Source organism: Peromyscus eremicus, chromosome 4, assembly GCF_949786415.1.
Source record: "Peromyscus eremicus chromosome 4, PerEre_H2_v1, whole genome shotgun sequence".
Lineage (NCBI taxonomy): Eukaryota > Metazoa > Chordata > Mammalia > Rodentia > Cricetidae > Peromyscus > Peromyscus eremicus.
The window spans coordinates 118,706,019-119,721,341 of record NC_081419.1 but is presented as its reverse complement, the minus strand read 5'-3'; the positions used below and the strand labels follow the sequence as shown (position 1 = coordinate 119,721,341).

The 1,015,323-nt window shown below is 43.0% G+C and overlaps 3 protein-coding genes, 2 long non-coding RNA genes and 1 pseudogene across 5 annotated transcripts; 3 read left to right on the top strand and 3 right to left on the bottom strand.

The window, feature by feature from the left end:
- Window positions 1-17,475: 17,475 nt before the first annotated feature.
- Rin2 (Ras and Rab interactor 2) lies at window positions 17,476-226,561 on the bottom strand. Its single transcript, XM_059261566.1, has 13 exons — window positions 226,429-226,561; window positions 185,603-185,731; window positions 116,495-116,587; window positions 79,767-79,867; window positions 60,752-60,944; window positions 56,776-56,887; window positions 54,311-54,383; window positions 46,972-47,063; window positions 44,212-45,363; window positions 30,199-30,504; window positions 27,866-27,997; window positions 22,625-22,788; window positions 17,476-19,466 (listed from the first exon to the last, which is right to left on the bottom strand). Exons 3-13 carry the CDS (start codon window positions 116,549-116,551, stop codon window positions 19,146-19,148), a joined length of 2,703 nt encoding a protein of 900 aa, XP_059117549.1. The 5' UTR covers window positions 116,552-116,587; window positions 185,603-185,731; window positions 226,429-226,561; the 3' UTR covers window positions 17,476-19,145.
- LOC131910149 (small nucleolar RNA SNORA70) lies at window positions 195,431-195,582 on the top strand (annotated as a pseudogene).
- Window positions 226,562-267,408: 40,847 nt separating the features above from the next.
- Window positions 267,409-752,889, bottom strand: Slc24a3 (solute carrier family 24 member 3). Its single transcript, XM_059261565.1, has 17 exons — window positions 752,758-752,889; window positions 683,116-683,244; window positions 464,800-464,876; window positions 402,434-402,508; window positions 396,811-396,895; window positions 396,339-396,442; window positions 332,240-332,314; window positions 320,389-320,414; window positions 313,267-313,320; window positions 308,137-308,270; window positions 305,885-306,045; window positions 304,700-304,970; window positions 296,631-296,797; window positions 293,647-293,761; window positions 292,446-292,558; window positions 273,295-273,360; window positions 267,409-269,344 (listed from the first exon to the last, which is right to left on the bottom strand). The coding sequence occupies exons 2-17, from the start codon at window positions 683,231-683,233 to the stop codon at window positions 269,198-269,200; spliced, it is 1,788 nt and encodes a 595-aa protein (XP_059117548.1). The 5' UTR covers window positions 683,234-683,244; window positions 752,758-752,889; the 3' UTR covers window positions 267,409-269,197.
- Window positions 752,890-795,264: 42,375 nt separating this feature from the next.
- On the top strand, window positions 795,265-798,140 carry LOC131908589 (uncharacterized). Its single transcript, XR_009378630.1, has 4 exons — window positions 795,265-795,414; window positions 796,055-796,314; window positions 796,588-797,209; window positions 798,014-798,140. It is a non-coding gene; the product is annotated as an uncharacterized LOC131908589 (long non-coding RNA).
- Window positions 798,141-904,639: 106,499 nt separating this feature from the next.
- LOC131909747 (prohibitin 1-like) lies at window positions 904,640-905,753 on the bottom strand. The gene has a single exon (XM_059261564.1). It carries the CDS (start codon window positions 905,612-905,614, stop codon window positions 904,712-904,714), a length of 903 nt encoding a protein of 300 aa, XP_059117547.1. The 5' UTR covers window positions 905,615-905,753; the 3' UTR covers window positions 904,640-904,711.
- Window positions 905,754-909,058: 3,305 nt separating this feature from the next.
- LOC131909748 (uncharacterized) lies at window positions 909,059-910,495 on the top strand. Its single transcript, XR_009378924.1, has 2 exons — window positions 909,059-909,293; window positions 910,315-910,495. It is a non-coding gene; the product is annotated as an uncharacterized LOC131909748 (long non-coding RNA).
- The last annotated feature ends 104,828 nt before the right edge of the window (window positions 910,496-1,015,323 follow it).

Sequence of the window (1,015,323 nt, the reverse complement as noted above, 5' to 3'; positions counted from 1 at the left end):
ATTATTTTCACGTCTAACTTTAAATTAGTTAATATTAAACATTAGGAATTACATTCTTTGATCTGGTTGACTGCATTTTTAAGCACCAAACATCCCAGTGGGTAGCGGCTACCATAGCAGACAGCATAGACCCAGTGACTGAGGAGCGTATACACTGTTAGATTGAGGGGCTGCGTTCCCCTCACCTCCTTACTAAACAGCTATTGGGGTGGTCTTGAGAAACACGATGCAGAACTCAAACCAGTTCCAGCAGACTCACATTCCTAACTCCTCTGGGGCCCAAATTGCTCCACAGGTGTCTTGGAAATTCTTTGGCCAAGCCTGCGGACCAGGTGTGGCAGGGAAGAAAGCAAATGTTTGAAAAAGCAGGTAGCCCCCAAAAGTCAGCTTCAAGCTTTGTTTCTAAACCTGATAAATAATTTCAATAAACAAGTGTAAACGAGGGTGTGACAGGTCCCCGCCCTCTCAAGTGTCTATCGAACACTAAAGTAGAGAGGTAGAATTTGACACCAGGAGTTAAGCTTGTGTCCTTCATTCACTTACCCAAGAAATCATTGAAACAATTTCTTATCAGCAAAATATGCCATGAAATGAATGATAAAAGATATTTTGGAGGAAAGTTGATGTTACAATGCTTATACAAATGGAAAAACAGATGAAATCAGAGAGAGTCTGAACTAATCAGTGAGACAAATATGATAGTCTACTCAAGGAGAAATTTAAATGTATATTTAATTGGGAGGGGAGCATTGGGGAGATATGGGAGAATTTGAAGGGAGGAGATGAATATATATATATATATATATATATATATATATATAATTGTATTTCACTGGATATGTATATAAAATTCTCAAGAATTAAAAAAGTTTTAAGTCTTTTTTAATGTAATGCTTTTTTCACAAATAGATAAATTATTATATAAAGAAAAAATACAAGTAAAATGCACAGGGCCTCCAGGCATGTTGGAACGTGATCCTAGGACTTAGGGGCTAAAAGAGAATCTTGACTCCTAGATTTGTTCTTATTAATAAGACCTTCTAACAATTTGTGCTGCATCTGGCGCCCAACGTTCGTGGTATGAATTCACGAAAAAGCTGCTTGCCTGTGGCCTTGCGGGCCCCAGCTCAGACCCGAGCTACCCTCAGCCAGTTGTGGTGAAGCACACCGGTTGGATTTACTGAAGGAGGCAGAGGCAAGAGGATCCCGAGTTTGAGGCCAGCCTAGGAGGCTTGCTAAGGAGAAGCTTTGGCCGGGACCGAGCCACAAACGGTGGTGGTGGGACCATGGTGGCAGCGGCTGCTGCTCCGAGTTGCTGGCTCCTTCTCATCATGTTGGTGACAGCGGTGATGCTGCTACCTGGGACAAATGGTTTACTACTGCTTGTTCAGAGAAGAATTGCCAAGAACATCGTGTTACAAGAAAGCATCGGCAAAGGTCAGTTTGGAAAAGTTTGGCAAGACAAATGGTGGGGAGAAATTGCTGTGAAGATATTGTCTTCTAGGGAAGAATGTTCATGGTTCAGAGAGACAGACAGACATCAGGCTGTGATTGTTTCAAACCACAGAGGAGGTTAAAAAAAAAATTCTGCAGGGAACCATGACCACGCCTAACAGTGACTTAGAAATCTTCAAAAAGATGACAGGACCCCACAATGATGATTCCACATGGACTATGGTAAAGCCATTAAGCTGATTAACACCACGGAAAGATTGACTTGGACTACAAACTGCTTAGGACAATTTTGAGATGGCTAGCGGAGATGATCTAGCCTGACAGACTACTTGAACAAGGACTTGAAATAAGCCCTGCACTTTCTCATTATGCAGCGACTGGACAAATGATACAGGACTTGACAATTAACCCAAAAAATTTCTTTTCAGGATTTCCTAAAGATGTCTTCACCCCTAGAAAGCAAGAAGTAATTTTAAGAAAACAATGCCCACATTCCCAAGAGGTGGGATGGGAGATTTTTGGTCATTTAATGAGTTATGGATATTGTCATTCTTCATGATGGTTGGTTACAAGTTGTTAATGGTCAGGAAAAAAGCTGAACAAGGAGATTAGATTCAGAGTTTTTGTTTGAAAAAAAAAGAAAGAAAAGGAAAAAAGAGAATATAGATAGGTAGATCATCGATGGAATCTACTCTGAGAAAAAAGATAAAGAAATAATAGGATAAATGGGTAGATCATTGAATCTATACTAAAAAGAAAAAAGGGGAAGATATAAAAATGACAAAAGGTAGGTTACTGAATCTATTATGAAAAGAAAAAATACTTTTAAAAAGGAACTACTTGTTTTAAATAGGATAAGTAATGAAATTTTTTGTCTGAGTTTATCAAATGTTGCTGGACTGGATATTGTTAATATATATAATGGAGTTTTTATCTGAATCTGTCAAATGTTAATGGACTAGACATCCTTAATGTAATCTTGACTGTGTATATTGTATATACTTATTGGATATAATTTTTCTTGTATTAGTTATAAGCTTTTTTAATTTTAGACAAAAAAGGGGAAATGTGGTGGTATTGTGTTCCCCAAAATATTGTGCACGCTAGTAAACTTATCTGGGGTCAGAGACAGAATAGCCACAATATTAAACATAGAGGATAGGCACTGGTAGCACACGCCTTTAATCCTAGCATTCCAGAGGCAGAAATCCATGTATTCAAGGATACAGCCAAGCATGGTGACTCATGCCTTTAATCCCAGAAAGCGAGCCTTTAATCCCAAGGAGTGGTGGTAGGAAGCAGAAAGGTATATAAGGCATGAGGACCAGAAACTAGAAGCATTTAGCTGGTTAAGTTTTCAGGCTTTTGAGTGGCAGTTCAGCTGAGATTCATTCTAGATGAGGACTCAGAGGCTTCCAGTCTGAGGAAACAGGATCAGCTGAGGAACTGGCGAGGCGAGGTAGCTGTGGCTTGTTCTGCTTCTCTGATCTTCCAGCATTCACCCCAATACCTGGCCCAAGGTTTGATTTTATTAATAAGACTCTCTAAGATTCATGCTACATCTGAACAAACATAGCAAGACCCTGTCTCAAACAACAACAAATAAAAAAGGAGTAAACAAATGGCCAAGGTGCTCAAAACTAATGAAATATATGTGTAGACAGGGATAAAGTGAGTCAGTGTCCACAGGGCAGTAATCTCTTCTCCACTGCGCAGGACATGGTACACTCATATTTTTAAGGTCAAGAATCATTTTCATTACTATCAATTATTTACATCTCACAGACTTGTAAAAACCAGTGGGAGATAATAAAAATTAAATCAGAAGAGTTTACTACTTAGGATGTCCAGTATTCTTTTTGTTTAAATTGGTCATTTCAGAATATTTTGTAACTGTTTTCTGACATAAACTAATGTTGATTTGAGTTTGATTGTAAAGTTTGGGTGGTATTCATAATTTTCTTCTAGTTCTGATTTATAAGCACTATAACCATCAGGTTTATAAGTATTTAAGTACAATAAAATTTTAGTTTAGTTTAGTTTAGTTTTTTTAAACATTGTGAGTTTAACACAGAGGCAGCATTTGACCCACGCAGGTAATAGTTACTATGGGCTACTAATTTGCAACCGATGAGAGTTGGCTCATGGTGGCTGATACATGTGACCCATCTCTTAGAAGACTGAGTGAGGCACGAGGATTGCAGGCTGGAGGGCAGCCTCATGGATATAGTGAGATTCTGTCTCAAAACAAAACCAAAACACAGAGACATTTTGAGTCACAAATAAGCACTACCCAGTAGCTACACAGCAGTAGTAGCAGATGACAAGGCACAGTAACACAGAGAAAAGCCTAGAAAAGACACAGACTTCCCTTCTCTCCCCAAGACCCTACTTACCTTAAAGCTGTTACCAATTTTGTGGCTGAACACCTTCAATCAGTTAGTATCTGAAAGGGGGCTAGTACAGGCCTGGCCAGTGCCAGTGGAACGGCTGAAAGAAGGGTGGTCTACAGGTTATGGGGGAAGATGCCACCATCTCATGCAACAGGGTATTTACATTCAGACAGTTATTTGTCTTCAAATAATCTCTGGGCCCACGGAAGGAACACGGTCATAATTTTCCCCCTCCTGCGGGTTATTTGGAGGACTCAAGCCTAGCATGCAGAATGGTACCTGCCACCTTTTCAAGCCATAGAAGTGCTGGTTAAGGACAACCAATGAAATGGAGTACTTTGCATTTAAGACTGTGAATGTAGACTGTAAGAGAGGAAAAGCCCTCAGCCACAGACACCATAGCAAACTGACTGCAGGGGCATTGGCATGCCTCTGTTCCCTTGTGAACAGCCTACAGCAGAAGGCAGTCTAAGCCTACACACCCACATGCTTGTTTTTATTTTTAGTTTTTTTGTTTGTGTTTGTTTTTTGTTTGTTTTTTGTTTTCAAGGTTTTTGTTCTGGTTGGCTTTTTTGAGCCAATATATCTAAGGTTTGTTTAAATTTTAAAGCCTGCCTTATTTTAATAAAAGGATTATGTGCACATTAACACATTGTAGACTTGTGGAAATATACAAACAAGAAAGAAACAATGACTCGAAATTCTACCACCCAAAAATAAGTTATAACTAGATAACTAGATACCTCTCTGCCTAGTTTAGAAGCAGTGAGAGAAGGATTTATTTAGAAGACAATTCATTATTACTTTAGATTATATATGTTAGTATCAAGTAAATTGTATTACTTTAATTGTCCTTAAATTTAACATAAGAAAAAAATGAACCAAATTAAAACTGAAGGAAAGTTGGGTGTGGTAGTGAATACCTACAGTTCCAGTACTTAGGAGGTGGAAGCAGGAGAACCAGTTCAAGGTCATCCCTCTGCCACTTAAAGAGCTTGAGGCTACCCTGGACTATGTGAGACCATATCTCAAAAAACAAATTCAACAGGCATGGTGGCCCACACCTTTAATCCCAGCACTCAGGAGGCAGAGGCAGGTGGATCTAGGTGAGTTCTAGGCCAGCTAGGGCTACACAGTCAGACCCCATCTCAAACAAACCAGCAAAAGCAAACAAAATAAAATAAAGCTGAAGAGATTCCCAAGCTCAAGGAAATCTGAGGGCCTAAAAGTTGCCTCAAGTTTAAGACATGTGCCGCCATTTGAAGGAATTTACTGAAACACATAAACTACATTTAACTCCCTGAGCACCCCAGAATTGTTTGCAGTTCCAGGCCATGCTTTATTGATTTTCAGTTCAGTGCATTTGATTTTATTTTTAACACCCAGGAAAACACAGTTTCTGTCACAGCTGCACATTTTCCTTGCCTTAGCAATGACTCAGAGGACTTTTGATTTATCATTTTACAGTGAGTAATTCCTTTTACTGCTTAGTTGGAAAAAACTACCAGCTTTTTTACCACATTTAATCACAAAACATTTTCCTGCTCATTGAAACAAAACACCATGTGCTCTCTGTAAACAGTGCTGACCTAGATTCCCATCCATCACTGCAGTCGTCCACATTTAAAACAAGCCAGTGTCTTGAGGATCCATCTGTTCCTGCTCTCTTTCTCGTTCTCCTGGTTATGAGGAAGCACAGAGGACACAAGTAAATAGACATATTGATGTGTCCTAGGCAACAGGCTTGACAAACAACCTGCCTGGGTAGGTATCTTTGCTTAAAAAAAATTTTTTTATCAAGCAATAACTGGACAGGATGGAAGCATTGGTCATGTCTGTTAATATAACTATCTCTCTTCAGTTTTGTTAACTAAAATGTATAAAGGCATTTGCCACTGAAACTAAACCTGACCATGGCTTCCGATTAATCAAAGAAGACTGGATATATCTGTTACCTACTATATCTCACAAAAATAAAAATAAAACAGATTTTTTTTCAGATTTTTAAAGTGCTAAAATTAAAATACTCAAGAACAAATTTTAGAAAAATTATGAAAATCACAGTGTGAAAAGTACAAGATATTGTTGAAAGATACTGAACAGGCTCTAAATAAATGGAAACCATTCCATGTTTGTGGATTAGACTTAGGAGTTAACAAGAAATAATTATCCTTTTTTATTACATAATTTTTTTATTGAGTCTTTGGGAATTTCACATTAAGCATCCCAATCCCACCCATCTCCCAGTCCCTCTGTTTCCACTTTTCTCCCTTGTAGTACTCCTCGAAAGGAAAACGTAAAAAGAAATAATAAAAATAAAATTAAAAATACAAATAAGAGTATTAATTAAAGAAAACAAACAAACAAAACACCCCAAAACAAGTTGGCCCTCCCCAACATCTACCCCATCTATGACCTGCTGTAGTGGTCTGAAGAAACATAGCAGCAGGATCTCCATGAATGGGGACAACAGCAGTGTATTCGAGAGGCGAGAAGCCAGAGGCCTTGAACCTAACCAACACCACACTACACTACACTACACTACACAACGAACATTTGCAAGTAAAGCTCTTTGGTCCAAAGAGCATACTGCATGATACACTGTAGCTCCCAATGCCACTAAGAGGAAGGAAGAGGTGATGCAGAGGCAAGAAAGATGGAGGAGTGTTGCTGCTTGTTTGTTTTCTTACTTGTTTTTGTTTAAAACATTTTTTAAAGGGCCTAAAACCACTGGGCAATGTAACTTAGTAGTAGTTACATTGTGGTAGTGTGCCTGCATGCACGAATTCCTAGGTTTAATCCCTCAATGGAGCAAAAAAATAAGTAAACCCTAAGTGGTTTATCTAGTCAAGGTGATGCCTCCAAGCCCGACTGCCTGAGTTTGATCCCTGGGATCCACATGGTAGAGAGAACCAACTCCTACAAATTGCCCTCTGATATCCACGCACTTTTTGTTTGTTTGTTTGAGACAGGGTCTCTCTGTGATGTAGTCCTGGCTGTCCTGGAACTTGCTATGTAGAGCAGGCTGGTCTCTAGCTCACAGAGATCCACCTGCCTCTGCCTACTGTGTGCTGGGGATCAAAGGCATGTGTCATCATGCCTGGCCTTATCCACACACTTTTACATGCACACACACACACACACACACACACACACACACACACACACACAGAGAGAGAGAGAGAGAGAGAGAGAAATGTAATGTAACAGAAAAATTTAAAAATAGAATGAAATTTAAAAGGTCCTAACCCCTTTGGACAAAGAGGTTGGATGAGAAGCCAAGAGCTAATGAGAATTGACAACAAAATTTTGGATTCCAGAAAACTTATTTATCAGGCAGGAGAAAGTGATGGTTAAATGCAGGAGAAAAAGCCAACAAGAAGAAAAGTGGCACATTTCCTGTGCAAATATGGAGGACCCAGGGAATAGACACAGCACATGTGACTCCCTAGGGAGACCAGGAGGCTGTGCCCGAGTACTCAGGAGGAAGAATGGAAGGACAAGAAGATAAAGGGAGAGTGGCTTGGAAAGAAGTTTCTCACTATCTTGGAGTTAAGAAGTCCAGCACAGTTGACAAAATGTGCTGTGAAGGTTGCTGAGGCAGATACTGCCTTTATACAGAGACACTTCAAATAAGAATGTTAAAATAGCAGTGAGTCATTCTTAAGACCTAAGCATATATGACCAAGTACGGCTTTTCTCTTTCCAACTGTAAAGGGGCAGTTTTCTAGTAATCTCACAAGCAAGATCATAAACTTCATTTACAGGGAAAGATGTCTTAACCCCCTTGTGTAACCTTTATGAGTCATGGTTTTATTGTATCAGATTGTAATCCTACCCAAGGCAATAAGGAACACCTATAATCTCATAAAAGGGGGGAGGGGAATGATGTTCCTTTTAAAAATGCTTTGATATGTAACTTCAGAGGCTGCCAAAATAGTGGACTCTTTTGGAGACCCACACCCACACCTATGCTTGGATGCTCACTGCTCTTTCCCTGAGCACTTGTCTTTTTATTAAACTCAGTGCTTAAATCTGTCACCTCATCTTTTATTTTATGCATATGGGTGTTTTACCTGCATGCATATCTATGGACCACACACATGCAGTGTTCTCAGGGGCCATAAAGGGTGCCAGATCCTCTGGGACTGAATTTACAGATGGTCATGAGCTACTATATGGGTGCTAGGAACTGAACCTGGGTTATCTAGAAGAGCAGCCAGAGCTTTTAACCATGGAGCCATCTCTCCAGCTTCTGCCCCTCCTTCAGGGAAAACTCTTACGTATTTATATGTATGTGTGCATGCCTGCATGAGTGTATGCGCCACATGCATGCAGGTGCCCGAGTTGGTTAAAAAGGGATTGGAGCTCCTAGAACTGGAGCAACAGGTCGTGAGCCACCATATGGGTTCTGAGAATAGAACTTGAGTCCTCTGCAAGAGCAGTAAGTGCTCTTAACTGTCAAGCTAGCTCTTCAGTCTGTAAAACCTGTCAATAAAGCCTCCTTCACAGCCGGGCGGTGGTGGCGCACGCCTTTAATCCCAGCACTCGGGAGGCAGAGCCAGGCGGATCTCTGTGAGTTCGAGGCCAGCCTGGGCTACCAAGTGAGTTCCAGGAAAGGCGCAAAGCTACATAGAGAAACCCTGTCTCGAAAAACCAAAAAAAAAAAAAAAAAAAAAAAAAAAGCCTCCTTCACACTGGCTGATCCTCAGGTTCTAGTCTATGGTGTAGAGGTTTCTGGAAATAACTTCTCAGGCTGCTATAGATGGAAATGTGGAGCTATATTCTGACCCTTTCTGACTGCTGCCACCACTCAGTACACAAACTATGAAGGACAAAGAGACAGTGACCTTCTCTTGGAAGTGAAATATCTGAAAGACAGAAGTCCCAGGATGCTGGCAGCTAGACTGATCCCTCTGTCCACTCCCAGCAGGATACAGGAAAATTTTGTTGGGGGTGGTAGTGGAACAGCTTGACCCAAGAGAAATGTCTCACAACTAGTCACATTCTATAGGCCTCCATAAAATGACAGGTTGCACATGGAGGGGGCACCATCAAAGAAGTGGTTACATCTTTACCATCCATAATGAAATAAAACCTAACGTCCAGCAAGAGCCTAACTCATGGGAGAGGCTTTTCTAGCATGTACACGCCCTGTGTTCTGTCCTCAGGGTCTTCCTCCCCAAAGTAACACTGGAAGTAATTCTAAATTACAATGTAAGCATGTTTTTAGAAACATGGAGGCGAATTATGGGGTCAGAGCTGGAGGTGTAGGGTCCGAGGAAATGCTGAATGAAGACCCCAGACTCAAATAGTATGTAAGAGCAAAGAGTGTTAATATTCCAGCATGCACGTGGGGTCGTTCACTTGTACAAAATGACAATGACCCTGAGAGGAGCGTGTAGGCTCCTTTTAAGTACAGCTAAGGGGAGGTGCAGGGACAGTGAGGTCACCTCAAATGATTGGTTGAACAAGCAGCAGTTATATTAGTAGATTTTAAAAGTGGCTGAGGTTTAGTCTTATCATTTTTGAACATACTTGCACAAGCTTGGGCAAGTCCAGAGGTGACTCAGAAGGGAGTGCTGGATTTGTCCTTGGGACACTGTGAGGCTGACTTAGATCTTGTGTTTGTCTTCTCCCTCGACTCTGAGAGTAAGGGCATTGTGGATAAATGGCCCTTGGTTGGGAGAAACACCTGTTTTGTCCTTCTCAGAGAACTGGAACCTAAATTCAGTTGTGAGGGTGGGAGAGTTTAACCCCTTCAGAGAGGTGTTTTGGAAAGGGACATTGGAAATAAGTTTGAGTGGCGAGCAAGGAACTGTCGCTCTCTGCTAAAGCCTTCCAATGTTTGAGTTATTAAATCATGCACAGTTATTTTTATCTTGAAATCCCTCCCTCCAAAGAGAGGGTAAACCTTATGAATGAAAAATATCATTGGCAAATAATGGCTCGGGGTTGTCCAGGCTGGTTCTCTGGAGAAGTGGAGGTTGAGATGGAGCACCTTTCACAATTTGCATTTCCAAAGATGTTCCCATTATTCACTCTTTGGCTAGCAAATATATTTGATTTTAATATATCTTCTTCATTCTTCAAAACTGATGAGTAAGACTGTCCTGTAATTGAGTTTTTAAAGGAACGCTGTCTCCTAAAAAAACCAAAAAGCTCATAAACTGCTCACATCAGATGCGGATGGTGTGACTAGTTAATTAGAAGGACTACACGATCATACTACACACACACACACACACACACACACACACACACACACACACACACAGGCCTGCAAACAGCCCCAGACACTGGCCCTCCTGACACACAGCCTCCAGCAAAGTCATTATGTCTGCTCCCACTGTCCCCTCCTCATTATTAGAATCTTTGATCCAGGTCCAGAGGACCCTTTAGCCTAAAAAAGCAAGAATATCATGGCTAACCATGAGATAAACAGTTGCTTTTGACATATGCACTTTTAACCTTTTGTAGGAAACATAGATGATTTTCTTTTCTTTTCTTTTTTTTTTTTTTTGGAGCTGAGGATCGAACCCAGAGCCTTGAGCTTGTTAGGCAAGTGCTCTACCACTGAGCTAAATCCCCAACCCCAACGTAGATGATTTTAAGCAAAACTGGGTGCCTTATTTCTAGTAGGCATTGCAAGCTGTGACTCCTCTCTGAGGGATAGCACGGCATCATGTTTGTTTATTTACATCAGCTGCCCTAATCCTGTCTCAAGCACACTTTGCAGTGCTTTGCAATCAAGCCATCATGTATTGAACACAAAGCCATGTGAGGAGTTGGGTTACATTGCAGATATACGCATTCTCCATGGCTTTGTTTAGGTTTTTCCTCTCCCTTTTTTATGCAGTGCTGAGAATTGGATCTAGGACCTTGCACATGGAAGGCAAATGCTACACCACTATTTCCAAAAGTCGATTCTAATTCATTAAGTCTGAGAGCAGCTTGAAAGCCTAACAGACTTCCAGTGAGTGGAAGGTTTGACCTCCTGTATTTCAGGGCTGTATTTCAGCTGCAAGGCCTTCTACTGTCTGTTAGGACAGAAAAGCCTCCTGTGTTGACCACGGTTAGCTTAAAAAGTACTTCGTGTTGGTTAAAGAGCTGTTAGCAGCTTAACTCCATGGCCTTTTTTTTTTTTTTTTTCAGTTTATACTGATGTGTTTGTTCTGCATGCCACCATGCATCAGTAAATGGCCAAGCAAGGAAGGTGAAAATAAAATTAACTGAAATGGCAGTCTGTCAAAGAAGCCTATTCTACCACAGCCATAGCAAATACAAAGTCTGGACAAAAGAAATAATAAAAACGAACCACGTCACACACTGTATTTCTTTTCTTCAAAGTAAGTCAAGAGCTGCACTGCTGGGCTGGAGAGATGGCTTAGTGGTTAAGAGTACTGACTGCTCTTCCAGAGGGCCTGGGTTCAATTCTCAGCACCCACATGGCAGCTCACAGCTGTCTGTAACTCCACATGCAGGCAAAACACCAATGCACATTTAAAAAAAGATAGCACGGTTGGATGATTTTAAATGTACATGTTAATATCTAAATAAGTAAATGAATATAATAAATAAATGATTAAAAGGGGGGACATTGTTGGGATAATCACTGATTATGGCTGCAATTTTAGCTCCTCAGTAACTCCTTTCCAGGAGTTCTAGTAAGACCGCTGTGGGGGCGGAGATGGCTCATCTCAGGATTTCATTTTGGCCATGAATGGGAAATCAGCAAGGCTTGTCTTTGCAGCCTCCTGTCTCCAGTTATTTTCCCTTTCCTGGAAAAAGCTCTAACTACAGCTCCTGATGGTGCTCCTAGCTAGTAGGAAATGCTGGGAACAATGGGCTACTCCCAATCTCTCTGTCTCTGTCTGTCTGTTGTCTGTCTGCCTCTCTCTTTCTCTCAAACACACACACACACACACACACACACACACACACACACACACACACTCACTACCACCACCAGCAAATACATCCCACTTCAGCACATTCTCTTTGACATTCCATACCCATCACTACCGTCATTCTGCTATTTGATGTGAAGTTCACTAGCTGGTGATAATGTGGATGGATAAACAGAAAAAGATCACAGAGGGAAAATGCCAAAGCAGTAGACCACCTAATAATGAGAAGAGCCACCATATAGCAGCCTAACAGTGGAGTGCTAGGTGCTATTCTAAACACTCGGCATGGGTTCATGTTGGCCTTTGCACCCTGGTGAGGTGTATTAACCAGCCTCTAGTCACTACTGCAAATACCAATGTATCAACTTATAAAGAAAACATGGTTGCTTTGTCTCACAGTTTTAGGGATTCCATTGCTGTTAGGGCTCTGCTAGGAGTGCCAGGTAGCAATGGTGAGGAGAACATAGCATAGCAAAACCGCTCACAATTGGGAAGCAAAAGAAGGGAGGGAGAAGGAGCCTGGTTCCACAATTTTTAAAGACACCCTCACCCCACGCACGCCACGACCTAAAGATCTTGAGCCTATTTGGCTCTAACTATTAAAGACCCCAACATTTCCCTACGGCACCACCCTGGGGATCAAGCCTTTGGAGGGATATTTAAGATCTAAACTATAGCATGAAACAAGATTCTGGTATTATCCTCAGCTGTTTAACTACATAAATATGCATTTTTCTTTGTAGATTTAATCTGTGGGTATAATTCTATTTGATATATGCAAAGTTATTTACTTATCTACACTTTTTGAGACCATGTCTTGCTATAAAGACCTGGCTGGTCTGGCACACATAGATCAGGCAGCTTTGAATTTTCAGCAACCCTGGTGAGGAGACCAGTTCAGGCAGCAGAAAGCGACTTGCAGTTGGTCCCCATCGGCCTTGAGAATGGAAGGAAGCTGGATCAGCAGCACATGTACCTTGCTTTGTATTAGTGAGTTTGTTTCTCCATCACACCCCTTAATAATTTTATATATATACCTCTGTGAGCTCTCGTATCTCCCTGGGGCCTCAGCCTTCCAGGTACTAAAATTGTAGGAATGACCTACCACACCCAACTAAACTTAAACTCAGAGACACAGACACAGACACAGACACATAGACACACTTAAAATCATTTCTGCTAATATATTAGAACTTCATTATCCAGATTGGTGAGCACTAGGCACAGGGGCTTACAGATTCTTTGAGATGAAGTCCATGTGAAATTAGATGTGCTGTTAAGTGTGAAATATAGCTAAGATTTTGAAGAATTAGCATTTAAAAAGAATGTAAAATGTCTCTTTAATGTTTCAGATTATTGAAATGTATTTGGAATCTCATGGGTTAAAAATATCTATAACTAAAGTTAATTTGAACTGCCAGGGTTTTTTATTTATTTATTTATTTTAAAAAGTGGCTTCTAGGGGCTGAGAGATGGCTCAGTAGTTAAGAGCACTGGCTGCTCTTCCAGAGGTCCTGAGTTCAATTCCCAGCAACCATATGGTGGCTCACAACATCTGTAATGAGATCTGGTTCCCTCTTCTGGCCTGCAGGCATACATGCAGGCAGAACACTGTATATATAATAAGTAAATGAATAAATCTTTTTTTGTTTTGTTTAAAAAAGTGGCTTCTAGAAAATTTATAATCAGCTTTATGTTTATATTAGACAAAGCCATACAAGAGGTTAAAATTCTTTATGGTCTTCTGCCAACCAAATAAGGAATCTGCCCTATTCAGGTGTTAGCAGACAAGCAGGAGGCTGGCTCCCAGGTGTATTGTCACTTTAAGAACTGTGTCTTGCTGATGGTGCAAAGGAGGCAGAGGCAGGTGGATCTCTGTGAGTTCAAGGCCAGCCTGGTCTATAAAGCTAGTTCCAAGACAGGCACCAGGGCTGTACAGAGGGACCGAGTCTCGAAAAACCAAAAACCAAAACCAAAACCCAAAACCAGCAGCAGTGGACACGAGTCTCAGTGACAACTGAGGGTGGGTGCGTGATGAGTGTCCTGGAGTCCATTCACATTCTAGTCTTCAGCTGGAGCAAAAAGAGGGCAAGGCGTGTCAGAGCCTGTGTTTTGACCAGGAGCATTGGAGTAGAAGTATTTTAAGACTTTCTGTGAGAGAGAGAGAGACGCCCTACCGATCCTGTGGGGGCATGAGAAGAAATAGAAGGATGGTCATCATAAAGGGAAGAGGAAAGAGCTAGTGAGGACACCTTCTACAGTGTGAGCAGCATGTGCCCTAGCAACCGAAGTGTTGCTTACAGAGGGGTAAGGGGTGTGCTGAATGCCCTCCCTGGCTATCTGTGGACATTATCCTCACATGGCAAAGCTGTGAAAGATTCAGCTACATTAATTCTAACACATTATATATTAATATATTAGATATAAGTGTATATATCTAATATCTCTGTCGAGGAAATACTGAGTCATTCACATAACACTTTTCTAAGTGCTTTTAATGTAGAGAATATGAATTTTAGAAAACTCTGCTTTTGTTTTGTTTCGTTTTAGATTTTTTTTGGGGGGGGGGTTGAGACAGGATTTCTCTGTGTAGCTTTGGGGCCTGTCCTGAAACTCACTTGGTAGCCCAGGCTGGCCTGGAACTCACAGAGATTCGCCTGGCTCTGCCTCCCAAGTGCTGGGATTAAAGGCGTGTGCCTGGCTGGATTTTGGTTTTTGAAGACAGTGTTTCTCTGTGTAACAGCCCTGGCTGTCCTGGAACTCACTCTGTAGACCAGACTGGCCTGAAATTTACAGAGATCTACCTGCCTCTGCCTCCTGAGTGCTGGGGTTAAAGGCGAATTCTAATTGGTCTTAATAACAAAAACCTGGAGTCAGATATTGGGGTAAATGCTGAGAGATCAGAGAAGTAAAGGAGCAGCCACTAGAGAGACTTCTTACCTCTACCGAATCCTCAGACTGAAAGGGGCTGAGCGCCTGTCTCCAGCTGGCCTTATCACTTCCTCTCTCTGCCCAGTCATATCACTTCCTGTTTCCTCCTCCCAAGTGCTGGGGTTAAATGTGTATGCCACCACCTGGCTGCTAGTGGATAGCTCTGCACTCTGGAGGCAAGCTTTGTTAGAACACAAACAAAATATCACCACAGATGTGCACCACCACCGCCTGGCTGCAAGTTCTTATTAGAATCAAGAAAAGAAGCTCTCCCAGCCCCCTAACCACTTCACCCCACTTGGAGATTTTCCTTGGAGAATCCTTAGAACAGACCTTGGTTATCCCTCTAATAAGAGTATTGGCTCACTGGCTGGGCTTGATGTCACATGCATGTAATCCCAGCACTCAGGATCAGGAGTTCAAGATCATACTTGGCTTTACAGGGAGCTTGAGACCAGCCTGGGCTACATAAGACTCTGTCTCACAGCAACAATAATGGAAGTATTGACCCAGGACTGGGGGTGTGGCTCAATAATAAAACACTTGTCTAGTCTGTGTTTTATCTCCTAATCTGGAAAAAAAAAATCTTTGAGTATTGACGCATTGACCCAGCAGTCAGAGACAGGAGGATCATGGCAAGTTTAAGGCCAGTTTTCAGCTACATAGTGAAATTTGTCTTAAAAATCAAGCAACAGCAACAAAAAATGTAGAAGGAAGAGTATTGATACCCTTCAGATCTCTGTGAATGTATCCGTCTTTCTGGAAGGGTGGGTATGGGTGGGGGTGAGAGGTGGAGGGGTAAGTGTGTGTGTGCGTGTGCACTGCATGCTGGGTATCAAACACAGGACCAAGAGGGTGCTAGGAAAGTACTATATTACAGAGCTATGCTCCTACCTCCAAATATGCTTCTCTCTCTCTCTCTCTCTCCCTCTCTCTCTCTCTCTCTCTCTCTCTCTCTCTCTCTCTTTTAAACTCCCATGGTTCCTTTTCCACCAAAGTCAATATTCATGTGGCAAGTTTGGCTCAGCTACCACTCACTCTTTGACACTAAAACATACTCTTAAAACAGAACCTGTTTTCTGAAACACACCAACTCTTTCCTCTCTCTCCTTCGCATCATCTGCTTGTGATTCTGTCCTGTAATATGATTTGGGGAGGAGGTCCTTTTTCCAGCTTGACTAAGGATCACCAAATGGCAAATAACATTTTGGGTCTCAAATTCACCCACAAGAAAATGGTCTGAAAAAAATCAAGGAGAGCTGGCATTTTGTTCTCAGAGTCTGCAGGCAATTACAACACACGTCCCGTGTACATAGAGCCCTTCCTGGGTTAGTTTTCACAGACATTTGGGGGTATAACTAGACTATTAAACACCACTGGCCTTGCTTATTTTATATTTCTTGCAGAAGATGAAGGTCAGAGCTGTTGGGGAGGAGAGACCACATTTGTGAATGGAAGCAGTCAGGCCCAGCTTCCTGTCTTTTGCATTTGCTTGTAGATCTAAAGTAACTTCCACATGATACAAACAACTTTACCAATTTCCATTTTTTTTCCTATGTCCCTAAGGGGGTCATATTTGGCAGGAGGTCCAACATCAAAAACAAAATCCCTTCCTCTGGCTAGTGTTCAAGATATTTTTAGGTCTGGAAGTGCATTCTCCTCTCCCTCCACCCGGCATGTATATTTTTACTCTGCTCTTTGTCTATCCAAACTCCACCAGGGTCTGTTTCCTGGCAAACTGAGAAGTGAGAAATGCCTGCGTGGGGGGAAAAAATGAAGACACATGTGTTGAAACTCTGCCAGGGAAGCATTGCCCAATGACAAACTAGGGAAAGTCTTGTGATGTTTTCCTCTGCTCACTCTAGTTTTACTGATTCTGCTCTCACGGGGCCTGCTCAAACTGCCTAATTCAGATGCTGTGACCTTCTTCCAATCTAAGAGGAGCACCAATTCCTCAGCATAAGGACAGCATAATGGTCTAAATTTGCAGGGAGCAGGTGGGGCAGCTGTAGAGATGCAGGGGGCAACTCTTCACTCCAAACATCAAAAGCAAGTTCATCCAGCTCTCCTTCTGGTCTCTAAGCAGCTATCCTATGGATGTCTCAGAAGCCCTCTTAACTCCTTCCCTTCTCTCTGTCATCAGGAATGCAATGCTCCCTTAGCAGTCAGGCATGGCTGCAATCACCAGAACACTCACTAGTCTGCAGAAGAGCAGGCCTGTACTGTTGATTTTGCAATAGTCCTGAACTCTCAGCCAGGACATAGCAGGGGTTGTCTAAGGACAGGGAGGAGTTGTCTGCAGGGCCCTGCCTGGCTCTGGGTTCAGATTAGCTGTGATTTGCCCTAGAGTCATCTGAGCCAAGTACTGTGCTGGCTAACCCTGCCAACACCTGCAGGTCACAGGCCATCTCTTTTCTCTTCCTGCTTCTTAATTTTTGTTCTATCAGTCCATAAACTTCTGAGCTATGTCTTTATGTCTGCTCTTTACAACTACCAGATCAATGTGAAGTTTATTGTCATGTACTTTGCATGCGTGTGTGTGTGTGTGTGTGTGTGTGTGTGTGTGTGTGTGTTATTTGAAACGGTCTCATTATGTAGCCCAGGTGAACCTGAAACTCACAGAGATCCACCTGCCTCTGCTTCTGCCTCCCAAGTGTCCCAAGTGCTATGATGAAAGGCACAGGCCACCAAGCCCAGCCACTGTCATGTACATATACCCAACATCTTTGGGTACCTGATTATATTCTGACTCTAAAACAAATCCCCCACAAAAAAAGGCAACTGAAGAATATTGAAAAAATTATTTTACACAGGATTATTGTACAGTATTACAATGTATTATGTGCAAAATTCCATTGAAAATCATTTACAAAAAAGAACAACACAGTATGTGCTGAGGGTTCTAGTATAACAAAAGCCAAGGATACAGGTACAAGGCCTCCCCAAACCAGATGCCTGTGCATCCTTACACAGTACAGTAACATGTTTCTGGTTTTTGTTTCTGCAATGACCTGTATTACACCGATACACGACCCTTCTAGCATGTGTGCCCAGAAATTCGTTTTATACAACATCTATCTAACTTCACCATATATCCGTGTTGTTTGTGTGTTTTCTGTTTGTTTTGTTTGTCATGCTGAGGATGGAACCCAGTATGGTAGTTGGTGCATGCCAGTTCTACCAGAGTCACATCCCAGCCACTGTCCATTATTACAATAAAGAGGAGTTTTTGGTTTGTTTTTGTCTTTTTGGTGCATTCTTTTCCCATCAGCATCTTACTGAACTCAACAAAAGCCATATTATACATTACTTGGTTTCTGCCTCCAAATAATTGGATGCCATCAGTTTTGGCTTACAAAATGGGCACAGGGAGCGTTATCCTTGATTTGCTTTCCCTTGTAGGGATTTTTTAAAAGTGTTTCCCAAAGCAGATAGCATATGGAACAGACCTTTGTCAAACCTCACCGCAGCAGTATTTACAGTACCGACTCCTTTTCCTATGTCCTCCAAAGCCTGAACCTGCAGACTACATTCCTCAGCCCCTCCTTAGAGTCTGTGTTTCTCTCTCTACCTCTCTCTACATTCACGTCTCTCCTAATCCTCAGCATCAATTGCTTAAAGATATAAGCAAACAACAAATAGTACGACACCACTAAAAGTGAGCAAGGTAACAAACAGTACATCAGATTCTTCCAAGGCGCTCTGTGGCCAGTGTCAAGGATTGCTTACGACAACCAGCAGTCTCTCCCCACAAAATTGCCGAAACATCCAGTTACAGAAGAGAGACCTCTAAAATGCAATACTCTCAAATCCAGCAAGAGATTTATCTTCAAATATTAAATGTTAAATCACATGCATACTTATAGAATATTTTAAAGTTACAAAAATATTTTAAAAACCAATCCTGACAGTTTACCTGCAACTGCTATAAATTTTTCTATGAAATATATAAAAAAAAACCCACAAAGGCTCTTTGTAAAAAAAACAAAAAGTATAGAATGAAGGAAGGAGGAAAGAGGGGAAAGAGGGAAGGATGGAGCCGTCCACAGAGCTGAGAGGTACCTGACGCACTGCATCGGACAGTCTTGTCAACACCTGCCATTGAACCCAAGAGAAGAGCTTGTACCTTAAGTGTTTCCTCAGCACATATACAAACATGTAAGGCAGCCCAGAAGCTGGCCAAGGCTAAGCAGCCAGTGATCTCTGGACACCTGAACCATCAAACGCAATTCTCCCTTTCTAGAGGAGAATCTTACTACTTTGTGAACCCCAGCTACCTCCTTTGGGCAATGTATCTAAAAGCTGCCCTTGGCTAAGTCAGTCTATGGATGGCTTAGTCACTGATCTGAGGGGTCCTTGAGGAGGTGACTGTCTTTCAAGCTCAAACATGTGGCAGCCAGAAGGCTAGACTCCTGGCTCCCTTTTGGATGCATCAGTGGGAAGTCCCATGTGTCCTCTATGAGGGAGTGAGGTCTTCCCCATTCTGGAAAATCACACCGTAAGGATCATTCTTGATTCGCTTGTAGACAAAGTGGAATATATGGGGTTGAGGCCGGCTATGCAGCTCAGCCTTGATCTTTTGAGGATAAGTGTCCTCTGCCAACTGCTGCCATGTTTCATCAACGAAGAGAAAGAGGCTATACTCCTCAGGGTCCTCCACCTTAAACTTCTCTGCGCAGAGCTGACACACATCCTCTGTGGTGATGTACGGTCTCACAAGGAGGGTCTTCCCTGTGCATCCGCTGTTGACCTCTTGAAAGGCAACTCGGAGGTAATTCTGCAAGTAGAAACAAAGATGTCAGGAGCAAGGGCAGACGAGGAAGCAAACATAGTTCAGAGGCTGAACCTGTGAGCCACTTCAAGGCTCAGGTTTGACCTGACGTCTAGCTAGGCCATGCAGCTCAGATTGCCAGGGAAGACTCTGACTGGAACTCGGTATGGACTGAGCTACCATGTTTTAGCTCATTGCAAAGAGAAGCAACAGGAAGTCCTGTGAGCTCTGGTTTTCCTCTTTCTTTATCCATTATAAAGCCAGCTGCTGAAGAAATCTGGAGTAAGAGTGTGAACCACATCCAAAGCTGGGGTTTTTCCCAGCTTGAAAAATAACCCTAAACAGCAGAAGGGTCTGGTCCAGGAGTTAGCAGGAATGGATTTAAAACACCGAGACACACCAGCACATATGATGCTCACTTTGTGCTGTTCTAGGAAGCCTAAGCAAAGACATTAATGCTTGGGCAGACCGCTGATGTCTGACCATTCTACCCAGATGGAGATCTCATGTGATGCAACCTTACAAAAGGCTCCCAGCAGCCCAGGGTGTGATGTGGGAAGAACCAGAGGGAGGAGATGTTGATTCTGCAAGAAAACTTTGGAGATGGAGCTGACTAAGCACAATGTGGTGCTGCGGGGAAGTCAAAGGAGATGGTTGTAGGCTTGGCACTGGGAGTCATGTAGGTGTTCACCACCCTGCGGTGAGGCAGTAAGCCTGTCGACTCCTACAACACAAGCCCAGGTAGTTGCTAAGATTTTGTTATTCAGGGTAGCTCCATTATTTCCAGGTCCTTACGAATGGTTATACACAGGCTGGAGAGATGGCTCAGCCACTAAAAGCTAGGCTCACAATCAAAACGATAAGAACAGTTACACACAAAGCAGAGTAGTCCTAGTCAAATTCCAGCTGCATCTAGAGAATGCACACATTCTTGCTTCTTAGTTCTGGCGATCCTGGTTGAGAGGGCCTAGCCTTATGTCTCCTATGGCTGCTATAAGGCTTAGCAGGAATACAGGAATTGGGGGGCAGGGCTCTTGTGTACTCTGGATGTTTCATGTCATGTGTAGGGAGGACATTGGCCAACCTGATGACTTTGCAGAGGATGGGCTAGGTCAAGTGGCACTCAGGTGGAGTGCCATGCTCTCAGATTTGAATGTCTGTCTTCAGAGCATGTGCCGTCAGACCATGCCTCTCCTATCCCTGCCGACACTTTTTGCTTATTATTTATTCAAGGACTCCTGAAGAGAGCAGCCTACATAGGAAACTGAGACACAGTCAGCATTTCACTGTGTTGGCTACTAAGGAGTCTTCTTCCAGTAAAAGGGAACGTTAGGGGTGTTTGTGTTGACAACCTTCAGTACTGGAGTTCCATTTCTGTATTTTTGTTTTCATCCATGATCTGAGTGCTCAAAATCTCTCTCTTGGGTGGTACTGTGGGAAGAAATGCCTCTTTAAAGTGAGTGAGGTCAGGGGGTAGGGCATGTGCCAAAGGAAGGGCTCTGTGGTGTGTGGGGATTGGGCACCATGGGTCTCTAGGTTAGGAACTTCTGGTAGTCAGTGGTGATAACATAAGTAGGCAGAGATGCCTACTGATGGAAGAATGTACTTTTCTCATTTCCTCTGATCTCAGAGGGTGCAGCCCCTCAGGACCTTCTCCATGCCTAGCCCATATGGCAGTAGTCCAGTGGTCTGCATGAGCTAAATAACTTACCACGTGGATGCTCTTGAACAACGCAAGCAGGGGTGTGTGGGGGTGGGGCGGGGACGGGGCACAGCATGTGTTCTTGCTTTGTAGTTTGTGCATCTGGATGGAATTCTGAGAAAATTGCAATCTTGGAGAAAAACATGCTGACCTTGCTTTTCAAGTATGGGCTGACTTTGAACCAAAGGTTATTTTCAAAGCAATAAGAAATGGGAGAGAAAAGGCAAGGGAGGTGAATCCAGACACAGAGGCAAATTCATCCTGCCTTTCCAGGCTCCTGCTAGGGAACTGCTGTGTGTCACTTAGAAATAAGGCACAGCCAGGTTTCAGAGTTCCACAGAAGCCTTCAGATGACTACCCAAAGATGGTTGCAGACTGGTTCATTATCACTACACGGGCAAAAGTAAATTGGGGGTTGCTGGGTCAGGAAAAGGCTTCTGTAGCCCTAGCTCTCCTCCAGGGAATAAACTCATCGGGAACCGCACATGCCCAGCAGCCCAGCCTGGAAACCTAAGTGGGTCCTAGTTGCAATGTTCACGCTCACACTCAGTCGCTGCCCAAAGTGCTGAGCTGAGACACCAGGGGATTCTGTTTGGCACGTGAGGGAGGAAAGGGGGAAGGAGAGATGGAAAGATACTGTGTTGTACCTCCCGCACTTCCCAAAGGGCAACAAGGTGGGCTGCGGGGTAAACGTCCACTGTTTCCTGAGGAAGCTGGATATCTGATGCCTTTGCCTGGGCTTCTCCTTCGCACATCCTGTCAGGTTAGGTCTTTAACAGCAGGCCGAATGTTTTAGGAGGAATCCTGCCTTAATTTGACTTGGTTGTCCTAACTGCAGCTAACTGTGGGCCACGCCTGTTTGTATATTTTATGCAGTGATACTTATATTTATACTTACGTTGGTGCTAAAGTGATTCACACTGAGTAGAAAGTGTACCTTGACTTGCAAAATTTTCTGTAAGTGCTAGGGATGGAACCCCAGGGCCTTGTACATTCAGTCTACCACCGAACTGTACTAACAGCCGGGTTTTGAATCTGTACTTTTCCTCAGGCTAGCTATATTTGATATCATCCTCCTTGTGATGTGGGCAGCAGTGATGAGCTGGCACAGCCAATCCGCCACAAGATCACAATCTTGACACAAAAAGTCCCCATCATCCTTTTGTTTTTCTAAGTCAGGGTATTTGATGGGTTAGACACAGTCAATGCATTTTTATTATTATTATTATTATTATTATTATTATAGTGTAGTCAGTGGGGACATGGCCTGTTGAAAGCTACGGTGCATCTCTGTACATGTTGAAAGAAACAGAAGTGATACAGCAAGGCCAGAGAATGGCTTCATTATTCTATTCCACCAGACGATTCATCTGAGCTGGGGCTCAGGCCCTGAGCCCATGTGCTGCCGAGATAGCCCCGCCTTCCTGGAAGAGGGAAACATGGAGGGGACTGGGGGACGTACCTGAAAGTCATCTACAGAGGGGATGGTCCGGTTGGTGGTTCTCCGCTTGTGCCACTGCCTCAGGGTGTCCCTGGCCTCTGAGCTGAGCAGCCTTGCAGCCTGTTCCTCTTGGAAATTCTTTATCAGAGACAGGGCTCCATAGGCGCTTGTCAAGTAATAGCCTCCTGGAAGGGCAGAGAAAGTGGGTCCTCAAGAGTGTCACGCTGGTGATGGCAGTGGAGGTGCACTAGTGTTAAGGGCACATTGTACACAGTTGTCCTTGGGTGTCCTTTGGGGGGGGGTGGAGTCTAAGATCTGATCCCTGTGTACTAAAATCTATGGATGCTTAAATACTCATATAAAATGGCACAGTATTTGCATACACTCTACACAATACTCCTATAAATCTTTTGTTTGTTTTTCGAGACAGGTTTCTCTGTGTAGTTTTGGTGCCTGTCCTGGATCTCGCTCTGTAGACCAGGTTGGCCTCGAACTCACAGAGATCTGCCTGGCTCTGCCTCCCGAGTGCTGAGATTAAAGGCGTGTGCCACCACCGCCCGGCTACTCTTGTAAATCTTAAATCATGGCTAGATGACTTATTATACCCCATACAATAGAAACACTACATCAAGAACTGAAGATGGGGTTGGGGATTTAGCTCAGTGGTAGAGCGCTTGCCTAGCAAGCGCAAGGCCCTGGGTTCAGTCCTCAGCTCCGGAAAGAAAAAAAAAAAAAAGAAAAAGTTGTATATGTTCATTTCATTTTTCCCCCCAAATATTTACCACCCATGGTTGGTTGAATCCATAGGCGCAGAACCTTTGCAAGTGGAAGGAGATTGTGATTTCCCCATCACTTCCACAGAGGCATACATCAAAGAGCATGTCCCTCACATCTTCATCCCTCTACTCAAGCCCTCATCTCAACCAGATTTATGGAGTTATCCAAGCCTGTGCCGGGGCCAGGGAGCATTGAAAAGCTGACCATTTCTGTTTCCACATTTAAGAAAAATGATTAACATGTTAAAGAGAGTGGTGTACCTCTAGGAGTACCCTTAAAATGATCTCTTGTGTTTGCGGGGAGTGCTAATAGGCATACTACATTGTAAGGCGCCTATGTATTTTTCTAGGTTTGTCTTAAAAATAATTAGTTGCTTGCAGCAGAATGTGTAAATGTGCTTGGACGACACTAGGGGGCACCTTAAATGTGTAGCAGGAATTCTCTGAACATGGCACATTTTATGATTAAAGGCATTCTTTTTCGAAATATCAATTGAAGTTCTATTATGTGCCCAAGACAGAGTTGGGGGGAGGGAGAGCATAAGAAAAAGAACCTGAATCCCTGCTCCCCAGAAGTGGACACACACACATATATATTGGTTTTTTGAGACAGGGCTTCTCTGTGTAGCTTTTGGAGCCTGTCCTGGAACTCGCTCTGTAGACCAAGCTGGGCTCAAACTCACAGAGATCCGCCTGCCTTTCCAAGTGCTTGGATTAAAGGCGTGCGCCCCCAGCGCCTGGCGTGGAGACACATATTAAAGAAAACAGGCACTGATGGTTCATTCATTCATACACCAGACATTCATTACAGTTAAGTGAGTTATTTTCAGAAGTGTCACTTTTGTGGCCAAAGCAATTAACTGCTCACACAGGACCTTGCAGAACCCTCTCTAATCGATGTGCAGGAATTACATGGTTTACCTCTCAAGGAGCATGGACAGCGGGCCTGTGAGCCTGCGCTGGGTTGAACTTGGCAAAGAGCCTTTGTTGTTTACAGTCACTAATGGAGATTCCGCTCTTTCTTTCTTAGCAGAGCTTTATGGTGAAGGGCCTCATGTATACCAGGTGAGCGCTCTATCATGTGAACACACCCCCAACCCAGGACAGCCCACATCAGGCTTTTTGTTTAGAGTTTTCCTGACCCTACCACCCATGATTTAAGAACTCCAGGGCAACCTCTGCTATGAATTATTGATCTTAGTATTTGCCCCATGAGCAAATCACACGTGACTCAGTGTAAAATGCTAGATAAAGTGTGAATCGCCACACAATGGAGTTCAGGGAATCTACAAGGACTTCGGGAATCTCAATAGACTCTGTCCTGCGTGTCAGCATTTAACCGTGGTTCTGGGAGCTACAATCCCTGTGGGATGGTGAAGGGTTCCCTGGACTTTAAATTTGATACCATGGCCCTGATGTGCTCAGGCCACTAAGGAGAAAACCTCAAATGCTGGAAACACAGACTTGACCATATTCTGAAACATGTGGATACAATTAGAGGAAGGTTTTACATTTCAGCAAAACTATATCCCACCATAAGCGAGAGCTCTGGGCTTGCAAGGGAATCTACAGTGCTGGGTCTGTAGATGAGAATACCTGCTTACACAGCAGAAAAGGCATGTGACTGCTGTAAAGCCAACCCAAGAGAGCTTTGGACAGGCCACAGAAAGCAAGGATCTGTGACACATGACCGCAGCTCCTCTAGATCTGGGTTGGAGGAGCTGAAGTTCAATGCCCTGCCGTTTACTCTAGAGCTACAGCCAGCTTGCCTGGGCCATGCCCTCCTGAGGAAGGAAGGTAAGCAGTGTCCGTCATAGTTCATGCAGAGGAGCACGCCGGCTGTTCTTATGTCAGTGTGCAGTGTGACCTTGTTTTTGTCCCCCCCCCCCCCCCCCCCCGGGATTCCTACAGGGGAAGACAATCCTGCCCATCTGTCACCCACAGTACTTATGACATTCTCCTTTAAGAAGACAAGCTTGAAACACGGGGCCAGAAAAAGGGGCAGGAAATGGTTGTCTCTGTCCTCAGACCGCAAGACGTAAGCATCTGTCTGTCCTAAGTACATACTGTCAGTAAGAGAAGGGTGATTTTCTAAGGGAGACTGGCACAATCTTTTCCCCAAAGCCTCAAGGGGTCTTCTTGCTACCAGAAACCACCAAAATAAACCCCAAACTACAATAATCACATGGTGGGGAAAGGGAAGGCTTGCCACTGGACCTTACAAATGTCTACCTCGGTGCCTGGACAAAGCCACATTCATTTTCTCTCTGGCCCAGTCCCAGGAAAGTGAAAAGACACAGTGGGTCTTATGGGCTCATAATGGATTCTATGAGTCCCTGGCTGAGAATTTCACTGAGGGGATATTAACCAGTGGGAGATAAAGACAGGAAGAGCTCATTCATATCTGCCTCTGGTTGGAGACAGGATGGAGGATACTTATCCCAAGTTGGTACTGATCAGAAAGGGACAGGGAGGGCATGCCTTGGAGACAAGGGGCAGTAGGTCTTTGATAGGAAACCCAAGCCTAGCAGATTCACATTGGAGGACTGAGGACAGTCAAGGACATTCTGGGGATGATAATGCATTTGATTTCCTCCATGGGAGATGCCTAGGTGATGAATGCCCTGGGGAATCCCAAGGGCAGGTGGACCTTTGTACTCAAGCCCAGACCGAAACTCAACAGGTACAAAGAAAACACAGCTGTATCCTCAGGGTCTGTCTGGGTGTCCTAGGAAGTTCTGAAAATGATTAACAGCTGGGCATACAGGCCCTGATTTGTCTCCTTGCAGAAGGACCAGCTCACAGGGGAGTCCCAGTTCTTGCCGCCTTTCAAGGTTGTGAGCTACACAGTCAAGCATCCAAAAGATTTTCATGATTCAACCTCTAACTGATGCAGGAGAAAGAATTTCCTCTGCTAAGACACAGGCAGGATAAGACTGAACCTGAACACCAAGGTCAATGTAAAGCAAACCAATGCTGTTTGTATGTTTAAAACAATTCTTTTTTTTAAAAGGGGCAGCTTTTCATTAATTTTAGTGATAACAATAGCAAGTTATTTTTTCTAGCAGTGTAAGTATTCTTTAGTAGAAAGTCAGTAGCTTCCTAAATAAAAGAAGCTATATGAAAAAAAAAGAAGCTATATCTTTTAAAAAATTGTACCATTCAAAGGGCAGAGGCTATAACTCAGTGGTCAGCTGCTTGCCTTGCATGTATGAGGCCCTAGGGTCAATTCCTAGTACTGAAAAAAAAAACAAACACATACCAAAAGAAAAAGATAGTCTATTAAATGTTTAATTCTACTAAATTAAATTTCTATTGTCAGGCTTGGTTGCATTTTCTCCTTTCTAAATTTTGATTTTTCTACAATGAAATACTATTACTACTGTGATTTTAAAAAGTCAGTATAGTATATTTTTGTTTGTTTCAGTGGATCTCATGTTGTCTCAAACTCACTATTTAATCAAGGATAACCTTAAATTTCTGATCCCCTTCCCACAAGTGCTAGGATCACAGGCATGCACTAAAATACCCAGACAAGTACATAGTTTTAAATTAAAAAAACGATTAGTCCAATGGTTAACCAGTAAGCTGTCAAGGACCATCTCCTCCTGCCCCCATAACTGGTTTTCCGGCCACAGGATTGTATTTGGGGTTATAAAGATGCTTTGGAGCTAGATAGAGGTGGTGGTTGTTCAACAGACTATATGTTTTGTTTTCTTGTTTTTGTTTTTCGAGACAGGGTTTCTCTGTGTAGTTTTGGTGCCTGTCCTGGATCTCACTCTGTAGATCAGGCTGGCCTCAAACTCACAGAGATCCACCAGGCTCAGCCTCCCCAGTGCTGGATTAAAGGTGTGTGCCACCACCGGCCGGCTTCAACAGCCTATATGTATTATCCATTGCTAGACTGTTCTCTGTGCACGTGGGCGTGCATGCGTGCGTGCGTGCGTGCGTGCGTGCGTGCGCATGAAGGTGGACACCAGAGGACAACCTTGGGTGGTATTCCTCAGATGCCATACACCTTGTTTTTTGAGAAAGGATCTCTCATTGGCCTGGAGCTCACTAATTTGTCAGGCTGCCTGGCCAGTCAGCCCTAGCACTCCACCCGTCTCCACTGCTACATCTGGGCTTCCCCACTGTCGGGATTGCTGATTTATACCTCCATGTCGAGCTTTTTCATGTGCATGCTAGGGGCTTGAACTCGGGTCCACACGCACTTCACTGGCTGAGCTATTTTCCCAGCTCTCACTGTGCTTTTTGAGACAGGCCTTTGCTATGTAGCTCAGGCCTGTCTGGGTCTCATAACCTTGCTGCTTCTACCTCCTAAATGCTGGTGACAGGTGTGGACCACCATACCCAGTTTCAAAATGGCTAATTTTACATTCCATGAATCTCATGTCAGTTTTAAAATGTGTAAACCCCTGCTAACTGGCCCCCACCCTCAGAAAACCTAGCTGCCTAGTTCCTCTGACACACCAGGGTACATTACCTTCTCCATGCAGCAGTGATGGGTCTAAGAGCTCCATCATGTACTCGATCTCAGTGTCCAATTCAAGCATGTCACACTGGGCTATGACATAGGTCAGCACAGGCAAGAAGTCATCCGCACCATACATCCTCCCTAGGATCAGGAAGAGAGGGCAAAGTAGGATATTTTTATCAATGTGTCTTTTTTTCACATCCTATTTGCTGCTATTATTAGCCACCAAGGAGTCATGCTGGGGAAATGTGCTACTTATAAACAGGCGTGGGAGTTTCTGGAATTCTACCTACGTGGCCCTAGACTCTTCCTCTACTGTTTACTGAGACCAGCCCTTGCTCACAGTCTCAGAATGAATGCTTATGGGACAGTCAACCCAGTTCAGATTTTCTTCCCCTTTTTAAGATTTATACACTAGAACAAAGTGCCTGTGTTTTAAACTGTTAGCAAGGCATGACATAAACCCTTAATAAAATCTTTCCTTGGGCTAACTCTTTCTAGCTCACTTACTGATCACAAATGTAATGACAGATCAAACTTAAACCAGGAAAAAATTTGCTCTCTGCTCAATGTTCATTTAATTTAATTTATTTGAATGTGTATTGATGCTAGTACCTGATTAATAGCAATATATAGTAAACAAACAAACAAACAAACAAAACAGTCCTTATTTCTCATGTTCTTTTCAATGGTGATTCTTTTTCGTTTGTTTTTTCAAGACAGGTTTCTCTGTGTAGTTTTGGTGCCTGTCCTGGATCTTGCTCTGTAGACCAGGCTGGCCTCGAACTCACAGAGATCCGCCTGGCTCTGCCACCTTAGGGCTGGGATTAAAGGCGTGCGCCACCACCGCCCAGCTGCAAAGGTGGTTCTTAACTGTGGTTACTTTGCTAACCAAGAGAACATGTACAGTGTCTGGGAACATTTTTCAGATCACAGCTGGAAGGTGAGAGTGTGAACAGTATCCAGGAGGCTGCTCGGCTTCCCCACAGGAAGCAGGACAGCCCCCACAATGAAGTTGATCATGACTGAACCATCACTAGTGTGCAGGTGGAGGCAGCGCTTCAGAATGATGCAATGCTGAGCAGGTATTATTCTGGAAAATTTTATAAATGATCTCATGAACTATAGAGATATGTGCTTCAAATTTCAGAGGCCCTGTCTAGCCACAGACTGGCAATAGTTTATGGGCTTTGGTGCGTGTGTGTGTGTGTGTGTGTGTGTGTGTGTGTGTGTGTGTGTGTGCATGTAGGGGCCAGAAGTTGACATTAGTTAGGTATCTTCCTCAATTGCTCTTTTCTGTATTTACTGAGGCAGAGTCTCTCCTGAACCCAGAGTTCACCTATTCGGCTATTCTAGCTATTCACATTACCACGGGGATCCTGTCTCTGTCTCCTGGTGTGGGACTGTGGGTAGGCTACCGTACATATCCACCCAGCATTTCTGTGGATGCTGGGAATCTGAACTCTGGTCCTTATGCTTGCCTGACAAAGGCTTTGCCTGGGGAACCATCTCCCTGGTCCCAAGAGCTCAGAGGTTAAGGTCCTCACTCAGCAGTCTGCAGTGCACACACATTCCTGTCTAACCCAGCAATAGGTAACAGAGTCCGTGGCTTCTCTACTAAGGCAATTTCTGTCAGGAAAAAGTTGATAATTGCCTGCTGTATTACAGGAAGCTCCCTGAAGGCCAGAACAGGGTGGATTCGGTCACTAACCATGAATCATGGGGTACTTCTGCATCTTTAGGAAAGAGCCTGGGGAAATCTGAGGACTTATTTCCTACTTTGTAATTCTTTGATGAGTTCCGATGGCAATGCTTCAGCCCATACTAAAGAACTGACTAACGTAGCCTCACTTTTACCTAACACTCCAGATTTCTCATACACGTGCTGTAGATTATCAGCATAAACCCTCATGGGCCCGCGTGTGGTAGAGGTTCTCACTAATATTCTCATTGCACTTGGGGTTCAGATTGAGCTGCCTCACATAATTCTCAGTTATGAAGGAGAGGGTCCATATGTAAAAACAGATGTGGAAACTGCAGGGCAGAAGATTAAGGCAGCCAAAGTCTCCCAGTAAAGAAACACCTTCACAGAGGGAGGGCAACACAGTCATAAGCACTACATCGCACTAACGCTGTTATTTACGTCAGCACTGTAGGCAACTCTTAGTTTGTCCTTACCGAGACCACTGACTGAGACGGCTCTGTTGCACCAGACTCATTTGACAAATTCCGCCAGCGGCACTTACAATTTCTATAGGCTGATAGAGGAAATTGAGAGACAGAAGGGAGGGGACACTGGGGCTCGATTGGAGGTCTGGACACAGAGTGACAGGCCACCTCACCTGAGTTGTTCTCCATGACAGTGTAGATGAGCTTGCAGACCCGAAGCAGAAGCATGACTTTCTTCTCTGGCGAATACATCTTCTGCATGGTCATGAATTTCACTTTGATTTTCTCCAGGTCCACAAAGTCAGGGGTCGGGGCAAAGACCCCCAGCTCCTGTGGGTTCCTCTGCCGCACGAGTTGCAGGTTTTCCTTGAGTTGTTTCCACGAGCCGTCAGCCGTGTGGAAGTCCTTCAGCATGGCCTCCACGTGGCCCTTGAGGGGCTTCAAGATGCATTTGTGCATGGCCTTCTCCAACACCACATCTGCCAGAGAAAACGCAGCTACTGTGACCATTGTCTGAAGAGAGAATTGCAACTGGCGCTCCCTCGGGATGCACATCTGTGACTCTCTACAGCCTTCAGAGGAGAAGGCAAGCATGTCATCAGGATATTTAACACGCAACAGACTACACACAGAACCACCAGGACTCACAGGCCAGGAAAAGTGACCTTTCCCTGATCATACCTTCCTTACCCACAATCAATAAAACAAGCAGGTTTATTTTAATCTCCCTACATACAAGTAAATATTTCAGAAGACCTTCTTCTGACCCAGGTGTTCTACTGTCCTTTTCTGTTAATATGTTAGCTTATAGGATTTCTTCCTTTTTAAAAAATGCGTGTGTGTGCATTCGTGTATGTGAGAGGGAGAGGGAGAGGGTGGATACATACTATGGCAAGAACATGGCAGTCAGAGGACTACTGTAGGCATCCAGTCTCATCTCATACCATATTTGAGGCAGGGTCTCCTCTTTGTCGTGGTCCACTGCTGTGTACATCAGGCTAGCTGGTTTACAAGCTAAAGGGTTTCTAAAACTGAAGGTGTGATCTTGGATTGGATTTGGAACCAAACACCTCATCTCATTTGCAACAGGGGACACCAGTGGGGCATTAGGTGAGATCTGAATACAGCCTGCAGCTTTGGTAACTGTGTAAACACAGCATCAATACTGTTTTTTCAAGTTTGATAACTATACCACAGTTTGCAATAGATAGCTTTGATTTTAGGAAACACAATGAAAATTGGGGCAAAGGGGACATAATGGTTCAGAAACAAGGAAGGGGTGTGTATGTGTGTGTGTGTGTGTGTGTGTGTGTGTGTGTGTGTGTGTGTACGTGTGCGAACAATGAGAAAGAAGAACAAAGGGACTGTGACAAAGGGCTAACACTAGGGAATCTGGGTGGATGCGGGACATTTCTCTGTATTATTTGTGCAATTTTCCTGTAAGTCTGATACTATTTCAAAATGAAAAGTTGAAACATTTAAATTTCTATGGAGTTATGAAAACCTTTACATGTGGGTGGAGTTACTTTTTCCTTCTTTGGAATAGTTTCCATTGCTGATACTAAAATGGATAGTAATATAAATCTGTGTTTCTAGGCTGAAGAGAATTTGCACAATGATAAATTCTCTGCTTTTTCAGTGCCAACTTTTTCATCTCACATGCTGCAGTTCTCATCAATTCCACCTGAGTCGTACTGTGACTAACTGATATATGACACTAATGTGGTTCCATTTTGCAAGTGCACGGATCCACTTATTTCTAAGACTGGAAGAGTTGGGTTCTTTCTCTGGCCTCTGGAATTCTTGATATTGGGTTAGGTCATATTGAATTCAGATTACTGTCTATTATTAGAAGTCTAGGGGGGTGGAGAATAATCTAAGTCAGATGTGCAAATCACGAACAACTTGACTGTACCCCGAAGTCAGAACTGAATCTAGAGATTAATGCTGATCCCACAGTGACCAGATTTCCTCAGCCTAGGTTTCCTTTGTTCCTCCACTTCCACAATATCTTTTTTTAAAGATCAAAATAGATGCACAAGGGGTTAATAGAAAGAAGAAAAGCAGAACAACACTCTCACTTCACATGAGACATTAAACAGGTCACTTGGTTTGCATTGGTTGTGTTAATAAGCTTGTGTGACTTCATAGCTTCTTTGACTATCCTCCATGATCATTAACATAAAAAAATCAATAACAGCAACTGAGTGCTTAGATGAGCTAAGCCCTATGCAAATACTTCACTTAATAATAATCTAATCCTTGCAACAGCTCCTTACTTTTGCATAACTATGCAAATTTTAATAATACTATGCATATTTACAGATGATGAAGCAGAAGTCCATAAATGGCTTGCTTGAGGAGACAGTGACTACTTGGAACAAGCACTTAGACAGCTTTTCAAGGTAAATCATCTCTATTTTTTTTCTCTCTCTCCTTTTTGGTGTGCTAGGGATCAAACTCAGGGCCTTGAGCATATTAAGCAAGTGTTCTACCACTGAGTGGTACTCTCCTCCAGCCCCTAAGTAAGTGATCTCTTATTTTAAATTTCAAGTCACTTTGTAAGCACTAATCAGTTTGTTTATCTCATTCAAGGGTTCTGAAAGCAGCATTCATGAATATCACTCACCTTGGTAGAACAGGTCTCCAAAGAAGTGGATGGGTCATGCCAATCATTAGTTAGGAATGCATATAAATGTTTGGAGCAGTGCTTTTCATTATTGCTCCAAACTGGAAAGAATCCAAAACCTAGTTCAACATAATGGCTGCATGGGATATATTCACACTGTAGTGTACTACAATGGGTCTCAGACAATGGGACACATTCATTCAGTGATGAAGCACACTGCTCCACATGCAGTATGGGTGAAACTCCAGACGCCACACTGGGTGTGAAAGAGGCATGATAAGCAAATCTCCCATAGCCTTTCATCTCTATAAAGTCCAACACATAGCCTGCCTATGGTGTCAGAACTCAGGTTGGCAGTTGTCCTTGGGAAGGAACCGAGGGTCACAGGGCCACTTTGGTGTATGTGAGGAGGATGAAGAAGTTCTGCTTCTAGATTTAGGGGGTCCTACTTGAGTGTCCATATATTAGACTCAATGCTTAAGACTAGTGCACTTTATGTATGCAAATACCCAAGTGCGGTGGAGTAATCCTTTGGTATACTGTGAAGATGTATTGCTTTCCTTGGTTTAATAAATAGCCAGCTGGCCAATAGGTAGGCAGGAAGAGGTTAGGTGGGAGAGTCAGACTGAGAGAACTCTGGGAAGAAGAAGAGTAGAGTCGCCAGCTAGATGCAGAGGGAACAGGAAGTGTGGAAAATGAGGTAACAAGCCATGAGCCATGTAACAACATGTAAATTAGTAGAAATGGGTTAATTTAAGTTATAAGAGCTAGTTTAAGCTATCAGCAGAGCATTTATAGTTAATAATAAGTCTCTGTGTTGTTATTTGGGAGCTGGCTGGTAGTACAGAAACTCCAACCAAAACACACATAGACAGAAGACAATTTAAGACCAGCATGGGGCTTTTACCTGGAATTCTCAGAACAATGTGTAACTTCAGAAGGAGCCCAGTCACTTCTGTACCCAAGAGTTACACAAACCATCTCCAAAATGTGCTGGGCTGTTCACAGAGGGTGAGGACAATGGAGGGTTTCATGCCCAGCCAATTGAGTAGGTTCCCTCTTCCATTCTTCTATCTACATGGCCAGGGACCAGTGCTGGCCTTGGTGTGGTGGGACCATGGGAATCTGTTAGGATAAGCCCATTTTCTTAAAACACAAAAGTAAAAAGAATTCCTGGTATTGAAATGGAGGGGAAACTTGAATCAACCCTCTGATTTCACTTGATTCTAGCTAGTAGCCCAGGCTGTTCTGGGAGTTACTATGTAGACCAAGATTGCTCCAAACTCACATCAATCTTCCTCCCTCAGCTTCTATGGTTGGCTGACTCTTTGTTCATTTTAGAAATCATTCAGGCCGGGCGGTGGTGGTGCACACCTTTAATCTCAGCACTCGGGAGGCAGAGCCAGGCGGATCTCTGTGAGTTCAAGGGCAGCTTGGTCTATAGAACAAGATCCAGGACAGGCACCAAAACTATACAGAGAAACCCTGTCTCAAAAAAACAAAAACAAACAAACAAAAAAAATTCACTTGGGTAGAAAGCTTGTAAGAGACCAGAGCATCTGCCTAGAGATAGTGTCTTCTTAAAAAAAAAAAAAAAAAAAAAAAGACACAGAATAGAGGTAAGTATGATGGAGGAAATGGTGGCTCTTAGAGGATTTGGAGAAAATTCTCTAACAATTAATAAAACGATTATATTAAAAAAGAAGTCACTCAGCTGTGTAGCAAAGAAACAGGCCTCTGCTAGCTTCACAATGGATAACATGACGCAGTGCGGTCACTTGGGTGCAACTTTTGACCTTGTTTTCAGGAATCTGAAATTTGTCTAGGAATTTGTCCAAATTGTGTCTAGCTCAACTCGGTTGAAACCAGTGACTCATTACCTGGGCATACCAGGTGTTTGATGGGTGACCGTTCGCTCTCAGCATAGATGCTGTTTTCTGTGTAGGTGACCATCTACTTCCTTTTCCTTGTCTGTAAACACCTCTCCCGACAGCTCAGAGCACCCTATTCATATGTACCCCAAGGCCTTTCTGGCCTCCCAAAGGTGGGTTTGAGACTTGGGACTTTCCATCTCCTCATAGTTGGCAATCCAGTGAGCAAACTCTTGTGCCAAGCACAGTGGCGTCAGACACACATGTGGTGTGCAGAGAAGGTGATGTTTGTCAACAGTGCTAGGTAGTTTTTCCAGGTTTTGTTTGTTTGTTTATTCTTTTTTAAAGACCACACTTTAAAACTAGGACTGGTCTCTTCGGTTTGTTTTCTGGACATGTACTCTTACTGACCACCCCTATTAAATCCTCAATAAAGAATGGGGGGAAGGTTTGAAATAAAAAGAAGGACCAGTGACCCCACTGAGTGAACCCCACTGCTTCTCTCCAACAAGAAACTCAAGCTTCTGCTCTTAAGCAAGAGAGAAAAATTATTTGAGGAACATAAGAAATGGGACCTTTGAGAATGAGGGCTAGCTCAGACCAAAACCAAAACCAAATGGCCGCAGCGCTCACACTTCTGAAGATTACCAGTTTTGCTCCTTTCTGCTGTTGCTTTAACTCTAACACAAGAAACCCAAATCTTTTCAACTAAGAATAGCAACACTATCCTAGCCATCTTGGGTCCACCAACTCTTCAAATCCTTAAACAAACTCCATACAAGGAGGACTATGATACAATCACTTCACACAGGAAGAAATCCATGCCATGCAGCAAGCAAGAGGGAAAGCCAGGATTCCAACCCCGAACACCTGCTTCAGGGCTTCTAGCTAGGAAGTCAGCTGCACTCCGTCAACAGAGAGCTCATGTCACAGAAGAATGCAAATACCTCTTCATGGACAAGGGATAGGTGACTGCTGCAGGATGTTCTGTATGTTAAATGTGTTGCTCTGATTGGTTAATAAATAAAACACTGATTGGCCAGGAGCCAGGCAGGAAGCATAGGCGGGACAAGGAGAAAGGAGAATTCTGGGAAGTGGAAGGCTGAGGCAGAGAGATGCTGCCAGCCACCGCCATGACAAGCGAGATGTAAGGTACCAGTAAGCCACGACCACGTGTCAACTTATAGACTAATAGAAATGGGTTAATTTAAGATATAAGAACAGTTAGCAAGAAGCCTGCCACGGCCATATAGTTTATAAGTAATATAAGTCTCTGTGTGTTTACTTGGTTGGGTCTGAGCAGCTGTGGGACTGGCAGGTGAGAGAGATTTGTCCTGACCGTGGGTCAGGCAGGAAAACTCTAGCTACAGGTGACTGCTCTTCCTGATGCTCATTAAATTTTCCTTCTATTTTTCCGATAACAAGAAAATACTAGAACAGCCAGGCTTGATGGCACACGCCTTTAATCCCAGCACTTGGGAGGCAAAGACTGGTGGATCTCTGTGACTCTGAGGCTAGTCTGGTCTACATAGAGAGTTCCAGAACAGTTGGGGCTAAAGAAATCCTGGGCCTTCCACTGTGTAAAAAGTTGACAGTGAGTTTACACTTCTTTTTTTTTTTTTATGCACTAACATACATGTGCATACATGTTATCAGCAGCCAAGCTGAGACCTCATATTCAGTGGTCCAGCCTCAGCTCTTCATGTGACACACCCCAGCAGAGATGTTTCTCTCAGCAGAGTGGGTAGCTGAGGGAGGCAGGATGCTGTTTACAGAGGGTATCAGAGTCAGACATAAAGAATAAATGACCACTTTTTAAATGTGGGGTGGCCTTCCCCTGCCTCAGTTCTCTCATCCGTTAGAGCTGCCTCCAGCTTCAGGATGAGACTGCGGAGAGGACTTGGTGAGGTCTCTTGCCATGAGTAGCCAGGGTGCACCTGACACCCACTAAGAACGCTGAAGTTACTGCTTCCCTCCTTGGAACCAACAATGGTGCCTCTGAAAAGAGACCCCAGGTTTAACGATTCAGGTCAGGGTTTTTGTTTTGCTTTTCAGTATGAATTGTGGGTAGATTAAGAGCCCGCTGGTTTCCAGAGTCACCTTTCCTGGCTTGGGTACTCACATCTGCTAACTCTTCCGCTTTGGTTCAAAGATTGAGGATCCAAGACTTTCTAGTCATGCTTCAGTTCCTCTAGAGATTCAACACAGCCTCATTCTATTCCTGTCTAACAGCCCCGGAAAGCACAGCGAGCTGGATATCTTCAGTGGTCCTGTAGCCATCACAGCAGGGCAACTACAAGAGGAAAAACGCCCCAGCCCTACTTCAGATGAGAAAACATGGCGTAGGCAGGGGCTAGGAGAATACCCAGGCCTCCTGCTAAGTGTCGCAGGAAGGGTGGGTTCGAGCCATCCTTAATGGAGGTTTTGATCTGGTGATTGGAGAAGACCAGATTACATTGCTGGGCCTACTTTATTCTGTCTACTCTAGGACCCGACAGGACCTCTCTCTCTGCTTCTGTGCCTTCTCACAAGCTCCTCCTGGGTCTGCTCTACTTTTTCTAACATGATTCCAATGACGCTTTCCATTGGCTCATCTCTCATTGCCTCCCTTGTAAGAACCTCGCACCTTGGTATTCTTTGTTGCCATTGCCAAGACATGGGGCACATTAGATATTTTTCCTTGACAGGAAGTCTTCTGAAAAATCTCACCTTGGGGAGATCACTGGAACTGACCCAGACTCCAGCAGAGCTCTTCCAGGTAGCACATATCCCAAGCATTAAACAGAAAATCCTTCCTTTGGGTACCAGCATGAAGATGATGTGTTTCCTTACCTGTGCAGATCACAGACACCTAACTAGTGATGACATCATTGCCAGGTGTGGGATTGTCTCCCCTGAAGCTCTGCTGGAATGGCTTGGAACATACATTTGCTGGGGGCATGTCACCCACACACACTTTGGCTCATCAACAATGATGCTTTATCATTTTAAGAAAGGTATTACCAGCCCCAATGTACCAGTATCAATATACAGATGGCAAGCACTGGCATTGTGAATCACTTACATTTCTTATTTTTAATTATGTATATGCATATATATCTAAGTATGGGTATATGCACATGAGTGCGGGTACCTGAGGAGCCCAGAAGATGGCATCAGATCCCTTGGACTGGAGTTACAGGAGGTTGTGAACAACCCAAGCTGGGTTCTGGGAACTGAACTTGGGTCCACTGAAGGAGTAATGCATGTTTTTAACCACTCTCTCCAGCCTCTCACTTTCAGTTTTGCTCATTTTGGTGAGTTTCAGGGAAGGCCATCATGAAAACATATGGGCTTTATTCATGTATTGTCTTACACAAGGAATCTCTACAGATGATTTCAGTGCCTTCCAGTAAAAAACCAGTTTAAAAAAAAAAAAAGGCAGGGAAGAAGAGGAAGTGAGCCTGGCCTTTGTTCAGACATTGAGCTTGTGATCCTGGGCTGAAGGTCCGACCTGCAGACTACTAAAGGCTCAGCCTGTATACTACCCACTTAGCCTAGATAGTCAACTGGAATTCCTTCTGGGAATAGTGCAGTAGGAAAGCAAACTAATTCTTCTGTGGTGGCCCACAGAGACTATCTAGTAAGCCTTTACTCAGGGTCAGAGAATCTGAGCTTGCTTTACCCAGCAGGGCTGTATAAGGATATGACTTGGCCATGGGCATGTTTATCAGGTGTTTGGAAGGGTCTACACTTGGCTGTATGGTGTGCTTTGATCTTGCAAGGGGGAAGTCTTTTGCCTCTTCCCTTGTCATGTTATAAAAAAGCTCTTTTGAATAAACATCTGGGTGGCTGGGTATTGACCCAGGGCCCTCCCGAAGCTATCCTGTCTCTCTGTCTTTCTCCTCATCATCCAGGTCTATCTTTCAACCTAATTTTCCTCATTCCTCTCTCCTCTGCCCAAGAACCCTTGGATAGGCAAAAGCAGGCTGGAGCTGGACTTCTGCAGACTCCCACATTCTTCTAGTCAATCAGTATGAACCTTGGGGCCCCATGAGTCGCTCTTCAGTTTGGGCATAAACTTCTCTTTCTCCTGGTATTTCCTGCCTGAGATGTGGAATTGTCTAGCACAGCAAAGAGCCTAGCACAGACACGCCTTGTTTGTAATGCCATCCCCATTTTCAACCTCTGAAGAGGGGCTTTGGGAATGGTAGGACTGGCAGCTCCTTGGGTGGAATATCATGGAGTCAGTGACTCAGAGGTTCTCAGCTACAGGGTGGTGAACCTTCTGTGGCTGATATAACACAACTGACCCAATTTTGATATTCTGAAGTAAGAATGAAGCCGGACTTGGTGGTGAATGCCTGTAATCCCAGCTACTTGGGAGGTTGAGACAAGAAGGTCATAAGTCAAGGTCAACCTGGACAACTCAGTAAGACCTTGTCTCTAAACAGAAAGAAAAATGAAGGCTAAGGGTATAGTTCATGCTTGCCTACTATGTGCCAGGCTCTAGGTTCAATCTTCAGTACCAAGAGGGGGAAAATAAAAATTATTTAGCATTTAAATTAATTTTCAACAATAATATAGGCATTCTTTTCACATTCTAGAAGCGACCACTCTTTCTCCCATGATCTGCTCTTTAACTCTGCTGGGAGACCCGGTCCTTTCGGGTGGCAGAGTCACATGACCTAGATTAGAAGTCAGAAGATGCAGGTTTCAATCTCAGTGTGGCACCAGCATCTCTCTGGCCACCTGCCTCAGAATGGCTTTTCAAAAAGCCAATAATTAAGGACTTAAATCACGTTGTGAATTTAGTACAGATGCTATCAGACACTGGAGCTTGAGCCCGACTTAGACGCTCATTAAAAACAACACTTAGTCTGCAGCACTTGAGAGGCAGAGGCCACAAGTTTGAGGCCAGCCTCCTCTACACAGTGAGCGCCAGCCTTGTCTACCTAATGAGCTCCAGCCTGGTCTACATAGCAAGTTCCGGGCCAATGGAGATCAGGCCCCCCTACCCCCACCCCCACCCCCAAAAAGCCCAAACAACAACAACAACAACAACAACAAAAAGAACCTCTATGTAAAACAAAACAAACACCCATTAAAAACAAAAGAAAACCCAACAAGTTCACTCAAAAACAAAAATAAAACAACCCCCAAACCCAAAAACCTTTACTGTAACCTGAACCAAAATAGCAGTGACTGTTTAACTTGGACAAATTACATGTGGCCTTACCTTGTTTTAAAGGTAGGGTTTCTCACTATGTTGCCTCAGACTCCTGGGCTCAAGTAATCCTCAACCTCTTGACTAGCTGGGCCTGTACTCACTCCCTGCTGCACCAGGCTCTCAATGTCCTCTTTTTTATAAGTGCTTTATTCTGTGGTATTCAACCACATTTTGTACCATTTTTTCCAGTAAAACAAATAAGAAACAACAAAGATTTAAAAAAAAAAGGTACATAAATTAATATTGCTCTTTGACAATTTAAGGATGATTCTTCAAAGAATTAAAATGCTCTTGGGAAGAAATCGGGTTTTGGTTTATAGCAATTACAGAAAAAAAATAACATTGTCTTATTTTTCACTACTAACTGTTAGGAATGTGGAATTGGGTGCTTTGCCACTATTAGTCATCTGTGGTGAACAGTTTATATGAAATAGAGACTCTGAGGGCTGCTACCATTTTCAGAGTTAGAGAGTTTTTGCTTTTCTCAAAGCAAGATTGAAGACAGGAGGATCTCCTAAGGCTGATATCAAGTCAAAGGGGAAAAAGAGTTCTACTAAAATTAAACATCCAATACTGCAACAAGTTTGGCAAAATGGAGATTTTTATTTTTTAAACAAGAAAATCTGGACTCTATCTCATTGGTTGTCAGAGACCAAAGCAAGGATTCGAAAAAGGAATGAATGTTGGGATTAAAGTATTGTCACACCCATCTGTCCTGGTACTTCATAGCATGGGATACAGTTAAGAGTCTAATTCACTCTGCCAGCCAGGAACTAAAAGCCTCCAAGTGTGTCCTGTTCTGTCCAAACACTGGCTTGTTCTTCACCTTGGAGAGGTGAAGGTGAGTGACAGTTGTCCAGCAAGGAAGCCCAATAGTGGGCCTGGAATGAAGGGGGAGAGGTTCACACAGAACCGGCCCGTGTGGCACCCTCATTGAGTTCATTGTTCAACAGACTGGCCAAGCTGATGCTAGGCAACTCCACGTATTCAAGAACCTCCAAATGGTAGGACTTTGGGATGAAAGTTCTCCAGAGGGACAGTCTCAATAGAACGAAAATGCCCCATGGCAAGACATGACCATCAACAGTGGCAGCTTTTTATTTTGAGACTGACCCACCACATACAGTTTACACTTGACTAGAAAGCACTAGAAAGAAGAGCAGAGTCAGCACATGAGCAGGAACTCTTCTCCCAACCCAACTCCTTTGCTCTGAGTAACTTAAGATCCTTGGAAGACAATGGCAGCACCATCTGCATGCAGTGAGGAGATAGATCCTTGTGTGCCTGTTCATGAGGTCACTTTTACCTGTGAATGACCTCTCTAATTCTACTGGGGTTAACTCATGGAATGTCTCCTCCCACTTCTGTGGCTTCAGAATGGATGTTCTGTAAGTATGGGATTTAATTCAAATTCCTGTCTCCTAAGTTCAGTCCTCCTGAGGGAAAGACTGGATGAAATTCTTTTCAAGCAGAGAAACCCAAATGGCATTCTTGAAAAGCCTTCCCAGCACTCACAGACACCTGTTCAGAACGAACTCGAGGCTTGGGATTCTGTAGATAGCATTACAGTATGAGTGCTTCAGAGCAGTGAAGATTCCAGTATTCCTTCCAGGAAGGGAGATGTGGGGATGAGCACACGTACAATAGAGGTCAGGAGCTCTGGGCTGCATGCCACTCCCCTACAGGCTCAGGCTCACCCTCTGCCCATAGCTCTACATAACTTGGCCTCTCTCTGAACTGGCAAATGATGGATAACATATGCAGAAATATACTAGTTCTGGAGTTATGAGTCTCAAAAGTGTCACTGTACTAACAAGTCCTTAGTAGGCCACCCAGCCATTCATATAGTGAAATGTAAAACACTGACAACTGGGTTAAATCAATGTTCTCACCAGAGTCGTAATTTAGTCACTTCCACATCGAAGGGGACTGGCTTTCTAATAACTCGGATCACTTCTTCCCCTTGACGCAGTTTCGCAGGCTGACCTCTGCTACAGTAGCCTTCCCCTTACTTTCAAAGTCTGGTGCTTTTCAATGTGCTTTCAAAACACTATGTTTTTCATTCATGAAGCAACAGGAAAAGCTGCCTGCCTTCAGGCAAATGCTAAAAAAAAAAAAAAAAATACAAGACACCCCACACCAGGCTGGGCATGGCAGCACACTCTTGTAGTCCCAGCTATTCCTGAAACTGAGTAGAAGGACTGCTGGAAGCCAGACTGTACAAACAGACTAAGCAGTCTAGCTAGACAGACTTCTGACTTAAATAAACAAAACCAACCAACCAACCAAACAAACAAACAAACAGCAAAACCAGTACAAAGCAAGACAATATCTCTATAGGTCTTGGCCACAGCAAACGGACAGTAAACTGTCACAACTCCTCTAACGACAAAACAGAAACACAAGCAGTAGCTGAGGGGTTAGGCTGGCACAACGGGGGCTTGCCACACATGGTGGCTCATGCCTACACCAATCCCAGCACTCAGAAGGCTGAGGCAGGAGGACTGAGAGGGTTTGAGGCTGCTCTGTGCCACATAGTACAGCTTCATACCAGTTCAAGCTCTGAACTTGCCAGCTACTAGGGGTGTGGGCTGACATATCACCTGCCTTCCTCCATCCCTCAAGGGATAGGATATATTTTGACTGGGGTGTATGTAGAGAGGGAGTGGGGAGCACCCACTGAAGGAGCTTGTTCAGGCTGCCCAGCTTGTCTGGGAGGCTCTAGAGATGTGGGCTTCCCTTCTCATTAGGAACTTCAATTTTAAAATAAGAATTGCAATTTTCAGGATGCTTTTGGAGGGGATGAGCTTTGAGCTCTAAACACACACACACACACACACATGCATGCGCGCGCGCGCGCGCGCACACACACACACACACACACACACACACACACACACACACACACACACACACGCACACACCTCTGACAGGTAACCTTCCCAAGACCTTCTTGTATTGGTGTTAAGACATCAGCAGGGAAGCCCAGGCTGAGGCCCTGTTCCCCAAGGAGCTCCTCCCCTGTGGGCTTGCTGGTGTTGTCTGCAAACGCAGCTGACTCCTGCCAACAGCCTCTGAGTTTCCCTTAGTCCAGGGAGGAAGTGTCTCATTCAGGTAGGGGTCTCTGTGACTATGAATTTGGAGCCGATCTTCAGGAGAGGGAAGACTCTAGGGGGAAAAGGCAACTTCTGTGGACATTTTGCATCCTGAGTAAGTCTCCCGAAGCACTTTCAATTCTGAGACACATCACAAAGACACATTCCTTTCAACTACTCTCTCCGGAGCACCCCAGCTCTTCTAACCACGCCCAAACAACCCTGGGCTAGGTCAGAGCACCACAAGAAAACAAACAGGGCTTTGAGTCTTTTGTGACCAAATCAAAGAGCTGCTCAAATTCAAAGTAGGAGAGAGAGAGAGAGAGAGAGAGAGAGAGAGAGAGAGAGAGAGAGAGAGAGAGAGAGAGAGAGAGAGAGAGGAGAGGAGAGGAGAGGAGAGGAGAGGAGAGAGAGAGAGAGAGAGAGAGAGAGAGAGAGAGAGAGAGAGAGAACACATGCTCTACCACACACTGTTTACTACTTTCAACAAACACACCCAATCAGAAAGAAGAAATCTGAGTTTAGCTAAACCATGGAAATGTTTGCAAACTCTTGGCTGTTGCTACCCACTGAATGAAGCTTCTGAAATTAACCTTTTAGAGTCAACCTTCTGAAATTAACACAAAACAAAACAATAATAAAAAAAAACTTGGATACTCTCGCCCTGAAAAAAAAAAAAGACTGCTTGCCAAATTCAACTTTGCCTTGGCAAGCTGCTTACCAAAGTAACTATTAACAATTCAGCCCTTCTGTGAGGTCACAGAGAAAGCATTTCCCCTTGACTCTGGACAGAATGCCTTTCATGTGATCTCCAAAGTATGTCCTTTATTAAGGTACACCTAATAAACTTGTCTTTCCCATTACTTGTTTATTCACACACTGTGCCCGATACGGACTCTGTAGGGTGAAAGCCAGCAGTGAGGTTACTCTTGAGGCAAGACAAGGTCCCAGGGTCCCAAGTATTGGTGTATACTCTGATTTCTGGCCTGGGGCTTGTACACAGGTGTGCTCTTCCCACCCAGTCTTCACGCTCCTAACATGCTACAAAACAAAACACCCACAGCCTCCCAAAAGACAGCAAAAAATACTGTCCACGAGCATGCGGCTTACAGAGAGATGCACACCCAGAAAATGCTCAACAGATGTGTCACACACACACAGAGGGCGAGAGCAGGCAGCGGCTGGGACCCTGCAAAGTGGTACAAACACTTGTAGCATGCTGTGTAGCATCTGTCTTAAAAGGGAGATCTTTCCATTCACATCAGGTGGGAGATGGTGTCATTTGTAACTCCAGAGTAAACTTTAAAACATCTAACAGGACGCGCCATCTGACAAGGGTTACAGCAGATCTTACATTTGAGGGTGGGGAGAACGGCACTTACCAATTTGGTCTTCTGGGATCAGCGACTCAATAGGGGGGTCCAGTTCGGAGCTCTGAGACAAATAGTTCTTGACCTGGGTCATAAACTGTCGGATGGTCTGCAGCATGTCAGTGCTGGACACATGGCATTCCTTGTTCTCCTTCAGGAAGCTCACGTAGTCCTGCACCAGGCACCCGAAATAGGTGCATTTGTCCCGGGACAGCTCAGCGATCCTGCGGACCATCCGCTTCTCAGGGGTCATGAAGGAGCTGAACACCCCGCTCATCTTTCGCAACTGGGACTTGACGAGCTTGGGCAGCACAAAAGAGCTGTTCCTCTTCTTTTTGGACTTGATGGGAGGTGCCATGGTCTCCTGGTCACTCTCCCCTTCGTAGTCCTCCAGACTGCTGGTGGTGTCAGCCTCGTAGCCATACAGGGGCATGCTCCGGTCGAACTCCAGCGAGTCGGAGGAGGAAGTGGAAAGGCTCATGTCGCTCAGCCTCTGCCTGCCTCCATGGCACGGTGGTGGCTGTGATTCAGAGCCGGGCGGCGGCGGCGCCCTTGTGCAATCCCCGGGGGCGTCCCTAGGCGGGGCTCCACCTGCGTGCCCAGCTGTGCCCAGCTCCGGCTCCGGCTCTGGCTCCGGGCTCTGGCTGGGCCGGCAGGCGGTCAAGGTCTTAGTTCTGCCTTCCGCTTCCAAAAAAGAAGCCTGCTTCTTCAGCCGGGGTGGAGGGATGGGAGTTGGTTTTGTTCCAAGCAGAGCTACGTTCCCATGTTTGCTATGGTTGACTGTTTCTGGCATGCTCGTCTGGGGTTCAGTCCTGGATAGCCCAGGGCTTGTGTGCAGACTATTAATAGCAGGCGGCGGGGGCCTGGGTGGGGGGGACCGAGGCCTCTCCGTGCCATTCGCGTTGGGAGTCCTTGTGCTCGGCCGCTTTGGGCCTGCGCTGAGGTCCTGGCTGTGCACTTTCAAGAAAAGAGGATTAATAAAACACAAGGCTCCGTTGGTCTGGCTGCACTCCAGCTCCGAAGGCGTCCTGGTTTTTATAGAATGCACTCCATTTATAAGGCAGAGCTGACGCAAGGAGGCAGGACAGATGCCGGCTGAGGAGACAGGCCTATGGGGAGGTGGGGAGTTTGGGGGTTTGTTGTCAGCTGAGGAGCTCCAAAAATCTGAAAGTCATTATCAGTGAAGACAAGAATGTAAATATAGAGTACTTGGGCCATTCTTTTACAAGTCACACACACACACACACACACACACACACACACACACACAGGGCAACAGAGGCTTAACTTGGGGTCTGCTTTTTTTCCTTTGACACTCCCCCGGCCCCAATCACCCCCTTTCACTATGTTCCCTTACTGGAAAGGGCAGAAAGGCAGCCAGGCCCAGGTATAGGCTCACAGGAAAACTCCAGGGCCTTCTCACCTTCAAAGCCTTTGAGAAAGGTTGGCCGAGCCAACAGACAGCTCCAGCCCAGCCCTTCACACAGGTAAGGACAAGGAGAACTGGAATGGATCCAGGATAAGCTCGTAAAGAGCACAGGGCTACTGAGCTTGCTTTTCAAAATCTCACTCAGCCCAGAGAGCACTACCACCCTTTCCAATCAACTCCTCCCGGGTGCCCTCCAAGGAGGCGGCTGCCAGCCAAGGAATTCATCTGGCCTCCAAGTTCCCCTTTATGAGGTAGGATCAGCAGCTGGGCCTGGGGGATGTTACACAATCTTCTTGAGGTTTTACACACTCAGCATTAAAACCCAACCCAGAGGAAAACTGCATTCAAGGGTCCCCTCCCTACAGGGGTGGGGGTGCGCTGTGTGTGTGTGTGTGTGTGTGTGTGTGTGTGTGTGTGTGTGTGAGAGAGAGAGAGAGAGAGAGAGAGAGAGAGAGAGAGAGAGAGAGAGAGAGAGAGTTTCTAGATAGGTTCTAGACACCTAGGTATGAAGTTTTAAAAATCTCAAACTTCCATTCAAAGAGTATGGTCTGATTGTCAATCTATCCAAAGACCGAATTCTTAAAATCTTAAAAGAAATTCCTTTTTCCATCTAGGAGGAAAATATTTAACTGAAGTTGAACCCATACTGATTCTGCCTGAGCACTGGGATAAAGTCAAAGCAGGTGAACTGTGTGTATTGTTCATTGTCAGCCACACTCTGGCAGGTTTGTGGGGCTTTGGGGGAAATCGGCAAACAGGCAGACTGTGGAAGTAAGTGCCAGCTGCCAGAGTGAGGCCCTTTGGTGGGATGAGGGACATGGCCCACAGCAGCAGGGTGGGAGCTGAGCAAGAGGGAAGAGAGACAGATGTCAGTGAGATGACATCATCACTCCTCACAGCACCAGAGTGTCACCGGTGTCTGTGTGCCACTCAAGATAAGAGCCATGGATGTGAATGCTGACCTCACTGGACCGCTCTTTCTGTTAGTGCCGTCTTTCCCCAGCAAGATGCCACAGAAAGACAAGACCCTGGCAGGTCTTGTGCTGGGCTGTCTACATCTGGAGAGCCTTAATAGTTTGAAGGGACAAGCTAGGAGATTTATGGGTTACCCAGGCACACTTAGCCCCAGTATTTGAGAGTGGGATGAACATTTGACTTGGGTAAAGAATCCCAGAAAGTGTGACTCAGGGATCTCAGGGTTCTGAGAGCTGCATTTTGCCATGGAAGTGGGATTCTTTTTAATTACAAGTGAGTTTGATGTAGCAATGGAGCCATGGGCAGCCCCACAGGGATACTACTTGGATTCACTTTAAGATGGACCCAGGCAGGGGTACCCCCCTTACTTAGTCCCAGCTGGGCTAGTTCTTCAAGCTGAGACTCCGTCTTGGCTGTTGAAATAGCATAAGGCAACTTCAAGGTGAATGGTAGAACATCCCTAATATAAAGAAAAAAGACAGAGAATGTTTGTAATTATATGGCTGGTGACTCTCTCGTGCATTCATTTTCATTCTAGAGATGTTTCATATTAAGCTGTCTACAACATCGCAAGTTGACACCATACCACATCCAACCAGAGCTTCTCTCTTCTGGCAACTCTCATCTGAATTATAACATTGGGGACGAGCCAAGACACAAGGCTGCCTGATTGAATCTGTGCCAAGGGTCAAGGTTCCCTGCTGAGTAGCATTGAGTGTGTGGAGTTCATATCAGGATGTCTGACTATGCTGGTAGGCCCACCACCCCTCTAAAGCAGCAATCCCACTTAGCTAGATGCCCATCTTAATGTTGGGCTCTCACTCTCTAGACAGGAATGTTCAGTCCTTAATCCCCACTATCTTACAGACAGCGGTGCTCAGCAAATATCTTCTGGTCTCAAATAGTTTCATTGTGCCATTTTCCAAGTGGAGATCACTCATGTGGCCCCTGTGTGCTAGAGATGAAAGTCTCTGTGTTTTGGGACTGGTGTACCTAACCTGGATGTACACAGGGATCCCTGGAGATCTCATATTACACACTGCATACTTAGATTCAGGAATCTGGATGGAACTCTTAGGCCATGAATGCCACTTGCCACTGGAACAATCTTTGAAGGCAAGTTTCAGGTGCCTCGTGCCAATAACTGCTAAAGAGGGTGGTACCATGTGCTGATAAGCCATTTACAGAGGGGCTCCAGAGAGCAACAAGCCTACTAGGAAAGCGCCAAGCTGACATCAGGATCCAGCACAATCAGGGCATAAAGTCTTCTGGGGCAAATGCATGGGCCATGGTGTGTTTCTTAGGAAAGGTAGAGGCAGATGGAATAAACAGTGGTTCATTTTCATATGCAAGGCTGAGAACCAAGCTCTAAAAACTCAGAACATTAGCCCAGGGCTCAGCATAAACCGCTGCCCAGGAGAAAGTCATATTCAATGACAATGGTGACCTGAACAAAAAGGTGTGGTCATTTTTTTTTTTTTTTTTTTTTTAGTATTGGTTTTGGCCTAACGGGGGGGGGGGGATAATTATCCACTCCTTCCCTCCACAAATGTTTACTATCATTTACAATAAACAGACATTGTTCTGGGCCAGGAACAAAACCTGAGTTCCTGCTAGAAAGGAGCATCAAGCCAATGAACATCAACAGGATATAAACAAGTAAGCCATGGATAGAATTTATGGGAAGGGTCACAAGCCATGGAGAAACATGCATGAGGAGGAAATAAAGACTCTTTGAAACCCGCAGGTGTGGCGGTCCACACCTGTAATCTTGGCACTGTCCCTGATAGGGAGGCTTAAGCAGGAGATTAGAAGTTCCAGGCCAGCTGGGGCTACACAGCAAATTCCAGAACAGCCGGCCTCAAAAATAAAATAATAAATAAAATACAAGAGGGCCAGCAGTGAGTCGGCTCGGTGAATAAAGGTGCTTGTCGTGCAAACCTGGCCACCGGAGCTTGATCCCTGGAACCCATGGAAAGGTGAAGAGGGAGCTGACTCCAAAGGTTGTCCTCTGGCATGCACATGCACACCATGGCACCAGCACGCCCCCTGTCACATAACACACACATCGCGCGTGCACACACACGCATGCACTCGCACTTGCACATACACACACTCATAAAAAACACTTAAGCCAAACCAAGAGTACTTGAAGGTGATTTTGGCCCAGGCCAGGATTCCTCAATAGTTATTCAGCTATAACTATGGTCTAAGGGCTTGGGAGACCGCTCAGTAGTTAAAGCACTTGCCTCACAAGCCTGAGGAACCTCAGAACCCGTGTACATGCCAGGTGGACGAGGTGACCCCTGTAATACCAGCCTCATAAGGAAGAGGTAAGGGACTGCTAGAGCAAGCTGACTAGAGAACAGTCATATTGCTGAGCTCTGGGTTTGACCGAGAGACCCTGCCTCAATGAATAGGTGGAAGTGCGATTGAGGGTGATTCCTGGCACCAACCTCAGGCCTCCATGTGCACACGCACACATGAAAATAGAAAAAGATGTATCCAGTGAGTAAATCACACAGGGAAGACAATTCCAAGGTGTGGGAGCGGTATGTGAAAAGGGCCTGGGATGGGGAGGGTCTGGCACATGTGGAGAACAGAAAGTGGGTCATTGTGGCTAGGGTAGAGTTGGTGAGAGACAGATGTGGAAGCTTCTGCCTGTATTTTGTCATCAAAAAATGTCTTGAAAATTTCTGTTGAAGAAAATCATATGCCAAATTATCCTGTTGTTTATGGTAAGATTGGACAACATTCTGGAATGAACTAGATCAAATCTGGATGACTGGAGAATCTTGGAACCCTTAAAGCTGTTGACAGTCAATGACAAAGCTGCAGAGTCAATGAAAATAACAAAGCATGGGTGTCCCAACACCTGATAGCGTCACTAAAGCTCTACCGTGCTCTCATGTGAAGTCAGGAGGCTGCTTCTCCTCAGGGTGTCCAGCCCTGGTCAACTCCTGCTTCCATGAGGCCTTCAGACCTGACCTAAGACTGTGAACACCTTCTGTGTCCTGGCAGGGACTGTGATCCTGACTCTAATCTGAAGTGGAGACTAATGGGAAGAGAATGTTATAACATCAAAGTGTATCACAAACCCACGTTTGTAAGATCGCACTCAGTCCATTCAAGCCTATTTTCTTTATGCAATGTGGAGAAAAGTAGCACATAACAAAACCAACCTATGCTTATTTTAAGTTTTTACCTAGCTCAGCATGCTACCCAGAGTTTAAACATCATCTGACTGGCTTGGGCGTTCTTAATGACATAGGAGAAGAAGCTATACCTGACATTCATTAATAGATGGTTGTAGGTTTTGACTTATTTAGACAATTAGATGTTGTATATGAGCCGCCTCACACTGTGCCAGCCAGGAGTACCCAGCATCTTCATACACACACATGCATACATACACACACACACACACACACACACACACACACACACACACACACACTTCCTTCATTATATATATATATATATATATATATATATATATATATATATAATTTAAAAAAGGAGCCTTGGTGTTAAAGTTTGTACATAACAAACAAAATAGAGCCAACACCTTAATACAGAACTTTCTCCCAAGAGTTTCAGTACATGCACGATCTAGATTTACTTGATCTTTGCTCTGTATGTTCTGTTTCTAAAGAGGGAGAGACTAACATTGTTCAGCAGCTACTGCTGCAATGCAGCAAGCATGTGAACCCCTGTGGGGCCTGCTGACCATGCTGGGGAGAAGCTCTCATGTCCCTCATTCCTCGACATCAGGATCACGCAACCACACTGACTGGTGCAGTCCCTGATGTACCCTGTAGAACTCATGGCAGCAAAGCAGGGATTGGAACCAGCTGTGCTGAAACTCAGGCGTGTGTAGTTGGCAGAATAGAGTGGGGAAATGTGGGCTTTGGCATCAAGGTAAGAATGGATTCAGATTCTCTGTGTGCCTGTCTCTCTCCCTCCCTCCTTCCCTCTCCCAACCTTTGTGTGTATGTGTGTGTGTGTGTGTGTGTGTGTGTGTGTGTGTGTGTGTGTAATTAGTTTCTCAAGACAGGGTTGTCTATGTGACCCAAGCTGGCCTGGAACTCTCAATCTTCCTTCTTTAGCTTCTTGAGTGCTGGGGCTACAGGTGTGTTCTATACTTGCTAGTTTTTTTTTTTTTTTTTTAGATTTCTTTCTTTTCCTTATACGTATGAGTGTTTTGCCTGCATGTATGTCTCATACCACATGTATGCCTGGTACCCCTCAGAGACCAGAAGAGTATATCAGATCACCTGGGACTGGAGTTACAGTTGTGAGCTGAGACTCGAACCCCAGTCCTCTAGAAGAACAGCCAGTGCTCTTCCCTACTGAGCAATTTCTCCAACCCCCTATAACTGCTGGTTTTTGATTATATGGTGGTAAGGTAAGCAAGCACCTCACTCCTGTATTTCTAATTCACAAGGCTGCCAGAAGGGCTAGGGATAATGTGCCTGTCACAAATATGGAAGACTCCAGTTACTGTTTCAATATTAAAAAATGTGGTCCAAGCCCAGGAGCACTATCGCCATCACCCGGGGGCTTGTTGAGCATGCAGGATGTGACACAGCCCAGATCCCCTAAACTCAGTTCTGCCTCTCAACAGGGTTACACGTGATTCTGGGGCACAATTGAGCTGGAAAGGCGGCTGGTTCTCTATACTGTCTTGACAACACCCAAGCAACAGGGAGCTCTGAGGTGCTGCTGACCAATGGCACTCATTACTTCTATTCCCAACTGTGCTTTTCATTGAGCTGATCCAACACGACAAATGAGGTGCCCGCTAACTATGGATTCTCTTGTCCATATATACTTGACCCGTTCTATGTGGGAACCCACCGTAGTCTCTATGATGAATTCTCTACTAGCCACCAGGTAGAGGATTTCAGAAATACTTTGGTAACATGGGCTCCTGTCACCCACTGATGACCACGAATGCCAATGAGGAGCGTTAGAGAAGAAATTAAACCGTCAAGTGCCTTGGCATTTTGAGAAAAAAAAAAAAGACTCTCAGGCCCCTTTACTTAAAAAATGATGATGCTGGGCTCTTCCTGTAAGCACCTCAAGCGAGTGCTGTGCTTAGTAATTTGCCAATGGCCTTCATCTACTTTATGACCTTTAATCACCAGCCTGGCCTGCGTGGAGTGTGGAGGACAGAGATGGAATCTTCTCTGTGTAGTTGCCAAGTATTTGTGGGGGGAAGGCTCTTTCCCCAGTAGCACAATTACCAGGAGGCAAAGTTGGAAGGTGAGCTGCCAGCCAGCTTCACCTCCAGGTGACATGTCAGCCCTGACATCATCTCTAACCTGGTTGGCTTTAGACTAGACCAGGTGTGGTGTCCTGGGTGGGTGGGGGTGAGGCTGAGGGAAGGGTGGGCGCTTCTGGGGATGTGTCCTGGGGGCTACAAAGGTTTTCTGTCTCTGGGCAACACATTTCCGTTAAACTTTTAAAGATGGGGATTGCGATTTGTCATATTTTCGGGGTGCTATTGGCATTTATTTTATCCGGACGCTACTGGAATTTAGTGATGTGGTGCTGAGGAATTTAGATAATCTCATTTCCCGAGATAGTGCCTCACTATCCCTAAAGTCTTTCTTTAGAGGTATTTTGTGCACAATTTTAATATAATCCTGAATAGTCAGGATATAATTACATGGGGAAAACAAAAAAGATTTGTACTTCGATCTAAACCTTAGCCCCAAAGCATCATATTTGCATGAAGTAGCTCCACTTGGTGGTTTGTGTGACTTTTGCCTGCATTTGGGTTATTATATGTGTGCACTAAATTGGAATATATTTAGCCAAATTTTAAAATGCCAAAGAAAGAGAAGTGACATCATAGTCAGCTAAGTAATGACTTCATTCTCTTAATCTAAAATGATATGTTATGGCCGGGCAGCGGTGGCACATACCTTTAACCCAGCATTCCTTTAGTCCCAGCACTCGGGAGGCAGAGCCAGGCAGATCTCTGTGAGTTCAAGGCCAGCCTGGTCTACAGATCGAGATCCAGAACAGGCACCAAAACTACACAGAGAAACCCTGTCTCGGGGGGAAAAAAAAAGTGATGTGTTATAACTATCTGTACTTCAGATGTTTAGAAGCGAAGCACACAGGCTTCAAGGACTGTGACCCTAACCTGGCAGGCAGGTGGCATCCCCTCGTTGGGGGGATTGGGTCACCAGGCAGGCACTGTCCATCCCGGGAGCTGCTCTCACTTTCTTCCTGCTGATGAACAGTGCTAGGGTCTCCTCTGGAGATGCCTCCTCTTCCTCAGGCCATTTACTGCACAGCGTCAGCTAGCCTGAGAGCTTAGTTGCCATGCCAGGCAAAGAAAGTCAACAGGTATGATGAATGCTAAACAATCTAATCCTTAAAATAAACTGAGCCAAACCCAAATGACTCCCCAGTCTCGGTGAGACAGCCGTGAGCTGTGATCACTGAAAAGATATTTCCTGTAGCTACTGCAGTGGGCAAACAGAGAAGCCAAGGAAGCCAGGCTGGGCTCTACCTGGTTAGAATAGGCAAGGCCCAAGCAGGAGAGCTGGCTCAACCATTGAGCACTTACTGCTCTTGCAGAGGACCTGGGTTCTATTCCTAGCATCCACATGGGGGTTCATAACCATCTGTAACTCTAGTTCCAGAGAAATCTGACTTCCTCTTCTGTTTCTGTGGGCACCAGGTGTGCAGGCAGCATAGAGGCATGCGTTCAGGCATATGCTCATATGCATAAAATAAAATGAAAAAAAAATCTAAAAACAGGAAAAAAAGGAGGGAAGAAAGAAGGAAGAAAGGAAGGAAGGGAGGGAGGGAGGGAGGAAGGAAGGAAGAAAAGAGAGCAGGCAAAGCCAACCTCTCCAGGCAGCAAGATTTCTTTGCTTAATTACTTCAAGAATGCTGGCTTCATTTGGCTGTTTTTGTTTTGTTTGTTGGCAATGCTAGGGATCAAACCCAGTGCCTCATGCTTTGTAAGCAAATGCTTTACCCCTCAGCTACAACCCCGTGCACAAGAACATTGACTTTGGAAAGCTGTTATTGCTGTAAAGAAAAGATTAACAATAGAAACCTACAACTCACATCCTTTCCACACTGGTTCACATTCTGATCCGGGGCTTAATTTCAACCATTAATTCAGTCCTAGAGAGGATGTGAGCCCCAGCTGGCCTGAAGAAGAAGAACTGTGCAGGGTTTAAGGTTGGCTTAAAGAATCCACATTTGAGAATGGACTCTGTCCTCTGGAGTTTTCAACAACATTGTCAGGGACCTTGAAAAGTTACAGGTTTAAGTATCAGTTTCTTCTGTCTGTCGGTCTGTCTGTCTGTCTGTCTGTCTCTGTATGTGTGTGCATGCTCATGCACATGTTTATACAGGTGGGTATATTGCTTTGTGGGTGTGTGTTTATGTATGCGTGTGAGGATGTTTTCTGTTCAATGGGTCTAGCCATCAAGAACCATGGGACCAGCTTGAAGAAATAACCATATTAATGAGAATTTGCATCTGGAGGGCCAGACATCTGTTTCCATCCTAAGCCTAACACTGAAATGGGGTTGAACATCTTATTTAAGTGGCAAACCCTTCCCTGATAACTCATGGGTGACCAGCCTTCCAGATCCCTTCTCCAGACTGAAGTCCAGATCATCTCACACACCAAGCAAGTCCTTCAAGTCATGAGACGTTCAGAATCCTTACCTGCTGATGCAGTAGAAAGCAATGAGCCGGAATAAATCTGCAAAGCTGATTCCTGAGCCTTCCAGGGAAAAGGCTAGAAAAAAAAAAACAAAAAAAAAAACAGTGAGAGAGAGAGGTTCCAGAAGGTGGCTGAGTCTTCCTGAGTGTCTGGGAAGGAATGGTATCTAACACAGAATATGTGGCCCCATCTCCACTCTCTCAGACTACTGTGCAGCTTATCCAAACCAGCTGTGAGGGGGCTGTCTGACAGCCAGACACAGCTAGAACCAGCCAGGCAAGGGCGGCTTCCCTGACTCACTCTCAGCACACGCTCCACACTTAGTAAACAGACACACACTTGCACAACAACCTCTCTGTTTGTTTTGAAGTTCAGAGCACAGAGTAGGGCAGGGCCAAGAGGGTTCATCTGACTGGAGCGAGAGGCCACTAGCCCTCGGCAGCAATGGGTCAAAGGTCCCATTGTCCCAGACCCTTCCTTCCTAGATCATGGACCGTCAGGGCCATACTCCCTTTTGATGAGTCAGAGCCCTCTCATATAGGCACAGGGCAGAGGGACATGAACCTAGAGGTGAGTTCAAGGGCTCTAGAAATCAGTTCTGGGTTACATTCCATATAAAGATTCTAAAATCCTGTCTTCTTGCCTGGCCCCATCATACAAGCTTCCAAATGAAAGACGCAGTCAGACAAGAAGCTGTTGCCCCATGTACAGCTCCCAAATGGTAGGGGTAGGAAGTGGCTTGGTTTCCAATCCTCACGGGCCAACCACCTTCATCTCACCCAGAAAATGGACAATAACAGTTTCTTGCCTGCCAGAAGGATTGGAGTAGAATATCATTTGTTTTTAATGAACTATTTTATGTGAAAGGAGTGTATACACATGTATGGTGATGTCTATTGCATCATCCAGAAATAATGCTAAAATATCTGCTATTGTAGTAAGCCCTCTCCCACCCATATCTGTATAGAAGACCAGCCTGCTGGGTGGATATCATTATGGTAGTACTCGGGCCTGCAGTAAGTCATTACAGATAGGATAAGGCTTTGCACAAACTAGCTCTTTCAATCACTTGGAAGTCCCTTGAGGTAGGACTAGGGGGAGTGGTTGAAATCCTAGAATCTCATGGAGGGGAAAAAAAATCCTTCTGGCTTCAGGGAACTCAATAAACAGGTGTGTGTGGTAGTGGTGGTTGGGGGGCGTGGGGGGGGTGGAGGGGTAGGGGTGGTGGGGGGAGGTTCTAGGCTCACTGATAGTGACTGTGCTCTGGAAGAAGGGAAGAGGTTCCCTTGCCATGGTGAACTTTGGGAACTGGGAGGGATTTAAAAGCCAGGAGAACTTGGTGCTGGTTGGTCCAGCAACCTTTCAAAAGCCACCTCAGAATAACGGAATCAAATTAACATAAATTCATTATTTATTAACTTATTAAACTTCACTATCTTTAAAATGGCAGTGGGTCTGAAAACCTGACTTCAGGTTCTCTCTCACTGTATTTACTTGTTCTCCAGGATCAGCCTGCTCAGGTGCATCTGCTTCCCAGGTACCCTTGATCATGTGAATTCCAGGTTTACACTTGAACCGGAAGCAGATCATAGATGCAGGCAAGGTTTTCCTGTGCCGGAAATATCACTTCCTTGTATTCTATGTAAGGTCATTGGCTCAAGGAGACTGGACACCAGGGTGAGAGACTCTCATGCCTGTCCTTCAGTTAACCTCAGTACCTTCAGATGCAGGGACGGAGTCATACTCCATCCTGCAGGCTTCCTAACTCAAATCTCCTGGCCTTCACCCCTCAGCTTGCTAACCTAGAATTTTCAGATCTCCCCACTTTGTTGTGCAGATCCATTTCCTGATCTTTTCTTGGAGACTGGCAGTACCTCAGAACTGTGTGTTCCCTCTTTTATTTAAAACTTGGCCTCCCGACTGACACTCCACATTTTCAATGACCAGAAAGTAGACAACAGAAAGGAAACCAACATGGCTGAGCATCAACTGCCTGAAAATCTGCAGCTCGTCATCTGCCCACAGGGCTAGATTCATCTCGGATTAACTGCCTTTCATGGAAGACTGAACAGTGACTACCTGGAGGGAACTCATGTGATTGAGGCTTATTTATTCAGGAAGATGTGTAGACACATGCTTTGGCATGAGATCTTGTAAAAGGGCTGTGTTGCTACAGCTTCTCTGCAGCTTAGTCATCAGCAAACCAGGGCCCCAAACCTACACTGGACCTAACTGGGGACAGGGCAAGAAAAGACAATCTATACTCAGCCCCTCTCATGTGCTAAACCCCAGGATGCACACAGTATGCACAAGTTGTTTAACTGGCCTCTGAATTACTCAGAGGCTAACACCACCTCACTGTACAGATGAGAAAGCCAAAGCCGGATGCCAGGACTAGATGTCTGTGGGCATCAAAGTCTAGGCTCCTTCCCATCAGGCCTGCCCTCACTCTCTGACAAATACTTACTGTATGTGCTTTCCTTTATAGCAAACTCCTTGAGCGGTGCTCCAAATTCACAGGGCAGGCGAAGGGAGAGGACTTTCTTCTGCATTTTGGAGGATTTACGAACCAAAAAGATCTAGTAGAAGGAAGGAAAACTCAAGTTAGAGATGAAAACCTGGGTACATAATTTTCCTTACATATGATACCCTGTGCATAGAACAGCCTTCCCAACAGGACTATACAGCTTGGTGAAGAACACTGTGTAGCTGAAGTTTTCCTGTGTCCTGGCCTGCCGGCAGTCAGGACAAATCTCTCCCACTTGCGTCCCCCAAGTAAACACATAGAGGCTTATATTAGTTATAACTGTATGGCCATGGCTCCAGCTTTTTGCTAGCTAGCTCTTATGTCTTATATCAGCCCATAACTATTAATCTATGTATCGCCACATGTTCCGTGGCTTTACCTGTGGTCCCATTACATATTGCTCCTTGGGCAGCTGACTGGCTTCTCTCTCAGCCTTCTTCCTGTCTCTCTCTTTGAATTTCCCACCTGCCTCTAATCTGCCTTGCTATAGGTCAAATGGCTTTATTTATCAACCAATCAGAGAAACACATATTCACAGCGTACAGAAAGACATTCCCCCATCAACACTCCACAGAGAAAGCTCAGAGCTTATTGCAGACCCCTTGCTTTCAAAAGGGGCTTAGAAGAACCCTACATCCCCCTTGACCCAACTATATCCACGAAGCTTAAAATGTCCCTTGTCTGCAGAGGCAATGGCAGGCTGGTGACTGTTTCACTGTGGTAGGTATCTGCTTTAGCCCCTGTCTCAAACAGGTGTCTTGGTGGGTGAACTTAAATTCCAAAGAAGTTCACATAATCAAACTGTAGATGGTAAACTGGGACTTCATTGGCTAAGTTGACTCATGGCATATTTACGAGAGGAACTTGCATTTGTTAAGAGTGAAAAAGCAGTTGTTTTGGAGTTTTAGTTTTTGCTTTTGAGTATGACTTTCTAACTTCTTTTGAAAAATGACTTAATAGGTCAGGTCAGACACATGGAAAAAACCCTCAGGAGAAAAAAAAAATGGCTGCTGCATTTGGGAGGCGGGTGGGTGTACTCTGAGGTTCACCCCAGCCAACACTGAGGCTGCTTCCTCCAGGTTTCACATCCATTTTTTTTTCACACCAAATACATACACTGTCTTCACATACATGTTCTTCACCCAACCAATTTCCAGGAATGATGTCAAGGCCGCTGGGCCTCTGTCGGTGCAGAGGCAGGCCTGCCATGTGCTGCTGTGTAGGTCAAGTGCTCACAGCTCTCTAGCATCACCCACCTGGCCTATAAATCAAACGGGGTGTGTAGTTTGTGGCCTTGGTTAAGTTCTGGTCCCCTACTATAGTGAATGGCCCTTCTTTAAGGAGCTACACTGTCCTGTTCTTTAATTCTCTGTCCTTTAGATTGGAACACCTTACACTCTCTGCTTCTCTCTCGCTACAGTATTTCACACCCCCACTTCAGCTGATCTTTGCTTTTCTCTTCCTACGGTACCCATGATGCTTTTCAGGAAAGGAGTGACTGGAAAGCCTTTTGAGCTTTATTTTCCCCATAGTTCACACGGGGCATCCATGGGACTCATCTGGTTCACACATCTGAGCACTCAGGCTCTGTGATAGATTAAAACTGAGACAAATGCTTTCCAAATAGCATCCTGGGTGCATGTGTTTGGGATAAAGGGCCCAAGCTCTGAGAGGCAGCTTCCTTAAGAAGTGGGGACCAATTAGGGATGAGTAGTGCACCCCCGGGGCCTTGATTCCTAAAACATTGTGGCCTTATTGGGGAGGCTGACAAAGTCAAGCCTATAGAGCACATCCACCTTGAGCCTGCTTCTGTGAGTAACTCTGTGTTGATGCCCAGCTGCACATTCCTTTACATGCTGTCTGTGGCTGCTTTTGCCTGACGGAGCCTGTGCCAAGTAGATGTGAAAAATAATGTATGACCAGAAAACCCAACAATATCTATATTCTGGTTCCTTCCAGAGTAGTCCACAGACCTCTGTCTTGGGCAGTTGCCTAACTGAGGATGCAATATCATCCTTAATACATTCATGCCACCAGGGCCAGGCTTCTAGGCACTTGCTTTTCCTCCATCCTCATTCTCGTCTCTGGTCCACATGGTGCCTGTCCTCTGCCTGCCCCATCTTGTCAGGATAGGCCCTGTCAAGAGTTCAGGTAGGTGGATAGAGAGACTATTCTTCTAGCTTATTCCTCATGCAGGTCTCAGCAGGAATGACTTATGCTCCACCCCAGGAGGGAAGCAGGGCAGGGTGGGAACTGTTGCCTGGAAATGTCCGGCTTCAGAATTTTTGGCAGAAATGCACAAGCACGTAATTCAACTGGTAGAAAGGAAAGCCTCACAGGAAGAAGTTTCTGACCATACAGACCAAGGCTAGAGGCAACAGTCTAGTATGCTAGCCAAGGAATTCTCTCCAAAGATGATCAAATACTGTGCCTCATAGCACCGAGCTTGTTCTAATGGAATTCTTAGTCCTGTCTGTGTCTGTTTTCAGGAAGGAAAAGAAGAAGCAAAGACAGACAGATTCACAGACAGACAGATAATGGCACAGGTAGGTCCTGGCTGTTGCAGGACTCCAATGCTGCTATGGCATTCCTCAGCTAGCTATTGATAGAATTTTCTCCTTGCTATACATGTATGGCTTAGTTACTTTGTATCTAGCATGCGCTTTAAGCCTTATTTTATCTGTGATTTACTGTGTTTGTCTTTTTCTTGGACATTGCACAAAGTGCTGTCCACTAGAACGGTCTACAGTGATGGAGAGAGTTGCTATTCTGGGCCACCCGCTATGGCAGTAACATGTAGGTCCTAAGTACAAAAAACGGAGTTAGTGAAACTCAATAACCAAGTTGCTAATTTCATTTACTCTAATGTAAGAGAATCTAAATAGCTATATGGGGGTGAGACCCTACCATAATGACAGCACCAGATATACCAGTCATGGAATAATGTTTTTTTTTTGTTTTATTTTGTTTTCAAGGAACTTCTATAAAGCAGTAGAATGGTATGTATGTATGTATGTATGTATGTATGTATGTATGTATGTATGTATGTATTTATATCCAAAGTTGACATCAGGTATCTTTGTCAATTACTCTATGCTTTATTTATTGAGGTCTCTCAGTTGAATTGAGAGCTCACAGATTGGTTGGGGGAGCTAAAGTTTAGTCCTCATACTTTGTATGACCAGTGCATTATCTACTCAGCCATTCTCCATCTTTCTTTTTTTAAAGAGAGTCTTTCTACATAGCCCAGGCTGGTCTTGAACCTAGATCCTCCTGCCTCAGCCATCCAGTGTTAGGATTGCAGACATGGGCTGCAGTGCCTATCGGTAGGGTAAGTGTGCTGAATAAAAGGAACCAATGGTCTTGGATAGGTAGTAGCTGCTGAAACAGAATCTGACTTAGATTCACATGGAAAGTGACTGAGAAAGACCAAAAACAAAACAAACAAACAAACAAAACAACAACAACAACAACAAAACCCAACACTGGTAGCCTGAGAAGACAAGTCTGTGCGTCACACAACTTCTTAAGGTTATGTCCCTGGATAAATGGTTGGGCCCCAAAGGGTCCCTAGACTCAGAATGAAGGGAGAGCATCAGGGCAGGCAGGGACCCAGAACCAGGCCCAGAAGGTCAGGCCCAGGACCTCTGGCCAGGGCTCTTCCTTCCTTTGATCCCTGGCCCCCTGCTGAGCCATACAGTCCCATCATCGAGCAGATGAAAACAGGAAGACAGACTTGGAAAAAGTCTGCTCTCAGAAACTGCCTTGTGGACCCCAGAATTCCCCTGCATTGTATTTGAGGTCTACACTGGAAGCCATCTAGAAGCCGGGAAGAACTTTCTGGAACTATTTCTAAGTGTTTCTTTGTCAGGCAGCAGCATGCCTGCCTCAACCTCTCCCAAGTCTTGGGTCTTACCCCTGGAGGCTGGTTCTGCAGAACCTCTGCTGCCTCCTCCTCACTCAGGCTCAGCTGCAGCCATATGGGATGGGTGTGGAGGAGCCGGTCCAGAATGCTGAGCCTATTGGAGAGGCTGTCGTAGCCAGAGTCTCGGGGACACGTCTTCCCATCCTTGTCTTCAGAATAGCCATCATCCTTGTGTCTCACCATGCTGGAAGAAAGAGAAGGACAGGGCTCAAAGGACTGATCCCCCACCTAGGAACTTACTGGGCAGACCTGTCATAGGATGTGTACCCTCCTAAGGTCATCACCCTTCTATCTAAAGATCTTGAGGACAGACATGTTTTATCCACTAGTATAAAAGGAAGCACTTTGTATGCAATGGCCCAGCCCTCTACCTCTACCCCTATTTTCAAAAGGTTCTAAATACTATAAAGACTATTATTATTTGACTTAGGTTTGTTTGTCTTTGGGTGTAAAGTATTTCTTACTTGGAGGACAGACCTTTAAACTGCTAAACTTCAGATACAGTAAACCTGAGGTCTCAATGCTTAAAGACATTTGTCACAAACACAAGTACTATTGCCCTTTATAGGCAAATCACCCTTGGGGATATTTGTTCTGTATATAAATGACGGGTTTTCTTTTCTTCTTACAAACCTAAGCATTCTTTATCCCCAACATTAGGAATAATAAAAATATCATAATTCAATGGTGCTGTGCTATTCATAAAAACCAACAAATGTATGCCCTAAAAGCTTTTTATAGTTGGGTGTGGTGTGGTGGCACACGCCTTTTATCTCAGCCGTCAGGAGGCAGATCTCTGTGAATTCAAGGCCAGTCAGGGCTACGTAGTGAGACCCTGTCTCAACAACAACAAACAAACAACCTCAAACCCACAAATAAACAATAAATGGGTGCATTATATTACTCAGCTACAATATGGAATGCTACCACAGGGTCAATCTGGAAAATATCATGCTAAATGAGAAGAGCCAGGTATGTAAGTCCATCCCATTTTGTGGTGGGGGATAAGGGGTCATTGAGCTAAGGTCATGGTACTAGGTATTGTACGACTCTATTACACAAGTTCTGAGTGGGAAGAGACCCAGGGAGAGAAAGTAGGTTAGTGGCTGGCTGAGAATAAAGGGGAGGGAGAAATGAGCAGGGACTACAAACAGGTACCAGGTAACTCTGGGAGTAGTAGGAAATGTGGTATACGATAAAGGCAAGGAATGCACAACATTATGAATACATTGAAAACCCCTGAATGACTCATGCCTTTCAAATGGGGAGGTTTTGTGGTCTGTGGATCATAGCAACAAACAAGCCATATTGACCTACTTTGGTGCCAATACCTAATTCTAGGTGAGAAATAAGAAAACAGGCTTGAGGACGCATGGAGCTGCTGGTCTCTTCACAAGCACTCCTTGAAGTACTACACTGTGAGTACTATGGTGCTGGTCTAGGTACACATGTGTATTACATGTATAATTCTAGCACTTGGAAATGGAGGTAGAAGGATCAAGATTTCAAGGTAGTCAGGTGTGGAGCCCAGGCCTTTGATCCCAGTAGAGACAGTTGGATCTCTTTGCGTTAGAGGTCTGCTTGATGTACATAGGGAGTTCCAGGCCAGCCAAGGCTACAGGTGAGATCCTGTTTCAAGAACAAAAGTAAACAAAAAGCAAAACAAATCACAAACAAAAGGATCAGGAAGTCAGATCTTGATCGAGGGCATGTCCTTGTTCAGAGGGAGAGTACTGAAATTCTAGTCCAAGATTGCTTGGTTCTGGGGACCCTCTTCCTCTCTCACACTCAGCAATGACACCTTCCCTGGCTCTGAGGGACCAGGTCCCCACCATGGTCCTGGAGTAGCCAGCAGGAACATCACACTTGATCCTTGTGTCCAAAGGCGCAGACTTAGTGTGGGGTACATCCAGTCATCAAGCACATGCCCAGTGTGTGTCCTGGATAAAGCCCTAGGACTGGGAAGGATGGAGAATGGAAGACTGCAGAAAGGAAACATGAGATTGTCCATCTCTGTCACTGTCATGGAGACAAAAGGGGAACACTAGGACTGCCAGGGAACCCATCTCACCCCTTTCCCTAGTGTCTTGGTTTTATACAGATCTAAACAGCCTCATGTTTCATTTATCATCTAGATGCATACCTCAAGCACCAGCTACACAAGAAGCTTAGGCAGAAGGATCACCTGAACCCTGGAGACCAAGGCCAGCTCTGATAAGCCAGTGAGGTCGTCCCAGCACACACACACACACACACACACACACACACACACACACACACACACACACACAATCAAAGAGAGGTCATGCTTTTTGTGTTGTTTTTGCTCAAATACATGAAACTTTTCTTTTAATTTGGCTGTCAGTTTTCAGAAAGAGGAGTCTGTGTCAGAATAAGGGAAGGTGCTGCCCCTTCTGCAAAAGCCACCACAGTCCCTCTGGGTGTTCTAAAGTGACTCCTCATGGGGGTCAAAGAGCAAACTCTTGAAGCAGGTGTGAAGACTCCGATCACACAAGTGAGCCAACTGAAGGCCACTGCCTCTCCACCCCACCCATCTACAAATGTCATCTGAGAAACTCAGGGTCAGAGGCGAGACTGCACACCAGATAAAGTCAATGAGACTTTGAGGTGGGATGTGGGTAAGGGGATTGATGTGGGCAAGGGGATCACAACAGGAGCCACACTTGAAGACTATAACTTGCCAAATTTGTGAGCCTGTGTAGGAATCCTCTGGGGACTGGTGAAGCTGCAGACTCCTGGTTTTGACCCCCAAGATTCTGATTTTGTGGGTCCTGGTGGGTCAGAGCCACCTGGTTCTCCCAAGCTCTGGGGAACACTGATCCAGTCCACTTGACGACGTCACTGTAAGGAATGCATGGCTGGCGAACTAAGTAGGGAATGTGAACTTTGGATTCTGATCAGTTAACTGTTTGGTTTTCTTAGAGGGCTGGAAGAGGGGAGTGGTAACACGCTACTAAAGGAATGCCGAAAATTCAAAATAAGTATCTCAGAGCCACAGATATACAGTAGTATAGTGCTTCCTAGTACCTTCAAGGCCCTAGGTTGGCTCCTCAGCACTTCAAACCAAACCAAACCAAAACAGAAAAACCACAGCGCCACATTTCCCCACCGTCTCCAACCTGCCATATATTATCAAGTCCAAATCTGACAGTGTCTGACAATGGTGCTCCTCCCAGGTGTTCTGAGCAAGTAAGAAAGTATTTCACTTCTTCTTAGAAGGTCACATCCCACAAATCCTCCCTGGCTTGAAGTTGTTGTTTTTAAAAATGCTCTTTGTTCTGATGATTGGCCTCAGCCTAAGCAGCCAGGGCCCAGACAGGAAGATGGTGAGTAAGATTCATGGAGCCTCATAAAGAAGAAACCATAAATTAGACCTTGCAATTAGTCTTTGGCACTGACTTGATCCAGCCAGCCACGTGAGGTTTATAGTGTATTATTAGAGGACCAAGTGGCTTTTATCAGAAATAATCTTCAGGAAAGAGCTGACAGATGACATATGGACTGTCAGGTGGATGCTCTCATCCCCTCCAGAGCCCCCTTTCCCGGACAGGAGTCCACACCCTGGTTATTAGGGGGACTGGCCACCAACAGCTTATAGCCTCTTCATTCTGGAAATGCCTGGGAAGTTATATCTGCTGTCCCCCTGGGAAACAACCACTGCCCACGACATACAGATGTGGCTGGAGAAGGGAGTGGCCTTCTCTCAAGGTGGGGCATTTTGGATTGGAATCTGGCAGAGCCCACATTTTTGCCTTGCTTCCCTTTCTGTCTATCCCCCTGCTCCCGAGTGCCTCCCTCTAGAAACTGTCTGCACAGGAATTCAGAAATTCGTGCATCAGGCTCTGCTTCTAGGGACCTCCACCTAAGACAGAGCCACCGAGAGGAACAGAAGCCATTGATTTCTAAGACAGACAGCTATCTCTATGTAAATGAGTGCTGGCAAAGGCTGAGTGGCTTAGAAAGGTAATAAGGCATCCCATGATACAATCCAGGCATTTATAATAATGACATGGTCCCAGTGAGGTGCCCTAGGGCCAGCCTCAAGGATGGAAGCATGGTATCCCTCTTCTAATTGGTCCAGGCATGTGAGACCTTGACCAGTTCTGAGCTTCATTTTTCTCATTTGTAAATGGTACCTCCAACACCAGCTGGTGATTATGCTTTAAGGATCACTTGCCTGAGAGCAAGCAAGGATTGTGACCTTGTGCTAAGTCCAGTTGATAAAAGACCATAAGGAAAGACCAAAGGACCATGATGGCAAAGAAGGGGCTTAAACACAGAAGGGAAAAAGAAAGAGGAACAGGGGAGAGTCAAAATATGCAGGCTCTACATTAATAGTGAACATATATGATATGAAAGCAAAAGGGAATATTTGAGGGGAGGAGAGGTTCATCAAAGAAGGACAGAGGAGAGGATGGAGGGAAGAAAATAAACACCCACTGGGAAACTCATAGCCTGCATCTGTTGTCATGGAAACAACAGCCCAGCATCATGGCTCTGAGTTAGGGCTCTCTAGCCCTGGATGCCTTGGATGCCCCTGGGTCACACGTGATTTAAGGCTCTTTGGAGCATAGGATGAAGGGGCCTTTCCACTTTCTTCATTTCTAGGCTCCAGACAGTAGCTGGAGGAGGTGGAAGGGTCAGTGAGGACATCAAGTGAACTCTCGGTGGAACAGCCAGGCTGACACTTGACTTAGTTTTACTAGAATCAGCAGGATTAGGGTTCAGTCCTGAGAAACAGCAGATTCCAAAGGACAGATGTCCTTTCACTTTCTGATCAGACCCTGGGAGTCAGAAGAGACCACAGTGCAGCCCCTGATGGCCAGTCCTAGTGTCCACAGTATATCCAGAGGTTTTCTTGAACATTCTACTACACTGCTCTCTCTACCATACACCAGCCAAAACAACATATCTAAAGTGTTTATTCTGACTTTATAATTTTGTCTTTTTCAATCAAACATGAGATAGTAAAGTAAAAATATACAAAAAATTAGAGGTTGGGGTGTATAACGTAGAGGTATAGTTGAGGATGGGCATAGTCTTGGGTTTGATTCCCAGCATTGCCCAAAATAGATACGTTAATTAATTAACTAATTAGTTAATTAAAATTGATGTGAGGTTGTTTCTATGGGAAAAATATTAGCACAGTAAATTCAGTCCATAATTTTCCAGATGTAGGAATCCTAGTTCAGGTGTTAATAACAAAAAAAAAGCAAAATGCCGAGTTCTTACTGTCAATCAAGAACATTCCGTGTCCACCTGGCTGTTATGTCTCAGCAGATGTGCAGTGCTCTGGACGGTTCAGCCTTCAGCCTTGGAGTGTAGGTACTGCCAAATAAAAATTATAGGACTCCATTGTTATAGACTAAATTCCTGCCCCAGGCCTCAATGGGGAGCCTGAAATAAAAATGGAGTCACTGCTGCTCATGGCCAAACCCAAGTCAAGTTGTTAACTGTCCTCCAAAGAATTCTAAGAATAGACAATTCCCAACATGGAATCAAGAGAGAGAGATAACAGCCAATTCCCAAACAAAAAGGTTTCAGTTGACTTAACAGCATTCCCTCTGCCTTAATAAGTAAAAAGGTTACCAGAAGCAGCCCTATGCTAACCAGTTACTGGTTAACTTTTGTTTTTGTTTTTTGTTTTGTTTTGTTTTTGAGACAGTGTCTTTCTATGTATCTCTGGCTGTCCTAGGACTTGATAATATAGACCAGGCTGACCTCAAATTCACAGAGATCTACCTGCCTCTGCCTCCCAAGTACTGGGATTAAAGTTGTGTGCCATCATCACACCCAAGCCCTCTCTCTTTTTTGTTTTTATTTTTGTTTCTTCAATACAGGGTTTCTCTGTATTACAGCTTTGACTGTCCTGGAACTCGCTCTATAGACCAATCTGGCCTCAAACTCACAGAGATCTGCCTGCCTCTGCCTCCTGAATGCTGAGATTAAAGGTGTGTGCCATCACCACTGTCTGGCCCTCTCTCCTTGTTTAAGACAAGGTTTCATTATGTAGCCCAGGCTGGCTCAATTTGTAATCCTCCTACCTCCATTCCTCACAGCCCACCTCCTGGATGCCAGGGTTAGGCACCCTTAGGAGACCTTCCCTTAGATCTCCTTCTATTACTCTCTTCCTCTTCCCACATTATAGAGAAAGCAACTTTGAAACAACCAAACCAGTTTTAGAAATCTTTCTGGTTTCTGGCTATACAACAACCTCTGTCCTTGGCTCCTTGCTACACTTATTCTGATTTACGGAATGATACATTGTTCCATCCTACATTTGATAAGATCTTTAAACTAAATTCTAATTTTGTCTTCCCTTTGTCTGAACAAAGCACAGTAAGCTTATATAAAAACAAATAAAACAAAAAGATCCCTAGACCTTCTCTTTGTGTGTAAGAAACATCTCTATTGAGTTAAATAACTCAATTAATTGAATTAATTGGGCACCTTTTGTCATTTAAAATAGTATGTATCTCATTTTTCTTTTAAGGCTAAAAGTTTGTTTGTTTTTAAATTAAACATTTCAGGCCAGGGAGATGTCTCAGCTAGTAAAAGCACTGGCCACACAAGGCTTACAACCTGCACTGAGTCCCTGCATCCCAGGTAAAAAGTACAGAGTAATCCTAGCATCCCTATAGTGAAATGAGAGGCCAAGACAGAAAGCTCTCCCAAAAGAAGAATTCCCCAAAAGGCCAAAGGCCAGCCAGCCCGGAGTACTCAGCACAGCAGCAAAAACAAGATAGAGGGCAAGACTTGGAAACGTTGACCTCCACATGTGTGCACCATGGCACATGTACTCCGTGCACGCATACACACACACACACACTCACAAAATAAACTTTTTAAAAAATGTAATGACAAGTCCTCAATGGAATAACTGGCCCCTTGCTTTCCCCGTGCTTATGTGTGAGAGCCTGTGTCCACTCAGCACAAATGCTCACATATCTGCCTTGGAATCTGGTGTGTTCAAGGTCCACCTTCATGGACAAAGACATCTTTATGTTTGATCAAGGTCTCTGTTTTGCTTCTACTTACAAATTTACTGATGAGCCATGGAAATCTAGTCACTTGGAGACATTGGAAAGGTCTAAGTAAATGCTCACTCAGGCTCCTCCAACTTGTCAAAACTGAGTTCAAATCCAACTCTCCTCCCCACTCTCCTTCAGCTACAAGGAACCCATGGCTTGGATCTCCTCACTGCTGTCTGCACATCTCCAAGGCATTAATCCCTTCACAGGCTGACCTCACATGAACCATACTCAGACTCAGTCCAGAGCAGGCATGACCAGGGGCCTGAGTAGGAGGCGGTATTTAGATAGTCCTTGCTCCTGAGGAAGAGGGGACACTCATGAGCATTTGGTCTGAGCTTCATTCTGAGGCCCCTATGTTCAATCTTAGACTCAGGCTTTCCCTCAGCCAGGCTCAGAGGAGTCTACTCTGGCTGCTTAGTTCTAGCCTCAGGAGACAAAGGGTTCTTGTCTGTGTGTTTATCAGGAAATGGGTGGCCAAAGTCACCACAGCCACCAAGCTTTTGGCCATTTTGGAGCCTTGGGCAAGGAAGTGGCTTCATCCCTTGCAGACTAACCAATCTGAGGTTTTAGCAGCTCTTTCCTCATTGCTCATGGATTCCTCTCACAGATAGGCTTTCTAGTCTTAGTGTACAAAGCCAATGATGACTTTTAGCCTAGATTTACAAGGACAAAGTAGGACACTGTCGACAAATATTCTAAGAGTACCAAATAGAGAGTTCTTATTTCAGGACTTAGAGCAGATTATTCCAACAGTGGGAGCTTGGTGCCCAAGGGAGAAACCAGAAAGTAGGTAGTATTGGTGGACCCACCCTTCAGTTAAGGTAGGTGCTTTGCAGGAGGCTTGTAGAAACACCGAGGGACATATACCAAAGGGGCTTTAACATTCATCCCATGAGTTCTTATTCATCTGTAATCTAACTACCTGTCCCTGGCACATATGCTTCTTGCTTCTGAGAGGTTAGCTCTTGGGCTGTCTTCAGAAGTAAGGACCAGACAGAGGGTGGAGTCTTATGTATATCATGATTTTGCTGTTGGAGTAGCAAATCCTCGAACCAGTAGCAAAATGCCTGGCAGTGGCCAATCAGACACCATGTTTTGTGGGAAATGAGTCCAGGGCTTCTTAGAGTTGGTGGTGGTGGTGACAGGTGGTAGGGCTGAGGATCAATAGTGTTTCAGAAAATGTAGGCTCCTTACAAAGACTAATAAATAAAGGTCCTATACAGAAAAAAAAATGCATCTAATAGAAATATTTCTGGCACAAATAACAATTCCTCACACATATGCCAAGCGAACAAAACTTCCCAGAAACCTTCCATTTCAAAAACACCTAGTGGCTGGTTGCTATTTGATGATTGCTTAATACCTTCGGGCACTGCAATAGTCCCAACTCTCGAGGCTAAATCAACCCCCTGTGGGTAACCAACCGTAAGGTCTGGAGATGAAAGGAGGCCCAGATCCATTCCAGATGACATAAGGCCCTAGAACACAAATTCTGCTTCCAGCATAAAAGTTGGCAGATGACCTGAGGAACCTTCTACTCACTGGTCAAGACAGGAAGGGTGATGGCTGAGGACTAAGGAACCACGTTCTTGTAAGATCGCTGCGTATTTAGCTGAGGTGGAAGGGATAGCTAAGCCATCCAACTTAACTCCTTATTCGATGTGAAAATGATGTAACAAAACAAAACCCAAACAGAATCCATACAAGTCCAGTTTCCTGAGTTGTGGCTGCCATTTTGTTGATTTTTGTGGTGCTGAGGTCAAAGCCAGAGCCTTGTACACTCTAGGCAAGTGCATTACAGGTCCTAGTTCCCCATTTCCAACTTCTGAAGTTTCCCAGCAGCCAAGAAGTTGATGCTTTATTTCCCCAGGGACCTCTTATCCTTTCAAACTCTAAAAGGAAAACGAAACTCTACTATATTTTGGGTTATGGATTTGATTTCCAAGTGGCTGAGGGCTATTGCTTCTTGCGGGAGGAAGCCACAACTTCCTGAAAGTGATTTCAAATGATATGTAGCAGGAGGAATTTTATGAGGGGGAAAAATACTTTTTTTTTTTTTTTTTAGGGCTTTCATTTGATTTTTTAAATTTCTATTTCCTGAGGCCCAGGAGGAAAGCATTTAGAAATGGCGACAAAACCTGATGGCTGTCACCCAAGGCGGCCATTTGCACACAAGAAAGACTGGGGGTGGGGGACAGTGGCGGCAGGGGGGTGATTTCACCCTGGAGCTTCCTCTCCAGCTCAAGATGAAAAGGCCAGATATGGAGTCAGTGCTGGCAGAGGCTTTCATTTGTTCCTGTAAAAGTAAGAAGTGGGAACAAAGAACCTGTTGTCCTGGTCGCCCTTGGAGCTGAGAACAGGGAGAAGAAGGAGCCAGGCGGGCTCAGTCTGCCGGTGGCCCTCCAACCCGTAGCTTCACGGGAAGGCATGCATTCTTTGCATTCATGGTTTCTACTACTTAAGTGCTTTTGGCTGTGAGATGCTATTGCCTAGCTGGACCAATTCACCAGCAGAATTCTAACTAAGCAGATACCTTGTGGCAGAGCCAAGCTAGCAGAAGGCAAAGCTGCCAGAGTAAAAAAAAAAAAAAAAAAAAAAAAGGGTGGGGGGGCTGGGGTACAGCTTAGTAGTCAGCACCTGCCTCTATAGCCCTGCGCTTGATCCCTAACATCAGACAAATAAAAAAATTAAACTGTAGGGTGACTCTAACCTTAGAGTATTGCCAATGTTATACCTATAGGGCCAAAGTTTACTGTTGACAGATGCCAACCAGGAAACAGAATGGCGCCACTGGTCAAAACAGGGATGCCAACTCAACAGTTGCCCTGGCACAGGCCTGGAGTCCTAGATGTTGGGGAAGCTGAAGTAAGAGGATGATTGCAGCATATGGATCCAGGAACAGTCCAGCAACACAGAGAGACATTGAAAACAAATGAAAAAGCAGTAACCAAACAAAGGAAGAAAATTACAAACCCCACTAACACCCAAAACAAACAACAACAACAACAAAAACCAAAATAGAACCAATTTCTAGGCCTCAGAACGTTAAAACAAACAAACAACAACAACAACAAAAACCTTGTCAGTTGGCAGATATTCATTCGTGACTTACCACTTATATATTTAGCAAAGTAAAACAAAAGCGGAGGGTTAGTCACTGAAGAGATAAAACAGCAAAGAGAGAACAGCCCCAGGTCCTACCTCAGTGGGTGAACTCGAGCTTGTTTCTTATTTGGTTGGGTTTATCCTATAGCCAAGGATAACCTTGAACTTGTGATAAACTTGAACTCCTGCCTCCATATCTAAGCGCTAGGATTATAGGCGTTTGTTTGTTTTGTTTTGTTTTTCGATAGGTCCTGCTCTACCCTGCTGTCTCAGCATCCCTAGTGATGGGAAGAACCTATGCACCACCATTCCCAAGTTCATCAAATTATTTTCATTTCCTGCTGTGTGTTTTCTTCACAATATACATACCAACTTTTAGTAATCAAGAAAAGAAAAGAAAAGTTAAATGCTCTTTGAAAACAAAATTTCTGGATACCAAAAATTGAGACAGACTAAATGGCTCTTTAGGGCATTTGTAATCACAAGCTGCTCTTACCTGTTTAATTCTTTAATGGAGTGATGTCAGGTCTTACTTTTTCTAAAACCACCAATGACCTGGAATTCCCCTCCTCTCCTCATTTGGAACCTGGCACATTCCTGTATCCATCTGTATTCCTCCCATTATATGATACTCATTCATTTACAATTCTCCCCTTCCTATGTCATGTAAATCTTCAGGCTCCACTGGGGGAACCATAACAAATTGTACCACTTAGTAAATACTACCCTTAGGCTGAACTTAATCATCATGCTGTCAACAGTATGAGCAGAGGGTTAGACAATCCTCACAGAATTCTTGGGAGCCATATTGAGAACACTCAGTGGCTTGAAATAAACTGCCATCTAAGGGAATGTCTGGAGAGAAATGGATTAGATTGGCATGTTTATACCCACTACAGGCACAACAGAAAATGTCATCGCCAAACTTTCAATTCCAAAAGACTTGTTCTGTTGAACAGAGCATGTGCCCACAGGAGTGAGCACTCCTCATAACCCAGCTCCACACTGTTCGTTTTCTGTTGCCTTTCAATCTTGACTCATTTGAAAAGCTTCTCTTTCTGATATCCTTGAGAAGAAATGTGAACACCTAAGACATGAGAGGAATATGTGTTTACTTCTTCAAATAGACAAGGTCTAAGAAGGAACTACAAACTCGTGAACATCAAACACTTTTTGCAAAGAGCCTAAGATACTACAAGAGAAGCAGTGTTCTGTAGCACATGGTTCTTACGAGCCTCCTACTTTCTGCAGAAACCAGAGAGGAAGTCATAATAAAGGAAGAAAACCACTTGCCTTTCCCCTGCTTTTTGCAATGTTGGTAATGGAACCCAGAGCTTTGCAAATGCTAGTCAAGGGTTCTACCACAGAGCTATATCTTCCAGCTTCCAAGCCAACCCTTCTTTTAAATATGAGCTTGGCTCAAGTTTTTCACTGACGCTCTAGCATGTGCCCCAAGTCTAGAGCAACAGTGACCTATGGTTTAAACAGGTTTCCAGATGTGATATGAGAGGAAACTGCTTACTGGCTAACACTGTACACGACACAGATGGTGTAAGAAGTCAAAATACTCAATGACTTTGCATCCAGTGGCCTGACTGCCTTTCCAGGGATATCATGAATGAATTCTCTAAAATCTTTAGAATAGCATCAGAGAATTCAGAGTCTCTTTGTTATCTGTCTCTTGAAGAAAAAAAATGGGAAGGAATGAACTGAGATGGCCTTGAATCCTGTATTTGAAGTTACTAATGTTGAGGACATAAGATTTTTAAATATGGGAAATTGTACTGGATGCAATAATCTTAAAGGCAGAACTGCAAAAATATCTGTATAATATTTACAGTTATGATGTTGTTAGTGGCCTGAACCAAATTAGTTCAGGAAATGCTGAACATGTCTTCAGACAAATGGACCTTGTGTTGAAGCATACCTGTAATCCCATTGGTCAGGAGGTAGTGGCTGCAAGATCAAGAGTTCAAGGTCGCTCAGCACAGAGGCCCAGGACTTTAATCCTAGCACTTGGGAGGCAGAGGCAGGCAGATCTCTGTGATTTAGAGGCCAGCCTGGTCTACATAGCAAGTTCTAGGCCAGCCAGAGATACTTAATGAGGTGCTCCCTCCCCTCCCAACCCCAAAAGAGTTCAAAATCATGTTCAGCTACACGGTGAGCTGGAGACCAGCCTGGGCTACATGAGACCCTATCTCAAAAAACAAAAATGTAAAACAACAAATCCAACTCTGAACTGGAACCAAGTCAAATATCTACCGATAGTAGAATGGATTTAATGTTTTGGTGTGTTTATAGGATGCAATATTATTTTTAAAAGTTGAATAAAGCCGGGCGGTGGTGGCGCACGCCTTTAATCCCAGCACTCGGGAGGCAGAGCCAGGCGGATCTCTGTGAGTTCGAGGCCAGCCTGGGCTACCAAGTGAGCTCCAGGAAAGGCGCAAAGCTACACAGAGAAACCCTGTCTCAAAAAACCAAAAAAATAAATAAATAAATAAATAAATAAATAAAAGTTGAATAAAAGAAGTCACTTTTAGAAGCATAAACTGTTATGATTTCAATTATATAAAGTTGGGAAATGGGCAAATCTAGGGTATTTAGAACTACAAACTGGGCTCAATTCCCAGCATCAAAACAAAGACAAACAAAAATCGATCAAAAACCTTTCAATCAGAACTGTCTAGCTCAATGCCAGTCAGGACACTGGCTCAGCATGAAGTGGATGTGACTAGGAAACCCTTGGGGCAGGTTGAGAAGCTGTTTTGGGATCTGAGTGAAGACTGCGTGGTCTCTCTGTGAAAACTCACCTTAATTATATACTTATATACTCGCTTTTGCTGAATTGTGTTTAACATAAGTGGTGGATTGTTTTAAAAGTGGTACCAGGCGGGGCGGAGTTCTTTGAGAAGGGCACAGAGCAGTAGGTATGGCCACAGCTGTCTCTTTAGTGACATGTTCTGATGGAATTCCCTTTCCCCTAGATCTGTCGTTCTCAACTTGTGGGTTGTGATCCCCAAAGACCAGCAAAAAATACAGAGATTTTCATTACAACTCATAACAATAGCAAAATTCCAGTTAAGGAGTAGCAGCCAAAAAAACTTCATGGTTGGGGGTCACCACAACATGAGGAACTATATTAAAGGGTCGTAGTGTTAGGAAGGTTGAGAACCACTGCCCTTGATGGAAGCCACACTTGTCTCTTGCATTCTGGAGCTTCAAGGGAAGAAAGCAGTGGTTTTGATGTCACTGCTACTGTGAAGCCCGGACTTCCAGGCCAGGCCAAGCGCAGAGGGCAACTGCTACATTCTAACAGTACTAACTAGAGCTGGCCAAGGAAGCTTTAAATTCCTGTCTGACCTTGGGGCAGGGTGAGAAGAAAGGAGCTGTTAGGACTACAGACATCACCCAGGCCTCCACCCGAGCCACAGGGCACCAGCAAGGTGGCAGCGGGAGCAATGTCCCTCAATGACCATGTCCAGCCAGGATCCTCAGGAGTCCTGAAAGTCCAGTCTGAGCCCAGAGAATATCTATGAAGCTATATTTTTGGATCCCTCTTCTCTGCCTGAGGACAGAGGAATATGTAGACTGTCAGCTCAAAATGATGGGCCCAGGAAAGATGAGGGTGGAGATGGGCCCATTTCAGTCCCGAAGGATGCTCTCCAACACAGACAACTTTCACCAGGAGGGATGTGGAGCAAAGGCTGTTATGTACCCACGCCCCTTAGCCTTCAGAAGGACAGAGAGAGAAGAAACTAGAAATACCACACAGAGAGGGATGACCAGACCACCAGGAATAACCCTGCCATCTTCTTCCTGGTTGTTCAGTTTCTTTATGGTAGAGGGCTGAAGTAGATTTAATCCGCTCTTAATCTACAAGCAAAGGATCCTAACAGCCCAGACCTCAGGACTGATGATGGAGGAAGCACAGACAGAGACAGAAGGGAAGGGACTCAGGCCCCCTTTTGTGGCCAGGGAGGAAGTCTAAGGTTGACCACACATTTTCAATTTTATCCCCTTCCTTCCTCCCTCCCTCCCTCCCTCCCTTCCTTCCTTCTTTCCTTCCTTCCTTCTTTCCTTCCTTCCTTCCTTTCCTCCTTTCAAGACAGGCTCTCACTAAGTTATCTAAGTCGGCTTTGAACTCACTACATAGCCCAGGCTGGCCTGGGACATGCAATACTCCTGCCTCAGCCTCCGCAGTGCTAGGATTACAGGTGTCCACTGCCATGCTCAGAGCAGCTTTCCTTTTTTGTGCACTAGTACGGGGAGCATCTTATGCTTGTGATTGGCTTCTGACAAACTAATGAGAATCTTCACAGGGCTGCTGTGGGCTGTTGGCCACCTATTCTCCCACAGTTAAGGATGATATGCCACATGCCAGACACCACTCTTGGCCCCAAATAAGGAGTAAAACCCCTGCTCTCATGGAGCTGGGCCTTCCAGTGTTTGGAGGTAGAAGATGATTAAGTAAGCAAATAGGTATACAAATCCCTCAGTACTGGTTCAAGGACCCTGGACAATACCCAAATCTGTGGATATGGAAATCTCTTATACAAAATGGAATCATACTTGCTAATAACCTACATATATCTCCTATAAGTGAGGCACAGCAGTGTATACTATAATCTAAACATTTGAGAGGCTGAGGCAGAGGGATCCTGGGTTTGGAGGTCAATTTAGGCTGCCTAGCAGAACTGGCTCAAACAAACAAACAGATAAAAATATCTCTGGATTATTTCTAAAACCTAACACAATGTAAATAGTTATTATTTTGAATTTTTTAGGGAATAATGACAAGAAAAATATATTCAATAAAGATGCAGTTTTTAAATAGTATTTTCTACCTGTGGTTGTGTGATTCCATGGATGCAGAACCCATCAATTTGGAAGGCTGCTTATGTCCATCCTTACAAGTTTTTTGAAAAAAAAATAAAGCAAGCCAAGGAAGGTGGCAGAAGGAAAGGAGGGTTTGGGGGCGACAGTGCTTTGGGAGAAGCACATTCCAGGCAAAGGAACAGCAAGGACAAGGCCCGGTTAGGAGCCCCCGGTGATGAAGTCAGTGCTGCTCGAACTGAGTGAGTGAGCGAGAGAAGATACAGTTGTGTAAGAGGCGCCAGGGAAGGCAGAGAGACCCCATAGGGTCTTGAAGGCTGTGGTCAGGATTTCGGTTTCTGATGAAAACCCTCTGAAGAGTTTTGAACACAACAGTGACGTGAGTTAGGATTAGACTGATTGCTGCTTAGATAACAGCCCCCCAAAATGGAAAGCATGGTAGCCAGGGTACCAGACAGGGGCCAGGACAATGGTGTTGGTGCAAAGTGGTCCCTTTATGAATCTGCTTTAATGGGTGAACCTGCTAGGATTTGAAGATGGATGGGAGTGGGTTTATGAGAGAGGCTGCAAGAATGGCAAAAAGGTTCTTATGTGAGTGGGGTAAGACAGGATTAGGCCAGAGTGGCTTTGCCCAGGGACCCCACAGGTTCAATCATGGTCTCTATAAATCTGATGCACACCTCTGAACTCCTAAAGAGGGTCAGCCAAGGGATCCAAGTTGTAAATCACCAACATAGAGATGGCATCAAAGCCACAAGGGCAGATGGGGTTGACTTCAGACTCTAGAGACTTCCTTTGTAAATATCATACATTGTATCTGCCCAGGTCAGGTACTGTGCTAAGTCCTTTATGGCCATTGGCCACATGGGAATGCTATGAAGTTGTTCTATTATTATTCCCTGATGAGTGCAGACATTTCCAGATATCTTCGATAAGGTCACCTGGATAAAGAGGAGCAAAGAAATGAAGAGAAGACGTCCAAAAGTTCTGGGTATTCCAAGGTGAAGGGGGTCAGGGAACAAGAAAGCACGGACTAGAGGCAAGAAGCAGCAGCAGGGGAGGGGAGGGGAGAGTCTCAGTAGGTGTGAGGTCCAGACACCAACTTCTGATGCTCTTGCCTCCACCTCCTGCTGTGGGATGGTCTGTATGTCAAATCTGTTGCTCTGATTGGTCAATAAATAAAACACTGATTGGTCAGTGGCCAGGCAGGAAGTATAGGTGGGACTAACAGAGAGGAAAACAGAGAAAACAGGAAGGTGGGGAGAGACACTGCCAGCCGCCGCCATGACTAGCAGCATGTGAAGATGCCGGTAAGCCACGAGCCACGTGGCAAGGTATAGATTTATAGAAATGGATTAATTTAAGATATAAGAACAGTTAGCAAGAAGCCTGCCATGGCCATACAGTTTGTAAGCACTATAAGTCTCTGTGTTTACTTGGTTGGGTCTGAGCGGCTGTGGGACTGGCGGGTGTCAGAGATTTGTCCTGACTGTGGGCCAGGCAGGAAAACTCTAGCTACAACCTCCCAATGCAACTGTTAGAGCATGTGCCCCCATATCCTGCTTAGAGATGATTTAGCGTATCCAGAAGGGTGTTTGCAGGTTATACGCAGTGGTAGGGGTGGAACACAGCTAAGACACGTCCCAGCCTTCTTTAATCTCACTTTGAAATGAAGATACTGGTGGAAGAGATGGCTCCGTGGGCAAAGTTCTTGCTGTGCAAATACAAGGACCCAAGTTTGGATGTCCAGAACCTATGTAAAAGCTGGACATGGTGGCTTGTACCTGACTCCCTGGTGCTGGGAGGTGGAGAGGAACTGAGAGCTCAGTGGCTGGCTAGTCTAGCTGAAACAATGAACTCCAGCTTCATCAGGCCTGCCCCCCGCAACCCCCTGCCCCCCCCCAAAAAAAAGGTGGAGAGCAATAGAGGAAGACCCCTAGAGTTGGCTTCTGGCCTCTACAGGTGTGCCTGTGCACCTGCTCACACACATACATGGGGGTGGGGGTGGGGTGGTGAGCACACGAACCTCCTTCTATCAGAATGGGGGTAACAGGACCACAAGAGCGTGCCCAGGGCCTGTGCCTTTGCTGCCAACAGAACCCAGAGATACTTCTTTTGCAGCAGCACCGGGGACAGAGCCCCCTTCTATTCCCCTCTCTTCAGATGACAGCGCTTGCTGGTCCCACTTGCGTTAGTAAAGAAATGTCTACGCCATGAAACCCGACATTTTAAACATTTTGCCATTGTGTTTCAACACAGTTGTTTTCCCCATGACATCCTATTGGCTTTATTTAATACATTTAAAATGTTATTCTGAAAAGGAGTCCAGGGCATAAGAAAACATTAAGACTGCAAGTACATTCCAGAATTAACCATGGAGTGAGCAAATGCTAACACAAGCCAGGGAGTAAAGCTGCCAGGAAACTAGCTTGGTATTTAACTACAGGTTCCACCAACTGAGGAAGTTCAGGCATTTTGCAATGGCAATGGCTGGGACAGGAGAGGCCCCATCAGACACAGGCTTGTGGAGAAGGATGTCACAGGAAGGTGACAGCGGTGCTGAGGTCAGAGAGCAAGATCCCCAAACCTATGCCTTACACTCAGCAAAGATGTCCCCTTCACTCTGTGTCTGTCACCTGCAGAGCTTGGGGGTTTGTCTCCCAGCACTGGATTTCCTGGACATGGAAGAAACCGATGTCACTAAATCCTACTCCTTATCAGCCTGGACTCCAGTTTTGCTTATGCATAACAGTGCAAAGAGTAATGGTCAACCCTGGGCTAAAGTTTCAAGAAGAGCCTTTGAACTACTCTGGATATGAGATGGGGAAAAAAAAATCTGTAACTGAAAACCACTATGCACTGTGCATGTGTGTCAAGTTTATGGGTGAAAACAATTTAACTAATCAAAGCCCTTCACATTAGGGTATAAAGAAAGCCCCCAAAGCCAAGAAGCACAGAGGAACACCCGGCCTAGCCCCATTACTTTGCAGAGAAGGCCGGGCGGGAAGTGGAGGGCACCTAGAACTTGCCCTATCAAGGCAAATGCAGCTCCTCCTGAGAAGCATGGCATGGCAGCCCTACTGTCTCTCTAACCTAGCACCTGCCTCTCTGGATGCTGTTTTCTCTCCCTCAGCTTAGGCAGAGAACAAGTCAGGCTGGTTCCAAACTGGCTTGGGCAACCAGCGGCACCTAGTTTGCCTGCGTGTCCTGTAACTTGTAAGCAGAACCCACACCACAAATCTTAAACTTTGTTCTACTCCAGGAAGCCTCAACCAGGGAAAAGTGGGGGGAAACCTGATGATGAATCTGTTTCCGAGGCAACAGTTGCTGCGTCATTTTGGGGCAACGATGTTCTGCTTTCTGTGTCAACAGCAAAGGCTATATCAAAGAGCTAAAAGACTTGACCTTCAACCTACAACCCCACCTCTGCTCCCTGCACCCCCATTTTCCAGATCAAAACCAGCCCCTCCTCCATATTCAAAGAGTATGCAGCATGTCAAACTGGCACAAGGTATTGCCTCCCGTTTCAAGCATTTATAGCCTCCTTCAGTTCCAAACCCCCGGATGGTTTTTCAGGTTAATAGCTATGTAGGTCTGGAGAATTTCTGACCTGAGAATGCAAAATGGGTCCATCCTCTTTAGCTGCTCCCCTTTAAACCTTCTGGAGACTGACAGGGCTATACTGAATTCTACTTCATGCACGGAGGATCCGCTGTGTTACTCTGTCCATCACTGTGACATGGCACCGGCAAGTCTAGGTTTCCCGGTTCTGGTGCCAGGAGGAATCGAGAGGGTATAAAGTTCAAGTGCCTTCAAAGCAATTAAAATAAACAAGCATACAAGGAGCTTCTAGGCCACTCCCACCTCCTACAGAGAATGTCACCTGGTATTGTCACTGCACTTCCAGTTCCCAAACTTTGAAGGAGTGACCATGTGTCAGCCCTCCTCATTCACCAGTTTCATTCATGGAGTCCCCCAACTCGCACCCAGCACCTAACTTCGCCTTTGATCACCTGTGGGTTTCAGAAGGTTCCAGGCCATTTCCCAGGCTGACATCTGTCTGCACCATCTCCCGTTTCAGTTCTCCGATCTCCGAGGCGATCGTGTCGATGAGCTATTCAAAGACAAAAATAGCATGACGTCAGGAAGTGAAGAGGCGGGCCATGTTCCTAAAGCCAGGGAGCTCCTGCCCTCAACAGATGACCCCCCCCCCCCCGCCCCATTTTAAATCTTGGCTCTGTGAATTTCCTCTAAACAGAGGAAAAAATAAAGGGGGAGGGAGCAACTCCCCTTTAAAAAGAGGAAGAACTTGGGTTTTGGTATTGGGAAAGAGCTTGAGTTTCAGTATTGTAATAAGGAAAAAATTCTGACACTCAGGTTTGGTTGCTCAACATGAATATAGAAGAATAAATAAGTGCTACTTGAACCAGGTCTCCAAATTCATTTTTGTCAAAAGAAATATTTCAAGGGATTCTCTGCATTAAATGTTAGCAATTAAAACCTTGGAGTGGTGGTACACATCTGTAATTCAGAAGGCAGAGGCAGAAGGACTGTTTTGGGTTTGAGGCCAGCCTAGGCTACTGGTGAGTTTCAGGCAAGCCAGGGCTACAGAGTGAGATCCTCTTTCAGAAAACAAAAACATATTACAAGTCCCAGCACTCAGGAGGCAGAGGCAGAGGCAGAGGCAGAGGCAGAGGCAGAGGCAGAGGCAGAGGCAGAGGCAGAGGCAGAGGCAGAGGCAGAGGCAGAGGCAGAGGCAAAGGCAGGAGGATCTCTGTGAGTTGGAGGCCAGCTTGGTCTACATAACAAGTTCTAGACCAGCCAGGGCTACAGAGTGAGATCCTCTTTCAGAAAACAAAAACATATTACAAGACATGGTGGTTCACAACTATAATCCTTATACTCAAGAAGCTGAAATGGATATTGTTGTAGAATATTTAACTATTTAAAGATGTGTTACATTTGTTTCTGTTGTGGAATATTACTTTAATTATGTAAAGATGTGTTACATTTGTTTATGCTGCATTTGTTTAACAATGTAAAGATGCGTTGCTTTGCCTGCCTAAGGCACCCGATTGGTCTAATAAAGAGCTGAATGGGCAATAGCTAGGCAGTAGGGGGACAGGTGGGGTTGGTGGGCACAGAGAATGAGTAGGAGGAAGAATCTAGGTTTGAGAGGAGAGTAGGAAATGAAGGAGAAAGAAAGAGAGATGCTTGGGACCAGCCAGCCAGGCAGCCACCAGCCGTACAGAATGAAAGGACACACAGAAGGAAAGAAAGGTAAAAAACCCCAAGGCAAAATGTAGATGAAGAGAAACAGGTTAAAATAAGTTATAAGAGCTAGTGGGACAAGCATAGGATAAGGCCAAGCGTTCATAATTGATAAGTCTCTGTAACTCGATTTGGGGGCTGGTAGTCCAAGAAAGCCTGCTACAGAGTATAAAGAATTTGAGCTACATAGTAAGACACTGGTTCAAAAAGAAACAATTAAGTAAATAATGTACTACTTACAGATTAAATTTCTGTGTGGTTCTAGGGATCAAACTCAGGCCTCACACACACTATGTAAATATTCTACCAGAGTGACATCTCCAGCATTGATTTATTGACTGATGGTTCATCGAGCCACTGAGTAGAGCCAGGCTCAGGCTGGCCTTGAACTTACTATGTATGACAATTTGGCCTTGAACTTGAGATCCTTCTGCTTCAGCTTCTCTCTCTCACTGGAGTTTTTGTTTTGGTATTTTGAGAAAGGATTTTGCTATGTAGTTCAGGCTGGCCTGGAACTCACTGTGTATACCATAGCTGGCCTAGAACTCAAGACAACCCTCCTGCCTCAGCCTCCTGAGCACTGGGATTATAGGCATGTGCTACTATGCCACGTAGCTTAGTTTTTTAAGACTGATAAATTCAGAACCAGTGGGTCATACTTGGACTCCTGGCTACATGGAAGGTAAGGGCGGGTGGGTCCTTTGAGCACAGAAGAATGAGACCACAGTGGACAACATGGGCAGAACTTATACCCGGATGAATAAATGAATGAATATAAAAATCTAAAAATTAAAAAATAAAAGCAAGAAGAGAGGGTAAGAGGAGAGAAAGGATTGACCAAGGCTGGGAATGGGTGAATGGTAGGTGGGTAAGCCCCAGAGATATCTAGGGGAAAAAAATGACCCCTTCTGGCCAAGGCTTTTGCTGTCTCGTCTCTCGCCTACTATGAAGAGGCTCCATCTCACTCCAAAGGCTGTAAATCCCCAGCTCATCCATTCACCTGGGTTTTCCTTTCTCCCCCTCTTTTTTTGACAGTGCTAGACTGAGCTCAGGGTCTGTGTATGCCAGGCCAGTGACAGACCTCTGAGCTACACCCCAGCTCCTCAACGCAAGCTTTACTGGTACTTAGTAGCCACTGTAAATGTACAGTACGTGCTTAGAGTTGCCACTGTGCTCCAGATGTTCAAAAGTGCAGTTATTTTTCATATACATGTGGCTTATGTTAACACTCAATGTGTCTACTGATAAGCTGTTTGAAAAGTTCGACTTCATTTATTCATCCATTCAGTTTTAAGCCTTTATAGGCACCCACATCATGCCGAGTATGAGGTAGAGAGGAAGGCTGGCAGGTCTCCGTTTTCACTGGGCTAGCATTCTAGTGGGACAGACAGACTCTAGCACTGAAGGCTGAGCTTTTCTGGAATGAAGGTAGATTGGGATGCTTAGGGGGCAGCTAGGGGGCCTTGCTACCTAGTGTGGCCTATCAGGACAGGTGTTTGCACAGGTAATAGAGCCCTGAATGACATAAAAAGACAAAAGGAACAGTCCATAATTCAGAAAGTTCTAGAACCTGGGGAAAGAAGCAGGCAGGTACTAGATCATGTTTGCCAAATACCACAGTCTTTATGAATTTGAGTTTCCCATAGTAAGAGCCATTGGAAGTGTTTTAAAAATTATTTTATGTGTATGGGTATTTTGCTTGCGAGTATGTCTGAATCCCCTGGAACTGGAGTTAGAGACAGTTGTGAGCTACCATGTAGGTGCTGGGAATCAAATCTGTGTCATCTGGAAGAGCAGTAAGTGCTCTTAAACACTGAGTCATCTCTCCAGTACCCCTCCTCACACTGGAAGTTTTGAATTGTGGAGATTACGAGGCTTATGTTTTGTGATCTACAGAGATTATCTAGTTGGGGATGCAGCTCAAGAGCTGTAACACTTGCCTAACCAACACAAGGTCCAGAGATTGATCTACAGCACTGTCGAGGGGAAAAAAAAAAACCAAGAACATCTTCTCTTTGGGCTATAGATGCTTGTAGATGCTGGAGGAGGAACAAGTTAACTAGTGAGGAGCAACTGCTTGGCCCGGACAAGAGGCCGTCTGGGCCCTCTTGGGAGCAGTGAGAACAGGAGGAGGAAGATCCGGGAACAACTTACCAAAAATGGCTATGAACTGATGGTTGTGTATGAAATTATAGAAAAGAAGAATTAAAAATTAAGCTGCTGGTGTGAGAGGGTGCATGCCTGTAACCCCGGTACTTGCAAAGAGGCAAGAGAATCAGTAATTCAAGATCATTGAACTACAGAGTGAGTTCAGGGGCCAGCCTGGAATAAGGAGATCACCTCAAACTCAAACGAACAAGGGACTGCAGGATGGCTCAGCAGTTACGAGCACTTACTACTGCTCTATCCGAGGACCAGGGTTCAGATCCTAGCACTCACACTGGGTGACTCTCGAAAGCCTCTAACTACAGCTCTAGGGATCTAACACCTCTTTCTGGACTCCATGGGTAGGCATGTGGCATGAGCACACATATGTGCACACACACACAAATTATGTACATATGTGTGTGTACAGAAAAGTAGACTGGTCATGGTGGCACACACTTTGAATCTCAGCCCTCAGGAGATTGAGGCAGGTGGATCTTTGTGAGTTCGAGGCCAGCCTGGTCTACAGAGTGAGTTCCTAGACAGCCAGAGGGCCTTAGTGAGACCCTGTCACAAAAAAGCTTTGTTTGCTGATATTCAAAATTAAACCCAGAGCCTCATGCATACTAGAGAAAGAAGGAGGGAGAACATGAAGGTAGAAGGGATACATTCCGGGGAGAGGGAAGGGGAGTTGGATTGGACATGCTCAAGATACATTATACACATGTATGTACAAAGTGCCGATGTGAATAGAAAGAGAAGGTGGGATTTAAATTTGAAGAACAGAGGGACAGGATGAATGCCTCTGCTGAAGCCCCACTATGCTGAGGTTATGGTCTAGACGGAAGAGCTGTACCACAGCCCCTTGGGAAGTAGAGGGCCCCATCCAAAGGACAACTTGTTAGAGCCTTAGGCAACTCTCACAGAGAAGATTCCCACCCTAGCAGACCACCATGTCTCCATTCACCTCTCCACTCACCACTCTGTTATCACCACACTGATTTGAACATAAAATTCCCCCAAGGCAGGCCTATGAGATGGCTGGAGACCTGAGTTCAATTCCTGGGTCCCCAACGGCCTTCTCCAGAAGAAGCAACTGACCCTTCCAGCTAAGCTCTCTCCTTCAGGCATTGCTCTTACCACTGCACTTCTGACCACACCCCTAGGCCTTGTCTCTGCTCCCTTCTCTAGACCTAGTCAAGCACAAGATCCTATCGTGGTACCAACCTGGCTAATCACTCAGCACATCATTTCTCCGCACAGTGACCTGAAGGTATGAAGGTGGATGAACGCAAACGTTGCTCCTGGCTGGATCCCTGCCAGAGAAGGGTATGTCCCTCCTCTTCCATCTAATCCCTCCTTAACTTACCCACTTGATAGCATAGAGCAATTTCCTCAAGAACTGGCCCTGAGTTGAATGTTCTGGGTCAGGCCTGCTCTAAGTGTTATGTTTTTATATACAACGGGCTCCTCTACCAGCAAATGTTTATGTTTTTATACACAATGGGCTCCTCCACCAGTAAATGCATCACCAAAAGTCATTCCTTCCTCTCTAAAGTCCTATGGATTAGGCGTTGGGATTGGGTGTTGGGATTGGGTGTTGGGATTGGGCGTTGGGAGTTACTCACATTGTTCTTTGATAAATTTGCATTTATTTGTTTATTTTTAATTCTTAAAAGCCTTTATTCTAACCTCTTACATTTGGTTCTTCCTAAATCCATCCTTTGAGGACAGATAACGCATGAACCGACTGCAGGGACCCATGTTAAAGCCACCAGGAGCTCCTGCATAAACCTGGTGCTATTAACTAGTTTCTACAACTTACACAACCCCAAACACAAGTGCCAGTCTAGGAGTCTGACCATCTCTGCTGAAGCTCCACCATGCTGAGGCCATGGCCCAGAGAGGACCGGATGCCAGAGCATCTGCAAAGCTTGTCCTGGAGTGTGGCTTCTGACCACTCTGGTCACACAGGAAGCCTGTAGACCCTAGGGAAGGGGGTGACAGTAGCTGTTATCCTGGTGCAGTCAGAGGGTCGTTGGGACATCAGGTTGTCATAGCATAAAGATGGGGAGACAATGATTCTTACCCCCCAAACCCCAGAACAGATGTCATCCCCAAAACAGCACACAGTAACTATGGTTTGAACCCAACAGACAGTCACCTCCAAGGTGCAGCACAGCAGAGCTCCACTGTCAAAGCTAGGACAATATTGGGTTATTTCCTTTTTCTCTCTTTCTTATGTTTTTGTTTGTTTGTTTATTTTTTGAGACAGGTTTCTCGGCATAGCCCTGGCTGTCCTAGAATTTGCTCTGTAGACCAGGCTGGCCTTGAACTCAGAGACTGGCCTGCCTCTGCCTCGCAAGTGCTGGGATTCAAGGCATGTGCCACCATGTCTAGCTTAGTTTTCTTTCCCCTGCAGGGCTATGCCACAAGGCTCAGTGCAAAGTGGGGATACACATCTAGGCAGAAGCAGGGAGCGTGGCTGGGACTGTGGCACCGTGCTGGAGCACTTGCCTAGCCACATTGGAGACCCTGGGCTTGCCCCTCAGCATGTGCAAACTTACACATTAAATACACTTGGAAAACAAGTGTTGCTGGCATGGCCGGGTACTTGGACCAGGAGGCCAGAGGGGCGGGCTAGGGTGATCACAGGAGGAGAGAGGAAGGCAGGCCAGGGCTTGGGTCTTTGGTCCCCACCCTCATTCTAGGACTCAGAAACCTAGCCCCCATGGGGTATTCACCTGGGTGACTTGGCACATACATGACATCCCTGTCCAGAGTGGGAGAATAACTGATGAGGACTCAGTTTTTCCCGTCCTTTGAGATCTCACCTGTGTGCTCAGGTGTGGTGCAGGAGTTCACACTAGTTCACACCACTCTAATCACTCATCACCCTGCAGCTTCCCTGCAGGCAGAACCTCATCCGCATCAGCTGGGGCAGTTCCAGCCTGAGGAGGTCTACAGCTTGGTAGTTTAGAGCAGTGGTAACTGGACCATCTGGGGACTCAGGAGGGCCAGTCTTCAAATCCCACCTCCTCTTTCTCTGTGGGTGGGGTCACCTTGGGCCAGTCACAAGTCAAAGTGTCTTGGCCTTATCCTTAAGGTTCCAGAGGATTGATGCTATGAGAATGATACTGGGGGACTAAATACTGCCGTGGGTGCCTATGTGTTCTCTGCCCTCTTCCTGTATATATTGCCTCTTATTTCTGGCAGTCAAGATTACAGAGAGCTAATGCCAGGCAACACTTAAGGGAAGCCTATTTACCACTCAGCCCTGATCACCAGCAGCACAGACCTGGGGCAGGGGCATCTCTGTCTCTCTGCCCAGAAGTCCGTCTTCTACCCGGCACCTAGTTTCCTCTAATGGGAAGGAAAGCCACTGTATGTAATCCTGTATACACAGGAGGGAGGAGGGAAAAGGGAGGGACCCCAAATCTTTTCTTTTTTTGGGGTTAGATAAAAGAATAATTCTCTTGAAGGTCAAGTAAAAATAAAACAAGAAAGTGCTTAGAGAGCAAGGCTGAACATGCCTGGTGTCACTTAGGAATGTTATCAGCGTCTGAGAAGGGATGTGCAGCTGATAGGGTGAAGGATGCAAACCCAGGGTGTGGGAAAAGTCAGGCACTTGGCTGCCAGCTTCAGAATCTCTTCTATACCCCAATTCATCAGCTTGGCCTTGGAGTCTGGTGGGCTTCTGCATTCTGGGAATCAACTGTGTGGGAAAAGACTTACTCCGGGACCTGAGAAATCATATGACCCAAACAATTCCCTCCCCTGTCTGATTCAGTTGACCTGGAGTTGCTTCCTGGGTCTGGTGGGTACATCCCACATTGGGGGTTTTTCAAAGCCAACTTTGAAAATGCTGGACCTCTTCCACATTTGCCAACAATCTTTGCTACTGAACTATCACCAGGGAGTAAAAGGTAGCCTGGTGCTGCCATCTTCATTTGTAGAGATGTATTTGTTGTTATTGTTGTTTTGAAACAACGTCTCCTATAGCCTATGCTGGCCTCAAACTCACTATGCAGCCAAGGCTGGCCTTGAACTTCTGATCTTCCCGCCTCTGAGTACTAGAATTATAAACATGTGCCACTATGATCAGCTGCTTTCTTCGTTTTTTGTTTTGTTTTGTTTGGGACAAGGTCTCACTTGTATCCCAACCTGGCCTGGAACTATGTAGCCCAGGCTGGCCTCAAACTTGAGGCAATCCTCCTGCCTCAGCCTCCTGAGTGGTGGGATTACAGAAGCTGGTGACAATGCCCAGCCGGATCATTCTTGAATGTTATTACTCTGTGTTTTCACCCAAAGGAATGAGTCATACTGATGTGCGTCATGGCTTACTAATGTTAACATTGTGAGATTAATCAAATAGAATTTGGCAGGAATCACCTAAGGAAATACCACCACCATAATTTCCTTTGCTTATTTCTCTATTTTTAGAAGGGACATGCTATAGCCCTAGTTGGCCTAATATTCGCAGTGTGGCTCAAGCTGGTGTGGAACTCGTGGCAATCCCCTTGCCTCAGCGTCTCCAGTGCTGGGTTACAGGCATGCACCATTACTCCCATTTCCACTTGACTTTGATAGATACTGGGGTCAACTTCAATGCTTTGCTATCACGAGCAGTGCTGGGCCGAACATCCCAGGTTCTTCCTGTGTAACATGTGAAAGCTCAGAGGAACACCAGCACCCATGTATTCAGGCTATCAGTGGCATCACAGTTATCCAGGTGGCTTTGCTGCACCCCCCTTTATTTACTGCCTCTGCCATATTTGAAAGTGTTGTGGGTAGTGGTGGCACACACCTTTAATCTCAGCACTTGGGAGGCAGAGGCAGTAAAAAACAGGGGCAAAGCCAGCCTGGTTTACAGGGGCTGTCTTCCAGGACAGCCAAGGCTACACAGGGAAACTCTGTCTTGGAAAACAAAACAACAAAAAAAAAAGAAAGTGTCCATGGCGCTTGTCTGAATTTGATATTCTATTTTTTTTTTAAATGTGTGTGTGGGGGCATGATGCTTGTATGTATGTCTGTGCAACACATGTGTGCTTTGACTCCCTCAGGGGCCAAAAGAAGGCATTGGAGCCCCTGGTACTGGAGTTACAGATGGTTGAGTTGCTGTATGGGCACTGGGAATTGAACCTGTGTCCTCTGGAAGAGCAGCTAGTGTTCTTAACCATTGAAGGACTTCTCCAACTTCATTGATGTATTACTTTTTTTTTTTCTTTTTTGAGACAGGGTTTCTTTGTGTAGCTTTGGAGCCTGTCCTGGAACTCACTCTGTAGACCAGGGTGGCCTCGAACTCACAGAGATCCGCTTGCCTCTGCCTCCCGAGTGTTGGGATTAAAGGCAGGCGTCACCACCGTCCGGCTTTGACGGCTTTGATGTACTACTTTTAAAAGTCTCTGTGTGTGCCTGCATGTGCACGTCACAAAACAATCTAGGGCATGGGTCTTTGCCTTCAACTTACTTAGCCAGGGCCTCTCATCATTCAGTGCTGGGTATGCCAGGCTAGCTGGGCCACAAACTTGTGGAAGTTCTCTTGTCTCTGCCTCGCATCTTATGGTAGGAACACTGGGAGTACAAGTGTGGGCAACTGCACCGGACTCTCCATGGGTCCTGGGGAATCTAAACACTAGTAACTCAAGCTTGCATAACGAGTGGTCTATCCACTGAACCATCTCCCTAGCCACTTACCTAATTTTAACTTAAAAACATGCTGGGGCTGGGTATCAAACGCATTGAGGGAAGCACTTTCCTATCCCAATATGGGTATCAAACACATTGAGGGAAGCACTTCCTTATCCCAATATCCAATTTTGATATTTATTTATTTAGACTGGGACTCAGTCATTTGACCTGGAACTAAATATGTAGGCTGGCCTGGGATTGGATCAGGATGTCCTCAAACTCACAGAGATCTGCCTGCCTCTTCCTCCTGAGGGCTGGGATTAAAGGTGTGCCACCACATATATATCCATAATTTTTAAATTTCATTCAATCTAATGAAGCGATTCTTTTTCCTTTTTTCCTGTGGTTTGCTGGCCCCAAGTATATTGTTATCTATTTGTATTTCTCTTTTCATTTCCTGTTCATGTATCTGCTGCTCAGTTGGGGGGGGTTTCTTTACTTTTCTTGTTAAGTTGTACAAAGATGTGGCCTTTGTCCCATATATTTCAAATACTTTCTTTCAGACTATTTTGAATTAATGTTTTTCTTAAACATTTGATGATGATAGATAGAATTAGTTCTGGTGCTTGAACCCAGGGCAATGTACATGGTAGCCAAACACTCTACCACTGAGCTCTATCCTATCCCTAATATTATCTGTCTGTCTGTCTGTCTGCCTGCCTCTATCTATCTATCTATCTATCTATCTATCTATCTATCTATCTATCTATCATCTATCTATCTATCTACTTATTTTAGATAGGATCTCACTATGTAGCCCCATCAGGCCTGGAATTTGATATGTATGCTGACTTTTAACTCATAGATATCTGCCTGCCTCTGGCTCCAAAGTGTTGGTATTAAAGGTGTGTGCCACCACACCCAGCCTTTTGTGGGTACTTTTTACTTGTAGAAGGAGGAAGAGGAAAAGGAAGAAGAGGAAAGAGGAAGAGGAAGAAGAAGAAGGGAGAGGAGGAAAGAAAGGAAAGAAGGAAAGAAAAAAAGCAAGCAAGAAAGAAAGCGAGAGAAGAAAGAAAGAAAGAAAGAAAGAAAGAAAGAAAGAAAGAAAGAAAGGAAGGAAGGAAGGAAGGAAGGAAAGAAAGAAAGAAAAGGAAAAAAGAGAAAGAACTTCAAGACAAGACCTTACTAAATGGCCTAGGTTGCCCTGTCACTCTGTTGCCCAGGCAAGCTTTGAACTATCAAGCGTCCTACCTCAGCCTTCCAAGTAATGAGGCACACAAGGATATATCACCAGGCCAGAAAGTAGAATAAAAACTATCCAACTTTTCATTATGGTTATGGCTTATCTTGAAGCCATAGAGTCCACATATTTTCTACTCAGACTTTTCTACAGGTCTATTTATTTACATACGTTGTTTGTAAGTCTTTAACTCCTCTGGAATTTAATTTTGTGTGTAACAAAATAAATAAAGTCAGGAATTTGTCTGGGCTATAGGGCAAGACTCTGTCTTAAGGAACTAAATAAAGCCACTCCAAAATTAACAAAGCAAATAAAATATTGTCAGACCTAGAACCCTAAGCCACAAAGCCCTGTATCCTGAGATGACTACATCTGTCCCCACAAAATTAAGCCCAGAAAATTAAGGAGACTGTGTCTCCTATATGTGATGGCATCACAAGCTATTGATGACATTCCTTTAGTATGCTAGATCTTCCTCAGACCTGAAAATCCCTGTGAAGACCAGACTGCTGGTAGCTCTGTTTAAGACCTGCCCTTCTATCATTGGAACCTCTCACACCTCGGGAGAATGCTCAGGAAAAGACCTTGCCCTCGAAGCCAGCCCATGTCTCTTGTCAGAGGAGACATGTTGCTGCTGGAACCTGTTTTGTCTGTTAAAACAAAGACCAAGAAGGACCCACAGGGTCAGTCTTCAACCAGCTACTGATGAAGTATAACTAGCCCACCCAGCTCCCTCATCCCCTACAGGACCACTCTGAAGCAACATCATGTCCTCATGCTTCTCTCAGATGGACCCAAAGCCATGCTTAAGGGACTGCTTGGTAGTGGAGACCAGTGTGAGGTCTCTCCTTCCCTCAACTCAACCCTGACTCTCTCTGTGGGAGTATTTCTAGGTAAGGTGCTTCCCTGAAACTCTGCAGCTCTGAACTTGTTTCTGAAGAACACAACCTAAGAAACCCTCTGGCCTTCCTGCTTGGACCCACACCTTGACCATTCTTGATGCTGGGTTTGCCTGGGGTAATTTCTTGCCTGGGGTAAGTGTCCTCCATTGAATGTAACTTCCCCAGGCAGGCCTGCCTTTTTGTATAGCGCTGTACTCTCCAAGCTCAGAGCTGTCCCCACGAGTGAACCGACTGCTCTTCCTTCTCCATCTTCCTCTTGGTAACTTCCCTGTTTGTTTGTCTTCCAGACAGAGGGTAAACCAGGACAGTGAGGAGCTAGAGCTCTGAACAGTCCTTTATCCTCAGCTGGACAGGATGGGGAAGTAGGAGAAATTGTGATGCCTACTGAAAAGGGTCTTACACTGAAGACTTAGAAGGATGACTACCTCATTTTTATATGTGGAATACAGATTTCAAAACAAATACACGTATGTGCGTGAATGTATACATCATACACACATATATGTGCTTGTGTGACATAAAAGTAAAAAAGGCAATGATGACAGTCAGGAAGAGGTCCAAAGAGAGTAGAGAATATGAGGGTAATGAAGGGCAGGAACACTACACATTACCTGGCTTCTCTCCTATGTAATCTAGATCTGTCTGTCTGTCTGTCTGTCTATCAATTTATCTATCTTCTATCTATCTATCTGTCTATCTATCTATCTATCTATCTATCTACCTACCTACCTACCTACCTACCTACCCCAAACCCCATGTACATATGGAACATGAAATCAGAAGGGGGACTATCTGGACTGAGGAAAGAGACTAGCAGGAGGGGGAGGGGAGGACCATGGAGGGTAACATGAACAAAATACAGCAATATATGCATATGCATTTAACGCCACAATCAACCCATTATTTTTTAAGCTAACTTAAGGAATTTTCTTAAAGCATTATGCTCACGTCTGTTCCCTTCTTCACCACCACAAAGTAGATGCGGTACCATTTGCTTTAAGACATGCTTCTCCCAATAACTTATATTATAAGCCATATGTGCCAACAGGTCAAAGAGACCCAAATTGGTTCCATGTTGCCAGATATGGCTCACCAAATATGGTGGAGGCCAGGGGAGGAGGGGAGTATGATTGGGGGTGTCACAAACTCAGTGTCACTGCTAGAGCCCCGGTCCTCCGAGGTCCCAGGTGGCTCCTCATTTTTGCCCGTGGCTATGTTTTCAGGTTTAGTGATATGCTGCAGAACAGAAGTACTTTGAAGAACAGAATTCTATGTGTTTTCGTCTTTCCTACAGCACTGATTTGCTTTAGCAATTGAGTTTTAAGCTTGATTTTGTATTTTTTGCTTTATATTTCCAGGTACAGTGATTCACGCCTGTAATGCCAGCAGCACTCTGGAGGCAGAGGTGGGAAGATCTTGACTTTGAGACTAGAGTAGACTAGACACATAGTGAGTTCCAGGCCAGCCTGGATTGTATATGTAGTGAGATCCATCTTAAAGAAGAGTAAAAAGGCCTAAGGTTCCAGGTTACAATGAGGAAGAACAATAAGTCATCATATATTCCATCAAATTATTTCCAATTATACGATGCACTCTTATGTTGCAGACCACTAGGAATTGCACATACCATGGAGTGCAAGCCACATAGGATTTCAGAGTGAGCAACTCTGAAATTCTGCAAATCTCAGACCTGAGACGCCTGACTTATGAAGCTTAGGATGAAGAGGCCTGTGGTTGAATGAGTTAAGTACCAGTGGCTTGTTTGGTTGCCTCGTTAGTAACAGATACACTGTTTGCAGGACTAGCATCCTGGGGTTACAAAACTGGCCCCGACTGACAGGGTGGCCACCCTGTTTCCCAATCCAGTGCTTTTGCTATTGCGGGCATGCAAGCCTTTGTGGAGGCATCCTGTTGTGGCTGAGCTGGAAGTCTGAGCAAGCAGATATTCGCATAGTGTACAAGGCCTTGGAGGAAACACAAAGCCTAGGAAATGAAAATGAAAACCTAGTGGGGGCTCTGCCAGCTCTCCAGCCTTCAGATGAACCCGGTCAGAAGGCAGCTTGAGAATTTTCAGAGTTAACATTGAGGTTTCCCATCCACACATCAGTTCAGCCCTCGGAGCCTATTTCTACAGCCAAGAGAACAACACAAAACTGGGGGAAAAAAAGTTTTCTTTCAAAGTTACCATTGAGGGGTGGGATGGGACTGGAGACACAGTTCAGTGGTTAAGAGCACTGGCTACTTCTTTAGAGGATACGAGTTTGATTCCCAGCACCCATATGACAACTCACAACAGTTCTAGGGGATGTGGTACCCTCTTCTGGGCTCTGTGGGCATTGGGCATGCAAGTGGTGTGCAGATATACATGCAGGCAAAACATCCATACACATAAAATAAATCAAAAATGTAATAGACAGACAAAGTTGCCATTGGGCGCCAACAAGTAAGTCAAGCTCATCCCATCTTGGATATCAATTTGTTTAACTCTTATTTAGACGAAGGCCCAGACTATAAAACCGGATGCTAACTTGGGAAAGATCCATAAACTACCAAATATTTATTTAGCAGAAAACAGAACATCAACAGTTTTAGTTTTTTCCTTTCTTATATCTTCAAGCAGTTTTGTATTAGGTTGAACTGTATGGAGTCGTGCTGTTTATAGGCCAAATAATTGTTAAATATTGATAATATCAAGGTTGGTACACACATACACACACACACACACACACACACACACACACACACACACACGCTGACTCACAGACGATGTTAAAGCTAGTTGAAGATGCTGTTCTTAGGAACAGTGCAGTGATGTACGCCTGTAATCCCAGCACTCTGGAGGTTGAGCCAGGGAGATTGATTACAAGACCAGCCTGGGATATAGTATCTCAAAGAGGAAAGGAAGAAGGAAAGAAAGGAAAGAAAAGAAGGGAGGGAGGGGGAAGTAGAGAGGAGAGGAAAAGGGTTCAGAAATAGGGAGGAGGCAAAGTGGGGGGGGCAGGGGTGAGGAAGAAAGGGGGAGGAAGGAGGGTCTTTTCATACACTGATCTGTTTGCCTTTTATATGTGTTGTGTGCTTGGTTTTGTTTGTTTGTTCATAATTTATTTTCATTTTATGTGCACTGGTGTTTTGCCTGCATGTATGTCTGTCTATGTGAAGGTGTCAGTCAGATCTTGGAGTCACAAACAGTTGTGAACTGCCACGTGGGTGCTGGGAATTGAACCCAGGTCCTCTGGAAGAATCTGGAAGAAGAGCCAGTGCTCTTAACCACAGAGCCATCTCTCCAGCCCCCTGTTTCTTTGTTCTGAGATAAGGTCTCAGTATGTAGCACAGGCTGGCCTCTAACTCAAGATCTTACTGCCTCAGTGTCCCAAGTGCTGGGACTACAGGTATGTACCATCATATTGGCCTTCCACTGACTCCTCATTTAATAATTTCTTTTATAAGCTGTTGATCTGGGGCTGGAGAGATGGCTCAGCACTTGCTGCTTTTGCAGAGGACCTGAGTTTAGCAGCCACACAATGGCTCACAACCATCCATAACTCCAGTTCCAAGGGATCCAACGCCCTCTTCTGACCTCCATAGGTACAAAGACATTCATGCAGGCAAAACACTCATAACACATAAAATAAATAATTCTTTCATTAACGGATTAAAACAATCTGCAAAATACTGATTTATATTATAACAGAATACCCATGGTTGGGTAATTTATAAAGAACAGAGATTTATTTCTTACAGTTCTGCAGTGCAGGAAGTCCAGAATCAGGAGTCGCACTGAGCAGAGGCATTACTGTGCCAGGCCATGGAAGAAGGTGGAAAGACAGGATATGCATATGTGTGTGAGAGAGGAAGGCAGTCACACTGATCCTTCCACCAGAGCCTACCCTTCAGATAACCAAGCCACTACCATGCTAACAGCCTGGATACATTCTCCAGGACAGGGTTCCAGAGACCTCAGTTCTTCTTCAAGGTTTCCACTTCAGTGCCATTGCAACGCAGATTACATCTCCAATGCATGAACCTCGGGGGACACAGTCCAACCATAGTGCCACTCCCCCCCCCAACTTAGCCGAAATTAGCCCTGAAGTTTGGGGTTATCTGTTCTGAGGCTTATCAGTTGTGCAGACTTGGTCTTGGGGCGTGATGTTGGGGTTGCTTAAACTCTGGAGACTTCAGTTTCCACAAAGAGTAAGGAGTTGGGCAGCATTCTGATGCTCTTTCTAACTCAAATCTGGTGTCCCCAGCTGCCCCACTGGGCCTTCCCTGAGTTCTTTGCTGTCACTCACTTCCTCTTTTTTTTTTTTTTTTTTTTTTTTGACTTCCTACTGAGCAGCTGTCTTGAGTGGGCTTTCTCCAAGCACCAGAGGAAAAGGAATGACTGACTCACTCTTTCTGGAAGGCAATCTGAATACATAGGTCATCATTTTAAATATGAAACCTATCGGATTTGACGTTTCCGACCCAAGGAACTGACCCAAAGAAAGACACATGAAACAATGTGCTCAGCAGCAGCATTTATAACAATGAACGATGGAAAAAGGGCTAGATGTCTAGCAACTGAGGACCTGGGTAAACAGTGTAGTACAGCAACATAATGGAATACTATGCAGCCAACAAAAGGTGAATCTGGTATGTGTTACTAAGATAATGACACTGCAGTACAGTAGGTGTCCTCTGAGCCCACTTGGCTAATATATATGTATGTATTTGTGTATGGAATGATGTCATAGAATTATAAATTAACAAAGCAAAAACCTGGACACTCACTGTTCTCTGGGCTCATTCTGTTGGAGCAACTGTAGGCACAACACAATACAGGTGATGGCCTTTTTCCTTCTTATACTTCAGTGGACGTTTCTAAATTGATTCACTTTTTTTTTCCTCAAACAATAAACAGATATCTTCACTAGCAAATGACTAATTCAGTGGGTGGGACACAGCAAGCCTTGTTTTCATGCCCCTGGTCTCTGCTATTTAGTACTTTGGTGGCAGGGGCTTAATTCTGCTTCATGCAAATGGAAACACCAGGTCCCTGTATTGGTGCAGGCCTTGAGGACTCTAGGATGGTCTGTCAGTGGCCATGGTGGAGCTAGTGAGTCATCTTCCTCCCTTCCCTGGGGCCAGGGAGTTAGCTGTTAGTCACTGGGGTACTCACCTATCTCTCCTCGACAAGGCTGCCCTGGAATGCAGGATGCCTACAGCCCAGCATCCTGAGTGCTGAGATCACAGGTCTACACCAACCACCACACCTAGCTTTAGGTTCTGTCTTTCCTCCCTTCTTTCTTCCTTTTTTCTTCTTCCTTCCTTCCTTCCTTCCTTCCTCCCTCCCTTCCTTCTTCCTCCCTTTCTTCCTTCATGAATCTCAGTTACATACCAGGTTTGACTTTAATATGGAGTCACATTCTTTAACCCAAGCACTAGTTATGTGGAACTTATTTTTTTTTCTCCCTAGTTAAAAAGTACAAGCAAACTCTATAATTTTCCTCGTGCCTCATTGGTTCTACCCAACCCACGCCAAATCCCTATAATTTCAAACTCACTAAGCATCATTATTTACGAGCAAAGTATCATTTCCTCAGATGTTTTTAACCCAGCCTGAGTAACATAGGACGTGATCCGGGGTAACTTCAATAAAGAGGTCACTGCTTCAATGACACTGGGAGCACCCATGATGACAACCTGTTCAACATGATTACATAAAACTGCCATAGACTCCACAGAACCTTGTACATGCACAGTGAACCCATGAGCAGTATGCGTCCAGGGAGGGAACAGAGTGTGCCGGGTCCACCAGACCTGCTGGCCATAGGCTCTCTGTTGACGATCGTCTCCTGGGAGTGGTCTGTCAGAACAGCATGGTGAGATGTGAACTTAGAGCAGTGCCCCTGGGGATGCTAACTGCAGTATTTGTGGTTCAGGTTTTAATAATAATTGTAATAAAAAGAATAGACCAAATGTTCAAAGAGGAAGAACTGGAGTGGAGGCATGAATCTGCAACTTGCAAAATCAGGATGAGAATTTTGCAACAGAGATGTTTTCTGTAAGTCCAGGATGATCATGTCTTCTGAGCACATATTCTCAGTTTAAGAGAAGGGTGAGGTGGGGAGATGTTTAAAAGGGAATTTGCACTGTGAGCAAATACGCAGCATGGTTATTCTCATTTTCAGGCAGACCATCAGCAGCCCCAGGGGATGAATCACTGATATGTGAAACTTAGTGCAACACACAGGCCTTGTTCCTCACCTGGAGGCTGCTTCAGACAGGACTTTCATAGCAGGTACTGTCAGTGCCTGCACAGGCCCCACAAGTCGTTGTCCCCTTACTGTGCAATTTTCTACAGCAAGCACCTGAAGTCTCTGTACAGAACAATCCTGAAACATTGGAGAGTCAATAGCCCAGGATAGCTCCCAGCTGGGACAGTTAGGAGTTGGTACAGGAAAAACTCAGCTTCCCCAGCAACTCACAGCCTCCCAGAACTTCTGAGACTGGCTGAGTCTGGTCCTGGCTGCCTCTCCTTGCCTTACTTCCTGGTCCCCTACTTGAGTTCCCTGTGCCCACCCTCTAGACAAGATGGGTGTTAGGACCCCCCCCCAGGTACTCAGATGCTCAGATCTGTTTTCATAAAATGGTGTAGAATTTTCATATTACCTATGCAATCCTCCTATGCATCTTAAGTCACCCTGGATCACTTAGAATTCCCCATACAGGGTAAGCACTGGGTAAGTCGTTCTTATGTCATTTCAAAAATAATGGCAAGAAAGTTGATAAAGTCGATATATGCTCAGCACAGATGTAATCATTCCCCTTGATAGTTTTCAATTATGTTTGGTTGAATTCATAGATGTGAAATGCACAGATACGAGGACTCACTGTAGACTGGCTTTTCTTTCTCTATCTTCCTATTGCCATTCAGTACAGTTTTGTTCTTAAGTCTATGGGCTATCATGGATAGTGGTGCAGCAAACAGGGAGAACACACATATCTTAGACATGCTGAGGTAATTTTTTTTTGGATATATACCCAAGAGTAGGAGAGATATTTACAGAGAAAACCATATAACAATGATGGAAGAAAAAAATACAAATAAATGAAAAGCTAACCTACACTTATGAATTGTAAAATTTATATCATTAAAATATCTACAATACCCAAAATAATCCACCAATTCAAGGCAATCTGCATTAAAATTCCAATGGCAATCTTCATAATAATAGAAAAAAATCCTAAAATTCATTTGAAAACAGAATGCACTGAATAACCAAAGCAATCTTGAACAAGAAGAACAAAGCAGGAATCATCAGACAAATAAACTTCAGAATATTCTACAAAGCTACAGAAATCAGAACAATATGGCACTGGCATAAAAACAGTCACATAGGCCAATAGAACCGAATAGAGGGAACAGAAATAAACCCTCAAGCTTACAGAAAACGGATTTGTGACCGGTTGCTGACAGACCTTCAGAGTGGCAAAGGGTGGTTTCTTTAAGGAGTAGTGCTGAGAAAACTGGATGTCTACATGCTCAAGAATGAAACGAGATCCCTAGCTCTAACCATATGTAAAAATGACCTCAAATGGATTAAAGACTTAAATGTAAGAAACAAAACTATGAAGCTACTAGATGATAGCATAGGAGACTTCTCCATCACATTTTTCAGGCCACTCATATTTTTGGACAAGATCTCAAAAACACAGACAACAAAGGCAAAAAAAAAATAGGAAATAGGATTACTTGAAACTAAAAGTCTCTGCACAGCAAAGGAAATGAGAAGAGAAAGCATTTGAATTTTGAATATGGCAAAGGGTTAATACACAGACTATATAAGAAACTCAAATAACTCAACAGCTAGAAAAACATTATTTTTTTAAATGAGCAAAGGGGACCCAAATAGATATACCTCTAAACTACAATATACAAGTGGTCAATGGGCATATAAGAACAATGTTTAACATCATTAATCCTCAGGAAATGAGAATCAAAATGAGTTCACCTTATCTAATCAGAATGGCCACTAGAAGGAAAACATCCCTTTCCCCCAAAACAACAAGGGTAGCTGTCCTGGACCTGGAGAATACACCAACTCTCATTGACCACCTGCAGGAATATGGCTTAGTATAGCCATCATGGAAAACAATATGGAAGTTTCTAGAATCTCAGACTAGATCCTGAATCAACGGCACACTTCCTAAGTAGTTCACCTCTCCTAGCCAGCAAACACTGGGATTTTCATTTCAAAATAGGGACTCAGATTCAACTTCAGTTGAATTCACCACAGACTCACTGCAACATACTGGTTCATGCTCCTTGTAAGTGAGTGGGTTTCCTTAATCAGAGTTTTACTCTTCCCATTCAGGGCAAGAGAACTGCATAGCATTCTTTAAAAAATTGGATGTAGACTGCAGAGTGAATAGTGGAAGTGTCTGTGGCCATCAGAAGATTTAAATGCCGCAATTATCTATGCATAGATGAATGGGTAAGTACAGTGTGATAATGGAGTATTATTACTCATCCTGAATAAGGAAGGACACTCTGATGCAGGCTACAACATTGGACAGATCCTGAGGATGTTATGCTAAGTGAAACAAGCCAGTCAGAGAAGGATAACTATCATGAACCCACTTACAGGAGGAGCCTAAAGTGGTCATATTCACAGAAGCAGAGAGAATGTTGGTGACCAAGATGAGGGGAAATGGAGGGCAGTTTGGTGAGAATAGTTCCAGTTTTGCAAGATGAAAAGAGTTTGGGAGCTGAAGGGTGGTAATGGTTGCACAATAATGTAAATGTACTTAATGCCATAGACGTGGACATTTTTTTTTTTTTTTTTTTTTTTTTTTGTAGACCAGGCTGGCCTCGAACTCACAGAGATCCGCCTGGCTCTGCCTCCCGAGTGCTGGGATTAAAGGCATGCACCACCACTGCCCAGCAACGTGGACATTTTAAAAGGGTTAAAGTTATATTTTATGTTACACATGCTTAGCTACAATTAAAAAAAACAACAAAAATAGATAACATAGTAGAAGACCATTTTTGTTGTGGGTTTGCTGTTGCTATTGAATAGATGTTTGCTTGTTTATAAACCCATGCTGTAGAGACTTACTTTTGTAGAAATAATCATAATAACACAAGTCCTGATGCCAAGTCCTAGAGGATCCCAAGTGTAAAGTAGCCTCCCCCACCCCCACACTTTCAATGGTTCTTTGCACACAGGATGAGGTCATCTCTGTGTGGGACACACTCAGATGCTGAGGACAAAATGCTTTCCCACACCTTGACCTCTTCTATTTCCTGGAGCATCAACTAGCCAGGACCGTGGAGCAAGGCCGGCTGTTCACAGTCAGCAGAGCGGTGAGGGATTACGCCCCCAGCTGACAATGCCAGGATCTTTCTAGTGTGACCTGTCTTCTGGGATCAAGCCGCTGGGCTGGGATATCCCAGGAGGGCTCATCTGATGTAACAGGGATGACAAACCTGACGAGCTTAAACCCCATACCTTTCTCCTTGTGGCTCTGGAGAAGGGTGGGAAGCCCCTGTTTTATTTTGACTAACAGCATTTTGCTTCAGCTGAGAAAATTTTCTGTGGCCAGATGACCTTCGTCTGAATCAAGTTGACACATACTTTAGAAAGATTCTTAGAGTTGAGGCTGAGCTTTGGAATCTGTTTTTAATTCTCAGCTTAATCTAAATTCACAACACTCAGAGTGGATAGTCAGAAACAGGTGCAAGCTGCTATAGGAATCCATCTCCTGTCCATAGCGTCACTATGCACAATAGCCAAGAGGTGGAAGCAAGTCCAGGGTCCACGGATGGAAGAACACACAAATAAAATGTGATATATGCATACAGTTGGAAAACAGTCAGCCTTAGAAGTAAGTTCTGACATGCTACCAGAGGGCTATCTATGTAGCCTTCTTCCATTGTGTGGTCCCAAGGCCGTGGCTGGCTGGCTGGCTGTACATCCACACAGCAGGCTCACTCACGGTTTTTGTTTGTTTGTTTAGTTTTTAGTTGTATTGGTTATTTTTATTATCACTGTGATCAAAATGCTGAAGAAACATCTTGTGGAAGGAAAGACCGATTTTGGCTCACAGTTTCAGAGGGGTCAGTCTGCTGTACTGGGAAAGGCGTGGCAGACACAACAGCTCACGTCAGGATAAACCAGGAAGCAGGCACGCAGTGGTGAGGGGGTGGGTGCCGGCCTTTGTCCCCTTTTCCCTTGTCCTCTTTTATTCTGCCTGTGCTTCCAGCCCATGAGATGGTGGAGTGGGTCTTTCCCTCTCAGTTAATCCTCTGGAAATGCCCTCAGAGATGGGTGTTCTCTAATGTCATAACAATTCTAAACCCAGCCACGTTGACACTCAAGAAGACCCATCATATGGGTGATGTTGGAGATAGAACCTTGGCCCTTACACATGCTGGGAAGCTTGCTAACATTGAACCATGCCAGCAGCTCTTGAATTACTCACAACAATCAGCTATTCTAAGAGTCACAGCATTTATTTCTTGTCTTCACACATAAACAGCATTTAAAATCAGTACCAAGTAGATGAACTTAGTGAAAATTCATTAGACTAGACATTGACAGGAGTACTTTCTATAACACGTGGCATTTTAGTGGGGAATTAAACAGTTAGTCAGCAAAACAAATGCAAAAGAATCATTTGGAGATAAAAGACTCATGACACCTGAATGTTGTGGGAGATCCTGACTGGATCTAGGAAGATGGAGAGAGAAGTTACTGAAGGACATGGCTGGAGCCATCAACAAACCCAGAGGATAGGCTACAGAAGATTCTTTGATCAATGTTTAATTTCTTAGTTTTCATCATGGACTAGGCTGAATAACAGAAAGTTTAAAGCCAGATGTGGTGGCACACACCTGCATTCCCAGAAATCTAGAAGCAGAGACAGGAGGATTTTGAGCTCAAGGTCAGCTTAGGTTCAAAGTAACACCTTGCCTCAAAATAATAAATAAATAAATAAATAAATGTATGTCATTGTTCCCAGGATTTGGAGCTACATAGTTGGGGTTTCTTCAGTATATTCTCTAGTGGCTCAGAAAATATGCTACTGTGTGTATATAACTCCTTATAGAAAGAGGAAATATCACACACACACACACACACACACACACACACACACACACACACCCTGATACCATTGCACTCTTGTGTGTTTATGAAGAGAGTCAGTGATAGAGCAAGTGGGAACAAGTGTAAGCAATTAGGGAGCTGGAACTAGGGTAATGAATGGGTTTACAGGAATTGTCATGCTAGGACGGCAACTTTTATGAAATTTAAAACTCTATCAGTAAAAACCACTCCCCTCTCAGGAAATGAAAACTGCTCCCAACAACGCACCCAGGAATGACAGTAGGCTGCTGGGAACCATTTCTTTGATTTTTAGTGTGTCTCCAAAACTTACTTTGCACATTCTTGTTGGGAGCTCTTTCTTCTGGAAAGTTCTGTCAGTTCTGTTCCTTTGCCCTCAAAATCTGTAATAATATACACTTGGAACAGTGGAAGTGAGGCCAGCTGCTCTGGGAGCCACACCCTTCCTGCTCAGACTGGCAGTTCTGGGGCATGGGGACCAGTGCCAGTGTCCACCAGGCTGGACTTCTTGTTCCAGGGAAGAGGTTAACCTTTAGCTTCCTGATGAGTCTGGGACCCACAGCTTTGGTTTGAAGTCTTCTCTGGTTCTTGCTCCTGTGGGACCCCTGGGGCAGAACTGTAACTGTCCTAGGCCTCAGTCTGCTTACCTGTAAAAGGGGTAATGGACAATAGTAGTTTATGGGAAAATGAAGGGAGCTAGCCTGAGGAATATATCCAGCACTCTGTAGACACAAGGCCTCAAAGTCAGCCAGTGCCACTGGTGGGACAGCCACTGAGTAAGTGAGGACATTAGCACACAGGAGTGTATGTGAGTGCACACCCACACACACTCTCATACATATACATTGACACAAACACATGTATACACATATATCACACATACACATTTATATAGATATACACTGGCATATTTACACACACACATATAAACACATACATACACACTCACACAGTGACACACACATATAAATGTATACACATGCATATAACATGCATACACACATGTACCATATATATTCATACACATATACATTCACATATATACACATACAGACACATATATACACACATATACAGTTGTTGTTTGGTTTTGTTTGTGACAGCTGGTCTCAAATTCACTGTGTAGCCAAAGAGGATGACCTTGAACTCCTGATATTCCCGCCTCCAAATGCTGAGATTACAGGTGTGCATTACCACAGCCAACATAAACATCTGTCTTTACTGAACTCACCCAGAGGATTTGGCTATCAGTGGTTCCAGAAAGGAGTGACTTTGTTAACTTTGGTGTCACTTGAGAAAACCAGAAATTTTATTTAGTGGGATTGGAGAGGTGGCTCCGTGGGTAAAATGTTTGCTGAGTGGGCACAAGCTGCCTGAGTTTAGATTCCCAACACCCATCTAAAAAGCCCGGTGTGAAGCTATGTATCTGGAGCTCAGTGATGGGGGACTGAGAGAAGAAGAGGGGACGGCTGAGGGAGGGGGCTCACTGGCCAGCCAGTCTAGATATTAGGTTCAATTAGATACCGTTCAAAACATAGGGAGAGCCAGGCATGGCGGTGTGCACCTTTAACCCCAGCACTCCAGGGGCAGAAGCAGGAGGATCTCTGGGAATCTGAGGCCAGCTTGGTCAACAAAGTAAGTTCTAGGACAGTCAAGACTACATGGTGAGACACTGTCCTTTTTTTTAAAAAAAAAAAGTTGAGCTGGGCGTAGTGGTGCACACCTTTAATCCTAGCACTTGGGAGGCAGAGGCAGTTGAATCTCTGTGAGTTTGAGGCCAGCCTGGTCTACAAAGTGAGTTCCAGGACAGCCAGGGCCGTTGCACAGAGAAACCTCTCTCTAAAAGAAAAACAAAACAAAACAAAACAAAAACCAAAAACAAAAGCAACAACAACAATAATAATAATGATGATGTTCAAAAACAATAGAGGAAGTCAGCACTGGATGCCAACTTCTGGCCTCCATACATACACGAACACAAACAAGGATAAAGAGTAAAAAATTAAAAATTCGTGACACATAAATAGTAATTGCAGGACTCCAGCTTTTCTGAGTTTGAGTTTGTAAGCTGGGAAACATGGCAGGGGGCATCCAAGCTAGGAGATTATTAAGCCACAAGCCAAGCTGCTCTGGTGACAGGTGCACTTGTTTTATCTCCTTCAGTAGACCAACACCGAATCCTAGAGGGCAGGCATGTTGCATCCTGCATGTAACTCCCATCACTGTCCCCTAAGTCAGCTCTTTTCAAATAGAAGAGTGGGTATGCAACACACACACAGCCACAATGTCTGAATGGGGGTGGGGAGTCCTCCAGCTCCCGCTGTCTGTAATTACCCCCTCTCCAGTCCGATTTTGAAGAGTTTTGAAAATACAAACTAGAAGGCTGAGTTAGTGAGCAGGTAAACGAAGCTGTCTCTGGGTTGCCTGACACTTTCTCAGCTCTCACGAAGCTTCCTGTTGGTGATGAGCCGTTCTTTCCAGCCGTCATTTATTTACCCAAGGATTAGTATTAGTCACCCCTCTTTGTTTGTCAAACCTTTCATAAAGATTGTACATATGGAGGAGAACATAATGTTTCTGGGACGGCTCTCACCAAGCCTTGAAGCCATAGCGCTGCAGATGTGACGGGTGGAGACAGGCTTACACTGTCCTGACTGTAGGGACCTCTCAGGAAGCCAATGCCACAGGCACAGGAAGGTTAAAAAGTACACTCTGAGCCGAACACGATGACGCTTGACTCTCATACCAATGAAGCTGCTAGCAGTTGGAGGCCATCCTGGGCTACATAGCGATTTCAAGACTAGTTTGGGCTATCTAGGTAGACCCTGTCTCAGAAAAAAAACAAAACAGTCAAAACAAAAAAAAAAAACCAAAAACCCAAGCAAGACTGCTTGAGGGTGGGGGATGTAGCTCAGTTGTAGAGTGCTTGCTCAACATGCACAAAGCGGTGAATTCATCCCCAGCACTACGCAGACCAGGTGTGGTGGCGCAGCTTTGTAATCTCAGCACTCAGGAGGTGGAGGCAGGAAGTCATAAACTCAATGTCATCCTCAATACACAGTGAGTTCAAAGCCAGCCTGCACCAACTGAGGTCCTGTCTCAACAACAACAATATCATCACTATCATTAACAACAGACCGCTTCTCGAAGCAACAGAGATAAAGTAATTTTAGGGTAGGCACATCCTAAAAACCCTGTTTATAAATAGTAAACCATTGCCAGACATGGTTGTTCACATCTGTGATCACAGCGTTGTGCTCGGGAGGCTGAGGCAGGAGGCTCTCTGGGAGTTTGAGGCTAGCTGGGCTTCACAATGAGACTTTGTCAAAATAAATAAGAAGGGAGGGAGAGAGAGAGAGAGAGAGAGAGAGAGAGAGAGAGAGAGAGAGAGAGAGAGAGAGGAAGAAGAAGAATAGGAGGAGAAGGAGACAGAGGAGAAGGGGGAGGAAGAGGAGGAGGGAGAGGAGGAGGAGGGAGAGGAGGAGGAGGAGGAGGAGGAGGAGGAGGAGGAGGAGGAGGAGGAGGAGGAGGAGACAGGAGGAAAGAAGGCAGGCAGGAAGGAAAGTCCCCAGTTAACTAGTCTCAACTGACAACAGCTGCCCCTTAGAGTGAGGCCATGTGTACAGCAGGCACTATCCACCATCCCACTCAATTCACATGTCTCCTTGAACACTGTGGAGCAGAGACTGCTGTTAACCCCACCTCGTGGATGAAGAAACTGAGGCTCTGAGTGTATGAGGAGCGGTGCAGCAGGGAATGACCAACTGACCAGGCTGGGGCCTTTCCATGAAGCAGGCCGCACACAGCTCTGAGGCTCTAAAGCAACAGTAGCCTCTGACTTTTGAAAAGCTGCTGTGGGACTGGAGGAGGTGGGAAAATCTCCTCAGGCCTCAGACCTGGAGGCTGTGCAAGCCCACACCACCCTCTTCCTCTCCAGCTCAGCCTCCCTGCCTCTGCACATCCTCCCTGGCTGGTGGGCATTTCCTTCCCTCTGGTGATAAGAGAGGGCCAGGAGCTCTGCCCAGGACTGAGGACTTGTCAGGGAGCCAGAAAAGCCAGGAAGTTTATTTTTCTGCTGAGAGCCTAGTGCAGTTCCTGGGAGCAGCCCTGAGCCTCCTTCCCCAGGAAGCTATCTGTCACAGCAGCTCCAGTGTCATATGCCAGAGATCATTTTCGGGTGGCCTGTGGGACCTTGTGCATCTTGACTCACATGGGCTTCTCCTGTTGTCCATGGTGAAGACCATTTTAACATTTAAGTACAAAGCTATTACATGCCAAAATCAATCAATCAATCAATCAATCAATCAATCAGGAAATGTACACACAAATCTAGACCTCCAGCTTCTTACAGGTCACAGCACTGAGTCATTATGTTGCTGTCTTCTTTATGTTTGGAGCAGTGTTTTTATATTTTAATTAATTTTTAAACACACCAGAGAATCATGCAATACTGCCTGCACCAGATGCAATTCTGGACCACAAGCCTGCATGCTGCTTTATAACCAGTTGGGTGATAGCAGAGCCTTGACCTCACCTTCATTGCTAACTGAAGCCCCTGTGTTATCGTTAAAGCAGTCATTTCTGCAGTATTATGTGCCCTGAATGACGAACACGGTAAGACATGATGTCGCTCCTGCAAGAAGCCAGGGCCCAGGGGAGAGTATGAGCTTGTCACGCAGCACACGTGACCACTCCCGACTGGATGTGTAACGCATGAACACCTCTCCGGTTAGCTTGAGGGAGCATGCATAGGATTGAGGATTTTTTTACTGGCTTGGCTTCTGATGACCTCGAAAACTACCAATTTCAGTAGAAATAACCCCCATTCCCATCCATTTCCCACTAAAAGACTCATAAATGTCCCCCGGGCAGGGCTGCACTGCAGCATTTCTCCGTTGGAATCCCTCCCACTCTCGCTGTTCATTCTCACCTTCCCTTAATAAATCTGTTTGCTTTGCTCACCCTTTGTTTTCTTATTCCTCTTGGGCAGGCATGAAACCACAAATATGGAAGCCAATGGCTCGGGGTGACTTGAATGTCCCTTGATCATCTAGCACACTAGCTCCTCAACTTAAACTCACCAAGAGCCAAAAAGGTAACATCCCTCTCAAACCCCCCCCCCCCCCCCCCCCCCCCGCTCCTGCGGACTGGACCCCTCCCCTCTCGTGTGGTTGGTGCCTCACTGTGGATTGAACTCCATAACTGAGTCCCCAGTTCTTTATTTTGGAGGGATGCAGTTTGCTGACTATCCTTAGTGACTCGGTCCTCTCTCCTGCCGCTTCTCTTCCACTCCACACACAGTGTTCCATGAATTTATTTTTTTTAACTTAATTTTTTTAATAAAATTGCCTGGGGGATGTAGCTGAGGTGGCAGAGTGCTTGCCTATCCTACAGGAAGCCCTGGGTTTGATCCTCAATACCATATAAAGTGGGTGAGGCAGACATGTCTGAAATCCCAGCACTCAGGAGGGAAGAGGCAGGATGTTTGGAAGTTCAATGCTATCTTCAGCTACAAAGAGTTGGAGGCTCGTCTTTTCAGGGGGAGGACTCAACGCATGCGAAACATATGGTCTGTGGATGAAATGCACCCCAGCCCTGGGACAATCTTAAAAAAAAAAAGACAGGAGTTTTCAATACTCATCCGTTGTTACCCTCCAAGTAGTGTGTAAAGACCAGCTGGTGGGAAACTGGGGCAAAGGGGGCATCTTTGGCAACATCTGCAAGGCACACAAAGAACCATGTGCAGAGGGCCATCACGCTGGTCTCAAATGGCTGCTGTCCTCTGAGGGAATTCGGGAAGATAGTTATACTTCGGCTTTTGGGGGTGACTTTTATAAAGGCGGCACTCTGTGTCTGTCCTCGGCTTCTCAAAGTCTTCCTCAATTCTCAACTGCATTAAGAATGGAATCTTAGGCTGGAGAGATGGCTCGGTGGTTAAGAGCACTGACTGCTCTTCCAGAGGACTCGGGTTCAATTCCCAGCAGCCACATGGCAGCTCACAACTGTCCAAGATCTGACACCCTCACACAGACACACATAGAGGCAAGGCACATTAAAAAAAAAAAAAAAAAAAAAAAAAAGGAATCCCAACATGCTCACCTAGTTGCAAAACTGGCCCACCTCCCTCCTCTCTTGATCGTCCGCTGCCCCGATTCCTGGTTCTATGCAGAGCCTCTGATGCTGCTCCAGGATCCAGCATTGCCGCTGCATTGTTTGGAAAGGCTCTTCTGTATCTTTACTCCCACGCAGTTCAACCTTCCTTTCAGCTCCCCAAGAGGGCTTCCCAGCACCCACACAGGGAGCTCTGCACCCCCTCCCATCCCTCAAGGTTTCTCTAACTGTTATGAACTTCCTAGGTACTGCACACTGCCATCATGGGTGCTGATTCCCTTCCAGGAGGATACCTGAATCCTGCATGTAAACATATGCCCATATGGTCTGCACATCCTTCACTCACCCAGCCAATTTACTGAAAACTTGAGGGTACAGACCACTGATTAGTCAAGCTATGCAACATCGAGTCGGCGAGAAAATCTCTGCCCTGGACAAGGTGCTAAACATATGAATACACTTTCTTTCTGTCATCTCCTTTGCTTCCAGAAGGACTGATGCAGACCCAGCTAGAGAAACCTCAGGCAAGGATTATCTCCTAATTTACAGTGTACATTAGAATCTCTCAACCCCAGCACTACTGAAGTTTAGGGTTGGTTTAATGGTCCTGTGTAGTGTAGGGAGTTTGGCAGTACTTCTGGCCTCTGACCACTAGAGGCCAGTAGCTCCTCCATGCAAGTGGTGGCTGCCAACTATCACTGGAGATCAAGTGGTCAAGACTGAACCAGCTACCAGCAGAGACCTGCACCTTCAAGACTTTGAGATAAGCCGTGACTTTGGAAATACAGAAAGCAAGAATGAGAATTTCCCCCACATAACTAACACAGAGAGAAAGCAATCACAGATTACCCAGGCCGCTAGAGCACAGGTCTGAAACGAGACAGAAACCAAGACATTCACACCACAAACACACTAAATGGCCCCTTCTCCCGACACAGGAGTGTGTTCATGGCAGAGGGTCAGACAGCAGCAGTAACACCATGACTTCCATAGCCATGGATTGATATCTTCAGAGTACACACTGGAACCGACTCATTTTACAGCCCAGGCAGGAAGGTGACATCACTCCCTTTTCCAAAGGGGAAGGTGAACCTCGGTCTTCTGTCTGCCTCTCTCTCACTCCCTTCCTTCTTTCCTGGTCCTGAATCTGGGGGCTCAAGCAGTCCCGTTGTTTCACCCTCACAAGTAACTTACATCTCACAGGTTCTACTGCCATACCTAGCTTAGCCTTGATGTTTAGATTTTTGAGACTGAGTCTATATTATCTAGGCTATTCTTGTACTCATGTGCTCAAGTGAGTGACCCTCTTGCTGGGATTAGGTATTTGTCAGCAGGCAGTTCAAGGTTTTTGTTTACGAAGTCCCTTGAGGCATCCGTGGAGATCAGCAGGCAACATTCAGCTTCAGACACCGCGGCCGTGGTGTGCTGGAAATGGTCCTTCAAACCACTCCACCAGTAAGTACACTCATTGCCTTTGGCAAACGCGGCACCTGATGTCTCCTAAGTTCTGGCATTGCTGGAGAGGCATATCCTGGGGGCTAACCTGGGACCTAAAGGCTTTGGAACCACTCGAGAGAGGCCTGTCTGCACACCTAAAAAGTGTCATCTCCAGAGAAGGCCACTGTCCCTGTGACTGCTCCCTATGGGATTTCTGGGGTGGGCAATCCAGAAAAACTGAAAATCCAATCAGATTGCCTGAGCCATGTGGGGTGGAAGTACCAGGGTCCCAGGGGCGTTGGGGTCAAAGCTTGAGTCCTGGAGACCCTACCAAGCTGGGCTTAGTCACTGGCCTCAACAGGATAACTAAAGAGAAAACAAAGCTACTCATTGTGGCCAAGAACACTAGGAAGAAGAAAAAATAAAGGAGTCCAGTGACCATGTATGACCTAACTCGAGGTTTATGCTTAAGCAGAAGGTAAGTGGTTTGTGAGACTACACCGTCATGGTCAAGGTGTGGTTGTCCCCATCCCTGAAACTTCACTGTCTCAGATCCGGTCAGAACTGTGTGAATTTTCCCCAGTTGCCTGGCATCAGGCTTCATCCTTGTCTTTCTCCCAGCACAAGACTCCTTGGGTAACACCAATTTCTTGGGATCCATTGTCTCAACAGTTTAATAGCTGAAGGGAAGGGCACACCTGTCTCCCTTAGGCTGCCTTTTCTCTTGCCAGGATGGTTATACACCTCGGGGCAGAGTCAGGCCAGGCTGATCCCCATGCTCTACAATTTCTAGCTCTAGGCTGTTTCTCCACCTGTAAAAGGAGATATTTAGGCCAGAAAGACATTAAGTCTTTGCTGCCCAGTGTGGCAGCCACTAGCCATGTATGGCTGCTGAGTACTCAAGATGTAGCTGATACAAACTGAGACATGCTTGCGTATAAAACACAAAGTGGATTCTTGGTTTTGTTTGTTTGTTTGGTTGGTTGGTTGGTTTTTTGAGACAAGGTTTCTCTGTGTAGCTTTGTACCTTTCCTGGAACTCACTCTGTAGACCAGGCTGGCCTCCAACTCACAGAGATCCGCCTGTCTCTGCCTCCTCAGTGCTGGGATTAAAGGCATGTGCCACCACCACCTGGCACAAAGTGAATTCTTCAAAATGTATTTTGGAGCATATTTCAGAATGATATGCTGTATCTGGTAAAATAAACTACTGCCAATTAAAAAATATAGTACGAAAATGAAAAAATTCTTAATTTTTATGAGATATTATAGATACACAGGGCCAAATAAAATTGCCTTTTGTGATTAACTTTACTTGTGTGTGTGTGTTTTTTTTAATTAAACAAAAACACAACAAAAAAACCATTTTTCATGTGGCTCCAGAAAATCTTAAATTACATCTGTAGCTTGCATATGTTTCCATGGGACAATGATATTCTATCAGCTGCTGTCTGTGAAAAAAAATGTATTTATGGAAAGCAAAAGCCAAATACCAAACCTTTGCAGTATCACAAATAAACTGTTGCTCTGACTAAATTTCTAATCACCATTGTTTCTACCACAAGGTTTTTGGTGTGTTTGGCAACAGACCATATGATGCCATCTATTCACATTCTAGGGTACATACAGGGAGGTCGAAGAGACAGTGACACTCTTCTCTATGGCTTTTAATAGTCCACATATCCACAAAAGGATCTGCTCAATCAAATTTTGGTTAAAATGGGGTTTGGGGTCCTATCTGTCATTTTAATTCCTCTGTCGTATCTTCCCACTATTATGCAACAGTGAATTGTCTTTGCTTGTGCATGTGGAGAAATGAACTGCTATACAAAGGCAATTCTGAGAACTCAAATGCAGGGAGAGCCACTGAGGTCCAAGCTGTAGTGAGGCTGGTCCAGTTCTGGATGACTAAGGGTTTGCTCTGTAGATGGGATTCCTGAAGACTGAATACCATCTCAGGTGTCCAGGAACGACTGCCAGTCAAGGGGACTCAGTTGAGATGAAGAGAATCAATCACCCACTTGGTAGAGGCAGACTTCAGCCAAAGCATTCCCATCCTTTACCATGCCGGAGTGCTCCCCTGAGGTTTCTCTGACATGTAACTGCAGGGTTTCCATAAATAACAGATAAGCACAGCTCGCCATCTTGTCTAACCTGTGCAAACCAAGTACACCGAAGAGCCTCTGAGATGGAGTCCCCGCAGTGATTAGGGCCCTTGAACAAAGCCAGCTGAGGATGAGGGTGGAACTCAGAGTCTTAAGCGTGCTAGGTAAGTCTACCAATGTGTCATACTTCCAGGGATTCTCAGCTGGTTTGTGATGGGTTCAGGGATGCCCGAAAGGCCAAAGCACTTGTGAGGCAAAGGTGAGCAGGGTCTCTGTGATCCAAACACATTTCCTTCCTGGTTAACTAAGATCAACTTTCACCTTGTCCCTTAGGCTCAGGCAGCTGAGAAAGTCCCACCTAGTATGGGGAAACTCTACACACAAGTCCAGGCAGGCGAGGGTGGGCCAGCCAAGGAAGCTCAAAGGCATTCCTATACACGTGGGTGGTGTGTGCTGGTCACCGGGCACCATCCTCCACTATGTGAGCGAAGAACTTCCTCTGAGGGGCTGAGTCACAATGACAAAAGAACAGGACAAACTTCTTCTGATGGAACTGAAGTTGTGGATTGAAGTTGAAATCTGGGAACAATATTGGGACCACAACTGTGCCTCTCTTCATACCATTTCTACATGTGCACATACAGGCTTGTGTGCACATGTGTGTCTGTCTGTCTGTGCATGTGTGTGTGAACCTGAAGGTCAGGGGACAGTCGGCCTTGGATGTTGTTCCTTAGGTACCTTGCCCTTTTTTGTCTCGAGGCAGGATCTTTCACTGGCCTGAAACTTTTTCAAATAGGATAAGTTATCTGGCCATGAACTCCAGGGCCCTACCTGTCATCTGAGCCTCCCATCTTGCCACCCCTGGAATTACAAGTGTGTGACACTGCACTCAGCTTTTCTTCTAGTTCTGGGGATTGAACACACACTTGTGAGGCAAGTGCTTTATCAACCAAGCCATCTACCAAGCTCCCCCGACCCAGGCCCTTCACACACTCACACACACACACACCATTTCTACTTCGATTTTATCTTCAGATAAAAGTGAAGGCAGAACCCTACTCACTCAGCCTGTGTGAGCTCTGCTACCGGTGGGTAAAGTGGTTCTACTCAGCCTGAAAGGATAGCTCAGAGGCAGAGGGTGAGGGACAGGTGGTACGAGGGCAAACCTTAGAGACTGGCAGTCAAAGGTTTGGCCTTAGACACAAGCTGCTGTGGCAGAACAGGTGATAGAGAGTTGAGGAAAAGGCAGATACAACCCAAGGGTATGAAGGTAAAACCTGCTGACTTGATCTGAAGCAGGTAACTTAGATCGACAAATTGTGTTTGGTGGTAGCGTAGCTGGATGGTGAGGATCATCCATGACATCTACTCATGAAAGAATGAGGTCCTAAGCAGATGGTAGATGTAGTGGAAGAAGGGTATGGACTTGGGAGACCTGTAAAATATCTGTCAGTACTGGGTCCCTGAATTGGGTAGGGGCAGCTGGGAAGAAAAGGTCCAGGAAAAGAAGGGGTCATGATGACTGAGCATCCATGGTCCTAAGTCAGGTCCAGCTGGAATGTCTCCAGCCTGGAAGACTTTCTTATATATCTCTTTCATCTTATATAAACTCGTTCATCCAATTACCCTTCAAATCTGTTGGTAGTCGGTGTACAGATAGATCTGTTACCTAACTACAGGTATCTGGTTACTCTGTCTAGGGCTCCATGTCTTTCCATCTCCCCATGTTTTCACAGTGACCTTATAGAGCAGGAAGACAGTATTTGTCACAGGTGGCTAAGGAAAATTAATCACGGTGCTGTGAACAACTGGAAAACATGTGTGTGGATTTATGTGGCTTCCAGGATGTGACCCTACAGGAACAATGACCTAGGACATCCACAGTTATTCCAGGATGGTCAGACCATCTGGGCCTTTTCCACGTGCCTCGTGTTCTCTAACCCAAGTTGCTTCCCAAGCCAGGACACACGAGAAACCACAAATCAAAGCTTGACACTGGTGGTCAGCAGCTCTGGTTGAGAGCGCATGCTGGGGAGGGAGAGTTGTGATGAAGAAGCGGTTGCTGAGTGTCTTTCAACAACTGAGCTGTGAAAAAACCACAGAGCACTAATAAGCGTGAAGGATGATAAGCCTAATGTGGAATTCAGCTAAGGACCAAGAATCGTCATCCTTTACGATGTCTATGGAGAGGTGCTTTAGCACTGTATAAGCCCCATTCTGAAATTTAGGTCCACTCCTACCTTCCAATCTCAGCTGTCAAGTGAATATTCACTTCCTTAATAGCGATTTCTCTGGAACCCCAGGGTAGGCTGCCTAGTCTCAGAGGCTCCATTTACTTCTCATCCCAGGGACTGCCTTCTTCATGACTGATAATACTCTGTCTGGCGATGTGCTGATTTTGGTAGTTATCTTTCTTTGCTACCAGACTAAAAGTTCTGTTAAGTCAGGAATGGCTTTTGGTTTTTCCCCAGCTGGCCTAGGTCAGAGCTCGGTGGAATCATATGTGCTTAAAAGACATGGATCCAAATAAAACATGAGGCATAACGGAAGAGCCCATGGGGGGCATATCATATGGGCCACTGGATTCCAGCTTGTTATTAATTAATGTTCAAAGGGCATTACTTTATCCATGCAGATAACTCCACAACTAAGGCTGGTGAAGAACACAGGCCAACAGTGTACATCAACGCGAGGAAAGGAAAAAAAAAAAAAAAACTACATCAAAGTGACTCAGGAGAGGCAAAGAACCAGGCCTTCCAGCGTGCTTAGCTAGCTCATCTCTTCCCTGACTGACCCTTCATATAACATCTGACAGTATTACCAGCCAACTGCTGTGGCTGCTTCTCCACTGTAAATTAAAAGTAAAAACCACCACTTTCCCAGGGATGAAAACAAACAAACAAACAAAACAACAGACTAAAGCCAACTTTAAGACGGACAGTTCATTGGGTCCAACAGGACATCTTCCTCAGAAATTTTCAAACGCAGTTTGGACCACACTCTATTTCCTTCTTTTGCCTTGACTTTGAAGTCTAACTACTATGTAAGCTATGATTCCGCAGGGCTCCCTGTCCATCCCAAGGTGGTAATTAAGGACTAGCCAATATTTAGGCTAATTTAGGCAATGCTTTGGGATAAAGCAGGGCTTGAGAGATGGTGCTTCTGCAAGCATATCTCAGTGTAAGATACAATCTAGGGTTCTGGGGTTCAGCTCCAGGTCCCCAAGAGACTACAAGACTCACCTCCTCCCATCTGTCTCATGTGGGTCTGATGAAAACTGAGGAAACCAGTTGAGGATTGAGATTACTCATGCGGACATAGCTTAACTACCTGGACTGAGAACGGAGGTCATTTGTGCCAATATAACTTAATTCTTCTAGGATCTTCTTGCCCATAGAGTCAAAGCAATAAACCAATAAATAGCTTTTCTATTTGCTGCAGGAAATCCAAACATTTTGCTCACTTGAGAGAACAGCTTGCTTTTCAATGATTTACTTAACAAGATTCCCCTCAAGAACCTCTGTCCACCAATTCTGGGATGCTGCCTACCAAGCTTTGCTAAAATCCGATCACATTCTGTCTTGAAAACGGTGACTTAAAGGACTCGGGACTTGACATTCAAACCCTATGAATACACTGTCCTGTGGTCCCTCTCCTAGACACCAATGCTATCGTCCTGGTGGTGCCCTCATTTCAGCAATAAACTCAGCTTTGCTCTAGCAACAAGACTTTCAGTGGGATTTTTCTACAGTCAACCTTTGACATGGTGTCAGTCACAATCTCTTTGGAAACAGGGAACACAGATAAGAGCAAATACCTCTTTATTGACACTTGAGGGCTTTAGAATTACTAAACATAAGCACTTTTTTCCCCCTCGGTAACAAAGCGATACAGTTTCTTTGGTGTTCCTCCTCTGGGGACAAGGGCCATTGTTTGGAACACCTGACTGTAATACATTTCAAGTGTGCACATTTAATCTTCTTTATTCTACGTTTTTCAGGGAGGGGACCATGATTCAGGATTTTGCAAAAGAAATTTGCATTTATTTGACGGTGTAAGTAAACAGTCAAAAAGCCACAAAAGGGAAACTAATTTGTAAGTAAACCTTAGAAATGATGATCTAATCTTAAATATATAAACTATCTATCTATCTATCTATCTATCTATCTATCTATCTATCTATCTATCTGTCTATCTATAGACACTCTTTTAAAATCTTCCCTCATTAAGCCAGAAAGTTACTTTAGCCTCAGCAATGTCCACATGAAACAGAAAAGTTGTATGCTTTGAATCTTGTCTTACCCTTTCCCCACCATAGGAAACCTTTCGGTGTTTGGAAAAACACACCAGGAACTAATATTTAATCAGCCTACGGTGAGGTCCAGGAATCGTTTGTGTTTTTGGTTTGGTTTTCTTTTTCTTCTACACTTTAATGACTCAGTCAGGCGAATACACTGGTCTCACACCATTAATTTTCTGGAAAGCAAAGTCCAGCTTTCATCCTAAAATTGCCCAGCTGAAAAAGCCAGGACAGCTCACCCGCTACAGAGTCCCTCCAGGGTCCTACTGTGGCATCTCTACCCCAGCCCCAGCTAGTGAGGAAGTGTTAAATCACAAAAGCCCCAGCCGGCAGTAAACACCAACCCTGCTCTCAGGCAAGCTCCCCTGGCCCCAGCTGGCTCAGCCAGCAGGCTTCCAAGCTCCAATCTGCAGTTTCGGGTGCCTGCAGCTCCCCAGGCAGCCACGCAGAGGAAGCAGAGATGAGATCCCAAATCCGGCTTCCTTTTACCTTAAAGAAACTTCCTCGCTTGTCCAGACTGCGGGCCCCCATGGTCCAAGCTGACATTTCCCCCAGCGAGGTTCTACTGCGCGCCCGGGACTCCTGAAGGTAGAGACATTTTCAATGGTTAGTCCAGCCTGTAGGAAATTCCTTTCTAAGCCACAGAACACTCACAACAACAGTCCTGCCAAGATCTTTTTCCGTCAACAACATTGTGCCATTTATTTCCCACCAAAGCCCTTACATCTCCTTTCAGCCCGATTTCCTGCCGCCGCCAGCACTCTTCCTAGACTGTGCCCCACCTCACTGCCCCACCCCCTCTGCCAGCAGCTGACGTAGAAGGTCCTTAGGACTCCAGGGAGCATAATGATGGCTTTGTGTGTTTGCTTGACCCCATGCTGAAGTCCAAAAGGAACCAATATTAGTTGTCCCCATAATCTGCTCTGAAAGTTTATAGATTTCATATGGCAGATCACAGAAGAATGGAGTTCTCTATGTCCCAGGAAATCCTGCTGTTAGGGGGTGAGGTCAGCATTCCCTCAGTGAGCTCTCCTCCCGGGCAAGCAAGGTCAGCAGAAGGGCACTAGGGAGAAATCCCTCTGTTTTCCCCCTTAGAAGCCAGTGAGGCTGGATACAGCCCAGAGAGTCACTGTTTACAGAGCTCATTTGTGTAAAAGGATGCATGTAAACAGCTCTGATCACCCAGGGGCTTGGGGGTTGGGCTCACTTTGGAACGCAGAGGAAAATTTAAAGGCAGGATAACAGCATGGTCCTGAATCATCACCAAGACTATCTTGCTTGGAATTTCCCCTCCTAGACCACAGCACAGAAACCAGTAATAGCCACACATAAACTACAAAGCCTTCCACCTTAGCTTCTAAGTTAAATGGGTACACACACCCAGTGCAATAGACCCGGCTGAGACAGGTGTGCATTGAGGTGGCAAAGGAAGTCGCCCAAAGCTTTACTTATCCAGTGAAACTGTACAGGTTTAAACAGAAAACAACGACGTGTTCTCTCCCTCCCCCTTCTCCCTGGCTTCCCTCTCCTTCTCAACCGTGCACCAGCATCCCTACTTGCTATAACATGCACAGGCCAGCGCACACTGCAGACATGAACAACACGGGAAGTAGGAAGTGAAACATCACTTGAATCATTAAGGAATATTAAAAGTGGTTGGGCTGCAGGCATGAGGTGGGGAGGTACCAAAGCCAGGGTGACAGAGCCAGCGTCAGACACTGAATGGTGAGGCCGGTGTTAGTGATGGTCTAGTAAGGGGAAAAGCCAAGTCTACCACGGAGCAATGCACAGGTGTAGAAGCGAGAATCTTCGCAGACTCCTTTGGCCCCAAACTGCCTCTCTACTCACACCCACAGTGAGCTGTTTGGTTGGACTCACGTGTAATCTCGTCTAGGAAAAACAGTCTCTCCCATACCCAGCCTTCCTTCCAAAACCTCCCCTAGTGGAGGTGTTGCTACATGTCTTGGTCACTTGAAGTCTCTCCCGAATTCTGTTTCATTTGTGACCCTGCTGGGATGAAGGCCAGTGTTCCAAAACCCTCCTGGAGAGGTGGCAAGCTTCATGGCAATCCGGCTGACTCCAGAGGTTCAGGTTCCCGGCTCAGCATCTAAGTGGGAGCCTAGCTCCAAGGTTTCTGAAGTCCCTCCTTATTAGCGACGTCCATAGACTGGCATCACTCCAGAGGAAAAACACAGCGCTGTGTTCAGAACTGGAGCGGGATGGGAACCTTGGGCAGCAGACGATTAACTGTTGAGACCCAGAGACACAGGCACTTTAACAAAGTGTACACTTTAAACAAACCTGAGGCCTGTCATTTTTTTTCTTCTGGACGTTTTCCTGGCAGGAGATTCCTCATAGCCTGGCAATTCAGAAATTGCTAAGAGAGAGCCAAGACTTCATTCCTCATCCAGAACAGTTTCTTTGTTCAGCTCCAGGGTTTTCCATATACAAACCTTTGCTGATGAGCTAAAGCACACAAGGAATTTTGCTTTTGGCAATGAAGTCGTCAGAACCCCTGAAGTCCACTGCTGGCTTAATTAGCTGCTGATACCCGAATACACCTGTACCTCAGGCAGTCCTGATTAAACATCCAGCTGGATTCTGTGGAGCTGGCAGACTGTTCTATTTCTTTAAAGGATGAAGGCGATGTTCTTTCTTATTTGTAATGCTTCTCCAAGGCAAAATATCTTGAAAAGTGCCACAGCAGGTACATGTCACATAACGGGAGATGGGGACGGTACCACAGTGGAACCAGACTGGGCTGTGCATATATGTGCATAGACGTGTATATGGCTTTTGGTGCCTGGAAGTTTTAGTTCATTCGATGCAATGGTTTTCTTCCCAACCCTTAATTTTTCCAATACCTTGTCTCAACATCCATAGCACAATATCGAGGTGACTAGAGTCACATTTCCCCGCTTTTCAGCTCCCATTCTTCCTGCAGATATCATCCAGCAGGGGGATCCCCAAACTACCCAGTTACAGCTGGACAACAAAACAAAACTGTACCGTAGCTTGAGACACAAAGTTCCTCCACATTTGGACCGCTGAAGAACTTGCCTGGTTTCTGTGAAGGGTAAGTCATCAGATTCTTGACAAATGAGACCCGTCTGTCTAGTGTTCTCTCTTTGCAGACACCACCAAAAACTAGCAAAAAGCCACTGCAGCAGTTTGGAGTAGCCAGGCCTTTCCATCAATCACCGAAAGGATGTAAATGGAGCGACAGTCGGAGACAGAGGACAAAGGCAGGAAGCAGGTGCTCCTCAGTCTCCCAGAGACCCCGGGCTGGCCCTCTACAGTTGGCCTCTGTGGTTTTCCAGGTGGTTCCATGAGTGACTTCCGAGGTACTGAAGGTCTGCTCTTGAAAGTGCAAATGACATCCATGTCCTCTGGCTGGGTGCCAGCTGTCCTGGCAGCCTGCTGAACAAGAGTGCTCCAAGTCCTAGGGGTCACCTGGGCAGGCATTGAGGCCACCACTTCTGCCTGGACATGGCCACAGGCCGGCTGCTGTGAAGTCAAATGCAGAGACAAAGGCAGAGAGAGGTTCTGGTGTATGGCTGGCTGATTAATGGAGCTCCTCAGTCCAGCATGCTTCCATCTTTTGGGCTACCTTGCTGGGGGGCAGATCTGGGAAAGGCTGAAGGCCTGGAGCCTGCAGTCATGTATTGTTTAAGGACAATACGGGCTATGTTCTGTGTGAACATCATACACGGTCCAAACACAAACTAAGATGACTACTGAATCACATGGTGACATAGCCCAGGGGACCACGGCCCTATGCTTGGTCTGTTGCTGACAGAAATGCTGCTATGTGGCATCTGAGCTATTGAGAGGCAGGCTTTTCCTTTCATGCCTCTCTTTTTCCCTTCCTCTTAACTTATCCAAACGGCATCCTCTCTATTTGAAAAAAATAAGAGGACATTTATGGTATACAATATAATGTTTTTTAAATCTGTAAACACTATGAATAGCTAACTCATGCCAACTGGCATGTCTGTGAGCTTGTGCTTGTTTATTTGGGACAACACTTAAAAGTCTCAGCAGAGTTCAATCTTTATTTCCCAAGACAGGATCTCACTATGTAGCCCTGTGATGTAGAACCTGCTATATAGATCAGGCTGGTCTTGAACTCACAAAGATCCATCTACTTCCACCTCCTGAGTGCTGGGATTAGAGGCACGTACCACCATTCCCAGCAAATATACATTACTATTACATACAGTCATCGTGTTGTACAATCGATCTCCCAGATTTGTCTTTCCCGTCTGACTGAAATTTTGTAGGCCTTGCTCAGCCTCACCCTAATTCTTTCTCCCTTGCTATTTACTTGCTTTCGGTCACGAGTGCAAACCCCACCACGGAACAGCAGATGCAACAGTCGGGAATCTATCACTCACGGTCAAGACGAAAACAAACAGTTCAGGGGCTAGAGAGGTGGTCCAGTGGTTAAGAACACTTGTTCTTGCAGAGGACCTGGCTTCGAGTCCCAACACGCACACAGCAGATTACGACCGTCTCTAACTCTAGTTCCAGGACACACATGATACAGACATCAGACACATATGTGAGCAAAACACTCTTACATATAAAATAAAATAAATAAATCTAAAAAAAGACAAAAAAGAAAGACAGAGAGAAAGGAAGGAAGGAAGGAAGGAAGGAAGGAAGGAAGGAAGGAAGGAAGGAAGGCATATAGAAAGGAAGGAAGAAAAAAAAGAAAAGAAAGAAAGGAAGAAAACACATGACTTTGCAAGCCCTGAGTTCCTACCCCCAGATCTAATCATGAACAAAAATTTCTACTCAATACTTTTCTTTTAGTAGCTGAGGGAAGCATAATAACTTGGTTTATCTTAGTAAATAAGATCTCATTATTATAATTATTTTAATGCCAAATGACTCAGCCCAGGGGACCAGTTAGGGTAAGTCCAAACCCCCCTCCCCCCCCCCCTCCCCCGCCCCCGGCCCTTTAAACAGCTCCTGCTGTGGTGGGCCTTTCTCCCCTGGCTTTTGTGTTCTTTGAGAGCATGGGAGCTCCTGTCTATGTCCTGGAAAGGTCTCTGAGCATTTCCATAACTGCCTTCATATTGCCAGGGATTTTTCAAGTTGGACAGGAAAATGTTATTCCAGATTCTGGCTCAACAATTCAAGTTATGTGGATTCAAAAACAGTTTTCAGTGTTTTATCTTTCACTCAGCAGTTAACTTCTTTTTCTTTTTTTCTTTCTTTTTTGGAGACAGGGTTTCCCTGTATAGCCCTGGCTGTCTTGGACCTCTATAGACCAGGCTGGCCTCCAATTCAGAGGTCCACCTGCCTCTGCCTCCCGAGTACTGGGATTAAAGGCATGTACTGCCACCGCCCAGCTTTCAAACTTTTTTTTTTTTTTTTTGAAGAAAAGCTGTATCTTTTGTTTTGTTTTAAGACAGGCTCTCCCACTATAGCCCTGGTTGGCACTGAACTCTCAATTTTCCTGCTCCAGCCTCTTAAGCAATGAGATTACAAGTGTTCATCATCATACCCAGCTCTTACATGGTTTTGAGAACATGAAGACTTTTCATTTACAAGAGAAACAGGGGCTGGAGAGGTGGCTCACTGGTTAAGAGGGCTTACAGTTCTTCTAGAGGACCTGGGTTTGATTCCGAGCAGCCACATGGTGGCTTACATCCACCTGTGACTCAGGTCCCTGGGGGGATCTGATGCCCTCTTCTGACCCCCATGGGCTCCTTCACAAACATGGTACACACACACATAGTAGTCACGGACACACAACCACCAGGAGTAAGCGCTTTCCTTTTACTGTGTGGATTTTAGGGATCCAGCTCGGGTCATCAGACTTGGCAACAGGCACCTTTACCCGCTGAGTCATCATACTGTCCCAGGAAATGATATATTTTTAAAGACACAGGCCTTGTGGGTGGGGAGACCTATGTATGTATACCGTAGTAGCAATCTTACACTGTGCCCCATTTTAGAAGTGTTGGTGGGGAACATCTCTGACACACTGTCCTCATTCCAGTATGGCCACAGCTCTGAGTGTTTTAGACAGCACACAAGTTCTTCAGTTCACCAGAGCTCATGCTGGCTTCTCTCACTTCTGTGCTATGTGTGAGACCACCCTGACACCAGGGCACACCCTGAGGAAGACCATAAACTGCATCTTGTATCTGATGTGCCACCTGAGTGAATCTGCCCACCACCTCCCCTCTGCTGAGTGTGCCCGGATGGACACTGACTCAGACCAGTAACCAACTAGTGGCTCTCAGATGAGTAGGCTCTTCTGCTGAGGAGCTGGAGAGGCACACAGTAGGCACTTACACTAGAAAGCTGGATTTGGCACATGTAACAGCTCAGCGCATGGGAAGCGGAGATCTGGAGCACGGGGAGAATGTAGCATGAATGGACATAAAAGTCTGGCAGAGATCCTGAGCTCAGGGAGAATGTAGAACAAATGGATATAAGAGTTCAGCAGAGATTCAGAGCATGGGGAGAATGTAGCATGAATGGATATAAGAGGCCAGCAGAGATCTGGAGCATGAGGAGAACGTAGCATGAATGGATATAAAAGTCTGGCAGAGATCCTGAGCACAGGGAGAATGTAGCATGAATGGATGTAAGAGTTCAGCCGAGATCTGGAGCACGGGGAGAACATAGCATGAATGGATATAAGAGGCCCCTGGACGATAGGGGCAGGATGTGCACCTGAGTCTTGAGCAGTCCGATAGATTCATATTCTTTGGCTAGAGAAGCCACGGGGGACTGAGGCAACTGGCTTCTCAGGAACAGGATGAAGTTGAGGACGTTATTCTCGAGACAGGTCTTTAGTGCAAAGATGTTAGAATAAACTAACAAAGGCTCTGGGGCAGAAAAAGGCCCCTTGACAAGAACAGCGTATGATAATGACAGCTTTGATGAAGATTTCATCAGAGCCTTGGTCAGTGCCTGCTCTTTTGTATGACTGCAAATGCAAGGAGACCTGTATGCATTCATCCTCATTTTCCTCCTCCCCCTCCCCCTCTCCCCTTTCTCTACCTCTCCTCCACCACCCTTCTCTCTCTTGGTTCAGAATTAGATCATAGGATGCAGTCACGGACACTGGAAGATGTTTTTGCCCTACTTTTTAAAATCTGGTCTTTGTGACCCTTGAGGAAGTTTCAACTCCATGTTTAATAAACACAAATATTTTCACTGGAATGATTCCAATACCAATCACTTCATACAGAAAATATTTTCTAGAGCAAACTCCATTAGGTCATCTTAATTACTTGGCTAATTTTCTTATACAGTACAGTTAACATGCTTAAAATCCCTGTTCAGTTCTATTTAGCTCTTGCATCATTTTCCTCTTTTTTTTTTTTTTTTTTTTTTTTTTGGGTTTTTCGAGACAGGGTTTCTCTGTGTAGCTTTGCGCCTTTCCTGGAACTCGCTTTGGAGACTAGGCTGGCCTCGAACTCACAGAGATCCGCCTGGCTCTGCCTCCCGAGTGCTGGGATTAAAGGCGTGCGCCACCACCGCCCGGCCATTTTTCTCTTTTTAATGTCAATTGTTAAACTATTGAAGAATATATTTTATTCTGTTTTTTTGTTGTTGTTGTTGCTGTTTTTTTTTTTTTTTTTTTTTTTTTTTTTTTTGTAGTGCTGGATATTGAATCCAGGGCCTAATGCCTGCTCGTTAAATGTTCAGTCACTCGCTGCACTTCCAGCTTTCTTATGTTCTACATGATTAGTAGTTTTTACTTCCATGCACAGGTCTATGATCCATATCAAACTGGCTCTTGTGCAGGATATGAAGTATAGAAAGTTGAGAGGATTTTTTCCACACAGAAATTCATTTAATTTAAAATTTAAAGAGAATAATTATAAGGACAAAGTACTCTTTATTCTTTAATGTTTTTATCTTATTTACTAGCAGCTTTGTTATTTATAAGAAGTAATGAACAGACTGAGTTTAATACATAAAAGTGTCCTGCATCACTGGGAATGGTGACACACATGTTTTCCCAGCATTTGGGAGACTGAAGCTAGAGGAACCAGAGTCCAAGTTCAGCCTAGCCTACTTAACTATATCCCTCCCCTCCCAAAAAAAAGTCCTGAGTCAAAACATAACTCCTACCACTCAGAAGTAAGGAAAGAAGAATATCATTGCCACATACTATACATAATTTAGTACCTGGGAGCAAAGAGGGTCTTGCATACCATGAACTGAGTTATGTTGGGTCTGAATATGAATATCTTCCCAGACAAAACGCTCATGGTTTGAAGGCTTGTTATTTAGCTGGTGGTGCTATTGAAAGGTGACTAGATCATGAAGACACTAATCTCATTAATGCAATTCACAGCTGAAGGGAATATCAAGAGGTGGGACGTAGTTGGAGGGTAGAGCTTATCTCTAGCTCACCCCCTCCTCTCTCTCTGCTTCCTGGCTGCCAGGAGGTGAGCAGCCAAGCTCTATGATGCTCTTCCACCATGATGTTCTGCAGTGCCGTGGGCCTAAAGAGACAGGGGCTTCTCTCTTTGAAAATCATTTAAATGTTGGCAGAGCAACGAAAAGTCACATGATTGCTGCCTCCTCCTCTGTCTCCTCCTCCTTGCTAACTGGATCCAAGGTCTGTGAAAATAAACTTTCACCAACCCACACACTCCACCCACTTTCTTCTTTTTATACTGTGTGTATTGAGGATTTAACAAAACTAGAAATTTATCATTAAGACATTTATTCTCCCCTTTAAATCAGTAAAGTGCTGAAAAATGTTCAGCAACTGCCTTGCTGGGGACTCAAAGCCCCAAGTTTTAACATTTGCTTGTTTTGTGGTAATAAATACTGCTACCATAGCTGACTCTAGCCTTCCAAAATGACTTCAACAGACTGGCAAAAGACACAGGAATTTAATAATCAGCTCTGGCGAGCAGGCAGAACCAGAGCCAGTGCACCATTGCACTTCACTCACCAAGTCTAGGCCACAAAGTCTCTGAAGAGGTTTCATAACTTGATTCTTCAGACACTGAAGTAGTAAACTATAGCAAATGTCGGAAATTAGATCCGAAGCCCGAGACCATGCTTTATCCACAAATCATGTATTTGTCACCAGTTGGACACAACTGCTTCTGGCTATTATCCTAACCAAGTTAAATGGTGCCATTAGGATGCCTTAAGGAATTCGTGTGTTTAGTCTGTTCTCTTAGGCTTTGTGAGTTCCCTTTTCTTAGAGGTTAGACCAGAAGACAATGGGAAGCCTATCTACTTATTAAAAGTATTACTGTAGGGGCTGGGGAGATGGCTCAGAGGTTAATGGATGCTCTTCCAGAGGATCTAGGTTTGATTCCCAGCACCCACATGGCATCTTACAACCACCTATAACTCCAGTTCCAGGGGATCTAATCTTCTATGGGAACTGCACACATGTGGTACAAAGGCGAAATATCCATATACATTTAAAAAAGAAAGCAATACCATAGAGGCTGGAGAGGTGAGTCCATGGGAAAAGTGCTTGCTGCCCAAGTGTGGGGACAAGAGCCTAGATCTCTGGCACCCACATAAATGCAAGGTGGGTGCGGTGGCCCATCTGCAATTCCAGGAGAATTGGGAGGTACATACAGGGGATACCAGGAACAAGCCAACTAGACTGGATGAATAGGTGAGCTCTGAGCTCAAGTGAGAGATCCTGCCTCTACACATAAAGTGGAGCATGACTGAGGGAGGAATTCGACATCAACCTTAAACTCCACATGCATGCACACTCATGTGCATCAATACATACAAACATGCATTTACACATGCATGTATACAACACACAAATTAACACACCAATAGGACTCTATTCCTCCCTCATCTATGTTTCAGTTACTCAAGGTCAACTCTGGTTTGAAATATTAAATAGAAAATTCCAGAAATAAACTGTTTACACATTTCACTTTGTGCACCATTCTGCACAGCATGATGGATGGATATCTTCCTACCTCGGACTTGCAGTATCCAGTGCCCCTGTGTTTACCACCTGCCCATCTGCCATTCTGTAGCTGCCTTGGTTTGGAGACCAGCAAGTGTATTCCAGTAATTCTTATTTTATTTAACAATAGTCTCAAAGCATAAGTGATCCTGGCAACTGGGATAGACCAAAGAGAAGCCATGATGTGTTGCTTTTAAGTGAAAAAGTGAAGATCTGCAGCTTATCAAATTAAACAAAAATCAACACATTTTCTAATTGGGAAGAAGGGGGAGATGTGGTAATTTTGCAGTCATATCTCAAAGTGCAAAATCAATGGCCATAGCGTGTGATGAGTGCTTGGTTAAGATGGGAGAACAGCTGGTGCATATATGGAAATACAGGGCACACACGGGTTCTCTGTATGTGTTTAGGCATCCTTTAAGGGCATTTACTTAGTTTTGTTCACGGTTGCTGTGATAAAATACCCTAACATAAGCAACCTAGGGGATAAGGGGTTTGTTTTAGCTCATGATTCCAAGTTAGAGTCCATCACTGCAGGGAAATCAAGGCAGCAGGACCTTGAAGTAGCCAATCACATCCACAGTCAAAAGCAGAGAGAAGGATGCATGCATGGCTACTGCTACGCTCCTTTCCACTGTTATACAACCCGGGACCCAAACGCAGAGAATGATGTCGCCCACCCACATGTAGGCTAGGTCTTCCCACATCAGTTAATGCAATCAGGGCAGTGTGGCCACCCTGTCCTACAGTCAGAGTCTGGAAATTAGCAAAGGAGATGCATAAAGAAGCAGGCCTACAAAATAGTCTGTGTCTACCAGAGTCATGGGAGCCCACATACGTTTTCAGTGCTGTCTGCTGCCATCACCAACCAAACAGGTGGTGTGACGTCAGTGATGGTGCCTCAGATTTTCAGCATGTTTCTTGGTTGGACAATGGCACTCATGTCCATCACTGAGAGAGGCAAGTATATAGTTTTAGAGTAATACATGAATCTCATTACATACTACTCAGTTTAGCACAGGTGGCAACTGCCAGGACATCTGTTGAGCTCTCTGACTCTCTTCGAAGTGTGGTGTTTTCCTTTTCATGGTCAGCCCCATTCCTATCCTCCTGTTCAGGTGTATGTCCCTCCCCCTCTTTTAAAGGGAGGTTAGACAGGGTAGGTGGAGCTAGTGTGGAGCCTAGGATGGAGGGAGGTAGCAGGTTTAGGTGCTATCATGAACTGTCTGAGCAAGAGGACACACCATGTCTGAGGAGGTTGCTTTATGTCAAGGAGTCAGACTTCTGGAAGAAGAAGAGAAAATGGCATAGGATCAGATGGGTCCATGCATGGGCAGTCTATGTAGATAACAGAGCTAGAGCCTGGGTTCTCCTGCTACTCAAGGGGCGGCTGGGGCAAGGGGGCAGGTGGATATCCATATATACTTTGAATGTCTAAATGTTTAACAGTCATGAAGCCAAGACTGTTGAGTAAGTTCCATTCCATTCTTCCATGACAGGTATACCTTTGCAAGGACCTTTAAGGCCCAGTTATGCGGAATTCCATACTCTGTGGTGCTTTATGCCTGAATGAGGGGACATGGGATAGTTCTGAAGCTGCCTTATGCGGCGTCATGCCTCTCTTCCCTCTGACAGCCCATCCTCTTTGCCTTGTCTGTCTTGTAGCCTGGAGATGCTACACCTTTGGGTGGAACAATCTGGAGACAGCTTGTGCAAACAGCAGGAGCAAGCTCAGATCTTGCAGGCAGAGATTCCCGAACACTGGGCTTATGGAACATGACCAAGATTTCGAGGGAATATGAGCTCAAGAGTGGCTCAACCCTTCTGTTCCATAGACTTGTCCCTCCACGGAGAGGAGAGTGGTTGGTGAAAGAGGAACAGTGTGCAGAGCCCAGGTCTCAGGGCACAGAGGGGTGGTGGGCAATGTTACCTCAGGGCTCACAGCAGAAAAGGCCCACCTTCCCCTACTGCTTCGTTCCTCCTCAGCCTTCGTCAATCTTGGCTTGCAGAAGTATAGAATTCAGACATGAGTGACCCAGTTTATTCTTCTGTGACATTTGGAGAAAGTAGGCAGCATGGATTCGAGAGCCAAGAGGGATCCAAGTTTCCTCCTGACAGGTCCTTGAAAGCATCCTGGCTGCTGGGCTCTTTTCTTTGTCTATGGCTCTTTCTATAGCCTCTCCACTGTGGGCCCACCATCTCAGGTTACTCCCCAGTACATCCCAAACCAGCTGCGATGTCCCTCCAAGCATCCTCATGTGGGAAGTCAAAACACATTAGCCTTAAAAACCCCTTCTACCTTGTGTCTGCAGCCAAATTGCCATATTCACTGTCTTGGCCCTAGGATAATGGTCTCAGTCTTTCCACAACTGGCTCCTCCTAGCTTCAAGTTACTGCAGATAATGAACTGTGGGTAACACTGTCTGATTATATTGATAAAACGAGGCCTTCTTTTTGGGTGGCTGTAATCTTCAGCGAAGGAAAAGAAGAGGTTGTAAGCTAATGCTTTGCCCAGCCTCTTACTCTTCTGGAGGAAGGACAGTTTCTATCAGCTTCAGTGATGGGCCAAACCAACCCTTTCATGGACTTCACGGAAATGATGTGGGGAGGGGTCTGGATAATTCAGAGTTAATGCCCTCTTGCTCTAGAGACAATAGTTATAGTGGCTAAGCTTGACTGCCAACTTGATGGGACTTAGAATCACATCATGGGCGTGTCTATGACAGTCCAGAGTGGTTTAACAGAGGAAAGAAGGTACACCCTGAATGTGGGTGGCACTATCCCATGGACTGGGGTCCCAGACTGAATAAAAGGAAAAGTGAGCTAAACGCCAGTGCTTACCTCTTTTTGCTTCCTGACTACAGATGGAAAGTGACTAGCTACCTCATGAGCCAGCCTTCATGCTTCCCCACAGGAGGGACTGGACCCTCAAAGTGTGAGCTAAGATAAGCCCTTCCGTTCTTAAGCTGCTTTTAGCAGGTATGTTGTCATGGCAACAAGCAAAGTCCTTAATACAGCCAACTGGTTGCTTTCTGGTATTCTGACTTACAAGGTGCTTTTATATATAAACCCCGGTATTACCTGTCTCCTTGGAGATCACACCTGCATGTTGTCTTTGTTTGGAACATGGCATTCCCCTACAGTGCAAGAAGCTTCTATTTTAACCAAAGCTTTCTCCCCAGACTGTCAGCTAGGCCTTATTCCATTACTTAGAAGTATTTCCCTACAAACACGTTTTCCTCCTGTTTCCTATTTCTAAAATTATTATCCTCCCCCTCCTTCAGTACTTCACCAAGTTAGACAAGGACAGCAGACAGAAGTCAACTCATCCTGAAGTCAGATTTACACATTATTTCTGGGTTGCAACTGTTTCTTTTTCCTGGTTCAAACAAAAATGAGACAAAACAACCCCCCACCCCCACCCCCCGGATTTGTGAGTTTTTCTTTCTGCTCTCCCACCTCCTTTTCCAGACTCAGGAATATCTGTCTACAAAAAGGAGCCAAAAGCCTTCTTTTCTGGTTTCTTCCTTTTAAATTTAGCTTCAGATGCCGATTTTCCACTTCACATTCCGTTCCCCTGAAGTCCTCACTCTCTCTTCTGTTAATGGCAACCCCAGGCTTGAAGGCTCAGGGCGGGAGCTGGCTCTTCCTCTCTCTGCCCAGCATGCCAATCTGTCTGCACCTCTGTTGAGTTTTCAAGCCCCCGTCTCTCTCATCTTCCTCCCAGTCTACACAGCCACTTGGCCTTGGATAAGGCTGCCTCAATGGCTTCGTCAGTGTCTGTCTGTGCAGTGCTACCATCTATTTCTGCCAGCCCGCCCCAAAGGGACGACCTTGCTATAGCTTGGATAGGTTGAGCGAACCCCCTCAAGGGTTCCCGTTATTGAAAATTAATTCCCACTTTGGGAAAGTACGTTAGGAAGATGTGAACTTTAGAGATGGGCTTTGGGAGGTGATAAAACTGGCTACGCTCATGAGATTGCTCGCCTGTGGTTGAATCCTGGTGGGCATACAATCAGAACAAAGACTGAGGGGGTTACTCAGTGGGAGAGCAGGTGTGAGGCCCTGGCTTCCAGCCACAACAACAAGAACAACACACACACACACACACGCACACGCACACGCACACGCACACGCACACGCACTCTCACACACATACACAGCCTCCCTGTCTGGCCATATACTGCCCTGCCTTTGCTACTTTGCTAGCCATGAAGGTCTTTACCAGATGTAGGCTATTTGACTCTGAACCAGGACTGTGTGCCAAAATAAACCACTTTTCTTTGTAATTTACTCAGACTGTAATGTTATGTTATTAGCAACAGAAAACAGACTAAGACTGGCTGTTTCCCAGCATTCCACTTCCCTGTTGGAAATGCAGGTTTTGGAATTTAATGACCTGTTCCTGTTCCCTCCTTGGGTATCCAGGGCTCCTTTTGTCCTGTATCAATGAAATGCAAGTTTCCAGACTTCCCAAGAAGTTATGCCCCTGCATCCCTCAAATCTCATGGGCCCCTCTGTCATTGTTACCATGTCCTTTCAGTCTCCCAGGTATCCTGAAACAAGTGCCTTATTTGGGAGGAAACACTATCAGGGAAAGAGACAGGTACCATAAGGGGAGGAGAAGGCATCCCAGCAATGTTCTCCAGGGTGACCAGTGTGCTGTCTCAAGCCGTCCTGGGTTATCTCTGCCTTTCTTTGTCTTTGAGCAACAAGTAATTCTTGTGCTCACGGCATTACATTCTCTGGTTAATACCTACTGGTTATGTTTCCACCAGTCTCTAGTCACAGTTGATCTAATTACTGACAGATCAATACCTGGCCTTGCCTTATACATATTTCAATTTAAAATCACCTGATTCAGCACATTGCTGGTTCATTAACATTGTGCTCAGAGTCAACGGTGCTCTAGCTTACGTCCAATAGATCCAGCACATAGACTTTCTCCACAGGGCCTATTTTAGCCCTCCTGTGTAGAGGAATGCTAGACAGCACTTCAGTGTCACACTCAGGGGCCACTTAAAACAGGAAAGTCACACACAGGCGCACAGCAGAGCACAAAAATGTGAAAAATGCAGCCCTCGAGATACCACAAAAATGACCCTCGTTTGCTGTAGGAGATGGACAAGATGCTGATGCTGTATCTCAACTAGCCCAGCTGAAGGGCATGTCAGGGGAACCAAAGTTTCTGGCTCCCTGTGCATGTGTCTCAGTGGCCAAAAGGGCTCTATCATGATTGGTTTAGATTTCGTGGAGGGAGACAAATCTGCTAAGGCAGAGACTGCCAATAAAAACATCGATGTGCATTTTCAACTCTGTAAATAGTAGAAAGCTAATAGGGAGGGTGCTTTTGTTCTGTGAGATGCAACTGTTACTGTCCTGTGGATATTGACATGCTCTGTAATCATTGCATTTTCAACATTGCTTTTTCATAGACTTGCATAATCTAGGCTGCCGTCAAACTCACTATGTAACTGAGGATAACCTGGCTAATTCTAGTATTATGAGTTTCCTTTATCAGCTGTCTGTAAAGTTGATCATGGGCCAAATGCACCTCCCACATGCATTTATATATAAAGTTTTATTGACATAAAACAATGAATCCTATAGTTGCTTCTGGGTACAGTAGTAATAAGACCACATGGCCTGCAAACCCTAAGTTATCTATTATCTGGTTATTTCCTGAAAAGTTTTGTTATATGATTGTATGTATGTGATTACATTTAAAAACTACTTGCGATATTTAAAAAATAATCTTATTTTTCCTTTTGAGATAGGCTTTCGTAGCCTGCACTGTTCTAGAACACATCGTGTATTAGCCCAGGCTAGTCCCGATTCACAATTCTCTTTCCTCTGCTTCCCATATGCTGAGATTACAGATGTGGGCTTTAAAAAGTCTGGATATAGTTCTTTTTGTTTGTTTGTTTTTGACTAGTTGTATAAATGCCTGGTTTGTATGTTTTTGTTTTGTTTCATTGGAAGTACTGGGGACTGAACCTAGAGTTCCAAACATGCTAAGCAAATGTTGAAACGCTGAAGCCTTCAAGTATCTCACTTTATCTTTTTGCATAACTTTCCCTTGTCAGTGCTGAGGCTTGAAGCCAGAACCTTGTGTAAGCACGGTTACTCCCTCAGCCAAAGATTTTCACCTTTAAAAAGACACTTCCTTGAGTCAGAAGCAGGAGGATGTGAATTCAAGGCCCATTTTGGCTATATAATGAGACTTTGTCTCAAAGACAAAAATAAACAAACAAGTCCATGAGAGCAGGCGTGGGGGGGGGGGTGGATGGGGCAGGACCACAAGCCACCCCACCGAGCCTTTCCCATCCACAGCCACCTTTGCATTCTGATCAGAGTGCCTTCCCTGCATCTTTGCTTAGCTTAGCTTAGCCAAATCTCATCCAATTTGCAGAGACTCTCTCAAGGCTACCGTCACCATGCATTGTCCCGACGCCACCCAACTCTCACACCATATACCAAGCAGTTAAACAGCAAACCAGGGGGTGGACTCTGAGATACACATTCAATACTGTTCAAAGGTTCTCCATGAGACTGAGGTCCAGCTGGGGACTGACCACATACAAAGCTTTCACTGGCTGCCTTTATGAACTGACGACTCAGAGCTCTCTTCCACAGAATGCTAACTGAGACAGTCAAGGACACACACACATACACACACATACACACACACACACACACACACACACACACACACACACACTTGCTTGATCTCTTCAATGGCAGCTCCATTCCCCTGCCTCCTGTCTCCTTTGTTGTTTGTTACCTCAGACCATCCCCTTATAAATTACTTGAACTTAAATCTTTTCACAGCCTGGTCCACACAGCCTGATTCACAGCTATTTTAAGGAATCATACAAAGGAAACTTGCTTAATTACTACCATATTTACAACAAATAGAAATAATATTGTCAATGAAAATCCAAAAACAAAGTTGCAGACATACAGTTTAAATATGCTCCCTGTTCCTAATGTAACAACCATCTCTATCCATTTGAAACTGATGAAAATAAGGAAATGAAACATTGCAAAGTACAGATCAATGAAAATGAAGCACCTTTGAGCAGAAGGTATAATTTTTATTAATACATGCTCTCCATCTCTCTCTCCTTTCCCTCTTCCACCCTCTTCTCCCTGTTCAGCCCATAAGAGATACATTCAAAGAACAGATATTCCCAAATGAATATCCTCTTAGGCCATCCATGAGCTATGGTCCAGCTCTGCTTTCTTCTGCAAGGGGCAAAATTTAAAATTCAAATATGTTTTCTCTTCTCTTCTTTTTTTTTTTTTTTTTTTTTTTTTTTTGGAGACAGGGTTTCTCTGTGTAGTTTTGGTGCCTGTCCTGGATCTCACTCTGTAGACCAGGCTGGCCTCAAACTCACAGAGATCCACCTGGCTCTGCCTCCTGAGTGCTGGGATTAAAGGCATGCAGCTCAAATATGTTTTCTACTGAGGGTGAATAATTCTGAACCAATGTAAAGTAAAACAAACAAACAAAACAGTCAAATTGTCCTAAGTTAGGAGCCACCATACCTAGGCTATTCTTGGGGAAACTGATTTCAAAAAACCAAAGCCAAAACAATAACCTGGTATTTATTGCAGGGCTTGGTATATAGCATGGTGGTAAAACACTTACTTAGAAGGTGCAAAGTTCTGAGTTCAAGTCCCAGCCTCTCACCCCTGCCCCACACATGGTATAGATTTAAACTCCAAGTTTAAGGTATAACAGTCTTAAGGTCACAAGACTATAGGAATGTAAGACAGCCCTTCAAGGGCTGGAGAGATGGCGCATGGTTAAGAGCATCTGTGGCTCTTGCAGAGGACCTGGGTTTGGTTCCCAGTACCCACATGGATGCTCACCATAGTCCATAATGCCAGTGCCAGTTCCAGGGAATCTGATGCTTCTGGTCTCCTTGGTCACTGGCACCCAAGTGGTACACACACACACACACACACACACACACACACACACACATATATATATATATATATATATATATACATACATGCAGGCAGAACACTCATACACATAAAAATAAGGAAAAGACTTTTTAAAAGGATAGCTCTCCAAAGTTTCACACAGATGTAGCAAGTGGCAAAGAATTTGATGTCTGCGATCTGCTTTCAACTCATGAGGTGAATGATGAAATAAAGGAGACAAAATGGTACAAGTCTGTGTGGCATGGGGAGTCCTCTGGAATAAGCTTGCAACTGTTCTAGAAGCTTGACATTACTTCCATATAGAAACTTTTTAAAAAAGTGGTTAGAGTGTTACAGGAGATCCTGAGGCCCCATGGTGGGGCTTCATGTTGGTGGTGTAGGTCATCTAATGGTTTCTTGACTCCTCATTCCCCGGCTTTGGTCTTTGTTTGCCTTTCCCAGCTCAGTGTCTGTCTGTCCTCGGTGTGTTTGGTGGTGAAGGGCCTGGAAGAATGCAGGCTTCACACCTCTATTCTTCAGCTTTGACCAAAGTCAGTGCCTGAAGTGTGAGCCGTGGTCTTCCTTCCTAAAAATCTTTCTCGAGTTTAGGAAAGCCCACATCTGATCAAACATCTCCGATACTTAGAACACAAGGTCTAGACTATTGACACAACACAAGCAGTCTTCCCTAACTTGAGTCAAATCTTTATTTTCATTCTGGGCCCTCATCCACTACACCCTGTAACCGTGCCAGCCTCATTCAGCCTCTAATTAAAATGTAGCCTTACCTGGACTGGCAAGACAGCTCAGCTTGTAAAGGTGCTTGCAGCACAGTCTGGGAATCTGAGTTCTATCCCTGGATCCCTTGTAAAGGTTGAAGGAGAGAACTGACTCCACAAAGTTACTCTCTGACCTCACATGCATGTAGTATATATGTCCCATCATGCACATACTAGTAATAAATAAAACCATAAAGTAAAATTCATCACCTCCACCCCCTTGGTGAATACCTTTTGAGGATCTGTCTTCATTATCATTTGATTGGATTGAGAAACATCTAGAAGGTCAGGGAAGTCCTCCTCTGGTTATGTCTGAGGGGGAGGCTCAGGAGACAACTAGATTACGATGACTCTTGTCTTAATCGATGGATGATGAATTCATACTATGATGACATTTGGGGGTGGTGGGAAGCAGGAGGTGAGGGCTAACTGGAGGAAACAGGTGACTGGGGGGCGTGTCCCTGGAGCTCTAGCTTACACTGGCCCTGTCCTGTATGTCCTTGATTCTCTGCTTCCAGCTTGTCAAGAACACAGCTCTCCTCTTACACAGGCTCCCACCACTGTAATGTTTTGCTCAAGTATATGGGGCCAAGGGGTCATGGATTGAACCCTCTAAAATCATGAGCCAAAACAAATCCATTCTCCATTAAGTTGTCTCTGTCAAGTATTTTGAACAGAGTAACAACAATCTAACTAATAATCTATATGTCCTTATCTCTCAAGACTCAGCTAAATGATAACCCTATCTGTGACACTTTGCCCAATCTCCAGCCCTGCCACTAAGAGTTTCTGGGTACCTACTGTCCCTTCTGACGGGATGCCATGGCACCATGACTACAGGGTTCTGTTTTAAACCCACAAGCCATAGAGTCCCCTGGGGCAGGGCTCCCGACATCACTCTAAAACATGGAGGACACCGTGCTACCTGTTCCACCCATCTACATGTTTCCTGGCCTGGGAAGTTTCTGGCAAGAATTAGTGAGACTCTGCAACAGGCCTTAAAATAGTGAAGAACACAAAATAATTTACTGAAATAAAATGTTATTCAACATAAGGCAGCTTAATTCATGTAGGTATTTTCCTACAAAGGAAAATTATCCTGTTATTCAGGACACATGGAAGTACTGAGAAATCTAAAGCAGAGCCAAATGTGGAAAGTGCATATGTTATTTCCTGTTTTTGCCTGAGAGCCTGTGCCCCAGCCTGGGTCAGGCAGTGGGTAGTTTGTGGCTCAGTACATCAGCAGTCCTGGGTGAGAAGAAAGATCATGTTCACTGCATATGGCAAGGTGGGGAATACCGAGAAAAGCCACACCAAACAAATATCACATCGCCAAACAGGGAAGTAAGAATTCTGACCAGGACCCAGACCTTGTCTGGTGCCAGCTCCTGATGGAGACTTGGTTGGGCTCTCCTTGCAGCTGGTACCACACCCCAGACATCCTGACACCGACAGCTTCAGCAGCCTGGAGTTGCTGATACTGCTCTTTTTTCAGACCACAAAAGTGCCCACAGCTTAGTGAGAGCCCTGGCTACATGATAGTCTGCGGAGAGGCTTCAGAGCAGCACCCAGAAAAGGCCAGAGGAACCCCCCTTTAGTTTCCCCCTCCCCTATCTCTTCCTCTCTTTTCTCCTTCTCCCTCAGTTTCCTTGTTTACTTATTTTGAGAAAGGGGCACAGGCATCCCAGGCTGTCCTTGAACTTACGTAGCTGAGGAAACTTCGAGTTTCTATTCCCCCCACCTCTCCCGAGTGACAGGATTGCAGGTAGTCTACCAGCCATGTATGGCTTGATTTTTCTCTTGTGTTTAAAACACTACGCTCAAAAAAGGGGGGGGGGTAGGAGAAGAAAGAAAAAAAAAACTCCCACTGCAGGAAACTGTGCAGGACACCTCCAGCAAGAAGCCATCAGAGTCAGCAAAACCCACCAAGCAGCAAAGACAGCCTCCTGATGCTGCCAGGGTTATAGGCACATACTACCATGCCCGGCTTTTTATACAGCCAGTTGTGTGCTGGGTATGGAACTCAAGGCCTCATGTTTATGTGGCACACACTTTACCAACTAAGCTGTCTTCCTAGCAGCCCCTTAGTAATGGCGTTTGTTTTGTTTTGTTTCTACATCCCTACCAAAGCTTCCCCTCCCCCCTCTCCGCCAAGTCCCTCCCCCCATCCCCATCCACTCCTCCTCCACTGTTTCTCTTCAGAAAAGGGCGGGCCTCCCATGGATATCAGCCAGCCTTGGTATATCAAGTTGTAGTTAGACTAGACACCTCTGTGGGTGTAGCCAAACAATGACTGGCTCAGCTTGAGACCCTTACTATATATATAGCTCACCCTTGACGGCCAGGACCAGAGGCAAGATAGCCTAGGGACCTAGGGTAGAACCAAACACAACTGGAAAAAAAAGTCAATGAAATGATTCCTAATTATTAATGTTTTCTAAAGGTATAAGATTTGTTAGAGAACTTATTTGTGAGTATATGTTTTGATAATTAGTATGTAGTATTTAGGAGGTGCTAGATGTGGCCAGGAGTATAGTTCAGTGAAAAGCATGTGCATAGCATGTATAAGACCTTAGACAAAGGATGTGTTTAGTGTATATAAGATCCTAACTCTTTAGCACCCCCAAGAAGCAAAGAAATAAAGAAAATGACAGACATAGTGATTTAAAGATCCATCCCATACATGTATCCCTTCCCATCCCTGTGGACAACCCCTTTTCACACGCTCTTCTCAAATGTTACAGGGATTTAAACATGCTTTAGTCCCATATACTTCCCGGGATGGCTATTCTTGGTTGTCAACTTGACTACATCTGAAATGAAGTACAATCCAGAAATGGAAGGCACACCTGTGAGAGATTTTTTTGCTTGGTTTGAAGTGGGTGAATCCACTTCTAGTCTGGACCCTGGAGGTAGGCAGATACACATCTTTAATCCAGATCTTGAGTTGGGGAAGACACAATCTAGGCTACCCCTTCTGCTGGAAGCCTGTATAAGGACATGGAGAAGGAAGCTTCTGCTCTTTGACTGCTTGCCCTGGCTGTGCTAGCAAGGTCATTCCTTCACTGGCATTAGAGCCGACTTTGGAACTCCAGAGTCTACTGAAGACCAGCTGAGACATCCAGCTGTGTGGGTTGAGCAACATGTGGATTCTTGAACTTTGTTCATAGCCCACCATTGTTGGAGTAGTTGGACCATAGCCTGTGACCCTAATAAATCCCATATATATATATATATGGAGAAAGGTGGAGCCTATTAATTCTATAGGATCTGCTATTCTAGAGAACCCTGATTAATACATTTCCTTACACATTTGCTGCATATGATATGGATAAGTGCATTTTTATCGCGTTTTTCAGAGGTAGAACTTCCTTGGGAAGCAACTGCACCCTATGACTGACATGCATAGAATATATGTCAGCACACATATACACACATACATTCACACACAATACTTACTACATACATCTACCCAACTCCACTTTCAACGGAATTACACTGGGCATTTGCAACTGACCATACATGGAACTGACAAATGCTACAAAGGAGGGTGTGGTAGATGTGTACAGCAAGTGTGGTGGTTTGAATGTCATTGGCCCCCATAAGCTCGTAGGGAGTGGCTTTACTAGGAGGTGTGGCTTCACTGGAGTGGGTATGGACTTATTGGAGGTAGTATGTCACTGTGGGGGTGGGCTTTGAGGTCTCTTTTGCTTAAGCGTCACTGAGTGTCATGGTCCACTTCCTGTTGCCTACAAGATGTAGTCAGCACCACATCTGCCTGCATGCCATCATGCTCCCCGCTCTGAGAGTAATGGACTGAACCTCTGAACTGTAAACCGCCACCTCCATTAAATATTTTCCTTTATAAGAGTTGTTGAGATCATGGTGTCTCTTCAAAGCAATAGAAACCCTAACTAAGACAGCAAGCTACTGGGCACACCTATCTTTGATCTGAAGGGAAAGGTTAATTTGAGTTTTTAATACAGTTTTTTAAACCCCAAAGTTTTAAAAGGAAGAAATAAAGCTTATTGAGAACTTATGGCCCAGAGAGACTACAAGAGAAAGTATGAAGGTGAAGCCAGATGCTCTGTTTGAAAAGTGCCCATCACTTTGTCTTTTGAAAACAGTATCCAAAATAACTATGCATAACCCCCCAAATACAACTTACAAACAGCGTTGTTTGGGCAGGCGCCACTCCAAAGGTTATGATCTGCTGGCCTAGTGAGGGTGGTAAGCTGTGATGTATCCCAATGGGCAAGGGGACTGTGTGGTTCAGCAGCCCCCTGAGGCTTAATATACACACACCATTCTTCTTTGTTTCTGTCTACCAAGGTTTCCTATACTCATCATGTCTACAGGATACCTCTTGTTTGTCTTTTTCTTTTCTCTCTCTCTGTGTAAATGTCAAGTGCACAAATGTATGTGGACATGAATGTGGAGGCCAAAGATCCACCTCAGGTGTCTTTCTATTTCAGATGCCAGCCACTTTGTTTGTACAAGGTCTCCCCTTGGCTTGGGGCTCACAGAATAGCTTAGATGGGCTGGCCAGGAGCCCTAGGGGTCCTCTTGACTCTGCCTGTGCAGTGCAGGGATTATAAGTGCATACCCCATGCTCGACTGTTTTATGTGGGTACTGAATGTCCTTGTGCTTGCCCAGCAAGCCCTTTGCTGAATGAGCTATCTCCAGTCTTTAATGCCTCTATTTCTAAACTCCTTAGTGATCAGACTTCAAGAGCTGAAGGATTTGATACTTTTCCCTTGTTGTCAAATTCAATGTCCTGAAGGAGAAGGCTTAGAAGAGTCAGAAAGGAAAGAATTAAAGGCCATCTTGTTTGGTGGCCTGTTTGCTTTTCTTGCCCAGAGAGCCAAGCCTCATGATTCTCCAAACATAACCAAGTCTGGCTGTAACAGAACCAGGAAAATCTTAACCACAAGCAGATGGTTGTTTTGCCAAAAATCCTGGCGACTCGCTGGGCAAACTTAACCAAGGAATTCTAATGAAAGTTCAACTATTAACTCCCCAACCCAGAAAAGAGGACATGAACCCTACAAACTAAACACAGCAACTCGAGGTGACCAAAAGCCAGAGCAACATCAGAGAGTTTTCATGCCTTTTGTGAACCGGTGTTTCCTAGCTTCTTCCTGCATTTTCTGTCTCTTTGTTTGGGTTTTCTTTGAGAAATGGTTTTGCTGTGTTGTCCTGGCTAGCCCTAAACTCACTACATGAACCACACTTTCCTCACACTTGATATCCTCCATCACTGGCCTCCTGAGCCCCATGATTACAGGTGCGAGCCACGGTGCTTGGCTCAGACATATTTTTCTACTTGAATGTCCTTTAGTGAGCTTAAATACCACAGATATTATTGTGTATTTGTTTATGTATCTCACACATACTTGCAACTCTACACTTTAAAACATTAAATTTTGTTATTTTCCTCAATTCTTCTCTGAAGGTAATCCAGCCACTGAGCATGGAGGCTCTAAACTGACTGTTATTGACCATGCTCTCAGAGCTTGGCACCGCCCACAATGAGATCTTCCTGTAGCACATGACAGATGAGAAGGTTCTCCTTTCTCTGAACACCTTGTTTCCTACTAACAGCAGAAGCAGTGACATCCTGAGGCTTGCTAGCCTGGAGCCAGTGCTTTACATCCTACCATAGATGGTTCTCTTGGGAGAAACTTTGGAGCTAGAACAAGAAGGCAGGTGATTTCTTGGGAGGTAATCCTAGGAAATAATGGTATGTGAGTGGGGGAAGAGCAGAATGGTATCCAAGCCAATTACCACCATAGTCAAGTGCAGTTCAATCTCACGAGTGTTGTGGAATAAGTGTTGAAGATGTGTTACATTTGTTTATGCTGTGGAACATCTGTTTAATGATGCAAAGATGTGCTGCATTCTTTTATGGTGCAATTCTTTAACTCTGCGAGCCTGTGTTACTTTGCCTGTCTAAAACACCTCATTGGTCTAATAAAGAGCAGAATGGCCAATAGCTAGGCAGGGAAAGGATAGGTGGGGCTGTCAGGCAGAGAGAATAAATAGAAGGAGAAAGAAAAGATCAAGGAGCGAAAGGAGAAGGAGAGGAGGACTCCAGGGGCCAGCCACCCAGCTACACAGCAAGCCACCGAGTAAGAAGTAAAGAAAGGTATATAAAAAGGTAAAAGCCCAGAGGAAAAAGATAGACGGAATTATTTAAGAAAAGTTGGCAAGAAATAAGCCAAGCTAAGGCTGAACATTCATAAGAAAGAATAAGCCTCTGTGTATTTATTTGGGAGCCAGGTGGCAGGTCCCCTAAACAGTAAAGAGTTAAAAAACAAAACAAAACAACTACACATGAGTACCTGGCAAACAGACACAAGCTTCAGAGACCGGAAAAGGGAGTGGGGCCTGAAATATCCCCATAGCAACCCTTACCAGTCATTGGTGGAAGGCTGCACCTGGGGATATGAATTCCCCAATACTCTAGGAGAGATCTACAGATTCCAGTAGCTGCAAGTCAAGCTGGCATGGAGTCTCATATAGTCCTGATAGCATCCATGAGAAGTTGGCCTCTGGTTAGCATGAATCTTACCGATACAGCAACAAGACACACAAGTTAAAACAATGTTTCCGAGGTCAGCAGTTGAGGTTAAAGAAATGGGGACTCCAGAGTTTGCATGCTCATGTCCCATCATGCTACATGCTTACACAGCTGGTCCTCTTGCACATCCATGCAATGAGGCTTCATTTTCCCTCGTCAAATGGAGCCAGCAAATTACTGACCTATGAGATATAGCCCACCTTATATCAACACCCAATTTGGGAAGATGAGGGAGGCTCAGAGAAGTGGTTGCTGGCTCCTCCACAGCTGAGAGCCTTGGCTTCCTAGAGGGAAGGTCTAGCAGTGAAAGCGGGTAGAAGTCAGTAAGCACACATTTGTCAAGAGCTCAACACTGCCACTGAGCTCCCATGCAGAGAGAAAACACAAGGGTGAGTGAGACCCGCCCTGGCTCTAACTGGAAGAACTCATAGTCCACATAGAGTCTGGAAGGAAAAGAAAAAATACATCATGAGCTGTGTTAAAGCACAGGGGCACAGGCTTTAGTCGAGACCACTGGAGTGCATACGGCGGCCATGGCAGTGGGGATTTTGCATTCAGGAAGAGAGATGGGACTAAACTCTCAATACAGCATGAGCAGATGGGGATTTACAGTAGAGAGCAGGATGGGGGTGGTGGATGGAAAATTACCAAAAGGAAACATCAAATGTGAGGGGGATTCTGGAAAGAACAACCTATCAGGAATCGTGCTGAAGACAGGCCACGTGAGCAGACATCACTGGAACAGTGGTGGAGGTTGAGGAACTGGAGGGTGGAGGTTCTGGCTGATTTGCTAAGGTTCTTTGTTAAAGCAGAATTGTGTGAAGAAGTACACAGAGGGACCCGGGAGAAGGTCCAGGAGTCTGACAAAAGTCCGGCCAAGCAAGAGTCTTTGTCAAGGGAAGGGCTACAACACAACAGCATGCTGGGTAAAGGCTAATGAGAGTAGAGTATATAGAGATACGGAGAATTTACTTTTCTCCAAGGTCCAGACAAAGATGACTAGTTGTTTTGGAGAGGAATAGCCCCATATCTGCTGGGAGATTCAGTGGGTTTAAAGCAGTGAATAGAGCAGCCTTGCCTGTTGTTTGGAGACAAAGTCTTACTATGTAACTCAGGCTGATCTTCACTTCTCTATGGATTCACTGGACTGGGAATTGAACTTGTCTCTCTGCCTCAGCTTCCAAAGTGCTGGGATGATACGTATGTGCTCCTACTGAACAAATTCTTCACTTACTGTGTTGACCATGCTTCACCCCAGAAGACAGATACAGCCATATGTGGAACTGTCATCCCTGCACTCAACAAGGAACAAGTGGCTGCTGATTTGGAAGTGATGGGATGCCATCTTAGGGTCTGTAGTCCTGAAAGAAAGGTGCTCATCTCTGGCCTCATGCTGCTGCATGCCTAGGTTACCCGAGCAAGCCCGAAGGAGTCTGCACACTGCACCACCGCCTCTGTGGTTCCTTCATTTGTTCCTTTGTTCACTCAACTACAGAGATACGAAGATGAGAGGAGGCTTGGTCTCTGTTCATCAGATGTTTGTACTTCAGCGAGGGCCACAATTAAAGACAAAATACAAAAGCATCAATGCTAATGGGGAGGGATGCATCCATACCCACTCTGAGAAAAGGGAGGTGGGTAATAGAGAACAAAGGCTTGTACAGAAGCAGGTAATCAGGCAGCATGAAGTTACCCAAATGTTGCACGAATCCTAAATGATCTTATAATAAAAACCTAGAGCCAGACATCAGGGTGACAGCTGAAAGATCAGAGAAACAGAGCAAACCAAAACTACCATCTCTTACCTCACCAACTCCTCAGCCTGACAGAGCCTCTGCAAGAGAGTGAATTCCTGTCTCCTCCCGCCTTATATTCCTTTCTCTGCCCAGCCATATCACTTCCTGTTTCAACCTTCCTAGTGCTGGGATTAAAGGTGTGTGATCCCAAGTGCTGGAATTAAAGGTGCGTGCCACTACTGCCTAGCTCTGTTTCTTTTTTAGCCCAGCATGGCCTTGAACTTATAGAGATCCAGACGGATCTCTGCCTTTGCCTTCCGAGTGCTAGGATTAAAAGTGTGTGACACCACTGCCTGACCTCTGTGGCTAACTCTGGGCTGGCTCTGTCCTCTGATCTTCAGGCAAGCTTTATTTCTTAGATTACAAATATAGCACCATACCCAAAACTAAAGAATTACCCAAGAAAAGGTACAGTCCACTTCACAAAGCGTATCTTCCTTTATGACTTGCAAATGTCAGCACTGAGATCATTTTGAATGTGGGCTATACCTGGCTCATCCCATAGGACCTAAGGCTACCATGTATAAGGCAAATAGGAAGTGCCAGGAGGAGGCAGCCTGTGATGGAGAAAGCCAGTGACCGACAGGGCTGATGAGACTCCCTAGCTCCTCTTTCTACTGGATGGCTGGTGACTGTCTGGGGGCATCCAGATGATTTGGTGATCATCTCCCAAATAAAGCACCTGCACTTGAATCTATGAGTCCCATATTTGGGACTCAGTGACTGGGTTCTCAGAATGGAGAGCGCAAGTGAGGGAGAAAAGGTTTGGGGAAAAGATAATGAGTTGAATTTGGGAGTTCTAAGCTTATGGGCTACACAACCACGTGGACAGTTCAGGAGACAGGCCATCCACAGATCCAACTCTTCAGAAAGACATACGTGCTGGAGAGACAGGAGTTACAAGCCCAAATTTGCAAGCTGTTACCATGGAACAGATGGTATCTGCATGCAAGTCCAGGGAAGGTTTAAGGCATTGTAGCTATTCAGTGGGGGAGGAGCCAGCACTGGAAAGTGGACTTGAAAGATAAGGACTAAAAGCTACTTGTTGACATAGCAACAGGAAGGAAGAGCCAAACGAATGGGAGGGAAATCAGAAGAGCATCATCCTACACCAGCATCCTGTTCCATCCCTTCATTGCTCTTAGGACGGTGCGGTCGCCCTGACTAATGTTACAGGGTCAACAGGAGTGGCGCTCAGATGGAGCCAGGTGTGTGTGATTCCTCCATTCTCCTACCGCACCATCAGCCTCACACTGTCTTCCTCCAGTTCCTCCCTCTCAGGAGATTCCACTCTGCCCTGTCGCTGCCCAATCCGAACACAAAGCTGGATGGCCCACCATGGAACCTTGCTTGCTGAGCCAATGGAGGCCTCCCAGTCATGGCCTCCAGACCTGTCTCTCAGTGACAAGTCCTGCCTTCTTGCTGTATGTCCTGTGCCTCCTGGTTCCTACCCACTTGGCTCTGGTCCTCATTGCCTGGGCAACTCCATCCTGGCCCTGTCAGGGTCTCATTATGAAATGCAGACCCAAACACTTGCCCAGGATGGTAGGAAAACAAATGAGATCATGGAATCACTGACATGGGTCTTTTTTAGGAAGGCTTATGGAAAGTTGGGGAACAGTCAGAGGATTAGGGATGAGTAAATGTTATTCCAGTAGAGGTTTGACTTCCTGGATATGGTTAGGAGAGGATTATTCAGATGATGGTCTTTGGACTCTTAAAAGTGATGGGCACCCGACACTAGCAATTGGCCTCTAAAACATGAACTTTACTAACTTTTTAATGTTTCTAGGCAATAAGTCAGAAGCTGTTGATATGCAGGAGAACAGTTTCCTAAGGGAGACAAGTCTTCCAAAGCACCCCTAAGGGAGAGCATGTATGTGAACAGTGTGTGTGAACACATGTAAGGGAGAACATAGATGTGAACAGTGCAGGACGAAGAGTTAGTCATCTGGTCCCCAGCCAAAGCCTCTGGAGCATAGCTTTCCCCCTCAGTCCCACGGATCAACAATCTGATAGCCCTTCCTGCTTCAATGTATGCCACGCACTTGCTGGCCTACCTCTGTAATTTAACTTTGTGCTTCCCCTAGATTTAGCCAGACTAGTGTGGTGGTCTGAATGAGAGCGGCTCTCATTGGCTCATATATTTAGATGCTTAGTCACTAGGGAGCAGAACACTGTGATAGGATTAGACAGGTTAGGAGGTGTGGCCTTGTTGGAGGAAGTGTGTCACTGGGGTGGGCTTTGGAGTTTCAAAAGCCCATTCCAGGCCCAGTCTGTCTGTCTCTGTGTCTGTCCTCTCTCTCTGCTGATGCTGCCTGTGGATCAGGATGTAGAAATTTCAGCTCCTTCTCCAGCACCATGCCTCCTTGTGTGCTGCCACACTCTCACTGTGATGACAATGGACTAAACCTCTGAATGTAAGCAAGACCACAATTAAATGCTTTCTTTTATGAGTTCCCTTGGTCATGGTGGCTCCTCATAGCAACAGAACAGGGACTAAGACACCCAGTGTCCTAATTTGCTGTGATAAACACTGTGACCAAGAGCCACTTTGGCAGAAAAGGCTTTATTTCATCTGACAGTTTTGAAGGGAGTCCGGGCAGAAACTTCAAGGAGGAACCTAAAGGCAGGAACTGAAGATGAGGCCAAGAAGGAATGCTGTTTACATTGCTCAGTTTGCTTTTTCTTTTCTTTTCTTTTTTTAACAACCCAGGACCACCTAAGGAGGGTAGCACCATCCATAATGGGCTGGGCCCTCGCACATCACTAGCCAAGAAAACGTCCCACAGACTTGCTACAGGTCAATTTGATGGAAGCATTTTTTCAATTGGGTTTCCCTCTGCCCTGATGGTTCTTGCCAATGTCAAGTTGATGAAAGATAACCAGCACACCTGGTTTCCATGCTTTTCAATCAAGAATTGCCAAGAGATATTGCTAGGATGCAAGGCAAAGAGGGAGGGGCACGGATGTCTTTCAATGGACGTAAACATACCCACCATCTCAATAAAATAAAACATAAAAGATCAAAGCATTTAGAAAGATTATCCAAAACTGGTGAGATAGCTCAAGGGGTAAAGACACTTGTCATCAGACCCAAGGACCTAAGTTTGGACTCCGGAATCCACATGGTGTAAGGAGAGAACTGACTTCTGTAAGTTGTCCTCTGACACACACACCAAAATAAATAGTAAATACATGTAATATGTTTTAAAAAAGATAAGCCCTTAAGATAATTCAGTAAAATTAAAAAGCAAAATTCATTCAAATGAAAAGGTTTTGTTTAACAAGAGATAGCATTTAAAAGCGATGAACGTAATGGCCCAGGCTGGCCTTGAACTTAAAATACACCTGCCTCAGCTTCCTGAGGGGCTGGGATTGTGTCTGTGCCACCAGGCCCAAGTCTTTGTTTTTGAGATATGCTCTTGTTATGTGTAACTTTGAACACTTGGGTTCAAACAACTGACCTGCCTCAAGCTTCCTATATCCTGGGACTACTACTACATCCGTGTGTGTGTGTGTGTGTGTGTGTGTGTGTGTGTGTGTGTGTGTGTCTGTCTGTCTGTCTGTCTGTGTCTGTCTAAGGACACATGGGCTAACAATATAAAGAACCTACTATAGAGATTCCCCATCCTAAGGTGTATGAAAAAGATCAACATCACTACTTATCAGAAAAATCCAACTGAAAACTCTAGTGAAATACCTCATGCATCCACTTCGGTGTGTGAAACTTAAGGCTGACCGTATCAAGCACTGGCAAGGATACAGAATGTTGGTGATCCTATGCTGCCGGTAGGTCAAACCTCTGTTAGCAGTCTGCTGGTGTTTCCTGTGGTGATATATTGTGGACTCCAGTAAAGCTTGCCTGGGGATCAGAGGAAAAAGCCAGCCACTATACTAAACATAGAGGTCATAAAGGCAGTGGTAGCACATGCCTTTAATCCTAGCATTCAGGAGGCAGAGATCCATTTGGATCTCTGTGAGTTCAAGGCCACACTGGAACAGAGCCGGGTATGGTGGCACACGCCTTTAATCCCAGTGCTAGGAAGGGAGGAAGATGGCAGGGCACAGAAGGTATATAAGGTGTGAGCAAACAGTAAGTCTCTCTCTTTCGGCGGAGGATTTTGTAGGAATAAGAACTAGTGGCTTGCTGTTCTGCCTCTTGGATCTTCCAATTTTTACCCCAATATCTGGCTCTTTTTTTTTTTTTTATTAATTAGACCGTTTAGCAATTCATGTCATAGTTTCCCACCCCATTTATGTGACTACTGTGAGTGGACAGCAAGATGGCAGTCAAAGCCAACTGGCCTGTGAGTCACACTTGCTGTGAACTGACTTGCTAGGTGTGTTCCATCCCAGAGTCCACACTAGTATCCAGCTGAAGCACTCTCATTACAGATCATCAACTTCTAGAGACACAGCTCTACTGAGCCTGGATAAACAGGGCTGGGTCAGCTAAACAAATCACCGCAAGGTCCCTGCATCCACGGGAGTGGAGCAGAAGATGAATGTGCAGGTTGAAAATACAGTCACATAGGAGGAATTCATTTCAATGTTCCCTAGGGCTGGGGGAAAACATTCCTTCCTTTCCTCTCTTCCCCCTTCCTCCTTTCTTTGCATTAGATGTTGAAACCAGAATTCTGTGCATGCTAAGCACATGTTCTATCACTGATTCCACTCCTAGCCCAGGATATTTCAAAGTACCTAGTGAGGAAGTAGAAATGCTAAGTACCCCAATTTATCATTGTACAATGTGTATATGTGTGTGTGTGTGTGTGTGTGTGTGTGTGTGTGTGTGTGTGTATGTGTGTGTTTTGGCTTCTCACATGGTACCTTATGAACACATAAAAACAAATGGTAAATCAAACCTGCAAGATGTGGCTCAGACAAAGCAGTGGGAAGTAGGTGTCTTAATGGGGACTTATGGGAACAGTAAGTCAGGATGCTAGATAAACCGGATGCTGTCGGCTTTGGTCCCCAAGATACATTGCAGAGCCTGCACCTGAAAACTCCTCAAGGTTTGAGGCCTTGGGTTAGGCACTGATATTTTCAGTGTATTTTGAAATTACTTTAATGAAAACAGTCACTTGTATAAAAGAAAAAAGAAGAGGAGAAGGAGGACCAGGAGAAAGATGCTTGCTCCTTCTGGGGGAATCACAAAGGACAAAGGGAAAATGAAACGGTCCTTCGAGCCTCCTGTATTGGACTTCACATTTTCTGGCCACTGTTTTGAGGCATTAAGAGACTTGTATTTTAATATAAAAACCACAGAATGCTGGCTTTTCTCTGTGCTGTGCCATTATCTGGCTTTTGGCAGACTTAAAATTCTTCCTTTTAAAACTATTTCCTTTTGGAGGTCAGCTGAAAGTCCAGTTCAAGTACCACATTGATAAAACTGAACACAGGACCACTCTTAAAAGCCAACAATTATGGGTCCCAGTAGAAAAACACTCCGTGGTGCCAGGCTTCCGAGGCATCGTGCCTCAAACGTGGCTTTGTGTCAACGCAGCTGTATCCACAGGCGAAAAGTTAAAAGACTTATTTGAAAATGTTTCCACTTTTGGAAGCTCCCTTCTGCAACTTCTCTGCTGATGGGGAGCAAGAGCTGGGGTGCTTTTGGAGGATGCTTTTCCAGCTACCAGGACTGGCTGAGTCTGAGGTCACATGTCCTGACCTCGGGAGTCTGGTTTCATGGGTGTCAGGTCCTCTAACCTCTAGCCAAGTTTTCTCCTTCAGTCTGCATAGCTCCAGCCAGCAGTATCTATATTCTGATGGCAAAATACTGAAACTCGTTTATTCACTGTGCAGACATGATGAGCTCATGGGGACCAAGGATTTTGTTTGATTAACTGGCAAATTCGGTGGCTTATACTCACATTCATCTTTAACACAGTTTACACTTCTGGTGTCTCATGAATGCCATTTCCTAAATAGCCTGCCATTCCCATTTTGCCCTGTACACTTTTCTCCAAAGTAATGGTCACTGGAAAGAAAGCAGGTGTTGGACAAAAGCCACAGAGACTTGGAGCAAAGACAAAGACTCTGGACAACTAAACTGTTCACCACTGATAGAGAATCGATAAAATGGCTGCACATCTGAGACAGGAAGACAGCTGATCCACACAAGCTCTTGTTAAGTCAACTATCCACTGAAGGGCAACGGAAGTACAGAAAGGTACACACATCATCTTGTAGGGCTAGCTCGACGAATTTCTAAAAGAAGTTAGCAACCCAATTAACCAGTGAAAGATCAAGGAACAAAGCATCATCAGCCTTCAGAATCCCCATCACCTTCTTCCTACTGTGTCTTAGCAAGCAATCTAGGCCCTGCCTGATTTTGTGAATAAAGTTTTATTACAATATGGCCACACTTGTCCCTTTTCATGCCTTCTGTGGCTGGTTTTGTACAAGACCAGCCCAGGGATTATTTGCAGTGGAGACTACCTGGCCCATGGAGCCTCAAGGGCTATCTGAACCTTTACAAAAATTTCCAGAACACTGCTCCAGAGCAACCCTGAACAGAAGAGAATATGAGCAGCAGATGCAATTTAAAATTTTCTAGTAACCACATTAAAACTAAACAAGTTAAGTGACTTCTACAATCACATTTTATTTAATCAACACATCTAAAATAGTTCAACTTGCAATCACCATTTCAAAAATGGGATATCTGATCTCTTTCCACAGTTTTCAAATATAGAGTTCATTTTGCCTTGACAAGCACATCTGGACTCACTCTAACTGTACTTCAGCAGCCCTTCTCAGATGTCTCTTGGGGCTAGAGATGACACTGAACAGCACAGGTCTGGAATCCACTCTAGGTCTCAGAGGCCAGCAGACAACAGAACAGAACACTACCTTGTTGCTGATCCTATTTCTAGCTCAGGTACTTAGCCTTCTAGTATATGGGCACAAAGTGAATTGCACATAGGCACAGACACTGACACACACACCCCGACACTCCGACACACACACACACACACACACACACACACACACACACACACACACACACACGAGAAGTGCGGCGGCGGGGGGGGGGGGGGGGATTGTCCAGGTCCTAGCTGCAATGAATTCCAAAACCTAGAGGATGCAAGAAGGGTGTACTCTCACAGCCTCACAGCTCTACCAGCCGGGCACACTGGCGGCTGAAGGCAGCAAGTGTACATGTGCTTTTGTGAAGGGCAAAACAGAGGCTGCACATGAATGTCGCACACTTGGATGAGGATGGGACAAAAGGCCCTGATAAGTGCCACATAAAGGTTATGTCTGGCAGCTCAGCCACCCCAAGATTGTATTTAGCAAAGCAAAACACTGCATTAATACAGGTCTACAAAAACAAACACAAGAAAAACTGGACAGCTGTTAATGTAGAAAAATGAAGCGATCACAACAATCTGGATTCCTGGCATCTTTTGGAAAGTCCAAGGAGCTAGGAACACAGCTGTCTGCCCCGTGACATCAGGTGGCTGCCTGGAGTAGCTCATGCTGCCCCCTGTATAGAAGAAGGTTATCTTTAGATGGCCCCAGCACCCACTGTTCCCAGCCATCACTCACGTGTTCACATAATTACCTGGGTTTTCACCCTCTGTCTCCTTCAGTAGACATACTTCTGGGACCCTGTGATGGCCTTTGTGATTTCTGATAGACTAATATGGATGGAATATAGTCATATGCTTTCCACATGCATAAGAACTTCAGTGGAAGTAAAGCTACAGTTTATCATATATGAGTTTCAGTGGTATCAGATGAACCTTTCCCATCTTTGATTGTTTAACTCACATCTTAGGGGCACACTTGGACCCAGAGTCAGAGGCAAGTGGTGTTTGTATGCTCCAAATGTCTCAGGCAATGAAGTGTATAACAAGCACCTTCTTGCTTGTGATCACCAACTGGGACCCCACCGGCCACATTGCTAGCCTTATTCTTGCTTAAATGATTGTGACATTGGAATTTGACACACTTGAAGATTTAACTACAACTGACAACCATGAAATTAATCGTTTCTTCTCTGACATTCCATTAAGGTGTCTCTGCACCCCAAGGCTTGTTATTTTGCCTAAATTCAATTGTCTTAAAGCTTACTAATAGTTCACGAGCCAGGGCACAGTGTGTTTTACAGAGCTAGAACATGCATGCGTCATAAGGCCAGCATCTTTCATTTGAAAACGTTTTGATGGCTGATGGTCTGTGGCTCATTCCCCAAAGGTTCATGGGCTGGAAGTTTGGTCCTTAGGGTGGCCATGTGAGAGGGGGTGGGACCTTTAAGGGTGAGACCTAGATGGAGTTAGTATTGGGGGTGCTGTCCTGGGAAGAGATTCTGGAGGTTCTAGGGGCAGCGGTGCTGAGCTAATTCTCTTGAGAATGAGCTATTATGAGGGCTTGGCTTTCCTTGGCTTTCCTTAGCTTATTGTCTTGCCATGGGAGTCTCCCTCACTCCCTTCTGTCACATGATGTCACCTGCCATCAGACCCTCAACAGAGGCTGAATCAATGGAGCTACCTGATCTTGGACTTTCAGTCCCCAAATAGCGAATTAAAACAAACCTCTTCACTTCATAACGCTGCCTGGTGCTCTATTTACTTTCTGTTGCTGTGCTAAAACATTCTGAGCAAAGGCAACTTGGGGAGGAAAGAGTTCATTTCAACTTGCACTTCCAGTCCATCAGTGATGGAAGCCCGGGCAAGAACTGAAGCGGGTGCTGAAATAGAAACCACAGGGGAACTCTGCTTACAGGCTTGCTCTCTCTGGTTCATACTCAGTTAGCTTTGTCTTATAACCCAAGACTACCTGCCCAGGGACCCCACTGCCTTGAGTGGGCTGGGCCCTCTTATATCAACTAACAATCAAGAGAATGCCCCATAGACATGCCCACAGGCTGGTGTGATAAGGGGCAATTCCCCATCGGAGACTCCCTTAGTTGACTCTGGACTGTGTCAGGTTGATAACTGACGCTAATACAAGGCCCAGCCTCCGGTATTTCATTATAGTCATGGAAAGCCTAAATTACACTTAGAATAATTTGCTACTTTCAACGAGATTGTCCCTTCTTACTATTTAATCTCCTAATGGAATAGAAATTCATTATCTTCCTTATCCCAATACCTATAAAAATTAGAGATGTGAATTATGTGGTGAAATAACCATAAGAGACAGTCAAAATTATGAATCCCTAATAGGAGAAATGAGGTAAGATTGAAAGAAATGGAGAGAAAAACCATGGTTTTCTAGTTGGTAAATTAGAAATACTAACAAGAAACTCAAAGTCTTTTTCAAAGTGACCTGGTGTTTGTCCTTTGAGCATACTGAAGGGACAGAATGTGTAACGATTAGCCTATCAGGATGGCATTGTACATAACTCTGTTCATTTTTCTGTTACTACAGAAGAATAGTTGAGATTGGGTAGATTCCGAAGAGCAAAGAGATTCATTTTGCATCATGGCTCTGGAGTCCAGGGGCATAGCAACAACAATGGCTGTCCAGAGCACCACCACATGGTGACAATCATATAACATATCCCTGTGCATTGTGGGGAAGGGCTCTGCACAGAAAGGAATGATTGTAACAGCATGTTAAAAACAAAAGAGTGTATCTGTGTTTCCTGCCACTGTCACAGTAGGAAACTACACAGTAGGAAACCCCACACTGCTGCCTACCAAAAGAGCAGCTTGCCCAGGGCTTGCTGTTTTCAGTGTTACATGATTAGCTCATTGTCATTGTATTATGAAATGATTACTATGGCATAAAGTTCATGAAAAACTAACAAATTTCTTTGAGGAAATAGTTATGCTCATCAAAATTAGCCAGTGTTATTTATAAACACAAAAAATCAGCTTTACTATTTAATCTCCTAATGGAATAGAAATTCATTATCTTCCTTATCCCAATACCTATAAAAATTAGAGATGTGAATTATGTGGTGAAATAACCATAAGAGACAGTCAAAATTATGAATCCCTAATAGGAGAAATGAGGTAAGATTGAAAGAAATGGAGAGAAAAACCATGGTTTTCTAGTTGGTAAATTAGAAATACTAACAAGAAAAATATTATTTAATATAATGATGCAATGTAATTCCAATTGAAGTAGATACATAATTATGAGAAATTAAATTAAATCTAGTTAGGTCAGTTTTTCTGAAGACTGGGATTCTAATGTGTAATGAAAACTGCCAATATCATCTGCTCATTTATAAGTCGTTGATGTGGGAACCAAGGATAAATCCTTTAGTTTTGGTGTAAAGCATAATTAGGAAATAGCATTTTACTCTAATTTTAGTGCAGTGAAACAAGAATTCATCTGGATGAACTGACGTCTATCCCGCTCAGTGTCTGACTGCTGGGTGCTTATAATATATTGATTCTATAGCCTTTCTGAGTGGTTGGCCCAATCAGCGTGGATGTGTGGAACCATGGTGACATCACAGACTGAGGCCAAGCTAGTGGTGTGACCTCTATCTAGTTCATGCAGAGTGAGGTACTCTTGTGGGTGTGCCTGATGGATGGACCTGTCTGGTTGTCCTGCACACCAGATAACCCAATCATACCAAAGGAACAAAGACAGAGCAGCAGGTGACGTCTTTCACCAATATGCCAAAATTTTATAATTTTAGTTCTCATGATTCGAGCAGGCTCCTGAGCAGAGGAGCTGCTATTGTCTGAATGGCTGTGCCACCCAAATTTCTTATTGAAAATTGAAATCCCAGTATAACAGCATTAAGAAGAGAAGCCAGACAGTCTCTGCCTTGTTGAAGGTTTTGAGGGAATGAGTCAGCTTCCCCATCCCTTCCACCATGGGAAGACACTGTTTCTGCCCCCTCTGAAGGACTCCCCAATAAGGTGCCATCTTGGAAGCAGGGGGTATCAAGAACAGCCCATGAAGCTTGACTTAAGGAGGCTTCTCTTGATCTCTAAGTCGGCTAACCACAGTCTCTTTCTCTATGTCCTCCCAACCCCACAAACACAAGGTTTTCTATAGTTGTGGAGAGCACACCTTCCCTGAAAATGACACGTAAACATCTTTCACTGAGTTTAAGCTCAGCTCCACACAAGTGACATTACTGAATCAAAGCCCAATAAATAGCTACTTGGAGCATCACTTTTCTTGGTGGCATGTGCTTTGAATGGGTGAGGTCCTTCAAACATAAGATCTTTTGTAGATGTGCCAGTGGCACAATTCACTTCAAAAGGAAGGCTTCAGAGTGGATGCATGGGGGGGGGGGCGACCCTGCTTGCTTTTAGCAGCTTTTAGTATGTATTATTGAGAAATTATGGGCCCTTTAAAGCCTCGAAAAAGGGAGATATGAGGGGCTAGGAGTGTAGCTCAGTGGTGGAACACTTGCCTACCATGTGCCTCCAAACCTGTAGCAAACTGCCAGATAACCATGAGCACTGGTTAAAAAAAAAAAAAAACAACAACAACAACAAAACAAAACAACAACAAAAAAACCCAGGAAAGGGAGCTGATAGTAATACTTATCCACAAGGTGGTTTTACAGATTATACTGCACAAGGTGTGTGAAGCCTTGCAGTGCCCACCTGCATGATCAATCTGGGATACCAATGCTCTGATTATTATTAACGAAGACCCTTAGATGCCATCATGCCAATCAAAAGCTGTCTTAGAGGTGTCAGCTTCTTAGGAAATGAGATAGAGCTGGAGACAGAGGTCAGAATTCCAGCTCAGCTCGGCAACCTTGTGCTGTTTCCTCATCTAGAAAATCGAAGACAGTAAAAGCATCACTCAGGACCGTAGCCCGTTCCTCTGGATCCTTGGTGACACTAAGGACAGTGGCACGTTCCTCTGAATCCTCCGCGAGGCATCAAGAAGGATTAAATGTGTGAAACTTTCATTTCAAGAAATGTCAGAGAGGTGGAATGGGGGGGCAGCTCAGGCAGCTGGGGAAGCCATTAGGCTGGGATGCAGATATTTGTCAGTTCATCCTATTTTTGGTGCATTTCAAAGAAAACGGCACATGTCTGTACTTCCCCCTAAGTACTTTACCATGTGCATCTTTAACTAGAGTTCAATTTTTTTCCCTCTGGGTTAAAAGAAAAAAAGTTTAATGTAAAAATTTATACCAAGTTTTTAGATGACTGAAACCATTTCCAAGCGCCAGACACCAGACATTACCTGGTTGGGAGCAATCGGCAGCTGCACATTCTTGGCGTGGAATGTGGCATGTGGGCATCTGCTTGTGGGCTCCCACAGATGCTGGGGACAGCAGGCCGGGGCTCCAGGAAGCAGACTAAGACTGAGGTTAGACTACAGGAGGCTTATTATGGGATGGCTGAAGAAACCAGCCGTCTCATGGACCCATATGAAGTCATGAAGGTTGGCCTTGACTAAAAAAAAAAAAAAGTGGTTTCATCAAAATGATACTTAAAAATACAAATTTCATCCTCTACCCCCCCTTTTTTTTCCTCAATAATATGTATTTTCTGAAGGTGGACTCCTGCCATTTGTCCATATCCCAAATCTTTTGAGCATAGCCCCACACTTTTTCAGGATCTTGAAGGGTAATTTCCAGACTTCCAATCCAGAATGTCAAAATCAGACAACAGAATCGTTGTTTCTTTGCTTCATTGCTGGGGTGTGGTCACGTGCTCTGGGCTCTGGCTAAACAGATGGGTCCATGCAAAGCTTTGTTGGAAACCGGGCCATATATTTGGGATGAGCACCAGCATCCATCCATGTGGTGGTCAGAGGCCATGGCAGAGCTGGTGTGGCTTTGCATAACAGCTAAGGAAGCGATCTTGACAGCAATCTCCTGCCCCTGGCCTCTGGGTGGGGCAGTTCTGCTTTGTTATTGTGGGAGTCACTTAGGATGCTCAGTCCATGGTCCATCCTCATCTTTGGTATCATTACTTATCTAAACCAACTAGAGGCAATTCATCGGCATGTACCTCAAACCCTGACCAATACACAGCCTTTCATTCACTTTTTAAAGTCCCAGCACCCTTTCATTACACTCAAAACAGACATTCCTCAGCTTACAATAGAGTTATAGTCCAATAAGTCCACTGCAAGCTGAAAATGTCACATTGAAAATGTATCAAACAGATCTAAACTACTTAACACAACACAGCAGTCCAGCCTACCTTCAGCATGCTGGGGATACTGACCACAAGCAGCCAACAGCCGGACTATTAACAGTCCTGGACTTGTATATATTGGTAGCCTAGGAAAAGATCAAACTTCAAAATCTAAAGTATTATTTCTACTGAAATTCTATCACTCTTATGGTATTACAAAGTGAAAAGATGAAAATCAAATCACTTGTGTGTCAGGGCTATCTGTACTCTCTGGAAGCCCAGTATACTAAGTAGATTATAGTCACTCTGATACGGGGTGATCGTCTCACTCTTCAGAATCTAGAACTCTAGGACTCCAGTGACTTCACTCTTAGCAGGAGGCACAATGTCCTTGATGAGGCTATTAAAGAGGGCCCATAATTACTGGACCCAGTCTTTTTCGTGTTTTTTGGTCCAGTGTTTGGGGAGGGGCTTTATCTCATCATGTCTCCTGTTGTATAGTCCTAACAAATCCCTCTTATTTGCAAGCCCACCCACTTAAGGTTTTCATAGCCATTTGCTTACTCTTTTCTTCCATGCATGTTCATCATAAGGGTCTGTCAGGAAAATGCCAATTCAAGAAGCAGCTCAATCATGACCTCTGTGGACTTCTTACTTACTGATAGATCTTCCCATCTCATGGGTGATCCTTTCAGAGGCCACTCAGCACACATGGTCACTCCCTTCCTAGATTAAGTATTCCCCCATTATGACCCTAGGTACTCTGTAATTTTGATGAGTACACATCTTGAATCATTAATACACCAAAGTGAGTTTCCCAGGCTTTACCCTTCCTTCCTTCTACCTACAAGATCTGCCAGGACGCCGGGTGGTGGTGGCAAACGCCTTTAATCCCAGCACTTGGAAGGCACAGCCAGGTGGATCTCTGTGAGTTCAAGGCCAGCCTGGGCTACAGAGTGAGTTCCAGGATAGGCTCCAAAGCTACACAGAGAAACCCTGCCTCAAAAAACCAAAAAAAAAAAAAAAAAAAAAAAAAGAAGATCTGTCAGGGCTTCACCTCAGCTAAACCTACCAAGAAGCTAGTTAGCAAAGAGAAACTGAGATAAGAAGACTGGTTAAGGCAGCCCAATGGCCACACAGTGTAGGTTTAAGCAAAGCAAGAATGTTTCTAGGGATGGAGGAGTAAACGACCAACTCAACAGGTCCTCTTAGAAGTCAGTGAGGTTGAAAGGGGCTGCAGAGTTAGTTGAAGGAGAGCCTAGGCAACTTAGTATGACCCTGTCGCAAAATAAAAAGTTGAAAAACAGGCTGGATCTGGAGTCCAGTGGTAGGCCCTAGGTTTAATTGCCAAAGAAAAAATGACATGGCGTCACTGTCACTGTAAATATAGGAAGTAAGTGATTCATCCTGTTGTGTAAGTCAGTCTCAAAGACAGAAGATACAAATGGAAGTGGGATCCAACTGTCCCTACATGTTCTCACGCCACTGATGTGATAAAAAAAAATACATATGACACACCCTTGACCTAACTCACTGACAGACCCAGTCCTCAAGGTTGAGGGGGGAATAAGAGAAGTGCTTTCCAGTGAACAAGGAGGAACCTCCTGCAGAAGCAGAAGCGATAGGCTTTGTGAGGGTGGATTCTTCCTTCATCTATCTGCTGCTGATAGCTGAGAGTGGGAAACCCAGTCAGGCTGGGGACGTTGTGTGTAGTATCAGAGACCTGAAGAACTTGAAGGGGCTGGAGCCCCTCAAAGTGTCCATTCCACCAGGCAGGATGGGGAGTTCTTGCTCATGGGTTTGGATGCCACACACACACAAAGAGGCAAATCCCTAAGGGAGGGGCACAGTACCCAGCTATTGTGTCCGCACAGACATCACAATGAACTCACAGGATGGATACAATGCAAGCCTACACCCACCTCATTAATCTTCGCCATATCATTAGAACACTAATGTAATCTACTGAGTAACAAATATACCCGATTCGTCCTAAGAAATGTTCATGGTAAAATCAGTCTGATATGCTGGGTACATATAAATTGGCACACCTTTATACTCATCTCATGTTCGGCCAATGGGGAATGTGCCTCCCTTTGATAAGGAGTCTCAGAAGCTCAAGGCTCTGCCTCAAGCTTAGTTTTCCAGGAAGGAAAGAGAGAGGTCACTGGGGATGGACCTAGTTAAGACCTCACTGGTCTGGCTTTCAAAGCACAATCACTAACTTAGCCAGCGCTCTACAGAAGCCCTCAGTGTGAGTGCAGAGGTGAGCAAATCAGGTCTCACCACCATGTACCCACTTTCACTCAGGCGAGGTCAAATCGCCACCCAGCGTGAAACACAAACTTGACTCAGTCTTCAGATGTCAGTGTTGCTGGAGAATTTCTCTCCAACTCCCACCACCAAGTCCCGCCAGTCTCAGAGCCCACTTATAAAATAAACACATAGACTCTTACATTATTTAAACTGCTTGGCCATTAGCTCAGGCCTGTTATTGTCTAGCTCTTACTCTTATATTTAGCCCATTTCTATTAATCTTTACTTTGCCACATGGCTCATGGCTTACTGGTACCTTACATCTTCCTTGTCCTGATGGCGGCTCCCTCTCCCTCCGCCTTCCACTCCCAGAATTCTTTTCCTTGTCCCGCCTATACTTCCTGCCTAGCCAATGGCCAATCAGTGATTTATTTACTGACCAATCAGCAACACACTTGACATACAGACCATCCCACAGCACTTCCCCTTTTCTTTTCTTAAAAAGGAAGGTTTTAACTTTAACATAGTAAAATTACATATAACAAAACAATTATCAAGCAAGAATTACAGTTACAATATTAAAGAAGAGATCCTATCTATCTTATATTTGTAAGTTTAAGGTTTTATATCTAACTTATCTTTTATTATAACTAAGGAAAATTGTAAGTATCTAGTCTTTAACCACATCAAAGACCTCAGAAGGATATACTACTACCTGAGAAATGGAGAAGGATATAAGCAACTTTTAGGAGTCTTGTAGGGTAGACAGAGACAGCTGGCAGCCTGGACAGTCATTCAAAGTTCTCTTGTAAAGTTGGGGCATCTGTCTTCAGCCCACAGGCCTAGAGTCTCTTATTTACTTTTCTCTGTGTCTTGTAGAATGTCTGGCAGTTTTCTCTGCAAAGCAGGAACCTGAAGGACCATTTTGTCAAGCAAAGTTCAGTGGTCACCTTCTTATGGGTCCTGCATGTCCAGTTGATCAAGCAGTCCAGGCAAGAACAGTTTCTTGCCCAAATGGCTATTTTTGTCAAGGTGAAGATAAACTCCATATGGAGTGTCTTCGATGCCCATACTCCTCTCTGAAGTAAATCGGTGATGTCAGGAGCAGACATGTCTCATTGTCCAGAAAGTCTAAATTTTTTTAAAAGATTTTAAATGCCATATTCTGTAGGTCTTTGAAGTGTTTGAAGACTACTTATCTATCTGAAATATATCTATGTATACCTAGAAGACTTAACTAACATGGCTACAAATATGATTATCATAGATGACTAACTATTAATCTATTTTTTAATTATCCATTACAATTTTAAATGAGTTACATAAACATAATACCTCAAACAAGAATAGAAATATATACAGTATAACAAAATTAAGTTTAAATTTGTATCAATAAACTAAAATCTATAGCAATGTAAAACATTTTAAACAAGTTGTTACTCTTTAAAAGTAGGTTCATTAATCTACCCTTTCATCCTATCATATCTAAACTATCCCCCTTTTTGTTTTAGAAAGAGATTGTATTTATAATCAACCTGATTTAAATAAAAATATTGGTTTTTCTCTGTCCCACACCAGAGGGCTCTTCTGATTTGGGACACAAGAATCTCTTAACCATTTTTTTTTTTTTTTGAGCAATATGTCTGGGTTTAGAGGGGGAGTGAGCCAATTCCATCTCTAAAGCCAGCTTGGTATATTTGGGAATTTGGGCGTAGCTTCTCTTACTACTTCCTGCTGGAGGGGGGCGCTGTATCTTATGGGGACATAAAGAAAATTTTAGGATCATGGAGTAGTCCGTGAGGCTGTATCGTCTGAGCCAGTTGCCTTGGAACCATTCTGGATGTTGAGTCATCTGGGCCATGGTGTCATTGGAGACCTTTCAGGGGGTCTTGGCTGGTCAAACCTGATGTATCTTAATCTGGAACAAATCCATAGTCTCTGGCTTTCTGTGGAAACAAAAGCAGAGACTCTTTTCCAAAGCAACATATCCTTATATCCAAATTTTGAAGTCAAGGTACCTTTAAAATATACATTTTGGCATAACTCAACAGCTTTTACAATCAAATGTTTTTCTGCAGTTACGAATATCAAAGAGAACATAATCCAGATTCTCTGTGTGGTAGCCATCTTTACGTGGCTTATTTTTTTATATTAGCTTGAGCCTATTGCTTTAAACTGTAGCCTTCTAAGCCTGAAACGGCACTGGCGCTGTGGCTGCTGGTTCCGCCCACTTCAGCTTCCCAACATGGCGGTAGTCCGTTTTCCGCCAGCTCTGGGAGCCATCAACTCTCAGAAACAGTGGGTCTATGCTTCTATCAAAGCAGCGTGTAGCGCAGAAACCTCTTTTTTTTTTTTTGTTTTGTTTTGTTTTGTTTTGTGCTAGCAAAGGCTAAATTCACCACATAGCTTAATGTGCCATTCGCAGAGGCCTCATTCCCGCCATACGGCAGGCAGGTCGAGCACGCACGCTAGGAACCCGCCAGTAGCTCAAACCGGCAGCTGCCGCTCATTTGAGAGAGACAATTAGGAAGCTGTTTTTAGCTCCGTTTTAGAATCTTTTTTCTAAGTTTTTAGGTGGAAACTCTTGCCACCACGTTGGACGCCATTTGTTGCTGGAGAATTTCTCTCCAACTCCCACCACCAAGTCCCGCCAGTCTCAGAGCCCACTTATAAAATAAACACATAGACTCTTACATTATTTAAACTGCTTGGCCATTAGCTCAGGCCTGTTATTGTCTAGCTCTTACTCTTATATTTAGCCCATTTCTATTAATCTTTACTTTGCCACATGGCTCATGGCTTACTGGTACCTTACATCTTCCTTGTCCTGATGGCGGCTCCCTCTCCCTCCGCCTTCCACTCCCAGAATTCTTTTCCTTGTCCCGCCTATACTTCCTGCCTAGCCAATGGCCAATCAGTGATTTATTTACTGACCAATCAGCAACACACTTGACATACAGACCATCCCACAGCACTCACCTTTATACTCATCTCATGTTCGGCCAATGGGGAATGTGCCTCCCTTTGATAAGGAGTCTCAGAAGCTCAAGGCTCTGCCTCAAGCTTAGTTTTCCAGGAAGGAAAGAGAGAGGTCACTGGGGATGGACCTAGTTAAGACCTCACTGGTCTGGCTTTCAAAGCACAATCACTAACTTAGCCAGCGCTCTACAGAAGCCCTCAGTGTGAGTGCAGAGGTGAGCAAATCAGGTCTCACCACCATGTACCCACTTTCACTCAGGCGAGGTCAAATCGCCACCCAGCGTGAAACACAAACTTGACTCAGTCTTCAGATGTCAGTGTGCAAGCAATTTCACTACTCACTGCTTTTCATCATGTTCTATCACCAGGGAGCTTCAACTTTGAGGTAAGGATCCCCAACGAGCGGCAGATTCTTACTGTTTCAGTTGGATGACTATGCAAACATCATCTGGTCCAGGGAATGATTGTGACTTGGAGCAGTCACTCTGTGCCTCAGTCTCCTCATTGAGAAAATGAATGTTCAGCCCACAGAGTTATTTTTAGAAATCTGATCTACTATATTGCTAGGCCAAGGTACAAGCGTTTATGTAGGGCTGGAGAGATGGCTCAGTGGTTAAGAGCAGAGGACTGGAGTTTGATTCCCTATATCTACTTCAGGTGGCTCACAACCACCTATAGCTCTAGTTCTAGGCCTGAGTCTCTGTGGGTACCTGCACTCACATGCACATACTTACACATGATTAAAAATAATTTTAAAAAAATCTAAAAAATGCATGCAATCACCGCTTTCTATTACAGAGTCCACAGTGAAAAAATAATGATAGCATATTAGATGCATACAGGTACCTCGCAGGCTAAATTATAGCTTAAAATGTGAATTCTGATGCACATGTTAACATGAGCAGGAAAGACTGGTCACAAGCAATTAAAACGTGGTTATGCTCATCAAAATCAATGTCTTGGTGCTTTAGCATCTGGATTTGTAGATGTGTAGGGGTTACCAGTGCAAGCCAGCCAGTACCAGCTGCACCCGGGAGAAGTACCATTAGCAGAGGCAATATGGGTGCTGTTCTACACTACCATAATTCCAATACCTGAGGGATTGAAGGCCCTTAGGGAGAGCCAGAGAGGCCGAGCCAGAACTTTGAGAATAAAGTCCAGCTGTGGTTGTATCTGCTCTGGCTTTTACATTCCTTAGTTCTGGGTCTCTTCATATGAATATGAGCTCTTCTATAATCCCAACGTCTAGTTCCTGGAGACTCACGTCAGTCCTGGGATTCACTTACCAAAAGATCTCATTCGTAGGCTTTGAGAAGCAGCCACCCACATTGGTCCAATCTATACGGGTCTCACTCTCAGTGTCAGGCAGCAGGTCAACCTGTGCCACACAAGCCCAACACCATTTCTAGTCTGCACAGTCTCCCAGGAAGCTTAGACCACTGAGCTGCCCAGAAGTAGTAAGTGCTTGGTCTGTCCTAAGGTGGAACACGTCCCAGAGAACAGATTTCATGGGCTCGCATATTCTGGAGACCATAACCCTACCTCACTCTATGGGAGAGAGATAAACCAGCTCTAATCACTGTGGAGTGAATCCTTACAATTTTACATTGTTGCTGCATCCATTTTGATCACAGGCTGGGGTTTTTTTCTGCCAGAAGCAGGGCTCTGTCACCTCCGACATAATCTCCAGCCTTTACCGCCTTCTAGTTCCTCAATGTGATTGATCCAGACATCTGCCTTCTACAAACCACCTTCTGGAGACCACTTCCCTATGGGACAGTAAGATACAACCCACTCGGTTCTTCTGAGCCCTATCCCCAAATGGGCTTTGCAGAGAGGCCATGGTGAAAGATTCTGAGTCTCAGTGTGACCTCTTGCAATTCCTGTCTTCTTGCTCTGAACACACTCATGAAAGCTGTCACAGAAATGTTTGGCTAACACCCTGAAGACACTAGTCAGTGCTCGCTCTCCTTCCCTCCCTCCCTCCCTCCCTCCCTCCCTCCCTGTCCTGTCTCTCTCTGTGTTTTCTCTGTGTGTTCTCTCTGTGTGTTCTCTCTCTCTCTCTCTCTCTCTCTCTCTCTCTCTCTCTCTCTCTCTCTCTCTCTCTCTCTCTCATATTCATTCTGGAGACCATAACCCTACCTCACCTGTAAACATCCTCTAAGACTGTGGGAGAGAGATAAACCAGCTCTAATCACTGTGGAGTGAATCCTTACAATTTTACATTGTTGCTGTATCTGTTTTGAATATTGGCTGGGTTTTCTTCAGTCTCGGTCTCTCTCTCTCTCTCTCTCTCTCTCTCTCTCTCTCTCTCTCTCTCTCTCTCTCTCTCTCTCTCTCATATTCATTCTGGAGACCATAACCCTACCTCACCTGTAAACATCCTCTAAGACTGTGGGAGAGAGATAAACCAGCTCTAATCACTGTGGAGTGAATCCTTACAATTTTACATTGTTGCTGTATCTGTTTTGAATATTGGCTGGGTTTTCTTCTGCCAGAAGCAGGGCTCTGTCACACATAAGCGCGTGATGCACACACACACACACACACACACACACACACACACACACACACACACGCACACACACAGCCTCAGGCATGGTATATACATGCCCCAGGCCCTGTTAGTAGGACAACCTTGATTTCTAAATTGTCTCTTTCCTAAGTGTTGATTGTCTGTTCTTCATAGTCATGACCCTAAATTTAAAAACTCACTTCTCTTGTTTTGGGTCTGACCTTCCTTGGTTTATGTACTATGTGGGTAATGCATACTCACAATTCACTTACATGATTTAGGATCTACAACACACTTAGTCGATGAGTAAAGACATACATAAATACCATTCTCTGTCCCCAGACACCTACAAGATCGTGACTAGAATTGAGAATGGTAACTTGGAACAGAGGGTGGAAAGTAGAAGTTATTCCAAGGGAGGCTTGGCAAAGAAGGTGACCTCTAAGGTAAGCCTGGGAGAATGGACAGACAGACTTCAGGCAGGAAGAAGAGCATGGGAAGTGGCCGTCAATGAGAAGCTAGCACAGGCTCTGGGGAAACCACAGATCCAATGTTGACACTATTACAGGAGCCCCAAGCACTCTGTGGAAGGGGATTAGAATCCGGTCAGGCAGACAGAACTGTCTTGTGGGCCAGGAAAACACATTTACTTTCCACACTACAGTGGACAATGAGGCCCAGCCCTAAAGCTGGCGGCTACCTGCTTACAAACCTGAAAATTAGTGACAAATATGTTCTCAGGTTCTGTCCTGACTTACTGAACCCAAAACTCAGAGCAGTTTTAACCACTAAGTACTTCTGAGCTGGAGTATCCAAATGGTGGAAGGTCAACCATATAGGGGATAGTATGCATATGAGATAAATATAAAGAATGGGGCATATATGTAAGATCTATTTAGGGTATAAAATTTGAGTGCATGTGGGAGGTGGGAAAAGGAAAAACCATCTAAGATGAAATTCAGGTTTCTCTCTTAAGAAATCAGGTAAATAGTAAATTCACAAAATGAATGGCATCTGGACAGACAGCAGTGATGGTGAGAGCAGTGGGCACCAGCCGAGCATGAGGAGCCGTGGGTCACCAGAGATGGTTGGCAGTGTGGAACCCAAGCCAACTATCATCAGACAGTGGTGGAAAAGTGCTGAGGTCCAGCGATGCATTCCCAGTCTGAAGACAACACCAGCTATCCAGCCCAGCAGTGTCAGGATCACCACCAGCAACACTCTGGACCCACTTCAGTTCACAAGAACTAATTGTTAAATACACAGGAGTCTTGCCAGCTTTTTGTTAAATCCTTGGTAGCTCTGTGCTACCACATAGAAATCAGCAAATGCTACAGCTTAGTTCTGTTTCTCCTGGAGCTCATGCCCAGTGCCAGCTACCTACACATACTCTTGACAACAACTAAGAATAAGTGTAAATTCACTAGCTCGGCCCCAGAATTATTGATCCAAAGATGTTGGGATAGTTTTCACAGTGCTGCCTTCACCCACGGACTTGGATTCAAGAGGGAAGGTGAAGAACCCAGTTGTAGACACACAGATTTACCACTGGCTCATGAGGGCTAGAATGGTCTATAAGGCAGTAGAAAGGTACACAAGGTTGGGTTGGCTTAGAGAGATCCCTGGTCTGCCCTTGCTGGACTCTAAACCAATGAACTTGGCCATGCTCATATATTTCCTAAAATGTATTATTATTGCTGTTGTTATTGTCACTGTTACTTTTTAGGTAGAAATATAACAGTTTAAGAGTCTGAGTCTTGCACTTCTTCACCTTTTGGTGCCAGGTTCCAAAAATATCCTTAGTTCTCTGTCCAGAAATGCCCGATGGAGTTCTGGCTCCTTAGCCCTTTCTCACTGAGCATCTGCTTGGAGGCTGCACATGAGAGTAGGCATTAAAGTCCAGCCCAGACATGAATATCCCTCTTGTGAACAGCTTTGGAAATGGATCTCTAGATTTTCATGGTGAAAATGGGTTCTATCTATTCTCCAACTTCAGTCTGCCTACTAAATGATTTTAGAGTTACTGCTTGGAGATGGGATGGGGTGTATGTGATATGACAGTATTAAAAGGTCATTAAGAAAATGGTCAAGAGGATTAAAATATCAGGCCTATGTAAAGACCTAAATTCTAGTTGGGCAATGTCAATGACCTGGACCACCATAATGTAGGCTGTCACCATAAGCCAGTCTAAAGAGATGGGTGGAATAATCATTCCTTTAATGAGGTAATGTTGTTTTCCTTCCCAGAATTCCCAGCCCTCGGGAAGGTAGCTTACAGGGTTAGTCATGCAGCTTCATAAGCTGGTGCACATTTCCTCAGAAAAGCCTATCTTCCCCTTTTCTTCTTTCTGTCTCTGTTTCCGGCATCTTCCCCCTAACACTTGGGGGTAAACAACAAGCAGTTCTTTCTCTAAAGCTCCTCTCCCTGTCAGAAGGCTACATGCCTGCCATGAGGTTAATCCTCATGCTGGCTTAATTCAAAATGACACGGCTACTCCCGCTTCTCTTTTCTGTTCTCCTCTGGACAGCGGTGGAGGTTTACAGTTTGCCTGCCTGGAGGTTTTTCTTTAGAACTAATACAATTGTACTAGAGCTCCCCCCTCCCATCTCTCTCTCTCTCACTGAGAAAGTCAGGGACAGACTAAAAGTAGCACCATTCCAAAAGCCTGTCTTAAAACCAGCCCAAGTCTTCTGGTCATACCTTACCAGCAACAATCTAACTCTGGCCGCCTGACTTTATTAGCCTTACTGACAACCTACAGAATCAGCAGTGACAAGCAGGGCTGATGTGCATGTGACGAATGGCCTGGTGGTGGTGACGGTGGGAGGGGGCTGCTGGGGACACGGTTCCCACAGTCTGTTTTGGACTTCAAATTTAATTAGAATTATATAGAATGCCCTTGTCTTACTTGAGTATGATTTATTTGCAACACGTTCTAGCAAAAAGAACACTGGACTAGAAACTGTGGGGTTTCCTATACATCTACACTCACGTGACTCTGCAAAGCCATTCAACTTCATTATCTACAGAAACTGAAGTTGGGCACTAGAGACAGAGCTCAATGGTAGATTGCTTATCTTATATACCTGAAGCCCTAGGACCAGTTCTCAGTACCACATACTCACATAAATAGCCCCCACCTCAAACAGTTACTAATGCATAAAAATAAAAACGGAAAAGTTTGAGTTAGATATAATTTCCAGTTACTTACAGTTCTCTGCTTTAGCTTACAAATGAAAACACAATGTTGATGATTAAATTAGAAATATTCGTTGGAAAAATTGAAAACAAACGTATGTAAACGGAGAGTTTTGTGTTGTGGACTGAGTGCTTCTGTTACATTCAGAGTCCCTCACGAAGGGGTTAGTGGCCTCAGTGCTGGCTCATACTCTCTACTACCTGAGGATGGAAGGAGAAGGAAGCCAGCTGCAAGCCAGGAAGCAGCCCTCAGCAGAACCCAACCATGTCGGCACTGTGAACTCCGACCTCCCTGGCTTTCAGAACTGTGAGTAGTGCATCTCTGCTGCAGGGGCTACTGAGTCTGCAGTATTTGTCATGGCAGCTCCAGCTGATCGAAACACATTCTAATCTTTTCTCACTAAGAAATAAATCTCCTTAAGTGCTGAGAACGTATTTCCAGAATGTATATGTATGTTCATGTATGTTCATATGTGTTCATATGTGAGGTACCTGCACACACTTTTTTTTTTTTTTTTTTTTTTTTTTTTTTTTTTTTTTTTTTTTTTTTTTTTTGGTTTTTCGAGACAGGGTTTCTCTGTGTGTAGCTTTGTGCCTTTCCTGGATCTCACTCTGTAGACCAGGCTGGCCTCGAACTCATAGAGATCCGCCTGGCTCTGCCTCCCGAGTGCTGGGATTAAAGGCGTGCACCACCACGCCCAGCCCACATTTTTTATGTAAAGAAATCATTGTACATATTGTCAACCTGTGTGTACTCTACATTACATCATAGAGCACGGACATCTTTTTGGATATATCTACCCCGTCTCTTTCACAGATGTATAAAATTCCTTCCAAGAAAGACATATCATAATACCTCAGCCAACTAAACAATTATGCTTTTAGTTTATCTTTAGTATTTTAAACCATGTCACAACCTTTTTTAAAATTTCTTTCATTTTTGAAATCTCTTGTGATCCATGTCCTGCTAGTTTGTCTTAAATAAAATTCCTTAACTAAAAACGCTAGGACAGGGAATGTGCAGTTTTTATTTTGTTTGTCGTTGTGTGTGTTTATATGGTGTGTGTGTGTGTGTGTGTGTGTGTGTGTGTTTATATGTATGAGTGCTTGTGTGCCACAACCAGAGGACAACCTCAGGTGTCAGATCTCACATTCTACCTTGTTTGAGACAGGATCTCTATTTGTGGCTTGAACACCAGGCTAGCAGGTTTGTGATCATCAGGGGAGTCACATGTCTCTGCTTCCGTCTGGAATTACAGGAGTTCTGGGGATCCGAACTCAGGTCTTCATGCTTGCATGGCAAATTCTTTACCCACTGAGCCATCTTCTATGTGCAGCTTTTGTGTCTTTGACCTCACATTCTTGACAACTATGAGCGTTAACAATCATTTAAATCTTTATTAGTCAGACAGGTAACACTTCAGTCGTACTTAAAGTCACATTAATCTGATTTTGATTGACAATGACTGCATTTAATTAATGACTGGAGCTCAGACTCTAAAGCCAAACCATGAGAACTTAATCCCCAGCCTTGTTTAACTATGCAAAGATGTTTTAAATTTGTTTATGTTGCAGAATGTTTAACTATGAAAAGATGTGTTGCTGTTTTACCTCGCCTGCCTAAGACACCTGACTGATCTAACAAAAAACTGAATGGCAAGGGAGGAGGTATAGGTGGAACTTCTGGGCAGGGGGAGTAATTTAGTAGGAGGAGAAATTTAGGCTCGGAGAAGTAAGAAAAGGAGATGCCAGCCAGACATGGAGGAAGGAGGAAAGAGGGACATACAGAATGAAAGGTAAAAAGCCCTGAGAAAATATAGATGAACAGGTTAAATTAAGTTAAAAGAGTCAGTGGGACAAGCCTAAGCTGAGGCCAAGCATCCATAATTAATAGTAAGTCTCCATGTCTTTATTTGGGAGCTGGTTGGTAGCTCAAAGAAAATTCCAACTACATTCAAGTTTTCCATGGACAGACAAGATTACATGGAGTGGAAGCCTCCTGAAAACAATTTGACTAAGGCAATTTTTTGACTAAGGCATGGCTTTCAGAACGACTTTGTAAGTCTTGTCTAAGGAACAACAACAACAACAACAACAAAAATCCCTTGGCTTGAAATGCCCTAAAATTAGATTCAAGTAGCTTAGGATGTGTGTGAGGTATATGAATATGTTCCAAGTTTATCAAAATTGCATCCACATAGCAAAATTCAACCCACATAAGCATGATGCATGCATCATGGGTGGGGATGATGGTGCTCGGTTCTTATGTCTGTACCTTGAGAGTAGAAGTGAGTCCCCAGATGAGACAAATTTGCCTTTTCTCAATATCAGATTTATCTCTATGTTACAAAATAAAGAGGAACTCACGCATTGCTACAAACCATACACACTCTCAAGGCCCTGAGGCGTTTGTTACTTCCCCAAAGCAGGATGTGGTGGCCACCTTCATCCCATTCCCTGAGGGCGGCTGCTCAGCTGAGGCTGGCCAATGGCACGCAAGGTGGCTTGCTCAGCCATGACAAATCAGCTTCCCAGAGGGCTGTGTGGGGCAGTTTGGTGATCCAGAGGAAGTGGAGGGCAATGAATCACGGTGCCGAGGGTAGAAAATAAAGTAACAACCGTGATTCACATTAACCAAAAGAAAAGGTTAAGGGGCGGGGGTCAACTCCAGATTAAAACCACATAAACGCACACACAGAGCAGCAAATGCCACACTGAGCATGCCAGTGTAACTTCTGCTTTTATGAAGTGCAAAGCAGCAGCAGAAAAGCAGCTTTCCAAAGCAAAGCCTCATACAGCTAATGATGGCAACATTGAACTGGTGTCGCCTCAAATGCAGCTACACCCAAGAACTGAATTCTTCTTAGTAACCCTAGTATTTGTTAGAAGAAAAAGTGACCCAAGGTAACGTAATATCTTTGGCTAATCTCCAATATTCCTTTATAGGCCTTCTTCTATTTCTTTGGAATACCACCAAACTTTTTAAACTTTAACTTTTTGCTTAAATTACTTTACCTTTACAAATAAGGGTTTTTTGCCTCATTAACAGTCTTTTCTCTAGCATAATTTAATTTCTCAAAAATAAATTACCTAATAACCTTCAATAAGAGGATAAAATTAAACTCATTCAAATCAAGTCAACAGAGAAGTGAAACAAACAAACAAACAAACAAAATTGAACTAGAAGCAAGCCTCAAAGTCATTGGAATGCATCACTTGGGAACCTTCTGGAAACAAATGCATAAAGCCATGAAGCTCAGACTTGACATATGAGCCTACTAATGCCATGTAGAAACAAACTTTGAGTCTCTTTGTGGGTAGAAAAATAAGACATAACCAATTTCATAAAACATATTACTGAGTTAATGTTTGGAGAGGATTTGGTTTATTTTGGCCCTATAGATGGCCAAGCAGACTTTAAAATCAGGGCTTGAGTGATTGTAACAGTGTGGGTGGGAAGGGGTAGCAGTCTTGGGCGGCATGTTATATGACTGCAGCAGGTGTTGTGAACAGTCACTGTAATCATTAGCAATGTTAGAAAACAAATGTGTCACTCTTGGAGAACTGTGAGACAGCCTCAGGCTGGGGGAGGCACGGAGGAAGGGAGAGAAAGAGGATGGAGCAGGTGTACAACATGATCACCCATTCACACACCACTCACATACCTAAAGGCTCAACAGAGCAGAGCTCACAGCAGATAGCCTGGGAATAGCTTCAGAGTGACTGACTTTTGTGCAAATTTCTTCCCCAAGGTTGGGAGTCTGCTGGGCTAATCGAATCTTAGAAACTGCTGCTTTATACTCTACTTGTGACTTCTCAAGCACACATTTACACTTCACTTGTCGAGAAACATTACAGAACAATATGAGAAACAACATCTGGGGCTAAAATATTTGCTTTCTGTGTTCAGCATTTAATAATTCCATTATTTTATTCTGACCTACATAGCACATTTCATCACTTAGTAAGACACAACGACATTATTGATCATTTCACATGAAACACTAGGGATCATTTTATCAACGTGTCTAGCTTTCTATGATTTATCTATGTTTCCAAATACCAAGCTCCCTTAAAATATGTTAAAACTGCACCCTAGACAATACAGATAATATTTTCTGGTTAAATTTGTCAATATTTTTGGTTATAGAATTATGATATAATAGCTCATTGTAGGTGAATTTAAATCTTTTTTATAGTGAAAGTAATATTTTTATCACAAAAGCAAAACAAAGTCATAGAAAACATAGAAGAGCAAATTTTAAAACCCTAGCCCTATTGGTTAATACTCTTCTGGAGTAATTGATTCTAGAATCTATATGCACTCACCAACCTCTCCCCCTTCACTGCATATTACTTCATCTTGCAGCTTATTATAACCAAAACTACACAGTGTACTTACTTAATTATCATCATGCATTTCTCCTGCCACCGTGGAAGGCTCTTGGGGAAATGTGTCTTAGGACTTCTGTTCATGATTAACTCCTCTTAGCCTCATGCAGCATTCTGTACACTGTGGGCTCCATAGGATTTCATGAATGAAAAGTCAGCTTTCACTGAGCATTTGGAAAACTGAAATGGATTGTACAAGATCTTTTTTTTCTGCCTCATTGGAAAAAAAAAAGCCATCAGATATTGGCTAATTCACCTATTGGCTGCTGTTTTAACTCAATCAGCTAGTTACAGGCATGGATTTGACTCATTTTTATTCTATGAGAAATAGTAGGAAGGAGTGGGTTTGGTGGTGAGTGAAAGAGAGGACAGATGGGCAAATGGGATGATTGATTGCAGAGGCCACTGTGGAGGGGGACGCGCTGAGAAGCCTGCCATGGAGCACACATGTCACTGCTCATGCTCAGTCCCTTCATGGTCTGATACCCCACTGTCAGGTGAACTTTGTATGGCAAGCAATTCTCCATCATACTTAAAGGGAAAGGATAGAGGAACCTGAACAACATCTGTAGGAGCTGGCGGGAGGAAGACAAGAAGAAGCCCCTCCACGTCTTTCTCATCACCAGCAGTTGTGGAGACTTTTCTCCATTTAAAAAGATCTACTGAGCTCCTGCCCAACAATCACTGTCTCTGGCCAACAACTTACAATCCACTCTTGACCTTCCTTTAGATGCTTGTGGTGAAGATGTCCATTTTATGAAATTAATGGTGTGCTATTATGACAGGCGAATGATGTGTGCTAGAACAGTGTTTACTTTTTTATGTGGAAGTAATTTTGAACTTGCAAAAAAAAACCAACCTGTAATGCTCAGTAACTATTGCCATTTGATGAAAAGAAAGCAATGAAACACAAAATAAACCAGATATACGAACTCATGTTAAACCAAGTAGGGAATGCAAATGACAGATGAGCACGTGGAGAGATGCTTGGCACCATGAACCATCAGGGAAGCGCTCACACCATCACTCACCATGGCAGAGCTCCCCAAGGGATAAGATAGGAGATCTGTGCTATGAGCTATGGGGGAGGACAGAGGACAACGGCAATGCTCAAACGCTACTGGGGGGGGGGGGGATACAAATGACTACATCCTCCTTGGAAAAACAATTTAGCTGTTTCATGAAGAAATAAGTACATACTTATATCATCTGGAAATCCCACTTAAAATGAAACAAAATGAACGTCCATAAAAATCTTGCATGAGAAGCCAGGCGGTGGTGGCGCACGCCTTTAATCCCAGCACTCGGGAGGCAGAGCCAGGCGGATCTCTGTGAGTTCGAGGCCGGCCTGGGCTACCAAGTGAGTTCCAGGAAAGGCGCAAAGCTACACAGAGAAACTCTGTCTCGGAAAAAAAAAAAATCTTGCATGAGGATGTTCATAACAGCCTGTGCATTCTAATAAAACCAAAAAACAATCATAATCTCTACCAATACAGGATACATACATAAAATATAAGACATTTATACAATGAAATCTAGTTAAGATATAAAAGGGAACGAACTGGTGACCTGTGGGTTACTTTAATAACTATATTTGAGAGAAAGTAGTTTAGCACAAAAGTCCATCTACTATATCAGTCCATTTTATGAAATATCTAGTAAGTTGTATAAAGAACCAAAACACTCATATGTATATACTTAAATTTATGGCATATACATTATACTTAAAACCATTTTTAATCTTAGAATCTTGGGCAGAGAGCAGTAGCATATGTCTTTAATCCCAGCACTTTCAGGATGGAGGCAGATGGATTTCTATGACACTAGTCTAGTCTATATAGTGAGACCCAGTCTTAAAAAAATGGAGTTTCCTTCAAACACGTTTTTCTGCTGAAAATTAAGTTGTGGAGTTTCATTTATGCTCCTTTAAAAAGTGGTTACATAATGATCAAAGACACTTAGTTTCTGTTGTGCCATATCTCCCTTTCCTCAGAATCTCTTGAATGTACTCCAGCAGATGCTAACAGCAGCTGTGGGAGTCACTTTTTTCATTGCTGTAATCACATGCTCCACAGACACAACCCAAGGAAGGAAGGATTTATTGGGACCATGATTTCAGAGGACTCTGTCCATAAGTGCCTCGCCCCATGCACTCAGGCAGGAAGCCATGGCAGCAGGTGTGTGCAGAAGATGCTCTTCACATGTTGGCAAATAGGAAGAAGAGAACGAAGGACAGAGGAAGAGGCCAGGGCAAGTTATAGCCCCCAAGGACATACCTCCGGTTAGCTACTTATGAAAATTAGGCCCTATGTCTACCTTTCGCCACCTCCCATAATGCAATCATATCATGTCCCTTTCAAATGGTTAACCCATTGATAAGGTTAGATCCTTCACCAACTAACTGTCTCTAGCAATGTCCTCACAGACACACCCAAAGGAATGCTTTATTCAAGTGCTCTTAGGTGTTTCCTAATCCAATCAAGATGCCCTAACCATCAGGGCACCACTTATGCAAATGTCCCATTTAGTGCCAACCATTCCCATTTTGGGTCCCTGTGACTTTTACTGAAAACTTACTCAGGACAGAAGTATACCTAAATCACTCATGGGTAGGTGAGAAGTACCAAAAGAGTCATTAGCCCTTGGAATATTCTTCTTCAACAGAGGACAGGAGTGTAGATTCACATCCCAGCTCCCTCTCCTCTTGGGTGAGGTCAACAACAGCTCCCACATAGCCCCAAAGGACTGAGTCCAAGTGTCCATAGTACGAATCTGCTCGTTTACATAATAACTGTCTCTCAGTTTACCAAATGGGGTTATGTCTTCATAAACCCACTGTGAATTAAAAATATTGTACTGCATACTCCTAGCCCACTAACACCCTTGCTTAGCATGAGGTCTGCTGTGCAAGATGGGTTGTTCTATCTTGTAATCACATGGCTGGTCAGGAGCTATGGCTCACAGCTGTTCCCTAGGAGCCTGAACATTGCCAGCCAGCCCTGCACACTGCTAGCCAAGGAAAGGTGCAAAACTCAAATTTCAATGGCTGGTTCCTACTAAATGTATTTCGCTTTCCCACCATCACAACTCAGGGATTGCCAACTACTTTTCTCTCTGTTCCATTTCCCTGTCCTCTCACTCCCGCCATCCTTCCTAGAGTCACCCACCCAAATGAGGACTGGCATCTAGATCCCAGGGACTGATTTTAGGGGGTTCCCAAATCAGACAGTCAAGAGGTGTATCTTAGGGTTTCTATTGCTGTGATGAAACCAAAAAGCAAGTTGGGGAGGAAAGGGTTTATTTGGCTTACACTTCCATATCACTGTTCATAATAGAAGGAAGTCAGGACAGGAACTCAAACAGGGAAGGAACCTGGAGGCAGGAGCAGGCCATGGAGGAATGCTGCTTACTGGCTTGTTTGCCATGGCTTGCTCAGCCTGCTTTCTTATAGAACCCAGGGCCACCAGCCCATGGGTGGCACCACCCACAATGGGCTGGACCCTCCCCCCTCAATCACTAGTTAAGAAAATGCCCTACAGGCTGGCCCACAGTTCGATCTTATGGAGGCATTTTCTCAATCAAGGCTTCCTCCTCTCAGATGACTGCAGTTTGTGTCCAGCTGACATAAATCTAGCCAGCACAAGGTGACACTTATTAATTAATGTACACATTTGTTTTCCTTTCCTTGGGTTATACTGCAGAAACATGCCACCAAGTATACAGACATTTAAAAAATATTTATTTTTGTTATTTTTAACTGTGTGTGTACATTTGTGTCTGTGGGTTTGTGCATGCGAGTGTGGGTGCCTTGGAGGCCAGAAGAGGGTGATGGATCTCCTGGAGCTGCAATTACAGGCAGCTGTGAACCCCTACCTCTATAACGATCCTGGGAACCCAATGGGTCCTCTGCAGTAATGCTCTTAACTGCCTTGGTATCCCTCCATCCCCCAGGACACAGACACTCTGACAGTATGAATGGGGAATATAGTTTCACTAATACCTTAACTGAATGCTCAGTCAGGACAAATAAAGGGATGTCACTGTGATACCAGCATGAGGTTCCTGTGTTTGTTTACTTGCTTGCCTGTCTGGCCTGCTTGGACAAAGCATGGATACAGTATACATAACATAGAGTTGGAAAGACACTCCATCATGCAAAGCTTAGATTTCTTCCGCAGACCTTCTATACACAGCCAGGAACTCAACAGTCATGCCAGCCCTAGCATATGCTTTATGACTTAGAACTCAGAAAAAGCATAAAACAGCGAGTCTTTTCCATGCTAGCTTGGAAAAAGTCCTGTAAATTTATAACCAGTGTGAAAGCTCTGCCTCTTCTCCTTCCAGCTAAACTGAATCCTCGCCAGCTGAGAGAGCCACGGTATCCGGAGCAGCAAAGAAATGGCATCTTTCACAGCGTTCAAAGGCTTCATCTGAAAGATGGGAAAACACACGCATCTATAAGACCGGAAATTTCTCCAGGGCCCTCACCGCTCTTATCGCCTGACAAGCAAGAGCCACTGGTACCTGTGGATTCCACATCAAACCACTTTATGCAGCTGCTGGGCTACAGCGACAGGTTGTCACTGTGAGTGGAGCACGCTGCATATTCTGAGGGCATCATGAGTCCAAGATGAACAAAACCATCATACAAAATAAGGCAAAAAGTCCCAGTCAATGTCAGAGGTACTGAAGGGGTTTCTGGAACATAAATGTATACAGCATCCCACTAATAGCAATTAGCAGATCACTAAGGATACCCACAGGAACTACTAAAATTGGCAATGGTAAAGTAAGGGCTTTCAAACACACTCTGGCTGCCCAATCTGGCAGACGGCAGAGGCAGGAGGGTAGCCTGCCCTATTAGTCTTAAGGTCAATATTAGAAACTCTCTTGACTCAGGATTGAGCACATGACATGCTTTTCAGCCAATTGAATGACAGGGAAGTGCCAAGCCTAGGTCGAAAGCGGCCCCTGTGTTTCTACTTGTACTCTCCCTGGACCATGATAGGAGAGAGGCTTCCTCTGGCAGCTCCTGCTCCCATTCTGCTCTTAGGGTGTGACCGGGAGCTGCCAGTCTGAACAGCCTCCAGCAAGGAGCCCAGCTGAGCCAGAGCTTAGAGAGCAGTCTGCCAGGTAAGCTCAGCCCACATCAGCCAACCCCCAGATGTATGAGTGATACAACCAGGTTCTGCCCAGCTCAGTCCAGCCTCACTCTGCCCAACTACAGTCAATCTATTCCATGAGCTACACAGATGTGTAAAATCTATTTTCTTGCCGAGTTTGGGGGTATATGTACATGTAAGTGCTGACCCAGGAGGCAATAGGGCCATATAAGAAGCCAAATAAATTGGATGTGGTAGGCTTTCCTTTGCTTCTTATCTGGAAAAATGGGAAGTAACAATGTACAGGATATAATTATGTTCACGATTGCTTTAAGAAGTTCTCCCCCCCTCCCCTTAAAAAAAAGAAGTTCTTTTTCCTAAGAATAGTCTAACTTCTGTGCCCCATAATGGAACAATGACAAAATATATGTTATGTAATCTGCCACAGATCCCCAGTGGAACTGAACCCCACATATCCTGTGCTGGATAGTTTTTTTGTCAACTTGACACAAGCCAGAGTTATTTGACAGGAGGGAACCTCAATTGAGAAAAAGCCTCTGGAAGATCAGGTTGTAGGCAAGCTTGTCAGACATTTTCTTAATTGGTGACTAGTAAGCCCCTTATAGACAGGGACATCCCTGGGCAACTGGTCCTGGGGTGTACTAAGAAGCAGGCTGAGCAAGCAAGCCAGTAAGCAGCTCTTCTCCACGGCCTCTGCTCTGGTTCCCATCTCCAGGTTCTTGTCCTGCTTGTGTTCCTGTCCTGACTTCCCTTAGTGATAGATTTACCTGCAAGTGTAAGATGGAAGAAACCCTCTCCTCCCTACGCTGCTTTTGCTCACGGTCTTTTATCACCATGGTGTTTAACAATAGAAACAAACTAAGACACATCCTCGTGGTACTACATGGCTCTTCTCCTTCCCTTTCTCACTTCCCACTTCCTGTGTGTGATGGACAATCCAGACAGTCAACTCGGAATACCTGGGAAGAGAGAGCCTCAACTGAGGAACTGCCTCCCTTAGACTGGCCTATGGGTGCGTCTGTGGGACTTTTTTTTCTTTGTAGAAATTTATTTTTATTTCATGTGTGTCTTAGTTAGGGTTTCTATTACTGTGAAGAGACATCATGACCGTGGCAACTCTTGTAAAGGAAAACATTTAGTTAGTGTGGGGCAGGCTTGTTTACAGTTCCAGAGGTTCAATCCATTATCCTGACAGGGAGCATGGCGGCAGTCAGGCAGATGTGGTACTGGAGGAGTAGCTGAGAGTCTTAGATCTTGCAGGCAACAGGAAGTCTACTGAGACACTGGGCAGTATCCTGAACATAGGAAACCTCAAAGCCTGCCCCCACAGTGACACACTGCTTCCAACAAAGCCATACCCACTCCAACAAAGCCACACCTCCTAATAGTACCTGTATGAGTGCTTTGCCTGTGTGTATGTTTGTGAAGCATTTGCATGCCTGGTACTCATGGAGGCCAGAAGAAGGTGTTGGCCTCCCGAGACTGGAGTTACAGATGGTGGTAAGCAGCCACATGGGTGCTGGGAATTGACCCTTGTTCTTCTGAAAGAGCAATCAGTGTGCTTAAGCTCTGAGCCATCTCTCCAGCCCTGGGATATTTTTTTGATCGGTAATTGATGTCAGAGGGCTTACCCCCACTATGGGGGGTTGCTATTCTAGGCAGGTGGGCCTGGGCTGTATAAGAAAGGTAGCTGAACATTTGCCTGGGACCAAGCCAGTAAGTGTGGTTCTGCTTCAAGCTCCTGCCTTGGCGTCCCTTAATGATAGACTAACCTGTAAGAAAATAAGCCCTTTCCATCCCAAGTTGGTTGGGGGCCAGTGTTCTATCATAACAGACACCAAATTAGTGCCCTGTGCTTCTGGTATCACTACTCCTACACATGCTTTCATTCCAAAATGTTTTAATTAATTATTTTATGCGGTGGTGTACACATGCCAGGGTGCACACAGGGAGGTCAGAGGACAACCTGCAGGGGTCAGTTCTCTCCTTCTACCACGTGGGCCCCAGGGACCAAACACAGGTTGCTCAGGTATCCAGACATGTGTCTTTGACCACTGAGCCATCTCACTGGCCCTATATCCCAATTCTTGGCATAAACTAAGATACAATGTCACTTTTAGAAACGATGACCAATACTCATTGAATACCAGACTGTGCCAGATGCCACAACTCACTTTCAACTCTGAAATGGATGCAAGAATAGCACCTACCTACCTCAAGTGGGGTAAAGAGATACAACCTGCTTGAAAGGACCCGACTCACCGCAACCTTTCCAATAATAATCTTTATTTCAAGCAAGGCTTATGTATTATTACCCTATTGAAGATTCTAAGCCACCATTGAAAAGAATGGGGACAGGGTTGGGGCAGGGGAAGAAAAAGGATGTAGAGAAAAGAAATGAATTGTCACTAAACCTCTTGAGACTTTTCAGCCAGCTGATGGCAGCACACGCCTTCATCTGCAGTGAGCTGAGAGCAAGAAGCACGGATTTATGAGATTCAACTGCACTGAGGAGAGAGGGGTGTCCACGGGGCAGGCTGCACTCCTGTGTGTACAGAGCTGCGGCTTGGGGAGATCCCCCCAGGGACAGTGTCCAGAGTGAGGAACTGTTTCAAATAGCCCAAGAGTGGCCCAGGGACTTTCCTCCAATGGGCAATTTAGCCCTGAACAGCACCAGAGCACCGTCTGAGGTATGCAAAAATACAGCACTTAAACTGTTGGAGGGACCTCCAGGCCTCAGCCAGGGGAGAAGAAGGAATGACAAGTTAGTATTAAAAATTACACATCCTAATTGCGCAGGTAGAGTGGGGGACCAACTCCAAATAGTACGTCTGAGCCTGACCCAGGGAAGGCTTTGCAGTTCCCATGGTCTGAGGCACTAGGGTCCTTGACATGGCCATGGTCATGTCAACAATACATATTCACTCAGGATTTTATCTGCTCCCCACATAGTTCCATAATTTTGCAATTTTGTTTTCCTTTACAGTGAAATAAAATGCCGTATGTACAAGGACCACTTCTGTTGATGCACATCTAGGCTGATTCAATTGCCTTGTCATTGTGAATAGAGCAGCAATAGACATATCCCAATTCCTCTTTGGTAAGATCGAGTCCTTTGAGTGCATGTTCAAGAGATCATGAGGATAGAGATGGCTCATGTGGTAGTTCTATTTTTAGTTTTCTAAGAAACCTCCTCACTGATTCCCACAGTGGCTGCACCACTGAACACTATTACAGCAGTGGGTATGGGCTCCTATTTCCCCACATTCTCCCCAGCATTGATTATCATTTTTTTCTTGGCGATAGACATTTTGATAGGAGCGAGATGAGAACAGTAACATACTTTTAATCGCATCTCACTGATGGCTAAAGATGTTGAACACTTTAAAAACATTAAGTGTTCAGTCATGTTTCTTCTTTTGAGAACTGTCTGTTCCATACAACTGTGGGCAGCTGTAAATATTTTTGAGAAGTGTTGCTGCTAGACTTCTTGAGAAGATGGTAGACCACATACCTTAACCAGCTCAGCAGTGAATCTGTCTGGCCCTGTGCTTTTCTCTGTGGGGAGTCTTTTAATTACTACCTCAATCTCATTGCTTACTATGATTCTATTTAAATTGTTTATATCTCCTGGCTTTAATTTTGTAGGTAAAATGTATTTAGAAATGTCTCCATTTCTTTCAGGTTCTTCAGGCTCTGGGGAATATAAGTTTTTGAAGTATTCCCTAGTGATCCTCTGGATTTCATTATAATCTTGTTATGACAATTTCCTTTTCATTTCTAATTTTAGGAATCCATGCCTTCCCTTTCTTTTTGGTTAGTTTAGCTATGGGTTCATCAATTTTACTAATCTTTTCAAACAACCAACTCTTTAATTATCTACATTGTTCTTTCAGTTTCTATCTCATTAATTTCTGCTCTAATCCTTATCATTTCTTTCCATCTAACGCACTTCGGTTTTATTTTCTGTGTTTTGAGAACCCTGAGGTGCATAGTTAAGTTACTTATCAAGATCTGATGTTTTAATGTGAGCACTTATAGCTGTAAGTCCTGCTGGGTAAAGCCACTAGGAAGCCTAGACGGGGTCCAACAGAATGTTTTCTGTAGATACCTGTTAAGTGCAGGTGGTCTATGGTATAATTTAACTTTGAAGTTTCTTTGCTGATTTTTAGTGGGGAAGCCCCATGTAGATACGAGAGCAGGGTATTAAAGTCCCTTGCTCTTATTGTATCATGACTTTCTAACCTTTGTAGCATCTACTTTGTGAAACTGGGAGGCCCACGACTCAGTGCATAAATATTTACAATAGTTACATCTTCTTGATGAATCGTTGCCTTTATTAGTAGGTAGTTGCCTCTTTATCTCTTTTGACTAGTTTTGGTTTCAAGTCTTCTTTATGTGATACAGAATCATTACACTACCATTTTCAGTTCCCATTTGCATGTTAGACTGATTTCCAACCTGTGACTCCCAGTTTAGGAATGTCTTTGCATATGAGTTTCTTGGACATAACAGATAGTTAGATCTTGTATTATTAACCAGTGGGTTAATCTGAGCATTTTTGTGTTTTCTATTTTCTAACCACTACTAGTTGAAACCATAGATACAGGTCCAGAGATGTGGAAGGTTGACTATAATCCCACCCTTCTAAGGCTGCTGTGACTACTGTGATAACAGATAGAGTGGGGATGTTAAGAGGTCCTCTGGAAGAACATCCAGTGCTCTTAATTGCTGAACCATCTCTCCAGAACTTGGGGTAGGTTTTTAAGCATCAAAGCTAACTAATTAATAGACTAGCTTATACAAAATACAATTAAAGAGCTACAGTTATCTAACATTTTTGACAAATTTTTCCATGTTGTGTAATATAAATAATTCCCATATTCTGGTTCTGCTGACACCTCCATTACTTCTGGGTTCTTACAGTTATAAGTACAGAGATAAGTACTGGCTATTCTGGACAATGTAAGGTCAACTGAAACAATATACTTGTTATTTGCACAACTCCCAGCACGCCTCTGATGCTACAACACAACACGTACAACTGAGCAGACTATACCATTGGCTTCTGCTAAGGGCCTCATGATAGAAAGGCAAAGAGAAGAGAAGCACACATCTGAGAGAGCAGGCATGTCAGGCTTGTAGCATAATACCCCACCCTTGGGGTAGCCAACCCAGTCCCATAGGAGTGAGAACTCAGTCCTGCAAGGAAAGCATCAATCCATTCAGGAAACCTCTGTCCCAACAATCTAGCACCTCTTAAAGGTCTCACTAATACCTAACCCTGCTACACTGTAGATCAAGCTCCCTGAGTTTTGGTGATGACTGACAGCAGGTGTTAATCTTGACTACTCCTTAAAAGGATTTGGAAATACCTAGGAAACTCACCTCTTGTGTCTATGAGGATGTTTTCAAAGAAGTTTAATTGAGGAGGAAAAATTCACACTGAATGTAGGTGGTGTCATAGCATGGGCTGGGGTCTTAGGTTGAATGAGAAGTGGGGGAGCACCAGCAATTACCTCTCTTGGCTTTCTGACTATGTACACAATGTGACCAGCTGCCTTTGCTCCCCAGTTGCCATGGTGAACTGTATCCTCAACCATGAGCCCACATAAACCCTTCCTTTCTTAAATCACTTCATCAGGTGTGTCATCCTAATAATAGGAAAAGTAATTAATACATGAGCCACTGTGCATCCCAGTGTCTTTTCCAGTGGTAGACATTTGCTCTTCCCCATTAAAAACGTTTTCACTATTTTAACAAGCTAATGAAACACAGGGTACCCTGTGGCAGTTCCTGTTATTGTTTACTTTACAGCTACACTTTATTGACGATGTTTATTTATACAAGTCCAAAAGGAAGATGTTTTATCTAAGAGAAAAGACCAAGGAAGCAAGAAAGACAGCTTCAGCTTTGTTGAAATTAATTAAAATGGAGGCGGGAATTGACATATCCCTGAGCAGACAAACCCAGTTGGGCCTTAGAAGTGACCTAAGCTATGTTTGATTTGCAAACGTCAGTTGTTTCTTGTATTTCCAGTGGGAGAAACTAAATACGGCCGCCTTACGCTCATAACCAAATATTTTCTTTGCTTTACTTCTGTGACTATAAAAACACCCCCCCACACACACACACACACACACACTCCGGGGACTCTTCTTGCCTCTGTCAGTGGAGCCCCAGAATCACTTCCACGGAACTACATGATTCAGTTGCCTGATGTCTAAGATGTTATTGTGGAGCCAGCAAGATGGCAAGGGCTCACCAGGTAAAGATGGCACTTGCCACTCAGTTGGAGAACCTGAGTTCCTGGAACCCACATGGTAGAAAAAAAGAACTGACTCTTATAAGGTGTTCTGACCCCCTACACACACACACACACACACACACACACACACACACACACACACACACACACGCTAAATGTAAAATTAAAAATGACTTTTTGTTGTTGCTGTTTACTTTTTTGTTTGTTTTGTTTGGGGGTGTTCTAGGGATTGAGCCTTGAGCCTTGTACATACTAGGGAGGCTCTCTACCACTGAGCAACACCCACAGACAAGGTCAGCCTTGAATTCTTGCTCCATCTGCCTTGGTTTTCTAAATGCTGGGGTTATAGGCATGCACTACCATGCCTGGTCTCAGGTGATTCTGAACAGCCTCAAAAGACAAGTTTCCACTGCCAGGAGAAGACGCGGAACCAGCAGCTAGAACCCTGTCGCCATCACTGCCACGAGAAGCCACATTACTATCCTTTGGTGTGGCTTTCACGTGCACTTTGCCCTTCTCTACTAGGTCCAGAGCTATAGTAGAAGAGAAGAGATAGGCATCTAGGTTGTTTTCAGGCTCTGGCTATTACGAATAGTGCTACTATGAACATAGTTGAGCATGTATCTTTGTGGTATGATTGAGCATTCCTTGGGTATATGCCCAAGAGTGGTATGACTGGGTCTTGAGGTAGATTGATTCCCAGTTTTCTGAGAAACTGCCATACTGATTTCCACAGTGGTTGTACAAGTTTGCATTCCCACCAACAGTGGAGGATCAACTGAAGAATGGATTAAGAAAATGTGGTACATATACACAATGGAGTACTACTCAGCAGAGAAAAACAATGACAGCATGAAATTTGCAGGCAACTAGAAAATATCATCCTGAGTAAGGTAACCCAAACCCAGAAGGACAAACATGGTATGTACTCACTCATACGTGGATGCTAGATATAAAGCAAAGAACAATCAGACTGCAACACACAGATCCAGAGATGCTACATAGCGGGGGAGTGGGAGGGTGGGGGGGTGGGGGTGGGGGGTGGGAGGGGTGGGGGGACTCTAGGATGACTGTGGCTTATAATAAGTTTTGGTTTTACTCAATCACTGGGCAAGCCTCAATGAAACATTTCACTATTAGGATAAGAATTTATACTGGGGGCTGGAGAGATGGCTCAGAGGTTAAGAGCACTGTTTGTTCTTCCAAAGGTTCTGAGTTCAATTCCCAGCAACCACATGGTGGCTCACAACCATCTGTAATGAGATCTGGCACCCTCTTCTGGCCTGCAGGGATATGTGCAGACAGAACACTGTATACATAATAAATAAATAAATCTTTAAAAAAAAAAAAGAATTTATACTGTATCAAGCTGATAATAAAATAAATAAATAAATAAATAAATAAATAAATAAATAAATAAATAGCAATGGAAACAGAAAAAAGAAAAGAGATAACACATCTGAGACAAACCCACCCTTGACTTTCACCAAGTCAGACATGGATAAAAACATCGACCAATGTGTCATACAACAGTTCTTCTGCATGAAAGACAAAACTCATATTGCATAACATGAACAGATACCAGAAGATCTAGCGCATGGAGAACTCTATGTTTAGGCCAGAACAGGGGGCATCTAACTAGGGTCCACCGTAAGAAATAGCAAGCTGAAAAAATAGAAACCCTTAGGTCAATCTAAGCTACTCATTAGCTAGCTGTGTGGTCTTGGGTGCATCACTTAATGTCATGTGATCTTGGCTTTCTTCGTTGTACATGAATGTTATGATAACTACCTTAAATGGTGTGACTATGAGTTGAAATGAATAGCCCCAAATGGCTGTGCTTGCTTTGCTCACAATCTGCCCCAAGGGTTCAGCAAGGATGGGTCATCAAGAACAGCTTGTCTCCATCTTACTAGACATCAGTGGAGGGGATCTGAAGGCTGGGTCAGCCTTCTAGAGTTTCACTCATATGTCGGTAGCCTTGGAACTGGGATCTGTTTTCCCTACAGCATGATGGCTGCCTCTCAAGACCATAAGTCCCAAGATAATTAGTAAGCCAAGCAAAAGCCATGTCTCTCTTTCTTTAAAGTTGCTTGGTGTCCATTCTTCCTTGTGTTGTGTGTCAATTCAGTCACTAAGTCCTGCCCAGAAGGAAAGTAGACCTTGTAATTAATGGAGGAGTAGCAAGACTCTGGAAGAGCAGTAATGACATTGTGACCACTTGCTAGACTGTGTCACAGTGATTTCAACTGATTCTCTTCTATGCTTATTTCCTGAAAGGTAGAAGGTAGAAGTTTACAATTTCTATGAAAAAAGAAAAAAGAAAGAAAGAAAGAAAGAAAGAAAGAAAGAAAGAAAGAAAGAAAGAAAGAGAAAGAAACATTGGGGCAGGGAAAAGGAAAAGTGACATAGTTTCTGTTGGGAAGGCCCTGGACTAACTCTATGTTCTTTATGCTCTGGATGGTACTGTCAATGCCAATGGCAAGGCCTGCCCCATTCAGCTCTTGTGAAAATTAAATCAGTTAACTTACTATTAAAGCTGTGCCTAGAGTATGGTCAATGCTCCCTACAATATGCATGGTTCTCTGTTACATTCTTGGGGTTCCTAAAATGTCCTGATTCTGGGGTAGCTCTGCTCCTGCTATATCATGGATGGAATCCCCCTGCAAACAGTTTCCATAGCGATTTTTCAAAGCTGGCACAGAATATCTCCCCAACCTCAATGACAGGCCTGGAAATGAACCAACTCCCAGGGCTGCTGAGCACTGGGCTTCATCATCTTATTTTTACATACCCCGTCAGGCCAGCATTTCTCTCTCTCTCCTCTCACTTCAGTTCAGGCCTGGCTGCTGTAGAATCCTGAAGGCTCACACATTTGATCTTGCCTGGTGGAAACTCAGAAGTCTCTATCTCAGGTCTCCATCTGCAACACACAGAATTCCCTGTTTAGGATTTGAATACAGTAAAAAGCACTACCGGTAACCACACAGGTGACTTGTTCCTTGCCTGCTCTGGAAGGACATCAGTAGACGGGAGTACAGGGATGGTTTTCCTGCCCATGCTGACCCCAGGCCCACCTCTGGACCAGGAAATGGGGAGGGCATCTCCTGATCCAGAAATGCCCTCCAAATTCCCAGCTGCTGCTCAGAATTTAAAGACTTCAAATAGTCTTCCTAATAAAACAAAGGACGGATCAACAGCCACCCTGTTGTCACTATTATGTGACACGTTTTCTTCCTTACTCTTTGCAGTACATCATCAGCTCCTCCTAAAGGAGCTTTGATCTTCCACTTTGGGATTCTGGGGTGGATTCCCACCCAGCCACTGCCAACTGTCCCTGTCAGTACCCTACCATTTCAAATTGCCTTAGTCTACACATACAGCCGTCACATTCATGAAGGAAAGCACAACACAGAGATCACAGCTGAGAGGCCTTTCACTGTTGCCACTAATACCTGTATTCCTGGCACAGGTGGACAGTTTTCACTCAGATTCTTTCTCAATTGTTCTATGCAGTCCAATGTTAACTGGTAAACACCCAAATAGTACTTTTCTAAATAAATGCTAATCATGTGCCCATTCCCCTTGCTCATCACCATCTTAGGATGACTCACCAAGGTTGTTTCATTCCTATGCCTTTACACTTTCATACTATCTCACTGTCCCACTTCTCCAACAGGCCCTCTATCTGACCTCAGACTTGCTCTTTACTCCAATGTAGGTATCACATCCATCCATCCTTCATACCTATACAGGGACACCCGTGCAGTCCTGCCTTCAAAGCCCTTCATACCATTCTGGCACACAGTGGAGGCTGAGAATCCATCACCTTGTGATTAATGAACTCCATACTCACCTGATTTCCACCCACAGTACATGTATCTTCCATCATGATCTCTACCAACGCCCACATGTATAAGACAGAAACAAATACTTCATGAAATACCACCAGTCACACACTTCCTCATACCTCCTTCACTTTTCTTTAAAACCATGCTAGATGTTCATCTTCACCTATGTGCCACACGTAATAACAGTGCTTCAGACAACCCAGAATATGATCGTGTGTGTGTGTGTGTGTGTGTGTGTGTGTGTGTGTGTGTGTGACGCACATGTGAGTATGCAGGTGTGTTTACCTTTAAGTGCATTTGTGGAGGCCAGAGGTTGACCTTGGGTATCCTCCTCTATGGCACTCTACCTTTTCGTTGAAACAGATCTTTTCACTGGACCTAAAGCCCGTCAGTTATACTGGCTAGTCTATGAGCCCTGGGGACCCGCCTGTCTCCTCCCTGCAGCACTGGGGTTACAAGGGTATGTACCATTATACCGAGCCATCTTCTCAGCCTCCAGAATATACTTCAATAAATTATTAAAGATTACCCTTGAAATCACAACTTACTTCAGGGGCTGGAATAGAGAGTGGTCAAGAGTACCTGCAGGGGGCCTGAGCTCAGATCCCAGCACCTTATCAGGCAGCTCACAACTGTCTATAGCTCCAGCAGATCCAACACCCTCTTCTGGACTCCTTGGGCACTGCATTCAAATGGCTCCGCTGTAGATCCTCACACCTAGAGCTCATCACTTTCCTTAGTGATGCCGCCGCCTCCCCGAGTGCTGTTCAGGGCTCAGTATCATCGGTTGTCTGAGGACCACCAAATGGATCATGAGACAGGTCTTTGCATCAAGACCTTTTGACCCAGTTTTAGAATTCTGGCACACGTTTGTCATTTGGATTTAATAAAACGGCACTCTAGGGGAGGTGACAGAAGGTGCACATGGCTCTCAGAGGAGGATGCTGGCTGTCACTGGGGTGTCTAATAGTTCACTACAGTCTAGCATGGAGCCCTTACAACACACACTCTGTAGTTCTAGGCTTCCAACATCTTTTCCCCATGGGCACCACAGGGAATTAAATATTGCTCCACGTGACCCAATTTACATGAATACCACGGTGGGATCATGCAGAAGGGTTTCAAACAGCCTTTTGAGGATCCAGGGCAGGGGGTGGGGAGGATTATCCATCAGGTCCCTGACATTGACAAACACCATGATTTAAGCAGCCAAAACCAAAGTATTGAAAGTAGAGACACCAAACTGAAGAGGTACAACATGCTGTAAAATTTTATACAGAAATACAAAGCACCAGTCACTTAAAATAGACCTTTGTAGAAAAAACCCAGACTGTCCACTGAAACGAGAAACAGGCTGCCTGTGGCTCCTACGAGGCAAGAGGAAGCAGCTGGAACAACTTGGGAAAGTGGCCTGGCCCTTCTGGGTAGTGTCCCAGCATTTTCTCAGCGAAGGGCAGCTGTTGGAATTTGTTACCGAACTTGAACAAAGCCGTGTTCTCAAAAGGAACAAAAACTTCTTCCCTACTTACATGGGTTCCTCAACACAAGTGAAATTGTCTAATGGCTGTCAATGACTTCAAGATTTTAAGTTCTTTTAACTTTTAGTTTAACTTCTGAATGTAGGAAAGCCCACTTTATAGGATTAGAGAGGATTTTCCTAATCACAACTACTTGTTAGATAAAGAAATGTTGATTGTCTATTAGGTAGTATGCACTGTGGGAAATTCTGTGTTATGATTCTCATGGGAAACCTTCACTTACTTCTAAAGAAATGTATAAATTAAAACTCTTAAGGTAGCCAGGTCTGGTGGCACAGCCCCATAATCCCAGCCACTTAGGATGCTGAAGCAAGAAGATCTCGAGTTCAAGACTAGCCTGGGCTACAAAACAAATGTAAAACCAGCGTGGGTAACTTAGTGATACCCTGTCTCAAAAGGGAACTGGGAATGTAGCTCAGTGGAATGACACTTGCCTAGCCTGTGCAAGGCCTTGGGCTCAATTCCCAGGACCCAAAACAACAACATCCTAAAGGTAAAAGCAAGTTGAAGAGGCCAAGATAACAACCAGGTTTTGTTTTTCAACGCAGTTGTAGTTAATCCAGAAATGGAGGCTGTTGCTTATTTCCCCATGTATTCTGACAAAGTCACCTAAAAGGTTATACCATGTTGTTCCCTGTCACTGAATGTGATTAACTGGTAGAATGCAGACAACAGGATCAGTGATTTTGAAAAACCTTCTTGGGGAAGTATCTAACGACTCTTTTATCACATCTCATACACACTGATTATGGATATACTGCCATCAACTGTAGTTTGGGGTGTATTTTGACGTGGTTTGAATGTGCCCCTAAAACTTCATATATTGCATATTTAGTTTCTAAAGCAAAAGTATTCAGAGGTGGGACCTTTGGGTTGTGATTTTGTACTGAGAGGCTCCATTCATGGATTATCAAGCAGACTGACTAGCTTTGTTCTAAAGAAGTTCTCTCTGCCACAATTGCTGACTCATCATGGATGCCCTCCACCAGGTTACAATGAAGTGAAAATGCTCCAACCAGACACCAGCCAGATGCTAGCACCAGACTCGTGGACTTTCCAGTCCCTAGAAGCATGAGTTCAATAAACCTCCTTTAAAACACACACACACACACACACACACACACACACACACACACACACACACACGCAGACACACTCAAACACGTGCATATAATGCTATTTCCTGACTACACACACACCATATCCCCCTCCCACTACAATGGTGTATTCCAAACACATACATTCTAGATGTATGGCACACATACAGAGGTGTGCTCTTCCACCCGGGACACCTTGCCCTCTGCCGCCACCTTCCGTTACCATCCTATTCATCCTTTATTAGAGATGAGCCCTTTTCTCTCAAAGGAATCCTGTAGCCGAGGAACTCAGTCTCCTGTCACTGTTCTGCAGCTGGAGAATGTGAGCCCTGAACAATCCCAGGAGTTGGTTGGCAGCAAAGCCCAGATGTTCTTTGCTAAATCGGTCACCTTGGTCCCACCTCTGTCTCCTATAGCGGCCCTAGGCACTGTTCCCAAGTCTGCTGTCCTTCCCTAGCCGCATCCATCTCTACTCCTTTGAGCCTTCATGGCCCTGTGTTCTCAGATCTTAGTCTTCGTGTTTTCCTCAGTGTGTATTACTTAGCATGATGCATTTTTACCACTGTAAAATGTGATGGGGTCTATTCTTATTTAAAGTCTCAGGGAGTCACACTCTTAAGGCTTCAGCCAATATTTGATTGATGTAAAATATGCTAAAACATGTTTCATAATTGAATGCTCTCCCTATCTTTTCTTTGTTGCTGTTGTTTTTTGTTGTTGTTGTTGTTGTTTTTTGCAGACAGGTTCTCACAATAAAGCCCTGACTGAACTTCCCAGGTCGCTCAAAATAGCATCAAACTTGTGATAGACGTGAACCACCATGCTTGGACTGCTCCATAATTTTACATTTTTATTTTTTAATGTTGGTTTGTTGGTTGGTTGCATGCACACACACAGGTAGAGGCGTGCATGTGGAGGTCTGAAGAAAACTCTCCTTCCACCAAGTAAGCCCACAGGATCAAACTCAGGCCTTCAGGCTTTGTAGTAAGTGACTTTACCCATTAAGCCATTTTGCTGGCCCTCTCCACACCTTTTAAAACTAGACTTGCGCTGTTAAACTTGGAGTTGAGTTAGCTGCCGACAGGTGGGACATAAAAAGCAAGCATGCCAAGCGGGCATGTTATAAAGAACATTCCTGCATGCTCCTCCTTCAAAGACCTTAACTGGGTGCTTCCTCTTCTAGCACAAACTGTCCACTTGACCTTGCAACTTGACCTTGTCCATATCTCTGGCCATAACTCTAGAAGAAAGCAGACAAGGAAGAACGGAAGGAAATGCATTTTCCTTTTCAATGTTACAGCAGGAACAAAGAGAACAGTTGGGGATAATTCTGAAAATGAACATTTCTGTCAACTTTAGAAGACTCTTTATCCCTTAGCTACTGTGTGAAATGGGTACAGTGTAACAGAGTAAAGAAACCTAGTTGTACTGGTGGCCCAAAGAGTCATTTACTGTTTACTTCTGTGTTTGACCTAACATTTTTCTGACTATCAGGGAGAATCTTTTTGAAATGTACAAGCAGATCCCTAGCTTCCACAAACCTAAAGGCTACAAATGTCATCAGATACCATCTGAGGCCTATAAACAGAGGTTCTCCCTTTTTTCTGTTGCTATAACCTAACTGTTCATACCAGTTTCTAAGTACATAGTCTCACTGTGTATTCTTGACTGGACTGGATCTCATTATGTAGACCAGGTTAGCCTTGAACTCACAGTCTGCCTGCCTGTCTCCTGAGTGGTGGGATTAAAGATATCCATCATCACATCTAGTTCTACCAACTTTTTAAAAAAAAATTATGTATTTTCGTTTTTTATTTTATATGATGAATGTTTTGTCTGCATGTATGTCTGTGTACCATGTACAGGCAATACACAAGGAGGCTAGAAGAGGGTGTCAGATCCTCTAGAGTTGGAGTTATAAATGGTTGTAAGCTGCCATGCAGGTGCTGGGAATCAAACCCAGATTCTCTGCAGTAAGTACTCTTACCCTCTGAGCCATCTCTCCAGCCCCTCTACCTACATATTTTTTAATGTATCTTGACTGATGACTTTTTTCTGTTACTATAGAAACTACATGAAAGTCTTCCCATGTTGGATCACAACATTTGGGCTAACTTAAATCTGTGTTTCTGGGACATGGCCATTCATGATGGCTCTTGAAAAAAACTATCTCTCATTTTTCTTTGATGTGAGGACTGTGTTTCGTGTTAACCTATTCAAGAATAATCAACACTTCTACAAATGCTTACATAGCATAGGTAGTTTTCTCTTTTTTCTTTCCATTTGTTTGTTTGTTTGTTTGTTTGTTTGTTTTTGAGACAGGGTCTCACTATGTAGCTTTGGCTGTCCTGGAACTCACTATGTAGACTCACAGAGATTAGCCTGCCCCTGCCTCCCAAGTCCTAGCATTAAAGGCATGTGCCACTATTCCTGGCTCTTAGAAATTTTTCAATAATCCCTAGTTCCATCTTTACAAATAAAGAAATGGAACAAGAAACTCCTTTGTTTACTCAATTTAGACAATACCTATTGGCTCTGTTCCGAGTCTAAGCTGGACAGTACAAGAACACAAAGGGAGTCCTGTTTTAGACATGGACCATCTTCCGGGGCTGCAAAAGGTGTGTGCTGTTTTAGCTGGGATGTGGTGGAGAAAGGCACTTTAGTGTAGACAGAACAGGTTGGCTACGAGAGGATGTAATAAAACAAAAGTACTGTAGAATTCTAGTCAGCCCCAGGAAACTGGGGATTATCAGGGAAAGGCAAGTCAGATAAGGACTGGGCAAATGATTGCTATTTATCAGGCAAACCCACAGTAGCCACCAACAATCTGATAAGGGTCGACAATCTGATAAGGGTCGGGTACAGAAGCAGAAGAGACACTTAGGCAGACAACAGGGGCCTAAACCAGGGAACTATGGACTCAAACTAGAGGAAGGAGCTATGCCCAACTATGTCAGACGTGAGGAAGGGAGTCAGATACGGTTATCAGGTGGAGCATGAAGAAATCAGGAGGGTGGGGCAGGGGGGTGATTGTTACATTTGGGGCAAGTTGAGTCTAACTTGGAAAGTCCAACGCTGGCTGAAAAATTAACAGAAATAAATGGGCAATTCTGTGCTGAATAAAATGTACTCTACCCTAAAACTCACATTCTCAAACAGATAATGAAGGAAGAAAAGGGAAACATCCAACCTTCCTAGTTCAGAATGTCTGGGATCTAGATATATGAGTTACAGGCGCTCTGACCTACTAGCCTCATTAAGGCTGGGGGCACTGGTGTCGGTGTGTGCAATCATTTCATTCATGAATGAGCTGACTGTGAGGTTCCACGGTAGATCTAGACTGAGGAACCCAGAAGATGGCTGGGGAATTACCAGAGACAAATAGATAATGCCATATCTGGAAAACAGAATGTGAACAATGAGGAAGCTAGAGGTCTAGAGAGGCCAGGCCACTCTTGGGCCTTCTGTTCAGAAATTCAGGGTACCACACTTAATAAGAACATGATAAAATTGGTACCTATCTAGAAGTGTACAGAAACAAAACATGTGGCCATATTTAGAGAAACGGGTCTGATGTCTACTCAAATGGTTTGCTTCAAAATCAAGAAAAATAAAACGCTTCCTTTGTCAGTGAAATGGAATTATACGTGAGCTGAAACATGAAGAGGTTGACCTGGAACCAAGAGACTGCAACTGGAGGTCGGGGACTTGATACTTCAAGGTGAGGAATCCTGGGTCAGCACTTTCTCATCAAAAATTAACAGACTGGGTCTCAGTCCCAGAGGATGTTACAGGTGGGATGGAAGTGTATGATGAGGACATGGAAACAGTCAAATGTCCTGTCACTCTTGTGACCCTACAGGAGAAAACAGATCGGAGCAATGGAGAGACCTTTTCAGAGAGCAGGCAGGTGAAACCTGGTAAGATGTCCCAAGATGCAGGGGGTCGTGTGAGGAAATAAGTGGACTGTGGACAGGATATTGAGTAAAACAAGAGGAAGGAGGAGTAGAGACGGACACTTCAGAAAGGACTAGGAAGCCAGGTGAAAGATTGAGACAGCAAAAACAACAGTAGGAAGCTTTACTGAAGTATATTAACATCAGATCTCAAGAGAAAATGTCACAGACATTCACGTGTATCTGATCATTTTAGTCTTAACAAGTCCAGGATCTGTCATGAGTTTTTTTCTTCCTATTAGACTGTCTGCTCAGTTAGCCTCAGCTGTGGGAAAGACTTTCCTTCCTCAATTACGCTGTGGTGTGGCCTCTGGAACAAACCAAGTGACTACATATCTTGTACATCTACTTCCGGACTCTGAATTCTGCTACATGTATCTATTTGTTTACCTTTGTTCTGATGAGACAGTCGTAATTATCTAGCTTTATAACAAGTGTTCATCATTGCTCACAGATGAGCAAGGACTCTATCAGGAACTCAGATCGGGGCCATTCATGTGATATTTTGGTCAAGAATCTCGTTTAATTATGCCTGTGTGTCCTTAAAACAAGAGCCAAGTTGAATTTAAAAGTAACAGACTAATTCGTTTAGCAGAGGTAAATTGAAGCCGCGAGAGCAGTCAGGCCGGTGCTGAGAGAGGGACTGAAACGGTTAAAGTGGTTAGTGTCACTGGCCTCCTGCAGGAGGGCAAAACTACCCAGTGGAGGCTCCATCCTCTGAAGATCCAAATCCACTTAAAGGAAAAAGCCCAAGTCGAAGGGGTTCTCTGATCCTCAAAGGCAAGTGTTTCCCCAGGATTAGCACACGGATGCTGATTCAGCTCATACCCAAGGGGGCCGAGTGGCATCTAAAGCTGGCAGCAAATCTTGGCAGCATTGCCCATGTGGTACTGGTTTTAGGCATAGGAAATGCAAGTTTAAGGGTGTCATGGAATTCTGCTCATGGATTCAGACAGAAACTGAGGCCAGACACTGTATGGCAGGGTTGGGATCCCAGAAGGAGCCTTTTGGAAGACACTGAATGAAGCCGAAGTCTAAGGTGCAGTGGAGACCACAGGATATTAGAGACGCCAGGACCATGGGATGCCCACTGAGTAAAGCTGCAGGCCTGGAGCGGAGCTGGCTTAAGAGGGAGACTGTGTGTGTTGCAGGTGGTGGGAGCGGAGCTGGCCAAACCTTTGAAGCCCAGTTTATTGCATTATGTACCCCAGATGCTGGATTCTGAGCTACAGGATTTGATGTTTTCCCTGCTGGATTTTGATCTGGCTTTGGTCTGGCCTTTCTTTGCTGTGCCCTGATTCCTCCCTTTTGGAATAGGAATTTTTACTCTGTACTGTCATGTATTGGAAGCATGCAACTTGCTTTTTATTTTATAGGAGCTCATGGGTAAGAGACGTTGGACTTTTAAAGTATTGGAATTGTTGAAGACTATGGGGACTTTTAAAGTTGCACTAAATACATTTTCTATTATAACACAATCATGCAACTATGGGGACAAGGGGTGGAAGAGTACAGCTTAAAAATGATGTGTTTGAGTATCAAGGTGGACAAAGTGTCGGGTTGTGATGGTTATCGTTATCTGTCAACTTGACGAAGTCTAGAATCTCCTGAGAGATGGGGTCTCTGTGTCTGTGGAGGAATATCTTGATTGCATTAATTGAGGTGAAAAGATCCACCCACCACGGGCGTCCCCCTTTCTTGGCTAGCATCCTGGGCTGCAATGGAGATGGTACCCAGGCAGTAGCATCCACTCTCTTCTCTCTGCTTTCTGATGGTGGATGTGCCCTGACAAACTCCTTCAAGCTCTCTGCCTTGACTCCCCGCCATGATAGACTACACCCTTGAACTGTGAGCCAGAGCAAACCCTTGCTCCCTGAAGTTGCTTTTGTTGGACATTTTATCCCAGCAACAGGAAGAGAAATGAAAACAGACTCTAACTCCATAGCATTAGATTACGTACTAGGAAGAGTGAAATCTTACACTAGTACTCCATGTGAAGTTACTTCTCTTTATTATACCCTAAGCTGTTAGATATGCTTGGTTTCTGGGAGCTACACAATGCTGGGCTTCATCAGAAACGTTTGAGAGGGGAGAGGATCTTAAGTCCTCTAACTCTGTTTTGTAAAATGGGTGATTATTTTGCATGAGATTTCATGAATCCCTTACAATTTTCTCTCTTGTTTCACACAACTAAGGTGAACTTTCACTTTCAGTTGTAACATTAATTTAAAAAATAAAACACTCCATGGAGACCTGGTGTGTAATGGTAGCAAACAGCGGCCTCCTTGGGCACATACACAGCCTGTTACCCTAAGGGACCTTCAAGACAATCTCCTGGCAGCTATTCATGTCCCTAATCTCAATGCTGTCCCAGTCTAGGCTCCAGACAGGAAGCACCAGTGCACAGTGGCCAGGGTTCACACCCACCTGGTCATCAGGTCCATCTGTACCAAGCTGCAGAATAAAGAACATGTGATTAAGGTCCCGCCTAGAACCAAGTTCAATTCCCCTGGCCACCAGAAGCTCCACATCTCAAAGAAGTGGGGCTTCACTAAGTTTAAGGCAGATGAAATTGAAGGCAAGGTAGCTAAAAAGTGGCTCATTCCTGATAGCTATGGAGTCAAAAGATGTTCTTAACTGTGGTCCCCTGGGCAAGTGGTGGGCCCTGCCTTCCACTTGCCCAGGGGACCACAGTTGTTCTCAACTGTGGCTTCCACTATACTCTCCTATACCCCACCAAATTATGTTCAGTAATAAATCTCACATCCAGTCTGAAAAAACAAACAACAGTTTCACACCTCTGTGCAACGTACTGTGAATCCCTGCATCTTCTCAGCTCTGTCCCATCCACGGACAAAGTAGATAGTTCTAACAGTCTGCCCCACAGCTTTTGCCAAAAGCCACGGAGAGTTACAGCTTCCGAGCTACAAAACAGAAAGACAAAAGGAAAAGGAAGGTGTCTAAAAATATCTCAATTCTTCTCCATGGGAAAGGTTAGTTTATGAGCTGACTCTAAGAGGGACATAATTCTTCTCAAAAAACACGTTCCCGACCATCAGCTTCTTCGAAAAGTGTCCAAAACAAAACCTAACATGAAAGGCAGTGAAGCAAGCTGCTGTTTTTCTCTGGAATTCATTGTTATTACTTAAGGATATATTCATCCTAATTATCCATTGTTGTGTAATAAGACCACAAGGCTCGGTGGCTTCAAACAATACTCATTTTCTCATTGCCATGGTTTCTGAGGGTCTGGAATTCCAGAAGAATTTGGCAGAGCTGTTCTGGCTGAGAGTATCTAATGAGGCTGCGGCCAGATGGTAGCTGGAGCCGGAATCTAAGGCTGGGGGATGGGAGGAGGTGTGGCCGGGCAGCTGGCCCTGGAGTAGTAGGTCATGTCTCCATGTGGTTCGGGGCTTTATCATTGGTCTCTCTGGCTAATTTAGCCTTCCTCATAGCATGGTAGCCTCAGAACAGCCTATCTGCTAGGATGCTGCAGCTCACAGACCCAGGAAGAATGAAGCAGAAAGCAAATAGGCATCACATGATCTTTTCCTTTCCAATTTATCCTCTGTGGTGATATATTGTGTACCCTAATAAACGTGCCTGAGGATCAGAGGACACAGCCAGCCACTAGATTAGACACAAAGGTCAGGCAGTGGTGGCACACACCCTTAATCCTATCACTCAGGAGGCAGAGATCCGTCTAGATCTCTGTGAGTTCAACACCACACTGAACACAGAGCCAGGCAGTGGTGGCACACACCTTTAATCCCAGCACTTGAGATCTCATGCCTTTGCTTGGGAAGCACACATGCCTTTAATCCCAGGAAGTGATGTCTGGGCAGAAAAAGGTATATAAGGCATGAGAAAACAGGAACTCACTCTCTTTAGGCTGAGGATTTTGTAGAGGTAAGAACTAGTGGCTGCTGTTCTGCTTCTCTGATCTTTCAGCTTTCCCCCTGATATCTGGGGTTCTGGGTTTTTTATTATAAGACCATCTTAGATTCGAGCAACAATCCTCAGAAGAGATGTGGCAAAATTTTTGTCCCATTCTAGTGGGTACAAGTGAGACACGAAGCCACACAAGGTTGAGGGGAATGGATACGCCTTTTCATCATGATGGGATGGTAGCCTGGGGAAACACATAGACTGAACGTGTGCTGCTGGTTTTTAACTTTGTTGGAAAAATACCATCTTCCTCACAGTCTAAAGTTTAAAAAGGTTGCAAAGTGCTGCATGCAAGGACACTCTCATTTTTCTTTTCTTTTTAAATCTATTATCAGCAGCAGCAGCAGCACCACCACCACCATCACCATCATTATGTGTATTAATGTTTTGCCTGCATGTATGTCATCAAAATCAGCACCATTGTTTATGTGTATGAGTGTTTTGCCTGCATATATGTCTGTGCACCATGTGCATGCCTGGTACCTGCAGAGGACAGAAGAGGACCTTGGATACCCTGAAACTGGAGCTACAGATAGTTGGGGACTGCTCCTTGGGTGCTGGGAATCAAACCTGGATCCTCTAGAAAAGCACTTAACCACTGAGTCATCTCTCCAGCCTCACTTTAAAAAAAAAAAAGACTGATTAACTGATTGATTGGTTGTGAGTGTGTGTGTGTGTGTGTGTGTGTGTATGCACACTCACGCATCTGAGGCAATGAGGACATTTATGATATTTATGATGGGAAATGCCTGGACTCTCAAGCTCCTTTTTCTTCAGGCTGTAGCTCTGCTTGCATGCTCTCTACTTTCTGGGTTTGCACTGTGCTTCCTTTTCTAGATCAGTAGATAGAGCGGGTGCAAGCAAGGGCAGGCAGTACTTGGGTGGCTAACTGGGTTTCCTGATTCAAATACGCCCTCTAGTGTTAAAATCGTGTCATTTCTTTAGGCTGGGTCTGCTCTCAGGGCTGTCCTCTGCTTTGATTCCCTTTGCTTTCTGTAAGATCCTCAATTTTATTTCTTTTGTTGACTTTCTCAACATCATTAAGTCTTCAGAGACAAGTGTCCCTAGCACCCTCCATCTCTCCTAGAGCCCCCTTCCTCAAGACCACTGTCTTCACCTCGTACAGCAAATCTGAAAATTGTAGAATTCTGTTTCTTAGCAAGTATGTAAGTGATTACTATATTTGCTCTCTTTCTAGATGAGGGTAATTTTTCTATACGTTTTGAGAAGAGATCTGGATCTAGGCAAAGACCATATTTCTATTCCAATTCAGAGTTTTAAATGCTAAAATAACAAAAATGCCATTTACTGCATTTAACAATACAATTTCCCGTTGCGTGGCAGTGGCGCACACCTTTAATCCCAGCACTCGGGAGGCAGAGCCAGGTGGATCTCTGTGAGTTCGAGGTCAGCCTGGTCTACAAAGCGAGATCCAGAACAGAAACTAAAACTACTCAGAGAAACCCCAAAACAAAACAAAACAAAACAAAACAAGAATACAATTTCTCCTAACCTATTTGCTTTCATATACAGTCATTTCTTAGTTCAGTAGCCTTAGGAGAGTAGGTTCCAGGACCTCACAAGTCACCCAAACTCACATTCGCAAGACTCTTACATAAATGGTGCCCTGTAGCTAATCTGTGCACATCCTCCTGTATAACTTATGTCACCTCTAGATGGCATAGCTGACACACTACAACAATAATAACCTGTTGCTAGACTGCGCTATTTATGGGGTCATAAGATATCTGTGCACATTCAATACAGACTTCTTTTCCTCAAACATTTTCTTTTTCAATGTATTTTTTATTATTTTACGTGTCTGCGTGTTTCACCTGCACGTATGTCTCTGCCAGCCCTGCAGAGGCCAAGGGAGGGTGTTGGATCCCCTGGAACTGGAGTTGCAGATTGTTGTGAACTGCCATGTGGGTGCCCGGAATCAAATCCCAGCCCACTTTGAGGGCAGCTCCTGCTCTTAACCACTGAGCCACGTCTCTCCCATCAAATATTTTCTATCCAGAGTTATTCAAATTTTTGGATCCAAGCAAAACCAGCCAGTATGGAGTGTCAACTGTACATGAATATATATAATGTTCTAAATAAGTAACTTTTTATAATAACACTCACTCTGTGTGTGTGTATACAACTATTTAAATTCCATTCTGACCACTAAAACATATTTAAAGCCAAAATTCGTTCATTTCATCAGCCATTGCCAAGACAGAGAACCCTCCTATCCCAAACATGGCATGCCCTTGAAGGCATCCTATTTCTGGAATGAAATAAAAGGTTACAGAAGTTATCAGGCCTCGCTGGGCGGTGGTGGTGCATGCCTTTAATCTCAGCACTCGGGAGGCAGAGCCAGCCAGATCTCTGTGTGTACGAGGCCAGCCTGGTCTCTAAAGAGAGTTCCAGGAAAGGTGCAAAGCTACACAGAGAAACCCTGTCTCGAAAAATCAAATCAAAACAAACAAACAAAAACAGAAGTTATCAGGAGCACCACATCTGGTTTTCAAGCTGTCTTTGGATAAGAGACATTTGCAGAGTTTGAGCATAGCTATCTAGGATCATATGGTTCAGACACAGGATAGTATGTCAGTCACTGTATTAACCTGGAGCCTCAGCCCTGGAGAAAAGGTTGGAGATGCACCTGGGCCCTATCTTTAGCACCAACCCACTGACTCTGCTTCACACTGCCAGAATCTGCATTGTTTGGCCCTCTTCCAGTGGGCCTGAAGTACTAGGCATCAATCCCTCCAGCCCCTGATAGCCTTCACCCTGTGAATGAGGGGAGATGACCTATGAAGACCATCTCCACACTCTCTCGTCCTTAAATGAGAAGGATGTGGTCCATGTGATACACAATATACTCCATGCCCGTTTCCCTCTCCTCTCACATCCGCATCCCCATGGGGTTCTGGAGGCCATCCCAAGTAAACTATGTCCAACTATCCTTGTTCTGGTTTACTTCTAGAGGGAACGCGAATGAAGACAGGGGACAGCTACCCATCTGGGCCCTTGTTTCTAGCCTCCTAGAACCTTACTTGGACTGGAATCCTTAAGGTCAGAGAAAGAAAGACAGACACCAAGCTGGGAGTCCATCCAAACAGGGCAAGAATAAGGTGAGGCTTTGGATGTGAAGTCCAAAGACGCAGGGGCTCAAGGAAGGCCCTGAGACAGTCGGGGTGGAGAACGTCTTACTACAATGGTCATGACTGAAAGGCACTCAGGTAGACGTGAGGAAAGGGACTCTGCAGTCTATGACAAAAACTTGAGTCCAAGCGGGGTGTCGGAGGCTGTTTGAGCCATGTCCTGAAGGTTTGAGCCATATCCTGAAGGTTTGAGCCATGTCCTGAAGCAGCACCCCTAGTGAGGTAGCAGGTAGCCGTTACATCCGCCTATGACCTTGAGGTACCTGCCCCTGGGGCATGGGCGCTGGGGAACCCTTAAGACCTGGGATGCACTACACTTCTCATGGTTTTGGATGCTAGTACAGACCAGGGCAGAGCCCGCCAGCAAACCATGTTGGACCGTGCCTCACCCTTCCAGGATCCTGCGACAAATTCCTTTATTCTGTCTTATGAGTTAACCCCCAAATAAATTCCTTTGCTCATTAAGCAGGCTCTATGGATTGCTAGCGATTTTATCCCAATAGTGGTGCATGCCGCCTTTAATCCCAGCACTCAAGAGGCTGAGGCAGGCGGATCTCTGAGTTTGAGGCCAGCCTGGTCTACAGAGTGAGTTCCAGGACAGTCATGGATACAAAGAGAAACCCTGTCTGGAAAACAAAATAAAACAAAAAAGCTTGAGTACAGTATCTTCTCTGGAAATGCATATTGAATGCATTGAAAGGTAACAGATTTAGTTTGAGAAAATCACATTATTGGGAACCCTGTTAAGTATGGACGATATTTGTCAGTTACAACTCAGAATGCCGTCTGTTGTGTTCTCATGTGACAGAATGAACAATGGCACCAGGATAGGTGGGGGCTGTATTCTACAGAAGTTCCTTTTGTTGTCACTTTAGTGGCTCAGGGAGCTGTGGACACTACCATCTTGAAAGGGACCTGTTGTTTAAAACTGATGTACACTAGGGGCCTAACAACAGGGAATAATAACAAGTTAGGGAGCCAGGAGACAACTTGTCACATCCCCAGGCAGTAGACACATGGTAGGTAGGCTATCATGGAGGGGAAGATGGCTGGATACAGACATCATGAGGAGGTAAAGCAGCAGGAGAGAGCGGCATCTCGGGGCGTGAGGGGTACAATAGGTAGTAGGCCTGTCTTCGGAGCCTAATGCTGAGCCCATCAACCCAAGATAACAGCAAAGTCTTGCGAGTCAAGAGTCTGAGGTCAACAGGTACCATCTTCTGGTGCCACCTATTGGACATGTAGTTTACTGCCATTGAGACTGAACTCCAAAGCTGTACTAGAGTACTTGACTTCTGAACCATCAGCCCTCCGGCTGGATCTTGGATGGATGCTGAGTGAGTTTTGAAAACAAGGGCATCTGTCCTTCTGTACAGATCTCAGCACTGTGGGTGCTTGTCTTACTCCAAATGCACCCAGAAGCCATCTCCTGACTGGAACATCGGCCACCCCAAAGTGTCTGTACTGGGAGGTGTGAGAACCTGCCCAATGCACAGACTATAAAGTTATCTGTGGCCAGTAAAGGCTCTCAGTATACAAAGGGAAGTTTCAAAAGGGAAGACAGCTCTGGGGACACCTGGCCCTTGATGGTCTGGCTCAGCACCAGCCCAGACGGTGTGAAAGACAAGAGTCTCTGACTTCAACAGACTCCAATTTCAGACAGCCCAGAAACATTCATTTCCTCATTGCGTTTCCCTTTTTGATTGCTTACTTTTAGAAGTATTTTGACTATTTCTGTGTGTGTGTATGTGTGTTATGTGCATGTACACATGCACACTTACGTGTGTGAGTGCAGACGTGCAAGTGCTGTAGCACACAGATGAAGGTCAGAGGACAATGTCAAGTGTCAGTTGTCACCTTGTACTTGTTTGAGATAGAGATTCTTGTTTCTCACTACTGCATGCTACAGGCTAGCTGGCAACTATGCCACAAGCCACAGAATGAAAGAAAAGACCCAGATTATAAAGTTGGAAATGAAAAAGAAGACATAGCAATACGTCATACCAACAAAACCCAGAGGCTCTGGGGACAGTTGGGAATTGTTCCAAATTCTTCCAAAAACTAGATGTGGGTCAACTCCCAGACACATAACCTAGCCAAATTAAACAGTAGAGAGATAAGGAAAACAGATCCATGATCAGGAGAATGAAGCAACAACAAAAGGAAGAGCAGGCCTGGGGGATTCACCATAAAATTCTATCAAACATTTGAAGAAGAACGAAAAACTTCCATCATCAGAAGGGAATATGACCAAATTCCTTCAATACCATAAAGCTAGTATTTTCCTTCTACCCAAACCAGAGAAGGACACAACAACAAAAAAGAAAACTATAGGCCAATTTAGCTAGTGAGCATAAATGCAAAAACTCTCGGTCAAATATTTGCAAACTGAATTCAATAAACCTTTAAAAGATTATTCTCCATGGTCACCTTTGGTTCAGTCCCAAGGTGCAAAGTTTGACTTACCCAAATTAACAAGTGAAAGATGTCACTTGAATAGACCCAGAGACAGAAAGCACACGATGGCCTCAAAGGATGCAGCAAAGTTCAGTATTCAATAAGACAAAGTTCAGTACTCCTTCATGCTAAAATCCCTAGGGAAAACTAGGAACAGAAATAATCTAGATTAACACAATGAAGCTCTAGCCAACATCGTTCTACATGGGGAAAGCACTTCCTCTAAAATCAAGAACGAGACAACTTTGTCCACTCTCCCTTCTCTTACTCAACATTGTGTTTCAGGGTTTTGGGTTGTTGGTTTGTTTGTGGGGTAGTTTCTGGCATTTTGTTTGTTTGTTTGACTGGTTTTTGTTTTTGTTTTTATTTTTTGGTTTTTGTTTTGTTTTCAAGACAGGGTTTCTCTGTGTAATAGTCCTGGCTATCTCGGAACTTGCTTTGTAGACCAGGATGGCCTCGAACTCATAGAGATCCACCTGCCTCTGTGCTGAGATTAAAGGCATGTAGCACCACCACCCATTGTGTTTCAGGTTTTAACAAGAGTGATAAGACAATAGAAAGCTATAAAAGCTGTAGAAACAGGAAAAGAAGAAGTCAAAGTATGCCTATTTGAAGACAACATGGTCCTATACTTAAAGGACCCTATCCATTTGATCAGAAAATTCTTAAACCTGATATATATTTCAGCAAAGCATCAGGATACAAAACCAACACATTAAATTCCCAGAACAGAAGCAGTCACCCAGTGGGTATAGCAGCCCTCCCGCAAGCCCAGAGCTCAGAAGGCAGAAACAAGCTGGCTAACTACACTAGTCTTTTCAGCTGAAAACCCCTATGCAATGAATATGATAGAGTGTGGTTAAGGAAGGCTTTTAATGTCAACCTAGGCCTCCATACACATACATGCGCACCTGCACACAACACTCACAAACACGCAAGCACACATATGTACATGCATGCATACCTTACATGGAAGACTTTTTTTCAAATCAGTAGCTTTTCTACATACCAATAATGAATTTACTGAGAACGAAGTCAGAGAAAAATTCCATTTATAAAACACAAAAATAAAATGACTAGGAATGAATTTAACCAAGGAAGTAAAAATACTTCCACAATGAATACCGTAAAATATGGAAGAAGAAAAATTAGGAGGCCATTGGAAGAAGAAAAGATCCCTTTTGTCATGAATCAGCATGATTAGTTTTGTGAAAATGGCTATTATCAAAAGCAATGCACACATCCAACGCATCCCCTTCAAAATCCCAATGTCATTGATCACAACACTAGACAGAGCAGTCAGTCCTAAAGTAGATACGAACACTCGAGAGCCCCCGAATAGAAACCCTGCCCAGAAATCAATTCAAAGTGGCTCAAAGAGCTTCATGTAAGATCTAAAATGCTGAGATTGTAGTGGAAAACACAGCCTAACACTGTAAGACAGAGACACAGGCAAGGGTTCCCTGAGCACTCTAACAGCTTAAAAAATAATAACGAGATTTGACCAATGGCATTACTTGAAATTAAAAGGCTTTTGTATAGTAAAGGCAATCATGGCCAGGTGTGGTGGCACATTGCCTTTAATCCCAGTACTCAGGAGGCAGAGACAGCAGTGAGTTTCAGGCCATCCTGATCTATATAGTGAATTCTAGGGCTGCATAGAGAGACCTTATCTCAAAAAAAATAAAAAATAAAAAAAAAATGCTGTTATACAGCAAAGGCAAGCAATCAGTAGAGAGTAAAGAGATCACCTAGGGGGACATCTTTGTCAACTACACATCAGATAGGGGATTAATATCTAGAACATATAGAGAACTTTCATAGCTGGGCATGATGCTACTGCATGCCTTTACTCTTAGCACTAGGGAGGCAGAGGCAGGTGGATATCTGTGAGTTCAATGCCAATCTGGTCTATATAGTGAGTTCCAGGACAGTCAGGGTTATGTAAAGAGACCCTGTCTTGAAAAAAAAACAGTCAAAACTCCAAAAATCAAAGCTCAAAAAACACAATCCAGTCAATAAATGGAAAAAAAAATCTATTGAACAGACAGTTTTCAAAAGAAGAACTACAAATGCCCAATATCCTTATCCATCAGAGAAATTCACATTTGATCTATACTGACATTCCATTCTATCTCAGTTAAAATGGCTACATCAAGAAAACAAATAACAAATGCGAGTGTGTAAGCAAAGAGAAACCTTGATGCAAGGCTGGTGGGAATGTAAACTTGTGCTGCCTCTGTGGAAATCAATATAGAAATTCTGAGGCTAGAGAATGAGGATCAGGAGAGCCTAGTGTAAGGGCCGCAAAACTAGCATATTGCAGAAACCACGTAGCCCTGGGGAAGATAGGAAACCACAGAGTGTTGGAAGGTGACCAACCTATGATTTGCCGTAATGATAAACTGTACACAGTTGGGTGGAGATGCAGGACATGATGCAGGATGCTGTATCTAGAACAACACATAACAGAGCGTATACAATAAAGCTTGTGCTATGAAAATGAGCCAGAAACATGCACCCTGGTGACATAAAAGCCCCATCTTTTGTGTAACCACATCAGCAGAGCCCTGCTCCACCCAGAGTCCTTCTTTGGTAATGACAATCTCTGGCTCGGCTACAACTGTATGTCTCTACTCACTTCTTTGTTTAGGGTCACAAGAACCTGGAATCCCTTCAGAGGTGCACTCTGGACCCCAGTGTGGCAGGGAAGAGTAGGAACTGTAGACTGACATGTTAAGATGAACATATGGAAGGTGGCAGAGAAAGTCTGGAAATCTCTTCCCCACCTGGGCTTCACAGGACAAATGGAGCATGCTCAGATCAGTTCAAGGCTAGAAGTTCTTCCCTCCCTGGGCCTCCCCTAAGGAACAGAAAATACACAAGGAAAGCCTGGGCTCAACAAACAGGAGAGGCTGGTGCCTTAGAAATGTCCCATAAAAGGCTATGCACCCTATGGCCCAACTCTTGGGGGCTGTCCCTTCAGCTCACCAGCATAATCATACTCTCTGGAGTACTGAGCTTCTTTTATCAAAACTGGGTCTCACTACATAATGACTGTCCTGGAACTCACTATATAGACCAGGGTGGCCTTGATCTCACAAACATCGACCTGCCTCTGCCTCCCTCCAGTGAGCTGGGATTCAAGGCGTGTGCCACCAAGCCCGGAAATGTTTTCCCTTTTTTTTTTTTTTTTTTTTTTTTTTAATAAACTCAATTTCTAACCATGTATTCCTTTCTCTGGGGACGCTAAGCAAGTTTTGCCTTCTCTTTATCTCTTCTTCAGATTCTGGGTAAAAGCCAAACATGCCTCCCCGGAGGCTGGTCTTCCTCACTGTCTTTCTGAAGCTCCTCTCCCGTCCTATGATAGAGTGTTTGCTGAGCTCCATTGCTGAACGTGCTGACTTACTTATACTCAAAAGGCAGGACTCTCTTCTTCTTCTCTCTTGTCAACCTCCCCCAAAGCTGCCAAGGTTCACAACTCTCCTGCCCTGTTGTTTTTCTTTTAAACACTGTCCTTAGCTTCTTGCCAAGTCCATTGTAAATTTCTTTCATCAATGAGTCTAAGAACTCAGAAAGGGACTTTGGATTCCCCGGTAACACTGATATCTGTTCCTCTCAAAATGAAAAATAAAGCTACCATTTGATACAGCTATCCCTCTTGGGTATGCACCTGAAGGACTCTTAAGTCAGCATTCCACAGAGATCAACAGAGATGCTTGTACATCCATGGCTATTGCAGCATAATTCACACCAGTCAAGACATGGAACCAGCCTTTAGTTGCTAATCAAAGGATAAGTGGATAAGGAAAATGTGGTATATACAGGCAGTGGAGTTTGTCCATCCTATAAAGAACAATGAAATTACGTCATTTGCAGATAGAACTGGAGATCATGTTAAGTGAACTAAACCATGCCCTCAGAAAGACAAGTAAGTTTTCTCTAACATGGAATTTGATACACACACACACACACACACACACACACACACACACACAAGCGCACGCGCACATGTGCGTGCGCGGGCACTTGGAAAACAGTTCAGTCAGTATAGTGCTTGTTGCATAATATGAGGATCCAAGTTTTATCACCAGCACCTATGGGGAAAAGCTGGGCATGGTGGTACATGCTGAGGAAGTGGTAAGATGAGGATTCCTGGGGCTTTGATGGCCAGCCAGCCAAGCCTAATTGGTGAACCCTGGATTTTAGTCAGAGAAATTGTCTCAAAAAACAACATGGACGGCTTCAGAGGAACAGCACCTGAGGTTAACCTCTGGCTTCCATGTGAGTGAGACATACACATCCCTGCATATGCACACAAATAAGTGAACGCGCACACACACACACACACATCCCTGCATATGCACACAAATAAGTGAATGCACACACACACACACACATACACACACACACACACATCTCTGCATATGCACACAAATAAGTGAATGCACACACACACAGGATATCAAAATAGAAGGGAGATTATGTTGGGTGGGGGAAAGAGGACTAAAGGGACAAAGGACAGGGCAATAAGAGAGGGTAACAGAGGGAAGACATACATATCATGTGTTTTCTCTTATGCAGAGTCTGAACTTTAAAATAGAATATGTACATATACACACATAGGTATGTATACATACGTGTAGTGTGTGTATGTGTGTAGATGGCTCAGCAGTTTAGAGTGCTTGCTTCTCTTTCAGAGGACTAGATTTCAGTTCCAAGCTACTCACTCACAGAGATCTGCTTCCCACGTGCTGGATGGACTAAGACTAAGGCCGTGTGCCACCAAACCTGGGAAAGTGTGTCTTCTTCATCTGAAGACTTTAGCTTTCCTGTCCAAGTGTTGCAGTAGCTTTGGCCAGGGCTCCATGGAGGCCCTTTAGGAAAACCTACTTTTCTGGCCTGAGTGGGGAACTAGCGTTCCCATCTATCCAAAACATAGAAATTAATCCAGCCAGCCGGTGGTGGCGCATACCTTTAATCCCAGCACTGGGGAGGGAGAGGCAGGCGGATCTCTGTGAGTTCGAGGCCAGCCTGGGCTACAGCGTGAGTTTCAGGAAAGGTCCAAAGCTACACAGAGAAACCCTATCTCGAAAAAAAAGAAAGAAAGAAAGAAAGAAAGAAGGAAAGGAAGGAAGGAAGGAAGGAAGGAAGGAAGGAAGGAAGGAAGGAAGAAAGAAAGAAAGAAAGAAAGAAAGAAAGAAAGAAAGAAAGAAAGAAAGAAAGAAAGAAAGAAAGAAAAGAAATTAATCCAGTGGGTTAGGCTAATAATATCCTAGCCAAAGAACTCCTCTTTCCCTCCAGGGTGAGTTCACCGTAAGCCATTCTAAATCGACAGGAACAATCAGCCCTTTAATAAGATGACTCACTTTTCCTTCTGAGATTCCTAACCTCTTGGGCAGTAGCCTACACAGACACAGTCTTGCAGCGCCTTGAGTCTGCTGCTGCCCTGAACTGCTCAGAAAAGCATCCTTTTGCTTTCTCTTTCTGTCTCTCCTCTAAGAACGCCTTCTCAACACTGTGGCTTCACTCTTTCTCTGAAGCGTCCCTCCTCACCCGGTGGCTGCTCGTCCACCATGTGGCTGACCACATGTCTAATTCATGCTTTTTCTCTTTTTCTCATCTAGCTCCTTTGGGGGCAGCTGCTGAGATTAACAGCTTACCTACTTCGGGGGTTTTTCTTTTAAACACTAATAAAATTGTCCTTAAATTTCCTTTTGAGTCTATTCTTAAATTCTTTAACAAGACTAAGAAGCAGAAAGGGAAACATCTATTTCCCCCAGTTAGAATGTGTTGACTCTGGTGACCGCCCCCACCCCCCACCTCAATTCCTATCCAGAAATACAAACAAATAAGATGCATTCAGGTAGCCCACAAACAAAGGCATGCTCTCTGCTCCCCCTGCAAATGCAGCTTCCGTAACAATATTTGCCTTTCTAGGATTTTCCATATTTCGGAGAGAAATCACACTCCAGTAAGACAGTGAGTAACTTCTCAAAATTCAGTTAAACTGCATTTGCTCCTCAGAGTGTAAAATGTGACGATAACTAATCCAAAAGTAAAGTTGGGAACGTCAAAAAGAAAGGCTTTGTTCCACTTGAGCATTCTGTTTGTTTAGTCACAGTAACCTTTGGATTTTAAATTTATATAGAATGAAAATACAAGAAAATTCAAGAGTTCATGTGAACAAGAAGTCTTCTATAAAGTAGATACAGTCTCAACCAGAAACTAATACAAAGTTTGAGAAAAAAAATTAACAGTGTCTATTCTGCTCTGAGGAAAAAGGGCCAGTTAACTTGAAGGTGTAGCTTTAAATACTATTTCACAGAACCTGAAGCTAGGTGAGCTCAGACCTAATCAATACATTCTCAAGGCCTGTTAAATCCCTTGATGAGGCTTTACAGTAACGGGAGTGCGGAGTTTTTAACCTGTGGTGCTGAGACGGTAGGAAATGTATGGAGAATACAGAGACCTCCCGCTTCTTCTAAAAGAGAGACTTAAGGCTAGCCTCCACCCCACCACCACCACCACCACCACCACCCCACCACCACCACCACCACCACCACCACCACCACCACCACACCACCACCACCACCACCACCACCACCACCACCACCACCCACCAGGCCTCCCTGAATCAGAATCCAGGCTCTCATTTTTCGGAGGCCAACAGGGCAAGTGACAGGAAGCAGAAGGCTGTGGGGCAAGGATAAAAGGGATTCCTCGGGATGCAATGGGATCTCCAGGATCCTACCCCTCCCCCACACCCTCCCTCTGAGCTTGGGGCCCTTTAACAATCCACCAGCCACTGAGAATGGAGACAAAGGTCAGGATAAAAAACTTCCCTTCCCTGATAGACAAACTCCCAAAGGACCCCCCACTTCTCACCCTTTCATCTATTGCAAGCATTCCTTCCTCATCAGAGGGGCTACATTCCTGGACTCCCGGTGAATTCCTGAAACCACAGGCAACCTCAAATCCTTATAGTCTGAAGTTTTCTACACACATGAAGGGGTTAAGTGGTGTCACCTCAAAATAGGTCAAATTGGTATTTGAAGCTAAAATGATTAAGGAACTGTGACTTCAGAAAGGGCCATCTGGACTGTCCTTTCCTATGTACAGCAAATCATGAAGAATCTTTGGGGAGGAATGTCCTTTCTTATGCCAAGGCAGGAACGCAGCCTTCACTTTGGACTTCACTCTCTCATGAGGGTCCCTGTATACATTTACAATTAAGAAAGGCCACGTGTTTTCTCTTGTAAATCAGCTCTTGAAGTAATTAGGTTCCCAGACCCAGTTCTGGAGTCCACATATGAACTAGGGGCAGCTAGGACAACCTTTACCTCCTCTTTACATAATAAAAGTAAATTTATCCATGAGGCCCAGCAAGAGCTTACCAACAATGACTAATGATAACACAGAACACTATGACTTACTGAGAAAGCTAAATGACTCTAATGACCAAGAAGGCTTCGAGGGGACTAATTGGTAGATACTGAACGCAGCATGGACACATTAGGCAAAAGGTTGATTTGTGTTCATGTAGGACAGAACAAGGCATATGACATTTCAGAAGTAAAAACTTATGGACTGTGTCTGGAATTGTCCACATAGCATTCTTAGATTGTAGGTAACTAAACATTGTACACAATGAAATCAGACCTAAGAGGAAACTCCTGTAGCTGTAGAGAAATGAGCAGTAGATAGTAGGACTGAGAATGTCTGGAAATGCCTCCAAGAAGCTGTAAACATTGCAAAAACTATTATTATTTCTACTTCCATGGGAAATCTTAGAGCTGACTTTCCTGAGTATTTCCCTAAAGTTGTACCTGGGGTAGAGCTGGAGGGTCAGGCAGCCCTTGGGGATGCGACTCCTGAATGAGGGGTCTCACATGGCGACGACCAAGGGATAGAGGTGTTCCTTACCCACTTCTACAAACACCATGGCTCAGCACTTAGGTAGTTAGGCTCTGCCAATGGATAGACCTGGGCCCGGGCCCTGTTCACCTCCGGGCTAATATGACAAGTTGCCACGTCTCCAGACTTCTGTTTTCACAGGGTGGAATGGTATAGAACACCCATCTTAAAAGGGAAGATTTAATAAGATAAATAAAAAAAACACAGACACAGACACACACACACAGACACACACACACACACACAAACACGAGCACACATGCTCAATGTGGTTCTTATGATGAGCACTTGTAATCTTGTTTCTGTATACTACCTATAGTCTTTCGCAAAAAAAAAAAAAAAAAAAATCAAGTGATGTCCTCAGTTACAGATTAGAAGGCAGGCTTACCTCTACCAGGTAAGAAACCCTCCCTGGTATAGACAACAGGATACTTATGTTAAAAAATCACAAATTTAAAGTGGATTTCATTTTGGGGGATGGAAAGACAGCTCAGTGGTTAGGAGCACATGCTGCTGTGGCAGAAGATCCAGATTCAATTCCCAGCACCCACATGGTAGCTCACACCCATCTGTAACTCCAGTTCCAAGGAATCCCATGCCCTCTTCCGACCCCCAAGAGCACTAGGAATGCAGGTGGTACACTCTTATGTACAAAATAAATAAAAATCTAAAGAAAATAATAAATCATGACATAGAAGATTTTTTTAATATAATTTATTTTTATTGTATTTGCATTGACTGTGTGAGGGTGTCAGATCTTGGAGTTGCAGACAGTTGTGATATGCCATGTGCGTGCTAACACTTGAACTCAGGTCCTCTGGAAGAACAGTCAGTGCTCTTAACCACTGAGCCATCTCTCCAGCCCCAAAGATTTTTTTTTTTAAAGTAAGCTCTGTTTTCAGGAAAACTAGGCAGTTAAAGAGAATGAACCAGCAGCCAACCTTTAAACTGCAATGTGTCCGAGGACTTTGGATGCCATGTTGAGAAAAATAAAATTCTGCATTCACTGCCACGCTGCTAGCCCTAGGACAGCATCAGCTTCCCCTGGCTTTCTATGGAAACTGCTAACCATGCAGGTGTAGCCCAAAGCTCCCATTTAAGCTCCAGATCTTTCTAGATAGCCTACTTGACAACTCCTCCTGGGCTCTTATATGGCCATCAAACCTAACACATACGAAATGGAAGTCTTCACTGACACACATTGTTCCTTCCCTGATTTGCCAACACAGCACCTCCATTGATACAGGAGGCCATGAGAAATCTCCCTCTTGCACACTCCTCACACCAAATTTATCACAGCTCTGATGAATTAGTTTCCAAATTTTACCTCTATTTCTCCCCTACAGTCCAGCCCCACAACAATCTCAGTCTTTCCCATCTGGTACTGAGGCTGCTCTCTTGCCACTGAAATCCTGTCTGTAATGAGCAAGCAGCGAGATCTTTGAAATACTATATCCTGCTATAGCGTCCCCCAAGGGCTTGTAGAGCAATAGCCGTGGAAACTCAGGAAACACTTCCCCATTCAACATAGTCGAACCAACCTTGTTGGCACTCCACAGCAATTTGATGGTTAAGCAACTGGATTTCACTTCCTTCTGTCTTCTTCTAGAATCGGAACTATTTTATAGGTGTCTTTGGTCCCTTCACGTGTCGCTGAGAAGGGAGAACCATGGCTTTTCCTGATGGGAAAAGTCCCCTGCACTTCTGCAATTGTTTGCTCTTGATCTCTCCCCCACTAGCTGCACAAAATTACACGTTTTATCATAGGCTTCTTGAAGAACAAGAAAATATGCCCAGTCAACAGTCTTAATCTGGCTGTTCTTGGAACAAGACATCAGGGTTGGAATGGATTAGGCACCTTATGCGATTCCAGGATCCTGGTCTCTCAAGCAATCCCAAGACTCTTTCCTGCTCTAAGAAACTAAGGCTTGGCTACCTGAGAGTGGGAACAAAGAAGAACTGATATTCAAGTCACTCTTTTTGTACCATATTCTGTACAATCTATCTTTGGATGCTGAAGCTCTTTTCTTAACAAGTCTCTATCTAGAGGTACAGGTCTCCAGACGCTGCCTTTGATAGCTGGGTGGCAGCCACCTAGGGAAGTTATTTCATGGGATGAACTTCAGGATTCGAATGAAGGAACCTCTGAGGTTATGAACCAGCTAAAACTACCCCCTTTGTGCTGATCACATTTTATAGTTTAATTTTATAAATCAACACTGAATTATTTCTTATTTTCATTATCACAGTCTATGGTATGATTTGATATGAATGATCATTATCAGAGTCTCTGTATTAGTAGGAATTTTGAAATTCTACTGATCTCCCAGACAGTCATTTGCCCTCTAGCATAGCTGAAGCCTTTAGCAAAGATAAGTGGTGACGTCTCGGGGGGACAGTAACCTGAGCCAGACAAGTGTCATTAAGAGGCAGATATGGAAACCAGCCACTAGTTGAATGAGCAGCCTGTCACAAGATCAAGAACCACCCACATTGTTTGTCCATTAAAGACAGGAGTGGTACAACAAAAGATGACCAACTGAACGTGAGAAATGTCTTGTCTCACAGTTCTAGAGCTGAGAAATTAGACGTCAGGATGCCAGCAAGGCCACACTTGTCTAAAGATGCCAGGGAAGAATGGGCTCCTGTCTTCTCTCCCAGATTCTGGTAGCCACAAATTTTATATATATATATATACAAAGAGATATTCTACAGATACGAAAGCCATTGCTAAGAGCAGAGAGACAGACAAGAGTTGAATTGTAGGCCTACTTTCTTAAACTTTTGCATTGTAAACAAGTTTCTCTACCTTTCCATGTCTGGATTTCTACAACTTGAGGAAAGGGGAAAATAGAACTATTTCACAAGTACCATAGGGATGACACATGAGGTAGCCACTTCGTGGGTTTGTTAGCGTGCTGAAATGAGGCCATCAGGTGAGAAGGCCCAAGGAGAGAGGCCAGTTTATGCAATCAGTAAGTATCCTCAACTGCTGCAACTACTACCTGGCACATCTATCTCATTCAAAATGTCATGTGAACCTGCATGGGGCTCCAAGCTCAGCTTCATGCCCTACAATCGTGGCCTTCACACAGGGCTCAGTGTTTAAAAAGGGCTCCCACTGGGGGGCGAGGGAGGGGATCCTCATTAGAAAACCTAATGAGGTGAGACTCAAAACAACTGAGGGCTAACAGCAAGGAAGGTATGGGTGGTCCTGACAGGTCAGTTCAGGCAGAGCATCCGGCCTGGAGCAGGGCTCCAAAGGATGGATAGAAAGGACTTGGAGGCAGCTGGGCACAGACCTTCCTTGAAGAGCTGTGGTGGCAACTGAAGCTAAGAAAAGAGGTGGTAGATGGATGCTGTGCCAAAAGAAGTTTCTATAAAGATGGATGATATTAAATGATAGTTCCTGACTAGAGAAAGTGAGGGAATTGTGATTCAGGAAATCGAATGACAATTGCTGCAGGAAAATCCTTGACCCTAGACAGGAATATCAACTTCCCATCCACTGAAAAAGGAGGGAGGCAGAGCATAAGTATGCATGCAAATCAGAGACAGTCCTATAATGGTGGGAGTGACTGATGGTCCTCTAAATCAGTGGTTCTCAACCTTCCTAATGCTGCAACCCTTTAATATACTTCCTCATGCTGTGGTGACCCCAATGATAATATTTGATTGCTACTTTATAACTGTGATTTTTTGCTACAGTTATGAATCCTAATGAAAATATCTGATATGCAGGATATCTGATATGGTACTCCAAAGGGGTCAAGACCCACAAGTTAAGAACCACTGCCCTAAGTGACTCATTGTTGCTCAACAAATTGTTCGAGCAAGAGGAGTCAGGGAAAAATAATGACAACCCTGAAGGTGAGTGGCGCCACTCCGGGTTGGGGTCCAGGACTGCATGTGAAAGAGAAAGGTGGCTGAATGTCAGCATTTGTCTCTTTCTGCTTCCTATCGATGGATGCAGTGTGACTGATCACTTCCAGACCCTTGTCATGATGCATCCCCTGGAACTATCCTTGTCATGATGTGTCCCCTGAAACTGTGAGCCAAATAACCCTTCTTTCCTTAAGCTCCTTTTGTAGGGTATTTGGTGGCACCAAGCATGTAACTAACACAGTATATGAAGATTCTGAAACAAAATTGTATCATAGTTTGGGCAATTTTCCCAGTACACACACATACCAGTTTCCTCAGACAAGCATGAAGGCACAACTTTAGTCCCAGCACTCACTCAGAACAGAGGCAGGTGTATGAGTTCCAGGCCAGTCTGGTCTGCATAATGACATTCTGCCTCAAAAAAAACAAATAAACAAAACGAGCAGTTTCCTCAAAGGCAGTTTTGTTAAATTATAGTAACATTTAACCATATACCTGATTACATACTTGTGCTATCTTCAGTTAGTAAACTTTAAAAACTTTCATTTCTGCTTCTGGAATGATTTTTTTATTAAGTAATCAAGGGCCTATGGTCTTAGCTCTCGGGGAGAGCACTTAATATATACGAAGTCCTAGATTCAATGCTCAGTGCAAAAAAGCACCTCAATAAATGAAAACATCATAGCCCAGTGTGATGGCACACACTGGTAATCCCAGCACTCAGGAAGCTGAGGCAGAAGGATTAGGAGTCCAAGGCCAGCCTGCATGCTACATAGCAAGACCCTATCTCAAATAACCATATCAAAAACAAACATAATAATCTTGAAGTTGTGAGTGCAGCTCAGTAACAGGATGTACACTGAGCAGACACAAAGCCCTGGGTTCTGTTCCCAGCACTTCCCCTAACATCATAATCCCTGAGAAATATGAAGCCTTAGGGTCTAGTCAGACTCTTTCTGGGAGACCTGAGTGCACTTTTCCTGGAAGCTTTTTTATACTTATACTGTACTGTCTTTCATGAAAAAAAATAAGTAATCCTCTAGGATGATTCCAATCAACTGTAGGCTGTGGGGAAACCGTAGCTAAAACATCATCCCATCCTCCTGTGCTCTCAACATTCTCTCCTTGTAGTTGCTAGTTTTCTTCTTTTTGCAATTCCTATTTGTATGGTTCTTGATTCTTAAACTAAGTAAAAACAAAAAAACCCACTGGTGGGGCATGAAGAAGGAATGGATTCCTACATTATATCAACGGCCCTAATTATACCTTATCATGGTGTTTCCCCTGCAAGACAGTATTTTAAATCTCATCTGACTGTGTGTTCTGCCACATTATTCTGCTCTCTGTGTCTCAAGAATTACTCCGGCTGATGCAGGCTCAGAATAGCAGATGCATGAAATTCTTACTAATACTTTATTATTGGTATACTCTTCATGTTTAATCAACATCCCTTGGTAACAATGCGCTTCATTTCTGAAGCCTCCTGTGATTGGTTACTTTAAAGCGATTTGCACATCTGGCTCCTATTACCAGAGCCTATCAGAGATGAAGAGGGTAACAGGTGAACAACACAGAGAGGACAGAGGCAGGAAAACAAATACAGACTCAGAGGATCATGTGAATGCATGGAGTAAAGACCTGGCAGGAACTGGTCTGGGGAGTGAAGGTGTGCACTGCTAAGCCCTGGCATGATTACAAAACTCTCCTTTTGATCTTTACGTTCTCTGGTATCCTGGATAGATCTATAGTTCTCAATGCCTCTGTTTTATACCTCATCGGTTAAGTTTCAGGGAAAATGGAGCCAATAGAAATAGAAATGGAGAGCTGGTGTATGGCTCAGTGGTGAAACACCTGCCTGGTTTGAGTAAGGACCTGCGTTTGATCTCCAGTATCAATCTTCATCATCATCATCATCACCACCCTCTTCTTCCTCCACCCCGTGTGGCAGCTCAGCAGGAAAAAGGCACTTGCCACCAGCCTAACAACCTGAGTTCAATCCCTAGAATCCATGGTGGAAGGACATAACCAACTTCGTTCTTTGACCTTCACATGACCACACATGCCTACATACATTCACACAAAATAATGAAATAAAAATCAAACTAAATTAGAAAACAAAACAGATGCTGTTTCCCAAAAAGGATATCTGCATACCCACAGTCATCTCATTTTATACATAGTGGGAATATATATATATATATATATATATATATATATATATATATATATATAGTACTAAAGGGATAAAAATCTGTATCAGATTTGTCAGAAACAAACATAGCCTAGAAAGATTAGTCTCTGGCTGCCTAGTGTAGCCATTCAGGCACCAGGAAGCCATCTATGTTGTCATGATTTGGATCTTCACTTTCCCCAAGACCTATGTACTAATGACTTAGTACTTTCCCCAAGACCTATGTACTAATAATGACTTAGTTCCTAGCCCCTAATGCTATTAGGAGGAATATAAGGTAGGAGGAGACAGGAGCTCAGTCTCTTTCAGTCTGAGGATTCCTAGATGTAAGAAGTCTCTAGTGGCTCCTGCTCTGCTTCTCTGATCTTTCAGCTTTCACCCTGATATCTGACTCTAGGTTTTTATTAAGACCAATTAGGATTCATGCTACAGTGGAAGCTTTAGGAGTGGAACTTAGTGACAGGCAGTTAAGTCACTAAGGTTATCTTCTTGAAGGGAGGAGTACTAGGTCCCCAGCTACTGTCTCAGTCTCAATCAACTCCCCTACTCCACTCCACACACACACACACCACACGCACACACACACTTGCATGCATGCCCGCATGCCCGCATGTCCTCATGCACACTTTCTGTCTTCTACAAAGTGAGCAGCTTTGCTTTACAATGTGAGTTGTCTTGCCCCAGACCTAAATGATGGGGCCAATCAATCATGGCCTGGAACCTCAGAAATCACAAGCCAAAATAAACTTTTTCTCCTAAGTTGACACAGCAACAGACAGCTGGTAGGAAGAAGGTCTTGTATCTTGTACCAGCAGGGGGTCAGTCAGAAGAGAGGAAGAAGGGGAACTATTGGTGACTACCCACCCTGAACCATTAAACAAGGCTAAATCCAGGCACCATAAACTCTGGCAGGATCTCAGCAGGAATAAAGACACTCAAAGAGAAGAGACACTTCCATCCCTGTTTAGCTATCCCATTATTGAAAACAATGTACCCCAAGAAACTGGAACTTCCCCAGGAGTCTCACACACCAGAAGAAGGAAAGAGTGCCAGCCCAGCTGGAGGAAGAAATTCCATACAGTTCTCACTTGTCAGACTACCCTTCCAGAGAGACTATATCTGTGACAACGATGGGTGGGACCACACCTTGACCAGGACTGCTTAAACATACCTCCTGTTATTTTATTACATCATGACTGAAGCCAGGTGCGTGAGTCATCGATGGACCTCTTTACTCTTCTCAAAGTGGCCACAATGGATAAATCTAGTTTCTCTTCTTTTCACCATTATTTGTCTCTTAAGGGTTGCCAGGGCCCCAATTCGGACTCTAAGAACTTCGTTACGGCAGGTGCTGCTGTGGTCAGCCCACACACCCTCAAGTCCCTCTGCCACGCTCACTCCTGCACATCTTCATGGTACGTCTCTACTGGGGAATGGCCCTCCCACTATGGGACTCCCTTTGCCAGTACAGAGAAGAGAGCTGAAGAGCTGGGCACAGCCCTCAGCGGAAGTCTGATGGAATACTCCAGGAAGCTCCCTCTGCTCTGGTTGTGCTCATGGGCCTATACTGTTTCCAGAACTTTCCTATGGCACAGAGCCAAGTTTCCCTCTGTGCAGTTGGCTAGGTGTGCATCCTTATCAGGCTTCTTTCCCACTTGGCTCCTTTTCTCTCCTCCCTATTTCTATTGTTCTATTCTGCCCATAGAACATTTCCTAGTCCATCTTCACCTTGGAGCCTACTTCTAGAGAACCTGGTCTAAGACAGAAAATTCTGCCAACTTGTTCTAGGTAAAGAAGGCTGATTCTTCATATATAATTTTAAAGACACACATCTGTATAGGACTCGGAGCATCTGTTTGTGGACTGGACTGTTCCTTCACAGACTTTCACCTCCTCCCCATGCAATAAAAATGTAATAATAATAATAATAAAAACAAAACAAAACCAGAAACCAGGAACTATTTCCCAGAAGGATAATGTGTATCTACTGTTCAAGGAATGATGTTGCCCAACACTGTCTTCTGTTTATCATGCACACATAAGTTATTGCCTCCCTTCCTGGCCTAAAAACCCTCAGAGGACCTGGCCCACATCCTCCTTATCTTTCTACATGCTTCACAGAGGCCAGCTGGAGTCCGGCGTTCTAAGCAGAACCCTGATAGGCTCTCTCTGTCCCGTCCCCCCGCCCTCCCTCCCCCCCCCGCCCTCCCCCCCCCCCCCCCGCCAGCCCCTCGCCCCAGGCACAATGCTTGCTGTTAAACTAAAACCAATGAATCCATCTTCTATCTTAGACATCTTCCACTGTGACCCTTCTCGAATGCTCAGGACAGGATTAAGTATCCCCCTTTTGTAAAAAGTCACATTACTCTTGAAATAAAAGCTATCTGAGTACCCACCCTGAACCCACCCTTTCTTAGCTTTCCCCTTAGAAATGACTCTGCCTCCAACCTCAGAGTCCTGTGGAAACAGATTAAGAAAAGGGGGTCATCGGTGCCATATTAAACTGCAGAGGGTTTCCTATCTTGTTTATGTCATTAGTGTAGTCTAAGGTCACTCCGTACACTGTTGAGGGAGAAATGCACTAGGCATAATTGAAGTATGAGATGTCCTGGAGGAAAACTGTGTATAATACTGGATACACACCATCTGTTAAGGCAGGAATCTCAGAATATAGGAAGAATGGGATGGGGTTCCCCGTGGACAGACGGCCACGAAAGGGACGCTACATGGAAGAGGGACAGCGGGAGAGCTGGCTGCACGTCATAGATCAGACCTCAGTTAACCTTAATGGGGAACCAACAAACTTTATGGAAGCCACTCTAAATGAAACATTGTCACAATTGGAGGGGTGCTCTCCTGTCCGCAGCCTCACCAATTGCCAATCCTTTCCTCCCCTTCCCTCCACAGAGCTGTCAGGCAGGTCTGGTGTCCACAGGGGTGGAGTGCTGTCCTTCCAACATCCGTCTAGCCAAGAGCAAGGGGCCTTCTACTGCTCCGCTCCCTACCCCAACCCTGTTGCTTGCCCACTAATGAAACCAGGACGTCTGTCATTGACTACTGAAATTTGGAATTTGGAACATCCCAGGAATCTCATGCTGGGAGAAGGGGAAGGCAAGAAGCTCTAGTGCCAACCGGAGGAGGAATTTGTCTCCTAGCAAGAGATCTTACAGTGTTTGACAACTTTCCAGGCCACCCTGCAAGAGAGAGTGGAGCTAAGACAGTGACAGCCACCAAGGGCAGGACCACGCCTCACCAAGGCTGCTTAGTTAAGCATACCTCTTTCTAGTCTATTTAAACTGAAACACGTCAGTAAAAACATGGCTTTGGGAGTCACACGACTTCTTTGTTTCTCTTCTCCAAGTGACCACGTAGAATAAATCTTTCTCTACTTTCCACTATGTCTCTTTAATTGGCTTGTAGCGAAGCCTAGGCTGTAAGGGCTCCCAGGGTCCAGACTTTAATCCGAACAACTTCAGGAATGCAAGCATGAAGACTTCATTCATTGAAAAGTATAACAACAAAAGTTTTCCAGTTGGAACTTAAAAATGACTCAAATTCTGAGAGTTCAGGCAGTTGGAAGATTACACACTAACACTATGCACTGTCACTCAGCCAGACCACCATCAGACCGAAGTTCATAGCAGAAATCAGAATAATTTTTGAGTTTGTTTCCCATTTGGAAACTAAAAGCTCATCAACATCATTTAAATCACTCTTACTGATGATTTAAACAAAACACAATATATCTTTATAACTGTTCCTACACAAAACCAAATCAGGGATTCCCAAGCAGAGTCCAGCAGCCTGGCCGGCATTCAGAGGTCCTTGAAACCATGAATTCTTGATGACAAGCAGGCTATCTTACCACAGGCTGGAATGTCTAGAGCCTCATTTTAAAACAAGATCTACCTTTATTTTCTTGGCCTCGTCCATAAAACAGCTATGTGTAAACTTTTACCAAACTACTAGGAAGTTGAAAACATTTCTGCTGTGAAATAAAAAGGTTGTTTAGCCAGGCAGTGGTGGTGCATGCCTTTGATCCTAGCACTTAGGAGGCAGAGACAGGCATATCTCTGTGAGTTCAAGGCCAGCCTGGTCCACAAAGCTAGTTCCAGGACAGCCAGGACTATTACATAAAGAAATTCTGTCTTGAAAAACAAAACAAAACAAAAAGTTGTTTAATCAACCATTCATTATAAATCAACCATTCATTAATAATCAATATTTATTATATCACCCTTTTGCGGATGGCTGTATCAATTTGTCCCTAGATTCTTGACACTTCTCTTGGTGGATATTAAAAATGCCTAGCCAGGGAGAGCCTGGGTCCTAAACAATCCCTACAGATGCTGATAAATAGCAGGTCGAATGCTCTGATCAGCACAGGCTCTTCCTGTCCTTTTCCACACACACCTTGGACATGAGCGTCCAGAACTCTGCTTTGACCTTCTTCCTGCCTGACCTGGAGTTTCACCCTGGAGAAGTTTCTCAACTCACTGTGCCCCAGTGACTCACTGTCCTGGTAACTCCTGTGCTTCCGATTGCTCACTGAGCGTTTCTGTATAGCTAGGTGATATACAGGCTCTTTAACTTAGCAGGTTAGGGCTTGAGGGATTGATCAGTCAGTAAGGTAACACCTTGCAAACACAAGCCTGAGTTTGATCTCCAGGATACATGTGAAAATGCTAATCCCAGTGCTGGGAAGAGAGACAGGAGGGTCCTTAGGGCTCCCTGGCCAACTGATCTAGTCTAACTGATGAACTTCAGGCAAATGAGAGATTCTGTCTCAAAGGAAATGGCCTACACACACACACACACACACACACACACACACACACACACACACACACTATTTTAAAAAGGGTGAAAGAGAACATAACAGTTTAAACATCATACCAAGAGCCACACATCCTGGTGGCACATGTCTATGATCCCAGCACTGACAGGCTAAGGCAGGATGACTCAATTCAAGGCAACTTAGTGAGACCCAACCTCAAAATAAAAATAAAGACAGGCTGCAGCTGCAACTCAGTGGTACACCACCGGCCTCATACTCAAGCCCCTGGGTTCAGCTGCTAGTGCTGGGGGAATAAAATCACATTCAGTATTTCTTCCCTACCATGCTCCCTTGTCAAACATCTAAGAGCATCTAAACACATGCCTGTGTGTACACGCACCCTACCCTAACACACACACACACACACACACACACACACACACACACACACACATGCCATGAACTTAGCTGATGATTCCTTATCCTTTGAGGCATTTTCTTCACCTCATCTGGGTACCCACCCCACCTGACAGAGAAGCTCATTCTTGCTCTTGACTTCAGGGATGTCACCCTGCTGAATGCATACAAATATCACTCTTAACAGACTTTGCAGACAAGTGACAACACTCAGTACTTATTGGAGATACAGAAATGTCACCATATCCATCTTTACCATGGTGTCAGTCCATAGTTCCCCTTTGAGTCTAAAATACTATCCTCTCTTTAGGTCTCTTAAGTTGCAATGGAGGCTGAATGGAAGGCTTATAAGGCTGTGAAAAGTTCCCCAAGAGTATAGTTCAGACTAACTTTGATTTAGAAACACCTGGCTTCCAACAATGGGTTCACAGGAACTGAGGGCTGCACCTCCCAGGTGAGGAATAGCAGCTGGAAACCCTTTGTTCCAAGTCTGAACTCCCCCGAAGAATGGCTGCTGCTACTTTTACATAAGTAAAGGCTAGCGCTGACATCCTAGAAAATCCACATGAGCAAGTGAGTGAACTGAAAACTCACTGAGTGGGTGCATCTTCCGACTCAGAGATTTGATAGACCTCAATGAAAGCACTTTCTGGCTGAATAGTGGCTCAATGTGTGTGTGTGTGTGTGTGTGTGTGTGTGTGTGTGTGTGTGTGTGTGGCCGGGTTCACCCCCAGCACTTCAAAAAACACGCCCAGTATAAGAACTCCGGGGTAGCCGGCTCATATGCACAAGTGGTGGTTTAAAGGGGGTGTCCCTTACAGTCTCAGGCATTTGAATGCTTGCCCTAGATGCTTGGGAGGGCTTAAGAGTTATGGCATTGTTGAAGGGAGTGTCACAGGAGGTCAACTTTGAGAGTTTAAAGACTTCTGCCAGAGTTGAGTTCACTCTTCTCTGATTCATGTTTAAGGTTTAAGATGTGAGCTCCCAGCTTCTGGCTCCTTCCACTACGCCTTCATCCACCATCATGGACTCTAAACCTTTCGAACACTTAGAGCTGGGCAGTCTAGCTGAGGTGAGAAGGCTTCCAGGCAGTCTCACAAGGCAGCTCCAGAGCCTCAGATCTAACTGAACCCTGGGGAATCGACTCCCATCAGTCAGAAGTACAGAGCAGGTAAAACAGCAGCTTCCAGAGTGAGTGGTTACTAGGCTTTCCTGAGATCCAGAATGTACATCCTTATCACCACTGTGAACACTGGATGGAGGCTACCCTTGGAAATTGACAAAGCTGGCAGCAGGTCTGGGGTTAAAAGTAAGGAGCATCTCTCCAGTTAGACTCCTTGGAACACAGTTGTTTCCAGAAGAAAGATCCTGTGTCACCACAGGGAGTTTGCAAACACGCCATATCATGGTATCATCCTAGAGTCCCTGTAAGCATTTCCCTAACAGGTTACCAAGCCATTGTCTCTCTAGTGAATCTCCTGCTCTAGGTTGTGATGTTGCAGTCTGGGCAAATCCTTTGGGGTGCAGCTGGACCTGTAGGCTGGCCTCCCTTGGTGTTCTGACCCTTTTGGGCCTCCATATCCTCATCTACAAAATGTGATTTGGATTGTGTGAGAAACAATTGAGTTACTATCTATAAAAATAAAGGTCTATGAAAACATTATCTGCTTCCTTCAGAGCCATTACCCTCCTAAGGTATACTTCCTGCTATGTACTCCTCAAAGTGCTTTAAAAAAAGGGATACTCTGGTTCATTCATTCATTCATTCATTCAACCCACACTCCTTTAGTGGCAAGTCACAAGGGTTAGGATTTGGCTTTGGGAAGCTCACTGGCAGTGAACAAGTAGAATTCACGGCATATGCATTGGGAATGATATCACACACACACACACACACACACACACACAATTCTAGTGGTGGTGGTGGGGCCTCACCAGGCAAAGAAGGAAGAAGGCAGGGCAAACTTCTTTACTGAAACCACTAAAATCCTTGAAGAATCATTAGACATCTTGGATAGACCAACAGGGGTTGGACATGTTATGTTATAGGATGTACATGAAGAATGGGCCTAATGATGGGGTCCTCTTAAAGGTCCCCTGATAAAGAAAAGCATGTAGCTCTGTCTCCAAGAAGAAGAGGAGAAGGGCTGAGTTAAGTAAGAAGGGAGCAAAACAACTCTTTTTTTGGCTTTTCGAGACAGGGTTTCTCTGTGTAGTTTTGGTGCCTGTCCTAGATCTCACTCTGTAGACCAAGCTGGCCTCGAACTCACAGAGATCCACCTGGCTCTGCCTCCTGAGTGCTGGGATTAAAGGCGTGCACCACCACCACCCAGCCAAAACAACTCTTTACAGTAGCTATGGGCCATGACTTTGGAGAGGTACTGGGGAGGGTCCCCTTGGAGGAGGACGAGAGCTGCTGGGGTAATATCTTGGTTGCTTTTCTAATGTTGTGATAACATGCCATGGCCAAGGCAAATTACAGAAGGAAGGGTTTATTTGGGGCTTACAATTCCAGAGGGATAGGAGTCCATCACCACAATTCAGGGAGCGTGGAGGCAGGCAGGCAGATATGGTGCTGGGGCAGCAGCTGAGGACTCACATCCTGACCCACAAACAGGAAGCAAAGAGCACCCTGGGAATGGCATGACCTTTGAAACCTCAAAGCCCATCCTTTTGACACACCTCCTCCAACAGGGCACATCTCTTCTGAATCCTTCCTAAACAGTTCCACCAACTAGGGACCAAGTATTCAAACATATGAGCCTGTGGGGTCCATTTGTATTCAAACCACCACGGGCATCATCTCTCAATAAGCACTTGCATCCCCCTAGAGGGAACTCATTACTCTGAGAACCTATTTGCACATGAGGGAATTCCTTGTTGCTGGCCGTTCCTCTCCATCATGTCCCCCAACCTCAATGACCTAGAACAAACCCCAACCCAAAAGCTCCTGTCAATACCCTTCTTCTCAAATCCTAAATATAAAGGCTCCTTGCTGCCCACCCCCCTCAAATCCCCTTGTCCCCTAAAGGAGGCAAAAGCATGAAGAATGTGAAAGTCCAGAGCATAGGGAGTCTGAGGCCAGGAGAAAAATGAGCTCCTTATCAAAACATCCTCCCTATCCTGAAGTAGGGGAAAGGTTAATAAAAGCTCTGCAGTCAATAAACAAGACTATGCCAAAAGTCCAAGTTGCCCCAAATGATGCATGCCATTGTCAACCCTCATAAACTACAGAACAGGGACAAATAGGGATACTGGTCCCACTGAACAATAATGCCAGGACATAACCAGCATCTGTATTTTAAATGTTGACATTTTGCTCATCAAGGATGTTTTAAAACAAGTTTCTTTTTAAAAGCATTGTGCTGAAGTTACTATTTATCTTAATTTCCGAGTGTTGCCAAGTGTTTACATTTCTTCAATATTTACAAGGTTCTGTTGGTGGACAGACCATGTTCCTATGAAACCACAACGCCTCTAAGCTCTGCAAGGAAGCGCGGCTGCACTGTGTGCAGATTGCTGGTTGCCTCTGCAGAACTAGGAAAACCCCAGGGACTCCAGGGCTCTGAGAAGAGAGGCGCCTCTCAAGGCCCAAAGGCCGACCTTGCCTTGTATTTCTTGGCAATACTTCATCCACTTTCCAGCTGAACTTCTGCGAACCTTGCAATCCCGGGGCCGTCGCCATAGCAGGAAGGTAGATGCCACGCTCCTGAGAGCCCTGGCTAAGAGTGGAGTACCAGCCCAAAGGGAGACACTCCCCCCGCTCCCCCCCTCCCCCCCCCCGCAAGCTTTCAAGTGGGAAAATGGCCCCGTCTCTTCCCAGCTGGAACCCAGAAATCCTGCACTGGAGACTGCAATGCCCTCAATCACTATGACAGTCCCAGTACCTCCTGCCAGGACTTGTTGACCCTTCTGCTCCACGGTAGGGGGTAAGCATCGGATCACAGCGTGAGCTCTGCACCGAAGCAGTATGACTGTTGAGGTTTGACTTGCCAGCACAGGCATATTTGACACCCGGCAGGTGGCGTCGCAGGTAGAGTTTAACAAAGGTCCCCACCTCCCAGCTCCGGTGTGCGCGGGCGTGACACGCACACACATACACACACCACACACGCACGCACCTGCACCACCAGTCATCTCGCCCACACCCTCGGTGGCTGCCCACTACCCAACCCCTGCAAAGGTCAGTCGAGGACACCCAGTGATCCTCCCTGGTTCCGACCCCGGAATGTCACCCTGCCTCAAGTTCTAGCGTCCTGACTCGCCTTTGCTACCCCCGCCCTCCACTAGTCCGGCAGGACCGCTGAGGACGCCAGTTGGTTGGTTCTCTCCTCCTAATCTCAAGAGACAGCAGAACATTGGGGCACTGCACCTCGCGGCTGGTACCCGGTTCTCCCCACTGGAGGTGGGGTCTCCAATGCCGCCGCCCCTTACCTCGCGCCCTTGGTGCAGATCCCGGAGGCGGGGGTGACCGGCAGGTCGGTGACTGAGCGGGGCTAGGATTCCCCGCCCTGGAGGAGGAAGAGAAGGCCAAGGGGCGGAGGGGCGTGGCTGGGGGGGTTAGGAGGAGGGGGGAGGGAAAGGCTTTGTGTCTGCCTCCGCCCTGCCCCTTCAAAGATCCCCTCCTCCCAGGTCTCCTCCCAGCTTCTCTGAGACCCAGTGGGGGCGAGCCGGTTGGAGGTGAAGAGCAAGGCGCCTGCGCGACCCCTGGTCCCGCCCACCCTCGGGCACTAATCGGGTTACCAGGAACTCTCAGGCTGGGACGTGTAGGACCGAATCGAAAAGTTTACCTAACCCGGAGCAAACTTGGCTGGACCCACCCCGACCGTCCTGGCTCCACCCGGTTCCCTCTGCGCTCCCCACCACTGCCTGAGTTTGTTTCTGGGAGGTTTCCCCTTTCTCCTTTCTTTCTCGGATGAGTGCTCACACCTCCCTTTATACCAATTTTGGATTGCGGGAAGGGGCCGCACGGACTGGAGAAGTTCAGCTGCCAGGGTCCCGGGGATGGGGTTGGGGGTAGGGGTTGTAGTGTGGGGCACGGTTTCCAGCCTGGGGTCAGCGCTGGCCACTGCCGCCCAGGTTTGAGTGTGTGCTGGTCACCCTGGGCACGCACCATGGGGAGGTGGGATGGAGTTGGCCCTGCAGTCCGAAGTCTAAACCCTGCTGATGACCAAGCAGAAAAGAAGGAAAGGAACGACGGTGATCCTGTGTGCCTAGCTGGCAATTACCTAAGTGCTAAGTAGCCGGTGTCACGTGTCACAAAGGGAACCGCTAGGGTGTTCAAAGAGACCCGTGTTTTGCTCAGAATTGGAAAAGGAATCTTTATGTTTGTTTCCTTCCTCCTACGGCAAAGGATGGGTGTTGGTGAAAGGAGGCATCTAAAAATTAAAAAAAAAAAAAGTACTTATCAATCACCAGGAATCTAGCACCAGCAAAACCTAAGCCACCGACTGCACTCCTCTTTGTGTGCCAAATCCCGTTTAATAATTTAGTAGCCGCGGTGCACCCGGCGTGTTCTAAGCTTGAGATGTGTGGGACAATAAATCATCTGCCCTGCTCTGGTGGCTATGATATGCAGAGGGCTAAGGGTGGGCTGGCAGGAGGAAAGCCGCGCACACCACCGGCACATCACTGGGATGTGACACTCAGAGACCAGCGCTGAAGAAAAAGACAAAGGACGTCATGGATACCTGCAGCCCTAGTGAATGGCCCAGGTTATAGAATGAAATAGGACCGACCCCGCCTGTAGGTGTTGCTTGGGGAAAAAAAGGGAGCTGAGCAAAGATTCTCTGTGAGGAGATGTGTGGAGCAGAGGCTCTGGGGGGAAAGATGGAAGTTGAAGCAAATTTGAGCAGTGGGTTCCATGATTGATGCAGCTGAAACCCTCGATGTAGAAACAGAGAAGGAAACAGGCTAGAGAGAGAGAGGCAGGTAGCACAGAGCATGCTCCCAGCCCGCAAGTGGGAGAGAGGCACTTGGAATCCCAAGGTTTTGAAGGGAACACTGAGAGGTCCTAGGACAGAGGTTCTCAACATGTGGGTCGCGACCCCATGGGGTTTTGCATATCAAATATTTACATTATAATTGATAACAGTAGCAAAATTACAGTTACAAAGTAGCGATGAAATAATTTTATGGTTAGGGGTTAGTTACCACAACATGAGGAACTGTATTAAAAGGTCACAGCATTAGGAAGGTTTGAGAACCACTGCCCTAAGAGGTTGGCTATGTGAGCAAAAGGAAGGTGTGAACAAAGTGACAGTGCCCCTGTCTCTCCCTTTCTCGGCCTCATTCAGCCTCAGAGGGTCTGCTTTAATAGACAGTGAGCCCCAGGTTAGTGCTGGCCTCCACCCCGCACTCATTCTTCCTGCTTACCCTCTTACGAAGTTCCCTGGACAATGTTTCCTGAAGAGACCGATAAGGGTCTTATCCCTTCAGGAAACTGGGGTCCATTTTGTCCTGCTCTTCCCTCAATCTGGAAAATGTATTTTAGTGTAGGGATCTGTCTACCTATGGAATCCCTACAGAGGGAATTCTAAATGGACCATTGCCAGCATAGACTTCTTTAGCGTATTTCAAGATGGCTGTTCATAGGGGCTGCAGACTCGGGGGGATAGCTCTGAAAAGCTGTACTGTGGGGGGGAACTTGCATCTATAATGTGGGTATAGAGTCGTTGCAAAGGAGCTTTTCACTGGAAGAAGAGAGTAGGGTGACACCTGGCCCAGAGTGGCTTTCTGATGACTGTCAGTTGGGGGAGCGTAACTAGCTAGAAGAACTTCCTTCACTGCATTTAGATCTCTTCTGCCTTCTTTCCAACCTTACTCCACTGGCTAAGAATGCTATTGTAGCTTCCACTGCCTACCTCTTTCTGCAAGTTTTGCACTTGGTACATGGGACATGTTTCTACACATTCGTAAATTCATATGCTTTTTTCTCATTAGCGTGTTTATCATCAGTTAATTTTGTGGGCCAAAATTGCTGAAGCTTCAGAGGGAAAAGAGAACACAAGACTTTCCTATAGTGCTACATTCTAAATACCGCTGTGAATACTTAGGCTTCAGTAACAAATCTGACTATACTGCGATCTGTCCAAATTCTGTGAGGGGGTGGGGAGAGAAGGAGAGAGAGAGAAGGGATGGAGCAGTGTGATGCCTGCCCTTAGTTCCTCTCATGCCTTTGCTTCCTGTTTGGCAGGTTTGGCTCACCACCCAGGGGCCCTTTCAATGCACACTCTCAGGTCACTGTTGTCAACAGAGAACCAGCTAGCCAAGATGATGTCATTTCTACTGAAGTTGTTTTACCCTTGACTTGATCAAGCAGCACTGGGTCTAGAACTGCCCTCCAGAACTGACACCACAATACTGTTTCTTTCCCCTGAGTAGCAGGGTAAGTAGAGATGAATGTCATGGGCTCATAAAATGCCCGGAAAAGAACAGTTTAAGCTGCAAAATAATAATTGATGATGATGTAGTTGTTTAATGATCTGTTCCGAGAAGGGGTGATATATGACCTTGCACATTCTTCATACTTTGCCCTGCACACCCCCAGGAGACAAACGGAGACTATTTGATGAAAGTAGCTATTTCAGTTGGAACTACCCAAGTTAGCTGTTTCAGTTCTTTAGAACTACCCAAGTTAGAGCCAGACATGGTGGCCCGTGTCTATCATGCCAGCACTCAGGAGGCAGAGGCAGGTTGATCTCTGTGAGTTCCAAGGAAGCCTTGTCTACTTAGCAAGTTCCAGGCTAGCCAAGGCTATAGAGAGAGTTCCAGGTCAGCCAGGCCTACATAGTGAGACTCTGTCTCAGAAAACAGGGCTGGGGAGATGGCTCAGTGGGTCAAGGGTTTGCCATTCAAGCGTGAGCACTCGAGTCCCAGTACTGGGGAGACAGAGACAGGAGGGATCCCTGGAACTCTGTCAATATGTTCTGACACTTTTCATCTTTGACTTTCAACTGTTTGCATCCTGGCATTTTTGTTATTTTGTCTTTTTTTTTTTTTTTTTTTTCTAGAGCTGAGGACCAAACCCAGGGCCTTGCACTTTCTAGGCAAGCGCTCTACCAGGGAGCTAAATCCCCAGCCCTGCATCCTGGCATTTCCATGTCTTGTTACACACTGCGGGCAGGATTTCTGTGTACCGTAACTTTACTATGGATTGTGGATTGTGTTAATCACCAAGACAATGTTTCCCCTTTGCCCCATTCACTGTTTGCCTCCAGTTACCCTTGGACAAAGTTCCTATCATGCCCCCTGCTTTCGTGTTTGCAGCCACCTGATAAAATCTGTCTGTCTGTTTTGAAGTTCTCTGAGTCACTTTATGCTCAATGAGTCCTGCAGAAGGAACATACTTTGTATTTTTTTTAAATTATTTTATGTGTATGGGTGTTTCAGAAATTGTTATTATTTTATGTGGACGGGTGTTTGGCCTACCTGTATGTCCCCATCCAATGTGGAGTTTAGCTGCTGACCAGTCCTCTGCTTATCCCCAGACACAACCTTCATATTCTGTCTCTCCACTCTTCCTTTATGTACACTAAACTTTGGACACATATTCCATTAGTGAATCATTATTTTTAGGCAATATGACTCATCTTTCAAGAACCGGTTTTCTGTCTTCACATACCAATTCTATTTATAACAATTTGATTTAATTCTGTTTAAACTTGTTTCAGTTTTCACTCACAGAGCATTCAAATCATACCTTTGCCATGCATGATGTTTTGCTATTTCCTTATATCATAACTTAAAATAATTTTCCCTAGCAGGACACAAAGGACTTGAATGTTCTCTATTTGTTTGTGTTTCTGAGAAAATCCTTCTCATCTCTTTAAGCACAAACTGTGTGGGATTCTTATTTTCTGTCGTAGACTGTGACAATGCCCTCAGAGGGCTCTCTCATCCCTGTGTGTGAGTGGTTGTCACTTTCCCATCAAGAGGCCAGTCATTCCACCCCACCCCCACCCCCGCTTAACTTTAGTCCAGTCTTCTGACCTGTTTGACCAAAAGAATTCGAAAAAAGTAATGTGTAACTGTTGTCTTAGGATTTTAAAAGTTTCTGTGGCCCCATTGTTTGCTTCATGGGCCCGATGCCACATAAAAAATCTTGAAAAAGTGTGATGGTTGGTCTCCACTGTCCACTTGATGGGATTTAGGATTATCTAGGAAACACCTGAGAGTGTCTGTGAGAGTGTTTTTGTTTAACAGGGTGATAGGACCCTCCATGATTGGGCGGCACCATTCTATGGGCTGGGGTCCCAGACTGAATAAAAAGGAAAATGATAGAAACGAGTTGAGCACCAGCATTCCCCTCTCTGCTTCCTGACGGTGGGTGCAGTGTGACCAGCTATTTCATGCATCTATCACCATGCCTTTCCTGCTGTGATGCATCCCTTCTAGAACCATTAGCCAAATTAACTCTTGCCTTCTTTTTTTTTTTTTTTAGTTTTTCGAGACAGGGTTTCTCTGTAGCTTTGGAGCCTGTCCTGGACTAGCTCTGTAGCCCAGGCTGGCCTCGAACTCACAGAGATCCACCCGCTTCTGCCTCCCGAGTGCTGGGATTACAGGCATGCGCCACCAGCGCCCGGCCAACTCTTGCCTTCTTACACTGTGTTTTCATGTATTCAGTCATAATGATGAGAAAAGTCACTAATAGAGACAGCCTACTGAATGATGGGACACTGTGTGGAAAGAGAGCCCTGGACAGTTTGTAGCTACTCAGCCAAGGGCTCGACCATCTTGGGTCCAGACCTAACTGAACTTCTGACTGAATTCAGCTACAGCGGAGACGTCAATGCTGCCGTCTTGTGTAGAACCACCATCTGAGCCCAGCAAGCCTACATCATAAAGATGAAACATGAGCAATGGTTGTTTTTGTAGAGGGGACCCAAAACAGCTTGACCACACAGCTGCCATGACAGGCTTAGAGGCCCAGGCCCAGCTTCTGTGACAGGCTTACTGGCAGGCCACACCCAGACCCAGGAAAAGCCATAAGCTGACCCCACCCAGGGAGGGCCTACATCTAAGGGGAAATACCTGACATCCCAAACATTTCAACCATTAGATAAGATGGCCAGATGTCCCTGAGTCTAGCACACACCTATGTTTGTTTTACAGCTACCCCTAGACAAATGTCAGTCAATCAGGGTCCTGAACCCTGGAAATCCCCTCATCCCAGCCACTGCTATGATAAAAACTCTACCTCGCCTGTGCTCAGAGCTTTCTGCTCTCACCGCTGCATCAGACAGAGAGACCAAGCCCTGGAGCCTGAAGGTAATAAAGGCTCTTTGCTTTTACATGTGGTATTCATTCTCCGTGGTGGTCTTTTGGGGGGTCCTTGTGATCCGGGCATAACAGTTTTAAGCCACTAAATTTCAGAGTCATTTGTTACACAGCAATATTATGGCCATAATTGCTTTTCAAAACTCTATAGACATTGCTTCATTATGGCTGTGTTTGGAAAGGATTTGAGTATATTCCCCAGGATTCATGTTTGGAGTCTTGGGCTTCCTAAGAGCAATGTGGGGCAGTGGGTTCTAGAACCTTCAGGAGATGGAGCATAGTGAGAGTTTTAGTCACTGTAAGCATGCACTCTAAGGGGAATATGAGAGTTGTTTTTTCTGAGCCCCGTGGGAATGAAGTGAGTGGTTTTGTTCTTACCCTGATATTCTACCTTGTTATAGGCCCAGAGAAAACACCACCCCCATCTTTGAAACCCCTAGAGGCATGAGCCAAATTAACCCTTTTATCTATATAATTATTTCAAGAATTTTGTTATACTGATGGTCTGACACACCCATCCTCTTGGGAAACAGACTGGTCTTTACGAGGGCAATCATGTCACTCAGTGGCTTTACCATGAATGAATAATTATACAGTGTACATTAAAAAACAGGAAGGGCTCAATATCATCATTTGGTTCTTTATAAAACCATTACTGACAAGATCTACACAAGATGACCTTTCACCCTTCCATCATGAAGACCAGAGGGACTTATGAGGCTCCATCCCTCCCTGAGGATCTGTAAGCACTGAATGGTTGCTGAGGGAGGGAGAAACATTTTTCTCAGTGGTGTGGCCAAGTTCCCCTTTGCCTGTAAGTAACTTTAATTAAACTCATTGGAGGACACACTCATATGATTGCTTGCACACACACACACACACACACACACACACACACACACACTTTGCTGACCCCTACATTAGGCTATATTCCTTTCTCTTTTCTTTCTTCTCCTCTTTCTCTTTTCAGGGCTTCAGAAATTCTTTGATGCTAGGTAAGTGTTTCAGCACTGAGCCACTCCCAGGACCCCACATATAATTCCTAGATTATATGACACTTAGCCTTCAGTAAGTGGCTTAGGTTCCTCACTGACTGCCAGCCTGCTCCAATCTGCCCCCAACTTTGCACTGTAAATGGCATCCCTGACAACACTATTGCCCAGGTTGTGGCCAATTCTTCTCCTCATTTTCTTCCCTACTTACTATTACTCCAACCTATTATGTCCCGTTTTCTCTTGGCTTCTAGGCCACCACCACCTTCTGTGGATCTGTTCCTACCTCCCATGGTTCTCTTTATCCTCCTTGGCAGGGTCTACCTCTGCCTCCAGACTGGAGTTACTTTGTCTCTTCCTCCCTATCGACCCTTGCTCTGCTACCCTCTGGACGCATCCTTTGTGGACAATTCTCTTCTCCACTTGACTTTAAATGCTACCTCTACAAACAGTTGCAAATCTGTCACCCTAGCCTTGACCTCACTGCTGGCCACCAAGCCTCTACATTTGACTATCATCTTTCAGCTTCACACTTGGACCCCTGATATCTGTTTTAATGTTTTCTTTCTCTCTGGACTGTTTCTCTTTCAGACTTCCTTACCATTAGTCTTAGTTTTCTGCCTTTCTTTGGTTCATAAACACAACAGTAGCATCTGTCTGTCCTCCCTACAGAATATATAATGAATCTTTCCTCCATATCCACGGCACCCGCCTAAGTCAAGCCATCAAGAACATTCATCATCTCCAAATCCCAGCCCCAATCTCACTTCCTCTCTCTACCCTCACCGCCTGCAACCACCACAGTGGGACTTTCTGATAGAATATTGCAGCTGCTCCTGTCCCCTGCTGGTCATTTTCCACACAGTTGGCAGATGATGTACTCAGAAGAGAAATCAGGTCGCTTGCTGCTCACAGATACCAGGGCTTTTCATCAGTTATTCTTAGAAGAAATCCACATGATCTAGATGGTCCCAATGCTGTAGCCCGTGCCTCCTCTTTAACTCCATTGCCGTCACCCTCTCCCTCACCACTCTGCTTCTGCCTTCTTTACCTGTTCCTTGAGCACGCCAAGGACGCCCAGCTTCAGAGCCTTCGCACCTGCTGTTTCTTCGGGGTAAAGCTCCCTCCTCCGAGATGATCTCCGAGCATCTTCTAGGGGTGTCGTTTCAATGACCTGATAGGCTTGAAGGTGTTTGCTTTCACGTCCTCTGTTCAGTGACACTTTGAGGAGTTAGAAGGCTCTAGTATCCGAGTTAGAGTTCTCTTGTACTTTGAAAATGCTGACCTTTTGCCACTACCCCCCAACCCCCGGAGCCAAATTGAGGAGAATGGAGTTAATTTGATCTGCTTTGGTAATCTGGAAGCTCTTGAGGACCAGCTTTTTCTTCAGTATCTTTAAATTCCACTCTGATACAATGCTTTTCCTAGTCTCGTAAAGGATATGCCTTGCACACCTCTCTCAGCTGTAGAACTTCATCCTTTTGGGTTCTAGGTAAACTTCATTATCTCTTGAAATATTTTCTCTTCTCCATTTCTCCTTTCTCTCCTATTCCTGGGAAGTGCACATTAGTTCTGCCTTTTATCCATGTCCTTTAACATCTCCATATTCTACCTCTTTCCGTCACCTTCTTGGAGAGGCTCTGGGTCACATCGTCCTACTCACTGTCTCTTTGGTTCTATTTACATACTTGTAGTTTAAATTGATAATAATTATGTATTCTGGTAATAATACACAGTTTATGATATATAATATTTAACATATATTTGGGGTAGGTGTTGGGGATTGAAACCTTGTGCATGTTAATTAAGTACACTCTATATTACTGAGCTTACACTGATGTAATTTCCATTTGCTTTTTTTCCCCATGCAATTTCAAGATGCTTAATATGCTAATTCCACCCACTACTTTACTCTTTTATTATGTTATTTAAGCTTTTTGACCTGGTGATTTTAATGATTCCGATTCAGGTTCTTACTCAGGTGGTAGAGGTTATTTCCTTGCTGCAGTGTTTTGTTTGTTTTGCAGTTGTACTCTGTGGATGTATGATTACAGTATACATGTTTTGCATAACCAATTTATACAGTGCAGTAAATTAAAAGAGGATCTGGATGGAGCTTAGCTGGGTCCTCTACCTGGTATCTTATAGGGGTACAGTTTAGGAACTGGTGGGGTTTCCATCTCAGTACCGCAGGGCCTCTGGACTCCTATCCAGGTTCACTTCTAAGCTCTTGTGGCTGTTGGAAGAACTCACTTTCTTGGGGCTGTGTGACTGAGGCTGTGGCTCTTTGAAAGTGAATGAAGCCAAGTCAAGTGAACTTAAGCAAAGGGTGTGAACCCAGAGCTTCCATACCAAGGGGTCTTTGTGCTTCCTCTGAAGCTCCAAGCAGGCAGTGGAGTTGAAAGGCTTTATAGTGGAAGAAAGAGACTGAAGGGCCCAGGAATATAGAAATATAAAATCATAAGCTTAAGAGGTAAAAACTGACAATCATCAGCTCTAAAGGTTAACTGCTAACAATGGCTGTCTGATTTACAGCCAGCTCCTCTGTCAACAGCCAGGGGTTAACGTTTAACCCCCTTACCCCTTATAGCCAACAACTGCCTGGACCAAAGTTAACTTTTAATAGTTGTTTCTACATGACTTCTAGCATGCATCCCATGCCTGATGTTTCTATGTGACTCCTAGCATGCACCCTGTGCTTGACACTATAAAAGGGGGCCAGTACCTGCCTCCGTTGCTACAGCCCCAGAATTCCAACATTGGCTGTGGTCTCAGCTAGCTGATAAACTTCTGTGCCCCACGGTGTTTTATTTTTATTTTTATTTTTATTTTTTTTTTATTTTTATTTTTTTTTTTTGGTTTTTCGAGACAGGGTTTCTCTGTGTAGCTTTGCGCCTCTCCTGGAACTCACTTGGTAGTCCAGGCTGGCCTCGAACTCACAGAGATCCGCCTGGCTCTGCCTCCCGAGTGCTGGGATTAAAGGCATGCGCCACCACCGCCCGGCCTTATTTTTATTTTTTATCTTTACATGTCTGGAATAAAGTTTGCTTCTGGTTTAATAGACTTTGGTGGTGTGTCCCCCATTATTGCGTGACCTCAGTCCCAACAAGATGACTTCAGATGAACTCATCTGAGTCTGATCTCCAGAACCTATATGCAAAAGCCAGCCATGGTGGAGCATGCTTAGTATCTCAGCACTGAGGAGGTGGAGTCAGCCAGATCCAGGAGCTCTACCAGCTTAGCTTACTAGGTGAGCCCTCAGCCAGTGAGAGGCATCATGGTGAGGTTAATCTCTGGTCTCCACATACATTTGTGCCTGCACGCATAAGCACACCCTCACCCCAAGCATTGGGTACTCATTATAAAATTAATGTTGTTATTAAAAGAATAATGGGGGCCAGAAACTTAGGACTTGTGTTGCTTTTACTCCGAACACCTCAAGAATATTCTTCATGGAAAGATCACTTTCCCTATTTTAGGAACATTTTTCCAAACAAGCATGACATTTCCCCCTTGTTACCACATTTTGCCTGTGTTTTGCTTTCATGAGCAGTATCAAGAAAGTGATATTCATAGCCTCTGCCTCATAGCAGTTTGAGTTTATAGCATAGTCCCCAAATGTGGCTTTGGTTTCAGCTGTGAGGTCACTGTCGATGGGGCTTGCCAAAGGCTTTCTGCATGGAGAACTTGATGCATGAGCTGGGGCATAAGGAGAAGGTGTCATCAGATTGTATGAAGAGGCTGAGGTACAGCAGAAGTCACAGCATGACCAAAGGTGTGGAGGGGATTTGTACATCAGTGTGTTGAACAGTAGACTGCTGTGGGATTTCTTTCTGTATGCTGTGAATATATGTTGCTCTCATTGGCTAATAAATAAGCTACTTTGGCCTATGGTAAGGCAGCTTAGAAGTAGGCAGGAAACCCAAGCAGAGATACAGAGAGAAGAAGGGTGGAGTCAGAGGAGATGCTGTGAGCCACTGACAGGAGAAGCAAGATGTGAGAGAACAGGTAACATCATGAAGCCACATGGCAAAACATAGATGAATAGAAATGGGTTGAATTAAATTATAAAAGCTAGTTAATACTGAGCCTGAGCCATAGGCCATACAGTTTGTAATTAATATAAGCCTCTGTGTGTTTACTTGGGACTGAGCAGCTGCGGGACCGGGCAGGACACAAGAAAATCCAGCTACAGTAGACAACACCTCTCAAAGGGTACAGGAAAGGAGAGGGCTCAAGGGAAACCAAGCATCTTCTAACTACCTCAGTGACAGAATTTTTTCTTCCTATTGTCTCCATCAGCTACATATTTACTTTTATGGATCATCCTGCTCTACAATCCAGATTCCCTTTTCTAGACCTTGTTTCTAGTTGACTCTGAGATAGAAGATCATTAAATTACATCACCACCAAGGCAGTGGCTGTTTACTAAAAAGCCTTGGAGAAGCCAGGGATTCCTTTTCCTTCTCTGTGAATTGAATGTCCTTATTCCCAGATTAGTATAAAATCAAAGACAAATGGATTATTTTCTTGCCTCATTTTTCCAAAATCACAACCTGTGGGTTTTTTTAAGCTTGCTCTATATATTTAAACTCTTTTTCTTAAAAGACAGCTGAAAGTGTCTAACTACATCTTTTTCCTCTCCCCTTCCTCCTCCCCTCTTCCTCCCCTCTCTCCCCATTTACTTTCTCCTCCTCTCCTTCTCATTCTTGCTTTCTCTCTTTCCTCTTTCTTTTTTTTCATTTTTATCTTCCCTCACTTCTTTTACTTCCTTTGATAGTACATATTTCTTCCTTCTTTAAAAATAATTTTTATTTTCATTAAAGATCTTCAGGAAAGTCCAGACTTCCCATTACATTATCTTTAGGGGTCCAATTTCTCCTTGAATAGACGCACTTCCAGAGACTTCTCCATGTCTCAGGATGACTTCATTCCAGAACTGCTAGGAACTAGATTTAGGGGCCCCCTTTCTTTTATGTATTTTTTTCTTCATCCATTTTCTCCTAGAAAGCTTCCAAGAAACAAGTCCTGCCCTCCTATTACATTGTAGGGTAACTCTAATTAACAAGAGTGCACCATCTATTTCAGAACATCAAGGAGAGGGGATTTTGACTGTTACACCACGAAGAGTGAGCATGGATGTGGTAATTACATTGATGTGGTTATTACCATGTACACGCATTGAAACATGTTGAATTATGTAACTGTACAGTTATACTGACTAAACTTTTTAAAATGATATAAAAAAATGTTCCTGAACAAAAAAACAGAAAGCACTCCAGACGGCTCACTTTCAGAGTCTCTGCATATCTGAAAACAATTTTATTTTGCCCTCATGCTTGGCGGATATTTCAGCTAACTGACATTTTGGTTCAAAACACTCTTCATTTTATTTATTTATTTATTTATTTATTGGTTTTTGAGACAGGGTTTCTCTGTTTGTAGCTTTGCGCCTCTCCTGGAACTCACTTGGTAGCCCAGGCTGGCCTCGAACTCACAGAGATCCGCCTGGCTCTGCCTCCCGAGTGCTGGGATTAAAGGCGTGCACTACCACCGCCCGGCCACACTCTTCATTTTAACTGGTAGGATGTCCCTCCCCCCTCCAACGAGTGTTGCATCTGGTGCTGTGGTGTGGGGAGAAGATGTAGTCCTGAGTAAATGTGTATCATTGACATGAGCACAGCCATGTCAAGGATGCTCATGCCTTAGACCCATTGGAATGGCAAGGCCTTCCCCAGGAACTGCAGGACCTACGGGAATGACAAGGCTTTCCCCTGGTCACAGTATGGATGTTGACAGTGTGTGCAGAAAGTATCAAGCATAGCTTCCTCCCTGCAGATGACTACAGCCTGAGTCTGCTCTCCTACACAGATCCCCTACTGAGATTATCCAACCTGCCTCCTCTTTCCATAGACAATAAACTTGCTGGGTTTCTGAGCTACTGGTGCCTCACTATCAGAATGCACAGCCCACCCAATCTCAGCTTTTTTCAGTACACAGCTTTTTCCAATACACATCTGTCATTTCCACATTTTCTGATCCCCAAGTCAGATCAATCCTAAAGCTGTGCAGGTCTCAGCACTGCGGAAAACAGCTAACCGACACTAACCGATCTCATTTCGCTGCCTGGCGAAGGTTTCCTCATTGTCCACGTTTGAGTAGTCATTGGAACGTGTCCGACCCGGCCTCTCTTTCACTGCCTTGTCCTGATTAATTCCTTCCCATTTGCTGGGTCTTCACTAGGTCTGCCTGAGGTTTAGACAACCCAAGAGGTCGTCACAGATCTTTGTCCTGTAACAGATTACTTCTCACAACCCCTTCATTCTAAGGGATTTGGGGAGGATAGAGAGCGCAAACTCACAGGATTAGCTTGCTGTTGAAGCTTTGTTCCCCTAGGCCCTTTACTTGGAGATCAAACAAAAAGGACCCCGGAAGACCAAGGACTGAGGGAGCTTTTATGGTGTGAACAGAGGCTCTCACAAGGGTTCCTGGTGGCTTAAACAAATAAAAGTGACATCAACGTGATTTCCATATGCTTTTCCCTTAAGCGAACAGAGACATTACCTTTCTAGTTGAATGAAAACGATTTGGAATACTCTGTTACCTTCTGGATCATATAGGTCAGAGCATGGCAGGCAGAGAAATAGAGAGGCGGCTCACTGTACAGCTCTAGACTCCCACTACTTCCAGATCATGCCTCCTGCTGCTGGATGAACATGATTTACTATTCTTATACTCCAGAGCAATTTGTAGTTGATGTGTGAACTGCATCCTTAACTAAATGATGGTATTAGTTATTCAAGCATGAAATACAGAAAAAAAATCACCTTATAATGATTTTGGCCAGGCAATGAGTACATTTATGTACCACATTTCCACTAGACAGTATCTCCAGCACTCCCAAATCTAAACTCCATTTTACCAAGCCTCTAGCAGAATTGTAGAGGGATCACATTCTAGTTAGCTGTAATTATTACCTTGACATCACCTAGAAACTTCTGAGAGGAACTCCTCAATTGATGAATAGCCTAGAGCATATTGGCCTGTGGGCATGGTGCCTTGGGGCACTGTCCTGAGGGCTGAGCCCCCTGTGAGTGGCACCATTCCCTCCACAGGTGTTGGTCTTGGGCTATATACAAGTTAGCTAAGTAAGCATCAGCCTGTGAGCATGTCAGCAAGCAGCATTCTTCCAGGGTTTCTGCTTGAGTTCCTGCCATGCCTTCCCTCAGCGATGGACTCTGTAGGCCAAAAATCAGTTTTTTCCTCCCCTGTATTACTTTTGTTCATGGTGTTTGTCACAGGAACAGAATGAAACCAGAACAGATCTAGTTATATATGTGTGTGTGTGTGTGTGTGTGTGTGTGTGTGTGTGTGTGTGTGTGTTCAGATACTAAGTAGTGTGGACTTGTGTCTGGGCAATTCCAGATGCCACGTGGAGTGGATCTGCCACAGAAACGCTTTCAGAAGTAGAAAATTAAAGACTGTTTGCCTCCTTATTGTGCTGTGACCCAACTGTGAGAAGGGACATGAAGGCTTACAGTGTTGTGGTATTTCCTCATACTGGCCCATGGTCATAACTCTTCTTGTAAATAGGTGAAATCAAAGTAAAGGGACCCAGTGTGCTGATAAACAATGTTGTTTCAGTGAAGGTCCATGCCTTACCTCAACAGATTTTTTTAAAAATTCTTTTTGCTTGTATTTATTTGTTTGTTTATTATTTGTGTGTGTGTGTGTGTGTGTGTGTGTGTGTGTGTGTGCTTGCACACATGCAGCAAATGTGTATGGGTGCCTACTGAAGCCAGGAGAAGCCATTCAGTCCCTACAATTAGAGTTACAGGTGGTTGTGAGCTGCCCAGCATGGGTGCTGGGAATCCAACCTGAGTCCTCTGGAAGAGCAGCAAGTGCTCTTAACCACTGAGCCATGCCTCCAGCCCCTTACAACAGATCATTATTCTCTCACAGTGCTGGAGGTCAGAAGTTTAGTCAAGGAGGACCTGTGGCTTTTTGGGCACTCAGAGTGTCCTACCCTTTTCCTTTCTGGCAGCCCTTAGGCTGTGGCAGCCTAATGCCAATCTACTGCCACAGCAGCATGTCCTTCTCTCTGTATGTGCATCTAGGGCCACGTTTCTCTTTCTCGTAAGTACTCCAGTCACTACATTAGGAAACACCCAAAGCCTGGATGATTTCATCTTCACTTGATCATGTCTGCAAGGCCCCAGTTTCCAAATAAGGCCACTTAGGAGAGAATCCTGAGATGTCCTAAGTCATATTACAGGGCAGAGGCTGGAGGGAGGAAATCACTCAGAGAATTGTGTTTTAACTTGCTAACTGGACAAAGAAAAAGCCTGCTCTACACTCCTCCCTCATGTTTTAAAGAGAACCTGTCAAGACCATATTGCAATCTATGCTTACAACCAGCCAACCAAAAAGCAGTGACATCTTCTCTTCATGAACTAACATCTGTCCCAGGACTTTGTGAATCTCTGATTCCCTATTCATTGGCTAGGAGGGATGAGACATCATGGCATTGCATGTTAAAAATTGTGGTGCCCCTGCCTCCTACCTTTCACCAGGGTAGTAGCTTCATTATAAGGGATTTGTGCTTCTCCTCTGAATTTTCTTCTAGAACACCTTGGCCCCCTTAGGTCCAGTGGACATTTTTTTTTTTTTTTTTTTTTTTTTTTTTTTTTTTTTTTTACCAGCTGACAGCCCAGGGCATTTGTCTCAGGGCTGGGTCTCACCCTTTTGTCCAGTGTCTGTGTAGCTCAACAAAACCCCTTGTTCCATAGCACTCTGGGCCTCAAAAGGCAATCCATTCCCATTCTCACACACACACACACACACACACACACACACACACACACACACACACACAATTTATTTATTTATTTATTTTTGTTTTGTTTTTTTGAGACAGGGTTTCTCTGTGTAGCTTTGCGCCTTTCCTGGATCTCGCTCTGTAGACCAGGCTGGCCTTGAAATCACAGAGATCTGCCTGCCTCTGCCTCCCAAGTGCTGGGATTAAAGGATTGTGCCACCACCGCCCGGCTTTTTTTTTAAGATTTATTTATTATGTATACAGTGTTCTGCCTGCCTGTATGCCTGCAGGCCAGAAAAGGGTACCAGATCTCATTGCAGATGGTTATGAGCCATCATGTGGTTGCTGGGAATTGAACTCAGGACCTCTGGAAGAGCATCCAGTGCTCTTAACCTCAGAGCCGTCTCTCAGGCCTTCAATTTGGTGCCCATACTGGAGCTTGCTCTGTAGACCAGGTTGGCCTCAAACTCACAGAGATCCACCTAGCTCTGCCTCCTGAGTGCTGGGATTAAAGGCGTGCGCCACCACCGCCTGACTCACATATATTCTTGATGGGATACTATTCAACCTCTAACAGTTACCCAAGTTAATCAAAAGCTAACTGGAACAGTAGAGCGTGATAAATCCTATTATTCTTTGAACAATGGTATTGTGAATTTTCTTAGGCTTATTAATAGCTATACCTTTATGAAATGCAGGAGTAGTGTGTAAATATTTAGATTACTGAAAAGTGGGAACAAAATTCTCTCACCTCCATTACACTCCTAAAGAAAACACCAGGAGAAAAAAGTAGTAAAGGCTCCCCAACAAGAGAAAACAAAGGTGGGGAAACCTACTACACAGGTATGAGAAAGTACAGCTATCTCTTTAAGAAAGGAGTCAGAGTTGGTGTTTTGTTGGTTTGTGTTTTTTGTTTTTCTTTTAGAGACAAGGTCTCCCTATGTAGACCAGGCTGGCCTCCAGCTCATGGAGCTCTGTCTGCCTCTGCCTCCCAAGTGAAGAGATTAAAATCATACATCACACCATGCCTGGCCTAATCTTGTTACTTTTTTTTTTTTTTTTTTGGTTTTTCAAAACGGGGATTCTCTGTGTAGCTTTGCACCTTTCCTGAAACTTGCTTTGGAGACCAGGCTGGCCTCGAACTCACAGAGATCCGCCTGCCTCTGCCTTCCGAGTGCTGGGATTAAAGGCATGCGCCACCACTGCCCAGCATCTTGTTACTTCTTTAAGATAAAAAAACAATCCTCATTAGGGGAAAACACTTTTTGAGAAAACATTTCTACCCTCCTTATTCTTTCCTTCCTTTTACTTTATTTTTTTTTTTAAATCTTAAGAGTTCCAAAGAACAGAAGTTTAAAAATATAGCATGTGTCTCTCCCCCACTTTTCAGTTTCATGTAAATGTTGCCCTTAAGGAAGCATCATGTGACTTTTAATTCTGGCAAATGAAGTGGAAATCTTTTATTTTAATCCCGTAAGATGTGACCTGTGAACACACTTAACTCAGGTTTTTCTGGAAACTTTGAATCAAATGTAGATACTATGGAGAAGAAATTAACGTCAGCAGATAAAAAGGATTTAGCTGCCTGCTTTGACTTCCCCGTGTATGTGGTCTTAGAGATTGAACCCAGGGCTTTGTGCATGCTTGGCAAGTGTTCTACCAGGGGCTATTTTCCCAACGCTTTTGATTCTTATTTTGAGACAGCGTCTCACTATGTTTCCCAGTCTGGTCTGAACCCCACAGCCCAGGCTGTGTACTCTCCATCCTTCTGCCTCAGCTTCTACAGTGCTAGAACTACAAGGGTGTGGACCACGTTGTCCAGCTTGAATTACTATCTTACAGTGTGCCTAGAGTGCTTCAAAAGAGGACATTTTAGCAAGGTGAAGGGCAGTTAATGAAACTTCTGGGAAGCTGTAGGGAGTTGGGGCTGTTGAGTACATGTGTGATGGATGATTTCCAAGTAAACTAACAAGAGGTCCACGTAGCCAGCTAAAAATCAGAAATAAGGCCAGGGAGTGTTAGGGTTAGCATTATGGAATGCAGCTCAGGAGACGCACCCAAGGGTTATCATGAGCTACAGGAGTGAACCTTTGATTCCCTGGTGTTGGTTAAGGGCCTAGACATCATGGCATCGCATGTTAACTTGTGGGCCTTGTCTGAGAAGAGCCTATCATTTTTGCACATGCTGAAGATTGCTGTAGGCTGGGCCTGTTTGCCTGGAGATCATCTACCACAGTATTTGACGCTAGCTTGTCAAATTGCTTCTGAAATGATGTGTAGTGCCTTACTGAGTCTCTCATCAATGAATTGATAAATCACACATGTAGGTCCATTCTATTTTTACAGTGTCATTTTAGAAAGATTTTGGATATTGTAGTTGGACACACTCTATCTGTGTTGACAGGTGCTTATATGAGGTGCTTATGAAAGTACCAAGTTGTGTTTTCCTGTCAGGCTATTGCTAGTACTGGAAGGAGAACACAGACCAAGACCCCTTTCTAATTCACTTCTTTAAAAAGGTGTTTTTGTTGTTATTTTTACACATGTGCATGTGTGCCTGAGTGTGTGAGTGTGTGTGTGTGTGTGTGTGTGTGTGTGTGTGTGTGTGTGTGTTCAGTTCAGTGCCCAGAGTCAAGAAGAGGGCATTGGCTCTCATAGGGCTGGAGTTATAGGTGTTTGTGAGCTGCCTGACATGGGTCCTGGGAATGTAACTTGGGTCCTCTGGAAGAGTTACATGCTCACTTAACCACTGAGCTATCTCTTCCACCCATCATTTCTAGCCTGTGTGAGCAGAATGAAAATTAAAATGCCAGAATAAGATACCTCATTTGTTTTAACCCTGTTCTTTCTGCAAAGGCAGTTCTGTAATGATGGCCCCAGCAGCTAGGAAAGTGTGGAAGAGCACTTCGCACCAACTAATTCCCAATTGTTCTGGTTTCTATTTGGCTTGGAGATGCAGAATAAGGAGGGAGAGTTCAAGATGGAGTCAAAAGTAGCAAAAATCCCCAGAAAAGAAAAAGAAAAATATAGGGTCTGCCTGAGTTTCATATGAAGCTCTTTGCCATGCCAAGAGCTGTGAGTACATTTGCTTTATAAGAAGCATAGACTTCCATCTTCGCTCACACATTGGACTTCATGATGTTAAACAACCAGTGATGGTGAAGACTGCCACTGCACAGGTTAGTAATTACCCACTCCTCCGCTCCTCGTGTCATGGCTGTGTTTTGACTCTTACTACTATCTAGATGCATCCCAATTGTCCTATAAAAATGAACAACCTATTTCTCACAAATACCTTCCCTGCTCCCTGTTCTGTTTTCTGCCTATTTTTGCTAAATGCAATGCCTTTCTTGAGTTTGCCATCCACCCACCCCTAGCTTAAAGTGTCTAGCCGCACCTCTGGTGTGTGTGCACATTTAAAGCAGGGCATGGGAGGAATTTGAAAATCAGGTGAGATCCTTTCAGCTGGATCCAGGTTGCAATTGTGTTAAATACTTTGTAAGGCTGATTGATAGATTAAAACTAGTAATTGTGAGGGTTGGAATGTTGCAGCTCTAGAACCAAGTTATTTTAAACTATTTTTAGCTATATATCAGGCTGAGGAGATGGCTCAGGGGTAAGAGGGCTTGTTACCGAAGTGAGAAAACCTGAGTTTAATACCCAGGAGGCAGGTAAAAACTTAGCTTTGGCCAAAGGTATGTGCTATAACACACACACACACACACACACACACACACACACACACACACACACACGGTTGGGGGTGGACATCGGAGGATCACTGGGGCTTGCTGGTGGCCAGGCTAACCAAAATGGCAAGTTCCAGGTTCAGAGAGAGTTCAGTGAGAAAAAGGCAAGAAAGTGATAGAGCAGGACATCCAGTGCCTTCCACATGCTGGCACACAAGTGCACACACCCACACACTGGAAAACATAGTCAGTATTGCTCACCTCCGTTTTAAGTGGATCATCCTTGTGACTACCAGATACAATCCTTTTGGAATGTGCAGACAGACTTCTAGGGCTGTGAGTGTCACCAGACAGTATCCGAGGTCCATAGCGGACAGAGCCTTCCCCACTTTGCTCTAGCCTGCTCATTCTGTTCCCACTAATGTATTGAAAGCACCTTTATTTATGAGTTTGTCCTGTAAAACCTCCATGACACTGTTACTGTATTGGAATATGACATCTGGGGCAACATAAATCTGTGTTCCTCTGACATGGTCACTCCTATGTGGCTCCAGAATAAACCGTCTCTTATTTCCTTTGAGATGAAAGCTATGTTTTTGTATTCACAATTCTCTATATTTCTCCCCTTTGATCCCATAGACATGAAAGCTTGTGGGGATGAAGCTGTGGCTCTTATTTCCTCTAATTCATTGATGGAGTCCCAGTTTTAAGAGGTTTATCTGTAGGTCTGATGCCTGCCCACATTTGGCAATTCCGGCAATGTACTTGGACACAAACGGCAGCATACAGGGACCTTGTGGAAAGGGCTGTGCAAATGGCTTCTTGTCTTCACAATGCATAGAGTGGAGAGCTCCTGGCAGCATGTCTCCGACCTGAGTGCTCATTATAAGTCATGTAGGGATCTTGTTAGGAATGTGGGCTCTGACTCAGTTGTGGGCTGGGTGGACCTGAGATTATGCATTTCTAACAAGGCCCCAAGATGCTGCTGCTGTTGCTGTCATGGAACCCTGTTTTGAGAATGGCTGTTCTGGGACATCCCCTGTATTCCAGAGCAGTCTCACAATCCAGCTCCAAGACAGAAGTGTTACCATAGTTTTTAATGGTCAGAGCCTGGGCCTCGGCAGCTCTAACAAGCTGGGCTCAGTGGCCTCTGTCTGCTTAAAGAGATGAGCCACCGCAAAAAGCAGAGAAAGATTTATTCATTGTGGCCACATTGGGAAGTGGAACAAACAAAAAAGACATCCTTACTCCCCAGTCTGTTGTCAGGTAACTGGCACGAGGTTTAGGTTTAAATAGAGAGCAGGAAGTATACATCACTAAGCAGTCCTGGGCAAGGTGTGGCTCCCCGACTGCTGACCCATCATTGCCTTAGCTGCAGTCTACAGTGTGATCTGGTAAGTTGTGAAATATCTTCTAGAACACAAGTTCCTCCTCTGAGTGGGACCAGGCCCTCAGCTATTCCCTTTTTCCGGCAGAAGATTTCCAGAGAAATTTCAATTCTTTGGGATGCCCTGTTTCAATAGTCTGATTGCCAGAGGGAGGGGTGAAGGATGTCTCTTGAGAGTATCTTATCTCCCACCAGGATGGCTAAAGAAGCATGGTCTTCTCTACACTTTGGAAGAGACTCTGGGGTCTCTGTTGGCTAAGTGGACCTCTCTACGTCTGCTCTCCACTGACCTTGTGTGGTATTGTAGCTATGAATCATATGCAGCTCTTTAAAGAAAAATATAAATTAATTAAAGATAGACAAGTTTAAATTTTTTTCATCAGTTGCATGAGCCATATTTCAAGTGCCCAATAATCATATGCATCCAGTTGTTGTCATATTGGATGGCATAGTCCTTCTGGAAAAAAAAAACTTTGCTATAGGAACCCCCAAAGTCAAAAAGCATCCCCCTTCCTCACACCTTTACAAGAGACCCCCCCCACAACATGAAAGGCTATTTGCTGTCTTTGGTTGCCTCCCAGAGGCAGAAGGTAAGTCCCTATTGCTGAAGACACCATACACTTCAGACACAGGACCCAGAGGATCCAAGCTGCATCTGACCCGAAAGCCTCTTTCCTGAGGACTAGCTTTCACGGTGCCTTGAAAGTTTCCAAGGGAGGGAAGCAACCAATAATCCTTCCCAGGTATGATGCAATGACCAGCATGACCCTGGTCCCTAAGGGTGCAGCAGTGGCACATACCTGGGTGATAATCAAACAGCTCTCTCGTTGGACTTAAGACCCACTCAAAGAGAGAAATTATGCCTGGTACTGGAAATGTAGCCAACAACTAGTAATATCATAAATCTTGGAGGAAAACTTGCAACTGCTACTTTACTAAACCAGCACAATTCTGAAATACATTCTAAGTATTTATCCTTATACCCAGAGATAAGTATAGATATCACCCCTCATCAAATAAATATCTCTTTATAACACTTGGAGACCACTCTGGAAAACACAACTAATCAAACTGTAAGGAATTAAGTGACCATGTAGTTCAGAGCCCTGGTTGATACATCTACAACACAACTCCTGGACCTAAGGCTCAGGGTTCATGGTGGAAGAAGTGGGTAGGGAGACTGTAGGAGTCAGAGGACAAGGAAGTTTGCTGTGAGATTGTGTCTTCTAGAAATTCAGAGACGCTACACCCCTGAAATCTCATCAACACAGCCACTCCAACAAGACCTGGACAATGATGGCCCAACAGCCATGCTAACACGGAAGGGGAAATGCTCATGAGGCCTCAACCCTAGAGAAAGAACCACAAGCCAAAAAGGAATGATGAGAGCGGGAGAAATAGTCTTCCCCAGGAAAGAACATGCTAATTGGTTCTCCAATACCCAATGATTAGCTTTGAAAACATACATATGAGTATCATCATGCAGACTCAGAAGTAGTTTATGTATTTTTACAAAATTTTGTTATATAATTTTATAAAAATATATAACAACAATTAAAGAAAGAGAGGCAATGGAATTGAGAGTGTAAGTAGTGGGGTTACATGGGAAGAAATGGAAGAAGGAAAGGGAAGGAGAAAAATGAAATAATTATATTTTAATTTCAAAAAGTTAAAAAAATTAAAGACTGAAGATTTAAAGTGTAGTATTTTAAAATTTGAATAGAGAGTAAGTAAAAGACATCTGCCCTGTGTATTTCTCAAGCAAAAAGAGATCTTTGGCAGCCTTTGGTGCTGTCTTAGTTTTATTTCTGTTGTTGTGATAAAATACTCTGACAAGAAAGAAACTTGAAGAGAAAGGGGTTTAATTCATCTTATAATTCCAGGTTAATCCATCATTGTGGGGAAGTCAAGGCAGGAACTTCAAAAAGCTACCTGGCCACATCATATCCATAGTTGAAAGCAGAGAAAAATGAATGCCTACAGGTTCACTTGCTTGCTTTCTTGTGCTTAGCTCTATATCACAATTCAAGACTCTATACCTAGGGAATAGTGCCACCCAAAGTAGATTGGGTTTTCCCCCATCAATTTACTTAATTAAGACAATCTCCCAGAGACATCCTCATAGGCCAAACAAATGTAAATATGTCCTCATTGAGACTATCTTCTCAGGTGATTCTGGGTTGTGTCAAGTTGACATTTAAAGCTAACTATCATTCAAGGTAAGCTGAACTTCCTTTTGACAGTTCATTTTTTAAGGACTGACTCCTGATCCATTTATAAGGCTCAAGCTGGAAAAGTAAAACATTTGTATGTTAATATGCTTCTTATACCCATCAATGTCCTCCAAAACACTACCATCAATGGAAAGTAACTAGTGTTCAAGCCTGGAATCATGAAACCAGTCAAGTAGGTAATTTGTGTCTTCCTCTGGTCTCTATTTGTATGTAGGTGGTATCCTGGGGCTGCTTGTGAAGTTTTGACTTCTCTATGCTTGATGCATAAGTTAAGAAAATATCTTCTGTGGTCTAGAGTTCCAGGTAAGATGACAGTCTAGAAGCTGTCTCCATGGAACCCAATGAAGCAGCCAGTCACAACATGGAAAAATAAACTCAATTCCAAAGTCAGAGAGGAGAGCTTTGAAAACTCATAAAGGCAAATGATAGTGTCACCAAGATCTTACTTTGGCTACTCTTCAGCAGCCTGGTCCTTGTGACCTCTGTTGGAAGAATCCAGAGGAGAAAGATTGTAGTGTGGAAGGTAGATAAGGTTTGTTACAGAGTAAAAGTGAGGCACAAGGGGGTGAGAGAAGACAATGGCCAAAGGAACCAGTGTGCTGACCTGTACTTTAGATAAGCTTTATTAGTAGTTCTCAAGTCTCTCCAACAGATTTCCTTGAAGTATGTTTTCCTACCCAGGTGGCTGACTGGGCCATTTGTATTGACTGCTATGGGAGGAAACTACAGTGTGTCTTTGTTCTGCGCCAGAATGCCTTTGTCTAGACGGTAATCTTATGATTAGCTGCATAGTTTAGAATGCCATGTCTAGACCCAGGGCCAAAAATATGACTCAGACTCCATTCTTTTGACCAGTCGAATTCTGTGATTTCAGTTCCTGGTTTTTATAAGGTGTTGACTATGAGGGAGGGGTCCATTCTCAATGATTTCCAAGGCTGCTGATCTCTAACTAGTTATTAATAGGTCACCTGAAGAGAGCTGGGAAAATATGGGTGATCCGGGGAAAGCGAGCAAAACCCAGCACAGCTCCAGCCGTGCAGCTCCAAGGTGTGGAGAGGGAAGCAGGCAACTCCTCCAAAAAGGCAAGGCAGGTGACCCTGGTGGAAGAGGACCGGGAGTCCTGTCTTCAGGACAAGTCCAAAGCATTTACTAGCCTCAAAATGAGCTGTATTTGGTGAGACAGTGAGTCCTCCAGCAGGAGAGTCAGTAATAGAGAGGAACCCTGTTCTCTCAATCCCTGTCACTCCAAAGATAGAGGCAGGGCACCATATTGAGAGGAAACCTGGTGTTTGAAATTGATCCACTTGGGCTGGAAAGACGACTCAGCAGTTAAGAGTACTCCACTCTTCCAGAGGTACTGAGTTCAATTCCCAGCAACCACACAGTATTTTCATGGTAGGGCAATATTTTAAAAATATCTTTTCTTTCTTCATTGCTCCTGTGCTTTCCCTTTTTTCTTTCTCATGTGCTTTGTATTTAAATACATGCTTTTGTTTTTAATTCTCTCCTATAATTTATCTAATTTTGTTTTCAAACCTTCTTAAAATTGAGAAACCATTTTTGTCCCTTTTCTGTCTTTCCTAATCTCTTGTTCGTCTCTTGTCCTCTCTATAACATCCTTTTCCACTACTCTTACTTTTTACGGTTTAGCCACGCTCCATATCCATTTTCCCCTGCACCTGCTTCCTTTGTCTTATTCATTTACTACTCCTACATTTATCCTGAATAATATTTTTTCTGAGACAGGTTCTTTCTACATGGCTCCGTCTGTCCTGGAGTTCTCTATGTAGACAGGCAGGCCTCAAACTCACACAGATCTCCGAGGGCTGGGATTAAAGATGTGCACCATTGCATTCCAGCCTGAATAATTGAAAGTTTCAAAGAACAGTCTACATTCATTTTCCTGTTTTCTGGTTTATGTTCATTGGTGTATTAGTTATTTTTCTTTTGCTGTGACAAAACTGATCAAGACAGCTTATAAACTAAAGCATTTAATTGGGCTTCTGGTTTCAGGCTGTCAGAGTCTATGATGGTGGAACAAAGTCATGGCAGCATCAGGAACAGCTGAGAACTCACATCTTGACACAAAAATAGGAGGGAGGGAGAAGAAGGGATGGATGGGGAGAGGGAGGGAGGGAGGGAGAGAACACAGAGGGAATGACTCAAGTCTTGAATTCTCAAAGCCCACCCCCATTGACAGAGCTCTTCTAACAAGGCCACACACCCTAATCCTTCCCAAACAGTTCCACCAACTGCGGACCAAGTATTCAAACACATGAGCCTATGAGGTCCATTCTTATTCAAACTACCACAATTGGTCATATGTGAGCATGCTTTAAAGGATTCTAAGTGCGTTTCTTTCTGTGTGTAAGTTTGATGTTGTTGCTGTTATGACAGTTCATTTTGTCCTCAGTGACACTGGGGACTGAGGCCTCAAAAACAGGCTGCTCAATGAGAAGCCCCCAAAATAAAGCCAGAAGAGATATTCAAACCAACAAGTGTACAAATTGCATCATGGAAACACAGGAAATATGAAATGCCAAGGCCCTGTGACATCTATAAAAGGCCATAATTCCTTAGCTATTAAGTTAAAAAATTCTGACTGAAGGAAAGAAGTTGTAAGAAAGGAAACTGGTACAGTCACTATATACTTCAGCTGGAGGTTCTTCCAGATATTAAAAATAGAATTACCATATCACTCAGCTACACCACTCCTTGGTTTCCACTTTAAGAACTCAAAGTCAATAAGCCACAGAGACCCTTGCACACCCAGGTGACTGCTGCACTGTTCTCAATGTAAAGAAACAGAAGCAGCCCGCATGTCCACTAACAAGTGAATTGATAGAGAAAATGAAGCATATAAGCACAATACATTTTATTTAGCCATAAAGAAAACTGAAATCATAACATTTGGAGATAAGTATGATAAGTAAAATAAACCAGACTCAGACAGGTAAATACAACACATTTTTCTCTGTTGTAGACTCCAGATTTAAGAGTGTGTGTGTGTGTGTGTGTGTGTGTGTGTGTGTGTGTGTGTGTGAGAGAGAGAGAGAGAGAGAGAGAGAGAGAGAGAGAGAGAGAGAGAGAGAGATGAAGGTAGAAAGGGGTCTGTGAGAGGTGAGGTAGAGTTCTTTTTTTTTTTTGGTTTTTCGAGACAGGGTTTCTGTGTGTAGTTTTGGAGCCTGTCCTGGAACTCACTCTGTACCCCAGGATGGCCTCGAACTCACAGAGATCTGCCTGGCTCTGACTCCTGAGTGCTGGGATTAAAGGCGTGTGCCACCACTGCCTGGGTAGAGATCTTAAGGGGAGGGGAGAAAAATGAGAAAGTATGGAATACATATGCCATGAATACAGAAGTGGGGAGGTATTTGGAAGGAAGGAAAGGACCCCTACAAGGGTGGTAGAGCGAATGGAGACAGGAGGTAATGGAGAAGGATGGATAAGAAAAAGTATAGTGATATATATGTATGAAAGTGTTACAACAAAACCATTTACTTTGTTTGTTTGTTTGTTTGTTTGTTTGTTTTTCCGAGACAGGGTTTCTCTGTGTAGCTTTGCGCCTTTCCTGGAACTCGCTTTGGAGACCTTGCTGGCCTCGAACTCACAGAGATTTGCCTGCCTCTGGCTCCCGAGTACTGGGATTAAAGGCGTGCGCCACCACTGCCCGGCAAACCATTTACTTTGTATACTACTTAAAACAAAATCTTTTAAATGGAGCCCTGGTGGCCCACACCTTTAATCCTAGTGCTTGGGATATGAGTTCCAGGATGTTTAGAGCTACATAACAAAGAGACCTTGTCTTGTACAACAAAAATCTTTTAAATTGAAATTATGTTTTATAAAGAAATAAAAGCAAATATTCCTGATTTCTGTTTTCTGCTTCTACAATTGCATTTAGAAAAATAGAGATGGAACAAAAGAACCCTTTTGGAACAGTAACTGTCCACCTAAGCTCATGCAGGGGTGTCGCTGAAGTTCCTTCCTTGGGAAAAGGCCTATCTCTCCTCCTAAGCTCCCGAGGATAAACTGAGATATGAGTCCACCAAAGTTCACTTTGGGGAACCGATGAATGTATTGGGCTTCCTTATAGAACTAGGGGAAGGATTGGTTACTTACAGGGGTGTGGTCATTCCTCTTCGAACCAGCTAGACCTGGAAAGCATCATCCCACTCAGGGCTTTTCAGTACCCACCTAGATGGAGCCTTTGCTCTAGTCTTCCCCAGCCTCTATAAACTCCGCCCCTGTCAAAGCCATGTGCAGTGGGTGCCAGGTGACAGGGGGCAGCTGGATCCTCAGGTGAGGGGCTTGTGCCTTACTCCGCCCTTCTATGTGTGTGTGGGGGGGGGCTCGGAGGGGAGGATGCAGGCCATGAGTGCACCCAGCTGGGATGGCCTTTTGCAAAGAAGGAGGCACAGCTACAGCTGAACTTCCCTAACTGTAGGATGCTTGACTCTGAAGGCAGTCATTTAAAGCAAGGTGTGTAACCTCTGAAGTCCTCTATCAATGATGTCCAGAGAGTGGAAACAACCTGGCAGTGGTATTCAGAGGTGGAGCTTCGAGAGGTTAGATTAGATAAAGCCATGCAGGTAGAGCTCCAATGGTTGGATCCTGACAGTGGTGGTGGTGGGGGGGGGGGAGAGAGAGAGAGAGAGAGAGAGAGAGAGAGAGAGAGAGAGAGAGAGAGAGAGAGAGGACACACTCATACAAACTTGTGCCAGGTGATAACCGACACCACCTTGAGAGATTTGGATAACAAGCCATTGCCTGATGCAAACTCAGTACCTCACACTCCCAAAATTATAACCTCTTCTCATAATATAGGAAGTCTGCCTCAAGTATTTCATTACAGTAATTAAAAATGCAGTAATACAAACACTGATTTTAAAAATGACGGCTTATGCTTTCAACAGAGCTGGCATTCGTGCTGCAAGGACCCCACTGTAATGATGGCTGATCTGGCCAGGGTGAGTATCTGAGCTGAGTCACAGGTCCACTTACACCCACCATGTCTCTTGGAGGTTTTTTCCTACTTCTCTATTTTAAGTCCCTTCCATGAGCAGTTGGCCAGCTGTTACTTGGGAGATTTTTCTTGGCAGTTTGTTGGAAATATACCAGTGACATGGTTTATTTAATATTGTACCTTGCTTATCAATCCAAAAGGAATGTCTAGTTTCCACTGGCTTGCGTGACTTTGTATGCTTTGTGTCTTAGTTACTTTTGTATTTCTGTGAAGAGACACTACGACCAAGTCAATTTAATAAAAAAAAAAAAAGCAGTTAACTGGGGACTTGCTTACAGTTTCAGAGGGTGAGCCCATGACTATCATGTTAATGTACCAGGCTCCCAGACCTTAGCACAACTGACTCCAGCATGGAAGTACCATTCATGCCATACAATTCAGCATGTAGACAGTACCACTTGCCCAAACTAAAGCAAAGACCTAATCCATCCAAGTCCATAGTTCAGGGAAAGTCTCTAAATGTACTAACCTTGCTTTTTTTGCTTCTGTAGTTCTACTTCTGGCTAACTATTCTTGCTAACTGAAGTATGTCAACCCATGATAGGGTTTTTGTGCTTTTTAAGCTCACCCTGAGAAAGGCTCAGTGCTACACTGGGATCCCAGACACCCAGTGTAGTTGCTGGCTGGCTAATAAAGACTTTCTACTGTCATAAACCCAAGTCTGAGCAGTCTTCTCTGGTGGATACCCCACAACATTAATGAGCACGGTGACAGGCAGACATGGCAGAAAAGGAGCTGAGAGCTCACATGTTGAGACAACAAGGACCACAGGAAGAAAGAGACTCACTAGGAGAGGCATGGGTTTTTAAACCTCAAATGAGCTCAAACCCCAATGTCCTCCTCCAACAAGGCCACACCTCCAAATCCTTCCCAAATAGTTTCATCAGCTTCAGAAAAAGTATTCAAATATATGAGCCTATGGGGCCATTCTCATTCAAACCATTACATGTGGCAAGTGTGGGTAGGTCTTCAAAATTGTCTTCCTCTCATTGCTGTTTACCCCCCTCAGGCCAGGCTGGTGTATAAGCATGTATACACTTAAAAAATGTACTAGGAACTCATTAGAAGTCCATTGACAACATATTTGGAAAATACTCTACAGATTTTTTTTTCTGATGAGTTGATTTTCTTTACAGGAAAAAACCTCCAAGTTTAGTGAGAATTGCTGCTTCCTGCAGGCCTGATCTTGCCTAGACAGAACATGAATACATAAGTGATAGGTGGATAGCTACTCCCTCAATCACAAGCCTTCCAGGTATTATGAAAAATAGTTACATTAACCATTTTTATCTTGGTACAGCTCCCAATTTAATCTTTGCACTATATCAAAACTAGTGAACTTTTGGTGTTATAAAAGAAGAAAAACCAATTCAGACATTTTGATGGCCATAAGACAGCTGAGAGGAACCTTAGGAAAACAAGAAATCTGAGCTAGGATGGTGGGTGGTACATACCTCTAATCCCAAGACTTTAGAGGCTGTCTTAGGGTTACTATTGCTGTGAGGAAACACCATGACCAAAAGCAACTCAGGGAGGAAAGGGTTTGTTTCCTCACACTCCCATATCACTGCTCATCACTGAAGGAAGTCAGGACAGGAACTCAAACAGGGCAAGGATCTGGAGGCAGGAGCTGATTCAGAGGCCACGGAGGGGAGTTACTCATTGGCTTGTTTCCCCTGGCTTTCTCAGCATTCTTTCTTACATAACCCAGGACCACCAGCCCAGGGATGGCACCACCCACAATGGGCTGCGCCTTCCTACATTGATCACTAATTGGGAAAATGTCTTACAGCTGGATCTCACAGAGGCATTGCCTCAACTGAAGTTCCTTTTTTGATGACTATAGCTTGTGTCAAGTTGACACAAAACCAGCCAGTACAGAGGCTGAGGCAGGAGAATCAGCCTAGGCTACAATGAGGCCCTGTATCACAAAAGCACCTATTTCCCCTAACAAAAAGAGGGGCAACCATCATCACACTACTATCACTACCATCACCACCACAACCACCACCTCCCCCGCAACCCACCCCAACCCCCCACCAACAGGACATCACACCACCACCACCATCACCACCACCACCACCACCACCACCACCACCACCACCACACCAACACCAAACAAGTAACCTCTAACTAAAATGGATTCATTATTTTCTTTGCTCTGTGTTTTATAACCATTCAAATACTCCTCTGTGCCAGTGTGGCTCATGGGATTCATTACAGGTGCTTGGCTTCCTCTGAAAGCCAGTAGATCTCCAGGAAACCTCAGCAGGTGGTTGGCTGAGAGCCACTTGTCATGGTGTGACCCCTGTGGACTCCTTTAGCTCTGGCAGTCTTTGCCTCCTGCTTATCTTCTCATCCATCCCCTAGAAGATAGGCTCCTTGGAGATTCTATTTTTCCTTTGTAGGCATATGTACATGATGTTAGAAAGGGTAAATCTGTCTGTAGCTATTGCCAGGCAACAAGCATATACCCACATCTCCTTTAAAATGAATATATTTAGGCCTAGGGAGTTTGCAGAGTGCTTCCCTAGATTATCTGAGGCCTGGGTTCAACTGCCAGCACCAGGGGAAAAAAAAAAAAACTTGAGTATTTTGTCCCTGGAACTCCAAAACTTCTTCCTGAGAATGACAAGGGAGTAAGACCACGCAAGCTCTTTTTCCTTATGGATTAATGTCTAAATCATATATGTAAGGGTTACAGCTTGGACAGAAAGGTATTCTGGCAGCTGGGAGTCAAAGAATACCACAAAGTCACATTGCACAACAAACCTCACACAAGAGATTTATTGGGAGGGAAAAAAAACCAGGAGGGTGGCTGCCTCTGCTCAAGTGAGAAACAGCAGCAAACTGAACAAGACACAAGGCTTATGTAGAGTTTCTTGGGAAGAAGGTGGAACTTTTCAGGGTGGAGCTTTCCAGGGTGGAGATTGGTGGGATCTCATGTCTAGAGATTGGGCTTTTTACTCTGTTGGGTGGGGGCAGGGTCCAGCAGTTAGGGCGGCTAGAGTATTCTGTGGGTGGAATCAGGCAGTTAGAGGTCCTGGGGGGTGGGGGGGCAGCTCGCCTGGACACTCCTGTGGCTAGAGGGGCTTACAGTATATGTTAGCAAACCCGACAACAATAAAGATGGATTCCAGGCATGGAGGAAGCAAAACAGAATAACTTAACGATTCTCTTACACAAAAACTCAGAAGCCCCACTGTCTTCACACATTCTTAATTTCTGAGTGGAAACCACCATCTTCTCTCCTCTCTACATAGAGCATCGGAACAGGCAGTGACCATATGATCTAAGACCTTCATTCGGAGGGAGAAGAGGTCAGATCAGGATTCCTCCCTTGAGTTGACAGTCTGCTGACACCTTTGAGTTGGGGCTGCAAATGAGGAGACTTATGGCCATCATGAGCTCATTTTGAGTTGAAAAGTGTAATGGAAATGGTCTTTGTTTTTATTTAGCACGTATCATAGAGTCTGGGTAAGCCACAAGCCCAGCCATCCCTCTTCTGAGGTATCATGAAGGGAGATCTCAATATGGGCAAGAAAAAACCTTGAAAAACTCACCAGTAGGGAGGTGGAGAGATGGCTCAGTAGTTAAGGGATTGTGAAGGACCAGAGTTTGGATCTCCAGAACCATGTAAATACTGGGTAGACAGAGGACCCTGTCTGTAATCCCAGCACTTAGAAAGCAACCATCAATGATCCCTGCATCAAGCTGTTTACCTATCCCAGCTCAATCAGTGAGCTCTGGGTTCAATGGAGAGACCCTGACTCAATGAATATGGCAGAGAACAATTGAAGATTCCCATTGTCAGAACCCTGGCTCTACATTCATATGCACACTTATGCACACCCACTTGCACATACGTGAGCCTTCCACAAACATGAATACAATCATGCATACACACTGTATACACATAAACATGCAAAAGGAAGAAATCCACCTGGGTTAGTTACTTCTGTCATTGTAACAAAGTCCCAGACAAAAGCAGCATAAGGAATCAGTTCACAGTTCAGGACTGTAATCTATCACAGAAGGGAAGTCAAGGTTGCAGAAGTTTGAAGCATCTGCTCACATTGCATCAATGAATGCTATTCTCAGCTAACTTCCCCCATGAGTCCAGGATCAACCCAAGCCTAGGAATGGGGCAATGTTTGGTCCTTTAGGGTGGGTTTTCCCACCTTAATTAACTTAATCAAGAAAATCCCTCACAGACGTGTCCAGAGGCTAACATAACCTAAATAACCCATCACAGGTATACCTGGAGACTTGCTCTCTAGTGCTGTGTAACAGTTTCCCCCGAGATGGATGCACTCTACTCTGAAGGGATGCTCTTTAAGACAGGACGTATAAAACTCAAAATACCCCCAGGAAGTCCCTAAAACTGACCAGATTCATGGGGACCATCCCTCTCCAAGAGTATAGAAGCAATAAAGACTGCTGAGAGTCACTCTCAAACAAGGCAAGCTGCAAAGAAGACACCCAGACAAGCCCAGCCACCTGGAAGAAGCAGAGAACAGAGAAGCAACCTGGAAGAAGCCAAGATTCCTAGAAGACTCTCAGGCAAGCTGAGCTGCCTGGAAGAGGCTCAGACCAACTGAACCACCAGAAAAGGATGCTCTCCAACCTGTTGAGCTGACTGTAGGTTGGTTGTCCAGCTTCATGTGCCCAGCTTTTGTGAGTTGTTATCTAAGCTGGGTGTGATACAGCTGCCTTTGAGTTATTTCTGCTCCTGTAAGTTAACTCTTCACCCATATTCACTTAACCTCAATAAAACTCACTGGTTTACCAAGCTGGACTTTGTTGGTATCCATGGTCACCTCACCTCTATGTGGGGTGAGTAGGTGTTTGTCCACACCTTTCTCAGAAAGAGGGTCACACAACACCTAGGTGAAAACAGATCCTGACAAGACGACAGTCAACACTATCACACCACCTCTGACCACTTCTAAGCCAATAAAAGGGAGAAGTCAAGTGACATTGTTTGTGTCATAGGAGAATCAGGACAGTGACTAAAATGCAACAAGGGAGAAACAGGAGAAACTCTGCAATATTTGAGACCTCATTTAATGAGTTTTTCTCTGTCCCACCAGCTCCCAAATAAAGACACAGAGACTTCTTATTAAGTATGGAAGCCCGGCCTATAGCTTGGGCTTGTTCCTAACTAGCTCTTATAACTTAAATTAACCCATTTATATTAATCTACATTCTGCCACATGGCTCGTTACCTCTCCTCCTGCACATCCTGCTTGCTCTGTGTCTCCCGGCATCTCCTACACACCTCGATCCTCTCTTCCTCATCCTTTCTCTCTGCTCAGAAGGCCTGCCTATCTCTCCTGCCTAGCTATTGGCCATTCACCTTTGTATTACACCAATCACAGCAACACATCTTCCCACAGTGTACAAGTATTCCACAACACCTCATTACTTCCTGGACTACTGTCCTGATTAATTTTAACTGTCAACTTGATACAGCCTTGAGTCATATGAGAAAAAAGGCCTCAACTGAGTAATTACCTCTATCAGACTGGTCTGTGGACATGTCTGTGGAACCTTTTCTTGATTGCTGATTGATGTGGGAGGGTCAAGTCCACTCTGGATGGTGTCATCCCTGGGCAGATGGGCCTGGGTTGTATAAGAAAGATAGATGAGGCTGGGCGGTGGTGGCGCACGCCTTTAATCTCAGCACTTGGGAGGCAGAGCCAGGTGAATCTCTGTGAGTTCAAGGCCAGCCTGGTCTGCAGAGTGAGATCCAGGACAGGCATCAAAACTGCACAAAGAAACCCTGTCAAAACAAAAACAAAAACAAACAAACAAAAAACAAAAAAGAAAGAAAGATAGATGAGCAAGCCAAGGCAAGCAATCCAGTAAGCATCATTTGTCCATGGTCCCTGTTTCACTTCCGGCCTCCAGGTTCTTGCCTTGAGTCCTTCTCTTGAGTTCCCTAGATGATGGACTATAAAGTATAAGATAAAATAAATCTTCTCCAAGTTGCTTTGGTCATGTTGTTTATCACAACAGCAGAAAGCTAACGAGGACAGTGTCTGTAGGAGCCCCAGTACTGTGGATGGCACCAGGCCTACACAAGTGGTTCTGAGCTACATCAGAAAGCTAGCTAAGTGTGAACCTGGGAGTGAGCCAGGAAGCAGCATGCCTCCAAGATGTCTACTGTACTTTGGCGGTGAGTGAGCTTCCTCACCAGAGGTTATGCTGTGTGGACCAACAGTCTTGCCTTCAGGCTTCTTGCCTTGACTTTCTACCTTGATTTCCCTCAGTGATGGCTTGTGACCTGGAAGAGTTAGGCCAGATACATCCTTTCCTTCTCTAAACCGCTTTTGGTCAGGCTTTTTAATCACAGCAAGAGAAAGCAAACTTGAACAACTGCTTGCGGACAGCCTGTAACCCTCAGGAGACACAGGCTGCATGGTTTGTCACCTTCCTGATGGAGAGCAGGGGAAATCTGACCACTCATTCTACAAGGCCAGTTTGGCCCAGTAACCACACACATAAACTGTGAAACTTTCCATGTAGCCAATCGATCCATGTTAAAACACCAAGCGGGCGTAAGACCGTTCCAGAAAAAATAATCGGAGTTGCAACTTTGGAACTGTGTTAAGTTTCCTTTGAGAGTAATGCAGCTAATTTGGGTGTCACGTTCATCGGAGGCACACTGACTTCCAGTGCCTCCGAGTCACTGATTTGCATATGTGTTAGAAATGAATAGATTTCCTGGCCTAGATCTCAAGTTTTTGTTTCTTCCATATCCTTGGTTTCCTCCTGAGAAGAGTTTTAGCATTTAGTTGGCTGATTAAATTCTGTCAGAAGTATAAAGAGTGTCTTAGAAATAGGAAGCGTGGTGACTCAGGCGGGTCTCACAGCTGACAATGCTACCACAGGAACACATTCCAGCCTAGAGACGCCACCTCCAGGGAGAGAGAGGGCTTCTTAGAGTGTGGAGGCTTTGCGGGTGATGGAGCGTCTATAGACTTGCCTGTGGGCTGGTGTGGACCACACATAGTGTTCTCCCTCTGAAGTGGAAAGTCTCATTCTTCCTCCTTGCCCAGCCCACCCTGGATTATGCTTGCTAACATTTAAAGCTACTTCCTGACTCAGAGGAGTATTTTCAGTGGGCTTGTAAAATGTGGTTTTTACCACATTATGTGGGAACACAGTGTGTCCTTTGAGCCCTTGTGGATTAGCCAAGAGCCCACGTCTGAAGGGAGTACTGTCTACAGGCACGAGCCCCGTGTCTGTGTGTCTATGTTTCTTTCTTGGGAACTTTGATCATTTAACACTTGGGAGTCACCATCTGAGCACAGAAAGCTATTTAGATGTATGGTTGGATGCATTTTGCTCTTGGGTCTCAGGCAAGAACACAATGGAGTATGTACTAGAATCCCATACACTCAATAGTCCATTCTGGAACAAGCTTTTTATTAATTTTTTTTTCTGAGATGTGACCTCTTTGCTAGATAAATTTAAATCAAAGTAACACATTCAGTGCCAGGCATGGAAGTGCCTGCCTATAACCTCAGAACTTAAGGGGTAGAGGCAGGAGAATTACAAGTTGGAGGCTATCTTAGGCTACATAGTCAGACTCTGTATCAAAAACCACAAGCTGGGGAGGTAGCTCAGGGCTAGAGTGCTTCCCTAGCATGTTCAAGGCCATGTGCGTGATCCCTGAGCATTGCAAGAAACACACAAAAACAAATAAAAAACACACAGAAAAGAATATAGCTATATTGGCATCCTAGCTATCCGTGATCCTAATGTACAAATACAGGTTCCTGTGAAGGAAAAATCCTCTTCCTGAATTCACTATTTCTTTCTCTTGTCATTTGTGACTAACATCTTTTCATCTTGAATGAACGTGATAGTCTCCATCCAGAGTGGTGGCTTTATCTTCATCTTTAGCCATTTTTTTTATCTAGATGGGTTTTAATTTAAAAATTGTTCTTTAGTTTTATAGAAGTAGAGCCTGCAGGGGGATTAGACAGTATAGTTAATGAAGAACTGGATGTGTGTGCTGTTGTGTACTTTCAGCCATTGATAGATCTCAATGGAAACAGAAAGAAAAGAGAGTATTGGAAGGATGAAAAAAAAATACATCTATCTTTGTCAAACTAATGATGGCAGTGGGGGCTGGTGTAGGACAAATGTGCCTTTAGGAGTCCATGTTATTTTAGGGCAGGAGTTTCCAAAGTGGGTTCCATTGCAGCAGCAATTAGTATCTGGGAGTTGTGAGAAAAGAGAGCTCTTGGGCATATCCACAGGCCTGCAGAAATATATATTTAGTAATTCTCCAGGCAATTTTGTAGTGGGTTAAAAGCTTGGAAACACTGATGTAGACAACAAGGTAGACGAATGCATACAAACAGAGCTCTCTCTCGCTCTCTCTCTCTCTCTCTCTCTCTCTCTCTCTCTCTCTCTCTAAATAGATGGATAATATTTAAGTAACTATAGAGTGACTGCAGTGGCTTGAAAGAAAATGACCCCCAAAGGGAGTGGCACTATTAGGAGGTATGGGGGCGGGCTTTGAGGTCTTTTTCTCAAGCTTCACTCAGTGTGACAGTCAGTGGATTTCCTGTTGCCTGCAAGATCGAGCACTCTCAGCTCAGCACCACATCTACCTGCATGCTGCCGTGCTCCCCTTCATGATCATAATGGACTGAACCTCTGAAACTGTAAGCAAGCCACCCTCAATGAAATGTTTTCTTTATAAGAGTTGCCGTGGTCATGGTGTCTCTTCACAGCAATAGTAAACCCTAATTAAGACAGTGATTAACTGTGATAACAACAGCGATGAGATGGTATGACTGATACATAAGAAACCTGTATCTAGGATTTAAAAAAACCACATTTTATGTCTGAAGCATGAGGCAATTTTGTCCACACCCACTGGTGGTGAGAACAGTTCAGACTGAGGAGTAGAGCTTTCCTAACTCACCTGTGAAAATTTCTCCCTCCTTCATTATGGCAGGGTAATGAAATGCCTATTGTATCTTAAAAAAAGAGAGACGTGGCACTGAATGGTGCTCCATTTTTTTCTAAAACAAGTAATACAAATTTTAGGCAAAAGCATTTTCATATACAAGTGCGTTTTCAGTATGACCAATAGGCACGGGCCAGAAGTAGACAAAAGTACCTGCAGAGATTCTGCAATTCCTCATTTCATTTTACTCCAAGATCTGTGTGCAGTTTCCCAGAATTCTTGGGCGGTTTATCCTAAGAAACTAGATGCCACAGCATCATCAAAACAGCTTTAGACAAGAGAATAATCTGTCAGTTATAATGAAAAAAGAAATCTCAAGTCTCTTAGGCTGGTGTCAAACTCACTTTGTAGCTGAGGATGACCATGAACTCTTAATCCTCTTGCCTCTTCTTCCAAAACTATAGAACTACAGGCTTGTATCATTATGCCTAATTTGAGAAAAATAAATTTAATGTATTTGTAGATGCATATGTTTATGTAGATTAAGTAGAAAAAACATTCAGTGGCATGTATGCCAAAATTGTAATTTTAAATCTTCCCCATTCTTTCTGTTACAGAAACACAAACCCAAAATAAAATAAAATGAGAACTATATATACTGTTTAAAATGTCTAGAACTTGGTAAGAACGTTTGCTATATCAAAGTTGAATAAAACTACATAAGTGAATGAGATGACTGAGTGTAGTTTATTAAGGATATCATGATCATATATTACCCTGATTACAACACTTCACCTGAAAAATGTTGGTTACATTTCTTGCCCTTCACTCTGTGTTCAAAAGCCAGTCAAAAAGTTCAGTGTAAAGTCAGTTCTGGCCACAGCATAATTTATCTTGTGCATGCTCTTGGCCTCTTTTCTTCACATCTCAGCCCCTGGCCTTTTAAATAGCAGGGCAGTGCCCCCCATCTCTCAGTGATGATTCAAAGAATACTTCTTTTTATTCATCAGAAACAAGTTTGCTTAATTTTCTTCATTCCTGTAATCTTATGAAAACAGACAGTTTGATATCTCAATAATGAAATCTATTGGACTGTTTTGTATTAGGTAGACTGTGTGTGTGTCTGTTTGTATGCATACATGTGTATTGTGTTAACATGACTCTCAAATCCAATATGGCAATGTGCTAACTCTTACAAAGTACTTGACTGAAATGGATCACAGCTGTTGTCGGAACATCCTATTAATCAGATAACCACACCATTTTGAAAAGGTGAAAATAAATTTTGATAAAAACAATCATCATCAGTTTCCCTCATCTATAATTTTTTTTACAACAATTGAATATTTGCATGAACAGTTTGGTAAACTTGAAAGCCATCCCATGTCTGACCAGTGATTAGAACTAGATTTTGTTTCTATTTCATACCACAACTTGAAAACGGACCAGACTTTACAATATTCTTAGCTACTATCTTTATTTAAATGTTTAGATTTTTCTTGGAAACTTGAGTGCTTAAAAATCAGCTCAGACTTCCTGTTTGGGTTACACAGAGTCTCAGACCCCTAGGATGCAAAATTATGACTGTGAATCATAAATGTCTGCAGCAAAATCCTTCAGGGAAATCCGACCACCACCTTCATTCCGCTCCCATGATCACCTCTCTCCCTGCTTTTGGGCATGTGCATGCGTACTGAGTGTCTTCCCTTACTGCTCTCCACCTTGTCCTTTGAGAAAGTCTCTCACTGAACCTGGAGCTTGTTGATCAGTTCGACTTGCTGTGAGCAACCCTGAGGATCCACCAATCTCCTCTCCCCTAGTGCTGGATTACAGGCACACACTGCCACACGTGGCTTTTTTTTTTTTTTTTTTCACGTATATGCTGGAGATTCAAACGCAGGTCCTCACATGTGTGCAGCAAGCACTTTACCCACTGAGCCACCTCCCCAGCCCATATCATTACATCTTTTTGAAGGAAGTAGCAAACATGCATGTACTGGAAAGTGCATATCCCCCCAGAGGTCCGGCTAGCACTCTCCTTATCAAAGGAGCAGCTACCCCATTTCCAGCATGACTTAGAACAGTCTCCTAGGTGGCTTCAGAGGCACTAAGGGTGCATAGAGGAGACTGTTCTAATGAAGGCATGTATGCTGGCAGGAATCACATGCAAGCTGGGCCAGACTGGGAAGGAAAGGCGGGCCTTCTTCAGGCACCTCCTAGCAGGGCCAGGCCGGATGTGTTCAGGAGGATACACAGGTTCTAGCATGCATCTTTCCTTGGTAAAGGCTGTGAGAATGGGAGATGGTTATCTGAGAAAGGACAGGTCATGTCAGAACACTGTGGTAAGGGTCTCTGTTGACAATGTGAAGTGTGAAATATCTCAAGGTTTTTTTTTTCTCCAATCCTTCCCTACCACCCCCTCCTTTTTCAAGCACCACCACATCAGGGGCATGGAATGGTTGACGTCACAATTTTACCTCACAGGACAGCTGGCTCATTGGAAACCAGACTCTCAATGGACAACCCAAGAAATAATTGTGCATGGCTGGAATCCAGGCACAAGTATGCTAAATTCTCATTTCAGAAAGGAAGCCCCCAGCGTGCCTGGCTGGCTGGCTGGCTAGGTGGGTTTTTTTCTCTCTCTCTCTCTTTCTTCCTCTCTTCTTTTATCTTGAGACAGGGTTTCACTATGTTGCTCAGGCTGGCCTGGAACTTGCTAAGTAGTCCAGCCTAGGCTTGATCTCTCAGTCTTCCCAATTGTCTCCTAAGGGCTGGGCTTACAGGTGTGAGCACCATGCCAGGGGTTCATCCTGGGATTTTTACTTTGAGGCATTGGGAGCTGAACTGCAGTTTCTAGAGACTTCACAGAAAATGCTGTTTTTAAATCAAGCTTCTGCAGGCTGGGAATGTAGCTGAGTGTTCTGGCCTACCTTGTACAGTGCCCTGGGTTCCATCCTCAGCACTGTAGAAGAGGCTACAATAAATAAATAAAATAAATAAAATAAAGCAAGGCTTCTGATCACATGTCATTTGTTGATGATTAGGACAACTAAGTAAGTAATAAGCTTTTCAATACCAATAGGTGTAACAGAATATTCTAACCTACATCCACAGGTTATTTGTGAGACACACAACTATGGTAGTCAGACATCTTAAGATATAAATACAGCCGGGCGGTGGTGACGCACGCCTTTAATCCCAGCACTCGGGAGGCAGAGCCAGGCAGATCTCTGTGAGTTCGAGGCCAGCCTGGGCTACTAAGTGAGTCCCAGGAAAGGCACAAAGCTACACAGAGAAACCCTGTCTCGAAAAACCAAAAAAAAAAAAAAAAAGATATAAATACAAAAAACAAAGCCAGGTACCTTCCACATTCCTACCCTGGGAATATATATTTTAAGCAGTTAAGTTGTTGCTATGACTCGGGACCCATTTTTTTTCTTCTGGTTCCTATATAAGTTGTGTTGACTTTCAGGCACAATAGTAGAGCTGGATAATTATTTCCAGAGAGTTCTTTGGATCAGAACATGGCTTACTGTAACTATATGTTATTGTCTCTTTTGAGGAATTGGCTTTGCAGGAGGCGCATAGTGCTTGCTTTTTTGAGGCAGAGCCTCTCTGTGTAGCCCTTGAATTCAGATCAGCCTGCCTCCCTCTCCTGAGGGCTGGGATTCCAGACATCACGGCCAACCCAGAAAGCTGTTAATTTTCCTGATTGAAACCTTCTAATGTCAGGATGGAGAACTTGACCCCTGCTAAACAACATCAGGACTCTGGTGATCTTCTTGTTGTGTCCGTCAGAAAGAATACACACAATGTCACATGTATTCTACCACAGGAAGAATTCTAGATAGAATTCCGTGACATGACACAGATCCACAATCCCTTCAACCTTTAGACAGGACCCATTATTTTCAGTTAGTACCTGTTACTTGCTAGCCATAGCCGTCTTCCAGGTGAGTCCAGCTAGAAGTAGAGGCTACACGTACCTGCTCCATAGCACGTCCTGCCATTCTCCCTGCTGTAAAACACCACCAGTCCAGCCAAGAAAGCAACACGCTGTGTTTCAGGGAGGATACAGAAGAGAGAAGTTTATTTTACACCATCCGTCTAAGAAAACAATCGCCATAAACCAGTGCAAAATGTGCAACCAAATCAATAAGTGTGTCTTAGCTCGGAGAGCCCAAATTGGTGATTTCCTCTCCCGGTCCTTGGTGGACGCTGCCCCTCAGCTTGAACCTCAGACAGAAACATTCAACCAATTTGTAGCAGGTTATTTTTACAATTCAAACCAGGATGTGTACAAGGGACTGGGAAAAACCATACCGAATGGATGATAAGTGATCAGTGCTTAAAGTAATACAAGGGACAGCACAGGCGGGCAAGAATCCACAGTTTCAATAAATACAAGTGTAACAAGCATGGGTGTGTCTCAACTTGGTGGAATTAGTCTGCATAATAATTCAGCATCATAGAAAAATCTAGCAGGGCGGCTGAGCAGTGATTGGCGAAATGTTCACAATAACTTGTGCCCTTGAGCCAGTCTGCAGTTAATGCATTCTGTGGGTTCCAAGGCATCAGTTCTCTGCTTTCTCCCTCCCTGGCCATCCCTCCGTGAGGGGAGGGGTGAAACTGGCCAGCTTGGTGGTGGCATCCCGTGAGGAAGGACGTTTGCTCAAGAGCCAGCCGTCAGGGTCCAGTGTACTCGATACCAAGTGGCAAATTGGGACTTCATTGACGACATCTGTGCAAAATGTGCTTCTCTCCATTTTCCAAGAAACCAGTGTCTGTAACTTCTGTCCAGAGAACAGTGATAGCCTCTTGGGTCATTCCCTGTCACCACAAATGCCAAGCAACAAGAGCACATTTCAAGGACTCACACGCTGGGCAAGTGTCTGTTGCTGACTGCCTGGTGCCTTTTAGATGGACAGTTAGCCAGGGCCTCCCTGTCAAAGGCCTCAGGCAGGCTAGAACTATTGCTTGAAAAACTAGAAAGAATCTAGTAAGAGAGAGAGAGAGAGAGATGGTCATAGTGAACATGTGTGAAGCGGGTTCCCTTTTCTAACACCGTACCCCTCCCACCCCCAGGTGACGCCTTCAGGACTTTAGTGAGGTGTCCTTGGGCAGAAAAATGTCATGTCATGCATTTATTCCTGGTGGTCTTGCTCAGTGGTTTCCCAACTAATTGTTACATTCCCAACATTCCCAGGGTTCACCCCCAGGAGACTCACTACAATCTGTGGATCACCTATTCATCCAGAGCCCAATGAGAGAAGACACAGGGGACCCCTCCATCTCTGAAAAGAAAAGAAAAGAAACAAAGAGCCCCCTCAAGTAAAACAATTCCCTAAACTCAGTAACCTAGGAGTCACCCCCAAACAAAATAACTCCAACATTTCCTGCCATCAGCAGACCCTCTCCTGTTTCCTCAAAGTCTCTGGTCATAAATTAGGGTATCTTCTGTGAAATAACTTAAAAAAGGAGGGAGGATTGGAGTAAGTTGTGCCTGGCTCGGGCCAGTTAGCAGCCAGTTTTGTCTAGAATCTCAGTCACTGTTCAAAAATGGAGCTCGAAAATTCATGTGGATGTTGGGTCTTCACACGGAAGAGGAAAGACAGGAAGGGGGTGGGCAGGTGAGGGGGGCTGGGTGGGAGGTAGGACCCAGGGAGCTGGGAGCAAAGGAGGTGGCAGGGAGAGCCTAGGCCACCAGGACAGGAGCGGAGGCCTGTGGACAGCATGGGAGAGACGGACGCCACGCGTGGCCCTCGGGAGGCCACATGACTCGGGTGTGGCCGGGTCTCGTATTGCACAGAAAAGGAGGATCTGAGCCTCGGCAGGTGGCCTGGCCAATCATTAGTCCCCACACATGGGCAAGTTCACAAAAGTGAACACGTTGAACTCTGTCATGATGGAGAAGCAGAGGAACACGCCGTACAGGAAGAGGCACCCACACCCCAGCTTCTTGTCCAGCTGCCACTTGTTCAGGTGAACTCCAAATACCTGTAACAGGAAGAATAGATCAGAGGGGGCTTGGAGGGGCACGTCGGGGGGGGGGGGTTGTGGATTGCGGTGGGGGGGTTGTGGAGGGGGGGGCTGCCAAATCCTTGGAAAGTAGGACATTAAAGTTAAAAAGAGAGGGAGCCAGGACCTGCAGGCAGTGGTCATCCTGATAACAAATAAAAATATCAGGTCCCCAAGCCCAGAGTGCTCTAGGTTCATCCCTGGGCTCCAGCCCCACAGTCCTCTGTGTTCAAAATAGGCTTCTTCCATCTTTTTCCACCCCTGGCTAGTGCCTGAGGACACCTTCTACATCCTTAAGGTGGTGGCTTCACCTAGCCAGTTCTCTACTACCCATGAATCTCTTCCCATTGCTGTGGATGAAGGTGAGGAAGTTGTCCACAATTTGCTGCTTCCAAATTATTATTTCTCTCCCCTTTAAAATCTAAGAGTGAAATCTCTTATTTCCCAACTGGCTTGGTTGCTGTCAATCATGCTAACCCAGCTACCTCCAATCTCTGTAGGTTTATGTCCTGGCTCATCCTCAGTCTACCACTGCACCCTCACTGTCCTTTTAGTGATTTTAACACTCTTAAGTTCTTGCATTCTGCATCAGTCACCCACTGGTGACTGAGTTCCCTGCTGTACCTGTTAGCTACATTAAAGTGAAATAAGGTACAAAATGCAAACTCTCAGCTGCCTTGCTTCACTTCAGGTGCTTAATACCACACATCTAGTTTTTATCACATGGTGTATATACAGCTCTTTCATTTGGGCAAGTTCTAGGGGCCAGTGTTGTAGCATTGACCTTGTTACTACCAGTAGCAGAAACACCTGATGCCAACATTTCTATATTCCTTCCTTTCCATCTCATTTCCTTGGGTACCACAACTCTCACAACTCTGCAAACCCCCAGGACCTAAAATTTTTGGACACCATCACTGTGGTGGTTTGAATGAAAATGGCCTCCAAAGGCTCATCTATTTGAATACTTGGTCCCCAGTTCGTGGTACTATTTAGGAAGGATTAGGAGGTGTGGCCTTGCTGGAAGAAGTGTGTCACCAGGGGGTGGGCTTTAAGGTTTTGAAAGCCTATGCCATTCCCAGTATTTGGCTCTCTCTCTGCTTCATGCTTGTGAAGCAGATGAAAGGAACCAGTTATTGCTCCAGCACCATGCCTGCTTGCCTGCCTGCTGCCATGCTCTCCACCCATGATGGTCATGAACTCTAACCCTCTGGAACAGTGAGTCCTCAATTAAAACCATTTCTTTTATAAGTTGCTTTGGTCCTGGTGTTTTGTCTTAGCAATAGAAAAGTAACTAAGACAACCAGAGGCCCATGGCTGTACCCATCTTGTCTCTTTCCTCCTTTCCTGACTCTCTTTTCATTTTGTCTGTTATTGCTTTTGCAAAAGTCTCTGGTTTCTCTTTCATTTGGTGTCCTTGCTTGGCTAATCCAGGAGCCTTCAGTTCAAGTCATGTCTCCATTTGCTCATGCTGGACACACACAACTCACCATCTTGGCTGGATAAACAATACCCACCCACACTGATCGGGCTCACTGACCTTAGGTTGGTTGTAAATGCTTTAAAATTATCACTCTGGCCTCCCTAGGACCCAGCTTACCCTGTCCTCAGATGGCTGTTTTATATCTCATATTCTACCTCAGTCCCATCTCTACCTTCACTCACTCCCATTTCTCTCCTATTTGGGAGGACTCTTCCCTATCCTCATTCACGGCCAACTCCATATGCATACTGGATCTCGTCTGTCATAGTGCTTAAATCTGTGTCCCTGGCAAGTTTCTTCTCTCTCCCTTTTTGTTTACATTCCCTTCTCCACCCCTGAATTATTTCGATTGGTTTGGGGAATGCCACTGCACCTTTACTGTAAAGGTGATATTTTTCAAATTTTTCCATTTCTCTTCATCCTACACAAATCATCTTACTGACAATCTGAAAGAGTTATGAATACAGGGTGTATCTCTGCCCTCTCATTGCATTTTTCCCTAGCTTGTTCCATTTAACTTGCCCCATTGCAAACTCCCCCCATCAACCACCAATGAGACAAGCACTATTTCTAACTTTAATGGCCAATATTTTGGCATAGCTGATCTCTTTTTCTATTTGAAACATCATGTCTACTTGGCTTCCAAGATGCTACATCCTACTGTTTTCTTTCATATTCAACTACTGTCCTTCCTCTGTTTATTTCCAGGTAGGGTCACGCTACGTAGCGCAGGCTGGCCTTAAACACTTGATCCCCTGCCTCAGTTTCCTGAATGCTTTATGTGCCAACCCTCCTGGCTCCCTCTCTGTTTCTTTAGGTATTTTATCCTCATAATTTTGGTCTCCAAGTGTTTGAGCCCCCCCACGACTCCAATCACGGGCCTCTTATGTTTTCTGACTACATTCACTGTCTTGGGGAGCTCATCAAACAGCAGAACTTCTATCTATAGTCACACCAAATGTCCCTATCTAGGACATTTCTGCTAAATGTAGACTCTTAGCTCCACTACCTTTCTTGCTGTTTCTTCTTGGAGGTCTAACAGACATTTCAAACTTAAGATGTTTGGAATTTTTTGTTCTTCCCTAAACTACTTCTCTTTAATTAATTCCATTTTGATAACTGAACATGTGGTTAGCTCAGCCTCCTATAGCCTTGCACAACCATAGAATGTCTTAAGGAGATATAGAAGACCTACAAGCATACACTGTTCTGTCATCTGGCTGGCCCTAGAGATTACTTGGTATCAATAAACATGAGTCACTTAATTTCTCTAGATATTATCCTTCCTCTATATAATTGGGTTGTAATAGTGACTCCAGAAAGAGCTCTATATGAGAAAATATGCAAAGAAGTGAGCACAGTGTGTGGCTATGAGAAGCATTATAACTCTGTTAGACCTAGTGGTGTAGGCTTTTAGTCCCAGTTACTTGGGAGGCTGAGGCAGGAGGACCCCAAGTTAGATCTGTACAACTTACTATGACCCCACTGTGAAATATTAAGTCAAATGAGAGCAGTGGATATGGTTCAGTGATAACCCTTGCCTAGCTCCATGCACGGCACTGACTGAATACTGAATATTGGTCAAAGACGAGGAATCATGGGGAAGTTTTTATAATCTGGAAGAATCAATGAAATGGAATCTGCCCTTTGGTGGCTAATCTAGTACAAAAGAGGGAACACCTTTGCTGTGTGTGTGTGTGTGTGTGTGTGTGTGTGTGTGTGTGTGTGCACGCATGTGCTCATGCAGTACACATGCTGGTTTGTGCTTATGTAGAAGTGGGAGGTTGATGTTGGGATGTTTTCCCTCATTAATTCTTCACCTTGGGTTTTTTTTTTTTTGTTTGTTTTGTTTTGTTTGTTTTTGTCTTGTTTTGTTTTTTGAGACAAGGTCTCTCACTGAACCTAGAGCTCACTGTTTCCTGGCTAAGCTGACTGGCCAGGGAGCCCTTTGGATCTGCCCGTCTCTGCCTACTCATTGTGCTAGGGTCACAGGCATATGTTACCATGTCCGGCTTTTATGTGAATTCTGGGGAACCTGAATTCAGGTTCAAATGCTTACACAAAGCACTCTACCCACTGAGCCACCTTCCCATCCCAACTCTTTGCTTTTTATTGTCTGACTGAGGACCCAACCCAAGGCATTCTAGGCAGGTGCTCTACTACTGAGCTATCGCCCCCAGCACTCTTCTCTAGCTTTTGAAAAAAATATTTTAGGTGTGAATTGAGACAGTACCAGCTTCTAAGAAGAGGCTAGCTCCTTTTAGAAAGGGAGGAGGACTTCCAGTGGGTCACTAGGATCCTTCTTTAGAAAAAACATCCAGGAGTCGGCACATCTGGATGTCTACTGTCACCATTTAATGGAGGCCACACCTGCCTGCTCTCCAAAGTAAGAGAGGGGAAGGGTTGAACATGAACACCCAAGAATGGAAGGAAGCTGCAGACTTACCGTGACAAAGACAGAGGCCAGGAGCAAGCCGACGGAGTAGATGAGCCCTCTGCTGTTCAGCCGAATCTGTAAGGAAGGAACGGACAACCTCAGACTTCCAAGCCAGACACCTGCTCAGTGTGGCCTTTCAAGCAAGTCGGAGGAGCAGTGATTCCAAGTTTCTCCTCTAGGATGGAGGCAGACAGTGTGCCCTGTTTGTGGGATATGTGCTTTCCCAGACACACACAGCTGTCTTTGGCAGCTCTCAGCCCAATCCTGTCCTTACTTCAAAGGCAGGGCCCCAGCCACACCAGTCCACAAACACTCAGATTCTCTATCATGTTAGGATTCTTGTCAACAAACATCCTGTTGACCTGACCTCTGGTGAGGTTTAACTTTCTCAGACTCATACTATTTTTAGGGTGAACTATATCACATAAGTGATGGGAAAAATTTGTATAAACTTTATTTATTTATTTATTTATTTTTTAACATAAAGTTCGTTTGAGAGAGATATTGAGCTACTTGATTTACAACTAGGTTGAGAGTTTAACTGAGTCTGGCTGTCACTGGCTGGACCTCCACATGAAAGAGAATGTTCCTCCTCAGCACCTGTCATGCATCTTCTACTTGACAGACTCAAAGCCAAAGCCAACTGAGATACATACCACCAAGTGTAGGACTCCAATGCCAGACTTTGCTATGAAATCATCTACTCCCTTGGAGTCTAAAGAGATCTTGGTGAATTCTGCATCTCAGTTGAAGAGAACTAAGGATGAAGAATCTGTAAACTGCCCTCAGCACCATCAGCACCAGCTTCAAAGGAGACTCCCCTCCAGTCCAATCACAGAAGAGGCCTCCAGAAGAGTAGACTAGTTCCAAAGGAGCCTGAGCCTAAGAACTATAGAAATGGAGCTCATATCCTTTCATGAGCCATCAGCACTGGTTCCCATGCCTGGGTTGAGATAGACCATCAGGCACTTAGTCCTTGGAGGCCCTGTAACCAATGCTGTTACCAAGTTCAGACCATTTAGAGAAATATAATTTCAAAGTCTGCTTCTTCTGTCCCATTGTGTCACCTACCAAACTGTTTGCAAAGTCAACACCCATATGTTTTTGTGCTTATTTGATGGGAAGAAGTAGACATGTGGATTCAAGTTTGAGGACTCCATTTCCACCTCTATCTAACCCCTATTCCACCCCCAGCCAATATAATACATGGTCCTGAAGGGGATGAAAAGTTAACCTGTGCTCATGGAAAGAGGGAATAAGACTGGTTGATTTCTCTATTGCTTTCCTTCTCTTTCTTTTGTTTTTCTTCTTGAGACAGTAATTTTGCTACATGGACCAAGTTGGCCTCAAATTCACAATCCTTTATGCCTCAGTCTGCTAAGTGCTGGGATTACAGGTCTGTAATCCCATCATGCCCCTGTTTGTCAACTATTTTCTAATAAGGCACACTGTACAGAGGAATGGCTTGGGGCCTCTTAACAAGGTCCAAGCTACACGTTTCCCTCTCGTCAATGTTTCCCACTGAGATATACATATGGGAACAGTATGGGTCTCTACAGATGAGTGTGTGAGTCCATCTTTTACCAGACACTCTAACTAGCCAATCCTTTCTGGAGAGACCTACAGCACAATAACCTCACTAAGCAAAGTCTGTCAGAGGACGAATTGGCTGGATTGTAGAGGGAGGGTTGTGATGAAGAGATCAGAAAGGGACCATTATAAACCTGGTCCAGGAAGTATCCACCAAAACCAAAAAATCCAACAACAGATGGCAAAGCCAATAAAAACCAGACACACTCGAACACAACAGAGATGTTTCATTTGCATGGTAAGAACTCCATGGCTAGAGAGGGGAACGGTATGCACAGTGATTCACTCTAACTACCCAGAATCAAACAGGCCAATCAGGACTACTCTCATTTGTATGACTGGAATTACATGCCAGGAAATCGCAGGCCAAGTGGCTTATTCTAATCAAATGAGGATTCTTCTGAAATGGAGTCTCTCCACAGCTCATGGCCATTTGCAGGCTGTTGTTCTGTAACTGACATGCAGTTTCTCTCTTTGCAGAATACCAAATTAATTTGTTTTATTTCTATCCTGGCTAAGTGCTGAATTCTTTCATCAGTCCATTAAACTTCCTACTACAGTGACCATCTTGAGTTCTCCATCTGCTGGTCCCTGGCTGGGAAATAGTTACCAACAACCAAATGGCTTCTTGACAACAAAGGGAAACCAGGTTGTAACTGTGACACAAGGGCTACAGGTTAATGTTACTAATTCAGAGCAGAAAGGTGGAAGATGGGCCCCATCTCAGGCTGGCTGGTAATCTGACTTGTACCCTCAACCTGGTATAGACAGATTTCCTCTCTCTCATCAACTGGTTGGTTTAGGGGTACATTGCAAATGTATCATAATGATGAGGACAGTCTTGCTGGGTGAGGTGGCACATGCCTGTAATTCCAGCACTCAGGAGGATTTCGAGTTTGAGGCCAGCCTGCAATACACAGTGAGACCATCTTAAGAAAGAAAAAAAAATTCTCTTTTCTAAATGTACCACCTACTAACTCTATGATGGTTCCCCCATTCTGTATAGTTCTGTGGAGCAGAGGGTTCTCCAGAATACCACAGTGGCCAGTAGGGGGAAGAACTGTCTTTGCTCATGTCTTTAGCTTCACAGTCCTGGAGTTGTGCATAAACATTAACAAACTGTGAATAAACATTCAAATAAATCCTTTGAGATCTTAATTTTCAACACCATATGCATTCTTCTTAAAATGCGAGCCACGTGTTCCCAGTCTTACTTACCCCTTCAGCTCTGGGGTCTAATCCCTAGTAAGAGTTGAGTGATTTCTTACCCTTAAGTAGCCAAGGACCAATGAGTATAAAGGTCTAAGCAGGAAGATTCTGTCTGGCTAATCACTTTCAAAATGAATCATGCTATACTCAAGTTTTTGAACTTCACCCTTGCATTCACACAGAGTCTCAAGGAATAAATAATACTGCCAAAATACTAATTCTGGCTTCAAAGATGAAAGATGATGGATTCTTCTATTGGGGTTTCTCCTTTCTCTATTTTTCTTTTCAATCTTTTTTTTTTTTTTTTTTTGGTGGAGCCCTGTGCACCCAGGGGACACTGTCATTTTTTCCTTGTTAGAGAACAAGGGGACACTGTCATTTTTTCCTTGTTAGAGAACTGAGCTCTAACAGCTTGTATTTGTTCCTGGCTGGCTGATTCCTGGCTCATCCATACAAACATGGTAGTCAGGAGTCAGGACCCCTTAGCTTGGTTCTTGGCTTAATGCCTCTGAAGGCTGTATGTGGGTGGGGCCATCCTTTGTGAACTGTGATTGTTGAGCCACATCTGGCCCTGTCACCTGTTTTTCTTTTTTTTCTTCTTTTTTTTTTTTCTAAAGATATATTTATTTATTAGGTATACAGCATGTATGACTGCAGGCCAGAAGAGGGCACCAGATCTCATTACAGATGGTTATGAGCCACCATGTGGTTGCTGGGAATTGAACTCAGGACCTCTGGAAGAGCAGTCAGTCCTCTTAACCTCTGAGCCATCTCTCCAGCCCCCGTCACCTGTTTTTGAAAACAGTTGAGTGGAAGTTGGCTCACACATCTCTGCATTGTTGTCTTGATGCATGCTTGGGAGGGTTGTGTTCACCTACATTAAAGCTTTAGAACGGAGCCTAGAATGCAATGCATTCTTAACTATGGTGGGTCATTTGCTCATAGCTAATACAAGCTGCCTCTCTGGCTTCTTCCAGAGACTAATCACCTAAACCAATATCCTACCATTGTACAGATATCAGGGGAGGAAGTTTGTGTTTTATTTTTACCATCCACAGACCCAGTGTTTGATATGGAACTGATGAACGAATAATGAATGGTCATGAGGTATCATGTCACATGCGGACTCTAAGAAGGCCCTTTTCAGTAGGGCAATGCGGACTGGCTAGAGAGAACTTGGCAGCAGGGAGACTGTGGTCTACCAAGCACGTATAAAATTGGAACCATCTTATCCCCATTTTGCATGTCAGAAAACTGAGGTTTAAGGAAGTCAAATGACTGGTCTGTCCAAAGCAAGTGAGCCACCAAGTAGGGATTTAAAACAGAGAAAGTGGCATCAGGAACCTGGGCCCTAAGCTAAGGACTGGCTGACCTTTCTGTGAAGGACCAAGGGCAGCCAGCATTTTAGGTTTTGTGCGTCAATCTCAGTCAAAACTTCTCAGTTAGAAGGAAATAGAAGACCAGTTTCTAGATAATTTTCTAGAAGCACTATGACCTCTGCCCAGTCTTCCCTGCCCCCACCTTCCTTTCCATTTTTATAAACAGATACAGCTTTTTATCAAATCCCAACACCATATGCAAAAGTTTTCAAGCATTCAGAAAAGTTCAACGAGTTATACTGATACTTTTAAAGACCCTCAGAACAAGCTGCAGACACCAGTAAGTTTTATCCCTGAACATTCCTGCTCACATCACACTAAGCATGCTCAGTGTTAGTTCATGATCTTTTCTATTTACATGCAATTTTCACGTAGCGAAATTCATCATCATTATTGCACATTAAATGAGCTCTGAGAAATATATCTATTTCTGTAATATAAACTTCCTCATGACCGAGAGCATGAGGAGCCACACAAGGCTTTCTTGTTGCCAGAGACAGCCAGTAATCTCATTGGTTTAGGCCATTCTAGAACTTCATATGAACAGAATCCTGTGGTGTGTTGTCTTTTTAAATGAACAATCTTTACATTAAAATGTGATTTATTTTCCATAGAGGTCAGAAGAAGGCATCAGATGTACTAGAACTGGAGTTATGGATGGTTGTAAGCCACCTCTGCAAGAGCAGCCACTGCTCCTGACTACCTCAGCCCCTACACAAACATTCTTTCATTTAGCATAATTTTTAGATTCCTTCATGGTTTTTATTGGTCAACACGGTCAACAGGTCATTTACTTTTATGCAACAATAGTGTAATATAGCATGATTTCATTATTGTCCCATCAGTGGACACCTAGACTGCTTCCAGTTTTGAACTATTAGTGTGTATTTACTTTGTAACTCTAAAACAATGTAAAAAGAGCTTCCTCACCATCCTATTTCCTAGCTTCACTTCCTGCAGCTGGGCACTTGGAATTTTTCCAAATTGGTACAATTCACCTCTTTCATTTTAGGAGAGTTCTGTGCCCTCATGGAACCTTCAGCTCAGGCAGGTGGTATATTCACCCCTTCCCACTCTGGACATCCTGCCTTAAATTTGTTTGTTTCTTCTGTCTGGTACTGATCTCCTCCTACCTGTGAGGGACCATCTCACCCCCTCAATCAGGACAAAGACTCTGGGGACAGATAGCTGGACTCTAGGTATTTCTTTATTCCAGAACTCACTCCAGTCCCCACCATCTGCCTGTGATGCCAAATGTGTCTATAGGGGTACATGTGTGTGCATGCTGAATAGTGGAAGGTGAGAGTTGACATTTCATTAGAGAGAAAGGCCAAGCAAGGAGAGGGCAGCTCTCAGCTTCTCTTTATAGAGGATGATGATATATTCAAAATATTTTATTTATGTGTATGAGTCTATATGAGTATTTTATATGCATATGCATGGGCGCATGGGTCTGTGTGTGTGTGTGTGTGTGTGTGTGTGTGTGTGTGTGTGTGTATGTGTGTGTAGGTCAGAAGAAGGCATTGGATTCATTAGAGCTGGAGTCACAGGCATCAGCAGACCACTGGCTTGTTCCATAGTTGCTGGGACCTGAACCCCAGTCCTCACAATTGCATAGCAGCGCTCTTAACTGCCAATCCATCTCCCCATCTCCCCAATTGTTTCAAGTTAAGGCATAACTTTCATATAGTCACTCACACAGATCTTAAGTGTATGTACTACCAGATGAGTTTTGACAAATGCATGTTTTCATGTAGCCTGTATGCTTTCTCTTACATGCAGCTCATGTATCAATTACATATGTAAGTACAAATTGTAAATTATATTTGTAAACATTTTATATAGGACATGAAAATAGAGGTGGGACTATCTGAGAAACATAAGAAGAGCAGCAGGAGTGGGGAGGTGGAAAAAGGAGAGGGTTTAGTAGGGGAAGTATGTTCACACTACATGATACACCTGAGTGAAACGTCCTTATGAAACTCACCACTACGTAAAATCAATTCATGTTCACTTACGTAAATAGAAACATCTACCCGTCTGTCTGCCTGCCTGCCTGCCTGTCTGTCCATCTACCTGTTATCTACATATCTGCCTATCTATCATCTATCTCACTTCTATCACCCAGGTAACCTTGGTGGATGTCTCTGAGGGCAGCAGAACCGGTCTCTGGGTCTGTAGCCAGACCTGAGCATCAAACTTTTGTCATTTGCACATTAGCTTTGAACAAAGCCTTTGGGCCTCAACTCTGCCCAGAGCTGAAGTTTAGTCATCCCCCAGGCCCTGCCTCACAGAAGCAAGGCACAGCAAGTTCAAATGCAGAGTGTTTTCATGGCAAGGATGAGCTGAGATCGTGTGAGGCCCATTTCAGATCATTCAGTCCTGAAGTTTAGTGCTGTTTTCATTGCTGGCCTTCAGAAACACCCATTTTCCTTTTCCAATTCCTTTTTTGGCAAGTTGTGAGGGAGGAAACAGAAGTCTGGCTGCTTCCAAAGTCAACAGGAGCGCAGCCCACAGCACATGCATATTTTTTAGTGTGGATGCACACAGAAACTCATTCACACTAAGTTTCATGTATTTATGTCACACAAGAAACAGTTCCTGGAGCCTCACTGCATTCAGTGATCCAAGAACGGGAGTCTAAACAGATTCTGTTCCCCATCCTCCCAACCCCCACCCATAGCAGCTAAGACATCCTGATGGTCTGACGTCAGCTCTACCTAATCCATGAATTCTCTTGGAAAAAAATCAAAGTCTTTATTTTTTTTCTTTCTGTTCATTAGCATTGGGAACACATGTTACACATTGTCATCCCCACCCCCACTCCTTCCTCGTTTTCTGAGACAGACTCTCACTATGCAGCTCAGGCTGGACTCGCAGTCCTGTATTCCTGCCTCAGCCTCCCCAGGGCTTTGGGTTTTCTTACTGGGCAGTTCTAACATTTGTTTGGATGTAGTTTCCAGGTGGATGTTACTATCCATGGTTTTATACTGAGTGATATCATTGGGGTTGGGGTGTCTTTCCTTGAATAGTTTACTGGGGTGAAAAAGTGAACAAGCCCCAGAAAAGAAATAAGTTAATGAGCACTAGCATCCTGACCTGCCCAAAGTGCACTCAGGGACAGTGCTCTTTACTCTAGGGATTGACCCGTGAGCTAAGTAGAGATTTGGATTCTTATCTGAAGATGAGACCACTTAGGTTGCAGCTTACAAACAAGGCAAAGGGTCAAGTCTGCACTTGTCCCTGGCTCTGTGTGTAGGTTATCAAATGGTGGGACAGAGCAATCATGCTGTTCAAGTCTCCCTTCCTTCCCTTTTCTTTAATTTTTTCATGTAGTATTTCATGTGTATGGGTGTTTTGCCTGAGTGTATGTCTGTGCACCATGTTATGCAGTACCCACTGAGGCCAGAAGGGGTTTCAGATCTCCTGGGATTGGAGTTACAGAAGGTTGTGAGCCACCTGTGGGTGCTGGGAATCAAACAAGGGTCCTCTGGAAGAGCAGCCAGTGCTCTTAACTGCTGAGCTATTTTTCCAGTTCCCTTCCTGTTCTTTTTTTTTTTTTTTTTTTGGTTTTTCGAGACAGGGTTTCTCTGTGTAGCTTTGCGCCTTTCCTGGAACTCACTTGGTAGCCCAGGCTGGGCTCGAACTCACAGAGATCCGCCTGCCTCTGCCTCCCGAGTGCTGGGATTAAAGGCATGTGCCACCACCGCCCGGCTATTTTTTTTGGGGGGGCCCTTCCTGTTCTTATAAAGGGACAAATGCCACCATCTTCTTGGCCTTATCTAGCCCCATTCATTGCCTTTGAAATGCCCCACTTCCAAACACCATTACACACGACTTAGAGGATTACATTTCTAATAATACGCATTTGGGGAACACATTCAAAGCCCTGCACTGATCACATATTCCACTCCGGATGTCTAGGTAGGTACCAGCTACCTCTCAATATCCAGTGCCTACTCTGAATCTGCAGTCATCTTCCTGAACTGCTCAACTGCCAGGCAGCTAATCTCCACAGTGACTCCCAGGAAAAGTGCAACCGCAACTTGCCTGCCCCTTGGATGGGCCATTCAGAGACAAGGCTGTTCAAGTTTCCCAGAGCTCCCTTGTTGTCCATCAATGATGAAACATCTCTCTTAGGGGGGGAGGACACTTATGAGATTCAGGAAGTAAACAAAACTTAGAAATCTGGGAGAGCTGAAACTTAGAAGGCTCACAAGGCCCCTTTCTCCAGTATTATATAAGCATAAGGATTGCCCTGGAAGGAAGACTCTTTGATCTGTCCAACTGCCTGCATATTTGGAGAGCTCCAGGCTATCATTTTTGTGGGTTAGCAGTGGGCTTCCAGTAATGAAACTGTCCTTGAATCATCCAGGTTCCTTTAAGTAGCCCCTCACCCACATTCCTATACGCAACCTGAGACTCAGTAGTTCAACACGTTGGACTCCGGTGTAACTGTTACTTTGGTCTGTCATTGCTGCCATATCTAGAGTAAGCAGACATTTGTTCATGTCTCCCCAGAGAGTCTCACACAATGTCCCTCTGTTGGGGATGTAGCTCTAGTTGTTTGTATGATAACTGGACTGTTAATACAGCTGCTGTTGGCTGCCTCCTCATTCTGTCTACGTCCCCACTCCCATAGTGGAGTTTCCTGGCCTGAATCAACTCATCCTGGCCTCAGGTTTGCATCATCTCCAAGACACTTCAACTAATGAATATTGAGACCCAACAGCTTTCCACGTCAGCCTTTCTACGGCAGGATCACCAGAGACCTTCCCTTTCCCACACATCACTGAAGCTTTCTAACACAAAGTTTGGAATCCAAGAACCAAATATATGGGGATTGGTGATGTTACTATAGCTCCCAGGGGCCCCCTTACAACTGTGGCATGTGTCATCCATTAAAATGCTACCCCACCACTTCCAAGTTGTCTGTTTAGGTCATGTGATAATGCAAACTGTCCCTACCATTGGCGTTGTCATTTTGCTGAGTTCTATGGTGGAAATACATTCATCTCAGCCAATTTCAAACTGCCAACAGGTGGGTTGAAGAGCTGTAAGTAGTTGCTTCTCTTAAGCTCATATGAACCAACTCCAGCACTGAGGTAACTATGGGGGTTGGGTTAGGGGTTATTAAGAAAGGGGAGGCTGGTTCAGGTAAACAGAGTCAGATTCCAGGTATTGGGAATTATATTTAGAATACTTGCTGAGGAAGGTAGGCAAGAATGGTGGGAAGACATCAGAACTGATTGGATTATTGACCCATCCCACAGAAGCTCTCTTCTGGGAGGGAGACATAGCTCCTGCCCTCGACTGGAGAGTAAAGGGAAGACACACCAGAGACACCAGCCCCATGCTCTTCTAGAAGACATGGAGAAGATGATGGTGAATGGCAGCTGGCCTGGGGGTAACCTGGGAGAGGCCGGAGGCATCCTTCTGGCTTCCCTGACTGGTTTTCTTGTGGTTTTCCTCCTGTCTGGATGACCTCACCCTCTTTGGATTTCTTTTTCTACATTACTGGGACACAGCTCTGGCTTTCTTCTCTATCTATATTTATTTCCTTTATTAGTTTTAGCCTCTAAAAGGCATTTTACTGCTGTTGACTTGCAAGTATTCCCAGCCACAGAGGCCTTTCTGTGCAACTTCTCACGTACTCCACACCAGTCCATGATCTGCTGGACATTTCCACCAGGACGACATTAAAACCCATCAAACTTGACCCATTTTAATGGGGATGCTGTCTTTCTCTTGAGTGAATCCCTCATCTCATCTTCCCTCTCCACGAACAGCACCACAATAAGCATCCTTTGATTGTTTTCCTCTTGTGTCACCATGCAGCTGTTAGAAAACTTAATTATCGCTTCTTCCTTAAAAACCCAATTTATCCCCATTTATACTCCAACCAGCTCAAGTCACTAGCATCTCGTCTTCAGCTTCCTGACTTGCCTTCCATCTTCCTCTCTTGACTTCTTCCAGTATATTTTCAAGCAGTATCAAATGTAAACCCCAAATTTAAAGTGAGATACCTTACTAAAATCCTCAATAGTACTTACGGTAAAACCCAAATTGTTCATAATGGGCAACACAGCACTGGATGACTATGCCCTTGTCTCTCCCAGCTCACCCTCACTAACACTCAAGGGCCGGTGTGCAGTGTTTCTGTGTCTTTTGCTTAGCATCTGCTGTTCTCTAGCTTAGGGCTATAACTGATAAAGAGGGAACTGATGGTCTCCCTCCCTTTCCCTTGCATTAGGGTTACAGGTCCCTACTCATACAGCCTCACAGTGGGCACAAGTATTTCCCTACCTTTCTGATTTGGGGTCTGGCTGGTGATAGGCTTTAGCCAACAGAACATGAGTAGACCTGACCTGATAGAACACATTTTTGAAATGTGTTTGCCGAGTTGGGCATGACTTCTTTTGTTTCTGTTTTTTTTTTTTTTTTTTAAAATCATAAGAATGTGTCTTATGAGGCCACTGGTCTGACAAGGGTCAGAGACACTTGGAGCAGAGTCCTGTGAAGCTTGGAGCCAAGGCCAGATCAGCCAAACACTTGTCAACACACAGGCGCATGGGTGAGGAACAGGTATTAACAGAACTATGCTACTAACTTCCAGGACCTTTTGTTACACAGACAGCATCCTGCTAGTTTGTCTCCAGTGCAAATGCTCCCCCTGGTCTTGCTGCCGCCAGTTTTGTCTGGTTCCAGCCCCTTCTCTGTAGTTCTCATAATCTTATTTCTTTTTCTTTGACAGAGTCTCACTGTGTAGGCCCGGCTGACCTGGAACTTACTCTGTAGACCAGGCTGGCTGAACTCACAGAGATCTGCCTGCTTCTGCCTCCTCCTAAATGCTGGGACTAATAAAGGCGTATGCCACCACGTCCAGCTCATAATCTTTCTGAAGGGAAACATGACCACATCTTTACCTCTCAAATACCCATCATTCTCTCTGTTACCATGGTTTACAATGTTCTTGGACATGTGGAGGCTCCATCTCCACTTTCATTCCGGCCTTTCACCTTCAGTTCTACTCCTTCCTCTGCCACAGCCATCGGAGCTACCCTGGGTGGTATGGGGTCCAGCAGTGTGGCAAGCCTTCTCACATCTTGGGTTTTTACAAGCTGTTTTTTTTTTTTTTCTTCCTTGTCTGCTTGGAAAAGTCTTCTCAAAATGCTTGCTCAGATAATCTCAGACTCAGAACAAACGCCATTTTCTTACCAGGGTTTCAGGTCCTCTGGCCCCAACCTCACACTGCCATGTATCCTGAACAATTACCCTCTGAAGGGCAAGTGCCACATGCTTTGTTTGGATTTATTGTATACTTGGCTCCTCCCACAGGCTGTCATTCCAGAAACCCAGGAGTGCCTGGCTTGCTTCCCATAGCACCTCAGTGTATAACAGGTGTTCAGCTGGTGTTTGTTGCAAGAAAGAATGGTCTAGCCTTAAGGTCTTTTTACCTCTGTGGATTCTGGAGTAAGCTCAACTCTTGCATGGAGAGAAGGACAGACCTTCTTCTTTCTGCTGCTGCTTGTAAGATTTATTGTACATTTCTAAACCCTAGCTCAGAAATGGAGTTCTGCCCTGATTTCCTGGAGGCCGACTATTGACTTCCTAGGTTCTGTTAATCTCACTTCATGGCTGTGCATCACCATAATAGTACAAGAAGCACTCATGTCCCCAACTTTGACTCTTAGGGTTATTTATTCTGGGCACTTAGGTAACTAAGTGCTTCCGAGCAAGCCGCAGAGTATAGACATGTCAAAATCTGTCAAAGGGCATTCGTTCCTCACTGTTGAGTGTGAGAACCTAATGTCAGGCACAGAGCAGATGCCTGGATGGTAATTATCCCAGAATTATGACTTGGAAATCCCATCTGGACAAGATGGAAAAATTGCTTCAGAATTGTCAGCAGGTCTCTCCAGAGGTTAGGGGAGGTCATTAAACCCACACAGGCTGCTCGCTTCTGATGTCAGAGACGTGGAAAGATGTCCTGGGGTTACTGTCATGCTAAATGAAAGGAGGCCCTTGAGTGTCCTTTCTGAAATGAAGCCTCTCGGGAAGAACTCAGGGTGGAGCTGAGGGCAGACTAAATGCTTGTAATAAGTAAGTCCTACATTTGCCTTTCCATGGATCCGTGCCATCTTCCCACTGAGCCTGTACCTCAGCACAAAGCCACATAGTGATGCCCCTGGAACAGATGGGCTTGGGGTACTGACCACTTAAGGAACCCCATGAAAGCTAGGAAAATACAGTGATTGAACAGGGATTTTCCTCATGAAAGGACCCAGGACATTCCAACCCTGAGACAAAAACCTACTATAGAGACACCACTCACTGTGCCAAGGGAGATGGTGAAGACTGTAGCCCCCATAGTGACTATGGAACATGGAGAGGTGGGCATAGAGTCAGGAGTGCTCGCCCCTTCTGTCTCCTTCTCTCCTGATATGATGTATATGAAGCCACCTTATCTTTAACAAGTAGATCCCACTCTGTCTTTCAGCAAAGATTCAAACACAGGCCTGAATCCAGCCTAGATTTCCACCCCTATCACCACACCTCTCTGCCCACTGCCACGGCACTATGTGCGTTTGCAAGGATGTCTTTCTGCTTGTGGGATATAACCTCCCTGGGTCTTGGCTCTCTGATCTGCAGAATGGGATCAGAACTGCATCTCACTTAGTGTGAAACGAGGGCCCTCCGTCCAGCTGAGATCACTGGCGGAGCTCCTATTTACCGCATCCTATACCCCCACAACCTGGATTTCCTTCTCTTCTTGAGCGTAACCTTTCTCAGCGTCTCTGCATCAGTGGTCTCTTTTTCCTAGTATGCTCCCTCTTTCCCTAGACACCCACCACTTGCACAGCTGGATGCTGAAGAGCACAGGAGTGATGCTTCATTCAGGCTCAGGAGATCACCCCTGACATCTAAGCTGATACCTGCAAGATGACCCTCAGAATGAAAGAACAGAAGCTGCTGGAGGGAAGAAAGAATAGAAGTCCCTGCTCTTTTGTGGATCCCAGGCTTCTAGGCAACACTAAAGATGCAGCTTAGTAGGCCCAAATGCTGCACCATTATTTTGGCCAAGCATCACTACTCAGAGTATCAGAACAAGCATGTTTCCTGTGTTTGCCACATAATTAAAGTCCACCCTTGTCAAGATGCTCATCTGCTGGTGACGAAGCTATTTCATCTGGGATAGAGCCTAGCCTTGAAGCTCATCCCAGGTCTAGGAATGGAGATCTAACTTTTCCTTAGAAACTCAGGATCAACTCCATGAACACAAACACTGTCACACAGCCAGAATGTAGCCAAGCTCTCAGGAGCTATCCCACACAAAGGGACTGTGTGCCAATTCAACCAAAAAGATAAAAGTGGTCGCTATTTCAACAAGGAGAACTTCCTGCCGTGTGTAAATAACAATCGATGCTGAGGTGGTGCATTAGCCACTAAACTCAGACCCCAGCAGCCATGGTTCATGGCTGGTGCTGTACAAAAAGGTGGGGACGAGATGATGTGCAGCGTGAAGCTGAGTGGGCAGTACATCTATGCTGATAGAGTGTTCTGCCTGTGGGGGTTCTTGGGTAAGACTTAGGCATTTTTTTTTCATGAGAATTCTTCTCTTATTAAAAGTCCTATTACACGGAAAGCAAATTATTTGAGGAAAATAGGTTTAAAAGCAGCACATTAAGCTTGGGCCTGTGATCCAAGGCCGGCTTGAGGATGGCTCCTTTACTGAGTCAGCTCACAGTTTTCCTGACCTCATTTCTGGCCCATTTACCTTTGCATTCTGATTCAGGATGAAGGCTTCCCCATCATGAATACTATCGCTGCAGTGGAAGAGAGATTCCAGAATACACACTTCAAAAACGGCAGCACCGCAGCTTCTAAGTAGTTCTTATGTTGTCAATAGTATTACAAAATTAGCCTATCACACTTCTTTTGAACTTTTAAAATTCAAAGTGAAGTCTCGTTTGCAACAAGAAGTGGTGACACACTTAGATAACCTACGTACAGAAGAGAATAAATTCAGACCTCAGCCTCCCTCTATACACAAAATGAAATCTTGGTTTTCCTGGGGCTTGTAAACAATGCTGAGTTTCTTTCCAAAGGGAGGTCTTGGGAAAGGCCCTTGGATGTCTGTACTTCTGAAATTAAATGGAGGTCTTTCTTGTACTGCTGTTGAGACTGCTGCATTTAGATACAAAGCAACCTAATGCACCTTCTTCTACAAACTTTCCCTTGTATGCCTGGCTGCTGTTCACAGAGAAGCCTGGCTGGGCTGTTTTCTCCTCTATTAAAGATGAAGGAGATTTACACCACAGGCCTAGTCATGGTTGTACAGTTCAGCAGGATGGCCAAAGCTACCCAAATTACCTCATCTTTAGATGAGTTTGGGTCTCAATTTTTGTTTTTAGGATGTGATCCTGTCATTAGGTATTGAGACTTGGAAAAGGTATGCTTCATAGCTGTGAGAATGTCTCATTTCCTATTCTCTACACCTTTGGGGGAATGTCAGAGGAGAGGGAAGGTGGGTGATGACTAGTGGTGATCTGTGGTAGAAGGCTTGCCTGACTGAGTTTCAATTTCAGGCCTGATGTCCGTGTTTGGTCAAGGAAGACTTCAAGGTTGGTAAAAGGACCTTGTTTATTTCACTCTTGGGATGAACTATACCTGTTTTAGAGATTTTATGATTTTATCTTCCATGAACACATCCTGTTATCCCAGTAAAAACAAAACAAAACAAAATAAATTTGGCTTTTTTGTTGTTTTATTGGGTATTTGTTTGTTTTGATTATTTGTTTTGAGAAAGACAGAGATAGAGATAGAGAGGATGGGAATATGAAGTTGGGTGGATATCTGGGAGGAGTTGAGAGAGGAAAACACAATCAACATATATGTATGAAAACAATTTTTAATTAAAAATTTAAAAATATAAACACAAACCCCCCAACAAACACAGGATGCTATGGTTTGAAAATAGGTAGAGCTCTCCAAAGGTTTGTGTGTTAAGAGGATAGTGCTGATGGGGGTAGTGTGGACCCTTAAGGGTGTGCCCCCGGGCGGTCCTTAGGTCACTGAAGGCATGCCCTTGAAGAGGATTGTGACCGAAAATGAATCTTCTCTCTCTATAAGTTAGTTGTCTCTGTTACTTCATTATAGTAACACAAAGCTGATGTATACAATGGATCTTACACCATAAGGGTTCTGTGTCCTGTTCCTGTCTGTCTCAGCAAGTGAGTTGATGGGGTAAAAATTCCGTAGTCAGGAATTGATTTTTAAGAGTTATTTAGAGCACAATTTCTGTTCCTTTTGTGGCTGCCTGGTTTTTAGCCACTGTCTTCTAGTTCTCAACAGAGGAGACCAGAAGCAGTTGGAATTCAGATAAAAGTCATTTTTTAAAAACTTCTTTATAACTTTGATAAGAGGGAAGAGAGAAAGTGTGAAAGAAACCAGAATAAAGGCTGAGAGTTGTAGATCTGGGTAGCTTAGCTGGCCTGAGGGGTCTTTATTGCTTTTCTTGCCAAGGAAAACCAATCACCAGCAGATACTAAATCTTTTCTAGGGATGTCAAGTCATGTCAACTGCAGCACTTATGTTTGGAGAATAGTAAGTTTCTTCAAGGTCAGAGATTTTTTTTTCTAGTGATGAGAAAAGACTGAATGAGAGGAGCCGAGATCTCATTTCCATGCATCATTCTTAAAAAAAAAAAAATGTTAGACAGGGAGCAGTGGCCTATGTCTTTAATCCCAGCACTCCAGAGGCAGAGACAAGTGGATTTCTATGACTTTGAGGCCAGCCTGGTCTACACATTGAGTTCTAGGTCAGCCAGGGCTACATAGTGAGACCTGGCCTTTAAAAAAAATTGGGTCATTGTTTATTTCTAGTGTCAGTTGGAAAGGATACTAAATGATGAACTGCCCAGGCCCAAACACAGCCTCACCTGGACCCGAGATGGCCCTCCTGTTGATGAAAGGGAAGTGTTTGGTGAACACCAATGAAAATGAATAAGTTCCAGGAGTAGGCTCTGCTATACTCAACACAGGTTTTGTTTTGTTTTGTTTCACTGGTCAAGTAAGTGTCTGTCCCCCATGCTGGGATTTGAGGAAACTGGATTTATGAGGGACAGTGTTTGCCCCCATGAGGCTCCTGTGGTCGGTATTTGCAGGTAGCATGAAGCTTTCTTCAAACCTCAGGCATAACATTTGACAAATTAAAATATGAAGGATAAGCTAGGGATTGTGTTGTAGGCTTATGATTCAGGAATTTAAGAGACCTAGGCAGGATGATTTTGGGTTCAAAGCCAGCTTGGGTTACATAGTGAGACACTGACTGAAAAAGTCAGGAATTGGAGATGCAGCCCAGTGTAGAGCTCACACCTAGTATGTACAGGGCCTTGGGTTCACTCTCCAGGACTGCAAAAATAAAGGCTAATTATCTAATTAATTAACATTAAAGAATAACTTAATTTAAAATGTCATTAAAACCATATCATTATTCTAAACCATCAGATTTCTGTGCAATGATTATAGATCTCTAAACGTCACAGACTGGTGTACAAAGATGTCCTAGGCTTCACTAATCATGACAGTGAGACTCAAAGCCATGTGAGTGTCCCTGAACAGCAGCATGGCCAAGTGCCTTCTGGGAAATCCAGATGCTACAATACCAGGCCACCTTTGAAAATGAAATTTCTAATGAGATTTTAAGCAAAATGTGTTTCATCTAATAAGAAGTAAAAAGGGCAACATATGAAATATTCGCATAGTGGATCTCCGCTGTCTAAAATGAACTAGAAGGAGAAAATAAGCCAAAATGCTAACAATGCTCTTCTCTGGGCTATACTGTGGGTAATTTAAATTTCATCTTCTGGAGCTAAGGTGTCCCATAGGCAGCCCTAAACCCCATGTAGCTGTATAAACTTAAAGTAATTAAAGTGGAATAAAAATGAAAAATTCCTTCTTCATTTGCACCAGCCCCACACCAAGTGCCTACATGTCATGTATGGCCAATGGCTAGTGCACCAGCCAGTGCTGCTGCCCAGATCTGCCAGCACTACAGAAAGGTCTGCTGTGATCTCCTCTAAATCACATGCATCACTTGTCCCAGGAAGAAAAAGTCTGTAAGAAAGTAAAGGCTCAGGTGTCAACAAACCCCAGGAGATGTCTTTGGCATTGGCAAGCCTTGCATTTTAAGGAAGTGACAAGCCAGCCTTAATGACTGAGCTTAAATAAACTTAATACTGTTGTCCCCACTGTAAGAACAAGAATGTTGCTAAGTGGGGAGCTGGGCCCTGGGTCATTCAAAAAACTGCTGGGGGAACCTGCTCCAGGTGGTGGCCATTAGCTTCTCCTCTCCTTCCTGGGCACACAGTTAAACAAATGAACAAGGCCCTTCCTGCAAGTTGGTGGGCAAATGAGATTTATCTGGACAAAGGGATGGGGACAGACCTGACATTAGTCACCTCTGTGCACTGTCTCCTGTACCCTTCCTTTCCCTACACTAGAGAAGGTCTCAGAGCTAGCAGAGCCACACGATGGAATTTGCCACACTCCCAGGGTTCCCTTTTGGAAGTACTCATAGGCACTGTCAAAGTGGGAACATCTGCTGCGGAATTTTAGTAGGAAATTAGCCGTTGCTGGGTTACCCCGGTGAAGTTTTTGAATTGTCTGCAGTATATTAATAGTACCTAGCAATACTACTCTAACAAATAAAAGAGTAACTTGACCTTCTGTGCAGCAAGTGTTAACACAGCAGGCCCCACAGGAAGCTTCTGCCAATCCTTGCTCTCAGGATGCTGCTGGTTGATGGTGTTTTGTTCATGAGCAATAAAGGGGCATGCTAGGCAAGCTTGATGATGTACACCTGGGTGCTAAGACTCGATTATCATAGCTGTTCTTAGAGTAGAAATGTGCCTGCCTGACCAGCCCTCCATAGATGTTTCAGATTCCAGGGGACTTCCTTGCATAAGACAACTCACCCATGTCCCTGGAGTTCACTGTCAGAAAGAGAGAAAGCAGGGCCTGTGCAGCCTAGTAGGGAAGGACCTGGAAACCTATACCAGACTCTCTGGACTGTGGATACACTTCATTTTCCCATTGCCTTTTTCTCCATATCCTTTGCTGTAATACATCTTAGCTGGGAGTATAATCTGCTACTAGTTCTTGTCAGCATTTCTGATGGATGGATCATCTAACTTAAAAGATGTTCATGGGACCCCCACTCCCATCCACCCCCAATATCTTCCACATAAGATTTTCCTCCAGGAATGCAGAGAAAAACGAACACTCAAAAATAAGTATGCCTTCGTATGATCCTTATGTATCCTACTGTCAACTGCCAATATTTTAGCTTATGCATCGAATGCTCGTGAATGTGGCTGATGCGGGCCAATCATAGGAGCTGACTGACAGCTATCTGACTCACTGAACTGCAGAATTTAGGAGGGTTATTTGGAATCTGAGACCACCCGATGGATGACACCTGTTTAAGATACTCCACCTAGATGTCCTCTTTCTACCATTGCTTTTTTACATGCAATCAGATCATTAGCTGGAGGTTGCAGCCCACTCTGGTCCACTGACTGGTTCTACATAACTCATGAAGTAAGATCATCTCTACACCTTCAGACGGTTGAAAAGAAATAAGCACAATGTATGAGAGCATGAAAGCCTCGAGCATTCCAATTTCAGTTTCTATCAAGCTCTGCGGCTGCTCTTCTGTTGCATCAGCAGAGTTAGCTGTGACAGAGACCATCTCTCCCTCCACACCAGCCTATACTTAGATCCTGTTTAAGACAGAAAGTTTGCCAACCTCTGTTCTACACATGTGTGACTTTGGAAGATCTGTACTAGAAGAATTTGCTTCCCTTGCAACATCAGTGTTTTCATACCCCCATTACTAGGAGACAACAGCTCAGTGGCCAAGGCTACTGAAAAAGTCTGTTTAGTCGGAATTTAAGAAGTTATGGAGGAAAGCACTCACGTAGGATCCATAGTCCACAGCCAGAGTCTGCAGAGCCCAGGGAAGACCAAGCCCAATCAAGATGTCAAACACATTGCTCCCAATGGAATTGGACACAGCCATATCCCCCATCCCTGCAAGGACAAGAGACCATTAATGAGGAAGGGGACCTCAGTAGGCAGCACCCACATGGGACTCTCCTGCGTCTTTGGTCTGGCAGCCTGGTAGTAGTAGTTTTGCTGGAACACATACTTGGTTCTCTCTTAGCCCATCAGTGGTATGAAAAATAACAGATTACCATACAGAGAACCCACATTCTGCTGACTCCTGACTTAACTTCAGATATGATGACAGTGTAAGTGATCAAAAAAATCCAGGCTTGGTTCCAAGAATACTGGAACTTCTGAGTCACCCTTCTAGAAGAAATAAACCCCACAGCATAAACATGGTCCCACCAGCTTGTCAACACATACATCATAGCACCGTTTTCCACCTGTCCCATCCTGAATTCACTGCTTCTTAGTAGCCCAGTAACATAAAGATAATGTCATCAGTAGAATTTCCCAAGGAATTGATAGGACACTGTGCTAAATTTTGTTGCTGTGGTTGCTTAAAATGAATGCCTTCCCACATCCATCAGGTACAGAAATGAGGGAGGTTGCTGGGAAGGATGTCACTGTCGATAGTGTCTACTTGGTTATGTAAGCTTTTAGTTTTGAAATGGGGAAGCCCCTGTCATGTGCTGAGAACTGACTGCTGACAACTTGGAGCTGAGTGAGCTTAATTGTGGTGGGTTGTCTGTCTTTTATGAGCCCTGGTTTCCTTATCTATGAAATGGAAGCACAATTGTCCCTCCTCTTGGAGTTGTTGATGAATAAGGTGCCTCACTCAGTCCAATGCCTCACTCACTCCAGGTTAGCTTTTTTTTTTTTTGGTTATATTCACTGTTATTTTATAATTAATGGATGATAATAATGACCAGAAGGGGCTGTGGCTGCCTGGGCAAGCATCTGTATCTTACACGGAGATGTCTTCTGCCTATATTCCTTACTCCTTTGATCTCAGGAAGCCATCTGGCCAACATGGCACTGAGGTTGATATCACCCATATCTCCTTCTAAGAAGGATCTGCTGCCCCCTTCCTTGCCACATGGGGCAGCCCCCACCAGGCAGAGAATCCTTCCTTCCTCCTTCCCTGTCTTCACTGTCCCTGGAGATCCCACCTTGTCTGGCCACGATAAGGCTGGCCATGCAGTCGGGCACACTGGTTCCGGCAGCCAGGAAGGTGATTCCCATGATGACATCAGGGATCCCCAAGGTGTAACCGATGATGGTGACCTTGGAGGAAGCAGGAAGAGGCAGTGAGCCAGGAGACATGGTGAGCTACCTGCACAGGTTCCCTCTGATCAAGAGTAGAAAAGTCTCCATTTTGGGCCATCTTGGGGGTGGGGGATGGGGCAGCATCTTTTCTGGATTTTAACCCAGGAGGGCGTGAAGATTGTGTGGATGAGACCTGGGCTGCTGGCCTTAGGATGATGCTTTGACAGAACCCAGACTTTTCCATGAAAGGTGAATCTATCATTTGCTCCTTTCTGTTGATACTTGCACATTGGGAAAAACTAGAATTTAAGAGAAAAGACAATATTGAAACAAAACACTCAAAATCAAGAGGGCCCTGAATAATCCAGGCTGCCAGGCTGTGCTAGGAATGTAAACAGCATGCTCGCAGATCTGTGATGGGATCGATAAGACCTGGAAAGGGTTGGCTTCACATCTGGTCTTGTCATGGAGGTCCTATCCAGCTTTTCTCATCCCTACTTCCTTGAAGCCAGTGTGGCAGCTGACCTTGCTTGTCACCTTGACACACTTGGGAAGATGAACCTCAGCCGAGAAAATTGCCTCCATCAGATTGGCATGTGGGGCCATTTTCCTGATGGATAATTGATGTAGGAGGGTCCTGTCCACGGTGGGCAGTACCATCCCTAGTGGTTGGCCCAGGGATGTATAAGTAGGTGAATGTGGGCTTGGGAGCAAGGTGCTAAGCAGCATTCTTCCAGGGGTCCTGCATCCAAGCTCCTGCTGTGAGTTTCCTCCTGACTTCCCCCAAAGATGAACTGGAAATGTAACCTGAAATAAGCCTCTCCTCCCCAAGTTGCTCTCGGTCATGATGTGTATCACAGCAACAGAAGAAACAAGAGAACACTGGGTAGCTCTCGTCGTCGTCAGCATGAACTTCTCCATCATGGCTTGCTTTCTTGTTAGTACTCAGGCACTGGGCTAAATGTTCAGTTTTAACTTTCCTCACTCTCACAACCAGCTGGTCCGAGCGCTCTGCTCTTCCCATTCCTCAGAGGAGGAAACTGAGAACAGAGAGGCATCTGCCCCAGTCCCACACGGCTGGTAAGGGGCAAAGAAGGCTCTGTGTTAGGTAGGTGGGCTCATCTGCAAGGTAGCTTCTTAGTTTACAGCGAGGTGGAATGCAGAGGGTGGGCTGCCCCCACCGGAGGCATTGCTCAGTGACACAGAGGAGTCCATGGCTGCCCCCAGATTTCAAGAGGGAAAAATGGAGTAGCAGGGAATCTGGCAAGATGGTGGCAGAGCCAGGATTCTTTGCCAAGTAGGTAGAAAAGGAGACCAATCCGTTGTATGTGGGCTTAAGGAATGGGGCTCGCAACACCTGTAACTCTTAGGCCATCTCAGGGTGCCACTGGGGCATTCACACTTTCTATAACATCTTGAAAAAATGTAAACCATGTGTCTCAGGGAGTCCAGTCACAAGCACTCCTAGGCCAGTGGTGAAAGGCTGGGGGATGTGAGTTCAATTCATTCAGATCCAAACCAGAAAAAGCTCTCATTTCCACTCAGTGCTGCATTTAACTCACGGTGGCCTCAGGCTTCTGACGCCTGTCTCCAGGGAGGAAAGGAGGATCCTGAAACACATCTTTCTGTGTTGCTGTTTTCAGCCTTTGTAAACCAAGCTGCAGCAGCCTGACCGGGCCTTGGGTCCTGCAGGACTGTGGCCTGGCTTGGCGGGGACTGCCCCACTGCTCTTTCATTGTTAGGATACTATGGTCCAGCCTGGGATTCTGGGGAACTGATGGGCTCTGGAAGCCCAGCCTAGGCCCCTGGCTCCTCCTGAAGTTATCACTCACTATCAGGAACTGAATCCAGATTAGTCAGTTCCATGAATAGTGAACTTCAGACCTTGACGTCAGGGACAGCGAGCCTGTCTCCCAAACCCGGACTGAAAAGAACATGCTGTGGGAGTCTGATTCACTGAGTAAGAAGCCCCTGGCCACAATTCTTCCCGTTTTAAAACTTCATTTGCCCGTGAGGTTGAGGCCAGGAGTAACTGTGACTTTCTCATGCCAGCTCTACAAGTTTGCTATCACCGCCAAAATAATCTTTCCAGAGTTTTTTTTTTTTTTTTTGAGCTTTAAGTTGAGTTCTCCTGAATTTATATTGCCCTTCTGTCAAACATCCAAGTGAGGTTAATTTGGATTTGCATAATTTGTCACGGCTTTTAATTTCTGCCCAACTCCAACTCTAATGGATTAGGTTTGCTCCCCAGTTAAGGAGTATATAAATGAGCTGTCTGCATTTCTAAAAATGACTCTGGGGCAGAGCTCCTTTGAGGCCCTACAACCTAGCCCAGTCAATGGATCATTATTTTAGCTTGGAAGAGACCCTTGAGCAGTCACCTAATGCAACATGTCCTTTGGCCGTGGTTCTGCTGCTGTTACCCCACTACTGCTGGGGAATTACTTCTCCCACTCATGGATGCTGGACTTGGTCACTGGAGTGTGGAGAAGGCGGCAGATCGGTCACCAGTGAGGACCCCGAGAGGCACCTACTGTTTCCACTTTACCCTTCCCAGGATAGCACCAGCCCCGAAGAAAGAGTCAACGAAAGAGTAGATGCGACCCCAGCCTGCTCCCGAATCAAAGGTAGCCATCCTGGAGCAGCAGCAGAGTTGCAGAGGCAGTCACAGCGTAATTAAACCAAGCCAGCCTACGGCTACGTGAGCAGAAGGAAGGCTTGTGATTTCAGCCCTCTGAGCAAAGGTGTGGGGCGTTACGTAACTTGCTGCAGCAATAACTGGCTGATAGCGTTACCAGGTGTAACTCCAGCTCTTCTTTGTCTCTGGTTCAGTATACATTTCGCTCTAAAGAGACCCAGCAATGTACGGGGTCCCTTACACACTCACCATCCACACCATCATGTAGGAGAAGGCTGCGATCCACAGTGTAGAGGAAGCAAACGTCACCATAAACCATTTCTCCCAGTGGGGTTTGTTGCAATTGGGGACAGTGAAGTACAGGACCAAACTCAGTGGCCAGGTGAACGCCCATTTCACGGTTTCCAGTTTGCCAGCTGCGGGGAGAAACAAACAAAAAAGAAGAAAAGAAAAGAAAAAAAAAAAAAGCTTTATTTTTTTGCTCTGGTAGCCTTCATGCTGCTTCCCCCAGAACTAAGTCTTAACATATATCTCTCTTCATAAAAGGCTTAAATGGTGGTCCACCACCTCCCAAGCCAGACACACAAAACCAAACAGAAAAAGAGAGGTCATGTACGGCCTACCTGCTGGTTAGCTCCTGTAAATACCTGAGTCATTCCAGATGACACTGGGGGAGGGGCTCTAAGAAATGGGCCAGGTGGGAAAAGATGAGGAAGGTACTCACAAAAGGGTGGTGTGTGTGTAGGTGTGTCAGTGTGGGGCGCTGGGAAGACCACCACTAATCGGTCCCAAATTGCAGTGCCAGCCAACACAGCGCCACCTAATGGAAGTTCTTAGTGTTGCATCATAAGCTGAAAAGGGTTTGCAAAGGAGCATTTGCAGACTTAAAAAGTAAAAGGACAAGATGTCGGATCTGCCAGGGATGCCTGTCTCTACCATCCTGGGTTACCTGAGTACTTTCATACCACAAACACCCAGAAATGCTTGTTAGGGTGACTATTCTGCCATGAATTCCTTGTAACCTCAGATTTGACAAATACATTAACTCCAGTCCTTTGGTTTTCATTACGGTCCTACTCAACTTCTAACTAGCCTATGGGGGGAAAAGCACATACACACACGTGTGGTATCCATGTCAACTGAGACACAAAACATCGCCATGTTCCAGATGCTCTCTGTGCCTCTTTCTAGTCAACCCTCACCCTGACTACCACAGATTAGCTTTTGTTCATCCCCAACTTCAAAGGAATTAATCATTGAGTAGCTGTTCCTTTTGCATACTACATGTTTGCTTTTAGATTGATTAAAATGCCATTGGTTTGTTCCTTTTAATTGCCTGGAATATGCTGGTGTTGCTTATCCATTCTCCTGGGGTTGGGCATTGGGTGGTGGCCGGTTGTAGAGCATAATAATGACAGTGCCTATCAGTGCCCTTGTATGGGTCTTCTGGAGAGCACGGCTTTGTTCCAGCTGAAGATTTGGGGTGAAGCTGCCCAAGTCATGAGGTGAGTGTTTACCTTTTTACAAAAAAATTAAAAATAGTTTTCCAAAGTGATTGGACAGTCTCATATCCCCATCAGAGCTAAAGAGGTAATTTCTTACCTCCTTACTGTGAACAGTGCCTAATATGAGGCTCAATACGATTCATTTCGTCTCCTCAAACCAATGTGTAGTCTAGCTCATATGACCTCTTACTAACTTCTGAACTGTTTTTTCTTTACACTACATAGAAAAGGTACCTATCATTGCCGGCAGCAGCTTGCCCCATCAGATGGGCAGGGTAGCACAATCTATAAGAAGAGTGTGGCTTCCTCATCAGACAGTACTGGGGTACAGGCACCCTCTGTTTAGGAGTTGGGTTGTTGCATCTCTGTGTTGGTTGCTTGTCTGTTTTCAACTTGACACACAGTAGGGTCACGTGAGAATCAGGAACTTCAACTGAGAAAATGCCTCTCTCAGATTAGCTTGCAGGCAAGTCTTTTCTTGTGGGGCACTTTCATGATTAATTACTGATGTGGGAGGGTCCAGTACACTGTGGGCATTGCCACCCTGGCCATGGGGAGGGGGGTGTTGGGATAATCTTTTTGTATACTGTGTGAAGATGTCTCTCTTTACCTCACCTGCCTAAGACACCTTCTGATTGGTTTAATAAAGAGCTAAACAGCCAATAGCTAGGCAGGAGAGGACAGGCAGGACTTCAGGATAGAGATAGGAATTCTGAAAAAGAATCAACTAGTCACACAGAAGTTGGACATACAGTACTGAGAAGAGGTAAAGAGCATTCTATGTGGCAGAGTGTAGATTAATATAAATTAGTTAATTTAAGTTATAAGAGCTAGTTGAGAACAAGCCTAAGCTAAGGCCAAGCTTTCATAATTAATAAAAAGTCTCCATGTCATTATTTGGGAGCTGGCGGTCCAAAGAGAGTCCTACTCTAGGGGGGCAAAGAACTGTTTCCCCCTGGCCTCTGCTTTAGTTTCTGTCTCCAGGTTCTTGCCCTGCTTGGGTTCTTGCTTTGGTTTCCTGTAATGATGGACCCTGGGACATGTAAGCCAAATAAACCCGTTCCTCCTCAAGTTGATTTTGATTAGTGTTTTATCACAGCAATAGAAACCAAACTAGAACAGTTACTCCAAGTCACCAAATCTTACTTTTATTATTTGTAAAGGGTGGATCCAGTAACACTGAGCTCACAGAGTTCTTGGGAGGATTAAAGATGAGATATTAGTGAGACAGATGAGGGTCTCACTTTTCCCTGGGGGCACCAGGCAAGTCTTAAACATTGTTAAATATCTGTTAAAATCACTCTTTGTGTCCATGAAACTCTTATTGGAAGCTTTCCTTCAGGGTTCATTTTCCTGTACATAAGCAAACACAGGGAGGGGAGGGGGCAAGTGCATCTGTCAACTAGCAGCTCCTGGTCTCTCTGTGCTGTTCTGGCTGCCTTGAGACCTTATGGCAGGTAGCATCAGTTATTCAGACAACCGGACACCTTGAGGAAACCACACAATGGTCACAGCTAATTGCTGCAGCTCCTGAAGATACAGCTGCGATAGGGCTCTTCCAAATAGTTTGCACAGACATTTTGCTATTATAAGCCTCCCTGAACATTAGACGATAATGTCAACATTTCTGCCCAGGCCAGAGGGGGAGCACATAATCTGCAGATCTAGCAAAAGGGGCTGCTGTGACTGGCACAAACACGCACCCTTCTAATTGCATGCAAGTTGGGCCATGGTTGGTGCAAGTACCTTCATCTGCACGTGAGGTAGGCTGTGATTAGAGCAAACACTGCTGTCCTCCCCTGCTATTTTAACATCAGGCTCGAGGAAAGGCTTCTCTCAAGGGCTCTTTTCTTGCCTACACTCAGTAGCGTGTGAGCTGATAACAGGAAGTGGCAGAGACAACGAGCACCAGTGGCAGGTGCGCTGACAGTGGAACAGTCAGCAGGCAAAGACCGTAAGGCAAGAGGCTTCTTAACAGCTAAAGAAGAGGCAGCTGGAGATTTGGAAAGAACAAGGAACATGGCGCACAGTGGGAATAGAGAGAATATAGGACTGAGCCTGATGAAGGACAGGAAGATGGAAAGAGCCAGAGAAGAGGAGAAACCCAAGGCCATGGGGGCAGAAGAGTGATCTGTCAAGCCCTTAGGGCCAAGAGTCTCAGACAACCAGGCTGGAGAACTCTAACTATGGATGCTGAGAAATCACTAATACTGAGGCCTGCATGAGAGTTGCAACACTAGAGGGCGCTCTCTGTAACTGCTTCCACCTGCCTAGTGCTGCAAGCACTAAAGAGATACAAAAGCATCAAGGACTAGCAGAAGAAAATCTTCTCCAGGCCTAGCCAGGAAGAGCAAAAGGACCCCAGCCGGCTGACTGGCAACATTAGGACAGGGCTAGTTGTTGGCAACTAGGTTGCTCTAGTCAAAATGCATAAGTCATTCTTGATTCTTCCCTTCTTTCATTCTTAGGCCTAAACTTGACACCTGCCCAGGCCATTTCCTCCACACCAACTCCCTGCAAGGTGGCCTGGCTTCCTAAAGGGACTCCCACATCAGTGCCTACCTTAGTTCCATCTGTTTGCTACTTGCAGGCCAAGGGAGAGAATTTTAAGAAGAAACCTGGTTTAGAAAATTCCCCTGCTGTCTACCATCTTTACAGCACACCTCCATATCATGACCAATGAAGCTTTGCCTAATTTGATGCTGCCTCCCATTTTCCCTGCTCTGACACCATCCACCCACTCTTCAGACACCCTAAGCATTCTTCTGCCTCAAGTAAGCTAAAAAGTATTAATGATACTAGTAGTAAAATATTAACAACAATATCATGATTTATAGTATAACCAGAAATGTCAAAAAACTTATTTGATTTTAAGAATCTAAACATAGTCTGCCAGTGAAGACAAAGTCGTATTAAAAATGAGGGTCTTTTCCGATTGGGTGCTACTCATCTCATTAGATTTAACTTGGGGAAGGTCAAGGGGCTCTAGGGTCTCATTGTCCTAGCTCTGGGGGAGTCCCCTTGTTGGCATTACATCTGGGAAGGTAGCCACAGAGACAGAGAAAGAAATAGATGAGATCAATTTAAAATGGACCCCCAATCAAGGGTTACAGAGAAACAAGTGAATAGGACAAGAAATGACCTCAACTTGGATCTCTACTATTCCTCAGAAACTAAAAATGAGAAGGAAGATGAGGTCATGACATGGCACCCAGAGAGCGGGGAGCATGGGGTTGATTAGAGAAAGCTGCACACAGTGTTAGCGGGTGCCACCAAGGCCCAAGGCCCTGCTCAGCTGTTTTGCTTTGGCTCTAAGGACATGAAGCCATATAGTCGCACTGTACTTTCTTGTTCCTTAGTAACACCAACCCTAAAGGTAGAAATACAGACAGCAGCATCTGAAATACGACTTTCCACACAAGACAACAGATTTAATTCCTTGAGTAAAGCAAGCAACCCAGAAAGGGCTTTGAAAATGACTCGAAGAGGAGGAATAAAGGAGGAGGTGCACATTTCAGCTAGTGCTGTGGGATGGTCTGTATGTCAAATGTGTTGCTGATTGGTCAATAAATAAATCACTGATTGGCCAGTGGCCAGGCAGGAAGTATAGGCAGGACAAGGAGGAGAATAAAGCTGGGAAGTAGAAGGCTGAGTCAGAGACACTGCCAGCCGCCAAGATGACCAACAGCATGTGAAGATGCCGGTAAGCCACGAGCCATGTGGCAAGGTATAGATTTATAGAAATGGATTAATTTAAGCTGTAAGAACAGTTAGCAAGAAGCCTGCCATGGCCATACAGTTTGTCAGCAATATAAGTCTCTGTGTTTACTTGGTCTGGTCTAAGTGGCTGTGGGACTGGCGAGTGACAAAGATTTGTCCTGACTGTGGGCCAGGCAGGAAAACTCTAGCTACAAGCTAGCTTTAATGCCTAGTTCTGAGTAGAAGGGCAGATGTTTCCTCTCCTGAGTCAGCAGCATTTCTGGACATTTCTAGATTTTGTTCTATCACCATTTGCTCCAAATAGAGCCCCAAGGGGATATGTTTATTTGTTCACTTAGAGCATATGTGTTGAGTGCCCTCTAAGCCATTTTGTGCCAAGCTAGGACACAGCATGAATTAGAAAGCACACATTTTTTTTTTTTTCCTGTGGAGGCCATATACTTGTGATGATGCAGCTTCACAGATGTCAGCCATTGACAGGAGGCAAAGTTGGGGTGACAAGTGTCAGGGTCCTTTCTAAGGCTTGCTTTGGAGTTCTATTGCTGACTAAGCTTTTAGGAATGCTTAGATCAGGCAGAGAGAAAAAGAAACTGTGCAATGTTTTAGACCTATAATAAACATTCATTTTTGTTCTGATTGCATAGAAAACAAAAACACATTTACAATAGAAAAAAAATCCATCTAACAAAATACAACTTTATTTTGGTGGATTTTCTTCCAGTGTGTTGTTTTATGGAAAGGTGTTTACCTACATTCACATATCTTTTTCCAAGTAGTAAGATTTTCTTCACTCAAGAATATATATATATATATATATATTCTTATGTGTAGGTGTGTAGATACATGCACTATACATACATATATATATATCATTCATATGTATTTAATGCATACATAAACTCCATTTGCATCTATAAAGTTATATTAATACAAATGTATATGCACGTGATAGTCTTAGTGACTACTAAGAAACAGGCACAGAGTAGTGTATACAGGATGAATTGCTGAAGGCTGGTTCAGGTGGGACAGAGCAAGATGATGTAAGGTTTCAGAATGGAGCTTGATTTCAAACCTATGTACTGTTTCTGTAATTTTCCATTTAATATTTTCAGACCATGGATGGTGGCTGTGGTTGACCACAATTAACCTCGAGTGAGTGAAACTACAGATTAGTGGTCAGGGGGACACACTTTCTTTCTATTGAGATAGTCTACTAACTATTAATAATTTAACTTTAGCAGGTATACAGGAATCTGGACGGTATTTCTTTATTAGAGTTGTTAAGTGCCCATCAAGCCTCCTGTCTTAGGGAAGGAGTGGGTGTGGGAGCCCGTTCTCGGGTTCCTCGTGGCTTTACCCAGAAGGTCCACATAGAGAATGATTAGACCACCGGCCTAAGTGCAGGTGTCTGGGATGGTCTGCACTTGGCTGTGCAGGGGGAGGAGGTCTTTTGCTCCACCCCTTGGCGTCTCTATAAAAACCCTGGGGCAGAGACAGTCAGGGCCCGTTGGAAAAGGTTCCAGTCCCTCTCGAGGCTATCCTTTATTTTCTGTCTGTTTATCTCCGCGATATTCTCCGCAATAAATCCTTCTATCTAACATTTCCTGCTGCTCACACTCAAGAAAACTCTGGGGAACTGTGGGGGTGGTTGGGTAAACGCCCCACAAGTAGGGACTCAGGAGCAGTTCTGCTTGGAGTTGGACTTGTCACCCGCCCCTCCCCATGGATACAGGGAGAAGCCTTGCACCTGAAAACAGCACAGGACTGGGAACTCTAGATTCCTATCACTACTAAATAGGCACTCAGGCTGATCACACAATACTTGCTTAGGCAGTCCTCAAGCAAGCTCAGTCAGCCCCAGGGAATTGCACACACTAGTTAATATTTGAATGACTGTGAATGAGAATTGGACCAATACAGGCTTTATGAAACTGGTAGAAACTCCTTGAAGATCTAGCCAAGGACACAGAATTCTTTGGGTTTGGTCCTCATGTTTTGCTAATGGGTGAGGATGAGAGACATGGTTACAGGAACATTCAAGGGCATGCCCTACAAGCCAAGGTCCTGAAAGCTTTTATATGTCTTGCCTCTCCTCTTCCAGCATGCCAGGGAGAGTCCCTGGCCAGTCTCATGGGCTAAGGCCCCAAGGACTAGCTTTTGCATGGCTCTGTGTCTCCTGTGGATGCTGCTCTGCAGAGAGCAGGATGTGGAAGATACAGGGTCCTGAACAGAGGGAAAGGGGAGGAAGTGAGAACAAAGGAACCAGGGATGCATCTGCCAGAGCCATTGTGGGCAGGGTGTTTCCAGCCAGGATGAAACACCAGTGAAGTGCCTCTGCCTGTGGGCACCACACTGTCTTATTGACATGGGTCACGTGCATTTCTACCTTAGAACAAAAGATCCTGCAGCATGTCTAAGAGGCTAAGAGAGGACCTTCATCCACAAAATGCATTTGCTGAAAGTGCTTTCATTTTAACCCCTGCCCACATGTGGTGGTCCACAGAGGCTTCCTAGTGAGACCTTACCCAAGAATCTGAGCTTGCTTTACCTAGCAGGGCTGCATAATGAGATGATTTTGCCACGGGCATGTTTACCAGGTGTTTGGAAGGGTCTACACTTTGCTGTATTACGTATGCTTTTGATTTGCAAGGGGGAGGTCTTTTGCCTCTCCCCTTGGCATATTATAAAAAGCTCTTTTGAATAAAGCTATGGGTGGCTGGGTATTGACCCAGAGTCCTCTCGAAGCTATCCTGTGTCTCTGTCTTTCTTATCGTCTCCTTCTATTTTTCTGTCATTTCTTCATTCCTCTCTTCTCCACCCAAGAACCCTTTGATAGGTGGGAGCAGGTTGGAGCTGGACTTCCACAGACTCCCACACTGGTTGGAGCTGGACTTCCACAGACTCCCACACTCACATGCCCTCATCTTTGGACCTTTCACAACAGAGCCCTGCCCACTGCAGACACTTCGTACAAATATGTTTCTGCTTATCAAGAGACTCTTTTGGAAGTGAAGAGTAAAAAGCCAAGTGAAGACATCTACCCAAGCATCCCCAGAGATCTCCCTTCCCAAGGCCAGATCAAGGACCTCTTACAGGGGGGGTCGAATGGCGTGTAGGGTCCTTCATCGTCATCGTCATCCTCCTCTTCCTCCTCATCATTCTCGTTGTTCTCATTGTCTTCGTTCTCATTCTCTGTCTCATTATCAGCCTCAGCAATGATGTCATCCCTCCGGGTCCCATTCACACCCCTGTCTGGGGCACTGCTGGGCCCTGTTCCATTCTCCACAGTGTGCTTAATTGGGATTTTGATGGCCACTTCAGATTCCCCATTGGCATAAGCCCTGCTGTTTATCAGTCTTTGTCTCTGAAAATAGAAAGTGACCTGTCACTGTCGTCAGAGGGATGGAAAACATGGGCAGGTAGGTCTTCCCTAGCAATGACCAGAGGTGCATCCAGAAGACTCCGGAGCCAAGTGTTAGGAACTTCCTCAAAGCAATAACAGATTCAGACAATTTCCCTTTGGGAGGGAAAATTAACCTTTCATGACCCACTGGAACTTTGAAATTCCCTTCGGGAAAATATCTACATCTGGAGTGTGAGTTCTTTGACATCTATGCACAGTGACATTATCTTTCTTCTCCAGACTGTGGGAAGCCCTTTTCTATATTCAAGGAGCTACATCACTGTGCTTAGACTAGTGTGTTTGTGAGGTTGCCACTCCAGGAAAGGGCAAAGGCCAGGGACTCTGGCTTGTTTTAAACTATGGTAACTTTGACTTAGCAACTTTGATACAAGCTTACAAGACGGAGATTTATTTAAATGGAAGAAAACAGATCCTGGCTGGGGATATAGCTTAGCTGGTAGAGTACTTGTCTAGCAAACATGAGAAGCTGGATATAATCCCTAGTGGTAGCATGCTTCTGTAGACCCAGCACTCGGAAGTTCAAGATACTCCTTGGCTACATAGTGGGTTTGAGGCTAGCTGGGGCTATGTGAGATCCTGTTTCAAAAAAATTTTTTTGAAAAAACAAACAAAAAAACAGTAAGTAGAGGGGACTAGGCTGTGTCCCTCAATACAGTGAGGATGGGAAGGGGACTGGGGCACAGATGGGTCAGTGCTCAAAGACGCTGGGAAAGGGCTGTTAAACTCTCAGTCAGGGGCTGCATCTTTTAAATCAGAAAGCACGGTCCCCCTCCCCTTCTTTCCCCTCCCCTCCCCTCCCTTCTCCCCCCTCTCCTCCCTTCCCTTCCCTTTCGTCACTGTGCTTTTCCAGATACCTCATTGATCAACATGCGACTGGCCATGGAGAGCCGGGTCTTGGGAGGAAAGTGGCTTGTGATCATAATTCGAAGGCCAGCCTCAGAGAAAGAGAGCTGGTGTGGGTAGGCCGACAGCAGCTCATCCACCATGATCACTGACGCTTTGCGGTGGAAATTGGCTAGGGAAATGGGAAAGAGAAAATACAATAGCATGGAGCCCAGGAGAGAGGCATTCATCCATTCCTCTTCCCTTTACTTCTTTCCTACCTTACTCTTCCACATCTTTGCACCTGTTCATCCATCTGTCTATTGGTCCATCCATCCATCCATCCATCCATCCATCCATCCATCCGTCCATCCGTCCATTCACTTACCTCCCCTCCCCTTTCTTCTCTTCCTCTCCCTCCCTCTTTTCCTTCCTTTCTCATCACTCCCCCTCTTCTCCTTTCCCATCATCCTCTTCCTCCCTTTTTCATTTTTTCCTTCCTTCTATCTATTGAAGGTTACAATGATCAAAATTAGGGGTCATATTTAATAATTCATTTGAAATGACTGGAGACTAATGAAACACCACTCATCAATATGGCAAGAATAAACAGAGTAAGAGAATTTCTCCTTGTCACCAAAGAGTTATTTTCCCACCACTAAGATCTGGGTCACAGGAAAGACCCCAATAACCTTTGGTAACCCATCATGCCCATGCATGGTAACCCAAATGCACTGGTAAATGCTGTAGAGCTGACTTATGTTCCAGGTGGAGGTCATTGTGTGGATATGTACACACTCCTGCATGCATCCCATGAGCAGAGTGGACAAGGGGTGAGCTATCCACACACAGAGGACCAGTGTTCAGGAGAAGACTTCAGACAAGCCTTGTACAACATGAAACAGTCCATTCGCGCCTGAGTTCTCTCTCTTTTGAAGAACACTGCACACCCATCATTCATAGGTACATGCCTGTAGCTTCTACTAGGTCTCACTCCTATTTTCCAGGCCATGAAACCATGAAATGATCTGTCATATCATCATCATCAACCCTCCCTGCTATGTGTGTTTGTATGAGTGTAGTGTGTACATGTGTGGATGCACTTGCCCAGGTGGGTGTGGAGGCCAGAGGTTGATGTCAGGATGCTTTCCTCAATTCCCTTTCCACTTTATTTTTTTTTAGAGAGGACCTCTTACTGAATCTGGAGCTTGGAGTTTCAGTTAGACTGGCAGGCCAATAGGCTCCTAGGATCTTCTTGTCTGCATCCCCCAGCACGGGTGTTACAGATGTATACTGTGTGTGTGTGCTGGGGAACCAAACTCAGGTCCTCACACTGTGGCAAACACTTTGCCCACCAAGCCATCTCCCCAGGCCCAGCACTAATATTATTTAGCTTCTCCCAAGAGTTCCTTTTATGGTTATAAAGTACTCAGAAGAGAGAAACTAAAGAAAATCCTCATGTGGAATGGTACTAAATAACATCCAAGTCTTCCATTAAACATCCACGTAGTCCTTCAGAAAAAGTATATCAAATATCTAATTTCAAAATACAATAAATTATCAAGAGTCTAAAGTTAGAGATATAGTTGAAAATAACCTGTAAAGTTTCTAATTTATTCTTTGTTGTTTCCCTTTATAGTGACCATATGAGACACATTTCAAAGAGAAAATTTTAAAAAAATAAAAGAAAAATGAAATATATTCATGGCAAAATTACATGGTATTTTTCTATGTCCCATATAAGCAATGTTATTTATCAGAGAGTACCATGTTGCTTCCCCTAGCATAAAGACAGTGTTGTAAGAGCCTGTCAAGTAGAAGAATTACTTTGAAAACAAAGGTAGTTTTTTTTCTCTGCTTCTGTAGCTACATTAACCCGAGTTAATGTAGTCTGAAAGAGAATTTGGATATATGTGATAATGATTAGCGATGCCTGTCACTATGAAGCATTATGTTAAGCCTTTCTGCATATTTAACTGACCTACTCATTACAGAAATGATGTCCATCTCTCAGGCTCAGCGAGGTTAAGGAACTTTTCATGGTCACACACTCTTAATCCACTACCTCAAAATCCATGGTCTTCTCTCCTCGTTCTGCTGGCCCCGTGTTCCCATATAACCCTCATAGAACGGGTTCCCTGGGGATTTGAATGGACCCAGGTATGGCAGGAGAGCAGGCTCTTCTCTGTTTTCTCAGGGCCAATTGGAACGCCTGGCTGTTAATATACGCTCGGCAGACAGACACACCGCGGCACCCATCCTGGACTCAGGATCTGCTATTTACCTTTCTTAAGTAGCACCACAGTTGCGTCACAGTTGCTGCTGTCATCGATTTCTGCATTGTTGGCCAATCCATTGACCATGTTCCCAGCACCCTTCGTCCTCCTTTCGAAGCACTGATGTATGCACGCGTTGTATCTGAGCAAGCATAAGCAGAGAGAATCTATCAGTGTCTGTGCTCTCCTTTTACTGACTCCACAGCATCCTCTCTAAGATCTTCCCATCTGGATACAGCTGGTGAGGCCCCATGCCTGAACCTCACAGTCTGCATGCTACAGCTGCCTGGTTATCTAGACTGACTTTGGTTTCCCCCAGTCAGAGATTTTTTGCTAGAATCTCTGTTACTGTGTGCCCTCGCTTCAGGTCCAGTTGGTGTGTGGCTTTATGATAACGTTCTGGGCTCCAGTGCTCTGGAGTGATGGTGAGGCAAAACACCAAGCAGTGCTTTTGCCATGCTCTAATAGACTAGCATTGAAGGGAAGCAGTATTTGAAGGTTCCTAGAATGGCTTGGGCAGGAAAACGTTCTGGTCCCTTTCCTCTGAAGTTTCCCAGAGGAATTCTCAAAATCCCAAGGGCAAAGGCAGGGACAGGGATTCCAGAGCACCTTGGGCCACTATTGCACTTTCTCTCACTCAAAGATCTTAATGCTCCTTGGCTATGGTATCACCTACTGAAGCTGCATCTCCACCCAGCTTGACTTCCAGCCTCCCACTGGAACTCAGGCTGGGCTAGAAGCCTGTTTCATCCTGTCCCTCATTCCTTTTGCTCCAAGACAGGAGGCCCCTTACAGTCTCCTCCTGCTGTATCCTTGTGCCCAGCTTTTCAGTCAGTGCCTCTGTGGGGGCATTAACCGTGGGAACTTCATAACTACCTGGTAGAGATAGGGTGTGGTGTGGTGGGAATGGGTGAGGATGCTCTGTGTTTGAACCTTCTCTCCCATGAATCCCTTCCTGAATTCTTTGAAGCCTGTGACTGTTCCATTTTGGCACAAGGGAAAACAGGGAACCAATCAAAAGTGATGGATGGGGGCTCTGAAAAGGGACCCAGACAGACAATCCTAGATTCTCGGGATTCCTAAGTGGGATAGAATCAGAATGCCACTATATTGTAACCTTTGTGAAATAACAGCTCTAGATGTCAAGCATCAATGACCGCCACCACCACAGAGGGAAAGGTGACCTAGACGTGCCTCCTGATGGTATAACTCATGTCGACACAGTTCAGCCTGACTCAAATCAAATGTGGGCATACAGGATACACAGAGAGCAAAGGAAATGGCTTTGCTATGTCATGGTATTGGAATGCAGTAACAATTTCCAAACCATGGGCAGCTCTGCAGACTAACAACTAAATTCTGCCTAAGAATAAATTGCAAGGACACACACACACACACACACACACACACACACACACACACACAGCCCAGGGTAATGGTTATAGGCAGAAAGTACTCCAAAGCATGCTGCTCCCAATGATAATAATTTTGAACATCATTCATTTGGATTCTGACTTGAAAAACATTTATGATATTTATGAGACCCAAAGAAAACTGAGAAACAGGACCGATTGACACTTATGGAAGTTGAAATACTGAGTGAGCATTTGGTATATTGAGGAATTAGCATTCGTGTTAGGTACAATAATGATAAAGGTAAAGGTAATATACACACACACACACACACACACACACACACACACACACACACACACATATATATATATATACACACACAATAAAGTATAAAGGTAAGTCCTTTAAGAAACACATGCTGAAATATTCATGGATGAACCAAGGGACTTCAAAATGATATGGAGGGAGGAAAACAGAGCCACATGGAGCAAGGTTGGGCTGATGGCTTGGGGGCTGAAGGTGAACACATGAGGCTTGTCATTCTGTCGACTTTTGCTTATATTCAAAATTCACCTGATAGAAAGGCTTTCTAGGTTCAGTATGACTACCTTTCCCTATGACAGGGAGACAAGCAGTGGCTTAGTGGCTTTTTTTCAAGGTCTCACTGTATATTCTGAGGGTAATCTGGAATGTTCCACATAGAGCACACTACTCTGGGCTTGCAACCCTCCTGCTTCAGAAGTGCTGGAATTAAAACCGACTCCACCACATCTAGCCAGAAGCAGTGTTTGTGCCTTCTTAAGTCAGAAACTATTTTTCCCACAAAGATACCAACTCACACAAGGGTTTGCTCTCAAAGGATAATAGCTTATTAATGTTTTTGGTGTTTTAATAATAGGATAACAGCACCATGCAATGAAGGCTTTTAAAAAATTTAGCATTCAGTGATGGCTTTCTTGAAACCAGATATTACACTGATAACTAACTGGTTGCATTCTGTCCTGATAAAGAACCCACTGAAGTAGAAACTATTATTCATTTCATTTTGCAGAGGAGGAAACCAAGATTAAAATGGCTGAATAATTTAGCCACATTCCCAAGGCTACCCAGTGGCTGGTAAGAGCTGCTCCTAGGGATGAATGAGAAGCGCTTAACTCTTACCCACAAGACCGTACGGCCTCACCTACAAAATTCATCCCAGAGAAGTGACCAGGGTCAATAAAGGTCGGCCTTTGCCAAAGCTGCATGTGCCACGTAGGCTGGAACGTTTCTACCTATCTGGCCAGTCAAAAATGGCTTTTGAATTTTCAAGCAGAATGTTTAAAGTCATTTGAAAGCTATCTACTCAGGAGGCAGCTGAAGAGTCTAATATATGCTGTTGTGTATTTTTTTCCCTCCTCCCATGGCTGTGGCTCTGTTTTATATTTTTAATTGAATGTTTTAAATTTTGTGCTTGCACCCTGAGGCTATTTTATTGTGAAGCATGCAATTTTATAAATCAGATTTTATAAAACCCAATGTTCAGAGCCTCTGATTGCAGAGAGGGATGGCTAAAGAGCAGAGATTTCAATTTAGAACTTGGGATGGAATTATGCAGAGAATTCTGTGAGAGCAGGAGCTGTTATTCGCCGTTTTATTTGTGTCCTGCTGGTTTGAACATCTGGAATGGTGGGAAAGCTGAGGCCTCAGCAGAAATGAACCTCCCTAGCTGCTCTATGTGGTGTGACTTGGGGTAGAGGTTCGCTTCTTACCTTTATGCCTACGTGTCTGACCTGCAACTTGTGGGCTTCATGGTGACCAGGTCAAAGGCTGTAGTGGCTGTAGAAAGCCTGCTAGCAAAATTCCTCAACTCCCCTTTCTTTTAGATCCCATCTGTGTTTGAAGACCACCTCATTTTGCAAAGCCTCCATTAAACTCATGATGGTACACGCAACCATCAAAACCAGTATTGGAGAACCCAAATGCTTAGCACAGAAGAAATACTGCAGGGATCATCCCAGGATCAGCTTCTCAAAAAGAAGAGGATTCTTGACCCTAGCAACCCAAACTTAGAGCTTCCAAAACAGTTTTTAAAGAAGGTGAAATAATTAGATAGAGATTGTGGAAGGAAGCAGTGAGAATCATTGAAGACATCCCCACTGTAGCACTGACTCCAGACAGTTTTGCCATTTGAAGCCAGGAAAAGTAACATGGCTGTTCCACCTTAAGGCTTTCTCTTTGGAGGCCATAAGCTTTGGAAAGACTTTTGGGTCAGCTATGGTCTTACTGGGAGATCAGGGCATTAGTATTTACAGTGGAAGGGAATTAGTTACATGGTGTGTGATTTCTAGCTCCCTCATCCGTTTCTTTGTAGCAATTCCAAGCCAGGATATGGAGGTCCTACTCTAGAAACGTCAAGCCTGATGAGAGGATCCAGATCTGACTACTGGACAGCTCCTCCAGTAAATGCTGGACGCCATATTGAATAGACAGGCAGTGAGCCACTTACGGCACACCCTGGACACCAGTCAGGCCAGCACCTGATTTTGCTGCTCATATGATGCTTGGCTTTGTTCAAACTGGTTAATTTCTCCTAGCTGGTCTCTCAAGCTCTGGTGGTGCAAATTACCTCTTTCCTACATCTCATAAAAATATACTGTGTCCATTCTAGACTGCTGTCTGGCATATCCAAACTGACAAGTGCTGAGAGTTTTCTAGTCTCCTTCCCCTAGAGGTGTTCTCCGCTGGGGAAATGGAGGGGATGGCCGAGTTAGAGACCACTCCAGGGGGATGGGATCTACAGCTCTGCTCTATTTACAAGCTTCTCATCTCAGCAACACCATATGATGACCTGAAGCAGCAAGTTAAAAAAAAATGTGATTTCATTTTACTTAGAGAACAGCAAGCAGGACTATCATTCTTGATTAAATAAAAAAAAAAAAAAAGTAAGCTGCTTTGACCTCCAGGAGAGGAGAGAGCATGGGAAATTATTGGCTTCTCTATTCTTCCATAGCTGAAGTACAGTCCTGAGCAAGAGCTGCCCTCAGTGACTCAAGTCTTATAAACAGGACATGGCAGAGTGATGATGTGCATGTCTGAGCAGGAATTAGAGAAGGCAGGATACCCTGCTCTCTGCCTCACTCTCTGGAATCACTAGCTCTATAGGGAGCCACTCAAGCAGTCATGTAGTGAGGAACTGGGTCCTTCAGCCAACAGCCAGCATCAGCTTCCCAGCCATGTGAGTGGGCCATCTCCAAGGAAGAGTCAACCAGCCTCAGTCAACTTCATGGCTTCAGCCCTAGTCAATGTCCAACCTGGAATCTCATGAGAGACTCCGAGTCAGGATCCTCCCAGTGAAGCCACTCTGGGATTTCTAATTCTCAGATAATACATATTTGTGGTTTTTACGCCATTAAGTTCTGGGACAACTTGTTACACGGCAACAGATAACTGATACATCTGGAGTAATGGAAGTCTATATGATTTCAGGCACTTAGTTAGCTCTCATTCCATCTTCTCACACCCAGTACAACTTGTTGGGTTTTTACCTTCATTCTAATAAAAACTAAAAGCACAGCTGTCAGATCCTAAAGAGAGAGACAGGTTCTTGAATGAAATATGGAAGTGTTGATTTTGTCATCAAATATGAGTTGAAGGGTCATTTTTATGATTCCTAATCAAAAATGACTCCTCCCGACAGTCACTGAGTGTGTGGTGGTGGACACTGATGATGAGTCAGGCCTTCCCCTCCCCCGACTCCTCTTTCTATATCCTTACACAACACAGCAAGTTGTTTTACTTACTTCATGATGATGATGTAGATGAGGTACATCAGCACAAGGACTAGAGATTCCCACCTGCACAAGACAAAGAAGAGTCAGAGAAGGCAAGCCCAGCAGTTAAGTCATGTCAGCCTGTGCTGGAGGCATCTGATGTCAATGGCCAGGATGGCAAGGTAGACCAGTTACACGCATTCTTAGTCTATGCCAGTATTTTATGTTGCATGGATCTTTTCTTCTCACCTGAAGGGAAGATGCCTATCTGCTATTTTCTTACCACAAAAAATGTTATGGAAAGTGACAGGCCCTTAAGCATACAAGTGTTTGCATAAATCTGCTGTGGTTTAATTACTCACTGGGGTTACTCAGATCTAGTTACTAAGAGCAGACACACCAGAGGAACCCATCAGGGACTGGATAGTGGTAGTGGTGTGAGCTGGGGAGGGGTTGGATGCAGAAGAGTGTGGCCAGAAAGAGACAGGAAGAAGAAAGAGACAGAGAGATAAGCAGAGTTAAGGAGAGAGTCATGTAGTGTCAAGGTGAGCAGGACAGAGATCCAGGACCTTCTTGGGTGGGAAGGTGCTAGGAAGAGTAAAACTGAGTGAGAGGGAGCTGGGCATGGTGGACAGTGGATTGTGTCTATAATCCATGAAAGTGCACTGCATAGTGAGTTCTAGGTCAGCTTGGGCTACAGCGTGGACCCTGTACCCAAAAACATAAAAATAGAAAACCCAAACCAAAGCAAAAAAGGGTAAGAGGTGAGACATCCACAAGAAAGGAAGGGGAATGTCCTTGCCTCTTACGATGGGAATCTTTTTCATTTTCTTCATTTAGTAACTTCCAGCTGAAGCTCAGGGGACTTGGTTTTTGGACCCATGTTTAGCTCCAGGATTAAACTAGTTGAAGGAGCATGTTTGGTTTGGAGAGAAAGGGACTGGGGAGGTCTGAGGACGTTCCAGGTCCCTTAGCCTTTCTTTGATCCCAGAGAAACTGTATGGCCTATTATATAAAGGATATACAGGGATTTTTGCTGTTATGTTTACAAAATGGAAAAGATGGTGGTTTCTGCCTGGGGGAGGGGCTAGGATGCAATAGGATACACCAGAGACACCTATACACTCATGTTTACTATGACACATCATAGAAACCAGCTGGCTGCCCACCAGCAGAAGAATAGATAAAGAAATTGTGCTGCATCTACATAAGTGTATATATATGTGTGTGTGTGTGTGTGTGTGTGTGTGTGTACATACATATATATGTGCAAATTATTTAGCCATAAACATGAATATAATTGTGTTGTTTGCAAAAAAATGGATGAGAATAGAGGTCATATCAAGAAAAATAAGCCATACTCAAAAAGATAAATATCATGTTTTTTGTCATATGTGGAATATAGATGAAAAGTAAGACATAAAAGTAGAGGGGAAACTAATGGTTGGGAAGGGGGCTATAGAGGGCAGGAGGGGGCAACAGATTATAATGGGATAAATGTGATAGAAGTATATGATATACACGTATGGGAAAGTAGTAATGAAGACCAGTATCTTATACAACCAGTACAGACTAACTAAAACGGGACTGGTCATGAAAACCCTGTGTCCACACAGAGTTCTCCCATGCCTCCTTAAGACTGATTTTACTAACATGGATTTATCCAAGTAGAAAGCACTTGGGGTGTGAGAGGCGGCTGGGCATCCCAACTGTCCCAGGTTCAGCCACAGTTTTGGGTTTTGGTCTCCAGGAAGGTGCTTTAGTCTGACCCCTACTGCATCTCGCTTTAGCAGGCATATATGTGAAAGGAACTTCATGGTTAAGTCATTCTAAAGAAAGGTGCATTTTAATAAACACAGTGTAAGATCGCTGGAAAAGAACCAAATTCAGTTACCTCTCCTCTTTCTCTTCCTTCTTTTTTTCTTTTTATTTCTTTTTTTTTCATGTTGTATCCCAGACTGCCCTCAAATTTGCAACCTTCCTACCTCAGCCTCCAGCGTACTGGGATAACAGGTGTGGACATGATGCCCAGCTTAAATCCAGTACTTTCTAAACACTTCTACTTACAATCTCTCTCATTCTTTTTTTTTTTTCCCACAAAGCAAGCCCTGCTTAAGTTGGTTATTGGCCATTTCTCAGGATCACCCAAGGGTGAGAGACTCAATTCCTGTCTACATTGCTGGTTTCCTTTGTGGGCTTGCCACAGCCTTTTCCACCCTAACACACCGGGTTGTTGAGGCCTCTGTGACCTCCTACCATTTCCTTGGTTCCTTTGCCTAGCTGATCACCAGGGGTCTGCATGGTGCTCTCTACATACACCTTTCCTTAGTGACTGTGAGCATCTCCAAATGACCTTTGATAACATGTCCACTGCCTGTCCACCAGCCAGTGAGAACCTGAAGGTCAGCACTGTCTGCAGCTCCTTGCTGGGTCCAGCTCCTGACAGGTCCCCAGGTGGAGGAAGAGGTGTTCTCCAACAGTTTGCCAGAGCTACTTCTGTCTCCCATAGGCACAACTTGAGGAACTCAAAGGAAGAAACTAAAACACTGTACTCTGCATATTTTAGTTTCTTCTCCAGCCTTTGGAATCATGACACATATTTCAGCTTCCTTCTGACACTGTGACCCTGGCTGACCTGTTACCATGAATCTACTGGCTTTGTCCTGCAGGATGGCCTAACAGATGGATCTCTCATGTTCTCAGTTTTAAGTGTCTTGGGAATGTTACCTAATAGAAAGTTGTCTACATCCCTTGCCCAGGGATAGAACTCTACTGCACCAAGGCAACAAATGACCTCCAGAAAGATAAATTCCACCTTCAGTTCCCAGGATTAGTAGCGATTGGTCTGAAGTTGTAATGGTCAGTCCTGGCCTGGCCATCATCTTACCAAAGATATGTAAGACGGAAGGGTCTCAGAAAGGCATTAAAGTCTCTCATTCTTCCCTCTTGTCTTCAACACAGACATGATGGCTAGAACCACAGGAGCCATTTTAGGACTATTAGGGGAAGGGCTCAAGAAACAGGCGTGGTGCATCTGAGATTCATGATGGTTGCTTTGTTTTTTAAAATCATCTTGTACTAAAAGCCTCCCAACTGATTGCTGGCTCCCACTTCTTGTTTGAACGTGAACACATGGCACAATGGGCTTTAAGAATGGTGAAGAAATCTCATTCAGGTATAACAGGGACACCTTGCTTTTTTATACAGTTAGGCCTGCTTGTCTGCATCTGTAACTCAACCAACTACAGGTTGAAAAGTCGTTAATGTGTATCTTTACCGAACATATACAAATGCTTTTGACCATCATTCCTGTCATGGTTACCTTTAGGATCCATGACACAATTTACAATCACCTGGGAAGAATGTCTAGTTTGGCCTGTGGGAAGGATTATCTGATTTATGAGAAGAGATGTCCACTGTGGGTGGCATCATCCCCTGGGCAGTAGACCCTGGACTGTATAAGAATGGAGAAAGTGAGCTTAACACTATAATGCCTTCATTTATTCATTGTTCTCTTCCAATTATAAATGTAATGTGATCAACTCTCTTAGGACTCTGACACTGTGACTTCCCTGCTAGTCTGTACTGGAACTGTAAGCTAAAATAAACCCAATTCTCCCCAAAGTTTGCTTTTGTCAGGGTATTTTATCACAGCAATGGGGAATTAAACAAAGACGATTCCCTGAACAATCTAGTGTGATACCATGCAATACATGAAACACTCCAATACTGCTATTTAAACAGCATTTGCGTTGCATTGGGCATTAGTGATCTGGAGGTGTCTTAGAGCATACAAAAGAAGGTGTGTAAATACCGTGACATTTTACATACGGACTGGAACAAAAGATTCTGGCATCCTCAGCAGTCCTGAAACTAATTCTTCACAAATCCTGAGAAACCTCTGCATTTGTATTTGGAATATTCATGTCCTAAAGAGTACTCTTGCTTCAAAAATCAACCCAGTTGCAATCAGTTTCCTTCTGAAGATGTGAAGGGAGTTAATCACCCGTCTTAACCTCTCTAAGAACTGCTAGACCCTCCTGTAGCAAGGATGGAGCTCAGCTTGTGAGGGTCACCAAAACCCTGCTGTGTTTTCACTGTGCACACTGAAGAGTCTGATTTTACAGAGAGAAATCAGCTCCTGCCCACACCCATCCAGAAAAAAAAAAATGCTTGGTAGGTAGGAAGACAGGAGAAGCAAACAGTAAAAAGCATCTTCAAGATCAATGTATTTTGCATCCCCTGAAATGAGGAATTAAGATTTCTGGAAGCCCCAGAGTACCAAAGGGCCAGTGGTGTAGGTTTTAATTTCTTGGCCTCACTCATACGAGAAATTCTTTCTGTCAGCCCATGCATGCAGTAACAGTGATTACACAACAGGCCAGCGCTCTGAGAATGATGGGACTCTGGGCCCTAGGAGCCCTTGGCTCAGCTCTTTGGAAGCAAAGACACCCCCCAGGGCTAGCATCAAGTTGAATTTCCTCTGTAACTCATGCATCTGTGGCCCTCTTGGCTCCACACACTCCTGACTCCATGTACAGGACTGTTAGTTCTCAGACTGTAGGCACGTATGGTCTGTTTCTTCACAGAATCTAGAATCTCCTGAGATAGGATTCGGGCTTTATCACAGCATAAGTTTACCTACCCCCCCCCATACACAGACAGACAGTGAGAGACAGAGACAGAGAGAGACACAGAGAGAAGCTTTTTGTAGTAGTTTAATTAGGAAGGGCCCCCATAGGCTCATATATTTGAATGCTTGCTCATTGGGGAGTGTTACTACTTGAGAGGGATTAGAAGGTGTGGCCTTATTGGAGGAAGTGTGTCACAGGGTGGGGGTGGGGGTGGGGGTGGGGCGGGGGATAGGTTCAGAAGCCCAAGGGAAACCAAGTGGATCTCTCTTTTTTTCCTTCTGCTTTCAGATCCAGATGTAGAACTCTCAGCTACCACGTCTACCTGTGTGCCACCATGAGTCCTGCCCCGATGATAATGGACTAAAACCTCTGAAACTATAAGCAAGCCCCAATTCAATGCTTTCTTTTATAAGAGTTGCCTTGGTCATAGTGTTTCAGCACAGCAATAGAATAGTGACTAAGACACCTTTGGAATGAAGAGGAAATTAACTCCCCGTTCTGGCTCTAAGACATGTTAGGTATCTTAAAGGGTTCTGTGAGGGTACCAACCAAAGCTCTTTCATCAGGATGTCTTCCGTCAGCTCTCTCTGCCATGGTTCTCATGCAGCAATGCAATGCTAGGTGAGCACAAGTGAGAGCTCCCCCAAGACGGTAGTGCCTCACCCTGGGCTGGCCCTTCCCAGCAGTGGTGGACAGCTGCTGAGATCAGCCGTGATCCTAGCGTGTGCTGCCTTCTAGATCAGCACCCTTAGCAGACCTGGGATCCGGGGTGCTCCCGGCCATTCTGACCTCCTCAGGCTTTTGATCACTAGTACTTAAAAAGACTTGTGTGTGTGTGTTGTGTGCGTGTGTGTGTGTGTGTGTGTGTGTGTGTGTGTGAATTAGTACAGAGAGCATGGGTCTTTTAAGAAAATAGACTATATGTACTTTATTATAAGCTGCATTTTTAACAGTTGGGTTTTCAAACATTTCACAAGCTGTTTTTTAAGGAAACTAGAGGGAGGTCTTGAGGGAGTTAACATTATATCTCTGTGTGCTGGTATAGCTCCCCCCCACAACTGCCATGACAATCCTCATACTGAGGTAGGTCCTTGCCACCCCCAAGTTCTGGAGGCTGGAGAGCTATTCTTAGACAGAGACACAGCCCCCAACGAAGGGTTAGAACGAAGTTGAATACGTTTCACTGAAAGCGAAGCCACAGGAATTCTCTGCCTCTTTTTCTAGCTCATTCCTAACTCAAGGTAATGCCATGAAAGTTTCTAGCTACAGAGTCACTCCTCTTTCTAAGAAGTTTTTCATTTCCTTCTACTTATGCAGATCAAACATTTGGGGAAAAACCTAACAAGAATGCATAGGACACCCAATTTCTATTTCCATTTCAAACATATTGGACTTGCTCAGAACTCATTTCAAGAATGGGGTTTGGGCAGTTGGTCAAAATGTAAATAACCCTCAATATATTTAGTTGAACAACATCTTCTATCTAAATCACCACAGACTCAGAGCCATTAGATTCCTTTTAGAGTCTCAGCAGCACTTTAATGGGATAACCATCAGTGATGTGCTTGGATCCTGACTCCTAAGATGTCACTGGGGTTTGGAATACTGTACTAGGTGTATCTCCTGCTACATACAGCTCAGATCCAAACTGTTTCCCCAGTGGCCAGAGTGTTAAAAGAACTGGTTCCCAGCTTGGTGCAATTGGGAATTGGTGAAAACTTGAAGAGGTAGGGGTCCCGTGAGAGGCTTATGGGTCATTAGGAGCATATATGCCCTTGAAGAAAACAGTGGGACCCCTCTTTCCCTTCTTTATGGTCATGGGGTGAGTGGTTTTGTTTTTGCCAAATTTTCCTTTTACCAGCAGATGTGCCAGCAAAACATGGACTGAAACCTTTCAAACTGGGGGTAAAAAAATGAACTTTTCCTCTTTATAAGTTGATCATTTATGTCACTTTGTTATAGTAATGGAAAGCTGACTGCTATAAAAAGATTAGCCAAACCACAACCATGGTCCAGCTATGGCCGACTATAGAAAGACACAGAAACTTGGATAGCATCCAACCTCCACAATAAAGACATCCAGATATGAAGATATGAATCCCATCGCCCCGGCCCAAGGGAAAAGCTAGGTAAAAGATAATTTGATGTCTTTGTTGAAGGGGATGGGCGGGTCCTAAGAATTCTGTTTGTTCCAAGTTGTCATGACATTTCCTTCTTTTTCTAAATTAGATTTACTTATTTGTGTGTGTGTTGTTGTATATGTATGTACGTGCACACACACACACACGATCCAAGTGTGGATGTGAAGGTCAGAGAACAACTTGTAGGACTCAGTTCTCTCCTTTGATCACGTGGTTTCCAGAGATTAAACCCAGGTTGTTGGCACTGGCAGCAAGTGCCTTTACCTGCTGAGCCATCTTGCTGCCCCGTGTCTTTTCTAAACCTCAACTCCAGCCTGCAATGCATTTGGTTCTGCATCATAAAAAGGGACAGTTAAAAGGGACAGAAAGGTACTTACCAAGAAACTTTTTCATCATAAATGAACTGTGAAAAAAATAAAAAAGAAAGGCAGTTACACATGTGCACGCACATTTAGTGTTTTATGATGGTGTGCTGTCGGTGCTCACCGCTGGCATGGGGACATTCATGGCGGGGCTGGAGTGTCAGGCACCGGTGGGCAAACTCTTTCTGTAGTCTGACTACTGAGAGTGAAAGGACAAGTTGTGTGAAGATTGGGTGGTTGTGGGTGGGAAGGAGAAGCAAGGTGATCCTTCAGTTTCTGCCCCAAGATGGAGGACTGGGAGAGATGATTCTCCCTTATAAAGCAAGACACATCATGGAATTTAGGTTTACAAGGGGAGGTAGGAACCTGGCTGGTGCTTTCCAATTCTGATCCTTTAGGTACCACGAATGACGTTTCTGCACATCTCAGATTTGATGTAAGCAATTGATATTCCACACACTCAACATTGTCCTTTTAATTGTCTCCTTTTGTTCCCAAGGGAGGCGTTCTATCACCACCAGAAGTGAGGGGATCAGCCCCCCCTTAGCATCTCACACAGAAACTGACCTTGAGACAAGTGAATACAATGGCATCAAAATGTGTTTGCCGATCCTGGCACTGTTGGCTGCCCATGCCCTGTGCCATGGCCTGCCTTCTGTCAAGGAAGGAGGCTAGAAAAGGTCAGAAGCAGGGAAGGAAAAAAGTGACAAACCGAGATTTCAGTCTTATCTATTGGGACCAATAGAGCGTCTATCACAAAGTTTAACCAGTTAACTTCCAGCCTAACACGACCTCAGATCAATTCCCATTTGGGGGAAACTAAACAGCAAACAAACAAAGAACCAAGCAAAGTGGTAAAATCTTTTGACATATATAGGGAAACCAAATTTCAGAAAGCAGAAATAATTTCTGGGGTTGTTCAACCCATCATGGAACTGATTCCAGGACTCGGGTCTGGCTCTTATTTTGGACCTTTTTTCATGCCCACATGACTCATAGGACCCACAAAGGGTGTATCTGTTATGGAGGCAGGAAGCCATAGAAATGGTTTTAAGACTTCTCTGAGCATGGTGATCTCTGATTGGCATTCCCTACGGAGGCAGAGGCCTCTGGAGACTCTAAGGCAGAGGCTTCAGGGCTGGTAGACAATGCCAGACCACCGTACAGCAAGATGGTAAATGTAACTAACAATGCAGGCATTGCCTTGGTCCCCAGCGATTCTAATAATCTCCAGTTGTGCAGAGACAAACGATATCTCAAAGACAGCCCACACGACTCACAAGGAGCTCTTCCTGTCATCATAAAGGTCTAAGGAGAAGGAGCAGGAGGCAGGAGTCGTGCTTATTTGTAACAGGTTCTTTTTAACAAGATGTTAAAAAAAAAAAGAATGTTGCTTCATTGTCTTGTTACTCTGTCTCTGCCATCAAATTCAACAAGTACATCTGGATGAAAACGCCAAGCCAGAATGGGAAAAGGATTTGAGGAATCAAGGAAACAGTCCCAGGATGTGAGCTAGATAGTATGGAATCCACCCCCTGGAAAGATTCACGGTTGTTTTACATAATCACTAGCATTAACAAATTGTTATCATGAAATAATGGAACAGAACCAATTATTTAAGATGGAAAAATTTTTATTAAGTGCTTAATTCAATATTAGTCTTAGCAATGGGGAAGGAACAATTACTTCATAGTCACTCAAGAGAATCTGAGACTCCAGGAGAGTTTATTAAACCAGAACAATTTAATTCTCTTCCATCAGAGAAGGCAAGCCATGCCATATATGAACGTAGCTTTTAGGGAGCCTGCACTCTGTGGGAGATTCTCCATAGATGGGGGCATAGCTCTTACAAAAGGAGTCACTGTGACTAGTTGACTAGTCTTGGTACAGAGGCACAGGCATCCTTTGTGTACTTTCTAGGAACAGCTGTGGGTCGGTAGGCCTTTAACTATTGATTATTTAAAGAGAAAATAATAATAATGGGCTTAATTGTACAAAAGTCCTCGCTGTGGCTTGAATGTGAAACATCCCCTACAGATGTATATTCTTGAACACCAAGAGGGTACAGAGCCTTTGGGTGGTGGCCCAGCTAGCAGAAGTGAGTCATTGGCCTTGCAGGGAATGTCTGCTTTTGCTTCTGGCCCAAGCTTTCTGCTTCCTGTGAGAAGCCACCTCAGGCTCCCTCTGTCCCAGACAGGAGTGCACCCCTTCCTGTGCCTCCCCTGCCATGCTGGCCCACACTCCCTCCGAAACTGTGAGCTGCTATAAGCGTCTCCTTTGAGTCTATCATACATTTTATCATAGTGAAAAGTAACTAATATAGCCCCAAATGGGTGGGGGGAGGGATAGAGTTTACAAGGAGCCTAAAAGATCAGAGAAACAGCGGGTAAACCATGGTGAGATCAGGTAAACTGCCAGCCAGAGTGATGTGTAATGTGTGGAGGTGTTGTTGGGAGGCAGACACTTCTGAGAAATGGATGTCATTTTCCTGCAAGTTCTAATACATGGTAGCGATCTGGAAACATTTAAAATATCTGAGAGTTTTCCTTCTGTATGACCCGGGGACACCCCATTCCTTAGGGGTAACAGCTGCTGGGTCTGCTACTGAGGATAAGGCCTCGCACAAAGCCAGGGGATGCAGCTGCCCTGTGGTGATGCAGAAACATGGTGCAGTTTATCCCTGTACCTTCAGAGGATTGTGTAGAGCAATAAGAAGATGCATCAGGGGAGGTCAGAGCTGGTTCTTGGGGGAGGCAGTGTGGCCTGGCCATCCCTTCCTGGAAGACTGAGAATGAGGAAATCAATGGCAAATGTCCTTTTGGAAAGGACCATGGGGCCATCCTGATGGAGGCCTAGGATCATTCTGTGTAGAAAGTTAAAAGGACAGACTGGGGTCTTCTAATGGCTGTGGAGAATGGGTTAGTTATTGCTTACAGATATTATTTAATTTCATTCTCCTGAGGGAAGTAATGTAAATACCTATGGTTTTGTGCACAGGCTGTAAGAGGGAACCCCTCCCCGCCCCCACACCACCATAGGAATAGTGGGGACTATAGGAAATTGAAAAACATGCACACTCTTTTTTTTTTTTTTAAGATTTATTTATTTATTATGTATACAGTATTCTGCCTGCATGTATCCCTGCAGGCCCAAAGAGGGAACCAGATCTCATTACAGATGGTTTTCAGCCACCATGTGGTTGCTGGGAATTGAACTCAGGACCTCTGGAAGAACAGCCAGTGCTCTTAACCTCTGATCCATCTCTCCAGCCAATTTAGTTCCACTTTGTTACCACTAGGTGGTGCTCACACCCCAGCCCTCCACCCTGGTTTCGGTAGTGAAGTTAAAATGACGTGGCCCATTTTCAAAGCTCTGGTGAAACGTGCGGGAAGGAGAGCAAGTACCTCCAGGCAGGCAGCCCACTGAGGCGCCTACAGCCGGCCTACAGCGGCATGTGGCAGGTGGCAGTATTTCCTGCTTGACGTTCACTATTGGACGGGGCCAGGGAATAAGTCATCTGTGCCAACACCGAATCTTCTTGTGAGTTGCAGACCGAGCAAGTTCCCCAACCTTTTCCCCAAAGAAAGCAAGCCTTAGATACTCTCTGCTGCATGTGTTTGAGGCTAGGAACTGAGATAACTCACAGTGCCGAGAGAGCCACCGGTGCTGAGAGCCCGGCCTCAGATTTGCTGAGCAAGCGCTACCCTGGGGTCCTGACCTCTGACCTACATGTGGCTCATCCAAAGCTGTACTTGGCTTTCTCTTAGGTTTCCACATATTCTGCCGCTGGGCTAAATGTGAACAAACAGAAATGAATTTGACAAAGGCACTCACTTCCTCTAGGCTTCAGAGAAGTGGTTGGGAACCATGGAAACAGGCTTGTCAATCCTGATGTCTGCTCTAGAATTCTCCCCCAAAAGTCGGGCTGACTGCAGGCAGGTGGACCCCCCCCCCCTCCTGCCCAGATGCCAGAGCTTCCCAGGGAACTGCCAAGGGAATGGCTCCCTCAAGATGGAAAAACACGGCAAAGACAAGCCGGGAGTGGCTTAGGTGTAACCAGGAGAAGGGGGTGAACTGCCTCAGCATCACCACACCACACCACGGGAATGGCCACATTGCTGCGATTTATCATCTTTATTAGGATCATCGGCACTGCGAGAATTTTAAGCAGTGAAAATGACGGGAAAATCAAGAGCCTCATTTTCTTTCAAGAGGCTCAAACTTGAAAATCTTCCTTTCTAACTATCAAATCAAGCCAGCCTCCCCCATAGACAGCACTGGGACCCCAACCCCCACCCCTACCCCAGCTGCTCTGCATTTAGAACACTCACTTCTCGGGGTCCAGGAGCAGGCAGAGCAAGTGGCTTAGCTAAGGGAAGGAATAAGGGGAAGAATCCAATGGGATGTACTAAAAAGCTGTGTCCCACCATGGCTTGTGCTTTAAGGCTAATGGGGCATGCAGGAAGGTAATGGGCATGACATCAGCGGCTGCAGGAAGGAGGCCAAGAGAGCAAGAGTTTGAGAAGCGCTGATCCTCTCACAGAAACCCGTAAGAACCTGCTCTGAGGCAGAAGAGGGTGAGGAGACAGCTGAAGTACATAGGAGACAAGGGTGGTGAAAATAAAGGACTGGTAGCTGGGAGCACAAAAACAAACGCAAGCACAAACTAAGAATTTAAAGTCATTTTCCCTGCAAAGCTGAGCAAGCTGCCTTCTCCAGAACAGCTGACAGACACCCCTCCCTATGGAGTGAGCAAATGCAAAGATGACCCCAGCCTCCCAATATTCCCAGCACCACATGGTTCCTTCCATACAGCCACCACAGTGATGGTAAAACCAGCTAACTTCTCTGCGACCACAGTCAATTCATTTCAGGACTTTACATTTCTGTCACAGTCGTTTCCCTGGAAAGCTTCTAGCTATCATCATCATTTCACCTTGGCCAGAAGAAGAGTTGGAATGAAATGGAGTACAGTTAATGCTAGGGAATCAAGAGAGAATCAGTTAATTCTCAGTGAGGGAGAGGGGACTGGCCAGAGAGAAGGCCACCTGGAAGGCAGAGGACAGTTTCACCATGACCATTAAGATTGGTTCTCTACCACAGGAGGAACAGGACCAAACCATTTCTAGAGTATTTAAGATTATCTGCTGTGATGGATAACGTATTGTCAACTTGACACAACTTTAGAATCACTTGGGAAGAGTCTTGAGGAAGGATTGTCTCCATTGGGTTGGCTTATGGGTGTGTCTGCTCTTGACTACGGATATGATGTGACTTGTGGTTTGAAGATCTCATCTTGACTCCCCCGAAATGATAGACTATAACCTGGAAGTATAAGCCAAATAAGCCCCTCTTCCCCTATACTGCTTTTCTTGTCAGTTGTTTTTTTTTTTTTTTTGTAAATCACAGCAACAGAAATAAAACTAAAACAGCTACCTTCATGAGTTCTAGGGTATGTAAGGTAAAACTCATTTTTTTTCTAACAACATGCTCACAGAATAAGGAATATTTCAGACTCTCAGAGGCAGATTTTATTGGAAGAAAAATCTGGATTCTATATAGCTGTACTGTACAGCCGGAGCTACACTGGCATGGTGTAGCTGAACCATCTTAGATACCTTCTCTGAAAGCTTGAAAGGCATGGATGCCTGTAGGAGTGTTCATAGTTTCTGCAGGACTGTTGTTGGCTCACTAGAATCGCACTATTCAATACGGTAGTTACTAGCCATCTATGGCTGTATAATGCAACTTAACAACAAAAAACTTTGTTGTTTACTCTTGCTAGCTGCATTTCAGGTGTTCAGTAGCTGCCCATGCCCATATGGCTACCATGGCTACTGTATGAGACAATGAAAAGGGACAGAAAGCTCTGGGTTCAGCCAGGAAAGTGTCTCCCAGGGGTCATGTTAAAAGCTTGGTGCTTGGGTTGGCGCTATAAGAAGGTTGGTGAAATCTTTGTGGAGAGGAACCAAATGAAAGGTCTTTAGGCCATTGGAGCATGTCCTTGAAGGTGACAGCAGGATCTCTGTCTTCTCTTTTCTTTCTTGTTGTTTTGGCTTGTGAGGTTGTCACTTTGTTCCACCACACACACCTGTCATAATGGGTTCAAAGCAATAGGGTTACTAGAATTTGAACTTGGGCTCCTGGGTCCATGAGCTAAACAAACCTTTCTATTTATAAGTGCCTCAAGTATTTTGTTAGGGCAATGACAAGGTAACTAATGCAGAGTCAGTGCCCATCTCTGGCAACAGTGTGTCACCTCAGCTGTTTCTTTGCCCCTATGGGATCTCTTTGCCCAGGGGCTCCGCGAAGCGCTTTCCCAGTGATGGAAACGGAAGCAGTCTCTTGAACTTGAGCTTCTTTGCTGTGCCCGCACCCAGAGTGGCTTGAGGACTGTGCCAACCAGGATCAGTGGCTTCTCGGCTCTGTCATCCACAGACAGACAGCACTCTGAATTGGATTTCTGTACCAGCCCAAGTTATGGGAAAGCTATTCCACAGAGCTTTCCATCTCCCACGAAGGTTCTCTCCCCTTCATGTTCACAATCCCTGACTACAACTGAGATGAAATGTAAAAATAAAGTAGTTCCTTTTGGGCAGCTGTTAGACTGATGATGTGATGGATCATTTGCATTTATGTAAATTTCATGATTATGTAAATCACAGCAACATTTCAATGCAAGAACCCTGACAGGCTGGCTGGAATTTGGAAAAAGGGCAGGACTGAGAGGCCTGCTATGCCCATGAGCCAAGTGCTCCTGGGTGTGAAGGAGAAGCAGGGAGGCCTGCGCTGTTGCATGTGTGAGCAGACACCCAATGGGAGGCGCTGCAAAGAACACAGAGTATTCTCAGGACTTAAGAGTGGCATCTCTCCTGCTTCCAGGCATTGTCTAGCTTTTCCATTGCCAGAGACTCCAATACAGATGGTGTATATGAGGCTAAAGGGAGCCTCTATTCCTGAGGGGAGGGCAATGGGAAGAAAGTACTGTATGTTTGTGAAAGAAGGATTGCTTTAGACAGTGGTATATCATCACTGCAGACTAATCAGGAAATAGCACTGAGGAAAATTTAGATGGGGCCTAAGTACCAGAGTGAACTGACTTTGGGTCTGTTGATGAACGGTCTTCATTTTGGGGGACTGTGTGTGGAATGCACACGCCTGTCTCACTCCTGTGTTCTTGCTTTCTGCCCGGTCTGTGTCCCCCCTTCAACTGGTATGTCTCAGCAGTCTTAGATTCCAAGCAATAAGGAAGCTCTTAGCATTCTCCTGGCTGGACTCATCGCCCTCTGTCCTTTAGCAGCAAGCAGCATCCCTGGAGAATCTGTTCTGGCCATCTTTGGATCTCTAGGCCTCCTGGTTTGTCCTTGGGGCTCCGTTGTGTGACTCGTAAGGGCGTTTTGATGAGAAGATACATGGAAACAGCATCTGGTCCCACTTAATCCACGCTTGCCCTGTGAGTGAATGGGTTCTCCTTGTACAACCTCAGGGGGTCAGCTGAACATTTCAGAACTTAAAAAAAATTAATAATCAAATTAAATTGTTTGGGAAGCTTGGTGATTATTTTGTGGGCTGAGGAAAGGGCTTTTAACAGAGGCATTTTACATGGCCATGGCGCTGTCCTGTAGGAAGCTAGGTATTACCTAAAGAAAATTGAATGAAAATGTTTTTGTTATTATATATGTGGTCATAAAATAGAGGAATTTAAAAAAAGTACTGACAAAAAGCTACAGAGAGTTTGTGAGTTTTGGTCTAAGGCTGGGGTGAGGAATAGATATGGGGATGCTGTAAAAGCTACTTTGCTAAGTGCTGCCCTTCTGGACCAAGGATGTATTTTATTCCTCACACAGTCATGTGAAAATGATCCCAGATGGTTGGATTAGGGAGACTGCTCAGTTAGTAAAGTACTTGCTGTTCAAACAGAAGGGCCTGGGTGTGGATTCTCAGCATCCAAGTTAATGCTGGGGGTGGGAACACATGTTTTGGGGGTGGAGACCAGTGGATCCTGGGCTCCCCAACTAGCTAGTCGAGTCAAAACAAAAAGCTCCCCATTCAGTGAGAGATCCTGGCTCAAACACTAAAGCAGAGAAGTGATTGAGGAAGACATTCCAACATCAGGCTTTTGCCTTCACAGGGGTGAACACACAGACACACACACATGTGTGAGAGCACACACACATACACTCAGATATAGATAATAGATAGATAGAGACTATGAAAATATGATCCACACTCACTAACAGAAGTCAAAATTGTAGACAAACTAAGCCTGCACAGACGAGCATAATCTTGTTTCTCCCGAATTTAAAAACTGACTTTGGAAATGATCGTGGATATATCAGAGATCAATAATCCCAAAGGATTTCCTTTCCACAGTCAGAAGTTATGCTTTTCAAAGTCCAGAGCCCCTGGTGAAAGATGATGCAGGCTGCAGTGCAGTTTCCTGGGTTCCACTCCAAAATCCAAAGAGTAAAGATCTCCGGCTTCCACATTTTAGATAAGAGTGCTAATTGTTTTGGATGTTCACCAAAGTTAGGGGGATGCCGTTTAACGTACAATGAAGCAATATCCATCACTGAAGACTCCCATCTTAAGAATAAACATATGCAATTTCTCTCCAAGTCATAAGACCCTAATTTTGACGACCCATCTGTAAACAGCCCAAGTCTCCAGCTGATGCTAAGGCATCATTTGATGCTGCAGTCTGTTGCTTGCTGAAGGCAACACAGGGCAGCATCAGCAGCCAGCATGTCCAGCTGTGTCAGCTCTGTGATTTATATACCACGGCCCCAGGGCAGATGGTTGCTTGGCCCAGAGACCAAGTTCAGGAGGGTGTGTCATCTGTGACCCAGAGAAGCCAAACCTCTTTACTTCTTCACACACCATCAGCAGCAATGGTATCTGATTTATCTTGGACAGGTCCAGATAAATGGGACTGAAGAAAAGTTCTTCCGCAGACTGTCCAGGAGGCATCTATGCAGAAAGCCAACACTCACAAGACTGTTCTGGAAGTGGACATGGCTGAGTTTGTGGTCCGGGAGACCTTGCCTGTCTACTTTACATGTCACTGTCTTGTGTTTGTAAGCCTAGTCATCTCTCTGCACTTCAGCAGAGTGGACAGTTGCATTCGTTTATGGTTGGCATTCCCTACTCACATGTCTCTTGAGAAAAAAATGTAATTTTCAAAAAGGATGAGAAAATGTAATTTTCAAAAAGGATGTGGTGGTTTGAAAGATAATGCCCCCCCCCTAGGGAGTGGCACTATTAGGAAGTGTAGCTTTGTTGGACTAGGTGTGGCCTTGTTGGAGAAAGTCTGTCACTGTGGGGGTGGGCTTTGCGATCTCCTACGCTCAAGCTACACTCAGTGTGGCACACAGTTGCTTCCTGTTGCCTATGGATCAGGATGTAGGACTCTCAGATCCTTCTCCAGCATTATGCCTGCTTGCATGCCACCTGCCATGAAGATAGTGGACTAAACCTCTGAACTGTAGGCCACCCCAGTTAAATGTTTTCCGTAAAAAGAGTTGCTGTGGTCATAGTGTCTCTTCACAGCAATATAAACCCTAACTAAGACAATACCCTAAAAAGGCAGAATAGTGGAATGTACAGGAACAATGTGTGTTGGTCCCTTGCAGGACAAAGCTCACCAGAAACTATGTTTGGAAAGTCTGAGTTGAAGTTAAAAAGAATCTTCTCAGTTCGAAGTGACTAATCCTTTCTTAAAGGTAATGTCCGAGAATAAGCATAGAGTTCATGTGTGTCCGAAAGTCTATCGCCTATGACTTCAAATGATGAACATAATACACTGAGCCCTTCTGTTCTTGATCCTGCCAGAGGTTCCTGCTTAAGCCCCAGAGCTCAGAGGACACACTTTGGAACATATGTAACTTACTTTCCAGGACAACCCACAGGAAAGTGTTGTGTAAAGCAGGTCATACAGTCCTGATGCATAGATAAGCAAATGGAAACCCAGAGAGAGTGATTTCTCTAAAATCAATTTTGCTAGTAAGAAGGTGTGAGAGGCATAGTTTTCTAGACACTCGGAGCCAATATACATGTATCATACATGTACATCAGATTAATAATGAAGTGTTGGCTCACATCTGCCATCTATAAAGCTGACAATATAATTCTGGACCAAGCCTAAAGACATGATAACCAAGGAGCCACTGGTTCAACTCCCTCTTTGAGTTGGAAGGTCCAAGAGCACCAATGTCCAAGGGCACAGGAAGATGAATGACTCTACTTAAGCAGGGAGAACACATTATCACCTTCTACCATGTTCCCTTTAGGTGCTTGAGGGATTGGCTGATACCCACTCACTTTGGTGAGAGAGGTCATCTTTTTTAATTCTATTGATATAAATGCTCTCTCTGGACAGTGTGGTGATATTTTATTTTTACTCTAACAAATAAAGCTTGCCTGGGGATTCTCTGATCTTTCAGCTTTCACCCCAATATCTGGCTCCACTTTTTTTTTTTATTAATAAGATCGTTTAGCAATTAGTGTTATAGGACAGACTATATATTAGGCTTGAATCTGAACTATCTCACAAGTTTTGATTATTTGTTCTCTAGCTGATTCAGGAAGTGAGGCCCAGCTGGTAGAAATATGACATCAGAGGCAGGCCTTGGAGGGGGGCAGCCTAGCCACTTGCTCCTGTCTCATTCTCTGTATCCGAGTCCACCATGATGTTGATGGTCTCTGCCACATGTTCCCACCACCCTGGCCTTAACTATTCCACCATCCCTCCTTGCCATGATGGCCTGAATCCCTCTGAGACTTTGAACCCAAACAAATCTTTTCTCCTTTAAGTTGTGTCTGTCAGGTATTGTGGCAATGAAACCAAGTAACCAATACACAGAAACACCCTGAAATAATGTACCACTGAGAACCGGGCCCTCCTCAGCCAGTCAAGTTGACATGTAGAATTAACTATCACAAGAGGAGACTGGTATTAGGAGTCAGGTCTCCAAATTCCTCTTTGTTTTCCTTATTTGGAACTATCCACTTCCATGTGGCTCTGCCTGCCAGGCTAAGGAGTTTGGTCACCTCTGGTCAGTTAAACAAGGGATTTCTTGGTGGAGACATGGATGACTCTGAGGATTTACTGGGGACAGAGAGGGGAGGGTAGTAGGTGACAGAAATGTTGTAATCTGACCCACCAAGAACCGTAGCGTGGCTGACACATCCATTCAGGCTAAGACTATAGCCCCAAGTGAAGTGGGGACATGCTTGGGACATTTTTATGAGGTGAAATCTACAGGACAGTTAGGTCAAACAGGTATAAGGGAGTTGGAGAAAAGGGGAACTTAATGTAATTTCCAGGTTGGGTAGTCAGGATAGACATGAGGGCAGAAATACAGGAAGAGAGTCCAGCTTTGTTAGACATTTCAAGAGTTAGTAGAGACACGCAGCTGTGTAGTCCAGAGTTATTTACCCACAACGGACCTCAGGGAGATCTACTTCTGAGAGCACAGGGGTGGGTGTGGTCATGGAAGGCAGGCTGTGTGATGATGACGACAAGGGAACATAGACAGGGGAAGAGTTAGGGGTCACCGGGGAAGGGAGTCAGGAGCCATGAGGCCAGCAAGAAAGAACAGTCAAAGGATTACAGAATAGCTTCAGGACACTTAGATTCAGACAAGACAAGTACTAAGACCAGGTACTGTTCTGAGTACCCAGTGAGCAAGCAGGGTTCTGGGTAGCCAAAGTAACTTGGAGAAAGGAACACTTATCCACACAAAGACACAAACTTGCTTATTAGTGGCTATGTCCTTGAGAGAAACTCCACACTGACAAGTCTCACACTGTCCTGTGTTGAGAAGTATCGTGGTAAGACTGAACTAAAACGGTAAAAGCAACTTACCACAATGAGCGCGACCACGGACAGTGTGTAGTAGATGGAATCCCTCAGCAGGCACCAGGAGGAAAGAGCCACGACCTAGAGGAAGTGGGAGACAAACAGGAAACAGGCGGTCAGGCTATTCACACAAGGCAGTGTGGCTCTGGCCAGCACTTGTCCTCCATGGGGACCCAGACAGAAGAGAAGGAAACGGTGTGTCTCCCCTTTCTACTTCAGAAGAGTCATCTGCATTCTTGGCCAGTGGTAAAACCAGAGGCGTAGACTCACATATGTTTGCCGTGTGACCCTGATCAATCTGTCCATCAATGGGGAAAGGCTTTAGGGCTATGAGTCTGGCCATAAGAAGATACAGCAGGTGGACTGACGGGAAATGACTAGTGACAGAAAACGGGAGGAGTCAGGGATTTGTACCACTGTGACTGTGGTCTGACCTCTGAGAAGGAGAGAAGGAAGGCTGATGTGTCTGGCTGCTGAGTGGTTCCAGAACTGTGTAGCTAAGGTCAAGGTGGGCCCTGGGGCAAAGGTGCTTACGAAGGGAGTCTTAACATCACTAGGCATTTGAGTTGCTTAGCATCTTTCATGTGAAGGGAGGGACAGGTGTGAACTCATGCTCGAGTCAACACGGAATGGGCACCTGGGCTGGGCAGCTGCTGCCCTTCAGAAGGCAGGCAGGCCCCTGGAGACCCTCCAGGTTTTCTGGCCTCATTTCTATCATGTGGCTAGATCTGTTAGCAACTGACCAAACTTAATTAGAATTAAAAACTAAATGGATTTACGTAGCAATTTGGAAAGAAAGTTACTTTAGTGGTTGGTCTATGCCGCCTTAAAGAGATGTTGGTTTTGCTGAGCCACGGCTACAGAAGAAAGAGGAGTTTTGTTGGATAATAACAGCGAGGGGGCGGGAGGATTGGGCATTATGGGGAGGTGTGGGCAAGCCATTTTCCCCCCTGTAAATCCTACGAAGTCTCTTTTTAGGGGGTACGTTGGCAGACTTGCATAGAGCTATCCGGAAACGCCCACAGAACCACGTCTGCAGGTAGTTGGATTAGTCTCTTCCCTTAGCTCACGGCCACGGGACATCTGTTTGGCTGCTTTCACCTTTGGCCTAGTAGGTGAAAAAGGGCGTCACAAATGCCAACACTCGCAGGTAGGCCCGTGACAGGCACGCTTTACACCAAGCACACGTGGAAAAGGGATTTCAAAGGGAAGGTGGCCTCTCATACCTCTGCTGATCCTGACCGCTGGGTCAGCTACAAAGACCAGGCAAAGGAAAACGCGAGAAGGCTTTTTATATTCAGCTAACACCAAAGACAGGCCAGCCTCTTTCCATTAGTACATCCTTCTACGCAGTGCACTGACATGCAGATATTTTCCATGGCTAATTTTGCCTCATTAGGTCTTTGTACTGGCTGATTTAAGTTAATGATGACAGGGTTGTCCAGAAGAGACCCACTCCACGGCAATTGCTGCAGAGTGATTACAGAGCTTTCTTTACCCTTTCATCATTCTTCCTGGGATTGGGGACTCTTAGAGGCTGTGGTCATCACTCACCATGGATGGAATAGAATAAATTGAACTAAACTGCTCATTTGTCAGCAGGTTGCAAAAGGTCTTGGATATTTATTCAATTTATTATAATCAGGCAAATGAATTTACAACAGGAGACAAATACCAGTTCTGAACCTCAAGCAAATCCCTTGGGCTTTTAGACGGCAGACTGAATCACACTATTGCCATTCCTCCTTCTTGTTATTCTGTGACCATATGACAATACAAATATTCTTAAAACAAGACAAAACCACAAGTAGAAAAAGAAGAGAAGAGATGATCCGAGCAATACAATTTTGGAATCTGGAAAGCAGGGTCACTCACTTGGCTTTGTAGAAAATTCAGAAGCCAGGCGGCAGACAGGCCTTGAAATACAACTAAATGACTATTGAAGAATTTCATTCCTAGGCTTCCTCCCTCATTTTAACAGCCCAGCCACAGTCTATCCCTCACCTTAACTGAAGGTAAGAGCGGAGGTGCCTGAGCAACAGCAGTTCTGCAAAGAGAGGGGCAGAGGGAGGAGATAACCATGTGTGTAGTCTATGAGTGACTTCTGGAAGCCAGGGACTTACACATTTTCAGAGTCAAGAGGCCCTCAAGTGTGTGGCACAGCAAACAAGGTCAAAAACCAAAAATATAATCTAAATTATTCATTTAGGTTAACGATACAAAACACCACATAGCCAAAGAATTTCACAATGGTCAGCTAAGAACAGACCTGAAAATTGAGACAGAGACAGAAGAAGGAGTGAGGGGAACGAGGGGGCAGGGGAGGTGGAGGGAGGGGAGAGAGGGAGAGGGAGAGAGGGAGAGGGAGAGGGAGAGAGAGAGAGAGAGAGAGAGAGAGAGAGAGAGAGAGAGAGAGAGAGAGAGAGAATAAATGACCCAAACAGGTCAACAACTGATATCTCAACAAAGATACTGGAAACCAGAAGGAAATGGGTAATATCTTTAAGATTAGAGAGGGAAAATATTTTAACTGAAAGTTTGTTTGTACAACTGACTTATCAGTTAAAAGTGAGACAAGAGTAAGTACTAAAATTTAGCTCCATTAAACATTTAAACTCTGATGCTTCATTCCTGAGTAGACATCATTGGAGGATGCACGCCTTCAAAATAAGAATTACACAGAGAGCAGGCTACAAAACACCAGGAACTTCGCAACTAGACTCTGTCATAAAAACTGAAGGACATTTCTAGAATGGTGGCAAGAGGAAATTATAGGAGGGAGACAAAATATTATAAAATATTTGCAGCAAGTTTAGAGAGTGCCTACCTGTGACACACAGCTGCAATCATAGCACTTGGGAGGCTAAGGCTGGAGGACAACGAGTTCGAGGCCAGTCTGAGCTACATGGCACGACCCCAGCTCTTAAAAACTCACGCCCGGGCCAAACTGAAACAAATAAAAAGACAGCAATAAACTACCAGGAAAACAGAAGTGTTCCAGAAAGATTGTGAATCATTACATATTAATGGCCCAGTTAGAAAGAGAGGCCGCAGAGTCATAATAAATTAAGCCAGCTGATGTATAAACAAACTTATATGATACAAGTCTTTGAGGATAATTCGGGGAGGGCTGGGGCTAACGGCTCCTCTTCCATGCTGTGAAGTCAATACAGAATGCTTGCAACTGAAAATCCAATGGCTGCCAGCTCAGCATGTTATTTAGGGATCTCATAGCAGATATTGAGAGCAGTCACATTATTGGAAAGTAGTGGGAAATTGGTACTGATGGGGCTGGAAGATGGCTGTTTTCCATAACAGGTCGCTAATAACTGGTTCCCTGCCTAAGCTCTGTGCATATATAACCTTAATAAAAACAGGAAAGTGTAGTACAAATTATCCACTGAGATTTACTAATGCAGGAAATGAACCTTGCACCAAGTCCAGATGTCAAAATCGAGCAGACTGTAATACATTTTCTCTCATTATGAATTGTCTTTAGCATCTGGACTATGGACAAACTTCAGCCCCAGATTAAGATGTAACATGTTACAAAACCAATTTCCCCGCTATAGATGGGGTGAACTTGGAGCATAGTAAGAAGGCATCAAACCAGAGAATAATCTCTTTCTCCTCTAGAGGTAACAGGGAGAAGGCACACCCCCCAAACCTTCCACCGCTCTGCTGGACATAAGGTGAAAGCTCCATCAGGGACTCTTGTCCTTTCTGCCTAATGTTCTGGTCTCACCATTCACTGATAATGACCATTTTTACCTGACTCTGCAGCTAAGGGGTGCAAAGGGTTATTTCATGCAATCTGCACGATGTCCTAGTGTGTTAGGGCTTGCCCTCTTTTACCAGCTATTGGGGCTGGGTAAGACTGAAAGATTTGACCAAGGTTGTGCCAGTAGAATGGTGTGTGTGTGTGTGTGTGTGTGTGTGTGTGTGTGTGTGTGTGTGTGTGTGTAGAATTAGTATCCAAACCCAGGAAGCTTGGGTTATGAGTCCTGTACCTGCACAGTGTGCTATACATTACCTCACGGGAGACAAGACTGAAAAAAACCAAAACCAAAACCAGATGCCCCCTTGCCATTGTATTGCCTTCTTTAGGGAGGGAGTCTCCTCCCTCCATTACTTTAAGCTGCTAGGACAAGAGTATTAGAAATGTAGCTAAAAGGGGAAGTAGTCGGAGCCTAAAGCACAAGACGGCATTGGCCACAGTTCAATTTAGAAATGAAGTATTTTAAGGAGATGCATGACAAGTGGTTGAAGCATGCAGACTGCAGGTATGGATGTGGATGTACTAGGAGGGAGAGAGTTGATTCAATGCATACTGGAACTACTGGTCCATTTGTCCACTTCTCAAAAAGAAAATCCCTGCCATTGCTTGGTAATTGGTTCATTTTCCTTAAACATGGATACATGAACCCTATAGGGTCCACACAGTTCCCTTTGCTTCTCTGAGGAAGATGGAGGCAGGATCCACCTGACTCACATCCTGAACATATTTATTGGTTGAGATGGATAGATCAGTATCCCCGAGCAAGCAGGGAAGGTCCTGTGTATCTGTCTGTGTCACCCAACCCAGAGCAGGCTGACAAGCAGATAGCTCAGCTTCTGTCACACAATGACCAACAGGAGGCAAGACAAGTCATCCTGGTGAAGTGACTAGAACAAGGGTCCTGGGAGGAACCCCACAGTGGGGAATTCTGCCCTTGCCCTCATCATTCAGTGGCATAGATGGTGGGGATTGCAAAAGGCCACCCGACCGACGGACGGCAAACTCCTCTGCCATCCAGCCAGAGGCTCTGCCCCACCCCCAGAGCGCTAGGAATCCCTCCCAGCTGGAATTTCATCTTGATATTTCCTTGCTATTTCTGGAGAGCATTTCACACATTCTCCACTGAATATGCAGCTTCGATTTCCTTCCTATAATTCCATTTCATTTCAGAGTGGTATAAATGAGAAAAAGAAAATCACACTTCCCAAACACAGGAAAATACATTCTTCTCTCTTTTGGGATTCTAGATTCTTCAAAGAGGTTAAAAGTAATTGTTTACAACAAAATTACGCCTTCTCTATATGGGTATATATTATAATTCTCCACACAGCTACATATATATGATATAAATAGAGTATCTTTGAACATATAATGTATATGTGCATATAATTCAATATAATATGTATGACCAATTTTTCTTGATAGCTATATTACGTGTCAGACACATTTTAAAAAGTCAAATCCTCTTATTTTGTTAGTGTTTTTCTTTTTAAATAAAACTATCAAGACAGACCAAACACCACAATAATTGTACAACATGAAGTTTCTGTTGTCTCAGAGAAATGCTATTTCACACAAACTTCATGGAACAAAGATTAAGAAGACCATAAGATGGGTTTTGTTCCAAGCTTTCTTTCTTTCTTTCTTTTTTTTTGAGACAGGGTTTCTTTGTGTAGCTTTGCACCTTTCCTGGAACTCACTCTGTAGCCCAGGCTGGCCTCGAACTCACAGAGATCCGCCTGGCTCTGCCTTCCGAGTGCTGGGACTAAAGGCGTGCGCCACCACTGCCCAGCTCGTTACAAGCTTTTGAGCTGACACAATTTCCACAGCCAATTCCTATCTCAGGAAACACAGCCATACAGTCTGGAGCTAGGACAGGGCTCTGGGATCCCCTGAAACAGCGTGAAGACACCGGCACTCATGTCTGGACAGAAGAGGGACTAGTGTGGGCTTTTCTTCCACCAGGAAGTCTTGGTGCTACCAATGTCCACTCTTCAGATTTGCTGCAGAATATTTCTACACTGAGGAAAACCACCAGATTCTAAATGGCTTTGCTTTCTAGAAGTTTGCTATGCCATGGTTTTTCAAAACACACGAGCTTCTGAATATTTATTTTTTTCTTGTCTTTATTTGTGTGTATGTCTTCCTCTGTCATTAGCCACCTTACTTTTTGAAACAGCATCTCTCACTGAAGCTGAAACTCACTGAGAGGCTGGACTGGCTAGCAGTCCCTGGAGCCCTCCCATCTCTTCCTCCCAGAGCTTGTGTTATGGGCATGTGCTGCCTCTCTGAGCTTTTGGATCCCCCAACCCAGTTGTCACACTTGAGCAGCAGACACTTAGCCCACTGAGCCACTTCTCCAGCCAATGAACTGTGGCTTATTTGTTAATCCTCACAATGGGAACATAAAGCGAATTCATACTTAATTTTTTCTAAGAAAATTCCTTTTGGGCTCTAGTTTTACACAAGAAAAACAACTGGCAGTCAACAAGCTGCTGCCTGAGATGTGTTTAAATAAAGAGGCCACCTCAGGACAGTGGTCACAGAGAATGATCTTTTGAATGCTCTCCATCGAGCATGCTGAGTGATGAACATGGCCATTCATGTGACCTGGGTTTCTGAGGGGTTGAGAAGGGCCTTCTCCATCTCTGATAACATTATGTGCAGTAGCTTTTGTGATAAATGTAAGCCACCGCCTGATATTTCAGAGTTCACCCACAGGATGCACAGACTTTGCTCTGCAGCAACAAAGAAGACAATGCCAATCTACGGGGCTATTTCCTGCTGTGCCCTGGGACCCTTAACCCATTAAAGGACCAGGTGTAGGGGCATCTGCCTTCACTGTCGGGCACTGACGTACCAACACTTGGCTCAGTATTTGTCAGTGCTAGTTATTTGATATAAGTTTCTTGAATAAAAGTAGCATGTTTAGGGTACCTTATTAACTATCATGTGCTAAATGAAAGAAACAAGAAATGCTAGTATTGAATGTGGTGAGATGATCCTAGGAAACATTTTTGGGACATTGGAGAAGTGAGGTAGATAGCAGAAAAGGGAGACAAAAAAAATTGTGGTAATGGGCAAGTGAGGCTCAGTCCCATTGGGAGGTAGGCAGAGAAAGAGCATCTGGGCTACATAGCCTCTGACTCTGTCAGCCACTCAGGTATTACATTTCCTGATACCTTTTAACCCAGAAGGGCAAAACAGGCTTCAGTGGCAAGGGAGAGCCCCCAGGAAAAGAAATGAAGCTTTACAGTTGGAAATCAGGCCAGGGGAATTGAACTGGTAAAGGTAAGGGGTCATGGGTGGAGCATTGGCTATATCTCCTCTAACTAAAAATGTGACTTTTCACAAGAATTCAATGAACACAGCACCACACACACACACACACACACACACACACACACACACACACACACACACTTCTTTGTAATCAAGAGTAAGCAAGTTTCTTTATGGGCAGAGTTAACTGTTTGGGAGTCAGGCCGGATGGGGAAAGAGTTTGGAAGCATCTGCAATAACTGTACTGCATCATGAAAACATCTACATTCCCACGACTGACTGTGTCTGCCAAGTTTGCCCTCATTCGCTATCTCCTGGGTAATGAAATGAAATGCTGGACAGGAGTGCTTAGTAAAACCAAGCTTGTATTTTTTTTTCTCATCAAAATTCATCTATCCCCTCATCTACCTTTTGGAGGTGGAAGCCTTGAGGCTGGGCTCCTTAGCTGTCAGTGTTTGGTGATTTAATTGTTGGTGTTGGCAGTCACCCCTCAGGACCACTGAAGAACCATCCAAACCTGCTTCTTATTAGCACAGTGACATATTCACACTTACAATGTTGGCTGGAGGACAGAGGTACCTAAGTCAGAGTCACAGACAGAATGGAAAATACAGAGAGTAAGGAGCTGGGGTGGGGACCACAGCCCTCCAGCCCTTGACCCACACAGTAGGGTCTAGATATGATGCATTGGGCATAGAAAGCTAATGAGGATCTTCAGGTTAGAGAACAATCATGATGTGTGTGTGTGTGTGTGTGTGTGTGTGTGTGTGTGTGTGTGTATGTGTGTGTGTTTAGGAAGGATGACACTACAAATGGGAGGTTCTGCTTGTATGGGGGTTTCTTACTTCATCTGTTGTAGGTCCCAGTCCTGTTGAGGAGGTGTCCCTTTTTACTATGTATAGATCCATGTAAAAAAAGATATTACTATTCCTTTTTAAGTTCCTTCCACTAAAAAAAGAACAGGAAAGATCCAGTCTAGAACTTATTTAAAAATGGACACCCTTCAAGTTAGCATCAGATATATTTTACATGGTAAATGTATTCTCATTTTACATAAATTATAATGTATTCTCACTTACATAATATAATGGGACAATCTCAAGCTTGAGGGACCATTATGGTGCCCTGATCTGTAACAGGTCATTAGAGGGCTTGGTCTCCAAGAGGGCATGCAGCTTCTATGCATTCAAAGTGGGGCAAAATGGGTCATTCATTTAGATCATGTGACTTCAGTAATCAGACAGCTAGACTACATACAGAATGGCAGTTTAAGCTTCTGGAAAGGAGCCCTCCCTCAAAATGATACACACTGTTCCATTAGCATTCACCATCTACTGCATTATCAGGATGGAGGAGGGGGCTTTCCCTGGTGTTAGGAGGTGGATAAAGGGATCCTGGGGGACTGAAGGTCCTCTTACCTCCATTTGCTCTGAAAATTAAGAGCCTAGAACAAACGAAACAGAAAAAGAGGAGAACCAGCTATTTTTCAAAATACAAGCTGGATACAGATTTGGATTTACAAGTTTCCATTCCACACCTGAAAAAATCCAAGGTTCTCTGATTTCATCCTTTAAAGCACCAGAAGTGGGATTTGTGTATATTAACAATAGTGTTTGCAAAAACATGGGCTTGTTGCCATAGTAGATGCTAATCTGACTTAAAATGGAGCTTGTATTTAAAGAATAAATGTGGTTGATCCCAATGCTCAGCCCAAACTCTTCCGGATATTTGGTGGGAGCTCCATGTGGGAGGGAGGCATCTATCCATCCTCCGTGGGGTGAGAATTCAGGCTGTGTTCCTCCCTTAGAGGTGTATGGTGATATTTTTATACTAAACAATACCAGTTGCTATGTCTGTGGCTCATCTGGCTCCAGTTGACTTGCAGCCAATCTATTTTAAGCAATTTTTGAGACACAGGGTGGGGAGAGCAGGTGATGCTCATGAATCAGTCCTGCAGCCAGGGCAAACTGAACGCAAGGACATTTTGTAATGTGTACTTAGAAGATCCCCTCACACTAAACGAATCAAGAATTAAAACACAGTGGTGCACCAGAAACTCCCAGGCTTTGTCAATATTAAATAATTAGGCAGAAAGTTGAGGGAACATGGTGACTAATGCAATTAATAAATGAGCCAGCTACAAAACACCCCAAAACAAAATCCGAACCTAAAACCAAATTAACAAACAATAACAACGAGCCAAAACCAAACCCAAAAATCCCTCCCTGAAGAGTTGAATGCTTTTTAAACAAAAACATAGGAGACATTGTATTATCTAAATATTGATGACCATTTTCCAGTTTATAGATGAAGATTATATAAGCAGAGAGTAGCTAGTACCTTAGCTTTCCATGGGACTATAACTGCAATCACCAGCAGGTGGGAAGTCCGGCAACAGGAGTATGTGGCTTCTATTACAATTAATGGAAGGAGCTGAGAGAAAGAAGATGAGATCCCAAGGCAGATCTTCCCTTTCTCCCATCCTATCACTTTCAAAGCATGTGTCTGGAAGAGGTGAGATTCTCCCCACTATTACCGTTACAGTACTATGTGATCAGCAGTACACAATTTGTGTATCTCTGCTTTACTTCAGTTCTCATCTGGAGTGGTAATATTTACCAGTACTAGATCCATAGTAATGTGTAAAAACCCATAGAAATGTTGACGAGATGTACCAAAGATTGTGGAAAGAAAGGGATCTTGTGTGAGATTATATTAGGAGCAAAGAATATTTTCAGTCAGAGGTCTTAATTATAGCTCCCTATCTCATTTCCAGAAAGAAACGACATCTCTGATGATGTGAGGTCTCTGGGGATCTGGTATACTGGGCTGTTTCCAAAGAGGTCAAACTCCTCCCTATACTGTAGTAGTTAACATTAACATTAGGGGCTGGAGCAATGGTTCAGCAGTTAAGAGCAGTGGCTGCTCTTCTAGAAGGCCAGGGTTCCATTCCAAGCATCCACATGGTCAGCCACAGCTGTCTGTAACTCCAGTTCCAGGGGGTTCCAATGCCCTCTTGTAGTGGCCTCTACAGGTACTGCACATATGTGATGCAGACATACATGCAGGCAAAAACATACACACAAAATAAAAATAAATAAATCATTTAAAAACTTGCTTCTTAGATGCCAATCACTTTCATGGGTTTTTTTTTTTCCTTGCAATTTTTTAACGTTGTCATTTTACAGATGTCTAGGCTGACACTCCGAGGCTCAGGGTTTCTGAGTCATGTGGCTGCATAGGGGCACTCAGTTCTTTGCTGGTAAGCACCCATTTTACTTATCATAGAAGTCACTTGTATCTGGTTGATAACAGCAACTTCTGAGACCAGACAAGGAAGGTCTTTCAGCTGAGCCTCAGAAGGGCCTTTGTCACAAGCCAGGAAGTTTCAAATAAGATAGAAGAATAAACTAGAACATCTAAATGTATTTGCCTTCACACAAACAAACAAACAAACAAACAAAACCCCCATGCCCAGAACCCCACTTATATTTATATACAAACTACTTCTAATCCTGGAAACAAAATGGAATTTTCATAAATTCCTTCCTGGTTCTATGTAATTTTTAAGTTAAAAGTCCACTGCAGCCAAGCATGGTGGCACATGTCTTTAACTCCAGCACTTGGGAGGCAGAAGCAGGGGAACCTCTGTGAATTTGAGTTCATCCTTGTCTATATAGTGAGTTCCAGGAAAGCCAGGGCTATGTAGAGACCTTGCCTCAGAAAAAACAAACAAATAACCCCCCAACACAAACAAACAAACAACAAAAAAGGCACTGAAATATGCAGGTTTTATATAACATAAAACTCAAAAATAAATTTCTATTAAAAATATGTGCAATTGCTGGGCAGTGGTGGCGCACGCCTTTAATCCCAGCACTTGAGAGGCAGAGACAGGCAGATCTCTGTGAATTTGAGGCCAGCCTGGGCTACAGAGTGAGTTCCAGGAAAGGTGCAAAGCTACACAGAGAAACCCTGTCTGGGAAAACGAAAAAAAAAATGTGCAATTATGATTAGAAAAAACTCAAGTGGCTGGAAAGATGGCTCCGTTCTAAGAGCATATAGTAGAGGACCAGAGTCCTCTTGCAGAGGATCAGAGTCTAGGTGCCCCCAGATACCTGCTCTTATGTGCACACACCCCACACACAGACACATGTACAGATACATAACTTTAAAAACAAAACATTTTAAAAAGTAAAAGGAACTCAAACTGAGTCTGACAGGAACAATAGTCTTATCTACCATGTCTCCCTCACAGTGGGTAACCACTCTACCTCCTGCTTCAGTCATTTCAGGTGTTACCAAACTAAAGAACTTGCTCCTTTCTTCGTATCTGATTTTCTCATTGAAGAAGATGAGGAAATGATATGTGGTGCCAGCAGGACTGAGGCATGGTGGCAGTACTAGGAAACACAAGGACCTAGGGCGAGACCCCAACACAAAGGAAATCTCATCGGTAACAGTTACAAGTTGGCCTTGGGGCAGCTATTATATCATGACTTGGTATCACATTTTCCTCATCTACAAAATAAGAATAACCATATTAGCAGCTTCTCCATCAAGGTCTATCCTGAGGATCAAGTGTCATGACATCTAATAGCTTTAGAACATAGCCAGCATGCCATGTCTATACAACAAGCCATATCTATTGCCTCTGATTCTCTTCTCTCTCTTCCTTCTTCCTTCCTTGGACATTTAAAATTTATAACTAAGGGTCATCTTGAAGACTTTATTCTTATATTAAAAATTAAATTGACATACTTAAAATTAAATGGTACTTGGAGTTCTATAGTGAAATACATCCACTTCTTAATTAACCTCTCCAGTGGCCCAGAACTATATATATACACTTGGAATTATTTTTATTTTGGGATCTTTTAGTTCTAATTTATATATGACAAATCAAAAGATCTTAATGACTCCCGATTTAGCTTCTTCAGCAATCTGTTGAGTCCCACCATGATATTACTCCCTATTTCCTCTCATACATGTAGTATGTGATGGTGATAGTTAGTATGCCTACTATATACTATATATTTGATGGCTCTCCTTCTATTTCACATTCCATTAATCTTCTAGAACCCTTCTCCCTCTCTCTCTCTCTCTCTCTCTCTCTCTCTCTCTCTCTGTAATCTTTTGTCATTATATTGTAGCTTCTTCTTTCCCCTTTTTCTCATAGGAGATGGACCACTGTCAACACTCCCTCCAGGGCCACCTACCTGGCAGTGTGCTGGGCCCCACCCATATTCACAATGGCAGTGGTGTTTATAATCAGACCTATACATATGAATGCACTGAGAGCAGTAAAGTGGGGACTTCTCTGCCTTGGACTTACATATGTACAGGATACCTGCCCAGATTCCCTTAATAGTTAGGCTGGTTGCTGGCTCAGTGGAGGTTCATAGGGTAGGTCTTTGGTGAACAATCACTTGTTCAAATTGACTTATGGACACATTTCTTGTGAATGCACACATGCTCTGGACCATGGCCTGTGCCATCTTCCAGGTCACCAGCATCAGGGATGGCCATCTCCAAATGGTAGTCAGTACCCTAGCAAGTGACACCATCAAAGTAGTTCAATGTTCAGTATGATGACTTCTCAAAAAGGAAAGATCTTTCACTTTTTCACACTGAACTCTCACAGAAGATGTCTGAGCTATGATATCTCATAGATGTACTGTCCATGATTCAACAGTTACCAAAACGATCAACATAAGTGTTTGATTTCCCTGTAGCAACTGCCAGATGCTCCCCTAGCTTCCATTACTGGTCATCATATTTGCATCTTTTTTTCCATAGCAGTAGCCAACAGCCCTTCAAGGGGTCCCATCCTGAACAAACACATCCTCAGGATACTCACATGAAGTTCCACTGCACCACTCTGAAAGATCACATTCATTCTCCTATATTCTCCACAGAGTGGCCGGAGGCAGGAAGGATGTGGCACACAATACAACATGGCCCAGCAGGACAGTAAACTCCAGACTTCAGAATACAGCCAGGCAGATAACAGGGGGCACAGTCACAAAATTCAGAGGATCCACAGTCATGTTCCTCCATTGCTCACCTTGTTCAAATACACTGTTCCCACAGAACTTTCTGGAACACCTCTGGATTCCATGGAAGTTAGAACAAGGTTGTTCAGATCAGTACTTTCCTGGAATCCTCTTACCCCACCTTCTACTTTATTTATTAAGACAGAGTCTTGTGGAATATTCCTTTGCCCTGTGTGAATATATGTCACTGTGATTGGTTTAATAAAGAAACTGGCTAATAGCTGGACAGGGTAAGGTTAGGTGATAGAACCAGACTAAGAACACTAGAAAGAAAAAGGTGGAGTCAGAGGAGTTACCAGTGAGACATGGAGAGGAAACAGGAGGTACAAGATAAAAGAGAGGTAATGCCTTGTGGCAGAATGTAGACTAATATAAATGGGTTAATTTAAGTTGTAAGAGCTGGTTAGTAATAAGCCTGAGTTTCTGGCTGAGAATTTATAATTAATATTAAGTTTCTGTGTTGGCTATTTGGGAACTGGCAGACATGACAGAAAGCTCCATGCACAGAGTATCATGTAGCCTAGACTGGTCTCAATCTGGCTATGTAGCTGAGGATAATTTTGAACTTCCGAGTTTTCTGTCTCTACTTGCTGTGTGCTGAGATAGCAGGCATGTATCACCATGTCCAGTTTTAGGATTGAACCTAGGGCTTTATGTGACCAAGCATGAAGTCTACTAATAGCTACATTCTTAGCCCCTACATTATACTTTTCAAAGTCTCTTATGTATAGTTAAATTGACTTTTGCATTGTCAACACTTTTTATATATTTTTAAATATATTTTTATATATTTTAAACACTTATTTATACATTCCATGTCTCTGAAAAAATTAAAAATAACAGCCTGTTCTTATTTTATGGCTTCAATATCTTTGTGGAGCTCTTTGAAGACACTAATTAAAATGTTCAAAAAAATTTGTTTTTCTTTTCTTTTCTTTTCTTTTCTTTCTTTCTTTCTTCCTTTCTTTTCTTTCTTTTTTTGAGACAGGGTTTCTCTGTGTATCCTTGGCTGTCTTGGAACTTACTTTATACACCAGGCTGGCCTCAACAACACCAACAAAAACCCCACATCATTTCTGTCACTAGAATTATCTTTGGTTACTTGGTGGACAGCTGTTCTGTTTATCCATTTTGGTCCTCTTTTGGGGAAGGATTCCCAAATGCCTGCTGGTCTCAGAAAGCATTCCTATACATATGAATGTACTGGGAACTTGCCTTTCTTGGCTTTCTATATGTACAGGCTACCTGCCCAGAGTTCTTCAACAGTAATCCTGCTTGCTGGCTCTGTAAAGCTTCATAGGGTATTCAGACAGGTGAGTTTCATGTTAGAGTATGCAGTCAGGGTTGTAGGCAGACTCAGAGTCCACAGAACCAAAACATAAGAGGATGTAATATTTTTCTCCTGGTCAAGAGTCTCTTTATGATCTTGGCCATGAGAAAGGTCCAAAGAACCCCCAGGTGCAGTCACCCACTTTCTTAGGTACACCTTTATTTGTTAGAATGATTCTTCTGGTTCTTTCTTGGGAAAGCCACTAGTCTGTTGATATGGGAAGGGCTGACTTCTGTGGACTAGGTGACTTAATAGAGGTTGTCAGATGTGAAACTACACTTTTGAGGAGAGGTCAGAAAAGGTCATGCAACAACTGCCCATCTTCCTCAGGTAAACCTCAGAGTCCTAAGCTGCCATGAAGGTAATCTGATATCCAAAGTAACCATGATGTGAGATGGTCCAAGACACATGAAAAGACTACTTGTAGGCACTCCAGATGAGTGCCAGTGGGTCCTGGCTTTTTAGTCATCCAGTCTACTTGCCAGTCACCTAATATGCTGAGATTTTTAGTACAGTCCCTAGACATTGTGGAACAGGTATAATTGTCTTGCTATGCTCTGTCTATATTCTGAGACCACAGACTCACTGAGTTGAACTAAATCACTCTTGTTTTATAGTACTAAGTTGTGGGTGGCTAGTTACACAACAAGAGACACTCAGGGCCCAGTCCTTATCCTCCAGTTAATTGTCCCAATTCCTCCTTCTCTAACAACAGACTCCTATATCACACCCCTTTAGTCTGTGCTTAATGTTCTATGAGTATCTAAAATCATGTCCCCCATCTCCTCTTGAACATTTTCCTGTAAGTGCTCTGGATTAAAGACTTCTGGGTTCCTGGTCAACAGAGTCACATCTTTTTTTCTGTCCTCTAGAAGTTCATTAAGATTTTCAGGTCACTCTGGGATGCCGTCCCTGACTCTTAAGGCAATGATGGATTAATCCCCTTTGTGACATGCTGTTGTTTCAAAGAGCTTGTAGATATGGGCAGTAAATGTCCCTTGTGAGAAGCATCAGTGCAGTACTTCAAAAAAGAGACGTCCCCTGTACCCAAAGGGGGATGTTCCACACCATTCATGAGTTAGATGTAGGCTGTGCTGGGAGAAAGAACACATATCCTAATATGAAAAGTCAAAAGCCTTTCTTTCTAATCACTCACCCTGTGAACATGAGATTAATTTTCTTCTATTTTAGATTAATGCTCTTTTATTTACTGTCTTAGTTAGGGTTTCTGTTGCTGTGAAAAGACACTATGACCATGGCAACTCTTAAAAAGGAAAACACTTCATTGAGATGGCAGCTTACAGTCTCAGAGGTTTAGTCCATTATCATCATGGTGGGGAGCATGGTGGCCGGGAGTATGGCGGCATGCAGGCAGACATGGTGCTGGAGAATTCTGTACCTTGACCAAAAGGCAACAGAAGTGGACTGAGATACTGGGTGTGGCTTGAGCATATAGGAAACCTCAAAGCCTGCCTCCACAGTGACACGATTCCTCCAACAAGACCACACCTATGCCAACAAGGTCACACCTCCTAATAGTGTCACTCCCTTTGAGGGTTGTTTTCATTCAAACCACCACATTTACTAATTGGCTTCTCAGTAAAAGTTTTGTAGTTCAGGCTTATAGTCTATAAGATGCACCCACATAAAATCTGTAGAATGTAGAAAAATGTAAAAAAAAATGTAGAAAATCCATGTGTTTATACCCTCAACATGATAGAGAACACCTAATTTCTAGCCCCACAGATCAGTCTCCCTCATCCGGGACTTCACACAGTGGATTTGTGAAGTGTTCACACTTCCCTGTCTGTTCCTTTCGCTCTGCATCCTTGACCTTCATCTCTATCTTCATACGCTGCTGTTAGTGACGATGATTTGTTCCCTTTTATCACTGAGCTGTATTCCATTTGTTCACCTATTTACTGGCTAATGGATATTTCAGATGGCAGCACTTTGGAGAAACTGCTATTAACATCATGGAATAAATCTTTCAAAAAACTTCTATTGAATTTATTGACAATTTCATATATGAATAAAGTGCATTCTGATTACTGCAATTCCTCCAGCCTCTCTAATCTTCTCCCTCCTATTCCCATCTCTCCCCTCCCTTATATCTTTTGTTTTGTTGTGGTCTTTTTAGATCCATTGAGTTAAACCAGGATCCTCTGTGTGGCTTGGAACCAACATTGGAGTCTGGAGCCTGGTGGGCTCTTTGTGGATACACAACTGAGAACACTGACCTTCCTTTTCCCAGAACCCTCAGTAGTTCAGCGGGGATGGGGAGGGCCCCATGAGCTCCTTCCTGACCCCAGGACTGGCTGTTGACAGGGGAAGCCTGCTATACAACAGAGAACTCCTGCTTGCTATCGCCAAGCCCATCAAAACCCCATGGCTGAGGAGGTCGTAGGCCCCAGGACTGAACTTATTACTGATGCTTAGTGAAACTGTCAGGGCTTCAAGTGGCCTTTTAAACATTTATGCTCATAGCCACAGACAACGCTAGTCCTAGCTTTAACGGGGATACTTTGCTTTATAAAGAAAGTAGGCAAATGCAGAGACACTTGGCTGCTCAAGGTGGAATAAATTTCTTCATGGACACTATCAGGATGCTTTAGATTCATATTTTAAAAAATCCTTTGTTTCTCTGTAAAAGGACTGGAGTCTCCCCAGCAGAATTTCTGGTACCAGCTGGGCAACTGAAATGTGTAAATGAGTCTCTTTTTCTTGGTTTTCCAACAAACATAAAATTCTGGCTTCCAGTAGTTACAGGGAAGGAGTTAAGCATATCAAAAGCGTCCTGTGAAAATCAAAGCCTAGATTGCTGAACTGGAAAACTTGACTCAGGAGTGCTGGGAGTGCTGTGGTAATAAGCATTTCAAAGAGATAGGCAGCCTCCCTTTAAACAGCATATACACAGGGCCAGAGAGCAAGGAACTGCAATACTCCCCCTTTGACTGTGATGTTTCTGCTTTAGGAATGGCCATGCCTGTAAAAGTAAGTGCTGAGTAGGGAACTTGAAAGGAAGTGAAAGGTACAGGAAGCTTTTTCTCTCCGTCATAAATACACAAACTATTCCATAGCAGATATAGAAAGTACGGGAGTGTATTGGACAACTTCCTTCAAAAACAATAGCTGCAGCAGCATTGAGTGAATTCGAATGCCAAGGCCTTCTGAAGCTGTGTCCCTGCATGCTTTAACTGATGTAACTCTTGTGCTGTTCTTCTGAGATGTGTGCTTGCTGTTCAGCTCAACTGCATTTCCTCAGAACTCAAGAGTGCAGTCTTGACCCTGGTACCTCCAGGATAACTGCATTTGGAGACAAGGTCAGGAAATATGTAATGGGATGAGATGTGGTCATTTGGAATGGACCTCAACTCACCGACTGCTATCTTTGGAAGAAATGGAGCTTAGGATGCAAAGATAGCCAAAGGAGAGCAGGTGAAAAACACCTGGATATGATGGCCACTGCCACACCTGGAAGAGTGATCTCAAAAGAAACACCCGCTCCTCACAATACCTTGACTGTGAGGAAAAAACAACAAAGCTGTGCTGGTTAAGCCACCACACGGGTGGTGTTTTCTTCTGCTGGGCCTCGCTGACTGGTACAATGAGGACATGCTCTAATCTCTGTCTCACAGATGAGGGCGATGGAAGGTTACGGCAACCTGCTGGAATCGCATGGCCCAGACCCAAGCCAGCCAAATGACACAAAAACCAATGCTCTAAACCGGTGGTTCTCAACCTGTGGGTCACAACCCCTTTAGGGGTCAAATCACCCTTTCACAAGGGTCGCCCAAGACCATCAGAAAACAGAAATATTTACAGGACGATTCATAACAGTAGCAAAAATTACAGTTACGAAGTAGCAAGGAAACTAATTTCATGGTTGGGGGGGTGGTCACTACAGCATGAGGAACTGTGTTAAAGGGTCACAGCATTAGGAAGGTTGAGAACCACTGCTCTAAACAGATAAAAATCCCTTCCCCACTCCACCCAGTTAAATGGAAAGCATGTCATTTCTTAATGTGCACTTACACCCCACTGTGAAGATAATCAGCAGGGTAGGCAGTCTGCAAAGCTCCGTTAGTAAGCAGAGTCCAAGAAGGTGCAGATAAGGATGAATGTCTTGTGAAGGATTGTCTAAGACGGGTTCACCACACCAGACCCATTGTCAAGGATGCCTAACCTATGACGTGATTGTCTCTTGTCCCTGGTACGGACTCAGTGGTTGTCTGATAGTTTCCTAAGGGGAAAGATATCTGGGGCAGTCAGCTAAGCTTGTGACCCCAGAAGCTGAGAATGGTGAGGTGTACTTCGCAGAAGTCCCTAAATAGCCACAAGGGTCCTTAAAAGGACTAGGAATGAGGGCCAGAGGGAGTGACAGGGATGAGGTGATGGTAGCAAGTGTTATAAGGAAGGGTCCCATGCACAAGGAAACTAGGCAGCCTCTAGGAGCTGAGAAAGGCAGAGCCCCTCTGATGCTTCTAGAAGGAACTAAGCCTTTCCAACATCTTGATGTTTGACTTCTAACCTTCAGAACTGTCAGAAAATCAACTCAGGTTGTTCGAAGTGATTAAGCTCTTAGTAATGAGTGGCAGAGTCGAAGGGGAAGTCCCACACCTGTCCTGCTGTAGAGGTCATGCCAGGGGTCAGACACTGCTGAGCTCTACCAGCTCCAAGCTGACAGATGCTCTGAATCCTGGAATAAAAATGTCCTGCTGTTCTAAGGTCTACTGGGTCCCTGAAGCCCTGCACGTGAGGCTGTGTGCAGGGTCTGCTGTGTCTTTAATGGATCCACCATAAGGCCTAACTGTTCCCATAGTCCTGGTAGGTACACATGGCTATCTTGTTTTCCAAAGAAGGAATGGAAGCTTAGATATGCTTCTCCAGGTCCCACAGCTGAGAGGGACAGAGAGATACCCAGAGCCATATTTACCAAGTCTGTAGCCAACATTTTCACAAGCTTGAAGGAGTGTTAGGTCAAAGGTTGGAGAGAGGGCTCAGCAGTTAGGGGTGCATACTGTTCTTGCAAAGAACCTGGATTCTGTTCCCAGACTCAAGTCGGGCAGCCCACCACTACCTGCAACTCCAGCTCCAAGGCACCTGATGCCTCTGGCATCCATGGGCACCTGCATTCACAAGCACAGTGAGTGTGAATTCACACACAGAGACCCACACGCTTAACACATAATTTAAAATAAAAGAGATCTTTAAAAAAATTAGATGTATGATTTACCATCTTAACCATTTTAAGTGTGTGGTTGCCACCAAATACACAGGTGTATATTTATTCTACATATTACACGTATATGGATATGCATATTTTCCTTTTAAATTTCCTTTACATTTTTTCATACAAATTATTTCTTGTATGTTGAGCATGTTCTCTCACACCACCCCCCCTCCCCTATCATACCCCTCCCTCTCCTGTTAGTTACTTCTGTTTTCCTAGATAGCATCATTTCTATTTCATGTCATATACACATGCCTGGTTTTATATATCTATATAAAAGACCAGGAATCACAAATGAATGAAAATACACTTGTCTTTCTCAGACTAATTTAATTTACTTAATGTGATTATCTTCAGCTTCATCAACTTTCCTGCCAGTGACATCACTCCATTCTTCTTTATGGTGGACAAGAATTCCACTGTGTCCACATACCCCAGTTTCTTTATCCATTCCTCTGTTGACGGACATCCAGCTTGGTTCTGTAACTTAGCTACTATGAATCATGCTGCAGTTAACCTCAAAGGCACAAAATATATTATATCCATTCGCTTTTTTCTTACAAAAACTTCTGCCATCAGTAACCACTGTTGCCATCAGTAACCACTGTTACCATCATTGCCATATGCTTAATTTGAATTCCCCATTTTCCACTTGCCCCATGTCCTGACCACCATCATTATTCTGTCTCTAAGCTTGATTGATCTACGTACCCCATGGAAGTAGAAACAAAGTATTGCTTCTTTTGTACCTGCCATGTTTCGCTCAGCAAAACGGCCCCCAAATTCCTCCATGAATGAAATCCAAGCTTGTAACATTTGTATTTTCCTCCACTGACCCTCAAGGGAGCTTTAGCCTGGATTACAGTGGCAGTCATGTTTTTACAGGACATCTCAGCATCCTCCACACCTCAGATTTACAAAAGTGTGGCACTCCTGCTCGGTTTTTAAGCAATACTATAATGCTGAATTATGAGAACAAAGTTTAGACAGACAGCCCCTGCATTGTCTGTGGAGAAGCTTAATAATTACAAAAGAATGACAGACATTTGCAAAATTCTTTTAAAAGTTCTTCTCCATCATTTACATAATCTTCCTTTATATACACCATACCAATACCAAGTCACACAGAATGCTACTTCCAGCACATTTCTTTCTGTCTGTTCTTCCTGATCATAAAAAGGTGATAGAGGGAAGTATCACCACTCTGCAAATTGAAAGTCAATTATGTTTTGGCTTTATTTTAAATATTCTATGATGGATATGTCCCTAGGAGACTTTGTAAAACAACATTTTAAATCATCACTCTCAGTACTTTTAAAATCATTGGCACACACACACTGACATGGTCATGCCAATTTTGTTCTACACAATGATGGGGTTGCTCATGTAATTGCTTTCCTTCCTAGCCAGCTAGCATGTTGCTTCCACACACTGGCTGCTCGAAGGCCAGAATGAACCTCTATGACGCTGTTTCAGAGCACCTCCATGGACATCTGTCCCTTCTTGCTGTTCTGGATGGGGAAGACATGTTTTCCTTGGGACATGCCTCCCCGGCTGACCTATGGACAGCCAGTCCTTTCCCAATGTAGCCTAATTCAACACTTAAAATCCTTTTGGCATAATGGAATTTACGTGCAAGCTATGAAAACTATGCCAAATAAGAAAATGGGGTTATATACTACTGAACCAAATGAAAAGGGGTGGCTGTTATCTGGTTACAGGAAAGGACACCCTGCTTTTGGAGAAGACTTGGGGAGACGTATTTTCCTAATGTCTGGGTTCTAATTTAGAATTAAAATTGGTGCTTTTTTACTTTCTCCAATGGTCTTGATCCTAGCTTGTTATTTATTTTCATCATCAGAACCTCTTTCAGAATACAGGTTACCTGGCCATTGTATGTGGCAAAGAAGCTGAGGATTCTGGACATTTATTTTCTACCAAATTCTCCAGTCATTTAGACAATTAAAATCAAATATGGTGGGGCACTGGCTTCTGTTCACCACACACCCATGGATACTTACATTGTCATCAAACAAGAACATTCTAAGTCACAAGCTGTCTTAGTCTTGTTTCCAACTCTATCTGACACTTATGCCTGATGGTCTCCTCAAACCTCAGCTGGCTAACTTTGACATACAGAATAGAACCTCCTGTGAGTTATAAACCAAGTGGCTTTCCACAGGCTCCTGGGTTACACGATGAACTTCTGATATCACCTATTAGTAATTTCTAATTAATTTTGCCCTGATACGTTCTTAAGTTATTTGCCTGAATTAAAGGATATGTACTGACATTAGAATATTACGGGGCTATATAGCTGCGTGTGCAGCTTCGTAATTGCTAACCTCCATGGTGCTGTCTAACTTACCTGGTTCAACTTGAAGGGCCTCTATTAGCATTTGTTGGCAGGTCTGATGCTAACAAACTCTCAGCCTTATCTGGGAAAGTCTTTAGAGCTTTCATTTTGTTTTTAGGAGAGTTTTGCTGTAGATTATTCCTGATTAACAGTTTCCTTTAGCCCTTTGAGTATCTTAGCCCACTCCTTTCTAATCTACAAGGCTCTGTGAGAAATAATCCACCAGCAGGCTCACGGAAGTGCCCCTGTATACAGTGAGTCACTTTTCGCCTACTGCTTGAAAGAGGCTTTGTTTTAACTTTAAAAAAGTTTTTATTTCATCATCAATTTCATTTTGTTTTATTCAGTAGAACTCTAAATCTATTCAGATTTTGACATGTCTTGAGTTTCATTTTCATACAAAAACATGGAAAATTAAGAAACATTTGATAATTAAAAATTTGATAGTATAAACTCCAATGCAAAAATTGTCAACCCTCACGGAATATGTCATGCTGTCTACAACCTCAGCAACACCAGTCTTTTTCTGTGGTAGCTCAGCTTCCTATCAGAGCTACAAGACACCAGAGAAGAGTCAATTGAAAGATTTGGTTTTGGCTCATGGGTTTAGAGGGTTCAATCTATGGTCACTATCCCCCTCTTTTTGGGCCTTTGACAAAGCAATATACCACAGGAGGGGGGGCAGGTGATAGGGCAAAGCTTCTTATCGCTTGATAGCCTGGGACATATCTTAGTTATGGTTCTCTTGCTGTGAGGAGACACCATGACTTTGGCAACTCTTTAAAGGAAAACATTTAGCTGGGGCTGGCTTACAGTTTCAGAGATTTAGTCCATTATCATCATGGTGGGAAGCATGGAGGCATGCAGGCAGACACGGTGCTGGAGACAGAGCTGAGAGTTCTACATCTGGATCCAAAGGAGAAAGAAGAGACCTGTGTCCCATACGGGGTGTACTTTGAGCATATGAGACCTCAAAGCCTGCCCCCACGGTGACATATTTCCTCCAACAAGGCCACACCTACTCCCTATGGGCCAAAAGCCTTCAAACACTTGAGTCTATGGGGGTCACGCCTATTCAAAGCACCACAGGGCAGAAAGAGAGCAGAAAGGACTGAGGTCTCAATATCACTTTTAAGGTACTTCAAGGTATATGATGACTTCACTTCCTCTGAATGGGACCCCAGTCAAAGAGTCCCAAAACTTCCAGTAGTACCAACAGCTGGGGACCAAGCCCTTCTGAGCTTGAGAACTGCAGTAAGCAATCTCTAACAGATCATAGTGGCTAGTATGTAGTTCAGCTGGTAGAGCACTTACTTGCCTACCATGCATAAGTCACTGGGGCAGATCACCAGTTAACTGATTTTTCATTGCTGCAATTCAGATTTAGGGGCTTACAATGCTAGTCAAGTGCTCTACCACTGACCTACATCTCAGCTCCTGATTTGATTAATTATGTGACAATTATTCAAATTTTCTAAATTTGTACATACACTTCCTCAATTTGAAAGAAATTTTTGGACATTATTCAAATTGTCTCTTTGATTTTTTTCTATAATGTGTATATTGGTGCATTTATAGCTTAGAAGTCTCAGATTGTCTTAATTTTTTCCCTTTTTGTATGGTACCGGGTTGAATCTAGGGTCTCCTACATGTTTTTAAAGTTTTAGTTTTGAGACAGGGTCTCACTAAATTCATGAGCCTTCAACTTGCTCTGCAGTAGAGATGAGTCTTGAACTTGCCATCCTCCTGCCTCAGTCTCTCTAGTAGCTCGGATTACAGGCTGGCGCTGCCAGGCCTCTTTTTCTTTTGGGCTCCTCTAGTTCCACGGTCTCAAATGAACTCTCTAAGGACAACTTCCTATTGATTCCCCCCAGGGATGATTACACACACACACACACACACACACACACACACACATACCATTTCTCTTTTTGCTCAGGTCATTTTCTTGCCTTTGTTGACTTCTGCATCCTCTTCCCAGGATCTATTTCTGAGATGTTTTGTGCCTTTTACTGGGTTACATTTTGAATTTTTAAAATTATCTTTTAATGTTTTGTTGGGATTCAGACATTGAGAGAAAGCCGCTTGTTCCCAGGCTGTGGACTGTCTTCACCAAGGGGAGCATGCTCATCTGTCTATCACCCCCAGGCCTCTTGCATCTCGTCTGAGCTGGATGCACAGCTCAGCCTGTTTCTACTCAAGTGCTCCCTCTGGTGTCAGCTGTGATAATATACTCTCTCTGGTGCTGCTGACAGGGAAAAGGGGTTGCCGCATTGTCCTCAGAGGTCCACAAACACACATAGCACATTGTCATCTTTCTTCTTCAGTTCTCTTTGTCAGACAAGACAGGAACTAGATCCCTGGTCAGCCCCCCACAGCCAGTGCAGGATGTCCCACCCTTTTTCCCTGTTGGGGGAGAGGCCGCCAGTTGTGCCTTTCATTCCAATTTCAGCACGCTATTCTGGCAGGATGGAATTCAGTGCCTTAAGCGTGGCAGAATTTCTTCCCTCCTCCACGGCCTTTCTCTTTGGCCTTGTGCCCATGTAGGGTTATGTTTCAAATGAGTTTTGAGGTTCTCTCAGAAGAGACCTGGTCCATATATTTTTTATGGAGCCCAGTGGGAAAGGAAGGAGCATGTGAGGTTTCCCATTCTTCTATTTTTTTCATTAATCAGTCAGTGAAAATCCATCAAGAAAAGCCACTGTGTTGTTCCAGATCCACTAACTAATAAAATTGGACAATCTAATATTGGTCAGACATATCATAGTCTTTCCTTCTTTGCCTAATATGTTAACTATTCTTGGATTTGTTTTATTATTTCTCTTGACTTCTAGAATATTTACCAGTTTTCAACATGTATGTTTTCCTGTATCCTTAACCCATGTTACAAGTAAACAAAGGACTCAATGTACTTTTATGTCTATAAAAGGGGTAACCACACAGGGTTCTTAAATAGACAATGGTCAATAGTTGTATTAGGCCATTGAATGATGAAATTAATTGAAGGACTTTTCCCTCTCATAAAATCCCAAATGTTCAATGTGGGATATATAATGATAGTGGGAAAATACAGAAGACAGACTATCTAAAAACAAACAAACAACAACAACAAACCAACCCCTCCCCCCAAAACAACAAAACACTTATAGTTGCTAAAATGGGAAGCCATGGTAAGTGTGAAAGGTCCTCAGATGTAATTAATTATGACATGGTTGAACCAGATGAATGTATCTAGGAGATGGTCATCTGTGAATAGCATAAGTTCACAAGAGTGTAACTTTTGTTTTGCTAGATCTTAACTAAGTGTCATCTATTCAAATGCCCCGTGGAAACAACTCACTTCTGATTTTCAGATAATAAGGAAGTTTGATATGCTAGAGTCTGATGGGCTTAACCTGTAGCCCTTGCTAGGTCAGGCATTTCACACCAGTTCATAAAACCATGTGCATGAATTTTCAATAGAAGTGGAAGGAACCTTTTTCTTGTCCAAAACTCCTCTAAGACTTTCTATGGGATTTTTTTTTTCCCCCAGAGGAAGCTGAGCTTGAGTTTGGCAACTTAGACCACTTGGCCATCCTGACATGATTTTTTAAAAAAGATTTATTTATTTATTATGTATACAGTGGTCTGCCTGCATGTATGCCTGCAGGCCAGAAGAGGGCACCAGATCTCATTACAGATGGTTGTGAGACACCATATGGTTGCTGGGAATTGAACTCAGGACCTCTGGAAGAGCAGCCAGTGCTCTTAACCTCTGTGCCATCTCTCCAGCCCCAACTGGCTCTAGATGATGGCCCACATTTATACTGAGAAGGGGATGGGTGATCAAATGGGCATATTGCTAGAAACAGAAATACTCGATGCTTTCTCAGCAGGGCTGGGGACTTAGACCATGAAAACTAATTTTCTTCCTACTTTGCTCATTGTCTTTCCTGGTGTTTGGTGGAAAACATTCTCAGGAGATGTAGTAAGACAGCAGAGTAAGTTCACATTAAACACTTCAAGTTGTGGTAGAAGCAGCATGCCAGTACAGAGGAATAAAGATTTAGGAAAGAGATTAATTACTTAAGCTTATGTGTCCTCAAGAAAACATGCTTAGATCCCCAAAGGACAAAATTAAGAAATATTCAGGTACTATTGGAATGAGTTGCAGGTATTTTAAAGATGGATTTGATTCTGTCCAATTCAACATCAAATTTGGAGGTTACTTACTATAAACATGGAATAAAAATAGAGATTTCTCAACTAAAACAGAACAATTCAGTACCTTTTGGACTGACATGACCACACTAAGTTCAAGTCCATGCTATGGAGTCTGGCATGGACTTTTCTTTCTTAGTTCTGACATATGTGAATTGGACTTGGTGACTATCATAATTTGAAAATCAATGTTTTAGAAATCCAAATAATACAGAAGTGTAATAGTCATTACTAAAATAAGTGCAAAGGTATCCTGCGAAGTTATGGTTAGCTGTACAAAAGTGAAGGAAAGTTAAAAAAAGGACTCTTACAGATGAATAGGAAGAAAATGGAATTTAGAATATATTTTAAATGCTATAAGGGAATATGCTGCATTGAAAATCTTTGTAGGATGAAATGGCAAATTGGAAGTACATAGAGAAGATATATATTTTAGGGAATTACACACTTGCATTCACTAGTGGCCAGCTGTTCCTGAATAAATACACCCCCAAAGGACAAATGACATAGTGTATCATTTGTATTCACTTTGGCTCCCATACAGAATGAAACTATAGAAACTTAGTGTTATTGTTGCAGCTGTTACTGACAGCTGCAACCCTATCCTTTAGAAAAGGGCTAACAGGTGGGACTGACCTACGGTGGATGTAAATGGGGACTTTCTTAGTAAATTCAATCCTGTAGATTTCCACCAGAGAACTGATGGTGTTATGTGGGATTGATAATAACTGGATGAAGTCAAAATGTGATACCAGAATACTTTTAATATTGTCTCATCAATTAACAGGGCATTGAATGGTGTCTCACTGTAAAGAGCATCATTGATGAATATTTCTTCTCTAAACTCTATCACACACTATTTTCTACTCTTTGGGCTGTCTCCTTGGAAAATTCCAGATGGGAACAAACATTGTAATTTTATTTACAATCATAAGGCATATATTCTGGCTCTATCTAGTAGATTGCTGAAATAATACGAGATTCCTTTGCACTTGTACCATCTAGAACATCATTTCTTAGCCTGTGGGTCGTGACCCCTTTGGGAGTCACATATCAGATATCCTGCATATCAGATATTTACATTACAATTTATAACAGTAGCATGATTACAGTTATGAAGTAGCAACAAAATAATTTTATGGTTGGGGGTCAAACAACATGAGGAATTGTATTAAAGGGTCAAGCATTAGGAAGGTTGAGAGCCACTCTCCTAGAAGATGACTCTATTTTTAATGACTCTCAAATCTGACATGACTTTCCTTGAGGCATAGATAGGATGCAACAAACTGGTAGGTGCCAGTTCTAAGTCTTCATCTTAGGAGGCCTTATGTGTCTAGTTTTATGCTAGGGGTGTTTTTTGTCATTGTGTGAACAAGCTTGGTTAGCCTGTTGGAAAAAGAGAAGCACAGGTTTCTTACTTGAAACATTTCAGTAAAGCCAGACAGCAACATCCCCCACCCATTCCAACATCCCACTGGGTCAAGCTCAGATTTCTCACCCACGAAATTATAAGCAAAATGATATGGTAGTTCTTTGATGTCATGGAATCTTGGAGCAGACTGTTACATAGCAACAGATACATGATACTTCAGAGCTCATTCACTGAGTTAGAAGTGGGAGCTATAATTGATTATCTGCTCACTTTCCTTCCCTAACAACTACATAATCTGTATAGTGCAATGGGTTGAATGATAGGATGCAATTCTCACTCTACCCTGCACTCAAATAACAGTCTAGGTAAATTTGTAATTCTTCTTATGTGATACAGAATGCCCCTTCCTGTGCCTTGGATTTGGGCATGGCAATATGGTTACTTTGATAAGAGGAGATGTGATGGCTCACCAGCTCTGAATCCAGCCTTAAGGAACCTGACAAGTTTCACTTGTTCTCTTATATTTCTGCCATCTTGGAGATCTTCCATTGAGCAGCTGATGCCACTTCAAACTGGCACCCAAATGAATGGTAGATGAGGATTAAATGCTCATTGTTGTATGTAACTGAGATTTAGGGCCTGTTTGTTACACAGCTAACTGACACATACCACTTTATTTTTTTTTACTTCACTAAAATGTCTGAACCTTATTCTCAGATGGGGGGCAGCTTGTAGGCTATTCTAGGCTTGGGTTCTAGGATGCCAGGTTCAGGGATCCTTTTCTGTAAAGCAGTGATCGAATGATTATGTAAAAAATGGCTTCTGAAGCTAAGGCTTGATTGCACAAAGAAGAGAGTGCAATCAAGACATTAGAGAGAATGCAATGCCTGGAAAGGCAAGTGCCAAGCAAAAATTCCTCAAAATAAGAGCATAGATGCACCCAAGCAATGGCAGTTCTTGAATAGAAATAATATGAGGTGAAATCTGAAAAGATTTCTCATTTATGCAGTGGCATCTACAAGAGAAGGAATTATCAGGCTAGTTCATCAAAAGAGGCATTTGTAGGGAATGAAGCCTAATCGTTAACCCCTATCTTCTTTGTGAGACACAAGGATGTGGGATGTGTCTAGACACCAGGTGTTTGTGTCTGTTAGTACATAGCTCAGTCCACTGTGGGTTATACAGGCGCATCCCTGTCCCCGAGGATACATTATTGCTCTTCTTCTGTAGGTACTTGACTCATCTCTAGGTAGGTTCATTTCTGCCCACCACTGCAAAAACCAAGATAATGTGTATGATTCAGTTGTACATTGGGACATTCTATAATACTGGCATGGTCTACACGGTGCTGTTTAGCATGGTAGCCACTGACCATATGTAGTTATGAGCACTTGAAGTATAACTTGAATGCCCAATTTTTAATTTCAATTAGTTTTCATTAATTTAAATTTGGATGGCCCTATGAATCTAGTGGCTACCACTTTGGCCAGCATAATTCTATAGGTCATTATGAACCGCTAATAAATATCATTGATGTAATACCTAAAGCTATTGGAAGATGAAACCTATGCAAAAATATCTACAGGCTTTATGGTTCCTTTAGTGGCTCTCACTCCAGGCCAAACACATTGGATGCTGACAATCAGTGTGCCAAGTTCCCAAGTGTCAGGGGCCACTGTTGAGAAACACTTGATGGTGTGAAAGTTGATAACATCCAAATAAATAGATAGCAATGTGATGGTGTGGTGCTGTTTTTCAACTCCCTTGGGCAAGGTACCCAAAAGTCCAGAGCAAAAGTGAGCTAAAGGAATAACCTTTTCTTGCTCAATTAAAGACTCTGAATTCAAGTCACTACATTTGGTAGTTCTTATTGTCTAAAAATGAAACCAAACAAAATCCAAAAAACACCACTGAACTCACATGAACTCACCTTCACGCTCCAGGGCTGGAAAATGTTCTAGCACAGCTCGAATGCCAAGTCTCCCCTTAGATACATTAGACCACAGTTCAACCCAAAGCATTGATTGCTGTGAAGGTCCTTCTCACTCTCCGAATTGTACTCAGAGAGTGAAATCCTGTCAGGACATGATCCTTAACAGAGATTTTCTATTTCCCAGCTCTTTTGAATCAGATACTCAACCTTCAAGGCTCTAAATAATGGCCGCTAGTGTAGTGACAAGTGGAAAATATCTTTTTCTAATGTCCCAGCTCCTGAAGCGATGCTCTGGATATTGCCCATCTCTGTTACCCTGGTTTGCACCTTCTGTATCTGCTTATGTCTGCTGGACTTTCAGTTCTCAGCAGTTTCATCCTTGATGGCCCAATGTTCCTTTGCTGAGGCTGTGTTCACTCAAGCCAGCACATTGCCTCCTTGAAACAACTTTTCAGACCCTCACTCCAGGTCCTCACCTGCCATCAAGCTCCTCTGACTGTTCCTGTAAAGTCTCTTGACCCCCAAGGACTCTCAGTGAAGGTGCAGTGTGTTCCAGCACTTACATACTTTCCTTCTTCCTCACTCAGCTGCCTTTCTTTCTGGATCCTCGACTTTGCCAGTGCCTAAGAACTCCACAAGGAGTTTCCTGGAGTTCATCGCCTCCCAACACCTCACCTGATGCTGACTCAGAGAAGAAGCACAATGTGATGTTGACATTGGGTAGGTGGGATGCTGTTGAGAGGGACTGCTCTACATTGGTGTTTCAGGGATTTAAGGCCTCGTGGTAATGATCTTCCACAAGCAGACCAGCTGGGAGGAACGTCTCTTGAGGCGAGCAGATGGAACGTGGGGCTCTGCAGAAAGTGGAGAGAACAGAAGACTGGGCGGCCCTCTGGACTGGCTCTGCGATGTGGGTGCCATGGGGTACAGTTGCAGCAGCATCTTCTGGGAGATGCTAGAAATACAGATTCTCAGGCCTCGTCCCAGACCTACTAAAATCAGAAGCTGCAAGGCCCACAGGTCCTCAGTGATTGGCCCCCACACTATCATTGATATGTGGAATCTTAGTGGATTAGTTATTATTGTGGAGAATTTCTCACAGGGACCTCTTTTAAGAGGGTGGGTTTAACTTGACTCACAGTATCAGAGGATTGAGTACATGGCTGCTTCACTCCATATGTGTGGGTGGTACACTAGGATGCTAGGAATGTGTGGTGGAGGAGAGTAGTTCACCTTTTGCCTGACCAGGTATTAGAGAAAAAGACAGTAAGCAGCCAGGGATAACACACGCCCCCAAATCTGTCTCCAGTGACCAATTTCCAACCTCTCAAAGTTTCCACAACCTACCAAAACTTTACCACCCAAAGACTAAATACTTAAAATGTGAGTCTGTGGGGGAAATTCATATTCAAACAACAAAAATTGAACAAGCTCTTGGGCCATACACGAGGGATGTGATCCCCCCATTAAAGAGGCATGTCTTGCCGGGCGGTGGTGGTGCACGCCTTTAATCCCAGCACTTGGGAGGCAGAGGCAGGTGGATTTCTGTGAGTTTGAGGCCAGCCTGGGCTACAGAGCGAGTTCCAGGAAAGGTGCAAAGCTACACAGAGAAACCCTGTCTCAAAAAACAAAACAAAACAAAACAAATTAAATAAATAAATAAATAAAATAAAGAGGAATGTCTCACTGAACATATTTGGTGATTTGATATTATTTCTGAGGGGATCTGGCCTAATACATTGAGCAAAATATCTGGATTCAGATTTTTATCTAGGTGAACAAAGAATCTGTACTAAGAACTAAGCCAGGAAACTCATACACAACCAGAGGAAATTATGTCTAAGGGTAGTGGGGTGACTGGGCAGGAGTGGATAAGTAAGAGGTCTAGGGGGAAATTTGTTGACTGTTAATCTACCTAGGGGGTTGAGGATGTGAACTTCTGGAAACCCACTCAAGCACCATGTACTGTTGCTGTCAAGCAGACAGCTAAGATGTTAATGAAGAGGGCAGAAAATATGGTGGTTTTCTCTGTGTTTGCTAGAAGTTATGTTATTTGCCTCTTTTTTTGCTATCTTCAGATGCTTCTAGTACATGGTGTGGAAAATGAACCCTCAGTTGGCTATGGAAGGAGAGAAGAGAAAATCCAAACAGGCATAAATACTGTCAGTAAGCACCAGGCAGCTCACAAAGTTTTACTTCTCAAGTCAGACATGTTTGCAGAGCTAGTGAGATTGTTATTTTGCAGGAAAGTAAGAAGCAAGTGCCGTGAAAACGGTCTGGGCTTTGCCAATGCCTCTTTGGCAAAGGGAATGAGAGCTTGGAGACCTCACCAGTCTCTCTTCTGCTGTTGCAAGGCAGATTCAAAACGCAGCCAGAGATGCAGCTTCTTAGGGCGCCACACACACCCACTGTCCTTTCTGATCTCACACCCTATGACAGAAACCCAAGACCTATTTCCCCGGTGTGGAACATATTAGCTTCCCCATTTGCCTTCTCTGCAAAAACCAGACAAGAGATTTGTTAATGCCCTAGCAGGTGGAATCTTGGATGATGTCCCATTGATATGATGAGCTGGCATCTCATTGACATCCGTGGACAGCTGGTGTGAGTATTCCCAATTCTTGCTCCCAATGAACCTCTTCCTTGTCACCAGGCTATACTGTTAAACTGCTGGGGAACTTCTCTCAGCCACCCCCATCAACAATGCTGAAGCCATCGCTATGTATGATGTTCAAGCTTTCTCAGGTCAAAGAGGATTGATAGTCCAATAACCCATAGGGCTCTCTGACCATCATTCCTTTATCCCAAAGGAATAAGAACCATGGCTTAATTTCATTTCAAGAGTGTGGGAAGCTTCCCTGATAAAAAGATCTGCTGAACATGAGGCAGGGGGTACAGTATCATGGTCTCCTTGTTCTGGGAGATAGGCTGGCCAGGATCTCCAAAGGCTGCCAATGGCTGCATTAACACTGAGGCTTGTAGGGTAAGTGGTCCAAGTAAAAGCCTGGCCATATTCCCCTGGAAATACAAAGGGGAGCCTTGGGTGGGTGTGCATAGGTCTTCTGGCCCTTTCAGTGTGTCCCAGAGAATTTTCTTTTGCTTGCAGAATATGGTATCTTGAACCTACACATGCGTCCCGAATCTATTTTTATTTTTTTCTCTTCTTGGTCAAGCTTCTTTGCCAAGATCTTCTCTGACCATAATTTAATTTGTAACTTTTTACCCTCACTGTTATCCCAAGGTTGACTTGGCCTTTTAAAGTTATTAATTATCTTTAACAGATGTTCCTTCTGGCAGTTTTCAATGACATAGACAACACTCACTGTATAGACCTGTTGCTCAGCACTAAAGGGACAGGTTATAGCCCCCACTTTGTTGGAAACCTAAACACTACTCTACAAAGCCTGCCCTAAGGAAGTTGGATTTTAACTGTGTTGCTTTTCCTGCTGTGTAACTTTAAACATGTCACTCGAAAATGTGGTGACATGAAACCACCATAGATCCTCAGGGACAGCTTGTCTCTGCTCTAGTTGGCTCAAAGATTAGGAACTGAAGTCAGATGATAATTGCCAATTCTCATGTCTGGCTTCTGGGCTGGAAGCATTCAGTTAGGGACATATTAGGCTCCTCCAGCATCATTCTGGATGCTAGTAAGGTCTATCTAACATGGTGGCCTCAGGGTAGCCGAGCTTGCTTCAAGGTGATTTAGAGCACCAAAGGGCCATGGGCCATGGAAGGAGGGAGAAAGAAGGGAAGGGAGTGAAGTGGGGGGAAGAATGGGTGGACACACACACACACACACACACACACACACACACACACACACACGGCCAGGGAGTCATGCAGTATCTGTATCTTGTCTGCCTCAGGTGTACCAGAAGAGAACCAGTGATCACATGCCAGCAGGAGAAGTTAAGATGGAGAAGGGCTTATTGCTATGTTTTGAGGTATCACAGGTGAGCAGAAGTGGGTGCTGGCGAGGTGGCGCTGGCCCTTAGCTAACCACTTTCACAGTTGGTTTGCGAACACGTAAACTATGCTATACTCTCAACCAGTGAAAAGAACTGACCATACTTCTTGAATTTCAGGGCAAAGCTGGGTATGCTTTTGTCCCCATGGATCACAAGAATGAAAGGCCTATGCTTGAGAATTAGCTCCTCTTCACTATTCCAACTACTTGATCTTTAGCCCCTCTTCACTGTTTTAACTATTGGTCTATACCCCACCCCAACAGACACAGAGGTAATGCTACTGTGCCCCAATTTTCAGGTGAGGAAACACAAACTAAGAGCTGAGCTTCAAAACCACTTCCTTAAGATTTCTTGTCCAGGGTTGTCAGGGAGTGAACTGAACCCCTTTAAAATTTCTATGTTGAAGTCTTCCAACGTCAGTATAGCTCCGTAATGTAGCTGTATTTGGAAACAGGGTCTTGAAAGAGATCATTAAGGTTGAAGGAGATAATGTAACTAGTGTCCTCGTGAGATATTAGGGTAGAGAGTCACCCAAAGGGAAGAAGGCATCAAGGCAAAGTGAAAGGACAGTCATCTAGGTGCCAAGGAGAGGCTTGGAAGAGAGCAAGTCTGGTGACGTCTTCAGCTGACATTTCTAGACTGCAGAAGAGGGAGGAGGCGGCTTCTGTTCTATATGCCAGTCTATCTCTGATATTTTGCTGCGGTGGTCCCAGCTGGCTTTGCAGCAGTGATGTGGACCTGGAGTGCAGGTGGGAACCCACCCTCTTCCCGCAGTTAGAATGTGGGTCCCCATTTGTGACCCGCTAGTAACATTTCCCGCCACTAGTAATAAATCAGGCTGGCACCCTTGCCCTACAAATTTCACAGTAGGTGCTCTGTGGAAGAAGCTAGGAGAAGAAGCCAATTCACTGAAGAAGGAGCCCTCCCTCACCGAGCCTGAAGCTAGCTTTTTTCAAATAGGATTAGGACAGTTTTAAAGCTCCCTGGGATCTGGCTTGGAAGTTGGAGATCAAAAAGGAAAGCGCGGGGCCTTGAGAGCTTCCTGTCTGTTCATTACTCCCACAGTTATGCAATAGGCAGCCATGGCTGAACTGTAGGCCTGAAGTCCCTGCTGGATGCCTCCCCTCTTTCTGTTAAGTTTCTGTTTTATCTTACAGCTGTGGCTGTGACAGGGAGAAGGTATAGGTTGAGAGTAAATTCTTGAAGTATTGTGGGTGGCCTGGGATCAAGACTATGGACAGAGTCCTCAGGTCAAGGCCCTGGCTCCAAGTCCCAGAGGTCACCCTCTGCAGCCTGACTTGGTTTGTATCTGCTAAAGTTTCGCTGCATTTCCCCAAATCTGCCCTGGAATAGATGCTATGGACTGGGTCATTTGCGCAATGTGAAAAGAGATCTCAACACTGAGATCAGTTTTACTGGATGCCTCAAAACCTTGCCGCTGTGGGGTGCTGGAGTCAATCCTCACCGTACAGAACCTGACAGAAGAATTAGTTTAGGCACATTTTCTTGGCTCCACTGTCCTGGGAGTTTCTTATCCAACATTCCTGAGATGTTCTAGGGACATGTCCTTACCCACTGGCAGAAATGAGTGGGCACACCTTGACACAGAGCCTTTCAGGCACATTCCATGGCTGTCTAGATTCTCCAACCTCACTAAACTCCAGAGTTTGGATGAAATGGGCCCAGTGCCATTCTCCTCAGGAGGCTATGGATGCAGATTCATGTTGAGCTCTGAAGGGTAGGACCATGTCCATGTGATTTGGTGTGCAATCCCAGTGTGATGTTCACACACGTGTGTACAAAAAGCCCATGAGGGCAGTGGGCTCATCTGCTTCCTCTACAAGGAGATATTCAGTAAGACTGAATATAGGAAAGGGAGAGTAGGCATTTGGTTCATAGAACTCTTGTGTGTGTGGAACTCATGGTTTTTGCAGGAATGTTTATTCCCTCCCTCCCATCTCCCTTTTCTCCCTCCCTCTTTTCCTTCCAACAGACCCAGAAGGGAGTATGAGGCTGCCCAAACAGGACCCTGGACAGAGTCAGGCTCCTGTTCTTCACTAAGTCAGTTTTAGGAGTAATGCGACAGAAAGGGCTCACCATTTTTGGATTACAACTTCTCAATGGCTCCTGTGCCTTCCAATGCCGTTTGAGGGATATTTTACACTTTCTGTAGTTCACTTCCTCAGGGGTGATTTTTGACCATAGAAACTATTCATTCAAAGCCCGAAGTGCTTAGTTGGTGGTCCTGGAATAAGTGGGTAAACGTAGATAAACTGTCTCAGAGAGACAATGGGTCCAGGAAGTAGGGAGGTCCAGCTCTTGTTAAATGCTGTCAACTCCTCACCCAGCACCCAATAAGCTTCCTCTTTTCCAGGTGCCCATGAATGCACCATGCTCCTGGATGTCCCTATCTGGAGTGTGGTACAGCAGGACACAGTAGGGATGGATGTGACATGAAAACCCTCACACGGAAACACTGACTGCTGAACTGCAGGGGTGTGGCCAACAATGTTCTCCACCTGCGATCTGAGTCAGCTTAGCTGAAGAGAGCAACATCACAGGGTCACACACTTTTGGGGAAGCCCACAGTCAGCCTTGTAGACTACAAGGTCAACAACATAAGGTCATGGTAGTTCAGGCCAAATGTGGGCCAGACTGGTTCCAGAGCTCTCTGGGAGCTTCATGGGGGGCTTTCCTGAGCTGGTATCATGGCTTTACCTTATTTTCTTCTTCTCTCCTTCATAGGCATTGATCCTGAAACTATATCTTTCAACTTAAACCCTGTCTCAGCATCTTTTTCCAGAACCCTTACTCACTAATAGCCTAGAATCCATTCCTTTTACATTTCTGGACTGGTTTTGGTCCTTTCCTAATTAAAAAAAGGAAAACCCAAACAAACAATAATAACAAAATCAACCAGAAAAGATATTAAATAATAGGCTAGGAAAGATCTTCTATCTCATTGAGGTCTGTTCAAGGATGAAGCTAAATTCCACAGAGTCTATGAAATTAAAGCTTAAAAGATTAAGGTTTAAACAAGAGATTATGGCTTAGATGATGAGTAAACAGAAGAGATTTACTAATCACACACACACACACACAGAGAGAGAGAGAGAGAGAGAGAGAGAGAGAGAGAGAGAGAGAGAGAGAGAGAGAGAGAGAGAGAGAGAGAGAGAACATGTCCAGTTCCATTTGGGTTGTCAACCTAGTAGATACTGAGTCTTCCTCAGATGTCTTCGAATACAGCTCATTATTCATTCTCAGTCATGATGTTCTTAGCAGGCTAACCCATGTCAGAGGCCTGCCTGGGAACAAGGCAAGGCCTCAGGAGCTGTAAATTTGGTGCCATTTTAATCCAAGTCCACAGAGCATCCACAGGGGCCTTGGCATCACAGATCACACTTTCTCAGTCTGACAATTTGGGTAGAGGGTTTGTTAAGAGGATCCTGCTGTGTAAGTGATACTTGCCCAGCTTGTACCACAGCCCAGCTTGGTGGCCCAGGTTAACAGGCACAAAGTGGGTAAGAAAGGCAGAATAGCATGAGAGTAGGGTTTCTACTAGTCTCTGCAGTGAAGAAAGCAAGCCAGAGGGTCTGTGGCACTCTGGGTCAGTTTTGCATGGGTCCGGCAGTAAGTACTTTCTAAGAGAAAGGGACTGTATAGACAGGATACTAGATCATTATCACTGAGGATTTCCTGGTTATGTGATGCTAGTCTAAGTACTTGACATGTATTCTCTTATTGAATCATCACAATGGTCCCACAAGGTAAGATTATCATTAGTCTATCATATAGATGACCCAGCTGATGCAGAGAGAAGTAATTTGCTCAATGTTATACAGGCAGCAGGGGGCACAGATGAGACTCAGTCCCAGTATTTGGGCTCCAACTCCCAAGTTCTACATCATGCTGCCAATCACCATCTTTCCAAGATGTCAATTCCTGTAATTCTACAAGGGCAGCTCAAAATACAAGATCTAATTTCATGCTTTGCTGCAGACTCTTTGAGGGTCACCAGATTGAGGGGGAAGTCACAGACAGATTGGGCACAGTAGAAGCATCTTAGTTGGCATTCTGAATTCCAAGTTTTAGTCTAAATTTCAAGAAATCTTGGCTGTCAAGTAGATTCTAAGCCACTCACTTATGAGAGGATTTCTGTGTCCCCCAGGTGTACCTACAACTCTTGGACCATAAAGCCATTGGCTGTAAACTACCCATGGGGAATACTGCACTGCCTCAAACACTGTGGTGGATTTCAGAACACAGGAATCATAGTGGTGTGTCAGTCCCACTCTTCTACATTTGGAAATCTGGGAGGCTCATTCTCTTTGCTGGTACATCTACAAAGGCGATCATTAATGGTGGGCTTTAGTGAGCCAGCTGCTCTGGCTTATTGTCGTCAGCATCCTTATCTGTCATTTTGAGACAGACAGTTTTAGTCAGATATTCAGCACATGAAGACTGGCTCTACTGTCATCACATCGTTGAGACTCCTGATCAGATCCGTGGGCAACACAGTGGGAAGGCAGATCTCTCACTGTGTGAGTCAGTCAGGATTTAAGAAGATGTCAATTGCCAAGATAAACAAGGGTCATTTAAAGGGATGGTTGCAAAATCAGAAAAGGGTTGCATGTGGGAAGAACATCAGAAAGGCTCAAAAGCTCCCATGGGCTGAGCATAAGAACCAATAGAGCCTGCAGCTGGGTAAAAGAGTCCTTCATGTGACTGGAAAGAGATGGGCATCTCTTTGGGCTCAGTACTTGTCATTCTACCACATCAAGAGAACATTGTCTTCCAGGTTTGGACCACCCTGGATAGAGAACAAGCAGAGACAAAAGTCTTGAAGTCAAATGGCAAAAATAGAGTTAAGAGAAATAATGAGTCTGGGATCAGTTCCCACTGGGTTGTTAAGCTGAATCAGACTTCATGATCAATTAAACAGGGAATGGATACATTCTGTCTCAGCAGAGAAAACAGAAATATAACCTGTTGTGTACATTCAGCATAATACCTAGAAGATCCCCATGAGGATCTGTTTGGCTTTTACTCTGGGTGTGATGGGGCCTTGTTGGTTTAAGGAGAGTGGTGACATGCTCTACTTTTGGCTTCCACTTTGGCAGGCTGGCAGGATGCAGAGAACAGGGGGATGAGGAAAGAAATGGGGAGACCATTTAGGGGAGGCTGAGTCATCCCAGAGAGGAACAATGGCAGCTTGGCCAGGGGGCAAGTAGAAGTGCTGAGAAGGGGTGGCGTGTTCTGAAGGTAGATCCAGCAGGACTTCCAGATAGTTCTGATAGGGGACATAGAAGCAAACACATATAAATTACCGTAGGGTTCTTTGGAGCCCCGAAAGGATGAGCTTCACTTACTTAAGCAGACCTCAGGAGAAGCAAATTTCAGGAAAAAGTCACACAAGTTCACTTTTTAACAAATCTAATATGTCAAGTAGATGACCGGGGACATGTGGCTGCAGTCATCAGCATAAAGGTGAGTATTTGCAATATTCACAAGACAAGCTCTGCAGTGGGGGAGAGGAGGAATAATGAAGCAAAGGGATTGAGAAGGAGCCATGAGGGCTGGCAGGACAGTGTAGACCCTGGAGTCCAAGTGGTAATTACCATGCCCAGTGCTGCTGGCTCATGGGTGGAAAGGCTCAGAATCAGCATTAGGTTTAATCAGCAGTCTCTGATGAGAGTTGTTGTGGAACAGTGGAGGGTTCAAGCCTGTCTGGAGAGGCAACAGCATCCCCCTGGTGTAATATGATACTGGGAGACAGCTTTATAGTCTAAACCTTGACATCTCTGTTGATTCCCAAGACGTTCCCTATTATTGGTTCCATTCTGGGGAAGCTCTGGTTAGATAAAAAGCATGTAAAGAGGAATGACCTACTGAAACTGTTTAAGGTCAAAAGCCTTTTGAAGAAGTTTTGACACTTCGACCAAAGCCTCTGCTGTAACCAGGTCTGTTTTCTCATTTTGATGGATCCGCCCACTGGCTGCTGATAAAAATGGAGATACTCTAGGCTCTGCTGACTCCCCATGGAAGACCTTGCCTTGGAGGAGGTGGGTTGGGGGGGGAAAGGCTGGGGGGTGGGAGGAGGGAGGACAAGGGAATCTGTGGTTGACATGTAAAATGAATAGAAAATCTCTTAATTAAAAAAATAGAGGTACTCATTTACAGATGGGCTCCCATGCAACAGAGTGCTGGGTGAGGAGTCAGGATCCTGATCGAATTATCAGATTGATTATTTTCAAAGTATCTCTCAACAGGGTACAGCCATTTCCTTTTCCTCTGTTCCAAGAATCATGCCAGTAACAAATTTAACCTTTACCATAAAGACCAAGAGAGCAAAGACATGGGAATTCTCGTAGTGGAGATGGGCAGCACAAGGTCCATCTCTTAGCCTAAATTTAGTTTACCAATCTATTGAATTGGCAGCACTTCACATGGCGATGGGACTTGCTCCCAATGCTTCTTTCCGAGACAGTTTACTCAGCTATAGGTCTGTTTTTGCCACAGTTTAAAAGCAAAGGGGTTGAACCCGCAGTCTGGTAAGCAAGTATTCTCCCAATAAATTATATTCCTAGCCCAACCTTTTCTCTTTGAAAATTGAGTGTCTCAGGCATTTTGTTATAGTGCTGTATAGAGGGTGTAAAAAACACCACGGCTTCTTCACCCCTGGCACGAGGATGTTTCAGTTGCCTTTCTGTTGTTGTTAATATCCTGACAGAAACAACTTAAAGAAAAGGTTTATAGGCTTGCAGTTTGAGTCTACAATCTATCATGGTAGGAGAGTCAAGTCACAGGAGCTCGAAGCACTTGGTCACACAGTATCCATGACTAGGAAGAAGAAAGTCACAAATGCACAAGCTTAGCTTATTATTTTCTCCCTTTGGACAATCCAGGGCCCCAGCCTTCCTTGCTATCTACAGTGGGCAAGTCTTCTCACTTCAATTAAACCTTTCAAAACAACCCCACAGGTAGGCCCAGAGGCCTGTCTGCCAACTGACTCTATATTTCATAAAGTTGACAATAGAGGTCAACCATCCCAAGGAGTGTCTTTGAAGTGGGTGTTACCTGCCCTTTCTCAGAGTTCTATGTGACCGAGTGTGGACACAGGACTGTCCAGAGCAGAAATCTGCTTGGCAACACATCACAGGTTGCCTTCTTTCCCTTTTTGTTTCTGTCCCCCATCCTGACCCAGTGTTTCTTAAGAACTGTACTAAATAAACGACTTTCTCCTTCTCCTCCTCCTCCTCCTCCTCCTCCTCCTCCTCCTCCTCCTTCTTCTTCTTCTTCTTCATGGTTTTTGAGGCAGGATTTCTCTGTGTAGTTTTGGTGCCTGTCCTCAATCTCACTCTGTAGCCCAGGCTGGCCTTGAATTCACAGAGATCCACCTGGCTCTGGCTCCCAAGTGCTGGGATTAAAGGCATGCACCACGACTGCCCGGCTAATGACTTATTTTTAAATCTTTTTTTGGGGTAGGGCATCTGCTTCTAGGGAATACAAAATTGGACATGGAAGGAGGAGTTCAAGGTATGGCATCTTCAGTTGTGTGTGGTGGCCCACAGAGGCTTCCTAGTGAGACCTTACTCAAGGTCAGAGAATATCGGCTTGCTTACCAAGCAGGGTTGCATAATGGAATGATTTGGCCATGGGTGTGGGTACCAGGTGTTTTAAAGGGTCTGCACTTGGCTATATGGTGTGCTTTAATCTTGCAATGGGGAGGTCTTTTGCCTCTCCCCTTGGCATATTATAAAAAGCCCTTTTGAATAAAGCTCTAGGCAGCTGGGTATTGACCCGGGGTCCTCCCAAAGCCATCTAGTGTCTCTGTCGTTCTTATTGTCTCTTTCTATCTTTCTACCTAGTATTTCCGCATTCCTCTCTCCTCCACCTAAGAACCCTTTGAAAGGTGGGAGAAGGCTGGAGCTGAACTCAGGCAGACTCTCACAGTTGTGTAGCTTGGTCTGTTTGTAAGACTCCTAGCAGTGAGATCAGGCTTTTGGGAACCTGTTCCCCATGCTAGATTACCTCACCCAGCCTTTAGCAGGGGGAGGAGCTTGGTCCTACCTGAACTTGAGGTGCCATGCTTTGTTCAAGCCCATGGGAGGCCTGCCCCTTTCTGAATGGAGAGGAAGAAGGAGTGGTTGGGGAGGGGGGTAGAGGGGAGCTGGGAGAGGGAACGGGAGGTGAGGAGGGAGGGGAAACTGGTTAGTATGTAAAATAAATGAAAAATATTAGTTAAAATAAAATTTAAAAAAATGTGTGACATCTTTAGATTCTTATCATTTTTCTCTGTGGCCATCCTCGCCAGGAGGCAGGCACATTAATTGACAATGACCTGTGGCCTGGAGCAGTGTAGGGGGCCAGCCCAGGCCTCCTATTCTGTCTCTGAGTCCAAGAGGGGCTATGGGATGGCTTTCTGTACGCTGTGAATATGTGTTACTCCCATTGGCTAATAAATAAAACTGCACTGGCCTATGGCAGGGCAGGATGGAGCCAGGTGGGAAAATCCAAGAGTGAGAGTGAGAGGAGAAAGGAGAATGGGGGGAGACGACAAACCGCCATCCAAGGAGCAACATGTAATGGGACACATGGTGATACATAGACTAATAGAAATGGGTTAATTTAAGATGAAAGAGCTAGCTAGCAAGAAGCCTGCCATAGGCCATACAGTTGGTAATTAATATAAGCCTCTGAATGATTATTTTATAAGTGGCTGTGGGATCTCAGGGCCAGGCGGGACACGGGAAAACTTCCAGCTACAAAGAGGAGTGATCTGGAGCATTTCTAAGGTTCAGTTCTAGCATCTTCTATGAGAGAGCTGTAAGCTTATTATCCCAGTGTTTCTCCGTTGTAGGTAAAATGACATTTGGTAAACTCTGCATTAAACTCTGCAAACAAAAAAGAAGAGAGACTAGAGAAGAAGGAAGAGGAGGAGAAGAGACCAGAGAGGGAGGAAAGAAAAAGGAAAGGAAAAAAAAAAAAGAGAACAAGACAGGAACATCCAGGAAAAGCCCCCTTTTGTTGGAATTACAGTAAGGGGCTGACCAGGAATACAAATGGACAGTTTCCTCCCCAGGTTCCCTCATAGGCAATCCAAAACCAACACACTGACCCAGTGAGCACAATTAGAGGATTGTGGCTATGACTCAGAGGGACGAGTTCTGTTTCAATGTGACAGGAAACACTGCAAAGATCAAGTCTCTGCTCTCACGTTCACAGGGATATAGAGACCCCCTCAATCCAAACTCCCTTAATCCCAAAGTTTTGTTTTATTTTGTTTGAGGAAAAAAAAAAAACCACTCCCATTCTCCCATTATTATAATAAACGTGAGGACAACCGGCAAAGATGAGAAAGCTTTCTATAATCTGCTTGAAATGAGGGTAAGTTGCATAAGTAACAAAATGATTGTATTGAAATTTTATCCTCCAAAATAAGTGAACACAATGTGTCCTAAACAATTCAGGTTGGAGGAACAACCACACTCCGCCAGTAACGAGGCAGCAAGTGCTGATAGTCCCTTGATGTCACTGCCCCACAGATTGGTAGAAAGGGCATGGGATGCTAGTGCCCTTTCTGTGGCTTTATAAAGAAAGCTTGGGGAAATGCAAGGGTTGCATCAGGTTTTCCAAACCTCTGTCCCAATCCCCTAATTTTCTAATGCCCCTTCTGCAAGGATGGGGCACCTTGTCCTCCCTTCTTGCCTCTTCATCAGTGCCTCCGTGTATGGAGGGTGTGCCTTTCCCCAGCACATCCACTTCATGCAATGCTGCACATCTGCCAGACTTTCAGCTTCAGAGTGCAGTCAGGTCACATTTTCATAGGCTGTAACAACCTCCAACAAATTGCCATGAACGGGACAGAGAGGCTGATGTAATTGAAGGGAAGAGATGCTATTGTTAAGGAGGGGAAGATGGATGAGGGCACCTAGCTTTCTAAAGTGGTTGGTTCATTAGAGAACATGGAGTGTGTTCACTGAGTGGCGTCCCTATATAATGTGCCAACAGCAGTGACTCATATAAAGAGCACTGTACTTAGGTCAGTGAGATCCATCACACATGACGTTCTATTGGCACACTGAAAAATATTGTTATTCATTTCTAGGGTCATACTGTGACCTGGTGATTCTCCAGGAACAACAAAAACACACCGGAACAGTGGAGCTAACCTGCAAAGAGAGTTGCTGACTTTGATATAGGTCTGTGGCATATGCTCCATGGGAACATAGCAGCAAATAGAGCACTGTCAGTGAGCCAGCTTAGCTCCTTCTGCAGATGCATCAGGATCTTGAGGTCTCCATCATTCATTTGGCACTTGATCCCTCACCAACCTCTAACTTCACACTCTTGACTTTCTGCTAGTGTCCACTTCAATATTCACACACTTGTGTGTTTTTCTCGGTACCCTCACTCTTGCATCACCATCACCAAAGGGTGCCAATAGCAGGAGCAGAGAGATTATCATCTACACCCAAATAGGAAAATAAAACTGAAAATTGATACTGGAGTTTGAAGAAGAGAAGATTACGTCTAGTTGGTGAAATCAGAGAACGCTTGCAGCGGGAGGTAATACTGAATACAGTCTTGAGGAACTGAAATGACTTGCAATTACAGAACTGGGGGTGTGATGCAGAGTAAACAGAGTTTGTGTCCTGGTTGTGGTCTGCTGGGGGAGGGGGCTGAAGAATCAGGTCACTCAACAGGTACTCCACGGGCAGAGGCAGCCTACACTATAGGGAAAAATCTTCCTAGAAAGAAGGCAGCACATGGACAAGCAGATCTGATGATGACTTTTGTACAGAAGTGTGGGGCTGGCTGCCTTGTGTTCTCTCAATAACAGTCAATATAGATTGTCAACAGTCAGAAGAACTCACGGGTTGCTATTGTATTTAGCAGGAAAGCCACATTTTATTTTAAACACAAAGGAAAGAAAATAGCTCTTTTGTGAGGAAGTTTAGTGAAAGTCCTGATTGGAAACAGAATTATTTAGGTAGCAAGTTTAAGTGATCTTGAAAAATCTCAACAGGAGGGACTGGAAATAAAAAATGAAATGTAAAAACCTTTAAAAACCAGACAGCTGTTGGTGAACATGGTGAGCAGTGAGCTCTAATTGGAGTTGATCAATCAGACACTTTATACAAATGGTAGAAGGCATCTCCTTTACTCGGCTGTTGTGATTCAAAATCAGCGGGAGATGCCCCACATCCAAAGCTATTCTAAGATCAAGATGAAGTCAACATGGCCTCTTGTTTCTTCCTAGTATGATCTGCTTGTTAAAAGTTGTATGCTATGGGGAGTAATAATTGGAGGGAGGAGGACCGTGTGCATGAAATAGGTTTGTCTGCTTCCTAGTCTTTCATTCACCCTGGCACCTTAGAGTCTGCATTCTCATCCGTCAAAGGGGGTAAGTTTTATCATATCAATTACCTACTTCTGTGTAACACTTATTCATGTCAACAATAAACATTGACTGTCTCGCAGTTTCTGAAGATTGGACATTTCAAATGGCTTAGCTGGGTTCCAATGTTGGTTCCAAAGTCTCATCAGACTGCAGTAAAGATACTGGCTGGGGCCCACAGTCATGTGATGGTGACATGATAGGGTGGTGCTGTCTGCTTCTAAGGAGCCTCTTGTGCATGACTGGTGAGTTGTGTTGTTAGCAGGAGGTCTTGTTTCTCTGCATGCAGATCTCTCCACAGGGATACTCAAGTGTTCTCACAGGCAGTGGCTGCTGCTTCCCCCAAGAGAAAATGATCCAACAGAGAAAGGCAAGCAAGCAGAAGCTACACTACCTTTCATGGCCAGCCTTGAGAACCACACACCACTATTTTTACAATAAACTGCTAGTGATACAGATCAGTGTTTGGTGTAGTAGGGAACAAAAAGACTTAATACTGAAGGCTGGAGTAGATGAGCTGCCATCTTGGAGGGTGGCCATCATATTGGTCAAATACTCTAATTCCTCAAGAAAATATATGCATCTGTCTGTCTCTGTCTCTGTCTCTCTCTCCCTCCCCCCTTTCTGTGTGTGTGTGCGAGCGTGTGTGTGTGTGTGTGTGTGTGTGTGTGTGTGTGTGTGTGTGTGTGTGTGTGTGTGTGTAGCTCCAACCTTCCCAAAAGGCCTGTCCTATTACATTAGGATTTAGACTATCTCTAAATTGACTTAAGCTACAAAACTATGGCAGACAGTTGAGTTATGCTTTATGGTCAGAGTCAGAGGCCACAGGGCCAGGGAGAAATGAGGAAGAGCAACTGTGGAATTTTTTTGATGGCAGTAATGAAGGGTTTTGAACTAACAACAAAACGTATTAACAGCTGATAGAATCATCCTTGGGTAGTGTTATAGATATTTAGTGTGTGTGTGTGCATTCTAATTTTACTATCTTCAGCCCACTTCTTTTTGAAGTTTCTTTATTGATTTTCTTGTTCATCCTTTTCTTTTTCTTCTCTCTCCTTCCTCCTGCTTTGGTAGTTTCAGTAATTAAGCACAGGGCCTTGCACATGATAAACAAGTACTTTGCCAATAAGCCACTGAGCTACACTCCCAGCCTTGTGTTTACTTTTTGATCCTCCACATCACAGAAGAACCAGGCCATGAGAAGTCTGTCCTCTCCTTAATCACTGTTATAGACTCACTGTTAGAACTGGTCCTCAGTAAATACTCACTGACTAAGTGGTTAGACCAATTGGTGCTGTCTGGGGATGTGTGAAGACCTCTTCCAATCTTGGCAACATAAAGGCACCCTAGCCTCAAGCTTTCCTTGGGAATCCTCCCAGACCTGTGAACAATGCGGCTCAGGGTAGCCCACAAGCAACAGAGACAACAGCTGCCTGGGCTGTCTTCCTATGTATCAGGCACAGCGGGAACCTGAGTACCAGGACAGATGCAGTCGGCACCCCAGAGGGCCACAGGCATTTTATATAGGTCATGTGCATACCTAGTTTCAAAATACTTAATTTCGAAATGCACAAAGAATTTAAGATATTAAAAAAACAAACAAACAAAAAACCCAAAGGGAAATATGTACCCCAATTCTAACATCTATAGGAAATCTAATTTTTTTTCCAGATAGAGGTTTCCTGCTTCCACACAACTGAGAGGTTTGACAATAGACAGCCTGCTGGTAAACAAGCCTGCAGACTCAGTGAAGGATTTAGTCACGTTTCTGAAGTCACTATTTCTGGTGTCTATTGATCTCATCTCTGATGGGGCCCACTTGATACAGGAGTGCTATAAACAGGCAAACCACCTCAGAAATACCCGATACCAACTCCATTCCACATTGATTTATTTTCTTTGGGAAAGGAGAGACATTCAGAGATGCAAAACTGAACATACATCATCGTTCTCAGCAAGGCTGCCCCAGAGCCTCTCTCCACCCAAAGGAAAACTGTTTCCTATGCCTTTCAGAGTTTGGGTACATTGTGCCCTGTTGGGTTTATCTCTTCAGTGGGCAGCTGCCATGGTGTAGCCAGACGCATTCAGATCAAAGCCTACTCAGAATTTAAACCTAATCCCAAAGTTTTAGTGAGTCATGTCCAGTTCTGGCTAAATCAAGGTCAGAGATCAATTATGAGTAGGATCCCTTTGCCTCAAACTCAAACTTGGGGCTTCACTGGGTAAACTTAATTTCTTTGACTAGGGTCATGAGGTCCAATTACAGGGTTGCAAAGAGCAGATGGCTTTTCCAAAGAGACAGAAACCCCTAACTGTACATATACATGTATTGTTTGTTTGTTTGTTTGTTTGTTTTTCCTGAGAAACGATCTTAGGTGAACCATGGTGAGGGTGTGGTAAATCCACCTAGGCTGGATGATGCTCCTATTGATAGCAGAAAACAGTTTTCTGGAAGGACATGAGAACTGGACCTCAACTAACTACTCACTGTTTTGCCAGGCACTGCCTGTGGGGAGAAAGATGGGAACCTACTGCGAGCTTTCCCATCACTACTGGGCATGCTTATTGTGTTACAGAGCAGGGGCAGGGATTCTGTGTATAGGAAGAGAGGGAGAAAGGGAGGAGGAAGAGAGAGATTGTGAAGTGGGAATATTCAAGTCATCTATGCTTATTGTAGGTGATTATTTTAGGACAAAGAGAGAAAAGTGGCAGTGGCCTGGATTCTAGGGTTGTCCAGATTTGGGTCTGAAGCTTGAATTGGACACTCTACCCAGCTGACACTGAAAAGCAAGTGGACTTCAGTTTTGTAAGAAGATCCTCAAGGATCTCTCTGGATAGAGACACTCAATGGCTTTCTGAAGTCCTACACATCAGCCCCTCTGAAGTCCTATCCTTATAGCAGGGGCATTGTGGGGGCTTGGTGCTGAATGGGTGGGCAAAAGTGCCCCTAGAGTAACCACTGCCACTGTCATCGATGAGCTCTCTGTTTTCCCATATATAAACTAGGAGTAATGACAGGGCTATCCTCATAGTCTAGAAGATCATTCTAGAAAGATCAAATAAAAGAATGTATGAAAAGAACACAGCACAGCAGAACACAATGGCCCCCGGTGTGGTACAAATAATTATAATTTTAAATATCATCACTAATATGGTTATTTCAATTTTTATTACTAGTAGAGAGTATGACTAAAACTTACCTGCTCTTAATTACACTTTGATAATTCTATTTAAAGTAAATTCTGTTAAGTACAATCTAGATTTATATACCCACACAGTGATACAATTTTATGAAACAAAATTATTCATGTGGAATCGTAACCATATTGTTCAGGCTAAGAAAAACTAACTCAGACCCTCCTCCCATGAAAATTCAAGCACTTCACACTTCATGTACTCCAACTTGAACAATGCTCAAATTTGCAGTGTATACTTGGATTACAAGCCAGACATTCTGGAATCTAGGAGCTCTGAGACTAGAAAGGGTCAAATCAAAGCTGGATTCCTGTTGAGTAGCCGGCATGATACGTATGACTTCTTTGGTTTAGGGGAAGATGAGACTTCAATTGGGCTGTAAGAGTCACAGGAGTAGAGGACAGTATAGATAGCTAGGAACTGGGTGTGTCTCCTTTTCTGCCAATCCAAGATGGAGGAGTTTCCAGTCCTTGCCTTTTACTAGCCAAGAATTAAGTATTCTCAGAGCAGAGCCACAGATCTGGGTGTCAAAGGGACAGGGGATGCTTGAGAGGGCAGTTAGAGATGCTGACTATGGAGCATCGAGCTGGTCTAAATCCCTGCTCCCACACTGGGCAGGAAGGCCAGGCCAAGGTTTGGGGGAAGGCAACAAGGCTGGGATGGTGGGGCTGCTAGGTAGAAGTTCAGGAGCAGACGATCTTGATGAGTTACATTGTGGGGTGGAAACTGAGGAAGACTGAGACAGAGACAGAGACCAGGGAAGCCTTACAGAGGCCTGACACTATGTTCATATTCATGTTAATTCACATGCTCATGTTCATGCTCAACTTCCCAGGGTCTTCCAGAGGGAGGTGAAGGACACGGGAGTTGGAGCCAGTCATACCTGAGTGTGGAGGTCAGCTTTGCTATTCCTTGCTGTAGGTTTCTGAATAACTCCCCTCTTGCCTGGAAACTTTACTTGGTCACACCATTTGTTAGTAACTTTTCTCACTGCTTTGACCAAATACATGACAGAGCAACTTAGGTTGGATTGATTGGGGCTCATGGCTGAGGAGCTACAGTTTGTCATGGCAAGGAAGGCATGGCATAGTTCAGCTCCTGGCTATGGTGATGAAAGCCTGAAGTCCAGCTTGTTACATGGCGTGGGCCAAGAAACACAGAGTGCTTGGATGGGAGGCCAAGGCTATCTGTGCTAAGGTCCACCACCACTAGTGACCTACTCTCTACCTAGGCCCAACCTCCTAAGAAGTTTCAAAATTTCTCAAAAGGGTGCCACCACCTGAGGAACAAATGTTCAAACACTTGAGCTTGAGGAGGGCATTTCACACTCATAACATTCCCCAAGAGAGGATGAGGACAGTACTCTCTGGTACTGAGCAGACTGTTTATAGACCTGCCCCACAAGGCAATGTGCTACACATATCTAAACATATCTGAGCATCACAACAACTCTATTTGGTAGATATTATAATATTATTATTATTTTCACTTAATAGTCAAGGAATCTAAATCATAATGAGGTCAAGCAACTTCCAAAGGCCACATAGTCAAGATTGAGGGAGGTCAGAATTAGGAGTCAGGGTTAAGAACCATATGAAAAACCCTGGCTCAGTGCTTGTACATGTAATAAAAGATGACTGATATTTACAATCATTCTCTCTGCCGAGGGCTAGAATTGGAGCCATACATCTCCAATACTTGTTTCCATTAAAACTTGGAGAGTCACATTTCATTAAAATGCATTTTCATTTATGGGAGATGACAGATGAACAAAATTATTTCATTGTCAGAGAAATTAAGAAAATAAATTTTAGCTTGATTCTTATTTTGTTATATATGAAACTGTAGATCTGGGTTTTTTATGATGGTGTTGAAGAATGGTCTTGAGGTCCTTGGGAGCTTTCAAGTGACTATAAAGCCCCTTACTGGGGCTCTGCTGGGGCTTAACTGCCCACAGAGAATTTATACAATTCTCAGAAGTGCTGTGATCTCCATTGTGTATGGTTCACCTAGGCTAAGCTGGCAGAGTCAATAGCCAGGGCTCCGTGGAGGCAAAGCTGTCAGGGGTGGGGGCTTCCCCTCTTTCTATAAAAGTAGCTATTTCCTATTTTGATTTGGTTTACCACTTTATTCCAGGAGCAGTGAGGCATCCCCTCAGCAATACTCCTCCGGGCCCCAGCCTCCACACAGAGTATGGCCAAAGCATCCTGGGGCTCTGGAGGATTTGAGAAAGAAACGACATATTACCAGGGGCCTCCATGGGCTTTGACTCCCCAGCTAATCTAAGAATCACCTGTCTGCCCCTTTCTAGTCTTTTCTCCATATTCCTAGAGCAGAGCTGGCAAGAAGAGCTGACTAAATCAATCCCGGGCCACCATCATTAACACGAGGCAAGGGAAGGTGGGGACTCTACTGCTCTTCGCGACAGACTTTCAAAGCACCAGAGCATAGCAGAATTAAGTATCAGTATCAGAAACGGCTTCAAAAGTCCCTTTTATCCAATGCCATATTTCAGTCACTCCGAAATTCCATCACCAGGGCACATAGAAATGTAGCTCGGGATGGAGTCTGAGATCTAAAAGGAAACGTGATCCTGTTTTTCACTCAGAGATGACTGGCCACCTGGGTAGCCAGCCTCAGCATTCTTTGCAGGAGGTTCTCCAACAAAGAGGTTCAAGGGCACCCCAGAGAAATCATCTAGACCACAGAGAAGTGCATGATATCTAGGCCACCTCTTCCTTCATGAGATGTGTGCTCTGGAGCCTCCTGTATGCAGGTTCCTCTATACTGTTTTGTGCCCCTGGCTTCTGCTTCCTCTCCAGAGATAAAGAATGCGCATTCTGTGATCAAACTGCCAGGCTCCAAATCCTAGCTCTGCTCTTCCTGAATGTGTTGCCTGGGGCAAGTCCCCCCCCCTTCTGTTTTCTTATCTATAAAACGAGAAAAACATTATCTACACCATGGGGTTGATCTAAGGATGAAATGAGCTAATACATACAATTCTGCATTAACTCAGCTGAGATTCCCCCCCAAATGATTAGTGATTAACACAAAAGCTGTTTTTAATTTACAATAAAAACAGAGAATAACTGGGAGCAGAAGACAGTTGTGTATTGTTTTTTAAAGAGGAAAAATAAATGATTCGGTGGGGAGGCAGGACACGTGCCTTTGAAAGCTGCATGTTGCAGTAATCAAAGACAGCAAGACAGTGGGAAAAAAATCAGGTTTACTGCATCGTGACAGAGATCTGAGAATGACGAAGGCCATGGTAATAATGGTGACTAGCCACTCCACCTCATCCTGAGTCTCCCAGCTGCTGGCCAGTGCACCACATGCCCCAGCTCTAATTTTCCATGCTACAACTGTAGCCACAGCTTCATATTGGAGGAAAAAGAGTCACAAACAAATAAAACATATACAGACCAGATTTCTTCTTCATCTCCTAAGGAGTGGCCACTTACGTATGCCTCCCTACAGGAAAGGGAGACATCCCCCTTCCTGCCATGTACAAGCCAAGTGGCCCCTTGGTTGGGTCTGGGTAGGGACGAAACATCTTGCTTTGCTAGTGGAAACCAGATATTTGGTTAACAGACACCACTGTCCATGTGTCCCACACATGAGCTGGAAAAGCTAATGAATAGCACTTTTATTTCTCACTTGGTGAGTCAGAATCAGGTCCAGGCTTAAGACTTTCATTTAAATGCAGAGTTGGATCTACTGGGCAGGAAAGAGCTGCTGGATCAGAGGGGCATAGGCGACTTACTTCACATATGTCAAGGGAGATTGGCCCACAATGAGAATAACTACTAGAAAAGGGTTTTGTCACACTAGAAAAAGAAACCCAGGAAGCTCACAGACTTCCCCATGGTTCTCTCCACTGCTTCTGCATTTTAAAATCATAAAATAAATCCTTACTGTCTGATGGTATTCCAGAACCTGAAGTAAAGATAGCCTGATGGTACTGCAGTCTAGTATGAGATGATGAACTACTCAAGCTTTAATTGGGCATATAGGTGTCCGGGGGAAAAATAGATGAGAATGGATGGGCCAAGTGACACTGTAGTAAATGTGCAGATTACAATTGTTCATTTCCTGCTTTGCCATTGGCCAAACCATGACTGATAGGAGTCTATGAAACTTGGTCAATTTGAAATTCATATACATTGATTTTTGAGATGGGCAGTGCTACCCAGGGTTTGTATGTCACTAGTCCTGGTCCCATTAGGAGCCAATCAGCCAGCATTTTGACTATAAGCTCCACCAATGGGAGTCACGTCTCCTTAATAGTTGGGTTGTTTAGAGAGGTTATGTTGGACTGGTAGTGACAATGGTTACCAAGTAAAAATGGCCGGGGAGTAGCAGATAGGTGATAGAGCTTTTAGTTAAAAATGTGGGGTTTATAGTTAAAATTAAGTTAAAAGTCAATTTATTTAGGGGCGGGGCCCCACACAGGCATCTAAGGAATGGTGAGAACAGTAGAAATAGTCTTCCATAGGGATGAGCTTCCTAACTGGTTATCCAATACCAAATGGTCAGGCCTGAAATCATATACAAGGAACACTGAACAGACTGAGTAGGTTGTATTTATGTATTTAGGCATTAATATAAATATAACAAAGAAAAAGAGGATATGAATTGAGAGGGAGAAATGAGAGATATGTGGGAGGTACTGGAGGGAGAAAAGGGAAGGGGAAAATTATATAATTATATTTTAATTAAAAAATTTAAAACAGATAATAATTTAAAAAGTAAAAGCTAAGTTTTGATTAATAGATTCATTTTGCTATTTCAGCGACCCTCCCATGATTCTGGATCTGACACAGAATTGCTGACTTTACAACATATTCAGTGAAGACAGACCCTAATTTCTTATGACCAATCTATCATCACTAATAGAGTCAATAAATATTCTGTAGCCCACTTACACTGTGCACACTAAAAGTCCCCGTGTCTTCTGTGATTTATCACTTTCCTTTACTGCCATTTTCAATTCATCATCCTCTTAGTGTCACCTCTGGGCTGTCCTCTAAATCCAGCAGTCACTTTCACTATCCCTCCGACTACAGAATCCACTCAAGCCTCTCACAGCATTCTTACTGGTCCCCCGCTGCTGTCCTTTCTCTAGTGAGTAGCTGGAATTATTGTCTCAGTACAAATCAGACAACATTACTGTGGGCTTCAGAACTTTTCAGCGGCTTCCAATTTCCCAAATCCCACCCAAGACCCCTGGCCAGACCTGATCTGTCCCTGCCAACGTCTGTCTGTCTGTCTGTCTGTCTCATACTCGTTCTTCTACACCAGGCTCCAAACTGGCCTTTTCTATGACTTTCATCCCCATCTAACTGCTTCATGTCTGGACACCTACTTGGACATGCATTTATAATTAAGAATGATTCTCTGTGTGGTTATTTGGGAGCTGGCTGGCGGGACAGAGTTGACTGGCTGGACAGAGAAACTTCCATATACAGTGTGTACCAGACTTTGGGGAAATTGTGAGCTCTCTAAGATCATATATGAGCCTTCCCCTAATGTGCTGTGCCAAGGGCAATTCAGTTAGTCTTTGATCAAAGGTCAAGTGAGTGTTTATCGGGAGTTGATGCTACTCTGTGTATTGTATGTATGTGTACATGTTCATGTGGATGCACATTCCTGTGGATGCATGTCAGAGGTCAGAGTCAGGTGTCTTTCCCTTTTCACTTTATATTTTGAGACAGGGTCTTATTGACTAGACTGGCTGGCCAGAGAGTTTAAGGAGCTTGCCTATCTTTATATCTTCCCCTCCCTTTCACTGGGGTTATACATGCATGCTGCCGTACCTACTTTTATATGGATGTTTGGGACCTAAACTCAGCTCCTCATGCATGCTTGGCAAGCACTTTATGAACTAATCCATCTCCTCAGGTCTCCAATTCTAGTCTTACCTTAGGAGGCAGGCAGAGATGCCTCTGGAGAGCTCACAGCCTGAAACTGTTTTTCTTTCCTCACAGAACAGAGACCTCTATGACATTGTAGTCCCATCAAACATTTCATTCTTTCTGGAAGCAGCAGTAACCACTGGGCATGAGTCTTCCTAGGACCCTTGGCATTGCTGTTTCCTTTCTCTGGCTGGTGAGGCTAGTAGACCAGCATTCTAGAGTATTTCCAGGGATAGCAGTTGTGTGTCTGTTCAGATGGTATGTATATTCCCTCTGTTCAAAGTGACTCACATTCAGAGCATCATCTGAATCAGTCTAGCTTTTAAGTGGTACCATTTTCTTTAGAGTGGAAGGAGGTATTTTCCACTTCATTGAACTATCAGCATTTGTGATGGTGATCTTCCTGGAAATTCTTTAGAAGCTTGCACCTTCTATTCTCATATATCTCTACAAACCTTCCTAGACTGTTTCCTTCCTTCATAGCACTGACTCATAATTGACACTATGCATCTTATTCCTAGCCCCCCAAACAAGTGTAATATATCATATCGCTTTCTCTTGCACCCTATCTATCCATCTGTCATCCATCATTTATCCATTTTTCTACATTCCTACCTACCAATTGTTGTATTTGTTGGATATGTATTAGCATCCTATAGCTTGTAGCCAAATTCTAGTATGTATTTCTTTTCACTGGCATCTCTCTGGTGCTGAACAGTGCTCAGCATGCAGTAAGCACTGAACCTTGTTAAATCCAGAACTTACTGAGATGGGATTTTAATTCAGGTATGACACTTACCCTCGGTTCGTTCTTAAGTGGATTATTACTCTGGCTCTACATCCATAGATGCTACACAAACATCTTCTCAGAAATGTTGTCTATAAACGGGTACATAATTTCGAGTACTGGGTAGCCTCAGGTGTGGCAACAGATCTTTCCACAGGTATCTTGACTGTAGCTGCTTACACTCAAGTCATAAAATCTGGTTTATGATGTCATAGCTCACACAGTCGTGTGTGTGTGTGTGTGTGTGTGTGTGTGTGTGTGTGTGTGTGTGTGTGTATGTGTGTGTATTGTGGTTACAAGAAGTGAGACCGGGATGTAGTCTGGAGACCAGCCTAAGGAACTGAGGAAGCAGGTTCACAGTTTTGCTCTGCACATTCCCAGGGCTTGCCAATGCCTATGCTCCCCTCTATCAGGGAGGTTTCTTGTGCCCTTTTGTCTGAGGTGGAGTTACAAGGCCATGATCAGAATGAGTCACCCTTGTTGCTGTGTGTGCATGCTGGTACCTAAGGGGCATACAGGAGATGAGGAGTCTCAGTAACAAGAGCCAGAGTGCCTGGGTCCCTCAGGCAGATTCTTTTTGAAGCTTAGGAGACTTTGTACAGCCAAGATAGCCCAAGGCATGTGAGCACAACTGGTGCTGTAAAGACATCCGGGTGAAGGTGAAGGAGGAAACCCACCCCGCAGTTCCCCTTCAACCGGCTTGTTCTCTGCTTCCTATGGGTTTCATGATTAGAAAGGCACTGATCTGTGAAGGAGCAATGGGAATGGCTGTCATGGGCCTGGCAGCTTAGGGTGTCAGACTTCTTATCGAAATGGAGAAAGCAGCAGACATTTCTATGCCACTCGCTGGACCCTGCAGTCCCAAAGCCTCGGACACACTAGTGTGGTGAGATTATTAAACATTTTGGAGCCTCAGTTTACTCTTTTGAAAACAGTGTTCTCCTTAGAGTTATCTGAGGACAAACAGTGACTATATCTAAAGATGCACAGACGGTGTCCAGTGCATGATCAGCATGTGCTTGTTCCATGGGTTGAGGTTCTGGACTGAATATGAAGAGGAACATCTGAGCATCAGCATTCATCTCTCTCTCTCTGCTTTCTGATTGTGGACACAATATGGCCAACTATCCAATGCTTCTGCTAGCATGATTTCCTTGCCACAGCGGACTACACCCTCAAACTGAGAGTCGAAATAAACCCTTCCTTCTTAAGTTGCTTTTGTTAGGTCTTTTTGCCACAGGAACAATAAAGTGTCCTGGGAAGAAATGTCTTTAGGTCTCAAAGTTGGTCTCTCCTCTTGAAAGGATGCTCTGTGGCAATGGAGAGAAGGTCTGGGCTCCCTTTGCATTGGCCGTCAGCCAGCCCTTAAGACGACCATTCCAAGGGCAGGCAGTGACCTGAAACTCACTTTCCAGGAGCAATGTGAGGCTTAACATGGAAGGAATGCTCACCCCACCTTCCAGCGACTCCAGCTTTCCACTTCACATTTCTGAAAATATGCATCTTGGATCTCAGTTATTGCTAAGTTTGCTTTGCTGGGCACAAGGGCACCAACCTCTTCATTTTCTTTGGCACAGTTGAAGAGTGTGGTTTCTGTGTACCTCCCTTGCAAACCTAAATGAGAGCAACAGCACTAATAAAACATCTCTATGGCCATTCTAAATAATTTCTAATGACCCTACTCTCTATTGATTTGGAAATTAAAACAAATTGGACAGAAGGACTCAGAGGAGTAGTTGAGTGCCATGATTTAGAGACTGCCAGGACAAGAGAGCAAGGAAAGAACAAGGTCCAAATGATGGCACCGATGGAGATTTGAACACTTTTCACTGAAGAAGATGGCACATAATCTCAGGGAAAGATGCTCAGAGCCATGCTTCTAACTGCAAACTAAACATACAGAGAGGCACTCTTCACATTTGCTGGAATGCTTATGATCATAAAGTAACAAAGCAAAGTGACACTGGTCACACCAAATGCTGGTGATGATGCAAATCACTGAGATCTCACTGATCAGGGGAGGGAGGGAGCACGGGTACCCACTTTGAAAGGCAGTTTGGAAACTTCTGATTAAAAAACCAACCACAAATATACCATGATAGCCTGAATGTGAAATGCCCCGCTTAAGGGACCCATGGTTTGAACACCTGGTCTCCACTCAGGTGGTGTTACTTTGGGAGGTTCTAGAAATTCTAGGGCTGGCATCTATCTGGAGAATATAGGTCACCGGGCAGGTTCTCAGGTGTGGATTATCCCTGTTCCCTTCCAGACTCACCCTCTGGTTTCTGTGCATCAAGAAGTGGAGAAGCGTCTCTGACATCTGTCCCCATCGCCATGATGCTCTGCTCAGCTACATGGGGTCAAGAGACCACGAACTCTGAAACCCTGACTCAAAGTCAATCCTTTGTCCAGGTGAGGTTTTCGTCAGTTATTTGGCTGCAGTAACACACACACACACACACCACACACACACACACACACACCACACACACACACACCACACACACACACACACACAACACACACACACACACAAAACACACACACACACACACACACACAACACACATACACACACACACACACACACACACACACACACACACACACACACCTTGATTCAGTAATCTTCCTTGGTTATGTGGTCAGAAAAGAAAGCCAGGGAGACAGGTTGAGATCCAGCGCAGGCTCGGCCATTTTGTCACCGGCTCTGTACTGCATGACAAGGAAGGAGCAGAAGCTATGTTTTTGACGTGGAGTAGATCAGATTCTTATCTCTAGAGAGAAGACATGGGTGGGTGGTTCTTGCTAAGCTAATCTGCTAACTCTAGTCAGAATAGCTGGTCAAATCTGATGGGCCCATCCAGATTTTTGTTTGATGACACGAAGTAGGGTCTGGACAGTAGTGTGGGCAAGGTGACATTTTCTTTTTCTTTTCTTGGCCCATGTGGTTATGTGTATATGAGGCCTGAAACAGGTATAGTCTTTATTTTTTCCCATCAAAGAAAACCAATCTGAGGATGAGGACAGAGGTGATTAGAGGCAAGAGAAGAGCAATGGGGTCAGAGCCTTGGCCAAACCATACGCTTTCCTGTGCAGTTTTCAGAGACTCCCATTGAATTCTCTTTACTTATAATGTAATTAAGTTTGGTGCTTTGCTAGCAGAAACTGAAAGCCTCTGCACTCAACTGCATGTGGCACTGAAGATAGGTCTGATTTCAAGAGATTGGACTAGCCAGGGAGATGATAGCACCAAGATTAGAGAGGAAACACCCCGGGAACACAGCCTGCTACAGGACTGGGGCATCCCACAAGGGCTGCTCATGCCAGAGGTTCCCTGCCCGCCAGAGCTGGCACTGGTATGAGTGGAGCTAAGCCTGAAGGTGGGGCTTTCACAGTTTAAGCCATTCCTCTGATGTAACTGGACTGGATCTGCACTCTGTCTTCCGATGCAGGCAGCCTGCAGAGGTGCAGAACCTCTGTTTCCCCAGGTGATAAAATCCTGAAATCCAGCTGGTAGACTGACTGCTCCGTGGGTCAACCCTTGCCCAGGCTCATCTTCGCCCCATGCATGCTGCTGTCTTGCTTCCGACAGTACCAAACATGGATGCATCCTGCCTGGGGGGAGGCTCCTGATCCTTAGTTTTCCAGGGGTCATTCCACCTCATTCTTGTCCCATCATCTCCCTATTTACAGTGGATAGTTGACCTCCAACACCAGTTTGGAATTGGTGGTGTGTGGTTTTCATTCTCACTTTTCATAGTCCCTAGCCAATTTGGGGATCTGAATTGATTCCAAGAATTGGATCGTGATAGATGACATGTTCAGTTTCGTCTGGAGAGCAATAACCGGGGAATTAATGTATACAGGAGACCAGTGAGTCTTCTATTATGTTCATCAGCCCTAATCTCCATTATTGGTGAATCAAAAGCTCAGCTGTGGAAGATGCTTTTCAGATTATAATAGAAGCTTCTAGATGTCCCTCAGCTACACTGAGTGCTTCCACCATGCATTTTGGGTCACCACCATCTTGCTGATATGACCATTCCTTGCATTGTTCCAAGTCCTCCATTCCAAACTTCTAAAGGACATACAAAATCTCAGCCTAATAATGAGAGTGCAATAGTTCTATCCAGAGATTTTATAATCAGTGGTTCCTCATATGGATTATGTAGTCAGGAGATATGTCTGTTCTAGTCTTAACTATCTCAGCAGACCCCCTTTCCCAATCTCTGGGGTCCATTTCCTAGTCTGTTGATGAGGATAGTACCATCCTGTACCTTAAAACTCAGTGAGTGCATTTGTGCCAATACTCACAGACTACTGCTGGATGTGGTGTCTGAATAAGCTTATTGAATAGTAGCTACCCCCCCCATTATGCAATGAGTTGTGAAGCATGCAGTTTTAAATGAAAGGTTTTCTATTGAATGAAGCTATGACCTGGGGCAGAATTAACTATCAGAGTCACTGTTAATTTGTACTTTTCTCCCCAGAGGTTACAGTACATGTGGTATATATTGGTTTTCCTTTAAATGTTATTTGGGCTGAGGAGATAGCTTGGCGGATAAAGATCCTCCTCATAAGCATGCAGACCCGAGTCTGGGTAGTCACTGTGTGTGGCTGTGCACATCTGTAATCTCAGCATTGGGAGAGCAGAGGCAGACAGTCTCACTGAGTTGATGCTCCCTGGGTTCAGTGAGAGAATCAGGTGGAGAGGGACTGAGACCCCTGATGTTGACCTCTGGTTTCCACATACACCCAAACCTCACACATGTGTACACACCCACAGAGACACATATGTACACAATATACAACATGCACACACACACACACACACACACACACACACACACAAATCCATACATGCAAAACATTACTATTTATATAACATAGTCCAAAATGATAAAGATACATGAGTAATAACAAACATTTACATACTAAACAGAATGTTTTTAAGCATTATATAATGTACAAGTAGCACTGCATGAATATTATACCTTTTTAAATCCCAAGATTTTTCTGGCTTTTATGTAAAATTACCAATTATATCATGAGAATCATACTTTCAGCAAATTCATACTAAGTTGATATACTTCAAAGTGGGATCAGTCACTTTTGGAAAATTATAAATAATCTTTTTAAACCCTTTAAAAATAATTTATTTATTTCTTTAGTGCTAGGGATCAAAGCCAGGGTCTCACACACACTAGGCAAGCACTGTATTGCCACAGATCCATATCTGTAATTTCTTAATTGTACACCTGGTCCTCACGTTTGTATCCATCAGTGGAGATGAAGATGGGCTCTAAACAGCTAGCTTATTTGGAAGCCTTAGTCTTGTGTTTGCCACACACTCTATGGGCCCACTCACATCTCTCCACCTTCTCAGGTCCTCCCAGCAGTCAACCCTTGCATCCCTCTGCCTAGGGTTTTCTCTGAGTGCCAAGGTCCACCCTGACTGTGGTCACCCAACAAGCTGGAAATGGTGAGGGGTTCATGTTTTGCACCTGGAGTCACATGGAATGGAAAGTGGAAGTTGGTGTATAAGTGCCCCAGATCTCTTACCTTCTATGTGAGGTCACTGTGCATCTGTAAACCATTCCCCAAAGATGAATCAAATCCCAGTTGCTGGTAGTGATAACTTGCTCATTAATGTTTTTGTCTGTGGCTTTCTCTTCCCTGTCTCACCTCCTCAGTGTCTTGATAGTGTTCCCTGGGGCAACCTTTCAAATTAACTACTTGCACTTGACTCCTTGCCTAGAGTCTTCTTCTGGAGACATTCAAATGAAGGCAGGCTTCAACTCTTGCTGCTGCTCTGTTTTGTGTAAACGAGCCAGCTCAGACAGGGTGCTATTTGAAGAAAGGCAAATGTAGCCAAGATTAGATGGACCCCGCCAAAGAACATCAGGGACATAATAAGGATGCCAGGAGCCAATGTGGGAGCTTTTATAACAAACTGGAGCCATCTGCCAGCCTGTAATAACCAGAATATGAAGGTCCTAATCTGGGATGCAGTTAAACTGTTTACTCTCTGTTTGTGGTTATGTATTTAAAGCTTAACATGCTCTGAATGGTGGATTTAAATTCATAAGCACATTGTTTTACAAAATTGGCATGAAGTCTTTTTAATGCAATATGCAGAATATATTAGAAGGTTACGTCAAGACCTGGATATTTTCACTTCATTGTTATCCTTCTTTGTTCTTAAGGAAACATTGGGAGGACCACAGCTCTGTAAACATCTTGTGGGATACCCAGAACCTCCTTCCAAGCCATTTTCTGAGAGGCAATTTCCTCCTGTCCCATAAAAACTCCACAAAGCACCTCAGGCGAACAAGGAGGCATCGGGTATGTTTGTAAACTCCTAATACAGCAGACATTCAATTACACTGAATTCATCAAAACCCTAATTGAGACAGGAGCTCAAACCTTACAGCTTAATTACTTTAATTTTAGATGGGCGACAGACTTCCTCATGTACTGCCCTTTAAGCTGAAATGCATTAAAGAGAGGCCCATGGCTGTTTGCTGTAATTCCCAGCCAGTGAAAGTGCAGAACAGTATAAATAATAATGCCAAGTGATACCTGTGAATAGATTGATTAATCACTCATTTCCCAATTCCTGGTCTTTGTTGTGACATCCCATGGCACCAGCTCTGCTGTCTGGGAATGTGTCCCCCCCTGTGTGAGGCTAGACAACTTTCACTTCTTGCTGATTGTTCTTTTCTACTACTCACGAGACCGCCTAGGACCAAGCACTAGTCCTCTGATCTCATTATGTCAATATATCATTTCATTCTCATTTACAAGACCTTCTTCCTGACCTCTCTGCTCCCCACAATGTCTCTGATGGGAGCCACAGACACCCTTGTCAATCAGTCCATCAGCTGAGAGGCCAAACCTTCCCAGTGACCTAGGGTGGAATCTGGTAGTACGGACCTCAGGAGGAGTATACCAAGAGTTGATAAAAGTATCTAACTGGTTTTGACTGTCCTTGCAGACCAAGTACTATTTTTAATGTCAAACATGATAGGTTTTATCACCATGGCAACACTCAGAAGTAGGCACGCTTATACCCACTCTATAGATGAGAAGGATCAGGCTTCAGTAGCTAAAATAACTTTTCCAAAATCACTCAGCAAACAGTAGAGCAAGTATGTGATCCCAGGCCAATCTGATTCTTTGGCCCATGTTCCTCCCCAAATACAATTCTGTGTCTTCTACAAAGATGTGAGAGAATCTACAAAAAAGGCAAGTGTGGATGGCTTTGGAAATCTCCAAGTAGGCAGAGGATAAAAAAAATAATAATAAAGGAAGGGTACATCTAGGATCACCCTGATGGCTGCTTCCAGGAACAGCTCTGATTGCTACCTCTCTCCAGTCACATGGGGCTGTGAAACCAGCCAGCAAGGACCTGGAGAAGGTAGAAAGATGGATGCCAACAACCGGTGCATCAGCCATGAACAGGTGTTCTAGCCAAGCTCGTGATGAGCGGCACTGCTGATGAATTACACGCCACCAACACACTGCAGTCATTTCATAAGTAATTAGCTGTGTGGCCCTGAGTAGACATCACCCAGTCATTTGTTTCACTTCTTTGCATTATCTCTTTCCCTTCGGGCTTGCTTCAGAATCAAGCTGCAGGTACAAATGACTAATGAGCCAATGACAACGCTAATAACGGCCGGGCTAATAATCATACAGCTAATGGTGACGATGCTAATTAAGGAAGTGCAAACAGCAACAGCTTCCACTGGTGTGACTATTCATCTCTGGGAGGCAATGGTGAGTCGGTCAGGCAGGGCAGAGCCAGGGGAGAGTGACAGCAGCCAAGGCAGGCAGGCATGGGGCTCATTCTTTCAGTGGTGCTACTTACGTGGGAGAGTTCAAGACCAGCACAGTGTGCACTCGTTACATTTAACACAACGGGTCATTGAGAAAGCAGTATTCAGTCCAGAGAGTGGGACAGACCTCAATCTTCATGACCAAAGCACCTGCCCAGGAGCCCCGTGAGAGGCAGCCTGTTCACTGGGGAGCCCTGGAGCTGATGTCTGACAAGATCAAGGTGTTCTTCTGTCTGTCACTTGGAAGGAATAAACACAAGCAGGCCAACTGGACAAATCAGTTGGCATGGAAATGGTGGCAGTGAAAATGGGCCACAGAGAAGAACAGTGAACTCTACAGGAACTCTTGAGTGTACATTTGAGGGGCAGACATCATGGCATGCTCAGCAGCTTCTGAGAGACACAGAGGCCTGACTCACATGAGGGCCAAGGAAAGCAGCATCTGTCCTAGCCCTATATACCCACCAGCCACTTCCAGCAGGGCATGGCACAGACCTTGGTCAGGTTACTGATCAGGTAAAATGGATTACCAGGTCCCTCAATTTTATAAGTAGTCACCCCTGGAACACTAGAAATAGAAGCTACTGAGTCTTGGCAGTTTAGGCAGGAAAGTGAAGTTCTCTTTTCTGATGGCCATTTCTCTGAGGAAACTAGGATGTGAGAGCCACAGGGAAGCTGCATGCCCTGTGAACCTTTAGGCTCTGACCTTGGCTGCCCAATAGCCTCACACTGTGACTTCTGAATACATTCCTGAGATTATCCAAGAGACACTACATTGATAAAGGACAGTCGCCCCTCAGGATATCTTTGGCATTAGGTTAACTGAGGACTACAGGGCTCCTCTAGACTACAAAAGATTTAGTGGCAAGAAGAAAGGCAACATTCTGAATGGTAACAACTATGAACTCTTTTTTTTTTTCCCCGAGACACGGTTTCTCTGTGTATCTTTGGAGCCTGTCCTGGATCTTGCTCTGTAGACCAGGCTGGCCTTGAACTCACAGAGATCCACCTGCCTCTGCCTCCTGAGTGCTAGGATTAAAAGCATGCACTACCACTGCTGGGCTCAACTATGAATTCTTTAAGCTGAAAAACTTTGTCTCTTTTCTTCTCCCTCTTTCTCATTTATCTTATTTCCTCTGAGGCAACCATCACATTGGAAATCATTCTAGTGCAGAGCAGTAGCTCTCAAAATGGGAGTGGGCGTCCCATTTTCAAGTTCGCAGTTAGCATTGTCAGGCTGGTTAATTTCCTATGTGGAGCTGCAAAGTCTACTTTCCATCAATCTGGAAACCAAATAACGGTGGCTTCAGGAGTCTAATGGAAATCTTCAATTCTACCACTCAAGGCTCCAATGTGCGTAAATTCTAGCATGACAATCTCTTGCCTCAGCTTCATATTTCTATCTTCTTCACATGTCATGTACAACCATCACCAAGAAGTCATCAGTCTTACCTGCCCTGCAAAGAGCCCACAGACACCGATGATACATAGGATGTTGAACACAGCAGAGCCCACGATGGTGCCGACTCCCACATCACCCTTGGTGATGAAGACTCCTGAAACACAGACCAAAACCAGTCTGGCTGTAGTGGATCAGCTGCATTCCAAGGAGAACCTAAAGGTTATTTCCTAGTTCTAGACTATGCTCAGGACCCACAGGAAACAGATAACCATTGCAGGGAGCTTCTGAATCTAGAGGTGAGACTTTCCCTGAGTAGCACTGGCTTTGGGTCTAAGACGAGTTCACACACAATAAAAGGGTTGAACGACCACAGCAAAGTGGAAGGCTCTGCTTGGGGTCTGTGAGTTTCATTTTTTTTTTTTTTTTGTGAATTGCCAACAACCCAAATTTGAGGGCCTCCTTCCCCAGAGCCCTTTTCTCTCACATAGGGAAGGGCTGAGATAGTCTCCTGGCATCACCTACCTATGACTGATGTGAAGAGCTCCGGGGCTGAGCTGCCCGCTGCCATGAATGTAGCTCCTGCCACATCTTCACTGAGGTGGAGGCGCTGTGCAGGAACAAAGACAAGACAGGTGAGTTGGGATTTTACCTGGGAATACATGTGACTGTGGCTCCCTGGGTCCTAAGCCTTGAGAAGGGCAGCACTAGGACTTCAGAGGGACCCAGGGGCTGGGTTCAGTCCCTCTCACTGTCCTTCATTCAGAGCCTGGCCATTTCTGCAATCTGCTCATTACTCTCACTTGCAGGATCAGCAGGCTACAAGACTTCATTAGCCAAAGGCTCTACAGAAGACTTAGGGGTCCACAACTCAAATGTACCCAGGGGGCTGTTGTGCCAACGAGCAGGAGGGTGGAGTGGGGAGGCGAGAGCACCATGGGCAGTGGTGGGTAGTGATATCCTTTCTAATGGCAGCTCTGCTCAGCTCCCTAGAGTGTTGGCAGGCACTCTGATTTTAGAAGAGACGTGGATCATCTAGAGCTGTGTGCAAAGATCATGGCTGTTGCAGCGCTTCGGCTAGCTATCTCAAGCTCACAGCAGCCCATTTTCAAGCTCATACGTGTGCCTTTGGAGTCACCCTCTTGAAGCACAGTCCCAACCCTTGACCTTCAAACTCCAGGTGGCACAGCAGGAGGGAAGACTTGAGACTGAGTAGAAAAGTCCCAGATCTTTGGGGACACTCCTGAGTCCTCAGGTCACCCTGTGTGTTGAGCCAGAAGGTGATTTTTCAAGAGCAGAATACAAACGCACCTTGGTGGCTGGTTGGTGTGTTTAGCTTTTTGGCATTCCACCATGTCTCAGAAAGTAAGCTGCTGGCTGTTGGTAAGCACCCAGTTCCCTTCTGGTGTCAGGGCAGAGACTTCCTTTCCAGTTTCCAATGCCACCCCCTGTTGTTCTCAGTAGAAACAGTGGTTGCACTTCCCTGTTTGGCCACAGAGAGGCAGTATGGCCTTGGAGGAGCCTCTGAAAGAGGCATTCTCTTTGGGATCCTGGGTTCCTTGGCTCTGCACTCACAGTTAAGGTTTAAGGTTCACATGCGGTACTGAGGAGACCTTGAACTGGTACTCAACACTAAAAACTGTGGTTGGTGGGTAAGCCCTGGGCACTTGAGTCTCAATGGGTGGGGATGGCCAGAAGGCTCCTTGACACCTGAACCAGGAGTCTAGGAAGCTCAGCTCCCAGGAAAGCCCTGAGTTGCTGCACTTCCCTGCCTGAGTTCCACTAGCTGGTTTTCCTTGTTGCTTATGAAGATTAGTTTTACGTCCGGTTTCTCTCTTGTTTCCAAATCTCCTTCCTTTCCTCCCTCCTTCATGCTTAATTCACTGTGACCTGGCAATCCCTCACTGGACTCTTAGAATCACTAGTCATGAAGCCCTCTTGCCTCTACATTGCTAGCTGCTATATGGGAGGTGGAAGGAGGGAGAGTCTTCCTTAGCTTCATCCTTAGCAGAGAATAATTCCTGCATCCCCTCACCACAGCTGGACACTCTGGGCTCTCCATGAACAACAGGTCCTGCTCTTCCCATTTAGGTTCAGTGGTTCAGGCATTCTCCGTCTTTTTCTGAAATGCTTTGTCAACAAGACCTTTTCTCTAGATGAGGCTCCTTTGGTCCTTCCCTCCAAACAGCCCTGCCCTGGTACCATGGCATAATCCATCACTTGCTCCCTTCTCTCTGCGCAAAGTCCCCACTGGGCTCATGCAATCTTCTGTGAATACAGTCAGCCTTTGGGATCAGTGGGGATTAGTTCCAGGAATGCCTCCTTTCCCTGCTAGGACCCAGATACTCAAATCCAAGCACTGTTCAAGTTTCATATAAAATAGTGCAGTGTTTGCATATAACTTATATACATTCTCCCATATACTGCAAATCATCCCTACATTGCTTACAATCCCTAGTACTGTAAATACCAATCAATGTAAATGCCACATCAAATACTGTATTGTCCAGGGCATAATGACAAGGAAGAAAGTCTATATCTGTCCTATACTGATGCAACTTAAGAAATGTTTGATCCAAGGTTGAATGTTTAGATGTGGAACCTGCACATAAAAGGTGGGATGCTTCATTTTATCAGTGGTCTACAAGCCAGGGCACACAGGTTGGCTGGGACAGAGTCTAGTTCAGTGTTTACAGTACTTGAAGCAAGGCCTGTCACCCTCTTCCACAGCCTAGGAGGCCACTCTACTCCTTTTTTCAACTTGCACATCCAATATCTTCATTTCTGCATAAGCTCTGACAAACCTAAGGCTGCTTGCTACCTCCTGATCCCCAGGAATGCCACATCTTCCCCTTGCTGAGTCTTTGAAACACCTCTCTCCCCACTTTGCTTCAGTGTAGGAGAATCTGAGTTTGTCTATCTTCAGCAGACAAGGGACTTCTCAACATTCCAACACCTTTGTATGTTCCATGATGTAACTTTGAGGCTGTCTAAGATTTAGTGACTTATCTGACCTGTTGCTGGCATGCTGGGTCATCATATTGGCACTCCTTTCTCTTCCCTGCCCAACATTTTTCCTGGCTTGAACTCCCCTCCCCTGACTCAGCTATGATTTATTGAGTAATGTGGCTTTCTTTCTAGAATCATTTTTCACCAAAGTCCAAACAACATCCCTTTTAAGCATCTCTTCTTAGCTCTAGAGTTAATCTGGGAGCAAGCACTGAGCACACAGCATCACCTCTCTACAAAGAGATCAGGGAAAGCAACAATGGGGGTGTGGTTAGGAAGCCCTGCCAGGCCACAATGGGTGGTTCTACATCATGGCTCCCAATGGAACCCCAGGGAGATTTGAGCACAGATTCTCAGAGACATAAACATGGGGTCTCCAAGGAGATACAAACTCTGTCCTCATCCTACCCATTTCTACAGACACACCAGTTGCTCAGTAACTAGGGTGGCTTGAAGTACACGGAGCTGTACTCACAGAGATGGGCATGTAGCATGGCATGCTTTCTTGTAACATATTTTGCTTCTAAAACTGGACTTGGTTGAGAACAGAGAGCACTCTGGGAAGGGAGGCCCTTCATCTGCATTCCTCTTCCCTAGATAGCTGTGGATCCTAGAGGTGGAGCCAGTTCTGAACAAACCTGATATAACTTGTTGCAGAATTGCCAACAGGTATGATGATGACCCAGTGGTGTGCTCAGACTGACCTGGGCTCAGATCATGACTCCACTCCTAAACACCTGTGTAACCTGGGACAGGATACTCTAAGTCTCTGGGCCTCCGTGTCTTGATTCCTAGGAAGAGGTTGACTGTGGTCACTGGGTAGAGTCTTAGACGTGGTTAGAGGATGGGTACAGTCACACCACACTGACAGCAACACAGCCAGTTTCCTGCACCTCAATGACCCAGAAAAAATAGCATCTTAATCCCACTAAACATTCTCTTCCTTCTTAACTTTTTTGTTGAAGGCTTACTCCACCCTCTTCTGTTCTGATAGCTGTTTGATTGCTTTCTTTCCTAGGACATGCATGTTCTCAAAGGTTCTATGGGTTTCCTCAATGGCGGACACAAGTTGATATCTGTATTTATATTTATAGGACATTATATTTATCTGCCATTAACAACAAGCATGTCACATGGAAAGAGGCAGAACAAATTTGCTTTGCATAAGAATAAAGTACCAATTGGTGGTAAGTGGGCCTTCTTTATCCTCAATCACTGACTCAACTAATCTCAGAGGGAAAGTACTCAGGGAAAAATCCCAACATAAACCTGTATCCTTACCAAATACACACTGTCTTTTTCCTCGTCATTTCTCTTTGAAAAGTACACTTTGACAGACATTTACATAATACTGACATTGTACTAGGCACAGTCTAAAGAAGGTTTAAACTTTACAGTCCTCCACTACTTTAAGAAGGAATTATTCATTACAATTGGCTATTGTTATTTGTTTATATGCCTCTATAGAAAACATGTTTTCACCACCTGCAGCTTGTGACTGAACACTTTACTCATGGGACTATTAACCCTCAGAGTATAAATTGTCTGATGCTCTGAATAAAGTTGGCTACTTCATGGAAAAAAAAAAAAGGGAGTTGAACAACCAAGGATTTGGACCCAATCTGCCATGGAGACTGAGGGATCATAAATGCCCCCACTACAGGGCTGAATGCTTCCTTGCTTTGACACAAGGTGTGCCTGTTCCTGGGCTGGATCACTGTGACAATCGCTTCTGCATTAGAGAACTGTGCATGCCAGACACTACCCTACTTTCCTTAATCTACTGTCACTGCGAAGAGGAACACACTCCCAGGACATGTCTAGGGTTACCGTGCAATGACTGTTTATTTCCAAATACAAAAGCAAACACATATCCAGAGCTTAGAAGAAACTGCTTCGGTTAATAACCTTCTAAGTAAGATTTCTAGACTAGCATCCTCAGCAATACCTGTGACCCAATTAGAAATATAGATTCTGACTGCCTTTTACGTTGGTCTTTGGGACCTATGGAATCAGGTACTGTGGGTGGAGCAAGAAGAGGTCACAAGGCTTGTTACTGGACTTTCAGGTAGGACCTGTGTCTGGAGACTGCCTTCTGAAAACTCAGATAATGAAATAAAAACAGTAAATAAAACAAAACTCAAAGCTTGCATCTAAGAAAGATACATTTCAGGGCAGACAGCAAGATGAAAGCGACAAGAAATGAGAGCTTTCTAGGTAGGGTGAGCATTAAAGAAGCCTTTTTAGGTTTATTTATTTATTGCATGTGTGTGCGTGCACATGTGCCTATGTGTGTATTTGTGTATGCTTGCATATGTGTGCATACCTATGCATAGGTGAGGATGCCAGGGCACACATGTGGAGGCCGGAGGACAACTTGCTGGAGTCTCTTTTCTCCTCTTTGCCCAGCTCTCTTGCCCTAGAGCCTGCCAGGCCTTCACCCAGAGTATAAATAGAGAGCTAAGCGTGAGGGAAACATGTAGTGGTGATAGGTTCTTACCCTAACAGGATCCCAGAAGGAAGAAATGGAGGAAAGGAAGGCGGTGGGAAGGATAGGGACCAAGAAGCAGCAGAATTGAAAAGGGGGGGGCGGGGAACAGGACACAAAGTATGACTCTCCATGTCTGGGGGGCCGATTGTGGGTTTAACACTCATGGACCCAGAATTATTTGAAAAAACTATTTGCATCTGCAAGGAACACACATCTTTGGTTTTGTCATTATTCCCTAAACAACACAGTGAACATCTGTCTCCACGGGACTTACATCACCATAGTAAAGCACACAGGGGGTACACGCGGGTTGTTTGCAAACACTACACCTTACTACACACAGTTTATGCGCTGGAGCATCCACACATTTTATGTTGCTGCAGGACATTCTGAAGTATCCCCACAGACACCCAGAGGGGACTGTAGAACTAGCAGTAACAGCAGATGTAATGTGGGTTAAAGTCTGACCATTCCCCGGGTTACCAAACGTCACGCAGACTGAGCTAACACAGTTCTTCTCTTTCAGTCATTCAGGTGCTTACTACCTCTGAGACTCCCCAGGACCTCGGAGAAGAGGCTAGAACATGGCAGGACAGAGTCCTCACCCCACGCCCCTCTCAAGCACAATGGGAATGTACCCCCACATACCTCACAGATCTTTTCCAAGGATGGGACGAAGAAATCATCACACACGATGGCGAGCGCATAGAACATGTACATGGCCTGGAAGAAAGGAGAGAAGAAAGAATTACGAGTCAGGCAGAGTCAGGGGGAAAGGGCTGGGTCATTATCTCCTCTAATTAATATCCTCTGTTATCATAAATTTAACTTCTTATTCAGAGTAAGTAAAAGGTCTTTGCAATTCCTGAAAGACCTGTGGCCTGGCTTTAGCTCCATTTTTGACCTGAGTACCTACTAATGGCCTCTTGTCCCCCTTCTAAAACTCCAAAAAGATGGTGGGCACCAGCTTCAAGACCTCTGCACTTGCTGCTTCTACCCAGAGCACTCTTCCCCTCGGATATACCATTGTCTCACTCGGCCATGCTTTTCAAATGCTAACCTGACTCCCTGCCCACCTTTTTCTCTATACTCTCTCATCTTGACTTTTTGGGGTAGATTACAGATTAGCTCTATTAGGCTGCTGTCAGTGTCCACCACCAGAAGTTCTTGAGGAGATGAATGTCCTCTTGTATTTATGTCCTCAGAAGTCACCCCAAGGCTGCCCCCTGAAGGCATGAGTAGCTAGCTGACCATATCCCAGTGAGCTTCCTTACTACTTGGTCCCTGTGCAAACTTGCTTCCACACTGTGGTCAGTTATTACTAGGGTATCCCTAGAATTTCACCATCTAGCCAGAGATTGTCTTTTTCCTTATCGAAGGTATCAATGAAGCAATGACTGTTTGTTTGGATTCCAGTGTTGAAAGACCACCCGACATACACCTCTCACTTCTTCAGGGGACCCCAGCACCTTCACATATTCACAGTGCCTCAGGAAGAAGGTGTCTCACCCTTTCTCCAGGATTACTGATTGGCCAATCACTGTGCAGTATTCCTAGTAGAGGTGGCTATTGGTTTAGAGGTAGGCATGTGACTTAGGCTCGTCTAATCAGATGAAAGGAAAGAGTTATCAACTTTCCAAAGAGGGTCGTTTCTCCCCTCTGTTGCTAGCTGTGGAGAGGAAGTATGGGATTCTTAGAGTGAAGTTGATTCTGAGTTGGAAAGCAGCAGAGTCCTCAATGCCATCATGGAGCCATGGATCATGTGGCATTAGAGCCCACCATGCCTCTGGGCATCATAGTATACCAGCAGCATTGCTTGTGCAGTTTGATTTAGAATTTCCCAGGATTTGTAGCCTAAAGTATTTACCAGTGCCTGCCCAGTTTCCAGCATCTTCCCTAGTAGATTCATTCTTGTCTTCTATTATATTTTCCCATTGATTACTACTTCGCAGCATGGGCCCCCAGTCACAAAGGGCACAAGCATAAGACACAGGCCAGCTGCCAGAACATGCCACTTCTTGTCTCAGAATGATAGGTGGGCAGAAAGACTGTTTTAAAGGGCCAGGCAGAGATTAATAGAGAATATAAATACCCCTCAAGCCTGTATCTGCCAGAAGCAGCAGTCACATAGAAGAGAGCCTGATAACGGTGCTACCACATTAAGAAGCTGAATCAAAAGATGCAACAGGTTCATGTGTATGACACACACACACACACACACACACACACACACACACACACACACACCATCATTAGAACACTTGTCTCAGCTCAGTTTGAAACCAAGTGGATGTTCCAGCTTTTGCACTTCACCTGTTAATGGAGTTTCTGTTGCTCACAGCTTTCCTTCCTGGGGCCCTCTTCTGCAGTTCTAGCTAGAAATGAGCTCAGGCTTTTGAGTCCTGGCCAGTGCACTAATTTAGTCCCCTGTGTCTCTTTGTATGCACTTGATTTCTTTCCATGTGTATGTGTTTGTTCTCTCCCAGAGGACCCGGAGATTCTCAAGTACAATGTAACACCCCATTCTGTGGAAATGTTACACAAAAGCACAAAGATGATGTGTCCTAAACTGCGGACTACACTAAATTATCAAAACCTACCAAAATACACCACAGGGGATGGTTAGAACAACTATGACTCATTTGGTGCAATGCTTTCCAAAGAGATTGTGTGAATGTACACTTAGTGGTAAGAAACCGCATCTACACTCCACTGTTACACGAAAATGTTAAAAATTATACAGTCTCTCTTTTGTTAAACTGTTTAGGTGTAGGTGTGGACCAACTCACATACATAAGTACATTTGCATATGAGTTGGCCATGCTGTCAAAGTAATAGCCATGTTTCTTCATTGGAATCAATATATCTGTATTTTATAATCATTAGCTATATTTTCTCCCTAAATTTACATTTCTTGTGTGATTTGTGTAGGCGGAAGGAAATTTTAGAGGTAATTTTTAATACTTTGCTAACCTCTGAGAAGCCAGGAAGAGTGGTACCCTGAGAAGTCTCTAAAATCATTTTTTATTGCTTGATATATTCATAATCTACACAAAGTCATTTGCCCATGGCATTTTTGAATATGTCAAACAAAAAAATTAATGCTGTATTTTATAGCACTCTGGATCTGCCAGAAATACATCCTCAAACTGTAATAAACTCAAACCTCCTTTTGCTGTGTGACTTGGCTGATCCAATGACATGCAGGTTTTAACATTATCCTTGAAAGGACATCCAAATTAAGTAATTGAAATACAGATCAACACATCTGTGGATTAACCAAGATCTAAATAAGCTGTCTATCACTGACACAGTCAGCTCACTGGAGCAGCTGGTGCTGCTTAGAAGTCCATGCGCCCTCTCAGTAAGAGCATGTTCCCATATTAAGTATTGATCTCGTTTCAAGACAAGAACCTCCATCCAATATTGTAACACTGATGCTTGGGCTAGGATGAGAAATGAACAGATCTGCCAAGCTCTCAGTGTTTTCAAGGGCGATGGCTATGGAAAGCCACACTGATTTCGGTTCACAAGATAGGATGAGGCGAGGTGAGGATACCCCCTGTCAATCACCCTGGGCCAGCACATCAAGAGATGCTATGAAGCCTAAGAGATGTGTGGAGGCGCCTTGCCTGTCCTAGGGCGCTTTCTGGCATCTCTCTGTGTTTGTGTGGGGGATTGCTTCTGTGGTTATAATTCCCTGTACATCTCTCCCATGAGGCCCACAGGAAAACAGGTCCCCACCAGGAAAATAAACAAAATGCATGAACTAAAAGAACAAAGGACCCAAACAAAGGCTTGAAGTCTAGATGTATGGTGCAGAGCTCTTACAGCAAGTGTGGCATCTATGGGGCTGTCCATGCAACTGGCACAAATCTTTGCAGAAGACTAAAGGACTTTGAGATTCATTTGCCCAGGCCTGCATTTCCAAAAGATAGAGGATATCATCAAAGAGGAGAATAATGATATTTACCACTGTGTGCGATCCCACCCCAGGTCCTTTACAGAACTATCTCCCTTAGTTCTTTTGGTACTTGTGGGAGGCAGGCAGTCTGTGGGTCCATTTCTCAGACAATTCAGGGAGATATAATAAGCAAATGGCAAGGCTTATATTGAACCTCAGGACCCTTTCCACCCTTCTCTGAACTCAGCTCTCTCTCACAGGTCCATTCTCACTCATGTTGCCTCTACTCCTTCTTCTGATTTCCAGCTCACCTTCTGTTTTTCTGTCTATCCAACCTTGTAGAAAGAGAAACATGAGCCCCAGCCATCTAATCTAGGGCTGCCTGTCAGAGTCGCTGACACTTTTTAGTGCTATTTCTTTTACAAGGTAAAATACAAGACAGATCTGAAATCTGAACAAGTCAATGTGAGGTCTGGAGTAGAGATAATGGGTGTGTCTAGTCAAGGGGCAGATCATCTCTAGAACTTTAGCTTGAGTCTGAAGATCGCAGGGTCTTCTCTTTCTTGGTGTCTGGGAGAGCTGTCAGAGTGGGAATCTACATGTTGGCATTGATTGTGCACAGTCTGGGAGTATGAATGAGTTTTGCTCATGTATCTAGCTTCCCTTTTCCTGAATGGCTGCCGTACCCATCATGTATTTGTATCTGCCATATTCCAGGCTGGGCTGGCACAGAATGACTTCTGTGAAGCGAATGGATCCCGGAACAGCTGGTGTCACCACTGAGATCCAGCAGAAGAAATGTCTGGAGCCTTGGAGGATACCCCGAGAGGTGAAGGGCCATATTAACCTTCAGATATGACATTTCCACATTGCGTGAATTCAAGCGATTCTTCTTACCCTATGTAGCCACCAATGTGGGACCAATCAGTGTGTCATGCAGGTGGCTTACAAGGTTGTTTTGGGAAGTACATGGGGAAAAATGGTCAAAGGTGCCTGGATGTAGTGACACATCTCATATACCATCATTACTGTTGCAACGTTGGCCGTGATGTGGGTACACGGCTAAGCCAGCTGGCCCTCTGGAGGAAAAAGCACATGCAACATTGCCCTTCACTCTACTTGTTCTTGCCAAGCCTGTCAGAGATCAGGTGACAAAAAGGTAACTCTCTGGTACAGACCAGCTGCAACTGGCCAAACCCAACCTAAGTTCAACAAACCAACTGAGGACATTTGAGTCAAGTTTTTTGTATGTGGCAATAGACACAGATAAGGTGACAAAGACAGTCACAGTGAACACAAAATCATGACCGATTACCCAGAAGGCAGAGTTTCAAATTTCTTAAGAGACAAAATGACAGAGAAGAACTTCCAGGGGCAGCGAAGATCACAGGTTTTCCTTCTCATTGACATAGTATTCGTGTGCTTAAAGAATATGCTACTGAGAGACCACCCAAAGTGAATTTTTGCTGAGGACATCAAACTTTAGGCTTTAAAGAGTTCTTTATTAATTTAACAGTATTGTGTGGGGTCACCAACTCAAAGCCAGATGGCCTGGCAGGTAGGAGCTCTAAGATTTAATGAGTCATTGTCCTTGGGCAAACAAGAATGATTTGAGGTCCAGTTTGGAGAGCAGAAGATTAGTGGCTCCCCTAAACTCAAGCTGAAAGAACCATAGGGTTGAGCTCTGTAACACAGTTATCAATTTTGATGGCCTATCCATAGGCCATTCAGGCTTTAATCTTGAAAATAATATCAATGTTGTGCTGATTAATATCTTTTGCCTTCTAGTGTCCCTAGAACTAGCCATGGCCATATGACACTACTTTGGTCAATTCGAAAAGGGCACAGATTCAATTCAAGTCATCCTTTTTTTCTTCCTTTAAATTTTAATTTGATGTCTGGAGTGGCAGCAGCCATTGTATAACTATGAGGTAACAAGCACATGATAAGGATAGCCAAGACCCAAGGGCACCAGGGACCACCAGAACTAATTCCCCTTGTATTTACTTTGTGAAAGATAGAACTCATCACACAAGTATGAGGAACTAGGTTTGGACCCCAGATCTCACATAAAAAGTCATGTGTGGCATGTGCTTGTAAGTCATGCTGTGGGGCTGACGGTGGATATGGGGGTGTGGGTAGAGGTAAGGCAGGAAAACCACGGGGAGGGGCTTGCTGACTGCGAGATCAGCTGCAGGATCAGTGAGAAATTCAGCTCAAGGGAATAAGGTGGAGAGAGATAGGGCAGGCCATTGGGTACCCCCCTCTGGCCTCTGTGTGTGTACCTGTAGATACATATGATCACACCCATGCTCACAAACATATTCACATCCACCCCCCACAGCCCACTAACTGCAGCAGCAACAGCAGCAACAACAACAAAAAACTGAAGAACTTTGGCTACAGTGGTTAAACTTAAAAAAATGCCCAACATAACAAGTGATGTTTGTGGATTGTGACTTAATGGAGGTGAACAGGCTGTAGCTGAAATGTTGATATCCATAAGTGTTTCTGAATCGTGGGGAAAATGTATTTGAGCAGTGTGACTTTCACCCTGCTGTTTTATGTGGCATCTCCAGTCAGCAGATTTCACAGATAATTTCCTTTTACTACATCATCTGCCCTCCTGTCTCTGTCTCTCGATTCCATGAATGAAGAACTGGGGAACACTTCATAGGGCTGGTCTGCGGAGCTCTTGCCTGGCTAGAAATTGCTCTAAACCTCCCAGAGACTGTGGTTCACTAATAAAACAGCAGTTTTCCTCTCCCCGCTCCCGTTTCAAGTGCTCATAGGATTGGGATTTGAAAAAGAATATGATTTCTTTTAAAAGTGTTTTCTTGGTGTTATGGGGTTGGCAAGACGGCTCAGTCAGTGAAGTGACTGATGTGCAAACACAGGACCTGAGTTCTGATTCCCAGCAAGTATGTAAAGGTTGTGCATGTCAGTGCACATCTGCAATCCTAGCACTGGGGTCAGTGTGTGTGTGTGTGTGTGTGTGTGTGTGTGTGTGTGTGTGTGTGTGTGAAGATGTGGAGTCCTGGAGCTTTTTGCCCACCAGGCTAATGGAATCAGTGAGCTAAAGGTTCAGTGACCTTGCCTCAAAAATAAGGTGGAGAAGGCTGGGAGACGATATCTGACATTGACCTCTGGCTTCAGCATGTTTGTTCACACATGTATATGCATACCTGCATACTTATGTGCACACACCCATATGCCCATGTACACATACACTGTATGCATACACATAAAAATAACTAAATACATGAAATAGTTTTCTCATAACAAGGTTTTTGTCTCTTGGACTCATGAAACTAAAGTAGACCTGATCCTGTGTCTACTGTTGACTCTGGGACTCTAGTGACCACAAAGAGACAGACTTAGCCTCACAGAATAGATGCAAGTTCCAAATAGGAGGGCTAGGGAAATAGTTTTGCAGGGAAGGAGAATACAGCTGATGGACACTGGTGTTCCTTCCTTATCTTACTATTTTCTTCAAGCATAATGTAGAACACCACTTAAATTTCCAACATCAGACTCTGCTTCAATGTGGATAAGAAGTGCTGGATAATTAATTAACCCCCTGTGAAGCCCTCAAGCCCACAAAACCTATGGGAATTGGTATATCAGTGCCTAGCTCCCTCATACTCTGGGTAGGGTAACTAGGAGGCCAGTTCCCAGATGGATGGAGTGTCACATGCCCAGAGGGTGGTATGCTTGTTCATGTACCATTCATCAGCATCCTTCCTTTCCTTGCTCCACTTTCTAGTCCCCAGCAACATCAACTTCTACCACAAATAACCATTTATATTCAAATCTTTGCCTCAAGGTTGTTTCCAGACAGTCCAAATTAAAGTGAAAGGGGAGTGAGGTAAGGGAGAATGTGGGAGGAATAAAATTCAAGGGACATCAAGGCAGGCCACTTTCTGAAACAAGGTCTTCCCTAAAGTCTAGAGGACTCTTCTGAATGTCGCCCATGGTCATTAGTCAGCTGGCATTTGGAAGGTCTTTGAAGCCATTCAGGGCCTTGGATGATGATGATGATGTTGATGATGATGATAATGATGATGATGATTCTCCTTATTCTTCAGTAATTTTATTGAAAATGATTTTTTTCATATCTGATCACAATCTTCCCCCAAACTTCTCCCAGATTCTCCCCACCTCCATAAACCCACACCCTTTCTCTCTTTCTCTCATTAGAAAACAAACATGCAACTAAACAAACAAACAAACAACCCAAAGGACAAAACAAAAAAGAGGTCAAGAAAAAGCCGAAGAAACACACACAGACACAGAGACACACACATCCCCACACATAGAAATTCCACAAAAGACACTACATCCAAAACCATAATAGTTAAGTAAAAAAGACTTGTAAGATTTAAAAAAAAGCAGGGGAGGGGCTTGGATTCTAATGGAAGGGATTATATGTTAAGACACTTGCTCCATTAACACAAATTCTATGACTATTTTACTTTAAAGGAATTTCAGTATGCTTAGATGTCCTAGATTTCAGCTGGGGCACATTTATTTATTTATTTATTTATTTATTTATTTATTTATTTATTTATTTATTTATTCTTTGTATCTTTTATATCATACCTCCCAATCCCATTCATCTCCCTGCCCGGCCCCCAGAATAAAACAAAATAAAATTTAAGAGGAAAAAAGGAAAAAAAAAGGGGGTGAGGGAGAAAGGGAAAAATCTCATGATGGAAGCTGTAGTGTGACACAGTAAACTCCTTTATCCATCTATTTTTACATGCAGGTGTTCATCACATGGTTCAAGGCCCCTGGTCTCTGCTACAATCACTGATGTTGAGCCCTCACTGGGACTCTTTCCTGGACATCCTGTTGCTGCCCTGTGTCATGGAGATCCTATAGCCCTGGGTCCACAGGACAGACCCGAACCCTACCCCCACCCCCATGCTCCAGCCAGATCACAGATGGGGTGGATATTGGGGTAGGCCAACACATAACCCTGGTTCTGGGCCTGGGAAGTTGCAGGGTTGGTCAGTCCACCAGCTCTCCCCGTGACTTTACCACCAGGGTGAGCTCTCCAGCATTGCCCTGGCTAGTTTACCCTTTGCAGAGATGAGCAAGGGGCAGGGCCAGTTCTCCTATTTTCACATCCTCAGGGTTGGTTCTCCCACACTTACACCTTCAGGGCCACCTCTTCTGTGTTGTTCAGGTGAGGTGTAGGGTCCATTCTCCTGAGTGCTGGAGCTGAGGAGGAGCAGGGACAACTCTCTCCATCTTATTACTTCAGGGCCAACTCTCCTACCTCCCTCAGGCATTGATGGGGGGTGGATCTCTCCCTACTCATGTCACCACATGACAGCTCTCCCATGCTCACAACTCCAGGGCTGTCTCACCTCCACCTCCACCAACAAGGTCAGCTCTACTGTGCTGCCCAGGAGAGATGCAGGGTCCACTTTCCTAAGAGCTGCAGCTGGTAAAGGGGAGAGTTAGCTTGCTAATCCGTCTTGAGCAGAAAGGGGTAAGGGATAAGAGGGTGCATCTCTCCCCTACCTACACCACTACATGACAGATGAGTAGTGGGGACAACTCTCCCACACTTACAACTTTGGGGCTGGCTCACCCACATCTCTGCCTATAGGTTTGACTCTATTGTTCTGCCTAGGTGAGGTGCAGGGCCTGTTCTCCTGGGTGTTGCAGTTGGTGTGTGTGTGTGTGGGGGCAGGGACAGCTCTCCAGCTCTTATGACCTCAGGGCCAGCTCTCCCACCTGTCTCAGGTGTTGATGGGTGTTGGGGGGCATCTGTGCCCTGCCCATGCTGCCACAAGACAGATGAATAATGGGGATGGCTCTCCCATGCTCACAACTTCAGGGCTGGCTCACCCATACCTCCGCCAACAGGGTCAGCTCTATTGTGCTACCCAGGTGAGGTGCAGGGCCTGCTCTCCTGAAGGTTGCTTGGCTGGGACATCTTACGGGTAGATAATTTGCTCTGGTTTGGATCTCAAGCACTACAACAAATAAATGAATAAATGCACTACAATAAGTGAGTGGGTGAACAAACAAATAACAAGATCCTCAGTTGTATTTGAGTCTGTTCAGTGTCACAGGATCACAAGTCATTTGTTGTGGAGCCTGGAGACGAGGAATGTGCTATCTCTGGGGAGATAGTTGTGTAGAGAAAGAACCTGCTAAGCACTTCCATATTCTTTTGCTTCCTTCTGTCTTCTCTCTCTGCTCTTTTTACTCCACATGACTTTGTCATGCTGGCCATTCCCTGAACTATTGTCTCTTGTGTCCATTTACTTCTCTACTGCCCCAGCTGGACATCACCTGAAGGAAGGTCTGGGAGCAGATGGGTAAGGCTAGGATGATGCACATGGTGACACTGGTTTGCAGGGTGCTGTGTGTGTGTCAGCCATACCCTTTCACAACTTGTAGGAAGGGACACTGGACATCTTCCAGCCTCATGATTGGGAACTGAAGATCAGGGAAGTTCAGGGACTTGGCTCAGGCCCCACAGCTAGCATGAAGGATAGTCAGGGCATGAACCCAGGAACCCCCCCCCCCCCAAGTGCATACTCTCAATTACCAGGCCATAGGGCATCTCAAGAAGAGGATTGTTAACCATTGCTTGTGCCCCCCTGTCTGAATTTATATCTCCTCTGTGGAGATCTCCCTTAAGACAGGGGCCCTAAGCTGGGTCAGCACCCAACTTCCCAAGGAAGTTTTGTTAATACTTTTTTTTTTTAAATTAAATCTCTTTTCTTGATCAACATTGTACTGATAAGGTAAAATATGATTGTGGTGTGTGTGTGTGTGTGTGTGTGTGTGTGTGTGTGTGTGTGTGTATGTGTGTGTGTGTGTTTGTTACTGGGCTTATTAGCACCTGGTAGGCAACTGCTTGGCCCCTGAGCTAAATCCAAAGCCTCAATACTTTGAGTCATGTATTGGGTAATGATCACCTCAGGATAATTAGCATATCTATCATGTTACACGTTTGTCATTTTAACATTGTGAATACACAAATGATCTCTCCTACCTTGGCACATGCCACACATTGTTGTTGACTCTGTTCTCCCTGCTATGCCATTTTTTTCTCCTCATTAAATTCTCAGTGGAATTTAGCATTTTCCTCCTGAGTATAGGCCTGAAGCCACAGTAGGAACAGCAAGATCTAGATCTAGGTCCTCAGTGGAAGTCCCCAGATCTTTCTCACTCCTGGGTAGCAGGCTAAAAACTACCACCTGTAACATCACTCTTTCCAAAACAGGCTGGTGGAGACCTGATGATAGATCTTCTATCTAATACATGAACAAAAGATCACATGTAACTTTATTACTGTGCCATGTATACAATGTGGGCTCCCAGTAGATCTTAGGAGATCTATTTTGTGAAGCCTAAGCTGAGGCCCAGGAATCTGCATTTCTAACCAGTAGCAGGTAGTTCTGATGCAGGTAGTCCAAGGGAACACAGTGTATTCTCTGCTCCTATAGGATCCTAGGATCCTCTTCTTGCTCTGTGATTAAATATCTGCTATGAATCCCCTTCTTGGCACTCACCACTTTGGAGCAACTCCCTTCCTGCTGCTTACACATGATTCAGGCCAAGGTAAGAGCTCCCCACAACTGCAAGGTTTTGGGTACCCAAACAATTTTTGCTGGTTGCCTTATCAACCTATCTTTCTACTTCCCCTCTTCCTGTCCTGCCTTTTACTGTGTAAGGACTTGGAACCCAAGTTAATTGGCATCATTATGGTGGTGGCTAAATGCCCTAGCAGACTGGTACCCTGAACTTAGATTTGGACAGCTAGTTAAAAGCCACAAGAACTTTCTCAGGGTAGAACCACCTCCTTATCTGTGCATCTTTAGTATGTCCAAACTAGTCCCATAGGATTTACTTGCAATAGTGTTGATGAGCTACATTGAACCACGCTGGGAATATACCCAGATCCTTCCTGAGATGGGTACAAAGAACTAACAAGCTGGATGGTTCGGGTGGGTGGGGGTCCAGCCTCGAGCTGGGTGTATAAATGAATAAAGTCAACAGTCCTGAATTGTGGGGGGCATAAATTCTTACTTTTACCTTGCTGCTTAGCATCTAGTATAGCAAATTAAGCCAGACTCTCTCTCTCTCTCTCTCTCTCTCTCTCTCTCTCTCTCTCTCTCTCTCTCCCTCCCTCCCTCTCTCCCTCTCTCCCTCTCTCCCCCCTCTCTTTTTCCCCACACAAGAGATTTATTGGGTGGGAAAAAACCAGGAGAGTGGCTGCCTCTGCGAGAAACAGCAGCAAACTGAACAGGATACAGGACTTACATAGAGCTTCTTGGGAAGGGGGTGGGACTTTTCAGGGTGGCTCTTTCCAGGGTGGAGATTGGTGGAATTTCATGCCCATAGATTGGGCTTTTTATTCTGTAGGATGTGGGCAGGGTCCAGCAGTTAGGGCAGTTAGAGTGTTCTGCCACACTTCCTCTTACAGCACTTCCAACATCACACTACTTCAATGACAATGCATTAGAATAATTACCAGATAATTACTATGGACTTTTAAGTAGAAGATTCAATATCTCTCTTGTCAGGCAATTAGCTTGGCTGGGCACATGGACTCTTTTCTCCTCTGGTTGATGTTGGCTGGCTTGAAATTCAGCAAGAGTTCAGAGAAACTGGTAACTCAGTGCACGATTTCTGCTCTCACTATGTCCTTGCAATCTGTTTGGCCGGTATAACCTTAAGAAGCAATCAAGGTTCAAGAGAAAAGTGCTCCTAAACCTCTCTACTTAAACCCTCTCTGTTGTCAGTGAGGCACTTGGAGGTGTTCTCGTGGTTAATGAGAAGGATGGAGTTTCTGTAGTTTGTAGATGCTGACACCAGCAACTGGAGACATGGCTGCAAGGTGGAGCGCTAAGACTTAATCAGGCATTCAGTTACCATCCCCAGGGCTTAGAGAAAGCAAGAATCAGTGTTGCAAGCAGGAAGCCAGGAGATCTTTAGAAGGCATATAGAGATAGAGCACACTAGGACACAAGAGAGAGGAATGCTGAGGGTAGAGAGGTTATGAAGCCTACTGGAAGACAGCTGTATCTTTGAGATTTTACAGTTCTTGCTTATGCTTTACAAAACCACAATAGAGGGAGCTTGCTGGCTGAGTACTGCTCTTGCTTATTATAAGGAAGTTAGAGGAGGCATCGAGGGTACCACAGTCAGGAAGCAGGAGGACGCCACACTCACAAAGATGGAATCAGAAGCCTGGCTCATTCTTCAGCTGTATGATACTTACTAGGCTTTCACTCTTTTCTTGTCTGTAAAATGGGAAAACATAATATTATCTGTCTTATTTGGTGGTTTTGAAACCAGACAATGCATATAAAATTCTTAGCGTAATAGTTAGAATGCTGTAAGCATTCCAAAAGTGCTAGACAGTACTGTTGATGGGGGAGGGCATTATTATCTTAATATTTTAGAAAAGTGGAGCCCACAGACTAGAAGAGACTTTGAGAAGTGTTTGTATTCTCCCTTATACTCCCTTTCCTCACAAGGAATGACCAAGAGGCTTGTTGCTCTCTAGTTGTGGTGGCTACTTCCATAGGAGCAACCACACATGAATGAATAGTTTGCCAGAGTTTGGTTTCCTTTTCCTCCTTTGTCTCATAAGAGTTGATGCCCATCCAAAGAAGTCCAGCCCAAGTTTCACATTCCAACAAACACATGATTTAAGAGTCCCCAGTGGTCAATGGAGATGGCCAACTCAATGGGAAAATCCAAGCCATCCTGGATCCAATGTGAACTGCAACTGAGAAACAGATGGTGTCTAAATCTAGACCCATCTGCTCCACATCTGTGGGATGTTGTCCCAGAGGAGAAGACAGAGCTGTGGCCAATTTCTACTTTGCTCCAAGAAAGATTGGACTGTTGAATTGAAGAAATCATCTTCCTTGTCATGATAAGATTTTCTCTAATCTACCCAGCCACAGAAACACTGGGTCAGATGTGTAAAGGCAGTAGAACTCAACTCACTACCACAGCTCACGATATTGACAGTGAGGGAGGAAAGTGTGCAAGTATGACTGGTCTACCAGTTTGTTACATGTTCCTTGCCTCACCCCTTTATTACATATAATTTTGATAATTAAGGAGCTTAGATGGGGAAACTATTTCATTAGTTTCATGAGAGTCTATTACTGATATCAATACTACTTAAAAACAACATAGTAGGAATCTTCCTTCTTTGAAACAGTCTACTAATTGATGGAAGAATGATTGTCATGGTTGCTGGAGGGAGTGTTTTACATTATTCAATGGACACCAAAGGTGCCTCTTCTCAATTACAATTCTCAGTGAGTTTGTACAGACAGGGACTGATGTCTTTGACTGTGGCTCTTGGGAAGTAGTGAGGACATATGGGTGATAATCCAAAGCTTGAAAAGTTGTGTGATGTGTGGAGTAGATACACCTCTTGGCCCATTTCAGACAATGACGAGCTTCCCATCTCACCTATGGTTCTGTTTTTCTGCCTAAGACTTCTACCAATGCTCTAGAACGCGTCCCTCAGTTCATCTCTAGGGAAGTCTAAAAGTGCCAATGTCTTAATAACCTAGGGACAATTACCACCAAAGTGAAGTAGGCATCAGTGAATCAGTGACCCAGTCTTCTTAGCCCTCATTGGGTGAGTTCCAAGTTGTGGTCTGTAGAGAGTATGCCCCAGAGAGTTCTCAGTGGGATCAAGTCCAGTTCCCCACAGTTAGCCAGCTATTTAATTTCCCACTCTTTGGCTTTCCCTTTCTTCCTTTCTTTGTCTCTTTTTTCTCAATCTCTCCAGTTTGATTTATGGAGATTAGTTCAAACAAACAAGCTTTATGTGGTGTTGTGCTGGAGCAGGGTTGGATCAGTTCAGGAGAGCCAATCATCAAGATTTCAGAAATTTTGTTAGTTGCTATAACACCAATACCTTGAAATTGGCATGTTGCATTTACACCCTGGAAATTCATGAACACTAATAATTAGGGCTTTTAAGAAAGTCTTAGCTTTTTAAGGAGAGTTAGTACTTATGTATTTACTAGCTCACTCCTGTCTTAGTCCAAGCCCTGTCTAGAGTTTGCAAATTAAGAGTGTCAGGAGCAACTGGAGTCATTTCCCAGGAGAGAATTAGAAGTTTCCAGGGTTATTACAAACATTTCTTCATGGGCTAAAGATTAATGATTCCAAGTGCAGCGAGCCGTAGAAGACAGTTGGCTCTGAGATTTAGAATTAAGTGAGCAGGAAGGTAAATTAAAAGGAAGAGATAGGTGCTAGGAGTTCTTGCCACTGGAGCATCATTCGAGAAGAAAACATACAAGAAAACATTTATGACCTTGAGTTACACAAAGACTTGTTAGATAGGACACAGAAAAGAAAGCACCAGAAAAGGAAAAAAAAATGATGGATAAAACAAATCAGATTATGTAAAACATAACAATACAATACAATGAAACCTTTACTTTTTAGAAGATCCTAAGAAAATGAAAACGGCAGGCCTAAAGTGGGAGAAAATAGTGGTGAAATGTATATCTCATGAAGTACTTATATTCACCACACATGGAGACCATGGATGAGTCCAAAACAAGAGTAACACAATGAAAAGTGAGCCAAATAGTTCAGCAGACACTTCCTGAAAGAAGACAAATGGAGGAAAAAGAACCTAACAAAGACACAGTCAAAGTCATCAGTCATCGGGGAAATGCAAATCAAAACCACACAGAGCTTCTGTTAGAGACTCAGAATAACATGAACAAGATTAACAAGACTGGAATGTGGCGGCACATGCAGGATTGTGAGCTGGAGGATAGCCTGGGCTACTAGTAAAACTGTCTCATGACAAACAACCCCAAATAAACATGTAAATGAATACACAAATACTGATCATACAATCACGTCAAGTATTGGCAAGAATTGTATACAGCTTGAACTCTCATATGCTGCTAATTTGAGTATCCAAAAGTTCAGTCACATTGTTAAGAAGCGGTTTGGCAGCATCTCATAAAACTCAGCATATTATGTACTTACCACTCCCAATATTTACCCTAAAGACAGCAAAACATTTGTAGACAATACTGTACATGAATGTGCATAGCAGTTTTATTCATAAACCAGATGTCTTCCAACTAGTGAATGAACAGGCAAACTTTAACATACACATATAACTGAACTCTGCTCAGCAAATAAAAAGGAACAAGCCATCTTCTTCCATACAACACATGCACAAACTATATGGCTGGATCTCAAAAGTAAGGAAGCATATCCATAACTCACATTTACAGTATGATAACACCAAAAATTTATAATGTCACGTAATATTTCACTAAAAAATAACATCAATCCAACTACAAGAAACCAGAGGACAAACACCAGAGGGCAACTGTTATGGTCATAAAACTGTAACTGTTGAGTATCTGTCATGGAGTAAAGGAAATGAGTCACAGTGACTTAAATGCATTATGGACTCTTGGGTTGGAAGAGAAAAGCAGATCAATGGGGAAACTGATGAGAACTGAATATGGTCTGTAGTATTGTATGGTCCATAGTATTGTAGCAGAGTCAGTTCATAATTTTGATCATGATACTATTGTTATTTAAGATGTTAGCATTAGGGGAGAGTACATAAAGGTATGTAGGAATTCTCTGTACTATTTTCAATAAACATAAATTATTTAAAAATAGTTTTAAAACCTGAGTTTTTTGTAGGAAAGTATAACTTAATTAAGCTGATTGGAAATTAGTATGTCAGTGTTTCTCAAACTGACCCAAAGAACCTGATGGTTCTCCAAAGAACCTAAGGTAAGGAAATGTTACCTTGTTATAGCCTGGATGTTCCATCCTCATTTACCTCCTATCCCCTACCCATGATGCTTTGCTTATGTTCCATTCCAACATTTTAGCTATACATGTACTCATGTACTGTATTGTTTACGGCTTCATTACAAAGGGGGAATACTAACCATAATAGCTCTTAAAATTTCCATAGTATTATATTCCAAAATATTCCAGTTTGGTCTGCCTTTCAGAAAACTTTGGTTTTTGAGGCCAGTAAATACACAGCATATACTGTCTGTGTGGTGAGAGGGAACTACTATCTGGAGGTTGTATTATACTAAACTAGTCACTGAAAACTGTGAGAAGTTGTCTCAACTGGGAATTGTATCATAAACTTTGCAGAAATGTACTTGTAGAAGTGAGTTACTGTTAAGTGGTGAGATTGTCTTTAAAAAAAGAAGCCATACTGTCCACGACAGCAACATTTTTACACTCTAGCTAATAACAATGCCTCCTTCTCAATTTGACATCATTGTTTGGGGTTTGCCAGAAGAAAACCCACTCTTATTAAATTACTTAACTCAATGGTGAAATTATTCAGCCGACTCCAAATTCTCTACTAGTTTGGATGATAGGGTGGGGGGAAAGACAATTTAATAAGACAAGCTGATTATTAACACTGTGAACAATTTTCCCAGTAGACTATTTTGTTAGCAAGAAAGGAATTTTATTTTGGATTTCTTTATGCCCAAAACACACTGGGGAATGTACAACTGTGCTGGTTAGTTTTTTTGTCAACTTGACCCAAGTTAGAGCCAACTGGGAAGAAGGACCCTCAGAAAGGGGATTGAAGAAGTGCCTCCTCAGACCAGCCTGCAGGCAAGAGTGCAGGGCAATTTTCCTGATTAATGATTGATGTGGGAGGGCCCAGCCCACTGTGGGTATTTTCAACTCCTGGATAGGTGTTCTTGGGTTGTTTGTTTGTTTTTTGTTTTGTTTTGTTTTTTTTCGAGACAGGGTTTCTCTGTGTAGCTTTGCGCCTTTCCTGGAACTCACTTGGTAGCCCAGGCCGGCCTCGAACTCACAGAGATCCTCCTGGCTCTGCCTCCCGAGTGCTGGGATTAAAGGCGTGCGCCACCACCGCCCGGCTGTTCTTGGGTTGTATAAGAATTGTATAAAGTTGTATAAGCAACCTATGAGACACAAGCCAGTAAACAGTAGTCTTTCATGGCTTCTCTTTGGTCCCTGCCTTGAATTTCTGCTGTGACTTCCTTCAGTGATACACTATGCCCTGGGATGTGAAAGACAAACCTTTTCCTCCTCAAGTTGCCTCTGGTCAAGGTATTTATAGCAGTAGAGAGCAAAAACAGAAAGAACAATATGCAACAGGTCCGTGCACCCCCGCTGCGCCCCCCCCCCCCCCCCCGCCCCAGTGCTGTGGATCTGCAAGCTAGGCAGAAATCTCTCACTGAGAGCTGAATTTCTTGTCCTAACAGGGAACTTTTGGTGTCATTAATCACTAATGTGACACTATTCAGCGATGAAGTCTTTAGGAAGTGATTAGGTCATAATGGAGAATCATTTAATAATGGGACTAGTGTTCTTATAAAATGAAAAAAAATGGAGGAGTTCTAATTATGAAGGGTGAGGGAGAGAAATACAGAAGAAAGAAGGAAAGGAAAAAAGAAAGAGGAGTGTAAAATGACTATAAGAATGTCTGAAAAAGTCATAAGGAATCACACTATTAACTATATACTTGAAAGTACTTATATATAAGTTGGTGTTTAAATGTACATATATAATTTAAATAAAATGTTCCCATATGGGCTGATGATATTCCGCCAAGGGCCAAAGACAACCTAACAAAAATCCCAACACCAGGCATGAGAAGGCCTCTTCTGAGTTCTAATTATGGAGGGTGCCCATGGGACTCCCAAACCATTACAGGTTATTACTATTTCCCTTGACTGCCCTTCCCCATTAAAGGTGGAAGATGATTCCCTATTGCTGAAGACACCATGCACTTCAGAAACAGGGCCTAGAATTCCCTGAGCTAGAACTAACCTGAATGTTACCTCCCTGAGGACTAGCTTTCATGGTACCAGAAGGCACCACTCAAGCTTCTAAAGGATGGAAGCCACCAACAGTTTTACCCAGGTGTGATGCCTATGAACTACATCAATGACCAGAATGACTTAATAACCCTAAGGGTGCTTTAGTGGTATGTATACCTTGGTGATAATCAATAGCTCTTTAATTGGACTTAATATCTGCTCACCAAGAGGGAAACCATGCCTCGTGCTGGAAACTATGCCAACTAATCACCCAGGGCCAGTGAAGTCATGGATCTTGAGGAGAACCTACAACTGCCACTCTACTAAATGAGCATCGTCACTAACTATAGTCTAACTATTTGTCCTTAAACCCACAGATAAGTGTAGTCTTCACCCCTCATCAAGAACATGTCTCTTCGCATCAGATGAAGACTATTACAGAAAACCTTAACCAATCAAAATGCACTTGTGGAACCCAGTCCCAATGGATACATCTACAACACATCTGCATCTAAGGCTCAGGGATGATTTCTGAAGAGGGGTGGAAAGATCATAAAAGCCAGAGAATCGGGGAATTTTCTATAAGACTGTGTTTCCAAGTAAAGTCAGAAGCTACACCAATAAAGTCTCACCAACATGACTGCCTGAACATGAGCTGAACAAGGATAACAGACATGCCAAAGTAAACTGAGAAAGCTCCCTAAGCCTCAACTCTACACGAAGAACTACAGTCAGCTAAGAAATGCTGAGTGTTGGAGAAATAATCTTCCCTAGGGAAGAGCACACCACTTAGTTATCTAATACCAAGTGGTTAGCCCTGAAAACATACATACAAGTAACATTATATGTACTTCGCCAGTTGTATTTATATATTTAGGAATATATTTTCATAAATAAATACATATATGTATGTAACAACAATTAATGAAAAACAGAGGCCATGAATTTGAATGAAAGCAAGGACAGCTATATGAGAGAGTTAGGAGGGAGGAAAGGTAAGGAAGAAATGATGCAATTACATTATAATCTAAAAGAAGACTTTTAATGCTAAAGAAAGATACCCTAGAAGCTACCTTGCTCTCTCTACCACATGAGGACACATCCAGCTATTTTTTATGTTCCAGAAAGCCCTCAGCAGAAAGAATTGATGGTGCCTTAATCTCGAACTTGTCAGCTTCCACAAGAAGAACCAAAGAACTAGATTTTCTGTTATTTATAAGTTGCCGATCTAGCTATTCTGTTCCCAGGACATGAGCTGACTAAGCCACATGGCGAGCCTTTGTGCACATTCCTGTGATTACTAGCACCTTCTCTATCTAGGCTGTTGAAACCGTCAGTGTGATGTGATTTGTCCCAGAGAAGTCCTTTAAAACTCAGGCATTCATTATCTCCTTTCAATTCTTTTTTTGTTTTGTTTTGTTTTGTTTTGTTTTGTTTTGTTTTGTTTTGTTTTTCAAGACAGGGTTTCTCTGTGTAGCTTTGTGCCTCTCCTGGAACTCGCTTTGTAGACCAGGCTGGCCTTGAACTCACAGAGATCCGCCTGCCTCTGCCTCCCAAGTGCTGGGATTAAAGGCGTGCACCACCACCGCCCAGCTTCCTTTCAATTCTTTACAAGATGAATTGTGGAGATTATTTTCCTAAGCATAAAGTAAAGGAGCTAGTTTTTATGATAGCTCGTCCCATAATGTCTTCTTCATTTTATACGTGAGAAGCTGAGGCCCCCTGACTTGACACTCCTAAGGGGAGGGAACATGTTGGAGCTGTGGCAGCAGACACAGCTTTCCTTATAGTTCTAAACCAGTTGATTTTATAGCTCTGCCTAGAGCAATTTGAGAATGATCTGCCATTGTCTCCAGTTAGCCATCCAACTATTTTTCCTTCCTGTTCTTGAGACTAACCAATAGAGGATGAAATACAGCTATTCTCGAAGTAAGAATTCAATGGATTGGAAGTAGAGAACGCAATTCTCATCCATCAATTCTCCCTGGTTTCATTTTCCTTTAAGAAATGTCAAATCAATTCCAGGGTCTCTGAAATAATCTACTCTTGCTCCTACCATAGAGCCTCTCTGGGATGTTGGGACATTCATTGTTATTTGATGACTCTTTGGCAGGTGACTTATTTATGAGTCCCCAAGGAACAGGTTCTTCTCATGAGTTACTGATCTGAAGAATAAGAAAGAGTTTCACTGTTTGTTTGTTTTAGTTTTTGAAATGCTATGTTCTTTGTTTGGGGGAGGGAATACATTAATGCTGTCAGTTATTGAGGCGATGGCTAACTCAAAGCCAGTTTTACGAAATTGTAAAGAATTAAAAAAAAATCCACCCCTTTATCAATGGGAACAGATACAAGGGATCTGAGAGCAATGTTTTACCAGAGCTGGGAAGGCATCTCCAAGTTCTACCAACTATGGGTAGGATGCTTCTGTCCTGCTCTTCCTTCCTCCTCTCTATTGGGTGGATGGCTTAGCCACTGTGGGCTGGCTGCAGTTCTTGCTCAGCTGTTTGGCTCCTCGGCTGAGCTCTCTGCTCCTTTTGTCACTTGCTCCAAAGGCTGACATCTCCAACATCCAGCAAGAGGAAGAACAAATCAGAGCTCACGACACTTATTTCACTTTCCCCTTGTTGTCCTGAGGGCCCCAGAGATGTTATCCTGGGAAAGGGAAAGGAAGGGAAGAAAGAACTATCCTTTGAGAATTTCTTGCTATATGCAAGATGTTTCAGTAGGGGCCTTGCATGGATCCCTACTTAGGTTTGACAATTGTCGGTTTAAATTGATGTCATCAGCAAGCACAGTCTGTCATAGAAATGGAGGACGTGAAACCTTCTGAGGTGACGTCATTTGCACAGACACCAATCACCAGGAAGTGAACTCAAACACAATGTGACTTCTAGCATCATAACATTCTTCCTCCTGAACTTCCTCTTCTCCTCTAGAAAGCCCTGCTAGAAGAAGTTCCAGAGCAAGACCATCAAGGAAAACAAAAACAAAAACCAAAACCAAAACCAAAACCAAACCAAATCCTGTTTAGTGTTTTCTCGTTTTGGGTTTTCTGCTTGTGTGCGTGTGTGCGCGCGTGCGTGGGTGCATGCATGAGTACGTGTGTGCCATTCTAAATAGTGGAACGAGGATAGCCAATGTCCTGTCTCTGGGTTGTCTCTTTCAGATATCATTCTCACTCAAACCATTACTCTCTGCATCCAGTGCCACAGGGTTGCTTTCTGCTTTTTCTGAATCATTTTCCTCTTTTCTTAAACCCTACTGCCCTGCACTGAGAACTTTCTGCTACCCTCCATCCAGCCTGCTACTCCACATTCTCTGAAACGCCACCCAAAGGCCCACATATTGTTCCCTTTCTTGGTGTGTCTAACATTTTGTGTTTCCCCTGTGTACATTTCTGAAAACAGCTCCAGACAGACATTTATGTTTCAATGCACTCACTTGCTCCCAGTCTCAGGTGTTGCCTTTGACTTCATAATGCCACTTGGAAGGACTGGAGTTTCTGAAGGGATGGAAAGCGTCAAGGCCAGCAAAGCCACCCAAATGCTTATATCAGCATTAGTTTTACACATCCTCCCTACCATTCTGTTACTAGTTCCTGAGAATCATGATGCCAAGGACATTCTGAGGAGGACTGAAGTCTCAAAACCTGGATGATTTGGTGGTTGAATGACATCACACCAGCAGAACTGTTTGATAAAGGGCAGTAGGACGGGGTGGGTTCGACTTACAAAGACAACAAGAGAAGCAGGGCTGGAGGAGGAGATCCAGTGATGTGGGAGGAGAGACGCTCGTATTGTTTCACTGCTTCTTCCTTCTGCTGGATGCAGTGACTTAGAAGAACTGGCTCACCTTCTTACCTTGGCTGAAGCCTGAGACTGTGCCAACCCTGACTGCCTCCTAGGGAGAGGAATATTCTGAGGAAAGGATTTTGGTAAGATTCAGAAAGGTACAACGAAAGGTTTCCCTAGAGATGGACTTGGAAAGGAGTCTCTTAGGCGAGAGGTAACTAAATTGAAAATAGTGTGCAGGCAAATGTAAGTGGAAACAACACAGGAGGAGCACTGTGCGCAGTCAGCAAAAGGTGGCTTCCAAGGTTTTGTTTTTATTTTTTAAAACGTTTTGGCTCTGGAGAGATTCTGATATATTCTGAGCCCCGGGAACAGATCTGGCAGCTGAGATCAGCTGTTTTGGTCCTCTAGGGGAGTGAAGCGAAGTAGAATGAAGATCATTGGGCGGAGCTTGAAGTTGATTCCAGGGCTTGGGAAGGGGGATGGTCTAGAGTGTGTCCCACAGGAGGTGAGGAGCAGAAGAGCCTTCTGTGGGCGTGTATCATCCCCAGGAGTCAAAGGAACATCTTCCCTCAGGTGCCTCCAGCAGAGGGGGGATGTGTGTTCTCTGGAGGAGATGGGCAAGAACCCACAAAAGACTCGGGGCATGTTATTAGCAACTCCACCAAGGAATTTTCCTATGACCACCATGAACAAAACAGAAGGCCATATGAATGTGGAACAGGGGGCAAGTGTGAGGAACGTTTTAAAATAATACCACGTCTGTTTTGATTTCTGAGGATTTCAGTATTCGTGGTATTGATCGTTTCAGTTTCATGAGTTCTTCTTGCACAAGGATCTTGCCATTCATACCTAAGATGGTCACATCCACAGTCACACCTCGAGAGACCTTTTTGTTAATACTCATCATGCTCTTGCCTTAGTTACTGCTCTCCTTGCTGTGATAAGATTCTTGACAGAACTATGGAAGGGAGAGACAGTGGAACCCAAGAGCCAGCTGGTGGTTCTGTTTGGGAGGTTATGGAGCCTTTGAGATGATGGGCCTGGCTACCAGAGGTGGATCACTCCCTGGAGGGCGGTCTTGAAGGTTCTATCTACTTCTGGTAGCTTTGCTTCCCAAAGCTCTGCTTTCTGATCTGGCCACCAGATGAGAAACACTGTCAAGCTCACCACAAGAGCCATTCTAAACTTAAAGTGCCACCCTCAACCATGAGCCAACATAAGCCTTTCTCTAGTCATTCTGTAGGGCCTCTTGTCACAGTGGCATCTGCTGGCTGTCAGGTGAGGGTCTGAGGTAGGATGATCAAGACCCTTGACTCCTATACCTTGCTCTTTCAGACTACTGGGTCTGATGTTCCAACTTCAATCATCCTTTTGCCCTCCATTTGGAAACCATGAGAGCAAAGGGGAGCTGTGGTCACTGGAGAGATGGATAGAGTGGGAAGTCAAGAATCCATGAAGGCCATGCACTGACCCTTGAACTGACTCCCCTGGACTCCTTCCCCACCCTGTGAGATAAGGCCACTGATAGCTGAAGTTTGAGTTGCCTATAGCCCAATTACATCTCCAGACAGAGTCAGCTCAGCACATGTCCTCTTTCCTTGACACTCTTGCTCTCGGACTTCACAGCCCACCCGAGGCCACTTTACATTCCACCCTCCCCCTCTGCCTCATCTTCTCTTAATTACTATTTCTCTTTAATTTTTTTCAATATTGCTTCTTAATTGGTCATAGCTATGAAGGCATTTCCTCTCTCAAGTAGACTTAGGGGCACTTTTCCTACCAGGTACAACAGAAGGGTTTGGCAGGACACAAATTGAAGTGCAGTAGCAAATATCTTATATAATGGTAGAAAGACGTTGCATTGGTTCTAAACCTGATTATGATATCATGACATCATTCTGCTAGGGTTTAAATGGAACTAAAAGCAAAAATGCATCTTTTCTTTCTATTCATGAACATCTTCACCCCAATACACACACACACACACAACACACACACACACACGCACACACACACACACACACACACTCACACACACACACACACACACACACATGCTACATCTTTCTCCAGTTGTGACTTTTTGTTGTGAGACACATACCAAGAAGGTAGACTTTCTTTCCATTTCTGGCTGTCTTTTGGTCTCATTTTATGAACTAGGGAAAATTCTTCAAATCTGCTGCCTTGCAGTCTCCCAGAGAGACCCAGCCTTCTTCCCTCTTGAGACTTGTCAAGTTCTATAGCTCTCACCAAATTTCACCTCAAGGATCATATGTGTGTTACTTAGTGTTTTGAAGTGACTACACATGAAACAAATGCTTTTCCTATACAATGTTCCACCTGTTGTGTATTTACTTATTTAGAGACGGGGTTTTGCTCTGTAGCTCTGGCTGTCCCAGCACTTGCAATGTAGTCCAGGATAGCTCAAACATATCCCAATCCTCATGGTTCAGCTTTCTGAGTTCAGGGATCACAGGCATGTACCCTAACACACAGCATGTCTGTTCCTTTTAAAGAACCAAAAAGAGACACATGAGGAAGAAAAAAATGAGTTGGGGGAGGGGAGGAAATTGCTGTAATTCATGGGGTTCATCTAGAATAGCACAGGGAAAGTAACTTTCAGAAAAATTTCAAGGCCAAATTCTGTGATTGCTGTCTTGGTGATTCAAAGCTTTATTTGTATTCCTCTCAACCACACTTTACTTTGATAAGTAGGAAAGCAATAATTGTGACTAACAACATAAGAGGTTTGAAAGAAGATATCAAGCAAATGTTATGGATGTGAGGACAGTCTGGCTAACGACGCCTGCACATTGATGGCCAGGGTTGACTCTGCTGATCTGGCTGGCTAGGTCCTTCCTGTCTCATCACTCTACTCATCCCTTCTGAAGCTGTGACTTCAGTGCAGGAGGAGGACCATCCCACACGGAAGAGGACCAAGTCTTAGGTCAAGGGTATTTGACTAACTGTGCTCTCCTGATAGAACTTCGAACACGCTCTCAGTAACTGTCAGGATTCAAACTAGCCATTCTGGAAGGTTGTTCAAATTTTCTCACATTTTCTGTTTTGCTCTTTCTCTATGTATTGTGTGTGTGTATATATATATATATATATATATATATATATAATGTGCATGTAAATGTGTATGCATATGTGGACACAAGAAGGTGTCTGTGGAGGCCAGAGATCCACGCTGGCTATCTTCCTCTACTGATCTTCACCTTGCCATTTTCTCTTTCTCTTTCTTTTTCTTTTTGAGATAGTCTTTTAACAGAACTCGAAGCTCATCAGTTCTCCTCAATTTGTCTAAAACTGGCTGACCAGTGAGCTCTGGGGATCTGTCTTTGTGGCCTGGGTAACAGACATGTGCATCTCTGCCCATGATTTTGTGTTAGTGCTGAGGAATCCTAACCTAGGTCCTCATGCTTGTGAAACAAGTGCTTTACCATCTCAGCCAGCTGCCCAGCCCTTGTTTATTTTTCAAAATGGGTTCGGGAATCATATTTTGATGGCTTGTCTCATATCATCTGAAACAACCTTAGTCATTTAACTCCTCCATGACAGGCAAGGGAAATGAATTTTTAGGAGTCAGTGGTTTTTGAGGTTTCTCCAGGGAGATGGCTCACTGGGTAAAATGCTTGCCATGCAAGCATGAGGATCTGAGTTCAAGCTCCAAGAACCTACATAAAGCCAGCTGGGCATGGTCATACTGATCTGCAACCCCAGGACATCCACAACAAGAGAAGCTGAAGCTAGGAGATGTCCCAGAAGCTGGCGGGCTAGTTGGCTTCATGTATGCAGTGTCAAACATGAGGAAGACCCTGTCTCAAATGAGGTGGAAAGCAAGGAGTGATACTTGAGGTTGTACTCTGACGGCCACATCATGGAACGACATGTAGGTCTGCTCCCTCACATATTATACATACATATCACACACACACACACACACACACACACACACACACACACACACACACACACACGCACACACGCACACGCGCACACACACACTTCTTAAACAAAGGAATTGAGATTGACTTCAATAAATACATTGTGTCTTTTGGTCATAGCTGATGAATTAGTTCTGCTGTGTTAACTTTTGACATAGGAGAATAATATGTTTCATTTGAATGCATTCATTCTGGATTGTTAATTTGAATCCAGTTGAGGTAGAGACCTATTTAGCTATCTTTCAAGTTCTTGTGCTCCCTTAAACATGGAATAAAGATCGCAGTGAGAAGTGGTTACCCAGACACATGAAAGATTTTCAGCATCCCCTGAAGTTATGAACCACCATATGACTGAGTTACAACCAACCAAAAAAGAGCAAGCAGAAGTGATGGGTGACATTCTCAGGCTTTGTCTATAAAGAGATCTTTCATATCATATACCTTCATGCTTTACTCCTAACAAATGTCTAAAAGGACTCAGAAAATGCTTAAAAGTGCTACAGCCCCATCACCTTGGCCTGAGACTACCTTCAGAGGATAAAAGAATGAAGGAAGAATAGTCCTAAAGTACAAACTTAGCTGGGAATTCCTTTTTGATGATGTTGGGAGGGTCAGGGATGAACCACATCATAGTTCCAATACTTAGTTTGCTAAAGTCTGCAGCGATAGCTACAAAGATGCTCTAACTCCAGGCTGAGCCCAAAGGAGACCACTCTAATTAGAGAAAGTTGAGAGCTATAGCCAGGGCCGAGGGTTATTAGAAATCATGAATCTTTCTCTTGCCAGGGCTCTGGGACATCATCAGAGGAATTGCACTTTCAGCATCTGCATCTGCTAGAGGCTCATGGCAGGGGAGGGTTGGGGAAGTCATTGTTTTTGGCCTGGTCATTCATCCAGCTGCTGCTGAGCACAGGCAACCCTTCACTGGGAAGAAAAGAGCAGCGGATATGACAGTGGCCATGTGGCTGCAGTCACCTGTGGGACTCTGGTTCCTTGCACTGCATTTGTTTTCTAGCAGTTTTCCTGAGTTATGGTTTGCATGCTATAACTGTAACTATGTAGTTATGATTTTTAATAAACCTACACAATAATGAAACTATGACCATAGTCCTATAATATTTCCACCAATTCCCCAATTTTCCCATATCTATTTGCAACGAATCCTCACCACCAGCCCCACCTTCAGATAACCACTGAAATGCTTTTTTCTCATTACGTTTCTTTTCTAGAAAAATTTCAATCACTAGAGTCAAGTAGATCTCATATTTTGTACTTGGTTTCTTTCACTTAGCTCAAAGCTTACAAGGCACTCATGCATGATGTATCAGGCCTCCTGCCAGACCCTAGGCAGGAAATGTTGAACAAAACAGATAGGGTCCATATTATTAAAGAAATTAAGACTAATGGGGAGAGACACATTAATAAAAAAATTCCTATAAAGCATGTATAATTTCACATGGTAACCTTAGGTACCACAGGAAAGGTACAGAATGCTACCAGCTCATATCAACAAGGGGTGTGGTTAGACCTGAGTGGTCAGTGGTGGCTACAGGGAGAAAGTAACCTCTCAGGTGAGATCTTAGAGATGAGCTGAGGATAACATTCCAGAGAGAATGAATATCAGAAGAAATAGAAGGTCAGGGGTATTAGTACTCAGTTTGAGGCCCAGCAGGTAGGTAGAAAGAGAGGAGATGGGGGATTCTTCCTCAACCTGATCCCCTGGTAGACTTGGAGTGTGATTTGTACCAGAGCTGCCCCACTATGGTAGACTCAGCAAGAACCCCTAGAACAGTGGTTCTCAACCTGTGGGTTTTGACCCCCGTGGTGGGTCACATATCAGATATTCTGCATGTCAGATATTTACATTATAATGTTTAACAGTAGCAAAATTACAGTTATAAAGTAGCAACACAAATAATTTATTGTTGGGAGTCACCACAACATAAAGAACTGTATCAAAGGGTCGCAGCATTAGGAAGGTTGAGAACAACTGTCCTAGGGTATGGGCAGGAGAAGGAAAGAGACAGCCACTTGCTTTCATACTGCCACATGTATGCATGCCACCTGGAGACCTTGAAGATTGAGTGGAGTCTGAAATTTTGTATTCTATTTAGCCCTCAGATAATATGCAACTCAGTGGTCTAGGAACCACACTGAGAAAACCCACTGAAAGACCAAGCAAGACAGATGTTGATATTACAAAGGTTTTTAGGGTCTGTGATTTCAGGATGGGAAGCCCAATTGCAGAGCAAGGAGAAGCTGTAAAGGGACCAGGCTGGGAGCCAGATGGCTTGAGTTTTGTGCAATTATGACACAGGGCAACTGCCAAGTTGGGAAGTGACTTAAAAAGCACTAGTATGGCTGGGTGGAACAATGCATGCTTATCATCCCACCACTAGGAAAGATAGTGAGAATCTCAGAGTGAAACTCTAAAAATAAAGTACACTAAGGAAGTCATTAGTCTGACATTCTAGAAAAGCAAGGCAGGATTTTCAAACTATGATCACGCATTCTTAACATTCCATGAAACTACCTTGATGGGTGGGGTGGGTCAGGTAGAGGTGAGAAGTGATGAGGTGTAGTGAGTGTGTCTCTTGTTCTGGCTGAGAGTTCTATTTGATACAATTGGTAAGATTTGGCCTATAAGCTATGTTTTCAAAGCAACAGTAGCAAAAACAATAGCAAAAAGGAAGCACTGAAGGGTTGAAAGACATCTCGCTAATCAACTAAATTGTATTGGCGACAGTGAAAACGGAACTCGCATAGCACCAGTCTCTGTGACTCTAAAAGGGCACATGCCTCCAAACTTGTCATTGCCTTTGGTCCAGAGCCACAGAAATACTGCATGATGTACTCCAGGGGGGCTAAGGGGCCTTACAAATACAGGGGGATAGGGGAGGCTTGGCATAGCATTGGGATCCATAGCCTTACCCCATCCCCCTGTCTCAGGGAAACCTGCTAACATCATTCCCCTTTCAGGGCGCAGGCACATGGGCTGACCTAGTTGTTTGATTCCTTACAACTTCACATGGGAGCAAGAGCCAGGGGGGGAAAAAAAAACAACCATTTTATCTGATCTTAATTAAACAAGATCTGCATAGTGACTCTGACTCTGTGCAAATGAGGAAGCCAGGCCAGCAGGCTCTAGGGGAGTGCCTCTAAAGAGGAGCTCTGCAGAGGCCAGGAGCCAAACACTCACTACCCACATGGACTCTGGGAATTCCTTTCTTCCTACTTGCATGTGTTCACACAAGGTCTCTCCACTGCTTGCCAGCTCAGGATCTGCTCCTACAGAGTTCCTCTCAGTACAGACCCTCTCCTTACTACACTGTAAGCATGCTGAGATAAAAGCTTTGGCCTACATTTTCCATAGTGTTTCCCACTTCTCACCTCTTGGAACCCAGTAAGCAGTCAGAGCCAAACAACAGGCCTGCATTGTTCTTAAACCCCATGTGATTTTTTTTTCCCATCAGATCTCTGAAAAAAAGATTGTGAAGCACCCATTCATTTTTCACTTGTTCTTAATTTTTGGATCTAGTGCCAAGATGCAGCAAGTACATCTCTTCCCCATGCTTCTATTTTCCAAGGAAGTGAATCTGAGGTCAGAGTCCAAGTGCATAGTGCTTCCTTGAAATGACCCTCTTACAACTTTCTATTCAAGGTTCATTTTGCTGACTGCTTGGATATGGTGGCTACAGTGAAAGATATCTGAGCCTTGGCTTGGGCACATTAATCCAGCTTTCATCAACATTTTGCACTGATGTACGTCAGATGCACATCTAATTTCAAAGTGCGCTATTATCCTTTACTAAGAAATGCTCTGCATCTGGAGGATCAGATGTGATGCTTACCAATCTCTCTTCCCACTACCTTTAGCTTTATGAGTTTTGTTCTAGTGTGAGAGTGATGCCACTCGGAGACTGCCCTTCCTACTTCAACGTAGAAGAGTTAGAATTTCAGCAGATCCTTTCATACTTCTTTCATGTTTTCCTTCAAGCTATCCATTGATTCTACTGCAGTGCCACAGCAGACTCTCAAAATCAAGACAGAGAATGGGAAGTACCTTCTCCTGGTTGTTCCATTTCTTATCTCTTATGGGTCTCTTAAGGGACCAAATGTAAACTGAGGTGTCTCAGAAGTCCTTGCTAATATTGCACTTTGCTTCGGGGCCCAGATTATGCATTCCAACAACTTCAGACATGGAAAACTAGATATTTAAAGGGTGATTTTGATTTTGGGAAGGAGCCCCAAACCCTTTGGAGGTAAAGGACTTGACTCATGTGGGTGGTTGAGCTGAGTAATGAAATTTTCTTTGGTTGGAAATGACGCATGATTGCTATAACATAGTGAGTTTGACTTTCTGACGGGTCTCAGAAACATCAGAACTCTTTACTTGACAATGAAGAGCTTCAGAGGTGTTCTAGATGATGGCAATACAGAACAAACCCTTGACTTCTTAGGACAGTGCATAAAGGCAGCCCAGTTCTTTTCAATATGAACTCATTCTGTATCAGCTATGGCCACTAGCTATTACACCTGGCAGGAATTGATTGTGATGTTTAGAGGTTTGCTAAGCTCTTTGCAAAGGGTAATACACAACCTTCAGATCTTGTTTGTAAGCAATTCAAGCACCATCTAGAATGTAGAATGCTGTGCCTCATCTCACCGCTTGGATGAAGAGTTCTCACCCACCCAGCCAGATTAGAACATTCCCTCATTGCGGTCCTGAAAGAGAGACCTGTCATATAGTCTCCTGTGTCAACAGCATGCTGGCTCAATCTGAAGTTTCATTGGCTTTTGTATCCTTAACACTGTCACAGCTTGGCTCATCATAGGACCCCCATATATACACTCAGAGAATGAAGGGCACATGGTCTGGGTCTTGCTAGAGGCTCAAAGTTATAGCTCAACATCCCTGACTACTTCAACCTTGTTCATGGTACAGAATTTCAGAGTCAAACTCTTACTCTTCTCTGAAAAAGCCACCAGTATGCATGTATCATCCTCGCTCTTCATGTTAGAGTGCCTCTCAGAATATAATACCCATGTGAGGCTGAGACACCTATTCACAACATCTTGTCATTGTCACACTACCTATGAACCTGAAGACTAGAGTTCATCTAACAGAACTTTTTCCTTTTAACCCATGCAATGGTGAGAGTGAGAAAAAAACTGCTGTCTCATTTGAACAATAAGATCAGGATAATTGTAACAAAACTCCCATGTATCTAATACTTTATCTCAGGCATGCTGCTAAGTACTTTAAATGCAAACTTTTCCTCAATCGCTTAAGGCTCACAGTAGGTACCACCATCCCCTTTTTATAGATGAGGAAAACTGAACCTAGGGGACATTAGTGATTCCGATGGTTTACCCTGCTGTGGAGGACTTGGTCAGACTGAACACAGTTCACTTCACATACTGTCTAACTCCTGTCACAGGGTGTCATTTCAATAATAATCTGTTCTTCTTTCCCATATGCTTAGTATGAAGGACCCCTTTGTGCTCCATCCCCTCTCTGCTAGTATTTGAATGTGGACAGTGTTCATTAGAGGTCTATATGGAAAGACCTGGTCCACGGGAGAATAGTATTGAGATACACCATGGATTTTAAGAAGAGGGGCTTTGTGGAAGGTTCTTAGGTCATTGGAGGCTGTGCTTGGGGGAACCTCGGTTTTACTCTGCTTCCTGTCTCACTATGTGAGTACCCTCTCCAACATGTGCTCTTGCCATGGTGTGCCATTCTCCTCAAAGGCCATCACTATGAGGTGCTGTGGGATGGTCTGTATGCCAAATGCTCTGATTGGTCAATAAACAAAACACTGATTGGCCAGTGGCCAGGCAGGAAGTATAGGCGGGACTAACAGAGAGGAGAACAGAGAGAACAGGAAGGTGGAAGGAGACACTGGCAGCCGTCGCCATGACAAGCAGCATGTGAAGATGCCGGTAAGCCACGAGCCATGTGGCAAGGTATAGATTTATAGAAATGGATTAATTTAAGATATAAGAACAGTTAGCAAGAAGCCTGCCACGGCCATACAGTTTGTAAGCACTATAAGTCTCTGTGTTTACTTGGTTGGGTCTGAGCGGCTGTGGGACTGGCGGGTGACAGAGATTTGTCCTGACTGTGGGCCAGGCAGGAAAACTCTAGCTACAATAAGGCTGCCCAGTCTTGGACTGAACTCTCTAGAACCACAGCAGGTAGAACTTCACTTCCTAAGTAGCCCGTCAGGCATTCTGTTATAGTGAAATGCAACAGCCATCTGGTGCATCTCATTTACTTTTCTTCAGACATAACCTGAGTCTGGGCTGAACTGTCACATAATTATAGCAATGAAGGCACAACAAACATCTATTTACTCAAATACTTCTCTCACTCTCATTTGGGGAGACAGCCCTCCTCTTGGGATGACTATGAGGTCCTAAACCCAGATCTTACCCAAGTTTTCATGTTCATCTTGTAGTAATAAGAAACAACAAAAAAAGAAGAAAGAAGCAAAATTTTGCATCCTCAAAGAAAACAAAACAAAACAAAAACAAACAACAACAATGAAGAACCAAACACTGGTGCATTTACCTAGGCCTGGAATCTAATCAGTTCAGCATCCCTTTTCAGAGAGATCCTGAGAGTCTTCTGGGTTCTTATATAAACTCTTACAGCATTTGGGTCCAAGGGATCCACTTCTTCAACAGACCTTTCAGTAGAAGGCTACTCATCCCCTGGCAACCAAGGATCTGTGGCCAACGCAACACTTTGGCAGGATCTGAAGGTCTGGGACTGGGTAGCTGAACTTCTTAGCCATAAGAGAGAAAGGACTATTTAGTTTTTCTTAGCTCAGACCCTGTTCCCAGCCTATGCCAAGCATCATCGTCATCATCATCACCATCATCATCATCATCATCAGCAGCAGCAGCAGCAGCAGCAACAACATCTGGGTGTCTTCCTTCTCTTTATGCTAGGGCTCTGAAGATTAATTTCAATCACCTGAAGACTTTCCTGTAACAGAAGATTGTGCCTTCCTTTTTCCAAATCTGAACTATAGGCTAGGCATGGTGTTCTTGTCCCCAGTGCCATGAAGTCCTTTCAAAAGATAAGATATCCCATTTAAAAGTCCTTTGGGGATGTCTTGTCAGGAGGTTCTTTCAAAGAGGTGTGATGTTCTCTTTTGAAAGTAATACCATGAGTCCCTTTGGATACCTGGATCTCTCTCTTCCAAAAGGATGACTTATTAGGAACTAGGGTCATAGACCTATTTCAGCACGGAACAGGCCTCATCTATCCCTTCAGACAGCATTTGAATAAGTCCTGAAGAACTAGTGTAGTAAATTCCATCCTTTGACCCGGAGAAGGAAGGTCTTCTGTTCCTTAAAATGGTATCAATCCTCTCACCATAATACAGCTCTTTGGCCCCAATTCTAGCTCTTTGCCTCACCATTTCCTACCAGCACTAAAAGGCTTCCTTCCTTACCATAATCCACATAGAAAGTCTTTCTTATCATCATTTTGCTTTCCTTGGTTCCCTACTTAACATTTAGGTTAAAATCTATGTCTCTGAGATGTAAATTAGTTTTGCACAGTGCACTCTGATTACATGTAATTATGTTACACATTCTAAGAGTTGTTTCCATGTAACTTTGTGTGACTTCTTGTTGTTCATTGTTGTTTTCATGGAACTTGAAACAACTTTTTCAAGTTGGTGTGACTTTTTGTCTACTAGTCCAGCTGTTAGCCTGTGTCTACAATTTGGTATTTTTAGTTTGTGTTTTTTTTTAGGTTTATAAATTTTTTTTTAATTAAGAGATTTTCCATTCATTCTACATATCAACCACAGATTCCTCTGTCCTCCCTCCTTCCACCCCCATCCCTCCCCTCCCCTCCAACCCACCCCCAACTCCCAGCTCCTCCAAGGCACACAAAGTGTCCCACCACAGGCACTAGGCTCCAAAAAGCCAGCTCATGCACCAGGGACAGGTCCTGGTCCCACTACCTGGGGGCCCCCTAAACAGTACAAGCTAAACAATTGTCTCACTTATCCAGAGGGTCTAGTCCAGTACCATGGGGGCTCCTCAGATATACTGGTCCACTTTTCATGTGTTTCCAATAGTTTGGCTAGTTGTCTCTGTACTTTTTCCAATCATGATCTCAATATCTCACCTCTTAGTCTTACTTTTTTTTTCCTGCTGCTGCTTTAAAGAAAATATGTTATTCAAGATTTCTATCCTAAGCCCTATCTTATCTGAGAGCAGAAATCTAAGAGCCAATGACAAAATTGGTTAGGACTAAGGAAAAAAACAAAAGAAAGAACATTTAAAATCTAAGCAGCCATGACATTCACTTAATACAACAATGAGAACAGACTTTAGATTTAATTTGATAATATAAATAGGTTGTCTTAACTCATGTCAGTCTTTTATAAATTTTGAACCCTACTTCATCTTGGCTTATCATACATATATATATATATATATATATATATATATATATATATATATGTATGTATGTGTGTGTGCTTGTGCTTCTATATACCCCATATGTGTGTGTTATATGGCAGGTTTACATGATTAAGCCCCCCCCCCCCCGTCTCCCCCTACTCCCCACCCCCTGCAAAAGAGCTAGATTCGAGGAAGCTTATAAGTATGCATGCAAACTCAGTCCAAGACCCTTTTAATTTACCAGATTTAAACAAGTATAATAAATTAGTTACTATTTTAAGTTTGTTTTTAAAATATTTCTTTAGGAATGTTAACATATTTTGCCCATACTGTCTATTTTTATATTTCAAATACAGATTTCTGAGTTTTCATTAAACTATCTAGTTATTGATCTGCTTTTGATAGCATACACAAGGATAGGCTTAAAAAACAAAGATTTAGTATTTTAATCAATATATTACTGCTATCATTTTTTGCAAAGTTGTCAGCCTTAAAAGTTCATAGAGAATTGAGTCTTAACAGAATTTCAATTTATTTATTTTGTCAAACTTTATCTAAATGTTCAAGAATAGGTAAGTTTTGACTCGCTATTCATTCCCTCCAACTGGTGTAACTGACCTTCTGGGTATTTGGAGGCCAAAGCCAATGAGAGTATGGGGCTAACAGGACAGCTAATATTTTGTCTACTGACACAGGCCAGCCAGGTTACAGGGGACAATGGAACACATTTAAAGGGCCTTACAATTTTGGTAAGCAACATGTCCTCTTGCTCAGAGAGGCCATGGAGACCCCATAATTAGACTCTAAAAAGTATGCATTCTCCAAAGAGTAGTGCCATTACAGAGGAAATGTCCCTGGAGCTTAAAATGCAACAGCATTGTCAACAAGAAGTGAGACATCCCTGCAAGTGACATAAGATAGAAAAAAAATATGATTGGAAAAAAACCTAAAAGAGCCAATGGCCCCATATCTACCCCCAAAAGCTTCCCAAATGATCTAAACTATGAAAAAAAGAGGTTCATTTTGGGCCACATACATGACCTCACCAGAAAAGCATAACCAAATAGTAAAATAATGAGTATTACAAATAGATTTCTTTCAGCCTTAGACCTCTCATCCTGATTTGGTTCAACTGGGTGACCCAGTACTCCTAAAGACCTGCATATCCTGTCATTCAAGTAGACAAGTTTAGCTCATTTAAAATGGACCACATTTGGTCTTATTAAGTACTCCATGGATTATCATATTCCAGGCAATTACTCACTGGGTTCACATGATTGAGATAAATCTCCATCTTACACAACAAAATAAAAAAAAAAAAACACAAACAAACAAGAAACAAAAACCAGTTAAGGACTTACACTTCCCCTCTGAAGGGACTTCCAGGGCCAACCTCAGGGATGTCAATCTATAAACCCAGGACTTGGGGCTTCTGTTCCTGGCCTTCTCTCATGAGAAGTAACTCAATGACACTTAGACCCACACTGCCCTGGTCCTACCACACAAACCCTCTCCAGACTACCATCAAACCTTTTTAAAGGTATTCAACCTTTCTGATGAAACTGATTTGTCTGCTTCTGAATAAAAAAAAAGGCTAACTCTCCATTTCCTGTCTCTTCTCTTATTACTAAAAGCATCTCTATCATAGCTGGATCTGTCACACTGATCCTTAGACTCCACCTACACTGTACTTTACCCTGTCTTCAAAACATAACACAGTCTATCCCTTTAAAAACACAGCTCTCTTACAAGTCCCAGGTCACTGAGGACCCCTAGAACACCATATTTTCCTCCATTTTTTTTTCATGGAGGCTTCCAAGAACCTAAACTCTATGCTCCCAGATACAACAGGATCTTGCCTTCCTATTGTCTTTCCTAATAGGCAGAACATTTTCCTCACCACAAGCCTTCAATTCTGTGTTTGCTTCTCATTACCGACCTTTCAGGTCATTATTTAGTGGGTGTGGCCATGGCTGGTCTCCCATCTCCATCTCTCCATCTAACAGGACTGTTTATTTTGATCCTTGCCCTCTTCAACGGCTAATCATGTTTACTTCTTCCACAATTAAACAGATACAACATGAAATGGTTATGAATATTTCCCATGGTGATCTGGGTTGGGACTCTATTGAAAAACTGCTCATCTGGGCAAAAATCCCTTCTATGCCCTCCTCTTTTATAGGATGCCCTGAACCTCATAGGGAGCATCAGTGGTCCTGCCTTTCTGGGTTACTGGAGGCATCCCATAGTTCACCCTTGTTTTTGCTGTTGAGTTAAATGCTGAGACCATGTATATGCAGGCCTGTTTCTACCTTCCAGCCGACTAGATAAGAACGTAAATCCTGGGAGCTACACTTCCTCAAATGACATTTAACATCTGTTATCATTATATTTCTGTCTGTCCTGAACTAAAAGAACAATTTTTATTTCATTGTTGGTAGCTTTTGGCCTTACCTTCATCAGAGACAAAGGGTTTATGAAGCAAGCTTTTCTGCCCAAAGGCCATCACAAAGTAACTACACTAACGCAAGAACAAATTTCCTTTTCTTTTAACTGTGTGTGCTATACTCATGTGTGTCCATGTGTGTATGTGTGTGTGTGTGTGTGTGTGTGTGTGTGTGTGTGTGTGTGTGCATGCACATGTATCATACGGTGCAATAGCCCATGTGGCTGCATGAAGAGATCAGAGGTTGAATTCAGGATGTGTGTCTCAATCAGTCATCTATCTTATTTTCTTCTGAGACAGTTCTGTCACTGAACCTAAAGCTTGCTGGTTTGGCAGAGTGACTAGCCAGCAAGTCCTCAACATCTGCCTATGTATGACTACCCTCCAAGCCCCAGGGTTACAGCTGCATGCCACAGTGGGGTCCAGTGACCAAAGGTCAGGTCTTTATGTTTGCACAGCAAGTACTTTATCCAGGGAGCCATCTTGCCACCCACCCAAGAACTTTCAATAGCATAGTTAATTCATGTACAGTGGTAGTTTTAGTTTAGATTCGCCAGGCTCTCTCTCGATCTAGACTGCTGCTCATGGTAGAACATGTGCCACGCTAAAGGAAGAATGCTGCTTTCACTTCAAAAGATCTGGACAAGCACTGTCAGATTTCCAAATCATCATCAACTGTGTGGAGAATTTGGGGAGAAAGGAACAAAGGGAGGATCGGCCAGGTGGGATTTTAAAACAAATATCTGATTGTGGTAACCTTGTTACTCCCTGCCTGGGACCACTTACAGCTATCTGTCTACTACTTGCATTTGGTCCTTGTATTTTGATCTATTCATCATATTGTCTTCCCTAGGGTTCAATAGTTCCATCACCAAATGATGCTTTAGCAAGGCCTTTGGTCTCTCCCATCAGAAGCCCCAATTCCTTTAATCTTCTAGATTAAGCAACATGGACCTTCTACCAAAATCACTTCTAATTATGGTTCTCTTTTCATAGCATCCTCCTCTGTAGCCAGAATTTTTTCAATCTTGCCCAGCCTGCGGACCTGCAGATACTTAGAAAATAATCACTCTGAGGCTTATATTAAGTACAAACTATATGGCCTATGGATTCAGCTTCTGGCTAGCTAACTCTTTCATCTTAAATTAACCCATTCCTATTAATCTATATGTTGCCACATGGTCATGGTGTTACTGATCTGCTGGCATCTTGTTGCTCCTTCATTGGTGGCTAGAGTCTCCTCTCCTCTGCCTTTCTTCTTCCTGCCTCTCTCTTGGATTTCCTGCCTGGCTATAACCTGACTTGCAATAGGCCAGAGTAGCTTCTTTATTAACCAGTCATAGCAACATATAATCACAGCACACAGAAAGACATCCCACAGCACTTCCCCTTTCCTGTCTAATCAAAAAGGAAGGTTTTAACTTTAACATAGTAAAATTAGATATAACAGAACAGCTATCAAGCAAGAATTACAGTTATAATATCTAGTCTATTTGTATTTGGCAAAATTAAAGAAAATATTATATCATCTATCCTATATTTGAGTCTAAAGTTTCATATTTATCTTTTATCATAACCAAAGAAAAAATTATAACTATCTAGTCTTCAACTACATCAAAGACCCCAGAAGGATATGATATTACCTAAGTAAACAGGAAGTGCATTGCAAGCAACTTCCATAATTCTAGAAATGATAGAGTTGCCTGGACAGTCACCCAGAGTTCCTCTGCAATGTTGGGGCATCCATCTTCAGCATTTAGGCCTAGAGTCTCTCAGTTCCTTTTCTCTGTGTCCTATAGAATGTCTGGCAGTTTCTTCTGCAAAGCAGAAACCTGAAGGACCATCTCACCCTGTTTTGGCAAAGTTCAGTGGTCATTTTCTCATGGGTCCTGCATGTCCAGCTTATACAACATACTGTCAAGCAGTCCAGGCAAGAGCAGTTTCTTGCCCAAATGGCTAACTTTTGCCATAAAGAAAGCAAACTCCATAAGGAGTTTCTTCAATGCCCATCTTCTTCTCTGAAGTAGATTGGTGCTGCCAGGAGCAGATATGTCTTAATGTCTAGAAAAGTCAAACTTCTTAAAACATTTTAAATGACATATTCTATAGGTCTTTGAAGTGTTTGAAGATTACCTACCTAATTGAAATATATCTATGTATACCAGAAAACATGACTATAAGTTTGATTATCATAGATGAGTAATTATTAATCTGTATTTCTTAATATGTTACAATTTTAAATGAGTTGCATAAACAAAATGCTTTAAACAAGAGTAGAAATATATATGCAGTATAATAGAATTAACTTTTAAATTTGTAGCAATAAACCAAAATCCATAGCAATGTAAAACACTTTAAACAAGTTGTTGCTCTTTAAAAGTAGATTCAATAATCTACTCTTCCATCCTATCATATCTATAATATCCTCTTTGCTTCTTTAGAAAGAGATTGCATTGCCCGAGGTCGGGATACAGAAAATCTTTAGACTACACTCCTCAAGGCCCCTAGTACAATAACATATGACAGGTAGGCAGTGTCTGTGTGTCACTCTTATTAAGCTTTAAGAAGTTACTTCTTCAAGGCTTCCAACCAACTTCTGGATTAGGTTTGTTGTTCTGTTTTTGGGGAATGCAGAGAGAAGCAGAAGATTATCAAGTCCCTGTCAGTGAACTTCAACAGTACAAGACCAGTCTAGAGAGCATTCCTGCGCCCCCCGCCCCCAATGAGAAGACAGTGGCTCCTTTCTAGGCAAGCCATGAATTAGCATGATGTGACTGAGTGCAGCCAATCAAAATAATGAACCAGGACTTGGTACCACAGTGCTGCTGTCCAGTAAACCCAGTCTCAAAGCAGAATTAAAGCTTGATCAATTAGCCCCACCTCCATCTGCACACTGGGGACTGCATGAAGGGAACTGCGTGGCAGGCCACTCTAACCCACAGAAGACGGTTTCCAAATAAAAGCAGCCACAACCCATCATCTTCTGCAGGCAGTTCTGTCGCTGCCTGCCCACTGTGCTCCAGCAGTGTACTCAATAAACTGGTCACCCCTCTATAGCGGCAGTCCTTAACCTGCGGGTTGCCACCCCATTGGGGGTTGTATATCAGATATCCTGCATGATTTACTTTATGATTCACAACAGTAACAAAATTAGTTACGAAGTAGTGATGAAATAATTTTATGGTTGGAGGTCACTACAACATGAGGAATAAAAGGTCATAGCATTAGGAAGGTTGACAAACACTGCTCTATAGTATACCATTAAGCCAAGAAAATTTACTCTTTTTTTTTTGCTTAAAGGAAGCACTTTATGGCTTTCCTTTGGTAAACCCAAATCACCAGCTTCATTACTCTTGCACTTTGGGGCCATTAAAATGGGTACTCTTGAACATAAACACTCAAGTAACAAGGTGGCCCATCTGCTAACCCAAAAGGCTAAGTCTCTAAGGGTGGGTAACACATATAACATTGATACACTACATAGTTGATTCATGTTCTTAGCAGGATGCAGTGGGATGGCTCCAGATTTTCCCCATACTACAAAACACCCTGATATTTATACCTCATAACTTGTTTGTGCAGCAAACAGTTAATGTTTCCAGCTCATATTTTTGGATCCTGATTGTCCTTGAATAACTCGGGAAGTGAAATTGGTAATAAAGGGAACTGCTGCATGTAGTTTCAGTGTCTAACAAACACTTAGAAGCACAGGCTCCAGACTTTCAATCCCTAAGGTTTCTGAATAGATTGGAGGGCAATTTTTACTCTAGTTTCAATGTTTCACACCTGCTAAGGTACATTTCTTTTTCTGGGTACTGTGTTTGGATTTTGCCTGACCCAGTCTTTCCCTTTTCTCCATGCCCCCTTCCACCTGGCTGCAGGTGCAGAATATGAATACCCCTATTACTATGAAGTCTTTCTTTATTGATTGGCAGATGCTTTGGTGGGAGGGGTCTCTTGGATTCTCACATGGTACTGCCATGGGCTTGGATCCACAGGTTTGGATGCCTATGGATCAGGGTGTACACTGTTGGGAGGCAGTAGTTGAAGGTTTTTCCTCCTATCCTTGCTCTCTGAATCCACAGGCAAGCTCAGCAGCCTCTGCATGGTAGAGACACCACAAGGCACGTTGCAGCTGCTGATCTCAAAGCTAAGAGAGAGTGGGAAGAACCTAAAGCAGGATCAGTTGCAGCACATAGCCTTCTGATGTCCCAGGTGGGAAGCCTATCTGGTCTCTGCTCAAAATAAAATGAGCAAACAAAAACCCACAACAGGTCATACTTTTTATTTGAATGGAGGCCTTCTGGAAACAACAAATTCAGGCTATAGAAACTGTGTATACTAAGAGCCTTCCTAGATCTGAGGTGCTAGGGGTCTGTGGTTCTGGCTGGAGTGGGAACTGGGAGGGGAGATGAAGGCATCCACACCCATTCTTGGCACTTGTAGCATAAATGAATCCCACCACTGGTACAGGCCTGCGAAGTGATGGAGGGGGCACTGCTATTGGGCAGATACATTTTTAAGCTGAAACTTGAAGGTTGAAAATGATGATTGCTCCTCTTGCACAGGACTCAAATTCAGTTCCCGGCATCCACAGCTTACAGCTACTTGTAAGTCCAGCTCCAGAGTATCCAACATTCTCTTCTGGATTCAGTGGGACTTGTACTTACATGTACACACACACATACACATTCATAATTTTAAAAAAGTCTTAAAGTTTTAATGTGGTGATATATTATTTGTGCTGAAATGTGATATTTTATTTGTATGTTAATAAATAAAGCTTGCCTGGAGATCAGAGGTCATAGCCATAAACAGAAGTCAGGCAGTGGTAGCACACACCCTTAATCCGATCACATGGCAGGCAGAGTCTCTGTGTGGTCAAGGACACAGGAAAGTGTGTTGACACACGCCTTTAATCCCAGTACCAACCATAGAGACCTGGAGGTCTGTATGGACAGTCAGTGACAAGGAAGTGATGTGGCTGGGCTTAGAGCCAATGAGAAGGCAGAATAGGAAGGCAACAGAAGCTTGGGTTAGGCAGGAAGAGGCTCTCTCTTGGGAAGCTACGGTGGCGAGGTGGTAAGCTAAGGTTAGTTGGTGGCTATTGCTTTGATCCCCACGGCTTATAACTCTGTATTTGGCTCTGTGTTTCTTATTTAATAAGACTGTTTAGAAATTCATCTACATTTTAACTTTACCATAAAAGGGCAAAAGGAAGGAGAAAAAAGGAGAGAGAAGCCAGCATTGCCAGGATGGGTGGGACAGGAGACCCATTTTCCAGAGCACACAAAGTAAGATGGGGACCTCTTGGCTTCAAAGCAGCTCCAGCATATACTCTGGAGGCAGGAGCTTGGGCAGCTTGGGTACTGCTATTATTGTAAAGTCTTTCACACAGGCTGTTCTTTGCTGTATAAAAGGATTCCATCATAGGGTTTAGCCTAAAAGGTTGAAGCCGAATGTGTTCCCTATAAAGGAAGTATAGAGCAAAAAGCTGCTTCTAAATCAGAAGAGCACATGAGCTCTATGTGCATGAGGTTTTTAAAGGAGCCCCTTTCAAGTCTTCACCTGTCTCCCCAGTTCCTAATGACGGCAGGTTTGGAAGGTTATCTCACAAGAAGCAGGAAGAAGTAGGGGAGAATATTAGTTTTAAATTGCTTCAAGGCCTATATATTGTAAATCCATTTAAAGTGACATTTTATTAAAATAGATTCTCTTATCCTTAATCCTTGTAATTGGTCTTTGGGGACCATGACAAATCTCCAAGGACTGTCCAGTGAAGGGAGGAAACACCAGTGATGTTTTGTTTCTCTTCCTTCCCTCAATTTCCTTTTCCATTGCTGAGAATAATTTTGGAAATGAAGTGAATCCAAGGCAAACTTGCCCATTAATGCAGCCGTGATTAAAATGTAGAGCGGAAAGTCAGGAAACAGGCCTCCTCGCCCAGCCTTCACGCAGTATTAGTACGCCCACATATAACACCTGTGATGTGTATTCCTCACCATGGCACTGCCTCTACCCCTCACAGGCTGGAATGCAGGATTTATATGAGGGAGTTTGTGTTATTGGCCTCTGAGAACCTTCTGGAATGATATGTTCGAAATTTAGGGCAGATGGAAGAACTCATTTGCATTTAAGATGGGTGCTCAGACAGAGGCACTGTGTGTACTCAGGGCTTCCCTTAGCAGTGGGTGGCTCAGGTTGTGCTAGGAAGCATCCTCATGGGAGGATTGCATGCTGAGTTCCCTTTCTGGCTAAAAGGTCATATCCTTTAGAAGACAAGTCTGGAGCTTGGGAGACATTAGTCCAGGTGCAACTCTGTGCCCTGGGTAAACCTTCAGGCCTCTGGGCCTCTGGTGTTCAATCTATAATGGAGCAGTAGCTAACCCAGATGTGTCCATTGGGGCCAACTGGGCTATACTGCTTCCAGGACAGATGTGTGTCAGCCATCAGAACTGTACCCATGTGGGCTCCAAAATACACAATCGCAAGCATGTGGCCACATGCTCCACCATGTACCTGCCCACCTATACGTGAAATACCCCTGCCCATGGCATGGTCTTTCACCCCAGGCTGTTGCCCAGAGGTGACAAGTGGTGGGAAGCAGAAAAGGCTCTATGTGTCTGGGTCTACCATGATACCAGAGATGTGTTGAGCTGATTTCATATTTCCTTTTTTAATTAGAATGAGCACATTACTTATATTACAAACTAGCAGTTTGAATGAATTAATACTAGAGAATACTCCTATGCAACTAATAACCAAAATAGCATAACATGGCTAAGGACCCTATTGGAGTTACCAACACCTGAGGCTTGCCATCATTCTAACTGCTCTGTTTAGCTCTGGGATGTCTCCCAAAGCCCCCATGTTAAAGGCTTGGTACCCAGGTTAGTGTTACCAGGGGATGATGGAGACTTTGAGAGGTGGATCTAGTGACCTATCTTCTAAATCACTGAAGGTATACTCTCAAAGGGAGATTTGGGGTCCTGGTACATCCTGAACATTAGGTGAACAAGCCTTGCTATACCACACGCCCCCACCAGGATATGTTGTCTTCCATAGGTCCAAAAACAACAGGGCCAATTGATCGTGGATTGGAACATTTATAAAACTATGAGCCAAGACAACCCTTTTTCCCTTTGTAAGTTGTCCCAGCTGTTTATTACAGTCACAGAACAGTGACAAGTGTGCTACCTTCTATTTTTGCTTTAAATTCTGCCTGTTTGTGTGCATTACTATACCTGGATCCTATAGTCTGGACTCTTCTGTTCCAGCCACAATACTGTGTGGGATTCAACTGTATTTTATGTTATCGATTACTATCACTGTGTCGTGTTTATATGAACATAATACAGTTTATCATTTTTATTATATTTGTATATAATGACACCAGTTGATACTTCATTACTTGACTGAACACATACAGTTCCATAGTAGTCATCAGTGTCTGGCTACTGTGATCAGTATTGCCTTGACTATCTTAATATGTTTGGTGGGCCTATATGCACACTTCTATTGATGTGTAGGAACGGAGTTTCTGGGTCACAGAAGATGAACAAGTTCAGTTTCATACTGCCAAATGATTTTACAGAGTGATCTATTTACATTCTACCATCAACAGAGAAGATCCTTCTCAATACTTGGTATTGACTCTCTTTCATCTTAGCCATTGGTATTTTTAAGGAATCCTTAGTTTGTGCATGATACCTATGTGTCTTTCTTTTACTAGCATCCAAAGAAAATACTTTGGGAAGTGCTGGTGTACATTGTTAACCAAGCTTTGGCTTCTTCTGTACTCTATGGACTTGCTGAAGGAACTCCAGCTTATTTTGGAGGGAGTCAGAAGTCTTTACACAGATGCTGAGAATCATTGAAACACTTTTTTGGGTGTCAGAAAAGAGTCTCTATACTCAGATGACATTGAAGATTGCTGCTCTCAGTTTCAGATTGCAAATTGCCTCAATGAATAGTACTCCGTGAGATGACTGGTCTGGCCATAGGTGGAAGTGACCTTATGCTTCCCTTGGAAAAGCTGTAAGAAGACAAATGCTAGCTCTCAGGTTTGGACACATTGCCTGAAGTAACTGCCAAGATTCTATATTTGCAGAAAACTGGCACTTGTAAATACCAAGCTGTGCTATTTATGTAGCTGTTGCTCATCAATATATGTGGGGATTCTGTAATTATCACAAGTGCTATCCAATGGCTTCCGGAACCTCAGACAAGTGAGTCTAACAGATAACTGGCTGAGCTTTACAGAAACCACCACCCTGGGCTCTTGGTCTTTTATGTGGCCCATATACTTAGATGAGAGCCAAGGCCTTGGGCAGAGCCAAGGTCTGATATGTAACTGGGTCCAGCCTAATGATTCTCCCCCTTGGAATGTGAGTGAGCCAGAGAGGCATCTGGTCTACCTGATCTTGCTCAATTTCTTTGTGTTTCAGTTTCCATCTCCATAGTATTAAGGACAAAATCATATCTGCACAACAGGGAAAAAATTATTTGACATCTCTGAGCCTTAATTATCCCTCTGTAAAATGGGGGATGTCACAAGCTACATGATAGGACAACAGGCACTCATGTAATTACCTAGAGATCTGAAACCTCCTGTTGATAACATTTCCAGCTTCTAACTGGGAAGGCAAGACTCACTGACAGAGAGGACTTTGTCTTATAGCTCCCTTTTTGTCTGTAATCTATCCCACTCTCCCAGTTATAATGACCTCAGATTATATTTCATTACTTGATTGAACTTGAGGTATTGATGCACATATAACTCCACAAGCCACATATACCTTTATTCCACTCTCCCTTATAAGTATCTCATAGGAGAGATAAATTTCTAATTATTTGATTGTTTATTCTGGAAACTTTAGGAAGCCTTCTGGTGCACTGCTAGTTTCTTTGTGGCTGTCAAGTGAAGCAGAAGACACTTGGTTTGGTTTGGGCAGAGTTCACAGAGGGACAATAAACATGCAGCCCTTTCTGCTCACCTCCCATCTTGATACATATAGAGCAGTAAGGAGTTGGTGTAACTGTAGTAGGTGAATCAGTAAGGTCAAAGGCAATCAGAGTGAAGCACTGGCCAGTATTTTGCTTCTTGCTTTCAAGATTATTACTATTTTTTGGCAGTTTTTCTTATATATGACAGAAGTCCTGCTCCTTACACAGTAGAGCCTTTGCTAGGAGCCTTTGCTCTGCTTTTACTGGTCATGTAGCTCCAGGACCTTGGAGATGTCTCAGCTACTTAGAAGAAAAAGGTATAGAGTCTTCCTCTGCGTGTGCTGGCCATACCTGAGTTCTTAAAATCCCTGATAGTGCCTAAGATCCCTAGGAGATTGGAGTTGGGCAATATTAAGTCTTTTGTTGTATTGTCAGAACTCCAGCCTCTTGAGGGGGCTGTGCTCAGCTGAATCATACCAGGTCATAGTTGTCTAATGATGGGATATTCAGGTGATCAGACTCTTTCTTCTTCAACTGTATAAACCATGAATGGAGTTTCCTTTATTTAACAGATAGAGAAACCATGATCCTAAAGGGCAGGGGACTTGATCATGGTCATGGAGCTGGCCAGTAGGAGATTTTGGATAGAAAGATCCAACACCATTAGCTAGCACAGAAACCAACAAGACGAATATCCTCACATAACCATATTCTTTCTCTTCTGATGAATGGGCTTACAGTCAGAACTGTACCCCAAAAAAACAAGAGCAAGAGACCCTTGGAAAATGCTCAGTTGATTTTAAGACATTCCAAGCACCATGGATATAGCTCAGTAGAAGAATGCTTTCTTAGCATGCATGAGGCTTTGAATTTGATTGCAGGATTATACAGGGAAAGGAAGAGACAGAGACAGAGAAACAGAGTCAGAGACACAGAGAGAGACAAAGAGAGATAGAGATAGAGATAGAGATAGAGATAGAGATAGAGATAGAGATAGAGATAGAGATAGAGATAGAGATAGAGAGAGAGAGAGAGAGAGAGAGAGAGAGAGAGAGAGAGAGAGAGAGAGAGAGATTCTTCCCTGGATGCCCAGCAGATAGAATTTTGTTGGATCTTGTTAATAGACAGATCAGATGGAACACAGTAGCAGTCTTCCCACAGCTTAAAGAGGACACTTTCTTCCTTCTCTTTTCTTGCTATGTCTCCATGCCAACATGATCACTAAACCAAGTCCATATGAACATATTCACAGAACAGCTTTCTACTTCCTTTCTGACACTCCTTCTGCTAAGGGCCAGAATATCTTATGAGGCATGCCATAGCACATCACGTATTTAGTCACACTGGGATTTTTCTGGTTTGAACAGATTCCTCCCCTTATTGACTTGTCTATTTACTATAGGAAGGGACACAGAGAATATTTTTTTTTTTGTTTTGTCATTTTTAGCATAGAAAAGTCAGATTCCTTTGTCAGTAGGACAAAGAGTAGGGCAGAGTGTCTGGCTGTTGGGGAAGGTTCTCCAGAAAATAAGAACCGGGTCATGAGTCACAAATGTCACATGACAGCACTTCTCAGAGTTAAAGGGGAATCAATGGAGCAGATGTTGTCCAGGTGTCTAAAGTACGATGAAAGTGGGTCAATTGAGGAAGAGGAGGAAGGTCACGGGACCATAAATGAAGTTGGAGACCATCGCAGGACCAGATCATGCAGTTCTGATTCTCAGGTATGCTTTTAAAACACACTGGATTTCTTCATGAAATATGAACATGATGGAGAGAACTATCCACTCTCACTGTGGCCCAGAAGAGATGGCAGTGGCCTAAACAAGGGGCAAACCAACAGAAATGGAGAGAAAGAGATGGGATCAATACATAGAACTTCCTGTTGTGTGGGAAGACAGAAAGGCAGTCAGTCCTGCTTTGGAAGTTTCCAGCCCAAGCAACTCAATGCTAAGATGCAAGGCCAAAGCATTAGGAGTTTTTCAGGAAGAAGAAAAGCTTTTTGCCTTTGAAACCTCACAACTCTATTTCAGATTACATCTGACTCCATGCAGATAAGGAGATCCAGGAAAAATTATTTGAGTTGCCAGGGGACATACATGCACACACGCATGCACACACGTGCACGTGCGCACGCGCACACACACACAACACACATGCATGCACACACTTACCTCATACACACAATGTATACAGTTATTTTTCATACACTACAATTATGGTCTGGTGTGTTTCACAAAAAGGTTACAACACCATAGATGTACATGTATAATATGTGTGACATGTACATTCTCATCTAAGCATGAGCATAAAATTGTCCTCTAGGACCTCCCTATATAGAGGATACTAACTAGTCTTTCCTCAAGCAGACTCTGTCAAACCAAGGTGATGAAATCAAATAAACTTGGGCTGTGTCCAGGAGAGGTTGGGAGGGCTCAGCACCAGCCAAAACGGCTGATTCTGTTACAGCTTCAGACGCTGAGAAGCATTATGCTAACTGCCAAAAATATACCTCTGCCGAATCCCCACGGTCACAGCAGAGAAAAGGCAGTTTTAACAAGTTCAAGAAGGGAGGGAAATCTGCAGGCTTCCACCTTTGTGCATAAAACAACAGCAATCAGAATGCTAATGAAGTAGCTGACAAGACAGATCCCATGATTACCTTTGGAATCATAGGGGAAGCAGTGGGGAGCCAACCAGCCTTTCAGTATTATCAGGCTAAGTCAGGAGAATCAAGGATAAGCCTGATAGTGAGAGCCACCTCTGGACCTAATTAGCATTTATGCTTGGTGATTTCTCGGTAGAATAAAAGAGCATGTTATCAAGGGATCTGTTTGCAAGCGGTTTCAGAAGTGGTCAAAGGAACCTTAGGACATGTCTCCCACTAAGAGTGCCATCCCTAGCCAAGTACATGGATGCTGATCAAAACAATGAACACGTGGGCCTCATCCCATGACATCCCATTCCATCTTGGGTCTTATCTCATGGCAGTGGAAGAATTGGTGGCTGACAGTTACTCCCAATGTCCTTCCTCCACCACCTCCTTTGGGTATGGTTCCTAATTCCTCAAGAAAAGGAGTTAAATAGACTAAAAGGACATTCCTTAATGTGAGAAGAGATTCCCCAGAAATGTGAAAAATCTGAAAAAGTCTTCAGGAACTCTGAATAGGACAAGAGGCAGTTGAGATTACAGGGATATGGAAGAGTCATCTAGCATGTGGTCTCCCAGGGCCTTCACTGAGTGGGGTCCCAAAGTCTGGAGAGAACACAACTGTCTGCTTTCTAGCCCTAAAGGTGAGAAGTCTGGGGTCTGAGTCCAGGCAGTCTTATTCCAAAAAACAATCAGCCCCTCCCTAATATGCACGTTAACCCATTGATGGCAAGATTGTTGGAGGAGAGTTCTAGGCAAAGCATGTTTTAGACATTGCTCTCCAGAGATTGATCCGGTGCTGGTGAGCTAAATTTTAAAGGGAAGGGAATAGACTGAATCTAGGAAGATACCTTAGATGGCCACAGTCTGGATAAGAGATGATCACAGCTTAGTCCATGGTAGGAGCTATGAACATGGTTGAGAGTTATTATGCACCAGACACTGAATTAAGCATCCATTGCAATTCTTTGTTTGTCTCTTTGAGGTAGGTGCTAGCCTCATTCCCAAACCCAGGGAGGGAAACTGATATCCACAGTATTAAAGGTCAAACAGGAATTGCATGGCACAGCACTCCTGACCCTCACACTAACACTGCATATGATCTTAGAATGAATGGCATTTTCTGGGTTACAAAGTACGACACATGGCTGGAGGAAACACACTGAAGGGAACAGATGTTTTAAAATGAGGCAAGATCCTTACTATTCACAGCTCATGAATTAGGAGAGGAAATGTGTGGGCTACATGGAAGAAAAGCTGTCTGGGAGAGGATGGCCAGCAAGACATCACATCATACACCTGAAGAGAGTGTTGACAGCTCTTCCATCTGTGTGTCGGTGTTAGAGCTGGGTAGCCCCAGACTCCCCACCGCTCACTTGATGAGAGGCATGGCATCTTTTCTCCTTCTCTACCTCTAAGACATTGTGCAAAAAGCACTGACAGTCTGCCTAAACTATTACCTCAGGAGATTCCAGGGCATACCTGCTGGATCTGAGTATTCTCTGATACTCTATACTTATGGCACATGGAGACAGGAAGAAGATCCAGAGGAAGTTACCTGTCTGAGTTCTACAAGCTGAATTCGGCATGTGGGACAGATATGGGTCTATTCCTGCTTGGGCAGACCCATTAGAAATGTCTGGAACATGTAGTAGGTATTCTGCAGCCAGCCATCATCATCCCTGGGCACTTACGTTTCTGAGCATCCCAACACAATAACTATCCATTTGCATGAGGGCTTTGGAGCCTGCCTGGCTACCCTGGATGTAGGGTTGAGTGGAAATGTAAGGAGATAATGCTGCTTCAACCAATAGAAGACATGGAGTTCAACACCCAGTCCCCTTATATCCAGTTTGGAACATATGAGATGGTGTCCTTTAACTCCCATCATGCCAGTTTTCCAACAGGGCTGCCCTCCAGCTGGTCTGCTCAGGAGTACCTGGCTTCACCGAACCCTCTTTCTCAGCTGCCACCACTCTATGCCTTATCCTGACAGGACACTTCCTGGGAACATCCATCCCCAAGGAAATGCCTGCCCTGGATTCCCCATCAGGGCTCTTGGCTGCAGGAACTCTTCCCCTGCAAATCCTGGGGGAAGAAATGATGCCTGGGAAAACTGACTTTAATATTCCTTTGGGCTCCTGGGGGGTGAAGAAACTTCTTTGCTATATGGTCAGATTTTTTTTTAAGTCACACTAGAAACTATAACTTGTACTATGTTTTACACCAGGGCAGTGGGGTGAGTAAAGAAAAGAGAAAACAAAAACCCAGCTCCTGCTGGATAGCCAGTCCTGCAGTCTCGAGGCCTATAAACATGGGTCTTGTACTAAGATTTTCCAGAGAACATAAGAGTCAAGAAATTATCGTTAAAAAACAAAATGTATTGAACACAGCATTTAACACATACTGGTATTTTCTCATAAGTTACAGTATTTGATTATTTTATTCAAAGTGATTTTCTGAATATCTGCTAACGGCTAATTCTTTAAATGATGAAATAAGATGAATCCAGAGGGCAGTACCTCATTGTTGGCTTAGCTTTTGTATCTACATTTTTCAGTGGGAAAAACAATCCTTCTATACATTGCAATCAACAGAGAACTACTAAGCGACTTCTCTCATGGTTGGCAACAGTGTCTCAAGAAAACAGAGAGATCAAGTTTATTTATTAAATAACAATAAGTAAGAAATAAAATACTGGGGCTTGAGAGATGGCTCAGTGGTTAATAGCACTGGTTGCTCTTGCAGAGGACCCATGTTCAATTCCTAGCGCCCACAAGGTAGCTCACAACTGCCACTAACTCCAGTTCCAGGGACTCTGACACCCTCACACACAGACATATATGTAGACAAAACACCAATGCACATAAAGTAAAAAGAAATAAATTATTTAAAAAAGAGAAGTAAATTAAATGCTTCAGTGGGGAGCAGGGAGATAAGGAAGCAGTTATCACTGTGCAGGTATCTGGTCTTTGTATGTAAACGTTTGGCATCTAAGCACCATGCGAGCTCCTTATTGCAGAAGAATGAGCTAATGGACATTTCCTTTCTCCTGCCTCCACCTGGACTCTCAGGAAATGAATTTTAAAACTATGTCCCCCACAAAGCTCACTTTTCTAAATGCTTTTCTGTGTTGGCGTGGGGTCAGGACCTGAACAGAAGTAGAGAGAGATCAATTTACAGCAGACCTTTTTCTCTGTGACAGGGGAATGGAGATGGGAAAAAGCTACATCAAGATTAATACACGAGAGAAGTCACTTTGCAGAGGGGTATTGGAAGCCTTCCCTTACCCTAGCATCATCTAAGAAAAAAAAAGTCCGTGAAATACAAAGCAAAGAGGCCAGGGAAGGGGGCGGTTTAAGAGGGCTGTAGGCTGCAAGGCCAGAGGCTTCTGGCACTTTCCTCAGCCACTAGCCCACTTCCGTTCTGGGGAGTGATTTTTTTCCTTTCTTAGGAAGCTGTCTCTATTTCTATTCCATTTAAAAGGCATGTCTTTTTCTTTATCTCTCCTGAGAGTTGCTGGGGTTTTCAGCTAGCCTGCACCACTCTTTCTCTCTCGAACTTTAATATAATTGTCCTCAAGCTTCCTTTGGAGCCCATTCTAAATTATTATATTAATGACGCTTAGAATCCGAAGGGGTAGCCTCAGTCTCACATTGTAGGACAGTCAGAGTTTCTGTATCTCCTAGAGTCGGGGGGGGGGGGGGGGCTGATTTGCATAACAATAGTAGGTCAAACCTGGTGGGTTGGTGCCTCAGAAACAGAGCAGGTTACTGAATGGGGTGGGTTCTGGGGTGGGGGTGGGGGTTCCCAGGAAATGGGAAGCGGGCTCAGGAACAGAGGCTGAAGGTAAAGGAATAAAAGCCAAGTAAGATACTGGGATGGTGAGGAAAGCTTATCCCATTAGGTCACAGGAGGGGACAAAGTAGAACTTGTGATCTGTTCAGTCCAAATGAGGCATGGTGGAACTGAAATATTTATCTAGCAACAAAGCCCTCTCCAGGGGCTACTTACAGGGCTGTTGATTTTCTGGAACTTACTAGAGGCTGTCCTGAATTCTAGAAGAATGGCATTTAGGAACTAGAAAAAGCTCAGACTTGTAGGGGTGTTGGCTATTAGTGACGGGGGGAGCACACATAGTCAGCAGTACTTAGAGCACACAGGTAGAAGGGTGTGCTCTAGTCAGTGGCAGACACTCTGCCAAGAGCATCACACATCCGTTTGCAGGTACCCTCCAACACAACCCAAGGAGGTGAGTGTGACATTTGTCTCCACTGACAGATAAGGAAGCCACGAGTCTGCAAAGGCAAAATAGTTTGCCTGTGACTAGCAGCTGGGAAGCAGTAAGGCCAGGACTGAGATTCAGGTACGCTCCATGGAAAGTGCAAACTCTTGACACCATGCTTTGTCATCAGCTCAGGGAGCCTGGGGAACGGACCTTGCAGCAAGCCTAAGGGAGACTAAGAGGTCCAGTGGTTTGATGTGGGCCTGGGGAATTAAGTCTCATGAGCAAGGAGAGGAATGACTTCAGATCCACTGGAACATAATTTACAATCCTTGTTCTAATCCTCTCTGGACACCAGCTCTAGCTCCGTGTTGACACTGACAAATTAAGGACATGCTCAACACTTTTCCAAGAGTAAACAGCACATTCCACACGCTGTTTTAATCATTTTTTCTCTTCCAGGGTGAAATCCCTTAACCAAACATGTCTGTCCAGAGAGTGAGTTGTGGCTGGAACCTTTTTGACCAGACCACGCAGGTTCTCTTCAGTTGCAAAATGCCGTTGACTAAATTTATTCCTATTTTATCAGTCCTACAAATAGGACTGTGCTCTAAATTTCTTTGGGGATAGCTTTACTGCTACTGTATAGAAATGGTACTCATCTTTGCAGGTTGGTTTTGTCACCTGCAACTTCAGAATTCATTTCTTAGCTTCCTAAGTTTTTCTGGTGGAGTCTTTAGGGTCTTCTGTAGAGCAGAAGATTCTTCCACTTTGTTCTTTCCCACCTTTTAGTTAATAAAGATGTAAATTTTAAAAGGCCAAATGAATGGATTTTATTTACTTATACTTTTGGTGGTACACAGGGCCTTGTGTCCACTAAGCAAACATTCTACTTCTGAGCTACACCCAAAACTCCAAAATAATTGCATTCTTGGTATTCTTGACACAAAGAAAATTTAAGTGTGAAAAGTGACAGATATATTAATTAGCCCACGTTTGATCATTCCATAATGTATCAAAACCTTACATCATACCCCATGAATATATGCAATTAGTTGTTACTTGTCAATTAAAAAATTAACCTCCTTCCCAGCAAATGGTAACACCTCTTGAGTCTGAGCCCTAGGCTTGAAGGAAATGCCCACGCAGATAGATCTGCCATTGCATCTTGTCCGTTTGCTCATAAGAATCGTGGCTTTGCCTGAATGGACCTGGCTTTTGTTGTATGGCACAAGATACACTGTGACAGGCTCTGTGACCTGCACCTTTTGAAGGGCACAGGGGAAGGACAGGATAAAGACCTAAGACCCTAACCCCACAGAACACCTACCATGTGCCAGAAGACATAGGGTACTTGTTCCAAAACAGTGAATACTTAATAACACACATTTCCTACCTCCTACTCCTGTCTCTCCAGCACCTTACATCCTGGTTTTGGTAAGTCTAATGGTTAGGTGGTACCTCCCTTGAACCTTGCCTCCTGGGATGGCCAAGCCCAGGACCCTCTTGAAAGGACCAAGGAGAAAAGCAGAGCCTCTTTGCCAGTGAGGGAGCTAACTTATCATGTCAAACAGAAAATATGGGAAGGGAGGCTAGATGCTGAATGAGAACTCATGGCTAGGACTTCCAGGGTAATGTGTAGCCATACATGGGTTTTTACATTTATGCTAGTTAAAACTAAATGAAACAGACAAATAAAAACCTAGTTCCTCACTTACACTAGCTATATTTCAAGGGCTCAGTAGCCATGAGTGGTTAGTGGCCACCGTATTAGAGAACACAGATAGACTTAATACAGGAAGTTCTTTTGGACTACAAAATGATAGACTTGGGAATACAAGGCTGAGATGGAATGTGAGCTTTGACAGAACCTTGAAAGTGCTAGCTAGGGGAGTTGGAAGATGGAGGAGGAGTGCTCTCCACCACCTGCTAAGACCCCAGCTCCTTGGTTCCCTAACAACTAGCTAATGAATGGAGATAATCTTGGACTCATCTCAAAAGCAATCTGGGCCCAGAGGAGCACATTCCAGGAAACCATCCTTTAGATTTTAAATAAATAGCAGAAATAACTGGGAACACCATCCATTTAGAAGTCCCATCCAGGGCAAAGTTGTTCCCTTTCCCCAAAGAATGAAAAGGGAGACACAGCCGGGCAGTGGTGGCGCACGCCTTTAATCCCAGCACTCGGGAGGCAGAGCCAGGCGGATCTCTGTGAGTTCAAGGCCAGCCTGGACTACCAAGTGAGTCCCAGGAAAGGCGCAAAGCTACACAGAGAAACCCTGTCTCGAAAAACAAAAACAAAAAAAAAAAAAAAAAAAAAAAAACAAAAAAAAAAAAAAAAAGAAAGAAAAGGGAGATACAAGGTAGCTTTTTGATTAAGTGCTGGTGACCTGACTCAGAAGAGGCAAACTTACATGGGCTGGTGATTCATAGCCCCGTGAGAAAAAGGGTGAGCCAGGCCCATGGCAGCCAGCCAACAGAGGTTGTGAACAGTGCTGGTAGGTGATGAGCAAGCAGGGCAGGCAGTCAGAAGAACACACCAGGAAGTCAGGGCCAGAATGGAAGCCGAGTCCCACATCTTCAGAAAGAACACAGGTTGTGTGGGAAGAAGGGAAGCGCATCTTCTAAGCTAGGATGAGACCACCGAACACAGAGGAAATGAGCTACAGCAGCGACACCAGAAGGAGATGCTATTTGAGTGTTCCCTCCCATTACCCAGTAACATTCCAGCACATCCATCCCAGAGGCTCCTTCCACTGACAGTGATTTCCTCTGCACCTTTGGGGAACAAGGTAAGGTCATAGTAGAATCCTGAGGCTGGAATTAGCCCATTCTTAAACTTAGAAGGTAATGGAGGAATTAGAGAGAATGGATATAGACTCATAGAGGGTGGATTTCTCCAGTCCCCACAGACCACAGTAACCCCTTGAACTAAAGAAAGGAGAAAGAAATGTGGGCAGCAGGTGATGTGGCAGAGGAGACCACCAAACTTTGACTCAAACCTGTGAACCATCACATAGGGATGGCCAAGGAGTGACATTAGTGGTCTACCTTGCCAGTCCTGGAGGGCCTTCCTCTGTGGAAGTTCAGGCTTGATAGCCCAGCACGGGATCCTGTATTGACTTCCAGGAAGGGCTGCTCTGTATGGAACCCACATCCCTTATTATGAGGTCCTAAAGGGCACTGGGCACTGGAGTGCAGGGAAGCTGGAATGTGGACAAGAAGACCCCCACGACTTGATGGAGTAGGCTAAGGCAGATGAGTAGGGATTGATCCCCTCCGGGGTCCACATAGCCATTACGCTGTCTTGAGAGGCCAGCTGGGAGGATGCAGATAGAAGCTTGCCTGTTAAGATTTGAATGAAACATCTTCTACAGGTTCACGTCTTTGAACACTTGGCTCCCACCTAGTGGCACTATTTTGGAGGTGGGGTTTACCTGAGCAAGGTTAACCAATGGGGTATGCCTTTCAAAGTTATACAAAGTTCCCAGTTCTCCCCTATCTGTCTTTCTGTCTCTGCTCCCACCTCTCTCCTACCGTGACGTAAGCTGACCCATTATTCCATTTCAAACCTTCCCTGCTCTGATGGTCTTAAGCACTGAAACCACCAGCTAATTGTTTCCTCTGTGGTATTTGGTCACAGTGGTGATAACACTGACTAGTGTATAGGCTAGCAGTTCAGTGGAGGAAAATTCTTTTCTGGGCAAACCCCTGAGGTTCCTGTGAAACTCCTGAAGCATGTCCAGGTTTAGACTATGAAAATACCCAGGAGAAGAAGCATTCTCAATGATGTGCCTTTTTGTTTTACAGCCCTGGAGCTCACACCTAACATCTTTTTTTTTTTTTTTTTTTTTTTTTTGGTTTTTCGAGACAAGGTTTCTCTGTGTAGCTTTGCGCCTTTCCTGGGACTCACTTGGTAGCCCAGGCTGGCCTCGAACTCACAGAGATCCGCCTGGCTCTGCCTCCCGAGTGCTGGGATTAAAGGCGTGTGCCACCACCGCCCGGCCAACACCTAACATCTTGTGCTGTACCACCGAACAGTTCCCACAGCCTGCTCATTGTGGTACCTGTCTGAGGTAATCCACTTGCCAGGTGTGGGCTGCTGGACGAGTTGGCAACCCTTTTCTTAGACTCATTTAATGAGAAATTGCCTTAACAAGGGAGAGAACCACTTTATGTGATACTTCACACACACACACACACACACACACACACACACACACACACACGGCACACAAAAAAGAGAGAGTGACAGACAGATGGACAGATACACACACACACACACAGAGACAGAGACAGAGAGACAGAGACAGAGACAGAGACAGAGAGAGAGCACTGTCGGTAGGAAAGAGCTACATTGAAAGCAGGAGCCCGTGTGGCTCTGACCTAAGTCCTCTGCATATATGTTACGATTGCGTAGCTTGGTGTTCTTGTGGGGCTCCTAACAGTGGGAATGGGGGCTATCTCTGACTCCTGTGCCTGCTTTGGGGACCCCTTTCCTCTTATTGGATTGCCTCATCCAGGCTTGATATTAGGGTACGGGCCTAGTCTTATTGTAACTTGTTATGCCATATTCCGTTGATATCCCTGGGAGACCTGCTCTTTTCCAAAGGGAAACTGAGAAGGAGTGGATCTGGGGAAGAGGGGAGTGTTGGGGAGGGACTCGGGGGAGAGGAGGGAGGGGAAACTGTGGCTGGGATGTAATACAGGAGGAAGAAAAAGAAGAAAACAAGAATGTGGGAAACCAAAGCAGGGCAGCCTCATCACTCACAAAAGGTCCTTTTGAAAGCTGACAAGGTGCCCAGAGGAGTTTGATCCACCAAAGAGAGACAGCATCCCAAATTCATTTTGAGAATCTCAAGTATTGATTATTTACAGCTTTTCTCCCTCCCCTGGCAGAGAAAATGCCTGGCTTGGTTGATCATCCCAGAGATTCAGCTTTCCATGTCAGGCGGGATAATTAGCCAACATTTGCCAGGTATTTTCAAACCACAAACAAATCACAGCCCTAGAAAATAATCCCAGGGATTCTCCCTCTATTTGGGGGCAGACTCAATGAGTTCACAAAGGACACAGATTTCTTCGGAGACAGGAAATCCTGCTTCTAACACCTCTGCATTAGAAAAGACAGAATAACAAAGGATTTCTAAGACATGTGCTTTCCTAGGAATATTCACTGTTGACTAAAACTGTATAAAGGTGGTGGATTTGCTCACCTGCAGGGGAGGCATACGCACACAGTTGGGAGAAATAGAAATGCTTTTTGAAATGTAATCTCAGAGTTTAGGCATTCTAAACCAAAAGGATCCAAGAGGGGAAATTAGAGCTCTGGGTGTTCAGCAACTGAGCCAAAAAGGGCTGCCCTGTGTTTCACAAATCACACAAAAAGAGAAGTACTTCCAGGAAAGAACAAGAGAAGCAAGCTCTAAAAGTTTGCTCTGGGGGTGTCTTCCACTTGCATCCATAGACCTGTACCAGCTAGGGCCAAAGGCTACAGACATCATGTAGGAAGCAACCACGTGTGGCACGTGCACCACTAATGGGCAGTGTGGGTTTGGGTGCAAGTGCCAGTAGGTGTGACTGGGTTTCACAGGAGGACCTGAAAGTGTGTGCCACTCTGCCCGAGACCCATGACTATGGCCAGTTAACTTCATGAAAAGAACAGTCCTATAGCTCTATCCCTAGGACAGCTGTCTTAGGGTTTCTGTTGCTGTGAAGAGACACCATGACCACGGCAATTCTTATAAAGGAAAACATTTAATTGGGGCTGGCTTATAGTTTCAGAGGTTTAGCTCATTATCACCATGGCAGGACATGGCAGCACACAGGCAGACATGGTGATGGAGAAGGAGCTGAGAGTTCTACATATTGATCCACAGGCAGAGGAAGGAGTCTGTTCCACTGGACATGGCTTGAGCATGTATGAGACCTCGAAGCCGATCTCCACAGTGACATACTTCCTCCAACAAGGTCGCATCTACTCCAACAAGGCCACACCTCCTAACAGTGCCACTTCCTATGGCCAAGCATTCAAACATATGAGTCTATGGGGGCCACACCTATTCAAACCGCCATAAAAGCTGAGGGCAACAGGACATACTTACAGGGACCCACTGTCAGGAGAGCATACTTCTCTGACATGGATGGGGGCATACTAGGCTCTGGACAGAACTGCCAGAGATGGACTCTGACATGTGCTAACCACTTCTAGACAGACTCTCACCAGGCCTGGGGTATCGCTCCTCTTACCTGGGTGCCTTTCCCACATGCCTTTGAGCCATTTTCTGTGATCTTTTGGGGACATTCTCAACTCTAAGGAGAGGTCTACTCTGATCCTATGCCTGATCTTTTGTAGCCCTAACCCTAAGGAAGGAGGTATGGCTGAAGGGTGGGAGATGGACAGTGCCCCTGCACCCCAGTGCAACCTCTAAATCACTTCATGGTAACTTCTAAATTTGTTCCATGAGCTCTCCACTTTCATACCTGTGCATTCACTACTACCAAATCCTTCAGTCCTGCTTCCTCCAGGTACTCTGAATTTCCACACATCCATATCTCCAACCACGCGATTTCCCTCTCTTGTCTGGAATTATACCCCTTTTTCTTCCTAGGTCTCCTTGAGTGACTTTCTGTCTACTCTTCAAGACCAGCACCATCTTGGCCCCAACTGTGCTGAACTCCATTAGCAGACAGAACAAACCATGGTTAGTGCTTTGCACATGTCAGAGTCCATCTCTGGCAGTTCTCCTCACAACATACTGACCTCCTGCAGGGCAAAGCTGTCTTTCATTCATTTAGAAGGGCCCCATCAAGAGCTCAGGTAGTACTTCTAGATGTGTGGTCATTTAACATCTTTGCAGTTTTGACTGGTGCATTCATGTGTCTATACTGGCCCCTAAAACACTCTCTGTCCTTATAGCAATTATTCTTATACCCTAAGGTGGTCACTGAAAACTTCCTGAGCAAGCTAAACTTGCTGGGTAATATGCTAGTTACGTGGGAATAAAAGGATCTGCCCTGCATTGAGTAAGTGATAACTATACAACTCATGTTGTGCAGTGAGTCAAATGTGATGTAAAGGGTTCCTCTCCTGAGGCATGCTTCTTTTGCAGAGTCTCCAATAGGTCAGAGGTGGTCCTTGACAATGTAGCTGCATCAGCAAGTCATTTCTGTCTGCCATGCAGAAAGATTTCCCCCTCATCCTGCCCACCTGACTCTGCTCTGGGCTACACACGCATGTGGAGTACAGGTGGTGAGTTCAGGATTAATCCACCTGGGTCTCTTCCTTCCAAGATTAGGACCCTGGAAAGGAGCCTGTGTAGACCTTGGTAGCCAGCTCGAGGTTATGTATTAGTTACTTTTCTGTTGTGACAAAACACCGAGACCAAAGGCAAATTAAGGAAGGAAGAGTTTTGTAGGCTTATGGCAGGGGAGGCATGGCAGCAGGTAGCCAGTGTAGGAAGCTGAGAGATGACATCTTCAGTCACAGACAGGAAGCAGAGAAAGTGAATGAACTCTCAAAGCCCGCCTCCTGTGACTCACTTCCTCTCAGAAGGCTCTACTTTCTAGCAGTGCCACCACCAACTATAGGGACCAAATGTTCACATCACGTGAGCACATTTCTCATTCAAACCAGCACAAGCTATGTGGGTAGATAACTCGTGGACTCTATGCGTGTAGAGCAGGATTGTGAAGGGATGGGCACTGACCTCGATCTCTGGTTCTAAAGTGCAGGACCCAGGACGGGGGCAAAAAGAAACATTAGAGCCGGGCGGTGGTGGCTCATGCCTTTAATCCCAGCACTCCAGAGGCAGAGCCAGGCGGATCTCTGTGAGTTCAAGGCCAGCCTGGGCTCCAGAGTGAGTTCCAGGAAAGGTGAAAAGCTACACACAGAAACCCTGTCTCAAAAAAAAAAAAAAAAAGGAATATTAGAAATCAGGGACTACAAAACATTGTTCTGTGGTCTCACATCCATTCTTGTGAGGAAGTGTCTTAACAGTAATAGCACATGTTGCCCACTTTGTTTTCATGCCAGCTTGGAACTATTGCCACAAGCACCAGGAGCCTTTTTGAGTAACCTGACCTTGTGAAGGGCAAAGGAAACTCCGAACCCTTGGCCTTCAACTGGGAATGTAGAGTTAGAGAGGAGGGCCCTGCCATGTGCAGCTAACAGAACTGCTGTGGGAGGCTGAAAGGCCTCACTGTTTGGGCCAGGACCAGGAATCTCATATCTCAGATGTCAAAGCAGCAGGGTGCTGTTAGCTGCTGGGGAGGTCTGGATCCCACTCAGTGCCTGGGATGCCTCAGCCTTGTGACAGGGGAGCCTCTGTGGTGCCAAAGATGGCACCCACATTAATTGCTCCGTGCACACGACTCTGGAAGGGCAGGAAGGACTGGCAGGTTTCCAGGAGTCTTGTTTATTTGGTGTTTTCAGAGACAGTCTTTGCTAAAAGTAATTTTTTTTTGTCCCCAGGTAGGAGTGCAGTAGAAAGAGAGTTGAAGAGTCGATGATTGCTTTTTCCAGAAAAGGGGTCAGCTCAACGACTCATGGATCTAGAGAAGTGAACCGTCTTGTCAGAAACCATATGCAAAGCAAAGACATTAGAGTCTCAAACTCATGTCTGATGTGACTCCAGAGCCCAGGATATGCCTAGAGATCACCTTCAGGTGTAGATTGAGAATTAGTTGCTGAATCCTCTTTTTTGGACATTTGTGGGCTTATGAACTAAAACTAATACAATGGAAATGATACAGTGTGGCTCTTGAGGCCAGATTCTAAAGACTATGACGCTTCTTCCTTGCTTGTCAAAACCATCCCATGGCTTCCACATGGAAATCCAACTCCTGGAGGCTACTGCACTGCAGAGACCACATGAAGGAGCCTTGACTGACGGGTCCAGAGGAGCCCTGCAAAGCCCAGGCTCCAGACCTCAGCACTCTGGAAGTGACCATGTAGTCCAAGCTACCCAAGTTAGGTTGTCCCACCCACATGGAGGAAAGTCATGCCTTCCAAGCTCTTTCCGAATGGCTGACACACAGAACCCAAAAACAATAGATGTGAGCAGGATTCACGAAGCGCAGGAAGCTCATTTCATAGCAATAAATAAAAACAAAGTGGATGGCAGTGAGAGCGTTTTGAGGTAGTAACATGCCCAGTCTAGACTTTGGCTGGAGTTTTCTTGTTCTGCAACCACTTTCTTAGATACACACACACCAAAACCAAACAGCCGCCCCCAAAACTCTCCAAATGGGAACAAGGTGAGGCAAAGACCTTAGAGTCACTGTATCCTTAGAGGATGATGCGGGGCAATGGTGGGAATTACAAAACCAGAGGAAGCACATGCTAGAGGTGATCACCTATTAAGGGCCAGACACTGGCTGTCATTACGTTTAATCTGCTGACTGAGTCCCCACTACGTGCCAAGAATGAAGTCAGAACCCAGTGCCTGTTCTCACAGGGCTTATGTGTGATGCTGACAGGCAATGAAAAAGTAACTGTGTAACGACAGGTTACATAGAGGAAAATAAAGCATGGCGGGGGAAACATGGGACATATGGACCGGCTAGTTACAAAATGGCTCCATCCTTCCCCCAAAGGGTGCCATGTAGGCACTGACAGGACCAGGTTAGCTGGGAAAAGAATGTGACTTGAGAGATCACTCTTGGGCACTAAAATGAAGGACTATAGACAGATGTCTACCAGCCAGTCTTTAAGAGATGGTGCATTTGGAGATGGTGCATGACCAGGCAGGTGGGCAGGAGGGAGTTCAGCCTCTGTGGGCATTTCCGCTGTCTACCTACCTTCTGTTCTTCAAGCCCTTCAGGCCAAGGGGCAGGAGGGACTACTTACACAGAGCACATGGAGGACCACTGCTCCTTGTCGTCGATCTTCATTGGAGAAGATGTCCCTGGGGAATTCATGCAGGGCTAGAGAACAGAGAGAGAACCAGCTCAGTACAGATGACCTTTTGAGTACAGCTGATCTAGGACAGCACCCCCCATTCCTGACTTTAGGGTCCTGTTGACTCTGGGTCTAAGAACTTGCCTAAGAACAAAACAAAAGAAACTAAAGGACTTGAAGTTCAGAAACCTCTAACTAGAATTTAGTATTCCCTCCAAACATGGAGTGACAAATGATGGTAGCATTAGCGTGACCTCAGCCCCAGTTGCCAATGCAAATTCTCATCTAGATTTGTCCTGTGGCATCTATGAGAGATTGAACCTGGGATTCCCGGGACACCGAATCCGGCATGTTCATGTCCCTTCTGGAAAACGACATGGTATTTGCACATCATCACTAGATGACTCATAACTTTCCCTACAAATTAAATAGTTGTCACACTGTGATGTTTAAGGAATGATAAGAAAAGTCTGCACACAAAACAATTAAATATTTTCAACTGTAGCTGGTTGATCTGTGGTACAGACGCATAAATATAGAAGGTGCATTCCACTCCATTTCACTAACCTGTGCAGCTCTGCCTCATCACTTCAGTGCTATGGTAGTTTGTAGAGTCTCTCTTGTGACTTAAGTAAGGAAGATGAGTGTGGTGGCACACACCTTTAACCATCTCAGCAAACGCAGGTAGATCTCTGCGAGTTCGAGGTTAGCCTGGCCTGTATAGTGAGTTCTAGACTAGCTGGGGCTACATGGGGGAAACCTTGTCTCAAAAAAAAAAAATAATTAAATGAGGAAGCATGGAACTAGTATTACAAATTTGTTTTATAATATTGTAATATACTTTCATTCAATATGGCCAGTTTTTATTTGTAATCTTAAACTTGGTTGCATGCAGCGAAAAGAGTTTTTCTGAGCAGGGCACGCACGATCCACCTCACCGGCTGGTGAAGGGGCAGATCCAAGCTGCCCTTCACGTCCTCATTGCCCTGTCCCTCACACTCCTCTGGCTTGGGGCACTCCAGCACCTCTATCCTGCTCTGGAACTCTGCCCTTCTTTCCCATCTGACCTACATTTGCCATGAGACCATGTAACCCAGGAGGCAGCAGACATCCTGCCGGCCTTCATCCAACCTTTGGCAGATATCACCAGCCAATAAAAGCATCTCCCCTGGAGCTTGATGATGTCTCCTACTGTTTCTCTAGTGAGCAGTCAAGGTAATCATCATCACCAGAGGGCAAGGATTGTAGGCCAGGTATCATGAACATAGGTTTGCCACTCATCTTGTCTTGAGTTCTCCCCCAAGCAGAGTGAGAAAGAAGGATTTAGGGGTGTGCAGCTTATCTGGCAGATGTCTGCAGTGTACATTGTGAATGAAGAAGGCGATGAGACCAGGAAGGGAAGATAAAGAAGACTATAGAGGATGTCAGGGCTCAGTCCTGTGGGCAACCACAAAGCTCTCATAGAAAATATCTCAGGATCATGGCTCACTAGCTAGGGCATCTGCTGGAGACACAAGCCACTGGCCATTTCTTTTAAATATTCAGTTTTCTGTTTCCAAGATAGTATCAGGGTAAGGCACCCTGTGGCCTTGGGTATTTGTGCCAGAGAGTACATCTATACAGAGAGTAAGCCTCACCTTCTAAAGCATAGCAAGGAGAAGAGTTAAAAGTACTGATACTTATTTGCAATCTGTCCATTCTCTCATCGTCCTTATGGTAACTATATAGATAAGAGATATTAATTAGCTTGGCTGTATGAATCCTTTCATAATTTATAGCTGACCTCCTACTAGCAATGGTACAAAAGCTTCACACATTTCAGCAAAACTATACTTTGAATTCTGAATGTTAGTTAGATCCTGGGCTGTCAATATGAGGTATACACACACACACACACACACACACACACACACACACACACACATACAGCAAAAGATCAAGGTATTTTTGAGCTCAAACACATACAATAAACACATAGTTGTTATATGTTTGTGTATGTCAATGATCTCGATGAAGTTTTACTTTTTTTAGGCTTGCCTGTATGTTGCTGGTTAATCACACTTGCTATTTGTATCCTGTCCTTACAATAATGAAATAGTTAGATTAGGAAAGACAAGAATGTCCTGGATACCCCAAACTGTGTGTTTCTACAAGGACACTCTTTTAAACATGCCACACTAAATGGTCCCTAGGAGGTCCTCTAGGGTCCTTAGGAGGAAGTGGTTAGCTCTGAAACCTCTCTGATGATGACAGTGTCTACATGGAGGTTTTCTGATGCTATCCTCAGTCCTGACTTTTGACTTTTTTTTTAGCTCTCCCAAGGTAGATGGAGCTGAGTCTTAACCCACCTGGTAGCTTCCATATTCCCCTGATTTCCATTAAAGGTATAATAAGCGTGAGTCATAAATGATGAGAAATGTTCCTTTATGCCCATTGTCCAAACTCAGGAGATTGGGAGGGGAGCAGGGAGAGGAAAAGTCCTTCAAAGACATCCTGTCCATCCTTTCCTGCAAAGTTTAGACCCTTTTTGCATAGTGACAGCTCCCATGTTTTCTGCTTGTCCAGGCTCCAATTTGGGGCTCTGAAGAGATGCGAATCATTGTCCATACCATGGAAGCTCCTCCTCCCCGAGGGTCCCATTGCTTTTCTTAGGCTTACTTTGCTTCATGTAAAGTCTTTGGCAGATGGGGTTTGTGTTGAGTTGGCTAGTGATGAACCCAAATGAGTCAAGACCATGGCTCTGGGGCCAGGAGGGAGGAGTAAAGGCATGCAAGGATGATGGTGGTTCACATTTATTGATCACCTGCATCAGGCAGGCTCTACATGTCACCATACCACCACCATCCTTTTTCATCCCCACAAAAGCCATCATCTGCATTCCGTACATAAGAAACCTAAAGGACAATGATATAAGGTTACATATGTGGGGACTCACATCTGTAAGTCTACATAGAAGGGCCATACTCCAGTTAACTTAGAGCCAATATATCCCAAAGGGCTGTCTTCTTCTCCACTTCTGACACTTGTGGTATTACTCTGTGATCTCTTTCTTCTCACGACTTCCTCCTTCAGGTCTGAGCTGATATAAATTATATATTGCCATAGCAGCAGACAGCAACAGATAGGTTGATTCTCCATTGACTTTTCTATCCTCTATCACTGACACCAGATGTTTCAACATTGGCTAAGGATCACAACTTACAGCCTTCCCATCCATAGACTGATAGGATGCCAAGTTAACTTATTGATCACAATGGCTATCATAAGAGTTAAAAAGCCAGTAGATTACCCTGGAAGGCAACCAAAAGAATCACATGTGGGAGCTGCTGAGTAGATAGTAGAGATAGACAGGTGGTGAGGGTAATTTTGCCATAAATGAGTGACAGCCATCTATTTCTTTTCTCATTGCCCAGCAGAAATAATATGGTTTTAGTCAAGAGCAGGCTTAGGGCAGCATATAAAGGGAGCTGAGGCCACATAGGAGATACCATAAGAAAGGAAGAAGTAGTTGTGAGTATGCATCTGTCATGTGTCCACACCAGCACAAGTTCTGTCCATTCTCCTGCTTTACTACCACATGGATGTGATAAGCGAGCAGAGTGGAAGAATTTCATCAAGGGCTCCATGTCAGTAAGATAGAACTTTGGTTTTGAATGCTTAGCATTTTGACTTTCAATCTCTTTGAAAGTCAGCAAATAGCTACTGGGTGACAAGGAAGCTCCACCAGAAGCCAGTTGCTCTGCTCCCAGACTTAAGTGTGTGTTGGGATGGAATGGTGCCAGCCATTTTCTCATGACCAATCAGGTCTTCTAAAAGGAAAGACATCTTTAACCAATAGCCTGGGGCTTGTAGCTGGTGATAGATCAGAGATCAGGCTCAGGATACACCATGATACCAATTCCTAGATGAGAATGGACAGGGGACTTATGCATAGGGAGAGAGTAGTTCAGCTTTGCCCCACTCTTCAGGGAAGAGTGGCCAATGGTAGCTGAGATCCTTTCATGTAGGCCAGGCAAAATATCCACGTGGACAACACTTTGGTGCTTTGCATACGTGTGTGTGGGAAACGGTGTTTGCAGAACAGCATCAGTTTTCCACAAGAAACATATGGAAGCAGAGGGACACACTCAGCTGGAAGACTCTGCTAGTGGTCTCTGGCCTCAATTCCCTTATCTGTAAATAAGAGATCAGACAGTGCAGACCCTCCAGGGGCCCCAGAGAGTTGATGTCTGGTGCTAGGCATCCTGTGAGGGTGTATTTCTCATGCCAAATCTAAAAGAACTGAAAACATTTCTTGTGGATGGAGTAGGATACTCACTGCATGCAGTAACATGACAGACAGATAGCTATAGTTTGCATAAGGGTCTACAGTATGGAATGGAGACTAGGGTTCGATCCCATCCATGCTCCATAGAGCCAGATCTCCTTCATCAGTAGATGGGCACATTGGTGTCACCTTTGTATAATTTCTGTGATGAGTAAAAGCAATGTATGTGAAATACATACACCAAGCTTCCTGGGTCTATCTAGCCTATTCTTAATACAATGATAACAAGTTTCTGGTATGGCATGAGGCAGAGAGTGCATTCATCTCTGGATTTTGGTATGGAAATCCACCTATTACTAATTCCAGCTTGCCTTTTCATCTGTTTCCAAGGATGATGGTTAGTCCATGAGAAGTATGCATGTGATTCCTATGGTAAGGCTATGGGGACCCCGTGATACACATGGCATGCTGAGAACACCTACTTATGTAGGGATGTAGCCTCATCCAGCTGAGAGCTTCCCCCTCATAACTTCCATCAATTTAAGCTCCTTTCTTTCTTCCCTGCAATTTTCTTTGCAGTATATCCTGCCAGTCTGGGGGCCAGCAACAGCATCAGTGCTGTTCCCATGGAAACCACAGAGCCCTGAAGGGAGTGGATCCCTCTTTCCAAGGCAACAGCAATCAGTGTCCTCATGTCCATCTCCTGGGCAAATTCATGAGGCCTAAGAGTGATAAATCTAAATGAAGGATTGCAAAGAAATCCATGTTTTGTTTTGTTTGAAAGAAAAAAATTTAGTTTAGACACGAACATCGTCTTCAGACAACTTCGTCATATATTGATCAAGAAACAGCCTAGGATGGACACAGACCTCCCAGAGGTTACATTAGCAGCAGAAAACTGCTGGGGGAGAAGGAACTCTTTCATATATACACTTGTCTGCAAGCTACCTGGCATGTCTACTAATGCAGCTTTGGTGAGTGGAAATTTTGGTGACACAGCTGCCCAAGAGACATTCATATTCTTGCAGTAATAACCCCAATAAACTCATTGGTGCACCAAGCTGTTTTAGGACACAATTATTTCTTTGGTCTGTTATTGTCTTCTTTTTCTGGGCATAAATAGAAAGACTTTCCAGGCAAAGTCTCACAAGAGGCCAGATCCTTCACCATGTCTGGGCAAATAGAATCTTGGCCTCTGCACTCATCAGAACATCAGACTCTCACAAACAATCTTCTCATGACAGAATACCTAGTGCAAGCCCATGATTACCCACCAAAGTGGGGGTCTGAATGCTGCCTACCTTTTCCATACAATGACAGGTGACTTCATACTACCACCAGACACTTTTGTCTCTCTTAATGATTCTCCCTCCTTAACCCAGGAAGACCTACTATTTCTACATTTCCTGGCTTGAACATTCTGAACTCTGCCAGGTGTGGTATTTGCTTGGCTTCCCACAAAGACTTCTCTGACTTTCTGTAGCCCCATTGCACCATGGCAGCATCAATTAAATGCTTTTCCAGCCACATTGTACTTCTTGATTATGAATGTATATCTTTACTTTAGGGGCACTGTGAGCTCCCTGAGGACAGGAACCCTGCCATTTCTCACTCTATTGCCAACACCCACCAGGCAAGGATCCATGAAAATGGACTAAATGTCAAGTGAATTTAAGTGTGAATAAACATAGAGGGCCCTTTTCCCAGGAGGTGGCTTTTGTATAAACACAGGACAAAATTACTAACTGGGAAATGTTGTTGGAAGGGTTCAGTAAAACTCTCAACAACTCCATCCCAACCTTACTGCCCATTAGGACTGTTCATAAATATCCCTTTTCTTTCTGTTCCAAAGACTTGGAAGGGGGCCTTTTTACAATCCCTTCAAGGGTGGGTGGGACCAGGAAACTAGTCTGGCTAGTGAAATTGGAGCACAATACCAGTTGTATGTGGCTTTGAAAGTCAGCATTCAACTCACCAGCTTGCCTTTTCTTGCCTTGGAGATCCTGAAAATACAGCAGGGTGAATCTTCCATTCAACTGGATTTTCTTGTGGCACATCAGAGTCCCCATCCCCCTTGATGCACATATTTTGTCTAAGCAGCAGGCATGAAAGTTACATCTTGGTTTTTTGTCCTCACTGAGATTTTTGGAGCTCCTTGTTACCCAGAACATCCTAAGCTGTTTTGAGCAACAGGAAGTTAATAAGGCTCTCAGCACCCTGTGACTTTTCTAGTAAGATCTTGGCTGGCAGAAAAATGTGACTGTTTTCTTGTCCTCTTTACTAGACCGGGAAGATGGTTAGATTACAGAATATTTATTCTTCTCAGTATCCCCAGTACTTCGCAAATGTTCACTTTAGAAACCAATACATTGTTCATCACCAAGGGTCCCCGAACAAAATATTCACAAGAGAACCATGTGCAAGGACACGCAGACTGAACATCCTTGATCTGAAATGCTCAGGGGCCATGGGGGTTTTGTATTATTTTGGACTTTGGAATACTCACCTATGTATAATGAGATATGTTGGTGTTAGGACCCCAATCAGAACACAAAATTCACTTACGCTTCCATAAGCACCTTAGACACACATCATGGAACAAATTTTATAAGTATTTTAAACTGATGTGTGAAATAAAGTTTTGTAGTGGGAAAATTTCCACATCACCTCATTGCTTAAGAGTGTTCAGATTTGGTGTTTGGATTGGAAGTTCTCAACCTGTATATGCACAAATTCATTTTCTGAATGTTTAGTCTCTGTGGGTGTATTAGAGGCAGTTTGATGTATTCCTTTGTGTGTACAGGTGGGAGGTGGGTGCATGCGGACTTGTATGCCTGCGGAGCAGAGAATAACTTTGGGTGTTATTTCTCAGAGGTCACTCCATTTGTTTTGTTTTGCGGGTTGGTTGGTTGGCTTGAGACTGAGTCTCTTGCTGACCTGAAATCTGCCAAGTAGGCTAGGCTGGCTGGACACTGAGCCCCAGGGATCAACTGCCTCTGCCTCCTCAAAGCTGCGGCTGCAAGTGGCCGCTATTACACCCAGGTATTTTTATGTGGGCTTTGGGGACTCTAACTTGGGTCCTTGTGTTTGCAGGGCAAGCGCTTCAACTGACTGAACCTTCTCCTCGGAATTCTATTTTCTTATTCCCAGATTACACAAGCTTCAGGAATGAACACAGGAGGAAAGATTCAGGCAAAGGGTGGCACTGGATATGCAGGGGCTATAGATTAATCTGAGATCTTTTGGATTTGTATTCGGTTCTAAGGATTATCTCTTAATTGCTTTGACTAGTTTATTAAGAAATTGATACCATGCAAATGTGTATCGAGTTAACATCTCGAAGAAACCTAGTTGAGAAGAAGCAAACGATTCAAGGTCCTCACCACTGAAGTTGGGCAGAGACAAGGCCAAGCTGAGAGAAAGGGTGTGTTCAGATCTATGAACTCATCCTGCTAATTTCAGTATCCTTAATTTAAGGACAAAAGCAACCTTTTAAAACATGCAAATACATATTTTGCATTGCTTCTACATGGTAAGAATCATCGTCCTCAATTTCACACAAGTTGTCTAAGGCCCAAAAAGGCAAAGTAATCAGCCCAAGTCCACTCAGATGTCAGAGGAGACAGAAGATTTAAGCAGGGTGTGACTAGCTTTGCTGATTCTAGCATGTTCCTTTCCACAGAACTACTAGGGGCACACCACTACCATTTCCTTAAATTTATATTATGATTGCTATTGTTATGGTATTATTTTGTTTCTGACACAAGGCCTCACCATGTAGCCTAGGCTAGCCTTGATTCCCCTGCATGAACTTCTGAAGTTCTGGGATTACAGATGTGCATCACCATCACATCTGGCTTTTCCTGACTTTTAAGGGCCTAATTCTTTCCTTCAAAAACCAAAATGGATGGATTTAGAATGTATCACATAAAGCAAGGTGACACAGCCCCATATGTGGAATCTAGTCAATAATATATGTATGTATGTACACACGTATACATGTGGGTATAGTATAACATGCAGAAAAAGGAGCAAGAAAGGCTCAATATAAGGGGACGAGGAAAGACTGAATGCCAGTGATAGACATGAGTTATTAAGGAGGACATAAAGCTAATTGTTTTCTAGTTCTAATATTGTCTTAATTTTTTTTTTGCTTTTGGTGATGGCTAAGTGCATAGAAATATATTTGAAAGCAAAAGTATCCATATGTAAAGCTCCATATCTTCAGTTATGAATGGTTATTATAACTGTACAGATGTTTGTTGACATTTATATACCTTGGGTCTGGTTAACATCAGTGTGTGGTTTTTTTTCAAATTTCTTAAATAATAAAGTTTATTTAAAAAAAACCCAGAAACATCAGTTTTGAATGAAAAAAAAAAAGCATCTCTGTGAAGAGAAATCAACACCTGGTTCAAGAAGAGCTACAGTGGAGAGTGCATCCAGCTATCAAAATGACATTGCCAATCAAACTGGCTGAGTTACGATCAGTAATTAAACACTTAAGAGGTCTTAGAACTTGGGAACAGGCAGCAGAGGGATCACAAGTTTCAATGTAGCCTGGGCTCTGTAGCAAGATTCTACCTACCTGTCTGTCTGTCTATGATCTATCTATCTACATTGGGATATGACATTTGCTTACCACAGCCGACAAGGGTTATATAAATGCTTGAATTAGAATTCACTCTTTACCAACTTGGAGGTGTGCAGCCTTGGGGAAATGTCTTAATCTCTTTGAGTCTTAGTTTCTTAATATGCAAAATAGGATAATGAACACAATATTAATTTATGTGGTTATTATGAAGATTAATTGTGAAGATGCTTATGAAATATGCAACACATAGACTTGGTTAAGTACTTATCAAATAATAGGTCCCTTTTAATTGAATAGTATTAGAGAGAGAGAGAAATAAGGACAAATAGGTATTTCCTAAGACATTAGTGTCCACAAGCCTGGTATTACCACTGTTACATGAAACATCAGCACTCATATCTCTTAGTCTGAGGGCTTTCTCCACATCTGTGCAGTGCCACGCAGTAAGGGTTCTTTTTCTCCTAGAGAGGCTTCAGTCAAAGTCTGATGAAAGCAGGATGCACCCCTCCACATTTTATGACAAGTTAGGTGTGATTTACATGGTCAGAGTTCTCAACAGAATGAAGCAGCTGCTGGTCTCTGGCTTGATCGACTTGCTTGAGCTGATTGGCTGCCTTCCTTTCTCTATCTCACATTGTTACTTGAAGATTCATCTACCTAGGTTCACCTGCTAAACAATGCATTTGTACCTAAGTGAACCTCAGAAGGTTCAGATTAAACATGGAGAGCTAGGAGTTCTTGCACGTTTACAATTCAACAAAGATTCACTTTTCCATCAAAGAACTCATTTGTGTTCAAATGACTAGTCTCATGAGCAATTTTCCTTGGGCTTATTCTATGTGTTCATGGATGTACACAATCTAGCCCCCATTCAATAATCAGAGCACTAACTGCAGGCTGGGAAACCATCTTCAGTCTTTTTTTTTTTTTTTACGGTGCTGAAGTTGACTTAACACTCATGACAAGTTGGGTTTCTTCTTCAGAGTTCTTCTTTTCATGTCCACATTGGCAAAAGATTTTAAATAATCATCCCACAATCTTTTCTTCTGGAAGGGAACAGGCATTCTTTGCAACCGAAGAACTTTGATCATTCGTTACGTAGACATTTGGCCTGGCAGAGCAATGAAATCTAATTTGATGAACAAGAAACATATTTTTTTATAAATAATATTAACAAACAACATTAGTGCTGGTTGTATCTCGGAGCCAGCAGCTACCGCAGAAAATACAGTGATCTCATGAATAATGTACCATTCAAAGGTCATAAACATGGTAGCAGGAAGGAGGCCTATTTGCAGGTGACAGCTTGCATTTTGTTGATCATGTGGGACTATCAATTCTGTGTCCATAAAGAATTCTCATTAAAGGAAATGAAATATTAAAGGTAAACATCCCAGTGGAATTCAGAATGCTGTCTCTTTCTTGGACTTCTTTGTTCCTCAAATGTTCTTTGGTGCCAATGTCAAAGACAATGTTTGAATGGATGACCTCAAGGTCTAGTCTGGGTTCTGTGTTCCTGCTGTTTACATTTGTTTGGTGATCTAGAGACACTCAGGCCAGGAAGTTGACGTAAATATTCTGACCGGCCCCTTGGGGCCACCATGCGTCCTGACATAGAAGCCTCTTCTTAAGGAAAAACTCCGCCACCCTTTCTCCACTCACACGAGGTGTGCACCCCTGGACTCCCCCTCTCTCTTTCCCACTCTCATTTTCTCTTCTTTCCTATTTTCTCTTTGTCTCTCTATTATAATAAACCATTTCTGCGTGGTTGTAGTGTCTGGGTTGTGAATGTCCACCTGCTGGCCCACGGCCGCCATTCCCACATGGAGTTGGTCACCCGACAGACCGCTGCTGCATCTGCCCAGCATGCCAGTACGGTTCGCTGCATGCTCGGGATACCCCGGCCTGGCCAGCTGGGGGTTTCCCACATGTGCATAATTCCTAACAGTTGATGTACCCATAAACCTGCTTAATAGTTCTTTTAAAGAGTCCACTATGGTTAGAAGCTTGCCTAGTCCCTCGGCATTGTTGGAAAGGGGGAGATTGAATGATTTTTTTTTTTTAAGGAAAAACATGCTTAAATTAGTTCTTTTAGAAAGTAATACTTCTCTGCAGGAACCCACATTTAACATTTTCTCTCTTTAAGCATTTGATTTGTAGAAGATGAAGTGCATAGGTCAAGTGACTGGAGGTTTCAAACCAGTGACATTTTTAAATGTTAAATTGCCAAATCTCAGAGCTAAGAGTAACCTTTAGTGTTCTATTGGTCTACAGATGGGAAACTGAGAACCAGAAAATTTGGTGATAAGCACAAAGGTTTCCCTTTGTCTCCCCTCAAAGCCTGCTCTTTTTGCTTCTCCACGTTGTTTCAGGGATAGAAGCCAGGGCTCAGCTGTTACCATCAGCTGACTAGCAGTGACTGGCTGAGCATGTATGATAGATCCAATGCATTAACAGTATCTGCTATGGTTATGGGAATGGGAATAAGGTCACGAGTACTTTTTTACGCTGAAGGTGTGTAGACAGAGTCCTAAAATGCAGGGATGACTGGCTGCCCTTAGTCCTGATGATAGTGGTTCCTGCCACTTCTTTTGCTGGGCACTTCTTAAAAGAACACAATTTACTTTAACAGGAGAAAAAAGCCTAAAGGTATTTGTATATGATACCAAGCATATCCAAGCATATGGAATAGGTTACTACTACCCACAATAGTTGCTTGAAATTTATGATAATAAAGGAAGTGTCTAAGAAAACTCATATCCAGTTAGAGGAAGACAAAATATCAATGAATTAAGCTGTGCTTACACCTTAATTTCATACTTGAAATCCTCTGGCCTGTTCCTTCATGGGAAAATGTAGCTGTTGCCTGCAGGAGACCATCTGCCCCCTTACATATCTCTTGATCACTTGCATACAGTTGTGGACCAAAATACTCAATCTACCAGTCACATGTGCAATTCTTCTCAGAGCAGATTTGAACTCAAGAGATTTAATTTTGGTTAGATAAGTTTCTGTGTTCAAAATGTATATTCCAAATACCATGCATCTATCTGTTAGAAAACACTTGTCACTCAATACGGTTGGATACTAAACAAAGACAGTAATTAACCCAAGCTAAAACTCTGGCAATGGTATATGATCACTTTGAATAAAACACTAAGTGCCTTTTGCTTTGACTACAAGTTTGTGTCTCCAGTTAGGTTTCATAGGTGTGGACCAAGAGTAGGAACTAATGACAAAGGAAATGCTTTAGGAAGGCCATGTCTAATTACAGTGTCAGAAAGACAGGATCAAAATGGGAAGGTTTAGAATATACTTGATGGATGGCTAGTGAGTTTTTACTGTGTGTATGACTTCACAGGTAATGTGTTGAGACTTTGGGCTCTGTAATCTTCCCCTGAAGAGCACAGAAATTTGTTCTAAAAGGAAGTTGGATTACTGGAGGCTGGCTCTTGTGGTAGTTTTAGGATTATAGGCTTTGGTGGAATTTCTGGAGGGCCCATATCTTGTGGTAGTGTAGACTTTATTCTAATAAATCAGCTTTGACTGCGCTCTTGGTCTTGGGATATGGTCATTGTTAAGATTATGAAGGAAAGTCTAAGACAGAAGTTCTCAACCTGTGTGGGTCATGACCCCTTTGGGGACTGAACAACCTTTTCACAGAGGTCACCTAAGACCACCTGCATAGCAGATGTTTGTTTACATTATGAGTCATAACAGTAACAAAACGATAGTTATAAAGTAGCAATGAAAAAAACATTATGGTCGGGGGTAACCACAGTATGAAAAACTGTATTAAATGGTCACAGCATTAGGAAGGTTGAGAACCACTGGGCTAAACCATTCAGAGACTTAACTTGAGGATTTATTACTTTTGTTTGCCCAGTCAATCAGTCTTTCAAATGTTGCTTCTGCCTTCTCCCTCCACCTCCCCTGGCTGCTTTGGACTTCCCCAGGATGTTTGGAAATTCCCCAGGCAGTTCAGGGGTCTATGTATAAGGAGAATATGCTTATCCAAGAACATTTTTGTGACTCCCCTTTTCTGACATTTCCCTTAATTGACAACAGTTCTGGGGGCGCCAAACTGTAATCTCTGATGTCTTGACTCAGTAAGATGACTGATCTCTGCTTGAGTTTGGTACCCCACACACCTCACATAGAGGGGAATCTAATAAGGGGAAGAGCCAACTGATATTCCAACCTGACATGACTTTCTTCTTTCAGCCTTCCTATTCCCTCTGCTTTCTTTGTTTACCATCCAGATAATTTAAATAATGATCATTTCAGTATTTTGTACAATGTTAATAACAGCTCCTACAGGAGACTTGATCTGCTGCTACCCACTCCACAACAACTGCAAGTCAGAAGCCCAGCTTATATTCATCATCATTGCCTGCTGCAAATCAAATTACAGTAAGACCAATTTACATAAGATTCCAAAAATCTGTTATTAGTCACATTAAGTCAGTCTGCTGTTTGGAGCAACTGTCTGACCCAATGCGAAGTAAGGCTGTAGAGGTGTAGGGGAAATGATGCTGATGGTTGGGCTGCCAAGATAGGATGAGAGGCCTGGGTTTCATACTGCATTATGTAGCATACATACTGCATACTGTAGCATACATAGTTTCATACTGCATTATGTAGCTAAACTGAGGACTAGACAGAAGCAAGATTTGGCTTGGGGAGGGGTTACAGGAAGAGACACTGCAGCACTCCAAACCCTTGGCTATAAATATTTCAAGGTCAAGCCATCCCAACAAGCATCTGTGGAAATTCGGATGTCTTTGGCAGGCAATCCCCAAGGTTTAGAGGCAAGATCATGTGTTCAAAGGCAAAACAGTGTTGGCCACCATCTATAGTGAAGGAAATAGAGTTGAGTTCTTTTGGAATCTGGAGGCTTTCTTCTGTGTTTCCTGCAAGTGTCATATTTTGATGTCCCACGTGAGGTTGGCAAATTGAAATCCACAGCACCAGAAGGCAGGTGTTTAATAAATGCTTTTCAAGTCCAGACAAATCTGCGAAGCCTGATACAAAGCAAACAGAGACAGGAAGCCGACGACAAAGTCCAGCCACCACATAAAGCACATAAAGGAGTTAGTTTGAATCTTTTAGAGAAAAATTCTGCTTCATTTTTGATTTAGTTGAGACATAGATAATAAATACTACCTTTTTGTGTGTTGTAGTTCAAAGGAAAAAGGAAAAAGGTGGGAGGAAAAGGTCCCAGATCACCTTTGTGTCACAGACTCTCTCCCATTCCACTGACCTCTGGGTCCCTTCAGAACTCAGGGCTCTGTGTCATTGGCTGTCTTTGCATCCTTCTCGGTGGTTTTATTTCATTGTAGAATTGACTTCAGTTGAAGACAGATTGAAAGAAATCTTTAAAGCAACTAACACCATTCTTCTGAGAAAAAAATATGCTGAAGTCAGCAGCCTCATGATCTCTGAGATGTAATAACCTAGGCCATGATGTCACAGAGGTCATATGCTAATGTGCATACTGACACCATGATCCAGGATGGATCTTGGGCCCAATTCAGTAAGGCTGATCCAAGAAATGAGTTCTCTGGTAGCCTCAGCATCAAAGAACCATTGTTGTATGTCTTTGAAGATGCTGGACTGCAGCATGCATTGGTCACCTTTTCACTGCTGGAACAAAATACCAAGTGGAAACAACTCAGAGGATGATATATTTATTTTGTTTATGGGTTCAGAGTGCCTCAGTCCACCATGCTGGGGAAGGTAATGTGGTGGGACTCCTCACACAGTAGTGGCCTAGGAGGCATGGAGAGCAGGCTGGGACTAAGGGCTTGTGAAACCTTCAGATACCTACCCACAGTGATCTGTTTAAGACATCTAGGCCCTAACTCCCAGAGGTTCTGCAGCCTTCAATGGAGTATGCCATAAGCTGGGGATGGGAAGTGTTCAAAATATGAACCTGTGGGGGACATTTCAGTTTGAGCCATGACACTGCCATTACATGTCATGCTGGTCTATTTGAATTCATGAAGGAGGTGGAATAAAACAACACAGCTGACTTTGGAAGGCTAGAAAAGAATTCCATATCATTATTTCTGATCATTTCTCGTGAACACTAAGCTTCAGGGCATTTCATCTAGCTCTATTGAGAAACTTTACTTAAATTATCATTTCAAAACACAGTCCTTTCACTGTTGGAGCCACTATTTCTTAAGAGTTAGGGTCTGTCTTTCTATGAAGCTCTACCTGCTCTGGAACCCACTTTGCAGAGGCTGGTCTCGAACTCACAGAGATCCACCTGCCTCTGAATCCCAAGTTCTGGAATTAAAGAAAGGCATGTGTCGCCACCCCCAGACTTGAAGCCACTTTTTAAATACAAACAACATATTCTGTGAGGGAGCCTAAGGATTACATTTTCTTTCATAGTTCAGATGAGTATTACCACAGAATCAAATATATCTGCATAAAAGCTTGTATCTCCTATGTGACAATCAGATGAGGAGAGAGGAAAGGGGCTTCTTTTCATCTGATGATGGAAAAGGGCAGAGCTTGTGGGGAGCCAGGATGGAGGAAGCAGGGCTTGGCCCAATAGTTTCCTATGTTCTGGAACTGGAATCTGTAGTGGGGGAGTGTGCAACACATTCTTGGACTCATGGAGTCAATAGATCAGCTGAGGAAGCCAGAGTTAAGTGTATAATATACAAGAAACACAAGTCCAAGGATGTCAGGATAGAAGGGAGCCCATGTCCAGAACCACAAATGCATATGCACATTTAGGTGTGCATAATGTGTGCATGTGTGTATGTGCACAGAGGCTTTATACCTGAATGTGTATATTTTTATATGCATGCATACATGTGCCTTCATGTAAATAGGTAAATGTAAATTTAATGTCCTGAATATTTTTAATTCCCAATGTGATGGCATTGTGATGCCGGGTTCTTAGGACTAATTGCTTGAGAAGGATTAGGGCCCTTATAAATGTCATGAGAGAGAGCTGCCTATCTGTTCTCTTCCATGGCATGCCTGAATACAAGGTAGACACTTACCCAGAAGAAAAAGCCTCACCAGACCACAGCCATGCTTGCACCCTCATTTTAGACATCTAGCTTCCCAAACTGTGAAAAACAATTTCTGTTTATGAGATATCCAGGTTAGTACTTCATTGTAGTACCCAAAAGAGACCTGGACAGGATGTATGTACATTCTACACATCAATGTCTATATAATAACCAGTTTCACACATAACGGTCTAAGTTAACACTGGCATTTCAGTATTTGGTCTTACATTTCTAATGGTTAACCAGGCTCAGTCGGTGGCTCCTAGCTCAGTTACTCCACAATTGCAATCACATTAGATCTGCACATACACGGAGGCTCAAGCTCATAGTACCTGTCTGACACCCGGTCTGGAGAGACTCTAATGCCCCGAGACCAATACAGCTAAAGCTTTTTGGCCTCCTTCTCTATCTCCCTATGGTCTTTCTATATGGGCTTTCCTGCATGGGAACATCTTATCCAGCGGCTTATAGCTATGTATTTATCTTCCAAGACAGAGTTATGAGAAAGTCATGTGGCCTTTAATAACCTAACCTGGGAAGCCACAGACAACAGCTTATTGTGTTCTGTGCATCAGGGAAGTTACTAAGGTCTGCATGGTGTTAAGGGGTAGGAGAATGAACTATCTCTCTAAGTGTCTGGTCAGGGAGGGACAAGATACTAGAAGAGAGTTATTGTAGTGAGTAGATAGGAAGCTGCAATCAATTTGCCCCATTTGAAATGATAGCTTTATCTATGACTTTTTTTTTTTTATTTTTTCAGCTAATCAATAGCTATTAATGAGGATCAGTGTGTAGTTTGTGAAGTCAGGGAGAAAGAGGTGACTCTAAGCCAGGGCAGTGGATAAATACCTCATGAAAGAGACAGATTTGAGTCGAACCTTGTAGACAGGATAGGCTTACACAGCCCAGAGGAGGCTGCCAAGGTGAAGAGAATGTAGAGAAGGAAGGGTGGGGGCAAGAGGGAACAGGTTATCCCGTGTCCTCTGTGGTAGGTGCTCTGTAATGTGAACGAACAGACAAGCTTTCCAGTGAAAACAGGGACATTACTTCATGCATTCTCATGCCATTGTTCCCTGTCCATGATCTTCCTGACTCTCAAAGTACCCCTGAGAACTCTGTGGGAAACTGAGGCCCAATTTACAAAACAAGTATGCCTCTCGGGCCAGGTCTTCTAAGCCAAGTACCCCCCTTTGATTCTACTGTAGTAGCATCTTCACAACCCACCTTGGGCATGCCTGAGTTTGTATTTCTCTAGGCTCAGAGAAGTAAGCAATTGCCTGTGCCAATCCTATAGCCTCCATGTTTTTCCTAAAAGAAAAGTCTTCACCAAGAACTGAAAGGACATGTAGAGCGGCACTAAATCTCATTAAAATCTAATACGAAATCCAACACTAGAACTGGTCAATGTCCCGATTAGCCTCCTACAAAGTCTCAGCTAGAGAGACACGTCCCTATGGCATGTAGATTCTGGGGCAGGGATCCTCACTGCAGATCTTGAGCATGTGTCTGTCCTTCTGTCCTTTCTCCTTTTCTTCCTTCTTTTCTCTCCTTTTCCTTTCTTTCCTTATGGATCTCAAGTAATACTGGCTATCCTCAAACTCTCTGTGTAATTAGGGTGACCCTTACTTAGCTTCTGATACTCCTGAGTGCTGACATTACAGTGTGCCAGATGCAGGGCTAGGGGTTGAGCCCAGAGCTTTCGGTTTGCTAGGCAAGCCCTTTATCAGCTGACCTACATTCATGGCCCTTGTAGTGAATTTCCTTATCTCATTTAGTGTCTGCTCTCGAGATGGAAGAGTCCCAGCCCCACCCCCAACCACTCTATAAAGAACTGATTTGGGAGTTTTTCTCCACTTCAAGTGCTGGCCATTTTCTCTCGGTCTTGTTATTTGTCTTGGGCTAAGCATAAGCAAGGAGTTGACTGAGAATCTCTATTGCCTGACATGCTCTTGATGGAAAGCATGCTGGCACCTTGAGCAGTGACACTTTCCAGAAAGCTCAGGACCTCATGTTATCATTTGGATACTTCAGGGTCATGGGATGCTGGCTTCTCACAATCTGCTTAGGTAATGCAGAAAAGGTTGGTATCGGGGCTTATGAAAGACCCCAATTTACAACAGAGCCAAGTTCTGGCACTGGGGGAAAGCTGGCCTGGTGCAGCCATTGTTCCTAAAAATCTCCCCTGAAAGCTGCTAGTACACACAGGAGCAGGTCCTGAGGTGCTCCATCACTTTCCTAAATGCCCATTCCAGCCCAAGTACAACAGTCTATCCCTAGGGCTCCCCTGAACTGAGAGTCCCCGCCATGAAGCACTGCTTGGTACATTGCCCTCCTGCCCTGTCCCATGCTGATTTCTCACTCATTATTCCAGGCTGCAGTTTCAACATCACTTTCTCATGAATGCTTACTTTCAGGCTAACCCAGAAAGCACAGGGACACTACTTCTTCCTCCACCATTTCCTTGGTCGGCACAGAGGAATTCTGCATTAGATTACTACAAGGATCAGGATACAAACCCCATGAGAGTTTTGGCTGGTAAAGTGGGTGGTGGATACAACTGGGATATGGATCTAGAACACTATGCTTTCCCTTCAAACAAGGGGTTCCCAACTGAGCCATACACACGGCTCCATGGCCCATCATTCCCTAAGGGGTGTCTGTCTATTGGTGTTCAGAGGAAGAACATTCTTCCTGCCCAGCCTTACACATGCCTCTGCGTCTCGGCTGTACTGAAACAGGCTGGCTGGTATTTAGGGCGGATGGATGCTAGACTGGACTTGCTTTAGGAAATTGTCAGCGAGAAGGAGGGAGGCTTGGGGATGAGGCATGGAGTGGAGAAGCCACAGAAACAACTACCCATGGCCAAAGTTTCCATTCCCCATGCCAGCAGAAGGAAGCCAGGGGTGTCCCAGAGGCATGTCTGACTAGTCTGAATTGAGAAGCAGCTATGGAATTGTCTTCTCACAGCACTTCACTAGTCTTGAACACGGTCCATGTATTCCTGGGTTTCCTCATCACATCCTTTGTCTCAAACCTCGCTTTTACGGGGAATTTCAAATCCAAATGGTTATGTTTTGTGCTTTGGAAATAGGTACACTCCACTCAGGTGACAATATGATACCCAGTCCCAATCTGGAAGGAGGCAGGGGATTTCTTTGGATATTAGAACCACATGGGATAAAAGAACTTGGCAACTTGAGTTTGGCAATGGAAAATTTGTAATTTATGTTGACTGTTTCCAAATACCAGAAAGGCAAGTGGCAGAGAAAAGGTGTGGCGCTCAAGTGAACGGTCAGAAGCAAGACTGGGCATGTCCAAGTGAGGGAAGTCTTCCAAATATCTTCCACATAAAAGGTATGGACCACACACATTTTGGCCAGCCTTGCTTTCCCGAGGGAAACTGTCCTGCCATAAAATGATTGGAATCAGCTCTTTTTATGCCCTCATATTTTAATAAGCCTGACTGAATAGCTGAGTGGCTACGTCCATGCTGGCAATGTTCTATACAGGAGAAGCTGTTCATGTTTGACCAGTTACCTTAGCTTATGTAACCACACTATTCTTCATGCCTCTATAAAAAATGTCTAAGACCTAGTATTGTATACAGCTTGGAAAGTAAAGGGAGCTCTCATAGAAGAGTGAATGATGCTTTTCCATAAAAGTGGCAAGAACTCATATAACTTGTTCAAATACAGTAAGGCAATAATATGACTGTTTAATCTTGCAGTAGAAGTTGCTGGCACCTTCCTAGAAGCTCTTCACTGACTGATGCTCTGCCACCCAATGCTGGCATGCTGTCTGTTAACAGCCCCGTGCACACTTTTCTTCAGTTAATTACCCTTAGCTAACATGTTCTACTTCAGCCACAAATGCCTGCATTATTAAGTCCTTGCTCCAAGAGGGTGGTGCAGTCAATGTGTGGCTAATGCAAGAATGTAAAGGCTAGTTTATGTATTGAGGTTGGACAGCTTTGGTGGCAATTCCCTTCCTGGTCTTTATGAACCCAACCTGAGATAACCCCTTTGGTTGACAATTGTTCTAAGCCTCCAAAGGAATGTAGAATGAAATATAAAATGTGTTAGAAGTGGCTACTTAGGGGTAATCAGAGCAAGCTTTGCCTCCAGAATCCTTCCAAATCACTGTGGCCCAGAACTGGTCCAGTAATTCCAGCTCTTTCTGATCTAGTCAAAATTCCCAGTCTGAGAATAGCTGCCATCCAGGCTGTATCCTAGAAACTGGCAGCACAGATCAAAACTTGGATTTGTCATTGAGAAACAAGTGTTTTATAGATGTCCCAGTTATTGCTGATCATTCCACAATCTCTTATTCTCAGTACACGGTACAGTTGTGCGTCTCTGTATTAATCACTATCTACTGCAAAAAGATTCTCTTTTGTGGGTTGAGGGATGCACCAAATCTATGATTATAAAGATAAGAATTTAGGGAACAGTTTGTTATTATGTCAATTTATCTGAATAATAGTATTAGATTTCTCCCTAGGGACTATGATCTAGCCAGACATGGGCTTTTTGGCCCAGAAAATGGTAACAGGCATGGGTTCCATCTGGTGTTTTGGGCTTTAAATACCATCAGACAGTGGTTGGTTAGTTCCCTAACATTTGTACCACTGTTGCACCAGTGTACACATCTTGCCAAGACAGTTGCTACTACAGTTCACAGCTGGGTAAGACTGTTGATGGCTTTATTTGCAGGCAGTATGCACAGAAACTTACAGAACTGTGAAAACTAGCCAGTAGAGTTGAAGGCTACAGGTTGGGACTAGCCTGATTTCTCCATGTCCTATAACTCAAGTATGTGTGTCTTCATCAACAGGATACTACCTGTCTTAGTTGGGGGTACTACCGCTGTGATGACACACCATGACCAAAGCAACTTGGGGAGAAAAGGGTTAATTTGGCTTACACTTCTACATTGTAGTTAACCACAGAAGGAAGCCAGGATAGGAACTTGAACAGGGCAGAAATCTAGAGGCAGGAGCTGATGCAGAGGCCATGGAGGGGTGTTGCTTACTGGCTTGCTTCCCATGGTTACTCAGTCTGCTTTCTTATAGAACCCAGGAGCACCAGCCCAGCAACAGCATCTCCTACAATGGGCTGAGCCCCCCCCCCCATCAATCACTAATTAAGAAAAATATTCTACAGGCTTGCCTACAGTCTGATCTTGTAGAGACATTTTCTTAATTGAGGTTCCCTCCTCCCAGATGATCTTAGCTTGTGTCGAGTTGACATAAAACTGTCTAGTATGACATCTTAATTAGAGTTATTATTGCTGTGGTGAAACAGCATGACCAAAAGCAAACTGGGGAGGAAAGGGTTTATTTGGCTTACACTTCCACATCACTGTTCATCATCAAAGGAAGTCAGGACAGGAACTCAATCAGGGCAGTAACCTGGAGGCAGGAGCTGATGCAGAGGTCATGGAGGAATGCTGATTACTGGCTTGCTCAGCCTGCTTTCTTATAGAACCCACGCCCACCAGCCTAGGGGTGGCACCACTCACAGTGGGCTGGGCCTTCCCCCATTAATCACTACTTAAGAACATGCTTTACAGCTAGAGCTTATGGAAGAATTTTCTCAACTGAGCCCTCCTTTTAAATAACTCCAGCTTTTGATAAGTTGTCATAAAATTAGCTGGCACAGATACTATCATCAGGCTTTAAACAGTAACCAAGAGCAGCAACAATAGCTTGTGATGTTTGTGAGGGTGTCTATGGGACTTCACTGATCAATGACTAGAAAAGAGGCTCAGGGATTATTATGGAGGGCAGAAAGATTGCAAGAACCAGAGAGAGAGAAGACATCTGCTGAAACAGTATTTGCCAGAAACAATAGCACTGTTGTACACACGAGCTCACACTGTGGCTGTGACTGCCCACACACAAGAGCTGCACTAGATCAAGCCACTCCAAATCCCAGAATGGTTGGGGACAAGCTCATGAAGCCCCACATCTATCTGAGTAGCTATTGGCATTGGCAATTGACAGCTGCTAGGAGAGGGAGAGTCCGTTTTCTTCAGAAATGCAGCCCTGAAAAGCATGGGTAGCCTTATCAATAGATGGTCCCATACCCACGTATACCCAGACATCACTAAAAGACTGGTGTTGTATTGATTGCCCAGTGAATTAAAATACTCTAGCCAATTTTTTTTAAAAAAGTAAACAACGCTGCTGCTTTTTCCCACTAAATATGCCTGTGACAGTTAAAATTGAGTATGATTTTTATTTCGCAAATCTTTCTTTAAAGTCTGAACAGGGATTATGGGTGGGTGGGGTGTCCACGTTTTAACAAAATTTCTTTTCTATGTGAGTCCACCACTTAGAAGAGAATTAGCTTGAACCAAACCAGCCATCCTTGTTGAGACACCCCAAATGTTCAAATCTGTAGAGCTTTCCTTCACTGTTTTTTCTCTCTTTTAGGCTGAGCTTTCTTACTATGGGGTCATTGTTCTGAGGAAGGAGCCCCATGAAGGATCCCCAAGTTGACTTTTTGAGGGAAATTTTGACCTTCCCTTTTTTTTTTTTCTTCCAAGAACTGAAAATGTTTAAAAATTTTCACTTTATGGCTGACAGTTGGGCATAGGCTACAGATAGACATTCAGATAGCCATTCAGGGGCATCTCTGTTGATCACATGCAGGTAGGGGCCAAGGTTCACTCCCCATAGATACACTCAGTAAAAGTCAGCTACGGACTCTTTTGCTTCGTGCATATCTATATGCTCAGGCCCCAGGGAACCTGCTGGGTCCTGACAAGGAGAAGGGCTGTTTATTGCAGTCTGGAATGCAACTAGCTAAGCTAAGAGCCTCAGAGACAAAAGATACAACACACAGAAAACATAGTTAAGATAGAACTTTTCAAAGAGACAAAGCATGGAGTAGGCAATCATTTCTGGCACACACCCAGAATGTCTGTTTTGTTTCTGGTGTTTGTGGGTGTGGAACACTAAGGCATCTTCCCTTTGGGGGAGTAACAGTGGATGAATTGACAGTTGGCCTGAGAGATTTATTTCTGATGTCTGTATGTAGCCTCTCTGCATCCCAACTCAGATTCTGACCCTCCACCCAAGTGCTCCATCATTTTTTCTGCATAATGTGCTCTGACACTCCTCCTTTCCTACACCCCCCCCCCTTATATTACACCAGTGCCTCTCATTTCTAGGTCATTCCATTCCTGGATCCTTAAGATGGTCCTAAGAGTACAGAAAGAAGCTAATAAATGCCAACTGAAGGGGGCACTGCTTGGTTATTGCTATAGTGTGGTTTTAGCTGTTGGTCTATTCTCCCACAGAAGTTTTAGTGCCTATGCTACACTGAGTGGCTTAGTCATCTGTAAGTAAAGAGGTCGTGTTTCCCCTGTGTGCTTGTCATTTTTACATTTATTTCCCTTTCATATATCATGACACTACATGCACCTTGTAAGCACACACATTAGATCATGGGTTTTGGGCACCCCCCCCCCCAACTAAGATGCCAGGGGTACAATCTGAATGATTTTGTGACTAGCTTGGGGGGATAGGGCTGACAGTCACTGGGATGGCTGAAAAAGAAATGTCTCACACCTGGAAGGCTTTGCCATCCAGCTGGTCACCTGGTCAGCTTGTGCAGCTTTCTGTCACCATGGCAACAAAGTCAGAACCAATCCATTTAATTCAGAGAGCTACCATCAGACCCCCAGGCAGCCTCAAGGTCAGAAATAATTCTATGCCTCAATTCAGACATTGGCAGTCAGAAATAGGAGATGTTATTGGAAAGATTAGAAATAGTTGAGAGTGGACCAGGAGGTGCTGAAGGGAGGGAGTGGGGGATGGATATGACTAAGACACATTGTATACATGTTTAAAATTTTCAAAAAATAAAATACAATAAAAAAGGAAGATATACCATAGTCTTAACTGCTTCCCAAACTACAGGGCTGTGCAAGTCACACAATTACAGTTGGACATGGATAATAGCTTTAAGAAATAGAAAGAAAATGTGGCTTGGTGGGATCCTAAATCATTGATCTGTGTACCAATGTGACATAACATGAGGCCATGTGAGAACAAACTTTTCAAAAATGTTGACAGTTTTATGATGGTGTTTAAGTATTATAATAAAATATTTATTTCTGTTTACTAGAGATATATAATAAATTCACTTTTAAAATGTATTTTACAATGAATTTAATAAACATTAAGTATATAATTTTCTATAGTCTATGACTATGATGCCCATATGGAATCAGGAATCCTAGCTTCAGTATTAAAGGGTCAAATTCCCATAATGAGTGAAGAGGTAGAAGGTATGTTCCTACCATACCATCAACTTCTCAGAATTCTCTGCTTTTGGAATGGGAAGTATGGGTGACCTTAAGGTCACCCCTGTGTTGGGTAGGTTTCATAGGCAGAGCTTGGTGCCCAGCCAGCCATATGTTGCCTTAATCCATTCTTCAACAGCCCTGGTAGATACATAGAACTGTCATCAATGCAAGATGTAGAAATTCTACTAGAAAGGGTAACATGGCCAAACATTGGGCAAAGCTCAGGGAGTCCTGCTGAGGAGAGGGAGGAAGAACTGTAGGAGCATGAGGGGTCAAGGACATTGCAAGAAAACCCACAGAAATAGCTAGCCTGGCTCATGGGAACTCACAAAGTGAACCAACAACCAGGGAGCCTGCATGGGACTTATCTAGGCCCTCGACATATATGAGACAGTTGCGTAGTTTGGTATTTTGTGAGACTCCTGGCAACGGGAGCAGGGGCTGTCCATGGTGCTTTGGCTGGCTCTAGGAACTCTATTTCTCCTGTTGGATGGCCTTGCCCAGCCTCAATACAGGGAGAGGTGCTTGCATCTTAAGGCCACTTGATAAGCCATGCTTTGATGATGCCCATGGGAGGCCTGACCCTTTCCAAGTGAATATGGAAGAGGGGTGGATTGGAGGAGCAGAAGAGAGGGGGAGAGGGAGAAGGAGGGGAGGTGTGGTTGGGATGCGAAATAAATAAGTTAATTAAAATAAAAAAAGAAAAAGGTAAATAAATAATTTGACCAAGACCACAGAATCCCCGTACCAGAACCAAATTGAAAAACAAGTTTGGCAGGCTATTGGCAAGGCTATTGGTTGCTCTCCACAAATATGGTAAGGTACTATTTCTGAAGACAACACTTACAAATCTCACTGAACACAGAGAAGTCAAGCTGGTGCCTAACTAGAGCCTTCATCCCTACTGACTAGTGTTCATGGTACTGGAAGGTACTCTGCACCCTACGAGAGAGGAATAGTAACTACTAACCCAGCTACAAATCCTATGTTCTACAACAGTAACCTGACTGCATGATATACTGGTGCAATAGTGTCACAGATATTATAGGAGTAACCAACTACTCTTTGATTATATTTAAGGCCCACTCCATGAGTTAGAACCCATGGTTGGCATTCCTTGAGTGGCCAAGAATCTGAGACTAGATTGGTCACGGAATCAGAGGAAAATCAAATACTATTATTCTGCTAAAGGAACATAGCAATAAAATGACTCCTAGTGGCATTTTGCTCTACTTATAGATCAGTGACTCACTCAGTCATCATCAGAGAAGCTTTCTCTTGCACGAGATAGGAACTAACACTGAGGCCATAACTGGACAATGTACAGAGAATGAAAGATTTTGGAACATTCGGTCCTAAATAGGATGTTTTTATCAAAGCCCTCACCCCAGGTCTCAGGAGCTATGCAGAAAAGAAGGCAGAGAGATTATAAGAGCCAGAGGGGATAGCGGAAACCAAGGCAACAGTGTGCACAGACACAACAGGACTGATGCACATATGAACTCATGGAGACTGTGGTGGCATGAACAGGGCCTGCACATGTTCAAGCCAGACACTTGAAATTAAAGTTCTGGAGAAGTTGAAGATGACCAGAAGCTCAATCCCTATCAGGCTACCTTTTGCCATACAGAACAGTGACTAGAGGTCATTTTTTTCTCCTGGAGGTCATTAATACATCAAAGGGCATGGAAGACAGTGGGTACTTTTGTTCTATTAACTCAGGACCAAGGCGAGCAACAGAGGCAGGTACTTGGGAGAAAGTGCATGGAAGGAACCATCTTTGTATAGGTTAGATGTAGACTCGATATCTAACAAGGGGAAATCAACACATAGGAAGACACAGCGATCAACAGAAACTGGGACAAGGAAACATACATGCAAACAGCAAGGACATTTTACTCTGCCCGGAAGCCACCTAAGGGGTAGGTGAAGGGTTTTAGGGATAGACCTGCTATAGTTTTGTTGTAGAGTGCCTCTTAAAGGCTCAGGCATTCAACCCTTGCTCAATCTGTAAGGAAGTTGTAGGACCCTCAGGAGCAGGAGCCCAGTGGAAGGAAGTTAGATCATGGGGAAGAATCCTTCAGAGGGCTATAGGGGTCCTGGCCTCTTTCTCTTCCTTGTGTTGCTTCTTAGCCATCCTGAGAACTAGCTTTGCTTTAGTATGTTCTTCTACCATGATGTGCTTCCTCACCACAGCCCCACAAAATGATGAAGGAAACAACCATGAACTGATATCTCTGAAATAATAAGTCACAAATGAACCTTTCTTTCTTTTCAGCTGATTTTTCTCAACTATTGGAGAATGGGTTAAGACAGGGTCAGCCATGTACAAATGTGGCCCCGTTTGTGTACTGTTTCCTGTGAGTGGCCCTGAAATCTACTGATTCTCCATCTCATCAAAGGATGACACCCTTCTGTGTCAGGAAATTACATGCAGTAGTTTTAAAGATTGTAATAGGCCACCTACCTTCCCCAGAAAGTCTAAGAACGGCTTACACATTCCTTTCTAGAATGCAAAGCAGGGAGGAAAAGGAGCTAGGTAACATGGTATGTATGTTCTGGTAGTATTCTCAGCAAGTGTAGCTCCAACAAGCTGCTTGTGCTCACTGGCAATGAGGCTAAACAGCAATTGGGCCAAATTCCCAACTGCACTGATCCATAGGAACTTCAGAAATGGGAATTCTAGGAAAAGACCATTTCCTGCTGGCACATGCAAAGGGGAGCTGAGCTAAAAGTCCCAGATGGGTTGTTCACCTGCAGGACACTGTTAGGCTTGGTATAGCTGGGCTCCCATTTTCCCTTTCTAACAGAAGGCACATTCTTAGATCTGTCTCTTGGCCTCCTGGGGAAGGAAAACAGAGCTCCTGACATGAGGTTTGCTCATAAAGCACATCCTTAGTTGTCTTTAATTTTGTAATAGATGGATATTTTTCTGAACTTCTCAGACTTCAAGTATTCTAGTCAGAAAGGAGGTGTGGTCCTTAGAGGTGAGCAGGGAGCATGCTGGGATGAGACATTTAAGTTGGTGCTCCAAGAACACACCCTCCAGCTTCATTTGACTCAAAGAAATAACCTGATTACTGTCTCATGTCCCATGATTACAGAGTGACCATGGAACAGATGCCAGGGTAATTTATAACTTTCACATTACACAAAGCATGTCCATACTACTCTTGTTTTGCATAAGAGAGTCTCTCTTGACCATTCCCAATGGTCTTTGGAAAGAGTCTGCTTGGAATATAGTGTCACAAAGACAAAGAGAAAACTATCACCATGTATTCTAATTTGGCTCAGATTTGAAGGAAATAGTCCACAGATACAGTTTCATGGGGAACAATACAAATGGAGGCAAAGGAGTGTAACAATACATTATTAGAAGCAGCAGCAAACCACAAAGGTCCTAGGAAGGTTGACAGCACAGCTTGATGTCTTTCTGTGGTGTCAGTACCTTGGAGATCAGCAAATATTTCTGAATGGAACAGCTCTGTCTTCCCTTGTGAGTCCATTGGGCAACTGATACAGTGCACAGACCTTTGTCTCTTCATGCCCCATAGCATTTGGCTAGGTAGATGGGCTTTAATAGACTCAAATTGAATTTCTCCATGGCATAGAGTATGGGTGCTATTATGTCCTTATAATATAGAGCAACAACCTGGGATTTAGTACTTCAAAGAGTTTTGGGTTCCTCAACACATATGAATTTAAGGATGACACATGAAACACAGTTTTTCCCTGAGAGGTGATTGCTTTACTTATCCAAGGAGGCAAAAGGTGTTTTGCTGTGGAATTATAAAATGCTGGTGTTATCGCTGTGATATTGTGGGAGCACCACTTCAGATGTAAGAAAACCAATGAGGTTTTGGTCAAAGTCCGGTGAGGAAAAAGAGCATCACATATGAAAACAATGGACCATGACAGGAAGAGAACAAAGGTGCTGAGGAAACAGGGTGGTGTCTTACATCCTTAGAAAGAAGCCTAGATACAGGCAGAGCTGAAGCTCCACGGTGGAACTTGGCCTAGCAGGTGGGAAACCATGGGTCTGGTTCCCACCATCAAAATAGAAAAAGAAATAAAAAAGTAAGAAACCAATTCCCTATGGCATTGGAGCCTCTAGCCTCAACTCATTATTATATGATAAAATATTAGTTCAATTCAAGATGAGTTACTTTTGTATTTCCTGTATCCTGAGCAGTTGGTTCTAAGAGATGACAGAGAAATGTCACAAAGAAATAGTGTTTCACATTTACTTATCAGGTCTTCCAAACTCTCCAGTGAAGGTGGTATTATGATCCCCATTTAATAGATGATAGAACTTTGGTTATGAATTTTGATAGCTGTTCCAGAAACTGAAACTCTCACTCAATCTCATGCTTGACTTACCTCCTTCAATAGTATATTTAATAATTTTCCCACTGGTCAAGACTTCATGGTACAGACACAGCTTGTCCATATCCACATCAAAGGCTGATGTATGTCTGTTTCCTGGCTTCCTACTGAGCACCACATCATTAACAGTTCTACAGAGACCAGTGTACCTGGCAGACAGTGAGTTTCTTCTTCAGCTACAGCCTACACCACACCTCACCTCTTCATTTCTTAAGTGTTTGGTCCCCATGATGAAGCCATTGGATAGATAATGCATGCATACGTAAAACAGACAAAAACACTTTCATGCAGTGGTGTTGATAGTGTTAGGCAAAGACAGAGGGAGAAGAATGTAAACCCCAAAATGTGATTGTAAAAGGGATATGCTGGGTGGAATTTTGGGCCATGGTTCTTCAGTGAAAGCTTGGAAGTCATAAATCCAGATTACCTACATATTTACAGCATTTTTTTTCCTAGTTGATTTCAGGAGCAGGCAGATATTGACTTTTGGAAACTTTCATTTAGTTTAAAAATGTATATTCAATAATGTGAGGTGTGACCAAGGATCCCCTTCAAGGTCAAGATGCAGAACATTGTCACATTCCAAATTCTGTAGTAGTCAACTTTTAGCCCTTGGCAAATGCTGATCTGTTTTTCTGTTCTTAGAATTTCAGAACCCAATTTATGATGATAATGATTGTTTTTAGGCCTTATGAATTATGTTTCCTTAATTAGTGCTATGCCTTCAGGGGAGAATCTCTTCCCTGGTCAACAAGGACATACCAAGTCTAAGAATGCAGTGAGGGGAGGTAGTGAGTGAGCTTGGAGACTGAGTTATATTGCCCTCCATTTGTCCATGGCCCACAAACAACCTCTTTCCCCACATTTCTGTACCTGCCTATGCCAGACTCCTGAAAGGTAACAATATCCATGGATGGCAGCATCTAAGGTCCTAAATGGCTCAAGACCTGGGGGCACCCTCCAAGTTAGTCATTCGCTTTGAGGGACAATGATGAAAGACAATGTTTTCTACCTGTACAGAGGGGGTTCTTTGTCACGTAGAGGGGCTTTTTCTTTCCCTCTGTATTGGAGTTCTAACAATCACTGTGTGGAAGATAGTTAGAGAAGGTATTTTCTAGAAGTGGATGAAGTTGAATGGTTTAATCCTGGATCAGAGGTCCCTCTAGCCTGATGGGCTGGGACCTTTACCATCACAGCCAACTTTTAAAAAGCTTATGTATGTTTTGGGAGACATTTTATGCATGCATGCATTTATACAGAATAAGCAATTTGTGTTTTAAAGTAACCCTGGAACAGTTAAGAAATGAAACCTCCCAGTCACCTAATCCTGGTCCAGATATAAGCAAGTTGCTGCATCCTGAGAATCCTGGCATGTATATTCTTATACATATCAAGCACTTAAGTATAATATAACTGCCTTTCTCTTTACACAAAAGGTGGCTAATTATACACAGTGATCTGCATGACGTTTCTTTCCCTTGCTCTATCTTGGAAATCTCTCCACGTGTGCCTCAGATCCAGCTGCCTCATTCATTTACTGGACATAGGATGACTCACTTAACAATACCAGCATGGTCGACACCCAGCCTGCTGTTAGTTACTTGCTCTAGATACTGAGTTGTCCCATTATCCTGTGCATAATTCCTTGTAAACTGGGATAAGAACCTCAGCATGGGAACTGATGGAGAAAAGCAATGTATATTTTGGATGTTTTCATCAAAATATCATGTGAATTGAGTAGTCCTTCTCCAAACTGCTTGGGATCAGAAGGAATTCTTATGAATAATGAGGCATCAAGGGATAGGACTCAAGCCTAATTATGAAATTGATTTAGCCTTGGCATACACCTTATATACTCAGCCTGAAGGTAATTTTAAACACTGCTTTTAGTACATCTGTGTTTTGACTGAAAAATACCACATGAGGTCAGGTGTAGAATTTTCCACTTACAGTGTCATGTGAGCACAAACAAAGTTTCAAAGTTGGAAGTATTTTAGGTTTTGGTGTTTTGGGTTATGTGTGTCTACTTTGACCATCCAAATGGCTTCTCATCGTTTAATACCCACTGGAGATGCCTGGTGTCTGACCCAAGACTTTTGCCAACATATTGAATAACTTTGTAAACCTGACCACGGATAGAAGAAAAAGAGTGTCAGCAGCTGTAACCTGCATTTCCCTTTCTAACAGTTAAGACCGAGTTTCTTTCAGTGTACTTTAATATTTCCTTTTGAGGTAGAATCTCACTTTGTGGCCCAAGCTGGCATCATGATCTTCCCACTTGAGACTCCTGAGTGCTAGGGTCGCAGAGTGTGCATCCAGTAGAATATTAATAAAGGTTGGGTTTTAGTTATATTTTTTCAGTTATGACAAAATACATATAACATAAAAATTTCATCCTAACAGGAATGTCTAAATGCAAAGTTCAATAATGTTAGATATATTTACATTGTGCAACTACCATCTAGAAGATTTTGGAGAACTGTTACTCTGCATCTATAAATCAATAACTCTAATCTCCTTTTCCTCAGCCTAGGGAAACATCACTCTATTCTTCCTCATGAATCCAAATAGTCTAGAAACCTCATGCAAATGGAATCATACAGTATCTTTTTTTGTGACTGGACTTTCTGTTTAGCAGCATTACAGAATTATTCCATATTACAGCATGGGTCAGAAATTCTTTCCTTTTTTTAGGCTAAATAATATCCCTTACATGGATATACCACATTTTGTTAATCATTCATTGGTCTGTAAGCACTTCATATTCTTCTTCCTCTTTTTGGCATTCTCTGCTTTGTATATTTTAAATTTTAATTTAATTAATTTATTTATGAGTACGTTTGTCTGTATGAGGGTGCCGGGTCCCCTGCAAGTGGAGTTACAGACAGTTGTGAGCTGCCATGTGGGTGCTGGGAATTGAACCCAGGTCCTCTGGAAGAGCAGCCAATGCTCTTAACCACTGCACCATCTCTCCAGCCTGCTTTGTAAATTTTTGAGGCAAGGTCTCACTATATATCCCTGGCTGACCTCAAACTCACTATATTGCCCGGGCTGGCCTCACAATCTTCCAGACTTTGTCCTCCCAAATCCTTTAATTACACCATGCCTGGCTTGTTTCTACCTCTTGGCTATTGTGAATAAAGCTTTTAGGAACACAGGCAAGCAAATATCTCTTCAAGACCCTGCTTTCAATTCATTTGGATATATAATCCAAACTGGAACTCTATGATTAATTCTTTTAGCATGTGTTAACACCATTTTATTTCTGGCTGAATCTTAAACACTACCTGACCTCTGTTCCCAGGAAGCCTCTCTTGAATATTCAAGTCTAGCATAGAATTTTTCCCTTAAGGAAATTCAGCTCCCTCTGAGAGCCTGGGACTTTACCTTCCTATGTGACCCCAGTAGAACCAGAAACCAGTCCTATCATGGTGGAACCAATTTAGCCTTCCTAGTCTGCTGAAGCTAGTCTTGCAAAGCACCTGATGCTGGGGTCACACAGGCTAGTCCTTGGGGGCACCTGGGTGAGCCTTCTGCCTGTGTAGACCTGTTAGCGTCTCTCTTGCTCCTAGCTGCAGCCCCTCTGGTGTCCCCAGCAAGGGAGGGAAAAACATCATTTGACGTGGGTTGAGAAAAATAGCTGGTACAGTTGATAAAATGCCACTTATGCTAAAGATCTTCCAGGCATTCTAAACCCTAAATTTCAAAGCATGGTTAAAAGCTACATCCACAGCCCCACAAGCCACTGGAATGCGAAAGTCAAATTCTGTGTCCAGGATCCTTAGCTGGCAGTTGCCAAAATTATTTTCCATTTGTTTCAGTTGCAAAGTGAAAAATTTAAGTCTCCCTTTCACTGTTTAGAGAAGATGAAATCTGCCAAGGAGCTATTGTTGCTTAAATGTCAGTCTCCATGGGGTGGGTAGGAGGAGAATTAGCAGTGACCAAGTGCAGCTGCCTCCTGGGGTTGGTCCACTGTCAGTGCAAAGTTTCATCAATGCATCCGAACTGATAGTGGACCCCAATTCACCAGGCTTCAGCCACCATTAACTAAGGAAGGGGGGAATTCGCTAGGCCATTTGTTGGTATAGAGCCTTGATGTCTGGACTGGAGACAGACGGTATGTTGACGAGCAGACTCTTCCAGAAGGCTGTGCTGGCTGCACCATCGCTGAGAGGACAAGTTCATGACCATGCCATGGCACATGTTTGTGACTTTACACCTTTCTACCTGCTTAAACTAGTTTTCATAGTGAATCAGAAGCCCTGGAATTGAATTCAAGGCAGAGTGCAAAAGCTCTGCATGGCTAGTCCTCTACTCCTTGGAGCATTCTCTAATTCTGTCTAAAGACTTTCCTGAAATCTCCGAGATTCCACAAAAGCAGGGGAATATCAGAGGGATATTTGAAGGAAATGTCAAAGCCATCAGGGTTCTCACATTTGAGACAATTTCTATAAGGTAAGTGTCACAGGTCACAGAGGCAGGAGTAATCATCACTGAGGACATGATTACTTCCTAGAGAATGACGCTTTACCTGGCTTGTATCATTTCTTCATTCTTTCATTCAGAGAGCAAGTGGGAAGCACTAGCATTGTATCTACCAATTGCTAGACACTGTGGATCCAGACATATTACTGCACAATGAGGAGCAATTGTAGATTTAATTTCGTTAATGAATGGAAAGTCTCTCTGAGGACTCTCAGCATCTGTCAAAGGAGGCCTGATCCCCTTGGCCTTGTTGGAAGGTAAAAGGTATAGGCATGGAGTAGGTGATGAGTAGAAACAGACTGGTCTAGGAAGAGGATAAGCCTAGAGAGGTTGAGCAGAGGAGGCTGACAGAGTGTTTGCATAATTGAAGAAGGAGAGCAAGGTGAGAGCTAAGGAAATCAGGGAGGGGAGAAGTGTGTGTGTGTGCGCGTGCGTGTGCGTGTGTGGAGGTGGGGGGTGGGGTATGCTAGACAGCTCCAACCAACAAGACAGGGAGCTGGAGCCAGGTGGGCTGAAAGAGTCAGCGTAGACATACAGGCCTTTACCTTTACAACAATGGGAAGCCCTTTATTTACTTTTAATAAGAGGGCACACAACCTGGTTAAGTTTGTAGAAAGATCTCCTTATCTGTTGTATGGGGAACACTGGAGAGGAACAGAACAACATGGACTTGGGTACAGTGCAGGAGAGAGGAGGAACTGTTGAGTGCTCCCTGGCAGGAGGTATGTGGATAGTAAGCTGGATCTAGGGAGGAGGCCCGGTCTGGCAGATGGGTCAAGAGGTCAATTTGGACATGTAGAGTTGGAATAACCTATGGTTTCCCAGAAGGAAATGCCCATGGAAATGAATGGGTCTAAAGATCCAGGAGAATCTAGGGCCAGAAGGCATGCATGGGGGCCCCGTGATACAGAGAAGAATGTCATGGGTGGGTGGAAAGGTTTCCTCAAGGGATGCTTTGTGAATCAAAGCCTGTATTGAGGGAAATGCTGGCCCAATTTTCCTGGCTTCTCCAGAGAGTTCCCTTGGACACTATCTCGCCAATATCTAACTCCATACATCCCAAGTCAGACTCACTCTGTTCTCTCCTGTCTCAAAGCAATCTACCAGGTGTCCTTTCTAAGGATGGCTGGAATCACCATTTCTTCCAGTACCCTACTGAAAAATAATCACCATTGTGAATGTTCTTGCTCCTGAATGCTTCATGGCTTAGACTTCATTTCTGCCCCCAAGCCTTTCCTCTGCATCCATGTCATACTTTTCCCTGATGGAATTTTAGTTAGGTCTAAAGTCAGGTCTCCTAGATTCCCATTCAGTCTTTACTCCTTACCAGCTGAGCATCATTTGGGCAGCTATGACTTGATTTACTCCTAAAATCTGTGACTATAGTCTCATAGACTTCACAAAGTTTTATAAAACTAAGCATTAAGACTCTAAGTACTAAACTTGATGTCTAGAAGGTAGTAATTTCTCAATAAATTTTAGTTATTTTTACTATCTTATTCTATATACTTTACATACCCTAATTCCCCCAAACATACTACCCTCTCTTGGGTGTTACCTAAAACATCTGTTTTTGTTTTCTGTTTGGCACCTCCTCACAGAGAGGGGTGATTTCTCATTCATGTTTTATTCCCAAGTTCCAGTCACAATGTCCTGAATGTACTTAATAAGTGATGGCCTCTTCAGTGAACACACAGCTATAAAAAACTTTTATAAGTTCAACCATATAATGAGCAGCTATGAGAATGAATATGTATAATGTTGCTATCAAGATCCCAGGGTTCCTGCATTAAAGAGGATGATCATTATATACCTGTGGAATTCTACTGGGATTTTCTTTCATGACTATGGTCAGTTGTGTTATTTGATCCTTCCTGAAGGACAGAAAAGTAGGGAAGGATGAGTCTCCCAGAAATACAAACACAAGATTGGTGAACTGAGAACTGAACTGGAGTTCAGTTACCAAAGGGACTCAAATAAGAAAACAATTCTTTTATATACTTTCCCTTTTATAAGGTCAGCACACAGAATGGCTTTCCCAATTGAATGTGGTGATAGACATACAGAATACACAGAATGTTCTAGACTATTCTGTGAACAGCACCTCAGAAGCAAAATGCATTACTTGTCTAACAAAGGCCCAGAACCATTTATCAGGCAGGAAGTAAGACGTTATGGTTCTCAATTAGTTACTGCAATTATGTACCTCAAATTGAACACTGTTTCCTTTAAAACAAAAGCTGAAATTTGGGATGCTGCATGTCCGGTGATGCTAGCATAGTTCTGAAGGTAAGAATTCTAAGCTCGGCAAAGGTGGGTATTTGAAGTTCTAAGAGTACTGTGAAATATAAGCCTTTTCCTGTGTACAACTGTCTCATTGAATTCTCAATGAGAGCCTCTGCTCTTGTCCAAAGGATCCCACAGAGTGGAGTGGGCTGTTTTAGCTCACTCATCTTCATTACAGATACCCAAGCCCTTAGCCACCTGGGATTGCAATGATCTACTGCATATCACACTGTCCTGAACACATTAACTATCTGAAAGACTAGTATGATTATACTGCTGTTAATAGCTCAGATATTTTTGTACTTTCTTAGCCAGGTACCATATTAAGTACATTATGTACATCTCCTAATGTTTCAAAACAACTGTAATGAAGTACGTCTCATAGAAATCCCTATTCACCGCACAAAGAACTGAATAACAGTGAGTTTGCCCATGTCTCCTATGTGAGCAAATGTTTTGAGTCAAATCCCCTTGGAATTTTTTTTCATGAACCTTTTAACTTGAGGGTAGCCAGGGCCGACAAGGTTCTGATCATGTACTCAAGGTGTCCATAGTGGTCATAGGTTTGTCTAGATCTTTATCTTATCTTGAGGGCAATGGAACAAACCAGAAGAGCTGGGAGCTAATATCCCTAGATGTAGCTCAGTGACACAAGTCTAGGAACTTGAAATAAAAACCTGCATCCTACTTCATGTACTCCATCTCCTTGAGCTCTTTAGGGGGACTGGGTGCTAATTAACCACGAAAACAACCTGCTTGTTAACACACCACATCTAGATTCCCTTTCCTCTCCATTCACTCACCAAAATTTTCCTGGATCACTTCCCAAATAAGCCACCAGCACATAATTCTCTGCTCAGGGTCTGCTCCTTGGGAAAACCAGTTGAAGACAATGTGAGGTAAGAGCAACATATACCTCCTCCCATTCCAGAACTGCAAGAAGAATGCAAAGTCTAGGAAGCCCTGGAGGAGCCATTAAGAGAACCTTTAGAAAAGCTTCCTCCTCCCAGGAATACAGATTCATAACAGCTTCAAAGCAAACAGCAAAGACACATGAAAAATGGGTGAAGGGAAGGATGCTGGCAGCACGTAGCCAGCCTGTGGATTTGCTGAGCCGCAGATGCTCCTGAGGGCGGCACTGACACTACTAAAGGAAGGGAAAGGAGCTGCATGTGTATGTGAGGATTGTTAGTGGAGGTCTAAGATGACACATGCTATGAGTCTCTGATCTCTTTTAGCTTTCCACTTAGGAGTGACTAGTCACTGAACCTGGCCTGTGGTCTGTTAGAAACCTGGAGTATTCTACACTACTCTAGAGACCTGATGCATCCTAAAAGTGTTTTATTTTTATTTTTTTTATTTTTTTATTTTTTATTTTCTTTTTTCCTAGAGAAGGGACAAAGTTACCAGCTGGAACATGGACAGTGTTTTGCTTCCCAAAGACAACTGGTGTGGGGCCAGCAAGGCCTCTAGCTATTTATCCAACCCACTGGAATTCACTGATGACAAGTAATTGTGTCAGAGATGGAGTTGCGTTTATGAGACATGACTTTGAGACGACTCTTGTCTTCAATAGTCTGGCTTTGCATTTTCTCATGGTACACAGTAGCCTCTACTAATCCTCAGGGAAATGAGCATAAGACCCTCCATGGCTATCCGAAATGATGCATATACTGAACCCCACTGTTTTCTCTACACGCACTCCTATGAAAAAGTTCGATTAAAAATTAGATACAGTGAAGTATAAGATAACTGGCAATAAAGTAGAATAATTATAACAATACACCGTAATAAAGTTATATTATTGGGGTGTCTTTCTCAAAGTATTGTGTTTAAAGGAGGTATCTTATAGCTTCTGTTTATCATATCTGAATTGCCATCATAATTATTCTTGTGCTTGGGGGTCATTTTAAAGTAAAATAAGGATTATTTAAACCCAAATGCGCTGATCCTGCAGCAGTTAGTCCGGTGGCCAGATGTCTATCAGGAGGGTAGCATACGCAGCATGGCTACCCTGGATAAAAGTGTTATTTCACATCCCAGGTGGGACAGTATTCTGGCATAAGATTTTATCATGACATTCAGAGTGCAGTTTAAAATGAATTACTGTTTTCTAGAATTTTCCATCTGACCATGGGTTGCTAAAGCCACAGGAAACAGAGCCACAGCTATGTAAGGATGACAGGAAAGTGAACAAGCAATACGGATTTGAGTGGATTGATAATCCTGAAGTTGTTTATTGGACACTGAAAGGTATGTATGATTTTTTTTTTTCAGAGTGTAAAAGCTCTTGGGGGGCTTAGTACTGAGTGTGATTTAAAAAAGTGAGTGAGAAGAATCAATTCAGATTCTACTGTGACATGTCCACTCTCATCACTCAGGGGCAAAAACAAACAAACAAACAAACAACAACAAACAAAAACAGGTCACGAAGGCATTTAGCTATAGGAACACCACATCTTTCTGAACTAGACTAGCCAAGCCACAAAGGATCCAGGCCTATGCCTTTGCAAGCCTTTAAAAAAAAAAAACCTATCTCTGAGGTCAGAGTTCAGAAAATCTCACCCACCCAAAGAAGAGGATGTGTCTGAACTCTCAAGGATATTCTCCTTGTTAGATAAAAGTGAAAAACTACAGCATGAAGGATCACGCCGGGAACAGCAGCAGCAAAGCATTTTGCCAGCTGATTTACAGACCTGAGTCAGGTCAGAAGGCCACTTTGAAAATAAAAATAGAGCCCTAAAGTGGCATCGGGTGTCCTGGGAAATCAATGAGGCCCTGAGTCTGCACTTTATTTCTCTCAGGGGAAGAGAGAGGCTGTGCTGTTTATCAATTTCAGGAAGGCTGGGACAGGACCAGAGCAGGAATACAAGGTTGCACACACCCCTGCCCCAGGCAGCTTCTGTTGCTGATGGCAGTCTCTGGATTCAGATCACATCCCCAAATGAAATCCCCAGAAATAATCAAGATGACAGATGGGAATAAATGAGAATCATCAAGGACTCCTGGCTGGCAGCATGGATGAGATTGTCAAAGGTCTCCAAGGCGGGCAATCTATGTCCAGGGACCTGTATGTTCTGTTTCACTATAGAGCTTCTCGTCCATCTGTACAGGCTGCCTCTTGTGAGAGTGACAACCACATTCTCTCATCCCAAACCCTGTATTTAACTCCTCTTTGCATTAAGTCTAAATAGTTTTGTGCTAGAGAGTATAGATAGTAAACACAAAATTTATGTCAATGCCCCTTGACTTATGATTGGATCACAATCCAATAAGCCCACAAGGTGTAAATATCATAAACTGGGGAATATGGTTTTAATACATATGAACTATCAAACTGTAGCTCTTCCCTCCTCCTCTGAGACAATCATCTCTAAGCAGTCACTTTATTCTTTAAGAATATGTTGGGCATTTCTACATTTCCTTGGCGCTCATCCTTCATTAGGGATTTGATTTGCACAGATTCTTCTCCCACTCTGTGACTTGCTTTTTAGAGCCTCAATATTATCTTTCAAAGGCAAAATGGTTTAATTTTAATGAAGTTCAGCTCACCAATTTCTTTCCTTTTAAGGATGCTTTCAGCGTTACATATAAACCATCATTGAAAATCCAAGGCCACTTGGACTTTCTTCCATGTTATCTTGCATTTTGCACTTGGGTCTATATTACTTTTCATGGACAAAAAGTCACTTGCTAAATAAGGTCATCAGGGTTCCTTATATTTTTGAATTTAATCAATTCCAGGATTTTCACCCTAAGGCCAACCCAGACTTTTTTGTTTTTAATTACCAACATCTTGGATGAATACCAAGTACTCATCAGAATGAACCTTTGAGTGCATTTACAAAAAGAGCTGTAAGACCAGCAAGAAAGTGGCTGTCCATGGACTATGTGGGCCTGAGGGGAGAGAGCGTGGTGAGGAGGCAATGTGGTGAGGAGACAGAAGCTGAGCTTTCCCAAGTAATTTTTCCATTTCCCAGACATTTTGCTAAATAATCCTTTCTGCTGTCCTGGTCCAGCCTGTTTCTTTGACTACAGAAATGGTTCATTGAGCCAGTTTTGGACAATTTATTTCGTTCCACTCTTCTGCCTGACTTAATGCTGGAATTTAAATAACATGTAAAGACATTTCAGTACAGAGCAGAGCAAAATGTTCTTCATGCAAATGTTTTCAGGTCTATCGGTAAATCCAACAATCTTCTGAGTCTTTAATGAAACTGGAAATATGATTTAAAAATAAGTCTTGTTTTCTACCCAAGAATATCTATTCATTAAAACACCTAAATGTATATCTAGATATATGTTAGAAGTTTCTCTTTACACTGGTGGTACATGGTTAAAGCTAATTCCACTATTTTATTACATACAAATAAAATTCAGTATGTTCACTTGTAATTCTTGGAAGCCGTTGGTTTCTGTATACTTACCTTCTTTTTGATCATTTGAAACCTTCTTATATATTTCAAGAGAGTATCAATATATGCTCATGATCGTCTAGTTTTACTGTCATGCTATCTGCAAATAAATGTGATCCTATGCACAGTGCTATGAAGTAGAATTTTAGACAATAAAGAAAAAGAAAACTGTGATGGTAGCTATCTTCTGTGTTGGCTGTGACCTTTGCAGGGCATATGGACTTATCTCCTGGTCATCTGTTGTGCTCTCCCTCCTGTTAGAGAGTTGTCACCAGGAAGTATTCTTCCCTGAAACCTCAAGGGCTTTGCAAATGAACTCACAGAAGCAGAGAACACAATGGTAGTTGGTGAGGGAGCTGCATGGGCCATAGGTTAAAGGGCATAATGTTCAGTTAGGCAGAAGGATAAGTTCTTTGACTCTCTTCTCCAGCATGGTGGCTATTTATAGCTAATAGTAATATATTGTAATATATAATCCATAACAAATAATGGTAAATTGTGATAGTTAATATACCATGAGATTGAAAACTGTTGAGACAGCTCTCTGATGGAATTTAAATACTTTGGCCACAACATGTGAGTGTGTGAGGTGATGGACATTTATTACCTCAATCTTTCCATAATATGATAACATCTATTAAAATAGCCCATAAATACTATACATACCATAAACAGGCAAACACTTTTTTTAAAAACACGATTTCCTCTAGGAAAATATTTAGGTGCTTTGCTCTAGCGTCCCATCTCTCTGCTGTATTCCACTGCCTAATATTGTATTATTATTCAAGCTTTACATCCTTGAGAAAAATCCCTACCTGCTGGCAAGGGATGATTCTTTAATGTACTACCAAATATGGTTAGTATTCTCTTTGACAGTGTGCAAACTTTAGTAAGTTTCCTGTTAAGGTAGTCTGAAGGATTTTAAATTCTGGCTGTGCTGTCATTTTGCATTGTGGAATGTGAGACACTCTCTACCTTTCTGTGCAGACCAGGCACAGGGGCGCAGGGGGACCTTCCTGATAACCTGAAACCATGTACCAGGCATCATCCTATTTTAAAACAGGGCCTCCCTAGGTGGCTTTGAACTAGCAACCCTCATGTTTCCTCCACTGGAGTGCTGGAATTACAGGCATGTACCCCCCCAGAGGAACCCCCCCCCCTTGCCCTGATTTGGACTGTAGGGATTTTAGAAATAGCTGACTCCAGCTCCACACTGTCTTCAGAAAGAAAGCCAAACTCCAGTCACCACTGAGGCCTCATGAAGGGAGCTCTCTCTTGGGCCATGTTGAGTAAGACAAGTAGAAAATCTCCTCAGACAGTTTAATTAAGTTGAATGACTTCCACTGTTCAGGAAAATAAACCAAACCAATTTTCTCTATTAGGAAAAATGACAATTCAGCATCCAGACAGATTGCTGAATTAATAAAAGTTCATTACAAAATCCATCTTTTAATTAGAAGTTCCTGCAGACTAAACCACCAAATTAAGGACTGATCTGATTGCAAAGGACAGTGAGAAGCCATGAGTTCAAAGGCCAGAGCTATCCCCATTCCTCCTACCCTGGGAGGGGCACTGACTGGAGATCTTGTTCAGCACCTGCAAAGAAGCTATCACATTGCCATTACAGGTGACAAGAGTTCCCCTGGGAGAGACTGGTCAGAATGACCGAAGCTTCTCTGAAGACAATGAGAAAAATTTCACATCTGGAGTTCAGCCACCAGGGTTCAGATGGTGGCTCTCCAGCTTAGCAGCCCTGTGATGTGGGTGAGTGATTTACCCAAGTGACCTCAGAAATGGGAACGTTAACTGCGCTGTTGCATGCGGTGGGTTGTGTGGGATGGAAAGAGAAAGCCGCAGTAAGGAGTGAACACAGTTGCATAAGTGTTTCCAAGGACAGTTGCTGTTGCTCTCGTTACTACTATGGCTGCGATTATTATTACTATTGCTGCAGCGACAATGTGCCTGGTTAGGAGCTGGGAGCCTAAGGCTCTGCCCTGAGCCAATTCTATAAACCCTGTTTCATTTTTTTTTAAAAAAATCTATAAGACCTATTATAAATATATAAGACCTATTATATATTTATTCCCCAGAATAAATTATTCTCCAGAACAAGGAACACATGCTTTACAATTCTCAAGACTCATGCAGATATAAGCTTCATATTCTACTGAATGTATAACTACAGTGAATAGACAAAAGCTAGCTCTTATCCAAATTTTGCTGTCTACCATTTCAGTCATCTGTGACCAACTACAATCTGAAAATATTAAATAGAAGATTTCTGAGGTAAATAATTCATAAGGTTTAAACCTATGTTTTTCTGAGTGGCCTGAATCATCTCTTATTCCAGTGTATCTATTATATATATTTAAGTGCTACCCATCCACTGGTCACTGGGGAGACTATCTGACATCAGATCTACAGTTGCAGAACTGCAGTGGATGTGCACAGAATTGGACAGGCATTCATACAGAACATATCTTCCGCATATGAGAGGGTTGGGGTTCTCAACTAACACTCCAACCCATCAAAAATCTCTGAAGCAGTATATCTGGTCTTAAAAACATCAAAGTTGGGTTTCTGGGGCTGAGAGAAACAGTCAGAGGACAGAAGATCCAACGCTGGGGCTAGATGCAGTAGGGGCTTCTAATCCAGCCTTGCCCAATGGCCCCTGAACCACCATCTAGTGATGGTAGCCAACAAGTGCTGTGTTCAGTTGGCTGAAGACTCCTTGCATCCTCCTTGGCCCGCTGTGGGGTCTGTGCAAGAAGCTTTCCTTACCGCTGACTCCAGTACTGCAGAGACATGGAAGAATGAGGCTGACAGGGAACCCTTGTTGGAGGTCTGCTGGGCCTGGATGCCCATGGATATGAACATGTGTGACTGGAGAAGGGCAGTGAGCAATAGGAGAGGCAATCCATCTGCAGTCCTCTTCTTCAAGTAAGAAATCCTATAGTTCTTGGGCTAGTCAGGTTAGGAAAGCTTTGTCTCCAGTTACCTAGGAGACGGTAATGTTTTGTGAGAACCCCTGCATGGAATTCATAGGATCATAAACTGTCTCTCATTGCCCTAGTGCAGTGAGAACCCGTAGAAGCAAGTGAGTCAGATCGTCTGGTGTATTTGGTGGTGAACAGCAAGATGATCTGTTTTGATCAAGGGTTGAGAGTGAAGGACTGATATCCCAGGTTATCTTCTGTTATCCATGTGCCACGGACTCACATGAACATCGTACACACAGACAGACACACGTGCGCACTGCGCACCGCACACACACACACACAATGTTTATCTAACAGGAATAAAAACAAAACAGTAAATTAAGTTTCAGCAAAAATTGAGTAGTTTTAAAACCCCAGGAGAACTAAGTATTTAAAGAACTACATAGCAAATTCCTTTGTAAAGCAATGATTTCTCTGTTGGGTGGAGATTTGAGATTTGCATACTATTATTTTAATTATACAAGTAAGTAATTGGCACTGGACATTGAACCCAAGGCTCCCATGTGATAGGCAAGCCGTCTTCCACTGAGCTGTATGACCAGCCCTTTATTTATTTCCCTTTTATTTTGAGACAGGGTTTTGCTACATTGCCCAGGTTGACTGTGTGGTCACTCTGTAACTCAGGCAGTCCTAGAATCCTACTTCAGCCTCACATGTTTAACTAGGATTATAGGCCTGGCTTTATTGGTGAGTTTTTGATTTTCAATTGTTGGTTTATTTTTTACACGATTAGGCTGAAATTTGGGTATGGAAGATAAACTGGTCACACACACTCAGCTACAATAAAAAAAATCTGTTACTGCTGCATGTGTTTGATGTATGCATGTGGGTGTGTGCATGTCATAGCATGTGTGTGGAGGTCAGAGTACAGCCCTGTGTTCTCTTTCCTCTTCTTCCTCCTTTATGAGCTAGTTTTACTATGGCAGCTTCTAGGATGTGCTCCACTGGTCACACAATTTTGGTCATCCTTGATGGTACCTCTGCTCTTTGATTGTAAACGGCAAAGGTCCAGAGGACTCACTATCCAGTGGGCTATCTTCCTCAGCCAGTTCAAGGCTGTCAATGTCACTCTTCACTTTCTGTCTCCTAAGGAAGGATCTCCAGGCTTGACCCATAACCAGGACTCTCACTAGTCATATCTGAACTTCAACCATATTCATATTTAGATCGTTCTAGTGACAGTACACTCCATATTACCCCTCAAACATGCCCTTCTACCTAGATTCTGTTCCTCTATGGCTCAAAGAATACATGACAGTCCACGAAGTCACTAAGCCACAAGCTCAGTTGTCCTTATCTCTTTTCTTCTGGCAATTCTCTTCCTTTATCATCAAGTTTTTTTTTTCTCTTTGACTCAAAAATCTGTTGGACAACAGAGGATACATAGTTCAGTGGTAACAGGTTTGCTTAACATGCACAAGGGGCTGGGTTTTGATCTCCAGTAATACATACACAGACATAGATACAGATACACAGACAGACACACACACACATGCACACAGACACACACACACACACACACACACACACACACACATACAAACATATACAGATACAGACACACAGACAGACAGACAGACAGACAGACAGACATGCATTGCAAATCTGCTCTTTGCCTCCCACCTCCTCTGTCATTACCAGCTGGTCCCTGGACCACTGAAGTGGCTTTTTAATTGGTGCCCTGGCTTTCACCTTTGGCCTCTACAATCCATTTCCCATCCAGCAGCTAGAGTGATCTTTCAAAATGCAAATCAGCTCATGTCACTTTCCTGCTTAAAAACACACCATGCCACCCTGCTTATTTCTTTCACTGCAATTACCACAGCCTGTAATTACCCTGATGATTTGTTTTCGTATCTACCGGCTGTCTTCCCCAACTAGAGTGCAAACTCGGAAGTCGGGGGTTCTATGTTATTTCCTCAACATGCCCAGCACAAGGCCTGACATATAGTAGACAATCCATATCATATTTTGGAAGAAATTAGTGAACATCTTTCAGGTCAGAGGTCTTATCATTTGATCTCAGGTCTAGGAAAGCTTCTTGTCAGCATAAAATCTGTGTTCAAAAAGACAAGATGTGCTTTAAATAGGTACCAGCCCTGGCAGAAGCCAGGCACTGAGAGAACGTTATCTCTACAGAAACTGAAAGCCCCTAAATATAGACCATCCATTAAAGATTCATGAGAGCCTGCTGTGATTTATCAGAGCCATGGAAATCGAGACTTCCATCATAGTGGGTACTTTGACATTTGTTCCTAATCAACGCATGCACATATTTTATTACCTTTTGAGGGAAGTCTGACCAGGGAAATATTCCAGAAGCACCAGAGAGGCTTCCCTCAGAACAGGGATCACACTTTGTTCTCCAATGCAAACACTAAACTGCCACACAACACCTCCACTGCACATTAGCTAGAGGAAGGTACTTCAGGTCACTCTTCGTCACTGTCTGGTGTAAGGGACAATGGAAAGATGTAGGGATGGAGAGTATTGAATTTAAATAATAATATCATTTGACACTGGATAGAAATTTGATTCGGATTTATTATTTGGACTCCTATACTTTCAAAGAGTCAAATATCCACATTTATGATAAATATGTGCTTGTACTTTCAAGAGCAAAGTGTAGAATTGTATCTAAGGTTTATACTCAATCTACTTTAGAAGAGACCTTGTGATCTGTATAAGGAAAACAAAACTAAACAAAATTGGCTAAGGGCAGCATGGCCACCTGAGGTGTGGGGTCACCAGGGTGCTTTAAAAAATGGTCAGTTCTTAAGTACATCTAGGAATTCCAGTTTAATTGTCCCAGGATGCAGCCTGGGCTTCACTGTGTTATTTTTAAAGCTCACCACTGATTCCAAGGCATCAGCCTGGAGGAAGGAGCGCTAGATTCTATTACACCCCAAGATGAGCAACTAGGCAGTGATGAAGTCGCGGGTGCATTTTCTGACATCTGTGACGAAGGGGAAACATGCTGAGCCATGCCAATTTCATTTTCTGCTTAGAGCACACCACAAGTTGGCCTGCAGAGATAAGATGGCCCATTTTCCTGGAAGACCTCAGAATAATGCATGAGTCCCCCCTGTCCCCCTCCACCACCTCCTCACAAGTAACCTAACCTAACAGGCACATCATCTGAGGACTGTCTTAACTAAATTTCACTGCCCATTGGCTGGATTTCAGCAAACAAATGTGTGTTCTAGGAATACATGAGGAAAGAACTTTGGTAGCAATCTCTTTGTGTGAATTAATGTAAAAACAAAATCCCCAGCCCTTTAGCAGAGACTATCTCCAAATGAGAAGCGATTCTCAGAGGACCAGACTCTACGTAAGCTTCCATAACCATGAGCCATGATGCTCTCAGACTTGAGGCCCCTCAGGTGTTCATACCTCTCCACCTGTCCAATCTGCTCCTGTGATGGAACCATGGGAGTAAAAGGAGCAGAGGATAGGTGGCTATTCCACTTCATGGAATGTTGCCTCACTATGTGCTTTCCCAGGCTTGGGCTCTGTTCAACACGGTGGCCACTGGTCACGTGTTGCCATCTGTTTGAATTTGCTCTCTGTTGCTGTGATAAAACATTGAACAAAAACAACTAGGGGAAGAAGGACGTATTTTATCTCATACTTTATAGTCCATCGATGAGGGATGCAAAGGCAGGAACTGAAGCAGAGACCATGAAGGAATGCTGTTAGGCCCACACTCAACCACTTTTCTTATACAGCACAGGCCCTGGTGCACAGGGATAGCATTACCCACAGTGGGCTGGCCCTCCTCCATACATTAGTGACCAAGAAAATTCCCCACAGACATGCCCATGGGCCGGTATGATGGGAACAAGTCCTCAATATTGGGGTCCCTCTTTGTAGGTATGTTAATAGCCAAGGTTATTTAGCATGTTATTGAAATTTAAAGGTTTTAAATCGATAAAAATTTAAAACCTTACTCTCAGTTGCATTAGCCACATTTTAAGTACTGGAGAGTCATAGGTAGAAATTGCTATCATATTGGGTATCCAGGCCCTCCTTTCTATCATCATAGAAAGTTCTAGCAGACAGCATTGATGAAGTCCTGCAGTGTCTCACCAAAGGACTCAGGGGAAACAGTGTAATCTATGACTTCCTGGGAAAGAGGTCATAATGTATAAAGGGGGTTTCATGGCTTCATCTTTATAGAGAGTATATATAGGCTTTCCTATCTCTCCATGATACCAATGTATTTGAAGGCTTGCTAAAAAAAGAGGAACTTTAATTCCTGAGACAAATGAACTGTGGTACACAGGATGGGTTATAATTGTTGTTAATCTTAATAATATTAAACACTAACAAAAATCACTCATGATTAGACTCAGGTTGAAAAATGAGAGAGTAAGTGAATAATCACACATAGAACTCTACAGTCTTTCTTTCTTCGATACTCCAGTTTTTGCCAATACATGCATGAATAGGCTGGAAGACAGAGAGATAGACAGACAGACAGACAGACAGACACAGACACCTCCCTCCACACAAATACACACCATGTATGACCGTGTATATGTGTATATACATGTAGCTATGTGTAAACGCATGCGTGTGTTTTGAGAACCTCAGGAACAAAGAGGAGGGAAAGTAAGTTACAAGCAAACCACAGAGCCATAGCTGTGTGGCAGGAGAGGCAGAGCCAGACCCTTGCTCCTCTAGTCCTGAGATGACACTGAAGAGCCCCCTCTCCCTTCCCACTGACAGCTAGGGTCATTCAGTAGGCCAGACAGGCCCTGTCAGGCCCTATGATGAAGAACTTCTCATGGCACCTTTTCACAGGTTCTATTGACCTTTTTACAGGTCAATAAAAACCATTAACTTCCCTGAGGCCTCATGACAGTGCAGGGAGATTTCATTCTCCACGTTTCTCAAGTCAGAAGTGGGCATTCAGGGCTGGGAATGCTGGGTGTGAACAGCTTTCTACTCTCAAGAGGGCTTTAATAGTGAGTGGGAAAGGTGTCGGGGATGTATTCTTCTTCCCAGCTAGGTTCCCTTCAAGCTCCTGAGAGAGCCTCTGAAAATGTGACATGGGAAGTCTAGTCTGCACTGTGCTCCCCTGCCCCTCACAAGACCTCAAACCAGCAGAGAGGAGTCCCTTAGAGCCGCCCTCTCTCCCGTCATAGCCCTTAGTCCACATGCCAATTGTCTCTACAAGCCACATTTTCTTCTGAAGTTATCTGTCCAAACATTCAGTGTGGAAGATGCTCTTGGTTTGTGAGGCCCTCGCTTTTAGGCAGGATGGTCAATGTTGCACAGTACGCTTTCAATGTTTGTGCCTGGACTGAGTTCAACCGTGTGACTCAGATGGACCATACCTCTAATTCTGTCTCACTGGTGACAGACTCTTACTGATTCTTTACATCACTTTCACTTGCAGGGTTGTGTTAAGACAAGCTAGTGGCATTAGCACATCTAGAAAATACTCCCCCAGAAATGTGTCATAAGGAAAAGTGAGTTAGCATGGATGGATGCACTGTGTGTAGGATGACGAAAATCTAGGAGCCCCCTTAGCTCCTTGGAAGAGGAGCCGGGGTAAAGATGGAGCATCAGTCAATGGCCCAGTTATTAAAAGTTACAGGACACTTTTCTTTTGAGAAGGTAAAGGGCTCATAGAATGCTGCTAGCTGAACAATGAATCTTACGCAGAAGCCTTTGGACAACCCAAAGGCACTTAGGCTGTTGCAGATGAAGACACCACTGACTTTCATCAAGTCCTAAGAGCCAGGTGAATATGTTGTGATGACAAGACACATTCTGGAGGCTCAGGTGTGTCTCAGACCCAGGGCATGCTGCCTTCACTGCTACAAGGTGTAAACAGCAACTCCTACTCCAATAGTTGTGGGTGGGGGTGAAGAACTCTGCTCTTCTCTCCCACTCTGGATTTGCCACCCTGCCGGCAAAGCTGAACTATCAAGTGACATAGCTTCCCAGATGCCCCCCATCGCTGATCATCTGCAAACAGCCACCTTGTCTTCCTCAGTCTCCCACAATTCCTACTGCAGCTGATCTGGGCTTCCACTGGTGACATTAGCAACTGGGGCTCTGTCTATGTCTAGCATACTTAAGTAAATATAACAAAACAGGAAGTTTTGGGTACCCTGGACATTAAAGTCTAGCTGCCTCCAAAGGCTAGAGTAGACTCTGGGCTTCTGTTCTCGAGGTTCAACAAAGAGATAGGTCTGTCATTCTACTCTTGAAAATAAGAGAAAGAAGGGTGCTGACACCATCCTTATCTCTAGGGCTCTGGGGGACAGAAGCAGACATTATATGCCATCATCCTGCACCTGAGACCATCCCCAGTGCGTCAGTGCCTTCACCTGCTGATCTATAAGTGGCTTCCTCTGTTGTGCACATGCCCACTGAAAGGGCCCAAGAATCAGCACCGCCTGGAGGTGGTGGGCAAGTATCCTAGCTCCCTGACCCCTCAGCGGGATAAGTGAGGTGTGCTCTGCTCTGTCTCCTGGTCCCCAACTCCGCTTGCCAAGTGGGGTTGCATTTCAGTTGCCCAAAGAGGCAACTGGGCACATAAAGTGACATTCTCTGGCTGCCTTGTCTTACTTGAGTCAGCTCCTAAATATCTGTTTGTATCTAAACCCAAATGTCAGGGTTTTAATCCAAACTCACAGAGAAGTAATGGGACTCCATTTCCATAGCCTCATTTGCTATGTTAAAAGCTCACATGTTACATACATATTCATAAACAAGCCCTATGAGATTATCATATCTTTCACAAATGTTTTGTCTTTTGATTGTATGATATTTGATATACAGGATTAAATATGCTTAGTTTTTTTTTTTAAGTTATGGGCTGCAAACTTACTCTTTGAATTCTTATGTTAATGGCAGAACCTTTAGGAGGTAATTAGGGTTAGAAGACACCAGGAAGTTGGGGCCTCATGATGCGATTAGTGGCTTTATGGAAACCAGAGCCTGCACATCCCCATGCGCCTTGCATGAACTTATCTGCCCTCTCACATCATGATGGAGCACGAAGGCTCACACCAGGTGCTGGTACCATGCCCTTGGGCATCCCATCTTTCAGAACCATGAGGGAAAGAGAATTTTGATTATTCACAATTTACCCAGTCTGTGGTCATCTGTCAGAGCAACAGCAAACAGCCCAAAGCACCATTCCTTTTGGTTGAGATTTTCCTAGTGCTACATGATAAAGGAAACTGAGATTTTTTTTGTTCCGAGAATTCTTCCCATACCTCGATTTAAGCTAGCCCTCGAAATCAATCACAGAGCCGCATGAATGAAGGCCTCCAAGTGTGGTTGCTGATCTAGCTTCTACACAGATGCCAGTCTTCCAAGCCAAGAAGCAACAAGCCACAGGTCAACTCTATCTCTCTCCTCTGCCTCCATGCTCTGTAGCAAGGCCTCACAACGGGTGGTGGTCCTTTCCCTTGGAAATATTCCCGACCCTGTGGAGGAGGGACCAAGGCCAGACTCTGGGTAGGAAGAGTGGTTGAGACACTCTGACAAGAGTTGTACCAGACAGATATCAAATCTCAAGTCAAACTGCTAGAGACCGGTAGGCCAGGCAGGCCAGTCTTTCCTTTTCCTCTTCCCCTCCTCACTTCCCCTTTTCTTTTCTCTTCAGGTTTCCCATCTCTGATTTGCTTGCGTGTGATAGGCAAGTACTCTAATGTGGACCTAAAGCCCTAACTCTTAAAAAATTTGTTTTTGAGATAAGGTTAACTAAGTTACCCAGGCTGACCTTGAACTTGTTCTCTTCTCTCCTCTGCCTCTCAAGAAGCTGGGATTACAGGCTTCAGCCTCTAAACCAGGGTAGCCCACATATTTTCTAAAGGAGAAAACAGAAACATTGACAGTTTAGGTGGAAGCATGGGGCTGGGGTCTAGGGAGGCTCATCCAATCTGATGTGCACTGACTGGGCCTCCCCAACTTCCAAACTTTTGTCTCACAGACTTCTTGGCCAATGAGAAGCCTTGACCATGTCTGAGGCCTTATCATTTAGGCTGATGGATGGCCCTATGCACTGTTCTACATGGACTTCCAGAAACAACCAACTCATGGACATGAATCACAGGGCTTCATGTTGAGAGATGTGATATTATGTGAGAGATGTGATTGATGTGATTGCATTGCCATAGGAACAACAGAGCATGTAAATAGATAAACATATATGATTCAGCCTACTGCACTCTTAGGCTATGTGGTATAGGGTGTAGGGTGGTGTTCCCAGAACAAAATAGCATGAGATTCAACCAAAACTAAAGAGAAAATGGACATGTTCAAGGCTGCTGCTAGTATTACACTGCCCCATCATGCCCTCCTGTCATAACAGGTTGAAACCTCTAATGATGTGAGTCAGCATACATCCTTCCTCCCTTACCTGGTTAATCTCTGATGTTCCTACAGCTATGAAAAGTTGACAACTACGATATAGCACCTCTCCAGAGGAATCTCATGGGTGCTCAAGTTTGAGAAAGATTGCTCCTGTGATTAAGGTTTAAGACATTTAGTTGGAATACCTGGATTCAAATCCAGGATCAGCCAACAACATTTATCTGACCTATAATAATTTACATAGCTTTCTTCTGAATATTACTGCTAAGAATAAGTGAGTTAGTATAGGCAAAGTACACAGCAAATGTATGGAAATAAGAAATTCTCAATGTATGTATATCACATACTATATAAAACATGTGTTTGTATATATGGATGTATATATGTATTATGTGTATATATGTGTATGTATTTATGTGTATATATATATATATATATATATATATATATATATATATATATATGTCTCAGTATATGTAAAGTGTGTTCATAAAGTCATCCCTTCTTACACATAGGTTCCATATTCATGGATAGATTGAACCAGCTACGGATCAAGAATATCGAGAAAAAGTGCATTTGTACTGAACATCTATAAAGTATTCTTCCTTATCACTATTCCCTAAACAATATAACATAGTAACAATTTATATAGTACTTACATTGTATTAGGAATTATAAGTAATTTAGAGGTGACTTAAAATATAATAAAGATAAATTTAATGTATAAATAAACAATATAAATAATACACAATTTAATATAAGGAACTTGAACTTCCACAAATTGGTAGCTAGTGGTGCATGCTGGTAGGATTTGGTGAAGTAGGTGGAGACAGGAGGATCATGAGTTCAAGGCCAACCTGGTATCTCATCAGAAGGTGATTTCCCCACCCCATCAATTTTCTATTCTTCTTTTATTGTTCATTTAATTGAGGAAATCAGACCTATAGCTCTACTGGGACAGAATTCAAACTCAAAGTAGGTGACAACTAGCTTCCGAGGGAGCTTCTGGAGGCCTTGAAATAAACTTGACTTAGCATGCCAAGATACTCCCAGAGAGCTGGTTAGCTTCTGAATGAAGCAAGCACAGTGAGCTCAGGAGAGTGTTCAGAAGGGCTGGATGCTCACTCGAGGCACCCCATGTGTGTGTCACCTTCTCTTCTAGGACCTGGGAACCTCAGGAATTATATGAGAGGGCATCCTTCAATTTTCTCCCCAGCCCAGAAATGAATCCAAATCTTTAAAACAAGAACAATCTGGTCGGCTCTGGGATATAGCTTAGCTCAGAATTTCACACTTTCCAGACTACACACCGGGAACTCCCCCACATTCCAAAGCAAGAGGAGGCCTGGGCATTTGTCAGCTATCACCTCATTCTTCTTGTCTCTTTCTTTTTTTTTAATTGAACATTATTGGATCATTAGAGACTTGCTGAGAAGAGGAAGTAGGTAAAGGACAATGGCAGGCCTGCAGTAGAAGAAGGCTTTGCAGTCTTTCCTTCCGTGCTGAGGAGAACACAATGATCCCTAATTAGCACCCTGAGGTGCCAGCATCAAAATAAAGCATGCACAGAGCATGCGCCATTGGGATATGCAGTCACAGCAAGTCAGGGAGCTACTGAGGTGCATGTTGTGACTCCACAGTCAACTCACTGTGCTGCTGTGGGGGCATCACACACATTACATCCTGGAGCACTCATCAAAAATGTTACTGTACTGACTTTGATGTACCTCACCAGCCAGGCAGCCAAGGGTTCAAGGCTGCTGGAATCTTGTTCCCATACAGCAGACCACGGCCATGACATAGATGACCCATCTTCTTGGTCCAAAGACCACCTAGAGATCAGTGAAGACTGTGTGTCTCTACTCAGATGGGCAGAGGTTTCTGGCACATTGGCTTCTAGGTCAAACAATGAGCTATGAATTCCCTGAACCAAAAATTTCCTTTCAGAGCCAACACTAGGACAAGGTGGGTGGGCCAACATATAAAGAGCCATCTGCTCTCAGCATCATGCCACCTATGCACTAGAGTCCCCAGAGAGGGAGAATCTCCCTAAGATCCACTTAGTGGCTTCTTGGATATCCTAGGTGTCTCCCTCACCTTACTCCAGCCTTGCTCTTCATTTTTATGCTTCTTGGTGATTGAGACAGGGTTCCACCATGTATCCCAGGCTGGCCTCAGATACCTGGTCTTCCTTCCTCCTCCTAGCAAGTAATGGTTGCACTCCTACAACACCACCACTCCAGGTTCTGACTATTTCATTATATTGAGCAGATCCTAAGAACTTTGGTTTCCACAGATGGGCAGTAACAACATCTAGGAGCACTCAAATCCTCCCCTCACCCTGTCCTTCTACAACCAGCCATGCCTCAGAGATTTTCTGTCAACCCACAAATCCCAAATTCTGGTCTGGAAACACTGCCAAAGGCACACAATTGACTGGATGACTTGAAGTCAGTGTTATAATTTGGATATGAAATCTCACCCTTAAAAGCTCATGTTTAGTGTCAAGCTGGTGGTACTATTTGGAGAGCTTCAAGAAACTTCAGGAGGGAGTGCCTTGCTAGGGGAAGTACATCACTGGGGGAATGTCCCTAGCCCTTGCCTGTTTTATTCTCTGTTTCCTGGTCCACCTGAGATGAGAACATACTAGAACATACTCCTGCCATTATGATATTCTGCCAATCACATCACACTGGGCCAGGTAAAATGGAATGAGTCCTCCGAAACCATGAATCAAAACAAATAACTCCTTCCTTTAAATTTTGCTCTCAGGTATTTGGTCAGAACAATGAGGAAGCTAATACAGATTGCTTTGACCTGGGAGTCAGTGTAACACACCATCCAATGCCTGGGCATCTAATGCTCCACAAAACTCAGGTAGACACTGTGTAGTCACAGATACAAAAGACAATACTACTGATCCTTTGCCCCGAACCTCCCTGCCAGTGGCTTGGAGGCTTAAATATTAGAGCTTTTTCTTAGAATGAATAAAGATGGGACACATGCCAGATATGACTCCTGCATTAACTGCCTGATGCTAAATAAAGAAACACCGCAAGGGGGCATACAGAAAAGCGTCTGCACCAGGGGAAATGAGTAGTGTAGGGATTGCCAACATCTGGCCCAGGGCCTTCAGGGAAACCCTAATGACCTTGGATATGTCAACCCTGCAGTCTCTCATTTTATTAGGAGTCTAGATGTGACAGAAAGGATTAGTGAGGATGGGGCTCTGGTGTCATTTCCACTATGTGACCTGGGTAAATCACTTGACCCCTTTGAACCTTAACTTTAGAATGAAAGAGAAAGACTGGGCCATTTTCAGGCAACATTTTTTTTTTGCATAATTCAAATTCAAAGATAAAAATTAGTTTTATGCTACTTTCTAAACTCAAAATGAAAATACCTTGTTGAATTATATGAAGGAAAATACGGATTTTTTTTTTTTTTTTTTTTTTTTTTTGCAATTTATAAGGTTGGCTCTACTGAACAGGAGAATGTTAATGAAAAAGTTAACATTGTTTTTCAGCCTTGGAGATGTTAATATTGGGGTGCATTTGAGAATGTTGTAATGGGAAAAGCTTTTTAAGGTTCAGCTCCTATAAGGTCCCTAAGCTGGAATGTGAAGCCAGGCAAAGCTCTATTAACCTCACAACTTCATCTCTCTCCTCATGGCACCGTGCCCCGACCTACAGTTCTTTCCAACATTGTCCTTCCCTGGCCTGGGACACTGGCCTGGTTTGCATCCCATCTGAAGGAGGGCAAGGGGATCAACTCCTTAGCTAAAAGTTCCCAGGGAAAGGACCTCAGAGTGACTGCTGGTCCTTGATCACAGCTACACAAGTAGGCTCAGAGATGGAAGACCTAGGGCTAGGTGGCTGCAGGGAGACCAGAGTACGGGTTGGGAGTCACTGATGTGTTTGTTCTCTTGATAGTTCTGGAAATTCTAGGTTGTAATAACTCTGCACTTACATAATGTCTTTCTACCCATAACTTTTGCACATCTGGGTTGGTAAGACTGGGTGGGAGTTATAGTGCTTTGTAAATCTGAGTATCAGCCTGGGAAAATGTTCGAGACTTGTGAACCCAGGTTCCTGTTGGAAGGATAGCTTCAAGCACCTGACTTCTCCTTTCCCATAGGTCCTCCTTCAAAGGCTACCTGATTGGGAGACCCACATGCTTTTTTTTCTTCCTAAATGATGAGTCTGCAAGGTTAAGGAAAGGTTTTATTGATACAGAGGGATGATTCACACAAGAGATCTCATTCCTGGTAGACTAGAGAATTAACTAGGTAGGAAGTAACTGCTTTATTTCATCACACACTACAAATACACAGGTCACTCAAAATACAAAAATGCCTGACATAAATGCCTGTACCTCCTGGATTCAATGAGTGCCTAAGACATGCTACATAAGGAACCAACTATGTATTACCAAGACACTTGCAATTTTATTCTCCCAATCAAGTAGTTCTAATTGTGTAGTCCCGATCTTCACATGCTCCCCCTCCCCCAGAAACTAGCCCTGATACAGGGAGTTTGAGGATGGTTCCAGGAAACTCCAATCTGGAAGTGGGAGGCAAGGTAGGGCGGGAAGAGAGCCATGCAGGACATGTTTGTGAGCTTCACTTCACTGGGCAACTTGGGTTCAGTCTCACAGTGGTCCTCTGAAAGATGAAATGGAATCAACTCTGGATTGGTCCACGAAGACAGGAAGATGCTATTCATTTCATTCTCATCTCTCATGAATTGAAGATTGCTTTTAGGACACTCATTTCTAGGCATTTTTAGCTTGTTCTAAATTCAGTTTGAGCACACTTCCATGGTCAATGAACAGCAGGAGGATGAGAGATGTAAGAAATCTTATGTGCATTCATGAAAAATTCCCATACTCAGTGTTGGTTTAGGGGATAGGGTCCAGGCATTGGCAGCATTTGCTATAATCCACAATCTCACATCCCATCTACCTGGTATATGTCTCCATCTGCCTAAGTTATAATGATCAGAAATGAACATAATAAACTCAGTCAACCCACTGAAAACAATATACCAGGCTTACTGGGAAATAACAAAGAATCAGAAAATCTCATAGTTATTGTTCGCCATCTATACCTGGAACTTTCTGCTGCCCACCTGACACCATCTCTCCCCTTGCTCCTTTCTGACAAGGTCCAATTTTGCCCAGTTAATCTGTTTTTCTCTTGACCAGATGTCCATTCGTCCTGGTCCATAGGAGCATCTCCATTTTCCATGCAAATGATTCACTTGGGAAACAGCATGAGTCATGAAAAGAGAGTCTTTAAGGATGATGGTACTAAAACACCAAAGTCTACCTCCCTGCTAATGAAATATACAAGAAGAGGTAGAGTGGCTGGAGTTCTGACAGTGACACACCATCTTCTATACTCTGCTTCTATTTGTACACTCCTAGTCATATGTGATCACTGTACTATTACAGAGCTAGTATGTACAAGTACAAGCATTTCCTAGAGAATGTGCTCTTTAGCCAGAGTTCACCCACCGTGCTTTGTACAGTTGGTGTGAGGAATTGACATATGGGAGCTGATACATATACCAGTTAAATTTCCTCCCATTCACTTGCAGGCTGGAGAGAGAGCCTAGAATGTTTGCTCTTCATTATACTTCATGGATACTCCTACAACCCTTTGGCCTTTTGCAAATCTGATAATTATGCATTTTATGTCTTTGCTGGAGTTCTTCATGGCTTGACTTTTCTAATTCTCTATCACTTGTAAAAAATGTTGAGCTTGCTGGGGTCAAGTGTAGATATGCTAATATAGAGGGCCCCTCTCTGAGACCATTAGTTACATTTTGAAGCAGTTTTCAAACAGCTACTAACTTACCAGTGGCATTCCCATCTGTAGCATGTCATGTGTCTGGCCAACACTAGATCTTGCAAATATGGAAATCAAGAACAAAGCTATCTATCGCATTGTTCAGAGTTACCCACTTACAAACCATTTAAAATAAGAAATCATTGCCAATGATGCCCTTAATGAAACTTGTATAAGGATCAGGTTTATATGTTGTAGAATATAAGGATAGGTCTTCTTCCTCACTAGTTCGATGACAGGGAACTCCACAGATGGGTGGGAGGTGAACAAGACCAACTGTGTAGCCCCTCCTCTCAATAATGGACTACAATTATTATATACATCAGGCTTGCTTCTAAATTACTCATTTTGGTTATGTGTTTCAACCTGAGCATCTATGTCTCATGAACTGAAGTGGTACATATACTAATTCTATGGTGGCCAGATGGCTTCAAGGTAACTGTCTAAAATTTGGTGACAATCACCTAAAAATATTGGAGATAGTTGGAGATAGCAGTTTGTAAAATAGAAAAATGGCTTTTGTCAGTGGTGTTAGTGATCTTTTGTTCCAAGAAATACTTGCAATAAATGAAGCCTTGAGGGGTGGGGGATAGGTATCAATATATTTTTAAAGTCATACAGGGTAGCTTGGGAACATTCTCAGTTCTTCTCTGTTCTTTGTATTTCCATGTGTTCCCTTACTTTATCAGTTGGTAGAGCCTGCAAGTGACCTGGGAAAGGAGAGCCAGCTTGGATGGTTGTGAGAATGAACAGAAGTTCCTAACAGGGAGCAGAGGAGCATGTGCTGGGAGACAGCATATAGTGATAGCCACAGGGGGCCTGTTGAGAAAATTTGGCAAGCATGTATCCATCATCCCAGAACCATGACCATCTCTGTTCCCAGGACCCAGCATCTTTGGATACTTGGCAGCTTTCTATCTGGGGTCAGGAGTCAATGGCACCAGAACTTCATCAGATTTCCAAAGGACTTTAGTGGCTAACTGGATGTTCCCTGTGCCCACCAATAGAGTCTCTTCCCGAACCAAAGGCCAGAAGAAGGTGTGTGGGCAATCAGATCTTTCCCTAGATAATGCTCTGTGGAAGGTCAAAAAGTATAGTGATCTACAGTATCCTCTTGAGAAGGGTACCTGCTTTCTTCTGGCTGTTCCTCAGCCCTGCTTACCTTCTTAACTGTCCCCAGGGAAATGTAGAGTATTGCTTCTTTCTCAATCATATCCATTCCCCTCCCATTTTAAACACACACACACACACACACACACACACACACACACACACACACACACACTCTCACATTAGCAACCTTCTTTCCATTTTTAAAATTTTGCCAATGATGCAGTGTGACAACTGGGACAGAAATATTGCTAGAAGCTAGAAGCTGATGGCAAGAAAGCAGGTTTCAATGTGAACCTTTGATAAATGGCTCCTGCCTCCAGGGAAATTTTAATTCTTTCTTTACAAAGCACGCCATCTCTTCCCTAGGGCTCTTCAGATGTGAGTCTGGGGCTGCAGCAGCCCCAGTGCATGTCCAGGATAAGCCTTGGGCATCTTATCTTTCACAGGCAATGCTTCCCAGGAGTGGAGCTGGGCCTCTTTGGACTTATGTTCTCCACCTGTGATGAGCTATGGTCTGGACATCTGAAAACGGCCACAGAGAGAATCCTGCCTTACAATGTGTGGATGGACAGAGGCATCTAGAAAAGCAAGCGAGAAGAGAGGGAGGCTCTGGGAAAACATGTCCATCTTTCTTTCACTCAGTCGAGGCAGGAAGCCCACTCAAATACTACTGGGGCGTAAGGAAGCAGAGACAAAGTTGATTGCTTTTTCACAGTCTAGGACCTGATGCCAGTTGCATGATAAGAACTGTGTGGTCCCCTCCCAGTACAGTCGGGCTGAGAAGAAGGACGAATACCTCATTCCAAAGGGATAGAGGCTACAAAACCAGTGACTGGTATTTATCAACAGCTCTAAAGGTCATCTCCCCAATGACCTCAAGAGTCTCCCACACCTACATGTATTTTCAGCCAACTCCAAAATGTCTCTGCCGTAGGGAGCTGCTATCAAGTTTTTCATTTGTTGTGGCAAAAAAACCAGCAGATTAGTTCAAGCATCTGAGTTCTTCAGTTTGCACCAGCCACCTCTCCACTGAGTCACATGGCATAGCTCTAACTAGCGATAAAGATCTGGGTACCAAAGGTGAAATAGGAAGCCCACCTCCCCCACTATCAGTTAAGGTGAGGATGGCCATTTATGGTTGTGTAGGATGTGCAATGAGCAAGGGTCTTTGGATGAAGAGGGGACTGAGTGCTATAATCCTACCATACCATCCTCTTGCCAAGCCATTCTGGTGGGCAGATTACATATATTTCTTTTAAGGCTTTAGTAAATATCTTCAAAATATGGAATACATACAGGTGAAGAGCCTGAGTCATAAGTCCCGGCTTGATCACTTTTAGTTAACTAAACATATTCACATATTCAACTATGGGGAAAGACATGGAATGCTAGCAGATCCCCAGGGGTGTCCCTCCAATGGGCATCCTTTAAAAGGTTTGAAACAAGGTACCAACTGCTCATTAAGCCATTGCCCATGAGGCTGTGAGTGCCATAAGGATTCTTGTTTTCTTTAGGTCTGCACAAAAGCCCTCTATGGAACAGCAGAATCTAGAGAAAGTGACCAGATCCCAGAGACCTAGGATAGAACCAAACACAACTGGAAAAAAAAAGATTCCTAATAACATTCTTCTATACACATAGATTGGTGCCTAGCCCAACTGTCATCAGAGAGGCTTCATCCAGCAACTGATGGAAACAGACGCAGAGACCCACAACCAAACATTAGGCAGAGCTGTGGAAGACTGGGAAGAAGGATTGTAGGAGCCAGTGGGGTCAAGGACACCACAAGAAAATCCACAGAACCAACTAACCTTGGCTCATAGGAGCTCACAGAGACTTAACCAACAACCAGGGAGCCTCATGGGACTAAACTAGACCCTCTGCATATATGTCTCAATTGTGTAACTTGGTCTTCTTGTGGGACTCCTAACAGCAGGCACAGGGGCTGTCTCTGACTCTGTTGCCTGCTTTTAGGACCCATTCCTCCTACTGGATTGCCTCATCCAGTCTTAATAGAAGAGGAGGTGCCTAGTCTCACTGCAACTTGATATGCCATGATTAGATGATATCCATGGGAGGCCTGCCTTCTTCTGAAGAGAAACAGAGGAGGAAAAGAGGATGGGGGGAGGGGAGGGAGAAGCTGGGAGGGAAAGAGGGAGAAGAAACTTTGGTTGGGATGTAAAGACAAACAAAAAAAAGCAAACAAACAAAAAGAAATTACAACTGTGTGCTGAAGGGTGTGGAAAGAGGGAACACATTCTCTGTCTCCTCTCTTCCTTCCCTCTGCCAGCTTCTCCTTCTTACAGAATAGACCACAACATATTATGATCAGGGCAGAGGAGACAAGACAAGAATGAGAATTGTATTGACTCAGGGGACAGAACAGATGGAAGGTGTAATCCACAGAGAACATCCCATCCTTTGTAGAGAGCTATCTGGAGACTGGATGTTGCTCATCAGCCAAGCCGGAACGGTGGAAAAAAGTTTACTCTGGTGGGTCCAAGTGATCTCCATCATGTCCTCTGAAGTATCCTCACATAACTCCTTCTGCGTGGAGGGCAAGGTGTGCTGTGGTCAGACCCAGGAAGGTGTGCTGTGGTCAAACCCAGGTTATCTGAACCATGATGTTCTCACCTGGCACCGAGGAGGGACTCTCCAAGATGGTCTACAGACATAATATGCCTTCTGCCCTTGTCTCCCAAGAAAGTAAATGTCTTAATGTTTGGAGCCTTCAGCTTGGTTCCTTGGGAAAAGTCAGGAACATCCAGGATACAACAGGTGTGTGAATTACAAAGGTCATTAAAAAAAGAATCCCATTTTCGTCATTTTGTCTGTCATTTGCTTTTGTCCGTGGAATGTTCATGCTCAATGACTGCAAAAGTGGGGACTTCAGGGCAAGAGTGTGGGTCTGGGCCAAGGCCCTTCAACAGTCCCAGCACAAGGCTGCCATCGACCATTCCACCAGATTTGATTTTCATGAGAAGGTACATCAGATCTGGTTCACCACAGGCTCCACACCTGCGATCCCCTGTCTCACTGTAACTAGGAGGAGACTTCCCATAGTCCAGAGCGGAGTCTCCCAGCCAGCACTGGCTATGGCTTTTAGCCTGTCTACCTGTAGGCTCTCTCCTAGCAAAGCTGCTTAGCCCCTAAAATGCAAGGAGCTGTTGTTCAGCCAGCAGTCGCAGGGGTAGCAGAGGCAGAACTAGGGTTCTGCCCAGTGCTAGCCACAGTCCCTTCTGCCCCAAGCAGGAACTTCTTCAATATAGCATCTTTGGTTGGAGCTTCTCCCTGCCCAGCGCACTCTACTGCCCACTCAGCTCCCTCCTTTCCTGTCATCACTTACCTGAGAAACTACTTGAGTCCTGATGCTACAGCTGTTCTCAGGGACTCCCTATAATGTATTCAACTAAGAGCTGCACCCCAGGAGGTGCTGAGTAACTGCTATTTGATTGCACTTCCCTGCCCAGGAAGTGTGGATTTCCTTTTCTTTATGAGTAGAAAAGGAGAAAATGGCTCCAAGGCCCAAGCTCTCTAAAATATTAGCAATTCATGGAGTGTTGACTTGGTGCCAGGACTGAGCTAAGCTAGTTTGCACAATGTTATGGTTTGAATGTGTCACTGAAAAACATGTTGGAAACTTCTTCCCAATGTAACAGTGTTAGGGGGTATTTAAATTATGAAAGCCTCTCTCTTCTCTCTCTCTCTCTCTCTCTCTCTCTCTCTCTCTCTCTCTCTCTCTCTCTCTCTCTCTCTCTCCTCTTTCTCTCCTTCCACTCTGAATTCTTTCCTCCCTACACATCCTCCCTGTTATCTTCTCTTGCCCTTCTTTCTCCCTGCAGTCATGGGTGATGCATCAGAAGGCCCTTGCCAGATGCCAGCCTCTTTATCTTAGATTTCTCAGCTGCTAGAATTAGAGGAAATACATTTCTTTATAAATGCTCTGGTCTGTGGTATTCTGTTATAGCAGCACAAAACAGACTAATACACACAGATTGTGTCATCAGTTCCTTGGCAAGTTCCTGGAAAAACTGATACAAATAGCGCCTCCCTGTGAAAAGAGGCAGCTGACTTCTGAATGTTGTACTAGTATATGGTGGGGTCCACAATGGATTCATAGATGGTATGTACCCAGCCTCACAGCCCCTGAGTGAGTGAGACCTTGTCTAACTCACCACTGCCTCAGCATTAGGAAACTATGTTGGTAAGAGAGCCCATCACTACACTAGCTGCAGACAGCTTTAGGAAACTATGTTGGTAAGAGAGCCCATCAGTATACTAGCTGCAGACTCAAGGAAGCCCCGAGTCACTCATATGTATGGTGCTCTTAAGACATGTATCCATCCCATGCTTCTGAAAAAAAGGCTTTCCCTCAACTAAGACCTTGGAATTATTATATTCATTGCCATCAAAGCCCATTTTCAAGATATATCTCATTTCAGGGTGTCAGACTTTTGTGCTCCATTTCTGCTCTCATAATTAAGACAGAATTAGCTGTGATTTCACCAAAAATCCATGTACTACATACCTAAGCCACCTAGCCCATCATGCTTAGCGAGGTAGTTCAATTCTGGCCAGTGATGCAGGGACAGATATGATATGCATGCCTTCTTGGTCTAAGCCTTCAAATTTCCATTGTCATCCTTTCCTCTGCTTTCTCTCTTTCCCTATCTGCTAGGCATAAGAGAATTCCTGAGGTCCTAGCAAATGGTAAACTGAGGGTACAAGGCTGTTGGGCTTCTGAGTCACTATGTGGATGGGTGCAGGCTGAATTCTGTGTAGTCGCAGAACTTTGCAAGAGTGATAAGTAGAGTTCTATGTTGATAAACTACTAAAGTCCATTATGCCACCTATGATTACCATGGGTCAACAAGGTTCTTTTGGTTTGTCCTTCCTTCCTTCTATGCTTATGGTATCCATAAGGCAGGCTTTTATAGTTTCAGAAGCTTGATACTAATCAGTTAGGAGATGCTGGAAACCACAAGGAACCATCAGACTTGGCAGAAGTGGCATGAGCTAGTGATAAACGTGGGCTGCAACTTTCCACACACACTGTGAGATCATGCAAAGATCTTTTGGCAAAGGATTCATTGTCCATTTGTTTACCTGCCTGCCATATACAATGAACAGACCCTAAAAGGACCTAACCAACAAACAAAATTACTTGAAATCCAGAGAGTTCTGTGGACTTGCTTAAAGTCTTACAGTGGGCTGATAGCAAAGCTGAGTGAGGGCTCTGGTTTTTTAAGGTGACTCAGGTCGCTTGAAGAACACATCCCTTTTCTGACATTTACTGTCCCCAAATCCTTCAAGTGAAAGCAATGGTTTCCTTTACAGAGTTTTCTAGAACACATACATCCATGAAAACAAAGACATGTCCCCTGGTAATGGCTTCAGCCTGTGACCAAGCCTGAGATCTGCCTTAAATGCCACCAGTGGGCAGAGAATTAACATATTTCCTTATTGCTAGGAAACAGAGGAGGTTCAGTAATTATATTACACCTAATAAGAGACCTGGGCTTCTAGGCTTTTACATTTTTATCTGTAAATATTAGCTTTCCCATTGCAGCAGCTTGCTTTCAACCTCTTGTACTTTCAATGTTTAATTAAAAGTCTCCCAGAACTCATTATATTCTGCCCTCCAAAAGTTGGCTAAGCACAAGCATTCTTTGCCATTGCCATTCTTTCCTCTTAGATGTTCTTTAGCATAACCCATTGAAGCCACATTCTGAAACCCAGAGCTAGTGCAAGTTTATCAGAGTTCTGGTGCTAGCACATGCTAGAGATAAATGCCGAACACCTGCAACCCTCACCTGGACAAAGGGGATGAAGGTAACAGTTAAGTTCCTTTGAGGGTCTTGAAATGATGGAATGAGATTCCAGGACCTGGCACACAGCACAGTAGAGGTGGCATTCTCCTTTTCTTTTATATACCCATGAAGGAAGTATGACTCCAGAAAAGGAACTTTTGGCAGGAAGTGTCAGCAGATGTTGTTAGTAGACTTACTACATTCCCTTCCCTTGGCTATTTCAGTATACAGCTGCCCAACTTCTGCCTGTCCACACCTGCCCTTCTTTCTTAAGGGGCCATTCTGGCTTTGAGACTTGACTTTGTCGATGTCCAGAAATGCCAGGGCTTCTTTTCTTATGGGTAACCGAATTCTTAGAAGAATTAAGCTCCAGCCACCTACATTATCAAGTTGATAATGTGACCTTTCCACATGTTCTTTTCCATGTCTTGTATTCCCTCCCCTTGACCTACACTACATAACCTACACAATATGAATCCTTGACCCTGGGTTTGCTTTCCAGACTTCTCAAACAAAGAGCAATACCTGTGCATGCATATGTATTTATATATTCTAGATTGGATTCTGGATCGGACCTATGAATTCTGCTTCTACTCTGTTTCAACACAATGAGTTTTCTCCTTTCTGGTTTCATGAAGTAGATACCATTGATAGGGGAATAATCAAGGTGGTCATATTAAGTCAGTATAGGTAGCTGGGAGGTGAGCACATGCTGTGGGATGTCTTTCTGTATGCTGTGAATATATGTTGTTCCCATTGGTTAATAAATAAGCTGCTTTGGCCTATGGCAAGGAAGCTTAGAGGCAGGCAGAAAATCCAAGAGAGAGACAGGAACAAGAAAGGCAGAGGTGGAGGAGACGCCATCCTGCCATCCAGAGATCAGCATGTAATGGCATACAGGTAAAACCATGGAACACATGGCGACATATAGATTAATAGAAATGAGCTGAGTTTAGTTGTAAGAGCTAGCTAGCAAGAAAACTGAGCCATAGGCCACGACCATACAATTTGTAATTAATATAAACCTCTGTGTGATTATTTTATAAATGACTGCAGAACTGTGGGTTAGAGATTTGTCCCGATCGTGGGCCAGGTGGGACACAGGAAAACTTCTGGCTACAAGCAAGCACATTGCTTCCATGGTAGTCATGGAGAAAAAGGGCAGAGGTTATGAGAAGTCACCATGGCCAAAGGACAATGTCACATTACATATAGTACTACAGCAGATTTTATTATAAGGCAACAAAACAAATATGAGGTTATTGACAAGGTTGGTTCTGGTTAATGGTAACACAGAGTATGTTAAATTATCTTCATACTTTTTGGCAATTAAAAAAAAGTCCCATGGATGGAGAGATGGCTGAGAGAGTAAAAATGCTTACCACTAAGCTTAATGGCTTGAGTTAAAGCACTAGGACCCACAGGGGGAAAGAGAACTGACTCCTACACATTGTCTATTGACCTTCACGTGCATGTCCTGTCATGTGCCCACCCCAATAAATGAATAAAATGTAATTTTAAATGATGTCACTAATAACATACAACAATATACAAATAAAGAATATATGTGTATCAGAAAAAAGAAAGGTCTAAACTCAGTAAGGTAAGTTTCTAGCTTTAAAACTAAAATAATTAAATTCCAGATAAGAATAGAAAGATCACAAGGGTTTGAGCAGAAATAAATAAAATAGAAAATAGAAAAATAGATCATTAAAACAAAGAGGCTTTTATTTGTTGTGAAATGATCAATAAAATTTGTAGTTCTATTTGGCTGAAAATATAAAATATTAAAAATGAAAATTATTAAAATAAAAAATGAAAGAAGATCTACACTGTCAATCTCATGGGCATTAAAATAATAATAAAGAATATTATACAAAACCCTATGACCGCCGGGCGGTGGTGGCGCACACCTTTAATCCCAGCACTCGGGAGGCAGAGCCAGGTGGATCTCTGTGAGTTCGAGGCCAGCCTGGGCTACCAAGTGAGTTCCAGGAGAGGCGCAAAGCTACACAGAGAAACCCTGTCTCGAAAAACCAAAAAAAAAAAAAAAAAAAAAAGAAAAAGAAAGAAAAATAAAAATATAATCTACCAAAAACTCTGTCAAGGAGAAGTACATAATATGAATAGATTTATATCACTATAGAAATCAAATCAATAATTAGTATTCTAAAAGAGGAATTAATAACCTTTAAAGGAGCACAAGGCACAGATGAATGCACTAGTAAGTTATACAAGTGTTTAAGGAAGAAATCACACCAATTCTCTGTGGTCTTTTCCAGAAAGTGGAAGCAGAGGGGATGCTTCTTAACCTGTAGCATAAGCCCAAAAACAGAGAAATTAAAGTTTCCTACTATAAGGCAGTATTTCACACAATATTGGTCACAAAAACTCCTCAATAAAATAAAAGCAAGTTAAATTCAACAATATATTAAAAATGAAAATAATGACCAAGGGAGATTTGTCCCAAATCTGCAAGGAAAAATCAATGTTTAAAATCAATTACTAAAACTCCTGATATCAACAGGCTAAAGGAAAAACATATAATCATATTGATACATCCAGAAAAAAAGTATTTGACAAAAGCCAGTGTTTACCCATCATAAAAACTCTTGACAAACTAGGAACAGAAAGGAAGGAGGTAGCAACATCTTCAAAAAACCTACAGCTAACATCATATCTACCAGTGAATAGCCAGGTACTGTATTAAATGCTTAGTACTTGGGCTATTTCCATATAACAGGCTAAGCCTGCTCTGTGTGCAGAGAAAGCTGTCATGTAAGGAAGCCTGGGTACCAAAAGAGGACTTGCAAAGCATCCATTTCCCCTATGTCACAGTGGAACTTCATAGTGAATTGGTGAGAAGGCAGAGCTTTTCCTTAGGACTAGGAACAAGGAAAGAGTGCCATCACTCGTGATATCATCCTCAGCATCCTAGCCAGTGAAATACAACAGGTTGGAAGAAAAAAGATTAGCATGCAAAAACCAATTGCTTACCTAGATATCCCAGGAACAAAAAATTAGAATTTAAACTCAAAAACATGTTGTCACTTATATTAGAAAAGAAAAAAAAAGTATTTAAAAGTAAAGGTAATGGATTATATATAAAATCTGTTGTTGCCCTGTGTTGTGGAGATCCTGCAGCTTTAGAGTCCCAGTGAGGGCCCAGCATCAATAGTGGAGCAGAAACCTGAGGCCTCAAACCAGACCAATGACTCTTTGCAATGAACACTTGAAAGTAAAGACATATGGACAAAGGGGTTTACTGCGTGACTCACTGTGTCACACTGCAGCTTCCATGAAGAGATTTTAAATTTTTTTCTGCTTTTTATTTTTTCCTCTTAAATTTTGTTTTATTTGTGTGTGTGGGGGTATACAGGGGCAAAGCATGAATGCCAAGGGATGGGGAAATGAATGGGATCAAGACACATGATGTAAAAGACACACAGAATAAATAAAAAGAAAAAATACAGAAGGGGAGGGCAAATGTATTATCTACATGGATGGAGGGGTCAATATTACTAATGTGTCATTTCCTCCACATTTGGTATGTGAATGCAATGCAAGACCAATCAAAATCACAGCAAGTCATTCTTTAAATATGAACAAAATGATTCCCATGTTCCAAAGGCAAAACCACAGGCGATCCAGTACAGTGCTGGGGAAAAACAAGGCAGGATTTTGACGTTACCCAACTTCAGCACTTCCTACCATGCTACAGTGACCCCACAATGCTCTGTTGGTGAGGAAAGTGCTCAAAGGTCAACACAACAGAATAGGGGGTTCAAAAACACATCCCCACAACACACAGTAAACCAACCTTGACAAGGTGTCAAAGGCGATTCCATGGAGAAGAGGAGGTTTTTCAATAAATGGTGTAGGGAAAATAAAGTATGCAAATGCAAAAAGAAAACTGACTAATGGACACTGATGTCACCTCTTTCACAAAGTTGACCTGGAATGGACCACAGGATAAGTGTAAACTGCAAAGCCAAGAACCTCTAACACGAGAGAAGAGTCTAGAGGATGAGTTTCCTGACTTAACAGAAAAGACACTTAAAGTTCCAAGTTAAACATTGGTCAGACTGAAAACTGCTCAACCAAAGATGCTCAGAGCACAGCCAGACAAAGCACAGACCGGGAGAAAACATTTGCAGAACAAATCTCTAACAGAGATTTAGTAGTGAAATGTCCAAAGAATTCTTAAAACTCAACAATAAGGAAATAACAAAAATTTAAAAACTATCAAATGATCTGAAAAGACACCTTACCAAGGAGGATACCCCGATGGCATGTAAGCACATAAAATGGCACTCTGCATCATAGGTCACTAGGAAAATGCAAATAAAATAAAAACAACAATTATACATCCATGCAAATTAGAATGGTCCAGATCCAAACACAGACAGCTCCAAATGCTAGTGAGGACAAACAGAAGGCCGGCCAGTTATTTGCTCATGGGGCTGCTAAATAGTACAGCTATTTTGAAAGTCTGCAGTTAATCGCAAAACTAAACATAATCCTGCTGCTGGCTTCAGGAGGTGTGTGCTCCTTGGAATCGACTCAAATGAGTTCAAAACTTGAGCTCACACAAAACTTGCACACGAACGAGTACAGCAGCTTATTCTGATTTGCCAAAACTTGGAAGTGACCAGGTGTTCTTCAGGAAGTGAACAGATAAACTCACTGTGTTGCAACAATACAATGGAGTCTTAGTCAGTGATAAAAAGAAATGAGCTAGCAAGTCACACACACACACACACACACACACACACACACACACACACACACTCACTCACTTATGGAGGGAGCTGAAATGCATATTGCCAAGTAAAAGAAACCAACCTGAATCGACCAAGGGCTGCATGGTTCTAATTACATGACATGTTGGAAGAAGCAGCATCATGGAGAAAGAGGAGAGGTCGTTGGTTTCCAGGGGAAGGGATGAGCTTGCCATGGACAAAGCACAGAGTGTTTTCAGGGCAGCTAATATACACACTGTAGTGCACTACATTGTAGACACCGGACACTAACCATCTAGTAAATCCATGGAGCTGTACATCAGGAATAAGCCCTGAGGTAGACTATGGAGTTTAGCATCCAACATTGCATCTTCATTTGTTCATCAGTTGTAACTAACATATCACACTAACGTAGAATGAAAATTACAGGGGAACCTGGACTGGGAAGATGGATGCATAGGAACTTTCTGTACTTTATTTCCACTTTTCTATGAAGCTTAAAACTGTTCTAAAATTAATTTAAAATGTCTCGTGTGTGTGTGTGTGTGTGTGTGTGTGTGTGTGAGAGAGAGAGAGAGAGAGAGAGAGAGAGAGAGAGAGAGAGAGAGAGAGAGAGAGAGAGAGTTTTGCTTTATGAAGTTAAAGGAAGTGTGATCTGGTTGGCAAGTCTGTGTGAGTTGGGTCCATGCAAACTTTGCGTCCACTGCTGTGGACTCCTCTGCCTTTAGATGCACATGGCTCCTTACCTGGACACAAGGTGACAGGCCCAGATCAAGCTGTGATGACTTGTGCTTGCACTGGGGTACTAGCTGTCATCACCTCCAGCCCAGAAATGTGTCAAGGATGATGGGGGAAACTTAATCAAGGCCACAATGTTTGTTACTTTCAGAGCTTAAACTAAAAATAGGCTACTACTTTGCAAGGAGGGGGCAGCCTCATAAAAAGTCCAGCCCATCCCTACTTTGGTGAGACAGCTGGTTGATGAATGTCTCCATCCAAAGTTTCAAAAATGGCCTTACCCAAGCAGGATTCCAGAGCCTCAGGAGAAGCATGGCTATAGGTACGTGATATGAAACCCTGGTGATAGTGGAGTCTGCAGCAGCCTGCTTCTCACTTAGCAAACTTTGAATCTATTTATCTAAATGCCCACCAGTCACACTGAGGAGAACACAGGTCATGTGCTTCTCAACATCCTGAAAGGCTCTCCATTCTCTCTGATGCCTTGTTGATCCCTGGCCACTAGCCTCACCACCCTCCTTCCTCTGAGAGCATGGTTCCTTGACTCTGAACCTAATTCTGGTTCTTGACATTCTATTAATGCCTTAAAGAGTAACTCAGGATGGCTTTTCCTTTATGAACTCTATCTACATTTTTCAAAGCAAATATCTCCAGCTTAGAAAAATATGGGCATGGCAATTCTGGCCACAATCTTTCTCTTGCCTCAGTGATGCTAAAGCAGTTTGCCTTCATGGGGACCCAAGGGGGGCTTGGTAATGACTCTCTGATAGCTGTGCCACTTCAAATGGCTTTTGAAAGTCTTTTGATAATAGCAAGAGACAGAGCAGATAGATGCCTGCTTCTCTCTCCCCACCAGACCTCCCAGCTCCTTCTGAGAATACAGACTGAAACTTTCCTATCTGAAGAAACACTACACAGACTGTTTGATAACTAGGTGCAGGTAGATGTAGTGGGGGGACAGAAGGGAGGATCAGCTTTAAAATGCTAAATTTTGAATGTGGTTTTGCCCATAGATTGGCTTTCCGTATCTCTGAGCTTCCAAATAAATTCACTAAGATAGATGGAAAAGTGAATTGTATGGCAGTTCTAATACCCAAGGATTTGTAGATCATTGTGTTTCACCAGAAACAAATGGTCAAGATTATGTCTGATTCTCCCCTCTATATTTGAAAGCATGGATCATAATCCACCTGTATAATTATATACTTTTCATGTAGGACCAAAACTCCGGTGCACAATCAGAAAGCCAGCCATTAGCATCTCCTAACCTCCCAAAGCTGGCTACATGCAAAATCAAGGACATGGTGAGCTGGGATGTCCACTAGGAGAGGCCTAGTTGGTCTTGTTGAACCCCACAGATCATCCAGGGACTGAGTTGTTCAAAGGCCTCTTGAACAGATCAAGTCAAAGTATTCTGACTTCATGTAGATGCAATTTATGGAGAAATGAAAAAGAGGAGTACAAAAGACTTGGAGATACTGTTAGGAAACAAGTTCGGGCTGCTTAAGGTAAATTTTATCCATTACTAATAACCATGAATAGGGACTTTAAGGAGTCACTTACTTGTGGCAATCAAATTGGTATGGAATTATATAGATGAAAATCATTCCAAATATGTTTCAAATACATCTCTTTTCCAAAGGACTCTGTCCAAATACAGCTGTTGGGCCCTTTGTTTTGTTTTTCTGCTTGTTTGGTTGCTGTATTTTGTTTGGGCAGGCTACTCGGGACATCTGATTTTTGTCTGAGTGTGGGCTTGTTTTCTACAGAAGATAACAAATGGTTAAGTCAAGGAAGAAAACTTCGGTGCCATGTTCTTCCAATTCTGGGCTGTAAGTAAAGGAACATACTAGGGAGTGAGTGAGGCCTGATCTTCAGACCTGGAGGGCTGCCCAGCGACATCATGCACTATTCACCATGGGTCATTATCACAATAGCATCCCAAAGTGACTGCGATGCCACCTCTAAAGGACCATAGTCGAGGTGCACATAATAGCCACACAGTGCAGAGGTCACCCAAGTGAAAGTAGTAAGCTGAATTTTCAGGGAAGCCATATGAGTACAGTTGCCCACAGAGGGCAGAAGAAGGCATCACACCTCCCAAAGCTGGAGTTATAGGCAGTTGTAAGCTGTCTAATGTGGGTGCTGGGAACTAAACTGAGGTCCTCTGGAAGAGCAGCAAAGAGTTCTTAACCACTGAGCCATCTCTCCAGCCTCAAAGCCTCATTTGAAAGTTCCATTCCTCCAAAATCAGTTCACTCTAACTCTACCAGATGCCTTTTGTAAATGGGAAGACAGGCATTCTCTGGGGACATGCACAACTCTGCTGACTCTCTTCCTTCCTATCACAGGGGCTACTGGTTCAGTCCTGAACTGAGGAGCACACTGGGTGTACCCCTGCCAGAGCCTTATAGGGGAAACCCTGTGCTCTCATTGGCTGGCTGGTAGTGCATGGAATATTGGGTTGGAAATGCAGATAACTGCAGCAAGGTTTGCCTGTTACTTTCCATTATAGACCGTCTGCGATGGTTGTTCTAAGTAGCCAACTTAACATGCTTGGCAAGAGGGAACCTTAGTTGAGGAATTGCCTCCATCAGGTTGGCCTGTGAGCCTGTCTGTGGGGACATTTTCTTGATTGCTATGGATGTAGGTTGACCTTTCAGACTGGTGGCAGTACCATCCCTAGGCAGGCAGGCCTGGACTGTCTAAGAAAAGTAGCTAAATGTGAATTTGGGAGAAAGCCAAGTAAGTAGGGTTTCTCCATTAGTTTCTGCTTCAAGCTTCTTGCATAAGATTCCTACCTTGGCTTACATTTATGGTGGACTATAACCTATAAGCTAAAACAAATCCTTCCTCCCACAAGTTGTTCATGGTCAGCATTTTATCACAAGAGAAAGCAAACTAATATGCTACCCTAAAATAGAGATGGCAGCATCTTGTCATGGTTCTGAAAAATCCAGTGCTGGACTCATCAGATCAGGTGGTGAAAACGCACCTCCTGAAGGATGCAGACTAGCTCCTGTAAGCAACATGAAGGAAAGACAACCCCTTGGTTACTGCCAGGATAATGAGGCTGTTTGATACGTTCTAGTGTAGGAGATGGCATTACAGTGTGGCATTGGCCAGAAGGAACATAGACTTGCCTTTCTAATGCACAGCTGGCATTTTCTTCTACCTGCATACATAGTTTTCTAATTAGGCATTAGGTTAGACTCACTTTTCTTTTCTAGAATAAATGAAAAGAGAGTTTTAATTTTAAATTCTTTTAGGTAAGACTGTAAAGTCCCTTTACACTATAATTAGCCAAGAATAAATAAGCACCCAGAGACACCTGTATAACTCACTATAGCACGTGGAGAAACAGAGAGAATGGTAGCTCCCACACTATACTAAAGGTACTATGAACAGCTGGCCTTTGTCTTTTTCTAAACAAATCATGAGTTCCCCTCAAATGTCATTTGTCACAGTAGAGACTAGGCTTCTACAAAGTTCTCCATTATAGCTGGCAGTGGAAATGTTGTTCCTACAGTATAAACATTTTTGGGCTGGGGTCACCTAAGACATACTTTCTAATTACTTTCTATTATGTGCTCAGTCACAGGTCTTCTTCTTCATACTCTGTTCAGCTTCCTGTTCTTCTCTATAAAGCAGTCCAGGCCATCACTATAGAGTGACTAGTAGGGCCAATGGTCTCCAGGGTCATAGGCTTCCATGGGAGAAGATGGGTTCCTTAATTTCACTCCCACAAAGAAGAACATAAATAGGGATTTCTGCCTCTCAATTTCTGCATTTTTTTTTTTTTTTTGGTTTTTCGAGACAGGGTTTCTCTGTGTAGCTTTGTGCCTTTCCTGGATCTCGCTCTGTAGACCAGGCTGGCCTCGAACTCACAAAGATCCACCTGCCTCTGCCTCCCGAGTGCTGGGATTAAAGGCGTGCGCCACCAGCGCCCGGCCAATTTCTGCATTTTGATGCTTTGATATTAGAGTACTTGTTGACTCTGGGAGGGACTGTCAGTCTCAGGGTGAGTAATCCCGAATGACAATAAATAATTTGTCTAGAAGTTATATATAAACCAACCAATCTACAGTCCACAGCCCAACCACTTTCTGCCTGGGTTTTCACATTTCATCTTGGGCTACTATCCACCTGTTCTAAACTGGGTAGCAAAATCCTATGGTATAGTTCTATGTCCCAGAGTTACAAGAGTCGTTTAAACCATAGCCCTTCACCTATCCATTCTGCCTCACCTGTTTCTTCCCATGGAAACCACAGTAAAGGCTTTTTCCACCATTCTCCCAGCTGGCCAACTCTGGTTCTTCCCCGTGTGGTCCTGAATGGCACATGCCCCCTCTTCTCGGAACTGAGTAACAAACTGTTCAGTGGTGGTCATCCTATTTGCTGCTTTGCCATGCCTTAGCTTTTCTATTAACACAGTGTGCTTCAAGACAAAATTGCCATCTGAGGCACTCACTGTTCTGGTTAGATTTCTATTGCTGTGATAAACACCAGGACCAAAAGCAGCATCAGGGGGAAAGGTTTATTTCAGCTTATATTTGTATTCAATCATAAATGGAAGCCAATATAGAACTCAGGCAGTGCTCGAACTGAAACAGAGACCCCAGAGGAACACTGCTTACTGGCTAGCTCCCCATGACCTACTCAGTTTGCTTTCATATACAAGTCAGGACCACCTGCTTTGGGGTGGTACTAACACACAGTGGGATGGTCCCTCCCACATCAATCATTAGTCAAGAAAATGTCCACAGACCTCCCCAAAGACCAGTCTATTGGAGGCACTCCCTCAATTGAAGTGGCTTCTTCCCAGGCAACCCATGTCAAGTTGAGAAAACATGAACCAACACACTCACCAGACTCCATAGCATGCTCACCCCCAGGCCGGCAGAAACATTTTCATGGCCTCACCTTTATATTCCTTCTCAAAGAGGGATACCAATCATTGTGACTGAAGAAAGAATCCAAAGAATCAAAGCCACACATATAAAAGTTTAATAGTCTCCATAATACAGAAATTTTACCTAAAGTGACCCAAGTTTAGTCGTTGCCTGATTCAAATGAAAAATCTCGGTGTGTTTTCCCTATGGAGCATTCATTAAAACCACCACAAGCATGATTTCTGAGGATCTGTGGATTTTGTAAGCTCATTAGTTTGTGGAAGAGCATTCTGTGATTTGACCCAGTTTCAATTCCCAAACTCTGAAAATAAAATAGAAATGTTTTATGCACAAGGATTTGGTCATCTATCATTAGGCTGCTGAAAAAAAAAAGTGGGTGCTATTGCCCCACATAGAACCTGAAATGTTTTAGGTGATATATCGAAAAGAAGAGGCAGGCTCCATTAAGTCCTGAAGGAAGCAATTTCCTAGAGAGATAGCTGTTTGCATCGGAGAAAACATCTGGCCCTTAATTGAAACTACCTGAAGAATGGAGCTATGCCACTGCCTTGTAAGTTACATAAAATGAGGGCAATTACAACCACCATCATCCACAGAAGGATCATGGGGAACTCTAACCATTCCCATGAATTTTTCCTCTTCACAATTTACAGCAGTGAACTTACAGCAGTGTTTTAAGAGGCTCCAGTGAACACATGCTAAATAATGTATCTGGCTATGAACTGCAGGCAAAGCTGTCTTCCCAGTCAAGGTCACACGGCTGGACAGCTCTGTGGCACAACACTCTATGTTTCCTATTCTGTGAGAAGAGATTCCCACGCTTAGGATGGAAGGCCTCTGGCTTTCCCTGTTGGCTTTTGTTGCTAATTTTATTATGCATGTCTTAGAGCTTGAGAAAGGTGAGGTAGCCGTGGAATCTGACATCAGGTTGAAATTCTCCATGGGATCCTTAAACGCATACGGACACTGAGAATAAGCTCCACAGGCCAACTGAAAGATGAGCAGAGGAAAAGCAACAGAATGCTTCAGAAATATTCAGGGGCCGTTTCTTTGATGAACTGGGGCTTTGAAATTTCCACTGGTTAGTAGGATGATTGCCAAGAGCACACATACATATCAGTTTCATCTTGTGGAAAACGATGCAGAGTAACTGTTCTCAGAACACCTATCTTTGGGTTTGGCTTTTGCTAAAGACGGTGAGTGCAAACATCTTTGCCATTTCTGTGACCTCAGGAGCCACACCATTCCCTCTCATCCCTGCGGGACTTTTGCCCAACTCCACCAGATACCAGGAGAAGCAGGGGTTTCAGCGTGTCTCCCCTCAGACAGTTCCCTGTCCCAGCTTAAATCCCACAGTCCTCAGTATAGACAGCCATGTGTTTCCCAGCTGGATATAGAGAGAAGTATCCTTGAATTCAGACAGATAGGACAGCTTGTGAGCAAATGATTGTTTGACTGCATTTGCCTTTTTATGTTTAAAACAAGCCTGTTCTTGAGTGAACCGCTGATTTCCTATTTCCGGTCTAAGACTAACGGGGCCCACTGCTGTGGACTGGGACTGTGTCGCATCTTCTTGCTTCTCAGTTTCTTCATGGGCAGCTTCAATGGAATCAAAGCAAGGAGGATCCAACAGCTCACCTTGCAGGAGATACACATCTCACCCATTGGCCAAGGGTCAAGAAGCCCATAACTCCACGGATGGGCCATTTCTAGCCCATGTTCGAATGCATCCTTACTGAGAGCTCACTGACTCCCTGGTGATCTTGCTGAACACTCCCTAGACTGCACTTCTACCCCAAAGGATGCTTCCAGAAGACTGACAATGCCCCCTGCTCCCTCTTTCCTTTAAGATCAGCCAACATAGTGGCTTGTCACCTCTCCCTGCCTTCCTCAGCTCCCTGCTGCTCTTTAGAGGCAATTTCCTAACAAAACCCTTGAATATTTCATCTTGCATTTGTATCTACTTCTTAGAGGACCCAAGCTTGCAGAATGGATGGTCTTCCTAGGTCAAGTAAAGACCGAGAAAAAGACACAGCTGACGTCCTCAACACCCCCTTTCTGCTGGCCAACCAGTCAGTTGAAGCCTTCACCAATTGAAGGTAGCTGGCTCTATGACCCTGCCCCCAAAACTAGAAGTAATTGCTCCATTTATTCCTATCAAAGACATCTGGCTGGCCTGGGGTTCTGAAGGTAGGCAGGAGAAAAGGGTATAATCCTGTGGGGACTTCACTGCTGACCAGGGTCAAATCAGGAGGAATGGAGTAGTGTGGGACAGTGCTCCTCCACCCTGTGTGTGTATATATGTACATGTGTGCCTAGGTGTGCATGTGCATCTCTGTGTGTGTACATATATGAATGCATTGTGTATCCACATCTGAGCATACAGGTATTGTGAGTGGCTTGCATGTGTATACATGCACGTGTGTGTATGTCTGTGCGTGTACACTGTGTGGTCACCACCTGAGGCAGGGGCATCTCGAGGGAGCAGAGCTGCCAGCATGGATCAGCTGTGTTTTTATGCACTACTTTGCCCATTATCGTTCTCCCTGAAGGCTACAAAAATCCTTCAGCACAGGTTTAGGTTTTAGTTTCCACCCAAATGAACTGAGAGAATGGCCCCTCCTTCCGTGTTACTTTGCTTCCCTCTTCTATTTCCTCCTTCTTCTCTACATCCATCCTTGGTCTCCCTCACCCTGAACTTCCCTCCTTCTTCTACTTCCCTTCTTTTGGCACCAGGCCCCTGGTCTGGTTGCAATGACACGTAATGCTGAGCTGGGACGTTCTCTCTTTATTACCCGCCTCCTCCTCAGCTTTAGTCCTGCTTGCTCTATTCTGTAAGTCCCCGGTGCAACCAGGATGCCTTTGGCCATGTCTGTAAAGCTACTGCTAGGAGAGACCCCAGTCAAAAGGTGGGCTCTACCTCAGCCATAGCTGAATCTTAGCTGATGGGATTCATACAGACTGAGGGGTGGTGAAGTGACACCACACAGGCCCCTTCTGCTTGTCTCCATCAAGCCTTCAGCTCCCACTGCCACCTTGTAGAATGCCCCCCAGGCAGCTGGAAAGTGGCTCTATCCCTGTCCCTGACCCCATTTCATCACTACCTGCCTACCTTAGATTAGAAGAGAGATTTGCTGTGAGGAAATTCTCTATGCTTTAGGGTGATATAATCTGAAATCAAATGATGGATTTCTAACCAGGTTCATGGAAGATGCTTTATATGGGTCAGTGAAAAATAAAGACTGGATGACTGGATAGCTGGTAACCAATGACCACAGATTTAAAATGCCCTCAGATGAAGCATATGCAGGACCAAAGGCCAGGGGCATTATTTATTTAGCAGTTCAGTAGGGTGTCGGAGGTAACGCTCTGAGAACCTCCCTGTAAAGCAAAGGAAGCCCAATACTAAAATGACACAGCAAATTCAAATCTAATTTCCATAGTGTTGCCCATGATCATGCCTCGTTCCTAGGCTGAATTGCATTCAAGAGGGAACAAAGGTCTAGAGACCAGGGCAACAGCTATAGGCATGGTACAGTTAGTTCTGCCTGGGCATTTAATTTACATAACAATCTATATAGTTTTCCTCTCTAGCATTCCCACCATAAACATAAGGGTCACAACATTGCACATGCTGCTTTGGATAACCCTGAGCCAAGATTAAATTCTCTTTTCTTAGAAGTTGTCAGGTTGAGCACAGGAACCTGTCATGTTTGTATTTCAAAAGGGATCAAACATCGACTGCTTTCTATGGGTCAACTTAACAGAGACAAAGGTGAGAACAGTAGGGGACAGTGGAGGTGCCTGCTTTGTCCATGTGTCCACATTCCTCCCTGCCTGCGTTCAGTAATCTTCAGAGAAACGAAACTTTCCGATAACGATTACAGCTTATCAGTGGGGCAGTCATTTCTAATTTCTAGAAAAACTGTATTTACAGGCCCAGCTCTAGATGTCTGGGTGGGTAAAGATATCAGTCAAGCCTGAGAACTTGAGTTCAGTCCCTGAATTCACATGATGAAATGGGAGAACCACTCCTGCAAGCTGTCTTCTGACCTCTACACATGGATCATGGCATGTTCTTGCCTCCATAAACAAACAAGCAAGCAAATGTGTATAATAAAATTAAAAATAAAATATTGTATTTGCCTTTAAAACTCTTGGTGGTGGAGGGAGGTGAAGAAAACTCTAGGGAGAAGATCTTCAAGAGGGGAGGAAAGTACCACATGGCCATTACAGCTGAGGAAAATAACAATGCTCAGTACCTTGTCTGCTCTATATCTAAAATCTTCCCACGGTTCACTTGAGGATATACATACACTAATTTGAAGACTGAATTGAATGAGCAAAGCTTTCTTGTAGCCACCACTTGAGCAGAGCACATGATAGCTCAATTTTAAGAGATAAGGAGATGTACACAAGTAGGTTCCAAGTTGCCCAAGACCATATGACTCAGGGATGATGGTATATGGAATGGGTCAGAACTCAAACCTCAAGGCTAGGGCTCCCTTACCTCTATCTCCAAGGTAAAGACTATGGATGGTCCATGACACCCCTACCCACTGGAGGAAAGAATTCAGATGAGTGATGGAACTGTAGCTTAGTCATCTGTGTGGTCAGATCTACAGTTTTGAGGAAATGGAGTATCTACATACAAATGCCAGCAGTAAGACACTACCATCTAGGAGTCAAAGTTCTTCCACATCCTGTCTTCAAATTGGGAATTTCTCTGTCCTGGCTTGTGGTGCCCTTGTTAATCAAGTTCTCTGAAGATGATACATCTATGCTCAACAGTCTGGAGAATGGTTGGGCTTGGCTGGCTAGACCATTGTGGTTTTGGAGAGACGGAATGTTGCAGGTCACCAACCCAAATTATCTTGGGCTATCTTAAGCCCTTTAATATATTACATTAACTTTCTTATCTGACCTACAGTCCTTGGGATAAACTTCATAGAATATAGCATGAAGCTTCATAGTCATCAAGCTCCATCAACTTGTCAGCCATGAAAAGCAGAAGCAAGCATCTGAAATAGATTTAATAGACTGCCCCTCATGGCTATAGCTGGCCCACCTGGTGTTCACTATTGTAACTGGTAAATGCGATGACTTATGATTGTTTCCTCCAACTATAAAAGCTAATGTAAACTCTTCCACAAAAGAACATGTTAATTCAGGGTGACTTGAATCTATGTTCTTGGATTTTGATAACTCATATTTGGTCCAAAATAATCTCTCATTTATTTCCTGGACCCTAGTCAGATGGTTACTTTCAGGATGTCAGAGTTTTCTGATAGCCACTCAATGCATAGTACTAGCAGCATGCCAAATAAATATCAGAGTCCAAGCTCACTCACTATTCCAGCAGCAAATAAACAAGGAAAAGGGCTACATTTCAATGGTGTAAAAACTGCTGTTGCAATCATAAGACAGCAGAAGTAAGAGCTGCAGTCACTCCTCAGGGGACCCATGAGCATGTGCAAACCCAATGTTCATCCTGACCTTTACTCAAGTGTTAACTTTCACCTTAACCACAATTCTTACTTTAACCCTAATCCTAACCTTTCATCCAACCCCAGCACTTACTCTCACCCTGACCCCAACTCTAGGCTTCTGCCAATGTGACTAGAATTAAAGAGTGGCAAAGTAATGTGCACTGGACACAGCACATTAAAAACTTTTAAAAGATGACATTGAAGTAAAACCTAAAGAAGACCATGTTTTACTGCTGTTTAATTAGAGTCTGAAGAAATATTTCAATTATTTGTGAGTGTGAGTACCAGGAACATGCCAATGCTAGATCCCAGGCATGTTTCTGCAAACACACAGTTTTAGCAGTATGTTGAATGAGTGGCTGTTTCATACATGTGTCATCAGTACAGGTATGTCTTAGTCACTGTTCTATCACTCTAAAGAGACACTATGACCATGGCAACTCTGTAGTGGGTAGCTGTTCTAGCTTTGACCTTGAAGCACTGCCCCTAGTGAGACAGATGGTAACTGTTATACCTACCTATGACCTTGAAGTACATGTCCCTGTTGCGTGGCCAGTAGGGACTCTTAAGATCTGAGATGCATGTATGCAGCTCTCTCTTTGCCTCCTTGTGGTATCAGATGCTGAGATCTTGGACCAGGCAAATCAGTGTAGGACATAGCTCAGCTTTCCTGGATCCTACAATAAATCTACCATGGTAGTGAGTTAACCCCCAAATAAATTCCTTTGCTCATTAAATAGACTCCATGGATTTCACACATTACAACTCTTATAAGAGGAAGCATTTAACTGGGGGCTTACATACAGTTCAGAGACTTAATCCATTATCATCATGGTGGGGAGCATGGTGGCAGGTATGGCAGGCATGGTGCTGGAGAAGTAACTGAAAGCTATATCCTGATCCACAGGAAGGGCGTGGGGGAGAAACTGGGTCTGGTGTGGGCTTTTGAAACCTCAAAGGCCACCCTCAGTGACACACTTCCTCCAACAAGGCCACACCTCCCAATCCTTCTAACCCTATCAAAGAGTTTCAATCCCTCATGACTTAACGTTTAAATTTATGAGCTTATGGGGGCCATTCTTATTCAAACCACTACAAGGTAGCAGAATTTTTGCTGACTCCTAAAATGTGTCCACTAAAATTAAAGGTGTGCTGGAATGCACAGGTTCCACCTTTGGCTGAGGACATGAACATGAATGGCCTCTGATAGCAGATGGGGTCAGCTTCCAGGGAACTTGAGGATCTCACAGGACCATGTCAAGAGAGAAGAGTCCCTGACTTGGAGTCCTCTCTGCCTCTGGTAAGGACTTCCAAGAGAGATCTTTATCTTCTCTAGGATTTTTCAGAACAAGCCAGAGAGAGAGAGAGAGAGAGAGAGAGAGAGAGAGAGAGAGAGAGAGAGAGAGAGAGAGAGAGAGAGAGAGAGAGAGCCATGAAGAAGAGTGGGGCTTTTAGCAGAAAGCAGCATCAGGAACAGCCTCCTGAAGGCCCTACACAGCATTCCATTTCCCAGTGACTCTCCTGGGACCAGGGCTGTCCTGCCTGCCCCTGAGTGGAATACTATAACATATGTGCCATCCTAAAAGTTAGGAAACAAAGTCAACTTATTTTTAGTGGTGCCAGGTTACATCTTCACTTGATAGGCTCGCTATATTGTTCTTCAGTCCTCTAGATGTTTCTTCCGATGAAATGCCCCTAAACTCAAACCAAGAAGTACCTTCGTTCATACAAGAAAAAGCAAACACAATGTGCTGATATCTGTGCATGCAGCCTGGGGGCACACTGCGATGATTTACTAATCTCATCCATGAGCACTGTCTTTAGTGCCCTCTTCATGGTGCCAGCCTACTCTATTGGGTATGCAGGCTCGTGAGAGTCTGTTCCCCAACACTGCATGTCCAGACTGAACTGATTCCAGTGCCTGGGTGGAAACATGTGTGCATATATCACATTATAACATAGGTATGTACACACATGCCCACCCATACAAACAGACATATGCACAAAGACATATGTACACATGCATGTAGACTAAGGCATACGGAACAAATATAAACAAAATAAATGCACATGCACTCAGAGGCATGAACATACAGACATCCATTCCTTGTCCTTTTCACCCAGAAATCCTGGGTTTTCTTTACCTTTCTGCTCTTTCCTCTCCTTTTGCCCACAGCCAATCAACAGCATAGCTTCTAATCAATCTCCTCCCTTCTCTCCCTAGTTCCACCCCCAGGAGCCTGGCCACCACCTGGACCACAGTAGGCCCTCCTGACCCAGCCCTCTATGTCTGATATCATTTCTTCTCAAAACCATTCTGTCACAGAGCCAATGAAAACCCAAGTGGCCTGACCTGCTTGGAGGAGAATGTGACAACAGCTTACAGAAGTGCATATGGCTTTATCTTTCAACACTGAAATCACATTTTCAGGAATTTAGCCAGAAGATGCATATGCACAAAACTGAAATAATTCACCACAGCATTATTTGTGAGAGAAAATTATTGGAAATAACCCAAATTCTCATTGCTAGGAGACAGGTTAGGGGCATAATTTGATGCAGTATTGACTTTAGAAATGTATTTTATTTCCAAACAATAAAATTAAGATTAATAACCCTCAAGTTATAAACAAATGAATATAATTGTCCACATGTATAACCACAGACACAAATAATATATTCCATCAATTCTTAATTAAATGCTCTGAACATTTACCTATAGGACACCATACTCTAAAAAGGAAGAGACACAAAGAAATCTCACATTTTTATTTTAAGCTACTGTGGTTAGTAATGTACCTTCAAAGTCATCTGGAGAGACTGTGCATATTGTAGGACAGAGGAAAAAAGTGCATGTATTCATATATTAATACTTCAGAATCAACATGGAATAGAAGAGAAGAAAGAACAACTTTTAGTTTTTGTTAATTATATAAATTTGTCAGTATTTGAAAAGTAGATATCCCTAAGACTCTCCACACAGATGTCCTGAAGTGAGGACATGTCTGAAGCCATGGGTACCTTAGTTTCCAATGTCAATTTTCAGTGAAGACATTGTGTTCCTCTGAGAGGTTAACTTCAAGACTAGATCAGGGAAGTACAAAGCAAGGCAGAAAGCCTGTGAGTACTCAGAGCCAAGCAGGGGCACAGGAGCTGTCTTTGAAGGGCTCCCATTGGCCCAATCTGGGGCAATGTGGGCACCAAGAAGCATAACAATGTCCATGAATTAGAGTACAATGCAGCAAATAATACAAGATGAGCCCATGAATCTACGATGCTGATTTGAAGGGGTGCAGTGGGAGCTTTTCTTTACAGAAGACTTGCAAGCAGCAAATGGGATGAAAGTATTGTAGAATTGCCCTTAATTAGAAAGGTTCAAACGCATCTTTAAAGTGGAGAGACTACGGTAGCACAGCCAAGTGAACCACTTAGCATAGCAGTTTGGTGACAAAACTGACATCCCGAGTCTCTCACTGTGATACAAGAGGAAGGACATGCTCCCCTTTACAAATTACATAGCCCTTTTGCCAAAAACACTTATCACACTCTAACGGTGAGGGAATGCATACACATCAATACTATGGGTTCTCTACAAACTAACTTTTTGCTTTTTTTTTTTTTTTTTTTTTTTTTTTTTTTGTGTGTGTGTGTGTGTGTGTGTGTGTGTGTGTGTGTGTGTGATACTAGGGATCAAACCCACATGTCCTACTTGGTTGGCAAGTGCTCTACCACTGACCTACACTCCCCAGACCTTTACAAAATGTTCATTTGAATCAGGATCTTACTGGATTTTGTGGCCTGGGGCTGCAGACTGGGACCACTACACCAGGCTGTCAAATGGATATGTCAAGAAAAACACAACAAAACAAAACAAGAAAGAAGTGGGAGATTATTCTATATTAAAAGAGATAAAAGCCACTGTCCCAACTGCAATGTGTCCCTTGACACACTCTAGACAAAGAACAAGAGAACTAAGAAGTTCATTTAGATAATTCTGGGAAAAGGCGTTGGTCCTATAGGGAATCCAGTCCAAAATGCATTTAAGAGGTTAGAAAACAGATGCAATCTACTATTGAATGTTTGTTTCCACAGGTGTGACAATTGCAATGTGTTTGTGAAGGACAATGTCCTTTCCTCCTATTGACGGATGCTCAAGCATTTAGTCTTGATGCCTATAACCTTGCTTCGAAGCTTCTGAAAAAAAGAGTCAGAATGGAGAAAGGCAATCGGGCATCTGCTAACAAGTTGGGGATCCGTGTGTGGAGTACACAGTTATTGACTGTAAGACTCCTGTGGACTGGAAGTTTCAGAGTAAAGAGCTGGAGCCAGTGTGAGTAATGATCCCTTGCTCTTTAACAAAGGAAATGGTCCTGTGTGTTTGGTCTATTTTCAGCTTTCCCCTGGATAACGTCCTACTCATTTTCATCCCCCTTGTGCCTTTTTGCCCCAGCCACACCCAGCTGGCTGCTGTTTCTCCATACATCAGGCCTGCATTCCTATCTCTCCTGCAGCTCAGTTATTTCCACCCCCCATTAAAATGCATTCCTTTTCATTTAAACCCATCACAGACAAGAGTCTCCATAGGACCAAGGCCTTTTCTGTGTATCACTGCAACACCTCCCTCTCCCCACTCAAGGTTCAGGTGCCTGATTTTTTTTATATCAGGTACTAGGTTGTGTTTTGAAATGAACTCAACATTGTCATCCTTCTGTAACCAGTAAGATCTCCAGGTAGAACTGGCTTTCATTTGTGACTATACTACTACTGCATTGTCATCCCTGGCCACCAAAAGACCTACTGTCTGGAAACATGACACCTGTTTAATCTAGGCAAGTCTAGCCAGGATCCACTTGCCTCTTTCCCTAGCCTTTAGATCTAATCTTTATGAAAGACTCACAAGAGCCATTCATGTGGCACTAGTATGCCTGGCATTGGGGGCACATTGGTCTAGTTCTGCTCCGTGCCTTGCCACTTTCTGGCTGTGGGTGGGAGATGCTGACTCACCTGACCATCACCTGCAGACACTGGGCCCTGTCTGCACACAATGTCTGGCCATTCTGTTCAGCAGCAGCCCAGCACCGACCCTCAAATTATGTGGGGAAAGAGACTTCTGCTTTTCTGGCCTAGGATGAGATAATTCCAAGTTGTGTTTATCATAGTCTCCTGGAGGTCCCTTGAGGGACTGAGTCCTAGCTGCCTACTGGGAAACCCCGGGCCCCCAAGAATCTACAGATACTACCCACTGTGGGCATGAACAGGGATGCTGCCCTCCCTAGATAGTGGGCTTCTGTTTCTCTTGATGCCTGCCTTGGGCTAAGCTCTGAATGATGCTGTTGTTAATAGTAACAGCTTAGCCCTCACAGACCAATACCATTCGGTGCCTAGGTTCAAACAGCAGTTGGAACTGGGAACACACCTGTGCCACCCTTCTGCTGCTCAGGCCCATTAAAATGCCTGGTGGAGGGGGTTCTTCCTTTGCTCATTCTTTGAGAAAGCAAGCAAGCTGCAAGTGTGTAAGTGGTCCAGCTACATTTTCTTCTGTCCTATGGACCACAGCACCTCTTTCAGCTGTGGAGGCCCTTTATCGCTTGGCCCTGTGGCTGGCTGCTGGCTTGCAGTTTCTGTGGTTTGGGGCTGCATGGGCTGGGCAGGAAAAGCTGGAGGAAGAGAGATGTTTGGCTTCTTAAATGTTTCTCTCACATGGAGCCTGGCTGACCTGCACACAGCAGAAGAAATAGAATGTTCCCTTATCTGCCAAAGTAGCTTCCTTGTGGCCAGTCTAGCTGAATGTGGAACCAAGGCCTCTGGTGTAACTGCCCTGTGTGTACTATGTCCATGCTTTATTTGCAAATACACCCACTTCATAAATGTGGAGACTGAAGCCAGAGGATCTGAAGTGATGTGGCTGGTCAGCGGGATTTTATAGGTAGGAGATGATGAGAGTTATTAATCATCACTATTCCAATGGCACAGTGACAATCATTCCACCTTAGATCTGTAAGCAAAAGAACTTGTTCACATTTCCCTCTATGGAGTCTCATTCTCCTCCCAGTTCCATTGGGCTTTATAGGAAGTGAGAAATTCCTTCTTGATTGCTAAAACAATACTTGCTTGCAACAGGGACTCCCTGCTTAAGCATTTTGAACTTTCTTAGGGGTGTGTGGATGCTCATTAGGTCACCTGGGGCCATTTTTAAAGTTCCAATACTCACTGCAGACCAGTTATCTTCCTTGCTCTGGGTTGGATGTAGAGGCATCAGTGTTTTTCAAAGTCTCCTGGTGACCTAATTGTGCAGCCAGGGCCTGTGATTACTGTCAGCATTTTCACCAAAGCTGCCTGGACAGGGACAGGATTAGATCTGATTAAGAGCTGGCTGCAAAGGATGTTGAACTCTGGAGGGCAGCCCCAGTCAGAATCCAGACCCCTGCAGGCACACTGAGCATGAGAGTCTCATTTCTTTCTGGAATACTCTGGCCCTACCCACCTAAATCCTTGCTTTTCTGATATATGATATAGGTATCATATCTGATACCTGTTCAATCTAGGCAAATATTTCCTGGATCTTCCAGCTCCTCGCTCTCCAAGTTCCAAATATGAGCTTTATCAAAGACCCTTGAAGAGTGACTTAGTATGGCAGTTACATGTTTAGAATTGGAGCTATGTTGGTGTGGTTCTGCTTGGAGCCCTGCCATGCACTGGCTGGATATGGGAGGCCTTGACTTGCCTACAGACAATTTGATCCTGTCTGCACATGACCTCTATGAGCATGCTCAGTACGACACCAAGAATGACTCAACTAATTGGGGTGACAGTTTCCTTGCCTCTGTATGAGAAAACACCAAGTCATGTTCCCCACAGATACACAGAGGTTCTCAGAGGGACTGAACCCCAGCTGCCTACTGCAGGAATTCCTCCCTGACATCAGCGCATCTTGATTGGCTTTCTCATCTCTCTTCCTGCATTCCTTTCCTGGCTTCCTGGGATGGTCTCCTAGACTTAAACTCTGGTTCAGGGTCAAGTAAGAAGGAAACGAAGTAAGCATCATAAACCCTGGTGTGGTGATATTGTGTTCCCCAAAATATTGTGCACCCTAATAAACTTATCTGGGATCAGAGAACAGAACAGCCACTAGATATAGAGGCCAGAAAATGGTGGCACACACACCTTTAATCCTAGCATTCCAGAGGCACCTGTTATATATTAAGCCAATCACATCCCAAAGATTACACCAGTTCCCTAGTCCCTGCACACATTGTAAGCTGGGACTCGGTCTAAAATACTCTCTCCTCTCTTAAATAACCAGGAACAGGGAAACTAGGTTTTTATTGCCGGGTTTGTGCTAGCAGGAGAGGACATTTGGCAAAAGGCCCTCCCAGGTGGTGGTGTGCTTTCATTTGGAGGCACAAAATGTCCAATTGCCACCATGGTGTTAGCAGCATCAGCAGCCTTGGCCTGGATCCTTCATTTCACTGGGAGATACACGGCAAAGCTCTCCTTTGCTTTAATCCTTGATTGTTTCTTAGCTGAAATACTGATATAAAGAAAAGCTTCTCTTATCAACTGTGTGGTAACCATGGCTACAGTTTTTCAGGAACGAAATAAAGAATCTTGATTCTTTCTTGTTATTTATTAGCTTTCAAAATAATGAGTTGGATTGCTAGCATCTTCCAAGCCAATGGGCTTTCCTGTTCTGAAGACTCATTACAGACGCCTGATTTGGAACACACCTGGTGCACTGCAGTCATTACTTTATGGGACGCTGGAGTCACTGTACTCTGGTTAGAAGGAACTGCTCCAAACTGGCTCCCAAGTCCTTGCCAATCCAGACTTCAATGAGTATTTTCTTGTTTCACTTGACACGGTGTTCCACCTTGAACACTTCCTGTCTTGGCCCGCAAATCAACCATTTTTCCAGTGACTTCTGGTTCCTTTTAAGTAGAATAGTTTGTACATGAGGGTCTCTTAAACATCATTGGGATGGACACTTAAGAGCCCTTTCAGAGTAAACAACCCATGGCTATGAGCAGGACACTTGGTGTTATTATTTGATGATTTCTTTCCTTTTTATGCTTTGTTTAGGAAACATGTATCTTGATGTTAAGTTTTTTAAACCATTATTCTACATTCTCGTTGATTTTTTTTCTTTCTGGGAGATTTCAACTTTATGTTGCCACTATGCTATGGGAACTTTTAATATTGCTATTCTGTCTTTTTCCCCCAAGGGTTCTATTGCATTTTCTAATTGTTCCTTTTTCATAGCATGCTGTTCTTGTTCCAGGATGAAATAACTTCTCTTAAACCCAAGATTAGTGTTCACCATTTTCTTCTCCTCCTCCCTTTTCATTTCTCCTTTATCATTTTCTGATCTTCCTGGGTGTAACCACACCATCTCTTTCTTACAAATTTCTGTCTTGATTTTCTGTTTCTCCCCTTTAAATACCCGATGGTTCTTTGTGAATCACTTATGTTTAAGGGGTGGGCTAAAGTGCTGACTGAAAGCTCTGTTGCTATGGAGGAAGAGTCTGTCTCCCAGTAGGCCTCACTGAAGAGAGGTCACACAAGTTCAAAGCCATCTTTCTGGGGACTTACAAGGCCTTCTCCTGAACTGATCAGCATCTACCCAAGGGATCCTCTAATATTATGTCTGGGGAGCACATTTCTGGCTTCCACTTCAGGGTATCATGCTGGATGGAGTCTTACCACGCAGAATGAAAACAATTCCCTTCCACTTTTGTAAGTGGCATGCCTCACCCCACTCCCTCACCCTGCCTCATACCTGAGTCAGAAAGTTTCTGGGTTATATCAGAGGAGGTATCTTCACAGATCTCTTGAGGTTAGGGTGGGGCTGGGTTTCTGATTACAAAATATGGCATGAGGAAGTTAAAAGTCTGTCATTGTTCCTAATGTAAAGATCCTTCTGTTCTCATCTCTACCCAAGTCTTTGTCTTGATTTATAAGCCTTTAAATGCTTTCTAAAATTAATCGGTTTGCTTCTAGCTGGCCCTCCCCTCCCCTATGCATCATGCAGAAGCAGAAGTCCAACTGTATGTAGCCCACTGGTGAGGTGTCCTGCTTCTATCCCCTTGACATCCTTTGAAGCTGAGTAGATATTGTTCTTCTCACAAAACTTCCATGATAATGAAAACCCAGACTCCAAAAAACATGGATACATGCCAGTGCAGTGGCTAGAATATAATCAAAATCACACTACTAAACCTGCCTGCCAGTGGTCCACTGCCATTAACTTGGCATTATTACCATAGCTTACAGAGTGGACATGACATGTCAGTGCTACCTACTGAAGCTGGAGACTGGGAGAAGCTGCTTCCAGAATCAGTCTTCCTCCCTTTCTCCTGTCCTTGTAAGTACAGGTGAGTATATCTGTCTGAGTGGCCAAGGTCAAGTGTCCATACACTAGGGAGATAGAACCCCAGCTCTGGCCTTTTATGTGATTTTGAATGTTGGTAATGAAGTCTTTTACCAGGGTGGCTATAGTGGGAAAGTACCTCAGCTGGATAGAAATGAATTCAGATGCTGGTGAGCAATACAATGAAAACTTGCAATATGGCTGGCGCTGCTTCCTAAAGTGTAACACACCATTGCCTTGAGTATGTGATGTAGGATGAGCTCACAAATAACTGGAATGTGCTTTGAGAAAGGTTCAAATGTGGGGGTGGGATGAGGGAGGTGGGGAAGAGTGGGAGTAGGGGAAGGAGGAGGAACAGTGGTTGGTATGTAAAATGAAAAAAATTTAAATAAAAAAAAGAAAGGTTCAAATGGATGCTGTTCTAGTTAGCTTTAACTGTCCACATGACACAGTGTAGAATCATCCAAAAGGAGAGCCTTGACTGTAGAATTGCCGAGATCAGATTGGCCTGAGGTCATGTCAGTGGAGGATTGTCTTGATTGAGAATTGGTATAGGAGAGCCCAGCCCACTGTGGGAGGTACAATCCCTAGGCAGGTGAACCTGAACTACGTAAGAAACATCTGACATAAGCCCAGCAAACAACATTCTCCATGACTTCTGCTGTACCTTCTCTGCCTGTGAAATGAGTTCCTTGGTTGGAGGTAATGTTGTGTGGGATAGCAAGAAGGCTTGGCTTCAGGTTCCTGCCTTGTGCTCCTGTCTTGCCTTCCCTCAATGACAGACTGTGATCTGGAATTATAAGCAGAATAAAACCTTCCCCCTCTAAGATGATTTTGGTCATAGCATTTTATCACAGCAGCAGAATGGAACTAGAATGGTGCTAAGGCAGTGTCCCATCTGACTAGGGAGTCAAAATGGTCACAGGTTTGATTTCTGGAGCACATATGTATGATACACATATCTCATCTGAGCCAGAAGGGACCACAGTTGTCACTGAGCCCACAGTGTCCTATCATCTCACAGGCAAGAATCTGCACAAGAAATAAGAATTGTCAAGCAAGTGCACCGAAGTAAGGAATGTGCCCAGGGACTTCCAGGCTTAGCTAGGTAATATAATAGCTTCTTGACCCCAGAAAGTTTTCTGTGTCAAAACCAAACAACTCCTTGTTTTAAATCCTTCAAAACTGAAATTATTTGCCACACACAAACATTTGTCTTAGCTCTGAATCATTTCTATGCAAACAGCTCATCTCCCTAGTGAATTCCATGATGGCAGACACAGGGACTGTGACACCTCTGAATTCCTCCAGCCTAACTTGATACAGTGCTGGCAGATGCCACCCACAGTGGATACTTCAGGGCACAAATGAAATTAGAATTTCTCTTCCATGAGTGAAATGACCTTCTTTCTGCTGCTCCAATAGAACATTTCATAATTACATAGGATGGCCTTGTCCATACTGAATGTTCTTCCAGTTCTCAGCAGAGGCAAGTGGGCAAATGAGCTAACCAGTCTGTCTCCTGGGGTTTGCTTGGTAAAATGGTGACAAGGATCGAGTTGGTTCAACATTAGTTGTCAAGATCACGTGTTAAAAGATTGTGTAAGGAGGAGGGGACTGGACCTGCCTCAACTGAATCTACCAGGCTGAGCTGAATCCCCAGGGGAGATCTTGCCCTGGAGGAGGTGGGAATGGGGGATGGATTGGGGTGGGAAAGCTGGGGGGTGGGAGGAGGGAGGACAGGGGAATCTGTGGCTGATATGTAAAATTAAATTAATTATAAAATAAAAAAAAGATTGTGAAAGGGAAATCTCTAGATGTTCAAATAAAGTTCCAAGTATCTTCCAAAATGATGTACAAAACCTTCTAGAATTCATATGTTAATGCAATTAGAACACTTTCTGTTGCCCATTCCATATAGGGCTCTTATTTTAGAAAATCCTGGACAAATCCTCTTTCCATGACAGGAACATGTGCAGACGGCTGTAGTTGCCTTCAGAGAAATGGGTAGAAACAATCTCAGTCCACTAGGGCATGGGGCACTGAGTCAGCTTCCTAAGATCACTATCACACATCACCACAAACAACAGATGAGAATCCTCTTACATTTTTGGAACCAGAAGGGGAGAATCTATTTTCCCTTCCCCAGGCTTTGGGTGTTCTTGGTTTATGAAGCATCTCTGTTTCCAGCTTCCAGTGACCTTGTCTCTGCGCATCAGCTCACCTTGGATCTGCTTCTTCTAAGGAAATGTGTTAATATATTTGATGCCCCCCAAAATAATCTAGGGGTGTGTGTGTGTGTGTTTCATGTCAAATATGTGTGATGTTCAAATAATCATTTATTTTAATAAAAGTAATATATTTAATCTTAGCTCTCTGGCACTCAAAGAAGAAATGGAAACATGCTCTGATGTGCTGTGTCATTTATCTATCTGTGGAATATATGAGATAATGTTAAACCAAGAAGGCATTGATCTGGAAAAGGGCATCTTGGAGGGTCATTATTCTTTTTCTATTTTAAGGAGAAAGGATATCTCTTCTGGGAAACCTGAGATAAAATATTTGAGAAGCAAACAGTAACTCTCTATGATCTTGCTGCCCTGAGATAACTGACATGAGGATTTGGGGAATCCTCTATCAGTCTCTTTTCATGAAAATCTATTAAAACAGTCAACTGTGGTGTTCTCCTGGTTTTCTTCTGAGTTTCCCATGTCAGGAAGAACTTGGTACCCACTCTCATATTTAGTGGATCTACAGTCCATGGGCTGGATGAACCATATTTGCTGACCTGTCTTTTGGTGCACTTTGGTCCATTTAAATAAATCATGCATCTCTCATGAGCATCCAGTGTATTAATGAGATCTCAATGCCTGGTGACTTATTCAAGAAACTGAATTCCTGGATCTTTATACATATTAGTGTGCTGTCTTTCAGACCTTCTGAGCTGCTGAGTGGCACATGGCACTCTATTTCACTGCACCTTCCTCTAGAGCACCACTTTTGAACCTTTGCTAAGTCAATAAAGGAGGTGAGTCCCTCTGCCATTTCAATCTACATTTTTCAAAACAGCACAGAGGCTGGAGCTTCTATGCTGTGTTTATTTTCCATTTGCAGTTATTCTTTAGAGGTCTGTTGCCCTTTGTATGGATATATATTTTGGGTCCTAATGTTTTTCTTATTAATTTGTATGAATACTTGATCTATTAGAAATATTTATATTTTTATTCTGTCATGTTTGTTTCAAATCTTTCCCAAAGCTGGTCTGTTAATTCTGTCTTTGAGTATTACAGATAAAATGCTAACGTGCAATGAAGTCACACCTATTAATCATTTCCATTATGCTTTCATTCAATGCATTTACTTTTAGCAATTCCATCACAGAGCTTTCCTAGAATAGTCTTCTCAGGAACTAAAGTAGAATAGCACCAAGCTGTTTGCTTTTCCTTATGTTTTTACTGCATCAAAGGGGAAGTTGCAAATATGGTCATTGAGATTATAGTTGGATCTTGTATGTCCCTCAGAACGCATGTGCGTGATCCCTAAGGTAGATTGGAAGGTAGTTGATCCTTTAGGAGGTGGAACCTAATGGGAGGTCTTTAGGCTGTTGGGGGGTATGCTCTTCTTGTAGGGGACTGTGGAACCCTGTCCCGGCTCTCAGCTTCCTAGTGATGAGGTGAGCAGTTTTGCTCTGGTATGGTGGGCTGTCTCACTGCAAGGCCAAGACACGAGACCAATTAATTATACACTGAAACCTTTAAAACTGTGAGCCAAAATGCACCTTTTCTCTATGAGTTGTTCATCTCAGATGCACATTGTACTGATGGATAGTTGAGACAGTCTGTATTACAAATTGGAGGTGAACATCAAGGGAAAAGGGGAAGACTGAGTGTCCTTGCTAGAGACTAGAATGTTCAACTTGAGGCATCTTCCCAGATGGGAAGGTGCTCCTTGAGCCTATCACTTTTCTCATTAAAGAGGATTTGGAAAATCGTTTCAACTTTTCCATCATTTTCCCCCAATTCTCCCTCCCCACCCCCATCCTAGAGACAAAGAGACATAGAGACAAAATCCTAAACATAAATAAACAAGTCTGAGGCCACTTGTTTATTTATGCAGCAAATGCTCAGTCTATCTTGGTTTGATCCGAGAAATATCATGAAACACTATAAACCACAAGTCCACCCATGTTCTCACCTTTGTGATTACCTACAGATCCAGGCCAGCTCTGGAAGAAGGCTAGCCCCAGCACTAAACCGAGTTTGGCCATTCTTGATGATTTAGAACAAAAGGAAGCAAAAGGGAACATTACTTCCGGCACTAAACAGATGGTGAGAATGTCCCAGGTGGCTGCTAATTAGAGCACTCCCAGAAAGATGGGACATTTCAGTAGCAAGTTTGGATGCTCTGGCCTATCTTGTTCCCAGGATTCCAGTCCTGATTATTATTGTCATATTTATCCTGAAAACACTGCAGTGTGTTCAGCAGAGACACATCAAAGAGATGGATGTCTACGAAATAATATCAGCTGGCCAGAGCCTGGGCATTGGTGAAGGGGCTGGAAACCAATAAGGGGATGACTGGAAATGGTTCAGTTGTTATTCGCATATGGAAACATACAGGGGGTCCAGGTCCTGAGAGGACAATGCATTCTCGCCTTTTATGCACCATAATTGATTAGGATGTGCTGTGGGAGAGACTGGGAGCATTTCATCAGGACATGCTCCCGCTTTTACATTTCATTGTTCTTTCTCTCCCTCTGCATGTTCAATTTGACATTTTACCCACAAGGGAAATTGAACAAGCACAATCTTCTCATCACTTTCCCCAGTTTTACCCTACAGAAGGGTTTTCTCCAGGAGTCTATAGCTGTCTCACTACATCAATAGAACTCTTTTTCCAATCCATACCCCTCTCCTCTGTCTGTATAATTTCATTAGGTCTTAATTTCATCAAGTTTTAAACAACGATGAATAAAAAAAATGGCAGGAGGTAAATTCACAGGTCAAATGCATGAAATTCTTAGAGTTCCTGGGGTTGGAAGCTTGCCTTGTCCAAACCTAGATTGTTGTGTAAGAAAGGGCTTAAAGCACTGTGAATACTCAATTAAAATACATGAAGAATTAGTGCTGAGTTACAGAGTTGGGAGCGGCTATTGAGGGGCTGTTCGTAAGCTCACGCCATGAGTTTCTTATCCCATGGCAGGTTCTGAGAAGAACACAATGTCCAACAAATATGTAAGAGACAACATTCAACTATTTTGGAAGCAGCAAAGGAAATTCAATGTCCTCATGTCCTTAGTTACAGAGTGCAGCCCCTGGAGATCAAGCGCTGGAGGCTGCTACAGCGAAATGCCTGCATCCTCAAAGCATAACCCACAATTAGTCAAACTGACAGAGAGGTGGTCAGATCCTTGAAAGAGAAGCACATGAGACACTCCATAAGTGATCCCCTGCTGCTCCCTATTTGTTCTCCTCAAATCACTCCCACGTCAGCCTTGCTTGACTCATGCATTGACAAACGCAGACAAACACTGACTGCCACACTTTCTGTTGCTTAAGAAATCCAACCCACTTCTTGCTTCTGCTGGTGCTTAAAAGGTCCCAATCCCAGAATCAGAATGATGGATCATCAATGTGCTAGGTGATGTCCAAAGAAAAGTCTAAATATACTCTTCAAGTCCAAATATTGACTTCATTCTCCTGCCAACTAGGAGGCTATTGTAGAATTCTAAACACTTGTACTAGAAAAATAAAAGACATCAACGCATAGAGCCGTTGTTTTCCCACACTCTCTACTGAAACAGAAACCTAAGGAAATGACATTTCCAGATCCACAGTGGGTGGGCTCAATTTGGGATACTTAGGATAGACTCGTCACCTATGGAAGAGATGGGAATAGGGGCTTCCTGAAGCAAGAATGTGTTTAAGACTCATGTCACTCCTAGCCCACTGTGCCAGGGTCCCACCAGACCTCCTCCACATGAGACAGTGAATAAGTCATGGTTGCCTTGAACATCAGCAAGGAACATGTCCACTCACCAGGGTGGACAGGCAAGCAGGAGTCAAATCAGTAGGTGCGTGGTCATGCCGAGGTAGCGGAAAGCCTAGAAGAACTATGTGGCCTTTCTTGAGACTCCATTTCAAAATGACAAGAATGTTTTTAGAACTACTTCCCACCTCTCTTTCACTGTCAAATGTAGACTCATTAATGGAGTGAGTACAAAGACACTGTTTCATTAGCACATTTGTCCAAATCACTAGTTAACACTTGTGTATTATTGCCATTTTGTAGATGATATCTTCTTACACAGAGAACTATTTGATAAACGTTTCCAGGAAAAATGGGTGGATTTGTGAGTAAAAATGTTTCTGGTGCGACCTTGAGACACCTAAAACTCATGGTGTAGTAGACTACTTGATTTACTTGTTTTCAGCATTTGCTAATCACCTATTATGTACCAAGATATGCTCTTAGGACTGGAGCAAACCTGGACATGGTTGAGCATGTGTGCAAACTCTAGCAAGGATCATGCCCAAAGGCAAGCAGTGGAAACATGTGCAGAAAAAGATCACAGGAAGGGCTAGGAAGCAGTGAGAACTGGTTGTTCCAGGCTGTCTCCTTTTATAATAAGCCTCCTGGGAGATCTCAAGGGTTTCACAAAAGTAACCATCTAAGATGTACTCCCAGAACCTAAGGACCTCCCATCTTAAGGGTCCACAGTATTTCCCACTATCTCAACTACAAGAACCAAGCTTTTACTCATGTGAACCCCCGATCAGACAAAAACCATAGCAAAGGCAAGTCCCATTTCCTTGGGGAAATGTTCTATATTTTATTTGCCACATTGTCAGGATGTATTTTATGCTTGGAGGATTTCTTAAATCTCGAAACCATCACTCTTTGTCCAGTATTTTGCTTCTAGGAATCTTTCCTGATGACACAGACAAAAGTGGAGCCACTAATTTTAACACAAGGATATAATGGGATCACAACTTTTATTAAGAATCAAAAGAAATGCTAATATAAAAATGTGACAATTATTGTACACACTAATCTCATACGGGTGGCAAAATATGATGTAGTCAATAAAAACATGCATACAAAGGCGCAGTCTGTAAAACCTGGGTATAAAGAACCACGAACGAACGAACGAACGAAAGTAGGGAAATGGCGGCTCAGTGAGTAGAGTGCTTATACAAGCACAAGAATGAAGGTTTGAATTCAGATCCTCAGCAACCAAAGTAAAAACCTGGGCATGGTGAAGTGGCCTTGGAATCTTAGTACTGGGTATGTGGAGACAGGAGGCTCTGAGGGGCTCACTGGATAGCCAGTCTAGCTGAATCAGTAAGTTCTAGACTCAGAAAAAGACGCTGTTTCAAAATATAAGGTGGAGAACAATTGAGGACGGCATCCTGACATTGACCGCTATATGCCTGTGCACACAGGTAAATGGACACACACACGTATACACACAGACATGCACACAAAAAGAATTATGAAGATGATAATAAATGTACCAAATGTTAATGGTATACCTGAGCAATAAAATTTACTTTTCTTTATATTTTCAGTATTTTGTAATCTTTGCCCAATCAGCATGCATTTGTTTTACAATTAGACAAAATATAATATAAAAAAGTCTTCAATTTCTTGGGTATTGATAATCAACATTTTCCTTCACTTTTTTTTTTTTTTTTTTTTTTTTTTAGGTACTGACAGTTGGCTTTCTCTCCCAATCTTAGGAATGGTTTAGCAAGCAGTAGCTCTTTTTAAAAAGTGTTACAGAATGTTCAAAGGAGGTACTAGTTTTAAAAATTTACTCCTATATGCAAATATGAAATTGATAGCAGCCTTTATTCTTGGTATACCCAATTCCCACTAAAGTGAAAAAAAATAAGTATCAGGACTTCTCTTTCACTGACACCCTTTGCCAAGTCTATAGCAGTGTCTAGGTGGGTATGGAGTCCACATACAATGATGGAATCTATTTTTAGAGGGGCAAATGAACTCAACAGACAGTTCTCAAAGCAAGTACAAACAGATAATAAATATGTGAAGCAATGTTCACAACATCCTTAGCCATCAGCAACTGAAAATGCAATTGAAAACTATGCTCAGATCCTATCCTACCTTACTGTAGTTAGAAAATAAACAAAAAACAGTGCTGGTGAAGATGCTGGGGAGAAAGAAACCTATCCTACTGTGGGTAGTATAAGTTAAAGTAGCCACTATAGAAATCAATAGGAAGGTTCCACAACACAATGACAAGCAGAACTACCAGGCGATCTGGCTATTCCACTTCTGGGTATATCCAAATGAACTCAAGTCAGCATATAGAGATGCTTGCACACTAATGCCTACTATGGCACCAATGTAATAGCCAAAGGATGGAACCAATCCAGATGTATCCAACAGATGACTAGATTTTTAAAAAGTGAGATAGATATATTATATTGTACATGGCATATGTATGTGTGTATATATATGTATACACATATATGTATACACATGTGTATACATGTTTGTACACATGTATATACACACAATGGAGTTTTATTGGGCCACAAATATTTTCAGGAATATGGCAGAAATGGAATCACCACATTAAGTGGAATTAAACAGATATAGAAAGACAAGTGTCGCATATTTTCTCTTACACTCTGAATACATATATAAAAACAATGAAAGTAGAGAACAGTTCGAAAATAAGGGGGACACGAGGAGGGGGGCTATGAGAGGGGATAATGGAGGGTGACTATGATCAAAGTACATTATATACATATATGAATATGTCATAAGGAAACCTAGTTTTATATAGTTACTTACACATTATCAATAAATTTAAAAAAGAAACATATTCTTGCCATTATATCTTTACCAAAATACAGAAGACTCATCAATAAAATGAAAAGTATATATTTTTTGTGAAGCAAGAGGGAAACCTAGCACATAATGACAATGATCATTATCATTGTTGGTCTTTAGTCGGTTTTTTTTTTTTTTTTCATTTTAGGCCTGAGAGTAATCAAAAGTAAAAATCTCTTAAAATAGACATTTGTGTGGTTCGTTCATTTTCCTTGAAGCTCTTCATCTGCTGCATCCTTCCTGCAGTTCTCTGAAGCCAGGGGAGCTTTGTTGTGATTTTCCTTTTCTCTGTTTCTGACATGAAAGCCATCTCCACCCTGCCAGGCAGCCTCCCTCAATGCCTGGAGCGGCTGGAGCAGGCTCCGTCAGAGCATAGCCTGTCCCTTCCTCAACTCCCAGGAGACAGACAGAAATGGGGACACAGCTTTGGGAAGCAGAACATGTGAAAATGACAACTACTTTCCATCTAAAGGGCATTTCCAACTCTCCAAAAATTTCTCACCTCCGTTATTTTAACTGTCCATCCCTCCAACCTTCCTCTTTCTAAGCCTTGAGCTTCCCACTTTTCAATGCTACTGTGCAAGTTCCCCCCAGTACGTCCTGCTTTTATACCTATGGGCTCTAAAAAGAATAGATGCTGGTTCTTGGGAGCCTCCACTATTCTTTATTAACAAATTCACTGAGTTCCACTTGCCTGTGCAGCTTCCAGAAACCTACCCCTCGATCACAAGTAATAGGTATTGCAGAGGCAAGAAACCGTGGAATGAACTCATGAGCCAAAATAAAATACATGTACTTTTAAAAACCACTCTTAGGTATTTTTCATGGTGACAAGCCCCTGACTAATAAAGGTATCCTGCTAATGACCACTCTCTGGTTGACCTTGTTGTGAGAGTCAACAGGGAAGAGTACCATGACTGATCTTTGATGTCTGATGCCATTGGTCTTGGAAGAAGGGCAAGCGAATACCACAAATCTGCCAGCTGCCATCCCTTACTGGATCTACCCCCTTACTTTCCAGGGTTTGTATTGGTATCGCTGTAACTTGGCACCTTGTCACAGAGGTGGAGTACTTCTGTAACATACACTAGAGATAGAAAATGACTCACTTTATGTGTGCATTTGGATGCAAACAACAGAGCCCTGCCTCATCCCACTGGAAGGTTGCAGGGATGACTTGGCCACCGAGGACAAACAGAAGTCTGTGACTACTGCTTAACCCTCAGGTCCTTACATTTATTTTTCCTTCTCTTATTATTTACACTTTTTTGCAATACTCCTGTACTCTAGCCCTACTCATCTCAATGCTCTGTACTGCAATGTTTTCATCCCTTGCTAGACTAAAAATTTTTCAAAGGAAGGAGTCAAATCCTGCCTGTTCAAAATGCACCGAGAAGGTTCTCCCACCTAAATACTAGCCAGGCATGACCCTGCTTAGCTTCTGATCAGATGTACTCAGGGTTGTTTGGCTGTAAACAGAGCTGGCATGATTCTTAATAAGCATTTTTGAATTGAGCTGAACTGACTCTCCAGATGAAGATTGAAAAGTCAATTATTTTAGTCTTTGCATAGATATTAAAGGAAGGGAGAGGCAGAAGAACCGTAAAATCCAACTCCACGTTCCTCAATTCTAAATCAACTTTGCTAATCCTCTGTAATTTCACAATTGCTCTCACATGCAAGTACAAGAATACTTATGTAGAATTTCTAAGAAGAAATCTTCCAGATGGGCTATGATTTGGTACCAACAGTCAAGTTCTCTCTATACCCCCTTTCTCCTTCCCTCCCTCCCTCTTTCTCTCCACCTCCCCACATAAATAGTAACACATAGTTAAGAATACTAGGTATTCTGCTAAAACACTAAGCCCTTTTGGTTGAGCGCCCCAATGTTCTCAAAGCTAGGTAAGCCTCAGACTGAATTTGAAGAACTTTTCAAGGCAATCAAATAAGAAAGGAAGGATAGACACAAGATTTTAGCAGCTTTCATGAAGCAATTTAAAATCAGATTTTCAAAAGTTCCCTTTTGAAATCCATTTGCTGACAGAGTCTTTATTAATATAATCCTCAGCATAGGAAATCATTCACTGAACAAACCTGAATGCATTTCCAAATCTATGTGTTAAAACCACTTCATTATTCTACCCAAAGTTGCCTCTACAAAAAATTAAACCACATCTTCATGTTCTCCTAACCCAATATGCACATTCCCATTAGCTTGGAGCTGTGTCTTCCAATAAGTAGAATTTTATTTGAGTAGAAATAAAATTGCAGTTCTTCAAAGACTTCCATGTTTTTCATTTTTATCTTAAACTGACTGGAAACAATGCTACTGATACACTAGGAATTAGCTGATTTGTGTCAGAGTGGTGGTCAATGAAAATTCAAAGGAGATAGCAACCATAAGGGTATACACAGTTCTGCTTCAGTGAGCTCATGGCCAAACTGCCTCTCTAGCTGTTTAGCTTCCCTGATGCTTCTACACATGATGGGTCACCAGTGGCATTTTGCCTATTTCTCCATTTTCTGCCTCAAAATGAAAAGGTGCTTGAAGCAGGTAGGATGGCACTCAACAACATTTTGTTTTCTAAGATACAGATCTTTTGCCCTTAACTGTAAGTTTTATTTTGCAGAGGGAATGAAGGCAAAGAGGGAGCTGAGATTGACTGGAGGTGGCATGTGGGGTATCTGGTTTTCCTACAGAGCGTTGGAAGATTTGGGAAGAGTAGGTTCCAAGGCCTCAGTTCAGTCATACCAGCTGAATGAAGGAAACTTTTTATTAAAGCACTGTTCATGGAGGATGCCAAAGACTCCATGACCAAGGTCCATGGAGAAACATACTGAATCTTGGAATTAAGACTATAGACACACTGAAGTTGGTGACGTACACAAAGGTGATTCCCAACTTTCAGCTAAAAACCACTCTACACGCAGAGGACTCTCGGTCACCCTATGTGTGCCAACTAGTGGTCCCCGGGGAAGGATGTCTTTACTATCTATCTTTTCTACATACTCTGAGAATTTTATAAGAAGAGATTGAGGCTCTTTTTAATTTGTATCTTTTATGTTTATTAGTGTTTTGTCTGTCTGTCTGTCTGTCTGTATGTATGTATGTGTAGCACATGTGTGCCTGTTGCCCCCAGAGGCCAGAAGAGGGCATCAGATCCCATGGACCTGAATTTACACGTGCTTATAAGCTACCTTGCGGGTTCTGGGAACTAAACCCAGCCCTCTGCAAGAACAGTAAGCATTCTTAATCACAGAGCCATGTCTCTCACCCCAAGATTGAGGCTCAAAAAGTAAAAAATAAAACCACTTCACCACTAACAGGCTTAGGAAAAACCATGACCACTTTTCTTTCATATCTAGTGAAAGAATAGCCACCCAACTGGGAAGAGCCCATCTCCTGAGCAGGTGGTCTTCACTGCTTCTGCTATGCCAAGGCTCAGGTAAAGACCAGCATACAAGGAAGGAGACAAGCTCAGGTGAGCAACAGACCACACCTAACTGGTCACCACCAGCAGCCATACTGGATCATACTGAAGTCCACATGGAACTAAACTGAAATCTCTGCTTGAAATATCAACAAGAGGCTGTGATTCACAAATGCATAAAGGAGGAGGCTGGTGGGAGGAACAGAAAGAACTACAGGAAACTACCACACCCCTAAGGCACAGGTGGGTTTTCTTTTGGTAATGTAGTTCAAAGCTGTATTCACCAAGTACTTAACACTCAGTGACTCCATAATCATTTCCCCTTTTACGTGACCATGACAACTGGATAAAGCAAGCTATAAAAATAGTTACTTTGATCCACAGTTCTGTCATAAGATCTTATAGATTTCCAAAACTAGAGTGTCGACAAGCTTGTCTAACCCAACGGTCACCGTGAGTGTGAGCTCATAAAATTGAGCCGCAGAAAAGGTTATGCCTTACTCTGTTAATTGGTATGTTCCCGGCTTCCAGGAGCATACTTGACATGTGCTTGTCGTCCCAGAAATACCTGATGGGCAAAACTGAATTCTGAATTGAGATTTGGAGTTTTCCTTCTGCAATAATGTGATATGGTACTGATATGCTTTGCTTTGGGTGAGATATGCAATCTTGGCCATTCCCTGTATGTGCTTTGCACTCCCAGTTCCTCACATGTGAGATAAGGATTGCCTCCAGCAGAATTTTCTACCACTTGATGTTCAGACTCAAAACTTACTGGAGCCTCTTCCCCTTAGGAAAAGTAAGCAAGCTTGCCTTTATCCACTGTGCTGTGGCAGTTACCTAAAAGACTGTTTGACTATGAAATTCCACTGTTAACAGCAAAAGGCTGGAAAAATAACGGGTCTTTTGACCCTATAGGCTCTACTACAGGACTAAAAATAATCTCTTAAGGTTTATTCTGGCTGTGTGTGTGTGTGTGTGTGTGTGTGTGTGTGTGTGTGTTGCATGCATACATGCATGTTCACATATGTGGAGGTTTATGTGTCCCCCCCCTTGTTTGTCTGTCTGTCTCTGTTTCGGTCTCTCTTGCTGGTCAGCTTGTCCCAGGGATCTCTGACTTTACCTCCTGAACTCAGGGATTACATAGGAGCTTCCACTCAGCATCTACTTTGGTTCTGTGGATTCAACAAACTCAGTCTTCATGCTTGCATGGTAAGGGATTGACCTACAGTCTTACATTGTTAGTCTTACAGCTCCAGAAATAAACCAATATCTTTGATTCCCCAGGGCCAGCATCCATGCTGTTCCCTCGATCTGGAATGTTCTTTCCTGCCCACTCACTGCTGTATCTCTGCCAGACTAATTTCTACTCAAAGTTATTTCCTCAGGAAGGCCACCTGCCACCTTAAGGTGAGTCTGAGCCCTGTTACTGGTTCTCACAGTACTCTGCCCTTTTAATGATGGTACTTGCATAGTCATAATTAAGTAAATCAATGTAATTATTGGTCTGACGTCTGTTCCTCTTGTTAAATTACCATCTCCTTATCTTCCTGAGTATGAAGATGCAGACTGTGTCTGTGTCCTCAAAGCTGAACTCATGTTTTAAGGACTATTTCCTGAAGAAATAAATGAATGAATGACAAAGTAACAGGCATTCTGGTAGCATAGGCCTGTAATCCGAGCCACTCAGGAGGCTGAGCACAAAGATTATAAGTGAAAATTGGCCTGGACTATGTAATGAGCTTGAGGCCAAAGTTGGATACTTTCTGAGACCTCTACTTCAAAATTAAAAGTGAAAGATAAAACAGAAGGCTGTAGGTATAGTTCAACAGTAGAGTGTGGGTAAAGAGTAGTACATGTAATGCCCTAGGCACAGTATCCAGTAAAACACACCATACACACACACACACACACACACACACACACACACACACACACAGAGGCACATGCAAGGGGTGGTTCAGAGAGGGGGGAAATAAATATGGGTTGCACTGGATTGCTATGAGGACTCCATTCCACACAGCTTATGCTGTTGGACAAACCTATGCTTTCTAGTGACTCCTTTATCTTAGAAAAGAGGAAGAAACAACACTGGCTCTTTGACAGAGCTCACTCTGTCCTATGTGTCTCACAATGTCAGTCCAGTGGCTCCTCTGAAGTATCAAAAGAACCCTGGGATACATCCTGGGTTGCATAATTTGAGAAGTCTCCAAGCCACATGTGTTAAAGGAATTTGCACTGATTAAATAAGATAAAATCTCAGTTTACTCACACTATTCCTTCTTCCAGTCCTCAGGAGTCAGCCATAACTATGGATGTTACCATCCTGCCCACATTACATAAATCATTTCTCCCAATACACATAGACACTCTTCTGGGCCCTCCTCAGCTCTGCACATTCCACGTTCTGGGACAGCCACATTGTTCCCTATTTGGGTTTTTCTCCTTTCTAACATCATAATTGCAGCTTTTTTTTTTTTTTTTACAACCAAATAGACACCATTGATCTTTTCTGAAAAGGTAGGAACAAGAAAGATTTTTAAACTGTTCCTCTGTCAAATAAACCAAGTTCTCTGATTTTTCCTTGTGCCCAACAGATTTAGATGCCCCACCCATCACTGTTGTTCTCATGTTCTTTGCTGAAAACAATCTGCATTCAAGGTTGGTCCTCTCACTACTGTCTGTCCATCACTGGGCTGCCTCATCTGAAGTCTCTTTGAGGATGTAGTCTCCTTTTTGAGCTGTCCTGACTATGTGGAGTCCATAGTGAATGCTTGGTTGGCTTCCCACCATGTCTATCCTTCTGAGACCATGGTTAGTTCCTTTCTGTAAATTTTTGAGACAGGGTCACATGTAACCCAGGTCAGCCTTGAATTTCTCTTCCTTTTGCCTCCACCTCCTGAGTGCTAGGATGACTGGTATACATCATCGTGCCTGGTTTTATGCAGTGCTGGAGATCAACCAATTGAGTTCCATTCTAAGGCCCCTGGTTAGGTTCTTTTGGGAGCCAAGCTTTGGGTTGCCGATGCACTGCTCTAGCATCTGTATTCATCTACCACAGTCACAAGATGATGGGGAATGACTGGGGTGAGAAAAACTCTAGCAAATCTGCTTTCCCAGACTGAGCCTTCTTCATTTGCTGCCTATTCTGGTTGAGACCATCACGGATTTGATTATTTTGTGATTATTTCTTTCAAGGCTTCTGTCTAATCTTTAGATTAGAACTTTAGAGCATTAATTCTTTCTTTCCTCTTCATAAGAGTACATTAAAAGGGGATTTCTGCCTTTCCTAAGGGTTGTAACTTGTTCCCATGTAGCCTCTCTCTGTCTTAGCTTCGGTTCTCTCAGAAGCAGACACCAAGACAAAGATTTATAAGCAAGCAATGTGTTACGGGGGCTGAGATGAAGAAATACCACCAGGGAACAGAAGACGAAGAAAGTAAAGTAAATGCAATCAATGAAAGGCGTGTTAGGAAACCAGCTGTCTACGCCCATACAGGGCCTAATTCCATGTGACACAGATGAAAGGAGCTGGGGTATACCCCAACTCCCAGAGGCATTCAGGGAGGGTGATTCCTGGACCCCGTGGCATCTTCCCACACTCCACTGGACAGGCATAGTGTGCTTTGTTAGTCACAGAGGACAGCCTTGTATGCATGGATAGAAATAGCAAACTGGATCCCATACATATGTACAATTAATTCATGCTAATGAAAAAAGTGCAAGTGCTATGAGTCAGGACATGGATGGTGATGCCCTGAACTGGTAAGAGTAAGAGGCTCTGGCCAGGGCCCTGATCATACTATGATACCCTCAAGCGGGTTCCTAATCTATCTGTATTGAGAATCCTTGGGAAAAGACACTTAACTTTTCCATTGCCTAATGAAGGGACAAAAGTAGATGATTTTTTCCAAGGCTCTGAAGAATGTAGCTTCTTTAAGGTTTGGATTAGTTTCAATCAGGTATCCAAGTGGATACCCTACAGCATCTCTTACCTAACAGTATGCCATCAGATACAACAAGCTTCTTGACCTATAATTCATTTGTTTGAGTGTCTGGGTTCCCCTGTCACTTCAGGAAAGCTTGAGGTGCAGTCTGTTTTCACTGTGGAGAGTACTCTGAGAGATGACAGAAACTAAAGCCATCTGTGGCACCTCTATGGACTTCAGGCAATTGTGAGGCGATTACTGGAAAAGCAATTAAGGTCATTGTCTCTTTTAGACCTCAGACCTAAAAGAAGAAGACATGTGCTATGTGACTGAAATGTTCTAAGTACTTGACATGCATCAGCTTATACATTCTCACATCAGTCCTATGAAATAGGGCTGAAAGTTGAAAAACCAAGGCAGAAGTTTAAACATTTGCCCTATATCCAGCTGTTAGACAATATCAACAAACTATAAATAAACAAAAGATACACAATCATCTTAATAGACTAGTAAAAAATACCTGATGAAATCAATATTCATTTTCAAGAAAAAATTCTCGATCTAGGAAGAGAGGGGAACTCCCTCACTTGATAAATGATATCTACAAAAATTCCTACAGCTTATATCTTATTAAAGAGATAAGAATGTATCCATTTCTCAAAAAGAATAGGCAAGACAAGCTTATCTATTCTTTCTCCTTAAGCTAGGGCAGTAGACAAAAAAATAAAATTAGAATAATATGCAGGATATTTATATACTTATAATACAGAAAATAGAATAAATATAATTACAAGGACAAAGTAAAAAAATGCTCATTATTTACAGACATTGTGGCCCTCTATATAGAAAACCTAATACAGTGAACAAATGGAAATCAATTAGAAGTAACACACAAGTTTTGTAAGGTTACAGAATACAAACTAAATATACAAAATCTACTGTGCCTTCATGTTATCAACAAAGAAACCAAAACAATATTAAAATGTCAAAACTAAAAAAAGAAAGTTTAAAAGCAGTATATTTAGCCCTAAGACTTTATAATTAGGGATAAGTCTGATAAAAGGTATACAAAATATGTGTACTGAAAATTACAAAAGATTGCAGAGAGATGTTAACACCTAAGCAATGGACAGCTGTGCCATACTTAGTGTCAGAAAGCTCAGAATTAGGTTGCTGTCAGTCCTCTCTAATTCAATTTATATACTTAAGACAACCTGAATCAAAATCTCAATAGGCTTTTTTTTAAAAATAAATGTTTCAGTCCCTTAAGTTAAATTAAATGATGAGGCAAACCAACAATAAGTTTTATAAATTACATCATAAACCAAAAGAAAATGATTATTGGGGGAATAGAGAGAAGGCTCAAAACATCGAAATAAATGAAACATAAAGATTTGAAAGAGGCCAAGACAGCAGAATCACGCAACAGCTCGAATTTAATAAAACAGCGTATAAGAAAAATGTGCTCCCCTGCCCCAACACACACACACACACACACACACACACACACACACACACACACACGCACACGCACACACGCGTGCCTGCACGCGGCTCTTTCCCTTGCTCCTTGAGGGACAGCAACCATGATTCTTACTTCCTGTTAGCATCTCACTTCCTTCTGAGATTTCACTTCCTATTGCTGCCCTGCAACCTCAGGGAGCGAAGGTACAGTGTACCATCCCTGCTCCTGCCAAAGCTTACATAACATAAAGACTTACAAGCTCTTTCCATGGTGATAGTTCCAAAGTAGGTTATTTCCTGGAAGCTTCCAACTTATATAACAGATGAAAGAGCCCGGCTATGTTTGCCAACCTTTAACTTTACAATCTTTACCCTGACACCCTTCTCTTCCTAATTTCCATTGTAAAGAAAAGGCACATCATTTCCCCTGATAACCACTTGAAAGGCTAACATTTTTAAGGTAAAAAGAAGCAAGACATAGGGGGAAAAGCTTTTGAAAACAACAAATGCTTGCCTAATAAATTGTTTTTAGGATTTTATTTTCTCTCAATGTTTGTAAACCCTGCTAAACCTTTGTAAACTCCTGGGCTCAAGTCTAGTTTGCTTTCCAAATGCTGTAGTTTCCAATTAATCTGTTATCTTGATTGGAGGTTTGGGCTTTGATACGCTACTTCAGAGGTTATAACCTACTGTTGGCCAGAATCTAACTGGTTATGATGAAAACAAATCTTAACTTTAAAGAATAAAAGCATATGGCTTATAGGAGAAGTTTGGGTAATGAGAAAAAAAGGAAAGGAAATGTACAGTTTAAAGGTTCCAAATCTACAGATTAAAAATAGGCCAGATGTGGGAGGAGGAAAAATCTGAAAGGTACATCTAGACTGTACTCAAACTAAGACCTAAAGAGTCGATTCTATAGGTTGGGTTGAGATGTATAGAAAGATGCAAATGATTACTAGCGTGTCTTACATATGTTTATGTGTTGAATGTGTTTGTAATGGTTTGTAGTCTTGTGAATGGTCACTTTCTCATGGACTCTTCAGTCCATTATCCTCTAAAGTAAGTCCCACCTATATTAATACTCAGCCAGGTATACATATTCTGTAGAGTAATTCAGCTCTACTGACCAGAATGAAAATGCAAAAGAAAAAATCCATTGTCAAGGTTGGCAAGTAGAGGTGTTAAGAGCCTTCATGCATGTCCCTGACAAGTTTCTTCCTGACAACACTTACCATGATTTAACATGACTGAACGATTTTTAGACACTATAAAGGATTCTGGCAAACTAAGGTGTCAGTTAAGATTACAGTCCATCAGCTTAACCCCTAGTAATTAGATCTGTACCTATGAGGAGAGGCTGAGCAGAAGATACTCATACTGACCCTGTTTTATTCCAACAAAGTTATGCACGATGCATGGCTCTTGTGACTTTCTTGAAGTATCTGCAGTATGCTGAATTCACAATGTGGATGTAGCCACTGAAGCATGTGGTACTCATGATGCTGCCAGTCTGCCTTGAAATAGTTGGATGTGCAAAACACACACTGGAGTTTGAAAACCAGAGATAAAAAGAGAACTTAAAAACATCATTAATAAATCTTTTATTAGTTTCATGTCGAAATGAAACAATTTTAATAATGGGAGAAATCAAGTATTCTGTTCCGGTCACTTTCTCTGCTGCCTTTTATTTTATTTAAGGCAGCTATTGGAAACGAATAATGTTGGGCTGCAGGGTCTGCATCTGTTACAGTTGTGTATCTCGGTCCTCTTGTGGAACTCCTAACAGTAGGAACAGTGGCTGTCTCCAACTCTTGGACTGCCTTTTGAGACCCTACTCCTCATACTGGGTCACCCTGCCCAGCCTTAAGACATGGGGAAGTGCTTAGTCTTACTGCAACTTGCTATGCCATGTTTTGTTGATATCCATGGGAGACCTGCCCTGTCCTAACAGAAACAGGGTGAGAGTGGATTGGGGGTTAGGAACAAAGCAGAAGGTGGGGAGAGAAAACTGGGGGGAGGGGAGGGAGGGGAGGGAGGGAAACTGTGCTGGGATAAGGAAGTTTATTTTTTTAAGAAAAAAGAAAACATATAAGTACATTGTATGCCATGCATTCTATCTCCTGGACAGAGCTGTCCTGAGTGGTAGGGATGGAGAGCTTCTATGACCTCACTACTTAGTCTATTTTAAAAGCAACAGGAAGAGCACATTACTAAGAGTCAATTTTCACATGTGTAAGAAATATAATCCCTGCAGGAGCCAAGATATTTGGAGTTTCCCTTTTCAGAGCTATAAATAGTTACCTTCAGGGCTCACTGTACAACTTTCTTCAGTGACTACCGATTGCCGATGACCACTAAGGCTGCTATTGCTACCAAAATACCATTCTTATTCTTTAAAACCAGCATATTGTTTTGGGGGTTAGTAGGTGGAACATTTTTTGAATAGACAGACCCAAAACTCTCACCTCAAGCCATTAGCTCATGCCTTGCCACCCCTTACCACACTCCAATGCTTCAACACATTTTTCAACATTCCCCAAATGCATCATAACTTTCATGCTTCCATATCCTATTCACATATTTTCTACTTCTTAGTATATGACTTCCTTTCTCTGTCTGTAAAACTCCTACTCATATATTAACATAACACAGTCACACACACACACACACACACACACACACACACACACACACACACACACCCCGTGTAAAAGAAACCCGTTCTGATCTTGTAGTTTCCATTTTTATCTAACCACTGAGGTGCAGCCAGGTTTCATTGCAATTGTTTGTTCCTGTAAGCAGAGCCCAGGTCACGTAATCTGTACCATTCTCTGTGCCTCCAACACTATAAAACCATTAATCGGCGTTGTGCTGGTGTGTCTGTGTATGTGCATATGTGTTCATGCATGTGCCTATGTGAACACTTGCAAACACATATACACAGGAAGCAGAAATCTAAGAGAGTTACATATCAGATATTTTGGTGTGTATCTACCACTAGATAGATAATGGGTGATTTTTTTAAAATGTGGTAAAATGCACATACATAAAATTTTCCATCACAACCATTTTAAGTGGACACTTCAGTAGGGTTAACTGCAGTCACATTGTCCAACACATTTCCAGAAGTTTTCATCTCTCAGAACTGGAACTCTGGGTCCATCAAACTGTAGTTCTTCATGATTCTTCCTTCCAGCCCCTGGCAACCAGTGTTCAATTCCCTATCCCTAAGAGCAGAGCCACACAAGGTACCTCTTATAAGAGAAATCATATAGTATTTGTCTTTTCATGATTGGCTTATTCTCCAAGGTTCATATACATTGCTGAATATATCAGAACATTCTTGTAAATAGATGCTACAACGTGTTTTTTATTCACCCATCAGTGGACATAATGACTGCCTCTACCTTTGGCTACTGTGAAAATGTCACTGTGGATGTGAGGATACAGGCATCAGCTATAGTCCCTGCTTTCCATTCCTTAGGAATATGCCTAGAAGTAGAGTTGCTTGGTGACATGGCAATTCCATTTTGAATTTTAGAGAAATTTCAACAGTGACAACATCATTGTACACCTCTTCCCCCATAACATGTGTTCCAATTTATCCAGAGACTTACCAGTTATTTTCTTTTTCTTTCTTTTTTGTGTGTATGTGATAGATCAGCCAGGTCCCTGAGGGGGAGTGATTGATGGATTGGGACTTTCTCAGTGACTTCTGGCATTAAGCATCTCTATGAAGTTGCTGGTAACTTGTAGATCATCTTTGGAGAAATGTCAATCTAAGTCCTTTTCCCACTTTACATTGAGTTATTGTGGTTTGTTTATAATCTGTGTATTTTAGAAGTGCTTTCTATATCCTAGATATAAGCTGCTTATCAGATAAATTTGAAATATTTTCTTCCATTCTCTTTTTACTCTATTTGTAATGTCATTTCATTAATGGAGCCTTTTAACTTTGATATATTCAATTTATCTGTTTTGACTTTGATTGCCTATATTTTGGCCTTATATCTGAGGAATCACTGCTAAATCCAATAACCCAATGTCATGAACTTTCCCTCGATGGTTTTATTTTAAAAGTCTTATACTTTGTGTTTGTTTCTGTCAGTTTGCTGCTTTGAGACAGGATACTGCTATGTAGCTCACCCAAGCCTTTAGTCCATAATTCTCCTACCTCTACCCATGGAGTCCCAGAATTACAGGCATGCACCACTGTGCAAGGTTCCTTTCTACAGTTTTAGACCTTGAACTCCAACCCTTGATCAATTTTGAGCTAGTTTTTAAATCTGGGGCAAAGATTTCATTCTTTTATGTGTACACAAGTTTTCCCTGACATTGTTTGTTGAATATTGTCCTTTTCCTTTTGAATAGTCTTGGTAGCCTGTTGAAAATCATTTCCTCATATGTATGAGACTGTATGTCTGAACTTCCTGCTTGGTTCCATGGGGCCACATGTCAGTCTTTGTAGTCCTGCCATGGTCTCTGGACCCCTGTGGCTTTGGCAAATTTTAAAACCAGACAGTGTAAAACCTTCATTTTATCATGATTGTTATAGCTATTTGGGATTTTTTTTAAGATTCTACATGAATTTTATATGTTTTTCTATTTATGGAAAAATATTATGACTTTGATATAGACTGCATGAAATATAAAGACTATTTTGAATAGGACTGTCATCTTAGCAATATTCTATGAGTTATAAACTTTCTTTCAGCAATAATTTAGATAATATTTAAATGTAATTGCTTTCTTAGATTTTTTTCATATTACTTATTAATGGTTTATAGAATTGACTATACATGTGTTTATATATGTAATCTTAGGATTATTAAATATAGGATCATATTTCTCACAAAACAATTTTAACACTTCATCCAAATTTGGATTTAAAAATAACCATCTGATTGCTCTCCTAGGCCTTTCAAGGCTATGCTGAATACAAATGGCATACTGATCATGTTCTTTGCCTTAGGAAAAAAAAACAACTTTTAACCTTTCACTACTGAGTATGCTAACTTTGGATACTGATGATCTTTTTATATTTTTTTATTATAAATTTCTTATAAGCATTAGGCAGGAACCATGTATAGTTTTTATAATTGAATGAAAATTAATTTAACAAACAAGAATTTATTGGACATATTATGACTGAGTTACTTCATCAAAGAAAATCTATTCTTTGCTTAAGTATACCTAGATGTGATCAGAAATAAGAGATAAACAGGAAGTGTGGCATAGTTTGGTTCTGACCAAAAGAAAGAAATAACCTGGGTAATAGAGAAAGAAATCTCCCCTTCTGATAGCAAATACCTCTTCCCTCAACAGGGGTTATCTACTTAATTACTATTATGAGGTCACATGTCACAGTGGCAGTTTATCTCTGATGATTTATCCACAGGGCACATTCACATTTTAGAGTTATATATTTAATTTTTTTCTTGGTGGTACTGGAGATTGAAACAGAGCTTTATGCACACTAGGCGGGCATTCTACCATGATGCCACACTCACACTGTCATTTGAAATTAAGATGCATGGCACACCTGTATGTTAAGGACCATGGTTGAGAAACTTGCGCTGTGACTTAAGGATGGCATTCAAGGATAATTCAAAGGGGGTCTTTACCCCAGAAGACAGAGATGACCACCAGTTTCAATATCCCTGAGAATACTCTACGTGATCATAACTGTGGGTGCCAAGGATTTGGGGATGTGGCTTCACGAAGACAGCTTTTTGGTCAGCAAAATCACAGAGAAATTCACAGTCATGCTTGAAAAACTGGGTGCCTTGTTGAAATGTTTCTCATCATTTTTTAAAGTCTTCTCCAAAACTCTGTACATCAAGGAGGAGAGGGGGATTCATACAGCCTCTACTCTCAAGGAAGGTAATAGAAAATGATGGAATTCAGTACTAAGCGATTTGAGGGCATTTGTGGTGAACTGACGCATTGTAAGCTATCATGTCCCCTCTGTGGCCTCCTTTCTACTCGCCCAAAGTTCAGGTAACTTGGAGGCCTAATAGTAAAGGCCAATAGGTGTGGCTGTTGCTTATTTATCCCCAAAAGGCCACTAAGAAAACTGATGAAACATAGATATTAATTCCTTTTCTGACCTCTAGACATCTAAGCTCCATGGACCTTTCCTCTTTTTTAGGATATTTGTTACATAACTATTCTGAGTTAGGGCTACACAAAGACAAATGATGAGATGCCCCAGTCCTGGACTCATAGGTTCAGTTATTCCAAGGGAGACAGACTGTAAACACTCACCAGTGGCTAAAACATCTATTCCTTTCTCCATGCACTAGAGTTGCAGTGCTACCACATGCCAGATGACCTATGACCCATACAGCAGGTGCAGAAGTTCTCAGTATGTCCTCATGCTTAGCCTCAGATGTAGGCCTTGGAGAATGGAGGAGTGACTCTTAGCAGATACAAAACAACAAAAGCAAAAACAACATAAAAACTTCTGTATTTTTTCTGAGACATGCCTCTAGACACAGAGCCTGGAAAAGTCTTCTTGATAGTCAGCAAGACCTTTCCCAAAGACTGAGGTTAGCCAGATGCATTGTGGCTTGGCCCATTGTTCCTCACACTTGGAGAGGACTCTACAATCCTGGTAGGCTGACTACAGAATACACTGTAGGGCACCATCCCAGGGGTTCTGATTTGGGAACTGAGATTTGTTCTGAGTCTACTGATTAATGCCTGTGCTGCCGGATGATGACCCAGCTCCAAGAAGCTTTGGTTATGGCCTTATATTTATGCACATAAAGAAACCTAAGCTGCAGGATCCAACACCTTGGAAAGAATGCAAGAAATCCTTTCTCTAGAGTCCATTAACATTCTTCAGTGACACAGGTCTGGATTCATGGCTAGGGAGACATCTTGAGTCACCAATGATCCTTCAATATTTTAGTCACTAAGGAGTCTCCTTGTGATGGTTTGTGTTGGTTGTCAACATTAAAGGGATCAAGAGCTATCCAGAACATGCTATGGGGTGTGTTTATGGAAATACTTCCAGAGATGAACTGAGTGGGGGCCAGTAAACTAAGTGTGAAAGTGCTGCCATGAGTGTGGACAGCACTGCCCAATAGGCTCACACAGGTGGAACATACAGGCAGCAGAGGAGGGAAGCTCACATGTGCACATGGCCCTGCTGAGCAAGTTTGAATTGTGCTGATGTTGTGTTACCTGTGTACCTCAGATTCCAGATTCATCAGGCTCTGAGCCTGCATCTGTACCAGCAACTCTTCGAGAAGCTCTCAGGTCTTCAACCTCTAACTAAGGCTGCATCATTGGTCTATTTTGTTTTGAGATTCCCAGCTTCTTGCACTGAATAGCTCCTGGCTTACCAGGCTTTCCTGCTTACAGGCAGCCATTGTAAGATGCTTCAGCCTTTAATCATAAGAGACAGCCTAATAAATCCATTCTTATAGTTGTATACATTCTATTGATTCTGTTCCCCTGGAGATCCCTGACTAATACATCCATTATAGCCTGAAGAAAATGTGGGATATAAAAAGAAAATACATTTGGAGTCTGACCTAGGATGCCCAGGGTCTTGGTGGGTGGGGGAGGAGCCTCCCTCAGATCAGTTAAACAAGATAGCCTGAGGGTTATATGCCAGGTGAACAGTGACAACAATATACCATGGACACATCCTCTCCTGCATGTATCTGAAGGTTTGATTAGGGTAGAAGTTCTCCAAGCAAATATGCAGTGCTCAAGCCTGGGGGAGAAGCTTATCCAGTGATGTATGACCTTATGGTTACCAGTTCTCACTAGTTAGAAAGGCAGACAAAGGAAGATCCCAAGGGAGTCAATGGGCATACTTGCTATCCCCCACCCCAGATAGACTGTCTTTCTGAGGTTGGCTGCAGTGGTTACAAACCTCAGATTAGGACAATCAGATTGGAATGAACTCAGCAAGGTTTGAAGCTTCCTAGCCTCATTCATTCTCCTACTTTTAATTTAAAGGGTATTCTGCAATTTAGATGAACAGAGGAATGGGCAATGAGGCAAGTCTAGTAAATGCCAATAGTAAGATCTAGGTAGTATGTACATGAATATTAATGAAGTGCTCTTCATTTGACTGAAAATTCCCACAACAAAATAATGTCAGAAAAGGAAGTCTATAGTTTTGGAACAGAGGTTGAAGAACTTAGAGCATGTAATAAGAGCTCAAAGGGAAAGACGTGTAGGGCAAATTATAATTAAGTGCAGTTTTTTTTCTATTGATTAAATTTTCAGACTCAATCTTTGGCTAGAAACTCAACAATAAATAAAATAAATTCCTAGATTTGTCACAGAGCATGTAGCAGGAGATGCAGGAAATTATCAAATAAATACATGAGACACTGGGGCATGCCATCAGGAGAGCAGTGCAATCACACTAGCAGTGCTCATCCTCTCACAGAAGCATCAATCTGAACACCATCCCGTGAAAGAAAATAGCTTTGTGAAAGCTGAGAAATACAGATGTGAGACTATAACACCCATAGTGCAGAATAAGACAGACTCTCTTATGATGATTAGAAAGACAGGTTTAATTTGGCTGAGTTAACCTCCACCCAATCCCAAGCAGTGTAAGGTAGTGATCCTCTCAACATGCGGTAAGACGACTATATTAAGCACTTTACTTTGCTGTAGACCCCAGCAACAGGCCAGTCCCCATATAACTAGGCTCTGGGATGGCTCTGCAATTCTAAGCTTCAGACACATTCTAGCAATGAGTAAGCCTCATTCTAAAGCAGCAATTAATGAGGAATTCCACGTAGTTAAAAGAGGTTTATTTTGGGGTGACTTACAACCAGTAAAGGGGTTGGTTATAGGATCCGGGAGAGATGAGGTACAGTCCAACGTGGTTCTCTGGAGAACTCTGACTTGGTCAGCAATCCAGCATCCAGGATCACGAGGTAGCCAAGAGAGAGCGGGCATGTATGCATTTTGGGTCTTAAGGGATCCTCGTCTCGGCCATGCCCCAGGGGCAGGTCATAGGCAGTGTAGCAGTTGCCTGCTGCCTCACTAGGGGCTGTGCTTCAAGGTCAAAGTTGGAACAGCTACCCGCTACACTATTCATTCCAAGATTCAAGTTCCCCTGGTTCTAGGCCAGTATCCAAACCAGTCCTTCTACTGGGTTAGCTCCTGCAAAGCAAGTCTTCAGCATCACTCACTGTAGATGCATAGATGCATTTCTACTACCCAAGGTTCCAAGATCACACCAATAGGGCCTCCAAGCTTCCACATATTCCATGGCACTAGAGATGGACCTCAATATCCCCTGTAGACACAAGTTCCAGGACATTCCTTATGCTTCTTATAACTAGGCTGGCTTCCCAACTGCAATGAACACAGTAAACTTGGCTTTAGGCCCAGTCTCTACATTCCCAGACTTAGGCTACTATCATAGACCTTCCATGCTTGGCATACCCAATGACTTCAGAAAAAAGAAAGTCTTCTATAACCCTGCCAAATGGCCTTCCCAAAATCTTCATTATTATTGTTATTGATTATTATTATTATTGAGAAAGTCTCACTCTATAGCCCTGGCTGTCTTAGAACCCACTATGTAGACCAGGATCACCTTGAACTCACAGAGATTTTCCTGCCTCTGCTGCCCAAGTGCTAGAATTAAAAGTGTGTGTCACTATGCCCAGCCCCAGAATATTTAAATCTATTGATTGGTAAAGGGCTTTTCTTGTCAATGCTAGTTTGTGAAGATTAGGATAAGGGCTGGCTTCTTCTAATGTGCAGGTATCACTATATGGCATAGAGATTTTACTATGCAGCCCTAGCTGGCCTAGAACTTGCTTGGTCTTAAGACAACAACAAAACAAAAAAAGGGAGACTAGACCAAAAAAATAAAAAGAAGTAAAATAAAACAGAAAGAAAATGATGAGTTTAACAAAGAGCCTTGAGAAATAAAAGAATCAAGAAAAACATTGAAAATAAAAATTACAATGACTGAACTGAAAAATTCCGTAAGGGTTTTTAACAGCTGAGTTGATCAAGCAAAAGCTAGAATTAGTGAAATTTCACAATCAGAGAAACAAAAAGAAAACAGAATGAAAAGGGGATTTTAAAAAGCCTTTAAGAGTCAGGAGACACTATCAAGCGAACCAATGTGTGCATTCTATAAGTTCTAGAAGGTCTGGAGAAAGACAGAGTGGCTGAAATTTAACGTAAAGAAACAGCAATGAAAGTTTCTAAAATCTGTAAAGAGAAAGCCCATTTAAACCCATAAAATCCAGAGAATCCCAAGAAGATTAAATATAAAGAGATGTTTCCCGGCACAGGTTATATAATAAAATTCTCAAACGGCAATGACAAAAGGAATTTTGAAAACAGCAAGAGAAAAGCCAATTACACACACAAGGGAACTTCTCTAGGACTATCAACAGACTTTTCAGTAGGAACCTGGAATGCCAGCAAAGTATAGGCAAAAATATTAAACTAGTGAAACAAAATATCCACAAGCCACAAATGCTTACATCTAGTAAAGCCGTCCTTCAGAAATGAATGGGCAAGACTTTCCCAGGCAAACAAAGATGGTAGAAGTTTATTAACACTAGAAGTTTAAAGGTAATTCTTAAAACTGAAACAAAAATACAGAGGCAATAGGAAAGCATATAAAAACACAAAACTTAAAAGTTGGAATTAGAAGAGAATGCTCCAACATTACAATGGCAGTATATAAATTACTTTTAAGTCTATTATAAAAGTTAGATGACAGGGGTTAAGGGAATGGCTCGGTAGTGAAGTGCTTGCTTGCCATGGCCAAATCCCTGGGTTAACTCCTAACACTGAAAAAAAGTTAAAACATAACTATATTAAAAAATAGAGACACTGAATTTACTTGGTGGTAGATACATGCCACATAAAAGATGCAAACAAGCCGGGCGGTGGTGGCGCACGCCTTTAATCCCAGCACTCGGGAGGCAGAGCCAGGCGGATCTCTGTGAGTTCGAGGCCAGCCTGGGCTACCAAGTGAGTTCCAGGAGAGGCGCAAAGCTACACAGAGAAACCCTGTCTTGAAAAACCAAAAAAAAAAAAAAAGATGCAAACAGCTGTATTGGTAATACATGTAGGAAGAGGATACGTTAAAAGGGGATTTTATTTTATGTAGGCAATGGTAAGTTGTGGTCAGATTTAAACAGACTGAACAACCATAATATGTTTTGTATAAGTTTCATGGTAACCAGAAACCATTAAGAGAAATGAACTGATGAATATCATTATAAAAGCCACCAGATCACTAAGAAAAGAGAAGGAAGAAAGCTGGGAGGGAAGTATGAAACAGAAACCACCAATACAATGTAAGTAGTACATTGTTCTTTTAAAATGGTTAATTAAATGTGGACATACTGAATTCTCAAATCAACAGACATAGAATGGATGGATTTTTTCCTCAACAAGTACTTTTTAACTTTAATTAAAATATAAGTACATCATTTTCACCTTCTCCTTTCCTCCCTCCAATCCCTCTCATGTCTTCCCACCACCCACAACTCAAGCTGGTGACCTCTTTTTCTTTGATTATTAAAAACCAGCCATGCCATAAAAGATTTGTACTAACTTTAGTGACACACATAGGCTGAAATAGAAGGTAGTGAAAAACGACATTCCATATGAGTGGTAATCAGAAGAGAACAAGCTGGCTATGTCTCAGGCAAAATTGTTCTTAAGTCAGAAAGTATCATAAGGAATGAAGAAAGCCATTATCTAATAAGAGTTGACTCATCAAGATTCTATAGCAATTACCCAATAAGAATCATTTAAATATATACAGAAAATTATTAGAATTAAAGGCAAAATAGGCACAGTACAATAATAGTGTGGGACTTGCATACTCTACTTTTAACAACAGATAGATCATTAATACAGAAAATCAGTATGGAAACATCAAGCTTAAATAACACTACAGACCAAAATCACCTAATATATATATATATATATATATATATATATATATATATATATATATATATACACATATACATATATATATATATATATAAAACACTCCACTCAACAGCAGCAGAATACACATCTATCTATCTATCTATCCATCCATCCATCCATCCATCCATCTATTTTTGAAGACAAGAGTTTCTCTGTGTAGCCCTGGCTGTCCTTGAACCCACTTTGTAGAACAGGCTGACCTTGAACATCTGAGATCTGCCTGCTTCTGCATCCTGAGTACTGGGATTAAAGCATGAACCACTATACCCAGCTTAAAATACAGATTTATTTTAAGCACACATATAAAAGTTCTCAAGAAAAGATCATATGCTAGGCCACAAAAGTCTTAACAAATTCAAGGAAACTAAAATCATATCAAGTATCTTTTCCAACCACAGTGAAACTGGAAATATAAAACAAGAAAAAATGGAAAATATACAAATATGTGAAAATTAAACAACACATTGCTGAACAATCAATGAGCCAAGGAAGAAATCAAAACATATCTTGAAACAAATGAAACATAAAATACTAAAAACTATGGCCTGTAACAAAACTGATTCTATTGGAGAAGCTCACTGTGATGGGAGAATATTCTACAATAAACAGCTTGGCCTTACACCTCAAGGAACCAAAAAGAAGACAATTTAGACCTCAATACCAAAAGGAAAGAAAAAGTAGAATCATAAGCAGAAAAAATAGAACAGAAAATGTAAAAGATCACTGCAAATAAGTTTTTTAAAAACTTTTTTTAGAATTGTTAGCAGGTATTAGCCAAACTAAGAAAACAGAAAGAAGACTCAAAATTATTAATGAATGAGAGGACATTATAACTGACATTACAGAAATATCAGAGATGATATGGATTAGAATAAGTAGCTATATAACAACAAGTTGCATTAGGAAGCAAATTTTGTATAGCATGTGAGAAATCAATGAAAATGATATATTTAACAAAATTAAAATTCTTTCAAGATAGAGATGCCCAATAAGTTAGGGATAAACAGAAATTTTATCAACACAAAGAAAATCTTTTACAATCAAACACTCTAAACTGACTTTATAGTCAATGGGAGAAAACCTTCTGTTACAAAGTAACTCTCACCAATTCTGTTCAATGTAGTACTAGAAGTGGTATCCAAAGCAAAAAATAAGTGAAATAGTTCCACATTAAAAAGGAAGAAATTAAACTGTTTCTGTAGATGCATTAATTTTATATATAGAATACCTTTATTCCACCGAAACCTATTCATAAGTCAATTCAATAAACTTGAGAGTATGTTTATAATCCACATACAGAAGCCAGCTGAGTTTCTATGCACTAAGATACAAGTTACCTGCAAAAAAATCAAGGAAATAATACATTTATAGTAACATAGAAATACCTAGAAATAAACTTGACTGAGGTGGGAACTGTACATAGAAAGCTTTGACACTGAATGGAATTGGGTAAATAGAAACATATTCCCAATTTCTTGGAAGAATTGGTTTTGTTGAAATGCCCATGCTAGCCAAATCAATCAAAGATTTGATGAAATTCTTATTAAAATTACAGTGGAATATTTCAGAGAATTAGGAACAAATATCAACCCTAAAATTAGCACAAAACCATTAAAATTCCTAAAAAGCCATCATCGAACAATAACAGCAAAGCTAGAGGTATCACACTACCAGATTTAGATATACACCAAAGCAGCCAGTAATCAGAACCAGGTACTTAGATAAAAATAGACAAACAGACCATTAGAAGATATTAGATACAGAAAAAATGCTGGCATGTACAGTTAATTGAACTTCAATGTAGTTGTCAAGAGCACACAGAAAAGAACAGTCTTTCCAATAAATTGTGTTGGGAACATCACTTATTGATATTCACATGGTGAAGATTCAGATTGGATCCCCATCATATACCACTTTCAAAGTCAGATGAGAATGTAATAGAGACTCAGATATAAAACTATAGTTATTAGAAGCATATATGGGGGAAAGTTCCTTGATATTGGTCTAGGCAATGAATTTTTGGCAATAACCCACAAAATAACAACAAAAGTAGTAGACACATAAGATTACTTCAAACTAAGAACCATCTATGCAACAAATGAAACAATCAACATTGTGAAGAAACATGTTATAAATGAAAGACAATATTTGCAAAAGGGGTTAATACTGAAAACATGTAAGGAATTTGAGCACTCAATAGCAAGAAGATAACCTGACTTAAAGATGGACAAGGACCCTGATTATACATTCCTGAAGGGAAGATAAATGGCCAACAAGTATATGAAAAAAATCTAATTATCAGAGACATTCAAATGAAAATATAATGACATATCACCTTATACCTATTAGAGTAATTATTACTATAAGATGGACTGCAAGTGTTGGGAAAGACACAGAGAAGTGGAGATTCCTGAACACAGCAGGGATGTAGGCTAGTTTAGCTGCTGCGGAGAACAGTATGGAGTGCCCTTAAAAATTAAAAACAGATGAGCCAGTCATGGTGGCATGAGCCTGAAATCCCAATACTCAGGAGGCTGAGGCAGGAAGATTACAATTCTAGTCTAACCTGAGCTACCTAATAAGACCCTGACTCAGCACTTTTTTTAAAAAAAGTAGTAATATAAAGAAATCCATGCATACTAAACTTGCTGTTGGAGTAAGGCAATTCCAGCAATGGACAAAGATACCATCCCAATCCCAGTAGAACCCTTAGTTTGGACCCAAAAGGGAAGAAACTGAAAGTGAAGTATTACCTAGGTAAACGTCGAGTTCATAAGCAGACAATAATTGATGGCTGAAGAAAGCATTCAGCTTTGGGAGGTAAAACAAATGGTGTTGGATGAACAGGTCAAAACAGAAACAGTTCCCCAGATTTCCAGCTGCAGAGCCAGTTGGCACATGGGACAGCCATGCAAATATACCAAGTTTTGCTGTAGTGAAGCCCAGAACAATGAGTGTGCCAAACAAAACAAACATGTAACATGATAACACAAAGCCTGATGGTGGGTGGACATGGAGCATCAGTAAATGTGCATGGATTATCACGTCTACAGCATCATGTGGTTATATCATTGTGCAAGATAAATGAGTTATTCAACTTTTGCCCAAGGAGAAAGGAGTAAAAGATGCAATTTCTATAGCATAAAATGTAAAAGCACAGAGGAGGACACTCTGCTCTATCCCAAGCTTTTCTGGCAACTCAAGGGCATCCACAAAACTACCAGATTCTTCTTGAAGCATGGGGTTCAGTTGAAAACTCCCAAGACTCACAATGGAACAGCAGCTGTCTGAAGTGATATCTATAGAAAATGGACTGGCTTAATCAGGCAGCACAAAGAAATATGTATATCATTATGATTACCTCCCATTTACAGCCTAGCCTCTGGGGAGGGTGTTGATCAGGACCACTAGAAAGGATAAATCAATTCATTCCAATTGGACTTGGTGACTTAACCACTTGTGTTTTGGGAATCAGGCAAGAGTCACTTTGCAAAGAGATGATCCCTCTTCTTTTATTCAGACAGAGCCTCTGTCAGAAACAGACAGAAAAATATGTTTTGGCAGCTGAGTCAGTGGCAATTGTACAGAGCTCGTAATTTTGTAGGCTTCACCATAGAGACACCAGGCAGCCAGGCTAGATTGGAGTAAATATATGGCAAGACCAGAGCAAACTGCCACTTCACCCCTAGCAAGGCTGCACCAGCCTCTGGCCCAAGTCCTCCAGCACTCGCAGTCCATGTGGGTGCTTCATAAATCACTTTCTAGGTGGGAGGAGATGGGCAATGAAAGATGATGCACCTCAGACCTGCTGTCTCCCTCCCTTCATGCTGATGCAATTTGATCATACAGTTTCAATGTACTCTGGAACTTTTGGTGTTGCCTTGAAAGGGGAGAGGGGACAAATGGGGAGGAGCATATGAGAACAGTGGGTGTGAAGGCCCTGCATGACTATGTGCTCTCAGGACTTGAGACACATTCTCTGCTGTATCTGCTATGTGTCCAGGGCCACTGCTATAATAACCACTAACTTTTACTGACAAAAGTAGACTCCTTTCCAGGCAGAGTGACTGATATCCACTCTCATTCTTCTGTCTTTGTCCCCAATGCTTTGATTTCTGCTTTCCCCTGACAGGTTAGGACTGAAGCCATTCATTCACTGGGGAGAGGTCTCCAGGAGAGCTGCCTCAAGAGCGTTAATGAGTCACAGTACCATTGCATCTCCTTTTAGACAATATTCAAGATTCATACATTTCTGTATTTATCCAGCCTCATGGTGACTGGAGAGGCAGGCATACTCTTAAGCATAGAACATGGAAATAAGCGTCAGGGGTTGACACACTGAAGCAGAATTTGAAAGGAACATATCCCGTAGCTGAAATGTCCCACCAGTAGCATTGATAAAATCTGTTCTCCATTCCAGGGATGGTGTTCTCTGCCATGAACATTGCTCCTGACATCAATGTGGATGTCTGCCACGTGTCAGTTCTTGGCTGGGGACCAGGGAGCATTCTTAGCATGTCAACATTTTGGTAAAATTGTCAGCAATTTGTGACTCATTACATGTGAATATGCCATGACTTTTCCTGATTGACTCGCCTCCCAGGGCTGCAAATGCAGTGGGAGAATAGGAGTGGAAATGCACAATCCAGAAGCCTGATGTTGCACTGGGCGTGGTCTGAGTGTGGGGCAAGGTCTGACGAACTGATGACTATTGACACAGGATATTTAGTGGGAGGAAGAAGAAAACAGTCTGAACAGTAAAAGAAAGTGAGTTCTTTGTTTTCATAAGCATCATAACAATTGAGATTAGGCAACGTCTTCATCTTTTCAGATGGCAACCTATCAATGCTGCTGTTATGTTTTTATCCTGGGGACTTGGGTGTGGCATGCCATTGCTCAGCTTCCTCTAATATCCACCTGGTAAGGATGACTGTAGATTCCAAGCTCAGTGTCATTTTCATCTAAAAGGTCTTTCCTGTTCCCCAGATCCATTAATCAATCCACATCTTTTACAATGTTTTTCCAAGCTGGGTGGCAGTGGCGCACACCTTTAATCTCAGCACTTGGGAGGCAGAGGCAGGCGGATCTCTATGAGTTCAAGGCCAGCCTGGTCTACAGAGCGACTTCCAGGACAGCTAGGGCTACACAGAGAAACCCTGTCTCAATAAACCAAAAAACAAACAACAACAATGTTTTTCCAAACTTGCAAGCACAGATTTGCACATGATGACATAATCATCTGCCTCCTTTACTAAGCTGCAGGGAATAAGTTTGTTTGTGCTTACTGTTAACTTCCTACCAATAAGTAGCGAACTTCACATATGGAGATAGGCTTCATAAAGATGAGCTCATGACCTAGTAGATGAATGAACAAATGCACAGAGAATATTCACGAGATTGTGTTGGGAATACAGCATTCCTACTCATAGGCTTATTAGCAATTCTATGAAAATACCCATAAAATACTTTATACATATTTGAAACAAGTATTAAAAATCATATTCTCTCTCAGTCCCCAATCCAGAGCTGAAGGTATAAGGAAGGAAATCTAATTATGGTACATGCATTGTTGTTGTTATTGTCAGGTTCAGTGGCCTAAGGGATGGTGCGGGGGTGATATGGGGATTTAATTATTTCTTACACTATTTGCAGTAGAAGCCGAGAGTAGCATGGTCTGCGGAACATCTTGGCAGATCCTGACTGTCTCTTAGATGACAAAGTAAATGTGGGTAGCTGATAACTCGGCCAACTCTAATCCCTACCCCAGGGCCCACAGAGATACCTTCACCAACACAAACAGCAACCTACTCCAGTTCAGGTTCTCCACCAACTGCTGAGCCCGGGCTCACCAAGTCCCTTCATCTTAAAGAAAAACAGAAACTGACTCCTCATTGATTGTGGACTCAACATCAAACTCAGGAAGATAACGACTGCCACATACTGTCATTTTCCCACTTCTGCTCTCACCCTAAAAAGGGCCCATGAACCAGGAAGAGATCAGGGTGCTCCTCGGGCAGTGCCAGCTTCTAGTGCAGGGTCGGGTGCCCCAGGAACTTTAAGCATATGGAACAGATTAAAATCACAAATATTCAACCAGATGATCAAATCAGCAATACCTGTGTTGCACTGAACACAACCGTGATTCTTCATCCTGTTCCTGTCATGTCTCAGGGAGGTACAACTTCCCTGCTCACAGCCACTGTAACCTGGGGTGGTTTGAGAACAGCCATATAAAGAAACTGAGGCTCTGCAAGGTGTGGGCCAAGGTGCCAGGTCACAGTCAGCTCCCGCCATTTGATGATTTGTTTTGTTTTGTTAGAAAGTGAGGGTATACCTCTCTGTCTTTGGGCACTAGTACTTACCAGTTTTTGCCTTTTTTATTACAAAAGCTATTGACCCTTCTTGCCTAAGATCAAATCCTTTAAAGACAAAACAGAGAGAGATGAGGAAGCTAAGTCCTTGCTAGATGAAGAAAGATGGAACTTTGGGACTTGTGTGTCTCATTACCAAATCCTCCAGGGACTTCCTGTCCTGAGCACTCATCTTGGGTAGAAGGTCAAGGAGAGGGAGGAGGTTTAACCCTTCCTTATTAAAGGAAGTAACAATACTGAAGATCTTCCGCTAAATGACTCACTTAGCCCCAAATTCAAACCTGAGTTTTTATATTGGTTCATTTTGTTCTTTCATTTACTGCACAAACACTGCCAACTGTGTTGACGATGCTTAACCAGATCACACTCACCTTCATCACCATCAATTAGCTTGGCTTTATTTTCTGTGAAGGGGTAATTCCCAGCCAACAGCTCAAAGCTTAAAAAGGGAGTCTAGCTTTGGTCTCAGATAGCTTCCAGGCCAGATTTATTTCTCCTCTTCTAACAAAGATGACCCAGAAAACGTTTATTTAGACTTTATATAGGCCAAGCTGTGCAGGTCCTTGGCACCATGTGCGTCTAGCAAACTCTATGGGTTGAACAACTGATCTCAAAGAGTGCACACACTCTGGAGCTGTCCTATCCTGTCTCTTCTAGAAAGTTCTCTTCCCTAGGCAGCACGCTCTATTAGAAAACTCCACCCATAAACAGTGAAGTGAGATGCTCCAAGCAGAAATGGTCCTTTACTCCCAAATTCACAATCTTTTTCTATAAAGGGACAGAGAGTACATCTTCAGACTTGTAGTCCAGGAGGGCTTAGGGCCAGATTACCTACCTGCCACTGCGACAAGAGAGCAATGTCAGTAAAGACACAGAGAGGAGTGGGTGTGGCTGTGCCCCAAGACTACTTTACATAGAAAAATGTAGGTGAATGAATCCAGCCAAAGGCTGCAGTTTGCTATTCACAGTCTCTGATTTTGCTTTACTTTAATGAAAGATTTTTCAGAACAGCTCAGAACTGAGAAAATCTGGGCCACAGAGACTTGTCTTTAGTATGTGTTGACATAAACTGACCAGGATCCAAAACCTATGTAAGGTCAAAGCACTGAAGGGCTTTTCACATTCCTTTCAGAGTGGCATTATTTACCAGGAAGAAAATGCAAAGACTTCAAAGGGCACATTAGACAAATTTTGAAAACTCTTTACACCCACATATCCCTCACCCAAGAAACAGACAACATTCCCACCATCCTGTGACATTCCTGTGTACCCCACGAAGTCTGGACACCTATCTCTGTGGCTTAGATTGTTTGTTTATTTGTTTATCTGAGACAGAGTCTCCTGTAACCCAGGTTGGCCTCCAACTCTGTGTAACCAAGAAAGACCCCAAACTCCGAATCCTCCCATCTACACAGCCCTGGTGCTAAGATTATAAACGTGTACCTTCACACCAATTCATGCCTTCCTGTGAATGAAACCTAGAGCCCCATGCATGCTAGCAAGCACTGTAACCATCAGCTACATTCCCAATCCACTACGGCTTCGTTGAACCTACTACGGGATGCATCAAAACGGAACGGCATGCCTGAGATTCTGAGGCATTGTGCCGTCCGTCACTCAGTTTACTGGATTTGTAATTGAGCCATGTGCTGCTGCAGCTCTTCGCAGCCATTCCCTTTGATTGTTATGCTCCACACTTGATCAGACATTCCGCCATCTATCTCTACCTTTTCCCAACAAGGGTGCATTGCCCCTGGCCCATAAAATCATTTCAAGTAAAAAAGAGAAGAAATGCCTGCAGAAAAGCCTAAATTGAGAACATATTCAAACATCTGCACAGCATTCAGGCTTCTGTGTGATTGAGGTTAACCCCCCACACCATCTACACACACACACACACACACCAAAATGGCCATCTTGGCAAAGAGGGAAATGTGCAGCACAGTGCCACTAATAAATAATTCCTGTGTCGCTAGAATCCCAAGTAGCCTGCCCTGGCAAATCCTCTAGAGACCATGAATGTGTTTCTCCCAAGCTTTTCACAAGCCACGTGATGGACAGGCCTGTGGCATTTCCTTTGCTAACACTGGACAGCGAGGCTGGACTGCATAATTAACACCCATGGTTATTTTTCAATGCCTGCACCTGCCTCTCTTAATTTAATTATCTTTCCATTTCTACAATTCACTGCACACTGGTGATGGCTCCACCTGGCCATCCTTGCCCCGAATCTCCAGTTGCCTGCAGGACTTTTCATCCAGAAATAATTAGGAACACAGGGTCCTCTGTCTCGTGGCCAACTCAGCCATGAACACTCCTGGACCAAGAGGGAAGTTTTATCTCTAACAAATGGAGTCAGCTCACAGCCGTATTAAAGAGACAGGGTTGACATCCAAGCATTTCTGCCTTGCTAAGAGCTACCAAAGAAAAAGTGGCAATGACCTTTCAGAATGCTTGGAACACTCTGGCTCTAGGAATATCCTTCTCTTGGCTTGCTTGTGGTAGAGAGGAAAATGACTTGGAATTAGCCTCCCATCAAACCTATGGCAATATGCTGCCATGAATGTCCACTCCGGGGACACATGCGGACCTCATGCAAAGCAGAGGGCAATCTGAAGAAGACTCTAGGGTCTCATTTATCGGTCTCAGTGGATTCTCGCAATTAGTCTTTATGTTCTAATAATATTCACAGAACACTAACCAAGGGGCAATATTGAAAGACAGAGAGCCCTCCATCTGCCCTTTCTCTTTTTGGTTTCTTATTCAATGTGGCCACTTAGAGCCTAAAACAGTGTCCTCAAATTGGCAGTTTCAGTAACAGAGAATAGAGCTATAAGTAAAATAATAAGCAATGTCCTCCACAAGGCTCCTTGCCATCCCTCCTCTCACTCTTGCAGATCTTACAATGTACACTTAAATGAATGCACACACTCTTGACCACTCGTGTCTGTTTGCATATACCTACACACAGCTGTGTGTGCTCCTTTTCATCCTCATAAATACACATTTGTGGGAGGGTAAAATGATTGGGCTTTGATTATCAGATCTGAATAAGGAGGGCAGGCTGTATTCAACATCTTCTCTTCATTTCAACCTCTTCCTACACACTCAAAAGAGCTTTCCAGACAGAAGCAATAATTTTGGAGATCTGGCCTCATTATAAAAAGTCCTTCATTGCTCATGTGGCAAATTATGGATCACCTCAGCAAAATGGAAAAGCTACTCTAAAACATTTGTGCTTTGCTGGGCCTCTGTGATCTTCAAGCATGTTGAGAGGATGTGCTGAGCCCCAACTCATGATGGACACACCTCAGTAGTCACTCCCATATCCTGTTAGCCACAGGTCCAGCTGAGGTGGCTGAGGATAAATGCAACCCAGATTCCTGGTTTGACATACAGTTTCACTTCCTAGCTTTCATGAGAAGGTGGCCACATATACTTCCCACGATTTACAAAGGCTGTCACAGAGCTGGACATGGTGCTTCCTCTCTTCACATACCAAGGCTATCTGCCAAACAAATGGAACAACATCATGAACTCTGTAACATATCTTGGTGCAATCTTGTTCCCAGGCCAGAAGTTCTGACACTGGATATTCTCTTTGGTCTCTGCCCACCCTGCCTCTGTTAGGCAACTTCTCTTTATGGGAAAGGAGTGTAGCCTCTGAAAGGCTGGCTGGTAAGCTTGCAAGGTAACTCCAGGCCCCTCTGATTTTCTTTCTCCACCTACTTCACTGCATATTGTTGCACCACAGGATTGATAGATATGGATTGTTCTTCCACTGGAGCATGCTCTGTCCTGTCTTCACAGAACATTTGCCCTTAGAAGGAAAAATCCAGGCCATGTTGATCAAGAATCTGCAGTCTCAATGAGTTCTCCCAGTTACAGACTCTGAAAGTGTTTCAGGATAGGTGAAGGCATACCAACACAGAAATGGGGAGATGATACTGGGAAGGGAAGAGATCCAGTAAATCATGTGTCCCAGAGTTATGGAGCATGATAGCAACAGGTTAACTTTCAGCAAGAAACCTGTAGAAAATGCAAGACTGAAAGCCTCTTGCACCTCAAGCATTCTCTCACACAAGGGCTAGATGTACACCTTTGCCCTTCTATCACAATATGGCTGCCTCAGGAAGCATTTTCTCCTCTCATTTCTGGTTTACTACAAAGGCAGGAAAGATACCTTTAACAGGTGTGTTGGTTTGAATAAGAATGGCCACTCTACATTCATATATTTGAATACTTGGTCCCCAGGTGGCAGAACTGTTTGGGAAGGCTTAGGAGGTGTGACTTTGTTGGAGAAGATGTGTCATTAGGGATGAGCTTTGAGCTTTCAAAAGTCGACACCATTCCCAGTTAGCCCTCTCTTGGCCTTCTATTTGCAGAGAAGGATGTAAGCTCTCAGCTACTACCCCATTGCCATGCCTGCCTGCCGCCATGCTTCCTGCCATGACGACTATGGACTTACTCTCTGAAGTAGTAAGCAAGCTTCCAATAAACTCTTTCTTCATGATGATGTCTCTTCATAGCAATATAAAATTAACTAAGACATGTGGCCAGAGGAAGTCTTCAGGCAAAGGACTGCTGCTGCCCTGAAGGTTATGGTTGAAGGAAATCCACAGGGCAGTGGTAGCTCCTGAGTCTGACGTCTGTTCATTGAACAGAGCTGTGACAGCCATATTTCTTACTTTCTGTAACACGCACCTGTGTTCTCATCTAGAAAATAGTGCCAGCATACCTCCTCCATATGGATGTGGACAGAATTAAGTCAGATGATGTCCTGAACCTGCTGTGCAAATGAGAAAGCATGGTAATCTTGCTAACTGCTCAGACCTGCAGGGGTGCTGGGAGGCCACCAGGGGCTCTAAGGGAGATTAGATGCAGGCATTGGCCTTCCATATCTTACAACATGGCACAAAAAGGAGGCTTATTCACCATTCAGGATTCCACTTGACTGAGAACAGAGCAAGTAGGTACTCAGCATAATTTTCAAAGAGCTAAATACCAGCTCACTGCTCAGCCTACTTTTTGAAGAGCTCAGGTAAATCCAACCTGCTTTATCAGAGTACCAGCTCAGAGAAAATGTGTCACTCTAACAGAGTTACGTTTGCTCATGTGTGACCAGAAAGAAAAGATACTTGAGCAGCATGGAGACCAACAGTCCATCTTGCTATCTTTCAGTCGACTCCAGAGTGACATCTGAATCCTATGTTGGGGTTACATAATCAGATAAACTGGGAGACTTTGCTGATTTTGAAGTCTGACTGAGAGTCACTGCTTTGTTCTCAGACTACAGGACTAAAGTGTCACATCATACTTCTTTAGGCTGAGGTCGTGCATGTGTGCAAGTGTGCAAAGTAGTTCACTGTGTAGCTCAGGTTAGCACAGGACAAAAAGCTGTATAGCCCAGAACAAGAAACTATGCAGTCCAAGATGGCCTTGAACTTGTGATTCTCTCTGGCCATGTGTCATGGTAGACAGCTTCTGAGGCTCCTTCTTTACTAGGTCCTTAAGCAAAGGCATTTTAGCATTAAAGTGTCCCAACTTCCTTAGGAAAAAAAATGGTGTGAAAATCTGATTCCAATAGGTAGGTAACAACAATGTGGATGAATAATTATTTAAGCTGAGAATCAAACCCATCCAAGGAGATTCTAAAAGAAGCTATGACTAACCCAAGAGGAGTCTTGGATTTCTAGATTAGACAATACTCCTTCTACACACACCACCCTCACTACCTCACACAGCTTCATACTGTTATGGATTTGGAAATGACTTCAGCAGACATTTCTACATCTAGAAGTCCACCCTCTCCAAAAAAATGGCACCTAGTAGGAGATAAAGGTCTTCCTCCAACTTATCTTCCCCCTCATATCTGTCTAGACAATACCTTTTTAACCTAGGATACAGAGCCTGGGAATCTATATAATAACCTGAATATTCCCAGGTACTGTGCAAAATTTAAGTCCAAATTTATAGCCATGATAATCAGTTTCTTCATGAGGCCCCCAGAAGTTGGGAACCACCCTTCTAGTCTAAAACAACACCTAGAACAGACATCAAGATGGAAAGGATCATATATAGGGCCCTAAGTGGCACACAGGCTGTTCTGATAACTAAGAAAAAAAAAAGGATGATCTCTTAAGTGTTACACCTGGGCAGCCCTGGCCACAGGTTGGATATCACAGTTGTACACACACAGAACCTGATGTTTGGAGTCACCACCTTAAAAGTATCTTTAAAATCAAAGCTCACTTTACCCAAGAAGCATGATAATATATCCATGTTAGTTTTAGCATAAGAAGTAATTATTTCCCCCAAAAAACCATAAGTAAAACTGATGTGCCACCCCCAGATGTCAGTATGAGCTTACTGAGTTTGGTACCCAATGAAGGACAGAAAGACAACCCTGCAGAGAAGTTTGAGAAGTTCCCCATGGCACCTGGGGGAGATGGAAGGGTAGCCCCCGGCACTCTGGGCAGTTGAGTGACCTGCTCACTGGTAGAAGCAGAGCAGCCCATGTCCTTTCTGGACCATTGGCTTTGGTCCTCACTGCTCTTTGCCTTCTTTGGGGGTTCTGTATGTCATCTCACCGTATATCTTTGTTCTTGCAATGAAGAAATCGGCTCTTGAAACTTGGAATGACTTTTCAAAGTCATGTGGAGAACCAGACAGGAATGTAATGACCAAGAGTCCCTACCAGGACCCCCCACGGGGGGCTGCAGATGTTCTTCTCTAAGATTTGGGAGTTCTCTTTTTATTTCTCGCACTCTTCTCTTCCCATCTTTCTACCCCCACTCTTTCTCATGTCATTCATCTTTCATTGTCTGAACTTTTAACACCATAAGCCAACATGGTGCTTAATTTCTCACAGACTAGCAATGTCCATTCAACTCCCCAACCAGGTGAAAGATGAGCTCAGCCCCAGTAGGGTCTTGCCTTTGCAGAAGAGGTGGCAGTGGGGCTGACATTGGCCAGTGTGACCAGAACATTCCACTAAAGGTCTAGTTTCCTTTGGGTCTGCCAAGGGAGAAACTGGGTCATATAAGTCAGAGTCTCCTGAGGAACAGTAACAAACCAAAACCAGGCCTGAAAGCATCCCCACGAAAGGACAAAATGAGGTGAGGGCACAGAGCCCGCTTGTAGGTCCCGGAGATGGCAGAGTAACAGCCCTTTAATAAAAGGGGCCCCCAGAGGTCACCAAGTTTGAGGCATGTACATGTACTTGTGCTGGTGTTACCCACTCCTGCCCCCGACCACCCCGCCTAAGCATATACGCTCTCGGTGTAGCTCATTTTCCTTGCGGTCTCATCCAGCCTCAGGCTGCCACAGGAAATGGTGAATCAGAAGAACTTTCCATAGACAGGCACAAATATTTGCCCTCTGATGCCATCTGATGAAATCTCAAGTTCTGCCCGCCAGAGCAACAGGATTTAGTGGGTATTCTGTGTCCTTGGCTTGGCCCTGAGCAGGTGGAGGGAAAGCTTTGCCTTGCACGTTTTCAAGCTTCTCTCTGGAATCTTCCCCACTTCCTGCCCTAACTGCCTCTCTTAGCCACTGAGGAGGCCAGTGGAGCTCAGGGAGCAAGATTACTCGCAGGGCTCTCCTCTAGCTACATGGGGTTCTTGGTACAGGAGCGGGAAGCTTCTCCAAGCCTTGGTCATGTGACGCCTGTGTCGATTCGTTCCTCTGTTTGTCATATTTGGCCCTTTTGGTTTAACACACACACACACACACACACACACACACACACACACACATACACATACACACACACACACATACACACACACACACACACACACACACACACACAGAGAGAGAGAGAGAGAGAGAGAGAGAGAGAGAGAGAGAGAGAGAGAGAGAGAGAGAGAGAATGGCACACAGGACCCATGCCATACAGCACTAAGGGGGCAGAACCATGCCTTTACTCTCCATGAGTCTCCATTACCACCACCTGTTTTCAGTCTTGGACTTTTCCTTAAGAGCATCATCCTTCAGGTGGATGGCACGGATGATTCAGTTGTTGTGGCACCAAGAGCCAGTGCTGGTGGCCTGGAGACATCTCTGCCCTCTCCCTGTACCTCAGGATGGTTCACTTGTTCACAACACTTCCTTCCTGTCTCATCAAGCCTCACTACCGTGTGTCTTCCTCCAGGTTAGAAGCACACAAGGAATGGACATGAAGGGGCTCAAGAACTTGACCCCACATGGCTTAGATATTCCTACCCAGCAGGGACAGGAAAAAGAAGGAGGAAGGGAAGAGAAAGGGAAGGGGAAAAGGAAGAGGGAAGGGGGAGGGAGAAGAGGGAGGGGGAAGGAGGAGGGAAGAGAGGGAGGGGAGAGTGGGAAGGGAGAGGGGGAAGGGAGAGGGGAGAGGGGGAAAGGGAAAGGGGAGGGGAGAAGGGGGGAAGGAAGAAGGGGGAGGGGGAAGGGGAAAGAGGAAGAGGGGAGGGGAGGAAGGGAGAGGAGGGGAAGGGAGGGGGAGGGGAGGGGAGAGGAGAGGAAGGAGGGGAGGGGAGGGGGAGGGGAGGGAAGGGGAGGAAAAGGTATATCTATTTTCCAAAGACAGGCCTGAAGTCCATCCAGAATGTTCATTTTCTGCTCAGGACTCTCGTTCTATTCCACTTGGTCCAGCACACAAAAGGCAGCATGGCAGACCCTGTTGGCACCCTGTTGCTGCTCCTCCTCTGCCCTTGCTCTTTCAGTGCTTGCCAGCACTCAGCACTGGTATCTATTTGCCCACATGAGCAGGGGGCAGAAGAGCGAGGAATCGGCAACCTCATCCTTTGGCCAAGAACTACAGACAGTTGCCACAGTAACCATAGCCTGGTTCCTACCTTCTTGGAGGAGTAAATATGAAGAGATAAATTTTACAGAATCCTCAGCAGAGTACACATCAGCCCAGAGGCTTCCAGAAATCCCTTCCTTCCCCTGGTTCATCTACCTTGTAGATGACCTAGCCTCAAATCTTTGCTCAGAATCTGCTTCTGAGAGAACCCACAATAAGACAGGCCTTGGAAAAGAAGGGAGCAAGACAGTCCAGTTTCTAGTGAGTTCTTATCCCCGAGCCTCTACATTCGTTACTTTTATACCACTCTGACCAAAACAGCTGACAGAAACAACTTGAGAGAAGACAGATTTATTTTGGCTCATAGTCTCTGGGATCTTGGTCTGCGATTGCTTGGCCCCATGTGCTCAGGCTGAACATCAAGCCAGTGGAAGCATATGTCAGAGAACAGCTGTTCAGTCACAGCAGACTAGAAGCAGAGAGAATGACAGAATGATGTCTTTAAGGACTCAACTTATACCCCCAGTTCTCATTTTCTTTTTTTATTTCTTTTTAGAAAACGTCTCATATATCCTAGGCTGGCCTTGGACTCACTATATAACCAAGGAAGACCTTGGAATTGTCCCAAGTGCTAGGATTAGAGGTACATAATACCATGTACAGTAGAACAGGTATATAGTATCCAGCTCATGTAGTACTGAGGAATCAAATTCAGGATTTTGCACATGCTAGGCAAGGACTCTACCAACTAAGCAGCATCTTTAGCCTCCCAGTATATTATAAAGGTAGACTGTACCTCCCCCACCCCCACCCCACCCAAGTTTCTAGAATCTCTCAAAAGAGTTGTAGCGGATTGGGACCAAGTATTCCAATCATAAGCATGTAGAGAACATTTCACATTCAACTTAAAGTCACCTCTGTATTATCATCTGCAAATAAGGGTCAGAATCGTGCCTGCCTCAAGCACAGGCTGAAGGGTGGAACCAGCATCAGGACCTTCCAAGACCCCAAGAGCCTTGGGCTGGTTCAGTGTGAGATGCATGCTTCAACGCTCCAGCATTCTGAGCCAAGGTCCAGCCTCAGTTGCCAGATCGAAATCCTGACTCTGCTTCCCTGACCTGCCATATTTGCACATCTTTCCCTCCTGCTGGGCTGGGCTAGCTGCAGAGTTTCACTCCAACTAATTTGTAGGCCAAAGACTTTTAATATCCTGGCATGGGAGTGTGATTTGAAAAACCACAAATAATTTCTCCAAATTTTGACAAGGCAGGAAGCTGACAGACATGCCTTACAAGGAAATCCCCGTCAGTGGCTTGGCCAGCTCCACCTCATGGAGTGGTAGAGCTGCCATCCTTCTGATTGCTGCCCCACCGGGGCAGGGGCACTTTTCAAGACAGAAGATCCTCCTACGGACGTTAAAAGTTCCTGAAAAGTCACCTTTAGGGTCACCCTTTGTTCCTCCCAGTCAACACTAATGTCTTTCCCATCTGCTAGATCTCAAATACGACACACTTTATAAAAATGCCAATCATGGTTACCAATCAATTGACAAATATTTATGATGCTAGATGTGTCACTAAATGGAAAATACACATAACAAAAAAGTAAATTATTTTTAAAAAGTAGTATGTACTGATGAGAGATTTCACTGAAATGCTGGAGTAGCCACTGTGAGAGATTTACACACCCACTGTAACGACTTACACATTAAGCTCTTTTGGAATCATTTCAGTACTTATTTTTATTTTGATTTAATTTTTCACTGAGGCATACTTTGCCTACAGGAAAACATGTAGCTTTCCAGTGTAAGTTTAATGAAATTTGTCAAATGTGAATTTCTTTGTAAACCACAACCCATAAAGCTAAAGAGTATTTCCCCACCCAGCTGGTTCTTTGTGTCCATTCCAGTCAGTCAGATACCATGCCCTTGAATGTCCAAACATTTTATTATATTTCCTAGGAATGAGGCCATTCTCTTCCATAACTAACACAAACTTGTCAAAACATGGAAATGAACAGGGATAGCATTACTATTTATCTAATCTTCAGATATTCCCCATTTTGCTCATTAGGACACTAATGACATTTATAGGAAAAGTGGTCATTTATGGGTCAGGATTCCACCAGCCACATGTTGTACTTAACTGTCCCCTCCCCTCCTTAACTGTCCCCTCCCCTCCTTAACTGTCCCATTGCCTCCAATCTGGGACAGTTCCTCAATCTTGTGTTGCTTTTCACGTCCTCCTCGTTTTGGAAGACTACAAGCTGAAAATTTGTTACAACGTCTCAATCTGGGCTTGCCTGGTGACAGCTTGTGATTATTTTCTTGCCACACATGTTAGGCAGAAGAGTCTAGAAGTGAGGCCATGGCTGTCCCAGGCACATTGCTCACCCTTCATCAGACAGCACATTCCTATGTCTGCCTTCACTGAAGATGTCAACAACAAACCCTCACGAGTGGCAGGAGTTAGCCAGGCTGTGAAGCAACCATGTTTCCCTTTGTAATCACTAACTATTCTGTGGTATTCACTTTGAGAATATGCTAACGTCCTGTTTACCAAGTTGTTAGCACTAGGTCTAGGATTCATTTACGGTGCTTGTTTGAAATAATTACAGTTCTGTATTGCTTTATGACAGGAATATGTTCTCATAAACATATCCTTAAGGGCTAAGGTGTAGATTGGTGGTAGGGTGCTTGCTTAGTATGCATAAGACCCTGAGTTCACTTTCTATCCCAAAAAGGAAGGAAGGAGGGAGGGAGGGGGGAAGGGAGGGAGAAAGGAAATTAAAAAAAAGGAAGGAAGGCTGGCTTAATTAATTTATTGTACAAGCATCAAAAGCACTTACAGAAACCTAGATAATCCGTAACTAGGCACTTAGGATATATGGCATATAGCCACATGTGTGTGTATATATATATATATATATACACACACACACACACAGACATACACATATATCACAGCTTAGGAGCAATAGGCTCATATATATATATATATATTATATATATATACATATATATTTACATACACACATACACATGCGCACACTCACAGATACACTATCCTAGGGCCATGATAAACAAAGTCACACAGGATAAATCAAGCACAATAGAAAATGGTGCAATCAAGAGGAAAAGTAAACATAAGATATGTGTGGCTCCTGCCAGAGTACCATGGCATACTGCTTTACAGTGACTTTTTTTTTTTATAAATAGAAGGACCATGGTTGAAAAATAAGTTTGAAGTAGTAAATAAAACCATTAGCAGTCATTTATTAGCACCAAGTACTATGTTCTGTATATGACAGTGTGCTGTGCTTTCATACTCCTGGCAGTTCAGGTGTCTATATCGTCATCACTCAAACATGTGAGTGTGTTACACTAAGCTGTTATGATGACCATAAACATCAGCAACAGGAAATCTTTCAAATCTGTTATAAGTCTATGGAACCACTGTCACTACGCAGCCCATCACTGACTGAGACGTCACGTGGTAGACACCCTTGGACCTTGAATGTTCCCAAAGGTCCATGTATGGAAGTCTTGGTCCCTTGGACAGTGCTACTGAGAGCTGCATCATTTAAGGCATTACGTTATAAGACTTAGTAGGAGGTCTTTAGAACATTGGGGGTGTGCCTCAAGGGAGACCTGGGCTGGCAGTGTTTTCCACTTTTGCTTCCTGAGCATGAGGTGAACACTTTGTTCTACATCCGATCCCCACCATTGCTATCCTCCATGCCCATCAGAGGCCTCAAGCAATGGATCAACCTGACAAGGGCCCAGAACCATTAGTGCTGTGGAACAAAACCAATCTTTCGCTTTATAAGTTAACCATCTCAGGAGATCTGATAGAGTGAAAGAAAACTGGCAAACACAACTACACATGTTGTACAATCATAATGCCTGCTAAATGGCTACTACTTCAATTCTATCATTTTCTCCACTCACATTGTCCCATGTCTTCTTTCCCTCCCCAATTCCATCTAACAAAGACTCATCGATTCTGGTTTTATTCTCTGAATTGTAACTTGTTAACGTCTTTACTTTTTTATATTAAACTTATCCCAGATTTGGTCAGTGACAGCCTATCCCATGGGACCACAGGTCTCATTTTTGTTTCCGAATTGCTTTAACTGTTCTTCAGTGCCTGTCTTTAATTAAGACATCATTTGCTATACTGGTTTATATTGGAGAAAATGGCAGCCCTGGCTGTTTGTTACACAAAAAAAGTGAAGCTAATAGGAGCTTGGGACCGTGGAGGGACTGGAGATGACTCCTATGAGGACCCAGGAAGGAGTTTCAATGCCAGAACATCAGTTGGGTTCAGCAGATACTGTAGGAGGGACCACCAACAGCGTAAACAGGGGGCCCACAGCAGGCTCCAAAGCCAGAACTAGGCAGAGAAAGTTTCAAGGGATTGAGACCCCTCCAAGAACCCAAACCAAGAGGTATGACGGGAAGTCAAGATCAAAGGAAGAAAGACGATGTGGATGTATGAACATGGAGTTGAAGTGCCAGATTCCCAGGATAATCTTCTGGCCCTGGTTTGCTGTTTTTGACTCTGATTGTCCTGTTTTTCACTCTGGCTATACCTTGCCCCACTCATCATCATGAATTGCTGGACTGTCCTGCATTGGTATATCAGCCATGATTGTTCTCAGAATCAAAACATTCCCAAATCCATCTAACAGGTTTTGCTGACTTATTGCCACCATGGCATCAGTGAATCTGTATATACACATTCATCCCTATCCATATTCTGCACTCCAAAATTAACACTTTGAAAACTATTGTGTCCCCCAATATATTGTGTACCCTAATAAAGCTTATCTGAAGATCAGAGGAAAAAGCCAGCCACTATATTAAACACAGAAGTCAGGCAATGGTAGCACATGTCTTTAATCCTAGCATTCGGGAGGCAAAGGATTCATCCAGATCTCTGTGAGTTCAAGGTCACACTGAGAACAGAGCCAGGCGTGGTAGTACACGCCTTAAATTCCAACACTAGTTAACCATGGAGGTCTGCAAGTCTGTACAGACAGACAGGAAGGGACAGAGCTGGGCAGAAAGAGGAAGTGATGTTGATGGGCGGAGAGAGGAAGTGAGATGGCAGGACAGAAAGGCATATAGGCGTGGGTAGACAGGAAGCAGGTCTCTTTGGAGGCTGAGGGCTGGTAAGGTGAGGTTGGCTGTGGCTTGTCCTATTCCTTTGATCTCTCGGTTTTTACCCCAGTATCTGCCTCCAGGTTTTTTTTATTGATCATTGAGCAATTCATCTTACAATTTTTCCTGTCACTTATTCCAGTGTTTGCATGTCCCTGTGCACATATGCATATGAGCAACATTAAATGGACTGAGCAGGTTACAGGTTATGTGTGTGTGTGTGTGTGTGTGTGTGTGTGTGTGTGTGCATGTATGTGTGAGTGAGTGTATAACTCTAATAATCAAAGAAGAAGTCCCACCGTTGAGGTTGAGTGGGCATGAGAAGAGTTGGAGGGGAAGAGTGAGGGGTGGGAATTGAGTAAATATAGTACTCAGGTGATAGTCGCAAAAATATCCATGTTAAAAAGACTGCATCTTTTAGCTCCCCAACCCCATGTTTCTTTGTTCTATGGGTAAAAATGATGCTTCTCTGTAGTGGGTAGCCATTCTAGCTTTGATCTGGAAGTTCTAACCCCCATTGAGACTTTGGCAATTGTCACGCCTACAAGGTGGGGCCAAGGGAGGCACCTGGAGACCTGAGATCTGGATGGGCTGCGCTCTGACTCGGTTCCGGGACCTTGGAAGGTGAAGGTGGGCCAAGCAGAGCTCCAGAGAACACCGCTGGACTGCGATACACCTTCCCCAGACCCCGCGACCTACCTATCCCTTAACTTGTAAGTTACGTCATTAAATAAATCTCCTTTTAACTACATGGAGTGGCCTTAATAATTTCACCAATACTTCTCTGTGAACAGGTACTGGAGGCTGAGGAGGAATGAACACGAGTTCAAAACCTGTCTACTGAAGAACCAGTGCAAGGCCAATTTAGTCAACCAACAAAGACTGCTTCAAGAAAAAATGTTTAAAAGGGGATGCTTCTCGGAGTAGAGCCCAGTAGCAGAGCACTTGCCTGGAATGTGTGGGGCCTTAGGCTGAAACCTTAGTACCACAACAAACAAACAAACAAACAAATGTAATAATGATGTCGCACTGACTCGCATAGACAAAGCACACAGCAGACATCAAGAGAGGGAATTAGCCAATCTGTGCCAAGGAACATTCCCAAATAGAACTGCTTTCTCAGAGAAGCATGGCCCCACACTGACTGCAAATGGTACCAGACACCGCCTGAGATCTTCCAGCCTTTGTCTGGGATGTTTCCAAAAATTCCCTGCCCCTCATCTCATGACTCTGGTCAGCCAGGGCAACATCAGTTAGTTCTCTTTCCTTCCTTTGTCCCTTCTCCAACGAGGGGTGGCTCAGCAGGGTGGGAAAACTGGAAGAGAGTGTGCAAGGCTAATTGAAAGCCTGGGCATCTGATCAGACGCCGACTCCCTCCACCCTTCCCTAGCCAAGGAGAGGCTCTGTTTCACCGGTGTGAAAACTTAAAAGTCCCTGATTTTCTCCAGTAGTCTAGGAAACAGTTGCCTCTTCTCCTTTCAGCCTCCAGATTTAGAGTTCAGAAACAACTGCTCTTTAAGAAGCCAGTTTGCTCCTCGGACCTCTGTCTAGTGGAATCGTCAGGTCACAAGGGAACAGGCTCTGTTCAGCTAATTCCACTTCCTTCCTTCCAGCTGCCCATGGTAGACGCTAGCTACATGTGACTATTTAGAAGCAAATGCTAATTAAATACATTTCAAAATGTAGTTTTAAATTTAGCCACGCTGTCCATGTGTCAAGTGTACAATAGACACACTGGCAAGTGGCAATTAAACTAAACGGGACAAAGAATATTATGTGCTATTGTAAGATGCTGTAATGGATGCTGGCGCTAACCAAAAGGTACATAATAAGTCAAAGCAGAGGAGGCCTGGGTTTGAACCACCCAGTGACTTCTCAGAATGTCATTTTCACGTGACCATGGGTGATAGTAAGTTCCAGGATATGTAAGCTTCGAATGAGGGATGGGGTGGGAGACTGACTCTTTCTTTCATCTACTACACCTACCTTCCCAAGATGTCCCACTCTTCATGTCTCAGCGAGGGAAATCCTGCTTCAGCATGGTGCTGCATCACTAGCCCCTATGTTAACTGGATTATTAAGCAAGTCAATTTAAATCTACCAAAACCCTCAAGGGCTAATATACCCTCTTCATATTTTTCAAGTTTTCATGAATAGAGAAATGTGGGCTGGGCGGGGAGGTGGGGCTCATTCAGGGGATGGTGGGTTTGATTGTTGCAATTTTGTTTTGTTTTGTTTTTAAGGGCAGGAAAAAAGTCTTCAGATAAGCTTTGGTCGTTAAGAATAAATCAGGGGCAGAAGGAAGACAGGGGGACTGGGAAGAGGAAGGAGGGAAATAGTGGTTGGGTTGTAAAAATAAATCAGTGAAAAAAATAAAACCAAAAAAGAATAAATGGAAACCTGTTGGAGAATAGGATCTAGAACTCACAAATAAACACACACACACACACACACACAATTAAATGGAAGAACCACAGGAGAATAAAAACTCTCCTAGGGCCTCCTCTCTGTATGAAAGTAATTCTCTTCGGAGATAATTATCAGCTTACTTATGCCATGGGCAGGAAGGATTTAAATCATCTCAGCCATTTTCAGTCCCAGAGATGAGAGTGACTTTCAGAGCAGCGACACGAAGATGAACTTGACATTCATCACAGGTACAGAGGACTGTTTGCCTTCAAAGACGTTCATCTTTTTTAGTTTTGCCACTGAGAAATCAGGATCTTCAGCTACAGAGCAGGGGAATCAGGACCCCATACTCACGCCGACCACCAACCACCAAAAGAAAAGCCTTTGTCAAATAGTATTATAACAGCTTGGAAATGTTAGAAAGGGTCACAGGGTGTGTTAATCACAGGGGATGGGCAGGTAGGAAGATGGACTTCCTGTTCCAAAGAAGCCCCTGCCAAACCCAGAAGATGTTAGCAAGGGGAGAGCTATTTTTAAGACCTGCAAAGTTTGAATTGGCTTAAATATAGTCCTAGCCTGGAGGCAAGGAGAAAAACCAGATAATAAACAATACCTGAACCCACGTGTCAGAGGAAAGTCAGGAAGGAAAAAAAAAAAGTCTTCATTTTTGACACACCAGTGTCCAGAAGATGCATGCATGTTGCTGCTGGAGCCTTAGAGTGGAGGGCTGGAGGGTAGTTATAGTGCCACCTCCTGCCATCAGCAATTACAAAAGTAGCCTTAGACACAAACCCTAACCTTGACAGTTGCTTACTCTTATGTAAAGTATGAACAAAAGTACTAGAGTACTGATCCATATCATCCAAATTATTAACTATGACATAGAAATTTTAAAAGTTCCAAATTACCGTTCTAGCAGACCTTTGCCTCAGATATCCCTGGCAGCTCCCTTATAGAAACCTAACTGCAGCTAGCATCAAGTGCAGAATGGGAGAGACTAAAGAAACACCCACAATGGGGGCCCTTTGTACTTACTTCAGTTTGTTTTCTGCAAAAGTCATTGTGGTTTTGCCACAGCCTGGGATTTGAACTAGGAGTGCTGATCAGGCTCCCGTGAGGGTCTTATGAAGACTCAGACTCCCATGCTACCCCCAGAATTCCCAATTTGGTAGGTCTGGGATGGAGCCTAAGAATCTACATTTCCCATGTGCTCCTACAGGAAGCTAATGATGGGGTCGTTGGATCAGTCTCTGAGGCGCACTGCTTGAATGACTCCCAATGTTCCTAGAAGTTGGTATGAAGGGAAGTCAGCTGAAGTGGTCAGTGGGACCAAATCTGTCATCACCCAGCCGGGTGGCATGGCTCCATGCTGAGAGTGCCATTCTAAACACACTATGTGCACACACCCCAGAGATCTCCTCTCTGTGGTCTTCAGGGAGGCTGTACACCACAGCCTTGGTTAACTTAAAAGTTGGGCTGTTTGCGTCTTCCCTCTTCTCAGGTCTCTGCTGCTGCATACCCTTGCAGCTGCTGATTGGCAGGTTCCTGGCCCTGCAGAGAACAGCAGAGCCCAAAGAAAACCAGGATCTGGGTGAGTTTCCCAAGCCAGTCCTGGAGATGCTGAGGGAACACACAGTTTAAAAGCAAACTGCCCCCTGAGGAAGCCTAGGGCCATGTATGGACATCGGGGCTGGAATATCATGCCGGAGATCTGTTCCCCATTAACTTTTGGACAAAAGTTGTTCAGGAGCCCATATTCCTATCAGCCAGAGGAGGGAGAGCCTTTACTGCAACTTAAGGCTTCCCCTAAGACTCAGCTGGATTCTCCCTAGAGACAGAAACCATTCGCCTTCAAGCCTATGCACCTAATCTGGAATCTGTCTCCCTGCAGGACACTAAGCCTCATTATTGCAGAGAAAATGGCATCTTCGAAACTGGACCCAATGTGTCCTCTCAAGTTACAAACTGACCCTTGAGTTATTTTCATTCACCAGGAACTATTTTTCCTGGCATATGTGTAACACACAAAGAAAAAAAAACTTTTCTTTTCTTTTCTTTTTTTTTTTTAAGCATCCAATACAAAACAAGCGATTGTTAAGGCTCCAAGCAGTCTGTTGTAATTCTCTAGCATGCTCTAAAAACAATAAGCCACATGAGGGTGTGTGTTCTTTGGCCTCAGCTTCTCTCCTGGGGTTGGTCCCAGTGTACTTTGTTCCTTCCATGGGCTCTGACATGCCACAAAGCACCCTGAATGGGCATCCCCAGCCAGACACACGCTGGCTGGGCTCCTGGACTCTCCCTTTAGAATCAACAGAGCATTCAAAGCTCAAAAAGCTAGTAAGACTCTCTAGTAGATAGCTCTCTTATCCATTCACACTATCAATAAGGCTTGTTGTCAGTTCTTGATGATGACGCTAAGAATATTTGCTAGGCTTCACTAGAACTTAGGTATATGGTAAGGCATGATGATATACATCTCAAGTGGGAGCATTCTGGAAGTAGAGGAAGGAGGAACATAGTTCAGTGCCAGCCTGAAATCTAGAGAGTCCTTTTTACAAAGGAAAAATAAATAAAACCTTAGATATCTGGCATAAAGCTATCTAAATACTGTCAGGTCTAAGGTAAAGTCAATCTGGTAAGTAATAAATATAGCTTATCTTCAATTGTGGGTAAGAAATTCTATCGTTTCCACCAAAGAAAGGGAACAAAGGTAGTATGCTTGAGAGGACACATGGGCATTTGAAGGGCTATTGCTGCCCTGTGTGCCCACTCCTGAGCCTGCATCTCTACCTTCTCATTTGGTTTGGGCTCCAGGTAGGAAGGGAAGGAATGCTATTGAAGGATCAGAGTGATGAGCCACAGAATGAAAAGAGTGGCCCACCTAGAGAGCTCAGAGCCAGGAAGACTTCTGTGCATGCTACCCTATGGCCCACAGATCGATGGCAGTGACAGCTCAAGCCTAAGTTTCTTTGGGTGACATGTGTGAAGCCCAAATGGTTAATTGTTTTCACAATAGTCACATCAAGTTTGTTTAGGCATTTCTAGGTTTGGTGTTGGAGACAGCAGGGACTCACTGTGTAGCCCAGGCTGGACTGGAATTCTTGATCTTCCTGCTTCAGTTTCCTGAGTGCTGGGATCAAAGGCATACCTGGCTCAGTATCATCATTTCCACTGGTCACTGGAAAGCACTGAGCTCAAACAAACTAAGCGTCTTTTGGTTCCTTGCCCAGCAAGCAGTCAAGGTAGAATTCAAATTAAGATGACTCTAACTCAAAGGTTCTTTCTCTGACCCCCTGAAATGATACATAATATAAAAATGTCCTGGAAATGATGAAGCCAAGTGAAAGTTAAGGGGATATGACTACCCACAAACCAGAAATGCTAATTAACATGACATTCCTACAAGGCTTCAGTTAAATGGGATTTTCCAGGTATATAAAGCTTACCTTTAATTAAGAATCAACTCCTTTTTTAGTGCAGAGATTTTTTTCTAATGGAAAATTTCCAAAAGTAATTATGCTTTTTTTCCTGTCTTAAATACACATGAACTAGAATTTCTAAAGATTTCTAAAAATAGCCTCTGATATTAATGAGTATCAAGTATGAAAGTAAGATACAACTAGGTAATAATATTAGTCTGTGACATTGGCAGAGTGACTCCTAATGGCTAGACTTGCTGGTTTTTTCAGCCTACTATTTTTTTTCTGGAATATTTTACTAGAGTAATTTTCACATTTTTCTAAGTTATACCACCTCTTAGATTTTACAACAATGTTGTAAAACACTTGTTTTATCACATCTTCATTCATGTACCCATCAATAAACCTATGATTTTTAAAACACATTTAAAATTCTATTACAGGGGCCATTGAGATGGCTAGGTAGGTAAGGGAGCCTGCTTTGAAATCTTGGTAACCTGAGTTCCATCCCTGAAACCCTTCTAAAAGTGGAACTCCATAAGGTTGTCCTTTAACCTCCACATATGGGTCTTATAACGTGCCCCCTACTCCCAACAATACATAAAACTTGAAAAATATATTGCAAGCATAATCTACGTGCTTCTCCCTGAATATTTCAGGACACACATCATTTGTTTATGATAGCTGCTTGTTGAAATATAATTAAAACCACATAATAAAATGCACAGATCTCAAGTGTGCATTCACATGATTTGGCACGTGAATACCCTGTGTATTCTAAAGCCTTATCCACTCCCTGACCACACACTTGGAAAGCCCCCTACCCTTTCCCAGTGGACACACCTACACTTCCTGGGATACTCACTTTCCAGCTTCTTTCATCACAGTTAGCTGTCACTTGACAGGCAGACTCAGTGGTGTTCTCAATCTGTAAATTTATGTTATCTGCACTTATTTTGTTAGGGATCATGGGGGTAAGCTCAAAGCCACTTTTGGGAAAGTACATAGGTATCAGGGTTGTCTTTGAAAGATTTGAAGCATCTGAGAGAGCCAACATTCTGATTTCCATGTAAGTTCAGTGTTGTTGAATTGTTACAAAGTCAGGCCAGCTTTGCTATCTATGAAAGAGCAGAACCCTCCAACAATTAGTATTTAAATAAAGTTTTGAGGAACTGGATGAGTAAGGAAGATGATCTCTCCCTCAATAAATCATGTGCTGTAATAAAGATATTTTCATGCTGTTAGGTCGAGACATTTGGTTCAGATGGTGTTGCATCATGTCAAGATGGTTTTAGCTACTGAGGCATTGAGACACTCTTGAACCTATTGAATATGAATCTTGCATGTTGACACATTAGCATGTTGAAATGTTAAAGCATCACAAGTTCAGATGCTGATGTGACATGCTGAGTCAGTCACATGGTGAGATGATGGGACATTATCAACCTCAAGCTTGGAGACATCCACAGGTGATGAAGAACTGAGATTCAGATGTGGAGGTGGTTTTAATGTTGACTCATGGAGAGGTTTGCATGAGGAGATGTTTGGATCTTCTCACACATGTGCTGGACATTCAAACATTTTGGGAAAGATGTAAATTCTCACTTCTATTCCTTAGTATCTGTCAAATATTCTTCCACATCCTTTTCCCTGCAGTAAACACTCATTAAATCCTTGGAGTCTTTTATCTGTGCATAATAGACTCCTGGATATCTGTTTGAGGTTGTTTTTTGGTCCAAGATGGGGCTTGGCATCTACATAGGAATGCATGGATATATATCCATTATCTTAATAATTAATGGTCAAGAGCCTGTGCCCTCACAGTCCTAATAAGCCATGTTTGGTCATCATCCTTAATAATCCAATTAAACAAACAAATAACATTAAAAAAGGAAAGATTTATTAAATTTGGTCACATTGAGAAGAAGTACAAAGTGATCCAGTGACCCTTGCTTCCTACCAACTTCATCTTTGGGGAATTGGCACAAAGGTGAGATTTAAGTATAGGGCCAGAGTCATGCATAGCTACACAGTCCATGATAAGGGACAGGATCACCCATCATTAGCCCATCATTACCTGCACTATTCTTTCCTGCAATTCCTTGAGACAAGGTCCTCCCTCCAGACTCTGACTCACTCAAGTTTTTGTCTTTTTCTTCTCCCAGCATTGAATTCCTAAGGGAATTCTAATTTCTTGGGGTCTACTGTTTCAGTGGACAAAAGTAAGTGACACGGTTGTCTTTTGGAATATCCTCATTTGTGTCTGGCTTGACACTGACATTTGTGCCTGGCCAGATACTGACAACGACGACGACATCATTTTCTCCGGTCAATTGCTCTGAGGCTCCACAACCCTCCAGAGCCTGGAGAGGCTGTGAAGGCAACATCTGTCTGGTCCATCTCCAATTTAGAGCAGAAGCTGCCCTTATATAGCCCATCTCCTTGCTCCTCCATCACCTGCCACACCACGTAGGCCTTTGCAAAGTCTTTGTTACTAATCTGAATTATTGATAGAAAAATAAGGAACATACTAAATAAAACTTTGGCTGAAATAAAAAAAAAACCCATAACGAATGCAGTAGTGGGATGAGAACAGCCCTGCTAACTCAACTGAGCTAGAGGGCCACATGTGTCAGAGTTGGATTCCCTAGTGGTGGTCACTGAATAGGAAAGACTAAGTCATCACTAAAAGGTACAGGAATTGACAACTACGAAATTCAGCATCAAAATAATTAGCATGGCCATTGGGTTACAACAGTGTTTGAAGATGTAGCCAAGACTATCATTTAGTGCAATTCGGGGGAACCTACAAGGCTCTGCCCATCACCAAGGCTTGAGGCAAAATCAGTAGTTATCATGACTTTATGAAAAAGAGCACTTGAGCATTTTATGGCACATTGTAGTATGACAGACATCCCCAAACAGCATACATGCACATCAGCAATTCAAAATGTCATCAGGTCCACCACCAGATCTCACTACTAAATGCAGCAATAAAGAAACCCATCAATCCCTCCACTAGCTGCCTCTTTATTTACTGTACTGATAACCAGATTTCAATAATGAAAGGCACCCTTTGGTGCCTGTATGCTTAAAAAGAATTCGTTTACTACCCTGTTCAGAGTCACTGGAAATGGAGAACTGGAATTACTAAAGGACCAGGTCAGTGCTACTGAAGGTCCCTGGAGGACCCCACAGCTCTGAGTCAAAGAAGCCAGAGGTGAGACTCAATCTGGATTCCAGGAAGTGACACTTGCTTGTCTTAACAGATGTTGCTTGCATAACTCATAAATTAAGACAAGCTATTTTTAGACATGCCATCTTTGCTAACTCATTTACTCCCTGTCTTGTTTTATTGGATTTTAATCAGGAACTATCTTGTGAAGCGGTCTGAACTGTCATAAATTCAACACAAGAACTGAACTAGTGGGTGGAGTCTCCAAACAGAAGAGAAATGACGGCATTCCTCATTCTGTGATGAGAACCACATGTGGCTATCTCTCTCTGGCCATTTAGGATGTCCTGACTCTGCCTGGCTTGGGGACCTGGGGTGCAGCAAACAGGCTGTGATCAGTTTTTGTCAACTTGACACACATTTAGACATATCTGGAAAGGAAATCCCAATTGAGGAATTGCCACCATCAGATTGTCCTGTGGACATATCTATGGGACATTTTCTTGGTTGATGATTGACATGGGAAGGCCTAGCCCTCTGTGGGTGGTACCACAATTGCAGGTAGTCCTGGGTTGTAAAAGAGAGCAAACTGAGCAAGCCATGGGGAGCAAGCAATGAAACAGTGTTCCTCCATGGTCTCTGCTTCAGTTCCTGCCTTGAGCTCCTCCTTGACTTCCCTTCACAAAGGACTGTAAACTGTAATCTGAAATAAACCCTTTCTCTCCCAAGTTACTTTTGGACATGTAGTTTATAACAGCAACAGAAAATCAAACCAGGACAAAGGCCTTGGGAATCTGCCCAGGGTCACGATAGACCAAGACAGAAAAGAGACACAATTGCTTGTAGCAGAAGGGAATCTCATTGGTAACCTCTAACAACTATCCCCACAGGAAGAGGAGGTGGGCCTTGCTGCCCCACTTGGAGGGAGAGTGGAGAGTTCTGTACCCCTAGAACAAGACACCATTATCTGCACAAGATGACAGGCTGGCAAGCACCTACAAACATCTTTTCATGACACCTACCCCTTACTGACTTATTCCTGCAGAGCTAAAGCCACTCAGACAGTTCCACAATAGAAACCTGACTCCTGACACAGGAACCAACAAGAATTTGGACAAAGTAACTTGATTTCCTTATATTATACAATAGTCTTAATTCAGCTCTTATAGTAATGTTGAAGCAAACTGGAAGAAACATGTAATAAAGAGTTCAGAATTAAGTACACGTGTGTGTGTATATATATGTAAAAATTCATATATTTATGACATGAAAGCACAAGAGTGACTATTTGGGGGTAGGAAGGGAACTATGAAGAAAAAAGGGTGATGGGTGAATATGAGCAAAGTAAAACAACACAAATGTATGGAATACCCCAATAAAACCCATTACTTTTGCGTACTGATTTTAAAAAGAATCCAAGTAAAAGTATGGACTAGGGACTGGTACACAGTCTCTTGTCATTGTCCTGCCTTTGAGGTTAAAAGTGTAGCTTGTGCATAAATATTGTTGAATAAATAAACAGTAATCAGAAAAATGCATCCATTTGTTAAAGAATCTTATTTGCATTATTTTCATCATTATTATTAATTTCTTGAGTGAAAAAAGTAACCAAAGCACCAAATGATCAAATAGCTATTTACATGTCCATCATTTACTGACTGTGTGCTATGGGCTATGTATGCTCATAGGTATAATTTCTATACAATGAGCTGCAGTCATTAAAGTTTCCCTCTCACACCCCCAGCCCCATACCTGCATACCCCCCATAACTACAGATTTGCTTTACTTTCATAGTTTAGCTTGCTTACAAATGGACTAGCATATGGGATGCATTCTTTTGTGTCTAGTTTCTTTCATTCAGTGTGGTGTTTTCTGAGATCCTTCGTGTTTCGGAGGTTCATTGCTGCACAATATTCCATTGCACAGATACATCCTTATTTGTTCATTCATTTGCAAGTTTATGGACATTTGGATTTTTCTAGATTGAGAAAATTATGAATAAAACTAATAAGCACATTCACATCCATATCTTTCATTTTTTTAAAAATTTTTATTTTGCAATACAATTCAGTTCTACATATCAGCCACGGATTCCCTTGTTCTCCCCCCTCCCGCCCCCCTCACCTTCCCCCCAGCCCGCCCCCCATTCCCATCTCCTCCAAATTCCTGGGCTCAAGGTATCTTCCTGTCTCAGCCTCCCAAATAACTAGGACTTCAGGTATATCCCCACACATCTGGCTCATGTGTATAATCTTTTGTGACTATATTTTTTCATCTTTCTTGGATTAATTCCCACAGAGGCAGAATAAGTGAATCATATGGTAAATGCACGTTTATCCGTAAGAAGAAACTAAACTGTTTCCTGAAGTGGCTTCTTTACATTTTATATTTCCATTTACAAGACATTCCAATTGCTCCATATCTTTCCCAATATTTGGTATTGTCAGCTTTCAAATTTGAGCCATTTATGTAAACATACAGTAGTATCTCACGGTATTTTTTATTTTTATTTTCCAATGACTACTGTATTGTTAAGCATCCTCCATGAGCTTATTGGGAGGTGCAATTTTATGAGTCTTGTTAATGAGATAAAGCCTCCTATACAGAGAAGACACCCAATCTTAGCTCTTACTTCCTTTTTATTCTCTTTGTAGCCAAGCAGTATTTAAGATGGAAACTCTTTATGCACAAGAACCATGTTTTTATATCCCTGGCATCATATCTGACACATGGAAGGTGTTCAATTGAACTCTGCTAGAAAAAAAGTGGACAAATTCTAGTTAATTGTAGAATATAATTTAATGACATTCTTGGATTCTGCTGAAGAGTGCTGAGCAGAAGGCTTCTCTAGGGTGATTGGCTCAAGACTGATCATTTTTTAAATTGCTATAATTAAATTGTCCCTTTCTCTACTTCAGATCTCAAATTTCCCCCTTCCTGTAGATGACCTACCTTTCAAACAGGCAATTTGAATTGACTATGAGCTTGTTCATAAGCTCACAACAGAATAAATAAATGAGAATGAGTCTGAGTTGGGGCCTTAAGGACTCTGATACAGTGCCTTTCTTGACAGGTTGGGGATTAACAGGTTGAAACATGGAGCAATGAAGTAACTTGGATCAGTGCTGTGGAGAAGGAAACAAGAAAGTGAGGTCTGTGTTCAAATCCTGAGTCTTCTGTTTAGTACTTCCCAGATTTAGGAAACGCCTGGATCTCACTGAGGTTCAGATTCCTCATTTGAGACCCAGGGAAACAGGCTAGAGAGGAAGCTCAGTTGTAGAGAGCTTGTCTAGCACAAACATGCCCTATTCCGATGCCCAGAATCCACCTCCCATCTCTTAACAGCTGCTACCATCATCTCCTAGTTGTTGAAGAATGATACTGAAGTTCAAGAGCTCTTTGCAAAACTGTCCATTGTCAGTAAAGTCCCCAGAATGCTGTACCTCCTCCTCACTTCCAGGGGGATTCACTAACCAATTAATAGATGCAGCTGGCTGGGCGGTGGTGGCGCACGCCTTTAATCCCAGCACTCGGGAGGCAGAGGCAGGTGGATCTCTGTGAGTTTGAGGCCAGCCTGATCTGCAGAGCAAGATCCAGGACAGGCACAAAGCTACACAGAGAAATTCTGTCTCAAAAAAACAAAACAAAACAAACAAACAAACAAACAAAAACAAAAATAGATGCAGCTAGTTGACTCCTTGACTTGTAAGGGAGAGTCTAGGTGTGATGTCAGCTATAAAATCAGTCCTGTCTACAACAGACCAGGCTAAGGCTGACCCCATATCCATTTTTGGTTCTATCCCTGCTCAACACTGTATCCCTCCCTCTCTCACAAGTCTCTCTTGAGTTTTGTTCCCAACAAAGCACATGCCATGAATCACTGCCACAGAGTTTCCAAATGGCAATCCGACTTAAGATACCAAAAATATCTGAGATACAATTTCTTTTATGATTCATTGTTGATAACGAGGGTAATATTTTTTGAAGTCATGCTTGCTGACTTCATGAGTTGCAAAGGATCAAACCTAAAATAAAATTTCATACTTGCTGTGCTTTCTGAAACCCATGGAGTCTATGGCTATTATTATGTTCAGTCTACCTGGGCAAAATGAAATAAATGAGCTATCAAATGGGAGGAATTTCCTGAAGCCTTAGGGGTGCACAAGGAGGAACTCACAAAGACAAATCTCTAGTCTACATGTTAGTGATATAAAAAGAATTCGAAAGTATTCCAGGAAAGAAATTTACCTGGGAGGTAAAAATTACCATCTTAGGGTCTTCATTGCTATGAAGAGACACCATGACCATGGCAACTCTTATAAGGAAAACATTTAATTGAGGTGACAGCTTACAGTTTCAGAGGTTCAGTCCATTATCATCATGGCAGGGAGCATAGTGGCATGCAGGCAGATGTGGTGCTGGAGAAGTAGCTGAGAGTCCTACATCTTGCAGGCAACAGGAAGTGGTGTGAGTGTCACACTGAATGAAGCTTGAGCAAAGGAGACCTCAAAGCCTGCCTCCACAGTGACACACTTCCTCCAATAAGGCCACATCTCCTAATGGTGCTACTCCACGATACTGTTTCTTGGTCACACAGATGATAGCTCTCAACAAGTTCAACACTGGGCTTCGGTTGGATAGTAGACACTAAAGAAGTTCTCCAAGTTGACTGATCTTTAACAAAATAAGGGTAAGAGAAAAAAGGGTTCTGAGAAGGGAGAGATAGTCATTAAGTTTCTTGGATGAGGAGATTTATCATCTCCATGGGTTGGCTAGGATTATGTTAAGTCAGTAATGTGGAGATAAGATGGAAAAAATATCAAGACTGGATTTCCATTTGGGAAAGTTGATATGGGAGGGGAAGATGATCCCATACATGGCATCTGAAATGACTAAAAGATTTAAATGTTAAAGACACCTATGGATGTAACTGACAGAAAACCAGTGGGAGATGTCCATAGTGTAGGATTAAGTTTCTGGGAAAGACTGAGATGATCCCAGAGAGGAGTGATATCCCTTCTCGTCTATCCCCAAAGAGACACAGTGGGGACCATTCCTGAACTGGGACTGTTGATGGCCACAAATATCAAGGAATTTAAGGAAGGGAAAGGCCAATGACTAACGGGATCTACAGCTGGGTCATGGGGAACCCCAGTGGCATTAATGTGTGTAAAATTCATAGGAGGAGACGAAAAGCAAGAATCCTATCTGTACATATTCTTGAAGGTCTATATTAAACTTTCATCAGGGTCAGAAGGGAGGTGGATGGAAAAACAGACTTGTGATTCCACTCTTCCTTGCAATTTTCCCCAGCTGAAGTCAAACATCACAAACTGATTCAAACACCATGGGAATTAAAGAACCCTCCTGTCTGATTCTAAATGATGGTGAGCCAATCATTTAGCTTCATTCTTGTAACACATGGCAAATGAAAGGACCAGCATACCAAGCACCTGCTTTAGTTGATGCCCCCAATCTAACCAGCTCACAACTAATGCCCATCAACTGGCAATGTCTACTGGAAGCTCACAGATGTACTGTGATTGACTACTGATGCCTGGAAAGTATAATAGATATAAGATGGTAGCACATTAGCCATACATTTGCTCTTTTCCATAGGAACTTCTGGTAAGTTCAAATACTAATAGTTAAGCCAAATTATGTGTATATGCATTTTAAAAAGTTAATATTTTCTAAACACAGTACTACAAATAATAATAGTTAAAAGGAGAAAGGAGAAGAATGTAAAAAAGAAGATAGGAGATCCAAGAAAAAGAATTCAGAGAGAATTAAACTGAGAAGTAATTTTACAAAGTAACTGCTATCTTCCAAAAAAAATCCATTTTAAACAAATGCTCTTTTTTATCAGCTACAGAACAAATGAAATTTCACATTAAAACAGTGTTTCCCACTTTTCATTTCCAGCCCCCAGCTATGAATTCATTCCTAAAGAGCGGAGCTGGTTCCCCTCAATAACCTCTGGCTTAAGAGAGAGCTATGGCAGCAAAGAACCTCTCTGCACTGTTCCCTGCGGAGCTCCTGGATACCTCAAAAAGGTCCACAGCTCTCGAGGCCTGTTCTCCACCCTCCTGGGTCTGCACTTGGACATGGCATTTTCCAGGATTAGTCTTATGACATGAGCAAGACAATCATTGCAGCTAAGCGCAGAGGGACATCTGCCACACAGTGATAAACTCAGTAGACAAAACGCTGGCTATGAAAGATCAAAAGGTGATGAAGCTAAAAGAGGCAGGATGCCAGAAATGAAGATTGCCTGACTGCCATTCAGTCTGTATTTGGGTTCTCCAAAGACAGACTCTAGAGACTTAAGGCAAGTGGCTATGTTGAGATAAGGAGGATCATAATAGAAAAGGTGGGATGGGCACATGGGAACCCATAAAAGGTAAAACACCAACTCTAGTGTGGACAACTGAGCTCAGTTGAGAACTCTAGAAAGCCAGATGAAGCATGCACACTTACAGCCAGGCCACCCACAGGGCATCTCCATACTGCCACTCGCTGGATCCTCGTTGAAGATTGGTCCCAGGGCTGTATTCCCCCGGAATTCCTAGTCTGCTTTGTGGAGTAGGCAGAGTGCTCCTCCCATGTATTTCCAAACCTCCCAAACCTCCCAAACCTCAGGCAGAAAGACTCAGGATCAGGCAGTAAGAAGCTTGGGAAATAATCACTCCAGTAATACAGCTTGAAGGGCATGAAGTGAGCAAGGACAGTGTCTAAGACACAGCCCATCTCCCTCATAAGGGGACACACGGCCTGTGTGTATGCTCATCTAAGGCATGCAGATAGGGAGGGGATGATGCAAAGACTGAGAGACCAGTGATGAGGCAGAGGCTCTATGGCTCTCCGTAGGTGGAATCAACGCAGGATTGATGGCTTGTTGCTATGGAGGTTTAGAAACAAATTTCTTGGAGAAATGACTTTATAAGTTGCTATAGGGACTGGAGACCTGACCCAAAGAGTGAATGTCACAGTTGCAGAGGACTCCAGGTCAATTATCAGTACCCATATCAGGCCACCAATTGACTGTAACTCTAGCTCAAGAGCATCTGACATCTCTGGCCTCCTCAGACACCTGCACTCCCATGTACATAGTCACACACAGATACACACATACACTTAAATAATTTAAAAAAAGGCATTGCTCTTTGGAAAGAGGCTGCTTTACCATGCACCAAAATATGTTGCCCACCAAGGAATTACACAGATAAAGGCACCAGAGCATCTGTGCTTAGAACAGTGTTTCTCAATCTTCCTAATGCTGTGACTCATTAATACAGTTCCTCATGTTATGATGACTTCCGACCATAACATTATTTTAGTTGCTACTTTATAACTGAAAATTTGTACTGCTAAGAACTGTAATGTAAATATCTGATATGTAACCCCTCTTGAAGTCATGACCCACAGGTTGAGAACCAGGGCCTTAGAGGCTCATATTTCCCATGAGGAAGTGAAGTCAGGAAATACCAACACTTGCAGCATGTGAAACAGGATGGACTGGACATTGTGTGTGAGGGAAACCTAAAATATTAGGATGATCTCCCTAAGGAAAAACTGTCTATGTTTGGGTGATCATAGAGCCTTCTTTGCAGAGGTGATAGTGAAGGAACGTGCCTTTTAATGGACGATTTGGGCCAGGGCAGACAGATAGGAAGGGAATCTGCTCTGAGAAGACCTTAAGCCTAGAGGTGGGACTAGGGCCACATGGCTCCTGAAACAACAAGTGGCCAGTGTTTACTCCCCATGCGCTCTTACGCATGTCTTGAGGAGTGGGTAAGAAAACGTCCTCTTGATGCCCTGGGATCCTGGCAAAAGTCTGAATACTGAGCAGAGGTGTAAGCCTGCCACTGAGAAGCCAGAGCCTCGGGGTTACAGGCAGCCTGCTGAAAGATAATGGTCAAATGGAATGCTTACAGCAGAACGGGGTTGGTGACCACACTAACAGCAATGGGGAGATGCAAGTAGGAGATAAAAGGGGTGACCAGCAAAGGGACAGAACATTCTATGTCTGTTCTGTGCCACAGCAGAACCTTCTGCGGCAGTGGAAATATTCTATATCTGTACTGTCCAACATAGTGACAGTTCACCTCCTGTTACTGCGTGATCCCTTCTCTGATAGGACTGCATGCATTGAGGGGAGTCTATCTGAGGCATTAAAATGAACAGAGTGGAAACTTCCAATCATCTGGAAATTCCCAGCCCTCCTTGAAGAAAGCGAATCACCCTCCCGAGTCCCATCTGAAGTGTGAAATGCTTTTTGCCAGCCCATAAAGAATGTTTGGACTGACACAATGTGAAACCAGAACCCACATTGGGGACTCCTTGGCTTCTAGCAGAGCCTGAACAGATGTCCTGGGAGAAGCAAGGTCAATTACCACCTTGTTGTGACCTGCCAGAGGAGCTGTCTGTCATTGATTGGCAACCCCACCACAGAACACAAGCCAAAGATGGCATGACTCTTGATTGAATCAAGGAGAAATGTTCTGTTCAGCACCAGGAAGGTTTGAAGACAAAGCTAGTGTGGGTGGAAGCTCAGCCCCATGGCCCTGCTGTCTAACCACTTTGCAGACCTTATCTGCTTTCATCTTTATTACAACCCCAAGGGGTAGGTCTGCTCACCCCCACTTTGTGGATGCAAAAGTACAGTAAGTATACTGCATTTTAGAGATGTTCTGAGATAAGCCTCAAATCGACTGATCTCCAACCCCACATGGCCTCCAATACCACAAATCTCCCTAAACATACCATTCTTGATGCAGTGACATTAACCTCTCATCTTCTGTACTGGACATACTGCTGTGGGAACAGCCCAGAATCTATTTTAATAGATGTTAAAAGTTAACTAGTCACAGACATTAACTTAAAACTCCCAATTTCTGGGTTTATTTTATTGTATTCATCTGTTTCTAGACTTTTTTTTTTCCAGAGAAATTTTGAGTTCACAGAACAACTGAACAGAATTTATAATCTTCCCAAATGTGCCCCCTCCCTCTTGCCTTGATGAGGTGTTTTGGTTGTAACAAGTAAGTAACCAACATTGCTAATTACCTGTGGCCCACGGTTTGTATTAGGGTCCATCCTTGATGTGATCGCTGGGATTTGGTAAGGCATCATGTACCCACTACTACAGTATTATATAGACTAGTTCCCTTTCCCTAAAACACCTCTGTGCCTCACCTCCATTTCTCAGACCCCTGAAACTCCAGGTCACTACTGAGTCCTTCTTTTTTTATAGTCTGAACTAAATCATGCACTTGGGAGTCAGACAGGGCATAATCTTTTCAGATTGGCATGTTTCACTTAGCACTTTTATGTGTCTTTTTGTGGTTTAATCCTATTTATGAATTGCCACATTTCATTCATCATAAACCTACTGAAGGTATCTTAGTTAATTCCAATATGGGTCAACGAGGCACTGCCTTATGCCATCTTTTGTGTGTGTGTGTATTATTTTCTCTAGCTCCACATTGACTTGATTTCTGTCACTTTGTGGCAATTGTTGAAGTCAGGTATTATCACTTTCCTGGCTATTCTAACCATTATTAGAAACTTATAGCTGAACTTTTGCCTCTGCATATGAATATTAGAGTCACTCTGTTAATATCCATAAACCTGGATGGGTTTTTGATTGGGATTTCTCTGAATCTACCTATCAATTTGGGAAGAACTGTAAAGTTATAAGCCAGTTCAGTTTATCTACACATGTAAAATTAGCGTTCAGAACGCTGGCTTAGAGGTACAATCATTGTTCCAAACCCTTTCAAGTGTATATCTTAACCATATCATTAAAATTAAAGAATAACGAGGTATCCAAAAATTAAGAAAAGTTAAAAAGCAAATAAACTTAAAAAAAGTAAGAGAGCCATACACTTTGCTGTGGCCTGCTCATGTTCACTGCTCCTTCATAACTAACCATGGTCCTGCCTGTCTACCAAAAGAGGAGGGATCCATAGATTTCTGCTCTCTCTAGCCAAGACCCCAACACGCAGAAGGGAAGTCTACCATGATTCCTTCTTGGCTCAGCAATCAGAGCTTATTAGTAACACTGTGGGAAAAGAGAGACCAAAATACTTCTAGATCAGTACTAGCCCTAGGTGAGGTCCATGAGACATACAATCCCACAACTTTAGGAAATATGGCTGGGCCCACACCACGTATACTCTAAGATTTCCACTAAGCATGCTGCACCTGTAAACTCACATCCTAATCTGTTTTCCTTTGTGGCCTTTCTCCATTTTGTGTTTCACTGAATGTATTCAATATTGTCTCCCAGCGTGGCTCATCCTTTCTCTCTACTCCAGGTAGAACTCATCTTACATTTTGAATGTTCTCACCTGGTGGCAACCAGGCTAGTGTAATACCCACCATTCTTCCCTCCATCTGAATGACTTCAGAAATCCCACAGAGCACTTGTCCTCCTTGTGGTCTCTCCAGTTGTCAAATAAATGATAACCTCATTTATACTTCTGTGGGGCCCAACACAATGTCTACTATAACAATGAGACATGCGACACTAAATCTTACCATTGCTGACCTTTGCTAAGCACCATCTATGCTTAGGCATAAGCTTAGTTGCTTAACATGTTCATCATTCACTCATTCCCCCATACCTTGGTCCTAATGCTTCTTGCATTTTACAAATGGAGGCACTGAGGATGGATAATGTAAGCTGACTCTCCCGAAGTCACACAGTGAATATGATAAAGCCAAAATTCAAACTTGGAGTACGTAGGTGCCACAGCATTGTAACATTTTAATAACTGTCAACCCGAATGTGGATTACCCTAAATGCCACCAGTTCAGAACAAACCACAGACATTAGTTAATCCATGCTACTCCCACTCCACAGGCACTTTCTCCATTCTCAACTTTTACACATCCATTAAGACCCTCAAGTGTAACATCTCCTATGAAGTCACATTCACCAGCAGAATTAGTATTTCTTTTTAAAAAATCCAACAGATACAAAGATGAAAATAAAAATAGCTTCCTTTTGCCAACAGGAACACATTCTTAACACTTGGTACACATATTTCCACACTGCACAAAAATAGTTACTGTAAACATGTTCCCATGTCATTCAACATTAACAGCATAATTTGTGATTGCCCAACCTTCCAATGCATTGGGTATTATAATTGAATATGATTTTAAACATCAGATCTGTCCAAAGATTAACATGGCCAATTCAGCAGAAATTTGTCATGACAGATACCAAGGGGCAAATTTTTGGAACACTGGCAGAGTGCGGTTCTGTGGCTCTAGACCAGTTTCCCACAGTGCCTAGGCAAGATGTAAGGACTGATTTACTAATGGACCTGCATTGGCCAACAGCCCAGTCAACTTCATTACTGCCAATATTTTCTGGCATGGATGTTAAGCTCTAGAACTGAAGAATAATCAGATTAACTTACCATATAGGGCATTGCATTACTTAACTGTTTAAAGGATAGCCAAGGAAAATTAGACTCACAAACAGATATAAGTTCTTAACACTTCATTTTTGTAGGTCCAAATCAAAGTTGGTACCCCATTTTCAGTTTCCCCTCAGGTGAACTAATGTCCCAGTAATAACAATCAATGCTTTATAAAAAATGTAATGTTTGAATATTCACCACTCCATTTGCTTTTCAAAAATACTTTAAACACAGATATTATTAGAGATGCAAAACAGAAGCCCAGAAAGCCTCAGGAGTTTATCCCCTGTAGCCAAGGGGTAAGTTAACACTTAGGTCTCAGGCTTCCAACCCTAAACATTGTGCTCATTTTTGTCACACCATGCTACTTCTCCAAGATCTCTGCTCCACGGACAATAAACCACTCGAGGGCAAGGGTTCCATAAAGAAAGTAAGTGATACCCATTTGCCTACAGGATTCAGATTAGGTGCTCCTCAGCATTAAGGCAACCTTCCAGTGAAGGCTGTGCCATTCATTCTAGAACATGGGTATCCAACTTTTGATAATGCAATATGACAGTTGTTTACAAATGTGTTGGACTGCACCCATAGGTTTGAGAATACTGTTCTAGAATATGGTGCAATAAAACTCAGAAACATTTGACTTAAGTTGTGCATGCAAACTGGGATATATTTCTTCTCAGATATGCTTCTCAAGTCCCTAGCTTACAATCTTTCCAAGAAAGATTCATTTGTCACCCATCACGGTTCCTCTAAAGCAAGTGCTCAATCTGGGGCACCAATATCTCAGAAATGCCAACTGGTAATTCAGTTAGAAGCACTCACATTCATGGCCAGAAACAGAGAGACAATGAGAAGGACATAATAACTGGCATTAGGAGTCTTCAATCCTAGACCTGTCCTTTGAAGGGAGTACATGGAATACAGACTTCAGGTTCATTTGCAGAATAAAGAATTTGGCTAGATCACATCAAAATATCTGTTACCTGTGCATATGTGGAATGGAAAATGACTTCATACAAGGGATTATGAAGAGTTGTTGCATTTTACACCAGAGTTCCTGGTGACTGGAAGTTATATGTGGTTGTTGAATGAAGGAGTGGCTACTCTCTTTACATCCTGGTCCCTCTGGAATGCTTTGAATGTGGCATTCTAATATTTATCTTTGGGATATTTATCTAAAACAATCGAAGGACTGTGTCCCTCATTTTTTTTAGCATGGATTTTATGGGAAGACAATAGAGTCCTGTCATTAGCTAGATTCCAGAATGTACTCTGAAGGGGACAAACTAGAACCCGTTCCCAAACCACTATGATCCATGAATAACTGTTGAATATTTTATAAAATACTATTCCTTGAACTTCAGTTCTAGAAACCCTGATCTGTATGCATGGGTTGGATCTCAGAATCTGCACATAAGGAGCAACTCCCCAGGTGATTGTCACAGGTCTCTGTGAGCATCTCTGAACAAGATAAAGATCTTAAAGCAGCTGCCAATCTTAAATAATTCATTGGAAGGTCTCGGTGTGAGAGAGCTGAGAAATCCCCATGCTCACACCCCACCAAGACCAGGGGACTCAGCCACCATTCTGGCTTTGGTGTGTTTGCCCTACAGAGTAGCGGGGAAAGCGTAGAGCCAGTGAGTTAGGTGTCTTGAATTTGATCTCTGGTTCTGTCATTCACCTGTATTTGTCATCTAATGCCCGGAGTCTCAGTTTGTTCACAGTAAAGGAACAGAAAGAGCTAACTCACTTGCTATGGCAAACATTCAATATGGTGTGTATTCAAATTTCCTTTTGTTATTGTGACATTCCACAAAGGAGGAATACTACACAAAGGTACTTTTTATATTAGTAATTTTGTTCTAAACAGAAAGTCTACACGACAAGATTAGAGAGAGACATCTTCAATCTATGCTCTAGTTTCTGGGTGTGTAGCAGTGCATTGCTAGGTGATCCCCAGAATTTTTTAAGGGGACCTGGCAGTGTCTGGACATTGAATTCTGTCTTATTCTCTCCTCACTCCATTCTATCCAACTGCCCAGGCTATGAGATGGTAGAAACAAGACAGTGGGGCCATTGAGAAAGAACACTCATGCCCTTCAGCAGGAAGCATCTGTGTGAGTTTGCTACAGCTGCTGTGATTCAGCAGTACAGACTGTGTGGCTTCAACAACAGAAGCCCATCGTCTCACAGTTCTTGAGGCAAACATCCAAGATCAAGAAGTAGGCAGCACTAGCTCCATCCAAGGCCTGTGAGGGGCAATCTGTTTCAGCTTCTTCCCACATCCCAGCAATTTGCTAACCTTCCGTGTCCCTGGATTGTAGACACCTTGCCCAAATGTCTGCACACATCTTCACATTCTCAGCTGTGGTTAACAGGAGGCCAGAAACACTAAACTGAAATCTTTGCTTTATTGGGACAATATATCCTGGTTGTCTGGGACTGAGAAATGAGTGGTGTTTAAGAAGAGACTAGCACTCTAGAGGTAAAATCTTCCGGGAAGTATTTCTTTGGAGCCATCCCACAGAAGCTGAGGTCAAGGCTGCATTTCATAATGGCAGCTAAACTTGGTAATGTATAAGAGTTTCCCATGTGGTACTTGTTCTGAAGGCATGAATGGGTCATGGAGGATTGCTGAGGCTGGGCACTGTGAGAGGCCAGGAGAGGCTATTAGTGAAGATATAGCCTCAGTTATAGTGGAAACTCCAGGATTGAAAATGTCATGGAGAGACGCTGAGGCTTGACACTACACGGTAGGTTTAGAGTCCCTGAAGGGAGCCCAGGAAATGCTATTGGTTATGGTGTAGACTATGACACCAGAATGTTGGAGATGCCAGGAGTGTAGGATGACCTCCAAGGACAGCAGTAGCTGTAGAATGGGACTCGACTGAGCCTGTAATACAAGCTGTGTGTGCTGCAGATGGCAGAGCTGAAGAAGCGGAGCTGCCCAGACCCTTTGGAGCCCAGAGGATCATGAATGAGTCCCAGATACTTGTTACACTTTAGAGTCTTGATTTTTGTTTGTTTCCACCTAGACCCTGACTTCCATTCAGGGTGGAAGCAAGAGTAAGCTGAAATAAATCCTTCCCATATTGCTCTTAGTCATGTTGTTTATTGTCGAATCAGAAACCAAACTAAGACAACGTCTCAATGTCCTCATTTTACAAGGACTCAGGGTGTCATGTCTGCTTTATCTTGTCTTAATGATGTCAACTTAATGTAGCTACTTCTACAAAGACCCTATTTACAAGGAAGTCTCCATTCTCAGGGAGGTGGGAGGGATGCCAACATATCGTTTTGTGAGGTTGCAGTTCAATCCACAGCACCACCCCAAAATGAAAGACCTACTTCCTGGTCCTCCTGATTCCCTAAGACTCAGTGACAGAGAACAGAGTGTGGAACATTTAAAAGGATGAGTAGCTCCAAGTAGAAGATTACTTTATCCAACACCTCTTGCTTCAGAAACTATCAAAAGGAAATCCTTTAGAGATCATGTGGAACTCTCTCTCTGCAATGGGCCTGTGTTCTCCCCTTCTTCCCCTGTCTAATGTACTTCTAACTAAGCAAGATTTATCAAACAGTAAGCAATAACTCTGAGCTGCATTCAGGTGACTTGCTACTAGCTTGAAATTTGGGAAGACTCTTGATTTTAGTGCTTTCCCCTCATTCCCTCTTGGTTCCTGAACCTCAGCCCCCAGTCTTGGCAAACCCTGCAGCCCTGGGTTAAGAATACAATTCTACCCAGCAGGTATACCAGGGCGGGCCCTCTCTAAAACACCATGTGGGAAGCAAAGTGAAATGAGACTCCAACAGTTATTTAACAATTTCTGTCTCTTCTGACACTGACATTCATTAGGTTACGTTTTCCTAATGTGTTCCTTTTAGTTTTCCAAACAAAGCAGGACATGTAAGAAGTTTAGAACAGCTAAGTAACTGAAATGACTCTTTGAAAGATCTCTTATAGATTGTTATATAGACTCATTGATGGTTATGAATAAATATTGTCATGGATTCTTCACTCACTGAATGTGTTTCTCCTTTCTGCAGAATGAACACCCACATACATGCTAAGTGGAAGAGAAAAAAAATCCAACAGACACCTTAAGACAAAAGCTAACAGCCCTCTGCTAAAATGTGGCTTCCTGGACGAGAATGAAGACAGAACTCAAACATCCACATGCAGCTACAGCCTGAGGCATTTCCCATGGGAATATACCAGGGGAGCTACAACAGGAAGCTCCGAGAGCATTCAGAGTAATTACAAACATGTTTATTGGGAGCTCAGTACCGAAGAATGCCTTTCCACAATTCACTAAGTTTATGGCTCTTTCAAAGCTTGGCAAATATCTCTGTGCTGAGGAGAAGTTATCCCCTTCAAAACACAGAAAGTGCCTTGTGAATAAAAAATGACATCACCATGGCAACACATAGATGTTCCAAACTCAAAATGGGTCTTCCAGATCTGGCCTTAAAACGACAGTGGAGAACCCTTTGAAGAGGACAGACCAGGCCCATATCTTAGCCTTTCCAAGGTACTGGGTACATACCTATAAAACAATGGTGGTAATAAGCGCTCTTGGGGAGTGAGGGCTTGTTCTGTACACAGAAGCCAGGTGTATCACCATAAGGGACATGGGCAATCTTCACAGCTGGTATATGAAAGGCAATTATTACTCCCATTTAATTGAAATAAACCTGAAGCCTCTCAAGGTCAGCATGTTGTTCAAGATCATACCTGCAAGAATAGGACCCAAGTTCATACACTGTTTATGAACCTCAGAGGACAAACACAACTCCTCATGCTTCCCCACACTTCTCCTTAACAATAGGCTGACGTTGAATAGCCAGTGAGACCAAGCTGGCAGTCCACCAGGAGGGCCCATTCCCAGGTACCAAAATGGCACCCTGTCTGCCCTGCAGTTCACTTTTCAAGGAACCTCTGGGAGAATGCACAGCCTATGGAATCTCTAGTCTGGGAAGTGAGGGTCTCGGGTTTCCTCCTAAGAGAATCTGAGGGCTATGATGCTGTAGGAAATTTCAATGAAAGAAAACTTATATACAGCCAGCCAACTGGCCCTGGAGGTCTGTAACCCTGTTATATGAGAGACAAACTGTGAGAGACAGGACCCAAATTAGTATCTGGACATGCCTTAGGCTTCCTTGACCACATTTTATAGCAAGACTGGCAGGTCAAAGGGAACTTGAGCTTTTCCAAGAACAACCTAATTAGCAGCTTTATTTCAGTTTGTTCCTACTAAAGCTAAGAACGTATACTCATTTCTCTCTATAAAGCTACAAGCTGTAACAGAAGCTTCAAAATGCCTATACAATTTGCTGAGATGTAGACTTTGGGTCTGATTAATATCAGTGAGTGTGGTGGGTGTTACTTGTAAGGTTTTTTTATAATAAAGTTTATAAAAATATTTTAAAGCTGTAACTGAAAATATTTGGATATTTGATTTTAATATTTCATAAGGTTAAAAGGTACATTTTATTGGTGACCTCCTCATTTATTATTTTTTAAAAATCATCTATGTAGCTGGAAGTTTTCCTGTGTCCTGCCCAGTCTGCAGCCACTCAGACCCAAGTAAGCACACAGAGGTTTATATTAATTAAAACTGCTTGGCCATTAGCTCAGGCTTACTACTGACTAACTCTTACACTTAAACTAAGCCCATTTCTGTTAATCTATATGTCACCACCTGTTCTGTGGCTTTACCTGTGTGCCATTACATGCTGCTCTCTGGACAGTGGGCTAGCATCTCCTGACTCAGCCTTCCTCTTCCCAGAATTCTCCTCATCTGCTTATCCTGCCTATACTTCCTGCTACTGGCCAATCAGATTTTTATTTAACCAGTGTACAAAAGCATTATCCCACAGCACATCTATGCAGGAGGAAATGAATGTGATGGAATGACTAACTGTTAGCCTGCACTTCATTCATCCTTTTATAATCAGATTTTTCTGTTCCTCTCACTGGTAAATGTTGCTATCTCTTGAACTTGGGAGGGCCTCATGACTTGATTTGACCATGAAAATCAATGAAAGTGATGCTACCCCATTTTCCTGGGTCAAGCTTCACAGGCCTTATGCATGTTCCAGCTCTCCAGCATCCCTTTGAATGAATCTGAGATAAGCACTGAAGGTAGAGTAGGCATAAGAGACCTACCCAATAGTTAGTCAACCTCAGGACATGCGAAACCATCCGAATTCTGCTACCCATAGATGGTCCACAGATGATCACACACACACACAAACGAGCTCTATTGAGAACAGCTGATCCTATCTAGTTCAATATGAATGCCCAGCTGACCCATGGATGCATGGTTGAAGCAACAAAGTATATGGATATTTTGCTATACAGCTATAGCTAACTCATGTATGAATGAAGGCTCTTTCCCCAACGCATTAATATGGCAGATTGGAATTTGTTCTGTTCTAGTATCTGTTCTCAAGAAAAAACATACTACATGTCTGTTATTTTAATATGTATTAGGTGCTGGAGAGGGCACTTCTTTTGTTCCATTTCCTTATTTAATTCTGGTAGCAAATTCTCTCAGTAGCCACACAGACAAATCAAGATTTAATATTTTCATATTAGAAACTCAGAAAGGTTGAGTGAACAAAAGTCACATGATATGTTGCTGTGGGATAATGGTTTTTTACACTGGTTTAATAAAAAGCTGATTGGCCAGTAGCCAGGCAGGAAGTATAGGTGAGATAAGCAGACAAGGAGAATTCTGGGAAGAGGAAGGCTGAGTCAGGAGACACCAGCCTGCTGTCCAGGGAGCAGCATGTAATGGCACACAGGTAAAGCCACAGAACAGGTGGCAACATATAGATTAACAGAAATGGGCTGAGTTTAAGTGTAAGAGTTAGTCAGTAGTAAGCCTAAGCTAATGGCCAAGCAGTTTTAATTAATATAACTGTGTGTTTACTTGGGTCTGAGTGGCTGCAGACTGGGCACGACACAGGAAAACTTCCAGCTACAATATGTGACTAATCCAAAAAGTGGATCTAAGGCCAACTTATCCCAAGTTCACATGCTTAGGAAGTTCTGGTTCTGTAATTAATTAATTAATTATGCTATGTGACAATTGAAAAGTCTCCACCATGGCCAAACAGCAAGTTCATGTGCATTTTACCAGTAGGTTTTGAAAGCAACACACTTTCCAGGTTCCCTCAGTGCGAGAGGACAAGCAGAGACTACCCGTTCTTTCTGGTGTCCAGGAAGGAGGGGTATTCTCTCTGTATGTAAGTGAGGAGATGTATCTACACTAGGCTTAGAAAGCTGAACCTACAAAGAGCCAGAGAGTCACTCTTTCAGCAGTTATAGTCCATATAGTCTGGTTCTACCACACAACCAGCCACAGAAACCCATACATGAGAGAGTGTAGCTGAATCCCACAGCATTTTCTCTATACAAGCAGATACAGTTTGTTAAGCCATAACCTGCAGGATAGACCAGGAGAGGAGAAATACATGGAAACATTAGTGCCCTTATTCCCTGGAGTTAGGAAACAATAAAAAGTCTATTTAAAGTGTCTTAATATTAATAGTAACTGAATCACCCACCATCTTTATGTGACAGAGATGACTAATTGTTTATTAATGAATGGACTCATCTTGATTTACTTGCTGTATATGGGCTCCCAGCTCAGTGTTAAGAGAACATGAGAGGCTATATATCAGTGCATAAGAAAGAGCACTCTAGTTGATTAGTAATGCCTGCCCTGAGCAAAGACATGATGAAAGATGGCATGAGGTAAGTAAAACATCCCTCATGGTTGTCATTTATGTTCTATTGTGCCAATGCTCATTTACAACAAAAATCAGTTGATGGTAATTCAGGCTTCAGAAACAGGTGTTAGTAAACTTCTAAATTCCCTTCACCAAGTGAGTTGTTGACATATTTATCTATATTAGTTTTTTTAAAAAAAAAATTGGCCAGTAGCGTGAAGCTAAAGACTAAACAAAACTGCCTACCACTAGTATTTTTCTGTAGTCACTATCAATCAGATCAGTCAAATGATAACTCCAGGAACTCTCTTGTAACAATACAGACCTGACCATCCCTTATCTAGGCAGTCAAGCATCAAGCATTCTGACAGGCATGGATTCCCCATCAATGGAGACCCCAGCTATTCCTCTTCTGTGTACTAGCGTAGGGTGCATGGACACAGAGATTTCCTACAAATGTCTTTTAAAAATTTGAATAATTAATTCACCACTATCTTTAGTTGAGTACAGTCTTGTCTATTAGCTAAGAAAGACTGAAAACCTATGTGGCTGAAGCACAAAAGACTGAAAGGACTTAGGTATTAGTGAAAACACACCTTTAGACACCACTCACTTTCTTCTTAATTCTTCAGTTTGAGAGAAGGAGATGTGGAGGGCTTTGTTGTCCTATATGCTTTTGGCAATGACATTGTCAAGATAGTAGCTACTAACTCTATGTAGTCATGAAAATCACAATTAATTAAAATTTGAATTTAATTCTTCAGCCATATCAGTCCCATTTCCAGCTACATCACTCTATGCTACAGACAGAGAAAATGTCTACCATCACAGAAATTCCAAACGGACTGTGTATTGTTTGGAGACACTGTAAAGCTGCTGTCAAAGAAACTGTTTGCCATGGATATCCCAACTCTCTATCTGAGTGTATGGTCCCTGGTTTGGAGGACACACTGGGCCCCATGAAGGCCAGAGCAGCAGCGCCTACAAATGACAGGTAGGGATCAGTGAACATGCACCCCAGCTTCCATGTGGTCTAGCTTGGGAAACTCTGAGAGACATAGTCTCTTGAGGCTTCCAGAGTTGCCTGGTAACAGCAAACCCAGGTTACCCACATGATTGCCTGTTGGCTCACACTGCTCTTACTGGCTCAACTTGGGTTCTGAGGGAACCTAACTAAGACAATTATGTCAGTAAGACAGTCACATTTATCTTGGCACTAAATCTCACAGTCTGAAACATAGCTAATTTCAGTGGTAAAAATGATCATCATTTGTGAAATTAGCATATAAGATCTCAGAAAATGTATTTCTTTAACTTTCTTACTGTGTGTATATACTTTTTATATTTTCTACGCTTTGCAGCACTCTTGTACATTTTTTTTACTGTGTTGATATTTCTCAGCTTGATCATTTGCTTAATTGCCAGTTCTACTTTTAGAACATTTAGCTGTTTCCAAAAACCAAGCCGCTCTTCAGTGACATCTGGCCCCCATTGAGAATACTGAAAAGAACATGTCCTGGGTTCTGAAAGCAATTCCCACAGTCCAGCTCTCAGGCCCTTTAGCCAATAGCAAGTCATTAGAATAAATGGAGCACGGCCATGGAGGCCATGGGCGCTCATTTCCCTTATTTCCTGTGTGACTTCTAAAATCTGATTTCTTTGTGGTCAAGTCTATCTGCACATTTCTCTTGCTACCTTTTTGTTCAGATGTAGTTCCCATTCCATACAATTCAACCACTGAAAGCATGTGATTTGGTCATTTTCCAGTGTATTCATGGGGTTGGTTGGACACTCATTACTAAAAATATTAGTGGCAGGCAATTTTGTTTACTTTTCTTTAGAGTCACTCTCTTGGCCACTTTTTTGGTTTTAGAATAAAATCCACTGGGTGTGTTGTTTCACTATAAGTGGTTTCATGCATTGTGATCTCACATATTCCCATATCTAACCATCAGAGTCTTATGTACTGAAGGTTGATTAGCTACCACTGAAAATAACAAAATAATAAACAACAATCACATTAGTGCTTCTTTCTTTCCATTTTTATAAATTAAGATGGTGTTCAATGTTCAACCACATCCATGATTTTTTACTGCAAAAAATAGCAAAACTCATCAATAACATTTTATTTGCTCAACAAAATTCAAATTCACACACAAAAATATAATCCTTCCTAAACTTTCATTCTTTCTCCCCAGTTCCCTCTTTGGTCAACAATTCAGCTCAACATCTTCCCTTCATACCCCACACATCTGGGGCCATTTAAGTCACCATCCAAATGTGCTTCATAGGCCCTTGTTTGAGAACTTTGATGGTAGTGGAAGTGTGCATTAGCATAGCCAAACATTAGACTCAAATGGGAGAAAAAAAGGGCAGTATTTTCACAACCCATATGTAACTGCGTGTCTTTCTATGGACATCCAATGTCCTACCATATATACCACTCATACACACACACACACACACACACACACACACACACACACACACACATACACACACAAAAACACACACCCCAAAGTTTAAAGGGTCTGAACCAGCATGATGATATAACAGATATAAGTACTTACCACACAAGCCTGATGACCTAAATTTGATCACCAGATCCTCTGGTGGAAGGAGAGAACCAACCCCCAAGGGCTAGTTCTGATATACAACCACATGAGTACCTTGTCATGCATATGCACAAACACACACTTCACATGCACATACACACACACCCCTCACAAATAAAGTTAAATTAAAAGGGCTGTCAAGAGCTGTCCATTGTAACAAGTCACAGTATAGGAGGACACATGTCATCCTTGGTAATTTCACTTTTTGACAAAATGGAATCTCAACAAAACAGCGATCAGCAAGCCACAGGATGCTAGCCACTAGCCCTTTCAGCTTGCTCCAAAACACCCTCAGTCCATCAGACACTAGAGAAGGCAAAATTAAACAGTTTTTGAGTGTTGTTCATAAACTATCTCAGCTTCCTAGATGTCTGAATTTGAAGTTCTAGAAAGAGTAGCTGGAGGCATCAGGTAGAAGCACAGATGGGAATACACAAGTAGGCAAGAAAAACCACAACTTTTGCTTCATTTAAGATAAGCCATGTAGCACTAAGGTTTCTATGAGGCCAATTCTACCTTCTCCCATGTGGGGGCTATAGTGATTCCCCAAGTGCCTCTCTGAACAATCATGAACATAGGCATTTTTTAAAAAGGAAGTTTTGGGGAGAAGTCAAGCTTAACAGAAAAACAAAATCAACATTATATGCAACTCCTATAGATTACCCAGGGTCACCTATAGTTGATGCTGTGCCCCATCTGTTCCAGTATTCTATTTATCTGTCTGGACAATTTCTATCTGGATCCAGGCAGTTTGATTGTATGTAGGGTTAGCCTTCATCCTGAAATACTTCATTGCTAACTTTCGCAGAACAACATTCTCCTATAAAACTGCAACATACTTATCAATTTCTGTAAGTTTATCATTGACATAATGATAAACTTTTATTTATTTAATCTATCATTTATACCTATATCTTATCACTTAATTCAACGTCAGCCATTGGAGCTTTCTTTCTTCAATAGAGTCACAACCCATTGTGCAACTGTCCCCCCGCCCCTGTCTGGTTTATGGTTATCTGGAGCAATTCCACAGCCTTCTTATGTTACATGCCACTGACATTTGTTCTTCACTGTTTAATATTTATTTATTTATTTAGAGTGTAAGTATATCTGTGTGGTTGTATGCATACTCCTGCATGCATCTCATGGTCAGAGGATAGCTGTGGGAGTTGGTCCTCTCCTGCCATCTAGATTCTAGGAATTGAACTCTGGTCATCAAGCTTAGCAGCAAACACCTTTACCTCAAAAGCTACCTCACCAGCCCAACACCAACATTGTTGGAGGCACAGTAACCCCTTGTTTCCATGGAGATGTTTCTTATGAGATTTTTATCTGGTATTTCCTAGTAATAATATTCAGACTGTGCATATCTGGCCAGAATACTACAGAGAAGATGCATCCTTCCTTCTTGTACCATCACCTCTGGGAGCCACCATGGTCACATAGTCTCACTAGTGACATTGACTTTGATCTAGGTCATTTCAGTCAAAGTACTATCTGATTACTCTACAGTTGCTACTTTTCCTCCTGTTAACTGGAGAGGTATCTGAAGGCAATGTCTTCTTCCTCATCAGAACCTCCCCCTAGATTTTACTTGATCTAGTGATTTTATCTGACCTGACCCTTCCAGTGATGGCTACAAAATAAAGAATTTCCAAGCCCAGGAGCTCCTGCACACCCAGCAGGCTCTGCTCACCATCTACTGTAGGGAAAACTCTCCCTCCCCTACCACTTGCTTCTCTGTGTGTCGAGAATATGTTATGAGAAATATGGATTCTTATGGTTTTCAAGTATATAATTAATTTCTACCCTTAAGTATTTTGGTGTTTAATTCAGAATCTGAACTATTGGGGAACATTCTTATTCAAACCACACACTGATCTCATGAAAATGTTCACACACCATATTTGAAAGACACTTTTCAATCCAACTTCACCTAGACAACTTTTGGCCAAAGAGATATGCACCATTACATACCCTTGAAAACAACTAAGGCAGTTCTACATTAAGGCATAATTATGTTTCAAAAGATAGTGTGTTAGCCCTTAATTACACTAAATGTGGGGCAAAATGGCATGTGATGAGGGTTATGGAGTTCTGCACTTAAAGCCATGTTAAGAGACTCTAGATCTGAACTATCTCAATGGGTATCCAGGACCACACAAGCCTCCATCCTGGAACAAGAGACATTTCATGTAGTTGTATCATCAAGAATCCCAAGATTCTGGGTGCAGTTATACTACTGCTATGGTAAAAACTACAACCTTGAACTATCATGAATGACAGCACTGAACTTACTCTGTATTAATTAGACCAAATAAAGCCAACAGCAAACCCAGGGCCAATAAACATATTTTCAACCACAAACTAATTAATCTTTTAAGGAGGACAAAAATTCAGATAGAGTGATGCTATATTTTCCTAAAGACTTCACAGCCCATCTCATTAACTTACAAGTTAAACAAGCATGAAAAATAGTATATATAAGATCATCTTCATATCTATAAGATAGACTGCAACAATTAAATAATTGAATGACTAAGCTAAAAAACTTATTTGATAAGCTATAGAATGGCTTATACATGCCTAGTAAGCTATAGGAGTAATAGTTATCAGTTTCTATTGATGGAAAGGAAGCCACATTTGTAGAATAAAAGATTAACATCAGTTAGTAAAAAGGTAAAAGACTAAAAGTCAGTATATTCAGGGGAACAAAGATTATTCCATTAGAATAGACATTATACATTCTTTAATCAAGTAAAAAAAATCATACTTCCCCCTTTCTGTGTGCTACTGTGTTTCATCCATTTGTATAAAATTTCTGCCAAGAGTTATCTATCTGATCTGTCTCCAGTTCTCCTGGAATCCTCTTCTGTAACCATTCCGGGCAACATTTTGCTCTCATCAGCACCACATCATTTTCTCATCCATGTCATTAACGGCCTCTGTGCCACCTGATTGGTCAGCAGTCTGCACTCTGCTGCCTGCCTTCCTCCATCCTGGGTATCCAGCTCCCAGGAACACATTTCTGGCTCTTCCCAGTTCCCTTTGACTGATCTCTGCAGTGCCTGGGCTAAGTCCTTGATCAAACCCTGTTCACACTCTCCCATGAGGCCTCTCCATAGCTATAAACGTAAATGTCTTCCTAGCCCAGTCTCCTGTTCCATCTTCAGCCCTGACCTGGTGCCTGACATGATGATACACCAGATGAATACTTCTCACAATCATCTGCCTTCTCATGGTCTCAACCTATGTGTAGTTCTAGAACATAGTTCTAAAACAGAACAGTCTTCTCAACTATTTTTGCACTTGCTCAGATCAAGAGCCTTAGACTTCTCTATGGACTTCTCACTACATTTATTTTTTCAGGATGATGACATCATCTTCAAATTGCATCTAGAATTTAACACTTCTTTATGTTCTCCCTTGTCACCAACCTATTGTGAGCCATGACTTCTTAACAGTCCTTTAACTTTCCACTTGCCCTTTATATTTTATCAATCTACTATTCTGACTGACCCTTTAGAAACCCAAGCCTTGTCCTGTCACTTCTTGAGGCAAGAACGGGATCTTCATTCTGAAAGTAGGAGAACTCCGGTGACCTCCAGGGTCTGGTTTTCCCATCTCTCTTGCCCTCTCTCTTACCCCCCTCTTCCTTTATTCCATTTCAGCAACCTCTATACTGCTTCACAATATGCCGATCATGCTTCCTTCCTCTTTGGCACCTTGCTCTTACATCCTTTCTGCCCACATGCTGTTGCTTAGATATCTCTCTATTTTTCCCCCATCTCTCTATTTGATTGCTCAAATGCCACCTTCTCAGAGAGTTCTACCTTGAATTAAAGTTGCAACCTACCACATATTCCCCCCAATTAATCTCTGTCCTTGTTAATTTCCTCCATTACCATCTGTGCTTTTCTAACATCCTTTCTATTTATTTTACAGATAACTTTATTGCCCATTATTTGTCTTTTCCACCACCTTTTAGCCCCTATGGAACCTTCATGTATATAGAGACTCTTTGTTCCTTGTCCTCCACAGAAGACACATTGAGTGACCTACAGTAACTATCCAATTCAATGAATGAATGAATACATTTGTATAAAGTCTCATAGAAAAGCAGATAAAAGAGCACAGAAACACATTTGGGAACATATTCATCCAAATCAGTTCATTCCTAAAGATATATGCTGCTGTGTATAAAGCAGATACTCAAAGAAGTGAGACAATCTGTCCTGGGTGAGCTCTACTTGGGATACAGGAATAGAGGACTCCATTTAGTTCCAGAGTGATGGACTATGTTAACACCAAGCCTCAGAGGAATAAGTAAATATGGCTGTATTCATTACTTTTTATGTTGTTGTGATAAAATACCATGACCAAGAAGAAAGCTTACTTTGTCAAGCAGTTCCAGAAGGCTAAAGTCCATAATGGTGGGAAGGTACAGTCACAGGCAGGCATGGTGGCAAGACCAGGAAGCTGTGGACTCACACATAAGATGTAAAGTGAGTGAGCAGAAAGTAGGGCAAGGCTATAAACTATCAAATCTGACACCAGTGATGTTCTTTCTCCAGCAAGATGTCATGTCCTAAAAGTTCTATAACCTCCCTAAAAGAGTATTGCCCTAAACCCTTGGGGACCAAGTACACAAATACATGAATTTATGAAGGATTTTTCTTATTTAAAGCATCACAATGACAAAACACTGATGTTTTTCTTATTTATCCCACTGTAGTCTTCATAGGTAACAAACCGTGTGGTGTATATCCATGTCATCTTATATGCTCATCTTAAGCATCTTCACCTGGGGAACTTAGGCATGAGTCTTTTCTCTTGGTGACTTGTTTGGAAAGAGAGTGGATATAGCTATCAGGTGTTCTAACAATAACTGAACCCTGCCACAGACAGAGTCCACAAGGAGCATCTTAACATCTGGCAAGTTCATGGCTTTCCCATTAGTCCAGCATTCTGCCAATCAGAACAGGAGAGGGCCCTAAATATGCTCCTTCCACTGGGTGAAGCAGACAGAACAAAACAATCCAAGACTGGGCAGCTAAATATTAATGAGCATTAAAAATAAAATTAAAGAAATATGAAACATGAACCAAATTAATGTGGGGAACACCAAACCTGAGGAAGAGACAGACTACGTCTCTTCCTGGCTCAAAGTCTTGTTTTAATGAATCTCTAAACAGTACTTAATTGTTTGCAAGATTATTTTTCCTTGTTGTAAAAACGAAGAATCCATTTCTGTAAACCAAAGGAAAAAAGCCTTGTTCTGTATTTTTTTTTAAAGAAAAGAAAGGGGGGTTAGAATGTGCTGTAAATTCTCCCTTTGTCCCTCCTGATCCAGTTTCCACTTACCCCTGCCTCCTCTGTGCCACAGGAAGCCTAGCCTGGACCACTTGTCCTTTGGGGACTAGATGAATGGCAGATCAAAGAGTGGGAGGGAAGAGAGGGCAGGATCCTCTTTTTACTGGTTCTTTTTTTACTGATAGCTGCTCTCAAGTCCCTGATGTAAACAGCTCTCACAGCATTGTCCCTTTCTGCCTTTACTCCTGTAGCACAGTGGTCCTGGTAATGGCTCCTCACATGGCTCTTCTGACTGCTTCATAATCTCCTCTCAATTCTCTCACACTTCTCATCATGGTTAATAGCTTCTTCATGGAACTTTTCCCTGCTCTGAGCATCCCACCACGCTTTCCAGGCTCGGCTCTGGATGAAGGAATAATGCATATACCAATGGACCAGCACACTCAGAAGAAAATACAGTCCCATAGCCCTGGTAGTTGTCTCTTTGTCCATGGGAATGGTCAGGGTGGTGAAGGGCACTGAAGGAGACCACCATCCATTCTGAGTCAGGCTGAAGCTGTTCACCCATGTCAGCACCTGGGGTTGTAATCTAGATTTCTCCTCTTTGTGGGATGACCCATTCTGACCTGAAGGTCACCCAGAGTATTTTAGGAATGTAGAAAAATGATCAGCATGAGTAAGAATAAGATGATGTCACCTCATGAAAAAAAAAAACCCTCCACCTTCCATTCACCTCTGAGCTGCCATCACAGAGAAGTTGTATTCTTGAATATCAGTTTCCAGGGTGAAAACTGCAAACTGAAGATATCACCAGGATTAACTTCCTGTACCAGTCTGAGGCATTTCCCAGGATGGCAGGTGTCACAATATTAATCCAAACATCAGAGTGCATTAAATTCTTTGGGAAACTATCAGACACTTGGCTTTTCCATTCAGCTGCTTAATTGGGTATTCCACAGACAAAGTTCAAGAAAATCACACTCCTAAATCAATAACTTGACTTTCTATGACTTAACTAGTGGATACAGATGTTAAACTACCAATCTGTGGAGTCTGGAGAGTACAGTGACCAATGCTGCTCTGGCCACAGCACCAGGAAGCCTAGGCTACATGGGCCAGGGCATGTGGGGTCATGATATCTTGGTGTACACCTCTAGGAAATGAACTTTCTTAAAGGCAGTATTAATTGGGACAGTAGTTGGTTCATAATAAACACTGGCAGGTTTATAATTCAGACAAGACTCATGATTGTGGCCCCATATCTCTATAGATAAGAAAACTAATTAAAGCCAAAATGATTTCAAATGGATGTGAGTGGATTTTAAGAATGGAGACATGCAGCATTTGAGGTCATTTCTCCTGCTCTAGTGAAGGAAAAAAGACAGTCAAGTTCTCTCACAGGTGTCCATTTATAGCCTTCCAAGTACCGCAAAAGATAGTCTGGAGATCTCAGACGACTGAAATAAGAGGAATATTTAATGGCTTTGGAAGAATTTTTCATTCTGAAGTAGTCCAAGATCACATCATCTTGGCCAGCTAACAGGTTCCAAGCCAGTGTCTCTGAACCCTTAGCCTACCTACAGATATTATGCTAGGAGCTCTCTATGCATGGTCTGGCTTATCTCTCAATGACCCAGGCAGACACTCTTCTAGTTTATGACAAGCCAGAAAGTAAATATTATTAACTTAGTAGATTTTTTAAATGCCAATGATGGTGTTGATAGCAATGTCATCTAAATGTCTTGCAGAGCTACACAAAGAAATTCCTTAAATGAAGCAGGGTTTTAAGGGAACAATTCTTCAGCCACCTTGGCAGATAAATGGGTAATGCTTTGTTACCCTCGTGGGTGTCATTTCTAGCCCTTCTGTGACAGTAGTTTATACACTGTATAAACTGTAGTAACCTCCCTTTATCTCCCCTATTGACCTCCTGGTGATTCAATTGCATGTGAGATTCATGGTGAGGGCATCATAGGCAGTGGGCTGAAGACAAGCAGCCTTCATAGCACAAAGTGGCCTGAATGTCTTGGGAACTCCATGCCATCTCCACAGGGCCTGATTTCATTGGTTCACAAGGCCCACTTATATGTAAGAATATCTTGAATAAAAATGACATGATAAGCTCTGCCAGATTTCCTAGAAATTTCAGGCTGGTCTATCCAAAAGTGTCTGTGCCACTGAGCCCCTGGCACTTTAACCCCAGTTACCACATATACAGTTAAACTCTACTCAGGGTCATTCTGCTTATAAAGCTCTATGCTCGATACCATAAAAGCTTAAGGAATAAAGAGGATTATGTTTATCCTCAAAGGAGAACTTGTTCACCCAAAGTGGGCTCCTTTCTGCCCATGTCTGTGTTCTTTCATCAGCTCCAGCTGACAAGGAAAGCTAATCCTGGAAAGCTCGGTGAAGAGCTTAACACAGCCACAGTTTGCTGTGTTCTGTGAGCTTAAGGCTGCTGAGTCCGAGACTGATGTGTGGATGGCATCTCCTGATTGTTCCCAGTAGACACAAGGAATTCAGCAGAATAATACACAGTAATAGCAACCAAAAGAAATGGCCATACTCTAAGTAGATCTCACAGAACTGCTAAAGTTCACCCTGTGGGGAGCAATTCCAGGACACAGGAAGTTCAAAACACCCCCCAAAAAAAGACAAGGTGGGGCAATTGGGAAGGCCACTAGAAACATGTCATCTCGAATGGGCTCATGTCACACGAGTCAAATGGAGACAATCTGAGCTCTGAAAGAACAATGTTGATAATGGATTGTTGGATAATTAGGAAGACACCAAGACACCCTGAACCTACAGTGATACTAAAAGAGGAAAATTCTATAGAGAAGAATACAAGCTAATGTAGGATTGGCTGAATAGAAAAACCACTGTTTAAATTGGTGTAATGACTGCTGTAGGCAAGGATGACCCAAGGATACTAATCTATGGAACAAAAGGTCTTTGGGAAGCAGGACAGTCACACACAGCAAAGCAGCATTCTGTAAATGTACCCTAACTAAGGGACCAAGCTGGCAAGAGGCCCTGACAACATATAATCCTGATGGGACATACTTCTTAGCAAAAATATCCAACTTGCAACAAATCAGGTGGAGACCATGAGAGAGTCAGAGCTTGGCATTCTACCCATCAACAGGCCTGAATCTGCCAAACATCAGTAATGCGGAAGAGGAAGAAACAGTGTGCTATTCTGACAAGCAACAAAAGCAATGTGGGAACCGTAACTGGATTCTACATTGAAAACACATCTAAGAAAGACTTTGGGAGACAATTGGGAAGAATTTGAATGGGGCATCTATTAGATGTTATTGACATTAACTTTGACCAGAAAACACAATTATGTTTAATCTAACACACTAGAAATTTCCCCTTGGCATACACTTTTAATTGCTACAGACACATTTTAATGCATGTAATCTCTTATGACTCCAAGGAGTTTAGACCATCTTAGATGATCTGTATTAATTTCCAAGCCTACAACTGAAAGTGGCTTTTAACTTTGTTCCTTCAAATGTCTCTTCTCTCCATCATTTATTTTCCTATTCTTTCTGTTCCTTGTTTCCTCAATGCCAGTGATGGTGCTCAGTACATAGTCCATGTCCACTTGATAAGTTAGTCATTATTCCTCCTGCGTCCAACACTCAGGTTTCAAGTTGACATGGAATTGATGTTTCTTTATGAAATTTCAAGATAACTATCCCATTTCTTTAGTGTGACAATGTCAGTAGCTAGGAATGTCCCTAGGAGATCAGGCTTACATTGTTTTCTTAATATGTTTGTTTTTATGTGTGTATGCTAATAAAACTATGTTTTATTAATATCATTACATATAAAACAATGGTTTTAATTATACTTTAAATTAACTAATTATTTCTTCTTTGGCAATCTGATATATGCATGCAATGAACTTTAGATCCGTTCACCCCCTATTATCCTTTTCTTCCCCAAAACCTTTTTCCCAACAAGTTCCACTTCTTTTTTTTTTTTTTTTTTGTTTTTTTTTGTTTTTTCGAGACAGGGTTTCTCTGTGTAGCTTTGCGCCTTTCCTGGAACTCACTTGGTAGTCCAGGCTGGCCTCGAACTCACAGAGATCCGCCTGGCTCTGCCTCCCGAGTGCTGGGATTAAAGGCGTGCGCCACCACCGCCCGGCCAAGTTCCACTTCTACATCCATATTTTTTGTGCATGTCTGACATAGTGAGTTTAACTAGAGTTGTGTACATAAACATGGATGGGTTATTTACTGAGGCATAGGAAATATCAGTGGCTGTACCACCGAGGGAAGGGACAGCCCTTCCCCCAGACACCATTAACGGTCACTAGTTCTTTAGGGAGGGGTGTAGCTTATAAGCCCTTCCTGCTTCCATGCTAAAATGCTGACCAGCCCGACCATGTGTAAGTAACCACAGCTGCAGTGAGTTCATGAGTGTGCTGGCCGTGTACTTCACAGTGCTCCTCCTCAACCTCTAGCTCTTCTGTCCTTCCCAGCCCTTCTTCTACAATGTTTTCTGAGTTGTAGGAGAGATGTGTAATACAGATGTCCGTTTTAGGGCCAGAGATTCCACAGTCACTTTTTCTCCATACTTTGGCCAATTGTGACTTTGTATTATCCATAGTCTACTGAAAAAAAAAATAGAAGCTTCTCTGATGAGAAAGCTGGGAGCTGGGTATAATTGTGACATTTTCATACATTATCATTGTACTTGGTTCTTGTGTTCAAATGTTTACAAGCAAATGCTGATACTCAATGCATTTTCAAATATATTTAAATACATATACAATATACATATACTGATATGTAAAATACATATACCTGTATCATCATACACTTGTTTACACAGTAACAATACATGTGGTATAATGTAGCACTAATGTATATGTAGCAGATAGTATGAGTATGAGGAGATTAAGCAAATGTGATAATCCCCTGTATAAGATGTTGAGAATAGGCCAGAAATGCACCATATCAAAAAGGTCAGCCCAATCAAGGCACAATGACTATAGCATGAATCAAGCAATGGACAACATCTGTCCCAGAAAAAAAATGAGCAGATGCTCAAACTCAAGAGCAACTCAGCAACAATCTCCTAAATGAGGTAGAAATAATCTTTTAAGTTCCACTCAGGCATCCCCTCATGTTAATTTCATAACTCGACCTTTATGATGTTAGTACATTACCATATTTTGATGGGAGCAAAAACACATGATGCATGCACACCACTCCTCTAAACAACGAAGGTTGGCCCTATCAGTGCTCAACAGAAACAAAGCCACAAGATGTCTGTCATACAGTACACAGGACATCAGTGCTCCTTTGGCCCAGCTTTTATATAAGCACATTGGGCTCTGGATGCAGCTTGACATTCAACAGATTTAAACAGATGTAATTATAGGTGAGCAAGCTATACAGGCCCAGCTCTGATCTGTGCTGCACCAAAGAGACACTGGTCCAGAACTCTCCTGGCCATCCATAAAAGCTCTGGTGATTTCTCCCTAGTGCAAGGAGAAGCTGATCAGCAGTGGGTGTGAGTATGCCAAAACCCCATAGTCATAGTCAATAGGGCACAGGTCAGCTGTTATAAAACCAGTATGGACTTATCACTTGTTCAAATACTGACCTATTCTGTACCATTTGGTGAATAACTTCCCTTTAAACCCCACCCCCAGAACTTCCTACTTTGTGACCCTGTTCTGAAGGTCCACTCCATCACCACCTCCCCATAACTCTCCCAACACCTAGCTCCCTTCAACCTAGGACAGTTCCAAATTGTCAATGCTTATGCTCTGCTGTTGATGGATACTTTAAACAGCACTATGCCTTCCAGAACCCTGTTTTTCAGGGCAAGAAGGCTATTTATCTCTGCACCCCTACATGTCTCCCAGAGCCATGCACGCAGGGATACCAGCAAGCACATCCAAAGGAATCTACTGAGGAATGAAAGGGTCTCTGTTGTGACAGGGCTGTCTACATGAGTGTGAGTAAACACAGGAACTGAGAAAGAAGGTAGAGTACAAACTGCACCATCTCTGAGGCACACCCAAGTTTCGATGGCAGGGACTTGGAACAGTAAGACACCTGAGTCTCTGTTTAGTTCTGCTGGAAAATGCTTGAGATGCTCGCTCTCTCTCTCTCTCTCTCTCTTTGCTCATACTTGTGTGTGCATGTGTCTGTTTGTGTGTACATGCATGTGTGTGCATGTGTCTGTTTATGTGTGTGTGTGTACATGCATGTGTGTGCATGTGGGTGTAAGCCTGAGGTCAATGTCGTGCGTCTTCCTCAGTCTCTCTCCATCTGCTTGTTTGTGTATTTAGAGACATCCTCACATGGCACCTGGAGCTCACAGACTAAGCTAGACTGGCTGGCCAGCAAGCCTTGGAGATCCTTTGATCTCTGCCTCCCCAGCCCTAGCCCAGGGATTACAGTCATATACTGGTATACCTGGCATTTTATATGGTAGCTAGAAATATAAACTCAGATCCTCATGCTTATGAGGCAACTACTTTATTGATGGGGCCATCTCTCCAGCCCCAGGACATACTTTTAAGAAAACACACACACACACACACACACACACACACGGAGCAAAGAATTGCCCTGTTGAGACTAGTGTCCCCCCAACATGTTAATGAGACAGGACAATCCTGTGAGATTCAGTTTGCTCTTATTTCTATATCCCCAAACGCATCTGAGTCTCACCTTCAATGAACTGTAATGACTAGGGAAAGAGGGGATAGTATAAGGCTAATATTCCAACAAACCAAAAGAAGCAGATTAACTTGACACATGTTATGGGGAGGTTCCTACATCCTATACCAGGTCCCTCTCTCTGAGGTCTGGATAGTGCCTAAAAGGGGGAATAAACTACATAGAATGAAAGCTGTTTTGTCTAATGGAGAAAGAAATCCATCATTTACACTGAGGCAGTCATTCTGCATGAAGCTAGACAAAATGCTTCACTCCCCTTGCAGGGAGGTTCTTCCAGGTGAATGGCCCTAAGGTAGGGCTCTGGGACATGGACATGACCAGACTATCTCTGAGACATGAAGGACATACTTTTAGCCTTGTGCTGTTTTCTCACAGTCACTTGTCTGGGTGTATAACTGCGACTCCTTCCACCCATGGAACCCCACAGGAGACTGGTGCTTCCAGAAGGAACTTCTGGGGACTTCAAATAGAGAGAAGCCAGTGTCTGCTATCCTTGATCTCACACCTGGTGGTGACAGCAGCAGACCTTGGGAAATAGGCACTCAAGGAGGTAACTGAGTACTTCGGGAAAGCTTCAGACATCTGTGCCAGAGATGAGGCTATACTGTGGCTTCTGTAGCTAAAATGCCTGTTTCTTCAGGCACTGGCCTTTCCCGGGTTGCTTCTGTTCATCACAGTAAGTTCCTTCTACCCGCAGCTACCTGCAAAGATGGTGAATGGAGCAGACCCCGGGACAAGTACTGAGTGCAAGTAACTTATTCAAAAAGTGGAGAGGGCGAGGGAAAGCTGGTCAATGAAACACGCTATACAGCAGGTCACCACCAGGGGAGACCAGAGCCTAATCCTACCGAAGACTTCCCACCTGAGACTTCCCAACCCAGAGAGAGGGACCACTTGCTGAGGGGTATCACAAGGGTTGCTATGACAAAGTAGAGAAGTAAGCAGACTCCGGCCTCCAGAGAAAGTCTCTTAGTAAAGGCACACAGGTGGGAGTAGGTGGCACCTCCCCAGAGTGCACTAAAGCAGTAAGAACAAGGAACCAGAGGCAAGGCATGGCCAGTGTCTGCTACCCACATGACTCAGAATGCAGCTGTTACTGATCAGCATCAGGGATGCAGATCACTTTTTAAACAAAAGGTTTACGCTTCTTGGGATAAGGGGCTACTGCAAACCCAAGGCATGTACATTCAGCCAACAAAGTAATTCAATTTGGACAAGAAGGTTATTGGTGGGAAGCCAACGATACCTCTCAAAGGAGTCTAGACCTACCTCCAGCTCAAAGGAGGAAGGTATATGTGATGGTTTGAAAGAAAATGGTGTCCAAAGGGAGTGGCACTATTAGGAGGTGTGGCCTTGTTGGAGTAGGTGTGGTCTTATTGGAAGAACTGTGTCATTGTGGAGGTGGGCTTTGAGGTCTCATATATGCTCAAGCCACACCCAGTGAAACACTTCACATCCTGTTACCTGCAAGTCAAGATGTAGGACACTCAGGTACTTCTTCAGCACCATGTCTGCCTGAATGCCACCATGTCCCACCATGATGATAATGAACTAAACCTCTGAAAATGTAAGCCACCCCAATTAAATGTTTTCATTTATAAGAGTTGCCATGGTCATGATAGCTCTTCACAGCAACAGAAACCCTAACTAAGAGAGTGCACATCCAGGCCATCTTCCTTGTCAGCTTCTAAAGAGGCATCTTAAAGCCAGGTAGTGATGGCACATGCCTTTAATCCCAGCTCTCAGAGGTGGGTGGATCTCTGTGAGTTCAAGGCCAACGTGGTCTACAAAGAGAGTTCCAGGACAGCCAAAGCTGTTACATAAAGAAACCCTGTCTCAGAAACCCCAAAAGAGGCATCTCAAGGCAAGACTGGCATGTGGTTAGGGACCCAAATTTGTCTGACCATTTGTGAATAATGAGGAGACCTTTATGGGTGACCCACAGCCATGTTATGGCTGTTGTGCCCGGGCTCTTTTCTCATTTTGTCTTTTCTGTGGATACAGATGTGGGTGCAGATGTGGATACAGCAGGTGGCCAGGGAGCCCCTGTGGGAAGTAGGGTAGAAACGAAAGCATTAGAGGAGAAATGGAAACAAGAGGATCCTGATACCCATGAATGAGCATACCAACCCAGCGGGAGCTCTCTTGGAAATCAAGGAAAGCCAGTTAACTAAAAACTGCAAACACAATTAATATGCACTAATAAAAATCAGAAAACTGGGAATAGCTGAAGTCCACCTACTCAGCAAAGATCATAACATTGTTCTCATCTTCTCCTCTGCAAGTTCTATCTCAGCTCGGGTGACCTTACTCCACTGTGGCCACCCTGGCCTCCACACTCCCCTCTTCTATCCAGTGGGGTTCAAGATGATTTTACTTCTGACTGATTTACTGCCCCCCTGTTCAAAACTTAATCCCAGAATTTTTGAACTGCCAGATTTTCAAAATTGGATTTTTTTTCATTTAACTGATTTATGAGTCATAGCTCCGATTAAACAGGAAACCCCAGCCCTGTCAAATGGACCCCTGCACCTGCTCCCGGGAGGGGCAGCCACTGATGTTTTACAGCCCAATGACACAATGTGACTGTAGGCCAACTACCTTCTTCCCCCTCCCATGTCAGTCCTATGGACCTGCTTGTCTCCTCTGTGGCTTTGAGGGCACACTTGTGTCTACTGACCCCCTCCAGCAAGCACACAGAGGTGGGAACTGTGGTCTCATCTTTCCAGCAAACCTATTGTTTTCCTAGTTTTTAGCGGGGTTAGTGTGAACTGGCTATAGGGCTGAGCCTCCAGCAAGGTGACAACCTTCCCCAGAGCCACTGGCCACACAAAGAGCACGATGATCACCAATTTGGATGTTCTTGGAAACATCCAAACAAGGCATGCAGAGCCCAGCACCATGAAATCACCGCGACTACTTCCACACCCTAGCTTTGTCTGAAGTTTCCATGGTCACACAGTTTGAAGGATCTGTCTTCAGGCAGAACTCTGTGTAGGGCTACAATGCTAGGATCCCTGCATAAGTATGGTTCCTCTCCAGAACATTCCATTCCCATTTGGTGCTGGGTGCAGAATCAAAAACAAAAACCCTTCAAATGTATACTGCCTCCTAAATATTTAAGTGACTATCTGAGGCCTCAGTTCTGTGTCCACCCAGATCCTGAGATAAGCATGCCATGGAAAACCCACTGTGGGGGCGCAACAGTCTGCTGCACACAGCTCCCTTCCCATTTCCATTTCAATGCTCCTAATCTGGTGGGAAAGACCAAATAACCCTGCGTGGTAGGGAGAAAACTAGCAACATGGGGGGGATTTAGGAACAGGTGTGGGAACAAGGATAAGTAAGTCTGAGGACAGCAACACAGAGGACCCTTTCTTTGTAAAGGCAGCAAACAGGAGCAGATGGGCTCCTAGAGCTGGGACAGAAGGAGGCATGTCCCAGAGGCAGTGACTTGACTGCCATCCTGCTGGCTCAGTGACCTGTAAGATCAAAGTGGATTTCTTCTTAGGCACTTTCCTCTGAGGTTGCCTTTGCTGGAATGCCAAGACAGACAGTCAGTGTTTGCAGATGACAGGGTGATACCATGGGTCTGTGTGTTGCAGACATCATGCATAAATCCCACATCTGACACATCAGGCTTCCAGCCTGCAATCAGTAACCCATGTCCAGACACATCGGCAGGCCAAGGCCTGGTAGGCACCAAGGTGTGTTGTGACAAGCCTTTGCTGACTCTTCTCCTGGAAGACTGTGAGGCTGGGCAGCACGCCGAGGAGGCAGGGATTCCAGGATGCCTGCATAGCCAAGAACCTTCCAGGGCACCTCTTCTATCTAGCAGCAAAGAAAGCTTCAGGGCCTAGTGAGATAGATCACTCAAGTGCCCAGAACAACACAAGGAAAGTTTTAGAATAGAAACAGACACCTTTAGTCCAATCATTCTTTTAATGCAATATTTCACTCCAAACTATTGTTCCAAAGAAGCGGGTCTGCAGGCCACAGATCTTATAGCAAAGCCACAGATGAACCTGGAGACAGACTGTCCAGTGGAAAACTTTTATGGTACATTAGCCAGGAGCACCCAGGTGCTACTCATGTGAGCTGAGTAAGTGCATAGGAGTTACATCAGAGAGAATGTGCAGCATGTGTCCCCATACCCTAGTAGCTGAAGTCTATAGTTCAGCCTAGGTGTAGGGCATTGTTGCCTCTTGGCCTGGACATGGAAACATATCAGTGTAGGGAGACAGAGTAGCATGAGCTTGAAGCACCCTGAAAGGGCTAAACTGGTCAGTGTGGCATTTCCGTGGCACTGGCTGGAAAGGGAAAGAAGAAAGGGTACAAGCACAAGGAAAACATATCACCACAGCCCGCCGAACCTCCTTCAAAACAGGAAGTTGTTACCTGTCCATTCATGATAAGCAGCAGAATTCTGAAGCCACGTGGACTCCATGCTGTGGATTCTTGGATAGAGTTTAAAATCTGACTTGTTAAACTAAGAAGAAAAGGAAGACTGAGAAGACGCAAGGTCAAGCCTTGCCCTTGAAATGGTGCAGCACAAGGCTGGATCCTGGATCTGCTGTGTGCTGTTGTTTTAGTGTCACTTAGGTACAGGTGAATGCACGGGAGGAACCAGTCACTCACCCGCTGCTCCCTCTAGGATGCTCTGATTCTATTCTGCCTCTGAAAGGATATGCAGCAGCCAGAATACTCTGTTCCACTCTATCTCACTTTTCCATGAAGCAGGGGTCATGGAAAGATAACCAAAAAGGGGGAGTAAATGGAAATGTTGAGGGGCATCCTTGTATGTGCTCATTTCATGGGTCCTGACTCTGCTCTCTATATGAAGGACAGTAAATGAGGGGATAGTGAATAAGAGTGACCTACCTATGTGCATGTAAACTATCAGTCTAGGGAACACAGGAAGCCAGGCTATGCTAGCAGTTCCCTCAGATCATCAAAATCCACAATGATACTACATTGGCCCTAGCTGGTCAGTAGAGTGCTGAGGTGCCAAGTCTGTAAGAGTATATGGCAATCCCCAAACTTCATTCAAGAGCCAAAATAAAAATCACAACCTATGCTGGGCAGTGGTGGCACATAACTTTAATCCCAGCACTTGGGAGATAGAGGCAGGTGGATCTCTGAGTCTGAGGCCAGCCTGGTCTACAAAGTGTAGGCAAAGTTTTCTAGTCCCAGCAGCTGTTTCCAAATTACCACACAGAGGCTTGTATTAATTTGAAATGTTCTGCCAATAGCTCAGGCTTGTCACTACCTAACTCTTTCATTTAAATTAACCCATATTTCTTATCTATGCTTTGCCACATGGCTTATGGTTTGTTAGCTCATCTTCTACATGACCTGCTTTCTCGGCAGCTAGATGGCTGGCATCTCTCCCAAGTCCACCCTTCCTCATCCCATCATTCTCAGTTTGGCTTTCTCACCTAACTTCATCCTGTTCAGCTACTGGACAGTCAGCTTGTTTATTAAACCAACCACAGTGACATATATTCACAGTGTACAGAAGGATTAATTCACAGCAACTGAGAGAGTTCCATGAAAGCCAGGACTACACAGAGAAGCCCCGTCTCTCGAAAAACCAAAACCAAAAATAAATTAGTAAATCAATCCATCACAACTTGTGCTGGCTAGTTTTATGTCATCCTGACACAGGTAGAGTCATTTGGAAAAACAGAAGCTCAACTGAAAAAAAAAAAAAACCTCTACCAATTGGCCTCTGGACAAGCCTGTGGGGCACTTTCTTGCCTGATGATTGATGTGGCAGAGCCTAACTCACTGATGGTGGTACTACTCCTGGGTTGGTGGTCCTGGGTGCTATGAAAAAGCAGGCCCAACAAGCTACAAGGAGCAAGCCTGTAAGCAGCAATCCTCCATGGCCCCCAGAATCCTTGCTCTGACTTCCATCAGTGATAAATGTGACCCGAGAATTGTAAGCAGGAACAAACCCTTTTCTCCCCAGGTTGTTTTCTGTCATGGTGTTTAGCAATAGAAACTCTAAGACACAATCCAAAGGTCCTTCTCCATCTCTAGTTACAAAGTCTAGATAGATACATAGAAACAAAGCCACCACCACATCAACATTCAAATGAAAAACCGAAGGAGAGGATCCCAAACTCCCAGGAGTTGTGCAAGTTTTCACACTTACACATTCAGTGAATGTAAGCTGTGCCTCCCTGGTGCTACCTCATAATGCATGCAAGAACTTGTGAGTGAGTAAGAGGTCAGCAATTTCACCCTCTCAGAACCCAGTTCAGAGTGGCTCGGGTCCTTGTGCAGCACAGGTGGAGGCAGTGTAGTGTAAGCAGAGGAGTGTGTGTGTGTGTGTGTGTGTGTGTGTGTCTATGTGTGTGTATGGGAGGTGTATTGTGAGTGTGTGTGTGTGTATGTATGTATGTGGGTATAAGTTTGTGCATGTGTGTATGTGTGCGTGCATACACATGTGTGTATGCTCGTGTTCGTGTTCGTGTGTGTGTGTGTGTATAAGTTTATGCATGTGTGCATGCATACACATATGTATACATTCGTGTGTGTGTGTGTGTGTGTGTGTGTGTGTGTGTGTGTGTGTAAATGTGTGTGAGGATATTCTCCCAATGCAGGAATTTGGGCAGGTCAGAGATGAACACTGGGATCTTTCATCACTTGTCTATCTCACTGTTTTGAGACAGAGCCTCTTTTGGAACCTGGAGCCCCTCCCTCTTTTGGCTAGACCGATTGGCCAGGGAGCCCCAGGGATCTGCCTGTCTCCAACCTCCAGTGTTGAGATTCTAGGCTTGTGGGTCTGTGCCTGGAGGAGACTGCATGAGTTCTGAAAATATGAACTCCTGTCTTCACATTTCAACCGCAAACACTCTAATTATTGAGCCATCATCTTACACCCTACCCCAGAAGGAGTTTAATTTTATGCTTTATGTGGTTCCATTTGGATTTCTTAAGGACATATGTGTGCTTAAATGACTCAGCTAATTTAAAATCAACCATATGAATCTAAAGTCTAAAGACATTAAACTGTTCTAAACTTCTGTGTAGCTAGGACTGTGAACAGTTTTCTAGAGTTCTTCTTTATATCTGTTTTGGGTCACCCATTGATAATTCCTGGCACACTGATATGGTACACACTGTCCCCCTCCTATCCCCCTGTTTTGAGACAGGGTTTCATCATGTAGCCTTGACTGGCCTGAAACTCACTATGTAGACCATGCTGGCCTTGAACTCATAGAGACTGGCTTGTGTCCACCTCCTGGATGCTAAGATCAAAGATGTGCTCTATTGTACCCAGCCATGTGACCTTTCTTAGAAACATAAATGAAGCCTTTCAGTAAAGAGAAACCAGGGCTCAGTGTCTTCCAGGCCTAAGGAACACTTCCAAGATGGTGATCTAGCAGAAGCATGCCTACTGTAACTTAACAATCACATTAGCTCACTAATAAACCCAGCAAATGCCATCTCGGTTCGCAGCAAAATATCCCATTCCAAGAGTTCCTGTTACATGTTCACTTCCATTCACCCTTCCAGGGTTTCAAAACTGAATTTGAGGAATGGAAAGATAGTTCAGGAAGCAAAGTGCTTGCCTTGCAAACAGAGTTCATCACCAGAATCCAAGTTAAAAAATAAAAATAAAGCCATATATATATGTATGAAAAAAGAAAGAAAAAAGCTGAGTGACAGCATGTGCTTGTAATCCTATCAGGGAAGTGGACCAGGGCTCCCAAGGCTCCCTGGCCAGCTAGCCTGGCCTGCTTGGCAGGTTCCAGGCCAGTGAGAGACCTTGTGTCCCAGAAGGTAAAAATGTGGACAGCATCTGAGAAATGGCACCTAAGGCTGGCTGTTCTCTGTCCTCCACGTGTGAATGCACACCTGCAAATGCATGTGCACTTGCACTCACATGAATAAACACATGCACACCCCAAAGTGAAGAACGAGTGTGAAGGTGAGGAAGAAATTACATAGCACTTGTGACAGAGGAACAAGAGAGAATGCACAGGAAAACCACTCCCCCCCCCCAATACAGTTTTGGACATGGGCTGCCATGTTATTACATGGGCCATGTATAACATATATAATTTGTGCAATCCTTTTGAAAGATGGATTTTAACGAGCGCAAGAAGCAAAATGAATATTTTGCAGCTGTGAGGTAAAAGAAGAAAGTCACATGTACACACACACACACACACACACAGAGTCCTGACTTGGTGACATCCACCACTTCACAGGACCATTTGCCTCCCAAGTGAGTGCTAAATTAACTATTTTCCTTAGAAGATCCTCGCTGACTAAAAACGGCCTTCCACAGGCAAACTTTCTTTGCTCCACACCTTTTATCCATCCTCCCTTGGTCCCCAGCCAAGATCAGCATGGATACCCCTAGTAGAAGTAACTATTTCTCCCCCTGGTTCCTTACCATGTGGTTCCTGAGGGCTGAACTCTCCTATCTGCATGCTTGTTCGCATGGGGAAGAATGCCTGGCCCTCATAAACCCTCAGGGAATGTGGGACTGTTGAGTATAGCAAACTTCCTTCTGATTTTCTGTATGTGGCCCTGAAAGGATCCACCATGGAAGAAGAACCTCTGAGCATACCCTGCTGGTTGAAACTGCCCACTGCAAGTGTGGAATTCTCTATCTGGAGCCTTTGGAAACATGTGTTAGGTTCATGCTGTAACACTTCATTTATCTGAGCTCAAAGTGATACATATAAGTAAGCAAGCAAAACTGAAGGTCCAATGACCCCAAACTGTCCACCTCAATAGAAGGAAAGGGGGTCAGGAAATGAAGGAATGTTGGGTCTACAGAGGGAAGGGAAAACAAAAGCTTTTAAAAAGACTCCAGAAAAAATAAGAACAACCTAGAATGATCTCAAAAAGGCATGTTCCGAGATTCCAAGCACCTTGGCTGTCCTTGGAATTGGTATTTGTCTTTCTCTAGCAAAACTATACGCAGTTAAAGGAACAGGTAGTCCAAGAATAGGAGAGCATTCCCATACACAACATCTGGAAGTATCACTAAAGACCAAATCATGGAAGTGGAGCAGAGAAAGAGCTATGCTGGGCTCTCTTTCTGCTCCTGCAGCCTTGGCTATTGCAACATAGACAAGAGCTATCTGCAGCCAGGGCTTCGTGGGCTGCAGACATCCATGAAGGAGAATAGTGCCTGAGGCAGTACATTTCATCCCCAGGAAGCCGCAGGTCAGTCCTGGAGCACCCCTGACCTCACAGAGAACTATGTAGCCTGCTCATGGCCTACTCATTACTCTCCTATAGTGGCTTATTGATTTTTTTTTACTTCACATGCCATATTTAACAAAGGAAGAGAGAATATTTACTGAACACACAGTAGCCCACACTTTCCAACATTTACTGTGTGCACGGTCACCTGAGACTAGAATAAACTTTCAGTTTTAGTGGGCCCAGACTTAGCCTGAGCTTCTACACAGTCAATTAGCTGAGGAGTAGGATTATACCTCTACTCCTCATACTACATTCTGAGTGGCAAGAGTCTAGACTATGATGCAAAGATGTTACAAGACACACTGGGAAGGCAAGGGCCTATGTGTTTGAAAAACTGAAGAGTGGGTGATCATATGTCAATACCTTCTGATGATATAGCTTTTTCTGCTCAGGATCCTAGGGTTAGGCAGGGCTAGGACTCCAGAAGCAGGCTGGATGCCAGGCACTGATTTAGAACAGTGTTCAGGTACCTTAACATTGCCTAGTGACCCAGCTTGTCCCCAGGGTCCAGGACAGTGCATAGGGCACAGAAGGAAAGCTCTGACTTCCTTGGGTTAGTGTTTGGGCATCTTTTATCCTCCCATAAGATCCTGCATCTGTATGTGTATGGCTAAGAAGGAATGACAAAAGGCTGTCTATAGCCCTCCTATACAAAAAAGAATCTAGAAAAAAGTTCTACTGTTCTGTGGAGGCTATTGCTCATGAAGCTCAGGTACATGAACCCTCTGCAAAGGGAAGACCCTGAATGCCTAAGCTGGAGTTACTACTGTTTTCTCTTCACCAGAAGAGGAAAGGGAAGCCATACTTACTGTGCACAGGGAACACCTGGGGAGGGTGCTCGCCTATAGATTGTGATTCAGTTGATCTAGGCAGCTGGGACCTATAATCTGCACCATTTTTTCAGATTTTTTATGTGTGTGTTTCACCTGCACGAATGTATGTATAACACATGTGTCTGATACATGTGTGGAGGTCAGAAGAGGTTGTCATCAAGTCACTTGGAACTAGACAGAGTTAAGGATGGTTGTGAATCACTCGGCAGGTGATGAAACTGAACCTCTTCAAGAGCAGCAAGTGCTGGTAACCACTGTGCCATCTCTCCAGCCCTAGGACATGCATTTATAAAGTACTCCCGGGTGCTACTGGCGCTGCTGGGCTGGTCCCTGGACCAAAATGAGTAGCAGGAGGCTAAGAAATGATCAAGCCACCACATTAGGCCCTTTGTCCAAGTTAATTAATGGAATATTCTAGTCCCACTCTCAGGTCAAGCACAGACCACGTGGCAGACAGACCAAAAGATCATATTCATGGAAACTAAGAGACCGAACGGAGTTCTGCAGCCAGGGAACGGGAGGGGCCAGACTTATAGTACATTTGCCTGTTCTCATGTTTCTGTGATACCTGCCAGGATGGATCTTTACAAGACCAGGAGGTGTGGACAATTTAAAGGCAAACCTAGAAACCAGTAGAAACAACAGCAAGAGAACAAGGGGTACAGGGATGGATTATATAACAGAACAGTAAATGTATCCTCAACAAAATCATGGCTTTAATGTGTCACCAGAAAGACAATCTACATTTAGCATACACTGAGTAACTAAGGAGACATGGATAGAATTTGCTTTAGAAAGATATGGACCACATGCTTATCTCTTTGTAAACGCTGTGGCATTTGAAGAGATGCTGTATTTCATTCATTCAACTACATTCAACATTCACTGAGCTCCTCCAGCTACAAGGAACTGCACTACCAACAGCAGCCACTTAGGTAGAAATGATTTCTCCATGATGCTGGATAAATGAGATGCCTGAGTCATAATTCAGGCTCCTTAATAATGAAATAAAGCCACTAGTGCAGCCAGCTTACTATTTCTCTACCATGGGTTGCAAATGACATCGCTGATTGGGGGCCCTTTAATAACAAATAGCTCAATAAAGGTTTGCAGAGTGTATCAGGGATAAAATCTGTCTTGAGAGGCCCTCAGCCAAATACATGACAGGTGCACAGGGGGCTTGTGATGATCTATCTCTACAGCAACTGCTCCCTGAGGGCAACACAGATGTCACCTGACTCCAGCCAGTTGCTTGGGGACTACAAGGGCAGAGTCATAGCCTAGCTTCTGGATTTTTCACAACAAAATGTGTAACAAAATCAGAGTTACATGTTTATTTTTCCCACATTTTATAATGAAGCCAGGCTGGGTCTAAGTTGGAGATTTCTTTTTGCAAGGGTGATCTGAGCAATATTCATAAATGTGGGGTTGAAGGGAACCAAAAGCCACAGAGTCATTAACATCACTGTTGACCAGTACATCTTTAGAGATGCCTTTCCCTTCTACAGCATCTGCATCAGTTCATTAGAACATTTCACAGCAGTGATGTCAAATACCCTTAATATGACACATCCTCATGAAAGAAAAGACTCACCCTTCTCCATATGTTTCCTAAGGTCCATAGGAAGGACCTCAGTGTCACATAGATACTAACTCAATGTTGGAAAATAAAGATGAAAACTCGTTTTTGTAAATGCCTTTGTTTCCATTAAAACCAAGCAAAACCATGGAGAAGAATTTAAAGAACATTTTGGCACAGACACTGCATCAATGTGGCATTCTGTAGACTAGATTTTGACACTAGCTAGTTCATAACTCAGTTAAATGGTTTTCCAGTTTCACAATGAGCTTACTAAAAAGGACAAATCAGATAGTGTTTGTAATTGTGCCCAATATTGAATAGTGCCCAGTGTACCTGAAATACTTCATGGACCCTCTCTTCTGAAGCATGTATTTTGTGTATGAAATACACAGATAAACTAGATGATTTATTAAAGCTCCTGTTAATGTGAAAAGGAATGCTTTTATTTTTTAAGAAGATACATAAAAATGTCCCCAAATAGATTAAAAGGCTCACATGGAAAAGAAGGATAAAATTTAAGAAAAATAGACATATTGTTTGAAAAACTCTTTGTACAGAGCTATCCAGGGAGGGAGCCCTCTGAGAATTGGGCCTTTGTCTAGCATGTGTCCTGTTTTTTTCTAGGGCCTAGACCAGGACTTGGTATGGAGTAGGTTCCAGTAGGTATTTGGTGCATGAATGAATGAATGAATGAACGAATGAATGAATGGCATAATGACTGTTGTTGTAGGCAGGACCTACATGAAACCCCAGCATTTATGGGTTCAGTGAACTATAATGATAAACATTTGGGGACAGTAGAGGGAAGATTCTTGGATGAAGAGCTGTTTGTGTTTAACTATCAGAAGGATCCCACCCTAAGATTCATTGATCTTGAATTAAATAACTAATAGCATTTGCTTGAAAATTAGATGTGGCAGATGGATGCTGAAAATGTGTCTTGTTTGGAAATAACTTTGGATAAAGCCCGGAGAAGAAACTTGTGTCATTCACTATGCTTAGAGAACACAGAGCATCATATCCTGTGAGAGATCTAATGTTATTTCACTTCCAGAGCTTCTGAGAGACATGGGGGCAGATCTGTCTGATCCTTTTAAGTTTCCCTTTCCCTAACCAATGGAGCATCTTTCTATTAACCTGTTAACCTCCTAGGAATCTGGGATTCTGTAAAACATGCCTAAAGACATGCCCATCCAGGAAGGTGTAGATTCACGTTTCCTGTCTAGGACCTAGACCTCCATATGCTTCCAAATCCGGATTAAGATTCTCTGAGGCATCTCATTGTGGACAGCCAGTACACAGCACACAGTACAAGCCCCTAGAACCTCAGAACCAACCATTCATCAGTCTTGCTCAAGCAGATGCTGCCTTACTTAACTCATCAAAACAATACAGACTATTTCCAGTGCCCCCAGTTAAAGGTAAGACCTATTGCTAACAACATAATGTGCTTCAAATATAAGACTTGGAGGAAATGAGCTTCAATTGTTCTATAAGCCTCTTCCCCAAGGACTAGCTCCTGTTGTATCTGAATGTGATATACAAGCTGCAAAGAGAAAAACATCAATCAATAGTCCTACCCCACTGTAAAGCCTTAGAATCATAACAATGCCTGGTCCAGCAAGATATCTCTAATAGTGTGATAGTAGAACTATATTGGGGTAACCAACAACTGTCTAATTAGACACAAAAGCCCAGTCATTAAGATGTAATCCTGCCTGTTACTGTGAACTCAGCCAACTGCCCATGGCTGGAGAGGTCATGGGCCCTAGAGGAGAACTTACAACTGCCATTCTCCTAAATCCAAATAATTCCTAGAAGTATTCTAAATACTTATCCTTAATACACATATATAAGTGTAGCTCTCAGTCCCCATCAAAGAAGCTTTTTCTAGAAGTAGATAGTGACTATTTGCAGAGATCTACAATAGGCCAAAATACAGAGAGAACAAGAGGCCTTGCGGTACCCAATCCCAACTGATACCTACAATGCAATGCCTATACCTAAGGCTCAAAGTACATCTTGGAAGAAAAGCCTGAAACACTGTAAGAGCCAGAGGACCAGGATGTCTGCTGTTAGTATCTTCTAGACATGACAGGGTAGCTGCCCCAATGAAATCTCTACAATTTGATCACTTAAACAAGACCTGCTTAATAAGACCACCAGTTGACATGTCATTGTGGGTGGGGGAAATTTCATAAAGCCCACCCACTGATGAAGACATAAAGGCAAACAATGACTGCCAAGAAGTGGGCTGTGTGTGTGTGTGTGTGTGTGTGTGTGTGTGTGTGTGTGTGTATGGGTGTGTGTGTGTGTGTGTGTGTGTGTATGGGTGTGTGTGTGTGTGTGTGTGTGTGTGTGTGTGTGTGTGTGTATGGGTGTGTGTGTGACAATAAGAACTGGAGGAGAGGAGGTCATGAATTTGACAAGGAGTCAAGGGAGTGGGAGGAGTTGGAGGGAGGGGCAAAGAGTATGTGTGAAATGATGTAAACACAGTACTCATGTATGAAGTTTCTATAGAATTTTTTAAAAATTAATAAAAATAGGATGAGGACCAAGAACAGGGTTTAAGTAAGAGCAGCATCCCAACTCACAGCATGCACTCACTCTTTAACAGGTGCTGCCACTGTCCACAAGCCTTTACCTCCAGTTGGTTTGTGCATCAGCACTGCACATGCTGAGTGCTAAGACGGTGTTCCAAGAGGGGAGAGGCTGGAAGGTTTTGTAAATGGTGCTGGAGTTTGGATCTTAATTTTGCCCCAAAGGCCAATGTTTTAAAGGGTCTCCAGGATGTGTGCTATTGTCAGATGGCAGAACCTTTAGGAAATCAGGTACAGCAGGATAAAGTTAGGTCACTGGGGGAATATCTTGGAATGGGATACTGGGACCCTGGACCTCTTTTCACGCTTCCATTGCTTCCTAGCCACTGTGTATAGTGTCCCCACCATGATGCTCTACTTCATCACAGGCCCAAAGTTAACAAAGCCAACTGATAACAGACTGAAGTTTCTGAAACAGTGAGCCAAAATAAATCTTTCTTTTTTTCACTCTGTGAATTGTTTTTAGCTTTTTCTTTTTGGAAAGATTTATTTACTTATATATTTGTGTATATGAGTACTCTATCTTCATGTACATCTGCACACCAGAAGAAGACATTGGATCCCATTATAGATGGTTGTGAGTCACTATGTGGGTCCTGGGAATTGAACTCAGGGCCTCTGGAAGAGCAACTAGTGCTCTTAAACACTGAGACATCTCTCCAGCCCCATTTTTTTCTTATAAGCTGATTATCTCAGATATTTTGTTATAGTAGCAGAAAACTGACTAACACAAATAGCTTTCAGAGTTAGTCAAGGACAACAATCACCTTCTTACAGTTTCTCATGGGCGTGGCTAGGCTGTAATATTTTTATTTCTCCCATAAAAACTGAGAATACCAGGAAGGCCTAGAAATAGAATGAAAAAAAAGAAAACAAAACCCAAAAGAACCAAAAACCTACCTCTAGGGAAAGAACATAATTATATAGAAGGAAATGTGACATTTGAGATTCACCAACTCTATGAGGCCCCCATGGGACAGTGCTTCTCCAGGAATGTGATAGCTCTTGGTCATGTTGATCTACAACAGAAAGCTGCTAACAACCCACACATATCATATGTGAACAAACAATCAGGGGCAGTCAACTAGAAGAGAGAAATTTAGCAGCACGACTATCGTTTTGCTTATAGAAAAAATAAAGGGGAAAAAATAAAACCGAATCTCAAAACACAGATGGGGCCAAAATATGCTGGTCCAGGTTTGAAGGATGTGGGTTATTTAGGGAGTCAGGCAGTGAGCATGCCCCCAAAATAAACTCCTATCACTTCCCTCTTCCAGAGCCCATCTTCCCCCAAACACCCACTTCATGTTTTGTTGATGATGAGTGTTTTCTCACACACTTCTTTCCTTGTACAATGCTTTGTCATTAGCTCTAACTTGAGGGATTTTCGTTTTCATTTTCTTTCAAGAATGGAAAAGAAAGCACAGGAATGGGTGCCTCAGAAGCCTGCTGTCTTCTTTGGACAAAGAACAGTGGAAGAATCATGGGAGGAAGGTTCTCGGGAATGGATGCATTTCTGTCTACTATGCCACAAAAATCCTGGGGCATCAGGTGGGCAGGGACTAACATGTCTAGTCCTCTCCACAGTGTCCTTGAAGACCCCAACAAAGCCAAGTCACAGGAGAATGGGAAAATTAAATTGCCATAATTTTCCTGGTGGAGCACTCAGTTCAGTCCAGGCAACGACAGGACAATCACTCGTCCTTCAGGCCATTAGTGAAATGACTATCCTAACAATGGCTAGCAATCACTATTCACACATGACACAACAGGCCATGGGTGCCAGCATCCTCCTTGTGACAACCTCATGTAGAAGGAAGTGGGCCCCCAGTGTGGATGGTCAGAGCTCACTTAATCCAAATGAGTTTCTTTATGGAAACGCCTACCAAGTCATGAACAGAAAGATTAGACAGATCTTGGCAGGGTGACTGTACAGGAACTCCAATACATGTTTCCCACTAAATAAATAAGCATCATATGTGAGAAATTTCATTTTTGAGACCACACTGGCCTTGAACTCATGATCCTCCTGCCTCTAGAGTAGGTAGGATGAAAAGCCTGCACCATATACCTAGCTTAATATCATGTGCTTGAAAACACAAACTGCCCATAGGTCTCTTAGTGGAAAGGAACCGAGCCATGTGTTTTGAAGAATGTTACACTATACCATGCCTTGAGAAAGTAAAAGGTAGCTTTAATGTTACAGGAACATCTTCTGAGAAACTTGTAAACCTTGGCTAATTTTCAGTGCTGAATTTTAAAGAGAAATGAGGGAAGACATGATCAGTCCCTTTTGGTGGTAACTGGTTTTGAGACTTTGCTCAGTGAGACACCGTATTCAGTTTAAATGAGAAACAAAAAGGATGTTAACTCAAGACAGCAGTGGTCCCATCTTGATGGCGTTTGGAGATACTGAAAGCTAACTGGATCTTTTTTTTTTGGGGGGGGGGGGTTCGAGACAGGGTTTCTCTGTGTAGCTTTGTGCCTTTCCTGGGACTCACTTGGTAGCCCAGGCTGGCCTCGAACTCACAGAAATCCGCCTGCCTCTGCCTCCCAAGTGCTGGGATTAAAGGCATGCGCCACCACCGCCCGGCCTTTTTTTGGTTTTTTGAGACAGGGTTTCTCTGTGTAGCTTTAGTGCCTGTCCTGGATCTTGCTCTGTAGATCAGGCTGGCCACTCAAACTCAGAGATCCACCTGGCTCTGCCTCCCGAGTGCTGGGATTAAAGGCATGTGCCACCGCCGCCTGGCTACCTGGATCTTCTATGGTGAACATAATCCTTGTCCTGTGTGCAGGAGTCAGGAGTGGGTATTCTGCTCAGCACCTACTAGGTCAGAGACTTGGTGACAATGCTGTCTGCATCTGGCTGTGACAACGCAGAAGGGAAACTCCACACCATGAATAGCCCCTGCTAGCACACAGGAGTGATCTTTTCAACAGCATATTTACACTCAACTCTCAAAGTGATCATGCCCTTCCTGTAACTTTCAGCTGATGTAGGGATCCCTCTTGTTTTATCATTCCCTGAAGGGAGATCTTGTTAACAGGGAGAAAGGCCACCAGGCTGAAGTGGAAAGACTGGGCTGATTCTCTGGCTGCACAATCACTAAAGTTCTCTCACCTTAGATGTGTCATTTACCTGATGGGTTGATGGTGATAATGTTAATGCCCACAGCTGAGAACAGACAACAACCCTCTTATTGATTACTGGACAATGTGTAAATAAGAAGCATAGCAGAAAATGAGCTAGAGTCTATACTTAGAGCTCAGCTCAAACATGAGAGGAGAATCACAGAATGTTAATGCTAAAGTAAAATAACATTTACATTAATTTGAAAATGATACCAAAATCACATGTTACACACACATGAGGTTAAAAATAATAAATACAAGCCAGATACTTTCAAAATAGAAGGGTGGTTGCTTATGAATGTCAAAGATCTGGGCAATTAAATATAAAGGATAAATAAAAATGTTTTATTACTTATAGTAGAAAAGATTAAACACAGAGAACAAACTATAAACCTGAAACCTGAAGCTTTCTGAGTACCTATTAGTATAAAACTACAGAGAGAAATTCCATACCTGACTTCTGATGGTTCAATGCATATGACTTTGTTTCATGGACAAAAATTTTTAAAATATCATATAACATATGAAATCATCTTCAGGCATTTTCAAAACCTGTATATGAACATGAATGAATTGCAACTTTAGCTGTGGGTCCCAACCCTAAGATACCTCATTTAGTGTATGCAAATATTATAAAAATAAGCTAAGGTCAGAAGCTCTTCCAGACCCAAGGCTATATTAAATGTCCAAGTTCATTAATTCTGAGAGTAGATACTGGAAGTTTGGTTATTTCAGTAGGGTTTTGTTGTTGCTGTTTGGCTTCAATTAAAAAAAGAAAAAAACTGCCACATGGAAATTTCACAGATTCACCCATGCAACTCTTCATTCAGCAAAGGTTTCTTTCCACACGACAGGTAAAAATCTATATCCTAAGGATGCAATAGTGAGCAAAGCAGCCCTGGTCCAGGGCTTCTCATCCACTGTGAAACGGTCAGAACTTGGAGAAATAATGCATCCTTACAAGACTTTCCCTGGCATGGCTCAGTGAGGGGTGAGGTGTTGGGAAGCAGCACTTAGGCATGGCTGGGCTGTAGTTCCAGCACCACCCAGCTCTCCCTAGGTGTTCTGGAATGTCTGACTCATAAGCATGGTACCAGAATTGAGAAGATTCTGTAGGCAGGGCACTTAGCCCAGCCTTGGCTTCAAGGGGGCACTTAAGAAGTGCCTGGTTCCCTCGTCTCTTCCTTGGACAGAACCCGTGGGCTTGAATACTACTGTAGGAGTGCTAAGTGTACGTTTGAAACAACTGCATCTAAGAACTGATCATAGAGTCAATCAGTTTCCATCTCTTCACATGTTCAAACACACCAGTAAACTGATTTTTAAGAGCTGAGAAGAGGATGAACATTTGAACATCTGAGCAAGAAGGTGACCCGGAAGGATGGTGTTGAGGACCAAAGGTGAGCAGGGAGGCAATGGTATTAAGAGATGGAGGCTCTCCAAACCATGGCACAGTAAGATGTAGCTGAAAGACCAAAGAAAGGGAAACCTGTAAAAGGAAGAAATTGATAGCTACCTTCAAAGAGATACAACTGAAAGGGGCTTAAGATGTATTGTACAAACTCAGAATGACATAAAAGCAACTAACTTTGGCTCTTCAAAAGGATGACAATATTAATAACCCCAGGCAGCTAGCAATAAAAGGCCTTTGCAAGGAGGTAAAGAGTGAGCTTCCTGTCACTACAGGTATCCAAGGACGTGAAGGTACAGCACCTCAGAATGATGTTATAAAGGTAAGTCCGGCATTACCTGGGCCACTGGAATTTTTAAGTTTGTGAGTGTTAACAGCTTAGGACTCCAACTCTTTTGTGTGGAGAGGTGATCAAATGGCCACAAAGGTGCGCCACTCCTGCCCCACCTGCTAGTGGCTTATTAACCCCTTAATGACAGCTTCTGCCTTTGCCGATTTCCCTCCTCATTTCTCCCAAGAAGCCAGTGGAGTTGGCCATTTCTGGACTGAACACAAAGTGATGTCAGGGAGAAAGAGGGTATGAAGGTCCCCACAAGGATTCATACGGGAAAGAACTGAAAAAACTGGGAGGGACATCTGAGCCTCGGCTATGCATCCTGCAGCCGGCTACTTCCTAAGACCCCGGTTTTGGTTATGGAGGTCATGACCAGAAATCAAGTTAGCAGGGCTGTAGATATGACTTAGGGGTTAAGAGCACATACTATTCCTACAGAGGACCTGAGTTCAGTTTCCAGCACCCACATCGGTTCTCTCACTAGTAACTACAACTCCAGGGGCTCTGAGACCCTCTTCTGGCCTCCATAAGCATGCACAAGCCCCCACCAACACATACATATAGTTTAAAAAATGAAAGCAAATTTGGTCAATGGAGGCCAGAGTCCAGAGTATGGTAAGTGACTCTGGGTCATAGCTGCCATCACCATGGTGATCCTGTCTGTTCAGTATCTCCTTAGAAAGAAAGACAGCCACTGTTAACAAACACCAAACAGACAATCAATTGAATAATCAGTACAGTGAAAACCTTACGTCTGCCTCTAAGATACAAAAAGTATCAGAAATCTGGAGATTGAGAATCACAGGAAAGAGAGATGTTCCTTCTGTCCTTTCTTCCCTGACCATGACTTCTGGGGAAACAAGAAGTGAACAGTCACTACAGCCGAAGGAGAGTGATGGGCAGTGGAGATCCTTTCTTGGCCATGGAGGTTCCTCAGCAGTGGTAGAGTGGATGTATGACGGCATCACACACTGTGGCTACAGAACAAACCAACCCAAGTTGGCAGCACCAAAGAACCACAGTTCTGTTTCATTTTTCTCCTTCCTGGTTCTGGAAGCACCTGGGCTCTGGTGCACAACTCCTCCTCAGAATCTCTTCTGAAATTGCTATCAGACAGGGGCTGTGTCCGGGTCATCCAGGAAGGGACTATACTCACATGTTTAGTTGTTGAGCCAGCTGGGACTGGACTGCTGACTGGAGAGCCTGCATGTGGCTTTCCCTGACACCTTGGCTTTCACCCAGTGTAGTGGCCAGATTCCAAGATCAACTCATCCCAAGGGAGAGAGCCGGATGGAGGCTGCACTGCCTGCAATAACTCAGATATAGAAGGTACACAGCTTCTGCTATATCTTACCTATCAGACACAAGTCACAAAGGCCTGCTACATTCACAGAGGTAGCCAGCAGGCCAAGCCTTAGCATTGGTGGGTCTGACTAAAAGTTCCATGAAGTACAATCCCTCCCTAGAAATTACACTCTAGTTCCTCTGAGGGATCCACACACCACCTTCTAGCCTGGGGATTCCCTCCTCTGTGCCAAGCTTTGGGCTGAAGAGCATTGCTAACATAGACGTGTTCCACCTTTGAGAATCTTTAGAAATAGAAAACCACAGAAGAGCTGAACAACAGGAGTACAGGGTCCCTCACTTTAAACATACCGACTCTCTTTGAAAAATGAGTTAGTATGAAATACAAATTCCATTTCACACAAGGCAGAGCCTGGTGAGAGATTAAAGTGTTGCCTGAAGATATGCATCCATTTGCTTTGAACTCTGGAGCCAGAAAAGCAGTGTGTGTCCCTAAAATCTCACACCCACCATGGGCCATGGGGTGGGCAGGATGCTTCCGGTAGTACCGTCCCTAACATCTACTCAGTCCTCAAGGAGTTTTCTATTCGAGTTTATGTAAGTCCCAGGCTCAGGTCCCAACAACACTTCTAGACATGACTTGCTTACTTTCCTGGATTGCAAATTACAAGGATTTGTTCTGTTGACATCTAATCCTCTGCTTCCTGGCAGAAGAATTTGGGGTAGGATTTTCTTATAGCTTCCATTTTTGCCAACAGTGACAAGTTGGGAGCTTCCTCCTGGGTCCCCAGATGTCTGACACAGGGGAGAGTGGTAACAGATAGAATGAAGAAGGTGGGGGATGGTTTCTGATTTTCACGAAAGGGCCCTCCCCTTTACAGACCTGAACCTACTGCTAATAGTGAGCCTCTATCAGTGACTGTGCAAACACATTAGGAGGCTGGAAAATCTAGAGGGCCAAGTCTGAGTATTTGCCCTTAGGGAGACAAACACAAATGGGCACATTCAGAGGAAGGGGGTGGAAAACGACAGAATCTCTGGGGTTAGGATGTACTTCCCCGGATATTAAGACATGTGGGGAGACAGAAGAAGCAAACTAGCCAATGGTTGCCAGTGGCCTACTTGCCCTTCTCTACCCTTAGCTCTTGGGAACACCCTGGCCCAACTTCCAACCACCAGAACCCGTGCACGGCACGACTTCCCTCAAGGCATGACTAATGAATGAATGCTGGTCTCTCTCCCTTCTTGGTGGAAAAACTCCACAGTATGTCTTCTCTGCTGGACCTGTGGATTATCTTTTATAAGGACTGTAATCCCATTTCCAATTTCTAATTCCTTGGGGGCTAGGACTTCAGTATGTGAATTTAGGAGAGACATAAGCGTTCATATGATGCCCCACTTCCTCCATTCTGAGTACTGACATGGATGCCTGTCTTCTGAATGTCACCTCAGTCAGACCTCTCCAAAAGAGATGACCTGTGTTCCACGGACACAGAAGTTACTGACCTTCTCTGTTTCTCCATTGCCTGTTCCATTTTAACCTCAAATCCCAGGCTGCCTTATTAAACTGAATTATTTAAAGCTGCAATAGAAGTAGCCGCACAGCTGCCCCTCTTCCATGGCCAGTAGATTGCATCCCTTGATCCTGGTTTCAGGCAGGACACTGGCCCCGTTGCAGAATTATTTTATGTTTCCAGCTAGAAAAGGATAGTTTCTTTAAGATGCCAAGACCCAATGTCTTACTGCCTGTTGGCTCAGCTTAGCAGTTCCTGGGGAATGCAGTCTCTTAATAATTATCATTAGAAGTCTACAACTGTTGTGCAAAAACGCTACAATTTTACATGTTATTTATATGAAAATTTCTATCCCCAATCTCCCCTTTCAGTTTTAAGAATATTGTCTTCAAATTTGTTTTCTCGAACATTTTATTGTGAACATTTGCAAACATCCAGGAAAACTGGAAGAATTTTAGAGTGACCACCTACAGACCACAGAGCTGGCACTGAAGGGCTGCAATTTGTATTTTACTTTATCGGATTTTCTTTTTTCCATGTAGCCAGGCCGGCCTCCATGCATTAATCTGTCATATTTTAGTATTTCAAAGCAATTTACAGAAATCAATGTATCCCCTCATGTAATCCCTGCACTCGGGAGGCTAAGATTGGAGAATCAGGACTTCAAGGCCATCTTGGGCCACATATTGAGACCAGATGTCAGACAAACTAAAGCTATACTCTACCCCCCAATGCATAGGCTAATAAATATATCATTAACTAAATAAAGTTTATTATTGCCCTTCTTTGGGGGCTACATTTACCCACAGACCCAAGTCCACCAGTCTACCATTAGTGAGCTGGTCACAACTATACACCTGTACATCCAACTACTGTGAAGATAAAGATGCACCATGATCCCAGAAAAGTTCTCTTGTGCAGTTTCTTAGAATACTCCAGCCCATCTTGCTTTCCCACAACCACACATCTTATTTCTATTACCATAGAATAATAGTTCATGCTTGTTCTAGAACTCTGTGTGCAAGCATGCTCTTTGATATAAGCCTTCTTAGCACACAGGCTTTGAGATCCATCCATATTTTGGAGCATAGATACATTCTTGGCTATATGTACATACACATAAACATATATCAACACATGTAGATAAAACATACACAATGATGAACTCTCTGGGTAAATGTTAGTGAATTGGCTGGGTTTCTCTCTGGGAAAAGTCTTGTAAATTTGGGTCATTTTTTTTCTCAGATATTTACACTTTTGTGGTATCTGAAAACTTCATCAGGGAAAGAAACTTAGCAAAGACCAGTTACCCGTAATCCCCCCTCTCATGTCTCTCCAAAGTAGAACTGTGGGCTGGACTGGGAAAGGGGTGGGGGATTGGAGACGTCTCTGTGGTTCTTAAGGGCTTATTGCCACTCCTGTCTCTCTGAGTATAATGAAAGAAATTCAGCTATAGTAAGAATGAGGGGAAAGCTAAGGGATTGGAGGGAGTGATTGGATCCACTGTGTAAACAGCCATGTGATTCTGCTATGGAAGCTGCTGGGAGCCAGGAGACCTAGGCAGCATCCTTCTAGAGTTGGGCAGATTCCTTATTACAGTCAACAGTCATAGCATAGAAAGAATTCTACACTTGCCTCCACTGAGACCTAGATGCTGATAGAGGAAAGAAACGCAGGCCCTTGCACTAAGGTGAGAATTGTGTGTATTAGGGTCTTTGAATGTAGTAAGAGCCATAATTCCCAACAAATTCTGTCCCTGAAAAACTCCCTGAGGTGTCATTTATTTATTTTCCTTTTTTTCCCAGTCCCTTACAGTGTGATTTTTAGTAGATAACTTGTGATTTGTAAATGACCTATATAAAGATAACACATAAACACTGCTGTATCCACCCAGTGCCTCAGCTTACTTTAGGCTCCCTTAGAAACAGATGCCAAGACAAGGATCTGAGTGTGTTGATTTAGGAGGCTATCCCAGGAAACACCAGAAGGGAATGAGCAGACGATACAGGAAGGAAGGTACCCAAAGCATCATGCTTCTTCAGCTGTTACCATGGTTGGGGCTTCATCATTTGAGGATAGCTAGGGAGATAGCTCAGTGGTTAAGAGCACTTGTTTACCATGCAGAGGTCAATGCTGAGGACCCATGTGGTGGCTCACAACCACTCATAACTCCTTTCAGGATATCCAACCCCTTCTTTTGACCTCAACAGGCACCAGACATGTACTTGATGCCCAGACAGACATTCTGACAAAATACTCATACACGTCAAAATGAAATAAATAAATCTTAAAAGAGTGTTTGAAAAAGAACTCAGCCCTTAATACCAGAGGGCATTAGAGTGAGCAGGTGGCATCTGTAAAAAATGAAAGAGTGCCCTCACCATACACCAAATCTGTGGGTACCTCTTCTTTTTACTTTCTAGATTCCAGAAATGTGAGCAACTAATTCCTTTTCCTTAGAGCCAAGCAGTCTACAGTATTTGTTACAGCAGCCAAATGAGTTAAGACAACAGGAAGCAGAGTCCTGCACAGAAAAAGCCCAACATCATTTGCACCTGTTCACAGCTTTTCAACTCCTCTTCATCCCATAAGATTCATTCCATACACACAACTTAGCCAACTCCATCCAAAGCTCCAAATCCCTGTCAACAGTGGTCGCTCTCTGGACTTGCCCAGAGCAAATTAATGGCTTATTTTTATACCAATAGGGTGTTCTTGTGTCCTGCACAAATACTTGGGCAGTTAAAGCTATTTCTATTTCATTCCTGGATTTTTATATTAACATCTGTCAAATTCGCTTCTCATCTCCCCCAAGTCAGAGAAAAGAATCAATAGCATGAATAGTAATCACAGTTCCTTATGTGTCACTCACTGAGTCCTGGTTTGTGAGATCACTTAGAATCTTCACAGCATGTGCCCAGGAAATGGGCATCTATTCAACGCTGAGCATGTGCTGGGTGTAAAGTACTTGGTGCTCTTTATAAACTCATTCCTGTGAATCGTCTCTGCTGCACAGAGGAGAAATCAGAGTCCCTGAGATGTTAAATAGCTGGTTTGTATGATTGTCAAAGTCAGGCTTCCTACTCAGGTTTATAGGATTCATGCCTGTATCCCTAGTGGTACCAAGGAGATATAAAATGTGAACATCCTGCTGGCATGTTGGTGCACACCTTTAACCCCAGCACTCAGAAGGCAGAGGCAGGTGAATCTCTGTGAATTCGAGGCCAGCCTGGTCTACAGAGTGAGTACCAGGACAGCCAGGGCTCTTACACAAAGAAATGCTGTCTCAAAACAAAAACAAAACAAAACAAAAATTGAGCATCCCTTATCTTCAGGTTTCCTCATGACTCCAAGACAAATGATTAACAAAACCACTGACAAATCCAGCCTACTCTTTGGCTCCCAAACCCATCTCTTCCAGCACGGTCTGCTGTACTAAGTGGTCTGTAGCCTGTCATGTTTCCTCGACTCCTTGTCTCTAATCCCAAAGGTGTGTGGTATCTTGAAGTCTCACTGCTGGACCAGGACTAGAAGCCCAAAGGATGAGCTTTGGGTCTTGATATAGACAGATAAGACACTAGACTAGCATAAAATCATTTTTGTTCTGTGTTTCTGAAAGGGGCTGTTCATATTTAATTCAGAGATTTTATTTTTCTATCATAGAAATGAATGGGATCATATCAGAAGACTCACAAGAGCCATACAACAAACTAGACACATTCATATTTAATGGATTCTCTGAAGTGCAATGTGAACACGATTCTCAACTTAGCTAGGGCCTTGTCCCTAAGTAGACTATAAAGAAGGCCATCAGCCTATTGGCCACAGGAATCCCACTGAGGGAAGTTTCTGTATCTGAATTCACATGGTGCATAACTCAGCTCTGCCCTCTTTGTATCCCTCAGGCAGGCAGCCTAGAATGATGTGGGGATTCTGGAGAAACTGCAGAGAGCCTCTGGGAAGAAGCTGGGTCTCATCTTCTCCCAGGCTCAGAGCATCACATTCCAGGTCAAAGTGTGGAAGGAGAGCTCCTTACACCCTAAGGTGCTGTGGATGATTGTTTGATAAATAAAACACTGATTGGCCAGTAGCCAGGCAGGAAGTATAGGCAGGACTAACAGAGAGAAAAAAGGAAAGGACAGGAAGGCAGACAGGGGAGATACCAGCTGCCATCCAGAGAGCATCATGTAGAGGCAACAGGTAAAGCCACGGAACACATGGCGACATATAGATTAACAAAAATGGGCTTAATATAAGAGTAAGAGCTAGACAATGGTAGGCCTGAGCTAATGGCCGAGCAGTTTAAATAATATGAGTCAGTGTGTTTATTTTATAAGTGGGCTCTGGGACTGGCGGGGATTGGCAGGAGCTGGAGAGAAACTCTCTAGCTACACTAAGGCCTTGCCCTGAGTCCCTTACCTAAGCCATCCCAGCTTCTGAGCCTAAGGAAAGGTATAAACTTCAGTCTCCTCAAGTGACTTCCACTTGAGCTAGACTAAGGGACCTCATACCTGAGTGCATCCAACAAGCCCCAGAAAACTTGTGAAAACCCAGATGTCCGAGTCTTCTTCCAGGAAGTTCTGATCTAACAGATCTCAAATCTGGCCAAGAAATGACCACTTCCGGCAATCCCTGAGGCCTATACTGCTCATGATTTTGAGGCACCAGAGAACATGTAGATGAGGGCAAATTGGTGCTCTTTGCCAATCCAGATTGCAGGTATGACTTAAAAGTACACACCAACAAAGCTAGGAGTGTCAGACTATCATTGTGGCTAGTCTGTCCTCATTCTAGCACCTTCTAGTGGTAGATTCCAGAGAGGTTCCTTCACACACTGAAACCTCAGCTTGGCTTTATCTGAACAATGAGGTAATCTGTGCAAAAAGATGAATTCTGAGTGAAAGATTCAAATGAGTACCCCAATAACCCTGGATATATTACTGTTACAGAAATGACAGAGGAGAGAGACGTAAGATCCACAGGGCTAGACACATGAACTAGCATTTGATCTTTAGCCAGCAGCGACACATGACCATCACTGCTGTAGGCAACACAGGTCCAATCAAGAGGTACAATGGGGCCAGAAAGTGGTCTTCCCTTGGTTAGGTCCAAAAGTAGGTGCTGCCAACCACTCCACTCCTGTTCTTATGGACTCCTTGTGTAGGTGAGGGATGCTGCCCAATCTGGAATTGCTTGAGAGGCAAGCTTTAGTGAAGCTGTTCATGTATGACATGGGCTTATATGCCTGTATTCATCCTGCATTGAGGCTTCACTCTTAGACCCAAGAGAAAACCAAATACAGGGACTAATAAGTATCAAAAAGCAGATGCTAACGGATTGCGAGGCAGTCCAGAACAGTGATTCTGAAGGGTTTCTAGGCAGTAGAAAATAGTTCTTAAAGTAAAATTTTAAACATATTCCCAATACAAGAACAGAGAAATGTTGAAAGACAAAGAGTTTTAAATTATGTGTTGACTAGAGGGGACAGAAAAGGAAAAATATGTAGCTCAAATCCTTCTAATACTGAGGATTACATTATATATATTTAATGTGGCACAGGGATGGTCAGGGTCAGGTACAGAGAGGAAGTTTAAAAAGTCATTCTTGATTTAATCTCCTTTCCAGGCTACATGAGGTCTTGGTATCAGGATCTAGCACAGGGAACAGTAATAAGTATTTCTATGAAGGGCCAGAGAATAATTTCAGCTTTGTATACTCTATTGTCTGCAACTACTCAATTAAGCCTTAATAGACAAGAGTAGTCATTGCCCACACATAAATGGGTATGTATTTGACTGTTTTCTAATAAAACTTTATTCATAAAATACAGTTAACAGTGCTGTTTTATCCAAGGGCTCTAGTTTGTTGAGACTGACTTTAAGGGAAGGGATTTGGAGGAGACTAGAAATAATAATCCCTCAAATTCTACTCACAGTTGTGACTCTGGATTTGTAATTATTTACTTATCAACTGGGCATTATAGGATAGCCATTCTTAAGCTGGAGGTCTGAGCTGGATGGATTTGTTCCAAGGACCAAACTGTTCCAGTAAGCTAATGAACATGAAATAGTCTGAAAAGCCAAATGTGCTTTACAAATAACCCCCAAAGCCTTACATCAAAGGACAGTTTATCATCCTTTGTCTGCCTTTCAGAAGAATTCCAGACACCACTTACCAGATTATGTTAGAGAATAGTTGTTGTTGTTTTTTTTTTTTTTAAAGAAAGGTCTCAATAAAATGTCTTGAAGGTCTTAAAGGGATGTCAAAGTTAAAAGAAATGCAGTATAGCTGGCCCTTTCCTGGAAGAACCCAAGTCTTTTAAACTTGTGATGTCTATGAAGTAGAAAGTCCCCTACTACCTTCCATCCTATTTGTCTACAAACTGGCCTCTTTGGCCTTCTGAAGTCAGAAGTCCATTGAGTAATTCCTCTATCTGCTGTCTCCTCACTGCTAGACTGCAAGAATGGTGCCTTGTTGCTGAACTAGCCTGAATGCTGTAGTTATCCTTCAAATAAGCTGAATATCTGGCCATGTTCTAATGTGTCTGCAGAACCAAATAGGGACTGCAAATGGTTCCTGTCAGCCTGCCCTTTTTTCCATGTCTGTAAAGAAGATAAAGGCAGATGAAACTCATTACATGCACATAATGACCACTGAGGACCCAACAATTCTACAAAGTTCATGCCATTAGTGATTGTACAACCTGTAAAGAAGACACTTTAATCTGCCCCTTACAGAAGGAGGCAATGGAGCTCAGAGAATTTAGAAACCTCATATAACATCAAAGAGGCTGAAAACGATGGACTGGGATTTAGGATTTCCACCAGAACTCAGATTCTTTCCATACTATTAATGACCTCATCTATAGAAAAACAATCATTGTTTTCTTCCAGTGAAAAACTGTGATTTGCAACTGGGGGAATTTCTACCTCAGTGATAATCTTCCCAGGGTAAAAAAAAGAATCAACACTATCACCTTGATCAGGTGAAGCCAGGGGCTGAAGCTAAGCTTGAAAGATTTGAATTATGATTTTTCTACAGTGGCATACATTGCCTTTTATCCTAGTTATCAGTACTATTGCTATCATGAAACAATATGAACAAACGCAAGTTAGGGAGGAAGGGTTTATTTGACTTACACTTCATACCATGGCCCATCACTGAAGGAAGTCAGGACAGGAACTCAAACAGTACTTGGTCCTGGAGACAGGAGCTGATGCAGATGCCATGGAAGGTGCTGCTTACTGTCTTGCTCCCCTGGCTTGCTCAGCCTGCTTTCTCATAGAACCTAGGACTACCAGTTCAGGTACAGCACCACCGACAATGGGCTGGGCCCTCCCACATTAATCACTAATTTTAAAAGTGCCCTACTGGCTTCCCTACAGCTTGATCTGATGGAGGGGAGGCATTTTCTCAACCGAGGTGCCCTCCTCTCCAATAACTAACTTGTGTCATATTAACATAAAACTAGCCAGCACACCATTGTAATAAAAAGCATACAGAACATTAAAAAAAAAAAAAACCTTGGAAGAAATGAATGGAGTAGGACTCAGCTAGATATTTACCAGACTCATTTTCTCTTCGTTTTTTCTACATTCTTCTAATATCCATGCACCAGCCTCCCTTGGACTTAGAAGTTGTCATGTGTCTGAATTCTAGCCAGTGGAATTTGAACAGAAAGTGATCAATCCTGCTATGTCCAATTTCCATGCTTGAACCCTCAATGTAAAGAAGCACAGGGCCTTGGAAACCAGATATGGGGATACATAGGCCCCTAGGCACTAGGATCAGAAGTTCATGGACCACTTCTTACAATAATGGCAGCCATGGACCAAAATTCTGCCTGAGAAAGAAAGTTTCTGATGTAAAGCCCTCGTATCTGTTATTATAGCAGCTATTTCCCCATCTAACTACTTCAGCAGAGACGTTTGACACAAATTAAAAAGCAGATCACATTAGTTTCTAATTTGCTCCATATAAGAATGTAAGCAGCTGTTATTTTGAATCATTAAGAAAACAGCAGCTACAGTGCTGGGAAGATGGCTCGGGGGGTACAAGGGCTTGCTGCATAAGCACTGGGACATGAGTTTGAATCCCCAGAACCCATATAAAAGCCAAGCATTGCCCTGTATACCTGGAAACCAAGCATTGAGGGTATAGATGGGAGGGGCCCAGAGAGTTCTCTGGCTAGCTAGCCTAGTCCAAGTGGCAAGCTTCAGTTCCATGAGAGACCCTCTCTCAAGGGAATACAGTTGAGAGTGATAGGGTAGGACACCCAATGTCCTTCTTTGGCCTCTATAGTGTGCCTGTGGGTATGGGCGACCCTCCCTACAAGCACATACACTCATACAACATGCATATACACCAGAGAGCAGAAAAAAATGCAACTGCAAAGAGAAGTTAGTGGAAGGTGTGTGACCTTGAGTAATAATGTTGTGGTGAAATGGTGTTTCCCCCAACATATTGTGCACCCTAAAAAACTTATCTGGGGTCAGAGAACAGAACAGCCACTAGACATACATAGAGGCCAGAAAATGGTGGCACACACACCTTTAATCCTAGCATTCTGGAGGCAGAGATCCATCCAGATCTCTGTGAGTTCAAAGCCACACTGGAAACAACCAGGTATGGAGACTCACGTCTTTAATCCCAGGAAGTGATGGCAGGAAGCAGAAAGGTATATAAGGCATGAGGACCAGGAACTAGAGCCTTTTTAAGCTTTTAGGCTTTTAGCAGCAGTTCAGCTGAGATCCATTTGGATGAGGACACAGAGGCTTCCAGTCCGAGGAAACAATTTCAGCTGAGGAATGGCGAGGTGAGGTGGCTTGTTCTGTTTCTCTGGTCTTTCAGCATTCACCCCAAAACCTGGCTCTGGTTATTTCATTTTATAAGACTGTTTAGCAATTCATGCTACATAATGTATGGATTTTAAGTCTTTAAACTTCACCTTTTCCTGGATTCAAAACCAGCAATGATGACACTGAGGTCATTGCAACTAGTTATTTCTAATGTTTTCATGTATTTGATAGAAATATAGTCAACATATTTTTTTTAATTTTTACCTGTTCAACCTTACTTTTGCAAGGTAGTCGCTGGAAAAATCGAAGTTTGCCTTTGAGTCTGATTTATGTTCCCATTGTTCTATTCTAGATAATGTGCAGCTCAGGCTGTCTATGCACTTCTGTGCATACTGAGTGTCTACAGTGCAGGAAAAGGTGCAGTTCCATCACCTTGGGTAGGTTGTTTCTCCGATCTGCATCTTGATCTTTCATGTAAAAGCTTAGAAGTTGAGCCTTCTCATGCTTTGTACATTGGTCACATCCAGCCCTACATTAAACTAGTCAGCTCTGGCGTTACTGTTCAAATCCCTAAACAGTGGGATCTTGGCATGCTATTCACAGCCGGAACCTTGTGTGGATTTTGCCCACTTACATCTAAGTTCTTGCTTATCTCCCACCATACTTTCTCCTTGAACCTACTTCATCCAGTTTCCTTCATAACTACCTCCAGCTTCCCTCCGCTGTTCTGATCACCACTTACCTCCTAATTATGTGGTCTCTGATCATCCCATAAACAACTGATCTGATAGACCCTCTCGATACATTTCCTTAGGACAACCTCACCTTGGTTTTGCAACACAGGTCCAGGTATCTTTCTTACCTCTACAGACATTAGACCCAACTAAGCTAAGGGATGGAGTGAGCCATGAGCTGAACCTCTCCATCCAAAGGGCCTCACTCCAAAGCCTATCACTCCAGCGATTTTCCTCCTTCCAAAGTTTATTTCAGAGAGGTGCCCTAAGAAGAAACTCATTTCCTTAAAATATCAAAGAACTGAAAACAGGGGGGTGATAGAGGCTTTAGGAGACAAACTGCAAAGTGTATGAATAAAATTTTGCCAAGTGTACACAGAATTATTATAAAGAATGCATTTCTGCTGCAGTTGTCCACCACCCTCAATATTACATTAAGTTAACTTAATTTTCTGTGGATCAGATTTATTCAAAGTGAAATTTCTCTTAATAGGTCATCTGAATAAACAATTTCAAGTGTTATTTGCCAAAAAAACAATCTGTTTCTAGGCTTCAGATTAAATCGGCAGTGTCAGGCTAAGAAAACAGGCTCAAAAATTCACAGAGAGCTGGAACAATTGCACAAAAAATTGGAGCCTGGAGGTCAATCTTTTCACTCAGTTCTGGAGGGAAAAAAATGATAGGCTTCTACTAAACCAGGGGAGATGAAATATGCCATTCTTGTAAAAATAAAGAGTGCCTAAAATAATATATTTTTTTTCCTTTGCTTTTTCCAAGACAGGGTTTCTCTGTGTAGTTTTGGTGCCTGAGCTGGATTTCACTCTGTAGACCAAGCTGGCCTCAAATTCACAGAGATCCACCTGGCTCTGCCTCCTGAGTGCTGGGATTAAAGGCGTGTGCCACCACCGCCCAGAAAATAATATTAAAGTGGCTTGTATCATATAAAGAGTAAGACACTCCAATGCTGCCAGACCAGTCACATAAAACACTATTATTTCATCAGAGGCCCTGCACCTTGCTTCTCATGGCCTACAAATGGGGTGTTCTAGGCTGTTGACCTTCAGGGAGAAGGAAAGAGAGGCAGAGAGAGAAGAGGAGGAGAGGGAGAGGTGAGGAAGGGGGGAGGGAAAGGGAGAAGAAGTTTGAAATGATGTGGAATTATGTAAATGTAAGGAAGTTACTAGCGGGAGGCTAACTTGGAGTAGAAGTTTTGTTAGTCTTTATTCTGTAAATTTCTTTGAATTAGTGGGTTTGTGTAATGGAACGGATGAAAGCTGGAGTTCTACTTCATAGTTGAAGAAATGGAGCTCTGAGAAGCAAATCAGTTCCATGACAACAGGAGGAAATAAACGCCCTAATTCTGCTAGAGCCCAAATCTATAGGCTTCCCCTAACAGCATCTAAAAGCAGAGTTTCCAAGGACACAGTCTTGGAACTGAAAATGTGACAACGTAAGTGGTAAACAGACTGTGCTTCAGGACAAGTTACACTAACTCCTGCCTATGACCTTGACACCATGGCTCACATGGCTACAGCTCAACTGGCACCCAGCACGCTCATGTTCCTGTGCAAATAATCACCCCATCCAAGCACAGAGGGAACCCCGGTCCATCGTCTCTGTCAATGCAGGGCCACTGTCAGCATCACAAATAAGAAAGGAAAGAGTCCAGAAACCGCAGGCTCCCTTCCTCGCCCCTACATTTAGACTTCTGAATCCACTGTATTCAACCAGCACAATGATATCCATTGTGTTCAGAGCCTCTTAAAGGAAACCAGACAAGGATTGGTGAATGGACCCGCCACAGCTCACGCCAGCTAAGTGCTCCCACTCAATGAGTCAGAGGTAGAGATAACACAGCAGCTCCCTACCCTTACCCACAGTTTCATTTACTTTGGTTTCCTGAAGTCCACTATGGTCCAAAAATATTAAGTGGAAAATTCCAGACGTGAACAATTTGTAACTTTTATTATAGTATGTTGATATGATTGCTCTATTTTATTAGTCGTCATTACTATTCATCTCTATTAAATTAAAGGTTATTGTAGGTATGCACATGATACATATATATGTGTGTGTGTGTACGTATGTATATATATATATATATACATACACACACATATATGTATATGTATATATGCCCTCAGCATTCTCTGTGGTTTCAGATATCCACTAGGAGTCTTCAGAATGCCCCCATGGATTGGGGCTGATGATACTATTAAAGTTATAACATTAAATCACAGCCCTACCTGTGATTCGGCTTTTAATTTTTGTCTCATAAAAGACCTGTTCCTCTTAGGAAGGCACTGAGCCTGCTGTGTCATGTTTTGATCATGCCCAGCATGTTTTGATCACATCACTATTAGTCATAGAGGTCAGCGGAGATGACGGTGCTCATTATCAGCACAGGATCTTCAGCGCTTGTTTGACAGATAATGGTACTTGGTTCTCATAGTCCAGCTGACTGGATGCTCAGCTCTGGACTACTAGAGAGTGTGGGTAGTCGATAGACTCTCGACTGACCATTTCTTGTGGGGAAGTAGCTATGGAATTGTGGCTCTAGGAACCTTGCATCATGACTCACCTGAGAAGGAGAGATGGACACCTTCCAGCAAACACGAGGAGTTTACAAGTCAACTCTTACAAAACTACGATCATACAAGCAGTCCTAAACTGTGCATACCCTATGACTTCAGTACCGATTCTCACTCGTGAAAGATCAGAATAATTGCTATAATTTCTGAGGAGCTGGTGGACTGAGATAACCTGGTTACATTGCCCACAGCCCACAGGTTCCAAGCTAGAATTCAAACCTAGATGTGACTCCAAGATCTAGGTTGGAAGGTTGGAAATGGAGATCACGGAGACATACATCTACTCTTAGTTCTTGAAATGTCTGCAAGTGAGCTAGTGAGAGAGAAAATGTATCCAGAGACCACTGGAAGTTTTAGATCAGCCTGTCCAGTAATCCCTCTCATGCTAATAAACATGTTCTGGGACCTGTGCTGCCCAGTTACAGCAGCTACCAGTCACATGGCTAACACAATTGAACATCAAGAACATCTGCACGTTTTATGTTATTTTCATTCATTTGATTTAATTTTAATAAATTTTATGTATATGGGTGTTTAGTTTACATGTATGTCTGTGTACTATAGATATGCCTAGTGCATATAAATGTCATAAGAATGTACTGAATTCCCAGCACTGGGGTTACAGACATGTGAGTCCAAGGAATCAAAACTCTGGTCCTCTGGAAGAACAGTCAGTACTCTTTATCACTGAGCCATCTCTCTAGCCTTATTTATTTGATTTAAATTGTCACTGAATATTATCATCCAGGGTGTAGTTAGAGACATTTCATAGTATCAGCATTTGGGAAAGAAAGTGGTCCCCACAGTTGGTGGGGCAGGGGAGTTGAAGAATGCAGGTTCCAACATGCTAGAATGTGAACAGGGCTCTCTGCTTCAGGCATGAAAATCTTCCCTGTAGTTTAGTCCAGAGTCAAGGTCCCAAAGTGAATTCTAGTCCCTTTAGTCTACAGATGAGTAATGTAAGAGTATCAATTCTGGCATTATATTCCTTTGTAACCATTATTTGTAATGTTTTATGAGCATATATTAATTGTTCCTAATAGTGGGCTAACATTTCCATACATGCACATCAGAGTCTTTCCTGGATAGCACACCTGAGCTCTCTTTCATTGCCTCTTATCTCCTTCATAAAACCTTTTATCTCTTCTCTGGACCCTCCTTTAACAACTCCGTAGATGCTAAGTTTGTGGATTTTGTTTTTTATCAACCCAGACATTTTTGCTGCTACCTATGAAGTCAAGTCATTTCTTCCCTGGGAATGGCTTTCAATGTACCTGAAGTTTCTACCCCTATCTCTGTGGGGAAGACATTCCTAATAGAGTGAGCAATGTCATTCACAGCAAGATTGCCTATCTTCTCCCCACAAACAAAGCCACACTGGCAGGAAATAGAATCCTTCCATCTCCACCAACCCTGCATATAGACAAACTCAATGAAAGGTCTTCATCACCATGTCACATTTCTCTCCACTCTTTCCACAGAGATAAAAATGAGATTTCTACTACTGTGATTCCTCTCTTCCTATATCCCACTTACCATTTAGCTGCTAATTGAAGAAATACATTGAAAACTGACTACCAGACAAGCTCACCAACAGAGTCTTTGGAGTAGAGCCTGTACTTTCCCTCTCCTGTCTATTCAGGCCAGTCCTTGACCTGTCTGTGCTTTTCAGGTCATACATGACTATCCACTCAGCAAGAGCACGCAAACCCTTCATGGCCATTTTCATTTATAATTAAGGTAGCTTCCACATGCTTCACTGACCTTTGAAAATGTTTCTTGTGAGCATGGTTACAGCTCACAGTAACCATGAGTCCTCCAACCTGAGGACCATAGGTTATATAGTATTTTGGGGTAGACATACAAGTATAGGATCTTCATTCTTTCCATATACGTTAGAGAAATGATTATTAAGATGCTTGGTATAGTAGGGAAAGATCTTTCTACTCATCTTTCAAAAAAAAGAGTAGACACATGACTTCTTGAAACACTTTCCATATCAAAAGATCTAAGTCCTTTGGGAGCACAATGGCAACTGTCTGTCTCCATCTTTAGACACATGATCTTCACATTATTGAGCTCTGAGACCTTTGAGAGAATCAAACATGAGTTTCTGGAACATATGCCCTCAACATCTTTAAAATCTCTCCAGATTAGAATTAAAAGAAGAGATGTCACCCAGCTCATCCTCAGCCATGATCACGGAAAATGGCAGCCATTGCCAGGAAAAGGTCACCACTATTACCTGGCTCAGTGCAGTTCTTGCTGCTCCGGAGTCCTGCATCTTCAGAAGTCAGTGTATCATTCACCTGCATCAGCTTCCTCCCCACCATCCATTTTCTATCTTCTCCGATGAGATCCATGAGGTCAAGTTCTAGAGAGCAAAAAAAGAGTATCACCATGCATCACTAACAACTAAATATAATGTCAGCCTTCACCCATGCTGGCCTGTGTCTTAATCAGCTACTATTTTCCTCTGCACTGCATAGATGCCTTTAAGACATCTTGACTCTAACTGTTTGAGGGCTTCCTCTGACTGCTGAGTCCTACTAGGCCCAACAACAGCAGTCTCCTATCCAATGACAGTAAGGAACTCATATATAAATACTTCATTGCTTGAGAATAATGACAGTGAGGTATGCATTCTATACTGGATTCCAGAGTTTCCCACCGTGTGAATAAACTAATGTTGTCTATAAGACAAATCTCTTGATAAAGTATATTTGATGGCTATCACCTCTGTTTTTCAATCCCCTACACCCAATGTTGATAAGAAATGTTTAGCAACCAATAATAGTGAGGGAGGCAGTCAAGACTTGTAGCCAATGGATGATTTTCATGGCACCAATACTCTCACAAGAGCTAAAATCAAGCTACAAATATAACACCATTAACACCAATCTGGGAAGAATGGACTCTACTGAGTCAGTGTGAGCAGCTTTAGCCTACCAATGTCTACACCTCCACCATATTTGCTTAAATCATCTCTCACATAACCAACTGCAGTTGAATGTACACTCAGAATCTGCTTCTTGGGGATTACCCAAGCTAAGGCACCATTTCCCAGCCCCAAAGCAGTAACCTGTAAGGGCCCCAGCATAAAATTCTATAAAACAAGAGATGAAGGAAAAAGAAGGCTACAGAAGCCATGTTAGAGGGTGAGCATAACAATGCCTAGGTCTCTGGGTGGGATGACTATGGAGATGAAAGTGTCAATACAAAGAACAAAGAGGAAAGGGCACATGAGGGAACGGGCTCTCCATCTGGCTTAGGCGATGCTGAGTCTGAAGTTCCTACAGATAAGATTATCAGGAGGAAATCATATAGCTTCTTGGTAATGATACCTCAGGCAAAAGAGCGAATACAAAAGAGATCCCAGGGAAGGCCTTGGGATATAGACCAGATGGGGGTCTCTGTAGGTTTCATGACTGGAGGGAGACACCATGCATACATACATTAGTGATGAGTAATGAGAAGAAACAGAAAAAGAAAATCTTTGAGAACCTAACGTTTCTCCAGAGAGCAGGCGGTTAAAAGAATTCAACAAAAGATAAGGAGATGAAGGGAAAGAAGGGAGCAAGTGGAATGAAAAGTAGGAAGAATGAATCCAGGGAGGAAAGATTAACAGTCTTCAACACCATGGAAAAATCAAGAGAGACAAACAGAGAAATGATAGCTTGATCTTGCCATGAGGGGGTTACTGGAGGTCATGAAGGGGTTATTGGAGATGGAGGGGGTCAGACCTGGTAGTTCATTCCAGTGGCCTGGCATGAAGGAAAGAAATTATGGGAGATCACCTCCAAAATGGCTAGATTAGCTGTGGTTAGAAAAATGGTTGCATTGGGTTTTTGTTAGGTTTTTTTTTTTTTTTTTTTTTTTTTTTGAGAAAGAACTTAAAGTTGGGTGGGTAGAGAGGGGGAGAGGATCTGGAAGGACTTGGGGGAGGGCAAGACTATAATAAAATATATTTAAATTTTAAAATTATCTTAATAAAAATATAAAGAAAAATGGTTGTAAATACAAGACAAGGACCTAATTCTTGGGCCCAGTGGCTTTCACATAGACCACAGTGCACTCCTATACAATGTGATATTCTGAAATTGTCAATGTAGAGCTAAAAACCACCATCTCCTAGTCTCTATTTTTACAGTGATTCTCAATTTTCCAAACCATTTTACCTTCACTATGGAGTTTGATTCTCACAACACTACACAAGAGAGTATGAACATTATCTCTCCAGCAACAAACTGCTACAAGATCACAGGAGGTATTCAGTAAGCACGATTTGAAATCATCATTCCCACCTTATACATGGATAAACTAGGGTCCTAGACCTTTCTGAAAAGTGTAGTGCTCATGTACATCTCACTTCAAAATCTACTGATAGTATCAGCAGCTCGTGAATTTAGGTTTTCCCCAAAAAACAGCCCTAGTCCTGAATGTAAAATTGTCAAGATGTCTAATTAGAACTTAGGTATTTAGCCAGAAAAGCACCCCTAGTCAGAGAAGGTGTGGGACAGTCCAATAAACCATTGCTTCAACTCCAAAATATAAAAAACCTCTAGGGTAGCTACATGTATTCATTTGGCCAAAATTACCAGAACAACACTTAAGAAAGGGTTCAAAGTTCATCAAGTTATCTGGATAGCTTATTTGACCTGGGTCCTATAACTAAAACTGATGTCAAGCAGAAAAAAATCCTCTAAGAACTATGAACAAAGAGTAAAGTCAGTAGCCTTAAACTCCACTAAGCAGTCTTCAAGCATAAATGTACCATATTAAAACTATCAAGTGTCGGGAGAGGCATTCACTTTGTCCCAGGCTAGGGGTCAGGAATGGCTCCTAAGGAAGACTTGAGCACCACTGGCTGACAGATGCGATCCCAGGAAGAACGTGCCAGGGAATAGAGAAGTAGGATAGGAGAGATATGTGTCAAGTCAGCTGCCAAAATAAGTGAAGAGCACTGGGCCCCTTTGAAAGTGCTACAAGCCAGAGAGAAAGCATCTCAGATCCACAAGATGGGAGGGAACATGGGTACTGGTCTACTCACTCCTCTGCCATAGGCTTGAGGTTATTCCCACAAACATGAATTCTCCTGTTTTTCTTTCATTTCTGATTTTTAAAAGTGTGTGTGTGTGTGTGTGTGTGTGTGTGTGTGTGTGTGTGTGGTGTATGTGTGTGTGCTTGTGTATGTGTGGGAGGTATACGTGTGTGTACGTGGGGGGGGGGGTGTGCTTGAGTACAAGTGCCCATGAAGGCCAAAGCTGGGATTCTAGCTTGTTGTGAGCCACTAGATGTGGGAGCTGAGAATTGAACTCAGGCCCTCTGCAGGAGCAGTACATGCTCTTCATTGCTGGGCCATTTCTTTATCACCCTCTCCAGATTCTCTAGCCTCTGACATGAAGCTCCGAAGTAAGCTCTGGTGCACAGCAAAGGCCTCGGACAATGAGATGCAGGTTCTGGAAGCTGTACAGTGCCAGCACGAAGGAGTCAGAACAACAGATACGGGCAGAGTACCACGATATCTGCCAGTCCACGTGGTATCTAAAGAAACAGTCATGCTGTGGCTGGCAGAGTGGCCACTCTACTGTCTGTCCTCAAAATGTGGGTCAGAGAAGGGTGCTCTGTGGACCTGCAGTCATAAGGTTCAGGCAGACCCCAAAGACTTGAAAAGAAGCAAAAGTATTCCTACCAATGACTCCCAAGGCTCTTTTGCCAAGTTTCCATGGTTCTGTGACTCTAAGAGAAAAGCTGATACCAATTAAGAGATGTAAAAGCAAAGCCAGCTATTGTAGCAGAAAATTAGAGGATTTTTTAACATAATGATTCAATATCTTCAGGAATTAGACACTATTAAGACAGCACCTCAGCCTTCCAAAACCTACAAACTTTTATCTCAACAAAAACAGACTTGACCACCGACCACTGATACAACAATGATGTTCAGAGTCTGAGAAAATATTAATAATAAAAATAGTAACAACATCCAGGGAGAACAAAGTTTGATGGTGCTGTAGCTCAGTTTGATTTCCTCAAAAATCTCTGGTAAGAAGAGAAGGCTTCAGGGCCTATGTATCTCTGAAGGAAGTAAGTCAGAGTGAAATTGACTTGCCTAAGAACATAGATAATCTATGGCCATATCAAATACTTTCCATAGCTTTTGTCATTGTGCGCATTGAGTGTCTATTAAGTGCAAACAGTTTCCCATTCTTCAATATGTTTCATCTTCATAATAAACCTGTGTGGAAATACTAGCTTTATTTTTGCAAATAAGTAAATGAAATGGAAGCATACCTTGGTTAAGCAACTTGCCCTGCATTGCACAGTGAACACGTAGCAGAGGAGAGATTTGAACCCAGGATTAATGGTTTCAAAGGCCAGTCTCCTGGCAGATCCCTAGATGGAAGAAGCTCACTCCAGTTGCAATGCACAGCTTATAGCAAGGTAGACTGGGTAAGTAGCCTGCATCTTATAATAGGTGTGGGTGAAGACTCTCTTACTAGACCTATTAATCGGTCCCCAGAAACTATTATGAAGTTGAGCAGCACACCTGGAAAACATCACAGACCAAAGACTCAAACACTTGTAGAATCTCATTCTACACATGGCACTCTACTCAAGGACCTGGCTATCTAGGACATGGGCTGCTGCATTCCTGGATTGAGAGAGAAAAGGCAAAGTGTGGGCAGTGGGGAAGCTGGGATGCAGGGGAAGGTGAAGCAGATAAGCAAAGGGTGCCAACACTTGCTGCTTCCATTTCCCTCTCCTAACTAGCTTCCCTGGCTCCCCGGACTTCTCTGCTACAGCAAAGAGGCTGCTCCACAAAGCTACACTCGAGCAATGTCAACAAAAACACTTGGCCCCAGTCCATGGCATTCTTGGCTTCTCATCTGCCAGGCCCTGGACGTTGCATGTTGGCCTAATTAGTCAGGGAAAGGGGAGGAGGCAGGGGGTGAGCAGGGGAAGCAGCAGGCTCTCCTGTCACATGTCACCAGCAGAGGAAGCATGTAGGGCTGTGGTCTCTGAGAAGGAGCGACAAGAGGGGGCCTTAGAGATGCTGTGGGCTGCTGCTGGCGGAGGAGGAAACTCAGTTCTCAATCTGAGATCCAAGCCGCCTGCACTGAGGAAGCAGAGAGAGTGGAGGCTGGGTGCCAAGTTTCCATTACAGAGCTGCTGTGTGTTCACCCTTTTGCACTCTAGCACTCTCTCTCCCCCCCCCTCTCATTCTGTCTCTCTCCTACTCTCCTTCCCATGACCAACGCATACATACGGAGCCCAAGGATTTCACATACCAATAATGGATCTTCTCGGGAGCCCCATGACCCAGATCCTCAGCTCACAGCCTTGACTCCAAACACACTGCCTCTTGTCTGCTAGCCTGACTCACAGGCCTTCTATCCCTTTCTCAGAGGCTGTTGGTCTTAGGCTCAGAAGAGAAAGGGGTCTGTTTGTTCTCTGCCAAGAAATTAACTCCTCAGAGACCTGGACAGGTTGAAGATGGCATCATCGGTGAAAGTAGAACAGTAGGAGAGGGAGGGATAAGTGAGAGTGATCAGGGAAATAAATGTGATCAAAGTACACACACACACACACACACACACACACACACACACACACACACGAAAATGTCATAATATAACAGTTTTGTGCAATTAATATATCTTAATAAAAAGTGGAAAATAGGAGAATGTAAAATGTATCTTGTATGTCCCTCAGCCATGCACCAAGTCCCCTTCCTGTGCCATGTCACTACATCCTGTTACCCTTTTGCTTCAGACATTGATCAGCTGAGCTGGAACCCAAGTCCATATCTGAGTCCATAGTCTAGACATGCATTTTCCCATCTTGTCCCAGAGTGTTAGGGGAGGCAGGGGAGTGGCCTCACAGGAACAACAGTCCCTCTTTGAAAGCACATACAACCTCTAGAGAACTGGAATGCTGTCCTGCTTTTTGAAAATGAGCATGGAGAGCCACCACTCCCAAGTGTCCAGAACACCATAGCAACAGCCTCTCCCTTGCAGGCGCAGGAACTAAGTTATGGAACCTCCTGCATCACTCAAGAAGGAAGGAGCAGAAAACTCAGTCCAGGGCACAAGGTTCAATCTGATGGTGATGGCCACTGACAGACTCTAGGCTGGCCCTGTAAGCCTCGCCAGGGCTATAAATACCCACTCTGCAGTTTACACAGCTGCCTCCACTCTATGCACTCCAGGTCTTCACCCCAGGGTTGGAGGTCGAGTTTGCATAAGCCAGCAGCCTGCAGACCTCCTTCTGCAGCCTCCAGTGATCAGCACCACTCTCCACACGGCCCCTTTTCTGGCCCACCCCTTATATCCCAAGAGAGTGGCCAGGCATTTTTTATCTTCTGTAAGTGAAGGGGGTTTATACATGAGGATTTTTTTCCAATGAATTTTTTAAACACTTTATTCTTATTTCATAAATCAGCTTACAAAGTAGCAGGTTTCCATATGGGACTTTTATACATATTCATTGGGGCCAGTTCTCTCCCCTCCCATCTCCTTGCCCTCCCCTCCTCACTCCATCCTTCTCTTTCCACTTTTTTCTCTATCTGCTCCACCTCTAATACAAAAGCAAAAGGGTAACAGGATGTAGTGACATGGCACAGGAAGCAGAGTTTTGAAACAAGAACTTGCTTCTGCATTATTTCCTGGTCCTTGGGAAGGAAATGTGTAGCGAAGCCATAGCTCAATGAAGTGAGCCCTCCGAACCCAGCAGAGAGGGAGAGGTTGAGGCTAAGTGGAAAGTGCACTGGTTTCTGTCAACTATGTGGAAGTTTCCAGAAAGAGTTCGGGTGAGATCCAGAGGTATGTAAGAGAAGAACTCCAAACCCTACGGAAGCCATGGATTCCATTAGCTCCTCTTCCTCAGGCCATGTGCACATTGTGTCTGGCAGGTGATAGGACCCCAAGAATCTGATGGGCTGAGTCACACCTCCAGTGTCCCCCAGTCATCTCGGGCACTCCCAGGCAGCAGGTTTCATGCTCAATGCAAACTTCTTCCTCTTGTCTCTACTCCAAGAGAAAACTTAGGTTGAATCTGAATTCAGTTGAGGGTCTCAGTCAGTTTGAGGGGGTTCCCTTTTGCTCAGAGTAGAGGGGAACAGATAACCAACCCATACTATACTAGTCACCATTGCACTTAAAGGGGTTCTAGGAGTCAGGAGCACTTTCAGATGCCCTGGGGCTAGATATTGGATTCTGTATCTAATGCTCACGGAGCTCCCTGGCCATACCAGTTATGCGGGATCCTCCCAGACTCTGAGAGGCCATACTCTCAGCACCAGAGGCAAAGGTTCAAAGGGCCTGTTAGAACTCGGTATTGCTGCTGGTGTAGGGACACGGAGTACAGTAAACTCAAGCCTTGATGGAAGCAGGGAGGATGAGGACCTAAGCAAGCTATGAGACTGATGGTATACAGCCATATCATATATCTATAGAAATTGTGCCCATCTCAAGACAAGACGCAAACTCACCATAGCAAATGAAAGGGAAGGCCCATATTTCTCCTGACTTCCCATTAAAATCATTTTAATTTCTAGTCCAGCCTGATGCTGGCCACTCCATTGTCCCGCCTTATACATCCACACCCAATTCACCAGTCCTGAAGAAGTGTGGCATGGGAAGGAGCAAGTTGGATGAGTCCCTAGCAAGGAAGAAAGGACTGTCCAGAGCTTGAGAGCAAAGGCATGAGAAAAAATCCAAACTGCTGAAGATGTTGGGAAGATCAAGGGAGGGTAGCTGTGAGGCTGATACAGGGATGGAGAGTGCAGGCAGTTTTCTCTCTTCATGACATATACTCCAATACTAAACAAAGCAAATGGGATTTTTCTAATGACCCATGCATCCTGCCCACAGCCTAACTTCCTCTTGATGGTCCATTGACCTGTCAGGGATCCAAGCTTAGCACCAAGTATCTCCCTTTCCCCTTAGTCTCTCTTTGCTCATCACTTCACCATACTAGAGAAGCTCCTTCACCACCTCCTGCCTACTGAGGATTGTTTTCTAGATTCTACTGTCTGCAGAGCCAGAAATTCAGGCTCTTCACGATGTGTCTCCTAACTGGCCCCACATAACAGGACCCACACACATACACAGACACACAGACACTCTCTCTCTCTCTCTCTCTCTCTCTCTCTCTCTCTCTCTCTCTGTGTGTGTGTGTGTGTGTGTGTGTGTGTGTGTGTGTGTGTGTTTGATATGAAGATTCTTGTTATATATTTACTGTGCCTCCCCCAAATTCCTATATTGAGTGTGACAGCATCAGGACATGGGTTCTTTAGGAGGTAATTAGTTTATGAGGCTAAGATGTCATCACTGAATCACAGGGATAGTATTAGTGTCCTTATAAAGGGACCCTGGAGAGCCTTCTAGCTCTTTTCCCAAAAGATAAAGATTCAAGAAGACAGTAGCCTGCAACCAAGAAGAACATCCTCACCTGACCATGACCTGATACCTTGATCTCAGAATAGCAAGCTAAGAACTATGAGGAAGAACTTTTTTATTGCTTAAGCCATGTAATCTGTAGTATTATGTTATATTTAAGATACTTCTCAAATTTTAATATAATTGTGTGCAAATACAGATTTTAGAATTAGTTTTAAAATTCTGTCTTTTTAATTATTTTCCAGGAAGACCAGTGCTGCTGGTCCAAACACCACTTCAAGAAGCAGGAGTTTCACACATCTTTAACTGATGCACATATATGTTCAGGAAAGGGTCTGAGTAGCTGTGGACCAGTTTTCCCCAAGATGTGATTCAGAAAGGAAACTGCGCATGTCTTGGAAGTGAGTTCTGTAGGATCTCCAAGCATTCTCCAGAGATTCCCAGTTTGGAGGAAGGGATAAGCAGTCCGAAGAGGAATGTGGGTCTTTGGAAGTGAAATGGCCAGACTGGAAATGAAAGCGCTGTGGTTCTACCATTTGTGGGTTACACATATTGCAGGATGAAGGTCTGAGGGGCATTCTTCTCTTCATGGGGCAACCCTGAAGACCTACAGTTAGTCCCCTCCATGAGCAAGAACCTGCTGGGTCTATCAAATTTTGTATAGAACTCAGGATCAAATACTAAAATCAAACCCATGTGCCTTCTTTACCCAAGAAGAGATATGCACTGTGGGTTCTTAGACAGCAGAGGGGCTGGGCTATTTAAGGGCTGGTTGCATCCCTTAAATAAAATGTTTCATTCCAAGGCCAAGAATCAAGGTAGAATCCCGATTCCATCGGGAAACTTCAACTGTAGGAGGCAAAGGGAAAGGCACTGGCTTTCAGATAAAGCTGGCCAAGCTTTACAGGGAGACAAAGGAGATGGAGTCCGCTCAATTTTGCTTTTCTTTCAGTTTCTTATTTTTATGGGTAAAAGAAAGACCACAATTTTAATGGCAGAAGAGATGGGAAGAGTTTTCAACACTCAAAACCAGCCCCAAGCTCTGTAGCACACAAACATTCCCAAATCTGATTTAAACTCAAACAAAATCTAGTCGATGGAGAAATCACATGAGGTCCTCTGGGGAAGGGACCTAGCACCTTGTTATCCTGGGCATATGGTGATTTGGAGTTCTAGCCCCAGATCTGCCAATAGCTTTTGTCTATAGAAGCTGAATCATTTCATCTGTTATTGATCTAAGCCTTGAAAGGCATGAGTAATCTGACCTCTAATGCCCATTTACCTGGATTCTAAGTTCCTCTTTTATCTAGGGGAGAGTTATCTGATGGCTAATAGGATCCTTGGCCTCCAGAGCTTTGTGGAGGGGCCACATAGCTTTTAGAAGAGAAGGAACTATTAGAAATGGCATATATTCATTACACATCAATCTAAAGTCAGAAAAACATATATTGATTTAATATTTAACATATAAAGCGGCAACGTCACACTAAATCTACATATCCAATAGTAATAATTACTATAACCAAAAGGCAGGGGGTGGTCCTAAAGGAAGAGCATAGGACAGACATGGTGCCATCCCTAGCTCCCTTGCTTTCATAGTATTATAGCACGGTGCTCTTTGAATAAGTTCAGTTTAGTGAAATGACAAATTATTACTTAAATAAATTCTGTACACTGCTTTGAGATGAAATGGGGATATGATCTCAGACCATTTTTTTTTTACTTCAAAGATGTATAACTATTTTTTTAACTGGTGACTTTGGGCCAGTGAGATGGTTCAGTGGTAAGAGTGCTTTCCACCCAGACTGATGGCCCGAGTTCAAGCCCTGGGACCTACCTGGTGGAAGGAGAGAACTGACTCGTGCATGTTGTCCTCTGACCTCCACATGTGTTCCATAAGTGACATGTAAATGCATTCTTGAGTTCACATATGCAGTAAGTACATGTAAAAATTATTTTTAAATATAAAGTGTGTATTTCTCTATTACAAAATGACAACTACTATAAATATGCTAAAATTTTCTGGGAAGAACATGATTACTAGGTAAGTAGTCTCCTAGCTATTTCCAGAGAGCACACACAGACACCTACAGACAAACACGCGTCTTTCAAAGTGACATTTGAATAGCTAGTGAGAACGTTGATGCTTTCCTAAAGTAACTCACTCTATGGAAAGGTCATTTGAAGAACAAGTATCAAGAAGTTTTGTGTCCCCTTACTGGAAGATAAAGATCAGCAGACTCTTAAAAAAAGTTTATATGTCCCACCCACCATAAATTAGGAAGAACTGTGTAATCTGCTTATAAACATTCCAAGACAATGAGTTTTGAACACATGTCCTAACAATGTGTAAATGTGCCACCTGAAAAACTACAAGATTAATCAGCTGAGCCAGGATGAGGATTCTTCCCATAACTGGCTGTGATTGAAAAATCAGTGTCACAACTTAGTAGATCTCACTTGCAGTGTGCTTCTGCCATTCAGATGTGTGTGCCTTACCAAATTATCTTAGCCATTAAGCTTCAATTCTAAATGGAACACAAAGTAGTCAGAGCTCCAAACACATGTTTCTGGAAAGGCACATGTTCAAAAATGATTAAGTGTATTGAGTCATGCCTACTCAATAAAACAATGTCCATTCATGTTATGGTATTCATTAAAATCTAAATATTTTGTTCTATGAAAAAATAAAACAATTTTAAAATCACTTTTTAACTTTTATTTTTACTTCTTAAATTTATGTTTCTGGATTTTATAAGGCCTACAGTTATATAAGTTTCCTTCTTTAAAAATGTAAAATAGAAATACAAAATTAGGTACAAGGCCCCAGTAAAATACATCATTTTCACACATAATAAAGTATTGAAGACACATGCATTCACATTGTTCAGAAGAATTTGCAGATTCTGGCTTCCAATGATTCCATCCATCTTAGCTAAGCCATGCACTGCTGGTGGACCCCTGTGACTGTATTTTCCATACAGAGAATACATTTGACCCCTGAAATTCTGACTAATACGTTCCTTCATTTCTCTTAAAACTCACATTTTGCTTCCAATTGAGTAGAATTTGGTCACACTACATCACTTGGCTCCTCAAAAGCACGGCCTTTTCCATCATCTGTGCTTGAATAAACTCCAATTTATTGTCGGGTACAAGTACAAAATTGCCTGCATCTCCTCTCAGGCAGCGCCATCCCCCTGCTGCAGAAGAGGGCAGGGACTAAGACTCCCCCTCGTCCTGGGCTCTTCTTAATTCACACCAATGATAAAAAGCAACACGAGAGAATCTGGCTGAGGGAGGAGAAATGAAAGGCAATTTTTCCTCTGTGGTCCTGAGGACAAGGCTCTTCAAAGACAGGAAGTATCAGGACTCTCCCTGGGGGTGGTGGGGGATGACAGGAACCAGGGACAAAAGGACAGAACATTAATTGTGAGGAAGAACAGTTCACAGCCTCACAGAGAGTAAGAAACGCATCTGAATGATTGCATGAGTGCCAGCCACATATATTTTTCATCACCGCACTTAGGTCATGGGCTTCCTGACATGGTTATCCTTTCTCATTGGGCTCTAGGAAGGTCTTACACAGAATGATTCAATCAATCTCTATTGAGAAATACACAAAAACTAACTACACTGGAAATTTGAGGTTTATACTCACCCCACCCCTTTCACATCTCTTCTCCCTTAATTTGAATTAACCTAAGATTTCCATTCTGAAAGCAACCCTTCACCACACCCAGTCTACCAATTCTGACAGGAAGCGCCATCCACCTGTGCAGCCTGTACGGAATGCATGGGCAACTGCAACAGTTTGGATGTTGGATGTCCTCCTAGAGCCCATGTGTTGATACTTGAGGAAGTGAGGCCTAGTGGGAGGTTTTAGGAGACTAGATGCATGCTTTAAAGGAGACCTAGGATACTGGTCCCCTCTTCTCTCTCTTTCGGTTCTCAGCTACCATGAGTGAGCAGCTTTGCTGTCCCATGTCTGTCGAACCATGATGCATTACCTCACCACAGAATCAAAGCAACTAGTCAACTGATAACAGAAAGTCCCAAACTTAGGAGGCACAATAAACCTTTCCTCTTCACAAGTTAATCACCTCAGTTGTTCTGCTATAGTAGTAGAAAACTGACTAACACACTAATAAAAGGCCATCATCTCATGGGCCATGACGATTGGTTCTGATCAATGGCTATAACTGAACCAGGCCAATCCCCGGAGAGATCTTCATCCACTCTTTTTCAGTGAACATGAACATGATGCTAGGAAATCCCAGAGGCTTTGAGTGGAAGAACACATCAGGTACACAAAGGTGACCAGAGACAAGATCAAGAGGCAGGCAGCCAAGGCCCAGATGACATCATATGTTGACTTTGACGATGAATCCAAGACAATCGTGAGCTTTTCAGTCACATGTTTCAATGATTTCTGTCTGCAGCCTGAACCAGCTTAGGTTGGTCTTTCTGTAAGAGCAATGGAAAGGCTCCCATCTGATCCATGATTCATTTTTTTTTTTTTTTTTTTTTTTGGTTTTTCGAGACAGGGTTTCTCTGTGTAGCTTTGCGCCTCTCCTGGAACTCACTTGGTAGCCCAGGCTGGCCTCAAACTCACAGAGATTCGCCTGGCTCTGCCTCCCGAGTGCTGGGATTAAAGGCGTGCGCCACCACCGCCCGGCATGATTCATTTTTTTCAAAGTCCCATTTCATGTAAAATCTGATGAAATCTAAAAGAATAAACCAGCACTGTTCTTGTCTAAACCAACTTGCCTTCATCCTGCATCCACCATGGTGCAGAGAGCTCTTCTTTTTTTTTTCTGAACAAATGTCCCTCATTCTGTCATGAATGGTAAGCCTTTCAAATGCCATCTATAAAACAAAGGAATAGATCTGTAAGAGCACTGGGCTACTATGGATTAAGATGACTATAGGGGATAAAGAGATCAACTCCAGGTGAAGCTGGGCCACTGAAAGTGGATCAAGTTAGTCCAAGCAGAGCTCCCCAAATACTCAGCCAGCCTGGGCAGCTGACAACCAGGGGCCAGCATGTTCAAATGATGAGACGCCTCAAACACCATGGTGGTGGTGCGGGAATGCTTTAGATGGCAACGTAGTGCTGGCGACACCGGGAAGTGTCCTGGTTTGAGTTCCACAAAAATCAAATTTAAGAAGACAAAGACATGGATGTAGTTTATTTTGAGGGGGAGGGAAGGGAAGAGGAGGCTGAGAAAGACTGGAAGTCAAGACAAGGGGGAAAATCGACCATGATGTATCACGGAGGCCCTGACTCCTAATGAGGCATAAGCCCCCTGGACACTTGGTGATGTATCCAGAAGCCTTCCGAATTTGTCCATCTGAAGGATAAACATTGTGTTTCTAGAATCCCACCAGTGTAGAGTTACCCCTAACAGCATGAACTTCACCAATTCCAGCCTGTATTTTGAGTGGGTCAAGCCAGATCCTGCTGTGGGGGCCAACGCATCTAGAAAGGGTTTATCAGAATGAAACAAGGCATACCCTGTCATTTCAATGAGAGTCTGAATTCATAGTGACCTGCCCACTACAGCTATGACCGGAACCCAAGGAGAGCAGACAGGGTGTCTAGAGGGAATCCAAATGATGTCATCGACTAAAAGGTAACCTTGGCCTTGTTTTTGATGCAAAGTCCCTTGAAGCAAGTGGAAGACGCAATTGGTGCAGAGCCATGATGGACATCCTAATGATGTTTTCCTCCTTTGCTCCTCTTACCATGGAATTTGACTCCAGAAGAGAAATAACCCCCTTGACACCTTACAAAGAGGCCAGGACAGTGGAGGAGGGGGCTGGTGGTGCACTTTCTGTTTAAACAAAAAGTCACTTTGCTCTCACCGTTCCATTCTCTTTGGGACACACACACACACACACACACACACACACACACACACACACACACACACCTATCCAAGCTGGAAACTGAAGCCAGCAACAGGAGAACACTTGGGGCTAATGGAAAAACAAGATCAGCTCCAGGCCCTCCTGCCTCAGCCTGAGTCTCAGGTCCATCAAGAGGAAAGACAAGCTGGGGAAAGAGGACACTGCTGAGCCCGACAGTGACAGGCTGCAGAGAGCAGGGTGCTACTCACCACCACATATTGTCTGAACTGCAAGCATGATTGATTAGAACTCACAATTCAGCCAGGGGGCAATACCTCCCCTATCCTGACTTTAAGAGGACCCCTACATTCTACTGCTTGTTTCCCAGAATTCTGACAAGTCTCTGCGGCAGGCTTCCAATGACTTCCCCTTGGAAAATGCTCATTGAAAATGAAACTCAATACTTAGTATTGGGTTTCTGCCATCTGCACCTAGCTATGAGCTCCTGGTCCCATTCAGTGTGGTTTGTTGCTTGCAGGCTGCCTGTTTCCTGCTTTCTAGCTCACATTCTGTTTCCCAAAGCTACACTCGGCCAGTCCTTTCTGAATACTGTGAGACAGCCTGTCCATCACAGCTTCCATGGCCAAGAAATAAGGGGAAACAAAGGATGGATGGACACACATGGACACACACACACACACACACACACACACACACACACACACCACACCACACACCACATTATAAAGGGGTGGTAACACAAGGGATTCTGGCAATGAATGGAGCATGTTGTCTCTTTTGGAATTACATATTCTCTCTCCATGGCAGAAAGGTGAGTGGATGGTGACAGCACAGATATGTCAGGCACAGGGTGGGGTTGGTACTTGGTAACCCCCATGGGAGAGATCATGGACATTGCCTTTTACTCAAGATCACGTCTACCCATCCCTGTTGTACCAGCAGGAGGTTGAGAAGATGGGGTGGCTTGGCCTTAACTTCATCGGTGGGCCACTACTGTTTGAGTAGGAGGGATTTGCATGTAGCATATCTCTGAGAGTGATAAGTAACCCCCAGTGAGACATGAAAGGAAGTCTGCTGATAGCATCTAGGAAGGAAGGAAGGTCCTCTCGCTTTTCAGACAGAACTGCTGATGCCATGTAACGCTCCCCTTCTATGTGAAGAAGTGAGGCCTGGAACCATTTTGCCATTAGAGAGAAGCTGGTTTTGAGATGAAGCAAACACAAGGAAAAGGGAAGAGAAAATAAAACTGGGCTCTTGATGTGACCACGGATCTGTTCACTACTCGAGCCTTGATGCCCCCATACTCTACTACAAACACCTGTGATGGAATCACCAGGTAAAGCGAGCATGCCAGTTGTTTTATTTTTGACAATATGAAGTACTATGCCTTCTGCTCTGGCATAGCATTGCCATGAACCAGCACACTCCATTTCCTACCTGGCACCGGTTTATTTCTGACCTTTGTGACCTTACTGCCATGGGAGCTTCTGAGAAGCTGGCCCTCCATGTGTGAACTGTCCCACAAGTCTGCCTCCTCAGACAAGAAGAGTTCTCATAACGGCAGTAAATACTCGCCCCAAAGTCTCTCTCCTCCTTCTCAGGGCCCACATCGGGTCAAATTGTGCCCGTCTGTTGGATGAGGGAGAGCACCTTGTCCATCAGGGCAGCCTAGCAGGCAGCTCCACACTACCACAGCAGAAGAGGAGAAGGAGACTGGAAAGGGATGCTCTCTGAAAGCAACATTTGCCTCAGAGATGCTCACTGAAGCCATGATGGTATTATGAATGTTTCCATCTGTTCTCTGTGGCATCCTGAAGCCACATGAGGGGCTGAGGGCATCTGAGGTACTATGTAGAAAGTCATTCCTTGCTGTGTCCTACTCCCAAGGCTACCCTGATCTATGTCTCTGGTTGACCTCTCTGTTGATGACAGGCATGACAGACAGGGACTCACTGAGTCAGAGGAGTGTGTCTACCCCTTGCCAGAGGAGTTTCTGATGAGAGCAAAGAGCGTACCACCATTCAGAAGCACTTCTGAGATAATGTTTACTCTGCCTCAGGGTCTTGTGGTGACGATGTGCCAATACCCACTGTAGCCAAGCACCCTGAACATACCCCTCACCAAGAAACAGACATCCTGGTGGCATCAGGCAGTAGGGAGCATCCTGCTCCATAACCATGCCTACTTGAATCCTTACTCCAGGGACACACCAACTCCCCCAGCATCTCAAGCTGTACCTTGGCTTCAGGCCCTCTTCTAGAGGAGTTTATCCCATCTTCTCATCAGAGGTGTTGGAGGGCTTAGCCTTAGTAGCAAAGCCACATGGACAAAAGTCCTCTCTGGCCAGAGCTATCAAATAATCCTGCCCAGGGGCAAATTCCCTCTGTGCAGCTCTATTTTCAATATGTCCTCAGGATATCGCTGTGCCTAGGAAAATCACCCAGTTAGTGTGCTTGTGATTTGGGTTCTATCCCTGCACTCACATTAAAATGGAAGCCTTCTGGTGAGCTGGGTTATTTCACTGGTGATTTATTACAAGCACCAGATGGGCCTGGATGCAATCTGCATAGTATTCCACAAATCAGTCTGATCTGCCCTGACCTTGTGCTTGATCATGGCTGGGTAGCCTCCATGCCTGCCTGTTTTTCTCTGGAGATCCCTGAAAGCTTGTGTGCATAGTGGGAAAGTTTCAGTAAGTTAAAGCTCATTCATATCTCCCTCCTCATCCCTGCTTCTCCGACTGAACCTCTGTGACTGGGACTATCAAAGATTTCAGTATTTGTTTTGTTCCATGGCTTTGCCATGAGCGGGAAGGACTCATAGATAGGAGGCAACTGGCTGGAGCAGAGCTGCATGCCAGCTCCTGGAAGTGTGGCTCCCCGAGACTTTGAACACTGGCACCAGTGCAGACACCTTCCCAAGTGTGAGTATCAGGAACGCAGGAGTGCAGAGGGCTACTGGCCCAGCCTCAGACTGATCGTCCTTTAAGGTACAGGTGGAAGGCAGAGGAAACATACCCTCACAGCAGAAATGAGAACCACACCCAGAGCTCTGGATTGATGCCCAGTATTGTCCACCCTCACCCAGGGGACAAGCCTCTGTGGATATCTATGAAGAAATATAGATCGGGAAATGGACGTAGGAAGCCACATGTGGGAAGCGCCATCCCTTGGAATGGGGTCCTGGACTGACTACCAAAGAGAGAGCGAGCTGAGCATCGGCATTCGCTCCTCTCTGCTTCCTGACTATAGATGCAAGGTGACCAGCTACCATGACATCCTGCCATGATGGACTACACCCTCAAGCCAGGAGTCCATAGAAACCTTTTTTTTCCTAAGTTCATTTCTCCCAGGTATTCTGTCACATCAGGAGAAAGGCAATCCAGGTATGTTTCTTGGAGCAATATGGCTACGTTGCTTGGTTCCACAGACAGACAGACTTCTGAGTGTTCCCACAATGCCCGGCAAGGGCAGCTGGTAGAAGAAACAGTTAGAAAAATAAATTCTACAGGAGGACCCACTCAAAAAGTGAGGTCATTTTCAGCCCTGACTGCAGGTGTACTTGAGGGTCAAGGTTTGACATTTTAGAGGAAAACATGATATTCCTATGGTCTCCAGAAAAAGTAGGCAGGACAGAGAAATCCAGGCATCCATAGAGCCCATTGGCCACCCAGGAATCAATTGCCTATTTCTCTCAGCCTGCAGCTCAGAGGAGGATCAATTAAGGAAACCTTTGTTTAGCTCAGACTATGAATTTTTTAAAACAGTCCTGTCCATGGTTATAGACGACTCTTTGAACGACTCACAGAACAAGACAAAGTGAGAGCCCAGCTCTGAGGCTCACTCCTTCCAGGATTTCTCTTTTAAAACCTATTTTTGCAAATGATGTTTAAAAAGAAGAAAAAAAAAAAAACAGACCCAAGTGACTTTTTCCCCAAAATTGAGTTTTAATCATTATGCCAGATGAGTCATCAGAAGTTCAAACCTGGGGACAGGTTTTGTGGAGGAATACAATTCTGGAGCTTGGATGGTCCTTGGGGAGGGTGTGGTAACTCCAAAAAAAATATAATGTGAGCCATGTAAGTAATTCCAGAGCCTCCAGCAGAAATATTAAAAGGGAATATCAAACAGGTGAAATTAATTCTAATACATATTTATTTAGCCTGGCATACCCAAAATACTATCATTTCAATGTGTTATAATTATAAAAATCATTCTATCAACTTTACTTATATATGATTTATTATATAAATTATGAACTTATGATATAAAATTTACTCATGTGATTTTTCACTCATGCAAAAGCACACAATTAAACTTGTTTAAAAGTATTTCAGAGTTGTGGAAGTTGCTTCACCAACATCTAATTTAAGAATATTTTCATCATGGCAAAAAGGCACCTAGCAGCAACCCTTCTTTGCCACCTACGTGTGCACCCTGGTGACCACTAACCTGCCTCTTGAGCTCACAGATGTGTCTACACTGGACACAGCCTACTCCTACATCATGGTCTCTGGTGAATGGCTGATTTAACTTAACATTGAATGTTCAATGTTTGCCCATGTTGCTGCATACATCAGCTCAACACTCCTTTTAGGTGCTGAATCCATCGATGGATAAAAAGTCACTAATGAGATATTTTACATTTGAGTGAAGCTTCCAAAAGCAAACATCCTGTGGACCAGCTGAATTCCATGTACTCCATGTTGAGTGTGGTCCTGCCTTCCATACTGAATGCACACAGCCGCTCTCGCTCTCTCTCTCGCTCTCTCTCTCTCTCTCTCTCTCTCTCTCTCTCTCTCTCTCTCTCTCCCTCCCTCCCTCCCTCCCTCTCCCTTCCTCTCCCTCTCCTCCCTTTCTCTCTCCCTCTCTCTTTATGACACTAAATAAAGTTAGTGCAAAGAGTTACCTGTCCAAGGTTACATGCCTGCCAGTGGCTACATCTGACTTTAACCCACATGTTTATGGGCCCATCCTATGCAACATGCTTCATTCTTACCTACATTGGGGGGGCGGTCATATGGAGAAGACAAAGATGAAAATCCATCCAAAGGTCCATTATTCTCCCTGAACAGCTTTCTACACCATGGTTGATATTCTGTTTTCATCCAAGGCTCAGGCCCTGAGACAAGGTGGAAATCAAGAACCCTAAAGAGAGCTGCATTTGAAGAGCCAAAGGAAAGAAGACAGGGAGGGAGGAAAGGGAGGGAGGAAGGAGGAAGGGCCTCTCCAGTCTTTAGACAGCTGAATTCCAGAAGTGTCTGCAAAGGTTAAACTGACCAGTCACCACACAGAAATAACGGAACTGAAGTCCTTAGGCAGAAAAACAATACACATATCCCCTGCTTTAGAGGGTAGTTATGGAAACCGGATGCAAATACACCTGGGAATGGGAGACTTGCTGAGTAATCACCAATGAACTTTCATCCCTTGGAAATAATAACGCCCCCTGAATCCCCACTCAGTGGATTGAAGACATTTACTATTTCCGGGTAAGGGCAGATACACACTTTCTCCAGCATATAGGAATAATTAATAGTAACAGATGACCCTTATATGGCAGTAATTATGTACCAGATGGTCTTCTGAGTGGTTTTCATAGGGAAGATTTAGATATGGTATGTAGCTCATCACAACCAGTGTGGGAAGTGTAAGCATTATTATTATTGCTATTATTATCGTGATCTGCATTTAAAGAGAAAACCTGACACACTGAGAGGTTAAATAAACTCCTGGAAGCCACAGGGCTAGTGGCACAGCCCACATCCCAGGCAGTTGTCTTCAAAATTCAAGTTTCTGACCACGAGGCTACTTTTGAAAGGACTGGATGGCACAGGGAACCCAACCTCACCCCATTACCTCTCCACAACAGAACCCAAAGAGTTCCCATGACATGCGAGTGTCCTCCTGGGTCTCCTCACTCCAAACAACATTTGTGGCCACCCTGCCTACAAAGCATGAGACAGAAAGACAAAAGAATTCCTTCCTTTTGTTTATGAATTATTACTACTTGTCATCGCTTGCATGAGCCACGGGGCTCTGGTTTTATTGAACTGGAAGGAGCTGCTGAGTCTGTCACTGAGAAATGACAAGACTCCACGATGCTCAGATCCATTGGCTTTGTCCCCAAACCATGCCCCGAACCCGCCGCCTGAAATGCTTTCTCAGAAATCCTCATCTGGTACAGCATGGCAGGTGGCTTTCCCATTGAAGTTGAGGTCTCTCTGCTCCAGTCTCAGCTCAGGGAAGAGTAAGAGAGAGCCAGACTGATCGTGAAGGCCTGTAACTCCAGTTACCTGGGAGGGTGAGACCACAGGACAACAAAATCCAGGACTGCCTGGGCTACAGAGGGAGTTCAAGGCCAGCTTGGGTCACTTGGTGAAACCTCGTTTCAAAATAAAAGCTCAGTGGTAGAATGTTTGCTGAGCAAGCATGAGGTTCTGGGTTCATTCACCAATATAAGAAAAAAAGGATTAAGACTGAAAGAGGTTCTTGGGATCTATTCATGAACATCTGGGGGACCAGACAGAAGCAGACAGGCTCTAGTGTCACATCATTTGTGGACAGACAGCAGGGTGCCTGGGGAACATTACCCCCCAAGAGCACACTAGGAAAGTACTGGCTGGAAGCTAGCCAAAGTCAGGCTAGATATAGGCATGCACATGTGGAGTTTGTTCATACAGTGTAAAAATTTCTCAAGTTTATACAAAAAGCAATTTCACCTTGAGAACCAAGAAGACCTGGCAAAATAGTCCAGAGTTCATGCCACCTGGAATGGAAGAGAATGTGGACTGTGTATTAGACAAGAGAAGTTCTAAGCTCTCAGAGTCCCAACCACTCCCTCTTACTACTCACAAGGCCATGGGGACATAGACACAGAACACACACACATTGCAGTTGGCCGTGGGCAAGCCTCAGCTGATCAGGTCTCCTTTCTCTCTTATTTAAGCCCCACCCATACCATACCAGGAGCAGACCATCCAGACATCCCTCACCTGTGAGGGCCTTCCTTAGGACTCAAGCCCCTTCTTTTGCCCAGAATAGAGGATCATGATTTCCTCTCCCACACGCATGCTTGGTTTTTCCATCTTGTCTAGCAGCTTGGAATGGCAGCGTCATTCCATCAGCTCAGCTCTCCTCCTGCCAGACTGAGCAACTGAGGGAGGGGCAAGGCATAGGTGAGCCCACACAGATCCTCAATGCTCAAACCTGTGCCAAGACCTCAGAAGGTCATGGTTGGTATACACCTGATTCCTACAGGCAAAGACACTGATGAGTCCAAATTAACATTAATGAAATAATCAGAGCGGTGAAGGTCAGACTACAGGGAAGGATACTGAAAACCCAGAGGATTATGACTTGACTACCCACAGCGCTCAGGCCCCAAGGGTAGAAGCGAGCGGTGTCAAGGTGACACCTGGCAAGGAAGTTGTTTACATGTGCTACACATAGGCTTTCCTCAGGTCCTGAACACTTTCTTGCATGTCTCTCCTCTCCTGAGCAGCAAAGGCCCTGAAAATGGCTGGATTTCATAACCAAGAGTGATAGGGATGTCATTTACCCTCAACGTTTGGGGGTCACTGGTTGAAATTAGCAGGACATGGCCTGCTCCTTGGGATAGCCCAACAAGTCCCCAGGAGATGTGAAATTTAATTACAGCCCCTCCTCCACCTACAGGAACAGGCAGATGAGTCCATAGGCCACCTGGGACAATGGCCAATACCTTCTATAAATGGCACCATTCCAGCTGCAGCCCTGAGGGACGCATGAGGAACAGGGCCATTGCCTAATCCTGTGGGAAGACCAAACATCCAGGAATTGCTCCACATGTTGCCGCATGACTGACCTCGCCTGACTCTAAGAGGCAACGCACCTATTGCATAATGACAGAAACCTAAGCGCACATGCTGCTCCTACCAGGCCCACTGAAGAAACAAGAGCCGCCTCTGCCTATAGCTTTGGAGTGTGGTACAAGGCTGTGCACACATCTACTTTAGATAGATGCTAACATCCCCGAACTGGAGGAGCCACAGAAATGTATCACAAGAACTCCAGACAAAAGCTACTGAAAAATCCATGGAGCTGCTGGCTGCTACTTTTCACAGTCAAATGGGACCATGTCCCATGCCAAGGAACACACGCAAACAAGTTGAAGGGAAGGAGCAGGGGTTTCTGGGAGGCATACCCCCTATTCCATCTGTAGGAAACATTTAAAGCTGGAAGAGAGGTAAGGCAGGATAAAAGAACAGCTCTAAGCATCCGTTCATTGGAAAAGATGGAACGGAGCTACTCTGCCAGCTAGCTGGTCTCCACAGACGACGAAAATTATTAAAATCAGCTGTCTGGGTTAATTAGCGCCTATTACCATGGGTGGATTACTGCCCTGTCACCACCATGGCTTTTTCTTCTTGTTCTAAGCTTTGGTGGCAAAGATATTGCTACCCATAGCTGCCGGGACCCTCCAAAGCTGAGGGTATCCCCAACACAAAAACTGTCTGAGTTCATCCTGCCTTCAATCTGCCCTTCTGCCGTACAAAACTATTTGGCTCCATCTCAAAGGCAGTTATTTTGGCTCTGACACCTCTTTAATCTTGGATCCACGGCTATCTAGGGTAACATTTGCTCTGGCTGACATGGCCCGCTGTATCCAGAGGAATGATGCTCTCCCGTAATGGTTGTAAAAGATAACGAGGAATTTATTAGGAGTTACACGCAGCACTCTGTGCTGTCTTTGATGGAATCAACCGTCACCATAAGCTACAAATCCACAGAGCTGGCTGCAACCACTCGGCATGCTGCCTAGGGGCAGAGAAAAGCCATTAAGGGGTGTGTACATGGCATGAGCAGTTCAGAACACGGAAAATCTTGGTGACGTCCTATAGCAAGGGAGGTGGGACTAGCTTGGCTCTCTGCAGGCCATCTAGAAAAGCATCCCTCCGAGGCACGTGGAGAGAAGAAAGATGCTGGAGAAGCCGCCTCTGTAGCCATATGGGGGCCCATGTCACTTCTATTCCATGTTTTGCCCCTGCTTCCCAGCCCCTTTCTCACAAGAACTGTCCCCAGCATCTCTGAATTAAAAGGAGATTTCATCAGGGGCAGGGGAGGGATGAGAAGCCCCCTCAACCTGTAGGGGACTAGTTTGGTGGGGAAATCCTCCATCTTCTTTGCTTTGCAATGGGATGATCTTGAAGCTGGTTTCTTTCTTTTTTTTTTTTTTTTTTTTTTTTTTTTTTTTTTTTTATAGATTCCGAGATCCCACTAAGGTTCAGTCTCACAAGCCCACTGCAGTACTCAGCTTAAAAATATAAATGCTGGCTTTGAAAGCATGAGGACATTGTAAGAGACAGTTATGACAGCATGTGTTTGTGGTGCCTGTGCTGGGGAGGCAGAGGCAGGTGAATCCCTGGAGCTTATCAGACAGCCTTGTGGATTCAATGGCAAACCTTGTCTCAAAAACTAAGGTGAAGAGTAACCATGGAAATCACCTGAACTTGACCTTTGGCCTCTCCATGCATGTGAATCACATGTATGCACACAGGTGTCTACTTCTTTCCATATTAATGGGGAAGCATGTGATCTGTATATATGTATATGTGTTTATATACATATATGCATCATATGCATATATGCACACAGATGCTCGCACACTCCCCGTGTGTGTGTGTGTGTGTGTGTGTGTGTGTGTGTGTGTGTGTGTCTCGCATACCCACATGAGGATAATGGTATTTATTTGCCCTTCTGCCTTACTCATCTCATTCCCTTGGTCTGCTTCTTGGGTCACCTCCTTCTACTGAAGCACTTATCTGAATGTCTGTTTTTAGGGAAATCCAAGCCAAGACATTGGCTGAACATGCAGGATTTAAATTCACAAGTGCTTGTTTTCCTTTGCTGGCTGTGGCTTATTCCTCAAGGGATACTTTAGCTCTCCCTTACTACCCCTAATATAGAAATAATGGGCCTAAGAAAATGTCAAGCAGGAGGAGTGCTCTCTCCAGCAATGAGGGATCACATTGGCCTGAAAGCTACCTGCCATCAATATCCCACTGGTTCTTCAGGGTAACTTTCCCTAAAATCTCTTTGCTTGCCTTATCTATCCTTTAAGGGGGTCAAATGGAATTTCTATTCTGAGCACTATTCAATATCTTCAAAGGCAGCCGCATGCCATAAGGTAGAGATAATAGATAGGCTATCAATTAGTGATATCTGTAATGGTGCCAAGATAGGAGACTGGTAGCCATACACTAAAGCATTTACAATCCCACAAGGAAAGGCATAAGGAATTTGAGACTAGATAAACTAATAAATTAAAATTCAATTCTAATATATAAAGATATGAGACTGACCTTGGGCATTTTTATTTTCCAGCCTAGGCTTTAGTTTTCTCTACGAAGTTAATGACTCCTAACTAGAAGGCTATTGTTAGAACCATGTAGGATGATATGGAGAGACCTCCATCATAGTCATTGCTCAATGAAAGTTCAGTTCCCTTCACACTGAAAGCCAGAGAGCTCACTTAAAATGAGTTTCAAGTATCTTAAGCAAATGCATTATTTGCCAACACAACTTAAAGCATCTAATGGTGAAGGACCATAAAATGATTAAAACCTTTTTGTTATTGCTGTTGTTCTGGTTTTTGTTGGTTGGTTGGTCTTTTCTTTTCTTTTCTTTTCTTTCTTCTTTTTCTCTAAGTTGAACTTTTCCCTCTGGCCACACCTCTATTCTGGTTGGGGTAGTTCTGTAGTGGAATTTAACCCTCCAGGCAAAGACATCTGATCTTAAGTAAACCCGAACACACCCTGTAGACCATGGTGGCCATAATTCCTAGGTCAATTAAAAAACACGGAGGAAAGATGGTGCTGAGAAATAGCACTGGCTTTGATAAAACACTGCTTTGAATAATTAACCAGCAGCAATGCAAGTTTAGACCCTGTCCATTAGCTGATTGTCCTATTTAGAAAATGGGCCTGTAGCCCAATCTCAAGAGCCGATGTTCCTAACGTGTATATCTCAACCATCAAGATACTGGAAAAGTTGTGCAAGTGAGAAGCAACTTTAAAACCTTCTGCAAATGGTATAAGCAGTGGTTTGGAAAATATGCTGGAAAGTTAGCTGCCAAAAACCAAAAATGAGAGCAATTTCAGGCACTTTCAGTTGCCAGAAAATGTACCAGAGGCCAGCCCTTAGCCCAGTGTAGAATGGGGCCTGGGCACATGGCTGCTGAGTGACTCAATGACGGCTGGGCCCGCACATCACCCTCACATGCTCAGAATTTGCACAGGATAGCATTAGAAGAATGCAATTAGGAAAGGAGCCCTTGTAGTGCAGATGAGGGACTAGAGATATGGAGGGGTCTCTCTTCCAATAAACATGCTCAGTATACACAGCCCTCATTTTGCGGTCCTGAAAGATGCCAGTGTCAGTGGCTATGATCTAGATCACATTAGTACCCCAACACCACAGTTCTAGTTTCACTCCTACTGTACATCAACCAAAAGCTCAGCATTTGCTAACTCAAATCACCATTCAAATAGCATGTGCCTCTTGATCAGTGACCCACACATCCAAGTTTTCCAAGTCGGTCTTGAAGGGGCACTGCATCAGCTTACCCATTACAACCGGGCAGCAGATGAGGAAGCTGTGTTTCCTCCCATCTCCCAGGCATTAAGCCCATGTGACATTTTGCAAGATGGATAATGTAAAGATGTTGCCCACCAGATAGAAGTGAAGCAAAGCAGTGGCAAGTGTTGCCACAGAAGGGAGGTGTGGCCACAAGGTGATGGAGCTGTGGAAGATATGGCTGCCCATGGGAATGATGACATGTACGGTTGGTCAGGCTAGACTGCAGCGCCAGGAATTAGCAAAGGCAAACTTATCAACATACCCAATGAAAGCAGCCATGAGGAAAAAGAATGTTGCATCTGAGGAGCTCTTGGAAATGTTTCATGTAACTGAAAGCACAAAACACAAACTGACACAGAGTCTGAGCAGCAGCAGAAACATCCAAATGATGCTCGCTCCATGCTGTAAGTCCTAGTCATTCAACTCTAAGTTATGGTTTGCTCTTTTTTTCTGCCATTTTTTTAATTTTTTATTTTGTATTTACAAAGAAGACACTTGAGCCTCAGTATTTAAAACGTTTAAAGTTAAGTGTGCTATCTATATATTTGTATTTTTATGTTTCATTGTGCTGTGCATGTATAACCAATGCTACAAGCCTCTGTTGTTGTTATTTAGTTTATGTGCTAGGGCTGTGACCTAGAGCCTCATACATGGCAGGCAAGTACTCTACTGCTAGCCTATCCTCCGAGCCCACTGGGAGTGTGGGACACTGGGCATAGAGAATTGATTCTCTGTAAATGTAGAAGTCTGTGAGGAAGACCAATATCAAAGCTTGCTTAGAGGCTGGTTCACAGGGCTAGGTCCAATCAATGAAGCAAGATCCCAGAACTACGGTTAGTTTTTTCCAAGCCCCTCTGTTTTTCTCCATTTGTGGAATTCTGCTGTGTTCCCGAACAAAAGTGGACAGGCAGATAAGAAACAAAAGCATCCAGTGTACATTTTGTAATGCTTTACCATGATTTAAACAGGCCCTTGTAAGAAGAGTTACCCCACTTCTCTCAACATCCTGTGGAGCACATGAGACTTAACCATCCTTGCCTACAAAATAGAAAAGGGAGACACAAATAAATAAGACACTCGCCCCAAACCATACAATTAGGAAAAGCAGCTCTAGGCCCTGTTGGCCAATAGAAACAAAATGTGAACAGAGGCAAGCCCTACATAGAACCTTACATTGCCTAGCACTTAGAATGTCAAGTTTTTCTACAAGAAAAATGTAAACAACCCACATACCTCAAAAAATAGACTTGTAACAAATAATCAGTACAAGATTATTATTGAAATATTCATATTCTTGTGTTCTGTCTTCAAAGTCTGACAGGCATATTACAATCTGGATTCCACAGTTCAAGTTCTCACTCAGCTACATGTGACTGTTGGCTGCTGCTCCACACAGAGCTGGGAGCTGTCTACTGCTGCCAGGATTGAACATTTCAGTGGCTGGGAGCCTCATATTTTTAGCCACAAAATTATTACCTCTGGATTATACCCTTCCCTCTGAAAGAGTGTTCTGAGAAAGTCACAGATCACTAGAAAGTGTTGAAGACATTCAGGAATTAGACTTAGATTCTCTTCTTTTTCCCCTACTTAATTTCCATTTAGTCAGACAAACACTGAGAAAAGCAACTAAGGAGGCAGTTTTGGTGTGAAAGGTCAGAGTTAGGTGCAGGGTATGGGTGTGCCTGAATGGGAAGGGCAGCTAATCAGGAAAGACCCCATGCTAAGAGATGGCAGCCACGGGGGCATATGCCCCTCCTTTCTAAATGGTACATATTTGCCTATTTGAACATGACTGATGTGTAGACATGCAACTGATTTTTGTTTACTGATTGTCTTAGTGGTGACTGTTTTGCTTGCATGTATGTATGCTCACCGTGTGTGTGCCTGGAGCCCACAGAGAGGGAGAGACAGATCCCCGAGCTGGAGTTACAGATGGTTGTAAGTCATTGGAAACAGACTGGTTGTGGGTGCTGGGAACTGAACCTACGTCCTCTGGAGGAGCAACCAGTGCTCTTAATCACCTCCAGCCTGAGGAAATGGTTTTATCTTTAACTTGTCTTGACATATTACATCGCTTACAAACACATAGAATACTGATTAAGAGGAATAGTATGATCAATGTTGCCTGTTCTTGACTTTAAAAGAAGTATTTATTTAATATGTAACTAATAGCTATATTTCTTTTCTGGTTTTGATAGTCTACTTCTACTTTTCAGGAGCCCTGCTTTGCAGAAAGAGAGGGGGAGGGGGTGAGGTGGGAGAGCTAGAGAGTGAGAGCGAGAGCGAGTGAGAGAGAGAGAGAGAGAGAGAGAGAGAGAGAGAGAGAGAAGAGAACATTTGAATTTCTGAAATGTCTTTCTACATTTATTTTGCAAATCACATCTTTTATTCTTTGATCTATTTGTGAGGTAAACCCCATTAATAAATTTAAACAAACACATAAAGATATTTTACACTACTGATAAAAATTTTAATATTGCACATTCCTATAAATGTTCAGTTCCTTCTTGGATCACACTGTCAGCATATGTTTGTCTAGAACAATTTCAGCTTTGCCTGGGTCTCCTACTACACTGACAATGACCTCATGGAACAGCGACATCTACGACCCACTGTTCTTGTCTAATATCGGCCATTTCTGTTGACTAAACTTAACGAGGAGTGTATTTCACTGCTCTTTATGAAGAACCAGGTTTGGTTTTGACGATTCTGTGGATTGCAAGCTCTACTTCCTAGTTAACTGGATGTACTCACATGAATTAGTTCCTCCCTTTGAATGTCTCTGGGTTTATTTGATTGTTCCTTCCTCTAACTTCTTACAGTGAATAATTGACGCATTTATTTTTAGTCTTGCTGTACTGTGGCATAGTAAACTACAGTTGTGCACTGCATAATGACCTCAGTCAACAACAGAACCCACTTGATAAAGTCCCCTAAGATTATAATAGAGCTGGGCACATCCCTAGCTATCATGAAGATAGTGTAGTGCTTCGCCCAGGACTGTGCTGATGCTGATAGTAGAGAAGTCTGCTGTGCTGCCTGTAGCTAGAGTTTTCCTGCCTGGCCCACAGTCAAGATAAATCTCTCTCACCTGCCAGTCCCACAGCTGCTCAAACCCGACCAAGTAAACACAGAGACTTATATTGGTTACAAACTGTATGGCCGTGGCAGGCTTCTTGCTAACTGTTCTTACAGCTTAAATTAATCCATTTCCATTAATCTATACCTTGCCACATGGCTCGTGGCTTACTGGCATCTTCATATGCTGCTTGTCATCCTGGCGGCTGGCAGTGTCTCTCTGACTCAGCCTTCCACTTCCCAGCTTTATTCTCCTCCTTGTCCCGCCTATACTTCCTGCCTAGCCAATGGCCAATCAGTGTTTTATTTATTGACCAATCAGCAACACATTTGCCATACAGAACATCCCACAGCAGCTGCCCACTGCAGAGAGCCCAGAGTTTACAACTACGCGTGATGTCTGAACCTGGCAACAATAATGGACCACCATCACTAGTTTCCCTATTTGGCATACTACAGGGTTTTTAATTTTTTTAAATTTGCATACAAAATATTAGCTATCATGATGGCATTTTCAAACAATGTAAACAAAGTGTGTCTTAGCAGACTCTCCTCCCCACTCATCTCCTGCCACTCCACCAATACCCCCAGCCAGGTCTCCTTCCCATGCTCATATCAAATGTGTCCTTTGGCTCCAAGCCCCTTTCTCATCACTTCTTTTCACTCTGTCTTGGTCTCCATCAAGCTCTGGTATGCTTTACCTTCATCTGTACCCATTTATACACACTCATGCATATATTACAAGTAATTTACATATGAGAGAGACCATGCAGTTTTTGTCTTTCTGAGTTTAGGTCACTTTGCTTAATACAATACTTTCTAGACCCACTGTCCTGAAATTTTCATAATTTTATTTATCATTACAGTTGATAAGATTACACTGTGTATATGTATCCCATTTTGTATTCATCTGTTGAGGGGCATCTGTATTTATTCCAATTCCTTGCTATTGTGAATGGAGCAAATATGAACATGGAGATCCCTTAGGTACATACCAAGGAATGGTGTAAATGGTCATATGGCGGTTCTATTTTTAATTGTTTGGGTTTCTCCATCCTGACTTTCCCAATGGCTATGCCAGTTTGCACTCCTACCAGCAGTGAAGAGGGTTCCCGTTTCTCCATATCCTTGCCAGCACTTATCGTCAGATTTCTCGGTGACAGCCATTTTGATCAGAATAAGGTGGTATCTCAAAGTACTTTAAATTTACATTTTCCCAATAGCTAGGGATATTGAACATTAAAACAAACAAAACCAAAAACCTTCTTGGCCATTTGTGATTTTCTTTTAAGAACTGTCACTCTTATCCATTCTTTAAAGGGTTAACTATAAAACATCCTGGGGAAGGGCCAGCCCTGGAGACTTCCCAGTGGGACAGCTGTAGAGGTGATAGAAGGTGACTTTGAAACTCTTAGTGCTCTGTCAGCCTAGGCTAGTGTGCGTGTTTGTGTTTGGGCTTAGAAAAAACATTTAAAAACAGTAACAAGAATATAAAGAAAGCATTTTGAGCCCAGACAAAGTGAGGTAGGCCTCTAAAGTCATACTTAAAAAGGCAGAGGCAGGATTGTGAGTTTGAGAACAGCCTGGGCTACAAAGCAAGACCCTGCCACACATGGGAGAAAAAAGAATATTTTTACAAAACTACCATGTGTTTGTGTTCTACGTGTTATTATAAAGGATCAAAAATCTTAGAAGATACAGTTTGTAAGTTATAGTAGGTAGGATTAATTCTTTCTAAATTTGGCATGGCTTAAAAGCAGAACACCATAAAGCCCTCTGGGGAGGCAGTCAGTGCTGTCTTCACATTTATTCATCGCTCGCTCCTGATTCTGAAAATTTGGGGGAACCCCATCTGGAGTGCCACATGTTACTGTGGGAAATCAGGGTCCCCTCTCAGGATTCTTAGTCTCGTTAATAAAATAATTTAAGAACAGACTCAAGAGAGAAAGATGGAGGACAATTAGCATTTACAAGAAAAACCCCTTAGTGTCTGCATTACATCTGTCCAGGACCTTCTGGCTTTCAGAGTCTCCATTGAGAAGTCAGGTGTAATTCTGATAGGTCTGCCTTTGTATGTTACTTGGCCTTTTTTCCTTTCAGCTCTTAATATTCTTTCTTTACTCTGTATGATTAGTGGTTTGATTATTATGTGGATAGGGGACTTTTTTTTTGGCCAGTCTATTTGGTGTTCTGTAAGCTTCTTGTACTTACTTTTTTTTTTTTTTTTTTTTTTTTTGGTTTTTCGAGACAGGGTTTCTCTGTGTAGCTTTGCGCCTCTCCTGGAACTCACTTGGTAGCCCAGGCTGGCCTCGAACTCACAGAGATCCGCCTGGCTCTGCCTCCCGAGTGCTGGGATTAAAGGCGTGCGCCACCACCGCCCGGCTCTTCTTGTACTTTCATAGGCATTTCCTTCTTTAGGCTGGGAAAGATTTCTTTAATGATTTTGTCGAATATATTTTCTGTGCCTTTGAGCTGGAATTCTTCCCTTCTATCCCCAGTATTCTTAGGTTTGGTCTTTTCATGGTGTCCCAGATTTCCTGGATGGTTTGTGTTAAGAATTTGTTAGATTTAACATTTTATTTGACTGATGAATCTGTTTCCTCTATCATATCTTCAGTGCCTGAAATTCTCTCTTCCATCTCCTGTATTAACTCTGTTGGTTATACTTGCATCTGTAGTTCCTGATCATTTACCCAGATTTTCCATTTCCAGAATTCCCTTGGTTTGTGTTTTCTTTATTGCCTCTATTTCAATTTTCAAGTCTTGAACTGTTTCCTTCACCTGTTTGATTGTTTTTTCTTGGCTTTTTTTAAAAAAGGTATTTGTTGATTTCTTTCAATTTTTTTGTCTTTTCTTTGATTTCTTTAAGAGAATTTTTCATTTCCTCTTTAAGGGCCTCCATCACCTTCATTAAATTATTTTTAAGGTCATTTTCTTCTTCTTCATCTGTGTTGAGATGTTCAGGTCTTGCTGTTATAGAATCACTAGATTCTGGTGGTGCCATATTGCTCTTTATGTTGTTGAATGTATTCTTACACTGCCATTTACCCATCTGGGTTTGGGATAATTACAGGAAAAGGTGTCATTTATGCCTTTATATTATATCTATCTGTAGTAAAGAATATAGAGATGAAATTTGTTTTTTTATGATTCAGTAGGACAACTGTCCTAAATTTAATCCATTTACATTTATTATTTATTGATTGAATTTGTTTTTACCTTCTGGTTTTATATCTTCACTTTTCCTATCCTATATTTCTTCTTCTCATTGTTTTTGCTCTCTTCTTTGGACCAACAAAGTTCTATATGCCAAATGTTATCCTCTTTGCATTTGGAAATCACATTCCCTATTCTTAGACTTCAGTAACACCTCATAATTTTAACGTACACATACACATTTAACTTAATAAATTTATATTTTCATGAAAATATCTACTCTCTTCACTTCAAAGCACAAGAATGTGCTTTAATTCTGACTATCTACCCAAATTAATTATACCATCACTATTGTGTTGCAGCTTAAAATGTTTTTATATGGTTTATGCATGCTGTTGGATTAAGTTCTTTAGAATTAAGAGAATTTCAGAGATGCGGGACCTATTATTATGTTTAGGTCTTGGCACAAGATATCTAGAGTCATGAAAATAGAGTAAAGGGAAATTTCAAACCCATGTGGCAGGTCCATGGCAAGATATTTTTAGAACAAAGCACTTCCATTCCTAACCAGAGCCCAGGTCAAAAGGGAGAAGTTTCCCAACATTTTCTTTTGAAGGAAAAGTTACTATATGGCATTTTTTTTTACTACTGAAAGTATCCCTCTCTTAGATGACTGTACTGTATCTAGGTCCTCAATCCATGACCACCCCAGCTTTACCTTTTGTCCCTAGTCATTTAATTAAAGGTATATCTCTTGTCTATTGACAACATGCCCCCAGAAAAATGAAGCAGTCAGTGGCAGCATGTTTCTTCCATGAATGTTGGTCTTTGAATTTGGTTTCAGTTCCAGGAATATCTTCTCCTTCCCTGTAAGCTTAGCCCTACCCATGCTATGATATTCTCCAGCATTTCTTGCTTTTGGATCAGGAGCAATTTCAGGGTGTCTTGTCTACTAGTCATCACATAGCTGTCACAATGATCTTTACAAAAGATTTGGCTGGTTATGTCATTTCCCTGCCTGCTTAAAATCCTCAAGGATCTCCCTTCACCCTGACAATAGACACTCAACGGCTTGTTGCAACTTAGAACTACCTATTTATGCTTCCTTTCCCCCATCTCATCCCAGGTCACTCTAGGTTTCATCTTCTTCCTGCTAGCACACAGACCTTCCATACTCAGTCTTTCTTGTGTGTACCAAGCCTCCTGCAACCCAGTGTCCTTGGCAAAAGCCACCACCTCGCCTTTATGAATGTCACTACTATTTGTTCCTCAGACACCTTTTTGTCCCAACAACTGTTTCCTCAGGAAAGCTTCATTTGGCTCCCAGACTAAATTGCAGTTTCCTCTTGCATAGTCATGTAGTATACTCCTTCTAAAACTTTCCTCTATTTATTATTATACACTTAACAGTGCAAGTTTCTAATTGATGTCCATCTTCAAGCTCAGCATCAGATCTCCCGCAGCATCTGGCTTATGATCCTCAGAAAGCAGTAAAGGAATGCTTACAAAACTAAGATGAATGCAGAGTCACTGTAGATGGAGGGAGGAAGGTCAGCATCAGATAATAATAATAGAATGAAAGGAAATGTCAGATAAGAGCAAAAGGAATTGAAGGGCTTGGTAAATGAAAGTAAAGGATGGTACATTTGAAAAGGAGTCACATTTCACTGGAAGGAACTTGGTTATTGTCATTTTACCCATGCTGAGGATGAAGTATAAAAAGATCAGGTACAAAACTGGGTGGTGCTGAGATCATGTTCTGCAACTATTTAGATGTTTCCAAACGTGCTCTTCCCCAAATCTCCCAGCATCTACCATAGCAGCTGTTAATGTGAGGCTCTTCATGCTGTATGACACTCTTCACTTCTGGCTCATGGATAGCTTTGTACTCTGAGGCCAGGCCTATGTTCAGCATCTTACGTACTTCATACATACATATATTCTTATGACCATACTCTAGACTCATCAATACAAATCCTGGGAAAGCATGCAGGGTAAATCCAGTATTTTGCTTCTAAAATAACTCTTCAAGTTACTTAAAGCATATGCCTTTATCCTATATAAGTCTCTCCCAGGAGAGTCCGAAGTTCAAGGTAAGCCTGAACTTGGCAACACTGCCAGGGAACAAGTCAGAGAGAATATCAAATTTTTCTTTTTAAAAACATTATTTCTATCTATACATTTAAAAAATAAACAGAGAGGTAGTTCCTTAGCATATTTTCTGGATTTTACTGAGGGGGAAAAAAACTCATGCTTCAACAGAAAAATCACGTATTGTTGACAGTACATTTTCCAAATTATATGATTCTAACTTTTCATTACCCTTGAGCTATTTTACAACATTGTAAATTGATGACGCAAAATAATTACCTGGACTTGCTAATTTCATAGAGTACATTTAATTAACTTTCTCTCCCCCACTGAAGAGGAAAGCAATTCTGCCTCCATTTGCACACTGATTACTCTCCCTGGCTGGTAACCACCTGCTCTTTGTATTCTTTTTGGACATGTTTGCATCACTTTACCAGTTTACTCATTAAAAATGAAGTGAATGAATTCTTTAGACAAATATATATATAGCCATGGTTCACCATTCTGAAAATTTTTATTTAGCAAGGAATGAGAAAATGTACCCCCTTGAGTGAGTACTGACTAGCAAACACTGCCGTGTGTGGGAAATGTCAGCTGTGATCCCAGCTGCTTTGGGTACTGTTTTGAGAAAAAGAGTGGAAAAATTGCTTCTTTCCATTACCCAGACCTCTATTGTCCAAACCCCAATCTATATGGGGCATCTCCAACACAACACAAGCAGAACTGGTCTTACCTCACACCTCTCACCTCAGTGAATGTGGAAGTGGATGAACGAAGCCGAAACACAGACAAAACCTGAGGTTTTCATTTCCTCCTATCAGGGCACACAGACTGGCTCCAGATACTGCGGGCACCTCTCCCTTTGAGTTGTAAATTAATCTTCCTCTTGGATCTGGGTTCAGTACATCCAACTCACAATCCCACACTTCACCTCACCTCTTCTTGCTTTTCCACCAAATTATTATTATACTCAAAACCAAAACCCCCTGTGAGGATGAGAGCCTGCAAGGAGATCTGATCCCACTGAGGCAGAGAGATAAGCTGAAGCCAATCATTTTTTCCGAAGGACCTGTCCAGGAACCTTGGAGGTATCCTGGGCCAATCAAAGGGAGCCATTCAAACGTGCAGCCTGCTGGGCTCAAGTTCACTTGTTATTCAGCATTTCTACTGTCCTTATTACTCATTTCTCATCACCCCTTTGCCATAGAGACAAAAAGCAGCCACTCTGCAGTAAAATAAACCCCAATATCTGGGAGGTGCTGATTCACTCTTCATCACCATTTCTCTGCATATTGTCAAAGATTCTGAAGTGAATGCAGAGCCACCAGCCTGGAAGGAGTGTCTCCAACTCCGCCAAGAAGGCCGAGAGCTAAAGCTTTCACCATAAGCACCAACCATGCCATGATTGCTATTTACAATCCATTCTTCCCAATCCATCTGTGTTGCCTTTGGGAAATGCTCCTGGGCATGCTCAGGGAGTACTTTTCACTGTTTCAGAATTCAGACCCAGATGCCTCATCTGATCTGTGTGAGACCAGTATGCTTTTCGTAATCAACAGCCTGATCCCAAGAATGGAGCGATGGAGTTGCTGGAAGAAGATCCAGGCCATCTGCAGAAAATGGTCCTGGGCCAGAGAGGGGAACTAGGGGTGGAAAATCCACAGTTCTGGTGGCACCTGAGGAATTGCCCAGACATGCATGGTGTCCATACAACCCTGGTGTCTCATAGGAGCTGTTATAAGCAGGGACATATGACTAAGCTTTGATGGGCCTCAAACAGGGTCACCAGACATCTGGGGCTCCCACATCCTGCCCTACCCAACAGCCATATCTCAAGCTGCTTTGTCCACTTGCCTAGTGCTCTTGGTTATGGAAGGTCTGCTTTCCCCAAAGCTACTGAATGATACTGTGTAAACTGGTTGGTCCAGGGGAGTTCACAAAATGATTCACAAGGACAGTAGATGAAGACCTAAGGCAGGCCTGGCCCACAGGGGCTCCTGTGTCAACCGGTGTCAACTAGAATCCATTCCCTGTCCAGACACCATCCTGCTGCCATGATCACTGGCTGCTCACGGCTTCCAGCTACCCCTGTCTTCCAGAGAATCTGCCTTCTTTCAGAGGCATTCACCCCATGCCAGGAATAGCCAGGGACTAGGAAATAGTGAGCAGCGGGCTGGGAAATACAAGAGGTGACCCTTTGCTTCAGGATTAGATCAACTCTATGACAACCTTGTGTTCTAGAATTTCCAGTGGGATTTACTAGACTCCAGCAGAGACAACATTCCCAGCTGCCTCTCCTGCTTTCAAGTGTTAAGAATACAGTAGTGTTAACCAGAGGCAGCAGATGACTCCCTGGGAGGAGGTCAGGTTTCTATCCTATTTGATGCCCATCAAGGGGTAGGGTGGGGGTAAACACCTGTATAAGCACCTATGCTGGCCTCCCTGGCTTCCCAGCACCTGTCTGCATACATACAGTTTGGTTTACTGTGAAGAGTTTGCATGTCCTTAGAGTTCCCAGTAACTTGGGATGTGGAACCTACCGGGAAGGTAGTCTGTGTCCACAATGCAAATATGTACTGCTGAGCCGTTGCTCCTCTGCCCAGTGACAGGACAGTGTGGCTTTGAGGGGCTGTGTGCTACTGAAATACATCACAAACCTCAGACCTCCTCTGAATATGGCTGTAATGATGAACAGAAACCTATAAGCCTCCGCTTCCATCCCTAATGATGTAAGCTCAAGTGGCCACATCAGTACTTGCCCTGACAGAAAGCCCTAGCAATTAGCTGTGTAGGTCTAGGATGGATTTCAGAGGAAAAGGAAGAAATGGTGCTTTATTAATATACGGATTTATTGATTGATTCACATAATCTTGCAAGACCTTGGATTTTTAGGAGATACTCACTGAAGGGTCCTAATAAACCAGCTTTTTTATACCTTGTAAATGGATTCTTTGTTAGGCCCTTGGAGTTGGGCCAGTGAGTGAGAAGACAGCCAGAGAGAAGAGATGCAGGTCAGCCCTAAATCACTTTCCATACCAACTATCAAATCAACCCACACAGTCCAAGGGACGGTCTGCCATCAAGATGGCAGCTTCCCAGCCCTAGTCATTCGAGTTTTCAAGGACAGGAGGCTGTCCAGGGTCAAAAGAGAGAGAAGGGGGTTGATGGTGACATAAAACCCCGTTCCCTCACTTCCTTGGATCTGAGTGCTAAACCCAGTCAGTCTGGGACCTCTCCCAGAATAGCTTCATGTGCTAGAGCCCAAGATTTATGTCAAGGCTGCTTGCATGGGATCTCACACCAATGTCCAGCCACTTTGCTAGCCATTTTGGTAGAGGGACCTGTGATCTCCCTCTAGCCAGCATCTGGGAGTCTCCAGGTCTGGCTGGGAGCAAGGCTCTGTACAAGAACAGGCCATGAGACAACACACGTAGAAAGGCACAATGGGTGTTGCCTCCATTTCTAGAGACACTGTACCCCTAGGCTCCAGCAGCTGCTATGATGTTGCACAAAGCCCTGAGGATGGGGCCACATGGGATACAACAAAATAGGCTTTCAGATTCTTCCCCTCCACCCCATGTTCTGTGATCTCAGACCAAATTCACAAACTTCTGATGTGGGGGTGTGTGGGAGACCAGCTCCAACCTACTCCTACCTTTTGAAGGGTTCTTAGGTGGAGGAGAGAGGAATTAAGAAATGATAGATAGAAAGAGAGACCTAGCTGACGAGAGGAAAGACAAAAACACAGATTAGCTTTGGAAAGGCCTGGGTCAATACCCAGCAGCCTCAAAGATTATTCAAAAGGGCTTTTTATAATATGCCAAGGGGGAGAGGCAAAAGATTTACCCCTTGCAAGATCAAAGCACATTGCACAGACAAGTGTAGACCCTTCCAAACATTTGGTAAACACACCCGTGGCCAAATCATCCATTATGCAGCCCTGCTGGGTAAAGCAAGCTCAGATCCTCTGACCCTGAGTTAGTTCTCACACTCTGATCAACAGGTAGGGTGAGAAAAAATACAATAGGATTATTGTGTCAACAAACCAATTTACCTGGGACATCCCAGCCCTCCACAGATATATACTGACTTCTCAAGATGCTACCCATGCCTGAGCTGAACCGAATGGAAGAGAGAGGGGTCAACAGCCCAAAGGACATTGTTCTCTAGCAATGTAACAAATGTCTCAGGTAAATGTCTTTCCTACCAGCCACACCCTACCCTCCCTGTGTATATCAGGGCCTCAGGTGAGGAACAAGCCCTCACCCCATCTCAAAGCTACCTTAGAGGCAGACAGCAAGCAAGCAGTGGGATCCCCAGTCACAGAGGGTGTGGCTAAAAAGAGGGTGCTGCATTTAGAGAAAGTGCTGCCCTGTTATTTCTACTCGGGGTGTCTGGTCCTCACACCACTTATTATGAGTTCTAACCCTGCACAGAGACCATGGGAGAGAGGCGGTGTGTACAGGGCAGACCCCAGACACAGTCATTTCGGGAAGACTCATCCTTGCCATTTCCCTTTAATAAGCATTTCTCTGAAGAGCTGTGGCTACTGTGATCGCACTTTCTCTGGGATAATTAACACTTTTATCCTCACTGTAATTCCCCTGCCTGCCTTACTACCACAGGGCAAGGAGTGTGTGTGTGTGTGTGTGTGTGTGTGTGTGTGTGTAAGAACAGGAAGAGGAGAGGAGCATCAAATAATAATAATAATAATAATGATAATGATAATTGTTTTGCCTCCATAAGGCAATTCATGTGCTCCTGGTGTGTCCCTTGTCTAGGCACTTCCTTGTATGGTGGTAGGATTCATCAAGAGTGAGAGGCTATGGCACCATAGTGCTGGCTGCCAGCGCCCCCACACCCCACACCCACCCCACCCCCGCCGCCCAGGCTTTGATCCTCTCTTGGCTGTGGTTTTCCCGTGAGGCCTTCCACGCAGCAAACATGACAGGAAACTGAGGAAAGGCACTGCTGAGGCACCACATCCGAGTGCAGGCACAGCTCCACTCTGCAGAGATAGGTAGACATGCAGACATGTGATCGTGGAAAGACGGAAAGACGTGTGCAAGAATGCTCTGAGCGGCACAGCTCATAACGTGAAACCACAGGAAGTCACCAGCTGCTCCTCAGTTCTCATGGGTAAATGACAGTGATCGGGAATCATCTACCACCAAGGAGGACATGGGTGAATCTCCCAGACATGACACTCAGCAAAGGAGTACCCACAGGTTACACTGAAATAACTCAATACTGGGTAGAATAAATCTATGCCTATCAGGGGTGTGCTTGGTTTAAAAATGCATCTATACACTTACGCTAGGTGCATTTCTTGTGTGTACATAACATTTCTCTATCACAATCTCCCTCCCTCCTTCCCTTCCTCCTCCTCTCTCTCTCTCTCTCTCTCTCTCTCTCTCTCTCTCTCTCTCTCTCTCTCTCTCTCTCTCTCTCTCTTCTCTCTCTCTTCTCTCCTCCCTCTTCTCTATTTCCACAAGCAGTTTTAAAGAAACAGTGAATCATGCTCTCCCTCCCTCGATCTGTCTCTCTCTCTCTCTCTTTTCTCTCCTCTCTCTTCTCTCTTTCCACAAGCAGTTTTAAAGAAACAGAGTGAATCATGCTCTCCCTCCTCTGAAGTTGTCCTTGTCACTTCCTATTCAAGTTGAAAATAGAAAAGCCACAGGAAACGTTCGGCAGCTCAGGCTTTCATAGAATCTACCCAAAGTAAAATCAGCTGAAGCCGAATGCTTCCAGCAGAGGGAGAGGTGGAGGCTGGAGGGACTGATGGAAAAGGCAGAACCAAGAGTCCCACATGAGAGCAGCACATCTGTCCTTCCCAACTTCTCTCTCAACCCAGCCATTCTCATGTCCACATTAACATTAGACCAGGGACAGACAGCCATCACCCCTCAGTATCCATGGTGGACTGGTTCCAGGACCCCCTGCAGGTACTAAAAGACAAAGAAGTACCAAGTCCTTACAACCTATGCACATTTCCCCATAAAATTTAAGTCACTGTATTACTTATAACAGTGAATACCATGAATTCTACAGAAAACATTGGTTATACTACATTAAAAGCCATATACTTTAGCACAGACATCATTTTTTTTTCTGGATTTTTTTTTTTAAATCATGGGTGACTGAATCCATGGATATGGATATAGGGGGAGCCAGCTGTACCACTCAAGGAGAACATATGCAAGACCTACTTGATGCCCTGAGCTCCAGCCTGGCCATTCCAGTTTGCAGGTATCTCAGGCTGGGCCAGCATGTGGCATGAATAGAGGTTGACCCCAGAGAGAAGTTCCCTCAGACTGTACAGGGACCCCACACCAGGCCTTCTCAGAAGGCAGCTCTCGTGAAATCCCTTTCAAGGTGACTTGTAGATGGCAAAGTGGCTAAAGGCAGACTGAAGAAGCAGGACAAAAGCAGGCCACTCTGCTGTCCCTGACCACTCGCTCCATCTACCTCCAAGGCTTGTCCCACACCTGCCTGTTCCAGCAGCAGGCACACAAGTCCCTAGACGTCTGACCACAGAAAGACCTTCACTTTGGGTAGGAAGGGACAAGTGAATGAATGTGTATACCTGAGAATTGGAGGTCTCTAAACTCAGACCTTAAGAAAGAAGGACATGTGTACAATTGGCAAATGCTGTGCTCATAAAGACTGTATGAATCAAATGTCTGCTGTGTGGCCAGCATGTTTCCTTGTCAACATTTCAGCCAAGGGTCATACAATTCATATTTTTTAAGTTAATCTCAGCATTTAGAATTGTCTGGAGCTTGGGCAGGCTCCCCAATATCCAGGGATAAAGAGAATGCCTGGGTCTGTTCAATGTTCTACAAAAAGTCTGGATGATTACAAAGCCCCCTCTGCTGAGACACCGACCTTCCTTGCCAGTGTTTGGATGTGGTGTGTCCTCTCGGGGCCCATGTTTCAGATTCCTGGTGTCCAGGATGGTGATATTAGAAGACAATGGGAACTTCAAGAAGCGGTCAGGTCCTTGAAGCAGCCACCCTTGGAAACACTTTTGTAGATACTGAAGTGTCATATGAAGGTAAGTTGTTCCAAGAAGAGCAAGACTGAGCCCATCTTTCTCTCTGGCTTCTTGTCTTCCTCTGTGGTCTCTTCCTCTTGAGTGCACATCTGCCATGACATCCTGAAGCTGGGGCTGACTACCAGAGACAAAACTATGCTAGTTGGATCAGGCCCCAAACCCATTTTTCTTTATAAAGTACCAAGCCTTGGGTATATTCTTACAGCAAGAAAAGGCTAATACAATAATATAACCCCCAAGGAATATTCTCTCTCTTCAACATATGTATCCCTGTCCAACAGTGGGTTTGCTGTCATAACTATTGACCTTTCAATGTGTCCTGGATGCACATTTTAAGATTTCTCCTTATCTAGAAATCTTATAAGGTAGAGGATAGAAGTACATAATGAAACAGGGACTGGTTGGTCTATCAATCCCTAGAGAGGGATGGAGACTCCATGATTCTCCAGACAACAGTTGCTTACCTCTCCTGGGATACTGTGTGGTCCTAACCTATATTGATTTCTACCAATATCTATGCCTACCCCCGCAATCACAACACTTCCCTCTATCACAATGTACACTGGGTTCCCAGAAGAAGAAAACAGGACTTCTCTGTAACATTCTACTTAGACCAGCCATAGGACTCACTGTAAGCATCCATGCTAATCTGAATCCTATATAAAGCAGCAGGCCCTGATTCTCAGGTCAATCTCTCCACAGTATGAGCCCCCAAAGTAATGTACACTATGATCAGGAAGAACAGTGAAAAGGTAAGCTAAAAAGCCAGAGAGTCTTTCATTGGAGGTCACCTGGCCAATGCTTTCTCCTTCTGTAAGTAGAAATCCATTCATTTTACTCAGTCCACAGCTGCTTAGCAGACTTCTTCCTGTAGATGAACTTGCTAGAGACTGAAGACAGAATGCACCAGAGGAGAATTCAATGCTAACCCTGGTGATCCTACTGCTTGGTGTTACCTGGAGAAACTGCTCTCAGGCATGTACACTAAGAGCTCTGCACAGGGGTGCTCAACACGCATGCCATTTGTGATTGGGAAAATAGTAAAAAGTAACTCAAGTGTTCACCGTGGATGGGAAGAACCGAAAACCAAAATGATCTGTTATTTCCATATGAATGAGGCAGACATTAATGACGAACATCAAAATCACAGTAGGCATTTCAAATGGCAGGAACTGAACTCAGGGGATTTGTACTTATAAGTGAGAGCATGACCAAAGGGGATGCACATCCAGAGCTATCAACAGAAGAAAACTGTCAACATCTCCACTGTGGTGAAAGAGGTGAACTAAGAAGGTGCTTTATCGTGTTCTTTTCTCATTGCTGTGACAAAATGTCTGGCGAGAAAGAACTCAAAGGAAGGTTTATGTTTACTTATACTTCAAGGGGACATACCACGGTGGGGAAGGCATGCTGGGAGGAGCAGGAGTCCATCATCTGCAACCAGGAAGCAGTGACAAACGTTCATGTTCAGATACCTTCCTCCATTTTGTGTCGTCATTTAGGACCCCATCCCATGGAATGGTACCTCCCACATTTAGGAAAGTCTTCCCACTCCAATCAATATAATCTAGATAATTCTTTGCAGACATCTACAGAGGCTTGTTTCCATGGTTAGTCTAGATCCTGTCATGTTGACAATGATTAACTGTTACAATGTTATAGGAGCTCAAAAAACCAAGCTATGAGGGCCAGGGCTCTCTAGCATGAAAGAAGTCACAGCCACTGCCAGGGCTATTCCCTAAAGAAGAGTAGGAAGAAAGGGAGGGGATGAGAAAGAGAGGACCTTCCTTTTCCTCAACTCCATACATCATGTTGACCAAATCTACCTAGAAAATGGAAGGCAAGGGTTCTGGGAAGTAAGTTTTTTGCATAGAGTAGTGTGGAGGAGGGGTGAAGGGCACAGCTGAGGGTGCATAGGATATCCTGGGGAATCACTCTTCTAAAACACTCTCATAATAACTGAATGATAATAAGTAACATACCAAATGAAAGGCACAGATTGCTACTGCCTAAATACAATGAAACACCATATGTTTACAATGGATAAATAAATTGTATATAAACCAGGACATGCCCAACTGATTATGGTGTGTTTTCTTCATAGTAGCACAAGTAGTTACTACGAGTAGAGTTGGATGCTCATTAATATGACTGTGTTGTTAAATACCTATATATATATGTATGTATACATGTATGTGTATATTCACTATGTATATACATATGTCATCATTATATTTATATATATATATATATTGTGCATCTTTAATGAAAATAACTTATAGTTTTTTTATTAAATATTTTAATTTGAAAATATCACTTTGAAAAGTAGAAACACAAAGTAGCTCTTCTATGTGTCAGATCCTAACCCTGACAGTGAGACTAGTGCCCTTCCATGTTACTCTTTAGGGGACTTTACACATGGCATTAGGAGCCTTTTGCTTCCACATGTCTATCTTCTCACTGGACTCTGAGCATCTCCAGAACAAGCACTGTGTCTGAGCACTACCACCACAGGATCAGGAATGAGTGGCTCCTACCCTCAAAGTCAGTTGAACTATATTAAATAATGACCAAGCCCTTCCCCCAAAGAAGATGACTACTGGAGTGATGTCAAGAAGACAGGAGCTGAGTCAGGCTATAAAAGAAGGTAGACAATAAATGTTTTCCAGCCTGCTGTTCTGTTAGTACTTTCTGCATGTTGTCATCTGGTCTGTCACCCAATACTTTTATTATCAAATCCCCAGTTATTCCACATGCACCTTGACCCTACAGCTTATGGAATGGGTTGGGCATCAACAGTGTCAGCTAGAGCTGAATGATGGAGGCTTCAAGTACAGGCAACATGGTTCCAGTTTCATGTAATGGGGGAGGAAGGGGCTATGACAGGATATTCAGCATAAGAACCCCCCCTGCCTCCAGCACATCACTGCTTTAGGATGCTGTGTGATATGTCCAACAATCAGGAGGAATGCAATCCGAGACGCAGAGGTGACAAGATCTAGACCTGATGAAAGATAAGGTAAGAGTATACACAAGAAACAGCAGAGAGAGAGAGAGACAGACAGACAGACAGACAGACAGACAGTATGAAGGACAGAGACAAAATCAGAGACCCAGCTTCCAGGGTGTGGTATAGTAAAGACACAGGAATCTAGGATGCTTAGATATTAAACCCAGGTAACCAAACAGGAAAGAAACATAGTTTAAGAGGCTGTCCCAGAAGTTTTTCTTCAGCAATATTCACACTTAGAGATGGAGACACAGCTTATAAGTGAAAACTCAGGTTTACCCTCCACCTTTTAGGGACCCTGAGTCCCTGGCTAGACGTCTGCACAAAGAGGAGGCCAAGCAAATATACAGTACATGTGCAAAGGACAGCCCTTCCTAAATGGCTATAGCTCCAGGCCAGGGTCTCCATCCTGTGGCCACCAAGGCTGGACATCCTGATAATGCATGTTTGTGCCAGGGCATCTTATGGTCCTGATGGAACACTAATGAGCTTTACTAGGTATCAAAGAATATAAGAAATGAGTCAAGTGTTCTATGGGTAAAAAGCACTTAAAGAATGGGAATGTGAACCTCTCAGTGTTTAACTCAGTGTGAGATGTTCACAATAAGGAGAAGGCTATGGTGGCTCTCAAGCTGTCCCAGCATACTTCAGAGGAGTGCCAGTTAGGGCTAGATACACAGACACTTCAACACCTTCCACTGGGGACAGATGATGATAAGGGGTGTGTGTGTGTGTGTGCATACAAGCATCTGTCCATCAATGCACAATGCTTAGTTAACTTTTGCAGAAATGACCAAGGATAGAACTCTAGCCTCTCCTAGGCTCAGACTTGTTTCTCTAAGAACAATTCCCTGTAGGTAGGACTGAAGCTTACATAGGTCTCAGAACCATGCTCCCAACTGGATGGTGTCTATCATAAACATGGGGATTGGGATCAAAACCCAGGAACACATATCAAAATAAATACCACACACATAAATGGCAGACTAGTCATGGCTGTTGTTTTTCCCCCAGGGCCCTGAGAAATACTTGGTCCAGTGCCTCATTTCAGGATGTATCTATGAACCTACAGGTCCCGTGAGGTCAGCAAAGGAGCCATTCCTGGGAAATTACAGATTTGATCCTGTTATTCAAGAAGTTAAAGAGAGAGACTTATTCTCTGTTTTACCTGAAGCAGGTTCACATTTTTTTCTCTCTTGGTATCATTAAGTTCTTAAGAAATTCACAGTTGTTTCTCTAACACAGATGGATCTGACTCATGTTAGTAAGTTTCGTTACTGTGAAAAATTACCTGAGGTAAACCACTTACAAGGAGGAGGAGTTTATTTTAGTCTACGGTTTTAAAGGTTTCACTCCATGACCTTTTGGACCTGATTCTTTGGGCCTGTGGTATCACAGCCTGAATACCTCTAGAGGAGGGCATTCCTCATGGTGGTTGGAAAGCAAAGGGAGAGACCAGAGGGGCCAGTGGTCTCAACATCTCCTTCCTGAGGGTTCCTCCAATGACTTCCCTCTCTTCCAGTAGGTCTGACCACCTAAAGCTTCCAGTCTCCCTAAAGGAACACAGGCCTGGGCTAAACTTTCAAAATATGAACCTCTGCACTACAGTCTAGATCCAAACTATAACAGCCACTCAAAGGAAAAAAAGAAAAACACATGTGCTTATTGGAGTTGGGAGGACAAAGGGCAGCATTCTATTCCCCAGGTTTACCAGCAACACTTCTCACACTTCTCTGATGTGACGTAAGACCATAGAGAACAAAGCTGCCTAGTTCTCCCCAGAGATTCAGCAGGCCAGGGTGGGACCCAAGAACCTACACTAACAAAGCCCCCAGGAGATGCCATCTGCTGTCCTGGGATCTCACTTCAAAAACCACTGAGCAAAAATTTATGACATACAGAAGGAATCCACTGAGCCATACAATCTCAATGGCCCTGTGAAACCAATAGAAGATCACATTTACAAGAGTAATTCTTGTGAAATAAAAATGAAGGATGAATCAGGGCATGCTGGGGGGCAAAGCGTTACTGCTCTGGCTATAAATTCACCCGAGAAGGAGGCTAATGGATTCAAATTGAAGATAGAATTTGAGCAATGCAGTGTTGTGAACACAACAACAGTTGAACACAAAGGTTCACACTTGACAGATGAGGACACCGAGGACAAAAGAGAGCACGTAGAAGACCACTTCCAGAAAGGGGTTAGAACCTCCTGCCTCCCTGCTCTCTGTCAAGTACTTCTGTGCTGGGCAATGTCACTGAATTAATGGGCCAAGTTTCCTGTACCTGGGTGTTTCTGTGAAGATGCAAGAGCAGAATGGTCCCAGCCAGCCCTGTACAATGACAACATAAAAGATTTCATTCCTCAACTCTCCTAAAGGAAGCCTTCCTTCTACGCTGACACTTGGAATGCTCATCAGGAGAGAGCGCCAGGCAAGTGTGCTTCCTGTGTCTTCTCTTCCTCCCCCACCCCATTCACACCCCACTTCCCAAAAGATAAAGTCCAAGGATGGAAAAAGTCACCAAGGGACACTTACAGCACCCAGACCCACATGAGCATCCCGACCCAGCAGGACAAGATGCATCCATTTATGCTTCTCTTGGATCAAGATTAAAAGATAATGTTTTTGCCATCTTAGGCAAAAAGACTGTCCAGATCTGTCCTAGCCTGGACATGCTTCTCCTCCCTCAGCACTGTTGTTTTTAATTCAATTAACACTGCAGGTTTGTACAACCATGGGGAGTCATTATTTCCCCCACCCCAACTTTTCACTGATCTTTGCAAGACTGAGGCAAGGGTTAAAATTGTGTTTCCCTTCAGATTTTGTCATCCCAGAAGCAGTTAGTGCGTGAGGAAGCCAAAGCAGCCTTCAAGAGGAGCAAAGTGGCTACTGAAAAGGGGAAGTATGTCACGTGACACACTGGAAGGAGATGTCTCCGCCTGCTATCAACAAGCCTTCTGCTTTGCTGTCCACACTGGATGTTCATCTTAGCCTTCACTGTGCTCCCTCCTGTCCTGTTCCTATCTCCATCTGTTGGAGAGCTTCTAGAGATGCCTACTCAAGAATAATTCTAGGGAGAAGCATCAGCTGAGGCTGGAGAGACAATACGGGGACACTTGACAATAGGTGTGCAGGAAACTTGCCAGCCATTCAGCAACTCTACAGAGGGTGGTCTAGTGGAGCAAGTTCTGTTCTGTGTGAAAGTCCTGGAACCTGTCAGCACCACCCATCGATAGCTGGACTGGGCTGTGCAGGTCTGTGAAATTACTGCAAAAACAATGGCAAGGTAAGAGATGAAGGGATTCAAACAGAGTCATGAACAAGTGTCTAATAACAGCGGCAACAACAGGCACAATTTCAAGAATCAACCACAGATAATTGTGATGGAGCTACTTAATAGAATGACCAGTCTGCGATGTGGAAATTCTTATTTTCAAGTATTAATCTTATTATTTATTTGTGTAGGGGTATCATTTCTTAAGGAGCTGGTATTCTAGTTGGGGGATAGTAACAACTGAAGAAACAATAAATATATAGCCCTCAAGTAGTTACACAGAGATGGTAACACAAAAGCCCCATGAAATGTGCACATAGTCCCACACGGACTTCTGGTGTCTGCAGTAAGTTACACTGTGGTCAATATTTAATACACAGAGTAGAGGATTTTCCATCACTGCTCTAAGAAGTTATCACAAATCTGGAGCCTTTGAACAGCCTCCGATACTACAGTTCTAGAACACAGAATCCAAAGTAGGTCTCCACATGCCCGACACTGTGTTCTTTCCGGAAGCTACACAACAGAATCCTTTGTGTTCCGCTGCTCCCAGCTGCTGCCTGCCATGCTTGTGGTCCCTTCCATCTTCAAGCCAGGAGTCATACCACTCTGACTTCTGCTTGGGCCATCACATCCCTTTCTCTGACGTAGATTCTCCCTCCTCCCTTTTGCCAAAAAAAAAGCTGTGTAATGACATTAGAGCATCTTGACGATCGTGATAATCTCAGCACTTCAGGATCAACTATCAACCTTAATTCCATCTGGAAACTGACTTCCCCTTAACTGCTGAGCAGCACAACAAAATGACAGTGTCTAGGAACCAGGGCACAGACATCTACGAAGGGCCATTATTGCACCTAACAGGCTAGGTGTAATGGATAATTTTAGTTGTTAATTTGACTTTTTTTTTTTTTTTGAGACAGGGTTTCACCATGCATCCATGGCTACCCTGTGTAGACCAAGCTGGCCTCAAATTAACAAAGATCTGCCTGCTTCTACCTCCCTAATGCAGGGGATAAAGATGTGTACCACCACTACGGCTAGCTATCTTGACTATGTCTTAAATCAGCTACAGTGCAAGCCCTGGACACTCCTGTGAGTTTTCTACATTTGATGGTTTGAAGTGGGAAGACTTACCAGAAAATGGAGACAGTCGAGAAAATAGGGTATGGACAAAGGAAAGCTTTCTTTTTTGCCTACTTACTTTCCCTCTTGCTGGCAAGTTTATCTCTGCTGTGACTGCCACTGATACATTCCTTCACTGATGCTAGAATAAGCTTCTTCGCCTTCCAGTATAGACTAAAGACAGCAATTCTCCAAGAGTCCTCCGGGCTTTCAGCACTGATCAGGACTGGCAAGACACTCAGAACTGTAGACTGGACAACTACTGGGTTCTTGGTCTATCCAGTGTGAGACACTATCATCACACTGCCAGACCATGTAAAAAATTAAAAATATTATAAATAAAATATGTATATATGTACATAGATTTTTTTTATTTATTTTTCCTATCAGTTCTGGAGAACCCTGAATAACACACTGAAATAACCTTTTGTCCAGGTCCCCAGGCAGCAATGTTCAGTGATTTGTCTTCAGAGATACTTAGAATAGGACTGCAGTTCTCAACCTGTGGGCCATGACCCCTTTGGGTTCCATATCAGATATTTACATTACAATTCATGACAGTAGCAAAATTACAGTTATGAAGTAACAATGGAATAATTTTATGGTTAGAGAGTCACCACAACACAAGGAACTGTATTAAAGGGTTGCAGCACTAGGAAAGATGACAACTGCTGGAACAGGGTAAACATTCAAACACCTTTTAATCATTAAGTGTAAATTCAAAATGACTGCTGACGTTAACTCAGATGATGGTAGTGGGGCCTCCCCTGCAGTTCTGCGGAGATAATTTTCTTTCTAATGAGCAGACATTTTCAAGCTGAAGCCTGAAGAAGCATTCTGGATTATAATGTCAGCTAGCTCATAGTGAACAGTTCACATTTCTCCACATTCCCAATGAATGGGATATAGAAAAACATAAAAAGATGCTGAGTGTGAAGGCCCTGAGACATAAAAATGGGATGTGACAGGTGGACCATAGAGAACACACTGACCCCCAGGTGTAAGCTCAGAAAATGCGGGCTTTGCGACTGAAAGGAAATGATTCCAAGGGCACCTCCACCCCTATCAGCAGAGCATTTTAGACTCATCTATTCAGAGACCCCATTTCCTGGAAATGCAAATTAACCAGACAGAAACAGGATGCTGATATATTGCTTTCCAGAGATTAAGAGAAAAGAGGAGGGATGGAGAGCGCCAGGGAGTTGTAAACCAGGGAAGATGCGAAACTTTCATACACTGTTTCTGGTTTAAGAACTAGGAAGAATTATTTCTTGATGAAAATAATAAAGAGAACAAATGTAGCAGGAATCTTAGAGAGTCTGGCCAACTTCTCAGCTGGTCTTGTTTCCTCAGACTGGAAGCCTCTGTGTCCTCATATCCGAATGGCTCTCAGCTGAACTGTGCTGCTAGAAGCCTGAAAGCTTAACCAGCCAAATGCTTCTAGTTTCTGGTCCTCACGCCTTATATACCTTTCTGCTTTCTACCACCACTCCCTGGGATTAAAGGCTCACTTTCTGGGATTAAAGGCGTGTGTCACCATGCCTGGCCATTTCCAATGTGGCCTTGAACTCACAGAGATCCAGAGGGATTTCTACCTCTGGAGTGCTAGGATTAAAGGTGTGAGTGCCACCATTTTCTAGCCTTTGTATCTAGTAGCTGTTCTGTCTCTGACCCCAGATAAGTTTATTTGGGTGCACAATATTTTGGGGAACACAATACCACCACAAACAAAGTCCCAACCACATACTCACAACACTTGGCAAAAGGAACAGACTTCAGAGTAGGGCAGGGATCCTCAAACACTGGACAGTTAGCCAAGCCACACCCACCAACCAGTCCTTCAGCATCACTGATGCTCAAGTAAATGGACTGTTGGAGCCACGTGAGGGTGGAGAAGGACACTGGAGGCACAGGAGAGTTTTTTAAAGTATGATCTGGACTTCCTCAGTCAGAGGACAATGGCCTTGAGTCTCCTGAAAATGCCTTGCATCAAAAAAAAAGGAAAAATAATATTTTCCACAAAGAAGAATGTATTGTATAGAAAAAAAACTTTTAAAGACAACCTAAATGGAGGGAGTCTCAATGCTGTTCAAGAAACAGGAGCTACAAGAAAAAAAAATCAATTACAAAACAGTGAGGCTAAGATTATAATGGAGTTGGCTAACTTAGAGGTGGACGAGGCATAAGATGGATAAAAGAAATGCAACCATAAAGCATAAAGAGAAATGAAAGACAGAAGTCACAGTTATGCTGGAAATCCCATTGCCAAGGAGAAAAATAATGCAGAGCCTCCTAGAACATGAGCAGAGAAAAAACAGAGCCAGGCATGGTGGCCCATGGGAGGTAGAGGCAGGTGAATCTCTGAGAATTTGAGGCCAGCCTGGTCTACATAGTAAGATCCAGGCTAGCCAGGGCTACATAATGAGACCGTCTCAAAAAAAAAAAAAAAAGTAACAGAGAAGATGATTGATATGAAAGACAAACAAATGGTTTTCTGAATTACAAACAGTTCATATTTTTAAAAATTGAAGAAAAGGATAACCATGCTATAATCCACAGACTCAGAGAAACTAAGTCACAAGGAGGACCCAAGGGAGGATGCATGGATCTCCCTAGGAAGGGGAAATAGAAGAGATCTCCTGGGTAGATAGGGCTGGGTGGGGATGGGAACTTGAGTGATCGGGTTGAGGGGGGTGGATGGAGGGGAGAGTACTGAAAAAGATGATTGGAAAGGGGGGCATTTTGGGGTCATGAATCTACAAGGATGACCCCAGCTAAGACTCCTAACAATAATGCCTACATAGCCTGAACTGGCCTTCTCCAGGGATCAATTGGTGACTACCCCAATTATCATTAGAGAATCTTCATCCAGTGACTGATGGAGACAGATGCAGAGACCCAAACATTAGCCCAAGCTCGGGGAATCCTGCTGACGAGGGGGAGGAAGGATTGTAGGAACCGGAGGGTCAAGGTCATCACAAGAAAACCCACAGAAACAACTAACCTGGTTCATAGGAACTCACAGAGTCTGAAACAACAACCAGGGAGCCTGCATGTTACCAACCTAGGCCCCCTACATATATGTGACAGTTGGGTAGCTTGGTCTACTTCTGGGGCTCCTAACAGTGGGAGCAGGGGCTGTCCCTAATGTTTTAGCTGGTTCTTGGGAACCTACTCCTCATACTGGATTGCCTTGCCCAGACTAAATACAAGGAGAGACACTTAGTCTTACCACAACTTGATATGCCATGCTTTGTTGATACCCATGGGACCTGCCCCTTTCTGAACAGAAACAGAGGAGGAATGGATGGGGGCGGGGGCAGAGGGGATGGGGAGGAAATGGAAGAGGAAGAGGGAGGGAAAAATTTCAGTTGGGATGTAAAAATAAATAAATTAAACTTAAAAAAAAAAAAAACTAGGGGACTCTGGGTCCTCACCATGAGGCTGAGTCCCAAGGGGATGGAATTGACTCTGCTGTATCATTTTCAAGTTTGACTTTAAAAATTGTTAACAATGGTCTTATAGTATTAATTAGTACATATTTCTCATACAGATTAAGAACAGCAACAGTTTTCTACTCTGATTTATTTTTAACATATACTGTGTTAATCTGAGGACTTTCTGTTTTTCATTCATTCAACATTTACCCACTGAATAAATTATATTTATGTCTTTATTTTATAATCTATCTATCTAATTCAGCAGCAGCTATCATGAATGTATATATTAAAATAAAAATATTAGAGTGAAGAGTGGGACACATGCTTAATAAAAATAAAAAGTTTTTTTGTTTGTTTGAAAAAAAAAAAGGAATTGAAACAAATGAGAAGCTACAATGGCCATATTCTCCAGACAAAAATGAGATAAAACTAGAGCTTGGAAAAAAATTTTATATATATATACATATATAAATATATATATGTATATATATATTTCACCATGACAACTGAGAAATCAGTCTCTTAAATAATTACAGAGGAAATAAAATGGAAATCATACTACTATTTGCAAAGAGCCAACAATAACTACAAGATACTTAAATTATTTATATTTATATATATACATATATATATATCATAAGTCTGACTACCCACAAAATCAAATGGACCACTAATCAAGACAAATAAAGACAATACTCATAATTCAATATATTAAAAGATAAAGGGATTAAGAGAAGATTTTACAGAAATATGGCAGCTGAAACTGAGTCAGCAATTGGAAAAGCAAAGCTGATCACTATAATCAGTCAATCTTTTTATACAAAATGAATAAAGTCAGTCAAATAGCATGGGATTGAATCAAGGGAAACAGAAAAGCTTACCTCAGTGCTGAGGGAAGATCATACAATGACAACTAAAATAGTAAAGCAAATAAGAATGCATAATTTTGATCATTTTTAAAATCTTAATGAAACTGAGAGTTCTTTGGGAAAATGGAAATTGCCCACATAGGAAAATGCGGATGGAAGAAACTGAAGTTTGTACAAAATTGCTACCAAAGGAGACCCCAGGACAGGCTCGTTCTAACTATCGAGCTCATTTCCATGCTCGACAACATATTCTGTGACATAATCAAACACAGAAGTTGTCAATTCGTTTTATAAAGTTGATGTTATTTTGACACCCAAGTCTAGTCAATAAATATATAAACCCATTAATATAAGAGAGTACATTTTTCAGAGAAGGCCCCAACAAATCAAATTCAAAGGAAAAAAACCTCTATCATGGCCATGTAGTCTTGGCTTACTGTGGAGATGTACTTACATCATGCTGTACTAAACACTTCAATAGGCATTACCCAGGCATTTATTCACATTCAATATCCATGACTGATCATAAACATCAGAGACACTAGAACTGGAAACAAAGCTCCGTAACAGATCAATAAATACTCAGTCGTGAACTGGCCCAAAAGTTCCTTAGCTGATAGCAAATTACCACAAAATTGGATGTTATTGCTTTGCATAAGAAATTTTTTTAATATATTTACACAATTTTTATTGAAATATAATTCCATACAATCTATTTTGACCATGTTTTCCCCTCTCCTAATTCCTCCCAGGTCCTCCTCACCTTCCTATCCACCCAACTTTATGTTCTTATCTCTCTATTTAAACAAACATCAAACTGAAACAACAAATACACACGAAGAAACAAAAAAAACTGCATAAAAACAGAAGTCAGAACAAGCAAAGGACCAATAAAGCAAAAAATACCCAAACAAAGCAAAATGGGATGAAAAGTTTATTAAAATACCGTTTTGTACTGGCCAACTACTCCTCCGCATGCTGCCTTGTCCTGTAGTGTGGTGAATATACCCAATGAAACTTCACTGGAGCATACTAATCTTTCCTTTGCCATTGGGTATCAATTGCACATAGCTTCTTGGTTAGGGATGGGAGTCCATGTCTACTTCTCCCCCTCAGTGCTGGGACCCCCTATGGCTTGAACCTATGCAGACCCACGTGCATCCTGCCACAGTCCCTGTGAGTTCATATGCTCATCAATCCTGTTGTGTATGGAAGACACTGTTGCCTTGGAGTCATCCAATCATCCCTGGTTCTTACAGTCTTTCTGCCTCCTCTTTCCCATAGACCCCTGAGCTCTGAAGGGAGGGCTTTGATGAAGTCATCTCCATTAGGACCGAAGGCTGCCAAGTCTCTTGCTCTCCGTACACAGTTTATTTGTGGGCCTCTGTGTTAGCTTCCATCTACTGCAAGAAGTTTCTCTGATGAGGGGTGGGTGAGGCACTGATATATAGGTATAACAGAATCTCATCAGAAGGCATTTTATTGCTATGTTCCGTTAGCACAGCAGTTCTGAACATTGGAAAACACAGATATTTATATTATAATTAAAAACAGTAACAAAATTACACTTATGAAGTAGCAATGAAAATAAATTTATGGTTGGGGGGGTCACCACAACATGAGGAACTATTTAAAACTGTATTAAAGGGTCACAGCATTAGGAAGGTTGATAGCTACTGCTTTAGTAGAATAATTATATTTACATAATTTTTAAATCTTAAGAATACAATGCAGGGCCTGGAGAGATAGCTTAGTTATTAGGAGTGCATGCTGTTCCTGCAGAGGACATGAGTTCAGTTCCCAGCACTCCCATCAGGCAGCTCACTACCTTCTATGAAGTCTAGATCCAGAGCATAGAATGCTGTCTTCTGGCCTTCACAGGCACTTATACAGAAACACATACACATAAATAAAAGTAAACCTTAAAAAGAATAAAATGTTATGAAGAAATGTTTTAAATGTATACAGAATGAAACAATAGCAATGATAAATTAATACACAGCAGAATAATTTGCACAAACAAATGCAGGAAAGAAATAGGGAAGTAATCATGACTCGCAGCTAACTTCCTTAAAGCCTGATCAAACAAAACAGCGCGGCAGGGGTGAGAGAAATCTGCACTGCAAAATGCCATTTTTCCACACACTATTTATAGATTTGCCCAATCCTAGAGGGATTTCATGGAAATTTCACAGAGATTCTAAAGTTCACTTAGAAAGATAAACGGATGATAACAGCAAATGACTTTTTCCAAAACAAGAGGACAGGAGCCTCACCCTGCCAGATAATTAACATGTTAATAAACTACAGCATTAATTAATGAGGAAGTGGAGTGAAATAGATGTCGTAAAAGCAGCCGGCAGCAGCACAGGGGGAATAAACACAGACCGATGTGATGCGAGAAATGCGTGGGTCAAGATGATTCCACAAATAATACTAGAATTAACAGGCAAGCCTGTGAATGTGTTCACATCTTCAGCTCAACCACGATGAACCCCAAATGAAGTACAGAGTAATTTTTTAAGTTAAACCATACAGGTTGAAAGAAAAAACAGGAAGGATTATGTAGGATAAATATATGATTCAGATCTTGAATCTAAGGATAAAATAAAGATAAATATAAGCAAAAAAGAGAGAGCTTGAACTGGATGAAAATGACACCAGTAAGCCATAAAAACTTCTGAGAGGATAAGATATACAGGATATATTTAAAACTCTTATAGATTATCTTTTAAAAACTATTATCCCCTAAATAGAAATGCAGCCCTGAGTGTGGTGACACAAATATATAATCATGACCTGGAATTAGTTTTCTTAAAAGAAAACAGAAAATTGAGATGACACATAAACAAATCTTTTCCACAAGGAAATAAAATGATATAAATGGATAAAAGATAGAGGAGAAAGGCAAACAAAAGTAGTGAGATTCCATTCTTCCACAGTAAAGTGAATGAGAACTATGTACGTGCTGGGATGTATGTAGCTCAGTGACGGAGCACTTGCCTAGCATCCATAAGAGGCTTTGGGTTTGATTCCCAGTGCTGAAGAAATGCACCACACAATAATTATAATACTCACTTTTGGCAAGTGGACATTGAATCCAAAGCTGTCAAGCATGGTTGTAGGGATTTCAAACCTGTTCACATTCCTGGAAGCTGACAGAGCAGTTACTATGAGCCTCTCCGACAGACATATCTGTTAACGAGGAAATACCGTTTCTAAGATTCTAGTCAAACAAACTGTCAGATACTGGCAAAGATTCTGCACCAGACTCTCACCACAGAGGGCCTATGGAAAATGCCTCATGATGTCAAATAAAGAACCTAAGAAAGTCAGGTGTAGGGGGACACACTTCTAATCCCAACAATCAGAAGGCAGAGGCAGGGACATCTCTATGAGTTTGAGGCCAGCCTGATCTACATAGCAAGTTCCAAAGCAGCCAGGGTTACAGAGTGAGACCCTATCTCAGAAATAAAATGTTGTCAAATAGAAACTCAAATGAATCAGGTATGTCATAGTAAAATCAAAAGAGATTATACCATGTGTGGTATGTGATGTGATTTTGAATCAAACAGGCTGGGTTCTAATCTAAGCTGGTTATATAGAAACATAGTGAGCATCAATAATTTTACTTTAATTTTTTTGGTCTCCTGTTTTCCTTTGGTTGTGAAACAGAAAGAAAATGTTTCCCATTCCATAGGGTTATGGGGGAAGGTAAGGAAGTCAAGACAGAAAAAGTACCTGGAACAATGTCTCTCTCAGGCCTGCTAAGTGCTCCAGAAACACTGGTTTCCATAAAAAGTAGCGTGAGTTTTATGGCAGATGCACACACCTAAAACTCTAGCACTTAGGAGGTTGAGGCTAGAGGACTAACCTGAGCTACATAGCAAGGCTCTCTCTTAAATAAACAAAATGCAATTTTACTACAATTATGCAGACGTTAAAACTGTATCTTAACTTCAATGTCCTGAAGAAATGCTGATGACAGGCTAAAAGGAAGGCTCTGTCAATTCCAATCTTTCCCAGCAGACAGAAGAGCGAGGGGGCGGGGCGGGGCGGGGGGGGGGCAGGGGGGGAGCAGGGTGCATTTCCCAACTCCTGCTGTGGGCCAGTATTACCCTGACGGCAAATCCAGACAAAGACAGTACCAAGAAAGAAAATCGCAGACTATTTTCTCATGCAATCATACCATAAAAGTTCTCACTAAAATTTTAGCAAATCAAATCCAAGAAATATAAACTGCAAACCATTTCTTGAGCTACTGTGGCTTATCCTTGGTGGGCAAGACTGGCTCTGTGTTCAAAGGCCACTCCACACAATCCATTCTGAATAACCATCATATGTTAACTAAGGGGAAAAAACCAGAGAGGCAATTCATTCCTACAGGAAAGGCATTTGAGAAGTTTCAATACCTATGCCTTATTTAAAAAGAAAAAAAAATAGCTTCTCACCAAATGAAAATGAGACACGACATTCCTTCACATTGTAAAATATAACTATGAAAAACTACAGTAAACATCATGCTGGAAGCGACTCAAGTGCCTTACAACAGGTAACGGCATAAACCGTCCAATACCTGCAAACGGAAGGTTACTCAGCCACAAGAAATGGACACGTAAGTGCCCGATTCAGAAGACAACAGGTCAAGTCGCGATATTCAGTAAAAGAAACAAACTGTTAGAGTGTTGGATTCCATTTGCAAAACATGAATTTTTATTTTACTTCTTCTTTTGAGACGGGTCTCCCTGTTTAGCCTCAACTAGCTTCAAACTCATGATCTTTCTGTCTACACTTCCCTGGAGCTAGCATTACAGGTGTGTGTCGTTACATTTGGCTACATTCTTAAAACAATCAAATACTCCGGTGACAGGCAATGAATCAGGGTAGTGAATGAAAGGAGAACGTGCCTACAAAGGGACAATCTGGAGTTCTGCAGGGAGAGTGACGTACTATCTGTGTCCTGACTGTCGATCAGTTTTGCTGTAAGCAATTTTAACTTAAAACATATTAATTTATTTTTAAAATGTAGGGACCAGCAAGATGATTTAGTGAGTATGGGCACTTGTCTCTAAGCCTGATAGCCTAAGTTTGATCTCTAGGACCTGCCCATATGGTAAAAGGAGAAAATTCAAGCTTCCCAGTTATCCTCTGACCTCTCCACCTATGCTGTGGCATGAATTCACATACACACATACATACTGACATATACACACAATAGATAGATAGATATAGATAGGTAGATAGATAGATAGATAGATAGATAGATAGATAGATAGATAGATATGGGTGGGTGGGTAGATGGATGGATGGATGGATGAATAGATAGATAGATAGATAGATAGATAGATAGATAGATAGATAGATAGACAGATAGACAGATAGATATGGGTGGGTAGATGGATGGACAAATGGATGGATGGATGGATGCATGTATCGATAGATATATAGATGATAGATTTTTTTAAATTTAAAGATCTGATGGGTGGCGGTGGCAAATGCCTTTAATCCCAGCATTCGGGAGGCAGAGGTCGGCAGATCTCTGGGTTTGAGGCCAGGCTGGTCTACAGAGCAAGTTCAGGACAGCCAAGGCAAACACAGACAAACCCTGTCTTATAAAACAAACAAACAAACAAACAATTTTAAAGATCTAAGCCATTATATAGGTTCAATCTCAATTTTGACATACTAAAGGGAGGAAATAACATCACAATGTTAGAAAATAATAGGACTGATCTAAATTTGCCTAGCTTTGTTTAAAGTGGGCGCAATGAGTTTACTCTCTCTACACAGCCCTAAACTATCTGATTTTAAACATCAACCTGAAATCCCATTCCAAAGGCTATAGGTTTGATTTTGCTCTCCTTAGGAACTGGTGTTCAGATCAATGTCCAAGGACAAAACGAAGTTGGAAAGTTATAAACTCAAACATTGCTCTGTAGAAAAAGAAAATCCAGGGCGACTCCTTTTCCAAAGAGCCCATTATCCTATTGATTACATCAAGATAGACGGAAGTGAAACAATAACACAAGCTCTCAGAACACTAAACAAGGAGCGCCCTGAGAGCCACCGGTCCATCGTCAGCACATCTCTTTACTTGTTACATGAAGCAGCTCATCCCGTGACTCCCCCTTTCTTTCCCATGAACTGACTTTCCTGAATGTCAAACAGTTTCCCAGGAGATTCCAGCACTTCAGTAACATTTCAGAATGTGAGACAATTCACCAAAAGTTGATCTTCGTTCATTATATTCTTCCCTTAACTGTGCTGTTTTCTTAAGTGGCTTTTATTTTTTCAAGCAAAGAGTGAAATTGGCAATTTTCTTTCATGTCACTTCTAACAAAATCAGATGTTAAGACTCGGTGGCCCCTAAGAGCGCCTCCATGTCTAATATTCCAGAAAACAAACACCAAGGAAAGCAATATGGAAAAACTGCCTGAATGGCCCATCTATCTGAAGAAGCCATTTTCATGCATCCTTCATTCAAAAATATTGTACAAATGACAGAAAATAACTATCCATTAAAGAAGCCCTCAGCAAGCCAAGAACAACCTTCCCCTCACATTCAGTTCAGATTTCCATATGCTAGATTGGTAACTCTGCAAACATAGGAGGCAGTCCACATCTTCAGTTCTCAAATGAAAATGAACTTGGTGATCATTTCTCTGCCCCAATGTATAATCAAAATTTTGTGCAGAATGTAATTGTCTTGGTGGTGATTTTCCTTCATTCTTAAGATCTTGATTTTTAAAGTTGACTTTATTTGAGTGTAGGTGATTATCAATTACTTAATGCCACTGGTCCTTTTGTACTAAAAGGTATGGATGGTGTTGTCATAAGAGGGACCCTTCTCTATTACCTTGACTGTTGGTGGTAGATACACAAACCCACATGAGTTATACAACTGTGCAGAATCCAGTGTGTGTGCACGTGCACGTGCATGCGCACACATGCACACCCACATGAATGCATGCACCTGCATGCACAATAAAGAGAGTCAATCTGAGTAAGAGAGGTGGATTAGTTGGAGGTCACCATCCTCCTGATAATATTATGCCATAATTTTGCAAAGTATAACAGTGAAGCTAACTAGAAAACATGTATGATGGGGTCTCTGTATTTTGTTTTCCACCTACCTGAGACTCTTCAATTCACTCAATAAAAAATTTCTATTAGAAAAGGTTTTCCATTCCTCCTACCTACTACCTTTAGTTTTCTTATGTATAGTAGCTAAAATTGAAAAGGAAGAGGAGGGAGGGCGGGAGGGAGGCAGGCTGACTTAAATAACTTGGAGTAGCCTGGGTTCTGTCATCAAATAAGTTATAGAACCCCTTCACAGTCATGGTTGGGAGGACCTAAGTCCTTGAGTCAGAGAAAGTGCTTCGGCTGAAGAAAACCTCTTCTCTCACTGGTCTCCCCGCTGATGGCAGGACACAGTGATCTTACTGTATAATAAATCCAACTAACCCCTGGACAAAGATGGAAAATGAGACACATAGAGCCTTTCCCAGTGACATGGCCCAGTCAGGTGAGCTTCCATGGAAACAGCTCCACCCACACACAAGGCAGGCTCAGACACCAAAGTTTTCCTGACATTGAAAGACGCCAGTAAGGAAAATGGAACAAAGCAGATGGATAAGAACCACTTATAGAAGAGTCCACAGAGAGAAAGGGAATCTTCAAAACTAATATGTGGATACTTAGAGGTGGGAGAGATGATTCAGATGGATAAAAGAAGAAGGAGCTACTAAAATCATTCCCACAGGAAATACAGCTCTTGGGAATTGAAGCCATTGTAAGAGTTGGAAACATGGACCACAAGATGGTCCAGTGGGTGAAAGCACTTGCCGTGTGAGCCTGATGACCTGAGTGAGATCCTCAGAACCCATTAAAGGTCGAAGCAGAGAACTAATTCCATAAGGTTACCAATGAATCCACATGCATGCTTCCCCACCACACATCATACACGCAGACACACACACAATAGTGAATAATTAAACCAAGATTGTTTAAGCGAGGGGTAAATTCTTGGTTAGGGAAATTTGTGGAGAGGCTAGAGAGATGGTTCAGAGATTAAGAACACTAGATTAAGAACTAGAGATTAAGAACCCAGAGATTAAGAATCTGCCAGGGGACCTGGGTTTGATTCCCAGCACCCATATGACTACTCACAACTTTCCGTAACTCCAGTTCTAGGGGATTCATATTTCTCTTCTGGACTCCTCAGGCACCAGGAACACATGTGATGCACAGACACACATGTAGTCAAAATACCCACATGTGTTAATATAATCAAATAAATAACATTAATAGAAATCAGACCAAAGGGTCAGGGTGATTGCATATGACTGTACACTCAGCACTTGAGAAGCTAAAGCAGAAGGATCATGAGTCCAAGGCCAGTCTAAGCTGTATAACAAAACTATCTCAAAACACAAAGAAAAGCTCAGTCAAAAGGGTGAAAGAAGTAGGGAGGAGCCGGGTGGTAGTGGTGGCGCACGCCTTTAATCCCAGCACTCGGGAGGCAGAGCCAGGCGGATCTCTGTGAGTTAGAGGACAGCCTGGTCTACAGAGCGAGATCCAGAACAGCCTCCAAAGCTACACAGAGAAACCCTGTCTCGGAAAAGAAGGAGGAGGAGGAGGAGGAGGAGGAGGAGGAGGAGGAGGAGGGAAGGAGGGAGGGAGGAAAGGTAGAATAGGAGATGCTTTCAGGAACTCATACATCCAGTAACAGACAACCCAGAAAGGGGGTGAACAAGGATGAGAACATCACTGAAGGGAAGTTCCTAGGCCTGAATGACATGCACATCCAGATTAGAAGAATCTGGTGGAAGACCTAAGGGACTGGACAGACACACACCCATACTAGTCTTCTAACTCACTTACACTTGGAGAAGATAACACAGGAGGAGCCAAGCAAAGGTTTCAGAAAAAGGAAACAGAGTCTAAAAACATTGGAAAATAGGACACCATCAGGCTTCTTAGAGACATCATTGAAGAAAGATAGCCAAGCAACATCTTCAGACCCCAGGGGGAAATGAGGCCCATCCTAAATTATTTTCCTTTTATTTTTAGATTTAAGGCTAGCCTCAAAATCATAACCCTCCTGCTCAGCCCTCCCAAGTTCTAGGATTATAGGTGTGTAACCTAAGTTATGAGCCCAATCCATCTGGCACGCGGGTCAGAAGAAGGATCAAGCATACAAGGAGTCAGTCAAACCTGTGCTTTCCCTGCCTTGGTACAGAGGCCCTTGGCATGTTTGAGATCCAAAAGAACAATTGGGGAAATGATCCAAGAGAGATGCAGGCATGGCTTCTAGGAAGACGACTTCCGGGGCAGAGTCGAGAGATGTGACCGGCAGAGAGCTGAAGGGAGGTGGCAGGATGACATCTGGATGGCAGGGTTACCAAGTCACCTGGCAGACAAGCAACGGCCAGAAGAACCCACGTGCAGATCGCTTCCCAAAGAAACCCTGAAGGAGCATTTAATGTCAGCGTACGTATGAAGATGAGATGAGGCCAGGGGAAGAGAGTTTGGGATGAAATTGTGACAGCGGTTTAGAAAACTAAGCAAAAGAATATTGATTTTCATCCAGAACAGAAAAATGGAGTTCAATATATTTCACAGATCAGCAGCAATGGGCCTTTACACAGTCATAATACAGTGAATGCCGCATATGAACCTACCCCAGCAGGGCTCAGTCTTGGCTATACACTGGCACCAACTGTATCACCCTTTAAAAAAAAAAAACATCCCAATGTCCACACCACACCCTGGAGCATTCCATCAGTATCTCTGGGTAAGATTCAGACACAAGTGAAGCTCAGAGTTTCCCGGTGACACTGCATAGAAGTCTGAAGAACATGAGCTTGCCGAAGAGATAATTCTCACCTTCTGGTATCCTCCTCACAAGTCCTTGTCTGTGGTTGCAGCTGCTAATAATCCCGATTTTCAACTGTCAGCTTCATCGTGTCCCACCAGCTCGCCACCTCAAACTATCCAAAAATGAACACTTCACGTTCCATCTAGAAAGTGGCATTATTGACCTCCTGGTGCGGATGTGTAATGCCAGTCTGGTCGCCAAGGCCTCCCCGCCACCCTTTGTTCTTTCATGTCCTGTGGGGATTCAAATTCTGGTGGCAGACCAGGTCGCTAAAGTAAAAATACCCCTTCCTAAGCCAGAACAAAGTGGACATGTAAAGGGAAAAATGAAAAGGAGCACCGTCAACACTTCAAAAGCCACAGATGGGAAACTCTCCAAACTGGGTAGCAGCTGAGCTGATCTTACTTGCTCACCCTCTGAGGAACACATAACTACTGAAAAGTAAAGAATGGATACTAGATTGCAGGGTTTAAATAAGCAACCAGCACTGGTCTTTCCTGATCCCCAGAGTTCCCTTCTAGTCCTAAACTCCAGACTTTAAAGGGCCACAGCCAACCAGCCCCGTGGGCCACATCTGGGTCGAAGTCCACTAAGTCTGTACCCAGGTTTCAAAAACACATGCAGCTGCTCTAAATCCATAAGCATGTATGTGTTTCAAAAACAACAGCAAATAGCAACTTAGCCACACAGCCTCCACATTGTAGTTAACTACACTTGGATCCATTAATTTTTGCCAGTCCAACTATTAAAAAGAAATGACATCTCATTATTTTTAAATTCCAATTCTCCACTTGATAATTAAGAGTGGAAAACGTTATCTGTGGCTATTGGCCCTCCGCAGTTGCATCTCTGTCTGTTGCCTGCCCACAGTATTTTCTCAGTTTTCTAGGAGTGTTTGTTTTCCTAACTCATTTCTGTTTTTCAGGTCCTAGCACCTCTGAAGCACCACATACTCCTCCAGGGCATGCTGTAGTTGTCATTCATATCACCAACAATTTCTCAAAAATAGCCCCTCTTCTCACAAAGCCCAAAAACTGACATTGGGTGTCAATCTCAGATAGGACTGTCACCCCAACAACTAGCAAAAGGCCTGATTGAAGAAGGCATAGGCAGAGATCCCTGGATCTGATGCCCTTGGGATCTTGGGAAGGGCTCCTTCCAAGGAATCCACTGAGAAGAAGTCCACAAAAAGACAGCTAACGAAGACAGTGATGGGAACAAGGAAGCCACCGAAGAATGGTGGCGCCCAACATGAGCAACAGTGAGGAGCATGGCCAACCCCAAGCCAGAAGCAGACTGAGAGAAGAGCAAGCAGAATGCCGGAAGCCCACAGCCCACCACCCCCTTAGATCACAGCAAACCTTCCTTCACTTGTGTCCTCAAAACTTCCCATTCTCAGATCCTACACAGCAGGACCTCGTTTGAAAGTACTGCAAGCAATGAATAAAAGTGGCTGTCAAATAAACACTACAGGATCAGAAACTGGCAGCCATCAACCAGAAATCCTCAAGTCACTCTCTTGAGATCATAACCCACTCGCAGTATGACTCCAGGGACATTTTTTTTAATCCCCTATACCTCAGTTTCTCCATTCGGACAGTCTATGTAGTATCCTCCCCTCCATTACCCAAACACATACACAAAGATTTTCCTTATGCGCATGGAACACTCCTTATAGAAGCGAGAGTTGCCAAAGTCCTGCACTATCAGCCAGCTTCCACCAGGCCTTGGAATGTTCAGCAAACAGCTAGTTTTGCAATTCTTTTGGCTTTGCCAACCCTCCGGGGTAAAAAAAATCTTCCCACAAGGATTCGAGGCTTCTGAGGAGAGGAACTCTTTGAGAAAAAATCTGGGTTGATGAGCAGCTAAGAAAAGGCAGGAGGAAAGAAACACTTCTATATATGTTTGTGCGGAAAATAGAAAAGGTTGAAAGCAACGTGTTTCTAAAATACTGCTTCTATGAAACCAACCTTCTGTTACTCCTTACTCCTCGGCTGACTGAAAAAGGCAGGGTGAATCCCTGGCTTGTGTTCCTCTCTGCCAGTGCTGAAAATGCAGCCATATGCAGCTCTGACACAGGCATCCCTAGGTTCAAATCCTACCCCTATCCAACTGATAATGGGTACAGCCTGCCACTTTTTGCCAGCTCGGTGCTCTCCAAAGAAAAACAGGCAACAACATCAAATTTACAGGACTAGAAATTAAGAAACTAAGCACATGCCAGAAAGTGGGGCCCTAAAACATGGTGGGTTTTGTTTTGTTTTGTTTTGTTTTGGCTTTTTTATTTTTATCACAGGCATTGAAGTTCAGAAATCAGAAGGACTTTCTATAACAAATACATTTTGAGCTCTTATTATGGGCTGGATGATGGGGGTGACAGATGTCAGACTAGATCACAGGGTCTCTGACCTCCTGGAGCTCAGAATCCAGTGAAGAGGAATGTTACTCGAACACTGACCAAACAGATAGCTGCTGACTTTGATAAGTATAATCAACAGAAAGCAGTGTTTTCAGAGAACACAGTGGGAATCTAATACAGTCCAGAAGATCTTGGCCTTGCAGGAAGATTAAGTAACTGCAGAGTGAAGGATTGGCTAGTTGTGGTGGACACAGCAGTACAGTGGGACCAGCACATGTGAGAAATCTGGGCCCAGAAAGGTCACACCCTTGTGAAGCAACAGAAAAGTCCAAGTGAGATCAGAAAAGAGAAGGCTAAGGGAGGGGACATCACGGGAAGGACTCTGCAGGCTCACCCCAAGCCCTCTGATGAGGGATTCCAGGAAGCAAAGATGGACTCTCAGTTTGCAGTTCAAATCCATACTGTAGCTCCTTCTTCAAAGGTTACCTCCTGTCTTCACCCCACATAAGATTAACGGCAATACTCTCACGACTGGAGGACATTTCAAAGACATTATACATGTGCATGTATATACAGTGTATGTCCACATGGGTGCACATACAAATGTCTACATGCAAATGTATATGTACATACTTCCTTTATTCACAACTGGCCACTTGGGGAAATGCCTTCACTCACTCCTACGTTACGATCCTCCCAGATCTCCAGATTTTTCCAAAATCATATCTCCCATTAAACTGAGAAAATAGTGACTCTATGTCCTCACCTTTTCAACCTGGGTGGCATTTGTTCCTGCCTTGACCAGCAGAAGGCCAGCATGGCAGTAGCACTCTGTGGTTTCTGCTAGAGCATAAAATTGCCAGGCACTTCCATCTTGCTGTTAGGGGTGCTATCTCTGGGAACCCAGCTGCCATGCTCTGAGGAAGTTCAAACTGAGCCCCATGGAAAGGTCATGTGTTGGTCTAGGTCAACATCCATATCAACCCCTATAAATGGGAGCGATGTTGTCTCAGATGATTCCAGAGCCAAGTGTCAAGGTGCTCAGTCTTGCACTCTTCCCAGCCATGGCCTATGACATAATGAAGTAGAGAAAAGCCATCCCAAACATGCCCATCCAAACCCCTGAACCAAAGTATGCATGGGAAAAAAAGTTAAACAGCTGTTGTTATCAACTTTGGGGCTAATTTGTTAAATAGCAAGAGTAACTGAACTACAAAATATATAGCCATATATGTCTCTCATATATATATGTGTGTGTGTGTGTGTGTGTGTGTGTATACCTATATACACTTACGCACAAATGTGTGTATGTGTGTGTGCAAATGTTTATTTTTTTTTCTTAGTTACACCCTGAGAACTTTCTAGACAAGATGTATATAATTGCTCCTGAGTTAGAACCCCTACTTCTGGAGAAAGATGGCCATGTAGTTTATATCAAGAAAAGTGAAACACTTCCAAGCTATTCGATATATACAAACATAATCCATTCTCATGGCAAGAATAAGTGAAAACCCTCATTAGCAAATCTAACACCTTATTTAAATTGGCTTTGAACACAGAGATCAAAAAGGAGATCTTCATCAGTAACAACTAAACAGGGCACCTGGGGCCTGTGTCTCCTCTGCTGAAGGCTCACAGGACTGAAGACAGTATTTGCAGATGAGGTAAATGCACATAAAGTATGCTTGGCACAGTGCCTGGCGTTTGAGATGCCCAAACTGTAGTTATTATTATTGCTTTTGTTGTAGTTAGAATTAAGAATTCCCTTCATTCCAGCACTAACTCTTCCTGACCTAAATTAAACAATCCTCATGTCCTAGCTACACAGGAAAAAAAAAAAAGAACCAGTATAGATTATTTGCTATACTTCTTCTAACCAAATACTGAGCACCAAAAACCTTTGCAAAATAGAACCAAACGTTTCAGTATATAACCCAATCTGCATTTACTTAGAAATCAAGAAAGAGAACTCAAATTCCATGATTAGAAATGTTAGACATTATGTAACATAACTTCCACACACCTCTATTTGAACTTTCTTATAAAAAGAACTAACTGCCCTTTTTATTAAGAAAGAAAAAGAACAAGAATAGGGGAGATCCTTGGGGAACAAGCCTCTGGAGGGTTATCTTGTTATCTTTAATAATTACCTTTAATAATTGCCTTTAAAGGTAAAATATTACCTTTGGTCATTAGGACCATACCCCCACATGACCATATAAACATCACACTGCTGTACCCCAAAGCAAGGAACGCAACTGGGAACAAAGAGCAGGTCACCTCAAGTTGGTTTGTCCCTCCATTTCTCAACTCCTATATGACTTTACTCAATCACCCTTTGTGAGTCCCAGTGTCTTTAAAGTGGGGCAAAATTACGAACCTTTTGCCCATGCTGAAAGGACATTATGTAGAATGGTCCTGATGTTTTGGGGGTAAGAGTCACTACTCAGATGTTTATAATCCTCAATGGCATATCCCAAGCAAAATATCATTGGAAGAGTCCTATGCAGTAATTAATCTGTTTAAAATTATCCTGAAAGAAAACTATGCCTTGCTGCTGCATCACGGCTGTGCCTCCCCTATTGAAAACTGCAGCATCTAATGGAAGAGAAGGTGATTAGAGAAAGAATTAGGATCAGCAAGCCATGGAGCTGGGGGTGGAGGGGATAAGCAGAGCCTGGATAGCAGGGTCCTTAGAACTGGTGGGTTTCTCCCAACTAAGTCTTTCAAGGGCTGGGAATCAAGGGTCCCTAAACTAGATATTGACAGGGGGTTAGAGAGAAAGTGACAGTGAGAAAGAGAATATGAAAGATTAATAAAAAAAAGGATAGAGATGGAGGTATGCTATAGAATAAAATCTGAGTCAGTAGCACCCGGACAGAAATGTCATTGTCAGGGAAACTACTTCAAAATGAAAGTCTAGTCATCAGGTTCCAAGTTTACAATGCGTGCTACCCTATCAGCCCAGCCATTCCAGCTCCTGGTGGTCGTAAGGAACTGAAGCCCCCTGCAATGGATCCACTTCACTGTGTGGGTCACATTCACCATCCAGGAAAAAAAAAAAAAAAAAAAAAAAAAAAAAAAAAAAAAAACAATGTCTTTTATGTCCTGGAAAGTGCTAAGAAGCCTGTCACTCACAAGGGCCCCAACCTGTAGGGAAACGGCCACCAAGTAATTGACTTGGAATAGCTCTTGCCAAGGGAGGCATAAACTATCTGCTGGCGTTCACTCAGAAAAACTACCAAGCCTCTTGGTGACAGTCAGTGGACACTGCTTAGCAGGTCTGAATCTGCCCTTGGAGAGAAGTCTCAATTCATTCCAACAACACAGCCCCCGCTCCCCGGTATCAGCACCCAGGGCCAGAAAATCTGAGACTCCAAAGCAATGGAGAGACTCGTCAAGTCTACAGGCTTCGCCGAAAACCAGGGCTGCCTCTCTCCTATTACCATATATGATGAAGTCTGTAGAGAGAACTTCTAAGTCTAGAATGACCCTCGAGTTTCACCAGGAAACACACACCAGCCAATGTGAGGGGAATCCCTGTCTTGATTGATGGCATCTTTTAAAATGTCACCACCACTATCAAAATGCCTTTATTGTGTGCTTATCAGATCGGTGTCTATCTCAACAGTACAGCACATATCTGTAACTGTTTTATTCCACCCACAACCATTTATTTGCTTCCCCACAAACCCTGACACTTGAAAAGCCAGGATACAAAATCATTTTACAACCGTTTTTTTTTTCTCCCAAGTCTTTCCTTTCCGTGGTGTTATTTTGTTCTTTTACACAGCTGCATCCCAGAGTCCAAATTGTTTCCAATAGACAACTGTTTTGAGCACATTTCTCCTCGATATCTATTTTAGCTCCAGAAAAGCCAAGGGCAAAGATAAGACCGAAGTCTCGTGTGTGTGTGTGTGTGTGTGTGTGTGTGTGTGTGTGTGTGTGTGTGTATCACCAGCCAAGGCACCAGGAAAAAGTGGACAGCATAGAGTGGTCCATCCCCAGCATCAAGTCCGGGGAAGGAAGCCAGCCTTGAGAAATGAATCCATGTGTTCCTGTTGAGCGACCCTCTAAGAGAACATGCCCTTTCCTAAACCCCAGCTGGTAGCTATCACTTTCTCCTGTCCGAAGTTCCCAGCACCTGTTCTCGGACTGAAACGGTGGCAAGGAGCATTCTCTGCTGTCCACCCCACCTGTTCTCTGTGGAGAACACGTGGAGAACCGGGTGCGAGCCGGTCAGCCAGCCCTGCAAGCCCTCAGCAAGCCAGAAGTACAGGTGGTTGGTTACCTGCACAGGTATCGACTGCTGCCAGAACAACTTTATTACTGGCCTTGGTGGTGACAGGGTTTTTGCTTGGGGTGAGACTCCCTGTCACCACCGCCACCACCAGTCTTCAGGTTGTGGGAAAGGGGCAGAAGGCAAGAGTCACAAGTAAAGGTCTTCAGGATGCCCAAGGAGGTCGGCCGCTCCTCCACCGCAGCAGTCCTAGCGCCCAGACCCCTTCCTCCCCAGCCCTACGAGGGACCTGGGTGTCCTCGTGCTTGTTCGGTGTGACCGGAGCCGAGCGCAGCCGCCCAGCGCTGAGCCCGGGGAGCCCGAGCCGCTGGAGCCGCAGCGCCCACTCGGGGCAGGCGGCGGAGCACTCACCCTTCTGCTCTCGCAGGCTCGACAGCGACCAGAGCAGCAGCGCCACTGAGGCCAGGAAGCAGAGCTGGCTCAGCAGAAGGTCCCTCCGGCGGCGGCGGCGGCGGCGGCGCGCGCGGTCCTGGTCGCCCGGCGGCGGCATCCTCGGGCGGCCGGGCGGCGTCCCCGGCGGGCGGCGTCCGCTCGGGTCGCGGGCGGCCGCGGCGGGGACGGCGGCGGGAGGCAGCCCTGCGCGCAGCAGCCGCGCGTCCTCGCTGCGTTCCCACCCGGCCGCCGCCTCCTGCTCTCCCTCCTCCCGGCCGCTGCCCGTCTCCACGCCGTCGCCCTCGTCGCTATCGCTCAGTCCCTCCTCCCCCGCCGCCGCCTCCTCCTCCTCCTCCTCCTCCTCCTCTTCTTCGCTCGCCCGCGCCGCCGCCTCCTTGCGCTCAGGGTCCCTCTCCTGCTCGCGCACCATGGCTCCCACGCTCCGCGCCCGCGCTCGGCCTGGGGCGGCGGCGGCGGGGGCGGCCGGGAGGCGGGGGTGGCGGGGGCCGGGGAGGAGGAGCGGGGAAGGACCGGCGAGAGGAGGGCCAGCCGCTGGCCACCCTGAGCAGGCCCTGGCCTCGAGCTTCGGGAGCGCGTCGCGGGGCCGCCCCCTTACTCCACGGTCCACGCGCGGGGGACTCGGAGCCGGAGAGCGTCAGCGGCACCGGCGAGAGCAGCTTCCCCTAGCCCCCCAGCGGGTCGACGGCAGGGGGGGTGGGGGGGATTCACGGGGTTGGGTGGGGGGCAGCGCCCGGGATGCTACGGGTCTCTGGCCAGCACTGCGAGGAGGGGGCGCAGGGAGGAGACTGGGCTGCGGAGGGAGCCCAGTGCACAGCCCTTCAACCCTTTGGTGCCCAGAGAAAGCAGTGGTGCCGGAGGCCTGCAAGGCGAGATTCGGGTAGACAGATCTCTACCAAGAAGGATTCGCCTGAAACTTTCAGAGAAAAGGAGGGTTTCCTTGGCCCTCTTCCATCCGCTGCCTTCAGCTAGAGCGTGAGAGTGTGCTAGGTGGCCAGTGCTAACCACTGGGTCCTGCCTCCTCCCGCGGGCCTCCGGGGTTCCCCTCTGCCCCCTGGTGGGGATCCCCGTGAGCCAGGCTCAAGTTCTAAAACTGGTCTCCTGGGGGCTTTTGGCTTATTAGGGGTGTCCTGGCTCCCCCCTCTGGCTCAGGCTCACATTTCGCTCTCTGAGGAACTGAAGCAAGTCCAGTGTATGGTTGAAGATAAGGGGGCCCTGGCAAGATCCCCGGGAAGGAGGCTCCTGGCCTTCTACAAGGATCATCAGCCTATCTCACAAGATTAAGCCCTAGGCCCCCATTCCCCTCATTCGGGTTCTTCTACCCCTGCCTATTTAAGATGTGGAGGCTGACGTCTCCGCCTCCATCTACAACAGGTGACCATTGCACAGGACACCTAGTGATCCCAGGCACAGCTCACTCTCCATGCTTGGACTTCCCTTGCCTCCTCCCAGGTGCCTGCAGACTGAAAGACGCACAACCCCGGAAGAAAGGAGGAAGAGGAGATGTGTTCACGTGGTGCTGAAAACCTAAGTCTTATTCTAAAAAGGATGGCCCTAGAAACCAGATGCATAGCTTGGATGGCGGTGTGGAAGCTCCTGGGACTGAGCAGTCTAGCCCTGGGAGGTTGGAAGGGAGGAGGGAACCTGTGAACAGGTTTCTCCATGCCTAGGTCCCGAAGGACCCACAGAATCAGCAGTCGGTGACCTTCTACCCCACATACTGTCAGAACCCTCTCTGATAACATCTGGGGAAATGGGGAGTGGTCATAGTTGGTCTCTTTTCCACAGAAGGGCCATTTTACACACACACACACACACACACACACACACACACACACACACACCAAGAGCAGAAGATTTAATTTCCTATTCTGTAGTTTATTCCCTCCTATTCTCTGCTGGCTGCCCCATGTCCAGCACACCTTCCCTGAAATGCCTGGGCGAGCCTACCTTTGCTTAAGTTGCCAGGGACCAAAGGAGGAATTCAAACTATTCAGGTCCATCCAAAGTTGGAATGTGATGGAGAATTCTCTAGTTAGGCCACCTCCGTCAAGCATTCTGAGACCCTTGAGTTCAACGTGCTAGGAAAGTCACTCTTGTGGTGTCTGTATGAAAAGCAGGGGGGGGGGGGCGACCTGGAATTTACTGAGTCAGGGAATGAACACTAACTCATCTTGGGGCAGAAAATACCATAGGCAGGAGGAATTGTGTGATCTGGGCATGGGTAGGGGGTGTGAGGGAGGAAGGGAGAAGGACTAGGAACTGATGTGTCCCTGGAATAGAGGGAAGACTCTTGTGGCCCACAGAGAGGGCTTGGCTAGTTGATACTTGTTCTAAGAAATCTCAGCGTAAAAGGAGGTGGGGAGGCTAAGCACATTGAAAGATAGCTTCTGGAGCTGCCAATCATCGCTGGGAGCGAAAGGTGGAGATCTCTGGTCTTCCTCCTGACAGTGCCTTAGCTCAGAGAGGCCCCCTAATTCCTAGGGTGAGAGCATCTGTGCAGGAATTCACCTTGGGAAACAGAAGTTTGGAAGGAGTGGGACTCAGAATAAAGAATGTATTTGTGGTCTTTCATGATCAGGAAGCTCAAGGATCCCAATGTGGCTGCTTCCTTTTTATTCCCCAGTCTGTTCCACACTTGGTCTCACATCTTATGTTTCAAGATGAAAATCCCACACTTACAGTTCCATCCCAGAATGAGCTTGCTTGGAAAAAGAAGCTTGGAGGCGCTGGTCCATTTTCCCTTCCGAGAATGAAGCAGGTGTATTTACAGAGTATCTCCATGTTGGCTGGAGGCAGGGCTCAATCTCCTTGCCCCAGTTTTTACTTCCATAAGCCCTTCGCGTGCAGTTGCGTGCAGTGTTGATGTAGGGAATAGAAGCCATTCACTGTTTTCACAGCCCCGCCATTGCACTACCAACAACAACAAAAATCAAAAGCCTTCCCAGAAAACTGAGCATGCTGACACACTTCTGTGATCCCAGCCCCTAAAAAGAGATGGAGACAGAAGGACCACAAATCTGAAGTCTGTTTGGGCTATAAACATAGTTCCAGGCCAGCCTGAGCTACACCGTGAAACTCCATCTGAAACAAAACAGCAACAACAATAAACAACAGTAACAGACCACAGTCCCTCCTATGATAACACTGGCTTGGTATCATTCATCAGCCAGTGAGGTGGGGCCTCCACTGTTCCAAGACAAGGCAGATTGTTCTGGGCTCTTTGCAGTCTTGCCACGCTCTCTGATTTCCCCTCACCCACAGTGCCCAGACCTGATGGAGCAGTCTCCACAACAAAGTGAGGTTGTGTCTCCATAACACCAAACATTGCCAGTGGTGTTAAACAGACAAGCCAGGATTTAGAAGAGAGGGGAGGAGAAAAAAGAAAAGCAGCCACCTGCATGAAGAAGTGACTCCTCCCTGTGCTGCTCAGTAACACAGAGGCCTGGCTGGAGCAAGGGAAGCTCACGAGCTGTCCACAGGGGTTATTTTTGCTCAACGAACCAGTGTAGGGAGAAGAAGGAGAAAAAGAAAAAAAAAAAAAAACTTTCTGCGACAGACCTTGGATGTAGGACCTTCTATGGGTCTTGGGAATTAAGGATATGTGGTTTCTATGTATATTGTATGGGTAGGACTGACCAGTTACCCTTCACTTGTGGGTCACATGTGTTCTTCATATTGCCCATCACACAGATTTCCTCACTTTTACTGAGGAAGACACTGTACTTTCCTTGCCCTCTGCCTTTATTTATAAAAAAAAAAAAAAGCTGTACAGCAGCATTTTTTAAGTACAAAAACTCCTCTGTGGAGTGTGGATATCGAGAACGCCATGTCCACAGCATGGACTCCTCCTGTATTAGGTGTTCAGCTTACTACTGGAGTCAAAAGAGACCTCTTATTTTATCATTAATTTAAGTGTTAATTTTTTTCATTCTTTCTCCAATTGTATGAATTTGTTTGGTGAATTTTGACTCACCACATGGATGACTATAGTTTTCTTCCCTTGGCTCATGGCCTAACCCACAGCTTTCTTCTTTATAAAAAGGACTTTAATGAGGTATTATATATATATATATATATATATATATATATATATATATATATATATATATATCTGATGTATATATATATATATATATATCAGAATGTGCACAGCTTAAGTGTTTACTCCACAAAGTCAGATACGTACATGCACCCTGCTAAATAAGTACCGAAATAGGGCCCGGGGCATTTTTCCCCACCATCTCTTTTGAAAGCAATAATCCTTCCATATGACAACCTTCCTCCCTATTCCTGTCACTTTAGGTCACTGTTACCTGTCCTTGAACTTCAGTCACTCTGCTTTGTTTCCATGAAATCTGTCCACACTGGTGGCACGCATTTGTTTGTTCTTTCTCATGCTCTGTAGGTATGGAGGATTTCTTTTTCTTTTTTCTTTTTCCTTTTTTTTTTTTTTTTTTTTTTTTCCTACCTGATGCTTCAGTTCCCTTCCAAGTTCAGTTTGAGCCAAGAATAATCAAACCACCGCCTCTGGACCAGAGACAAATGACCTCCCGGGCTAGCTAGTTTTGCAAGGAACTTTAGCTAAAATTGAAAGCAGTCACTGGCTGCTTCTCAAACCTGTTGTACCACATGAGGATTGGCAAAAGGGTCACTTCAGTGACACATGTCAACAGATGGGTTGGCGGATAACGGGGTGCCATACTTTTAAAGATGAATATGGAGGAATTCTCAAGAAATACATCGATGTTAGAAATTGCTTTTCATGGGGAAAGTCTGTACAATCATTTCCCCTGTGTGTTTTATTCTAAGAGAGAGAGAGATGGGGGAGGAGAGGAAAATAGAACAGATGCCTTCAGGAAAAATGCACACTCCGTCCCTCATAATCATAGACCTTCCTTGTAATCCAATGTTAGCTGGTGTTACAGGTCCATGTGAGTATGTCAGAGATGTCCTCACCCAGCCACCCTGGGCAGTGGGGTACAGGCCTGCCTAGTCAGCTGTATTATTCTCATGTTTCCTGGGACTCTTCGGAAGGTGAGACCTGCTGCTGGGAGGAAGCCACAGTTAGGTGGGCACTTTGCGTGGGTCCTGGAAGAAAATCTAAAAAGAAAAGATCTATTACCTAGCTCCTCCTTGTCAATATTTTCAATTGACTTGTTTGGAGTGTTTTGAAGAACTAAAGACCACACACCAGCACACTCTATGGAGATGTCTGCATCCCTTGTTTCACCTGAATATGAAAAATCAGCTCCATAAAATAATCCAGAATCATGGAAATAAGAGATTGAAATGCTCAGTCCTCAGAAGGAAAAAATTAAGCATTCACAATTTGAGCCCTTTGAACACTCTTAAGATCATTTGGTTTTCAACCTGTGGGTGGCAACTCCTCTGGGGGTCATGTGACCCATTCACAGGGGTTACATAAGACCACCTGAAAACACAGATATCTACATTACAATGCATAACAGCAGCAAAATCATAATTATGAAATAGTAATAAAAATAATCTTATGGTTGGGGGTCGCCACAGCATGAGGAACAGTATTAAAGGGTCACAGCATTAAGAAGGTTGAGAACCACTGATTTAGAAGGGAAACACATCAATGTTTCTTTATTTTGTCTATGTAAGCTCAAGCAGACATGAGGTTATGTGTGTAGAGAAGACCAGGGTGGGCCTCAAAGCATACTGCTGTCCTCAGAACACTGGATTTAGGAGTCCCTTGGGATTTCTGTTTCTGTTTTCAGACACTCTTTTACATAGCCCTGGCCAGTCTCAAACCTGCAACCCCCCTGATTTGCTCCCTAAGTGCTGTGGCTGCAGGTGTGGCCATTGTGCCCAGCTAAGAATCTCATGCTTTTAATCAAGATATTTTTTCAATATCTCGTCCTGACAGGTTATGATATATATAAGTGAAAATCAGAAGCCATAGTATGAGTTGCATAATCCCATTCCTTTAAAGTTCAGCAAAAGCACTTCTCTCCCTATATATGTGAGTTTATATATTTGTGTATCTAAAAACATTCCTGACATAATGAACAAATTGATCAAATTGTACCTACTTATTTTCTGTTCTCTGAAAGTTTAAAAACACATATCTATAATGTATATATGTACACATGTGGGTATATATGTATATAAAATGCAATATATATCGTGTGTATATTGTATATGAATATACATGATGTATATTAGGTGTTTATTGGTGGAGTACAGGGTTTGGATGAGAACTGAAGAACGCAAAGGGACTTTTCACTTTTGTCTCTATATGCTCCTGTAGTTTGGTAATTCTTCTCCCATCGATATGTCCTAGTTTTTAGTTTACAAAATAATTAAAATTATCGGTTCACAGGCAGCAGTTAAGGCAGATAACTTAAACTATACAACCAACATGGCTTCAGTTTGGTAGGACAGCAGGAGGCTCGGTGGGACCTTCTAGCCAGCCTTCCAAAGCCAGTGATTCTCTCAGCCTTAACTGGCTTGCTCTGTGGCTGGAAACTCCCATTCGAAGGAGCCCTGGGGTGTCAAGCAGCTAGGCAGCCCACCTAGGTGGTCAGCCAGGCTGCCTAGTGAGGAAGCTGAACTTCTGGTTCGAATCCAGGTTCAGATCTAAGGCCTGGGTCACTTCTTCACCGTGTGCCTCAGTTTCCCTGCTGATAATTAGACCACCATGACCCTTCCTCAGTAAAACATTTCACAGCCAGCAGTGAAGCATTTTGGAAACGTAAAACTTTCAAAGCAGGGGAGCACCCAAGTCAATCGCCTCTGGCACAGCTCTAGGTTATTTTAAGGAGAATAATCACTGGAAAGTGCTCTTAACTGAGTTTTCAATCCACCTTTGGAATTTGCTTTAACAAACAAGACAAGCACAGCTGTCGGGTGTCTGAGAGTTGTAAATATGCAACTTACCTAAAGTCTTCATTATTAGAGATACCTGAAGACAATGGGATGGCTTCACATTATCCAGTGCTGTGCTGTATCGGTTTTGTTTGTTTGGTTGGTTGGTTTTTTTTAAATCCCGTGTCGTTCACATGTTAGTAGTCTCTCAGATTGACTCAAACCAGATGCTGCAGGCCTGGAAATGCTATGGTGGTGCGCCCCCTGGTGGCAGTGGCAACCATCCTCCGCCGGGATCTGCATTCCTAGAAGGTGTTCCCTACTCCGGGGTATCTGCCCTAAACTGGCTTAGGCTAAACTGGGGTGAAATCCAGGCTCCTTGGTTCTCATGCTGCCTTTAAGGCAAGGTTAAAATGACACAACGTCACAAGCAGCCTTTCAGGACTCCAGAGTCCGCTTCATTGGCAACATTTCCTCGGATGTTTATGATCAAGCCATACTGCCCGTAGGTACCTAATATTCCCCCTATTTAAAATGAAATTCCTTTCTTTCAAGACACAATCACAGAACTAACAAGGACCAACAACAGTTAGAGGCAGCATCACCTGAGAGACTGTTCGAAATGGCTCTTGGGTTCACCATCTTCATTTTTAACAAAACTTACAGTGGGTTCTTTTACACACCAAAGATTGAGACTCATGGATTAGGTTTATATGCCCCCATAGGTTAGATGAATGATCCTTTGTAAGTTTTTTTAGTTCATTCGGCATTGCTACAACATAAATGCCAGAGGCTAAGAAAGTTATAGTTTGTTTGGTTTGTAAGTATGTGGCTGGAGGTTCAAACAGATGTATCAGTGTCCTGACGAGGTCCCTGACTGTGTGGCAACATGGTGGAGAGGCAAAATGAGAACCAATCAGGTGAAGACAAGGTCAACTGTGCAGGATGACTTCCTTTTATGAACACTTACTCTCATGCCACTACTCCAATCCCACAAGAGCCAGCACAACCCATTACAAGGTTGGCGCCACCATGGCCTCCACTGAAACATCCTGTCATCTCAGCTTCATCAAAGAGACCACGTTTCTAGCATGTGTCCCCCAAGCTTTGGGGGAAACAGATTCAAAAGGCAGCCAAACCATACCAATGTTCGTGGCTCATTCAAGATTACATGGACCATTCTGTTGTTCCAACTTTCTACATCTCATTTGTATCCAAACACCTCTTCAATATGGAAAATCAACAAAATGAAATCTCCAGAGTTTAAGATCTTAAAGTGAACTCTAGGCAATAGATTCAGAAGTCCCCAAGGAAGAATTCCAGCTACAGCATCAAATGTGTAGGGGTAAATAGCAAGGCTTCTATTCTACACAGCATTGAGAAGGAAAAAAAGTATCCTAGCGAAATCCCACATCCATTGTAAACCATGTTAGTTTGACAGCAACATCACATCGGTGTATAATGCATTTCAAACACAAAGCAGGATGTAACCTAGCCTTTGAAAAAATCATGAGAATCAGAGAATACAATCCTGCCTCCACGTTATCCTTAGTTTCTCAATGTGCTCCAACCCTTAGTCTACACCAGTCATATTTTCATTGAATTAAGTTCAAAAATATCAGTTTTTGAGTTTATAATGACAAGAAATACTAAAAGAATAAAAGTCCATTGAATTGGTAAAAATGAGTGCAGCCACTTATTGTTCAGTTTTGGGAGTTTTTTTTTAAGATAATTTGAGACTTCCAGAAGAAAGTGGCAGGAGTTATACAGAGATTTGCTGACAGCTGCTCATCAGTGTTCATAGAATGATACTACCTTGTGTATCTTCAGCATCATAATCAAAGCAATTAAACAGGCATAGATAGAACAGTACTTAACAAACTTTTATGTAATGTTCTCCCATCCATTTTTCTGATTCAGAATCCTGCCCAGGACCCCACGTTTCATTTAGTTCTAATTCTCCTTAATTTCCTCCATTCTGTGACAGTTCTTCAGTCTTTTCTCCGTGACTTTGACACATTTGATGAACACTGAGAATTTGTTTTGTAGACTTGGTTTAAGTTTCTCTGCTATATTCCCATGATGTGACTGATGCTATGCATTTGGGGCAATGGAAAGATGGCATGTCCTTCCAAGTGCACCCTACAGAGTGATTTCTGATGCCACTACTATGTCTATTATTGGTGATATCAATCTTGATCACTAGAACTAAATATTTGAGGGTACTTCGAAACTATATACCTCTTGATTCTCATAAAAATTCCACCTAATAATTTTAGTAGCATTGGTGGATTTTTTTCTACAAGAATGACTAATGTAAGATTCACCTATTTGGTGAAGTTACTTGCCATGTTCCTGAACTGGGGAATGACTAACAGAGGGTGTGTGTGTGTGTGTGTGTGTGTGTGTGTGTGTCGAGGCTGGGGATTTGAGGAAGTAAGTAGGCTGTGTTCAAGCAATAAGCAGTGAGCAGTGTAGAAAGGAGGGCAGATGCCCCATCTGCAGGAAATTGCATGTTTAAGTGCATTGTTCAACTTCAGAACTTTCTTATTTCCAGTGGAGATTTCCAATCCATAAACATAAATCTACCAGACAAGGCCTCAAGGATTATAAGACTTTAAGTTGTATCTGTGAGTAACCTTAGTTGCCATTCAGAGTAGAAAACCACACAGCAATCCATGTGCCAATCCTACTGTTAGCAAAATACATAAATCAAGCAGAGCCGGTTATCTGTAATCAAATAGATTTGCATCTGTAACCTTTTAAATCACCATATCCTATAAACATAACAGAGTCTTTTGGTATGCAGTATGTTTCTCTTGACTCGAGGGGCTCCATGAAGACATCCTTAGATATCTTGAGTATCATGATACTGATGGAGTGCAGTTTCAAAAATGTCATAGTGCTCAAGTGTTTTGTTTTGTTCTTAAAGCATGAATTCTGCTCTCTGTATATTTAAGAGAAACTTCTGAGGCACTGAAATTATGAGGACTGTGTGCTCACAACAGCAAGCTCTCCGAGTCCCCACTAAGCAGTAGCCAGAACTGTGAGAGGCTGATTATCAGATGCCCACTGCACCTCAAAGCCTCATGTGAACCAGCTTTCACCTCTTGTTCCAAGTTTCATTAGCTTCTACCAAGAATAAAGTGAGTCTGCCCTAAAATATCTCCCTCCATAGCAACAGGGGGAACTTAGAGAGACAGAATCTACTTCGATGTGCTTCTGAGAAACCAATCGAAGATTTCCATCAATACATGGAGCATTTAGTCAAGAAAAAGTGGCTTGAACAGGGAAAGAACAATTTGTTTAGCAGGATTTTTAGCTTGCCCCCTTCATACTCACACTTTCCACCTCCATGGAAGCCTTTGACAACCAATAGCCTGCGACCAAGTGCCATGTAAAACTGGCAGCCACAGGAAGAGGCAGACAACCATCACGGCACACATTCTCAGAAAAAATCCTCTTCGTTTTAACCTGACTCAGAGCTCAACCAATACAGATTGCCCTTTGCTTGTGGGAATTTGTTGGAACTAATCAACAGCAATTGTTTAACATCATGCCCAAGGCAGTGAATAACAAATGGAACAAAGTAGGCTAACCAAAAATTTAAAAATAAGATCTAGACAAAGAGATGTCCATAAGGGGTTTTGAAAACACCAACATTCATGGGAATATAGAAAGCCACATGCATGTGCAGAGCTGTGTGTATGTTCAAGGCTCTGTTCATGATGAGTAAAGAATGGAGACAACCCCAAGCTTTAAGAACAACACAGTAGGTAGAGTTGAAAGATAGAGAAAGATGGTCCATGTAAACAGTAACCTAAAGCAAGCCAGGAATGACTATATATATCAGATATGATATACTTTAAGCTTTTACAAGAGAGAAAGAAGGCCAGGATTTATGATAAAGAGGTTAATCATCCAGAGGATTTAATAGTTGTAAATACAGATGCAAACAATATCTGAGTGCCTAAATATGCAAATATTAATCAACATGAAGAAAGAAAAATAGCAATTCAACAAAGGGACTTTAATATCTCATTTTGAACAGTGGGTAGTTTAACAAAATAGGAATAAGGAAGAAAACATTGGGCTAAAGATGTACTTTAGACAGACAAAATGAACCTAAGCCCTTTCATGACTGATTGACTTGACTGCATAAATATAAAGGAAAAGTCAGCTGGGATGACTGCTCTGAGTAGCCATAGTATTGACTTCCTGGGAAGGTCTACTTCAGTTCTAGAACAAAGGAGTGGTCATTATTATCATGAAAGCATATTGAGTTATGAAACTCACTAGTTGGAGTAAATCCACAGTCAAATTCTGATTCAGAATAGACATTGACTATGATGGTATTGTGTAAATCTTTAGAATTTCTGGTCAAAATCAACTGTACACAGTGCTGTGTAGACAGAAGTTTCTGTCCTGCCTAATCCTTCAGCTGTTCAGTCCCAAATAAACACAGAGGCTTATATTAATTACAAACTATTTGGTCTATGGCTCAGGCTTCTTGCTAGCTAGCTCTTTCATCTTAAATTAACTCATTTTTATTAGTTATAATATATAGTTTATTTGTATTTGGCAAAATTAAAGAAAATATTCTATCATATATCTTATATTTGTGAGTCTAAAGTTTCATACCTAATTTACTTCTTATAACCAAAGAAAACTATAATTATAACTATCTAGTCTTCAGCTCCATCAAAGACCCCAGAAGGGTATTATCTGAGTAAACAGGAAGTGTATTGCAAACAACTTTCAAAATTCTAGAAATGACAGAGAAATCTGGCTGCCTGGACAGTCACCCAAAGTTCCTCTGTAATGTTGGGACATCTATCTTCAATCCACAGGCCTAGAGTCTCTGGCATACTTTTCAGTGAAGCAGGAAATTTGAAGGACTGTTTTGCCTATTTTGGCAAAGTTTGCCAATCACTTTTCTCTGTGTCCTGCAGAATGTCTGACAGTTTCTTCTGTGAAGCAGGAACCTGAAGGACCCTCTCACCCTGTTTTGGCAAAGTTCAATGGTCATTTTCCCATGGGTCCTGCATGTCTAGTTTATACAACACATTGTCACACAGTTCAATTTCTTGCCCAAATGGCTAGCCTTTTCCACATTGTAAGCAAACTCCATAATGAGTTTCTTCAATGCCCATCATCTCCTTTGAAATAATTGGTGCTGCCAGGAGCATCTGCACTCACTGTCCAGAAAGGTCTAAGTTCTTAAAACATTTTAAATGCCATATTCTGTCAGTCTTTGAAGTGTTTGAAGATTACCAACCTAATTAAAATATATCTTTATGTACCTAGAAAATTAACTAACATAAGTTTGATTATCATAGATGACTAATTATTAATCTGTATTTCTTAATTATACATTACAATTTTAAATGAGTTGCATAAACATAATACCTTAAACAAGAGTAGAAATATACATACAGTATACCAAATTAACTTTAAATTTGTATCAATAAATCAAATCTATATCAATGTAAAATATTTTGAGATTAACAGCTGTTTTTTGAATCAAAGTAGATTCAATAATCTATCTTTTTTATAATTTCTATATCATATCCCTATTTTTTCTTTTAGAAAGAGATTGATTATGACCAATAGCAATTTGTAACCAAATCCCCTAAACAAAGACAAATATCCATAATCCATTTTTTGAGAATGTAGGCATAGTTTTCTAGGCTACTTCCTGCTGATTGGGAGCACTGGTAATCTTTAGGGGAACCTAAAAAAATTTAGGATTATGGTCAAGTCCTGACTGGAGGAGTCTGTGAGGCTGGATCATCTCAGCCAGCTGCCTTGAAGCCTTTCTGGATGCAGAACTCAGAGGAAACTGCAACAGAGACACTCTGAAACATTGGATCATCTGGGCCATCTATTCCCATTGGAGATTTTTCAGGAGGGTCTTACTCAATCAAATCTGATTTTTCTTAACACACAATGAATCACAGCTTCTCATTTCCTGTGGAAATAAAAACAGAACCTTTTTTTCCAAAGCAGTATATCCTTAGACCCAAATTTTGAAGTCAAGATACCTTTAAAAATATATATGTTGGTTTAACTTAGCAGCCTTTACAATCAAATGTCTTTCTGCAGTTAGCTCATTAATAGTCAAAAAATTTAAAGAAAACACAATAATATGCATAATCCAGACTCTCTGTGTATTTTACATCTTTACATGGCTATTTTTTATATTACTTTTACTGTCACTTTAAAGACTTTACTTTTTAAAACTATTTATTTCTTTGTATAATGCCTATACTCCTTTCCCTCTCTTTCCTAAGCCTATATACATTTTTACACATACTGTAAACTGTTTAGAGGTTTTTTCCATCTGAACCTGTGCTATTGTGTATCTATAATTCTTTTTTGACTAGAAGAGTTTTTAAACTCTTAAGCTTCAAGGCTAGGACCGAGTCTGTGGCTTTGGTTGCTGGCTTTACCCAGTTCAGCTTCCAAACATGGCAGAGGTATGTTTTCCACCAGCTCCAGGAGCTACGCTCACCACCAACTCTAGGAAGCAGCAGGGCTATGCCTCCACCAAGCAGTGTGGAGCCCAGAAACCTTACAGCAAAAGCTAAATCTGCCACACAGCATGCTGCACGGCTTGGAGATGCCTCTGAGTACCCTGACGGGAATCTGTCATGTTGTGCTCAAGCTTGAATGTCACAGCGTCTCTGTATCATGGTGTCTCTGGACCACAGCTTGCATGAAAGACATGAACTAAGAAGCTGTATTAGCTGTGTTCTAGAATCTCTTCTTAAATTCTCTCAGGTTTTAAGTGGAAACTCTTGTCTGTGCGCCAATTGTAGATGGAAGTTTTCCTGTGTCCCACAGCCACTAGGTCCCAAATAAACACACTGAAGCTTATATTAATTACAAACTGTATGGCCTATGGCAAGGCAGAATAGGGCCAGGCAGGAAATCCAAGCAAAGATACAGGGAGAAAGAAGGTAGAGTCAGAGGAGACACTGAGCACTGCCAGGGGAACAAGATGTAATGGAGCACAGGTAACTCCATGAAGCCATGTGGCAAGAAATAGATTAATAGGGATGGGTTAAATTAAATTGTAAGAGCTAGTAAATGATAAGCCTGAGCCATAGGCCAAACAGTTTGTAATTAATATAAGCCTCAGTGTGTCTATTTGGGACCTAGCAGCTGCGGGACACAGAAAAACTTCCAGCTACAGTACTAGAAAATATATAACTTGTGGCACTAAAAAGTACAAATCTTAGAGTGGGGTAATAAACAGCTAAAGTGTGTATCTGAATGTGAGTGAAATTACTTTGCAATCAATTTAAAATACTCTGAAATAACTATAATAACTACATTATTAATGCAAGCTCCATGATAACCACAAGATGCAAATCCATAATACATAGGTAAATGAGAAATTGAAAAGAATCCAAGTTTAGCACTGCAGAAATTGCCAAGTCATACAAGTAGACAAGAAAGGAATAAAGGAATGAAGGTTCAACAAACAACTAGCAAACAATTAACAAGGTAGTAGTAGAAGTAGGTCTTTGCCTGTCTGCAAACCTGAATGTAAATGAATTAAATGCTCCAATTTAAAGACACAGAACTAATAATGAGAAACAAAGTCCAACTAAATGTTGCCAACAGTAGACACACTTTAAGAACAACACAGTAGGTAGAGTTGAAAGATAGAGAAAAATGGTCCATGTAAACAGTAACCTAAAGCAAGCCAGGAATGACTATATACATATCAGATAAGATATACTTTAAGCTTTTACAAGAGAGAAAGAAGGCCAGGATTTATGATAAAGAGGTTAATCATCCAGAGGATGTATAGTTGTAAATACAGATGCAAACAGTATATCACTACCTAAATATACAAATATTAACCAACATGAAGGAAAAAATAATAAAATGATTCAACAAAGGGACTTTAATAACTCGTCTTGAACAGTGGGTATTTTAAAAGGTAGGAATAAGAAAGGAAACATTGGCCTAGAGATGTTTTTTAGACAGACAAAATGAATCTAAAAACATGTATAGTGTCTTATATTCATCACTAGCAGAATACATACTCTTTTCAAGCACGTGTGCAATGTCCTTCAGGATAAACTATATGTTAGGCCACAAAACATGCCTAAGGCAAATTCAAAATTGACTCATGTCGAGAATTAGTTCCAACTCCAATAATAAGAGAAATAATAGTAATAATAATAATAATAAGAGGAATATCAGGGTAAAGTTAAATATATAAAAATTAAACATGTTCCTCAAAAACAAATGGAGAAAGAAAAAGTGAAAAAATTCAAATTATATTTAGATAAATAATAATGGGAACACAATAGTCAGATCTGTACTAGGCAGCAAAAGCCATTCCCAGAGGCCAAGCTCATGGTGGTTAATGCCTCCATTAACAGGAAAAGCTTCCAAATAAATAGTCTAACACTGCGCCTCCAGGTGCTAGAAGAAGGCAAGCAAGCCAAAGCAAACATTAGCAGAAGGAGGGAGCTAATAAACATAAGAATGGAAATAAATCAAGAACAGAAGAACCATTAAGAAGTCAAAGAAACCAAGAGCACATCTTTGAAGTTGCAGAACAAACCCACAATGAGACCAGGATGAGAAGAGCCAAAGCCCACACACCTAAAATCCTAAGTGGAAACACACGAAGACACTTGGAAAATGGAAAGAATCATGAGGGGCTGTTGTGAACAATGACTGGCCAGAAAATGGATAACTGAGGATAAATGTTTTGCTTCCTTTTTTTTTCTCCAGAAAAACATAGTCTACCAAGATTGGATCAAGAAAAAGTAAAATTTTAGATAGAATAGTAGCAAATAAAGAGATTGAAGAAGTAACTGAAGTCTTCCAATAAAGAAAAGCCAAGGTTGGCAAGAATTTATCTCTACATTTGATCAAGCATCCAAAAGGGAATTATTAAACCTTCCAAAAACAGAGCAAAAGGGAATGTTTCCCCGTGTATTTTATATGTGCACTATCACCTGACATCTGATCCAGACAGAGACATCACAAGCAAGGAAAATACAGGCCAGTATTTCTGATGCAAAAAAAAAAAATCCTTAATAAAATATTAGCAATAGAACTCTATAATACATTGAAAGTACTCACTGTAGGGGTACAAATTAATACAGCCATTATGGAAAACAATTTGGAGGCTCCTCAAAAAATTAAAAATAGAACTGCCATCTGACCCAGCTACTTTTGGACATACATCCAGAAAACTCTGTGCCCTGTCATAGAGATATTTGCAGCCCCATGCTTGCTGCTTCAAGGAAATAGAACCAAACTATTTGTCCATCAAGAGGAGGACAGGTAATGAGAATCTGGTATGCATAGATGATGGAATATCACTCAGCTCACGATATTTGCAGGAAATTGGACAGACTTAGAATGCATTATATTTAGTGAGATCATTCAATCACACACACACACACACACACACACACACACACACACACACACACACAAATCCCACATGTTCTCCCTCGTAAGCAGACCATAGCCTATAATGTATTCATGTACAAATATAGTCAGATGTATGACCAGGTATAAAATAGCATGTTGAAAAGAGAATAAGAAAGGGTGGTGAGGAAAAACAGGACACAGGTGGAGGACACTTGAACTGTGAAGAAGAAAAAAAAAGGATATAAAACTAACTCTTTCTGGTTTTAACTCTGCAAAGGATTTTTTTTTTCCTTTTTGTGGTGAATAGTGCATTAAAATGAAATTGATATTGAGAACATAAAACCCAGAGCAAAGCTCCACGGCTTCAGAATCATTCTTCTAACTATATATAAGTTCATTGACGTATACAGGCTTTGGGTGTGGGCAAGCACTTTTTTAAAAGGCTATGTTATCTAGCTCTGTGATATTTTGCAAGTTCTTTACAATGAAGTGATTTTTATTGAACACATATACGTTATGAGATTTCTCCTGGCCATGTGTGGCTCACCAACATAAGTAAATCAGTCAATGTGAACACATAATATTAGCAGAACTATTTAAAAACCATATGACTACCTCAGTGAACACAGTAAAAGCAATTGTCAAAAAGTCCAAGTAAAGTTCCTCAACATGAGGAAACGTGTCTACTAAAAGAAGTGTCTACTAAAAGTCTTCAAGTAACATCTAATCAGACAAGAAAAAGAAACAAGAGGCATCCAAACTGCAAAGGAAAAATTAAAATTGTTTATATGTGCAGATGGAAGGATCCTATGCAAAGAAATCTCCAAACACACATACATGTACACACACATGCACACACACATATGTACTCATACACATGCACACACATGTCCTAATACACACACATGTGTCCACATACATGCACATGTATCCATTCTCACCTAGTTACAACTAGTAAATGAACCAGGAAGACGCATAGGACATAAAATAGCCTACAAAACAGTAATATCTTTTATACACAAACAACAACCTAGTTAAAAGACAAATTTTAAAATTAGTTTACTCTTGCTTTTGTAGATTTAAACTAGACAATATTTTTGAGACCTTGACAAAAGTTTTAGTCTATAAAAGAAAAAAAAAGACTAAAAGTTCTAAGTGGAAAAAAAAGGCTGCATGAAATTAAAAATGTCTTCACATAAAAAAAAAAAACAAACACTATGAGTAGACAACCTCCCAACTGGGAGAAATATTTACAAGCCACATATGCAATAAATGGTTAATATCCAAAATTTATATTTTAAAAAAACTTTATAATTTGTCAGGGAAAATTTGTTTTTGGGTGGTTTCTGCAAACTTTTTTTTTCTTTTTACAAAATAGTCATAAAACTGGTTAGTAGGTTCAACATTATTAATCATCAGGAAAATGCAATTGCAACTCAAAACCATTGTGAACTATGCCCTCACTCCTTACACCTTATGCATGTTATGGCAGTGTTTAGCTGGACCACATAGTTGGGATGGTGGCTGTTAACAAAGATAAGAGATAATGAACTGTAGCTACATCTGTGTGTGTGTGTGTGTGTGTGTGTGTGTGAGAGAGAGAGAGAGAGAGAGAGAGAGACAGAGAGAGAGACAGAGAGAGAGACAGAGAGACTCAGTATATACATACAACCTACTCAGTTCATATAATGTTACTTGTATGTATGTACTTCCAGGCCTGATCATTTGCTATTACAGAATAATCGATTGGTGTGCTGTTCCCTGGAGGACACTAATTCTCCTGCTCTCAGCAACAAGTGGGAGTGTACAGGAGGGTTTGGGGGTAGAAATTGTGTAATTATATTATAATCTCAAAAGGTAAGAGATAATGAACTGACAGAAAAAGGGATCCTAGCAGGTAGTTGGTGGGAATGTAAATAGGTATACCCATTATAGAAAAACAGTACTGAGTTTCCCACAGAATAACAGAATGAGTAATGAATCAGCTATCAGTCGTCTTACTATATACTCAAAGAAAATGAAATTATCACCTCAAAAAGACATCTGTATGTCCATATGATTATGTCTGGCATCATTGTGGCTTTATTCACAAGAACCAAGATGTGTAAACAACCCTACTATCTATAAATGGATGAAGGAATTAATAGACCATTAAACAATATTGTGTTTTTATATTTGGTTTCACTTTGTGCAGGTTATATAATTAACCAGTCTGACAATATTGAATGGAAACTTTTAGAAATTTTTTTTGTCTGAATTGTGTGCTATACTAAGTAGATGATGGAATTTTAAAACATCCTTCTGTCTAGCAGGGAAGACAACTCACCTTGCTGTCCAAAATGTCTATGCACTGCACACTATCTTCCTATTAGCCACTTAGTGGCCATCTCCATCACCAGTATGGAGTCCTACATACAACAGTTATACAGTGTATACATATAGTCTATGAACTATTATGAACTATTACACATAGTGCTCAGCACTATTGTGTTTTCAGGTACTGAAGGTGGTATTGGAATGTATCCTTTACTGATGAGGGGTGGGGAAATGTATGTATGTGTGTGTACCTCTATGAATATGACTTGGACCTGGGGGATATTATGCAGAATAAAAGAAGGCAGATGCCAAAAAGAAAATGCCATATGCTCTTAGTATGTTTATATGCAGAATTTCAAAACCAAGGTGTAAATGCATAGAGATATAAAATTAAAGAATGGCTGCCAGAGATGGAAGGTGAGAAGGAAGTGGGAGATGTGTAGGAACGACAAATACAGAGGACTCCTGGTAGCCAGATATCTGAACAGGTGTAGTGTGTTCAGGATTTCATTTAAAAAAGAGACATTAGCTGTCCTTGTCACACAGAAAAGAACTGTGATAGATAGAATGTCAGTTCTTTTTGACTAGATCTAATTTTGCAAATCAAGTCCAATTTAAATCTAGATAGTTATTTTGTGGCTATAAAGGAACTAAGTCTCAAAGTATTTTGAAAGGTTAAGGTCCAGAATAACCAACCAAATATTGAAGGGCTATAAAGTCAAGGAACCCACAATACCTGACATGAAGATCTGAAATAATCATACAATAATCCTCACGACATGGTGCTGGCAAAGGAATAGAGAACTCACTGGAATGTAACAAAGAAACCATAAATAGATCCACATAAATGTACTCAACTGATCTCCGAGGAAAGGACAAAGGCAGACCAGTGGAGAAAGGAGGGTGTTTTCAATAAACGGTATTTAAATAGCAGGATATCCGAGTGAAAAGAGGTGAATCTGAACAGAGGCCTCAGCCTTCTCACAGAAATGAAGTCCAACATGATTATTAGCATTTCTGCCGCTGTGTCTGAATAGCGAAGACTGAATAAATTATAAACCATGGAAGTGTCTTTAGTGTGCTGTTCTGGAAAGCTGAGAAGCCTGACAACATGTCACTGTGATCTGCGGAGGGTCTTTGTACTGAGTCAGCCTTGGCAGTGAAGAAGTGAGAAGAAATGGGAGCGCGTTCTTATCAGGAAGCCCCTCCCACTGGCAGTGAGATCCATTCGTTAGGGCAAAGCCCTCAGACCAGTTCACCACGTAAAGACTCTGCCTCTTAGCCCCATTAGATGGGCCATGAAATTTCAGTATGAATTTTAGAGGATATCCAAAGCAGGGCAATGCCCTAAATGTAGACTACATAACTATAAATGCTTGGAAAGTAACACAGGAAAAAGTCTATGTGACCCAGGGAATAGTGACCACTGCTCACACATAATATCAAAAGTATGATTCAGGAAAGAAATAGTTGATGAGTTGAACTTTATCAAAATGGAAAACTTCTGCTCTGTGAGAGACACTGTCAAGAGAATGAGATAACAAGTCACATTTGGGGAGGACATAGCTGATAAAGAAGTGTGGTCTAGCCCCATGTTGTGGTACACATATGTAATTGCAGTATTCAGACTGAGGGTCATGAGTTTGAGGCCACACAGCAAGTCCCCGTCCCAAAAGGAAGAGGAAAAGGAGGAAGCTCTAAAGGGGAGAGGGAGGAAGAGGAGAAACAAGAAGAGGAAAAGAAACAGGAGGGGGAGGAGGAAAATCGCTGTCTGAAATATGCCAACTCTTAAAACTTAACAGTAAGAAATAACATTTTTAAAATGGGCAATAAACCTGAACAGGCCCCTCACCAAAGATACGCAGATGTAAATTACACATAGAAAATGTGTTGGCTATCATTTGTCATTATAAAATTGCAAATTAAAACAACCAGATACTACTATCAGCTGTTAGAATGGCTCAAATAAAAAAATCCCAAAGTCGATTCTAAACACCAATGATGACGGGAACCATTAGTTCTCTTCCATTAATGGTGTGAATACAAAATGGTATGGCCTCATTGGGAGACCGATGAGCAGGTGCAAGCAAAACTGAACATATTCATTCCATACATTTCAGAAATTGTACACTCTTTTTTTTTTGTTTTGTTTTTGTTTTTGTTTTTTGAGACAGGGTTTCTCTGTGTTGTTTTGGTGCCTGTCCTGGATCTCGCTCTGTAGATCGGACTGGCCTGTAACTCACAGAGATCCGCCTGGCTCGAACTGCGCCACCACCGCCTGGCAGAAATTGTACACTCTTGTTAGCTACTTGTCACTGTAACACAGACCCCTGGCAGAGACAACTTATGGGAGAAAAGGGCTTGTTTGGGCCCCTATTTTAAGAGAGCACAATGTATCATTGTAGGGCAGGAATGGCAGAGTAGACGTGTGCCAGTAGGCATGTGCGGCCACTGCTTCTCACATCATTGCTGACCATGGCGCAGAGAGAAGTACACCAGAATCAGAGTGAGAGACAACCTTCAAAGGCCTGACCCAGTGGCCGGCATGCACCAGCTAGGCCCCATTTCCCACTGGCTCTGCAGCCTTCCCAAACCACCAGCTGGGAAGCTGTTGTTTAAACACAGGAGCTCCCGGGGTGTACTTCACATTCAAACCACAACCACCCTATCTAATGTGTCTGCCTAAATGTGTTGTGGAATATTAATTTAAAAAATGTGTTACATTTGATTATGCCGTGAATTATTTTTCTCGTGGTACAAGACGTGTTAAACTTGTTTGATGAAGTAAAATTAACCTGGGGTCAGAAGGCTGAGTCAGCAAGTAGCTGACAGAAAGTGGTAGAGAGAACCTAGGTGTAGTTAGGGTCCTTAAGTGGGGGCTGAGCAGAAGGATGCTCTGTTTATTAGAGAGCCGTGAGCTAGGAAAGAAGGTTAGCTTCTTGCTATTCAGCCTCTCAAAGCAATCAGAATTTCACCTCAACCTTTGAATCTTGAGTTCTGTAGAGGGATAGAGATCTAAATAAAGTTCCCTCCAGCAGCTGTGATAGAGCTGGTTTCTGAGGGAACAGAATTCCCGCCTGGCTATGGCCAGTGTGGCCAATCTGCTTCTGGTAGCTGTGGATTTGCAATTGCCAATTAGGACAGCAGTTGCTTAAGGGGCAGCTACCGAATGTAATAAAAAACAGCATAAGTGGTGTAAGTGAGTCAAACACTGATGCCCTCACCATATCTACGTAGGAAGGTTTGATGGCAGCTTTATTCAAAACTGTCAAAACTTGGAAGCAACCAAGGAATCTTCTGTCCCCGTAAAGAGCATAAATAAGCTGCGGCACATCCAGACGGTGGAACATTATTCAGTACATAAAGCAATTAAGCGATCAAATAACAAGATGACATACAGGAAAACTTAAATATGTTCCCAAGTGAAAGCAGACCATCTGAAGAAGCCACACATGACAACTCTTGAAAAGGCAGAACTACATAGACAGTAAAAAGATTAGTGGTTGTCAGTGGTAGCAAGTGACACATGGAAGAATTTCAGGGCAGAGAATCTACTTTGCTTGATGCAATAGTAGTGATTCATGTCATTACATATTTGTCCAAATCCATGGGATGTACAGCACTGAGAGTGAACCCAAATATAATAAACACTAGGCTGCATTATGATGTGTCAACATAGGTTCATCAAATGCAGCAAATGTACTCTTCTGGTATGGGACTTCTACGTGAGGGAGGATTCACATATCACAGTGAAAGGGCTATATGGGGATGCTCTTTGCCTTCTGCTCCATTTTTCTCCAGTCTAAGCAGCTCTGAAAATTAAGGTCTACCAAAGAAGTAATGACCTGCTAACATGGAAGGGGGAAATCTCATTAGGCCCCACCCACAGACAAGGAATTTGCTGAGAGTAGAAGAAATAGTCTTCCCCAGAGATGAGTCTCGTCATTGGTTATCCAGTACCAAATGGTCTGCCCTAAAATCATAGACATACAAGTAACACTAAGCAGACCAATAAATATTTAAGCATATAACAATTAAAGAAAAAGAGGCCAGGGTTTTGAGAGTGAGCAAGGAGGTGGTATACAGAAGACATTGGAGGGAGAAAAGGGAAGGAGAAATGGTGTAAATATATTTTAAATTAATAAAAATAAAATAAGGTTTACTATTTTAAAATTGTGTGGTTGTGAGATGGACTGAACTAGCCAAAATCAACATGAAAAATAAAAAGTTGGAGAACTCACACTTCTTAATTTGAAAACTTACTACAAAGCTACAGTAATCCACACTGTGTGGCATTGACAAAACTGTAACATGCAGATCAACAGGATATAATTGAAAGTCTAAATAAACTCACACAAAATTATCAAATATCCAGTGACTAAAGAGGAGCCTTTGTAACAGATGGTACTGGAATGGTTGTATACCGAAAGCAGGTGACTGAAGCCAGATTTCACATCAGATGCAATAACTAACTCAAAATTAATCACACTTGAATAAAAGAGGTAAGAAGATAAAACTCTTAGAAAAAAATATAATTACAAATCTTTCAGACTTGGGAGGAGAGTTAATCTGGCTTATCCTTCCTGATCAAAATCTACCACCATGGAAAGTTGGGACAGCAACTCCAGGCAGGAACTGTGGAGGAACTCTGCTTGTTGGCTCCCTCTGCAGCTTATTCTCAGGCTCATGATTAGCTAGTTTCCCCAGAACCCCCTTTCCAAGAATGATAGTGCTCACAGTGGTCTAGTTCCTCCTACATCAATTATCAATTGAAAGAGTGGCCACAGATTCACCCACAGGCAATTCTTCAATTGAGGTTTTTCCTTAGATGTCTCTAGACTGTGCCAAGTTGACAATCAAGGCTAACCAGGGCAACACCAAAGCACAGCAACATAAAGATGGTAAACTGTACTTTATCAAAGTGGAAAAATAACTCTTTTTCAAAGGATACTATCAAGACAACCTTACAGAATGGGAAAATATTTCTAAGTTCTATCACTAAGAAGGAACTAGTATCCCTAATACATAAAAATTTCTTACTGTTCAGTCTTTAAAAGGCAAAATTTAAAACTAGATATTTTAAAAAATACATTTAATGGTCAAAGTACAGAGAAAAGGAGACCGTGGAGCGCTCAGCCTCAAATGGGACCATATCACATCCCCTCCCCCCAAAGCTCAGACATCGTTGCGTAAGAGTGACAACAAGATTGTAAGAGCCAGAGGTGGCAGAAGACTGTGGTAAACAAATGTTTTCCAGACATGCTAGCACAGTTCACACATGAACTCACAGCCTGAGTTTGCTGGCTAAAATGGGATCCAGGGGTTTGTAGAGTACATGAAGTTGGAAGGGAGAAGTAGTAATGGTGAGGAATGGGTATCAGAGGAGCCAGAGGAAAAGGAGCAGGGGCAGATTTGATCAGAACATTTTATTTATGTATGAAATTTTAAAGAATTACTGAAATTCAAGCCGGGCGGTAGTGGTACACGCCTTTAATCCCAGCACTCGGGAGGCAGAGGCAGGTGGATCTCTGTGGGTTCGAGGCCAGCCTGGTCTACAGAGTGAGTTCCAGGAAAGGCACAAAGATACACAGAGAAATCCTGTCTCAAAAAAACAAAAAACAAAAAACAAACAGAAAAAAAAGAATTACTGAAATTCCTTGGGGCGCACTGGAGGTGCGCCCCTTTAATCCCAGCACTTGGGAGGCAGAGGCAGGTGGATCTCTGAGTTTGAGGCTAACTTGGTCACCAGAGTGAGTTCCAGGACAGGCTCCAAAGCTGCATAGAGAAACCCTGTCTCAAAACATCAAACCCCCCTCCCCCAAAAAAGAAATTAAAGAATTATTTAAATTATAATGGAAAATAAACAAAAGAAAAATTAAATACCTTCAGCTGCTAGGAAATCACAACTTGAAGTCATAAACGTGATAAGATTTCTCAACCACTGGGGTGGCTATGATCAAGGAGGCAGAGGAATTGGAACCCTCTTGTATCACTGGTGGCAATGTTAAAGGAGAAAAGTTTGGCCTTCTCTCCATATGCAGGGAGATCCTGTGCCAGAGGACTTTCAATCCTAAATACATCTAAGATATTGTATGAAAATTCATCTGAATGGACAATTCATGGTTACTGAAGAAGTAAAAAATAACCTAATTTTATACAAACTGATGCATGAATAAAGAAAATATAGTATATCCATCCCGTGGAAAACTAATCAGCAGTAAAGAGTAGTATGTGTTTATAATGCTAGGTAAACCTTGAAAACAGAGAAATTCATATATCATATGGTTTAATTTTCATGAAACAGTCACATAGCTAGAGTTTTCCTGCCTGGCCCATAGTCAGGACAAATCTCTCTCACATGCCAGTCCCACAGCCTCTCAGACACAACCAAGTAAACACAGAGACTTATATTGCTTACAAATTGTATGGCCGTACCAGGCTTCTTGCTAACTGTTCTTACATCTTAAATTAATCCATTTCTATAAATCTATACCTTGCCAGTGGCTCGTGGCTTACCGGCATCTTCACATGCTTTTTGTCATCGTGGTGGCTGGCAGTGTCTCTGACTCAGCCTTCCACTTCCCAGCTTTATTCTCTTCCTTGTCCTGCCTATACTTCCTCCTGCCTGACTACTGGCCAATCAGTGTTTTATTTACTAACCAATTAGAGCAACACATTTGCCATACAGAACATCCCACAGCACAGTCAGAAAATGGGACTCTACACAGAAACAGAGATCTGCAGTTGACAGAGGCTTACTGGATAGATGATGGACAGTGAATGCTAAAGACAGGCTTTCCATAGGGGATAATGACATGTTCCAGAATTAAGTAGAGGAAATATTGCCATATCCTTGTGAATCTGCTAGAAACCACTCAATCATACTTTAATTTTTAAAACAGTGTGTGTCTGAATGTGTGTATACATGGGTTAGGAGGCTTTTCCCTGTGTGTGTCCTAATGGAGACCAGGGATTGGTATGGAGTATCTCCTCCTACCACCTACCACCTTTTTTTTTTGAGACAGGATCCCTCACTAGACCTGGAGCGCACCAATTTGGCTAGACTGGCTGAACAGTGCACCCCCAAGACCCTCCTGTCTACCCTGCAAGTGTTGGGGTTATAGGTAGGTGCTGCCATAATCAGCTTTTAGGTGGGTTCTGGGGATCTGAATAATCAGGTCCTCATGGTTATACACCAAGCCATCCCCTCTGTCCCACACTTTTGACTGAATTAAAATTTATGATGCATGAATTATATCTTGATTTTAAAATTGACTGAAAAATATAAATTGAGAGAACAAGAGTCCCATATGATCAGGATCCACTCAGACTACACAATAGTTGTTGATGTTCTTTTCCACAAGGCCACAACAAAGCACCTTCTAACTGTTGTCTTCTCACATTTGGGTACCTGCAGTTCAGGGATGGAGGGTCCCAGGTGGATAGTACTCTAGGTATGGAGCCACCACATTGCTGTGCTGACCCTTGGATAACTTAGTCTGGCTGGTCCTCACTATCCAAGATCAGGTGATTCTTCCTAAAGTGGAGACTATTTCATAGCAAAGAATGAAAAGAAAGATCTTATTTTTACTTTGTCCTAAGGATATAATATGAAACTGTGCTTAACTACTATCTACCTATTTTCAGATCTGCATCTGTTCTATATATTTCTACATGTATACATGTATATATATATATATATATATATATATATATATATATATATTACATGAAAATGTATTGTTACATGAGAAGTGATAGAGTGATCGCAAAGCAGTCTAGAGCCTGCCTGCCTGCCTGTGGTAGTTAAACATAATTGGCCCCCATAAACTCATAGAGAGTGACACTATTAGGAAGTGTGGCTTTGTTGGAGTTTGTATGGCATTGATGGAGCAAATGTGTCATTGTAGGGGTGGGCTTTGAGGTTTTATATATGCTCAAGCCACACCCAGTGTCTCATAATACTTCCTGTTTTCTGCAAGTCAAGATATAGGTCCTTCTCTACTCTCAGCTCCTTCTCTATCAGCATGTCTGCATGCATGCTGCCATGTCCCACCATGATGATAATGGACTAAACCTCTGAAACCATAAGCCACCTAATTAAATGTTTTCCTTTATAAGAGTTGCCATGGTCATGGTGTCTCTTCACAGCAATAGAAACCCTAAGACAGAAGTTGGTACTAGGAGTTGGGTATTGCTATGATAACCTTGACCATTGGAGGAGTTTGGACTTTGGTACTTTGGATTAGGAAAGCAGTGGAATGTTTTAAGCATACCTTAATGGGCCATACTAGAAGGAACATGGAAGACAATGGTGCTAAGAATTGTTTGAACTGTGGGGGATGGCTCAAGAGGTTTCAGAGGAGAAGAATATTAATATGTAGCCTAGAGATCATTCCTGATCATTGGAAATAATGTGGATCCTTTTTACCTTTGTCTGAAGAGTCTGCCTGAGGCTAAAGTATGAAGAGATTTGGATTAATTCTGTTGTCAGAGGAAATCTCAAAACAGTCTAATATTGACTCTGTTGTGTGGTTGTTACCGATCATTCTTTTTGGGGGGCTTTTTTCAAGACAGGGTTTCTCTGTGTAGTTTTGATGCCTGTCCTGAATCTCGCTCTGTAGACCAGGCTAGCCTCAAACTTACAGAGATCCACCTGGCTCTGCTTCCCTAGTGCTGGGATTAAAGGCATGCACCACCACTGCCCAGCATTACTGATCACTCTTATACAGATTTATAATGAAAAGGAGCAAGTTGAGCAAGTGAAAAACAAAATGTACAGATTGAGGAGAAAAGAGACACCAGGAAGTGGAATGGAGCTAAGTCCTATGTTCAATGAGATAAAAAGATTAAGAAATGGAGTAAAGGGAGTGGTGACCTCAGGGCAAGATCCCACCCAGCTAAGTTTCCAATTTGTGGAAATGAATTAAGGAAAAACTTAGAGCTGGGTGTGGCTCACACCTTTAATCCCATCACTCCAAAGGCAGAACTTGGCAGATCTCTGAGTCTGAGACCAGCTTTGTCTACAGATCCAGTTTCAGGACAGACAAGCTTAGGCAGTGAAGGATGCTGTTGTTTGTTTTCTGGCTCTGTTAGGAGGCCCACCATCAAGCTCCCAAATAAATCACTCATGGAGGCTTATTCTTAATTATAAATGTCTGGCCTTGCTTGGCTTGTTTCCTGCCAGCTTTCCTTAACTTAAATTATCCCATCTACCTTTTGCCTCTGGGTTTTCCCCTTTTCTCTTCCTATATACCTTTGTTTCTTACTCCTTGACTGGCTGTGTAGCTGGGTGGCTGGCCCCTAGAGTCCTCTTCTTTCTCTGGCTGCTTCTTCTTTTCTCCTAGTTTTCTCCTTCTACAAATTCTCTCTGCCTACCAGCCCTGCCTATCCTTTCTCCTGCCTTGCTATTGGTTGTTCAGTTCTTTATTAGACCAGTCAGGTGTTTTAGACAGGCACAGTAACACAGCTTCACAGAGTTAAACAAATGCAACATAAACAAAAACACACCTTAAAATAATATTAAAACAATAGAAGGAAACCATCAAAAACAGAAAGCTGATGAAAATGTAATTGAACAAGGGGGCCATGTTCCAGCCCTAGTAAACAGAACTTGGCAGCTTCGGCCATGTGGTCATGGCTTTAGAGTTAAGGATAGAAAAAAGAGGTTATGGAATTTGCCTCTGTAGGAAAGCTGCTGAGGCCAGGCATGTGTCCCTGAATAGAGGTCTAGAGAGGCCATTGTGTGAACCTGTGAAGGTGAAGCCTGGATTGCCTTAGGGGGCCCTGAGATGTTGGAGATGCCAGAGCCATGGGATACCGGCTCAAGAAGCTGATAACAAAGAGTGGATCCAGCCCAAGAGAAAGAAGTATCTTGTAGTCAACAAAGATGAAAAGAGCTAGAGATCTGAAGAGCATTTTGACACAGTCTTGTTTTGGTCCAGTGTTTCCTTAATATTCTCCCTTCCCTATGTTTTGGTACAGTAATGTATATCCTGTGCCATTTTATGTTGGAAGATTGCGATTTTGTTTTTGTTTTGTTTTGTTTGTTTGTTTTATAAGGGATTACAGTTAAGAGATTGCATGAATCTCAGAAAAGACTTTGAACTTTGGACTTTAAAACACTGTTGAGACTGTGATAGACTATGGGGACTTTTGAAGTTGGACTAAATGCATTTTGCATTATGATATTGTTACAAGCTGATGGGGACCAGGGAGTGGTATGTGGTAGTCTGAATGTAATTGACCCCCATAAGCTCATGAGGAGTGGCACTATTAGGAGGTATAGCTTTGTTTGAGTTTGTATGGCCTTTTTGGAAAAAGTGTGTCACTATGAGGATGGGCTTTGAGGTCTCATATATGCTCAAGTCATGCCCAATATCTCAGACCATTGCCTGCAAGTCGAGATATAGCTCCTTCTCCATTCTCAGCTCCTTCTTAAGCACCATGTCTGCTTATATGCCACCATGTTCTGCCATGATGGTAATGGACTAAACCTCTACAACTGTAAGCCAGCCCCAATTAAATGTCTTCTTTATATGAGTTGCCATGGTCATGGTGTCTCTTCATAGCAACAGAAATACTGCTAAGACACTGCCTGACCACAACTCCACTACATATCTAGTAGTATAACTCTGAGCAAATCTTTGACATTCAGGAGCCAACAGTTTCCATATCTGAATAATGAGATAATATTACCTACTGATGGAATTGTAAAAATTAAATAAGATATATGAAATGTTTCTAACTGAGCCTGGCACATGGGGACTTGAGTTCATACTACCAGAACCCTCATAAAAAGTCAGGTGAAGTGGCATGCACCTGCAATCCTAGCTGGGCAGGAAGAGACAGATGAATCCCTGGAGCTCACTGGCCTAACAGTTTACCTGAATCCATGAGCCCTGGGTTCACTGAAGATCTCATCTCAAAAAATAAGGTGGAGAATGATAAAGGACACCTGATATAGACATTTAGCCATCTACATGTGCACCCACACATGTGCGTGCTCGTACACACACACACACACACACACACACACACACACTTGCACTAAAACTATACATCACACACACACACACAAATGGTATAAAAGTATTAAAACATTTCAGTTAATTATAACAACACATGGTTTTAAAATAGATAATGAACATGTTGATTGCTTAGTTGTACATTTTTCAATAGAATTCTGCTATAATATCCTTAATTGACCAGTTTAATCACTCACTAGCTGTGTGACTTTGGGAGAGTGGCTTAAGCCTTTCTTCAACTTAGTTCACTCATGTATGAAATGAGAACAGTTAGAGCCCTTACTTCAAAGAGTTGTGAGCAAAGTTAGATTAATGCTTAAAAAAATACTTAAGGTAGTGTCTGCCACATGATAAATATTGAATACATAGTCTACATTATTAATAATTATATTTATACAATGTTTATAATCATAATAAGAAGAGATTTTAATAAATATATCACAATATATCACAGCTTCATCAGTTCTTTGAGAGCCTTTTTCCTTCCCATGAGACTGAGACCATTCTTTATCAAGGTGTGCCTCCTGCCGTCTGCCTGGCTGTTTTCTCATTCCTGGCTGTGAGCTTGACACAGTCTGCCAGGTCTTCATTTTCCAAGTCTTGTGAATACCCCACCCACGCCCTACTACTGCTTCCCTTAACCTCTTACAGGCATGCATACTTTACTATGTCTGCAGTTTCACTTAGCAAATGAATTGCACTGGATGCACATCCGACTCTTAGGAGTTCACACACGAGTCAGTCACCCAGGACCTAAGCAGACTGAGAACTTAGTTGGATGGGCATAGGTGAATGCTAACTTTCAGTGGTTAGGGGTGCTTCTGGGGCAGTTTTCTGCTTAAGCAGTTTTGTCTGTCATGTGTTGTTTTTATATTTTTGTTTTGAAATGATTCCTTCTGTTCCAGCTAAAACCAAACCCCCAATGATATTGATATTGAACATGATGATAGTCAGGGTTTATTTTATCTCTTCACTTATTTTCTCATCCTTTCAAGGTGTATTGGAGGGAGAACATCAAACATTACATGTGGCCAAATTCAACAGACTAGATGCTAAGTCAGTCTTTCAATCAAGGCAAACAAAGATCACAGAATTTTAAACAAACTTTTGTCACAGACAAATAAATCAGAAACACTGACCCAAAAAATTCAGTCATCAGTATAATTGTTGTTGGTTAGAATTTTGATACCACCTTTTTAAAAGCTTGTTGGAATGGTGATGGGCTATCAGCTGCCAGTTTCTTATATTCATTATACTGCACATAGTGATAGTAAACAGATTTCTTCTGTTAACTGAAAAGTACAAACACCTGGCTGGACTTGGTAATGCATGTGACAGCACCACCAGGTTAGTTAATTGATTTATTTATTTTTAGAAACCATATTTAAATATAAAGACTCATGTAGGCTAAAAGTAAAGGGATAGAAAAAGACAATTAACATTAACACAATCAAGGAAATAAAGGTAATCGTTAATTTCAAACATTTTTCTTTAGGGCAATGAAAATTATTCAGTATTGTAAAGACATTTATATAATTATATACGTGATATAAATAATTTATATTATATAATTATGTTATATTATTTATTTATTTAACCCAGTTATCAAAACAATCTAACAAACTTAAAACTTTCTCTGCTGTAAAGAGAATAAATATTTTCCGAGACAGGTAACATGGTGATATTTATGCAGATAGAGGCAAAGATGGAGAAATTGTCAGAGTTGGTTCTACACGAAATATCTGTATTGCAAAAATACTAGAAAAAAAGTCTTTTTCCATCATGACTATGGAAACAGTAGGGGAGACGCAACCAGCTTCCCACAGCACAAAGTGATCTCTGGATTTCCACTGGCCTCTTCTACTTCAATGCTTCTCTTGAGCTACTAAAGAAACTTACATTTTAAGATAAATCATTTGATCCCTTTTCTAGCAACTTCCACCAATTTTCTCTGAAAGTAACCATGGCTCTTATTGATTGGATCCATTAACATGCGGCAAAACCCAGAGGTGAAGCAGGAAGGGTTTTGGCTTGCGTTTTGTTTCTTTCGGAGCAGCCTTTTAAGCATGTCACTGCTGCTGACGTGAATGTCTGTTATCAGTGTCTGACAAGGCCCTCCTTGAGCTGCTCGTGTATCTTGTAGTCTGATGGTGGCTGAAGAATGCTGACTATATTAAGGCTGGATCAGGCAACCAGTAGGAGGAAAAGGGTCCCCAAAGTCAGAAATAGCCCCTGCTCCCTCTGTTAGGAGTCCCACAAAACAATGAGCTACACAACCATAGCATATATGATCAGACCCACGCAGGCTCCCTGGTTGTCAGTTCAGACACAGTGAGCCCCTATGAATCCAGGTTTGTCGATTCTGTGGTGGTTTTGTGGTGTCTTTAACCCTTCGGGCTCCTCCAATCCTTCCCTTCCTTCTTCTGGGAGGTGCCTAATCTTATTGCAACTTGATATGCCATGTTTGGTTGATATCTCTGGGAGGCCTGCCCTTTTCTGAAGGGAAACAGAGGAGGAGGAGTGGATGGGGAGTGGGGATGGGAAGGAGGGACTGGGAGAAGAGGAAGGAGGGGAAACTGTGGTTGGGGTGTAATAATGAGAGAACAAATTAATTAAAAAGAAAGGAAGGAAGGAAGGAAAGAAGGGAAGAAAGAAAGAAAGGAAAGAAGGAAGGAAAGGAAAACTAAGCAAATGATGTAAGCAGGCCAGTAAGCAGTATTCCACCATGGTCTCCTGCTTCAGTTCCCGCCTCAAGATTCCTGCTTGACTTCCAGACACCTTCTTGGTGTCCCTAAGTAATGGACTATAAACTTTAAGCTGAAAGAAGCACCTCTCCCCCACCAACCCCCAAAAGAATGCTGACTATAGCTCTACTCCTTCTAGCTAGTGATGTCCCTCCATTGCCCTCTGCTTTATTCATTTTTGAACACAAAACTGGAAGATGGACCTAGAATCTGGCGTGCTAATGAGAGGTGAAGATATGCAGTTAGCCTACCTGCTTCCTTGGCCTAGCATCCTATTTGAAAAATCATAATTACTCTGCCCTGAGGATTTATAACCAGTTAACAGGTAGGACGAGGGAGACATTTTCTTCAGTGGTGTAGCTACTGGTAAAAGGCTCAAGCTCCTGTCAATGGGTCCCACAAAAAATGGCTCACACAAAAGTAGAAATGGAGCTTCTTGACAAACAAGGTTATTTGCAAGAGTGGGAAAGAGGCAAAAGAGGACTAATAGAGGGATGAGACTATGACCCAAATACATTATAAACACCCATGAAAATAGCACAAAACCCATTATTGTGTGTGATTAATATACACTAATAAAAATATTAAAAATCATAATAATTAACTGCAACATCTTACTCTCATAATAATTAATATGCATCTGTACTTTAATGGAATTTCATCATGTACATACTTTTTACCCTAAGTTATCACTAGCACATGTATCTGTATTTGGAAATAGAAATTCAGATAATAAGAAGAAATCTAAACAGCATGCTTTCCTTTAATTGGTGCCATTGTGTGGTGATATATTGTGTACCCTAATAAACTTGCCTGAGGATCAGAGGACAGAGCCAGCTACTAGATTAGACATAGAGGTCAGGCAGTGGTGGCACACACCCTTAATCCTATCACTCCAGAGGCAGAGATCTGTCTGAGTTTCTTTGAGTTTAAGGCCACACTGGAAACAGAGCCAGGCAGTGGTAGCACACAACTTTCATCCCAGTACTGGGAAGCACACACACCTTTAATTCCAGGAAGTAACATGGCTGGGCAGAGAAAGGTATATAAGATGTGAGGAGATAGGAAAAAGGCAATTCAGCTGAGACCCTTTTAGGTGAGGACTTAGAGGCTTTCAGTCTGAGAATTTGTGGAAACAGGATCAGCTGAGGAGTTGGTGAGGCAAGGTTAGCTATGGCTTGCTCTGCTTCTCTGATCTTTCAGTTTTCACCTCAATATCTGGCTCCGGGTTTGTTTGTTGTTGTTTTTTTTTTATTAATAAGACTATTTAAGATTCAAGCAGCACCATTGTTTCCAATGAGATATAAGGGTTATTTATGTAATCATATGTTTGTGGTAAACTGGTTACTGGACTTTGTAAAACAGAGTGATAAGACAGGGAACAGACTTCATTTCCAAAGACTGAGATCCAGCAAAGCCAAATAATAGGTCAGAATACAACACTGAGGCCAAAGCTGAAATTTAATGGACCCTGAAATTTTGTGCCAACACTTTATGTTAAATCAGCTTGGACTGAGGCTTTAGCTCAGTGGTAGGGTACTTATGGATCATGCACAAGGCTTTAGAGTTGATCCCCTGTTCTTGTACACACACACACACACACACACACACACACACACACACACACACACAACTCCTCAGGCAAGCAGACAAAAGCCCCAATTAAATTAAACAAATATATGAACCAGGGGCTCAGAAATTACCAAGAAATGTAATATCATTTTAAAGTAATCTTAATTTATGTTCTGAAATTTTTTACAGCTTTATAGAAATCTTTCTGTAATTGATTTCTAACTTGATTCCTAAGCATATTTTATGTGATTTCTATTCCTTTTCATTTACTAAGAAATGTTTTATGGTCAGTGTGGTAAAAATGTCATATGAGCCAGAGGGAAAAATGTATATTCTGCTATTATTTGATGGAATATTCTATAAATATCGGGTTGACTGATGACCCTACTAAGATCAGTCATATCCTGTCTGGTTTCTGTGTACTCTGTGATTTTCTCTATTTCCCTTTTAGTTCTAAAAGTTTTACCTTATGTTTTAATTTATTCTTCTCTCATATACTATATCCCGACTGATGCTTTTTTTTTAGGTAAATAAAAACTTAATTCTTAGAGAATTTACCCACTTATCATTTTGAAATGTCTTTACAATATCTAATAATTTTTTTGCCCTAAAGAAAAATATGTTTGAGATTAACAGTTACCTTTGTTTCCTTGCTTATGTTAATATGAATTATCTTTTTCCATCCCTTTACTTTTAGACTATATGAGCCTTCATATTTAAATATGTTTTCTGGTAGACAGTGCATATTTGGGTTAAGTTTTTTAAGCCAACTTAATTAATTTAGTAAATTTAGTGTATTCACATGTCCTGATTATTGATATAGTTACATTATTATATACTGAGAACATAAATATTTTTATTGCTAGTATCTATGGTATATATTGCTAGGTTTCACAAGGATCTGTTCATACAAGCACATGACATGCTTTAGCCATATTATTCACCTCTATTTTCCTTTCCTTTCTCATTCCACGAGTACCCCTCCTCTCCCTGGGGTCCTACACATTTTTTTCATGTCATAGATACATCAAACTTTGCATATGTGTATAAAATATAGGATTTACAAATGAGAGAAAATATGCAGTTTGTCAGTTTTGTTCTGCCTTTATTTGCTTATCATAATAATTCTTAGTTGCATGCGTTTTCCTCCAAACAACTTAATTTCATTCTTTTTTAATGGATAAGAAATTCCATTATATACTGTGGTATTGTATTCCCCCAAATATTGTGCATGCTAATAAACTTATCTGGGGTCAGAGAACAAAAAAGACACAATATTAAACATAAAGGATAGGCAGTGGTAGCACACACCTTTAATCCTAGCATTCCAGAGGCAGAAATCCATGTGTTCAAGGATACAGACAGGCATGGTGACTTATCACGCCTTTAATCCCAGAAAGTAAGCCTTTAATCCCTGGGAGTTGTGGTAGAAAGCAGAAAGGTATGTATATAAGGTGTGAGGACCAGAAACTAGAGGCATTTGGCTGGTTAAGCATTTGGCTGGTTAAGCTTTCAGGCTTCTAGCAGCAGTTCAGCTGAGAGCCATTGGGATGAGGACACAGAAGCATCCAGTCTGAGGAAACAAGACCAGCAGAGGAATTGGTGAGGTGAGATAGCTGTGGCTTGTTCTGTCTCTCTGATCTACCAGCATTGACCCCAATAACTGGCCTCAGGTTTGAATTTATTAATAAGACTCTCTAAGATTCCTGCTACAATATACTACATTTTTATCCATTTCATTCTTGAAAGACATCTGGGCTGATTCTATAACTTAGCTGTCAAGAACGATGCTACAGGCCGGGCGGTGGTGGCGCACGCCTTTAATCCCAGCACTCGGGAGGCAGAGGCAGGCGGATCTTTGTGAGTTCGAGGCCAGCCTGGACTACCAAGTGAGTTCCAGGAAAGGCGCAAAGCTACACAGAGAAACCCTGTCTCGAAAAACCAAAAAAAAAAAAAAAAAAAAAAAAAGAACGATGCTACAATATATATCAAAGTTCCAGTGCTGTTGTGATATGCTCACTTAGAGTCCTCTGGGTAAGTGACCAGGAATATATCTGGGTGACATAGTAAATAAGGTTTTAGGTTTCAGGAAATCACTGCAATGACTTCATAGAGGGTAAACGAATTTGCATCCTCATCATCACTTAAAGGGCTCCCTCCCTCCTCCCTGAACCCTTCCTTGTCAGCCTTTGTTCTGACTGGTTTTCATAATGGCTGTGATTCAGACTGAGATGGAATTTGCATTTATTCGTTGGCTGTTGATGTTGGATTTTTTTCATATGTTTATTGGACATTATTACCATACTTTTGAACACTGTCTGCTCATTTTATCAGCCTCATTCTTGTTGGAGGTATTTGATTCATTGCTTTGTAGTGTTGTGAGTTTCTGGTGCATTCTAGAGAATATCAACCCTCTGTCAGGTATACAGTTAGCACAGGCTCTCTCCCACTGCATAGTTTTTCTCTGCATTCAGTGGTTTCCTTTGCTGTACAGAAATGTTTTTGCTTTAATGCCATCTAATTTCTCAGTTGTGGGGATTGTTTCCAGAATCCTTTTTTGAAACTCCTTACCTGTGGCTATGTTTTGAAATGTTTTCCCAACAGTAACAGAGTTTCAGGTTTTACCGGAAGGATTTTGATTGTTTGGAGTTGATTTTTGTACGCGGTGAGAGATGTAGATCTAGTTTCATTGTTCTATTTGTGGATAACCAAGTACTATTTCCCTACTATTGTTTACTGAAGGGGCTGTCTTTCTCCAATGTGTATTTTTGGAATCTTAGTCACTAGCCAAGCAGATGTAGCCATGTGGGCTTGTATACATGTCCTTTATACTATTGTTCTGTATTTCTATTGTCATTACTCTGGCTCTGGTGTATGATTTGAAAGCAGAAGTGGTGATACCTCCTGCTTTGTTTTTTTTGCTTTGGTTTTGAATACCTTGGTACTTTTGTGCTTCCATGTGAATTTTAGAGTTGTTTTCTCTATTTCTGTGAAGAATATCATGAATTTGCGTGGGGATAATTGCACTGACTCTGTAGATTGCTTTTGGTGATGCAGCCATTTTCATATTATTGATTCTGCTGACTCTTGACTCATTGGAATGTCTTTCCAATTCCAACTGCCTTTTTCAATTTCTTCAATATTTTTAATATATTTAACATATATTGAATAATATATTTATTTCTATTAATAATATATTTATACTCTATTTATATATTATGTTATATATTTAATAACAGAGGTATTTTCTTTCCTTTATTGGGTTTATTGTAAGGTGTTTTTGAGGATATTATGAATGACATTTTTTTCTTGATTTCTTTTTAATATGTTTGTTACTGCCTGCTATCTAGCAAGGCTACTGGGTGGTCTCTTTATGTTGATTATTGTATCCTGTCAAATTTCTGGAAATGTATGTCAGTTCTAAGAGTCCTGTGGTAGAACGTTAGAGTTTCTTAGGTACAAGGTCATATCATTTACAAGGAGGGATACTTTGACATCTTCCTCTCTTTTTTGTATCCTTTTTATTTATTCTTTCTCTTGTTTTATTGTTGTAAGTCTTCAAGGACTACTTTGAATAAAGGTGAAGAGCATGGGTACCCTTGTCTTATTCTTAAGTTGGAAAAGCATTGAGATTTTCCCTAATTTGGTATAATGTTGACTGGAGGTTTGTTGTATATGGTCTTTGTTATTTGAGCTTTATTTTTTCCAATTCTGTTTTCTTTAAAGCTTTTATTACAAAGTGACATTGGATTTTTGTCAAAAGCCTTTTCTGCATTTATTATAATGATTGTATGATTTCTGAAATGAAGCCAATTTGATCGTGGTGAATGGTATTTTTGATGGCGTGTTAAATTTGATTTGCAAATAGTCAGTTGAGAAACTGCATTTATGTTCATCAGGGATATTGGCCTATAATTTTCTTTTTTGCCTTTATCTGGTGTCTGTAGCAGATAAAGGCAAAAAAAAAAGTTCTTAGTGGAAGGTGTGCCTTAATTCCTACCGTTTATTGATTTTATAAATGTTTAGAATCTTTCTGCTTCTCATTTTTTTAATTAGTATTCTAATGAAATTCCTTGTTTATGATAGCCTCAGAGTCACATTTAGATATATTATATTGCTCTCAGAAAAAAAAGTTTTAGACTGAAATGTAATAATCTAAAACATGCCACAACCTCAAATTTACTGTTTTAACTATTATCCATTCCCAAACTGTCCAATTTTACTATACCTTTTCCTATAATTATTACACTAAGTTACAAAGCACTGATGAGAAGATTTGAAGGAGACAACCTTGACTGACATACAACAAGATAACAGAGATACCAACACTTATTTAAGTAACTTTAACACTTTATTTTAAACACTTATTTAAGTAACCATGTTGAAAAGAAATGAACAAAAAGGCCAATTTTAAAAGCTCGTTAAAAGAAGGTACTATTAAATGAGATAGAAATAACTATGAAAGAATGAAAATGCATAAATTTTTAAGCAGAGACATAGTCAAGACAATCATTTGGGCCAGAAGTACGTGTTTTAAAAAAATTAAAAAAAAAAATTGACAAAATTGTCAAGCTCTGGAAAGACCGATCAGGGAGAAAAGAGGACAGAGGGAGACAGGGAGAGAGGTGAGGGAAGGAGGAAGGTGGGTCAGGGAACACGGCTTTTATAGGGGATGAACACAGGTTGCCTCCTGTTAACCCGACCCAACATCAAAACAATGAGAAGGAACTGGGCTCACTGCATTCATGTGTTTTGTTACTCAAGAGGTAAGTTTAGGTAGAGTTTGTGTTTCCACTTTATCGAACTTTTAAACTTTTAAATACAGGTGTTTGACTTCTAACACCTGTATTTGTAGTCTTCAGTGTAAGAGTGTTATATACACTCTGTCTTATCGAAAGTTTTTATGTTTATTCACACATGTGTAAGGGGTAGGGTGATAATTTGACATGTGCACAATGTGTAGATCATACCAGGTGACCGCATTTCCATCTGCTTGGACATTTATGGCTTGTTTGTGTGGAGAACTTTCAAACTCTTTCAGTTATCTATAAAATTCTTAATAAAGTATTATAAACTGCAAAGAGAATCCCTTGGATAGTGTGATCCTCACCCGATTCTTTGTCCCCATTATTACAAGCTGCTCTTTCCTCTCTCTGTGTTTGTTTCTGCTTCTTATGATGACATCAAGGCTTGGGGATTTAACTCAGTGGTAGAGTGCTCATCTAGCAAGCCTTTGATACAGTCCCCTGGGGGGGAGGGGGGACAGAAAACAAAGCAGGGACAAAGGACATCTTTGAAATTGCTGCATCACCAGATCAGGACTCAGCCTAGCCAATGTGACCTCATTGTGATTCATAACTTCTGCAAGCCCCAATTCCAAATAAGGTCATGTTTTGAGGTTCTGAGTGAACCTGAATTTTAGGGAGATATTGTTTACTACAGACAAACACCCATTAGGATTATTGAAATTAATTATGGTGTGATTCTCTCAAAGAATTCTGCCTTTATCTTAAGCCAACTTGCTTAAATTATAGCTAGACTTGAGAGCACCACCTTTCTTTCCCAAGGAACCCCAAAAAGGTGATGCAAAGTTCTCAGGCACACTACAACTTACATGAAACACTCTTGATTTTACTTACAAGTGAAACTTGATGTAAATTAGTATTAGTATATAAATTAGTAAAAATAAGTCCTATTCTTGGGTAGTATTACTGTTAATTTGAGTGTGGACATTAGAAGTGGGCTGTCACATATTCTTTCATGAGTATAAAATTGCCTTACATTTTCTGCTGATATTTTGTTTTGTTTTTGTTTTCGTTTTGATACAAAGTCTTGCTAAGTAGCCTAAACTGATTTTGAACTCATAATCCTCCTCTGTGAGCCTTCCTTGTGCCAGGAATACAGATAAGTACCACCATGGCTAGTTTGGTATGTTCTAGCAAGCTTTGCCTGTAAGTCCTATTGCTTAAATGAAATGCGTGACCCCAGTATGGATTAATCTGACTCATATTATTGTTTGTACTTACAGAATTGTGTATGGCTTCCTCTGGGTAGGCAAGGAGGATTTGCCAGGGGGCGTGAATATGTGTGATGATTTAAATTGATTGTTAATTTGAGTAGCTAGCACCACTTTGGAGACAAATCTCTGGGCATGAATGTGAGAGGTTATCTAGATTAGATCACTGAGGTGAGAAGACTCATCCTAAATGTGGTACTGCTCCGTGGGTTGTGGTCCCAGATTAAATAAATAGAAGATGCTGAGCACACACATTCATTATTCTCTGCTTCCTGACTATGGATACAATGTAACCAACCACCTCCTGCAGCTGCCAGTTATCTCCCCATCATGTTAGACTGTAGACGAATTGCTAAATGGTCTTATTAAATAAAAACCCAGAGCCAGATATAGGGGTAAAAACCTGAGAGATCAGAGGAATAGGAAAGCCACAAGCCAACCTCACTTCACTGACCGTCTCCAAAGAGACCTACTTCCTGTATACCCACACCTATATGCCTTTCTGTTCTGCTATCTCATTTGCTCTCCTGTCCAGCTGCATCACTTCCTCTTCCTGCCCAGCTGTGTCACTTACTGTCTGTCTGTACAGAGCTCCAGACCTCCATGGTTAACTAGTATTAGAATTTAAGGCATGTGCCATCACACCTGGCTCTGTTCTCAGTGTGGCATAGAGATCCCTGCCTCCCGAGTGATAGGATTAAAGGTGTGTGCTACCATTGCCTGACTTCTATGTTTAATATAGTGGCTGGCTTTTTCTCTGATTCTCAGATAAACTTTATTGGGTTGCACAAATAAAATATCACCACATTAGACTGTCTCCCCTGAACTGTGAGACAAAATAACCCTTTCTTTCTCAAGTTGCTTTTACCAGGCATTCTGTCACATCAAGGAAGAAAGTACCAATACAGCCTCTTTGTATCTCACACTAAGGGAAGAAATGAAAATTAAGTGCTCCAGGGAAACAAACATATCCTGGATAGCCTGTCTATCACTTCATGTTAAAAAGGATGAGCCAGTGTCCAGAGATCAGTCTACTTTCTCCCACTGTAATTGTCCATGGGTTGCAGGCAGAAGCTCATACTTCCTCGGGCAGAGTTGCTGTTTTATCTGGGAAGTTCTCACAAACTAAACTACTAAAAAGAGATTTACATTAGATGGAATTTATTATCTGTGAAGATGGGCCTTACACTGGGATTAATAGAAGAATTTTTTTTGGGGGGGTCTTGTGACTGTAACCAAATGTCCATAAGACTAAAGTCCATTCTCATTATGGAGAAATGAGTGGGCCCCTTAAGTGGTAGCAGATGGCAAACACCCATCAGAATGCCCAAAGGATGGACACGCACCTGAGTTGGATGTCTCTAAGCACAAACACAGGGGAGGCAATTCTGTAACTGTACTCTCCCCTGTCCCTCTGAATGCTCATCGTATCTGTCATTATTCAGTCAGGAGACAAAACACAAACTAGTTCCCTTCACAAAGATAACGAACTATAAAGAATGATTAATCACACACTGAAGATGCAACGGGACCGAAACAGGACACCAAAGTGTCTTGTCATGAAGCAGAGCAACAGGAAGCAGAGACAATGCCATTAGGACCATAGGAACATGGAAAAGAGGCTGGGATGACAGAAACATAAAGGACTAAGGAAGGGATCCCTACTGTAGTACTGGGGGGCAGGCATTGGAAATCAGTGTTGGTGCCTCTGAGATCAGAGCGGGTCACCCTGGTTCTGGACTCTGATGGACTCTGAAGGGACCACTGACTGGCTGGGGGTGCTGCCTGGGGTGGTTGTATAACTGTTGGGGAAACTGCAAAATACACCCAGCTGTTGCTATATAGGAACAAACAGTTCTGCCAGCATGGAGATGCAAGGCTAGAGCAAGAAGCAAACAAGAAAGAGCAGACCCTTCTACTCCAGTTCTATGTTTTCTGCTCATGCTCCACTGATGAAGAGTACCAGAGAGCAGTCAGTGGGGTAGTTCTGATGCCAGGTCCCATCCACACAGCTGAGTATGGAAGGGTGGGAGACAGCAGCTTGTAACTAGTACAGCCCACATCTTCTCAGTCTAACATCTGCACAGATCCTCTTACACATCCTATACTTGGACTTGGGACTCTGTAAATATACCCTAGAAGCCACCGCCATACTCCCCAGACACCTGACTTTCTCCAAAGATAAGGAGCACTGAGCCCAAAGTATCACTGTGTCCCTCTCTGAGAGGTCTGAAACCAGAACCCTGACAGGCCAGGCCACATTGCTCAAAACTCCCTGGGAGACAGAGTGGTGACATTTGCCAAGGGGCCATTTTATCTTGAGAACTTTTTATATACAATTCTAATGTTCTTCTTGGCAATTCTCCATCTGCTTTTTACTAAATTCAGGGATCAGTGAGGAATACTTTAATTTATACCTGTGGGAAAAAATCTCATTGCCTATATCTCCTGGTGAAGAAAAATGTTGGGCTGGAATGCCCAACTGTGAATTCACCTCTCTTTTGGCAAAATTTTGAATAATTAACTGATTCTTTTCTAAGGTAATCTGAGGTACCGGTGTCTGCTGAGCCCCCTTGGAACTTCAGAGTGGCTCATGAAAGGAAAATGGGAAAGAAGTCATTCTCCAACAGCAAATATTTTTAAAAATTATTTCTACGTAATGTACATTTAACATTTCAAAGGATCAGCTGTTAAAGTGAGACTACAAACTGGAAGCCTGCTTCCTGGCATTTTTGTTTGCTGAGTATAATGCCTGCCTTCCTGGCTCCTGCCCTCCCTTCCTTTTTCCTTCCTTCCCTTCCTCCCTCATTCCCTCCCTCCTCTGTATGTGTGTGTGTGTGTGTGTGTGTGTGTGTGTGTGTGTGTGTGTGTGTGTGTGTTGTGTATCTTTGCACGTGTGTGCACATGTGTAGAATTTAGAAGTCGATCTCTTGTGTCATTCTCCAGTGGTTGTCTACCTTGTTTTTTGAGACTGGTCCCTGGACTCTGCAGCTTGACAGTTAGTCCAGGCTGACTGGTTAGTGGATAATGGGATCCGACTGTCTGCCTCCCCTGTTCTGAATTTACAAGCCACACTTGACTTTTTATGTGAAGGGGGGAATCTAACCCAGATCTTCACATTTGCATGGTAAGCTCTTTCCCAACTGAATTATCTCTCATCACTATTTAAAAAAAAAATGTTCAAATGTCCCTGTTGGACATGTGGCCTTCAGTTTCTAGTCACCACAAGGCCCTAATGTCCCATTCAGCCAGTGCACACTATCTACCTGTGTGTTATTTCCATGCAGGTTTTTCAGCTAAATTAATATTGATCAGCACTCTTTTTTCTTTTAAAGGCAAGCTATTGCCAAATATAGATTCATGAAATTAGAAGACATATAGCCCTCCGACCTTCAAATAGAATGCAATTTATGTCTCTCAACAAAGCACAGATATAAAGGTGCTCTCTCTCCTGAAGTCATCATATCAGAACTTCAGACAAGAACAGCTCAATGGATGTGGATGACAGGCACATCGAGAGGAGTCCCAAGACTTAGTTCTTATGGATTTTCAGCTCACCTAAACAAATTATCTAATTCATTTCATGATTGACCAGGTAAAGCATAGATTTCTTATCAATAATAACAAATTTAACCTCCCCAGGGACTTGACATATCTCCACTCCAAGAGGTAAATGAAAAACATCCTTGATGATGAGCATTCTATTAATTTGGCCTTCAGTGTTCTCCTTTATTTTATTTTTAATTATAGTTATTAATATGCATTAGCTATATAAAGTAATAGACCTCACTCCCATATTTTCGTATATGACTATATTGATATTTGTACATATACCTGCATGTTCAATTATTTGACATTGTCCTTTCAGATAAAAAAGTATCTCTAGTGGGCATCTTTGCTTATGTCTACATTTGCTGAATCTGTAGGACCTGAAGGGTTTCCATGCTTACCTGACTCCATCTCAGCTCGTGCTGGTTCCACACAAGATCCCTGGCTCTGTAAGAAGCAGATTCCACTTCTTTGACTCAGCATCCACACACATAACTCATTCATAAACTGAACAGCTCTAAGTCTCCACCTTCAAAGAAGCAACTGCTTTTCCTACAACTAAGATAGTCAGCCACAGCCTTGCTAGGTGTTCACTAACCATTCCATTTACCTTCAGCAAAGCCTGCATTTCCCAGTGTTCTTTGCATCCAGATCTGTGACTAGTTCTGATCTAAGAAACTTGGACACAGTGATGTTTGCCTCTTATGGAACTGACTCTCGAGCTCCTGCCATGGTAACTCACTCCCACAGTCAACTCTTCACCACCATTAGCTTCCACAAACTATGAGACTTCACCTTCACTTCAGTGCCACAGGGAAGAAGAGGGGAGCCTAGGGGATAGACCTGAACTCTCTTTTTGTCTAAATCTGTTCAAATGTCTTCGGTGTTGATCCAGCTACCTCCTGTGAAGCAGCCCCTTCCATATCTCCCAAGGGAAATTGGTAAGTGCCTCTCCATCTTCAGCCTTGCCTTCAAACCAAAGCCAGAGAACATAGGTCAGGATACTCACATCTCATCACTTGTTTTCCCACTAAAAATTTTTAGTTGACTCAGTGTGCCCCAAGTGAATGCTTATTCTTCTGCTTCACTAATCTGTCTCAGTGTCTCATGATATTTAAGGTGGGAGTTCGTTGCTGATGAGAGAGAGAACATCTCCAGTCCATGCACATAGATCCAGGTGAGGCAGCTGAGCATAGGGAATATTTTATTAACCTCGGACTTCACTTGGTCTGGACTATATGCACTCCTATCTGCTAATAGTAATGCACTTGGAAGCCTAGATCCCTTGCCTGCATGTACTACACACACACACACCACACACACTGAACAATGCATCTCTTGCAGTGTGTTAGCAACCTAGGACCTTCACTTGTATCAGCCTACATATACACTCTTCTCTAACAATGAAATCGATGTTTTCTTTCCTTAGAAAGTACATAACTTCAACAGATTTTATTCAGCTGTACCGTGCTTGTGTCCAAGTAGGAGAAAATAAAGGCCAGTGCAGTCTAAATTAGTTTTGGATGCATTTACAGTAAGGGATAACTTGATCCTCAAGCGAGCTTTTAAGGCAAATCCCCATTTGCTATCTTATGCCAATGCATAATCCAGTGTGCATATGATTAAAATCAGATGCATTATGGGAAGGTATACGGGCAATGGGAAAATAAGTATATGATCTAATCTATCATTCAAAATAGAGAACCTTAGTTACCAGCCTCCCTTCCTTTATTCCCCATAAAAAGGCCCACCTGGGGACCATGAACATCTTCACTCCTGTGGCCTTCTGCTCTCCTGAGGTGCATTCCAATCTAGTCTATCTTTTTGACTTAAATGAAGTTTTCTCAATACGTTGCAGTCTGTGTGAGTTTTTATTTAATTTTTTTTTAAATAAGAGGCTAATAACCTGAAAAGACCTAGCCCAGACTCCAAGCCCTGGTAACATGGGTACTGCTGTATCTCTCCTGGCCTCTCTAGGAAACCTCTAGTCCATCTGTTCTCAAGGCTATCTATTTCCTTTGGTGGCTGCAGTGGATGGTGAAGCCATGGTCCATTTTCTTGAACCCATTAGAGCCTGAGGTCTCATTTTCTCATTTTGGCCTCTTAACCCAATACTTTCTGGTGCAGAATCCAGTCCAAGTTGTTGGGTGACTTTCTCTGTAACTGTTGGCTACAAGTCACTATGATTTAATATGGAAATTCTGTCGTTTCTCAGGACTTTCTCACTGACTTTCCATCCTGTGGGTCCAAAGAGTCCATCTGTATGATTATCGAGCTACATAGGAACAGTAAGATTATAGAAGAGAAAAATTAGATTCTCTTCTCCCTCTTTGCCCAATCAGAGCAACTAAAACTCAAAGTGGAACACATGGCCAGTGTCCTTCTGCCTCTGTTTTTCCCTGACCAGGGCCAGGAAAATCAGGATGCACAGTCAACGAGTCCCCCATTATTCAGCCTTCTTCTTTCTTATTTCTATGGTGCCTTTATTCTGTCTCTGTCAGTCGGGACTTGCTTCAAACCCACTTTCTTAAGTTGCATTTCCATCTTTCTTCAGTTGGCTAGTTTTGAAAGATGGCTACTGGTGAATATTGGGGGACAGAAATGAAAAGTTAAAAATAGAGGTGTTTCAAGTTTCGACACATTCCTTCAGAAGTATTTAGGTTACATTGATTCTTGGATGAAGAAACACAACCATCATATCACACGGACAGACTATGTATCCTCAGTATTCCACTTGGCAATTTAACACACCATAGCAAGTCTCCACATGCTCTCACTCACCCCTAAGACATTTGCACTCCTCTCAACCATACACTGCTATAGGAGAGGTCTGTGCTGATAATGCAGGTGGTCCTGCCTTCCTCAGCAGCTGGGCTGTCTCCACCTGCTCCCAGTCCTCAGAAAGACTGGCAGAAAGCCGAGAGGTAGTCAGGCCAGACATGTCCACAGCATGACAGTTAATCCAGGTAACCAGGAGAGCCCGCAGAAGAGTATATTGAGCTTTTAAATGCATCTACCAGGTGTTCCTAGAGCCTGGGGCTTCTCCAGGCTCTAAAGAACATTGTTCTGTGACTGTAGTTACATCAGCCAGATGCTTTACTACAGCCTTTTCCATTTTGTCACGGGGTGGTGCAGAAAAGAAGGCCATCTCTCAGTAATTCTCAACTTCCAGCTCTCCTTGTTTGACCTCTGTTCTGTTTTCCCAGGCTACATTTTATTAAAAAGAATTTTTTTTTGGAAGACTAGGACAGAATAAAATACCCCCCCAACCCCCACTTCATCATCCTCCTGGCCGTTTGTCCTTGTACGGCACTCTAGGCAGCCCCGCTTTTGCATAGCTGTACTTCTCACACTGCCCGCTGTAGAAGTAGCCCCCGTGCAAATCTAGGTTCAGTCATTTATCTCTCTTCCCACACAGGCTGCTTGTGCCCTGAGGGTATCTGCTTTTCATTGTAATTATAATAAAATGTATGGAGTTAGAGACTTCTGATCTGCAATTTCCTTCTTCTTAACCTCAAGGGTTTATTTATAACTTTTTCTAAAACATGAGGGTAGAAAGCAAGTGGCCTACGGAGCAAGGCAACACCGAGTTCATACTCTGGCTTCCCTCTCGACAGGTTTGGAACCTTGGACAGGTCGTTTACCTTCTGCTGGTCTCAGGTTTGCAGGCTGTGAGCAATGGGCTGGGGAAACTAAACAGAGGAGACAGGATCTGACTGAGTCTAGGGCTTCCACCTGGATAAAGGGGGACTACAAGTAGCAGCGGTAGAGTCAGGCTGACATATGTGAGGCTCAGCAAAGAGAGTGCACTGGAGACATGGTTGAGTGGCAGAGAAAGCATGTGTGAAGCCCAGGTTCCATTCCCAGCAGTGAGGAAATAAAATGCCAATTAACACTTTGCACACTCATGCTGGTATGCTGGTGAGAGGGGAGAGCTGAAATCTCCTGAGGGAAGGATCTAGACTAATGTAAGGATGGTGAGGTTGACTGAAGGAAGAGGTGGAGTGGGAGAGAGGCTGGCTTTCTGAGTAGCCCTTTTCTGAAGGCTGAATCTGCAAGGTCTTGTACAGGACACACTGAAAGAGGAATGAAGTATTTTCTCTTCCAAACCAACATGAGGTAGGTATTTAAATGCAGTAGGGCAGGGAGGAAGAAAAGCTATGTAGAACATTGTAGTCTACAGAAAGACTCATGCATGAATGTTCATAGCAGCTTTATTCATGAAAGCTCCAAACTGTATATGACCCCAATGTCCATTAACAGAAGGAAGAACGTAGAAGCTGTAGTCTGTTTGTGCAGTAAAATGCTACTTTACAGCAAGAATGTTGATTATCACTATGAAGAAAGATGTGGCAGAGTTTTACAAATATAACGTTGAAGGAAAAAGTATAGACACAGAGGAAGTAAATGATGTCGGTTTCATAAAGTTCTAGAGCAGGAAAATGTCAACAGTGCTAATGTACCTGAGAGAGCAGTCATCTGTGGTACTGGAGAGGTTGGAATTAAGTGGAAATGGGTACAAGGACACGTTCATGATGATGGGAACATTCACTATCTTCGTGGGGGTATGTTGGGCTGAATACAAATGATGTCTCAATATATTAAAATCTAAGCTGGAAGGTAGCAGAATCCTATTAAAAACTTGGCTTCTCACCACACTGGCTTCCTGTCAAATCTTCCTGTTCATTGTTAGTTTCATTAAAACCAAAACATACTCTCAAGTACTTCCAAGTCTTGGCATACAGACAGAACTGTCCAGAGGCCTAGGGCAGTCTTCCACCAGAGAAGTGAGGTACTAGTTGTTGTAAACACACACTGGGTGTGGATATGTGTGGTCATGAGACCCTGGAGAGATGCTAATAATAGCATCTGATTTCATTTCTATCTCAAATATCAACTGCCACCAGCACTTTACTCTATAGGTCTGCTATAAGATTCTGCCCATTGACACAAAGCACTTACCAGATGGCAGATATTCTAGAAGTTATGTCATCTGGGTTGATTTTATATACAGAAATCCTTAATGGGCAATAAAAAAGAAGGATGAGAAGAAAGAAGAAAAAGAAAAGAGAAGAAGCAGAAGAGAGAGGAGGGGAGGGAAAGAGAAGGAAAGGAAGCGAAGAGGAAAACAGGGAAGAGATAAACTAAACAAGATGTCTGAAAATGTAAAAGACAAAAATTCACAACTGGAAGCCGATAGTATCCACACTTGGCACAGACCTCAACAAAAACACATACTTCATTTGGAGACAAGCAACATGCACATACACACACATGTTCACATGTTTGCAAGCATAGCTTAAGCCTGTTCCTTTCTGAATGGAGATGGAGGAGGAGTGGATAGGGAGGGGGTAGATGGCAAATGGCCTCTCTGGCTATAGGATAGATCCAGTTTCTTCTTCCTTTGAAGGCATCCACCACCATCCTCACTGCCCCAGGCAGAAGTACAGAGCTTGAGTTGGGGAAGGTAATTGATGTACTACAAGGGAGTCAATGTGGGACAGAACATAACACGCTGATGTGATAAAAATAAAGACCACTGGCCTCTCTCCACCTGAGTTTCAGGAGTTACATCAGCAAGCAGGAGATTATCCTCTTCCTTTTCCACCTTCTACCTGAGTTCCTTAAACAAAGGAACATGTGTACTCACCAGTAGAAAATAAAGGGTCCCCATGCCTTCAGCATGCTTTTCCATCTTAAATTAAACAATACATGTACAAAGTGCTTTTATATAGCTCTTCTGAGCACAGGACTCTGTCTTCAGGCTCTGCTGTTAAAGCTTGCCTTTCTTGGCTAGCAGGTAGCCTTAGCATGTTTTAGATATGCCTTAGCCAGCATTCTTCATTAATCCTCTAAATGGCCACTTGCCCTTTCTTTCTCTGAACATCCACTCTCTTAAAAATTAAACCTGACCACAGAGTGGTTTCATTACACATATCATTTAATTTATCCTCAAAATTGCCCCCATAGAGGAGGCAGATAGCCTGGTTTGAGAACTGGAGTGGGCTGGCTCTATGACACAGCAAAACTTTATTTTAAGAACCCATAATGATTTGTTCTAGCTAATTGGAATTGTCTTTAAGTAATTAATTGTCCTTGCTTTTCTGAAAGAATACAATAAATTTAAAAGGCCCAGGAAAGCTAAAGAGCTTGAGAACTCCTCCAATCACATCATGGTCAATGAAAGAGATTCCATGGAGTCTGACCACAGGAGTCTGAGCTGATGATTAGCATGAATCACTGAATCATTTACCACCCAACCAGGAAAAGACACCAGTCAACATTCACATAGGCTACTTCATTGGAAGAAATGGCAGAGTTTCACCCTGAACTAGATGGATGACATGGGACTGTCTTCTGAATTGTAAAATGAAAACTTACATCTTACAATTGGGATTCTCCTTCTGAAAGACTTTGTTTCTACTAAACCTAAAATACAGACTTCTGCTGCTACTAGCATGGCACCAATAAATAAATATTTATGTGTCCTGCTAACAAACAATGGTTACAGGTCTCCGAGAAGTTAGTAATCCTATTTTGGGGAAGATAATCCTTGGCTGAGACATCAAAAAGAAAAGACAAATTATCAACAAATAACTTAGCCTGAAGTATGTCAAACACACCATAAAATGAGTTGTGAAGGATTTTATAGACTTGTTGGGCTGATAAAATTCTGCCTTATATGTAGAAGAGTTCAAATGCTCCATAAAAATAAAAAGACCTTGCCAAATGCATAAATAAACATCTCTCAGTTCTGCCATCATGTGTTCGTGGTGCATTTTTCAGTTTCACTGGCCAGGATTTTACACCTTTGCTTGGGATGTTCCCAGAATCATCATGGGGGGTTGTTTAAGTCTTCAACAACAGAGTTATACCAAGCCCAGGTACTGTATTACAGGGTTCTCTGATCAAAAATGGTCTCCACCTTTATCAAGTCGGCTGCTTATAAAAAACAGTCATGAGCTGACCTGTTGACAATTGATGCCTCCAAGAAGGAAGGGATAGAGAGGGTCATTGGACCCTCACCTGGGATTCCAGCCATTAATATGCATTTTGACCTAACACCAGGTGTCCTCAGGGGCTCTGGAGGTGGTAAAGTATATAAACTGGTAACAGTTAAGTAGAGCTGTGACCTCCTTCTATGTGACTATGGAGAAGCCATGATCTGTGAGGAGGGAAGATTTTAAAACATGGATGTTTGGGGGGCATCCACATTTCTGTAAGCAACCCTTCACTCATGTTCTGTCAGTATGAAATGACTAAGGTAACACCATCATGTTCTGACTCCATTTTTGTGTTTGCTTAGACAGTTCTCATCCCTCTACCTCCCTCCCAACCAATGGTCATATCTGCCTTAACAACACATTTGAGATTTTCATAGTCTTGGCCAAGGTCCAGATGTATTAACCAAAATAATTGGTAAGTTATATCTAAAATAACTACTATGCTCAGCAAGGAATGAACATTTCTAGATTACTCTGACCTTCATATAACTTTGATATAGATTGTGGTCTTTGTGGCTTTTGCCTTTAAAAACTTCATATCCCTGAACTTGAGCACCAAGACACTTTCAGAGGCACAAGCTCACTCTTGGTCTGGCCATCAATAAAATGGATTTAAAACTTTTAATTGGCTTAAGTGGTTGTCAATAACAATATCACATGGACCATTACAAGTAAACCCAATAATCTCAGTTCTATACCTATCAAGAAAAACTGTGGGTAAAATTTGGTAGGAAGGTGCTTATCAAGAAGGCAGAGTACTTTTGGGAGTGGTGCTGGATGCCTGTAATCCCAGCACTCAAGAGATAAAAGCAGCACAATTGTCACAAGTTTGAGGCCAGCCTGGTCTACATGATGAGTTCTAGGACATCTATGACTAAATAGGGAGACCCTGTCTCAAAGGTAAGGTGGAGGTGGGGTGGACAGAATGGTCAGGCATGGTGGTATCCAACTGTAATTATAAAAGGCTCCTTCAGGAGAATTGTGAGTTCTAAGCCAGCCTTGGGTGCATAGCAGGACCCAAAAATTAAGGAAGAGGCAGAGCGCAATGGCAGCGGATGTTGGTGATACCTGCCATATCCTCTCAAAATTCATAATTCCTATGCATACTGGTGCTTTCCAATTGCAAAGACAAAGGCCCTATCTGGTCTCCAGAACTGCTATGCCTGGGCATATGGAGACTGGAAGGACTGTAGAGTCAACACCACTTTGGAACAGCCTTAAACCAATATAGATGGAAACAGACAAATAGCCCAGCTCCTGCACTCTGGATGCCCCTATGAGAGAAGTCCCAGTTGCCCCAAAGTGTGGTAAGCAGCATACACACTGGTGGCTTTCTTCTATTCTCTGTCTTATTTCCCTTTTCTCTTTTTTGAGACCACTTCTCAACTAAACTACTACTTCTTACAGGGTTGGACCCAAGAAAGCCATTCAGTACAATGCAATCACTTCACTCATGCTCACAGACACAGACACAGGCGCCTGTGAACTTACCCAAAACTTTCCACATAAGATTTAAGGGGACCCACAATTATTTTCTAAGCCTTTTGTACATACTTAGTGTGGCAGACTCTTTAAAAACTGTAGTTTATCCTTAAATAAATTTCAGCTTTATATCTGATGCTTATTGTTGAAAATATAAGAATTAAAGCTCAGCAAACAGAATAAAATTTTTATCACCAGTAATCTTACCACCTGGAGTTGGAAAGACAGATCAGTGGATAAAATACTTGTCCTACAAGTCTGGATCCCTAGCAACCATGCAAAAGCTAAGCAGGTGTGGCAGCCAGCCGGTAATCCCAGCTGTTGGGAGGTGAATACATGTGACCCAGCAAGCTGGATAGCTATAGCTCGGGTTTGTTGAGAGACCCTGCCTCAGTAAATAAGGAGAGTGATCCAGGAAGACACCCTACAGCAATCTCTGTTTTCCACATGCACATATACACTCATACACCCACACAAAAGAATACACACACACACACACACACACACACACACACACACAAACACTCACTCGCGCACACGCTTGCACACCACACAGACAAAATAGTAATAATCTTAGCATCTACGTTGTACTGTTGGTGGTATATAGTGAGCATCTTCCCAAATATGAAGACTCTGTGTGTGTGTGTGTGTGTGTGTGTGTGTGTGTGTGTGTGTGTGTGTGTGTGTGTGTGTTCACATATACATGTGTACTCACAGGCAGAATAATAATGTGTGAACCATTTAGAATTCACTTTTTCCATTTAACAGTGTTTTAAACATCTTGCCACATAAATATTTTACTGAAACCACACTTTATTGGTGGGATGGTGTTCCTCTCCACAGCTCTGGCATGATTTAACTGAATCAAATGTCCTTCATGAAACGTTCAGATTGAGATTTCATATTTAAAGCAACACCATAGACACTGATCCCTTTGATCTCTTCAAGCAGCCATTGTTGGAGAAGGCAGGTCAAACAGGGACTGTTTGAGAGATAGGCTGACAGGGATCCATCTCAGAAAGGAGATGAGATTCAGACATAGATGGTATCACAAGAATGATTAAATTTTAAGCTCTGTAGGGCTGAACTTAAGTTGTATTAAAAAGGTCAATTTCTTCTCCACCCTGAACACATTTTTTCATGCACCCTAGAAGGATGGGCATCAATCACACTTTATCAATATTTCGTGTCACAGTTGATTGATCCTTGGTGGATACCAGCTTAAGGGTTTTGTACCTGTTTCAAAAAACCCAGCCTTCTTACCCCAGAACTGAGAAGTATGTATTTGATCCATTATATGGGCCAGTGGGCATGATGAGTTGAAGAGAGGGCCTCCCCACTGAGACCATTTTGCATACAGAAATTATGAGTAAGTAAACTCTGGAGAGTGCTTGTTGGAAAACAATTACTGAATAGAAACAACAGGGAGGAAAGAAAAGGAAGAAAAAGGGGAGGAGGAGGTGAGGGAGAGGGAAAAGGAGGAATAAGATGAGGGACAGGGAGAAGCAGAGAACTAGTTGGATATACATTCTGTACCAGCCCCATTCTTAGAACTAACTAGCTTATCCCCATTTCTGAAGCCTAGTTCTTCAGCCATTTTGAGACCTTTCTGTATTCTTGAGTACATTTCCCTTATTCTACCCTCACTTCATTTTTCTTTATATATACTCACATGACTGTGAGAATCTATTTCTTTTTATACATAAATGGAAAGATCATGAAACTATAGAGACAGGGTAATCAGTTGCCTTTCTCTTCATTGTGATAGAACATCTAATAGAAGCAACCCAAGAAAGGTGGCATTCATTTTGACTTGGAGTTTGAGGGAATGTAAGTCCATCATGGTAGGAAAGGTATGTGGTGGGTGGTCTCACAGACTATCTGTGAGAGCAGGAACATGGGCTCCTCCCTCACATCTTGATAGATCCAGAAGCAAATCTATCAGAGATCCACATCATCCAGCTAGTCTCTACCTTTCAACGGTTCCATACACTCCCACATACAGCACTACTAACTGAGGAATACATGTTCAAACACATGAACCTGTGGGGGACATTTTACATCCAAACCAAACATGTAGAATATCCAATGTTGCTTACGATTCAGAAGAATGAGACCAGAAGCACCCAGATCTTAGAAGATGCCTGGTACTTGAATGAAAGTGGCGAGAAGATGATGGACTGAGCTTGGCATGTCTGAGAGAAGATCCCTGTGAGTTCCTCTATCATATTTCTATCCCAAGAGAAAGAAATAGTGATGGTCGGGGAAAGAAAACTCTAAGAAGAATAAAGGGGATTTCCACTTCACCACATGATCTCTAAATAGTAGTCACAGAAAATGAAGACATGAAAGTCCTAAGAAGCAGTCCATCAGTATCCTGCCAGTATATCAACAATATACCATCCGTATACCAACAGTATACCACCAGAACACCATCAGTACACCAACAGTATACCCATCATTATACCAACAATATATCATCAGTATACCATCAATATACCAACAATATGCCATCATTATATTAACAATACATCATTAGTATACCATCAATACACCATCAGCATAACGACAGTATACCAGCAGTCCCCTGGGGCTGATGGCTAAGGCCTGTGCAGAGCTGCTATCTTTATAGTTTAAAACAGCTGGAGAAGTGAAACACAATTAATTCATGAACATATGAGGATGTCTGGATTTCTGCTGCTATCACACCCTCCTCCCACTTGCCTCAGTTTCCCCATCCACTAAACAGAGCATGGTTACTTCCCTTTGACCATCCACAGGCCAAGTGAAGTCTCCCCCACTGCTTCCACATCAGGACTGTTAAAACCTCATCCTAGTGCCAAGAAAAGACGTCCCAGGAGGGATCAAAGGAGATCAAAGAGGAAAGCTCCACTTTGTCCTCGGAAGCATTAGCATGCCAAGGACTCAAAATTTTCTGAGGGGCAACAATGCCACAATGGAAAATTCCCAGCATGCAGGCAAGAGAGTTTGTAATTCTCATGGGCAGGCATTGCTAGGGAGAAAGGGATGATTTCTTCAAATCCCTCCAATGTGGGTATCATTAAATATCTAGAAATGTAAGCATCACTCCCTCAGAAATTGAAAATGTATGCCTTCATCCACTGCCAAGCAATCAATCAAAAATTAGACATGGTTTCCCATTCAGCTCTGCCATGATCAACATAATGTCATACAACACTTCAGCACAGCAGAACACACACAGTTCTCTTCCCTCGGGGTGGAGGTAGAAGTGAGATGGTGAAAAACCCTCAGGACTAACACTGAGGTATCCCTAATCAACCCCTGAGCACTGTACTGGGATCTGAGGTAATGAAAAAAAAAAAGCAAATTAAAATTGTTGAAGAAACCCAGTTTCACATTCCCCTTGTTCCTGTGAGGACCTACCGTCACTCAACCACAGCAAGTAGCAGAGTGAGAAGCCATTGATCATGGTCTTTCCCTTCTTTCTCCTCTCCAATGGCTCTATATCAATGCAGCAGGTATGAGTCACTTCTACCGCCAAGTTCTATCCAACTCTAAGGCTCCTATGACCCAGCCCTCAGGGCTGTCTGTCTCGCCATTTCTTTTCTGTCCTTTTTGCTGTTCAGGTGCCACAGTTCCTCAGACAATATGCTTGTTTCTGCCTCTAAGACAATGTACCTGTGGCTCTAAGATCCCCCAGGATCTTAAAGTCAGATCTTCTATAGTATGGCCTATGTGTTCCTAAATCACCCTGCTATGCAGAATCATGCAAAACAAAAACCCATGGGGAGTGCTGCAAAAAGTTCGGTAAGGGTACAGCATTCAAAAGCATCTGCATCATTAGTAACACACTTGAAATAAGTTAAAAGCCAATAAAAAATGGCAGATTTGGTGGAACAAACCTGTCTTCACAGAACTGAGGAGGCCGAGGCAGGAAGATCAAGAGTTTAAGTACAGCCCGGATATATAGATATATATATAGATATATAGATATATATAGATATAGATATAGATATATAGATATATAGATATATATAGATATAGATATAGATATAGATATAGATATAGATATATTACATGCAAATATAAAAATAAATATAATAAATAATAAAAATAAATATAAACATACACACATATATATATATATATATAGGTATATATATACATATTTAGAGGCCAGACTTCACTGTATAAGATGTTGTCTTTTAAAAAATGGGAATATATATATATATATATATATATGTGTGTGTGTGTGTATGTGTGTGTGTGTGTGTGTGTGTGTGTACATGTGTACATATATGCATGTGACAACCATTAATGAAAAAAGAAGTCATGAATTTGGAAAAGATTAAGGAGGGTATATAGGAGGGTTTGCAAGGAGGAAAGGGAAGGAGGAATTGATATAATCTCAAAAAACAAAAAAAATAATTAAAAATAAATTTAGTTTTAAAAACGGTAGCAGAATTTTAGTCAGAAAAGAAATAAACATGACAAAACTGTGCCCGGGTCTGAAAATGGCCTGAAGTCTGCTTGTAGAAACACATCGAGAACTGTCCTTCGCAAATTGCCATGCCTGAAATTTGAGTTCTTTGCTCGCAGACCTGGATGGGCATGTGTGCCTCTCACACCTCCTGTGAACTGATGGTGGTGGCTGGTGGGTTTTGGAGACCTGTGTGCCTTTTGTACATGTCTAAGCAAGCTGATGAAGGTTAACCTTGGTTGTTAACGTCATTGACTTGAGAAATACTCAGAATATTAGCCATCACATCTTTTTGTGTCTATGAGGACATTCCCAGAGATAATTAGATTACAAGGGCTCTGGTTTAATGAAGGGCTCATAACTTAATCTAATTATGAATTTAAGCTTGACTGCTGGGAGGTGGTGGACTGTGCAAAGCGGGACCTACTTAGAGGAAGTCGGTCACTTAGGGCATGCCCTTGGGCCTGTATCATGCCCTGGCCTCTCCTTGCTATGGTTTGGTCCTGCCTCCTGTCTTCTTCGAAGTAAATGGCCTCTGCCACATACTCCTGGCACAAAAATGTTCTTCTTCAACACTAACTTAGAAACACAGAGCCAAGCGATGACAGACTGAGCCCTCTGAAAGCATGAACCGGAAGAGACCATTCTTCCTTCAGTTATTTCTTTTACAGTGGTGAGAGTAGCTAACATACCACCCTACACCAGCTCTTCACTCCATAAAAGGGCAATGAGAAAATGGTGATTTCACTCTACACCAGCTCTTCACTCCATAAAAGGGCAATGAGAAAATGGTGATTTCACTCTACACCAGCTCTTCACTCCATAAAAGGGCAATGAGAAAATGGTGATTTCATTCTATACCAGCTCTTCACTCCACAGAGGGGCAATGAGAAAATGGTGATTTCATTCTATACCAGCTCTTCACTCCACAGAGGGCCAATGAGAAAATGGTGATTTCACTCTACCTCTACTTGTCCTGGTGATTATTGCTGCATAATAAACTATATCCTAACATAGAGACTGCGACAATCATATTATTACAGTTCTCTACTCATGTATCAGGAACTGATCAGGGAAGGGTACAGCAGGAATTGCCTCTTTCTCCTCTCCTTTCTAGGACCTCAACTGGGAATGTCTCTGAGTGAGGGACAGATTTATCTAAGGCTAGTCACTCCTGGGCCTAGAACCTAATCTGAGCTGAGCCATAATTGAGGGCTGTCAGGCAGTCATATATATATATATATGTGGATTGCCTCCTCACTTCATGGAGTAGTAGACCTCATGTATGGCAGGCCACAGATACACATAATAATGTGAGCTCAGAAAAAGATAGAACATCTGTTATGATGTAGGTTTAGAAACCACACTGGTTCATTCCTGCCAGATTCTTCAGTCAGTCTGTCACAAGCTGTGATAAAGCTTCTCAGATGACATCTCAAAGTTGTCCCACCTTAATGAAAACCAAGAGTATGCTTAAGCTCTGTTCTCTGGCACAGGTGACCTTAAGATGGGGGTATTGTCCAAATGGGCATGATATAATCCCATGAGCTCTAATGTTCCAGATGATGGAAGAAGAGGGAGAATCTGGAAACCTGAAGAATGAAAGGACCCAGTGTACCTCTTCTCCTTAAAGGTGGCAGGAGCCTCATGGAAAGGCTTGGAGGTGGCCTTTAGTAGCAGGGGGAGTCCCCTAGTTCATTGAGGAAACGGGGACTCAGTCCTATCATCACAAAGAACTGAATTCTGTCAACAGCTGGAAGGATCTTGAAAGCAGTTTCCAGATAATACACTCTGCTGGTCAATGTCAGGGTTAACTTTAGGATGTACTCGGAGAACATGGAGGGTGGGGCTGGGCTTCCGACCGACAGAGTGAAGAAACAAGTGTGGTTCTACAAGGCTAAGTGGATGGAAACTTATTACATAGCAATAAAAACATGGGAACCCACGAGATCCAAGGAGAAGAACGAGGTTCATATCCCTTAGTAGAAGCAGTCACAGTGAACTGAAAAACTCTCTCTTTTTTTTTTCAAAATCACCACAAATCATTTTCAGAGGTCTCTGCCTTATCTTTTGATCTGCTCATATGATAAAAGCAGTCAAGTGACTCAGAAAAAACAGGTCTGAACTCGGCTATTTCTATCAGCAAATCCAGGCCCTGGCTCTCCTTCCACGCTCATTGCATGTCCAACCCGGCTGAACACTGCACCTGTTTGGCACCTATTGCCAGCCCTGGGCATGCACAGCCAACTGGCAAGACTTACTATGGTCATTTATATAAAATTAAACACCAGGCTGTGCAGATTCATCCAACACCTCGAAACTGGCTGGAGGGCGTATTCTATGACAAAATGGAAACAGGGATGCTAAAATGATGATTCCTGCTAAAGCAATGAAAGTGCCAAGGCCACAATGGAGCTTCAGAGGACCATTGTGTTACAGAGCCAAAGGGAATAGCCAAGTAAGAAAGCTTACAATCCATAAAAATATGGATTTATTAGAAGAGGATTAGTAAGAGCCCGAAGCCAGGACTTCAAGAGCTTCTTTCCACTCCTCAACATTGGCAAACGTGTTATGTGTAGTGGAGACTGGTGTTCTTCATGTGATAAATATTCCCTAGCTCTACTGTCTGGCATGGTAACCACTGGATATTGGATGCTGTTTTGGTTTTCTATGAATCTAAATAATCAACTGAGCCTAGTATCCATAGCATTTGATAACATACATGGAGACTTTTTCAGTGTAATATTTTACGGAGGAAATGCAACTCTGGATGTAGTGAGTAAGAGGAATATGGACTAATGAGGCAGAATGACCTATTGTTGCCCTTAGGGAGAACCCTTGTATCAGCTTACCCGAAGGACAAAGAGGCCTGAAGATGGACTACAGCAGCCTCTTGGAGCACACAGTGATGGTTTAGGCTTGCAATCCCATTCTTAGGGGATATGGTTGGCTTTCCAAAGGATAGCAGGATAGAAGCTCTCTAAAGTTACTGTGGGCAATGGCTGTTGTTTCTTTGTTTTAAACCCACCATATAAAACCTAGACTGGGGCTTGTCTGGAAGATGTATTAACTTGAGCCACTGAAGCAATAGAGTGAGTGAACTTGACCAGGACTCACAACAGTTTATCTAAAATTTGTTTCTGTCTCCAGTGACAAATGTTTAACCATTGTCTGACTTCCCTTCTATACAATAATGACTTCATTTTTCTACTTCAGTTGCCTTATCAATTTTTTCCTACACTTACTTAGTGCATGTATGTGTGTTTTTTTTTTTTTTGTGTGTGTGTGTGTGTGTGTGTGTGTGTGTATACACAGGCCCACATGTGTCAGTATGTGTGTAGAGATAGGAGATAACTTGTTGGTTTTCTCCTTCCACTGTGTGGGTTCCGGGAATTGAACCCAGGTTATTAGCCTTGGAGCAAGTGTCTTTATCTGATGAACCATCTTGCTGATTACCATCATATAAATTTTTAACACAACTGAAGTATCTTCCAAAATGTCAGTATCTCAATCTGAAAAATAAAGATAAAACAAGTACCCATGATCATGTGGCTGGAAGAGATATCTTCCTATGTTTGTGATAAATTTGTGGACCAGTCCCTAGCTCAAGAAAATTCTATTCATGTATAGTACATATATCAGTGACCATTTAAAAAAAAAGTCCTGAACTGGGCTGCATATAAGCTGTGATTCACATGGTTGTCCAATATGAAAGGAATTCTCACAGAAGCAAGTGCCAAGAAGCCTAATAGTTTAATTTTGTCTCACCATCCCTGAAGACTTAAAATGGAAGGTCTCAGAAAACATCTGTTCAAAGTTGCCTTCTTTCCTTCCTCCCTGCCATACACACATGCATATACACTGCACATGAATGCCATACCACACATACCATGCATGGTTAAAGTATCCATGTGCATATACATAGATGGAGACTATTTTTAGGCCACACAGGAGACTTTGTGGGATTATGAGCCTCCGGGATCACATTTCCAATCAAGCAGCCCTCAAGGCTCTCTTTACTTCTCATCAAGGAGTGAAGCTGAAGAAGATGCAACCTGGCAACTATCTCAAACTATGCCTCCAGGGAGCTCCAGCTAGACCAGACATTTGGCAGTCAAATAAAATAATAGGACCTGCAGAAAAGAAGGTAAGGTAGATCATCTCATTTTTTTGAAGTTTCTCTTAGAAATGTCATTTGGCTCTACAGTTCTACCCTCCTGAATATACCCAGAAGTTAAGCCAGGTCAGGCCTGGTTAGCAATTGGATGGGAGAAATGCCTGTGGGGTAAGAATGTGGCTTGGTGATGGAGTGCTAGTCTAGAGATGTTCCTTTAACTTTTAATATATGTCCTTTGTTTGCACCAAAGTGTGAAAATCTAACCAACTTCATGCCATTTCAGCATCTTCCTCCATATTTCAGCATGTGAGCTACAAAGCCTGGACCAGGTTCTTGGTGTTATTTCCCTTGACAAGACTGAGAACCAGAGAACTGGCATTAAACATAAGGCCCATTCATCACGCACTTACTTAACAGTCGATTGAAAAGTGGACCAGTTCATTACAGTGGGCACATCATGCAATACCTTCAATTGCCTATTATCATCATTTTGAACAATTATGAGTCTCTGCATTAACACCACCTACTGCAAAAAGGAGCTTCTCTGAAAAAGTTGAGAGTAGAACAGATTTATGGGTGTAAATATAAATATTTAGAAAGCAGTTTGACAACATGACCATTTAAGTGTCCTCTAGTCGTTTGGCTAGGTTTACAGTACTAAGGAACAATTGCCTCCTACAGAGCAGGACTCAGATCCAACAAGAAAGCAATTGATGACCCTCATAACATTTATGCCAGTGTTGTACCAGTGGGCACATCTTGCATGGAAGCTCTGTATTGTGGTACAGCAGGTCTGGCACTGTGTAAGACCATTGATGCCTTTTCTCCTCAGTGACCTGCATAGCATTCAGCACTATGAGTGTTAGCCAGCAGGAAGGAAGTTTCCAGGTCACTTCAAGATTGATTTTTCTATGTCTTGCAACAAAAATGTGTGATGTTTTCAGGAATAGAGCCTTGTCATCTAGTTATGATGGACAGCTAAGAGCAGTGGTGATAGCCTGTTTTGTTTTGGAGGCCGTTAGGGCTCTCAGGCCAAAAAAAACCAAATGCCACAGGATCTCTCTTATATGTGGATCCTGGCTTTGGAACCTTTGTGTGTTTAGCTTGGAATACATGTGGAAGCCAGGACACTATGCAGGAGAGTAGAATACAGATTAAACAAGTAGGGAGGGGGAGTTTTAGCAAGGAGAATTGGGGAGATGCAGAAAACGACAGAGTGGAGGTTTAACTGAACTGAAGGGTGTATGAAAAAACATGTGGAAACCTATTGCCTTGCAACCCAATTTAAGAGCGTCATTGGAAGGGAGAGTGGTATGTGTGATACAGAAGAAGAGGTAGGGGATCCTAGAGATTAAAGGTTTAAGTGAGGTTGGGAGAGAGAAGGGGTTTACAGGGTGTGCCAACATAAACTAAGGATGTATGGGGAGAGACTGCGGAAACTCACTAGTTTGTAAGCCAATTCCAAAATATAATTTTATAAATTATTTATTTTGTTTTGAGAATTTCATATATAGTATTACATTTATCCTTCCTCCCTTTCCTCTCTCAACTGCTCTTACTTCTCTCTATACACTGATTTCTCTAAAATGCATGCCCTCTTTTTCTTTAGTAATTATTGTTATGCACACATATATATATATATATAATACATACACATATGTAACACACATATAACAGTGTGTGTGTGTGTGTGTGTGTGTGTGTGTGTGTGTGTGTGTGTGTATTTGAGTGGGGGTACCCTGCATGGGTAGACAATACAGCTTCCAGAACTGGATTTTATTTCTAGAATTGCCACATTAAAATACGATTTGCCTCAATTACTTAATATTTTAGCTCCTCTTTTTTAATTCTGTGCTGAACATGAGTGTCCTACACACCCTGACACAGCCTCAGCCCTGCTAGAGAGAGCAAAGATGGAGCAATAATCAAAGATACCATACCCAAGCATTTCTAGAACTCATGTAGAGAGTCAACAAAAAAAAAAAATCCAGACAGGATCATTGGAAGAAAATCATGTACATGGTAAAGTTATAGAAACATCAAGGACACAGTCTAAAATTAAACCCGAGAAAGTTATCCACAAGGATCTTTAGGCTGATGTTTCAGGTTCCATCAGCAACTATGTAGTACAAACAGGACCTAAACGTTTTCAATCTGCTAAGGAAAAGACAGCCTAGGATTATAAGTGTAGTAAAACTTACTCTGAGAAGACAGAATAAACATGGTTACAGACACATGGATAAGGATTCACTAAATAAAATTCCAAAGGATATGAGGCTGGACATGCCTCTGTGGTTAAAGGCACCAAGTACATATGCAGAGGAGCTGGGTTGCTTCCCAGCTCACATATGGAAGCTCACAATTACGTGTAACTCCAGTTCTAGGGCATCCAATCCCCTCTTCTGGCCTCTGCAGACACTGAACACAGTTGCTACACAGACATACATGCAGGCAAAGCACCCATACACTTAAAATAAAAATAATTAGATGTTCAAAAAGAAAAATTCCAAAGGATATACAATAGGGGAAAAATCCAGAAAGAAAGCAGGAAATACACAAAAGAGAGGTGGACAAACATTAGAAAAATATGAGTAAGTCAAGCCAAGCATAAAAAAAGCAATGTGTTTTCAAATATCCAGTTTGGGTGGGGAGTAACTAAAAACCAAGCTTGAATTAAAACTGCAAAAATCCAGTGTGTTTAAGGGAAGTAAGCTGAGTCAATGTGTTCAAATCTGCACTGCTATGAGAAGCCTTGAAGATATCAGTAATTTCAAGCCTTCTAAAGGTTAGAATGGGTATTAACATCCCCACAGTGCTATGGTTTGGATATGGTTTGAATTTGTTATCAAGGCCTTTTGTATTGGGAGCTTTGGGGCTCAGTACAGCCATGCTGAGGTAGTGGAGCCTCTAAGAGGTTAGGCCTGATGGGAAGTGATTGAGCCATTGGGAGGGCCACAAGTGGGAGAGCATAAGATACCTTTCTTGGAATCTGGTTAGGTACTGTGTGAGGGATTACTATAAGAAAGAAAAAGTGGCCCTTCTCAGTGCCCCTATCCCCATTTGACTTAGTTTTTAAGGTAAGGTTCACTCTGCATGTACTGATAGGCCTGTTATCCCCAGCATGTTGGAAATGTTTTGCACAATCTAGTCGCTGAAGGAAGGGAAACATCAGTCCAACATTTCCATGTCATTCAGCATGATGTGGTATGAACAAGAGGGGTATTTTCCAGAGCTGATATCATCCTGTTTATACTTTTAGCCTCAAAAACCGTGAGTTAAATATGCTGCTTATCTTTAACTAATACCAAGTCTCGGGTACTTCATTATAGCAATGGAAAAAAAGTAAGATATACAGTGTGAACCCAAATTATATAAAGTACAAAACTTCCAAGCCATTTGATAAGCTCAGAAAGAAAGGAAGGAAGGGAGGGAGAGAGGGAGGAAAGAAAGAAAGAAAGAAGAAAAGAAAGAAAGAAAGAAAGAAAGAAAGAAAGAAAGAAAGAAAGAAAGAGAAAGGAAGAAGGAAGACAAAAAGAAAAAAATCAGAAAAATTAAAAGTATAAATGTAAAAAAAAGAAGAAACAAGAAAGACTAGGAAAATGGAAACCATATCATTAATCAGTGAATGCTATAGCCATACAGAGGACAACTACCAATTGCACAGTAACTCACATGTGTGACCTACTGCAACCTAAAATGAAGTGGGAGGGCTTGAGAGCAATGTTAAACAGCAAGTCCTAAAGGAAAACATAGACAATGAGTCACATTACCAAGTGAAGAAGCTTGCAGAGCTGAACATGCTGGGAAAGGTACGCACACACTTCATACAATTTGAGTGTGGATAGGGTAGCTACAAGCACAGACTTCAAGGCCGTGGCTATCCCTCTGCAGGCCTGGAGGGAGGCTGTATCAGAACAGGATCCAAAGGGCTTCTGAAGGACTCACAGAACTCTGATTCTTAAGCTTGGTGGTAACACCAGAGTCTCATCCATCTGTCATTCTTATTGTGAAAGTTATCTTATACCTATTTAATTTTAAAACCTAAAACTTAAAAGAGATTGGCAATGGACTCTCTAAAGGCATTTCATTTAACCAGATGCAGAGAACTTCTGGGCCATGAATGGATCACTGTCATGACCAAAACTCAAGTTCACCAATTTCCAGGATGCTCAGAGATGATGCTCCACAGCAGATTGAAATGGCTGTGATAGATTTGTGATGCATGGAAGGACAATTAAAATCCCAAGTGTTTACACTATAGAATACTTTCAGCATCTAAAGCTTTATTATTTTTGAGTTAAAATACTTGGTATTCCCTGTTCAGGTTTCCCAGCACCTTGGGGTTGCAGACTGCTCCTTACAACTCCTAACAGAATCCTCTCCTTAAAATAATGAATCTGAGAATGGCATGCAAATCCAGGGTGTGGAAGCTGAACTGTATGTATGAGTTGATCAACGGAGAGCAGGGAATCGGCACCTATCACACCCTTGAAGGTTATGAATATAAAACTCCATCACACACTCAAATGCTTGAGGCATATTTGCACTGTTGTGGAAGGCCATTAAAATAAAAAATGCTGAGTCAGCCCAGTTCTTCCACATGAGGACAAAGAAAATCTCCCAGATCTGAATGTATGAGTCTTTGTTAGCAATGTAGTGAACCACCAGCTATGTGCTATGGCCCTGCTCAACTTACAGAGTTTGAAATGACCTCTTCCAGTACATGGCACAGTGAAACAACACACACACACATACACACACACACACACACACACACACACACACACACCACCTCTGCTTCTGCTTCTGCTGAGAAGAGTGTTGCATTTAATATCCCAATGTCCTGCTGAGTACATTTCAACAAAATTTGGTCCGATCTTTTCAATACAAATATTCTCATCTAATGGTTGGGTGAGAAGGGATTAGGATGTGTGGTTAAAAAAAACACCACACACTATACTTTTGATTCTGTCCAAGCTATACCCTAGTATGTGGAGGTATGCCCCACACAGAGTGAGTTCTGCCGCAATTTCAACTGTGCTTAGACCTTTACATACACCATTGTTCTTAGAGGGGCTGCAGATGTTTTATATGAAAATGAAGGCTCAGAAATAGCAGCTGTCCCACATCTGAGATTTTCTAGCCATGCCTGTCTGATTCCAAAGCTTGCCTGGTTAACTTTCATGCTATAGAGTGGTGCTTACAGTACAGAACCATAGTCATCAGCATCCACATAGTATTCGACAGCTTCACATTTACATCACTAAATGGAATTGTCATTTGCTTGCTTGAGACTTTCATGTCACACGGGCATCTGCAATCCTATAGTACAGATGGGAACACCAAGTTTCAGGCAAGGGCTTATTCATTTTGAGTTATAATTTGAAATGCTCATTAAATGTTTCTAAATGATCATGCATTTGAGAAATGCTAATTTGGTTCAGTTTGTCCACATATCTGAACCTAATGACATTGCAACTTTAGCTTCAGCTACCTGGTCCTGGTTGACACCTATTCTAAGTGTATCTCTTATTAGCTGTTGGAACATTGCAAAACAATGCACGTCATTCTGCCTCCATAATTCTGTTGGTGCTGCATCCAAAGCTATGAATAAATGAAGACGAGCTCTTTCACTGTATGTTGGCTAGTCTTTTGTCAACTCGACACAAGCTAAGATAAGGAACCTAAATTAAGAAAATGTCCATATCATACTGGCCTGTGGGGCATTTTCTTTATTGATGATTGATACAGGAGAATCCAGATCATTGTGGGCCATGCCACCAGTAGGCAGGTGGTCCTGGACTGAATAAGAGAGTAAGCTGAGCAGGTGAGAAGGAGCAAGCCAGTAAGCAGTGCTCCTCCATGGCTTCTGTTATAGCTCCTGTCTCTAGGCTCCTGATTTGAGTTTCTACCACGACTTCCCTCAGTGATGTACAGTGATGTGAAAGTGTAAGCCAAATGAACTCTCCTCACCCAAGTTACTTTGGGTCATGGTGTTTATCACAGTGATAGAAAGCAAACTAAAACAGATTGTCCATGTGAGATAGTTTTAAAGGTGTGTGGGTGTCAACTGATAGATAAGTCTGATCTACTATTATGTTTTCAAAATCAAAAGAAGAGCCTTTCAAACCACCCATGTCTATTTTAGCCTATCATACCAATGTACTGAGAGCCTATAACAAGTGTATATACATAGCCCCACATGTTTAAACCTGCCAAGTAGGTAAAGAATAGCTACTGTACAGCTGCTGTGCTGGTGAATACACCAGTGGACACTTGGGCACGCCTTTGGAAGGATGCTGCCTCTGAAGAGCTGTCTCCTCCCTGAAGCTCTTTGATATAGAGTTTTCCTGCCTGGCCCACCTCAGGACAAATCTCTCTCACCTGCCAGACCCACAGCTGCTCAGACCCGACCAAGTAAACACAGAGACTTATATTGGTTACAAACTGTATGGCCGTGGCAGGCTTCTTGCTAACTGTTCTTACAGCTTAAATTAATCCATTTCTATAAATCTATACCTTGCCACGTGGCTTGTGGCTTACCGGTACTTTACATCTTCCTTGTCCTGACGGCGGCTGGCAGTGTCTCTCTCACCCAGCTTCCTGTTCTCTCAATTCTCCTTTCTGTTAGTCCCGCCTATACTTCCTGCCTGGCCACTGGCCAGTCAGTGATTTATTTATTGGCCAATCAGCAACACATTTGACATACAGACCATCCCACAGCACTTCCCCTTTTCTTTTCTTAAAAAGGAAGGTTTTAACCTTTACACATCTCCAAAGTCAGCTTGGTATATTTGGGAATTTGGGCGTAGCTTCTCTTACTACTTCCTGCTGGAGTGGGGCGCTGTATCTTATGGGGACACAAAGAAAATTTTAGGATTATGGAAGAGTCCATGAGGCTGTATTGTCTGAGCCAGTTGCCTTCAAACCATTCTGGATGTTGGATCATCTGGGCCATGGTGTCATCGGAGACCTTTCAGGGGGTCTTGGCTGGTCAAACCTGATATATCTTAATCTGGAACAAATCCATAGCCTCTGGCTTTCTGTGGAAACAAAAGCAGAACCTCCTTTCCAAAGCAACATATCCTTACATCCAAATTTTGAAGTCAAGGTACCTTTAAAATATACATTTTTGCATAACTCAACAGCTTTTGTAATCAAATGTTTTTCTTCAGTTACGAATATCAAAGAGAACATAATCCAGATTCTCTGTGTGGTAGCCATCTTTACGTGGCTTATTTTTTTATATTAGCTTGAGCCTATTGTTTTAAACTGCAGCCTTCTAAGCCTGAAATGGCACTGGCACTATGGCTGCTGGCTCCGCCCACTTCGGCTTCCCAACATGGCTGTGGTACATTTCCCGCCAGCTCTGGGAGCCATCAACTCTCAGAAATAGTGGGTCTATGTTTCTATCAAAGCAGCATGTAGCCCAGAAATCTCTCTCTTTTTTTTTTTTTGTACTAGCAAAGGCTAAATCCACCACACAGCTTAATGTGCCACTTGCAGAGGCCTCATTCCCGCCATACTGTAGGTCAAGCATGCACGCCAAGAACCCGCCATAGTAGCTCAAACACACAGGCTGCTGCTAGCTTAAAAGAGACAATTAGGAGCTGTTTTTAGCTCCGTTTTAGAATCTTTTTACTCAGGTTTTAGGTGGAAACTCTTGCCAACACGTTGGGCTCCATTTGTAGCTAGAGTTTTCCTGCCTGGCCCACCTCAGGACAAATCTCTCTCACCTGCCAGACTCACAGCTGCTCAGACTCGACCAAGTAAACACAGAGACTTATATTGGTTACAAACTGTATGGCCGTGGCAGGCTTCTTGCTAACTGTTCTTACAGCTTAAATTAATCCATTTCTATAAATCTATACCTTGCCACGTGGCTTGTGGCTTACCGGTACTTTACATCTTCCTTGTCCTGACGGCAGCTGGCAGTGTCTCTCTCACCCAGCTTCCTGTTCTCTCAATTCTCCTCTCTGTTAGTCCCGCCTATACTTCCTGCCTGACCACTGGCCAATCAGTGATTTATTTATTGACCAATCAGCAACACATTTGACATACAGACCATCCCACAGCACCACATTGACCTCTCTACCCAGCATCTCAAGCTCCTTAACTCAAGGAGTCTGCCAGGTTCTGTCTTGTCCTACTACTACAACCTCCTGATGTTTTGCTTAACAACAATCTTGTGCAGTCATGAAATCCACCTGTTTCCTTACTTTCTTGACATTAAAGAAGCCGTTTTTATATATTATATTCATACTGTTATTATGGAATTGTCTAGTTACTTCATCTTGGCTAAAAATAAAAACAATTCTTTCATTGATTTGAGTTTTTCATCATATTTCTAACTCTTGGATTTGTAGTCAATTTATTACAATTGCTATCTGAATATAGGTCCATTGCTGGTAATTTTTTGCTAACAAAAAAGACAGAGGTGATACAAAGTGTTGGGATGTCACCTATTCATTGGTAACATGAGAGACTTCTTGACTATATAAAATCATAATTTCAAATATTGGGAACATCCATATTCATACAATGTTGGGCTATTACTGCCACACACACATGGCCAAGACTTTGAAGTTTAATCTGCATTAGTGACGTCTTCTCCAGCACCTTCTCAACTCCAGCCAACAACAAAATCATAAACCAAGCTTTGCTTTGATGGTCTCCATGGTGCAAATCTTCCTGCCATCGGTGACTTTCTGCTACCCCTGTGATGTCCTACACATGAAGTTAGAAAGGATACTCAGTGGCCACCCTCCTGTAAGCATTTCTAGACAGGTGCCACAGATATAAATAACCCCAAGAGCACAGATTGCAGAACACGCACTTCAGAAGAGATGAGTGGCGAGTATTTATTCCTTTTATCTTTCATAAAGTGTTTAGTTGTATATTTGTGTGACTTAATTTTTCATAAAGGCTTGAGAAATCCCTGAAGATTTTCCACATGGATTTTATGAGCAAGTGCAAGCTAGACTTCTACCCCTGTATAGAACCTCTGGCTGGGGCGTCAGGTAGAAGCCATGACACGGGTAGGCAGGGGCACACTCAGCCTCAGAGATGCCAATATTCACGACTTCTTGCGGAAATATCCACCTGTCAAACGCAGAATGTAGATGTGGATAACCTGGCAGAGTGGTGGGGTATCTTTGAGAAGGAGGAGAAATTAGAGCTGTTCTAATTTTAATTTCTTCAGGTACTGCAGGAGACTCAGCTTCATTTCAAAAAGGGACTTGAGATTAAAGAGCCTGGATTTCAACTGGAGTCTTACTACAAGTTTGGTTCTTGCCCCACATTTCCAGCATAGTCCTGCTTACTTGCTTGTATAAAGAGCAATTGTGTTCATGGGGGTGAAGTGCTAAGAGAAACAGCAGCTTTGTAACAACAGCCTCATCCTGGAAAACCCCCTTCCATCAGCACTCTAGATACAGCCTGACTCATCCTGTGCTGACTTTACCTCCAAGAAAGTCTACACAGAGCCCTATTTTGTCTGTTTTGCCCCTTGACTGTCCAGCAAGCGAGTCCATTCCTTCCTACCTCGTTATCACAGCATCAGAGGCAGTGACGGTAGAGCAGGCTCACACAGCTGTATCTACTCACCAGTCTCCAATCAGAGCCATCAGAAGGTTGGCAGCCTTACATCAGCTGAACAGTGAACAGATCTATGCCATGGGAATTGGCAAATCCTACAAACTGGGGCATTTTCTTGCAGAGAGCTGGTTGTTAAACATTTATCAACACACCACTGCTCCTTCTTGTAGCCTTCCTGACCTAAGCAGTTTAATTTGTTTAATGGAAGAGATGCATCAGTACTTTACATCAAGAAAAATCAATCTCTCTCCAGCAAGGCATTAAAGGAAATAATGTAGCCTGTCCAATCCTATTACCAGAATGTCCTCCCACCAAAAGAATGAACAAAATCAGCTTCATGCAAACAGTTTCTCAGGGTGGTTTTGGGAACAAGCGCCCAACTTCAAGACAACCTCGTGCCTAATGTGTTTCCATTAATATTCACTTCTCTGGAACTTAGCAATTTGCAGAGTGCAACTTGGAATGATGTAAGCTGTGCCCCTAGAGAGCTTACGATAAGAGCCCATTATGAAAGTACCAGCTCCAGCTTTTCAGTCCCCATCACAGACAGATTGTGCCTGCCATGCACCCCATTTAAGAAAAACAAGACCCGAAGAGAAGAAAGTCATGACAAGAATGCCAAGTTCAGTTAAGCAACTAAAAGAAGTGGACACTCAAGTGATTTCCAGCCATATTCAGCTGGATTTCCAGGAGACCTAAGAGAAACAGCGCAGCAGATTATAGTATTAATTTCAGCTCTTTGCCCTCTCTGTATTCATATGCTTTGTAATATCTTTCACCAAAGAGCTATCATCCCCCCGCCTTGACTTCAACATTACCCATGTGATTTATTTCAACTAATAGAAGGAGGTGGAAGTAGCCTACACCTTTGGTGACTCACCTATGTTCCCCTTTCCCGTGCTATAGTTCTGTTGTCACTATAAAAAGGACATGTGCAGCTAGACTAAGCCCAGACACCCAGCTGCTGTAGCCTGGAGCCGAACCACTCTAACCCACCTGCATACATCAAGGGAATAATCCAATCACCGAGCCACAGCCACTCCAGACCAGCCAAACCCTAGCCCACCTTAGACACAAGACTGTGATCAGCTGAGACCTTCAGAGCCACCCCCAGCCTGTGTATAAATTGCTATTTCGTACCACCAGGCTTTTTACTTGCTTTAAGAAAATGCAGTACTACTGTAGTGATAGCTAAGCACATCAAACATTAACAATAAAATTACTTTCCCATGTCACAGAGAATGATTTTTAAAAAGTTGAGGTTATCTTAAGCCATGAAACCTTGGAGGGTATTCATTTTGTAAGACAAGTACCTTATAAGCCTGCTCTAGTTCCTGGGGTACAGTTGGTACTCAATACATGTTTCTGCCTGTCTGTCAGGAAGGCTGCTTTCATAAAAGCATTCTTTTGTAAAAATGTGGCATTAGATAGAGAGTTTCCCCGCTATCAGAAATAAAGTAGCACCAGTTGCATTTTATTTCTGCAATACAGTAAAAATGCATTTTCACTAAATGGATAAGTTAATCAGGGATCATTTGCATGAAAATGGCAAGAATAAAGGTGATTCAAACTGGCCTGAATTGCTTGCTGGCTTAAAATTTAAATATCCAAAAGTAGATTAGGGTTAGACCACACTGCCACAGCTCAGAGCCCTGTAGCCCTTGCCCCACCACTGGGACTGGATGCCTCTGACTTGAGACCACAAACTCATGGGAGGCCAGTTCTATTTTCTCCAGGAATGAAGGCTTGGTACTAATTTAGTGTCCCAATGACACTATTGGACATAAGTGGTGTGAGTGAGAATCAGCTCCCTGTCTTTAATCGTACATGTGAACTGGACTTCTTGCCTATGGAAGACTAAACCCACAAATGAAAATTATCAACAAGAACAAAGATTGATAACTTACAGAAACACAATAGGGAAAGCCACACAAAACTCCATATGCCAGCCGGGCGGTGGTGGCGCACGCCTTTAATCCCAGCACTCGGGAGGCAGAGCCAGGCGGATCTCTGTGAGTTCGAGGCCAGCCTGGGCTACCAAGTGAGTTCTAGGAAAAGGCGCAAAGCTACACAGAGAAATCCTGTCTCGAAAAACCAAAAACAAAAACAAAAAAAAAACTCCATATGCCAACTCAAAAACCTAAGCATACAGCATAGAGGGGATGCATATTGTTGACTCGGTATTGCTGACTTCCTACCAGGTGAAAAGCCCTTGGCTAAACTCCCTATATGATAACCAGCACACACTTGCTTCCATGAAGGACAAAGCCCCTGCACTGGTGGAGCTGGGTGCGGGAGAGGCCAGTACCACAAGGATTCCAGCTGGGCTTGAACACTGGCAGGGGCATAAGGAGGAAAAGAGGCAGAATTCTACTATTTCCCCATGGGATACTGAGAAAGTTATTTTATCCAGTTAGAGTTCATTAGTGCAATCATTCATTCATTCATTCATTCATTCAGTATTCTTAGTGCCTGCCAGGCATCACCAGAGTCTCTGTGCTCCACCAGATTTGAGAAAATCTGGTGGTGGTGTCCTAGCCACCTTAACCAAAAGGCTAAAACCAAACAGCCAGTCAGACTACTGTCATACTAGTGCATCAGCTGCTTGGGACATTTCACAGACACCTTGAGGAAACCACATGGCAGGCACAGCTGCTTGCTGCTAACGTACAATGCTGAAAGGGACTCTACCAACTATGACTGATTCGAACGGCTTGCACTGTGCATTTTCTAACCATTCAAATTGCGGTGAATCCTGCAGAACTCCGTAGCCGTTTGCCCAAGTTATCGGAACAGCAGTTTCTCATGCTGACGGCCCAGCACAGACCTATGACTGGTGCGTATAAAGCCTCCCATTTGCGAGGGAGAATGGCAGGCTTGGTACCAACATAAACCCTTCATTTGCATGAGGTTCTGCTTTGCTTGGTGGAAAAGATAACCTTGTCACTCTGCTGCCCTTCTGGCTATATAAGCATGCTGTTTAATTCACTATTCAAACCTCCCGGCGCGGCCCTCCAGCACGCCACCTGGTGTCCACCATCAGGCTGACCAAAAGCGTTCTCTTGAATGGCTTTTTCTTGCCTGTTTTTGATCATCATCCTTAGTAGAACAGGCTGATCTGGCAACATGAAGAGTGAACAGCAGCAGAGCGAAAGAGGCAACATCAGTGGTGGTGGCAGTGGCTGCCACCCTAGTAGTGACAAAGAGAAAGCAGCTAGGACAAAAACAATAGGGAACAGAGGTGGCAAAGATGAAGGACAGTAGAAGTAGAGAAATAGAAAGATAGAGTAGAGAATAGAAACAGAAGGAATATAGACGGCTATGGGGAGCCAGAGAAGTTAAGGTCCATGCCCATGAAGAAAGAGTTCAATGGGTGTATCAAAGTTTAAGGGCCAAGGGTCTCAGACACTCTAGCCCGAGCATTATCAAACATGTCATTGTCAAAGCCAGAGACTCCAGCACTTAATGTCTGTCTGAGGTATGTAGCATTAGACAACAACACCCACTGTTACTTGGGGCTCTTATCAATGCCTCCTGCTATTGGAAGCTGAGGATTATAATAACTGACAGGCACCAGAACTGCTGGTGGTTAGAGCCCAGAGTGATAAGCCTCAACCTGAGTGTCTAGAGCTTAAAGCTTTGGCATCTAAAGCCTTGTAAGAGCAGGCCCTTAGTTCTCAGAGTTTTGATCACTGAGCCTCTGGGTCTGCTAATACAGTCCCTAGCCTTTGAATACTCAAGGGCCCAGGGGATTGCCAGCTTCTCCTCACCTACCCATGATCTCTGTCCAGGCATATCCAAAGGACTTCAGCCAGCTGGCTGAAAATGATTGAGCTACAAATGTCTGAGCATCCACAGGGCAGAGGGGTAGGTTGTCAAGAGACCAAAGCAACAGGTGAGGTATACAGTTTACTGAAACTGTATAAATGGGAAACATGGAAAGGCTTGTGGTGAACCACTGGACAAGGAGCCCACATTCTTCCACAGTGTGCCCTTACTGTAGGACTCACCACAGAAAGAGGGTTCCAGGGTTCCATCCATTAGGACACACAGGAAGTGATGTCAGCACTGCTAGTCTAGATTGCATTTGTGCATTTCTAAGAACAAATGACCCCAAGCATGCAGGAAACAGAGTCTTTCTGCAGGTAATGTCGGCTTACATTGTTCGCAGTGTACTGGGAGATACTAACCTCTTCTGGATGTTCTAGCCCCTGGCCTGCCTGGCTGCTTTCCTTGGTCCTTTGGCTTAGGGTGGGGGAGCATCCTAGGAGCTGGTAAGTCAGTTGCTGCCAACACCTCTTCAGGGGTGATGCAAACACACTGAGCTCCTTAAAACTTCCATGAAGAACCCACCTCTGGTTTTCCCAGTGCCACTCTCTCTTTGTCCTGTTTCCCTATAAGCTCGTGGTTGGACTTCCTTTCACGCTCATGGTCTCAGCACTGGAGACCATGTTGTCTGTATTGTCTGCTTAGCTTAGCATTTCCTAAAACGGCCTTAATGACATTTGGGGATGGAGAATTCCTTATTGTGGGGGCAACTGTGTTCACTGTGGACTATTTATTAGCCCACCCCGCCTTTACCCATGAGTGGCAGTAAGCACCCCAAGAAGATGACAACCAAAACACGGGTCCAGGAATTTCTTGCTGTGTATTGGGTGGAGGTGTGCAAAGATCACAGCTGTGCTTCTCAATGTTGAGTATCTGTCTCCCTGAGAAGCCCGAGCAGCAGTGAATGTCGTTATTGCCATTCTCTGGTGTGAATACTCCTGGGGTGGGCAAGTCCAAGCTGCACAGTGATGTCACAGTTAGGAAGAGTTATGATGCAGCATCCATAGTGATATGCGTTTATATGCAAGAGACACTAGTAACCTCACAGTTAGATGCAACAGGAAATGCGGTCAAGTCAGGATATCACAAGTTAATGTTATTTTTCTTGGTTTTTCGTGTGATGCATTACTTCCAACTTAACATAATTTAATTTATGGTGATGGCGGTGTGTAACAACTGCCTTCAAGTCCTGAGCATTAACTAGCTGATTCCCAGCAGTGAAACTCATGTCCAACAATTGGGTCATGGGGAGTTGGTTTCTATAGTGCCTAAGAGGCTAGGTCAGGCGCGAATGCAAAACAGAAGAAGCAAGGCCTGCAAGGAAACCACAGTCTCCTTCACGTCCAAGGTAGCACCTGAAAGTTATTAGGGGCTGAGGCACAGCAGCGTTAGCTGGGAACCAGAGCCCTGGCTTGCCTTCAAGAGACCGTGTCCCCAGAGGGTGTCTTTTTCAGCACTTGAAGCAAGCAGCCTCCAAGCTGAGAAAGCTGAGCTTATTTCTAGGTTGTGTTAGAATGTTCTATCCTCTGTCCCTGGAGCTTTCCTTTCAGGGATAGGGTGATGGATGAAGTAAGAACGAAACTTCATGATTCTCTGAGGATGCTATCTGGATGGCAGTGTCTTGAGGTGATAGCTAATTAAAAATCAATACTTAAGCCAGCGTTACCCATCAGTCAATTACACACTAGTAAAAACTTTGAGCACTTAGCCTTCCTCTTTCAGGGATCAATGCTACTGTTGCTTTGGTGTGGACATCTGTTTGGTGATGCTTTGGGTCAGTCTTTTGTTACCTGCTTGTCTCTGTGTAAGAGACCAAGACAGAGTCTATTCTGAAAAATGAGCGATTGTGAGTTTCCTCCTTTACCTTAGATCCCTTCCTCCGTGTGGCCAGCCAGGGGAAAAAATGGAGAGATCTTGACAATCTACACACTTTTGACCCTTTCAGGGCTGGTCTAGGAAGTGGGGAGGCCAGAGCTGGTTGAGGGGCAGTGCACTCGGACAGGAGTATTTGAAGCACTCTTTCTTATTATCTGCCCAGTCCAAGGAACTTGTGCTGGTCATCGAGAGTTTGAGAGAGAATCAGCTCCAAATCTACAGTGGGACTGGACTGCACTGGGCTTGCCTGGCTGTCTTGCTGTCACATTGATTTTGATAGCAGAATGATGGGGATGCTAGATGGTTTGGAGGGGGGAAGCTGTGTGACTGCTGATGGACATCCCATTGCCATTGATGGGACAAGAGAGACCCTTCTGCTCCAGGCTGTGATTCTCCAGTCTTGCTCCCACGCCCAGAGACTCCCTCTTGCTCTTTCCTCTTCCCAGGATACCCCTAGGCTGTGCTTCCTGCCTCCTCCCCATTCTCCTCCTCCTCTCCAGTCCTCCCCCACAACTTGGCTTCTGTTGGAACAACATTATTCAGCACACACACGTGGCTGTTCATTGAACCTTTTTTTCCATTTTCTGTTCTAAGCAGAGATAATTATGCATGTCAAGTTCACATGCAGAGGTAAATATCGTAATTTGGCTTCAGAGGTATTACACATAATGGGGTTTTTGTTGCCTCTGCCTCACCAGCTAAACAGAGAGCATTGTATATTCTCCTGGAGGGGGCTTGGGATATTCTTGAGGACACATAAATAAGGTTTTCAATTAAAAAAATAATAATTTCTGAGTCCTGCTTCTAGCATCCCTCCTCATTTGAATAGCAGCATTATTTGTGACATCCGGTAGCAGGCAAACTCATCCTGTGAGTCATGCTCCAGCAAGACACACATGGCCCAACACCACTATGAGATGACGAGCAACCCCACTGTCAAATGTGACATGCTCTATTTGCAGATTAAAAGAGGAAGCTTTCTCCAGAGGCTTCTAAATCAACAGACTTATTATCAACTGGTTATTACCAATTAGCATTTATGCTAGAAAAACACAAGGATTGATTTACATAAAAACACAAATTCTCACCTTGCTCCAGAAGGAAACCAAGGTCACAAGCCTCTGACTTATCCCCAGGCAGGAGGACAATGATTAGAGACAAGTAAGTGGGGAGACTTAATGCTACACCATTACATGGCCAGGGCCACAGACAGACAAACCTTAAATTCTGGCCTGGCTCAGAATTCATGAGTACCTCCTGAATGGGTTCTGTTTGCTTCATTGTGCAGTATTAGCTAGGGTTTAGCTCCAGAACCAGGAGAATAAGTCCTGTTTTTCTAAGGCTCTGAATATAGCATAGAAGGCTGCCACACTACTATCCTGAAAGCGTCCTTGAACCCCAGATCTATGAATAACTTAAAAATTGGCTTCTGTTCCATCCTTCCATATCTGCTAACAAACTTAGATGAGAGCAATCAAGTGGCCTGGAGATATGGGTGAATTTTATGGTAAATAAATATTTCAACATTTCTTGGGTGCCTGGAGCTGTGCAAATACAAGGATATATCTCAATGAGTGACTCAAAGTGAGGGATAAACATACATCTTCTCCTCACCATTGAAGATGAGCTGACACCTGCCAAACAGTGAATGGTCCCAGCAAAGGCCAGCATCCCTTCACCCTCCCTCCCCCACTCACTTACAGAAAGCCTCTGCCTCTGTCTCCAAGTCCTGTCCTGGTTTAACCTTCCAGATGCCAACCTCCAGGACCTGGCTTTCGAGTAAACAGGAAGCATTTGCATTGGAGTTTAGGAATTGCTGTGATTAAAAAGGAAAAAAAAAATAGGTTATCTAGGAAGGGAAATTAAAGTTCATTAAACATGTTTTATTTAGTACCTGCCAAGGGCAATGCATCGAAGGGAATTCAAACTTTAATAAATCTCCCAGTTCAGGGGGGTTTATGATCCCAGATAGCAAAGAAATTTGCAACAAGCAGATGGCAGGTACACATGAGAAGGAATCAGATGCCCCAAACTGGCTCAGTCCACACTTATGAAGATGGTCCCTATAGTTGGTCTGGTAAGGAATTACAGAGCGGCAGGGTTTGAGGGAGAGCACCAGTAATAAGTGGCTTCTCCACATCCAAAGCCATCCAACACACTCTGCTTCCGCTAACCCACTGAAACCTTTATGTCACGAAGAGGGCATTATCTTTATTCTCACACCATAGAGGACCAGGTAAAGAAAAAAAAATGCTCTTACACCCTGCCAGAAAATCATGACTTACTAGCTTTTTATCTCTTCACTTCTCTCCCTGTGGCCCCCTAATATCATATCCAAGTCTTGTATTTACAATCCAGTTCTCTAAGTAGGTGTGAGGTACCACATATGTCCAAGACAGGACATTACAGGGATCAGAGAGGCCCAAGGCGTGGGCTCTACCAAAGAGAAACCCAATTCCAGCCATCAAGAAGAGTCTAGATAGAGGAGGAGGATTACAGGAGAATGCCCGGGGGTGGGGCGTGGGGTGAGGGGGTGTGGGTGTGGGGGGGTATGATCAGGGAAAGGCAGTTTAACTTAAAGAGAAAGAGATTCAAAATCATCACTAGGGATGTGTTCAGCTTTCTGTTATTGAAACAAAAGATCCGAGACAACCGACTTGCAAAAGGGAGAGATTCATTTTGGCTCACAGGTTTGGAGATGCTGGTCCAGGATAAACTGGTCCTACTGCTTGAGTCGGTGCTAAAGCGACAACACTGAACACATTTCGGACTTGGGGGAGAACATTTCAGATCCCAGCTAGAGCAAGGTGCTGGGCTTCTGTTTCCCAGGCTTTAACAAAACTGTACTGTTATTCTGATCACGGAAGAAAAAAAAATGCTTTGGAAAAATAGAGTGAGGATAAAAAGAAAATTAGAATCATTCATAATCACACCACCCAACATATTACATTTGGCATATTTCATTCCAATCTCTTTTATCTGCAAAGAAAGACTTTAAAAATAGGGGTAGAATTATATTGTTTGTGTAAGTTTGTGTCAACACCATATCATGAACACTTTTCATTGTCACTAAAAACTGTTCGAAATAAACATTTTCAAGTCTGTACTTGCCATAATTCCCCCCCACACTTTACTGTTACTGGCTACTTGCTTTTTGCCAAGTTTTACAGTTAGAAAGAGTGATACAATACCTACTGTTGCATAGTTTCCCTTCAGCTCTCGCACTGAATCTGGCATCTGTATAAACGGTTCAGCCTTCGGAAAAAGTTTCAGGATTTCTAATCATACCATAATCATTCTTGTTATTTGGACATTGCTACTGTTGGCAAAGTCAAGCTTTTCAAACCATGGATTCAAAGCCCCTGGCCATCATCTGAGCTGGACAGAAGCTGCCTCCTAGCCTTGTTACTGTCTTGTTAGGTCAGTACAAAACTCATGGCCTTTGTTCAAAGTGTCACCCCCCACACACACACACACACATACACCTCCCTAAGCCTCCCACCCTTAACCCCCCTAACCCTGTCTCTATACTGCTGAGACCATGCCCAGTCCTTTCTCTACAGGACAGCTTGACCTTTGCAGCAGCAATCCCCATTCTTGACAAACAATAGAAGTAATTAACACCCCCCCTTGCAATTTGAGGAATAAGCGTAGATATTGTTTTGTAAACCCAAAACACATTTTCAAGATGGCCTGAATTTTGTTACCCCAGAATTGCAATCCTGATAAGCCACAAATACAAGTAATTCTTCTTTGTTCTCCACAGGTTGATTTTTATCTTAGGCAGCAGAAGATTTCATTTTCTTGTTCCAACCTGAACACATACCACTTTCCTCTTGAAATGGCTTTTCAGAAGAAATTCTTCAGCAATCATCGTAAAACTTTCTATCTATACTTTCCACATGTCTCTCACTTTCCCTGAGAACACGAAAAGATTTCCAACTGCAAAGCACATCTCTGATTGCCGAAATAAACTCAAGGTTTTAGTCACTCGCTCCCTTGACCCTACACCCTGCATAGACACATGGCCAGGTAACCTAACTTCATAGCCCCTCACTCTTAATCAGCTGATACTTGCTTCTCCCAGGATCTAAACAGTGAATGTTTAGAACTTGGTCACTGGGCAACTAATACTGGGAGATAAGCAGTTTTCAATTATGCCCATCCCTCTGGCATCTTTTTAAAATGCTTAGGATGTACCCTGGACACCTCTCCTCACTAGAACCTGGTGGCACACTTGGGCTCTCTACTGAAGATGGGTATCCTTGCTTCAAGCCCCACAAGAGGAAACGATTTCCTGGTTTGAGACTTTCTGTTCATTGTGGAGTGACCATGCTTAAAGGTTAACAAACATAAAAGAGAAAGTTCAGTGTAAGATAAAGGCATGAGGCCATCTCCCAATACACAGAGCCATTTAATTAGTTATTCAGCTGTGGTTCCCTGAGGACTGAGAAGCTGATGCAGCTGAAATGCTGTATGTTAACCAAACTTGCACCACTCTCTCCATCAACTGGGGCAAATCTACCATTTCATAAATACCCTGAACCAAATCAAGGGCAAGGAAAAGAAGCTACCTCTGAAAAGCCACCTATTCCATTTTCCTGGGAACCTATGGGTACATTGGGGGTGTTATAAAAGTGGTTTGTTACTATAAAAAAGAAAATAATTTTACAGCTTAAAAGTTTGTGTTTCCCAGAACTTGGACACAGGGGTAATTTGAGAGAGGTCTCTGGCTGTCATAATTAACATGACTGGGTGATTTTTTTTCCAGTTTATGGAATGCCTTGAGAAGGACACCAAAAGCAAGAACAGCACTCAGAAACAGTTCCAAGGAGTCCTAGTCCCACCCCTGTGTCCCTCTTAGGTCTCAGGTGTCCAGAGCCTGGTCTCCAACTTTAGAAAGATGACTCATTGCAAGTGTCTCCTCTTCTGCCCTCTAGTGGTTAACACAGATCAGCAGGAAGCCGCTTTGGGTAGAGCCTCAATGACCTGCCAAGGATTATCTGATGCTTGCCCTGATTCATGTAAGCAGCCTTTCAGCAATGTTCATTGCTAATCCTCCAATACCTAGCACTATGCCTGGCGCAGAGTATGGACTCAATGACTATCTGCCCAATTCAATGTTAAACACCATATTTGTTGCCTATATATGGAGAACAGATAAATGTAAGGCAGTTCCTAACAGGTGCAGACAAGTTGGCTAAAGAGGTGCTGGAAACAATCAAACACACAATTACACAACAGTTTTTTTTCCCCAAGTTATATCAATCTTTTGAGCTCAGTGATTAAAAAAAAAAATCACTGGTATACTTCACCAGTAAATCACAGGAATCAATCTCTACTGTTTTCCCATCTATTTTCCAACAGTGGTTCTGTCCATCCTCTTGGGAATATCAAATGTTCCCCTCTCCTGCCATTTATGGTGTGGGTGTAGTGGTATGTTTTCTCCCGTCCCACCTGGCCCCACGGTCCTGCAGCAACTTATAAAATAATCATTCAGAGGCTTAATATTATTTATAAACTGTATGGCCTATGTCAGGCTTCTTGCTAGTTAGCTCTTTTATCTTAAATTAACCCATTTCTATCAATTTATGTTTTTCCACATGGCCGTGGCATTACGGGTCTGCTGGCATCTTGCTGCTCCTTGGGCAGCGGCTCAGCGGCTCTCTCCACTCTCCTTTCTTCTCTGTATCTCTGCTTGGATTTCCCGCCTGCCTTTGAGTGGCCTTGCCAAGGCTAAAAGAGCTTTATTTATTAGCCAATGGGAGCAACATATATTCACAGCATACAGAAAGATATCACATAGCATGTGGATTCAATCATGAGGTGCTCAGGCTCTCCCTGGCTATGCTAAAGCCACTGTTCTCCTGTCCTCATCAACTCCCATGATCTTCTAGGATAGTTCTATTATTTTGTACCACATCATGGTCAAACCATAGTTTCAAGTTGTCCCAATCAAGGCAATAGCTCTCTTACTTGGTTGAACATTTTAGTTCATTAAATTTCCCCATCACTCTAAAAACATGATATGCATTCTCTTTGTTTAAAGAGGAAAATTGGTCAACATCACTGTGAAAACCTACCTGGCCCCTACCACCTGCTAGAGCCCTAGACAAGGTCTGAGCACTTTAAAAGTCTCTTTAGCAGACTCCTCCCAACCTATCGCTACAAATCAAATAGTTATAAATGGTTCTTGTTAAAACTTTAAATGCAGATGGTTCAGGATTCATTTCAGAAACTCAAAGATGTCCTCTCCACTGTCGCTTTGAGGGCACCTCCCTCCTCTGCAATACATCCTATGCATCTGTCTTCATGAGGAAGACTGAGACAAAGCCTCTGTGTTTATGTGCTTCTCACTTACTAGGGAAGAGGAACACTTCCCACAGCCCCCCAAAAGTCCTCACTTTCTACTCCATTGTCCAGCATAGCTTAGCATGGAGACTGGACTCAACTCCACCAAGGACAGAGGGTCTCCTCAATGAATTCTTTTAACAAGGAATGAGGAGTAATATTTTGAAATTATTATCAAATGCTAGCATCAATCAAAAGTGACTACAACTAAGGGCATTGATTAGCATATATAACAAGAGGTTTGGAGGGGAGCAATGCCAAGACCTGTTAGCTGACCAACTAAACTACAATCTCATCTCCTCTCCTTCATTAACAGGGATACATTCTGAGAAGAGTTTCTTTAAGATCATGGTATTGTATGAACATTATACAGTGTACTTACAGAAACATAGATAGTATAGGTTTTTAACAACATGGACACTTGATGCGATCAAGAAATACAGTAAATACCAGATGTTTGAGGCCATTGCCAATGTAACGTGACATACTGCTATTATTAAGTAGAAGGAGTATACTTCCTGTGATGGTTTCTATTGACTGTCATCTTGACAGGATCTAGAGTCGTCTATGGGGACGCATGCAAGGGAGTTTAGAGACCGAGTTAATTGAAATGGGAAGAGCCACTCTAAATATACTACCCTGTCCTGTAGGCAGGAGTCCTGACTAAATGGAAGGACACTGAGCTGAGTCAGCATTCGTTTCTCTCGGCTTTCCGACAGCAGCTGTGATTGACCAGCCACCTTATGTTCTTGCTTGTCATGCCTTCCCTGTCATGGTGATATGGTGACTCCTCTGTGGGAATCGTTTCTTTCAACTTAACACAGACTAGGGTCACCCAGGGAGAAGGAACCTCAAATAAAGAATTGTCTCCATGGGATAGATCAGCCTGTAGGCATGTCTATGGGTGACTTTTCTAACTATGTCTGATGGGGGAGGGCCCAACCCACTGTGGGGGATGCTACCCCTGGGCAGGTGGTCCTGGGTTGTATAAGAAAGCAATCTGAGCAAGCCATGGAGAGCAAACCAGTAGGCAGCATTTCTCCATGGTTTCTGTTTCAGTTCCTGCCTCAAGGTTCCTGTTTCCAGATCCTTCAATCCTTCTCTAACTTCCCTTGGTGACAAACTGTTACCTGGAAGCATAAGATGAAATAAGCCCTTTCCTCCCCAAGCTGTTTTTTGTCATGGTGTTTATCATAGCGGCAAAAGGAAATGAGAAATCCTTGAGCCAAAATGCACTCTTCCTGCCTGAAGTTGCTTTGTTCAGGCATGTTATCACAATAATGAATACACTTAAGTAGAATGCTATAAACTTTTTTAACTTGCTTTTTTAAGTTTTAGGGTTTTTTTTTTTTTTGAGAATTCCCTACATTTGTACTATATTTACACCATTCCAATACTTCTCTTTCCACTCTCAAGCTCCTCCCATTCTCTTTCAAATGCATGACCATTTCTTCTTTAAATACACGTGCACACAAACACACACACATACACACACACACACACACACACACACACACACACACACGAGAGAGAGAGAGAGAGAGAGAGAGAGAGAGAGAGAGAGAGAGAGAGAGAGAGAACCTACTGAGTCCATTAAATGTTGCTCCTATGTGCATGTGTTTAGAGCTGACCACTTGGGATTGCATAATTTCTCAGGGGGCTTGTCCTTATGCATATATTGTTTAGATGACTTTTTATCTCTTAGATGCAGATTTCCTATAATATCTAAAAGACACTATCTCTCAGCAGATATCCTGGTCCTCTTACAATCTTACCATTCCCTCTTCCACAAGTTTTTTTGAGTCTTGGGTATAGGGGCTCTCTTGTAGATGTACCAACTGGGGTTGAATGCCACAGACAGTCTCTTGTTTTCTGCGTTTTGACTGTAATAGTCCCTATCTGCTACAGGAAGAAGCTTCTTTGGTGGAGGTTGAGAGCTACATTTATCTGTGGGTATAAGGATACGTTTTTAGAATGGAATTAGAAATCACACTGGTTCAGCAATGTGACTGTTGTAGGTTCTCCTCTGGGTTCCATGACCTCATCAGTCACGGGTGGTTGCCTAGGTTTACAGTATCAGGCATGAATTCCCCCACAACGCAGGCCTCATGTCCAATTAGACAGCTGTTGGTTACCCCTAAGGTAGAAGTGCCACTACTGCATCACTGAAGGTACTTCGGAGGTACCTATAGTCTATTATAGTCTACAGGCTTTACAGGTAGATAGGACTATTGTTTGCCTTTCTCCCTAGGTAGCATTAATAGCACTTTTGGGTGTTATTTTTGAAAAATCCATAGGGAAACTACGTTATTTTATCTTAGTATCCTATATCCCTCCCATCTCCCTCTTCTTTTGTATCACCCTGCCTCTCCCATCACCAGTTAATGTTATTCTCCCATTTCCCCCATCTTCCCCTTGCTTTTTAAATAAGTAGACATATATTTCAAAATAATAAAATATATAGTATACTAGATACATAAACTAGGAAAATAGTTATTTACTATTATGAAGTATAATATGAACTATAATACAATGTGAACTATAAATAACTGCATGCACAGAAATTTCTTTCTTCTACACAAACATGTGAGTGATGTATTGTGTGATAACTACATCAGTAAGTGATGCTAACACTTCTGCTGTAATCTTATGGTATCGTAATTACAAAAGGCCCATCAATGTCTGAAACTTTGTTGTAGGGACTGTTCTGGCTTCTCTGTGGTTATCTGTTCTTTATTCCTTTGATCATTAGATTGCTAGCACTGCACTCTCATGTATACTATGCAAACACAAGCATGGGGGTGTCCGTCTTTTAAAATTGCAGAGAATTTCTAAAGCTCTCAGGTGACTCCCTATTCCCATGCCTGACTCCAAAAGCCAAGATCAGTTGCATATTTAAGTCTTAGCAGAAAGGACATCTGAGAAAATAGTAACTCGCCTTTTCAGGGCACTCTGCTATCCCTGTGCCATCAAGAAGAAGGTCAAGGTATGTCTACAACAGGTGCATGAGCAATTATGGAGCTACAGTGAGTATTAAGATAATTCAGAAGAGAAAGCCCTTCATGAGGCTGTGCCGGTCAGAGAAAGGTTGAGGTAAAAAGCCCAGTGCACCATCACACAATTACTCAGCTGGGACACCAAATGAATCCTCTGAGTAACTGATTAAACTGTATGCGTGAAGCATACAAATCTCTCATTCAGTTCAAGCTATTGTAAGCCATTGGTCCATCCATGTATCTTGAGGGATATCAGCTCAACTTTCACCTCCTCTCCTCCTTAGCCTATTTTTCTTATGAAATGAGGCGAGCATAGTTCTCAGCTAGAAGCAAGGTTGTTCATAATAGAATATCACTACATAAGTCCCCTGAAGATGGGTTTAAGAACCGCATGTATAGACTAGATACACATGGATGAGCTTGGGAGCAAGATGAATAGCCCAGGCTGTGGGTGGTTTTGACCTTAGTCCTGGAAGCTTTATTAGAAATCGTTGCTCAGAAGTTCCTGTCAGATCATTAAGACTAATTACAGCACCCTGAGAATAATGAACCACATCTTCACAGAATGATGTGATGGGTTTCACTGAGAAAAAGCCACAGCTTTATCTAACATCTCTGCTTTTTAATGTTCAGCTTCCCCTTTGAGGCCTGGACCTTGAAACTCTTCGACAAAACACATAAATATGAACTCTAGGTCAGTGAAGGGAAAGGGATGGATGGCACAGCAATCCCAGAGGACTGTTCCATTCACCTGCAACCACACTTAACATCCTAAGTCCCAGGGAACAGTCACTCTTGTCCCTTGACTACAGAAGAAGAAAGTTGGATCTTGCCAGTCTACAAATTGTCCCAAGTCATACCCTCTGGGACCTAGGAGATTCTAACTTTGAACACTGAGTTTCCTGATCCCACAGGCCTGATCTTTCTCCATTGCTCATGTTAGAGATACTGGTTGATAATGTCTACAATTCAGTCTCCTTCAAGTTTCTCTATAACTAGACACTTGAAATAAAAATTTTAAGAGACAAGAACCCAAATTAAATACCACTCAGTGCTTTAGTGGTTACCTTTATGGCCAAGGGATGAGTCAGACTTAGTACAATTGTCACTTGCTTTTGTTTTTAATTGGTGCATATATTCATTATACAGAGTGGTGGGTTACATAAAGTCATTTTCATTAAGCTATGTCATGTACTTAAACCATGTTCACCCCCACACCCGCTCCTTTCTCTCTCTCCTTTGTCCCACTATCATATATTCCAGCTTTTACTTCAATGCCGTATACTTTTTCTTTGGCCTTATCAGTGACTTGGTTATTGTAAATAATGCTACAATAAGCAGGTATGTGCAAAAATCTCTGCAGAATGCTAGCTTAGGCAGACCACGTGACAGTTCTATTTTCTGTTGTTTGGAGAACCCCCATACTGATTGCCACACTGGTTGAATTGGTTTACATTATTCCTAGCAGCATACGATGATTGCCAATCGGACTGTGGTGAGAAGAAATCTTGATGTAATTTTAATTTGCATTTTTCTAATAACTATGGATGATAAACATTTTTCATATGTCTATTGGCCATTTGTATTTCCTCTTTTGAGAACTGCTTACTGATGGCATTTGCCCATTTATTGGTTGAATTATTTGTTATTTAGCTCTTTCATTTCTTTGTATAACATAGAAACTGAATATCATATGTCAGATGAATGGCTAGCGAAGAACTTCATTCTGTGAGCTGTCTCTTCAGTAATTGTTTCCTTTGCTGTGCAGGAGCTGTTAATTGTATGCATTCCTAGCTGTCAAGTCTTGAAATGGTTTCCTAGTTTTTGGAATCCTTTTCAGAATACCTTTGCCTGTGTCTTTCTCTGGAAGTCAAGACTTGGCTGCAGTGGTTAACATTGTTTATTACGGGTGTTTTGAAGCTACTGAAAATGAAATTGCTTTCATTATTTCCTTCGTGGCAGGCTCATTATTGGTATATAAGAATACTGATTTTATGTGTTGATTTTTGTGTCCTGCTGCTCAGCTGGAAGTTCTCAGAGTCTGCAAATATAGATAATTTCATATCTACTTTTGTTTTCTGCATCTTTTTCATTTCATTCTCTTGTCTTACTGTTCTAGCTAAGGATTCAAGAACTATGGTGAATAAGAGTGGGGAGAAAGGGCAACCCAGTCTTGGTCCAGATCTGAGGGTGATCTCTTTCTCCCATGTAATATCACATTGGCTTTAAGCTTGTCATATACAGCCTCTATTAAGTTGACGTATGCTCCTTCTATTTCAGGTTTCTTTGGGGCTTTTTATCATGAGGGGATGTTAGAGTTTGTCAAAGGCTTTTTCTGCATATGTTGAAATGATCATGTAATTTCTGTTCTTGATCCTATTTATACGCTGTATTGTACTTACAGATTTGCATGCACGGAACCATCCTTACATCCCTAGACTGAAGTCAATTTGGTCATTGTGAATGATCTTTTTAATGTGTTGCTGAATTCAATTTGCAAGTCTTTTATTGAGAATTTTTGCATGTACGTTCATCTGGTAGACTGGCCTGAAATTTTCTTTCTTTGATGTGGCCTGACCCAGTATTGGTTCCAGGGTAATCCTGGCTCTACAAAATGAGCTTGGTAGTACTCCTCTCTTTCTGATTTGTGGAATAGTTTGAAGAACACCAATGTTTGTTCTTCTTTAAAGATCCAGTAAAAATCCAACTGTGAGTCCATCTGGGCCTGGACATTTTAGTTGGGAGACGTTTTATTACTGTTGCAATGTCATTACTCATCACAGACTTATTTACATTTTTATATTCTCTTGGCTTAATTTTGGTAGTTCATAAGTGTCTAGAAACTTGCCCATTTAGTCTAGATTTTATAATTTACTAGAAGATGGTTTTTCAGGCCTTCCCCTAATAACACCCTGAATTCCATTAGTACCTGCTGTTATACCTTCAATCTCATATCTTTCTGGTTTTGTCTAGTTTGGTGAAGGGTTTGTGAATCTTGTTTATCTTTTCAAAGAAGGAATCTTTTGTTTCCCTGATTCTGTTTTTGTATTATTTATCATTATTATTGTTATTATTATTATTTGTTTTATCAGCGTCTACCCTAATCTTTGTTATTTCTTTCCATGGTCTTTTCTGAGTTTTGGATTGTTTATCTCTTTCTAAAATTTGAGCTGTGCCATTAAATCATTTACTTGAGATCACTTGGTCTGTGTGTGTGTATGTGTGTGTGTGTGTGTGTGTGTGTGTGTGTGTGTGTGTGTGTACAAGCTATATGTGTTTCTCTGTGTGTATATATGTGGAGAAGTTCAGGTGTCCATGTAGTTATGCTTAAGGTTAAGTCCAGCATTAGCTGTCTTTTCTCTCTTTGGTTTTTATCACTCATCTGCTACTCACAGATTCCGTCCATTACATCACTTCTTTTGCTTTTCCTCTCTCCCTCCCTCCTTTCCTCACCATGTTCTGCTCTCTAAATTTTCTGGTACTGAAAATACAATGCTTATTTTTCTAAGACTTTACCTGAGCCTTGGTCCTCTCCTTGGGAGTTGCTGCACATGCCCCACTTGAAGGTGAGCACTACCCACCTGGTGCCAGGCCCTCTTGAATGGACTCTCTCTGGCACTCTCCTGCTTTCTTAAGCTTTCTTTTTCCTTTGCTACTAAAATGTCAGTGTCTTTCCTCCTTCACCCACCACCTCAGAGAATGGCTGCTCTCCACCTAGTCCCACTTTATTCCAGCAGTTTGTGCCTAAGTATGTTGTCTCCCACTTTCCAAATGATCAAAAAGGAAATTCTACATAAGCAGAAACACTGGTTGTTAAATGCAAACACACTCAGAAGAGACAAAGGATACTCCATATTCTCACTGAGATAGAAATTATCTCAGGAACTCTGTTTTGACAGCAGAAACAGCCAGAAGAATCTAGAAATATCACAGGCTTAAGTAGCTCAGTGGTTAGAGAGCAGGAACCCTTGAGTTGTGAATTCATTAACCAATGTTTAATCCTCCTCCCTTCTCCAAATGGCTCTCAATTAGAAGACTATCATGTATGGAGAGCAGCAATACAACTCCTTTACCCCCTGGCTTTCACTTGGCTTCAGCTAGTGCTAGATATGGCAACTACTTGGTAGCAATTTGATCACATTAGAATGTCCCATAATGGTGGGAACAGTGCTCTGTTCTCATGGGAACACATACTTATGGCAGGCAAGAATCTATCTTCTTTTCTAGCAATGTGTCTTCCAGAGCTACTGTTCCTAGACTTAGGGAATCTGTTGTTTATGCCGTGGTTTCCTACACAGTGTTGTTTTTGCTTAAAAATCTAGTTTCATTGCAGAGGTGCCACTGACCATGCACACAGGATTCCCTGGCTTCTCAATATGTCCCATCACCTATATGCTGCCTTGCTACATGTTGAAATGATGCCCATGTATACCACTGGCCAGGAGCCTACATTTTATATGAAATTGTGGGGGTGTTCTCTATGATCTAATTTAAAACAACATCTAAAAGTAATATTCCCTCTGTCACAGCCAGAATGAAAAAAATGTCCCATCTCACTGTTACTCTTCATAAACCACTTGAAAAACTTTTGCTTATTAGCACCATGTTCATAGTCTTTCTGGGTTTAGAAGCACCAAAGGAGGAATGATTCCTTCAAAAATGCATCATGGTCGTACTGAATTGAAAACAGATACCAGCAAGTGTCTAACATTCAGGATTTCAACTGGGCATGAAGCCAAATGAATGTCACCTCATATAATGTAATTGGCAGTATTCTTTGAACACTTCACCCAGATGACAGATGAGAATGTGTGTTAAGAGACAAAAGAAGGCCTTTGTCAAATGCCTTCTGCTCACTTCTCTAGATTCTCCCTCTACTAGCCTTGTCTGAGTCCTTGGGGCTGACACAACCAAAGTATCGGGCTTGATGGTTAAAACAACAAGCATTTCTTTTTCATACTTTTGAAATTGAGAAGCCTGTGATCAAGATGCTGGCATGTTTTGTGTCAGGGAGAACCCTTTTCTAGACCATACGTGGTACCATGCTGGGCTGTGTTCTCAAGACAGAAAAAGGTCAAATGGGTGGTTTGGGGGCCCATAGTTCCATTTTCAAGGGCTCCATTATCCTGACCTAATTGCTTTCTAGAGGCCCAAGTCCCCAGTAGTATGAAATTAAATGTTAGCATTGAACATATGATATTTGGAGGATACAGTCAGTTGCCACATCTCCTCCAGATCTCTGTTCTAGGACGTTGACCTCTTTGGATCAAAGCTACTGACTCCTTTGTCTTCTGGCTTATATACACGCACATGTTGAACAGTGAGACAGGGTCACTATACAGTTCAAACTGACTTCAAACTTAGGATGTATCCCAGGATATCTTCAAACTTGCTATCTCCCTGCCTAGGACTCCAGAGTGCTGTGATTACAGGCATGTGCCACCGTATCCATCTGTCTTGTGTTTTTGCATTTGACCAACATAGAAACTCAGCAGGAGCTTACAGGAAAGGAATATCAAAGTCCTCCCCCTCAGGCTGGCAATGTCTTCCTACCGAAGGTCATACCTTCTCTTAGGGTATCTCTCTGCGTAGACCTTCTCCTTCCAGTTTCTGAAAACTGCTCTTCTTGCCACTCAAGCCAAAGGGTATAATGCCCTGGCTTTCTAATCCCAGGCTCCTACACTACTCTTAGGGCTTTCCCTACCCTGTTCTTTCTTATACACTTCCCCAACATCCTTCTTAGATTGATGAATGATGCAGAGAAATGGAAAATAAATTGTAGAATTGCCTTAAGATTGTAAACTTTCTAATTTCTAAAAAATAGTTTAGTCAAGGACTATCAATTCAAAGAAATAATTGATTATACTTTATTTTATATATAAGATTCATATCATCCATATTTTAGTTTCATTGCTATGAGACAGCGCTTTGGATGTAATATTTGTGTCTCATCAAAATTCTAATATTGAAACTTTAACTCCAAATATGCTACTTGGTGTAGGGTTGATCCAAAAGAAAATACAGGAAAGAGAACACCCGTTGACTCTAAAATTGAACGGAGACCAATTTTAGTTGAGGAAACACATAAGCAAAACTTTAGAAAAAGCATGGAGAACTCACTAACTGAAAGAATGGTTCATGGAAGGTGTAGAAAATTTGTTTTCAGAAGCAGCATGGGAAAGGTTTGCCTCCATGTGCCTCTCCTCCAGTTCCCACCACATTCAGACTGGAGTTCTAAAGCTGCACCCTCAGTGCTACCCAGAGCCCCTCGGTCTGCCCCTCGGCAGCCTGTGCTCAGTGAAGACCTTGTAGGGCCCCGGCCTGGAGGCTTTCAACTGCAGAAATAGACTGGACTTTGGGAGTGTCTCTGTTCATTTTGTACTGCTATAACTACCACAAGCTAAGTAATTTGTGAGACCAGAACTTTATTTCCTGATGGTTCTGGAGTCTTTGATGTTCAAGATTAAGTTGCTGCTGTCTGATGAAGGGCTTCTTGCTCAATCCCCATACAGTGGAAGACAGGGCAAGAGAGAGACAAAATTTGCATCCTTATGTGGTAGAAGAAAATAGGAGAATGAGCCGATCCACAGAAGTCCTATCTATAAGGCATCAATACCTTATGAGATCCAAGCCCTCGTGACCTAATCATTTTCCATAAGGCCTCATCTCTCAACACTGTCACTCTAGGGATAAAAGGTCTAGCACATGTATTCTGGGAGACACACGCAGACCATAGCAAAGTGTCAAAGCCAGCACCTTCTGGCTAAGTGTCTTATTCCCCCAAAGACCTTGATTCATAAATGCTCAACAAACACAAACTAAGACTTCCTCAAATGTTTTCTTCTCTCCACTCCTTGGTTCTTGCCTTAATCAAATAAGAAGAGCTATTTCTGTTTGATGGACCTTTGTAGACCTATATCCCCTTGTGGAAATGATTGTCTTTCTGACAACTACCAACTGCTTTCTACATATCCACAAGGACGGCAGGGGACAGTGAGTCTGTGCAACATCACGGAGGATCTTCTACCTTCAAGTGCTCTACCTGTGTGATGCATGATCACAGTACCAGCTTTCCATCATCACTTGCGGATGCAATATGGTGGGAAAGATCTCACCCACAAGGAGTTCCCAGCTGTTCTATGATGAACACTGAAAACACTGCTCACTGGGGTTGTTGAATAATGAAAACGATAACCCCAGTGGTTCTCCAGCTTGAATTTACAGCTATATGTGATGCTCCTCTGACCACTCTTGATATGAAAAGTCCCAACCAGCTGGGCCTGCTACCCTAGTTTGGATCACTGGACTGAAAAACAGACAGGGTTGGCAACTCATTGGTAGGTCTGGTAAGTTTATGATAGACAGCACTTGATGTTGGCAGAAGGAAGGACAATGACAGAGAAGCCATATTAAAAACAACCTAGAGAATGGGCTTTTACATAACCAACCTAAAACACTCACCATGGGACTCTGGAGAGGTGTTGATACTCAACTTTAAAAGGTGGGGGAAAGCTATGCATGATGGCACAAACTTTTAATCCCAGTACTCTGGAGGCAGAGGCAGGCATCTCTGAGTCCAAGGCCAGCCTGATCTACATAGCAAGTTCCAGGCCAGCCGAAGCAACATAGTAAGACCATAGCTCAAAAAAAATTACAAAAAGGGGTAGGGTTATATTAGGGTTCATGGTTTGTGCTGTAAAAGTCTATCCCTGTAAACCATTACATGATGTCAATGTCAGGTATATTGTATCACTACCATAATACTTAAACTACTCTAATATTTTTGCTATTTTGACATATTTACCTCACCCCCTCTGCTTGATCCCTTGGTGACCACTGTGTCCTCACAGCTTTGTCTTTTCCAGAATGATGTATAGTTGTAATCATATTATAACCTTGCAAACTGTCTTCCTCCACTTACTAGTGTGCATATAAGGCTTCCCAGGTTCTTTACTTGGCTGTCCTGGAACTCACTTTGTAGACCAGGCTGGCCTTGAACTCATAAAGATCCTCCTGCCTCTGCCTCCTGAGTGCTGGGATTGAAGGTGTGCATCCCCACTTCTCAGCTGTAGATTCTTTTTGAATGAATGAGACTTTTTACTCTTTGTAGGGATGCACTATGACTTTTTTATCTTTGAAGCCTGTGAAGGAGGTCCAATTGTTTCCAAATGTTGGCCATTAAAGGTAAAGTTGCTATAAGCATTCAGGAGCAGGTTTTGTGTGGACACTTTTCAATACACTCGGGTATATTCCAATGATCATAACTGTTGAATCATATGAAAGACAATCTTTATCTTTGAATAAGTGGACAAACTGTCTTAAAGCAGCTTATCATTTTTTCATGTTGTTCCATGTCTCGTTAGCATTCGGCATTGTCCGGTTTTGGATTTTAACCATTCTAATAGATATGCCATGGCACATGATTGATATTTTGACTTTAAGTTCTGTAATGATACACATTATTGACTTCTTTTCACTGGCTTATTTGCCATCTGTTATCTCTTTGGGTGAGGTATCTGTTCAGGTCTTTTGTTCATTTTAAATGAGTTTTTTCACTTACATGGGCAAGCATTAAGTGTCTTTTCATGGTTTAGAAATAAGTTTTAGTCAGATATCTATATTGCGAAGGTTTTTCTCCCATCTTTATATTCTATCAGCAATGTCTTTTATGTGACAAATTTTTTTATTTCAATAAATCCAATTTATTGGTATTTCTTTTAATATATTAATATGCTTTTATTGTTTTTTACAAAACAAACAACTTTTGATTCTCTTTATTTTCATTGGAATTTTTAGTTCTGTGCTTTACATTTAGGACTTTGATTCCTTTTGAGTTAATTTGGGGAATATTTAGGGTTTGTGTATACTAACTTCTCTCAGTGTGTGTCTCTGTATCTTTCTTCCTCTGTCTCTCTCTATGTCTCTCTGTCTCTGTCTCTGTGTGTATGTGTGTATTTATTTACTATCTTATTTTTTATATACAAGCTTCTGATTGTTCCTGTGCCATTTACTAAACAGACTAACTTTGCCACACTCCCATTGCGTTTATAAAGTCTTTCTGGGCTCCTCATTCTCCCGCTATGATCTGTCTCCTCCTCAACCAACATCACATTTTCTTGATAGTTGTAGCTTTATAGTCAGGTAACCTTAGTCCTCCATCTTTCTTCTTCATTATTTGTGTTGGCCATGCTGCTGTGTGCCAGTTTATTGGTTTGTTTGTAGCTTTCCATGCAAAATAGAGGATCAGTTCGTCAACATCTACAAAAAAAAAAAAAAAAGCTTTCTGAGATTTTCATTGTGATTACATTGACTCTATAGATCAATGCAGATTCAACACAATTTCAACACTGAGAAAAATACATAATAAATATATATAAATAAAAATAAGTTTTATAATGTATAGATACAGTATACTTCTCCATTACCAATATTAGATTTTTTTAAATGTCTATGGTGATCTGCAATTTTCTGTTTATAGTTCCTGAATATATTCTGTGAGCATTAAACTTAAGTTTTTCTTTTCATTTAGTTTGGCTCTAGTATAAATGGCAATATTAAAGTTTTCACAAAAACACTGAACAGATGTCTTTCAAAAAAATCAAAGTGACTGGAGCTGGAGAGAAGGATCAGCAGTTAAAAAATACATACTGCTCTTGTAGAGGATCTGAATTCTGTTCCCAAGACCCATGTGTCACAGCTTATAACAACTTGTGACTGCAGACATCTCTGGCTTCTGAGGGTACCTGCACTTGGGAACACACACACACACACACACACACACACACATACACGCACGCACACACACACACACACACACACACACACACACACACACACTTAAAACAAACAAATAATGCACATAAGACCATGTTACTTTGACTTCGAACTAAGGATATTTAGTGCTTTGCCTTGTGTTTTGTGTGTTTGTTTTGTTTTTCTATAAGATAAGGGTATTTGATGCTTTCACTATATTTAACCAAAAAGGAATTTTAGGTAGAAACATGGTAGTGATTTTGGTATTTGCATTTCCCACTGCCTGCAGAGTTTCAGGTGCTTGTTGTGTGAAAGTTCTGTAGATGAGTACAAATTTAACACAATGAAATTGTATGTGTAAAAATGTATGATTTTCACTTGTGAAGAAAAAAAAAAAAAAAAGAAAAGAAACATGGTAGTGAATATTAGTTTGTCTGAAGTTTCTAAAACCCAGAAAAGAGCACTGGGTTTATCAGAGAGTGGGTACAAGTCTGAGTCACCTTGGGGACATCTTACAGAACCTAGAGAAATTAGTATAGTATAGAGACGCCGATTCCTCCATGTTGCTTTTGACACCATTCACCATAGGCAAGTTATGGAATCAGCATGGGTGTCCATCAACAGATTAATGGATAAAGAAAATGTGGTGTATAAACACATAGAGTTTTATTCAGCCATAAATAAGAAAAATGTCATTTGCAGGAAAATAGATTGCTTTGAAAACTATCATATTTGGCAAAATAAGCTAGACACAGAAAGACAAGTATTTCATGTCTTTTCTTATATGTGGAATATAGATTACTTTATATATACACATATTTGTGTGCACATAGACATGTATATGTAGAACACAAAAATGGAAGAGAAAAGGAATGGAAAGAAATGGGGAAAGGAGATACAGAAGAGAGTAGTGGGGAATGAATGTGATCAAATGACATATGTGTGGTCAAAATGTCATTAGGAAACCTGTCACTTTGTACAATGAATATGCACCAATAAAAGATACTTTAAATAAATAACTAAATCCAATACAATGAGAAGCTTGGCATGAAAAAGTAAAAATGAGTTTCTTACCATCAGTTAGTCCATGGTTTCCCAAAGCCATCTAGAAATTGACTGCCCCCAAACATAATAAACTTCATTTCTTTCTACATCTGTTTCCTAATTGTGGAGACCTCAGGGACACAGCATGGGCTAATGGAGATGCAAAGAAGTGCTTTGTACAATGTCTTCCAGGAACTGGGAGCTGAGTGAGACTATGTTCCATGGGCACCCAGAGCCACAGCTTTCTCATGGATTTATTCACTCTCACAATACAGAAGTCTCACTGGGCTTAATTTGCACTAAAAGTAGAACGCCTAAGTTCTACCATAAGCCTGAAGGCATGCTATCCTCACATGTTTCCCAGAACCAGGGATCCAGTTGAAAAATCAACATTTGAAGTTGAACATAGAAGCAAATACATTCTTGTTATATCTATATAAAACAGAAGTAAGAAGCCATAGGAAAAATGCTTAGGTCATAACAGATTGTTTCAGACACTGCCTCCTAAGTCACTACTCCAGTGAGGAGACCTGCTGTGATTTTTAGGAAATCTAGCTTTTCTTAGTTAATGTTCTATTGCTGTGAAGAGTCATCATGACCAAGACAACTCTTATAAAAGAAACTATTTCACTGGGGTTTGCTTACAGTTTCAGAGGGTTGGTCTATGCTCATCATGGCAGGAAGCAGACAGGTATGGCACTGGAGCATCAGCTAAGAGTGTTACAACCTGATCCACAGGCAGCAGGCAGAAAGAAAGATACACACACTAAGCCTGGCATTGGCCTTTGAAACCCCAAATTCTACCCCCAGTAACACCTCCTAATCACTCCCAAACAGTTCCACTAACTGGGGCCAAACATTCAAACATATGAGCCTATGGGACTCATTCAAACCACAACATAGCTTTACCCAGTGTCTTATTTACTTTTATACTGCTGTGAAGAGACACCATGACCAAGGCAACTTCTGGAAGAGTTTATTGAGCATTTGCTTACAGTTCCATGACCATCATGTAGAGGAGCATGGCAGCAGACGGGAAGGCATAGCATAGGAGCAGTAGTTAAGAGCTTACATGTTAAGACAACAACCATGAGGCAGAGAGCGAGCTAACTGGGAGTGGTGTAGGCTTTTGAAACCTCAAAGCCCACCCCCAGTGACATGCCAAGTGACACTCCAACAAGGCCACACCTCCTCCAATAAAGCCACACCTCCTAATCCTTTCCAAACAGACCCACCAACTAGGGACCAAGTGTTCAAATATATGAACCTATGGGGGCTGTCCTAATTCAAATCATCATACCAGCAGCTGACCATAAAGCAGCCTACTATGACATTAAGACTAATTCTATTCCATGGATATTCTACCTGCCAATCAGAGCTTGGCAGCTTCTGTGAAGCACTCCAAAGAAAAATAAGCCCATTTTCCAAATGTTCTGTATTGTTCCTCCATCTTCCCTCAGCGCCCCCTTTCCTACATAATTCAGGCATACTTCTAAGTCATTCTGGTCTCTCTCTATAATCCCAATAATAATCCCAAAATCCTCTTAATATTCTATTATACCTAATAAAAACCTTTTGGTTTGAAGATTTGTCTCTACCTACTTTAGATAGTTTTCTGTTTCTGTGATAAAACACCAATCAAAAACAACTTAGTGAGGGAAAGGGCTTATAAGTCACAGCCCATCTTCTAGGGAAGCCAAGGCAGGAACTCAAGACAGGACCTTGGAGGGAGGCAGGAACTGAAGTAGAGACCATGGAGAAAGGCTAATTACTGGTGTAATCCCCTGGCTTAACTCAGCTACCCTTCTTACACAACTCAGACCCATCTGCCCAGGGAATGCACTACCTTCCGTGACATGGGTCCTCCCACATCAATCAGGAATCAATAAAATACCCCCTCAGACATGCTCATAGGCCAGTCTGGTGGAGACTTTTCCCCAGTTCAGAGTTCCTTTTCCCAGGAATATCTAGATCTGTGTCAAATTGATGTAAACTCATTTTGACATTTCTTTTCTTTACTTTTGACCCTCACCGAAACAAGTATAGTGGGAGACCCACCAGTAAGTCCTCTGGTATGGCCTGAAGCCTCTTCATGGCTACATGCCATGGTGTTTCCTCCTCACGACAAGAGCAGAGAATAAATAGGCCTGGCTGCTAGCTATGCTCTAAAGTGACACGGAGACAGTGTGGACATACCTTCACAGGGTCCTCCCTCCAGCCCCGTACTGAAGAGTCCTGCACATTCACAGCAGAGGTTTCCAACCTTAAGGAACACCTAAATCACCTGAAGCATTTGTTGATGGCTCTTGTACTGGTTCCATCATCACAGTTTCAGATTCCGTAGGTCTCTGGTGAGGTCTGGTAATCTGTGTGTCCCACAGGTCCTCAGGTAATGTCGTTGATTCTGTCTGTGGACATACACCTTGCCCCTCTCCTTTCTGGTCTTCATGCTTGCTCACAAATCCTAAGTCCTAGCCAACTACAACCTTCCTTCACCTTATCTGCAAATCAAAGGGACAAGTTCCTATCTAATTCTTTGACTAAAACTCTTCTAGAGATCACCTCTCCCTTGCCCCTTTTCCCCCCTTCCCACACACACTGAGAACTGGGCTTAACTCCTTCTTTCTAGCAGGTAGGGACAGGAGTTCACCTCTTGCCTCATGGCATTGCCACTTAATATTTGTGGTGGCTAATATTATCAATGTAGTGGGATCTAGACTCACCTGGGAGAAGAACCTACGGGCAAATCAATGAGTGATTATCTAAATTAGGTTAATTGAGGTAGCAAGATCCACCTTAGCTATGGGTAGCATCATTTCATGGGCAAGGTCCCAGACTGAAGGAAAAGGAGGAAGGAAGCTGAGAGTGAATGTTCATTACTCCTTGTTTCCCTACTGTGGATGCAATGCGACCAGACACCTCAAGCTCCTGCGGCCAAGTCTCCATGATGATGGACTTTACCTTCAGAGTGTGAGCCAAAAAAACTCTCCTTCCCTTAAGTTGCTTTTATTAGGAACACTTTATCACAGCAACAGGAAAGTAACTTGTACAATCAAGAAATTTGCTTAAAGAATTAGAAACCCAGGCTTCTGCTCCAAAGCCCCTAGTACTAGTGTCTGTGTGGGGCTGCCCCTCCTGATTATATGTGCTAAATACACTATACTATATATTGGCATGCACATTCTATCATTTAATACCATACTTGCATTATATTATATATGTGAATGAATATGGACGTGGATACAGCAAAATATGGGTGGGAGTTAAAATGGCCACTCCTTACCCTATAATGAGACAATAAAGCCCCTACAAGATATCAAAGAATAACAAATAAAAAGCCTAGTGCCAGGTATGGGTTACTTCTTCTGGAATTGATGGCCAGAGAGCCCACAGACCCTCAGATAATTCATGCTATTGCCAATGCTCTTTGCTACCCTCCAGAACTCAATGGTAAGTCCCTATTGCTAAAGACACCACAAGCCTGAGTCATAGAACACAAAGATATAAAGCTGGTACTCATCTGGGAAGCTTCATCCCTTTCAGCTTTCACAGTGCTTGGAGGTGCTATTCATGCTACTGGAAAAGAAACATGATCATCAGTTATACCTGGCTGTGAACTCTGTGAGTTACAGTAATAACTGGATTGGCAAGACATGCCCACTGGTACAATAGTGGCTCAAACATCATGAGAGAATCCAGTCACTTTCTGATTGGATTTAAGGCCTAGTCCAAAGGATAAAATCCACACCTGGCACTATTATCAGGCTAAGTACCTATGTCTAGATAGGTCATAGGCCCCAGGGAAGAACCCACCATTGTTATGCTGTTAAATGGACATAGTGTTAGACTGGTTCCTGACGACCTATCACTCTACCCATAGATTAATGCATTTCTCAACCCCCATCAGAGAAGCTTCTGTTTGCAGTAGATGGTGACTGATTATACAGTGGCCCACAACTAGGCAAGGCACAGAGAATAAGAGACTGTAGAATACTCAGCCCTAAATGGAACCTATGCCATACCAACTCCTCCAAAGGCTTGAGGATCATGGTGGAAGAGGGGGAAGAAAGAGTGTAATAGCCTGAGGCAGTGGATGACTACAAGGAGATGGTGGCTCCTGGACATATCAGTTGCACATATAAACTTAACTGCATTTGTGACAGCATGCACAAGACCTGTGCTAGCTCAAAGATAAACCAAACCCAAGCATTGAGAAGGAAGTTATGCAGGAAGTCCCATCCCTAGTGAGGAAGCTATTGATAATTGTTAGCTTCTGGGGGAGTGAGAGTCAGCTTTCTCCAAGAGTGTAGCTCCTGGTAAGTTGGCAATGCTCCAGTGGAAGACCAAATAGCAAGAATATTTGGGCAGCACAAATTGGTGTTGATGGGTTAAAAGGGGGGAAGAAGAGACACAAAATTAGATGAGTATGGAAGGAGGGTGCACCTGGGAAGCGCTGAGGGGATGAAGATAAATAAAACACCTTGTACGAAATTCTCAAAGAACTAACACATTTTTTAATGACCACTCTAGTTGACACCAAACAGCAAGAAAATTGTAATGCTTCCAGTTGAGTATGAACAAGTTTTACAAACTATAAATAATACTTAGAGTAGGCTACTTGATGACCAGAGTGAAATACAAGAGCCTTCTATAATTGTGTGTAAAGCTAATTAGAGATAAGGACACCCAGGGACCACAAAATTAACCAATAAGCATCTTCTGTTCTTTTATCAGTGACAAGTCCCATTTTAATCTTCATGTTGCCTAGGTAACAACTGCCCAGATACCTTCAACATCAGAGCTGTTCCTTCTTCCCGATAACACTCAACCCAGAGCTAGCCTCAACATAACTCAAGGCCTGAATATGAGTCACTTCCCTTATTGCTGTGCAAAATAACCAACAAAAACAACTTGGGATGAAGGAAGGAAGGGTTTATCTGCTATAACAGAGAAGGCATGTCAGCAGGAGCACTAGGAAACAGAGAGAGCAATGTTGGTGGTCAGCTCGTTTTCTCCTTTCTTTTTTTTCAAAAAATATTATTATTCTGCATATGGATGAAAGGATATATGTGTGAGTGCACATGCCATGCTGTTCATGTGCAGGCTAGAAGACACTTTTCAGGAATTGGTTCTCTCCTTCTACCTTTATAGGGGTTCCAGGGTTTGAACTCCCGTCACCAGACCTGTCTGGCAAGCACCTTCACCTGCTGAGCCATTTTGTTGACTCTTACTTCTCATTCTTACTCAGCTGAGTACCTCGAATACCCCAGCCCATGGGATAGTGCTACCTATATCCAAGGTGGGTCTCTCTCCTCAGTTAAGGAGAGAGAAATTCTCTCTTTAAATTCTCTCTTTCTGAAATTCTCCTCACTCATCCATTCAGAGGTGTGTTTCCATGGTGGCTCTAAAGCAACAAGTTATCTAAGATCAAAAGGCACATATTCTGTAAGAGGCCATGCCTTTGTCCTCTTTCTGAGACACCTGACTCCCTGTGTGCTCTTGTCAATGCTACAGAAGTTTGCCTACTCTTGTTTGACTCCAGGTGTATGCCTGGAGATTTCGGCTGGTGAGGCCTTCAAAACACACACACACACACACACACACACACACACACACACACACACACACACGAACATGAATAGGTACATGCACATGCATGTACATACTTTTGTGGTGTTAAGGATTGGACCAGGGTCTTCCCACATTAGGCAAGTATTCCACCACTGAATTACATTCTCAATTCTTTTTTCATTTTTATTTGAGATGAGGGCTCATTAGATATTCCATGGCTGGACTTGAACTCATTCTGTAGTTCAGGTAAGCCTTGAACTTGCATTTTTCTACCTTGGCTTCCCAGGTCACTGGTATTACAGACCTGCTATGCCAGCCCCAGATCACATACACCATTTGAAAATGCTCATGTGTCCAGTGATGTATGCATATCCCCCAAACTCAACAGGTTCATGCAACTAATTCAGAATAGAGGCAACTGCAGTATCTAAGCTCAGATGGCCCTGATATCCTTTATCTGAACCTAAACCAGGTCCCCTGATCTGGGAAGCCAACACTCAGTTTCCTTGGTGAAGGCCCAGGGATCCAGACTAATTTTCCCAGCAATGTTCCCTGACAAACCTTTAGACCCTAGCAGGCCCAGCAGGGATGACATATGCCTGAGGAGAAACTGGGCTTCAAGTCTTCAGAATGCAAACACACACCTGATCACACATGTGTATAACAGGCAGGAGAGTCTCAGAGGGAAACAGAGAAAGAGGTGTATATTGCAAATACTGAGAAGAAATGGAAACAAGAATGGCTTCCATGCCATAGAGGAAAGAGCTCTTCTCTGGCAGGGAAAGCGTCAGTCAGTCTCTGCCAGTACAACCAGGGTGAGCCCAAGTCATGACCAGAAGATGAGAAGATTGCACAAAACACCCAATTCCCAAACATGAACTCCTCAGAACCTCATCGTCACCAAGATGAGGACTGTTTGGAGGACACCAAGAGGGCCTCAGAAGTCTCCTGTCCCCATCGCCCAACAACTAATCTCTCTTAAGTGTTTTTTCTTTTAATTTAGACAGCAGAGTTTGGGGAGAATTTTTTTTAAGTTTGAAAAACAACTGAACTAAATAAGTCTCTTATTTCATGGTTTTGTGTCAAGAAATGACGGAATATGATTATTAAACCAAAAGGGAAAACAAAATGTGTAACCCATTCTTCAAAAGTTTAAGGTCAAGTCTGAAGTCTACTCCCAAGGGGACACTAGATGAAGTTTCTCTGTATCACAAGGGACCTTAATAAAAGGTCTGCTTGATGGATGGATTACAAGTAATATTTGCCTGCCACTTCCATTGTAACGTTGTAGTAGGAATGTTCAATGCTATCGTCTGAAAGTAGTAAGCAGTCTAGAGATTTCATATGCCAAAGAGGGAGAGGAGATGCTTTTGGTTAGAGGCACAGTAGGAACCAAGTGCTGCTGAGACATGAGGCCAGCCTCCTGAGGGTCCTGTCTGCAGGGGATAGCAGTTAGAGCAATGGGTCTGAAGTGGGCGAAGAATCCGGCAGGGAAATTGGAGTGGGCTGGTGCGCATTTGCAATGGTAAGATTAGAAAGAAAAGGGGGTTATGGAGTTTGGATTGAGGATTGAGGACTGGTGGGGTGGGTGAAACTCACTAGTTGGAAGATCCTGCCAGGCACCAAGAGTGAGTGCAGTGCTTGTCAACAGCTCCTCTTGTCAGTTGAGAGCCAATTTGTGAAAAAGCAGAAGGGGGGGGGCAGGAAAGTAAGCTGGGCTGTCACAGGCTTGTATTTTTATTGTTTATACTGTTTTCTTAGTGGAGTGTAACATTTTCACAGGATTGTACACAAGTGAGAATGGATTTACATAAACCAGACATGCAAGTGTAGATGCCATCAGGACAGAAGGACATTGGCATACCCCTCCCCTGAGCTGCTCGTGCTCCAACCACCCCCACCCTACCTTCGGAACAGCACACACTGTTTCTTCTCTCAAACACCTCATGATGGACTCAAGCACAAAAACATCCGGATGAAGCTTACGTGCCCGGTTTCCATGTTCAGCATTATGCTCTTAGAGTCTTTCCTGTTGTGACATGAAGCTAAGTTGTGTTCATTATCTTCGTGGTAATAATAGAGCATATTAATACCAGCTCAGATAACCGATCAATTCTACTGTTGATGAATATTTATACTACTTCCAGGTGGGGACTGGATTAGTCAACTGTCCATTACTGTAACAAAACACCCAAGGAAAAGCTCTTGGCTACATCTCACGGTTTGGGTGGCTTCCGTCCATGCCACTTAGCTCCATTGCTGTTGAGCCTATAGCAAAGCAGTGGGAAGAACATGCAGAAGAGGCTACTCAGAGCAGCCAGGAAACAGAGAGAAAGAGAAGGGACTGGGGATCCATATCCCCTTCAAGGTATGCCTCCAATAACCTTCCACTGGGCCCTGCCTTATAAAAGTCCCATTGTTCACAATGGCACTGTGGAACAGAGGTGCCAACCCTTCAAAATATGAGTTTAGGGGATACTCAAGATCTAAACTAAAGCAGAGAGGCTGATGAATACTGCTACTAGGGTCATTCTGGTCTATACTGTTTGATACACAAATATGCTCACTGCCACAGGCTCTTCTTGCCCTGACTCATACATACATCTGGAGCAGGGCTGAATTGTCTGACTTTGCTGGGACTATCCTGCTCCAGCAATTGTGCCTATAACAAAATGCACCCCAGCACCCAAGGTTGCCAATGACTCTCTGACACACGCTTGAAGCAAATGCCCAGCTGCATTCATGAGGTTTTGTGGAGACACCATTGTCCATGATACCACATAACTCCTGCTAAACTGCCACCTTAGGCTAGCAGAGACAAGAGACCAAGAAAGAAGGCTGAAGGAAATAGTTTTCCTCAATAGGGAGTCAACAAACAGGGCTGATCCAGAAACCCAGACTAACAGTGATTTGCTGGGTTGGCTGGTCCCAGAGACTGTGGAGCAGGAAAACCTTAGCACTTTTCCCAGATGACAGGAGTCTGTGACAACAGCGGAGATTCATAGCCTTGCCATGGTAGCTGCTACCACACATAGGGGCAGTCAGAGCCAAGGCCAATGTACAACATTTCACTCAGCCGGGTGTGTATACATTCTATTTTCTTCCCAAGATTAAGCACTGTCTCCCCAGCGCCTCTGCTGACAGCTTTCTGGGAGTGTAAATAGTGTGAGATGTCTGCGTTCTATGTCCGTTTCAAGTTGAAAGGAGTGCAAAAAATAAGAGTGTATTTTTAGAAGCTGGGAGAGACGGATTGGACGGGTTGAGAGTAAAAGCAAATTCCAGCAACCAGCCCAAGAGGGCTGCTCTTAAATGCAAATATTCCACCAGATCCCAGGGAAGTTGTGTGGACTGGAGATTGTAGTGCTGCAACAACATTGGACCACTATCTCTTTTCTTCATATCCTCAAGCAAATTCAAGAGCCAGAGTGAAATCTTTCAATTTAAATAAATAAGTAGTGAAAGATGATCTTCCATCTGGTTGGAGTGAAGCCCTGCCTGGAGTCGAGGAGACAAACCAGACCCATGCCTCTCAAGGAAACAGCTTTGATGAGGATGGCAAAAATCTCTGATGCAAAATATGCATGACCTTAATGCCAGGGAGGAGGGGGGATCACGTTCATGGTTTTAGTGTAATTTGGTAAAGACCTTTCCAACCTCCTCTTCTTTACAAATCAAAACAAGTTAATTTAAAAAGAAAAACATCCAATTATTTCTATGTACAGATGGTGTACTAAATTACACAAAAATGCTAGTCTTTGAAGAAGCAAAGATAGATAAAAGAGAGCGCCCCCGCCTTCCCCAGGGAACCTGAAGCCAAACTGAGGAGACAGATGTGAGACCTAGCATGGCAGCACACGCTGAGGAGGCAAGTCCATGGGCAGCTGTGAGCATGATGGGGCTCTGGACATCCCCTCTGTCACAACCAGCTAACATCTGAGTAGATCCAGGAACTGAATGAGCCAAACAGACTAGGTCCACAAAGCCTTGGCAGACTGAGCACAGAACCATCTTCTGTCTGCTTGCAGCACCAAGGGTTCCACCAAGGATGTAGAGCCTCGTTTTCTAGTGCTTCCCTGAGGCCTTCGGATTTTCATGAGAAACTCTCAAGACCAGTGAGAAGACTGTGGGTGGGGAGGCAGCAGTAAACCAGTAACCACAAGGTGAGAGTTCCTGAGAAGGCATCTGGAATGGTGTTATCAAAAATGAGTGCTTAGCAAACCTTGTCTGGATCTCACATGTTAGACACTAGGCTTCACAGACATCCTCGGGAGTTCTAGCCTTTTCATCCCGAGTTATGACTGCTTCTTCCATCCTGAAGCTGCAGCCCTCAGAAAACTGACTTCCCATTTCCTTCCGTGTTCATGGATGTCGCAATTCCTATATCAATCCCTTTATTTCCATAACATGTTTTGTAACTTTGTTCTCCGACCAACTTCACATGTATCCATTTTCCACCCCAAAGTTATAAATGAAAAAAGATGGTGTATTTGGGGACTGGTTCATAGAATGTAAGGATTGTCTCATGGGGAACAAAGCCATAATCAGATAATTTGGGGCAAAATTGTTCAGAGAATGTTCAAGTGCCTCGAACTACCTATATTCTTAACTGCACAGGACTTAGGATAAGAGAGCACTGTGGTACTCGAAGCTGATGAAAAATTTACACAGTCACATGCTAAAGTTTATTTGCCATTAAATATCACTTATGATTCTGAAGGTCAACAATAACTCTGTTGGATTCAACCAGACTCAACTACAGGCTACAGGTTGAGCTTGGTTCAGGTCTATGTTGATATTTGCCATAAGCTAGGATGGAGGACCTATAGGGACCTGGGGCATGCCCCTCAGAATTAGTCAGGCTCTACTACGATAATGCTGTGTAACAAAGAGAACAATCTACCACTGCCACTGAATTCTGTGTGCACTGAACCCATTTGAAACCATGATATAAATTAGGCTTCATCATTAACCCCCTCTACAGTTCCTCAGTTCTCAATGAAAAAGCTTTGCTACCATGAAAGCTATAAATAAAGATCCATGCTATGTTGTGACCATCTCCATAGTAAGGTGTCCACACCCAGGAGACAACACAGGCACTTCACTGGGGAGATATATATATATATTTAAGTAATGAAATATTGAAATCTGTATTTACATTTATTTTTATCAAAAACACACAGAAAAACCTTAGTCTTCTTACAGTTAATAAAAGGAATGGCACAGGATTACAATGAATGTATAGTCTATTAAATTTACTAGGTAAATGAAGGAAGACTACAAACCCTGAAATCCAAAGGATTTGACAGTGGCTTTTTTCCACAAACACTCCCTTAATTGGAATTCCAGGATATTAAGTCCTAATGACCTAAAACACCATCCACTGGATTTAATGTACTGTCTTCTCCCCACACATTCATTTCCCTTAGAAAGACAAGGAAAATATTCAAGGCACTTTCTGTAGGGCCACACTCTGTTGAGAATAGCTGCACAGAACCATCGTGTTTAACAAGACAGTTGTTGGGGGGGAAAAAAACACATCAAAACCAAGGAGTGAGCATGAAGGTTTTGTTTCTTGTGGTGTTTAAAATCTCCATCCAGTGCTTCATAAATTGAAAACATACCAGTGACTGAACAAAGTAACCCGGCTTGCAATAACTTTGTCTCCCTTGACAAAGAAAAAGTGGCTAAGAGAATGGACAGAGGACAACATGGCAACCGACAAACATGGATCCCTTGGTCAGCAAACACCACTGGACTGCTCACAGAAAGACTGTGGAAGAGCGGAGCATCTGAACCGCCGTTCCGTGTGGGAGATTATAAGCAGATCAAGTACAGATGTTTCTAACAAGTTTTAGCTTATGAGATTTACCAGATTGCTTTCATTAATAAAATCCACAAAGAGACACTTTGGGTGAGTCACTGTAATAGAGATGTGCATGGAAAGATAATCTTAACAATTGATGTCTTAGTTAAATACACAGTCTTATGAGATTATGCAGGAATTCTGGGGTAAAGCTACCAAAAGAGTATTTGATATAAAACACGTAGAGCATTACCCATAGGTAAAGGCTTGTGACAAATACCTTGCATCTCAAAATGCACCAAGGACTATAGAATGTCAACAGTGCTGGAAAATTTGTCAATGAATGCCCATGAGGTCAAATAGAATTGATACTCTATTTCATAATCAAAGGAGACTGCCCACGAAGCTCTTTTGTGTGTGTTACATAAAGATTGTAGCTTATCTCATGGCAAAGTACTTAAAATATATGTCTGATTTCAATGATTTGCATGATCTGATTTGCATGATTTTCTAACACATTGCATGAAATTCTCAAAAAATTAATAAGAAATGTTGCTTTAAAAAAAGACAAGTATATTAACTTTTCCCTCCCTTCATGTGATGAGATTCAAGTGTCTGTCATAATTTTGCCATTTAACAAATACTTTCTTTTGAGAAATGTCTTACCTGTCTATTCATGGTTAAGATGACATTTTAAGCAAAAGTGAAAAAAAAAAACTGTTGTTTCAAATAAGCATGCTTGGGACTGCAAAGATGGCTCCATGATTAAGAGCTCTGTCTGCTCTTCTGCAGGATCTGGGTTCAATTCCTAGCATGTACATGGTGGCTCACAACTGTTTGTAACTTCAGTCCCAATTGATCTAACACCTTCTTTTAGATTTTGTGAAAACTGCACACATGTGGTGCACAGACATACATGTAGGGAAATACCCATGCACATAAAATAAAATGAAAACATTTTAAGGCATGCTATGAAAACAGCTTTTATTTTTCAGTACATGGGATAGAACTGGGGGCATTAGTGTGTTAAGAAAGCACCCACCACTGAGGAATACCTCCATCCCTGAAGAGGGCATTTCCAAAGTAGATATCCCCAGTGTGCATGGATTTGTCCTACCAGACTAAATATTGTTATCTATAAATGTGTGTTATATAGTAACATTTGGGAGCATTTTCCTGACGTGTTAAACAATCTTGCAAACGAAGGATTTAGCAGTGGTTTAGCAACAATTGCTCTGCAATGTTCAAATGCAAGGCCTTTTAAGTGGTTTGCAAAACCAACTGCAGGTCATCAGGAAGGAATGGTGACTTTTCTAAAAAAAATTTTCAACATAAACTTTGCAAAGTTGGTAGATAGAATGAGAAATATCTATTATGATTTGATAGTATAGTCTACTATTACTACTACTACTACCCCATACACACACACACACACACACACACACACACACACACAAGCATGCACACACACTCTCATGCCAATTTAGTATGAACTAATAAACCCATTTGAGCCAACAGCAATGGTGACTTAGTATGGTTCAACTTTGACATAGTTTTCAATAGTGATCAAAATGCCTGGTACAGAGTACTTGAGGGAGGAAAGATTCATTTGACACATGGCTGTAGCAGGTCCAGTCTATGGTCACTTGGCCCTCACATACTTGAGCCCATGTGGTAGCAGTGTGTACAGAGGGGCTTCTTTACCCTGTGTCTGTCTGACAGCAGGAAGTCAAGACAGAGCTATCCATGAAGGACCAGAGCAAGAGATTGACCCAAAAACCCAGTGGCCTGCTTCCTCTTACTAGGCTCCAAGAAAGGCATTTTAAGCCCACAACTCACCCATCTCCATTTGGCTAGATTAGGCATTCAAGGTTGTACCTAGAGCTCCAGGGAGCCAAGAACTGGATGTTTCAATTTCTGATGACCCCGGAGCTGCACAGACTTATCCCATACCTCGGGGACCTAAGATAGAAAAGATGTCACAAAGGGCTTCTAAGAGGATGGGTTAAGATAATCTCAGAGATTGTAAGAACAAAGGCAGAAAGACCCCCCCCAAAAAAAAAAGGTTTCTGAGTGGCAGAGAGAGGGGATAGAAGATTAACTGGGTTGAAGAATATAATGGTGGAATCAGAGACGCAATCCGCATGAGTGAATGACCCAGAGCTAAGATAAGGTATGTGGTGAGAACAATCCAGACTGAGATACACTTTCATTCCTCCACTCCTGAACACTGTGGCCCTCTGCAGCTTCTCAGAACTTAGATGTAACTCTGAAAAAAATGAAGAGGAAGCCTGAAACAATAGCAAGCTTCTACTGCTCCATCAAAATAAAACAAAAACTTCCACCTACAGTTTATCCTGCCTATGGGATGTGCTGGAGTAAGGGTGGTAGAGAGATTGGGGCAGTGGCTAACCAATGACTGGTCCAGCCTAAGACCCATGCCACAAGACTGAGCCCACCCCTGACACTGCCTAGAGTGCCAGGACCCAGAGGCTGGATGGCCCAGAGACCTAGGATAGAACAAAACATGAATGAAGGAAAAAGAAATGTCAATGCAATGATGCCTAACTATATTCTGTTATACTCATAGATTGGTACCTAGCCCAATTGTCATCAGAGAGGCTTCATTCAGCAACTGATGGAAACAGTCAAACATCAGGCTGTGCTTGGGGAATCCTGCGGAAGATGGGGAGGAAGGATTGTAGGAGCCAGAGGGGTCAAGGACATCACAAGAAAACCTACAGAATCAACTAACCTGGACTCTTAGGAGCTCACAGAGACTGAACCAACAACCAGGGAGTCTACATGGGACTGACCTAGGCCCTATGCATATATGTTACAGTTGTACAGCTTGGTCTTCTTGTGGGACTCCTAACAGTGGGAACAGGGGCTGTCTCTGACTCTTTTACTGCCTTGTGGGGCCCTATTCTTCATACTGGGTTGCCTTGTCCAGCCTTAATACAAGAGGAGGCACTTAGTCTTACTGCAACTTGATATGCCATGTTTTGTTGATATCCATGGGAGAGCTGCCCTTTTCTGAATAGAAAGGAGAAGGGGTGGGTTGGGCAGGCAAAGGGGAGGGAGTGAGACTGGGAGGAGAGGAGGGAGAGGACACCATTGTAGGGATGTAAAGAAATTAATTTTTTTTAAAGACAAAAAGTAAATCAGTATAAAAACAGAAAAAGTGACTCTTCCTGCAGGCCTGAAGGTGCAGCCAGGATGGCAACATTTCAGTGACGTCATCCACCAGGAGTGAGAGAAGCCCCTCCTTCCAGAGGAGGTGGCCCATCTTTAATCTTGAAGGCAAATTCTTTGAGAGTTGTATAAATTAAAAGAAACTGAGGCATTTCCTAGCTATACTGAGTGCTTGTACAGATACCTGACAACCAATAAAGGGAAAGAGATGTGATTCTGAAATAGAGGTAGGTGACGGCGGCTCCTTATTTGTTCAGAAGAGCTTTAGAGCAAACGCCTAAAAATTATCATCACTCTTTTCTTATCCCACACTCCTGCCTTCAAAGTCTTGAAGATAAATGCAGCTTTTGATTAGAACAGACAGATTTTCAAGAGCTGAAATATCAGGAGACGGGAGGCTTCCATACATCTTCCCATCTTCCCTGGCAGTACTTCCACTGGGGAGAGATGAGCACAAAGGCAGCCATAATCAGAAGTATTGATTCTAGAGCTGAAGACATTTTTCATCGGTCTCTGAAATTATATCGTCAAGGAAAGAGAATGACTATTCTTGCTGAGTGTACCTATAAAAATGGATGAGGTGCTATGGACCATGGACTTGCACCTTCTCTAAATATCTCCCTCTAGGTGTCCACCCTATGGGTTTGTAAGCTCGGCAGCACACATGTTCTAATGCTGTCTAGTGTGAGGGTTTGGCAAGTAATAGCAAGAACACTTCATGATTTGGTGTGTGTGTGTGTGCGTGTGTGTGTGTGTGTGAGAGAGAGAGAGAGAGAGAGAGAGAGAGAGAGAGAGAGAGAGAGAGAGAGGGTTTTCTCTGGAGACAGAACCCAGGCTTTTATGTATATTAAGCAAACATTCTATGGCTGAGCAGCACAGCTGGTTTATTTGTTGATTGTTCTAAAGGGGCTTCCAGGAAAATTTCTGAGGCTGTATTTGCTGGTGGATAGGTAAATATGATTTTATGTTCTAAACAGGCCATCAAAACAAAGAGACAAGCATCTCAGAACCACATTAGGAGGGGTGGGAGAGCTTGAACTGTTGTGTTAAGAGAAACACGGGGAGACTCCAGCAAGGAAATGGTTTCCGGGGAGAGATGGTATCCAGCCCAAATCACAAACGTTAAAGGGGAATTTCTTGGTATAACCCATGCAGTGGACAAAAGTTGAGAAGCCCAAAAGGCTTCAGGGAAGCTGTAGGGTATGGTAAATAGAGGAAGTGCATGAGTTTTATTTTCCTTCCCAAGAGAGTTAAAGGTATAATTCATATGTAGCAAAATGTGCCATTTTAATACATAGTTCTATGAGTTTTGAAAGATGCATCTAATGTATAACCACTACCACAATCGAGCTATAGAATTTCGTATCACCCAATTTCCTCCAGTACCCCTCTGTGGCCAATCCCTCCCTCTGACTTTAAGCCTTGGTAACCACAGATCTGTTTTCTGTCCCCATGGTGTATATCTTCCAGAATGACATATAAATGGAATTATACTGTGCACAGTCTTCTGAGCCCGCCTACTTTCACTTACTATTTTACATTTGAGATTTGCCCATGCTGGTATGTCGATGTGTGTCAGATTCTCCATGCACTTGATTTATGACTATGAACGATTTACATTTATGCTAGTGATCTGATCCATGCAAAGCTTAAATTGTGACTAAGTCTTTAGTTGCCAAGTGGCGCCTCAGAGGGGGCTCTGGGGTTGTGTGTGGCTGCTTTGCATGCTTGCCTGCTGACTTCCCCTTCCCTACTCTCCATCTGGAACAACTCCACAACTTGAAAGGCACAATCGCCTATGAAGAGAGTCTCTGGCTTTCCCTGTTCGCCTTTCTACGGGTGATAATTCACACCCATGAGCGGGCAAATGGAATGAGACCCACTTAAAAGAGTGCTGCCTACCTGCAGCTGCTTTGCTGGGACCATCTGGGGAATTTTCAAATGTACCAGTGCCCAAGTTCTACGATGAGAAATTCCTCATTAATTAGTTGCACTGTGTCAGAGGCACTGAGACTGCAAGGCCCCCCTAGTGGGCTGTTCTTGTGTGGTCAGGGTTGAGAGCCTCTAAATTAGGGAAATTCAGCAAGCTAGGGGAGCAGTGTGAGCTAACAGGGAGAGCAGATGACTTATTAGAGTTAATGGAAGGGACAGACGAACTTACACGAAAAAACAAATGAGAACTCGTGAGGGGTACTTAATTAAACACAGAACAAAAGGCTTTTTCTAGAACTGAGATGCTTATTTCTTAAATTACAAATTCAAAAGATTTCAGTGAAAAGAGAAAATTCTTTGCTAAGAACCCAGTGACTACTTGAAGGTCAAGTGGAAGGAATACCTGACAAATGGTGTGGAATTCATGAGGAATTAAGAAAAGAGACCCAGAAGACAGATCTAGGGTATCTGAGTGTTAATAATAAATTTTTACTAAATGGAGAGAAGGGAACACATGGAGAAATCATAAATAAGGAAATCATAATAGAAAAGTTTTGTTAGTAGGAAAAAGTTTTTCATTTTTCAGGTTAAAAAAGTAATGGAACCCAAGTAGAATTAATCATATGTTAAAAAAACAAACAAACAAAACAAAAAAACTAGACCCTCTCATGACATTTCCTGATGAAATTCCTGAATTCTAATTATGAAAGAGAAAATATTACACACACACTCAGAGAGAGAGAGAGAGAGAGAGAGAGAGAGAGAGAGAGGTTAATGCAATGGGAAAGGAATGGGATAGACATGGATACTTTGAGGTAAGATTGTAAAATAAATGCTTAAAGATGATTGAATGAGGCCAGTATTCCAAGACTCCCAGCCCAGACACAATATCCATCATCTGTCAAGGCAAAAGAAAGATATTTTTAGACATGCAGAGACTCAGTCAGTAGAAAAATACAGATAATTCCTATATTAAACTCTCCCAGACCATAGAAAATGATAAAAGCTTTTCAAATCCATGCAATGAAGCTAGTTTAACCATAACTGGAAAACCTGTGTATAAAATCACAAAAAAGACACTACTCTTAGTTAGCTTTATATATCAATACATATGTTTAAAAATAGTTTTAAAGGTAAATTGAATAAATAAGTATATTACAAGGATTGCATTCTATGACCTGGCGAAGTTTATCAAAAGACTATAGAAGGTTCCATTCCAAGATGAATACATATTTGATAGTTATAATTCATGGGATTTTTTCAAATAATTTTTGAAAAATATATAGTATAGTCAAATTTCAGCCTTCATATACAGAAGCTGAAGGAACTGGAATAGTTGACATAATTTTTCTAAGGTGGAAACTTTACAAACTTTCTGATACGTTTAGTTTTGATTCTTTAACCAGAGTCTCACTATGTAGGCCACAGTGGCCTGGGATTCCCAATTCTTCCGCCTTAGTCTCCTGAGTGATGGGACTGCATGCAGATACCAGCTCACCTGGATGACTCACTTTTAATAAAACTACAGCAATTAATACAGTAGAACAGAACGAGTCTCCAGAAATATATTGACACAAACATGGGGAATCAATACTTAAGAAAGGTACAACAGGGCTGGAGAGATGGCTCAGCCGTTAAAGGCTAGGCTCACAAGCGAAGATATAAGAAAGGTACAACAGAAATCGAAAGGAAGAGGGGCTGCATTTTCAAATGACAGCTTGACATTCATTCACAAAAGATCAACTTCAACCTAAGCAATACCCCTTATACAAAATATAACTTAAAATTGATCATAATTCTAAACATAAAATGAATACTGGAACAGGAAGACTCTGTTTTCTTTAAGGGTATAGCACTGGTAGGTCAACCATATACAAGTGGATAGCCACACATCCAAGAGAGTATATGAACAGCAGAAACTAAACTTCAGGGACTTTGAAAGGGGGGAGAGAGAGAGAGAGAGAGAGAGAGAGAGAGAGAGAGAGAGAGAGAGAGAGAGGAGAGAGAGAGAAAGAGAGAACATAACTGGGTGGGGTCTGAGTCTGGCAGGAGACCAAAATATATTGTACAAAATTCTCAAAGAATGAATTAAAGGTGTAAATCTAAAACTTTAAGAAATTAAGCCAGGCTGTGGTGGCACACACCTTTAATCCCAGCACTCAGGAGGCAGAAGCAGGAAGATCTCTGCAAGTTTGAGGCCAGCCTGGTCTACAGGGCTAGTTCCAGGACAGCTAGAGCTATTACACAGAAAAACCCTGTCTCGGAAACAAAACAAAACAAAAGAAACTTCAAGAAACTAGACACAAAAATCAACAAAATCTAGGATTATTCAAAAGTTTCAGACAGGGCACCAACTTAAAGTTCCTCTGAACTTTTTAAAAAAATATATAAAGAGACTTGATAAGGAGAGTCAACTCAATACAATAATTCCTGAACAAATTTGATTAATTATAACTATATATTATAATTTAATATATAATTATATTTAATATATAATATACTATATTTTTACCATATATAGTCATTTAAAAACCACTATTGGAATATGATTTTGGTGACATAAAAACTTTCAGAAGTTTCAGGGAAATGCTTTTTCTTTCATTGCATTTTTGCCCTCTTTGTCCAATCATCCTTAGACCCTTTGAAAGGGTTGATATAGCGGTATATAAACTGCCTTTGCAGCATTTGCTAAATGTGTAGTGATGAGCATACCATTTTCTCTTTTACAGTGTTCATGTAATAAGCTGTGTTAAAGATCCCAGAACAGGAGATACTCGCCTTCCACTGCTACTGTTCCACTCTCTTCTGGAACTCTCCTACTGCTATGAAACAAAGCCTAAAGATGAAGCACCGAGCCATGGGGATGTAGCTAAGTCATGGAGTATTGTCCTAGCATGTGTTGGGATCTGAGTTTGAGTTTGGTCCCCAGCACTACAGACTGGGGGGTGCAAAATTAATTTAATTTCAAATTTATATGTGTACTTTAAAAATCTCAAAAATTTTGGGCCTGGTGATACACACATTTGTAATCCTAGTACTCCAGAGCTTAAAGAGGGACGATCATGAGTTGAAGAGAAGCCTGGATTCAGTAGGAAGTTCAAGACTAGCTGGGACTACATAGTAATTTGGTACCAAAAAAAAAAAAAGAAAAAAGAAAAAGAAAACTCTGTTCAAAACTACTACATAATGCAGCAATGTAAAAGATGAACATATGTTTTAATTGAGACTGGGTGAAATACAAACATGAAGTGTTTTTATTTTTATGTAATTGGTAATATTCTGTTAAAACTCTCTTTCATGTGTATTTCATTTGGGTAGCATTTATTCCAATACAGAGAAATACTAAAATTGCACAGTAATAGAGTATTGACCCATCAAGGTGTTGCAAATATTTGCATCCCTTCACATACTTAAATATTCAGTTGAAGTTGCTTCATCCCATAACACAATATTTATGAGCCTTAATTTAATAAAATGTTCCTCAGTTAGGGAACATTGGGCTTGATGTCTAATATCTGATGGCTAGAAATGATCCTTTAAGAAATCCCTTTGAGCATATGACTTCATTTTAAAGTTATTGTCTTAGCATAAATTCACAAGTATGTATGAATATTTTAGTATTTCTTTGGTGCTTTTCCCCTCCAAATTCATTTCCTAAAATGTAATATCAATATGGACTGCAATTATTCAAGCAAATGCTGCTGGAATATTTCTCTTTGCTGCTCTAATTGGGCAGTTTATCACAACTGTGTTTCATCATTGTCTTTATTTTGTTTCTGTTATCTCTCTAAAGAGTTGGAAAATACTCAGTCACCAACAGAGACTCTAATTCTTTATATTTATATATATGGTATCATACTGGCTATATAAATCTTGCTGAGCAGATGTTAGGCTTAGGGCCTTGCCTGACAAATAGTCACAGGGGGAAGGGACTGGAGATTCTGTTCTATCATGAGCAGAAGAGCGTCTGTGACTCACCATGCTTTTGTTGACCTTTACTACATTCCATTCTCTACCGGAATTTAGTAGTTGTTGGATGACACTTTGGATTAGATGAAAGGGCCAAAGCATCTTTTTTTAAGGAGAGGGATATGAATGAATGTCACCCTTAAAAGGCATGAAGGATCCAAGATAGGTCCCATGTAGGTATAAAATAGAAAACATACACCCAGCCTGTTCTGAAAGCAGTGTTCCCTGTAAAGAATCCATGGAGCATGTGCTTCCTGATTTCAAAAGCAAACTGTAATGGGCAGATTGGGGAAGGGGACTGGAATTCAAGTGCCATCAAGCTGGCAGTTCTATTTTTGGTTTCCTCCAGGATTTCTTGATTGTAACACAAATTGCTAAATGGTCTTACAATAAAAAACCTGGAGCAGATATTGGGGTAATTGCTGAAAGATCAGAGAGACAAAGGAACAAGTCACTTCTTACCTCCAGGACTCCTCAGCCTAAAAAAGGCTTTAGTTCCTGTCTCTTCACACCTTATATACCTTTCTCCACCCAGCCATATCATTTCCTGTCTCAATTTTTCTAGTGCTGGATTAAAGGCATGTGTGCTTCCCAAGCAAAGGCATGAGATCTCAAGTGCTGGGATTAAAGTCATGTGACTACCAAGTGCTGGGATTAAAGGTGTGTGCTACCACTGCCTAGAATCTATGTTTAATCTAGTGGCTTGTTCTGTCTTCTGATCTTCAGGCAAATTTTATTAGAATACACAATATATTACCATACTTGATCCGAACTCTATCACTCCGAAGTCTGAATGTATAAAATGGCATGTGTATTAGTTACTTTTCTGTTTCTGTGATAAAATACCATGATCAGAAGCAACTTAAGGGACAAAGAGCTCCTTTTGGCTTATGGTTCCAGAGGCATCATGGTGGAAAAGGCATGGTATGGTGGCAGCAGCAGCTGAGAGATCACATCTCAGTTATGAGTAGGAAGCAGAGAAGAAGTAGGAAGGAAAAACAGGAAGTAGAAAGCAGAGAGAAAGACAGGAAACACAGTGAGGCTATAACCTCTCAAAACCCATCCCCAGTAATGTGCTTCCGCCAGCAAGTCTCCACCCCCTAAAGTTTCCAGTGCCTCCCCAAACAGCATCAGCTACCAAGGTCAAGTGTTCAGAAACATGAGCCTATGGGAGGCCATTGCTCTTTCAAGCCAACAGGGCATGGCTCACTCTAGGAGCAGCTCTCTAGTCTGACTTGTGGGAAGGGAAGAAAAGGGAGTCTTCTACCAGCTTCAGAATAGTCCAATGCCAGTGGTGGCACCGGTGCAGAGACCCTGCAGGAGCCTGGAAGTCCCAGCCATGGAACTTCCTTACCAGTTTTAAGAGCTGTAATGCCAGGATGGTGAAGTTAACCCTGGCGGTCTCTTTCTTTCTCATTTTCCCTTCTCTTCTTCTCTCCCTCCCTCCTTCCAATCTGCTTGACTCTAGATAGGTGTTCTTTTAGGAGGAGGAAGCAGCAGCGCAAAATAAACACAGCACCAGGGGTGGAGGGTTTTTTTTTGGGGGGGTGGGGGTGGGGAGTAGAATTTAAAAGGTAATCTCTGGGGAATCAGAAAATACTAAGGAGGTCACAGACAGAGCAGAGTTCAGAAGAGCAACCGCATCAGGTAGTTTGGCTCTTGGGCTCAGTCACAAGCTGCCACACATAGGCTGACCCTACTGGTACCCTCACAGACTTGGAGAAATGAACTAAGGGATGGACTGCTAATCAGATGCCTGATGGATGGAAAGCTAAACATGGGACAGACACAACTCTTCAAAAATCTTAACATGTAATAGACATTGAGATCTAGAGATAGATCTTGTAGCCTCAGAAGATTGATTTCCTCGTACAATAAATGTTAAGCACTATGTACACAATGAAGCTAAATCCAAATGACCTGAACTTAAAAACCTGATATGCTGAAATTGCTGGAAGAAACATAAAAATACAATCAGGTTCCAAGTTTAGGTAGTAACTTTCAGAACACAATTTCGGTAGCAAAGGAAACAGCTGCAGGAATCAGCAAATGGGACTCCATGAAATTCAGCAGCTTCTTCTACACAGTAAAGGAAAGTGTGGGCAGAAAGAGCACTAGCCATTGGGATGAAAGAAAACCTCAAGCAGGAGTTGATGTCTAGAATATTTGAAGAACTACAAAAATTAAACACAAAGCCAAAAACTGCCAATCAATAAATGGGCTAAGGAAATGAGCAGACGGTTCTCAAAAGAAGAAATGCAAATGGCCAATATTCTTGTAAGTGCTCAGCATCCTTCACCATACGGGAAACGAAAATTGAAACTACTTGAAGATTTGATCTCACCCACATTAAAAACGACTATTATCAATAAAACAAATGATGGAGGTAGACAAGGATCTAGGGGGTGTTTGGGGGGAAGGGAATGAGTATAGCCAAAATATATTGTATGAGATTATCAAAGAACACATAAAACCATTATTTTAAAACATTAAAAGTAAAAAGAAAGAAGAAGAAAGGAAATGAAAAAAAAAAAAACGCTGACAAGGATGTGATGCCCTTGTTTACTGTAAACCAGCACAACCGTTATGGAAATAAGTATTCAGGTTCCGTAGAAAATCAGAAGACAGAGCTACCAGGTGACCCAGCTAGAGCAGTGTTGAGCATATTCCCAAAGGACTCTGTACCTTATCATAGAGACCCTTGCACATCCATGTTTGTTGCTGCACTATTCATCAATAATTCTGGATAATAAAAATGGGGAACACATACAGTTATACAGAAAAATGAAATTACGAATTTTGCAGGAAAATGGATAGGTTTAGAAACCGTTATCTTGAGATGACCAAATCTCACAAAAATAAAACTATTTGTTCTATCTCATATGCAGATCCTAATTTTCATCTATTTCTAGTTTTTTGAGACAGGGCTTCTCTGTATAGCCTTGGCTGTCCTGGAACTAGCTCTGTGAGTGCAGAGATCCACCTGCCTCTGCCTCCATAGTGTTAGGATTAAAGGTGTACACCAGCTCCAGATCCTATTTTTTTTAACATTTGCACGTTCTTAAAGAATAGGTTATGAATGTGGGGATCAGTTAGGAAATTAGAGAGGAGACCAAAGAGGAAAACAAGGGATGTTAAGAAGTGGGTAGGAACAAATGACACACGTGATGTGAGAACACAAAGGAAAGTCTCACGTGGAGAGCAGGAGAAGAGGAGTAAAAGAAACACAAACAAAGTTCATTTGAAGAGTACCATAATGAAGCCTGACTTGTGCACAGCAGCACCAAATACATTTTAAAAAGATATAAGGTACTCGAGTAGTCTTTGGATAAGAGAGTCTCTTCTTTCTGCTGGTCTTTGCTTTAGGTTTCCTGTTCTTACCTTGGGGCTCACTGGGATTTCCTGTAATGCTGAGTAGGAGTCGGGGTACAAGAGCGCCCTTGCCTTGCGCCTAGAACCTGGGTGGAAACATCCAGTCTTCCTCGGGCAAGCTCTACCATGCTAGCTGCGGGCTTTGTATATGGATTTTAGGAAGCTCCGCACTGTTTTCATTTTTCTCAGTCTTCACCGGAAGTGCTGACTCTTACCAGATGCTTCATCTTCAATGGTTCTTATTGTTTCCCTCGTCAGCCCATTAATATGGGTGGGTTAAGTTACTTCTCAAATGTAAAATCAGCCTCAAATCCCAGAAACAAAGCTCTGTTGAGGAATATGCTTTGTATTAAGTGCTGATTAATTCTATTTGATAATATTGGGCAGGGTATCTCTGCATGTATATTTACAATGGATATTGATCTGTCATTTTCTTTATTGAATTATTTTTTTGTGGTGTTGGTGTCAAGGGAATAGTGATTTCATATAATAGATTGAGAAGTATTCCCCCTGCCTCTATTTCATATTTTCATGAGGAAAATAAAACTAAATTCAGAGTTTCACAATACAAATATTCCAAGTTTCCAAAATTTAATTCAAAAAATTCCTTAGCATATGAAAATCAAGAAAATTACAATTTGGGGTGGGGGAAGGGTGTCTCTATGTAGCCCTGGATGTCCTGGAACTCTCTATGTAGACCAGGCTGGCCTCAAACTCACAGAGATCCATTTGCCTCTGCTTCCCAAGTGCTGGGCTTAGAGGCTTGTGCCACCACACCTGGTGAAACTTAGTTCTTAACAGCAACATCCAACAATAACAGTAAGAAAACAAAGATGCTGATCGCATCTGACCGAAACTTGGTAGTCATTTACAACTCTTCAAAACATGACTGAACACTGCTGAAGTGAAAGGGAAGGCGGGAGATCAGCAAATAAACAGAAGAGCTAGATGCGAATTTTATAACTGAAAAATAAAATAACCAATTTTTAAAAACTTACTGCATGGGCTATATAGTCAAACAAAGATGGCAAAAGAGTTAATGACCTGGAAAGCAGACCAATAAAAACTATATTTCAAAAATCAAATACAAAGAAGGAAAGAATGAGAGACAAAAAACTAAGAAGGAAAAGAGTCTTGGAGAGTTGGAGGATGCCACTCAAAAGCTCCATCTTCTCCTGTAGTTTTGGAATGTTTGGTTTACGGTTGCTTGGCTGCAAACCCTGGGGTAGGACGCCATGACAGCGAGAGTGTGTGGTAGAGGAGGATCTTTACCTTGTGGCGAACAAGAACCAAAAAGCTAAGAAGGTCCTGGAAACAAAGCATACCACTAATGACCCACTTCCTCCAACCAGGTCCCACCTCCTAAAGTTTCCAGAACTTCCCAAGGTAATTCCAATAGCTAAGGATCAGACATTCAGCACTTGTGCCTGCTAAGGAGATTTTACACTCAAGACCTCCCACCAAGCAAGTGAGAATACTCAGCTAGGGTCATACACACTACCTATCCTATCCTGAAGAAGACAGATAAATACATGAGGCCCAAAGGCTTATAACCAGAAGGCTGAGCTTGGTACGACTTGTTACTCTCCAATACCTTACTGATACATGGGGGAGTATCAGGAAGAGATAATCCCTGAAGAAAGAGAGGAAAGAGAGAGAGTTCCCAGAAAGGAGACGTGCTGACTAGTTTTATCAGGCTTCCCTTTTCTTTCGGATAGGGAAAAAAAGAGCTGAATAGGGATTTCTCTTGGTGGCTACACCCTTAGTTCAGAACCGCTATTACTTACCTGTAAGCCGCATATTTCCTGACAATATTTTCTCAAACATGGATTGGTAGTTAGTTTTCTTCAGCCTTCCTTCTACTGAAAACTTCATAGGCTTAACTTTACAGAGGAGATAGTCAGAGCCATGGAATTTGGAAAGCTGCATTCTTCCTGGAGACTAATTCCATAAAAGGAAAGGCAAAGATGTAGGATTGGACCCAAAAAGCCAAACCCCAAGGCAGATCCAGCAAAGCCTGAGAATCTGGCAGGGAGTTCTGGAATAAATGTTGCTTGCAGAGCTGTCCCATGGCTGGTTGACACAGGTCATGCTCAGAAAGGTGAGTCTCTGACAGGCCGAGAGCTTACGTACACCTGCTGATCACACTCTCCACACTGAGAGCCAAGGTCTGGGCTGTATCTCTGTGTCCTCCACAGATATGCACAAGACCTCAGTAATCATGTAGGGTCCCTAATCATTGTTTATAGGTGTCAAGGGTCTAAAGACAAATGTCATGTATCTAACCAGCATTTGTGGGGTGCTCTTGGCACTGCAAGGTTTATAAATACCATGACTTTATTATCGAGCAGACGACGAGGGAGGGAAGGGATACACTCAAATACTCTTAATAAAGAGGAAGTAAATTATTACTAAGTGGAAGCATTGGTGATGTGTTCTGGGAACAGAGGGTAAGTGTGCATGTGTATACACACACATGTGTGCGTATGCACACATATCCCTAAACTTATTTATACACATAGCATGTACATAAGAAATGAATGCAAAGTAGTATTTTATTACTGAGGTGATATTCAGAGCTGAGGATATAGCCATGAAGAGTTCTGCATTGAGAGGAGGACCTGAGTCATCAGAGAGTCATCTGAAGGAGGCACAGAATGTGGGTCCTTGAACTAGAAAGTGGCATCCCGGTAGAAACAGCTTTCTGTTAGAAGCCATAAGCGTTCTAGTTCCAATCACCCATAACCCCCTTAATTCAAATTGAGATCCTGCATCTTATGAACCATGTTCTCCAACAGAGAAGGACTAGGGATGATGCAGCATCTTCACGCTGTGTCTAGCATGGCGAGTACTCCCACAAGGACGTACACTGAATATTATTAATAGCCGAGAAGCAAACAAACAAAAGGCTTTGATTTGAGAAGTTATCCAGTATGACTTCCTTGAGGGCTATTTAATCTCCTGCTTTTGCTCGGCAGAGCCACGACATGAAACATTTTCAGGATTTTGTGAGCAGAGAAATTGGACACAATTAGAAAAACACTAGTGACCTCCACTCAGAAAATCCTCAAGAGCCTGCAGCATTAAATAGGTTTCTCTTGCAGGGCTGATTCTCACCCGCCCTTAGGTCCCCATGTTTCTCATAGGCTTCAAAGGTTTGATTAAAAACTCAGATCTGAACATTAATTCCTACGATTCTTTCTGCCCCCACACTTCCTCCCCAAGAGCTGAGTATATACTAGGGGGTTCGTTATGAGTAGCCCACCCCCAAAAGTCGACACCTGTCATGTCACTTGGCAGTCTTTCTTTAGGGAAGGTTCACAGCAAACCACACCCTTGTCTAGAAGCAAAATGCTCATTGCTAAGCTCTTTGCCAACCATTGAGCTAAAGATTTTGTATCCAGTAGTTAATTTACTCATCACGACAAAGTATTAGTATTTCTGTTTTACTATTGAGGAAACCGTCACCAAGCAACTATATAGCTTCCCAACTTCCCACAGCTCATATGTAGTAAGAAAGACTGGGGTCTGGACATGTTCCTGCCTTGTTCTTAATGGCTGTGCTAGGTCTGCAGCCACAACACAGTCCCTCAGCTAATCCCTACCCTTAGCAGACCGGAATCACCAGTGTGTGCCTATGGTGCCTACCAGGTGCCAGTCCAGATCCCCCTCAGGTCAAGGCATGCATTGCCCTGTGGCCTCAGAGCATCTGGAAGCTTCTGCTGTATGCTGCTCTCTGCCCCAGTCTACAGCTACCAACCTAGATAAGATGAAAGTACAGAAGAAAACACAGCCATTTTGCTTCCATTGAGACAACACAGAACCCCCAGGCAACTGGCCAAGGCCTTCAATGACTTTGAAAAGATCAACATATCCCTCTATCCAAGTCCATCCCTGACAGGTGCTATCCTGGAAAAACATTTCCCTCCTTCCCAGAGCTGTGTCCCCAGTACAGTCTGAAGATAATGATTACGCAAGTGAGCAGTCCTTCTCTAGGAGTGGCTGGGAAGCTGGCCATCTGCCTGGGGTTGCTTCTTACTAGACCTGAGGAGGAAACAATATGCCAGCCACAGCTAAGAGCCTGCCCATCACAGGGGATGCTGCTGGGTCCCGTGGTCTCAGCATCTCAAGACACATTTACAAACTTCACTTCGCAGGTCTTAAATAGTAGATAGCCCCAGCAGTGATCACTCTCTAGCCTGGAATCCAGACTAAATCCTGAAGGTAGCAGCCTAATGGCTCATGAGGGACAAGCTAAGAAGCCTCCCCTGAAATGTAATGTAATACAATCAGCCCACTGGGACAAGAGATAGGTTTTTGAGACTTGAGTCAGTTATGAACATGCTGTATGATTCTGGGTGTCTGGCTCGCTGTCTCTGGCCATACCCTATCAGGAAGAAAGGGAATTGTGAATACTATATATACCCTGGGGGAGTCACTGTGAGGGTAGAGGAAATCCAAGTCCCTTCCAACTTCTACACAATTAGGCTGCAATTAGGAGATGGGGAGACAGTGATAAGAGATCTGTCCCAGGGAAATGGATCCCAGACAGTCCTAGATAAACCAAGTGACATGGCTCCTGGCACCTAAAGGGACTCTGAAGGGAAGTCTGCACCACACCACACAATGGAAAAAAGTGCGCATCAGTGATTTTAAATGGCCAATGGGTACATTGGGGGCTGGAAGGTAGCCCCACCAGAGCAGGCAGCCCTAAAGTGTGGGAGTTCCCAGATTCTGAGGCACTGTGGACTTCTGCTTTGTGGGGCCTCCTCAGATACACCTGCTATTACTTAGGGACACCTGAGAAATGGCAGCCATTTTCACCCCTCCACTGGCTCAGCCGTGGTCAAGAGGTGACCAACAAGGGCCGAGCCACCTCTCCCTCTTATACAAGTGGCTGTCAGAGTCATAACAGAATCACCTGGAGCACTTGGTGCACCGATTTCTGGACTCCCCACTAGAATCCCTGACTCTGTTGAATTCTGAACCCCAAGGATGCTGCTGAACTAGGGACAAGTGGAGCAACTGGGCTCTAAAGAGCCCCAGCATCCAGGCCAGTCCTAAACAATCAAAGACATCTCTGTACGGTGTTCTTCTAGGCATCAGAGCACTTCAGGAATTTGAATGTGACCCATTGATTTAAGGAGACAATAGGCAGGACCAGGGGGAAATTGTGGGTAATCATACCCAGAAACCCTGGACTCCAAACCGGGAAGGGAACCACTGTGCTTGTAGGCCAAGCCAGGTAGTCATAGGCTGTAAACACAGGCTACATTTGTGCTCTTAGTGTTAAGGTGGAGACCAGCAGGTCCACGGGAATACGTGAGAAATGCAGTTCAGGTGCCACTCCAGAGCACACAAGGCTGAGCCTGTACCCAAACAGCATCCTCCAGTGACCTGTGTGCTCTGGTCTGGTGGTATGTGAGTTCTGCAGCACCTGAGTAGGGGGCATAGACAAAGATCATTCAAAGGCAAGGCTGTCCTGGGGGTTATGGTATCCTTCCTTAAATGCAAGAAAGCTCTGAAAGTCTACTGAGTTTCTGATAGATAGATAGATAGATAGATAGATAGATAGATAGATAGATAGATAGGAATATGTCTGTGTGTATGCATAAATATTTATATACATATATAAATAACTGGGACATGGTACATGCATATGTGTGTGTGTGTGTGTGTGTGTTTGTGTGTGTGTGTGTGTGTGTGTGTGTATTCAGAGTTCCCAGGGAATTTTCTGAGGCTAAGCATCTTCTTTCTCTTTATTACTGGTGTATGTTAACAATAGGAACGTTTTGTTGGGCTATTTCACACATGCATATCATGTACTTCGGTCATATTGACCCCTCTGCCATCTCTTGTTTATTCTCCTCAATCCTGTCCCTTTGACCTAGAATTTTCCCTTCCTGCTTGCATGTTTCTCTCTCCCAGATTCTACATGTGAGAGAGAAATGTGTGTACTTGTTTTTCTGAATCTGACTTATTTCAATCAATGTGATGGTTCTATCTATTTTCCTTCCAATGACATGATTTTAGTCCTTTTTTTATAGCTAGAACTCAAGTTTATTGTTACAACCAATGTTTATTTATAGAATATAAATCTCTTCAAAAAGATACATTCCTTCATTTAATCAATAGTAGAAAGCCTTACTAAGCAGAAATAAAGCCTAAGCCGTACTTTGTATCTTAACAGAAACACAGCTTCCCTATGCCTCAGCCAGTGTCTGAGTGCCAGAGAACTTGCTCATCTGTTTGCTAGCGAGATACTTCTTGCTTTTTCCTTTGTTGTTACATATTTTTATGTTTGAAATTGAAGTTTTACTACTGTTAATTTAAGTAAGATTTGTTCTGTGGATAAAATGGCATTGCCAGTGAAATCAACAGCCTCATTCATGTAGCTGCTGAAGTGACATTTGTGTTCTGTGTCATGAAATTGACATGATTTTATTCTTTATGGCTGAATACTATATACTCAATTGTGTATATACATTGCATTTCGTTTTTTTATCCAATCATTCACTGATGGGCAATGAAGCTGATGCTGTAGCACAGAAGTTGTGAATATTGCCACCTTAAATTGGATGTGCAAATATCTTTATTTTATGCTGTTTGTTCTCTTTGTGTATATTCCCAGGACTGGTGCAGCTGGGTCATACAGTATTGCTATTTTTAAATTGTCTGAAGGGTCTCCATACCAATTCCCATGGAAGCTGTACTAATAAACATTGCCATCAGCCATGGAGATGGTCTTTCTGCCCTACTGTGGCCAGCATGATTTTGGTTCACTTATGGTAGTCACTTGTATAGTTTTCATTTCCCTAATGACTAAGAATGCTGAACATTTCTATGGGTTTATTTGTCATTTCTGTTTCTTCTTTTGTCTATTCAGTTCACTTCCCATCTGTTGATTGGGTTTCTTGTGCTTCTAGTGTTTCAGTTTTAAGTTCCTCGTATATTCTAGATATGAGTTCCCTGGTGGATAAACAGCTGGCAGATTCCCATTCCTGGGGGGCATCTGAGGTTAGATATACCGATCTTCTTCTCAAAAATAATCTGGCTAAAGACTCAAGCCTGAAACCATCCTGTACGTTGATGGGAGTTATAACTCTGCTGTGTCCCTAAATATGATCTCAAATTTCAATCATGTGAAAAGCTGTAAAACCTTCCTTATGCCCAGGTCACCCCAAGACTAAGTTCACTGGAACCTCTGGATCAGGGCACTAGTGTGGGTCTTTTCAGTGATGCCAGTTAGAGCCAGGATATGCCCAGAACTATCTGCAGTCCTCCCCATGATGGCCTCCCTCCCACAGGAGTCCCTTGCCTAGACTCCCTCCTCTTCAGGATGCTGAGCACCGGATGATGCTGGTGGAAAGCACCATGAGCTTGCTTCTAGAGAGAGCAGCAGCATTCTGCACACAGAGCCAGTGTTGTGGTCTTTACTGATCGAGCAAAGCTTCAGGAGCTATGTAACCCTCAGGTTGTCTTGTCTTCCAAATTTATCAGCAAGGCACCCATAAGTTCAAACAGCTGCTGCCAGCATGTAGCCATGGCACCAACAGAGACTTCCAGGCCAGCCATACCAGGGGACACAGGCCAGAACAAATTTCTCTTGTGCCACTCTATAAGTAGTGGCATATGTGTGGCAGCTAATTCAAGAACTCATTCTTATATTTTGTTTCATCTTGTATTCTTTTAGAAGTTACAAAGAGCAAGGATTTGAAGAAAATCATTGTATTTCAATGTAGTATACTATTATCAATATCCCTGAGTCTTTCCAACAACTCTTGCAGTGAGTTTGGCAGATACTACCTTTTCCTGTATAGAAGGCTCACACATTTGAGTTCTGTAGCCCAGAACCAAGGTATGCAGTGGTCTTTCTGTCATCAGAGGAGGGGGATGTGACTGGTCAATTTACCTCCTGGGGGAGAAAAACACATAGCCTCTCTGCAAAACTTGAAGTCCACATGTGGCTACTAAATACTTAACAATTGCTTGTGTGCTCACTGAAAGATTGTGCAGGCCTCAAGGATGATTTTCCAGAACCTCACTTAACTGGCTATAACCTAAAGGACACTTTTTGACACTCTTTCTCTGCAAAATAAGAACTATAACTCCTACCTGCTTAGTGAGGAAAGAAAAACAGAGACCAGCACGGTGCAAAACCTCTATCACAATGTCACAAACCATAGCAGAAATAATTAGGATCAATGACCTTAGTGCTTCAAGGGCATTGTCTCATTTAGGTTTCTATTGCTGTGATGAAACACCAGGACAAAAATCAACCTGGAAAGATGTGGTAGTTTGAATAGCAATGGCCCCCATAGACTCATGTGTTTGACTGCTTAGCCCATAGGGAATGGAACTGTTAGGAGGTATGGCCTCATTAGAGCAGATGTGGCCTTATTGGAGGAAGTGTGTCACTATGGAGGTGGGTTTTGAGGTCTTATATGCTCAAGCTAGACCTAATATGGCAGTCTCCTTCGGCTGCCTGAGGATCAAGATGTACAACTCCCAGTTCCTTCTCCAGCACCATGTCTGCCTGCATGCTGCCATGCTTCCCACCATGATGATAACGGACTAAACCTCTGAAACTGTAAGCCAGCCTCAAATGTTTTCCTTTATAAGAGTTGCCGCAGTCATGGTGTCTCTTCACAGCAATAAAAACCCTAACTAACACAAGAGGAAAGGGTCTATTTTGCCTATGTTCCATATCACAGTCCATCATCAAAAAAGTCAGGGTGGAAACCTAGATGCAGGAACTGAAGCAGAAACAATGAAAGAATGCTGCTTACTGGCTTGCTCCCCATAGCTTTCTCAGTCTGCTTTCTTATACAGCCCAAGCCTACCTGCCCCAAATTAGCACCATACACAGTGAGCTGGGCCATCCCACATCAATCCTTAATCAAGAAAATATAGACTTGCCTACAGACAATCTGATGGAGGCATTTCCCCAATTGAGATTCCTCTTTCCAAATAACTGTAACTTATATCAGGTTAACAACAACAACAACAAAAAAAAATCAACCAGGACAGCATATTCATTCCAGATGCCTAGAGTCTCACATTGCACTTGATCCACAGTAAGTACATCAGGCACAGAATCTAAAAAAGCAGACCCCAGTAACAGCCTATAGACTGGCTCATTTGCAAGAACTCTAGCTCTGGGAGACACTTTTTCAGGGTAGATCTTCTTCTCCCTCTAGTGTGTGTCTGAAAACCATCAACCACCCTGTTGCCCATCTGCCTGGCCAGTACACCTGCAGCCCTCACTACCCCCAACCATGTTTCACAACCTCCCTTTCCAACTATCCCCCCATCTAGTTCCCAACCTTTTTATTTCAGATACCCTGACCTGGAAAACGCTTTCAGAGTAGAGCTGCCCAGGCAGGATCCCAGGGGGAGCAGTCTCCCTGCGAGCTATGAATCACTCCACCTGCTTCTATTGTTGTTGCAGGCAAGCAACCAAACAGATTGTTTTCTCCAGCTATTTCTGGGCCTCTTTCAGAAACATCCTTATCTTCAAACAGGAGCTGCTAAAACTGCAGCAAATCATTCTGGGTAAATGCTAGTCAATTTGGTTCCTGGGGGAGAAAAACACATGGTTTCTCTGCAGAAAATTAAAGTCCACATTGTTCTGATACTCATGTGGGTGTAGATGAGTTGGGCATGGGCCCCAGGAGACAATATCAGAGCATTTAAAATTGCCAAAGCCCTGTACCTTTGAGGTAATCCTAAATTTGTTCTGGCAATATCCCTGATATCTGATTGAGTTTGACTTGTATTTACAACATGGTATTGATGTTCTAGGATTCCACACCTGAGTCTGTATGCAGGTTTCCATAGATATACCTTCTAAAAGAAGTAGGCATGCCTCTAAAGTCGGCCTTCTTCCTCAGAACCTTTACATCAGTTCTGCTGGCAGATAACAAGGGTTAGAGGTTGGAAAGGTTTTAGAGATAGAGATAGAGACCAGAAAGCAAGACCAACTGCTGCTTTGAGCAGGGACAGTGATGATTTGGGACCATAATGTCTCAGAGCCAGCCAGGGTCACAGAAACCATAAACCTGGTTATCTACTGAATATGAGAACACTGAGAGGCCCAGAAACAGGGAGAACTTCTGCAAAGGGACCCATGAAAGGGCATGCCCTTATCCCATGCCTCCTGACTTCTAGACCTAGCAAGGCTCCTTCTAAGCAGGTGTATTCCATGACTCACACAGGAAACATTATTAGCCATCTTCTATTTGTGCACATAAATAAGGATAAATGAGCTCCAAATATAGCTCTCACACTGCCCCAAACACCATCATTAAAGATTCACTGATCTGAAGAAGCAGGCTTCTGGCTATACTTCTGAGACTTCAGGTAGTACCTTCCTCAAAACTGGACTGGGGTTGGTGGTATTCACAGAAAGTAGTGAGTACAGGGGAAACTGAAGAGTCCCTTGTGGAACACAGCTAACTGTGGAAAAACCAGAGGACTTGAAGCCTTACCACCAGGGAATAAAAGAGAAGGTGACTGAGAACAGAAGTGTAAACTTCCTTACCAGGGGTAGATCCAGTTACTGCTTCAAGGCCATCCTTCCTTGCACCCATCTCTAGCCTTACTAAATTCTGTTCTCTCACACTAATGTAGAGATGATTCCTCTCTACCTTTGGATTTGGGCTTCACCAGGTGCCTTGCTGTGATCAATGGGCTAAAGCAGAAACACGTGTTTGTTCACAGCCATCACCATGAGAAGAACTACCCCAAGGCAGCTGCTATTGCCTAACAGCCATGCAGAGTAAATCCAGGTAGAGTGAATTCCAACCCAGGCAGAAATGAGGAGCCAAATGCAGCCAGACCCTCAGAGTAGAGCGGAGACTATAGACAGACCCACTAATAGTGTGAGGCACAGGAAGCAGAAGGAGGAAGATTAGAGACTGGGATGGTACCTTCCCTTCCAAAGGAATGGTTAAGGTTTGAAGAATGGAAGCCACCAGTGGACATGAATTCAGACATGAGGAAGATGATGAACAAAGGCATCAATGGAAAAGGGTAGCACATATTCAAAGAACAAGGGGCATCTCAGAGCAGCAGGAGCAGTGCCATCTCCCAGAATTCAATGATCTTAGCAATGTCCTCTGTCTGTAGTGCAATTGTGCTGGAGTCACAAGTTCCCTGGGGACCTTTGAGCACCTGAGATGTGACAGGGCTGCTGAGGAAATGAATTTTTATTTTATTGTATTTAGTATTTGATCTTTAAGAGTCACAAGTGGGAGGGTATGGCAGACGAGGAAGTTGGAGAAGGAATAACTAACACTGAGGATGTTTGAAAGGGCATATGGAAACCTATTGCTTTATACAGTGTGTATGTAGGTGTTCTTATTAAATGCTTTACTTGGAGCTACTATACACGGAGGGTTCTGCTCATCCCAGAAGCCATAGGCTGCCAAATAAAAAGCCTAGTGCAGATGTAGGATACCTCACCTAGAGTCATTGGTCAGAGGTGTCCTTGAAATGCCCAAAACAATAAGGCATGCTCTTGGTTGTCCACCAAAATTTGATAATAAAACTCTATTGTTAAAGACACTGCATAAATTGGTCATGGGAAAATCAAATCAGTACTGACCAAGAAGCTTCCTCCACGCTGTCTAGCATTCATAGTACTGAAAAGTGTCCTGTAACCTGCTGGAATTAAAAAAAAAGTCATCCACGGTCTTACCCAGCCATGAACCCTGTGAACTATAATAATGACCATAATGGCAAGATATAACCATGGATGTAATAGTGGCAGGACAGGTAAATAACTGCTTTCTAAAGCCAATGGCTTTAAGGCCTGCTGCATAGGAGAAAACACATGCCTGGTACTGGAAATCTGGCAAAGAGCCTGTAGTTGGAGAGTCACAGGACCCAGGGGTGAACCTACCACTATTATCTCGCTTAATGAAGATAGTATCTAGCTGCCCTCTAAATTTATATCTCTATGGTAGATTAATACCACTTTCAGACATTATCAGAGAAGTCTCTTTATGCAGTAGATAATGGTTAATGCAGAAACTCACAACTGGTCAAAGTACAGAGAATAAGTGTCCATGGAGTGCTCAGCCACAAATGGGACATCTGTCATGCCCCCAAGGCTCAGACACCTTTAGAGAAGGGGAGGCAGAATGATTGTAAAAGCCAAAGGCTGGGAAGGACCAGAGCAAAACAGTGTCTTCTGGTCATGACAGGACCACTAAAACCATGAATTCACAGCAGCTGTGGTTGCCTGTGCAAGAAGCTTATCCTCTTTTGATATTGTTAAAAACCCATTGACTCCAATTTGCATTGTCCATGTACTACAGAGTGTGGTTGGCCGACCATGGTCCACATCCTTAAAGAAAACTAACCACTCTTCCCCCAGAAGCCATCAACTGTCAGTAGTTCCTCAGTTGGGGTGGGAGCTGGTCAATTGCATCCCTCTCTGTGTCTACTGGCTTGACCTTATACAGGTCTTGTGCCTTGAGGGTATGATAGATGTTCCATTTGCGGCTGAGCACTCCACTGATACTTATTCTTTGCCAGATTTCCAGTATCCGGCATGTGTTTCTTCCTGTGGAGCAGGCCTTGAAGCCGTTGGCTTTAGAAAGCAGTTACTTACCCCATAACTGACCTGCCACTATTACATCCACGGTTATATCTTGCCACTATGGTCCTTATTGTAGTTCACAGGGTTCACGGCTGGGTAAGACTGTGGATAACTTTCTTTTTTACCAGCAGGCTGCAGGATACTTTCCAGTGGAGAGGTAGGGGTACATCTTGGAAGAGTTAGAGAAAAGAATTGGGATGAATATGATCAAAATATATTGCATTAGCAAAAATATTTATTAAAATGAGTCACATTAAGCTAGAAAGGCTGCCAAATTGATAGCATGCATCTGGGTTTTAAGAATGAAGAAGGCTGATATGAAAGTAACCAGAAACCCTTTGGTGAAACTTTTGAGGGGAAAGGTTCATTCATTATGATCACATGACACTGACTCCATCCTGGTCCTCAATCCAGCACTGCCATGCAACCACTAAAGTTTCCAGTGTCCTTGTAAGTGGATCCTGGCATTATCCCCAGTCTATTAATGAGCAGACCAAGACACAAAGAGAATAGTGTTTAGGAAGGGCACTGAAAGGCAGAGCTAAGTTTGAAGCAGAATCCAGATCTTAAGGCCTTTTGCCCCTCTCCCAGGACAAACCTGCCCCAGTCACCAACCTGCAAAGGCCACAGAGCCCTTCCCAAATGTTTTCCTGGCAGACGGTCTGAAGAGGGAGGCTTTATTTGCAGTAAGTCATGTTAAGTTGCTTGCTTTTATTTGGGGCTAGAAGAAGGTTCTCACAGAACAGTGGGGCTAAGAGGGAAGAAAGAAAATCCAAGGATGATGAATTATGGGCTGGCCACTTCTGGGAGCAGCTAGCTCTTTTCCCACGGACTTGTGTGAAATAACAAAGATGGAAAGCCATCCCTGGCCCAGGCTCCCACTGCTCAAGGGCTGACCGTGGCAGGTTGAGCATGTAACAGCTGATCACCTTCCCATCTTCTCTCAAAGCGCAATGGAAAGTGGCTTGTGTATATTATGATTCCACCTACAGGAAACATCCAGAACAGGCTAAGGCAGAGGTTGCAGATCAGTGCTGGCTTAGGGCTTGGTGAGGGATAATAATTATAACGGTGCTCCTATGTGAAATTAGATAGTCATTATAGCTGAGAGTGAGTTTTATGTTACATAAATTTTACATCCATAAAAGAAAGGTGGGTTGATAGGAGCCTTAATGACAGCAGACTGCATATAAGAGCTAGGCTTTGAGCTTCCCCAGCACAACCATAAACATTTACTCTAGAGAAAGCCCAGACCTTCCCTTCAACTGACACCTCCGAATCTCTAGCCATGATGCAGGGTTGATGTGGAACAGTGTGGCTGACCTCTCCACACTCCATGGCCAGATGCTGCCTCTCTCTGATTGGCTCAGACACAATGAGGTCACTGCTGCTGTTCAAGGCCAGGATGTGAGTGGCTTCACCTGAACTCCAGACACAGAGGCCCCTCTCCTTCTCCAACTCAACTGTTCAGAAAACACACAGGCTCCAGTCCCCAGGGCCCTATCAGCTGCAGGAGTGGACTCAACTCTAACTCCCCCGAGGTAATGGAAAATGAGCTGACTTCTCAGCACTGTCTGTTTGTAAAATTTCATCACATTAGGAGGCTTCCTCCCTCTGTAATGTACCCGGACCCCAAACTGCTTCTCCCTCTTGAGGACGATGGCGCTCTGAAAGATTCCCTTGTCCTCTACGTCTATAAGTCTATCGTACAGATGTTTGAGCCTCCTTTCCTCCTGCTGGCCCGATGCTGTAAGCACTCCTCCAGGAAAGGATCACAGCAGCATCCACAGGACAAAGGATGGATATGGCAGAACCTAGAACCAATCTATTACAACTAATCACCAGAGATGCCAGACCCGTGGAAACCCTACTCCTTCTTGGATAAGTGGTATTTACATCTGGATTGAGCGGAGGCTCAATTATATCTCAAAGCGTCTAGTAGTGGTCACATAGAGCAATTCTCAGGACACACTGAGAAAAGCCCACACAACTTTTATGATTAAAGGTCCTTCAAGAACCCTTATCTTTGGAGCCTTGAGTTATGTGAAGCCACTGTCTTATGAGGAAGCCCAAGCTACAAGGACAGGCCACATGTAGACATTGCGGTTGGTGACTTTAGCTGAGATCCCAACCAACAGCTGGAATCAACAGCTTCAGATGATTCCAGACACAAGCTTTTGGCTCACCTAGACATGAATTCTTCCAAGCTTCATACAGCAGACACAAGCCATTCTCACTATGGCCTGTCTAAATTCTCAAGCCCTAAAAGGTACTAAGCTACCAAATGAAGTAATGGACTCTGAATCTCCCTTTAGTCATAACAAGTTTTAAAGATTTACTTTTATTTTAAATTATGTGTATGCATGTACATATGTGGTAATATGTACACAGGAGTATAGGTACCTGCCAAGGCCAGAGGCATCTGATCCCATTGGAGCTGGAGTTACAGAAGGCTGTGAGCTGCCCAGTGTGAGTTCTGGGAGCCAAATCTGAGTCCTCTGCCAGAGAAGCAAGTACTCCAAACTACTGAAGCCATATTTCCAGCCACTGGTCATAACTACTTATTTCACTGTAGGATGTGCCTGGCCCTATTCTGGGCATTGGGACTATAAAGATGAAGGAAAAACAAACCTATCTTTAATGATAGAGCCCTGTGGTCATGAAAGCAGTCATGTCACACACAAATGATGGTTACTGGTGCTGTGTACATAGCATCTTGGTATGGCTGGTTCCAGTAGAAGAACCCAGACAGTCTCCCTGGAAGAAGCTTCCAGAAGCATGGGATTAAGTAAGTGTGGCAGTGTCCTCTCCCTAGAGTCAGAAGCCACACAGCACATTTGAGAAGTTTTGAGATAGGAGTTACAAGAGTTGCTGCTGGGTATGCAGGATCCTGCTGAGAGATCACTGTGTTAAGAGCCTCCACCCAGTCCTTTAAACACACCAACTCTCTCTGCCCTCTTGGCCTTCCTAAACACCCCCTCTGTCTGCTTGGAGCTCTGCCCCTGACTCAGCCTTATTTCACCCCTATCAGAAGTCCCCCTTCCCAAGTCATACCTCTCAAGCCCTCCTCTTGTCACACAGCACACTGTGATTGCATGCTTGTCAGCTGGTTAACTCTGGTTCCCACACTCTAGAAAATCATGGCTGTTTGCTGTTGGCCTCACTCTTCATTCCCAGTGCCTGGTGCAGAGTTGGGTACATTCAATAGATATTCAGTAAATACTCACTGAAAGAAGGGGTCTGTAGCTGGGCGGTGGTGGCGCACGCCTTTAATCCCAGCATTCGGGAGGCAGAGCCAGGCGGATCTCTGTGAGTTCGAGGCCAGCCTGGTCTCCAAAGCGAGTTCCAGGAAAGGCGCAAAGCTACACAGAGAAACCCTGTCTCGAAAAACCAAAAAAAAAAAAAAAAAAAAAAAAAAAAAAAAAAAAAAAAGAAGGGGTCTGCAATGAATGAGCCCTTCCCCAAGACCTCAGCTCTGCCTAACATGTTCTATTCTTCTGGTCAAACCTAATTCTGTTCCCCATCCTTGGTTTTGTGAATTTTGCCCCCCTCTGCCTCAGAATAGCTTACCACCACCCACAGCACAGCCTCACCCCATCCCCCGTGAGTCATGGCTTGTGTGATGGCCTAGATGTTTGAACACTTGATGGTACTCTGGGGGGAAGTTATGGAAACTACTAGGAGGAAGTTGAGTCACTAGATGACAGGCCTTATGGGCGATAGCCTGGACTGTCTGAGCTCTTTGCTTCCTGTTCTACAGACATGTGAACAAACAGCCTCACACTCCCTCCCCTACCATGGAAAAGAGATGGTCCCACAACTATGACCACCATGCCCGAACTGTTGAGCCAGAATACTCCTTTCTCTCTGACTTCTCACTCCTGAGAAGCAACTAGCATGGCTTGTGTTTGCCAGCTGTTGTCATCCCTGTCTACTCTACCAAGCCCCCCTCCCAGAACTCCAGCATCACCGATCACCAACCTCACTCACCTTCAGGACATTTCTCTATGTAGCGATGCACTGTAGTGAAGGAGACAGTGGGCAAGGAGAAAGGAGAAGCAGATGACAGTCTGCAGAGAACTTCTACAGCTGCTAGAATCCTAGTCCCCCATCCTGAAGAAAAACACATGCACCCAAAGACAGAGGAAAGATTTCATCAGATTTGACAAGGTCATATGATGTCATACCACCGAAAAGTTTGCAGGGATGACAGAATGAAAGTGTCCAGGGAGCTTGACATTCGGAATAGAGAAGAGACAGAAGGGACAGGACAGGCACGGGTATAGACACAATGCTCTGCCTGCGTGGAGTGGCTTCGGAGGCATTGTCCCTCCGGTGTGTCATCTACTTAGCGAACACAGAGACCATGGATCATGGCTAAATATAGCCAAGAAATTTCCCAGAATTATTCAACAGTGGTGAGGAAGGCTGTCTCACTGCTCCTCACTGCTCAACCTGGCTGAGCCCACAGTCCAGTGAAGAGGCATTCTCACGCCCTGAAGTCCTGCATTGACTACCAAGGGTCAGCAGCACAAACACAGAGGCAACACTGTTGCCCCTCAGATTTTGTACTTCACATGTGTTTTCTCAAAATAGATCTTGGTGGAGGGGTGGAAAGCAAAGCTAGAATGTAAGATAAATCCATTGCCAGAACCTTTTATTCCCACAGCCAACCACTGCTTTGGATTAAGAGCCTAGGAAAGGCCACATACACCATTCTTAGCAGGCCCTCTTATGTATTGAATTTTTTGCTGGTAAAAAAAAAAAAAAAAAAAAAAAAAACCCATGTTCATGACCTTGAAAATACATCAGAAAGAAAGACCTGGGTTCAAACAGTAGCTCTGCCACTCAATAACTATGTGACTGGGTGAGTATATTAACCTCTTTCTGCCTCATTTTCTCATCTGTAAAATTGAGATAATAGAAGTTTTTCAAAAAGTAGTAAGAGGATTAAGCAAGATAAGGCATTCGGCAATGATTAGTTGGGTACTTACAATGTTTCAGTACCAATTTCTATGTGCTTAGCGGGTCCTTTAATGAAGAAAGTAATACTCCCTGCTCTCAAGGAATTCTGTTCAGGTGTGGAGAGATTAAGAATCTGCAGAAAATCAAATATGTAAATGGGATAATATGGAGAGGTTGGAATGGTGTTAAAGAGCTACTATAAAGCAGGTGAAGTAGAGGAAAGTTGGCCACAATGCCCCTTTCCCACTCCTCTCAGTGAGAGGCAGGACCTAAGTCCCATGCCCTTGTAACAGGCCTCTTCTTAGAGCAGCAGGGTGATACTCTGGGAGCCCAAGGCAGGGCCAGGGGACTGTCAGCTTCTTTCTGGAACTCTTGGAACATCTTCTCAGGAAACCCCAGAAGTCCCATGTGGTAAGTCTGACTTCTCCATTCTACCATGTTGGGGAGATCACGTGGTGATCTCTGCTTTGCCATCTTCCTGCCCCATCCTCCAGCCATCCCTGCCAAGGCTCAACAATGGTGTCAAGCCGCAAGCTCAGGACCAGCCTACCCAGAAGCTGAATACAACTAAGTGATCTGAATTGGTGAGTGTGCTTCAAAAGACCAGCCAGGCTGAGCTTGGTCTCAGCTGACCCACAAAATCATGAGACACAAAATGATGGTTGCTTTCAGCTGCTAAATTTTAGAATGAGCTGTTACATAGTGGTAGATGGTGATTTGAGAGCCTGGCTATAGTGCACTGAACACCCCAGGCCATCTGCCACAGGATCACAGGATGGCATCACATCCTACTATTCTTTGTTAATCCTTTTTTTTTTCCACTAATCTTCCTCCTTTCACCAGGAACTGCTTCAAAGCCACAGCTCTGATTTGTGGGGAGCACATTCTACCCCTCTTCCTGGGGATGATGTCCCAAGGAAGAAGATGTTGAGGGGCTCCAGCTTCAAAACTTGAGGGCACCACAGTGAAGGGAAGGCTATCAGCAGACACTGGCTGGTGTGCTTGCTCTTTCCCACCAATCTTACCTTCTCAGACCCCAATGTTCACAGACTGCTCTCAGAAAGGCAGAGAGATTTCACGGGTAAGCATCATCCTGTGTTACTCAGAAAAACAACCATAGTGTGCTCTCTCCCTTTCTCTTTTCCTCTCTGTCTCCTCCTCCATTCCTCCCTCCCTCCCTCCCCCACTTCTCTCTCTCTCTCTCTCTCTCTCTCTCTCTCTCTCTCTCTCTCTCTCTCTCTCTGTCCTTCTACTCCTCTTTTTATCCTCCATTTTGCACAGTTCCAGTCACATGAAAAAAATACAATCTCTCGAGGGGACAGCCAAAATTTGCAGACCAGCAAGTAAAAGAATGTTATATTAATTGATTCAATAGTCCACAGAAAGCAAAATCTTACTAAATGGCCTACAGAATTAAAGTAGAAAGAAAAATGAACTCAAGTAGGCATCCCAAGTAAAGGTGAAAGGTCATAGAATAACAAAGGACATTTGTAAATGTGAATGGGATAAAAATAAAGGCAAAAGTGAAAAGGATTAATTTAAAATATCAAGCACAATAGGTGTGGTGGTGCATATCTGTAATTCCAGAGCTGAGAAGGCTGAGACAGGAACAAGTTCAAGTTCAAGGCTAGCAAGGCCAACATAGAGAAACCCTGTCTCCAAAACATACAACACACACACACACACACACACACACACACACACACACACACACACACTTCTGGATGAACAAGATAAGCGTTTGTCTAGCATACACAAAGCCCTTGGTTTTATCCCCAGCAATGGAGGCAGAAATGGAGGAAGGAAGAGAGAGAGGGAGGGAGAGAAAGAGTTTATTCTAAGCCGGGTATGGTAGCACTTACCTATACTCCTAGCTACTCAGGAGGCTAAAGCATGAGGATTGCTTAAGTCCAGGAGTTTAAGGCCAGTCTGGGTAACCTAGCAGCACAGAAAGATGTTCTCCCTCTTGCTCTCTCTTTCCTGGTAGATAGGTAGTTAGTTAGTTAGTTAGTTAGGTAGGTAGGTAGGTAGATAGATGATAGATAGATAGATAGATAGATAGATAGATAGATAGATAGATAGGTTAGATAAATAGACAGACAGATAGGATACCAAGTGCTAGGCAGATGGATCACAGGTTATGCTGTTAATTGAGGATTGCTTTGATATTTTACAATTTGGTTTTGATAAAGGATCCTTTTTCTTTGCTCCAGGTCAAGTGAATGATACAACTTCAGATCCTTGTGATTGATGAGGCTAGAAATAATTCCAACAGCATTTCCCAGTATTCTACCACCATCTGCTGGCCAGGATCTCAATTGCAGGCAAAGTACCCCCAGAGAATTTCCACCTTGGAAAACTTGTGCATATTCAAAAGTTAGAGTCATCACTGGAAATATTGAAACAAATCCATATGTATTGCTTTTCTATGAAGGGCTCAGGAAGAAGCTTAGGAATTATGGGAAAGGGAAGTCCTTGTCCTCAAGGAGCTTGTCTGAAGATAAATACATAAAGGAAAGATGGTAACGGCCACGTGCTGTTAGAGTTTGCGGAAAGGAAATACTCACAGCCAGCAGCCAGATCCCTGGCTTAGTGGGAAAGGAAAGAGATAAAGGAACACAAAGCTACTTGGAAACCCAAACAGGTCTTGGTTCTGTTTCCTCTACTGGATTCTTATCTCAAATTGGGGGATGAAGGGAAAGAAAGAGGAAAGGATCCAGATAAATGTTCTGCTTTTGAGTGCCTACTACATGCTGGGTCTGTGGCAGCTTTCATTTCATTTACCTTCTGCAGCTACCACACACAAAAATGCTACTTGACTTGGAAGTTAAGTATTGAACTGTAGTTCCTGAGTGTGGATCCTCACAAAATCCTAAATTCTAAAAGTCAAAGGCCCATGTCCTTCACTCTCTGACAAGCCACAATGCTCACTCACTGACTTATATCCTAATTCCGAAGCTACTATGATTTTTGAGGGCAGTACATGTAAGTTGGTGCTTTTCCAATGGGCAGGTTGTTTTTCCTGGTGCTTTCCCATGTGGTGAGGGGATATTCTCACTTTTCTCTAAACCATATCTTAGAGGTGGAGCTATAATTGCACCCACAAGAAGTCCACTCAGACCTCTGTGTGGTTATAGCTACATGGTTATATGAGGGCAAAAGTGGAGCTTTGGAAGAATTTCTTTACATTTATAGTTTCTGATCCAGAGAATTCAGTTCAGCAGGTAGAAAGTGGCAGCCAGGAGTCACTCGGCAGGTGGTGTGGGTGCAAATAAGGACTACCTATTATCATACGTAATCTGGGTATTTCCAGTGCAGGAGGACAATATCATCTTCCAGCACTCTCATGTGCTGCCTCCCTGGATACCTTGTGTACCACCTCACAAGGGATGGGGAGTTGCTAAGATACAGGTGTCATTCATTACAGTGGATTCTGTGCCAGGCAAGCCCCTCTGGAAAACAGGAACCACCACAAGCACGTTCTTTCTAACAGAGGGAATTCATTACAGGGGGCAGTTTACAAGATGATGGACAACTGGGAAGCCACATAAAGGTTAGTGACTGTCCTAGTTACTGCTATTTGTTGTGATAAATTCCATGTCCTGGTTGGTTGCTTTTTGCCGGAGGTTGGACTGGAGTGGTATTTTTCTTTTTGTCCACTTGATACAAGCTAGAGTTATCTAGAAAGATGAACCTCAATTGAGAAAATACCTCCATCAGATTGCCCATAGGCAAATCTGTGGGCATTTTCTTGATTAATGACTGATGTGGGAAGGTCCAGCCCCCTGTCAGTGGTGTCATCCCCTGGGTAGGTGGTCCTGAGTTGTATAAGAAAGCAGGCTGAGCATGCCAGGGTTACGAATCAGTAAGCAGTGATCCTCCATGGCCTTCAGTTCCTACCTCCAGGTTCCTTAACTGAGTCCATACCCTGACGTCCCTGCTGATGGGATGTGACCTGAGAGTTGTAAGCTGAAATAACCCTTTCCTTCTCAAGCTGTTTTTGGTCAAGGTCTTTATCACAGAAATACAAGCCTAAGACATTCTATGTCTTAGGGGAAGGGTTAACTTGGCTTACACATCCTGATCCCAGTCCATTGTTGAGAGAAGCCAGGGCAAAGAAGCCAAGGCAGGGACCTGGAGACGGAAACCAAAGCAGGGGACACAGAGGAGTGCTGCTTGGTAGCTTGCTCCCTGTGGCTTCCTTGGCTTGCTTTTTTGTTTTTAACTTAAGAATATTGTTTTTGTTTCTCTTGTTTGACAATTCCATACCTATACAGAAAGAATTTGGCTTGTTTTGTTGTTGTTGTTTTTTAGCTAAAAGTTAGAAAAAATAAAAGGGTAAGTCATAAAATGAAGGATATTCTCATCTTTTTTTCTCTTGTTTTGTGAGATTATAATATAATTGCATCATTTCCCCCTTTCTTTTCCTCCTTCCAAGCCCTTATACACCTCCTTGCTCTCTTTCAAATTCATGGCCTCTTTTTTCATGAATTGTTGTTACATGCATATATATATTCCTGAATACATAAATACAACCCACTCAACCTGTATGAAGTTATTTGTATATGTGTTTTCAGGGCTATCCATTTGGTATTAGATAACCGATTGGCGTGTTCTTCTCTGGGGAAGATTGTTTCTCCTGCTATTAGCATTCCTCAGTTGTCTGTAGTCATTTGTATATAGGTTTGAGGCCTCATGGGCTTTCCCCATCCACTTTTGCAGTCTATTGGTGTTGTCCTTGTTCAGCTCATGTTTAGGCAGTCATGTTGGTGAGGCTTTATTGGTGGGTGTAGCTTCTGACATTACTTGGAGATATAGTCTAGCAACGAACTCCCAGATCCTCTGCTTCTTACAACTTTTCTGTCCCCTCTTCCACAATGTTCATTTCTGAGACTTCAATGAAGGAGTTGTTTTGTAGATGTATTCGTTGGTACTGGGCTCCACAACTCTGCATTTTAATTGGTTGTGGTTTTTATCTCTGTCTGTTGCAAAGAGAAGTTTTCTTGGTGAGGGTTGAAGACAACACTTATCTGTGGGTACAAGGTCAAATATGTAGAATGTAGTTAAGAATTATGTTTATTTAGCAAATTGGTAGTTGTAGGTTCTCCTTCAAGATCCATGACTTCACTAGCCCTAGGTGGTTGGCTCTATTTCTAATATCGAGTGTGATTTCCCCCTTGTTGAGTCAGTCTGAAGTCCAATTAAAGAGCTGTTGGTTGCCACCAAGGATACATGCCATGACTGCACCCTTACAGTAATAGTGCCATACAGGTCATTGTTGTGTTTAATAGTTGTCATAGCAGAGTGGAAGCTTGCATGGAGCCTTTTGGTACCATGAAAGCTAGTCCTCAGGAAGTAGGCATTCAGATTAGATCCAGCCCAGGGGCCTCTGGGCTCTGCATCTGAAGTGCGTGGTGTCTTCAGCAATGGGTACTTACTTACCTTCATGTGGGACAACCAAAGGCAATAGCAACAGCCTGTATGTTTCTGAATAGATCGTTCTTTGGCTCTTAGAGGGAGCATTGCCAGCCCAGATGAGAAATCTTCATTTAAACAGTGTGTGTGTGTGTGTGTGTGTGTGTGTGTGTGTGTGTGTGTGTTAGGCTATTTTTAGGTAAATAGTTAATAGTATTATTCCTTATGACTTTTTCAGACACCTCTACTGATATTTTGTCCTCCTCTCTCTCCTTCTATATTTAACTCCATCCACTCTCCTTAATTATAGACCCCCCTTTCACATTTCCCAGATCAGGTCTCATATACTGCTATTCCCTTCTGTTGCTTCCCAACCCCGCTATCCGGTCATTATTTCCAGTTTACATTTCTGGTTTCTGTAGTTACCATATGATATGGACTCACATCTGAAGATTTGAAGCTAGAAGCCTCCAATGAGAGAGAACATGAGATGTTTGTTTTACTGGGTCTGGGTTATCTCATTCAAAATGATTTTTTCTAGTTCTATCCATTTACCTGCAGAGTTCCTAATCTCATTTTCTTTACATCTGAATAGTATTCCATATGTACCACATTTTCATTATCCATTCATCAACTGAAGGACCTGCATGTTGTTTCTATTTCTTATGTATTCTGAACAGAGTGGCAATGAACATGACTGAACAAGTATCTGTGGAATAAGATGTCGAGTCCTTTGGGCATATGCCCAAAGTAGAGTAGTATAGCTATGTCATATGTAGACTTATTTTCATCTTTCTGAGAATTCTCCATGCTGATTTCCAGAGTGACTATACAAGTTTGCATCCCACCAACAGTGAAAGGATTCCCTTTCCCCAGAGCCCCTCCAGCATTTGTTGCTGGTTGTTTTGTTGATCTTTGCCATTCTGACTGGGGAGATGAAATCTCAGCATTGTTTTGATTTTCAGTGTGTTCTTTTATACCCACCCAGGCATGACACTAACCCACAATGGTCTGAACACTTCCACATAATCATTAACCATGAAAATGCCACCACAGGCATTTCTACATGCCAGTCTGATGAAGGAAATTCCTGAACTGAGGTTCCCTCTTCCCAGAGGAGCCTCGTTTGTGTCAAGCTGACAAAAACTAACCAGCACACTTTCAATGCGAGGTCACTCCACCTCCAGTAATAGAAGTGCAGAGGGGAAATGATGTTACTACAGCGGCAGAGGTTAAAACTATGGCTAGAGTAGTCTATCAGAAGCCATGGAAGGAGCTGTCCAGCAGCTGTAGGAGCAAGAGAGGAGATGCTACCAGGGAAGAAATTGAAACTCAGGTACGTTCCATGCCTTTATTGCACAGGAGGTGGGGATTATAAGGATCCAAATAATAGCAGCACTTAGAAAGTGACTTTCCTCAGTCCTCAAGTCCAAATGACCCCCATACCAGCTGCACTCAGTTCTGAGATTCTGATGTAACCTGGCAGAGAACCTGGATGAGGGTATGTTGAAGTGACTTTATCAGGCAAATGATTTTCCAAACTGGTACACAAGATCATAAGTCACAAAAGAGCAGTGCTGTGTGGACCACTCCTGGCTCAATAAAGATGTGTTGGTTCTGTGTGTGGTGGTCATGAAATAAATGTACATATAAGAGAATGAATGAACAGAAATAATGCATGGGCCTTGGTGAGCCATCTGTAGATGACACTGTGGGCAAGGAGAAACATGCAGAGGTCAGTAGTCAAAAGCAAGGTTATAATACAGAGGTGAATGTGAGTGTCAAGGCTAAACCCAAGCAAAGCATCTATTAATGTGAAATGAATCAAAGACCAGAAGAAGGGAAGTTTCCCCCAAAGGTGACATGGGTAACAATTTAGTCAGGGAGATGTTAGTGGTTGATCTGCTTTTCATCTGGTAGAATTGCCACTCTTGGGCTCATAAGATAACAGCTCTGCTCTGCTTGTATCTCTCTGTGGAACCTTGAGTAAGTCATGAGAGCTTGTCCATGCCTCACCTGCCCTCTGATCCCTTTGCATCCTCTCCATTCCTTCCTCTCTTTTCATTCTTCCACATCCAGCTTTCCTCCTGCTGCATCTTCTCCCAGGCTTCCCTTTTTCTTCCAAGTTCTTCCTGTCCTGGGACCTCACCTCTACTTTGAGCAAATCCTTCCTTGGTCTCTGTTTCTTTCTTTTTTTTTTCCCCAAGATGAAATAGGGCGAAGAGCAGGGGTGTCCTTGAACATCTCATCGGGGAGGAGGGATGATACATAGCTTTATAGAAAAAAGGAGAGCAGTTGCCTTGATTACTCCCCTGAGGAACTTTAGAACTTGAGGCATTTCAAGTTCATATGAAAGAGCTGCAGGCAAGGTCTTTACAGCTATTTCAGTCCAGCTGGGCTTTTGCCTGCTCCTCTGTTCCCATCATGGGGAGCTCACATTAGAAATTTCTGGTCTTTTCTCCATTTTACAAGCATGTGGGCTGTTGTATCTACAACCCCAAAGGGATTCAGGTACGCTTTGCTGGCTGCCCTTTAGTCTTCAATATGCCAGAATTAGCCACAGTGGCTCCTGCTGTGAGTGCCCTACCACGCAGGCCAATGTGCCCTAGCATGGGAATACCATCGGAACAAAGTAACCCAAGGATCATGTAAAAAGTATCCCGATGCCAGGACTTACCCTGGATATATTGAACCAAATTCTCTAGAGGTAGAATATAAGAATGCAACCTAAAAATCTTCCCCCACCCTTCCCCGATCACTGAAAATCAGTGCCCTGAAGAAAGTTAGCATCTAAAAATGACAAGGCATTGAACCCTGACTCACAGAAAGGCCTTTTTTATTTCATCCATACTTTCTACATAATCATCAGTGTGTGTGTGTGTGTGTGTGTGTGTGTGTGTGTGTGTGTGTGTGTGTGTTTAATCAGCAGGAAAAAAACACAAACAAAGCATATCATGGAGAAGTCCCAAGCATTCCATTCAGGCAGACTTTGCCTAGCTCCAAGTTAGACAGCGAGGTCTGCTCCCTGACTCCTGTCTCCCTTCTGTGTTTCCTCTCAAGGTTACTCTAAACTGCTTTTAGAGTAGAGGAAACAGTGATGGTTCTTTGCTGGCCTCATCCAACAGGGCTGACTGGCTCTGTGCACGGCCATCACTGGGCCTCAGCTCCCTCCAACTCCATCAAAGAAGAGAGGCAGATTCCTTGAAGCAGAGAGCCTCAGTGTTCCATCTCCACGCCAAGGACACTGTAGCCCTGCTGTTTTATGATGCCCCAGTGCTGTGGAGAAACCTCGGGTGACTGTCCAGGCAGCTGGCTGTTTCTGTCGACTTGCAACTTTTTTGGAAGTCGCTTGTTTGCACTCCCTGTTTTGTTAGGTAATATTATTTCCTTCTTGGGTCTCTGAGGGAGTTGAAAGTTAGATAGTTACAGTTGAAGATTAGATAGTTACAGTTATAGTTGAAGATTAGATAGTTACAGTTTTCCTTATTAAGAATTTTAGAAAAGAAACTCACTAAAGAGGTATAAGTGTATAAATTTGAAAGACATTATAAAATAGTTCTGTTAGTAATATAAGTTAGGATAGAAAGTGAATCAGGTACATTTTGGACTTACCAAAATAGGACTAGACATTGTTTAGGTATTTATTGCTTGTATATATTGTATATAATTATTGTACTTATTGGATATAGTTTTTCTTATATTAGTTATAACTTTTTTCCTTTTTTCTTTTTATTGGAATAGAAGGGGGAAATATGGTGATACTTTATTTGTGCTGAGATGTGATTTTATTTGTATGTTAAAAAAATTGCCTAGGGGTCAGAGCTAATAGCAAGCCATTTAGCAGAAGTCTGGCAGTGGTAGCACACACCCTTAATCTGATCACATGGCAGGCACAGTCTGTGTGTTCAAGGACATAGCCAGCCAGCTTGGTGACACATGCCTTTAGTCCAAGTACCAACCATAGAGACCTGGAGGTCTGTATAGACAGGCAGTGACAAAGAAGTCATGTGGTTGGGTTTAGAACCAACGAGAAGGCAGAACAGAAAGTTAATAAAAAATACAGACACACAGGAAGTAGGTCTCTTTCTCAGGGGAAGGACAGCAGCAGCTGGCAAGCTAAAGGCTATTTGCTAGTGCTCTGACCTTTTGGGCTTTTAACTCTTTATTTGGCTCTGTGTTTCTTATTTAATAAGACTGTTTAGAATTACATCACATTGCCCACTTCCTCTTGCCAAGATAGGGACAAACACAGTACATGTATGTGGAAGAAGGATGTGTTGCTCACACCTCCTTTGGGAAAAGGCATTAGGTCCTCACCCAGTAGCTTTGGAACCTTCTTAGCAACAGAACCATGTTTTCAATTTACTTAACTGAAAGTCCCACACCTCTGCTAGATACAAATCTTCCATGGTTGATATTAGATATCTTCTGCATGCTCTTCCAACCCAACCCAAACACCTGAACCCTTGCTTAGAATGTAGTCTTCCATAAAACCCAATTCCATAAATTGTTCTCAGTTTGGGTGGCCTTCTCTGCTGCTCTGTGACTTTTACAATGTTCAGAGCTTTATCTGGAAAGCTAATGATGGCCCCATAGATTTATTATGGTGGGCCATGACTTCTCAGAAGAGGACAACAAAAAAAAATCATGTCACATCTCTTAGTGAGGGCTGCCTCAAAAGAAAGACTTTTGAGATAGGGACTTGAATGTGGGACATTTCTTCAAGAAGATAATCCCAGAGAAGCAGGGGGCAGGGGCGTGCGATGGTGAGAAGGGAAGAGGAGTTTATTACAGAAGTCAGTAGTGGGCAAGCACGTAAGCAGCTGTGCCATGCCTTGTCTTGAGAATTCCTGAGAGGTTCATGGAACCTGCTGAAGACAATACAGCTTTTCCAACTAGAATGCCCAGGCTTACTTCCATTTTATTCAGAAGAAGTGAAACTCTATTTCCCCTTCAACACTGTCCTCAAGAAAATGTTACCCTTCAAAGCTTGAGAACAATCATCATTGGGATATGTTCCTGTGGGTAGGTTAAGCCAACAGAATGCAAAGCTATGCATGCAGCATGCTTAGAAGGTAAATGGAGGATGGGGGCTTGGACAAAGAGACTGAAAGAGGTGTACTAGAGGAATAAATAACAGATGACATCTGATCAATGGTCCACACTTAACTTAGGCCAGTGGTCTACAAGTGTGGTCTCTGGTCCAACCACATCAGCATCGCCTGGGTGCTTACTAGAAATGCCAATTCTTGGTCTATCTAAACCTAGGCTTACACACTGAGAATATCTAGGAATGAGTCCTTATGTATGCCGAAATGTGAAGTTTCCTGATTTAAGCTGGTTAATCAAGCCTGTATTACCCACTGTGCCTGGAGCTGGAAAGACACAGATGTTCTCTGTCCTCTGGAATGTTAGGATGTGGCAGGGATGGGAAAGCAAGTGTCTATGGCAACAAAAGCCTGCGAAGAACGAGTTATGTGGATAATCTATACTAAAGGAAAAAGTCTCGGGAAAGTGAACGCTAGAAACCTCAGCAAAACAGAGGAGGGGGGATCAAAGCACGAGAGAAGGAAAAGGAAGAGGGTGGAGAACAAAGGTGGAGAATAGCAAGGCAAGGGAAAAATAACAGGAGTGAGAGTCTCTAGCTCAGTTTTCTGCTAGTCTGGCTAGCTCTGGAATGAGCCCCAGGCAAGTGGGTGGAGCTTAGTTTACTTGGCTGATGTAAGCAGGCAGGTGAGGGTGGAAAGCTGAAAGTTCCCAGTAGTCTTTGAAGTCCTTCCAGACAGAATATTGGAAACCTAATCATATCAGTTCAGTGTCTGTCAGCAGCAGGTAGCCATTGGTCTTTGGACCATTCTGTACCTTCAGAGAGAATTCTGCTACCCAGGGATGCTGCAAAGTGACCTATACAGGTTTTCCTAAGCAAGTGTCAATTAAAATCGTTATGATCCTTCCCATACTGCACCTAGTGGCATATACTATTTATGTTTGTATATAGTTCCCTGGGCTTTAAAAAAAATCTATCAAGTTTCTCTTTTCCCCTTCCACTTTGCAGTGCCTGAGTTACCATGGAAACAATACAGCCTCAGTGAGATGGGCAGGCCCTAATTCATTAGTATAGAAAGTTATTTTATGAGGTGGTTGTATATTACATATATACCCATTTTACATCACTTAATGTAAATATGCACATCTGTAAGTATATGCCCACATATAATTATGAAATTTGGACTTTAGAGAAAACATGAATTTTCCAAAGGAAAGGCAGGGAATGTGGGATCAGTGTCACACACTGCCTTGGCCATGACTTACGACTTGGTGCATAAGAAGGGAATGTTTGGTGAGGGAGCAGCAGGCCAGAAAGCAGAGTGTTGGCATAGCAGATGTAACAGCTAGACTCACGCTTTGTGTGGCACTGTTCTTGTTGTGGGGACAGACTTCCTGATGAAAACAGCAGAAGGAAGGGGCCTTTCTTTTGGCTCACCATTTAAGAGATCCAGTCCATCATGGCAGGAAAGACAGAGTCAAGAATACAAGGCTGCTGGTCACTTTGTGTCCACAGTCAGGAAGGCGAAAGCTAGCAGAAAGTGGAGCTAGGTTCTATAAGTTCAAGGCCTGTCTTCATCGACCTATCTCTCCCAATGAAGTTCCACCTTCTAAAGGTTCTATAATCTTCCAAAACTGCACCAGGAGCTGGGAACTGAGTGTTTGAACACGGGAGCCTATGGGGGACATTTCACATTCAGACCACAACACCTGTGTGGTCAAACTACTTTATCTTGTCAAGACTTTATCAGTGAGAGAAGTCACAAAGTGGTTCCTCAACCTCTTTTCTGTGTAGATATTCTCCATGTCTAAACCTGCATCATCCATAGTCTTGTCTATCTCAAGAAAACATACTACCAAGTAGCAAGGATAAACTAGTTCATTCATCCACTTACTTTATTTATGTATTCAGTCTTGTTCTAACACTGGATGAGGGGATAAGATTTCTTTTGAAGAAGATCTTTGAAATAAGAAGTCTCAGCATAGGATCACATTTAGATATAGTGGACATGGCCTTACTTCTCAATGACTAGATCTTTTATTTCTTAAACATAAACACAACCTTGATCCAAAAGGTGAGTTCCGCAATTCCATCAATCAAGTACAATCAATTTTTTATATCTACTTCAACTGATCCAATGAAATGGGGCTTATAATCCCCACCATCATCTTTATCAATAGAAAGGGGAAGAGTGGAGTAGCTGATACCTTATTACACCAACATGACTTTTGGGGAGACTCTTGTTTAAGGTCCTTGAATCTCAGAGATCTATCCACAGATAGCCCTGGGATGTCTTCTTCTCCTCAGATGTTCCACTAAGAGATTATCAGTGATTGTGCCTGCCTATCTGAAGTTTTGGATTAGAAAGACTAACTGGGTCTAGAACTTTCTCTAGATGTCTTTGGTTGTTGATTTATCTTCATTTAAAGATATATATATATATTTTTTTAAAATGATGAATGAGACCCAAATTCATTGAAAACAATTTTCCTAGCAGCAAAATCACGTTTTCCAGGCAAGACATCCCAGGGCTATCTGTGGATAGATCTCTGAGATTCAAGGACCTTAAACAAGAGTCTCCCCAAAAGTCATGTTGGTGTAATAAGGTATCAGCTACTCCACTCTTCCCCTTTTTATTGATAAAGATGATGGTAGAACAATATCAAAGAAACTTTTTATTAATTAGCCAATAATAATCTGTATCAAATTATTCAGCCATCCTGCTACGTAAGAATGACTTTCTCCACACTTCAGATGAGAACAATGGTGCTCTAGGGGATTAAGTAGCATGCACCTTGTCACACAGCCAGAAGAAGGTTCACATGTGTCAGTTGTCAGTTGCTACCCTTGTGCCCAGAACAAAACACCTCCAGATTCAGCCATTTCAAATAGCTACTGTTGTTTCTGGGGTTGTTGGTCAGCTGAACTTTGATGTCAATCTTTGTCCTGTTCTGCCCATGAAGCTGGACTACTGTAGATTGGCAGGTTTTGTGTCTGTCAGTCTTGGTTGGTGTCAAGGATGATGTGAGTCCATTTCCAGTGTAGCATTCTAGCAGGAAGGCCAGACAAGTCCTTGTGTTTATGGAAAGAGCAGAAAAAGAACAAGCTACAATGTATAAACACATTACACATTGTTTACACATTGTTTACATTTTTTAAGGTCTGGGTGTCATTTATTGACAGCCGCTTACATTGTCTTTTCTTCCCTTGATTGCTTCCTTTGGAGCACCGGCCCCTAGCCCTCCAGAAGGAAGGGCAATCTTTAAGAGCGGGAGTGGGAGCGGGATGCACAAGTAGGTGTGCTTAGGCCCGGCAGGATGCAATCCTTCAAGTTGGAATCCCATTGGGTATCTGAGATAACCAATGTGGGGAGTGGAAAGGAAGTCTTCAACAGGACTCATATCTCAATCCAGGCCTCTTGTACTATTCCAAGTCCATCCCAGTTTTAGGACTCTGGTGGGGGCGGCAAAATCAGGCCCACCCACCTTGATAGGCAGATAATTCACTCCATGCCCTGTTCTCACACACCTGCTTCTGCTGGTCACAGTTAGGGGGAATGGGCCTTACGGTTAAGATAGACTACTTCTTCTGGCCCTCCCCAGCTGAATCTGTGTTCAAATGACTGGAAAAATTGAGGGCTTGCCTTTTTGGTTCAACTGTGTGTGCCACTGTCCTCACATCTTCAATATACAACAGAATGGAGGCTATGGGTCTACTCAGGCTGCCAGCTGTGCTCCCATCGATCACACACACTGCCCTGTCTTTCTTCTGCCAACTGCCAATGCCTAGGGTGGAAGCCAGCAGGCTCCAAAGGGCTCAAAGCCAGTCTGCATAAGCACTTGGCAATGTTGGATATGAAAATGGGAAGAAAAAAAAAGTGGAACAACAAAAGCTTCATTTGATAATTAGAGATCTGAGTGATTTTGCTTTTATTTCCTTCATGTTAAGCCAATCATGAAATTTCACAGTGATTTCTGGGGTGGGGCAGAAGGAAAGTGTATTGAGAATGATGGAGGCCATGGCCTGGTTGGCCCGAGAAGGTGCAAGCAGGGGAGGCTTCACTGGGGAAGCTGGAGGAGCACCGAGTGCCCGGATGGCAGGTAGGTGACGTTCCGAGAGCGGGAGAGCTGGTAAGCAATGTCCTCAGCAGCCTCCAGCTTGCGCAGCTCAATCAGGCCATCACCTGCCGTGGCCAGGGAGTTGGCGATCAGCGCGGCTGCCTTGGAGTCACCCTCAGCAGAGATGATGGCTGCCTTCTTCTGCTGCTCAGCCTTTTCCACCATAAATCTGGCCCTCTCGGCTTCCTGCTGAGCCACCTGTTTGGCTTCCACTGCTTCTGTGAACTCCTTCCCGAAGGTCAGATGTGTCAGGGACACGTCATCCAGGATGAGCCCAAACGTTGCGGCTCTCTCTGTGAGGTCATCGCTCACCTGCTTCGAGACCACCTCTCGCTGGGTGATCAATTCTCCAGCATCAAAGCGAGCCACTACCGACTTGAGGATCTCTGTGGTGATGGATGGCAGCACCCGGTTATCATAGTCCTCACCGATGCTGGTGTAGATGCGAGGAAGCTGGCTGGCCACCGGCCGGAAGAGGATGCGTAGTGTGATGCTGACATTCTGTAAATCTTTGCTACCAGTGATGACTGGTATATTCCGGGGTTGTGAGCGGCAGTCAAAGATAATGGGTTTCTGTACCCAAGGGATGAGAAAGTGAGTCCCTTCCCCTACCACAATGTCCTGCACTCCACGGAATCGGTCAAAGATGACAGCTCTGTGCCCAGCATCCACATTATATAAGGCAGAGTTCACCACGCCTCCTGCAACCGCTAAAGCTAGGCCGAACTTTCCAATGGACTCAAACACTTTGGCAGCCATGATTGCTTCTGTTCCCCCACACACACCTGTTTCCACTCTGACCTCCACATGTACCCCCCCATTGTTTACACGTTTATAAGTCATACATCAGCTGTGTTAACATCTCATTGACCAAAGTAAGTTACATGGATGAGGCAGGAGTCAAGGAATGGACAGAAACGCTACCAGCAGTTGGATGAGTGGAAGACTATCAGGTGGGTCAACTCAGGTGCTCAAGTCACTTTCTACCCCTATGGATGAAGGCAAAGTATATTTTTTTTTGCTGACACCACTTATTTTTATTCAATAGAATATAATCTACGAATACTATATATAAGAAGAAAGTAAACTTATACAAGGAAATATTTACATACTGATCAAAGAATGGATATGTTTTGTAAATTAGAAGCCTCCGCTAAAAGAAGTGTCATTTAACCAAAAATAATTTTCAAAGTGGGATGATAGATCTACAAAAAACAAAACAAACCAAACCAACAAACAAAAACAACCACCATACTGTCTTGGCCAAGAACTAAACTCCTGGGTTCAGAATATACCTCAATACCCTAGAATGCTATGAAATGGTCATTTAAAAACTCCAACTTTGCCTTGTCTAAAATCAAGAAGAGTTAATAGAAATTTCTAACTTATTTTTTTTTTTGCTTTTTCTTTTTTCACTAATTTTTTTATTTGCTTTACATACCAATCACAGTTTCCCCTCCTTCCTCTCATCCCATTTCCTTCCCCTACCTCCTTTCTACCCCCTCATCTACTTCTGAGAAAGGGTAAGGCCTCCCATGGAGTCAACAAAGCATAGCATACCAAGTTGAGGCAGTACCAAGCTCTTCCCCGCTGCATCAAGGCTGAGCAAAGCATCTCTAGACCAACAGCTATGGAGCCTACATGGGACCAACCTAGGCCCTCTGCATGTGGGTGATAGTCGTGTAGCTTGGTCTGTTTGTGGCCCATAGCAGCGGGACCAAGATCTGTCCCCAACACATGAACATATATATATATATATATATATATATATATATATATATATATATATATGCTAACAGGTAAATAAAAGATGTAACTTTTAAAAAATAGTGTTATCTTAAAAACAAATAACTAATTTTTTACTTAAAATAGGTTCTGAATTTCCTTAGAACCGTGTTTGGTCAAACTAAGGAGACAGTCTCAAAATTTGAATCTTTATAAAGTTTCTAAGAATCTCACCTAGCCACTGCAAATCAACTAACTTCAAAAAACTTCTTTTTAACCTTTTACAATAAGAATAAAATTCAAATGTTTCCATGAAAGAGAAGAAGCAGATTAAACTACAATTCTTGAGTTACTTCTCAGGAACTGGATTGAAAACCAAAGACCCCAAGGTCAGTTGATTTTGTGACACTCACAGGCTTAGATGGCCCCTTGTTCTTCCCAACACCAAACATCTGAATGTTTTGAGTGTTTTATAGACCAAACACTTGGATGCTTGGTCACATTTTTCCATTCCTCATCTGGAAAAGAATGAACACAGTCTGAGGTTTGTCTCTCAGACTTCCTAAGAAGATGACCTTGGATGCCTTAGGAAAAAAGGCAACAATTCAAACCAGCACAAATTGAGATGACAGTCCTTCCAATCGGCTGCCTAACAGGCATCCATGTAGGTAACCCAGAGCAAAGGCAAAGAAAGTGATGGTCATTTAAAAAGATGTGAAGTATGTGGGGTAGGAAAGTTACTGTATGCCCAGTAGGTGCTGGACATGGAGGCATACTGACACAACCTAGCTTACCTTTGGTCTCCACTGTGTACTTATGATGATGAAGTTCTTTGTGGTTAAATGACTCACTCAAAGTCACGTGTCTGGTCAAGGACCAGGCATTTGTGTCATGATCTTGCAGAGGCTGCAAGCATGGTGTCTGCCACACAGATGTCATTTTCCAAGCTTCTATTCAGACTCACACACACAAAAAAAAAACTGTTCGAAGAGTTGTGAAAGTGAACTGCTCTCTTGGTGTGTGCATTTGATGTCTGCAGGCTCCCATGTGTGCCTGCCATAGCTCCTTCAAGGCTCTGCTCTGTGTACCTTGTGGTCCTCCAGGTAAGCCACTGGCAATAGGCACAATCTCTCAGAAAATAAAAAACCCTTTCCCTAAATACTACCAGCTATCCTTCACACCAGGCTGCGTGCAGCTGCTATTTAGACTTGAGGTCTGGATCACAAGGAAGAAGCTAAGAGCAAAAGCTCTATGTTCAATGGAAAAACCCATCAACTTGAGCTCATTCACTCTTCTTCGCTGCCAGCATAGCTGGGGAAAATGGAAAGAGAATCGGAATGAAGGGGTTTAAAAGGGCAGAACCAATGTTTGTGCTTGGCTGGGGGAACTTGCTACATTTCTTTGAATCTGAAGTTGATCCCCCAGATCTTTGGTTTCCACATCTACAGATTCAGCCAACATCAAAAAATTACTCTAATACACACACACACACACACACACACACACACACACACACACACTCTCACACCACTGTACTTTTGAAAAGCCTGACAGGAGCAGATATTTCTTGTCATTGTCCCCTACATAATAGCATACACAGCTATTTTCATAGCATCTGTGTTGTATGAAGTATCCTAAGTAATCTAGAGATGTTTTAAAGTATTGGAGGGATTTATGCATTTATCCAAATACTTCATTATTTAATATAAAAGTGAGCATTTTGTTAAGTTTGGTGTCAGAGGGTCTTGAAGCCAACTCCTCCTGGATACCGGGGGATAACTGTATATACAAATACAAACCAAATAAAGGATTGTATCCACACCTAAACTCAACAAGCATCCAAGGAAGTAGTTGCTCACTTGAAAATACCTGATCTAGAAGAGATTTATTGTCCTGAGACTGGGTTATAGTTCCCAGAGAATTGGCTCCCAGTGTTCTGCACACCACTCATTCCAAGGACCACAGTTGATAAGTTTCTCTTGGAGGAGAGCCATCACATAAGCCCTTTATCTTCTTTGGATAGTGGAGAAAACAAGCTTTTGGCCCTTCTTTCAGATTTCAGTGTTGAGCAGACTAAGTGGGGATAGATGGGAAGCTTTTCAATATAAGAGCTTACACTTACTGTCAACCTGATTTTCTACCATGGCGACTGTCCTTGCTTCACGATGTAACCAGGGCTACTGGTAGTCATCTGTGGAATTGCTAGGCTCATTCCCTGGAACAAACAAAGATTTGAACAGCCAGGAAAGAGAAGGCTAAACCTTGGAGGAAGCAAAAATAACAGCTTTTAACCTCTTGGGATGGGAGGGTCCCTCAAAGTTGGGAATCTACACACTTGATGTTGGATTGACTATTTTAAAGGGACCCTTGGTCCTTCTTTCCCCGTGTTGACCCTGTTTAGATACCCACTGTGTCTTCCCACGAGTTCTGCTTTCACTTGTCACCTATGTCCCTCTGACTCCTCTTCAGTAAGACTTTGTCCTCATGTGGGTAAGAGAATTTTTATGAACTAGCTTCATGCTTATAGTAGTGTCTGGCAGAGGTAACACTACTGACCTCAGAGGACTTTCTTAAGCATAACTGGCCTTTCCCAGCCTAGGTGTCATAAAGACTGTGATGAAATGACTCCTGCTTTTACCAAGAATGTCACAAATGTCCAGGCAAATTGGCAGTCCCCATTAGACAGAACATCTCTGTGCTTCAATTTCTGTGCTAGTTGGACATAAAGGCTGTGACTCTTGGGTGGAATATTCCCAATGACAAGAAATGAAGCTGTATGCATACTTTCCCCAACCAGGTAAACTACTCAGAACTGTGAGATGTCAGGAACATTACTTTACCTCTCCTTGTCTCCTTACCTTGTCCTGTTTCCTGAGTAATATACATATATATATATATATACATATACATATATATATATATATATATATATATATAAACCTAACAGCATGTTACTTATTTATCACTTTTCTGAAGGGTGACAGATCAGATCAAGGTGATAGTGAGCAGGGATAGGCTCAATCTCAATTGTGTCTGCCATTTTGAGGGTCAGCTCTACACCAGAGTCCAGGCTAGATGCCTCCCACCCTACCTCAGTCTTCACAGCAAAGAATGGTAAAGGGAGATCCAAAAGATTAACTGCTCCAATATCAAAGAAGATAAATATTTATTTGTGCTGTCTCTCCTTAAAGAGAAACTTATCAACAGAGGTCCTTGGGATGAGTGGTGTGCAGAACACCGGGAGCCAATCCTCCAGGAAGAATAACCACTCACAAAATAATAGGATTAGATATTTTCAGGTAAAAAGATTCTTAATGATTTCTTGAATCTTAGAGAATTACTAACTTCTAGACTGCCATAGTACTGATGGACAGAAACCTCTTTATGATGGTTAGCATCAGGTGTTGACCCTGTGTTTGGCAGTGTGCCAGCCTTCAAACGGTATAAATATGTAGAAACCTTGTGATTCACCTGTCATCCATCTAATAACCATTCAAATACATTTGATCACTCATTATTCAGACATACTGAGTTCCTGTCATGTGTTAGAATCTATGCTATACAAAACCAGTGAGGGCTGCACCTTTTGGAGCATACATTCAAATTGTAAGGACATAACAGAATAAGAGAAGATAATTTGGAATCAATATTCTAGACTTACACTAAGGAATAAGCGGACTATGTCTAGTCAAGATTTCTGCAAGTCCAGCTCTATATGTTAAAACTATCCTTATTTGACTCAGTAATTCTATCTCAAGAAATATATGTGGGAGCTGAAGAGATGGCTGGGCAACTAAGAACACATCTTGCTCTTGCAGATGACCCAAGCTTAATTCCCAGGACCCACATCAAGTGACTCACAAACATCTGTAACTCCAGCTCCAGGGAATCTAACATCCTCTTCTGGCTTCCGTAAGCACTGTATGCACATTGTACACATATAGACAAGCAGGCATGCATGTGTATAAACAAATAAATTTCAAGTGTATCTGAGCAAAATTGTTGTATGTTTAAACAACTATAATTGTGCATAAAATGTACTTGTGAGCTATTCATATTTCTTTTCTTTTGGTTAGGCTTTTTTTTCTTTTTTTATTAAGGAATTATTTTATTCATTTTACATACCAATCACAGATCCCCCTCTCTTCCCTTCTTCCGCCCCTCCTGCCTCCCCACCAACCTGCCCCCAATTCCCTCCTCCAACAAGGCAAGATCTCCTATGGGGAGTCCAAAGAGCCTGGTACATTCAGTAAAGAAAGGTCCAACCCCTCCCCTCCTGCATCAAGGCTGTGCAAGGTGTCCCACCATAGGTAGTGGGCGCCAAAAAGTCAGCTTATGCACCAGGGTTGGATCTTGATCCTACTGCCAGGGGGTCCCTTAAGCAGATCAAGCTACACAACATTCTTGATTATGCAGAGGTCCTAGCCCAGTCTCATGGAGGCTCCACAGCTGTTGATCTAAAGTTCATGAGTTCCCACTAGTTTGGTTTCGTTGTCTCTGTAGGTTTCCTCATCATGATCTTGATGCCCCTTGCTCATAGAATCCCTCTTCTCTCTCTTCAGCTGGACTCCTGGAGCTCAGCTTGATGCTTGGCTGTAGATCTCTGCATCTGCTTCTATCAGTTACTGGATGAAGGCTCTATGATGACAGTTAGTATATTCACTGATGTGATTACTGGGGTAAACCAGTTCAGGCATCCTCTCCACTATTGCTAGTAGTCTAAGCTGGGGTCATCCTTGTGGATTCCTGGGAACCTTCCCAGTACCCAGCCTCTCCCCATCCCCATGACATCTCCCTTCATCATGGTATCTCCCTCACTGCTCCCCCATTGCATCCCTGCTTCAGCTCAACCATCCTGATCCCTCATGTTCTCATCCCTCATCCCCCACCCTCCATTGCCCCCCACCCCCAGTTTACTCACGGATATCTCATATATTTCCCCTTTCCAGGGCAATCCATGTGTCCCTCTTAGGGTCCTCCTTATTAGCTAGCTTCTCTGGAACTTTGGGTTGGAGTCTGGTTATCCTTTGCTTTACATCTAGTATCCACTTATGAGTGAGTACATGCTATGTTTGTACTCCTGAGTCTGGGTTACCTCACTCAGGATGATATTTTCTAGTTCCATCCATCTGCCTGCAAATTCCATGATGTGATTTTTTTTTACACTATTGTGTATATGTACCACATTTTCTTTATCAAGTCTTTGGTTGAGGGGCATCTAGGTTGTTTCCACGTTCTGACTATTATGAATAATGCTGCTATGAACATAGTTGAGCATGTGTCCTTGTAATTCTTATTTCTTAGAATAGTCAGTATTTAAGAAAGGTCTTTTTGTGGTTCCACATGAAATTTTCAATGAATTTTTTTAGTGCCATGAAATATGACCCAGAATTTTGATGGCATTATACAGAGACTCTAGGTTAACCTTGGTCGTATAGCCATGCTCATGATATTAATTCTGACAATGATCTAAATGGCCAGTGAGAAATCAACTTAGTAAATTGTGATTTGTTCATACACTAGGGTATTATATGATCATTAAAGGTCATGCTCCACATGTATTGTTAAATGAAATAAATCAGGTCATAAAACAACATAGGGAATAAGATCTGCTTTGGTTTTACAGTAATGCTGGGCTACATAGGGGATAGAAATATCCCAAATAAAACCAAGTCCTCTTCAGGCTGTCAAATTGCTCTCAACATCAAGCCAGAATTGGATGTATACTTTTACAATTTTCTGACAGTTTGTGGTGACAAATACTTTTTCATAATCGTCTGTTGTTGTCCATTCCTTTCCTCAACATTCTACTCCACGTTACAGGTTCTTGGAAATCCTTGTCTGTTTTTCAATTGCTCACCACACCCAGGCTCTCCAGCACCTGAGTCTTTCCTCCTCCTTTCTAGCCTCTCTTACCACTCTCCCTCTCCTCACTAGTTCCCCTCTTTTCTCCCCTTCACAGAGAGGTAGCCCTCACCCTCTCTTATACACATCATCTTGCTCATTCTCAGTTTGTCCAGACGTCTTTCCCACCATTCTCTCTGTCGGGAAGGATGTGACCCTTCACAGAAAGAGGAAGGAAATGCAAATGCTTGGGTTTGACATGGTAACACACCTCTCCTACGCACTCTCCTATTAGAGACATCTGAGTGTTGGGATCTAGAGAGATTTGATCTTATTGCTCAGTCAGTTTTCTCACTGATATCCAAAAGTATGTATGTAATTTGCTCATTTGTTCTTGTTTTTGATACTGGGTGGGGGGAACCCATGGCCTCATACATTCTAGATAAGTGATCAGTCACCGAGCCACAGCTCCAGCCTTCAGAAAAATTCACTTTTAATAATAAAAATATATTGAACACTATAGCATTTTAGAAATCTGATACTTTTCCCCGGAAGAATTACAAATTCCACTGTGTGTGTTGTTAAAAAATCATGCTGCACAATGGTAATGCCTGCCTTCCAGAGAGTCTTAGGACTGGTGCAATGTCTCCAGAGCAATACATCTTCCTTAGGGAAATGCCAAAGCCATTTGGTCTTTTTACAGACCCAGATTCCCATCTCCTCTCCTACTGAGATTCACATGGCAGCCACAGAGATTGCAGGCTTCTGATGTAGTCATCATGCCATGAGAGAGGGTCTTTGTTATTAGGGCATTCTGTGTGCTAGACAACCTACTTTGGAAGGATGTGGATTCTTAGTAAAAATGTCCATCTTACCTGCTCAGTTTTTGTCTTCTACTTTTTTAACTACACACTCATGTATGCACACAGGCACACAGGCGCATGTGCACAAGTGCACACACACACACACACAAACACACAGACACACACACACACACATACACACATACACACACATCTGTCAACATGATTACCAAACGTGGCCACACGGTAATTGCATTTTTAGCATTCCCTTCCCGAGCACCCATGGCTGAACACGAGGTCTTTGGCCATAGACCTGGTGCTGCAGGAATGCACACACACACCCCAATCTCATTCTGTAATTTTTGGAAGGTCACAAACAGTGTTTTACAGGCTAAAAGGAACAACCCCACCTCTCTGTTGTATCCACCTGCAACACTCCCTGGCCACCACCATTAGGTATGGCCTTCTACACATAGCTCATGCATGTCCCTCCTCCCAAAGATGCCCAAACCTAGTTGACAAGGTTCCATGCTTCTGTAGGTGGTGTTGTGTTTCAATTGCTGGGAGCCTTAACTGTGATGGATTGTGCTCAGTCTCTCACACAAGGTTCTTGGGAAAACAAAATCTTTTGCCTTTGTCTCTAGATCTCCAGATAGATATGCCAAATGATCCCAGAGCACAGACACGACATGGAGCCAGCTTGAAGCCACCCCTCCCTCGTCCCTCCCTCCTTCTTCTTGCTGCCCCAAATCTTTTTGTATAAGTCAACTTCTCATTTCTGTAACAAGATACCTGAGACAATTTAACTTGAAATGGGGAAAAGTTTATTTGTCTCACAGTCTGAAGGTTTAGCCCATTCTCACTCAGCCTGTTGCTTTGGAGTCTGTGTGGAAGCATGACAAGATGCCATGTGACAAGGAAGCTTCTCAGGAAACGAAGAGAGACTGGGGTTACAATAGCTCCTTCAAGGGCACACCACCAATGACTTCATTTCCTTCCAATAGGCGCAGTCTCCTAAATGTTCCACTACCCCCCAATAGTACCATAGGCTGGGGATCACACCTTTAACACATGAACCCAAACTATAGCAGTTCTTTGTCTTCAACAATATCGATATCAAGGCATGTGTGAAGGCTCATTTAAACATAAGGCTTAAGATGTGCCCAATCTCCTGGCAGAGAAAAGTGGGTTTCAGCTCTGGACCAGCAGAGACTCTTCCATTATCTTTGCCTAGTGAATCTTTCCATTTGCATGTTTTTTTTTCACAACAGACAAATAAGCCTTTGGCCACAAAGAACACCAGGCCTTTAGAACTCCCTCCATCAGGATGTGACCAAAGAGACACTGTAATTTTCTAGACCAAATCATAAAATGTCATACAGCTTCTATGAAGCTGTCTCTCATTAAGACATTCACCTTTTGAGCTAAGGGCTGCTGTAGGGTGTCTGATCACCATCAAGTCCGCATGCTGATGCTACTACATAGGTAGACCAAGAGATACCTGAAGGGACCTCATGTCCCCACCCCAGCTGCTCAAGTCTCCCAGCGCTTGCTTCTGGTCATGGGAATGAGGAAGAAATCCAGGTCTCCAGCTTTGAAGTGCTTGCTCCAGCTGAAGCCTTGGGAGCAGAAATGTGTTGTCCCTGTGTCTTGGGGTTTCTATTGCTGTAATAAATCACCATGACCAAAAGCAACTTGGGGAGGAGGGAGGAGTTTATTTGGCTTATACTTCTACATCACACACAGTCCATCATCAAAGGAAGTCAGGGCTGGAACTCAAGCTGCACCCTTCCACATCAATCATCAGTCAAGAACATGTACTGCAGGCTTGCCCCACAGGCCAATCTAGTCAGGGTATTTCCTCAGTTGAAATTCCCTCTTGGCAAATGACTCTGACTTGTGTTAATCAACTTGACATGAAATGAGGCAGCATGTCCTGCGAAGCCCTCCCCAGATTACCGACTGATGAACGAAGGGAGAGTCATTGTTCCTAGCCACTGAATTTAAGAAGGCTCGTGTCAGCCATGGTCGCCAGCATTCTAGTCAAAGCCTGGGCTCTGAGGTCCCAAGTTTCTTTGAGAATGAGGAGTAACTTTCCCTTCACTGAATGATGAACACATAAATCTTTCATTCCAAGGAGGATGGTCCATTGGAATCAGCTGAGAAGGAGAAAGTGATCACATGGCCTCCATAAAGTATTAATTTTCATATTCAAAGCTTACCATATTTATTTACCCATACAGGAGACAAGAGAAATCATCTCTCTGGAAAAGAGGAATTTGGCAGGCTGTGCTTCTGGTCACCAAATGACAGGGTCTCATCAACTAGACCCTGGGCAGTCATACACTTGCAGAGAGACTTAAAGACATTATCTGCATTTGGCACCCTAGAAGCCAGTACAAATGAGGATTTTTAGAGAAAGTAATTTATTTGGAAGGCAACCCTAACCCCACCCCCAGTAAATACATGGAACAGCAGAGAAGTGCTAACAAAAACAGAGGGGTATAAATACACATGTGTCATTAAGTTAGTTAACACCATGGTCCACTAGAACTCCATATGTGAAACAAGAATCTACAAATATCTCCAAGCTACACCTGGCCTGTTACATGAAAGCCATAATCACATCAAGAGAGCATGGCAGGGGTTTACACTGAGAATCCATAAGCAAGTGATAAAAAAAAGTAAAGACTAAGGAGTTAAGGACAGTCTGCCTGGCCTCCATGAAACTGAGCAAAACCCCAAGGTCTCTGCTGTCATGAAGGAAATAAGAACTACCACATGCCTATTCCAGGAGAATTAGCAGCATCAGAATATACATTGAACACAAAGATCCTGAAGGAGGTAATCTCAAAGCAGGTTAAGGGGTAAAGTCAGAGACAAGGTGGCAGACTTAAGGCATACAAAGCCTTTTAGGCCATGGCTAGGAATTGGATGTTACCCTGAATAAAATGAGAAGCCATTGCATAGTAGTGGCCGAACAGACAATCCCACCTGTGCTTCTATGTGAAGAGGTTTAACTGCTCTGCTGACCAGATAGGAGACCACTACAATGCAACACTACTCAGCAGAGATGACAGTAGATGGCTTGTACCAGGATGGTGGCTGTAGAAACCATAAGAAAGTGAGCATACCCTAGTGTATTTTGAAGGTCAAGCCACTAGGATTTTGCTGACACATCGCATGGATAAAAGGGAAAAGTCCAGGGTGCCTGAAAAGTATTTGGCTTGAACTCCTGAAAGGGTTGATCTGCTGCTGGCTAAGACAAGAAAGACACAGAAGACGAGATGCAATGGGAAGGGTCAGAGGCTTGTGTTAGGGCGTATGAAGGGTAAGATGCTGTTGGACATTAGGAGAGACTGATAAGGCAGCTGAACAAGTTCAGAAGGTTTGGGACATGTCGTGAATAGGGTAAAAATAATTCCCCTCAGAGGAAGGTGTCTCTGCCTCCCTGGTGATCATCACTGGGTTTGGAGAGGTGACTTTGGAGTTGACAGTGAATCCTCCTGACACCTCTACGCCATCCCTTTCTTGTTCTTTGGACAACCCAGCAGGTTGCCTTCCGAAGTGGAGCCATTCCAAGATGGTCAGCTTCTAGTTCTGAGGGCTGAGCATCCAGTCATATGACCATCTCTCCCTTCTCCTCAGCCTCCTTGCTTAGTAGGTGTCCCCTGGATGATGGATGCCTGAGAGATACCTGTGAAAAACATCTTTGTTTCCAGTAAGTCCCTCCTGAGAACCATGTCCCTCTGGCCTCAGATGCTTTGAACCAAGGCCTTTCAGGAAAGCAAGTTGAGCAGTGTCCTTATGTAACACAGAACTCAGTCTGAAGATCTGGTCACATTCCCAGATGCTCTAACATTGAGGGTAAGCCTCACTCTCTGCCAGGTTCCAGGGAGGGAGCTCGGATGGGAGATTCTTCAACCCACAGATGAAGGACAGAGCATCTCCTTCAGAGAAACACTGTCTGCATCAGGACCCTTTGGAGATACAGCCCTAGTGGTGACATACCACCTACCCCATAAGGACATGGGAGAGTTAACCAGACTAAGCTCCTGGCTTGAGAAAGCCGTGTGCCATTCTCAGCTAGTCATCTGGATGAGTTTTGAGGCATATCAAGAAAGAACCAAAGCCTGTAACTTCTCTGAGACTTAGAACCACTGAATTGGTATTTTATGAGAAATATTCTCATCCAAAAAGCCCTGGTTTTCCAAACAGGAACAAAGTCTGCCTCAAACATTTGGCCCTTGGAGACACTCTGTATCTCCAGTCTGTAAACCCTGATCTAAAACAGCCTGGGCTGCTGCCACTTTCCTCTAGAGAGATGGAAAACAATCAGTTGGGGAGGGCGGGTTGTGGAGCCAAAAACAAGCTACAGAATCACCCCCACCCTACCCCAGCTCCAACAAGGTCCACACATGAGATTCAGCTCCCACGAAATGTCATTTCTTCTCTGACTGGGCTTATCAGGTCTATGCATTATGTCCCCCTGGTCTATACTTTAAGCTGGCTTATCAAGAGGATGCCTGGGAACCTCACACTCTAGTGAACAATTTGAACTCTAGCCTCCCAATACCTTTTGTCTGTCTGTTTTTTATGAATCTTAAATCCTTTCCTCTGTTTTCTAGGTGTTTGGGGACTTGTGTGTGTTATATTTCAGGAGTTGTTAAGTTAAACTTTGGTCTAGTAAAGAAACGTTTGCTCATGCCTTTGAAATGAGAGCAGCATAGGAAGGCTTGGTGGGTCGTCAACTGACTGGGAATGGGGAAGGTGGGGACATATACTAGTTCCTGGGCATACAGCAGCATTCTCTGGGGGCTCTACCTCCTTACCTGCAAGGTGTGAGGAATAAACCCAAATACCCTCAGATAAGGACTCCTGTGGTGTGTTGAGCTGCCGACCTCACACTGACCACACACAGAGAGCTTTCCCCTCTCTGATCTGTCCTGGACCAAGTGTCTTTCTAGTTTTAGTGCTTCATGTTCTAGACTCAGTGGTGGGAGGTCCCTGAACAAAGGTCTCCCCAAACCTTCCTAAACTTTGGACCTACATTCCCAGCCTCTAACTTCCTTCCCCAGATGATGAAATTTTGCCCATCTTTGAGTTTGGCCAAGAGAAATTCTAGAATAGAATAGAAATAAATTCATGGGAGGAAGCTCCAGTCTATCAACACAGCTTCTGTTCACAGCAAAACCAGAGGAAGCTGAGAGAGATGCTGGAGACCATGTTGATGCCATTCCTTGTACCACATTGACTTCAATAATCAAGAAAACAATGATAGAGAGCGTCATTCACTGAGGAAGTATTCATTAAATGCTCAGCAGGTGACTGGAGTTGCAGAAACAGACAAACAAGTCCATGGAGCTTTTGTTTTCATGGGACAGACAGAAAAGCAATAAGCAAGGACAACCCATGTCAGATGGTGACAAATGGAAACATTCAGTAATGAAGTGAAGTAGGAGACAGAAAAGATGTTAGTGGAACTGAGGTCAGAGCTGGAAGGAAGGGAGACTCCCAAGTCCAGGTTGCCATGTGTTAGCATTGACGGTTAGAGAGCCTGGAGTGAAAACAGTGTTCTTTATAGTGGTGTGGGTCCTCATTCCAGGGCTACCTGTCTTTCTTACAGTTCAGGAAATAGTCATAGTAATTGTTCTAGCAGAGATACTGGTTTAAAGCTGCATGTCACTCAGACATGGGGGTGGGAATAGTCAATGTGTGAATAAGATTTGAATATGAATTATCCCCTAAGAAAATCATATTGGCATTTAATTGCCATGGTAAGAAATTGAGAAGGAAGAAACTTAGTCCAACTACAATGTTAAGAAATGAGACTTTTAAAAGGTGATTACAATGAAATAAAACGAGGATGGAGATGCCATGATTGACCATTGGTGGCTTAATAAAAAAAGGACTCTCTCTCTCTCTCTCTCTCTCTCTCTCTCTCTCTCTCTCTCTCTCTCACACACACACACACACACACACACACACACACACACACACACACACAGGGAGGGGATGCATTGTTTCTGATTCTTGACATGTGACACTATCACCTCAGAACTCCATCAAGACCATCATCAGATACAACCCTTTGACCCTGAGCCATGCAAAAATAAATCTCTTTCAGACAGGACGCAGCTCAGTCAGCAAAGTGCTTGTTGCACAAGCGTAGAAACCTGGGTTTAGATCCCAGTGCCCACACAAAAAGCTGGTCACAGCAGTGTTTATAATCCTAGTTCTGGGAAGGTGGAAGCAATTGAAGAAGACAGCCAACATTGACTTCTGGCCTCCACACCCATGCACACCAAATGCAATTGTATACACAAACACAGAGAGAGAGAGAGAGAGAGAGAGAGAGAGAGAGAGAGAGAGAGACAGACAGACAGACAGACAGACAGACAGACAGACAGACAGAGACAGAGAGCCTCTTTTTGTTATAACTTAGCCAGTCCATGAGGGCTTTGTTCTGTGGTACTGGAGTTTAAACTTATGATCTCATGGTCAAGTGCTCCACCATTACATTGTTTTCTCAGCCCCTTACACAGTCAATAGTTTTATTATTACCAAAAGAGGATGAACTAAAAATATGTTGAGAAAATGGAGCCTGAATTCCTTCCAAGCATTCCCTCTCACTTTATAGCTCTGATTCATGCATTTATGGAAACTATCTGGCTCTGTGGGTTTTTGACTGCCTACCTCATGGGCAGTGTTGCTTGTGCTATGGAGCAGTTATGAGAATTAATCTGGGAAGTCATTAAAACTAGAGATTTCTAAATTATCTCCATAGCCATGCACAGTTGTACCACTCTTCCCAGTTTGTTCACCACTCTCTGTATCCACACCCTTGGATGGCACCACCTTGTGTTTCCCTGGGCTTACCCATGTGACTGCTTTGACCCACAGTGTATCAGCAAGTGTCCCACACAGAGACTGATGAGGTGCTGGTCCTCTGAGATGCCATGCTAATCAGACTAAGCAGGCCACGAATGAAACATGTAGCCTTGCCTATCACATGGATCATTCCAACCAATGTCTTAGACTAGCCAGAATTTGGCCATCCTAAGAGCTGACAATAGTATCTAATTGAGCATGCCCAAGGCACCCTCCAACTGAGCCAGAAAATTTTGAGCTAAATAAATAAATGGCTGTTTTAAGCCATTAGGTTCATGGGGCTTTTATTTAGATGCTCATGATATTTTTATTCTTAGTGATATTATCAATACTATCAACAAACTAACATGGCATTAATGCTCATTTGTGTTTGTGTGTGTGTGTGTGTGTGTGTGTGTGTGTGTGTGTGTGTGTGTGTAGCACCAGAGATCTATTCTCTTAGCAAATAAAGCCATGGAGACTTGAAGTCATTTCTGGAGCAGCACCTGATAAAGATACAAGGTTTTACAGTTGCCAGGCATTCTTCAGGCATATTTGATGGTGTAGTAAGGTCTGAGACCTTGTGATAGGTTTGCTTCCATTACTATAAGCTCCTACTGCCTTTCCTGGAAATGTCATCATGTGGCCCAGTTGTGGCCTTGCTGAGGGGACACAGAGTGTAAGGATGGCCTTGTGTTCAGTTCCCACAGAAAACAGTGCCTACAAATGCTAAACTGCTCCAGGGTTTGGCATTTCCCAGGTTAATCCAAGCGACAGATGAGGTCCATCTCTTTAGCCTCTTAAAAAAAAACACAGAATAAATTCCAACTTATACAGCCCATGTTCTTCTAGGTGTATCACCATTTACTGGATCGTAGTTGATCTACTTTAGACCACACCCTTAAATAGACTGACTGTCCCTCTCCCAGCAACTATCAATTGCTAATAGTCAACTAAAGTGGGACTTAGTGCCCACATCCCCTCTCCATGCTGGGATTTTTGTCTAGCTTGAGCCAGTGCAGGTTTTTTGCATGCTGTCTCAGCTGCTGTTTATCTTAGTTCGTTTTCTGTTGTTGTAATAAAACACTGACAAAAAGCAACTTAGGAAGGGAAGGACTAATTTTATCTTACTCTTTCAGGTAGCAGTTCATCACTAAGGGAAGTCATGGCAGGAACTCAAGGCAGAAATCTGGAGGCAAGAACTGAAGCAGCAACCACAGAAGAATGCTGTCTCTAGGGTTGCTTTCCCTGGCTTGCTCAGATACTGTTCTTATACAGTCTAGAACCACGTGGCTAGGGATTACCACCCACACTGGTCTGGGACCTCCTACAGAAATTGATGATTGAGAAAATGCTCCACCATAGATATTCTCACAGGCCAATCCCTTGAAGACAATTTCTCAACTGAAATTCTATCTTCCCAGGTGACTCTAATTGTGTCAAGTTGACAAATCTTAATAGCATGGAGTTCATCTGTACAATTGCCCTGTTGTGTCCAGAAAACACTGTTTCACTGAAGTCATACACTTCCTTTGGCTCTGGTAGTCCCTTCCCCTTCTATGATGACCTCTGAGCCTATGGAGGGGGAAATATGATGTAGATATCCCAGTTAGGGCTGAGCACTCCACAGTCTCTTACTTGCTATACCTTGGCCTGTTATGTGTCTCTGTGTTAATTACCATCTACTCCAAAAAGAAGTTTCTCTAATGAAGACTGCAAGATGTACTAACCTATGGATATAACAGTAAGTTATCAGGGGTAGACAATATTATGTCCACTTAGTGGTAGATTATCCCCTAGAGTCTATGAATTTCTAGCCACCAGTTCTTGGCCCCGATAATAGTGCTGGGTATGTGTTGTCCGATTTTTAAAACTGGTTGGTTACTCCCATAACATTCATGCCACTATTGCACAGTAGACATATATTGTCAGGCTAGTCGTTAAGTGTAGCATGCCCTCTCTCAGAGTTCACAGCTGGATAAGACTGGTGATTACTTTTCTTCTCCAGTAGTGTGCATAGCATCTTCAACCAGTATCCCTACCATGTAGGGATGAAGCTTACAGGTGAATATCAAATGAATCTCTCTATGTTCTGTGATTTAAGCATGTAGTATCTTCAGTGATGGGATCTTACCATCAAGTTCTGGAAGGTAACAAAAGAGCACTAGCAATAGTGTGGTTATGTTTGATGGTCTATGGAACTCAACTGTGCAACAACTTCAAAAAGGTAACCAATTTCTGGCACTGCACTTTATATTTGTTAGTCTGGATGTCTAGTAGGACAATTGTCCTACTAGTCAGGGTAACTAGATAGGGTAATCTACTAGATGAGGTAACTCCATTTAGACCCTTTATAAATGAATATGCATATATTTTAGGAAGTGTCTATAATAGTGAATTTAATATGACATTTTCAAAAGGTCTTTAGTGTTATTTGCCCTCTCCATATTCCCTCTTCTTCACTGCCCTCCCACACTACATTTACTCTTTCCTGTTCCATTCTTCCCCTTTATATCACTGTATTCTATCTCCACTCTCTTGAAAACCACCCCACTCCTCCCATGGCCCTTTAGTAGCTTCCTGACCTCCATGAACTTTCCAAGTAAAACACACATATCTAAATATTCAAAGTTAGCACCCACAAATGAAAGAAAACATGTGACATTTGTCTTTTGGGGTCTGAGTTACCTCACTAAGAATAAGTGTTTTCAGTTCTATCCATTTACCAGAGAATTTCATACTTTTGTTTTTCTTAATATCTGTAAATGTACCACATTTCCATTATCTATCCATCAACTGAGGACAAAATCTTAAATTTCATAGAGAAACATAAAAGACCTCGCACAGCCAAAATCAACTCTGAACAATTTAAAAAAAAAAAAAAAACATGCTAGAAGTATCAGCATCCCAGATTTTAAGTTATATTACAGAGCTATAGTAATGAAAATAGCTTGGTACAGGCATAAAATAGACATGCTGATCAACAGAATAGAAGTGAGGACCTATACATAAACCCATAGTCATACAACCACCTGATACTTTTCAAAGAAGCCAACAATACACATTGGGGGAGTATCTTCAACAAATGGTACTGGTCAAACTGTATTGTGTAGAAGAATGAAACTAGATTTCTCATGCTCCCAGACTGGATTTCAGTTCCATTTGGCCAATATCCCTAAGAGCCTTCTATTCAGCAGGTCCTTGGGGTGGGGGAGGGTAAGGATTGCAGAGGAATCAGGTGACTGTCTACTGAAGTCACAGTTCAGTGAGAATCCTGGGCAAAATCAGCCACACTCAAACCAGTGAGGATTATACAAGAAGGTCACTCAGGCAGTCTCAGACATGCTATATGCAAATACTCAAGTATGGCCCTGTTGAGTGCACCACGAGATGAGTCTTTTATACCAAAGCCTTTAGCAGCTGCATTGATCCCATCCCTAGCCCCAAGCTTCATCCATTTAGGATGCCAACACCCTGTTTCCAGAAACCCCACTACTCTGGGGACTGGCTTTAGCGCTAAAGCCACTTTGCTCTATACAAAAGAGAAGAAATCAGTATTCTTGGAGAACACTCTCTACCAGTGGCCGATGAGATAATCCCTCCCTCACCCAGTGGAACAGCCTTGATGCATGCTCCACATTGGCTGCCAGAGCCCCCAGCAGAACAAAGCTCTAGGTACCCACAGTGGAGACTCATTTCCTAACCCTTCTTCCCGGCCTCACCTCCCATACCCCTACAGCTGTGTTTTTATCTCTCAAGTAAAGCAGTTACCTTGATATCCTTCTAATAGAATCTTCTTCTGGGGCAACTTAATCTAATTGTTTAAAAAATGATTTTTTTCTTTCTCTAGAACCCTGAAAACCTCTTACTCTCTACTAAAGGGGCCTGGCTCCTGCGTGTCTGTCACATCCCAATCTCTGAATTAACCTTGCTGTAATCTGAACCCACCTAGTGTCTAGCAACTCACTAATTCCGAGTTTGCTACATCTCCTGAACTAGTACTGTTAAGGCCAAGTAACCTATAGTGAGCTTCTAAAGCCAGTTTGGGTCCTCCTCATCCCTGGTACTGATGCTTTGTCCTATACCACTGCCTTGGAACCCCTGCCTCTTTCCTCATCCTCATCTAGCAGGAGGGAGGGATTTGGGACATCCTGGCATGGTTAGCAGTCAGCATCTGGAATTCAACCAGTCCTCCACTCACGCCCCTCTGTTTCTCCTCACTCCTCCATGGTCTCCCTGGCTTGAAGATCACTCTTGTCTTCTGACCTGGATCCTCTAGAAGGACGCTCATTGAGGCTATTTGCCTTTGGTCATTTCAACTCCATTCAGCCTGATCCAGATGTGGCTCCAGGTTGTAAGCTTAGCAATAAAGCAGCTATTTCTGATCTATTGGAGGATTTTGGTCAGTGCAAAGCAATACTCAATGGGACAAGCCCTATGATGGGGAAGTACAGAGGGCTATAGGAACAAAGATGAGGCATATAAGAATGATATAAAACTTGTATGAAGAACTGCCTAGAAAGAGTGTGGTGGAAGGAGTTTCTAGTTCAGAGAGCACCACCATCAAAGGCCAGAGGGGCATGAAACACCTTTCAGTGAGCACCATGTTACACAGATTGTAGTAACACAGGAAGTTATCTGTGTCTCATAATATGTTCTTCTTTCTGCTGAGGCTAGAACTTAAGTATATAAGCATGTAGATGGTTAGTTAGTTCTCTCATAAGCTTTGTTTATACAGAGAATCTTATCTTTGAGCTCCTACCTCCATAGTACCCCTTTTCTGCAGGGAATGAACACTATTATCCACAGAACCACTTTGAAGACATTGGAACAGTACAATAGTTTCATTGAGCCTTCTGTATGTGGGTGACAAAGGAAAAAAAAGCCTGAGCCCCAGGGCATCATGGGATTTCATTCCTGAGTCATTGCTCTAGGTAAAGGCTAGAACACTTAAATCAGCTGATTAGAAAACCAGCAGAGAGGACCCCCAATTAATGAATTGCTCCACCAGTGAAACACCATAGTTACAAAGTCACAAACACAAAAGCAGGTTGTAAACAAGAAACCCCTAGAAAGGAAGCCTCACTTACACCAACATCTCTAACAGCTCCAGCCATGGGATAAGTCTGTCCCTCAGAGGTGGGGGCCTGCCAGAGACTCCCCGGGACTCCTCAAGAAACAACTCAGGGGGACTGAAGAATTCAGGTGACTTGCCATTCCTTCTTCTCTGTCATGTCTGCTTTCTGTCATATGAGTGATGCTGAAAGGAGTGGGAAGTGCGCTCCCCAGGGAGAAGTATGAGGTGGAATCTCATCATCCAGGTGAGGGAACAGCAAGAGTCAGTGAAGATGGTAGACGATGACTGCCGGGCTCATCCACACTGGTGAGATGGTGAGAGACAGCACAAGATGAGTGCCGGGCTCATCCACACTGGTGAGAATCTGAGTGGACAACAAGCTTTAGAAGGGCACTTTCTATGCAAATTTGACAATCTTTAAAAGGGGGAGTTTTTCTTAATCTCTACAAACACATAAACACACACAGGGACAGAGAGAGAGAGAGAGAGAGAGAGAGAGAGAGAGAGAGAGAGAGAGAGACAGACAGACAGACAGACAGACAGACAGAGGCACACAGACATACATACATACACAGGGAGAGGGAGAGAGAGGAGAGAGAGAGGGAGAGGGAGAGAGAGAGGTAGGAAGGCAGAGACAGACAGAAAGAGGCACACACACATATACAGAGAGAGAGAGTGAAGGACAGACAGACACAGACACACACACAGACACACACACACACACACACACACACACACACACACTTTGCCCTCCTTGCAACCAACTGTCCCCTAAACAGTTATCCTCATACCCATGAAAGACTGACAGTCCTCCAAGACAGCCACCCCCCAGCAGGTACCTTCTAAGTGACTGGAGAAAGAAATTCTAGAGCTGCCTTTATCCAAATGGTGAAGATCAAAGCAATGTCAAGTGTCATGGAGAGGATGACTGCAGTCCCATTGAAATGATGGAAACTGACCAGACCAAATCATACCTGGGACCAGGGTTTAGTGGAAAACTGCTTTTACTTAGTCTTTAACTTTTTCCACCTAGTTTATTAACCCTAACGCTTCCTATTGTCTTAGGAATCTGCATGGCATGGGTTTTTTCTGCCATATCAGCCTTACCCAGAAAGAAAGAAAGAAAGAAAGAAAGAAAGAAAGAAAGAAAGAAAGAAAGAAAGAAAGAAAGAAAGAAAGACAGAAAGAAAGAAAGAAAGAAGAAAGAAAGAAAGAAAGAAAGAAAGAAAGAAAGAAAGAAGAAAGAAAGAAAGAAAGAAAGAAAGAAAGGAAGGAAGAAAGAAAGAAAGAAGCCAAATCCTTGACAACCCTGATTTTATGTTTCCCTGACTGCCCACATTTTTATGTTTCCATCTTCTACTGTGTCTCCAAACACCTCCAGCATCTGTCCTTGAGAATCCTAGAGAGACCCTATCCAACGAATGTTTCACATTCATTGTAAGGCTGCACTATAGAGCAGTATAGGAGATAAGACTCTGCAAACACCTGATGGAGATAAAACTGCCATGTGTCCATTCACCAAAGAAGGACCACAGCACCCACTAAAAGGGAAATGGGGTGGAGACTGCCTTGGGTAGGAATTGGCATTGGTCTCATCTACATTGCTGCTAGCACCCAGTGTCAAAGTAGCCTTATAGGAAGTGGACCATGATGTCCCCTGGCCAGTTATGCCAAAAATTTATCTAACAAACCAATTTCTCACATTGCCAAAGTCCCTGTGTGAGTGTATGGGTGTGTGTATTGATTTAGCTATTAAGTACTAAAGTCATACTAGAAGAAGTTTAAGTAAACTATAGCACACAAGCCAAATCCATCCAGATTCTACCTTTGCACTCTGAGAAAGCTAATAATGAGGATAAGATTTGAATATGCCCCCAAAGTTCACATATAGGGACTCAACCTGCAGGATAACACGTGTCAGTGATATATGACCAATGGAGTCTTTGGAAAATAAATTAGATTAGATGAGACTGTGAGAGTCCCCTATGATGGCACTGGTGGTTTTCTAAGAAAGGATAGGTGTAGCTGGAGTTTTCTCCAGTCCCGCCCAAGCCCGCGGCCACTCAGACCCAAATAAACACACAATTACATTAATTAAAACTGTATGGCCTAATGGCTCAGGCTTCTTGCTAGCTAGATCTTACATCTTAAATTAACCCATTTCTATACATCTATACCTTGCCACGTGGCTCATGGCTTACCAGTATCTTTACATCTTAGTTCTCATGGCGGCGGCTGGCAGCATCTCCTGACTCAGCCTTCCTGTTCCCAGAATTTTCCTCTCTGCTTGTCCCACCTATACTATACTTCCTGCCTGGCTACTGGCCAATCAGCGTTTTATTTATCAACCAAGTCAGAGCAACACATTCACAGCATACAGAGCGATATCCACAGCAGAGAGGCCTCATCCAACATCCTTGCTCAACCACACCTGTCATATCCTCTGCAATGTCATAATGCAACAAGCAGGCCCATACCAGGTGTCAAGGAGACCTAGTGCCATCATCTTGGACTTTATAGGCTCTGGAACCCCAAGTCCAAGATGTTCCTTATCATTATGAATTATTCATTCTGGGGTATTCAGTTACAGGGATAGAAAAAATGGATCAAAATAATTTATTCTCACACATTTGAATGGTTGCATTTTAAATGGTCAGATATTTTGCATAATATTCATCACTGTGCTCCTTGGCGAGCAAAACCTGAAATATTTGCTCTTGACCTTTCTTAGGAAACCATTGCCAACTCATGTTCCAGAGCAAAGACTCTTAATGGAACCAAAATAACAGAAGGGAAGATGTGAACATCAGAATCTTTGAGTAGCCATTAGGATAGACTTACTTGGCTGAGAACATAAAATCTGGCCTATAATCTAGGACCTTTAGTTATAGCCATGGACAAGAGAATCCTTGAAACATTAATGAAGATGACTGTGGCCAGATCTCATCGAATAGTAGCAAAAATAGAAAGTTAAAATTAATTTGTAGCATATTAGTAGGATGAGAATTTAGACAATAATAAGAAAAATTACCTAAACCTAGATAAATATCAACATACAAAAACATAATTTGTACTTGTGTCCATTGGGACTGGGTTCCACAACTCTGCATTTTGATTGGTTGTGGTTTTCTGTAGTAGTATCCACTTGTTGCAAAGAGAAGTTTCCTTGATAAAGGTAAAGACTACACTTATCTGTGGGCACAAGAATACTTCTGAACCTCAGGCTCAGGTAACATTGTGGAAAAGGGGTCAGAAAGATTCTAAGAGCCAGAGGACGAGGGAGTTTGCTTGAGATTATGCTTCCTAGTAATATCAGAAGCTATACCCATAAAGTTTCACTAACATGACTTCCAAGCATGGGCAAAACAAGGACAATACAATAGACTTGCCAAAATGGACAGCAGTAATTATATTACAATCTCAAAAATAAATTAAAAAACATAATGCTGGTTGAAAACAGAACATTCCAAGTATTCAACAAATTTTAAAAACTGTTTATATAAATTTGCCAATGAAATTTCAAAATGACATATGTTTTTATTAGAGGTGTGTGTGTGAGAGAGGGGGGAGAGAATGAAGCACAATAAACTAAATAAACTATATAATCAAAACTTCCTCTGGGACATAAAGTAAAGAGAGAGAAAATCAAACTGAAGTAAGAGTATAGAGTGAGTTAATAAACAAGACTAAATGAAATGTGGGTAGCCAAAAAAGCACCACCTGTATCAACAATATTTTCTTTAAAACACAGACACACAAACACAGACAGAAAGACAGACAGACAGGCACACACACACACACACACACACACACACACACACACACGTACAAAAGGAAAAGAGTTAGTACAAATTCTAATTAATTAAAAACGAGGTACTTGTTTTATGATTCTGGCCTCTCAATTTGAGACAGCATGTTCTAGAACTGCCAGGGTTTTGATGTGCTCTCACTAGCTTAATTTATTTTAAAATTTTGAACAACTAAAGAACATCATGAGATTTTAATCTAAAGAGCACAAATATCTAAAGTTTGAGAACTTCTGCTCTGAAACAATAGCTTTTGATTCTGAAATCAACTTTATTGAAACAGAATTTACACATAACACATTACCTCACTAACCCCATTGTCTCTGCAGCTCATGGGATGCTTTTCACTAATTATCTTCAGAGAAATTGCTTTAAAAGATAAGCTCATCCACTCAATCCATCTGCACCAATTGTTCTCTTAATTATTCTTACCATTTCTGCCTGTCCCACTTATACTACCGTCAATGGATTTATATGATTTGTTGTCTTGGTTAGGGTTACTCCTGCTGTAATGAAACATGACCAAAAGCAACTTGGGGAGGAAAAGGGTTTACTTCACTCAGAGTTCCATATACTAGTTCATCATCAAAAGCAGTGAGGGCAGGAACTCAAGCAGAGCAGGAACCCGCAGGCAGGAGCTGATGCAGAGGCCACAGAGGCTGATGCTTGCTGGCTTGCGCCTCATGTCCTGCTTAGCCTGCTTTCTTATAGAACCTGGGGCCATCAGCCCAGAAATGGCACCACCACCAACAGGCTGAGCCCTCCTCCATCAATCACTAATCAAGAAAATGCCCTACAGCTGGATCTCATGGAGGCATTTTCTCATTTGAGGTTCCCTTAATTCAGATAATTCTAGGTTGTTGTCATTCATTGCTAAGATTCCCCATATTCCCATCATGCTTTTACTCATACCCCTCCCACTCTCCTAAAAGCCATCTGTTGTCACTCTTTCTGGACACCTCAAAATTAAAGGACAATCACCAAGACTTGGAAGATCATCATTAAAATCAATAAGATAGTATATTCATCATCATATTTAAATGGAAGCTTTTTCAAAAAAGTAAAATTTCTTTAAAAATATTTTAATTATGTAATGTCCTTCTTGATCTCTTTTGATTGATTTTAGTTTGAAGTCTATTTTGCTGGATACTAGGATAGCTATACCAGCTTGCTTCTTAAGACCATTTGATTGGAAAGAGTTTTCCCAGCCTTTTATTCTGAGGTAGTGTCTTTCTTTGAAATTGAGGTGTGTTTCTTATATGCCGAACACCCTAACTGTCATGATAGAACTCTCATCCAGTGACTGGTGGAAGCAGATGCAGAGATCCATGGCCAAACCCCAGGTGGAGCTCCAGGAGTCCAATCAGCAAGAGAGAGGACGGATTATATGAGCAAGAGATATCAAGACCATGATTGGAAAAAGCACAGGGACAAATAGCCAAACTAGCAGAAACACATGAACTGTGAACCAATAGCTGAGGAGCCCCCATGGAACTGGACCAGGCCTTCTGGATAAGTGAGACAGCTGATAAGCTTGAACTGTTTAGGAGGCCCCCAGGCAGTGGAACCGGGACCTGTCCCTTGGTGCATGATCTGGCTTTTTGGAACCTGGGGCCTATGCTGAGACACTTTGCTCAGCCTTGGTGCAGGAAGGAGGGGACTGGACCTGCCTCAACTGAATCTACCAGACTGGGCTTACTCTCCAAGGGAGACCTTGCCTTGGAAGAGGTGGGAATGAGGGGTTGATTGGGGGGAAGGCTGGGGGTGGGAGGAGGGAGGACAGGGGAATCCATGGCTGATATGTAAAATTAAATTAATTATAAAATAAAAACATTTATAAAAATATTTTAATTAATACTTGGATAATTTTTGTTTCATTTTTATTAGCTCTTTGAAAAATTTATACCATGTGGTTTGGTCATATTCACTCTTCCCACAACTGCTCCCATAACCACACCCCTTCCCCAGTCATCTAACTCTATTCTCTTTTTTCCCCCACCTATCTTTACCAATCTCTCACACCATCTTCAGTGATGATCCCTGAACCTTGGGAGGAGTATAATAGATGTTCAGTTTGTGCTGTCCATACATTCATAGATGTATGGCCTTCCACTGGAACATGACTGATCTATCAGAGACAACACTCTTAAAGAAAACTGACTTTCTCCTAGCAGCTATTAACTGCCAATGACTCCTTGTACTCATTCACCTTCTCTGGTTCTTAACCCCTGAGCCTTGGGAGAAGAAGATATGATAGATGTCCCATTTGGGGCTGAGCATGCCACAGGCTCTTACTTTCTGCACCTTAGCAAGTTGTAGGTCTCTGTGTTAATTACCACGCACAGTCAAGAAGTTGGGACCCAGAATTGAAGAGATCAGGCTTCAAGTCACACTATTAGAAGGCACAATCAACCCTGAGTGAAAAAGGTGTATTTGACCTGACTTACACCATCGAGGAGATAGCAGGCAGGGCACATACTTGAGCTTCTCTACTCTACCTTGTTGACCCGAGGAAGCAAAATTACACATGCCATCTGCCTCCTTAGGGAAAAGTTGTGGACTGGGGCCAGGGTGACAGTGCCCTAGAAAGTTGAGTAAAGGAAAGTTGAGTAAAGAACTGGAATGCCACTTTGTTTTCTCAATGAGTATGTATACTTAGAGTTAAAAGATAAACCCTAGAAGTGCTTTTGTACAAAAGTCAAAAAAACAAGCCCAAAGCTGTCCAATTAAGGAGATTAGCTATGGCCCAACTAAGGATACAAGCTATGTGTCCCCTGACACAGTTTTCTGCTTGTAATTGACATTAAATTAACAGTTGCCCTATTTCCATTGAAGATGTAGAAAGCCACCAGAGAAACTCGTCCCTTGTTTAACAGTTTGGGAAATGTAAAAATCTACAACACCACACCTTGATTTGAGTCTGTCAGTGCCAAGGTCACATGGCTAGTGAGGAAACTAGATCCCAAAGGGTGAAAAGATGCTCTGAAGAGAGACAGGACACAAATGTTTCACCTTTGTCAGAGAACAGAAAGAAGAGGTGGCCACAAAAGTATGTAAGATGAAATCAGCTAAATGTTTATGGATCCTAACATATCCATTTGAGCTGCTAGGATCCCCAGACACAGGGTAGGCTGAGTTCTTTGCCATGGACTTTCACCATAGTCTTACAAGAAAATAAGTGACAAGAGAAAACAGAATGTACTCCTTGGGATGGCACAGGTGCATGGGTATTGAGCTCCTGCCACTGAGTATAGGACAAGACAGTGTCCACTTCCCTGACCATCCTTTCATAGGAAACAATACTTCTCAATTGCCAGATTGGAGACTAAAATACTCTTAAGCTCATGGTCCCTCACCAATCCAAAGCAGAAGATATTAACAGGAAATTCTCTTTCAACCAAGACTCAACCCAGATACAAACTACAGGTAAGTTTCCATAAGAAGAGTCACTGAAAAGAAAATCTATCCCTCACACTCAGGTGCAAAGCCTATGCCTATGTCTAAGGCAAGAGAAGGAAAAGTGAGATACTTCTGACTCCCAACCCAAAAGTGAACACCAAGGAAAACAACAACAAAGAATGTTACTAGGAGAAGTTCAAAGTCTAAAAGAAGATGGACGCCACAGGGACTGTTGGAAGCTGCATGGAAAACAGCAACATTGAAACAACCCCTTAAGAACTCCAAATCCCACATTAAACACAAGATCACAGCAGTGCCATGATGAAGAAATTTGAAGCCTGTGAAAGAAATTCAATAAGTTAAATTCCAAGCTATGTCACTGAGTAGATGAGTCAACCATTAAAGCCAAGAGCTCAGTGGAGAGGCATGTCCATTTCTCATGCAAATACTATCTACTTCAATCTCTGCTGTTTCTATGTAACCCATATCTGACACATAATGCATTAAAAAATGAGAAAGAACATAAAACCAATGTAGAGATGATGACTTAGCTGTTGGAACTATCAGACATAGACTTTTTAAATTGACTATGATTCTTTTAATAAAATGATCAAAGTAATCAGCATGCAAGAGGAAATGGGAAATTTCACCAGAGTTTTTAAAAATAATCAAATATAAATGCTGGCAATTTAAGACAAGATTTCAGGGATTAATTCCTTCTGTGGTCTTATTGTAAACTGGACTCAGCCAAGCAAGGAACCAATGAATTGAAGACAGGTCAGTTAAATTTCCACATGCCTAAAACACAAAAAGAAAAAAGAATGAAAACATGAGCAAAGCATGTTAATCTACAGGGCAATGTCAAGCAGTCTAACATGGATGAAATTGAAATCCCAAGAAGAGAAAAGATGATCTTTAAAAAGGCAGAAAGAAAATGGTGAAGAAGACTCTAAAACATAATGAAGGACTAGAAACTATGGCTGTAAGAGGCTCTTTATCCCCTGATTAAGACATGGCTACAACAAGCCTATGGGGACCAGGGAGTGGAATGTAGTGGTTTGAAATAAAATGATCCCCATAGGGAGTGACACTATTAGGAGTTGTGGCTTTATTGGAGTAAATGTGGCCTTGTTGGAGGAAGTGCATCCCTGTGGAGGTGGGCTTTGAGGTCTGAGATGCTCAAGGAATGCCCAGTATGGGACACAGTCTCCTTCTGCTGCCTGCAGATCAAGATGAGGAACTCTCAGTTCATTCTCCAGCACTATGTCTTCCTGCACTCTGCCATACTTCCCACAATGAAGATAATGGACTATACCTCTGAACTGTAAGCCAGCCTGAATTAAATGTTTTCCTTTATAAGAAAAAAAAAAGACAACACACCACACGCAGGACAACACACCCACACATCCATGTACAAGTAGAGAAAATTGTTGAGATTAAAAAATTATACTGCAAAGACAGAGAAAAGAAGCAAAGAAGAAATAAAGGTAATTATAACTTTTCATCAAAAACTATACAAAGAGGAAATCAGTGGATGATAACATTGAGGGACTAAAAGAGGAACATCAGGAATTTTAGACATGAATCCCCTCCCTCAATACTTCCCAGATCTACCCCTCTTCCCTACCCACCCAATTTTGTGTTCTTTTAAAATGTCTTCAAGATAAATTTGTGCTATGAAAATATTCTCAGATATGTGGCCTTTCAGTGGAGCATAGCCAACTTATCAGTTGATGATACCAGCCTATCAGTGATGAGGGAATTCATCACCAGTATACTATCCATACTGTCAATACAATGAATGTTAAAGAGAAATTCGTGAAGCTAATATGATATGCTAGAACATGGAAATTTGGGTTCACAAATAAATAAGGGGGTAAAATGTTAAAAGCAAAAGATAAATACAAAGGATATTATTTTTAGTATCTTTAAATATCATGATAAAAATTAATGGTATTTTGAAGTTTATAAAATAGACACAGAAGTAAAACAAGAGAATACAGAGAGTAACTTATTTATCATTTGGTTGGTACTTGCATTGGTATAATATAACATCAGACAGTCTGCAATAAAGTAAGGATATATAAAAATTAGAGGAACTATCTAAAAAGAAATACAAAAATAAGCTAATAAGAGATACAATGAAATCATTGTATAACTACTAAATAAATCCCCAAAAAGGCAATAAAAGGGAAAGAACCTATGGCTAGACAGGCCCTAGGCCCAGGGGAGAACCTACTACTATTACACTGCTGGAAGATGTTATGCAAGGTATTGGAAGAGAGAACTGTTCATCAATAATGCCCAGCTGTGAACCCTGTGAGCTATAATAATGCCTGCCCTATGAAGACATGCCCACTGGGTGCAATAATGGCATGAATATCATGACAGTAACCATGATTTCTTACTAGATTTAAGTTCTGCTCCACAAGATGGAGCACTATGCCTGGCACTATTATTGGGCCAAGGACTGATGGCTAGACAAGTCATAGCACCTAGGGGAAAACCCACTACTACTATGCTGCTGAAAGGACACAGTATGAAACTGACTCCTAATGACTTGTCATTAATGCATCTTTCTACCCTCATCTGAGAAGCTTCTATTTGGAGTAGAGGGTGATTACACATAGACCTACAATTGACCATGGTACAGAGATTAAGAGACTTCAGAATACTTGGCCCTGAAAGTAATCTATATCCTATACCCCACTCTTAAGACCTGGGGATCCTTGTGGAAAGGGGAACAAAAGGAGAGTAAGAGCCAGAGGCAGTAGATGACTAAAAGGAAATGTTATCTTCAGAATACAGTAGGGCATCTGCACACATGACTTCACAGTGATTGCAACAGCATGCACAAAGCCTAGGCAAGCCCAAGTCAGACCAAATCTTAGCATGAAGAGGGGAGTTGGGCATCGCTAGCCCTGAAGCTTCTGGGAGAGGAAGAGACAGTTGCTTTTTTATCTAAGAGCACAGCCTCTGATACGTTGACTGTGCTCCAGTGGAGGAGTGAACAGCAGAGACTATTTGCTCAACACAAATTGGTCTTGAAGAGTTTAATTTTTAAAAGGACACAAAGTTAGGTGGATAGGGAAGAGGGGTGGATCCGGGAAGTGTTGAGGGAGGGAAGAGATATATAATCAAAACATATACAAGCTCTCAAAGAACTAATAAAAATGTCTAGAGCAAATCAAAACCCTAGCCAAAACATTAAAAAATGAGGCTGATATATTGTTCTTAGACAAAAAACAGTACTATTGTCAAGGATCAAGAGGATCGTTATATAATGACAACAAGAATAATTCTTGAAAAGACAAAAGAATCCTAAATATGTATTTACCTAAGAATGCAAAATCAAATTTACCAAACCAAAAAATAGTTAGGGAGAATAGACCCAATTACACATGGATACATTATCAGTCTTGCCTCAGAAATAAACACAAGTAGGTATGGGAGCAGTTGAGGGCATGGAAGACCTGGAGAGCATGCAGGCAAACCTAACTTAATTGAACTTTGCAGAAATTCCAACAATAGCAAAATATACATTATTTGCATGCATGCATGAGATATTTACCAAAAAGAGCATGTTCTGGGCCATAAACAAGAAAATGTAAAATAATTCAGTGCATATGAATTTTGTGCTCTATGTGTAAAATCTATACGCTAACAATGGAAGTTAACTAAAAAAAAACAGCTAAAAGAAATCTTGAAATTCTCTACATATTTGGAGATTGGATAAACAATAACTTGCAAAAAATGGATGGTTGGAGGGAAAAAGGAGAAATGGGTGAAGTAAAAAGAAAGAAAAAGAGGAGAGGTGGGAAGGGAGAGAGGAGGGAGAGGGGGAAGTTGAGAGAAAAAACAGGGATGACCTGCAATGTCTCTTATTTGGATAATAGACTGTGGGCAGCTTTTGGCCTCAGAAATTTAAATATAATCTAATTAGAGCCTACAGGAGACAAATAGAAGTGAGTGTTCTGATTACAATTCTATCTTAAACACTGGAAAATTGGGGGATCTTGGCATCCAAGCAAAGAACCTTTATTTCTGATGGTTCAAGACAGTGTCAGAAAGTAAGATTCTACATGGTTAGAGCTGCTCAGTCCACCTCTGACCTAGACAGCTTGGTGGACAGGCCCTTGAGCACAAGACTCCCTCAAACTGACAATGCTCACCTCAAGCTCATACCACGTGAGCTTTGCTTTCCCAAAGAGTGATCTACAACAATGCAAGAACCTTCTCAGCCATACCTAAGAGCAGTGAGGTAGCCAGAAAGGTAGTACCCTGCCTGAGGAGATCACAATCAACAGAAAAGTGAGGACCAAATGTTTAGCATGTCAGCCTCCCCATCTTTCAGGGTCATTCTCTGTGCTTCTCAGAAATCTGAGCAAAGCCAAGCCCTGCTGCTCACAGCAACACATTCTCAATTTTATTCTCTTATCTTGTCTGTTCCTCATGACTGCCTGTAAGGTTCACCTCACAGAAAAGCCTCTGCACCCCAAGTCTCTTGCCTTAGGCTCAAGATAGACTCCAGATCTCATAATTTCCTACCAGGACAGAAATAGCCATTATTCTTGCTCCTGATCTTCCATCGGAATAGTCACGCACACCAGATTGAACTTTCAACTTGGTCATTTGGCATGGTTGAAGTCAGGGCCTTGTGCACAGTAAATAGTCTACGACTGAGCTTCCCAAGCCTTTGGTTTGGTCATTCTTAAAAAAGAAACAAGCCACTAACTGCAGGGAGATGGAAGCGACCGGGTGAAGACTGTCATCCCGGGAACTGGTTATTGCTTTTGCATTTTTTCCACTGACATTAACACTGAAGAGCCAAGAGCATGTGGCCAGCCAGCCAACAGTCCTCAAGTTATCTAATTCCCAGGCCTCCTTCAGACACATAAAATATACATATGCAGAGAGCACCTAAAAATGGAAATTGAATCATGACAAATTTAAGACATATTTTGGACCTGGACTGTCCCTGACAATCCTTTGCATGATTTTTAGGGGAGAAAGCTGGGGCCACGTGCCCTGACTTAATGACCCCTATGACTAAAAGCAGGCAAGGATCACAACAAGCCCAGCCTTGGAGCAGTTCCCCAAGCACACAGCCAGCCAAGGCTTCCTCCCCTCCCTACCCATCCTGACCTCTGGAAGTGAGTCACCCCATCTCCCTCCTGCATGGCCACCAATCCATCAAAGGAAAAGAGACATCCTCTCCCTTTTAGGAACAAAACATCTTCAAAGCACTGACTTCAGAGCTGCTTGCAGACTTTCTAAGGAAACAACAGGGCAATTTGGAGCTTTCCAATTCCTTCACCTCTTATTGAGTCTCCTGTATGCATATTCAACACCAAGCGGGACACAGGAGTGAGGGAAATCCAGCCCTAGCCTCAGTGAGTTCACAGTCAAATGGGTGAATGATTATGAACATTACAAGAAGTTAATACTCTTGGGCTTCTACAAAGGGCTTTCTGCTAGCATCCTTTCAGGTCATGATACTCCAGAGAGCTGATGAGAGACAAGAGCTTCTGGTGTGCCTGCAGACGAGTTCCAAGTAGAAAACTAAGCTAATGAGACAGTGAAGAGCATAAAGAATAGTGAAAATTTTAACAAAACCCTCAACTATGGGTTTGTTTGTTGATTGAAGTTTTGTTTTGTTTGCAAAGACAGCTCCCTCCATTGACCTCCAGCTCTATGGCTGTAGCTGGAATATGGTTTAAATTGCCCCCCCCCATGAAAACTCATTGGTGGTTTAACTCTTCAATATGGCAAGATAGGGAGGTGGGATGTATAGGAGTGGTTTTTGAGTCAGGAGGATATACACTGACTAATGTCTTCCTTGAAGGCATGAGTTGTTAGTGTGTGAGTTCAGCCCCTTTGTTTTCTTCCCAACCTGTCTGCTTGCCCTCTGCCACAAAACACTCACCAGAGGACAACCAGATATGGTTGACCAAACTTAGACTTTCATCATACTTGAATTGGAAGCCAAATAAACTTTTTTTTATCAATTACTCAGTTTCTGATATTCTGTTATAACAACAGGAAACAGATAAGACACCTGCCCGTGCTCTAGGCCTCATTCTATAAAGTCAGGTTAAGCCCACCACCGTGTCTTCACCTAGGCTGGCCTAGGGTGTCTCAGGGAGCAACTTGCTTAGCATACATTCCTTTGCAATAGATGTATAGCCCACACCTCACCAATGCCAGGCTCAATGTTGCCCTTATTAGCCCTGGGACTCTTTCATTTTTTTAATATCTGAAGATAAGTCTCAGAGATGTTCTGAGTAAAGATGGGAGGAAATGGAGACCCTCACCCTCTCTGCCCTTGGGATTATCCCATGGCAGCCCCAAATATTTCAATATATTTACCTAGACCTTTCTAGGTCTTAAAAGATTTCTCAAGGCCAATATGTATCTGTACATTGCCATGTTGAAGCAGATTAAAGGTGTGTGCACATGCTTCAACATTCCTCTTCTCAGGAGATGTGGTCTCAGCCTCGTCCCACAAGGGTAGTGAGTCTTAATGACTGAGTCTTTCAAGAATGTGACTCAATGAGATTCTGAGAGTTCTGAGACTTGAGCACTAGAAGTCACCCAGCTTCTAGTTGACTCTCTTCTTAGGATACTCCCACTCAGAATCCAGCCACTGTGTAGTAACAGACCCATGCCACATGGAGAAGCCACACAGAAGTCTTTGGTGGAAGTACCAGCCAGCTTCCTGCATCACTTCTCAGCCTTATAAATAAAGCATGTCAGTCATTCAGCCTAGCTTAGCACCCAGACAACTACAACCCAGTCACCATCTGATTGCACCTGTACAAGAGACCCTGAGTAACACTTGCTCACACAATATCAGCCAACCCATAAAAGCATAAACAATCACAAACTACTGTTATAAGTGCTCATGCTTGGTGTGTGATTTTTATCCAGTAATAATAAAAGCACATGCTTAAGAGAAACTGATGAGAACCAAGTCCTGTGTCCTTAGTAAGGGACTGACTCTTCTAACCCACCAGCCTTTATTTCATGGCTCCTCACTTCCCACGGTGGCGGGGGGGATGTGGAGGATTCTAGAAAGATGCCTATAGAATGCATGTATTGGAACAATTGTTGGCAGAGGCTGAGAAAACTCCCAAACCCAAGAGCTGCATTGTACAAACCATTATACAAAAATTAAACAAACTAACGAACAAACAAAAAACCATGAAGCTCAAAGAGTAAATGGGAAAGTTGGTGCACCCCTGGAGTTAGCTGCCTTGACTCTCAGTCCCCTGCTCCAGCTGTAACTCAACTTGACCATCCATCTGCTCTGGAGCAGAGCAAAGTCTTCAGCATAGAATCTGCCAGACATAAAGTCCTTCTCTGGCGAAGCTGATCTGGGAACTCAGCAACACATCTTAGGAGTTGATCTGATGTCCTCAAGCTTATTACACTGCCTGGAAGGGAGGCTTTCCAGGTGACACCCTTTGAATTGTTCAGTACACCTGCTTTGAGGCTATACAACTCTGTGCCAGGAAATGAGTATGACATAGACATAAATGACCTAAGCATGAATCAAATAGTGTGTCATCATGGGCCAGGTTACAGAAACAGCCTGATACAGTGTGATGAGGCAAGTACCCTAACAGCATCATCTCTGAAGCCTGGCAAGACACAAATGGGCTGCTTTTAAGAGAATGAAGCACAGCAGTACCATTTGAGCTGACTTTAGAGAATAAGCAGAAATCAACAAAACAAGAAGTGGGCATCAGTTGAGAGTCCAATTAGAGGGACTTTGCGTCTTTGAGTGCTCTGGATGTCAAGTGAGTCAGCGGCATGGCAGAATGAGAAGGGAGTGAGAGACGTGGGCTGACAAGGCAGGGCTTATACTCAAGATAAATATTTGGAGCTGTATTCTGCGGGATGAATCAGATGTCATATAGCAATATATTTCACAATGCATATTTCACAACAGTGACTTTGGCAGTGGGAAGATTCAATCAGAAGTGTGTATTAGTCATATGGAACTGAATATCACTCTGAAAATCACAGTGGCATAGATCAGTAAGAATTTATTTCTCATTCCTACACTTGCATTTTGACGAAGTGTAGCTGACTTGGGTTGGGATTAGCCACAGGAATTGGTCGAAGGCTAAGAATAATGTTAAAGTCATGAGAGCTGAGACCAGAAATGTTCCATGCAATATGGCAATTCCTAGATGCGTGTGACTAGATTTAAAATTCAGTTTCCCTACATTGCATCAGCAACATTTTCAGGACTCAAAAGCCAGATGTGGCTATTAGTTACCATATTGAACAGCACGGAATCAGAAAACAAGTTGTGTTGGACAATGCTTCTTATTAATCAAGTCATGAGTAGCATCTCATTTTCAAGTTCTACAAATGTATATTAATGTCAATCTCTTTGAAAACAAATGGCCACTAACTTAAAATGAATGGCCACAAACTTAAAAGGACACAACTTTACTCCCTTCTGATTCTTGTCATTAAAAGAGTAAAATTAACATGGTGACAGAGTCTCATTCACAGGTTTCTCTTGGGAAGTTTCAGGGTAGATTCAATTTTCCTGCCTTCTCAGGTGCTGGAGGTAGTCTGTAGTCACACACTAGGTGCTGAGTCTGGCTTTCTGTAAGAGATCTCAGAATTATGTTGGATTCATTTATATAATCCAGGATAATACCTTCATCTCATGATCCTTATCTTATTCACATATGCAAGATCGCTTTCACCATATTAGGCAATAATCTACTTACAGGTTCCAGAGATAAAGAAGTGGGCATCTTTAGGAGGCATCATTAAGCAGACCACCATGCTTAATGATGAATGCACAGCACTGTCTTAAACAAATTCCATAGAATCTTAGAGCACAAATGTTGAGATGTTATGCAAATTTCAAAACTCAGATGTCAGGAGGGTACAGCATGCAACGTATAACATGATGAAAAATATCTAACTGTATTAGGAACCTATGAGATGACCACAATAAAGCAGTTGGAAAGACAGGGTGCTCCTCTATGTATCTTTGAAAACACACAGGGAAGCAAGAGTCTTAGAAAAGTGGCTGATTCAAGGGGTAGAGCAGGAAATATACAAGACGAACTGGCAGTACCATATTACCACCAAAAAGTAAGGTGTTCTCAAAAAATATATAATAAAAAACAATCCACAGTGATAGTGAAATATCAAAGAGACACAAGAGTCAACTAAAGCACCCAGTGGCCAAAACTGAAACAATTTGAGCCACCACAGAAACCGGTATTGGTGAAATTATTTAGGCCACTCCACGTAGTTAAAAGGAGATTTATTTAATGGCGTAACTTACAAATTAAGGGATAGGTAGGTCGCGGGGTCTGGGGAAGGTGTATCACAGTCCAGCGGTGTTCTCTGGAGCTCTCCTCTGTCTACCTCCACCATCCAGCGTCCTGGAACCAAGAGAGCGTTCGCCGATCTGGATCTCGGGTCCCCAGGCGCCTCCCTTGGCCCCGCCTTGTAGGCGTGACAGTTGCCGAAGTCTCAGTGGGGGTTGGAACTTCCAGAACAAAGCTGGAATGGCTACCCACTACAAACCGGTATTGAATTAAAGCTAAATATATAAAATAAACATCCATGCATCCACAGTGATATAAATAAATGTGTGAACAATCAAAATAAGGGGGAAGAGACAAATATCTGTGTTAAAACAAACTCAAATAGTTTATGTAGATACTCCAACTTCAAGGAAATGAAGGTCATGGTGGCTTCCTTCCACTGGAGGAGAAATGGGAAGAAAGACTAATAGAATGAAGTAAAAGCTCAACAAATGATCCCCTGGACAGGTAATAATTGTTCACATCAACAATGAGAGGTGATTTTGAGAGTATGTATCCTTGATACAATGTGAAGTCAACATCACCTACCTCTGTTGTGTTCCTCCTGAGAACATACTGCTTCCATCTAGCCATGAGGACAAGAAATCAGACAAATAACTATAGAGGAAGAATTCCATTAAAATGCCCATCAATACTCCTCAGAATTGTCAAGAGTATCAAAAGCAAGAGAAGCCCGAGAAACTGTTATAGGCAAGAGAAGGTAAGGAGAAGTGAAGGCTAAGTGTGCTGTGGTATCTTGTGTAAGATCCTTGGGCAGAAAAAAAAAAGACTTTTGGTTAAAGCCTGAATAAAGTATAGACTTTATAAATAATGTCTAAGTATTGAGTTGTCATTGTGTCAAGTAGCCATACTAATATTAAATATTAATACTATGGGAGACTGGGTTTAGGACACATAAGAACTCAATTATATCTTTGTACTTTCCATTCAAATTTAAGTAATTATAAAATGAAAAGACTATTTCAAAAATAAGAAGAGCATAAAAGCATTGATATTAGGGGAAACATCATTAACAGTCCCAAGAGCTGTGGATATTGTTCTGTATAAATAAAACACTGATTGGCCAGTGGCCAGGCAGGAAGTATAGGCAGGACAAGGAGAGAGGAGAATTCTGGGAAGCGGAAGGCTGAGGGAGTCACTGCCAGCCGCCGCCATGGCAAGAAGCATGTGAAGATGCCGGTAAGCCATGAGCCACGTGGCAAGGTATAGATTTATAGAAATGGATTAATTTAAGCGATAAGAACAGTTAGCAAGAAGCCTGTCACGGCCATACAGTTTGTAAGCAATATAAGTCTCTGTGTTTACTTGGTTGGGTCTGAGTGGCTGTGGGACTGGCGGGTGACAGATTTGTCCTGACTGTGGGCCAGGCAGGAAAACTCTAGCTACACCCAAGGAAAACAGTACTGTTGGATTTCTTGGGTCCAAATTTTTAAGAAACCAGTGTGGTGAGGGAGGGCTGAAATCGTGGTGGCTCAGAACAGGGTCCACTCGAACAGCCAGGAGGTTAGAAATCTCTGTGTTTCACCAACTCCCCACTTCTGTAAAACTGTATTACCACAGCTCTAGCATGAATCGTTATGAAGTCTATAGAACTCGCCTTGACTACTAGGATCCCGATTCATAAGATGTCTTAGTCTATTTTCTTCTGCTATAACAGGGCACCAGAGACTGGGTAATGTAAACAATGGGAGTGTATTTTGCTCATGGTTCTGAAAGCTAAGATGTTCAACAACATCTAGCGAGAGTGTTCACGCTACATCATAATTTAGCAGAAGGGCAAGCAAGTACTTTCAAGAGAGATGGAGCAAGAAAAAGTATTCTCTTAAAAGAAACTCATTTTCATAGCACCTAACCCACTCCACAATAACAGCATTAATCCATTCATGAGGATAGAGTCTTCATGACCTCATCACCTCTTAAAGATCCTACCTGTTAATACAGCATTAGATTTTTAGATTTATTGTTTATATATATGAGTATTTTGTGTGCATGTATGTCTACATGTATGTATGTGGATGCCTGGCACCCATGAATACCAGAAGAGAGCATCAGATCCTCTGGAACTGGACTTATAGATGGTTGTGAGCTCCCCTATGGGTACTGGAAATTGAACCAGGCCCTTTGGAAGAGTAACCAGTGCTGTTAATTGCTGAGCCATCTTTCCAGGCCCAATACAATAGTAGATCTTAATATGAACTCTGGAGAGATTCAAACTATCAAATACCAGGATGAAGAGAAAGTCAAAAAGCCAGCTCAAGCCATTTAAAAGTCTGGGATTTTATGAACTTAGTAGCTTGCCCTCAACAGATATTGTCCAAAGAAGATCATGAATTGAATTTTTTTTAAAAGTTTAGAGTAAATAAGCTGAGATCCCATCCAATTCCAAAACCTTCTTCACTGTGATTTTTGGCTTATACCATTCTTCACTAATAATATTCCCCTTTTCTCTAATAGAACAGGTCTAGGCTACTTCTGAAAAACACGAGAAGAGCCCAGGAAATTGAATTTGGTCAAATTCCTTTGGCTTTCCTGTTCAGCTCCCCAGCAGAAATCCAGGTCAGTCAATCAGAATGCAATTTGTCGAAAGCCTGCATTTTGCACATGAACATCAGCCAACCCAGTGAGAGAGAAAAGAAATATGAGGCATGATGGTAGAACTCCGCTTTTACAGAATGGAACAGCCAGACACTTGGCTAAGATGGAGCATTTAGAAGTAAACACATGAAAATGAGCAGTTTCCTGGTTTCTGTCAACCTAAGATTAGGAGGCAGAAGTTAAATACAGGCATTTTCCTCTTCCACGAAGAAAATGTGTTGAGAAAGCTGGTTGTAAAACTTTCACTGTGTGCTGTGATTTGTGAAAATGCCCCTGCACCTACAGCGGGATCTTCTGTACATGTCATATTGTGCTAATGATCTCCAGATCGAGGATCCACAAGTCCCTATCCGCATCCCTCACAAATGAGCGGAAGAAACTGTTTATATTACAGGAAGAAGGGGAGGAACAGTAGAATGGCGGTTGGTGTACAATTGGCTTTTGGTTTATGTTTTGGTAGGGTGACTGGTTATTTTGTTGTTTGGTTTGGGCTTTGTCTTTGTTTAACCATGTTTTGCTTTTAGATTTAAGTGATTTCTCTAACCAAATTGCAAGTCCACTGAAGGATGGCCCCACGGATATTAAGCACCCTATGCCCAGACTGACTAGCCAAGAGGTCATAAAGGTCTGTAAGTTTTTGTCAGCAATGGCAGAGCATCCAGTTTGATGGTTTATGCAACCCAAAGACTTTGCCAGACTCAGGACAGGTAGGTTCCTGCTCCCTGGGTCTATGTGACAAACAGCAATGGAAATTCTTTCATTCATGGGCTTCTCTTCAAGCCAGAGCCAACCATCCAAGGCAGTCCTCTGCTGGTCTCCATTCTGGAAGGGGCATGTTTAGACTGATCCAGATGCACTCATTCTATTCAGCACACATCTGGTGTGTTGTAGCTCAGGGAGCCAATTAGCACAGAAATAGAGGGAGGGGCCAGAACCATCTCAGTATGATGTGACATGGAAAATGACAATCTTAGACCTTTCTCTTTAAAAGGGGAAGAAGGAAAAATGATATGCATCTGTGTATAAGTAGACAGAAAGTCATTGCATGTGTTCATAAAGGAAGGAAGCAAACAGCAGACAAAATATGGACATGTTCCTTTCATTTTTCTTCTGTCACTTCAAAGGGCAGCCTTAAACTTCCCACCTACATGTTGGTATCCAGCCTGTCAAGAGAAATATATCTATGTTTGTGAAATTTTTCTGTTCAGGCTCAAAGACTGCTGAAGATACAGGCAATACCATGGAACAGTCAAAACAGCCTTTGATTGCCAAGACTAGAAGGAAGACATCATTTATATTTTAGTGTAAATGTCTGCAACAGATGCTCCTTGTCATAAATTCTGGAGCAACGCAGCTATTATACATCACAACAGGGTACAAGGTCCTCAAGAACATTCCATGATGTAACTTCCTCTAGAGTCAGGCTCTTCTTAGTGCACAAACCAGTTGTAGAGCTTGAAGTGTGCTGCAGCTGTGCATTTGATTCAGAATCCAGTTAACTTCCACTCATTAATTATTACTGGAATGGGGTCAGAGTAAAGGCCTCACCAATAGGGACTGGCTGCACAGGTTCCACTGATATTGTTTCATGTGCTGTGGGTTCTAGGTCTGCTCCAGTCAATTCTGTCCTTCTGGCTTCTCCTTGCTAGCCAAGAGGCATCTAATATTTATCTTACTGATGATGTTTCTTTATTCCCAGGTATAAAGAATGCTTGAGATGAGTCAGGACTAAATGGTTCATATAACACATGTTTATATTGGCAAGTAATATTCAAATGGTTGTGAAGTACATATGTTGAACACTGTCCAAATGGGTAGAAAAACAAGGACCGGCCTTCTGGAGACTTCAACTTGTGGTAGCATCAGGCAGGTAACTAGCTAACTAGACAACATCTCTCACATAAGAACTATCTTCTTGAGAACGCCCATTTTCTAACAAGCAACAATGGCATTAAGGATGATCCCTTCCCATGTATGCTTCTCCGCCTGGGTACCATTGTTAGCTGTTAATTATATAAAATGCTCTACTGAGAACCTGATTCTTCAAAGAGAACAAAAAAGAGAATGGAACTTTCACAACAGTTTGGTTCACTACTTTAGAGGACAAAGTAGTCATTGATATTCATAATCATGAATATCAATGAAAGTTTATGACTTGAATGTGAGAATGGGATTGTCCTTCACTGTCTGATGAAGGAGGGCCTATTGCTCCTGTTTTCTATCTCTAGAAAGCAAAACTACTTCAATCTGTTTTCATTGTTAAATGTTCATTCTTCAACCCAAGATATTCCCCACCCCAGGATATCCCCATCCCTTGTTTCAGACATAGGTAACAAGACAAAGAGGAAAAAAGAGGTGGACTGAGGGTTTGCAGCTGCTCTTGGATTTGAGTTACCTCTCAGGGATCCATCCCCAAATGGGGGAAGGATGCCTAACTTGACAGATTGCAATCCAACGGATTAGTTTTTTAGGTCCTTTCTCTGTATTCTTATTGGAAGTCAGTGGCTATGACATGACATGATCAATCCCTGTATGACAGCTTCACTTCTGGTGTCCCAACTGGGGAAACTGTTTACTGGATGAGAGCTTCAGATGAAATCTAGTGTGAGATGACTCATCCTTAACAGCCTTGAGGGCCAGGCGGCCCAAACCAATAATAACATACTTTCTGAGAGCCAATCTGGGTCTTCCTAAAGGCCTTAGCAACAGCAGCTGAGACATGATCTGGAGATGACCTGGATCAATGAGAGGCAGGCATGTCACACCAGCAGACAGCAGATGCATATTCATCAGACCTTCCCCCAGGGTGGGGTGAAGGGTATATAAGGCTTACTTCTTCCTGAATAAACTGAGCTTGTTGTTTCAACACTCTACCAGAGTCTGTGTCGTTGACTCTGAACCTACTTGGCCCCCTCCCACAAAGGGAACAACAGCACAGGACCCTGCCACAATCTAGATATTTCAGAAAGCACATGATACCTCCCAAAGCATACTAATTTCATGACTTCGATAACTAAAAATACCCTGGATGTAAAAATGAGTCAGGCCTTTAGGTCATATATAGTATAAACATTACGTTATTACATATTTTCCTACAGTGCCCCTAAAAGTCCTATTTTTATAACTAATGGTTAGACTGTGGTCAGCCCCTTAAACACTCTATGGGTTAACTAGTATACCCTAGTATATTTTCCAGACTATTTCATATTAATGTCCAATAAGCATGGAAGAACTCAGGGTAAGAAAATATTCACTAGGTCCCAAAGGGTTCAAGACTATCATCAAAAACAAACACCAGGTGGCCTGAGGGTTGCAAATGAAGGGGCTGGGAGAGGGGAATATTAGCTGCAGATCCTCTGTTGCCCTTAGTGGTGGGGCTTAAGAATACTCTGCTGTTAGAGGTAAGCCATCTTTTGAATTGTTTTCTACACCAAATCTTATATGTGCTGTGGGAGGTCTTTCCGTATGCTGTGAATATGTGTGGCTCCCACTGGATAATAAATAAAGCTGTTTTGGTCAGTGACAAGAAAGCTTACAGATAGGCAGGAAATCCAAGCAGAGATACAGAGAAAAGGGCAGAGTTGGGAGAGACATCAGCCGCCATCCAAGGAGCAACAAGATGTCAGCAGACCGGTAACGCCATGGCCACATGGCAACATATAGATTTATAGAAATGGGTTAATTCGAGATGAAAGGGTTAGCTAGCAAGAAGCTGGAGCCATAGGCCATACAGTTTGTAATTAATATAAGCCTCCGTGTGTTAATTTGGGACTGAGCGGCTGTGGGACAGGGCAGGACACAGGAAAACTTCCAGCTACGTGTGTGTGTGTGTGTGTGTATGTGTGTGTGTGTGTGTGTACATATATACATATATATATATATATATATATATATATATATATATATGCAAAGTTGCCAAATATTTAAAGTGGGGCAGTTAGTGGAAACGCTGTCTGTAGGAAGCTCATAATGTCTGATTAAAAGCAACAAAGGCCAAACTGAAGCCCAGGAAGTAGTCCTCTGGGGGACACTGGTGCTAGAATTGCAACTGTGAGCATGGACAGACACTAATTGAAGGCATTGTGGCAATGCTGCCTGGCATATGTAGAGTCTGTCTTTTAAGGGACAATCTTGCCATCATTTCAGGGGTAAGTACATTTTTTCCTTAAAAAATCTTTAATAATGAATGAATGAATAAAATTGTAAACTGTGCACTTCCAAAGAGAAACATGTATTTTTACTTCAAATCCAAGTATTTTTTTTCATAGAGACTTACCACAACTACAGATTATTCAAAATACATGAGAATGCAAATCTTCATAAAGGTTTGTGCTACCTTTGGTTTTTGTTTCTGATTGTTTCAAGATAGTGCATCCAGACTTCCATCTAAAACTCCAGGCTCAAAAACAAAGCTAGTTAGTACAGTGGATAAGAAGGATATGCCTATTGCCTGAGAGAGGACCACTCATAAATGGTGCCCAGTTCTTACGATGGATGCTTTAGTAACACTGGATTAACAGGTAAATAAGGGCCAGGGATATAGGTCAGAGACAGAGCACTTACCTGGCATGTGTAAGGGCCTGGGTTCAGTCCCTGGCACTGGAAAACAATAACAATAAGCAGGCAAACAAAACTATAGAAAGTTAATATTGCATTGGCTAAAGGTGGCCCAGGTCTGTTTGTTGTGGTTAATTCTTAATCCAACCAGAGGGTGAGAAGTGTTCTTTAACAGGTTTAGGTTATAGTTTCAAAGAACAAGATATAAAAATATTATCTGACAAGGGAAATAGTTGATTTTTTTTCAAAATTACACGGAGATGATCACTTATATTTTGAAAAATCCTTATAGAATATACCCAAATTTCTTCAGCCCTCCATGCTGATAGATATTTTCATGAAACCTTTCTCACTGATAATAATAGGTCTTTCCCCTTCAGTGCTTACTCCATCCCTCCAGCATCCTTCCCTCCTCCATCCCTCCAGCATCCTTCCCTCCTCCATCCCTCCAGCATCCTTCCCTCCAGCTGACAGGAAACGCACCCCATTTCTCTGCTGTTCTGTTCTCTTATGTGTCTGTTGAGGTTTCTAGGCTGTTTGTAAAACATGGGAAAACACGCTTCTAAACACAGTTCTTAAGGTCATTCTGGACATGTTTACTATCTAATTAGAAGTTAGTGGAGAAGGGGTGACCTGTCTTTTTTACATGATTTTTAGCCAAATCCAGATGTTCTGATACTCCATTTCTGAATACTTTTTTGACTGTAAATACTGCCTAGAGGTTCAGGTTGACAAGCCTTTTCTGAGACTGTTCCTCAGCCATTCTCCTTGCCAGCCTTTAGTACGTTGTATGTAGACTTGTCAAATGTTTCGATGGTGTTGTCTTTCTAAATGCTGTTCTTTAACACATTTATTTATTTATCTATGTATTTATTTATTTATTTATTTATTGTTGTTCTGGACTCTGCTGTGTTAGTTTTATAAAACCTTTACTAAGGTTTAACACCAGGAAATATTTTAAAAATAAACTAGTGCTAAATTGGAAAAGAAGAAAATTTCCAGCTTCAAGATTTACAAAGAAAATGTTCACACCAGTTGAACTGCTTAACCATTTAAGCAGCCAAAGGGATTGCTGCTATCCACTTATGATGGGCATCAAGAAGGCCAGCAAATGTTTACAAAATGTATGGCCCGTTTCCACGTATGTGACACAGCAAGGAGCCCCAGTTCCCCCAGAGGGGAGGATTTGCTGGGTGGTACTCAAAGCAGGTAGTAGAAGGACAGGCACAGAGTAAGAACCCTTTAGAAATAGTCTTCTGGTCTTTGGATTTCATGTTCTTTAACGCTTAGCTATAACAATCAATATGGTGTTGCCAGTCTCATCTGACGTCATCGTCAACCTATACTGACTCTGCATAGTGGTTCTACCCTTGGCTTGCAGTGGCACAAACCAAGCCAGAACACAGGTCTTTCAGTAAGACCATTCTGATTTCTATAGTGTCCACATACACAAATTTAGATGCACTTGTAATTGGCTAATTACCATGAAGTAAGTCTAACTTCCACTTATAAATTTTTTTCTGTATCTGCTTCTAAATAAAAAGTTTATACCTGATTGATGCTCTATTTTCACATTTCTCCAAAGCCTTCTCTTCCACATGCTCACAGTGTTTTGTGACATTAAGAGTGCCTTAACATTAAAAGGCATATATGAATCCAATTTTAAAATGGGCTGTGAATCTTAACAGAGAGTTGTTAAAAGAAGAAATACAAATGGCCAGTTAATACTTAAAATAAGAGTCAAACATCCTTAGCCATCAGAGAAATGCAGATTAAAACTATCATTCCATTTCAACCTAATCAAAATGGCCATCATTAAGAATACAAGTGCCAATAAGTTTTGGTGTGGTTATAAGGATAGGGGAACCCTTACACACTATTGGATGGAATAAAAGCTTGTGTAACCACTTTGGAAATTAGTTATCTGGTTTCTCAAAAAAACTAGAAATAGGAACAGTGTGATTGGCTCAGTACATAAGGGCACTTCCACCAAGCCTAACAACCTGAGTTTAAACCCAGAGACTCACATGGTAAGGGAAATGAACCAACTTCCAGAGTTTTCCTCCAACCTCCACTTACCCATGTACACACACAGAGATAAATAGATGTAAGAAAATGTTTTAAAATCTAGAAATAGAATAGGTTAAATACTATGTGACCTAGCTCTATCACTCCTGGACATACTCAAAAGGACTTTGTATCCTACTAAAGTACTTGTGCATCCATGTTCATTATTGCTTTATTTCCAAGAGCTAGGAAATTGAACCAGCTTTGATGTCCATCAACTGATGAATAGGTAATAAAAATGTAGTATACACACACAATGGAATTTTATTTGGCTAAAAAAAAAACAAATTATAAAATGTTTGGGTAAGTGGATAGGACTGGAAAAATATATACTGGGTAAGGTAACCCAGGCCCAGAAGGACAAATACTGCTTATTCTTTCTCATATGCAGAGCCTATCAACTCTTTACTTTTATGTGTTTAACTTGAAGTAAATGATGGAAGTCAAGAAAATGGATAGGAACCATCGGACTTTAAATGATGGAAGATAGCAAAAGATAAGCAAAATGAAAGAGGGAGAATACTTGGGTGCAAAAAGTTTAAGCAGAGAGGGAAATTGAGGAGAGGAGACAAGGGGATGAGAAGAGAATTAGCCAAATGAAAGGTATATCAAAGAGCAAAGATACAGAAGTGAAAAGACCCTATATGGCTGGGTAATGTTGTTCCTAAAAATCACAAGTAACTGCACAATAAAGGCTGGATAAGATATCTTCAGGGACCCCCAGAAGTCCCCATAACAATACAGGCTCTTTCCTCTTGGCTGCCTACCAGAACTAGATAAGAGCCCATTGCTGAAGACACGATGCACCTTGGTTTTGAGATACAGAGAAATCAAGCTAGAAATGAGCTGGAAACTTTCTTTGTGCTGGCTATCATTTGCAGTGCCAGAGGTCTTGTGCAGGCTGCTATGGGAAAAAAGGCATCAATGATTTTATCTAGGGGTGAACCATATTAACTATGATACTAACCTATGACATGCCCATTTGTGCAATAGTGGCTTGACTGCTGTGGGAGTAATCAACTACTCTCTGATTGGATTTGATGGCTGCTGGACAGAATTTGTCTGGTATTATAAAACCCATCAAAAACACATGACTGTGGAAGGTATAGATCCTAGGAAGGAATTTTCTAATATTGTTAAGCAAAAAATATAGCATAAAATTGCCTTGCAAGCATGAGCAAATGCTGCTCTCAACCTTAACTAGAGAAGCTTCTATTTGCAATGAATGGCAGTCAATACAGAGACTCATGGCCCTTCAAGGTACTAATAAGACATGCCATAATAAGACACTTATACCTCTTTCTCTAAGGCTCAGAGAACATGGTAAAAAAGAAATCAGAAAGAATGTAACAGACAAAACATGGGGAGAGCTATAGAATGCTATTTTCTGGGCATGACACAGCCATTGAAATCATGAAGTCTCAGCAGCGAAGCTCATACAAGACTTTACTGCCAAAGTAAAGTCATTTTACTTTACTCATTACTTTCATGAATGAGGGGCAGCTTATAGGGCCCTACTACTTACTGTTTAACTGGTGGCTACAGATATATTCTGGAAGAGGGAGCATTGATATCTTCAGTTGCATATGCAATGTTGAGTCTACCATGCTCCAGTGAATAGTTCCAAAACCATGGCCACATAGATGCCTCCAATGAAATTCAGTGGGTTATGAAACCAGACAAAAAAACCTGAATGTTGGAAACAAATTTGTCTGGAGGATGGGTGATTGACAGAGGAGGGAAAGAGGTAGAGAAAGTGAAGTGTTAAAGTAATCATAATGCAAGATAGATAGATGATAGATAGATAGATAGATAGATAGATAGATAGATAGATAGATAGATAGATAGATAAATTATCAATAAACAATTGTAATTAATAATAAAAATAGTATGGTCCAGAATAACAACCCCACTATGATTTCTCCTATTCTGTGTATTCTCAAAGAATATGTACCACTTAACCATGGGCCAAGCAACCTGCAGGCTGCAGCCCATGGAAAGTTATCTTGAGACTTATAACAAAGCACACACACCAAATCTGGTGAGGATAACTTGGTTTGCAGGCTCCTGCAGGTGATCCAATCACCTAGTTCCAACAGGGTGAAGGTTTATTAGGGTATAGCATAAGAGCTATGTTATTTCAATGTAAAAACAATGGCCAGTAGAGTATTCTCTATTCTTAATCCTTAATTCATGATCGACCATTATCAATCTAAACTCATAGAGCTTGGTCAGAGGATGATACACAGTCTCTATGGAGTGCCTTCTGGGTGACATTTCCACAGCTACCTATTTAGGTAAAAAGGCACCTTCCTAGAGCACAGATTCTGGGTACTTTCTGCATTCATGAGTCTATAAGAAAGGTAGAAAATGGTAGATTGGCCAACATTGATTAGATATTAGCAGACATAGCAATAAAGGACCCCAATGTGTTTCTCTTAAAGATGACAGAGTGGTCTATTGATGTTATAGTTTATCACAATCTCTCAGACAGTCCAAGCTCCTCTATCTCCATGGTGTCTCCCAAATACAGTCACTTTCATTCTGATGTGACTGTGATGTGATACTTCAGATTGATCTAAACATTCTCTCAACACATTTCCCTGTTCCCATTCTTGCTTGTTACAGTTACTCTCCACATAGCAACCAAGGATCTTTGCACAGCAGTTTTCCTGACTTAAGCCTCCCATAGGGTTAGAATCAAATTCAAATGCCATACCTTGATGGTGTTATTTTAAGAAAAGATCTCATTATGCAGCTTATGGTAGCTTGGAAGTAACTATGTAGCCCAAGCTAGCCTCAAGCCTGTCCTGCTTCAGCCTCCTGGCATGCTAGGGTTACAAATGTATACCACCATGTCCACCTAGGAAATTTTTTACAAGGCCCTGACTTAAAAAAAATTTTAAAAAAGAAAAGAAAAAAAAACCCTCTTACAATATACATTATCATGTTTTTCCCTCCCCCAATTCCTCCCAGATCCTCCCAACCTCCATACTCACTCAACTTTATGTTTTCTCTGTCTGTCAAAAAAAAAGGAAGGCCAAAAAAACAAGAAACAAACAAACAAAACAAAACAAAAACATAAAACCAAAAACCAAAACAAAAGGGGAAAAACCAATAAGATAAAAATAATGCCAAAATAAAGCAAAGCTAAAAGTCCACAAAAATACCACTGAGTTCATTTTGCTTTGGCCAAAGACTCCTGGATATGGAGTGTTGCAGATATACCCAGAGGCATTCCATTGGAAAAAAAACTGATTTTCCCTTCTCCAGACGCTTATCAACTACAATTAATTTCTCTTGGTTGGAGTAGGAGCCCATGTCTACTTCCCTGTCTCAGTGCTGGGGCCCTGTTGGGCTTGAACCTGTTCAGGCCCTGTGTATGCTGCCACAGACTCTGTGGGTTCATGTGTGCATCAGTCCTCTTATGTCTGGAAGACACTGTTTCCTTAGAGTCCTCATCCCCTCAGGCTCTAATCCTCTTCTGCATAGGTCTCTGAACTTTGAGAGGAATGGTTTATATTAGTCAGGGTTCTCTAGAGTAGCAGAAGTTATAGAATGAATTTCTCTTTCTATATATATAAAAATGGAATTTATTAGAATGATTTTATTAGAATGACATGCTGTGGTCCAGCTAATCAAACAGTGGCTGGATATGAACAGAAAGTTCAAGAATCTAGAAGTTGCTCAGTCCATGAGGCTGGATGCCTCAGCTGCTCTTCAGTAGATGCTGGAATCCCACAAAAGTAGGCTTAAATGTCAGTGAAGGAATGGACTCGCTAACAAGGCAAGAGAAAGCAGGCAAAGAGCAAAAGGTTTCTTCTTCCATGTCCTTATACAGGCTGCCAGCAGAAGGGTGGCCCAGATTAAAGATATGCCTTTCTGCCTCAAAAACTAGATTAAAGTCATATGCTTTCCTACCTCAAAGGTCCATACTAAAAGTAGATCCACCTACTTTGAACCAAGCAAAAAATCTCTCACAGGTATGCCCTTCATTTCTGGACTATAGCTCATCCCAAATGTAGTCAAATTGACAGCCAACCATGTCCATTGCAGGGTTTGATGAGAACGTCTCATTTAGGACTGAGTGCTCCAAAGTGTCTTACTCTTTGCACGTTGTCCAGTTGTGAATCTCTGTGTTAATTACCATCTACTGCAAGAAGCAGCTTGTAGCTAGAGTTTTCCTGCCTGGCCCACAGTCAGGGCAAATCTGTCTCACCTGCCAGTCCCACAGCCACTCAGACCCGACCAAGCAAACACAGAGACTTATATTGGTTATAAACTGTATGGCCGTGGCAGGCTTCTTGCTAACTGTTCTTACAGTTTAAATTAATTCATTTCCATAAACCTATCCCTTGCCACATGGCTCGTGGCTTACCAGGATCTTCACATGCAGCTTTTCATGGTGGTGGCTGGCAGTGTCTCTCTGACTCAGCCTTCTACTTCCCAGCTTTATTCTCCTCCTTGCCCCGCCTATACTTCCTGCCTAGCCAACGGCCAATCAGTGTTTTATTGATTAATCAGCAACACATTTGCCATACATCCCACAGCACTTCCCCCTTTTTTTTTCAAAAAGGAAGGTTTTAACCTTAACAAAGTAAAATTACATATAATTTGGGAATTTGGGCGTAGCTTCTCTTACTACTTCCTGCTGGAAGGGGGCGCTGTATCTTATGGGGAAACAAAGAAAATTTTAGAATTGTGGAATAGTCCATGAGGCTGTATCGTCTGAGCCAGATGCCTTCAAACCATTCTGGATGTTGGATCATCTGGGCCATGGTGTCATTGGAGACCTTCAGGGGGTCTTGGCTGGTCAAACCTGATGTATCTTAATCTGGAACAAATCCATAGCCTTTGGCTTTCTGTGGGAACAAAAGCAGAGTCTCCTTTCCAAAGTAACATATCCTTACATCCAAATTTTGAAGTCAAGGTATCTCTAAAATATACATTTTGCCATAACTCAACAGCTTTTACAATCAAATGTTTTTCTGCAGTTAAAAATCCCAAAGACAACACAATCCAGATTCTCTGTGTAATATCCATTTTTACGTGGCTTATTTTTTATACTACCTTTACTGTCTCTTTAATGACTTTATTTTTTAAAACTATGTATTTGTTTCTATAACTCTATATATCACCTTTTTTGTCTCTTTCAAGCCTACGTATCTTTTACACACATTGTAAACTATTACATCTGAATCTGTCTTATTGTGAATCTCTTGCCTTAAACTGCAGCAGCTGTGGCTGCTGGCTCCGCCCACCTCAGTTTCCCAGCATGGCTACGTTTACTGCCAGCTCTGGGAGCTATCGTGGGTCTATGCTTTTATCCAAGCAGCGTGTAGCCCAGAAACCTCTTTTTTTGTTTTGTACCTGCAAAGGCTAAATCCACCACGCAGCTTAATGTGCCACTTGCAGAGGCCTGATTCCCGCCATACTGCAGGTTGAGCGTACACTCCAGAAACCCACCAGTAGCTCAAACCGGCAGTTGCCGCTCATTTGAGAGAGACAATTAGGAACTGTTTTTAGCTCCATTTTAGAATCTTTTTTTCTCAGTTTTTAGGTGGAAACTCTTGCCACCACGTTGGACGCCATTTGTAGCTAGAGTTTTCCTGCCTGGCCCACAGTCAGGGCAAATCTGTCTCACCTGCCAGTCCCACAGCCACTCAGACCCGACCAAGCAAACACAGAGACTTATATTGGTTATAAACTGTATGGCCGTGGCAGGCTTCTTGCTAACTGTTCTTACAGTTTAAATTAATTCATTTCCATAAACCTATCCCTTGCCACATGGCTCGTGGCTTACCAGGATCTTCACATGCAGCTTTTCATGGTGGTGGCTGGCAGTGTCTCTCTGACTCAGCCTTCTACTTCCCAGCTTTATTCTCCTCCTTGCCCCGCCTATACTTCCTGCCTAGCCAACGGCCAATCAGTGTTTTATTGATTAATCAGCAACACATTTGCCATACATCCCACAGCAGCAGCTTCTCTGATGAGGGTTGAGAAAGGGAATCTAAGTATGTCATTAGGAGTCATTACATTGCTATGTTCCTTTAGCAGAATAATGACAGGTTTACCATGACCTACCTAGTCTCGGTTTCTTGGCCACTTCAGCATGTTCAGTTATGGGTTTGATCTCATGTAGTGGGCCTTAAATCCAGTAGAATGGTTGGTTACTCTCATAACATTTGGGCCATTATTGCACCAGTGGTGACTATTGTGGGTCACAAGGTTTGTAGCTGAGTGATATTGATTAAATTTCTCTTCTAGTAGTGTGAAAGGTACTTTCAAGTACCATGGATGTTAGTAGGAGTGAAGCTTCTTGCTAAGCACCAGTTCGACTTCTCTGTATTTGACGACTTAAGTAAGTGTTGCCTTGAGCGATAGGAAAAAGGCCCTGTCTTACCTAGGCCTAGCTTCCTACCTTTCTACATGTCTCATTCACCTTGTTTACACTAATCCGTCCACTAGCATGGCCTCCATGCTAGGCTTCTTCTCACCTCAAGATGATTGTTGTCCTGCTACTAAATGTTCTTTTTCAAGGTAATTATATAGCCAGAATCAGCATTCCTTAGCTGTTATCTCCTCAAAACAGTTCTACCTAATCACTGCCCAATATTCTCTGCTGCAAAATTTCCGTCTATCTACCTTGTAGTATTTATCAGGACCCATGTCTTACTCACTTGTCCATAAACTTGTTTTTTGCTTGGCTGATTTGGTTTTTGCCTTGTTTTGTTTATAGCTAGTTCTTCCTCTCAGAACCTCGAGACAGGGTCCTCAACTAGCTTTTCCAGTGCATTGTCATCGATATCTACAATGGTGGTAGAAAGCAGCTTAGTGGTTTTGAGCAAATCAACCAGTCTTTGGGAAATACCCCAGTAAGCAGGTGCCTCGGCTGCCATTCTGTCTCAAGAGAACACACCAAGCAATGATTTCATTCCAGGCTGATTTGGATATTTCTTAATGGTTTATCAGGAATCTGGAGAGATGGCTCACTGCTTAAGAACACTCACTGACTCTTCTCCCAGAGGATCCAGGTTTGACTCTCAGCATCCATACAGCAGATCACAGCCATCTGTAACTCCAGTTCCAGAGCACTCAATACCCTCTTCTGGCCTCTGTGGGTACCAGGCACATACGTGGTATACAAAAAATACATGCAGGCAAAACATTCATAGTTTTCAAAGAATTACTTAAAGTAAAAAAAAAAAAAATAGTTTGTCAAACCAGGTCAGATCTGTTAGAAAAAAGAAAATTAAAAATCAAAAGTAAAAACTTATCTCTTTCTTCTGTTCCCTTTTAGAAACACTGTTGTTTACTTAAAGACAAAAATCCATATTTGCTTCAGTGCTTGATTCTGTGCGTGATGAGCCAGACCCAGAGGACACAGCACCAGGTTAGCGTACTCCGTGCACTTCTTAGCCTCAGAATCTGCTCACATCACAGTTCTTAGGAGTTAGCATCATTAGGCTACTCCTGGAGAAACAGCCATTTTGAGGGGAGTCTGTGCTTCTCCTCTCCTCATCATGGGGTGTACTTGTCCCTTCATATCAGTGTAGTTTGAAAAGAGGATGCATTCTGGCAAAAATGTCACTTTTCCAGGCATGTTCAAGGGTGTCCTTTGACCAGACATGGCAAACTTGGTTCACAACAAGTAATATAAAAGCAACAATCATTCCTAAGCTACCAGTGAGTTAGTAAGTCATTGGATTGGTGCTGAGTGTTGGAGTAGTGGCAAACTATAGCTGGAATTTCCAGAGTTCGAAGGTGGTGGAACCCACCATTCTGGCCAGCGTGCCTTTATATTTATGAGTTGTGGATGCCACATGTTTACATCAACTGAAACCTTGAGTCATTAGTACCATAGAATGGGCATAACTCCAAAGTGATATACCATCTGCTCTACTCTGGCTGCTTCCACCTTAGTGGCACTGCACATGTCTATAGGTCATCTTATTGAAGGAGTTCCTGAACTGTCTTTAGTGGGTGAAAATAAGATTGGGGACCCATGAGTCTGCTTTGCTTCTTAAGAAACATGAAGCTGGAGTTTATACTTCTCAGTAAATAAGAACTGGCAATGGCAAAATGAGACACTGTTGTCACACCCAGCAGAGATGTCATCACATCCAGCACAGGCAACTCTACATCCCCGATATGACACCACAATCATCAGGGCCTTCAGAACCATCATTGGAATTACTCTGCTTAATGAAAGCAAATTGAATGATTTGAAATCTGCTCCTGTTGAGTATATGAGACATTTGATGAACTGTATGGCACATAAAGCTGCTTCCCTAAAAGTAATTATAAACACCCCATGCATGAGATGCTGAATGCAGACTTTGGCAGAATCCTGAAATGCCAATGAGCCCCCTGTCATCACAGATGGTTTAAATAAGAATTGCCCCCAAAGGCTCATAAGTATGAATGCTTAGTCATCAGGGAGTAGTACCACTTGGGAGCAATTAGGAGATGTGATCTTGTTGGAATAAGTATGGCCTTGTTGGAGGAAGTGTATCACTGGGGATGGGCTTTGTGGTTTCAAAAGCCCAAGCCAGGCCCAGTGGCTCTCTCTTTTCCTGTTGCCTGATTCAGATCTGATGTAGGACTCTCAGCTACTTCTCCAGCACCATGTCTGCCGCATACCACCATGCTCCCTGCCATTGTGATAATTGACTTGTTGTGCCCAGATCGTGACCCCCAGAGAGACCACCAAAGACGAGCATGCTGGAATGCAAAAGCATGGTTTAATTCTGGATATCCAAAAGCAATACAAGCCTAGGCAGGGACTTCCTCCAATACATCCAACGCAGTGGAGGCTGGAGGAAGCGCCCACCTATCTGCAAGCTCAGCTTTTAAAGGGAAAAGCCACAAGGTTACATCGTTTAGGGGTGCTAGTATGAGTACAATTCTGATTGGCTCGCTTCTAGGGGCTTCTAGAAATTAGTGGTTGCCCGCCACCATTTCTCATTGGCTGCCCTCAGGTGGGGGCATTTTTATGGTCAGTTACCCTGGAAACCAGGGAGAGGACACTCCATAGTCTGGCAGGCATTACCTCGTGACTATCTTGTGACTCTGTACTTTTACACTTCCTGGTTTCTGGAATCTGAACTGACTGGTTTCAGTAACTAATGGCCTATTCCCAAAAGAAAAAATCTTAGGCCTTAATTTTAGGGTGAAAGCATTTTGGTCTTATTTCTAAGATGGCTCATTTTGGTCTCACAGACTAAACCTCTGAAATTGTAAGAGATCCCCAGTTAAATGTTTTCCTTTATAAGAGTTGCCTTGGTCCCTGCAAGGTGTACTAGGGCAACGGCAAAGGTGGCTCAGAGCTTCTGCAAGTGGCCAGTTTAATGACTGGCCTAGCCTGAGTGTGGTGAGCCACAAGAATATGTTATAAGGAGTCCAGTTGTATATTAAAGTTATACCTTGACCAGGCCAAGGGCCATTCAAGTGGCAATCCATCTAGTATGGACTATTTGGTGTTACACAGCTTAATAGTCAGCTGTGCCTTGTTATGAATTTCTTGTGCTCACAATTCCTATAGAATGTGTGTGTGAACTTCCTGCTTGAGCTAGTACAAGGATAAGGTCATGTAGGCAAAGACAAGCTGGCTGGAGTTGCATAGCTTTGTTTCTTGTGCAAATGAAGCTCAGACCATCCCCTTGCCTTGAGACCTAGTGGCTCTCCAGAGCAAGTGACTGAGAACAAAAGGGGTTTTTACATATCAAGGTGAAAAGTAGGGTGGAGCAACATTCCTGAGGAGGCAGAGAACTCTGTGGCCAGAGGAAGAAGAAACAGGCATTTTCTGTAGCACAGATAGAATGGCATGACCAGGGAGAAGAGAAGAACACAGAGGTTTTGTAGATGGTAAGGCACAACTCTTGTAGAGTTCATCAGACCCATGAGTAGAGAGCAAGTAGAGATGGAGGGCGAAGAAACAGAGGATGAAGATGAGGCTGGAAGCATAAGAGCTTGGTTGTTAGCAGGACTATAAGAGGGCAGTAAAAGATGACAAAGAAATGAGTGTCAGGACAGAACTGAAGCTATGGAGACAGGATTTCATCCCAGAGAAATAAAGTAGATGGACAAAGAGCTTGGTGTATCTAGATTGATTCCTGCCCCAAATGCCTGACAGAGCTGTAGCTGTAAAGATAAAATTTTGTCTTAAAGGAATAAAGTTAACAGACATAAGATCATAGTGTACATAGATTTTTTTTTCCCCTCAGATATCCCATGCTGGATGTAGCATCTTCCCCAGACTCTGGGCAATCCATACTTGAGGCCCAAGCCACAAGAGTGAGCCCATGCCAGACACTGTCTGGATGTCCAGGAACAGGAAGATGGATGGCTCAGAGACTTAGGATAGAACCAAACATGACTGACCAAGGATGGTAGGAAGAAAAGAAAAGAAAAAGAAAAAAGAAAAAAAAAAGCCTATGAAATGATTCCTAATGATATTCTACTATACTTATAGCCTAGCCCAATCCTCATCAGAAAGGCTTCTTCTGGCAGGTGATGGGAGCAAAATGCAGAGAACTACACCCAAACATTAGGCAGCACTCAGGGAACTCTGCAAAGAGGGGAAGGAAAGGTTGTAGGAACTAGAGGAGTCAAGGATACCAAGAGAACATAGCCCACAGAATCAACTAAGCAGGGCTCACTGGGGCTCAAAAGGACTAAAGCAGAAACCACGAAGCCTGCATGGGGATGCTGTAGGTCCTCTGCATACATTCTGGTTGTTTAGCTTGGCTTGTTCTTGTGGGACTCCTAACAATGGGAGTGGGGGATGTCTCTGATTCTTTTTCCTGTTCTTGGGACCATTTTTCTCCTACTGGGTTGCCTTGCCCAGCCTTGATATAAGGGTTTGTGCCTAATCTTATTGCATCTTGTTATGTCATGTTCGGTTTTTTCTAAAAGGAAATGAAGGAGGAGTAGATCTGGGGGATAAGGAGGAGAGGAGTGGGAGAAGTGGAGGGAGGGTAGGCTGTGGTCATAATGTATTGTATGAGAGAAGAATAAATAAAAAGAAATAAGATACCTTGGTCATGCTGTCTTTTCATGGCAATAGAACAGTGACTAAGCCACACCCAAGCACCATACCAGGAGATTCATCTCCAAGTCCTGCAGAAGAATTCACAGAAGAACCTGGGAATCCTGTTGAAGCCAGACCTACATGCAACACCCATGTTCTCGGGAATATTTCTTAACCTGGATGCAAGTCAGAGAACCAATGTGAACAAAGCATCAGATGAGCAGGGGATGCAGGTGAAAAGCCTGTGGAGAGTAAGAAAAGTATGCTGGCAGGGGGCAGGGAATGTTAAGAAGCCAAAGAAACCTTCCAGGGCAGGAAGCCTACAGCTACCAAAATGCAACAGCTAGAAGAAAAGAAGCCTTCTGCATAACCATTAGGATTTGTTTTATCCTGTAAAGGTCAAACTGAGACTGCTTATTTGAATAAAAGTCTATCAAAGATGCAGTGAGAAAACCCAATTCCACATCATGAGGACTGGCTGGAAGGCTTGTGAGAAAACAGATTTCTGGGCTTCATGATTGCCCTAGAGAGATTCCTATCAGCTCATAAATCAACTATCAAGTTTTCAGGAATTTGCAAACCAGTTATGAAACACAATCATAGTTTAACTATGAAATTTATGACCAAGGACAACGCACTAAAATAAGCTATAGGGCTTTGGAAATGGCTCAGTGGGCAAAGAACTTGCCATGCAAGCCTGAGGACTGGAGTTTAGATCCCCAGAACCCAAATAAAGGCCCAGTGGGTACAGCTTCACCCTGCAATCCCAGCTCTAGAGAGGCATAGACAAGAGATCCTGCAGCCAACCGGCTAGCTAGAATAACCCAAATGGCAATTTCTGGGTTCAGCAAGAGACCCATCTCAATATATAAGATAAAGAGCCACTAAGGAAGACCCCTGACATCAACCTCAGGCTATCACATATATATGCACCAATATGAACGTAAACATGCATACATGCATGCACATCACACACACGTACAAAATAAAAGTTACAAAAAAGCACTTCCTAATTGTCTTATCATACATTTCCATTACTGCCATCTTGTGGATATTCATTTCGGACTTGCACCATAGTCAGGGTAGAGGGTGTGCTACTGTGGACATCTTCTTCATACCTCTCTCACTGGTGTGATTCTGTGGCTGAAAATTTGCCACTTTGGAAGGATTTATACCATGGAAATAGGCGAGTTCTATACTTCTGGGCCTGTCACCTGTCTGGATTTAAGCAATGATGAATGGAAATATTAATAGTACAGATTAAGCTTGAAGCGTGTCTATTTGGAGCTATCACAGTGTAAATAGAAAAACTTTTTTAGAAAAGAAGTTAAGGAAGTCATCTTTCATGATTTGGATGATAACACCACCACCAGGCCAGTTGTCTTCCAAGATTTAAAAACTGACCTGATTCAGCAAAGAAGATGTTCACCATCAATAAGCCAGTGACATTCTGCCATGCATCTTTCTTTGGCCTTGTTTTCGTCTTACTTTTAATATAACCACAAATACCAACTAACACTCATGCAGGAGCTAGACTTATTTATCAGTTCACCTACAAGTTGCTTCTAATGCAAGAGTTTTGCAATGGGCAATAAAAACAGTCTGTGAAAACCAACTGACTGCATGAAACTTGTAGAAAAGACCATTAAATATTTTATTGTTGTTTCTAAATTGCATACTAGACATCAGCAAAAAATATATGCAAATGTATATATATAAATCTATTAATTTTTCCAGAGATCCAGTTGTTGAACACTCACCATCACACCACTGTCTGCCCTGTTTCCCTGCTCCAGACTCTGTGGGACAGAGGTAAGACTCTAAAAAGCTCCAAGAACATTGGTCCTGCTACCAGAGACCACTCTCTGAGAAGCTCTGCCTTAAAAGGAAAAGAAGTTTTTGTGCTTTGTCTTCCTACTGATGGATAGACTTCCTCACTACATTTAGTCACCAGATACATCAATGGCTTCTATTTCAGAAGACATTACGGTGTAATTCAAGAAGTCAATATTTTCTCAATAGACGATAAATCTTGAGGCAAAATAGAAATGAATGAACTCCATCTAACCACAGTCAGTTCATCACTGTAGTGTGAAGGCATCTGAAAAAGTCATTCAGCAAACAGTCATTCCAAATTCCCCACTATTAGAATCAATATATAAAGACATTGGTAATGCACATACATTATGCCTGACAGACTAGCTATGGTAACCTACAGAAACATCATCCTGAACACAGCCTCCTGCCCCTTTCCCTGCACACTTGATCTTGTTTCCTATAGATACCTACCCCATCAGTAAACTTTTCCCTCTTTCTTTGTTGACCTCAGATTCACAGGAGAGCATTATCTATTGCATTGTGATTTTGAGAACAAGACTTAAGATGGACAGCTCAGCCAGGTGATGCTAAGATAGATACTGTGCTGTAGATATCTGTATGCTGTGAATGTGTTGCTCTGATTGGTTAATAAATAAAGTGCTGATTGGCCAGTAGCCAGGCAGGAAGTATAGGCAAGACAAAGGGAGAGGAGAATTCTGGAAACAGGAAGGCTGAGTCAGGAGCTGCTGCCAGCTGCTGCCAGCCGCTGCCATGAGAAGCAAGATGTGAAGGCAGAACTAGGAAAAGGTACCAAGCCATGTGGCTAAACATAAATAAGAACTTTGGTTAATTTAAGTGTAAGAGCTAGTCAGTAATAAACTTGAGCTAATGGCCATATGATTTGTAAATAATATAAGCCTCTGTGTGTTTACTTGGGTCTGAGCAGCTTCAGGGGCCATGGGAGGCAAGCAGGCACAGGAAAACTTCAGCTACAATACTGGATCTTAGCCATTCTGACAGGTGTAAGATGATATCCCAGAGTCATTTTGATTTACATTTCCCTGATGACTAAGGATGATGAGCAATTCCTTAAATGTCTTTTGGTCATTTGAGATTCTTCTGTTAAGAATTCTCTATTTAGATCTGTAGTCCATTTTTAATTGGATTATTTGGTATTTTGAGTCTAGTTTTGGAATTCTTTATATATTTTGGAGATCAGCCCTCTGTCAGATGTGGGGTTGGTGAAGAACTTTTCCCATTCTATAGGCTGTAGTTTTGTTTTATTGACCATGTCCTTTACCTTACAGAGATCAGTTTCAGGAGGTCCCATTTATTGTCAATCTCAGTATCTGTGCTTCTGGTGTTATATTCAGGAAGTAGTCTCCTGTGCCAATGTGTTCAAAGCTACTTCTCACTTTCTGTTCCATCAGGTTCAGTGTAACTGGATGTATGTTGAGGTCTTTGATCCACTTGGACTTGAGTATTGTGCATGGTGATAGATATAGATCTATTTGAATTCTTCTACATGTTGACATTAAGTTATTCCAGCACTGTTTGTTGAAGGTGCTTTCTTTTTTCCATTGTATAATTTTGTCTTTTTTGTCAAAAATCAGTTGTTCATAGCTGTGTGAGTTAATGTCAGGGTCTTCAATTTGATTCAATTGATCCACATGTCTGTTTTTATGCCAATACCAAGCTATTTTTATTTCTATAGCTCTATAGCAGAGCTTGAAGTCAGCAACCATAATGCTTCCAGAAGTTCCTTTATTGTACATTATTGTTTTAGCTATCCTGGAATTTTTGTTTTTCCATATGAAGTTGAGTACTGTTCTTTTGAGGACTGTGAAGAATTGTGTTGGGATTTTGATGGGGATTGCATTGAGTCTGTAGATTGCTTTTGATAAGATTGTCATTTTTACTGTTAATCCTACCTATCTATGAGCATAGGAGATCTTTCCATTTTCTGATATCTTCAATTTCTTTCTTCAAAGATTTAAAGTTCTTGTCATACAGGTCTTTCACTTTTTTGGTTAGGGTAACCCAAGATATTTCATATTATTTGTGGCTATTGTAAAGGATATTGTTTCTCTGATTTCTTTCTCAGCCCATTTTTCATTTGTATATAGGAGGGCTACTGATTTTTTTCAGTTAATCTTTTTCCTGCCACATTACTGAAGGTGTTTATCAACTGTAGGAGTTCCCTGGTAGAATTTTTGGGGTCATTCATGTATACTATCATATCATCTGCAAATAGTAAAAGTTTGACTTCTTTCTTTCCAATTTACATCCTCTTGATCTCCTTTTGTTGTCTTATAGCTTTGGCTACAACTTCAAGTACTATATTGAATTGATATGGGGAGAGTGGACAGCCTTGTCTTGTTCCTGATTTTAGTGGAATCGCTTTGAGGTTCTCTTGTTTAATTTGATGTTGGCTGCCAGCTTGCTGTATATTACTTTTATGTATGTTCCTTGTATCCCTGATCTCTCCAAGACCTTTATCATGAAGGGGTGTTGGATTTTGTCAAAGGCTTTCTCAACATCTAATGAGATGATCATGTGGTTTTTTTCTTTCAGTTTGTTTATGTGGTAGATTACATTGACAGACTTTCATATGTTGAACCATTCCTGCATCTCTAAGATGAAGCCTACTTGGTCATGGTAGATGATTTTTTTTTAATGTGTTCTTGGATTCAGTTTGCCAGGGTTTTTTTTTAGTATGTTTTCATCAATGTTAATGAGGAAGATTGGTCTTAATTCTCTTTCTTTGTTATATTTTTGTGTGGTCTGGGTATCAGGATAACTGTAGCCTCATAGAAAGAATTTGTCAATGCTCCTTCTGTTTCTATTGTGTGGAATAATTGGGGGAGTATTGGTATTAGCTCTTCTTTGAAATTCTGGTAGAATTCTGCACTGAAACCATCTGGCCCTGGGCTTTTTTTGGTTGGAAGACTTTTAATGGTTGCTTCTATTTCTTTAGGGGTAGTAGGTCTATTTAAATTGTTTATCTGGTCTTGATTTAATTTTGGTATGTGGTACCTGTCAAGAAAACTGTCCATTTCTTTTAAATTTTCCAATTTTGCATAGTACATGTTTTTGAAGTATGATCTGATAAGTCTCTGGATTTCCTCAGTGTCTGTTGTTATGTCTCCCTTTTCATTTCTAATTTTGTTTGTTTGGATATTCTCTCTCTGCCTTTTGGTTAGTTTGGATAAGGGTTTGTCTATCTTGCTGATTTTCTCAAAGAACCAACTCTTTGTTTCATTGATTCTTTGTATTGTTTTCTTTGTTTCTATTTTATTGACTTCAGCCCTGAGTTTGATTATTTTCTGCTGTCTACTCCTTCTGGGTTTGCTTCTTTTTGTTCTAGAGCTTTCAGGTATGCTGTTAAGTCACTAGTGTGAGATTTCTCTAAATTCTTTTTGTAGACACTTAGTGTTATGAACTTTCCTCTTAGCACTACTTCCATAGTGTCTCATTAGTTTGGATATGTTGTGCATTCATTTTCATTGAATTCTAGGAAGTCTTTAATTTCTTTTTCTTTTTTTATCCCTTCCTTTACCCAATGGTGATGCAGTTGAGAGTTGTTCAGTTTCCATAAGTTTGTAGGCTTTCTGTAGTTTGTGTTGTTGAATTCTAACTTTATTCCCTGATGATCTGATAAGATACATGGGTTATTCTGAATTTTTTTTATCTGTTGAGATTTGGTTTATGTCCAAGTATGTGGTCAATTTTAGAGAAGGTTCCATGGGGTGCTGAGAAGAAGGTATATTCTTTTGTGTTTGGGTAAAATATTCTGTAGATATCTGTTAAGTCCATTTGAGTCATATCTGTTAGTTACTTTATTTCTCTGGTAAGTTGAGAGAGGGGTGTTGAAGTCTCCCACTATTAATATGTGGAGTTGGATGTATGATTTAAGCTTTAATAATTTTTTTTTTTTACAAAAGTTGGTGTACTTGTATTTAGGGCATAAATGTTCAGAATCAAGACTTCATCTTGGTGGATTTTCCTGTGATGAATATGAAATATCCTTCTTCATCTCTTTTGACTAATTTTAGTTTGAAGTCTATTTTATGAGATACTAGGACAGCTATACCAGCTTACTTCTTAGGTCCATTTGATTGGAAAATCTTTTCCCAACCCTTTACTCTGAGGTAATGTTTGTCTTTGAAGTTGAGGTGTGTCTCTTGTATGCTGCAAAAGGATGGATCCTGTTATCATACTCATCCTGTTATCCTGTGTCTAGGCGAATTGAGTCCATTGATATTAAGAGATATTAATGACCAGTGATTGTTATTTCCTGTTATTTTTTAGTTATGGTGGTAGTGTGTGTGTGTGTGTGTGTGTGTGTGTGTGTGTGTGTGTATTTCCCTTCTTTGGGTTTTACTGATATGAAATTATCTATTGCCTGTGTTTCTGTGGGTGCAGCTAACTTCCTTGTGTTGGAGTTTTCCTTCTAATACTTCATGTAGGGCTGGATTTGTGGATAGGTATTGTTTAATCTGGTTTTGTTGTGGAATATCTTGTTTTCTCTATCTATGGTGGTTGAAAATTTTGCTGGATATAGTTATCTGGGCTGGCATCCATGGTCTCTTAGTGTCTGTCAAACATCTGTCCAGGACCTTGTGGCTTTCATAGTCTCCATTGAGAAGTCTGGTATAATTCTGATGAATCTGCCTTTATATGTAACTTGTCCTTTTTAATTTGTAGCTATTAATAGTCTTTATTCTGTATGTTAGGTGGTTTGATTATTATGTGGATAGGGAACTTTTTGTGATCCAGTCTATTTTGTGTTCTGTAAGCTACTTGTACCTTCATAGCCATGCCCTTCTTTAGGCTTGTGCTTATAGTTTTCTTCTATGATTTTGTTGAATATATTTTCTGTACTTTTGAGCTGGAATTCTTCTATCCCTATTATTTTTAGGTTTGGACTTTTCATGGTGCCCCAGATTTCCTGGATATTTTCTGTTAAGAATTTGTTGGATTTAACATTTTCTTTGACTGATGAATCTATTTCCTCTGTCATATCTTCAACACCTGAGATTCTTCCATCTCTTTTATTCTGTTGATGATGCTTGTATCTGTAGTTCCTATTCACTTACCCAGATTTTCCATTTCCAGAATTCCCTTAATTTGTATTTTCTTTATTGCTTCTATTTCAATTTTCAGGTCTTGAACTGTTTCCTTCACCTGTTCAATTGTTTTTTCTTGGATTTCTTTAAAATATTTACTGATTTCTTTCAATTTTTTGTTTGTCTTTTCTTTGATTTCTTTAAGAGAATTTTTCATTTCCTCTTTAAGGGCCTCTATCATCTTCATGAAGTTATTTTTAAGATTTTCTCCTTCTGCTTCATCTGTGTTGGGATGTTCATGTCTTGCTGTTGTAGGACCACTGGGTTCTGGTGGTGCCATATTGCTCTTTATGTTGTTGCATGTATTCTTACACTGCTGTTTACCCATCTAGGTTTGGGATAGTTACAGATACAGGTGTTAATTCTTCTGATGTCTTTGTTGGATGGGTCTTTTATTCCTTCATTGTCTTTTGGCCTGAATGGCCAAGAGCTCTAGTGGTTGGCTGGTCCTCAGGTCCAGTAGGGTTGTCTCAGCAGAGGTTTGTCAGGGTTTGAGTGCCTAATGCAGCATATCCTTTAGTTCTTCTGGCTTGTGTGGGCTTTACTTATGCCTATGGAGTCTGTTCTTCCTACTGGTGTGGGTTGTGCCTGTGCCACTGAGACTGTTCTTCCAACTGGTATAGTTGATGCTTGTGCCTATAGGGGCTGCTGTTCTTCCAACTGGTGTAGATGATGCTTGTGCTGATAGGGCTGCTGTTCTTCCAATTGGAGTAGGTGGTTCTTGTATAGGGGCTGCTGATGTTGTGGTGGATGGTTGTCCAACGGAAGCATGATAGAATCAGTGGGTTTAGGTGGCAGAGCGGGTTGTAGAGGCTACAGAGTCTAGTGGGTGTCAAGGGTGTTGGTGCAGCCTGTCTGCAGGTCTCTCATCTGTTGGCTGGGTGCTGGGAAATACTCTACTATTAATTTTAATTAGCATAAAAATGAGTTTAATTATCCATTTTAATAAATATATATCATTGTACTTTGTTCATATTTGTCTCCTCATCTTTCTCCCTTCTTTCTCTTGCCTCTTCCCATGAACCCCTTTCCTTTCCCCTATCAGTTACCCTCTGCTTTCATGTCCTGGGGACAGGTGTGCATGTCTGTGTAGAGCCAAATCTGGATTCTGCATATGAGAGAAAATATATTGTAAATATATTGTTCCCTCTTTTCCCCCATTACCCCATCTTGTCCACCCTTCCTGCTTAGACCCCTTCCTCTCCTCGCATATTCTCCCTTCTACCTTCATTTTCCATATTCATGCAGATTTTATACCTAGACTCCACATACGAAAGAAAACAATTACTTTCTTATGTCTAACTAAATTACATATAATTTTAACTCATATTTATTTCCAAAACTGTATTATTTCAATCTAGTTGATTATTTATTTAGATAGGTGTGTGTGTATGTGTGTGTGTGTTGCATGCATGTTGAGTGCAGAGGGAGTACATTAGTGCAGAGGGGGATACATGCCCATGTATGCTGCACATACAAAGGCCCGAAAAGGATAGTAAATATCTTCCTCTACGGCTCTCCACCTTATTGCCTTGAGACAAGTTCTCTCACTTGAACCAGAAATTTGCCTTTTGGGTCAGATCTCTCCAGATCCACCTATCCCTACTTCCCAGTGCTGGGTTTACAGCCATATTCAGCTAAAATCAAGTGTTGGGCATTCTAACTCAGTTCTCATGCTTGCAAAGCAAATGCCCTTACCCACTGAGATCTCCCCAGTGTCCACCCTCCATCTTAGTTGTGTTTAATCTTTTTACAAGTGTGACATAGAGCATGCATTCTTCTGGGACCTCTTGAAAATTTGTGTACATTCCTGTGTAGAGTCATAATTTAAATTAACTGCTTAAAACATTCATGTAAACTGTGTGTCTGGTCTCATGGTGTGGGCTCCATCACTTCAAAACAATGCTCTAAAAATCTCCTAAGTTTTAAAAGTCTCCACAGTAGGAAGACCCTGCTAGAAAAATATTTGAGACCCAATGTCCCCACCTCACCCCTTTATAAAGAAGAGCTTTGAGCTTCAGCTGGACATGAGCCTGTCTTAATGGGGCACACTCATTACAGCCTATGGCCTGTCTCAATAGGGCACACTCATTACAGCCTATGGCACTGTCTCAATGGGGCACACTCATTACAGCCTATGGCCTGTCTCAATAGGGCACACTCATTACAGCCTATGGCACTGTCTCAATAGGACACACTCATTACAGTCTATGGTCTGTCTCAATGGGGCACACTCATTACAACCTATGGCATTGTTCAATGGGGCACACTCATTACAGCCTATGGCACTGTCTCAATGGAGCACACTCATTACAACCTATGGCATTGTTTCAATGGGGCACACTCATTACAGCCTATGGCACTGTCTCAATAGGGCACACTCATTAGAGCCTGTGGTACTTTCTTAATAGGGCACACTCATTACAGTCCATGGCACTGTCTCAATGGGGCACACTTATTAGAGTCTATGGCACTGTCTCAATAGGGCACACTCATTACAGCCTGTGGTACTTTCTTAATAGGGCACACTCATTACAGTCCATGGTACTGTCTCAATGGGACACACTCATTACAGTCCATGGCACTGTCTCAATGGGACACACTCATTACAGTCCATGGCACTGTCTCAATGGGACACACTCATTACAACCTATGGCACTGTCTTTTAGATCTCACTTACTCTTCTGTTTAGATCTAGCAGTGAGGGCATTTAGGGGATGTCACTGTGGGATAGTTTCTGGAAAGAACCAACCTAGACTTTCATCATGGCAGCCTTCCTCCTCCCATCAGGGCCTGCTCCTGGCACTGCAGACTTTCAACTAAGGCTGGAATACCAAGTCAGGGCATTATTTGGGGAGTTGGGAGACAGAGGTAAACCCTGGAATTGCCTCAGGCCATACCAGGACTGCATGAAAGCACAGATACCATAGAAGTGAATGGCATGGGGGTGGGAACAGGGTGGAGGGTGCTGAGTGTGTGTGAAAGCATTCTCGGCCTCCAGCATAGCCTTTCCTCACAGTGAGCCTGTTTAGGCTTATCCTGGATGTTTACATCCCAAACTCCATCTGGAAATGTTTTCTAAAATACTTCTAGAATCACATGTTACCTAGAATTACTAGTGGTTCTTCAGGACTGATGACATGGGACATTTAGAGATAAGTTTTGGACTATAGTAAGGAAAAATCAAACAATCCCTAGGACTCCTTGGAGCTAGGAAAACAGTCCTGAATCCTGGTGTGTCCCCAGAAGCTGATTGATCTGTCCCTGCAAGATAATCTCTCAGGAAATTGACTGCTGGGGAGCACTATGACTCACTTCTTTTCAAGCAGGAGGACAGGCAAGCACCTGCTCGTCCATGTATTAAATTAGGTTTTTAAAGCATTGATCTTTTAATATCCTTGAATGTTCTCTGAGCCTTTCATTAGAAGGAGGCCTTGTAGAAGCAAACGTTAAAACCACTGGTACTCCAATGACAGTCTCTAAATGTCAAAGGTAAGTGAAAGAGGAGAGCAGGAGAAAGGCACAGCTGGACTCAAGTAAAAGAACAAGAGAATTTTTCAGTAGTATCTTTGGTGATAGGCTTCCAGGAATTATATACCAAAGTGCAAGATACGAAAGAGGGAAGGGGCCAGGAGAGCCACCAAGAGCCCTGCAATGTGACGTTATATAATTCAGTAAGTTCCTGACGTCCTCTTCCACTTACCTTTGACATTTGGAGACTGTTATTTCAGCTCCAAGGAGTCCCAGGGACTTAAGGCCCATTCAACAGGAAGAAAGTTATGTCTGGTGTTGGAAACCTACTAAAGTACTACTGCTTTACTAATGCTATAATTCCTGACTACATTCTAAATATTTATCCTTATATTCACAGATAATTGTACTTCTCACCCTTCATCAAAGAAATGTCTCTTTGAAATAATATGTAACAATAACAATTAAAGAAAAATAGACCATGGTTTCAAGAAGGAGCAAAGGGCACCAGTACACAGAAGGGACTGGATGGAAAAAAGGAAGGAGAAATTATATAATTATATTTTAATATTCTATTTTAAAAGGAAAAAAAAAGAATGGAAAGTGGAGAGACTTAGTGTCTTAGTCAGGATTTTATTGCTGTGAAGAGACATCATGACCCTGGCAACTCTTCTAAAGGAAAACATTTAACTGGGGCTAGCTTACAGTTTCAGAGGTTTAGTCCATTATTATTATGGTGAGAAGCATGGCAGCATGAAGGCAGACATGGTGCTGGAGAGGGAGCTGAGAGTTCTACATCTTCATCTGCCCACAGCAGGAAGTGAACTGGTTTGAGCTTCTGAGACCTCAAAGCCCACACCCTAGTGACACACCCCCTCTAACAAAGCCATACCTACTCCAACAAGGCCACATCTCCCAATAGTGCTACTCCCTGTGGGCCTATGGGAGGCCTTTTTTCCCCCCCAAACCACCACACATAGTCCTGGAAAAATGAATTTAAAAGAGAGGAAGAAGAAATTAAAGAAGAGGCTAACATTAAAGAGAAATCAGGAATGAGGAGAGGCAGATTGTAGGGTGTGAAATGCTGAGAATGGAGGAGAAGGAATAAAAACAGTAACTTCTATGGGTAAGAACTGGATCCCCATTTAATGCTATTTGAGAGAAAAAGACTATTCCATACTTAGTGTATGGTTTTTCAAGATTTTGACTTTACATTAATACAAAAGCAAAATAGAAAGTGTCATTTTGGGAGAATAGAGAGAATTTCTTTTTTAAAAAAGTAATTTCTATTCTTTATTGAAAATAAAATATAATTACATCATTTCCTCTTTTCTTCCCTCCCTCCAAACCCTCCCATTAATAACCTCTTTTATCATTGTTGTTACATACATGCATACATACATATTTCTAAATCCGTCAGTATATAAGTCCTGCTCAGTCTGTACTGTGTTTCTTGAAACTTTCCTTTTATAATCTGGACTTTTTCCTGAGCTAGCAATAGGACATAAAGGAGCAAGTTTCAGCTCCCTGTCAGCCCCACCCACCATCACCATCTCCCCAGTAATGAGGAGGAAAGAGAGCACCCCACACTAAACTATGTTGCTAAACTGTGATGTCCAATATATTTGCTGGACTAAATGTGTTTTCTACTTAGGATAGTTTCCATTTATGATTAGTCAAACCGAGATGTAATACCATAGTAAATTTAACCACATCCTTGCAAAAAATGAAAAATACTTACTTTTAAATTTCCTAGTTTTATAGGTTATTTCTTCAAATATAGCCATGGATTTTATGTCAATTATATGAAATTAAAATGACCCATATGTTATCATATATATCATATAAACATATGTCTGTTTGGATATATGTGTGCATGTTGGTGTGTGTTTTTATGAGAGAGAGATAGAAAGAAAGAAAGAAAGAAAGAAAGAAAGAAAGAAAGAAAGAAAGAAAGAAAGAAAGAAAGAGGAAGAGAGAGAAAGAAAGAAGAGAGGAAGAGAGAAAGAAAGGAAAAGAAAGAAAGAGAGAGAGAAAGGAAGGAAGGAAGGAAAAAAGAAAGAAAGAAAGAAAGAAAGAAAGAAAGAAAGAAAGAAAGAAAGAGACTACAGTATCAATATTGATGGGATAAGCAAGGCTGGGTAGATTGAGGATGGGCGCCTGTTGGTATAAATAACAAGTGACAGTGACCAGAAGCCCCACAGAAGTTTCGTTCCATTGGATCCAGTGATGTCTCAAGATCTTGTTCAGGAGAGACAGGCTTTTATCTTTACTGAATACCTATTTGTTGAATTCTAGAAGAATCCAATCTTATTAACCATTGAAGGGACTAAAAACAGCAGCAGGCCTGTCATGAAATAAGTGTTCTACCCATGAAGGGAAACAGTAAGAAGGTAAGAGCCTGTTATGCCATTGGGTGAAGGGAGGTGGTGGTGGTGGTGGTGGTGGTGGTGGTGGTGGTGGTGGTGGTGGTGGTGGTGGTGGTTTGGAAGCCTCCATGAGACAGAAAGTGGCCATGCTAGAAGGTAAATTTAGATATTGCCAATTAATGTAGACCAATTGCTTGTTGACACCCTGAGAGGTCTTTGAGATGTAATAATAATAATAGGAAGAGTTAAGGGAGATTTTTTGAAGATTAAGATTAAAGTACAGATAATGGAGGTCAACTCTAAAGATTACCATGACAGGCCTATCGACGGTGGAATATTTCCAGTAATAGAGGGATCACTAAGAGGAGAGTTGGGTTTCTATTTATTTAAGAGCAAGATGAATGAGTTCTGATGGAAGAACAGAACACTTTGAAAGGTTTTTATGGCAGTCAACAGAGGTTTTACTTTAATGCACAAGTGAGCACAGCTGTGTTATTCAGGCTCCTTCTATGAGGTCAATGATAAAAGCAAGAGTCATGTAGCCTGTGTCCATAGAGTTGCTTATCTAAAGTTGACCCTTTGGGTCCCTTTTGAAAAGAAACCTCAATTGGTTTACTGCTCCAGCAGGGCTCTCTTGAGTGTTTTCTTTTAAAAAAAAACAAAATCGAGTTTTATCCTGGGCAGGTGAACCATGTAAGTAATTCCCTGAATTTTGACAAGCACTGGTATAGTCCCTTTAAAACCATAAAGCTGGATACTGGGTTCCCTAGCTGGACCAGGTCAGAATGCGAATCCTGGTTGGGAGGTGATAGTCAAATTTAGTTTTGTAATTATACTTTTCTAATGGAAGTTTAAAACAACAATTTGAGTTTGGTTTTTTTTTTTAATACTGTTAAGGTCAAAGTTTATTCAGGGAGCCTACAGGATTGTTAGGGAGGCTCTTGCCTCTTTTAATTTCTCCTCCACATGATGTATCACCTGTTGATACGAATCAGGATCTTGTTGACCATGTGGCTTTCCCCAAACTCTTGGGTTTCTACGGTCTCTCAGATCAAGAGAGTAGATTGTATGGCCATCTTAAAGGGATTCCCTCATGCCCTGGATCTTGGATGATCTGGAAAGGAAACAGCCAAGATATTGGTTGATACTTTATTTCCATTGTTCTCTTTTGTCTTGGCCTCCACATTCTGGACACCCAGAAGGACAGTTTTATCAGTCTTGAAGAATAAGCAATGGACTGGGCAGTGGTGGCGCATGCCTTTAATCCCAGCACTTGGGAGGCAGAGGCAGGCAGATCTCTGTGAGTTTGAGGCCAGTGTGGTCTACAAAGCAAGTTCCAGGAAAGGCACAAAGCTACACAAAGAAACCCTGTCTCGGAAAAAAAAAAAAAAAAAAAAGAATAAGCAATGGATTTTAGTTTTAACTCTTGTGTAACTAACATTTAGATGAAGCTTAGACAAAAGCAAATCGATTTGAAATAAACCTTTATTTCAACTACTGTACCAAGTAATTAAAAGTCTGGCAAGCTTAGCAGAAAACAGGAAATTATCTCAATAGAACATAAAAAAAATTTTAAATCAGTTCTCATAAATGTTACCAAGAACAATTTAGATTCTAGTGTACTGAATTTTGACCTTGGATATTTTAACAACTTTCAAACATATATACTATCATATCATATACACAATGTAACCTTTAAGTTTCCTCCTCTACAGCCTTCTGTGACTTACACAGACCTTTTGAGGTGCCCTTAAGCATTTTGATTTTGTCTTTATCTTTTCTTATTTTACTTCAGAAAAGAAAATTCCAGTCATTTCACCAGGGGACAAAAATCTTATTTTATCACACAAACTTATTTCTTATCCAAAATATTCTCCCTTTTAAATATTCCCAACCAAAAATATAACTTTATAGTTACATCCCTTTTTTTACATCTTCTCTCTCCTACTTATTGATGCCATCTTACTTGGTTTCCTTCCCTGATATCATGAGGCATAGCAACATTAAAAAAAAAAATCTTTATTGGTTACTTTTCTCACTGCTATGTCAAAAAAAATACCCAACAAAGGCAACTTAAAGAAAAAAATAGTTTATCTGGGGCAATTGAGCCAGGTTAGTAATTTTCTGAATTTTGTCAAGCACTGACATGGCCCCTTTAAAATAGCAAAGCTGAACACCATGCTACATGTCTTACTTAAGTGACCATTACTAAATTGGTTTCCTCTAATAGCCCAATTTTTCCCTGATGGGCAGTGGGATGTTTAGTCTAATCCCATGTACTTTCTATGTGGTAATCTAGCCCACATGACCCTCAAAGATACAGGTAAACTCAACTCGAAACTGAAACTGCAAACTTCAAGCACTGTTGACACCAACATTCAGTCTCTGAGATCTCCAAATTTCTGTTCTCAGGACATCATGGTTCCCTCCCTCCCTTACCTTATACAGCTTTCTCTTCTACACAGCTTCCGAGATGACCCCTGACTTGTGCCTCCAAAATCCCATTTTGTGAAGTTCCTTCTGATGCTGCACTAGGGTTAATCTGTGTGTCATAGCATAGGGCAAAAAAAATAGCTTGCCACTTCTGAGGTTGCATCATGAAACACCATGATTTTGGTCTTGAGATCTCTCTTTGTGTATCTCTTCTGTCTCATTCCCTCACTCCCTTGCTCCCTCTCCTTTCTTGCTATAGTCAGGGCTATGAGTTATGTATTAAGAAGCTTCATGGAGAACATCACATGGTGAGAAGCTAATCCTCCACTCACCACAGCATGAATGAGCTTAGAAGCAGACTCCTACCAGCCAATCTTGGGCAATGTAAGAGACCCTGAGTTATAAAGGCCAAGCTAAATCCCTGCCAAACTCTCAGAAATGATGTGAAATAACTAAGGCTGTAATCCTAGGGACAATTTGTTACAAAGTAATAAATAATAAGCCCCTTGTCCAGGGTTACACAGTTTAAAACTATGTCCCACACACTTTCCCCAAGAAATCAGTCACACCAAGTATATTTTATTGCATATACATGGGACTGAAAGGGAGAATTGTCCACAGGAGCTTTCAATAATCCATGTTGAGTGAAGAGTCAGTCTATTGAATGGGAAATGGCTTTACTGGCTATGTATTTGACAGAGTATCTAGAATATACAAAGAACTAAAACACTAAATATTAATAAAATAAGTGGCTCAATTTAAAGGGGAGCATGTAACTAAACAGAGATTTTTTTTCAAAAGATGAAACACAAATGGCTGAGAAACATTTTTCTTTAAATGTTCAACAACTTTATCCATCAGAGAAATGCAAATTAAAACTACTTTGAGATTTCATCTAACTCTAATTAGAATAATTAATTAAAAAAAAGACAACATGCCGGGCAGTGGTGGTGCACGCCTTTAATCCCAGCACTCAGGAGGCAGAGGCAGGCGGATTTCTGTGAGTTCAAGGCCAGCCTGGGCTACCAAGTGAGTTCCAGGAAACGGCACAAAGCTACACAGAGAAACCCTGTCTCGAAAAACCAAAATAAATAAATAAATAAATAAATAAATAAATAAATAAATAAATAAATAAATAAATAAAAGACAACAAATGCTGATGTGAATCCAAGAAAATGAAAACATTTATTCACTGTTGGTGGGAAACTAGGACTCAGAGACTGAATGTTGATGTCAACAGGGCCACTATGGAGATCAGTGGAGCGAGTCCTCAAAAAGCCAGAAATAGATTTGCCACATGATCCATCTATATTACATGTGGGCATCTAACTCCAAATACTCTATCTTCTACTGTAGAGACAAGTACTCATTCATGTTTATTGCTGCTGTTTACAACAGCTGGTAATGCCTCAACTGAATGTACCAGGCTTTGCTGACTCCCCATGGTAGGCCTTGCTTTTTCGGAGGAGAGGATGGGAGGTGAGTTGGAGGAAAGGCTGGGGGGAAGTGGGAGGATGGATGAGAGGGGGATCTGTGGTTGGTATGTAAGATGAACTAAAAAAGTCTTTAAAAAAGTTTATTCTCAGGAAAAAAATCAACAGCTGGTAACGAAAACAGCCTAGATGTCCATCAGCTGATGAATGGATAATGAAAATGTGGTACATTTACAAAAATGGAATATTATTCAGTTGTTAAGAAAAACAAAATTACGAAAGTCATAGGTAAATGAATAGACCTGGAAACAATCATTGTGAGTGAGGTAACTCAGACCCAAAAAGATAGACATCGCATTTCCTCTCATCTGTGGGTATCAGCTCTGAATCTTCAAGCATTTGTGTATTTGGAAGCCATGTAGATGTCAGGGAAGTAATAAGGCGGCCCTATATTGGGGGCTTTCAAGGGAAGGGAGAAAGAAATCCATGTTATAAAGACTTAGAAGGAAATAATGGAACGAGAGGGGTTAAATTATAGTGGGATGGAGGGAAGGGTGAGAAAATGCCAGCCTTTGGAGGACTGCATTCTGGACATGTTGCCTCCATGCCATGTGACTTCCCTAGACACAAGTCTAACAGCTTTCTTCCATCTCTACCCACTGCCAAGTCACAGATACCATAAAGTGAGGTCACTCCATATTTTCTGATTAATGTATTACTTTGTCATAATATCTCAAACACCCCCCCCTTTTTTTTTCTTTTTCTTCTTTTTACCTACGGGCACGTCCCGCCTGGCAGGTTGATGTGTATGAAGGCATCACAACATAGTAAGTTTGTTGATGGCTCTTCTCACCCAGCAGCCTGCACAGCACCTTCTGGTGCTATGAAAGCCAGTGACTGCACAGGAAGCCTATTGCTCAGTTTCAGCTGGATTTCTATGTGTTATGTAACCAAACTGTGTGATATCATCAGAAAATAGGGCACTGGCATCACAGTTCTGGTTGGCAGCCAAGGAGAATGGCCATAGCCTGCATTGTTCTGGGGATTTCTGAAAATCTTGCAGGCCAATAACTCCTAGAGAGTTAGTCTACATCTGGCACTTGGCTTTTCACTTAATAACCTATGGCTTCCTATAGGAGCACTGTCCACTCACATAGCAAACTATTATTTAAACTCTTCTTTTTTAGTAATATACTTTAATTAAAATATAGTTATGTCATTTCCTTCCTCCTTTTCTCTCTCCCTGATCTCTCCCATGGTCTCCCCCACTACATCTTCCTCTCAAATTGATGGCCTCTTTTCTTTATTATTGTTACACATACACACACACACAAATACAACCTGCTGAATCCATTTTGTTGTTTATCTGGTAACAAATTAGTGTGTGCTCATCACTGGGAGAAGCTAATTCTCTCTCTCTCAGTACTCATTAGTTGCCCATAGTTCTTCGTGTAGGGCTGGGTCTCTGTTAATACTTCTTCATAAAGCTAAAATTACATTTTTTATAGCATCTTTTCAATGCTTGCCAATTATTTACTGTGCATGACTTTCATAAAAGTTATTTATTTAACCCATTTTGTGTTGCATTTCTATTACATTTTATATTTTTAAAAGATATCTTGGTGATAACCTTGGAACTAAGTCTTTAGTAATTTCCTTGGTATAAATTATTGGGCAAATAAAGGCTAGGACACAAAGAGTTTTTAAGCTGTAAAGTATTAGCTATTTATTGCCTTGGCCAAGTTCCAAAAATAATTTTGCCATTTTTTGTTATAATGGTAGTATCTGAGTGGGCCTGGATCCCCACTAATGCTATGGATTAGTATTCGAATGTGTTCTAAAATGCTTGCCCTTTGTTGAGTGCTGTCATTTTAAGATATAGCTCCTACAGTTTTTTATTTCAATTAAAAATGAACTCATAAGACTGGGGAGATAGCTCAGTCAGCCAAAGGTACTTGTCTTGTAAGTATGAGAATTCTGTAAACATGGGGGCTTAATTCCACATTTAAAAACAAAAACAAAACAAACAAAAACAGGAGAAGTGTTATGTTCATGTAACCCAGCACTCGGGAAACAGAGACAGGTGGATGCCTAGGGCTAGCTGGCCAGCCAACCTTACCTATTCAGTGGTCTCCAGGCTGGGGAGAGACACTGTTTCAAAAAACAAGATGGCACTAGTCCCTCAGCTGGAGATCCTGAACTGTGTAAGAGTGGAGGAAGTGAGCCGAGGCTGGGTATGCATGTGTTGATTCTTTATTCTCTGCACTTGACCACGAATATAATGTGACCAGTTCTTTGAAGCCACTGCCATTGTGATTACCTGTTATGACGGACTGTAACCTGAAATTCTTCCAAGACAAATTCTTTCTCCCTAAAGTTGCTTTTGTCCAGGTATTTTAGCACAGAGACAGGAAATGAAACTAGGACATGAACAATTTTAGCGTCTCTTTTAATGTTTCATGGAGCTTTAAAAAAAAAAAAAACATAGGAGATTGTAGCTAGAGTTTTCCTGCCTGGCCCACAGTCAGGACAAATCTCTGTCTACCACCAGTCCCACAGCCGCTCAGATCCAACCAAGTAAACACAGAGACATATATTGCTTACAAACTGCATGGCCGTGGCAGGCTTCTTGCTAACTGTTCTTATATCTTAAATTAATCCATTTCTATAAATCTATACCTTGCCATGTGGCTCATGGCTTACTGGCATCTTCACATGCTGCTTGTCATGGCAGTGGCTGGCAGTGTCTCCTCCCACCTTCCTGTTCTCTCAATTCTCCTCTCTGTTAGTCCCGCCTATACTTCCTACTTGGCCACTGGTCAATCCGTGTTTTATTTATTGACCAATCAGAGCAACAGATTTGACATACAGACCATTCCACAGCAGGAGATATTTAATGATTATCTCAAATTTTTGAATGACAGTCCAGCGATTATATGGGTCTCCTGAGAACATCCTGGCCACTGGAGACCTCCACCAGCCCTGAAGCTCCTCATGCTTTTCTGTCCTGATGAGAACAATGCTTGTGCTGGATGATAATACATGATGGAAATTATATTCCTCAGAAACACTGTAGAATATTCACTTTCTAGTCAGTAATGTCTAAGATCATTGGCCTGGACTCAACAAAACCTTCAATAATGAAAAATAAGATTAGAGAGCTTCATTTTTCACAAAGGTATCCCCTTTCTGTGGTCCTCTCTCCTTTGCTCCACTGAGAAATGATTATAAACAGTGTCTTATCTTGGGTCATGGTTTATGGGGTTGCTGTATATTTCATCCACCAAGAACACTCTGTAGCTCAAAGCAAAATTTGCTGGTAAGCAACTGAAGGAGACAAGCAACTTTTTTGCCAGATTGCCACTGAGGTAAATCTGCTTTGGGTTTTGTGAACCATAAGTTATCTATTGAAAAGTAAGAGAACAGTGCACCTAATATGGCACACTGACATAGAGATGCTTCAGTGCTATTGACTGAAGACCTTTTCATGTGTCTGTTACTCCACCCACAATGTGGAGCCACTTATTAAAAAAAAAGTGTTTTCCTGACATAGAACTTTTGGTTTGCCTCCAAACCTCCCCAAGACTTCTTCAGGGTCACTCAAACTTCTGCAGTTAATAGAGTCAGAGAAATCAAAACAAACTTCAGAATGCTTTTATATAGATAAGAACCCAGATAATTATCCCAGTAGAAACGGTGATTTATCTGTTTGCACACATCCTTGGTGCCCAGGGCAGCTCCAAAACTCTGGCCTCTCCATTCTGAATAGTATTCTCTCCATAAAGTACTTTAGCCTATTTTCAGATATTTGAAATGAGATCATGCATTTTCTGAAATAGAAGTTTATTTGGTTTGCTCTTACGGAGTCAGGAAGTCCAAGAGCATGGCACTGTTGTCTGATTGGCATGTGGTGAGGGCCGCCTTCCTGCATTGTAACACAGTGGCGGGATCAAAGGGCATGACACAGCAAGCATGCTAGTTCAGTTCTCTTGGTCTTAGAAAGCCATCAATGCCATCACAGGGGCTGCCCCTCATCCAATCAGAAATGCTTCCTAAAGGACTTCCAAATACATTAACATACAAATTTGAGAATTAAGTTTCCCAAGTATGAACTTCTGAGGGACAAAGTCAAGCTGTAGTAATCAGATAGTAAAACTGTCTACAACTATCCACAAGTCACTGTAAACGTGGGTCAATCAAATGAGAACTAATGGGGGTGTTTTGCCACTGACCTCTCATAACCCGCTATGGATTCTTTAGCGAAGCAGCTGCACTGATTACCCATGAGCCACATCTGCTGGCATGGGTTGTAAGCCATTCACTGGAGAAATTAAGCTAATGCATCATCTTATATTTACAGCAATCCCTCGAATTATATATGGCATTATTTCCACAATATTAATTGTCCTAATCTTCTGCAAACATAAAACAAATTAAAGTTTTCCCCACTGGTTGTATATAAAGGCAAAATTTGTTCAGCTAAAACCCATGCAACTGAGGTCCAGAAAGAAAAGCTATGAGAGCTTTTAACAAAATTGTTTATTAATTTAAATTCATTACATATATAAATATACATATATATAATATATATTCCTAAATATATAAATACAACGTGCCCAGCCCTTATAATATTACTGTGTATGTATGATTTCTGGGATTACCACTTAGAGGGCTCTTCCCTGGGGAAGATTTTTCTCCTGCTCTCTTGTTTTACCACATACAGTTAAGAACTTAGTTTACAAGGCAGCTTTCCCAGAGCCAGGGGGAGGTTGACTTTGTGGTTAAAACACAGTCTCAAATACTATGATGTCATTTATATTGCAGCTAAACATGAGTTTGCCCTCATTGCAATTTGGTTCGTTTGAACTAGGGGGTCATCCTTGGAGTCAGTCGTCCAAAGACAGGAGCTAGAGAGAGCTTCTATCCTCTGTCTCCTAAGTGTAATCACTTGGCTATGAAGAGCTTAAGAGCCCAGATGCATGGAACTCACTTATAGAGCCTCAAATACTTTTGTAGATACAAAGGCATCTTAGAGAATCCCATAAAAGCTATGGATTCCAGTCCCAGTAAAATGTATGTGAATGGATACACTGAATTACAATTTTAGGAGAGCCATGGATCTTGGTAATATCTATCTACAGACTATCCAATGCTGTGGATATTGATCGCTCTGTATGCTGTGAATGTGTTGCTCTGATTTGGTTGATAAGTAAAACGCTGATTGGCCAGTAGCCAGGCAGGAAGTATAGTATAGGAGGGACAAGAAGAGAGGAGAATTCTGGAAAGTGGAAGGCTGAGTCAGGAGACACTGCCAGCCACACTTGCCATGAGAAGCAAGATGTAAAGTACCAGTAAACCACAAGCCAGTGGCAACTTATAGATTAATAGAAATGGGTTAATTTAAGATACAAGAACTAGATATCAAGAAGCCTGCCATGGTCACACAGTTTATAAGTAATATAAGTCTCTGTGTGTTTACTTGGGTCTGAGTGGCTGCAGGCCCAAGCGGGACTGGAGAAAACTCCAGCTATAATCCAACATTCAGCCAGTCTGATATAACAGCAATCCAGGGGCTAAGACAGGTGAATCCTCTACAGAATATTCCAAGTAAAGAGTATTTTTTTCTTTTTTGGTTTTTTGAGACATGGTTTCTCTGTGTAGTTTTGGTACCTGTCCTGGATCTTGCTCTATAGACCAGGCTGGCTTCAAACTCACAGAGATCCACCTGGCTCTGTCTCCCAAGTGCTGGGATTAAAAGTATGTGCCACCACCGCGGGGCATATTTTTTTCTTTTTTAAGTCTTAATTAAAATATAATTATATCACTACCACTTCCCCCATTCCCTTTCCTCCCTTTAGGCCCTCCAATACACATCCTCATGCTTTCTCAAATTGATGGCCCTTTTTCTTTATTATTGCTACATATAACACATACACTGCTGAATCTGTTTAGTGTTGCTAGTGTGTATGTGATTTCTTTTTTTTTTATTTGTTTTTTTTAATAAATTTTTAAAGAGATTTTCTATTCATTTTACATATCAACCACAGATTCCCCTGTCCTCCCTCCTCCCACCCCCCAGCCTTCCCCCCTCAACTCACCCCCCATTCCCATCTCTTCCAAGGCAAGGTCTCCCATGGGGAGTCAGGAGAGCCTGGTACATTTAGTTGAGGCAGATCCAAGCCCCTCCTTCCTACACCAAGGCTGTGCAAAGTGTCCCACCATAGGCACTAGGTTCCAAAAAGCCAGCTCATACACTAGGGACAGATTCTGATCCCACTGCCTGGGGGCTCCCTATACAGTTCAAGCCAAACAATTGTCTCATCTATCCAGAGGGCCATGTATGTGATTTCTGAGTTGAACAATTTGTATTGGATAAGCAAGTAGAGGAATCATCCTTGGGAGAGACTAATTTTCCCTCTCTCAGCAGTGACTAGTGATCTGTAGTTCTTTGTTTAGGGGTAGGACCCCATGAGATTATTTCCCCTTCTGTGTTAGCCTATCTATCTATTGCTATTGTCATTGTTCAGGTCTTATTCATTATGTAGCTTCCCTGTCATTTCTAGGAGACACAATCTTCAGCAGACTTACAAGTTCTCTGGCTCCTACAATCTTTCTGCCCCCTGTCCCATGATGTTCCCTGAGTCTTTGGTGTAGAAGTTGTATTGTGGATATATCTATTAGGACTGAGCACCTCACAACCAATTGATCTCTACATTATGACCAGTTGTGGTTTTCTGTAATGGTCTTTGTTTGCTATGAAGAGAACCTGCTCTGATATAGAGTGATAGCTTCACTTATCTATGGGTATAATAGATGAGTGAATCACTAGGGCTGACAATACCCCACACAAATGTCATAGACTATCTAACAAAAATGTCAATACAAAGCATGAGACACCTCCAAATTTTGGTCAAGATAGTCCAAGTGACTCCTGAAACAGTATAGGCTATTGCTGTTGCCCCTAATTGCCTCTCAGGAGTAGCCAAAGGCCCCAGACACTTTAGACCTGGGACTCCAAATATTGAAGCTGGATCAAACCTAGAAGCCCTCTTCCTGTGGTCTAGCTCTCTTAGTACCAGAAGGTGCTATGAAAACTGCCAAAGGAGGGAAGCAGTCGATAGTCCTATCCAGCTGTGATACCTATGAATCACAGCAATGATCAGCATGGCAAGTTATCCCTAAGGTGAAATTGTGGCACTCATATCCTGGCAGTAACCAAGTCTAATTGGACTTAAGGTCTGCTCAGTCAGAGGGAAATCATGCTTAGTACTAGAAATCTAATCAACTACCCAAGGCTGGTAAAGTCATGGATCTTCAAAGAGAATCTGCTACTGCCCCTTTACTAGTTCATCATAATTTCTAACTGAAAGGACAAAGTTTAAAAAAAAACTTTTGCCTTAAAATCTGATTCATTTGTTGTATTTTCAGAATATATTTCCATCTTAAAATCCAGATAGCATTGGGTAAGTTTTGAATGTCTGTCTTTTCTCAGTTATACTACTCAGAAGAAGGCTTCAAGAAGTTGCTTTTCTTATCTGTCTCCATATTACTTTCAAATATACATAAATACACAGAAAAGAAGTTTCTCACACTGTCTCCCAGATACAATTCAGTTTGTTTGGGATTATGTCTTTCTTGTTATTATTTTGTGTACTTGAACTCAGCTTCGATAAAACCATAAATGCCATTCCTTATCCTGTATGTTTTTATGAAGGAATTTTCTATGTCATTAAAAATACAACATAAATATTATTCTTCCATGTCACAAAATTTTCTTCTACATGAATGTTATATGATTTACTTGCCAATAAAAGCTTATATTTAAATTTTCAACTCTTTGCCTTTATAAATAACTTTGATACAGTCTTTAACTGGTTGGCTATAAATCTAGACTGTGGTTAGGATTATATATATTTTTATATATTGGAGATAAAACCCAGGCCTCATGAATACTGGAGCAGGTATTATACCACTGAGTTATACCCGAGCAAAGATTCTATCTCTAGAAGAGAATCTTAGGAGATTTATAAGGTCAAAGAAAATTGACATTTTTAAGTCCTCTAATATGTCCTATGAAGCTGCAGAGATGCTTGCTCAACATTCAGACAGAGCAAGTACTGTGGGCAACTTCAGGTTTGGGAAGCATACTTGGGTATCTTACCCAGCCAAAAAGGCACAGCCTCCCCACCATCAATAAGGGTAAATAAGTTAGACATAGAAATTACTCTTATAATTAGAAGGTATAAATATGCTTTCTCATATTTTACAAGTTTTACTTAGAAACTTCGCCATCAGAAAAACAGCTTTGAAATTTTGAAGCTACATAATGATGAGACTGTAGCCCATTGCTTCTCAAGCAGTCACAGGAGAAGCACCTCTGTCTCCACTTCACGATTTAGACAGCTGAGAGAGTCACTTCAGAGTCGTTCCTTCCTTGAGCCACACATGGCTTCCGCAGGACCACTCTGCCAGCATCAAGTCTATTTTACCAGTAGTTAGGCCATGGTTCCTCAGAGTGTAAGTACTTTAGGGAGGGCACAGACTTGAAGACCTTGTGGTTACTGGAATTGAAAGAGTCATCGTGTTTTCAGTTCCTTGAGCTGGTCTTTCTCTCTTGCTCTTGTTTACATGAAGCACACAGGCTGCCATGGAAACCATTATCATAGGAAACTAGGGAGAAAAAAGTGATCTCTGCCTAATGTCCCACTTGAGCGTTGCCTGGTGAGGGACCAGCTGTGATCCTGAGACTCTGGTCTGAGAGCTTGAATAACATCAGGCAGAGGCTGATTTCGGTAGTTCATTGTTCTGCCTCCTGAGCCAAAAACAATTGTGGGTTAATGCCATTTACAGGGCTTCCCATGCTAATGTTCAGATTTTCCCAGGTGTGGGCCAGTGGCATATCATCATCCATTATCTATGAAGACCCTGACTGATGATGAAGAGTTCCATCACCTTAGGTTTTGCCTCTGATAGGAGACATCATGATACAGCTGTACAGAGCTTAGATGGCCAGAATATATCTGAGAAATCCATCATTACATGATTTTGTCATTATGTCAACATCATAGAACATTTATTTGAATAGATAATACAGTCTACCTCTATAAACCTGGATATAGTATATGATTTGTTGCTTCTAGGCTATAAATGTATACATACTCCTGTATTGTCTACTGTAGGCAATTGCAACACAGCATTTGTGTACATAAACATACAGTAAAAATATTAGCTAAGCAGAATTTTCAGCTCCATGATAAATCTGATGGGATTATGGTAGATGTGGTACATTGCTGACTGGCATTTCACTTTTGTTGCAGGATTGTAACTAAAAATGTATAGTCCTTTCAAAACCTTTAGAGATGAGAGAATTTCTCCTATTTTAATTCCTAGAACAACCTAATGAGGTTGGTATTGTTGTCTCTGTCCACAGCAAAAAAATTTAGAGATTGGGTGACAGAAACTAGCTAGTTGCTAGCCAATCTAGTTTCCTTTCCTTAGGTACCTAGGTGAACTACACTTCCCAGACTTCCTTGCAGTTAGAATGGAGCTCTAGCTAATGAATTGAACCTAGAGTTGAGCCTTAGCTAATGGATTGTGAGCAAAAGTGATGTAGCTCACTCAAAACCATGCTACACAAATTCCTATCAGGTCCTCTACCCTCTATCCATCCTAGCTGGATGCAACTCAGCTAGGGTTGTTTGACAAAATTCTAAATATGATACCTCTGTGTGGTCTGTCTATTTTCTTAAAGGATAGACTTGGTTTCATGAGCAAACATCTCCCAAAAAACAGCTGGAAGCTGTATACAATTCTGTGATCAAGCCTTGAAGTACATTTTTTATTGCATAGACCAGCTAAACTATAGAACAAGACTCAGAAGACTCTCAAAGATAAACACAGCCATTGCATGGAAGGAAACTGGATCACAGAGCCACAGTTTGGAGAGAAACTTCTTGACCTTTGGTGAACAATAATGTAAGAAATAAAGATGGATGATGTGGTTGCGTGCTGTGAAGATCTGTTTGCTATTGCAGCACTGCACAGACTAGCCTAGTACAAAGCAGCAGGTTCAAGACCTCCATCCTTCTGTTAACCCCTTCATCTATCTTCAAATGAGATCAGGAAATTCTGTCACCAGATTCATTGCAGCATGGTAAAAGGGAAAGCTCCAGAAGGTTGCTGAAATTAGGGGACACTAGACAGAGTCACAAAAAGAGATGTACAGATTTATTAACAGCATCACAAAAAAAAGAGCCGTTATCCAATAGTCCAATGAGATTCAGAAACTTAAAGACCCTTCTTCATAGAGGAGAAGAAAATGCAGAGGGGTATAGTCAATCTTGATAGACAATAAATGGATTGTGAATAAGCCCAGAGACCAGACAACAGCTGGGGACAAAGCTGTACTAGGTCCTGGGAGAGTTAAAGGAAGGCAAATGTCATACATATGTATGTGGAATATCCCAGGGGTGAGCTCTCAAAGCTGCCTCAGAAGAATAGATGAAAAGTCTGTCTGGATGTGGAGACTTTCCGTCTCTTCTGTGGATAATCATTCCTGGAAGGGAGTTTAAAACAATTGCATTTCTTTTAGAAGATGTTTCCTAAGTCAGATAAGGGAACTTCAAAGGCGATCCCTCCCTGCACTTCGGTTGGAGAAACAAGCGAAGGTCAGAAAGCCCTTGCTTCTGAGACAGCATCAAAGGTCTTCCTCGTGTGCTTTAATGCACCAGAGCTTATTATGTGAAAGCACTATCATTTGGGATACTGTTTGCTGCGGCCCAACCGTGGCTCATCTCTGCTTCATGTTGGAACATTCCAGAATGATGAAGGCCCAAATCACCTAAAGTTCACTTACTCAAATTTCTAGAAATTGATGCTGGCTGTTGGACAAAACTCTAAATATGGCATCTCTGTGTGGTCTATTTTCTTACAGCATAGACTTGTTTTCATGAGCAGACATCTCCCCAAGAACCAGCTAGAAGTTGTATGCAATTTTATGGTCAAGCCTTGGAATATATACTGTGTCACTTTCAATATAGTCACAAAGCCACCTGGATTGAAGGGAAAGAACCTAACTCCCACCACCCAAGGGAAAGGTGTCAAAGCAGGTGGAATTGGAGATACCAAGGTCAAAACACACCTTGCAAGTATGACTAATCAAGACCACAGTGACAAGAAAAAGATAGGTAGAAAGTGTTGATGTGTTTATTTTTTAGAGTGGGTATGTGAACGCTTTCTGAAAATATTCACATGACAGAGTTGGCAGTGCCCTCCAGGCAGTGAGGCTGGACATCCAGTGAGAAGGAAAACGCTCTTGTCACTGCCTACTTTGTTCTTGGAATTGTTTGCCCTGTGCTGGTATCATTTCCATAATCCTAAAAAGAAATCTGAAGTGGCAAACGAGAAGTTTGAAGTGATTCTACACATTTTCCTTTCTTATCTGTTGAAATCATTAAATTATTAGAGGCCAACCAAATGACATCAATGAGAATTTCTTTTATTTTCAATTGAGATGCCAGTTTCATCTTGTGCTCATTAAGTAATAATTTGGCAAAATCAGATTCACATTTGTATACATAAGAAAATTTTTATTTCTCACCATCAATTGTGACCCATCCTGACCACTTGTTTGATCAGTTGACAGGTTTTTGGGTTTTTTTGTTGTTGTGTTTTTTGTTTGTTTTTTTTTTTTTTGCTTTTTGGTTTTTTTTTGTTGTTGTTGTTGTTTGTTTGTTTTGGTTTTGGTTTGGTTTGGTTTGGTTTTGGTTTTTCAAGACAGGGTTTCTCTGTGTAGCTTTGTGCCTTTCCTGGAACTTGCTTTGTAAACCAGGCTGGCCTCAAACTCACAGAGATCCACCTGCCTCTGCCTCCCGAGTGCTAGGATTAAAGCTGTGCGCCACCACCGCCCAGCCCACTTGACAGGTTTTATTAAAAGCAAGACTCCTGATGAGCATTTCTGATCTACTGAATTATAACTTGTGAGGTAGATGCCCAAGAATCTGTCACTGAAAGCTCTTCTCTGGTTCACTGATGGCTCAGTCCTATGGTTTTGAATTGGCTTTGTAAAGAAGTCAGTTGGTTATCTCCAAATGCAGATCCATATGGTCTCCAGCCCTATGATTTCAGGTACAGGTCATGGACCAACGACACCAGCATCACTAGCTAAAGATGCGGATCCTCAGGTCCCATCCCAAAGCTTAACAAGCTTCAAATTCCCATTCAAATCAAAGTCCACTTAGTCTAGAGAGTCCTCCCTGCTTATCAAGGCATTGTTTGCACTAGCCAAGCTATATCATCAACCTAAGTGCCCATCAGTGGATGAATGGATGAAGAAAATATCACACACACACACACACACACACACACACACACACACAAATTCCATTATATAGCTAGTAGAATTTTATTCAGCCATAAACAAGAATAAAACTATTAAAAATAAAACTATTAAATAATAAAACTATTATAAAATAAAAATGTATAGAAAAATATGTGAAACGACACAATTGTATGGAGATAAGCCATTCTCCTCACAAAATCAAGCATTATATATCTTTTCTTGTGTATGGAATTAAGAGGAAGGAAAGGTTATAAAATCAAAAGGAAGATGCTGTGGGTATGGAGGGGAAAAGAGGGAGGGCAGAGAGTGTATAAGTAGAGGGCGTAGAAGTGCTCCAAGTACACCGTGTGCATGTGTGGGAGGGTGGCAATGAAATTCATTCCTTCCTTCTATTAATAAACGCTTTTAAAAGATCCCCAGCTGATTCCTGGGTACGATAAAGTCTGAGAAATGCTGATCTAAAGAATATACTCCAAGAGCAAAGAAGAAAATGGACAACAGTCTCCACTTTCAAAAGCGAAAGTGTACGAGAAAGTGTATGTAACACTAACAATGCTGTTTGTTTAAATGTGGTGTGTAAAACTGGTGATTGTGACAGCATCCAGTGGATTGTTTCTTTTCTGTTTAAAAACTAGCATATGAGATGTGGGTAGGCATGCGAAGAAGGAGTGAGGGATAGCTTTGCTCCATTAGTAGGGAGCTCAGGGAAGACTGAACATGTTGCACTGATAAGGCAACATTTGAAGGAAGGCCCTGGTGCCATTTGCATCTGAAGTGTCTCCCACAGGCCCTGCTGTCAAATCTCTGTCCCTAGCTTGCAGTGCTATGTTTAGCCTGTGGGGCCTTCAGAAGGCTTAGCCTAGCTGTGCGGGCCTTTGAGGGCTATATCTGCTTTCTTTCTGCCTGCTTTTTCTATATCCCATCAGCCTCATGGGATCAAGTCTCTACGTCAGGCTCTGCCAAGGCCAACACAGCCCCTGTGATCACCATGCCTTTCCTCCCCTCAGTTGTTTCCGTTTGTATTTGGTCACAGTGAGGGAAAAATTATACAGCCTGAAGTAGGTGAGGGAGGGAATCCTGCAGAAGGCTCCTGAAGAATATTCTGTACAGTGCCAAGGTCCTTTGAAGAAGCGTGGGCCAGGAGAAGGGAGAGAAAAAGTTGCCGAGGCAGCCAGCCTGAACCCACTTGGCATTGGAAAGACTTTGCCTCCTTCTCTGAGTAAGTAGGAACAGCGGCGTGATCTAATTTTGATTTCAAAGGATCCCACTGGTTGATGAATTGGAAATAGGACACAAGGCCAAAGTCAGTACAGGGAACCAAGCTATAAAGCTAATGCAATAACTCCAGGGTGAAGTGATAGGTAAGCAAGATGGCTGCAGAAGTGGCTACCAGATAAGCTGCTGGCATCCTGGTGTACCGTCCGTCGGTGTGTGATGACCTGTCACCACCTCCACAAGAAAGAGACAAAGCCAGTACTATTATCTATGATTCTTCCAGAGTATCCCCGAGGCCACAGGGAGTGAGCTATATGAAGAAATCTGCACTAAAACAGTCTCATTGTCGCACGTTGGCATCAGAGCCCTCTGCTTACGTAGGCATGGTCTGACTGTCATCCGCAAAGGTTAATGTGCTGTGTTGTTTCACTGTGCTATATAAAGCACTGTAATGGTCGCCAGCGGGGGAAATTAGTCTCTGCAGAGCACAAGAGTCATAAAACCATGGCTTAGCTTCCAGGGAGGTTTAGAAGTCCGTGGATGACTCACCAGCAGTTTCTCCTTTCACTCCTCAGGAGTGGAATGACTGTCATCTGTCTTTAGCAGCAAAGATAATTAAACTGCACAGTTTGGATTGGGGAGCTGGCCTAGGGGAGAAGGTAAGAAAAATGGAGGGAAGAGGGACCACCTCCATTAAGTTCTACCTATCTGATTATGGCTTGTCCTGCTGCCCACACTAATTAATCATAGTTCTCTTTCCCTCAGGTTAATCCTTCCCCGTTCAAAACCTTCCAAGCACCATAGTTCATCCAGGTAAACACTAGCACCTATCAACTTGGAAGTCCAAGGTTGGAGGGATGGGGAAACAGGAAGGATTCTATCAGATAGAACTGAGTGAAGAGATACCAAAAAGATAGCCTTCCTCTTGGATGCATGCAACAACAGATACACTGGTCCAACTGCAATGATGTTAAGACTGCCCAAGACCAGAGGAGAGCTGAGTTCATTTATGATATCTTGACATAAGCCCAGAGGTGCTTGTAAATAAGCAAATGCCGTGCTGGTAAGTAGAGTGAAGCCCAAAAATCAGAGTGGCTTGTTCAAGGCTGTCCAACAAATTGGTTCAGACCAACAAACTAAACACAAAGCCTCTTACCTCCAACACTAAGTTTCTTTTCTGTCTTAATAATTTAAATACTGCCTTCTTTGGAGTCTAGGCTCTATATGCCATCAACCTAAAAAAACCTAATCCCAGTGTTTAATATTACACTCTGACAGGAATGGTAACACATTACCCCAACATGACACCTTGGCACTCAAGAAGCAGCTGAAGGAAGTAGATCTTTGCTCCTTTCCCACATGCTCCATGAAAGAGCTTGCTGACTTTCCTTCCAAGTAGGTCATAAAACCCTCCTTTCAGAAGAAGAAAAGAGCCAGACACATGCATGCCAAGAAGATTCTAAACAGGCCTTGCTTTTTATCATACCAGTTTATTCCACTCATCAAATCTCTGTCTACTCAGGCTTCTGGGTAGCTTCCCACTTTTCAGTACTCAGGTGTAGGAACACATTTTCCCCGTGAGCTTCAGCTTTGAAGGTTCCTATGCCTTTCGCTTATTAGCCTGGCTTTTTGTTGGTTGGTTGGTTGGTTTGTTGGTTTGTTGGTTGGTTTGTTGGTTGGTTGGTTGGTTTGGGTTTGTTGTTGTTGTCATAGAGGTTTTAGACATGAGTATTGTAGCCAGAAAGGAAATAGGCTATTTTCTCCCTTTTTATTAAGAGGTACTATATGGTTCTCAACCTTCCTAATGCTATGACCCTTTAATACAGCTCTTCATTTTGTGGTGACCCCCAACCACAAAATTCATTGCTACTTCATAACTGTAATTTTTGCTACTCTTATAAATCATAATGTAAATATCTGATATGCAAGATATCTGATATGTGATCCCAAACGGGTCTTGACCCACAGGTTGAGAACCACTGTATTGTGAGCAGGACTATGAGAAAACTGTGTATCTAATATTCCTTTATCAGCCTTTCCTCTCTAACACAACATTCTCTCTTTCTCTCAAGGAAAAGTTTTTCCTTATACTCAATTTTCTTTACCTTCTCAAGATAGCTTAATTGGGCATGGTGGTGCACACCTGTAATCCCAGCACTTGGGATGCTGAGATAGGAGAATCATGAATTTGAAGTCAACCTAGGTACATAGAGAGACCTTGTCATTTAAAAAAAAAACGGCTTGCTATTTCTTGCTCTTTCAACTCTTATTTCCTATTATTTTTAATATTATACTATAATATTATACTATAATATTATATAGAGAGCTAGGTCAAGAAGTGGTAGTCTTCCATAAATAAATACATTGTTTCTATTACTTTAACAAAAGACTGTCCTTGGATAAACTGTAAGCAGATCCTCCTGAGCCCTCCTCTATACCAGACCTACACAGTACAATATTCACGTACAAAGAAGCAGTTTAGAAAGAATTCTCATATCTGATCCCTCAACCTCCCTTTAAAAAGATCCTAAGTTGTTTCATCAAGAATTATGTGCTAGTGACTCCCCATGGGAGGACTTACCTTCTTGTAGGATGGAATGGGGGTGAGTTGCAGGAGGAGGTTGGAGAGGTAGGAGAAGGGAAGAGGGGGATCTGTGATTGGTATGTAGAATGAATTAAAAAATTTCTTAATAAAAAAAGAATTATGTGTTAGTCAATTTCCCATTACTATAATGAAATAGCTGAGGCAATTAGATTACAAACACAGAAGGTTTATGTTTGAGTCAAAGTTCCAAAATTTCTAGTTCATAATCAGGCAGACCCATTACTTTAGAACTCTAGTAGAGTACTGATGGGAACAGGTAGGGGACATGCCATGGGAGCCACCACTAACATCATGAGACAAGAAGCAAAGAGAAGTAGGACTAAACCAAAGTGCCACACTCTCAATGACCCAAAGGCCTCCCAGTAGGATATACTTCTTATAAAGACTCCATTACCTGCCCATAGAACTGCCCTGAAGCCCAAGACTCCATGGCATGCACCATTAGGGGACAAATGTTCAAACTACAGCATCCTGCTACCTTTGATGTCTAATCCAAGTATTTTCCATCTACTCACTCCCTCAATCTGATTTTTTCTAAGAATCCCCTGTTGGCCGTGCACTATCAGTTGAATTTGTTCTTTGCATCTTGTTATGACTGTCTATATCCTGGGCAACCATAACTATAGCCATGAATAAAATCTTCATTACTGTTATCACAGTGTTAGAACACTTCTTTACCAACATATGTATGGAGAGAAGGGAGGGTGGGAGAAAATATACCAATATACAAACAAAGATTATCTCTTAATAATACTTGACTCTATGCTTTGGGAAAAAGTTGACACTTGACTTATGCTTTGGGGCAACTTTCAAATTTTGTTATACTTCAGTGAAGTAGTTTGCATAATCCAAAAGTGAAATAAAGCAAAGTTTGGTGGTACACATCCATAATCCCACTGCCTGGGAAGCTAAGTCCAGCCTTGAACTTGCAATCTTCCTCCACACTTTCACACTTACTCAGTTACATGCTTGCGTCTCTTTCTCTGGAAGATATGCCTGGGTTTTTTTTGTTTGTTTGTTTGTTTGTTTGTTTGTTTTTGGGTTTTTTTGTCTTTTTTTTAAAATTTTTATTTTGCAATACAATTCAGTTCTACATATCAGCCACGGATTCCCTTGTTCTCCTCCCTCCTGCCCCCCTCACCTTCCCCCCAGCCCGCCCCCCATTCCCACCTCCTCCAGGGCAAAGCCTTCCCCGCAGACTGAGATCAACCTGGTAGACTCAGTCCAAGTAGGTCCAGTCCCTTCCTCCCAGGCCGAGCCAAGCGACCCTGCATAGGCCCCAGGTTTCAAACAGCCGATTCATGCAATGAGCACAGGACCCGGTCCCACTGCCTGGATGCCTCCCAAACAGATCAGGCCAATCAACTGTCTCACCCACTCAGAGGGCCTGATCTAGTTGGTGACCCCTCAGCCATTGGTTCATATTTCATGTGTTTCCGTTCATTTGGCTATTTGTCCCTGTAAAAAAAATAAATAAATAAAAGCTTCAAGCTTGGCCGGGCGGTGGTGGCGCACGCCTTTAATCCCAGCACTTGGGAGGCAGAGGCAGGTGGATCTCTGTGAGTTCGAGGCCAGCCTGGGCTACCAAGTGAGTTCCAGGAAAGGCGCAAAGCTACACAGAGAAACCGTCTTGAAAAACCAAAAAAAAAAAAAAAAAAAAAAAAAAATGCTTCAAGCTTGTATGCATCAACATGCATACTTGAAACATTATTTTAGGAGGACATTAGATAGAATGCTATCTTCTGAAAGTAAATAAATAATTCTAGAGGGAGATAAGGTACAAGCTATGGTGACATAGTTACATGGTTCTGCATGAATTTGTGGCATTGTGGGTTTTTTTTTTTTTAATGTGATCCAAAGAAATAAAACAAAATGTTAACAAAGGTCAAAAAAAAAAGATATGCCTGTAAATGTATTTCCTAGCTCAAATGTACAAACACTTAAAGTTTCCACAGACACAGCAATCATATTCCAAAAGATGTCACCAATTTACTCTTTCAACGTCCATGCACAGGAATCTCTATCTCCCCATGCAGCATATTAACCAGTAAAGCTCCAATTTTTTTTAATGTTTTCCATTCATGTGCTCATGAGTTTGAGCATTATTTTTTATTTATTGGCCACTCACAGATCTTCTTTGAATTACCTTTTAGTAACTGTAATGGGCTACAACAATCTTTGAGGTTACACTTTGTCAGAATGAAATGTGGAAGACTGGGAGAAAGAAATGCCTGGATATTACTTTAGCAGAGTGATGAGCACTGGGTGACTTAGGGCAACCTGAAGGAATTATCTAATTTTACAGTGTATAGGGGGTGTACTTGCTTGCATGTATGTGTGTGTGTTTGACTGACTTCTTATTAATGAGGATATTTTATGTGTACAGAGGTATCGGTTATTTTGAAGACAAACAACTAGTAACAGTATAAATATTTTCTATCTTAAGCAATGTACATGAATTTTATCTCAAATAATACAACTCTCTGTAACCCAAGTTCTGGTTTGAATCTCTTAACCAACTGGCTCCTTCAATAATTAATGAGCTAAATAAAATCTTTGATGCAGCTCCACTTTAATTTTGTGTAACAAGCCATTTTCTGACTTCTTGAAAACTATAACTTCTCAGTCTTTTCCTAATTGATCAGAGGAATCCAGCTGCCCTTGGAGCTGGAGACCAGGACGGGAGTTTAGAATTATCTGTAGCAGTAATTCCAAGAATTAATGTTCAGCTTCTGACCTTCAAAGGAGGGATTGAACTCACAGTAAGATAATGGACTCTCAATCCAGTCTTTGAAGACAGAAGGAGGTTTTCTAAATTCTTTTGTCTCTTGCCTTTTAAAGATCCTGGAAGAGCTAAGACAAGCCCAGCCAGATAGGAGAGAAGGGCAGAGTCACTGTATCTGTCATAGATGTCTGTCTTAGCTTCATTGCTCTGGGCTGAAGGAGTTAAAAGCAGTGTAGAAATGGAGGGCAGAGAAATGACAGCAGATTCTCAGCCTCACTTCCCAACCAAAGTATGGGAGGAGATGCTGCTTGCTCAGCCCTCTGCCCCAGTGAGAAGTGTCCATGTGAATCAACCCAATATGCAGAATACCTAGGCAGAATAATGGAAGACTTGAGTCAAACACTCCAAAGAAGCCTCAAAATCCTACCTCCCTGGTGTTGGTAGATTTGAGCAAACAAAACTGCAAGACCCCTGGCTCAAAAAATATTGAATGGGTTTTATAGTGTAATAATGTCCCAATATCTGAGACATGCAACAATTGGGAAGTTCTTGAACTAAAAAGGTTAGTTATGTTTAACCAAAGTTGCAATTTACCTGAACATTCTGGTTTGGTTTTTTTTTTTTTTATCTGCCACCAATCCAAAGTGACAAAACTTAGAATTCTCTACAGCCTCTAGGAAGCAGACACAGAATTTTCCAAATGGTCACATTGATGAGGGATGCAAGATGGACTGCACAGCTTGGGAAATAGTAAACCTCAGATGAAGCCATGGTGAGGACATCAGTGGAGCTGGGTCAGCCAGAAAAAGGTCACCGTATGGGAGTCCAGAACCTATGACCGAACCAGAACCTAGGCCCAGCCACAGATGCCAACTACAACAGACTGGTGGTCATAAGACCAGCTGTACCTGGGCACCAATAATCCCCAAACTGATATGAACCTGAGGGAAAATCTGGAAAACAACCAATGAACCCTCTACCTGTCCATTGCAGCCCACACATGCTGCAGCCTCTCCCCACTGCTAGTAGCATCTTGGAGAAATGAAGAGCAACACATATTAGAAAATTAGCACCAACCTAAAGAAACTGCTTAATATAGTACATCATAGTAAGTTTACTACCATAAGTAGACTTATAGAAGCCTGGGAGAGATGAGTTCAAAATAAGAGAAGCAAAACAGATGTTTCATTTGTACTTGGGAGTGTATGATTCAGACATGTTCATTTTTACAACCTTTAAACTCATTATAATGATTTGAAAGAAAATGGCCCCCATATGGAGTGGTACTATTTAGGAGATATGCTTTGTTCAAGCTATGCCCAGGGACACAGTTCACTTCCTGTTGCTTGCTGATCAAGATATAGAACACTCAACTCCTTCTCTGGCATCATGTCTGCCGGCATGCCACCATGTCCAGCCATGATGATAATGGACTAAACCTATGAAACTGTAAGCTAGCCATCACAATTAAATGTTTCCTTTATAAGAGTTGCCATGGTCGTGGTGTCTCTTCACAGCAATAGAAACCCTAACTAAGACATATGTTGCGATTATCTGTGCTTAGTTAAATACGTTAAAGATAATTTCAGAGGCACCAAAGCCTGTCAATGTCACTTTAAGGAATAAAAACACAACACTTTCTCTTAGATTAGTTTGACTGTCAACTTCAGTTTGAATTCTCCACTTTCCCTTCCCACCATATCTTCTTCTATCCGTTGCTGTGGGATGTTCTGTATGGCAAATGTGTTGCTAATTAGTCAATAAATAAAACACTGATTGGCCACTGGCTAGGCAGGAAGTGTAGGCGGGACAAGGAGGAGAATAACGCTGGGAAGTGGAAGGCTGAGTGAGAGAGACACTGCCAGCTGCCATGATGACAAACAGCATGTGAAGATGCCGGTAAGCCACGAGCCATGTGGCAAGGTATAGATTAATGGAAATGGATTAATTTAAGCTGTAAGAAAAGTTAGCAAGAAGCCTGCCACGGCCATACAGTTTGTAAGCAATGTAAGTCTCTGTGTTTACTTGGTCGGATCTGAGTGGCTGTGGGATTGACAGGTGAAAGAGATTTGTCCTGACTGTGGGCCAGGCAGGAAAACTGTAGCTACAATCCGTCAGCCTGTCTATAATCTATCTGTTGTATATCTGACCTCTCTATGTCCCTGTTGTTGTATGGCTATCCCTCTGTCCCTAACAAAAGGGCTTTGCTCTGTGTTTATTGACCAGCAAACATCACACGGGAAAGGAATGAAGAATTTTTTATAGAAATATTTAATGGAGTTTTACAGCAGAAGTCACTGATGCCAACTGACCCAGATATCACATAGTTCTGCAGACATACCATTATGAAGTTATATCCATGTTGCTTTTAACATTTATATGGGATATTTGTTGTATAAGATTGCTTCCAATCTGTCGGCTGCTTTCAGGAAATGAGTACCAAGACATACACATGTACATCACCCTGGGTCAGGGGCATGGGAGGGCACGTAATTTAAGATTACAGGTATGAGTTAGCTTAGGACTTAAAAGCTGATTACATTGGAAGTCCAAGGCAAGTCAGGTAGGTTGTTACATTGTTCTCTTAAAGGCATGTTAAACAATTAGGCTGAGTACACAGTAGGCTGTCAGGCTAAATCTTAAGTGATGACATGGTGTATTATTAACTCAACTGTGAGGTCCAGCAAAGTTCCATTCTTTTAATGTAACAGATATTTTCATAAAACTGTATCACTATAAATACGTTCTGGTTATTTGTGTTACATTGACTTTTATATCATCACTTTTATATAGAAGACATCATTTCAATACAAGCCTGTCAAAATTTGTCAAATATGTTTTCTGCATGTTGTGTTTTACTAAGAAAAATTTTCTTCCCCAGGATTATCAACCATGTGTTTCTATTCTCCTGTTTTATAGTAGCACCTTGTGCATCTGTTCATTTGTTGTACGTGATCTCATGGTTTACCTGTATACCTGCTAAGACAAGAATCTTGTATTGCTCAGCTTTAAAAAGAAATTGGCCAATTTATTCTGTTCATGATGTGCTTTATAAAAATATTGCTGGAATTTTATGGATTAATTTAGTGAGAATTAAAAAACACATTGTCTAGAAACACAGCTCAGCTCTTTACTTGCCGGGAACTCTGCACTTAGGAAGGACTCACTGTCTGCACATCTTAAACATCAGTCATTATATTTGTTATCAGGTATTTTATAGTTTTATGGCTAATAAATCCTATTGTATATTACATTGTCTCACCCACTGTTGCTGATGTTTGAGATATCTTTTGACTTTTCCCTGAGTATTTTCTGTCAGACCCCTTTTAGAAGTCTAAATTCTAGTAACTTTTGCTTAGTTTCCTTAGCTTTTCCTAACTAGTCACTTTGTCACCAAACACTCATCCCATTTGTGGTGATACAATGTTGAGCAGCAATGGCAGTGTGCTGCCTTCACCTTGTCAGCAGATTGGATGGAGATTCTGTTGTGCTGATTAGCTACTTGGTACCAAGATGTTCCCTTAGATGTATCAGTAGCTAATCAAACCCCTGATGTCAGCAGCTACCTGGTACACCACTCTGTACCATAACCATGATTACTGATCCCACCTACAATGTCTCTGCTCACTGTTGTTTGGCACAAGATGGTAACATGCCACCTGGCAGTATGTCTTCAATGTGGACAAGTAAGACCAAGATGACCCCTCATTTGTTACACCCACTGCCTCATCCCACCTTTTGAGTATCTTGCCTGTACATGCTGTGATTGGTGAGCTCCTCTTTCACCTTGATATCTCCCTCTGGCTCTCATGCCTTTATTATTTTACCTCTAAGAAAGTTCTAGTTTTCAAGAACTTCAATAAATATGTCTTGTCCTACAATATAAAGTCCAAAGAACAATCCAGATGAAGATGTTTTTGTAGGACTGCCCTATCTGGTGTCTTTATCCAGTCCCTTTCCTTTCCCCTTTCTGTGGCTCCATCAAAGGGTTCAGTTAATCCACAGAGGGATTCCTTCATCTCTGATGTTAACAATGGCCACTGGAGTGGAGCACCTTCTCTAAGCCCCCTCAGGGCTCTGGGATGGAAAAGGCTGTCGAGACTCACTTGACCATTATGAAAGCTCATCACATATGGCTTGTTATTTATGCTATGGCTGTCCTTGGCACTCAAAGTCACCTTTTCAATAAGCTTTGCTGCAGAGAGAACATGAAAAGAAACAGTGAAGATTTCCCTCTGGTGGTTGTGGTCACAAAGGTCTACTTTACACTCACACAAGGTAAGATTTGAGCTTCATAGTAAACTGACAAAGAAACTTCAAAACATTCGTGGGATTGAAATTGCCTAAGAAAAGTGCTCCCAGTGGCCTTTTACCAGTAAACTGCGCTACCCAAAGGACAATAATCTAGTACATTTGTAGTTATTTAAAACTATTTTTCGTAATTCAAAATCCCTAATTACATCCTGCTTGACATTTTGATGTCTATTAGGTGTGTGAATGCCCCGCTGGTCTGAGCAGAGTTACTAAGATCATTTATTAGAAATCATCTCAATCCTATCAGCCTCCAACTCCAGGGAACCACAGCTGGGTCAGGTTCAGGTAAAATAATCAAGAAAAGACAGGAGTTAAAGGAACCTTTACACAGGTAAGCTAAAAATTACTGCTTTTGATAGTTTTCTTCAAGGGTGTGGCCCCTAATTGTCAACTACACTCCTGTGGATGTCCCCACACCTAGGAGTATATTGTTAGTACAAATCAGACCTAGTGGAATTTTTTAAGAGATGCAGAGTTAGGAGAGTGTAGGAAAATGGAGGTGGATCTGGGAGGAGCTAAGGGAAGGACTATGAGTTAAATATGAACAAAATATGTTACATGAAATTCTCAAAAAATTAATAAAAATATTTTTAAATTCTCTGAAGTGTGCCCACAAGAGAATTTCTTATGTTTGTGAGTCGTCTCTTTGTCAACTTTAAGTGTTCAAACCTATGAAAGTGTTTTCAGGAGCAACATGACAATAGAAGGAACTAAGTTCGATGGTGAGGACAGTAGCTAGTTGGAAAATGGTCAGGACTTGAAAAGAGCTTCAGATCCCCAGAGAAAGGGGCTAAGGTTCACCTCCAACACTGAAGACAGGAGTGTAGTCATTTCAACAGATATGACCAGGACTCTGCTGCTACCTACCCTGCACCCTTAAATCTGGCGTCACTCCCAAATGCCAAAAAGCAGCCATGTGACACCCTCTTCTAGCCACTGAGCTACCAAGTGTGTCAATCTGACAGTTAGAGTACATCCCTGCATCTTCTGGTGGATGAAAAGCAGACGTCCCCCCCTCCCCCCGCCCCACAACATTCAAAGGTGGATAGTAAGCCAAAACATGCATGGAACTCAGAGGCTCCACACAGCACGTCAGCTGTACCCTGTGCTCGGGGAGCTCCCTACTCAGATGGCAGAGGCTATGAGCTCCTGCTCTGAAGAGCAGTGATGTAAACTTGTTTCGTGCTGAAGGAATATGTCTAGATCGAGAGTCGCAGAGTGTGAGTGTCCTAGTGTGCTTCCCGTTGCTTGATAAACACCATAGCCAAAAGCAATGTGGGAACAAAAAGGGTTATTTCGTCTTACAGCTTACAGTCCCTCATGAAGGGAAGTCAGGGCAGGAGCTCAACCTGGAGGCAAGAACTGAGGCAGAGGCCATGGATGCATGCTACTTACTGACTTGCTTCCCATGTCTTGCTCAGTTTACTTTCTTACACTACTCAGGACCATCTATCTGTCCAGGATGATAAGACCCACAGTGGGTTGGGCCCTCCCACATCAATCATTAGTCAAGAAAATACTACAAAGACTTGCCTACAGATGGCAACATTTTCTCAATTGAGGTTCCCTCTTCCCAGATAACTCTACCATGTGTCAAACTGACAAAAACTAACCAGCACACTTATGATCTATTGTCTTACATTGAGGTGTTTAAAAAAAAAAAAAGACCAGAAAGAAGTTGAATGTGAACAGTTTATTTAACAAGTGATCCCCAAAAGCACCATGAGAGTGGTGGGAAAGTGAGAAGTGAGGAAAGACAGTCAATGGGAGATTCAGGATCAATTGTGTTAGCTATCATGAACTTCTGAGAATTAGCCGTACTGGAGACACTAGGAGACAGTACATAACACAGCTCAGGGTTGTCCCCACCTTGAGGCATGGACAAAGGGCTGAGGATATTTACCCATTGAATACCATCATCCTTAGGGATAATAACCAATCTGCCCAACTTTGACCTAACATACCAAAGAGTACCCTCAGGTAGAAAGCAGAAGTACTTATACCAGGAAGCACTTGGCATGACCTGTGTGTCCAGGGCAGTTGTACAGGACACCAACAACATGTGTGGCCCTGTCCTTTCTCTATTTGGTGATTTGATGGGAGATTTTTGTGGACTCTCTTACTTATATATCTTCTCTTTTCTCTTAGATACAGTTCAACGCCATTTCTTGGACTCTGCTTAGATCTAAGCAATAACCTGTTCAAGCTAGGTTCACTCTCTATTCTGTTGCCTCCAGAGCCAGGCCCTCTTCCCTGGGATTTCTATAACTTCATCTCGAATGCTCTGTGGACTCCCTCTCAGCTCTTGGAGCTTTTATGGAACAATATTTTGCATGTGTCACTCCTAATTCCAAAATTTCATGTGGCTTCACTTTGTATGAAGAGTGACATGAAACTTGCATAATCTTTTAGGTTTCCACAATCCAGCCTGCATTCCCAGTCCAGGCATGCAGCCAATTCAACTACTAAGAGAGTGATGGCTGTATGCCATCATGCCCTTGCATACACAGGGGCAATCTCTGGACTCGCTGGACCAGTTACCCTCACCTTAGAGCACTCTCCCTATATCTTTCCACTCAGCAATTATTTCTCATTTAAGAGACAAGGCAAGTATTACCTCTTTCATGAAGCCTTCCTTTAGACTCCAGCCCAAGAGCCCTTTCTCTCTTCAGAGTCACAGACTTGATCAGTACCGTCCACAAGGACAATGGGTGTACCACTTTTGCTAGAACATATTGTTTTATGAACACTTTCCTAGCCCAGTGTGAGCATGGATAGCATCCCACACTTCCTTTTGCCTTTGGTGCTCCTGGCAGATGGAGGGCAGGCATACACAGCTGTGTTGATGCTTCCAGTGGGAACTGAGTGAGATTCTATGGGTGCATTTAGCAGAAACTCCTCTCTCATATTTGCTTGACCTGGTTATTGCCCAAGAGACATAGTAGGTACTTGATAATCACATGTCTGTCTGGTAAAGTAATTAATTCACCACTCAGAGGCCATCCTTGGCACTGGTAAAAGCATTACTAGGTTCCGGTACCTAAGAACATCTTGAAGTTGAACTCACTTGTTTCTATTTTTATTTGGGCCTCTCCACCTTGTTTTAAAGGTCACTGTGCCTTCAGATCTGTTTTAGAAGAATTCTGTGTCTTTGTTATTATTTTCCCTCTAATAAAAAAATGACCTTTGAAGAGAGAAAATAAATTTGGGTAGATTTCTTTTCCTTCCTTGTTTGGAACTAAAAGTGTTGAAGCTTAGTACACAGGGGAGCTGAGATCCATAGTTGCCATGGTACCTTGTGAGGAGACTGGGATCCTCTTATGATGTAGTTCTCTCCAGACTAGTGGGGCTTGGACAGATGGAGGCACACTCGTGGCATTCTCTCTCCCTAGAGCCTACCTGAGGGCTAACAGAAATATGAGGGAGTGGGCTCAGGCATCTTCTTACAGCCTGTTTTACATTTACAAATCAAGAGGTAGGATCCACCAAGCCAGCAGTTCTGCAAACTACAATGTGTTGGGAAACAAGGATAAGATCAGATAGCTTATGTAACACCAGAAGCTCGTTCTTAGGATCTGGAAAGACCTCAACAACAACAGCAGTCAGAATCCAGGAAGGGTCAGTCATAGGTAAAGGATGTTCTCCTAGTCCCAGGCCCTTGCTCTACATGTTGTCTACATCCTTCCCTTCCAGCTTTCTGGTCCTCACTAGAGGATTCCACTCTAAGACAAAGGCTGCCTTCAAGCTCAACCTTAACTCCTCTTCCTATTAAACACAGCCAGAAAGGTGGGATCCCATTTTGCAAATAGGATGTTATAGCTGACTCCTGTGGATAAAGGAGCATAGTTTGGGGAATTCCCTGTGAGTTGTAATGTACTCTTTAGCAGACTACCCGAGGAACAGCTTCAGGGCAAAAAAATAAAGCAAAACAAAACAAAACCCAAAACATTGGAATATGAGAGGACATGCCCCAAATCCCTGAGTTCTAAAAGAAAAAGCCATGAAACAACACTTACACAGCACATTCGTAAGAGGAAAATCATCCATGCTATTTGGCTGTTGGTGGCGTCAGGAGTAATGGTTTCCATCTAAAGCTCACAATGCCAGGTGTTGACTTTTCCGTTCTGTGTAACAAATATTCTCTACACTTGCCTTTAAGTACTCTACCCCTGGCAAAAGCAGCTCTGAATCAAGTAGGAAATTGCAAAGTGTGTGTGAATGCTCTCAAAGGGGTCCTCCCATCCAGCTGCTGCAGGACATGTTTATGTTTTCTCCCATTGTCTTGGGTTCCTTAAGTTCCAGACACCCTAAACCTAGGAGGGCTTCATGTGAGCCACTGTGGAGAAAGAAGTGATTGCTCTTTTGACCTAGAACCCCCAATTACTGACTGATGCTGAGAAAAAATACCCTAGAGTAAACATTAGTGACACAAAGTCACCACAGGCAGTTATTTTGCTTACAAATCTGTGGCCTAGGCAGGATGTGCCCAGCTCATCTTTCTCCCTATGGGATCAGTTCACTGGGGACAAAGGACATAACCCCTTATACCACCAGGGGAAGATGAAGGGTGGGCACTCCTGGGGAATGCTGAGTAAGGGAGGGTCTTGGAAGAATTAGACAGATATATTTATAAGAGGAAAGGAGTCCATGTAAACTATTTACAGCCAGTGGCATCAGTCATATGTGGAATCTGCTTTATTTCTTTAAAGCTACATATTCTTTTATTAAATTTATTCTTTATTACAGGCCCCCAGTACTTACCACAACTGACATCATGATGGAAGGACCATTCAGGCCTTAGAATCCAACATGTAGATAGCACCACCTGCCAAAACCAGAACAAAGACCTGATATATCAAAGTCCATAGTTCTGGGAAAGTTCCTAAATGTGCTAACCGTGCTTTCTGGCTTCTGTAATTCCACTTCTGGCTAACTATTCTTGTTAACTGAGGCATGTCAACCCAAGATGTATTTTTTTTCCCTTGAAAGCTCACCCAGAAAAAGGCTCAGGGCTGCACTGGGGTCCTGAACATCCGTTGAGTCACTGACAGATTAATAATGACGCTCTATTGGCTTAAACTAGTGTCTTGAGTAGTCTTCTCTGGTGGACACCCTACAATGTGACCATTGCATACATGCCTATAATGCATCCTGGTTACTCTCACACCACAATCTCTTCTGTCCTCATCTCTGTTTCTCTATAAGTCTCTTTCTCACATTCATGCCTTTTGTGACCAACTGATTTTAATCTGTTGAGTAACCATAGGTTTGGAATTGTCCATTGGCAGCTTGTGGGCTCACCCTTGGATACACAACTGAAAACAATGACTGTCTGTCCTGTACCGAAAATCTACCAGTATCCAATAGTTCAACATGGAGGAGTAGGGTCCCATGAGGCCCTCCTGAATCAGTGACTGACTAGTGGCAGGCTCAGTCTTGTACGGGCTCAGCAGAGGCAATCCCAGCTGCTCTAGTATTAAGATGGCAATGGTTGTGTCAGGACCAGAAGGCAGTATTTTGCAACCTGTGGAGGCCCACAAAGGTTTCCTACTGAGATCCAAGCTTGCTTTACCCAGCAGAGCTGCACTAGAGGATTGCTTGACCATGTGCATGGTTTCTGGATGATTGGAAGGGTCTGCACTTCGCTGAGCTAGGGGGAGATCTTTTGCTCCACCCCTTGGCATTCCTAAAAATAGCCCTTTAGAAGAAACAGGAGGGGCTGGTGGATAAAGATTTAGGCCCTCCTGAGGCTATCCTGTGTTTCTGTTTCTCTCCCCTCTGTCCTTCCATCTAAATCTCCTATCCCTCACTCCTCAAGAGTATGCTGGGGTAAAATGTGGGAGCTGGTCTCTCAGCTGGCCTCCCACAGCAACCATTCTCTCTGTCTTCTGGCTCTTGCATTCTTCCCATCCTCTCTCCTACAGTGTTCCCTGAGACCTAGATTAGGTGGTATAGGGTTCACACTCAATCATTTTATTCTCAGCACCTACAGCAACAGTGAGTCTCTACATTCACTGCCATTCATTTGAAAGAGTAACCTCTCTGGCTAAGGCTGAGAGTACCATTTGTCTGTGGGCATAAATGAAAAATATTTAATAGGCAATTTGGGACCATATCAATTAAGCTACACAATAGTACATTCCCATTATGGCCTAAGACCTCCTCATCCATGGGCTTTTGACAAGATTTACGGTGCTAGGCATCAATTCCCTCCTATGATACAGGTCTCAGATCTAATCAGGCTGGTTGGCTACCCACATAACAACTGTGCCGGTCTTGCACAGGTAGGTAAATCTTGCCTGCAGCTTTGACATTGCAGTTCATAGGGTTCACAACTGTTAAGACCATTGATGCCTTTTCTCCCCTATCAGCCTACACAGCACCTTCCAGAACAATGAAAGCTAGCCATCAGGCAGGAGGCTTCCTTACAGCTAGCTCAGTTCCAGCTTGATTTCTCTGTGTCTTGTAGAGTTTGGGGTGTTTTCAGAAAGAGTCTTATCAGCAAGATAGGATGGACAATCAGGAGGAATTACAAGAGCGTTATTCTTTTGGGGCCTTTGGGGCTTTCCTGAACAACAATATATAAGATTTTTGTTTAATAATCTTTGGGTTTTAAGAATACCCAGCTGTGTATGGTATTTTCTTCTAACTCTTTTGTTAGCTTACATTTTTAATTGGCTTTAAAAGCAGTAATTTTCCATATCGGTTTTAAATACAATGCTCCCCCCACTGACTCCACAACTCTCCTGATTAAACATTACTACTCTCAGTATTCTCCCTCTCTGCTTTCTTATCACTAATGTTCTATCAAACCCCTCTTAATGCACATGTCCCAGGAGCAACTTTCTAGTCTTCTGGCTCCTATATGTACTTCAGCTTAAACACACAAATCTAAATCTTAGAAGCTAGGATACACATCTGAAAGAAGACATGAAGGATTTGTCTTTTTGTACCTTGGTTCTTTGCTTTCAACCCTTGAAAAGTGTGAAAAAGCATTCTCCATGCATAAACGCTGTGAAATAGTCCTGTACACTGTGTGAATATATGCCACAGTTACAGGTTTAATAAAGCAGATGACTGGCCAATAGCTGAACAGAATAAGGTTAGGTGGGAGAGCCAACCTGAAAATCCTGGGAAAAAGAAGGGTGGAGTCTGGACTAGCAAGCAGATGCAGAGAGAAGCAAGATGGGCATGCCATGCTGAGAAAGGTACCAAGTAATATGGCAAAGCATAGATAAGAAATATGGGTTAAATTAAATGTAAGAGTTAGCAAGTAACAAGCCTGGGCTACTGGCTGAGCATTTGTAATTAATATTAAGTCTTTGTGTTGGTTATTTGGGAACTGGCAGGTGGGAAATAGATGTCCACCAATAAATGGTGCCCAATGTGGGGCCAGAATTTCCACATAAGACCTGAGAAAGCTTTTTTTTTTTAAGGTTCCAAACATACAAAAACAGAGCCAAGCATGACTTCCTGTGGTGATATTTTGTGTTCTAATAAATAAGCTTGCCTGGATAAGATCAGAGTTCAGGGCCACCCTGGGCTAGACAAGATTGATCCAGTCTAAAAGAGAAATAGAGGCAGGCAGTGGTGGCACACACATTTGATTCCAACACTTGGGATCTCATGTCTTTAATCCTAGCACCAGGGAGGTGGAGACAGGAAGTGATATGGCTGGGTGAAGAGAGGAATATAAAGCAGGAAGAGACAGAAGCTCAGGTCCTTTTAGTCTGAGGATTCCTAGAGGTAAGAAGCCTTTCTAATGGCTGGCTGCTCTGTTTCCCTAATCTTTCCTAGAGATAAGAAGTCTTTCTAGTGGCTGGCTGCTCTACTTCTCTGATCTTTCAGCTTTCACCCTGATATCTGACTCCAGGTTTTTATTATTAAGATCATTAAGATTTGTGCTACAGCTTCCTACTCTCACAGTCTCATGCCAGTTGCAATACAGAGACCTGTCTTCTGGCAGCTGCCAGCATGTCATGAGCTAAGCCGCATGGTGGGTTCCCACGGTCTCACACATGGGCTGTGTGTGGTACAGAGTCATCTCACAACTGTTGCTTGTGGGCTTGAGGCACCAGCACAAGCTCTATCAACACATTGCATGGCGGGTTTGGGGTTTTGCTTATACAGACAGACAAGATTATAGATAGGCAGGTTATAGATAGGCAGTAAAGACAGTTCCAGATGGAAAAAACCTCTAAATGGATTACAGTGTGTTTAAAAATATGCATAGGCTTGGGATAGAAAAGAGAAAAGGTAGATACAGTCACATACTTTAAAAAAAAAGTTTAAAAATGATAGTAAAGTCCTTAAAAAAGGAACAGAGTAAAAAAAAATAAGCCATGTAAAGATAGAAAATACACAGAGAGTTTAAATTCTGTATGTTATTGTGTAGTCTTTAGATTTTATGGTTGCTAATTAAAAAACCAAAAGCTGCTAACATACAATAAATTATGATAACTGCTGGATTAAACCAACCTATATATTATTAAAATGTCTTAACTTCAAAAAGCAAATCAAAAAAATGTATTACTTTGAAAGTGGGGAAGATGTTATGCTTTTGTTCCCACAGAAAATAAAAGGCTGTGGATTCATTCAAGGTTAAAGATGATCAGATTTGATTGAGGAAGAGCCCTGAAATCCTGGCTACAGTCATAAAGAAATAAACCTAGAAAAACTACAAAACATGTAACATATATTTTACCTGCTCAAACATAAATCATCTTTGGCTAACTTGTGTACAATGCATAGTCTATACTTGTATTAATACAGATTATATGTCACCTTTAAAAGTTTATGTATTTTCAAACAAGGGGACCAGACACAAATAAAAATGGATGGCCCAGGTGATCCAGCATCCAGAACAGATTCAAGGCTGCTGACAGAGATCATCTAGCCTCACAAAATACTCCACGCAATTATCCTGATTTTCTTAAGGTTCCCCCAAAGATAACTAGCAGCCTCAAACAAAAGTAAGTAATCTAGAGAATGATGCCCACATTCCCAAAAGATGGATTATGGATATTTATTATCATTTAAGGAGGGTTGGTTAAAAAACAAAAAGCTAAACAAAGGAGGTAAGATCTCAGGGATCTCATTCTGAAAAGAAAAAGGGGAGATTTAGAAACAGGATAAAACATAGATTATTGAATCTACTTTTAAACCAAAAAAAAAAAAAAAACAACTACTAGTCTTAAATATTTCACATTCGTATGGATTTTGGTATATTGATACAAATTTAATTTTGTTATACTGTATGTATATTTCTACTCTTGTTTGGGGTATTGTGCTTATGCTGTTCATTTAAAAATGTAATGTATAATTAAATACAAATAGTCATCTATAATAGTCAAGCTTATAGTCATACTAGGTATGTTTTCAAGGTCACACACAGATATACTTAGATAGATAGGTGGTCTTCAAACACTTCAAAAACCTACAGAATATGCATTTAAAATGTTTTAATAACATAAGACTTTTCATGACAGCAAGACACATCTGCTCCTAACAACACCAATCTACTTCAGAAAAGATGATGGGCATCAAGAAACCTACATATGGAGTTTACTTTCTTTTTTTTTTAAAGATTTATTTATTTTTATTTTATGTGCATTGGTGTTTTGCCTACTCTGGAACTGGAGTTACAGACAGCTGTGAGCTATTATGTGGGTGCTAGGAATTGAACCTGGGTCCTTCTGAGAAGCAGTCAGTGCTCTTAACCCCTGAGCCATCTCTCCAGCCCGAGTTTACTTTCTTTATGGCAAAAGCTAGCCATTTGGGCAAGAAACTATCCTTACCTTGACTACTAACAATATGTTGTCCAAATTAGACAAGCAGAACACAAAAAAAGTGACTGCTGAACTTTGCCAAGACAAGGAAGGACAGTCCTTCAAAATTCTTGCTTCACAGAAAAGTCTGTCAGATATACTAGGCCTGTAGGCCAAAGATGGATGCCTCAACATTACCAAAGAACTTTGGGTGACTGTCTAAGCAGCCACATGTTCCTGTCATTAGTAACATTTCACCCTTCTGGGGTCTTTGATGGAGTTGAAGACTAGATAGTTATAGTTAAAGTTTTCCTTAGTTATGATAAAAGGTAAATTAGGTATAAAACTTTAGACTCACAAAGATATATAATAGAATATTTTCTCTAAATTTGCCAAGTACAAATGGACTGGATATTGTAACTATAATTTTTACTTAATAACTGCTTTTATTGTATATAATTTTACTATGTTAAAAATAAAACTTTCCCTTTTAATTAAACAAAAAGGGGGAAGTGTAGAATTTTCCTTTATATTGTGTGAATATATGTCACTGTGATTGGTTTAATAAAGAAGTGACCAGCCAATAGCTGAACAGAATAAGGTTAGGTTGGAGAGCCAAACTGAGAATTCTGGGAAAGAGAATAGTGTCTGGACTAGCAAGCAGATGCAGAGAGAAGAAAGATGGGCATGCTGTACTGAAAAAAGGTACCAAGCCACATGGCAAAGCATAGATAAGAAATGTGGGTTAATTTAAACATAAGAGTTAGCAAGTAACAAGCCTGAGCTATTGGCTGAGCATTTATAATTAATATTAAGTCTTTGTGTTGGTTATTTGGGAACTGGTGGGTAGGAAAGAAATGTCTACTAACACAAACACTACAAACCTTAGTGCCCTGTTTTTGCTGACTGGTTTAGATTTGTGTAGTCATAGGCCCAGAATTTATTTGGGAGCTTATTAAAATGCAGAATGTAGAATTCACCCAGATTTAGGTCATCAACTAAAACTAAGAATCTGTATTGGTCAGAGTTCTCTAGAGCTTCTAAAATCATGGATTTCAACCCTACATGAGGTCATAGAACTGAATATGGAGGTGATGGATATGTTGATTAACTTGGTTTAATCATTCCATAATTTGTACATATATCAAAACACCACATTGTACCAAATAAATATATAATTATTATGTACCAGTTTCCCTTTTGGACAGGGATTGGAGACTGTCAAAAGGGTGATTGACTCTCTAATGTTGAGTCTCATTCTCTTGGCTTAAGTATAGAGTAGCCAAACAGAGCTAAAGGAATTTCTAAAATAAAGGTAATTATTTTAAAATTAAGAACAAGAACTCCCAGGCAGGCCAGGATGAATGAGCTGGTTGCTCTGCCTAAGACCTTCTCATAGGGCATTTGCTGTGATCGTCAGGATGGAGGGAGAAAAGCTGACTCTGCTGAGCAGAGGGCTTTATCCCCAGTGGACAAAGGAGGTCCCAGAGCCACAGCTATCACAGAAATTGCCTCTTTCAAGAGGAAATCTGAGACAAGTTCAAAGCTAAGCAGAAGTTCTCTGGTCACATAAAACCACTTCTCAGGAGCAGCCCCTTCCCATCTTTAGCAGGTGGCCATTCTGATCACTAAGCTTCCTACCTGTCCTTCCAGAAACCTGACTAGCCATTACCTCCCAGCTCAAAGTAAGTGCATCAAAAAGGAAAAATCCATTCCAGCTCAGCCACTCAGCAATCTTAATTAAGATAAGCCTGCTTATAAATATTCAACCAGTCAAGAAAATTCCACAAGCTTTGCTTATGGGGCTGCTTAATTACAACAGCTGAGTGTCAAGTTCCTGTGGGTGTCTCAGGCTGCTGTAAATACCATTAACTCCAAGAAAAAAGGCTGCATTCTCAGCAGCCAGAGAAGGAGTGCTTCAATCCAGTGGGAGAAAGCAACCACACACACTTTCAGACCAAGAAGAAAAAAGAAAGGAGGAGAGAGGAGGAGGAGGAGGAGGAGGAGGAGGAGGAGGAGGAGGAGGAGGAGGAAATGCATCCAAAGGAAGCCATAGCTTTGCTCCTGCTGAACTGGAAGGCAATCCTAGTTCTACCATGAAGAACCTGGTTTCCATGGAGGTTTTCTATCTACAGCAGCCTCAGTTTTCCCCACCTGCGAAATTATGGGCAAAGCTCTTTCAGCAGCCCCTTCTACTGTAATAGAGTCCCCAGTCCCAGACAATGGCTAAGGACTGAGAACTTGGCCATGGTAGTCTGTGCAGGCATAGATCAGACATAGGGAACACTCACTATGAGACCACAGTGTAAAGTGGTCACGGTGTGAAGCCACTACCAGAAGCCCAAACATATGTTCATTCTGATACTGTTAGGCTTCTATCCAAATGGCCTCAGAACTTTTTATATCTTTTATGGACCAAGTTGTGTCTTCCTAAAATTTATGAGTAGAGGGTCCAACTCCTCATGTGACTGTTTGAAGGATTAGAGCCTTTAAATGTCTGACTAATGTTAAATGAGGCTGTTAGGATGAGACCCGTGTCCATTCTAACCAGCATCTTTATGAGGGGGAGGAAAGACACAAGGGAAGTATGTGCTCAGAAAGGGGGGGGTTATGGTGATATTTTATTTGTGCTGAAATGTGATTTTATTTGTATGTTAATAAAGTTGCCTGGGGATCAGAGCTAAAAGCAAGCCATTTAGCATAACTCCGGCAGTAGTGGCACACGCCCTTAATCTGATCACATGGCAGGCAGAGTCTCTGCATAGTCAAGGACACAGCCAAACTGGTGACCCCAACCTTTAATCCCAGTACGAACCATAGAGACCTGGAGGTCTGTATAGACAGGCAGTAATGAGGAAATAATGTGGTTAGATTTAGAGCCAATGAGAAGGTAGAACAGAAAGGCAATAAAAAGACAGGTCACACAGGAGAAAGACTCTCTCTCAGGGGAAAGACGGCAGTGACTGGTAATAAGCTAAAGGCTATTGGCTAGTGCTCTGATCTCTTGGGCTTTTAACTTGGTATTTGGCTCTGTGTTTCTTATTTAATAAGACCTTTTAGAATTTCATCTACAGGGGGTGGCAAATGAGGACACTGTGGGAAGACAGTCATGTGTAACTTAGAGAGAGAGCTCACAAAACTACTCCTAGAACCTTGAGCTCAGACTTCCATACTTTGGAACTGTGAGCAATAAATTATGCTGTTCAAACCTCCTAAACTGTGCTATTTTGCTATGGCAACCCAACCAAATTGATAAGCTATTTCTGGATGTCAACACCTCTTCTCATTTCTATTGCTCAAACCTGCAACCTATTTCAGTGCCCATGTACTCCAAGAAGCACTACTTGGTGAAAAGAAATCAAGGAATACCTTGATATTTGTGTACCAGTCCTCATCTACTATAGAGTAGGAAAGCCCTACTTCCTGCCTTAAGGTGATACAAGACCATAGTGTGAGTCGTACTCCATAACTTCTCATGGTAAAAGCCAAGACTGGAACTTGTCCTACCCTTGCTTCATTCTCCATTATGATCACTTTACTCCCTTCTCCATTCTCTCTGGAGACCTACCTTAATAAAACATGTACACAGGTTATCATCTGAGGTTCTGCTTCCCGGGGGCCCTACTTGAGATGCGCCCCAATGTCATGACATAAAGCCAAGTTAATATTTTACATCCCATTTATTACTGCTCTTCCTGAACACCCATCACGCTGGCTTCAGACATTTCAGACTCCCTGTTCTGACACACACATTCTCTCAATCGTGTTTCTCGTGCATCAAAAGATCTAA

Coding starts and splice junctions, on each gene's coding strand:
- Rin2 (XM_059261566.1), bottom strand. CDS start 116,551: ATGTCAGCTTGGACCATGGGGGCCCGCAGTCTGGACAAGCGAGGAAGT. Junction 79,868..116,494: donor AGCGAGGAAGTTTCTTTAAG/GTAAAAGGAAGC, acceptor GTCTTTGAATAG/CTCATCGACACGATCGCCTC. Junction 45,364..46,971: donor ACTAGCCCAGCTGGGACTAA/GTAAGGGGGGTA, acceptor AATGACTTTCAG/ATTTTTGGAGCTCCTCAGCT.
- Slc24a3 (XM_059261565.1), bottom strand. CDS start 683,233: ATGGATCTCATCGGAGAAGATAGAAAATGGATGGTGGGGAGGAAGCTG. Junction 320,415..332,239: donor CCGTGGTCGCGCTCATTGTG/GTAAGTTGCTTT, acceptor TTTTTTTCACAG/TTCATTTATGATGAAAAAGT. Junction 292,559..293,646: donor CCTTATCGTGGCCAGACAAG/GTGGGATCTCCA, acceptor TTGTCCTTGCAG/GGATGGGGGATATGGCTGTG.
- LOC131909747 (XM_059261564.1), bottom strand. CDS start 905,614: ATGACTTATAAACGTGTAAACAATGGGGGGGTACATGTGGAGGTCAGA.